This window comes from Anabrus simplex, chromosome 1, assembly GCF_040414725.1.
Source record: "Anabrus simplex isolate iqAnaSimp1 chromosome 1, ASM4041472v1, whole genome shotgun sequence".
Lineage (NCBI taxonomy): Eukaryota > Metazoa > Arthropoda > Insecta > Orthoptera > Tettigoniidae > Anabrus > Anabrus simplex.
The window spans coordinates 1,293,218,387-1,294,128,256 of NC_090265.1; the positions used below are offsets into that span (position 1 = coordinate 1,293,218,387).

A 909,870-nucleotide genomic window follows, 5' to 3' on the forward strand; every position below is an offset into this window, starting at 1 on the left:
GTATCACCAGAGATCTTTTACATGCCGACATCGTGCGAAATGGAATGTCGAATGCACTTTTGTCCGCCTTTCAAAAATCCGACTGCCTCTTTTGGGTTTAAACCTGCGACCATGGAATCCGGAGGCCTACTCTCTACCACTGATCCACAGAGGGAGTTTCTTCTTATTTTTCCTCTTCAACAATAATTTAAAGGTTTTAGGAGACGATGACGTGCCGGAATTGTGTCATACGAGAGTACATATCCGTGTCGGTAAGTCTATAGATACGAGTCTGGCGTATTTGAACACCATCTGAGTCTGAATCGAACTCACGAGCTTGGACTTCACCGTTTGAGACACGTAGTCCGGCAACGTTATTTTATTTTTAATATTTTTAATGTACGGCTGTAAGTAAATAGATAAATAGTAAATAAAAATGCATCTTATGCGTCATGAGATACATTAATCACAGGATGACATCCGTAATACAGTTATTATACAAAGCGTTTGTATGTCGCCTTGTCAGCATGGGGCGAAGTTCATTGATATGAAGCGCTCTTCCCACAGGTATTCCCGGCGGAAGCAGGCTGTTTGCCAGCACTATTTTTATCGCTTGTTGGCCCTACTGTCGCCCTCACTTACCCGATCTCATAATTCTTTGTGTTACATCCAGCTGTGTGAAATGATTAGCAGCTACACAGTACTGACCCGGGAGAACTCATAATACGGCGTACCTCGGTACGATCCTCGATTTTGCCCATCAGACATTTATTTGGGCAGGCTTTCTACAGAACCATTCCACTAACAGATTTATCTTTAAAATACGGAAGTGCCTTCGGTTGAGAAGGGGCTGGAATAGGAGCGTTGCTGGGGGAGGAGGTGGGGGCTTTAATGGGGGTTAGAACGCTCCCCCCAATTGAATTTTTACATATTAAATAAACAGAAACTGACAATAAACAAGGGAAAGTCGACACAACGAGTGGCTCTTTTGAACAGTCAGGTACATAATTATAAATCAAATAGCGAATATTTAAGATTAACTTAAATGTTATATTTAAGTGGTCCGCCTATTGAATACATATATAATTTTTTACATTTAGTACATGCTTCGTCCTCTAACGGACATCATCAGCTATAACAAACTACTGTAGTATATCAGAATACAAACATTACATTATTAAATTGTAAAGACACATTAAAAATATTACTGTATGATAGGACATTTAAAATAAAATATTGGCAAACTTTGTTAAAGTTGCAAGTCATATAATCAATAGAACTGGTTGAATTGTTCATTTAACTCTTGATGATAAAGTTAATTCCCTATCATACAATCATATAAAAGTGTAATAAATTATATACTGTATGTATTGAACAGATGGGCCACTTAAATATAATACTTAGTTAATCTTAAATATTCGCTATTTGATTATAGTCAGTACGGGATTATTATCTAAAATGAAGCTGTTAAAGCTTGTTACATGTAACGTAATTATAAAACGAACCGATCTCTTGAACCTATTTTCTAGGAAGCCTCGAAAGTTGGATTTTACATTGTAATCTGAACATACCATTCGCTGTAAAGCTGTTGACCTTGATAATACTGTTCTTGTTCTGTATTTTGATGTTCGATTTTGTAGTGTACCGGTACTGCTATCTGAATATCAACATAATTCACTTGTCTCAGTGTGCTTATAATGACACTCACGCATGCGCGCACTACACACGCACAAGCACCTTCATTAAGCTCTATCACCATTTTGAAACTATCACCTCCCCCACTCGAACGATCCTGGCTATGCTACCGTAAAAGCCCCCTCAGGGGTGTCAAACTGGACATATGGGTTAACTGAGCTGGAAGACGTAATGTCACTAGAGGACTGAAAATTGGAACAAACGGACCATTTCGAACAACTGGGTTCTCTAATATAGTAGCGAAATGCCAATGTTTTAAAGGTCACGTCTCAAAACACACGAACTAAAATTTGTAGAAAGTAGTTTCAGAACTCGTTACTGAAAACTACTGCAAAACACGTGATTTCGCATGAAGGCGGTGAGCATGGAAAGGTCCAGACATTTTTCAGTTTACATTTTACTCTTCGTTCAATACCGGCCTTCTAAGGATCACGTTAAACAGTTATGTTAGCTTTCTTCTTTCTCCACCACTTCTTCACATTTTCACTTGCTAGTCTTTTCCTCTCGTCAGTCCTGCGAGCTTGCATTCGGGAGATAGTGGGTACGAACCCCATTGGTGGCAGCCCTAAAGATGGTTTTCCGTGGTTTCCCATTTTCAATCCGGAAAAATGCCGGAGCTTTGCCTTAATTAAAGTCACGACCGCTTTTTTCTCACTCCTAACCCTTTCCTATTCCATCGTCGCCATAAGACCTATCTGTGTCGGTGCAACGTATTGAAAAACATATTTTTAAAAAGTTACCAAGAAAATGCATATTAACATTTTTCTGGTAAATCAATGTTAAGTACACCTGCTGTGCTACAGTGTTTAATAGGACTAACTGTTCAGGCAGCTTATTCAATTTTAGGGTCTCAGGCGTACGTTTTCCTCTGACTTCCTTCATATTTTCTTTCGCTACATGTCTCCCTTCAGAGAGAGAGAGATAGTAAATCACAGAAAAGCGTCTTTTTTCAAGAATACTGTTAGAACTATGAAGGAAATGCTTAGGAACGTTTTCCTAGTAAATAGAATTTTAAATGCACTTGCTGACTCCGTTATTTAATTGGACTAACCATTCAGGAAGGGTATTCATTTTCAAGAGTCCCGGGCGAACATTTTCCTATGAATTGCTTCACACTTTATTTTCCTGCAAGGTCCCCTTGCGGTACACTGTAATAGTAAGTAGGCTGTTTAACCAAAGGTTCTAAGTGTATGCTTGCCAAATTTGAGCACGCTTCATCAGGTAGTTTTTATGTGAAAACAAAACAAGACAAAGAGACCAAGGATAAAGGATACGTCACCGAGCTCGATAGCTGCAGTCGCTTAAGTGTGGCCAGTATCCAGTAACGGAAGATAGTAGGTTCGAACTTCACTGTCGGCAGCCCTGAAGATGGTTTTCCGCGGTTTCCCATTTTCACACCATGCAATTGCTGGGGCTGTACCTTAATTAAGGCCACGGCCACTTCGTTCCAACTCCTAGTCCTTTCCTATCCCGTCGTTGCCATAAGATCTCTCTGTGTCGGTGCGACGTAAAGAATGAAAACGTTCGACCACAGTGAAATCGAATGTTTATAAAATTCAGTTATTTCGATATTCACTCTTCAAGCAGTAGGCACCCATCCAAGAATTTCGTTCACTGCCTGTTGAACTTCCGTGGTTTCCAGTTTCCACAGGGGACCAGGGATCACAAAGAGAGTATAAAAAGGAAGTTTGCAGTTTTAATGTGTCTCTACATCGTGCACATAGCCACGATAACTCCAAATGTGCGTAGAATCCAAACCACCTTCTTCACAGCTAAGGGCATTCGACACACGGCGAGTAAACAATTTTCATTTTTAAAATCTCATGTGCATTTGCTGGGATTCGAACCGTGTCCACCGTAGAGAGGAAGCCAGTGATAATGCCATTCGGCTAACACGTCTCATTTTAGATAGTATGGTATTTGCTTGAATGTTTTAATTCTATGTTCAGTGTATAGTAAACAATTTATACCTGTGTATCTCCTGCATCGAAGCCTGCGTGTCTCAGGCGGCAGCGCGTCGGCCTCTCACCGCTGGGTTCCGTGGTTCAAATCCCGGCCACTCCATGTGAGATTTTCGCTAGACAAAGCGGAGCCGGGACAGGTTTTTCTCCGGGTACTCCGGCTTTCCCTGTCATCTTTCATTCGTGCAACATTCTCCAATATCTTTCATTTCATCCGTCAGTCAGTAATCATCGCCCCAGACGAGTGTGACAGGCCTCGGCAGCCGGCACAATTCCTATCATCGCCGCAAGATGTATTGTATTCATTCCATCCCTGACTCGGTCAGGGTTTTCATTCATATCTCCTGCATCTAGTGGGAATAATATTTTAATTCCTTCTGCTGTAACTTTTAACACTCATATCTTATTGTATTTATACAGTGGTATTATTTACTTCTACTTCAGTTGTATTTATGCTGAAGTTACTGACATCTTTCGATGTTGCACCTACCAAAGCTATTTGCATGATTAATAGATATGACAGAAGTAATAGACAGGCTGGTTAAAAACAACTGTATTGAATAAAGATGTTTGAGCCATTTTCTACATGGTGTGAATGTAGTGTGTGTCAATTTATTTAAATGCCTACAAAGATTAACACATGAAGAAAGTAATCTGAAATGTTGATAAAATGCCACATAGTCATGGAAATTGCAGAGTCTGGCTCCCTAGTTGAATTTTCAGCATAGTAGCAATAGTTCAGAGTGTCTTATATTCTGTATGTATGATTAATTCTCCTGGCTCGGGTACTAGGTGTTTGTGTTCATCACTTCATCTGTACACAATACACCAAACTACCAACAACCACAGAAATGCAAAATAGTGATTACATCACTTAGAAAGGGCTTCTAGCTGTAAAACTAGGCCAAACCCATACAAAGTACCGACCCCAAAATTTGGAGAAAAGGTCGAGAAGTCAAAAACAGTTGCAGACCACCTTTCTACAGGAAGAGGAAAATTATGTTTCTCAATTAATTACAAAATAATAATAATAATAATAATAATAATAATAATAATAATAATAATAATAATAATAGATCTATTTAAATACCATAGTTAGAATTTTAACGACGTCAGGAAGGGCATCCGATCGAGGACTTACTACGAAGATACATCTCACTTCATACATGAACCCGTAGAGGAACGGGACAAAGGTTGAACCAACCACCTACTGTAGATTTATTAACACATGAACAACATAATATGGTAGAAATGTATTTTGTTATAGTGAAAAATGTTCGCAAATGTCGAAACCGAACTATATGACTATGTGGTAAGACCGTGTAGTTGTTAGTTTGGATTCGGAAGATAGTGGGTTCAAGCCTTATCGTTGGAAGCTGTTAAGGTAGCTTTCCAGGGGTTCCAATTTGCACACCAGACCAATGCTGGGAATGGCCCTTAAATAATGCTTTTGGCACTACTTTTTAATCCCAGCTCTTTCGTATCGCATTGTCACCGCAAACCTTTATGAGTTGGTGCGACGTTAAAACATGCAATAGGAAAAATAAAAGCTACCTGAAATCATAAAATTACATTTAGGTAGGCCTACATCACAGAATATTATCCCAATAAGCACCGCTAACCGTATTTTCATTGTTTTAGAGAAAATGTTTTGCTCTTATCGAAATTATCACGATTTCGTTAATATTTTATTTCTTTTGGTCTTATTAGAACTTACATTCCAGAACAATTGGTCTCCGCTGATTCCCCATTTCTTATATGACGTCATTTCATACCTATGATGTGTAATCAATCAAAACATTATAAATGATGGCTAAACTCTATGGAATGCTGTTTTCCTACATTTAAATAGCTATAATCGTAATGATAACATTTCCTACAAAAACTACCTTCGCAGCTGAATGGTTAAGTTGCCTTCACTGTAGAGGTAGGAAGCTGCACTGCTCGGGCTTCCGAGGTTCGAATCCCACTGTAGTCGTAATCCTGAGAGTGATCGTTCAAGCTAAATTTTGAGATAGCACGTTATTTCAATGTTAAAATAAAAATTAACATTATGTGTACATATTTCACCCTGTTTGCATACTGATTATTGATATAAAGATTGATTTCTTCCACCGTGTACAAACTCTAGGGATTGATCGCGGAGAGGATACAGAACAAAATGGTCTAATGAACGTATGTCCGGAAATGTATAGTATCCATGCTAGCGACCATGTATTCAATCTTATTTTATTACAGAGACTGCAGGCCAATACGCGCTGTACCATGCCGGCACAGTTACAGTAAGCGTGATTTCCTCCTAGAGGGCGGTACTATTCCTCATACGTCATGCCCTAGCGCTCTCTCTTCCCATAGGCATTGGTACTGTTGTGTCCGAGTAACTTCTCGTGCAGATTCACCGGGTAGTGGTTGTGTTACAGCGTTGTACACAATGGTTCCGTATTCGACTCGAGCGAGAGCTTCCCGACATGGTGTTTACTTACGGCAAGGCAAATGCAACGGGCGGCGGGAAGCACGGTTGTATCGGGAGACCTATCCCCGCCGACAACAATCACAGCATTCAATGTTTGCAACAGTGTTTCGCCGTTTGTCTGAGACAGGGTCGTTTAAAGAATCAGGAAATCATGAAGGACATACCCGCCCTGTTCGGACACCAGATGTGGAGGAAAATGTGGTTAACGCTGTGGAAGGCGACTGCCGTGTCAGTATCAGGCAGTTGGACCGCCAGTACAGGGTAAGCCAGACGATCGTGTGGAACATTCTCCATGACAGTTGTTACTACCCTTATCACTTACAGCGTGTGCAGGACTTACTAGCGACAGACTTTCAAAATCGGGAGCGGTTTTTATCACGGGTTTATTCACCAGGCAACTACGATTCCGGGATTTGTGGCATCCATCCTATTCACAGATGAGGCCACCTTTACGCGGAGTGGTATCTTCAACATTCATAACGGTCATCTGTGGGATTGTTTGCAGAACCCCCATGCGTGCCATGGTTTGGTGCCAGCGAATCATCAGCAATGTTTCAGCCGGAACTTTCGGCCTTTCTTGCGGATGACTTTGCCTCCCATGCTGGAAGACGTTCCATTGATGATTCGCAGGGTTATGTGGTTGCTACATGATGTTGCTCCAGCCCACTTCGCCGTGAACGTCCAGACGCATCTCAATCGAGTCTTCCCTGTTCTATGGATCGGACGAGGAGGTCCGGTTGCATGGTCTCCTCATTCACCAGATCTCAAACCGTGCGATTTCTAGTTATGGGGCCATCTCAAAAGTATCGTGTATGCAGAGCCCATTCTAGATGAGAAGACTTTGGAGCAGCATATTCATGTTGCCTTTGTCCCTGTTCGGATGCAGCCTGGCTGATGTGACCGTGTGAGACAGAACATGCTACGGCGCGTACACGCATGCGTAGAGGCACATGGAAACCATTTTCAACACATACTGTAACTGTGGCTGCATGGTACAGCGCGTATTAGTCCGCCGTCTCTGTAACCAAGGATGATTGAATAAATGGTCCCTAACAAACAAACCATGCACATCCGGGCATAGGTCCATTAGACTTTTCTGTTCCGTATCCTCTCCTGGATCAATCCCTAAAGTTTGTACACGGTGGAAAAAATCACCCTGTACAGTATTGAAGCTTTTAAAACAGCGTAAATCATTTGTGCATAAGTAATACGTAATGAATAGTATTGAATGGCTGATCGAATGTTAATTCAAATGAATCATGACTTTTTTTAAAAAAGTTACTTCAAGTTTCGAAACGTCTATCTCAATTTTTAGACTTAAATAGTTATTGTCAGGCTGAATGACACTGATAACATTGTCTTCCTGAGTCCAAGTTGGTGGATTCGATCACGGGTCAGTGCAGTGGTATTTTAAGAGACTTAAATACGACAGCCTCTAGTCTGTAGATTTAAGGACTCGTGAAAGAATTCATTCCGGACAAAAACCCGGCACATGGCGTCTCCCAAAACCGTAAAAGTTGTCAGTGAAACTCAAAACCAAAAACATACACCACCACAGATCCCATTAATACCATGGATTATCTGACACGAATACCTGAGATTTTCCTTCCCGATAACTTTGTATGAATAATCTATTACAATTTCTGTCCTAAACGTTTCGAAGACCATTTTGAATATCTGATTTTTCATTTTACATTTTACTCTTCTTTTTCAAAACTTGAATTCTGAAATTTAAGACCGTTTGTTAGCTCTGTTCATTACATTCAATCTACTTTATCAACACAGCTGTTCAGTAATAAGTTCGTAATGCATTCCCGCTGTTCGAAAATTCGTAAAATTTCAAATCATTGGTTTTCCCATTCCAAAATTACTTGGTATTTTTAAACGTGGAATACCCGTTTCGGAGGACCTACTTGGTAAGAAAAGACACACGGACAGCGTTTATCAACAACCATACAGCGCAGGCGTGTATTCTGCTGCGGTCATTGTTACCATAAACAGTTGTTCAGCATAACGTCATTGTGCAAAAAATAAATCTATTTATACACTACAACTTTAGTTTATGTATTTATGCATTTTAAACACTGTTAGAACAAATAATAATTATCGCCCAGAGTGAAATAATAATATACTCTATAATAATTATGAATACATTGCAGACAGTTATGTGATAGAATAACGTCCGACCTCTGTCCCTTGTTAGTTGATACCTACATGGAATAATAGAAACTTCCTCTAGAAACGAGTGAGTACATGCAGATGATCGAGCGAGTTGGTCGTGCATTTGGGGGTCACGTAGTTGTGAGCTTGGGTTCGAATCCCACCGACGGCAGCCCTTAAGATGGTTTTCTGTGGATCATTTTCACACCAGGCAAATGCTGGGACTGTACATTAATTAAGGCCAAGGTGGCTACTTTCTCGGTCTTCCTTTCTCATCCTTGCGTCGCTGAAAACTTTCGATGTGTTAGTGCGACATTAAACAGCTAGCGAATAAATTTGGTGATAAAATATTATAAATGACATTAAAAATATTAGGGTAAATAACATTTCCCATTTACGTGTTTCATTTTTCCAATTGTTCTATGCCTGCAATTTTCATTTGTTTATTTTTGTGTGTTGGGGGCAAGTTTATGAGAGTTCCAGGGCGCAAACTACGCTTTATTACTTATCTGTTTCCGAGAAATACCTGATGAGTCGAAAAATGTCTGTTTACTGCACTGGCGGGTGAAAATCCATATGACTGAGAGAGGGTATTTTACCCACTTTTCACTTAATTTTTGTTTCAAAATGTAATATCAGAGTATTTGAAGTATTCTTAAGAAACACATTTCTAGTTTTTATTGATAGTTTAAATTAGGAAAAGGCCGAACGATTTGTTGTTTTCCTATTTAAAACAGATCGTTAGTGTGCCACGGGCCTCGATGTTTGAATCGTGTGTTCGGTTTTTTCCTCCTAACGACCCGCGAAAACTCTTATATAATATGTGAAGAATCCCTTACTTGTAAGTTTTCTGCTAGCCTATAGGCGGACACAAATGTTTCGGTATTCAGCTCGGATGATGACAATGTGTCGTGCGTGTATTCGTGTGATCATTGTAATTACACGTGCTATTAATTAAACCTGCTCGTGTCACATAACGACCCAACACTGTTAACGTTATTGGGCTAATTACAACCCTCTACTACGTGACCGCGGAGAATGACTTTAATAATTTTACTCCCATGTCGATATTGTACTCTGAGTGTGAGGCTGAGTTTCCATCTGCATAAAAACAAAATGCACTATGCATGATGATTTGATGGCCACTGTGATGCTAGAGGGAAGAAAAACTATCGTTACTTGATTTAAAATATGCATTGTTTTTAAATAACTTTCTTCTAAGATACCCCGGAATTTCAGGAATGTTGTTGTGTGTGTTGTTGAGTCATCAGTCCATAGACTGGTTTGCTGCAGCTCTCCATGCCACCCTATCCTGTGCTAACCTTTTCATTTCTACGTAACTATCGCATCTTACATCTGCTCTAATCTGTTTGTCATATTCATACCTTGGTCTACCCCTACCGTTCTTGCCACCTACACTTCCTTCAAAAACCAACTGAACAAGTCCTGGGTGTCTTAAGATGTGTCCTATCATTCTATCTCTTCTTCTCGTCAAATGTAGCCAAATCGATCTCCTCTCACCAATTCGATTCAGTATCTCTTCATTCGTGATTCGATCTATCCATCTCACCTTCAGTATTCTTCTGTAACACCACATTTCAAAAGCTTCTATTCTCTTTCTTTCTGAGCTAGTTATCGTCCATGTTTCACTTCCATACAATGCCACGCTCCACACAAAAGTCTTCAAAAACATCTTTCTAATTCCGATATCAATGTTTGAAGTGAACAAATTTCTTTTCTTAAGAAAGCTCTTCCTTGCTTGTGCTAGTCTGCATTTTATGTCCTCCTTACTTCTGCCATCGTTGGTTATTTTACTACCCAAGTAACAATATTCATCTACTTCCTTTAAGACTTCGTTTCCTAATCTAATATTTCCTACATCACCTGCCTTCGTTCGACTGCACTCCATTACTTTTGTTTTGGACTTATTTATTTTCATCTTGTACTCCTTACCTTTCAGGAATATAAACGTCATATTTAAGGTATCTGAAATATTTCAAAATAAATTGGGCACTAAGTGTTTAAAATAGTATTCTAGATTGTTTTAAAATCCATGGTGTGTATACAGTATTTGCAATTCATTCCGGGGCTTGGCCAACTAGGAATGAATACCTTGAAAAACTACTGGACTGAGTTGGGTTCGAACCCCACTAGCTTGTGCTCAGAAAGCTAGGCTGAGTGGCTCAGACGGTTGAAACGCTGGCCTTCCGACCCCAACTTGGCAGGTTCGATCCTGACTCAGTCGGGTGGTATTTGAAGGTGCTCAGATACGTCATCCACGTGTCAGTAGATTTACTGGCATGTAAAAGAACTCCTGCGGGACTAAATTCCGGCACCGCGGCGTCTCCGTAAACCGAAAAAGTCGTCAGCGGGACGTGAAAGAAAAAAAACATTAAAATTATTGTGCTCAGAAATACAGCACTCTACTGTGTGAACCACTCAACTCAGTGATCAACCAAGACGACTCCTGCCCAGCCAGATCCTGCAACTATTTGAGTGCTTAATCCTTTGCTTATTCATTTCCTGAAGAGTCTCATTTCTTGCCCTACCAGCCCTACATCCATTGAAAGAATATATCCACCTGTGACTTGTTTGGTTAGAGTTAAGAAATAATTAGAGAGAGAAAGAAGAGAGGTTAATGAAGGTCTACAAATTTCTGCACGTGAAAGAGGACAAAATTGTGATGGAGTTAATATTAATACCTTTCTACTATAAAACACCGTGTTCATGAAAGTAATTTCTTGTATTATAAACAACACTATTTGAATCAAATAACTTCAGTTGGCTGTGAATTGTTTTACTAAATATGATGCATTTTTGGATAAATAGTGATACATAAATTTGTGAATTTCATTCGATCTTCTAGCGAAGTTTAATAAATGGGTAGTTCAAAATACTCTTGTTTCTTTTGAATTGGGTTTTTCTGTCCGAAGGCAGGCCCGAACCTCCGCAGAGGTGTTCCTGAGCCGGAGTTTACGTGCGTTAGGGTGGCCAGTTCCTTTCCGCTCCTCCATTCCCTTACCCCCCACCAACAGCGCGTAGCAACCCATCCAACTCCTGACCACGCCCAATGTTGCTTAAATTCGGAGATCTCACGGGATCCGGTGTTTCAACACAATTGTGCCCAGGTGTCTCTTAAATTGCATAACAATTGAAGGGACCTGGAACAAATACTATTATTGTTATTATTGACGTTTGCTTTTAAATCCCAGGTCTGCTTATGAGGATTAGCAGGTAGCTAATGTTGTTATAAACTATTCTGGTTTTACCAAATTTTTCATTGTCCCTAATGTATTTCTATGGCAATACGTGTGTTATAGCACTCTCGGGTACCAAGAGTGGGTCGAAATAGAGGCATAAGAATTTTCTTACATAACAGTATTAGAAATAATTCAGTTTGCAGCTCATAAACCGTGCATCACATGGAAAATAACACAAAAAGCGTGTTATCGCGGCATATTTAATCCCAGGGAAGGAAAAGTAAATGCTCCAAGGATTATGAAACGAATGGAAGCTAAAATTACGAAGATAGATCAAATTATAAGAAATATATTATCAAAAATTTATACTTGTATGCTAAACTAAGAAGATATCAATACTGCTGTAAATGTTTAAACCTAAAAATGAGGATACCGAGAAAGATTATCCTCGACAGAACAGCAGAGAAGAGAACACTAAAACATGTATTTTTATTTTCGTGCATATGTTCCCCTAATTTCCTAAGTAGATCCGTGATAACTTTGGTTGCATACGCGGTAATGTAAATCATGTCATTTCGAATGACCTGCACCAGATCACTCCGGAGGCCATGCGCCGTTATTAGTGTGTTGTTTGACTCATTTCATTCACTTGCGTACATTGCTGGAATTTCAAAGAGGTCGGGTCTATTTCTGCTGCTTTCTGGTCCCTTTCTTGTAACTCGCCGACAGGAGATGGCGTTTTTCTGAGGTTATGAATGGTCATAGTTTTCACGCTCTCTCACACAGAAAGAAAGAAAGAAAGAAAGAAAGAAAGAAAGAAAGAAAGAAAAAGTCAATAAAATGGACTACCATATCCAAAACAAAGCTAATTTATTCGGAGTTTAAAGAATAGATCCTATCATAAGTAAATTGATACAATGTCGGACTTTGCTACGTCCGCAATTGATAACGTCGCACTGAACTAGGGAGGTTTTCGGTCTCTCGAAGAAGATAGAGTCTATAGACAACCACGATGTTTACCTGGTGTGAAAATTAAAAATGGTGAAAAACAATAATCAGAAGAGCAGACGGTTCAAACCCACCGTCTGCCGAATGTAAGCTTACAGCTATACGACCTGTATGACGTACCCAAATCACTCGATCCAGCATCGTTGTTGGTACTAGGGACGTAGAAGTACTGATGTAGCCTATTGTATGTATGGTTATTTGTATTATTTCTTTTTCTATTTGTTTTTCCGTCACACTAACTCAGGTCTTTTGGTGACAATCGTCTCCATGGCTAAATGGTTAGCGTGCTGACCTTTGGTCACAGGGGTCCCGGATTCGATTCCCGGGAGGGGCGGGGAATTTAATCTTAATTGGTTAATTTCGCTGGTACGGAAGCTGAGTGTATGTGTCGTCTTCGTCATAATTACATTCTCATGACGCGCAGGTCGCCTGCGGGAGTCAAATTAAAAGACCTGCATCTGGCGAGCCGAACTTGTCCTCGGACATTCCCGGCACAAAAAGCCATACGCCATTTAATTTCATTTTTGGTGACGATGGGATAGGAGGAAGGAAAAGACTATGGGCATAATTAAGGTCTAATGTAAAAAATGGTAAACCATGGAAAACCGTATTCAGGGCTGCCGACAGTGGGCTCGAACCTACCCTTCCCGAATGCAAGATTTCAGCTAACTGCACGGTTTTTACCGCGCAGTCAGCTCGCTCGGCCTATGTCCCAATTTAAGGCTGCGCATGTATATGCACAAAGCTACGTCAATTCCCTGGCCTACCCTTTGTTTGAAAGGTCTAAGGTCATAGGTCAGTATTCATATAGCCTGCACGATGAGTAGCGTTTGAAAGTGTATCATAACGTTATTGGTGGAAAATGGTTGACCTGGCCTTGACATTTTGACCTAAAGGTCGTATTTGAAACCTGACGCACGCCCCACACCGGAAGGCCATGTCTGTAAGCGACGGTTCCGGGGCTGTACACAAACACACACACGTTCATTCACGCCTACACAACGGGATGACAACTCAACTGGCTGACACCTTGCCACGTTCTGTGTTGGTCAAGAATCGCCACTGTAATGGCAGTGGCGTAAAATACATAATCTTGATGTTTAGAAACGCGTAACATTTGAGGAAACTCAAAGTTCTTGATAACAGGTGGTAATAACAATATCCACCCCTGTGGTGTAGTGGTTAATTTGATTAGCTGCCGCCCCCAGAGGCCCGCGCTCGATTCCCGACTTTGCCACGAGGGCTGAAACGGGGACTACTCAGACTCCGGAGGTCAACTGAGTAAAAGGGTTTCGATTCCCACTTCAGCTATCCTCGAAGTGGTTTTCCGTGGTTTCCCACTTCTCCTCCAGGCAAATGCCGGGATGATATTTAAATTAAGTCCGCGGCCGCTTTTTTCACTCTTCCTTGTCTATCCCTTCCAATCGTCCCATTCCGCCGCACAAGTTCCTGTTCATCATAGCAGGTGAGGCCTCCTGGGCGAGGTACTGTCATTCTCCCCAGTTGTATTCCCCCAAACGAAAGTCTCGCACTCCAGGACACTGTCCTTGAGGCGGTAGCGCTGGGATCCCTCTCTGAGTCCGAGGGAAAACTGAACCCTGGACGGTAAATGGATTAGGAAATTAAGAAATGATAATACCATCGTCTGGCTCCTTTGTTGAATGGTTAGCTTAGTGAGCTGCTTGTTAGAGGGTCCGGGTTCAATTCCCGGCTGGAGCAATGGTTTTAACTGCATGTAATTAATTTACCTGGCTGAAGACTGAGAGTTTGTGTTTTTCTAATACGCACCTCCTCATTTACACTCAAGATACGGCAGTCACCACAGAAACGCGTAATAGTTGAATACAACCCCCTTCATAGCATTGGCGTCAGGAAGGTCACCCCTAGCGCAAAACTGGATCAGGTACAATGTGCGACATTAATCGCACTGACAACCTTACAAAAATGTGGGCAAAGTGCAAGAAGAAATTTATTATTATTATTGATTGATTGATTGATTGATTGATTGATTGATTGATTGATTGATTGATTGATTGATTGAACTTACTTATCTGGGGTGTTTGCTTTTTGATTCTCCCAAAATCTGTCCAGCCTCTGGCTACATTTTTCCTTGCGTTCTTGTGTCCGGATATAGTTGGATCTAATTTTACGGGTGTCTGCAGATTGGTGATTGTTGACTTTGTAATTGAAATGTAGGGCTGTCCTGCACAGTTACGTCTGTGATGCCAATTTTCTGGAGGTCTCCTTTAGTTCCAGATAGTTGTTCCTGACTTCCAGTCAAAGGGCATGGTTGATAATTTTTAGGCCAGTCTATCATTGCTCATTCTGTGAATACGAACGTAAAATTTGAATAACCTTTTTGAAAGTGTTTTGAGATTTTTTTTCAGAACGCAGATATGACTCGTCATGAGATTCCCTTTTCATCCAGATTCCTTCTTTGAAGAGAGGGTCGAAGACTTTCCTCAGGATTTTCGGTCTTCCTTTTCTATGTGCCTAATTTATGATGTGTCTGGAATGATCAAAGTTTCCGATGCGTATCTTAGTTTTTCGTTTTGGATTTTTGTTATTATTATTATCATCATCATCAGCAGCATCATCGTCATCATCATAATATGTTTCTTTGATGGACGTCTATGTCCTAGTACTTATTCTGTAAACTGATTTGATCGAACTAATTGGTTCTCCCAGCACTCCTCACTCCTTATACTAGCTGTTTCCATTGCTCAGAGGTCGACTCTTGATCTTAAATTCATGAGGTCGGTATCGACCGTGATAGTCGATCTTAAAAGGCTGGACACTCCGTATTATAATTGCTGACATGTTAAAGATACCTGGTGACGCACGAAGTAATATCCTTCATACTTGGCATTCGAGTTGAAACATTATTTGGATTTACCACATGTTTTTTTCTCTTCTGGTTAACGAATGGAATTGGTTGTCACCGAGCGAGCTGGCCGTGCGGTTAGGGTCGCGCAGCTGTGATCTTACATTCGGGAGATAGTGGGTTCGAATCCCACTGTCGGCAGCTCTGAAGATTGTTTTTGTGGTTTCCCAGTTTCACATTAGGCAAATGCCGAGGCTATACCGTAATTAAGGCTACGGCTGCTTCCTTCTCACTCCTAGTCCATTCCTATACCATCGTCGCCTATCCGTGTCAGTACGACGTAAAGCTCAGTGTAAATTGTAAGAAAAAGAAATAATTGGTTGCCTTTTTTAAGACTTGCGCATATCGGATCAGTGATGCTTTGTCTTATTAGTAGCCGAGAGGCTTTGATTAGGTCCTTAGAACTTCTTCATATTTCTCCTTATTTACTGTAAAAATGTCCGGGATACTATACAGAGCACAGGTCACATTCTAGCAGTACTTTGATAAAGATTCCACTGATATCATGGTCAGAGTACCAGGCTAATGGCAAATTAGATTAATCAGATATGGATGAATCGACGACGTGGAGGAGTGGTTATGCCCCGCAACACATGTCACCCGTGAACTGCATGCTGTAATACTGTATGTTAGAGACACACTACAAATAGCACTCTCAAGACCGGGATTCCCGACCAGTATCTTGCAACATTTTATAATGAGTAGAAAGTAGACATCATGTGTGAATCAGCTTAATGGACTGTGACGTTAGTTTGTTTTGTGTCTAATACGTAAGATACCTAGCATTGGTATGCTAATTTGTAAACTGTGTCACAAGAAATTGAGATCAATTCGTGAAGAATGGATCGAGAAATAGCAAATAATGAATCGGAGGCTCACTCAGGACTGATGAAATGAACAGTAAATATTAAAATTGGGCATTTCCATTTGGCCAGCACGTGATAAATACATCTTTATAAGTAAAATGTATTTTTTGTCTGTACTAAGACGTTTAGACTCAAACTAATTTAATAAGAGATAGGTTTCGCTCAATATTTCGAAGTCTAGACTCGTTCAAAGCTTCCTACTCGAGCACTGTGGTCAATGAGTTCGTGAACGAACTGAACTCGAAAAGGCGCTCGACTTTACTGAACAAATGAGTCAATCGAACTGTATGCCGTCTGATCACAATGAACAGAACGAGTCTGGGCAGAATGGAGCTGCTCGGAATCTCGGGATGGTTCAGGCGCCTCACTCGTAAGAACACTGTTGCCACGTGCATTAGTACAGTATATCTTTAACTGTGCAGCCTTTTTCTGTCCGGCTCTATGGCTAAATGGATAGCGTGCTAGCCGTTCGACAAAGTGGTCCGAGGTTCCATTCCCGTCTTGGTCGGGTATTTTAGCCGTAACTGATTACTTCACCTGGTTCGGAGATTGGCTGTTTGTGCCATCTTGAACATTCATGATAGGCAGGGAGTAATCCTCACAGATACGCAGGGTCGCCTATATGTGTCAGTTTTTGATGTATTTGGCTTTCCATCTTATCAGTCATATCAACATTTTGCATTTTCTTAATTATGCTTTGACTTGATGAATTGAGCTTATACATTTGAGACGAACACAAACACTCAGAAATTAAGTAGACTAAGTTAAAATCCGCGATCCAGCTGGGAAGGCCCCTATGCTGAGCCGGAAAAACTGCGAGTTTGTCTCTCTGGAGGCCAGACGCCATTATTATTATTATTATTATTATTATTATTATTATTATTATTATTATTATTATTATTATTATTATTATTATTATTATTATTATTATTAGCGTATAACACTCGTAACGCACACACAACAAGTAGAAAAGAGGCAACAGCATTCCAGCCTTGAATCCAGGACATTACACACACACATACACACACAAACTCACTCAGTCAACCACTCACTCATTCGCTCACTCGCTATGAAAATAACATTGTCCGCAAAGGACATTCCGAATGCTCACTCTAATAGCACACACAAGAGGTACGCTAATGAGTTTCAAATTCAGGGTACGCCACGGAACCCGGATCGAAATAATTGCACATACGCACATAGTGCAATACATCACACAGTTGGGCAGCTAATTATCGTGCGGTTTGGTGCTCGAAATATCCCCCTAAGTTCCCAGAACGAAATAATATCAAAAATAAAATATGTGAGAAGAAAGAATGTTAGATCATTCAAGATTCCAAAGACGAGTCAGTGCCACTACGTTCCTGCCAGAAAGAATTCCGACCATGAATCCGTTATACCTATTCTGTCCCTTTAGCAAGCATACGGTCGTAAATACCTCAGCGTTCATTGCTGCCACCCACGTTGACCCATGTCCTTCCAGTGTCATCGTAATACGGTACTAGATTCATGATTATTGTATATCATTACATAGACGGAGAATTACGGGTTACTGATGAAAAATTTCCCTGTATTCTTTTCTTATTTAAGGTACTTCATTATATCATTGCATGGGCAGAGAATTATGGATAATGGATTAATTATGGATTACTGATGGGAAATATCCCTTTATTCTCTGCTTATTCTCGACACTCCATGTATGGACAGTACTAGTTCGTAATGACGCAAAGAAACCCATATTTACGATTACTAGATTTTTGTTTAAATGCTTAGAACGTTTTGTAATATTCTTGTTTTAGGTATAAATACGACTGAAGAAAGGGATCTCTAAATTACATGAATTGTGCGAAGGAATTTCAAAATAGTAGCTTTTACACAAATTTACGTATATTTCCTATTAATCTTCGTGCATTTACCAGTGTTTAATCCATTAGTGCCCAAGAATTCCATGGAGTGGGTGATATGCTCATTGTTTTTATTAGATAACTAGCAAATATACTCGTGCTTCGCTACGGTATTCTACATTCCTAATACCAGTCACAAGCGAGCTGGAGAGATTTGATTATAATCGAGAAATGCAATGCTATCTAACGTATCAACAATCGAGACACGACATTAAGCCAGAGGACCAATGTTGTAGAACTCCCCAAAGTGAACTGCGATTGTGCTATCTGTTTTGTAATACGACTTACCACTTAGCCACCAAGTACAACGAAACGAAGGTCTGCACAGTCATCAAAATGCATCCATATTTTGGTATTTTCTGGGACCAAAAGTTATAGACTACATTTGAAAAGCTTGGAATTGTTCCTCAAATGAAACGGTGTCCAGGTATCGGGATTAGCATTCCCATACATACGGAGTAATTAAGGAAGAAAGTAATACTGTTAAGGAAGTTGAAATTAATAGAAAATAGGATTATAACTGAGGACAATCGGATAGTACAAATATGTAAATACCAAGTGGATGTATTTGAAAATAAAATGCCCCTCAATAAATTGCGATGGTATGAGTAACGGATATAAGAAGGTGGTAACAGAGGAGAAATTTTTATGCAGGGATTCTTAAGGTAAACTGATAAGAAGATAACTTATGGTGTTATTACTTAAGCCTGGAGAGGCAACGCAAAGGCAAGAAATTAAAGAGAAAAACAGAAGTAGAATAGAAATGCACTAAAATGTGAAATTATGAGCTACACCCCGGGTATTGTTCAAATATTAACAACGCCCCTTAGTGCTATTCGAGAACGATTGTAACCTCCAATATCCTGCAGAATGGCCGATTGACGTCTCTTTTACTTTCTACCCAAGGAACAACCACGAGTTTACAAGAATGATGACGAAAATGGCAATACGTTATTTGCCCGCTGGCAAGCAGTCAGAGATGTTACTATGGTAACGCGTAGGTTCATTGTCGGTCTGTAGGTCACTCAATGCAGAGCATGGGATCCGCAGAAAATAGAAATTTTCTCCGTCATTTGAAGAGTAAGCGAAATTATGTACATAACAAAAGCTGTTCATAATGAAGTGACGTTTCACATATAGTGCACGGATTTTACAGAAAATCAATACAATAATAGGAAATGGAAGAAAACTGTTCTTGTTTTCCTATAAACCCCCGTTTATTCAGAGATTTTTAAAAGCATATTCATATCAAATCCTTCCCCCGGATGAGCATACTCCAAATATGAAGTTTGGTCGAGATCTATCCAGCCGTTTCGCCGTGTTGGTGGAATAAACAGACAAACTGACACGAAAATAAAAACCACTGATACGATCTTCAGTTGACGTAAAACGGATAAATATCTGAAAAATTGGCAAAACAAACGAAATTACAGACAGCGGATTTCGATATCGTAAAATAATTTGTAGTTCTATATTTGAATATCTTAATACATATTCATAAGATATTCAAATGTTGGGCGTTCAGCACGAAGGCTGGTCTGATCCTCCACAGCTCCGCCACATCTGTCATAGATAGCCTACACGTCAGTGAATCGGCATACTAGGGAAATGAGGAGTGAGGTACTTTCCCGTCGCTTTCCTCACCAAGCCAGGAGTTACAATTACATATCAGCCTGCCAATTCCACCAAAAAGCATACACCAACCGACTCTTTGAGCGATATTTTCATACTGTTCATAACAGGGACTGGCTGCATAAGAAATAGTATCACTAGCATCGCTCATACCTGGGTCACTTTCATATTATCAAAGCCAAGGTCGAGACTGAGACGGTGTCAATGAAAGTAACAAATTTATTCTAGCCCATACTAGAAGACATACTGTACTGTAAACAATGCACCTCACCAGCAAAGGCGACATTTATATTTGTGGGTGTTTTGCGTTCAAAGAGATGCTGGTATATCTATGGAGATTTGTTTCCTTTCTGTTTCCGTACGTCCCTTATCTTTCAGATTTCGGTAAACGATTACAGTTTGTAAACGAATACGCGTAACTATGCTGTGTTAGAATGTATTTCAAAGTACAGTAATTTTAAAAGTATCTTCCTCTTATTTTATTTTTCCTATTTCCATTTATGGAGTTGAATGCCGGTTGTATTTCACAGCTTCTCTTCCAGACACGACGTCCATTTCCATAACATAGATCACAATCATATTATTATAAAGAAAGCACTTTCAATTTTGCAAATGTATGCTTTCTTTTAATCTTAAACACGGAGATTATGTCTGGTGAGTCATTTCGGTCGACTGTTGAAATTAATCATTCATTATGAACTCAAATGTATATACTGGGTTTTTGTGCTTGAGTTCTGTTTTGTTGTGGGGTTTTTTTTTTTTTTTTTTTTTTCGTTGCAATAATTACATTTCCAAGAGAGACTCGTAAAACTCATTATGGATTGAGGACAATTTGGACTTGCACTCTGAAGTTGAAAGCAAATACTCGTCCGTTCCTGAGCAAAAGGAATCTCACAGGCTGCTATCGTCTAAACCAAGTTCTTTGAATTGGAAACTACTTTGCGTCCTGACGCATTCTGTCGTAAGTTAGTTCTCTCTCCTTGATCAGCATTGTAACCACTTTAGACTCTGCTCAGTTGCAGTTTCCTCATACAACTTGTAACTATCGTTATGTCGGACTCTTAGATGGACATTTTGTGCAACACATAAACTATGACCCGTAAGTCATTGTTTTCCTAACTGAAGCTTAGTGTACCATAGCTGTATACCTACTTTTTGTGTAGGCTCATTTCCATTTCTATAATCTATATACTGAACATCAAGTAACGTACAATCCGTTAGACAGTCCTGCACACTATGCCCTTTCCAGAGTTGAAAGGTACCGTAATGAAATACATCTGCACAAGACGTGTACGATATAGCAGGTTATGGACTTGGCACACCTTTCGCCTTATCTTAGTATAAAGTAAATAATATTGCCAGTCATCTGGCCACCTTTCTTGGTGAAATCATCGTCTGTATTGTGTTGACACTATCAGGCAAAGACAGATGTATAATATTTCCTTACTCCTATTTCTTAAATTTGTGTTCAAACTGGACAAGTAAAGCACAATTTTAATTGACGTACACAGGGATGCCAACTTAGACGATAATGGTTATAATTAATGATTTTGATTTTTTTCCTGTGGCTATTTCTAGCCGCATGCCGCCCTTGTAAGGCAGACCTTCCGACGAGGGTGGGTGGCATCTGCCTTGTGTAGGTAACTGCGTGTTATTGTGGTGGAGGATAGTGTTATGGGTGGTGTGTGAGTTGCAGGGATCCTGGGGACTGCACAAACACCCAGCTCCTGAGACATTGGAATTAATCAATGAAGGTTAAAATCCCCGACCAAGCCTGGAATCGAACCCGGGGCACTCAGAACCGAATTCCAGTAAGCTGACCATTCAGCCAACGAATCGGACTTTGAAATTGGGATGGTGTACGATTTTACGTCAGTTGATACCAACCATTCAATAATGTTGGGATTGGGGCGAGATACGTTATTAACCTAGTCGTACGGTACAAAACTGGCGATAAATTCGAAAACTGTTTATAAAATTGCCCATGCGTACTCGTTGTGCGATTTATTCATACGTTATGTTGCTACTACTACTACTAACAACGTCCGGCTCCGTCGCTAAGTACTGTAGTTAGCATGCTAGCCTTTGATGTAAGAGGTCTTGGGTTCTATTCCCGGCCGGGGCGAGTATTTTAACAATAGGTTATTTCATCGGCACGGGGACTTTGTGTTTGTGTCATCAGCATTATATTTCATCCTAGGTAGGGACACGTCCTCACAGACACGCAAGTCATCCTTTGGTGCCAGCTTTAAAGACCTGCACCAGGTCTTTTCGGAGGAAACATGCCATTTTAATTGTAATGATCGTTTAAGTGTCTTCTATAGTTTGAAACCGTGGTTATCCGGTTCGTGACCCGTTGGTGGAAAACACATTTGTTATCAGAATGTTGGCTTGCAGGGTAGAAGAAGTGGTGATATGCATTTTTTTAAATCACTGGATTGCGTACCAAAAGCATTGATTCAATTCCAAACCTCTCCGCAGCGTTCATATGGAGTGAAGGCGTATGACGTCCGTCGGATGGAGGCGTTAAACCTTGAGCAGACCTAGGCTATGTGCTGATAGCGAATGTCAGCTTCTCCCTAGCTCATAATCATAATTTCTCACATACACACGCATTTCGCCTACGGGTGTCAACAAGAAAGACCTGCACAAAGCGAGCCGAAAATGTCCTCGGACACTCTCGGCACTTAAAGCAAAGCGCTGAATAAGCTAAGAAATAAATACATAAATATATGCCTGCTGCAGCCATTTCAAGAACATCCTCCGACGAGATTTGGCTCTGTCTGCCATGTATAGAAAACTTTAACATTTGTGTGAGTTTGGTGGAGTATAAGTGCTGTGTGTAGTATTTCAGATGCAGGAATGTCGGAAACTTCACAAATACCTATTCCCTGAGCCAAGGGAATTAACCTCTTATGATCGACATCTCTCACCTCAGTCAAGAATCAAACCTGAGGACCGAAGATAAGGACGATGACCACTCAGCCATGGGACCGGACTGTTCGTACGTTAATAATTACCGTGATGTGGACGCTACCATGTTGAGGTAACTCTTTCCCAGGGCGTCTACTTGAAGTTGGCGGTATACTCGGAGACAAAGATGTTCTTACTTCTGTAATGGGTACTTCCAAGATTCTCTGGACACGTGAGTGTTTCTTTATAACATGCGAAGATGACCTCCACCTACAAAATTATCTTATTTGGATGAGAAATCTGTAGTGCATTCGACATTTGTTGTAGATGGAACTTATTTCCTACCCTTGAAACAGGTATTTTCGCGTTGAAGGGATGGTGAACTCGGTAATTTGGAAATGAAAAGACTAACAGCAGAAGTGCGCACACGTTGTCTTGATTTTCTTATTAAAAAGAAATGACACTTTCAGTTAAAGCAGAAATATGGTTTCAATGGAAACTTATATGTTAGTCGTTTAGAAGCAATCAAATTACAATATATCCGATCGCTTGCTGTTAGTCCTTCCACTGCTTCTATGCCAAGAATAGTTAATCCAGTCAAATAACTCATAAAACTGACGATCAGTGGAGAAATTTTATGGTAAACGTAGTTGGTAATGAATTATTCTAGGTGACCTCCAGATCTTGTACCTCACTTAGCACTTTGCATCCTTATGAAGTTCCTTTCTCTTGAACCGTTTTTACATTATCCAGGTTGCTGTTCTGAGTTCTTTCACCTTCTGGGCTTCTTCCGCTATTATCTGTCCAGAAGTTGAAATTTATGAACGTTTCAAAAAAAAAAAAAGGCTGTGTTGAGAGAATGTGAAGGTCTCTGAACTAAGAACATTATAGCAGTCTTTGAGGTGTCGAAATTTAAGTCCATAAACGTCTACTCGTACGTCAGCACATTAGTGTGAATGTGTATTTTTTCCGTGTTGTTACCGAGACATACGGACATTTATAGAAAACAAAAAGTTCGGCTCGCTTCACCCAGAATTATATTAACATTCTGAACGAATAAACAGAGACATTTTCCGGCATGCATTAAGAGTATTGTGAAAATTGTGAATTTGATACAGTGACGTCTGGTTTCCCTTCATCAGAATGTATTCTGGGAGACAACAATGTGACTGATGTATACAGATAACACCCATGACTGGAGTTCTATTACCGGGCGAGTTGGCCGTGCGGTTAGGGGCGCGGCTGTGAGATCGCATCCGGGAGATAGTGGGTTCGAACCCCACTGTCGGCAGCCCTGAGGATAGTTTTCCGTGTTTTCCCATTTTCACACCAGGCAAATGTTGGGGCTGTACCTTAATTAAGGCCATGGCCGCTCCCCTCCCATTCCTACGCTTTTCCTGCCCCATCGTCGCCATAAGACCTATCTGTGTCGGTGCGACGTAAAGCAAATAACAAAAAAATGGAGTTCTAATGGGCCTTGGCCTGTCAAGCCTCCAGTGCTCAGCCCGAAAGCCTACAGATTACGAGGTGACGCGTAGTCAGCGCGATGAATGCTCTCAGCCGTTGTTTTTTTATTATCTATTCACCGCCAGATAGCGCCTTAATCAGATAGCAACCTCGAACCAGCTCTCGTATCCAGATAAAAATCCCCAACCTCGCCTGGAATCGAACCCCATGCCTTTAGATAAGATACAGGCTTGACATCCCTAGACAGCGGGGCCACTGATCGTACATATCAGTATATAATATAAATCTTTCTGAAATACATATGCTGGCTGATGATTGTGTATCTGCCCGCTAGTCCCCTTTCCTGATACGGGGTCGGCGATGAGGTGAGATGAAATTATATGGCAAGATTTTACGGCCTGTCGCCAGCCTCATTTGAGAAGATAGGGAAGACGAAATGACTTATGATGAATGAAAGTGGGTAATGAGGGGGAAGGATCGGCTGTGACCCATGAACTGTCCCGGCATTTGCCTAAGTGAAACTGGGAAATCATAGGAAAGCATTATCAAGACAGCCGACGGTGTGTTTCGAACCCACTCGTCTCCGATTGCAGAGCTTAGCTGCCTAGCCATAGCGCAGCCACTCCGCTCGGTGTATGCCGGCTGATAATGAAAATGGTATATCAGCAAATGAATTTTAATTCAATTCCTAGCTTATGTTAAGATGGATTTCGGCTGAACGGTGTATGTTGATGTACAGTATATTTTATTTATTTTGAGGTTTTTCTTTTCTTTTTAAATCATAGCCTTATCCTTCATCAAGCTCTAAATATCTGTAGTTTCCAGAACGTCAGTTTTTGAAAGGATATTACACTTCGTGTAAAAGTCTTATACTTGTCCTATTTCACCCAGGGATGAGGCTACACAGAATGGGTCGAGTAACAATCGCTAAAGAGGGGTTCCCGTGATTTCTGGTTTTCTCACGAAAGACCACAGTCTACATTATCAGTCCTAGTCATTTTCCCGTCCTGCCGTCGCCAGAAACCTGTGTGGGTGAGTGCGACGTTAATTTACTAGCAAAAGAAAGAAAAAGAAAACGTTCTTTTGAGTCCTTATAATTCCATATTTTCCACAGTACAGAGTGCTTCCTGCAAGACAGTGCTTATCAAAATTTGCTAAAACTTGACGAGAATGTTTTGAAACATTTAAAGATTTCAGTTTGATCTGGATTTTGAAGTGCATTAAATTTCAGTTTGAATTTTGATGAATAGGCATTGCAGGCTACACTTTTCTTAATTTGGGGATCATTTTGCATCTCTTCGATATGCTGTATTTCACATACAGATAAAAAGCAGTATTCAGAAAACACGTAACTGAGAGTTTTAATTCATGCTCAACGGCGTAACTGAGACGTTTTCATCAGTTTGTAAAAAAAGATCATTTTCATTTTTGTGAATTATAAAAATACCCTATTTATTTAAAAATTTCCTCTTTGTAGGATTTGACACACCAGAAAATCTGTTCCGGTCCCCAGGACATCTACATTGATTTTTACTAGGATCGATTCACGCTGTTAAACTATAGCCTACTACGACATGGCATCAAAACTGTCATTTCATGGACCACTGCTATTTTCCACCCTCCCTTTTCAAATGCAGAAATAAAATAATTTCCTATGCCCTATAAAATCAATTAGAATGGCATTTATAGAGGAGGCTATGTAGCTCATGGCTCCAATGACCAATTCGGTTTAAGAATATCAGGAACTTCAACTATCTGTCGCCACAATTCTGTCACTTTCTTGTTTTCACTTTGCTCTTATCGCAACTACGTTTACTTGTTTTTATAGAAATTCATCAGAATAACGCGCTGAAATACTTTCAGTAACTTGTTGGTATCAAAAATCTGTCGCCTTTACACAAACAGGAATATCATGTTCTGTATCTTAACATTCCTGCTTTAAGACAAATAAATTTTACCAAGCAGTATAGTCATTTAACTGTAAGTTTTCATTTAGCAAATGATGGACTCGAACCGCACTGTCAAAAGACTGCACAGTCAAGAGAACTAACTGTGATGAAGCCGACAGCCGACGTATTTGGAACGTGCGTCCCGCAGAGTTTAAATGTTTAAAAAAAACCTATATTTCTACGTTCTCTGTATAGGTTATGAGTACCTATGTACTGTTTTTGATTTGTTTTATATTTAAGATTTTTATTATCATTTCTCGTTTAATTTTCCAGTTATTTCTTAAAAATCAAAACAAATACAGCTCGAGCTCCCGCTTCTCTGTAGATAAATCTGGAGCTCTCGTGGTGAAATGAACAGTGGAGTAGACATGGGCTGTTTCTGAAAGTGCAGGGCTGCCTCGTTGAGATGGATCTCTTGAAGCTCGAGAATGTTGATCAAGTTTGATAAAATTTATCGAGGGATATACACAAATCACATATCCGTTCTCACGGAACGAAGTATATCTTACATTTCATTGCAGGCACTCAGTCAGAAAAGGAAAGAAGCAACATGATCAATCTGTGGTGAGATTTCTACATGAAAACTTCCATAAGAGGAGATCAGTCTTAATTTGATGGAAACTTAGAAGGAATGGGCGTGGAGTAGATGTGATTACTTGCATTTTTCACTTCGATCGATCCACGGGTTGCACTTTTGTGGTCTGAAAAGACGGAGATGTTGTTAAATTCAATCATTTCAGTCAATATTTTGCCTCATTTTAATGTAGGTATGTAGTTGTATAGTCGAGAACAACTGTGTAAATAGTGCTTTAAACTGGTTAGATATAAGAAAAGGTAACCTGGCCTTAATCTTGCCAGGATAAATAAGTGATTAATCAAAATCAATCAAAAATCTGACTTATGGTAAGTTGAAATTACAGTTAATTCTCAATCTCTTTTTTTCCCCTAATGATTCTTGTACCGCTAGAGTTTGGAGTACCGACCTCGATAGCTGCAGTCGCTTAAGTGCGGCCAGTATCCAGTATTCAGGAGATAGTGGGTTTGAACCCCACTGTCGGCAGCCCTGAAGATGGTTTTTGGTTTTCCTGTTTTCACACCAGGCAAATGCTGGGGCTGTTCCTTATTAAGGCCGCGGCCGATTCCTTCCCACTCCTAACCCTTTCCTGTTCTATCGTCGCCATAAGACCTCTCTGTGTCGGTGCGACGTAAAACAACTTGTAAAGAAAAATAGTTTGGAGTTAGCGTATCCCATTCTTGTAACTAATTGATACCAAGTATCGTAAGAAATTCAGCTAAACTTCTTGATGGATCACGAAAATTTCGCTGTATATCTTCCTAAGAGGCTGCCAAGCCGAGGTGGAAAAAGTGTGCTCAGTTCACCTTGAATATCCTGGGTTCATTTCCCCGTCAGGAAGTCGAGTAGTTTAGAAACGAGAATGGTATTTCTGGACTGGCACATAACAACACATTGGAACTTGTTATGTCAAAAATCTGTCGGCTTTACACAGACGCTTGGTAAAGAGGAATACCATGTTCTGTTTCGTAGCATTTCTGGTTTAGACAAATTAATATGCCATGCAGTATAGACATTTAGCTGCAAACTTGCATTCAGGAAATGGTGGGTTCGAACCTCACTGTCGACAGTCCTGAAGATGGTTTTCAGTGATTTCCTATTTTCACACGAGATGCATATTTGTCATCTGAAAATTACTGATGTAATACTGAATTCAAAGGAACCAAAAACAGCATCAATAACTCAACCACCGGGTGAGTTGTTCGTGCGGTTAGGAGCGCGCAGCTGTGAGCTTGCATCCGGGAGATAGTGGGTTCGAACCTCACTGTCGGCAACCCTGACGATGGTTTTCCGTGGTTTCCCATTTTCACACCAGGCAAATGCTGGGGCCGTACCGTATTTAAGGTCACGGCCGCTTCCTTCCCATGCCTAGGCCTTTGCTCTCCCATCGTCGACATAAGCCCTATTAAAAATATATATCTGTGTCGGTGCGACGTAAAGCAAATTAAAAAAAGGAACCCAACTTCCGCCTTTTTTTCCTGGCCCTTTCCCAATATATCGATGTCGTAACTTCAGGGGATATGTCCCACTTTCACGGCTGGATGCTCTTCCTACGTGTAGAGATGTATTCACTGTTGTGTGTTACTGTGGTGGTTGGTAGCGTAGTGTTTTGTGTGTAGATAAAGATATGTGTTTTACGACGAGCACAAACACTCATCCCCTGGCCAGAGGGATATACAGGTAAAATTCTATCGCCGGGAATCGAACCTGGAGTCCTCAGCACCGAAGGCCAGGACGTTGACCATTCAATCAAGGAGTCGAAAAATCATTCGACGTCGGTAATAATATTAACAAATTTTGATCGAAGTTCTCGATTATCACATTGCCAGCGATAATATTTATGAGTTGGAGCGATGTTAAACAAATGGCAAGAAAACATGTTTCCAGTACTAATAAAAGAAGAAGAAGAAGACGACGATGAAAGTAATTTCTTAACGTCGTTTCGATTTTTTTCTGTCTTGCGAGATGATATATTCTCAGAAATTTGCTCATTGAAGTTCCTCTCTTTGAAAACATTGGTAAATATACTGTGTCTCACGCAGTTATATCAGTCCACTGCACTGGGGTTTGATGCCACAGCCCTGAGCCCAGAACGGAGTAAGAGCACCTTGACCAACTACGTTACTCATTTTGGTTACTTGTTGAGGAAGTAGTCTGACATATAAGCTAGTTTCAGGTCAAGCTATAGAGAAATTATTTTATCAGCGGACTGCGCTATCACACCCAGATATTGAAATTACCTCAGATTACAGCGTACTGTTCAACATGTGTTCAAATAATATTCAAAAGCCATAGTCGCTCTGACACTCATGTAAACATCGTTATGGTTTTCCTTTCTTACTGTGATTCTAACGGCAAAGCGCATTCACCTTGAAACACTTCCTGTAGGCCAGGCTGCACCAAGCATTCCCGAAATATCTCGGTAAACAGTGTGAAGGAATTCCCTAGCCTAGAGGAATACGAGACACCTGATCGCCATATGACGTCAGGGGAAGTGTGCTGTTATACACACACCCGACAGTTTAAACAAATAATCAACGGCTTTGTAAGGCAATAGTGATTTCAAACCGCTTAAAATCATGGTATTATTTAACGGCCTGATCAAGTTTTAGAAGGATCAAAGATACCGGATGTTATTGAGTCGAAAATGCATACTTGCTTCGTAATTCACATGATTCGAATTTTGGATTGGTTGTGAATCAATTCGAAGATCAGTCATCTTTTCTGATTGGTTCAGGTTCGAATCACAACACTGCAACGAATTGAATACGGAACTGAGGTGTTATAACGGGGCTCATTCGTCCTTGGGTAATATAAATTATTAAGGAAAGTTTTGTGTTATGTGTACCCAAGGACTACGACACATTGTTTCACATATTTCTTACATTTATTTTGCAAATATATTGCACTGAAAATAAATTATATTAATTAATATTTTACTTTCAATCATCCTAGAAGTTATTTTCAGTAGTTCTCCAGTTCAGCTGCAGGCTAATGCTGAGATGGTACCTGACATACTGGCGTAGTCTCAATTAATTACAGCCGGATTGACTGTGGGTCTTGGTCTCCTGAATGTAAGTTGGTGGGTACGATCTCAGTTGAGTTTGTTGGTATTTAAATGATCTGAAATACGCTTATCTCGTGCCAGCAAACTTACCACTTCATGAAAAAACTCCTTTTGGACAAAATTCTGGCGTCTCCGAAAATCGTAAAAATGGGACTTGAAACCAATAATATGTTTTTTAATTATTATTACTATTATTATTATCGAGTCACTTAGGATACCGATACTACATCGACATGGGTCATGAAACAAAAGTTCTCACACACCCAAGTAACGGAACTAATGACCAGTAGGTATATAACTCCAGCCGCTGGAATACGCTGACACACAGACAAAATAAGTAGACCTACATGAGGCTGGTAAATTAAATGACCGAAGTCCCTCCACCAAACAAGGTAAACCATATTAAGTGAATTTGGAATCACATACTTTCGTACATCTTTCCTTCTTTAATTCGAAAATGTCGGATGATTTTCTCTGTAAAAAATCGATCGTAACTTTGCCAAGTTGTCATATGACTGTCCGGGATTTATAACTGTCGAACCAAGTAAAGATCAGCAAAACTGAATTTAGACTGCGGCAGTGGTCGAACTGGTTTTCTCTCGTGTGAAGTAATGTTTTGAAGACATCAATAGTAATTGTTTCTTTTTCGTGTATAATACTGTTAACATACGTTTTCCTTTTATAAATTTATCACCCAAAATTAGTTTCGGCAGACTGAAGAACCTAATAGTTAAAAATTTAAAGAAGTTAGAAGAAACATTCAGACGCAAGAAAACACGAGTGTCAACAACGGGATGATATCCAATAATTTTCTTAATTTCCAATAATCGTATTGCTCTCGTGATGGAGAATAGTGGCTAATTGAACCGGTGAGAAATAGAAACCGTGGCACAAAGTTAATCACAGCCATGGTAATAAACCAGTCTTGAGGGATGTTGCCCATGCAGTGAGCAGAATTACAGGGAAAGTGTCGATTTTGTTTCCTGGCGTGGTTAAATTCATTTAAAAAAGAAATGTATTCCTAAATCAACATTTATTCTGCTAACGGCTTCAACAACCATCAGGATATTGGTTTTTCATGCTGGAAACCAAGGACACAACTGACACATTTGGACACCGTTAAATACCACCGACTTCAGACGGGATCATACCATAAAAAAACTGACCAAATTTGCTTTGAATATCTGTAAGATTGAGATAGGAGTTTCATATTACACCATCAGAAGTCTGTAAATGTTTTTTCTTTCATATTGTCACGCTGCCCAAATAACCTACCAGACCTATATCTCAATTAAAACCACGGCCGTTGCCCTCTCAGTTGTAACCTTTCCCTATCTTACCGTTGGCAAACACCTTACTTCGGTTCCTGATTCTATTGATTGTGAGTTGTTGCCAACCTCACACGAACTGCACTATGGTTTGGTTTACGATAATTTTTTGGCACAGGCCTCTTTGATATCAGTTCTCCGTCGTGCAGCCGATTTCGTGCTGTCTGATTGGACACATTCACTCCAGTGGGTCTCCGAAGGTCCTGACGGAACAAGCAATAGCGGGCCTTCGTCGTGCTGAAAGCAACAAATAGACTAACCGATTCTGCCTGCGAGTTGCTTAGCCTGGACGTCTCGTCCGTTGTTGATCACTGATCAGCAACCGAGACATCGCTCTGACTCACTTCAACTCGAGCGGCGACATGCACTTTTCGCCGTCCATCTATGTGCAGTTCGAATGCGGACTGTAGTACAGTAGCCCTGCGCGCGCTGTCAATATATGACCAGTCTTTTCTTAAATGCTATTTATTTGGCGTGTATTTGGAAATTGCGGAAGTGTAAAGTGTTGAATGTGAGGAAAGGAACGTTAAGGACGACACAAACACCCAGTCCCCAGCCCAGGGATATTAATAATTTACAATTAAAACCCCTGACCCGCCCAGGAATCGAACCCGAGGCCGGACATGACCGGCCTTACAAACGATGCTGTTAAACTGGCCGACTCGACTAATGCCTCCAATCGGACAAATATCTGCATTTATCGTCGCCATAAGACCTATCTGTGTCGGTGCGACGTAAAGACACTAGAAAAAACCTGGATTTAGCGTCACTGTGTGCCTTATGCATTGGCGTACAGTGCATACTGTAAACACGTTTGTGCTACTGTGGAAAATTGTAATATGTAACACTTTTCTTGAGCAGTACTGTAATTATTTTTTTTTTTTTTTTGCTATTGGCTTAACGTCGCACCGACACAATAGGTCTTATGGCGACGATGGGACAGGAAAGGGCTAGGATTGGGAAGGAAGCGGCCGTGGCCTTAATTAAAGTACAGCCCCAGCATTTGCCTGGTGTGAAAATGGGAAACCACGGAAAACCATCTTCAGGGCTGCCGATAGTGGGGTTCGAACCCACTACCTCCCGAATACTGGATACTGGCCGCACTTAAGCGACTGCAGCTATCGAGCTCGGTGTAATTAAATAAACAATCTCCTTCCCTTGCCGACAAATTTAGTCTATGTCAGTGGTGTGGTTAACAATATTTGTGTAATTCATTATTACAGAATGTTAAATTATAAGTACAACCCATGGGCATTTAAACATGACTAGGCTACATTTAATTTATATTGGCAGGTGTTTTGCAGATTGGAGTTTTGATAATTTGTTGTTGAAAAGCAAGCATTTGCTTCTGCCTAACTTTTCCTCATTATGGCCTAATTATATCTCCTCACCGTTCACCTAAAATTCTTAATGATAATTTACTTTATTGGAAGCCTTGTAGTGTTTTAATCAGATCAGTTTATGTCCAGCATATGTAGCATTGGCAATAATCTATTGTTAGACTCGTGTGACCATGTGAAGGATGAGTTCAGTATAATTAATATTTAGTTAGCGTGTTAAGGAAAACTTTGTTCTTCCCTTATGTGACGCAACTTACATGCCTCTCTCCCTCAAAATCGTAAACAGCCGACGAATACCCAACATGAGAGGCAGCTTACTCGCTCCCAACTGCACTGTGGATTGGCACAGCTTACCTACCTCTAACGTCAATTCCCGACCAGTTTGTTTTAATTCTGGAGCTAGCTTCACTCATTATCACGAGACCAATTGAGGAGCTGGCTGATATGAGAGGGAGCTTACATATTAAGGAAAAGCAGACTGAGGATGTTGTTGCTCTGACCGAGTGGTACACCAATATCTGCAGACGACAGGAGTCGTTATGGCAGGCCAGTGAGCTTAATGGGCTGTATGTGTTACAAGTTAGTGTTTTTTTTTGTTTTTGTTTTTTTGGCTTTACGTCGCACCGACACAGATAGGTATTATGGCGACGATGGGACGAGGAAGGGCTAGGAGTGGGAAGGAAGCCGCCGTGGCCTTAATTAAGGTACAGCCCCAGCATTTGCCTGGTGTGAAAATGGGAAACCACGGAAAACCATTTTCAGGGCTGCCGACAGTGGGGTTCGAACCTACTATCTCCCGAATACTGGATACTGGCCGCACTTAAGCGACTGCAGCTATCGAGCTCGGTACAAGTTAGTTTATCGTTGTTAATACATCCTTCGTCTTCGTAAATCTTTATACAGTAGCATGGGTGGTGCAGCCATGATTTGGTGAAATTCTAGTCGTTTGTATTTCCTGGTATTATTGCACAATCTATTTTTTTTTTTTTTTTCTGAGTGCCACATACTCGACGGAATTAGCACAGTTGACTGTACTTTCAGCATCACTATCTTTGTTAACCGAGATAACTGATAAGTGTGACATCGATTACAATCTTAGTATTGATCGAGTGTTTCTCTTGATACAACACTCACCCCCACGCACCTTATGTGGCACTTGCAGACCACTAAGGCCCCTGTTATATTATGACATTGGTGCCGTCACCAGAAACTGGTGTCCGGCTGGTGGACGAACCCGGCAAACGCTCGGGACACCAACGAATTGTGGCTGGGCATTGCTTCAAATGTAGCCTATCATACTAGGACATTGGTGGCGACAACTGGTTGCGACTCATTCCCCGCTCCCTGCCCGCTTATTCCTCAATCAGTTCCACTTGTGCTGTTCTCAAAATAGGTTTTCTGTTTCAATTGTGTTCTTGGGACGACCAATTTCTCCTCTACTGTAACACTTTTCTTCACTCTTGTATCAGTACCTGTTATATCCTCTTTTATATAGCATAAAAGCTAAAAAAAAAAAAGAAAAAGAAAATACGATTTTGACAATGACTTTCGTGTCTACCTTCAGAAACGAGTCGCGCCTAAATGGCTGTCGGAATTTCAGGATATTTTGCAGTAACATTTTCAGAGGGAACTGACACATAGACCAGTTTTATTTCAAAATCTTGACCTTAAAATGTATCATTTGCGAAATTATTTGTAAAAATGAATATGGTTTAATGGCTTTATTTGTAGATATTTTTTCAACTTGCGCATGTGAATGTTTTATCTGCTAAAAACACAAAATAATGGGCAAATGGGAATCTACATAAAAGGACTTAAGTGTTTTCTTTGAAACATTAATGATTCTCCAGAAAATTACGCTAAATTACCTTAAGAATAGCCATCAACAATGTTACACTGACCATTGTTTCTGTCTCTACTGCAGCCACTTTTCCGTTCTAAATAGCAGTACTGCTGCACTCGTGCAAAACTAACACGTCGACGGTGGGCGCAATAGGATAAGTTTGTCTTGATTAGTTGCGTCCGCTCTTGTATCATACAGTAGCATAGCTTTCTTGGCTATTAACTGGAGAGAAGACATTCCAATGAAATTAAAATCTCTTCCGTTATGGACGTACTTCATCAGGAGTTCAGTTGAGTACCTAGGCTCCGTATGTTTCACATCTTACAAATGATGGTGATAAGTTCTAGGCAGTTTTTAAACAGCCTTCAGAGAAGTGAAAATAAATACTCTTGCAGAGTTCCTTGACGAGGTTTGCTGGTGTCAGTTTTCACACGTTGTCTGTTATCTTCATTTCTCTGTTATCACCCTATAGTTCAGTGAACTTCACAATCGCTTTACTGAAAGGTTTGTCGAAAGCGGAAGTAAGTTGCTGACCTATATTGATAGGTTCCATAGTTGAGTTGTAGGCCTAGGTGAAACGATTGACAGCCATTCTCATTTTGATCGAAACTTGGGTGAAATTAGGTACTGTGAGTCCGACTATTTTCCCTCCATTACAGAATCCAGCAGTTTTTCCTTCTTTAAAATATACCTGTCACAATAACGTCGCTGTGCTTAGTTAAGGAACCGTATTATTATTTATTATTATTATTTAAATATAGCATATGCTTAAATATAAAATATACTTTTTTTTTTCCCTTTTTCTCGTTATCCTATGATTGCATTTGTTGAATAGAAGAGCAAGTTTAATATTCAGACGTAGCCATTTGGTCGCAGTCATCATGTGTACCTGCTGCTCCGATGTGCTTTGTTTCAACGGACTGAACCTGCCGTATTTGCTTCATCTGCCCCGAACTTTCACACCTGCAGTGTATATGCGTTTTGAGGCATAGCTTGCCATGACTACTCTACGACATTGGTTGCCAAACTTGAAGAGAGGTGATCTCTCTCAAAGAGCCTAAGTCGATAGTGAACTCATTTGGTGAGCTAAAGAAAAGAAAATACAAGAAGGGGAAAGAAAAGAAAAGCAGAAATATTGTGTTTGACTTCAGCTTGGCTATGAAATGTCTCGCCCTTGTGGGTTATTGAAGCGTCTGTGGTGTGTTAATACAGCCGTTAAACTGTGAAGCAGTAGGGTAACTGTTATTAATGTCACTGGCTAATTCTAAGTAGGCATTAAAATGCTGTCAGACTAATGGTGCTAACTTATATGGTAGGTTCTATACGCAGTATTATGAGGTATTAACGCGCGCTTGTATTGTCGTGTTTAGTAATGACCGCGGGTGTTTAGTACCACCAATATATAATAGGTCGGACTTTCACAAAAGGCTTTGTCAACGTCTCGGTTATTACCCACTGAGAAAATAAGGTTCTTCACCTGATAACCTTAACTTATTGTACAGAAAGGACATGCGAAGCTGATGTGGAACTGCGCTATTGGATTGTCAAGTAACTACAAACTGGGGTCCAATTTGTGGGCTCATAATTGAAAATACAAATAGAGTAGGAAATACTTTAAAGACTGCCCATTCGAGAGGATTCAGGATGGCCGTCTTCATGCTAAAAAGAATCCGCTAGTTAAGAAAAACTACTACTACATTAACTGAAAATTCATAAATTGACAGTTGTAGACATTATGCATTAAACGGACGAATATAAAGGAGTTTATTATTTTTCAGGTGCAACATTACTCGAAACACACTGTTCAGATATTACGTGATACCGTATTCAATATCCTCAATATAGCGTACTAGCTGATGTACCCGTGCTTCGCTACGGGATTCTAAGAAAGACTGTCTTTGTAGTTTTCATAACTACTTTTAGTTAACTTAGGCCATTACAAAAATTTCAGTAGGAATGTAGGGATTAAAAGCAATGTTGCCGTATAAAATACTCGTTCAAATGAAAAACCGCACATTTTCTCACTTTTAACGAACAGTACTACGATGCCAATCTAACAGACCAAAGTTCCAGTGCTGGTATGACCAGGCCGCAGACAGCCGTGAACACTCCTCTGCCATTGTTCCGTTAAATATACACACTGCTCATTTCAATCAGTGCCTCAGAGTAGGGATTGAACAGCTCGAATACTATGCTGAGCCAGTTTGTTACGTACCAGTAGTATCAGAAAATGCAATGACCACAGGAATGGCATGCTTAAGAAGAAAGTTATCTAACTCCCCAGCTACTTCCCGCCAATATTCAGGCAGGCTGTTACACTCGATACGACCGGGCAAGTTGGCTGTGCGGTTAGGGGCACGCAGTTGTGAGTTTGCATTCGGGAGGTTGTGGATTCGAAAAGCACTGTCGACAGCCCTGAAGATGGTATGCCGTGGTCTCCCATTTTCACACCAGGCAAATGCTGGGGCTGTACCGTAATTAACGTCAGGTCCGCTTCCTTTCCACTCCTAGCCCTTTTCTATCCCATCGTCGCCATAATACCTGTCTGTGTCAGTGCGACGTAAAGCAAATAAAAAACACTCGGTATACAGCAGTAATCCCATCTATCGGACATGACTGGCAACACAAGATACAAAGCACATCACAACTAACAATGGTCAATGTAATGTTATTGTTGTTCAATGTTATGAGCTTTCTGTATTGTAGGCCTTCACATTTAGTTTTCTTTCGACTCTGTGATATTAGGGCGTCTTACGAAATTTTTTTATAGCGACTTTACATAACGATTTTCATTAAATTCTGTCTAACCATTTTCTCGTGACTTGGCGCTGATACGGGCTTAGCAACAAAAATCCAAATGCATGGATTTCTCTGTTATCATAGCGGGTTTGGTAAAAATGTATAAGACATAAATGGTCGGAAATTTAATACTATATAACTTTAGAAATGTAGTATTTGTCGATAGGACCACTAATAACACAAACATTTGAGAATTAAATTTTAGACCATCCCCTAAACTAACATTCCGTTCAGCGTGAATTCAATTATTTATGGCCTATATTGTAACAACTTATTTCCAAACATTGCATACCTATTTTCATTAAGATAGGACCACTAATAACATAAAAATTTGAGAATTTAAGTTTAGGCCTTCCCCTGAACTACTATTTTTTTCAGCATGAGTAAGATTATTTGTGGCCTAGATCGTAGCGACTTGTGTCCCGACTTTGCATACCGATTTTTATGAAGATAGGACAAATAATGACATAAATATTTGAGAATAAAATGTTTGGCCTTCCCCTAAACTACCATTTCTCTGAGCGTGAATAAGATTATTTATGGCCTAGATTGTAGCGGGCCGGGCTGAGTGGCTCAGACGGTTAAGGCGCTTGCCTTCTAATCCCAACTTGGCAGGTTCGATCCTGGCTCTGTCCGGTGGTATTTGAAGGTGCTCAAATACGACAGCCCCGTGTCGGTAGATTTACTGGCACGTAAAAGAACTCCTGCGGGACCAAATTCCGGCACCTCGGCGTCTCCGAAGACCTTAAAAAGTAGTTAGTGAGACGTAAGGCAAATAACATTATTATTATTATTATTATTATTATTATTATTATTATTATTATTATTATTATTATTATTATTATTATTATTATTATTGTAGCGGCTTATTTTCCGACTTTACATACCGTGCCGATTTTTATTAAATTCTCTTCAGCCGTTTTCTCGTGATGCGTGTAGGCTACATACATACATACATACAGACAGACAGACAGACAGACAGACAGAAATTACGGAAAATTAAAAAGTGCATTTCCTTGCTACTATGGACACGGTCGATACAGAAATACCATCCTTTTTAAATTTTGAGCAATGTACAGACAAAACTCTTATTTTATATATATATAGATTAATTATGGTGGCACCTATATGTTTTACTTTCCTTCTACTACAAACCATTTTAAGATGGTTCTATAAAAGAGTTCGTTAAAGTGCTTGTAAATTTGTAGACATGGGTCTCTGCATGTAAACGCTATTACATTCCAGCCGACCGTGCTGAGGTTCGATCCTGCTACGATTGGCATATGAGGCGAGCACATAATTGCTACTCAGTCATCGTGTTTGTTATGGTACTTTCTAGGCTTGATATGGATAATGCATGGACGATTTTCTCGGTACGAATCCCACGTAATCTCTCGTAACTATGGTCACGATATCAATATTCACGTAACGTTAAGTGACGTTAAGTTTGATATTGACATGTATAAGTATCAGATGCTACTAAATTTTAACGTTTCTTCGCAGGTATTTGGAATTATTTTATTACATACTCATTGCCACAAGGGTATTACATTTAAATACCTTTACATGACATTGAACTGAACTGGAATCGAACCCACAACGCTGAGTGTCGTCGTCAACATACAGTTACTGTACAATGACCACTTAGTCGGACATATCAGTCAATTCGAGAAACCTTCCAGCTTGACCAACTGGTTTAACAAGCTGTACGTTAGCTTGTGTTTCTTTTACGTTTACTGAAGTAAAGTTGTGCGCATTGTTTATCTCAATCAGAATAATACTGGGGTTTATAATTGTAAGAGTAATTTTTCAGGAGAAAACATGTCCATATCTAATTCAAGAAGTGACTGATATTCTAGGATTCTGGTTCAGTCATCATTTTTAATTTTCTTATAACTTCTTTAAGTATTTCAGTCTTATCATGTCATTAATTTTTGAGGTATACGAACTCATTATAGGGGTGTTGAAGATGTCAACCACTGAAAATTGGGACACCAGTAATTTAATAACGAAACTCGTGCAGACAAACCTGAATTACGTACCAAATACACCACTGTAGACAGCCGGACTTGTTATGACAATACTACCAACGTAAAGAAATTATATTACCGAGCTCGATAGCTGCAGTCGCTTAATTGCGGCCAGTATCCAGTATTCGGGAGATAGTGGGTTCGAGCCCCACTGTCGGCAGCCCTGAAGATGGTTTTCTGTGGTTTCCCATTTTCACACCAGTCAAATGCTGGGGCTGTACCTAATTACGGCCATGGCCGCTTTCTTCTCACTCCTAGCTCCTCCCTGTCCCATCGTCGCAATAAGACCTGTCTGTGTCGGTGCGACGTAAAGCAACTTGCAAATATATATATTTAACGCACTAATCAGCCTTCTGTGTCAGGTGGATTTGAACATATGAAGGTATAATTATAAGAATTCATATAAAAATGGCGTCATTTTGTCTTCTTAAAGGTAAAAGTAAATCGCGTTTCATGAACGGGTTTCATAATAAGTCATGTGCCGATTTAATAAGGAAAACCTTCAGTTATGTAGTCGAATGGAAATCCGAAAAAGTCTTTTCTTTCTCGATCTAACTCCCCTTAATTTCGTGTTCAAACATACCTGAGAGACACAATACGTTCTCCGTTACGGGGTCGAATGGATTTTCTGTACAGCATGCCACAGTATTTTATCTCTGTGACGAACGTTACACCAAACAAGACTCTCTTGCCAGAGAATTGACGACCCCTGTAGCGGTGACTGTGACAAACTGTAGGCGTAAGAAATATTACTATTCCTAAAATGGAGTGACTTAGTCTAACTTAAATATTGAAGTACACCAGAGGCGATATAGTAACAAAGTCGTATCATTATTATTTGATACCTAGTGATTGGACAAACTGTCTATTAGGTCACCGGTCGATATTTGAATTGATATTGTCAAATCTGTTATAATTTATGCTGAATTGGCAGAGAATAGAAGGACTGATTTGCTTTAATAAGCTGATTCTCCGTCGGTTCCTCATATAAGAACAAGCACAGTCAGCCATCACGTTTGCATCATGTTCTTTGCTCAATAGAAGCAATCTTTCATTGGTCTGCAAACAACTGTTATAAATCACTAGGTGTATAGAGTCACGAGTTCGGATCCCATTGTTCACCTTCTTTTATATTCTCCTCACTACTGGAGAAGTTATATTGATTTCCAGCCAATGTATGACGTTTCGTAATCTTATAAAGCGACATTGCATTTGTCTTGTTGATGTGGAGTACGTGGTAACTGGTAGTACAGCTGAAGTTCACAGATCGAGAGGTCACTAAAGAATATTTTTGATCAAGGCGGGTATAAATAGTGCCCTTTAGTTATTTATGTCGATATCTATAATTGTGTGTGGTGAAGGTGCCATATGTTAAGGTACGGTATGGTCTGAGGTGTCTCCAGCCGATGTCTGGAGCTAAAGTTCAGGGAGCTTCCTAAGATCCTCTACATTATAAGCCAATTGAAAATGAAAACCTACAACCTGTTTTCCAGTCATTGACCGGGTCAGGGATGTAATGAATGAAGCAGATACAGGCTATTAGTACGATGGGGTCGCCACTTCCAAAGTGATTTATTAATGACTGATAGATGCTATGAAATGAGAATGCAGAGTGTTGCTGGAATGAAAAATGACAGGGAAAACCGGAGTACCTGGAGAAAAACCTGTCCCGTCTCCGCTTTGTCCAGCACAAATCTCACATGGAGTGACCGGGATTTGAACCACGGTATCCAGCTGTGAGAGGCCGACGCGCTGCCGTCTGAGCCACGGAGGATCTTATAAGCCAATTATCCTCTCAAATTATTCTCCCAACTGTCTTGAACAATGCCGACAAGAGTCACGAGCTTTATATACCGCTAAATAAAGGTATATCGAGATCAAGGTAAGTAATCTCTTAAAAATTAGTGTGAAGGGGTTAACCACCATCTTGGCCTACGAGAACTTGGCTATGGACGTGGACATCTAAATAATTTTCGATTTGGACCGTTAGACTGTCACGGAGTCTAAGATAGCACATGCCTAGAATTGGACATGTGGTGAATGTAGCCTATTTCGTGTCCAACTTGAACATTTACCGTCTTTGTAAACAGGAAACCGTTTCCATGATCGGAGGGATGAGAACTCGAATCTGTTGACCGCATACCCAGAACTGTGCTGTAGCGTGAACCGAGCATATGGCCGTTGGATGGCTGATCCTACTGACGAATAATTTGTAAGAAATAATTCGATATCTCGTACCGTTATAATTTTATGAGCTGCTGAAATTACGTATAATTTTACAATGTTTATTCCACCTACTCAATACTGTACAATAATTGCAATGTCTATAATAAATACGTTACAATATGTTAACAAGGGACTAGTTTCGACCCTATGTGGGTCATCATCAGCCTAAATAAGACATACTTTTGATTTGCCGATGTCCTAAAACAAAATTACATTGTGGAAATAAAAATTGAGAGAGTGAACTATGTATGTGGTGCGGAAATATACATATCAAATAGTGGAGTGGATGAAATGTTGATAGATAAAATTATGTTGTACTGATCAATGACAAATACAATTTCAGGTTTATATATGTTGCAGTTAGACTGTAAGAACGATTTTCTACAATGATGATTAATATATTGCCCTATTTTTAGTGAATACTCTAAAATTGCAAATTAAAAGTATAAGATGCCGGTCTGAATACAAAGTCCAGATGCTTCTATTGAGTTCTATATTTCAAGTGCATCTTCAGGTAGAAAATTGAACGTTGAACATTGGCGCAGAGGGTGATACAGAAATTAAATGTAGGCAAAATGCTGAAATTAGCCAATTAGATTACTTCGCGGGTGAATTCAAATGTGCTTTGCAAGTCGGTGTTGCTAAATCTGTACGTGGCTTAAAACTGACTGAGGGCACTAATCGAAGGCGGCTTGCGTTGTGACGTGAGTCCAAGGCCACTGCACGCACGGCTGCTTAGCGAATATTTCTGTAAATGACCGATTACCTAGCAGCCACCGATGGCGATAAATTAGCATGAAACGCAAACATACCGTGGGTTTCAGCCGGTGTCACCTTTACGTACTTGCTATGGCGTGGTTCAGTCAGCTTAGAGGCCTATGTTCAAATCTCCCCCACCGAGAACTTTTTTTTTTTTTCGATTGGTGCTCTCAAGCCGTTCCTAAGGCGCGTGCAGATTTACCTCCCTCTCCAAACACCCACCATGCCAAGCAGACAGCTTATCATGCACTAACCCTCCCCTATAAACAACAACCCGCCAAGGAAAGCAAGTCCTCACCCATACAAGCCCTCATCAGCACGCTTTCTGCCAACTCTTGCTCCCTTCACATCCCAACCTACCTCGTCCGAAGCACTGTAACAATTACAAAAGCGTCATGAAAGTTAAGCAACATCGGGCGCGGTCACCAACTGGATGGGTGACCCTCCACCTGACACTGCTCCACTCACCGCCTCAAACATCCTTAGACTCACAGAGAAGATTCAAGGTCATCTCCGCTTAGTCGCCCTGAAAATGGCGCAGGTCATATTCTGACCAGATATGATCAACTACAACAACCGGCCACAAAACAATGAAGCTCAGGAATGAAGAACCTCCGGAAATAGCGCTCAAAGCCTAATAGAGGCTGATAGGCTAAAATACTCACGGTGAAGGCCCCGCCTGAACCAACGAGACGGCCCTGACCCCACCTAGCAAAGCCCATTTGAATTTACCCGCGAAGCGATCTGATTGGCTAACTTTAGCAGCTGAAAATATGACTACGGCGCAAAATATAGAATTTTATTTTAAATTATATATCAGTATGACCAACCCTATAACGCTCATATACCCGGTTCACGTTGTTTCCGAGCACACTGTGTACTGTACAGTCTACGAACCTTGAATTAACCTATCGGGTGCATGTGTGCGATAAAATATCCAGGAGAAGGACAGCCAGCGTCTAGCAGTTCTATGCAGAGAAGTTTCCCGGAAGACGCCTGCTGTGTTTCCTGCTTCCACAGCAATCTGATTGTTTTTCCGGTCATTTTGCCAATTGAATTGTGATCAACATGCTGTCTTTTGCCATTTCCTAATAGTTATGAAGGAGTTTGAAACCCCTCTGTATTGTTAGGAGGAACAGAAACCAGCCTCTAGAGCAGAGCTTTTCAAAGTGCTTGTCACGGAGCCCAGGGTGACGTGTTGCAATAACAAGGGATCCGCTAAGTTGTCGTAAAATATGCGTCGAAATTAACAGTACACTCCCTTCACTATTGTAGTATTAATAATAAACTGATCTAACTGCATGCACTAATTTTCTACAAATATACAGGCCTACAAAACACCGTAATTTTAATTAACAACACTAAAGGATTCTCTGTGCATCCTAAATGACACGTCATTTTATATTTCCTTTTATCCCTTAAAGCTGCAATTTTGTCTGTAGCCGTCCGAAGATTCACTGTGACCTTGTAGAACAGCATTTACCTTGTTCAGGATTTCAAACATGTCCACGTTCTTCGCCTTTATTCGATCTGCAAATTCCGCTAATTCCGTTTCATCCTCTTACTCAGATAATTACAACATAGCATCTTGAGTTCACGCACACGTCTAAGCAGTCGCCCTGTGGATAGGTACCGTACTTCGGTACCTACTCGTCTCCGGAAACCGTAAACGTAGTTAGCGGGACGTAAAAACAATAACGTTACTATTAGAATATATTTTCCGGTTAATCCGAAAATGTCTTAATCCAAACAGACTCCGGTCCCAATTAGTTCGGATTAATGAGACTCTACTGTACAGCAGTCTGCAAGAGACATTGTATGGAACAAAGATGTGCCAATGAAGTGCAAGGTTTTACACTCGTCCTATTATAAACCTATACTGACCTATGCTTCAGCAGCCTGGACGTCGACTAAGCGAAACCAACGTAAGATACAAGCATCTGAAATGAGGTTCTTGAGGAGCATTCAGGGAAAAACAAGACGAGATGGAATACGAAATGAGGAAATAAAGAGAAGCGTGGGAGTGTGTAAACTTCAAGAACAGATTGATATAGCAAAGCTAAAATGATTTGAACACACGATGAAAATGCCAGGAGAGGGAATACCAAAGAGAACTTTCATGGATACAGGAGACTGGAAAGAGGCCTAGAGGACGTCCTAGAATGAGATGGAGGAGCTCCGTTATGGACTGTATTGCAAACAGAGGAGTCGGTAGCATTGACGTACTAGAAGAGGAATGGTTGAAAGATCAAGTAAGGTGGAGAGCTTTGGTACACTACCCTACCCAGAGAGAATCTGGAAAAGAGAATGAAGAAGAAGAAGAAGAAGAAGAAGAAGAAGAAGAAGAAGAAGAAGAAGAAGAAGAAGAAGAAGGTCCATTCTCCTCTACAACCACTGCCCTGCTGCCTAAGTTATAGGAGATTTTCGAATCGACGTGAAGAAGCGTCTGGTATGCTTTCCAGCTCATCCGTTGCGGCTTCTCGATACAGTAACTACAACGACCTTATGGCGCTTTCTTTTCAGCGTTTCGTTTCAGGTGGAAAATAACGGATAAACCACTTGATGACTTATCATGAGAATGTGGAATGTGTGTGACTTTTTTTTTCTTATCTACAGTGCAATGTGTAGTCGTGCATCATCATGCAAGAAGAGCCGTATTCAGTTACGCAGAGGTCAGAGCTGTCAGCCATGTCCAGTGCCATGTATTTATAGATTATGGAAATCATAGCCCCTAGCTGAATACACTCCAATGAGAGAATTGTGACGTTAATTGTTATGAAATATAAACACAATCCTAGTTTATATGAGAAAGTTGTAATTCGCTCCTTGACCAGTTAGTCATCCCGCAAACTATGAATCAACGCCAAGGAATTCAACTGTAATATTTCAGTGTGTATGTGTGTGTGTAATAAATATCATGACATCATTGATTCATACATCCATCTAGAGAGTACTGACTCTTATTTTTAATCCCGGAGGTGGTCACATATAACCCTTTCATCTTTGCCATGAAGAAAACACTGTTGTGTGTTTAAAAAGCAAAATGTGTGTCAACATTAGCGTATGAAAGTGAATTATGTCCATTAGCATTTTATTTTTCAATTAACTCTTAGCAATTATCTGTTTGAGGCAGCGGTTAGGGAAAACTAAAATAAGTGGTTAGGAAGTTACAATGAAATAAACATTTCCAGCATATCATCAGCAAACATAACCTTCGTAGTTGAGATACATAGAGTAGCTCGGGCAGAGAGTAGGAAAGAGCAAATTGGCAAGATACTGTAAAAAAGAATACCTGCAGGGAAAGCACTTAACTTAAACCATACTAACATTCTGATGAGTGGCTGTGTAAAATGCGAAACGTTTTGTAAAATCGTTATTTCTGACAGTGGAGAAGTACTGACCATATCAGTAAGTGATGAGAGAAATTATTCCTGTGGAATGTCGTTGTTCAATACGAAGTGTTGTGGGGTTTGAACACATCCGAAATATGTAAAAATGCAAGGATTCTCGTATTTCATGGTTCGAATGAAGGCTACGCTAACGCCTGACTGCCATATTGCATGTGACATTCTTATTTCTTTTGACACTCTCATAGATGATAATAGCATTTCAAATTTCAGGTCTCAAATTCATACCCACCTGTGTGAAGGGACAATAAAACCACACAATATCTATAATTAATCATAGAATCTAAGGACACAGGATTCCTGGGCGTGCCAGTTGAAAGTTGAAAATATAACCACAACATCAACCGTTGAATCTACCCTTCCTACCTCCGTTTACATAACCACTGTAGAACTCGTTGGTGGCAAATAAACCTCAAGGGGACACTTTCTGATTGTTCGGTGAACGCATTTTATGTTGGCAGCCTTGGTCACGGTATAATATCGCACTTCCTGCTTGCAACGTGCAGGTTAGATAAGAAATACGTAAATATTGCGCCACTGTCGCAGGTCATAACACACACGCCCAAGATAAGCACACGCGTTGAAGTGACTGACTTCTCACGTATGTGGTAGACAAACAGCGCCCATATCCACTGTGCCATAATATGGGACTAAAGGATCAAATATTTACCACCATCCTCGCTCTGTTTTAATATCGCCTTTGTGTACTTGAATCTTTCTTTGGATCCTGTGTTATTATTTATTCATAACGCATCGTAGTGATGACCTCTATTATTGAACATTGAACTGCAAGAAAATATTTTGTTAACAATGCAGTAATACCCTAAATACTCCAGAATCTTATTCACAACATTTGCAACATATATACATAAATTAGGAATCATTTCCTAAGTTCACAGGTTTGTTGCCGGGTGAGGCAATCAGTTACTGAGGGGTGGTCAGAAATCTAGGCACAATATCGAGGGCTTAGTATGGAACTAAACGTAAATACACATTTTTAAATGTTTACACTAGTCTAATTAAAATTCGTTTTTCTACTTGGTGACAAAAGATTATGAGTCAAGTCAGCCGGGCAGCTTCGATCTTGCCTCATTCCGGTAGTAGCGTATTTGAATGTGCTCAAATATGTGAGCCGCGTGTCGGTAGATTTACTGGCACGTAACATAACACCTGCGGGACAAAATTCCGCCACCTGAGTATCTCCGAAAACCGTAAAAGTATTTAGTGGGACATAAAAAAATCAATAGACTAACATTAAATTATAACTGAGTCATGTGAGATAACAATAATGATAATAATTAATCGCCGGTTAAGAATTTTCTTATGAAAAAAACTTTGACGTGAAATTGCATCGAAATTCCAGCTCCTCTTGTTGCATTTCTTATCATACCAAGATATAATCAAAGTTTACATCTTCGTAAGCGAATTCATTGGCTATCAGTATTTCTCTTGGGAAGGCGCTAATTAATATCTCATGTTACCAACACAACCAAAAAAAAAAAAAGCAGCAGCCAAACCTACCATTAAGAACACCAGAAGTGGCAACAATCGAAAACAATAACACAGCTAAAGCACAAGCACCGTGGTCCTCAGGCGGCCCAAACGAACTCAATAATAATAATAATAATAATAATAATAATAATAATAATAATAATAATAATAATAACTTCATGTCCTTTCGAGATTATAAGAGAAGTCGGAAAGTCAGAATTCGTCCCACTGGAATTCTTTAACTTGCCGAAACTGTCGCTTTCAAACGCTTTCAAATGGCTCTGACTTTATTCGGTATGATGAGGACAACGTCTAACAGATTGAACCACTGAGGTTCGTAACATACGCTTCTTTTCTGCTTAGAAATTGAGCTGTCTTGCGTAGTAACACGTGTTATTTTATATCTGCAGTGACCCGAATGCATAACTATCGTGGTAAGGCGAACCTCGTCTGCTTTGCGGTTCATACTTCGATGGATTACCGTGTCTTGTTTGGTGGCGAACAGCAATATTATTGACCACCATATTAAACTTTCGATTCTAAAATCAGTCTTCGACAAGACAGTGAGAATTAGTTCTTTCATATGTAGGTGCAAAACAAAGCCATGCTATTTCAGGCCTTGTAGGTCCCTGAAATAGTGGAAGATAAAGGCATCAACCGTCCCTAACCTCGGTACTCTATGCTCGTCTGCTTTTCCACGTACAAATTGATCTACTACTCATAACTGGTGCAGGTTGAGTGAACACCTGAGTGAAAATCTCGTTTCTGTACTGTGTGATTTTCTGCCGCTGTGGTTTAAAAGAAGAGTTTCGACCTCTGAATATCAAAATCGCGGGTAAATGTAAACTCGTGTCCTCATCCCGAGGTGGTGCAGCTCTTTTCAGGCACACCCCCAATGGAGGTGAGCTGCATGTACCATTTTAACCACATACCAGCCCTCCTGCCATTCTTAAATTTCTGGCAGTACCGGGAATCGAACTCGGGTCCCCGAGGGCGGCAGCGAATAATACTAACCGTTACGCTGCGGAGGCGGACAAAATCGCGGGTTTAAAACCTGTCATAGATAGTTGGATTTTTCAAGGGTGGTAAAAAGTTAATTCCACCTCTCCATTTCGTACGATGTCGACTTGCAAAAATTTTCTAATGACACATTTGGTGGTTACCCAGCAAAGATTAACATTAAAACTCAGTCATAGATCGCCAAGAGAGATCTGGTTTACTCTACCACCCCGCAGAGTAAAAAAATTACTTTCAGACAGCCTAAATTGCATTGGATCAAAATGCCTTAATACAGTGAGGCCATACAATTATTATTATTATTATTATTATTATTATTATTATTATTATTATTATTATTATTATTATTATTATTGAAGGGGAATAGAAGTTTTGTCCTTACAGGTGACCCAAGTACGCTCCTACCACCTAAGAGCAAAAATAGCTTACATTTTAAAAACAATCTGCATTAAGGACATCGCACGACGTTGCGGGTAGTCCAACCAATTGTCCTCCCTTCTAATTACCGCTTATCACAGAGATGGACATGCAGGGCAAGATGCTCATTTGTATGTGCATTTTGCAACTGCCGTTAAGTTAACCTTGTGCTAAGATCTGTTATGACGACAAAATGTGGTCGGGGCACGATCCCGCTTCGTCATGCTAACGTCGAGGTCAACATACCTGTGTGAGGCGTCATATCTACTTAGCAAAATGCTCCCACATTAAAGTAGAAGCAGATCTGTGAACATGTGCAATTATTTATCTTTGCATAATAATTGCCTAATAATGTTCCAGGGACCTGTACAAACTCGACCACCTCTCTCTCTCTCTCTTTGTATAGCATCACGTATCTCCGACGCCTTTTACATCCACTAGTTCAAAACTACATCAGTGTGTACTCACCTAACATCCTTCTTCCTGGAGGAGCACACTTGCTGTCTGTCTACACAGAGTTTATAACGGATCCTAAATTGAAGTTTTTCAACCATGGACTGGAAAAATCATCTTTAAAATATCACATTAATTAATTATGTGTCCGCCTCTGTGGTGTAGTGGTTAGCGTGATTAGCTGCCACCCCCGGAGGTCCGGGTTCGATTCCCGGCTCTGCCACGAAAATTTGAAAAGTGGTACGAGGGCTGTAACGGGGTCCACTCAGCCTCGGGAGGTCAACTGAGTAGAGGTGGGTTCGATTCCCACCTCAGCCATCCTCGAAGTGGTTTTCCGTGGTTTCCCACTTCTCCTCCAGGCGAATGCCGGGATGGTACCTAACTTAAGGCCACGGCCGCTTCCTTCCCTCTTCCTTGTCTATCCCTTCCAATCTTCCCATCCCTCCACAAGGCCCCTGTTCAGCATAGCAGGTGAGGCAGCCTGGGCGAGGTACTGGTCATACTCCCCAGTTGTATCCCCCGACCAAGAGTCTGAAGCTCCAGGACACTGCCCTTGAGGCGGTAGAGGTGGGATCCCTCGCCGAGTCCGAGGGAAAAGCCGAACCTGGAGGGTAAACAGATGATGATGATGATGAATTAATTATGTGCAAGTCTCTTAACATGAGAAGAATTTGTTATAATTATGTTGTAAAAAGTAAGGCAAAGCAAAGCAAAGTCATCTCCGTACAGGCCATGAAGGCCCTTAGATTGGTGGAAGGTAACCTCTGCACTTGATGGGGTAGGGAGGTTAGCTCTACGCCCAGCCGCCTTTCCCCCAGGAATTAACCTGGTACTCATTTTTGCTGTAGACTGAGTGAACCTCAGGGCCATGTGCACCTCCGAAAGTGGAAAACTCGTTTCTTAAATTTTACGACTTCCTGACGGGGATTCGAACCCACGTCCTTGCGGTTGTGTGTTACGTTATTTCAAACCTACAGAATAAGTAATTCTGTAATTGTACCATTACAAGTGTATGACAATAGAAATAAATTTTCAGTTTAATTTATTATATGATATTAATTTTGTGTAAGTTTAGTTAGCCAAATTTGTATACCTGTAGACTCTGTGCTATTTTCTTCAGTCTCTGCGTATATTATCAATACATTCAAGTGAAATCGGTTAAATTGAATTTAGTTCTCTCTCGGTCTGTCAGTCAACACTGATCTTCATTTAGAGCTGCCGCCCAGGAGCCAGATTACCCTATCTGTTGTTTACCTAGTGTTCCCTTGTATGATTTAAAAGAACTTGAAAATTTATCAAACATCTCTCTTTGTAAACTACTCCAATCCCTAATTCCTCTTCCTATAAAGATTTGTCCCAGTTTGGCCATTCTAATTCGAACTTAATCGTAATATAATGATCTTAATGAACAATGTTTTGTCTGTCCTCACAAACTCTCTCAACGGAAGTATTCTGTCACTTGTGCCTTGTATTGTACTTATAACTAACCACAACCCGTTGTGATTTATTTTCTGATTATTTAATTGACATTGGTGCTAGTAGAAGAGAGGAATGGCCAATAAGTCAACAAATGAGAATGCCAGCGTGCACAAGCAGAAGGAGTTTAGAGCACAAAAATTATAATAATGGAAATGTAGAGAAAAAGATAGAAATAAGACAAACTTGCTGTTTACGTGACTATGGATGTCGTGATCACAACCATGGGGCTTTCAGTCATACAAGATTACAGTGCATACAACATTTTATTTATTAAATCAACTTAAATTGGTTGGGATTAGAAACGCGGCCACGTTGGTGAGAAATCCTTTACGTCACTCGGCTGTCAAGTCCCTCGATAATAAGGCATCCTGGGTCTTGAAATATACTTATATCCCAGCATTTTTTCGCAGTGGATGTGTAAAATACTGGGGTACTGTTACATATATAACCTGTTAAAAGTTTCAGAAACCCAGATCAAAGCACTTAATATGGGTGGGTAATGCCGGACATGCGATTCAACGCTCACTCTTGGAGTATGAGTAATATCTCCGGTATTTATGCTTTCGTGATAAATTTTGTCGAGTATATTTGCCCATACTGTCTTTCTTTTGTGTTATCTAATTGGGTTCACTTTGCTGCACCGTAAAGAACACCCATTACCGTAACAGGCTGGTCTTTATTGTGTGCTTTAACGACTTCGGACGTTCTTAATATTAGACACAGACTCTCTCTGTCACATGGAGTGATAATATATTATCCCTCCTTATAGCCTATGCTGAACGTGTAAACAGGTCTATAGAATTTGTGACAATGGTAAATCATTTACAAGTGCTGAATATGATTGCTAATGATGAAGTGTGTACGCTAATCACTGTCAGCTATGACCTATCATTAAATTAACGAGTCCATCTTTCTTACAACCGCAAATTAATTTGTAGAGCCCTGTTAAAAATGTTGTATAGTTGCAGGTCTACACACCACGGATGCGAGGATTACGTGGGAAAGTGGTATGTTTCTCCAAAATGTAGAATTCGGATGGGCATTCGCTGTCCTGTATTAGTCTAGAGTGAGCGATTCTACACCACCATTCAAATAGTACCTTACGTTCGCATCTCTGACCAACAGTTGATAACAACCGAACAGGAGTAATAATAATAATAATAATAATAATAATAATAATAATAATAATAATAATAATAATAATAATAATAATAATAATAATAATAATAATAATAATAATAATGATAATAATAGTTTTGAGTCCTGTTGATTATTGGTTATTCAACTGTTGTTCGAGAGAATGAATAAGCAGTGAGAAATTATATGTAGGCGTACATCTATATTATTATGTATTTTGTAAATATTGTAAGTTTAAAGCAATGTTGGGCTTGCCCTTTTCCACTAGACCAATACTGTACTGACTATAAATATTACTATATGTATAGTATCTGTGGAATTCTGTAGGATTATTTTAAGCCGTAGGCGTAACACATCACGTCGTTGTTGATACAGTACGGATCTGCGTAAGTAGTAAAAGAGTGCTCAGTTCACCCAGGTGAACGTGGTTCGATTATCTGTCAGGAAGTTGAGACATTTAGAATCGAGACTTACACTTTTGGAGAGAGCACTCTGGTCCACTCACCATACAACATAAGTGAGTAGCCCTTATTTCCTTATTCCAGGGATCCAAGTGGTCGAATATAGAGCGAACCCCTCTATCTGAGTGGTAGGATTATGGATAGTCCTTATAAACCATTCCTCAAAGGGCCTTCAGTGGCCTGTACAGAAATGGCTTTGTTTGTACAATATGTATATCACTTCCCATTACACATTACAAGGTCAAAAAGCAGCTTTGTCGCATAAGAAACTGTAATTTAGTAATCATATATGTCATTCTATAGTCCTACCTTTCCCGTGCTGAAACTTGTCTATCGCGCAATAATGGCACACAGTTATGCGGAATTTCAATCAACAGATTTATTACAAATTTCAGGGAAATGTTTGTTCTGCTGTAAATGGCGTGATACGCATGACTTACCAGGTCACTACAGTTGCATTTCTCGCAGCTGGATACTTGGAATGTCAACATACGATTTTATCTACTTCACTTGTAATTCCTTTTCACAGGCTGTGGGAGATAAATCTTGAATCTCATACTTCTAAGCTGACTGCTTGTTTCACATTTAACGCGTTTTACCTCAATATTATGCGAGTGACAGGTGAGAACAGATGGTATTCGATTTCGCCGATCATGTATCTATTTATTTTCCGTAGAGTTCGAAAATTACGACGCGTTGCAGAAATTCTTGAATTCGAAAAATATTTATTTAGACAATCGTTTGTATATGCGCACCTTTATGAATAATACAGCAGAGGCAAGTACACAGTAATGATTTGTAATAATTTATACGAGCTCGTGAGGGTATTCATTACTTTCATACTTTAAGCACAGGAATACTTTCATGCTGTTCTCTTCTTATCTCGATCCTCCTAGAGATTTTTTGACTAATAAAAGTTTATTTGTTCATTTCTTTTCTATTTGATAGACTCAGACTGTTTCAAAATTGAATGAGTTTATAGGATCGAAGATAAGTCCAAGAAAGAAACTTCTAAGTCATTATCCAACTAGGAATGGACATTTCCTCAATCGTAAGTCCAAGAAACAGAGTTACCGGTGGGTTTTTCTATGGACTGTAATGAAAATGATCAATGTGGTAGGAAGGGTTGCCCTTTGTGGTCTTATTAGCCCTCGTCATTGTAGAAACTTCATGAGGGTGAGCAAAAAGTCTGCATATTTGTGTCCGGCAGGCGCTTAACAGTAGCTGAAGCCTTCAAGAACTACGTATGATAACTATACTCCTTATCGTTTACTGATTCATTCGTGGACATGGAGGTCTATTGAGCTAGTGCTGTTGGTGGAAAATCACGCTAGAGCATGTACTTATATGATCTACCATAGTTTCAGTTTAGTCATAAGTGCTCAATGCATTGTAAACCATTCATTCTATCCTGGTTCGATATATGCCTACTTCATAAGTAGCATTACTAGCATCGCTCCTGCCTCAGTCACTTTCACGTTGTCAAAGTCAAGGACGAGACGGTGACAGGCCAATGAAATTATGACAGCCTATACCAGAAGACAAGAGTGCGCTGTAAACACTAGATCTCGTCAGCAGATTTCCACGTCACAAATCGGTAATCAAAAATTAACGTGTGCCCAACATATTCAAGCATGATGGTGAAAGCGGTATTGATTAGCGAAACTCAACTAGAGGAAAGGAGAGAATAATGGGATCATAACATTCTGTAACACTAAGGACATGTTCATTTGTTTTTTGAGGGAAGTTTGTGACGGTCAAGACGTGAATATGGCAAATAATAATAATAATAATAATAATAATAATAATAATAATAATAATAATAATAATAATAATAATAATAATAATAATAATAATAATAATACGCTTCTATCACATTTCTTCATAATTTGGTCATATATACAGTATGTACTTGAAAGGGCATATTTTTTCTCAATTTTTAAGATAATAAACATCTGAGTTCTAGCAATGACATTTTGTCTAACCTCCTCCAATTAGGTAACTAATATCTTGTTGCTTCTTGTATTACTCTCGCTGTAATTAGTAGACTGCGCATTAAACGAATCGCATAATAGGGACTAATAACTTGAGTGTCATTACATTAGTCATCTTTGTAATCGTGAAATAAAAACTTCGGAAACCGTAAAATACGTTGATGCTGATGTTCACTTTCTTTGTAATTGCCAATCCGGACGGTAACACTTAATGTGTAAGTTTTTATAAAAACCACAGCACTTAAATGTAATAAAATTAAACCCCGTAACACATTATGAGAGTTCGACCAAAAATAAAGTAACAAGAATTCTGTTTTGGGGTCTATTAGAAAACAAGTTCTATTAATTACTAACACGGGATATATCTTTTCAAGCCATGCATACATATGACTACAAATATGATATTAAGGGCACTCTTCCCTGCAATTATTTGTAATATTCCAATTTAGAGTGGTATAATTAGCTTGTACGATGGTCGTGCCCGTACTGTTCGTGACTTTGGGTTCAAGGCTTCATTCAAGACGCGATTTTAAAAAGCTAGTGGCTCGACTCAACAGCGTTGTGTCATACTGTACTTTATGTCTGTCTGTCTGTCTGTCTGTCTGTCTGTCTGTCTGTCTGTCTGTCTGTCTGTCTGTCTGTCTGTCTGTCTGTCTGTCTGTCTGTCTGTCTGTCTGTCTGTCTGTCTGTCTGTCTGTCTGTCTGTCTGGTTCAGTCTGACGTCGGTTACATTTGAGGATGTTTATATGTGACAAATCTGTGTCATCGTCTTCTGGCATGTAATGTGAGCTACAGAACTGCGACATTCCGGCGCATCTTTAATTTACAGCAAGTGAAGAAACGTTAAAACAATATTGTTTTTATTACCATTTTAATCTCACAAGTTTTCAGGTTTTCCGCCAAGGCGATGGTCGGAAGGGAAAGGGCTGGACTACGTAGGTAGTAGCAGTATCCCGAACAGCCTGGAGTGAAAATGCAAAACCACACAAGGCCCTCTTCAAAACTGTCAGTGATGGGGTTCAAAGTACTCATCTTCCGAATGCAAACTCACACAGCTGCACGACCTGTACCGTTCATCCGACTCCTAAACAATCATCATCATCATTTTATTATTATTATTATTATTATTATTATTATTATTATTATACCGGGCGAGATGGCCGTGCAGTTAGGACCGCGCAGGTGTGAGTTCGCAGCCGGGAGATAGTGGGTTCGAGCCCCACTGTCGGCAGCCCTGAAGATGGTTTTCCGTGGTTTCCTATTTTCACACCAGGCAAATGCTGGGTCTGTAACTTAATAAAGGCCACGGCCGCTTCCTTCCCACTCCTAGGCCTTTCCTGTTCCATCGTCGCCATAAGACCTACCTGTGTCGGTGCGACGTAATGCAACTAGCAAAAAAAAAAAAAAAATATATATATATATTATTCAATTTTCGGACCTGATAAGCTTATTGGTTCACTTGTTGGGTTTCACCCGGAAGGTTGAGGATCCGCAACTTCGGTCGATCCTGGGTTGAAATTTTCATCTCGAAAACCATGTGGCGTCAGGCCTTAAATCCCGGGCAAGACCAAAACGCGCCTCAATGGTTCCAGCGACTCTTTAAATACCTGGGACAAGCCGATGAAAATTATGCATCTTCATTATCAATTACTGCAATATAAAGACGTTATTAGAATATCATTTTAATGCAATTATTTCAGCTCTTTTACATCACGAAATCAAGAAGCGCGACTTTGAATTGTGAGTAAAATATCTACCCTTGTATATTAGATGTCACGAGCGGAAAATTAAGTACTTAAGAAGTTACAGGTTCGAACCCTGACCACACCTGGAAATTGAGAATCGTGACTTTAACAGATGGAAAACCACATGCATCCAGTAACAGAAATGAATATCGCGTTCCTTTCTGGGTGCAGAGATGACTGGGGATATATCTAATGATCCAGCAAGATATAGCAGAGATCTTGGATGCAGGAGGTCAAAAGGAATGTATAGCGATCGACCTGTCTAAGGCATTTGATAGGGTGGATCATGGGAGACTATTGACAAAAATTAGTGCAATTGGACTAGACAAATGAATGACTGAATGGGTTACTATATTTATAGAAAATAGATCTCAGAGAATTAGAGAATGCGAAGATTTATCTGACCCTGTAGTAATTAAGAGGGGAATTCCTCAAGGTAGTTTAGTTGGACATTTATGTTTTCTTATATATATATATATATATATATATATATATATGTGTCTGTGTGTGTGTGTGTGTGTGTGTGTGATATGAGTAAAGAAGTGGAATCAGAGATAAGGCTTTTTGCGGATGACGTTACTCTGTGTAGAGTAACAAATAAGTTACAAGATTGTGAGCAACTGCAAAATGACCTCGATAATGTGAGATCGACGTCAGGCAATGGTATAATACACGGGGTTAAAAGTCAGGTTGTGAGTTTAACAATAAAAAAAGTCTTCTCAGTTTTATTTACTGCGTTGATTGGGTGAAAGTTCCTCATGGGGATCACTGTAAGGACCTAGGTGATAATATCAGGAAAGATTTTCATTGGGTTAATCACATAAATGGGATTGTAAATAAACGATACAGATCTCTGCACATGGTTATGAGGGTGTTTAGGGGTTGTAGTAAGGATGTAAAGAAGAGGGCACACAAGTCTCTGGTAGGACCCCAAATAGAGTATGGTCCCAGTGCATGGGACCCTCACCAGGATTACATGATTCAAGCACTGGAAAAAATCCAAAGAAAAGCAGCTCGATTTGTTCTGGGGCGATTTCCAATAAAAAAAAGTAGCGTTACAAAATTGGTGCAAAGTTTGGGTATGGTGTGTTATGGTATGGTGGTATGTTCCGAGCTGTCAGTGGAGAGATGTTGTGGAATGACATTAGTAGATGAATACGTTTGAGTGGTGTCTTTAAAAGTAGGAAAGATCATAATATTTGAAGACAAAGTTGAAATTCAAGATTACAAATTCGGGCAGATATTCGTTTATAGGAGGGGGAGTTAGGGATTGGAATAATTTACCAAGGGAGGTGTTCAATAAATTCCCAATTTCCTTGAGGTCATTTAAGAAAAGGCTAAGAAAACAACAGATAGAGAATCTGCCGCCTGAGGGACTACCCTAAATGCAGATCAGTAACTCAGTGATTGATTGATAACGATTCCAGTTAGTGTCGAGCTTGCTGATGGTAGAAGTCTTGCCGTTCCACACTTCCAGGTGCTATCATGGCTTTGCTTGCTTTCTCGCTTGCTTGCTTCCTTGCTTGCTTGATTTCTGAAGATCCTGACGTTTCCTCTTATATATAGAGCACACTTTACGAAAACCCATGAAACATTTTGGAGTATATTTAGTGAATATGGATGTTTAAGCTCGAATTCGGATGCATACATCCGTATACATTTTTTCGTTAAAATAGTATTCCTAAGTTTCTACAAATAAAGAATTACTATTACCATTGCACTATGTTTATTCTAAAATAAGGAAGATATTTTTAAACCGCTGCTCTTAATTTTATCACGGAAAATATTTCTCTGTTTAAAATGTTCTACGAGACTGGTGATTGCATTGGCTCTGCCTTTGTTTGGGAATAAACTCGTTGGTATTCACGATGAACATTTACGTACACAGCGCTGAAGTTATGTTCCTCACTATCGTACTCTAACATAAACAAATTCGTTTGTTATACGAAAGGAAATATTGAATTCACTGCAGCGATAGTCCTAAATTGTATGCAACTTGTTAAGCATCTTTGTTTACAGCGTTGCATATACTTCCCCTGTTACGGAAACGGGAGGAAATGCATTACAAAGGTGCCGCCCAGCATTAACTTCTCTCTCATTACTTTACAGTCGAGTGCACGGGCAGACTTTACGACAGAATTACAAAAGGATATCTAACGTAGCAACACTCTTCGCTGACGTTTGCTACCTAAGAAATAGATCCTTGTTTACACTGTATTTTCTTCATTCGCAGTTGCTCAGTAATGGAAGCACTATGTTATTTTGATTGAATAGGTTAATGCCATCTATTTTTCGTGATTAGAGCTTGTTTCTTCATCCTTAGTGTTTTCATTTGGAACACGTACATCCACATAGGTGTTCTCCCTTTCATACCCTTCGTTTAAAAAAATAGTTTTCTTCATATTCCATGTAGTTATGGATTAACTCATATTGGTTTCGGTTTGAAAGTTACGCTTAAGCAATCACCCCAGTTGGTTCCCATTTCACACAATCTTACTTCCATTTTTGTTTTTCAAGGGTTGCCCATGCACATTTCAAATGTTACCAGTTTGGCCACCAAAACAACTTGATAAATTATGCTAACTGAAGGACAATAAGTTTGTACGCTCCGAAAGCTAAACAGTTCTATCTGGTCACTTCACCCTTTACTTTGTGCATGAATATGCTACTCTCACATCAGCTTATTTGAAAAGTTAAATATCGCATGATTGTATGCCTGTGTGGTTTGATTTTATGTCTTATGATATACCAATGTTTTAGTTCTTGAGTTGTTTTAGGCATTTTACTATATTACATGATTTTGTATCCTATCTCTCTATTTAATATGTCATAGTCTGACAATATTTTAGTTCATCACTATATCTAGACGAAATATCACATTATGTTATGCCCAAATATTCTTAGTTTATGGACTGTGTTATAATCTGACAGTAATTAATTGAAGTTAATACGTTTTTTGTGCCTATACAATGTTCTAACAGATTTATTTGAATACAATGTTCTAACAGATTTATTTGAAGTGTAGATAAGTTCACATATGTTACGATGAGAGGTGGTGGGGGTGATTATTTTAAGAAGAAATGCAATTGGGGAACCATCGTCAATTACGATGAAAGGTAAGTGATTTCATGACATAAATAATAATAAATAATTTCAATCCTAGTAATAAAACGCTAATTTACGCAGTCTACTTAATTTCGTCTGTTTTGGTGACACCATCATTTGAACGTTTAAAGATCATCATATAGGATCCAACTCGTGATGGTTTGTTGACTGCGGGAGCCAAATGTGCTCCATCGGTAATTATGACGAGTATGACTCATGTAATTGAGGTCTGACATAATAGTTTATTTTTATTCTAACAAATGAGTAGTATGAAGCAACGTTATATGGTATAAAATATCGAAATGAACTTACTTTAAAATGTTTATATTACTGTTGTGGAAAATTAGGAGCTACCTACTCGACGTGGTAAAGGCGTGCTCTTAGCCCTGGAAGAAAATGGGTGCGATTCCATGTCAGAATTTTGGAAAATTTATAAACGAAATTTCCACTACTAGTGGTGGACAAGGCCTGAAATTGAATACGGCTGGGTATAGAGATGAACTGTAGAAGCCTTAACCTTATACTCCTTACATTACGTTTTACTCTCTGGGAAGTTATACCGTAGCTTATGCAAAATATGACTGTTTACTACTGAAGAGTAGTCAGCTCAAATTCTCTCCCACCGAACAAGACTGCTGTTAGAATCGCGCACCTCTGAGCTTGCATTCGGGAGATAGTCGTCAGCCCTAGAGATAGTTTTCGGTGGTTTACCATTTTCACATTAGCAAGAAGTTGGGTCTGTATCTTAACTAAGGCCATGGCCGCTACCTTCTCGAGCCTAACGCTTTCCCATCTTTCCGTCACCGGAAACCTTTGATGTGTTAGTATGGCGTCAAACAAATAACAATGTAGCAAAAAAAAAATCTCTTCCATTAAGCTCAGTGATAGCTAACACATGTTTCGGTAGGTCTACAGTTTTTGGAACAATACTCTGAATATATTTCAATCAGTTACCCACAATTTTTGTTTTCATAGTTTTGTTTGACCATCCAGCCAGACTCAGTTTGTATTTATGAATTTTGTTGTTGAAATATATTATTCATTTTAAATTTAGTTCATGAGTATTTAGCCATCTGTTACAGTACCAGTTTTGTTTATTTTGATCAAATATTTGTACATAAAATACGTTATTACAGTTCAGAAACGATAATAAGAAAATTAAACTATCATTTTAAACATTGAAAAATTAACTGACGACAATTTTACATCAACATTTATATTTGCTCTTGAGCGATATTACTCAGGAATGAAATTGTGATTTTTTTCCCTTCCTTATTTGTATCTCTTAACATATGTAACAAAATTTTCCAATTCACAATTACATTTCTTACTCCTTGTTGTTACTCAGAAAATCATCTACAGTTTTCTACCTTTATAGCCGCTTCGAAGTCAACATACGACAATTCTAAACATGATTGTTTTCTGGAAAAGTTATTTTAAAGCCGACGATGTCTGAAAGGGTGAGCAGTGGCTGGTAGCCCCATATAGCTTTTTTGCTAATCACTCTCACCAGCAGAATTCTTGGATTTATGTATTCTTTTCAAATATATCAACCTCCAGGTGCAGTAATTAATGTGTTTCCTGCCGAGATATTACCGCAGTCTTAAAGTTTATTGGCGATTACTTGTTCTTGTACGAAACGCATAAATTTAGGCTACGCCTCTGGTATAATTTCTTGAAGTTAGGAAAATAATTTTCTAAGTCGAGATGCTATTGAATTATAGGCTTATACGTAAATCCTGTTGTTTTTAATACCACATATCTAGCGATGCTGAATTAATATTTTGTTGTTCCTCTATGTAGCATATTCCTCAAGTACGTAATTTTTGTAATGATTAAGGGAATATTTAGAATTTTAACCCGTTCCTCAACAATGACGGCTAGAACCATTCTCGTGTATTCAAACAATAAATGCATTTCTGTGACTTGATTTCTTTTTTCTTTTTCTTTTTTTACAGTTGTGACTTTCTAGATTAACATTACGGTTACGGGTTCCCTTCGCCCTGATATTCTCCACAGACCATTCTCCGATGCATCTGGCATTGATAATCATATTCTTGTAGTAAATGGCTAGTATGTGATGTGGCTTAACATCAGGAACTATTTGCCAATCTCTTCTTGAGAGTGGAAATCACGAGAATTTAGAAATGAGTGATGATACATTGAGCAGTCTTGATTCTAATTTTATTTAAGACAGGTGGTTGAAAATGAGTCCTCTGGAAATTCGAACAGTGATTTCTCTCTCCTACAGTCACCAACAATATGTCATAACAATAGAACATTCGGTGAAATTTTGAATTTGACACCTAACTCAAATGTCTTTGGCTGAAAAACGCCATTTAAATATTTGTAGCATCCAAAACAGTAAATAGAAGGAATTATTCACACATTTTAGACACTTATTTCAAAAGAAAATGTCGTATGCCGATGGGTAAATAGGCTACCTATTGATCTCGATACCATGCATGTTAAAATTATTCCTATATAAATTAACATTACTGCGCGTTTGTCACTATTTTTACATAGGATTTATTTATTTGCCCGGCTCCTTGGCTGAATGATCAGTGTTGAGGCCTTCTGTTAAGAAGATCCTGGGTCCGATACCCGGCAGGGTCCGAGATTTTGACTGCGTCTTGTTAATTCCTCTGACTATTGGGGTGGGTGTTTGTGCTTGATCCAGCAAACACTTCTTAATATGCACATAACACACCGCACTGTCAACTACCACAGAAACAAGCAGCAGTGAATATATCATTTCCCATAGGTTGGCATCAGGAAATGCACCCAGCCATAAAATAGAGCCAAGAAGTGGTGAAGGAAAAAGCAAAAAATAATGTTTATTTATTTATTTATTTATTCTACAATTTATAAAATAAGTATATATAATTTAGTGTTCTTATTGTGTTGCCAGGCCTTCTGTTTCATTATAAATGATGCGTTGAAATAAATTGATGCTGGTCTCATCACACTGGGGCTGAACACTCGCTGTTTCCCAGTTAACGACATTCTCGCGTGCGTGCAATCGTGAGCGTAGTGGCACCTCTTATTTCAAACGAATGGTTTGATAATGGATTGAATGAAGAACAGGTTGTCGCACAATCCTTATTGCTTAGCTAGAGAGCTCAGTTTCTTTATCACTTAGCAAGTTGACTGTAAACGTTATTTCATTACTTGTAAGTTAAATCTGAACTGGCATAATAGCGATATGTTGTTCAATGTTACTCATGTCCTCCAACATAAACTTATTACCCCTGTGCTCGATGATTTGTAATTAAATTTCTTTCTACCCTGAAAGTCTTCTTCTTGTTGTTATTATTATCATGATCATCATCATTATCATCATCGAGTAGACTCGGCTGGCGATTTAAATTCTACACATCACATGGATAACTTACATGATAACAAAAAATGTAAATACCACAAAAAACTACGATATTACGTGATTATATAACAAACGTTATTTTGAAAATCACCTGATGTGTAAATATTATGGTTAATAAATAGGCCTACACAAGAGCCATATGATGCCATACGAGAAGTCTTCATTTCTACAGCACACCTTGCTAGATCGTAATCACTCGATTTCGAACCCCGAATACTTCCATAATCCCCCGATCATTCACATTTAGAAGCCCTTAGTTATTAAGCATATAATCTCCACAGTCATTTCCAACAAGATGATAATGTCATTAAAATCCAGATCCTGCTGCGTGTACGGTCACCAGTGGCTTCACTTTGCTGTGACATGTAATTCTGTCTCTGCTGCATTCACTAATTGATTTGTTTGTTCGCAGGTGAGTACGGGTTGAATGACAAGACGTCTAGACCAGTAAGTACTTGGCTTTCACAACAAACCTTGAGAACTAAGTAAGTGACCGTGGTGAGTTCTTCCTTCATTTGGACTGAAAGTAGATATGCTGAGATTTATGCTCAGGCTTATACTCAGCAGAGCCTACCCATGGTTTCACTACACGTACAGATCTCAGTGAGGTTTAAGGAAAATGATTACTCTCAGTGGAATGGATCGTGTTGCATAATAATATAAAAGAACGGATGAATTAGGTCCATCGCATTCTTTTAAATAAAAGGCCAAAGCACGTTCAGTAAGATAGGTATACAAATTATTCATATCCTATAGATTTAACACGCTTGTTTTGAACCTGAGTAAATGTGCCCATTATAACTACGGAAAGAAAGCTCTCCATGGGGTGAAACATTATTGCGCTTGCGTATTGATGTTTTGCTCCCGAACCCCAGTTTTGAACCTGCAGCTTGGCTCCCTCGGGAAATGTTGGATCTTTCTAAGGATCTTTGGGTTACGATACCAAGTTCTCTGGTACCAAGTTTTAAGTTTCAGTGTGCCTGAATGTCCCTCATTAATACATGTCTTGGCCTATTTTTAAACCGAACAAACCCCATCGTGCTACAACCCCGAAGGTCCATGGGCTACCAAGCGACCACTGTTCAGCTCGAAGGCCTGCATCCTCTCGGCCGTTATTCTTGGCTTTCTAGACCGGGTCCGCTATCTCACCGTCAGATAGTTCCCCAATTGTAAGGCTGAATAGACCTCGAACCAGCCCCCAGATCCAGGTAAAAATCCGTGACCTGGCCAGGCACGCTATCCCTACACCACGGAACCGGCTTATTTTTAAGCTACATTTCGACTTCTGTTTATTACGTAGTATAGATAACCCGCGTACGTCAGGAAGTTGAAATTGAAATCCGTGGAGGTGTCAGTATTTTTCGTGGAAAGCCATTTATACGTCGATACTATTAAAAGTAACGTATACTAAGAAATGAACAGTAGGAAATCAGGGGAACTCTACCGCAATAATACTTGCTTCCCGGTGCTCCGCAACATTCTCGGTCGTACGTGCTACCACCGGACATTACATTTGAGATATTATCCGACCAAGACTTTCCATCATTTTCCAGCTTGATACCTGTTCATAATAGAACAAGAAGCACCACCTACCAGTCTGAGTAAAATCGATTTTTAATAATATGATATGTGATGAAACGAGTTGGCCATCTATACCATGGGAAAAAGCATTTAGGTGGTGGTGTTTAATGTTCTAAGAAGAAGTACACGTGGGCAAGCATTCTCTCTTATCACCATTCAGTGGAAAAAATGGGGAGGAGTAGTGCTACAGCACTACCACAGGGCTTGTGCGACGAAACTTCGATATGGCATTTAAAGAAATACGCCGATGAAATCTGTGTCCATAATGGGCGGGTCGCTTGAAGTACTCGCCTCCATATCACCTCCGACACGCGTCGTCTTACTATCAACTTTGCGGCGCTCACTAAACCAGCGTGCTTACTCGGTGCATGACGTTTTGGTGTTGTTGGATTTCTTGGTCGCTCCTCTTTGTAGTTAAATACGTTCTTGGTGTTCATTTGCCCACTTACGTTGCATGTACGTATTCTTTTTTCCAGCTATGTTGCTTTCACATTTCTTGTCTTTTTTTTAACCTATTGTTCTATCTTCATGATGCTCAACCATATTTGTACATTGGTTCATGAGCTACAAAACCACAGCTTCTGAACGATCCTGGGCTGGTCTTGTTTCGATGCGGCAATGACATCATGTCCTGAAACAAAAGAAATCACCCGTAGTGTTGATAGTGATTAAGTCATAAGCACGAATTTACGATTTTATTTGGTTGTTTTCTTCCATGGCCTCACAAACCTAATACTATCCGTGCCGTAAAAAAAAAAAAAAAAAAAAACCAAGAGTTGATCAGAGCAGGTCAGGTAGAAAAGTGATAATAATGTTATTTGTGTTATTTGCTTTACGTCGCACTAACTACTTTTACAGTTTTAGAAGACGCCGAGGTGCCGGAATTTAGTCCCGTAGGAGTTCTCTTAAATCTACCGACACGAGGCTGACTTATTTGGGCATCTTCAAATGCCACTCGACTGAGCCAGGATCGAACCTGCCAAGTTGGGGTCAGAAGGCCAGCGCCTCAACCGTCTGAGCCACTCAGCCCGGCAAAAATGTGAAGAGACTGACACAAGTTAGTAGAAGGAATATAAGACTCGGCTAGAGGCCTTGCGGCAGCTAACCCACACTTCAGAGTTTAGAGGTCCTGGGGGTTCCCTTTTAGTCACTTCTTTCAACAGGCGCGAGATGCCGTGGATGTATTCTGACTGACAGACCATGACCACGTGGGAAATGAAGATTTTTGGCTGATATTTGGCATACCCCTGTTGTTGAGAACGTGAAAGAGGTGATACCCCGGTGGTATCGTCGCAAGCAACGGCAATTCTGTGTCAAAAACTGCCCTTGAATTCGATCCAGAAGGACGCCAGCCACGTGGAAGGCTTCTGAAGTGTTTGACAGACTATACGGTATATTCAAGAAGGATATACACATGTACTAAATATTTGAATGCCCGCAACTGGGAGAATTAGAGACAGTATAGCACATCAGCGGACCACGTACAACATTAAGAAGAGAGGAAGTATGTTTTAAACGTTTTTAGTTCTATTTTCCCAGCATTTCCACGGTGTATTTTATTAGCGTTAAGAAACGTATTTGCCCGCCTCTGTGGTGTAGTGGTTAGTGTGATTGGCTGCCACCCCGGAGGTCCGGGTTCGATTCCCGGCTCTGCCACGAAATTTGAAAAGTAGTACGAGGGCTGGAACGGGGTCCATTCAGCACCGGGAGCTCAACTGAGTATAGTGGTTTCCCGTGGTTTTCCACTTCTCCTCCAGGCAAATGCCGGGATGGTACCTAACTTAAGGCCACGGTCTCTTCCTTCCCTCGTCCTTGTCTATCCCTTCCAATCTTTCCATCCCCCACCAAGGCCCCTGTTCAACATAGCAGTTGAGGCCGCCTGGGCGAGGTACTGGTCATCCTCCTCAGTTGTATCCCCCGACCCAATGTCTCACGCTCCAGGACACTGCCCTTGAGGCGGTAGAGGTGGGATCCCGCGCTGAGTCCGAGGGAAAACCAACCCTGGAGGGCAAACAGATTAAGTAAGAGACGTATTTTCTGTTCGAAAGCTGAGAGTAGATTAAACAACAGCACACGATATTTGAAACTGCGTAAGAGATTTATGAAGTTGGAAACTGAAGTAATTTATTACGAAAGCTATTACGTACTGAAAAATAAATATAACTGCAACACTAAAATTGACTCAATAATGTTATAGCGGTATAGAGATGGCGCTTACCCGGAGGCCCCAGGTTCGATTCCCGTCCAGATCAGGGACTTTTTCCAGGATATGAGGGCTCGTTCGAGTCCACTCAACCTACGTGATTACAATTGAGGAGCTATCTGACGGTGAGATGGCAATAAAGCAAAGAAGAACGGCCGAAATGACTCGTCGTGCTGACCACATGCCACCTCGTAATCTGCTAGCCTTTGGGCTCGGCAGCAGTTGCTTGGTACGCCATGGCCGTTTAGACCTGTTGCGCTATGAAGTTCGGTTTTTATGTTCTAGTGTTATAAATTTCGTACTTAGTGTTTCTGCAGACTGAAAATCTAACGTGTTTTATTAACCGAATCGACTCTGTAAGGAGTGACTTCCTTCTTGACAAACAAAATAACCAATATATGTATGATTAACAGTAACTGTAGAAAGATAGTCCTACTTGAATACTTTTACGGTTTTCGGAGACGCTGAAGTGCCAGAATTTTGTCCCACGGGATTACTGATTCGACTCTGAACAGAATGGTTTCTTTCTTGACAAAAATACCACTACATTATATATATGATTAGCAGAAACTAGAAATATTCGTCGTCCTACTTAATACCTTTACGGTTTTCGAAGACGCCGAAGTGCCAGGATGTTTCCCAAGGAGATCTTAGCAAGTGGAATAGTATGGCATATTAGTTAGAGGAACAAATCCTTCAATGCTAGAAGTAACATCTGTTAGAGTTTCTGCGTATCTTTATTCGCTTATCTTCTTTTGACCCATCTTTAATATTAAAAATTCACTTAATTTCACTATTCGTTAGCATTCTAAAGTATACTTCAACATGATTTGATGTACTCAAAATGTGGCATGCTGCCATTGTTGTTAACGAAGTGCTTTGAGCACCTTTTTCATGTAGAACAACATGTATAGCATGGAATTACTAACCTGCCAAGAAATCTCGCATACACCAAACCAAAGAGTGATCACTTCCAATGTTGCTGAACTTCGGGTATTTCACAGGACCTAGTATTTGAACGTATCTGCACTGTTAAAAGTTACGATCTCTACAGATCTGCATTTATATGCTTTCGGTGTCTGAAAATGTATAACAGCCACTCAAAATCTTGCCGGTAATTTCCCACACAGTGCGGTAAGCTGAGGTCACTTGTTGGTCAACCCTGGTAGCCAAGGCTCATTAGGAATGTCACTACACAAGCTGCGTCCTTCCATAATTCTTGTTTTTCTGTCGCTTTAAATGACATGTTGACGCGCTTGATCGATATCTTGAGTCGATTCCAATCAATGCGTCACGTGATTTACTGAGTAGCTCATGTTAGTATGTTAGCAGCAATTATAGTGGCTGTGGAACGACCTGAGCGCTGGCCTTACTTAACTACACGTCACACGGCCGAGCAATATCCAAAACGACGTGCACAGGATGAAGGTTTTCTTTTTACTTCCAAAACAAGTGAACTAGGCATGACCTGGCATTAAATAACTTGCTTTATAGCATCTAAAATCATGACGAATTTATAGCGGTCTTTCTTCTGCAGTTTTACTCACATCGGAATGCATTATTGTTCTGTCAGGACGGCGAATGAATGTAAATGGCCAGAAATATATAGGAGTGAGCAGTTCAGTACTTGAGAAGTAGAAGTGTGACCGATGAATGTGGGGACAAGAGTAAGGTTAAACTCACAAACGGAGGAAAGTTATTAGCCAAATATTTCGACAGGAGTAGGCTGTGTGCTAACACCGGGTTTCGCCCTCTCGTTTCCTCACTATCACCATCATCAATCTTCTTAATCGTACACACACACGCATGTGTGGGCGTCAGATAGAAAGACCTGCACCAGGTGAGCCGAACATGTCCTTGGACACCCTTAGCACTAAAATCCACACATACACTAAATAAATAAATAAATAAATAAATAAATAAATAAATAAATAAATAAATAGCAAATTACAATGGGAACATCTTTAAATACGTACACAGATAACCCAGAATTACTCACAAGGCCGATATAAATTTTTTCGGTTATTTTGTACAAAGGAAGTGACATAATTTTTATTCCAACATAGACCACGTATATCGTTTCCTTCCAGTGCTGGGTTCTCGGTAAAAATCCCAGGTGCAGCAGTGAGCTGGTGCTTTTGAGGTGAAGTCGGAGCTCGGAGGGTCGGTAAATTTAGTAGAATTTAATTTTTATATGGATACTTACGTCATGAAAACTGCAGACTACAAACGTGAAAATTGGTGTTTCGAATCTCCTTCAAAAATCAAGAAACTGGCATTTTTTGGTATTTGGCAGCTCCTTTCTAAATAAAGAAACACACACTTTTGGGGAATCAACTTAACGGCGGTGGGGGGGGGGGGGCTGCTAAATAAGTTGATTTATTTTTACGAGGATATTTATATGTCAAAAACTGGTATTTGTGATCTCCTTTAAAAGTAAAGAAACACATATTTTCTTTCCGGAAAATCCACTTATGATGATGAAACGAATTGAAAAAGCGGGTGAATTTTTTTAAAATGATTACCGGCATATCTACTTTATATGTAAAAAAACATAACATGTTACAGACGTGAAACTTGATATTTGGAAAGACCTTTAAAAATATAGGAACATGTATTTTCTTTTTGTTTTCGGAAAAGGCACTTAGCGTGGGTGAAGAGGAGTGAAAAAAAAGTTGAATTATTTCTTACGGGGATACCTATATCTCAAAAACTGAAGATATTATAGACGTGAAAATTGGTATTTGAATCTCCTTTCAATATATTTCTTTTGGAAAATCACTTAGGAGGAGGTGAGGTTGGGAAAGGCTGATAAAGGGGTTGAATTACTTTTATGGGGATACTTATATCTCAAAATCTGAAGATGTTACAGGCGTGGAAATATGTATCTTCTTTAAAAATAAAGATTTTTTTTTTACTTGAGAGAAGACCGTTTCTCACATGTACAGTTGTATGTCGCATGGTCATCTTAGCCGCAAAAGGAAATACCACAAACGTGGTTTACGAAGAGTTTCCTGGGGGTAAATTAAACTCAGTTTTTCGATGAGTTTTTTAGTTTAGATATTTTCAGATAATGTCTTAGTACAGTAGCAAGAAACGATTACTTTGATCAAGTTACAAAATCCACGCGAGCAGAGCCGCGGGTAACTGCTAGTTTAGGTATATAAGAACAAGTAAAAGTCTAATAATACTGCCTTGAGGGACCCTCTCTTAATCATTATAGGATCATTACAGAATCAGATACGGCCGAATGCACTCTAGAAAATGTAATCGATGAAAATAAGAAAATATTCAGATTTCACAACATTCGCACAAAGAGAGTCCAGTAAAAATCTTAGGGTAAATTCCCTGCATAGGCCTACACTAATTTCTGACTCACACGCGACGTATTCTACGCCCAAGTTATTTCCGGGCGTGACTCCAACACAGCCTTTGCCCATTTTTATAAGTCTTTTTCCGTTATTGTTCTTCATATTCAGCAATTAAGTTTTCATATTTTTAAGTCATGTTTCTTCGTTGTGTATTATTATGTAATTATTTTCATGAATTTGAGTTTAGTAAATTTACTGGTATCTGATATTTCGCCTTCGAGAACCGTCATCGGCTGCAGTGTGGAATGAATTTATTTTGGCACCTATACAAATGCACATTATCTTTATGTTCTCGCCCGATGGCATATTTGTTTAGCTAATAACAAAGGTTTTCCACCAAATGTTTACAGCATACAGAAGCTCAGTTATTTTCATTTTAAAAAGAACGGGGTATAACGCACGTAAAAGTGGACTGAAATATAATTATCTCAAATGTTTATTATTATTATTATTATTATTATTATTATTATTATTATTATTATTATTATTGGTAGGGGTTATTTATAAATTGTACTTATTCCATTACAAATTTTTGAGCCATTCTTTGCAAATCGTCATTTTTTATGAAGTTTTATAATTTTTGGGCCATTCTCTTAGCATTTATTACGTCATTAATAACCGACAATAGTTACACTAGGCATAAATACTACAACTACTACTACTACTACTACTACTAATAATAATAATAATAATAATAATAATAATACCGAGCAAGTGATTGCGCGGTTTAGGTCCTGTAGCTATCTGATTGCATTCGGGAGTGAGTTCAAATTCCACTGTCGGAAACCCTGCATTGCTATTTTCACACTAGACCAAGGCTGTACCTTAATTAAGGCCACGGTCGCTTCCTTCTCATACCTAGCCCTTTCCTATCCAATCATCACCATAAGACCTGTCTGCGTCGGTGTGACGTAAATTAAATTGTAAATAATAATAATAATAATAATAATATACAAGAATGGCGCAAACAGAAATGGTCGTCAAAATTCACCAACCATTCACTTTAGGCAGAGGAAAACTATCGATAGATTGCACAGCATTTGCGGACGACCTAGCAGTATTAACCCAAGACATGTCAACAGCCCCAAATCAGATTGAACTCCTGAAAGAAACTGCGAAAAAAAGTCGGTCTTCAGATACCTTTTGCAAAGACAGAATACATTACCTGCAACAAACATGCACCAAAATTCATGGAGAAAATATGTCAAAATTAAACGAATAAAACAATTTAGGAAGAAAATGGACTCGAAACAAAAGCCAATGAAATTAGATGCCAAAAGATGGAAACTGCATAAAATATCTATAATGAATACAGTATGTACCTCCAAGCACACAAAACTGAGACATAACAATACAGTTATTAAACCAGAATGTCTTTATTGACCTGAGACGCTAATTTTGAACAGGAAAGCAGACACTGAAAACATTGAGAAAAAGGAATGCAAAATCATTAGAAAAATTCTAGTCCCGAAACTCACTAACGGACAATACCAACTTAGAGGCAGAAAGGAAATCAAACAATACACAAATATTTACAGTGACATTAGAACAAGCAGGCTAAGATTCTATGGACATATTAGAAGAATGCATCCAGACAGACTTATCAAACAAATAGTCGAATTCTATGAAAATAGGAATAAATCTAATACAGGCACAATGAAATGCATTGGCGAAATCAAAGCCTATTTGAAACAGGCAGGAATTGCACCATTAGGGTAATCTCAAGATGGAAAATTCACAAATGGCACGTTGACCAGAGGAAAGACCAAAGAAGAAAACCTGAACAACCATGAAAGAAATATGGGCACAGGGAAGGTAAATGCACGCCTCAAAATACTTTGCGTAGTCTTACTGGTCTTATTCGTATAATTCGTATAATAATAATAATAATAATAATAATAATAATAATAATAATAATAATAATAATAATAATAATAAATTTCGGTACCGTAGTTTTACGTCGCATTAATTCGTCGAAGTTTTCGGCGTCGGAGGAATTGGATAGGGCCAGGATTGTTAATGTAGCAACCGTGGCCTTAACTAAGCTACACTCTTTGCCTGTTTTGAAAATGAGAAAATACGGAAAACCATATTCAAGGATGCCGACGGTGGGATTCGAATGCATGTATCGAGTGCAAGCTCGCAGCTACGCGATCTAGACCGCGTAACCACCCTGCTCGGTAATAATTAGCCTAGAATAGCCCAAATCGTCGTTTTCATATTTGTTGCCAGCGAGTGGTTCTTAGAAATATCGCCGTCTAGAGACCAACGTTTAGATTCCGCTTTCATTTAGCTGTGAATACGAGAACATTTCATAAAAAAATACCCGAAATACGTTTTCCTTGGCGTTTGAAGTGGTTTTATTTTACAACCCGACGTTCAGAGTGCGGGGAAACATTTGAAATGTCGAACTCACGATCTTGGGACAATGGGACTGACTCGCTCTTTGCAGCTGGTTTGACGTTAGTATTTTTTATCTTTTCATTGGACGCAGTGGACGATGACAAGAGAAACATGTTAACAGTCTGTGCAAACAGCCAATCGTACGCCGATTAAGGAACTTCCTGTTGGCAATTGTAAGGTACCTCGGATAATAGTAATCTGCTAATGTATTCTGCCGGGTAGTTTTTACGCATAAAGCTATGTTTTAACACTTACCTGCGCGAACAATCAAGTGAGAGCTGTAGTTTGTTTGAATTCTGGGCCGCACGGGCTCAAGCTCATGTTAAATGCAACCATCTTGCTTGACACGTATAAATAATTCATTGATTTAACCACCAGCCATGGAAATTATTAGTGTTAATGTAGAATTGTGCTTTGCACCTGTGCGCTTTCGCTTTGTGCGGACACACTTGGCGGAGCTCCTTCTGCGGTAATTACGCTCAGGTATATAAGCAGATTCTTTTGAACAATGGCTCAAATAATAATGAACCTTTACATTGAATAACATGGCTTTGTTCTTTCCTGCATTCTATCCAACCGTTGTGCTGGCAGTGAAAGTGTTCGATTGATGGTGAATAATGTTATGCTACTTTTAAACCCCGTACCGTGACGAGAGATTAGATAAACGAGTAACGACAAGTTCGCCTTTATGTAATTGGAAATGTGAGTAGCGTTGCACTCCATGAAATTATACTCAGTTTCTTCTTTGTCCTTGAGTAATACAGACGTGCATAATATCTAAGATGTTATGGAATTTTCTTGCTTATTGGCAATCACCTGAAACCTTTTATATGAAATTGTAGATTCCTTTAAAATGTATCTCTAAAGCCCATCATTATAATTTTGCTTTTAACGAACTGTTAGCTTGTGTTTCAAGAATAGAGAATTAATTTTTATACTTCCGTACTGTCAATTGACGTTATGACAACGTACAGTATCTCTGAACCTACGTAAGGGTAAGTGATAATGAAGGCGTATGTTTGGTCTGTTGCTTGTACTATGCTAAAATCTGGACTCTCAATGAAATGAAATGAAATGAAATGTCGTATGGCTCTTAGTGCCGGGATATCCCAAGACGGGTTCGGCTCGCCAGGTGCAGTCTTTCCATTTGACTCCCGTAGGCGACCTGCGCGTCGTGATGAGGATGAAATGATGAAGACAACACATACAACCAGCCCCCGTGCCATTGGAATTAACCAATTAAGGTTAAAATCCCCGACCCGGCCGGAAATCGAACCCGGGACCCTCTGAACCGAAGGCCAGTACGCTGACCGTTCAACCAACTAGTCTGGACTCTCAATGAGAGGCTGGTAGACCGAGCGAGTTCGCTACGCACTTATCGGGGGATAGTGAGTTCGAGTCCCATATCGGCAGCCCTGAAGATGGTTTTCTGTGGTTTTCTGTTTTTCACACCATTGAAATAATACTGGGAACATACCTTAATAACATTCACGGTTGCTTCCTTCCCAGTTCTATCCCCATCCTTTCCCATCGTCCCCATAAGACCTGTCTGATTCGGTGTGAAATAAATAAATACCAAGAGGCTGTGGTGTTGGCGTCGAATGGAGAAAGTGAGTTTCAGGAAGAGGATGATCGGCCTTGAGGTGCTAGAATTCTAGATGGGAGAAAATGTACTTTCTGCTTAACTTCAAAGACTAAAGGATTCGAAATATGAGTAATGGGTGGAAAATGGATAATCCCGAGTTGAACACAACAGTAATCCGTGCTGCTTATTTACGCTCAAACATGAGCTGAACATTTGATGGTGATACTTTTTGAACGTGTTTTTGATTAAACAATCGTATACGCATTTGAAGATAGAATGTATTTTATTGCGAGAAATTTACAAATGTTGTCATCTCATTTTTATCCAAACGAAAGGCAATTACAGGACAGTAAGGAATATATCAGGAATTTATGGTATTTGGCAGTTCTGAATTGAATCTGCTTGAACGAGAATTGTTTTCCAGTGAGATGTTATAAAACTCTATCGTCAGATCATGATTATAGGCCTGTATATACATGTTGAGACGGCCCTGAGGTGCAGGGGTGGCGTGCCTGACTCTTACCCGGAGCTCCTGAGTTCGATTCCCGGCCAGGTCAGGGATTCTTACCTGGATCTAAGGGCTGGTTCGAGGTCCACTCAATATACGTGATTGCAGTTCAGGAGCTACCTAACGGTGAGATGGCGACCCCGGTCTAGAAAGCCAAAACAGCCGAGAGGATTCGTCGTACAGACCACACGACACCTCATAATACGCAGGCCTTCGGGATGGGCAGCGGCCGCTTGGTAGGACATGGCCCTTCGGGACTGTTGCGCCATGAGGTCTGGGTTTCTGTTTATATAATGTTGAGTCCTCAACCTGAAGGCTGAATCTCGAACAGCTTCACTATCAGCTGTCATAGAAAGTAGTGCGTCATACTAAAGAGGCATACCAGAGAAATAAAGACAGAGGCAACTTTTTGCTACTTATCTCACCGAGCCAGAAGTTGCTATTACATGTCAGACTAACAAGTCAACTGAAGTACATAGACTAAACCAACTGACTATGTCACACTCATCACTGGGACTGCCTCTAGCGCCCTCATACTCCTGCTACTTTCTTATTTTCGAAGTCAAGGTTGAGACAGATTAGATAACGAAAGTAACCAATTTTATACAGCCCGTACGTGGTGGCGTAGCATACTGTATTATATCGATGGCCTAATTAGAAAACCTGGTATCCCCCAATGCTCTTCCTATCCATTATTTCCCTTGAGATTGGTAACGCCTCCTAGCCACAAACGGTTATGTAGTCTGTCAGAACAGTTTTCGTATGGTTCATTTTCCTGTGCCGATGTGTAAAGGAAAATTTACCTTGCTGTACCGTACTGTAGGGGCTGCCTGGCCGAGGCGGTAAAGGCGTGCTCGGTTCGCCCGGAAGGACGTGGGTTCGAATTCCTTTCAGGAAGTCGTAAAATTTAAGAAACTTTCGGAGGTGCATATGGCCCTGAGGTTCACTCAGCCTACACCAAAAACGAAATACGGCCGGGCGTAGAGCTGACCACTCTACCCCATCACGTGCCGAGGTTAACAATGGTGGAAGCCTTTACCCTCCAGTCCTCCAAGGGCCTTCATGGCCTGTACGGAGGTGACTTTTCTTTGCGTTTGCTTGTACCGTACTGTAGGAATGTATGATTGCGTGACGTATTTACGCACTGCTACAATGTAATATATTTAAGGTTCATTTTCCATTACACATTAGCGTAGGAATATGAACACAACGAAAATTGTTCTGATGGACTACATATCCTTGTGTGGCTGGGAGGCGTGACCAATCTTAAGAGAAATACTGGATAGGAAGAGTATTGGAAGATACGAGGTTTTTCTAATTAGGCCATCGGTATGTCTTCGCCGAAAACCTTCAGTATGTTAGTGCGACGTTAATTACAACTTTTATAAGTGTTTTTGCCCAAGGTGGATATACAGATTAAGATAAAACTACACAAACGTATTTTAAATAAAAAAGGGCGTTCCCAAGATGGATGTCAAGTTTAATATAAACTTACATTGACTCGTTGTCAACGAAAAAATGGTAGAGTTTTGCCGATTGTACCTTATTGTTTAAAACAACTATTTAGCCAGTTTGCACAGCAAATTTGGTAACCCTGGAATCGCTGGACAGTAATTTTGATTCCGATCTCATTCTTAAGATGACATAACGAACGAGTGAAGTAGCAACGACGAAGGCATATCACAGGCGAACAGCTAGAAGAAAGAGTAAGTAAATTTCCATTAGCTTTGTAGAAATAGCATTACCGTGCAGCTTGACTATTCGCCGTAGACTCATTATGAATGCAGTGTGATCGTGCTGTTTGAAATAAACTTGCTCGGACCGTGTATCAAGTTAAGTCGCTGCCAGATCTCACAAGTGTCAAGTTACTCTACAGCCACTCAGGCAAGATGGTTAGGTAAATACGGCAGCTCGCCTAATCGTCAGCTGAACAAGTTACTGGCTACTCATTGATTTGTATACTCATTTATCTCTCTCTTTCTGTCTTAATGTTGTATCTACTTATGATGATCACCTTGACTCCATTACTGTGCATGTGTGTGACTATACATATTTGAGCTGAATTGTGGTTAAGGGTGCAAGTATCCCGAAATATTGCCACATGACGACCTGTTCTCTCGGTTTATTATTTCTAAATTGTTATATAGAATATACATGGAATTGTTTTTTTCTGTTCTCGAAGATCCCGAGTTTTCGAAATTTTGTCCTACAGGAAATATTTTACGCGCTGGTAAATCTACTGGCACGAGGCTGGCGTCATTGGACACCTTCAGATACCAAATGGGTCGGGCACGAAACCACCAATTTGAGCTCGGATTTCCAGGGTTCCACCATCTGAGCTACTCGGCCCGGCCCTCTTAAAAGCTCGCTCCACATCGGAGCTAGGAGTCTTCAGGATTTCACAATGGAGAGGGGGACACTTCATTCTCCATCTGTCGTCCATAAATTACAGCTACAATTTTTGGATAATAATAATTACCCTGCATTTAACTCTAAGAAAATCTGTGGAGATACCTTATTTCATGTGCTAAGACACCCTTTCAGTCCTATAGCAGGATCGAACTGTGCCCGTATCTTTTTCCTGGCAGTTTAACTTCGCACTCACACAATAAACGTTTTCGGTGATGGAAGAATGCGAGAGGGCTAGGACTGGGAAGGTAGCGGCCATTTGACTGTTGTGAAAATGGAAAGCTACGAGAATGAATCTTAATGATGATGATGATGATGATGATGATGATTCTTGTTTAAAGGGGCCTAACATCTAAGGTCATGGGACCCTTGAAAGCATCTTCAGGGCGCCGAAGGTGGGATTCGAAGCCACCATCTCCCGAATGTAATGTGACCGTTCTAGCTATTTAAAAAATAGTATACACTCTAGAAAACTGAGGGATTCATATTCAGGATCGTAGGACGTCCGAGTTTTCTTTATCTTGAAACTAGTGGTCTGTTATAGACAGTGGCGGTTGAAGCTACAGCGAGGCCACTTTTATTTTAAAATCGTGTCATTCCTCCCCACCCGAATGGAGAATGTTGGAAAGTTTGCGAGGCCGGTAGGTATTTTATTCTGAAGATTTGAGATAATTGGTTCGTTGTTTTTCGAAGTCGTCTTTGTCGCAGTCGTCTCAAACTTTCCAATTAATCTTACCCTGAATACAAAGAGCTCTCCTGTTTTTCATTCGTGTGATAAATAAGCCATTTATAAAAGTTCCGTGCCGGTGAATCATTTTTCACCCGCAGGCATCCTCTTGTGTGTCACTCCCTCTTCTTTCCAGGTTACATTCACGGATTATTTTTTCGGTGTCACTCGCCTCATTCATGTGGTGATGTCAGAGTGAACACCTGTAAACGTGTGTGGGCACGCAGTCTTATTCTTGGATCTCTGTTTGCGAGCATCTCGCCTCGAAACCAGCGGCTCTTTCCTGTTACGTTAATGGGTTCCGTCTGGATCTTACAAGAAATACTAGCAAGCTTTGAACACGAAGGGAAATAATTTTCACAGATAATTTTACTCCCACTAAGAACTACAAACTTATGCTTTAGGTAGGTTCAATCTGCCACCAAGCTGAGTCCACTTGTATCAGACTCTCTTTCCTATTTCCTCTTTAAGGGACCTTGATCATGATTTGTTCCTTTCCAGCCATGTTTCGGGTATCCAGTAATCTATTTAGTTCAAATTAATTTCGATACTTTTAGTTAAGCAGCAGGTATAACAATTCCACTAATAAACAACCGTAACAAAATAATGCATTTCAAAGTCTAATTATTCTTTATATTCTCGGCTATTCCCTTCCATTTTCTTTGGGTAGGCTATTCATTTTGCACAGTTTTACGGACGGATGCCCTTCCTGATCTCAGCTCTCTGTGTGGAGTGTTGTAGCGTTTGTAGATGTAGATACATGTGTTAAGACGAACGTAAAAAGCCTGGCCCCGATGAAGTAACACCATAGTAATTAAAATCCTCTGACCCAGCAGGGAATCTATTCCGGGATCCCCTGAACCAAATGCCACAACCCTTACGATTAAGTCCCGAGCAGGACCTTTTCAACTTTCAATCATTTTATATTGTTCAAGCAATTACTATCATTCATACAATTGCTTAAGCAGAGGTGCCAACTATTACGGATTTCACTTCACAGTTAGCAGCGCGCAGTTGTGAGCTTGCATCCGGGAGATAGTGGGTTCGAATCCCACTGTCGGCAGCCCTGAAGATAGTTATCCGTGGTTTCCCATTTTCACACCAGGAAAATGCTGGGGCTGTACCTTAAGGCCACGGCTGGCCGCTTCCGTCCAACTCCTAGCCCTTTCCTATCCCACCGTCGCCATAAGACCTATCTGTGTCGGTGCGACGTAAAGCCACTAGCAAGAAAAACGATTACGGTATTACGTTCAAATGGGAATTATTACGGAAAAGCTGACATTATCACGAAAAAAATAATCTTGTACGGAAAAAGAAAAGAAAGAAAATGTTCAATCCTTTCGAGCCTTTCTCGTAAATCGTCCTCGTTTCAATGCTTGTGAGTTGGCAACGATACTTATTCGTTCGTGACTTCCTTTTGCTACCCATAAGCGTTGTAAAATTCATTGTGAATGAAGGAGCTCAGGCGCTGCTCTTCTCCACCATAAATCCTTCATTAGTGTTGTATTTGCTATGTTATGTGTACCTGACAGTTGACAGAAAGATTGATAAAGAAGTGAGGCCTACATTAGGCACATTTGCACTGGAATTGCTTATGGTTGACGAAAATGTCATCACCGTGGGAAGGGTGCTTCAAGATAAACTAAAGTGAAAAGCAGCTGCTGCGTGAGAAACAATATAGAAGGAATGTTTTATCACAGAACTAACAGGTTGTCTGCAAATGCTATTGTGCAGTATGACATACTTCCGAATAGATTGCTAGAGGGAAGGGCAAAAAGGGGTGCCCTTATCGAGAAGGAAGCAGCATGCTTTGGACTTGACTCGATATTTTTCTCGGGGGCAAAGGGCGATTACTGATATTCACTTCAAATGTTGGCACCTCCGATTAAGGTATATCTAGTGTCATTCTGATAATTTTTACTTCTCACATCTAACAATAAATTCCGAAGAATTCAATTCCACCCAGTTTATCAGAATATATCTCTTATCTGTATCTACTCTATATATTACAGTTGTTAGAGATAGAACCAGCCTCTACGTACTCTACATACATACATACATACATACATACATACATACATACATACATACATACATACATACATACAGGATGTAACAGTAAATTACGGCCAAACTTTCAGGGCACATTCATCACTCGTAGAAGAAGAAAATATGGATATGGGTCTGGAAACTCTTCCGTGGCCTCCACGCTCTCTGGACTTAAACCCACTCGACTGTAATTTGTGGGGGCATTTGAAAGTTCGTGTGTATCGAACCTCGGTCAGAGAGTCTTTGTGCCTCATTGTGGAAGGCTGCGAATCCATTAGCAATACTCCATGGATACAGCAGAGAATCCGGGATTCAATGCTACGGCGGGTTGATGCGTGTATCAGGGCATTTTGAACATTTCATGTAAAAAAGAATTTCATGTGTTATGCTGGTAACGTTATGTTCCTTTGTGTTTCCCATAATTAGTGTACTATATATAGCCTAGTTGTAGAAAATAAGTTCCAGCATGGACATAAAGCGTTTCCAGATCATACAACATATGTTCTTCTACGTGTGGGGAATGTGTCCTACGAAAAGTTCAATCGTACTTGATTGTTACACTCTGTATATTGTATCAGGTCATTTTCTCGCTTTTCATGTCCCTCTTTTTGTCAGTCACTCAGCATTGCCGTAATGAAGACTGTTTTTCGTATTTTAAACACATATTTGCATGTTGGCTTTAGCTCAAAGACTGTTGAATCAACAAACTTTCAAACGTACACATCCCATACAGCGCGGCTTGTAAACCTAGTAAACAAGTAGTCATAAGTAACTTTGAAAACATTTGCTTACGAGAGTTTAACATTAATTTGAGTACCATGAAGATAGGCCAGAATACCGTAGAAAGTGGTACAGTGAGTGGCGATTGGTAAGGGAACGTGTAGAGATGTAAGTTGGGCAATAAAACATTCTGGTCTTTCAAGTATTTGGAGCTCTTGTAAAACACGTACGGTTCATATTCAATGTGCCCTTTCTTTGTCTTATCAGTGAATCGTGAATGCCGTAACTTAGACTGGATATAAATGAGCGAGCAACGCGTCGTGTGCAACGATGCACATTATAATCGTGGATCCAGAAGCAAAAATCAGTTCTTTTTACGTTCTCAACCTGCCCCACGTTATTTTCTGAGCTCTATTCTGAGTTTAATGAGTTTCCTAATTTCCATCTTCTTATTGTCAGGAGAGGAATTTCATTCAAGTAGAATACATTAATACAATTTCAGTTACATAGCGCTGTTATAGACACTTTAAGAAACCCATTGCACAGTATTCAGATAAATAATTTAATATATTTAATATTCTGACGGCACGTACTGGCAGTGGAAGACTGGAAACCCTCAAAAACCCATTCTCTGCACAGTAATATTTTTGGCTTAATGTGTTATCTTTGTAAACCCACGAATTTTGTATTCTTGCTCTTTTACGAACTGTAGACCGCCTCGGGTTGTATGGAGTATGTATGCCTATTTCTGGACAGTATAAAATAGTTGTTGATGTATTTCAAGTTTCACCCTGGAAGACTGTGCACGACAGTTTCACTTATCTTCCAGCAATGGTAGTCATTATTCCTCACGTATATACAAACTTCAGTGAGGGGTTGCTATCCATGCTTACACATAGGAAGATGACGTATTTAGGTCGTGAAGGTGACGAACGCCATAGCCTTGAGGTGCGACATGTCTTCGGCCTCCAAGGTGACGATGCCTTTCTTGGAGACTCTTCCTTTGCCTGTAAATGGCTTTCTTGGACTTACCAGCTACCATAACGAGAAAATAGGCTATCTACAATAACCTACATATCGTAAACAATTTCCAGCATGCAAGGAATCTTAAACTTTCCCCTCTTAACCTTTGTGATTAGTATTTATTCTCAGCCTATTAATGACATAGAGGTCATGGTTAACGTGTTTACCGCGTACTCTCCTTGCGGTCAACAGTAGCTTGATTCTGAACTTCCATCAAGCTTCTCGTGGAATGCCTTGGGCTTGAAGGCACATTCTCCACTGTTATGTAGCTGCAGTCCTAGAGAGGAAATTCTTTTTCGTCGGTCAACAATTTTAATCGGTAATTGAGAAACAATTTTACGATGTAATTTATTTAACATCCCAATGATTATGTTACATGAATTTACTAATCAAATATATAGATTAACAGTCTAGATCAAATCACAGATGATACAGTAGACACGAGAGTCCAGTATTAGCCATTATGTTCTCTCTTCACTTGAAGAAATACTCTGATAGGATACATCTTGAGACACCCAAGATTTATTCAGTCGGGTTTTGATGGAATTGTAAGGATGAGAGGACTGGGTAAATAATCATTTAGAAATTAGTCACAGTGAAGTTGGTTGCCGCCATCTTGACCTCCGATGACTTACTTATGGATACGGATAACTTGACGGTTTTCGATCTTGGGCCGTTTGATTTAAATACTAGCTGTTGTACTCGTCGTAGACAAGACACTCGCGTAATTACATTTTCGTTACTTTGATATATCTATTTTTTTTTTTTTTTTTTTTGCCAGTTGCTTTACGTCGCACCGACACAGATAGGTCTTATGGCGGCGATGGGACAGGAAAGGCCTAGGAATGGGAAGGAAGCGGCCGTGGCATTAATTAAGGTACAGCCCCAGCATTTGTCTGGTGTGAAAATGGGAAACCGGGGGAAACCATCTTCAGGGCTGCCGACAGTGGGGTTCGAACCCACTATCTCCCGGATGCGAGCTCACAGCTGCGCGCTCCTAACCGCACGGCCAACTCGCCCATCTTTGATATATAGGGATATTTCTTTAATATCTTCATATTTCGACTTAGATTGTGTGAATACGCTTCTTAAAGTATTGTGGATGCATCATATTTATATGGGTAGCATCTAGCTGTTAACAAAATTCTCATTTAGGTGGTGCTTATAATGTCAATTATCTGATATCGGAGTTTCTATGACGTTCTCGAAAGTTGAACGAAAGCGCGTTGCGGCGTGTTTCCTTTTCAAAGAGTATAGTGATTGTTGAAGTGTAAAGATATCATTGTCGCGAAGTAAGGAGGTTTAAATATGATGCGAGATTAGGGATGGTCTTCGTTGTATCACCCTATCAGATGTCTGTCTATCTATCTATCTATCTATCTATCTATCTATCTATCTATCTATCTATCTATCTACCACAAAAAAGTTTTATACAACAATCGTTGCTTAGAGCAATCGTGATGTCACCTGCGAAGGGATTAACAGATATCATTATTCGCTGTAAATTCACTCTCAATTGAATTCACGCGCAATTAAATCACGTTTCAGCAAATGTTGTCTATACAACATATCTCTATTACGGTACTTATCTAGTATTTATTATGGCTGCAGACGTTAGTCGTGATGTGTTCGAAGTGCCAGTAATATTCACCCCCTCACGATCATCTCGATAACCCCACTGTGTTTACCGTCATTCAGATATGCGTAATTGTCCAGTTCATCGGAAATCTGGCATCATGTATAGTGTGGTGATATTTCAAAAGACATATTCGCGTATAAGGTTTCTGTTTGTGTAATATTAAAAAATTACAGAGAGAAAGGTGGTTGTAAATAGATAGATACCAATTTCGTTGCTCGTTTTTTATGCTTGCTATATTTTACCAGTGGCGGCTCGTGAAAAAATCAGCCTACGTGCTACAGGAAAACCACTGAATAAGCTTTCTTTAAGTCTGCATATTGCCATGATGACCAACATACTTCAATCCTGTTAATAATAATAATAATAATAATAATAATAATAATAATAATAATAAAGCTTTTCTCACAATTTATAACTCAGAACAAACAATAACAAAATTACATTGTAATGCAGGAAAACATTTCGGGCCAGTCAAAGATTCTTTGACTCACCAACGAATTCCTTATTTTTGATTCCAAAAAGAAGATGGATATTTTAATAAGCATTGGTTGGTTTCCTTAATAACAACATTATCATTGCGATAGATTGCCTCCACTTACGCTTTACTTTCGAGACTGGCATTGCTTTCAATCCCAGGCGATACTAATCTCTAGTGGCAGAATCGCTAACCACTTACCACGTTCAACATCAGGGTAGCAGGAAACATCGTGCAGTTCTACCTCCCTTGCGGGAGAAAAAGTAACTATTGACGGGATCAGTGAAAGTTGAGCCCGGTTTATGGTATAGTCCACCGGCTACGGGGTGTGTTGCAAGCTTGGCTGCGCCTGCGTATTGCTTCCTTCAGGCTACAGGCCAGAGCTCATTTCAGATGAGCACGGACTAAGTTTCCCGGGAGAAGAGAGCTAGGTGTTCAACAGATCTTGTCCTGATTTTCACCAAATTCATACCGTACTCAAAACAAAGAAAAGGCACCAGGATAATTGTACTGTACATAAATAATTCCGTACAGTTCCAAGCTACGTGCTGGAGCCCGGTAGCACGTATTGACCGGCCGCCACTGTATTTTACTATCAATCTCTTGGCGGTGCAAGTGGGAAATTCTCAGTGTAGTGTACATTATGCTTTGTGAATATATATTACATAGAGATGGGTGCTAATATGTGAATAAATTGAATAGGGAAGATGTAGAAGCCCAAGGCTCCAGTGGCCAATCCCGTATAAGAATATCAACAACTTCAACCAATTAGCAGCTGTCTATCATCACAATTTTGTAGTTTTCATGGCACTTTCATTTTATCACCCTCGTACACTTGTTTTCATATAAATTCATCAGAATAGCGCACTGAAACATCCTCTGTAACACATTCAACCACAAAACGCAGAGTCAACAGAACGTAGTTGTATTATTCTGACGAAAGTGAGAAGCCAATATTTTACGAGATTGAATCCCAGATAATTTAAATGATAAAATAAAACAGTACATTTCCGTGCTGAAAGTTTTGTTCTCTGCATAGGTAATGAATCCCTATGTATTTGGTTTGTTTTATATTTATGTACTTTTATCATTACTTTGCTGGCGGGACCTAGTGTTTACAGTGCACTATGTCTTCTGGCATGGGCTAGAGCAATCTTGTTACTTTCATTGATCTGTCTCAGCTTTATCCATGGCTTTGACAAATTGAAAGTGACTGAGGTATGAGTGATGCTAGTAATGCCATTCCTTCTGCAGCCAGTCCCTGCTATGAATGGTGTGAAAATATTGCTCATAGGGTAGGTTGTTGCATGCATTTCAGTGGGCTTGGCAGACTGATATGTAATAGCAACTTCTGGCTCGGTGAGGAAAGCAACGGGAAACTACCTCACTCCTCATTTCCCTAGTACGCCTCTTCAGTGATGCTTAGGCCATCTATGACAGCTGATGGCAGAGCTGTTGAGGATCCAACCAGCCTTCGGGCTGAGGACTAAACATACATACAAGTAAATTTTATATTTATTCCCTAAATAGTCAAAATAAGTACAACTCGAGCTCTAGATTGTCTTTAGATAAACTCTGAAATGCTCGCTATATTACTGTGGATAAGAAGCATTTATATTACGTTCCTCTGAATATTTTCATGATTTTCGGAGACGGCAAATTGCAGGAATTTTTTCCCACAAGAGAACTTTAATGTGCCTGTAAATCTACCAACACGAGGCTGGTGAGTTTATGATACCTTCAAAAACCTCCGACCTGAACCAGGATCGAACCCATCAACTTGGGCTCAGAAGGTCAGCGCTCATCTCTCTGAGCCACACGGCCTGGAAGATTATATCAATATGAAGAGGTTAGCAGAGGATAGGGTGGCCTGTAGCGCTGCATCAACACGCAAACAACAACACTACCCCTGATTTGTAGAAAGATGTCTACTTGCGGCTATTACGGCGACGATGTTCTCATACAAGCGGTAGCAACATCACTTCGTTGTAATTGTTGTAATCCAGTCTCTAGTGGTGTGGTGTAGCTTAGCTGTAAACTATCCGTGCCGTACAACTACCTCTTAATTGCCAGGGCGTCCTATTACCTGCCTTGTCTCAAATCATTTTACGATGTGATAATTGTGAAGGAGTGTGTTACTACTTCTTGTAATGCGTTCGTACATTGACTAACCGTGACTCACTTTTAGTTCGTGGACAACATAGGATACTGCGTTTAGAATATTTTCAGACTACGGTGCGCTGGCCTTCTGAACCCAACTTGGCAGGGTCAATATTGGCTCCGTCCGGTGGTATCTGAAGGTGCTCAAATACGTCAGACTCGTGTCGGTAAATTTACTGGCACGTAAAAGAACACCTGATGTACAAATCTGCGCCACCTCGGCGTCTCCGAAAACAAAAAACAAAAAAGTGAGACATAAAAACAATAACATTATTATTACTATTTTCAAACTCAATACCGCCGTACATTAATTGTTCAGTTAGTACAATTAACATTTTTTATTTTGGTACCAGTTTCTCAGATTCATTTAATAGGAGATCCGTGGGCATCACCACGAACTTTCCTTGCACGACGAGTTGACGTATTCGTTACTTTTCTTCATTCCTCATTGTAGGCTATGTCCGAAGTATTCTAGATTCATGTGTTGATGGTATTAAAAAGCTCTTTCTTTTTGTTAGTTCGCCTCAGTAATCTTTGGTTACTAACATGGTCTCATGGTCATATGAAATTCTAAGCAGGCGTCCTCAAATCCACATTTCAGTCTTCTCGGACACTTTGAATAATGTGCAGGACTAAATTTCGTGTTGGGAACACGTAGCACTTAACTGTTCTCTTTCTCATATCAAGCGCATTTCTTTGTTTTTTATTATTATTATTATCTGTAATTAGGTTATTATTGATTCTGTTAAAGACAAATAAACAAATTAGAGCAATTCTCGCGGTTATCGCTATTTCGCATATACGTTAACTTGTGATTTTTCTTTATAGGTTGCGTCAACCATTTTGTACACCATTTTCCAATTCTAAATTTTGAATAGGCCTAGTACTGAATCCCTAACCGCCTCAACATCATGGAGACAGTCATAATCACCATACCGCAATAACAAACATATGATAGCGCCCAGTTGTTAAACTATAACCTGCAAGCATGATTTCTCAGCAATAACACATTGACGGTGTTCATACCATTTTTTTAGCGTGTGGGTTATGTCTTTTTTAAGATAAAACTCAATTCGTTGCATTTTTGTTAGTTGAATATAAATGCGAATGTAAAATACTAAACATTCGAGTTAATAACGATATAGCAACGACACAGTATTTTTTTTACAACCCACATGACGCCTTGGTTAGCTAGATAACCTTACAATTTGTAGGTGAGTCGCAAATAGGTCGGCATTTATAACCCATGGCAACGTGGGTGGATCAAAGACTCACTGTCGTGACGCAGGACGTCGACAGGGAAAATAATACCGTGTAAAAAGGAGAAAAAAAGGAAAACGGTGTCAGTAGACGTAAAGAAATGAAAATTGTATCATTTGTAACAGGTAATAGAAAGTATACGCCGCTCTGCTGTGGTATGTTTTAGGTATCATTAATGGTCCATTTGTTGGAATCAGTCTGTATGACGCAAAGAAATTATAGTATGGTGTTCCGGCCAGACAGACGGACACTCTGGACTTATATGGCTCTCCATAATGTGTGTGGGTGAACTCCAACCCGTTCATTATGGAAACTACAACCGCTAACCTGAGGGCCCAGCTTTTACTGAATACCATATCCCTGCTAGCGATAACAATTGAATGCTTCTGCGCGCATTAAGCTGCAAACTTCTTCTGTGTTTAAATAAAATGCCTGGCATTGAAGAGGTAATAACGGAGCGATTTAGGTCCAAGATCATTCACAGATGTATAAACCTAACCGTCTTCTACATCTTTTCTATCCGTTGCATGCTATCTCATTTTTATAATCTGCGTTATTTTTCTTTCACGAAATACGATTTGGTAAATTGGATTCAAAGTATTTTTCATCCAATATGCTTCAACGCCTCATTTCACCGCCTTTTAAACTGATCATTTCATTTCTATCACTGCATATTTCATTGTTTTAAAAAAGCGCAAAATTACTACCTTTTATGAATCTACAAATTGTATTACGAACGTGATGTCTTATTTTCTTATGGGATTTGGTGTTAGAAGCATAGCAGTGAGAGCTATGGCTGTTTAACACTTTTAGAAACCACCTCCCACAGCCAACTATTAAGTTTTTGAAAGGGTAAGGTCAGCTAGAGAAGTGCTTCTCAACCACGGCATTGGGCTCTGGCATCAATTAAACTACAGTATGTGTGTCTGTTATTCGTAAAGTCTTCAATTTTTTATCAAGTCTCGTATATTCATAGTAACGATTGAAAAACTGAAATAAAACGTAAATTACGGGTAAAAACATGATTTGTCAATGATAATTCGTTAGTCAAAACCATACTTATCTACATACAGGCAGGAAGATTTTATATGAATATGCCGGCATCGACAAACGGGTGTACCAGTTGTATTCGTACACATGGACAGGATGATGCGCACCGTTTACTTGCGATGCACGGAAAAGTCTCAGTGACGGCATACGACTAGTCAAGTGTGTTAGTCTCCTTCCTAATGTATCTGTGGTGTACATGGGTAGGAGTGCAGAGTTAAGTACGGAGCTTAAGAACACTATACATTAACTGCCACTTCAAGGATTTTCATTACGAAAAATTGGACAGCTGGTCAATAGAACACATTCTTCGGCGCAATATGTGGTTGATAAATGTAAATAGACACTACAGTATTAAGAACACTCCAAGGAAACCCAAGAAAAAGTGTTTAACTGAAAGGAAATAAATTTTTTTGTTCGACTGCTAAAGACAGATTCCAAATTAAGTACACCAGTACTGATGCAACTCACGGAGTAACGACCTGGAAAGAAGATCAGCAACTCCACCATCCGTCGAATACTATCGGCATGGGTACTATGGAATAATTCCATGGAAAAAGGCCAAACGTAAGTTGGAAAAACAGACGGCTTAGACTGACATTCGCTAAGGAGCATGTGTATAAAGATAAACCGTCTTACTAATAAACGGTGTATAACTTTTATACAAGGTTTATGCACCGTTTACGCGAAATTCGTTACTAATAAACCGTGTATAAGCCTCCTATGTATACATCTGTTATAGTTATTCACTGAATTGCTTATACAGTCCAGGACCCTTGTATAAGCGTTGTATAGCAGCGTGTAGCGGAAAAAAAGAAACGAGTGAGCAGTTTATTTTCGTGGTATTTATTGTCGACAGTAATATAATCGTTGTATAATATTCGACTTATCCATTTAACATTGAACACACGTTGAAAGAATGACGATAACGTTGATGATCTTCACGATATTTTAAACATAGAAGACATACGGTACCGTACACCATTCAGAGGTTATGGAAGCTAGACATCTTCGTCAAGTAAAACACTTTAAAGAGACGGAATGACAATGAATAACTATAAAAGAAATGATGGTTGGGCGTATTTTTGTGTAAAAATGTGTTACAGCTTAATAGACCTTTGATATTGCGAGTTTATTATACACTATCTGCCCCTACAAAGATCTTTCTTAATTGAGTAGGTACCTACCGTATACAATGGGACATATTCCTCGAGATAAAAAGTGGCATAACTTGAAAACCATACGTAATATGATTTCCATACTTTGTAGTTGAATACGTAGAAATGTGATGTATAAATGCCTAATAGAAACTTTTTTGATCTAACCTTTCGTTTAGCTACAAAACAGGTTTTCCTTTCTCGTGAAAAGTAAGGATTTTGGAATGTGTACCCTTTTCAACTCGCCGATTCAATTACAATTGCTCACGTTTTCCGAACTACCCCAGTTAGGAGCTTTTGATATTTTCTTAAGCTTTTCCATTTCTTTTTTAGCGTCCATTACACAAGCAAGCTGAAGAAATGTTGATATCAATATAAGTCAATTTCCAGCTGTCTCACGGAATGACGATGAATAACTATAAAAGAAATTGTGGTTGGGCGTATGTTTGTGTATTAAGGTGTTACTGCTTAATAGACTTTAAATTGCGAGTTTATTATACATTATCTGCCTCTACAAAGATCTTAGATCTTTCTCAAATTTGAGTATAAAAAGGGACATATTCCTTGACATAAAAAATTGTATAACTTGAAAACCGTACGTAATATGATTTCCATACTTTGTAGTTGAATACGTAGAAATGTGATGTATAAATGCCTAATAGAAACGTTTTTGATCTAACCTTTCGTTTAGCTACAAAACAGGTTTTCCTTTCTCCTGAAAAGTAAGGATTTTGGAATGTGTACCCTTTTCAACCCGCCGATTCAATTACAATTGCTTACGTTTTCCGTACTACCCCAGTTAGGAGCTATTGATCTTTTCTTAAGCCATTCCATTTCCTTTTTTGGCGTTCATTACACAAGCAAGCTGAAGAAATGTTGATATCAGTAAAAGCTAATTTCCAGCTGTCTCACTTGGTGTTGCCACTGCCTTTTCGATATGCCGTGCTACTGTGCGACTTTTCCGGAAAGTTTTGCTCGGAGATAACCAGCAGAAGCGATCATAAAGGTGGTGAACGGGCGAAATACGTCAGTGAACTGCAGGAAGAGATTCCTACGCCTTGGAACGAGTGTATACGTGCTGTGTAGTAATACAATGCGTATACCTCGTTTATTAGTAAGAAAAATGTAAAACGCTTATACAGGGTTTATTCACTGTATAACTGAACAAGAGTTAAACAACGGTATAAGGACTTTTTATTAGTAAGACCCAAAGAATTCTTGACTGACGTTATTTGGTATGGTGAGACAAAAATGAACCTTTTCGGGTCAGATGGCATCCACAGAATATGGAGAAAAATTGGTACGGACAATGAATTGGCAAATACACTTCCAACTGTAAAATACGGTGGTGGGTCTGTAATGTTTTGGGGCTGTATGTTAGCCAGAGGTGTGGGTAACATATATTTCTTTGACGGAATAATGAACAAGGAGGGCTGTAATGCAATCCTATGGCAAACTTTAAGCAGAGTGCCGAATAAAATGCGGTTTCCACCTGTTCATATGTTCGAGCATGATAATGACCCAAAACACTCTGCTGATATTAATAAGACATGGTTGATCTGGAATATTCCTAAGCAGCTAAGAACACCTCCCAAGTCTCCGGATTAAAATCCCATCGAAGATCTTTGGGCTGCATTAAAGAGGAATATCCGTAGGCAACGTGTGCGTACGAAGGAGGAACTTAAAAGCGTGATTCCTCAGGAATGGCAGAAAATCAGCTCCGACAGGTGCAAGAAATTAGTGTATCTATGCGGCGACGATGTCAGGAAGTTACAAATGCTAGGGGACATTCCTCTAGATACTAATATGTTCCAGGAACCCTTTATTTTTCTTTATTTCAAGTGTTCATTTTCCTTGTACGAATAGGAAAGATACAAGATTATGGGCGCGCTTTTCTTTATTAGAAGCTGTATGTTTTGTTAACATGGTTGCAAACACATATAGTAGGTATATGTTTTCTGAAGGCTTTTTTGAATATATGTTCAGTGAATAAGATCATTTTCAGTTTATTTTCTGGCAGTGCGTTGAGGCACTAAAGCAAACAGCCCGTACGAATAGAATAGGTACATACTGTATACCGGGTTGCGAGACACTCTTCCTATAATTTGTCTTTTATCTTTCTAAGCATTTTGTCACTTAAATATTTTATAGTGGAAATATTATTTGTAGTATAATTTTCGGATTGTGTTGAAAAATGCAGAGCAAGACAGGACGTCTCTAAATTCTAAAATCTATCCACATAGCATCTGTGTACCAAATGCCAATAACTAAGCCATTTATTTTTGAATCTTTAGGAATTTTCAGATACACAAATCTTTCAACAATATTTCTGCAACACACATGCTACTTCGTTCAATTTTGAGAACAGAATATTCTCCGCCCGTTGTTGTAATCAGCTTGCAAAATTATTTTACGACTGGCCATAGACAGCAGTATACCCATTCCTCAAATGAACGAGCATACTTACGAATAAATCTGCTATCGCTGGGCCCTCGACGTAAAGAAATAAAAAAGGGGAAGGGGGATTAACTCGGCCGTGGTTCCCTAAAAGGTTGAGAACCACTGATCTATAGTGCTTTTTCCCCCCCAGAATTCTTGAAGAAGTACACCACTATATGCATTTTTTATAAGTTATTCAAATTTCGAAGGACACAGGAAAACAGTGGTATCTACTACTATTTCTTCATAAAATTAAGATTCGATATATTATTTATACTCTTCCATGGCCTTTCTTTTTTAGTTATCTGGGGTCGGGACTAACGTTGAACTCGCCCAGTTTTACGGTCGGATGCTTTTACTGAAGTCGACTCTGTGTGGAGGAATGTATTCGCTTTTGCGTGTTTCTTTTTTTGCTAGTTGTTTTACGTCGCACCGACACAGATAGGTCTTACGGCGACGATGGGGCGGAAAGGGCTTGGAGTGGGAAGGAAGCGGCCGTGGCCTTAATTAAGGTACAGTCCCAGCATTTGCCTGGCGTGAAAATGGGAAACCACGGAAAACCATGTTCAGGGCTGCCGATAGTGGGGTTCGAACCTACTATCTCCCGAATACTGGATACTGGCCGCACTTAAGCGACTGCAACTATCGAGCTCGGTGCGTGTTTCTGTGGTGGTTGGTAATTTGATGAGTTGTATGCATTTGGGTTTGCATTTTCGTTTTAATGTATAACGCACCATAATATATCCTTCATTGCGTAGTGTGGTTTATTTAAACGCAGTATTATTTATTTTTTCATGAAATGTCAGAGAAAGTCATGTTATTTAGCCAGTTGGAGGTCTAGCTTCAAATAAATGTTTTAGTATTTCTCTCTCAATATTTTACACTTGTCAGTTGGCTGGATTTGACCCGTGACTAGTGACTAACAGCATGGCTCGAAGCGGGGTCTTGCTGCCATTTGTACTTGTCCTTTACGGCTCATTATGAATATTAAAGAGAAACAGTTTTAACTCGTCGGTAACTTCAATGGCAGTGGCGTGCCAAAAGAAATATGCAGGTCCTCGGATGAGATTGCAGCTAGAGAGAGTTATATCGTCAATATTAATTGTAAGCCATACACATATTACAGTGTTCTCTGCCAATTCATTATTATATTACTGTAGGAAAATTCATTTTTACACTCATCATGTATGGCGTTCATTTGTATGTGAGGGTTTTCAGCATCTGTCCTTCATTTAACTTGCTGTACAGTAGTAACCCCTCGCATGCTTTCTCTCTCTCTCTCTGGCAGTTTGTCAGCATGTCGGGCGACATGTGGTGCAATCATACTTAAAAATCAAAAAAGTATATTGCCAATAACTGTGTATGGAGGTAAACTTCGAGATATTTGATCCTCAGTAGCCTGATTTATTATAGTCAGTGCAGTAAGACAAGATAATTTAAAAATTATAGTTATTATGTTCTAGAAAAAGCAGAAGTTCATCTTCATAGTCATCATGTAATAATAATAATAATAATAATAATATAATGTGTACTAGCGTTCTTCCTATTTCTTTTCGAGATCCGCCAGAGTGATCGAATATTCTTTTTAAGAGTGCATCTGTAACGTACCTATGAATCTACTGAAAGCTAACCTACCGGGCTAGTTGGCCGTGCGGCGCTCAGCTGTGAGTTTGCATCCGGGAGATAGTGGGTTCGAACCCCACGCCCTGAAGATGGTTTTCCGTGGTTTCCCTTTTCCATACCAGGCAAATGCTGGGGCTGTACCTTAATTAAGGCCGTGGCCTCTTTCTTCTCACTCCTGCGCCTTTCCTATCCCATCGTCGCCGTAAGACCTATCTGTGTCAGTGCGACGTTAAGCCAGTTATAAAAAAGAAAATAAACCTGGAATATTACAAGAAATTCAAATCACAGAACAGTTGCTTTTTCGTTTAAAAATCATCTCTTGTGATGGCTATTAATCGAACCCTGAAACACCGTAGATTACCACACCCTTCGAGGGTTATGTAACATAAATAATTCTGGCAATAATGTTTCACGTCGCAGACAACCATCTCGGTTTTTTGGAGTTTCTTGAACGCATTCACACATTTTCCCGAGTTTGGAATACAAAAGCATTTTACGGAGTTGCTTAATCTGTGTACTGATGTTCTCACTTGAATCTTGATATAAATGACAATGATTATGAAGACGTAAAGTTAAAATTTCAGTGGCCACCTTATTTATTCCGGGAAAAAAATTCTTACCAGTTATCAGTCGAAACGTTGTAGTTAGTAATGCCAACAACGGGAATGTAATACAAAAAAAGGATATGCCAGATATTGTGGCGAAAAATGAATCTGAATATTAAGACACTAAATATTTGTTTTAAAACTTATTTCGTTCCATTTCACTTTTTACTGTTTTGGTTCAACGCTTAACGCTCTTCATAGATTTGTGCTCGACAATAGCTGATAAATTGTTCTACAGGGTTATCACTAGTTTTTTGTGCGATTTAGTTTTGTATGTTAACGATTACATTAGTTCAAATAAGGGGTTCATCTATTTCATCATGTATAATACAGTACAGGGATACACCCCGTAGTATAGGGGTGTCTTTCTCTTTTTTTCATATAAAAAATGCTATTGTTCGGGGCGTCGACCTACAAAGATATTTTGCGCCTACTTGCACCATATGTTATGAACCTGCGTGTATTTGGATATTGCGGAAGTGTAAAGTGTTGAATGTGAGGAACGGAATGTTAAGGAGGACACAAACACCCAGTCCCCAGACCAGGGATATTAATCATTTACAGTTATAAACCCCTGACCTGGCCGGTAAACCAAAACGGGGCCGCCAGGTGACAGGCGGACGCGTTGCCCCCTACACCGCGGGGCCGGATTGTCTTCCTCTTACAGGAGGGATCGATTCCGGGCTCGTCTAAGGAACGTAATCGTGAATTCAGGGCTGGTATGGATTTAATTCAGTCACGTAAGAACAGCAAAGCAACTGTATGATTTGAAATGCGGGATCTGGCCATAAGAGCTAAAGATGTGGTCATGCTGACCACGTAGCGTACAGTATCTACAGGTCATGCGGCTGGGCAGTAGTCGTGTTCCTAGGCAAAAGCTCTGAAGAGGACTTTATGTGTCACAGGCTGGAAGTGTTGAGTACTTACCAGACAGAGCTACAAAGGCAGGGCATGGCCTGAAGCATTCCTCTCTACAGGTCCATGTTGATTCCAGAGCTTTAGTTTTAATATTGTTATCCATTTTATCTAACTTGACTATCTTCCATCTGTTTATTTCCAATAATGTCGACCACCACAAGTGCTAATGCGCACAAAATCTCGTTATGGTAAAAGGAGTTTCTTGTTGAGTATCCCCTCCTTTTCATCACCAGCCGTGTTCTGTCCGTGGAGGTGAATAGGAGTGAAGAAATAAAGCCTAGGGATGTATTGCTACTGCATCTTATAATGATTAATGATAATGAGACTTTCTCCTGATCTGTGTCGTCTCGCGGTCGATCCTGCCCACCCCGGTCCGGCCCGTTGCTCGTCTACCTGCTACGTTCTATCGTGTGGTAGAATCAGCTGCACAATCTTTCATCACTACCTGTCAGATTCCTTGAAGAATGTCACATTGCGAGCTTTAATTAGAAGAATCTAAGCCACAACGGCTGTGCCGTTTTAAAATATAATAATAATAACAACAACTATGAAGTGCTTTGTCGACATCTGGACGATAGTGATTTAGAAGCAAACAAGACAATTCTATATATTTTTAAGTTCTATTTGAAAATGTTTTGCATGACTCCGGAAACAATCTGTACTATACCTTGCAAGATGTTTACGATAAATATTAGTGAGTTGGCTGCCCAGTGAGCATTGTGTACAAAGTGAGCTGATATTCAAGAGATGATGGGTTCGAATCCCACCTTCGACAGCCACTGAAGATGGTCCCTATTTTCACTCCATGCAAATCGTAGGGCTGTACTACAGTTAAGATCAGAGGCACAACTTTCCTCATCCTAGACCTTCCCAATCTCAGCGTCGCTGGGAACATATTTGAGTTCGCGCGGCGTTAAACAAGAGGGGGAAAAATTAATTTACGGGAATTACTAATGGAGGCTTGACTAGCGGTACTTAACGACTCCCTAACTCTATAATTCCTGTAATGAAGTTTATCTTGATGGCCTGGGGCATTCTTCGTCTTTAACCCCTAAGTAAAAGTCAGATGCATTCGAATACATAATAAAAAATCATATGTATATAGCTATGTTTCCATCATCTCCCCCTCTCAGTATATGTACATACTTATTTTACTCCGGCTATAAGTTTTAATTTTATGTTAGGCCAATCCATGATTAAGGTTGTAATTTTATAAAGAGCCATTTCGTTGTGACACTGGATGCAAAGAATTGCTACACAGTACATTGTTAATAGCGTACAAGTTACGTTGTATATATTAAAACGTTGCAAAAATGTATTTAACTTTGTGGTGCATGTAAATATGACAGTAATAGAACTATATTTACGATATAATTTCTCATCGGAAATAGTGCGATTATGAAATCACACATTATTTCTGTTATTGCTTTCGCTCACTCACGGTAGAATCTTTTCTTATGGCACGCCACATCAAATCTACCCAGGGTCATGATGAGGTGTCCTAAGGCATTTTGTATTGAAGTCAGTTTAAACACACACAAACTTTATTCAGCTTATCCCAGTTATTTCTGGGGGTTGGCTTAGTTTGGGTTGTTAAGCCTGGGTGCTCTTCCGGATGGCGAATGATAAATGAAAGTATTTGGATTCGTAGTGCATTTTTTCTTAAAACTATTCATTGAAGGATGTTGGATTAAAAATGCAGCAGAAGAAATGAAGACAGGATATGTAGAACAGTGCTTGCATACTCGTCATCTTGGAAATAATATAGTGAGTGCTTCGTATGTTTCCCTTCCACCTGAACCATGCAAGCGAAACTCAGACCGTAGTAGAGATTCATGTGGTGCAGTCACCTAGTTAGTGAAAAAAGCCACTTGTATGTGTTCAGATATTTGAGTTGCTTATTTTGTTAACAGTACATGCAAATGTTCACATATAGACTACATGATATGTATGTGTGTTGAATGATGAACAGTATATTCTCACATCATTTTTTTCCTTTGAAATATGTATTCATGTCAATTTCTTTCTGTTCTTAAGTAGAACCTATATTAAGTAGGAGGTGAATTACCTACACCCTTCTGTTTGATTAAAAATCAAATACCGGGCGAGTTGGCCGTGCGCGTAGAGGCGTGCGGCTGTGAGCTTGCATCCGGGAGATAGTAGGTTCGAATCCCACTATCGGCAGCCCTGAAGATGGTTTTCCGTGGTTTCCCATTTTCACACCAGGTAAATGCTGGGGCTGTACCTTAATTAAGGCCACGGCCGCTTCCTTCCAACTTCTAGGCCTTTCCTATCCCATCGTCGCCGTAAGACCTATCTTTGTCGGTGCGACGTAAAGCCCTTAGCAAAAAAAAAAAAAAAAAAAATCAAATGTAAGCTAATTTACGGTAGGCAGACTGCGACAAGATAATGCCCATCTCCGATGATTTCGAAAACTACAGATTAGGGAGAGGGTATTGTGTATGGTAATCGTTTCTTATGTTTTGGCACATTCAGTTTACACATATTTAATGCCATATGTCATAGTTGAAAAGCATGCAGTGGAAAAACAAGTAAAGAATAAAGTGTCAGGAAAGTATGTCATGAAACAAAATTAAACATTTGTGAGAGATTTAGAAGTTAAACAGAGAAAGAGTGGCCTGAAAGGAGTGTTAAAGCCATTTTTGTAAGAAATGAAACTTCTCGGACATGCTATGGATGTCCGTCGATACCCGGGAAACGTGACCCCCAAAGTGAAGGTCACCACAGTAATCATCCTCAGTCCCTCCATATCACGTCTGACACATAAAATGGATATTAGTATTAACTGTCTGAAAGCGTGTTTTGTAAAACTAGAGAAAACGGAACACTTTTTAGTGATTTTTTCATTGTCGTGTAAGTGTCTGCTTCGTTACTATATCATTGTTATGCATAAACAGAAGTTCTCCCTATTATTTTTTGTGCTTTTTAACTTTCCCTTTCCTGACGTTGGTACCGAAGTAAGATATTCAGCGCATCGCCAGTGGCTTTCAAATCGGGCCGTTCCGGTGGTTCCACAAGCCTGGCCTTTGTTCCACAATTAAAACTCTAATTAGTTACTGTTTGGTGGTGCCTTAATTAGGTTCACTCAGTGCGAAGCAGATAACGTACCTTGCACATAATGATAGTGATTAGCACAAAAAGTGTGTTCGTTCTTTGCTATTTGTAAAAATATATCTTTCTTAAGTAGCATATTCTGAGTTTCATGTAATGAATACTTTATCTTACTTGTTCACTGTGTTTTTCCATTTGTGTGTTGTTTTACTCATTCTATTCGGGATCTGTAGCCAGACTTCATTTCAAAATAGTTATATTTTTGATACTTGGACAGTGCTTTTACAAATTGTCGGAGTTTGGTCATTTCTCTTATATCTCTGGCTTCCCATTGTTATTCAATCCGCCATAATAATAATAATAATAATAATAATAATAATAATAATAATAATAATAATAATAATAATAAATTATGAAGTTTTGGACCATACAATATTGTAGTGTAGGCCTTTATGCGATGCTCTTTTTTTTTGCTATTTGCTTTACGTCGCACCGACACAGATGTCTTATGGCGACGATGGGATAGGAAAGGCCTAGGAATCGGAAGGAAGCAGCCGTGGCCTTAATTAAGGTACAGCCCCGCCATTTGCCTGGTGTGAAAATGGGAAACTACGGAAAACCATCTTCAGGGCTGCCGACAGTGGGGCTCGAACCCACTAGCTCCCGATTACTGGATACTGGCCGCACTTAAGCGACTGCAGCTATCGAGCTCGGTCGATGCTTCTTTGAAATTACATTTCCTGGCCAAAGACTTGCTGTAATTTAATATTTAATTTGTTTTCGATTTAAGGTTTATGGGTCATTGTTATGCTTAATCGCTTGTTAAGTCTTTTTTTTAGGACGGAATACGCCGTCGTGCAGCTTCAATTTTCCTACACTATTTCCATCATCGGACAAACCCACTAAATATTTTACAGTGTAAATTAAAATTGGTTCCTTCTTAGTTTTAAAATGTTATAATTTTGAATCTTGTGTGACTCCATAATATTGAAAATGTTTCCAAAATTTCATAACTGCAAACAAGATGTCAGTTTGTTAGAGCATCATGGGAAATCGGCTCGGTGGAATTTTATGAAACTTGGTATTTAAATTAAGGATAAGGGCAATTAAAATCTTGGCTGCTCATTTTGGGATTCGTGCTTTAAGGGAATGGGGGGGGGGGGGGGGCTGAGAGGAAGACCTGAACACGAAGAGAACAATATTTTCCGTAATATTGGTCTAATCGAAATAATATTAAAAGTCATTTGTCAACGTTCATCTCCTGGACATTATTTTATGCCATAAATAACGAAACGACGTGCCTTAGAGCTGGGCGAGACATCCTGAAAAGGAGTCGGAGGAATGGGGTGACAGATACTCCTTCCTGTTGGCGCGACTTCCTACCTTAATCATCCCGATCTTCCAATTGACCCCAACAGAAGGTTATATTTTTGCGTTACTAAGTGCTATTACTTATTGAACTGAACCGAAATATTTACTGGTTAATACATTTCCTAACAGCACTCTGGCTGTTTTGCTAAGTGGATGTCTGCCGCCGTCTGTTCACAGAGTGGCTGTACTTCTTGCTAAAAATACCAAGAATGAAGTTCAATCGAGCTACTCCTTCCAAGGGTCGCTGTTGTTGGTATTACGTGATTTTCTCGTCAACGACTGGTACAACAGGTAGTGTTAAATATTCTACCAGGATAAACCACGGGAAAGACACATGCTGACATTCTTCGCAGATCGCCTTAGGGTCAGTTATCGAGTGAATGACAAACATGAATGATCTGCAATAAACCGTAGTGAGTGATGGGACAAGGGCAAAGCTTAACTGCATAGTACAGTAAGCTGTGACATCAGATGTAAAGATCGGATGTGGCTTACGGAAAGACAGCAAAGGGCATTTAACTACGTTGAAACGTATAGGTACGGCAGATTCGAATTCAATTTCCTTTCAAAGTAGATCAGCGTTGCCAGATGATGGTTCTGAATCGACTCCATTGTCGGCAACTAAACTTTGGTCCTTATCCGTTGAAAAAACACATTGAAGGATTTGCAAGAAAAGAATGCATAAATTAGAATGATTGACATTGAAATTTCCACCTATATTACTATTAAAAATAACGTTCCATTCGAATTTTAGAATGAAATATTCGTATATGGTTACCTCAAAGATGTCTGAAGATTCTTGGAAATGTTTATTATTATTACTGACCATGCATAACCACATGATCTCAGCGACCGGATACAGGCGTTTTTATTTAGGACTGTTTAGGAACCCTCCGTAATGATTTCGACGTTCTATTTTATTCTATCACATGGCATAGAAACCAGAATTACTTTCGGCGGACTATGGCTTGGTTTTAGATTTGCGGGTGAACACCGAATGTACCACCAGAGATATTTTACACGCCGACATAATACGACTTGGGCTGCAAATGGACCTTTTTTCCGCAGACCTCGTTGCAGTGACGGCAACGGGCTTCTTGGTTTCTACCAGGGATACTGAGGACCGATAAGACGTTACGATTTTGATTGCGATAGTCCACTGAGATGAAGGAAGGCTTTTTCTTCGTGGAAATTTTGGTGTTTGAACATTCCGAGAACTGCGATACTCCTTTACCACGGAGAGGTATTTCTTTCCAGATCTCATGTTGTTTATCTCCTAACTTGCTTACGCTCGTTTGGTTCCTCATCGGTATTAAATTCCAGATGTTTTAAACCGCCCATGATTTCACCCTCGAAATGTTGGACTGCATGATTAGTGGATCAACAATTAATTTTAACCAATTACAGATATGTACAGTATGTGTTGGAGGAAAGCATCCTGTTATACTTGAATAGCTCCTAAGCCGCGAACGATTATACAAGTGATATTAAATGGAATATTTTTTAGAAGAATGCTGCAAAATGCATGGGTAGTCATGGTAAACGATAGAGTTTTATTTTGTAGGCAAGGTTGTGCTGTCTATTCAGGTAGGTGATGACACTGTTGTTACGTGGTGGTTGTTACTATGCTGCTTCGGTCTTGTCGTTTATTCGATAAAACAGCCATATTGCTGAAATTATATCACAACTGACACTGGCTACTGTCGCTTGAGCACACGGGACTGTGCGGTGGTTCCGCCACAAGTACAACTTAAAAAGCGTGGACACCTTACAGTTAATTCAGATTAGTGTGAATGTCAGACCAACGTATAACGGTATTTATTATTCGATTTACATAATGTTTTTACATCGTGGTTAACAAAATAAGGTACTTGTTTGGAAACGTTGATGCTATAACAATTCGAACGTAGTATCCAGAGATGTCAGTCGAATGATTAGAGAAGGGCCTCTCAGGGTGCATGCACCAGCGCATTGCGCGGTGCACGGTGCAAAAGACGACTTCGCTTGGTTGACCAGAGTGCAGAGACCCACTCCTCGATGTGGAGCAATAGCACTGTCTCTCTCTTTTCCCTCGCCTGTCTCGCTCGCTCCGCCTGTCTCCCTCTTCCTCACTGACTCTGTAGCGCTCCAAATCCGAGCCGAGTTGACCCGAGCTTAGCCGAGTCACCCCGAGATGACGCGCTGGTCCGATCCGAGCCAAGTGGGACCGATGCACTGTGCACAGGACCTCTGCGCCTCATTTTGCACGCGTGATATTTTGGGCGTTTGAGAGGTGTTTGGATTAGACTGAATGGTGAGACTTGTTTTCGGAAAGGTTGATGGCAGTATTCTTTCTCAGAAGTGTTGAAATTCTCTATTTATGTCGTTAATATTGCACCGAGGGTTTAATATTCCTCTTAGGATCAAATTCTCTGATTCATTATAGGTGTAGAAATGCTTTTCAAATCTATCCGCACTTGCTGTCACATCCAGAAGAATAAAAGAAGCAAAGCCATCTCGCATAGACCATGAAGTCTCATGGAGCGTGTGGAAGATAAAGACTTACGCTATTGTAGTTTCAGAATTTTTACTCGCTTCGGCGGTATATTTGCTTTAACAAAAATAATTGGAGAATATTGGCGGTCCCTGAGCAAGGACGATTCTCAGAATTGTGAAACGTTTCGCATTTGTCCGGCTTCTTGGCTAACTGGTCAGCTTCTTCATCTCTGACCTCGGAGCTACTGCGCTCAGAATAGTGAAGAAGAAGAAGAAGAAGAAGAAGAAGAAGAATGATGTCTTAATCCAGGTAGGCCTATCTTTTCAGTTGTCCTCACAAGGATTGACTACAAAACGTCCCGTTCCTCATAGCAGCCCCACGGCGGTTGTCTATCAGATATCTGTCCATGGTTTATTATTTCTGTTGTAGGAAAACACTATGATGGTACATTTGCCAACATCACAGCCGATCAATTTCCAAACCAAAGAATAATTAAATACTAGTGGACACAGGAAAATAGTCATATAATTAATACAGGCTATCGTACACAGTTTTCATTTGAAGGTAGTGCATGGAATTGATGCCCATAATGACCCAAAACCAAAATAATTATCTAAGACGAAGGTGTGTATGTTGTGAACGTCCTTCTGAACAGGAGTTTTTTTACCTTTCTATTAAAATGATCGATGCACAAGAGAATCACATTCAACTTTGATGTTGAAATAGTTCTGTATGGCAGTTACATGAAGCCGCTTCTGATTTCAAATAAACAGTATTTTCCTTGAGTTTGGGATTAAAAATGTGGCTTAAAATTTGAAAAAAAAAATGTTTTCCATATGTATGGTAAATATGAGAAATCGTGGAATAATCACACTCACAGTAGTTATCAAGAATAACCGTAACCTAGCATCAAACAGATCGCCTTTTGCCTTCACGTCCTCTCATTGCCACACACGGCTATGGAGGGACGAGGCTTTCATTTTCCGATGAAGGGGCTATTCATTTCCCGATCGAACTATGGTTCCCTTTATACGTGAAGAAAGTATGCGGAACTTAAAACTTAACAGCCTGATATTAATTCACAGTTTATGAAGTCAACAGGGCTGTTAAGATTGAACAAAGAAACACTTCCAAACAATAATATCGGCAAGAAAAGCTCACGATGCAACAGGAGCTAATACATAAATCAACAGCTAGAGGCTAGATCCCGCTTCCATGTGTTGACCTTTCTTTATTAATAGCTTCATTATATATACCTAGAGTCTTTGTGTACAGTAATCAGTCACTGAGGAGAAATCAAAAGGCTTTTCTTTATTTCAAGACAGAAGCCGTGAAGTATTAGACTGATGGCAATTTATCTTATTTCTTTTGTAACAAGTCTGTTCGGCACGAGCCTTGACAACTTGTCTGGGAGGACGTAGTACGAACTCCTGCTAAATGAATATGCAGTATTCAGCGCTAGTTTCCAACGCTGCATTTTGTGAAGTGATAGCCTTTCTTCATTGGTGTCAGAAGTACCATATCGTACAGACGTATCTGTGGAGTGGTTTTCATAGTTAAATATGAATACATTTTTATACGGTACTACTCTGAACAAAGATACGTGTTAATTAGAGGAAAATACAAAACGTAAGAGTATAAACTTATTATTAACCACCGAAAGATATAATGTAATCAAAATAATGCTTAATGGATTTGTCAGATTGGTGATACAAAGCTAGAACCGGTGGATAATTTCAAGTATTCAGGTTGTGTGTTCTCCCAGGATGGTAATATAGTAAGTGAGATTGAATCAAGGTGTAGTGAAGCTAATGCAGTGAGCTCGCAGTTGCGATCAGCAGTATTCTGTAAGAAGGAAGTCGGCTCCCAGACGAAACTATTTTTACATCGGTCTGTTTTCAGACCAACTTTACTTTACGGGAGCGAAAGCTGGGTGGACTCAGGATATCTTATTCATAAGTTAGAAGTAACAGACATGAAAGTAGCAAGAATGATTTAGGAATGAACTCGATGGATGAAGCTGTACGCATAAACCGGCTTCGGTGGTGGGGTCATGTGAGGCGAATGGAAGAGGATAGGTTACCTAGGAGAATAATGGACTCTGTTATGGAGGGTAAGAGAAGTAGAGGGAGACCAAGACGACGATGGTTAGACTCGGTTTCTAACGATTTAAAGATAAGAGGTATAGAACTAAATGAGGCCACAACACTAGTTGCAAATCGAGGATTGTGGTATGTTTAGTACATTCTCAGAGTCTTGCAGACTGGACGCTGAAAGGCATAACAGTCTATAATGATAATGTATGTAAAGTATGTATGTATGTACTACTGTGAGACAAATATGATTCATGCTGTAGTATACTTTAGTGTTCTTTGTCCAGCAGCGGGTGACGACGATAGCATTAGGCTCAGCTGAGATTAGGTCTTCCATTATGCGTGTTGACAGGCAGAAGATACGCTGACAAAGGTGTGCAACTGTTCATTGCTCCTTAAAATCACAGCGATATGTACCGAATGAAAAACATCATATTCAGTTTAGTTCTGTCAACTCCTGCTCTAAGTCAGTTATTGAGTGCCTTCCTTTCGACCTTGGTACCATCCTGTTTGAGAGGTGATCAGTTCTCTCCTTCAGTATTTTGTTGCTGGTAGTATAGTTCCCTTCAAGATTGACGGTTGTTCAAAGGAAGTTTTCCTTTAATCTGTGCCTTGGTCGGGATGGGAGTCACTCAAAGAGTGGGTGTGCATCTGGTGTAAATGTCTTAAATGCTTTTCTGTTCGCCGTTGTTTTTCTTGTAATCTCGCTAGGAACAAAAACTGCTAAAAATTGGATAAGTGATAGTACTGAAGATAACTACAACTTGTTTTCAAAGTTCACGGTGTATATTTTGTTGTTTAATTAATGTATTTTTTGTTAGTTGCTTTACGTCGTACCGACACAGATAAGTCTTATGGCGATGAGGAGACACGAAAGGCCTAGGAATGGGAAGGAAGCGGCCGTGGCCTTAATTAAGGTACAGCCCCAGCATTTGCCTAGTGTGAAAAATGGGAAACCACGGAAAACCATCTTCAGGGCTACCGACAGTGGGGTTCGAACCCACTATCTCCCGGATGCGGTTTAAAATTTTAATTGGAACTTTATATTAAAACTCCAGTTATCTAAGTTTGAATTGTTCTCTTTAGATCAGAAACTTTTCGTTGTTTTGAAGCACCTTACCACTCCAATTGCTTCAAACCCCGCAACACTCGTCATCCAGAAATTATAATGGATATCCCTGTCTGACTGCACGAGGTTTTAATTTGAAAAGCCAGACTCGGTCAGTAGACTGTTGGTCGTCTGAGCCCAAGTTGGCGGGTTCGATCCCAGCTCAGACCGATAGTATTTGAAGGTGTTCTGGTGCATCATCCTCGCTTCGAAAGATTTGTTGACATGTTTTATTAATAATAATAATAATAATAATAGTAATAATAATAATAATTGAAACACAAAATATCCACACTCTTGTATTTTTTTAGAATTCTTATAAATAAATTGGTTACAAATTGAATATCCTAAAAAATAGTCTGTAAGCGAAGAATATCAACATCTCCCTTAGTTCACGTATTCCTTTTATCACCGTAAAAAGATAATGAGCAATAATCTCATAATCACTCATTCTTGGACGGTCAATTATGTCCCCTTTCTCCTAGCTGCCGTTACCTCCATGATGCGACCTAGTGGCATCTTTCTATTTAAAGCATCACCATTATATTAATTCCCCACCAAGTGCCTAGCCAGAACAGCAAAGCATTACACGGACCCGGAGCTTGACTGCGAATAATTATATGTTTTGTCATTAAATAACTCTACTCTTACGTAGGAGAATATTATAATGCTATCCAATCAATAACTGTAGTAAATGGCAATAATGATGCCCGTATTTGGCTCTAGATGGAGAGTGGAACGCGACCTGTAGACCTCCCAAATACAAGGGGCTATTAAGACCTATACACTACAGTATATCAGTGGGAGTTGCATGAATTGCATAGATGTGTGAAGATGATTTTCTTGAGATCTTCACAAGTGTTCTGAAATGCCAGTCTAATATCCGTTGCCATATAAGATTGAAAGTTTGGCCTTATCCTCCTTTATTGACCTCTGCTGAGTATTATTATTAATGTACAATGAATATCGACTAATTGCTTCTTCATACAATGAGCGTCCTTGTAACCTAAATTAATACACAAAGTTGAGCTTAACATCCACGTCAATAATATATGACTTCAAGTGCCTTACAGGAATTCTTGATACATTCTGTACTTACATTGGTATTTATCACTTTGTATATGTTCGCTGAACCAGAATTAAGCGACATATTTGGTTTGAATTTGAATTAGATTATAGTTTCCTTTTACATAAAAAATTAAAACTCATATAGGGTATTTTTGTTTAGCAGTGTTGCGCCTGTTGCTATTTCTTGACGGAAGCAGTATTGTTTCATCTCTCGTGACACAGACCAGATTGAATTGTAGCTTCTATTGCAATCTCAGTCTCCTTTAATGGCTGTGGTTGCAGAGTTATTGGTGGTGCTGAGTAGTGACGTTGGGAATATGACTAACGCGTCCAGATGTTATGGAATGAGCCAGTCGTGCTGCAGTACCACGTTTGGGTCCAGTGAGGAAAGCAGTGGTAAACTAACTCAAACCTCATCTTGTCTAGTACACATTTTTTGGCGCCAATATCAGATTACGAGTTTAGCTGCGACCGAGCGAATTGGCCATGCGGTTAGGGTCACTTAAATGTTAGCTTGCCTTTAGGAGACAGTGTGTTCGAACCCCAACGTCGGCAGCGCTGAAGATGGTTTTCCGTAGTTTCTAATTTCCACGCTAGGCAAATGATGGGGCTGTACTTTAAGGCCATGGCCCGCTCGTAGCCCTTTCCTATCTAAACGTCGCCATAAATATTAAAACTCGTTGTTAGTGCTGTTTGAATATCCAATCAGCCTCTGGAAATAGTTGATGAAAATTGTAATTCATTCGTTCAGTAGTCCTCCTGTAATATGAAGAAAAGTTAAGTAGGGTGTATTTTACCGAACAGGAAGTACTGTGCCCACGTGTCTAACGTAACTTAACGGTGCATGCTAAAAGAATGCACAAGGAATACTGCAGTCATAAATGGCGGTTATTGAGAGTCGGAACTAATTCAGAACCTTCATCCGGAATCCGGTAGAATGTTATGATATGGGTGAAGGTCGTTTCATTTCCGTCTATTGTGTGCTGGCTGCTAACTACTTCTGAAGACGACATTTATGTTTGCAAGTGAAACATCTGTAAACAGTTATATTTAAACATGTGGTGAGAATCCGTACGCTGAATGGCGACTATCAATATTTCGGGGACTGCATGTTTGTTCTCGTCTTATCTACAGTACATCTTCATTTTACGTACAACACATCACACTACAAACCACCACAGAAATACTCAATACTGAAAACTTCCCTACACACAGGGCTGGTGTCATCGGTCCGTAAAACTAAGCTTAATCCACATATATAGCAACGAACCCAGATCATTGGAAAAAAGGACGAGGAATAAAGGTTGTTATTATTATTATTTTCATTATTATGTTAAAAATGTTTTTCTGGATATATTATTAAAGAACAAAATCACTAGGCATACAGATGAGTCGAGGAATTAACCAAACATTGCTACCATCGAACCCGCGCTTCTATGAACCGAAGGACACTATGATGACTATCCACCCAAGGAGTCGGGCAATAATAATAATAATAATAATAATAATAATAATAATAATAATAATAATAATAATAATAATAATAATAATAATAATAATAATAATAAAGAAGAATCTTATAGTTTCATTTAACTAGTGCAAACATTTCAGTCTGACGACATTTAGGTTGCCTACGTCTGTTTCAACGTTCCGTTATACTCTACCTTATGACAGAGTAAACTGTACCTCTATTGGGCAATCTAGAGCTTAGATTTAATTTTGTCGGGTAAACACCAAATGTGTCACCAGGTAACTTTTACATGCCGATATCGAACCACGAGGAGTGTTGAATGGATTTTCTTCCGCTTTTCAAAATATCTGACTACCTCTGACGGGTTTGAATCCACAATCTTGTATCCGGAGGTTGACTCTACCACTGAACCACAGGGGAAACTTCAATAATTTAATTTCTCCGTTAGTAATAATAATAATAATAATAATAATAATAATAATAATAATAATAATAATAATAATAATAATGATAATATGAAAGGTGTACTGTATTGTTTTACACTTTACTTGTTTCTACCCAAATGAAGTACATTACACATCAATTATCACGTCCACATTCTCAACATAATCTCCTTGTAACTGTATGCACTTTTGCCATCAATGTGTCAGTCTCCTCAGACCTTCCTGAAACCATTCTTTCGGAGTGCTGCGTACCCATGCCTTGACAGCTGTGTCTAGTTATGCAGAATCCGCAAAAACGGCGACTACGCAGAGGTTTTTTCATCTTCCAGGTGATAATCACTTGGTGCCAAGTCAGGAAAGTATGGTGGATGTGGCAGCACCGTGAATCCCATTTGATCAATGGCAGCGGTGGTCTCTCGGCTAGTGTGGGGCCTGGAATTGTCGTGTTGCAGAAGCACACCTTTAGCGCATTTTCCTGGCCGCTTAGTTCGGATGGCACGACGTAAGCGCTTAAGGTTTGCCACATATGCTGCACGGTTAATCGTGGCCCCAAATTCCAGCCAGTCAATGAGGATGATGCCCTTTGTGTCTCAGAACACTGTCGCCATTCGCTTGTCAACTGATGGCACTGTTCGACATTTCTTAGGCGGTGGACTGCCCCTATGCTTCCGTTGCATCGATTGTTGTTTCGTTTGTGGCTCATGGTAATGGAGCCATGTCTCATCACTAGGGCCCGGATGTTTATGCAGTAATAGGGTAGAATGCAAACTTACTGAAGTTAGTAACGAGGGGTTCTGCCCATTGGAACCCTAATGTTTATGCAAACCTCATAACATTACCGTCGTGCAGGTAGACTCTACTTGTTACTCGCTTCAGTAAGTTTACATTCTACCCTATTACTGCATAAACATCCGGGCCCTAGGCAGTCACAAGCCTAGCCATGAAGTCGGCTGGATCTTGATCATGTCGTTGCAAAAGTTCTCTGCACACGTCCACACGCCTCTGCATTTCGTCTGCAGACAAGAGGCTAGGCACCCACGTGGATGACACCTTCCCCAACTGTAAGTGGCCGTGCAGGGTGTTTCGGCTAATTCTTGTGGCTGCTTCCATTTCCGTAAATGTGATGCATTTGTTTCCTTGGATGGCCTGTTCGACCCGGGCAATGTTGGCTGGTGTTGACACTGTCACATTCCTTCCAGAACTGGTTCCCAGTCCACCAATGTGCACCCTGTTTTCCAACCATCCACCCAGCTGTAAACTGTTTACCTTGACGGCGCATGTTCTCCACAGACTGCTACCAAATGCCGATGAATTTCTGCAGTGGTCGCGCCATCTTTCCATAGGAACCAAGTCGTATAGCGCTGTCCCTGATGGTTGCTTTCCATGTTGTCTGCTCCTACGCTGACAGTTTTGTTATGAAATGGCTATGACGAGTGGATTCGTTGGCCCCTGTGCGTATGCTACCACCAAACGGTGGAACAAGACACTAGTTACACGTCACCAGCTTCAAAATTGAAATGTGAACCATACCGGGACGTACAAAAAATAAATTGTAAAACAATGTAGTACGTCCTTCGTAATAATAATAATAATAATAATAATAATAATAATAATAATAATAATAATAATAATAATAATAGCCAAACTCCATAGCGCAACAGCCCCGAAGGGCCATGGCCTACCAAGCCACCGCTGCTCAACCCAAAGGCCTGCAAATTACTAGGTGTCGTGTGGTTGGCAAGATGAGTCCTCTCGGCCATTATTCTTGGCTTTCTAGACCAGGGCCTCCATCTCAGCGTCACATAGCTCCTCAATTGTAATCACGTAGGCTGAGTGGATCTCGAACCAGCCCTCAGACTCAGGTAAATTCCCTGACCTGGCCGGGAATCGAACTCAAGGCCTCCGGGTAAGAGTCAAGCACGCTACCTCTACACACACCATTGGGACTGGTATATTAATAATAATAATAATAATAATAATAATAATAATAATAATAATAATAATAATAATAATAATAATAATAATAAATTCATGTCCTCGTCCCGAGATGGTCCAGCTCATTTCAGGTACACCTCCAATGGAGGTGAGCTGCACGTACCATTGTACCCACATACCAACCCTCCTGCCAATCCTAAATCTCTGGCAGTACTGTGACGGGAATTGAACCTGATTCTCCGAGGAGGGCAACAAATAACACTGACCATTGCGGTACCGAGGCGGACGATAATAATTGTAATATTAATAATGATAATAATAACAATAAAATAATCGTATTAGAATATCTAGTGGCAGAATTTTTATTTGACGTCATTAAGGCTGCCTGTATTTTCAATTTCGGCGTTCAAGTGTACTCTACGGATTGCAGAGAAACTACTCCCTATTGGGCGAAATATGACTGGGTTTGTGATTGATTTTATTAGGCAAACACCGAACGTGTCACCGGAGATCTTTTATATATGGACATCGTACGACATGGAGTGTTTAACTACTTCTCGCCCTTCTAAAATCCGACTAAGTCTGCCAGGTTTGAACCCAAGATCTTGGGATCCGGAAGTCGATACTCTTTCACAGATACACAATGGGAACCATAATTCATTAATTTGAATGTAATCTAGAATCGAAGCGTTGTTTGCAGATACTGACCTACACAGCTTTTCTCAAGTTTACGAGATTATCCAAAACTATGAATCACTTTGTACTACTAGGTATCCTTCATGCAGAATGATATAGTATTGCAAAACATTCCCTGTCATCATCTCATGAGAAATGTAGGGCTATTACTAGAGTCGCTTTTTACATCGCCCCAAGTGTACTGGTAATTACGAAATCTACTCTAGATGCTGTATGTGCACAACAGTATTTCATCGCTTCTGACAGCCAGTCGAACCAGTTGGAAGTTCAAGAGCAATGGACCAAATTAGTATTCATTTGCTGTATTATAAGCAGATATTGAATTACATTGTTTAGGAGCTTCCAAATGAACGTAAGATCCAACTTCTTTTATTTTGTGCCAGAGAAATGCTTGAACAGACAGTCGAACTAACTGGACATCATGTCTGCAAATTTTCTTGGTGGCCAAATGGTCAGTAAGGTTAAAGAGTTATGAAACATGGTCTAAAATTAAATCTGATAGAGGTACTTACTTGTTTCAGTTATTATTTTTTCATTACCAGCAAAATCGACATCTGTAATTACAGATCCCACAATAGCTGGGTATAAGCCTATGTGTTTAGGAAGTAGGCGTGTCTGCTATCATGCCACAGCCCAGGCATTTGTGTGAAAAATGGGGAAACCACCAGTCAAGTTAGCAAGTTAAACCACATAACTGTGAGCTTGCATTCGAGAGACGGTGGTTTCGAATCCCACCGTCGGTAGCCGAACAGATAGTTTCCGTGGTTTCCCATTTTCACACCAGGCAGACACTGGAGCTGTGGGTCTACCTTAATGAAGGCCGCAGCCGCTTCCTTCCGAAACCTAGCCCTTTCCCATCTTTGCGTCGTCTGAAATCTTGAATGCGCTAGTGCGACGCTAAGTCACTAGGCATAAAAGAAAACCACGGAATGCTATATTCAAGGCTGCCGACAGTGGGATTCGAGCCCACCATCTGCTGAATAACCGAGCTCGACAGCTGCAGTCGCTTAAGTGCGGCCAGTATCCAGTATTCGGGAGATAGTAGGTTCGAACCCCACTGTCGGCAGCCCTGAAAATGGTTTTCCGTGGTTTCACATTTTCACACCAGACAAATGCTGGGGCTGTACCTTAATTAAGGCCACGGCCACTTCCTTCCCACCCCTAGCCCTTCCCAATCCCATCGTCGCCCTAAGACCTATCTGTGTCGGTGCGACGTAAAGCAACTAGCAAAAAAAAAAAAAAAAAAAAAAAATCTGCTGAATGGAGGTTCACAAACATACGATCCGTACGTGTAGCCAGTTGGCTCAGTAAAACTTAGTTTCTTATTTTTAGGTACCCTGGGTACTTTACTTACGTCATCCAGTACAATTCCATATACCTGCGAATATTGTTTCGAATCTGAACTGTAAAGACGGTCAGTGTATTCATCTCTGCTCCTTCCAAACTCGGACTTTGGGAACATTTTTTCTGCTTCCATCACTACGTTTTTGTAAATTGATATCGCACCCCAACAATCCGACAGCACATAACAGCCCGTTGAGGGCTTTGGTCCAGCAAGATGGCCAGTGGATATCGGAGTATCGCGTGGTCAGTGTGATGACTTATTCACCCTTATTTCTTGGGCTTTTTGACCTGGTCCGTTGTCTTCCATATTGGATCGCCTTTCAGTTCACTCGTGAGACCGAATCTGTTTCAGCCTTCAGTCCTGTTTAAAAACCCTTGAACAAGCTGGCGATCGAACCAGGTACCGTCAGCTGAGGGATGTTACAGTTTGATACGAACTCTGCCCTAAAGTAAACTCGTGTCCTCATACCGAGGTGGTGCAGCTCTTTTTAGGCACACCCCCATTGGAGGTGAGCTGCATGTACCATTTCAACCATATACCAGCCCTCCTGCCATTCTTAAATTTCTGGCAGTACCGGGAATCGAACCCGGGCCTCCCAGGACGGCAGCTAATAACACTAACCGTTACGCTACAGAGGCGGACAACTCTGCCCTAATTTTACAATACATGCATTTAATTTATTCATCTAAACTATTAGTCCCCATGAACTGAATCTGTTCTCCTGTTTCGTACGGTTATCAAGGCTCTCCTTGCACTCAGTAGCTAACGTTTAATATAGGTTTAATGTTAGATGTTCGACAACTTAGTCTCATTTGGAACAATTCCTTGTTGCCAGGAAGCGAGCTGTGATTACTAAGTAGGCCTACGAGATAAAAGGTTCTGGCTGTAACTAACCAATAACCTTCTGCAATCAGGGACTTGACTCGTAAGACACGGATCCTCGGAGTTCAGAAGAACTTTCGTATCACTGTTGTCACACAAAAAAAGTCTCTTATTTTTGCTCACAGACACCTCCGTTTTCAAAACATTCGATCCATTTTGAACTTACGTTTCTGAAGTAAGTGCGTGTGTAAACAGACTCCTAACATTGTCCACGGTTGCCACTTCAGTAGCGATGTATTGGCGCCAGACAAGCTCTAATCTTGGTTTGCCATCTCGTTTACAGTGTATGAGGGTTTCCAGCTTACTTAGAAAGTACCACTAAGCTGGACTAGCGTGGGACAAAGCTATCTCTCATCTACACGCAGTAGAATTTGGTGTTGAAAGGACAAATTTTGAAGGGGAGCTTTTTAAACCTGTCCTGACCTTCACCGTCATTAGTGGGGTCTTACTTCTTACCTGCCCCATTCAGTTTACTGTTGTTGACCTCCAGCTCCATCCTAACATTCTTTGGTGACATTAAGAGGTTATAAATCTTCACGGTAAAGGTGACATTTTCATTGTCTTGGGCAAACCTCGCGCATGCCTTTGTTGAAGCTTCTTCCTGGAAAACTGTTTACCGCTATTATTAACGTCCTTTCGATTAAATATAGCTGATGCTCTTTTATATGAGCAGAGACTTATTATGAAAGAGGACATAATTATGCAGTTAGAGAATTTAATCTCTCAGTGAATTTAGCGACATTTTGCCAGTGAATCACGTTGCCGCTTTTGGAACACTGTCGAACCGTTTATAGACGAAGGCCTGGATGTCTGCGTGACACACATAACATATAACCTGTAAATTAAGTGATGGAATACAGACAGAGTGTGTTTGTTACCTAACCTTTAACTGGAGCACCCGCATTCTCATTACTTATGCTGTAGGGAGGACGCTAACATAAAAGGCAGTTTTGAGAGTGAGGTTGCTTTTCTGAGTTTTATTATTATAGAATCGAACAATAGAAACGTTTGAGACAATGATTGATTGCCATTGATTGATTGATTGATTTCTTTATTTATCTTGGCAAGATTAAGGCCAGTTGGCCTTCATTTACACCTAACCAGTTTAAGGCACTACTTACTGCAACTTGTTCAAGACTGTATAATTATTATGCACACACTCAACCGCACAAAAATTAGCCGTTGCATTTATTTGAAACAACACAAGAATGTTGTAAAATTTAAAGTGAAAGTTTACATGAACATCTTGATGTGGGATTCCTTGTTCACTCGAAGCAATGCTAACAGAGTTTTATTGCACACTCATTGCATATAGGCTTAAGGCACTTTTGCTGTGAATTGGACGTTTTTCTGTCTCTACTGTAGTGGTACGTGTAGCATCTCTTCTTTTAAAGTTAATGGAGACATAGGGTCCTAAGGAACCTTAATTGTGGATTTATCGTGGATTAGCGGTATACGGTGTGCAATAATAGGGTAGGGCCAAACTTTCAGGCACATTCCTCACACATAGAAGAAGGAAACATGTCATATGGACATGGGACTGGAACTCATCTTCTACAACTCTGTATAGTACCCTAAACATAGGAAAACACACAGGAACAGAAAGTACCAGTCTAGCATGAAATGTTCAAAATGCCCTCCATCGGCATTGATACATGAATCAACCCGCCATTAGCGCATGCGGGATTCAATGTGACGGAATATCTCACTGGCATTGTAAATGACAATAAAGTTCCAGAATAAAAGGACATACGTCTTCATACAAAACTTGGAATTGCTAAGATATTTAAAATTAATCTTTTCTTCATCGGATGTCCTCTCCTCACAGAAGGTTGGCAACCATCGTGGAGTAATTATTCCTGTTCTGTGCTTCCCGTTTCGGGGATGCCCAAATAATGTCGGAGATTCCGCACCCAGCGTAATCACATCCTTCGACATCCGCGATTCTCTTTTGTCTTGTCATCTCTGATCAGTAAAATATTAATGATTCTGCGATGCATTTATTGAGTCATTGGAAAGGGTACTGCACTTGCCCTAATTTTATCTTTTTTCTGTGATCTCTGGGTGGATAGGGGAATAAATCCTTTGTCCTTCTTCGTCGACTATCGGATACTTTTAGGTCATTCGTTTGTAAATGACTGAATCTGCCTTATACATGTAACAAAGTGAAGAGCAGATTTTACGCGTAACTAAGAATTAGTTACAAATAAGGTTTAACCTCTTAACATGAAAGCCCGAGTATACTCGGGGTTTTATATATTTATATAAAATAAAATCCCGAGTATACTCGGGAATGTCGCTCATTGGTCGGTACCTAATTTAAAAGCCCGAATATACTCGTTTCTTGTTGTTTCTCAATATTTCCGCCAGATGTTTATGAAATTATTACTTTAGGGTCCTATTTTTGCCAACAGATGTCTCAGACTCAACCGTAGTGGATGTCGGTGACTCAGGCAGTTCGTTTTCGCGGTTTTCCAGCGATGTAGCATTGTGTGTTGATCCTTGTTTTAGGGCATTTCACACAGCCACAAACATATGAACAGTATTGAGTGTCATGTTGTATTACTTGCCATCTGTTTAGTGCCGTGTTATTTATTTTAGAACCCGTAAAAAATATCACGAGTATACTCGGGATTTTAAAGCAGGAACTTTTCGGTGGCTTATATTTCGTTGTTAAGTTCGAAAAATGAATTTTTATTGTTACCACTGTCATTAGTTTTCAATAAAGAGCCCATTTTAACAATAAAAAATTAGGTAAAAAAAGATCACAATTTTGTAAATAATTGGTATGTTAAGAGGTTAAGTAAGTTATTATATCATACAATTATTATTGTCCGACTCATTGACTGAATGGTCAGCGTTGAGGCCTTCGGCTCAGAGGGTCCCTGGTTCGATTCCCGGGGATTTTAATCGCGTGTGATTAATTCCTTTGGCCCGGCGACTGGGTGTTTGTGTTTGTCCCAACACTTTCCTCTTCGTATTCAGACAACACACTACACTACCCAAGGTAGACAGAGTAAGAGGTAGGGATCACGCGCAGGTCTCCCCACCACGCTTGGCCGTCGATGACGTCATCTTGAACCCTCAGCGCCTTGTCTTCTGTATGAGGTAGGCTAATACACAGCTGTGAGCTATTTTGTTTTAGCCACAAGTTAGAGATAAGATAACTTCATTGATATTTTAACTTCACCTCAGAAAAGGCATTCCACTTCACTATTACAGTCGAGTAATAATAGGAGATCAAATACAGTGTGGATCAAGCAGCGTTTCTGAATTTTTTCGATCTCTATACAAGGTTGTAACAATGCTAAGACTGTGATCGCATTGGAATGGCCATTCCATATGTTCATGTTACCTATGATAACAATAACAAGGGGGCTCTAATTGTTACAGACTCGAACATTAAAGCTTGATGATTACAAGAAAAATGCCCGTTGTTACAGCAATATTGGGAAACTATATACACTGTCAACAACACCAACAGTATAGTAAATATTCTCCTCCAAGTGCCAGAAGCTGACAAATTCCACGTTAACATTAGATAGGCTGTATAAATTAATGAGCCTGTATATTAACATTCTTAGCACTGGTTTCATATACAACATAATAAATAGCCTTTCATTAAAAATAGGCATGTTATACACAAAGAATAATGCTGATATTTTATAAAAAAGAATTTCAAACACACTCTATAGCATCAGTGGATTTTCTTCGCTTTTCTTCTTTTTTATCGGTATTGTATTAACTGAAACCCGGTCTCTTGAATGTCTTTCTTACTTTTGTTTAAAACGTCCATTCCAATAAAAGAACGGCTTCTTACAAAGCAACGTGTAAGCCCATAAATTTCGGGAAATTTCTTCTTCAGGATATCCGTAAGGTTTGTGATGATGTTAAAACCCTCTTTCAGTTCTTACCCGTGGTAAAATTTGAACTATCTTTCCATCTGCACCACAGTGGAGTACCATCTCTCTGTAGGCTGCATCAAACTGTCTCTAGACGTTTTTGAAATCTAATTGCCACTTTTTGTATGTTGACCTGTTTTCTATTTCTGTATCGAGGTTCTTCTTCTTTACCCTAAAAGCTATACAGCCAGTGAAGTCTTTAAGCAGCTCATCACGATCCTTGGTTTCGCGACTGTCCAGGACCTGTTTTACTAGCTCTTCAAGGGCTTTAACGAACCCTTGCTCATCCTCCAGTAAAGAATAGGATGTTGTGGGCTCAACATTGGCCTTTTTTTTTTAAAAAAAAAGATATTTGTTCTTGGCGTCGACCTCTGTAGATCTTTTACCACTATATTCACCATATGATAGGAACCTGCGGGTACGGTAAGTGCAATTGTGGAAGTGTAGAGTGTTGAATGTGAGGAAAGGAAGGTTAAGGACGACACAAATACCCAGTCCCCAGGAGAGGTATATTAATCATTTACAATTAATTACCCTTGACCCGACCGGGAATCGAACCTGGGGCCGCTGGGTGACAGACGGACGCGTTGCCCCCCGATCTCCATGGAGTTCATCAGTATCATGTAACATATTTGGACGTAATGTTTCATAATCTTCCGGAGAACAGTTGGAATTTCTTATCGCCTCGGAAGCATTGAAGCTGACAGCAATGATTTCACCTTTTGCGTCACAGCTGTCGGAAGAGGATGGTCATGAAGTCTCCCGAACCCTCGAAGCTGAGAAAGATAGCTTTCGATAATGTCTTGATTACTTCTGTCACCATTTATTTAGGCCAGTGGCTTTAAGGAATACATGAAAGTGTGTTTCGTTCCTTCGCGTGCCTGCTATGTTTTGTGCAGCCTGCACTCGCATGACAAACCATACTGAAAAGTGTACACTATTACTGATTTTTACGTTTCATCGCATAAAATAAACACACACGGTTTCTTATATACCACAGATATGTTACTATCGTGTACTATTAACACCTAGCTTCTGCTTGCACAGCGATTCTTATTCGAACTACCTCTACCACATTCAGGGCAGATTCAACGCGAGGGTCCTGCGTGACGTCACACCTCTGCTTTGCTACTGCGCACCTCTCTCGTGATCCCTACCTTGTATTCTACGTACCTTGACACTACCAACCACCACAGAAACACGCAATAGTAATTGCATCCCTCCATATAGGCTTGGCGTCAGGAAGGGCATCCGGCCGTAAACAGGGCCAAATCCATATGTGCGACACAGTTCTCACCCGCAACCCCACAGATGTGGGGAAAGCGGTGGAATAAGTAGAAGAATTATGTCTTAATTTTTATTGAAATGACGTTCTCTTTTTCCGGGAATATTAAAAGACGGGTTATTTCAGGGATATATAGAGCTAATAACGTAATTTGTACTGATTATTGTTTTAATATATCGGGTTTGCAACATTAGTTTGCACCCTACTTTCAGAACTTCGTCTGAAATAGCGTTTCTTTTACTAATGACTGTGTCCGACTCGTTGGCTGAATGGTAATGGTCAGCGTACTGGCCTTCGGTTCAGAGGGTCCCGGGTTCGATTCCCGGCCGGGTCGGGGATTTTAACCTTCATTGGTTAATTCCAATGGCCCGGGGGCTGGGTGTTTTGTGCTGTCCCCAACATACCTGCAACTCACACACCACACATAACCCTATCCTCCACCAAAATAACACGCAGTTACCTATACATGCCAGATGTCGCCCACCCTCATGGGAGGGTCTGCCTTATACGGGCTGCACTCGGCTAGAAATAGCCACACGAAATTAATTAACTAATGACTGTGCAAAGTGTGATGTAAGCGATTCCTAAATCTCCAGCTATTTGAATTGTAGTTTTATGTGGTTTATTTTATACTTCTCGTATAAATTTTACTGTCTCGTCCAGCGTGTAACTTTTCCTCTTTCTGTTCTCCATGGACGACTGATACCAGCATGCATTTTCTACTGATAGAAACACAGGTGGGTTTTTTTTTTTTTTTTGCTCAATACGGTAAATGTCTACTGTTGGCATCATTTTAATGCGTCTCGTTTAAATAACCTGCTTGCAGTTAAAATGGAAGCGTGTCCGTCCGGAATACGTGTCTAGTAATATTTATAATTTAGCTTTATGCCGCACTTTTGAAGTCCTTTGAAGTCTGCAGCGTAAGTCTCGCCGCCAGCAATGCCGACTTTAATGGTCGCATTTCCAACTCACCTTATTTCGGTAACATCAGAAAATCCATGCCGCTGAGGCATTGCTTGAATTCTGTTACGTGCAGATCTACCGTCTCGTAATCCTTCTCTTGTTGTTAAAAGCCGCGCGGTCGCTATCCACGACCTTCCTTTACACTGCCGCACCGTACCCCTCCGATATCTGCAGCTGAAGTCGCACCGCCAACAAGCCGATTCAAATGTACTGTATCAATATTTATAACTCGCCTGTGTTTTGATTAGAGAAAATTCAACTTTCTTACGTACAAATAAACTGCATTTAACGAAAATGAATGTGCATGACACCGAATTACGAATAAATGGGTTACGTACAAGTGAGGTTTAATTGTATGTATGTTCAGTCTTCAGCCCTAAGGCTGGTTGGATCCTCAACAGCTCCGCCATCAGCTATCATAGATGGCCTAGGCATCACTGAAGAGGCGTACTAGGGAAATGAAGAGTGCGGTAGTTTCCCGTTGCTTTCCTCACCGAGCCAGAGGTTGCTATTACATATCAGTCTGCCAAGCCCACTGAAATGCATGCATCAACCGACCCTATGAGCAACATTTTCACACCATTCATAGCAGGGACTGACTGCAGAACGAATGGCATTGCTCATACTTCAGTCACTTTCATATTGTCAAAGCCAAGGATGAGACAGAGACAGGTCAGTGAAAGTAACATAATTGGTCTAGCCCATACCAGAAGGCAAGGGGTTTAATTAACATTGTTAAGCTGTTTTTTTTGCTTTTTTTTTGCCGGGAACTAGAGAAATTTATGTATAAAACAGAATAACCGCAAAACAGAGTTACGTATCAACTAGTCTCAACCATAATTTATTGTTGGCTGGTAGTGAAAAAATTGTCGCAATTCCTGATCAGTCGTTTACTTATAAATCCAAAGTGTATAAGTATATACTGTTAAAGCCATTAGTTGTAGCTTTTGACTCTGCTATACCAAATATCCATGTCTAAGGAATCAATCAGTTTAACAAACTGTAAACATTCTGTAACTCTTTGGCTAGGGCTAACGTCGGGTTTGATTCCCGGTCAGTCCAAGGACTGTAAATTGGTTCAGTGAGCCTCGTGAGTCTTAGGGGTTGTTTGATACGAGAGGCAGCGGGTCTCGTCATGAAAATCAAGCAGTTTGACTTAAAATCTCGTCACGGTGACCACGTGCCACTCTAATACCTGCAGGTCATCTGGCTGGGTAAGCAAGGTTCCTAATGGGCTCCATGTACCACGGATTTTTTATTATGAGCTGGGGTGAGTCTCTGGAAACGGTCCCTTAGTCATATAAAAATCATACTTATGTTTGATATGCAATTACGAGTACAGCAGTTCAGGAATTTTATGTAACGAAATGTGAAGTTGGTGCCCTGAAGTCAATCAGATTACCTTGAGACGGCCTCTTTTGAAGTCCTTGTTTGGCTCGACCTGTCTTGACCTCTCTTCCTCGTGCTCTCATTTGGTTTCTAATCTCTCTCGTACCCCCTCTCACCTCCTACAGGCTAAGGGTCAGCCTGCTCCTGAGACCGGTCCCAATCTACTTGCTCCTTGTCCATCGAGATCACGGCACGCACCTAACTTATTTGGTCAGCAGCATTCCACGCCTCTCTCCCGACACTGCTTCACTACCTGTTGCTGATCGAAGGGCGTCGCGACCGGACACTCGGGGAACCTCGAATATAGACCAACACACACTCCCGAACACACCAACAGGTCAGCGGAGGTTACAAAGGGTTGGCACAAAGGCTCCGTGATACAGTCTCTAACTTCATTCTAGCCAGACGATATCGACTATTCCATAGCTGGAATACGTAGTGGGCACGAGGTTCAAATTATATGACAGGAACTTCTGGAGATTTAAACTTAATAATATGGGCATTGACTCCTAGGCTGTGTGCTTAGCACCGCGGTCGTCAGTTCAGAAGGTCCTAGATTCGATGCTCGGCAGGCTCGGACATTTTAGTTTCAACTGGTTAATGCATCTAGATCGGAGACTCGGTGTTCTTGTATGCCTCAATAAATAGCAACCATCATAAATACACGGAATAGTCAATAATCACACTGGGTTAGCATCAGGAAGGTCATGCGTTGTAAAGAGGGCCAAGTCACCACGTGCTATACAGTTCGCACCCGCGACCCCACCACTGTGTGATAAAAGCAACAGGAGGAGAAGAAGAAGTATATATTCACAGTAGAAAGCAAAATATCGTCCTTTCTCCTGCGAAAACCAAACCAAACCAAACCCCACGCCACTTAACGCCCTTGAAAGGGCTTTGGCCTACCCAGCGACCGCTGTTCAGCCCGAAGGCCTGTAGATTACGAGAGGCCGTGTGTTCAGCACGACGCATCCTCCCGGCCGTTATTCTGGGCTTTCGAGACCGTCAGATAGCTCCTCAATTCTAATAACGTAGGCTGAGTGGACCTCGAACCAGCCCTCACGTCGAGAGAAAAATCCCTGACCTGGCCGGGAATCGAACCCGGGGCCTCCGGACGAAAGGCAGACACACTATCCCTACACCATGAAGCTGGCATTCTGCGAAAACCGCGATGTGATAATACTGTATTGTCGGAGAAATCCTGAATTGGAGCACATATGTTTCCAAGAGCGAGAATTGTCTTCCACAATATTGCACCTTAAATGATAGAACCTTATCTGTCAGTGTTCTACAGTAAGCTGAGATACTCTACATAGAGGTTTTCGCAGGCACAACAACGATATAATAAAGAGGTTATAATTGGGCAAAATAAACAATGACTAGGATGAAATGGAATATTTGGCGTGTTCAGTGTTCTATCTTTTAAGTAAGCAGATCATAATATGATATTTCAAAAATTCTACTGGCATTGATCAAAATTCGAACCATGGCTGGCTTAGTAAGAAACCAACGATGAATCTCTCAGCTGTCACACTCGCAACTTCCCGGAATAATAAAGCATAGCAAGGTACACTATGATGTTGAAGGTGCTGTGTATTAATTACATTAAAATATGTTATTGTTTTCCAAAAAATATAAAACTTTAAACGTATGCTCTTATTATTTCCGATCTAATTTTAATGAAGGTTGAATCTTTACCTTATAGACAACGCCCTTGTGGTTTTTTTAATTTGCGCCTTCCTACCACGACATGCCTTATTTTTAATTTCATATTACCCACTCGATGAACTTAGATACCATAGGGCTGATGGACCGAACATTATTTGTACCATACGACTGTGGCCAGTGTGCTTAATGCTTAACAAACCCGTGGCGCAACAGCCCAGGGCCTTGGCCAAGACGACTGGTACCCAGCCAGATGACCTGCAGTTAGTGGAGTGCCATGCGGTCAGGGTATCATATTGACTTTCTTGACCTGGACATTCTATCGTACCGGGCAGCTTCTCATTTGGTCTCACAAGTCTGAATGGACCCCATTCCGGCCTGCGGCCCAGAATTAAAATTAATGAACTGTCCGGGAATCGAACCTGGGGAGCCCAGGTGGCAGGCAGGAGTGCTAACCCTACATCAAGAGCTGGCTACCTAATTCTTAATCCGCCTAGAAACAAACCACCACTTAAGATATTAATTTAATAAAAAATAAGTCGCCACGTAATTCAAAAAGCTGAATGTCATGCTTTCGTCATTGAATTTGTAAGGATTCTCCTGATTTTTACCTGCCGGTGATTTTTAACTACCAGAAAATACAGCATCAGCATGCCAATTTTTATAGACGGTGTTAACGGGATGTTTCTGCGCATAAGAATGAAGAGAAAATCGCGTATATCGGTATTACTGTGTGAAGACCCTGTCACATTATGTGAATAAAATTAGATAAATGTAGGTCTTATGAGCAATGCTATTAATACTGTAATTGTGCCATTACAGCCATTTATATTAAGAGTGATTTGCAGACTGACAAGCTACGTAGCGGAGTTGATGTTCATGTAACCAGCATTGGTTGATGCGAACAGAGCTACTGAACCACGTCGCACGTCAACGTGGAGACAAGCCTCTTTTCGTAGTGAAGTGGTCAGCGGTCTCGGTTCACTGGGTAAGGCAAAGCCAAGGAAGTGGAAATTTGTTCCGTACAAAATTTCCTAGAGCTCGATCTTGTCCGGTATGGTCACTGTTTACTATGAGACGTAGCGTGTCGAAGGACTCTAGATTCCAACATAACTTCCACCTATGAATAAGAAAACATTTTAGAATGAATTACTTTAGAACCCCAGTAATCTGAACCCCAAAAATCTCAAATTTCGTATAATCCAAACAGAATCCGTGATAGAGGTATATAAAAGATAAAATCTCACCTGCTACGTAAATAAAGGATTTAATTACAGTACTGTATTTGAAAACGGTTATTTACTAGCATTTAGCGGAATGGAATCCAAATATAGCACTGCAAATAGTTAATTAAATTTTAGTGTACTGTAGCTCTGATAGAAGTCCGGTTATAAAATAAAAATGACAAGCGCTGTAAGCAATTTTGTAGCGTCCTTAGGGGCGCTGTTTCATATCTGAGCAAGTATGTAAATAGGCCTACTGTTAATATATTCTGAATAAAGTGTGTTCTCTGAATACTTTAGATTTGTAAATTACTTTATTATTACCACAAAGTTGTCCACCTCCGCAGCGTAACATTTAGCATTATTGGCTGTCCTCCTCGGTGGCCTGGGTTCGATTCCCGGTACTGCCAGAGATTTAACAGTATCTAGAGCGCTGGTATGTGGTTAAAAAGGTACTCACAGCTCATCTTCATTGGCGCTATGCCCTGAAGAGAGCTGCACCACTTCGGGACGAGAACACGTATTTACATACCGCAAAGTTGATCCTTGGTGCAATTCAGTAAATTTTGGCCTTTCAGAATTTCCCCTAACATCACTGCCACTCAATATCAGCTCTTAAAAGCGCCACACAACGTCAAGTTTTCTCTGGCAATATTACCTGCTAATGAGAAACTTTGTCTACAGAGCAGCGGTGGAACGTTTACTTTTGTTGGTGCGGAAAACATTTACAACTGTATGTATGTATGTATGTATGTATGTATGTATGTATGTATGTATGTATGTATGTATGTATGTAATGTATGTATGTATGTATGTATGTATGTATGTATGTATGTATGTATGTATGTATGTATGTATGTATGTATGTATGTAATTTCGTTAAGCGGGACCTATTTCTGACCCCGCCTTCATTTCGCACCACGGAAGTTTCATTGGCTTATTTCTTGTTTCTCTGCACATTCTTCAAGCCAGTCAATTTCTTGCCGTCAGGGACCGGTGGCCTGAAACAACAATCACCATCGATTACGATTCATGCAGGGAGCTGGTGACATATTCATTCGCCACGTGTGTGTGCGTTTAGTCGAGGAGTGGTTGGTAATGAACACGGTCCTGATTATAATGGTTATAATCGTTTATCGAGTGCCAAGGACGCTGTTCTCCGTAATCATACGTGTTTTATAAAGAGGAAAGTGACGACAGACCTCCTCAGCCATCAGGTTCGCTTGCGGTCCAAATAAACACCACACGTACACAATCACTTCTGAATTAGCTGTTTCTCCTTCACTAAATTGCACATTACTTTGTCATCTACCGAATCTTAATGTAGTAGTTTATTTGTTTTACTAATGTATGTGTTCATGCCTCTGTATAATCACATTGTACCTTGGAACCATGTAAGTACATTCACTGTCAAGGTTAAGTGATTGGGATTAGAACTACTACTGTGCAAGGTGATATGTGTTGTCCAGAGAACGTGGCGTTCAACACAGGATTATGAAACAAGATCACACTAACATTTATTGTATTATTATTATTATTATTGTTATTATTATTATTCGCCTAACTTTTAAATCATTTAGAATAGAGTCCAACTATATTCTTCTATGCTCCCTTTTCTTATCTTTTCATCTCATGCCATTAGCCTCTAAACCCTTCTGTATTCGTTTCAGTCTCTCTACCAGCTTAGGACACACCTGCTACAACTAGTGGCAGAGAACTGGATAGGCTGCGATCATGATCTATAAGAAATATTCTCCTCTGAAATTATAAGCTGTAATTCAAAACAACGGTAGAGAACCATTTCGAGGTTCGAACTCACCTGATTTCCAAATCGACCGTGACTACTGAACTGTGCTTATCGACAGTCTGCTATAAATGATTTGTTAATTTTCTTCAACGACTTCCTTTCTTTTTCTTTATTTCCTCGGATGGTTTTTCATAAAAGATACCATTAGCCTAATGAAGGTCTTTAGTAGGTCATTTTTCCGTGATCGTGAGATCAACTTGATGAATCGCATCGCTGGGAAGTATTGAGTAAGTAAATAGTTGGGGAACTTGATGGTTTGTGATGTATTTACGAATACTTATGTCCACTTTCTGAAGTTAAGCTAGTCAATTGGATAATGAAAAGTCGCCGAGTGTTCACGTGGTGTGTGACTTACTAAGCGCGATTTCAGGTATCAGAATATAATAATGTTCGCTTTGTTGTTGAATGTGCGAATCCTGGAATGTTTCCTTTGTATCCATTACTTCTTATGTTACTGTTGCTTCGTTTTGAGAAGTTTGTTCAGCGTAGTGGATGGCTAAATAGCATCCTGATCTAGGAGTCCTAGATTCGATTTCCGGCCGGTTCGGGTATTTTAACCTTCATTGGTTAATTTCGGTGGTTCGGGGACTGTGTGTGTATGCGCTCGTCGTCTTCAGCATTGGAATTCACCATAGGGGTAGGGCCCCATTCTCACAGACGCGCAGGTCATCCATCAGGCGTCAACTCGATAGATGTGCACCGGGCCTCACCGGAGGACACATACCATTGACGCCATTATTATTATTATTATTATTATTATTATTATTATTATTATTATTATTATAGAGCAGGTTCTCTCAGGGTGCATGCACCAGCGTATTGCGCTGTGCACGGTGCAAAAGACGACTTCGCTTGGTTAACCAGAGTGCAGACCCCCACTCCTCGATGTGGAGCAATAGCGCTGTCTCTGTCTTTCCCCACACCTGTCTCGCTCGCTCCGCCTGTCTCTCTCTTCCTCACTTGCTCCGTAGCGCTCCAAATCCGAGCTTAGCCGAGTCGCCCCGAGACGACGCGCTGGTCCGAGCTGAGTGGGACCGATGCACTGTGCACAGAATTTCTACGCCTCAGTTTGCACGCGTGAGATTTTGGGCGTTTGAGAGGCCCTGTTATAGAGTGTAGAAATTTGTTTGGTGTTCTGTGTTGCTGTAACTCTGTGAATAGTCTTCAGTTATAATTCTCTGTGTGTGATAGTTACTCAACTACATGTCTTTTGAATGACCTGATGTGAATAAATGAAATAAAATGAATAATAATACAACGGGAGCATGATAGTCGAATGGCCTCTGTACTGGTTTCTCACCAGGGTGGCTGTAGTTGTAGCATTTTTAAAGTCAAATCCTAATTTACATAAAATTAGAGGTCCCGAGGCTACTATCACAATATTTATAGTCACGTAAAATTACAAGCTAGCCTTCAGTAATGATACTGCTTTTGAATAAATAGTACTGAGCAACTGTGTTGTATGCTGTATTTTTTATACTGTCGCATTGTGTAGAAAAGTGGAATCTTAATTTTGACCGAACGAGATGCTACGGAATCACGTAGCTGACAACTTGCATTCAGGAGATTATGGATTCGAACCCCACTGTTGGCAGCCGTGAAGACGGTTTCCCGCTGTTTCGAATTTTTGCGCCACACAAATGCTGGGATTGTACCTCTATTAAGGTCATGGACTCATGATCGCTACTTTCCCAGTCCTAGCCCTTTCTTATCCCGTAAAATAAATTGTAATTGAGTAAGTAAGTAAGTAAGTAAGTAAGTAAGTAAGTAAGTAAGTAATTTATTGAACTTTACAGGCTGTTCGCCCAGATACATGTTAACAATGCCAGATTATATAAAACAGAAAGAACCATTAAAACCAACGAAACTGAACAATTATAAACAAAACTAAAAACACACCAACTAAATCTACTAAGCGGCCCCTTGCATGGGCGGATGACCAGCCCACATTAGGGCCAACCCTACAACCCTATAATCCTACAACTAACTTAGTGGCCCCGCACACGGGTGGAATACCAGCCTCCGTGCAGGGCACCACCCCTAAACTAAATCTACTAAGCTACCACTAACATGGGCGGATGACCAGTCCAGATGTTAGGGCACCCCTTACATCTAAATTGACCCTATAATCTTAAAATTACCTTGTTGGCCCCCTACACGGGCGAGAAACCAGTCCCCGTGCAAGGCGCCCTTCCTACAACTACTGTCCGGCCGTGTCATCCCCCCTGGTGAGAAAAGGGTAAAACGGATAGTGGGAGCTTAATTTTGAGAAAAGAGATAATTTTGCTGTCGCAGTATTGTATTTAGAAGGTAGATTAATCAGAGGTATCACTATCGTATAAATGTGTCAATGGTGTTGTTTTTTAATTTTGATGTTTTTGTTTGTCCATATATGGATTGTAAAATATGACCCAGAAGATAGTAGGATGCCATAAGAGCAATTTTATAGTCACCCTGGAATAACGTTGTAACAAATTTATGTTCATGATAAACATCAAAATTCATGATGTTACAAAATGTTAAGGCCCGAAATCCCTTTTGATAAGTATTTCTTTATGCACAATTATCGACGTTGGTGTATCTAGTTTGACCTAAAATGAATGTCTTGATATCATATTTATGATTTTCATTTCTGTTATGTCCGACTCGTTGGCTGAATGGTCAGCGTACTGGCCTTCGGTTCAGAGGGTCCCGGGTTCGATTCCCGGCCGGGTCGGGGATTTTAACCTTAATTGGTTAATTCCAATGGCCGGGGGCTGGGCGTTTGTGCTGTCTCCAACATCCCTGCAACTCATACACCACACATAACACTATCCTCCACCACAATAACACGCAGTTACCTACATATGGCAGATGCCGCCCATCCTCATCGGAGGGTCTGCCTTACAAGGGCTGCACTCGGCTAGAAATAGCCACACGAAATTTATTATTAATTTCTGTTATTAAAATGATGGTTATTAACTGAGCTCATGTTTCAATTTTCAAATGTATTTCCGTTTTGGTAGCAAGAAATATTCCCATGCGAATTCTGCGAAGATGGTACTCAGTATTCGGGATATAGTGGGTTCGAACCCCACTGTCGGCATCCCTGAAGATGGTTTTCCCATTTGCACACCAAGCAAATGCTGGGATTGTACCTTAATTAAAGCCACCGCCGATTCCTTCCCACTCCTAGCCATTTCCTTTTCCCATCGTAACTTGTAAAACATAAACAAATAGTCACTTTCCTAGAATTTATTGGTAGTGGACACCCCTGCATTCGGCCTTATTCAAATAAGAGTATTTAAATAAGCAATTTACCTGCTTGTCCTTGCAGTACGTTCTGACTTATTTGCTTTGAACTCTCAGAGGAACATTACTCACTTCTTTGTCAATTCTCCTTTGTTGCAAATTTACTTTAACAGAACGTATGTTCTTAAAATTGCCATTTATACAGTAGCCGGAGAGCGAGCACTCGGACATAAAAGACATTTGAGGCATGCGGTTTAACCAGATGCATTGGAATGTCACCTATACGTCACATACTTCAGATGCGTTCGAGACAAGAAAGCGAATAGATAGTTGTTTTGGTCTTTTAAAGAGTTTTATTTGAGAAGGTCGTAGCCAACACGAGGACTGTTCCCACGGGTTCATCAGTGGCTGGGTGATGTGGTGGGGACACGAGACTCCCAAAAAGTGGACTGGAGCTACGGGATTATTTCAACGTCGCCATACTCTGGGGTGTTACATTTTTAAATTACTTAACAGAGCATAATTATTTATTGCGCAATATTGTTCGATAAAGAACATTATATTTTATTTATTAATTAATTCAATCTTCAATCATCCATCTATTCATGATAATGTTTTCATGATAATTTAGGGATGATTTTCTGCTGAGATAAAATAATAGGATGGACTTAGGTTATGAGGAGTCATGTTTGACTACCAGATGCATCTGCATCTCTTTCCTTCATTGTCTTAATCGTGTGGAAATATCAACCTAAAGCGGCTTTGAGCGTGGTCAGCAGTCGCATACTATCGGCTGATGAAGAAACGAAAAATCGGCACCGGTCTAGGTAGGTCTTCTTAGAGATTTAGATTTTGATGACCTCTCGGTTTATTAACCGAGGGGTCGCTGGTAATTTTACGATTGAAGAAGCCTAAAGAACTTGAATACTTTCTAATTTTGTTGGTGATTTTTTTTTACAATTTACTTTACGTCGCTGAGGCACAGATACGTCTTATGGCTACGATGGGAAGGAAGCGACCATGGGCTTAATTAAGGTACATCCTCAGCATTTGCCTGGTATTAAAACGGAAACCACGGAAAACTATCTTCAGGGCTGCCGACCATGGATTCGAACACACTATCTCCCGCATATAAGTTGGATAATAATAATAATAAACATCATCATAATCGTACTACTAATAATACCCGGGCTGAGGAGTTGAGACGTAGAACGCTACTCAAATTGGCGGGTTCGATCCTGGCTCAGTCCGACGTTTGAAGGTGTTCAGATACGCCAACTTCATATCGGTAGATTCTGTGGCACGTAAAAGAACTGCTACAGGACAAAATCCCGACATCTCAGCATCTCTGAAAACAGTAAAAATAGTTAGAAGGACGTAAAACTAATTACATTATATGATACCAAAGAGATTCACTTCATGGGCCCTCGAAAATGACAAATAAATCATGACAAAACCAAACACATGACTTTCAGAAGAGGTGGTAGGCTGTCTCCAAAAGATACATTGACCCTTCAAAATAAACCTCTAGAAGTTGTACCAGCATTCAAATCTCTCGGAGTTACTCTTCAAACAACATTGGCATCTTTTCTTTCAACAAAAATAGCAATGGTACTATTTAAAACAGCTATAGCATAAATAGCAACTTATGGGATCCATATAATCTGGGATAAACTTTAAATTAACGACTTGATAACGCTAGAGAACGTTAAAGCTCGTTATATGAAAGGAATCCTGCGTATCGGGAAGACAGCACTATCAAGACTGACCTATGTCTTACTAAAACTTTCTTTATAGAAGACATCAGAATGCAGATAAACCTGCCAAACACTGAGGCCTGCGAGAACACATTCCAAATTCTGATAGAAAAACACAGCTATATCTGGAACGACTTTTATTCAACAGACGCCATAATGACGGATGATTGGAAACAAGCAAATTACGAGCTTCGACACGTAATAACGCGATATGCAACACAGGGTTTTTATCACAAGTTCTGCCAAAATGGAAGATTTCATCACCCAAATGAAAATTGTTCGTGTGAATGGTGCAATGAACACTGTGAAATATATCATGCAAATATCTGCAGCAAAAGATACATATCTATAACAAAACTAGGACTAGAGTAATGTAATATAGTATTTGTATTTTGCACACTGTGCGCATTTTCCTTATTATTATTATTATTATTATTATTATTATTATTATTATTATTATTATTATTACCAGCACAATACTTGCTGAAAAGTCAACGGCTTTATTTATGGTGGCTGAATGTCTCTCAGTGGATTTGGTTGGAGGATGGCAGGAACGTGGAGTATTTTTATGGTTCTCGTTTTCAAGAAGGTAATTTCCATTTGGTTATTTGTACTGCCCTCAACATTAGATTTTTCCTATGCAGATCACCCGTGGGCGTCAGTCAGACCTGCATCAGGCCTCTCCACAGGCAATACGCCATTGTATATACATGCGCAAGGGAGTCTAAAGTACCAAAAGTGGTCACAACTGTGATAGCAGAATATTTTTGCCAATGTTTGCAGATCTGCCGAGCACTCCCAACGTTGCCTACACGCAACATTTATTGATAACGTGTTATTCATCGTCGGCAACGCAATACTTAACACTGAAGGATATTTGTGTGAAATATAAGGTCATATTATTATTATTATTATTATTATTATTATTATTATTATTATTATTATTATTGTGCTTTTATGGCCGCATTGGACCACTGTAGTCTATTTCTGTCCGGTCTTCTATGATGTTATATGTTTTTTTTTCTTTTCTGTTCTTCCAGTATTTCTTCATTCTATCTAATCGTTGTCCTTCTTCTGAAAATATATCAATTTATTTGCTTTATTTGATTTATTCTTTAAAACCTCCAGTGTTATCTCTAATTCTTTCATGTCTTCTTTTATTTATTTTATCCAGACAGGTTGTTGTTTTGGTTTCCAAAGCTTTTCTAAAATTCTGCGTATTAACCTCAGCAGATGACCAGGGAATGATATTCTCTTCTTTCTTATGTAATCCTTTATAGGTTCTATTTCCTGATATACTGCTGCATTTGGGATGATGCGCCATTCTCCTTCGTTTTAGTACTTCTTATTAATGCATGTTATTACTATTCTTCTTTCTATTTTAAAAATTCTGTCTATGTTATTCTTTAGCTTTAGTTTAAATAATGTTTCACTTCCATAAGTTATTTCAGGTTGGACTACCGTCTTATAATGTTTCAATTTTGTATTTATTGACAAACATTTCTTGTTATATGTATTTCTGGTTACTTTTTTGACTCTGGATAATTTATTCGTTCTCTCTGTCCAAGAATTGTTTCATTTAAATTGTATGTCATATGTTGTATTGTATTGTAAATTTTATGTCATATATTGCATAAAATTCCTGTAATAACATTATAACTACAACATTAAAAAATAATGTGAATTTTTGAAAAACAACCCATAGAATTTGTTATGATTTGTTATGATTAATGGACTAGGGAAAGGTGCACAGTGAAGCGTAAAAATATAAACATAGAGATGATGGATGTCTTTTAAGATGTGCGCTACAAGGCTTAAAATATATTGCATGTTCGCAATGTTGGCAAGAAATGTGTTTGATTTTCCTTTGGATTTCGCTCGTCTGTTGAGTGTTGCTTACTAACTGAACAATCGGTCTCGTTACATCAGTGCTGGAGTAAAGTGCCTCCACGTACTGCATTTTATACTTTTCTCTACTTATTGTTCCTAAGCTCACACCACACCCACGTTATCGCCATCTATCTAAAGTTTCAATGTCTGCTGTGCTCCTTGACCTCTCAGAGGTGAGGTGCTCCGCCGTAACGCGGTATTGCGGTGTAAGGTCACTTAAATGTAACATTAATCCTCACCGTTGCCTTGTCTTGATGACGTCTGATCTGCATGGCCTGTTGCTGCAATGACAAAGCAATACTGGCATCTATAAATCATTTAGTCGAGATGCAATTCGCATTTCTTTTTTCTCAAGTGTAACACATATGTTCCTGTTGGCAGATCATGAATGTTTCATTTTAACTACTACTGTTATTCCCGCTGTCTCACATTGCTACAAACACAGCCGAAGTCGTAATAACGCAATGTATCTAGCGTCCTTTCAACGGCTATTAGTTTTAGGAGACGCTAGCACGCTGGAGTTTCGACGGGTCAGTAAATCTTCGAGTGCACTTGGAATAAAACAAACATTATTGTATGTACGAGGTGAAGACTTGAGCAACCACGCTCTATCGAATCATTGTATTTGTATAAAGTCAAATGAACTTTCCCGTTCAGTCTAAAGGAGAAACAGGTCAAAGTTTCTGGATATTCCAATACACAACCACTGTGACTTGGTTTACAGAGACGCAAAATGAGAAGTCCGTAACGAACTACAAACCACACAGGATGTTGGTCTAAGAGTTATTTATTTAAAAAATATTATGACTATGTTACTCGGCCTTACGATGATCTCGGATGGCTACACCTCTAAGGCAGGTTCATGATACATTCCTTGACTATACTGCACCGAATCTACCAGAGCGCTGAATACGGACCTCTTCCTAATTATACCGGGTGTATGCGTAAGTTTTTGTCGGTTTTTGTGGTAAAGTAAACACGTAATTTTCAAGATAAATTCATTTCTTGTTTATTCAAAATATTCGCCCATCTTTCAGGTAAGTTATGAATACCATGCCAGAAAAACTGCTTGTCTTTTGCGGCAAACCATTCGTCGAGCCATTTTTCATTTTCCTCGAAATTGCTGAAGTGCTGCTTTGCGAGCGCGTGCCCCATTAATGCGAAGAGGTGATAGATGGCGCCAGGTTGGGGCAGTACGGCGAGTGCGGAAGGATGTCCCATCCAAGCGATTTCAAGGTGTCTTTCACTGGTTTTGCTGTGTGAGATGGTGCATTGTTATGTAACAAAATCACTTTTCCATGTCTTCTGGCCCATTCCGGTTGTCTTTCGATCAATGCGGGATTTAAATTAATCATTCGTTGGTGATAGCGTTGTGCATTAACCGTTTCGCCGGGCTTCAAGCGATTTGGCCTTGGTGTTGAAGGACCGGCTTCGCCAGGTGACAGCCATGATTTTCTCCGCTTCGGGTTTTCAAAATAAATACATTTTCTGTCACCAGATACAATTCGGTACAAAAATGATTTTCTTTAGTGGCGTTGAAGCAGCATTTCCCAGGTGACTTCGCGATTTTCCATTTGCCTTTCATTCAAATCGTGCGGGACCCATTTACCGAGTTTACTGATTTTCTCCATTGCTCGAAGACGTCTGCTGATTGTGTCTTGTGACACATTTAATGCTTGTGCCAATTGCTGTTGAGTTTGAGTTGGGTCATCATCCAGTAACTCCTGCAATTGCTCGTCTTCGCACTTTTTTGTGGTCTACAAGAACGCGCACTGTATTTTACATTGAAATCACCACTAACTTCCTCCTCTGATGGGGGAGGCAGGCCTCCTAGACGGTGCCGCCGTCTCTCAGGCCGGAAGGTGAAGGAGATGTGCGGAGAAGGTTAGGAGGTAGACGGCCATGGCCTATACTACAAACTGTCCCGGCATTCGCCTTAGTGCAGGAGAATGTAAAACCACGGGAAATCATTCTCAGGACAGCCGATGGGTGGGACCAAGCGTGAAGTCCGGCACTGTGTCCCAGGCCCGTCTCCCGAATGCAGAGGCGTAGAGCCACGGTAGAGCCGCGGCCAAATTTCCTCTGCTCGGTTGGCCGGTCAGAGTACAGAGCATATGGGACAACAACCCACGATGCATCTAGATCACCACGTTTAAATTGTCGAAATCTTGTCTCACATATTCTAATCGGTGGAGCGTGTTCGCCATGTGTTTCTACCACCAAACGATGACTTCTCACAGCCTTTTTCTTTTGATTACATAGGAAAAGCAATGCGTACCGCAAATCTTCTTCTTCAGGCACAAACGTTGACATGATCACTGAACGATACAACATAGACGGTAGTTTTGGCGGGCTCAACTTGTGTGTGTTGGTAGATGAATGTCAGGCGAACAAACTGGCGTATGTGTCAAGTTCATACGCTGGCGCCATCTCTTACTGAAACTGGAAAAGACGTATGCATACGCATTGGTTCTCGATCTGAAAATGAAAACCAACAACCTGTTTTCCAGTCATTGACCGAGTCAGGGATGTAATGAATGAAACATATATAGGCTATTATTACAATGGGGTCGCCACTCCCAAAGTGATTTGTTAATGAGTGATAAATGCTATGAAATGATAATGGAGAGTGTTGCTGGAATGAAAGATGACAGGGAAAACCGGAATACTCGGAGAAAAACCTGTTCCGCCTCCGCTTTGTCCAGCACAAATCTCACATGGAGTGACCGGGATTTGAACCACGGTATCCAGCGGTGAGTGGCCGACGCGCTGCCGTCTGAGCCACGGAGGCTCTTGGTTCCCGACCTATAACACCTTAATTGCTTAGGCTAGCTACTGTGTAATAGTTCAAAATATTCCACATGATGAGCTCGTAGAACAGCAGGCCTTTTCTTCCTCCTTTCCTTATTTGCTTCTTATTTCTATTAATTTCCATAAACAAATTCTTCATTATTGAATTTAATAAAGTAAAATGTATATATATTTGGTATATATTCTGTAATACCGGTACATTGCATTTCTTATGTAGACTTACAGTATATTAAAAAGTACAGTAATGTAGAGAGGAGATAGATCTACTTTATATAACTCAGATATTTACTGGTTTTAAGTGTAAGACAGTCACAAATGTCCCTAACTATGCCAGGTAAAATTCGTCATCTACCTGTCTCTTTAACAGAAAATTTAATTTATTATTATAGTTTTTTTGCATTATTTACGTTTCATTTAGGGACAGAGAAAACATTAGTTACTGACCCAGTGTACTTCTCAATGTAATGGCTAGATAACGATCAGTCGCGCAGTGTAGTTCATTCCAGCTTAGGATCGACTAACACCTTGAGTAGTGGTGTGACGCCGGTTCTGATCCACTTTGGGGTGGGGGGTGGAGTGGGGGGTGGGCGGGGGGCGTGGTCTGTGCTCTGATTGGTTGGGGGTGGGGGTGTGGGCGTGGCCTGTGCTCTGATTGGTGGGTGGGTGGGGGCGGGGCTTTGCTCTGATTGGTGGGTGGGGGCGGGGCTTTGCTCTGATTGGTGGAGGTGGGGGAGGGTGGGTGTGTTGGTCTGTCTCTGTGGGGGTTGGTGAGCGTGCGTGCGCGCGCGCGTACAGGGTGGTGGGGGCGGGGTGTGGCCTCCACCCCCTTGGCGGAGGGGGGTTACGTTTCCCCCCTTTGTGCAGCTGTGTGTGGCAGGTGCGCGCTCCCCTCCCGCTGAGTCAGCCTCGTTCCCCTCCCCTCGCTCCCCCGCTGAGTCAGTCTCGTTCATCCCCCTCGCTCCCCCAGCTGAGTCAGCCTCGTTTCCCCCGCTTCCTTTGTTCTTTTGTGTGTGTGTGTGTGTGTGGCAGGTGCGCTCTCCCACTGAGTTGGTTTGCACGTGCGCTCTCCCGCTGAGCCAGCATCCTTTATCTTCTATTTTTAAACATGCATGCACGTGCACCCTCCCGCTGAGTTGGCTTGCACGTGCGCTCTCCTGCTGCGATGAGTTTAGTATATATATAGCCAGCATTCGTTTGTGGAAACGTATTCGCTGGTTCTGCGACCTTGCTTGTGTACATCAGTGATCTATTACATATATCCTTGATTGCTGCTCGCGCTGTTCGGGATTGACCAGAGATTTGATTCACACCTAATCTTTTGGTAAGTTTTTTTCTCTCTGTTTCTTTGTAACGCAATGTAATAAGTTATAACTTGATTGAATAGAGAGGATAATATTAGTATTTCTTTTTTTGGTTTCAGAGTGTGATTTAACTGTTTGCCATCAAGTTATGGACTTGTTGAAGAAACTTTCTACTTTATCTAAATCAAGAGGAAGCGAGTATAGACCGCTAGATCAATTAGCGGTCAATGAAGTTTACAATGTGCTCTCGTACCGAGCTGTTAAAACTCGGTACGGGAGGCGAATTGTTGCAGATATTTTAGAAAAATCTGGTGACGAAGAGGTGGCAACATCAGTATTTTTACCAGCTCAGTACCAAGAACTAACCGATAACGACGTGGAGGAATTAAATCAAAGAGGATTGAAGCTCATATATAAAGGCAAAATAAATTCACGTAACGAGGTAGATTTTGTTAAATAGAAAGTTTAAAGTGTTTGCTTTAACATTGTTCATGCATGTATAGGGGGAAGGGTAGTCTGCTGAGGAGGAGAAGGCGCTAGAATCTTCCCTACCTATGTTTTATCTACCATAGTTTTTAGCTGTGTTTATATGTGTGCCTAAGCTGTTTTTTGTTTATATGTGTGCCTAAAATATGAAATATAAGCATATAAGTGTAAGACAGAGAGAAGGAATCGAACAGTTAGTTATAGTTTCTTCATGTCTTGAGGGTTGTAAGGCAGAAGAAGTAGAAGAAGACTGTTGGTTAAACAATATTACACCCTTAACGTTTACTGTATACACATCAGATTCTTCGAAAGAATACTATCAAGAGCACAGGAAAAATGTTGATGAGTGTGTGTTACGTGTGATATTACAGACTCCAGGGTTGGATAAAAATGCTCATTTTTTAATAATTTCTGGTTATAACTACAAAACTCTAAGGTTTGAATCGAATGTGATAGTGTTTACTGATATGTACAGTAAGATATATCAACAGCATTTGTTATGCAGTCTTCAAGATGAGTGTGATTCCGAACTAATTCACTGTTCTTGTGACGTTATACATTCCCCGTATTCGTGGATTCAAAAACAGTTATTGAACTACAATACGGATGTACATACTGTGTACAGCAACTGTCATTACTGTCTATTTAAAGTAAAGAAATTATGTCAAATGTATTAATGTTTATTGATATGTACAGTAAGGTATATCATTAGCATTTGTTATGAAGTCTTGAGAACAAGTGTGATTTGAAACTAATTCCTTGTTCTAGTAGCATTATACATTCCTTTCGCAATGGTGGATTCATGCGGATGTACATAACTGTTATTGTTGTTTTTTATTAAAACATAGAGAAATTAGGTAAACAATGATGGAACCAAAACGTTTGAGGTTATCAGAAGAACTTTCCTTTTCTTTGGATAATGTAACAAACAATCATAAATTTGAAGAATTTTTAAGTGACACATACACCTCCGTAGAGAGTATGTTAGAACAATGTGGTTTGGACAGAGGGTTGAATGTGTCTGTAGACGTTATTCCATCAACTCATCTTTCAATCTATGAACCCACGTTAATTGAAAATACAAATGAATTGAATACATATTGGGTAAATCTAGTTGACAGTCTAAAGAATTGTATACAAAACAATTGTTTAAGCAAAGTAACTGTAAGAGTAGAAAAATGTTGTATGGCTTGGACATTACTAGAAACTAGTTACAGGACGCGTATGTTTACTGGGTCAATTAGAAATAGTTGTGAGTTGAAGGATCCTAAATTGTTTTTGGAAAGGTGTTACATATGGTTTAAAAAGTATGTGCAAAAAGCGTTAGAAAGCAGTGCGCTTAAAGTAAACACATCATTGATATCTGAACACATATTGCCTAGTTCGGATCAGACAACTAAACTTCACACCAACACCAAAAATCATATTATTACTATTGCAACAGATTTACGAGAGTGGTATGAAGAAAATGTTGTGCAAGAGACCTTAACCAAATTGAGTCGCTATCCAGAGAGAGATTCTGGGTGGGCTCTTAAGTCGCTGTTGGAACTGCGAATAAACATAAATTCATATGTAGGATTTCATGCGGGTCACCATTTGAAATTACCTAAAGCCATACGGGATAAGAAAGCTGTTGTTAATGTACAATGCAACGATGACGACTGTTTTGCATGGTCAATTGTAGCTGCTCTTAACCCAGCAAGAACGCATACCGAGCGTCGATCATCATATCCAGACTATAGAAGTGTTTTAAACTTAGAAGGAATTTCATTTCCTATGGAAATACAAAAGTTGTCTAAATTTGAAAACCAAAACGATATATCAGTAAATGTGTATGGAGTAATGTATGAAAATGGAAAGTGGATGTATGCAGGGCAAGATAGCAATCAACCGTTTACAATTGTACCTATTTACATTACAAAGAAATTAGAGGGTTCTGCAAGGAAGCATGTAAACCTATTGCTGCTCCAAACGGAACAAGATAACGTTGTATACCATTTTTCGTGGATCAAATCTCTATCTCGGTTAGTGTCTTCAACAGTTAACAAACATAATCATAAGATCTATGTGTGTGAACGCTGTTTATCATACTTTGGTACACAACTCAGACTAGATAACCACATGGTTACGTGTAGTCAATTTAATCCTGTAAAGTTAGAAATGCCGAAAGAGAATGAAAAAATAATCAAGTTCATTCATTATAAACATAAAGAAATAGTTCCTTTTACTATTTATGCTGACATCGAATGCGTTTTGAACCCGATTGACACGGCTATGCCAAACAATGAAACTTCCTATACAGCACCCTTGAATTATCACAGAGCGCACAGTATCGCTTACTATTTGCATTGTTCTTACAATGAAACATACAGTAGATTTAATTTATATCGCGGAGACGATTGTTGCGAATGGTTTGTTAGAGAATTATCTAGTATTGTTCAAGATATAGCACATTATTATGCTCAAGTAGTTCCGAAAGAGGAACTTAATAGAGATCAGGAAGAAGAATATTTAGGAGCAATTACTTGTCATATTTGCGAAAAAGAGTTTGTCGCAACAGATGTTAAAGTTAAAGATCATGACCACTTAACTGGAAAATTTCGTGGTGCTAGTCACCAGTGTTGTAATCTACAGTACACCTTACCGAATTACATACCAGTCTTTTTTCATAATTTGAGTGGATACGATAGTCATTTTATTATCAAACAATTGTGTGAGAAGATTGTAGAGGTAGAGGAGAATGATGATAATGCGAGTGAGGTATTTAATCCAGGAAGGGTGACATTAATACCTACTAATACAGAACGCTATAAGTCGTTTACTAAAGTTGTTCCTGTTGTTGATAGTAAAGCTTTCAGGTCGTTGCAATTACGATTTCTTGATTCATTCAACTTCTTAGGCAGTTCATTAGAGAAATGTGCTTTGTACATGAACAATGATGCTAAACATATCACGCGGAAATATTTTCCAGATGCTGTTCATTTCGAATTGATGTGTCAAAAAGGTGTTTTTCCTTACGAATATGTAAAGGAAATAAGCGTATTAGATGAAAGAAGTTTACCACCAAAAGATATGTTTGGTAGTTTGCTTACTGGTAGTTCTATTTCTGAGATAGAATATGAACGAGCACAACGTGTATGGAAAACTTTTAATTGTGTTACTTTGGGTGACTATTCAGATTTGTATTTGAAAACTGATGTGCTACTTTTAGCAGATATTTTTGAAAATTTTAGAAAGGTGTGCAGAGAGACTTATGGGTTGGATCCTGCTCATTATTTTACTGCTCCTGGTTTAGCTTGGAGTTCGCTTCTAAAGACAACAAAAGTTCACATAGAACTCATCACCGATGTGGATATGATGCAATTTGTAGAAAGAGGTATTCGAGGAGGAGTAGTATATTGTGCTCATAGGTATGTTGAAGCTAACAATAAATACATGAGCGATTACAACCCAGAAATACTCGACTCTTACTTACTGTACTTGGATGTAAATAACCTATATGGGTGGGCTATGATGCAGTATCTCCCAGTAGGCAATTTTTCTTGGGTAGAAAATGTAGATGAATTTGATGTGCTAAATGTAGATGATGAATCTGAAATAGGTTATATTTTAGAAGTGGATTTATCATATCCTAAAGAAATACATGATTGGCATAACGATTTTCCACTTTGTCCTGAAATGAGGAAATCTCCTGCACAAAAGGCTCTTCCTAAACTTATGACAACACTACATAATAAACATCGGTATGTGTTGCATTATCGAAACTTGAAACAATGTTTAAAGTATGGTTTGCAATGTTTAAAAATTTACAGAATACTACAATTTAATCAAGCTCCTTGGATGAAACCTTACATTGAATTGAATACAGAAAAACGTAAGCAAAGCACAAACGATCTTGATAAAAACTTTTTCAAGTTAATGAATAATTCCGTTTTTGGTCGCACACTAATGAATGTGAGAAAGTTTAGGGATGTTAAATTGACGACACGTTGGGATGGACCTTTTGGTGCTGGGCGTTTAATAGCGCAACCTACCTTTAAGAAACGAGTCATTTTTGATGAATCGTGTGCAGCTATTGAAATGGAAAGGGTGATAGTCAAGAGCGATAAACCAATGTTTGTAGGAATGGCGATATTAGACTTATCTAAAACAAAGGTAGTTGATTTTCATTATGCGTACATGAAGCAAAAGTATCCAAAGGAGGGGGACCTTACATTAGTGTATACTGATACAGATAGCCTTATTTATCATATAAAAACTAAGGATGTTTACGCAGATATAAAGGAAGATATTGCTGAATGGTTTGATACAGGAGACTATTCAGAGGATAATCCTTACAGAATTCCTAGAATGAATAGACGTGAAATAGGCTACATGAAGGATGAATTGTCAGGTGTGTTGTTTTGTAAATTTATTGGACTTAGAGCAAAAATGTATGCTATAAAAACAGAAAAGAAAACTGTAACAAAAGCCAAAGGTGTAAAATCTACAGCGAATTTGACAATAGATGATTATGAGGAGTGTTTCAGAGAAAATAAGCATATGATGAAAAATCAGTATTCTATACAATCAAATCTTCATCATGTGTTTACTGTGTGTCAAAACAAAGTAGTTTTAACACCAGATGATGATAAACGATACATCCAATCAGATGGTATTTCAACTTTAGCGTGGGGTCATTACCGCATTGATGGTGATAGTAAAGAAGTATAAGAAGTATGATGTTTCATGTACTAATTAAAATGTATGTACAGGAACTAATAAATTATTTGTGTACCTATTTGATTGTTATTAAAGTATAAATGAAGTGATTATATATGTAATTAAATGTAAAAGAGCTAGTTTGTAAAAATAAAAAATAATAAATTTATATATATTGCTTGTTTTTATTTTAACAATAAGGAAGGTGGTGAAATAAATAATACACAAAAGAGGTTATATGATATTTATTTAATCAAGACACATATACAAAAAATGTGTATATATAAACATAATTACACCATCTTTTTTATTATTTATTCCTTTGGACAGCAAGAACTATTATAATACATCTCCTTCACCTTTTTTTGTTTACACATACGACAGTCCTTCTTCATACTGGGAGTACCATCTATTTGAGTAGTAGCGTTTGGATCGTTGTTGAAGTAATGTTCATAACAATATTCATATTCAGGATGTTTTTCCTTGAATTCATCTGGCAGTATGTTCCAAAGAAAAGGAAGTTGATGATCAGCAAGCGAAATCAGAATCTCATCGGGCATATAACACCAGTCCAGTGTGTTGAATGATTTAAGTCCACTATGACGATATTTGTTTATAGAAGCACTCACCATACGCATAACATTACTCTCTTTAGAGAGCCAATCATGCATGTGTTTATTATGCCATAACGCACATTTCTGTTTTTCTTCTTGATGTAGTTCACACGGAAAGTATTCATCATCACTGGTTTCTTCTGCTGTCAAGGCTGCTTTCGAACATCCGTACATTGACAAATCAGCAACAGGTTTAGAAAAAACAGTTTTAAACTCTTCACCCAATCCGTTCACCACAACGAAACATTTGTTTTGTAAGTCTTTTAAAATTTTTTTTAACTTATCTTGTTTGTCGAATTTAATTAAAGCTGCACAACTAAAGTCAGCATCCTTGGTGTATTCACAGAAAGCACATTCAACTCGCCCATTTTCCAAAGGTTTCAGATCGATGAGAACTAGTGGAGACTGTTCCATGATGAAAGAGAAGTACACGCACATGGAGTGAAGGTTTCCTCTTAGCCCACATCTCTTTTATAGTAACTCCATCAATAAACACTTTATAGATGGCGACACGAGCGCGGTGAAGGAAGCGTTGATTTATGACGACACCACCCTATTCTTCAGTCATACCTATTTTTAAGTTCTAGTATAGTATGTTCCATAATAACAGAGAAGTATGCAAGCATGGCGAGTGTTTCTTCTCAAGTCTACATCTGTTTTATGGTAACTTCTCCGCTAAGTGGTTTATAAGCCACAATTCGGTCATGAAGAAGAAGTGCGTAAAGAGATGTATTCGCAGGAATGTCGGTGTCGGTTTCAAATTCTACACGAATGTCGACTGGAGATGAGCGAATAGAGTCATTTTGGTGAGAACAATCGATAATAATCAAAGGTGCCAATGTTTTAAACTCTAGTCTACCAAGCATAGGTCCAACGATTTCATTTTCCTCTAATGAGTAATAAACAGCTTGAAATTTTGTATACATATCATACAGTTCGGAAAAGTCTCCAGCACTTATTTTAACACGTATGTCTTCATTTGGATAATATTCCTCATTGAGAAAGACTTTTAGTTTAGAAATATTACAATGATCAAACACACAAGCATTAGTGCTTTTTTTCTTTCTGTCAGTTTGAAATCCGAAGATAATAAAACGTGGTTTTTCTAGTTGTGAAGATGCTTTTATTGTCCAATTCATTCGTTTGGTTGCAGGCAGAGAAGGAAGTTCATACAATTCCCACGATCGAAATGCGATTTGCAAGTTCTCATTTCTTTCTACAATGTTAAGCATGCGTGCTTGTTCTTGGTGGGAGAGAGAGAGTGAAGGCACCTTCCAATAAATATCCTCAATAATTATATTAGAGTTATCATTATCTTCTGTAGATTTGAGGGTGCAATTATCGTTGCTACTTCTAATTAATACTAGTTCGTGGGAGCAACCTGTGATACACTTTTGATAATCTTCAGCAAAACCTAAAATATTAGAAAGAGGCATAACGATGTGAAAGTAACCTGTTGTAGGGTCAGCTAGGGCATAACCTGGACTGACAGGGAACCAACCGGTATTTTGGAGATTGGTTGTAGATTTCGTTGATGCAAAAGTCTTCATAGTACTTGCTATTCCCAAATTCCTTGTTCGATCGATTTCTGTACCATTAAGTTCATATCGACATTCGCTGAAGAGAAAAGCACCGAAATTGCTATCTAGGGTAGCAGAAGTGGATATAGCTCCTGCTCCGTTTGTAACTTTACCTATAACGTGAAGAGAACTTTTTGAAGGCAACAGATGGTATTCTTGCTTGCGTGCTGGGATTCGTATTTCATCATTGTATCCGAATGTTGTACCTGCGTAAGGGCGATAGGTTCGCTCCTTAACAGCAGTAATAGAACGATTGAAAACAGGTTTTTCTTCTATGTTTAGCGTACGAAACATGGTGGAGGTGTTGTTTACCATACAAAAGTTTAGCTCACTATGAGCAAAACACGGAGTGTGTTTTACCTTTATAAGGACTGATAGCACTAAAACTTAAAACTTTCGTTTGTAACTGTTGTACATATTGGGTGTACGTGTGTCCGTTTGTAATAACTTTATGATCCCGCCTGTAACTGAACTTATAACGTGAGGATTACAAGAGATAGTATCCTTGCTCGCGTAATAGGGGATTCGTATTTCATCATTGTATCCTGCAGTACCCGAAGTAGAATGATTGAAAAACGGTTTTTCTTCTTTTGGCGCTTGAGACATGATGAATATGTTGTTTACTCTATAAAGGCTTAGCTGACTGTAGGTGAGAACGAGGTGTGTCTGTTTAGTTTTATATCTTTATAAGGGTAAAGAACTTTGTATCCTAAAGATTCCAGATATCGTTTGTTGCTTAATGTCAATGGTTTTAGATAGATGTGGTTCGAAGCTTTACGTTCTCCACTACCACTTCTATCGCTTGTATTTCTGTAGACGATTCCCATGTGTTCATTCGATAGGTCGTATGTGAAGCGTAACCGAAAGGTTTTCGTCAAGTAAATCAACCTTATTTTCAGTTTGATCTTTGAGAGTCACAGTGATGTTGTTTACACTTTGTAAGGCAATAGGATAATAAATGATAGGTAAGGGTTGCTCAACTATTTTATACCCTGGAGCAACGTTAGGATAAAAATCGTAAATGGAATGTGTACGTTTTCCGTTTAAAAATGCACCGCTTGCAATATTGCACTCTACACGGATAACGTTAATGTTCGAAATGCAGATAGGGGAAGGTGAGATATTAGTTGTGTTTGGTTTCAAAATAGTTCGCCCGAAACCAAGAATAGGTGCCAAAGAATCGTCAACGGTGAAATCGATTGTATACTTGCTGTAAAGTTTTGATTTTAACGTATGTTTGTCAAAGGTTAAAGTAAAATTACTGTTGGGTCTGTTTGTACCATTCTTTTCGTATTCATGTGTTTGATCAGGAGTATCTCCTATTCGTGCAAACTTTCTATTTAAAACATCTATAAGATCCTGAATTTCATACATTCCTGGTGGTATCTTTATATCATGATTGATATCTTTATGTTTACCTACATACCTAATTCTCAGAAGATTATTATTTTTAGTTATGTTAGGAATCGTGTATGAGGTATACAAACTCTTCATGCCTACTTCGTACGAATAGTCATCTAAAACAAGCGCTGGAGATAGTTCCATGCTCAATTCCGACCCATTTCCAGTCAACGTGTACACCGACTCCTTTCTACTCTTCATGATGAATGATGTGTTGTCAACACTTATCAGCAGTATTTATAGTTAGTAGAAACTGTAGACATAAATGTCCACAAATAACGCTATCAAAAGATTGGTATCGTTCGTAGTTATATAGAATACGGTTACAACCACGCAAATAGCGTGATACTTCACAAGGTGGTCTCAAATCACCAAAACTGTCAAAATAGTGTGCATGCTTCCCTCTTTTATATATTGCTACCCAGTGTGAACCTGAAAGGGAAGAGGGTTCTAGATTTACAATACAACTCTCGTTTTTGTGTGCGTACTTAGGCAACGTGTCTCTCATGTAAACACCACGAAAATAAGGAATTCCTAACTGTAAGGCATACTGATGTAATTCAATGTTAGAGAGCGGTTTGTATGGTAGTTTCAGAGGTATAGACCCAATCCTTTTTTGTAAGGAGCTAAATAGAGACCTTTTCCGCCCCGTAAAGCTACTGCTTCCATGACATGGTTGTGACGTTGCATCTCGGACAGTTGCTCTCTTGCTTTTTTGGCTTTGTTTATAGCGTTCACTACACCTGCCGCTCCTCCCGCTAGGCTTCCTAAGGCTGATAGGCCTGCGAATAGTGGAATAAGTGGAATAATCCCCCCCAACTTTTTTGTGGTAATGGGATAACTCTTCTTCTTTTTCCTACACTGTTGTTGTTCTTGTTGTTGTTTCCTACAGCTTTGCGTGCAGCTCTGAGTGCTGCGGAAGCTGCCTGCTTGATGCCGACACCTGGTCCTAGACGTGCGAGCGCAGAGCGAGCTTTCTGAATAGCTAACAATAAATGGTTTTTTCTTTTTTGTCTTCTTTGTTTTCCAGCTCCTAGCTTTGCCTTGCCTTTCATAATTCCAGCCACGGCTAACGCCGCAAGCCTTTCTCGTACGCTTGCGTCCCGTGACTTGACTCGAGCCCAAGCCTTAGAAGCTAATACTCGATCGGCTTCACGTCGATGATTTGCATCAGTTTCTTGGTACGCAATATCGTGCTCTTTGCACGCTTTATCTAGAGGATTGATGCCTGGATCACCACGTTTCAACCGTTTTTCGAGTCGGGTGCCTGGTCCACAATACTGGTAACCTGGAATGTGTGCTTCAAATGGGAGGTGGTCAATACCTTTGTTTATAATTTTATTCAATAACCCACGTCCACAACAAGTCTTCTTCTTCTTCTTATTTTTCTTCGTCTTCTTTGTTGTACTAGTAACGTTGTTGTTACTCGTTCGAGTGACAAACATCGTGTGAAAGCTTTCACCTCAAGGTAAGCATATATATATAAGCATGCAGGTGATGCATATCATTCAGTCCGCTATGGTTAAAACGGTAAAACAAACCATCTCTCTACCTGTTCGTGTAATAGAAGACGGTGATGGAGGAGGAGAACAAAATGCTGTGCGACGCCACAGTGTTCTCCTTCCAAACTCTTTGCGTTGTATCATATGTGGTCCATCGAATTGTGGAAAAACTAATCTTATGATTAATCTGTTGGAACACCCAAATGGTTTGCGTTTCGCCAACGTCTACGTCTATTCGAAATCGTTACAGCAAAGTAAATATGCTCGCTTAGAAAAGGTGCTGGCTTCCATTCCAAGTATCTCCTATTACAGCTATTCTGAAAACGAAGATGTTATACGTCCTGAAGAAACAAAACCTCACTCTGTGATTATTTTCGATGATGTAGCGTGCGATAAACAAAGTATTATGAAAACATATTTTAGTATGGCTAGACATTTTGGTGTTGATGTGTTTTATCTATGTCAAACTTACACCTGTCTACCCAAACATTTACTTCGAGATAACGCAAATTTTATTATATTATTTAGACAAGATGTTGGAAACCTAAAGCATGTGTACGATGATCATGTTAATACGGATATGAGCTTCGATGAGTTTAAGGAACTCTGCGCTCAGTGTTGGAATGAAAATCGATATAGTTTCCTTGTTATCGATAAAGATAGTGAATTACATAACGGACGGTATCGTAATGGATTCGATAAGTATTTCGATACACGGAAGGTATAAATACTGCGAATATAATATGGATCATGTTCATTTGATCTACTGAGTAGTGAGTGTAAACATCATGGAGGTATGTGGAAATGTTAAGGTTGCTGTATCTTACCCAGTACTGGAAGATGATATACCAACTAAGGCTTATGTGGATGGTATTTTGTTTGAAGCTGTAGCCAATAACTTATACCGCACTGAAGATGGAGATTATTCATTAAATAATAAGCGACTACGTTGTGTAGCCGACCCTATACTTGAAAATGATGCATGTAATAAAAAATTTGTTGTAGATTCTCTTAACGAATTCAAGAAAACAATTGTTAACAATTCTGGAGTGGGAAGTTTGGAATTAGGATCCACTACAGTTACCGGAATAGTAAATCAAAACACAGCTCCTAATGCAGTGACCTTGGAACATCTTCATAATTATACACATTCTAAAGAGTATTTAGACGAATCAGTTGTAAAAGAACTTAATGAATTGAAACGTAAGGTTGACACTTACGCTGATATTTTTGATATTCAAACAGAGAGTGATATAGATGTTAAGAAAAGAAGACTAACCGGTTTAGAAGATCCGAGAAAACCTCTTGATGCGGTAAATAAACAATATTTGGAACTGTATGCATCTAGTCAGGAAGATGTTAATGCTGTTGTAGAAAGCATAAACCAAGCTGTAAACGAACTCAAATCAAACTTAAATAAGCAAAATGACATTATAGAAGTAAACACTGATAACCTCAATATACACAATAAACGCATATCTAAAGCTTCTAATCCAACTGATTCTCAAGATGTTGTTACGTTGCATCATCTTGAGAATTATGCATATAACAAACAATACACAGACTGTGTGATAGCCAACCATCAAAATGATATTAATGAACTTAAACAGAACGTTGCTCACTTTGATATAAAAGAAGAAACCATTAACATAAAAGGTAAACGTCTATCTGATGTTTCAGACCCTGAAAATGATCAAGATGCTATTACTCTACACCACTTAAAAAATTATGCATACAACAAACAGCATACCGATAGCATAGAGGCTAACTATAAGCAAGACATCACTGATCTCACTCATATAACTGATGTAGTAACCAATGATATCAATAAACTTAACAATAACGTTACCAATCATGTTGCTCACTTTGATATAAAAGAAGATACTATCAATATAAAAGGCAAACGTCTATCCGGGGTTTCAAACCCCAAAGAAGCTCAAGATGTGGTGACTTTGCAGCATCTAGAAAGTTATGCATGCAGCAAACAACATACTGATAACATAGAGATTGTCTATAAGCAAGATATTGCTGACCTTAAAACCCGTATATCAGATGTGGTGGTCAAAGATATCAATGAACTCAAAAATAACGTTTGCAATCATGTTGCTCAGTTTGATATAAACGAAGAAACCATTAACATAAAAGACAAACGACTATCTGGGGTTTCAAACCCTAAAGAAGCTCAAGATGTTGTCACTTTGCAGCACCTAGAAGATTATGTGTACAACAAACAGCACACCGATAATATAGAGACTAATTATAAGCAAGACATCGCTAATCTTCAAACTCACATAACTGATGTAGTAGTCAATAATCTTGATGAACTTAAAAATAACGTTACCAATCACGTTGAGCACTTTGATATAAACGAAGATACTATCAACATAAAAGGCAAACGTTTATCTGATGTTTCAAACCCCAAAGAAGCTCAAGATGTCGTCACTTTACAGCATCTAGAAAATTATGCATGCGGCAAACAAGATATTGATAAAATAAAGGTCTACCATAAGCAAGACATAGCTAATCTTAAAAATTTCATAACTGATGTAGTAATCTATGATATCAACGAACTTAAAAATAACGTTAGCAATCACTTTGCTCATTTTCATATTAACGAAGAGACTATTGATATAAATGACAAACGACTATCTGGTGTTTCAAACCCCAAAGAAGCTCAAGATGTTGTCACTCTGCACCACCTGGAAGATTATGCGTACAACAAACAGCACACCGATAACATAGAGGTTACCTATAAGCAAGACATCGCTACACTCAAAGCTAGCATGACTAAAACGCTTAATTTGTTAAACGAAAAGAACATAGAATGGATCCAAAAATCCATCGTTGAAACAAAAGATAATATATTAAGCATTGTAAATGAACGCGTTCTATCTATAGTACAGGCTTTAAAAAATAAGCTGCTTGTTCATTTCCTTCTACAAATAACAAGCATACCATCAATGTACGATAGTCCCTTTTATCGTCTCAATAATGGGCATCTTACATACACGTTACCACACTCGGGAACACTTGAAGTATTGTCTATTGTTCCTGCAGCTAACAAGATTCAGTGTAAACATAATGAAAATGTTATAACAATCGGAGAAGGAACTATAATTACTGTTCACGCAAAAGACAAACTGCAATTTAAATTGGTTGGAGACGATGGTAAGCATTCAACGACTACTTTACCTTTACATATTGTGTTTGACTACACAACAAACCTGGATTTCTCTATGATAGAATAAAAAGCGTTGAAAAACGTATTACAATACCATTATGGGTTTGTCTGCTCATAGATACAGAACAAAAGCTAAAGATCTACAGAACTTCTTTGAAAAAACATGAATTGTTCAACGAATACTTGTCCGAAAAACACTCGTTTGAAAAACAGGAGCCCTTCCAAGAACTCCCGTTTGAAAAACAGCACCCGTTCGACAAACACCCGTTTGAAAAACAGCACCCGTTCGACGAACACCCGTTCGAAAAACAGCACCCGTTCAGCGAACACCCGTTTGAAAAGCAGCATCCGTTCGAGAAACCAAGTACAATCTGACATAAAGAAAGACATATATGACAATCAATATCTTGCGCAAGCTATTAAAAATGTAAAATATAAATATGATGCGCTTAAATCAGGAGAGCTTTTACAAGAAAATCAACTTGAAAAAACATTTAGTCCTATATCCAAACCCTTAAAATCTCTACTGGCTACCGTCTCAGAAAAATCTAATTCATTCAACTCTCCTACAGCACCTCCTATCAAACAAGAAGAAACAGAAGAAACAGAAGAAGCAGAAGAAACAAAAGAAAACGAAGAAAGAACTCTTCTAGAGCAACCCAATGCAGAAGTTCCATTCATTTTTAAAGCACAGAAGCCAATAATAGGGAATATTGCTTCTTCTTACTTGGATTTATTTACACAACCACACAGTGTACGCAAAGTATTAGATCGAGTTTATGGGGTACGAAAAGAAGAAGCTAGATGGTTTCTTGGTGATTCAGAAATACGTTTCCACGGTAACGACATAGTCATAAATAACAAAAGCTATAAAGGCACGCGAGGTCTTTATGAATTAATTTTTAAATCCTTCCCCAATAATAGTATATACACAAAGAGAGATCTTTCAAATTATGTAAAAATATTAGAATCTACAAACGCGCACAGAGTTCAGCATCGATCGGATAAACAGTTAATGTCTAATCGAGGGTATAAATATACAAACATTATTAAACCACTCTTCTCTACAGAAAGTTCACCATGTAGAAAAAGAAAGCGAACAGGCATGGGTTTGAAGTGGAAATATAATCATCAACAACCTATTGTTGACTATGTACACTGGGATGATCCTAATGAGCTTGTACAACGTCTACAGCTGTTAATGGCTTCTAAATCTGCAGGTCATACTGCACACGAAAACGAAATTTTATCTATTATTGAAGAACTTCGAGAAGCTCGAATTATTGCATAAATAACCAGTCTTCGTTTTACACCACATCAGAATGAGTGTTGACATCAGAGCTAATATTGCTAGAGAGTTACACCGCCCCGCTCGCAGATGTTACATGCGGCGGAGGGTTATTACTAAAGGATTAGATGATCTACACCAAATGGATTTAGTAGAAATGATACCCTATTCTCGAGAAAATAATGGTTTTAAGTATATGCTAACCATTATAGATGTTTATTCTAAATATGCTTGGGCACAACCTTTAAAAAGTAAGAGTGGAAAAGAAGTTGCTGCAGTGCTGCGTAAGATATACAATAAGAGCAAACGATTTCCTAAACATATTCAAACAGACAGAGGAAAAGAGTTCTACAATGCTGAGTTCAAACGATGGACCACATCACACAACATTAATCATTACTCAACGTACAGCAATATGAAAGCTTGTGTTGTAGAACGTTTCAACCGAACACTTCGTGAACGTATGTGGAGAATGTTTACTAAAGAAGGAACTCATTCATGGATACATAGGTTACAAAAGCTTATCCATGATTATAATCACACCTATCACCGTACTATTAAAATGAAACCTTGTGATGTAAAAGACAATCGACTACTTGCAACAGTGTATAACACAATTAAAACAGTAGATACTAGAAAGAGAAAATTTCAAGTAGGTGATATTGTTCGCATCAGCAAGCAAAAACATCAATTTGAAAAAGGGTATACACCTAACTGGACTACTGAGCTCTTCACTATTTATAAGGTGCAACCTACTAACCCTGTGACATACCTCTTAAAAGACTGTCAACAACATCTAATAGCTGGTGCCTTCTACACAGAAGAATTGCAAAAGACTAAACATCCAGACATCTACCTAGTAGAACGCATACTTCGAAGGAAAGGAAATAAAGTGCTTGTAAAATGGTTAGGGTATGATGATTCTCATAATTCTTGGATTAAAGAAACTAATGTATTGTAAGGAATAGATTGTAATAAAAAAATATAATATGTTGTGCTTTTTTTTGTTTCCCTTTTTCCTTCCTTCTGCTCTTAGTAATAATGAAAGGATACATATAAAGGTTTAAGAAATAAAAAAGATATAAAAATAATTATATATTTAAAAAACTAGTGCACAAAATACAATACAAAATACAATACAAAACAAAACAATACAATACAATATTTAAAAAATATTTATGCATTTACAATTTTTACAATTATAAAATTCTCCGTTGTTACTTCTTTCCAAATTGGGTGCTTCGCAACACCCTTGCTCCTCAAGCCCCCTTTGAGCAACTGAATCAAAACTGAAAATTTTTTTCATCTCTTTGATGAATGTCTTTTCATCATTATCATCATCACTATCTTCTTCATCATATAGGTCTTCTTCTTCTTCTTCCTCTTCCTCCTCCTTAAAGAGGAAAAGATTTTTTTTCTGTCGTTCCTCTTCTTCCTCTTCTTTTCTTATTAGTACCACCACTTCCTCAATCCATTTTACAATGGAACTATTGTGCAGCTCCTCCTCCTCCTCCTCCTCCTGCTGTAAACTGCAGTCCATCTCCTCCTCTTCCTTCTCCTGATGCTGCTGCTGCTGCTGCTGCTGCTGCTGCTGAAGTTGAACTCTACTACGAAGTGGTGGTGTGGTCTGCAACTCCTGCTGTCGCAGTCTGTCGTTACAGCTCAAGTCCAACAGCATCTCCGCCTCCTGGTAATGTTGCTGCCGCTGCTGAAGGCAACCACAGCTCAAGCCCAGTAGTATTTGGACTTGAGGAAAGCACTGCATCTGTGGTGGTGTAGGCAGCATCTCCTTCTTGTCCTCCCACTGCTGTTGTTGATGCTGCTGCTGCTGAGGTTGAACTCTACTACGAATTGGTGGTGTGGTCTGCAACTCCTGCTGTCGCAGGCTACCGTTACAGCTCAAGTCCAACGACATCTCCTCCTCCTGGTAATGTTGCTGTCGCTGCTGAAGGCTACCACAGCTCAAGTCCACTAGTGTTTGGACTTGAGGAAAGCTCTGCATCGGTGGTGTAGGCAACATCTCCTTCTTCTCCTCCTGCTGGTGATGCTGTTGCTGCTGCTGCTGAAGGCTAAACCTCAAGTCCATAGGTTTATAGCATCGTGGCAACGTCTGCTTCACTCGTACCATTTTTCTGTTGAAAAGTATTCCCTTCAATAACTGAGACGAATCTCTGATACAGTCTACAAAACCCTCCAGCATATATACTCAATCTCTTACCCCTACTCTTAGGCACTACACGCTTGTTTACTAGCAGGGGAGCGCACGTGATGAAACTGTAGGTGGTTAGGCTAGGGAGGGAGAGCGCTCCCCCTGAAAGCGTACGTGCAAGCCAACAACGCTCCTAATTTTATAACACCCACTTTTTTCTTAAGCACTCCTGCTGCACCCGCATGCATTTAAAAATAAGAGATAACGATGTTGACTCAGCAGGACAGCACACGTGCACACATTTTCTTTAAAAATAACAAAGAGAAAAATGCTGACTCGGCAAGAGGGTGCACCTGCGAAGGGAACAATGCTGACTCAGCGGGAGAGCGCACCTGCATGCATGTTTAAAAAATAAGAGATAAGGGAAGCTGACTTAACGGGAGAGCGCACCTGCCACACACACAAAAGAACAGAGGAAGGGGGGAAACGAGCCTGACACAGCGGGGGAGCGAGGGGGGAACGATGCTGGCTCAGCGGGAGGGGAGCACATCTGCGCGTCATGCTGACTCAGCGGGAAGAGAGCGCACCTGCCACACACAGCTGCACAAAGGGAAACGCGGTTAAGGCTGACTCAGCGGGGGAGCGAGGGGAGGGGAACGAGGCTGACTCAGCGGGAGGGGAGCGCGCACCTGCCACACACAGCTGCACAAAGGGGGGAAACGTAACCCCCCTCCGCCGAGGGGGTGGAGGCCACACCCCGCCCCCACCACCCTGCACGCGCGCGCGCACGCACGCTCACCAACCCCCACAGAGACAGACCAACACACCCACCCTCCCCCACCTCCACCAATCAGAGCAAAGCCCCGCCCCCACCCACCAATCAGAGCAAAGCCCCGCCCCCACCCACCCACCAATCAGAGCACAGGCCACGCCCACACCCCCACCCCCAACCAATCAGAGCACAGACCACGCCCCCCGCCCACCCCCCACTCCACCCCCCACCCCAAAGTGGATCAGAACCGGCGTCACACCACTACTACCTTGTATTGAAGGTGCCTCCGTATCCCAAGATACCGGGTTATAGGTGTACACGACAGAGGCAGTCGGATTTTTGAAGGGCGGAAAACAGTCCATTAAACACTCCAAGTCGTACGATGTCGGCTTGTAAAATATCTCTGGTGACACATTTGGTGTTAACCCGACAAAATTAATAAACTCTCAGCCATAGACGCCCAACAGAGTTTCGGTTTACTCGGTCTGCCATCTAGCGGGCCTAGAGTAACACTGAACGTCGAAATTGACGAGCAGACAGCCAGATGGCGTCAGATTGAAAGGCCTGCACACGGTAACTGAGGCCATACTATTATTATTACCTTGTATTGAATGTTTAAATTCATGTTGCGCTCTTGTGGATAAAGAGTATAATAACAGATTAGTACTATGTCGGGCTTATATAATTCGCTTCTCCGACCAAAAATCGATCGTGTCCAGTCTGAAAATTGAAGGTGTAGAACTGGAGCCAAGTTGTTCGGAAACAATTTTCACATTATTTGTGAACTATTTTCTGATATTAATGCTACTTTTTCCCTTTCTTTGTTTCAGGTGAGTGACGGTGTTGCGCGACCAATGGTTTACTGACGGTTACCTGTTTTCTGTGAGTTACATACAATTATTTAGTTGAGAGTCTAGCCAAGTTGGGGAATTCCCTGACCAGTACCTGCATGTAATTCGTGATGGCTGTTCGGTTTCTTTTTCTAGTGGTTTAAGGTCGCACTGACTCGTTAAAGGTTTTCGGCGACTCAAGGATGGGAAAGGGCTAGGATTTGGAAGGAAGCGGCCGTGGCCTTTAATTATTATTATTATTATTTTTTTTTTTTTTTGCTAGGGGCTTTACGTTGCACCGACACAGATAGGTCTTATGGCGACGATTGGATAGGAAATGTCTAGGAGTTGGAAGGAAGCGGCCGTGGCCTTAATTAAGATACAGCCCCAGCATTTACCTGGTGTGAAAATGGGAAACCACGGAAGCCCATCTTTAGGGCTGCCGACGGTGGGATTCGACCCCACCATCTTCCGAATGGCTGTTTGATTACGACGATTTGTGACGTTTTATTCTTATAGACCGTAAAATTAAATTAAATGTATATAATGCACTGAAAATGAAAATCCACAGCCTGTTTCCAGTCATTCTACCGGGTCAGGAATGGAATTAATGAAGCCCCATCTAGCGGCGAGGATAGGAATTGTGCCGGCTGCCGAAGCCTGTTGCACTCCTCTGGGGCAATTATTAATGACTGACAGATGAAATGAAATGATATTGGAGAATGTTGCTGGAATGAAAGATGACAGGGAAAACTGGAGTACCCGGAGAAAAACCTGTCCCGCCTCCGCTTTGTCCAGCATAAATCTCACATGGAGTGACCGGGATTTGAACCACGGAACCCAGCGGTGAGAGGGCGGCGCGCTACCGCCTGAGCCACGGAGGCTCTATATAATGCACTGTAGAACATTATATATCGATATATAGATGTACGAGTAGGATTTGGAACATAAAAATCTATGACATTACAACATGTGGGATCCGGTGTTAACAGAAATCCACTGGATTAGTAACCAGGGTGCCATGTTCTTGATGTCTAATCATTTGCCCTTCCCCTATTGTTCCCATTAAACTGATTCTACTAACTTTGTCCTCAAGTCATTGTTAAATTCGTGTCACGGTCGTGAACTGAAACACGCTGCCCGATCGGCAGGTTTTGCCCAAGCAGGTGATCTCTTCAAATAGCACATTCTAAACAGGTGAAACAATTGATGCATCTAAACAAGGGCCAAGGAAAGAATTTTACCAAGACATTGACTGGATACGTTCAGCATGTAGATGGAGGCCTTAGTACAGATGCACCAGATTGACACTGTTCATAACAAAACTTTCACTCACCCAGTTTACACGGACTGATGATAACTATATCTCAACTTCTGTACAGGAAACAAAATATTATTATTATTATTATTATTATTATTATTATTATTATTATTATTATTATTATTATTATTATTATTATTATTATTATTATTATTATTGGACTTTGTTATGGAGGGTAAGAGAAGTAGGGGGAGGCCAAGACGACGATGGTTAGACCAGTTTCTAACGATAAGAAGTATAGATAAAAGTAAATGAGGCCACCGCACTAGTTGCAAATAAAGAATTGTGGTGACGTTTAGTAAATCCACACAGGCTTACAGACTGAACGCTGGAAGGCATAACGGTCTATTATGATGAGGGATGTATTATTATTGTCCGGCTCCATGGCTAAATGGTTAGCGTGCTGGCCTTTGGTCACAGGGGTCCCGGGTTCGATTCCCGGCAGGGTCGGGAATTTTAACTTTCATTAGTTAATGTCGCCGGCACGGGGACTGGATATATGTGCCTGCCGTCTGCATCATCATTTCATCCTCATCACGACGCGCAGGTCGCCTTCGGGTGTCAAATCGAAAGACCTGCACCAGGTGATCCGAACATGTCGTTGGACACTCCCGATACTAAAAGCCGTACGCCATTTCATTATTATTATTATTATTATTATTATTATTATTATTATTATTATTATTGCGGTCTGCCTAGTCGAGGCAGTACAGGTGTGCTCTATTCCCTCAAAAACATGAGTTCGATTTCCATCAGGTCGAACAGTTTAGAAATGGGGTATCTACATCTGGTGGGGCACATTGCCCTGAGATTCATTCATTCTACACCAGAAGTGCGTAACAGATTAATTCTTGGGGGCGAAGATGGCCGTGCTTTGAGACAACCACTGTAGTGGCGAGGTTACGGATAGTTGACGGCTCTAATTTCCATTCTTCTAGGGGCATACGGAAATGCATTTTGGCTTCTCCTCCTCCTCTCTAGGAGCACAATCAAGGTCTTATGGGATTAATTTTTCCATATGATTAAGAAACAAGCCCCCACATGCTGGTGTATATTCTTAACATCGGGGCGTGGAGCGATGCCCATTGGACCCCTAGCGAAGTCTTGTATTGTACCCACGTACTTGGGCCAGGCCTATCCGACCTGCCTTGTTCTCTACCTATCTCGAAACCCTTCATTCTCACACTTTCTGTTGTTTATGTTTCTGTGCCCTCGTTCTTAGGAGGGTAAGACTATTCCATTTACTCCCTTGATTATTACTGTTGAGAGGATACGCTTATCTCGTTGGGTTTCCTCTTAAGTTAATAGTTACCATCACCATTTGGATTCGTAACGCTGTCTAACTTGGCCGGGATCGAACCGACAGTCGACAGTTATCCATCGTGATAACTGTCTCGATTAGCTAGTCAGACCCTCTTTTTAAAATTTTAAATATCAACTTCACATTGATTCATATACGTGCTCATGAAGTAGACACTCTTGTAGTATAACTTAATACCCAAGCAAGGTGAGACTTAACCAACAATTGGCCTACTGTTTTGTTTGGAATGCAGGGAGTATAAGGTGACAACGGAGGGCAATACAAGGCGGAGTCCAAGGAGAAAGAGGCAAGCAGTAGTATAAGTATTTGGCATGCAGCCGGTAGCCCCACGCATCTTGTATTTCCTTCCTGCTTGCCAACAGCCTCCGTCGACGCCCTCCTGTCTTGCATCTTAATTAACTGGCGTGCGGTGTCGCCAACATGACATTACCAAAAACTCTTGATCCGACCTTTCGTCGTGACTTGTTAATCCAGGGGTATCCAAACAAATGTTACGAACCTGCAAAGGATGTGTTCTAGGGTGACTTCAGTCTTCAGCATTCCCAGTGCAAATAGCCAGACGTCGTCTTGGATACGATGCAAATTTCCTTTTCAAATTTTGAGGAAGGCAGAAGACTTTTCTTGCGACTTTTCTAACTGATATTTTGTGCACTTTCTTCTCCATGAATGTTTCAACCTTGTATTTAATAAACCTTAACCACAGTGTCTACATTTTAAGCTAGTGTTTCCTTTTCCGAATATTTATTCCCAATTTCACCTGCCCAGGTCAATCACCTTGTGGGTATTATCAAAGGCTAAGATAAGTTTCGCCATATATATATCCTGGATATAAATTGTTACTGAAATATGTCATTCTAATGATGAAAATATTCTTCTTTTCATAACTAACTGCGTGTCGTAACTGCTTAGACCTTGCCTTCTTTGCTTAGGATTGCGGGATCGAAACCTGACATTATAGGGAGGCACTTGTATCAGTATATTTAATGAAAAGTTACAAAAACTCCTGAGGACAAAATTTTGGCTTCCTGGTTCGAACAACCCTATCTTAGAAGTAGAGCAGGACTCGTATTACTTCTCATTGACAGTATTTACGATATATGTAACTTCTATAGTGTGTACAGGCTGCTTGGTCGTATTATTTAGCTTCAAAAGACATAAAACAGTGGTTACAACTTATTGATACATACATTATTTGAAAATGTATTTCGGTATCAGTTAAGCCATGAATAATTGTTACATGATTATTTATCAGTTCTGGCAGTGGTTTCACAATGACATTTCATCATTGCAATCTCTATCTTCCTTTCGGTACCAAGAGTATTTTATTGAAGGTATATTTCTTTAAGTAAATTTTTGTTAGCTGTTAAATATTTATCAAATTGCTTGGCAATATCAGAGTCTTTAAACGCTATTTTCCGTAATTTTCATTTACTGTCCAGTGATCCAAAACTGTAATGATGGTGATCTGTATAGAAAGTTTCAACAGAATGTCAGGTATCGGTGATATTTTAGTCTTTCTTGGAAAAAATAAAAAGAACAGTTGATATTTAAAAAAAAGGAAGACTCATTTAAAAAAAAAGGAAGACTCAACTTTCCGAAAATTAGAGGTATATTTAGCTGATTTCACGTAAGCGTCTACATCGGATACACCTGAGAAGAAAGTTTAAAGTCAGCTTTCAGAAGCTGTCTAATAAATTTTTAATAGTTCTTTTGACTTTCGGACTGTAAGAGGCAACGTTCGCGATTTGAATTAAAATATTGTTGTCCGTACAGAAATGTCCAAGAAACCGTTGGGGAGAGTACATTGTGTCTCATAAAATCTATATAGCCACATTAATCACATGACACTATTATTATTATTATTAAAATTGAATTACGTTCTGCATTACAGTAATTACATTTTAATGCGCTGTAATTTTTTGAATAAATACCATTGGATTTCGAAAAAAATTCAGACTGCATTTTAGAAGGCACTGCAAATATTACTGCTTCGTGCTCTTTGTTTACTTATGCATTCGTCTGACATTTGATTTGTTAACGCGTTAAGATCATTTATAATGTCCTAAGATTGACAAAGATGATGTATATTATCCTGTAACATAAATTAACTAGCCTATTAACAATACATAATTTGATTTCCTTAAGGTTTTATCGATGAACGCTTGATTATCAGTATGGAAGACACATTGACTATGGATGTTAATCAAACATGTGTATCTTCGAATGAACGGGAACTTGGATAAGAGTCCACTGGCCATGGCATGACGATGGGGGTCTGCGATCTTTATTTATTTGTGCACACCTCTTTGGTCAAGGAGTTACTCCTTGTCTCACAGTGAAGATCATTACGTGAGTGTATGTTCTCCTGTATCCAGTGTGATGTGAGCAAGTGATGTGTCGTGTGGATAATGATTAATGAGGTAGGGAGATGTGTCAATACATACCGGTGGAATATCACCAAGGAGTCTTCGGGTGGCTTAATATCCCATTCGACGGACGAATCAACATCAACAGCAGTAATGTAAGTACTGCGGAGAAGTTTGAAATTCAACCCTAGCCATTGACACGCATTCTTCTGATTAAACAGTATATACCACTTCCTCTACTACCCTGTCAACCAACATTCAGATGGTGAATTCTTTTTCCATCGTACTGCCAAACCTCGTAGGCGGTACCTCCGATAGTGGTTTAACATCCAAAAAAGCAAAGCAAATTCATCTCCGTACAGGCCATGAAGGCCCTTGAAGGGGTGGAAGGTAAAGGCTTCCACTATCCATAACCTCGGCACTTATTGGGGTAGAGTGGTTACCTCTGCGCACGGCCACCTTTGACCCCGGGAATTAACCTGGTACTCATTTTTGGTGTAGGCTGAGTGTACCTCAGGGCCATGTGCACCTCCGGAAGTGGAAATCTCGTTTCTAAAATTTTACGACTTCTGACGGGGATTCGTTCGAACCCACGTCCTTCCGGGCGAACCGAGCACGCCTTTACCGCCTCGGCCAGGCAGCCCCTTGGTTTAACATCCAGTGTTCGGTAATTCTAATATGGGGAACAGAGAATAGGAATACTTGCTCCATGATGGTCGCCGACCTTCTGTGAAGAAACGGTACAAGAATAATAGCTTGCTTACTTCACTGGATAAGCGTTTATAAGAACATTCACTGGAAAATCTTTCACAAGAATGTTTTTAATTTGCTGAGAAAGATATCTATATATATGTTTTGCATCTCTTCGTTTCCTTTCTGTTCAGTGTAACCTCCGCAAGGATTTCTTTACAGGTATCTAATGAGGAGTGGTTTATGTACTAAGAAGGACCAATTTCCTGATGCCTTTTACCCGAAGGCCTTAGGTTCTGTTCGAGGATTTTCTAAGGGAAACGACAAGACGTTAGAAATTTTGTCCCTCAGGAATTCCTTTAGTCCGCCTCCGTGGTGTAGTGGTTAGTGTGATTAGCTGCCACCCCCGGAGGTCCGGGTTCGATTCCCGGCTCTGCCACGAAATTTGAAAAGTGGTACGAGGGCTGGAATGGGGTCCACTCAGCCTCGGGAGGTCAACTGAGTATAGGTGGGTTCGATTCCCACCTTAGCCATCCTGGAAGTGGTTTTCTGTGGTTTCCCACTTCTCCTCCAGGCAAATGCCGAGATGGTACCTCACTTAAGGCTACGGCCGCTTCCTTCCCTCTTCCTTGTCTATCCCTTCCGATCTTCCCATCCCCCCGCAAGGCCCCTGTTCAGCAGAGCAGGCGAGGCCGCCTGGGCGAGGTACTGGTCATCCTCCCCAGTTGTATTCCGCGACCCAATGTCTCACACTCCAGGACACTGCCCTTAAGGCGGTAGAGGTGGGATCCCTCGCTGAGTCAGAGGGAAAAACCAACCCTGGAGGGTAAACCGATTAAGAATAATAATAAGAAGAAGAAATAATTCCGTTATGTGTTTGTGCTGTTCTTAGTCATAATTGGTTGGAGTCAACACCCTGTGCGGGCTGCGTCTGGCCGGGGAACGTGCATTGGACACCCTGGAGATAATCGTGGGTGAGACCAACTCTTCGTGATGATAACGCGGCATTAATGATCTCTGGAACTGCTGACGAGAAGTGGTTTTGGCGCACATTTTAATAGTCATCCTGTCAGATAACGCTCTATAAGGCATTTGAGGTCTGTGCTCAACTCCATAAACTCAGAGAACGTGTTTATTTTGACCAGCCGAGATCGTCTTACAGTGTCACATAAAACGGTATAACACACAGACATGCTGTCATTTTTCGAAGACAGGTTTCTCTAACTTGGTCGGAACAACTTATACACCATCCAGCTGATAGATTCTGGTCAGTAATAAATTTTCCTGAACAGTTCCTGTGGACGACTGTTAAGCTGCACTGGGAAGTAAACTTACAGATCTATTATGTTGATTTACATAGATAATGTATTTTTCAGTCTGCTGAAGTGGAGTTCCTTGACGTCTCAAGGCGTGTTGGAACAGAGTTACTTGTCATGATTAAGGGTGTATCTCTTTTTCTTTCTCTTTTCTTTTCTTTCCTTTTATTTTCTTTTCTTTTCATCAACAGTAAATACGCCGTGCCTACCACTCGCCCGAAGTCTCCAGGTTCTATTTCCTGCCGGTGAGAAAGACTCTTACCTCGATCTTAGGGCTGGTTCGAAGACCACTCAGCCTTCGTGAATACAGTTGAGGAGCTACCTGTCTTGAGATAGCGGCCTTGGTCTAGAGAGTCAAGAATAACGGCTTAGGAGTTCATCCAGCTGACCACGTGTCACCTCGTGATCTCCAGGCCTTCGGGCTGAGCAGTGGTCACTGGGTAGGCCAAGGTCATTCAGGACTTCAGCGCCATGTAAAGGGTGGGGGAGGGGCAATAAATACGGCATGAGCCGGGCTGAGTGACTCAGACGGTTATGAGCCGGCCGTAAAACTAGGTCAGATCAACCATGAAATGCTGACCCCATGAAACTGGGGGAAACGGCCAGCAAGAAGAAGAAGAAGTGGTATGACTGCTTAGACGTATTTAAATTTGTGTTCGAGTGCCTGGATATCTAAAATGTTCACTACAGTGTCATTATTTATTTATTTATTTTATTTATTTATTTAATTTAATTATTTATTTATTAATTTTATTTTTATTGCCTTTACAGTTTATTCCCACACACGGATACCACGCCATCTTACGTCATCTGATCTCTCAACATACCCATGGGCATAATTATAAGAGACGTGTATGTTACTCTCGCCATTTATGGTGTCATCTCCGGTTTTTGCTGGTACTTATGAATTATACGCTGTTAAAACGGTCATGTTATTAATTTAGATACGGTTATTCTAATCAGACACGTAAGTCAGGCGAGTTTAGCTGTGAAATCGAACTTCTAAAATAGATTGTCTGAGATTGCAGCATTGTACATTCAGCGTTAATAGCCTCGAATTAGAACTTCATAATTACGGTGTCTAATTAGCTCTTGAAACACTGAGTAGTGACAGTGTTAGTTCAGGTACCTAACTGAAAAACTCTTGCTTTCTTTCTTTCATTCATCCCACTTCTATTGAAGCTTATCAAAATTCATAGGCCGTATCCCTCACCAGTCACTGAAGGAACCTTGGTCTATTTTCTTCCTTAAAGGTCCTGCTCTTTAAGGCCATTATTCGGCTTCCGATGGAGGAGTTGTAGTTGGACATATTCAGTGAAATTTTAAAGATGAGAAAACCTATCGTTCCTCACACGACACTTATTGTAAAAACCGAGGTCCATATTCTTTTAACACTTTCGAGGTCGGCCATGAAAAAGACAAAATTGTACCTTGAAGTTCTTTCATCAGTCCATAACATAGGTTGTAACTAAGATATCGATATGATTTTCTTCCAAAATATTGAGAAAACTATACTTTATTTGCGCTTACATGAAATTAAAAATAAAGATATTATGAATAAGTTTAGTGTTTCAAAGTACGTTTTAGGTTAATGCCATCGATAAAATTCTAGTTAGTGCAGCGATTGGCGATATAATCGTATCATCAGCCGATCTCTTTCACAAGGGCGGCAATGATGGCATATCGTCAATATAGGTTTAAGTAACCACCTGCATACCCACCCCAGCAAAAATTAGATCCGTCTGAACAGAAATACCCACTTTGTTAATACGACTGCTGACATGAAATGAAATGATGTATGGCTTTTAGCGCCGAGATATCCGAGAACGGGTTCGGCTCGCCAGGTGCAGGTCTTTTTATTTAATGCCCGTAGGTGACCTGCGCGTCGTGATGAGGATGAAATGATGATGAAGACGACACATACACCCAGCCCTCGCGCCAGAGAAATTAACCATTGATGGTTAAAATTCCCGACCCGTCCGGGAATCGAGGTTAAAATTCCCGACCCGCCCGGGAATCGAACGCGGGACCCCTGTGACCAAAGGCCAGCACGCTAACCATTTAGCCATGGAGCCGGACACGGCTGATATTGTCACCAGCAGTGAGGTATTCGTCTGGTGATAAAATGGCGTGTAATTGTCTACAAAGTATCAACTGAAATTTCATTCGTCTACCTTGCTTGTATGGTCGTTGCTCGTAGAATGATTGCTACCGTACATGAAATATTTCAGCTTAGAACTCTGGCCGATGCGTATCTAATACAGTACTATAAGATTCAGTATTTTGTGAAAAAATTCAAAGAATTCTCGTCCTTAATTATATATGTGCAGTGGGTCACTGTTTCTTTAATAACACCATCACATAAGGGTATTTTCAGGCGCAGCGACGATAATTATGTTACTCGTAAGGAGGGAGTAACAACCATGAAAGTAGTGGGAAAGATTGCTGACACAAACAACTGGGAATAATGGCAGGAGGATATTAACAGTGAACGGACAAGGACTAGTTTCAAAATTAATTCAGTTGGTGTAAGCAAGTTCTTCAGGTCCAGGTATTTTACTCATATTAAATCTTGTAACTGTATACGCGTCCGCCTCTGTGGTGTAGTGGTTAGCGTGATTAGCTGCCACCCCCGGAGGCCCGGGTTCGATTCCCGGCTCTACCACGAAATTTGAAAAGTGGTACGAGGGCTGGAACGGGGTTCACTCAGCCTCGGGAGGTCAACTGAGTAGAGGTGGGTTCGATTCCCACCTCAGCCATCCTGGAAGTGGTTTTCCGTGGTTTCCCACTTCTCCTCCAGGCGAATGCCGGGATGGTACCTAACTTAAGGCCACGGCCGCTTCCTTCCCTCTTCCTTGCCTACCCCTTCCAATCTTCCCATCCCTCCACAAGGCCCCTGTTCAGCATAGCAGGAGAGGCCGCCTGGGCGAGGTACTGGTCATACTCCCCAGTTGTATCCCCCGACCTAGAGTCTGAAGCTCCAGGACACTGCCCTTGGGGCGGTAGAGGTGGGATCCCTCGCTAAGTCCGAGGGAAAAACCGAACCTGGAGGGTAAACAGATGATGATGATGATGATGATGATGAACTGTATACGCACATTGCTTCGTCAGTTTTTATTATTATTATTATTATTATTAATATTATTATTATTATTATTATTATTACTATTAAGAGCCTCTGTGACTCAGGCGGCACTGGATACCGTGGTTCAAATCCCGCTCACTCCATGTGAGATTTGTGCTGGACATAGCGGAGGGAGGACAGGTTTCTCTCCGGGTACTCCGGTTGTCCCTGTCATCTTTCATTCCAGCAACACTCTCCAATATCATTTCATTTCGTCTGTCAGTCATTAATCGTTGTTCCAGAGGAGTGCGACAGGCTTCGGCAGCCGGCACAATTTCTATCCTCGCCGCAAGTTGGGGGCTTCATTCATCCCACCCCTGACCCGGTCATTGACTGGAAAACAGGTTTTAGGTTTTCATTTTCCTTATTATTATTATTATTATTATTATTATTATTATTATTATTATTATTATTATTATCGTCTTGTAGATGAATGTTAAAAAACAAAGTAGAATGTCATGTGGATAACGGGACCCCAGGTCAAAACACCACAGTTCTCCGGAATATTAATTCTTGTCTGGAAACGGGCTAAATTGGACCAATGCATATTGAATGAAAGATAAACAACAAGGAGACGAGGCCTGTGCACGTCCGTGTCCTGAAATTAGTACATCTCTACATATACTCCGGGAAAATTCGTTCTAATATCTTTCTTTATATTTCTTTGTATTCCTGCCCATTAGCCTAATTCCAGAACGTAATAACTGCTGTTACACACAAAAGTAGCCACGGGTGGTCCGTGGTCCAAGAGCTCTGCACTCTACAGTGGATCTACGCCTCTGCATTTGGGACCTCATGGCGGGTACCAACGGTCAGCTGTTCTAAGAATGGTTTTCCGTTGTTTTCCATTCTCCTGCACTAAGGCGAATGCCGGGCCAACCCCCTCACCTCCGAGCATCTCATTCACCGTAACAAATCTCCCAGCCTGTGAGACGGCGTTACCGTCTAAGAGGCCCGCCTCCCCCTTCAGGGGAGGAATGACAACATTATATTAGTAGTATTTTCACCAAAACGTCCTCTAGATGAGAAATTGTCTCTTTTAGCTTGGGACAAAGTCTGATGTATTTGACTGCTAGCTGACGTGTATGAAATTTCTGTGATTTTCTCGGCCATTTTGACCAATATCATTTAAGAATGTTTTAAATTACCTTGAACTCGTAAAAGTTGGGCGAATTGGCTATTATTATTATTATTATTATTATTATTATTATTATTATTATTATTATTATTATTATTATTATTATCGGTGTAGGTCCCTCTGCAGATTAAGTCATGGAGTGTCGGTCTCCGGATCCCAATATCGCGGGTTCAAATACAGCAGAGGAAGTCGGATTTTATGATGTCGGCATGTAAAAGATCTCTGGTGACACATTTAGTGTTCCAATTCCTCTGACATCTAGTAGAGCAATAATCTTGAACGTCGAGTCCGGCTCCATGGGTAAATGGTTAGCGTGCTGGCCTTTGGTCGCAGGGGTCCCGGGTTCGATTCCCGGGAGGGTCGGGAATTTTAACCTTAATTGGTTAATTTCGCTGGCACGGGGGCAGGGTGTATGTGTTGTCCTCATCATCATTTCATCCTCATCAAGACGCACAGGTCACCTACGGGTGTCAAATGAAAAGACCTGCATCTGGCGAATCGAACTTGTCCTCGGACACTCCCGGCACTAAAAACCATACGCCATTTCATTTCATTGAACGTCGAAATTACCTCACAGGTAACCTAAATGGCGTTAAGATGGCATCCGGTAGCTGAAGCCTTATTATTATTATTATTATTATTATTATTATTATTATTATTATTATTATTATTATTATTTTTTTTTTTTTTTTTTTTTTTGATGAAGTCGGTTATCATTTGTAACTTTATGGCTGTGCAGTTATCAAACGCACTGTGTCCTCCTTTTAATAAAGGTTATATTAGAAACTCACGTATTATAACTTTACGAGTAGGCCTTTTCAAAAATAAGGACTTCTTGGAACATTTTTAGTCGATGTTCTTGCCAGCCTTTCTGTCGGGGTCCATTACATTGATTCAAAAGGGAGGGATCATGAAGGGAATCGTCATTTTTATAATCAAAGTCTTGTCAACGTTTCTTTCCATCTCCATATTTTGGTACCTGCAGAATTGCATTACAGTTCAGATACCTATTATTTTAATCCTCGCCATACGGAGTATTTAGTGATTTTGAGCACGATAAACAGAAGAACCCTGGAGTAGGTAAACCCACAGTGCAGTAGATTTATGGGAATAGTAGCAATTACGTCCAGGGAGCCACGGCATGATGAGTGGGTGATGGAACGAACGAGTCGTGCTCCAGCAACAGGTTTCACTGCACAGAACAGCGGAACCCGAACAGGGAGTGGCGAGATCCAAATTCTCTCCTCTCCCTCCTGGCTACTTTATTACCACCAACTGGCTATGCAGATGAAACAATTACCAGTTGGATAATAATTTACTGAGCAAGTTAGTGATGCGGATGGTTTGACATGGGGAAGAAAGGGCATGGCCCGCTGACTTTGTGTGTGAGAAACACTGCCATTTGAATTGTTTCAAGTTGGAGTTCATACGTTAATGAAATACTTTCAACTTTCAAACTCAGAATTATGTGAAAGAACTGTATATTTTGCTTTGGTATTTTGTTAGTAATTTCAGTGGGTTTTGTTAAAGTAGCAGATGGGTAATCTCAGTGGAAGAAGACGTTTTCCTGTTCCCCTGCGCAGGAAGATTAAATCCTACGCCGCTGTATCGGAGAAGAAACCAGAGATTACTGATCTGTTGGATGAATCAAATGTCTACCATCGGCAAACACACCCTAGATTTATTTTAAAGAGCAAAGTAATCTCCACAGAACATGAAGGACCCGGGAGCCCTGTGACCAATGGCCAGCACACTAACCACTTAACCAGGGAGCCGGACATCACCGAACAGTGCAAGAACAGAAAAGAAGTTCTAAATAATAGCCTGTTGTGTTGTGATGCGTATATCTTCGTAAATAACAAGGCTTTGGATTGGAGCCGGAGCGGCCGCGGCCTGTTCTCGGTTTACGAATATTGCAATCCAATAATAATACGCCGTGATAAAGGGAATCGAGGCAGCTGACATGAGAATAAGAACCAACTCTCTAACTCGCAATTTTTATCCAGATTCGAATGGAGCAAGTAAGGTAATGCCGTGCTAGACGAGGTCTGCGACCCAAATGCTACAAAAGGAGTCCTCACGTCGTCTTAAATCACAGTTATGTTCAGAAATCCATTTTGTCAGTGTCCAGAGGTCATGAAACGTCGAGATCAAGTGGGAACTGGATGATGAAATTTTGCACTAATGCAATACGCCCTTCACTCACACCATCGTTTAAAGAAAAAAGAAAACAACGTACTGAGGCCAAGCGTAAGAAAAAACTCGTATCTGATCAGTTATAGCTGTCGCGGAAAACCGTAAAGGTAGGTAGTGGGACGTTAAACCAATGACATATTGCTGCAAAATTACATTATGTTACTCCTTTTCAGCTAGCTGTCTCTGTGGATTTGTGGCAGAGTGTCGGCCTCCGGATCCCAAGATAGCGGGTTCAAACCCGGCAGAGGTAGTCGGATTTTTGAAGGGCGGAAAAAAGTCCACTCGACACTCCATGTCGTACGATGTCAGCATGTAAAAGATATCTGGTGATACATTTGGTATTTACCCGACAAAATTAATTAAATCTCAGCCATAGACGCCCAAGAGAGATCCGGTTTATTCTGTCTGCCATCTAGTGGGCCTAGAGTAAAACGGAACGTCGAAATTGACGAGCAGACAGTCAGGTGGCGTCAAATCGAAATGTCTGCACACGGTAGCTGAGGCCATACGATTATTATTATTATTAGCTGACTCCGGATAAAAATTGTGAGGGTTGGTTTCTATCATCATTTTCAATGTTTTGATCTCCTTTATCACACTGGCGGTGACGAGATCTTTTCTGCACCCTTTGTGTTAGCTACCACCCCTCCTTCCCCAGGATTTCAGAATGATATAGCAGATATTTTAGATTGAAGAGGTTAAATGGACTGTATTGTTGTTGACCTATCCAAGGCTTTTGATCGGGTAGATCATAGATCACGGGGGACTACTAATGAATGTGTGCGGTATTGGAGTAGAGAAAAGAGTGATTGAATGGGTGGCTAAATTTCTAGAAAACAGACCTCATAGAGAGTAGGTGAAGCATTATCTGATCCTGAAATTATTGAAGAGGGGTTTTTCTCCAGGCATTATTATTGGACTTTCATGTTATGTACATAAATTCTACGTGTAAAGAATCGGAATCACAGATAAGGCTTTTGCGGATAAATGAGTTAGAGGATTGTCAACGGTTGAAAAAATAAGACCTCGTTCGAGTGAGTTACCCGCGCTGTTAGGTTCACGTACCTGTGAGCTTTCATCCAGGAGATAGTGGGTTCCAACCCCACCGTCGGCAACCCGGAAGATGGTTTTCACTAATTTACCATTTTCACACTAGGCAAATGCTGGAGTTGTACCTTAATTAAGGCACAGCCTCTACGTTCCCAATACTAACCAATACTTACGTCACCGTAAACTTTCAATATGTTAGTGCGACATTAAACCACTAGGACGAAAAACCTCGAGAAATTTTTGAGTTGGACAGCAGTCAATGGTAAGATGGTAAATGGGATGGAAAACAGGTTGTTTCATTAAGAGATAAGGTCGTCTCATTTTTAATTACCGTGTTACCGGGCGAGCTGGCCGTGCGATTAGGAGCGCGTAGCTGTGAGCTTGCACGCGGGAGATAGTGGGTTCGAACCCCACTGTCGTCAGCTCTGAAGATGGTTTTCCGGCTACGACCCGCTTCGTTCTCATTCCTAGGCCTTTCCTCTCCCATCGTCCCCATGAGACCTATCTGTGTCGGTGCGACGTAAAACAAGTACACAAAAAAATATACCGTGTTGATGGAGTGAAAATATCACATAGGTAAGCCTACCACTGTAAGATCATAAATTCAACCGCAAATCATATTATGATATCTTGTTAATGTTGACCTAATAAGAGAATAGCTACTTTTGCAACATCTGTCTTTCGTTGTATTTTGAATACAGCCACCTGCGAGGTGGAGCTTCTGTGTTCATTATTAAGATCTCTTTGTTTACGACTGCATACGCAGATCACTCCTATTGAGATTTCCATCGGAGGACTGAGATGTAAGACTTGGAGGGAACAACTGATGAGCGTCGTTGTTAATAAATTCATGGGTCACTTTCTTCGTTTTCAGCTGTAATCAGGCTGATCATGAGATGGCATTTGGAGGCAGCAATCCATCGTGAAGTCTGCCCGCTAATGAAGAGTGCTGTTCATTCCATCTGACAGTCCGCACAGCATCTCCGCTTCTTTTTACTGCGGCTTCAGGAGCCATAAAGCTACTGTGCTACCTGTCTGGTATAGACAACTGTTCATTCTTCTTTAAGTCACTTCAGTAGCGGTGCGGTTCCTTCCCTATCTGGAGTCAGATAGATCTATTCCCATGGGCCTTATCGTCTATTGATGTTCATACAACAAATGAGACTCGGTGATGATTATGATGAGCTTCAATTCAGGACGAAATCCACTTAAGAGGATGAAAGAATTGAAAAATTAGTTGAATTATTTGTATGAGAACACCCATATTCAAAAAAACTAAAGATGTTACAGACATGAAAAATGGTATTTTAAATCATCTTTAAAAATAAATTAAATTATCTTTATGAAGATACACATATCCCCAAAACTGAAGATATTACAGTCATGATAATTGGTATTTGGAAGCTCCTTTATAAATAAAGGAACACGTATTTTTTGTTTTTGGAAAATCCACTTAAGGGGACAGGGTGAAAGGAAGTGAAAAAATTGATTTCGTTTTATGGGGATACTTACACCTCAAAAACTGAATGTTACAGTCGTAAAAATTGGATTTTAGAATCTCCTTTAAAAATAACTTAACGGGGAGTGTGGGGGTGAAAAACGAGTTGAATTCTTTGTATGAGGGTACTTATGTCTCAAAAAATAAAGATTGTATAGACTTGAAAGTTGATATTTGGAACTTGCTTTAACAGTAAAGAAACAGGTATTGTCGGATAATTACTTGTGGGGGGTGGGGGGTGGGGAGGAGGTTGAAAAATTGAAAAATTAGTTGAATTATTTGTACAAGGATACTTATATCTAAAAACACTAAAGATGTTACAGACGTGAAAATTGGTACTTGGAATCTACTTTTAAAATAAAGAAACATGTCTTTTCTGTTTTTTGGAAAATCCGCTTCTTAGGGGTGGGGCTGGGGAAAGTACTGATAAAGATGTTGAATTCTTTTTATGGGGATACTTATATCTCAAAAACTGAAGATGTTACAGGCGTGGAAATAGGTATTTCGAATCTCTTTTAAAAATAAAGGAACATTTCTATTTTATTTTTTATTTTTAATTTCGACTTGACAGTACAGTCCTATGTCACATGGTCTTCTTAGCCCCAAAGGCAATACCAGAGACGTGGTTTACAAAGAGTTTCTGGGGTGAATGAAACTCAATTTTTCGGTTTCTTATACTGTAAGAATTTTCAGCTAATGTTTTAGTACTGAACCGAAGAACGATTACTTTTAACAAATTACGAAATACACGCGAGCGGAGCCGCGGGTAACGGCTAGTACAGTATACTTAATCAAAGTGTGCAGTTATTTTCAACATTTTAACTTCTGTTTCCCTTCCTTGTTAAAGGAAGTTGATCATGTTCTCTGGTGATCCATATTTGGAAGCAATTTAACGTGCTTCCGGATTGTGGCTGTCGTAGAAAAGAAGGTAGCTCATTGAACCGTGTTGCACTCACCGAGCAGGTGTTTACAGTCAACTATTCAAGTATATTGGTACTATTAGCATTTCATTTTAGATTCTTACGCGTCACTGGTTGACGTTCCGCTCTACAGTAGTATATGTAGGAGTGTATTTATTTATTTATTTATTTATTTATTTATTGACTTTAGCAGTGGCGAAGTTAGGGCTCATGGCCCTCTCTTACACTTAACCACACAATTAATTTACAGATAACATATAAACTACATACATATATCTGTACATATATATACATATACATATATAAAATCAAAGATAAGCTAAAAATTACAGATTAAGAGTTAAGTCAGAGAAATATTCTCCTAGAGGCTGCTAGAAATGAATTTCCCTTGTATTACCTAACACGGAAGTATTAACTGTACCCCAGTAAATCCGTTTTGGAAATGTCGTACTGTTTACTTATCGGAGGAAACTAGAACATAATTTTAAATTAGGAGCCAGTACACCTCATGTTGAGTGGTGCTGAGCACCTGCAGGGGCCTGACCTTGTAGCGGTGTACAGTATATGCAGCAGGGGATGAGGGATTGAATCAGGTGATAACAGTGGCATCCAGCCGGGCAGCCAAGCACTGAAGGGGTAACGTAATTTAATTTGATGCAGTTAAAGTAAATTATTTTAAAGGCCAGTATATAAGCAATTCTCTTTCATTTGGGTCGAGGATCATAATACTTTATTCTACGTAAAACAGTTTGGAAAGAAATAAATGTTTTTATATAAAACTGTGAACATGTAAACAGTGATATTTTCTCTGGCATAATATTTTAAAAATCGAACCTAATGGAATGTTTGGATCTTATTATTCTTTAGTGCATGACTTTATTAATGATACAATTTGTACCTGAAATTATACAAAATAAAATTCATTCTACGCTTTGATGCCGTTATACGGAGACAAGTAATTTTTCCTTCAATTACAGTAAACTAAATTACTGTATTAAAATGCAGAAAAGAATTAAAAAATCACGCGACAACAATCTTTCTAGTCAAATGAAGAGCAATTGAATTATGAACTTGCGAATGCTATTTACTTTGAGAGCTGTCATCGCAATGAACGACAAGCAGCTGTGTTCTACGTACAGAAATATCAAGACAGACGGCATTCAGGTCCCAGGGCCGACCTTCTGCGTTCAGCAATAACAAGTATTTCAGCGGTAATGTTTAAGTCATTTTACATGATGGCCTTTCTTTGACCTTTGTTTGAAAAACATTTACTCATCATCCATGTACAGCAGGTACAAAATGTCATATTAGATATACAGTGAACTTAAAACTCCTACGATCAACAAGCATATAAGAATAATTGGACTACAATTTTGGAGGAGTATGTATGTATGTATGTATGTATGAATGTATGTATGTATGTATGTATGTATGTATGTATGTATGTATGTATGTTGGGTATTCAGCCCGAAGGCTGGTTGGATCCTCAACAGGTTCACCTTTAGCTGTCGTAGATGGCCTAGGTGTCACTGAAGAGGCGTACTAGGGAAATGAGAAGTGAGGTAGTTTCCCGTTGCTTTCCTCACCGAGCCAGAAGTTGCTATTACACATCAGTCTGCCAAGCCCACTGAAATGCGTGCACGAACTGACCCTATGAGTGAATTTCCACACCATTCATAGCAGGGACTGGCTGCATAAGGAATGGCATTACTAGCTTCACTCTTACCTCAGCCACTTTCATATTGTCAATGCCAAGTATAAGACTAAGACGGGTCAAAGAAAATAACAATTTTATTCTAGCCCATACCAAATCAGCAGCCTTCAAAAAATTCATTACAGCGTTAAATACTGAATTGTTTTGTCCTTGTAACACTAATATAACAACGGTGGAGAACGGCACTAGTAGATATAGTAGTTCAGATAAAAAAATGTATCGAGAAGCATCGTTGAGACTACATTTAAATAGGAAATGATTGAGATCGCCTTCCTCCGCATACTGACATTGACAGCACAGTGAACCCAAAACTCATATACGGTGAAGATGTGAAGTGTATTAGCTATGATATAACCGCATTCGAATTAATGAAACCACTAGACCATATGATCGATTGAGCTTGGAAAACCATGGTTTGGAAAGAATGTTGGGTTGTACCATAGCATAAGCTCTGTCTTTGTGAACCTGAGATGTTTTCCATTCCGTAGACCACTTGCAACCAATTTGTTGTCGAATGATGGGGATAAAGTCACCAGCAATGTTGTCGAAAGTGCGAGACAGCATTATGAGATGAGTAGCACTGTGTGCGGATCAAAGAGGGGCTGTTTGGAATGTGCACAGTATTGTGATGGGAATGTCCCACAATATTAATCCATACTGTGATTTTCTTTTCGATACGTATGCACCTGCCGGGTGCGGGAACCCAACATACTCCGGAGTATGCATCTGAAGCACCCGATACATAAGGTACATAAAACAACAGAGAACAGCTCAGAAAGAGAATTTAGTAGTAGTAACCGATCCACCTTCATTCGCCTCATATGACCCACTGGTGCAGCCAGTTCGTCCCCATAGCTTTATCCATCAGGTTCTTCCCGAACTTATCATTGTTCACCTGTTCGTACCTGCAGTATTTATTGCTGTTTACATGTGTATTATTTTATGCTTATAGGTATCCGGAGTCTACGCGGCTCTTAGTCCTGTGCAGTACAGCAAGCTTGAAAACAGCACTAAAAGATAATTTCACTTGGGAGCACGTCTTCCTCTCGCAGAATACCGTTCATCACTTTAAGAGCTCATTACATTAGCTTTGATATGCCTTGATTTGATTCCTCTCCTGCTCTTTGGCTAAGTAGCCTTCAGTCCTCGGGGGCCTAGGGTTCGATTCTCACCTGGGGGGTGGATTAACACTACACATAAAATAAATACAAAATGTTTAAATCCACCTTCTCAATACTTGAAAATCATGCGATGTTTACAAAAACATTACAATGTGCTATTACAAGGTACTAGTTTTGGTCCTACAAGGACCATCATCAGCCTAGCCAAGATACATAAGTGTATACCATAGTCCTAAAACAGAGTTATGCGGTGAGATGAGAGAAGAATGGACTGAGGATGTGGAGGAATGATATACATGTAACATGGTGAAAATATGAACTGTTGTAGATGTAGCAAAGTTATGTTGAACAGTGACAAATAGAATCTTTTGGTATATGTCTCGTAAAATTACAATATTAAACAACAATCTTAGAAGTGAAGCTTCCACGGTGTGAAGAATTATTTAATTTATTTTCCGGGTTGAACCGTGTTGTACTTGTACGCATATCACGTACAGTTTGCCGACGTTTCGAATACATTGCAGTATTCTTTGTCAAGGCGACTGAAATACCCCTACTCGATCCGAGGTAATCAGTCTCCCAGGCAGAAATTACACTACTAGAGTGGCCTTGATCTTGGCCTTTTATACGTCGGCAAACTGTACGTGATATGCGTACAAGTACAACACGGTTCAACCCGGAAAATAAATTAAATAATTAAACAACAATTTTCTCAAAATTGAATAAAATAATCTTTAGTTGACGAATAGTCCAAGGTTGCACATTTAAAAATTGGTTTATGTCGGATTTTAAACAATGTCCAATGTTTCTATTAAATTCTAGAAGATATGAATTTCAACATTGGCGCAGAAGGAATTATTTTGTCCAATCCACAACAGAGGTTAAATGTTGACAAAACTGTTGGACATATCTTGTGGTAGATTGAAACCCTGCTGTGTTACAAAGGAGCAATCCCAATTCAGTGGGAATCAAATGAACCTGGAGAAGAGAAAGTTTGAGTTAACGGAAGAAAGAATTGAAATGAGGGGTCGAGACTTGTGAAAAAGAACAAACATCGAGGGCTCAACTTGCGCAATGTGAAACAGCTTGCCCAGTCCATTTTTCTCTCATATCACCGCATAACTCTGTTTTAGGACTATGGTATACACTTACGTATCTTGGCTAGGCTTATGATGGTCCTTATAGGACAGAAACTAGTACCTTGTAATAGCACATTGTAATGTTTTTGTAAACATCGCATGATTGTCAAGTATTGAGAAGGTGGATTTAAAAAAAAACTGTATTTATTTTATGTGTAATCTTAACTTAATACAGAACCAACTATGAAGTTCATAACCTTGAAGGATTAACACTATCCACCACTCTTAAGACGCCTTTCTTGTGTAAATCAGATGCCGTCCAACCTCATCGGAGCGTATGACTGAAAAAAGGCTGCACCAAACTAGCAATAGTGACGCGAAATAATAATAATAATAATAATAATAATAATAATAATAATAATAATAATAATAATAATAATAATAATAATAATAATAATAAGTATTAGACTCTATTTTAATGGACGTGGATCATGATATTTTCGAAGATATTGACTGTAAGGGATTCTAGTCCATTTTACTGACACTGAGAATTCCTCGTGGAAATAAACACGATTATAAGCTCTACTTTGCACGAAGGAATGGAGAATACCAGTAGAAATAAGTTGCTAGTTGGGTTTCAATACAAAAAACTGTTTTCTTTGCTGACGCGCTGTACATTTAACCTGTCTCCATGATGTACAGTTACCTGACAGGCGGTGAGGTCCGGGTCTTGGGTAAATACACGGTGAAGCAAGGAACTCAATGATGCAGGAAGAAGAGAACAGAGAAAGTCAGTTCTATGTAGCGAAGTGTTTTAAAATGTGAATAGCCAACACATGAGTGTGATTCAAAATAAGAGGAAATAAATGGATTCGTGTATATGTTGGAAAATATTTTTCCTTGGCCAGAGGAGAAGAATGGCCCAAATATGAATTGGTAATCGAAACAACATAACATGCCAGAATAAATGTGTAGAACATGACCACTTCAATTTATTTCCAGTTTATTAAATGAATTAAACCGTGGTCAAAGGTTTAATAATAATGATATTAGTTACGTACTATTAACTACGATGTTAAAGGTTTCCGGAGACTCCGAGGTGCCGGAATTTTGTTCAGAGTTCTTTTACGTGCCAGAAAATCTTCGGACACGACGCTAGCCTTCACATATCACCGGACGAGTTAGCAGTGAACCCACCATATTGGGATCAGAAAGCCAGTGCTCTGAGGCCTGCTTTGAAAGGTTTGTCTCCTTGTTTGAAAGCAGGATGACGTCCAGCCTACAGTTATTAGTTTTTCATTAAGACGGACGAGTTTCTACTCTCGTAAGGTCAAGTGAAATATCTGTATGAAAAGCCTAGTTCTTATACAATACTAAATCTAAAACTGATTATAATGTGAATTAAGAACAGTTTATTTAACGTTTCAATATGATAATAGTTTGGTTGATACTTTCTTCGGTACTACTTTATTCTTTTCACGGACTCAACTTTTGAAACGTGGTGTGATGACGACTGAGCCCCATTTGCCTGGTGCGAAAATGTGAAACGACACAAAAACATTTTCTGAGCCACTGACGTTGGAATTCGAATCCATCATCTTCCGAATGAAAGTTTACAGCTACACGACACGGTTCCGCGTAGCGAAGTAGCTAATTTCGTCTTATTATTCTTATTCTTGTGTTTTGAAATATAATGTTGCCGGGCTGAGTGGCCCAGACGGTTAAGGCGCTGGCCTTCTAACCCTAACTTGGCAGGTTCGATCCTGGCTCAGTCCGGTGGTATTTGAAGGTGCTCAAATACGACAGCCTCGTGTCGGTAGATTTACTGGCACGTAGAAGACCTCCTGTGGGACTACATTCCGGCACCTCGGCGTCTCCGAAGACCGTAAGAGTAGCTACTGGGACGTAAAGCAAATAACATCAACATGAAATATAATGTTGATTACTTCACTTGCCTCTTTTCTATATGTTCAGTAATTATTTTCAATCTGAAGTTCATATTCACTTTTGCAAGTAGATTCTTTTTTTACGGGTCAGGAATTAACCTTCCTGGCGTGCCTAAAGCAAATGGAGTGGCCATTAGGCAAGTCTGTTTGCACTCAATTTAGTCTGGAGGACTGCACAAGTGCCGTTCTGTTTGTTCACTTCTGGTGCTGATGGCTGCCGTCATAGGAGAGAGATTGATCCACCCACTCAGGGACACGAAATTTGCTCTGTTTACATTTTGCTTCGGATGACATGTCACAGTTTTCTGGCTGTTCCCACACCGAAATGCATATAGTTACATAATGTATAACCCATGTCAGAAAGGTACACAGTTCAACTGATCTCTACTACTTCTTTCCTGACATGTTCCACAATTACCTGGGGGTAATAATTTGGATGAAATATACTTTTACAGCGAGATGTCCTTCCTTATGAAAACCTTATGCGGAGGGCTGTATTCACTATTTCGTGTTTCTGTCGTTGTTAGGGGTGTGATGTATGGTGTGTATATGACATGTATTTAGACGATCTCGAACACCCAGCCCCCAAACTAGAGGAATTAACGAAACGTGGCTGAAATCCCCAGCCCGGCTAGGAATCAAACCGGGACGTTAAGCTCGTGTTATTATTATAAGCTTCCGTTTCGAGCATTTTTTTTAGCCGGCCCCATGGTGTAGGGGTAGCGTGCCTGCCTCTTACCCGGAGGCCCCGGGTTCGGTTCCCGGCCAGATCAGGGATTTTTACCTGGACCTGAGGGCTGGTTCGAGGTCCACTCAGCCTACATGATTAGAATTTAGGAGCTATCTGACGGTGAGATAGTGGCCCCGGTCTAGAAAGCCAAGAATAACGGCCGTGAGGATTCGTCGTGCTGACCACACGACACCTCGTAATCTGCAGGCTTTTGGGCTGAGCAGCGGTCGCTTGATTGGCTAAGGCCCTTCAAGGGCTGTAGTGCCATGAGCTTCGGTTCGGTTCGAGCATTTTTAAATTTATACTTTCGAGGCCCTTAATCTATAAAGTGTCCAAAGAGAGAAACATTCATCAATTCTTCAAATTATTTTTATTTTCAAAATCTTCCTCCACTCGGAGGCTGTCTGAGACAAAGAATATAAAAAAAACATTCAAAAATAAAACAAAGTAAATTATATCTCAGTCTGGCGAATATACGTGGTGTCTTGAGTATCAGAAGAGAACCCCTGAGCGCTTTCAGCCCCCAGTTGATGAACTCATTGGAACTGATGTTGAAGGTCTTTATCAGCACTGTCGTCCAGCTCTTTGGCTAAGTAGCCTTCGGTCCTCGGGGGCCTAGAGTTCGAATCTCACCCGGGTGAGTGGATTTCAATCTTAAACGGTAAATTTCATTGGTTCAGGGACTGGGTGTTTGTAATGAAATTCAGATTCTTGTAATTTATTTCTGAGTTTCTTAGTGTCATACTCACCGTGCCTGTTCTTCATATCCTCTTATAATATGGCACTGTAGGTAGGTAGACACACTTTTTCTGTGTCTACTTCGTCTGGTTGGTCGGAGTGCGTTTCAAATTTTGGTGTAGAGTCTAACATATACCTTTTCTTCTTTCTAATGGCGATCATGTCTATCCTTCTCGTGCTGCCATTTACTCCGATGCCATGGACTTCCTCGTGGTCTTGAAATCCTTTCTCACGGAGCATCTGTGCTATGGAAGACCTGATGTTGTGATGTGTATTGTTTCGAAGAGCTTCACCGAAGTCACAGTAACTCAAGATGTTAGGTAATTAAATAACCGGGCGAATTGGCCGTGCGTTTAGGAGCGCGCGACTGTGAGCTTGCATTCGGGAGATAGTGGGTTCGAACCCCACTGTCGGCAGCCCTGAAGATGGTTTTCCGTGGTTTCCCATTTTCACACGAGAAAAACTGGGGCTTTACCTTAATTAAGGCCACGGCCGTTTTCTTTCCACTCCTAGGCCTTTCCTATCCCATCGTCGCCATAAGACGTATCTGTGCCGGTGCGACGTAAAACAAATAGCAAAATAGCACTTAAATAACTGGAGTTATTAATGTACTTTAAATTGCTACTTCCGTAAGATATGAAATGTTTTCTTCATATAAAATTAATGTCCGTGATAAAAAGCAGTACAGGTAGCAGTGCGCCGGCCTCTCTCACGGCTGAGTTCCGTGATTCAAATCCCGGTCACTCCTGGTGAGATTTGTGCTGGACGACGCGGAGGTGGGACAGGTTTTTCTGTGGGTACTCCGGTTTTCCCTGTCATCTTTCATTCCAGCAACTCTCTCCAGTAACATTTTATTTTATGTGTCAGTCATTAATCATTGTCCCAGAGGAGTGCGACAGGCTTCGGCAGCCGGCACAATTCCTATCCTCACCGCTAGAAGGGGGCTCCATTCATTCCATTCCTGACACGATCGAATGACTGGAAACAGGCTGTGGATTTTCAGTAAGCAGTACTGTTTCAAGTGAAGTCCTGACAGTAACTTTCTTCCAGTCTCCGAGAAGTCATAAGTGTCAGCTCGGAAATGGTTTTACTTTGATACGTTGGCGCAGACTTTCATCGTTAGCTTTTTCAGGAATCTAACTGTATTCGTTTGAGAAACGCCCGTAAACACTAAAAGTTCGACAAGGCCTTTCAACCCCAAGAGCTCTCTCTCTGGAGGCTTTGTTTGCTGCGTACCTTCCAAGAAATCTGCCGACTAATTGGGGGGTTGTGAAATACACAGTTTAATGGGAAATACCTGCCCGTATTCTTCCTTCGGTTATAGGCTGTATATGCCCTTTCCTTTCGCAAGATCTTTCACCGCTAACTACTGGACCTGACAAGTAGACACTAGACAGCAAAGATTTCCGAGAGTTTTAGCCGAGGTACGAGGAGGAGGGATTCGGTACCCAATAACTAAGTGACAGACGCCAAACCTTCTCTCTCCTTTTGTCAGGATAAAGAGAAATTCCTTTATTTGTAGAGTTCAGAACTAGGAAGTGCACGATGTCACCCACTTCTCTCTGCACTAGGCACACTGGTTTACTTCGCTTATTCATTTGCCATTAGTGTAAGTTCGTATACGGGTGATGATTTGCACTTAACTGTCTTGTCATTGCAATATATCAGCATTCTTCAGCCTTGCTGAGTCTGTGGACTAGTCCAAAGTCCTGATGGTACTGCGTAGAACACAAAATAAATCCATGCCCTCTGGGCAGAAAACACACGTGTATTGTACAGTTTTGTGTATGATGTTCGTAATGAAAGTATTGTAAATAACGATTTCAGCGTTATGTATTGCAGATAATAATATTACACTTTTTTGCTAGTGGCTTTACGTCGCACCGACACAGATAGGTCTTATGGCGACGATGGGATAGGAAAAGGCTAGGAGTTGGAAGGAAGCGGACGTGGCCTTAATTAAGGTACAGCCCCAGCATTTGCCTGGTGTAAAAATGGGAAACCGCGGAAAACCATCTTCAGGGCTGCCGACAGTGGGATTCGAACCCACTATCTCCCGAATGCAACCCCTGTGCTCGTAATTGCGATGTTCAGGAGGTTGATCATTATGGCACGAATAAGTTGAATTGTGATCGTTATTAATACAGTTTTTAATCGGTATTAATGTGATAGAGCCAGAGTTAGTGTAATTTACCGTACTAGTTATCATTGCAATAAGGCATGTTTGTTTATTCAAGGTTTGATGTTTTATTATGGCGAACAAATATAATTCTAATTTTAAGAAAGTTTTCGGAGCGGTTTCCATGTATTGCACAATCGAGGAAAGGATCTTATTTTCTGTAGTGCTTGTCGGGGTGAATTTATGGCATCGCGTGGTGGGGAAAGACGTTTCCACAATTTCTCGATATTTCGATTTTCTAAAGCAGGTATGCTAAAACGAAGGAAGGGCCTTTCTTTTATTTGTATATTTTTTTTGCTATTTGTCTTACGCCGCACCGACACAGATAGTCTTACGGCGACGATGGGATATGAAAGGTCTAGGACTGGAAAGGAAGCGGCCGTGGCCTTAATTAAGGTACAGCCCCAGCATATGCCTGGTGTGAAAACGGGAAACCACGGAAAGCCATCTTCAGGGCTGCCGACAGTGGGGTTCGAACCCACTATCTTCCGGATGCAAGCTCAGCTACGCGCCCCTAACCACACGGCCAACTCGCCCGGTGGGCCTTTCTTGTAGAAACATTCCCAAGTCTTCTATTATCTCTATCATACTGTATATGCTATTTGTAGCTCTGTTTAAATATCTGAAAATTGAAGATGTTTGTTTAGACCAGTCGACTCCAAGAAATCCTTGCGCCAAAAATTATCTATGATGGTCAGGAATCATGGTGACCAGTATCCAATGTCTCCTCGAGGTTGTATCTTATGCCTTGTTTGGAAGTTGGCGTTTTCCATTAAAAGATACACGGCAGTTCAGAAGCCGAAACGCGGTGAAACAAGCTTGTATATTACTTCACTTACTTTATAGAACTAGGCAGTCCCCATGAAATATTACATTGACAACTGATGTGGACATCATATCTGTTTAGATTTACAGTCGCGATCGTGCATACGAGGACTCAGGGAGTAGTGGCAGAACGCGTGTGTGTTGTAATACTTGCTAATTGGATGAGTAACCTGTGCGATGTGATGTTGCAGGCCCGGGGACAAGTACTCTGCATGGCTGGAAATAACAAGAAGTCCAGGTAGCAGGACGAGAATTAATTATCTTCAGTTTCGTCTATCGCTTGCGTCATTTGTCAATCTGCCTCTCTTGTATCGTGCTCACTGAGAAGTAAATTACAGTAGCTATACAGCCGAAGAAGTAAGGTGTTTCTGTCTGAAATTAATGTTCCTGGCGTTGAGTTTCGCGTGTAATGTTTCAAAGCAGGTATAAATTATGCATTGTATCTGACTAGCCTCGCTTAATCACATAATCAGCTTTAGGAAACTAATTGTTATTTAAGTGTTTAATAGTATATTCTCGTTTTTTCTTTGCGCCGCAGGTGTGTGTTATGTCCACACAGAAGCGCTCTCACTCCTCAATACACACAACGCAAGTGTTGAGGGAGTTGAACGTCCTGAGCAGTATTTATACTTTGCTAACATAACTAAATACCATGACAGAGCAAGAATGCTGCAGCATTGGCTCCTGGAAGGGCAATGCAGCCCAGTGTTGGCCCGGGTAGGATTAACAGCCCCACAACCACTGAAGGACCGACAGACAAAGCCGGACTCGGAGATCCAAGAAGGGTAAGAACTACTAATTATTGGACTTCTCTGCCTGACAAGGACATTATCTTTGACACTAATCCCTTTCGAGAAATCGTGACAGTTATCGACCACACAACTTTTAACTACTGATGTGAAGTGTTTTTCGGAGAACTGTCAAAATTTTGTTTGACATCATATCACAAGACAAAAGCAATATCTTTGTGTTCCCAGTACATTCTGAGCTCTCGGAAGTGCTTGAAGAGGACAATTGGGACATAAATGGTGACTTTTCAACATCATCAGCAGGATATCAAAGTGAGGGCCACCGTATTCGGAGGCCTACTGTCCTTGGCAACCCTGTTCGTCAGAGTTCTTCCATAGTTAGTAGGCTACAGATAAATGATCGGTAGGTTACATAATTCTTGTTCTGAGCCTTCTTTATAAAATACTGCCCCTAATTGTTTACAGTTATGCACACATTCACAGATATTCCCCGACATAAGTACGTGGGTCTGATGATAAGCTATGTCCCTGAATGGTCAGCGTTCTGGCCTTCGGTTCAGAGGGTTCCGGGTTCGATTCCCGGCTAGGTCGGTGATTTTAACCTTAATTGATTAATTCCAATGGCCCGGGGGCTGGGTGTTTGAGCTATCCCCAACATCCCTGCAACTCACACACCACACTTAACACAATCCTCCACCACAATAACACGCAGTTACCTACAAATGGCTGATGCCGCCCACCCTCATCGGAGGGTCTGCCTTACAAGGGCTGCATTCGTCTAGAAATAGCCACACGAAATTATATCCCCTGATGATACTTATTATTTATTCCTATGAAATGAAATGAAATGGCGTATGGCTTTTAGTGCCGGGATATCCCAGGACGGGTTCGGCTCGCAGCGCAGCCAACTCACTACGTTATTTATTCCTATAACGTAGTGAGTTGGCTGCGCTGTTCGGGTCACGTAGCTGTGAGCTTGCATTCAGGAGGCGATGAGTTCAAATCCTACCGTCGGCAGTCCTGAAGAGGGTTTCACACCAGGCAAATGATTGAGGTTGTACCTTGTCTAAGATACTTCCCACCCTTGCTTCACCGAAGACCTTCGGTGTGTTAGCGAGACGTTACACAACCGTCAAAAAAATTTAATTGCTATAGATTGATTAGAGATGACCATATCTAGAAATTTTGTCTTGCAGGAATTATTTAGCCTCCTGGAAGCCAATTATATGCATTTGTCTGGTTTCAACACGTCCAAATGCCACTGACATCAGTCCAAAAAATCTGTTATTCTATGAACTGGACAAATAATAAATAATATTATTTGACTAACTTATCTTCCTTTGATATACGTTTTAAGAGACGTTGGAGGTCAGAAGTTTGTCTCACGGGAGTTCTTTAACATTGCCGGAGTCATTGCCATCGATATGAGCCGGGGTAATCCATCATCCTACGAACAGAAGGATTAAAAGTGACTGTGATCCGCTCTTCGGAGCACTGTTACGCTGCAACATTAAGCAGTCATCAGGAAAAGAAGAAAGACATGTTTTCATTATTAATTCATTATAAGTTGGAATATTATAACTTTTTAAGTTTTATTCATTTCTTTACGAGGACGGAAGAAGTAATGGATTGGACGCAGAATGAAGAAGAAGGAAGTTACCAACGCTTGATCTGGGAATTTACTTCAATTAGAAAGCAGAAAGTTACCATAGGTCATTTCGAAAATATCAGGTGGTGAAGTTCGACATATTTTCTCAGAGAACAGAGACTGAAAAATGTTTTAACACGGTAAGCTTTAGCAGTTGATTAGTATGATCAGAATAGTGTTCTAACGAAGCAAAGCTAAGGAAGAAATCTCCGTACCGGTAGTGAAGGCCCTTAAGGGTCGTATTCATGAACGAGACTTTGACTTCGACTTACGTAAGTTCACTTAGTTGAGTTTTGTGGAAGTCTGTTTCATAGACGCAACTTTTACAAAGTAGACTCTGGCGCAAGTAGACTTTGCTAAGTTACGATGTGAAGAATTAGATATGAAGTTGGCAATGAAAACAATGGAAGAGCACTGTAGCATCTCCCATCACTCAATGTTTTTTCTTAATAAAGGGGTAGAAGAAGAAGAAATTCAGCTGTTTCCTGCGTTATAAACTCTAAACTCAATCCAATCCAGTTAATACAGTTAATTTTTATTTCTCGACGATGGATAGAAAGAAAAAATTGCCAGCCTTCAACAACTGTGAAAGGGAGGTGTTACTAGAACTAGTGAAAGAGAAGAAAGATAGCCTATAGTTGAAATCGAAATCAATAAACTTCATCTCGTGGTTGATTATGCCCTGACAATTGAAACTAAAAATCCCTTCCCTATAACGGAAAATTTCAGCATGGTTTCCACCTGGACTTATTATTAGTACATGGGTGCAATCAATAGCTCCAACCACTTCAGGGAAACGGGATCTTTCATACACACGTCGCACATTATTTCGACATTCAGCTTCATTTGGGAACGAAACAAACTGTGGTCTCTTTCGGGCAGTCAGGATCGATATTCTTCTGATTATTCTACATACTGAGGGCTGGCTTACTCCTCGTAAATCAGCGGGATCAATTTGGAATTTACCTGAAAACCATGGAAGTGTGAAAGGCTATTGTATTTACCATAAGAATGCATTAATATGTACTGATCATCCCTTAACCTAACTAGATAACACGATGAGTAGAAAGTGCAAAAACTGTGCGCTATAGTAACAATAATTTTACTCTTACCTGTAGCATAATATCTTAACGACCGGGCGATTTGTCCGTGCGGTTAGGGGCGCGCGGCTGTGAGCTTGCATCCGGGACATAGTAGGTTCGAACCCCACTGTCGGAAGCCCTGAAGATTGTTTCCCGTGGTTTCCCATTTTCAAACCAGGCAAATGCTGGAGGGCTGTACCTTTATTAAGGCCACGGCCGCTTCCTACCCATTCCTTGGTCTTTCCTATCCCATCGTCGCCATAAGACTTATCTGTATCGATGTGACGTAAAGCAAATAGCAAAAAAAAAAAAAAAAAAAAAAAAATCTTAACGAAATTAGCAACTGTATCATTGGAGGTATGGGTGATCCTCGATTATTATATTTCTGTAATTCGTTTTCAGACATCGTTAGTACATCTAATACTGTACGTTTGTCGAATCTATATAGTTTTCTGAACTCATTTTCTGTATAAAATTGAACTGGGTTCCGTGCATCTCTTATAATAGGCCGAGGATTAGGCACAACGTACTAAATAATTTCATGGATCTCTTCAATTTCATCTACAAAATTAACTACATCGGCAATATCTGCCATTTTATTATTTTTCTGATCTCAGAGTCTGCTTAAGTACGGAACATCGGCGACTTGGAAGTAAAGTCGCCATCTAAGTTTACTTACCTCCAAATAGCGATTATGAAATGGAAATGGCGACTTACCGCCTTCTAAGTCTAAGTCTAAGTCAAAGTCTCGTTCATGAATACGACCCTAAGAGAGCGGAAGGTGAAGATTTCAAGTACCGGTATTTGTAACGCTGGCTCTAAGTGAGATACTCGTACAATGGTAAGCTCTGTTTCTGTTTTCTGTTTCCGAACTCATTCTACCATCAATTCTCACTGAAGCCCAATTAAATTGAGGAACTATCTGACTGTGAGATGGCGGCCCTTGTCTAGAAAGCCAAGAATGACAGCAGAGTGGATTCGTCGTGCTGACCACACGACACATAATCTGCAACCCCGCTCAGCGAGCAGCGGGCGCTTGGTAAGCCATAGCCCTTCGCCATAGGGTTTGGTTTCGTTTGGTTTCATTTCGTTTCGTTCGGTTTATAAGCACAATATAAAGGTCTGTATCGCAAGACTGGAGTTGGGTTCCGGTTGTCAAGAAGAGCGGAGGCGCCATCAGCTAATCAGCTCCTTGGGCTAGACATCTGTCTCGTCATGTCTCACCTGACTCATTGCTAGTACGTAAATTGGCTTGGTAATTAGCAGTAACATCGCAGCTAGTTACACCATTCCTCGTGAAAGTGACCGTGAATACAAATGGAAAGGCTGTGCATGTGCGCCTTCTAAAGTATCACTGATATTTCTTTTTCTGTGGACGAAGTTATTTCTACAGTGCTGGAAATTACTCCCAGTACTCATCAGTATTTGTTTCTCTTCCTTCTCTTACGTCTCTTCTCTTACGTCCTTGACAGAGAGAATTTGAGTGTATTCGAACAGTAACTTACTTAACATATGGAATTCTACTGACCTGGGGTGTCAAGGAAGATCTGGTAAATTGACTTCCGTAGCTATCAACAACCATCTAAAGTTTCCTTGCTTGTTTGTGGAAATTTAAATTCTAATAAAGAACTTCAAAGAAAACTTGAAAAATATCGTGTTCAAAAATCAGGAAAATATAACTATTTGATAATGAAAAATGTCAAAGAACGTGTGAAAAAATTAATAGAAACCCGTGGTGGATGAAATTTGTTCTATTCCTTATGCCCATTATAATGCACTTAGGTTACTTCTCGGGTCACTGTAAAAGTAATAATATATTTGATTGCCTAGCGTCATTCTGTAAACACATTTTATATTTTTGCTGTGTCGTTAACTACCCTGTTCCGTATGTATTTTCAGATGTATGTTTCCTCGTAATATGATGTCGGTAATTAAAACCTGTTTTATAGGTAGTACACAAACATTTGACCACTCTGATGCTAGTTCTAAATTTGTTTAATTTTCGGGTCTGGGGATAATACTGTTATCATCCTCGTCAGACAAGTATGAAAACTATTGGATTATTATTAACTAACTTCAGTTTCAAAATCATCTAGTAGACAGTACTTTCTATACACCTGTGCTATAGTTATTAGTTATAGCTCGAGTGCAGTTTCATGTTCTCACGGCAACTTTAGGGAACATCCTTAATTTACAGTAATTATGAGCACCTTTCTCCGCGAAGACCAGTGCTGTCCCAAAATTAATACAAAATAATGACGCATTTCCTATCAATGCCGGCCCCGTGGTGTAGGGGTAGCGTGCCTACCTCTTACCCGGAGGCCCCGGATTCGATTCCCGGCCAGGTCAGGGATTTTTACCTGGACCTGAGGGCTGGTTCGAGGTCCACTCAGCCTACGTGATTAGAATTGAGGAGCTATCTGACGGTGAGATAGCGGCCCCGGTCTAGAAAGCCAAGAATAACGGCCGAGAGGATTCGTCGTGCTGACCACACGACACCTCGTAATCTGCAGGCGTTCGGGCTGAGCAGCGGTCGCTTGGTAGGCCTAGGCCCTTCAAGGGCTGTAGTGCCATGGTTTTTTTTAATTTCCTATCAATATGAGAATTGAGAGAGAAAAGTGTGTTCTACTTTGAATAATTCTATACCAGTCAAAATTAATGTAGTTTTAAATATGCAATACGTTTATGAGATATGTTCTGTTACGCGGCTCATAGTGAACGCGTGTCAATTCTGATGATCTCACAACTGTTCTTAAATAAAACGATTATATTCCGTTTTTTTAATATCCTATAATTGAAATGAAATATCGTATGGCTTTTAGTGCCCGGATATCCCAGGACGGGGTCGGCTCGCCAGGTACAGGTTTTTTATTTGACTCCCGTAGGCGACCTGCGCGTCGTGATAGGGATGAAATGATGATGAAAACTACACATACACCAACCAATGATGGTTAAAATTCCCGACCCTGCGGGGAATCGAACCCGGGACCCCTGTGACCAAAGGCCAGCACGTTAACCATTTATCCATGGAGCCGGACATCCTATAATTTATAATAATTGAAGCAAAGTAACATTTAAGAACATTACGTGGTTTTGAAATTTCCAGTGCAGGTGGTTTTCTTGCTCGCATTTCTTATGCTATTATTGTTTGCAGATGAAGAATTTTGTATCAAGATAAGGAATTCCTATTAGTTTTCGCCAGCTATCTTGTGCGAATGCTCCTTTCTTCATCCCTATTCGTGACACTTGAGAACATTTCTCCTCGCAGGCTTCTGTCAGATTTTAAGTGCAAAGTAATCACGAGCATCTCCCCATTTGAGTTATTCGTAACAGCTGGTCATATTAAGCCATTGACCGTGACGTAAAAAGCGCATTCCTCTTGTTTACTTTTGATAAACACAATATATTCCTTAATTCTGCTCTGTCACTTTCGGCAGGAATGACTGTCCATTACTCTGGCCATATGTTGGCGATTGTGATCAATTTACTTTTTGTAACAATCTGAGTTAATGTCACACTCTGGCAACTACTGTCGTTAGTTTTGTGGTTTAAGAGTAAACGTAAGTCGTGACTCAGTCATTAAAGGCTGGTGCAGACGTTCCTTTCTTGTGGTATCTACTTTTTATGTCTTTTTATTGATTACTCATTGTAGCACCCTTTTAATGACTGTGCGCGCTGACATGAGTGTCATGAGAGGACCAGATATCCTAAGTTAAATGGCTTGGTCCCAAGCCATGGGTATCCGGACGTCGAAAGTGTACTCATCATCATCAGTATCTAAAGGGTGCGCCTTGTCTATTCAACCATTCTTTCCTCTCCTCAGTTCCTCGTTTCATTGCGTGTATACTTGCATGTATATAATGTATCTGTCCTCGAAAAGTCTCATTCATGCCACTTGTAGATGACAGTATCTGGACAGAACTTATCAGCATAATCGCATGTTTCGACTGTTGACCGAACTGATTAAATCATTGAGGACTATATAAACAAGTGTTCACATAAAAAACAATCACGATGCATATCGCATTTTTTTAAAAATAATAACATACACTAATGAAACGGCGTTCTTCGATGTGAACTTCTGCACGCAAGGCAGGAATCTTAAAATCTGACTTCTTCCTCTACTATTTTCCCCTACACTCTGGTGCACTCGTAGATGCGATCCGCTGAGAACTCGAGGACTTTTACAGCTGGATGCCCTTTCTAACGCAAAGCCAACCTTGTTTGGAGGAATGTATTTAAGACTGCGTCAGCTACCGAGTTCCGATAAATGCGTTGTTGCCACTTTCCGTTGTACGCTTGTGTGATCATGGAATAGTTAACTTGAAATCTTACCTGACGCGATGGACTATGATCAGCAGTTGCGAACATCGCTATGGGACCCTTACCAAGATTGCCTGATTCTAGAACAGGAATAGATCCAAAGGATCATCATCATCATCATCATCATCATCATCATCATCATCATCGTCAAAATTAGAGGTCCCATGGCTGTGATCACGATTCTAATAGTCACTTAAAACTACAAGCTTTCTCCTGTTGTTTAGAAACGCAGGCGTAAGTTCGTACAATACCTGCACTCTGTCACCAATTGTTCTTTTTTTTTTGTCAACCACATGGGAAAACATATAAATTATGATGCACTATTTTAGATTAAATATAATATAAAAATGAGGATCTTAACATAAGTTGTGAATGATGACTGAGCAGCTTGTGATGGAAGTCCCCGGCCAGTTCGAGGTAGCTTCCAGGGCAGCTATTACTTTCTGATTAAGGGGTGCGGTGCTATTATTATCGTGAGGTCATGTAGCAGTGGAGTTGACCTTCTGTGCACTTAACCAGGTTTAAGAAACCATTAAACGTGCCATGGGGTGCCTTGGTTCACCCTAGCGTGCGTCCCGTCCGCTATAATTAAGAGACATCCTGCTGAGAGGCCAGTGGGCAGCACTGCACGCCATCCAGTTCATGCCTTCTTCAACAGTAGGAAGAAACACAATTCAGTTGGTTAGGAGCTCTTCTACTGTACTCAAGGTCATTGCATTCAAATCTGATAAAATAATTGCTGTTCCAGAGAGTTGACATTTTGCGCACAAGTGTTCTGTAAGTTTAATTTATGAACGCTCTGGAAATAACTGCTTATTCCTGGCCTTATCCCAGTTATTTCGGATTGGCAATAATGTAGATTAAGTCCAGTTTTACGACTGGACATCTTTCCTGACACCAACCGTACTTTATGTGGAGGGATACATTCAGTATTTTGTGTTTCTGTGATGATTGGAAGTGTGATATGTTGTGTGAAAATGAAGATGTGTTTGAAGACGAACACAGAAAGGAAGTACCCGGCTAGAGGAATTAACCAGATGGTGATACAATCCTCGACCGGGCCGGGAATCGAACCGAAGGTCCTCTGAACCGTTCACCAGTCAGTCAAGAATAAGGGCGCTCTTAAAGTAGTAAAAGTTAAAAAAAACCGGTAATGACATGCAAATATGGACATTGGCAACATATTCAGAGTCGTCAGGTAAGCCAAGTGGTCGATAATGAGGCACTCTCAGCTGGTGATTAGTACTGTACAGTAGAGCCCGGACTTTATTTTTTAACCTTTTTCGCTCGCTATTTAATTAACATATTGCAAGATACAGCCTATATTCGTTTCACAATTCTTTAAGCAGAATATGTGAATTTCATTCTACACAAGAACCTCGTTTATCCGGCCCTCATTAATCCGAATCTCCGGTTTATCCAGATCGAAAATAATAAAAATTTAATTTTACTTGTACAGTATTTCTTTTACGGCGTCGACCCTTCTTGAATCTCGTTTCCGCCAAGGACAGGGATTGGAAGTAATTCGGCCACGGTCTATCAAACGTACCGTCCTGGCGTTCGCCTGGAATTGAGAATGGGAAACCGTGGAAAACCATTCCCAGGACGGCCGAGGTGGGATTCGAACCAGCGCTCTTCTGAATGCAACGAACTATTAATTCACTGATGGTGAATTCGAAAATGAAACCGGCGCTCCATCAGAAGAAACAATGATTCATGGAGAGGCAACAATGCAGCTGGACAAACTGATGGCCTATATAGAATCCTTGACTGAAACCACACCGGCAGAACTGTTGTTAGTAAAACGTCTTCGTGATCGTGCTGCGCGCAAACGCTATACAAATGTAAACCAGAAAAAATTCACACATTATTTTAGTACATAAAACAGAGTTGTAAATGTAAGAAATGTGTTCTTATATATATTTTTTTGTACAATTGGAAAAAGTTACAACTTATGTTAATAGATTATATAACATGTACTGTATTTGTTTCTTAGTTTTTCGGATTATCCGGATTTTCGATAATCCGGATCAGTGTCGGTCCCACTTAATCCTGATAAACGAGGTTCTTGTGTACCTAGAAATAACTAAATGAGGGGACACATAAAATAACCTAAATAGCTCTTTTGCTTTCTTCAAATGAATAATATTATTTTCTTATTGAAATTTACCGTAAAATTATTTCCGCTACAGCTATAAGTAGTTGGACGGATGTCCTATGCCTCCCACGGCACATGTGACATAATATGGCGACACCTTGGTGTAGCTCATAAGACGGTCGGAAGGAGCGTAACAGAGTGGCCTCCAGTCGTCCACAGAGAGTACAGTAGGCAGAAAGCGTGATGAATAATTGCTGCAATGCTTTACTAACGTTTATTGTTACATAGCGAAGCAATGTCTAAATTGAAAAATGGATTGCTATAGATAGAAACTTTACTACGGATGGTCAAGTAGTCTTCTCTCAGGCATGATCCAAGTATGTAACTAACCTAAAAACTGCCCTGCAATATCGTAACACGCTTAGTGAAGTATACTTAAGATTTGTACTTTTTATTTCAGGTTAAATGCGAGCAGCATAAATCTACAGCTGCGCACATTGTTAATGTAGGTAGGAGAAACAAATCCAGCAGCAACAGTTATTTCATCAATAGTTGGCAATTCTGAAGACAACTCTAACTTTCGCCTATGCCAGGTGTTGGTGTCTGCAAACGTCCCATGGAACGTGCTAGCCAACCTGATCTTAGAAACATTCTTAGAAGACATCAGTCGCCGCATCCATAAAGCAAAGCCTTAAAAGAAAACTATTTTAAGCACCGAAGGAACCTAAAATGAAGGTTTATACCACGAATCCGGGCCGTGGTGATTAGTTCCCTTCCCCCTCTTCTCTTACCAACAGCACACAGATTCCATCTAAAACGTTACCACATCCAATATTGCTTAACTTCAGACGCATCGCAGGATTCAGTGTTTCAACATTAATGCACGATTTTCCTAACAATAACAAGAAACTCATATTGCTAAGTAATATTCACCCACTGCCATCTTTAATGAAAGAAGAATGGAGAATAAGGCTTATGAATTCTGTATATTTTAATTAGATAATTACATGTTTAAAATTACAAGATACAAGTTAACTCCTTTCTTCTTGCCTTCTCCTAAGCAAACTGATCAACGATTTTGGAGAAGTCAATTTTGTCCGAAATGTATTCCTCTATTGAGATAATAGGTACTGAGTTTAGAAGACTATCAGTCATGTTCATGGGCAGATAATGTTTTATTCTTCTCAGCAATGTTTTTTTTTTTTTGCTAGTTGTTTTACGTCGCACCGACACAGATAGGTCTTATGGCGACGATGGGACAGGAAAGGGCTAGGAGTGGGCAGGAACCGGCCGTGGCCTTAATTAAGGTACAGCCCCAGCATTTGCCTGGTGTGAAAATGGGAAACCACGGAAAACCATTTTCAGGACTGCCGACAGTGGGGTTCGAACCTACTATCTCCCGAATACTGGATACTGGCCGCACTTAAGCGACTGCAGCTATCGAGCTCGGTCTCAGCAATGTTAACGTTTAGGTAAATCTGCTGTAGTTCCTAGACGAAGGTATCCTGGAGATTTCTCGGAAAATGTGAGCGAAAAAAGTCCTCTGACTCCCTTAACTGATCCAAGGATAAATGTTATTTAAAAAAAACATGCGACCGCTGAATATCTGTCCTCGTGAATTCGTCCTGGTTTATATATATTTGCGTAGACGTTGTACGTTTATGAAAATGTTATAATCGCGATTACCTCCGTTGTTATACTTCGTACGGTATAAACGCTTAAGATAGTAATAGCTCGTAAATTGTACTTGCACCACTTTTATTTCAGTCTGTCAAACACGTATGGCGTATGGCGTCCGGAGAGTCCTGGTGCAGGTATTTTTCGAGTAGACGGCCTAAAGGCGACCTGCGCATCTGTCAGAATGAAGCTCTACCTAAGAGGATTTTTAATGTTTAAGGACATCATAAACACACAGCCCCCGGCCAGACGAATTAACCAATTAAGGTTTCCGATTGGAAATCGAACCCGGGATCGCTTGGACCAAAGCTCAGCGTGCTAACCATTTTGCCATGGAACTGGACAATTATATTAAATGAGATGGCCCTGAAAAGAAGAAAAAGAATTGCTTCATTCATAACAGACAACTTTTATTATGCACAGTTTTTTCGATGTAGCTAATATTATCGAAGGCATTGGACATATCCTCTTTCGGCCCCATTTATGGTGCTTAGCCACTGTATATAATAAATATATAGCCTACCCTATTGCACAACCCGGCTGTTTCTGGACTTTGTCGTCGAGCTATGGGATGTTTTGTTCAGCCATTTTCCTGTGATGTCATAACAAACAAACAAATGAAAATATGAATTGCACCTACTTTCAACTTTTGAATGGCTATTTCGAGACAACGTATTAGGCAAAAAATGTAAATGTTCCGACAAAATCATAATGTTATATTTATATATAAAATTCGTAAATTTAAGAACATTTTTGGACTTTTTTTTTTGCTATTTGTTTTTTTTACGTCGCACCGACACAGATATGTCTTATGGCGACGATGGGATGGGAAAGGCCTAGGAAGTGGAAGGAAGCGGCCGTGGCCTTAATTAAGGTACAGCCCCGGCATTTGCCTGGTGTGAAAATGGGAAACCACGGAAAACCATCTTCAGGGCTGCCGACAGTGGGGCTCGAACCCACTATCTCCCGATTACTGGATACTGGCCGCACTTAAGCGACTGCAGCTATCGAGCTCGGTTTTGGACTTTTTAATACGAATTTGGAAGTTAGATGAAATTAAGTTTTTGTATTTTTATTTTGATAATTTATATCGGCCTTCGGACTACGGATTAGAAGTGCGCTTTGTTGGTGACCCTCTCCGCAGTGCTGAACTCAATCGCTCAAGAACAATGGGTACTCTAAATAACCTAACCGTTATCTAGATGCTGCCTGCGATCGCTTCAACATGTGTCATGGTTCCAGTAGAGATTATGATGGAATTTCAACTGACTATTTCGTTGCCCTCGCCTGTGCTGTAAATTGAGCACCAGTCTCTCTACCGTGCACATAAACACTCGCATTATGAGAGGCATTCAGAAGCCATATGCCGACTTTTTGCGGCCATTATAATTAATCCTTTCTCATACTTCGACAAATGCTGAAAAAAAGCCTTTCTGTAGTCCAAGACAATTTTTAGGACCATGAATTTTTCTTTACTATTGGGTTAACGTTCTACAACCAGAAAGTGTTCCAATGAAAATGGAGCACGAAAAGTGACGCCCCATGGCTATGGATCGTAGCTCTGCATTCGGGAGACGAGTATGTTTGAAACCCACCGTCGGCGTCCTTAGGATGGTTTTCTGTGGTTTCCCATTTTCACTTCCGGGAAAATACTGAGACAGTTCCTATTTCGAGGCCACTACCGATTCCTTTCACCTCCATACCCAGCTTCATTCACCATCATTCATTTCATCTTCATTAGCTCCTCAACTGAGGTTGGCGTCAGGAAGGGTATCCAGCCGTAAAAACATGCCCTATGGTTTCAACTCAACACCTCGACACCGTATCATGAAACGGGACTAGCGGGCAGGCATGCATACATGGATCAGGAGAGGAATCATGCCGCTGTGGTATAGTCTCACAATGGTTGCCTGGTTGATAATAGAGATCCGTAGATAACTATTCGAGAACCGGTGTTCGAACACACTCTCTCCTGAATGAAAGCTTTCAGATACACCGGCCGTACCTCGCAGCCAACTCACTCGTTTTTCAATAAATTAACTTCTACACATTTATTAGATATCACACAGGCCATAGTCGATAATCATCTCTTTATCCACTCAGGTTGATAAGAGAACTTTCAATTCGACACCAGGTTTAAAGCAAATTAATCCTGAGAATAATGTTTGTTTGTTTGTTTGTTTGTTTGTTTGTTTGTTTGTTTGTTTGTTTGTTTGTTTGTTTGTTTGTTTGTCCGTCACTTGTCCCGTTTCTCTACGGGGTCGGGTATGAGGTGAGCTGAATCTGTCGTGGCGGGTTTTTATGACTGGATGCCCTTCCTGACGACAATCTCATCAGAGGAGTTAATGACATGAATGACGTGATATATGATAGGAGGGAGAAGGTGAAACCCGGTACCAGCACATAGCCTACTCCTGTCGAATGGCACCAAGGGGTCTGCTCAAGGCGTAACGTCCTCATCGACGGACGAACCACCATATGCTCATATGGAGTGAGGGCATATGGTGATTCGTCCATATGAGCACTGCGGAGAGGTTTGGAATTTAATCCAGGCTTTTGGCACGCTATTGATTAGAAATGGTATACCACCACCTCCCCTACCTTGCCGGCCAACATTCTGATGGTGAAATTTTTTCGACCAACAGGACTCGAACCGGCTAACCACGGTGTCAGACCGTTTAGGCTTCAGCGCCTTGATCACAGCCACCAGGCGGGCTAATCCTGAGAATAATATATTTTGTTTATATTCCCACTAGTCTAGCTTCCCGCTCGATTGGCTAAGCTTTGACTCATGGTCTGTCACAAATTTAAGACTTGTTTCAGGAAACAGAACAGGCTCAGCTCAGGCTCGGCAAGTTCCATGACTTGGTGGCATGGACGCCCGCAAGGGGGGGGGGGGGGGGGGGGGGACAAGGGGGGCACTTGCCCCCCCCCCTGGAATTCTAAAAATGTTCGTGTTCAATTGGTTTAATATCATACTAGATTATTTCATAAACTGAACTTACTGACAGTCATCTAGCATCTGTTATAACCGAAAATTTATGTAAACAATTTAATGTTGCTGACGTCATGTCGGTTTTTATATTCAAGAAAATTGTTAATGTGCCCCCCCCCCCCCTGGAAAGGATCCTGCGGGCGCCCATGCTTGGCGGGATTACAGAAGTGAACTGTTGAGCACATACTTAGTTGACCCTGTTTTACGGCCGATGCTCTTCCTGACGCCAAGTTCTGTGTGGAGGGAAGTATTCACTATTACATATTTCTGTGGTCGTTGGTAATGCCGTATGTTACATGTAGATGAAGATAAGTATATATTAAAACGAACACAAAATCCCAGTCCCCGAGCCGGAGGAATTAATCATACGCAGTTAAAAATCCCCGACACAGCCAGGAATTGAAGCAGAAGCCCTCTGAAGAGAAGACCAGTACGATGGCCATTCATCCAAGGAGCTGAACTGTACGCCGAATAATTTACCTATCCGTATCACGGCGTAGCAGCTTGGCAAGGTGACTGCTGCGTACCTACGGTAGATGACCAGCAAATACTAGAGTCCCACATTATCGTGACGACCATCGTCAGCCCTATTGCTTAGGTTTTTCGATCGAGTCCGCTGTCTCTCATATCATACAGCTCCTCAGTTGGTCTCACGAGGCTGAGTGAACTCCATTCTAGTCCTCAGTCCAGAGTTGCAATTCCTGGACTGACTGAGAATCGAACCTAAGGTCTCCGAGTAAGAGACAGGTATGCTATCCCTGCAGCATATCTGTATATAACCCTTCATGTCTACTCCATAGCCACTTTCCTTTTTTACCTCTGCCAGTATTATATTCTGGGAAAATTCTGTCATGTGTTTCGCTAACAGGTCTCATAGCGCGGATAGGCAGATCGATCATGTGGTTACTTATTCTCCTACATCTTTCTGGAATTAAGGCTATAATATCTGTACATAATGTTATTTCAATTTCTGGTCTCATCATTCTAGCTGAGAGATTACTCTCACTTTATGTGAGTTAGATCCACCGTGAAATGAAGTTCCGCTATGTGCTGCAAACAGATGATTAGCAAGTTCAGCTTTATTTCTTATAGGTCACTTGAGGTTACGTCTTATTATTTTGTGTGGGCTTCTAGCAGTTCCGTGACAACGTCTGTACGATTACAGACCGCCATACCCGTATATTCACTGCTGGAATATGAAACCGAACTTCGACTAATGTTCTCTTGCTATTCTGAATGTGGCTTTCTTTCACATTTTCCCCGACTCACATAATGTATGTAAATAAAATCAAAATTTGGTCTGTACATTGCAAACTCGTATCGCATACCCCGATTAGGTCGAAACCATTGTTAGTTCAGTTTTTGTCTCTGTTAGATCACGTAAAATAGGTTGAACAGAAATTTTGAAAACTCGGATTTTCCACTAGGCTGTATATTATTTCATTACAATACATTAACGTAGCAAAATCATTGGGGGTGGGGAGTTGAAGTAGAAACAGGAAATGGCAAATTTCTGCGAAAGTATTGAATGTATTGAAAAAAAGTAAATAGTAAAAGTTGTGCAAAATGCAATTTTCGATCTCCTACATTTTATCTTTTATTATTATTTGAGGAATAATAATAGAAATTTAAATATTCGCGATTATAATGTTTTACACAAACGCCAAAATATCTCCGAAAATATAGTTTTATTTTGTTATTATTATTGAATTTCCCATTACAAACCCTATTTTACAAGTAGTATATTAGGGCTATACATAATGAGACTAAGTTAATACATGAAAATTCCATTAAAATAGAGATGACTTATAAATTAGATGGAGAAATTTAACAAACACTTTATAACAACATCTTCTCTGAAATACTATAGTGAGAGGTGCTTGGTATTCTATATTACACATGTTTAAATGCATTAATAATTCATATCTACTCCTGTTAAAAATCGTACACTCAAATAAGAGATGAGGAACAGTTTGTTGCATTTCACAGGTACAGCTGTAGGGCTTCTGAACACTGATTCCAAACCTCTCGAAGTATGATCCAGACTTTCCATGTCCTGTCAAAAACTGAGTTATAATATGTTCATGTTGCAAAAATCTACTTTGTAATCTGTCTTGAATATTTGGAAAGAACAACTCTCTTGTCAGCCGGCCATTATTGCTGGTGATCCATTGGTTGTTCCACATATCTTGTGTATACTCCCTCAGTTCTTTTTTTACATGAGACATAGGGGACTTTTCATATATCAACAAGGCGTCAGAAGAAGTAGTAGCTGCTTTGGCAAGTTCATCAGCTCTCTCATTTCCTTCTACTCCGTCATGAGCTCGGATCCATTTCATGCAGATATGGTTACTGTAGCCTAATATGTGTGATCTTATATTAACAGCTACCGGATGAAAGTTATATTTTTCTTGGATTGCTCTCAAAGCTGCCTGCGAATAATCTTCTTGTGTCCGATAAAACTTTTAACACTCGGTCTATGATAATGGACTTATTCACGAATTTGAATTGCCGAGTTCATCAACAGGGAGTACTACTTTCGAGGAAATGTTGTTCAAGCGTGATGGTAATGACCAAATTGGTGATGATGATGATGATGATTGTTGTTGTGATCGATTTATAAGTTGCCAAAAACGATGTGGTCATTGCCCTCTATTGTTCAGAAAGCTAATGAAGACGTACATCGAATTTCGAAATTAGGTCAACACTGAAGGGACGATCATTCAAAGAATCATAACGGGCTGTGTAAGTTAGTGTGTTGTGCTTTTAAGAGCCTGGCCTCGAATGCCCTAACATGGCCTGCGATGTACCAAGAACATGAAACTTATCAACAATAACATTGCACTGACTAGCTGTTGTTATTAGTTGAGAGGTGCTCTCTTTCTTTTGTCAGTCATCTTCGATAAATGGCATTACTCCTGAAATTTCAAAATATAACCTGTCAACGTCAACAACGGATACAGAACAGCTAGCTGAACGTATTTCGAGACGAGGGAGATAGCTTATTCCTGTAGCTGGCCTTCTCGTATAGATTTTCAGTCCTATCCTGGAGCGCAAGGATGGTGACTTCAAAACAGTGCCTTTATTTGATGCCATAATTTCTTGTTTATTATAACCAGAGGCATGTTTTTTTTCGCATTAATTTTTGTTCGGTTTCGCGAGAAGGAAACATTTTTCGCGTTATTTCGCGAAATAGGACTGACCCCATCGCTTTAATTTCGCTTTAATCCTTTCCTGAAGTATTCATAAAGAGTTTTAATTCGTGAGATTTGTGAATTATTTATGTGAAAGGTACATAAATATAGACAAGCAATATTGATAATAATCATTCATTATTCCTTATGTAATCTTAATTAGAAATATAATATAGCCCTAATCATGATGACATAACAAATTACCCCTTCACTTTATATGATCATACCATTAAGGGATTTTATAGAATATTAATATGAAGAAATGGTTCTGTCGAAACGAGAAATCCTTATTCTGTCTTCTGTTTCCCTTCACACATGTGATATTGGAATACAATTTCAAGATCGTTATTTTCCATGAATTTCGCTGCATTTTCGCACTTATCGCAAAATAAGTCAATTTCGCTTTAAACTGACCTCATCGCTTTAATTCGCTGTAATTCGCGAAACCAAAATCACTAATTTCTTAACCAGAACCATATGATTCGCTAAGATATTTCAAAATCGCTTCAAAATATTTTTTGTCGCGTTTATCGTTAATGCGAAAAAGTCATGCCTCTAATTATAACCTGTCTAATACTGGAAAAACCTTCATTTATAATAATTCTTCATCAACTGCTTACGTATGGAACGTTATTGGAAAAACTTTACATTAATCAATACAGAATAGACTTACAATAAATAATAGATATTAATATAGAGGAAAATTTTGAAATGAACATTATTATTTGAGCCCACAAACTTGTAATCTGAGGCAAGTAGGCGTACATAATTATGTACGTATTTAGCTCTTCGAATTCATCCTCTTCATGGTACATGACTTCAAAAATAGTAAATAGGCGTGAATAAGACTTCTGGTTTCTTGACTGAATTATCAGAGTAGTGGCCTTCGGTCTCAGAGCGTCTCGGTTTCGGTTGTTAGTCGGCTCGGGGATTTTAGTATATGTGGTTAGTACGATCGTCGTTATTCGAAAATAGAGAACATTGCGCATGCGTCGATGGATGTCTACGTATGTCAAGAAGAAATCAGGTTCCATGTGTTATTGTGGTCTTTGAATATGTGGAAGCAAAGTGAGTAGGTACGGTTTTGCAACGAATTTCCCCAGAATGACCCAGCGTCGGTTATTCCGTTTATGGTGGCAGATGGTGTTAATGGAGCCGATTTTTAATATCCTATGAGGGATGTATATGAAACTCAGTGTGTATCAGGGTATACAGTGTTCAGATGGTATTGTAATTTCATCATGGACGAGCAAGGACTTCCAGGTTAGGCACAGTCGGCAGCTTCGTGAGAAAACGAGGAAAAAATTCAATAAATTGGTACCGGTTCTCAAGTAATGATAAGTCCGATACGCCATTGAAGAATAATAGTTCTGCCGCCACTCAGTGACGATGCTCGCTCAGGAATCCGTTATCATGTGGACCGCTGGGACACCGACCGCTTGAACCAACAAGACGACTAATTAGGCGGATATGTTACCCATACTTCCTGTATGGTCACGTATTCCAAACAATCAACCATTATATAAACCAACAAACGTCCCAGTTTCATTTGGGTAACCCTTTAAACATGCATCCCTCCAAATAGGACTGAAATACGTCTGTAAAATCGGGCTAAATCTGTACGTAGTGCCGATCTCAAGCTTTAGAATAGCGATTATAATTATTATAAGTGCATCAAGAAATGTTGGATTTAAATTAGCCATCATTTTAATTTTTTTTTTTTTTTTGCTAGTTGGTTTACGTCGCACCGACACAAATAGGTCTTATAGCGACGATGGGACAGGAAAGGGCTAGGAGTGGGAAGGAAGCGGCCGTGGCCTAAATTAATTTGCCTGATGTGAAAATGGGAAACCACGGTAAACCATTTTGAGGGCTGCCGACAGTGGGGTTCGAACCTACTATCTCCCGAATACTGGATACTGACCGCACTTAAGCGACTGCAGCTATCGAGCTCGGTTTTAATAATGTTATAAGTTCTTTTATTTCAGTATGAATTTATAATAATGTTAAGGGATACATTGGAGTGAATTATTAAACTTAAGTTGATAATGATAAAATTAGTATATGCAAAGTGTGGAACATTTATTGAATAATAAGTGGAAAAATGTCAGGAAGAAGGGGTTTTCAATGAGGATTAAAAAAAAGTAAAGATCTGTATTGTGCTGGCAGATTTAAACAGTAAATGCGTGTCCTCATCCCGAGGTGGTGTAGCTCTTTCCAGGTACACACTCATTGGAGGCGAGCTGCATGTACATTCCTACTTAACCACATACCAGCCCTCCTGCCAATCTTAAATTTATGGCAGTACCGAGAATCGAGCCCGGTTTTCCGAAGACGGCAGTTAATTGTGATAACCATTACGCTACGGATGGGGACTGCTGGCGGATAATTGTGACGGCATCAGATATTTTATGACGATATGAATTTTTTTGAAACGTTCCGTTAATAATAATGGAAAGTTGTTACTCCTGAAATCAATTCTGCATGGATCTTGACACTGCCAGAGATTATGTGTAGTCGTGCAGACGAATGTTCATGATAGATGAACGGACTGTGAAGATTAACGCCTACGGAGCTTGAATCAATATTCCCCATTCTGTTGACAGGTGCGTAATCGATTCCGCTAAGGCGATCGACTCGCGATATAATGGCATTTAGCACTTTGACAGAGTTATCTAGCTTCAGGAAAATAATATAGGTCTAATTAACAAGTATTTCTCCTCTCCGCAGATTGATAAATCAGAATTCTAGTTCAGAGGATAATCACATTTTCAGCTCCATCTCATTATACCTAAAACTCGCTTCAAAGGATGCGATCTCCTAAAGCCATTTGTAAGTAACAGTTTAAGGCGAATCTGCATTAAAGAACATAAAGTAAAACTTGTTAGTGTTACATTCATTAATGTACAGTCTTGAATATAATAACGCATTTATCATTAAATCTATGTAAGAATATAGTGTTCGGAGATACTTGATGACTATTCTTCGGCGTATACTTTTCACATCGGTGGCCGTCCTACGCAAAATATTTTTCTCTATCTTTGTGCCAGACTGTCGTTAACGTGTAAAGTAACGGCCACGTGAAGATAACTGTAACAAGGGAATTGTTTCTACGAAGGTTAGTTAAGTATTAACTTAAATGAGATTCAATTATGAAAAGTAAGCGGTGGACTGCTCGGAAAAGGAAACTATTTTTCTCAGTTTGCTTTATACGGTATACACTTTCGTCCATAACATACCCCCGCCCACCAGGGCTCTACAGCCCTACCAAGCGACCGCTGCTTAGTCCGAAGGTCTGCAGATTACGATGTGATGCATGGTCAGCGCGACGAATCCTCCCGGTTATCCATAACTCATCAGTGTCCAGTAATTATTTGAAGTGCATGTATTTGCATTGCTGTTATTACATCATTTTGATATTTTAAAAGAATTTAGTGTAGTTTTTGGGACTCCTCATGAATATGTTCTGAAAGGTTATCTAGTGTACGTATACATTTATTTTAGACTAGCAAGATACCCGTGCTTCGCTACGGTATTATACTGAAATTTATAATTGAATGCTTATTGTTTTAGATATATAATCCGTCGAAATTCGCGAACTGACTCGTTTTCTGCGAGAATCCACCAAAATTCCCGATCTGACTGGTTTTCTATTATTTCACGGCACGTTTCCTCCCATTTTTCAATCTTCCTTTCCAGCAATCGATTTCGTACTTCCCGGGCTAGGCTCAGGTATTCCTCCCGGTCAGTTGGGTCCGTAAATCTTTGCCATCTTTTCCTATAATCATTTTTAATATGGATAAAATCCTTCAGGAGATCCGGCGTGGTGTCATATTGGGTGCCTTGGCGGCACTGAACCCGCGGCCGGACTGCATTCTTAGTAATTACCCGTCCAGGAGCCGTTTCCAGCGCGGTCCGCACATTTGACGACGGTCCGGAACATCATCATTATTATTATTATTATTATTATTATTATTATTATTATTATTATTATTATTATTATTATTATGTGTTGCTGGAATGAACGATGACAGGGAAAACCGGAGTATCCGGAGAAAAACCTGTCCCGCCTCCGTTTTGTCCAGTACGAATGTCACATTGAGTGACCGGGATTTGAACCACGAAACCCAGCTGTGAGCGGCCAGCGCGCTGCCGCCTGAGCAACGGAGGATCCTTATAAGTCCATTAATAACAGTAAAATCAATTGGTCTCACCTCGTTTTACACCCCACCGCCGTTAAGTTTATTTACCGCCACCTCCCCCCACCCCCAAGAAAAATTAAAAGAAGGCTTGTTTCTTTATGTTTAAGGGAGATTCCAAACACCAATGTTCACGTCTATTACCTTCAGTTTTGAGATGTAAGTATCCCCCATAAACATAATTTACTTTTTTCACTTCATTTCATAATACTCCCCCCTCCCCCTAAGTGAATTTTCCCGCAAAAAATACTCGTTTCTTTAATAGTAAACGATCTTCTATATACCAATTATCACAACTCTAACTTCTTCAGTTTTTGATTTATGTGTCCTCATGAAAGGAATTCAACTCCTTTACACTCGCGCCCTCTAAGATGGTTTCCCCACAAAACGCGTTTTTCTTTGTTTTTAAAAGAGATCCAAATACGAATTTTCACGTCTCTAACAGATATAGTTTTTATTAGATGTATGTATTCTCATACAATTAAGTCAATTAATTTTTCAATTCATTCAACCCCCTCCCCCCTTCATTGGATTTTCCGAGAATACGTGTTTCTTTACTTTTAAAGAAGATTGCAAATATCAAATTTCACGTCTGTAACATCTTCATTTTTGATATATCAGTAGCCTAATTAAAATAATTCAACACCATTTTCAGTCACATTTACCCCCCCCCCCCCCTCCACCCAAGTGGAATTTCCGAAAACTAAAAATACACGTTTCTTTATGTTTAATAGAGATAAAAAATATCATTTTTCACTTCTGTAACATGTTAAGTTTTTTTAGATATACTGTAAAAATTCTCATTTTAAAATTTCACCCCTTTTGAGTTCCCCTTAAGTGGAGTTTCCAAAGGCAAATCACCTATGTTTCTTTACATTTACAGAAGATTCCAAACACCCACTTTTTACGTCTGTAACATTTTACGTTTCCAAGATATTCTGTAGATATAGTCTTTAAAAAAATTCACCCCAATTTGTCACTCCTGTTTAACCGCCATTAATTGGATTTTCCAAAAACTAAAAAAATCGTGTTTCTTTATTTTTAAAGGAGATCCCATATACAAATTTTCAGTTCTGTAATATCTTTCATTTCTGAGATATACGTATCCTCATTAATGGCATTCAACCCATTTTTCACCCTTTTACACCCCTCCTATTAGGATTTACAGGAAACAAAAAAATACGTGTTCCTTTATTTTTAGAGGAGATTCTAACTACTAACTTTTACATCTGTAAATTTTAAAGTTTTAAGATGTAGACACACTCATTTTTAAAAAATACGCGTTTCTTTACTTTTAAAGTGGATCCAAAATACCAGTTTTCAGGTCTGTAATATCTTCAGGTTTTGAAATATAAGTAGCCTCATTAAAGGCATTCAACCCATTATTCACCCTTTTACACCCTTCCTATTGGGATTTTCCGAAAACAAAAGAATACATGTTTCTTTATTTTTAAAGGAGATTATAAATACCAATTTTTACATCTATAAACTTTAAAAGTTTTGAGATATAGATACATTCATTTTTTGAAAAAATCACCCCCTTTTCACCCCACCCCCCATTAATTGGATTTTCCACAAACAAAGAAATACGTGTTTCTTTATTTTTAAAGGAGATCCCAAAACACCAATTTTCAGGTCTGTAATATCTTCAGGTTCTGAAATATAAGTAGACTCATGAAATTCATTCGACCCATTTTTCAACCTTTTCCACCCTTCCTATTAGGATTTTCCGAAAACAAAATATACGTGTTTCTTTATTTTTAAAGGAGATTCTAAATACCAATGTTTACATCTATAACCTTTAAAAGTTTTGAGATATAGAAACACTCATTTTAAAATATTACCCCCTTTTCACCCCCCTTATTTGGGTTTTCCAGAAACAAAAAAGTACGTGTTTCCTTATTTTTAAAGGAAATCCCAAAAACCAATTTTCAGGTCTGTAATATCTTCAGTTTCTGAGATTTAAGTAGCCTCATTAAAGGCATTCAACCCCTTTTTCACCCTTTTTCACTCCACCTATTGCGATTTTCCGAAAACCAAAAAATACGCGTTTCTTTATTTTTAATGAAGATTCTAAATACCAATTTTTACATCTGCAAACTTTAAAAGTTTGGAGATATAGATTCATTCATTTTAAAAATTCACCCCCTTTTCACCCTCCCATTAATTGGATTTTCCAAAAACAAAAAAATACGTGTTTCTTTATTTTTAAAAGAGATCAAAAGTACCAATTTTCAGGTCTGTAATATCTTCAGTTTCGGAGATATAAGTACCAGTATCCTGATTAAAGGCATTCAACCCATTTTCCCCCATTTTCACCCTCTTTCACCCCTCCTATTGGGATTTTCTGAAAACAAAAAAATACGTGTTTCCTTATTTTTAAATAAGATTCTAAATACCAATTTTTACATTTGTAAACTTTTAAAAGTTTTGAGATATAGATACACTCATTTTAAAATTTCACCCCCCTTTTCACCCCCTCAGCAACGGAATATCCAAATATCCTCTCTTAGCGAGCACCTACATCTTAATATGAATGTATCCCCAAAATTTCATTTCATTATGTCCAGTAGTTTTGGCTCGGCGGTGATGAATCAGTCAGTCAGTCAGGACAAGCTATTTTATGTATATAGATATTTGTTCCCCTGTCAGAAATCTTTCCGATTTTTATAGCATATTAAAATATGCAAGACACAAACCGAGCGTTCTAACACTACGCATTATTTTCAAAAATAGCTCAAAGGAAAATATAAAACAATATGAAAAATATTTATAATTATAATTCAGTAAAATTTTATAATACCGGGCGAGTTAGCCGTAGGGTTAGGGGCGCGCAGCTGTGAGCTTGTACGCGGGAGGTAGTGGGTTCGAACCCCACTGTCGGCAGCCCTGAATATAGTTTTCCGTGGTTTCCCATTTCCACGCTAGGCAAATGTTGGGGCTGTACCTTAATTAAGGCCCAGTCACTTCCTTCTCGCCTTTCCGATCCCATCGTCCCCATGAGACCTATCTGTGTTTGTACGATGTAAAGCAACTTGTAAAAACAAAACAGAACGAAAAATGTATCAGTTAATAGATGTTGATATGTACCTAAACTGGTAGTGACGTTGCATAAAATATATCAGTATCATGCTTTATTATCATAACGTTTTGGGCTTCAGGTCTTAGGGTCCTTGGTTCAATTCGCAGCCAGGTCACTGGATTTTAATCGCGAACAGTTAATTCCCGTGACTCGGGGACGAAGTGTGTGAGACGTCTTCAACATGCCTGTAATTCGCACACGTCATGCAACACTGCCGTCCACCATTATTAACACGCAGTTTCCTGTACATGCCAGATGCCGCCCAACTTCATCGAAGAGTCCTCTTTGCAAGAGTTGTATCAGACTAGCAATAGCCATTAAGAATTATTATCCTATTCGAAAAGAACTTTTTTATGAACATATTCTCATTTGTTATTCTAACGTACAAATACAACAGAGGCTGGTGAGTTATATCGATCAAGTATTAAATTTAAACTTTGTTATTCATAGATATGTATCCACAGCCAGTAATGGCTTTGGAAGGCAGTCAAAGAATTTCTAACTAGTGTATTTACTTGACTATTTAGTTTATGGCTCTAGTGACCATCTGGAACTTTAATCAACAACTGTCTCTCACCACAGTTTAATAGTTTTTTCGTTATCACTTTCAGTTCATCGCACGCACGTTCATCAGAATAGTGTACTGAAATATCTCCAATACTACCTTTGACCACAGACCGCACAATCAACAGGACGAAACTGTCGTTCTGATGAAGTCGACAGCCGACATATTGAGAGTTTTTAATGCAAAAATAAAATAGTATATTTGTGTGGAGGAAACTTTCGTCTCTGTTTAAGTTATATACAGCTGTGTATTTGATTTTTTTTTTTAATATTTAGCCTATGCACCTTTATCATTTATTTATTGCAGTTATTCGCTAAATAATCAAAATAAATACAACTCTAGCTCTGGATTTTATCTTGATAGATTCTGGAGCTCTCGTTATTCATGGTGTTCCCGAACATGTGGGAAGTAATTAGTGGGTCTGGATACTACAGCCCAAAAAAACAAACAAAATCCCTATGAACATATCCCTTACGGTAGATCGTTTACGAGCTATGCCTGTTTTAGTTATTAGCTGGGATGTGGAAGATAGTTTGTATTTAAGTTTGGAGTCAGACATAGCTGCAGTCGCTTAATTGTGGCCAGTATCCAGTATTCGGGAGATAGTAGGTTCGAACCCCACTATCGGCAGCCCTGAAAATGGGTTTCCATGGTTTCCCATTTTCACACCAGGCAAATGCTGGGGCTGTACATTAATTAAGGCCACGGCCGATTCCTTCCCACTCCTAGCCCTATCCTGTCCCATCGTCGCCATAAGACCTATCTGAGTCGGTGCGACGTAAAGGAACTAGCAAAAAAAAATAATGGAGTCAGACATGCCGTTACGGACATAGCAGTACTTCGTCAGCGTGTGGAACAAGGTTGCCATCGAGTACTTGCAATGCCTGGAGTGTTCGAACGTGTCCGACAATCAGGTAGGCGATGTGTTTAGGCGTGCATTCAGGCGCATGGTGAACATTTTGAGGACTTCTTGTATCCCTCCTGGTACACCAACATGGCAACAGCTACTCGATATGGGGTGAGCGAGGTATGGTCATTGTCAGTACTTCCCGTACAAAGTTGGAAAGTAAACGCAAAACGATCGACCGTACGGCATATATTCATAGGGACTTGTGTTGTTTTGGGATCCACTTCCCGCCCTCATTACTTTTCACGAGTTTCGTAACTTACCTTATTACTACAGATGATACGTACTAACTCTCAGATCTCTTTATATGTTTATGCGGGTATTTAGGAGGTATAATAAAGGTGTAAAGGAGAGGGAGTTTAAGTCATTGGTAAGACCCAATTACAGTATGGTTCCAGAGTATGGGACCATCATGAGCAAAATTTGAGGACTGGAAAAGATCCAAAGGAAAGCAGGACGATTTGTTATGGGTAATTTCCAATAAAAGAGTAGTGTTACGAAAAAGTGGCAAGCTGTGGGCTGGGAGGCCTTGGGGGTAAGAACACGAGCTACTCGACTAAGTGGTATGTTCCGAGCTGTCAGCGGAGAGAAAGAAAAGGAAAGAAAAGGTCACATACTGTAATATGGAGATGAGGTTGGAATTCAGGAGGACAGTAGTTTATCAAGACATTTCAGTGGTGGTTGATTGATTGATTGATTGATTGATTGATTGATTGATTGATTGATTGATTGATTGATTGATTGATTGATTGAACTCATTCCGTGGTATGTAAGTTATTGTAGTTCTATTACCAATATTTCCATGACCTTTTCAACTTGTTGGAGCCCTTTCCTCTTTTTCTATTCTCATTACGAGGGATAGTACAGTGCGATACAGACTTGTTTTCCATTATCACCACTGAGCAGTGAATGGCTGCACCTGGCGACGAACCCTCTCTCAGAAGCGACAAAGCCATTACACATTAGCTCACTCAGTCACGGTAGGTAGGCTAGCGCGAATTACCTCAGCTGTCTGTCTGAAATACCTACGGAGTTCGACAACAGTTTCTAAATTTTGTCCTAAATCATTTAGAAAACCAATCGTAGTATTTCAGCTTTTACCCAGATATTCAGATACCTACTTCTGACACCTGTTGGGTTTCATTCACTTCATCCGAATGAACTATTCTTATATCTAGTATTTGTTAGTCCAAAACACATGGTCCAAGGTAACAATTCTGCCTTTTACGGAGAAGACCCAGGTTTGATTTCCTGCCAGTACAGGGATTTCTGGCTTGATATGTTGGGGGCTCGAGGTTCACTCAGCCTACGCGAGAACATATTCGGCGAACTTTCTGACGGTAATCTGTAGTGCCATAAATGTTGCTGTATTTGTTGGTCCATAGTAATCTTCAAGCCTGACAGTGAAAATGATATGAGTATCTGCTTCTGACATAGTGTTAGGAAACAGATGTTCTGATTTATGGAGGAACAGTTATTTCTGGGGTCACGTATTCATTCGTTAGATAATTAGAAGCAAATTAATTTTATATTACCATTTCTTCTATTCCATGCAGAATGTTCTCCTTAATTTGTACATTAGATACTTCCAAACAACTTTTAGTGCTTCAGCTTTTACGCAGATATTCAGATACCTACATTCAAAGATTCGTGAGGACATAACATAATAAACACTTACTTCTATATTTTTTCTGCAGTACTATTCCTTCAATTAATTTATCTTGGAGTAGGCAGTAGTTCTCAGAGGCGATAGAATAACTATAATCTATGAAGTGATACGATACAACTTCTAGAAACGGTTATGACTTTTCTGGCTGCGTGTTTTATTCCGTACCCACTTTAGGATGCTGTAGTTTGAAAGACCAGGTTTTCTAGCTCTTTTCAGAGGAACTTGTCAGGATGGCTAATGGCCAGTCAAAAAACCTGTAGATATCCGAATACAGCGTTATCACCGTGATGTCGTCATCAGCCGTGTTCCTGAACAGATCCGCTGTTTCTTGTATCAGGTAGTTTGTCAGTTCATGAGGCTGAGTGGACTCACTTCCAACCCTCCGTCCAAAATTAAAATCCCTGGACTGCGTGGGAATTGACGCCGGGGTCGCCGGGTATAAAAGGCAGTTAAGTTGCTCCTACGCAACGGGGAAGTTTGCAGTACCCCGTTAAGCCATTGTTACTGGAGAGGTCGGTAGACGGAAAATGTATTATTATTATTATTATTATTGTTATTATTATTATTATTATTATTATTATTATTATTATTATTATTATTATTATTATTATTACCATCCTCTCCGTGGATTAATGGTAGAGTATTAGTCTCTAGATTCTAAGATCGTTAGTTTATACCTGGCGTAGCCCCTAGATATTGCGATTTTTTAGTACTGAAGGAAGTCCATTCGGCACTCCATGGAACGTCAAAGTTCGTAAACGAATTGTATGGGTGGAAGGCACTGTAATTATTCATCTGAAAGGAATATTTTACAGTATGAATAATGCTTTTTGGGAAAAATGGTAAATAAGGGAAGTTAACAATATTCATAATTTAAATCATACTGTATGTCACTCTGTATGTAGACAGTGTTGGATCACTGTGTAAAGTTGGCATGCTACCGTATAATCCCGTCTAAAGTACATTTGAACTGTCTGGACACTAGACGACAACTTATGGTGGAAGGAAAGTTCTTACGGTGCACTGCCAGGCCACTTAGGACAGTATCACATGCCATATTCGGGATAGAATTTAGCCCGCAAGTAACGTTCGGCTCTAGTTAGCTTGTAGATCTTTGCATGCTCCGATAACGGTGGTTGGACCAGCCGGTGGAAGGACCTCATCAAACACACTTCAGGAACGTTTGTGGTTAACCTTGTTCAGCTCAGTGCTCTCAATTGTTTCCTCTACATCACTGACTCTGCTTCTTTCGCTAATTGTTGTGGTACATATTGAGTTATGTGGCCCATGGAATAAGAACTTAAAATAATTGATAACAGTTGTATATCTCAGCAATCTTTGTGTGAATTGATGCAGGCTAATCTGAAAATAAAACTAACAGTGGTCTGGATTGATTATCGTGTCCCTAACGGTCCATTAACTGTCTTCTATTTACAACTACAGAAACCTTGTATTTTGGCATGATTATTGATATCATGATGGTAGCTACTGGACCTCCAGTTTTCCGTGAAATCCGGGTGAGGTGATTTATAATTTCAAAACTCTCATGTTCCATTGGCCGGGATTCGAACCACGGCCGCGTTGGTAAAATGCCAAGGACGATATCATTTGGTTATCGAGTGCTCATTCTATTTTTCAAGTTCATTAATCATATGTATGTTAACTTCTTAAAAGAATATGAGCCACGTGAACAATATTTTCTTATGTAGGCCTATATAAACATTCTGTAGAATTGAATAATAATAATAATAATAATAATAATAATAATAATAATAATAATAATAATAATAATAATAACTAGAGAGTACGTACAGTAACAGGGACAAGTGAATAATTTAAAGTATTAAGGACATGTATTTACCCAGGGATAAGGTGTAGCAAAATCGAATCAAGATGTATTGTAAGAAGGAAGAACTGAGTTTGCAGATGAAAATATATCGCTCTGTTTGCAGGCCGACTTTGGTATATGTGAATGGAAACTGGGTGGACTTGGTGTAAATTGCTTATAATATGAACGCTTGGTATAAATTGCTTATATTGTGGACGTAACAAATACTAATGTAGCGAGAATAATTGCTAGAAAAACAGTTTGGGTTAATGGAAGGAGGTTATTCACAATGGAGAGGTACAAGCTGTTAGAAGTAAACTCGATGAAGTTTCGGTAATGACGTGTTGCAAGCCGTAGGGAGGGAGGTAGATTATATAGATAGCATAGCAGAACAGCATAATCGGTCATGGAAGGGAAGAGAAGCATAGGGAGACAAACCATACAGTGTAAAAACTAGGTTTATTATGTTATTTGAAGGTAAAAGTCTTAAAGGTAGGACAGTAATTGTAAGTAGACGAGTTTGTAAGCGCTTAATTTATTCACTAATGCTTGCGGACTGAATGTTGAATGGGATACGCTGTAATTATTATTATTATTATTATTATTATTATTATTATTATTATTATTATTATTATTATTATTATTATTATTATTATTTGGTGCACTCTTTATAACTAGGTTCGTTCCTTTCTGTAAGTTAGTTTCCTGAAGAATTATGCGTGCAATGATTGTTATTAATCTGGTAAATATTATGTCATCCGTGAGAGCCTTTGCCACTGTTTCGAAGAATTAACTATAGATCTTATTGTTTTTGTTTAATATTTTTTTAAAAGAGCTTCTCTTCAGTTCTTCGAAATTATTAATATTTAAAATTCCTCTCTATTCATTTAATATCGTTTTGGGGAAAACATTGTACGTCTGACCTTATGGTAAGACCCTCAAGGGTCTTTTTCACTTCAGAATTGCTCAGTTTCTTTGCTCTTCATTTAGCTTTTATTACAAGAACAAAGTTTGCTTAGGTCATAAAAACTGTTTCGAAGAGTTAATTAACTATATATTTTATTGTTTTTTTTACTAATTTTTTAAAGATCTTCTCTTAAGTTCTAGTTCCTCTCTATTCATTTAATATCGTCTCTAGCTATTCAGGTCAATCAAGTTGTAATTTCCTCTGCATTTCATGCTGCAAATAATTGCAGAGTTCATAATCTGTAGCTGAACTAGAGCGTTGAAAGTGAAAGTCACGTCTTGTAGGTTTTAATCCGTCTCATCGGTGGTCATCAAAAGCAGCTGGAATACTAGAATGGTCCATCTAATGAGTATGTAAAGACAAGCCACGGTGCGGAATTTATGCTCAGATTACTAATATTACCAATCTCTTCACATGCAGCGACAGGCAGTCAGGGGATTCACTCTAGTGTGCTTGAGCATGTGTGTTAACAGCGATAATCGGTATTACACCACCTGATCCTCGTTGTAAAATCTAGGAAATCAATTTAATTACTTAAAGACATCGATACAAACACAGTTTTAATCTTGTCTTTTATCTCAGATTAAACATACAAAAATCTGAAATAGACGCAGTTCATTTTTTGTCAGTTTGTTTGTTTGTTTGTTTGTTTGTTTGTTTCTAACGAATTTACGGGAAATAACTCAACGAAAGTTTCCGAAACTCAGTATTAATATTTAAGGATCGTTGAGGTTTGTACTAGAGACTATAATATGCTGTATATTAGGCCTGCTTGATTAGTATACCGTGGGGTAGCAATAGCAAGGGGACCCAAACAAGATATGTCAAAATTTCTCAATTACAGAGAAAATGCACTATGGATAGCTGCCTAATGCTAGGGAAATCTCAAATTTTCCGCCTACTAATTAAACTCTGAAGTCAATAGAAATTAAAATATATTAATTTTCATTGACATTTAAACAAAGTTGCAATATTCACTATTTTTGGCCGCGCGGTGTAATGGGCAACGCGTCCGCTTGTCACCCAGCGGCCCCGGGTTCGATTCCCAGCAGGGTCAGGGCTTTTAAATTGTAATGATTAATATCTCTGGCCTGGGGAATGGGTGTTTGTAACGTCCTTTATCTTCCTTTCCTCACACACAACATTCTACATTACCGCCATTCCAATTACACGCAGGTTCATACAATATGGTGCCAGTGGGTGCAAAATATCCACATGGGTCGACGCCCCGAACAGATAGCATTAAGAAAATCATTTTGTACAATTTGGAGGTAATGTTCAAATCGTAGTTGACATATCTTGCAGAACATATCTTGTCGAAGACCGACATAAAATTGAAGTTGTGCAAAATTTTGGATCCTTTATGTCTCATACGATTTTACCCTGCGATGAATAATGACTTAGATATTCACGGTTATTGCATTTTCCACTCACTTAAAAGTATCTCCGGGAAAAAATGTTTTATCAAAAGAGAGTACATAATAAAAATTATAGAAATAATTTTTTAAGTCTTTTATATCTGATGCGTTATTACCGTATGAGCTATAATGAAAATATTCACGGCGAGCTTCCCTGATGTGGAAATATTGTTCATTCATCAGGGTAACTAACTAGGTCACAGTTCGGCCCCGCGGTGTAGGGGGCAACGGGTCCACCTGTCACCCGGCGGCCCTGGGTTCGATTCCCGGCCAGTTAAGGGGTTTTTAATTGTAAATGATTACTATCCCAGGCCTGAGGTCTGGGTGTTTGTGTCGTGCTTAACGTTCCTTTCCTCACATTCAACACTTTACACTTTCGCAATTTCCAAATACACGCAGGTTCATAACATATGGTCCAAGTAGGGGCAAAATATCTTTCTAGGTCAACGCCCCGAACAAATAGCATTTAAGAAAAAGCTAGGTGGGAATGGTAGTGGTCGTCGTGATTGTTTTTATTAGCTGCAAAACCAAGTAGTCATTAGTCCCTAATGATGAGGAAGATAATGAATATGACTGTCGAAATGAGAAACAACATGAATAACGATAACTCTAAGTATATAGACTGAGAGAGTTCAAAGACTAGGCCTGCAATGCCCTAGTATCGCCGATCCGGAAGGAAACAAAATGTGGTGGCCTGCAATGTCAAGAGTCTCTAAAACTTATCAACAGTAACAGTGACAACGACTGACTGACTGTTGTTCTTAGGTCAGGCGTGCTTTGTCTCTTATGCTACCACTTATCTCCGTTAATTGGCATTACTGCTGCAGTCACAAAACCCAGCTCATCAATGACGGCTACACAACAGCTAAATGTAGTTATTAATGCAGCAATAAAAGGCAGAACTTACATTCTACTGCATATGCAGACCCGCACTACAGACCAGTGTGAGAATGAAGACTTCACGGCAACTCTTCTCGAACGTTGGGTAACGTATCATTAAGGTTAGGCTGAAATCGATAGTATGTGGAAGACGTAATTTGCATGCTCTAATAAGGACATTCTTGAAGTTGATGGAAGGAGGTATTCAGGAACAAGTCAGTTGATGTCTGATGGCTTCACCTGCCAACAGCGGTTAAAACTGTGCACTTTGTCAAGCACATGTATGCGGTGAGTTAGATTTCTTTATTATTGCGCTGTGTATTCATAGGTGTTCTTCCTTATATCGTGTGAATTGTAAGAAATAATTATGACGTATTTTCACGTTGTTTCTTAGACTAGCTATTTCATAATTTATTCTCTCTCCGTCTGTTTGTCTGTCTGTGTTTGTGTGTGTCACAGATGCTGTTAGCATATACAATGCTTCTACTGTAGGTAGATAAACAAACAGAAGTACAGTACAGTACATTGAAATGTACGACAGCGAGTTGTCTGCGCGGGTTGGGTTTGGTAGCTGTGAGCTTGAATTAGGGACATAGTTCACTGTCAGGACTAGTTTTCTAAGAATATTTTCCCCTCAAAAGTCAAAGTCATCTACGTACAGGCCATGAAGGCCCTTGGAGAAGTGGAAGGTAAAGGCTTCCACCATTGTTAACTTCGGTACCTGATGGGGTAGAGTGGTTAGCTCTACGCCCCGGCCGCCTTTGCCCCCAGGAATTAACCTGGTACTCATTTTTGGTGTAGCCTGAGTGAACCTCAGGGCCATATGCACCTCCGGAAGTGGAAATCTCGTTTCTTAAATTTTACGACTTCCTGACGGGGATTCGAACCCACGTTCTTCCGGGCGAACCGTGCACGCCCTTACCGCCTCGGTCAGACAGCCCCTACATTTTCCCCTCCCTCACTTTTTCCTCGTACTCCCTGCGGGTGGAGGTGCTAGAATACATCCGCCTGTCGTAAGTGACTACTGAAAGGGAAACCTCACGGGCTCTCAACTTGGGAGCGTGGGTTGGCGGCCACGAGCCCCTTGACTGAGTCTGGCATCGCTTCCACCTAGTACTGTCAGACTCCTGGTTTTCACCTTCACTATCTGATCTCTCTTAACCAACCCTTGTTCTGCGGGCCCCGATGGTATTGTATTTGTGAGGAGTAAAGTCTTTCCGTTTCACACCCTTAGTGGCCCTTCTCTTCCTTTGGCTGATATCTTCATTCACCGAATTGTCGGACCTCTGATTTTCCCTCTGATTGCTGTTAATACAGGATAGTTGTCCAGTTGTACTTCCTCTTAAAACAATAGTAAGCACCACGCCATCATTGTCTTATCCTACTATTCTTTCGCTGTGCATTTCTCTTTCGGCGTCGTCACTCTCTATGTCTCTCTTATCGTGTATTTCTCCTTTTTATCTTGTCTTTCTTTCTTTCTTTCTTTTTCTTTCTTTCTTTCTTCCTCTACCGTTCTATTTCTCTGTCCATTCTCTCTCGCTCTCTCTCCGGATGCGTGCTTTATCCATGTCTCGCAGTCTGCCAATCTCTCTATATCTCACTTTATCATACAGTTGCTTCATTCTCTTTCTCTTTCTTTACGTTTATGCGTCTTTCTCTGCTTCACTCTTTATCTCTCTGTTCCGCTGATCTGTCTTCATCTCTCGATTTCTAACTTTCCCACTCTGATTTTTTTCTCTACCCCTCTCTCTCTCTTTCCCACTCTGCTCTTCCTTTCTCTACCCCTCCCTCTCTTTCCCATCCGCGTATTTCCTTATCCTTTTCTGTAACCCTTTTTTCCTCTGAACCTTTCTTAATTGAAAGAGGGAGAGGTGTAATACCTGTATGTAATGAACTCTGGCTTCTCCTCAAAAGGGTCACGATTCAGTCTGGAGCGGTGCGTGTGGAATAAAAATAAAGTACAGTTCCTGTATTTCGGATCTCACGTAGCACTGGTGGTCGAGTGGCTATGACCACTATAATAACAGTCACATAAAATTGTAAGCTGCTTTGCTTTGCTCTCAGTTATACAGCCCGGCAGTAAGGTATGTGACATGGCTTGCAGAATAGAGGAACTTCCGTCATCGCGTCTTGTCATACTCATAGTATTGGAGTGGCTCCCTGCAGGCGAATGCAAGGTTGTGATCAGTCATGGTCGTGTGTTTCTTTCCTTTTGCTCCGAACATTTCTCAGTACTGAGTGCAGACTTACGACCTTGAGTTACGCATCGGGTCAGCACAGGTGACCGTACAGACAGGTGCTGGCTCGTACCAACTGTGGCGACTTGAGACACTGACTAAAACAAGACATAGTTCACACCCGGATTCCTTTTTTTTTGCTAAGGGCTTTACGTCGCACCGACACAGATAGGTCTTATGGCGACGATGGGATAGGAAAGGCCTAGGAGTTGGAAGGAAGCGGCCGTGGCCTTAATTAAGGTACAGCCCCATTTGCCTGGTGTGAAAATGGGAAACCACGGAAAACCATCTTCAGGGCTGCCGATAGTGGGATTCAAACCTACTATCTCCCGGATGCAAGCTCACAGCCGCGCGCCTCTACGCCCCGGATTCCTTATGTCGTTTCTATTTTATTTCTCTATACCGTCATATGCCATCGTTAACCAGAACTGGCTTCACATAGGGACGTCATTGTTACTAGTTACTCTCTAAAGTGGACGCGGTTCTAATCCCAGTCAATGCACGTCAGTAAAATGTCATGTCCCTTTGTTTCATACAGATTGGAATATTCCCTGATTTATGATTCATACATGTAAGATTGTAAAAATGCTATTTTTCTCCTTACCTCTATAATAATAACTTCGTGTGGTTACTACAGCTAGTCGCTAGACTATTCTAGTTGAATTAAAAGATGCAGAAGGATCATACGTAAGAGAAATTAAAATGTTCCGGAGAGACCATAAAATCCCAAAAGTTGTTTCCCTTTCAGTATATTCCTGTTTGACTCATAAGTGTTCAAGTCTATGCATCTCTTCTTAGACCCTCCATGGATGGCGTGTGGCGTCAACCTCGTGATGTACAGTTTGTAATTGTAATGTAGGCACGTGTTAGTGATGAGTGTGAGATGTAGAGACAGGGCAAACCCGTTTCCAAGCCATTGGAATTAAGCATCCACAGTGAAAATCCGGCAGCCCGGGTAGAAATCGAACCCGAATCCCCTCAGACCAATGACTGGTACGCTACCACTCAGCTAAAGAGACAATCCCAATCACTTACTTCTTACTTAACTAGGATTTTATGCTAATCTGGACATTTTACTGACAGGCAAATGGTATTTATTGGTGGTGGTGGTGGTGGTGATTATTGTTTTAAGAGGAAGTACAACTAGGCAACCATCCTCTGTTAAACACTAATCAGACGGAAAAATGGAAGGGATCCGACACTTCGAAAAATGAAGATGTCGGCCAAAGGAAAACAAGGGCCACGAAGGGCGTGAAAATGAAAGACTCCCTAGCCCTCGCAAACCTAATAGCGTCGGGGTCGGAAAAGAACAAGAGTTGACCAAGGGAGGTCGGATAGGATAGATGAAAGTGAGGAGCCTGGCACAAGTAAGTGGAAGCAATGTCAGGACTCAGCTGAGGGCCCCGTGGTCGCCAACCCACACTCCAAAGTTCAGAGCTCCTGGGGCCCCTTTTAGTCGCCTCTTACGACAGGCAGGGGATACCGTGGGTGTTATTCTACCGCCCCCACCCACAGGGGGTTGGTATTTATTGCAAATAGATTTGCTTTTGGTGTCGGACATTTAGTTGCAGATATTGTTGTGCATTTATAATGTAGCGAACTGTGTCAGAATTTTGTTCCGTAGTAATTCTTTACTGTTTCCGCCTCTGTGGTGTAGTGGTTAGTGTGATTAGCTGCCACACCCCGAGGCCCGGATTCGATTCCCGGCTCTGCCACGAAATTTGAAAAGTGGCACGAGGGCTGGAACGGGGTCCACTCAGCCTCGGAAGGTCAGCTGAGTAGAAGTTGGTTCGATTCCCACCTCAGCCATCCTGGAAGTGGTTTTCCGTGGTTTCCCACTTCTCCTCCAGGCAAATGTCGGGATGGTAGCTAACTTAAGGCCATGGCCGCTTCCTTTCCTCTTCCTTGTCCATCGCTTCCAATATTCCAATCACCCACAAGGCCTTTTTCAGCATAGCAGGTGAGGCTACCTGGGTGAGGTACTGGTCATCCTCTCCAGTTGTATCCCTCGACCCAATGTCTCACACTTCAGGATACTGCCCTTGAGGCGGTTGAGGTGGGATCCCTCGCTGAGTCCGAGAGAAAAACCAACCCTGGAGGATAAACAGATTAATGTGCCGGAAGCCGATAACTCGGAGTTGTCACTCTTATACTAACCCGCTTCCTTCGGAACAGAACGATCACTACTGACTTAAATGACTCTCTTAGACTGGCTGACCTTCAAATACTGTGGAAATATGTTGAAAATCTGTAGCGCAGCAAACGATTAGGATCTTGGTCTGCCATGACCACTGCGTTCAAGCCATATGGCCTACAGATACTGAAGTGTCACGTGGTCAGCGTTACATCTTCAGGCATTTTGCTTGGCGTTCTTCACGGGGGAACTCTGCCCCTCGTGTCGAGAAGATCCTCAGTGAACACCGTTCCAGTCATCTGTCCATAATTAAAATCCATGGACTCAATTTCACTCAAAGGATTCCGTTTTGCTCCTGTCTCTCCGAGGACTTCAGTGTTGTTCTTCAATTCAGTCCATCTTATCCTCTGCGTTCTCCTCCAGATCCATATTCCAACTACCTCATAACTTTTTCTGTTCTCCTAATGTCTAGCTTTCATAACCGCACTGAAGCACGCTCCATACAAAGGATTTCGCAAAGGATTTTCGAGCTTGAATGTCTATATGTTTGTTGGACAGCGTATCTTAACCTTAGAAAGTTCTAGACTTCGGTTGTCACTCGTTCTAGTGTAGTAAATCTGTTTCACTTATTCAGCATTCCCTGCAAACATCATCGGCGAATCGTACGGTATGTCCTTGAATCGGTCAAGGCAGAAAGGATATGAATCACATTTTGTTCGTAAAGGTGTCTTCATTGGAAACTATAATTAAAATGTAGCCTACCAGTCAACCAACAGTGGGCTTCAGTCGTGAACTGATACACGGAGTTTCGTGGCTTATAGCTTTTCAATTCTTGCAGAAAAGTCATGAGTGAATGATTTAAGACCTTTCTGCATTGAATGGTTGATAAGATAATTTTCAATGATGCAAGCGATGTTCCCGCCAGAATTTGTTTTTTTTAATTTTTAATGTTAACAAACGTATTTTTTCAATGTCGGTTATTGGAACAAACATGTTGGACACAGATTCATGTCATTCAAATATGAGTCTGTTAATCCTGGTGTTGTGTCAACAGAAAAATTAGTTGGTGGTCTTACGAAGGGAAAGCTAAATCTCTACCATGCTCGAATAAAACTGCCAACTTTGAGCATATAATTTTCCTATCCTGCAGATGTACACTATCTAAAGTTACACAGTAAATAGTCCCAGCATATGTTGAGCTTGATGAACAGCTTCCAGAATGGACCACTACAATAGGCTGTGATGTGTACAGTGGTAAGATTGATTAATAAAAGATCTACAAACATATGCAGATTATTATTATTGAAAAATTTGTCGTAATATCATGTTGTTGGAAGCATTAATTCAGTGTTGAAGTTATTCATATGTATAATATGCATTTAATAATAATACGTTTTATTTACAGAAAAGTCGGTGTCTCGATAGCTTTCCTTTTTTTAACACAAGAATGTCTCATTCATTGCAGAAAAGTCATGAGACAAACGTTTTTATTTTTATTTTTCTCAGTAACTAAGGCATGAAAAATTGAAATTGTATACAAACTATATCTGCGTAGCATTTATACCATTATTGTAATTTTTTATCAAAGGTGAAAATCGCAATTAATATTGGGGACACTTTTTTGTTCTTCCTGAAAATTTTAATTTTTATGATTCATGCTCTTTCTGAAATGACAGACTTGTGACCCGAGATGTATTCATTTTAATTTTAATTTAATTTTAATGACTGTGATGGTTTCTTCGATGAAATTGAAAAGATAAGGAGAGAGTGGACAGCCGCATGAGGGGTCTATCATTCCAATCAAGTCACACCTTTGTATTGGCTGGAAATATTGAAGAATCGAATTTCCTTCATAATATTGGCTACTGTCATTTTAAATCCGTTGTGTAATAGTTTTCTCTTAGTAGATCAGTGTGGAGTTTCGCTACTGCCTCGGATAGAAGACCGGTTTAGGTTAAAAGCGGCGAAATTAACCATGATGTAAAATGTATGACCCTTTGACTCGTATTAATTGAAATGAATTATTACAGCTTCATCACGTATGTAGTTGCTTACTCTCTCAGAGGTTGCCTCATGTGACCTGGATCATCTGCTCCCTGGTGCTGCAATGCTGCTTTTCAATTCTGTTACACTTCTCTACTCCTTCCTGGCGCCATCTGTACACTCATAGTTTCAAGATCACGCGGAAATTTAGGAATGGAAACTTAGCACGAAACATGTTGTTTTGTAGGTATATGCACCCCGGATCAACTGAAGTTTAAAAATCCTGTCCGTGACTCAAAAACCAACAAAAACATTTTTGATATCGCTTTAATGTCGCACCGACTCAATTATTTTCGCGGCGATCGGATAGGAACGGGCTAGAACAGGAAAAGTAGAGGCCGTTACCTTAATTAAGGTACAGCCTTAGCATGTGTGAACATGAGAACAACTACATCTTCAGGGCTGCTCACAGTGGGGTTCGAGCCCATCATCTCCCGAATGGAAGCTCACAACTACGAGAACAGAATCACGTAGCCAACTCGCTCGGTCTACCTAGTACTCTAAATCGCGAAACTTGATCCTAGGTGGAATAGTCAGCATACTAGCCTTTGCCTAGTGGGCCCCCGGTTCTATACCCGGTCGAGTCGGGGATTTTAACTACGTATTGTTAATTGTTATGGCTTGCGGATTTGTGTTCGTATGCATCTTAATACACTTCTCTTCGTCTACATAAAAAACACACCCACAGAAACACACAATAACGTTGGAAGCAGGATCGGCATCCGACCGTAAAACTGGGCCAAATCGAAATCACGTAGGTCTACCGATCCCAAGAATTTGGGAAACATGGCAGGAAGGAGAAGAAGAAGTAGTATATAAACCGAGAAACTGCTTATGGTTTAAAATTCACGTAAAATGTTCTTCTTGCTTGTATTTTTCCAACCACATTCAACATCAATGTTTACCGATGCGTATTAGGAGGAAGGAATTTTACGATCACCAATCTCTTGAGATTGTTCTGCATGAACATTTCGCTTTCCGGTAATTCGTGTTACTGTAGTCTCTAAACTAGTGAATTGGATATTATTTAGCACAGTTTGCCTCATGTTCTCAAAGGGAAGAGTATGTAAATGGAAAACTAACACAATCCTGTATCGATTATGCATTGGTTAGGAATGGGAAAATTTAAGAGATTCTGCTGTAAATCAGATAAAAGTTTCTGATCATTATACAATTACTGTACAGATATCACACGATACTAGGTGTAGCCTAATAAAGATGTTCCGAGTGGAAACGTTACAGATAACATACAAGAAAGGGTTAAGAACAGAAATATAAATTATAGGAAAATAATAAAATAGAGACAGGTATTTTCCCAAGGGATCTGAAAGCTGCCATAGTGAGATCTATTTGCAAGCAGGGTTCACATCTGCTGTATGAAAACTCTAGGCAGATATCCATTTTTCAAACTACAGGAGAAGTAATTGAAAGATATATTGCTGATCGTGTAATTTCGTATCTAGGAACATTTAAAATTATTGATGAACAGCAATTTTCTTATTAAAAACACAAAGGTACAAGTAATCTTATCGAGGAATTATCAAATCTGATCAATGGGAAGTAAATCAAGGTATGCTCGTTTTACTGTAGGTATGTTTATTGATTTCTCAAAGGCATTTGATTTGATTTGATTTCCCATGATAAAATAATAGCAGCCTTAAGCAAAATTGGGATAAGAGGAACACCACTAGAAGTTTTTGAAAGTTACTTGACTGACCGAACGTATAGGGTAAAAAAATGTAATTTATATGGAGAAATAATATTAAAAGAGCTGTTCCAAAAGGAAGTATCCTACGACACATTTTGTATATTATTTTTGTCAGTAAAATGAAATTGCGTATGGCTTTTAGTGCCGGGAGTGTCGGAGGACAATTTCGGCTCGCCAGGTGCAGGTCTTTTGATTTGACTCCAGTAGGCGACCTGCGCGTCGTGATGAAGATGAAATGATGATGAAGACGACACATACACCCAGCCCCCGTGCCAGCGAAATTAACCAATGATGGTTAAAATTCCCGACCCCGCCGGGAATCGAACCCGGGACCCCTGTGACCAAAGGCCAGCACGCTAACCATTTAGCCATGGAGCCGGGCATTTTTGTCAGTGATATGAGCTCACGTTTTAAAAACTTAATATTTCATATATGCAGATGATGTACTAACTGTATCAGTACATAAAACCCCGAAATTGGCAGAGAAGCATTTACAAGTGGAGTACAACTATTTTCAAGAAGGTGCCATGATAAGGGTTTAATAATTAACACTTCAAAAAAAGTCTTATATCTTACTACCCCGAAAAAACAGAGAGAAAATAGTAGAACAACAGGCCATTCAGTTCAGAATACGCATGATGGTGAACAAAAAACCATGCAATTGTGACTGTGTACTAGAGGAAGTTGATGACGTGAAATATCTAGCTATAAAAATAGATAGACATTTTTCATGGAAGCAACATATTAGTAAGTTATGTGAAAGACTGAGGCTAAGCTTGTTCAAAATGCAAATGGTTAAATAAAAAACACCTCATGATAGCTTAAAAATGGTTTATAATTCACTTGTTGAGTCACTTATATCATATGGTGTAAGTGTTTGGGGATCGGCTTCTGTTACAGACATAAACATGATACAAATGTTAAAAAACCGTATTGTCAAGACTTTCTTCTGGTACGAAAACAGACGAATACTTAGCTTAAGTGAGGATATATTAACAGGAACGTACAAAAGGAAAGGTTCTTGAAAACAACTTTATGTACAACATAATTAAAGAAAGTTACTGAAAGCCACAACATAGAATTGTAAATGAACATACACAACAAATATGGATCCAGAACACTTCAGGTGTAAATAATTGCAAAGATAATGTATAATATCCTACTTCACATTTGGAAGTGTGTGTTAGATAAGTTATACATAAATAAATAATAATAGTCCGTAATGCTGTAATCTACAAGGACGACGATACCACCAGTCGTCAAATTTGATTTTCTAGTCACATCCCCATCTCAGATCATTTGTCAATTAAAAATCTTACTAACCCGACAAGATACGCGACCGTCGGAATATTTGTCCAAACCCGATACCTACCTCCATGTAATTACTCGTTTCATGATAATCATATGGTTCATAGTTTTCCGATTATTATTATTATTATTATTATTATTATTATTATTATTATTATTATTATTATTATTATTATTATTATTACTTTTAGCTGTTTAATGTCTCATTTAACATATATAGTTTCGACGGATGGGCAGACTGACTCAAAGGGTAGTAACCTGCCATTCTGAGCCTAAGTTGGTGGGTTTGATCGGTAAATTTACCAACGTGTATATGAGCAGCTGCGGGACAATATTTCGGCACGTCAGCGATTTTCAAAGTCGTAAAATTTGTCTGAACGACTTAAATTTATTATTATTATTATTATTATTATTATTATTATTATTATTATTATTATTATTATTATTATTGACATTTTATTGTTATCGTACTCCAGGTAAAATAGACTCGTAGCTGTAACTGGACACTTGTGTAAATATATGTTTCATGGTATAGTTTGTAAATACCATAGGCTGCACGGTAACATTTAATATAATTCTTAATTACTCGGTAGTAATGATCACGTATGCTGTTCGAAATTTACCGTTTCATACTCCCAACAGAACTTAACCAGTAAGACATAAGCGGATAGCCTGGAGTGAAACCATAAAGTCTTGACGCCTTAACAGTCACAGCTGTTATCGCTTCTTACTGTTTCAAAGAAGTCGTCAAGCACGGCTCACTGAATTGATTTGGTTTACAACGTCATCCTAGCAGTTTAATTGCTCTAGTCTCGATGACGGTAATAAAGTCCAGGATATCATTTTCTCCTGGCGAGGAAGATCTGTACCGAGAAGTGCAGTGCGCACAGTGCGTGATACACAGCCTGTAAAGGTAATGGCGTCCCGCTCCGATTCCTGGCCTCGTCGGCGATCGGCGATAATAGCTGCGTAACTATACCACACCTGCACATAATGAGTATGGTTAGCGGAAGGCTGCGTGTTCTATTCTTTTGGCGATTAAGCACATTCCTCGCCAAGTGTGAATTTCAGAAGCCAGAGTTACGGACGTCAAAAAGTGAAGAAGTGCCAAGGGAAGATGGCGCTTTCCACACCTCCAGCCCAAGGAATTTCTCCGACTTTGCCATGAATTTGAAGATCTTCTGTGTGCCTGCAATGGTGTGCACAAGAACTAATTCTTTGTGGTTTCCCATTCCAGATAGAAGTGAACATCAGAATTATACCTAACATGTCTGTTCTCTTTTTTTTATATTTGTTTTATGTCGTTCCGACACATATAGTTCTTATGGTGACGATGGGATAGGGAAGGCCTAGGAATGAGAAGGAAGCGGACGTGGATTTAATTTAGGTACAGCCCCAGCATTTGCTTGGTGTGAAAATGGGGAAACCACTTGTCTGTTCTCAGTATTAGCCACAATAAGTTATAAATATACCAGTACAGACCACAGCCGGCCCCACGATGTAGTGATATTGTGCCTGCATCTTCCCGGTCAGGACAGGGTTTTTCACCGGAATCTGAGGGCTGGTTCGTTGTCTACTCAGCCTGCTGATTACAATTGAAGAGCTCCCTGACGGTGAGCTAGCAGTCCTGGTCTAGAAAGCTAAGTATAACGGCCGAGAGGATTCGTCGCGCTCACCATACGACACCTCGTAACCTGCAGGCCTTCGGGCTAAGCAAGGGTCGCTCGGTAGGCCAAGGCCCTTCGGAGCTTTGCACCGTGGGGTTTTATTTAGTACAGACGATATCTGCATTATCAAACTAATTTCACACTCACCATCCTAGAAGTGAAGCTTCCACGGTGTGTAGAATTATTTAGTTCTTTCTTCGGGTTGAACCGTGTTGTTGTTTACTGTACATTTCCTGCATTTTGCCGACGTTTCGAATAGTTTGATTGCTGCCTGGGAGACTGATTACCTCAGATCGAATAGGGGTATTTCAGTCGCCTTGACAAAGAATACAGTAATGTACATGTGGCTGTTCACTATTCCTGAACAATCCGTATGAAAAATCACAACATATTCTTTGGGCGTTGGAATTGTTTTGCCTTTCTCAGACATGAGGCTAAATGACATCAGCTTATAAGAACTGAATAGTGAAATTGTTGCCTTAAGTGAACACTAAGACTAAGATAAACTAAAAATATATTTGACTTTTGTAAGAATGTTGCGTTGAGAATGATAAAAGTGAAGGATTGCGTAGTCCTTACAAACCTAACGCCGTTTACTGAGCGAATTGTAAGTTTGCTTTCCGGAGATGGTCAGCACCATTCGGATGCTTTTCGACGGTTTCCCAGGTTTACACCAGGTAAATATCGGGTCTGTACCAGAGGCGGCCTTACCTTATGTTCTGAAGCGATGCAGCTCATTGTCTACTTGAAAAATAAATTCCTTTAAAAATGAAAAATAAATTCCTTTAAAATATTATCTACAGTCAAATACATTGAATTGAAAAAGACATCAGCCAAGGAATAGGAAATCATTCAGTTCCTCTCACAACCAGGTAACTAGTCGTGCACTCCATGCCGGGTGCTGTGCAGATCACAGCCCAGCGAGAATTTCTAAGATTTTTGCCAGAAAGCAGAACTCTGCCTTTTGCGCACGCGTGCCCAACTTCCCGATGTGCTGTGAAAACAATAGCCAAGACTCACCTTACAGCGAGTCTCCGTTTGACCTCGGAGTGGCAGCACTGGTCACACTTGGATTTCGACCGAAATGAGAACGTTGCATGCGTCACTCTTTTGACTCAGCGGTAGTATTTAAGAGGGGATTGCTCTAATCAAACGGAAAACAAAATACTGTAGAGGAAGCCATCAGCTGTTCCCGCCAGGTCTTTTAATACTCCCAACTTACCTATTTCATAGCCACAATTGTAAATCGATTAACAATAAAAATTGCACTTTTTATGTTGTCAAAATAAGGACATGATATTTTGTTTTTCTTTAATTACAAAATGTCTAGTTTGTAAATTTCACTATAACAACACAACATGTAATTTTTCATTAGGATATTGCTGGTTTCATTTCAGTGATTTTGGTAACATTGCGAAGTTATGTTTTTGCGCGCTCACACCAAGTGTTTCTGAGTTCGTGAACGTTTTGTCATTGCAGGTCTTATTGTGTGTTTAATTAGTTTTGTTTGAGGAATGTGTATATGTGTTGGGGTTGTTTGCGTGTTTGTTCAGTATGGAAAACCCAATGGAAAGCCTCTTGAAAACCACATATGTTTCTAATTTTTTTGGGGGGGGGGGGATGGGTTACAGCACACAACTGATTTTCTGCACCAGCCGCCACTGAACTGTACTCATCATTCAAGTCCCAGTCCATTCCTATCCGAGCGTCGTCGAAAATCTACCATATTTATCAAGTAGCCTCTAATATCATCGGAGTCAGAAGAGAATGAGGGTTGAATACGGTAGGTTAGATAGAAGATATGAAATAGAAGAGTGTGGTACAACTAAATGGAAGATGAAAAGTAAACACTGGCGAAAAATTGAATTTCAGAGCACGAAGTCCCTCCTAAGCAACATAAACCTAATTTATGATAAAGAATGAAGTTGTAAAATCTAAAGTTCGGGACGTATTAATGGAAATTAAAGCATGAGAGTAGAGAAAAAGAATACGCTGGAAGCAACCGAAATATGGTTCCCGGGACAGTAACAAACACAAGTTGGGTTGGAAAATGAAAGAAGGAAGAATTGTTAAAGAAAACTGATGAGGAAATGGATAGGAATAATGACTCAATTATTACATCACATTCAGAGTAGAAGGGAAGGTTCTGGAAAGACTGTCACATGTAAAAGAACCTGTGAGGATAATAGGTTGCAGCCCCGTTCATGAGGTGGATTTCGTATAGAAATTGACGATGCTGGATTTAAGTTGCATCTTACATCGTCTGAACGCTTGAAGGAGGACACCTAATTTCCGATTAATCCCACGTTAAGTGCACCTGATTGATTCGGTCTCCAAACTCTTCATTGTTATTACCTACAACCCAGAAGCTCTCTAATAATGCCCCTGTAGGTGGGGGCGGTAGAATAACACCCACGGTATCCATTGCCTGTCGTTAGAGGTGACCAAAGGGTCCCCAGTGGCTCTTAACTTGGAAGCGTGGGTTGGCGACCACGGGGTCCTTACCTCAGTTCTGGCATTGCTTCCACTTACTTGCGCCTGACTCCTCACTTTAATCTATCCTATCCGACCTCACTTGGTCACCTGTACTTCATTTCCGACTCCGACACTGTTAGGTTGCGAGGGCTATGGAGTCTTTCATTTTCACGCCCTTCTTTGGCCGATAGCTTTACTTTTATCTATGGTTAGTGTTAAATAAAGGATGGTTATCTAGTTGTACTTCCTCTTTAAAAATATTATCACCACCACAACTTCTCTAATAATGTACAGTGAAACCAGTTCTTTGTTACCACAGAATGCCCTGCAGATCTTCACACTAACGGATGGGATGGCACGAAGTTGTCGCTCATAGCCGTCCGTGGTATTCCAAGAGCACGGAGTACGTACGTGAGTGAGAGACTTGTGGCCAACGGCACTTTCCCATCATCTGCAAAGAAAGGAAATTATGCACTATTTGAAGATTAATATGATTATATTTAAAACGACTGCAAATACTGTTCTTTTCTCTTCGCAGCTTCACGGATATTACTGAATCAATTCTGTATGTTCATTTCTGGAAGCATCTTGTAGAATTTATTCTCTGCCATTTATAATATTGTAGCCCGCCTCCGTGGCTGACTGGTAAGTCTGTTGGGCTTAAGATTTCGGATTCCTGGGTTCCATACCCGGTCGGTTCATGCGATTTTAATCGTGAAAGGTCCCTTTCCTTGGTTTGCGAGATGATTTTGCTGTCCTCAATACCTCTTCAACTCGCACACAAACGCTACCTGCACTACACTAACACGTATGCCATTGAAGGTCTTCGTCGAATCTGATGGTTGTTACGAGGTTCTCCCAGGGAATTTTCATTTTAACCCTGTTCATTGCAGTAACTTTACGTACTGATGCATAAGACGTCTTCCGCCCGTGTTTGCTTTGTCTTCGTGAAGTCCGCTCTGTATTTACTTGACTTTAGCCTAGGTCTTTTGTGAATTTATCACTTGGCTCAATTGCTTTCCTTTACAAATTTTATAGGGCACTTCCGTCACACTACTCCTTCTTACCGTGACTGGATATGAGGCGCATTGTTTCCTCTGGGCTGATTGTCTTTTCGTCCTACAACCCTTGCTGTTGTGTTCTCTCCCAGTCCTCGAGGAAATTTATGGTGTTTTTTTATACTACCGTTCACTCTCGTTGAAAACACTTGTGCGTCACCCTGGCTTCCTGCCTTCTTTGTACAATATTTATTCCCTTGTCCATTTTTTACGGAATTACATATAATTGATGTCGAAACACTCTTACAATGTGCTCGTATTGAAAACGGACACAGTGTTCAATTTTATTAAATGTAAAATTTACGTACTTTGCTTTAAACATCGAATTTTTACTTATTACCTTTCTGAGAATCATGATTTTCTATCTACGGCATTAACAATATAACAGATTTCACCGCAAATTTTCATCATTTCATGAATTTGGAAAGTTGAGAGGAGTTTTAGGAAAGAGGTTATGGTTGTTTTGTTCCGAATTTTCTGTTTAACCCATTTGCCTCTGGTCGTATTCTCACTCTCGTGACATTTAGTGATCATACTTAGTCCATAGAATGATGACATATCCAGAGTTGTAGCTTTCAATGTCTAATAATAACTTGGGCCTTTTAGTCGATCAACACGTAACAACTATTCTTATTAAATGGGCAGATAATCAGTATAAGCAATTGTAAATTTACTCTTTAGGCAGAAATGAAATTAATAATCACACGGGTTGTTTAGTAAATTAAGGCCAAGGTTTGGGGTCTTCTTCTACCACTTTTCCCGCATCTGGGGCGTTTGCGGGTGAGAACTGTGTCGCACATATTGACTTTTCCGTATCTTACGGCCGGATGCCCTTCCTGACGCCAACCCTTCGTCGAGGATGTAACCACTATTGCGTGTTTCTGTGGTGGTTGGTTGTGTGACGTGTTGTAAATATGAAGAGGAGAGTGTTGGGACAGACACAAACACCCAATACCCGAGCAGAAGAATGAATCAGACTGGATTGAAATATCCGATCCGGCCGGTAATTGAACCCCGAACCCTCTGAACTAAAGGCCTCAATGCCAATGCCTCAATTCAGCGAAGATCCAACACTGGGAAGAGAATATGGAGGAGAAGGACTGTATATTAAGGTTGGACAATATTGTTCATTTTGATAATGACTAATTCACCGTCAACATCTCAGATGCAGTGAAAATAATAATCACAATGGAGGAATTCACAACTTACCTGTGTGATTGATACTGCATATACATTGCATCTGGTGCGAACTTTAAATTACAGACGGTAATCAATAAAATATAATGCAAAGTTAATTTATACATCACTAAGAGCTTACTATCTCCACGTGCAGTAACTCAGCAGTCTAGCAGAAACTAAAGAGTAAAAGAAGCCAGCAGGCAGGCCGCTTAGCCCACATGCTCGAAGAGAGACTTTTGCTGAAGACATTCGAGGGAAGTCGAAAACCAAACGCCCCCTGTGACTATAGATGCACTGGATGGACAACCTGGCAAAGAACCAGACGGTACTCGGCCTCGACGACATCCGGAGGAACTAAGCATTGAGCAGAGGTTTTCGAGGATATAATGGGCAGTTCATTTTATTAATTATTCCAAAATGCTCTAAAACAGTGCAGAACTGACAGCTAATGAAGTGATAGTTGCTCGTACACAGAGTGAAGTTGCAGACTGAATGTTTTTTTTTTTCTTCAGAAGCTATTCAAACTCACTTTTCCAGGCTTGCCCTGAGACAAGGTTTCATCCAGGACTATACGTTCCTATTTGAAAGTTGTTGTACATCGACCTGTAACGGGCTACTTCAGTTTCTGCGCAATCTTTTGAATAATCCTTTATAGAGTACGTACTTTTATTCCAGGCGCTTGTCAATAATGTGCTCATTTTTTCAACCTCTCACATCCTTAATAGACTACCTGTTTCACGTTAGTTATGCAAACAAAGCAAAATCGAAGTTTTACCTGACTGCTCAAATCGCAAGTACAGTCAAACCACAGCGATGTAATTTTTCATTTCATGAATCCTACATGCACTGTTCGGGATTCGAACCACGGCTGTCTTGGTGAATAGTCAGTGGCGGTGTAACTTGGCTGTCCGGATACGTACATACATACATACACACATACATATTTATTCAGTGTTCGTTGTTTCCACAAAGTACCTGCAGTCCTTTTTCTATTAGGCTACAGTTGATGATAAGGGAAAAATAGCAATATTAATAAATATTAAAAAAATAAATAAATTAAAACTGTGCAACTTCCTATCTCTCTTTTATAACACAAGTACAAAACTAATTTCAAGATATTGAATAGTAGAATTGTTGGCTTTACTTCCTGCAAACTACTTTTACGGCTTTCGAGGATGCCGTGGTGCAGTAAATTTGCCCCACATGAGTTGTTTTACGTGCCAGTAAATCTGCCGACACGAGGTTAACGTATGCGAGCACCTTCAAATACAATTCGAATTAGCTGGGATATAACCGGCCAACTTTAGCTCAAAGGCCACTGCTCCACCATCTGAGCTACTCACCCTGGCAATTTCAAATTTTCATGCTGTGTTATTTGTTTGTAATTATAGTACATTTGAGTTACGCTGGTTTATTTCTGCATAGTCCATTTATCCGTGATGTAATCAAGAACAAAGAAACGAGATAGAAATGTGTATACTCCTTATAAATGCAGCATTAATTCTCGGCAGACTCAAGTATCATTTAGAATTCTTTGCATGAGAGCAGCGAAAAATTGATTGCTGGTACGCCGGCAGACTATAAGGTGGTGGTCGTTGAGCGGGAAAATTCTTCCCCGTGTTTGGTATTGCATCACAAGGATTTGCGGGACTGGGATTTGATGCCGCTTCACTTAAGTTACATTCTATTGAATATTGCTTATTTATCTCCTTTATTTAGACGTATAACTGAGCGATCGTATGTAAATAACAATCTTAAATGGTTAATTTCCTTGGCACAGGGAATAGGTGTTTGTGCTGTATCCAGTATACTTGCAGCCCACACTCCTCCAACAATACTACCCTCCAACACACTACCATGAAGTTTCCTACACATAGCGAATGCCGCCCACCCTTGTCGGAGGTCTGCATTACAAGGGCTGCAACCAGGCTAGCGATAGTCACACGAAGTTATTATTATTATTATTATTATTATTATTATTATTATTATTATTATTATTATTATTATTATTATTATTATTATTATTAATAATAATAATAATAGTTTTATGCCACACTAAGTACTTTTATAGTTTTTGGTGATGCTCTTTCTTCTTTCTTTATTCGTGTCAGAAGTATCAACTTATAGATATTTAACAAAAAGCAACATCTACATTTCTACTATACAAATATACAAGTCTATTATACAATCACAGATAGAGCAACAATATTCAAGAGCTAGATGATGCTTGCCCAGTATTGGGCGACGTCAATAGCGTTGGGGGAGGCTGCAATCAAGTCTTTCATAGTGCACATTGAAGGACATAAAACACACTGACATAGATGTTGGATCGTCTGCTGCTCTCCGCAATCACAAAGTGATGAATCACTTGAGAAGCCCCACTTCCGCAAGTTTACTTTGGTTCTGCCGACTTCTGTACGGAGTCTGTTAAGGGCTTTCCATACTGTCCACTTCTCCTGGTGTCCACATGGAAGACTTTCCTTTGGCTCTATCCAGTTGGAAAGGTGGTGGATTCTTTCTTTCCACATTGTGACTCTAGCATTCTCTGCTTTCCCCTCAAGGTTGACTGATGTGCGGAGAAAACTTTTCCTAGATTTTAGCCTCTGTGTGGCTGGTTGGTATCCATAGAGAGGATGTGCTTCTGAAGAAGATGCCTGGAGCCTTTCTTTGTTAGCTGCTACCTCCCTACGAATCTCACCGGGAGCAATACCAGCTAAAAGTTGGACCTTCTCAATGGGTGTAGGTTTCAAACATCCAGTGATGATCCTGCAGCTTTCGTTTAAAGCTATGTCGACCTGCTTCGTATGAGCTGACCTGTACCAAACTGGGGAGGCAAATTCTCCTGCAGAATAGCATAGAGCTAGAGCTGATGTTCTAATTGTTTGTGGTTGTGTTCCCCAACTTGTTCCTGATAACTTTCGTAGAATGTTGTTTCTGGCAGCTATCTTTTGTTTCAGGTTTTGGCAATGTTTCTTATATGTTAATGTGCGATCCAGCATAACTCCCAGGTACTTTGGCGTAAAGCAGTGTTCCAGTAAGGATTGTCTACAGACACGAGGCTGATCAATCTGGAATACCGCAAAGGGAGAATTTCAGACGTTAACTGTTTTTAACAGCTCTGTTCGTGTTAAACTACGTTTGGAAACCCTTGGAGGAATGGAGGACAAAGGCTTCCGGTACGAATAATAAGCTTGGCACTTATTAGGGTATGACCGTCTTTGCCCTCAGGGATTAACCCTGTGTAGGTTGAGTTAACCCCGTACCAGGTGAGCCGACCAATCCCCTTTTCCACGTGTTACAAGATTTTCAAACGTAGGACAGAGCTTTTTTTTTAAAAAAAATGCTGTTTATTCGGGGTGTCGACCTAAGAAGATCTTTTGCCCCTACTTTGCACCTTATGTTATGAACCTGCGTGTATTTGGAAATTGCTGAAGTGTGAAAAGTTAAATGTGAGGAAAGGAACATTAAGGACGACACAAAGACCCAGTCCCCGGGTCAGGGATATTAATTATTTACAATTAAAAAAACCCCTGACCCGGCCGGGAATCGAACCCGGGGCTGCCGGGTGACAGGCGGACGTGTTGGGCCGGACAGGATAGAGCTTAATGCCTCCATGACTGTCCGGTGTTTCCAAAGTAGTTTAAAACACAATCATATTTGTACTTTACATCGTGATGCGTCAACTAAAAGGAGCGAAAATCTGAAATAGGTTAAACTTAAGTTAGAGTAGTCTATTAATGTATTCTGTGCAGCTAGTATCTACCTAGCTGGCCATGGTCGTTAAGGCGGTTCGAGTCCCGTTGGTCGAAAACATTTCCACCATCAGAATGTTGGCCGACATGGTAGTATACAACTTCTATTCAGTACATCGCATGCCAAAAGTCTGGGTTCAATTCCGAGCTTCTCTGTGCTATGTTCATAGGGAGTGAGAGCATATGAGGCTGTGATTCGTCCGTCGAATGGAGACTTTATAAGCCTTGATCATACCTCTTGGTGTTATGTGCCAGCAGTGGGTTTCACCCTCTTCCTTCCTAATATCATATTTCATGTAATTCATTTCATCTCATTATGTCCTCTGATGAGGTTGACGCCAGGAAAGGCATCCGGTCTTAAAAACTCGCTGCGAAGATTCATCTCATTTCATAAACGACCACGTAGAGAAACGGGACAAGGATTGGACGACAACGACAACTACAACAGATTCAGATCCTTGTCTTCTCCATGAACTACTGTAGCTAAGCAGCATGATACACGCATGTACTCCTATTTCACTTCGTCTAGCGGAACAGTTACGTTGGCGATGTGCATCCTACAATACTTCATCATCTTCTAATTTGACAACATGTGAAGTTTAACTACTGTTCAACAACTGGAACTACCCGAGCGATGTGACAGCCACACCACTTCCTTTCAATTCGATCACTTTAACATGTATACCTCTGTTAGTTCCGAGAATGATGATTATAATAATGTTATTTGCTTTACGTCCCACTAACTACTTTTACGGTCTTCGGACACGCCGAGGTGCCGGAATTTCGTCCCGCAGGAGTTCTTTTACGTGCCAGTAAATCTACTGACACGAGGCTGTCGTATTTGAGCACCTTCAAATACCACCGGACTGAGCCAGGATCGAACCTGCCAAGTTGGGGTTAGAAGGCCAGCGCCTTAACCGTCTGAGCCACTCAGCCCGGCAGTTCCGAGAATGTGATGTATTTTTTAATGATAAAGCACGTTTGTATACAAAGGTAATTATGAAGTCCGGAAGTCATATTTTGCTGTGTGCAGGAGGATCAGAAACCCTACCGCATCTGTCAATGACCCTAGAAAAACATTTTCAAGCTACTACTGAATGATAGTCGTCAATCCTTTGTTTGGTACGGCGTCAGCAGCAGACGAAGAGGAGGAAGAATATTGTGGAACTGGTGTATGGAAAACATAATGCGTGTGTTCAGTGAAACTAATTATATAGATGATTAGTAGGCCTACGTTCAGCACAGTTATAATTTTCAATCCATTTTTACCCTAGCTTTGAACATTTCTGGTCCATAATGGTACTTCATATTAGTTTACCGATAGGTTTTTCTAGATAAGAATTACTTCGGTGATGGGATTATCGAATACTTTTAATAATCGAATAACCTCCATCCGATTATTCAACAATCGAATAAATAATCGAATCAAATGCAATAGCGTATGGCTTTTAGTTCCGGGAGTGTCCGAGGCTCGCTAAGTGCAGGTATTTTGTTTTGACGCCCGTAGGCGACCTCCGCGTCGTGATGAGAATGAAATGATGATGAAGATAACACATACACCCAGCCTCCGTACCAGCGAAATTAACCAATGATGGTTAAAATTCCCGACCTTGCCGGGAATCGTACCCGGGACCACTGTGACCAAAGGTCAGCATGCTAGCCATTTAGCCATGGAGCCGGACATCGAATAAAATAATCCAATGATTTTCAAATATCATTCAGTTGTAGTGATAACATAATCGAATAATTTCAATATTCGAATAACCTCCATCCGATTATTTAAGTAATCGAATGCATTTCAAACACCATTCAGTTGTACCCCATAGAATAATCGGATGCGTCATGATAAATGTTTCGGTTTAAGTGTGTCGGATGGATTATCGTTTGAAATAAGCGAATAGATGAACTCTTACGAAAAGTAGAAATGCGCATTTTTTTCAAACGTATCTCCAATGTTGAAAGTAAGTGAGTCTTAACAACATCTGTAAAATAAAGTTCCTGTTTTTTAGTAATTGCCGTCTTCTGACCACACAGTGCAACTATGTTTAAGCCCCAGTATTATACCAATTGACAATGCGGCAATATAACTACTTTAATTTTATGTTGTCCTGGTCCATGGATAAATGGTTAGTATGCTGGCCTTTGGTCCGGGAAGGGGGTCCCGGGTTCGATTCCCGGTCGAGTCGGGGATTTTAACTTTCATTACTTAATTCCTATGGCTTCGTGACTGGGTGTTTGTGCCGTATTCAGCCTTATACTTCATGTTAGGTAGGGCCACATTTTCAGATGTTTTGAACAAGTTTAAGATGTAGTGCCTTTCAATAGTTTTCGCAACTTTCTATTACATGAGTGTGCTATATTTTTTGTTACTTTTATAGTAAATATTTGCCGTATTCATTGATTTTTATAAATGTACGCGTTAATATTTCGATCGTATATATACTGTTAGTTTCATTTCGCTGGAGGTTTTATGAAGTTTCCAGTGCGTGTATAGTTTCAAAGTTCGCCCATGAATGTAATTGTGGAGTTACGGTGTATGTGAAGCTAACGTTCTGATACTGAAGGTATTTGTGTAGTGGTATTTATATTTAGTATTTTTTTCCTGTTATACAACAAATGTACGTTAAATTTATATTTTTCGGGTGCAATAATTGGTTCCCTAGCTTTGATATGGTTGAATTAAACTAAAGTGTATTTTTGTTTACATTTACAATTTTGTAAAGTTTATTTTTTATGTTTTATGATTCTTTTTACAAAATTGTGTGTCTTGTTTTATTGTTTTGGATACGCCAATATTTGCAGCTCTTCGGTCGTTTTTATTTTCTCATTAATACCATCCACCCTTTTTCATACAGAAGTGTTTGGACCCAGATACAGGTAGTTATACAATTTGTGTTGCGCTTCATTAAGTTTCAAGTGCATGTATAACTTTATAGAGTTTATTTTAGGCAGGTTTTTGATAAATCATGTGAAATTGTATGTGATATTTTTTACTATTTGTGTGAATTTGTTTTACAGCATCTTTGATTCCTATTTGCTTAAAATGTCATGTATATTTTATAAAGCGGTCTATGTTTGGAAAACGGAAGGCAGGTATTCACAAAACTGAAAACATATTTTAAATTTTTTTACATGTTAATGTTTTCTAATGTGTTGCTATAACGACAAGATAATGTAATTTTGGAATGATATTCTGCAGTATGAGCTGTTTCAAATTGGGAGATAGTGGGTTTGAACCTCACTGTCGGCAGCCCTGAAGATGGTTTCCAATGGTTTCCCGTGGTTTCCCATTTTCACACCAGGCATATGCTGGGGCTCTTACTTAATTAAGGCCACGTCCGCTTCCTTCCCACTCCTAGGCCTTTCCTATCCCTTTGTCGCCATCATACCTATCTGTGTCGGTGCGACGTAAAGCAAATAGCATAATAATAATAATAATAATAATAATAATAATAATAATAAGTTCAAATTCAACTTTAGCTATTCCAAAACTGGGACGAGAGTAATTAGACTTCCTTTCAGTAAGTCAAAAAGCCCAGTTTTCAGTACTACGGTACGTGATCAATCTTGCGATTTAAAGCCACGAGCCGTCGAATAACACAACTTCGAATAACATCAATATACAATGACCGGCAATCGAACCCATTTCGTCTTTGTGAGGAGGCAGCAGTTAAGTTACTGAGCTAACAGGCTCCCTCAGACAGTCAATTTCAGTCAATTAATTTATCAATCATTTTCTTCAGAATGGGACAAATCGTTGTTAATTCGATTATTCCTAAGAAACTGTTCATTCGAATGTCTCATTCAGTTGTATCAGCAGAATCACTCATTCGGTTGGAACGAATGAATAATAATCACTTTTAATTCGATTATTTTGAAAGCATTCACTATTAAATTGCCTCGTTCATTCGAATGCAGTTTCGAATGAATAATAAAAAAATAATAGAATGGAAACGTTCACTTTTCAATTGCCTAATTGATTCAAATGTAGTTTCGGATGAATAATCGAATGGAAAATGTATTCGCTATTCGATTGCTTCCTTCATTCATTCGAGTGGAGTTTCGAATGACAAATCGAAAAATAATCGAACGAAAAAATACTCGCTAATCGATTGTCTCATTCAATCGAATGAATAATCGAACAATAATTGAATCGAAAAAATAATCGAATAAGTGATTGTTTTGTATTTGATTATTCCATCACTAAATTACTGATCAATTGTACTACGCACTTATTTAGAGAGGAAAGCTTTTAGACAGGCTAAACCGAATACTGTATTTCAAAGACTTGAGATTACTTCACATCTTGAGTTCTCTTCAATCTAAGCTGTTTTAAACAGGTAAAAAATATACAGAAAATAACTATAATGACGAATAAACACACATACAGAGAGAGGGAGAGAGAGAGAGAGAACATTTAATATTTTGCTGAATAAGTAAAGATATGCAAAAATATATGTCAATTTATATCCTAATCTATTAGTCGCACAAGCCTGGGAAAGAAGAACATAATTTAGGTGCAGGGAGGAGGCAAGTTATTAGATATCCGTATAAGGATGTCTCCTGCGATGCGATCGTAGATGGTGGCACCTCCCTGGTGACTTTCTACTAAATCTCGTGGCTTCAGCGCCTGACACCCCTGAGAGCAGAGTGCCGCCACAAGTACTTAACCAGGAGTTAACGAACCATAACACTACAGTACAAACGGTTTTTATAAATTATGACTCAAGACAACAACTGCAGGAATGTTCCGTTGTTATTTTGCGCTTCAGGCATGGTATTTATACGCACTTAGTTATCCATACCTGTCTGTTTTGTGAAGCTTGGGTTCATCTCTAGGTTACGCCGTTCGTTCGTGGCGGAGCAAGTCATGTGCTTGCATACTGATGCGAGCGAGTTCTGGACTCTTCCTTGAATCGCCCGCGCGCCATATCAGGTCCTGCGTATTGCTCCTCTCTCCGCGTTGGTTTTGCTGTATGGCTAATAAAGAATTTCGAACATTTCCCTTGACAAATGCTTAAACCCCGAATTCCTCTCTCATGAACCTCAGTTTTTTTTTTTTTTTGCTAGTGGTTTTACGTCGCACCGACACAGATAGGTCTTATGGCGACGATGGGGAAGGAAAGGACTAGGAGTGGGAAGGAAACGGTTGTGGCCTTAATTAAAGTACACCCCCAACATATTTGCCTGGTGTGAAAATGGGAAACCACGGAATACCATCTTCAGGGCTGACGACAGTGGGGTTCGAGCCCACTGGATTACTGGCCGCACTTAAGCGACTGCAGCTATCGAGCTCGGTGAGCCTCAGTTTGGTCAGCAGTCTCCAGTGATCTACCCTATCAAAATTCTGTGGATAGATCATTAGCGACACAGTCTATTTGGACCTCCTAAATCTAAAATTATCAGCTATTTGTTGCTGTAATCCTACAAGTTCATATTCACTGGAATAACTTTTCCGAAACACAAACTCCCTCCTATCAAACCATTTAGTAATTTCGCAAATGAGTCTAATATAATCAGAAAGAATGCTTTTCCAGAGCTTACATGCAACACATATCAAGCTGATTGGCTACTAATTATTCGCTTTACTTTTATCACTCTTTCCTTTGTACATTGGGGCTACTATAGCAACTCTCCATTCATTTGGAATAGCTCTATTATACCAACAGTATCAGATTAATATTCCAGATACGACACTATATCTCAACCCATTGCCTTTAGTAAATCCCCAGAAATCTTAGAAATTCCAGCTGATTTTCTAGCTCTCAACTTTTGTGTTGTTTTATAACTCTTTATTATCAGAAGCAAATTTCGGTACTTGCCTGTAGTCGTCTCATCTACCTGTAATTATCTTTATATCGAACTGTCTTTATATTCATGTCATGAACGGTTATGAGTATATATCGTTGTTTTATATGCATTATATACAGGTTGCAGGAGTTTCGAATATATTCAAATATTCTTTTTCGAGGCATTTGACGTACCACAACTTGGATGGAAGTGATAACATGATCGTAATCTGAGGAAGCTTCAGACCATCGTATATCATTTATATTAATGTCATTTTTGGATTTCAAATCATTTCACTGATTATCATCATCATCATCATCATCATCATCAGGGCTCGAAAAATCCCTTGTTTCAGGTCTCCATGACGAATACAAATACGAATCTGACGTATTCCTAATATTTACCTCTCAATGGATCTGATATTTATGTGGATGAATTAAACAAATAATAATAAATTCGTTACCGGATGGAATTCAGTGTTTCAGATTAACCTTCAATATATCTCATTCCATTGAGTTACGAGGGTTTTTTTTTTTGCTATTTGTTTTACGTCGCGACGATGGGATAGGAAAGGATAGGAATGGAAAGGAAGCGGCCGTGGCCTTATTAAAGGTACAGCCCCAGCATTTGCCTGGTGTGAAGATGGGAAACCACGGAAAACCATCTTCAGGGCTGCCGACAGTGGGGCTCGAACCCACTATCTCCCGATTACTGGATACTGGCCGCACTTAAGCGACTGCAGCTATCGAGCTTGGTAGTTACGAGTGTAAAAATACAACGATAAAACCAGTTCTTCCCTTCGAGCTGACGGATTTTCGGTACAAGATGCAGGAAAACGCCTAGAGGGAAGGTTTTTCAAGAGTGAACATGGCATTGAAATATGCTCCAGAGTATATCAAATTCTCAACCCTAGAAGGGAAGGAACTGGAGATGTTTAGAGAAAGGGAGATCAAAGCATTGACTACCATTTTTATAATGTTAATAATGCTGTACTTTTACGTCCCACTACCTACTTTTGACGGTTTTTGGAGTCGTCAAGGTGCCGGAATTTTGTCCCACGAGAGAGTTTTTACGTAGCATTAAATATACCGACACGAGGCTGACATATTTGTGTATCTTCAGATACCACCGGACTGAGCCAGGACCGAACCTTCCAAGTTGGAGTCAGAAGACTACTCAGCCCGGCGGGTATCATTTTAAGAGCCAACTTGTGCATTCTACCATGGACTTCGAAAAAAGGATAAAGCAAAGTACTCTGCACGAATGATATGAATTCAAAGTGTTTGGCAAGAAGCTGATGTTTAATTATAATTACTATTATAATTATTAAATGTATATAATTTAGTCGATATAGCCCTTTATTTTGGTTTTGAGATTTGATGAGTTTTACACTACAGTGGACTTGACAGCTGAGCCCATCAGAGACTTTTTTTCTGTAATCATTGTACAAACGACATATGGCAAATTGTAGTTTCATTCTCTCCTAGTTAGTTGGATGACAGTGCTTCCTTTGCTCTTTACTGTTATACTGAGCATTACACTGTTATACTCTTATCATCATCGCCGTTTTGAATCAGGTCAAACAGAAGTTCTCAGTTACTGAGTGCGGAAGCATTGATGGTTGATCTATTGTTAATGAAATGTTCTCCTTTGACTTTTTTTCACAATAGCTCAACAGCTATTCTATTTATACGCGGATGGTCGTGGTTCGAATTCCAGAGGATACTGAGTTGACAATTTTACTTAGTTTCAGGAAGAGCATTACGTCTTAAGCTTCCTGCCAAAACCCATAATGATCCAGGGTGGCTACGGCGACCCGAAAAGCAATTAGAATATGCTGATGATCCTATCCCGTTGCATGCAATTATCACGTTGCCAATGAGTATCAAAATAAATAAAAATCCACGTTATACATATATCGCATTCTTGATATACAAAACTAAATACATTTTAATAAACAAATGCATACATAAACCTGTGGCACATGCAGCCCATTAAGGTCCTTGACATTCTAATACGGCTGGTGGCCATCCAGATGGTCTAACAGATATTGAAGTGCCGTGTGATCAGCGTGGTGCCATTTCCAGCCGCATTACCTGACTTTCATGACCAAGTTCGTTGCCTTTCCTATCATACAGCTCTTCAGTTCGCCTCACGCGCGTTAGTAAACCCCGTTACACAACCTTCAGTCCAAAATTATAATCCTGGACATGCCGGGAACTGAACTCAGGGCCCTCGGATAAGAGGTAGACCTGCTATTCCTATACCAGAGGTTGACTCATAAATATGAAAGTGTTCATTTAAAATGGACTTGAATAAGAACTATCAGTTAACCAGGTGGAGACAAGTATTGTATTAGTCGCCTAATACCGAGTGAGTTTGCTGCGTGATTCGAGTAACGTAGCTGTGAGCTTATATCGGGAGATGGTGGATTCCAATACCACCGCCAGAATCTCTAAGGATGATTCTTTTGTGGTTTCCCATTTTCACAGCGTACCGTAATTAAGGCCACGACCACTACCTTCCAAATTCCAGCCTTTTTACATCTTTGCACCGCCAGAATCCTTCCATATGTGAGTGCGGCTTTAAACCATTAGAGCAATTTAGGAAATAAGAACGAATGAATTTTATACGTTCATACATATTCTCTGCAGTTTGTGGGTAAAGTGTTTGTTTTATACAGTTCTGATACGTACCCATGCTGCTTGTTTTAGCTTCTAGTTTTAAGCCACAACCCTTACTTCTTGGCTAGAATGTTATCTGACTTCCGTGATCGCCTGTAATGTAAGTAAGGTTGTAGGAGTTCGGCGTACACGATGGTAGTTTGAGAGGTCATAGGTGCTTGGTCTGAGTTGAGCACAGCTAATGATAGCCTTGTTCCAGTAGACTAATTAACGTGTATTGTGCTCTCTTGCAGGTGAGGGTCAAGGCGACGCCGAGTCTGCCGGTGCCAATACGGAGCTGCCGTCTACAGCCAGTGTAGCGACGCCCAAGCCGCGGGCCAAACGACGGGGAGCCCCCGCTTCTTCTGCGGCGCGCGACCCAACAGCATCGGCGGCCACAATGAACGGCAGCAGTGATCACCACAACCACAATAATAACAACAGCAATAACAATAATAACAATAATAATAGCAATAATAATAACAATAATAATTCTACGACAAATAATAATAATCCCGTGAAGACAGAAAGGTTAAGTCCTACAACGACGACGGCAAATCCAAGTGCCAACACGCCGGACAATAACAGCTCGTCGTCACGAAGCGCCACCCCTTCCTCCTCGTACCCAGGGACGCCTCCGGGAGCTGCGCCTGAGCGGGTCACCAGCCCCGCATCAACGCCTACAGGCCACATCAAACACATGGAGCAGATGATGACGCGGAACTACAGTGACTTCATGCGCAGTCTGGCGGCCAAGTACAACAACACCAACCCTAACGAGTAAGTTGTTACTGTCTTGTGTTTGGAAAATAATACTTTAAATTAAACTTAATTTAGATTTTATTTATCATTAGTCTGGTAAATAGGCCTTATAGTGTTTTCATTTTTGTAATAACAGCGAGATAATCACTCTAATTTTGGTGACTAACACCACAAGTAACAAAGCTTAAATATTTCTGCCTTTCATTCCAAGGTGAAGAAACGGCTATCTTTATAGGATACAGTGTATTTTGAAGAATTAACAAAAACAATGATCAACACAAGTTCATACAATTACGGAATGATCATCACTAAATGAATGTTGCACGCAGTGTTGATTAAGACTAGGACTATCATTACCCTTTCTTTTTTTTCTTTCAAAAATGCCCTATTTTATTAAGGAATAACGTACATTTACCAAAAAAATATCAACTAAATGACTTTATCTAAAAGCATTGCACGTAAGCTTACGTCTAAGTTCAAGAAGTCATCTCTATGCCCAACCGGCTTTGTCCCAAAGAATTATCTGGTAATCACTTTTGGTGTAGGCTGAGTAAACTTCCATGCCCGTTTTTCTCTCCAGAAAGGTAAGGCTCACTTTTAATTTTTTAACAGCCTAACTGGGAATCGAGAACTCACTGTCGTTTCTTTCTGATACGTTAAGGAATTCCGGCGGGGAAAATTCCGACACTGCCTTTTTTGTTTGATGTATACCTTTCAACCGTCTGTGGGCTGTGATTACACAGCGCTGTTGAATTTACTTTTCTTTTCTTTTCTTTTCTTTTCTTTTCTTTTCTTTTCTTTTCTTTTCTTTTCTTTTCTTTTCTTTTCTTTTCTTTTCTTTTCTTTTCTTTTCTTTTCACTTTCGCCAATACTCATTCATTTTGTGGCTAGCTCTTGTTGCGTTGGTTTCTCTTCCGACAGGTCCTTCTCCACCGCAATTTTCAGTCTGAATTTCTCTCTCTTCTACGTCTTCTGCCTTGAACCCACGTTTTTCTAGATCTTATCTTACCCATGCAACTTGTATTTTTATATTCTCCTACGAATATGTTGTTTCTAACTTTATCATTGTTTCTGTTACAGTTACTTCAGTAATCCTGCTCGAAATGGCTACCCTGTTGGTTTGGATCCACGCTTTACCCCCTTCAAAACTGGTGCCACTCCATTCGTCGGTTTGATGGCGCCTCTTACAACCCCAACTCTACCTTCGCCGATCCATAAGAACAACAACGCCAACAACGCTACCACGTCAACAGTAGCTTCCACCCCCGCGACAAGTGCCCCAGCCAAATACTCGTGTTCGGAATCCAACCACATCAAGAAGCCCACGACGTCGACTGTTGAGGCTCAGCAGGCTCTCTACGCCGCCGCTGCCGCGTCCAACTTCGTTCCCAATCCGTTCAGCCCCAGTGCCGCAGCCAACGCCACTATGTTCCCTCCAATGATCGACATGAGTTCCACTCAGACACTGCTCAATATGGTAAGGACTGCCAATGCTCACAATGCTTCTCAGCTGGAAACTTACCTGAAAGGCGCTATCAAGCGACCACCTCCATCTGAAAGTACGCCGTTAGATCTTTCATCCGCTTCTCTTCCATCCTACTCGAAGAAATCGAGGACTAGTAAAAGCTTAAGTGTTAGTGATAACTTGTTTATGAAGAGTGAGTCTTTGCTCAACATCCCCATGATGGATGCGTTGAGGACTACGAAGGAGAGGTTGGGTAAGAGACTGGGCAGCGTGTCGCCCAAACCACCATCCAGGTTAATGGGAAACAGTGGGGGTAGTTCTGCGGGCAGCAGCCCCAAGTTAGGACCTTCAGCCACAGTGACTTCACAGCATGTGTACGGCAGGAACTTACCGTGTATGTCCGTGTGTACGACGGCGACAGATCGGCCATGTTCCGGTTCGGCAGACTCTCAGACCGTCGCGCACTGGACTGTAGATGATGTGTGTAGTTATGTGTCATCGATCGATATCTGCTCCGAATATGCACAGGTAAGATTCCCAAGATATATCCTGTACTTAATTTTGTAACCAATGTCAAGCTGACATTCTCTGTTTAGGTACTTAGAGATTTTCCGACGTTGGTAGACTGCATGAAAGGGTTTCCTACATTCTCTTCTGAGGATGGTATTCTCGCTGATATTCGAACATATTGTCTTCCGAATACGTACTTACAAAACTCGTACCGATTAGCCAACTCGTTCAGAGAGAGAAAGAGTTCTGAGAGATTATAAAGTGTGCAAAAATTGTATTTAAGAAAACGAAATTAAAATTAACCCGACTCATTTTTTGCCAATGGTATTTTACATTTATTTTCTCTTGGCATAAAGCTGTAGTGATTTCATGTCAATGCCCCGTATGGAAGAATAAATCGTACTTTGCAATCTTGCTTGGCCTCCCATGTGGATGTAGTCCATCCTGTAACCTATCAGTATTAAACATCTGACTGTCAGATGGAAATGAATTCTGACGTACAGTAATAGAAAGTGTGATTGAAGACTGAGTTTTGTTCGCACCCCTGACCTCGCCGTGGGTGCCGTGGCTAAGACAATGGACAGTTAATGAGGTGCTAATGGTCACCCTCGTTCCGTGACGTATTGGTGGCACACAAGCAAACTAATTGCTACTTCTGACCATTATTTATAGGCTTCACGGATTTTCCCATGACGTACTTACTAGCAATTTCGTGTCCGCTGCATTGTGATATATTTATTAATCGTAGTCAAGTTATAAACTTTTCTCATTTTCACTTCCAGGCAAATGCCGGCACTGTTCTTATCCATAGGCTACAGCCGCTTCCTTCCACCTCCTTAACCGAATTCCACCATCATTAATTTCATCTCTATTATCTCCTCAGCTGAGGAAGGGCATTCGACCGTAAAACATGCCATATAGTTTCATCTCGTCTCGTATCCTACCCCATATCAGGTTTTTTTTTGCTTTACGTCGCACCGACTCATATATGTCTTATGGCGACGATGGGATAGGAATCTTGGCATTCTAGTGATATTATATGGCGTCGGGAGTTCTAGGGTTAAAACTGGAAGGTGACTATTACGTACGTTTGCTGATGTTACGGAAAGTAGAAACATGTAGCTTCCACTCCTCCAAGGGTCTTAAAGACGTGTGCGGAGATGACTTGTGATCGTTCATTTTGCACCTATTAAGTATAATGGAATCAGGACCTGTGGTGCATGACCTTTTCGATTTCAAGAATCGCGCGTGCATTTCTCCCATGAGAAATCGGTGACGAAGTTAAATACATTATTCGATGATGATGCAAATGCATTGACTGTAAGGACGGCAAATTGTAGAGTGCGGTGATCAACCGAGAGATGTAGAGCGGACAAATTGTGTTGGTGTGATTAGATCAGCCCACGAACACTTGCGTCAAACCTGTTGCAGGGATTAATTATGTGCCTTTAACAGTTGTAACCTGTTTACACATATCATATACACTACATGACTCTCGATGTGCTAGCTAGTTTCTGATGTTTTCGCAACAGTGGTTCTTGAAACGATGGTAAAGCTGTGACCGAGCAAGTTGGCTGCGCGGTACGGAACGGATAGGGATAAGCTTGCATTTTGGAGACTGTGGGTTCGAACTCTACCATCGGAAACCATGAACATTTTCTTTCGTGGTTTACCATTTTAACACCAGGCAAATCCCGGTACTGTACTCCCATGAAGGCAACGGTCGCTACCTTAATCATCCAAAATCTTTCACATCTCAAGATCACCTAAAATATGTAGGCCTGTGTGTTAGTGTGTCGTTAAACTACTAGCAGCCGCAGCAGCTACTACTACTACTACTACTACTACTACTACTACTACTACTACTACTACTACAAGGATTCTAAGAGAAATCTCTGGCAAAAGCTATGCGAAATCTAGACAGTGATATCTGGGGGGCGGGATATAAGATAGTGACCGGTCGAATAATCAACAGGGTACCAGTTCAGCTCCCAGCTGATAGAAGGAAAGCCATAGCAATGGAGTTGTTCCCTTGTACTAATGACAGACTTGAAACGGAATCATAATTTTGTGTTGCAGAACCGTTTACTGTGGTGGAGTTACAAGAGGTAGCACGTAATATGAAGACTGGTAAGGCACTAGGTGTAGATGGAATCCCACCAGAAGCCATCAAGTATGCAGTTGAGGTGGCACCTGGTTGGATCTTATCAGTCTTCAATGATTTATTAAAAAAGCGTGAATTCCCCGATGAGTGGAAAGTAGCCAAGCTAGTGCTGTTATTGAAGGCAGGGAAACTACCATTAGATCCATCAGCGTACAGGCCACTTTGCTTATTAAACACCTTGAGCAAACTTTACGAAGGATTGATTAAAACTAGACTGGAGAAAGAACTTGAACAACAGGGAGGACTTTCTTCGAACCAGTTTGGATTTAGAAAGGGTAGAACCACAACCCAAGCTATTGAGAGGGTGATTCAAATACAGGCAGAAAGCAGTGAGAAATGGGCTGCATTGATAACACTAGATGTCAAAAATGCTTTTAACACTGCTTCTTGGAGCATTATTTTGAGAGAACTTCGTAGGATGAACATTTCTCGGTATCTACAACAAATAATCGTTAAGTATTTCAAAGGACGAAGAATACGATTTCATGATTTAGAAGACCTTGAAATGACTGCTGGCGTTCCACAGGGATCTGTCCTAGGACCCACCTTGTGGAACATTCTATATGATGGTGTCTTACGCCTGCAGCTGACAAAAGGGACAACATCTATTGGTTATGCAGATGACCTTGCAATAGTGGTAATAGCAGAGAATGTAGAAGAACTGACCTTCCGAGTAAATGAATCACTGAGACGAGTTAACCTTTGGATGGTAAATAATAAGTTGAGATTGGCTCCACATAAGACTGAGGCTGTAATTTTGAAAGGTTCCAAGAATTGGAAAAATGTCCGTTTCTTATTAAGTGATACAGTGATTATCCCAGGATAATCTGTACGATACCTTGGGGGTTCTTATTGACAGGAATTGCGATGTCATGCCGACAAGCAGTTCCAGAATGGTCTGAGTGAAGAGGGCAGGGGTTTTTAGTTGGTGGAAATCCAACTCCCACACAGAGTGGTGTCTTTAAAAGATTTTCCCCTGCCATAACAAAAAAAACTACTGCTACTATAACAGTTACAATGGAAACGATAATGAAAACAAGGAATTTCATTGCAGTGAGCCATTTCAAAAGTACACAACATTCCTCTATATCTGAAGGCATCAGTACCTATGTTAGAAGGTTTCTGCCTTACGCTCTGCAGTAAGTTTCATTTTAAGAGAGATATTTATTAAAGCAGTTCCGCCAATCAGTCAATCTACATGGAAATAAGAAGGCAAGCAATCTGAAAATTAGGCTGAATTGTAATCTTCTTCTTCTTCCTGCTGTTTAGTGGACAGCATGTCTGTAGAGAAGTGATCTCGTCCTTGCGAGGTTCAAAGCGAGTAATAAGAAGAAGAAGAAGAAGAAGAAGAAGAAGAAGAATTCATAGATTCCCTGTACATATCGACAATGTAACGACCTGGCGTGCCATTATTTTTCTTGTTGTTTTTGTTTGTTTTGTTCTTGTTTTCCAAGATTCGGCAGGGATCGAACTAAAGTGCTTATCACTGGGTCACATTTTCCTGTGAATTCCTATATTTTATTTAAACGTGTGTGATCGCCTCATTCGTGAGAGGAAATGTAGCAGTGGTTGCCTCGGGCACATCTTCCCTCTCACTGAGAACACGGGACGCTGACCGTTCCCAACATATTCTGTTCTCTATCGTGCAGTATTTGTGCAGAGTGGTAATTTTGCAGCGCTCGCTATATAACAGGTAAACATTCAGTATTACAATGCTCGATTCATTCGGGTGTGGGATCTATGAAGTCGAGAAATTTGGAAAGGTGACTTCCACTTACGATGAGCCACGTAGCTCCGGGGTTCCGTTAGCACGTACCATATAGAATGGGTGTAGTATTATTCATCTTTCTTTTGGCACAGACCGGAGCAAAATGTAGTTTCCACCTGAAGTCTCGGTATCCTTCATGGATGTGACAGTATGGAAATTGCTGAGATTTGGGTGGTACTAAGTAATGACATTCGGAGTATGGTTAGTGCATCTAGATGTTCTGAAAAGTGCTGGTCACAGAGCCGATCGTGCTGCAATAACATTTACTGGTCCAGTGAATAAAGCAGTACCAATCTACCTCACTTATTAAACATCGAGGCCAGGAAACGGTCTCTTCTTCTTCTTCTTCTTCTTCTTCTTCTTCTTCTTCTTCTCGCAGGAGATTGACTTTAATTTTGGAGTATTTTTTTCCCCTCTTTTGTGTTTCCAGCGTCAGATTTGCTGTATCATGGATGTCGAAGGTTCCGCGCCATGATAATCTTCTATCCACTTCCATGTGTCCCTTCTATCTTGCCTTACCGGGCGAGTTGGCCGTGCGGTCAAGGGCACGCGGCTGTGAGCTTGCATCCGGAAGATAGTGGGTTCGAATCCCACTGTCGGCAGCCCTGAAGATGGTTTTCCGTAATTTCCCAATTTCACACCAGGCAAATTAATTAATTAAGGCCACGGCCGCTTCCTTGCTACTCCTAGGCCTTTCCTATCCCATCGTCGCCATAAGACCTATCTGTGTCGGTGCGACGTAAAGCAACTAGCAATACTACCTTGCCTGCTGTGGTATGATCAGTTATATCAGACTGCATTTGTCATTTCGGAAGATGCGACTGAAATAGACTGCTTTCCTGCGTTTTGCGAGCGATTTTACACGATTTCCTGGCACGACGGAGTGATTCTTGAACGTTCCATGTCACATCCATATTTCGATGGCCTGCAGTCTGTTCATTGACTAAGCCTTTAGTGTCCATCTTTCGACTGCAAAAAGCAGCTTCAGTAACACTACATTTTACGACACGCCAACGAATTTCGAACCGGGAGGGGGTCATTTTTGTGCTCAATATATTTGCCTATAATTATAACACTTATATGAATGATGACAGGAACTGAAAAGTTAAATAAAATAACTTACGTTGCCTAGGTCAGTAACCTAATCGCTTGTGGGTGAGCCCTGAGATTTCTTGCGCGGTATTTCCTTTTCTTTCTCACTTCCGTAGTAGATATTCTTTTTTGATCGTGATATAACTCATTGCTGTAATCGAAATATGGAAGAAGTTCAGAAGAGAAATAGGGGCACGATTTTTTCTGCTTTAGGAAAAACATTACTTATTGCATTAGCCACCAAGTACCAATGCAAGAAGACTGACGGTGTAAAATTAAAAGAAAAGGAGGACACATGGAGAAAAATAACAGGGGAATTTAATAGCGTTACCCAGGTTACAGACTATCTTGATACTATATAACTAATTTTGAGGTTAGAATCACTGATTACTTTACAATTGAGAGAAAAATAACTCTTGTTGTCTCTGACCATTATATGAAACTACCCTGTGGTAAAATGAAATGGCTTATGGCTTTTAGTGCCGGGATATCCCAGGACGGGTTCGGCTCGCCAGGTGCAGGTCTTTCTATTTGACTCCCGTGGGCGACCTGTGTGTCGTGATGAGGTTGAAATGATGATGAAGACAACACACACACCCAGCCACCGTGCCCTAGGAATTAACCAATTAAGGTTAAAATCCCCGACCCGGTCGGGAATCGAACCCGGGACCCTTTGAACCGAAGGCCAGTACGCTGACCATTGAGCCAACGAGTCGGACGACCCTGTGGTATAAAACCTTAATGCAATCAATACCTTTGCTATAGGAGAGAGAGGCCAGTTTCGGTCAGTTATGTATTCTAACCTCTCGCGAATTTCATCGACGACCTTACTGACGACGGTTTTTGACAGTCTATACCTCTTCATAATTTGTTCCTCAGATAGACTTCGAAAGTAGTTCCTTCTTATTATAGGCCTATTTCTGTTAGCAACACCCTTTAACAAATTTAAATAAAGCAACTCTGCATCAAATGCTTGATTTACGGCGGCCATTTTGCTTTTAACCTCGAGTTAACAGTTAAACCCAGGTGAAAGGAGAGGTTAACTTAACTCCGGCCTTAACCTAGACCCTCCTTGATGAAACAGAATGGATAGACAAATTCAGAGTTAAAACCGTATAACTCGGGGTTATGGATTTTTTTGCTATTTGCTTTACGTCGCGCGGACACAGATAGGTCTTATGTCGACTATGGGACAGGAAAGGCCTAGGAATTGGAAGGAAGCGACCGTGGCCTTACTTACAACCCCAGCATATGCCTGGTGTAAAAATGGGTTATTACGGAAAACCATCTTCAGGGCTGCCGACAGTGGGGCTCGAACCCACTATCTGCCGATTACTGGATACTGGCCGCACTTAAACGACTGCAGCTATCGAGCTCGGTGGGTTATGATTTAACCCACGTTGATGAAATCGGCCCCTAGTGATAATGAGCGAGCCCCACTTACATGTAAAATTGTTTTCCACGGGCGGATGTTAAAATGATACCTCTGTTATGGGCCATGGTCGCTTGCTTCCTCCTCACAATTCCCGGTCCAACTCGTTCTGCTTCCCGTTCCAAATTGACCTTCAGGCGATGGATCGGCCATCTTCCTCAGTCATGTTTCGGCATCAGCCACCCAATTATCTTCAAAACTTTTAACCTGAAAATGTTAGGAATGAAACTGAATGGATAACTTGTATCAATGAAAATCAGGATAATCCACGACTGTGCTTCTGTGTCTTCGAATATCAGAAAAATTGGGAGGGAACTTGTCTAAATATAGTTGATGGTGGACACTTGTGGACTCCCTTCAGGACACGGTATCGAATCTCAACTCAGTCAGCTGCCAATTCAGAATATATCCTGGAGTAAATTTTACTTGGCAATTTAATTAAAACTTTTACAGCCGAATGAACATAATTAATGGCATGGGGAACACAGTATCTTCAATTATTATTATTATTATTATTATTATTATTATTATTATTATTATTATTATTATTATTATTATTATTATTATTATTATGCTTGCAGTTTAATGTTGCCTGACTCAGATTGGATTATGGTCACGATAAGGTAGGAAAGGGCTAGGAGTGGGAAGGAAGCCGCCTTGGCCTTAAGTGAGGAATTACCCCAGCATTTTTACATTTTGTTGGTGTGAAAACGAGGAAAACCATCTTCAGGGCTGCCAGAGTTGCGGTTCGAACCCACCATTTCTCAGCTACAAGATTCATTCCGCAAGCCAACTCGCTCAGTTCAGAATAACACATTTTGGTTTCAGTTCATTAAATATGGTTTCAAATATAGTATAACTAAATTGTAGTACCATATAGGTGACGGCTAAGGTTAGCAACATAGTGCTTTGTTAACAATTGTGTCTTGTGGGCTCTTTTCCAATTTGTATATTTTCCTCCAGTTAAGAAAATCGAACTTTACCCCTAGACCCAAAGACGTCTTCAGGGTTGTCGATGGTGGGTTTCGAACCCATTATTTTCCGAATGCGTGTTGACAGCTACGTGACGCAAACTGCGCAACCTCTCGCCCGATGTCGATTCTATTGGGGAAAATAATATATACAGACTGATTCAAAAGGTTAGGCACAAACTGAAGTAGCCCATAGACCGATCGCAGTACAAATAAGAACGTATACTTTCACGATATCGATCGCCTCGATGGAGAATTATTTCTCCTCTTGCAGGTTAGCAATCATTATTTTCTAACCAGAGGATACTGTGTAGAAGGTGTACCATTGCTAGACAGTGTCAGTCCAACTGACGAGCCCAGTGGCACGTTATAGGCGAAACACTGCATATTCACACAGGTCTAATAACCCTAAACGTTATATTGCTGTGATTTTCCGACGCATAGTGTTAGAAATGAAGCCAAATGAGTAGCTTATATGTATAAAAACCAAAGTATTCTTAAAAATCTGAAAATTTAATAGGCGCCTTGTATGCGACCATGACCTCTGATTGGCGTGTTGTGCAGTGTTGTGTGTTACCGGTGCTGCTGTGTGGACATAAAAGAACCAACTACAGGCCTTTGAAATGTAGATGCATGGCAGAATGTTCAAGATCCCATGGGTAAAACGATGTCACCAAGGAGTAGGTATTCCATCATGTCGGGAAATCGTGCGAAGACTTGATTCGTACAAAACTTTGGAAAACACCCTTTTTAGTCACATTTTCTTAAGTAAAGCCTGGCAAAACTGATCATAGAAGTCAAGACAAGAAAAGTCGTGGACATGCGTGGAGAAGATTATCGTGGGCGTGGAATCTCTGATAGTGGTTAGACATTTACGATACGATAACTATGATACGGACAGCACACTGTAGGGGAGAAATCTATGATGGGCGCCAACTGCCTGTGACGAGGCGGCACTTGAAGAAAAAGAAGTAGAAGAAGAAGTTGGATATTTACTGCATGATACAAATGGTTACTAGTTGTTGTTTCCCTCTAGAATACGGGGTCGAATCTAAGTGCAGTCAGCTGACATTTCAAAGTGCTGAAGTACGAGGAACTCGTGGACTCTATCAGTAGATTTACTGATCCCTTAATGCACCAGTTTTCAGCCTAATGAAAATATAAGAAGTAAATGATGAAGTTTCACATTACGCTGCCTTAGAAATTGGTGGCCTTCTAGAAGCAGAATGAGGGTAATCTGACGCATATTGTTTGGTGTGAAGCTGTTTGGATAAGCTTGCTTCAGTGAAAATTAGGGTAGTCCATGGCAATCCTTCTTGTGTCCTTAAATATCCTAAAAAATTTGGAGGCAACTGACTTTTCAGGGTAGATGGTTAGAAACCTGTTTCCCCTCAGGAATATGGTATCGAATACCCTGCGCAGTCAGTTGGCATTAAGGAGTATATACATAAGAGGTACGCTTGCCAATAGATTTGCTGCCATGTTAATGGACCTATTTCCAGTCAAATGGAGCTAAGTGGTAAATTATAGTACTAAGAATTATATCGTTTCCCTCTCGTTGTAATATTTGTCGGAGCATATCTGTAATCTAATCACAGCAAACATTTTGAAGAGAGCATCTTTCGAAAATCGCGAATGTGACAAGAGAGGATGAGACGCTTCGTGTTCGAGAAATAATTGTCCTGCATCCTGTTTCTCAACTTAGTATCTGTTTAGAAAGTGACATGAGTTTGTTAGTGATGCCATCTTCAGACGTTATCTGGTCATTCCGAGAAGGAATAGTAAAGAAGGTCGTGACTAACGACAGTGTAACACAAACGTTAACTGCGGTTCAACAGTCATGGCTCGAAGGAGTGAACGCGATCGCACGCAAGACCCTGGAGTAATTACATGCGCAGTATACAGATGATTGTTGTGATGGCGCCCTGTTTCCTCAGAGCACATAATCTCCATCGATGTCATTCTGGTTTCAGACTACAGACTCCCCTCAAAATGAGATGCATTCTGTTACAAAGTCTCGGTCGCCGTTTTCTTTCATTTTTGTTATGGGAAGGACGCGGCCGTGACCTTAAGGTACAGCCCCAGTATTTTCTTGGTGTGAAAAAGTGAAACCACGGAAAACTGTCTTCAGGATTGCCGATGGTGGGGTTCGAACCCATTATCTTCCGAATGCGAGTTGACAGCTACGTGACCCAAACTGCGCACCCTCTCGCCCGATGTCGATTCTGTTGGGGAAAATAATATATACAGGTTGATTCAAAAGTTTGGCCACAAACTGAAGTAGCCCATAGACCGATCGCCGTGAAAATAAGAACGTATAGTCTAGGACAGGGCCTCTCAAACGCCCAAAATCTCACGTGTGCAAACAGCGGCGCAGAGTTCCTGTGCACAGTGCATCGGTCCAGACTCGGCTTGGACCAACGCTTCGTCTCTGGGCTACTCGGCTAAGCTCGGCTCAACTCGGCTCAACTGAGCTCGGATTTGGAGCGCTACGGAACAGGTGAGGGAGAGACAGGGGGAGCGAGCGAGACAGGCGTGGGGAAAGAGAGAGACAGCGCTATTGCTCCAAATCGAGGAGTGGAGGTCTGCACTCTGGTCAACCAAGCGAATTCGTCTTTTGCACCGTGCACAGTGCATGCACCCTTAGGGGTCCTGGTCCAGGACGAAGCCTTGCGTCACAGCAACCCGGAACATCACCCAGCACCTCAGCTAGAAGAATTAACCAGACGTGACTACAATTCTCATCTCGGGAACCTAATCTAGAACACTCTGAACCGAAGGCCGTGATTGTGACATTCAGACAGGGTCACCATCTACTCTCAAGAATGTGGTACCGAATGCAGATAGTATTTCTAACTAACCCCGTGGCCCATGCAGCTCATTATAGGCTTTCGGCTTGCCACGGCTATTGCTGACCAGCCTGATGGCCTGCTGATATCGGAGTGTCGCATGGGCAGTATGACGTCGTTCTCAGTTGTTTTATTTGGTTCTCTTGACCACGTTAGTTATCTCTCGTATCACTCGTATCACTTGAACTCGTGAGTCAAATATCGAACTCACGATCTGTCATTAAGAGGCACTACACTACAGGACTTAACCAGCTGGCATTTCTGAGTACTCAGATACAATGTACCCACCACGTCAGTAGATTTACTGACGTAAAATTGAAATTCTCTTCAGGACAAATTTCTTATACTCCAGCATTCTTTAACTTGATAGTATCTGAAGCGACCTGACATACATTCTTCTTCTTCTTCTTCTTCTTCTTTTTCTACCGATTTTCCCACACCTGTGGCGTCGCGGGTGCGAACTGTGTCACACACACACACATATATATATGTATATGTGTGTATGTATGTATGTATGTATGTATGTATGTATGTATGTATGTATGTATGTATGTATGTATGTATGTATGTATGTATGTATGTATGTATGTATGTATGTATGTATGTATGTGTATTTAGCCCTGTTTTACGGCCAGATGCCCTTCCTGACGCCAACTCTATATGGCGGAATGTAATCACTATTGCGTGTTTCTGAGACGGTTGGTAGTGTAGTGTATTTTGTGAATATGAAGAGGGAAGTGTTGGGACAAACAAAAACACCCACTCCCCGCGCCAGAAGAATTAGTCAGAGGCGATTAAAGTCCCCGACCCGACCGGGAATGGAACCGGGGACCCTCTGAACCGAAGGCCAGTACGCTGGCCATTCAGCCAATGAGTCGGACCGACCTGACATACATTGTATTGCATTATTTTGATGAATGTCAAAAGAGGCCAAATCAGTTTTGAGCTTCATATTTGATAGTTCACGAGTGTTTTTAGTTGTTTGAAATTAACACTTCTATCACCAAAGCAATATCCTGTTCACTGAGAAATTATTCTAAAATCCAACGACGACTTTCTGTAAAAGTAAAAACTACATAAATAGCACTATATAGGACGGGACTAGTAGTGAAAACTTAACATTTAGATGGAATCAAATTAAAGGACACTGAAGAGAAAACACTTTCCATTGTTTTCATTCCATTGTCAGCTAGGTTCTCGATCACTGGATATTACTTAATGAGAGAAGTTGTGCTGTCTTCTTCTTCTGCTGCTTCTTCCTGCCTCATTCGCAAGTTCTGGGGATCGGCACTAGTAGATTTAGCCCACTATTACGGCTGGATACCGTTCTTGACGCCAGCGGCATGTGGAATAATGTATTCTTCATTGCGTGTTTCTGTGGTGGTTGATAGTGTGGTATGTTGTGTTGTAAGCAGATGAAGAGAAATTTGTTAACAAACACAAATTCCAGTTCCCGAACCAGAAGAATTGCCATACGGAGTTAAAATCCTACCCCGGCCGGTTATCGAACACGGGCCCTCTGAAACGAAGGCCTGTACGCTGACCACTCAGTTCAACTAGATTGTGCAATACTATCATCGTTTGAAAATGGAACAGTAGCGAAGCACGATGACCGCACAGACTCCCACCTAATAAATAATGGAGGCAAGACTACATTACCTTATTTTCCCCAGTTGAACTTGAATGAAACTTCGCTGGTTGGAAGGTCGGTCCATATCCTCATCTTAATAATAATAATAATAATAATAATAATAATAATAATAATAATAATAATAATAATAATAATAATTCCCCTCATCACGGCCTGCTATTATTGGAGGACATTTTAAGTTACGAAAGGAAGGTGGCGGCTTCAGTCAGCAATATATGCTGTATCTCACGATACTAGAAATGACACGATGGTGTGACGTGTCACAGACGCTACGTGGGGAAAGGCTGCTCGAAGGGCAAGAAGAACATGCAGGCGCTGCTCGTCAAGTGGTGCTCAGAGATCACTTGCTTCATACTAATTTCGAGCGACGACGTGGGCACACGATTCTTGGAGTGAATTACTGCGCATGTCGGGATAGGTCACAGGGATCGCATTAACCACTCCACCTTGGACACTATCTCCATCTTCAGCTCGTGGAAACTGGAGCCACACATATACCTTCTGGAACATATGGAGGTACATACCAGAGACTAAATAATTCGTCTCTAATCTGCAATACAGGTGTCATTGCCCTGACATTTCAATAAACAATACCCCTGCCATTCTAACCTTTGCTGCATGCCGTGCTGAGTGGCTCAGACTGTAGTTGACCTGGCCTCCTGAAACCTAGGTGACGATTCCGGTTACGTCTGAAAGGTGCTCAAATATATCAACCTCGTGTCAGCATATGAACCGGTTTGTAAAAGAACTCCTCCTTTTTCTTCTTTTTCTTCTTCTTCTTCTTCTACTTATTCTTATTCTTTATCCGTTTACCCTCCAGGGCCGGTTTTCCCCCGGACTCAGCGAGGGATCCCACATCTACTGTCCCAAGGGCTGTGTCCTGGGGCTTTAGACTCTGGATCGAGGGATACAACTGGGGAGGATGACCAGTACCTCGCCCAGGCGGCCTCACCTGCTATGATGAACAGGAGCCTAGGCGGAGATGGGAAGATTAGAAGAGATAGACAAGGAAGAGGGAATGAAGCGCCCGTGTCCTTAAGGTAGGTACCATCCCGGCATTTGCCTGGAAGAGAAGCGGGAAACCACGGAAAACCACTTCCAGGATGGCTGAGGTAGGCATCGAACCCACCTTTACTCAGTTGACCTCCCGAGGCTGAGTGGACTCCGTTCCAGCATTCGTACCACTTTTCAAATTTCGTGGCTGAGCAGGGAATCGAACGCGGGCCTCCGGGGGTGGCAGCTAATCACACTAACCACTACACGACAGAGGCGGAAAGGAACTCTACCAACAAAATTCTAGCACATCGGCAACTCTTAAAGCCACAAATTTAGTTAGTGGGACGTAAAACCAATATCATTTAACTAAATAAATACAATTAATAAATAAGTGAATAATAGTACTAATACTATCGTGTGGTCTCAGCTACCGTGTACGAGTAATTTGATTTGACGCCATTTAGGCTGCCTGCTTGTCAGTTTCAACGTTTCTTTTACTCTGCGAGGTGGTAGAGAAAGCGATCTCTCTTGTGCGTCTAGGGTTGAGTTCTAATTATTTTTTTTCGGGTAAGCACCAAATGTGTCATCAGAGCTCTTTTGCCTACCGATATCGTACGACATGGACTGATGGATGGGCGAGCGTCTTTCCGTCCTTCAAAAATCCGAAACTTTTCTATTGTGCTGAATGTGCAACCTTGAGGTCCGGAGGCCGACATACTACCACTGATCTACAGGGGGAACTAATTATAATTTACTATAAAATATCTCCAGCTCGTCGCACTTTATTTAGTATACTGCATTATGAAAGTCTAACTTAAAAGTGGATAATAATCATCTTCCGCCTACATCTCGACGATGTTCTCATTTGAACTACTGTAGCGTGGCACGATATTATATAATCCCTTGATCTCTACAGTGCGGTGTTTCCACAATGCTTTAGTAGTAATCTCAAGTTAGCTTGTAGTTTAACGTTACCGGTACTGTAGATATTGTAAACAAAAATAATAATGACAGAGCCTCCAGTTTCACTTTGAATTCCAACCACTCAGCATGGCATATAATTTTTAAAATCTCGCCTTCATTTGTAGGGATTCGAACCGCGACTACCTTGGTGAGAAGCTATCGACGATGTGACTCGTCTGTCACTGCCTTATAAAATTCCGTTGAGCAAAATTTTGTCTTGGTGAAAATGGTAGTTGTATTTTTATGTGTATGTTGGGTATTCAGCCCAAAGGCTGGTTTGATCCTCTACAGCTCCACCAACAGCTGTCATAGATACCCTAGGTGTCACTGAAGAGGCATACTAGGGAAATGAGGAGTGAGGTAGTTTCCCGTTGCTTTCCTCACCGAGTCAGAAGTTGCTGTTACATATCAGTCTGCCATGCCCACTGAAATGCATGCACCAACTGGCCCTATGAGCGATATTTTCACACCATTCATAACAGGGACTGGCTGCATAAGGAATGGTGTTACTAGTATCACTCATACCTCGGTCACTTTCATATTGTCATAGCCAAGGATGAGACTGAGACAGGTCAATGAAATTAACAAATTTATTCTAGCCCATACCAGAAGACATAGTGCACTGTAAACACTAAATACTGCCAGCAAAGGCATTAGGTGTATTTAAGGAATCGAAACTTCAGGGTTGTGCTGCTTTTAGTAACACTCGAGTAGATGCGAAGTTGGTGGAAACAAGGCGTTTTGTTCTTCTTAACGAAACAAGAACGTGAGCGCTCTATTTAAGGTTTTCAAAATCTACTTGCCGCATTTTACGTAACTTCTCCTCAGTCTTGAATGATAGAATGAAGCTTTCATCAGTGTTCTGAAAGGAACTGTAACAGAACTATTTTCTGATACCGTAAACCCTCCTTCATGGTGGTCGCCTGCGAGTTGATACCTTACAATTCTTTCAAATCCTGAACATTGCGTTTCATTACAAACAGGCGAGAAATTCGAAGAATAATCTGATTGCATCTGGTATAAATGAGTTACCACAGTCAGTTTTAGAACCGAGATTCAGAGGTAGTGGGTGGTCTACATCTTTTTGTCTTGGGGAAGAGAAAGATGGCGGTACTTAGTGACGCATTTGCAACGCTAGTCAGTGAACTCAGTCGGCCGTCTCCATGCGATCTTTGCTACTGATCACGCCACAAGGAATGGCAACGTTTAACGCAGTAGAAGCGAAATAGAAATGAATGGGTAGCGCGCCGTGTATTACCAGTTCAACAAGATACACGTTTTACTACAATACATTCGTTGAGCGCGACTTTAATTTACGTAACATTTCTTGCTAAAACTAATTAACTTCACGAAGGTTTTTAATGTGCATTTTACGCTTCAAGCAGTGAAAAAGTGTAAGCACGTTGTGAGGTGTCCCCTTGAAGTGATCGATTGTAATTAGCGCGGATGAAACGTGGGTGAGAGCGTGAAAGTGCGTGACGTGGGAGGGTGTGCGGTTAGTTCTGAGGATGACGAAATGCAGAGTCTCATCTCTGCCAGTATACATTGGCGGGGCACTGTTTAGTGAGAGTCCGTCGGCGGTTGCAGAGTACTCTTCGTCCTAGACGTGACCACGACTCCTGATAGCTCTGCACTCCGACCGACGAACCGAGCAGAGGACGGGTGGTCACGGTTCTCCCGTGGTGCTACGGCCCTGTATTTATTCGGAAGACGGGGAGGGGCTGGTCCCTATCGTCGGATAACCTGATAATTTTTTTCCATGGTTTTTCCATTCTCTTGTCCGGCTCCATGGCTAAATGGTTAGCGTGCTGGCCTTTGGTCACATGGATCCCGGATTCGATTCGCGGCAGGGTCGGGAATTTTAATCATAATTGGTTAATTTCGCTGGCACGGGGGCTGTGTGTGTGTGTGTGTGTGTGTGTGTGTGTGTGTGTGTGTGTGTGTGTGTGTGTGTGTGTGTGTCGTCTTCATCATCATTTCATCTTCATCACGACGCGCAGGTCACCTACCGGAGTAAAATCAAAAGACCTGCATCTGGCGAACCGAACTTATCCTCAGACACACCCAGTACTAAAAGCCATACGCCACTTCATTTCATTTTCCATGATCCTGCACTAAGGCGAATGCCGAAACAGTTCGTAGTATAGGACTCGGCCGCCAAACCCCTCGCGTTCTCCGAGTATCTCCTTCACCGTAACACATCTCCTGGTCTGAGGGACGGCGTCACCATTCAAGCGGCCCATTACCCCCCTTTAGGGGAGGATGGAAACAGGTTAGTAATGGTGCTAGTAGTAGTAGTAGTAGTAGTAGTAGTAGTAAGAGCCAGTCTTGCGTTGTCGGTCCCCGGGGAACAAGAGTTCAGATGAGGCAATGAGAGGATAAAAGGACAAAACTGTTCTTATTTCATTGTCTTGAATTACGAAACATGGTTAACAATAATGTGAGTCAACTTTATAGAATCGCTGAACCAAGCTCTTCAATATTGGGCTAGTCGTACGTTGAATGGTAAGGTCAACTTTAGGGTAACCAACAGGAAAGGGCTATCAGCTTTTATATAGATCATTGCCCTAAAAATGTCCAACGACATCATAGCAGTGAGCGCAGTGCCAGGTAGATACTCTACCACGACCAGCGAGATGTTAATGACGTGTGGCCTCCGGAGGGGCCTAGTGCAGGTCTTTTAATTTGAGACCCGTAGGCAACCTGCGCGTCGTGATGAGGATGAAATGATGATGAAGACGACACATGCACCCAGTGCGCGTGGCAAGGGAATTAACCAATTATGGTTAAAATTCCCGACCCTGCCGGGAATCAAACCCGGGGCCCCTGTGACCAAAGGCCAGCATGCTAACCACTTAACCGGACACCAGCGAGATTGAAACTTCAGAACATTTGTTAGGATCGAGCCAGAAAGGTGAGCTGCTTATCAACACAATACACCGCAGAGTGGAGACTGCATTAGCCAGAGGCCTGACATTTTTCAAATGGGAAGCATACGATGAGGTGCATTGTTTTTCATCTGATGGCTACATGAGAAAGGGTGATATTGTAAACAACAGTCGTCAGTGAGGCAGAACAATAGTTTTGGAACCAATCATAGGATTTGAGAGAGATATAAACCAGGCTGATGTGGTGGACAATGTAAAACAGTCAGTTTACACACCCTGACCGCTATGCCTATCTGAGTCCAACATACGGCGCGACAAATGGACAGTGGTAGATTTACTGTGCGGAAGCAGAGGTGACATCCCTACATTCATTTAGAATAGCCTATAGGATATTGGGATTTAAAGGGTGTGCTCATAGGAATGGATATTCATTCAGAATTCCACATCGTCATCATCGTCTCTATTTTAAATCGGATAAACATCCAAATTATGATATTATTTTCAATTTTAATATGTGTGGTTAGTAGGAATTTCGGGTATTTCCAATATCCATGAGTAATATTTCGCTATGATATCGTAAATATGTTGTGTTGGGTATTTTTAGCTAGGGTAAGAAGTTACTACGTTTCTTTCAGGACCCCTGTGGTCACTCATTTTGAGCTCGCGCCATTTCTTGCCTTTTGAAAAAACTGAGCAAAGATTTCGAGCGATGTGGCTGCAAATGTGAATGGTGAACTGGCCAGCTTTCCTTGTTAACGTAAGCATAATGAAATTACATGTGTGTGTTCTCTCTTGTTTTGAAGTAATCGCATACGATTTTTCCTCAGAACATGCATTTATCAATTCAAAATTTTAATTTTCATAACCCCATTGTATTCGGAATAGACTTCAACATATTAGATCGTCTTTAGTACATATAGTACGTACCGAAGAGATGTGAAGCACAGAACAAAAATGGCTAATCGGACACCAGTGGGATCGGAATCTTAGCTCATCTAGTAAGAGCATCCGACGCAAAATAGGAAATGCGATAGACATACTTACCTGTTTTCTTTGGCTGAGTGGACTGCCATTGAATGACGTTATTCGTACCACTGTTCAAGAAGAGGAAGGAGATGTGTTCGTGCAGTGGCCTGCAGTAACATACCTCCATGTTCTTGTAATCTGGACTCAGATCGACATCTTGAACTTTCCTCCACCGGACAGTGTTTGGAATCAAAACCGCAAAAAGGTTGGAGTGTAGTGAGAAAAACATATCGCGACCTTGGTATTCTAAAGTTCCTATCCACGTTTCTTTTGAAACTGAGATTCGTCTTTGGTGGTTATGTTTGAGACTACTGCCACCTTTTGCAAAATGGGTTTTCTAACAGCTCCTCTAAAGTCGTCTATCTAAAAAAGAGTTTAAAACATTTTAGTCTCAAAACCTTGTTAAGTGCAATGTTTTGTATGGTGATTTATAGAAATATTAGTATTCAAAGATGGATTGATTAGGTAATTTAAAAAAAATTAAATCAGGGAGAATATTATTTCCAACAATACAAAACGGTTTTTTTTTCTCTTTTGAAGTTCACTGCAATATAAAGTGGAGTTTTTGATGTAAGCGTAACGGTATACAGTCCGAATGTCCTGAATTCGAACCCCGGCGACTTCGGATGGGTTTTCACTAGAACCAGTACGTGGTGGCGTAAGGGCATTCGGCTCCAAAATTGAGCGTGGGTTCTCCATGGACCCCACATAAGCGTGGGAAGAGGACGTAGGAAAAACAAACTATTCAAGGGAAGGAAATTTAAACTTTTTTCGAGTGATATTGTTACTTTTCTGCACAGGATGTGGGAAGATTGGTAAATGCGAAGGACACGGTCTTGGAGAAAGTTAGCAACATGCAAATATACAAATCTAAAACAAAAATAATTCAATAGAATGAATAAGTCGGAAATACCAGACTGGGAAGTGAAGTCTTAAAGGTACAGTAGATGGATATTGCTACATCTTTATTAAGAAGAGGAAGTAGGATTGAGTGTTTCAGATGGTAGAACAGTGGCCTTCCGAGCTCAGGTTGGCGGATTCGATCCCGGCTGAGTACAGTGATGATATATGAAGCTGCCGAGATAAGCCAGCCTCGTGTCGATAGGTCTACTGCACGTAAAATAACTCCTTCGGGACAAAATTCCTGTACCTCAGTTTCTCCCAAAACCAGTTGGATATTAACATTTTAAATATTATGAACAACAGAAAACATAAATAAAGAAATGCATACATTCAATTTGTAAATTACTAATTTAGAGACGGAGCAGCATATTTTCAGATACATTATCAGTATCCCTGTGTCTCTACCGTTCATCACACTTGTGTAGTCGCCTACGGGAACTGAATCTTTACCTGAATAGAAGTCTTAAAGGTACAGTAGATGGATATTGCTACATCTTTATTAAGTTCGCCGAACTTGTCTTCCTACTGCATGACTTTAAGATTGTTTACCGGAAGAATAATCATCATCACCAGCTTCTCTAAGCAGTGTTTGACTAATTACATAACTGCGTCGTGTTCATTGGCTGAGAAGTTCCTTCACGCGCGAAGCTTGTGTTCAACCAATGGTAGCCTTTGAGCAATTAGCGAAAGACGGGGAATCGTGCACCACACATTTAGAAACATATGGTGCAGTAAAAAGTCTGCTTGGCTAATAAGATATATTAATTACTCTTGACAAAGCAACAGGCTCTAGAAATGCGTAGCTTACCTATCAATGGAGGCGTTTTATTATATAAAAACGGACTAGGTAATTAAAATATATCCCTTAACCTACTACGAGGACTATTCACATTTCGGTTGATCAGGATGCCACGTGATTGTACTCTGCTATTGGAGGCTCTTTGTATACGATTTTTAATAGAAACCACCCGCTAATATATATTTACAAATTGCTTTACGTCGCACCGACACAGTTAGGTCTTATGGCGACGATGGGTTAGGAAAGGGATAGGGAATCCACCGTGGCCTTAAGTAAGGTACAACCCCAGCATTTGCTTGGTTTGAACATGGGAAGCCACGAAAAACCATCTTCAGGGCTGCCGGCAGTGGGGTTCGAGCCCACTATCTCCCGAATGCAAGCTGTTAACTACGTGACTCAAAGCGCGCAGTCACTTGCTCGGGAATAATAATAATAATAATAATAATAATAATAATAATAATAATAATAATAATAATACCAGAGTCAGAAGCTAGGATGGTAGAGCTTTGGCTTTTTTTTCAGAGCTTAATTTAACTGTTAATGGGGTCCACTCAGCCTCAGGAGGTCAACTGGGTTGAGGGGGTTCGATCCCCACCTCAGCCATCCTCGAAGTGGTTTTCTGTGGTTTTCCACTTCACCTCCAGGCAGATGCCGGAACGATACCTAACTTAAGGCCACGGCCGCTTCCTCCGCCCCCCCCCCCCAAAGGCATCTGTTCATCATATTAGGTAAGGCCACCTGGGTGACGTACTGGCCCCCTTCCCTAGTTGTATCCCCCGACCCAAAGTCTCACGCTCCAGGACACTGCCCTTGAGGCGGCAGAGGTGGGATCCCTCGCTGAATCCGAGGGAAAATCCAATCCTAGAGGGTAAACGGATTAAGAAAGAAGGTTTGCGATTTCAATCCCGGCTCAGTCCAGTGGGATTTAAAAGTGTTTAAGTACTACAGCATCGTGTCGGTGGATTTTCAGTACATAAAAGAAGGCTCCTATGTGACAAAATTCCGGCACTGTAGAGTCTCTGAAAAATGTAATAGTGGACGTAAAAATAATAACAGTATTGCTAGTTTGTAGCGTTACACTGTATGGTGCTTAGCCCGAAGGCTGGTTGGATACCCTAGAGCTTCACTGTCAGAAGTCATAGATGGCCTAGGTGTCACTGAAGAGGCGTACTAGGAAAATGAGGAGTGAGGTAGTTTCCCGTTGCTCTCGTCCAACGAGCTAGACAGTGCTATTGCATATCAGTGTACCAAGCCCACTGAAGAGCACACACCAACCGACCCTATGAGTTACACCTTGGTATCCTTCATCACAAGGATTGTCTGCATGAGGAACGGTGTTACTGTGAGAGCATTGCTCATACCTCAGTCGTTTTCATTGTCAAAACCTAAGATGAGACTGAGATCTATGAAAGCAATGAATTCTCGCACATCAGTAACTTTTTTATTAAACTCAGGAGCGCTCCAGGCTCGGTTTCAGTCTAGGCGGGGTTTTTTAAAGTCCTCTTATCGTCGTGCGCTAGTTCTGTTGAAAATTTAGCTTCCTCGATGGATCAGTAGTAGTGACCAACTCAGGATTCCAAGTTCATGGGTTTCCCCTCCATGTCATTGTTGTTGTCATGCTTAAGTTCTTTGATGACACACTCAAAATCACCCGAAAAAATAACTCAGCCATAGCATCCATTCCAGTATAATTCTCCTTTCGTTGCTAGATAATAGTACAGTCGAAATGTCGAAATGTCAGACTACAACACTTCTGAAGTTCTTATTGAAAGTCTCACCCGAACACGCCGGGATTGGAACCCAGGACAATTGGACTGGGAGTAAGTAGACCAGTGTACCAGCACGCCCGCGCGCGATATTAAAATCCAGTACATAGGTACTCTTCAGGGTTCATTACTACGACTTTCTAATGAACCAAATATTTACTGCGAAGAGAAATTTAGTGATAACAAGAAGTGACAGGGACGATGTGAATACTAAAAGTAAAAGAAGTCATTGGATGCGGAGTTTCCGGGTTCGAGTCACGGCGCGCACGCGGCAGGATGACATTTTTCAGGCGGCACGTAAGGTGTCTAAGGTGACAGGTAGGCGAGGCCGGTCGAGTCTGAAAGGTGATGGATGTGAGCAGAAAGGAGTGGGTTAGGCCAGGCTGCCCTACACTCCCGCGCAGCATGCCCTACATAGACGACGCGGTGTGGTCATTAGTTCTCACCTGGGACAGCCAACTTGGCACCCGCTCCAGAATGTCCTATTGCGAAGGTGTTCTCAGAAAAATGCATTGCTTTCCTTTGACATTGAAAATAATTAAATTTCCTCTCTCTCTTTTACTCCACAAATGTGTAAGATTATTTTATGTTCGGTTAGAGCCTCTCACTGCCGGGTTCCGTGGTTCAAATCTCGGTCACTCCATGTGAGATTTGTGCTGGACAAAGCAGAGGCGGGACAGATTTTTCTCCGGGTACTCCGGTTTTCCCTGTAATATTTCATTCAAGCAACACTCTCCAATACCATTTCATTTCATCTGTCATTCATTAATCATTGCCCCAAACGAGTGCGACAGGCTTCGGCAGGCGGCTCAATTCCTATCCTCGTCGCTAGATGGGGGCTTCATTCATTCCATTCCTGACCCGGTCGAATGACTGGAAACAGGCTTTGAATTTTCATTTTCGTTTTATGTTCGATTGTATGGCGCAGTTAGATAGACTCACCGCTTGTCCTTAAGGTTGCGAAATCACAACCTGATATATTCAGTCGAATTCTGGGATGTGTATACGAGAGACCCCATATCTATAGATTTTCAGGTACAGCGGAAATTCATTCTCAGGACGAAATCCCGGTATTTCTACCATTGTACTGGTCACCTATAATGAAAATGACGTTAAACACACACATGTACTGTATATTTTTTACAACTGGCTTTACGTCGCACCGACACAGATAGGTCTCATGACGACGATGGGACAGGAGAGGTGTAGGAGTGGGAAGGAGTGCGGGTGGCCCTAATTAAGGTACAGCCTCAGCATTTGCTTGGTGTGAAAATCGGTAACCAAGGAAAACCATCTTCAGGCTTGCCGACAGTGAGGTTCCAAATCACTATCACCCGAATGCAAGCTCACAGCTGCACGCCCCTAACCGCTCGGGCAACTCCCTCGGTATATTATTAATAATACAAGTATTATTAATAATAGTAAATGTCCGATTATTCATCTGACATAAAATAAATAAGTAAACAAATATATGTGATGCGGAAAAAGAAAATAGAGTATTTGTCGGAAAACAAAATTTAGTATCAAATTGTTAGGAAGTTAGTACTTTTATACTCAAACAGTTATATAATGAATTACAAATGTTCTCTTTTCATTTTCCACGCTACTAATAGAATGAAATGTACCGTGGTGTACATTATAATCTCTGTTTTTGGAGTACGCCTTCTCCTACTTGAGTAGCTAGCCTTTATGATAGCAATAAATCCGGCACCGCGGAACAACTGAGCACCGGTGTAGCGTTTCTGTGTTGAAGAATTCTGCTGTTAATTAATCGGTATGATCTTCAATTTGATCTCGTCGTGGTGTGTATGTTTAGTCCTCATCCCTAAGACTCTGCTATCGGCTGTTATAGATGGCCTAGGCATCACACAAGAGGCGTACGAGAGAAATGAGTGAGCAAGTTTCCCGTTGCTTTCCTCACCGAGCCAGAAGTTGCTGTCCCATATCAGTCTGCCAAACCCACTGAAATGCATGCACCAACCGACCCTATGAGCAACAGTTTTACACCATTCATAACAGGGATTGGCTGCATGAGGAATGGCATTACTAGCATTGCTCATACCTCGGTCACTTTCATTTTCTCAAAGCCAAGGATACGAAACACAGCAACCCATTCAGTCACTCTTTTGTGTAGTCCAATTGCACTCATTTTTGCCAGTAGTCTACCATGACCCACCCTCTCAAATGCTTTAGACAGGTCAATCGCGATACAGTCCATTTGACCTCCAGGATCCAAGATATCTGCTATATCTTGTTGGAATCCTTCACGTTGAGCTTCAGTGGAATAACCTTTCCTAGACCCGAACTGCCTTCTATCGAACCAGTTATTAATTTCGCAAACATGTCTAATATAATCAGGAAGAATGCCTTCCCAAAGCTTACATGAATACGGTTTGAAAATTCAATAATTTCAAAAAATTAACACATTCAGTAACCACGTACATATATCAATAAAGTAGGCCAATATAAACATTAGTTTCCACGTTTATTGTTGGTACACCTTGAGGTTCAAAAATTGGGTCAGTTTTTATCGTTTGGCGAAAAATAATCAGTAATATTGTTTTGTTTTTGAGATTTGTTTACGTTCTTTCGAATAAAAGTACTAATTTTCCGAAGTGCAACAACGTCACTATAATTAAAATCTCCCTGTTCAGCATAACATAAGAGGTTTTCAACCCTTTCCAGTGTTGAAGGATGTGACACACGTACATCAATCCCGCATCAATCCCATAATCCATTCACTATTATATGTATTGATTCTCCTTTCTCGAGCGTTTTAATTAAATTCAAGCTTTTCTTTTAAATTTAAAAGCACTTTCTTTCGCTTCGTAGCCATGACTGCTATCGCAGATCACCAACAAAGGAACTGCTCTACAGTACATGGTTTAGTGTTTAGTTCCTGAACAAAGCATGCCGCCAGCACCAGCACCCTGTTCACACGTATTCAAAATGCCGTGATAAAAATAAAGGAAGTAAATGAAATGAAATGGCGTATGGCTTTTAGTGCCGGGAGTGTCCGAGGACATGTTCGGCTCGCCATGTGCAGGTCTTTTGAATTGACACCCGTAGGCGACCTGGGCGTCGTGATGAGGATGAAATGATGATGAAGACGACACATACATCCAGCCCCCGTGCCAGAGAAATTAACCAATGATGATTAAAATTCCCCGACCCTGCCAGGAATCGAACCCGGGACCCCTGTGACCAAAGGCCAGCACGCTAACCATTTAGCCACGGAGCCGAACAAGGAAGTAATAATACGGTAAACCATACGGGTGCACGGATAACCCGCAAACCGGATGATCGGGTGTTTACTGTATACTATTTTCCATACCTGGTATTAGGTATATGGACATTGAAAATTCAGGAGTGTAATTATTATTTATCCGACAAGTAATTCACGAGAAAACGGAATGTCTTTAAAGGTAAGCCGCGCTATTCGAATGAATGTTGTTTTCTACCTGCTACCTATGGCGACATTAGGAGCATACAGTATAATCATAGTGCTTGTATGGGTACGGTAGACCGAATACACAGCAGCGAGAAGGTGAAGGGACTTTACGTAGCGTGGGCCTTAACCACCTTGTTGTTCATTCGAAAAGGCCCCGTAGGTGGTGAACGAAACACGTTTGAAGACATTACACTTTTTTCAAAACAATTTGTTGGATTTCGAAAATAGTTATATCCCTCAATTGGAAATGTTGTGTAGAACATAATGCAGTTCCATTTAAAGAAAATAAAGTTATCTCAGCACTGTGGAAGCGTACTACTACTACTACTACTACTACTGCTACTAAATTGTTTTCATTCCTTCCCTGAAGGGGAGGTGGGCTTCTTAGACGATGACGCCGTCTCTCAGGCCAGAAGATTTGTTACGATGCAGGAGACGCTCTGAGAAGGTGAGGAGGTTGGCGGCCGTGGCCTATACGAGGAACTGTCCTAGCATTCACCTTAGTGCAGGAGAATGGAAGACCACGGAAAACCATTCTTAGGACAGCCGGTGGCGAGGACCAGCCCCTCCCGGTCTCCCGAATACAGAGGCGTAGAACCACGGTAGAGCCGTGGCCATCCGTCCTCTGCTCGGTTAATCGGTCGGAGTGAAGAGCTGTCTGACTACGGACCAGCCGTGGCCACTTGTAGGCCGAGGCTTACTCTGCAACCGCCGGGTGAAAACGTGCTGCATATTCGATTCTGAGCCTTTTGGTAACATTAAGAAAAGTGAGAACAGATTTCTTATCTTTAAAAGTTTACGAGTTATGTTGATGTGAACATTATAGCTGATACATTGTATATTATACATATTATAATGTAGACGAATGTGACTGTTATTGTACTCTGAAAATAGAGTATAATTACTTCGTACTGTAATTGCATCGATATAGGGTTGAGAAGTTAGTGACTCTAGACTTCAGTCGAACATCACGCTGACTTTGTAATGGGAAGTTATGGATTTCAAGTAAGCTGTCGATGGGATTCCGATCCAGGTGCTTAAATACACCTGGATGTAGAAAATCTCAGACATACACAGATCGGTTTCGCTATTCTTCGAAGAGAGTGAGCTTTTCTGAAACTAAATTTGCAGTATGATACCTTAGATATATGTGTTCCTGCAACAAAAGTGTCCGAGACAAAGGAATTAACCAGAAGCGATTAAAATCCATGACTTGGCCGGGAAACGAATCGATGCCGACCATTCAGCCACGGAGCTGGCCCATAATAATAAAAATAATAATACTACTAAAGAGACGTTTCTAAATTTTCTGCATTTTGATTTGGCAAAGGCATGTAGATCATCAGTATTTAGTATTACGGTTAGTACTCAACAATTAGCCACGGACTGCATTGTTGCAGTATTTCACCCATGGAAGCTTTTCGAAATTTAAAGTTTCTGATCATTTGTTCGAAATAGAAATTTAGAAGTATATTTTCCAACGTTCGATTTCCGTTTATATCGGCTGTGGCGTACAAGACGTTTGCACGTATGCTTTATCAATAATGCTTTGATTTAAATTCGTGACTGTTGGTGTAGGACGCATCAAATCGCATTCATGATAATTCTTTGAATGTGAGTAACTCACAGCTTAGCATCGGCATCGAAGTTTAATAGCAGTATTAGCATTGGTTTTTGAAAACTAAGATCGAAGAAATTAAATTTCTTCAACTTCCTTAAAATCAAAAGTGCCCGTATGCAGGCATGTACAGCGATATGTACTGTACTTTCATAGTTAAAAATGTAATTATGTATAGAGATATTAAGGAATTCAGAATACGAGCCAATTAAATAACGCATTGCTTGCGAGGAGTTGATTTCAAATTTTTGTAACTCTGTAAGTGTTGAGAAAAGGGCACAGGTTCATATGCCATTTTTTGTTCAAAATGTCTTGAACAATCGGCCCTATAAATGGCGGTAACTCCTCATGAATCACCCTATGTTGATACTCGTACTATCTAAAGATCTCGTATCTCGTACTGTGCCAGGGGTCTTGTATCAAGAATCTCGTTGTGTAAACGAAGTCAAATTACCAATGAGGAGAACCATCGCTGTGTACGACTGCGTGATGCCCAGGAAGTGGCTAGCCATGTCCTCATTATCATGCTACGAGCATAAGGGACACCTTGTGCCCGGTCTGGAGGACAGGGCTGCCGGATTGTTTAACATAACCTGCTCCGACTAGGATGGTACACAATTACTAAGAGACCATTTAACACTTCCTGGAACTACTAAACTATTCTGTTAAACCGGCGTAGACCTGCAGTTTACAAACTGTTCATATCTTGCACCGTAATTAAATTTACCTCCCTGATCTGCGGAAAGGGATGTCATACAGATCATTTACTTTAATAGTTCCGCCGTCGGATGGAATATGCCAGACCGCATTCCATGCACTGATTATCTCTCCTTGGAGGTGAAGGCCATCTGAATGACCTCTCTTAAATTAACGTTTAACCGTTTCAACTACACGTTATGTTTCATACACCGTGCTTTCAAACCACTGTGGCAGTACTTGTTCACAGCAAAAGTAATGGAAAATATAGAAATTTAATTGTTTATAAAATCTGATGAGCATCTCAGCTTTTAAAAAGGGGGTTTTAGGCACTTATTTTGATCTTCTTTTTCTCAGTCTTGATTTACTTTCGTATGTCGTATTAAAAACCTCGACGGAGACCAACACATTGAAGACAGTGGAGGAGGGTAGGTGCTCTATCATGGCCAACTTAGGATGCCCCATGCTGGATTGACCTTGGAGTAGAGGAAAAGAATAAGGTATCCCTTGAGTTACCTAAGAGACTTCAGGGCCCTTTTTATTCATTCCTACCTTTTCCTATCCCAATTTCATTTACATTTCTTGTACTTTACAAACAGCCTCCCTGACGTGGGTGCCACTATCGATGTATTTGAGCACCTTCAAATGCCACCGGACTGAGCCGGGATCGAATCCATTCAGTGTCGATGTTTAATACTGTAGGAATGAGTGTTGCTAAAATTATGAAATATTTTCCATTTCAAGTACTTCAGAGCAGGCATCGTCAATCGAGAGCGAAATGCCTTCGGAGCCAGTTTACTCCCCGCTCTCGAGGAACAAGAGCAGCTTAGCGAACAAGTAGAGGAAGAATTAGGTGAAGTGCATGACGTAGTACGTATTGAAGGCCAGTGGCGCAAGTACAGTACGGCCACGGTATGCAACCCGCCTGACTGCTGCTCTCTTGTCACGTGACAAACACTCGTCCCGAGCGGAGCAACTAACACCAGCTCCCTAGAGCAACTGCGTGATGACGTCTTCTTCAGAGTATTATAAATATCAAATAAAATATATCAGAATTATCTACATGTTTGTTTATTCTGAAACGGATACGCTCCGATCTCTTAAGAACAAGTAGTTTTTCTACGAGAAGCTAGGATAGTGAGACAGACATTTCGTGATGGAGATGTCATTTTTCGGGTGGCACCAGCTCTGGTTGGAGAGTGCCTCCTCGGAAGAGACTGCGAACTGTCGACGATTGGCGGCTTCTAGGTGTGAGGTTACTCTGGTACAACCTGCGCTTAACATCTTGGTAACCGTATACTGTGCACCAGACATGCAAATGTAATTTGAAGCATTGTTCTTGCAAGTCACGTGTAAACGGAGGTCAGCTTTGGCACGCTTGTGCTGCCTTCCCTTTACGCCCTTCGGACCCTATCCCTCGACCCCTGTAGACTCTTTCGTGGAAACGGAACACACTGTATATAATTGAAAGTCACTCATGATGAATAATTCTTTAGGCTAGAATTATAGCTACTTAATCGCAATATGGTCGAAAACCAGGAATTACTGCTTACTTGTGTGTCATAAACAGTGTATTAATTTATGATAATGATTTATACTAATTTATAGTGACATAGTTTCCATAAAGCGAAATTACTATGAACCCTAATAGTATTAGTACTCAAGAAATTTTGATCACCGAAATTTAGAAAGGTTTAAAAATGGCACCTATACATAGACAGAAAGGATTGCCTGCCGAATCTCTTCGGGCAAAAAGCTCCTGTTGTACACTTTGAATATTGACCTCCTGTTTCATTGTCATGTCGAAATAAAGGATCAATTTATATTATGTTATATTATGAAATTTTTTGAAAAAGTCAAGTATATATAGCCACGCCTTAGTTCCCATGTTACGGCGGCAAGTACACAATGACCGCGGTCACAGTGACTTTTAGTTTATATATGTTATAGATTCAGCCCGAACCGAGCGAGTTGGCCGTGCGGTTAGGGGCGTGCAGCTGTGAGCTTGCATTCGAGAGATATTGGGTTCGAACCCCTGAATATATTTTTCCCTGGTTTCCCATTTTCACACCAGGCAAATGCTGGGACTGTACGTTTATTACGGCCATGACCGCTTTTCAATCTCTAGCCCTTTCCTACCCCATTGCCATCATAAGACCTATCTGTGTCGGTGCGAGGTAAAGAAATTGTAAATAAAAATTCTTCTGCTCGGAGGCTGGTTGGATCCTCAAGTAGCGCCACGAAAGGTTATGCAGCGATAAGGGAGCAGAGGTAGTTTGTCATGGCTTTCCTCAAGGGTCAAAAAGTGCTATTGCAGCACTGAAATGAAATATCGTATGGCTTTTAGTGCCGGAATATCCCAGGACGGGTTCGGCTCGCCAGGTGCAGGTCTTTCTATTTGACTCCTGTAGGCGACCTGCGCATCGTAATGAGGATGGAATTATTATGAAGACAACACAAACACCCAGCCCCCGGGCCATTGGAATTAACCAATTAAGGTTAAAATCCCCGACCCGATCGGCAATCGAACCCGGAACCCAGTACGCTGACCGTTCAGCCAACGAGTCGGACACCTTGCAGCACTCTGGGTCTTATGAGTAGCTCATTCCAGAACATCCAGACGTACTAGTCGTGATCCGAATGTCATTATTCCGCACCAACCATATCTTAGAAGCTTCCTTACTGACACAGCCATATATGAACTTGAGACTTCGGTGGAAGCTACAGATTGCTCCGGGCACCCGCCTGGTGGCAATGATCGTTAAGGCGTTGAATTCTAAACGTTCTGACACCGTGATTAGCCGGTTCGAGTCTCGTTGGCGAAAAAAGTTTCACCATCAGAATGTTGGCCGGCGGTGTATGGAAGGTCGTGGTGTACAATTTCTAATCCCGAGATTGCGTGCCAAAAGCCTGGATTGAATTCCAAACTTCACCGCAATGCTCAAATGGAGCGAGGGCATATGACGCTGTTGATGGTGACTCGTCCGTTGGAAGGAGACGTTAAGCCTTGAGCAGACCCCCTTGCTGTCATTCGACAGGAGTAGGCTATGTGCCGGCACTAGGTTTCGCCCTCTCCCTTCTTACCATCATATATCACGTCATTTATTTCATCTCATTAACTCCTCTGATGAAGTTGACGTTAGGAAGGGCATCCGGTCATAAAAACCCGCCACGACAGATTCATCTCACCTCATACCCGACCCCATAGGGTTGGACAAACAAACAAACTGGCAACAAAGCCGGTCCCGCGGTCTAGCTGTAGCATGCTTTATCTTCACCTGGAAGCCCCGGGTTCGATTTCCGGTGATGTGGGGGATTTTTACCTAGATCTAAGGGCTCGATCGAGGTCCACTCAGCCTACGTGCTAGCTGACAGTGAGATGGGGACCCCGGTCTATAAAGCCAAGAATAACATTTGTTATTAATCGAGTACCTCAGCCGGGGCCGAACCCGCAAAATGGACATCATGAGTCGGACACTCTGCTAGTGATCTACCGAAGCAGCTATCGTGTGAACAGGTGGAGAAGTATTGCTGTCGACTACGCACCTGAGTAGTTGGAGGGATCATGCATGAATTCGATCCCAACGATCTCATGAATTCACTTCCGGGTTTTCTATAGAAATCGTTTATCCTTTCCATTTCAAACAGACTTGTACTGTCAGCACTGATATTGGCGCTTTGGTCAAAATTGTTGATGCCATGACGTACTGGTGCCCTGGTAATTGTCAAGAGGATTAAAACGGAATCGGTAAAAGGCACTTCGTTCCGTGTTTAAAATAGTGTTATAAAAGGATATATAGAGTGGTCGGAAACAACGCGAACCTGGTATATAAACGTAAGAGGTTTGGTCATACTGATAAATAATTTGATAATATTTCGGTATCTAGCGGCGTAGTCATTTTATGAGCTGCTACAATTAGCCAATCAAATAGTTTCGCGGGCGAATTAAAATGGGCTTTGTGAGGCGATCTTGCTAAATCTGCGCGTGGCTTAAGACCGGATTGAGAGCATCAGTCGACGAAAAACTTTCGCCTGGGAAGGGATTTGAACACGGACCTCGAAGATAGGATCGCGCCATAGCAAGTGCGCTACGTTGACACCGGCTAAAACCCACTCTATGGTTGAGTTTGATACTGATTTGTTTAAGCCACGCGCAGAGTTTGCAACAGCGCTTCGCAAAGTGCATGTGAAGCCGCCCGTGAAGCGATCTGATTGGCTTACTTCAGCAGCTGATAAAATGACAACGGCGTAAGGTATCGAATTATTTTTTTCCAAATTATTTATCAGTATGACCAACCTTCTAACGCTCTTATGCCTGGTTCACGTTGTTTCCGACCATCCTATATATGAGGGAATAAATAAATTATGACTAAATTTCAATGAAAATGCCTAAGAATATTTATTATTTATTAATGCCTTTTTTACAGTGGCGAAGTTAATGCTCGAGGCCCTCCTTTCCACTTAACCACATACTAACCAAAATCTTAAATAAACTACTGAAATACTTAAAACCACAAAAATTAATATAATTGAGAATAAATTGATTCCGCCTCAGTGGTGTAGTGGTTTGTGTGATTAGCTGTCACCCCCGGAGGCCCGCGTTCGATTCCCGGCTCTGCCACGATATTTGAAAAGTGGTACGAGGGCTGGAACGGGGTCCACTTAGCCTCGGGAGGTCAACTGAGTAGAGGTGGGTTCGATTCCCACCTCAGCCTTCCTGCAAGTGGATTCCCACTTTTCCTCCAGGCAAAGTGCCGGGATGGTACCTAACTTAGGGCCACGGCCGCTTCCTTCCCCCTTCCTTGTCTATCCCTTCTAATCTCCCCCCCCCCCTCGCAATGCCCCTGTTCAGCTTAGCAGGTGAGGGCGTCTGGGTGAGGTACTGGTCATCCTCCCCAGTTGTATCCCAGGCCCAGAGTATGAAGCTCCAGGACACTGCCCTTGAGGTGGTAGATGTGGGATCCCTCGCTGAGTCTGAGGGTAAAACCAACCCTGAAGAGTACCGGTAAGCAGATTAAGAAATAAGAAGAGAATAAATTGAAATAAATTACTAAGTTCGTACTGAAAATGAAAATGAAAACCTACAACCTGTTTTCCAGTCTTTGACCGGGTCAGGGATGTAATGAACGAGGCAGATATAGGGTATTAGTACGATGGGGTCGCCACTCCCAAAGTGATTAATTAATGACTGATAGATGCTATGAAATGAGAATGGAGAATGTTGCTGGAATGAAAGATGACAGGGAAAACCGGAGTACCCGGAGAAAAACCTGTCCCGCCTCCGCTTTGTCCAGCACAAATCTCACGTGGAGTGACCAGCATTTGAACCACGGTATCCAGCGGTGAGAGGCCGACGCGCTGCCGTCTGAGCCACGGAGGCTCCTAAGTTCGTACTAAAACTAATTAATATCAAAAACTAATCCTCAGGCACGCATACATTCATACTTCAGCCATAGTAGCAGCAATTCATCATCATTTCGGGAAAAGTTTCAAAGCTATGCTTCTAACGAAATCTTGTTATCATAAGCCCCTTATATTCCATAATTTCATTTCAAAATGATTGTTTCCTTTTCATGGATTTTCTTGTTTTCATTCTTACTCTTGGAACTGATAAGAATGTATCGCTCTGGATGTCCCTTTAAACTTCGATCAATTCAGTTGTGTGTGGGTGGAATATAACAATCCGTCTCGCAGTTATTTGTAGTCCAGACAGAGCTTTCTGTATAGGCTATAGTCTTCTTCTGTTTACACTATACGCTCGCTCACTCGGCATAACTGCTGTATACTCTACTGAGTGAGGCTTTACAGAAAGCCTACAGATTTCGAGCCGCAGCGAGTTCATGTATCCTCAGACAGATAAGACGTTTCTCACAAGGGCGCATACAACTTTCGTCCCTTGCTACCCCTCAGCAGAACCTAATTCTGTAGATGTCCTGAGGTCGGCGAAGAACGCTTTAACTACATATGGACAATGACTCCAGCCTAGATATCCTGCACAAGTGAATTGCGGTAAGAAAGGTGTAATACGACGAAACGCGCCTTCATCACCTCGCTCCAAATATTATTAATTCACCATCGCATCGGTTGATTACAGGTCGTGCTGGTCTTGAGGAAGCCCTCACGAGTGCAAGAGATGAGCACATCTCCCACACATGAGTGTACTCTATACTTTCACCTGTCTACATTTATATGCCTGCATCGTGTCTGCCGTGAGCCCGAGCATTTAACGTGACTGATTGACTTGAAACTGAAAGTCATGTTTCAAAATAACAAAGGCTGCTTCAATATTTACGATCACTCATTATTTTTAACTGGAGCGAGACTCTTTGTTTCTTCGCAGATAATACATACACAACTTCACGTCTAATTTTGCATTACCTAGCAAGTCCATACAACTTTACTCTTATCGATTTCTTCCTCACCAATGCCGAGACCAACAATGCTCGTTTTGACCGTTTCGGCACGCTACGCCCGGGAGCGGTGACTGGGGTTTTCCTATCTCTTTGTGGACTTTGACTCCCCTTCTCTTGAGGACTAAGGTTTTGTAGCATTCTACGGTACAAATACAGAATTGATACATAACATGCGTTTTAAATTACCATTGGATGTGTCATATTTGGAAAAGGCGTTATTGAACTAATAATAATAATGTTATTGGCTTAACGTCCCAATAACTACTTTTTCCGGTTTTCGGTGTTGCCGAGGTGCCGGAATTTAGTCCCGCAGAAGTTCTTTTACGTGCCAGTAAATCTACCGACAGGAGGCTGACGTATTTGAGCACCTTCAAATACCACTGCACTGAACCAGGATCGAACCTGCCAAGTTGGGGCCAGAAGGCCAGCGCCTCAACCGTCGAGGCCACTCATCCCGGCCGTTATGGAACTTGCTTTATTAAAAAGATATATATCACGTTGTATCATTGGTCGAATGTACGGCTCATGATCCTCAGATCATTTTCAATATCGAATTATTAATGGCGTTAATGTGTAAAATCTCCACCCTGAGAAACCCATCTTGTAACGTGAGCGATACCTTCAAACGTAAGAGCTCATACTACAAGGTCGTTAAGCACAGACTATCATATTCCGTCCAATAAAAGAGATATCTTCAGATTCATCAAATAAGTCCTAATAAAAAATAAAAAGCATCGAGGTAGTGGTGGGTTCAAACTCTACCGTCGATAGCCTTGAGAATAGTTTGCTTTGATTTCGCTTTTTCACACCAAGCAAATACTACAGCTGTACCCTGAATAAGGCCGCGGCCGCTTCCTCACCATCGCCGAAAACTTTTCTGTGTTATTGAAATGTTCATCCGCTAATGGAAAAGAAAACCTGTCTCTTCGTGGGTTTGGCCGATCCTGTCGGACTTTCTGGGGATCCCACTTGAAGATCACCATCAGGTTAAGTGTCCTGGAGCTTGATACATATTTTATTTGGCTACAATTCAGAAGAGGGATTTACTGTTCGTCATCGCAGCTGCGATTGGGAAACAGTTAACGGAAATTTGTAAGTAAGCGGCTGTAGTCTGTAGTTCGATGCTTCTAGGCTCTAAATGTTTCCCTAGAATTTGACTGCTCTTTAGCAGCATCCAGAAAACACATGTGGCTTAAGGAATGCCACGGATGTGAACAATCGTTGATACCCCGACATATTGGTGTTCCATTGTCTTCTATAACTTCTCTCAATATCCTTCAAATCCTTAAGGGTTCTTTCGCCACCTAACCTAGATTACAGTTCTTCACTAGAGGAACAAATATTCCCGCTGTACTCGTTATGGTTTGCGGAATTAATCGAATTTCTTTTGATTCAGCTTAACCCAATTATGTCTGGGGTCGCTGTAGTCACCCAGGCTAATTTTGGTTTTGGCTGGGGGTTTAAAACCGGATGCCCTTCCTGACGCCGCGTGATTCTTGAGATTGAACTTCTAGGCCCAAGATCGACCGGGATTCGAACCTCAGCCTTCCGGGCGGGAAGCCAACAGCTAAGCCACTGAATTAATCACACCCCCGCCGGAATGAAACGGATATGTTCTGGAAAATTACGAAAGAATTCCGAATGCACAATACTTCCCATCGTTGAAATCCATGGAAAAGGCAGTATCACTCATTATATTGTTAGTTCATTGTCACTAATACACCACTAACCAACTGTGTAGTGTATCGGTCAGCGCTGCGTTGTTGGAAACCCAACATCGATTCCTAGTACTGCCAGAAAGCTAAGATTTCTAAGGGTGTGGTTCAGCTCACCTCTGAAAGGAGCTGCACCGCCTCGAGGAATACGAGGACACGTGTTTACTTTGCTAATTACGTATCAATTAAACAAATAATCGGTACGAGCTCGGAATCGCCTGTCCTTTAAGATTACGTGAGTGTAATGGGCTAGAACAATTTTGTTACTTTCATAGATCTCTGTCTTATCCTTGGCTTTGACAATATGAAAGTGACTGAAGTATGAGCGATGCTAGTAATGCCAGTCCTTATGCAGCCAGTCCCTGCTATGAATGGTGTGAAAATGTTGCTCATAGGGTCGGTTGGTGTACGCATTTCAGTGGGCTTGGCAGACTGATGTGCAATAGCAACTTCTGGCTCGGTGAGGAAAGCAACGGGAAACTACCTCACTCCTCATTTCCCTAGTACGCCTCTTCAGTGATGCCTAGGCCAGCTCAGTATGATAGTATTCGAAGGTGTTCAGGTATACAAGCTAGCCCCGTGGAGTAGGAGTAACGTGCAAACCTCTTACCCGGAAGCCCCGTACTCGATTCTCTGTTGGTACAACGATTTACGTTCTGGACGGAGGATGTGAACGTGAGGCCAACTGACGAACCCTCAGATACGAGAGGTAGCGGATCCAGTTCAAAAGTCAAGCAATACGGCTGAGGTTGTCAATCTGACCACGTGGTATTCTAGTATGCCTATATGTAGGCCATCTGGCTACACAGCGGCAAGCTAAGATCCTCCGGGAGCCGATGACCTCAATGTTAGGCCCCTTTAAACAACAAGCATCATCATCATCAAGATCCTCCGTTAACTGTTGCGCCATTGATAGGTCTTATGACAGCTGATGGCTGAGCTGTTGAGGATCCCACCAGCGGAATCGCTGACGGACCGAACATACATACAATTAAAGTATACAGAGTACGTAAATAGCCCCTGTTGTCATCTCCTGTGAACATCTTTAGCACACAAGTAATTGTCGTTTAAATTTATTGAAAGTGGGCTGTCTAGCCGAGGCAATAAAGGAGTGCTTGGTTCACCTAGGAATATGTCCGTTCGATTCCTTTTCAGGAGGCCGAAAAATTTCTGCTGAGGCTACTATTCTTGGAGTTCACTCAGCCTACACCAAAAATACATACTAGGTTAATCCTTGGGAACGGAGATAGCCGAGCACAGAGGTTTTTTCAGTGGCAGGGTCACGGACTACGAAACACTTTACCTTCCATTCCTCCATGGGTCGTGGGGGTGTGATAGCTGAATTACTTTGTCATTAGCTTCTGGCCAAAGCGGTCACGGTTCATATTCTAGCCAGTGCATGGGGGAATTTTGATCGCGATGTCAGTAATCATATACAACTACGAACTTCCTTTGTTTTTTCCATAGCCCTTCATGCTTCAACGAAGATCACTTTGCTTGCTTTTGCTCTTGTTGGACGCACTGCATCCACTTGAAACACCTTTTATCGTTTCCTCTCTCATTCTGTTAATCACTTCTCCAACTCCTCATTGTAAATCTAAAAGCTGCCTCTCCTGGGTACATCCTCTGAATGTTAATGAGAGGAGGATAATGAAACTCCCGAACTCTTATTTATCAATTAATTAAGAAGGAAAGAGCCAACGTTATTTGAAGGTCCCCTCTCTCTTACCCCCCGAGGTTACGGTGCGGCCTGGAGTCACGACTATTATCACTTATCAAGCAAGTAGCCAGCCAATCTACTTTGCAATCATCATACTGTTATTTTTTTTTGTAATGTTTTGCTGCTAATGGCGCATCACGGATGCTACGGCATGCATAACCTAAATATGTCACTCATCTTTATCGCGTGTTGAAATTTCTCCACTGGAAGTTTTTACAACGTTATAACTAAGGTCTGAACCACTTGTACACCTTGAGCAATCCTCTTCATTTAGGGCACTGCCTATAACAAGACATGCAGACTGCAGTATATGTTAGGTATATCGACTTATAACACGAGGTCCCATTTGTTGGGGATGACCAAACTTTCACATGAAAAATTGAGAGAAATTCCTCTCGGTTGAATTCTGCTTATTGATGAAACCAACACGAAATATCGTGGAACATGATATTTTACAATTCGCCTGAAATAAAGACCCTGTTGTGGTAGTACGTGATAATATTATTATTGTTCATCCTGCCGAACCTTTCGTAAAAATATGTTCGTTTTTTCTTTCAATTGAAAATCCACAGCCTGTTTCCAGTCATTCGACCGGGTCATGAATGGAATGAATGAAACCCCTAGTGGCGAGGGTAGGAATTCTACGGGCTGCCGAAGCCTGACGCACTGATTAATGACTGACAGATGAAATGAAATGATATTGGAGAGTGTCGCTGGAATGAAAGATGACAGGAAAACCCGGAGTACGCGGAGTACCTGTCACGCTTCCGCTTTGTCCAGCACAAACCTTACATGGAGTGACCGGGATTTGAACCATGGAACCCAGCGGTGAGAGGCCCGTGCGCTGCCACCTGAGCCACGGAGGGTATGTTCGTTATTTCAATTAGCAAATAAAATATATGTGATTGGCTGGGTTGGTCAGGTGGCAGAGTGCTGCGCCCAGGTTCGTTCCCAGCTCAGTATGATAGTATTTGAAGGTGTTCAGGTACACAAGCTAGGCCCGTGGAGTAGGAGTAACGTGCAAACCTCTTACCCGGAAGCCTCGCGCTAGTTCTCTGTTGGTACAACGATTTACGTTCTGGACGGAGGATGTGAACGTGAGACCAACTGACGAACTGTCATATACGAGAGGTAGCGGATCCAGTTGCAAAAGACAAGCAATACGGCTGAGGTTGTCAATCTGAATACGTGGTATTCTAGTAGGCCTATATGTAGGCCATCTGGCTGCACAGCGGCAAGCTAAGATCCTCCGGGAGCTGTTGCGCCATTGATAGGTCTTATTGTTTTGTTTGTTCCAAATACGCGGCCTCGTGCCGGTAGACTTACTGGCAGAATAATTAAACTTCCAGTACTTTGGCGTCTCAGGAAGTCTTAAAAGTAGTTATCGGGAGGTAATATGCGTATTATTATTATTATTATTATTATTATTATTATTATTATTATTATTATTATTATTATTATTATAACTAGAATATAATTTATTTGAAATATTCTAGTTATTTCTGAAGTCACTTGAGGCACTTTCGGCCATTTTGCATTTTACCCAGTGTGAATTTTCCGCCCTGCAGACACGAGGATTCAAACCTTACTTATTTGGGTGAAAAGCCAGTCGCGAAGCGTCGGTGTTAATGTCTATATTGATGACACTTCTCTCCCTTCGCGTTCAACTTTCATCTTTTCAGTGTAAGTATGTATCCATGTTTTATCCGCCATTTTAAGGCCGGATGCCGCTATTACGTCGTTATTTTTTAAAATAAAAATTCTACCCTAGGATCCACGGGGATTCGACCATCGATCATCAGGGTGTAAGGCCAGCAACCAAGTCACTGTGTTAACTACGCTGGTAGTTGAGAATTACTTTCTGCATCATTAAGACGTTCAGCGTGTCCAGCCTGAATCCTTCGTTGTTAAGATGACCTGCATTTTAATGTTCGTAGTGCTTAAAAACTCCGGTCTATTAAATATTAAACAGATGCTTACAGCCTAAGCTTAGTAGTCTGTATTGTTATTGTTATTGCTTTATTAAAACACACATCGTTAGCCGGTATAGCGTTGTAAAGCAAATATATTGCGAATTACGACGGTGGTAAAAGTTATCTTTAAACATTTCTCGAAAACGTTCTTATCATTTCAAAACAGTGGTGTGATTATTTCAGAATTAAAATTCTAGCTACATATAATAGCCTGTAACATGAAATATTATTTCTAGACATTGTATCATTTGTGGGTTATATGAAGCTGGCAAAGGAGCCCATTTCAAGTGAAATATTATTCGTATTATTTCATAGTTTTCCTACAAATCGCACCTTATTGTCTGAAAAACATAGTATAGTGATCTTGTTCGATTCAAGATAATTCTTCTTATCATGTCCTGTTGTCGGCAATTATGATTGCGATCCATTTCTTATTGACAACTCCTCTGTAAGTTCGGTAGATGGTAGTCTGAACCATTGTCGTGGGCCTGTACTTTCCAGTTGTTTTAACTTTTAACTATGCACCACGAAACTGGATAGCTTCAAAACATTTCAGATCACATTGTTTTTAATTTGATTTTGTATAATGAGTTGTTGCACTTTGTTAAGAACGAACCTTGATTCCATTTTGTGTGTTCCTAGTGGCTATTTCTGTGGTGTAGAGTTAGCGTGATTGCCTCTTGCCCGGAGTCCCCGGGTTCGATTCCCGGCCAGGTCAGGGATTTTTACCTGAACCTGAGGGCTGGTACGAGATCCACTCAGCCTACGTGCTTAGAATTGAGGCGCTATCTGACGGTGAGATAGCGGCTCCGGTCTAGAAAGCCAAGAATAACGGCCGAGATGATTCGTCGTGCTGACCACACGACACCTCGTGATCTGCAGACCTTCGGGCTGAGCAGCGGTCGCTTGGTAGGCCAAGGCCCTTCAAGAGCTGTAGTGCTAATGGGAGGGGGGGATATTTCTATTCGAATATTCGATACGTTACGACGTCATGCAGATTTCTGAAAGTAGACAAATACTAGAGCCATAGCGATGTCTCTGTTGAAACGCTCACTCTTCCCAGGAATATGGGGGAGTAGAAGATCATGATCTTTCAGGGAGATGGCCCGTCATCATTTATCATCTCACGTCATCTCTCAAACTTCTGTCATCAATTAACAGTTCTGTTTGGTGTTACAGCTCATATTTCTCCTTCCCAAGAGAAATGAGGCACACACTGCAGATGAATGTGCCTTCAGCTTAATTCAGTTAACATTTCAAGATTTTAATATCTTGTTGAGCAAAGCGCAAATTCTGTTTTTAGATATTAAATGCAGGATATTTTGGCGTCTCATGGGATTGCTTTCATTTTTTGCTCTCCTTTAGGTGTTATTTCTTTTCTGTCATACCGGGGGTTAAATCGTAAATAGAACTACATTCTCCTAATTTATATATTTATTCTGTAACATTACCACCGTGGAATGAGTAACGCATCCAAGACAAAGATGGTGTGATAAAATATTACAATAGGTGACTTCGTTGCTGACATGTAGGCTAGGGTGGGGAGTTAGAAACTCTGTAGATTTTGGAAAGATCTCAGCGGGTAGAAATTTTAAATTTCAAGAGCGAGTTTTTCCAGAATATTTCAATTCCCGTTTCTTCTTCGGTGGTTTCGGAAGAACGGTAAATTGTTTAAAAATGGCAGTTGTAAATGAAGTTCTCAGTTCTTCTTCTTCTTCTTCTTCTTCTTATTATTATTATTATTTCCGTACGGATCATGAAGGACGTTGGATGAGTGCGTAAAGGTTTCCAGTAGTAGTACACTCAGCACTTAATGGGAGGGAATGATTTGGCCTATGCCCAACTGCCTTTACCCCAGTTTGGCGTTGGTACTCATGCAGTATTTCGTTATCTCAAGTATAATACTTCAGAAGATAATGCTTGAAAATAAGTCAAATTTTCGGACGATTTTTGGAAATAGACTTCGTCAATTTTTATTAATTTACTTAAAATTAAATGATCATGTAATTAACATTGAAATGAATAAATTTCATTCATTTATCTGAATATGATGGTCATTTTTAAAGGGATCTAACATGTGGGAAATCACCCTGCTCCCCTTCGTCTTTTTCATTCCCCTCCTAGATGTGGCTCTTCGTCAGACGTAGAAGTATCGTAGTAGCTTCTTAATCTTAGCAGGATTTTATTTTTTGATTGCTCCCAAGAATTGTCTGGTGGGTCATGTATTGATATTCCACCTGAGACGGTGGTCATTTAAGAGTGCTTACATGTGAAAGACCCACGTTAAAAAACGCATTATCAAATATCGGCATAGCACCCTGAATTCTCTTAAAACTGATAGCAACTGATACACATTTTTTTATTGATGTGCAGCTATGTAAAAATATTTCTAGTTTGTAGCTTGTATGTAGAAAGTGAAGAAGTAAGCAGTTGGAAGATTTCCACTCAATTTCGTATTTTCAGGGAATTTGTTTAAAACAGGAGGATCTTTCGAAATTTCTCGCAGCACTGTACGCAAGTGCGACACACATTCGCCCAGCACGCTGCGCATGCTGGTACGCTTTTCTAATGCAGGCCCGGTGAATCCCTGGGTCATGTGCCGCTCCAGAAGCAGAAGTCTCGTTTCGAAACGTTTGACTTCCTGTCGTGAAATCGAAGTCACATCCTTTAGATCAACCAAGCACGGCTGCAGAGCCTCGGCGGTACTTACAGGCACGGACAAAAATAGTCATACCCGTACTCATCCAATACAAAATGCTTTATTGCTGGACCAATGTGGAGTACAGGTCAAAATTACAAAACCAAACATATACCTTGTACAGCAGTGTACATCAAAAAGCACAAAATAAACTGGAAGTAAATAACAGTACATAACAAAGCAACAAAATCGTACTCCATGACACTACTTGTCTGGACATAAGTATTCATACCGAATCCCAGAAGAGTTCACAACCCAGTGAAGAAACAGATATTACCAACTCGATCAGTAGCGCGTTTGTTCGCCTTTCCTCTATATTATTTCTTGTAACCTGCTGGGCATTGAGAACACCAGTTTCCGTGTTAGTTCAGATGAACTGTTCCCCCATTCTTGTTGCAGTAACTGTTTCAAGTGTGCTTTACTGGTTATGTGGTGTTTTCTTACTCTGGACGCCAATTCATTCCATAAATGTTCGATGGGGTTGGTATCCGACGATTGGGGTGGTGTTTTTAATGTGTGCGGCGTGTTATAGAATACCCACAAACGAACAATTTTGTCCATATGTTTGGGGTCATTGTCGCGTTGGAAATAAAACTCGTTAGCAATCCGAAGCTTTTTGGCGCTTTTTCGAACGTTTCCTTTCAGGATGTTCAAATATTGGAAACTGTCCGTAGTCCTCTCGATAAATACCAACTCCCCGATACCTGAAGCAGCCATTGAAGCCCACACCATAACCGCACCCCCGCCGTGCTTCACAGTGGTAACGAGGTTCTGCTCATCGAGCTCTGTGTTGCGGTGTCTCCACACTAAAATGCGTCCATCACTTCGGAAAATATTAAATATACTCTCATCTGTAAACATCACTGTTGACCAAAGCGCATTATCTTTCACCACACGTTCTTTTGCAAATTGTAGTTCTTCCGTCGATTCACTTTAGTTATCTGCGGTTTCTTTCTTGGGACCCTAGATCGATACCCAGGGAGTGAATGACCCTCCTTACTGTTTTGTGTGACACTGCATGATGGAAATATTCTGCAAGCTGCGATACTATTGCCGAAGATGTAGTGTGTGGTTGTTTTTTAATTGTGGTTACTATGAACTTTTCTTCTCGTGTGGTCTGTTTCTTCGGACGTCCATTTCTTTTCTTGCTTGTAAGAACATCCTGTCCTTTTAACCTTTGTATGATGCTTGCCCACTTGGTTTACTTCTTCGAATGATGAATCCGATCTCAGAATACGATTTTCCTTGGTGATGAAGGCGTAGAATAAGTCGTCTCTCTTCAACATACGTTTCCCTAGTTTTCCTCGCTATTGGACTAGTACCGTCTCTGACCAGCTGATCAGTCCATCTCTGCATCTACAACACAACTAATGCCACGGAACAACACAGGTGTCTGTTTACTCGTTCAAACACCATTTTTACACGAAGGTATGAATACTCATGTCCAGACGCATTTGTTACTGTGTTATGTATTGTTATTTATTTCCAGTTTATTTTGTGCTTTTTAATAACCACTGTTGTACACGGTATACTTTTGGGTTTGCAATTTTGACCTGAACTCCGTATTGGTCCAGCAATAAAGCATTTTGTATTGAACGGGTAGGGGTATTAATACTTTTGTCCATGTCTGTAGCTCTTTGCGCTCGAATGTACGATGAGTTCCGACATCACGATCTCTTGTTATGCTTGTACATCGGGAACTTTGTAATAGATTTCTCCAGTCCGACGCTTAGCCACCACATGGAAAGACATACTTCATTTGGTCTCACACACTAGAATATTACAGTTATACTAGGCTTTCTTTATTTTGAGAGTAAAAAGTTATTAAAAGAAGTAAATCTTCAATTTCCGCATTTTGTGCCTGTAAAGTATTTTATTCCAGTTCGATGGTGTTAGTCAAACACAGTACAGCCTTACCTTTGCAAAAATATAATACGAGATAAGAGATAAAACCAACCAAACTGTTAAGGGTTACTTTTAATCTCTGCGGCAAAACAGTGCTGAAATTACAAACATGCTCTGAACATTATTAAGATGTTTCCTGTAGCTTGCTGTTGAACACATTGACGCATGGACACAAAACAGAAATGACAGTTTCATCTCGTAATTCGGGGCATGCTGAAAGAATATGTTTTCCAGTGAGATGAAATGAAATGTCGTATGGATTTTAGTGCCGGGAAATCCCAGGACGGGTTCGGCTCGCCAGGTGCAGTTCTTTCTGTTTGACTCCCGTAGGCGACCTGCGCGTCGTGATGAGGATGAAATGATGATGAAGACAACACATACACCCAGCCTCCATGCCTTAGGAATTAACCAATTAAGATTAAAATCCCCGACCCGGCCGGGAACCGAACCCGGGACCCTCTGAACCGAAGGCCAGTACGCTGACCGTTCAGCCAACGAGTCGGATTCCAGTCAGATGACCCACCTAGGAATGTCCTCAAATTGCAAGAGAAGATACAGTAAATGCTTTTAGTGCCGGAAGTGTCCGAGGACATGTTCGGCTCGCCAGGTGCAAGTCTTTTGATTTGACGACCGTAAGCGACGTGCGCGTCGTGATGAAGATGAAATGATGATGAAGACGACGCATGCTCCCAGCCCCCGTGCCAGCGAAATTAAGCGATGATGGTTAAAATTCCCGACCCTACCGGGAATCGAACCCGGGACCCCTGTGACCAAAGGCCAGCACGCTAACCATTTAGCCATGGAGCCGGACAGAAGATACAGTCATGTTCAACAACATGCTCAGCAATCTGTAGCACCGATATGAACAACGCGTGAGACCTGTGCACATTTGTATCAATGCACATAGATACCTGTTGCTGTCGTCATCTTGCATGCTATAGTGGCGTATCATGATGTTCAGAGCATAATTTTCATTTCAGGACTGTTTGTTTAGCCATATAATATATACATATTTCTTGGAAACTGCCTAATATAAAAGTGATATAAATAATGTGAGTGAGTATATACAGTAAGCGTGATACAGAGAGTTCATAAAATGGGTATTTTTTAAAATTTCCTTCTCCTTATGCTACCGCTTCTTCCCACACCCTGGTGAGTTCACAAGTGTAGGATGTGCCGCACATGAATACTTGGCACCGTTTTGCCATAGGAGCCTTTAATGACTCCTTCACTGTGTTCACTGCTGCGTGTTTTTTGTGGTGGTTGATAGTGTGGTGTATTGTATTGAATAAACAGGGGCGTGTTGAAACGAACTCGAACATCCAGTCCCCGACTCACAAGAATAAACAAAACTAAAATCATCTGCTGGAATCGAACCCGCAATCCTATGAACGGAAGGTCTCAATACCTATCATTCAGCTAAGGAGCTGTACTGAGGAAGATAAGGGTAGAACTACTAAAAACAAGAACGTCTTTTCCCTCCATTTGTAACTGAATAATCTATTATCATATCCTGTCTAAATCGACGTTAACTTTGGGAACCATAGCCGGGACCGTCTGAGCCATTGGCTTCAATGCTGACCCTTCAGCCAGAATGATTTTCTTCCCTCACTTTGAACTGAATTATCTATTGCCTCTGCCTCTTTGATTCGGCATCACAATCTGTATTGTTTAAATGAACGGTAGAAGGGATTTTGCCTTCTTAAAAGGAACAGGTGCTGTTGTCGAAAAAGTCGTCTCATCTTCACCATTGTGGTCAACCCTGCATATATTCACATATCCACGCGCACGCGTGAACGGGCCCACCTCTCAGTAGTATAGCCGTTTCCGCCACAAGTGAATCCCTCTCCCCCTTCCCTTTACTTTCACGTTCCACCATTAGTGGAGCACATCGTTAACACCGGTGACCCTAGAAATATGGGACAGGAAGATGAGCAGGAAACTGAACCAAGCTCACCCACGCAAAATAGATTTAAGTTTTATGATGCAATACCAGTGAAACTGTAATTAAGTCCTCCTTGTATATAATCAGTATGAAGAAGAAAGCTGCTGCTTTGATGTGTGTTATACAGGATTGTACCGCCAAACCACAACGTGTCTTCAATATTTCATATTTCTTCTGGCGTGGACCTTAACCTCATCATCTATCATCGTGCATATTTCATCTGAAAGAAGTAGACTCTGTGTCGCATCCCCACCCTTAAGTAGGCCTACATTGTAATGTTGATAATGATGACCAAACCTATAACGAGACACCACCTCACTAGTTAGTACTTCAAAATATTACCGAGCGAGCTGTATTGATCGTGAGGTTGTAAGCTCGCATTCGGTAGATGAGGGGTGCGAATCTCACCGTTGTTCACCCTGAAGACGGTTTTTCATTCCCATTTTCACGCGAAGTTAATGTGTGTAGAAGCTATCGGTTTACATTCAATCTGTATGTGTATGATTGTTCTAGGATCACGTGAAAACGGTAGGGAATATTTTATGAAACTCGGTATGTATTTTACAATAGTGTTGCCTTAGATGCTAGGCCAGTTGGCATTGCAAATTTCTAAAGAGGAAAGGTGTTGAAATGGTTTCTTGCTTATATTTTGTGAATGGTCATCTTTATTTAGAGATCTTTCAAACAATCCAATTTTGAATATTTTATATTATGACAGCATTTCTGACGGAGTCAGCCCTAACGGAGATATCCGCTAATTGTCAAGTCCGTCAACGCCAAGCTTCACTGACCTGGAAATATCGTCATTCATCGCGGGGATAGAGTTGGTTACGGTCGTGATTGTCTTTGTACGGTGCATAATCGCGTGATAGTCTGCCTCTTTGAATCAGGAAGCTAACGAAGATGACTATCAAAATGAGAAGAAAGATATTTGAGGAATGAGGAAAAGGGAATCCTTAAGAGGAGGGAAGGGGGACTCTTTAGACGTTGGATGCTCTAATATCACCGAGCCGAAGGAAAGCAAGAAGGTATTGCCTACAATGTTCAAAACTCGTGAAACTGGTCAGCAGTAGCATAGCTAAATTATGGTGTGCTAAGTCTCTTCTGCTGTCACTCTTCTCCACTGGATGACGTAACTGCTGCAAACGAACAAAACCAGCCCATCAACAACGGGTAAAACACCTAATGTGTTCTATATTGCTAACAACAATTGCCCTGGATCAACTGAGGTCCAATTAGTGAGTACGTTTCTCTTAGGGAATCAGGAAGTGATCCTCATTTTTCACCTTTCTCTGTCACGGTTCAGGTATCCATCTGTCCTTGTTACAGCCTTCACCGTGGTTTACAATCGATCAATCGTTGCTAATGGATTTTTTCGATGTTACGAAAGAGGAAGAGGTGTGGATTAGTCCTGTTGCGCTTTCTTCTGACTGCTAGACTAGTTACCTCTTCTAAATGTAAAATCCATCTCGTGATGGTTCTCCACACTTGAGTTATAGTAATTGGGATGAAGATAGTTTTTGTCGAATAAAACAAAGTTAGCCCAACGTTCTTGACTTTTTTTGGGGCATCTTCATTCTTCCTCCTCCTCTTTTCTTTCCTTCCTACTTAGACCATCCTTATTCCTGCGATCTTCACTTCTTCTCTTTCCTTCCTTACTATTTCCCATGACTTTTCTCTTTCCTTACAAGCCCATTTTTCCCTTCCGATGTTTTTAATGAGTAGTAATTTCAGCCCTTCTTATTCTTAAAATTTAATATATTTCTCTCACTTGTCATCCCACCATCTCACTTCTATCCTCTTCCCTTCTTGTTTGTTTTTTTCCTCGTCTATAACTTTCTTTTCTTCACCATAACACGCTATCACTTCCCTAACCTTTCGTTTTCTCACTACTCGTCTTCCGTAATATTCAATTCAGTCCATTATTATTATTATTATTATTATTATTCTGTCGTTTGAAGATTTTATTTTAGGGCAAGATAAATTTACAACAGACTTCTCCATTGAAAATTGATTAACCTTGTGAACAAAACAGACTGTGTGCACGTTTTATGGCTATGAGATACACGAAGAATAGAAGATCTAAATTCAAATCAATTTTTCTCATAAAATCTTTACGAATAGAGAAAATACTGAACTTCTAAAAAGTGCTTGTAAATTTTGGTCTTTCCAGCAATTGTGTATATAATGAAATTATATTTTTGACAATACCATTGTTTGAGATATTTGACATATGTAAACGAATTCTGTATTCTCTACCCTTTGACAAAAGAATGCCTTAAAACCACCTAACCTAGTGTTAAAATTAAAGGAGATACAATCTAGAACAACCCAGTCGGAGTGTGTGATGAATATGGTTTTTCGGTACTCCACTGCAAAAGTGTAGGAATATTAGTCGTGTTATATTGAAATTCTTTATCAAGGACAGATCACGACGCTCTTATGCCTTGTTTAGCACTCAACAAACTGGTAAAGACTTCTTCAACGTTTCTTTACTACTGAAGTGAATGATAAACATGTCATGTAAATTATTTCCCGGCACACAATCTAATTTACTTCGTGAGGACGACTGAGAAAGGAAGTGGATTCATGTTCCACTCGTGACCATCCTAGAGGTGGCTGTGACTGGTTTTCCCAGTTAACTCTATGAGAATGCTGGGATTGTAACTTAAAAGTCACACACAAACACGCAAACACAAAAGTCACGTCACGTGAGAAAGCAACGTAGAGCTGACCCTGTGTATAGTTAGTCATACTATAAGCTAATCTCATTGGAGATTGTAATCGTTTGAAACAAAATTACAAATCATTTCAGATCAACGGAATTGTTGTAAAGAAAACCGATTTTCCTATTTCTCTGCCGGTTAGGATTACTGCCTCAATGATAGTGTTAAGGTTCTTTTTCAATAAGTGTCTGCTTTATATTCAAGAATTACAGCAAATACTCACAGATGTACTCAAGTAGAAAAGTGTTGTGGTTCTGAGATTGCCATACTCCTGCGAGATGAATCAGAGATGATATATAAAACCAAGTAGTACACATTACAGCCTTCTAGAGTACATTCTCACTCCGATCCTTCCAGTACTTTCTCTACTCATTTTAATACATTCAGTGACGAAGTCAGCCACTTTCAAGCCCCACATCTCCCACACCACCACAGCTAGAGACACGCAGCCCCTATAGCGCACGATGGGAGACTGCAGGCTACTACCACACACAAACACCAGTGGTCTGCGAAGCGTATTTGTTTCTGCAAGGTGAAATATACGGATACCGACGGCTATTTTGTACATAGTCGGCCGCTTTCAACCTCCCTCAAATCCCACACCACCACAGTTACCGACACGCAACCACCATAGTGCACGACGGGAGAGTCGAATTTACTACCACACAGTAGCATCAGTGATCTGCAGTGGGAAGTTGTGGCTGCAAGGCGAAATATACGAACACACACTAGACTATTCGACCAGCTTCTGAAAAATTAATGTGGAAAAACCGGCCCTCGAAATTTGTTGCTATATCTCGCTCACCAGAACAGTGTGTGTGGGGGCGGGGAGGGGGGAGACGTAAAAATATTTTGTTAACGTTAAGCATAGACCAAAATGTATTGTATTGCTTGATTATTATTTATTAGACCAATTTGTGTTATTTTAGTTTCACTATAAAGTTATAGATTGAATAATGCTGATTTAAAAAATTAAAAATTACTTTGTGGTCTTATACCTTGCGCATTGTGGATTTGGAGTATTTGGTGTTGTGGCCACTGACATGATGCTGCCTTGACGAGAAATACTACTTGTCTATGGCTACACCAGGGTTGAAGTCTTAAAAAGGTGGTCAATTTACTATCAGCTATATGATATCTCCTAGTGTAGTGATGTCCTTTTCATCCTGTTAACAAAGCTGTATCCTAATTCACAAACTACTGTCGTCACTGCTATATAAGTCCAGCTCCATGGCTAAATGGTTAGCGTGCTGGCCTTTGGTCACAGGGGTCCCGGGTTCGATTCCCGGCAGGGTCGTGAATTTTAACCGTAATTGGTTAATTTCGCTGGCACGGGGGTTGGATGTATATGACGTCTTTATCATCATTTCATCCTCATCACGACGCGCAGGTCGCCTACGGGTATCAAATCAAAAGACCTGTATCTGACGAGCCGAACTTGTCCTTGGACACTCCCGGCACTAAACGCCATACGACATTTAATTACTGCTATATACACGACTCCGCTAAACACTTTCTTCGACTCACCTGAACGCTCAGGAAACTTGTGTAGAGGTTTGAATAGCTTTCCTAATCCCTTAGAGAACATTTGTCCTTCTTAAACCATATTCTTTAGTTGAAGCTATTCTGATACCAAAAACAATCCGCATTAATATCATCATCAATAGAAAATGTGCTTCATTGCCATAAAATGCTGTTAGTCACGAGATATCCAGAACGTGGCACTCGGTGCATATTTCATTCTCGACTGTATCAAGGCGGCACTTCAAGTAGTGAAATGTCGATGGCCTACTTAGAAAACCTCTTATCTCCCAATGCTCTTCCTATCCATTATTACCCTTAAGACTGGTCACGCCACTCAGCCACATATGGATATGTAGTCCATCAGAACAATTTTCGTTGTGTTCATTTTCCTATGGTATTGTGTAAAGGAAAATGAATCTTAAATACATTACACTGTAGAAGTGCGCAAATACGTCACGCAATCATACATTCCTTTGGTACGATACGGCAAGGTTCATTTTCCTTTACATATCTGCATAGGAAAATTGATCCACCGAAAATTGTTCTTATTGACTACGTATCCATATGTGGGTAGGAGGCGTGACCAGTCTTAAGGGAAGTAATGGACAGGAAGAGCATTGGGAGATACGCGGTTTTCTAATTACGCCATCGATGTACTTCTGTTCAACTTGTTACGAATTGATTGGTGATTCTTTTTCCTTTATTTGGCAAAAACTAACTCGCCAGTGGCGAGTGGGTGACTGCAGTTTTCAAGGGCTGGAAAAACATTAAATATACGAAAGAGTTGAGTCCGGTGACGTGTGCGTTTGAACTGCTAAAAGAGTCTCCTAATATGTAAGGACGGCACGCTGAAGGAAGTGACGGGAGAACTAATTGCTTACGTTACTGTCTTCCTGGTGAATCTGAAGCTCATTACGTCCGCCAACACTCTTTCTTCTAATTAGTGGGTGCGCTACTTGGTTGGGCATTCGTATCTTGTAGCACGCTATTCATAATGTTGTGTAATTGGATGAAATGGAACAATCGGTTTTCTTTTAATTACAATCTCCTGCAGTGTGTGCTCTGTTGAAATGTTATCTCCCGTGACATGGAAAGAACATATTCGTACTTCGATACTTTTATTCTGTTTTCAGTGGTATGTTCAAGAGCACGTGCCTGAAGAACTTCTTAAATTTAAGAGCTACTGAGGATTACATTTAAGAAGATAGTAGTGCAGTTACGAAAAATTTCTGTATTCTGTTGACGAATCTCTTCATTACAAACATGTTATTAAAGTAAAGTCCTTTACCTCTTGTAATAATAATAATAATAATAATAATAATAATAATAATAATAATAATATTGGCTTTACATCAAGGTAACAACCTTTATGGTTTTCGGAGACGGCGAGGTGCCAGAATTTAGTCCCGAAGGAGTTCTTTTACGTTCCATACCCCCAGCTAGGGCAGAGACCACTGATCAGGCATCCTGAGGTGGAGTTAACTTGCTTACTATCTGCTTCTCTTATAACCAGTACCGCATGGACTTCGTAACGAAGTGGTGACAACGCCTAATGTTTCCTCAGCTTCGGAGATCTTTCAAGATCCGGTGTTAAACATGTCTACGCCGTTGATTTTAATTACTCTGATATGCAGTTTTGATTTGTGGCGTTTTTTTTTTTTTTTTTTTTTTTTTTTTAGTGCCAGACATGATAAAAATGAACTTATTACCGAGCGAGTAGGCCGTGCGGTTTGGGTAGCGTATCTTTGAGCTTGCATTCAGGAGATTGTGGTTTCGAATCCCATTGCCTGTAGTTCTAAATATGGTTTTCCATGTTTCCAATTTTCATAAGAGACAAATGCTGGGACTGTATCTTAATGGCTACGGCCGCTACCACCCCAATTCCATCACTTTCCCATCCTTGTGTCGCCGAAAACCGTCGATGTGTAGGCCCTAAGTGTTAGCAAAAAAAAAAAGAGTACATATTGAAGACGAACTCAAACACCCACCCCCGAGTCAGAGAAATCAACAGGGCATGGTCCAAATACTCTACCCGGCTGGGCGCGGAACACGGACCCTGATCCAGCCCGCAATGATGACCATTCAGCCAAAGAGCTGGATGCTATTACATTCTGTGAATAACTAACTTCGTTGTGAAGGATGAGGTCGAAGATTGAGTACAATACTGGTTGAGTACAGAGATCGATGGTTGGACATTAGGAGCGAAATACGGTAATTCATGACAAATGAGAGAGTCTTATCAAGATAGCAGACAGTTGCACAGCTAATAGAACTGACCTCGCTTCAACCCAACATCAGCCTTGGAATTCCTCTCGTGTCAGGTAATCTTAGCTTCAGTCAGAGAGATACCTGACTAAAAATATCTAAACTACTCCCTGGCCTTCGAATGTTTATTCTAGAAATGAAAGAGAAAAAGAATTTTTTACAGGAGGCATATATTCTGCATAGGTTTCGAACCCAGACCTTTATGAGTAATTACCTAAATAGCACTGTAAGTAGGGGCAAGTTAGGCTGATGGACTTCACTCTTAAGTAATCAATGCATCAGTTCAAAATCTTCTTACTTCTGAAACTTAAATTTAGAAGAAAAGTATATTAGTTGATTTAATCCAATTATTTCAGCTAGACACGTTTAGTCTGTATTACTAAAATAAGCAGCACTACGACTCAAAATTTGGAAGCTTTATGAACTCAATTTCACCTAATTCCACTACAAATGGCGATATCATCAAAGTTATATTTTAGTTCTTAATCTCTTGATTAGAGCAAACCCGTGCCACATACAGCCCTTTCTGGATCTTACCTTATACACGATTGCTGCTCAGTGACACTTGGAGTAACACGTGGTCAGCGTGTAGAATCCTGAGCCGGATTGCTTAACGTTCGTGATCGGGTTCCTTTCCTCTCATACGAGTCATATCTTCAGTGGGTATCACAAGCTTGAGTGAACCCAGTTCTAGCTCTCGGTTCAGTATCCTTGGATTGGTTAGTAATCGAACCCAGGGTCTCGTGATACGAGAAAGACACGCTGCCCCTACACCACTATGGCTTATCTAACTTTCCTCGTATCTTTTTTTAATAGTTCACTGGGAAGTAGGAAGTTTGCTTCAAAGGATGGTACTATATAGAGTGGATCCATGATGATGTTACAAATTTACAGGGGGGGGGGGTGTTCGAGCCCCACTGTCGGCAGCGCTGAAGATGGTTTTCCGTGGTTTCCGATTTTCACACCAGGCAAATGCCGGGGCTGTAGCTTAATTAAGGCCACGGCCGCTTCCTTCCCACTTCTATCCTTTTCCTATCGCATCGTCGCCATAAGACCTATTTGTGGCGGTGCAACGTAAAGCAACTTGCAAAAAAACTACAGGGATGATGAAGGACGGAAAATGGGCCAATTTGAGATAAGGGACCATATTGCGGAAACGATCATGTCGAAAGCTAAGCGAACTTCTACTCATGTAATTCCGTTTACCTGCACAAGTTTGACAAGCTGTTCAATTTACAAGAAATATTCGAAATGGCGTCCCCCTGCGTCAATGCTGGCATGGCATAGTCACACTGAGTTCTGTCCTACGGATACGGCTTTGGTCTACAATCACAAATTAACGGCTTCAAACCCGACTGAGGTCGGTGGCTTTCTAAGGGTGTTTAAAGGTGAGAACCTCATGTCGTTGGCTTCTGGCACGTTAAAGAACTACTGCGAGACGAAATTCCGACACCCCGGCGTCTGTTAAGAAAGAACGTACATAAAATTCATTCTCTTGCTTACTGTTCTTGAAAAGAGGGCTTCCTTGTAAGCATATTCAAGGTAGCAGTTCAGACCAACAACAACGAGGAAGATTGTCCAGTTCCGTGGTTGAATGGTCAGTTTCACAGCCTTAGAGTTAAATGGTCCTGGGTTCGATTTTAGCAGCGTTTTGTTCGATCCTTCGGCTTGGGGACTGGATGCCTTTTGCTTTTACCAACACTCTCTGCATATGAAACCAACACACCACACCACCAATAACCTCAGAAACACACAGTATTGAAACTACCCCTCCATATGGGGTTGGCGTCAGAAAGGGCGTCTGACCGAAAAACAGAGCCAAATCCACGTATGACATTGTTAGTGACTCCAACAGGACATGGAATAAACGGTGGAAGAAGATGAAGGCAAGGAAGATTGTTGTGCTGTAGAATTAAAGTCAACCTAATTACGAATGCGTTTCCAATCCAAAACAAATATGATCCATAGGAAACAATCCAAGCTGATTATTGAGAATGTAAACCTCGTCTAATTTCTAACACACATACATAAGTGAAAATTAAAACGTCAAATACTCAGGCATACTGGGCCACGTTTGTTCATTCACATACCATTTAGGTGGAAAAAAACTCTGACGTAGAACATTTCTTTCCAGTTTTAATCCTGTATAAGTACGGTATCCAGTTATAATCGCAACCGCACTTTGTACTCTGAGGAGTAGATTGGTTTTAACGTGAATACGAACTGCGCAAACAATCATGACCACGAAGTTATTTGATGTTTCTTCTCGGAATGATCCTTGAGTACTCTACGTTGACAAGTACAGCTGTTAGAAAAATTATTATATGTTACGAGCCCTAATTCACTTACTTACTGCCAGCTCTTCATAACTATCGGTTATACTCGGACAAGTCAATGAAAAATGGCAACAGAATGTTTGTTCACGTTCTAAACTTTTAGTTTTTGAGACATTTAGAGTTACCGGAGCAGTTTCACCTCTGTGACCGGCAAACGATTTGCGTGTTGATATTACCTCTCAATTAGAAATGGATCACACCTTGCTCAAGGTTCAAGCTGTACCAATGACCAGCAAACTGTGAGGTGAACCAAACCGGTCGCTCTCTTGATATCTTCTGATTAATCTCACTTTTAATTATAACCGACCGTGGCGATCCATAGCATTGGAAACAATCCTCGTTGATTGCTGAGAACATGTTATCAAAGTAACAAGACCAGCGTTTTAGATTTTTGCCTTCTTAGTAACACCGCCACTTCAGACCATCCAAACATTTTGAAAGTTTAGAAAACTACTGTGATAGTTGATTAGTCAATACAGCAACTTACAAAAGTGAAAACATCCACGAACTGTCGCAACAGTTTGCTTTACGGAGTCACTTCCAAAGTAGGCCTAACACTGAACGAATATTTTCTAAGCCCTATTTACGAAGTGAGACATATGGACCAGTTTTCGCACTGTTCTTTTCTAACTTCTCTTTGAATTTTTGGTTTAATTCCAGGTTGTTTCTTAATATTTCAACATCGAATTAATTTCTCCTGTTTTTTCTCTTCAATTATGGATATGTACAGTTTTCGTTTCGACTGGAGTTCCATTAACGTGCTGGAAACCAACGACACAGAGATTGTCTACTAAAATGTTTTATATTTGCCGTCATACAAAGATGCTCGAATTGTCTACGTGCTACTTCAGTTCTTATCTTTAACACTACTCGTTGATCGACATATATTATCCCAACGAGGAATCATAACTGGATATCGAAACTTGGCAAGTACTCTTTAAAAAATCTCCCGACAGCATGAATGAATTCTCTTCGGACATATGAATGAACAACCATGAAGAAATTCAATAATTAAGGCTATTATTTTTTATTTAAACTTTCCAGAAGGCTATGTATAATTTACGGAAACACAGCTCCGTCTGTAGATTAGCGATAATAGACTGTTGGGCTCCGGATCCCAAGATTTCCGGTTCAAGCCCGGTAAAGGTAGATGGATTTCTCAAAGGCGGAGAAAAAAATATGTGACATTCAATGTCTCACGATGTCGGCACATAACATAATTACAACTCAGCAATAGGTCACCGAAGTAGAATACTGGTTTCTTAGCCATCTGGAAGTAGAAAACGGAACATCGAAATTGACAGAAAGACACACAGACAGATGGCGTCAAATCAAAGTGCATGCATACCGTAGCTGGGGCCATACGATTATTATTACCGAAAAGCGCAAGTTCATTTAGTGTTCTACATCGTAAGAGATTGCATAAAGAATGTGATGTGGCCTGATATGGTATAGTGTCAAAATCGCGACTGAATCCTTCGTGAATTTTTTTTTATTTATCGAGAAGGCAAAAAGAAATACTCCTAATAGTGTTTCTCTAAACGAATGAATAAGTCCAAATTGTTCGCAGATCCAGCTGTATCTGGTCGTTGTCAGCAAATCAGTTGCACATGAAGATGAAAAATGCCCAGGAGGCCATGCGTGGAAAATTTTTCCTGCTACTTTCAACAACCTCTGAGTGACAGGACAGTTAATAGACAGTAGTTTCTTATTTGATGTACAATTCCCCGTGTCCTTTGGTTTGTAACTATATGTATTTCTAAAAGGCGCTAATTTCGAAATTTCATTACGTACGGTACATGATAAACGAGATGTTTGTTACCATCGAATGCTACCGAGTTCTGAACGTTCGAAGTCTGCAAGGTTAACATTCATAACTCGCATTGCACAAAGAGGATGGATTTTTCGCCTCTCGCTGAGTTCACTGTGGAAGCTAGTCGTGATGCGACCACCACGACTTGTACATACATCACTGTAGAGATTCAAGGTAAGTGTATATTAGCTGTGGCTAATAGAAACAAATGTGGATGTTTTACTTTTCTTCATGCTCCTAATGGTGCTTTTAATACGCCCACAAGAGTTCATATTGTCATCCAGCGATTGTGAACTCATTTGTCTTCTCAGCTGATCTATTGTTGTCGTGAGAACTAATGGATATGTAATGTAGATTTTCATCGTTTCGCCCGTAATTTGTACTTACAATGTTAAAGTAAATGAAACATTATCTGGCCACACTCGATAGTGTCAGAGAGAACACTGTCACGTTTTATAGAAGGCTGGAATCGTAAACCAAACAGGCCACTAATCACTTCCCAAGTGAGATTACCACCAAGTGTGACTATTTTATTTCCAGTATTTGTTTAGGAATTAACTGCATCTTAGTATGAGTATTCATAACAAATTATTTTGACTATAGCTCCTTGCAATCTACGTTTTCAATATAATATGTAACTCTATCTGATATACTACTTCTTCTTCTGCCGTTTTTCACACACACTGGTGAAGTCGCAGGCGCGAAGTATATTGCGCTTTGGGATTGGTACCGTTGCTGGCAAGATGTAGTGTTTACAGTGCACTATGTCTTCTGGTATGGGCTAGAATAAACTTGTTACTTTCATTGACCTGTCTCAGTCTTATACTTGGCTTTGACAATATGAAAGTGGCTGAGGTATGAGTGACGCTAGTAATGCCATTCCTTATGCAGCCAGTCGCTGCTATGAATGGTGTGAAGATGTCGCTCATAGGGTCGGTTGGTGCTCGCATTTCAGTAGGCTTGGCAGACTGATGTGCAATAACAACTTCTGGCCCAGTGAGGAAAGCAACGGGAAACTACATCACTCATCATTTCCCTAGTCCGCCTCTTCAGTGACACCTAGGCCGTCTATGACAGCTAATGGTGAACCTGTTGAGGATTCAACCAGCCTTCGGGCTGAATACCCAACACACCGTTTTATGGCCGGCTGGCTTTCCTGACGCAAACCCTGTATATATGCATTATTACATGTTTTTTTTTTTATTGGTTTTTAATGCACTGTGAAGTTCAACCAGTCGGAGACGATTTGTATTGAAATAGTGCAGAAATTAATTAGTGGATTCGAACCCCACTGTCGGCAGCCCTGAAGAGGGTTATCAGTGGTCTCCCATTTTCACACCAGGCAATTGCTGGGGTTGTACCTTAATTAAGACAACGGACGCTTCCTTCCCACTCCTAGCCCTTTCCTGTCTCATCGTCGCCGCAAGACCTATCTGACGTAAAACAACTTGTAAAGGAACATATCTATCTTCAACTAACGCACTGTTCTAATGCTAGGTCAAAATACCCCTGACGAAGCTATTAACACATCCAGTAGGCCAAGCGAAACTTACTTCGCTGTACTCAATCGACAGGCCGTGACTAGTCTTTGATTTCCACTTCCCTTTCCTTATAATTCTCCTCCTCTTACTTTTCCACTAAGCACCACACGATGTTGCGTAGTTCACGCAAAATGTACCGAGGGTGAAAGTCTGTTCGCATCTCTACTCATCTCCCGTCAGTCATCCATTAGAAAACGTTTAACCTTACCACATGATGCACGATTTATTCTTTCGCACGCTCGAGTTAATTTTTCTGTGGTGTATTACACAAGAAAGCAATAATTCATATGAGAACCGGAGATGTCTACGTCGAGTGGCTGTCGATGGTACCAGATTGTTTTATTTGAAGTAGTATGCTGAAATTAGTCATTGGAGTAAAGATGGGGAAAATAGTCATGTGACTTGTAACTGCTAGATGAAATTTAGGTCTATTCACGTGAATTTGAAGACGATATAAGGGGACCAAGCTTCATGACAAGGATAACATTTTCAACGTGATACCCTTCTCAAGTGTAATGCAAATTTTAGAACGCCCTCTACTTCATTATAATCTGTGGATTTAGTGATTGTACTTTGCCATTTTCATGTGTTTATAATTTATATATTCCATGACCGTAAGATGGTTTATGGATTCATTTCACTGTTACTTTCCTTCTTTTTTGCTATTTGCTTACGTCGCACCGACACTTGACAGATCTTATGGCGACGACGGGACAGGAAAGGCCTAGGGATGGGCAGGAAGCGGCTGTGGCCATAATTAAGGTACAGCCCCAGCATTTTCCTGGTGTGAAAATAGGAAACCACGGAGAACCATCTTCAGGGCTGCCGACAGTGGGATTCGAACCCACTATCTCCCGGATGCGGGCTCACAGCTGCGTGCCCCGCTTGCTTCATAATATACATTATGGAAACACGTATTATGCTAAATTACATCATATCGGTGTATTAGACAACGTTCTGCCCATTTTACCGAAAAACAGTAGTTAGAAATACTTTGTGAATTTCAACGAATGCCAGCCAATCACACAATTGAATGACTTGATTCGCACTCCGAGAAGTAGGCGAAGTAACTATGGAAATGCTGTTCGTGTTTGCTGTTACTGTATTATCACTTTGTACTCTTCGTCCTTTACACTTCTCCTTAGAATGGAAATTCCTACAAGAGCCTTTAACTTAAGTCTGGGTTATTTCCACTTAGCCATTGTAGGCCGTCTCTAAGCATGATCTATCAGTTCGTTGAAACACATATAGTAACATAAAGCTCCCACCTCAATAGCCATTTAAATGTTTCTTTCAGCCTTGTACAGAATCACTAAGTATTCAATGTTTTCACCTTATATGTGATGAGATATGAAGAAAAACCTTGGTGGACTTTTTAACACTTGTGTTGCTTAGAACCTCCCTTTTTACATACAAAGAATGATGGACGAGCTATGTAGTAAGGCGATTGGCTATTTATAACCTTGTTATTCCACCAAAGACTTGGAACATGTTTTCAATAAGTTACAGTCTATCTCTGGAACATACCCAACACTCAATATACTGTTATATGTTGCAGAAAGTTGCCAAATTGCTATACAGAAATATGAAAAATAAGTCATAAAGCGTGCCACGATATGAAACACACACCTTAAAAGATCATAAAGAAATGAATACAGTAGTGTGAAATTCTCTAACAGCTGCAAGAAGGCGTTATATTCTGAGTAACAAGTTTAATCGTGAAATAAGCTGTGTTGTTCTTATGACAATAGATAACTTCTTGTTTGTTATTTTTATTATATTTGCATGATTTTGTAACTTCAGTTACATTCACTGAGCAGAGCTCAGTAATTCAACTCATCTTTTCTACGCTTCATTATTCTCTGACTTTCTCCGCACTGCAAATCCTGCGTAGCGTCAAAGAAAATGCTAGCCTGTAGTGGCTACTACTATCGTGAACATAAACACGAGATCCACCATGACATGAAATGTCACTCAGCTATCACCAACCCTCCTCAATCTTTCAGTAACTTTAACCTCAGATTTTATGATTCTGGATTCTGGTTAGCCTGATTTTGTATTTCATGTCTTCTTGAAATAGCATTTCATATGTTCCATAAACCAGGGTGAGTGGTTGAGACGTTCGATCATGGCTCAATCCGGGGGTATTTGAACGTACTCAAGTACGCCCGCCTCATATTGTTTGATAACTGGACCGTAAAATAACTCCTGCAGGAAAACCGTAAAAGAGGTTTGTGGGATGTAAGAATTCTTCTTCTTCTTCTTCTACCGCTTTGCCCACACCTGTAGGGTCGCGGGTGAGAACTGTGGCGAACATATGGATTTGGTCCTGTTTTACGGCCGGATACCCTTTCTGAAGCCAACCCTGTATGGAGGGATGTAATCACTATTGCGTGTTTTTGTGGAGGTTGGGAGTATAGAGCGTTGTCTGAATATGAAGATGAGAGTGTTGGGACAAACAAAAATACCCAGTCCACGAACCATAAGAATTGATCACACGGGATTAAAATCCCCGACCCGGCCCGGAATCGAACCCGGCGCCCTCTGAACCGAAGGCCTCAATGCTGACCATTCATCCAGCGAGTCGGACGGATGCAAGATGATGATGATGATGATTATTATTATTATTATTATTATTATTATTATTATTATTATTATTATTATTATTATTATTATTACATAATATGCACGTATTGTACACATAGCACATACAGTTTTGCAAAGGTGAAATGGCTCTACTTCAGAGTTGCAGTGATCATTAAACCTTCCTCTACCGGGCGAGTTGGCCGTGCGCGTAGAGGCGCGCGGCTGTGAGCTTGCATCCGGGAGATAGTAGGTTCAAATCCCACTATCAGCAGCCCTGAAAATGGTTTTCCGTGGTTTCCCATTTTCACACCAGGCAAATGCTGGGGCTGTACCTTAATTAAGGCCACGGCCGCTTCCTTCCAACTCCTAGGCCTTTCCTATCCCATCGTCGCCATAAGACCTATCTGTGTCGGTGCGACGTAAAGCCCCTAACAAAAAAAACCTTCCTCTCCAAAAAAGGATGAAACTGATACTCGTAGTGTTGAGTTATATGTGATTTTTTGTTGTTGTTGAGTTTTTATTTCCGAAACTTCCTTGAACTTACCATAATTCATTTCTCGAAAACTTGAAAGCAATTGTGGGGAGACCTGGGAAGAAAGCAGTCGTAATTTCAGTTTGGTTAGTGGTAGTATTCGTCCCATTTGTCTACAGTGTCCAGTGACCCGTTAACACGCTGTACCGCCTTGGTCTGTTGTGGCTTCCTTTTACTGTATTTATATGTACAATATTTATCTCCAAATACTAAACAACAAAAAGAGAGATTTCGGTAATGATCCTTCGTGTAATAAGTTGTGAAGTCTTTGTTAGCACCTTGTTCAGACTGTATACAGATTGAGTTATAAATAATATTCAGTCATTAACTCTATAAACTTATTCCTTCCACAATTTCATCCTCCTAAAAACAACTCAGGCCAAGGTCAGGACACTGTATGATTGTAGTGGTTGTTTCTGCTATTTTAAGGAGTAAAAACAACGAGATTACCAGCCTCTCTTCAAAAATGAATCCTCGAAGAATTAAAGTATGGGCTAAAGAAAGGGAGCGGATGCACTATGATGCATTTCACCTTGCAATCCTAACACTACCAAAGTCTTAAAATAACCTGTAATCACCAAGTCACATTTCTGAAATTGTGAGCCCCTTGAAAGCGCTCACTGTTTGTTACTTTTAGATTTTTCTTATTTTGACGTTCAAGCTTAGTTTAAAGACATTTTTCAGTAAATGCTTGTACATCCATAATAACTGCATTCTTTTCTCTTTTAGGTAAGGTGGCAAGTTTCGTGTGTAATGAAGGAATCGCTGCAAGGAGTAAGTTCAATAATCTATCTTATACTTTCTTCTTCTTGGTTCGAATGGATCTACTTTGGATCACGCTTATTAAACTGTTGGGCTTTGATCTTTGCCCAATATTGGCGCATTTTATGCCGGTGTAACTCCCTTTCTTTCATCTGTCCAGGGGGTACCTTTATTTTGGGGTTCTTCCTGAAATCCATGGACTTGCTTCAGGGTACGTCATACAGACCGTCTATCTTGAAGATTTCATATTCCCAGTTCTTATACTTTATTGAATAGGAGTTAATTTCTTAATTGCATCATAACTGGCTACTAGACATCGGAAGTTTATGTAGTCTTAATATCCAGTATATGTGCAGGGATACGGCAATGGTACGAGAAATCTTAAGACATATCTTGCAATGGCACATACTTCGGTAGGCTTTGTCATCAGCTTAAGAAAACTGCTTTCTATGAAATCATTTTGTATATCACCTTATTATTCTCAGTTAATGAGCTGTGTTTGACATGAACACTAGTGGTGACATATAATTATGCTGTTTATGAAACGAATATGTAAAGAAATGCCCTGTTCGGTTATATTTGCTAGTAAAATAGTTTATTGATTCAACTTTCAACTTCTAAAAGATAAACATTTGCGCCTCAAAGTACAGTACTGTACAATGTAAATGTAGACCAAATAATAAAAGGCGTCAGAACAAAACAGCTACGCAACAATGCAACTACAACATAGCTTCTGTTGTTTCAATAACTTACTGTGGAGTATCCGTAATGGATGAAACATGCAATTAAACATTTAAAACATATCGCTTGTGTTTGTCTGGTGCTGTCTGGTGGGCGGCGGCGCGCCGGGAAGGTGATGCGGCGGCGGCTCCGGCGGGGGACGAGGGCGGAGCCAGGGTCCACTCCAATCTGGCTCGTCGTTGTAGTCCGAGTCCTCGTCCGTCTGGCGCGGTGTGCCGCGTCCTGATCCTGGGGTGCCAGGCCGGGAGTCGTCACCTTCGTCCCCGATGATGTCCCAGGGCGCCGATCTCTGGCGCAGCTGGTCCGGGTACAGTGGAGCTGGATCAGGTAAGGTGTCCGGATCCGTGTCAGGGCAGAAGGATGCCCAGTACTGCTGAAGTAGGCCGTTCAAGTCGGCGGTGGGTGCGTAGGTGACGTACTCCCTTTGCTGTGGCGAGGCTGACCGCTCTAACAGCAACGCTCCGGGGTCTTCCTCCGACTGAAGACCCCTACGCACCCGGTGATGAGGTCGTGTCATGGTGAAACCAGAAGGTGATGCCCCATCACATCCGCAGGGCCGACTGACGACCCTCTCGGGGCGAGCGCTTCTTTTATAGGCTCAGAGCAGTGGTAAATAGTTCTGTTCTAATTTGTAACTTGTTAAAACAATTTGTTTTACGTCGCACCGACGCAGATAGGTCTTATGGCGACGATGGTATAGGGAAGGCCTTGGAGTGGAAAGAAAGTGGCGGTGGCCATAATTAAGGTACAGCTCCAGCATTTACCTGGTGTGAAAATGGGAAACCACGGAAAACCATCTTCAGTGCTGCCGACAATGGGGCTCAAACCCACTATCTCTCGGATGCAAGCCCACAGCTGCGCGTCCCTAACCGCACGGCCAACTCGTCCGGTGATTTGTAACTTTCAGTCTCATGATAATGAATATACAGTATCATCAATAGGATGACATAGAGTAAAATATTATTCTTAAATATTTCAAACTGCATAAAAGCCATACAAGATTACATTGAACTCGGTCATTTTATTTTTATTTTGAAATATCTCATGGCGTGAGTAATGTAAAGTACTAATAGTTTGAGTTAATTTTATTGTCTATAGAGAGTCTAGTTTTCCCAATTCATAGATCATTGCCAGATACGAAAGGTACCTCTTAATATAAATATATTTCCTGATTCTAATAACCTTCACCCACATTTCATAATACTAATTCAGGGTATAAAGGAGGATTAAGGCAATCTAGTTCCAAAGCGCGCTAACCTCTCTCCAACAATTCGTCTAATATCCTTACGATTGTATGAATAATATGCAGTGTGTCTGATATAATGAACCAAAAGGCCATTTTTGACGAAATCTCTCTAAGGGGCCGATGACCTTACATGTTAGGCCCCTTTAAACAACAAGCATCATCAAAACCTTTCAACTGACACATCTGACCCAAAGTCAGCTATACGATGTACTTTGTAGGAGTCAAAAGGTATGAAGAATTTAGACACTTGGATGTTAGTTTGAAATTCATCGAGATTTTAAGTTGTGTATAAACAGAAGACACTTACTGAAATGTGGTGTTCAATTCGAGACAATTATTATTTATTCTTTAGGACTAATCTTGATTAATTCACAAAAGTGTTACATGTTAATCTACTACTGATGCATGTGAGATTTTCAACTGAAAAATCACGTCCCTGTGGTTCGTATTCCTTGTAAACTGGAGATTCCATAGTTATGCTCACAAAATCAACAATTATATAAAATTAAGGTTTTGCTTGGCTATGCTAACTTTCCTGTTATCGAATGCTTTGGATTCATAATATCGTCGTGAATATAGTTAACTGTAGAGAGGAAACAGAGCACAATCCAGTGAACGATGAGCAGAGTGGAGTGATAATTGCCCGATACAGTCTCTATGCAGGAAATCAGCTGTGAATATTTGTGGTCCAATTAGTGACTGACGTATCAGTATTGCTAATGCCCTTCTGTTATCGTAGCTTCTATTACTAAATGAGTTATGAAAAGCATTGTTTTCTATGACTATTGCCGGTGAAAATTTGTCTTCATGACATACACGAAACCAGTGGCAGTCTTACTCGTATTATATAAGATTCCGATTATTTCTTATTGAGTTATCACTTGTACTTTTAGTTATCAATATGATTTGCACGTTAGTAATTAGCCTGAAGTCTGGCTCCTTGATTGAACGGTCAGCGTAGTGAGGGCCCTGGGTTCGAATCGCAGCCGGGTCGGGGATTTCAGCCGCCTCTGATTAATTCTTGTAGCTCGAGGCTGAGTGTTTTTGTCGTCTTGATACATATCTTAATTTACATATAACATATCACTTTACCAACCTCCACAGAAACAAGCAATGGTGAATTCATCCGTCTACATAGAGTTGAAAACCTACAACCTGTTTTCCAGTCATTGACTGGGTCAGGGATGGAATGAATGAATGAAGCAGATATAGGCTATTAGTACGATGGGGTCGCCACTCCCAAAGTGATTTATTAATGAATGATAGATGCTATGAAATGAGAATGGAGAGTGTTGCTGGAATGAAAGATGACAGGGAAAACCGGAGTACCCGGAGAAAAACCTGTCCCGCCTCCGCTTTGTCCAGCACAAATCTCACATGGAGTGACCGGGATTTGAACCACGGTATGCAGCGGTGAGAGGCCGACGCGCTGCCGTCTGAGCCACGGAGGCTCTCTACATAGAGTTAATGTCAGAAAAGGCATTAGACGGTAAATCTGCGCTTCATCCATATTACAGCCTGCTTTACGTCGCACCGATACAGATAGGTCTTATGGCGGCGATGGGATAGGAAAATGCTAGGAGTGGGAAGGAAACGACTGCGGCCTTAATTAAGGTACAGCCCCAGCTTTTTCCCGGTGTGAAAATAGGAAACCACGAAAAACCACCTTCAGGGCTGTCGACACTGGGGTTCGAACCCACTATCTCCCGAATGCAAGCTGATAGCTACGCGACCCAAACTGCACAACCACTTGCTTGCTTAATTTACATTAATTCCGACCCCATGCTATTGGGTAAAAGGTCGAGACAAGATAAAAAGTTATCAACCTGATATATTCAGACCTCTAGTTATCAACCTGAACTATTTTTTTGTTATTAACATGAAGTTGCAGCCAGTCCCTGCTATGAATGGTGTGAAAATATTGCTCATAGGGTCAGTTGGTGCATGCATTTCAGTGGGCTTGGCAGATGATGTGTAATAGCAACTTCTGACTCGGTGAGGAAAGCAACGGGAAACTACCTCACTCCTCATTTCCCTAGTACGCCTCTTCAGTGATGTCTAGGCCATCTATGACAGCTGATGGCGGAACTGTAGAGGATCCAACCAGCCTTCGGGCTGAGGACTAAACATACATACACAACATGAAGTATTCACAGAGTTAATCATTCTAAAGTGTTTACCCATTTATTCAACCATCTGAACTGTCCACACTTTTAGTTATCTGCCTGGAATATTCACTCTTATTCTTACAACCTGAAGTATTCCTTTAAGGGCCAAAATAGTCGCTGGTAAGGAAAAATCCGAATTATCCTCTCTCCACTTCCAGTACATTAATAGTACAAGACCTATCACACGCATATTGAAATTTATCACAAAATTAAAATAGTTACACCACTGGATCCATTCTCGGCTTCCTCACATCAATCATTCTGCCCCAGTATCAGTCGAAAGACGATGAGGCTGGCGGAAGGAAGGTAAAATATTGACGTATATAATGTCAGCTGATTTTTTGCATCCAAAGGGCTTATATACTCTCGAAGAAGTCTTAGAAGGCAACTAGAATAGGTGTCATACTGCACGATAACTCTAGGTCACACTATGATAGCCGACAGAGCCTCCGTGGCTCAGACGGCAGCGCGTCGGCCTCTCGCCGCTGGATACCGTTGTTCAAATCCCGGTCACTCCGTGTGAGATTTCTGCTGGACAAAGGAGAGGCGGGACATGTTTTTGTCCGGCCCTGCGGTGTAGGAGTGAACGCGTCCGCCTGTCACTCGACGGCCCCGGGTTCGATTCCCGGCCGGGTGAGGGTTTTTAAATTGTAATGATTAATATTCCTGGCCTGGGGACTGGGTGTTTGTAACGTCCTTAATCTTCCTTTCCTCACACACAACATTCCGCACTACCACCATTCCAATTACATGCTGGTTCGTAATACAATATGGTTCCAGTAGGGGCAAAAGATCCACATGGGTCGAGGCCCCGAGCAAATAGCATTAAAAGCCGACAACAGGAGTTACTGGGGAACTGCCGTTAGGATTATTTTAAAATAAATTATAGATACTTTGAAGGTGTATGTAAAAGCTGAGATGTTTTCATGTACCACTGGAGGTGCTCAACCTCCTTGCTAAACTCCACTAGACTCCACCAGTGGTGGGGACAGTTCTGCTAGCACTGAGTATATATCTAGTTTGCAACTCGCAGAGCGAAATGGTTTGCAGAGTGAAGAGGGTTTAGCACACATTGACTCTGTTGCAATGTATAGTATACAGATTTACTTCCATCACATTTCCAAAAGGTTAGTAAAGCGAGATTATAGTTGAAGTGTGTACATCAAGATCAGTGCGTAAGAATTTAACCGCCGTTCAGCGTTTAGTTATCTCTAGAATATCGCATGATAGGTATGGCAATGCATAGCATGTGTACGGTTGGTATGAATAAGCATTTAATATTTGGACTCAGTAAGACGGGGTTCTACTGGGTGGATTGTTTACCTCCAAAATGGCTGTCGAACAATTCGTTGCTTGGAGGACCGTGATCAGTCAATAGTGATCTCGACTTTTAACCTTCGCGCATGGCGTTCTCAGAGGCCGTCACGTCCTACTAGTGGCATACGCTTTCATATTGATGCGTACCATTATGCCTTCTCTTAAAATTCAGTAGGAAATTCAATTTTTGATACACGAGGAGACGCACCTGGCAGCAAAAATATGGGACGTACAGTGACGAGAATTTACTACGTTACAAACACCCAGTCCCCAGGCCAGGAATATTAATCATTACAATTTAAAAACCCTCACCCGGCCGGGAATCAAACCCGGGGCCGTCGAGTGACAGGCGGACGCGTTCACTCCTACACCGCAGGGCCGGACAAAAACATGTCCCGCCTCTCCTTTGTCCAGCAGAAATCTCACACGGAGTGACCGGGATTTGAACAACGGTATCCAGCGGCGAGAGGCCGACGCGCTGCCGTCGGAGCCACGGAGGTAAAAATCCCTGACCTGGCCGAGAATCGAATCCGGTTCCTCGGGTAAGAGGAATGCACGCTACCCCTACACCACGGGGCTGGCTGAATTTACTAGCAAAGCCATCAATAATGGCGGAAAAACTTGGAGAGTATAGAAATCTGTGCAATTTTATCAACAATGTTAATGATTATTAGGTGAATTAATGCCCCTGAAGAGAACTGTACTTTCATTTGAGGTAGCCTTGACAAAAAAAAGAAGGGTGCATAGCATGGTTACCTCCGGGGTACGTACAAGACATTCTTGTAAGCCATCATGTTTCGCGACAAGGTTGTCAGAGAAGCATCGAAAATACACTGATCTTGCGGCACCAAGTTTCAAACACCTCACTTACGTTAAAAATCTATAGCAATTGAAAGAACATTTAGCAAATAATATTATATGATCCCAAATATTGACCGTGGTTTGGCCTCGAACACAGGGTCACCTGGGCAGAAGAGGATTAAAATTAACTACTCCATCACGGTATTCAAATATTAATTCACATTTGTTCCTTTTCAGTTCGAGGAAGTTTTAACAAGATTTACTTTACCGATTGAGAAACAGGAATTAAACACGTAGAGTATATAAATCCTTTATAATCAATTTCTTTAAAACAACTACCGTGTACTCAACAGAATTCACATTAGCACATTGTAGGCTTGATCATAAATCTGTGGAGAAAACGGATGAACTGCCGCATGGGCGTGTTTGTTGCGCCTTTTAAAGTTCGTTAACTGGTCACAATCAGGGTTGGGAGGGCCCACTGTGCAGGTGCGTTATATATGTGCTTGCTAGGGAGGTGGGAAAAGTTGTTCTCCACGTCTGCCAACCAAGTAATTGGGAGACATCTACTGATACAGCAGACCAATGTACTCTGAAAGATTTCTATCACTCTATCAAATCAGATAAGTTCAATGCAGCAGCTTCTTTTTATACTTCAACATTTCTTAGTCTGTTTATTTTAATGTGCTAATTTAATATAAAACTAGTCATCTCGAAGCAGCCACGAACCAATTCTTTCCTTAATGTTTATTCTTACATGTTCACTCACGCTCCCTTCATATTCGTAACTTAAATGTGACATCTGTTTCGATGAAGTAATTTTAAAAAGAGGTTGAACTCCAAGAATACCTTAAGTATCACTTCGCAATTTTTTGTTTGTGTGTTATTTGAATACTAGGAGTACTCACGGGATTTTCTGCCCATGCGAATCCCGGTCGATTTTCAGAAATAAAGGTCCAACTATCAATATATACTAGTAGTGCCTGGATCTTTGTGGACTAAGAATGCTTCAGAAATCCTTGGAGTTGTGGGCTAAAGTGTAAAAAATATGCACAAAAATACATGTGCATTTAATCATGATATTATATTTGTCGTACGTCGCACGGTCGCAAATAAGTTTTATAGCGACGATGGGATAGGAAAGGGCTAGGACTGGGTTAGAAGCGACCGTGGCCCCAACATTTGCCTGATGCCTAAATGGGAAATTACGGAAAATCCTCTTCAGGACTGCTGACAGTGGTGCTCAAACTATCCATCTCCCGAATGCAAGCTGAAATCTACGTGGCCCAAACCACGTCCCCTATACCCTAGGTCAATCACCTATTTACAGCATATGTACCTTTCACTGCAGAAAATAGCATCACAATAGGCAACTAGGAGTCTTTCAGTGTTTTCTGGAAACAGACTACGTTTATTGTCAGTCAAGAGAATCTTACAGGCTAAAACATTAATTTAACATATTTTAGAATTCATACTCTGTAGTCAGAGTCGCAGAACATTACGTTAGCTCCATTTTCAAGCCCTGCAGTTCGGCCCTCTCGAGGAGTTTTGAGAACTTCCGATTTTTTTAGGGAACATGGGGTTGTCACATGCTCCGGCACCAGGTTTGAAGTTTCCGGGGTGCCTAGACGTGCCTCAATAACTCATGCCTATTATTTTACATCTACCCATATATACTTCGACTCCCATTTATCAGTAGAGATTATTCCAAATGCTATGAAAGGAATGATAAAACAAAGTAGATACGTACGTTTTTATCCGAAAACTAGCATAAGATCAAATGTTTTTTTCGAAATAATATCATAGTAACGAAGAACTATGGGAAGCAACACAACAACAGGTAATTGAAAGTCCGAATAAAGGATACTCAATGACGATGGATAGGTCACACATTTTAAGAAAGCCCACGCGAGCTGTCAAAAGATATTCACTCGATTGCTCGAAGGAATAGATGTCCAGAGGGGACCTGAAAGAGGACGATGTATAAAGAGTGCATGGATGTGAAAAATGTCTGGAATGAGGAGAGGTTTCTGACCAGCAATATAATTCGATGGATGTGTTAAACGGTTGTTCTATGTTCCAATAAGAGTAACAAGAAATGTGTCAAAGACAGGCACTTCAGGTACGAAGGTTATCCAATGAGCTCATACTTTCTGCATTCGGAAGTTGGTAGGTTCGAATCCCACCTTCGGCAGCCCATAAGATGGATGTCCATGCTTTCCCATTTTCACATCAGAAAAATGCCGGGGGTTTGCCTTAATTAAGGACACAGCCGCTACCTTCCCAATTTTAATATTTCCTCATCCTTGACACCGAAAACCATTTACGCGTTAATGAGACATTTAATCCTTTGCCCAAAACAGGTCACTCTGTACACTCACAAAGTACTGTTGACCATGATCTCTCAGACTGGTACGTCATCATCAGTTGCAGTGTTACTGTACCTAAGACTGTCCAGCCACACACCTATTCACGTCTCTTGGCTCCCCTGAATCTCCGCAGCATTGCATAGCACGGATCAGAGAGATATGCCGTCTGTGTATTTATCGTCTTCCCACATACTATAGGTTCCAGTTTCCCTTGCGTCTCCTGGTAAACGCACATCTGTTAACCTACAGAGGTCACAAGTGTCAATCTCATTAGGTGTGTTGCAATTTGGCCAGGCAATAAAAGTAGCCATTACTTAGAGCTGGTTGTGTTGTATAGACACAATCGTAGCCGCCCTATAATGAGAATAGATACTAAGAATGCATCTTCTTGACCAAAATGTCTCCTGGACGGGATGATGAGATGCAGCTGCCTCTTCACTTTTACTGATCTTATATATTTTTATATTGACACACAGGTCAGTTAGAGATTCCATACTAAGATGTATTTCACGAGGATTCATTGGCTGATTGGTCATCGTTGAGGCCTTCGCTTCAAAGGGTCCCGGGTTCAATTACTGGCCGCGTCGGGAATTTTAATAGTGTTTTATTCTTCTGGCTCCGGGACTGGGTGTTTGTTCCAACACTTTCCTCTTCATATTCATACAGCACACTACACTACCAACCACCACAGAAGCACGCAATAGTGATTATATCCTGCTATAAAAGGTTGGCGTCAGGAAGGACATCCGTTCGTAAAACAGGGTCAGATCCACATGTGCGACACAGTTCGCACCCGCGACCCCACAGGTGTAGGAAAAGTGGTAGTAGTAGAAGAAGAAGAAGAAGTATTGTACGAGGAGTGAAGAGTGAGTACTGTGTAGAGATGAGAAGAATGCAAGAATGAGGAATGTGGCCTGCAAGCACGAACTTCCTGTTCAGCCCAGATAGATCGGCTCTTATCTGCTCGTGTCTGCTACACGAAAACATTGACTCACACATTTCAGTTCCCTGGATTACAACTGTCAAGAGCGAAGAGATGCGAGTAGAAGATAATATAAAGTCGCCTGGATAGTAGCGGGGTTGCTATGGTAACCATTGCGTCACTGGCCCTGCTGGTGAAAACCCCTTCGCCCCGTGCTTCACCGGGCAAGTACATTCTTCTAATCTGCCATCAGTAAATGCCTTTCACGTTTTCTCAACGATAGCTGTACATATTCATAGTAATTTACCCAACAGCCACGAAAAGTGATGTTTTACGTTACGAGTGAGATGTTTGTGGTGAGAACGGAATTTAGAAATGAGTAAGGTGAACTTACCACTTAAGTGGCTATTGCTGTTCTTGATTATACGGATGAACTGTGTTATTTAGTATTTTAATATCATCCCACCGATAGATAGTGTTCAAATATATCTCGAAGACGTTTGATGTTCGGTAATCGCTTTCCCCTCATTAGTACCTTGGTGAATTTACTTATTTTACATTAAATCATCCATGTTTGATTCATGCAGTGACGTTTTCCCTTTGTTGTTTGTGTACTGCTATTAAATATAAAAGAGAGGTGTGTAGGCGAAGTTAACTTCCATTACCAGTTATGTTGCAAGCTACCTAGACGTCGTGTGTGTTTACGAAGATCACAAGTACACTGTCATACGTGCCAGCTTTTCTTGATTTTACGTTACCTTACGAATTATTGGTTTATTTCACCGATGTACGGATGAATTGTATTATATAATATTTTAATATTCATCCCGCTGATAGGTGGTGTTCAAATATATCTCGAAGACTTTTGGTGCTCGATGAAAGCTTGTTTCCCCCTTCATTCGATTATTAATAGAAATTTTCATTGATTTCTAAAGTCGAATCGTTCTATAGTCATTTTCGTAAATTTCCGTTTTTAATGTCCATTATCTTGGCGCCTCGTGGTATTGTTTTTGTTATCTTCCGTTACAGTGAGTTGGTGATTATTAGTCTATATTTAGTGTGTGTTTTCGTAATTACCTCGTTTGTAATTATAAATGGTATGTGTATTCATAAATAAAATTGCTAAGAAACTTCTTCAAGGAAACCTTATCCGTGGAAATCCGGTGCATTCTTCGCTCGACGAAAGGAGTTTGCGTTTTGTTACACATCTGGCTGTTTATTGTAGGGAGTAGAATGTTTTTATAACGAGACATTATTGATTTTGTATTTAGGTAGTGCTATTTTGTAGCGTGAGAATCTTCTCGATTTCTGTTTTTAGAAGTAGGCAGGCATGCAGTGGGTTTTCGCGACTTCTATTTTGAAAGAGTTACTTGTTAACTGAAGGCCCCATGTAAGGTACCCAACTCATTCAAGATTGTTTTAAAATGGACTGAGGAGCTCATTTAACATCCTGAGCTAATCTAACAAGGGGGCATTCCCTACTCGTCACCACCGATTGCGCTCAAATTTATAGAACATGCAGGGCTTGGCTAGAAATAAAAGTACCTAAAGTGGGAACTCCAGATAGCCAAGCGTATAGAAAAGAAAATGAAAATGTTGACGCGGCTCTCGCACCGTGTAAGCCACTTACGTTAGTGCGTACGCCGAGCAGTAGGTGGCGTAGCCGTAAGAGGTTGAACTAACAATTCGATTGTTGTGGGTTCGACTACCCGTGTGGAGAATATTTTTCTCAATTTTTATATTATTCATTTATTTTAATTTATTTTATTTATTTGTATGGAAAAGGCATATACGACGTCATTTGTTTAGGTGTAATTTGGAGTTGCAAACTTTCCCGACGTGTTCAAACAGAAATTCTTTTTTTCTCCATTATTGGCTATCTCCCCTCCTTGGGGAATGTGCCATAAACGTGAATAGTCGTTTCGCTGTAGGATTCGTTTCCACCTGACAAGTGAAGGTTGCTCCTGGCGGCTGTACACAAACAATAGATTCTTGGCGCATTGTCTGACAATGACATCCCAATGTTTTACCTTTTCTATGCCTTTTGTGTATAAAATATAAATAAAATGAATTATTCACCTCATTGCTTAATTGAAAAATTAATAATATAAAAGTTGACAGCAACATTCAGTCTCCACACGGAGAGTCGAACCGCCGACCATCGAATTACCAGGCCGAGCTCTTACCGCTACGCCGACTACTGTTCAGCGTGCGCACTAACGTAAGTGGCTTATACGGGGCGAGAGCCGCGTCAACATTTTCATTTTTATTTTTATTTTCTATACGCTTGGCCATCTGGAGTTCCTAATTTGGGTACTTTCATTTCTAGCCATCCCTGCATGTTCTATAAATTTGAGCGAAATCGGTGGTGACGAGTAGGGAATGCCCCCTTGTAAGAAGCCTTCTGGTGTGAAAGGCAACGGATAGAGTCAAGGAAACCTAGCAATATACCCGATATCGTTACATGGTGGTCACGCACAGTGTAATATCTTCAGGGCATCTGAATGGGCAGTAGTCGCCTCGGCGAGCCAGGATAATGAGCTACCGTAGGATTTGAATTTGTTTTAATATGAACTATCATTCCTTTTCCAGCAAAAAGACAGATGTTACATAATTCACGTTAGTTAAAAAAATGGCAACTTTTTACTTGGAGGGGTAACTATGAAGAAAGGTCTTTGATGCTGTAGTTTGCTCGTCTTAGGGTTTTGAGACTCCCATCACAGGCTTACCACACCGGAGACACCTGAAAAGCTATAAAAGCTATCATATTTGAAGCTAGAGGTTGCTTCTCTCACGTTACCTCTGTTAAAAATCCTTGATCATATATCTAGACGTATATTCCTTGACCAAACAAGTATTTCATGGTCAATTTGGATTACACAAGTACTTATTACTTGTATTCCTAGTTATCCATCTATATTACTTTCTTCACCTCTCCGCCCTCCAAAGGGTATCGTACAGTAGCAATCAAGGCTGTAATTTTCTCCACGTTATCCTAGACTTAAGCAACGTTTGTTTGTTAATCCATAAGCTGAACTTATGTATTTGTATCCCTACACCACTTGCGTATTTTCAGTTTTCAGTAGACGTATTTCGTAAAGCTCGTTGCATGTTCCTTTGCAGTGGACTTGACTGCTTGTATGATTTAAATTTGACCATTAAAGTGAAAAAAGGCCGAAATTCACATTTATATTGCCCTATTACCTTATATTCAAAGGGTACAATATGCTGTATAAAATCTGCCCCGCTCCTTGGCTGAACAGTCAGCGTACTGGCTTCGGTTCAGAGGACCCCGGGTTGGATCGTCATCGGAGCCGGAGATTTAAACATTTTATGGTTAATTTTGTTTCACCACATTCATCTTCATAATCGCATAGCACATCACACTACCAACCCCCCCACAGAAACACGTAATAGTGAATATATTCCTCCACATAGCATTGACATCAGAAAGGGCGTCCGCGCGTAAAATCGGGCCAGATCTACATGTGAAACACAGTTCTGTGAACCCACCAGTATTGGACAAGTGGTAGGAGAAGATTATTCTATGTCGAATCTGTCGAAATGTTGTCATAAGCGTTCAATTGCATCTTTGTAATTGTTTAATAGTAATTTGAAATCCAGTCTAAACTAAGGTAAGGGGGAAGAATGTGTCTCCTTAACATCTAGATCTTCGTTGTTATGCTGTCTGGAAGTTTCTCTCCCTTCCGTCTCAAAGGGTAGAGAAAATGAAAACATTGAGCCATTGACCTCAAAAAATGGCACGGCTGTAATCTGGGAACTGAAACAAGGAGAACATTTCTGCTTTGCGTCTGAACTACCACGCCCCCAGTGTGACCTTCACCAAGCTCACACTGTAATTGATAGTAATAGCTCGGTAATGTTTTTATGGACACTTAAAGTCTGTAACTTTGTTGGATAATGAGTGGCCAGTTTTCTCCGACCAAGTGCATTCCTACTCCTCGGAAGGCACATTTCCCGCTTGTCGACATGCCGACGGCCAGAGAATGACTGAGAAGTTGCGTCAACATTTATTATTATTTTTTAGTCGTTTTCAGTTGATGAGGCCAAGGTTGAAGAGTCATCAATTGCTGAACTTGCTGGTTAGGCCTTCCCCCTTCACCTTGATGAAAGCATCTTTTTATATAGCGATCGCAGGTCGCTTTCAATTGCAATAACTTTTACATTTATTATTATGCAATGCCAGTTCTCTTTATTCTGCTCATGTCACCTGCAACTTCCTATAATAGCTACAGATATTTCTGCGTATACACGTATATGTTCTTGCTCGATGCTCTAAGTAGGGTACTTAAACGCCATCTGTAACCTTGGAGGAATATGAAGGTTGAGAACACCCTTAGGCTGGTAACATACTGTAGTCCTACGACTCCTAGTATGGCTCGAGGCTTTCTGGTCAACGTTTGAGCCTTCGGGCCTCGTGGTACCGGGTTCGATTCTCGACCGGGTCATGCGATTATAATCACTCAATTCCTTTGCCTCAGACACCCACTCGTATCGGTATTTGGCCTTTTTGTCTGAAGTGGTTCGTCTCAGGTCACTTACACCCTAGGGATTAGTTTGTCACAAATAGTTTTCATAACAAATTAAAGTTCGTCCTACGTGACTGGGACCAAAATGAGACACTTTCATCCAAAATCTTTTGGCCCACATTGCTTTTCGTTCCAGTCGTTCAATACGAATATAATGACAGGCCTCCTCTGATGAGACCGATGTCAGGAATGGCAAATGTCCGTAAAACTCGCTACGAAGATTCATCCCTCTTCGTACCCGACCCCGTAGAGAAATGGGATGGTGAGTTGGTAAAAATTGCGGAGTTCGTGTGAGCCGGCTAAATAAGAGTATTCGTATCGCACCCTAGATACCAAAAAAAAAAAAAAAGAAAGGCCCAAGAATTATACCTTGCTAGTGCGATTTGGTAAGACAGATAAAAATAACTGTAGCTTGTATAGAAAACATTGTGCCTGAGGAGCTTGTACTCAGAATTTTGGAATTGAACTGAACACATTGAATTTTCACTTTTACCATTTAACACAGCGATCAGAAACCCAGATTCGCACAAGTAAGAAGTCGCAATGGAATTAAAATTCGCTTATATTTACTACTTCCTATTATGACTATTTCTTACTATTTACAACTTTACATCGGTCTGTTTTCAGACCAACTTTACTTTACGGGGGTGAAGTATGGGTGGAATCAGGACATTTTATTCATAAGTGAGAAGTAACACACTTGAAAATACGAGAATGATTGCTGGTACAAACAGGTGGGAAAAATGGCAGGTCACTCGGAATGAGGAGATAAAGACTAAATTAGGAATCAACTCGATGGATAAAGCTGTACGCATAAACCGGCCTTGGTGTCTGGACCATGTGAGGCGAATGGAGGAGGATAGGTTACGTAGGAGAATAATGGACTGTGTTATCGAGGGGACGAGAAGTATAGGGAGACCAAGACGACGATGATTAGACTCAGTTTCTAACGATTTAAAGATAAGAGGTGTGTAAATAAACGAGGACGCAGAACTAGTTACAAACGGACTTTTGTGTTGTCGGTTAGTAAATACACAGAGGCTTGCAGACTGAACGCTAAAAGGTATGACAGCCTATAATGATGTATGTACACTGACTGACAGAGCAAATGCAACACCAAGAAGGAGTGGTTCGAAAGGGATGAAAGTTGGGGAAAAAACAGAGACGGCACGGACGAATAATTGATGTTTATTTCAAACCGATATGCAGGTTACACAATGCGCACGGCATCGACTCAGTAGGATGTAGGACCACCGCGAGCGGCGATGCACGCAGAAACACGTCGAGGTACAGAGTCAATAAGAGTGCGGATGGTGTCCTGAGGGATGGTTCTCCATTCTCTGTCAACCATTTGCCACAGTTGGTCGTCCGTACGAGGCTGGGGCAGAGTTTGCAAACGGCGTCCAATGAGATCCCACACGTGTTCGATTGGTGAGAGATCCGGAGAGTACGCTGGCCACGGAAGCATCTGTACACCTCGTAGAGCCTGTTGGGAGATGCGAGCAAAGTGTCTGGGCGGGCATTATCCTGCTGAAACAGAGCATTGGGCAGCCCCTGAAGGTACGGGAGTGCCACCGGCCGCAGCACATGCTGCACGTAGCGGTGGGCATTTAACGTGCCTTGAATACGCACTAGAGGTGACGTGGAATCATACGCAATAGCGCCCCAAACCATGATGCCGCGTTGTCTAGCGGTAGGGCGCTCCACAGTTACTGCCGGATTTGACCTTTCTCCACGCCGACGCCACACTCGTCTGCGGTGACTGTCACTGACAGAACAGAAGCGTGACTCATCGGAGAACACGACGTTCCGCCATTCCCTCATCCAAGTGGCTCTAGCCCGGCACCATGCCAGGCGTGCACGTCTATGCTGTGGAGTCAATGGTAGTCTTCTGAGCGGACGCCGGGAGTGCAGGCCTCCTTCAACCAATCGACGGGAAATTGTTCTGGTCGATATCGGAACAGCCAGGGTGTCTTGCACATGCTGAAGAATGGCGGTTGACGTGGCGTGCGGGGCTGCCACCGCTTGGCGGCGGATGCGCCGATCCTCGCGTGCTGACGTCACTCGGGCTGCGCCTGGACCCCTCGCACGTGCCACATGTCCCTGCGCCAACCATCTTCGCCACAGGCACTGCACCGTGGACACATCCCTATGTGTATCGGCTGCGATTTGACGAAGCGACCAACCTGCCCTTCTCAGCCCGATCACCATACCCCTCGTAAAGTCGTCTGTCTGCTGGAAATGCCTCCGTTGACGGCGGCCTGGCATTCTTAGCTATACACGTGTCCTGTGGCACACGACAACACGTTCTACAATGACTGTCGGCTGAGAAATCACGGTACGAAGTGGGCCATTCGCCAACGCCGTGTCCCATTTATCGTTCGCTACGTGCGCAGCACAGCGGCGCATTTCACATCATGAGCATACCTCAGTGACGTCAGTCTACCCTGCAATTGGCATAAAGTTCTGACCACTCCTTCTTGGTGTTGCATTTGCTCTGTCAGTCAGTGTATTTAAGCAAAGCAAAGCAAAGCAAAGTCATCCCCGTACAGGCCATGAAGGCCCTTGGAGTAACGGAAGGTAAAGGCTTCCTCCATTTGTAACCTCGACACGTGATGTGGTAGAGTGGTTAGCTCTACGCCCGGCCGCCTTTGCCCCCAGGAATTAACGTGGTACTCATTTTTGGTGTAGGCTGAGTGAACCTCAAGGCCATATGCACCTCCGGAAGTGGAAATCTCGTTTCTTAAATTCTACGACTTTCTGACGGGGATTCGAACCCATGTCCTTCCGGGCGAACCGAGCACGCCTTTACCCCCTCGGCCAGGCAGCCCCTAGTGCCTTGGAAAGTGGGGGGGGGGATGTTGATTTTGTACAATTCCGGGGCGCTTTAGGGTGTCAGACGATTTCAGATCCATTTGAGATACCACAATAATTATTTTTTGGATGTTTCTCTGGTACTGTATTTAACGTGTTATTAAATAAATCTCGGAAAAAATGTGCGAAAATCAGACCCAAGTTGCCACGTTGTATCGCATGAGCTTCTATGCAAATCTCATTTACTATTCGTATGTTTGAATGTTGATATATCATCTTCCTTTGTTCGAGATGGCCAGTTAACAGGTTGGTGGAGAGGAATTTCATTGTGTGTAATGACTGAAAGGGAGCTTAAAGTTAAGGCGCTAGCCGGAGGCGAGGAATCTGTCCGTAACGCACGAGGTAAGTGGATGCACGTAATTAAGTGGCAGGCTGCACCAACCAAATGCGCCGAGTCAGACTTCTTCTCGCTTTTATTTTGCAGGTAGTTTTTCATATCATTAATTGTTTCAAGATAACCTCCACTGGATTAGCAATAAACTTCATATTGAATATTTAAAAAGTACTAACACTGTGTGTAGAGTTCGGCTCCTTGGCTGAATGATCAGACTAGTGTCCTTCCGTTCTTAGGGCCCTGAATTCGATTCTTCGCTTGGTCGGGAATTTTAGTCGCGTCTGGTTAAATTCCTGTGGCTCGGGGTGTAGGCTTTTGTGGTCGTCGTAATACATATCTCTTATTTTATACACAGAAGTGCCACACTTCCTATCGCCACAGAAATACGCGATACTGAACACCTGACTCTAAGCAACTGGTAAAATTACAGGAAGAAGTCCTTCTACACACTCTGTGTACAGAGTTTCGGCACAGTGTCCGGGTGAGGGAGTAGCATTGGCGTAAGCATTTTTGTTATCACTGTTGCATATCTTTCACGGCAAATATGCTAAGTGTAAATCTCTCCTGATGTTCGGGATTCCAATAATAGAAGTGTTTGTAACTGAGTTTAAAAAGGTCATCAGTTCATGCCGTTTTGACACGCTTCGTTAGTCGTAAGCTGAACCGTAATTCGTGTTTCGAGGGTCAGCCCACGGCCAACTAATGGCCCTCTCGTCAGTTTCGTCATATTTGTTTGTGGATTTACCTCTCGCGATGCTCATCAATCATGGGTCCATCAGCGTCGAGCTCGACCTTAATTGACACAAGACACGGTGTGTTGAACCGGGGAATTGAAAGGTCCATCAAGTAACACAGAGGTCAAGGTAAGCATCACATTTGAGGTTCATGTTACATCAAATTATATAATTGTTTATAAGGACTAATAAGTATTACTTTCCAAATAAGTGGTTTCAATGTTGTTTTTAAATGTGGACAAAGGTTATCTTAATGTGGTTTGACTGAGGTACGAGCAAGGGTAGTTACTACATATTTGACAGCCGTCCCCAATTTGGGAGGGTAAGTTGATGGACTTGGCAAACTTGTATGTAGTAGTATCATCTAGTTCCACTCTGGTTCCACGAGGAAAGCAACAGGGAGTTAACTATTCATCGCCTTCCCTGGTGTGCCTTTTTTTCTGACGTATGGGATTTTTGTGACAGTTGATGGTCAAACTGTTCGCGATCCAACTAGCCTTTCGTATGAGCCCTTAATATACATGCAAGTTAATTCCCCTCTTTATTGTATGCCTACCTCTTGGTGCCATATCTTGATACGGGGTCGGGGATGAGATGAGATTAATGTATATGGCACGTTTTTACGACCGGATGCCCTTCCAGTGGTCAACCTCAGTTGAGGAGCTAATGAAGATGAAATGATAGTGAATGCATTTCAGTAAGGAGGTGGAAGGAATCGGCTATGAATATAAACTGTCCTGATATTTGCCTGGAAGTGAAAATGGGAAACCACAGAAACTGCCTTCTTTATAAGTTATAAATATTCGCCAATTTGACATTATTGTTGTTGTTTGCCGACAGATTCATTTGTGGAGGTAGAAACTTGCCTAGCCAGAATTTACAATTGCCGTGAGAGGATTTGCTTTCTACGAGAAAAAAACGCCACTCAGCAGTCGAAAATATGGAACGTGTGTAGAATTCTGCTTGGAGCAAGGAAAGACACATGTTGTAACATATCGTTTTATTTCCCTGACCATACCGCGGTAGTCAATTTTTGACCCTTTCATCAGTATAAGTGTGACTTCAGTCGGAAGTGGGAAGGGATGACTCTCCTTGAATGTTTATCGAGGTCTAATGCTACTGAAGGATGGACACCTTGCTATTTTGATGAGTCATTATAAATAGTCTCTTTTTTCGATGAGTCATAGTAATATGGTGGTTAATTTACCTGCTACCCAGGAACATTGTTTCTGCTCATTAGTAGCAGTATCTGTAGTAGTCGTGCTGCAATTAGGGATTGCCTTGAGCTCCTCAGAGCACTGAAAGAATCTTCTCCTATTAATGGGGACTTTTTGTTCACTTACCTATGTTAATTTCCAGGAGAGCAGCTATAGGCTACGGGTTACTGCACTTCAACATAAGGTCTACATTCCCATCTACCACTGAGGAAGTTCAACCAGCTACTGAATACTGACAAATGAAATCTTGAAAGAAGGAAGTCGTTAAATCTCATACTTTACTGCCTTTTATATTTGCTTACTCGTTGAGGCCCTAAAATATTTATAACAATATTCTTTTTCATAGAAAAATTATAGTTTTACTTACCTAGATACCACAAACTTTGAAAATAATTCACTAAACTAAGTTTCCCCTTTGATCAAAATTTTGTCTAGCCTCATGATTTAGTTTCGAACTTCATCTCTTTTGTGTTTCTTTTCAAACTTTTCTTTGGCCTCTTTGATTTCTCTTCACAATTATATTTTTAATAATTTTTTCCTTTTCGTCGGAGAATGCTTAATAGAGGTGTTTTTTCATCTATTCACGTGATACTGAAGGTGATTTGATGGATAATATGTGATTCTGACTTGACATAAATATGGTCAGTACATTTGCAGGATAGGAATATGGACTACATCATGAGGAAGATGCCTCTTTGTGGCGTTGCCTGTAGCTTTCTTACTACGAGGACTCTTTAAAACTACACAAACACACATACAGAATACGGATATATATCCATCCCACAAGATCGTGGTTAATATTATGAGTATGTCTTGCCAGTATAGCCCTTTAAGCCCTTTAATTGCTAAGATATCTGAATTTTCTCTTGCAAGAATTCTTAAAAGTATCGAAGCCAGCGATACGGTATTATTTAAATATCGTCATTATCCATCGACCTCAACCAAGATCAAACTCACTATCTTGAATATGCTGGACAACAACAAACTGATTTCGCCACTTCTGCCAGCCGTCCAATGTTGTCGGGTGACTGACTTCAAATCAATACGACGGGAAGCACTTTATTCTGAATTCTTCACTGCACGTTCCATTTTACGAGACGTTCCCCAATTACATTGCTCTGAATGTGGTGCGACACAATTTGGGCCCCTAGAGATATATCTGCCGAACTGCGAAGTATTCAACGCTCCTGTTTGGCTGAAGACGAGTGAGCCTGAGGTAGCAAGTTCGGAGCGCCTCAGGCGTCGAGCCCAGGACCGCTCACTTCCTGCCAGAGGTCAGCAGCTCGGTGCAGCCGTAGGTGCTTCATTTGAATGGCGAGGGAAGCCGGACGCCATCTCTCATCGCTATGACCTGTTCGTTCCACGACCGCGAGCAAGTTGCATGCGAGACCAGACCACACGGCTCGCCGAGACTCGACTGTGCACTCGGGTGTGCGATTGGCTGCGATGTTATAAAAAAAATAAACCTCATACGGGCAAGTTCAGTGTAGTGAAAAACTAACCTTTGCCGTGAAATTAGCGAATAAAATTGCTTATAGATTTAGGGGAAAAGCAATGGATTCCACAACAATTACAATTTGCTTTACGGCGTACCGACACAGACAGGTCGTATGGCGATGATGGGACGAGAAAGCCCTAGGAGTGGGAAGGAAGAGGCCGTGGCCTTAATTAAGGTACAGACCCAGCATTTGCCTGGTGTGAAAATGGGAAACCACGGAAAACCATATTCAGGGCTGCCAACAGTGGGGTTCGAACCCACTATCTCCCGGATGCAAGCTCACAGCTGCGCGCCCCTATGCGCACGGCCATCTCGCCCGGTAATGGATTTCACAACTGCACTCAATGTACAATGATTTTAATTTGTTCTACAGTGTGTTCTGTCCACCATGTAGTCATTACACAGTAGGAACATCGATTAGTATCCCTGATCTAAACCAGGAGTTCAGGGAAACCTACTTGATGCAGAAGACTCGGGTTCTTTTACATCGTCCTTGTAGCGCGGTCTTGCCTCGGGAAGCCTAATTCCATCATAGGTAGGGCCCCACTCACAGACGTGCAGGTTGCCTATCGGGCGTCAACTCGAAAGACATGCACCAGGCCTCCCCAGATGCCACACACTATTATTATTACTATTATTATTAATATTATTATTATTGAGTTAATCACCTCCCACTCTAAACATGGGTTGAAGGTAACACACGCACACTTCCCTCTGCAACGTCGAATCTCTGGTGATATTACATTGGATTACCCCTTATTTGCTTATTTACTCCACTCATAGCCATTTTCTTAAGCATCCGAATCGTCTGCTGAATGGTCTGCGTTGAGGCTTTCGATTCATATGCTCCCGGATGCAATTCCCGACTGGATTTGATATTTTAAGCGCGACTGGATAATTCCTCTGAATCAGGGACTGGTTGTTTGTGTTTGTCCCGATACGCTGATCTTCACTCGCACAACTCACTATCAATTACTACAGAATCATGCAATAGTGAATATATTCCTTCGTGAGGGGTAGGCGTTAGGATGGACATCTGGTCGTAAAACATGGGCCAAGCCCACGTGCGCGACTCAGTTCGCACACGTGACTTCACCAAGGTGGGAAAAGCAGCAGCAGAAGAACAGCAAATTTCATTAAGGGAGGCAATTCCTGTCCCACTCTGCGTTTTACATCGAATGTAACAACGTTCATTGGCTCATATTTGTTTTGCCGGGCTGAGTGGCTCAGACGGTTAAGGCGCTGGCCTTCTAACCCCAACTTGGCAGGTTCGATCTTCGCTCAGTCCGGTGGTATTTGAAGGTGCTCAAATACGACAGCCTCGTGTCGTTAGATTTACTGGCACGTAAAAGAACTCCTGCGGGACTAAATTCCGGCACCTCGGCGTCTCCGAAGACCGTAAAAGTAGTTAGTGAGACGTAAAGCAAATAACATTATTATTATTACATATTTGTTTCTCTGGATTGTTCTTGAAGCTAGTCGTGGAGAGAAGCAGTAAGTGCTGGGCGGTGTCATGTGGAAACTTTACAGAAAAAGATATACTATTGCGATCTGAGCGTATGGACTAGATTTTCTACACGCAAGTGTACACTAGTTGCTTAACCATGCAGTTGGCTATCGTATCTACAGCCACTATGCTTGTATTCATTTGAATGTCGAAAGATACAAGGGTAGCCTCAACGTTGCTCCTTTTTCGAACTGACTATAATTAGGCGTGACCCCTCAAGCTTAAGATTGGTATCTTTGCTTAATTAATACCTCGATGTGAGTGGCCGTACAGAGCTAATTACATTCGACGAGTGCTTGATAAAATCACACAAGGATTCGTTTTATATCAAAAGAATACCTCTAATAAAGGTCACATTTGATAATGTCCATGATGCATTCAGATGTAGCAAATATATAATTTTGTTTCTTTGTTACGAGTCTGCTGTAATCGTGAAGCCCATCATATAACATATTTCAATATTTTCTCCCTATTGAAGACAGTGCTTTACAATGATTACAATTTATTGTAGTGTCCCGTAGCTCTTCGCCAGTACATACAGTACTAATATTTCTTGAACAACAGGTAGAAATGTTCATGTTCTTATTATTAAAGCAACGTGAGACGCCGCAGTTATCACCAGCGCTTGTAATAACATCTCTGTGAATATTATGAGGCAACCACTGTTATTGGCCATTTATGTGTCGAATCAATAGTGTAAATAATTATTTTATTTAAGTTAGTTTTACCGAGCGAGTTGGCCGTGCAGTTAGAGTCGTGCAGCTGTGAGCTTGCATAAGAGAGATAGTGGGTTCGAACCCTACTTTCGGCAGCCGTGAAGATGGGTTTTCCGTAGTTTCCCATTTGCACACCAGGCAAATGCTAGAGCTGTACCTTAATTAAGGCCACGGCCGCTTCCTTCCCACTCCTAGACCTTTCCTGTCCCATCGTCGCCATAAGAGCTATTTGTGTCGGTGCGACGTAAAGCCAATTGTAAAAACAAATCAGTTAGTATTGTCGTTAAATCATCATCTTCTTCCTTTTCCTCCTGGCTTTTCCCCAGTTATTTGTATTCGGCACTAAACTTGTTGATTAGACCCATTTTTACGATCGAATGCTCTTCCTGACGCCAACCCTATGTGGTGTGATGTATTCACAGTTGCGTGTTGCTGTGGTAGTTGGTAGTGTAATGTGGGATCAACACACACATCCAGTCCCCGACCCAAACCAGGAGAATTAACTATACGCAGTTAAAATCTTCGGCCCGTTCGGGAATCGAATCGGTGCCCTCTGAACCGAAGTTCAGTACGCTGACAATTCAACCAGGTAGCCGGACTTCTTCTTCTTCTTCTTCTTCTTCTTATTATTATTATTATTATTATTATTATTATTATTATTATTATTATTATTATTATTATTATTATTATTATTATTATTATTATAGTAACAATCGACACGAGTTATAAATTGTCTCAGTAGTTGGACATAGCCATTCTCCGATTGAATATACGTGTTATACGTTTTTCTTATTTCCATTCCGATGAGCCCATCCCATTAAAGTGGATAAGAGAGGTCATGTTGTACTTGCTTATTCCTTGAAGGAGCCCTGAATGCTTAATCATTTTCACCTTAATTTTATTGTCGGTAGAGAGGTGATATTTCATCATGTGCCCACCGCCTGCGCCTAATATTACGGAAATGTCGAACATATTCTGGAATGTCCGTTCCTCTGCCCTGCTGCGACCTTAGTACCATTGCTTTACATTAGTGGTTACCGGAGCAACGTTTACACGAGCTGTTTAAATTATACTTTCCAGTTGAAAGGCCAGAAGGCATTTACCTGCTGCTCACCTTCTCGGTTTCCCCATCCACGTACCTTTTTGTTCAACCCTTCACCAGTCACATCATTATTTCTGTCTTATGGTTCTTTAAAGTTTCTGGGACAGTACATAAATAAATAAAACTGTCAAATGTTAATGAAATTCGAAGGGTCAAATTGTAAGGTCATTGACCTTTCCACATAGGTTTCAGGACATAAATTGTTTTTTTACTTGTTGACGTTACAACTATATTGAAAGGCTGAGGATATTTTCGTTCATCAGTTCCATATATCTGAATGATTGATTTGGCCTATCGTATATATTGTACTGTCTTGATGACGACGTGGTGTGGTGGGATATGATGTGTGGCCTCTGGTGTAGGTCTGTCTAGTCGACGTTCATGGGCGATCCGCGCGTCTAGGTGTGCAGTGATGGTGGTAATGAGGCAAGGGAAGTGTGAAACCCTGTATCATATGGCCTACTCCTGTCGTATAACACCAAGGGTCTGGCTCCACGGCTAAATGGTTAGCGTGCTGGCCTTTGGTCGCAGGGGTCCCGGGTTCGATTCCCGCTAGGTTCGGGAATTTTAACCATCATTGGTTAATTTCTCTGGCACGGGGGCTGGTTGTATGTGCCGTCTTCATCATCATTTCATCCTCATCACGACGCGCAGGTCGCCCATGGGAGTCAAATTGAAAGACCTGCACCTGGCGAACCGAACATGTCCTCGGACACTCCCGGCACTAAAAGCCATACTCTGTTTCATTTCATAACACCAAGGGGTCCTCTCAAGGCTTTTGACGTCCCCATCCGACGGACGAATCACCAAAATCAGCGTTATATGCCCTCTCCATATAAACACTGTTGGGAAGTTTGAAAGTGTACCCACGATTTTAGCATGAATTCTACTGTAGTGATGAGAAAATTGTGTACCATCATCTCTCTTATCCTGCCATCAGGTGGGTTAGTACTGTGTTTATTTGATTGCTATAAGAAACTCCGGGACTTAAAGTTCTCGTAATGAGTTCGGAAAAACAGTTATCAAATGACCATGAGTTTCCCACATTAGACTTTCGAACAGATCACACTTCCAGTCTTTTGCTGTTTTGAAATGAGCTAGGGAATTTTAGTTTTATAATATAGGAGACTAGGTTTTGAAATGTGTAAACCCCTACTTCGTGACCTTGGTCTTTCGATTAGGCTACTACCAACAATACATCGTCATTATTCCTATAATGCTCGGATCTGATGAAGCACTACAGTATAGCAGCAGGAAGTATGTGGTAAAATGGTGATCATTTATAATCTCAAAAACGGCAAAGCTGTCAATTTAATTGACGATTGATGATGCCTGTGGATTATGCTTGTGATTCTACATGGTTCTGCTTGTTTTAGGGGAAGTGTGAAAACGAGTACCATAATATAATTTAATAGTATTTTTTCCTGAAGAAATGTTCTGAGATATGAAAACACTTATATGAAAATGAAAACTTACAACCTGTTTTCCAGTCATTGACCGGGTCAGGGATGGAATGAATGAATCAATCATATATAGGCTATTAGTACGAAGGGGTCGCCACTCCCAAAGTGATTTATTAATGATTGATAGATGCTATGAAATGAGAATGGAGAGTGTTGCAGGAATTAAAGATGACAGGGAAAACGGAGTACCCGGAGAAAAACCTGTCCCGCCTGAGCTTTGTCCAGCACAAATTTCACATGGAGTGACCGGGATTTGAAACATGGTATCCAGCGGTGAGGGGCCGACGCACTGCCGTCTGAGCCACGGAGGCTCTCTAAAACACTTATTCAATTATTTTAAATATTTTAGTAGTTTTATTTGAGGAATGCTGTATAAACATGACTTTTTTTAATCTTAAACTTCCGCTTATCGCTGGAACCTTAATTGAGCCACCGAAGAAGAATTTTGATAGGGAAATATTTATTCACATGTTTCATTCTTTCTTTGTTTCTGCCGTTTTAAATAGTATTTTTGTAATATTCGGCAATTTGCATTAATAAAGATGTGTCTATTTCCAGTCATACTGCAAAACTATATTTATAGTAACATATCAAGCATCACATCCCTTGAACTGTTAAAAGTTTAAAGGAATTCTCAAAATATTTCCTTAAAAAGTGGTGTTTTTAAAAAAATTGCGGAAGAATAATGAAAATATAACATTGAATTGCTTCTCTTGGTACGTATTTCATTATGCATTATTATAACATTTACTTTTATATACATTCTCGTCGTTTTCTTCATTTGAAATATTTGTTTTTGGAAATTATATTTTATTCTACAATTGATTGTTGTACCTGAACACAGAAAGAGTGGGTATCTTCAGTATTTGAGATGCACAGTTGAATAACCTATAATAATCAGGATCATTTTTAAATCTACTCTTGACAGTGTTCCGTTTGTATTTTAGTATGCATTCCGTAAGCTACGCAAGTAACATTTGGTATCAGTTTGGAGAATTTCATAGCAGTGGAGTAACGACCCTGAGCTGTAGTTGCTGTCTTGAGTCGTAAAGACTGTGCGCGTTTAAGTTCAGTGTACTTTAAATTAAGTCATAAAAGATAATAGTATCACTGTTGACATTCCATTCCTTTTCTGCACGAGTCGTGGAAAAAACTATTAAAGATATTGCTGCCGAGAACAAACGACTCTTAAGATAACTACTATCCGATACTTCTTGAAGCATGGATATTATTAGCCTATAGCAAGCGTTTCAGCGCTTGACACGGATGAACCTGCGCAAATGATCGGCTTCATAGTGTCAATTTCTGGTCTGGAGTGTAGCGACGATGTCTTCTTATCGCCAAGCTCGCAGCGGTCGTGCCAGACACGTACCAGTAATAACATTGTAGATAGTGGCCAAGATGTGGTAATGGGTGTTCTTGTTCTCTTGCTCCAGGTAACAGATACAACGACGCTACTTTGGACTGTACTCGCTATTACTGTCCCCAGGATAGTTTATCCAAGAGTTAATGGAATATTGGTCCAAAAGGTACAATAGGCAACTTGAAAGTTGGTAACATGCCTGGAGCTTGAGAAGTTGGACATAAAGGAAGTAAGACAGCTCTAGAGCTGATTAATTTATACTATAAGAAATTCGAGATCCAAATTCGACGTCGACGATGGTTTCTATGTTGTGGTCTGTTTCCTACCAACGGTTCTTAACTGGATCTCTTTCTTCAAACGGTCGCAGCTTTTTAAAGCTCAATAATTTTTATAAATTGACCTCATCAGCCATCACTGAATGTTTTATGTGAGTATGCTAATTGGCAATTCACAGTTTTGTGATTCGATACTAAAACACGACAAATATGACCGATAATTCTGAATGTGATTTTATCCCAAGTTCTTCAATACTCAGACCGTGTGGAAACGCATATTATTTGAAGTCTGCGGTAATTTTCCTAAACCTAGATCAAAATTAATGTAGATAATGGTAATGTACTGTACATTATTTCAAGTCCACGGTAATTTCCCTAATCCTAATACTAGTACTATTTAAAATTCGAAATTGAAATCGGGTTATCAATCTCCCAATCGTTTGCTCAATAGTAAACAGAGTTATGCACTTTGCGAAAGACACCAGTGTAATGCAGTTTTGTGTAAAGACACACACGAACTGGAAGACCAAGAAGTTCCATAATCCGTAAAAGAAGTTAAAAAGAAAAGAAAAAAATATACAAGCCAAGGGAAATCTTTGACCATGGTCCTAAACATACATTTTATAAGCACTAAATTTATCCTTGGGTTGTAAGCTGGTATTCTGTGGTTTTTCCTTTCTGCTGTTAGCTTAAGTGTTTTTCCCTTTTTTTTTACAACTTGCTTTACGTCGCACCGACACAGATAGGTCTTATAGTGACGATGGGATAGGAAAGGCCTAGGAATGGGAAGGAAGCGGCCGTGGCCTTAATTAAGGTACAGCCCCAGCATTTGCCTGGTGTGAAAATGGGAAACTTCGGAAAACCATCTTCAGGTCTGCTAACAGTGGGGCTCGAACCCACTATCTCCCGAATGGAAGCTCACAGCTGCGCGCACCTAACCGCACGGCCAACTCGCTTGGTTTAGCTTAAGGACCGTGTAGCGTTGGGGTAGCATGCCTGCATCTTACCCGAGGAATCTGGGTTCTATTCCCGTCTCACCCAAGGGTTTTAATCCTGAATTGAGTGTTGAAACGGGCATCAACCAAGGAGCTATCTGATATAAGGGACAGTGAATCCTGTCATGAAAGCCAAGAAATACGGCTGAGGATACCGTCACATTGATCGCCTGGATGGGCAGCAGTCGTCTTTGTAGTCCAAGACCTATAATATAATTTACACCTTAAACCAGTCGGCTGTTAAGGTTAATAAATAAAATTGTTCCGTGTGTGCTATCCACCAATGGACACTCGATATATACTGATACGGGATCGGAGATGAGGTGAGATGAAATGTAACGGCATGTTTTTATGGACGCATGTCCTTCCTGATATTCTCGATAGTATCCAGCCCTGAAAATGGTTTTCCGTGGTTTCCCATTTTCACACCAGGCAAATGCTGGGGCTGTACCTTAATTAAGGCCACGGCCGCTTCCTTCCCACTCCTAGCCCTTTCCTGTCCCACCGTCGCCATAAGACCTGTCTGTGTCGGTGCGACGTAAAACAACTGGCAAAAAAATATTCTCGATATTCTCTGTAATAGATATCATTGTCGGTGCCCCTTCCGATCTAGTTTCGAAAACGGGCAGTAGAAGCCAAGGCTCCACGTTTTATCTCCGACACAGAAGATAACAGCTTGATCAACACTTTGTCTCGGGTGGCTCCGAAGAACCCGTGTTGGCCAGGAATAGTGCGAAATGAATTCTGAAAACTATGCTACTTCCGGTGATCTGTTCTTAAACTTCAGAATACACCTCTTCCAACCATTGCATCTTAATTTTGAGTTCACTGATGAAAATCGGGTGGTCTCGGCTTCAAGCTCAGGGTAAAAAACGTTCTAATTTTCAGTCTCACTTGTTAAAGGAGGCTTTTTTTTTAGTACAGCACATACATCATTATTCATATTTAATGATCATAGTTATAAATTTTCCGACTTTTTTGCCTGCTGTGGCATAAGATCACGCAATTCCTTCTATTGAAATAATTGCTTTAATTAGAACGTGTGAGCTATAACTGATGAAGGGGTTCGAACCGGAATCTTTTTTAATTTCACGCCCCAGTGCTTGATATAAGTTACTATGGTATCACTCTTCCCTCAACTGTGCAATAATGGTAGTGATCGCATTCTAGTGAACTTGTCGAAACCACTAACTACTTCCAACGTTAATTACTCCATTATTGAAATACAGTGTACTAGCAACCTGAACCAGTAATTATGTCTACTTTTGATATCTTGTTGTGGTTTTTGCTATCTATTGTTCCAAGTAGCATCCACTGAATCTCAATATACTTTGTACAATACGTCTTGTGTTACCTATATAGCCGTATCTAATTGTGATTTATGAGAAAAATCTCAAGTGAAAAAAATACATTTTTATTGCTTTCCTTTTTGCTAATGGCTTAATATCGCATTAACCTTGATATATTTTCGGCTACAGTGGAATGGGACTGGACCTATGGAACTGGGAAGGAAGTGACTATGGCCTTAATTAGCGTACACCCCCGGCAGTTTCTTGATGTGAAAAAGGGGAAACCAGGAAAACATTAGAGGAGTAATGTACTCGGCCATGTAGGGTAAGATAAGTCGAAGTCGACAATTATTAGACTCAGTTTTAAATTATTGATAGGTAATATATAGATAGATAGATAGATAGATAGATAGATAGATAGATAGATGACGTCTTTATTCATAGTGAAGTTAGTGTTGTAGGGCGTCTCATACTGTACACTTAACAACCGCAGTTACAAAGTATAAGTTTAGACCATGAGAAAGTATACTTCTAAAAGTAGAGATCGTTATACTAGAAATAATCACAAACCACTGCTTAAAGAGTTTACAACATGATAACATAATGAAGATAACAATAGGTCTAATTATAAAATGACAATACTAATAATAATAATAATAATAATAATAATAATAATAATAATAATAATAATAATATGATCTTGTCCTTTCCGATTAACATGTTCGACTAACGTTCAGCAAAGAATCTGTATTTGCCACTAGAATTCACTTATTGGCCTGTTATAAAATATTGCTGATTTGAAATATTCCTACACACAAGACTCATCGGTTGCGCGTTATGTAGTCTGAAGGGTTTTTAAGTTCGTATAGACTGAATGCGTGTAACCCGTTGAGGTTCATTATAGAAAGCATGTTATGCATAGTTATTGAAATTGAGACCTGGAGGCTACCTGGTATCGAGTTTGACCTCTGCAATCATGGTGGAAGATCCAGCTGTTATGGCACGCATGTGAAGGGAGGTTATATTTGGCCTACCTTTTCGTTGTTCATTACCATTGAAGGTCTCAGGAGCAGAGTAAACATTGTTCTGGAAATCCAAAGACAGTACATATTACACGATCTACTTGATCAGAAGAATAAGAGACGTATGTATGCCTACTCCTTAGTCCCGTTTCCTGATACGAGGTCGGAGATGAGGTGAGATGAATTTATATGCCATGTTTTCACGGCCGGGTAACCTTCCTGACGCCAGCCTCAGTTGAGGAGAAAATGAAGATCAAAATGATAGGGAATGGCGTTTGGTAAGAAGCTGGAAGGAATCAGCTGTGGCCTATGAATATGACCATTCCCGGCATTTGCCTGGAAGTGAAGATGGGAAACCACAGGAAAACCATTCTCAGGACAGCCGAATGTGGGGATCGAACCTATTCGTCTCCCGAATACAGAGCTTGCCCCAGCAATTAACGCACGCGGCCACTCTGTTCGTTATCATACGAATAGAGGTCAAATTATTATTAATTAGTTCCGTTGTTAAGGAGTTGCAGATAAAATGATAGGATGAAAACGTGTACATACATGTATTCTCGTAAGCAACTATTATGTTTATAATATAATTTTAAAACCCCTGTATATTAACTAAGTGTCTTCAAATTACTCCATCCGCAGCTAGCAATGAAACCTTTCCATATCTTAATGTCCTCTGCTTCGAAACCGTTAAACTCTGTATATACCCACTTCTCCTTAGTTTATCATATTGGATTAATAATAATAATAATAATAATAATAATAATAATAATAATAATAATAATAATAATAATAATGCAGTGGTTAGTTTCCACCCCCGGAGGCCCGGGTTCGATTCCCAGCTCTGTCACGAAATTTGCAAATTGGTACGAGGATTGGAGCGGGCTCCACTCAGCCTCGGGAGGTCAGTTGAGTAGAGGGTTTTGATTCCCACCTCAGTCATACTTGAAGTGGTTTTCCATGGTTTCCCCACTTCTTTTTCAAGCGAATACCGGTATGGTACCTATGACAGATGCTTCCTTCCCTCTTGTATGCCTATCCGTTTCAATCTCCCCATCACGCACAAAGCCGATGGGGCAGCCTGGGTGAGGTACTGGTTCTTCTCCCCAGATGTATCCCAGACCAAATGTCTCTCGCTCCAGGATACTGCCCTTGAAGTGTAGAGGTGGGATCCCTCTCTGAGTCCTGGGAGGGAAATCCAACCCTGGAGGGTAAACGGATTAAATTAATAAATAAAATAATAAATACATAAATAAATAAAAAATGAATGAATAAATAAATAAATAAACAATAGAAACAATAATGTTGTTGTTCTTTGGATCACCTGTCCATAGTCTGGTTCGAAGGAGCACTCATTGTAACCCTGTCCTGTAATAACCTTCTTATTCTACGTAACTATAGCATTCTGCATCTACTGTAATCTGTCTGTCATACTGTCTCGTTCTTAACCCTTGCACTTCCCTTAAAAATTGACTGAACAAGTCTTGGGTTTCTCAGAATGTGTCGTATGAACTATCTGTTCTTCTAGTCAGTGTTTACCAAATCGTTCTCCACTTACCAATACAGTTCAGTAGCTCTTCAGCAATTCTTCTGTATTAAATTTACTGAATATTGAACGTACATGGACATGTCGCACTGTTATCCACGTATTGCCCTGCTCCTTGGATGAATGGTCAGCGTAATCGGTTCAGAGCGCCCCGAGTTCGATTCCCATCAGGGCCTGAGATTTTAACCTTAAATGGTACATTCCCTTGGCTCGGAGGCACGGTATTTGTGCTGTCCCCAACATCCCAGCAACACTCACACCGTAGACAACACTATCCTCCACTACAACAATACGCATTTGTCCACACACGGGATATGCCGCCCAAACTCTGCGGAGGATCTGCTTTACAAGGGCTGCACCAGGCTAGCAATAATCTCGCGAAATAATAATAATAATAATAATAATAATAATAATAATAATAATAATAATAATAATAATAATAATATAATAATAATGCGTACATAGAGGTCTCCGGAATTCGTTCTTGGGTGGCAATAAGTTGCTGAGATAACGCGCAATCTGAGAATTTCTGGTAAATTACGAATAGGTCTATTAATCATGAGATGATTACTATCTTAAGTCCTGGGAAATTAATTTGTGTCGTGTTATCGACATATAAACGAACTCTATTGGGTAGTCCTTCAAAGACCGGGCGAGTTGGCCGTGCGCGTAGAGGCGCGCGGCTGTGAGCTTGCATCCGGGAGATAGTAGGTTCGAATCCCACTATCGGCAGCCCTGAAGATGGTTTTCTGTGGTTTCCCATTTTCACACCAGGCAAATGCTGGGGCTGTACCTTAATTAAGGCCACGGCCGCTTCCTTCCAGCTCCTAGGCCTTTCCCATCCCATCGTCGCCATAAGACGTATCTGTGTCGGTACGACGTAAAGCCCCTAGCAGAGAGAGTCCTTCAAAGCTGAGTGGTTCTATTCAGTTTCAGAGTTGAGATTTCAGAAATGAAAAACCAAAGTTTCGATCCAACTTTCAACGCGTGTATCCTTGCAACAAAACGAACTCAAGTAAAAAGAGGTGCACAGATAACTACTGGGCATTGTTGAGATATTTCATTTAATATTTTATCAGATTTAATTTTAATCATTATCAAAATATAATTCACCTTCCATATAGATACAAACCCCGTGGATACCCACAGCAAACATTTTTTTTTTCTTCTATAGGTTCATTTGCTTCCGATAAAAATGCACATGTGAGAAGTTTGTACCATACCATGCGCTCATTCTGTTGGGTTTTCATTTCAGCGACTGTACATCCCTTAAAATGTCTTCGTTATTGCAATATTTTTGTATTATTAGCGTGCCTATTGTCCGACTCGTTGGCTGAACGGTCAGCGTACTGGCCTGTTCAGAGGGTCCCGGGTTCGATTCCCGGCCGGGTCGTGGATTTTAACCTTAATTGGTTAATCCCTATGGCACGGGGGCTGGGTGTATGTGTTGTCTTCATCATCATTTCATCCTCATCACGACGCGCAGGTCGCCTACGGGAGTCAAATAGAAAGACCTGCACCTGGCGAGCCGAACCCGTCCTGGGATATCCCGGTACTAAAAGCCATACGACATTTCATTTCAGCGTGCCTAATCAATATTATAAAATCCCTATTTCTGTCTGTCTTTCACAGCGATATTGAGAAAACGAGAAAGTTTCAAAAGTTGAAATTGCTGTCTGATATAGCTTATTACATTCCTTTTACAAGAACAATGCAATGAACCTGCCACGACAACTATTTTTGATTTGCTGTTTTAAGAAAAAAATACATTTATTTAAGCGAAGTGATTGTATCATCTTCGCCATGTTGACGTGCACTGCTCCATCTATCGACATGAGATCGAACTGCGAATCTTTAGGCGCAGCCAACCAGATCTATGCTGAGCTAGCTGGAGTGACGCATTGTCCATCCTAGTCTGGGTTGTGCCGCCTTCCACAGCGATGCTAAGAAACGTTCAGACGGCTGAAATAAGAACCAGATACAGGTTACAAGAACAATACAATGATGACCATCATATTTGAACAGTGTAGTGAACAATGTCTTCTATCCGTGAAGTAAATGAATCTTCATCATTCCAGTGCATGCAGCGACATTACCTCCACCGGGCGATTTGGCCATGCGGTTAGGGACGCGCAGCTGTGAGCTTGCATCCGGGAGATAGTGGGTACGAACCTCACTGTCGGCAGCCCTGAATATGGTTTTCCGTGGCTTCCCATTTTCACACCAGGTAAATGTTGGGGCTGTACCTTAATTAAGGCCACGGCCGCTTCTTTCTCACTCCTAGGCCTTTTCTACGCCATCGCCGCCATAAGACCAGTCTGCGCCGATGAGACATAAAGCAAATTGTAAAAAAGGAAAAGGACATTTTCGCTATCCATAGTCGTAAGATGGAACTCTTACCACTGAATTTGTGGAGAGACATATTTTGATCGTGGATGTTTCGTTGTAGGTATTTCGACCAAGGAAGATCGGATAGGATAGGTGAAAGTGAGACGCCTGTCACAATTAAGTGAAAGCAATGCCAGGACTCAGCTAAATAACCCTGTGGTTGTCAACCCATGCTCCTAAGTTGAGAGCCCCTTTTAGTCGCCTCTAACGACAGGCCTCTCCCTGCTGTCATTTCTTGATGGATGGAGTACTTTTGCATCTATCTCTCGGCACAAGCCAGAGCAAAGTGTAGCTTCCACCGAAGTCCCAGTCTCATCCATGGCTGTGACAATATGGAAGCTGCTGGGGAGTGAGTTGTGCTGAGTACAGTAATAACATCGGGAGCATATCCAGTGCGTCTGAAGGTTGTGAAAAAGTGTTGCTCATAGGGTTAGACGTGCAATAATAGCACTGTCTGGCCTAGCGAGGAAAGCAATGGCAAACTACCTCACACCTCGCCTTGCGTACTACGCCTCATTTTGGTCCTGTCATTGGTTTCTTGTGCTTTTCCTATAGCTGCATAACCTTTGGTGGTGCTATTTGAGGATCCAACCAGTCTTTGGGCTGATAACGTAACAGACAGACAACGACAGGCGGGTGATACCATGGGCGTTATTCTACCACTCCCACCCACAGGGGGAATGCATGGTAGAGATATGATTCGGGCAATGTGGAATTCCGCGTGCGTGGTTGTTCCTCAATAAAACCCTACATATTAGTAGGATAATATTTTCTTTTGTGGTTCTGCTAGACCAATCACTTGTCTCTCTATTGTTTCCATCTGCGTCATTTTTCAATCAGATGAGATTGTTATTATGGCGGGAATCGCAACATTACCATCATCGATTACGGAGCGAGTTGATAGTGCGGTTAGGGGCGCACAGCTGTGAGCTTGCATCCGGGAGAAAGTGGGTTCGATTCCCACTGTCGTTAGCCCTGAAGATGGTTTTCCGTGGTTTCCCATTTTCACACCAGGCAAATGTTGGGGCTGTACCTTAATTAAGGCCACGGCTGTTTCCTTCCCACTCCTAGCCCTTTCCTGTCACATTGTCGCCATAAAGACGTACCTGTGTCGGTGCGGTAAAGAGAATTGTAAGAAAAAAGGTCATCGACTGAAGTAAACATGAACGTCGACTCCGTGATAGTTTTAAAAAATTAACAAGTTCGTTTCAAATTTTCATTTACTTTTCACATAGTAATTTGGCAGTCGATGATAGGATTATATACTAGTTGGATAAATAATTGCCCTGTGTGGATATTGTAGGTCAATCACTGGTCTCTCTATTTTTTCCATTTGCGTCAACTTTTTATTATTTTCTCGTGGAATTGTTGACATGCCTAAGATCTTGATCTTCTACTGTTCTGGTTTCTCTTGACACATGCAAAACCTGTCTCGACTCTCCTATCGATACGTATCGATTAATTAACGGAACAATTAAGTAGCAAGTTGGCGGGGCGAAGTTGATGTGGCATCGTGCTATCTTACCTCACATTCCATGTTGTGTCCCCCCTCCCCCTCACTAGCTGGCCGCTCCGCGCACTATAATCTTGTTAATTGTAGCTGCCCCCGGCGCGGTGGTGGCATCTCGGGCACAGCATGTTATTACAGCTTGCCTCTACCTATGACCGCCAAGACCTCAGGACATAGATGACCTCGGCAGGCCTTCAACATCAGCCGCTCCAGTTGCCTTTGTCTGGACCTGGACTGCATTAGATTGTATGCTCGCGCCGCCACGAAGTAGACCACCTCATTTTGGTAAAAAAAAAAAAAAAAAAAAAAAGCTGCCTGGATGGACCCGTGTTCGATTCATGATCTCAAGTCCATGGGTTCGATGCCGGCTGAGGTAGTCGGTTTTTGATGAGCAGTCAAGCCTGTGGGCAATTTTTGTCATTGTTGTTGCCATGTTAAAGAATTCCGGTGGCACATTCAGTGTCACCGGACAAAATTAAATTAACTCAGTCGTAGCATCCGTCCAATAGAATTCCACATTAGTTCCTAGATAGAAAAATCACAGTGTCAAAATAATCGAGGCACCCTCATGGTTCCTCTTCAGAAAGTCTTCTACTCGGCAGCCGAAGCTATATTATATTTTCTGGGCCTTCTGCTAAGTTTTACAACTGGATGGCTATCCTGACCAACCCTATGTGGAGGATTTTTATTTGTTATTTTTAACGGCGTATGGCCTCCGGAGAGGCCTGGTGCAGATCTTTCGCGTTTACGCATGTAGGCGACCTGCTCGTCAGCGAAAATAGCGGCTGTATCCGCGATGATTTGTACACCCAGTTTCCAGGCCATCAGAATCAACCATTGAAGGTTAAAATCTCTTGATTCGGTCGAGAATTGAACGCGGGGCCCCTTGGACCATAGGCCAGCACACCAACCATTCAGTCATAGAGCCGGACTGTGGTGGTCGGTAGTGTGCTGTGATGTATTGTGTGTAAATCTGGAGATGTTCATTAAGACGAACTTACAACACCCAATCCTCATGTCAGATGAAGTCTCCATCCTGCGATGGAATCGAACCCAAGGCTGTCTGAACTGATCACTCAGCCAGTTATAACTCTACAGTTGGGCAGTTACTAAATACCGGAAATCAACACATTCAGTGTGATGCCATCACTGTGTTTATTCCTCAGAAATACAGTTCATTTGACCATCATTTAGAGCAAAGCTTCAGGTGGATGTCTATATTTTCTGATCCTGTTTATACTGACCCGATGATTATCTTTCAGGAATCTAAAGAACACTCATTTAAGCTGGCACAGGAGTGATCAACGTTACGTTCTTCGAGTCATTCGTTGTGAGCTTGTTTAGTGCACTGACGTTCGAAAATGTGTAACACACGAGAGCATAAAAGGATGCAGTGAAGAGTTGTGGTTGTAAAGGGTATCGGATGACCCTCGTGCAGTAATTACTACACTGGTGTGCTGTCTCAGAAGTATGAAAGTTACCAATTTCACCTCTCATACCAGTATTCGATTCTCTGTAGAAAAGTCGAGAATCGAACTTTGGCTATTCGATCAAAAATCCGTGTTCTGCCAAACTATGTACCATGGCGAAAATCATAAATGGTTAGCTTCCTACAGCAAGTGAATTCCATCAAGTCAGTAGCCGTGATGTGCCATCTAATTGCCTTTCTGATTATGGATCACTCAGATTTGTTCGCGACAACGGATAGAAAGATATTACAGTACATGGGCAGGTTTCATCTGATAATAATAATAATAATAATAATAATAATAATAATAATAATAATAATAATAATAATAATGGACTAGGGCCAAAACTAAAAGACATAGAAATAGACTGCTTAGCATTTGCAGATGACATGGCGTGAATTGCCCAAGACATCCCCGATGGACAAAAGCAACTTGGAACTTCTACAAGTACAAGAGACGAAAATCGTATTAAAACTTTCATTTGAATAAACAAAAATTATGACAGATATCCGAACTGTACCAGATAAACTCCATATTGGCAGCAGCAAGACTTCTCGATTGAAAGAATATAAATATTAGGCGAATGGCTTACAACAAATTGTAACGAAAAGAAATCTATTGAATCGAGACTTCAGAAAATGGAGACTGATTTTCAGTTAACAAAAAATATTTACAACCAAAAAAAAAGTCTCTCCTGGAACTGCAAAATCGACTACTGTACAACATAATTAAACCTTAAGCTTTCTACGCTTCTGAGATAACCATCCTCCATCATAATACACTAAAAAGATCACATCGAAGCGAAGGAACGTAAAATAGTGAGAAAAATCCTAGGACCGAGAACCAGAGACGGAGCACATTATCCAAAGCCTAATGCAGAAATGTATAAGAAGATTTCCAAAGTTACATAAAATGAACCCGAATTATTATAGTGTGTTGCTTTGTCCTTGTCCTTGTTGCTTTCTCTTAAAGACTTTTGCGGCTGATGATGTCTACAAGTTAGACGAAACATGTCCCGTCATATTTTTAAAAATGATATGTAATTATTTAGATAATAAAGAATCCTGGTATTGTAAAGGTGGAACATTTGACTCAACCTTCAAAGTATAAATTTCCAAAGTCACAGACAGATTGTGCATGCAAAGAATGCAATTCATGGGGCACTTGAAAGAAGGGGCCCAAACAGACTAATTCACAAAATCCACACATGTTTTAAGAGCAGTGCTACCCGGCTGAATTGGTACAAACGGACAGAAAAATATCTGAAAGAACTAAGATAACCCAATGTACACGACCGAAATGAAATCAAGAGCATCACTCACACGCGGGGTTTCGAGGAAGAAGAGAAGACGACTCACCAATATACGTGGTCAGTGCATCGAAAACATACTCACTTGTCGTTTATCGAGGAATACTGGGCTAAAAGAAAGACTAGAAGAATGCCATATGTGACCCATTCGCGAATAATAATAATAATAATAAGAAGAAGAAGAAGAAGAAAGTTTCCAGCTCCTTGGCTGAATACTGACCTACGGTTCAGAGAGCTTGTCTTCGAATTATGCTCGGAACGGGCATTCTTTCCATGGCCGGTTAACTATCCTGGCTCGGAGGCCGGGTGTTTGTGTTCAACTTACTATACTTCTTCATTTTCATACATCGCACTACTGACCACCACAAAAACACGCAATAGAGAATACTTCGCTCCACATAGGGTTGGCGTTGGGAAAGTCATCCGCTAAGGTAGGTGGTATAGGAGTAATGTTCCTGCCTCTTACCTGAAGGCCCTGAGTCCAATTCATGGAGACTCCAGGGATTTTAAAATTGGACTGAGGGCTGGAACGGGGTTTTCTCACCTCGTGAGTCCAACCGAGGATCTGTCTGATATGAGAGGCAGCGGACCTGACAGCACAACCCAAGCAACCCTGCTGAGGATGTCGTCACGCTGAGCATGTCACACTCCAGTATGTGTTGTCCACCTGGTTGGGCAACAGTCGTCGTGGCAGGCTTAGGTACTCAATGGGCTGTTGCGCCAAAAATTTGCGTTTTGTTTGTTGCATTTGATGTTTAGCTTTACCGCATTACCAATATAAATAGTACGTCCTTACTTTCCCGCCCTTCCTACCTTCCTTCTTTATTTCCTAACTTTCATTCTCTTTCTTTTCCCTTCTCTCTCCTTCCTTCCTTTCTTTCTTCCTTTCTTTCTTTCTTTCTTTCTTTCTGCATTTCTTTCTTTCTTTCTTTCTTTCTTTCTTCCTTCCTTCTTTCCTACATGTATATTGCATAAGAACGGGAAGGCTTCCAGCACAGTGACTGCTTCAATGTTCTACAAGTCAGAAAATGAGAATATCCTCAACAGGCCATGGTGGCAGATTAGCACAGACTGAAGACCAGAGTTCCTCAAATGCGGGATGGAGAATTACGGGTGGAAGGAAACAGGAACAATTAGTTCTCCTCCGGTTGCTTCTTCAGCCCTAATGTCACCCGGGACACGGGGTCAACTTCCTTGCTTTTAAATTTCCTTTGTCTAAAGTTCAGCCGCAGGTACTTGAGATGGTCCGATGGTTGTGGTTAGTTGAAGACCCGTGGACGCAGTCTGACCTCCACAGGTGATTTAGGTGACATCGCCTTAGGTTTAAAAACAAGCAGCAGGATGGTGTTTTCCATTTTACATCCTTCCAATCATTCTGATAGCCTCGAATTATTATATAATGTAAGTATTATGCTCAGGGAGGGGCTGCCTGGCAGAGGCGGTAAAGGCGTGCTCGGTTCGTCCGGAAGGACGTGGGTTCGAATCCCCGTCAGGAAGTCATAAAAATTTAAGAAACGAGATTTCTACTTCTGGAGGTGCACATGGCCCTGAGGTTCACTCAGCCTACACCAAAAATGAATACTAGGTTAATTCCTGGGGGCAGAGGCGGCCGGGCGTAGAGCTAACCACTCTACCCCATCAAGTGCCGAGGTTACGGATAGTGGAAGCCTTTACCTTCCACCCCTCCACGGCCCTTCATGGCCTGTACGGAGATTTCTTTGCTTTCCTTTTTATTATATTCAAGGACTTTTGTGTAATGCTTAATGGTATCGATTACAATAGTTCTTACCGAAATATGTTCTGATGTCCACCACCATGGTCCAGGGGTTATTACATAGCTTCCCACCGGTTTTTTTTTCAAACGTAGCCTTAATTAATTACAAATATAATAATATTCTTGGTTTTACGTCGCGCTGTTTTTTAAAGGTTGTCGGAAACTTGAGGTACCAGAAATTTTATCCCGCAGGAGTACTTATAAATCTACTGACACAAGGCTGGCATATTTAAGTATTTTCTATTTTTTGCAAGTTGCTTTACGTCGCACCGACACAGATAGATCTACAGTGACGATAGGATAGGAAGGGGTTAGGAGTAAGTAGGAAGCGTTAATTAAGTTACAGCCCCAGCATTTGCCTGATGTGAAAATGGAAAACCCCGGAAAACCCATTTCCAGGGCTGCCAACAGTGGGGGTCGAACCCACTGTCTCCCAAATGCAAGTTCACAGAAGTACTTTCCCATTAAATTGAGCCCGGATCAGCCAGCGCTCTATCATCTGAGAAATTCTGGCCAGAAATTACAAATGAATATGAAAATACACCAGGTTATTAAAGATTGTGTTGGAATTACTGTGATGTAATACACACTTCTAAAGTCTTGCCTTATTTTTAGGTATCAAGTGTACATATGTGAACAATAAAGGATATTTCGAATGTACGGGGCTGAAGTGCAATATGTTTCTACCCCTAAATTTGGGGAGCACAATGTCTCAGTCACCAGTTCAGGTCCAGTTGTTCAGGTCCAGTTTGGAAATGATTCTGTTTTCATTTATACTAATTCACAGGGTCGATAATTTAGTTTATGTCATGTAATTTTGATAAGAAGTTTTACGAACACCTTGTTAATTATCTTAGGAGCTTGGAAATCGATTTCTTATGAATTCTGTATGTATAAAAAATTAGATAATATATGAGCGCATTTCTGTTGGAACTGTAGAAAATGTCATGAAAAATCTGCATTTAGATTATTTTCTGCAATTCTGAGGTTTGCAGTAGTTAGTTACGGAATACTATACTGCCTATGGTCTATCAAGAGATCTTTTGTAATGAAGCACTTGGCTACGATGGTAAATAAACTATTCTGCTTCATTTTCCATAGTGCAAAGTGCGCTACTGACACCATTTTCCATAAGAAAAATGAAGATAACCTCGTGCAGTATTCTGAGGGAATTTAAAATTATACGATTATGGAGATGCAGGTGGAGTGAGTTCTTATTGTACGAGTGAACATGACCGAGTGAGTTGCTAGATAGTCTGCTTGTGGTTGCTGCATGCCTGACCATAAGCCTACCGTGAAAGAGGTGCATATTTCTGCAATGAATGACACAGCACTGAACTAACCCAACAGTTTAATTTTTTAGGGCTTATTCAGTCTTCACTTTTGTATTATAGTGGCTAGAATATCGTCTTCTTTACTGAGAAGCTTTAATTACATCTCAAAGTAAAACTGACTTACGATCGCTTCCAGTCTTTACAACTCATGTCTGTCTGTCTGTCTGTCTGTCTGTCTGTCTGTCTGTCTGTCTGTCTGTCTGTCAGGTCATCAGCCCAGAGGCTGGTTGGATCCTCAAATAGCATCACCAAAGGCTATGCAGCTATAGGGAAACCACAAAAACCAATGGCAGTACCAAAATGAGGCGTACTAGACAAGATGAGGAGTGAGGTAGTTTGCCATTGCTTTCCTCACTGGGCCAGACAGTGCTATTGTAGCACAACTAACCCTATGAGCAACACCTTGCATGACACTCAGACACACTGGTTGTGCTCTGAATGTCATTAATCAGCACCACCCATACCCCAGCAGCTTCCATATTGTCACAGCCATGGATGAGACTGGGACTTCGGTGGAAGCTACACTTTGCTCTGGCCTGTGCCAAGAGATGGATGCAAAAGTACTGTATCCATCAAGAAATGACAGCAGGCAGATTTTTCTCATAACCGCAATAAACTTTGAATATATATGTTAACACTACTTTATTTATGACTCTCGTATTTGATATAGCCTTGTTTATTAATTTCGTATTTGATGGACATAAATGGAATTTTACTACTTTTAAAGGCTATTTTAGATAATGCAGTGGAACCTCGATATCTTGAATCCCCTCGGGAGCTAAATTTTATTTCGAGTTATCGAAATTTCGAGATATAGGGAATAACGTTTTTGAGCATGTATAGCACATAATTGAATCATATGTATAGGAATGAGATTGACCGTCAAATTGTTCACCTCTATAATAAGGTCAGTAAAGCACGGAAGTATGTCATTCGTATCGCCAGAAATCCCGCACACTTGCCTTCGCGCGACAATGGTACTGGTCACATTGTCAACAATGACAATGGTAGCAGATGTAATTTACCGCCAAGTAGCGGTCTTGCATCTTGCTGTGGGGTCCAGAACATATATTAATAATAATAATAATAATAATAATAATAATAATAATAATAATAATAATAATAATAATCTGGACCGTCGTCAAATTGTGCGGACCGCGCTGGAAACGGGTCCTGGCCTGGTAACGACTACGAATACAGTCCGGCCGCGGGTTCATTACCGCCAAGGCACCCAAGAAGACACCACGCCGGATCTCCTTCAGGATTTGATCCATACTAAAAATGTTTATGGGAAAAGATGGCAAAGATTTAGGGACCCAACTGACGGCGTGGAATACCTGAACCTAGCCCGGGAAGTACGAAATCGATTGCAGGGAAGATTGAAAAATGTGGGGAACTTTGCCGTAATCTCTCAGAAAACGAGTCAGATCGCGAATTTCGGAGTATTATATATAAAACGTTAAGCATTCAATTATAAACTTCAGTATAATACCGTAGCGAACCACGGGTATCTTGCTAGTTGAATCATATGTATCTACTGGCTTACCCGAATACTTCATTTCAACAGTATTTAAAATACACAAACTATTTTACGGCATCACTTTAATTATAACCCTTATTATAGTAACTTTTTAGAAGACAGGATACAGTATTAAATTTACTGAATATTGAACGTACATGGACATGTCGCACTGTTTTCCACGTATACCCCGCTCCTTGGATGAATGGTCAGCGTAATCGGTTCAGAGCGCCCCGAGTTCGATTCCCATCAGGGCCTGAGATTTTAACCTTAAATGGTACATTCCCTTGGCTCGGAGGCACGGTATTTGTGGTGTCCCCAACATCCCAGCAACACTCACACCGTAAACAATACTATCCTCCACTACAATAACACGCATTTGTCCACACACAGGATATGCCGCCCAAACTCTGCGGAGGATCTGCTTTACAAGGGCAGCACCAGGCTAGCAATAATCACGCGAAATAATAATAATAATAATAATAATAATAATAATAATAATAATAATAATAATAATAATAATAATAATAATAATAATAATAATGCGTACATAGAGGTCTCCGGAATTCGTTCTTGGGTGGCAATAAGTTGCTGAGATAACGCGCAATCTGAGAATTTCTGGTAAATTACGAATAGGTCTATTAATCATGAGATGATTACTATCTTAAGTCCTGGGAAATTAATTTGTGTCGTGTTATCGACATATAAACGAACTCTATTGGGTAGTCCTTCAAAGACCGGGCGAGTTGGCCGTGCGCGTAGAGGCGCGCGGCTGTGAGCTTGCATCCGGGAGATAGTAGGTTCGAATCCCACTATCGGCAGCCCTGAAGATGGTTTTCTGTGGTTTCCCATTTTCACACCAGGCAAATGCTGGGGCTGTACCTTAATTAAGGCCACGGCCGCTTCCTTCCAGCTCCTAGGCCTTTCCCATCCCATCGTCGTCATAAGACCTATCTGTGTCGGTGCGACGTAAAGCCCCTAGCAGAGAGAGTCCTTCAAAGTTGAGTGGTTCTATTCAATTTCAGAGTTGAGATTTCAGAAATGAAAAACCAAAGTTTCGATCCAACTTTCAACGCGTGTATCCTTGCAACAAAACGAACTCAAGTAAAAAGAGGTGCACAAATAACTACTGGGCATTGTTGAGATATTTCATTTAATATTTTATCAGATTTAATTTTAATCATTATCAAAATATAATTCACCTTCCATATAGATACAAACCCCGTGGATACCCACAGCAAACATTTTTTTTTCTTCTATAGGTTCATTTGCTTCCGATAAAAATGCACATGTGAGAAGTTTGTACCATACCATGCGCTCATTCTGTTGGGTTTTCATTTCAGCGACTGTACATCCCTTAAAATGTCTTCGTTATTGCAATATTTTTGTATTATTAGCGTGCCTATTGTCCGACTCGTTGGCTGAACGGTCAGCGTACTGGCCTTCTGTTCAGAGGGTCCCGGGTTCGATTCCCGGCCGGGTCGTGGATTTTAACCTTAATTGGTTAATCCCTATGGCACGGGGGCTGGGTGTATGTGTTGTCTTCATCATCATTTCATCCTCATCACGACGCGCAGGTCGCCTACGGGAGTCAAATAGAAAGACCTGCACCTGGCGAGCCGAACCCGTCCTGGGATATCCCGGCACTAAAAGCCATACGACATTTCATTTACAGGATACAGTACATACAGTAGTGAAACAAGAAACATACCTCCGTTAATACATTTAGAAAATATCCGTTACTCTGTTCTGTTTGTTACTATTACACTTTCCTCCCTTCACGTTGAAACTTCTCGTCAACACCACGCAGCCGAAATTAGTAAATGGAGCTTGTCATCCGCAACTTTGGGGGTTGCTTTCGTACGTGACAGGTAATTAATTCACACCCAAGAAACAGCGATCCTTCGATTTTCCGATCACTAGAAGTTTTAGTACCGAGCTCGATAGCTGCAGTCGCTTAAGTGCGGCCAGTATCCAGTATTCCGGAGATCGTGGGTTCGAACCCCACTGTCGGCAGCCCTGAAAATGGTTTTCCGTGGTTTCCCATTTTCACACCAGGCAAATGCTGGGGCTGTACCTTAATTAAGGCCACGGCCGCTTCCTTCCCAGTCCTAGCCCTTTCCTGTCCCATCGTCGCCATAAGACCTATCTGTGTCGGTGCGACGTAAAGCCAATAGCAAAAAAAAAAAAGTTTTAGTTTTTCTATTCCCGTCATATTAGCTCCCAGCATCATTATAACTCTTTCCCTAACTATTCCTCACAAGTCACAAACGTCGAATTGCACAGTTAATGTTGCACAAAATTCGAGTTACAGAGTATTTTTTGCTTCTAGAAATCGAGAAATTCGTGTAACCGAGTAATTGAGAAATTAATACGCGTTAAGAATAGGACAAACGACCGGGATATTTAACTTACTTCAAGATACTAAAAATTCGAGTAATGGAGGATCGAGATATCGAAGCTGGACTGTGTGTGAATTGCACAATAAAAATGCAACTAGTATAACAGTTTTGCTGCCTTTTTTTTTTCCTCTCATCATGAGAAAGACCTTAATATACCACACTAAGATAAACGCAGTCTTAGCTTCTTTAGTTTAGTGTAAAATCCGAGAGAAAAGATTTATGCCCACCTTGTAATTGTCAGTCCAGCCCTAACACCACGTTCGGTATTCTTACATATTTTGTGTGTCACTGAGTGTACTCTCTTCACCAGTAATTTAGTTTTGTCTTTCAGAATACTCAAGTTGCTACATTAAATTGATATTTAGAACGACCAGCTGCTAAACGACATAATGGGAGGTACAAAAGAAACGAAGACACGCAACACGAAAGAAGACCAAGACCGCTTTCTTCAGTGTGAACAGTCGATCCCTTCCCAACAACTCTTCTCCTTTATTTGTGCTCGCTCTATTTCAGGTAATACGAAGTTAGTTCCTGGAAATCGTATAAATATTTGTAAGAAAAATTAAACTTCGAAGAACATATCAACCTGCATATTAGTCTTGAAATTTTCAACGAAAACTACCGCCTTCAAATGAATAATATCTGAAATTACATATCATTTTCGTGCAATAATAATAATAATAATAATAATAATAATAGTGGCGTATGGGCTCCGAGGAGGCTTGGTGCAGGTCTTTCGATTTGACGCCGTATCGGCGACCTCAGAGTCTGTAAGGAGGGGTGCCTATGGTGAATTGTAATGATGAAGACGGCACACACACACACATATATACACACACACGCGCCGCGCCCATCGCCCGGGCCATCGGAATGAATCAATGAAGGTTATAATCTTCAACCCGGCTGGGAATCGAACCCGGGACCCCGTGGACCAAAGGCCAGCACAGTAAGCTTCTGGTCATTATTATTATTATTATTATTATTATTATTATTATTATTATTATTATTATTATTATTATTATTATTATTATTATTATTATTATACATTTATTTTACGGGGGCATGTCAGGCTCCATGGCTAAATGGTTAGCGTGCTGGCCTTTGGCCACAGGGGTCCCGGGTTCGATTCCCGGCAGGGTCGAGAATTTTAACCATCATTGTTTAATTTCGCTGGCTCGGGGGCTGGGTGTATGTGTCTTCATCATCATCATCATCATTTCACGGGCGTCAAGTCAAAGGACCTGCACCTGGAGAGCCGAACATATCTTCGGACACTCCCGGCACTAAAAGCCATACGCCATTTCATTTTCACGGGGGGCATGATAGCCGAATGACATCGTCACTTGCTTCCCACCAAGATGACCGTGGTTCCAATCATTACCAGCGCATATGGGACTTTTTAAATGGAAAGTAACATGTCTGTGTTTTGGATTCCCAGTAAACCTGGAGGTCGCATTATCTATAGTTATAAACTTCTTTGCTTCCATTTATAGAAATATAATGTAATGGTAACTGGCCAAATATTTCCAATAATCTTTTATAGTTAAGCCAATTATATTTGAAGGATTAAGAAGTGGCTTATTCTATCAACATTTGTAGCTCCCGATGGACCTTTTTTTTGGGGGGGTATAAATAGAATAGGACTCCGAGAACTACCTCACAATTTTCTCTAATGCTTTAACTATTTTTTTTTGTCCTCCCCACTTCTATTCTATATTTTACTAAATAATGGTAATAATAGTTATAGTTTTACATTCCACTACCGGTCTTACGGTTTTCGGAATCTCCAAGGAGCCATAATTTCTTCCCTCAGGATTTTCTTTACTTACCGCTAAATCTACCGTCGCGAGGCTGGCATATTGTATCCCTTTCAGAAACTAAGAGACTGAGCCGGAAGGAACCTGCCAACTTGGGCTCAGAAAGCTAGCGCTCTTCCGCTTGAGCCACTCGACCCTGCTCTACGTAAACTTTTAACACATAAAAGTTAAATTGCAGAAATAATTTTAGCGTAAGGTATTGAAGTATAACAATCACATCCTCAGCCTATTTGCAGGAAGGCACTCAGGATAGCCCTATCAGAGCCGGCATTTGAATATCAAATTTCTGAACGATGTGGCCTCCCAGTGCTGCAGAAAAGCATGAAATGATAAACTTGGTAACTATGGTAAAAATGAAATGGGGTATGGCTTTCAGTGCCAAGAGTGTTCGAGGATATGTTTGGTGCGCCAGGTGTAGGTTTTGATTTGACTCCCGTAGGCGACCTGTGCGTCATGATGAGGATGAAATGATGATGAAGACGGCACATACACCCAGTCCCACTGATCTCTATACATGGATGACTGGTAGCTTGGGTAGCAGTAAGCCGAATAGAAGATGACTGGCGTAGTAAGATGGCAGCGAGCGCACGGTGCAGTAGACCACGAGGAGCGCGCTTGCTTTGTTTATGCTTAAGTCAGTGACGCCAGGTCTCCTGACTGTAGTTCTACGGGTGTTCTGTGCTGTTTTATTGCAATACCCCACGCATTTACAAAGGAATTAAGATGAAATACACCAATGAAAAATCACTAGTTTAGATATATCATTCGCTGAATTGAAACCACATGTTACTTCTGCATGTTAGTAAAATATAAACAAACAAGGGAGCCATGCTTGTACCACTACGATTAACACAAATACGAATTCCTAAATGTAAATAATACAAATACATAATTTATTTAAACTATCAAAGTATTCATGTGTGGCAGATATAAATTGAATACTATTTTGGAAGAGGTACGACATTCTCTCCGTCAGTTCAAATTACAATATTTCCTAACATAACGTAATTTTATTGATTACGTAGTGAACAAGTGACTGTCAGCAAATACGCCGCGAAATACTTGAATATCCAGCCAAAACATAGCAAACTATCATTATACCGTTACAGGAGAAGTAGGTGTGGTTCTGGGCTTTTAAATGTCTTGCGGGCTCATATTAAATGGTTTCTACAAGCTTTAAACAAGCCAGAATTACTAAAATTAAAACATTTTCTGAAAGAGGAAGAATATGGCTATTTTTGTGTGAATAAAAAGAAAAACAGAATTTTTGGCTCAAAATACGAAAAATTCAGTCATACCTCCCCTTAAGAATGCATACTTTCGTGGCATATATATATAAAATTTACAGCAATGTTTCCAGAAACTGTTTTTTCACTCGTATTGTATTACTGGTCGCTAACTGCATATATTTAACACTTAATGTTTGTCGGCCGTTATTATACACTCATTTTTATTGTTATCCCGGAGATTTACTGACCTCGGAATGACGTGTCGGTGTTCCCAATGTCCTTATGCTTTCAGTGAACATGCCCCTATATTTTTAATTATTCCAATGCGCCATTAATTGCGATTTAAAATTGATTATATTATCATTGCTTCCCCATAAGGAGAGCTTTAGGGTGGGTACGCCTACATGGCGAACCGCGCGCTCAACTTGGCGTACTTTCTCCTGCAGTGGAGAGCTGCCATCAGCGATCAATGTATAGAGATCAGTGCCCAGTCCCCATGCCAGCGAAATTAACCAATAATGGTTAGAATTCCCGATCCTGCCGGGAATCGAACCCGGGACCCCTGTGACCAAAGGCCACTACGGTAACCATTTAGCTATGGAACTGGACAGTAAAACTATGGTGACCGACGTTCAAACACCTGATTATAATAAATACGGGCAGGAGAAAAAATTGCGGATAGTTGTTTTCATATGAATGAGATAATTGAGTTAGGAATATTACGTGTTGACACCTGTGGAATGGCCTTTGGGCTGGTAGTGTGGCAGAGCAATTTAGGCGACACTTCCTAGGAGGAATCTCTGAATCTCTCAATAAACATGAGCTATACTTGCCTTATTCCTATCCAGGAGTGCACCTTTCTACTTTAGTAATTACTGTTCTTCATACAACTTCTCTCGGGTATCTTGTTATTACTGACCTAATAGACTGTCGGTTCAGATTATCCTTTAAATTTGTACGAGTAGCTACGAAATTTACTTTTTCTTCATCTTAGTGCGGAATTAAGATATCGAAATCCCATCCCTACCTTCATAGCCGAGTAATATACGAGATAATTGGTTGTACGAAGGTAGACGAGGTGATGGTTTTTGGTGGCGTACAACAAGTGGGGCCCGCCTCTTTGGTGTAGTGGTTAGTGTGATTAGCTGCCACCCCCGGAGGCCCGGGTTCTATTCCCGGCTCTGTCACGAAATTTGAAAAGTGGTACGAGGACAGGAACGTGGTCCACTCAACCTCGGGAGGTCAACTGAGTAGAGGTGGTTTCGATTCCCACCTCAGCCATCCTAGAAGTGGTTATCCGTGGTTTCCCACTTCTCCTCCAGGCAAATGCAATTCTGGTTGACTCTCTATTGGTAAAAAGGTTGCTATGGCAATGACAGCATGGAGGAATGGGTGAATGCATGAGGAAGATCCGTGCATAATAATTGTACTGTTTTTTACGTCCCACTAACTACTTTTTTTTTTTGCTAGGGGCTTTACGTCGCACCGACACAGATAGGTCTTATGGCGACGACTATCTACTTTTACGATTTTCGGATACGCTGAGGTGCCGAAAGTTTGTCCCCGAAAGAGTTATTTTTACGTGTCAGTAAATCTACCAACACAAGGCTGGACTCCAATTACCACCAGACTGAGCCGGGATTAAACCCGCCAGTATGATACTGAGCTACTCAGCCCTGTAGATTCTTCTGCTTACCAACAAGTGCAAAAGGGGGACCTGCGTATTTTACTGTTTTCAAAATTCCCTGACCTCATCTTAGATCTAATACATAATGTTGAAGTACACGAAGTTAACTTGCTAAGCAGTTGACCGCCAGCGCCAGACTGTTAATGAGTATTTTGTGAAGATAGTCATGTGCCTCCACATGATTAAAGGGATTCAAACCCACTCATCCTGCTAAACCCAGACATCTAATGTTGGCCGCTCTAGTTTTTGTGGCAACCATTGTGTCGGGCTCCTGGTCGATCTAACCGGTCTAACCCTGGGGCATTTTAATTAAGTAAGGGACCACATACTTTTCTGACATGTCGCTTGGACTGCAAGGAGAAAAGTTTTGCAACACGAGAAAATAGTTGTTTTAAAATGCGGAGCGATAAAACACGACCCGGAACCTAACCTAATGGTTAACCATGTAAGGCATCTGCCGACTCGAATTTTTAATCTTTGACATTCCTCTGACTGAACTTGGCATGATATAACTGCGCTTAAACAAAGTACAAGCATAAATCGTAAAGAATTCTTTAATGGATTCCCTTAAAAACATAGTACAGTATAACTTCGCTCTGGTTTATTCAATCTTTATTTTCTTTATCAGAGCTACATGATAGAACAGTTCACTCCCGATGGCATACTGCGGTAATCGTTAGCAGATACTGAAACGTGATGCACGAGTCATGCTATGTAAAGGCACATAAGAGTTCTGAGTCCACGGTAGTACCTTCCACGAATCGACTCATTGAACAACTCTTGTACCTCATATAACGTCGAACATAATACCACCCAAAAATCTAGGCGGGTTGTCTACCTTACAAGGTCGAGTGCGGTCTATAATACGAAACGCCCACTTGAAGAAAATCGTGAAATGCAATGTTAAGACAAATAAGAATTCGAAACTTTGTGTTAATTTCTTGCAACATCTCTACAATATTTTACAGTCATTAATTTTTGGTAGAAGGATACATATACCATATGCTTTTTACATCTTATATTTACTGAACAAAGCAATATTTAAAAAAATGCAACAGTTACTAAGCAAAAAGTAAGTAAACAAGTCAGATTTCACATTTGTAATGTATATATTTTGTAAAATGGCATCGTTTTGCTACTATTCTAAAGGCAAACATTGGAAGCTACGGGGATGTGAATCAGGAGATTAACCTGAACATGCTGGGCACAAAGGAGAAGTGATCTTTAAGTCCACGAAGTTAACTCGCTATTTCATGGAAATAGCCATGTGGGTCCACATGATTACAGAGATTCAAGCATATTCAACCATATTCTCAAGGAATTTGGGAAGAAAAGAAATCTGATCCATGAGATCGAAACATGTAAGACAACGACAAAGGAAGCGTCTTCAGAACACTGACGCAGAATGACGTGAAGTTATTAAACAGACGTAAAATAGAACTGCACAAAATAGAATTATGCAACTGTACCGGCAAGGCATAATATTTAGGGCATGAATGAATAAAATATTTCATTGCTCACCAAACACTGAGCAACTTGCCCCACTTCACAACACAAATAAATAAATGAAAATGAAAACCTACAACCTGTTTTCCAGTCATTGACCGGGTCAGGAATGTAATGAATGAAACATATATAGGCTGTTATTACAATGGGATCGCCACTCCCAAGGTGATTTATTAATGAGTGATAAATGCTATGAAATGATAATGGAGAGAACACAAATAAATAATCACTCCGCAATTTCATTGACAGTGTGCTAGATTGTTGCCGTACCACACTTGATACTAGCCCGCAAAACATTCTCTTCGCGCTGTCCGTTCTTTGGTCAGAAATTTGTCGAGAAGCTTGTGTTGCGGGTCAGTATTTGTACGAATTTCAGATAGTTAACGGCCATCCACAAGGTTCGAACAGGATATTGTATTGTGAACTTTACTTCTATTCCCAATTGGTAAAATAATAATAACAACAATAATATTAACACTAAAATAATCCATTATCTGACATGTTTAAACTTGAGGAAGAGAATTTTTACTTGTTAATGTAAGGTCTGTGAAATCTTTTGTTCTCGAAGATGTGTTGACATGAGATCGGTATTTATCTCTTTGCTAGTAAACTTCGCACTAACACAGCTTTCGACGACGGTGAGATGGGAAAGGGATTTAATTAAGATACAGTCCCTAAATATATCTGTTGTAAAAATAGCAACCAGATAAAATCATCTTGAGACCTGCCAACGGTGGGGTGCGATTCCAACATCTTCCGAATGCGAAATTATAGTTTCACGACCAGTACCACATATCCTACTCGCACAGTGTGGCTATACTGATCCTCTGCCTGATCATAGATCACTTGCTCAACCAGTATTATTGCCATAATGACAAATATTGGAAGCAAGTATTGTATAATCTGTAGCCTATAATCTGTATATGAATCAAACTGCAGCCCTTTCATTTGAGTGGTGTAATGTAGAACCGATTTTCCATAGAGTAATTCATCCATTTTCCTTTTTAATGGGAATATAGGCCGGTAGTATAAACCTTTGACTTCCTTGCCTTTATTTGTAAAACCGTGAATGATTTTCATGTAAACATGTCGAGAAGATCTAGACTAACTTTCACACGGGTGGGTATTTGGTAATTTTGAGTGTAATTTAGGCTTATTGTACAGTCTGTTGATATATTTTTTATATTTGAGATTTTTCAGCTAAAAAAGGAATGCATCATCTTAGCAACTATATCTTATTTCACTTTTATGATCCCAAGAAGTACATTAATTATATAATAATACTTGTTCAATTAAACCAACAATTGAAGTTTATAACCATCGTTCTTCAGTACCATTGGAATATAATAAGTCCCATTCACTAAACTATCCGTTGAAGCTCTGTACTAATTGGACAAACACATAGAAGCTATGAAATACATTCATGTCTTAGTAAACGGAAAGCAAAATTATCTCCGTAAAGGCTATAAGGGCCCTTGGATGGGTGAAGGTAAAGGCTTCCACTATCCCTAACCTTGGCACTTGATGGGGTAGGGTGGTTAGCTCTACGTCCGGCCGCCTTTGCGAGTTAATCGAGAAATCTGGAAGCATTCGTAGGGTAGAAAATTCAAAGGACGAAGATTTTCTCATTGATAACTCCATCTAACCGAGCCGATGTGGGGTTAAAAGAGTTGTTGAAGTGGAATTGGTAAAAATGTAGGGACACGTATTTGCTCATAATTTTGGAGGTGAAGAAGGCAGCTGGAACTAGTGTAAGGAGGTCCATATATGGTCATTTATTACGTATATGAAACAGATCAGAATATATGAAGACTGCAGTTGTTTTTAGAGATGAATGTAAGGTCGAGCTACATCGAATTATTCTATGAACAGAACGTCTGGGCTGGCAAAGAATGTGTAGTTTTGAAACATAGACAGTCGACTTGTTAATCATAGAGTTATATTACTTTAATGCCTGATTTGGAGAATCCCAGTCTATTTCAGTTTATTCATAGGATTTATTTTTGACTAGCTGTACAAAATTTCTGTTAACGGAAGACCACCCACGATTCCTTCTGCACATTTTTAACCTGCGGATAAGTTCGATCTTTAACACATGATGCCTGTTTTTGGCAAAACCTGCTAAAATTAATGTGACCTGTAAACCGTGTTTGGAAGAGGTTTTGTTTCTGTCAGATATAACGGGATCCCAGCAGAAGTTCATAATTGGGTTTCAAAGAAGGAGCGGTGCCCGGGGAAGGGTTACCTTAGTGGGCGAGCATTAATTGGGCGGCTGTAGCTTGACAGCAGCCACCTGTCAATAGCGTGCCATCCTATTGCGTGACAACCATTCAGGCACATCCTCGAATTATTTACTTAAATCATGGATAATCTTTCGAATGTTGTATAAAGAGTGCCTTTGGGTACCCACGTGAATATGTAAGACATCCCATAAAATCAAGACGTTACTGTTGGCGACCTCGATAAGTACAGGATAGAAAAATGTGTAGGGAGTTCACCTGAATTGAATCGAAGTGAAGTGAATTGAAATTTTAACTTCTCACATATCGGCAGAGCAACTTCGTCATAGCTTATGATGACTATTATTATTATTATTATTATTATTATTATTATTATTATTATTATTATTATTATTACTTCTTAGCTAGAACTTTATTTCTTTATGTATTGCAATATTGTACCTAACGTGTCCGTTATTATTCGATAAACTGTATACTCATGTTCAGGTAACAACCGACGACAGAATAAGGGTAAATTTCAGTCTCTTCAATTCTATAAATATTCTCAGGGTATGAAAACACGTCCGCTTCCATCAAAATCGTTGCTAAATTAACCACAATGACAGATACAAGTTTGTAAGCCATATACTGTAGGCTTCCTGTCATCGATCTTCGAACATTCTAAGGGGTGATATAGGCAGATTTCATCATTACTTTTTGCCTCTCCAAATCAGTCTTTCAGCAAACAGCAAACATGTGGAATTCTTCAGATCCTCTGGTTCGGACCCCTCAGAAAAGTGAAGGTCGTGTGCCAGACATATCAACAGTCAAGTAAAACACCAAACTAGAAGGAAACTAGCCGCCCTATCTTCAGCTGAGAGTGCTTGATCATCGAGGCCAGCTGTCTTATTTAGGGGTATTGACTTAGCTGCCAACCTACATATTTTGAATAAGACACTAACTGCTTTTATAGATGGTGATTACCATTACATAATACATACTTAGGCATACATACTTACATAATAACTTAATTATAGATTTGTATGACTCTCAGCGTCAGGCTGCAAGCCCTGCGAATTAACAAAGTGGCCGAACAATTCTCTACTTGCCACTAACTCTTTGGTCTCGTTTAGTTCCACATCACATCACCTCAAAGCCGCCATAAAGTTAGTTTAACCATCTTCATCCTGGTCTGCCACTCCTTTTCTTACCATCCATGTCCGGTTGGGTCCATAATTCCTGTAGATAACTTATCTTCCTCCCGTCACCTCACATGATCCCACCACCGAAACCGGTTAATACGCAAGTTTCATCCGTCGAGTTTATTCCTAACTCACCCTTTCTTGTGTTTATCTTTCTTTCTCACTGCTTTCATTTCAGTGACTTCCATCTTACAAATGGATTATCCTGAGTCTTTTCATTATGATTATATGTTACTGTTAGATTCCTTGGCTGAATGGTCAGCGTCGAGATGGATCATTAGAATTGGTCTCTGGAAGGGCATTTGGTCGTTAAACAGTGCCATATATACATGTTCCGTGAATTTCGTACCTGCGACTCCGAGTTTGTTGGAAAATAGGTGGAGGAAGAAGGATGAGAAGACAATTATTACTCTTGTTATGTTGATCTTGCATTGGATTATACATACTTCCCCCGAATATTTATGGATTTTTCTGAAAATTATGGAAGGTAGCTTGCTATATAATTCCCTGCAATATGGTGGTGTAATGGTTTGAAGCTCTACAAGACCGTGCACCTTGTGTGTAGACATTGGTCCAGGCCCACGCGTATGTTCGCGTTACCCGGATCTCGGATAACATGTTTTCAGAAGACATAACTTACTTGTACGTAGATGTGTCACTTTATCCAATTAACGTATAATACACGTGTTTATTTGGCCTTCCAGAACAACAATTGACATTTAATTGGCATAACGATATTATTACAAATAGAAATAGTTGATTACCAGGTGCAACCTACTCTTCCACGTGGTGTAATTCTAACGGACATTCTTGTTCTCTGCACTTCATATTTACAGTAACCTGGCTATTGACATTCCTCCCTCTGTAGCCGAACACGTTGACAGTAGGAGTTTTGAAGGATGGTCAATATTCTTGAAACTCTTTGTCATCGTTGTTGGCAATTAACTCAGCCATAGGGGCCGTTCTATTAGAATTCTGCTTTCGTTGCTGGAGAGCAGCACAATCGTAATGTCGAAGTTAGTAAACAGGCCGCCTAGATGACACCGTTTCAGAATATCTTCACCATGGTTACTGAGGCCATATTATTATTATTATTATATTAAAATATTTTACTAAAAATAGCTTTGGCAAATCCGTCCGTCCGTTCTGCTGGATCGATTTGGTTCATTTTTGTTGTATTCTCTCTGGAATTACCTGCCGGTGAATCATGAGACATTGACACGTATCTGAGTTCGGCCAACTTTGAGTAATCATAAAATCAAATCATTAAATGATCACTCCAATAATTGCAGGCGAAGGCTTACCCTACCCGCAATACATTCTGTACTTAGCAGGTTGCTAAGCGACTTACAGTTCCATTACCATTCTGATATAAACTTATGTGATTTTCAATCTTAGTACAGTAATGCCATTTCAAGCAGCCATGTTTCATTACTACCTGTCAAGCCAGAGAGTATACACTGCCTCTGATCACGGAAGAATAATATTCCCTGCTAGATACTCTAAACTTCCCCAGTTTCCAAACTTACATATCGCTGAGACAAAAAAAAGTCTACGTACAAACAGACCCCATCATGACATATTCCTTAGACATTATCTGGGAACACCTATCGAAGGATAACCTAGCTACACTAGAAACAGTGAAGGTCATGTATCTTAAAATTGTTCTATGCCTGTCAAAATGATGCCTCTTCGAGACTAACCTATGAGCTCAGCAGACAGCCGTTCTGTATAGAAGAACTGCGTATAACAATGCCATTGCCTTGTACGACAAAATAACAAGCTTTATTTCAAGAACTGCAGGATTAAGGTAAAGCTAATATGGATAGACTTTTTACCAAACAGACATCATAATGACGTCAGAACGGATTAATTCTGACTATGAACCGCGGCGTATCATAACGCGCTTCTCGTGAAATGTTCATAAAACCATTAAAAAGGGCAGGCAATATAATATGACTACGACAGGCATATCTAGACAGATTATCTGACCTATTTATAACAAATGCTGTGGAGTAACGCGTGTCTTCTACTTATTATTATTATTATTATTATTATTATTATTATTATTATTATTATTATTATTATTATTATTATTATTATTAATATTATTATTATTGCTGCTGAACTACTTCAGAGGAATGAAGTTCCCGACGACGATCGTAAGTTCCCTCTACTACTACGTAGGTCATACTACCGGTTTTCTAACAATTTGCGAGTTCATGAGATGATGCCATTTCTCTTTTCTTGCCCTTCAGTGTCATTGGCTCCAGCAGGTGACTACCCCAAGGCCGTGACCAAAGAGGAGCAGGAAACGCCATGTTGTCTTCCGCTGCCGTCTGACAGGTGGTAGTCCACGAAGACTACTCTTGCAAACAGAATTAGCTCAACCATTTCCATATAAAATAAGCAGCAAACAGCTAGTGAAGATCGTGATTTAAATGTTTACCTCCCGGCGAGTGCGGCTGTCAGCCCCTAGAGGCTTCATTGTTCTCCTCTTGCCGCTGGTCCTGGTACACTCCGGTCCAGGCACAGTTTCAGTTAGTACTTTATCACTAAGGAGGAATTTCTGGAAATAAAAACTTACAGTACGTAAACTTGGAAACTACAGCATTGAAACTGGTCTAATTGAGTGGGATTGTGCTCAGCTATACAGTGACCTATGGGTCAGTCAGGGTTTCGTATCATCAGATCACATCTTAATTGGAGTTCATCGTAAGTTTAAGTGATGTTGGCTGGGGACGTTACGTACTTTTGTGGAAATTCGTAATTGACGGTCAAGAGAAAGAGAAGTAGAGAGAGAGAGAGAGAGAGAGAGAGAGAGAGAGACCACGCGGCTATTATTCCACTCAGCTTTTGATTACTTAAGGTGTGAGGAACGAAATGAAATGACGGAGATAGTTTCAAATTGAGGATTTTGGGGGTGGGGGGATGGGGCTTAATTCATTCACAGAACTTTACAGACTGAACGTTGAGAGATGAAGATGTAATATGGAAAAGCAACATTAGTGTGAATATTGATTATTTTGTTGGTTTGGTTTGGTGCGAATACTATATGTAATTGAAGTATCTCCGTATTGTAACGGTTAGCTCTCGAAGGCTCGGATTCAGTTACCGATTCTGTCAGTGATTTAAGATTGGCTAGTACACTGACTGACAGAGCAAATGCAACACCAAGAAGGAGTGGTTCGAAAGGGATGAAAGTTGGGGAAAAAACAGCGACGGCACGGACGAATAATTGATGTTTATTTCAAACCGATATCCAGGTTACACAATGCGCACGGCATCGACTCAGTAGGATGTAGGACCACCGCGAGCGGCGATGCACGCAGAAAGACGTCGAAGTACAGAGTCAATAAGAGTGCGGATGGTGTCCTGAGGGATGGTTCTCCATTCTCTGTCAACCATTTGCCACAGTTGGTCGTCCGTACGAGGCTAGGGCAGAGTTTGCAAACGGCGTCAAATGAGATCCCACACGTGTTCGATTGGTGAGAGATCTGGAGAGTACGCTGGCCACGGAAGCATCTGTACACCTCGTAGAGCCTGTTGGGAGATGCGAGCAGTGTGTGGGCGGGCATTATCCTGCTGAAACAGAGCATTGGGCAGCCCCTGAAGGTACGGGAGTGCCACCGGCCGCAGCACATGCTGCACGTAGCGGTGGGCATTTAACGTGCCTTGAATACGCACTAGAGGTGACGTGGAATCATACGCAATAGCGCCCCAAACCATGATGCCGCGTTGTCTAGCGGTAGGGCGCTCCACAGTTACTGCCGGATTTGACCCTTCTCCACGCCGACGCCACACTCGTCTGCGGTGACTATCACTGACAGAACAGAAGCGTGACTCATCGGAGAACACGACGTTCCGCCATTCCCTCATCCAAGTCGCTCTAGCCCGGCACCATGCCAGGCGTGCACGTCTATGCTGTGGAGTCAATGGTAGTCTTCTGAGCGGACGCCGCGAGTGCAGGCCTCCTTCAACCAATCGACGGGAAATTGTTCTGGTCGATATTGGAACAGCCAGGGTGTCTTGCACATGCTGAAGAATGGCGGTTGACGTGGCGTGCGGGGCTGCCACCGCTTGGCGGCGGATGCGCCGATCCTCGCGTGCTGACGTCACTCGGGCTGCGCCTGGACCCCTCGCACGTGCCACATGTCCCTGCGCCAACCATCTTCGCCACAGGCGCTGCACCGTGGACACATCCCTATGGGTATCGGCTGCGATTTGACGAAGCGACCAACCTGCCCTTCTCAGCCCGATCACCATACCCCTCGTAAAGTCGTCTCTCTGCTGGAAATGCCTCCGTTGACGGCGGCCTGGCATTCTTAGCTTTACACGTGTCCTGTGGCACACGACAACACGTTCTACAATGACTGTCGGCTGAGAAATCACGGTACGAAGTGGGCCATTCGCCAACGCCGTGTCCCATTTATCGTTCGCTACGTGCGCAGCACAGCGGCGCATTTCACATCATGAGCATACCACAGTGACGTCAGTCTACCCTGCAATTGGCATAAAGTTCTGACCACTCCTTCTTGGTGTTGCATTTGCTCTGTCAGTCAGTGTATTTAATGCTCATCTCCTTATAGGGAAGTGCCTGGAAAGAACTTCCATCACCTTGAGATATGCGAGGACAGATATTTACTTTTTAATTAAGGGATATTGTACATCTACAAACAGTACAAACTCGGTATTTCGTGTCTCGATAGCTCGATATTCCCATAAATGTGGATTGAAAATAAATTAATGATCAAAAATAAAAAATCCTCAGTTTTCACTGCGCGATTATCTTATACGGGACAAAAGATGAACACAACCCACGAGAGACTGAAATGCGTTTTTTTTTTTCACCACTACAGAAACAAATCCTACAGATCATACAATGTTTAACTCGGGTAGTTCTTTTTATTTTTAAACTACTACGCTGCAATGTTTAACGTAAGTGATTTTTGTCATGTACACAGGTGACGCATGGTCAGCGCGACGAATCCTCTCAGGCGCTATTCTTGGCTTTCTAGACCGGGATGCTATATCACGGTCGGATAGATCCTCAGTTGTAATCACGTAGCCTGAGTAGGCCTCGAACGAGCCCTCAAATCCAGGTAAAACTCCATGACCTTGCCGGGAATCGAAACCGAGGCCTCCGGGTAAGAGGCAAGCACGCTACACCTACACCGCGGGCCTGACGAAACCGCGGAAAATCATGTTCAAAGCTGCCGACGGTGGGTTTGAACCCACGAATTCCCAAATGTAAGGCTTCTCGACTTCAAGCGCTTCCTTTATCCGACGATATGTGAAAGAAATAATGTTATGTTTAACATCGCGTAAAATCTAAACAATATAATGTCTCAATACTAAGTACCTGGAATATTGTTTACGCTTACACATTTTCCTAGACAGGTTACTACCGTAGATTTGACCAACTGTATATGAGACTGACCAACTGAACGTTGTATGGCAAAAGAATGCGTGTTTTGTGGAAGTTCTACACCTAATAGGCTACCTATTGACATTGAATCCAAGGGTGTTTTGTTGTTGCACTTCATTTGACTAAATTATTCTAATTCTCTACTCTTGAAGGTGTGAAGAATCTCCAAACCCAAACCAAACCCCATGGCACTACAGCCCTTGAAGGTCCTTGGGCTACCAAGCGACCGCTGCTCAGCCCGAAGGCCTGCAGATTATGAGGTGTCGTGTGGTCAGCACGACGAATCCTCTCGGCCGTTATTCTTGGCTTTCTAGACCGGGGCCGCTATATCACCGTCAGATAGCTCCTCAATTCTAATCGCGTAGGCTGAGTGGACCTTGAACCAGCCCTCAGGTCCAAAGAAAAATCCTAGACCTGGCCTGGAATCGAACCCGGGGCCTCGGGTAAGAGGAAGGCACGCTACCCTACACCGCGGGGCCGGCATGAAAAATCTCTCTTAGATTTTTTCATACGAATCGAAATTTCGTCACTGAGAACTTACGCTGTTCGAGGTATCTTCAGTTACGATTAATGTTGTTAAAAGCATTTCTAAATTAGTTATAAGTAAATATAATGCATTACGTTATGTGAATCAATCTGGCAGTAATTGCAATTCTAAATCCAGAAGCCTGCGTTCCTTGCCTTGAATTCCTTGCAAGCTGTGTAGTGGTAATGGGAACGAGTGAGATCTCTGCGACAGATGCGCCTGTTTCTTTTTGTGAGGTGAAGGAATTATAGAATCTAGGAGGGTAATAACAGTAATAGCATTGTCACTGGGGCCACCGTGTTACGTGAACTGCACAGTCACGCAAGACGGTCGTTGGCTCGAGATTACTCCATAATCATCAGAAGTGGAGTGGATGATTGCCACTGGGCTTTGACTGATTAGTTAACCACCTCACATACATCTTCTGCTAACCGTATATCATTCATCACATTGCCCCTCGGACTTTCAGTTTGTTGTCCAGTTATGTTCTTAACATAATTTAATAAGATTAGTAAATCCATTTATTTGTCAGTAATTAATGACATACATTTCGTATTTCATTATGGATTACGAAAATGCATAAGGATGCGAAATAAATATAACAGATACAGAGAATAACATAGATGAATATAATTTAAAATATCCTAACCAGAAGCTACGTGGTCGGGTCTATAGTTTTTTGTGGCATTTTTAAGATCTCAACAGTAGTAATTGGTACTCGTACTACGGCCGTGGTACCGTGAAGTTTCAAAGAGTTGTCATAATCACTCTATAGGTAACATAGAACACCGATTAAATGCAAGGCTGTACTTTAAACATATTGTTCCTGAAACTGTGAAAGTAGGCAGTGGTACTAAAATCCATTATTATTATTATTATTATTATTATTATTATTATTATTATTATTATTATTATTATTATTATTATTATTATTATTATTAAATAGGTTGGCGAAGGAGCTGGAACTATACTTTAGTAAAACAAGTGTCACTCGTGTATATCACAAGTCGTTAAAAATGAGAGCAATTTTTGGTATTACACATTGCAAAGAGAACATAGGCACGTAATGTGGATCATTTACTGGGAAGTAACCTGAAAGTAATCAACATTACTAAATCCTGTGATTGTACACTGTAAAACCCACAATATTGCCTGGAATTAGAACTGCAGAGATTTAACTATCTACAAGTTGTTTTCTCCAAATATTTTCATAAATTGCTCATTTTTTAACAAAGATTTTTCAAAATGGAGGCCCTGTTTCGTGATAACTCAATTCACATTGTTGAGGTGCCAATTTATGGGTGGTAGAATATAACTGAGCCTCCGTGGCTCAGACGGCAGCGCGCCGGCCTCTCACCGCTGGATGCCGTGGTTCAAATCCCGGTCACTCCATGTGAGATTTGTGCTGGACAAAGCGGAGGCGGGACAGGTTTTCTCCGGATACTCCGGTTTTCCCTGTCATCTTTCATTCCAGCAACTCTCTCCATCATCATTCCATATCATTTATCACTCATTAATAAATCACCTTGGGAATGGCGACCCCATTGTAATAACAGCCTATATATGTTTCATTCATTACATCCCTGACCCGGTCAATGACTGGAAAACAGGTTGTAGGTTTTCATTTTCAGAACATAACTGACGACTTTCATCGACTTTTGTCAAACTACAAGTATGAAACTTGGGAACTAATTTTTGGGAAGAGTGACTTTCATCCCAGCCTGTATTTCAAATATTATACTGTATATCCATTATTCGGAGTTCGAACAGTGATCGCCTTAGTGAAAATCACAATTGATGAACCCCTACAGCAAGTAATCCAAAATGTTAAATTTAATTATAAGATATGGCGTATTTGCAGTTATAGAAGCTATATTTTATCCTCGTGGAAACAACATTTCTATTCAGACGCCGAGTACTTCGATATATCACAAATAGCCCATGAAAGACTGTTCCTTGATCCGTAGGTTATCTTTGGAGCTTCGATTTACCCTGTCGGAAATCCGAAGAAATGCTATTAGGGTAGCCAAAAGAAGTTAAGGAGAAATTAATATCTTAACATGGACAAAACAAGTTTCCAAATGAGCTACGAACTAAACGCCTCATACATTCCTAGACGTTGCAAACCTGAAACATCTCCAGGTAAACCAAGAAGTGGGGCAGACATTATCATTCTGTTGATTACTATTTGCTCATCGTAACACAATATTAATGAACACAGTCGTATTTGAATTTGGAGACCTCAAGTAATCACGTTGGGTATGAATATTTTACAACCGATAAAACAAAGTAGACCGAGGAAGAATCACATAATTTTACTTAGGATTGTCCGTTAAAACACTTGTCTTCTTTGTTATTTTTGTATGGTTTTACGACCCAGAAATATATTTTGTATTCAAGATTAGGGGCAAGTCTTCATGTAACATGAGTGTAAATGTAATTGTATTGAAGATTGAGTTATATGGTCTCGAAACTTCAAATAAGGTGATCAAATTAAGCTTTATACAGAAGTGAATGCAATCTCTGGAATAAAACCATATTCATCTTACCCGAAGTAAGACCCCAGATTTAAACCTCGGATATACGAATTATGCAACTTTCCAGCCCCATTCTAAGATAAGATGTTTTATCTATCCTGGTAAGGTTATGGATAAAGTTATTACTTTTCTGACACTTCACCAATCCTAGCCTAGTACATTTTTACTATTTTTTTCTAGTTGCTTTACGTCGCACCGACACAGATAGGTCTTATGGCGACGATGGGACAGGAAAGGTCTAGGAATGGGAAGGAAGCGGCCGTAGCCTTAATTAAGGTACAGCCCCAGCATTTGCCTGGTGTGAAAATCGGAAACCACGGAAAACCATATTCAGGGCTGCCGACAGTGGGGTTCGAACCCACTATCTGCCGGATGCGAGCTAACAGCCGCGCGCTCGTAACCGCACGACCAGCTCGCCCGGTGTATATTTTTACTAGTAAGAACTGCACTTAAATAAAGCAAATAAAATAAGGAGAAGAAGATAACAAGAAAACTAATAATATTACGCTAGTAAAATAATCTAACCTAGTGATACTAAAAATACAATCGTATCATACGTATAGTTTGCGGCAACGTTCTCAGCACTTACAGCGAGTTTGATCAACAGTGCCGGACAGAATTTGATGTAATTCATAGTAAACTAAGGAATCTAGAATACAGTTCTCTCTCTTACTCTCAACACTGATCATGTCTGTTGTTCTTATGCTGCCATTTGTCTGTTTCAAAGTGTTGTTAGACTAGGGTGAACCAGACACTGAAACATGATAACTTAATAAAAGTATTTCTCTGTTACAGTTGAAAAGTGGAGACGTGACTGATAGGCTCATTGAAATCGTGGTGAGGAACGCACGATTGTTCTGGTGACGGTCTTGACTGTTTGACTGATTGGTTTATTAACTTGGTGAAAATGTATAATTAATTGACTCACCTACTTAATAGTCCATACCAAATGAATAACTCCGTGTAGAATGTTCAGAACTACTGTCTGTTAAACGATTTAAATGTTGATCTTAACTGTACAACCCTAATTCTTGCCTTATCTGTTGCAAAACTACAAACAACTGATTCAAGTTTGCGGTTAAAGAGAAATCACCTTTTTGTAGGCATTCAACATTTGTTGAACAACATCTCCTTAACTTTTGTAGGAGTGTGATAAGCTATGATATAAAGTACCATGTTTATCCAGTGTCACTGTATATTTGAAGACAAAACGAAGTTTATTTAATCGGTAACATAAAAACATGAATAACCAACGAAACAAAAAGCTAAAGGTATATAACAATTGGGACAGTGGTTAAAAAAATCAGGATAATATTAATAATAATATCCATTTAAAGTGGTCACTTATCAGTTTCTCCTTTATCAGTTAACTTGCACGCTGAAGGTTTTAAATCGTACAATGTTATCATAGTGTATTTACATGCATTGGACCGAATATCTAGCCATCAGAAGAGAGTGGCAGATCTCTGTATATCAGAATGTACGTACCTTGTGCCTTAACCGTCTGATGAGTGAATCTACGGCTGGCAAACGATACCCGTCTGAAGATTCTCGAAAAATCTTGTCGGATTTTGAAAATAATTATACCCCCTGAATTTGCAATTTCCACTGCTCTACTGCAGTGTTTTACAACCGGGTGTACTTCGGGAGAAATGAAGGGGTACATTTTATTTGCCTATGACATTGCTAACACCTGCAGAGTGGAGGTCTAAAAGATGTCTTTACTCTCTAACAAAATGTTAAAAATGAATAGGCCTACAGGTAGCTCCACGGTATCGCTTTGACATGTTATTTATAGGAGACCATTTTTCAAACCTAACAGGAATGAAGGAAAAGGTTCAAAACCGTTTAAAGCCAGAAAATAACCTAGTACGGCTAAGCCAAGAATGGTTAAATTTATATCACTAAAACAGGCTCAGATTTCTCATTAAGTGAACTTTTCTTAACAGTCCCTTTATTTTCTTAGTACCTTTATTTTTAACAAGAAAAGCCTTGACATTGATTTTATGTAATTTTAAATTATGTTAATGATTAATTTTCTGTATTTTTGAGTCGATAAAATTACTTTGTAAATTTCTTATTTCATATGTTGTTATTCATAGCGTTGATCCCTGCATGACTAAATAAAATAACACAATTATGTTAGTGATTGTGTAATAGTAACTTTAATCATGATTGTAACACCTTAAAATAGCTTGTTATGATAATAATGCTATCTGTTATCGGGGTATTTCGTAAATATTTGTAACCTCAGGGCGTACATTTCCAGAAAAAGTTAAGAAACATTAGGGCACATTAAGGCTTGATGTAGAAAATAGTGCATTTCCTTAAAAAAAAACGTTAATACTGCTATCTTGGCGGATAATGACCCCCCGGGAAAAGATTACGAATTCAGTTATGAACCCCATTACGACAATGTCGAAGGTCCGTGGCTTCCCATTTTCACACCAGGCAAATGCTTGGACTGTATCTTTATTAAGGCCAAACTGGTGGAAACCACTTCCGGAATATGAGCTTCGCATCACCTAGATCGGGCAGTTACGATAATGGGCAAGACTATATTCGATACAGCGTTGATATGTTGTGACCTTTCACGTAATTAAAACGTAATTATTTCCCTGGTTGGTGTTCAGACTACACTTTGATTTCGGTAGCAGTTGGTCACTCAATTGTTGCTCGTCTCTATAATAATTACGGTTATTAAAAGAAGAAAGAAACTCACCTGTAAGCTATTAGGCAGCATATGTCTAACACGCGAGAGAGCTAAGCAATTGAAAGACAAATCAACGAAATTAAAGGGAGAAAATTAAGAAGAAAAGGAACGTTTGAAAACAAAGTGGGGGACGAGTGTCCTCGTGTGTGGCCTTCAATAACTCTTAACTGTGAGAAAAAATAATTCGTTGAGATGTTAATATCATACAGATGGTAGACATGCGATGCTTCTGTCATTACGAAGATTTTCAAAATCGTCACATGTGTCATCTCAAGGCTCTTGAATCCTCTCGGTCGTTGATCACTTTGAAATACACACCAGCGTGTCAGTGATGAGTTTAAACATTTGTGTACTTCTGTTCACATAGATGAACTATATTGCTTCGTGATATTGAACATCAAAATCTCCTCTTTAAGTTCGTCGCACGCACATTACTCACATGCCCAGTGGAATTGTTTTAGAGTACTCAACGAATGTAAGTTTCTCAGCATAAGGGTTTAATGGGAGGTGCTTGAATCCAAATATTTTTGTAATGGTCATCGAAATTCCTGAGCCTTTCATTGTAGTGAAGCCGCCTCCATGTATGAGCGCGAGCATGAACATCTAGCAGGGTATCCCTTGAGGAGTTCTTAAGTGGACATTGACTCTTCAAGTACAGATCTACCATCTGCAGCACCTGACCTCCACTACATTTGAAACAGATGCTCAGATCTGCAGCGTATATTAGTGCAAAATCACCATCATTGACCACGGCAGTAGCTGGGAACTCAACTGGCAGATGGTGATAATGGCTTCACATTGCATGACTACCAACTAATCTCTTCACAGCCTGCACAAATACAATACATGCAAATATCTACTCCGTGGTTTGTAGCTGGGTCTTCGTTACAAGGGAGTTACGCTTAAAAATATAAACTATGGTAAAGCATCACGGAATCCTATTGGTTGTTCTCGTATCCTGCGGCCTAACAGCAGAATTAAAGAGATATTGTTTTACTTGAGTGTTATTTTATAACTCTTCAGTACCGTGCGTTTACCATACTGCTTATATATAATGAGTATGCAAATGAAACATATTTTAAATCGTTCTGTATTATTTGTGACAGCCTAGAGTTAGCGTTTAATGTGGTAGTTTTAGGAGCATTTATAGTACGTAAGTGTTTAAGTACTTCTCTATTGTATAAACTTTATGGGGTTATGCACGCGCTGAGAATAGCGGCTGTTAAGTATATTCACCCCGCAAACTCTATAAAGTATGAATTCACAGACAAGTGGTGCTGACAAAGGTCTAAATGTGTCCACATTCAAAGTTCCTTCACATTATTCCAATGCGTTTATGCAGCAGCATCTTGAGATTAATTTACTCACTGGAGTGTCATTCACGACCGCACATGGTATGAACAGTTCTTTCCCGTTTGAGGGAGAATTTGCTAGGGAAACGTAAAACCAATAACAAGAATAACAAACATAATGAAGTTTTCATTTCGATTCATTCCACTTAAGCCCAGCTGTGGTAGGTGGGCAGAAACTAATATGACTGACTCTCTCACACACAAAACATCAAGTATTAAAGTAAATCTATCTCATACCTTTCAGTTCAGCTTACATTTGAAAAAAAAAATACAAGAACCATCAGTCCACATTACTGAAAATTCTGTAATGTAAAAAATAATGAGAAATTAACTTCCGTTCTAATATAAGCTGTTATTGAACGAAACTGTGCCTTACTTTCAGATTCAGCCTGTAATTAATGTATTGGAATAAGGTTGCGTCCTTGGCAGGGCCTGGTCTATTTGCAGATGCTCCAGTTCGCTGCCTACCATGGCATTGAAGTTTCCGCTACTCCACAGAGCATGTCGTCATCGTAATAGAAGTCACGCACACTAAAGGTGATACATCATAAAACCACGACGCGATTGCTGTAGTAATGGTTCTTCCATGTGGCATATGGCCATCACGGTTGATGTTCTTACGAATGCCTTCCGTAGTTTTTATATAAAATTACATTCGAAAGTATAGTTTCCTGAGAAATCGACAAAATAAAATATATAGGTTTTGTTTTGAGATTGAGCTCATTAAATTGAATACATACTATATCGTTGCTCTAATGTTCACTTGTGACTTGACGTGCGCTCACAATTCTGAATAAACAATATAATAATGAATTCGTTGACCACAAGTAAATCGTTCCATGGAAAAAGCTGCGTTTATTTATACAATTTGGTTAATTCGTGAGTATCTCTACTGCTATTCCCTCTAGAAGTTTTAATCCATCTTTGTTTAAGTTAGCAGACACGTACCCTGTACTGTTCTGTCGACGATTTGTTCCCTGAAGTAACAGAACTAGTGAATTATCACCCTCTACCATTACCTGATAGCCAAAAATATTCTCGAGGATTGATCGGCCATCTGTGTATATTGTAGGTTAGTCCTAAGAATGGCAATTATTATTATTATTATTATTATTATTATTATTATTATTATTATTATTATTATTATTATTATTATTATTATTATTATTATTATTATTATTATTGTTGTTGTGACGGATGTACACCCGCTCCGTACGTTTAAAACTAGCGTCTTGTATAACGTCCTCTGTAACATAAACTTGGAAACCACTAGTACTAGAAGTTTGGACATTTTTCGACAGATGTCTCTATTATCAAATTAGGTGTGCCCTCTGGAGTGAAGATTAACTGTTAAACTTCAAGAGTAATTTTGTATGTTAAGGTTTCCGAAACTGGAATGTTCACTGTTTTTTTTATGTTCAAAAGTTATCAGCACTTCTATCTCTTCCCGCCAACTTAAGGCGTTGGTCAATCAAAAATTTTGTACAATTATTTATTCACCAATGGTAAAATTTTGATATTTATTTCATTATCCAATAAAATTGGGGGTGTGTCAGGGCCTTGACCCAGAGTTTTCTGGAACGTTCCTCTCTGCTATAAAAGCTGGCACATTTTCGGACCAGGTGTCTTAGTGATCGCTCCAGTCTATAGTGTGTTCGTGACGGAGGCGAGGGCCGCCTCATCTATCTTCGGAAGGTCCACCAGCTCAAGGTAATGGCAGATCTGCGATAGTCTTTCAAAGCTATCTTGAGGGGAAGGTTTCAAATCTGCTGTAATGTAACTTCGTTTTCTAAAATGTAAATTTCAAACTCTAAATGTGAATTTCAAACTAGCTGAAAGAACTTAACCGAAATCAGGGAATAGAGAGTGAGGTACCCTCTCGTATTCTCTGTCAACTTGATTTTGAGATGACTATGATTTTTTAACATCTTGTAATTTCTGTAACTTAAATATTTTTCTCCGTCTAGTCACCTCCGTAGTATAGGCTTAGCCTCTGTAACGTCGGGCCATAAGCCCAAATAGGGTTTTATGCATTTAATGTAAATGTTAAGGAGCGCAAGTGTTCGTGCCAGTAAATTTAACGTTTTTATTTTTACCAAAGGCCTTCTAGAATGGGTACTTGTCACCCCTGTTAAACTCTATTTCATTCTTTTCATGTTAAACATACCACACTGTTGGGTATAAGACAGTGTATACTGTTTAATTTTGTTAAATGTAGATGGTGCCTTCGATAGGCCTCGAAAGTGTAAATTTGTAGAGCAAACACGCTCATCCAATTAATGTAAAGGTTGAATGGTGCCTTTGGAAGGCTGGAGTGGTGTAATGTTTGGAGAGTAGTCTCCTAGAAAATTTTGTGGATCAAAGGTGCTCTTGTAAGATGGCTTATTTTGAATACTCTGTCTCCTAGAGCAATGGTTGCTCTTGTCACATTGGCAAGGTAGGAGCTTCAAGCTCGTATTGTTAATTAATGTTGTTTAATTCTTCTGGGAATTCATAATATTACTTCTCGAGCTCATTGTTCTACCTAAAAATGTTATTCGTTTAGCGAATTGTTTTGCTAAAATTTAACATGTGAAAAAAAAAACAGGAAAAAAGTTTAAGAAAGGAAATAAAATTGCCGTTTTTTTTTGCTAGTTGCTTTACGTCGCACCGACACAGATAGGTCTCATGGCGACGATGGGACAGGAAAGGGCTAGGAGTGGGAAGGAAGCGGCCGTGGCCTTAATTAAGGTACAGCCCCGGCATTTGCCTGGTGTGAAAATGGGAAACCACGGAAAACCATTTTCAGGGCTGCCGACAGTGGGATTCGAACCTACTATCTCCCGAATACCGGATACTGGCCGCACATAAGCGACTGCAGCTATCGAGCTTGGTACTGCCAATTTTAAAGTTTTAAATTAATCTTTCGACTTCAGTATATCCACCCATTCATGCCCGCGCCTTCCTCCACCTCTGTCTACCACAATATCTCCGTAAAAATTATTATTATCTTATTATTATGATAATTATTATTAACATTATTTACACTTATTTCACATATGAATATACAGTACACCGACATTCATTATTTAATTCATGCACTTTCCTTCCTATACTAATTCTTTTATTGCTAATCTCACATAACGGCAATTTCGCTTGGCAATAAATGCAGCAGTCTTCGCGGTGAATGGCTGTCTTGACGGGCTTGTTAGGTTAACATCAATAGCTCCTGTTTTATATTTCGGAGATTTTTTCTTCACTACAGCCAATTAAGTGCCATTCACCCAGACCGCTGAGAGACCAGTTCGAATCCTATTGGTCATCGTTGTTCATTCAAAATATTTCCGTAGCCAGTAAAAACGTACAAGAACTTGAAAGTGAAAACTAGATGCTCAACGTCTGGTATTTGCTACATGGCTAAATGTTTAGCGTGCTGGTCTTTGGTCACAGGGGTCCCGGGTTCGATTCCCGGCAGGATCAGGATTTTAACGACCATTGGTTAGATTCCCTGGCACGGGGACTGGGTGTATGTGTTGTCTTCATCATCATTTCATCCTCATCACGACGCGCAGGTCACCTACGCCTGTCAAATGAAAATAAATAAAGAAGACCTGCATCTGGAGAGCCGAACACGTCCTGGGATATCCCGGCACTACAAGCCATATGACATTTCATTTCTGGTATTTGGCAATGCAAAATTTTTCTAAATTATCTAGTGGAGTGAAATCTTTGAAAAGAAATGAATGTTAGTTTATTAATATATATCTACAATAAATTACGTAATACCAAACCTTGATCCGTGCACTTGGGCTGATCCATGAAATTCTCTAGGTGTTCATGCTGCAGTGTTTCGTAAATGGGAAAAGTTAACTAAATGTGAATTCCTCAGTAAGTTTTACAATTTATGACTTTTGGACTGACAACATCCGTTACATGTTTACTTTCAACGAATCATCAAAAACTCGTTATGGAATAGTTTCTACGCCACTCAGTTCATTGGTTAATAAGCTTGGACGAAGACTCATCTGGGGGAATTATAATCACTGAGAGGACGATTAGAAGTCACATTGTTAGCATTTCACTTACTGGGATTGTGTCATTTTCATTTCGGAGATAAGTTTTTTTTAGTATTACTATGCTGCGGAGAAAGTTCCTTCAGAACTCCCTTGTGTTACCTGAACAAGTGATGCAATTTTAGCTAACCCCAAAAGTTCATGGTCGCTACCTATTCACTACCCACATTCATCTCTGACTGCATCAAATCTTACATCATAAACAAACAGTTTTGTAGACAACGTTTGTTAACCAGATATCGTGACTTCCCGCTCATATGAATATTTTAATATTTCTTCACATAGTTCGTTATTGTTTTAGCTTTGATATATCTCTGTCGTTCGTCCAATCTTAAGTATACAATTTCGGTATGCATTATAAATGGACCAAGCTCGATAGCTGCAGTCGCCTAAGTGGGGCCAGTATCCAGTATTCGGGAGATAGTGGGTTCGAACCCCACTGTCGGCAGCCCTGAAGAGGGTTTTCTGTGTTTCCCATTTTCACACCAGGCAAATGCTGGGGATGTACCTTAATTATGGCCACGACCGCTTCCTAACCACTCCTAGCTCTTTCTTGTCCCATCGTCGCCATAAGACCTATCTGTGTCGGTGCGACGTAAAGCAACTTCGAAAAAAACTGATAAATGATATGCTCAGGAAATGCATTTCTCTTCGTTGATTTGCATTAATGATCTTCTAATAATTCACAAATTCATTTCTATAACCAAAAGAGATAATTTATTGATTCATGATCGCTAACAGAGTGCATACTTTCAACAAACACGTTAACTCATAATAGCGATCACGTAGCTGTAAACTTGCATACAGAAGATGATTGGTTCGAACTCCACTGCCGGCAGCCCTGAAGATATTTTTGCATGGTTTCCTATTTTCACACCAGGCAAATGCAGGGACTGTACCTTACTTAAAGCCACGGCCGCTTGTTGTCTAGACCAAGCCATTTACTGTCACAAGTTTTCAGAAACATATCAATGTGTATAAAACGTGATAGGGATCCGGAAGTTCGAAGTAAGAATCTCTTCAAAGAAAGCAAAAAAAAAATGAAAACGAAAAAATTCTTCTTCAGTCCCCTGAATAAATAAATAAATAAAAAACCGTGTTACGAGTTTTTCTTTCGTATTTCTGGTCGTGGAGTATAAGAAGAAACCAATTTTTTCATAGAATTCTACTGAGTATCAGTGTCCAGAGGCTATACGACATCGGATTACTATAATCGTTGTACATACGGACAAAATGGAACAGAAACAACAGTTTTAACCCTCAAGCTTCAATTATTTTGACGTGACGTCATATCCATTTGTTGCTAACAGCGAACTTAAGGTTCTCATTTACTCTCTGGCCACCATAGTGACTGAACGCATAGTCACTTTGAAAAGGTAACATCTTCAGTTGATGAGATATATCCACATAGAAGGTATTCAACCCCCTTTTTCACCCCAATTAACAGGATTTTCCGAAAACAAAAAAAATACGTGTTTCTTTATTTTTAAGGAATATTCCAAATACCAATATTTATGTCTTTAAATTGTTCATATTTCGAGATATAGATACACTCATTTTATAAATTCACCCACTTTTCACCCCCTTAGCGACGGAATATCAAAAAATCCTCCTTAGTGTGCCCCTACATTGTATTATGAATGTATCCCTAAAATGTCATTTCTTTATGTCCAGTAGTGTTGGCTCGGCGATGATGAATCAGTCAGCGAGGACAATTTATTTTGTACATATATAGATTGACGTAATTTACCGATAAAATGTATTCGTTGGCTTAAAGTTTAGTGAAATGTTACATGATTTTGTACGTAATCCAGGAGATATTTTATCGTATAAAATATTCGTACGCCTATCCCATAGTAAGGTGCAGTGCTAGTGATGTGTGTAATACAAGGGAAGAATGTAATGCGGAAGGGAGAGAAGAGTGGCTGAGGCGAAATTAGCGCTGTTGTGTCAAAGTGACTCCGCTAACTTGGAGTCATTTATCAATGACCAGAACAGAGAGCAAGGACATTGATGTGACATATGTAGTGTGTTGTAGTGTAGTGTACACTTGCTGTTGTTGAAGACATTCTCAGTGAGGATAGATCAATTCACTCCAAATTATATTATACTGTAGAATACGATTTACCACTCACAGTTTGCAGGAAACCTCATTTCCGCTTGGTGGTCAGTTTGTTGCCTTAATAAGAGAGCCAGTAACGTAATATACAGATTTATTAATGTATATAATATAATTTTTATTAAAATGGGTGTTTGCTTGCAAATAAAAATGATTCATTCATGCAATTTGGTTAGTAATTTTCATAGTAGTAAATGATCATGCACTTTAGACGCGATATATCATACATACATGTTTAGGCGTACGTCTTCATTAAGAAATTTTATTCCTTTCAGTTTTCTGTCTGCAGATCTGTGTGAATTATCCTTAGGAAATTTGTATCCAGAGGAACTGAAGTAAATTTATAATCAAATATGTATACAGAGAGAGACATCTTATCCTCGACTTGATTTCAACACTGAAAGTAAAAAATGACTAAATTCTACTTCTACTTGAACCTGCGTAGCGTTCATCTACAACTGAATTACGTACATTAAATAACTGTTAACAGCGCCTTTCATTTTATATATGAGAACTTGGTACTTTGTCACAACAACAACAGCAACAAAACACTATATATTTGGCACGGGCTTGGTAAACATGAATATACTTATCGTGTCTAGTTTTTACGTCTTAGATGTGTTCATTTATGACCTACAGTCAGTGGACGTAGCATTGTCGAGAATGTTTCATTCGTCGAGCAGGCTAGAGCTGCCATTATTTCTGCCATTCCATATCTCTCCGTTAATGAACTGTACCTCAGCTACAATCAAAATTGCCCTAAAATGGGTAATCGCCAGCCTAACATTTTACAAAAATAAAATCATCCCTTTACATAGATTATGCCATGTTGATGTCATGAGGTCGTACAATTTCTCAAGTGAAAGGTATTCTCATGAGTTTCATATAGTCGGGGTTTGCTGGAACTGATGTACTGTCTCTTTTCCATACTCTGTACCTTCAAACTATTGGAATGGGAAGTAATTTGTCTTGCATCACCTCTGTTGCAGTAGCTGATTGATTGCTCACGTACAAACCTCTTACTTATCCTCAAGTGCCGATCATGTGCCTGCATGGCCTCGTAAAGTTTTACTTTCATCATAATCTTCCTTCTTATTTCCCGTACATCACAAAATCAATAGCAGTGTTCCTTCATTTGATATATATTTCTAAAACTTTTAACTGTTCTGATATAAAGTGAATCTTCTGATAACATATGCATCCTTTTATTCCACGTGCTATTTCATTTCTTTACAATTCACTATTCACATTTTGAGTAATTCTAACGTTAGTGTCTGCTGGACACAGTGAATGATTTGTTCAGTTTTCCTAGACTGGTTAGTATTCCCTTCTATGCTAGAGTAGAGAGAAAAGAGGGCATAGTTTCATATTTCAAGTCCCTAAGTATTTAAACAGAAACAAACTTTAATGTTTATACATTTATAAGTATTTGAGTGTGATTTGGTAAAATCTGATGTTCTTTCACGAACGAAACATATTAGTATCTGTATATTCTATCTGGTCGATTTCTTTCATTCTTTTTTTTAACTGAAAGGTATTCGTGCACAGATTTGTCAATCAGGTACTAAAAATCACTTAACTTTGCATTCCTCAAATTACCTGATTTTTTCAATTTTTTGTCTTTCTGAAGCTATCATATGTTTGGTTCTAATTGAGGTACGGAGTTCATTTTGACCTAAGAACACTTGGTGGATCAAGCTCTTTCATTTAAGCTCTTAACTATTCAAATTGGTTGATTGTTAGGAAAGTCGTGAGTGCACATTCAATTTGACGTCTCATTTCTTCACATTTTTTCTCATTAAAAGCAATCATATCTTTCGTTCTAATTGAGGTATGCAGTTTGTTTTGGTCTAACAACACTCAGTGGATCAAGCGCTTTATTTTGAGGTAATAAGTGCTTAAATTGGTAGATTATGAGAAAAATTATGAGTACATTTGTTCTCCATTACGAAGATCTTTGAAGGACTTTTTAACAGCTCGGCGCGTAGTGTGGTTCCAAGGAACGTTTAATTCAGTTTCTTTGTGTGATGTATTTTCAAGTGTTTTGTTGACATAATATGACATACTGTTACCACAGCAGATCATGTGATTTATTTCATTAACTCGAAACTTTGTAAATACATCCGTGAGGATGGTAACGAACAACATCATACTTTGAACATTGCGGGCGGAGCCAGCGGGAAACTGCTAGTATTTTAATTAAGTTGTTTATTTTTCATGCACAATGCAATTATCATATATTTTTCCAGGTAGTTTATAAACCTATTACTCAAACTTAGTTTAGGCGGACAGAAGAAACTTACAGTTATAAATTATACCGATACTGACAAGCACAGTCGCAGGTATTCCAGATCACCCACCTTCTTCTGAATAACGGAAACTCTAATAAAATAAATCAATTCTGTCCATTTGAGAATGTTATCGTAGGAAATGTATCTCATCATGCCTATTATAATTTAACTTCCATAGCTCGAGTTTGGGTGACTAATATTTGGATAGTTCATTCATTCATTCATTCATTCATTCATTCATTCATTCATTCAACTTCGCTAATCGGCCAGCTAGGGACCACGATAAGCCTCACTTTTCATTCTGGCATTTGTTCATTTTTCGCTTGATCCACATCGTCTTCATTAGCTCACTGTGTTTAGCACGACGTTCTTCTGTCCATTTAGCACTAGTTGCCCGTTTTTCGTCCCGGAAAGTCCCAAAAGTCTTGATGGCTGCTCTGAAAAGATTTCTGTCGTGTGCATCTTCTGCGTGTAGGCCCAGTTCTTTAAGATCTTTCTTGACATTAACGTACCATGGCATTGCCGTTTTTGGTTTTGAGTCAAATATACTGAAGATACGTTTCGTCCATCGAGAGTCGATCATCCGTCGTATATGACCGTAGAAGCGAACTCTGCCTTTATGCATTGTGTCCGTGATCTTCTCTATCTTAGAGTATATTTCTTGCCTGGATTTTCTAATGTAGATGCCATTTTTGTAGTTTGGACCAAGTATGGTGTGCAGGATCTTTCTTTCTTTCCTCTCTAAATCCGCAAGCAAACATTTCTCAGACAGGATAAAGCATTCAGATGCATACAGAGATACTGGTTTGATGACAGTGTTGTAGTGACGATTTTTTGTGTTCAGGGAAAAGCACTTTTTGTTGTATATGTTGCTACTATATCTTCTAATTTTTGAAATATTATTCACTTACGCATGTATTCAAGGTGTTAGTAAATATCCAAGGTTTTGCTTCTATAACCCTTTGGTTGGAGTAATTAGTATTTAGATATTACCTCCTCGTTCTACTTTGAAAAAGAAAACAGTAAACTCGTAGAATATTTACCTGTTAGATTATAAGTTTCCTTTGTACTACCAGTCAAAGAAGGATAGTTAACTCAGAAGAAACTCATTTTCAAAGAAATTCACCCCACTCATTCTGTCTCCTATCTACCTGTCTAAGCTAGTTAGCTTCCGAATCTCCTTCTTATAACCATGCTCTGTTACTGACAGAAAGAATAGACATCGTATTGGTAGTTAACGTTGACACCAGGGTTACATGGATGAATCCATAAAACAGTGGTAACAGCAACATAACTTAAAAGACAATCGAGGTATTGAATAATTCATAATTGGGAATGCGCTGTTCGCCAAGGGCAATTTGGACCCGTTATTTCATTAATCATAGGACATTCACACATAAATTATTGTCTACCTGTGCGTAGTAACGTATTCAATTAAATGAAATAAAATCACCTGTTTGACCTGTTGAATCCCTAGTTTTCTTGGGCTATAAATACATTAAAACATATCGACGCACATTTTCAATCAGTTCCTAACAATTATAACAATTGCGATACCATGTATGTCTCAATAGCCAGTGACACCTTCTGTCCACGGATAGGCCTAGTAGTTTTCTGAACTTGCTTGCGAACATTACGTTTCGTGGGTTCATGTGTTTAAATTAGAATTACAGTCCTTAGCTTCTTCACTTTGTAGGAGTTTCAGATTTATTTTTCTGGAAATAGTTGCTGTTACAGCGTTAGACAGATCCCAGTAAAGTCGTCTTAAAGAAATCGATAAAAGTATTTTTGTGACTGCTTCAAGAGTAGCACCAATCGTAATGATCCACTGGACTCGCGCTCTGTTCGCAAAAAATCCTTTAAGATAACCTCCAGTTATTTTGTTTTTCTTTCAAGGTATTTTAGTAGAATATCTGATGACCTCCTAGACACTAGACATCCTCTGGATATATGAAGAATATCTACATCGTTTATACTGCATCTGAATCTTCAGTACTCTCTGAATTCTATTTTCTTTTAACTCTTCAGTTACAAACTCATAGCTTATGTTCATAGATCACTAGATTAGTAACCGGGGCTCCGCGATAAAATATTGATGACTGGGACCCTGGTAGAGATAACTTTATGTGAATGGATGGCTTTAAAGAGCCAGAAGGGACTTCTTAGGAAATGAACGCTGGAGATTTAATATCTGTGATGGAGATGAGTACTCGTTTTGGAAGTTATTCTCTCTTGTCTTTCTTTCTTTCTTTCTTTCTTTCTTTCTGTCTCGTTCGTGAAATTGATTGACTACTCTCAAGGGTCGACTACAATACATCCGGTTTTAATTCGCGTTCAAGGCCGTCTAATAACGCAGAATGGTGTTGTAGTTTTATAATGAGCAAGTCAGCCTTACAGTTCGCCTCTGTGGTGTAGTGGTTAGCGTGATTAGCTGCCACCCCTGGAGGTCCGGGTTCGATTCCCGGCTCTGCCACGAAATTTGAAAAGTGGTACGAGGGCTGGAACGGGGTCCACTCAGCCTCGGGAGGTCAAATGAGTAGAGGAGGGTTCGATTCCCACCTCAGCCATCCTCGAAGTGGTTTTCCGTGGTTCCTCACTTCTCCTCCAGGCAATAATGCCGGGATGGTACCTAACTTAAGGCCACGGCCGCTTCCTTCCCTCTTCCTTGCCTGTCCCATCCTATCTTCCCATCCCTCCACAAGGCCCCTGTTCAGCATAGCAGGTGAGGCCGCCTGGGCGAGGTACTGGTCATTCTCCCCAGTTTCATCCCCGACCCAAAGTCTGAATCTCCAGGACACTGCCCTTGAGGCGGTAGAGGTGGGATCCCTCGCTGAGTCCGAGGGAAAAACCAATCCTAGGGGGGTAAACAGATTAAGAAGAAGAAGAAGAAGATATATACAGGCTGAAGCGAAATTCGCGCACTCGAGCTTCGCAACGCGACAACTCACATGCCAGCAATAAAAAAATGTCTCCCACAAAAGTTCGTCCTGCGAGAAAAATAACATTAAAGAGTGGCAATCTGGCAACACTGTAACCACATGTAGGGTAACTACCTCTGTCAGCACGTACTAGTCGTGATGTACAGTTGGTGCAGTGGATAGAGTTTTGGGTTAGCATGCAGGAGGTCGAGGGTTCGATCCCATGTTCAGGCGCACTTTTTTATTTGCTAATTTCCATCGGAAATTACATACTGTGTCCGCCTCTGTGGTGTAGTGGTTAGTGTGATTAGCTGCCACCCCCGGAGGCCCGGGTTCGATTCCCGGCTCTGCCACGAAATTTGAAAAGTGGTACGAGGGCTGGAACGGGGTCCACTCAGCCTCGGGAGGTCAACTGAGTAGAGATGGGTTCGATTCCCACCTCAGCCATCCTGGAAGTGGTTTTCCGTGGTTTCCCACTTCTCCTCCAGGCAAATGCCGGGATGGTACCGAACTTACGGCCACGGCCGCTTCCTTCCCTCTTCCTTGGCTATCCCTTCCAATCTTCCCATCCCCCACCAAGGCCCCTGTTCAGTATAGCAGGTGAGGCCGCGTGGGCGAGGTACTGATCATTCTCCCCAGTTGTATCCCCCGATCCGATGTCTGAAGCTCCAGTACACTGCCCTTGAGGCGATAGAGGTGGGATCCCTCGCTAAGTCCGAGGGAAACGCCAACCCTGGACAATAAACAGATTAAGAAAGAAAGAAATTACATACTGTAATACAGTAAGACACATTTCTAACACGAGACGCCCTTGGATTGCAAGGGTTGTTGAATTACAAAAATGTGGCGTTAGTAATATGTACACATTTTTCGCACGACTAACTTGTGGTGAGAGAGGTAGTTACCCTACATGTGGTTATAGTGTTGCCAGATTGCCACTCTTAAACGTCCTTTTTCTCCCGGATATACTCGCAGGACGAACTTTTGTGAGAGACATTTTTTTATTGCTGGCACGTGAGGAGTCGCGCTGCGACGCCCGAGTGCGCGAATTTCGCTTCACGCTGTATATTACGTTTCCTTAGCATTACCCAAGTTTCTCTTTCAGAACTTAAATATATGATTGTTGATATTCTGATGTCTCATGAGATAGAATGTACCGTTCTGCAAGGGAATGACTCAGACCACTGTTATTCCGATGAACCATCTAAATTCTAAGCTTGTTTTCCTACATTTACGGTCAAGGGTGTCCCCTTGTAAGAAGATAACTGTTGATGAAATGTGAAACAGATGTCTTAAGTTCTAGTGCAACAGCAATGCAGTGCAGGTAATACATACCTAGCCTCGCCATAAATACTGTTATATACTAAAGTATGTTTTAGCAGAATAGGTCCTTCCCTTCTGTAAAGATTTTTCCTTAGAGAAGCTGCTTTCGCCAGAACTATGGTGTCCTGTCTACCCCACCTATACTAGACTTAACTAAAGTTGGCGTCTGACAGGTAAGGTTGGAGGGAGGAGCACTGCACGTGCCATTTCACGATGTTGCCACAATCCAGCATTCCTTTCTACATGCTTTTACCCACGCTTCCGGCTCACTTGTTCCCTCCTTCATTCTGGCCCCTGTGATCTGTTGTAGACTACCTGGCCAGGCGGTGTCGTCCCATGTGCGATCACTCTTATACAAACAATCAGGTTCTTATCAGTGACAGTGACAGGTTTGGCAACTCCCAGCAAGACGAGCTGCCCTGAAGTTTTATCTCCATGGCAACCGCAGTCGCCCCACCCTCGTTTCCATGGCAACCACACAGCCACTCCCTTTATCCCGCCTCGGCAGGCAGTAAACGGACCTCCCTCTAAGAAATGTCACACACCAACTCTTATTATTAGCAGTATAGAGGAAGTTGATAGCCTGTCCTAAGAAGGAGTACAAACATTACCCGATGGATTTCGTTATCATTTCCTACATTGTCCATCATCCACCTAAAGGAGCTCATTCGTTCGAAGCTGTTGGCTCTAGGTCAGTCGCTGGGGCTGTGCATTCCACTTCATTTCCGTAGCAAGATAGCAGGAAATATTAGCACGACGATCGCTGAACTGAAAGAAGCTGCCAGCAACAGACCTGACCTGTAGGATGACCGAGAGCCGTAGTTGACTGAAGCCACTTTACGACCTCTGGCTGCATCTGAGGCACAGGCACATCATTTTGACGGTTAAACTGCTCTTTTAACACTGTGAAAGCGAATTTTTCGATGGCCATACCGCTCGTACCGCTAAATAGGGCTCAGTATTTGATCACCATGACCACTCTCTGCTTCTCCATTTGTGTTAGGCAGTGCCCATTACCGCGGCAAACTGCTTTCAGACCATCGCAACATCTTAGCACCTTAATCATGTTCACCCAGAATCGTTCGTGCCTCGTGCCATTATCCTTTGTTTTCACTCAGGATTAAGGAAAATTCACGGCAGCTTTGGTATCCTACCATAACTTGGACGATCCGAAATGGGGCAGAAATCCCAGTCTCACTGAAGAGTTCAATTGTTCGATTGATGTACGTACCGCTGACACCGAACTGCTTAAGAAAACCCATTTTCAAGGCTGCCGCCGGTGAGTTCGAACTCATTACCTCTCCAGTATTTTACAGCTTCGCGACCCGTACCGTACAGCTAACCACTCCGTTCTACCAAGTGCGGAAGAGGAAGATAACTAAGTATTCAGGCGTTAACATATAAGATCTACATTTATTGTTTTATTTGCCATCCTTTGCCATTACTTATCTCGTTTGTGAATGAAGATGGCTAGCTATCAGCCGACATCGTGGCGAAGGACTCAATAAGTTAGGAGATGACTAAATGTCTGTTTGTACGTGCTACGGTGTAATCACGAATAAAATACCTCGACTCCTGTAATATGCTGCGCTACGTAATGATGCGTCATGTAAATATAAATTGCTTGTGACACGGACGAGCAGAACCTGTTTCGCGCCGAATTGAAATTTTAAATGTTGAAGTTAAAACTTGAGATGAAAACATTCTTGGAAGGAAATGTCCGTTGAATTAAGTAATTACCTGCCATGCAATTTCCTGCCGCACAGATCGGTAGTTAAATTTCTAACAATGAAATATAAATAGTGTGACAGGTAGTAATAAAACTCTTAAGGTTTGTTTTGCTGTGTAAATTTCGTGATTTTCTTTCCTAGTGGTTTAACGACGCACTACCACATGGAAGGTAGAGGCCTTGACCATAATTAAGGTACAGCCCCAGCATTTACCTGGTGTGAACATAGGAAATCACAGGTAACGATCTTCAGGGCTGCCGACAGTTTGATTCGAACCCATCATCTCCCGAATCCAACCTCACAGTTTCGTGACCCTAACCGCACGGCCAACACTTTCGGTGACTAAATTATTTCTGAAAGACTAGGGCATTAAGTATTCTTATACTTCGTAATCAAGAAGTGCCTATAGACCTCTAACAACCTAGCTGGCAGCTATCCAGAAAATTATAAAAGCTGACAAGACGAGCAAGAAGAAGAAGAAGAAGATGAAGACAACTTCCCTGCCATCCCACGAGTAGTTTTTGTGGCGTTCTATCGCAACTCCAACAAAATATCGTGGTGGTTGCTGACATAATAGGCTACATCCAATTACTACCTTATTATGAAAAGAAAACCTTGAGGCCCATCAAGAACCTTGTTTCCAGAATGACTGCTGCCCAGGCAAATGGCCTGCATACACGTTCGGCCCCTCGGCTGAATGGTCCACGTAGTCCGCTTCGATTCAGAAGGCCCTGAATTTGATTCGTGGCAGGGTCAGAATTCAGAAAACGTGGTTCAGTCAGCCTCTTGAGTAACGTATTTCTTCTTGATACTTTCGTGATGTAAGAAAAAAGTATAAAACTCACCGGGCTCGTCCAACAAAACTAAATAACACGGCTGAGACCCGTGTTTGTGTATATACATGTACTACTTCTAGGCTTTTCCCCAATTTTCTTATGGTCAGCACTTTGTGTGAATTTGGCCCAGCTTTTATGGCCACTGCATGCACTCGAATGACTCATTTGCAAGCATCAGGTGGCTTTATCAGTATGCACAAAGGGTATGTATTACCTACGGAAAATGACTTGCACCTGGATTTTCGTCATTTCGATCAATGAGTAAATTAGAATACGGGAACGAGAGTCGTCCTTCTGCTCGGCCTTCGTCACTCGGTCGTGTTTCACGGCCATTCAGCCGGCCGGCAACTAAAAGACGAGATGAGCTGTAGCTTTCCAGTTCAATGGATCGCCTACCTCTTGTATGCCAGTCGTGACCAATCATAACTTTTTTGTGTCCGCAGCTGAAGGGAGCGTAATGCTGTTTGATGATTGTAGTAGGGCCTCTTGGAAGCGAGCTACACATATGCCGGTAATTGGGCAGCGCTTATTTCGAAATATACGGGACTGCTGCCACTACTTACTTCCAATTAGGTCTGTCAATACTTTTGCAATGAGCGTTTGGCAAGTTTCAGGAGAGGGGAGTGTATTACAGGAGAATGATGTCTGTTCGATCAGCAACATAATAGAACGAAGTCCCTCTAAGTACATGTTAATCGAAAACACACTGGCGTGCTGCGATACGAGTGGAAAGTACGTAATTGAAAAAAGAATAATATGAATGTAATGTTCCTTCTATTGCACTAACATTAATATTAAAGTGCCAGAAATGTGTCCTTAAATGGGCTTTAGTAAAGGAACTGATACGCGATACGGATCTCTCGCATTTAAGCACTGTTACATACAAACCGACTCTGCCGGGATTCGCCTCTATAACCTTGAGAATAGAAAGTGGAATACTAAACAACCACACTAAGCAGTCAGTCGTTTTCTGTTAATAATCAGGCGAAGAAAATACTGGGTGCTTATAGGAGTAGCGTACTATTAGAAATAAAGTGTACGGAAGATATGAAATTGACTAAGAAGGTGGTCCAAAGAATAACAGAGAAAAACAAATAAGGGCTGAATGTAATAAAAAAAACAACAGTAGGAGAATCCTGCTAATTTAAAAGACATAATGAACAAAATATGAACAAATGGTAATGAAAGGGATAAATTGGTTATTGGAGGAGGCATAACATACAAGAGTAAGGGTGTTATTAAAAAATCAAAAAATTTTGTGCAATAAAGGCATGAAACTAGCTCACCTGCTAATAGACTGTGAAGAGACAACAAAAATCGGACGCAAGTAAGTGAAAGAGGAATATTTATAATATAATATATACAGTATAATCATAGGCCTAAGTGCTCTTCAGTTTTACAATGTTAATAATTATATATTAACAGATAAGGAACAAAGAGGCTCAGTGGCTCAGTCGGCAGCGCGCCGGCCTCTCACCGCTGGGTTCCGTGGTTCAAATCCCAGTCACTCCCTGTGAGATTTGTGCAGACAAAGTGGAGGTGGGGGCAGGTTTTTCTCCGGGGACTCCGGTTTTCCCTGTCATCTTTCATTCCAGCAACACACTCCAATATCATTCATTTCATCTGTCAGTCATTAATCATTGCCCCAGAAGAGTACGACAGGCTTCGGCAGCCGGCACAATAACCTATCCTGGCCGCTAGATGGGGCTTCATTCACTCCATTCATGACCCGGTCGAATGACTGGAAACAGGCTGTGGATTTTCATTTTATTTTTTCAGATAAGGAACAAATAAGATGGGAAAAGTAATCAAAAGGAAGCGAATGGAGAGAGCAAGTTGTGACAATATACAAGATTTCATGACTTAGTAAAAGTCTAGAAAATACTTTACAAAGTTTATATGTGATTAAATATTAAAGTATACTTACAGAATCTGTATATTATGGATCCGAATGGTTACCGTCATTGAACGCCGAAGATTTATTATTTCTTTATTATTATTATTATTATTATTATTATTATTATTATTATTATACCGGGAGAGTTGGCCGTGCGGTTAGAGGCGCGTGGCTGTGAGCTTGCAACTGAGAGATGGTGGGTTCGAATCCCACTGTCGGCAGCCCTGAAGATGGTTTTCCGTGGTTTCCCATTTTCAGGCAAATGCTGGGGCTGTACCTTAATTAAGGCCACGGCTGCTTCCTTCCAACTCCTAGGCCTTTCCTCTCCCATCGTCGCCATAAGACCTACCTGTTTCGGTCCGACGTAAAGCAACTAGAAAAAATTATTATTATTATTATTATTATTATTATTATTATTATTATTATTATTATTATTATTATTATTATTTCTTCCTGGCCGTTTTCCACATTGCATGGGTTAGGCACTGTTTGTCTGCTTTTAAAGCCTAGTTTCACAGCCAGATGCCCTTTCTGATGTCATCTCTGTTAATTAGGTTTATTGACTATTGCTTATTTATGTGGTGGTTTGAAGTGTAATGCTTTTTATGTAAACTAAACTTTGTATTAAGACGATCTTAACATCCAGTCACGGCTAAAAATGCCCGGCCTAGTTTTACGGCCGGATGTTCTCTCCGACACCAACCCTATTACGAAGGATGTATTCAGTATTGCGGGTTTATGTTGTGTAAAGTGTTTTGTATATATGGAGATGTGCGTTTAGACGAACAAACCACCCAGGCAGGGCTTAACTCCCTGGCTGGACTAAGAATCGAACTCAAGGCCCTCTGAATCAAAAATGACAGCATTTTGTTGTGTGAGATGTGTTTTGTACTTTGAATTATAAATAAATAACTGCATGCAGTAAATGGACACTGTTTCCCTGGCTGATGTTCAGCTTTGATTGGGATGGAAGTGTATCCCTTAATAAAGTAAATAATTAGATAAGGTTTCAGTTAATCGAATCGCTTGCTAATCCGAACCAGATGCGCTCTGCACTCAACTCGGATTGGTGATGTTTTGCTACATTTCCTTTCTGAGAATCTGGCTGCTGCATTGTGGTGTGCGAGTAATCACAGCTGTAAAATGCTAGGACGCTATTGCATATTCAGCGTCACGGACATAAATTTCAATTTTTTCTTTCCCCTGACAAGTTGTACAAATGTACTTTATGCACCATGAAATATCCGCAGGTGTACGAGACGTGCTTGGCTTTACGTTTTATGATTGGTTGGTGAAGTGATCTGGCTGTACGCTCAGATATTTGGGGTTTAAGGAGCTCACTAACTCAACTGTTCCCTGACCCAGTTGGGGTTGAACGTGGATAATACATTAAATGTTCGGGAAAATGTCTTGGATGATGAGTCATAGGTGGAAGTTCAAACGTGTCATGTATAGCTATAGATTGTGCAGGTGTTATTCCCGGCATGATATTAGACATTCATCATTCGGAGACGGCTAGGTCAACGGGTCATGTGCAGGTGTACAAGAATGGCGACTAGGAAGGAAAGTACATCTTGCTCCAGACTCTTGCTGGTTCTGCGTCACGCCTTATCAGTTAAAACGTTATCCCGACCCGAAAGAGAATGTAACCCCCATCCCCTTCGTACTCAAACGGCAAACAGGCTAGGTGACTTTTTTCCTTTTCCTCATAGGAAGGTCTGACAAATCAGGTCGTCATGGTGCATGGCACCTCAACATTTTCTAGCGGTTTAACGTCCAATTCAGGTAATTTTTCGGTGATGTGTGGATAGGAATGGTAAGAAAGTGGCCGTGGCCGTGATGAATACGCAGCCCCAATATTTCGCCTGATATGAAAAACAGAAAACCATCCTCAGGGCTGCCCACGATCCATCGAATGCAAACCTCGAATTTCCCTGAGAGGTTACAGTTCTATAGCACACGTGAAAGTCTCTGCCCTAGGTACCAGTGGACGTGATTAGACGTATTGATATGATAATCTTTCAACCTGGTAGCGTCCGACTCGTTGGCTGAATGGCCTTCGGTTCAGAGGGTCCCGGGTTCGATTCCCGGCCGGGTCGGGGATTTTAACCTTCATTGGTTAATTCCAATGGCCCGGGGGCTGGGTGTTCGTCTTGTTCCCAACATCCCTGCAACTCACACACCACACATAACACTATCCTCCACCACAGTAACACGCAGTTACCTACACATGGCAGATGCCGCCCACCCTCATCGGAGGGTCTGCCTTACAAGGGCTGCACTCGGCTAGAAATAGCCACACGAAATTATAAATTATTATAACCTGGTAGCCAGACAGGAATAATCTTAGACATCACAGGGCAGAAGCTTAGAAGAGACTGGCTTTCCAGTCAACTATATTTCAATAAATTAAATTTACTTTTTTGTGTGTATAGTATAGAATTTATCAAGGTATTTTATGTATGGTTCGATAACAGTTCAGTGTATGTATTTACATATGCAGCCGGCTTCGTGGTGTAGGAGTAGCATATATGACTGCCCGTTACCGGGAGGCCCCGGGTTCGATTGCCGGTCAGGTCAGATATTTTTACCTGGATCTGGTTGGAGGTCCACTAAGCCCACGAGATTACAGTTGATGAGCGATTCTACGGTGAGCTAGCGGCCCCGGTCTAGAAAGCCAGAAATAAATGAAGATGTGCGTTAAGACGAACAAAACACCCAGGCAGGGCTAAAGTTGGGGTAGGATTCGTCGTGCTGGCCACACGGTATTTCACAATCTGCAGGCTAAGCAGCGGTCGCTTCATGGGCCTTTCGAGGCTGTTGTGCCATGGGGTTTAGCTTGGTTTGGTTCTATGCATGTGTTCGTATATCATGTGAACCCCCCCCCCCCACACACACACAATGGCACTACAGCCTTTGAAGGGCCATGGCCTACCAAGCGACCGCTGCTCAGCCTAAAGGCCTGCAGATTACGAGATGTCGTGAGATCAGCACGACGAATCCTCTCGGCCGTTATTCTTGGCTTTTAAGACCGGGGCCGCTGTCTCACCGTCAGTAGCTCCTCAATTCAATTCACGTAGGCTGAGTGGATCTCGAACCATCCCTCAGGTCTAGGTAAAAATCTCTGGCCTGGCCTCCGGGTAAGAGGCAGGCACGCTACCCCTACACCACGGGGCCGGCTATATCATGTGAAAACGGCATATATTTTACCATTGTAAACTATAGTACTGGGATAGGTGGCATTACGATATTCAAATTAGGAAGGGAGGCATAGAGGGAGGATTGAAATAGTTTCATGCTGATATTTTCAAAACGATCAGCTCTACTTACAAATGTTCCAAACAAAACTGATCTTAAATTTAATTTTGAACATTTTATGACCTGACATTTTTTGATCGAGCCTATTCTAACCAAGATTTTCAACATTCAAATTTTCTTGCGAAATCCAGTAACAGTGATTTCCGCAGATATGGAAATATTGTTCAGTCGACAGGGGGATAGAGGTTGTTGTTGTTGTTGTTCTTGTTCTTGTTTTGTAAGATGCTTAACAGCGTGATCATCTGCCCCTTTTAATCAGAACAATAAGGAAGATGACTATCAAAATGATAAAAAAAACACGTGAAGAAACGGGAACTCTATGAATGAGGGCATAAATTGTGCGTCAGGAGTTTGATCGAAGATAAATACTGTACCCTTGATGAGTAGAACCACCGCCTGCTTTCGTCAGTATTACGCTGTTCTCCTTTAACTTGAATATTCCTTGCTGCATTTCCTTATTCGTTTTCAATTTAAGAACAATCATATATTGCAAGGATCTTCTACCGCTGGTCACGAGGAATAGTGAAGTTGTATAACCAGTTCATCATCCAATGCCTGTCACTATAACCACGATACAATTCCAATGAATTGAATCCACCAGATGCTGTTACATATTGAGAGCGAAAATAGGGAGACTCATGAATACAAATGAGCTCGTGGATTTGCTCAGTGCATCAATGCTTCGTGATTTAGAACCACTTTTCATTCATATCGTCGTTTGTTCGTGTTTTTATCAGTCGTGCCTGCAGTAGAAAAAATAATCGAAAAGGTATTTTATATTTAGTGTTTAAGCTGAAACGTTGTGGTATACTTTGAAATAAACCGTGTAAATAACACTGCCTTAGGATACTTTGCATGAAACTTTGATTCATATCTTTGGAAGATAAAGCAAATATGTGTTTAGAAGGGGCTGAAAAATTATGAACGCTAATGCAATGATAACTACCGACACAGGAAATCATAAATAGGCGTTTTAGCTTCTTAAATACAAAATATTCAATATCAGACTAGTGATACGATCACATATTGTGAAGACAAATGTGATGATGAGACTGTCAAAGACTCCGCATGCTTCCGAAGTTTAATGTGTAAAATACATCCAGATTTTCAACTAGTCTTATGTCTTTCACGGTATTAAGTCCAAGCTAAATCAAGCGGATTACAGTCTCAAGTGAATGTTGGTATCGTTGGTCGATCTCCAGCTTAGAATAAATTCGAAATCACGGGATAGTGACAATTCTAAAAGAATTCCTCATACATTGTATGGGATTCAAACCGCGTGCTCTGTGGAGTGAGAAAGTGAGAACCAATGACTTCGTCACTCGCGGCAGATCCTTACTATCGACTTGACTTTTTTCTGATTTCTCGTGGGTCTGACATCATGTATCCGGTCTCCTTTTCGTTGAGTCGCAACCCATATTGCGCCAATCGATTATTCAATTCTTCGGTTTGGAGTTAGAGATGAAGATTATTTTCAAGATTAATATTACAAAGTGGAATTAGATTGCTGAAAAACTAGATGTGCTACACATCTGCCTATAGTAACAGCGGTGGCTTCCGAATTTATTCCTTAACGTCCAAATTGATTACTAGCTTTTAACAAAGGTTATGCTCGAATTGATTCCTGGGTTTTAAGCATTGATTGACTCCATCGCGCGGTGTTTCTACATTTCCTTCCCATTTTCCACATATTTGGAACTGTCTACATGTTGTAGATTTTTAATTTTTTAATTTTTTAATTTGTTTCACGTCGCACCCACACAGATAGGTAAGTCTTATGGTGATGGTGGGATATGAAAGGCCTAGGAGTGGGGGGAAGTTTTCATTGCATTAATTAAAGTACAGCCCCAGCATTTCCCTGGTGTGAAAATAGGAAACCACGGAAAACCATCTTCAGGGCTGTCGACAGTAGGGTTCGAACCCACTATCTTCCAGATGCAAGCTCACAGCTGCGCGCCCCTAACCGCACAGCCATCTCGCCCGGTACACATGTTGTAGGTGTGGTTAAAAATGTTTGGCTTTCTAGTGATTATCACTATTAAGATGCAAACATGCAATTGTGGGATAAAATAAAAGTAAACATTCCGCTGTTCATATGGCAGACTTGCAGCATTTAAAAAAATACTCATAGTGTGTAGCAGTCTAATTTGTCAGATTTTCCATTTCTTGTTTTATGAAATTCTCTTTGTCACATTTATTTTACCTGTCACTTCACAGCTTTACATAGGTTTCACTCCGTACCTCCTTCAAAGTTTCTATCTAGTGGAATATATTCGAACGGGAACAGTAAATCTGGGTTTCGCAAAGTAAGTGAACTCTTGTCAACATTGTCGTATTTCTCAAGTAAAAATTACGACACTCACCCAGTTATCGATGTGAATGTTTACAAGCTTTGATGTGAATGTTTACAAGCTATGAGGTCTTAAAAAAAAAAAAAAAAAGCAGTCTTCTGTTTGATCGGCAAGCCGAAAATCAATTCGAATACCACTGAATCCGCAAAGCTTAATCCGCAATGGAAGAAACCTAGCTCGTTGGAAGCAACTCAGACACATTAATAACAGCAAAGAAACTTCGTAGCTGGAAGAGTGGAAGGAAAAGGCTTCCAATATTCGTAGCCTCAGCACAAAGTGGGAAAAATTTGTGAGGCATTGACTGGCCATCTCGCCCCCCCCCCCGCAGTAATTAACTTGGCACTCATTTCTGTTGTAGGCTGAGTGATCCCAGGGCAGTGTGTCACTTCACATGGTAAGTTTCTAATTCTCAACTTCCTGACGGTGAACTGAGCTCACATCAGCGTCGTCATCTTGTCTAGGTAGCTAACAGTCTGAGAATATCACTTGTATTATAAAGAGTACCCGAGATACTTCCATTTTCTCAGTTTTATTTTGCATCTGAAGTAAGAGATCACTCACAATTTGACTGTAACAACCATCTGATTCAACATTCATGCCAATTTATTAATATTTTCTCATTCTTTTTGTATAATATCTAGGGGAAACGTTTGGCTTACGCAGAGCTTTTCTAGCTTGTCTTGAACTTTTTGATGATAGTGAAGACATATTTTAATATTAATAATAATAATAATAATAATAATAATAATAATAATAATAATACCGGGCGAGTTGGGCGTGCGCGTAGAGGCGCGTGGCTGTGAGCTTGCGTCCGGGAGATAGTAGGTTCGAATCCCACTATCGGCAGCCCTGAAGATGGTTTGCCGTGGTTTCCCATTTTCACACCAGGCAAATGCTGGGGCTGTACCTTAATTAAGGCCACGGCCGCTTCCTACAACTCCTAGCCCTTTCCTATCCCATCGTCGCCATAAGACCTATCTGTGTCGGTGCGACGTAAAGCCCCTAGCAGCAATAATAATAATAATAATAATAACTAATTTTACGGTTTTCGGCTACGCTGAGATGCCGGGAATTTATCCAGAAGGAGTTCTTTTACGTACCAATAAATTTACCGACGCGAGGCTGACGTATTTGAACACCTTCAAATACCACCGGACTGAGCCAGGATCAAATCTGCCAAGTATATCGTCGCCATAAGACCTATCTGTGTCGGTGCGACGTAAAGCCCCTAGCAAAAAAAAAAAAAAAAACTGCCAAGTTGGGGTCAGAAGGCCAGCGTCTCAACCATCTGAGCGACTCAGCCCGGCAGACAGATTTTTATTCAGCATGCCATTCCGTAGTCACACCACACAAATATATATGATCATAGTTTGACGGTAGCAGTGGAACGAAGTCTATTGCATTTTCTTTGAATCTCAAAGGATATGTTACTTTTTAACATAATATCTCAAGTACCTGTGTTTAATGACCACCAGGATGAATTTACAGAAAATCGAGAAACAACTTCCAATTTATATTATTAATATTATCAGTAGATAATGCTGATCATGATTATCACGATTTATAGCTAAGATATAGCAACAGTGGAAAAAGAAGGAAAGAGAAATAAGCAGAGCCATGAATACCATTTGTGGTTTGTTTAATATTCCTGTCATCATTCCGAACACATTCCTTAATGCACTCGTCTTAGCTCAGACTAATAGAGAGGTAATTCGGCTACAAAACGTAACTACCGACAAGAGTTGCACAATTCGTGTTAAACTAGTTAGATAACAAAGTTAACGGTGCTAGGCGAAAGAAAGAGGTTTATAAAGTCAAATAGAATGGGTGTAGAATATCTCGTGAGCCATCACGGTTTTAGAATAAATTTCTCCGTAGAATTTCTTCCTTGTCTTAATAAATATATTATTGCATGCCCTGTGCTTGCATGTCGACGCTAAAGTATTTCTCACGAGCTGGGTTCCCTCCTTCAGTCCTACTGTTCTCAGGATTGAGCAGAACCTGCCATATCGGAGCATTATAAAATAATTTTACCCCAAGATTCTTTCGAATTACGACTACTAAAAACGAAGAAGCATTACGAATAAGAAAACAAAACGTGAAGATGAACAGGTGGCCGATGAACGAAACAGTGTGTTTGACAAGTCTTACATTCAAGAGTAAAATGAAGTATGGAAGTTTCCAGAACAATACACTGATTCATCTGTGAAATTAGTATTTCCTTGTCTTGTGTGACATTTTCCAGTAATTTTATTATTTGTGCTGTGTCTTCTAGGTCCTGAGGATATTACGAACTTCGGTTTTCTTAATAAGAATGCTATTTGCTTTACTTCTAACTAGTTTTTACGGTTTTCGGAGACGCCGAGGTGCCGGAATTTAGTCGAACAGGAATTCTTTTACGTGTCAGTAAATCTACCATTTTCTGTCTGTTGTGTTTTTATACATATATTTTCGTTTCGTTATGTCATTGTTCATGTAAATGTGTAAAATACAGGAGTTTAGTTACATCAAGCTTGTACAGCTAATTATTTCCATATTTTTTATCCTTTTTAAATCCCCAGATTAATTGCTGTAAATATTATACTTCAGAGATTTGTTGCAGATTTTTGTAATTCGGCGCTATTCTGTTTCTGAATCTAAATAAGGAACTAGATAAATAAACACTGAATGTCATGGGTTCTGACAAAATTCCCCTTGAGGGTGGGGGCAGTAGAATGCATCCACTGTATCCGGTGCCGTAAGAGGCGACCCCTCGGGTCTCCCACATTGAGAGCGTATGTTGTAACCACGGGGGCCCCTAGCTGAGTCTAGCATTACGTCCAGTTACTTGTGCCTGGCTCTTCCCTTTCACCTTTCCTATTCGACCACTCTTGATCAACTCTTATTCTCTTCCGACCCCGAAGATATTATGTTTGCGAGGCCCTTCGTGGAGCTTGCCGATACCTTCATTCCTTTTGCATTTTACCTCTTTGGCTACAGAGGATGCTTGCCCAGTTGTACTGCCTCTTGAAAAAGTAATCATCGCCACCAGCTCCATCTAACCAATCGCGCCCTCTTCCTCGCCTCTTGTTCATTGTCAACAAGGTGTGCTCCGAGCGTCGCCCACGGGTTGTACGTATCTAAGAACCCATAACTGGCTCCTGTTGCCAGCACTACTTCAGATAATGTGACCGTCGTATCAACATACAAGTATGTACAGCCCTTGCGGCGGATAATTTATTAGAAGAAGTGTGCTCTCGCTTGCGGGTAGCCCTATGGCGAGACTGACCCATATGCGAGGTGAAGGTATCAGAGCGTGCACACACTGCTGCCGTAAATATCTCCAATTCATCTTTCATCTTATTAATATGCAGAGGAGGTATTGCAAATATTCGTCGCTCGAGGCCCGCTCTCTCTCCAGGGCTAATGAGCCCGGAGCAAGGGCACACATCCGGAAGAGAAGAAACCTCGTTTGTGCTGTGTCGTGTCTTGAGAGTGACGCCATTCCCATTTAAACAGGTGCGGAGGAGCTTCAGTAACCTTTCCCCTTCACTATGACTCTCCGCGAGATGAAACCTACAGCACTTCTTATCCATCATACTCACAAATTAAGATTCTCTTCACTTAGCAGTAGAACAGAAGATAATTAGGATTAACGACCTTACCTCAATTATGATTTATTAAAGCGAATTCGCTTCAAAGTATTTGTCCTTTCCTACTTCCATTTCTTATGATTGTACGATATATTTCAATGTTTTCTGAATAGATGATGAAGTTGGAAATCGGCAAAAAAGCAAAGCCATCACTATACATTTGGAGTGGGAGGTAAACTCGGTAATAAGTGGGATAGTGTTGTTAACTCTGTTCCCGGGCGCCTTTGCTGCCAAAATTTAATCTGCTACTTATATTTTGTTTAGGATGAATTAACCTCACATTTTTCGACTTCTTGACGGGGAATCAAACCCAGATCCATCCGGATAAACAGAGCACGCCTTCACCACATCGGCAAGGCAGCCCCTCTCAAAATCAGCAAAATTTCAAATTACAGCTCAATACACTAAAATGCAATGAAAATTTAAATATCTCAAGAAATTCTTCAGTTCTTCATTTTAATGAATACATGAATATTATGTTGCTTTTCAATCATTTAATTTTTTATCTGATTTGAGTTCACTGAACTAAGCAAATCGCTTTTGTAGGGGAGAACTTTTATTGTCCGGCTAATCGGCTAAAATGGTCAGTGCACTGACTTTCGATGAAGGGGATTTCAGATTCCAGATACCAGCCGTGCTGCGGATTGTAGTCGTATCTGGTTATTTCGTCTAGCTCGGAGACTGGGCGTTTATGTTTGTCTTAATATGCACCTTTATAGTTAGGCACAACGTACACCCTATTCACCACATCAGAAACATTATAGTAGAATATATCGCTCCACATAGGGTTGACGTCACGACGGCCAGCCAGTCGCAAAACTGGGCTAAGCCCATATGACCTCGACAAGGAACAGGAACAGTGACGAAAGATGATGTTGATGATGATTATGATGAAGAAGAAGAAGAAGAAGAAGAAGAATGAGGGGAAGAAGAATTTGTTATAGCTTATATTTTGTTTCTACGTTCAACAGAAAAGATACACAACCTCATAGGCAAATGTCTTGTTTTTCAGTATGCTACAACATTTTAGAACAGAGGAGTATAAATGTCTGAAATGCTAAAAATCATGTGAACGTGACTGCTGAATGGTATTGTCACTGACTTTCCCATACGACGACGGCGGTTTGAATCCCGACCGGTGCTTGTAGGATTCTTGAAATGAAGTCACATCCTTGCGGCATGGACCCTGTGAAACACAGGAGACGGTGATCCCATTATCAACAGCCAAGTAAAACTGTAATCTTGCTTTCTTTTCTTTTGTTAAAAATCAACCTTTGGTCATCATGCATTTTATTGGTAGTAGTCCAAATAATGTCCTCTCTTTTGTTATCTCTCGTCTGTAAATAGTTGAACGAAAAGCGATTAACTGACCACTCCATTGACTCGAATTATGATTTGCCGTGCGTGTAGAGGCGCGCGGCTGTGAGCTTGCATCCGGGAGATAGTAGGTTCGAATCCCACTATCGGCAGCCCTGAAAATGGTTTTCCGTGGTTTCCCATTTTCACACCAGGCAAATGGTGGGGCTGTACCTTAATTAAGGCCACGGCCGCTTCCTTCCAACTCCTAGGCCTTTCCTATCCCATCGTCACCATAAGACCTATCTGTGTCGGTGCGACGTAAAGCCCCTAGCAAAAAAAAAAAGAATTATGATTTTATCGGCTGCATTAGCAGATGCTATCCCACCAGTTGTGTTTGAACCTGTCTACGTGATTTTTGATCGAAAACTACTAAGTAAAATTCTAAAATCCAAAATGTATTGTCCGGGATTTGAACTACGGATGCCTTGGTGAGAAACCAGTGACTGTGCCTCTCGGCTAACACTTACCACAATCTGGACTAGGAATAGTTGATTTGATGCATAAATGTATAGGAACTGGCCTCACTTTTTAGAATCGCTGCTGTGAAACTTCCAAACAGTAGACACATACTGCTGTCTCCTTACATGCAATTCCAGTTACTTCTAATTCGCAATACTGTTAGCTCAGTTTTGGTGTTTGAAAAGGCCGACGTTGTTTTCTCTTACAATAGCAGTGATCTCACAATTTTACTCCCGCTGTGGACCGCACAGAGTGCACTGCCATGACCGCTACACAGACCTACAGTACCTCACTTTTTCTTGCTTACCGCCCTCCTGTAGAAAGCGCTTCAGACAATTGTCACCCTCGTAGTTTGTGTGCCGTTTTAACTCGCAAAGTGCTTGAAATTCATTCGCCCTTGAAAAATAAGAAAATGACATCAAAGAACAAAAATATGGATGGACAGTCTGTCTATTATCAAGCAAGTAGAGAGGAATACAGGAATATGATGATGATGATAACAAGAACAGTAATATAGTAGTTATTTGTTTAAAATCGATTTCTACTACGAATATTCTCAACAGTGCCGAGGTGACAGGAGTTACCAGATGCATCGATATGGAGTTCCCTTGAATGCACAATTTTAAGAACAGAGCACCAGCAGTAATAATTTTTAAAAATATATATTTAATGACTATAGATTGGGAGTTTTCATTTCGTGGAACTGATTGTTGGCAGTAACTAAGAAAGTAAAACAAACAATTACTCGTCATGAAGATGAGTATGCTGTGGTGGTCAGTGGGCATCTCCCACTTTGACTGACCACATTCCGAATGTTGTAATCAAACGGAAAACTGGCATCGTTCCAAGTAATGATAAAATACACGCAAAGGTCTCTTAGTGGTATGGTTTACCATCTAGGAGTTTGACGGACATAGTCCGGGAGACAGAACCAAACAGCGCTGGTAGGACAGCATTGATGTAAACAAGAAGCTTCTGCTTTTAAATTCAGATAATAGTTTTGATGGAGTAATATGGCGTTCCAAGATCCACCAGCAGTACAAACGCTCATATGAAAACGAAGAAACGGGCGACTATCGTGAATAAAGAAAAATTTTATTACACAAAGAGTCTATTAAGTTGAAAAAATGTATAAATTCAGACTTAGAGACGGTGGACTGACCTAATGTAGTTATCTCCAACTTAAGTCGTTCATCCAAGAATTATGAGCTACGTTTGCAATGTGTGCAAAATGACTGGGTTGTTGCCTGTGGTAATGAATGAGGCTTAGAATGAAGATACCTTCCAGTACCGTTACCGTCCAATAGTGTAAATGAGTTCAGTGATGAATCACTTAGGTGAACAACCATAGTTGCTGTGCATGAGATTCAAACCAATACTTTTTTTCTTCGAGGTAATATTTTCATTTGCTATTTGTTTTACGTCGCACCGACGCAGACAGGTCTTATGATGACGATGAAAATGGAAGGGGCTAGGACTGGAAAGGAATCGACAGAGGCGTTAATAAATGTACAACCGCCAGCATTTACCTGTCATGAAATTGGGAAACCACGGAAAAGTATATTCAGGGCTGTCGAGAGTGGGGTTTGAGCCCATTATCTCCCGAATGCAAGTTGACAGCCATGTGACCCAAACCGCGTAACTGACTCACTCGATGAGGCAAACAGTTACTCTACCAACTGAGTAATAAGTTGAAAACTGTTACTGATAAATCCCCATATTTTCTAGTGTACAACAGCAATTGTTTGAAGATTATTATTAATTTCATGTAACCGAATCAGCGCAGCCACATACCACTTAAGAGTGCTTAATTGTATTATTTCATGGTGTCTTCAGTTAGGTGGAGGTAGATCCATTGTATTTAAACACAACCGTTTGGTGGTGGTTTAGTATCCAAGAGAGCTGGAAATATTTGTTTCTACCGATGGAATTGGCTGCACGATTCGCATAGTATAGTTATGAGTTTGTATTTGAGAGATGGTGGGTTAGAGACCCACTGTCAGCAGTCCTGATGGTTTCCCGTATTTTCCCATTATTCTAGCAAGTTCGTTCTTTCTTTCTTTCTTTCTTTCTTTCTTCCTTCCTTTCTTTCTTTCTTTCTTTCTCTCTTTCTTTCTTTCTTCCTTCCTTCCTTTCTTTCTTTTTTCTCTCTTCCTTTCTTCCTTTCTTTACCCTCCAGAGTTGGTTTTTCCCTCGGACTCAGCGGGGATCCCACCTCTACCGCCTCAAGGGCAGTTTCCTGGAGCGTGAGTGCCCTGGATACAACTGGGCAGGATGACAAGTGCCCTGCCCAGGTGGCCTCACCTGCTTTGCTGAACAGGGGCTTTGAGGTGGGGGGGATGGAAATATTGGAAGAGATGGGCAAGGAAGAGGAAGCAGCTGTGGCCTTCAGTTAGGTACCATCCCGGGGGTGGCAGCTAATCACGCCAACCACTACACCGCAGAAGCGGACTGGAAAGTTAATACCAGGCCTATTTCTAAACAGGGCCAAGGCTGCTACCTTCTCAGCCTAAATCAACCCTAGTCATCTTAAAACACGTCAACATTTTGGTTCTGTTAAGTTTCGCACTCGGCCACTATGTCACTGTGTGGATCCGCGATCGCATCCGTTACATTGCTATATACTGTATAGGCGGAGTCTAGCGATCAAGTGGCCATGAGAACATTTTAATCAACTTTAGTTCACTTGGTGCAGAAAATAACTCCACGCGATTTTGTTATTGTACACTATTCAAATGACGATTTAGCCTTTGTAAAATGAGGTTTCTGAAATAAAACTGCTGGTTATCTCCTTCCTTGGGCAGATCACGACAGCGTGTCGAAGAGTTCGTGGGGAAACACTGTATAATGACCTAATCATCACAATATTCCGCAATGCGAACGTAGTCACGCGCCATTTCTATTGGTACCGGTAACCAAAGATTTGGACATATCTTCTGCTGCACGGAAAGATGAGATCGAACCCCACCCGGGGCTAAATATTGGCACGTATGTGCGTAAAAACACACGATTCTGACCTTATTATTATTTTTTGACTGTATTCTCCTTTCCTTATCGCGGTCTTGTGTAATACACTGTTTTTTTTTTTTTCGTTAACTTACGAAGGGGAGTCTATTTTGAGGTACTCCTCTGTTTCGTGAATCTTATAATGTAATAATAATACCTTTCTAAGTTTCCAATGCCTGTGGCAAATCTTCATGCAGCACCAGTCCGGCTATATGGCTAAATGGTTAGTTTGCTGGACTTTGGCCACATAGGTCCCGGGTTCGATACCTGGCAAGGTCCGTAATTTTAACCATAATTGATTAATTCCGGTGGCACGGGGGCTGGGTGTATGTGACGACTCCATCATCGAATCCTCATCATGACGCGCAGGTCGACTACGGGGGTCAAATCAAACGACCTGCACCTGGCAAGCCGAACTTGTCGTCGGACACTCCCAGCACTAAAAGCCATACTCCATTTCATGCAGCGCCAGAATGCAGTTTAAATGGCACGTTTTTCCTTGTAGACTTTTTACTATTTTTAACCATATTCTTGATAACAGAAGGTCCGGCTTTTTAGATGAATGGTCATTGTAGTGACTTTCGGTTCAGAGGGCCTCAGGTTCGATTTCCGGGGATATCGAAATTTTAACTGCATCTGGTTAATTCCTCTGACTCGGGGACTGGGGGACTAGGTATATTTGTGTTTTTGTCTCAATGCACTCCTCTTCATACACTCCTTTTGGAAAAAGGATGAACATAAATAAATCCAAAACAAAGTAATGGAGTGCAGTCGAAAGAAGTCGAGTGATGGAGGAAATTTTAGATTATGAAATGATGTCTTGGAGAAAGTAGGTGAATATTGTTACTTGGGTAGTAGAATAACCAACAAAAGTAAGGAGGACATAAAGTGCAGTCTAGCACAAGCAAGGGAGGCCTTTCTAGAAAAGAAATTTGCTCACTTCGAACTTGTTTTCATTTATTTTGCAGGTTGCTTTACGTCACACCGACACAGATAAGTATTATGGCGACGATGGGATAGGAAAGGGCTAGGAGAGGGAAGGAAGCGGGCGTAGCCTTAATTAAGGTATGGCCCCAGCATTTGCCTAGTGGGAAACTACGGAAAGCCATCTTGAGGGTTGCCGACAATGGAGTTCAAACCCACTCTAGCCCGAATACTGGATACCGGCCACAGTTAAGCGACTGCAGCTATCAAGCTCGGTATCATCATCATCATCATCATCATCATCATAGGCATTCACTGGCTGTCAAGTATAATGATGTTTTCCGAGTGCATCAAGGTCACCGGTTCTGAGTCCTTAGATGGCTGAAGAAGCCAGTTCTAGAACCACAAGCTCTGCCGCGATGCTGGTACGTAAACGCTACCAAAGATCCTTGTTGTTGAACCAGGAGATATTTCTTTCTCTGATTATTTCGGTCTTTTCTGCGATCTCGTTTATCGGACTCAGGTCTTTGTCGCTGTCGTTCAAATATTCTTCTTCTCGGTACTTCTAACATGGATATAGGAATTAGAAAGAGGGTTTTGAAAAATTTCGTCCGAAGCGTGGCATTGTACGGAAGTGAATCATGGACAGGCTGAGAAAGAAAGAGAATAGATTTTGCAATGTGGTGTTACAGAATAATGCTGAAGGTGAGATATACATATCGAATCACGAATGAAGAGATACTGAAGGCAAGTGGTGAGAGGACATCGGTTAGGTGAAAATTGTCCAGAGGAAGAGATAGAATTGTAGGACACGTCTTAAGACCACCAGGACTTATTTAGTTAATTTTTTAGGGAAGTGTAGGCAGTAAAAACAGCAGGTGTTGACCAAGGTGTGAATATGGCAGACAGATTAGAGTAGTTGTAGCCAACGGCCGTACCATTTTGAATAGATCGGTTCTCGTCCGATCACCGCAGTTAAGCAACATAGGGCGTGGTCAGTACTTGAATGGGTGGCCGCTTGGGAACACCGCATGCCGTTGGCTCAATTCAGTTTTGTCCGGCTCCGCGGTGTAGGGGGCAACGCGTCCACCTGTCACCCGGCGGCACCGAGTTCGATTCCCGGGTGGGTCAGGGGTGTTTAATTGTAAATAATTAATATCCCTGGCCTGGGGACTGGGTTTTTGTGTCGTCCCTAACGTTCCTTTCCTCACATTCAACACTCTACACTTCCTCCATTCGAATTACACGCAGGTTCATATCACATGATGCAAATAGGGGCAAAATATCTCTATAGGTCGACGCCCCGAACAAATAGCATTTTAAAAAAGATGGCCGGGCTGAGTGGCTCAGACGGTTGAGGAGCTGCCCTTCTGACCCCAACTTGGCAGGTTCAATCCTGGCTCAGTCCAGTGGTACTTGAAGGTGCTCAAATACGTCAGCCTCGTGTCGGTAGATTTATTGGCACGCAAAAGAACTCCTGCGGGACTAAATTCCGGCACGTCGGCGTCTCCGAAAACCGTAAGAGAAGTTAGTGGGACGTAAAGCAAATATTATTATTATTATTATTATTATTATTATTATTATTAAAAAAGATTAGATGTAGGATGTAGTAGCTACGTAGAAATGCAAAGGCTCTCACAGAATAGCATTGCATCAAATAGGCTATGGACTGATGACCCAAACAACAATAACAACAATATGTTGTGCCTCTCGGGGTTCATTCTTTCTGTAAAAAAAAAAAAAAAAAAAGCAAAGTCTTCTCCATACAGGCCGTGAAGGCCCTTGGAGTGGTGGAAGGTAAAGGCTTCCACTATCCGTAACCTCGGCACTTGAAGGGGTAGAGTGGTTAGCTCTGCGCCCGGCCGCCTTTGCCCCCAGGAATTAACCTGGTACTCATTTTTGGTGTAGGCTGAGTGAACCTCAGGGCCATGTGCACCTCCGGAAGTGGAAATATCGTTTCTTAATTTTTTCGACTTCCTGACGGGGATTCGAACCCACGTCCTTCCGGGCGAACCGAGCACGCCTTTACCGCCTCGGCCAGGCAGCCCCTCATTCTTTCCGTAGAAGTGCGTTTCCTAACGTCACGGTTAATGCCTGATTTTCTGTTTGTTCAAGTCTGTATTGTTCTCCTATGAGTTTTGGGCCTAGTAGAGTGGCCGTTCTTGTTAATGCGCTACGACTATGGGGCCAAGCTCTGCATTCCGGAGAAGCGTGAGTTCGAACACCACGTCGGCTGTTCTGAGAATGGTATTATGTGGTTTCCCATTTTCACTTCAGGCAAATGCCGGGACAATTTCTATTCATAGGCCACAGCCGATTCCTTCCATATCCTTACCCAATTTCTTTTACCGTCATTCATTTCATCTTCATTAGCTCCTCAGCTGAGGTTGGCGCCTGGAAAGGCAGGCATCCGGCCGTAAAAACATGGCATATAAATTCGTCTCACCTCATCCGCGACTCCTTATCAAGAAATGAGACGAAGGGGTAGGCATTTATTATTATTATTATTACTATTATTATTATTATTATTATTATTATTATTATTATTATTATTATTGTTATTATTATTAATTATAATAATAATTATTATTATATCTTTCTTTCTTTCTTTCTTTCTCTCTTAATCCGTTTACCGTCCGGGGTTGGCTTTTCCCTCCGACTCAGCGAGGGATTCCACCTATACCGCCTCAATGGTAGTGTCCTGGAGCGTGAGACTTTGGGTCCGAGGATACAACTGGGAAGGAGGACCAGTAGCTCGCCCAGACGACCTCACCTGCTATGCTGAACAAAGGCTGTGTGGGACGATGGGAAGATTGGAAGGGATAGACAAGAAAGATGGAGGGGGGGAGGAAGCGGCCGTGCCCTTAAGTTAGGTACCATCCCGGCATTTGCCTGGAGGAGAAGTGAGAAACCACGGAAAGCCACTTCGAGGATGGCTGAGGAGGGAATCGAACCCCCCTCTACTCAGTTGACCACCTGAGGCTGAGTGGACCCCGTTCCAGCCCTCGTACCACACTTCAAATTTCGTGGCAGAGCCGGGAATTGAGCCCGGCCCTCCGGGGATGATAGCTAATCACGATCGCCACTACACCACAGAGGCGGCCTATTATTATTATTATTATTATTATTATTATTATTATTATTATTATTATTATTATTTCTCCTTCCAGTACTAGTCCCATAATAGCTTGATATGATCTCTTAGAATATTTCCTTTCATACATCCTATTAAAAGTGTCTTGTATAGTGTCCTAAGTTAATAATAATAATACGTTTTAATTGCACTGTGTGTTATTGCCTAGAAACTCACATCAAGCCATTCCGTCTTCGAGAAAAGTTATAAGAACACTTACTGACTTGCTGCAGAATATGGCTGTCAGGTTGGGCGTATATGTTGGTACTGTTTTATTCAACCAAATTACTGTTATGATTATCTTAAATCGCCATAAATTATCTAATCAATCACGTTGTTGAATATTTTGTGCCAAATAGCCACATGTATATAATATAAATATAATCGATGTGAACATACCTTACCAAGTTCTTCTTCATGCAAATTTAGCGGCGAGTAGACGTGTTTGATAAATGGCACTGCCTAACATTAATCAAGCTGTCATCACACGATATTTTATTTAATAAGGGAACGTATTGCTCGAAGGATTCATGGGGAATGAGATAGATGTCCTGTGCAATATATGTTTATTGTTGATGTTGCTTTATAGCGTAACCCATGCTGTGTTCGGAGATATATCAACACATTGCCTTGTTAAATTAGATGTGTTGGTTGTATCTCTATTACCCCACTGCGACTGGGTCTGATATTTACTTCTTATTAGCATAGGATTAACAAAGAACATTCGCCGCCGTTCTTCGATTTGGTATAGACAGAGCCAGGATGGTACGCACTAACACGTTAGGTTGGAATGTCGATGCCAAGTTGCAGCGGCAGTAGGAAAATTGCTTCTAAATAAACCATCATGGAAGAGGGTACCTTTCATCTGTCAATCTCGAAGAGTCTAAGCTTAATAAAAATATTGATCGTCGGTGGCTTGGTCATTTCTGCCGAGATTCACGATGACGCTAGGCCTTATTTAATGTTAGGAGAATTAGCTGTAGAAAGAACAATCCTGATGCGCCTCGTTATCCTTTGGTTTTGGTGTGTTTTAGTCACCTTATTACGAATAATAATAATAATAATAATAATAATAATAATAATAATAATAATAATAATAATCATTTTCCTTACCTTCTTATTTCAAAGCTGTCCAGCATCCTCAGCCTGGCTTTCTTCCCCAACGTGTTGATCTTTGCACTAGAATGCTAGGCATTTATTTATTTATTTATTTATTTATTTATTTATTTATTTATTTATTTATTTATTTATTTATTTATGTATTTATTTTTGCTTAGTGGTTTAACGCCGCACTAACTTATCGAATATTTTCGGTGTAGGAAGGATGGGAAAAGGCTAGGATTGGCATGCTAGTGGCCTTAATTCAGACACGGCTCCAGTATTTACCTAGTGTGAAAATAGGAAACCACGGAAAACCATGTTCAGGGTTGCCGACTCTCCATCACCCGAATTCAAGCTCACAGTTACGCGACTCTAACCCTACGGCCAACTCGCCCAATAGGCTCCCTAACGTCTCACCAAGATGGTAGCCGTTCGCATCCTGGTCATGCACGTGATTTTTAAATGAAAATTAAATATACGGATTCACGTGAAGCAGGTGCCATGGCAAAGATCACAACATTTACTAATTACAGTTTTGCCTTTCTTTGAAAATGTAGTTATTATCTGGATTCTGTACTTACGTTATTTGAGTTTTATTGCAGCCAATACGGTGCATTGTGAACCATAACTGCACCAGGTAAATTTGTGCTCATAACCAGATGGTCATATAAATCGTACGCTACTCTCAATTTGACAACATGTTCAATACAAAAATACATGTAAGGCGTCTTTCTTTCGGCTAAGAACAATATTAATGCAAATGTGGAGTGATCAAGAACATAAAGAGAGGAAGTCCTGCTTGTTGGATTTCTTTTTGCAATTTGCTTTACGTCGCACCGACACAAAAAGATGTTAGGCGTCGGTAGAATAGGAAAGGCGTAGGAGTGGGAAGGATGCGGTCTTGGCGTTAAGTAAAGTAAAGCTCCAGCATTTGTCTTGTGTAAAAAATGGGAAACCACGGAAAACCATCTTCAGGGCTTGGATATCTAAGAGTATTTTAACTACACAACATGTCCAGAACACCCAATTTTTTTAAAAAAATAGTCCTTATTTGAAAACAGCTTTATATTTTACACTATCATAATCTTTCTTGTATGAATGAGTCTTTAAGTTTGCATTCATTACCTCGCAAGTCCATGCGTTCAGGTGTGCAGTCATCATCAGCGATCTATCTAGTGCTGTCAACAGCACCGTTGTTGACAACCATTTCTGCTTCAATTTTCTGGACAGTACCTTGTACCAGTGCAAGTGTTCATCTGTAAGCAGTAAATCTCCCACGTTTATAAGTCATCTCTTAGACGATGTTCTAATGCCACTAGTTTCCAATATGTCACTCTTTGAAGTTACAATTAGCGGAATAGTTCCGAATAGCCTTCGTCTCTAGCTTATGCCAACTCTTAGCTAAAGACTATTCCTGGTCAAACAAATACCTTTGAACTAACCTCCATTGCTGTTGGCGATGATGTGAGATTCTCTGATAAACTGCGCAGTGTGTAGTCTACCAGATTCCGTTCTGTACTCCCCATCACCCCACACCCATTTCGCATTGCTGAGAGGGAACTGCGATAAACTACTCATATAGTCTACTCGACTGTCTACATACAGTATTTTCACTCCGTTATTGGTTGTTTCTTTTTTCTTTTAGTATACATTTTTCAGGCTATTTGAAGACAAATGCATCAATCCGTCGTCGCACTGAATCCTGGATGCGCATCAATGCTAATGGAGGGCATTTTCAACATTTCATGCAAGAAAGTGTTTGATCGATGTGGTATCCTGACACGTCCTGTCCCTGTATGCTTCCCATTATTAATGTACTAAGTAGATTAGTAGAAAATGAGTCCTGACATAGAAATAAAGCGTTTCCGGACCCATTTCCATATAACATGTTCTCTTCTTCTAAGTGTGAGGAATGCGTCCTGAAAATTTGGCCGTTCCTTATTGTTACTTACTGTATTCCAACCAAACTTAGAATGTAGCAACTCAAGAGTATTTTTAGATTCATATAATCCCTGAGTGTACTGGGGATTTGCACGAATTAAATATGATACTTGATTTTCGAAGAACTGTTATAGAACAGAAGTGGTTTAATTATAACTTAAAAAGTGTTTGTTCAGTGCAGGATTTTGGAAGGATAACATCTTTTGAGTTTTAGCATTACTCCGGGACGACCAAGACGTATAAGTGCCAATCTGTCACGGTAACTTATGTTCGGCTCCATGGCTAAATGGTTAGTGTGCTGGCCTTTGGTCACAGGGGTCCCGGGTTAGATTCCCGGCAGGGTCGAGAATTTTAACTATCATTGGTTAATTTCGCTGGCCGGGGGCTGGGTGTATGTGCTGTCTTCATTTCATCTTCATCACGACGCGCAGGTCGCCTACGGGAGTCAAATCGAAATACCTGCACCTGGCGAGCCGAACATGTCCGCGGACACTCCCGGCACTAAAAGCCATACGGCATTTCATTTCATACGGTAACTTATGCCTACACGCCATAAATGCTAAAACCTGAAATAATCCAGCATTGGCAGAATTTTTAATTACCGATTGGGGTTTTCAAGCGAATTGACTCTTCCTGCTACAGAAAATTCGTTACCGCACAAGTTACCTCCCCCACCCTCAATCTAATCACTCTCCACATTGTCCATCGTTGTCTCAAAACTAAGTACGGTAACTGTTGAGAAGTAAGTCAGTGAAATCGTAAACAACCTGTACTCACCGTAAGGGTAGCGGTTAGCAAATATTAGCTGCCGTCCTCGGAAGGCCAGGTTCAATTCCTGGTTCTGCCAAAGGTTAAGGAATAGCAGGAGAGAATCCATGGGGGTGTGCCTGAAAAAAAAAAAACTGCTCCACCTTAGGACGAGGACACGAATTTACTTTACTTTTGTCGTAAACAACCAGCCCGTCATAGTCGAGTGCGTTCTGTTAGTGATATGTTCAAACCAGTGATTCCGTAATGCTAAATGTGTGACCAGTTGAGCGACGCTATAGCCTTATGAAGTGTAACATCTATATCTGGGCTTTATAACACTTGGACATACTGAACTTCTGGTCCCTGTAACCAGTAGTCCAATTATCTGGAATGCATTGTATTCATATAACTTTACTTTAAGAGCTGTGCAATTTTCCACTTGTCTCGTACTTCTGTCTAATGAGTTCTCTCTTATTTCAGGTAAGTGGAGAGTCTGGATGAAGAATATCAGCCTGGGGTTAATCAGTAAGTTTTTTTCATTAATACTCCTTCATGCTCGTAATTCATTCATCATTGAGTTATTTGACTCGTGATTCGTCACTTAGTTACAGCTGTATTAAGGTTGAGTAGGTAACACTGCCTTCTAATTCAGCTTCTAAAATATTTCTGCCGGAAGTATAATTAATATTTAAACACAGTGTTCATCTTTTAGTGAACTATCTTTAAAGAGTGAAAGTACGAGGCAAATAATGAAGACGAGAGTTACGTCGAAGAATTCAAAGATTCAAAATGATGTAACAGAGTATGTAGGCCTGTGGGATGTCATTTAAGTTAAATTCGTTGTGCTTCCTAAGTTGAGCTTATGTGTGTAATTCAATCAGAAACATTTGGTGTATGTAATTGGTTTCGTGGCTCGGAGCCTTCACATTATCATGATCTGGTTTCATGCCGTTTACATAAAGCAATGAAAAGACTAAATACGTATAGAATATACAACGTTTTGTACTTAACCATGCATCATTCTGTATTATTTTACCTTTTTCCTACTTTTTTCGAGAATACACGCCATTATTCTGATATTGTTATTGTTTTATTAGAGGTATACTTTAACAATAAGGTCGCGTCGTCGTTTAAGGGGAACGTGCCTGCCTCTTTGGTTCGATGTCCGGCTCCTGCAAGGATTTTAGTCCTTAACTAAGGGCTTGAAAAGGGTCCACTTAGACTCTCCAGATCAACTGAGCGGCTGTCTAATATGATAATCATAAGACCCGTTTATATCTACAAATATTTTATCAGTGTATGAAATATAATTAGTTAGTAAGTCTAACGGCCATTCTACGCGAATAGTTCAAACGCCGCTGTATAGCCCCTAGTAACTATTCATAAAATTTGCAAACTACACGCGGCCGTCAGAACGCACTTAATTAAAAAGCAACCAAAACTTTCGGCTCATTATACACAAGCACTCAAATCGTTGATATTGTGTAGGTGACTTTGAAAGCATACCCTGTACAGGTCGAGTATTATGGGACTTACTTTGGTTGAAGAAACTCGCAAATCATAATAACAAGGAATAACAACACAACAGATTCGTCCTCAAATGAAGATCTAATGAACGTACACCACACACTGATAAAAGGTACAGTATGGACGCCGCACAACTGTTCAACTAGCGGGTGAGACACCTCCGGAGGTGAAGCTGTTTAAACGCCAACGGATGTAGCCATGGAAACGCTCGTGTAGACGAAATTGAACGTTTTCATCCTTATAACTAGGGGATATTTGAAAGCGAGGTTTCAAGCGACTGCACAGTGGCATTTGACCTGCTCGTATAGAATGATCCTTAAGGTAAGAGAAATACTAAAAACGAAATGTTTCATAAAGATTCAAAGGAGAAAATATTCAACAATAGTGAAATAAAAATGTGTATTTTTTGAGTGAAAGTTTGCATAGAACATTAATAATAATGCATCATTTAACTCCAGGTGAAAGTAAAAATGTAAATTATTATAAACATGCAAGTCTATTCGTAATAATATAATAATACAAATAGTTTAATTAAAACCTTCAGATTTCTGTTTGCAGATTAGATTCTCGTCAATTGTACTATATTGAATTAAATATGGGATAATGTCAGACATTTCCATCTTCAAACTTATTACCAGATATGACAAGATAAAAATTGTACTTGATGTGAATTCTGAGGTAGTATAAGGCAAACTAATATATCATCCTCGGCTTTTGCAAACTGAAAGAATAGAAAACTTCAGGCATAAATCTTACTATAGTAACTTGCTTCTTTAAGGAAAAGGACAGATGCAGCGTATCTCTAATTATTTCTCCATTACTAGTGGAAATATTCCCATTTGTATGGTTGACCATCTCATCACTACATCCAAGTTGTGAGTGGAATAAGGTATTACAGTACCTATTAGCGCACAAATTTCTCGAGAAAACATAGAAGCACATCTCAAAATAAGTTATTTTATTTACAAGTTCCCCATTTTTATTTAATTCAACAACCAGCAGTCCCGAAATATGATCATGATGATGATTATGATAATGATGATGATGATGATGATGATGATGATGATGATGATGATGATGATGATGATTGGTGTTTTAAGGACTCTAACACCAAAGCCATCGGCTTATTATTGTGGTTTCAGATTTTCTTCTATTAATTCGGTCGTAAATCAAAGATTTCATTGTTCATAGATTAACATAATAATCCAGTACATCAATGAAATGAACCAAGAGAGCGTGATAGTTAAGTGGCACATACATTGGCTTCTCACCAAGGTGACCGCTGGTCGACTCCCGGCCAATGAATGCAGAATTCTTGAAATGAAAAAGCATGTCCCTATAGTTCTGGTTACTCGTAAAACTGGAGGCCCCATGGCTATGAACGCGAAATTAACAGTAACGTAACACTACAGGCTTGCTTTGCGTTTAACATACTTTTGTCTGTAAAATTATAAATTGACATAGTTTAACACAATACATATCATAGGGATAATGTGTCCATTTCTTACTCGGAGGCCCTGGATTCAATTCCTGCCTCGTCCAAGGGTTTCAGTTCTGGACTGAGGACTGGAGTGGAGTGTATGTAGCCCCATGAGATCAACTCAGGAGCTATCTGATATGATGGGACAGTGGACTCGGTTCAAAAAGCCAAGGCAATGTATGTCGTGACACTTACCAAGTGGCACTGCTGGACAGCAGTCGTTTTGTAAAAACAAGATTATAATGAGTTCTGTTGTCCCGTAGAGTCTTTTAGTTTAATTTCGACCTATCTTAAAACATTATTGTTACATTGAGCTTCCTTAGGCCCACTTCTGCGATCTGTATATTAAATCGTCTTTCTCCCGCTAGAAGGTAAAGATCCTAATGTTGATAGAGAAATGAGAACGCATCGTGGGTTGGTAAAAAGGAGAATGTGAGAGGTTTGTAAAGGAGGGAGCATTGTCGTGACGGGGCTGTCCCCGCTGCATGCTGCCAGATATTAATAATAACCCCTCACTGCCCCGCGTGCCACAGTCCAAGAGAGGAAGTTCTTTAATTTGTAACAGAAGTTACAATTTAATTGAGTTCGTGTGCTGGAGAATTACGTGGTAAGATGTAACTGTGCTTGACCACGCCGTAGCGCGCCTTGCTCATTCGTTGGTCTTTCGATGTTCTTTATCTTATGACACTCAGCAGTTATATTTAGAATGGGGAAATTTTTCATTTCATTCGCTGTCTTGATGCAGCTTAGCATGCCACCCTACATAGGACTAACCTTTTCATTACTACAAACTGAGTCGCTCGGACAGTAGAAACGCTCGCCTTCTGAATTCATGTTGTCGCTTTCGATCCATGTTCATCTTTGTGTCGTTGAATTATGGGCATGCGAAAGAACTCCTGCGGGACAACATTTCGGCCCCCTATGAAAACCGTAGAAATAGTTAGTGGAACGTAAAATAAATATAGCAATATAGCAAGCAAATGTAGCAATCCAACTGATGCGCCTACTGTTGCACTGGGGTGAAATTCTGGTAATTTCACGATTGAAAGAAAAAAGCCTAAAGAGCTTAGGCCTAAATGATTTTAAATATGATTTTATTACAGATTGTTTCATATGTTCTAACCTGTTCATCATAGTCATGACTTGACCTTCCCCCATCCCGTCACTGCTACACTTCACTCCAAAATTGATCAAATAAACGTGTGGTTATTAGGACGTAAGACAAATTACATAATTTATTACATTTTATTAAAATAGTTCTCTCGTCAAATTCAGTACCTCTTCATTTATGATCCAGTCCATCCTTCTCACTCTGTGCAGTTTCCCGTAGCACCGCTATTTTCTGTATTTCTCTGCTAATTTCAATTCCATGAATACTTGTTCCACACAAACATCTCAAGAAATGTTCTAACATACATACTGTGTCTACATTTGAGATGAACAAAGGTATTCTCTTTGGTTGCAGTAGTCTTCATTTTATTCTTCATTGCGCCTTTCATCAGATGAATATTTCTAGTTAGATAGTAACATAACCAGAGATAGCAGAACAGAGACAACGTTGACATGTATTTTAGGTCATTCATAAATGCGAGGGCCTCCGTGGCTCAGACGGCAGCGCGTCAGCCTCTCACCGCTGGATACCGTGGTTCAAATCCCGGTCACTCCATGTGAGATTTGTGCTGGACAAAGCGGAGGCGGGACAGGTTTTTCTCCAGGTACTCCGGTTTTCCCTGTCATCTTTCATTCCAGCAACACTCTCCATTCTCATTTCATAGCATCTATCAGTCATTAATAAAATCACTTTGGGAGTGGCGACCCCATCGTACTACTAGCCTTATATGATTCATTCATTTCATTCCTGACCCGGTCAATGACTGGAAAACAGGTTGTAGGTTTTCATTTTCATAAATGTGAGGAACGCGAATCGACCGAAGTTCAACGTGGACAATAACTGGTACATAGATACAGAAAATACAAGCCATCTATTGAAGGTGAGACTGGATCGTTTAATGAAAAGATCGAATTCTTTGAATTTGAATCATAAAATTGAGGGATAAACACAGATACTAATAATACAGTACACTAGCATCCCTCATAGTGGTGGATGCACTTCAGCGCCGAGTCCGTAATAAATAGCAATAGTAGTTAGTGCGTGAAATGACTTTTCATCCTTTCTCTTCTATAGCTTTCATAAATTGCTCTGTCCGGTCAGAGATCAGGCATGAGGATGAGCAATCAAGAGAGATGAAAGCTAATCACAGCCTCTTTGCAAGTATCGGCTTCCCTCTCTGCAGTTCCATCTCCGTGCACACGCTCAGTTAAAGAAGGATTGCAATTGAAAACAAAATTAATAATACTTATATCCAGCTAATAACCCTACACGTACACCTGCTTGGATTCCTTTTTAATCTATGGACAAAATGGAACCGCATCTTTAGGTACTAAGTGCCCGCCGTATAAGAAAAAGAATAACACACTGCAGTAGAAGGAAGGAAGAGAAATAGTGGAATTCCCTCTGGGTGTACGTGGCTATGTTTTACAGGGATGTCGGTAATGAAGTACAGCAAACCCACCTCCGTGCAGCCTGTGAAGGCCCTTGGAGAAGTGGGAAGTAAAGACGTTCCACTATCCGTGACCTCGGCGTTGAGTCGTATGAAATGGCCACCTTTGTTTCCCACGAATTAACTTGGTATTCATTTTTTGTGTAGGCTGAGTAAACATCGGGGCCCTTGCAGAAGTAAAAGTCTCGTTTCTGACGGGGAATCGAACGCACGTTGTTGCGGGTGAACCGACCATGTCTTTGCTCTCTCTCTGCTAGGCAATCAGTCTCTTGGTAACGGAGAGAAGTTTAAGAATGAGGAAGAATATACCAAATTGGAGCAGTTAATTTGTGTTTCAAAGCAAATCTTGCGATGGTACCTATTGACCACAGATACTTCCTTTAAGTAAATTCTACATTAAACACCACATGTACAAGGATTATCAGACAAACGACTGACATGAAGCTACGTCTGGACTGGAGTTGGTTAACAACCATTTTCGAGCAGACACTCCAGTTGGTTCCTAACCATTATCGAGGAGACACTTCTGCTGGTTCCCAACCATTTTCGAGGACACACTCCATTTGAATCCTAACCACATTCGAGGTGACACACATGTCGGCTCCGAGCAATTTTCTAGGAGACACTCCAGTTAGTTCCCAACCATTTCCGAGGAAACATTCCAGTTTGTTCCCAACCATTAAGGGGAAACATTACAGTTGGTTCCCAACTACTTTCGAGGAGACACTCCAGGTGAGTACAGTTAAAAATGTTGTCATACTGTGTGAAAATTAATTCCCCAGTTTCGATAAAATAAATTGTACAGGTTTACCCAAAAGTACCGCATCATAGAAATAACTTGTGTTGCAATACTTGGTCAGTCTTACTGCATCCGATGTCAAAACACAACTGTAGGCGTTTCTTCTTGTTCCGTAGAATGTTTATCATGACTGATGTTATAGCACGCCACTCAGTAGCTATTCGGTCATGCAAATGGTTTCCACCTCTGATCTTCAGACCGCTTTAAGGTAACCCCGTACAGTATAATCCATTTGATGGGGATCGGGGAGCCCATTGCACAGTTCCATCATTCTTTACCTGCAACAAATAATATACTGTATATATATATATTTTAGAAGTTGTTTTATGTCGCTCCGTCACAGATGGGTCTTATGGTGACGTTGGGACAGGAAAGGCCTAGGAGTATCCTTAGCATTTGCCTGGTGTGAAAATGGGAAACCACGGAAAAAGATCTTCAGGGCTGCCGACAGTAGGGTTCGAACCCACTATCCCCGGATGCAAGCCCACAGCTGCGCTCCCCTAACCGCACGGCCAACTCGCCCGGTATCAAATAGTATTAAGTATTATGCACGGTACAGTTGTTTGGACCTTGTGTATTAAAATGGAATAAAGTTTAACAGTATGTTTAATTCATGGATGGTAAAATTCTAAGCAGACGTGTTGCAAGAATGAATATCTAGTTCTACTGCCCTATTTTAATCTAATAATAATATTATTGGTTTTACGTCCCCTAACTACTGTTTCGAAGACTCCGAGGTGCCGGAATGTTTTCCTGCAGGAGTTCTTAACATGCCAATAAATCTATTGACACGACGCTGACGTATTTGCGTACCTTCAAATACTAAACGGACTGAACCGGGATCGAACTCACCAACTTGAGCTTAGAAGTCAGCGCTGTACACTCGTACACTGCACCCTGTTGTCAATCTGCCACCTAGGCTGAATGGTCAGCTTACCTGCCTACGGATCATAGGGCCCGGGAATCGGTTCCCAGTAGGGCCGACGAAGTTAAATATATATATTGAGTTATTCTGGCTTGAGGACTAGCTGTTTATGCATCTCTTCTCTTCTATATACAAAACACGACACTAATGAACTTACCCAGAAACACTCAACAGTGAATAGATCCCTTCACATTTGGTTGGCGTCAGAAAGGACATCCGACCATAAAAATGGGCTAAATCCACATCAGATGCCGAGCCCAATAAATTGGGAATAAAACCATGAAGAAAAATGCATCTTGTTGTCGTGTTTCTATCTAGTTAACCTCGCAAAATATAGATTATGGAATGAATTCTAACTCACTTTGCTCAGGAATCTACAAAAAAAGCGTTACTATTAGTTATTTATGTAGCCTCCGTGGCTCAGGCGGCAGCAAGCCGGCCTCTCACCGCTGGGTTTCTTGGTTCAAATCCCGATCACTCCATGTGAGATTTGTGCTGGACAAAGGGGAGGCGGGACAGGTTTTTCTCCGGGTACACCTGTTTTCCCTGTCATCTTTCATTCCAACAACACTCTCCAATATCATTTCATTTCATCTGTCATTCATTAATCATTGCCCCAGAGGAGTGCGACAGGCTTCGGCAGCCGGCCCAATGCCTATCCTCGCCGATAGATGGGAGCTTCATTCATTCCATTTCCGACCCGGTCGAAAGACAGGAAACAGGCTGTGGATTTTCATATAACTATACTTCCAGACGCAAAACTTACGGGTAAAAAATCTAGTAATGTTATATTCAACAACTAAGATTAACGGGAACCAACTCTTAACACCGGAAGTTCGGCTTCAGAACCAAGTCGAGAACTCTGGAAGCTACAACGTAAGTCTTGGTGAAATGGAATACAACAAAATAACCATCCCCTGTTTGTTTAAGTGAAAGAACGGAATTGTAGCTGAGTGACTTTGTCGCTGTCTTCACACTCACAACTATAATGTTTCCCGTTACAGTTCATTAAAATTAACATGAATAAAATTTATATTTTAAGCTGTTATCAGCTTCACATGCGTCGCTTGTATACTGATTCGAAGAACCGTATTATATAAACATATTGTAATATTATGCGCCCTTTACTACGGGTTGCTTCTGTTTGCGTTACACATTCATCCATGAGGAACTGCTTTCGTAAATTACATTCATTTCTCTTGCTTCATTTTCTACCTGAAAGAAACGCAAGACTGAACAAGATCTTCAATTAAAAATGTATGTGCCAAACGTTTGTAATGCTCTACGGGTATCTATAAAGTAAATTTCCTTTTCTTCATGTGGAGTCTTTCAACCACAAGTTGATGGGTTCTATTATCTCGTCGTTGAGAAGTCGTCTAAGAGCGTTAATGTTTTTATGCGTGTGTGGTAGCCTAATAGCAGGTCTGTCCCGACAGGTAATGGGTCTCTTCCGCCGGGCCTTGTACTGTGCACTATTAGCCAGGTCGTGGGGTCGACCTGAACGCTCGAGCAGGAAGACATTCATTTAGCCGCCGTGAATTTGACGCATACCATAAGCAGCTGTCCCGTTCCGTGCCATAGTTGGGCATTAAATATGGTTTCAGAGAAGGATTGGTGAAGTGGTCCTCCATGTCTATATCGAGCCGCTCATTCATATCAACTGTCGGATGTTCCGCACATTTCTCGTCCTGTAATATCCATCTTCAACATGAAGACCATCGAGTTCATCTCTGTGACCCCAAAACCTGCATCATCAACTTTTGGGCTATATTTTTCTTTTTCCGACGCTTTTCCTTCAAAATGTGTAGCACACGTGGATTTGGCTGTTTTACTGCCAGATGCCCTTCCTTACCTCAATATCATGTGGAGGGATGTATTCACTATTGAATGTTTCTGTGGACGTTGTTAGTGTAATGTGTTACGTGTAGATGAAGAGGAGTGTATTAAGATAAACACAAGCACCCAGTCTCATTGTTGGATGATGTATGGCTTTTAGTGCCGGGATATCCCCGGGCGGGTTCGGCTCGCCAGGTGCAGGTCTTTCTATTTGACACCCGTAGGCGACCTGCGCGTCGTAATGAGGATGAAATGATGATGAAGACAACACATACACCCAGCCCCCGTGCCATTGGAATCAACCAGTTAAGATTAAAATCCCCGACCCGGCCGGGAATCGAACCCAGGACCCTCTGAACCGAAGGCCAGTACGCTGACCGTTCAGTCAACGAGTCGGACATTGTTGGATGAATAAGCCAGACGCGGTTAAAAACCGAAGCCATGATGCTAATCATTTGGCCAACAAGTGGGAGGAATTACTAGATATCTGTAGATGGAAATTAATAACTAAACATGCAAACTAGTAGTTTACCTTTTTCCTGACTGTTGATATCATGAAGCTACACCTATGGTGAAAAGATAGCGTGACTACATATTTCCTGGAGGCCCCGGGTTCGATTTTAATCCTGGTTTGCAGGGTGAAATTGGTTTCGCTCAACCACAAGACCTCCAGAATTAGAACCACAGGGACATGGATATTTCCAGGGTGAACTTAACCACTTAGCTAGAAGGCGAGGCATGAAACTCTTGACAATAACCTGGTACGAGACTACTTAGCCTCGTGGGGCCAACTGAGAAGCTGCCTGATTATATGTTAAGAATAACGAAAAGGAACTGACCATCCAACTGCGTATAAACTCTAATTACAGATACTCACAATAGGGTAAATAATCAGGGAAGGTAAAAAAATCAATTGCTAAGTAGGCCTATATAATACATTAATAATAAATTGTAATTTTATTTTGGCTCTATATTCATTCACAGCTGCACGCTGAGAAAATTGTTAAGATAAAACGATGGTAAGAGAGTAAACCCTGAGAATGGGCCTGTATGATCAGCACACCCTTCTTTCCACTCTCACCTCAAGGGTTCTCAGTTTGGCAGTGTTCAGTAGCAGTAGCAGCAGCGATGAACCTGTTTGAATCCAATATTACTGCTTACTTGTACCAGGTTCCTGGCTTTCAGATTTCTTATCCAACCTCCCTTGATAAACATTTGTTATCTTCCGGACCCTCCGATATTAAGGATGGGAGACCTAATTTTCATACATTTCCCGACTCCTCCCTTCCTTCTGCTGTTATCTTCATTTATCGAAATGTCAGGCGTCTTCCTGTTTCCTCTATGGTCAGAACCGATAGGTTGTGATTCTACTTATAACGAACACCACGGAGAGAGTTCTACGCGTAAAGGTTCATTCGACTGTAAGCTTGCATTTAAGAGATAGTGGGTTCGAACACCACCCTTGTTAGCCCTTAAGATGGTTGTACATAGTTCCCCACTTTTACAGTAAGCTAGTGGTGGGATGGCAACACTTTAAGGACTCCTATCAGACCGTCACCGTAAATCCGCACGGGACGATAAAACTGCGTTTTTAAAAAAAACATCACCACTACCACTTCATTTCATCCGCACCCCCATGACGAATACTACTTCTACTACTACTACTACTACTACTAATAATAATAATAATAATAATAATAATAATAATAATAATAATAATAATAATAATAGTAATGATACAGAAAACAGTCCTCGCCTCCCTGTCCATTGTGACATAGCATCTCTCCCGGCTAAACGACTGAAATCCAGATACCAACACCCTCCTTGCCCTACTGCAGTTAACCTACAGGACAAACCTTTCACTGCATCAGACGACTGGAAAGAACAATGGCAACAGCAGTCCTCGTTGTCCCATTATCACATCATCAAGAATCCCTGCGAGCGCCCAGATGGATTTCTCCTTCCCACATGACAGTGGAGGACACTAAACAGAGTTAGGACTAGCCAAGGTAGATGTGGAGCTACCCTGTTCATATGAGGATAGAGGACTTCATCACATTGTGATATCTGAGAAGAAGAACAGACAATGGACCACATCGCATTTCAATGCCCTTTACGTTGTTTCAGAGGCTGTATAGAGAACTTGCGCTGTGTCTTAAGTGAAGCTCTTCTCTGGCTCTCCAGCACTGATATGGAACTTCAGTTTTGAACTTGAGAGATGGTTGTACAGTATATAGACTTACATATTTTATTGTATTCCTCATACGCTAAGTAAATAAATTAACAAATAACTAAATAATATTATCATAACACAGTAGAGTCTCACTAATGTGAAGCCTGAAAATCCGAAAACCCGGTTAAGCCGAACTTTAAACAATGTACCTACCAAGGATGTAATGAAAAAAGGATACATTTATAAAATCAATAAAAAATAAAATAGTTGCTCTTTGTATTGCGATAGAATTTTGAGGCAAAAAACGAGGTAAAATAATGTAACAATGTTAATAGAGTTCCATCGTGCGACTCATTGGCTGAATGGTCAGCGTTGAGGCCTTCGGTTCAGAGGGTCCCCAGTTCGATTCCCGGCGGGGTTGGGGATTTTAAGCGCCTCTGATTAATTCTTTTGGCTTGGGGACTGGGTGTTGTGCTTGTAGCAACACTCTCCTATTCATATTCACACACATCTCACTACCAAACACCACAGAAACACGCAGAAGTGATTAAATTCTTGCACATAGGATTCGCATCAGGACGGGCAACCGGCCGTAAAACAGGACCAAATCCACATGTGCTACACAGTTCGCACCTGCGACCCCACTGTTGTAGAAAAAAGCGGTAGAAGAAGAAGTTGGATAGTGTTTGCTTGTACAGAAATGAATTAAACACAGCGATCCATATACAGTATACTGTATGTCACTAGTATTTTCTCTTTACTAATTCAGTTATTCCTATTTGATTATTACACGCCAGTTTTCATAATTGGGGCTCAATGCAGGATTTTGGAATAAAATTCTGATAATCCAAAGATCAGCCAATCCGAACAGACCCCGTTCCCAATCCGTTCGGATTAGTGGGACTCTGCTGTAATAATAATTAACTCTCGTCCATAACTAGATTCTCAGTGACGACAACGTCAGGGGTATGATTTGTATTTGAACCCCTTACCTTTAACATTAGATTCTTTTTACAATCTGCTTTACGTCGCAGCGACACAGATATGTCTTATGGTGACGATGGGATAGGAAAGGGCTAGAAATGGAAAGGGGGGCTGTGGCCTTAACTAAGGTACAGCCCTAGCATTTGCCTGGTGTGAAAATGGGAAACCACTGATAAACATATTCAGGGCTGCCGGCAGTGGGGGTCGAACCCACTATCTTCTGAATGCAAGCTCACAGCTGCGCGTCCCTAACCACACGGGCAACTCGCTCGGTTTTGACATTTGAGCCCTCTCTGTTTCTACCTACAACTGAAGTTATTACAGCTTTCATTTAATTGTTTGCATCGTCCCAGGAAAAGTCAGATTCTCGTTTTATTCATATGTAGTCATATATTTTAATAAGCTCCATGTTATCGAACCAGTTGACATTTGATTCTAGTGTACAGTTCATAAATTGACAGCTACTGAGATCCTTTGTTTGATACAATAATTATTAAATATTTATTCACATATTGTTCCTACATGTTACATCTTGCTTGTTGCGTCCTGCAAGACAAAAACCTTAGGGTCCGTATGAACGGGATAGGAAGAAGAGCAAGTGTTTGTTTACCGTCCCTTCAAGTCAAGGATAACCACTAACTTAGCTCTGCCCCTGAGGATGGCATATTAATTCTTATTTAATATCTTTAGGAAAAATGAAATGGCGTATGGCTTTTAGTGCCGGGAGTGTCCGAGGAGAAGTTCGGCTCGCCAGATGCAGGTCTTTTTGATTTGACTCCCGTAGGCGACCTGCGCGTCGTGATGAGGATGAAATGATGATCAAGACGACACATACACCCAGCCCCAGTGTCAACGGAATTAACCAATTATGGTTACAATTCCTGACCCTGTCGGTAATCGAACCCAGGACCCCTGGTACCAAAGGCCAGCACGCTAACCATTTAGCCATGGAGCCGGACAATATCTTTAGGAATTTTTATCTAATCATTGTTTGCTTTTACTAATACCACATGTTCTTGAACAGCATACTCAGAAATAATTTAGTTACATATTGTAGACTTAAAGAAGTAAAATATGTATATCTGACATCAAGTCTTGCTGGTCCTCATCCAAAACCATCCTAATATCTAGACAGTCAAAATTAAGAAACAAAATAATGGATATTCGGACAGTATTCATACACGGTCGATGACCGTTTCCTTCCTGTCTCCTAAAATAAAGTAACAACTCTTACGTTAACAAACGAAAAAGGATGTAATTAAAATGTTGCCCAGGAAATTATCGATATCCTATAATTACGCTGCCTAATCGGTGGAAGTTTAGCAAGGTGCGGTACCCTGGAGGTATGGATCAAGTTAACTTTGCTCTCTCATTGACAAGTCGAACGATGGCACGCTTTACAAAATGTCGTTCGAGGAGTGCTAACGAGTTCCTTCCTTCAGTTAGTCTGTTTTCCCGTGATTAAGAAGCGCAAAGTATGTTGCATCCGGTCGTAGAGACGGCCGATCCGGTGTCCACTTAAACCTGAGCGCTTCCTTTCGCTGATTAGGCGTAACCTTTCGCGAGTACGCGAATTTAGATACAGTAGCTACTGGATTACTCCGACAGTGTTTATAGATTTCGTCAAGTGAATAATTATTTCGTATTCTTACATTATAGTTAATCATTACTGCATTTGACCAGCCACTACTTAATTTGAATTCTTAGTAATGTTTCGATATTTAATTTATATATTGAGATATATATCATCCTTACAGTAGATGTACAATATAGCATGTTTACGACGTACATTTAAAAAAAATAGACTTCTGAGTCAAGGAGACATTTTTTGAACCGATGCTTGTTTTATACGTGCATCTTAATGACTGGAGTATACCTTTGACATTGGTTACCCAGAACTGGGGTGTATAGAATTATTTATTCATAAGTGAGCCTGGGACTTATCGTTATGCATTAAGTTGAAGTTTATTTTTGATTTCTTAAATAAATATGCTTTAAGTAAGTTAACGTAGAGGCAAACTTACTGAGATTGGATATCTCATGTTTGGCCTGTCTGAATAAAGTTTACATTCAATGTACGAAAATGAATTTTGTAAACCTTTCTGCTGAAATTCACTTTTTCGCTTTTGAAAATTTTTCACAAAATCCAAAAATTACATATAATTTTTATGAAAATAGAAACCTTTATTTAAAGTTATGATTTGTCAAAACAATCAAGAAAACATGTCCATACATCTGGTCTCCGTTACAATGTCCCATTTGCGCAATAATAACCTTAATATTAGAAACCAAAATAAATTATCACGGTGTGCACTTTAAAGTCCCATAAAATAAATCAGTATTATACAAATAAATGTCAGTAAATCTACTGCTTCAAGCTGCTCTGATTTAAGCACTGTTCGAATCTCCCTCCTCCCGCAGTCCAAATTAAAAATCCCACCTGAAGTTGCTGGAGCAGGAAACTGGGACACACGGGCTGTAATAAAATAATATTGTTAATTTATAACTGATTTTGCTCTGAAATCAGTTGTGAAGTCGGTCAGTCGTTGTCTACCCGATCCTACGATAGCGGGTTCCACCTGTCTCAGGTCGGTAGCATTTGAATGTGTTTAAATCACTACGTTTTGTTGGCTGCCAGCATTTAAATGAAATCCTGGGGACTCAATTCTGACACCCCAGCGTCTGGAATTAAACCATTAAAATGAAAAGTTAGCAGCTTTAATTTGATCAACACATTTCTTTAATTGGAAATAAATTTCAATAATATTATTAACAGTACGGTTAGTTTCCGCCAAACATGATGAAAATCATGCTAACATAATCCATAGCAATCGAAGAGACGTTGAATGACTAACTGACTAAATAAATAAACAAATTAATAAATTATATTAATTAATTAAATACAGTTTGGTTTACGTCGCACCGATACACATAGGTCCTAATGCGACTGCGGGATAGAAAGGGGATGGGAGTGGGAAGGAACCAACCGTGGCCTTGATCAAGGTGCAGACCCAACATTTGCCTGGTGTGAAAATGAGGAAACACGGAAAACCATCTTCACGGTTGCTGACATTAGGGTTCGAACCCACTACCTCCCGAATCCGAGCTGATAGCTACGTGACTAGAAACTCGCAGCCACTCACTCGGTATATTATTATTATTATTATTATTATTATTATTATTATTATTATTATTATTATTATTATTATTATTATTTGTCCAACTCCGTGACTGAATGGTTAGCATGCTGGCCTTTGGTTCAAGGTATCCTGGGTTCGATTCCCGGCCGGGTGGAGATTTTAACTTTCATTAGTTAACTCCTCCGGCTCGGGGGCTGGGTTTTGGTACCGTCTTCAGCATTAGAATTCATTTCATCCTCACAGAGGCGCAGGTCGTCTGCACGGCTTCAACTCGAAAGACCTGCACCAGACATCTCCGGAGGCCATTTATTATTATTATTATTATTATTATTATTATTATTATTATTATTATTATTATTATTATTATTGTTGTTGTTGTTGTTGTAAGAACAGTATTGAATATTCATGTATGAGTATTTTATATCCACTCACTGTGTGTTTTCCTGCTATAACAAGCTACAGATGTATGAAGCACTCCACGATTGATTCATCGGAATGCGTAGCCAATGCCTTTATTGGAAACGAATTTAATCAACAGTGGTGGTGGGGGGGGGGGTGATATGAACTGCTAACATTGATTGGAATGAGTGAGAAGGAATAACTGTATTAAAACCGTTATAGGTTACCTTTTATAAAATAAGTGTATTCTCCAGTTATGAAACCCATATCAGCTAAACGAAAATTCTTTGCACCGAGCCCTTCATTATTTCACAGGCAAAGATAAATATACTTCATGATCACGTCGAGGAAGATATTAGCAATGCTGTTAAATAAAGTAAGGGAGTGATGACAATATTTAGATTAATAATTCAGGACACGTGTTGTTTATTATTTCCACGAATATCTTGACGGATAAGTGAAGTTTATACCGCGAAATAAAATATTCAAATGTAGACCAAGGAAGTTTACCACACGGTACGCGTTTGCATACGGGACTAACAAACCCCTCGGGGAAGGGGCACAGCGAGGGAAACACAGACCAATGGATTATGATGGGCTCAAATTCGACCCTGATGATAGTTTTCTCGCTTTCACGACAGTCAAATACCGGTTCTGTACCTTAATTAAAGCCATGACTACTACATTTCTATTTCTTGTCCTTTCCCATTCAGCGTCATCGAAAACCTGTATATGATGGAGCAACGTTTAATAAAAGTTTTTGTTTTATTTTATATATTTTGCTTTACGTCGCTCAGACACTGATAGGTCTGTGGCGACGATGGGACAGGAAAGGCCCAGGAATGGGAAGGAAGCGACCGTGGCCTTAATTAAGGTACAGCCCCAGCATTTTTCTGGTGTGAAAATGGGAAACCACGGAAAACCATCTTCAGGGCTGCCGACAGTGGGATTCGAACCCACTATCTCCCGGATGCGAGCTCACAGCTGCGCGCCCCTAACCGCACGCTCAACTCGCCCGGTTTTAATAAACTTACCGATTGAATTGACTTGGCTATGTGGTAAGAACCATGTAACCGTAAGTTTACATTCGAGAAGAGTCTTGCGTTCGATCCCACTGTCGATGAAAATAGTTTTCTACAGTTTTCCATTTTCACGCCAAACGAATGCGGGGTCTGTACATTAATTAAGGCCTTGACCACTTCCTTCCTTATCCTTGTCCTTTCCCATCCTGCTGTCGCCGAAAAACTATCTGAGTTAGTGAGACATTAAACAAATTGATTTTAAAAAAACAGCAAGAAAAGAAACAACTAGCTGATCCGATGCATACCTCCTTATGCCTTATTTAAAGTACAGCCCCAGCATTTACCTGGTATGAAAATGGGAAATCACAGAAAAACATCTCAGGGCTACCGATAGTGGGGTTCGAATCCACTGTCTCCCGAATGGAAGTTGACAGCTGCCCAACCCGAATGGAGCAGCCACTCACTCGGTGTTTGAGGAACGTGCTGCAAATTTAAGGACCTTATGTGACGAGACGTTATGTGCGATGATGGTTACATATCGACACCGCCAAGGATGATTGTTTGTACCAAAAACTGCCATGCTATCAGATGCTGTCTGATCATAGAACTCTGTATTAACGCTCCCCCTATTTTCAGTGTTTAGAGAAAAGTCTGTATAGACAAAAATACGATAGAATTATCTATTTTATAAGATAATGAGCCAAACCTAAATGGTAACGATATGCAGTTTACTAATATAGAAATCTACACCACTAACACAGTTACTGTTGCGAGGACACACATTGAGGTGTTCCTGAGCCGGAGTTTACGTGCGGTAGGGTGGCCAGTTCCTTTCCGCTCCTCCACTCCCTTACTCCCCAACAACAGCGTGTGGCAACCCAACCAACTCCTGACCACGCCCAATGTTGCTTAACTTCGGAGATCTCATGGGATCCGGTGTTTCAACACGGCTACGACCGTTGGCGATTCACGGTAGAGAACACAATCATTTCGTTTTATGAAATTATTTCTTTCATTCTTTCTTTGTTAATTCGTTTACCGTCAAGGGTTGGTCTTTTCCTTGGACTCAGCGAGGTATCCCACGTTTACCGCCTCAGGGGCAATGTCCTGGAGCGTGAGGTTTTGGGTTGGGGGTAGAACTGGGGAGGAGGACTAGTACCTCGCTCAGGCAGGCTCACCCGCTGAACAGGGGCCTTGTGGAAGGGGGGCGAGGATCGGGAGGGATAAACAAAGAAGATGGAAGGAAGCGGCCATGGTCTTAATTTCGGTACCATCGCGGCATTTGCCAGGAGGAGAAATGGGAAACCACGGAAAAGCACTTAGAGGATGGCTGAGATTGGAATCGAAGCCCCCTCTACTCAGTTGACCTTCCGAGGCTGAGTGGACCCCCTTCCAGCCGTCGTACCACTTTTCAAATTTCGTGGCAGAGCCATGAATCGAACCTGGGACCCCCGGGGGGTGGTAGCTAACCACACTAACCACTACCACCGTGCGGCTAATGCTAGCCTGATACAGCTCTTATAAGGCAGACCCTGCATCGAGGGTGGGCGACATCTGCCATGTGCATGAGAAACTGCGTGTCATTGCGGTAGAGGAGAATGCTGTGTGTGGTGTATGAGTTGCAGAGAAGTTGAGAACAGCATAAACACTCAGTCTTAGAGCCAAGAGAATTAATCATTTAATATTAAATTTCCCGATTCGGCCCGGAATCGAACCCGGAGCCCTCGGAACCGAACGCTGCTACGCTGACCATTCAGCTAAGGAGCCGTACATTATTTATGGAATGACTGTACAGTATACCTGAACATAACGAATGAATTTGTTTTGCTGGATGTATGGAAGATGTAGCGAAATATTTTAAAACCAGCAACCTGTTGGTAGTTCACGATGAATGAATAACAGAAATCGCACTTATGTCCGATTTCTTGCCACAGCTAGCACCAGAACTTTTCATTTTAGTCGATTCAGTAATAAATTCACTAATTAAGACCTTGCAATTATTTTTATAATGGGATTACATTGTATCCAAAGTAGGACAATGGGCTTTAATGAGTTCAGTATTAATGTTAAAATAAATCCTTAAATCATTTTTACCGAGCGAGTTGGTCGTGGAGTTAGGGTCATGCAGCTATGAGCTTGCATCCAGGAGATAGTGGGTTCGAACCCCACTCTCGGCAGTCCTAAAGATGGTTGTCCGTGGTTTCCTATTTTCACACATTAATTAAGGCCACGGCCGCTTCCTTGCCATTCTTAGGCCTTTCTTACCCTATCGTCGCCATAAGACTTATCTGTGTCGGCCCGATGTAAAACAAATTTTATTTTTTTAAAAAGGTCATTTTTACTTACGTTTATGTACAGAGCGAGTATTTTGCCAACACTCCAAGGCCAATGAACTGAGATGTTCCTTCGGACGAACCGCTGAAAGAATAGGTGACATTTTAAAATGCAGCCCGGTGGTGCTTCAACCCGGCCTGCCAAGCGACCGTTGCTCAGCCCGAAGATCTGCAGATTACGAAGTGAAGCGTGGTCAACGCGACGAATAATTCTTGACTTTCTAGACCAGCGTCGCTATCTCACCGTCACATAGCTCCTCAACTATTTTCAAGTAGGCTGAGTGGACAGCCTTCAGATCCAGGTAAAAATGCTTGCCATGGCCGGGTATCGAATACGGGGCCTCCAAATGAGAGACGGGCATGCTATCCGTACACCGCGGGACTGGCACGATCTATTTTAATAACATAAATGTATTTAAATAAGACATTGACCATGAAGATCTCTGAAGGAGTGGAAGGTAAAAGCTTCAACTATCCTGAACATCAACACTAAGTGGGATAGAGTGGTCAACTCTGTGCCGGATCATCTTTGCCTCGAGGAATTAATCTGGTCTCATTTTTGATGTAGGGTGAGTTAAACTCCGGGTCACGTACCTCTCCGAAAATGGAAACCTCGATTCAAACTTTTTCGACTTCCTTTAAGCTTCCCTAGCCGGCCCCGTGGTGTAGGGGTAGCGTGCCTGCCTCTTACCCGGAGGCCCCGGGTTCGATTCCCGGCCAGGTCAGGGATTTTTACCTGGACCTGAGGGCTGGTTCGAGGTCCACTCAGCCTACGTGATTAGAATTGAGGAGCTATCTGACGGTGAGATGGCGGCCCCGGTCTAGAAAGCCAAGAATAACGGCCGAGAGGATTCGTCGTGCTGACCACACGACACCTCGTAATCTGCAGGCCTTCGGGCTGAGCAGCGGTCGCTTGGTAGGCCAAGGCCCTTCAAGGGCTGTAGTGCCATGGGGTTTGGTTTGGTTTTTTAAGCTTCCCTAAATGAATATATAAATTATATTTCCCTTTTACATCCACTACTTCGTTGAACCTATTTGCTAAACAAACACCAGACCAAGTGAATCAAAACTCGAAAGGAGGAAAAGTTACTTCTGTAAAGTTATTCCCAGCTGGCCGTAAATATGCAGCAGTTCCGTCAGCCACTACTCTTCCCCGTTGTGTATTGAAATGAAGCCAATATTATGGTTTGCCATTATTATTCCTCCCTGTGCATAAAACAGTAAACAATGACAAGCGCAGAAGTGTTAAAACTGAATGTGCGGAATGATTGATGGGTAGCAGTCTATCATTACCGCTGTATGGACGGGGGAAATATTCCCATTATGAAGCTGTAATATTTCACAGAGCTAAGAAGGATACAAAAACCTATTAGGGTCCGAGTCGAATTAAAAAGCATTTATAGTTGCAAATAGCGTCTCACTGTGATGGATTAATGGCGGCCCGGCTTATTTGAAGCTGCTAAGGGCACCCACATCACGCAATAATATTATACATAGCCTCTTCCTAGGAAAGTTCCTCCACATTTCATTAAATTATACTTGCTGTCATTACTTTTTGACATGTAGGTTTTGGAGGTGGAAATCGAATTGATAAATGCAAAATTGGGCCCATGCGTGGCTCACACGCCGACCTTTCATCGCCTCATTCCGAGCGCAAATATCGTCTAGTCTATCGCATACTTATTAAACCTAGAAAGTTGGCCACGCAGTTTGAGTCACGCAGCCATGAGCTTACATTCGGGAGATGGTGGGGTCGAACTCCACTCTCGTAAGCCCTGAATGTGGCTTTTTGATTTTCACACGAGATAGATGCTGGGGTTATATTAAGGCCTCGGTCACTTCCTTCCCTTTCATATCCCATCGTCGCCTAAGACCTGTCTGTGTCGGCGCGATGTACAAAAAAAGAAGAGAGCGAACTAATTAATTGAACAGTCCGGCTCCGCGGTGTAGTGGGCAACGCGTCCGCCTGTCACCCGGTGGCTCCGGGTTCGATTCCCGGCCGGGTAAGGGGTTTTTAATTGTAAATGATTAATATCCCTGGCCTGGAGACTGGGTGTTTGTGTCGTCCTTAAAGTTCCATTCCTCACATTCGACACTTTACACTTCCGCAATTGCCAAATACACGCAGGTCCCTAACATCTGGTGCAAGTAGGGGCAAAAGATCTTTCTAGGTAGACGCCTCGAACAACATTTTAAAAAAGAAATGAAATGAATTAATTGAACAAAAATGGAAGGGGTAAATATTTTCGATATTTTCAGTTACATCCATCCCTTTTCGGGTTTATAATCGTGCAGATTAAATTTAAGGAGAATTTAGTCTAGGGTCTACTTCTTATGAGAGTACCGAAGGGACGAATAAAAACCGTGGCTGAAATTTTAAGTCTTATTAAATAATTCAACGGTTTTTGAAGACGCGAAGGAATTATTTCACGTGCCATTAAATCCACCGACACCGGGCGAGTTGGCCGTGCGTGTAGAGGCGCGCGGCTGTGAGCTTGCATCCGGGAGATAGTAGGTTCGAATCCCACTATCGGCAGCCCTGAAGATGGTTTTCCGTGGTTTCCCATTTTCACACCAGGCAAATGCTGGGGCTGTACCTTAATTAAGGCCACGGCCGCTCCCTTCCAACTCCTAGGCCTTTCCTATCCCATCGTCGCCATAAGACCTATCTGTGTCGGTGCGACGTAAAGCCGCTAGCAAAAAAAAAAAAAATCCACCGACACGAGGTTGGCGTGTTTGAGGATCTTAAAAATAACACCGGCTTGAGCCCGGATCGAAACACCCCCCCGCTCCCCAGCTTGGAGTCAAGAAGGCCGGCGCTCTTCCGTCAAGAGCCACTCAGCTCGGCGTAGGAAGGAGGTGTGAGACATCTTGAAGGATATAGGTATCAGGTAAAGAAATGGAAAGGATCTTTACAGACAATATCATTAGGCCTCACACACCTAAACTAGTCGGCGGTGGGACCAGATAGGCGAATGGCATTGTCACTGGCTTCTCAGAAAGGCGACTAAGTTTCAGGTTCGAATCTCGGCCATGTGAAAATTCAAAGTTGCATTTTTGTGGTTCGGATTCTCCGTAAATGCGCATGTGTTCCGTTACTATGTTCATCATATCAGTAGCCGTGTAAGACAAGCTTGCTTGCTTTCCGAAAAAGAACGAGAGGTTGTGAAGATTGACTCGAGTGGACGCATATCCAGGCGTAAATAGAACCCCCTGTCTTAGAAGCTGTAGCATCCTTGCCGGATATAGAGGAACTATGGAAAAATCATCGGTCTTATGCAAGAATGTCTGCAGTAAGAAGAGGGTTGTTTACAAATCATCGAAAAGACCGTAACTTACCGGCAGTAAGTAAAGAGCAAAGAAGTAATGGGCAGTAAGATTTTTAAGATAATGATGTTATTGTTTGTGGCTCTCCTGAGCCAAGTGCTTCCTGTTTATACAAATTAACATCGCTCTCAAATTAAAGGAACCCCACTTTTTTTTTTTCAAATAATGTCCTCCACCTTTGTCGTAATTTCAAGCCTTATTAAGTCTTATTACTAAGGAATGTGTCGCGGATGGCTTGCGTACCGTGGAACATTGCAGTTTCTTTCTTCCGTGATAGGATGACACCTGTGTAAATGTAACATGGTACCTGAAGAAGACACCCTCCGCACGAGCTAGGCCCCAGGCTACTGCGAACACCTGCTATACAACTGGAAGCATTCTTCTCTCCCTTAATTTGGATCGCTCAATTTAAGGCGTTCATTACAATGTTTTCGTGTAGTCCCACCCAGGAACGAAGGGGTAATGTAAGAGTCCGCGGGCTGCAGAGGAAATCCATTGCCGCGCACGACGTGACATGACATCTTGCAGTGTCGTACACTTCACTGCGAATTACTAGCGCTGGCCGACTATTAGATAGGCTGTTCACTAACGTAAGTCTTCATAGTCGCCACATTATTAAAATATAATAATAACAATAATAATAATAATAATAATAATAATAAGACTAATAATGGGCGACTTCACATCTGGCACTGAATATACACTCTGTTCCAGAACCTCAGATCGTAAGAGTCTTACATTCATACATTTACAGATGAAATTCAGTACTGTTTCATTTCAATCAGATTAATTAATATTATAACATGAGATATGTTTGCGTGATGGAAAGATATGATGCAGGATTATCCACCATTACAGTGTTATGCAGAGAGTCCGGCTTCCTGGCGGAATGGTCACTGTGTTGGCCTTTGGTTCAGAGGGCCCCAGCTTCGATTCCCGGCCAAGCGGAAGATTTTAACTGTGTATGGTTAATTCCACTGGTTCGAGGACTTGCATGTTTGTGTTCATCTTATTACATTTCTCTTCGTCCACAAAAAGAACACTCTTCTCTAATAACCACCACAGGAAAACAGAAGAGTGAATATATCCTTCCACATAAGGTAGATGCAAGGAAGGGCATCGGGCCGTAAATCTGGGTCAACTACAGTTCACGTGACGACCCCAATAAATTGGGGGGAAAGCTAAGAATAAGGAGAAGAAGAAGACGATGTTACGCGGAGACCTAATTGCTGACTTTCCAACATAATGTACGAGATTGAAATCCCGGTGACTACTGGCTAAAACAGACCGGGCGAGTTGGCCGTGTGATTAGGACTGCGAAGCGATGAGCTTGAATCCGGGAGATATTGGGCACGAACCCCACTGTCGGCAGCCCTGGTTTCCCATTTTCACACCAGGCAAATACGGGGGCTGTACCTTAATTAAGGCCAAGGCCGCTTCCTTCCCACTCCTTCACCTTTTCTATCCCATCGTCGCCATAAGACCTATCTGTGTCGGTGCGACGTAAATCAACATGTAAAACAAAAAAAACAAAAAAAAAGCCGCATAAATATGGACGAGTGGCGTAGACGAAAATCATGACGTCGCGTTTTGCTAGTAAAAATCCATTCCACTGAGGGAGTTGGCCGTGTGGGTAGGGGTGGGCAGCTGTGAGCTTGCATTCGTGAGATAGTGGGTTCAAACCCCACTGTCGGCAGTTCTGAAAATGCTTTTCTATGTTTCCCCATTTTCACACCATACAAATGCTGGGGCTGTACCCTAATTAACCATTCCCAATCATAGCCCTTTCCTATCCCATCGTCGCCATAAGACATGTCTGTGTTGGTGCGATTTAAACCCAACTGTAAAAAAAAGTAAAAATCCATTGAAGATCTTTTTAAAAATTGTACTTCAGTTCAGTATTTATTTAGACAATATTCGTGTGGGGATTTCTCTCTTCCTCTCTCGCCGGGCTGAGTGGCTCAGACGGTTGAGGCGCTGGCCTTCTGACCCTAACTTGGTAGGTTCGATCCTGGCTGTCCGGTGGTATTTGAAGGTGCTCAAATACGTCAGTCTTGTGTCGGTAGATTTACTGGCACGTAAAAGAACTCCTGGCGGACTAAATTTCGGCACTTGGGCGTCTCCGAAAACCGTAAAAGAGTAGTTAAGGGGACGTAAAGCAAATAACATCATCATTATTATTATTATTATTATTATTATTCTCTCTCTCTCTCTCTCTCTCTCTCTCTCTTGGAGTTGGTTTGTTTAAATCGTTGTTGTTTGGCTTCAGTAGTTTTAGAACTTGAACATGTAAATAGCTCACTTCTCTGTACGCAGTTCCACTGTATGTTAGTGATACATAGTGGCTGGTACAGGTAAGCACCGTGCCGCATTTCACTGGTTTGTGTCAGGACGCGCAACTCGGTGTAGCTGGGCTGCGTGACCGATCTGCGCACAGAACCCTATGCGGCCAGCGTTCAATTAGAGCAAGACACAGCAAGGAATTCACTTTGATGTTCCGCGTAGCCTTGTCAGAGACCACAAGGAAACTGTGACATACGCGCACCTGCTGAAAAATCTTTTCGCAAATAAGACAGGGAAATAAGAGATCATAAATAACCCGGAATTCAGCTATTTATGTGTGAAATTTATCCTAATACTTTGTTTGATTTTTTATTTGTGCCCAATAGGGAACATGCATGATCCGGGGTTTTAATTAAAAATATGCTAATCTGATTCAAAATTGCATGCAGAATTCAAAAATGTGATCAGAATGTACAAATAATAACTCCAAACATGATAAAAATCTACGAAAATGTCACGTCACGCAAGTACGCGATCTCATTGGCCTGACGTCATCGTACAGGTTGACTGAATTAGCAGACGAAGTAACACACAGTGTGCTGTGAGAAGCAGGATACACTTCGCGTATTTCTACTTTACGTTAGTGTCTAGTATGGTTAAATTCGAGGTCTATACATTGGATAATAATCTGAGTGGTATATTTTAGACTTAAAATGAATCCTGCGCAGACAGTGAGGCAGAAAACTTATAAATGGTGTAGAGTTCCGATGTGCAATAGCATACCAAACAAATTGTTTATAAACGTTCCAAAGACGCTAAAACTAGGGAGAAATGGATTTTGGCGAGCTGGAGAAATGCTGGTGATATATCGGAAAAGTCTACAGTTTATTTTTTTGAAGATTTTAACGTAAGATGAATTTGTTTGAATTTTCAAATCACTTTTCCATATCAGCTGTTCTAGTGGTAATACTTTAAATTTTAATGTATGATGCTTTATTTAAATGCTTCAATTACATCTTGGAATATGAAAGTAATAAACAGTGCATTAAATAATGCTGATTATTAAAGTATTCTCCAAACCTAACCTATGTTTTGGGTGATTCATGTCAAGATAATAAATCAAAGGGGTTATGAACCATTTTGACAGCTCTGATTCTACCAATATATCTTGGCATGGGACAGTTATGTATGTCTTTATTGAAGAGCTTAATTGGTAAAGAAATTTAGGCTATATCTAAATACTCTATAATGTAACAAAGAATAGCGTGTACATCATGAAAGGAAACAACGTGAATTTAACAAATGTATAACTCTACACAAAACCAATGCTTGTCTGTTGGGGTCTTATAAGTTAATAATGCTCAATTATAATAATTATCATAATATTAATGAAATAAATAACATAATTGCACACAGATGAAAATAGTGATGTAGGTGTTTAAAATATTATCCAACTTATCCTAAGTTTTAGGTTATACAAGCCAAGTCAATAAACCGAAGGGTAAAAATACCGCGCGAGTTGCCCGTGCGGTTAGGAGCGCGCAGCTGTGAGCTCGATGCTGAGGCTGTACCTAAGGCCACGGCCGCTTTGTTCCCATTCCTAGTCCTTTCCTGTCCCATCGTCGCCATAAGACCTATATGTGACGGTGTGACGTAAAGCAAAAAAATAAAAGTCACAGCACCCAAAGACATTCCTGTATTGAGCGACTAAAATGTCACCAGGACACTTTTCTTTCCTGATATGCTCAGCTTGTTAAAAGCCAAATGTAATTAATGTTATTGGCTTCACGCCCCGCTAACTACTTCTACGATTTTCGGAGACGCCGATGTGCAGTAATTTAGTCCTGCAGGAGTTATTTTACGTGCCAGTAAATCTACCGACACGAGGCTGACGTATTTGAGCACCTTCAACTACCACCGGACTGAACCAGGATCGAACCTTCCAAGTTGGGGTCAGAAGGGCAGCACCTCAACAGTCTGAACCACTCGGCTCGACTTGTGAAAACTAGATGAAGTCATATTTATCTTTATCATGTTTAACTTTTTCCCTCCACAAAGATATTTAATTCTCTTTCATGGGCCCCGGAAGTGGGTAGGCCAGTTGTCCCAACCATAAATATATATATATTTTTTTGGGAATGATAGATTATAGCCCTATAGTACTATGATCTTTCTTTCTTTCTTTCCTTCTTTCTTTCTTTCTTTCTTAATCAGTTTATCCTTCAGAGTTGGTTTTCTCTCGGACTCAGCGAGGGATTTCACCTCTACCACTTCAAGGGCAGTGTCCTGGAACGTGAGACTTTGAGTATGGTGATGAAACTGGTGAGGAGGGCCATTACCTCACCCAGGCGGCCTCACCTGTTATGCTCAACAGGGGCCTTGTTGGAGGATGGGAGGATCGGAAGGGATAGACAAGGAAGAGGGAAGGAAACGGCCGTGGCCTTAGGTGCCTGGAGGAGAAGTAGGAAAATACGAAAAACCACTTCGAGGATGGCTGAGGTGGGATTCGAAACCCTTCTACTGGGTTGACCTCCCGAGGCTGAGTAGACCCCGTTCCAGCCCTCGTACTATTTATTTTCAACTTTCATGGCAGAACCGGGAATCGAAACCGGGCCTCCGGGAGTGGCACACATTAACCACTACACCACAGAAGCGGACTAGTACTATAATTCTACCTATATGTTTGTTAGTGCTGAAATCCGATTTCTTGCTTTACTAATGCTGAAAGCCCGAAAATGTAATGTTATTCTTTAATAGGGGAGTCAGTCTAGAAGGAAATGTTGAAAGTGATGTGATATCTATCCAGGTTCGTTGTTATCCTAATACTATGGGTTACAGTACATTGCACGTATATAAAAGACACCACTTACAAACTTGCTTGTTATCCGTGAATTTCTGCGGCCACAAAAGTCACTATTTTTCAAGAATGATGACATTTACACATGATAGATTGTCTGACTGTGCTGTTTTGAACCTTTCTTCCGTCATTTCTAAGTTATTCGCGATCATCAATAATAAACAATCGGCTTTTAGCAACGGCTGATGCACAACGGCTGGTAGAGCTCCATGCGGTACTGGATCGTGACGTCACAGCGCGCCACTTACGTCAGAGGCCGTTTCACTCGCCTTGCGGAAAGGCACTATTAAATATTTTTTTAGTGGTAGAAAACAAGGCAACATACCACAATGTAATACGTTTACGTACTATTTCATTGGAGTACTTTTCAAAAAAAAATATTTTTGAAAATGATGCATGTTCCCAATTGAGTCTCTTTCGAACCCTGTCAGAGGCACCCTAGACCTCAGTCTCATAGGCAGGAGATTGGCTTGCCCTTCATCCTTCTTATGAGGTTACTAGAGTGTCCTATTCTTATAGCCACCGCCTATGCTCTTGCCTACAAAGGTAGAGAATAAACACATGAGAATAACCGTCGAAAGTCATTGTAGTTTGCAATCGAATAATTCAGCATCTTAAACCTGGTAGAGTGATTTCGCATCCTTGGGAGTTATTGTTTTCGTCCTTGTAACTTATTTGTCTCTTAACCGAATACGATTTTCTTTTAAGTTGCCACGAATCGGGATGTCGTAAGATTTAAAATAAGAGCAAGTGACCAAATCAGCACGTCAGTACGATCCTCCATTTATGAAAGATGATTAATGATTAGTGAATATTTCAACTCTACTTTGTGACCAAATCTTGGAATATTTAAAAATATTTTGTTACTTTATGTCATTAGGGCAGCCTTAATTAATTTTTAGGACTTTCTGGTACACTGCTTCGGATGTGATAACGAGTAGCATAGTCCCTGACTACGGCTCGAATCCCGGTCACTGCAAGTGGAATTTCCAAAATAAGAAATCAAACGCCTGTGGTTCGTATTCCACGCATAACTGGAGGCCTCGTGACTACGATCACATTATCAATAGTCACGTAAACCTACAAGCTTGCTTGCTTGCTTTGCTTTGATTTGATTTGCTAAATTGCTTTACCGTTTGATATTTGGTGAGAGCTGTTTTCATCGAAGACTCTAATCATGCAAAAGAGATGCTATGAATATGTTTGTTTTATCGTTATGAAAATCACTCGCCAAATAATACATGTTTTAGAAGGTTTAACTAAGTGTCAGTTCTTTTCCCTACAAGTGCAAGTGAGTTCTAGAAAATATAATGCACCCTAACCCTAGGGAGGATAATAACGAGGAATTCGCAAAATATTACTGATTGGCCCAAGGAACTTTCCGATGCTCCTTTCAGTTGGCATTTTAGGAGGTATAATAGCTCACCATCCAGCATGCCACTCCTAAATTCATCAGTCACTGCGCTGAATGGCTGGTGTTAGAATACTAAACTAACATAACCTCTGTGAGGAGAGGTCAGAGGTCAGCTCTCCATTGCGTCATCACCACACATTTGCATGTAAACTTGGTGAAATGTAGCTCCAACTAAGAAGAAGATTATATGAGTATATACACGCAAAGTGGCTGCCTTGCTACTAACTTCGCGTGCCACATCTACCGCGAACATACAGATGGGCCTGTATTCTGAATCACCATGCTAACGGTGTATCTTTTAGGAAATTCTGACCACCGGAGTAGATGAAGACATTTTAATTAAATTTCATAATTATTGCTGGCTTTAGGGCTATAATTGTGTGGTTGTCGGTCTCTGGTGACATGGGGATAAAACCAAGAAAATATTAGTAGAGGAGAAAGATACGGAGTAATGCCAAATTAAGATACTGATTTACACCCGAGTTAGTTTTTATAGACTAATTACTCTTTAATTCAACTCTCCGTTAAATGTTATGTTGGCATAATTTTTCAAAGGATAGTACATCTAAAACACAATGAAATATTATGTAATTTATTATGATCAAAGAGTAGGGAAACTGAAATATTATAAATTACTAGCTGATGTACCCGTACTTCGCTACGGAATTCTCAGAAAGACTGTCTTTGTGGTTTTCCCAGCTGAAGTCAGCATAGGTCATTACAATGACTCAGTAGGGATGTAGCGATTAAAATCAATGTTGTCATATACAATACTCGATCAAATGAAAAACCGCATATTTTCTCACTGTTAACGAACATACTACGGTGCCAATCTAATAGTCCAAAGTTCCAGTGCTGGAATGACCAGGCTGCAGACAGCCGCGAACACTTATCTGCCATTATTCCGTTAAATGTGCACACTGCTCATTCGATCAATGATTCAGAGTAGGGATTGAAGAGCTGGAATGCTATTATGAACCAGTGTGTTACGTATCAGTAGTATCAGAAAATTTATGAACCAGACGAATGACATGCTAAAGAAGAGAGAGATCTCCTTAGCTACTTTCCGCCAATACTCAGGCAGGCTGTAATACTCGGTACACAGCAGTAATCCCATCTATTGGAGATGAGTGGCAGCTGAAGACACAAAGCACATCACAACAAACAATGGTCAATGTAATGTTATTGTTGATCCATTTTAGAGCTTTCTGTATTGTAGGCTATCACATTTAGTTTTCTTCCGACTCTGTGATATTACGGCATCTTGTAAAATTATTTATATACCGATTCTCATTAAATACTGTCTAACCATTCTCTCGTGACTCGGCGCTGATATGGACTTAACAACAAAAATCCAAATTCATGAATATCTCTTATCAGAGCCGGGACGATAAGAATGTATATGACTTAAATGATCGGAAATTTAAAAGTGATATAGTATTTATCGATAGGGCCACTAATAACATGAATATTTGATAACTAAATTTTAGGTCTTCCCCAAAACTACCATTTTACTCAGTGTGAATCAAATTATTTAAGGTCTAGAATCTAGATTGTAGCAACTTACTCCTCTTCATGTTCAGACAACACACTACATTACCAACCACCACAGAAACACGCAATAGTGATTACACCAGGGTTGGCGTTAAGAAGGGCATCCGGCCGTAAAACATGTCAAAATGCACATGTGCGACACAGTTCGCACCCGCGACCCTACAAGTGTGAGAAAAGCGGTAGAAAAAAGAAGAAGAATTGTAGCGACTTATTCCCCGACTTTACATACTGATTTTCATTCTCTTCAGCCGTTTTCTCGTGATGCGCGTACATACATACAGACAGACAGAAATTACGGAAAAGTTTACAAAAATGCATTTCCTTGTTACTCTGGATACGACCGATACAGAAATACCATTCTTTTTTAAAGTTCTGAGCAATGTACAAACACAACTCTTATTTATATATATGGATATACATTATAACTTACTATAATTTTGTATGTGCTGACCCCGCGGTGTACGGGTAGCGTGCCAGCCTCTTACGCGGAGGTCCCGGGCTCGATTCCTGGCCAGGTCAGGGATTTTTACGTGTATCTGAGAGCTGGTTTGAGGTCAACTCAACCTTCATGATTACAGTTGAAGAGCTATCTGACGGTGAGATAGCGGCTCCGGGCTAGAAAGCCAGGAATAACGGCCGAGAGGATTCGTCGTGCCGACCAAACGACACCTAGTAAGTTACTTTATTTCAAAATCATTGGAATTATTGCTAGATGAACTGAACATTCATTTAGATGTTAGCTTATTAGAAAAAGTACTTCCTCCCCTCCAGCAAATTCAACGCTGAAGAACCTTGGTCAGCTATGTGTTACGTCCAAGAAAGATGCTTATCTACGATTATTCCTTAATCTTTGTCCGATTCAACGTATTCCATTGCTGACTCACGCAGGTAAAATTTTGGAAGAGAGATATTATTATTATTATTATTATTATTATTATTATTATTATTATTATTATTATTATTATTATTATTTGGTGTGGTTCTCAATCAATCGTAATTTTACACCCGAAAATTCACTCCAAAATTAATAATAATATCTCTCTAAAAACTCAAAAAATCCTTTTCCGAGGGTACGCTACTGCAGCGCTGTGGGAGAGCGTTTTGTACGTGGGTGTATGTGTAATTGTACGGGCTGGAAGAAGGAAATGACTATGCCCTTGAGAGAGGTACCATTCCGGCATTTCCATGGTGTGGAAATGGGAAACAACGGAAACCCATTTCGAGGATAGCTGACGAGGGATTCGAACCCACCTGTCTCCGTAGTACAGAGCAAGCAGCCAAAACTGGCAGTGCCTGAACTCTCTGAATTAACCTATTCGGTATACGTTTTGGGTGGTTCTCAAGCAATCGTAATTTGACACCCGAAAATTCACTCCAAAATTAATAATAATATCTCTCTAAAAACTCAAAAGAGTCCGTGACATCTACAACAAGAAATGCATGTCCATACACACAAAATTCAAACATTACAATACGCTGATTAAACCTTAAGTGTTGTATGCAAGTGAAATCTTGGTACTTAATAATAAAGGTGATCTGGAAAACATCTTGGAAGAGGAAAGGAAAATCTTGAGGAAAATTCTGTGCCCAGAGTAAAAAGAAGGGTATAGACTCAAATCACGCAAAGCTACGGAAATACTGTCCAACCTTGCCGCAGACGTCAGGAAACGAAGACTGAAATTCTATGGACACATTCACAGACTATCGTCTTCAAAGCAAACCCAAGATTTTGACATATACTGAAAAACTGAAGAGCGTACCATGAATACAAGATGTTAAAAATGATCTGGAAAAGGCCCAGATAGAACCATCAGAAATACTGGACAGAAACATTTACCGTCACAAGGTAAATAGTTGGATTGTAAAGCCAGAGAATGAGGTCCCTAAAACATCGGAGACTAAGTGGTCAGAAGAAAGGAAACAGGCACACAGTGAAGGAATGAAAGCAATATGGTCTGTTAGAAAGGCGAATCATAAATGTAATGCGTGATCCAACAGGGTCCATACGCAAATAGTAATAATAATAATAATAATAATAATAATAATAATAATAATAATCTGCACTGTTCAGAAAGCTTTCAGTCTGAGTGTATAATCGTGGGAATTAATTTTGGATCCTTGTCCTGTAGTTTATACATGGCATATAAACAAATTTACGGTGGAGAGAAACGGGAAATGATCCATTATGGAATATATAATTTCGTAATGTATCCTCCATTATTACAGTTTCCAATTTTTCAGTCTTAAAATTATCAAAATTACAGCTCTAAAAGTTTCCTTCGTCATGTCATGTCCACTTAGTAGTGTTGCATATCTTTGACGAAGATGCAACTTGAAGTGCTACGGCCTCTTTCTTCTGAAGAGCTTGGTACATACATGATCAACCTCTTGGGTGTGAGGCTTCAGTTTCACGGGCGTTAAGCATCTATAGACCTCAAGAGCATTTGCGTTCCCTGCGTTGAGAATTAACTCGGCCTCTTTTGACACGTTTATTGTAAGCGGGGAATCACATTTCTCCTTTACGTGAGTAGATATGCTCATAGTCCCCCCTCCCTAAGCGTTTTATCCGACAACAAAATAATTCATGTTTTTATTTTTAGTTTTAAAATATATTATAAATATCACTTCATGTCTGTAACATGTTAAGTTTTTAAGATATACTGTAGATATGCTCAGGGATTATGTGTACCAATTTTGCTTGGCAGCTGTGCCCAAACGTACATGCATAATCTCGCTTCTGTAGAATCCTGGAGCTGACGTTGCCATGGTTACGGCAGTTCATTCCTCTATCCGATTCCTAGAGTAGGGGTAGTGTTGTGCCAATATCTCCGTTGGTTTTAGGGCCCGTAGGGCTCACCGAGTTTTGTTCTTTGCGTCAAGCGGCTCAAATTGAGCTTTGTCTCGTCCTTGTACGATAAATCCGATATTTCGCCAATATTAGCCCATTATTTTTATATCTCCCACGTCGGTCCCCCGCTCAAATTGTTTTGAAAATAAAATACAACCCATGTCCCCCAGGGATCATGTATATTTACATTATTAAAATAATTTTTAGAATCGGTCCAGTAGTTTCTGATATTACCCTCCAGATATACACAAACTCACAAAATTCGCAGTCTCTCTTTATTATATTAGTGTAGATTAGTAGGATTGAGTGAACAATTTCATGGCTAGGGCAGATAGACGATCAATCTTACACTACTGTCTAAATTTTACAAGCTCTACCTCTCAACGAACAGTCTCCTATAGATGAAATCATATATTCTGGAACGTCAGAAGCGTGTACAATGCAATTTTAATGAATATTCTTCCTGGCGAACCGTAGAGGCTGGGGTCCAACGGGGGGCGGGCTTCAGGACCTCTTTTCTTTTTTATTTATATCAACGATATCAATTCATTAGTTCACAGTTTCAGAAACCACTTGTACGTGGAGATGTACGATCATAGTTGAATTGTGAACCCGAAAGACTCCCTGAAGGAATAGAAACTTCCAACGGAGATTTAAAAGAAATCTGTAACTGGATAGATAGACCTGCATGGACTTGGACTAAATGACGTAAAATCTCAAATAATTGAAATTTGACACCCGAAAATTCACTCCAGAATTAATAACAATGTCCCTCTTCGAAAATTATAATTGTGTGCGTCACCAAGTGAATACCTTGAATCGGTCTAACAATCTAGGGATAATCCTAGATGGCATCTTTCTTGGACGCAACACATTTAGAGTATTTCCAGAAACAGCTCAAAATTCGATACGCAGATTCCGGAAGATTTTTTTCTCGTGTGTTGAAAAAGCGGCTTTTCTGTTCATTAGAATTACCTCATTTTAACTATTGTAATATAGTTTACAATGACCTGATTGCTACTCTTGCTGATAAATTACAACGTACTCAAAACGCTTATGTGGGTACGAAGGCGACCCTCGGTACTATGACGACCATGCCACCTAGGTCTACGATGAAATTGGTTGGCTAATAGTAAAACAAGGCCTAACCATGCCCTATACATTCTTCACCAAATTCTCCCTATATCTTCTCGACCTCACATTCATTCTCAGTTTAACTGGTTGTCATCCGTACACAATGTTAGAGCGCGGTCGAAAACAGTAACACTCTTGTCTACGCCATTCCATCGTGCAACACGATACAAACTTCTACCATTTCCACAACACGACTGTGGAATAAGCTGTCTAGCTCCACCAGAGAAGTAAACGCTGCTAGATTCAGGAAACAGTGACAGTTGAATTTCCTGAATTGTAAGTTCTTAGCAGTATCGATTCTGAATAATTATCCGATTATGTATTTGTAGCTACTAAGCAGTAAGGATTCAGTTGTATATGTTAATATTTTTGGTGGATATTTTACTACTACGTGATTATCATCATCCTCAGCATCATCGTCCTTCGCTTCATTACTATCGTAATCTTTATTGGTATTCAGTTAAGTTGATAGGTGCAAGTAATATATATATATATATATTTTTTTTTTTTTTTTTTTTTTTTTTACAATTTGCTTTACGTCGCAACGACACAGATAGGTCTTATGGCGACAATGGGATAGGAAAGGCCTAGGAGTGGGAAGGAAGTGGCCGTGGCCTTAATTAAGGCACAGCCCCAGGATTTACCTAGTGTGAAAATGGGAAACCACGGGAAAACATCTTCAGGGCTGGCGACAGTGGGTTCGAACCCAGTATCTCCCGAATGAGAGCTCACAGCTGAGCGCCCCTAACCGCACGACCAACTCGCTCGGTATATTTATTTCTGATTATTATTGCACCTTTCTGTATAGGCCTATACATTGTATCTACTAATCTGGTTAGATGGAAGAGAGGGTCAAATGGCCCTAATCTTGCCGGAAGAAATAAATCTTATCTTAAAATCTGAGTTCAAATCTTAGTCGACCCATATAAACGTTTTACTTTACGAGCTAGTTTGCTTCAACATTGATAGTTGTCTTTTTTCAAATCGAATTCGTTTTAAAGGAATATCCAGCCGAGTCGATAAGGACGGACTATTTACATGAAAGATGTGAATTCTATGCCGGATCTGTAGCTCAAGAAATTAAGAACTGCACGTATTGCTTCAGGAGAGGCACTTAGCCATAGAAATGAGTTGAATTTTGTGGGTAAGTAAAGGGTTAACAGCTATGATCAACTTGGATAGCTGGTACTGGACGATTTTCTCTTCTTCTGCTTCTCATTCTTATCCTCATCCTCCACAGACCTTCATGTCCTGTTCGGAAATGGATGTGTAATGTATTTGTGATGACACTGATGACATAACGTTACGTCGATTGATAACTGTGGCACCATCGCTTGAAAGCCTCCTCTTACTCCATTAATAAGCTCCCGAGACCTGGAATGTGCAGCCATAACAAAGGAGCAGATTGCAGATAAGACCTTAGTAACTCATTTGTATTATTCCTATAACAAGATGTTTCTGTTACTTACAAATAAGAAGTTATTAATGCGCGACTCTATCTTATTGCATGTTGTAGTCTGACTAAGAATGTTATTCTTTTCCTTTTTTTTCAGATGAAACAAGTCAACGTAGGATGTAAAGCCATGTCTGGTTACATAAAACACAAGAGATTTCAATAGATGCTGGCTAGCTGAGATTTAGTTTACAGTTGTTTGTCTTTACCGGAGAACAGTTTTACTATGCATTAATTGGATTGATAGATCATTTCCATGGCTCGGACAGTTAGATGATCAATCTAATACTGTTAAATTCTGGATTCAAATCTTGGTCGACTCATACAAACGTATTTTATAGACCCGAGACCGGATAGATTTGCTCCGGCACCGATAGTTTTAATCTGAAATTTTATTTCAGTGCAGTTCCATGACCACTTCTATTGACCGAATGAACTGGCTACACGGTAGAGGTCGTATTTTTGACAGCTTACATTCGAGAGATAGTGGGTTCGAGTCCCATTGTTGGGAGTCCTGAAGAATGTTTTGCGTAGTTTCTCATTTTCACATCAGACAAAAAATGTTGGGACTAAAAATACGATATTATCTTTCTTTTAATTGCGCAAAATGTGTTAATTATTCATACAACAATTATTAGGAATTTTGTTTCAAAATTACACTCCTGAATATTTCTCAGACGTATAAAACGTTTTGCATAGTTTAAAAATAATATTCTTATGTAGTTTCCATAGCAAAAGCATTTAGGTAGTCAGTAAAATTTTCTCCTCTCCGGTGAGGTTATTTTTGTATATACATGAAGTTTAATAATAATAATAATAATAATAATAATAATAATAATAATCCGGGCTGAGTGGCTCAGACGGTTGAGGCCTTCTGACCCCACCTCGGCAGGTTCGATCCTGGCTCAGTGCTGTGGTATTTGGAGGTGCTCAAATACGCCAGCCTCGTGTCGGTAGATTTTCTGGCACGTAAAAGAACTCCTGCGGGACAAAATGCCGGCATCTCGACGTCTCAGAAAACTGTAAAAGCAGTTAGTGGGACGTAAAGCAAATATTATTATTATTATTATTATTATTATTATTATTATTATTATTATTATTATTATTATTATTATTTGCTGTACATCCCACTAACTACTTTTACGGTTTTCGGAGATGCCGAGGTACCGAAATTTGGTCCCGCAGGAATTCTTTTACGTGCCAGTAAATATACTGGGACGAGGCTGACTTATTTGAACACCTTCAATACCGCTGGACTGACCGAAGATCACATGAAGTTTCTCTCCTGTTCCTTAACCCATACGAATCTTTCGTAAGTACGTAAACTACGATATTTGATTTGCACAATTACGGTCCCCAGTGCGATATATACCGAAATACAGGAGGAGGAGTCCGGCCCCATGGCTAAATGGTTACCTGCTGATCGTTGGCCACGGGGATCCCAGGTTCGATTCCCGGCAGGGTCGGGAATTTCAACCATACGTGGTTAATTCCGCTGGCACGGGGGCTGGGTGTATGTGTCGTCTTCATCATCATTTCATCCTCATCACGACGCGCAGATTGCCTACGGGTGTCAACTCAAACGACCTGCATCTGGCGAGCCGAACTTGTCCTCGAACCCTCCCGACTCTAAAAGCCATATGCCATTTCATTTACAGGAAGAGGTGCTTTTTCCTGTATTTTGATAGCACTAATTTCTTTCTAGATCAGAGATAGAATTTGTCAAAAATACCATCCATATGATTATACGTTTCTTTTCTCGTGGCCTGGACCTGCTGTCCAGTTAGATTGCCTTTAGATACTGGACTGTTACGTGGTCAGCTTGACAAGATCATCAACCGCATTACCTCATCATTGGCGGATGCACTGCCTTTCATAGATTCATGACTGAGTAAAATTCATTCTATCCCTGAGACCATGATTAAAATCCTTGGACGAGCCGCAAATCGAACCTGGGTCTCTGAATATGAGGCAGACAGGCTATCCCTACACCACGGGGCCTGTAACCCATTTGTCTTTTAGTACTGAAAACTAAAACCTATGGTGAATTCTGATGGACTTGAATACGATAGTTATGAGATTTCTTAGCCCACTGATTTAGAAAATATGCCGTGCCAAAATTAAGAAACGAAAATAGGCACTAATTGAAAATATAACGAATAGTGACGGATAGGAATCTCCGGAATTCCTCAGTGTCCCACTCTTCATTAGTAGGACGTGTCATATGATTATAGACTTCGGCACTCTAATTGTTTTGTCATCTTATGTAGCATACAATGTATTCTGAGGGGGTATTCGAAATACCGGCCTACAGGTGAGAATTCCTGATTGCTCAGGAATAATGGTAGATTATGGACAGGAGACACAAAAAACCATCTCCGTACGGTCATGAAGGCCTTTCGAGGAGTGGAAGGTAAAGGCTTCCACTTTCTGTAACCTCGGCACTAGGTAGGATAGACTGGTTAGCCCTATGCTCGGCCGTCTTCTCCCAGGAATTAACCTGGTACACACTTTTAGAGCAGACCGAGTTAATATCAGGGCCACGTATCGCTACAGAAGTGGAAATCTTGTTTCTTAAAATTTCCGACTTCCTGGCGGGGAATCGATCCCACGTCCTTCAGGGTGAACCAAGCACACCTTTACCGCCTCGGCTGGGCACCCCTATCACAACACAAGCGAACATGAATGACTAGTCTCCTGATGACTTTAAGCCGTCCAGGCTGGAAAATGACAAGAATTGACCATCGGTGGATGTATGGAAAGTATGAGAGAGTGAAAATAACTTATTGTCATGCTTCACCGAGAGAGTCATCCTCAGTATTTGTGAGACCCTGCGTATATGAAGTTGTTTCCTGTTCACCCCGAGTACCGTGCGTCGCCCGAGAAGTAGCCTCGTGCACATTTTCTATGGCCTTAAGTGTACCAGAGATATCGGGTCGGAGAATGTCACTGGCCGGCATCAAGAAAAACGAGAACACGTACAATAAGACTAAGGCAACCAAGTTAAGCATCGCATCGAGGTATCCATTCTCTTGCAGCTATGCTTCACTGCGTTATAACAAGAGGGGCTGTTTTTACTGCATACAAGATTCTAATTTAAAAAATAAAAAGATCGACCTCTCGAAGCCCGTGTGAACCAAATCGAGAACATTTATATCTGTAACAATACTAGAAACTTTTCAAACTGAGCATCATTCGTTCCAAAGACTACACGGGATACCATATTTTGGCTGTGGGTATTGTTTTACGCTTTCAGTTGAAGTGAAGCCTCTTCAGAATTGGATGAAATATACCTTCCTTTATACTCAACCTTGTTTTAGATTATTGCTGACCATTTTTTACCTGTCCTGTGGTACTGAAAAATGATTCAAGTTTGTTAATGAAGTCGTGAGTATGCAGTGCCACTACTTTCACCAGAGGTAGCAAGAACACAGAACAACTGATTAATTTATCTTTGTGTAGTTTGACGTTTAACAGACACATTACGCGGGGAGAGAACTGAACGACTTGTCTAACTGATGTGACATATAAAATAATGATATGCCTTTTATTTCTTCCTCGGTGTCCATCCTAGTTAGCCTTCGGTGTGAACCAGATCGGTTTGTAATATTTTGTTGAACAAGATCGTGCTAGATGTAAGTCTTCAGTGTGTAGATACTTATAGAGCCTGAACATTTATATTACAACGTTTATTATTTTTTATTTTATTTTAAAATGCTATTTGTTCGTGGAGTCGACCTCGAAATACCTTTTGCCACCATATGTTATGAACCTGCGTGTGATTGTAACTGCAGAAGTGTACAGTGTTGAATGTGAGGTAAGGAACGTTGTGGACGACACAAACACCCAGTCTCCAGACCAGGGATAGTAATCATTTACAATTAAAAACCTCTGACCCGGCCAGGAATCGAACCCGAGGCTGCCGGGTGACAGGCGGACGCGTTACCCCCCTACACAGCGGAACCGGACATATTACAATGTTAATCAAGCGTTTCCCAGCCGCTGGTACGCATACCCCTGGGCCATCCAAGAGTACGCGGAAAATAAATAGCAAGTTTGGAAAAGAGGCTGCAGGTGAAATACACAACATTTCGCGTATTTTCTTTTTTGCTACGTCACATCAATGAACAGTAACAGTGACGATGGAATAGGACAGCGCTACGACTGGGAAGGAAGGAAAGGGACACCACGGAAAACCATCTTCAGGGCTGCCGACAGTTAAGTTCAAATCTACCGTACCCCGAAATCAAGCCCACAGCTACGTGACGCTAACCGCGTAGCTAACTCTCTCCGTACATTTCTCATCTTTTGAGCTTGATTTCAAAACTTGAAGTGCATCAGAGCAAACTCAACGATTTACTTAAGGCTTCACTGGCTAGTGATCAGTGTAAACTATTATAGACTTAAATTAAGAATTTATCACCCTGGGCTGAGTGGCTCAGACGGTAGAGTTGGCAGGTTCGATCCCAGCTCTGTCTGGTGTTATAAGTCCACTGGGACAAAATTCCGGCAACTTGGCGACTCTGAAAACCGTAAAAGTAGTCAATGATTCATAAAACAAATAACATTATTAAGAGTAAAATACTTGATCATCAATAATTAATACGAAGCTGTACTTTTTTCTGTGTTACGGATATTGGAAAATTTAGTCTGTATTTTGTGCTTTTAATGTTGTAATTTTCTTTTCCCATCAAGGGATACAGAAGTGTGAAAACGTTGGGAAAAACAGTGCTGAAATGTTTCGTGAAAAGCGCTTCATTGACTTATCTCTTGAGACCCCAACCTCAATTTGAAAGTCTTTTCACGTAAAAACAATGCGTGGTGCAAATAAGAGTGTACAGACAAAATTATAATTTTATTTACACAGATTATATAAAGCAAAATACGTGCACGTGGAAATAAAATGTGTTACTGGGTGATTCCGCCAGTGTTGTAAGAGAAGGACCTGTGTTTCCTATCACACCTTACTGTTGATCGAATATAACAAAGCCTAGTCTGGTTACGTACGGAATACCTTGAAACTCCTTCAAGTAATGGAGATGGTCACAGTTCTGTTTTCTCCACATTCAATGGCCACTGCACAATACGCATGTAACGACTCTTGTGCACGTCCGTGTTCACGATCGTGCAGATCGGCAGCGCCCGTGAGAATCGCCTTTTCGATGCCTGTTATGTTTCTAGGACTGGTTGCATTGTTCAAGCGTATCCGACAGCAACATGAGACTATAATGGGACTTTTGTGCCACATTATTTCAGAATTGATCAAGCATTAGGTAGCAAGTTTTGGGCTGAATGAAGTATAAAACGGGGCATCGTCCATTGAGAACTTAATTTTCCCATGAGTTAAAAGGAAAGTATAGACAATAACAAACGAAGTCAGCATTTTCAACATCGCTGAAGCGTTTCATATCTTATAATTAAACACTAATATTAATAACTGGATTCGTTTGATGTGCTGGGCTGGATAGCTCAGACGGTAGAACCTCGACGTTCTTAGCTAAAGTTGGTGGTTTCGATCTCAGCTAAGTCCGGTGGTATTCGAAGGCATTCGAATGCGTCAGCCTCGTGTCAATATATTTACTGGCATGGCAAGTAAAATAACTCCTGCTGGACAAAATTCCGGTACTTTAGCGCCTTCGAAAGCCATAAAAGTAGTTAGTGGGACGTGAAACCATTAACATTTTAAAATTATTGTTTAATGTCCCTCCGATCACTACAGATTGAATGGAATTAAAAATCTCTCGTTACCAGTAATATAAAATATATCTTTATCAACTACTAGCTCAGTTAACGTTGTGATGTTGCTTTACTGAGAAATGTTTTCGACCCGTCTATGACAGATTCTATCTTCAGTTTAGTTTCTTACTGGGGTGGTACATCTCTCTCCAGTCTCAGCGGTACCTATCCAATGAAATGTACTAATAAACTAATCTAATACTATTTCTGTCTGCAGGATTCAATATTTTGTAAAAATGTGAATATTTGAGTTTGCGGTTTTTTTACAATATATTCCTATTACTGTTATACAATGTAATGATTAATGAAGGAAAGGAAGGCTAAATTCTTGGAGTGATTCATTAGGTAGAGTTATTTCAGAATACCAGCTTGTATTAACGGTGAAACATAATATGATACGCCAATAATACCACAATATATTATCTAAACAGTCGTAGAACAGGAGACAGAGGCCGACCCAATAACAAAAAACGGGAGACAACGCATCCTAAAGGTGAATCTCAGCACACAAAGCAGAGATATGAAATTTATGTTACATAAAATTAAATGTACCACAATGGTATGTGATCCGAGAATAGGAAAATGGTGCAGAGGACGATCGAAACAAATTTGGTCCCAAGAATTCAAGGAAGTAATTGGTATACGGTGGACTGGGATAGTAAGAAATGCTCTTGGGACTCGAAATAAACTTTCAACGTATATTCACTAAGCACATATGGGTTTAAGTTCATTGGAACAAGGACAAAGGGATATGTAAATATTTGTATCTGTAAATAAATACGAGCTAAACTTCGCGGGAAAAGAAAAACACACTGCGACTAGCTCACAATGTAAGTTCCTCCGAGCTACCCCTACCGGATGGTAGGATTCTCTTAGCCTTTTGAGAATATTTGACCTTCTCTATTGTCTGTTGTTGAAAGGCGTATCCAACAATCTCACAGATAAAAATTTTAATAAAAGACTGAATGTTTTGCAATAAGTGCATCCAGTGGTAGATAGACTAAACGCAAAGTTCGTAAATTACAAACATAATTATCCCTCCTATGTTTCATTCTTTAGAGGAATGGCAATACAGTAGCTAGATTTACGAGTGCGTTTGGTTTTGTGTCTTTAAAGGGAAAACAGACGCGCATTATAAATTTGTATGCAAATAATGCACTTTGAAACAGATTCTTTTAAGTGCTGGAGGCAAGTGTTAGAATTATATAAGTAAGATAATGATGTAGAAATGCAAGGGTTCACTTTCCCATTAATTACAGGAAATGTTTAGAACATGGCGACGTCTCTTACCACTGGTCCATCGGAGAGAGAGACTATCGACGGCGCGTTTACACACCTATGGTTAGAAATCATTGGAGTACGAAAACAGCACGAAAACTTCTTATTAGGCAGCACTCTCAGAATATCTTGAGGCAGAGGAGAAGGGCAGCAAGAACACGTGTGGCTTTCTCCAGTAGTTACTGGTACGAGAAACGAACCCTTACCGGCTTTACGCACCGGTGAGTCTGCCAATGGGGACAAGATGAGAAGGCAAATCTCAGGCATCCGACAAGCGTGTAGTCGTGATCTCTTCTGGTTCAGAGGCATCCGTGGCGCAAATAGAAAATATTTACCAAAAGGAAATCAACTGTTGCTGATAGAGACTGCAATTGGAAAAAAAGTATCAGTGCCCAGCCTTGATTGGAACATTCTTCTAGAAAAATAAAAGAAAAAGAAAGCAATATTATCTGATCGTCATGGTGAAAATAACATTTACATTCATTTTTCAACCTAGTGCCTCTTGTATACGCCGGCAAAGTGTGCTATCTACGCGAGTAATTACTAATTCCACATATCGTGTAATCCATATCTTAACTAGTCGTATATTATTTTAACTTCTACTATTGCTACTATTACTATGTCATAGATATTATAGTTCTGTACCTAGTAGCTATAAAGTGTACACTTGCCAATGAAGATGATCGCTCGACAAATTAAATATGTAACTACACGTAACTCCTTTCCTCATTTCTTCAACTTCTGGAGCGGCACATAGCCCTGAGGTTCATTCATCCTGCACCAAAAATGAGTACCAGGTTGATTCCGGGCATACGTTTAACCATTCTGTCCTACTTAATACCGAGATTACGATTTTTGGATGCTTTAACCTTTCACTCCTCCAAGGCCTTTATGCCTGTATGGAGATGGCATTGCCCTGTTTTCCTTCGCTTTCCTATTTGTGGTTGAGAATTCTTCAGTAACGACGGATGAGCACAACTTTTACCCTAATGAAAAGAATTTTAGATTGAATATGCATTGTCACCATTCTAAATATGTTATTAGTAATTACATTGTATTAGAAAGGGAATTGGAAAGGGAGTCGCAGTGCAAGGAGAGGAAATCAAAACCCCGAGATTTGCCGATGATATTTTTATTTTATCTGAGACTTCAGAAGATCTGAAGAAGTTTCTGAATGGTATGGACGGAGTCTTGGGTGAGGAGTACAAGAAGAAAATAATAAGTGCAAAACAAAAGTAATGGAGTGCAGTCGTACGAAGTCAGGTGATGTAGGAAATATTATTATTAGTCTTAAAGGAAGGGGAAGGATATTGTTACTTGGGTAGTACAGTAACTGACGATGGCAGAAGTAAGGAGGACATAAAATGCAGGCTAGCACAAGCAAGGAAGGCGTTTTTTTTAAACAAAAGATATTTGCTCACTTCGAATACTGATATAGGAATTATAAAAATGTGTTTGACCGGGCGAGTTGGCCGTGCGTGTAGAGGCGCGCGGCTGTGAGCTTGCACCCGGAGATAGTAGGTTCGAATCCCACTATCGGCAGCCCTGAAAATGGTTTTCCGTGGTTTCCCATTTTCACACCAGGCAAATGCTGGGGCTGTACCTTAATTAAGGCCACGGCCGCTTCCTTCCAACTCCTAGGCCTTTCCTATCCCATCGTCGCCATAAGACCTATCTGTGTCGGTGCGACGTAAAGCCCCTAGCAAATAAAAATGTGTTTGAAGACTTTAATTTGGAGCGTGGCATTGTACGGAAGTGAAACATGGACGATAACTAGCTCAGAAAGAAAGAGAATAGAAGCTTTTGAAATGTGGTGTTACAGAAGAATGCTGAAGGTGAGATGGATAGATCGAATCACGAATGAAGAGACACTAAATCGAATTGGTGAGAGGAGATCGTTGTGGCTAAATTTGACGAGAAGAAGAGATAGAATGACAGGACACATCTTAAGATACCCAGGAGTTGTGCAGTTGGTTTTTAAGGCAAGTGTATGGGGTAAAAACCGTAGGGGTAGACCAAGGTGTGAATATGACAAGCAGATTAAAGCAGGTGTAGAATGTAGCAGTTATGTAGAAATGAACAGGTTAGCATAGGATTGGATGCATGGACAGCTGCATCAAACCAGTCTATGGACTGATGACTCAAACAACAACAACAACAACAACAACAACAACATATTGTATTAGACATTAGCTAGTGACCAAAATTCCATTGCTTCTGAAAGACTGTCCAAATTTTCGTTCAAACTTTTGGGAATAGAATACAGCTGTAGTACCTGTAGAAGACAGGACTACCGGAACACAGAAAAATAACACGGATACCTCGTTTGCGTATGGTAACAGCGTTAAGACTTTCTCGCGATTCTTATCACGAACTTGAAGTTTCAGAGGGTACACTTCTACATTGATATTCTATTCTATAATTTTGATATGTTTAAATTTATTATTTTATTACGTATTGTTTTCTGAGAATAAGTCAGGTACGATAACATCAATTAGCACACCTTAATAATAGTTATTTACCGAATGCATGATTATCAATCACCACCTGTCTCCTTATATGGCAGAATCTCATAGCTCGTTGAACATTCTTGTTTCATTAAGATTTCGTGAAAATTCATTTCCGGTGACATATATTGGGACTTGTGCTTGACAAGACTTTCCTAGAATCATGTATTATACAAAATTGCTGATGTGAGAGTCAAGTACCGGTTTGCAGAGTAGCCATCTGGTTTCTGCGGTCAGCCGCTAGTACTGTACTGTAAGTCATTTCATTACGTGTGCTTGGTACGAGCACGATCTCGTGGAATTCATCTGTGCAGCTCTGATTTTTATAATCTGTGCTTACAGTATGTACAGAAGAAGGGTCGTTCTTAAAGCAAGATTGAATTACTTTGATTTTCACAGACAGTCGTCTTCTTCCTCCACCACTTTTCCCCACACTCTGGTCGGAGGAATTAACTGGAATTGACTAAAATACCCGGCGCGGCCAGGAATCTAACCCAGGTTCCTCTGAACCGAAGGCCTCAGCCGAGGAACCGGACTTGATTTATTCAGCACATGCTAATAATATAGTGAAAAAACATTATGCGTGATTAATAAATTACTTTTTCTTTTAAATTTAATTCAATGAAGCCTGTCAATGATCTTTCGAGCAGTAATCTATCTTTGATAGCAGTAGTCACGAGTTCGAATATCACTCGTGTGTCGGTACTTACCGTGGTGATTTTATTCGCCTCATTAAACAAATATTGAAAGATGTTTCAATCAAATATGGCTTAGCCTAAACTTTTGGTGCTCTTTGAATTGCACATTGATTTTAATGAAAATGGCTATGATTATTTTCCTCACTGTGTGTGAACTTTTAGATAAATACTCACGAGTAGTATATCAACAATATAAATAATCATCGTGTTTGCATAATTCGAAAGCCCATAGCAAGAAACGAAGTTAAACTAAGTTTGACGTTGATTATTACTTACAAGAGTCCTGTTTATGTTTCAGTATATGTACAATTTTTTGGTGTTGAAAAATTAACAGTTTTGGAAATACATGAACGTCCGCCTCTGTGGTGTAGTGGTTAGTGTGGTTAGCTGCCATCCCCGGAGGCCCGGGTTCGATTCCCGGCTCTGCCACGAAATTTGAAAAGTGGTACGAGGGCTGGAACGTGTTCCACTCAGCCTCGGGAGGTCAAATGAGTAGAGGTGGGTTCAATTCCCACCTCAGCCATCGTGGAAGTGGTTTTCCGTGGTTTCCCACTTCTCCTCCAGGCAAATGCCGGGATGGTACCTAACTTAAGGCCACGGCCACTTCCTTCCCTCTTCCTTGTCTATCCCTTCCAATCTTCCCAAGGCCCTTGTTCAGCATAGCAGGTGAGGCCGCCTGAGCGAGGTACTGGTCATCCTCCCCAGTTGTATCCCCGACCCAGGGTCTGAAGCTCCATGACACTGCCCTTGAAGCGGTAGAGGTGGGATCCCTCGCTGAGTACGAGGGAAAAACCGACCCTGGAGGGTAAACAGATAAAGAAGATGAAGAAAATACATGAACAATTTCTTACGAGCCCCATCTAAAGTATCCATCTCATCATGAACTAAAGGCTACGTCGCTACAACCCTTTCTTTCCAATTCGCTACCCCTTTCTACAGTTCTTCATAAATTCTTGAAACCCATCCTGCTTTTTGCGTCATCTATGTCGTTCTTTCTGTCTCTTCCTTTCTTCTCCAGGATATTTCCTTCAATTATCTATTCCTCCGTCTAGGACTAGACTATTGTGATAATTTGAAGCTCCGTTTTCGGTCCAGTATGACTTCTAGCCTATTTATATACCAACTTTCATATGAATTACTCCTGTAGATACTTTCATGGACAAATACGAAACCGAAGTTGAAATTTGTAACCATACATCATCCGAGATAAAAGAAAACGGTGAATTATCCCAAAATTCGAAGTACACAAATAGAAGAAAAATCATACATGGACGTTAATTGTTGCAGTATAGTATGCTCTGTTTCCACGGAACGTTTGTCATATTTCTTTTTTTCACTCACTTGTCTTGATGCTCGGTATGTGGAGTTCGATGAACATTCAATCTGTGACAGTTCTCCTACAACAGAAAAAAATCTATTGAACATTTAAAAAGTTTAATTGAAGTCCTGCCACTTTACCGAAAGTTAAACCGCCAAATTCTAATTAGTTGTAGGTTTTTGCCTAATTCAATCCAAGATGTGTCAACTGCGGCACATCGTTTCTCCGACATTTCAAAGTCTTGCTTTCCAGGAAGCCAAGTCACTATTGTAGACTCTTTAATTACACGTGTTTCAAGAATCACTCATTACTTGAGCATTGTAAAGCGCTGCAAGAAGTACCATGACGAGGAAGTGAAAGCAGAAAAAAAGCAATTGTTTAAGAAACACAAAGATTGTTGTCTTGTCTCCGCACAGAATGGCTCTAATTTACTTTCCACCTTGTATTTAATTACTTTGAATTAATTAACCAAACTATCCGAGACCAATATATGGTTTTATGCTTTTCGAGGCGTAAAATTTAAATGATAGAGGATGATATAATTATAACATGTGAAGGAGGTGCTAATAAAATGATATTAGCATTGCTCGTTTCTTCAGGAATTACTTCTGAAGTAGATAAGATAGTCATAGAAAACGAATACTTCGTCCGTAGTGCACTTTTTATGAGTACAACGGGCTCCATAGTGTAACAAATAGGTTCGAACGGAAATGAATCCATCGAATAAGTTGGCCACGTGGTTCGAGACCCGTGACTATAGGCTTGCACTCGGAGAAGGTGGGTTCGAACCCCACTGTCGACAGCCCTGAAGATGGTTTTCCGTGGTTTCCCATTTTCATACCAGGGACATAGTGGGGGTATACATTAATTAATGCCATGATCGCTTCTTTACCAGTCCTAGTCCTTTCCTATCCCATCGACACCATAAGGCCTGTTTGTGCGACGTAAAACAAATTGCAAAATAATAATAATAACGCCCATTTTCATAGTTCGCGATACCGTCAGAATCGACTTTCGTTAATGCAGATGCCATACAGAAAAGTGGATCATTGTATCGGTGAATGTAACATTCAGTGCTATGCTCGTAATAGATATTTGCCAAGTAATAACACTAGTCTAATATTTAGAAATATGCTTAAAATTCAGTAACATTCAGTCTAAGATTTTGAATATGCAGTAAATAAAAGCAGTTCAACGACATGAACCTGTAAATAAAAACAATCTGTGTTTCAAAAATTGAATGAAGTACAGCCTCGGTAATTGGAGCTAATTAGGGCTCATACTACTTTTGATTATTTGTTTAAACTCGGTTTGGACGGAAATACGAACAAATCAAAGAATAATGCGTGAATAAATTCTTGACGAGTGCAGAAAAATTAAACGATAGTACATATCTGTGTTAGATTAAAAGGAACAGAAATAAATTTTAAAGAAATTGTATTTTGTTCTAGAGTGAGAGAGCATTGAGAAAAACAAAACAAGCACCACAGTTTTAAGTGCATTTCTGTATTGTGATCATAGCTAAAGGATCCACTATTGCATGGAATCCGAACCACATGAACGTGATTTTTTCATTTAAAAAATCCAGAGTTAAAAATGCAACTTATAAATGCGAAAAACGTAGGCTATGTGTGGGAAGCGTATAAACAGGGGTTTGCTGTATTTTGTTAAGTTTAATTACATGGAACCTCGAATTACCAGGCTTCTGCTATAGTTACTAAGGAGGAACCCATTCGACTTCGAAGTCGAGGATGCACAGTATCATCGATATCGTTGAAAGCGCCGCATAACGTCCACCTCGAATTCAGAATAATTATTATTTGCTTATGGAAAACCGTTTTCACAGAAAAACGATGGCAACTCTCTTTCGATGGGGCGAAAATCATCTGGCTGTGATGGGAAGATGGTGTATAGGAGATAGGCACTACCTGTTTACAAAAGTGTCAGCGTAAGGGTTCGCAAAATTATGAACGTAGGTTTTTTAAGCCTTAACTGGAGCACTACAATTTTCATGTTATACGTAACGTGAGGGTTCTCTGTCCCCTCACAAAAAATAAAGTTTTAAGGGGAGAGGCGATGATTTTATTTATAGGTAATGCTCAGTACAAAAATGTAATTAAATTGAAGTGAAAATTCGTGTGAAAATATTGTGCCATATGCCAGTTTTGTTAGATTTTTTTGTTCAGTCTAAGCAATGCTTACACTATTTTATTGTATTGATTATAGACTTAAGGCACTTTTCGCAAGAAATGTACATTTTCCTCTCTTTACTGTATGGACAAGTATAGCATCTGCTCCTCGTGCACTAATGGAGTCACAGGGTCTCTGACGGTGGATTTGGCATGGAATAGATGAACAGGTACATCACTTCACAGTAAAACGCAATCAGTCACAGGGTCTCTTACGGTGGATTTGCCATGGAATAGAGGGACAGGTATATCACCTCAAAGTAAAACGCAATCACTCACAGGGTCCCTTACGGTGGATTTGCCATGGAATAGATGAATAGGTACATCACTTCACTGTAAAACGCAATCAGTCACAGGATCTCTTACGGTGGATTTACCATGGAATAAAGGGACAGGTATATCACTTCACAGTAAAACGCAATCAGTCACAGGGTCTCTTACGGTGGATTTGTCATGGAATAGAGGGACAGGTATATCACTTCACAGTAAAACGCAATCAGTCACAGGGTCTCTTACGGTGGATTTATCATGGAATAGAGGGACAGGTATATCACTTCACAGTAAAACGCAATCAGTCACAGGGTCTCGTACGGTGGATTTACCATGGAGTAGAGGGACAGGTATATCACTTCACAGTAAAACGCAATCAGTCACAGGGTCCCTTACGGTGGATTTGCCGACAGGTATATCACTTCACAGTAAAACGCAGTCAGTCACAGGGTCCCTTACGGTGGATTTACCATGGAGTAGAGGGACAGGTATATCACTTCACAGTAAAACGCAATCAGTCACAGGGTCCCTTACGGTGGATTTGCCGACAGGTATATCACTTCACAGTAAAACGCAGTCAGTCACAGGGTCCCTTACGGTGGATTTGCCATGGACTAGAGCGACAGGTATATCACTTCACAGTAAAACGCAGTCAGTCACAGGGTCCCTTACGGTGGATTTGTCATGGAATAGAGGGACAGGTATATCACTTCACAGTAAAACGCAGTCAGTCACAGGGTCCCTTACGGTGGATTTGCCATGGACTAGAGCGACAGGTATATCACTTCACAGTAAAACGGAATCAGTCACAGGGTCTCTTACGGTGGATTTGTCATGGAATAGAGGGACAGGTATATCACTTCACAGTAAAACGCAGTCAGTCACAGGGTCCCTTACGGTGGATTTGCCATGGACTAGAGCGACAGGTATATCACTTCACAGTAAAACGCAATCAGTCACGGGGTCCCTTACGGTGGATTTGCCATGGACTAGAGCGACAGGTATGTCTCTTCACAGTAAAACGCAATCAGTCACGTTCAACGTGTCCATCCTGATACCTTCGTTGTTAAGATGACCTGCATTTTAATGTTCGTAGTGCTTAAAAACTCCGGTCTATTAAATATTAAACAGATGCTTACAGCCCTTGTAAGGCAGACCCTCCGTGAGGGTGGGCGGCATCTGCCATGTGTAGGTAACTGCGTGTTATTGTGGTGGAGGATAGTGTTATGTGTGGTTTGTGAGTTGCAGGGATGTTCGAGACAGCACAAATACCCAGTCCCCGAGCCATTGGAATTAACCAATGAAGGTTAAAATCCCCGAATCGGCCGTGAATCGAACCCGGCACCCTCTGAACCGAAGGGCTTATACAACAGCTACGGGAAGTGATTCTTTACGTTACAAGTAAGAATTTCGAAAAAAGTAACGTAAACTTATCACTTTAGTGGATTTTGTGTAGAATATTTGATTTCATACTATGACGTAATTGCCCTCTTTGCGTACTCGAAAGAGTACGGACAATGATATTTTACCGTAGGCCTACTGTAATTACTTTCCAAACTCGCGTATTAGAAATCGTCTCTGGTTGAGCTCCGCTTCACACTCATGTAAAAACGGATAGTCGGAGTAGTATTTCATCATAAATATTAAATATGTCACGGACAAAGAAAAATGCAGTTCGTAACTGGTAATTTAAAAAAAATATTTATCGTAAGATGATATTGGAGAGCTGTACTACGTCCTGCTTACTAGATTTATGAACTCTGAAGGTCGTGAACGTATGTGTCCCTCTGGTATACTGAGTGATAACTAGGGTCCGGATTTGAAAAAAACGGCATATGCGCATATGCAAATGCATATTTTGAACGTTAGTGAATATTTTGAGCGTTACTGCATATGCAGACACATTTTTCTCTCATGTGCGATCGATTATCTAACATTTGTGAACGAAATGAAAAATCTAATGAACTCTGTGTGCTGTACACCTCTTGGCAACATGAGAAGCCTTCCCTGATCAAGGAAAAAGCTTTTAGTGTCGCAATACAAGCAGGTAGCCAGATGAAATGTCGTATGGCTTTTAGTGCCGGGATATCCCAGGACGGGTTCGGCTCGCCAGGTGCAGGTCTTCCTATTTGACTCCCGTAGGCGACCTGCCCGTCGTGATGAAGATGAAATGAGGATGAAGACAACACATACACCCAATCCCCGTGCCGTAGGAATCAACCAATTAAGGTTAAAATCTCCGACCCGGCCGGGAATCAAACCCGGGACCTCCTGAACCGAAGGCCAGTACGCTGACCGTTCAGCCAACGAGTCGGACAGGTAGACCGATAATGACGCTTTTCACAATAGCTCTTTCCTTCTTTCTGACATTCCTCTTTCCTTCTCTTTACAGTAACCTCCCGAGGTTTGATTAAAAAAGTTTGTTCATCTGTTAACTTGCTGTTCGTCTACTGCAGTGTTTCACCTGATTAAACTGTAAAAATGCCTAAAGATTTTGCCAGAAGAATGTTCCAAGCAGTCAGTGCCAGTGTTCAAGTATTACCCACTTACGTCCGTGGACGTAGAACGATCATTTTCAGAGCATAAATTAACTCTGGCCGACAATAGAAAGTGATTGACTCCTGAGAACATTGAAAAACTGTTGAAACCTACTGACATGCATTTTTGCAAGGATTTATACATGTTTATCGATTAAACATTGAGTTAAAATTAAGTAATGCGTCTGGTAAGTGTATTTTGTTTTATTTTTAGTGCATATTTTCGTGCATATTTACAACATTTTTAGTGCATATGAATCCGTGCCCTAGTGATAACTGAGAAAGCTGGTCCGGCAGTGAGCTATGTTGTTGATTTTTTGGTAGATTACCAAAATAGCATGGGAGTTGCTACCTCTTCCTCAGCAGCCGATTGACGAATAGGGAAATGAAAGGCTGTGGCCATATTGAAAAGTGCAATTATTTGGGAGGCTATTGTGCTGGAAAACGATTGAAACTTGATAAGCGGTGTTTAGCGCCTTCTAACCAATTAGTGGCGCGGAGCGTACCCAGTAATTTGGTGGAGTATTGTTACACTGCGGGAGCATTAGCTTGGCTGGAGATGCGATCTGGAGCGCTGAGTTGCGATAACACGGCATGTGCTCGTGTTCTTGCTGATGTTGTTGGCTTTAGAACTTGATGAGAGCAATGAAGGGTTGTTACGTGATAGCATTTTGCCCTGAAAATTATAAGCTTTCTTATTTTCTAAGCTTGTACTGTTGGTAGTAGATGAAGACTTTTATGAGGTGGACTGAAGAGTTGCAGGAACTTCCGATCTGTATCAGATGACATCGCTCGGTAATCCCAGGTTTTATAGCTAACAGTACCCAGAATATACGGCCATGTTAGCCTCAGATCTTCACGGTATAACCTCGTTAAATGACTAGAGTGCAGACTTTTAGTTAATATACTGTACACGATGAATATTACAATCATCGGTCTATTTTTTAAAGCATATTATATTATTTCTTCTTCTTTCCCAGTTACCTGTGGTCGGCAATTTGTACGGATTCGGCCAGGTTTTACGGCCGGATGCCTTTATTGATGCCAACCTTATATGCTGGAATGTAATCCCTATTTCGTGTTTAAGTGGTGGTTTGTAGTATGATGTGATATGTGATGAAGATATGAAGTTCAGTCCCTTGAATCTAGAAATAATTTAGGATTATTTTTAAATGCAAACGTTAAATGCATGTCAGGTGTATTTTGAGGAGCATCCTGCCTCTCTTTCTTTAATTTTTAATGACAGGTCGCCACCTATATTCTCGCTCACTCACTCAGGTAAAAATTCTGTGGAGTTGGGACCCTTCTGGCATTTGCTTACAGTTGGTATGGAAAATTATATGAAAAACACTTCCGAAAGGCTAAAAATGACATATTAATCATTTTATCTTCTTAAACCTGTTTCCGATGAATAAGTACTCCACTTTACACCTTTCGACCATTCTGAAATTTTAAGGGAGAGCTAGAAAATAAAATCTACACTAAATGGAAGGGAAGTCATCAAGACATTGGTTCAACGATCTTTCCCGAGAGGACCAGAATTTAAATGTGGAGACATAGGATAGTAAACAAATGAATTTATTTCGTGTTATTTTTAATTGGAAAAGATACAAAACATTTAGAACCAAATCTCCCTCCAATTAAGAATGTAAATTAGACTAAATAGTGTTAAGACCGTTGACACATAGTCCGGTTCCTTAGCTGAATAGTCAGCATAGTCGCCTTCGGTGCAGAGGGCCTCGGGTTCGATTCCCGGCTGGGTCGGAGATTTTAACTTTAAGTGGTTATTTCCCTCTGGCTCGAGGACTGGGAGTTTGTACTGTCCCTAACATCCCCTCAACTCAAGACACTATCCTCAACACAACAATACGCAGTTAGCCACACGCGGTATTTGCCGCCCACCCACGTCGGAGGGTCTGCTTTATAAGGGCCACACCAGGCTGGCAATAGGCACAAGAAATATTATTATTATTATTATTATTATTATTATTATTATTATTATTATTATTATTATTCTTTCTTCATAACGCCCGTTTACAGAGCGCGTCGGAACTTGTTAGCTTGATGATGGTTTTCCTTTCTTCTTCTTCTCCTCCCAAAATATCTTCATTAACTCGCTATGCTGTTTCGTGCGTTCTTCCGTCCATTGTTTCCCTGTGGTTCTTTTAGTCTTTTCCGCGAACGTCTGCTTTGCAACCAGAGTTCCAAAAGCCTTACGATCCCTGATTTTATCTTCTGTGATGTTTATTTCTTTTAAGTCCTGTTTTATTTCCTCTAACCAGCTGATTTTGACCTTCTTTAAATTAATTACACCAAGCAGGTTTTTTGCATATCTAGTGTCGTCCATCTACAGATGTGGCCATAGAATTTCAATCATCTCCTGTGTACGGTATCGGTGAACTTGTCGATTTCTTTGTATAAAAATCTACAGTTTTTCTTCTGATCCATATACCGTTTACATGAACGGGGCCATATATTTTCCTACGAATTTTTCGTTCTTGTTTTTCAATGTCATCAATTTTAGAGTGATCTCCTAGAGATGTGGTTTCTGAGGCATACAAAGCTTCCTAAAGAACAACAGTCTTGTAATGCCGAAGTTTTGCATTTCGTGACATCACTCTTTTATTGTAGTGATTCCATGTTATTCGGTATGCTTTCGGGAATTTGGCGGCTCTTTCTAAATTAGCTTTCCTGTCCAATCTGGATAATACGGTGATATTTGAAGGAAGGGACCTGTGTGATTATTCCATAATTTGTATGTAGTGGGGATCTTTGGATATTCTGGTGTCCATTAGCCATGATATGAGTCTCCTCATACCATATTTGGAGGCCTCTCCTTGATGCTATCTCATGTGTTTATACCTTCAATTTCTTTCCCCCATTCCCTGATGACTTTGTCTAACACTACAGTAAGTTACAAAGGATCGTAGAGAGGCCATCTCCTTGTCGAATTCCCGTATTCACTTCAAAAGGCACTGATTGTTCACCTAGGAACTTCACTTGAGCTGTTGTGTCTATGAGAGTCTGGCGGATTAATTCTGTGGTCTTCTTGTCCACACTTAGCTCTCCTAGGATGTCCACAACAGTGGATGTGTCGATGGAGTCGTACGCCTTCTTAAAGTCCACGAAGGTAACAAATGTGGTGGTACTGCGACGTGTCCTTAATATCGTCTTCAGACTCCAAATTTACTCACAACATGATCTCCCTTTTCTGAAGCCTGCTTGGTATTCACCAATCAAATGATCTGTTTGTTGTTCAACTCTATTTAATAGCTCTTTAGATAGAATCTTGGATATAACTGGTAAAAGGGGTATGCCTCTGTAGTTGTTGGGGTATGCTCGATCGCCTTTCTTATGTAACGGATGGATAATGGCATTTTTCCAGTCCTTCGGAATCATCATGTTCTCCCATATTTCTGTTAAGAATGTATGAATTCTTGTGATGAGATCATCTCCTCCTATTTTCAAAATCTATGCAGTTATGCCATCGTTCCCAGGAGATTTATTATTCTTGAGCGATTGAATTATATCTTTTATTTCTTCAGTTGTTGGGGTCTGTGAGTCTGGGATGGTGGAGACTTTTCAAAGTGTAGTCTTTCAATTGGGGGGTCGCAGTTCAGTAGATTGTGGAAATACTCAGCCAGTATCCTGCAGTTCTCTTTACTGTTTGTCTCTAGTGATTCGTTAGGTCAATGAAAACTTAATTTTGGTGGTTTTTACCCTGGTAAGTCCTCACAGAATGTCTTGTAGAAATTCCGAGTGTTGTGTTTCTGGAAATCATGTTCTATCTCTGCGAGTCTGCTTTTCTCGTATGTACGTTTTTCGCGGTGGATTGTTTATGAGGTCAGTTTTTGAGTCTCCGGGAAATTCTCCCATCTGTTGACAGTTCGGTGTCCATTCCATTGATTCCATGCTTTGATTCTGTCATTGATAGCTTCATCACAGGTTGTGCTCCACCATCTGTGTTTACGTTTCTGGGTGGCTGTCCCAATTTCATTGCTGATGACTGTAATGGGTTGCGAATGTCTGGCCACACCTTAGGATCTTGATCGTGTATGTCACGTACGAAAACGTCAGCGTTCTTCCTCAGGAAGTCCGGATCGACTCTTGGAAATCGGTTGCCTTTAGGTCTGGGTCTGTTTGGTTGGAACCTAACCTTGATATGCGTAAGGTAGTGATTCGAATCGACAACTTCCTTCGTACTTTAACGTTGTGAATCTCAAGCACTTTCTTTACGGAAATAGTAACATGGTCAATTTGGAATTCCCCTAGTAATGGGTTAGGTGATCTCCAAGTTTTTGTTTTATGTAAAGGTCTCATAAAGTGCGTGGACTTGAGTCTCAGCATGAATGATGTACAAAAGCTTAGTCCGCCGTTGTGCAGAATGAAGTCCTACGATTGATCTGTATTTCTTCTCTCTGCCAACCTGTGCATTGAAATTCCCTAATAAGATTTTAAGGTGATATTTAGGGATCTTGCTAGTAGTTTCTTCAAGCAATTCCCAAAAGGCATATGCTTTGTTGCTTGATTTCACTGTAAGCACTGAGATTCTTTCACATGGTGATGTAAAGTCGATAACTGAATCTAAGATGGTTTTCCTTACTGCAAAGGCCGTCCCGAGTATTGATAAATTCCCTTTGATATTTATTGCTGGTTTACCCTTAAATATCCTGTGAAGTTTTCAGAGTCAACGTGGTTCTCATCTTGGAATGTGGTTTCTTGGATGGCTGGGATTTGAATATCAAATTTCTTCAGGGCGTCAGTCAGTTGTTTAACCTTTCCAGTTTTCAACAGGGTGTTGATGTTAATAGTACCAAGGAAGTTCCTTTTTTGGGGGCGAAGAGATTTTGAGAAGCTCCGATCCTTCTCTTAAGCATGATGTTCCCGGTCCCCCAGAATCCGACGATCGGGAAAAAGCGGACGTGCGTCCGGGGCCTGGGGTAGTTGCATTGGTAGCGTGTGTTCCCTCATGCCAGGGCTTCAAGTTGAACATACATCTAGCGGTGATCTTTTGGGAAAGATTACGAAATACAACTCGATTGTTGAGATCGAGAGTTGCCTCGAGATGTTCGTGGCTGTGGGTATGCATTTCCTCCGAACCCAAAATGTTATGGTTTTCCCGCCAACACTCAGGTGGCTGATTGCAGTGGTTTCCCACTGGGCGATGGGGTCGACATATCCCTACGCCTTTATTATTATTATTATTATTATTATTATTATTATTATTATTATTATTATATTGACGCATATATATGAATGATAATTCTTATAGAAACATTTCATATCGCAGGCCGTTCCTCTACCCCTGATCGACACTAGATTCACACTATACCGGGCGGGTTGGCCGTGTGGTCAGGGGCGTGCGGCTGTGAGCTTGCATCCAGGAGATAGTGGGTTCGAATCCCACTGTCGGCAGCCCTGAAGATGGTTTTCCGTGGTGTCCCATTTTCACACCAGTCTGGAGCTGTACCTTAATTAAGGCCACGGCCGCTTCTTTCCAACTCCTAAGCTTTTCCTGTCCCATCGTCGCCAGAAGACCTATGTGTGTCGGTGCGACGTAAAGCCACTAAACTAGCAAAAAAGAAAAAGATTCACACTAGATTATAACTAGCATATTGAATATAATATAAATTGTGAACTGGTGTATGATACAGAAAAACATTCTTTTTCTGTCGGTTTTCCAATACGTGTGTGGTCGCGGGTGCGAACTGTGTCGCACATGTGAATTTGGCTCTGTTTTTCGGCCGGATGCCCTTTCTGACGCCAATTGCACATGGAGGGTTGTAATCACTATTGCGTGTTATGTGGTGGTTGGTAGTGTAGTATGCTGTCTGAATATGATGAGGAACGTTTTGGGACAAACACAAATCCCAGTCCCCGAGCCAGAAGAATTAATCAGGCGTGATCAAAATTCCCGACCTGGTCGGAAATCGAACCCGTGACCTCTGAACCAAAGGCCTCAGCACTCACCATTCAGCCAAGAAATCGGCCTAAGATATAAAAAAAAAATAGTCATATATTATACGGGTATGCATAACATTTTGCTTAAGGTACACTGTATTTAGAACGTTGATTTTTTTGCTTAGACTATAGGGCCTAGGTTATAGGATGAAACATTCGCCGTATGCTTTGTGCGCATTGTAGAAAACTGGATATCCCTCTGGAACACTGGAACCTACAGATTGTTCTAGACGATTTTGTAATAAGTGCCAAAAAATACTAAGAGGATCTGATAACCTAATGAGTATCATTCTTACCTCTCGGATGCAATTAAATACTTTATTGTTCCTAAGGTTGATGAAATCCTTTTTATCCTAAGTTTAACTATAATAAATGTTTGTCATCATAAAGTAGGCAGCATACGTTTTCCATAATTTGAGTTCCAATTGAATCATAAGTGGGTGTTTTTTCTGTTCTCCTATTGTCCATCTTTCACAATCGTGCAGAAACATGTTCCACACGAAGGTTTTTCACAAAGATATTCCGAGTTTGAATATCCATATGTTTGTTGGCCAGCAGGTACTTTTTTTATCTCGGAAGTCTTTCTTTGCCATTGATGGCCTTTTCCTGACTTCTGGTAGACTCAGGTTGTCGCTCGTGATTAAGGTTTCCCAAGTAGAAATGTTGTTTTATTGTTCAATTTTTCAGGGATGATTTTATTGTCAGTTATAAATGGTTTGCTTGATTTATATACTGTTGTGGTTTTAGTTTTCTTTGCATTAATTTTGAGGTTCCATTTGCCTAATGTTTCTGGCTGTATTGCAATATCATAATCGAATCTTATAGATTGGTCCTAGCTGTTTTCTCTTTCATGTCATAAACTCAGAGACAACAATAAAGTTTGTGTGCAGTTTTAAAGATCATCTGCATTCACGGTCAAATTCTGAGTAAATATCCTTGTGGTGTGTACGGAGATCGAGAGCCGAGGAAAAATTTATTTAAACAGGTTCATAGCTGCCGTGGCTACCTGCAGCCACACCCTGGCCCGAGCGAATACCAGAGCAGAGTACAGAGGTTAGAGGAGCGGTGAACAGGCACGGAGACGTATAATTAGCGTTACGTCGTCATCATCATCAACAACATAATCCTCTTACTCGCCTTGATCACAGACTTGCGATCTTAGTCTCGTACCTACCCTCTTGCCCTTCCATAGTCAGCCACGTATATTTATTATTGTGTAAGAAATATCGAACAGACAATTATAGCAGTCTTCCATGTGGTCGATACAAAGCATCTGAGGGAAAGGCGGTAGTGCACAGTGGTCCGTTTCAAAATACGAAACAATGGGCTTTTAACTCATGACTACCTTGATAAAGAACAAAATATACATATTCTCTTGTTGGCCACTACAGCAGAAACCACAGTATGATACACTGGGTTTGAACCCAGGGGTAGTTGGATATTTGAAGGGCGGAAGGAAGTCCATTTGGCGCTCTTGTCTTACGATGTCAGCACGTAAAAACCTCTGGTGACGCGTTCGCTGTTTATCCGACAAAGTGAATTAAGAACATAGGAATATGTCACACAGTAGTGACTCGGTTTCTCTGTCATCTAGTAGAGTAATCCGCAGTGTCAAAATTGACGCGCATTGTTGCTGAGGCTATATTATTATTATTATTATTATTATTATTATTATTATTATTATTATTATTAAACCCTCCCCCTTGGAACATTTTAGCTCTCCCTTTTATTGACATATAAAGCAATGCAATACACGTTATTAATTGAATTTATTTATTACTTGTTACAATCAAAGTTACATCTGCGACCAGAAAAAAATAGTAGTTGTAATAGGAGGAGCGGGAGGGAGAAGAAGGAAACATAATTAAAATACCGATTATTTCCATCTGAATAATCAGAAAAATTAAACACCCCTCCCTTTACGTAATTCTGAGTACGTCACTGATTATTATAAACATTTACCGAAATAGAAGGCTTTCTGCTCCTAGTTAACCTGGCACCGAGCTCGATAGCTGCAGTCGCGTAAGTGCGGCCAGTATCCACTAATAGGGAGATAGTGGGTTCGAGCCCCACTGTCGGCAGCCCTAAAGATGGTTTTCCGTGGTTTCCCATTTTCACACCAGGCAAATGCCGGGGATGTACCTTAATTAAGACCACGACCGTTTCCTTCCACTTCCTAGCCCTTTCCTATCCCATCGTCGCCAAAGACCTATCTGTGTCGGTGCGACGTAAAGCAAATAGCAGTTAACCTGGCACCATCCAGATTGGACAAGAAGAAATATGAATATAGGAGGCATGCACAAGAAAACAGAAACTATGCCAGGCTCAGCCGGGATCCCATGATCACGATACATATTTAATACACAAAAGGTATATTTGTGCTAAGCGTTGGCAAATATGCACTACAGTAATTTCTTAGCCTGTTGCAGCCCTTGTGAGGCAGACCGTACGACGAGGATGAGCGGCGTGTGCCGTGTATGTGAACTGCGTGTTGTTATAGTGGAGGATAGTGTTGTATATGGTGTGTGAGTTGCAGGGATGTTGGGGACAGCACAAAAACTTAATCCTCGCGCAAGGGAATTAACTAGTAAGGAGTAAGTCCATCGACCAAGCCGGGAATCGAACACGGGGTCCGGAGGAACGAAGGCCAAGACGCTGACCACTCAACCAAGGAGCCGGGCAATCTGTCACTGCCTATCCGAAAAGACCTTTAAGCATGAGAAGTAGTGGAGTTTGGTACAACCTGCATTCAACTTAAACTTTTACACAACGAAAATGAAAGGTAGATTCGGCTGTAAACATGTTTCACTGTACAACGTGATAAGTAATAAAATACATAAAGTTAATTATAGTGGTATAGTTCGTGACATTGCCCCTGTACCCGGCCGCGTAAGATGATAAATGAGCAATAGAAGAGAAACAAGACTGGCACGACACGACACGTATGACCAGACCGGATTCCACCCAGGGGCCTGGGAACTGCCATCCGAACCACCCATGTGGTTTGTTTTGTGAGGGTTCAGGTGACATGAAGGTGGCCTCTGGATCAAGGTCAATGACTGTCGTGCACACAACAAGTATAATGACAGCATAAAAAGCCCGCTGTTTGGACTGATGTTTTTATTGGCAGCTAGACACCTCGATGGTTATCGCAGCATCATATTTCATTGTACGGTCTTGATTGCATTCAAGTCGAGCTACGGAACAACTTGTTCTCAACCATCATCGTCCCGTCTTCTGCAAATTATTCACCGTTCATACATTGTAATCTGAAGTTGGGAGTCCGCTGCTCTTAGATATTGTCACTTATTGATCAGTATAATGTGATAAGAAATTAGCTCACTTTACCGAGGAGTTGGAGCAGAACACTGAAATGTTACTCGTTAGCAAGGTGAAACCTATACAGTAAAATATTTAGAAAAAAATTAGAAGCGTAAGATTTTATGAATTCCTTCTGTTTTCTCAAGGAATTATTTTGTTTTCACGGAAAATAAAAGTTAATTGATGTTGGATAATGAAGTTGTTGATTTTCATCGTTTCGATTGTACAGAATGGCTTGTCAGCTGTAGAGTATGTCATGTATTCTTTGAGGGACAGTTGACATTCGATAGAGAAGTCGAATATTCGTATTTAACTTGGGTACTTTGAGGAAATTAATTGTGTAACTCTTGGCTTCCTAGTATCACATTGCTCTACAAATTAATGTCGTGAACTTGTCACGTAGGAATGTAGCTTCTTCTTTGAAAGCTAGGTATTTACTAATTTACCAATCATTTTACCTCAAGAAATATTTTTTGATGGTTTATTAACATTTGAGGATTAGAAGAAGAGGGATACACCATTATTTCTCCTAATATTACCACGTCTAAGTCCATCAACAGTTGCTTAATATTGCTGTATTATGTTCAGAAACTGACTTTGTCCTTAAAGTGTGTAAGTGTGGTTTGAGTAACACAGGTCTAATTTTAATAGGCGTTGTGATTTTATCCCCAGTCCTTCTCCGTACAACTGTGTTTCTGTGTTTCAATTATCTCACAATTGTATTAGAGTAAAGGTTCTGAAGATTGAAGAAAGGCATTAATACGTACTGGAAATGTTGAAATAATGAACCTCACTGCGTGGAAGATATATATATCAGCAAATTGAGGAAGCAATTCGAAGAGAAATGAAGTACTTCTATATATCAACCCCGAATACAAACATATTCGTCTTTTGTTTTTCAGGAACTAAAACTAATTTAAAATATACCGTTAATGATTTGATATACAAGCATTTTTGGAATGTTATCTGAAATAAGCAGAATTCTGTTACTTTTTTACCATTACAAAATATTGAAACGATCCTATTGTGGCGTTTATCTTACCATATTTAGAACAATCTGTTACAAAATATCTTCTGAATAGTGCAGACATGTTCAGAATAAAATTTAAATAAAATTGTGATTATGATAGAGGACTACTACTTCTACTATTACTACTACTACTACTATAATATTATTTTACATAATCTGCTAGTTTTCATGCCTCAGTCGGGTAATCGACATAAGCAAGACTACTTAAATTATTTCAGGTTAACTGGGTCCTACACTTCCAGTTTAAGACTTTCAAGAAAACACCTATGAACAGACAACAGTGAATAATGAGGGTGGCGGATCCCAACCTCGCTTCATTCTCGTAATTAAATTCAACGAAAAAAAGACCTGCAATTTGCAAGGTGATGCAAGGTCAATGCGATCAGTCCGCTCGGTCGTTTCTAGAGTGGGTCCACCATAGCACCGTCAGACAGCTTTGTAATCGCACCGATCGAGATGGCCGTGCGGTAAAGGTCGCGTAGCTGTGAGCTTACATTCGTGAGATGGTGGGTTTGAATCTCGCCGTCGGCAGCACTGAAGATGGTTTTCCGTGGTTTCCCATTTTCACACCAGGCAAATGCTGGGGCTGTTCCTTAATTAAGACCATGGACGTTTGCATACCAATCTGTGCATCTCCGAAAATACAGTATGTTAGCGTGACGTTAAACCAGTAGCAAAATAAATTGTAATCAGGTAAAAATCCCTGACCTGGTCGGGAATCGGATCCGGGGCTTCCGGGTGAGAGGCAGGCACGCTACCCCTAGATCGCAATTACCTTCAAACAAGAACCCATTTTGTCATTGAATCTTATCGCAGGCTAATCATTAATATAAACATATTTTAATATCTGTTATGCCTTTATCTTGATATTGTAATTCATAAAACGATCAAATGTCTTCATTGACACTCGATCAAATCTGAGTTTACGAAGCATGTGCATAACTATATTCCTCTTCACATCGCCAATTTACTGGACAGATAACACCATAATTAGGGGCTTGATAAAGGTTTGCACTATCCATCCGGAAAGACTTGGGTTCGATTCCCTGTCAAGAAGTCAAAAATTGTAGGAGCGAGGTTTCCACTTCTAGAGATGCACACGACTCTCAGATTCGCTCAGCCTTTGTCAGAAGTGTGTACTAGATCTAATCACTCAGTCCGCTTTTGCGCGAGATTACGAATAATGGAAGCCTTTACCTTCTACTCCTCCAAGGGGCTTTATTGCGTGTACAGGATGACTTTATGTAAATCTATAATTAAGTTCACTGTGTTAAAACGTCTATGCTTCCTACTTTCCGAATAAGAATAATCCTTTGTTTACCAAAGAGGGATCCATGTTGATCTTCATAAACTCCCCGCCGACGTGTTTGCTTCTTGTCAAGAGGTCACGTAACCTTGCAGAGCAGACAGACTCCGTATAAAGAAAAATGTGCCTCAAGCATGGGTGGTGTTGACAACCGGGAATATGCTGGAGCAATTGGCTCGATATTGGAGGTACATCTTCCTGATTTATTGACGTGCTGCGCGAATTCCTCATCCTCAGTGGGGTGGTGAGCGACCCTAAGGTCAGCGCATGCATACGTCATGTTGCTTCCACCTGACCAGCCGATCGCTCGATCGGTCATGCCTCGCCCATTACAATGTACTACACTGTTTGGCCCCACCCGGTCCGGTCTTCTCTTTCTTGTTTGAGTTGGGGTTGTGCTGTTCAATTGTGCCGAACCACTTGTTCATGCCCTCTGGATCCAATCTGGTTCCAATATTGATAGTTTAAAGCTCTCCAACCTAGAATTTATGCATATCCCTCATCATTGATCGCTACTAAGATAAAAACAGATGGCTTGAAGACTTGAAATATTCTGCCAGCAAGCTTTTCAGATCCTTTTGCTACCTGATAGAAATGGTCTCGATAACCTTCACTCTAATGCATGCTGCGTTGTCTGCCAAAATATTATTCTGCATGTGAATTTATCTCGCAGTTGATCAGCTCAGGAATTCATATTCTCTTTTTATCTCTCTCTCTTTCTTAAACTGAGAAAAGTAGAGCACATTCTGCCGTAAGTTGGTATTTCTTTCTAGTTGTTGGCGTAAAATCCTTATATTCTTATTGGAGAAAATTGTTTGCAGGAAATTCTGTAACAGAGACTGTAATTTCGGTGTAGGCCTACATCAGTTTTGTTGAATGTATGCTAATTGTGGTTTAATATATCTTTATCAATTCTGTTTTCGGCAGTAATATGCTAAGAATGCAGTGGTGCCAACTATTACGGATTTCACCTCACGATTACGGAATTACGGTCAAAGGGGAAATTATTACGGAAAAGCTGACATAATCAGGAAAAATAATTTTCAACGAAAAAAGAAGGAAAAAGGCTCGAAACTATTGAGCCTTTCTCCTAAATCGTCCTCATTTCAATGCTTGTGAGTTGACAATGATACTTATTCGATCGTGACTTCCTTTTGCTACCCATAAGCGTTGTAAAATTCATTGTGAATGAAGGAGCTCAAGCGCTGCTCTTCTCCACTGTAAATCCTTCAATAATGTTGTATTTGCTATGGTAAGTGCACTGACAGTTGACAGAAAGATTGAGAAAGAAGTGAGGCCTACATTAAGAGCATCTGCACTGGAATCTCTTATGGTTCAGAAGTCGAAAATTTCATCGGAGTGGAAAGGATGCTTCCAGAAAACATACACTGAAAACCTGCTTCTGCGTGAGAAACAAGCTACAAGGAATATTTTATTACAGAACTAACAGGTTGTGTGCAAATGTTATTGTGTAATATGATATACTTTCGAATATATTGCTAGAGGGAAGGGCATAACGGGTGTCATTATCAAGAAGGGAGGAGCATGCTTTTGATTTGACTCGAAATTTTTCTCGGGGTGGCGGAGGGCGATTATTGATATTCCACTTCAAAGGTTGGCACCTCTGAGAATGCCTATTTGTTTCTTACTGTCCAATATGCAAAGAAATAGAGAGTGCTAGGGGTAATAATGTTGTATTAAATTTAAAATGTAATTCCCTATTCTGTACATATTAAAAAAAAATTGCTTTATATTCCCCTAACTACTTTTTACGGTTTTTGGGGTGTACGTGTTTTCGTTGTGGGACATGTTATGAGGCAAGGAACAGCAAAGATTATGAGAGACATAATGATCAGTCAAGGAAATTTGATGCATGTTGCGTCATTTTATTTCCGTAACATCAATCTCTACCTTGAGCGACAATCCATATACATAAATTAAGCCTTTTTCATTTAAATTCATTTTAACTTTATTTTATTTTATTATATTATTTATTATATTAAATGTTGTATATGGCTTCTAAATATTGGTTATTAGACTATAATATCCAGCCATTTCCGGTGACATATTCAGAAATAACCTCTTAAATCTTTTCTTGAGGTAGTTTCCAACTTTAGGCTCATTAACAATCATTTAAACAATCAGTCTTGATCTGCTACGTGGACGACAGCCCTAAATGCATATTAGGGATTGATTGATTAATTAATTAATTAATTAATTAATTGGCTGTTAATGAACCTAATATGTTAGAAATGGCTTCAAGACGAGATGTAAGACGTTGTGTCTGAATTTGTCACTCTGTATTCCTTGATATTATAACAGCTAATATTTCGAAGCCGCGAACTACATTTATCGTTAGTAAAATATTTTACACATGTTTCTATTTCGTGTTCGTGACCTCTTTATCAAGTTAAATGGAATATGAGTGGGGTGCGCACAACCTTTAGCGAAGAAGATCACTACTATTTATACCCATACGTACCTTACATGAAATTATATATTTTATCCTTTTATTCGAAGTAGTAAAAGTAGCGGAACGGTTATGTTGCCTACCGAATATGGGAACCAGTATTAGTGCTCTTAATACAACGACAAAAATATTGAACGTACAGAATAGATGTTGTTATTATTATTATTATTGTAACGTTTGTGATGATTTGAATAAATGTTATGGACTGTGTGAGTAAAACGGTACTATATTGCAAGGCTTCGGGTTTTCACGTAGATGTGAGAAGTAACCGTCTTAATCTGGTGTCAAGAAAGAGCATTTCCCTTGAAACTGCTTTGCACCGCACATCATAACAGAGTATCTTTAATCCAACTTAAAATATTTTGGTGTTGATCAAGTATATAATCATTGGACTCCAGTGACATCCTGAATTGCCATAGTTCGATTACATTATATTAGTGAATGTTTGAGTTTTACAATTATAAGAATCATAAGTACTACGAAAGTATCGCAGTATATTTGAGACATCTCGGTGGCTAGTGAAGTTCATCAATAGCTGGAACAGGCTGCAGAATAATTAACATCAAAATAAATTTCTCAAAACAAATGTAATGATTTTTAAAAAGAAGTCTACAAGAAGCACTGTTTTGGATGAGAAAAGCAAGACACAATCCAAGCACAAGAGAAATTTTCGGAAATTCCTTGAGTATAGCATTTAAGGTAGGGTATGGAACATATGTCTTCTGAGAGCTGGTCATAGTAATCGATAGTCGTATTAAAAGATTGATTGAATGAAGGAAAAGGAGAAGTAGGACTGCCGGAAACGGAAGTACGTGAAGTCAATAATTCATCACTTCTGTATACGACCCTTTGTCCATAACATTGGCGTTTGAACACAATGAGCTGCATCCCGTCAGTGTACACCTAACCATCATGCATTACGATCGGACATTGTCTACAACTCTCATATTTTCATCATCTCTCAGAGGTAAATATTACCTGCTGGTTGTCCTTATCTCTTTTTACAGATGCCTACGACAGTGCCAAGTGAACATCATTTACGAAGTGAAATACCACGCATGGAAAGAATATACAGCGTAGCGCCGTCAAACTGACGCTTTGATGAACTAAGAAACGAAATCCTGTGAACAAAATGGTCACGTGATATTTACGTTTTTACCAAGTTTCGCAACTGGAGTGCTGTATAGTCTAAAATTCTATACGGTATAAAAGAAAATACTGCTGAATTCCGTGAAATAAATTCGTGTTGTAGTATGCCCTCGATTTAAAACTGTTGTCTTGTTTTGATTGTTACTACTGAATCTTTAATCCGAAAGAATAATCACAGTTCAGTTAAATACAGAAGACAAGATGATTTACAAAATGCAATATTAAATATTTCGTTGGTAATTTTTAAACTTTTACATATTACACACGATAGTTTTGATGGTGGACGCTGACAAAATGTATTTAAATTGCTTAACTGAATGAGTCATACAGAACTCCTTTCATTCTCTGCTAATAATTCTGTGAGTGCATCATTGGCTCAGGATTCAGATACATGTAAAGACACTCAAATAAAGAATAAGTATATGTTCCTCGTGAGGAAAGTAACGGGAAACTACCTCACTCCTCATTTCCTTAGTACGCCTCTTCAGTGATGTCTAGGCCATCTATGACAGGTGATGGCAGAGCTGTTGAGGATCCCACCAGCGGCATCGCTGGCGGACTGAACATACATACATACATACATACATACATACATACATACATACATACATACATACATACATATGTTCCTCGCATTTAGTATTTTATCAGACTTAATTATTATCAAAATATAATTCACCTCCAATGTTGATTCCAATCCCGTGGATGCCAAACATTATATCTACAGGTTCAGTTGTTTGATAAAACTGTACCTGCGAGGGACTTATACAGTAGCATGCGCTCTTCTTTTTAGCGACTGTACGTGTAGGACTATACTTTTATCATAGCATACTTTTGGGAAAAAATAAGATATTAACAAACGTAATCTTGCGTTTTCTGTTAAAAGTTAGCAAGAACTCTTACTTGAGAAGCCAATACTGCTGAAATATTTTATTGAAGGATTCATCAGTAATATTAAGCATTGATCAGGCTCGTGGTCTATAATGACGGTTTACGAAACTATTGATTCCGTAATCATAGCTATGATACCTCCTCTTTTACGTGGAATGTGACTTTCCAATTAGAAAATACCGCATGCATTGGCCAAAATTCGAATCGTGGGCGCTTTTTGTGAGAAGTCTGAGAAGTCAGTGATATTATTACGCCACTCCATTATTACTCCCTTTATGTATGTATGTGTGTATGTATGTAATTTTTTGTAAAACTGCAGTGGGATATTTTAAATTATTTTCTATAACGTTTGTTGGATTTCCTATAAGATTACCTCTAATTATTGTTACACTTATTGTAAGGCAGTTTTAACGCTCGTGTAGGCTACTTTTGTTCTTTTTTTCAATAAATTCCCATTTGTATCCTTCTTGTGTTTCGTTATCATAGAATTTCTTGCTTTAGTATAGTTTGTTTTAATTTAATTAGTTGTTACAATTATTGTTACTATTATTCTGTACTTATTTATTCAACGTCAGGAATTTACGAAATAATTGTATTTTTGAAATGTAACTAAAGCAAAAGACTTGCCTGCACACATGAGGATATCGATAAGAATTTATGAAAACGTGTGTTTCGGATAACTGTAGTAGAATTAAAACTGTCATATTTTATGATTAAATCCCAGAATGTGTTAGAAACATAAGGAAGCTGATATTATCTTCCTGGTGTAAGTCAGTAAGGTTTTAGGGACTGATTTCAGGTGCGCCGGTGTAAGGATAACAAAAATGAAATGTTGTTTATTAACTTAATAACAGCACATCTCCGAAGAACTTTCAAAGATGAAGATGCGATGTGTTTTCAGAAACACTCAATAGGTTGGATTAAAAATAATCGCCTCTTAATTAGGGAGAGGTAGCGAAGGTAGTCAGGGAATGGTACGATTAGCATGAACAGCTATAATAAGGTGGGTGGAACAATGAAGCCCGTTACTGTTCCACTTCACCTACTTTCACGGCTCTTGTAAATCAGTGCCCTGGCATTGTCCACCAGAAGTTTAATAATACTATACACTTATTTGGTCATTGATTAAGCAAGAGAGATCGGTGGAAGGAATGGAATTGTAACAAGGGAAGGGCTGATCTTCATTTTTAAACCTGATTCATCTCACTACTTTTGACAATGCTCTCGAGACTGTCCATACTGGAGAGGGTAATATTAAATATGACGGTAAAAATAATCTTTCGTTAAGACTTATTGAGCCCAACTATTCGCCTTAATATGAGTGAGTAGCATATCGTTAATACCCAGGATAATAGAATGGCAGAATTCTGGGCGAGTTAGCTAGAAGAAAAAAAGGGAACAAGGGTATTTTATCATAAGTCATTCATCTACTATTTGTTCTGCAGTAAAGGAAACACGACGCATTAATTTGTGAGCGTGTGGCCATAACTTTAAATCGTAGGCATCATTTTCTGGTCAGTAACACCGAAATATTTTTAAATAATAATAATAATAATAATAATAATAATAGTATTCCGTCCTACTACTTACTTTAACAATTTTCGGAGACGCTGAGATGCGAGAAATGTTATCCCGGAGGAGCACTTTTACCTGCCGGTATATCTACCGACATGAAATTGGCTTATTTTAGCACCTTCAAATACCACTGGACTGAGCCAGGATCATGGCGAATCCTGTTTCTTTACATCAGACGACAAGTATGAAAATTTTCGGTTTTATCACTAACTGCATGTTGATACGTATCACGTGATGAAAATTAGAATGTCAGGGTTACGATCGAGTATGATATAGCAATAGAAATAACATTGTAAATGGTGTGGGATAGAGTGAGCATCGAATTTTAATACAGTAAGGGGTAGGAGGCGTCCATGAGAGGAGATACGAACTACCACCAATACCGTAAGTTCAGACTTGCGGAAAATGAGTCACAGGCACTTCTGATCGTTTAAAACAGTATTCCCGAGACTTGTAATAATGATATATAACGTATCCGTTCGGCTGCGTGCCTGACTGGTTAGCGAGTTGGCCTTTGGTCCAAGAAGTCATGGGTTCGATTCCCGGCCGGGTTGGGGATTTTAATCTCCACTAGTTAATTCCTCTGCTCGGGTTCTGGGTGTTCGTGGCCTTCAACATTAGATGTCATCTTAGGTAAGGCTCCATTCTCACAGACGACGCGGAGAACGCCCTGTGCGTGAACTCTCAAAGACCTCCACCAGACCTCTCCGGAGGTCATACGCCATAATCATATCTAAGGTAACTGGCCTAATAATTCATCGGAAGAGAATTGTTAATATTACTGGTTTTACGTCCCAGTAGCTACTGTTCGGTTTTCAGAGACTCCAATACAACAGCAATTTTGTTCCATAGTTCACTGGTGTGGTGTACCTGAGCATTATTAACCATTGTCGTTGTAACGTCTGGCACACTTTGTTTCACTGCATACTCCGTTTGGTCATTGTAACCTCTGGCACACTTAATTTCACTAGATACTCCGTTTGTATTTTCAGATATCCTAGGGAGAAAATATTACATTACCTTCATGGAATATTTTTATTTGTTACATTCGATACATGCGTTCCATTTCACTAGACTCAGCACGTAGACGTTCTTACGCCTAGAACTTGCGGTCGCATCGGATCCACAGTCTACGAGATTTTTTTAAGAAGTAAATTTCACATTAATTCCTATAGGATTGCTTGTATTGATGTTGTTATGTCGCTTGTAAGTAACTTTTAATTTTTATATATTTCGTTATTATGTTATTCCTTGATTTGATATCATTCCTTATAATATAATGCTTCTATGTAATTGCTAGTTGTAAACTTTTTGCTTGTATACAGTTTACCGCAATGTGCTTTTCTTTCAATTTCTCTGCCATATTACTTTAAGCAAACAGTGTCTCCGCAATATTTCCTAATTGTAATGTATTTGTTAATAATAGACTAATAAGAATAATGATAATGGTAAGGTTTTGTTTTACATATCTTGACGATTGGTCTTAGGTAATTTTCTGATGTCATATTTTAACAATATTATTATATTACGACAATTGCTATTCATTGAAATAAAACTACATAACACGCAATGAAATGCACAAATTCGTAGCTCCCGTCTGTTTTATGGAAATTATATTATCCTAGTATTATACATTGAGAAGTCTTCGATCAAAAAATGTCTTGGAAGGAAATCACGTCCTTACGTTGTCTCAATGTAGATTAAATGCATATCATACATAGCACTGGAATGTTTACAAAGCCAATGAAACTTAATTTAAAATATCACATTGAACTAATATCACTATATATAATATATAGTAACAACGAAGACATACTATCCAAGGAAAATTGCCCCTAAGTTCTTATAGCATATTGTCTTTGTTACAATATTTCGACGGTGCGCAAACAATTCCTCGTATCCCACAATGCTCTTCCAATCTACTGTATTATCCTCTTTAAGACTGGTCACACCTCCCAGCCACACATAGATATGCAGTACATCAGAACAATGTTCGTTGAGTTCATTTTCCTGTGCGAAGGTGTAAAGGAAAATGAACCTTAAATGCATTATACTTTAGAAATGCGTAAATACTTCGTGAAGATATACATTTCGGCAGTACGGTACATAAGGTTCATTTTCCTTTACACAGTGGCGTAGTAAAATGAACACAAGGAACATTGTTATGATGGACTGCATATCGATGTGTGGCTGGGTGGTGTGGCAGTTTTGAGGAATATAATGGATAGGAAGAGCATTGTGGAATACGAGGTATTTCATTACTCGCGCACCGTCGATTTGCCTCTGTTTCTTTAATGTATTCTGAATTTGAAGTAACAAATTTTCGGTTTGATTCAAATGTTGATGAGCCATCTGTGATTCAACAGTACTTTAGCAGTTCGGGATGGTTCTTCTAAAGAACGGTCGTTCAAAGAAAGAATGAGCGTGTGGTAGGCCTACTGGATAACTTCTTCGTATGTAGAAACAGTTAAATCTATATAAGTTATATAATATTTGTTGTTGGTATCTTCTTGGGAAGTGAATTATATTTTGATAATAATGAAAATTCGGATAAAATGTTAAATGCGTAGGAACATACAATACCACGCGCTCATTTCCTTTTTTAGCGAATATTCAATTACCATTAAGCATTTTAATTCCAGTTTCTGTCTTGCATAAGGTATTAAATGAGACTCCAGGAAAGTATATTAAATGGGAGCGCAGAGCATTAGGTTTTACCCAGGTTCTTATACGAGGGTACAACATACCGAAGAGAATGAGCGTATTACGCGGCATAGCGCAAGTAAGGAAGAGCGTCCTAACGAAGATTAATTGTTTTAGTTGTTTTCTTGCGCAGCGAGTTGCATTCTGATCGTACCAGTATGCATTACACTATTGTGCATTTTGAATACTTGTCGCATCATTACTCTAAGCTATTCTTGAAGGAAAATAATGGAAGTGTTTCATCAGCCTATTCTATTTACTGTGTTTTATCTGTTGTGTTATTTAATATTATATTACTTGGTGCTAATGAGCTCTATCTTTTTTCTTTACAGGTGGGTTGCAACTTGATGGAATCAGTATGTCGGATAATAACAGTACAGTATGTGTAAGTACTGGTTACATGTGGATAATATCATAAGATTAACTATTACCTACTGTAAGTTGTAATTTTATCGTGTGTAAGAGGTACTTTAATTTCCTCATTTGTGAGCGTAGCTGAAGCACTGCGTTGGGGATGAATATGAGTTTATTCGTAAATTTGTTATGTATAATTTCTCATTGCTTAAAATTTTATGTTCGTAATAATTCACACTTACGGGGCTATTTTTCAAGATATACCTTCCTGTCATATTATTGCACAGTTTCAGAGGTGAATACTTCTTCAAAATACAGACATATGAAATGTACCACATTATTTCACTAAAATCATGTGTGCAGCGAATGAATTTGGAGACCTTCCGATTATTGACAACGCAACGGCAGAAGTCTTTGTTACATTAATTTTAAAGTCGGTTAGTATAATGTGTAGGCCTAAATCGGTTAGTTTTATTATAATCACTTTTCTTACTTACTTGAAAACACTCGATTATTTACATCATGTTTTTTTTTCTTCTTCTAGTGTCGTCTCTATACGGGAGTATTTTTTGTTTTGCGTTTTCCGTATCGTAGATGTCGAATCACTGCCGGAGGTGACTTGCCTAAGATAATCTCCTCCACTCAAGTCCACTTTCCCCTTCTGTCTTACCCTCTGTGATCAGTTTTATCAGGTTGCATTTGACATTTCGGAATATGTGAACGAAATAGGCGGCTTTCTTACGTTTTGTGAGAATTAAGAATTCGCATGACTTATCAGCACCACGAAGTACCTTTATGTTGGTGGCATGGTCTTCCCATGGGATGTTGAACATTCTACGATGCATCCAGTCCTCCAATCGGTTCATTGACGAAATCTTTACTGCCCGTCTTTCGACACCATGAAGCAGCAACGGTAACATTTCACGACACACCATTGAGTTTCGAATCAGAGGTCACGGTTACAAGTACAAGATATTTTAATCTCAGTTCTGGTTTTCATTTCTATATTCAGTCTCCATTCTTGTGTTAGCTAGACCGCTAGTTACTTGAAATGTGACACCCTTTCAGGGTTGACAACAACAGTATATTACATTTTAACGCTGTCATGATTCTATTTTGTACTGGTGCTTTCCAGGCGAACTTTCATCGTACGATAAAAAATTCATTATGATCCGTATTGGCAGTAATTACAATTGGTAGGTGGACCCATTTTACCTGCCAATTGAGACGAAGTTCAGCTACGAATTTGTTGGTTAATGTAATTTGAAAATACAGAATTAAGTTCCATATTCTGTCGCTTCAGAAATATATACCGTATACAGAATATCTGTGTTAATTGAAGTTTTTCTTGCGTTAGAAGGACATTTATTGGTAAGCTCATCAAACGACTTCACGCTACCAATTTTTCTTTCTTGGGGTTACCTTAAAGATCTTTCGTAATCGGCCAAGAATAATTGAACTGGGTGGCATAATGGCTTAACGTACGCTAGGCAGTTCTTCCCTTATTTACAAATAATATCCGGCTTGCTCTGTTTGTCGAGTCAGAAAGTATTAATTCAATACTCCTCCATGAAAGTCGTGGTCTATCTTTTAACATCGCAGCCCGCTAACCAGTTGTTCCATACAGCACAATGGCACACTGTAGCAGCTTAAGGCAGTCCCGCCAATCAGCCAGTCAGGAATAATGTGGCTGACTGTTTCAAGAAAACCATTACGTAGGAGCTTTTGTTATTTTGTGTATTTAATTTTAAAATTTTGGTTCGATGTTTATTTCACTAGGGCACATATATTCACTACAGTGATAGTTTTAAGGGTCTGAGTAATAATAATTCCTATGACAAATGGTTTGTTAAAACCAAGAAGGATCTGTAAGAAGTGAACATCATGGATCAAGACATCCACAACAGAACCACTTTCAGAAATAAGATACACCCACTTGAGCCATAAACGGCGAACAAGAAGAAACAACATTGGACGGCTGAAAAGAAAGAAGCTGTAATCAAGAGAATGAAGGAACACTGGCGCCAAAGAAAACTGAAATCATGAAGAGTTATTTACTTGGTCCATAGTTGGCCAACATCGATTATGAATTAATAATAATAATAAAAATAAAAATAAATCAATATTCTAAAGGCTAATGCCTTGTCGATGCAACCACTCTTTTCTTTCATTGGCTGTTCGTTTCTGTTCCATGTATATGACACAACCTAACCTCTTCTTGATGTCGTCCAAATAATTCATCCTAGGTCTTCCTCTGCCTTTCATTCCCAGCACATTCCCTTCAAGTATGTTAGTGATGAAAGTATTGTGTCTGATGACATGTCCAATAAATTTTAATTTCCTGTTTTCCATTTCGTTTAAAAATCTTCTCTCTTCTTTAACTTCCCTTAAGACTTTCAGGTTGGTTTTTCTTTCCGTCCAGCTCGTTCTGGTAATTTTCCGCCAATAATAATAATAATAATAATAATAATAATAATAATAATAATAATAGCGTGCGGCCTCCGGTGAGGCCTGGTGCAGGTCTTGTTCTAGTAGACGGCCTATAGCGACCTGTATGTTTGAGAGGGTGGGACTCTAAGGTGATTTCTAATGAAGAATACGGCCCACACACCCAGCGCCTGAGCCAGACGAATTAACCAATTAAGGTTAAAATCCCCGACCCGGCCGGGAATCGAACCCGGGACCGTCTGGGCCAAAGACCAGAACGCTGACAATTTAACCATGGAGCCGGACTCAGTAATAATGATTCGTTGTTAAAAAATAAGTAGACGGGATATTATTTAAGTGTAACCACAACGGCAGGGTAATATATCATTGATAACGAGTCTGTTGTCACAAAGTACAAGAAGAGGATGAAAGTAATAATAACTCGATAATGTTTATTTAAGAGAGCCTCCGTGGCTCAGACGGCAGCGCGTCGGCCTCTCACCGCTGGATATCGTGGTTCAAATCCAGCGCCTCGGCCTCTCACCGCTGGATACCGTGGTTCAAATCCCGGTCACTCCCTGTGAGATTTGTGCTGGACAAAGCGGAGGCGGGACAGGTTTTTCTCCTGGTACTCCGGTTTTCCCTGTCAAGTTTCATTCCAGCAACACTCTCCGTTATCATTTCATAGCATTAATCAGTCATTAAGAATCACCTTGAGAGCGGCGACCCCCTTGTACTAATAGCCTATATCTGTTTCATTCATTACATCCCTGAGCCGGTCAAAAACTGGAAAACAGGTTGTAGGTGTTTCAATGTTTATGTAAGTCTACTTCACTTTCCAAACGTGTTACTATATTCATTATATTCATTTGATGGTAGCTGTATGGAATAACGACTTACGGAAAAGATTGCACGGTCTTGATAAGAAAGGGATTTTGTATAATCTAGATTAACCAAATAATACGTAAAAAAATTATAATTATTCAAGGTGCTGGCTTGTTGTTTAAAGGGGCCTAACAACTGAGGTCATCAGCCCTTCTTTAGGGTGCTGTCCAATAGTTCTTGTGCAAGGTTATTTATAATTCAGATACCTATTTCATATCCTTTGATACCGATAACTGATGGCCACGCTGAATGAATGTCAAGATGCAGCAAGTGGGCCTAACCTTAGAGGATGGTGACATTCTACTGACCATTGCAAATTATTCGTGGAACATATGCAATCATCCTTATTTTCTATATTTTGTTTTGTAATCCTGAAGACGTTAGATGGAATCGGAGGTAAACTGCTTCGGAGCAAGAATGCGGTTCATTCGATTCCGAGAATTTCATGACAGATTCTGACATTTCTTCTTCCCAGCTTGTGTATATTTGAATTGTTCCGAGTCACGAATGTAGACGGAACATCTCCCTATGACCTTAACTGTACTTCACTTTCATCAGCGGATGTGTAGTGTTGCGTGTTGCGGAAAATTAATTGAGACTGATAAAACCAAAACGTGTTGTATACTGTATAATAACAACCGTGAGGAAAACGAGAGCTACCTGTATTTTTTTTTCCACTTATCCGCTTTCCATATGGAAGTAAATAATTGGTAGGTAACGTAAACAAGCTCTTTTTACTGGCTAACAAGTCTGTCATGGACACTCATCTTCTCGATAAAATTTGACTCTATCTTAAATTGATTTTAGTTTATTCCCCGGTGCGCATGAACTTCTTGTTACTCGTAATTGCATGCCAGAAATATACTTCAATTCCAATTAACTAATGAAATTAGGCAGGTGGTTAACCAAGTGTTTACATAGAAATGTGCGTCCTCAAAATAATACCATTTGCAGAGAGAACGAAATTTTGGGTTTCATAAATTCCTGTTTATGTCAATATACAGAAATGGTACCTTAGATATTATTATAGCGATGAATTACAGATAAGTTTATGTTCCTTACGGAAATCAGATCTCTCCTCTGCGACTCATATTTGATGTTCACTTGACTGAACTGAAGATATTCACTTTCAATGTTTATAATCACTCATTCGGTGTTTCTAAGAATATGGCTAGTTGTCTTCATCATTTTATTTTCTGGTTCCCAGTGTATGGGACCCTCACCAGGATTACCTGATTCAAGAATTGGAAAAAATCCAAAGAAAAGCAGCTCGATTTGTTCTGGGCGATTTCCGACAAAAGAGTAGCGTTACAAAAATGTTGCAAAGTTTGGGTTGGGAAGAATTGAGAGAAAGAAGAAGAGCTCCTCGACTAAGTGGTATGTTCCGAGCTGTCAGCGGAGAGATGGCGTGGAATGATATTAGTAGACGAATAAGTTTGAGTGGCGTTTATAAAAGTAGGAAAGATCACAATATGAAGATAAAGTTGGAATTCAAGAGGACAAACTGGGGCAAATATTCATTTATAGGAAGGGGAGTTAGGGATTGGAATAACTTACCAAGGGAGACGTTCAATAAATTTCCAATTTCTTTGAAATCATTTAGGAAAACAACAGATAGGGAATCTGCCACCTGGGCGACTGCCCTAAATGCAGATCAGTATTGATTGATTGATTGATTGATTGATTGATTGATTGATTGATTGATTGATTGATTGATTGATTGATTGATTGATTGATTGGGAGTTTCCGTTGTACGTGGATTTGGCCCAGCTGTATTGCCGGATGCCCTTTTTTTCTTACTTTGCTTTACGTCGCCCCGACACAGATAGGTCTTACGGCAACGCTGGGAAAGGGAAGACCTAGGAGTGGGAAGGAAGCGACCGTGGATTTAATTAAGGTGTAGCCCCAGCATTTGCCTGATGTGAAAATGGGAAACCACGGAAAACCATTTTCAGCGCTGCCGACAATGTGGTTCGAACCCACTATCTTCCGGACACAAACTCACAGCTGCGCGGCCCTAAGCGCACAGCCAACTTGCGATGTCCTTTCTGACGCCAATCCAAAGTATTCACTGCAGTATTCACTGTTGTATGTTCCTCTGGTGATATTTTTCTGTGCAGATGAAGATGTGTGTAAGTCGAACTCAGGCACCCAGTTCTCACGGTAGAGGTATTAGCCATACGCGGCTAAAATCCACGACGCAATCGGAAATCGAACTCGAGTCCTTCTGAACTGAGAGCTGCTGTGCAGACTATTCATGCAAGGAGCAGAACAATCGCTATAATAACTATGATAGAAAAATTGCTGTAATATCAAAAATGAATTCGATTTTCTAAAGTAATGCAAAGCTATTCATTGCTGTATACTCGCGTCTTATTCATGTCTTTCAATATTATTGTTATTGTCATCATCAGATCAACAACATAAAAGTTGTTGGACATGTTTAGCGCAGTCTGCTGGCTTTGAATCGAGAGGTCCGAATCCCGATGGGCCGTGGCTTGGAATTTTCACCTGAAAAGTCAAAGGGGTTCTGGCTTTAAAACTCCGGGCAAGAATCAAAATATGCCAGGATGGCTCCAGTGGCCCCAAAAAGAATTGTAATGAAGTGGAAGAATTTTATCAAGAACATAAAAGACCAGACCAAACCGTATGGCACAACAGCCCCGAAGGCGATGGCCTACCAAGCGACCGCTGCTCAGCCCGAAGGCCTGCAGATTACGTGGTGTCGTGTGGTCAGCACGACGGATCCTCTCGGCCGTTATTCTTGGCTTTCTAGACCGGGATCACGAACATAAAACTTACTTTATTACATCACTAGCATTTGTACCCGTTCAACGCACGGGCATTTACAGTGGATTACATGTTTCCTTCAGGAATTTATGTGAAGTAACATGGCTCTATTCACACCTTTAATGCGACATGTTAAATTGATATTTTCCTGCGACAGCCCGGACCAGTAACAACCTGAACAAATTCGAGAGAGAATGAGAACGATTTCCGAATTTATTGTACGGTACAGTTCCTGGTCCGAAGTTGTGAGAAATTCTCCGTGATTCTCAGGTTGCATATTGTATCTCTGACCACTTGCGTGGCGCTCTGACGTTGATCATACCTCTCCTAATATCTGCTCTACCGAAAAGAGTAAAATGGCTCTTGAGTTTTTCCCGTTACCCACCTTGAAGTGACATGAACGACATGCTCCACGGGCCTTGGAGTAAAAATCTAATTTTTCTTAACCATCTGCGTTATTATCCGTCGTACAATAAATACGTACATGGCATAAAGGAACGGGAATACCATATTATTAAACGTCTGTTATATACAGTCTTTTGAAAGACGTAATGTCAATGAAAATATTTGAGAATGATCTTGCTATAAATAACAACTCTGTGTGGTTACCATGACATCATATGCACCTGATAACACAATCCGCAGTGAGTAGATTCCAAATAAATAACTTGGTGAAATAAGGCTACCAGTTTTCCACTTTTAGAAACAGACAGACAGACACCAAAGGAAAGGTTTTACCTCATGTTTATTCTGTGTTCAGGTACATTAGGAGGGGTTTATTTTCAAGCCGAGTAAAATATTAAGTTATGCATCCACTGATTTCCTCTTGTTATGGATCCTTCAAATAACTGTAGGTGTGCGAGGGTGTCCGCCACTGGCTGCAGAGCATGACGTTCGTAGAAAATAGTATTTTTCTCCGTCATTTGAAGAGATATAATGTACATAACAAAAATTACTTAAAATGAAGGGGCGTTTCACATATAGTCAACAGATATAACAAATAATGAATAGCGTAAGTGGAAATTGAAAAGAAACCTCTTCTTGTCTTCCGATGAACCCCCAGTCTATGTAGTGATTTTTAAATGATATGCATATCGAAACGTGCTCCTGGAAGATTGGACTCTAAATATGAAGTCTGGTCGAGATATAATCAATAGTATAAAATAAATTTGAAAAAAGTCGTCCTTGGTCTTCCTGTAAACCCCCAGTCTATTCAGTGATTGTTAAAAGATATGCATATAGGAACATGCTCCTGAACGAGTAGACTCTAAATATGAAGTTCGGTCGACATATAATCAATAGTGTAAGATTAAATTGAAAAAAACTATTCTAATCTTCCTAGAAAAAAGTCCTATTGAGTGATTTTTAAATGAGATGCATGTCGAAACCTAATCCTGGATTAGTAGACTCTAAATATGAAGGTTGGTTGAGATCTATTCAGCCGTTTACCCGTGATGATGAAATAAACAGACACGAAAGCTAAAAACTAATGATTTGATCTTGCGTTCATCTAAAACGGATAAATACATGAAAATTTGGCGAAATAATTAACATTACAGACAGCGGATCCCCTAGAATTATTTTTATAAGATTACGCACTTTCTTTATACTCGTATTCCTAGGACTTGCGTATCTCCAGTGCACTAGGTGCAGTGTTCCCTCTGTGCTGGGTATTGGCCGCCGAAATAACTGAAGCGTACTCCTTGTTGCCTGATTGTAGGCAAGTTCATACTCTTTTGAATCTCTCAATCTCTGTTTCATCAAGATATCGGTACATCTCCTTTCAGCTGATCTCAGCCTACCCGGTAACTTACTACTTTTATTGTGCTAGTGGTAAACTACCTCCTACTGTCATCAGTTCCCTGATCGAGTGAGGGAGAGATGTTCTTTTGACTGCCACAATTATATAATTGTCTTCCTAGTTGAAATTGACTGTTTATTTTGGTTTCAAAAGAGGACCTTTCTTTTCGACAGTTTTGAATGTGACAACCAAATTCAAAGTAATTCATTGATACTTTTAGGACTTCACTTTCAAAGTATATTGATGTTATAAAGCGAATGTGGAAGCTGAGTGACATTATCTTTAGATTCTCATCAAGCCGATCGTGGTTTAAATCCCGGTTATCAAATGATTTTCGAAATGAAAGGTCGTTTCCATATCTTTCGAATTCCACGTAAAATGGAACTGACCTGAGTTCTTCTACGTATAACTTTTGTGGCTACTTTCCTTTCCGATAACCCACTTTCACTATCGCGGATCATTTGTACGCGATCTTGGAGAGATAACACGCTTCTCGCATTCTTAGACATCTCTACCGTCACAGCACGTCACAAGAAGTGAATTGTTGCGACACACAGCCTCTTCTCCCTGCTTTTAAAACTATTCCGGACAGTTTATTTAAACTTCCAACAAAAATCTTTCTTAATTTTATTGGAAGTTGAATTACTGAGTTTATTATGTAGGCCCAGCTCGGTCGATTACTCAGGCAGATATGGATTGCAGAGGTTAACTTTCGTAACAAATAAGAGTTAGAGAATGTCTTTTAGCTCTTCAAGAACTTTAAGTACTTGCCAGTCTCATGAATATTACACTCCTCCAAATTTTATTCAGGAGTGGTTCTACGGAAGAGGTTAGACAAAGAAAATGTCCGGTCGGTGGCCGGGGAGAGGAGTGGTATTTAAATAGAGGTACAAAATGCATTATCCGTACGCGATTTTAACTCAGTTCTTTTAAGAAACGGTCTTTAAGTGGGGGTGCTCTGTCAGACAGGTTTAACTGTAATTTTGTGTATCACAGTATCAAAGTCACTAAGCATCTCATAGCGTTGAAAAGATCATTGAATGGATATCCTTGAGCATATTTCACCTGCAGTAGGCTAATCGGCCCCTTTCCACAACATGTTGCAGGTTCCCAATCGTCCCATACAGTGGCGTTTTAAATCATTAGAACCGAGGTTTTTGGAGACACCGAGTAACGGGAATTTTATCCCGCAGGAGTTGTTTTACTTTCTAGTAAATCTACTGCCGTATTTGAGCACCTTCAAGTACCACTGGACTGAGCCAGAATCGAACCCACCTATTACTCTGTAACCACTAGGTAGCATAGGTAGTACTTGAGTTATATCGTTCGGATTGCGGAATGCCTTTGAGCACTGCTGGCCTTTGAACTGGGAGAGCACACCTGTCTTGAGCAGGTCACTTTATTGCAAGCCTTTTATAGTGCCAATATAAGAAGAAGGCGCTACCAGTAGAACCTGTCGTTCTTCTTCACAGCATTCACGTCGACCTGCCGCTGTAGCAACATGATTAAGAGCTTCGTCCGCACGATTTTCTAAGCTTGGTAAATTATGACATCTAGTGCGTATGTGATAAATAATAATAATAATAATAATAATAATAATAATAATAATAATAATAATAATAATAATAATAATAATAATAATCGTATGGCCTCAGCTACCGTGTGCAGACATTTCAATTTGACGCCACCTGGCTGTCTGCTCGTCAATTTCGACGTTCCGTTTTACTCTAAGCCCACTAGATGGCAGACCGAGTAAACCGAAACTCTCTTGGGCGTCTATGGCTGAGATTTAATGAATTTTGTCGGGTAAACACCAAATGTGTCACCAGAGTTCTTTTACATGCCGACATCGTACGACATGGAGTGTCGAATGGACTTTTTTCCGCCCTTCAAAAATCCGACTACCTCTGCCGGGCTTGAACCCGCTATCTTGAGATCCGGAGGCCGACACTCTACCACTGATCCACAGGGGCAGCTATGTGATACATGACTCGAGTTAACAGAATACTTTCTCGAAAGAAACCCGAACGATTAAATTGCGCGGTTCGGGCCGTGTAACTGTTTGCTTACATTTAGGAGATGGTGATTTCGAACTCCGCTGTCGACACCTCTGCAGATTGTTTTCCATGGTTTCCCATTTTCACACTAGGCAAACACTGGGAATACACCTTAATCAAAAACGCGGTTGCTTTCCTCTCAGTCTTAGCCCTGCCCGATCGCCGTAAAACATGTCTCAGTCGATGCGACGTAAAACCATTAGAAAAATAAGAAAACATACACTTAACCGAAACTAGGAAACCATGGCCTTAATTCAGGTACCAAAATGATCGATATAAAACAATTGATTTTAAGAATAGCATCTTCCTCTTTTCTTCTTTTGCTACAGTTTTTCCCCACACCTGTGGGGTCGCGGGTGCGAACTGTGTCGCACATGTGGATTTGGCCCTGTCTTCCGGCCAGATGCCCTTCCTGACGCCAACCCTATATGGAGTGATGTAATCACTATTGCGTGTTTCTGTAGTGGTTGGTAGTGTGGTATGTTGTCTGAATATGATGAGGAGAGTGTTGGGACGGACACAAACGCCCAGTCCCCGAGCCAGAAGAATTAATCAGAAGCGATTAAAATCCCCGACCTGGTCGGGAATCGAATCCGGGACCCCCTGAACCAAAGGCCAGTACGCTGACCATTCAGCCAAAGAGTCGGACGATTTACAGATTTACTGGCACGTAAAGAAGCTTCTGCGGGACCAAATTCCGGCACCTCAGCGTCTCCGAAAACCTTAAAAGCCGTTAGAGTGGGACGTAAAGCCAATAACTAAAAAAAAGGATCATTAAGCTCGTTGAAATCGATTGGACGTTGGGTCTGACCTCTCCTTGTAAAAACTATAAGGAGCTGCTGCACTGGAGACTCGGATAAGTTTCAGTCTGTTGGAAACTGTAACCTATTTTCAATATCTTCAAGCACCCAATTCATTATAGCTTTGGTGATTAGATATCTTTATAGAAATATTTCTTCTGACAACTCTAAAAAGTCGTTTTTCCTTAGTATGGGTCGTACTTTGCCTTATTCAGTTTATAGTCTTCATATAGCAGTGAAGCTTCAAACTTAGGTCTTCTACATGCCTCCATTTTGAAATTTTAGCAGCTGTTAAGAGGTTTAACACAGGACTGCTGTCATGTTAATTTAACATAAGTATTAACAATTTGTTAGAATTAACAATTCTTGATGAGACGGCCATTTTGTTAAATTATGTTTTAAGTCTCCTTAACAGCAGTGTTAACACTTAACATTCGTCGAAGAAACTGGACCTCGGAATCGGAAGAGGAAAAGAAGAAAGCGAGAAGCCTGACAAAAGAGGAAGCAACGTCGGACCCACTTAGAGGTATCGAGGGTACTAATTTCACGGTCTCAAGTTGATCGTCCCTTGGGAACATACCTTCTTATTAAGTTCTTACAATTAGCAAGACATGTATTCCGTTCTTCTTGATAGTAATAATGTTATCGGTTTTAGATTCCAGTAAATATTTCTACGGTTTTTGGAGACACTAAGGTGTTGAAATTTTGTTCCGCATGAGTTCTTTTACGTGCCAGTAAATCTGAGGCTGACGTATTTCAGCACCTTCAAATTGCACACTATGAATTTCATTCCGTATTGACGGTTTGTCGTTTACATCAAATTAAATGTTAAAAAATCCTCCTATTCAATACATCGTAATATATTACATACTGTATATAAAGATGGTAACTTATACCTTCAAATAACACCGGATTGAGCTGGTTTCGAACCCGCCAACTACAACTCTCTCTGCTGTCTGCTCTACTCAGCCTGGATATATTTTTCTTCATCTTCTTTCTTTTTTCTATCTTTCTTTCCTAGCACTATGAAGTTTGAAATATAAGACACATCCTGATTCTATTTCTCGATAACTATTAATTTTTTGAACGAAATCACCTCATGAAAGGATGAACTTTTTTCAAATTCACGGCAAAATTACTATCAATCAAGGATGTGATTGTGACCTCGGTCTTGCCGCACATGAAGTAATCGTAACTGTTCAGACAAGAAGCTCGTCAGAATGAAGCAATATAGGAAGATTCCCGCCCTCGTCTGCCCGTTCTGCACGATGGTCGCTTAGCATGCGATCAGAGCAAGTTAACCTTTCAATACACAGTAAACCACTTGCGAAAAAGGTCGTTTATGAAATTCTTGATGAAACTCAATAACGACGTAATATACTGCCTACCTTGAACCACTTATCGTCGTCGTCATCATCATCATCGTCATTCAGAAATTTTCAGATTTCACTGGCGTTCAGTGACAGGCGGAATTGATAATGATTAATGTCAGATAATTTTATTGATGTTGCTTCCTGCTAATTACTTTTACAGTTTTCGAAGAAGCCAAGGTGCAGGAATTTTGTCCTGCAGGAGTTCTTTAACGTGCTGCTAAATCTACCGACACGAGCAACTTCAAATACCGCCCAGCTGAATCGGGATTGAATACGTCAACTTGGGCTCAGAAATCCGGTGCTTGTATTCGTCTGAACCACTCAGCCTGAAGATCGGTGGAATTACTACCCAAATCGAATCAAACACTTCTGATCTTCCATTTTCCTCGTATAGTATAATTGACCTTTAAATCCTTGGCTGTCAGTTCATTTACTGTATTTATTCATTTTTTTTTATACATCGAGTTGAGCCTCTATGGACTGCGTGGTAACAACCAACTTCATTTCAGTGTCTAGGTCTTGTTCTTGTTCCGGCTTTGACTTCCTGCCAGTATCTTCTGAGCCCAGCGACGAGTGCCTGTTTATGCTCATCAGACAAAGGTCCTTTCCGTCTTCTGGAAGTTGATGCCATTTGGAAACCTTGATAGTTGTTCACCAATCTTCTGAATGTGCTCCTGTCATGAATTTATTATTATTATTATTATTATTATTATTATTATTATTATTATTATTATTATTATTATTAGGTGTTTTCTTGTCTTTAAATATTGTCATAGTTTTCCTTGTTTTCCTTGTATTAATTTTGAGGTTCCATTTGCCTCTGCTGGTCAACAAACATATAAATATTCAAACTCGGAAGGCCTTTCCAAAAGCCTTTGTATGGAGTGTGCTTCTGTATTGTTGCGAAAGCTGGACATTAGGTATGCAAGAAAAGAAAAAGAACGAGAGGCAGTTGAAATGTGGATCTGGAAAAGAATGCAGAGGATAAGTTGGACTGAAATGAAGAGCAATACCGAAGTCCTTAGAGAGATAAGAGAAGAACGGAATCTGATAACTGAAATTGAAAAACGGAAAATAAAATGTATTGGTCACATTCTGCAGCATGAGGAGTTCCTTTGTAATATCATTGAAGGAAGAATTGCTGGAAAAAGAGGAAGAGGACGACCCAGAGTATCTTACTTCAAGAACCTGCTTCTGAGGATGAAGTGCAAGACCTACGTTGAGTTGAAAAGACTGTCTCAAGATAGACAACTGTGGCTGCAGCGACAAAGCTTAGCCTTTAGAATATGATGATGATGATGATTATTATTATTATTATTATTATTATTATTATTATTATTATTATTCGTTTTAGCCTTAACTTTCTGACTACTTTCGCCTACTTTTCTTCTTTACTGGCTCCCATCTTCTCTCCTTCAAACTTTTGAACTCCTAGATTTGATAAATATTCTTCTTCTCCTTCTTAATCTGCTTACCCTCCAGGGTTGTTTTTTCCCTCGTAATCAGCGAGGGATCCCACCTCTACCTCCTCAACGTCAGTGTTCTCGAGCGTGAGACTTTGGGCCGGGGGATACAACTGGGGGAGGACCAGTACCTCGCCCAGGCGGCCTCACCTGCTATGTTGAACAGGGGCCTGGGGGGATGGGAATATTGGAACGGATAGACAGAGAAGAGGGAAGGAAGCGGCCGTGGCCTTAAGGTATCATTCCGGCATTTTCCTGGGGAAGAAGTGGGGAAACCACGGGAAACCACTTGGAGGATGACTGAGGGGGGAATCAAACCCACGAGTACTCAGTTGAACTTCCGAGGCTGAGTGGACCCCGTTCGAGCCGTCGAACCATTTTTCAAATCTCGTGGCAGAGCCGGGAATCGAAACCGGACCTCCGGGGGTGGCAGCTAATCACGCTAACCACTACGCCACAGAGGTGGACTTTGATAAATCTATCCGCTAAATCGTCTCCTTTCACTCCAGTCTTGGGAAAATTAATTCACAGTTCCCCTTATGTTCTGTCTCCCGTTGTCTGAAGAACTTGAAGGATTCGTTTCGTCAGCCGGTTCCTCTCCATCCTCATTAAGTGTCCATAGTACTGACTTCCTATTTTCTTCATCAGTTCAACCACTCTTTCTATCTTCCGGTTCAATTATAAGTAGGAAAGCCCCGCGGTGTAGAAGGCAACGCCTGTCACTCGGCGGCCCCGGGTTCGATTTCCGGTCGGGTCAGGGGTTTTAAATTGTAATGTGACGTCCTTAATCTTCCTTTCCTCACACACAACATTCCACACTATCGCCATTCCAATTACACGCAGGTTCATACAATAAGATGCCAGTAGGGGCAAAAGATCCACATGGGTCGACGCCCCGAACAAATAGCATTTAAAATAAAAAATGAAAATAAAAAAAGGAAAGTTCGCAATATGAAGATAAAGTTTTAATTCATGAGGACAATTTGGGTCAAATATTCGTTTATAGGAAGAGGAGCTAGGGGTTATAAATTTACCAAGAAAGATGTTCGATACATTTCCAACTTGATTGATTGATTGATTGATTGATTGATTGATTGATTGATTGATTGATTGATTGATTGATTGGTTGGTTGGTTGGTTGGTTGGTTGGTTGGTTGGTTGGTTGGTTGGTTGGTTGGTTGGTTGATCTTTTCCAGGCATAGGCCTATCTAATGTTTTTTCTGCATAGGAGTATTATTCACTTAATTCTTTTGTTGAGGAAGTTTGTGGAAGGGTGCGTAGTGAAAGAGCCTCTTATCCTTGGCTGACAAATTGCCGTGGTAAATCCGCATCGTGCTCTCCAGGTGAGGGAGGACTTACCGAAGTGCAACATTCTAAGAACGTAGAAGCTACTCTGGTGCACCTTTCCCTCTGTCCCTTTACTCGGAAGGGTACAATTTTCTGCAATACTTCTCAATTTTCAGTTGCCTTTGGGATTTATTATACCATATTCCGAACATGGTATTGTTATCGTGTTCTTTCAAAGAAAGTGCGCCCCATCGTTTATGACATAATAACTTGTTGTGACAACAACGTAGGCTCTTCTAGTACTTTATGATACTGGGTTCTTCTTCAGATTTCGCAGCTTTTATGATACTGGATTCTTCCTCAGCTTTCGCAGCTTTGAAATGAAACGCCGTTACGAGTGCAGCAAATTTCACCACACTAAAGAGTGCCCTGCCGCCAAAGCAAAATGAAGAGCAGGTAGAGAACACACTCAGAAAGGTTCCAGGTGAGGTCAACGACACTGCCCAACAATACTGAACCATTTATACCTCTAAGTGCGTTATATAACCCTGAGTGTATATTTTTAACCTGCCGTGAACAGCCATTTTAATTTGATGTCATTTAGTCTGCTGGTGCGGCATTTTTATGATTTAATATATTATTATTATTATTATTAAAAACACTATCCATACGTCAGTTGACGAATGTGGTCGACATATTCTTAAGGACTTACGAGAACCAGTTGAGAAGGAAGTGCAAGACTATCTACGATGCGTATTTTAAATGTTCTTGGGAGATAGCTGGAAGTACAGAGCTATCGGACTTCGATACGGCATGGTTGTGGATTGCCGCCCCAGTGGGCTGCCTAACAGGGTAATTGCAGTGAAGTTAAAAACAGGCCCATATCAACAGTAGCATTCGTTCTGCGTAAGTGGAAGGTGGATGGACATTGTGCAGCAAGAAGAGTATATCTTCCCATTGGAATACTGTGCATAGAGGCCCGCTAACTAGGATATTTCGGAAGAGCAGTGGTACATAATCCGTACATTATATCATGGAAGGCAGTATAGCTCGGTGATTCAAGTAGTGTTTGGACCGTCATAACTGGACACTGCAGCAGTGGAAATCTATTCTGTGAAGTAATAAACCGAGATTCACATTATTTTGGTCCGATGGGCTTGGATGGGAGTGGCGTCTGCACGGGGAGCGGGCACTCACCCTTTCTTAACACTAATCAGAAGGGAAAAAAGAAAGAGAACGGCCACGAAGGCCGTATAAATTAAAGACTCCCTAGGCTTCGCAAACCTAATACCGTCGGGATCAGAAAAGAACGAGAGTGGGTTGACTAAGCGAAGTTGGACAGGAAAGGAAACCTGTCGCATATCTGCTTTATTTTTACCTGTAACCTGCGGTGATATTAAAGGTGTACATTTTATCATGTATTTATGGACACAGTAGAGCGAATGGCTACTGTAGGTGTTAGAAGAAGGTGAAGGTATTCTGCATGTCAACAGCTAGCTCATGTTTCGTACGTAGCGCGAATCGAACAAGGCTGTCTCCGGCTAGCAAATGAAGCACGTTTGAATATGCATTCTCTCAATAAGTACTTGCCTGATTTTCAAATAATCACAGCGCTGAATTGATGATATATGTAAGTCTAGGTACGGAAAACAGCGTAGTTTTATTTGAAAAATAAACTTAGTGTCGTTATCTGAGCAGATACTGACACCCTGGAAAAATATTTCAAGTTCAATTATGATCCCCTTGGTAACATTACTGAAAGTGAAAAGAGAACTTCGATATCTTGAACGGTTTTCGAGTTATTTGAGGTGGACATGTTAGCTGAATAACCGTGTATATAAGAAAACGTAAAGTCCAGTAATACTGCCTTGTGGAAGACCCACCCTCCACCTCTTAATCATTACAGGATCAGATAATGCTTCGCCTACTGCAATTATCTGAGTTCGATTTTCCAGTATTTAGTCACATTCATTCACTCTTACGTCTAGTCCAATAGCCTTCATTTTCATTAGTTATCCCCCATGATGATCCCAATCAAAGCCTTGGGTAGGTCAGTAGGGATAGAGTCCATTTGACCTCCTCAATTATGAATATTTTCTATATTTTGCTGGAATCCTCTGAGTTGAACCTCACTGGAATAACCTTTCCTAAACAAGAATTGCCTCTTTGAAACGAGAAATAATGTTTTCCCATAGGTTACATATAATACATGTATACTAAAAACACATTAACTGCAGAAAAATCTTAATGAAAATGTCTTGTTAATATCACTAATGTTCATTGTTATGAGATGCATAAGTGAATTATCCTGTGATCTGCCTTAGGTCAGAAGGCTCTCGTAAGTGTCTTATGTAATTCCTAAATGGATCCATGATGTTCTGTTAGCATGCGTCTCTTATGAAGTATGAAGTGAGCAACAGAGCTTGGTCGTTGAAGGATGTTCCCCTTATATGATCATCCTTTCAATTACCTCTTAGAAGTGATCGGTGAGGCTGGGTGTGGTTTATGCCAGAGTAGCTTCCGGTACACTGTAGCTTCCAGCAGCCCAGTGAATGAATTAAAACTGCTAACTGATTGAAAGAACTTTTGCACTGGGCAGCATCCTGCATGGAAATTGTTTTTGTTCATAACCGGTGTGGAGAGATGAACCCATGGGGACCTCGAAGATCAGCTTATAAGAATTACCTGTTTCCGGGCCGCAGGGGAAGTAGAGTCGTTTTATACGCTTTGTAGCCATTTGCTCCTTCACGATCAGCTTCTAGACCGATGTAGTTAACTGGTTGCAGGAAACTTAGTCCAACTGTCTGTATATTTAAACTCGTACCACGATGTACCACCTTTGATAAGCAATAGCATTACTCATAGTAATAAGGAAACTTGTTTCCATTTGTTATTGTTCAGAGTCCTCTTAATAATATTATTGTTTCTATGCCCCCACTAACTAGTTGTAAGGTTTTCATACACGCCGAGGTGAAAGAATTCTGTCCCACAGGAATTCTTTTACGTATTGACACGAGTAGTTATGAGTTAAGTGCCTTTACACACGAAAGTGTTAAAATTCGGAATCCAGTATTGCCGTTTGCGCAGCGGACAGTCCTCAGTCAGTGATTTTCTACTTCACTGATTTCCGAATTGTTCGAACTAAGAAAACAGGCCAACGAAAGCCGTCAGTACGTACGTTTGGGTAGTTTCATGCTTCTGCTGTGGCCATTCACCCCTTCTACTCAAATATGTTCCAGCAGTTTTGATTGATATAAGAGTGCTTATCTGTGGTACATTCAAGGACCCTCTTGCATAGCTAGACTAACAGCACTTCGGCTGTCCTTCGGGGAGTCGGAGGCTTGGGGAGGGGGAGATATATCTGCATTATTGTTAATAATAATAATAATAATAATAATAATAATAACAATAACAGCGTATGGCCTCCGGAGAGGCGCGGTGCAGGTCTTTCGAGAAGACGCCTTGTGTGTTTGTCTAGGTGAAATTCTAATGTTTCATACGCTACAAATACCCAGCCTCCGAACCAGAGAAGTTAACCAATTAAAGTTAAAATCCCCGACTCGACCAGGAATCGAATTCGGAACCCCTTAGACCAAAGACCAGCATGCTAAACATTTAGCTATGGATCTGGACTATCCACGTATTGAAGACAGAAAACTGAACGTTTTACAGGTTGTTCCGCATAATTTGGAGTAAATTGTTATTTTCATATTTTGTGCTTAGTTTATAATTTTTCACTGAATAGAATTTGTTACACAGATCGTGAACAAATAAAGGTGTTGTAAAACTGGCATTTTAAACAGCGCATAGTAAACTATTCAATAACTTCGGTAAGTTCATTTGAATACTTTCAGTAGGTTTTAAGAAGATGTTCCTTTAACAGGAAAATGTTTAAATTACGGAAAACGAATTCGAAAGTTGCATAAAGTCACGCCCACGCCTGAAAAATTCGTTTGAGATACTTGGAACGATATTTTTCTGTAAAATGGTTTAAATTTAAACTGAAAGTCTGAATTATATTTCTCATCTAAAAACCAAAAACAATTGGTCTATAAATTTAGTAAATAGGCCTAACACTCTCCGGCTACCCTTAAAATCCATAGGAGTTCCAAGAACGTTAGAGACACAGCCGTATCATATTCGTCACCAGGCAATATCATCTGCTATCTTGCAGCGTGGAAGATGAATTGACTCTTTTACTGCATGCGATTCTTATTCTGTATGGACAGCTCACTTCTCATCTTTTTGCTCGGGTTAAGTATGTACACCACTTCTTTCCTGTCGTAATTTGTTACTTTTGTTTGTGCCAAAGGCGAAATTTTATACTTCTGAATAGAGATGCTGCATTTTGGAACGCGTACCCTTTTCAACCCCTACAGTCAGGTCTGACAGAAAGGCACAGTTAATAAGCAGGTTAGGGTTACGGTTGAGGATGTTTGAAATGAGCTCCAGTTTTGATTTGATTGATAGGCCACGCGTGTAGGACAACACGCACGCGCTTCGTGTAGCTAAATACAAGAAACCGCAAGGAGAAGGAAGAGGGAATATTTTTGATGGCGTGTAATTTTTTATGTGATGTTGGTGTGTGTGATGTCCTGGAGGTGAACACTGCCCTGTACTTAGCCTGCTCTATAAGGAATCATCGTGCCATTCGCAAGTGTTTCGCTTGTTAACAACAGCTTCACACCCCAAAGGCCTGCTGCATACTTGACATACTACACAACTATAAATTACGGTCTCCCCCTGGTGTAGGAAACGACACCCACGCTTAGTGATGTTAACATGTGTTCTCACCTCTGACCATAATTTCTTCTTTTACTCCTACTATCATTAGGAACTAGGTATGATAGCTTAGTGGTATTAACCTCCAGATCCAGAAGTTGCAATCCATGTACTTCGGAAATCCATCAAGTTCACATCTTAGCGTCAGTCATCTAAAAATGTTTATCTTTGGAGACGAAGACGACGTTGTTATCCATAGCCACAACCACATCCTTCCTACAAGTAATTGTTTGCATTGCCCGGTTACCGTAAACATCTGATTTTGTTATCGCTGACTGTTCATCTCCCCCAGTTGTATCTTGAAACTACAGTACTTAGAAAGTATAAGTCAATTTGGTACAATATCCCATAAGGAGTGTTTTTTCTTTATTTTCTTCCCAGCTTTTTTCTCAGCTTACTGGTGTCAGAACCTGATGTAAATTTTGGCCCTTACTGACTCAACCCTATGTGGAGGGATGAATTCACTATTATGTGCTTTTGTGGTGGTTGGTAGTGTGAACACTATGTAGATGGGAGAAGTGTGTAGCCTACTACCCAATCCCAGAGCTAGATAAATTAAACGTACGCAGTTAAAATACCAGGTCCGATTGGGAATCGAATCGGGGGATCTCTGAACCGAAACCAGACCAGTACGGTGACCATTTAGCCAAGGACAGGAAAGTTATGTGCGACACATATGTTAAATAATAATAATAATAATAATAATAATAATAATAATATCCAGCCCCTTGCCTAAATGGTCAGCGGAGAGGTCTTCGGTTCAGAGGGCTGCAGGCTCTATTCCCGGCCGGGTCGGTGATTTTAAGCTTCAATGGATAATTACTTTGGCTCGGGGTCTAAGTGTTTTACTGACCCCACCAATCTTGCAGCTTACACACCACACAAACTATCCTCCACTACAATAACACGCTATTTCCTACATACGGCAAATGCCGTCCACCCTCGTCGGAGTGTCTGGCTTACAAGGACTGCACCAGACTATAAATATCCGCGCGAAATGTGTAGTAGTAGTAGTAATAATAATAATAATAATAATAATAATAATAATAATAATAATATACCGGGCGAGTTGGCCGTGCGGTTAGGGCCGCGCAGCTCTGAACTTGCATCCGGGAGATAGTGGGTTCGAACCCCAGTGTCGGCAGCCCTGAAGATGGTTCTCCGTGGTTTCCCATTTCCATACCAAGCAAATGCTAGGACTGTACCTTAATTAAGACCACGGCCGCTTCCTTCCTACTCCTAGCCCATTCCTGTCCCATCGTCGCCGTAAGACTTATCTGTGTCGGTGCGACGTAAAGCAACTAGCAAAAAGCAAAAAAAGTTTTGAAGTCATATTTATTGTCATATTTTAATACTTTTTAGGTCATTAATCCTGACATCCGCCTGTTGCCATTTCTTGATGGATACAGTATTTTTGTATCCGTCTCTTGGCACAGGCCAGAGCAAAGTGTAGCTTCCACCGAAGTCCCAGTCTCATTCATGGCTGTGACAATATGGAAGCTGCTGGGGTATGAGTGGTGCTGAGTAATGACATTTGGGACACAAATAGTGTCCGAGTGTTATGAAAGGTGTTGCTCATAGGATCAGTCGTGCTGCAGTGGCACCTTCTGGTCCAGTGAGGAAAGCAATGGCAAACTACCTCACTCCTCATCTTGCCTAGTACGCCTCATTTGGGCTCTGCTATTGGTTTTTGCAGTTTCCCTATAACTGCATAGCCTTTGGTGGTGCTATTTGAGGATCCAACCAGCCTCTGGGCTGATGATCTAACAGACAGACAGAATGCGTACATATTTCTAACATTTTTAGGTCATAAACATCCGGGCCTTACTCATGATTAATGCACCATATAAAGTTGTAGAAAATAAGTTCAAACATGAAAATACAGCGTATCCGGACCCATGTCCACATAACATGTTTCTCCTTCTACGTGTGAGGAGTATGTCCTGAAAATTTGGTCGTACCCTGTAGAGTTAGTAATGGTGAATGATTTTCAAGTCATTGTGTTTTATTTGTTTGAAATAAATACCACAACTATAATTCTGGTCTGAAGTGGCCTTCACCTTCAAGAGGTGATAGTCCATTTGCTCGCCAACAAACGAGTTGGTTAAAAGAAATTGGTCTGGATGTCTGAGTCATTAATAAACATATCTTATAAACAAATACAGACTGGTAGGTCGATGATTAGAATGGATATAAATCACATGGGCAGATGAATATTAATGGAACGTGAAGAAAGATGTCTTCAGCCTCTAGGCGGCGCAAGTGGACAAGCTGGTCCAAATGCAAGCTGCGAAGCTCCAGAAGCAGTCAGCGAGTTAACCGAACTGACGTTCAAGGAGACACAGGAAGGTAGACTCGAACAGGGTGAACATTTCTGGACAGGCTTAGAAAACAGCACAACCACTGAAAAATTGGCAAAACTCTGAAATTAAACTTGTTCTTTCTGGAAACACAGAAAATATTGGCATTTTAACAGTGTTCTGATTTCAAAATATTATGCTATTATACAAATCTGTTAGAATGTTTTATATTCAATACATTTACCATCCAAGGAGCGTAATAAGCTCAGTGACTTAGCTGTTGGCATCCCATCCGAAAGGCTGAAGTTCGATTCCTGGTCGATCCTGAGTTGAGATTTTCACCTGAAAATCACGTGCTGTCAGGAAGGCTATCCGACCTTGAACCAACAGCCAACATCAAAATGATCCTGAGTGGTTCCAGCGAGCTCAGATATACCTGAGATAAGCTGAAGAAAATATTTAGTTACCCCTCATGTCGTTACTGGGAAGAGCCAGTCGTTTCAGCGCAATGGAATGAATCAAGACGCCGCAGGTGTGGTATTTCACAAATGAAACATACTGTGAACTTACTCCAGTGAAGCAGTTTCTAGAGAGGTAACATACATGACCATGCGGTTAGGGTCGCGCAGCTGTGAGCTTGCACTCGGGAAATAGTGGGTTCGAACACCACTGTCAGCAGCCCTGAAAATCGTATTCCGTGGTTTCTCATTTTCACACCAGGCAAATGCTGGAGTTGTACCTTAATTAAGGCCATGGTGGCTTCCTTCCCACTCCAATCCCTTTCCTATCCCATCGTCGCTATCTCACCCAGCGAAATTATAAAAAAAGAAAAAAAGGACGGAGCTTGAAATAGGCTATTTATAGAATATATATGAAGGGGTATGAAGATTGCTTTCTGAATAACCCACGGTCTTGGACACAATAATTTAGGACACGAATCACACGACCCCTGGCACTCGTTCTTTCACTTGTGTACAATACACAAATATAGTAATGCAACCATTCGAGCGCCGGTGCATGCTCAGTTGGTGGGCACAAGAGTCCACCATAGTAAACACCCGACTGCATTCGGAGTGACTTTCCAAACCGAAGAATTTGTCTGATAAAAAATGAACAATTTTATTCAAATTATAGTACTTCTTCAGGCTTACCTTATCTTTCATGGGTTATGTGCCATAAAAAACAATTGATGAATAAAAAATAAATAATTAAGTATATAAAATAAACCTTATTAAACACTGAAGAAATTTCCAAATGCAAATAAAGATAATGACCAACATTGCGATAGACTCAGTGCTGGACTATTTTACATCGCACTGACAGCGATCGGTTTCCGATGACGGGATAGGAGAGAATTAGGATAAAGGACGAAGCGACCGTGGCATTAATTAAGGCGCAGCCCCGTCACCTTCCTCAATCATCACGCCCTACGTCACTGTTTACACCGCTGTCTTCCACCTCAGTTTCCTCCACCTTCACATATTCGAGAACACTAATTTCACTTTCAAAAATCAGTCAACAAATCAGCGTCAATATCGCCACTGACACACAACCGTCCGTAAATATCATCAGGTTCCATGCCGCGTCTGGTGGACGCCATGTAGATAACAAATATAAACATATAACAGCGACGAACTACAGTGTCACCGAAGGAAAAGCAACTCGGTTAAAAAAATTAACAGTAGATGGCAGCACGCTACAGAGAAATGTCCAGATTAAATAATACGTAAACGTCGACGCCATTTTCGCTCCAACATACGAAATATAAGTTATAAGTTCTGTCGGATAGGTCTGACATAGGACCGGAACGGAAAATTAACGATGTCAGATTGAGTCCAAAATTGGACCCCAAAGCGTTAGTGGTTGCTTCGTGGAATTGGAAACCTCTGCATCTCTGTCTGTTAGGTCATCAGCCCAGAGGCCGGTTGGCTCCTTCAAATAGCACCACCAAAGGCTATGCATTTATAGGGAAAACCGCAAAAACCAATGGCAGAGCCCAAATGGGGCGTACTAGGCCATTGGTTTCCTCACTGGACCAGAAGGTGCTACTGCAGCACGACTGATCCTATGAGCAACATCTTTCATAACACTCAGACACTAGTTTTGTCCCAAATGTCATTACTCAGCACCATCCATACCCCACCAGCTTCCATATTGTCACAGCCATGGATGAGCCGGGGACTTCGGTGGAAGCTACACTTTTCTCAGGTGTGTGCTAAGAGACGGATACAAAAATACTGCATCCATCAAGAAATGGCAACAGGCGGAACCTCTGCATAATATTTGCAAATTTCAGAATTCAAATATAACTTACAACAAGTAAACTACACACATTGTGACTTCCCCACTCGGAGAATAATCATCAAATGAGAAATGCAACCATTCAAGCTAAGGGCGCCAATCTTTAAGTTGAAGACTTAAAAATAAAATTTATAATCAAGCTTGGACGGACTCTTATCACAGGGGTGGGGTGATAGTGCACTAATCATTAAGCAGGAGAATTAAAAATCAAAAGGCTAATTAAGGCAGATTGATTAAGGTAAACTAGAAAAATACTATTTATTAGATTTAATATAAATGACGACGGTTTAACGAGAACTGAATTAAAATGGAAAATGAATTTAATAAAAAATTGAATGACTCTACTTCGCGAAAACTTGCAATATCTTTAACTCGCTTGCTCACCATTTAGTCTTGTTCTGCTGGTCCTTGGAAGGCTTCCCTCCTTGTAGCTGGAACATCATCGGTCGTCTTTGATATCTCTTCATCTGCAGCGAAGTACCATTCCTGCCTTGCAAATTGCACCCACCACTAATTGGAAGATGACTTCAAAACTAACACTCCCTATTATGCTTTATCCCGTATATTGGAGATAAGCCCTAAGTCATAGTTAGCAGAACCACCTTGGGTTATTTGGAGAGGATACTCAATTAAGAATCCTTCCAACTTTACTGAAAATGTTCTCTGAAGTTTCATTTCTATCTAGATTAAAACTATCTATTGACTTAGACTGGTTCAAACCGGTCTTATAGCCGTGCTGTACGTATTTCCTAATAAGAGTGGCTATACACCCCTCATTCAGAATTTCTAAGTATCGAGACGAAGAATCAAGTAGAAAATCAAGTAGAAGCTGTAGAATAACTCGTAGAATAATGTAGAGAGCGAATAAGAATGAATAAGTGATGCCACGAGCTCCAACACGTCCTTTTATAACCTTCTCTGGCGCTAATTACAGGTCGCTACACGTGGTCCAATCAGATGACATGTCTCTCCCCACTCCAGATATTAGAGTTGACGGGTCTTAACTCTGATATTAACTGTTCTTCTATTGGTCCATTCACTCATTATCCATGGCAACATGACGCTCCTTTGAAAATATAGGCGTTGTCCAGTTTGAATAATTCTGGTCGAAATACGGTAGCTTACGTTGGGACGCGTGAACACGTGCTCGCTTTCCCAGAACTTGATGTCTAAATTTGTCCTTCCTCCTTCCTCGGTGATGTTGCAAGATAGAGGAAATCTACTGCAAGTTAATTTTAAACCAATGTCGCAAGAATCCAAGTGAATATTAGAATATTCAGCCCTCGTTTACAAGTCGTAGTTACAAAGTAATGAAATGATAGTGAGCAAATGATTAAACATGAATTATAATACAATTACATACCAAAATAAATATCATGACGTTAAATTCCTGAATTAATTACACATAATAAAATTAATATAATTACACTGTAACGTCTGGAACGTTACAACATTTGGACAAATTTACTTTTGTATCATGAAATCGCCCAACACAGTTTGGCATTAATACTCATATCCGTATAATTGAATACGAATTTCTTAATTTTTCTGAGACATTCTGTATCTGTCAACTGATTGCGATGTGTTGGCTACACGGCACAGTTGTCATGTTGAGATTTAAACTATGACTATTCTTTTGTCTCGCAGATTAGAATTTTATAGCATATTTTGCATGTTTAAACTCTCAAAGTAAATATACGAGTAGACTGCACTTGGCATACATTATAATACTGTATTTTATATTTATCTTTGACCAGCAACGAGAGGTTAAATAATATCAAAAGACTCCTTGTTAGAGCGTTATTTGACAGCAAACTTGCAAATTCATGGACAATTGTTAGAGAAGTACCTAAATATTTACTCTCCGAGAGTGCATGTGCTCTGTGCATGAGAAGGCGGCGAAGTTAAAAGAAGTAATTCAGCCTATATCATGCTATTCTGGGGTGCAACGGAGCAGAAGGACAGGCGATGTTGACAAAGAGCATGGGTTCCTTCTTCTTCAGCTTCAGCTACAACGATTTGTCATTCCAGAGAAGGAAGATGCACTTACATTCTACTTCTGGAGTGGTTTGGGTGGGGTTATTATGAAAGCTCATATTAGTGAATATGAGAATGTGAACTTGCAGTTGTATTTACTGACTGAAACACGTTTTGTAGGCCTACTACCCAGCTTATCAAATGATTCCGAAACTGCTTGTGGTTCCCTTCGAGTACATTCATTTCCAGACGTAGATTTTAGTGACAGTGCTGTTGGTGTGTGGCCATTCTAGCTGCTTATAAGAGGCTTGCAAGTTGATTTACATCGCACCGACACAGATAGGTATTACGCCGACGATGGGACAGGAAAGCGCTGGGAGTGGGAAGGAAGCGACCGTGACCTTAATTAAGGTACAGCCCCAACATTTGCCTGCTGTGTAAATGGGAAACCACGGAAAACCATATTCAGGGTTGCCGACAGTGGGGGTTTAAACCCACTGTCTCCCGAATACTGGGTACTGGCCGCATTTAAGCGACTGCAACTATCGAGCTCGGTTAAAAGAGGCTTGGAACGTGTAGAACATGTATACCTCTGATGTCTGTGCTAACAACCAGGGGTAGGATGTTGATGAGATGTCATATTTTTTTTTTTTTTTTTTTTTTGCTAGTTGTTTTACGTTGCATCGACACAGATAGGTCTTACGGCGGCGATGGAACAGGAAAGGGCTAGGAGTGGGAAGGAAGCGCCCGTGGCCTTAATTAAGGTACAGCTCCAGCATTTGCCTGGTGTGAAAATGGGAAACCACGGAAAACCATTTTCAGGCCTGCCGACAGTGGGATTCGAACCTACTATCTCCCGAATACTGGATACTGGCCGCACTTAAGCGACTGCAGCTATCGAGCTCGGTCATATTTTAATTAGTTTACAACAGGCATTGCTAACTTGTGCAGAAATCCTGATCATAGTTCCCACTTTGTAGAAATGCTAATTTATTAGGTCATTTTTTGTCATTTTTTCCATTTTTGTATTTTTAGGTTATTATCTAAAATTATAGATTATTATCTGGTCATTTTATGGAATTTATTAGACTAATATTTATACTTTTTGAGTCGTTTTCTTACATGTTTGAAGATTTTGAAGCATATGCGCGTGTGGTATTGGATCTTATCGCAACTTTAAATATTTGATTACTTTCTTCTTCAGATGTTCGCGACTTGCCGGAACATATAACAGAAAATATATTATTGAAAAAAACTGAATTTGCAGTATTAAACAATGGGCTGAAATGTTAACCAGTATTTATGTGCATCTTCATCAAAGCATGAAATTAGATTAGGCATCCATTAAATTTATGTTAGTATAGAAAGTCGCAGTCTGTTTGTATGTTAAAATTATGCCAACAACAGAAATATAGGCTATATCAACTCGGTTAGTAAATTGATTGTAACCATTTCATTTAAAATGTACATGCCATTTTTAAGAGTTTTTAGATCATTTTACTGGAATTTATCCATAATATTATAAATCATTTTTGAAACATTTTTAGGTCATCAAAATCCTGGTCTTGCTAATAATTGAATCTGTAATTGTTCAATGCGTTAATTGTTGATGATGATGATGATGATGCTTGTTGTTTTAAGGGGCCTAACATCTAGGTCATCGGCCCCTGATGGTACGAAATGAGACGAAATGCAATGACAAAATAAAAATCCAAAATCTTCCACTGACCAGACTTCAAAGCGTGAGGACGAAAAATGAACGGATGGATATGAAGTTAAAACAATCAGTGGAGCAGACCCGCAATGCCTCAGTCTCAGAAACTGATGGAAAACAATAGTAATACTGACCAAGAGACTGCTTCTAGAGCTCAATACTGAACTGATGATGCTTGCAAGCTAATGGGGTCCAAAGTATAGGTCATCGGCCTCTCATAATGGTAATTATCGCTTGGAAAGTAGAACCATGGTATTTTACATGGTGCGGTACTAATCAAAAGTATCGTAGACTCCCGGTATTCCACACATTATGGTACTATTCACAGGCAGTGAAATTCGCACATATAATACAGACCTATGGTGTTTCACACATAGCGGCACCGTTTACAGGCAACGCGAACCTATGGTTTTCTTCACATAAGTGTACTAACCACAGGGACTCGTACTATCCCGTGGTGTTCCTTATATAGTGGGTACTAATCATAGGCAAGCCTGAACACTGGTGTCGCTCTTATAGTGCTATAATCACAGGTACCGTAAAAGCCTGACCGCACGGTGCTCGTGATTGCTACTAATCAAAAACCTATTTGCTACCTAACATTGTGGTACTACGCGCAAGTAACAGCGACCCATGGTGTTCCCCGCGTGCTGGTACTAATCACATGTAGTTTCATGGTTTTAACCCAATCATCAATTGGTCGCCCCTTTTAGTCGCCTCTTACGACAGCCAGGGGATACCGTGGGTGTATTTTTCGCCTACGTCCCCCACCAACAGGGGGTTGTGTGTTTGGTCCGCGAGAGGTATTTTATTTCCCTTAAGTCCGCCGGCAAGCCAGTTAGGACCCCCCTATCCGCCACCTGGGACGCGCCACGTGGGAGTATCACCTCTCCCCCTGCTTCGCCAGCGTAGTAGGTTCGTGGCATTATTTGTTATTAATTGGAGTGTACCCAATTCCAGCAAACAAGCTGATGTAAATGATCGTTGATTTCGCGATCACAACCACGGGACCGTGGTGAGAAACCAGCGAAAGCGTCATTCGGCTATCATTCTCCCACATCCTGTTCCAAAACCTTGTATCTAACTGATATGGGGGATCTCTAAACCTCAGAAAATCACCTTCTCTGAAGAGTTGAAACAGTAATATATACTTGCGCATGAACAATATTTCACTATCAATCCTTGGAACGGTTTTACTTTGCGTTGTCTCGTTCGCGAGTGTGAACAATCAAGACATATACAAATTAAGTACAAACCAACCAAAATCTAATCTCTGGCACAATCCTTTTAAGGGTCTTGGGTGCCAAAACTTTTACTACCCAGTCAGATGTCCTACAGACATTGCAATGTTACATGGTAACCGCAGCCACTTCTTAGGCATATTGCGCGGATTTCTCGACCCGACCCGCTGTTTGTCATATCAGACAGCTCCTCAATCGACCTCTCGAGGTCTAAGATAACCAGTGGCGGATGAGAAGCAGACACACTACGGCACTGGCATATTAGTACCACTGGTTTATACATTTTCTTGGGCAATTAAAATGTATTCAAGTGTGAATGTCCATTTTCAGGCCTATGTGTTTACTTTAGACAGTGTTATTGTTGTAATGTTGACAAAGTATATTAAAATCTAGCCTACCGGGCGAGTTGGCCGTGCGGTTAGGGGCGCGCTGCTGTGAGCTTGCATCCGGGAGATAGAGGGTTCAAACCCCACTGTCGGCAGCCCGGAAGATGGTTTTCCGTGGTTTCCCATTTTCACACCAGGCAAATGCTGGGTCTGTACCTTAATTTAGGCCGCGGCCGCTTCCTTCTCACTCCTAGGCCTTTCCTATCCCGTCGTCGCCATAGGACCTATCTGTGTCGGTACGACGTAAAACAAATAGAAAAAATCTAGCCTACTATTCTACTCCTTAATAATCTAATTATTAAGATGTCTTAATACGGCATAACACCTTGGAAGAAGAAACGACTTTGGGGAGTTCAATGAGACTGTCATCGAACTTACCAGCTCGACAGTTTATTGCGGACCAGACGAGTGGCTGCGTGGTTTAGGTCACATAGGCGTTAGTTTGGGTTCGTGAAATAATGGGTTCGAACCCCATTGTCGGTAGCCCTGAAGATGTTCTTGGTTTCCCATTTTTACACCAGGCAAATGCTGGGGCAATACCTTAATTAAGGCCACGATCGCTTCCTTCCCACGCCTAGCTCTTTCCTATCCCATCGTCGCTGTAAGACCTATCTGTACCAGTGCGACGTAAAACAAATTATGAAAGTTTGTTGCATACTAAACTGACAACCATTACAGAACTGCAATGGACGATTCCATTCCACAGATCAAAAGCAAAGTCCTTGGCACAAGTGCCACGACTTCTCGGCTCTGCTATACACTGTACCTTATTTCTTGCCAGACTGTACCTCCCGTTTATCAAACATCAGGGAAAACCACTGGAGGGAAGTCTCTCTCTCTCTCTCTCTCTCTCTCTCTCTCTCTCTCTCCCTAAATTCGCGCCTACATAGCGGATTGCATGTTCTCTGACGGAACGTTTCTGCATTAAGTGAAGGCTTCCCGTATAATATATTGAACCGGCTATGTTTTTATGTTTTCTGATCCTGCGGCCTACTAATTAAAGAACTAGCTCGTAGTGATGGTTTGACCTGTCGCTGCCCCGGGCCAGGACATCGTCAGACGACAAGAATTCTGCATCCTCCCTACCTCCCTCTCTCTATCTCTTCCCTCGCCGCCAATTAAGTACAAGCGTAACAGAAAAAAGTAATACCACCGATTTATACTCATTTAGCGATGTATCGATAAATTTGATTAACTCTTTCCAACAAAATGAACATGTTTTATCTACAGATGTTCAAATATTGGCTAAGTGGTCAATGTCCTAGTCTTCGGTCCTGAGGACTCCAGACTCAATTCTCGTCCGGGTAGCGGGATTTTAATTTTAAACGATTAACTTCCTGGCTCGGGGACCGGGTATTTGTGCCGTCTCCAACATTTCTGCAACTCGCACACTACGGTATCCTCCACCGAACGGACACGCAGTTTTCCATGCGCGGCAGATGACGCCTACCCTCGTCGGTGGGCATACCTTAAAAGAGTTGCACCAGGCTAGCAATAGCCAAACTTTTATTATTATTATTATTATTATTATTATTATTATTATTATTATTATTATTATTATTTATTATTATTATTATTATTATTATTATTATTATTATTATTATTATTATTATTATTATTATTATCTACAGATTGATGAACCGTTCTCCCTACCAGGCCGCTTTTTGCACAATAATTTTTCGTCAGTTAATGCTGTTGATGATAATGGCTAATGATGGCAAGAGTACAAGAAAAAATATAACTGGGCTCGATTACAGTTATTTGAGAAATATTTTACACAATTACAATTACTTTACAGAACGCCATCTTTAAGTAAATCACTTTTTTTTTTCGCTTGCGGCTGGAGGAATACAAACGTTTGCAAGGAAAATATATTACTCCATTCGTATGTGTTTTCTTTTTAAACATAGATACATTAAGTAGTAGCTGTTATCATGAGGTGAGACTAAACATGACACCTTGGAACTATCGAAATGATCCTTTGTCATTATTGTAAATTTAGTTAGTGACATGTAGCGTTTCAAAGGTTTTACAATTTCTTTTGCAAATGAATTAATTGGTTCTTAAAATTCTCATCACTAATCCTTGACCTCTTGGGAAGGTACATCTTTGCATTTATTGAAAATACGCCCTGCAGGGGCACTTGAAGTAATAACTGTGTTTAATTTTAAATATGTAATTAAAGTAGGTTCGGTGTCTTTGAAAGTACTGGAGAGGTAAGAAATTACCTCATCCAGAACTGGTGAACCTCCTGGTTCTGCTGTAGTAGAACTGAAAAAAGTTATCTTCTTCGTCATTTATTTTTATCCCGTTTCGTGCGATGTACATCAGTTACTAGAATGTAACAATTATAATTATATTTCAAGAAGTAAATTACAAGTAATAATTACATGTTGTAATAAGTAACGATTGCAAACAAAAATGACTAAGAATATAATCTATACGAATAATTCAATTACTTTTACTCAATTACTTCACAACTCTGGTAATGGATATTGTTGATTTGTAGGGAACAAGAGTGCATTTATCATCCCCTATTAATACGAATCGTAGGTGAAAAAGGAGAAATTTCACTCTTTTGAATAGATATTTTGCTATTATTTTTACGTAACACTAACAGATACGGTATTCGACGACTATGAGATAACAAAAGGAGCTAGGTCTTGTAACAGAGCGACTATAGCCGTAATTAAGCTACAGCCTGATGTTAAAATTGGAAACCACATAAAGTCATCTTCAGGCCTGGAGGTGAACCCAGGCATCGAACCATACATCAAAGCTAAGCCTTGAAAGAATTCAATTTCTGCTAAAGAGACGAAAGAAACAAAAGAAGTAGAAATTAAGACTGTTTGTCTGTATTCAAACTCCAACGTTAATCATACAAAACGAGCAGTCCATAAAATTATATAAGAACTGTCTTTTATTCCTGATCGACTCTCAAGGCTCATACGCACAGGAATACACATACTATTGCAATTCTTTTTTTAACACTCTACTAAATCTTTCTGCATAATTCTCAGCAGTAAAGTGGGAATTTTGGAGTTATTTAAGTAATGACATTGCAAATCATGAATTTATTTCTAGTTGACTCATTTAAACGCCCTCAAACACCACCGACTTCAGCCAAGGTTGTACGTGTTATCTTCAAAACAGTAGGACAACTAATCGACTGCGCAATTGAGATCATCAGCAAGTGAAACTGATGGCGACTTTGTTCAAAATAAAAATTATAGAAACATAAGTAGTCTTCTCACTGTCCCAGGTAGTAAATGTAGGTCTCTCGAAGCTATGAGTTCAAAACTATGATTTAAATGAATATGCATTTGTATTCTCAAGGTTTCTGTTCCTGCTCGTGGTTTAACATCGCACGAGTTTAGACAGGTTTCTTTGGCGACGATGAAAAGAAACGAGCTAGGACTGGGAGAGAAGTGAACATAGCCTTAATTAAGACACACGCCGGGCTGAGTGGCTCAGACGGTTGAGGCGCTGGCCTTCTGACCCCAACTTGGCAGGTTCGATCCTGGTTCAGTCCGGTGATATTTGAAGGTGCTCAAATACGTCAGCCTCGTGTCGGTAAGTAAAAGAACTCCAGCGGGACTAAATTCCGGCACCTCGGCGTCTCCGAAGACCGAAAAAGTAGTTTGTGGGACGTAAAGCAAATAGCATTATTATTTATTATTAATTAAGACACAGTCCCAATATTTGTCTGGTATGAAGATGGTAAACCACGGGAAACCATATCCAGGGTTTGCCGGTATTGAATTTCGAACCCAGCACCTCCCGAATGCAAGTTAATAACTATACGGCCCGAACCAAACAGCCAACTCGCTCGATAGTCACGAAATTGTCCACCCTTTCATCAGAGAATTTGTTTTTACTCCAATCCACATTTTCTACTCAATTTGAAATATCGTACATCCATATGATCCCTTATTTTATATTCCTGAACAGTCCTTTAAAGACATATTATTCTTCACGTTAATACTCTGACACCACTGGTCTAGATCGATTTTCTGTTATCTGGTTGCAGTCGGCTGTAGCCGTGAGGTGGTTTGTAACCTCGCCCTTCATGTGTGCCAGCAAACAAGTGGTCGGGCGGGCTGGCGCTTGTCAACAGGTGGCTTAAGAACAATATAGCTTATGGGCGGGCGTTCAGCGCTCGGGGCACGAACTCAGGTCTTTGGCCTGTCTGCTGATATGTTACTTGACCACATGAAGTAGCAATGCCCTTTCTATCGCATCAGATCTCTTGATAAGGTTCTATCCTTCTGCACTCCGACATTTACATACAGCTTCGAAAACCTGCAGAACTTATGAATTAGCAGACCACCGTAGCAGTGCGTGTTGGATCAAATACTGCAGAGGAGCAGGAAGCCAAAGTTGAATGATTTGTACCCATTAGCATACAAAACTGAATGGTATGTGCATATTATTATTATCCGACTCCTTGGCTGAATGTTCAACGTTGAGGCCTTAGGTTTGGAGGCCGAATGGGCGATTTTAATCCCCTGTGATTAATACTTGTGGCTCGGGGACTAGATGTTTGATTTGTCCCAACACTCTCCTCTGCATATTCAAACAACACACCACACTAACAACCACCACAGAAACATGCATAGTGAGTACATAGGGTTGACGTCAGGAAGGGCATCCGGCCGTAAAATAAAGTCAAATCCACATGTGCGACACAGTTCGCACCTGCGACCCCACAGGCATGATAAAAGCGGTAGAATTATTTATTTCGAGTCTGCTTTACGTCGCACCAACATAGACTGGTTTTATGGCGACGATGGGATAGGAAATGGCTAGGAGCGGGAAGGAAGCGACCGTGGCCTTAATTAAGGTACAGCCTCAGCATTTATCTGGTGCGAAAATGAGAAACCACGGAAAACCATCTTCATGGGCTGCCGGCAGTGGGGTTCGAACCCACTATCATCCGAATGCAAACTAATAGCTACGTGATCCAAACCGCACAGCCACTTGCTTTATTATTATTATTATTATTATTATTATTATTATTATTATTATTATTATTATTATTATCTAATATTTATGTATTTTATTTTTTACAAAAATGTATGCAATTTAAGGGTGGAAGAAGCAGAAAAAGCGAGCTCCACTCACATTTTAATGTCTCGATCTGATTCTCCACGCCAGCGACGGACAACTGGCGGCCCGCGACTCCAGTTTGTTTGACCAGCCAGCAATATTGTCTCAGATTGCAGTAGCAGTTAGCTATGACGGCTGTGGCAGACGAAAATACTCGGAACTGAGTGACTTTTCACGAAGAATTGCTTCTGTATTTGGGAACAGATATGTGACTGCTCATTCTGATCAGTGAAAGCAATAACACCTATACAACGAACAAACTTACTCATGACCACTTTCAGTGTCTCCTGCAGATATCGTCATCATTACTAGAAGTTGATATTAATAAACTTGTGAATTCACGTGAGCGACCACAGTGTTCCTACTAGCTTCATGTGTGGAACGACTATTGTGTTAAGAATAACAGTTTTTACTTTTGTACTGAATGCTATGTGTGTATAACAATTTGAAACGCCATTTTAAATTAATCAATCACTACTCATTTTATGAATTATTCATTTCGTACTCGTGTGCTTTAAAATTATAATAATGGCGTATGGCCCCCGGAGAGGCATGGTGCAGGTCTTTTTCTCGTAGACGGCCTATTAGGCGACTTGCATGTCTGTGAAGATGAGGGCCCTACCTTGGATGATTTCTAATGCTGAATACGCCACACGCACCCAGCCCCCGCGCCGTTGGAATTAACCAATCAAGGTTAAAATCTCCACCGGGCCAGGAATCGAACCCCGTACCCTCTCGACCGAAGGCTAGCACGCTAACCATTTACCAATGGAGCCAGACGTGTGCTGTAATAATAACTAACGTATGTAAACTGTAACTTTTTACCGATTCATATGCAATATTAATATACTCGTATGTGCCATCGATGGTTAAGAAGCTAGCCCCATTTACACTTTTAATGTCTCCATCTAATTATCTACACAGTGAGTAGGAATTTAAGAGTGATTGAATGCGACTGACCCGTACTAGCACGATAATAAACTTTGTTAATGCGAACTTTCCAGCATTCTGACATCTCAGGAACAGACAGCAGTGAAAGAAAATTAAATACACATCACAGATCACTGAATGTTCCTATAATCAGTTCTTTCATTTAATAACAACTTTTATTCCTAGTACGGCTGAATACTTGTTCGCATTGGAGGCAGTGAACTGGTCATCAGTTAGAATTTAAAAGCCTTATTATTTACGAGTTTCAACTACTTTAGTCAGCATATCGCGCCATGGTGTCCTAGCTGCCAGGGGCTGCTTGGTAGCCTCGTAAACAAACCGCGGGACCACTCATCTGGGTGCGTATAAAACTTTATAGCCACGAGTCGGCCAACATCCGTACAACTCACACTACTCTGATGATGTCCTCTGATTGCATCTTGTAGATGAACAGGTCGCGGCAGTTATTAGCACACTCCTTTGCGATATTCGATTATTTATGAAGTGATTAATGTGCCAATCAGAGAAGCCTGAACCGGTAGTATGAATAAAATTGCATAAGTAATATTAATATGGATAATATTACTTATAAGGGAGCCTCCGTGGCTCAGACGGCAGCGCGTCAGCCTCTCACCGCTGGATACCGTGGTTCAAATCCCGGACACTCCATATGAGATTTGTGCTGGACAAAGCGGAGGCGGGACAGGCTTTTCTCCGAGTACTCCGGTTTTCCCTGCCATCTTTCATTCCAGCAACACTCTCCATTCTCATTTCATAGCATCTATCAGTCATTAACAAATCACTTTGGGAGTGGCGACCCCATCGTACTAATAGCCTATATCTGCTTCATTAATTCCATCCCTGACCCGGTCAATGACTGGAAAACAGGTTTTCATTTTCAATATTACTTATAAGTGGTAGTTAGCTCGTTGATCTCACAACTGACGAAATCTCCTGCCTATTTTTTTTAAAGGTCTAGTCATTTGTTCACTGAAGCTCATAAATTACATCAGTAGGCCCTAATATAGAATATGGATAATATTGGTTATATGAAATGGTCCACGAAATAAAGCACGTGCACGCCTGCAAAATTCTAGAAGCATATTACAGTGCTAAAGAGGCATATCCAATCAACTCGGAATTGAACAACAATCTTAAAGCTCAAACTGACACAGCAAAATCCCAACAGTTATTTAATGAAATTTGTAATAGATACTCATCATATAGTGCAGTTTATACTGATGGATCAAAATTCAATGAGAGATATGGTTGTGCAGTGAAATATAAAGACTATAGTAAGCTATACAGATTGCCAGGTCTTTTCATAATTTTTACAAGTGAACTGTATGCTCTTAAACAGGCCATGATTCATATTTCTAAAGCAAGCTACAATAACTCATTCATAATATTCTCTGATTCCAAAAGTGCATTAACTTCAATACAAAATCCATCAACAACACACCTCCTTGTTAAAGAAATTCAAATGCTGTACCACAAGATCAAGATTGCAGGAAAAAAATGTTATTTTTATGTGGATACCATCTCACAGAGGAATACCAGGCAACGAATCAGCTGATCAAGCAGCAAAAGAGGCTACTAGCCTTCCAAACAACGACTGTCAAATTGCCACGCCACATTCTGATATCATCGTTTATATCAAAATCAAAGTACACGAACAATGGAAAATGAACTGGCTTAAAACTTCCACTAGCAACCTCCAAAAAATTAAAATGATATCTACGAGAACATATCATCTCCAAAACCTCACCAAACATGAACAAGTCTTAATCTCCCGACTAAGGATAGGACACACGAAGATCACCCCCAACTATCTCCTAGAAAAGAAACAACCTCCCACCTGCAGTAAATGTAACTGCTCTCTCACTGTCAAGCATATCATCTCAGAATGTCAACTGTATGACCTGTATGACCATTGGCGCCAACACCACAACATACCTAAGGAAATGGAACTGACACTGGCTTCTCCAGCACTGAGTCATCAAGTCATCAACTTCCTCAAGGACACTGGCTTGCACTCCAAAATCTAATTATATTATACTTATTTATTTTCTCCTTTACATTTTTATAATTACAATATTATTATTATTATTATTATTATTATTATTATTATTATTATTATTATTATTATTATTATTATTATTATTATTACTATTATTCTGTAATCATATGTAAGACTCGCGATAAGACCTAGGAGTTAAAGCGACTATAAACAACCCTAATTTTTAAAAAAATAAACAGGCATACTAAACCATATGGAAAATAATGCAGGGTAACTTGTATCTCGTCTTCTGTGTATACACTACTGTATACAGTACACTCAATACGCTGGCCGCGCACGCTTACAGAATTCTAGAAGCATATGAGAGTACTAAAGAGGCTTATTAAACCATATGGTAAATAATGTAGTGTAACCTGTAATTTCTCGTCTTCTGTGTATACACTACTATATACACTGCACTCAGTACGCTGGTCAGTTTGGAAGTAATGCAATTTCTATCCCTCGACATTTGAACTCAATTGAGATGATTTTTATTCTGTAAATAATAATAATAATAATAATAATAATAATAATAATAATAATAATAATAATAATGTTGATCCCATAAACTACTTTTAAGTTTTCGAATACTTTGAGAAGTTCGAATTTTGTCCCTCAGGAGTTCATTTACTTACCGGAAAATCCACCGACACGATGCTGATGTGTCTGAGCTCATTTAAAACCACCAGACTGTGCCGGGTTAGAACACACCCATCTTGGGAGTCTTAACATATACTGTTTGCTATTACTAGTAAAAATATGTGTCTGCATATTTCTCATGAATTGAAGAGGTTGTTAAATTTGCAAATAGAGAACAGGAATGTTATTGGAGAATAAACTTGGAAACTTGATAAGAATGCTGACGAAATCTCCTTCCTATATTGAAAAAATGTATAGTCATATGTTTACTGGAGCTAGTAAATTACATCAGTATTATTAAATATGGATAATATTATTTGAAGTGGTAGTTAGCCCCTTGTTCTCTCAATTTAAAGATTTTCCTAGAAGAAAGACTGGAGTAGTAGCCTCCGTGACTCAGGTGGCAGCGCGCCGGCCTCTCACCGCTGGGTTCCGTGATTCAAATTCCGGTCACTCCATGTGAGCTTTTTGCTGGGCAAAGCGGAGGCGGGACAGGTTTTCTCCGTGTACTCCCGGATTTCCCTGTCGTATTTCATTCCAGACACACTGTCCAATATCATTCCATTTCATCTGTCATTCATTAATCATTGTCCCAGAGGAGTGCGACAGGCTTCGCTAGGTGGGGGCTTCATTCACTCCATTCCTCGCCCGGTCGAAAAACTGGAAACAGGCTGTGGATTTTCATTCATTTTCAAGGCCTGGAGTGATACATCGAGCGGCAATTTTTCTGTGTTCTTGCCAACGCAGTTTTAGTTTAATAGAGGTCTTACGAACTTGGTTAGGATAATATCACCAACAGTTTGCTGTCTTGAAAGTTGTAGAGTTACAGAAGTAGGTTTGTTGTTATACGTATAGCACGTTGTTGCGTGTGAGGATGTTTTTCCAGGTTCAGATGGCTTGATATGTTGAAGAACCGATAATATTATGAGTGTAGATGTACGTTCCTATTTCCTTTATTAAAAGAAAGAGTAGAAGCGCGAAAGCTAGGGAAATGAATATCTATTTGTCATCCCGTACAATGCAAGAAAAGAAATGAATGCAAATAAGATGTCCAGGAGAAATAAGTAGAATTAATCACTGGCTCAACCCATGGTCTCGAGGTCGACAATGACGTCCAACGAATTCTGAGCGATTTAAAATATATTCTCATTTTATTCTCTTTTAGAGTTATCACTAACAGCGTTCTTTTATTTCTTTATGTAATTTAGGAAAATAAATAGAGGTAGAGTATACTACCTACCCTAAGCTTTAATCCATTATGATCTAATTTGGTTTTCTAGGGAATATCCTGCGTGGTACATTAAACGCGCAGCCAACCCACTCCTTGAATACTTCATGTTTATCTGTTTACTTTCGTACACTGGTGGGCGGCCGTGTAGCCGAGTGTACCCGTGTCCGCCCCTTCCCCTCCCCCGCCAGTTGGCGCATGATGAAGGGGTTCTCCAGGATAGCCGTAAGGGCAGAAGCCGCGGCGACCGCCTGGACTGGTTTGAGGCACGCGAGGCCCGGCTGGCGTGACTGGGTGTGGCACGCACGCATGGTCCTTGTAATGAGATGCCGAGCGGCCAACGGGGTGTTTTGGTACGTCTTCCCGAGAGGGCAAGGGTGTTTTTTTTTTTCTAGGGGCTTTACGTCGCACCGACACAGATAAGTCTTATGGCGACGATGGGATAGGAAAGGCGTAGGAGTTGGAAGGAAGCGGCCGTGGCCTTAATTAAGGTACAGCCCCAGCATTTGCCTGTGTGAAAATGGGAAACCAGGCAAATGCTGGGGATGTACCTTAATTAAGGCCACGGCCGCTTCATTCCCACTCCTAGCCATTTTTTTTTATCGGAGCGACGTAAAGCAAATTGTAGAAACTAGTAGAAATTGTAGTAAATAATAATAATGAAAATCAAAATCCACAGCCTGTTCCCAGTCATTCGATCGGGTCAGCAAAAGCCCCCATCTAGTGGCGAGGATAGGAATTGTGCCGGCTGCCGAAGCCTGTCGCACTCCTCTGGAGCAATGATTAATGAATGACAGATGAAATTAAATTATATTGGAGAGTGTTGCTGGAATGAAATATGACAGGGAAAACCGGAGTACCCAGAGAAAAACTTCTCCCTCCTCCGCTTTGTCCAGCACAAATCTCACATGGAGTGACCGGGATTTGAACCACGGAATCCAGCAGTGAGAGGCCGGCACGCTGCCGCCTGAGCCATGGAGACTTAAATACCTTATCTTTATTGACCGGATCCGTCGACGTTTGTAATAGACCGCTTCTCTGTTTCGCGCACAGGGCTGAGGACACCCCATTCCAGGCTTCGGTCCAAAATTAAAGTCCTCTGAAGCGCAGAATTCGACACTGGCAGGTGGTCAGTTCACCTCAGGGTTGGTTCAGTCAAGGAATAAGAAAGAAAGCGGTTGCTATGACCGTCCTACCAGATGAAATTAAACCCTGTAGTGATTAACCTGTGTGACAGAGACTTTTGTAATGATAGTCTATGTGTACTTACAGTTTCATTGAGACTAGAAGTGGGAAGGTTACGGACGTAGCCTATATGTTGTAATATCCGATACGGGACTATTGACCACAATGTCTAAATCGCCGATAAGAAACAACAGCAACACTTTCTCAGTGTTCTAAGACTGTCATATGTTAACGTACAACGATAAATGTCATTATGTTGCAGTTTATTTACATTTAAGTGGAGTATAAATTCTTGTTGGAAGACAGTGTACGTTCAGAAGTAGATGAGGTAAGCAATCAAACTACTACAGTAGTTGATTGAAGGACGTGCCGGCGTGCAGCGCGGCGCGTGAGTCAGGTGTTCTGGTCGGGTGTGCCCTCCTCGCCCTCCTCCCCGTGCTCGAGGCCAAGGTCTCAGAAGATACTCCATTCTCTCCGGCTGTTCAAAGGTAGAGCATTTTCCAGCATTTTTCAGCCTCAATGCCTCACTAAAACGCAATATTAACGTGTCTTTGCTGGTGAGACTTGGTGTTTACAGTGTACTATGTCTTCTGGTGTGGACTAGATTTCATTGACCTGTCTCAGTCTCATCCTTGGCTTTGACAATATGAAAGTGACTGAGGTATGAGCGATGCTAGTATTGCCATTCATTATGCAGCCAGTCCCTGTTACAAATGGTGTGTAAATGTCGTTCATAGAGTCGGTTGATGCGTGCGTTTTAGTGTGCTTGGCATATGTAACATCAACTTCCGGCTCGGTGAGGAAAGCAACGGGAAACTACCTCACTCCTTATTTCCCTATTACTCATCCTTCGGTGACGCCTAGGCCGTGGAGCTGTTGAGGATCAAACCAGCCTTCGAGCAGATTACTCAGACCTATCTGTGTCGGCACGACGTAAAGCAAATGAAAAAATGAGCTTATGTTGTTATTTGCTTTACGTCCCACTAACTACTTTTACGGTTTTCGGAGACGCCGAGATGCCGGAATTTAGTCCCGCAGGAGTTCTTTCACGTGCCAGTAAATCTATCGACACGAGGCTGTCGTATTTGAGCGCCTTCAAATACCATCGCACTAAGCCAGGATCGAACCTGCCAAGTTGTCATATCTTGTCCCGAATATTACGAATTTTATACATTCACAAATAAGTAACCGATACGATGTCTCAAATATTAGTTAACGTATTGTCTGTACAGATGCCTGAGATACCTTGTGATAAATTACTATTCCCAAAAATTTGTTACGACTATCCTGCAAAAGTATCAGATTCTTTCTTTGAAAGGTCTTACATTTATAAATGTGTCACAAATCCTATAACTCACAACGCCAACTAAGCCTTACTACGTTGTATATTTATTTTCATATATCCTTGGCTTTGACTATATGAAAGTGACTGAGGTATGAGCGATGCTAGTAATGCCATTCCTTCTGCAGCCAGTCCCTGATATGAATGGTGTGAAAATGTTGCTCATAGGGTCGGTTGGTGCATGCATTTCAGTGGGCTTGGCAGACTGATATGTAATAGCAACTTCTGGCTCCGTGAGGAAAGCAACGGGAAACTACCTCACTCCTCATTTCCCTAGTACGCCTCTTCAGTGATGCCTAGGCCATCTATGACAGCTGATGGCAGAGCTGTTGAGGATCCAACCAGCCTTAGGGCTGAAGACTAAACATACACATACAGTACATTGTGGTGTTTTTTTTTGTGTGTGTGTGAAAGTGGTAAATTTAGTGTATACATCATATTTTAATGTTACCGAGTGGGGTGGCCGTGCGTGCTAACGCGCTGCGTCTATGGAGCCAGGCTCTTCATTTAGGAGACACGTGAGTTCGAACCCCACCGTCGGCTGTACTGTATGTGTAGCCTATGTGTCCATTTTCACTTCCAGACAAATGGCGGGACAGTTCCTCTTCATATACCATAGCCGACTGCTTCCACCTCCTTATCCATTCACCATCATCCATCTCCATTACCTCCAACTTAGTTTGGCGTCAGGTAGGCCATCCGGCCGTAAAAACATGCAATAAAATTCACCTAATCTCATCCCCGACCGCGTATAAAAAGTAATAGGTCTAAGAGGTAGACAAACAAACAACACAGTTATATGAATATGAAACATTTAGGAAACTTCCAATGATAAAGAAAATTTTAAAAACATCACTTTTCGCAACGATATTTGTTCATCCATTTCTTCCTACTTCTCGATTGATTGTTGACAACAGTGAATATGATTTCCACTCTTTCCTTAAATGCAAACCCATTGCACCGAAATCGACTCCATAACCTTCGGCGTACGAGGCGAGTGTTATACCAGCTTTACAACGCAACCGCTCGAGAACAGAATTCAAGATGGCTGCGCGCCCCCAACCGCACGGCCAACTCGCCCGGTACAACTGTAACAACGAAGCTATAACATCAACGCCTCTATCGTTCCACCATGCCGTAAGGCTTTGGTGCGCGAATATATAGCCATGATAAAGGAATAATGAACGTTGATAGTAAACGTCAAATCGAAGCGAGTGCTTATCAGTTAAGGTATGAGTCACCTGGTGGGAGCCGTTCCGAATCAGGTCCTCTCCGTCCCAATGTGTAATGACCTGCCATTACCTGTACATTCAGGTAATTGGATTAGAGTGCTCAGCTGGAACGGGACGGGATTGTAAATTACGGCTTGAGCCACACCACAAAAATTATAGGACTGTAAAAATATCAGATTAAGTCAGTGTCCGAGCTTTAATTATTCAACTCTGCTATCTGCATAACATGCAGCTGATACATGTCTTCGGGAACGATACGGGGATTTATTAATCTCACCAGGAATATATTTTACTTAAGAGCGAATAGGTGTTCTCAGAACACACGGAAGGAATTCGGTTCCAAACTAAGTACCGTACCCTAAGGAACATATAACTCTTAGCGGCATACTGTTCGTCTTCATTTATTATTATTATTATTAATCATGATATATTTCTATGCACAGGAATAAAGGTCAAACAGCAAAGAAAATCGAGACGAGAATCGTTGTTTTGTGAAACAATAGAAAATGTCTGTAGGGGGAAAGAAGCACTTAGAATCAAATATTTTTAAAGTTAATGTAAGATTAAAATAAAAAATAGAGTAAGAATTCATCACAATTGTCAAAGCATTAAACAAAAATAGATTTAGACGGGAAAGATAAATTTATTCTGCATTATAAAAAATATATGACAAAGGAAAATGAGAGAACATAAAACAACCACTAACGTAAATAGTGAAGGGGAATATACATGTTTGTTCTAGAATATACAGGGAGTCCCTCAAGTCCAATGACACTTTTAATAATTTATTATACAAAAACTACAAATGATACGGCTTTCATATAATATATATCATATTAAAGAGGAACTCAAATGGTTTTCTTTTCAGGGTTTTATTTTACAATAACTCTATATGGGTACCACATATAACTCGGCATATGTCTGCACGGTAATCGAACTCTTGCCATACTCTTTGGAGCATGTACGCAGACAGAGTGGTGGCAATTTTTTCAATCCTACGCTTGATTTCTTGAACATTTTGTGGTACAGGTCGTATATACACATATTTTTTTATGTTTCCTCATAGGAAGAAGTCGCGGCGAATTAGATCTGTAGATCAGGGAGGCTATTGGTCGTAAACTTATCATTCCCTGTTCGTCCGATCCAGCGTTGAGGTAGCTCTTTATTCAGAAAATTACGAACGTCGCTATGGTAATGGTAATAGGAAATTGCCGGAATCTTGTTGCATTTGTGGGAACAACCATTGCTGTATCATATTCAGGTACGTATGTCCAGCTACCGAATTCCAGCGCAGAGAAAGCGCGCTCTTCGCCAGAAGTCGCCATCTTTACAAAAACAACTGTGAATGCTGCAACTACAAGCATTGACTGTAAAATTCAAACAAAAACTATTTGAGTTCCTCTTTGATATGTCGTATATGCAAAAGCTGCGTCATTTATAGTTTTGTGTAATAAATTAACACAAGTGTTACCGGAACTGTATATAACACTGTTTAAAGTCTAGGACTTTGTTTAATGCTGTTTGTTCGGGGCGTTGACCCTATACAGATCTTTTTCCCCTACTTGCACCAAGTGATATGAACCTGCGTGTAATTGGAATGGAGGAAGTGTAGAGTGTTGAATGTGAGGAAAGGAACGTTAAGGACGACACAAGCACGCAGTCCCCAGATCAGAGATATTAATCATTTACAATCAGAAACCTCTGATGGGTCAGGGTTTAGAGCCCCGTTAGCCCCCACCGTTAATCTGGCCCTGCTTCTATAAGTATTTTTGGGTTTCATAAAGGCATTTCTTACTGTGAGTTTATTCCGTATAACCAGATGATCAGTCCTGCGGAGTTTGAGAAATTACAACATATTCAACAGGTTTTTTTTTTGCATTGCTTGAATTACATTATTTTTTAAACTGGAATGATTCACGGGGAAGAATATCCGACAGACTGTTAGCCAACTCGCAGGTTTTCAACAGGAACAACTGCGACAGGCTGTGAGTCCACTCGGTTTTGGTGAAGGTAAAAACGCGGTTTCCGGTTGGCCACTGTTACAATCAAAGCTGTAATCACGCCGCGAATACTAAGATTATGGAGATGACAGCGGCTTCAGTGACATTTCCGGTCTTTTCTTTCCCCTTGAGCAGTCAAATCACGAATCATGAGGAGTCAGCGAGATAAAAAGAAAAGGGAGATACTGGATGCTGTACGGTACACAGTCGCATAGTTTGACGGGGAGAGAACCAGAATACCAAATTAAACACACTGTCTCTGCTAGACGCCTGCTGCAGTTCAACTAATGTACAAAGAGTTTGTAGTAACGGGTTTCTTTGACTTATTGCAGTAATCCACTTACATTGCCGTGTGCGATAAAACGTGCAGAATAAAAGAACCACGAAGTCAAAGGTTAATGGTTCGATTCCAGTCACGACTTTGAATACTACCCAAATGTGATATTTCCGCTATATTTTTCTATCTCCATTGAACAATTCTGAGAATTAATGCCCCTCAAATCCTTGAATATTATTATATTAGTCTCTATTAATAATGTAGATACCACAATGATAGTCATAAGCAGGGCCCGGATTTTTATGACCTAAAAATGTTTTAAAACCTATAAAATGACTGCAAATGTCCCATAAATTGAACCGAAAGCTTAAAAAAGACCTAAAAATTTGAATGACATAATTTCATTACACAAAAAATGCAACGTCATTGTATCTTGAAATTATTTTAATAGGTACCTAATATAATTTAATTATCATTTGACAAATACGAATTATTTGCACACAAATACTGGTTATTATTTCAGTCTACTGTTTGGCACTACAAGTTTCTGTGTTATTTTCTTCAAAGAAATGAAGAACAAAAAAGAGATGATTTCGCTGTTACGTACTCGAATGTTTTACCGGATTAGAAATAATAAGAAAAATGTGCACTTAAAATACATGACAGGCTATACAGGCTTACCTCACTCCGCGTTACAGTAGATGACTTGTGACCATTCGTAGATTCTCACAGGAAAAAGAACGGCGATTGTCGACCAGCACGTTTTTGTACTCTGAAAAGCTCCTTTCAACGTCTACGGATGTTATTGGAGCATACTTGAAGTGCACTAAATCACTGGATGTGATCTTCTTCAATGCCAATAATGCTGGAATCTTCATCCGCCAAAATCCGAGAGATGGAGCACAAAACATTAAAACCCGAGTTCTTGTCAAGAACACGTTTCAGTTTGTCTGACACTGCCACACCAGAATCACCACGAATGCATTTTAATTCGTCTGTAGCTGTTCTGACTAAATTGATCATTTTCTCTAGAGCCACGCCTCTCTCCTGAAGACATGTAATAATTGACGACAAGGAACTGAAATTTGCTTTGATGCACGCTAGTTTTCCCTCCATTTGCGTATCCGAAAACAATTCTTGAGCCATTTGAATTGCCTTGGCATCTTGTACGTCGAAAGAATCTATTACATGCTTCACTGTCTGAAAATGGTCACAATAGTAAATACAAGCGTCGATCCACGTACCCCACCGTGTGATGCAAGGCTGCGGTGGTAATGGAATATCGGGTGCTTGGGATCTGAAAAGTTCCCTGCGTGATGGAGCCTTAATAAATACCTTCTTAGTTAGGCACACAAGCTTGTCAAATTGAGGAAACTTTGATCTGACTTCTTCGGCCATTCTGTGAAGAGCATGTGCTAGGCAGGTTACATGTACCATTTTTAGTAAAATGCTTTGATTGCATTGGCAGCTTTAACCATGTAAGGCGCTGCATCAGTCACAAAGAGCAGAACATCATGATATCTTACACCCAGGCCATAGTAGTCCCATCGATCTATCGAAGAGGTGACATATTGCAGAATGGTTCACAGATTGCAAAACTTCGGTCGTGAGCAAAAACATTTTTCCAGGCCTGTCTACTTCTAACGTACCTACGGTAACATTGGCAATGTACCCTGGTTTCATCGATTGAAACGAATATTTTGTTCCCGCAGACTACTTCTCTGATGTTCCTTATTGTGCCGTCATAACATTGGGGTACATAGTTCTTTCCCAGAGTAGATTTATCCGAATTACAAGACCCGTATACCTGTCAAAGAAATCTCTCAGTTTAATATTGTTCAATTACCAGAGTGGAATGTTCAAATAAACCTAAGCTTCAAAGTCTTTACAAAACACAGAGGATGTACCGCCATCGGATGATGACTGTGAGAGTAACAGTTGAGAAACTTTCGTTTGCTACTATTTTGAACTCCGCGTATGTGCTTCTCTCGACCAGTATGTTGCTGAACGTTATCTCCTGCCACTTTCACTGCACATATTTTGTAGAAAAGAATTTCATCATCGGTGGTAAAAAATATCTTATCCGAATTTTGAAATTATTTGAAATGAACAGCCCTAGATGGCTTTAACTTCGGCATTTTAAATACATTCGAAAAACAGTCGCGACCGATAACCAGACAGGCATTACTGGGCCTTCTGTTGTCTGTCTTCCTACCCCCTCGATTTCAACATCGCTTCCGCATTAGCTGCAAGCGCAGGTGTGTCTCCTGGAATGTGGATATACCAAGAAAGAAGGGTAGAGCAAAGTTGTGAAGATTCTAATGTCTTCGTATTCATCCTCACTTTCATTTCCGTTAATATCCAGTACCTACGCAAAGAATGCATAATAAACCATTAAGAATGTGAGAAAATCAAAACGTATAAAATATTCTAATAAATTTCATAAAATGACATAATAATGACGCGAAAAGCGAGAAAATTACCTAAAAATAAAATACTTAGAGAAATGACGAAACAGTTACTTAATAAGTATGCATTTCTGTTATATAGGGGCATGAACAGGATTTGTATGTAAGTTAGCAGTGCCTGTGGTGAGCCATTTAAAAGATGACATGTCATCAGAATCCGGGCCCTGGCTCATAAGGCATTAGAAGGCACAGATACACACTGAACTGTCCCTAGAATCTCCCGAAGGAAGCAACGCGACAATTTGATGCTTCAAATGAGATATACAGTATATGTGTTCATTTTATTATTGTTATTTGAGATTGTTTCACTGTTGTGGTTTTACTTCAACCGAGAACGTTCACCGCTCAGCACATAGCCTGATATATTATGGAAGCTAAGTGACGATGGTACCCATTGACCTGTTTTGTCGATCAGGGGCATTATTTCCTTTCCCGAAGCAGTATACCTTTCTGCCTCTTGGTTAAATCTGGCATTCGAAACCAAGACTCTGTTGGTGCAGATTCAAAAGTACTCATTCAGGATTTTTGAATTGATGTTTAAAATTAATGACATACTTTGCTTCGTGGAGTGAGTCGTTATGCTGTCCACATTAGAATTAACATCTTCAAGCTGGTGATTGTATCTTCATTTTATTTTCATTACCACGTTGCTGCCATTTCAATCCTTCTGCAAAGAGTAGTCTGGCTAACAGGTACATTTTTATATCGCAGATAGCAAGTAGTCGGAGACTGAGAGGTTCCCCCCATGCACCAGAGATCTGATCTAAATTGCGGCGCAGCGTGTGCAAGACGCGCTACAAATGGCTGCCCGCTCTTGACCAGCCCACACACTACTACCTCCATTGTGGGTCCACACTACACGAGTCTCAACAAGTTTATGTCACATTCTTCAGAGGGAACACATTTCCTTTTTGTTCGATTGTTTCAACCCACTACTATCCACCGTATGATTTTTATACAAATAAAAATTATTCTTGTCGAATTCCTACTATCAGGTAGTAATATGAGCAGCCTCTTTGTGATCTCATCATATTCTTGTTATATTCATAGTAATTAATTAATAATATAAGAGTCTAATTTATAATATCACCATATTATTGTCCTATTATTAAAAATCGGTTAGTAATATGAGCACACCATTTTTGTTCTTACCATATTCTTACTAATCAGTTAATTATATGAGCAGACTCTTTGTGGTCTTATCATATTCTTGCATTTTAATCGGTTAATCATATGAGTAGTCTGTTTGCGGTCTCACCATTTTGTCGTCACCTACTCCTACCAATCAGTTAGTAGTGTGAGTAGTCTGTTTGTAGTCTAAACCATATTGTCGTATTCTTATTAAAGCCTATATGTGATCTCACCATATTCTTACCGAAGTAATGAGAAATTCGTCTATTATCTCACCATATTCTTGCCTTATTCATACAAATCTGTTAGTAATATGAACACACTCTTTTCGTTCTTACCATATTCTTACTATTTGTGGTCTCACCATCATCTTGCTGTATGCTAGTAATCAGTAAGTAATATGAGCAGCCCATATGTGATCTCACAATATTTTTCCTTATTTTCGCCTCAAAATAGGTGATTCGTTTGTTTGTAAAATTGGTGAAAATTTCATAGTGCCTTTTACCATTCATACTCAGTTACAGCCATCTGACACATACCTTCGGGGTCATATTTTATCACGGCGTACATGGCTATTTTTATTTTAATTCAGCAGTTGTTTGGCAAGAAGTTCTTGGTCTATGACCTGTTATTTCATTTTGGGTTCGAGCCCATTACATGAAATGCAATAAATACATTTGCAATTGTTACTTAAGTTGTAGGCAGTAAAATGAGTTTCACGAAACGTGAAAAATATCTTAGGAGAGGGGCCATTTCCATATGTTCGAAAACTAGCCCTTAAAGGGTTACAGATTACGGCTGGCCTTGTCCCAATTATACTAGTTAATAACAAAATAGGGGAAAATGTAAATGTTCCTACAATCATGTGCCTGAAAATCACAGAGAAATAAAAGGGGAATGTATTGTATTGCATAATACCAATTAAAATTGGTATGTCTGATCAATCCCGAGTCTCGATGCTTCCCCTTTGAACCTAATTGGCCGATGTAGCCTCTCAAATGTAACAGGGTTGCAAATTACAGTTAGTGATATAACAGTTAACTGTTGAGTGTGCACATCAAGAACCCAGTAAGCTGGCAAAATATGCCCCACAGGACATACTTATAGAATTTGAAGTCCGGTGACGACGTAGGCCATGTAACAAGAGTCCTTCTAATGGCGGAGAGAGAGTTGTTCAGATACAGGAGATAGGTAGCATAACACACATAACAAGGACCTTTTGTGCAGTGGAGACACGTTTGCTGAAGGAATTTCTTTTGAGGAGATCTGACGACTTGAACAATGCTATCATCTATTCATGATGTAAGTTATATGTTTGGTTTATGCCGTGTCATGAACTATATAAACACTCAATGCGTTTCAAAAGGAACCTTGCCTTTCTTCATCAGGAGAAAACGGAAAAATGAAACATGTCGCATCAAACGTTGCTAAGAGAAAGCAGCAAAGAACTTAAAATGGTGCCCCATTGTCGTTCCATGCTAGGGACAACAAATGGCAACAGTAATGGTTCTGATGATAATGCTAAATGATAATGCTGTCATCTATCTCGGAACACGTATCTTCTGGGTGTTTTCATAGTAGGGACATCTTTCCTTCCTCTCCTAGCAAGAGGTGTTGATGGTGCTGATTGTTGTTTTAAGATACAGTACAGCTGGGCAGCCATATTCTCTTAACCCTATTCAGAAAGAAAATGGAAGAGGTTGACACTTTGAAGAATTAATGTATCGCTAAAAAGAAGGCCATCAACGGCGTGAAAATGAAAAACACCTTAGGCCTTACAAACATTATACCGTCGGGTAGGAAGAGAACAGGAGTAGACCAAGTAAGGTCGGATAGAAAATATGAAATTGAGATTGGTGAAGGAAGTGAAAATACTGCCAGGCTCAGCTACCGGTCATAGTACAGAGCCCTTGGATCCTCATTTAGTCACACTCCTCACTCCACCAACGGTGTCTCTTCTTTTTCTGCAGGGGAATTAGTGTTTGTGTTGTTGTGATCAGTTTGCTTTTGAGTTGTTGCCAAATTTTTGCCTCCTTCCTTTGTAATTCTTCTGCGAGAGGTGGTTACATCCTAGCGAGGTAAAATTTTGGAATTAATGGTTTCTTCTTTGTGAATCTTTGAGGTTTCAAATGTGGTTTGATTCTGTTTGTACTGTTCTTGACAGCAGTGGATTGGTTACTACCTGGGGTAAGTTAGATTTCTAACACGCCTATTATTATTATTATTATTATTATTATTATTATTATTGTTATTATTATTACCGAGCTCGATAGCCGCAGTCGTTTAAGTGCGGCCAGTATCCAGTATTCGGGAGATAGTAGGTTCAAACCCCACTGTCGGCAGCCCTGAAAATGGTTTTCCGTGGTTTCCCATTTTCACACCAGGCAAATGCTGGAGCTGTACCTTAATTAAGGACATGGCCGCTTCCTTCCCACTCCTAGCCCTTCCCTGTCCCATCGTCGCCATAAGACCTATCTGTGTCGGTGCGACGTAAAGCAACTAGCAAAAAGATATTATTATTATTATTATTATTATTATTATTATTATTATTATTATTATTATTATTATTATTAAACAGAAATATACAACTCCTGTTCTCAGATATTTCGCTGAGGCCGGGATCGGGAACTTATGGCTGGATGTCCTTCCTGAGACCGCGAGATGTTTCAAATGAAAATCCCAACTACGTGTCGTAGGTACTCGAGCCGGTTGGCAGAAACTAGGCCCGGATCTCATTGAGATGGTTTTTGTATCAAGTACGAGTAGCGTGAAGCAAGGAAAGAATAAATGGGGCGCAAGAAACGATATGTTCCAGAAGGGGGCGCGACGTCAAAGTTTGCGGAAAGAGTATGATGGCTGCATCTTTTGATTGTCCTTAAGGTCCCAGTGTTGCGTACCAGACCACACTTTTCAGGATGAGTGTAAGCCCTACATTTTATACAATGCCTCCACATGTAACTTGAGTCTGAATAGAGTTTGTCTTCGCTATCTGGAGGTCACATCTCGGACAATATCCTCGTCACTGTAGGACACGAAATAAAACAAAACGCACTTCTTCTTGTATAGGCTAAGCGTGTTCCAAGATTGCAACACAGTTAGCTCTTAATTGCTACGGAGAAAACAACCAGCAGGGTTTCGGTTGTGGTCAGAATATCAACATTTCGTTATAGAGCTGTAACATTTTTCTTCTTAGCCACTCTCTCTGTGTAAATATTGTTAAATGACTTCGTTCTATGAATCATCAGTAGTTCCGTATTCATTGTAATAATAATAATAATCATAATAGTAATAATAATAATTTTCACACCAGGCAAATGCTAAGGTTGTACCTCAATTAAGGCCACGGCCGCTTCCTTCCACTTCCTAAGCCTTTCCTATCCCATCGTCGCCATAAGACCCATCTGTGACGGTGCGACGTAGCCTAAAGCAAATAGAAAAAAAAAAGCTTCCTTCCAACTCCCATCCCATCGTCGCCATAAGAGCTACCGGTGCGACATAAAAGCCACTAGCAAAATAATAATAATAATAATAATAATAATAATAATAATAATAATAATAATAATGGTGTAGTCTGGTGCAGGTATTTCAAGTTAATGCCCATCGACGACCTACCCGTCTATTACGATTAAGCCCACACACGCACACACACACGCACACACACACACACACACACACACACACACAGTGTCTCCGAGCCAAAGGAATAACCTCGACGCTGTTGGGAATCGAAACCGGAACCCCTTGAACCAAAGGCCAGGATAGGCACGGAGCCGGAATAAATTCGTGTCCTCGTCCCGAGGTGGTGCGGCTCTTTCCTGGCACACCCTCAACTGCATACCAGTCCCCCTGTCAAACTTAAATTTCTGACAGTACTGCGAATCGAACCCGGATCTCCCAGGATAGTAACTAATGGTGCTGACCGTTACACTACGAAGGTGGAAATGATGGTGATGATAATAGTAATAATAATTATACATTTTTGGGCGGGGGGGGGGGGGGGAATTAAAAAACAAGGTGTCGCAAAATTGTCCACGCTTATTCCAGATAGACAGCCAGCCCAAAATCATATCAATATTTAAAAACATATCTAAGTTAAAGCAATACTGCAGGACCACTGTAGGTAGATTGTCTCGAAGACAGAATATTATCTTCGACATTAATAAAACAGCGCGCTAGCTAATAGAGTGCAGTTTTCATTTCAAACTATTTTGATTTTACACTTTTTAGCGTTCAATATTATAACGAAATAAACAACACGTTACCAAGAGCTTGCGTTCTATTATAGCAACGTGCAGATAGTGCTACTGACCTAGTATACATAGATGACGTACAGTGGTTGCTATTGGTTACCATGGTGTCGGAAAACTATCGACACAAAACTGTCCACGCTGTCCGGCTCCATAGCTAAATGGGTCCGCGTGCTCGCCTTTGGCTACAGAGGCCCCATTCCCGGCAGGGTTGGGAATTTTAACCATAATTGGTTAATTCCGCTGGCACGGGGGCAGGGTGTATGTATCGTCTTCACCATCATTTCATCCTCATCGCGACACGCAGGTCGCCTACGGGAGTCAAATCAGAAGACCTGCATCTGGCGAGCCGAACTTTTCCTCGGACACTCCCGGCACTAAAAGCCGTATGGCATTTCATTTCATTAATTTCTAGGTAGACTCCCCCAGCCCAAAAACGTATCCATATTAATATGATTGTGATTTTTTATTCAGAAGCCTAACATCTAGGTCATAGGCCTACCTTACAAATTAACATTTTTAAAGCAACCAAAATAGCTGTTGTCCCAAAATCAAACAATTTAACTATCAGTTTCGAGTCTTTGAAGTGCTGGTGGTGATGATTTTTTTTACCTAAGTGTAAATAAAAGCACACGTAAAATATATGTTCAGTGAATGAATTTTTAAAATAAAGAGAAATAATAAAACATACCGGTAATAGATTTTTAAGAACCGAAGTGGACTCGGTCACATTAAAGGGTAATGCAAATTTACTGAGTAATAGAACTCTTTGAAATATAGACGTAACTTGATTGGTACACTCAACTAAGAGATCGGTAGTATTCACGTCATCGGCTAGTATGATTTCGAAGGTTCTGAAAGCAGCACCACTATCAGCTACCCCTCCGACCGTAAATCGTCCATGAGTACCACCCGCACTGCACTTCGTGGTCCCAGACGCACCAGTGCCGTGCTTTTGTTTTGATGACGTTTTCTATTTCCTATGACGCCAACTTGACACTGAGAAGTGGCTGGCAGGTGAATGAGAACAATGCTGAGGGACTTTTGGGGGATGAGCCCTTGTCTGAAGAGATCTACTGCCTCATTCAGAGAGCCATAACAAACACGTCTAACTACGACACTCGTCCTGAAATTACCCCACGACTAGGGAGTGGGACAGATCGTCTCGCCCACAAGTAGCACAGCTATAATTTCATTCACCACTTTACATCTTCTCAACATGGCCACTCAAACACCTCCTGGTTATCTCGTGTTCTCTCTTGTGTTTAGAAGAGATTTTTAAAATACATTTTGCCGAAAGCTTAACTCATGAATCTAAGAATATTATTCCTCCATCAGAAAATTAGTGAGGCTCCCAGCGATCTCTTGTCATATATAATAGGCCAAGGAAGATTAACTTGAAGAATGCATGTATTCATCAAAGTGAAGTTAAACGTTTTCGAGACAGGTTGTAGTGAAACCTACAAGCATTATTTCATTGTCATAGCCGGAACTGACTATTCTATGTCATAGATTCCTTAGTTCGTACCTTGGCCTTGTCCCCTATTTTTCCTAGGAGTGATTTTGACGAACTCTGGGGAAATGTACACTCAAAATAGTAATTGAATTAATTTTTAGTCTGGTATCAAAACAGTGAACGTCTAGATTCTACCATTTCGATCGTCACTCGGTCGATGCAAGCGTTGTAGCAGGTATGGTTATGTACGATTGGATTTTCACACAGTACGTTCACGAAGTGATGACCAAGTCGTTCCTAGCTCGTAATAAAAACAGCTAATTTTATGTTTACGTCTTAATTAAAGTCAGTCCGTGGTGAAGGGGTTGCGTCGCTACCTCTGGTTCGATTTACGACCAGACCGGACAGAAGGCTGGAACGGGGTTCACTCAGCTTCGTGGGACCAGCTGAGGAGCTGTTGGTACGGGAGGTAGTGGGTCCGGTCAAGAGAATCACCCTGACCATTTGACAGGACAGCAGTCTTCTTGCAGCCAAGGACCTGATGGGCAGTTACGCCACGGGTTTGGTTTGTTATTTTTTCCAGTTATATCTGTCATTTACCGCTCTAGGCCTCCGTGGTTCAAACGACAGCGCGTCGGCCTCTCACCGCTGGATACCGTGGTTCGAATCCCGGTGACTCCATGTGAGATTTGCGCTGGACAAAGCGGAGGCGGGACAGGTTTTTCTCCGGGTACTCCGGTTTTTCCTGTCATCTTTCATTCCAGCAAACGCTGAGACTGCACCTTAATTAAGGCCACAGTCGCCTTCTTCCAAGTCCTATCCCAGCGTCGCCATAAAACCTGTCTGCTTCGGTGCGACGTAAAACAAACGGTGAAGAGATAATCAACATTAAAATTCTCACTCATAATTATCCCTCTATTATCTTTGCACAATCAATTAGATTCTTGTCACATTTCACTTTAACTGCTTCTTGATTTAATAGACATAAACTCAACTCAGATAAAACTTATTCTTATAAACGTACTGAATATTTTGTTATCTTTTAGATGCTCTGGTGCACGAAATTCGGTTATGGTAGCTACAGCGATATTCCATTGTTACATTGTATCACCAGTAACATTTTTGTACAAGTTGTTTTACGTCGCACCGACACAGATAGGTCTTATGGCGACGATGGGGCAGGAAAAGTCTAGGAGTGGGAAGGAAGCGACCGTAGCCTTAAGTAAGGTACAGAATTTGCCTGGTGTGAAAATGGGAAACTACGAAAAACCATCTTCAGGGCTGCCTTCAGTGGGGTACGCCCGCTGTCTCCCGAATACTGGATACTGGCCGCAGTTACACGACAGCAGCTATCAAGCTCGCCCCCCCCCCCACGCCCCCAATAATTACTCACTGGCTTATACGTTTTGTGTCGGTACCTTGTGAGTCCTTTATTGATCTGTTCTTTAATTTCAAGGCATACGTTTGTGTACGAACGGTGTATCATACCTATGCGGAATAATGTATCCATTCTTGGCACCATTTCAGTTAATTAACAAACTTTGTCTTTGCATATCGAAGCACTGTTCTGTTTCTTCATTACTCTTGTTCTCCTATGTATATGTATGAACAGGGAGTGCCAAGCTCAGTAACGTCGATTGTTCAGTTATAGATCATACAGCAGTTAACATAGCATAATTTGTTGTTTAATATTGGATGATGTCCAGATATCTTCTATTAATTCTACCGTATATTCAATGCCTAAAAACTGTCAGTGAGAAAATAGCCCAGACTAGTAAATAATCATAATTACTGTGTAGGAAATTGAACTTGTTTTGAACGTTTAATTTAAAGAAACCTGCATTCGTAGTTGGAGATTTAATGGTTAGTAATTTAATCTTTTATCCCGCCAGCTCTAACTGTCTTAAAAAGTTTCTTTCTCCTGCTATTAATACAGGTACTAATTTCTTGAAAATAGTGAATTAGTACCTCCAGGACAAATAGGCCTAGTAGTTATAACAACCGGGCGAGTTGGCCATGTGGTTAGGGGTGCGCGGCTGTGAGCTTGAATCCGGGAGATAGTGGATTCGAGCCCCAGTGTCGGCGGCCCTGAGGATGATATTCCGTGGTTGCCCATTTTCACACCAGGCAAATGCTGGGACTATTATCTTAATTAAGGCCACGGCCACTTCCTACTCCTAGGCCTTTCGTATCCTGTTGTCGGTGCGACGCAAAACAAATTGTAAAATATATATTTATATTCATAACAGTCCTAGTTACAAATAATTATACATTCACTACGAACTTTCTGATAGTTTTCTCATATTCATGTTACAGAGCGGCCCTGAAAATATCCCTCGCCTATTTAAAACTCACACAAAAAAGTGTTCAACGACACCTTTTATGTGGGTTAATCATATTTCCTAATCAACTAATCACTGTATCTAGAATGTTCCGTGACGTAGCTGACAGATTTTGCTAGTGTTTACGGTGGTTGTTGTGAAAAATTCGATTGTATAAAATGAGGGTCGATATGACGGATGTCTTTGGCAGAGCTTCTGTAATTCTTGTACCTAAGAAATGTACAGCTAGTGGTACAACAACACAGTGGGTACAGAACGACGACCCTACCCTATGCAGCCAAATTGCTGAATTATATGCTTTTACAGTCAGTACAGCCAGTACCTGATCACTTGATCAGTGGTTATCACCTGACTCATCTCCGTTTCTGGGGCTGTATGGAAATGAGAGTACACTTCCACTGTTCGGTAGCAACGCGTGGCAGTTACTGTATGCAACAACTTGAACATCCAACAGAGCACGCCATGGCAGTTTCCATGGTCATTATTAGCCTATATTAGTTCACGGGTGCAAGGAGTTACAAAACATGTATACAGAGGAATATTAACCGAGAATGTGCCATTACTAATGCTCTTTTGAAATCAGTTTAATAAGTATGGTATGTGGCACTCTGGTTGTTTGAATTATGGGACATCGTATAACAGAATGTCCGTATCTCAGTTACGAAGCCATTTCGACCCAGGGTGTCCGTAACTCTTTTGTTTACGATAACCAGTGTAACATAGTGGTTTAGTTCGTCGATTACGTCATAGAACAACCTCAGTAAGTGTTGGTATTTCAATCCCAATAGTACCTCTTGTTTCATAGACGGGCATGATATATCTGGCTATGCACCTGAGCGACCTTAATACCTCTAGTATTTAACATATATTCTCGATTAAATGTAAAGTGTGTACTGTAAATGTTTGACGTGGAGTTTATATATCGCTATTGTTTGCACGTTTACTGAGATTACAATATATATTAACAGCAGGTACAGTGATTCATTTTGCAATTCTAATGTAATTATTTTAATTAAAAGCAAAACACTACACCAACATGTATTATGGATGCATGCTTCTTTTCTTAGATACGTCAGCAGTCCATATTGTAGCGTGACTGCTACACGAGAGTGGATTCGAGCCTCGATATTTGTCGTCACCACTTGGAAGTGGTCTGCCAGACACTTTCGAGAGAAAAATCCATACATAGAGAGAGTAACTAGCTAGCAAGCAAGTACTGTAGGTTCCAGTATTGAGTGATTGTAGGTAAAAATTTGAACTCTTTATGTAGGTAATTTTTTTTTTTTTGCTAGTTGTTTTACGTCGCATCGACACAGATAGGTCTTACGGCGACGATGGGACAGGAAAGGGCTAGGAGTGGGAAGGAAGCGGCCGTGGCCTTAATTAAGGTACAGCCCCAGCATTTGCCTGGTGTGAAAATGGGAAACCACGGAAAACCATTTTCAGGGCTGCCGACAGTGGGATTCGAACCTACTATCTCCCGAATACTGGATACTGGCCGCACTTAAGCGACTGCAGCTATCGAGCTCGGTAGGTAAAAATTTAAGCCCCAGGCTCTAGTATTAGTTTGAATATTACACCTGCATTGACTGGTATTCACACAACGTCCGTCTTAATGCGAGTTCTGTGAAATTCATCCCAGTACGGGTGTGTTAACCAGACCCGTTCGGATGATCAACACACTAGACCGAAGTTATTTCATTTTATGCCTCTTAACTACTTTTAAGGTGTTATGAGACACTGAAGTGCTGGAAATTTGTCCCTTGGAGGTTTTTTTTTTACGTACCGGCAAATTAGCGACTGCCGATTTGAGCGGCTCAGCAGAACCCAAGTTGTCAGGTTCGATCGCTGCTCAGTCCGATGGTATTTCAATGTGTTCAGATACGTCACTCCTGTGGTACCACATGAAGAGTGAGATTTACGAGACTTCGGTGGAATAAGGGGAAGATCTTCTTGCGCGAATTTTGGTAGCGCCGGATATTCGACTACCAGATATTTGTAAGCGAGTGTATCGGAACATGGTACACAAGTACATTGTTTGTATCAAAGTGGCTAGTTGCCACATCGTGCCGTTCTAGTAAGTGGACGCAGAAACACTGCAACAACAACAACCAGGGTGCGAAATCGCGGTGGGGGGAAGGGAGGGTTCCCCCCCACCGATGATTTTATCTCAAAGGTCCCCCCCACTAAAATTGCCCAGGGGGGATTCTTTCATTATAAAATGAGGAAAATGTAACACATATATTACTGAAATCAATGTATTTTACTGTGTATATTTTCATAAAAACATCAACAATAATACAGATAAGATAGAAATAATAGGATGACTGCCAGATCTTGAGCAATAAAACAACGCAGCGGTGGAAAGTCCATCTGAAACCCGGGAATAATTTTCCATTGAACGACATTCCTGTTATAACAATAGAATTCAAACAAAAACATTTTTAAGGGGAGGGGGTAATTTACTTAGAAGGGAAGTATATACCCCTATATACTGTTTGAAATAAACACTAGCAGTTAAGCACTACGATCCTTCTCCCCCACCACCACCACCACCACCACAATTTTTCCGATTTCGCACCCTGACAACAACGTACTACTCCGCTACGCTCATTGGCCCAGGAGACGCGGGACGTCTTTTTTTTTGGCTTTAGATACCAGGGCAATTAGAATACAAAATATATACATTACATATACGCTGTGAATATATAGACACATATGAATATTCCATAATGCTGTACTGGGATGACGTGCTGAGTCCTTACAGAAGCGCACACACATACACAGAGAAAAGAAAGAAAAAATTAAGACACTGCAAATGTAGTATGTTTACGTATTTTTTCTGAAATAGTATCACGTCAAACTTTATAATCTTAAATCGGTGTCGTTTAAGAATATGGCGATTGCATTATACACCTCTGGTTGTTGGGATGATAAAATGCACTGGATGATGAGTGGCAGTTGGAAGTTCAATGAAAGTAAGGTTGTTTCGCTGTGCATTATAAATATGGCACGAGAAGAAGATGTGGTTGAGGTCAGCGACTGCCTGGCGGTCACAGGAACAGTAAGGAGAGTTTAGGACTTCTATCCGGTAGAGATGATTTGCAAAACTGCCGTGATTGAACCTCATGCGAATAAGAGAAGTGATGTATCAGCGACAAGCATTCCATTTGGAGAACCAAGGTAAGTGAGGACTGCAGCGTATTGTTTTCCCCGTTGCCCTTTTAGAATATACCATTCTTCTTCAGTTTGCGTCCGGGAACGCTGCTTGATACGTGGTACTTAGCCTCAAATAGACACTGGTGAATCTAGTCGTTCGCCCAAATGCGTTGCTTCTCTAGCGAGCCGGTCAACATATTCTGTGTGTTGGATACCTTTATGGCTAAGTATAAAGAAACTGCACAGCAATACTGATATGTGTAAGTTGTCGAAATCTCCGAATGATCTGAATTTGATGAAACGTTAGTTTGTATGTAGCAGGTGACTGTAAAGCTTTCAAGGCACTGAGAGAGTCAGTAACTGCAGGTTTAACTCTTAAACTGTATGCTAGAGCTTCGGAAATAGCGACAGCTTCTGATGTAAAAATAGTCCAGTCATTTGGTAAAGTAAATAAACGAGATTCTTTACTTGCGGGACAGTAAAAAGCGCATCCCACTGCAGGCGGTGAGGGTAGTTTTGAGCCATCAGTGAAGATTTGAAGAGCATTGGGCCACTGTCTTTGAGTATATTCTACAAAGTAAGACTGAACTCTGGTTAGAGGAAGTAAGTCTGTTGTAAGAAGATGTATTGGAACAGAAAACAATAAGTAGGAGTACGGAATCTCAAAAGCAGGGCAAGGCTAGTGGGGTATTGACGATGGAAGTATGGGGCGTAGAAACTGAAGACTGTTCAGAAGGCATATATTTTTCATCCATTTTCGGTGTCCGTGCTCTCTCATGATTGTTTCTAAATCAGCCAGACTGCTCCAGATTGGGGGTTCATTGTTGTACATCCTGGCTAATACAAATTTATCTGCTAAATAGTGTCGATGTACAGCAAGAAGAGGTTCGGCGCACTCTAGTAACAACGCATTTGTTGCGGTCGAAGGCATTGCTCCAATGCAGGTTCTAACATAGCTATATTGTATTCTGTCCAGCTTGCGCACAGCGATTTTGCTTCCGTTATGATAAAACATACTCCCGTAATCCATTTTGGATCGGATCAAACTGCGATACAGGAGAAGGAGAACCCAGGGATCAGCCCCCGACCATGTTCGGGTGAGAGCGCGAAGAATATTCAGAGTTCGTTCCAGTTTTGTTGTAAGCTCAGGTATATGTGGCGACCATGTCAGTCGAGTGTCATATGAGACCTAAAAACCTTGCCTGGGGTTTGACTCTAGTAAGTGGAAGTTGTATGGTCCCAAGTTCAAAGTTAAGGGCGTTGCTCTTAGGAATTTTCGGACGCGGGACATTTAAACGCATGATGGTGTTTTGCTTGTAGTGAGGAAACGGTATGTTGTCAGATATGTGTTCCTATTAAGAATGTTATATACACGATTCCCGCCTACAAGCCCTCGTAACGTGTAATAGGAATTTGCATACACTGTGTATAACTACGCCAAGTTTCATGGCAAAGTGAGTATTGGATTAATAATGTATTTTGACCATAAATATTATAGTACAAAAGACCACAGCACGGAAACGAGATATACAAAGTTGACACTAATTCTTCCTTACAAGGGTCTACTCAGTTTCTATGGCAAGGAGTGTGCAGTATGATAATAATTATAATTAGGTAAGGTAAGGTAAGGGTTATTCTGCCCGAAGGCAGGTCCGAACCTCCACAGAGGTGTTCCTGAGCCGGAGTTTACGTGCGGTAGGGTGGACAGTTCCTTTCCGCTCTTCCATTCCCTTACCCCCACCAAAAGCGCGTGGCAACCCATCCAACTCCTGACCACGCCCAATGTTGCTTAACTTCGGAGATCTCACGGGATCCGGTGTTTCAACACGGCTACGGCCGTTGGCTAATTATAATTAATAATAATAATAATAAATACATGTACGCAACCCACTGAGGAGGAAACTAAAATTACCAACGGAGGTTTATAAGAAAGGCCAAAGTTGAAGACGGGAAAGACGTGGACGGAGGAAAGAAAAGAGTAACACCGGCAACGACTGAAGGAGCACTGGGCAAAGATTAGAGCCCAGAAGAGACAGCTGAAATAATGTGGTCCTTAGTAGGCTGATACGAACAAATAATAATAATAATAATAATAATAATAATAATAATATAATAATAATAATGTGGTCTCAGCTACTAGATTGAAGACATTTTGATTCGATACCATTTAAGGTGCATGTGTGTCAATTTCGACGTTTCGTTTTATCCTGCCAGATGGCAGAGGAACTAGAACACTGTCGGGCGACCCACGGTTGAAACATAAACACCAAATGTGTCACCAGAGATCTTTCACTTGCCGACATCGTACGACACTGAGTGCCGAACGGATGTTTTTTCCCCTTCAAAAATCCGTGTTTGAAACCGCAATATTGCGATCTGGAGGCCGACACTCTCCCCCTGGTCCACAGAGGGGGCTCTACAAGACGATATAGCCATGACAATATGCTGCAACAATTTGCGATCACATTTTATTAATAGTCGGTCTGTTAGCACTTCGTCTTGTATCCCGGGTTCTTCTTCTTATTGTCTAGACTTTAATGATAACAGACGTGATTGGTCGGAATTGCTCGATCGTGCATTAAGTTCATCGATAAACCTTGTGCTAATCTTCTCGAGTTAATTAAATTCGTGGGCCATATTTCTTAACATGGTCACTTGTATCGCCTGGCGTTTCATGGGACGATTACCACTTGGCTGTAATTAATCGACACGACCTTGACGAGATCATCGATTCCTTCAGAAAATTATCCCATAATTTTGTAAATTTGTTTCATTAACTTAAAACTACTATTTGTCACAGGACGCAGATTGTTATTGTCTGTTAACTCAACTAAACGTTTGGCATGAGTAGTCTGAATCTGTTTTCGAATTCACCCTCACTATATGCACATGACAAGAGGAGCCTCCGTGGCTCAGACGGCAGTGCGTCGGCCTCTCACCGCTGGATACCGTGGTTCAAATCCCGGTCACTCCATGTGAGATTTGTGCTGGAGAAAGCGGAGGCAGGACAGGTTTTTCTCCGGGTACTCCAGTTTTCCCTGTCATCTTTCATTCCAGCAACATGCTCCGTTATCATTTCATAGCATTTATCAGTCATTAATAAATGACCTTGGGAGTAGCGACCCCAGTGTAACAACAGCCTATATACTGTATGTTTCATTCATTACATCCCTGACCCGGTCAATGACTGGAAAACAGGTTGTAGGTTTTCATTTTCATATACATGATAAGAACATTCGTCTGACGATGTTCAGAATCGTGGTCATTCTAGAATGTCAACCATATCTAGAACTTCTTCGTCAAAATATGATGATAATGCACAAAAGCAATATACTGGCTGCCGATATTGAATACAGTAACTTACTGCGCATGCACCCGCCAAGTTTAACGAATACAGACCCCTTTAATAATCTGGTTGCAGGCAGTACCAAAGTTCCTTTGTCTATCCACTTCTGAAGGTTTCTTTGCTGCGGTATACAGTGTTGTATGACATTATGCTAAGTACTGGGTGCAATGTAGCGCAATGACATGGTTGTAAAGTATATCGTTCCTTGGGGGCAAGATGTGGAAATCCGGGAGTACTTTTTTTATGTAACCCCGAGAACTCATTCAGAAATGTATCGTACCTTGACATTTAGTTAGCAGTCATGACATGGCAGGCTGAAGCGAGTTGGTTTTGGGCAATGTTTTTGCACCCTCCTAACGCAGCTTCCCATTTCCATTAGTGCCGGTCTGAGGCTTATGGTGATGAAACTGATGTCTCTTTCTCTTCCAGTCGGGGTCAAAGGTCAACAGTACTTTGTACCTTAAAGGTCGTGGAGGTGATTAGAGGAAAAAAGAGGAGAAAAAGTATAAATTATGCTGCCATTAAGCATTGTGTGTGAAAATGACGAATGAGGCGGGTGCCGTACATGTCGTGTGATGGACATATAGCATGGAGTAACGTAATTACGGGCTATGTTTAGGACAGGCAGGCTATAATCGGTCGCCCATTACTGTGGCTTCCTACCTCAGTGACATCCGGGAAGAGCTTGACGAAGACTAAACTCAGCGTCTCGTAGAGAGTGGTGGTGGTGGTGATTATGATTTTAACCCTTTCCGACATAAATTATTTCAAGTGATGGGAAACGCACTCTTTGTTGAACCATTACTAACATTTGCATCTTGAACATAATGCTACAAATATTTTCACTTTTCCTTTCGTTTAAATTTTAATGATAATCACCGTATAACATAATAAGGCAGATTTAATAAAAGTCCTTATGAAAGTTCTTCAATTCAGTGAAACAGAAATGTAATTTTAAATCCTTTAATAGAAGTGTACCATTGAAATGAAATGTCGTATGGCTTTTAGTGCCGGGATATCCCAGGACGGGTTCGGCTCGCCAGGTGCAGGTCTTTCTATTTGACGCCCGTAGGCGATCTGCGTGTCGTGATGAGGATGAAATGATGATGAAGACAACACATACACCCAGCCCCCGTGCCGTAGGAATTAACCAATTAAGGTTAAAATCCCCGACCCGGCCGGGAATCGAACCCGGGACTCTTTGAACCGAAGGCCAGTACGCTGACCGTTCAGCCAACGAGTCGGACTAGTGTACCATTGATAGGTTATATTCTTGGTTATTGAACACGTGTGGAGCATAGGAAGTTGCTGTATTGAAGAAATGAAGAACAAAATAGACGATATAAAACACACTGCCAAATATTAGATCTAACATTAAAAACTTGCCAACGTGTCCCCACCGATTTGATCCATTTTCAATATCCATGCGGCCATGGCGAAAACTTTCACCGTTAAAATTGTTAGGTGCAACTCCCAGCCTCGTCAAGGCGCAATTCCCACCCGATTCTAAGTAAATGGGATCTTAATATTTAGAGAGTGCTTCACAATACCAGCATGCGACACGTTCCAGCAACGAACGCCCAGTGTAACGAGCAAGCTCTCTACTTCGCAAGCTCGTGATTCACGGATCGAATTGTTTCGTTTGGTGCTGTTCTTCGTTGGCCTACTGTTTGCTTTGGACGCAATACTTTACCCAAACACTAAAACGAAAATGGCTCAATTGCTGCGTGATACCAACTTGTAATCTATGTATATAAAATTGGATGTAGGTATGTTTGAACCTAATAGACTCAAAAACTACTGGAGCGATTTCGCTGAAATTTTGACAGTTTGTTCTTGTTACATCTGAGAGGGATTATGAAGTGGTTTGAACGAAATCTGATTGGTAGTCCGGCACTAAGGGGTAAAAAATAAAATAGGAGAAGATAAGCGTATGTGAAGATTATGATGTGTTCCTTAAAACTTATTTCCGGGTTTAACTGGAAAAATTACTGTAGGGGCAAGAAACCCCTAGCACGCCTAAAGGAAGGGAGTGAAACTTAAAAATCCGAAAATGACGATATTACTGACGAATTCATATTCTTTGGGGTAGCTGAGATGAACTGTGACACTCTGAATGCCCTTTAAGTCAAAGTTCGTTCCCAATCGGTGTGGTAAACATATTATGACTTACTGTTTGGGAAAGAAAAGTGTAGGGTAAGACACACATACAACTGAAGATGTTACAGACGTTAAAATTGGTATTGGTATTTGGAATCTTCTTTAAAAATAAACACATTTTTTAATTTTTGGAAAAATCCATAAACTGCATTATCAGTATTAAATGTTCATAAAATTATTGAAATGGGCAGCAAAAACAATATGACTACGACAGGCGTATCAAGATGAGTTATCTGACCTATTTATAAGGAATGCAGCGCACGGGTCCACTAGTATAGTATCAAGATGAGTTATCTGACCTATTTATAAGGAATGCAGCGAACGGGTCCACTAATTGTGTTATAATTGTACCTACATAGGTCTGGAAGTAATCAGCGTTTAACAGTAAGGTACTCATTTTCAATCCATAACATCCGATTCCCCACATAGTCATAGGTGACAATATGCACATTTGTAAACCAATATTTAAAAATGCATATTACTGCGCATATCTTGTAATTCAAATAACATACAAACTGAATGTTGAAACAAATTCACAAAAACACCACGGAGATTACATTCGATCCGTGAATCACAAGCTTGTGAGCAGGAGTATTCATTGTGGGAATGCTTCGCATGCTCGTCTTTTGAAGCACTGCTAAAGTATTGAAATCGTATTTTCTCGGAATTTACTGAGAGTTGCGCCTTGCTATTCGAACCATTGAAAGTTCTCGTCATGACATGCACGTATATATATTTTTTTAAATGGATGAAATCGGTGGCGACACGTTGGTAAGGTCTCCTTGTACGTAAATCAGAACAAAATATAATGGGTTCGAACCCCACTGTCGGCGGCCCTGAAGATAGTATTCATTGGTTCCCAATTTTCGCGCAAGGCAAAAGCTGGGGCTGTACCTTAATTAAGGCCACGGCTGCTGTTTTCCCATTCCTAGCCTTTTCCTTTCTTTTCCTTTCCTTTCCTTTCCTTTCCTTTCCTTTCCTTTCCTTTCCTTTCCTTTCCTTTCCTTTCCTTTCCACCGGGCGAGTTGGCCGTGCGCGTAGAGGCGTGCGGCTGTGACCTTGCATCCGGGAGATAGTAGGTTCGAATCCCAATATCGGCAGCCCTGAAGATGGTTTTCCGTGGTTTCCCATTTTTACACCAGGCTGTACCTTAGTTAAGGCCACGGCCGATTCCTTCCAACTCCTAGGCCTTTCCTATCCCATCGTCGCCATAAGACCTGTCTGTGTCGGTGCGACGTAAAGCCCCTAGCAAAAAAAAACCCCTCTCCTTTTCCTATCCTTCGTAAAGAACAAAATGCAGGGCCCAAGAGGATAAGCGTCGGAAGCCTGCACATAAAGTCCATAAAACAACAGCACGATCCAACCCGAAAAAAGAAAGAACTTAATAGTAAGATCAGCAGAAATTGTCCTCTAGTTAGTTCAAATGCTTGTCACAAAACGTTGTGTTTAGCTAAAACTAATTAAACATAAAAGGACTATATTTATACAGAATTATTTTTCTGTTCTGACTGAAGTGGAATGCAGTTTAACTTGTCAATGTGGAATGTAAACCACGAGATTTTAAGACTAGTGGCACTTGTATACTTCACCAGCTCCACAAATGGTTACATTTTTGGATTGGCCACTTGCTAAGATTTCCAGTGTTACCAACTACCCCCTAACACTACATGGTACATTATCACAATGTCATATGGCTATGTAAAGAACTGTAAATAGACTAAAACATACATCAACAGGCTTAGGAAGTACAACTCAGCAGCGATCCTCTTTTAACACTAATCAGAAGAAAGTGTAAGAATTCGTACATTAGGAAGAACGAGGGTATCGGAAAGGGATGAAAGGACTACGAAAAGCACGACAGTAACTGATCGCTCTTCAGTTGACCTTATGCACGCTGTTCTCTCTTTGAGTCCAACCCTTCGTAAGGGTGTAGTGGTATCACGCGAGAAGCCTTTTGGTGATCTGCCTCCAGGAGTCTCTGAGTTGGGCATGGTGACTTGTTTGCTGTAAGCTCATCCTGGTCCATCCATCGTAACGGTGTACGTCCTCTAGAGATCAGGATTTAATTATTTTGACGAACACGTAGCCTCCGGTAACCAATATATCTATGGGACTGTCCGCCGTTCAAGAACACCATCTAGAAATTCTTCCATCAGCACCCCAACTTCGCTAAAGAATTTAAATATGTTTTAGCATTCAAGTAATAAACACCAGGGTGAATCCCTTAAAATTTGAATGTTTTTTACTGAGCAAATGTGATACATCAACGATGTCATCACCTGTACTATTTCCTATACCGCTTTGGTTTAAATTCCGGTGATTACGGTGGAAGGTTTTCAAAGACATGCTCCGAGTATAACATGCTTTCAAGATAGAATTGGAGAGATAGGGGTCAACGTAACTAATCCCTCCCCACTCCTCGGCAGACTATTCGTTCCTTAAGAATTTAATAGCCTGAAAACAATAAACATGTATATTTCTTCCGATTATTGTGCACAAACAATGTCATTCACCGATTTATAGGTACCTTCTCTTGTCAGTATTGTCTTAGTAATGTGTATCCACATCCGCCCTTTGTTGAATGCCTCAAATAAGGTCCATGAATAACTGGTAGATGCTATAGTTTAAAATCACGAGATAGAAAGTCACGTTCAAAAACAAGCTTGTGTAATTTGTTTATAAGTAAGAGAAGTGCCTTGAAACATAAGACGTGTAAGGATGATTAGCCCTCAGAAAAATAATAAAGTTGGAGCTGGAAAGGAATAAATGATGGCCAAGAAAAGTTGTAGAGGATCCTTGCTGAAATAGGTAGTTGTAGTCCCAGGTGCAGCTCAATCCTTGATATCATCCATCGATTTTAATGCGCGCTTGGGCTCGCATACGACAGACAGAGCTCTGCGTGTTTTACCTCCAGTCGGTTATAAATGTTCAAGATCCCATGGATACACGACGTCACCATCGAAGATGTACTCGGTCGTGCTCGGAAATCACTGTGAAATCGTCACCCTCACGAAATGCAGGAAAATATCATGCAGTATTTCAGTCACATTTTCCGAAAGGCCAAATTCAGCCTGATACAAAGTATGATAGAAGGCAAGATATAAGGAAAACGTGGACGTAGACGGAGAAGATTATCCTGGACGAGGAACCTCCGCTAGTGGTTCGACATCAACTCTGATACTGAAAGCATAAAATAGGAGCAATACTTCATATTGATTGCCAACTTTCTTGAGGAGACGGCACCAATAGAAGAACAGTTTTAAGTTACCAGATGGAACGCTGTTGATTATTTCTTACTTCGTCCGGCTCCATGGCTAAATAGCGTGCTGGCCTTTGGTCACAGGGGTCCCGGGTTCGATTCCCGGCAGCATCGGGAATTTTAACCTTAATTGGTTAATTTCGCTGGCATGGGGGCTGGGTGTGTGTGTCATCTTCATCATCATTTCATCCTCATTACGACGCGCAGGTCGCCTACGGAGTCAAATCAAAAGACCTGCATCTGGAGAGCCGAACATCTCCTCGGACACTCCCGGCACTAAAAGCCATACGCCATTTCATTTCTTCTTAAAATTTCTTTCATATACTTGCCTTTACTAGTAGCGGAGTTAGGAATCGTGGTCCTCTCGTACACTTAACCACATTTCCAACCTGAGCGTAATACTACTGATACTTCGCTGAAACATGCCTCTTATAATCTTGTTCTCCTCCGTTATAATCACACCTGGAATGGTATAAGTGGCGCATATGTTTCAAGGAAGACCCCGTGGCCGTACGCTTGGGATCGTCGTAGAGGTAGGTACTGGTTAGCAGATTTACCACATTAGTTGTGACAGTAACAGCGACATTCTGCCCTGGGCGTGGAATTTCCGTCCGTCATTTACTTGTGGCACCTCTCCTCTGTCATTAGTGAGCAGTTGGCGAGCAATGACCCACTGCAAACACAATTACACAGGGTTTACATTACAGCTGCTGGCGCATACTGTCCTTATCGTGTATATGATCCGTAAGTCAAATATAATAAATTTATAATGTTCCCGCCTGTTAGGAAGAAGGCCCGAGGGCAGTTATAAGAGAGAGAACGATTTAATAGAAAGTGCAGAACGGTATTCGGAGGCCGGTTCCATTGATCAATAGTAAGCTGAAACCTGGCGCGGGCCGCCATGTTCAAACCGAGTAAACGCGAGGCAGGACGCCCATTTCAGGCAATCTAGCTTAAAAACGTGGTACCAGAGAACGTGAGATTATCTGGCACAGTTCAAAATGTAGGAATTAAAAATCAAATAATGTGTAAAAGGGGGTACAAAACAATTCTTAAATCTAATTACAACAATATAATTATAGGCAAACAGCAATAAAAATGATTTAATATTCACTTATCAAAACAATTTGCGTTACAATAAATTAATACTCTCTCTTTAGTTTCTGGTGACCCAGAATCAGGAGAAGGGAGTATTCTCTTCTGTATATTATTTTAAAGTAGAAGGCTGAATGCGCAAGACGTAATCACGGCAGTGACGTAATGCGCATGACATCATCATAAGATGGCCGTCTTTTTGAGGCATGGTTTTGGCGGTGGAAAGTCGTTTTTTAAATTTATTTACTTATTTGGCTTTAGGTCAGTGTGAGACGAAACGGACGTCTAGATGTTACAAAATGCTGGTTTCATTACAATTCATTACAGTTCCTTACAGTTCATTGACATAGATTGGAATATATACAAAATACATATATATTGTACAATTTTCAAATATTAATTACATAAATATCCATATAAAATCATTCAAATTTGTAGGCGAATTTCTGCTAAATACTTCATACTATTAGTATACATTTTTTTGTCTTTAGTCGCCTGTAGTGTACTGATGCAGGATGGTAACTGTTGTTTAGCGTGGATCAGAGATGTAACAACACATTTTGCTGTTTGTGATAATGAGCACATTAAACAAAACAGATGTACAAATATGGTGTGTCCACTACATTGATACGATAAAGGTGGCTTCTAAAACATACGTGATTGAATCGCTTTCGATTCATTGTCGAGATAAATCGTCGTTGAGTATTCCATTGTGTGAACCAAGGACTTCGCGGGGGATTCTGTTCGATCATTGAGTAATATTTACTTTTATGGCTCTTTGTTTCTTCTCACTTCTTTGTCCACTGGCTGCAGACTCTGGCGTGAGACTAGTGGGTTGTTATTAGATTCGTACCGGTAGGATCTAACAGAAAAATCAAGAAAGATTGAAATGTGACAGAAAATTGACAAATTTAGGCATACTTCGTAGAAATGATCCATGACTCAATAAGGGTTTAAATAGAACCAAAAGGAAATCTTCAGAACGAATGAGACGACTACGTAAGCGTCGCAAACTTGAGCGTATAGTGTGAAAAAAAAAAAAAAAAAAAAAAAAAAAACGAAAAATCGATCGATATTGCAAATACATTTCTTACTTCTCACGTTATTCACCATTGTTAAATACAATTTTGACAATTACTAATCACTGGGCAAACAAACAATTTATATAAACAATAAAAAGTCATATGTGTACAGGCCATGAAGGCCCTTGGAGGGGTGGAAGGTAAAGGCTTCCACTATTCGTAACCTCGGCACTTAACGGGGTAAAGTGGTTAACTCTACGCCCGGCCACCTTTGCCCCCGGGAATTAACCTGGTACTCACATCTGGTGTAGGCTGAGCGAACTTCAGGGCCATGTGCACCTCCGGAAGTGGAAATCTCGTTTCTTAAATTTCACGACTTCCTGACGGGGATTCGAACCCACGTCCTTTCGGGCGAACCGACCACGCCTTTACCGCCTCGGCCGGGCAGCCCCTAACTGAAAACTGTAGTCGGTGGAATGTTGACCGACAGTGTGAATTTACTTTTTTCGTACTGCAGGTTTGTTTTGTCAACATCATTCCTACATACTTCGTATCTGACGTCCTAAGCATTTCGCAATCCCGCGTTTTCAAAACACTTCTGAACTTCGATGTGCCTTGCCGCCAAATTTATCCAGCTAACAGTATCCGGTAAGTGCTAGAACGTAGATATAGTTGGCTTTATTACCATTTGTAACCAAGGACTGCATAAATAAACACCTGTAGTATGACTTTAAAGTGTAAATCACTCCGTGGTCTACATGCTGAATGACACTTGTTGAGTTATATGCAGACCTGGCCAGCTTGACATTTGAGAGCAGCAAGAGGCGTTGTCCAGAACAGGGTCACTATAGTTTTTCTTTTCCATCTTCGAGTTGAATGTCTTTTATTACACAGTTGATTGGTCAGACTTTGTTTCTTCACAAAGTAATTGAGAACTTACAGAAATGTAGGTTTGTAAAGTGTCTAGGCCTCCTAATTAATATTTTTCTCATTTCTTCTGCTGTCCTTCCTTGCGACAAAAAAGCCGTTTACGAACATATTTACTTCCTTTACACTTTCCCCGCGAAATATGATTGATTTAGAAGGTAAAGTATAAATTAATTATTCCGATTCGTCGGAACTGAATATGTCGACGTGAAGTTTTGTTTCTTTGAGTTTCACTCAGTACTTGTGCTTTCGTCCACAACTTTCGAGTGGCACATTCTCCTTTCAACACAATGTATTTTTTCTTATTATAAAATATCCAGCAAGTATGATGTGTAGACAGCTGTTGTCATGGAGAGAGATTTGGTTTGTAAAATTGGAACCAGAAATCGATAGGTTTTACATACGTGCAATCCACATACCACTCCATCGCTGATTTCTTCCTAGCGTATTTCCCCACTTATCTTTTCATTTATCCAGATCACTCCATTCACTGTTTCAGTATACTGGGAGAGTTGGCCGTGCGGTTTGGGGCGCGCAGCTGTGAGTGGGTTCGAACCCCACTGTTGGCAGCCCTGAAGATGGTTTTCCATGGTTTCCCATTTTCACACCAGGCGAATGCTGGGGCTGTACCTTAATTAAGGCCACGGCCGCTTCCTTCCCTCTCCTACGCCTTTCCTATTCTGTCATCGCCGTAAGACCTATCTGTGTTGGAGCGACGTAAAGCAAATAATAATAATAATAATAATAATAATAATAAAAACTGTTTCAGTATTGTCACTTTTTTGCTTTTATGTCTCATAAACCTGAGTTCTCTCTCTTCTTAAATGTAACAAGATTTTGTAACAAATAAGTTTTCATTTCGCTACTTCATCCCATAACATTTCCGTTCACAAAGACAAGGATGCATACCTTCTATCCATCGTCCTTCCTCTAGAAATGGCTCATATGTACTGACAAGATAATGATTATCTCGAAAGCGTATATCTTAGGCAGAAATGTATTCTGAGCAACAGGCATTGTAAGAGAAGGCTGCAGAAAAGGATCAAAAGGGAAGAAGAAACCGTATAATTAATCTGGCTGTCCGCCTCCGTAGCGTAACGGTTAGCATTATTAGCTGCCGTCCTCGGGGGCCCGGGTTCGGTTCCCGGTACTACCAGAAATTTAAGACTGGCAAGAGGGCTGGTATGTGGTTGAAATGGTACATGCAGGTCAGCTCCATTGGGGGTATGCTTGAAAAGAGCTGCACCACATCGGGATGAGGACACGAGTTTACTTTATTCCGGCCATTCAACAATGGCATTAGCAGATGTGAATTTCCTTCAGTTCTTCCTTGAAAACGTAGGTTAATCAAGTGATTTATTTGAAGTAGCTTATTATATGTAGGGCCTGCCTAGTCAAGGTGATAAAGGCGCTGTTGGTTCACCAGGAAGGACACGAGCTAGGTTCCCCTTCAAGTGAGGGAAATTTGGAAACTAGATTTTCTTTTCTGGAGAGGTATAGGTATAGGTACAATGCCCTGAGGTTCACTAAGCCTACACTACAAATGTGTACCAGGTTAATTCATCAAGGCAGAGACAACCGGGCATAGGTTATGGATACTGAAAACCTTCACCTTTACCTTCCACTCCTCAAAGGGCTTCAATGGCTTGTGCGGAGATGATTTTACTTTGCTGGTACTGTATGTACCGAAAAAAAAATTCTCATTGATAAATATCCATTACAGTGTGTTTCGTTTCCGCCCGTTTCCACGTTGGACAGATTACACTTTATATAGGTTCTTCTGTGTGAACGATTATTATTATTATTATTAGTAATGTGCAGTTGCATGATTTTAATGTAATAATAATAATAATAATAATAATAATAATAATAATAATAATAATAATTTTACGTCCCAATAACTACTTGTACGGTGCTTTTCAGGCACACAGACTAGCCGCAGTTTTGACCCGTGATAGTTATAATTTTGTGTGTCGGTAAATTTACCGCCATGAGGCTGGCGTATTTGAAAATCTCCATATACTACTGGACAGTTGTGGGATCGAGTCAACTGACTTCGGACCAGAAAGCCAGCGATTTATCGTCTGAGCCTAGTTGTTATAATAATAATAATAATAATAATAATAATAATAATAATAATAATAATAATAATAATAATAATTTTATTTTTATTTTATTTTATTTTGTTTTTACTTAATTTATTATTATTATCATTAATTCGATATATGTAGCTGAATGAGATTCGAATTTATAATGTAGCATAGCCGAGCTCAATAGAAGCTCCACGGTAAAGTTTTAACTGGACCGTAGCATCATTATCTTCATTTTATAGTTTTCAGACCGAGCTCGATAGCTGCAGTCGCTTAAGTGCGGCCAGTATCCAGTATTCTGGAGATAGTAGGTTCGAACCCCACTGTCGGCAGTCCTGAAGATGGTTTTCCGTGGTTTCCCATTTTCACACCAGGCAAATGCTGGGAGTGTACCTTAATTAAGGCCACGGCCGCTTCCTTCCCAATCCTAGCCATCTCCTATCCCATCGTCGCCGTAAGACCTATCTGTGTCGGTGCGACGTAAAGCAAATTGTAAAACAAAAAAAAAAAAGTTCGTTTTTACAAGGATTCATAGCACAACTATGTAACATTTTTAAACCATCATATTCAGAGTAATGCATGGCTATAACATAAGCGATCGTAAATGTAGGAAACACAGTGAGCACAGAAGACGAGCGTTCCTTCAATCTGGACTAGATGCATAAGTTGAAAGTAAGGCCAGTGGCTTCATAAGACCTCGACCACGGGACAAGCAGTCACGGCCGACTGGATCTCTCAGCTAGAGCGACGCATCAAGTCGGCCGTGCAAGCAGTGCATATGTTTCGCTGTTTCACCGTATGATAGCAGCACATGCTGCGACGATACTGCTCTTGTGGAGGCTCTCTGCAACTACAACTGGAATATAACTGTTGTATCGCGGGCTTGCTTCTTACCCCCTAGTCCATAGCAGAAGAATTATAATAATAATGATATTAATAATAATAATAATAATAATAATAATAATAATAATAATAATAATGCTTATATGCAAGTAAATGCCTCCTACTAAACTGTCTGTCTGTTAGGTCATCAGCCCAGAGGCTGGTTGGATCCTCAAATAGCACCACCAAAGACTATGCAGTTATAGGGAAACAACAAAAACCAATGACAGAGCCCAAATGAAGCGTACTAGGCAAGATGAGGAGTGAGGTAGTTTACCATTGCTTTCCTCACTGGGCCAGAAGGTGCCACTGCAGCACGACTGACCCAATGAGCAACACCTTTCATAACACTCGGAAACTAGTCGTGCTCCAAATGTCATTACTTAGCACCACCCATACCCCAGCAGCTTCCAAATTGTCACAGCTATGGATGAGGCTGGGACTTCGGTGGAAGCTACACTTTGCTCTCGCTTGTGCCAAGAGACGGATACAAAAACACTGCATCCATCAAGAAATGGCAACAGGCAGTGGTACTAAACTATAGATTAGATAAACTTGAGGTACTAGAAAGGAGAATCATGAGAAAAATCTGAGGCCCTGTGAAAACAACAGAAGTATGGAAATTAAGATCTAATGATAAAATATATAGGAACATAGAAAACATAACAGAAACCATAAGAAAAAGGAGATTGCAATTTTTCGGATATATTTACAGAATGGATGATTCCAGATTAACAAAAAGGATTTTTAAGTACTTTTGGGACTAAAAGGCAACAACTAGCTGGATTCAAGAAGTAAAGAAAGATTTAGAAAGAAATAATATAAGAGAAGAACCTATGGACAGATAATTTTTTAAAAAGGGTAGTAAATATGGAAGGATTCCAAGGAAGATTGAACAAGAAGCCTGGTGCGAAGTGGTCCGAGGACAGAAGGAAATAGCATAGTGAAAGGATGAAAGAATATTGGAAGGAGCGGAAGAGAAAACAACAAAGAAGAACTGAATTGAAATTGGCACGTGGTCCTTAGCAGGCCTCATCGGAAAGAATAATAATAACAACTTCATCCGTAGTCGAAATAGATCCTTCAGTAGACTCATGCAATGTACAAAAGTAAATTATTGTTGTTGCTTCATGTAAGGAGCTTCGGACAATTTGATAATCGGCCCATTGTATATAATGCGTGTGACTTTTGTGTGAAAACCTGTGTCAGCGTGGAATCTCCACTTAAGTGTATAATTGTGTTATTAATTAGGATAAGGCTGTACCCGCGGTCTGTTCTTTACCTGGATGAGGTTCGATTCCCGACCAGTTCAGGGATTTTAACTGGGTCTGAAGGGTGATTCGAGGTTCATTCAGTCTACGTAAGAACATCTGATGGTGAGATAGCGGCCCCGGTCTATAAAGCCAAACATAATGGCTGAGAGGATTCGTCGTGCTGACCACGTGTCACCTCGTAATCTGCAGACCTCCGGACTGCGCAGTGGCAGCTTGGTATACCAAAGCCCATTAGGGTTGTAGCGCTGTGGGGTTTGTTTCTTTAGGATCTCTAAGAAAGCGTCTATGGCCATCTGTTATACAGGGTTATTCGCCAAAGATGTTGTACGGAAATAACGTCTAAACCATTATTTTTTGCTAGTTGCTTTACGTCGCTCGGACACAGATAGGTCTTATGGCGACGATGGGATAGGAAAGCCCTAGGTGGTGGAAAATGGGAAACCACGGAAAACCATCTTCAGGGCTGCCGACAGTGGGATTCGAACCCACTATCTCCCGGATGCAAACTCACAGCCGCGCGCTCCTAACCGCACGGCCAACTCACCCGGTCTAAACCATTAATGATATAGGTGTTCTGTTTTCATATTCGTAAATGATACCCAGGGTAATGTAAAATAATGTGCTACTTATTCTCATGGGGTGATTAATAACCGAGATATTGATACTAACTCTATATTTTTTAATGGAACGTAACTAATACATACAATTGGCCTAAAAGTTCACCTGCGTACAAGTTCAAATATGTAACTATTTTCAAAATCGGGCAGTTACTTTTTGAGATATCAATAAAAACTGCATTTGGATTTTTGCATGCCGCATCAGACAGCGTGCGATCGGTCAAGGACGTTATGGCACGCAAGCTGTTTCCTGGCATTTTAAAAATATTATTTACAAGAATGGCCTTTGGTTAGACACTATTTGGCCAGCAGGTAGTGATAAGGATAAGGATGGTGCTATATCTTCTCGCCATGAGGCCGGTCATGGCATTACTACAGGGTAGGAAGGCCATGGCAGAAAGGTAGTAGTTAATGGGGTGTAACAGTTAGGAGATTATCTTTATTAATTATTTCAGTTGGTGGCTTCTGCATCAGGGTTTTTAGAGTTAGATTGGTGTCTTGTAGAAACTGAATCAGTGCTCTGTAGATGTTGCTATCGTGGTCTTGAAGAAGAATGTTAACAATTGTGGGGAATGGGATACGTAACGACCGAAGCTGTGCGAATAACTTTGTTCGTTGTTGCTCATACCTGGAACAAGAAAAGACTATGTGATTCAGATCCGCATCATCGTAATCATCATGTGGGCAAACTGTCGTGGTAGTCACTCCGATGTGATAGAGGTGGTGAGGGTAGTATCAGTGTCCAAGCCTCATCCGGATGATGGTTGTTAAGATGTCTCCTTGTAATATTGTATCTCCATAACCAGGGTTTTTGAGGTATTGTTGTTTGCAGTGTTGCGTAATATGTTCCTCGGTAGTGGCTAGTTCTTGCCCATTCATCTTTCCACTGGGTATAGGCTCTTCTTTTGACTAGCGGAATAAAGTCAGTATATGGAAGCACTATCCCTTGAAACATGCCACTGAGTATACTTCCTTTCGCGAGATGATCGACAACATTGTATCTTATTTCACTGTGTCCTTTTATCCACAGAAAGTGGATTTGACTACCTTTCCTGGCATTGATTCCAGCCAAATACCACTGGACTGATCCAGGATCGAATCTGCCATGCTGGGGTTAGAAGGCCGTCTGAGCCACTCAGCTCGGCGAGTGAACATTTTTTTCTTTTGTGGGCAACTTGTAATACCCCTTAGAATTTAGTACTTTCACTATTGGTTTTATCAGTGTATGATATTGATGAACAACGACTTTCAAGTTGTTTTATTCTTACAGCAGGAATTGTTGTTTTATTTTGCCAACTGTCTAATGCAGACCTACTTATTTCTATGTATGTATTTTATGTTTATCTTACGTTTAACATTAAAAAATTGCATGTTTCAACAAGGTCTACCATAAATAGTGTTTTCTTCCCTGTACCAGATCATCCAGGATTTGGAAAATGGCATATTCTATTCCATTTCATTTCATGAATATGTGTGTATTAAAAACTGGGTCTGATTGAAGGTTCATCTGTGTGTTTCAGAATTTCCGAGAACAACGTATTGACGGTACCTCGTTGCCGCTGCTGACGGAAGAGCACCTCACCAACACGCTGGGGATGAAGCTCGGTCCGGCTCTCAAACTCAGGGCAACACTTGCGCGTAGGCTGGGTCACTGTGCAATCTGCCTTCACTGTGTACACTGCCACAGTCCGGCCACAGTGCCTCCTCCTGTCTCGCCTGCCCAGACACCACCAACCTCCACTGCGGGTCGACCAAGCAGCACTGGTGCTTGAAGAAGTTCTATCTAGTGCTTGTAACTTACAAATTGAACATATCTACTGAGGATCTTAGTCATACAAATGGAAGGCCTCCCATTACAATTTTATTTTCATAGTGCAATATCTGGAATGAACTCCAGATCTATATAGTAGAGAAAGTCATGACCCGTCTGCGAGTATTGAACGCAATAACTTTCTACGGATATCAGAACATTTTGTTGGCGATAATCTAAGGCCTGTAAATTTTCCATTTTTACCAAGAATTAATTTAGTGCGAAGCTTCGCTAAAATGTCCACAGAGAACAAAACACTACTATTTAAGTCTGACAATGAAATGCATATAATTATAGACTTCAAGATAATTGTGATATGATGTGCATTTTTTTCTAGAGTTTATCGTAGGCCTTGCAATGCAAGAAATTTTGTACTTATTTTCTTCATGAAGGATAACATTCATTGAAATAATCAAATGTGAAGAACATTGTTATTCAGTCTAGAATTCTGCAGCCACATTTCCTGACTCACTATAGTCCTAAATACTTTTCATCTGAATTGGTAGTGAGATCAGCATACTTTACCAAACAGTACTTAATGTATATATAATAATATATTCTCCAGGGCAACCAAGATTCTTAGATTCGGTGTTTATTGGTTTACTGATATAAGTTACACGTATTATGTTAGTTTTCCCTCCATGTTCGTCGAAATGCTAGATTTGAAAGAACCACCTTAACAGAAAATTTCTAAACATGTACATTAAGTATTACAATTTCTTCTTGGAGAAAATTCTACTGTAATTATATAGTAAGTAATTCACCCTAAGGATAGCTCATGGAAATAATACAACCTTTTTAAATAATGACATCATTTTTGTTACCTTGAAGACCTTATCTATAGCAATATAACAATAAGTCCAGAATTTACAAGATAGAACAAAGAACTCAGTGTCATTTAGACTATTTAACAAATAACTGCAATTAAATGTAGTGATAATAAAAGTTCACAGGTACTCTTAATCTATATAGAGAACAAATATTTCAGCACGGAAATACACTGTTTCATATCTGTACTTAAACTCTTTGGGTCACATTCTCCCATTGTGTTAGCTGTCAGATTCATCAGAATAACACTGTTACCTCCTGTTGATTGTGTAGTCTGAGGTCAAATATATTATTGAAGATGTTTCAGTGCGGTATTCTGATGAATTTATATAAAAACAAGTACACGTACGCACGATGAAATGAGAAGAAAACAACAAAACGATAACATTGTGGGCGATAGACAGCTGTTGATTGGTTGATAGTTCCTGATATTCTTATACCGGCTCGTGTCTCACAGGCACAATGTTATGTCCTAAATGGCACAATATTTCCTTCTTATTCTTGAACAAACTCATGTTATCGGGGTGCCCCTTAGAAATCCCAGAAAATTATTAACAAACTTACTTAGCAAGTAACAGATTTCTTCATTTCTTAGTGTATCACTTTAATTTTAATTTCGACCTGTCATTTCTTTTTCCTGCAGCTATCCTAGTTGTCCATTACACATCCGCATCGAGTAACATTTAGGTTTATTTCGGTTGAAGACCTCCTCTTACCGTTCATTTTATTGAATGTAGGTGTTCTTATTCTTCAACAGTAGATAAAAATAAACTAAATTTCAAAACGTGGCGTTATTTTATTTTGGGTGATTTGTATTCAATATATTTTGAGAATATATATTGAATTAAGTATTTTGACAAATTGTTTCACATTTCTAAATTAGCAATAAAGTTGAGGAGAATATTTCCCTTAACTTATCGTATACTTATATCAAACATCAATTCCTTTCATAGAAAGAACAACATACTGATAAAATAAAAGCAGTCATTCAAATTTATTTTAATTTGTAATACTATACTGTATAAACTCACTGGATAAACTCATTACGCGCTTAATGAGTTATTTTTGCAAGGTTTAACAACCCTAATAGAAAATTGGTGATGTCTTAGTTTGACCGATAGCAATGTTCTTCTATGTGCTAAACATTGGGTACTGTATTTATGCAAGGCCGTATCATGAATGCTAACAGATTTAATTCTTACTTGAATATGACATGTACTTATAAATGCAGAATTTGTAATTATATCATAGTACTCATATGCAAACATTTTAAATAGCGATATATCTATATTTATTTCACTTTACTGATGTACTTATATAATATATAATTTTTATAATTTTAGAACTGAATGATTTCAAAGCTGCTCAAAAATACGTAGGCACCTTTAGCAGGTGATGATAAAATGTACAGATCTTTTTCCGCATTCAGAACTGAAATTTTATCTATATAAGAGAGGATAGTTTCTCTGCTAACTTACAGATCTCGTTGTCGCCTCATGTTGCTACTGCAAGCAGCAAATGTAGACTTTCATTAACTAGCAGAGGCTTGCTCAGTTCCTTATTTTATGTTGTAGTTAGTAAGCATCTTTGTAATATTTGTATATTTTTAGATGTATAGCTTTTTTTGATTATTTGTTGCCATAACGATACTTAGCTTGTATATATATAGTTACTGCAATATCTTGTTAAAAGTAAGAGCCGGGTTGTACAATATGGTTCAGTAGTTGTAGAATGGAAAGTTCGTTTAGTTTCAGCTAAACTGAATGGTACTGATGTTGAAAAAAATACATTTACAGGGTTATGAACTTAAGCATTGATTAAATGCCTTCTTAGCAGTACATCGTGAAGTAATATTTAACCACTCATCTGTCACCAAGATGATGCTACGCAAGAAACATACTATGTTTAGAAAATCGTGAGTACAAAATAACACTTCCTCCCGACATTCATTCATAAAGCCAGGATTTTTTGTCATAAAATATAATGATGAATAGCTTTTCACAGAGTATATGAGAGAAGTATAGCTTGCTAGAATGTTTAAAGTGAATGTTAACTTCATGTAGGTGATTGTTTTGCCAAAGAGCGCCTCGATTGAAAATAGTGTATAATGGTTCTACTTAATATCATCTTCTCTGTGAAGAACTGAATTTCATCCTCTGTGAAGAACAATGCTTTGTTTCATCACTATGTTTCTCATTTTATGTGTTCTCCGCAATATATAGAGTTAAATCAGACCCTCCAATGGTATCTATATCGTTATTAGGAAGAATAACTCGCCCAGAAGCCTATTTTGACTTCTCATCATACATGTATTCTGAATTACTCGAAAATTGGGTTAGGTTCAGAGTATCAATTTCTTCATTGGACTAACCTGCAGTTCTTACTTCGTATCTTGTCGTCTACTCTTTACATCCTATAACATTGACTGACAATATGTCAGATAAAATTAGCCTATAAGGTAACAAAACCACACATTTATTATGCACATCTACTTCCGTACACACCAAGGTGGATATTAAGACATTTTAGAAAGATATTAGGAATCCAGTTAGCTAACTTATACAATTCGCTGAAAAAAATAGTAGAATTTTCTTATTAATAAGCCATTGTATATGTATTTTCCAACATACATCAAACATACACAAGTACTGTACATAGAGACAGGAGTAACAATGCGATATGTTACTTGTGTAAACCAGACTATCGTTCCAATTGCTCATAATGTTTCGTAGATTTCCCTGTCATATCATCAGATCATATTTTCGTGGAACTTGTTTAATGACAATCATAGCAAACTCTTAAGTTCAATCAATTTTACGCATAGAATCAATAGTTTTACTTGCAGAAATTGTATGTGCATATTTACGGTAATAATGGCTTTGAGACATCATTTTTTCATTTATAGGCCTAATGTTTTCAATACCCTACAAAATTTACTTCATATCCAAATAATATGTATGTATACGAGTGCATAGTGATGCAATTATCGACATTCTTATTTTTAGTTCACTGTCCTTCGTCAGCTTCTTCAGATGAGAACTCAAAATAATTATACCTATATTTAAGTTTCTGATGAAAATATGAATTTTCTATTATTTCTATTTTAATGCTACTTTAATGATCAAAAACTCTGAATAATTATCCTCAGAATGTTGTCACTAATATTCATGTAAAGGAAATGTAAATTCTACTGTTTCTGAACACTTGATCACTAAATATTAATATGACCTACTTAATACATTTATAAGTACCGTGATATATCGAACTGTATGCATATCTTCGTGTGCCTTAACAGAAAATTGAATAAATATTCGTTGAAAATCATTATGGTATGAGTGATATCACTATACTGGCTAAGTATTATTTACTGTAAATTTACTAGGCTATCATAGCTAATAATTGCCAACTGTTTGTAAAATATATGCTACTTTGTTTTCTGGTCACTGTGTCTGATGATAGAAGAATCTTAATACATTATCTTGTATTAGTTATTATTTGTAAACATTTAATCATAACGTTCGGAGATGTGTAAAGAAAAAACATATATGTTTGCTATATTTTATTCGTTTTACTTAAAATTACTCAACTCCTTCTGTGGTCTTCCTCAGATAATTGCTCTCAGAACTGTGCCCACTGCCATCGAATTTTACACCTTGAACGGGATAAATTAATAAAAAATATAAGTTACCTTCCGCTGGCACAGAACAATTGCTTCGTGATGAGGCCAATGTTGTATAAATACTATGAAAACACTTTAGTCTGTTGATATAAATTTGATTACTTCCAGTTAGCGCGTAAATATTTTAAATTGTGCAGCATATTACATAAGCTGTCTGTAAGAGTAAAGCTGTCCCCTTGCAGGTTTCGAGGTTTCTAGAAAAGTAGAGAGTAAAAGGCTTCCAGTAGCCATAACCTCGGCACAGAGAGAAATTGAGTCATTAGGTATATGACTGGTCGTCTTTGCTCCCAATAATTAACCTAGTACTCATTTCTGGTACACCTAGGGTCGTGTGACTCTCCAGAAGTCTCACTTCTAAATTTTACGACTTTTTTAATGAGGAATTGAACCCCCATCTTTCTGGTTGAACCAAATACGCCTTTTTATTGAGTCGGTTAGACATTCCCTTGATTACTAACAATTGGAATATCATACCTGTCAGTATTGACATTAAAAAAAAGGAAATATCAATAGGCAGCTTACGGTCTTAATATTCTGAATTATATATCTCTTATTACTTCGATCTCTTTTTTCGTAGTAATAGTTAATATCTGACATAAACAAGAAAAACTTCTTGAAAACTGGCTTTTGTTAAATTACTTTCCAGTGAATCAAGAGATATGAAAAAATCAGTATTTTAAAATAAAGTAACCTTTCAGTTCTTATTATTTACTTTTGTTGTGCAAATATACAAGTATAATATTTTACGTTGATTTAATTAAAATATTATATGTGTATTCCTTTGTTGTTCCTTGAAAGTCTTTCTTAACTAGAATAAGATTAGATGTATAGTGAATTCCTCTCTCTCTTGTATTATAATAGAACTTTTCTCGTAACTTTAGCAGATTTACTCGTCTATGTAAAGCTTACAATTTAATACTTGTTCTCAACTTTAAAAATTATCTGTTCCAATGTCACGTTTCATAATGAAATATATATACACACGTCAACGCAGTCCATACCATCAGTGTTTCCATTTAGTTAACTATGTCAATACAAGTTAGTTCAGTTATGTTGTAAAGATGATCATGGGTTATCTGGTTGCATAGGTCAGATTCACGTTGGGTCTGTTTATATAGAATTGTTTGACAAAATTCTGAAGCATGTTCATTTCAGGAAAGGAAGATAATTCAATAGCTTCATTCAAGCAGATTTTTTTTTTTTTTACTCTTACAATGTCAATTACCATTATATTTTGTGATGTGGTTAAATGTGTTTACTTAATGTCAGTTTTCCTGTAATTGAACTACTTCAGAGTTTTCACTGATAGACACGTGACGATCTCAAATGGAGGTTGATAGTCATAAAAAAGTACATATTTGTTAACATCTATAAAAAGTATTTAATAGGAGAGTAACATCTTTTCTATCACTACGTATGAGAGCTTTTTGCTGACTACAAACACAGTAATTTATCAGATAAACCGGATAAACTATTTTGATGATGATGATGATGCTTGTTGTTTAAAGGGGCCTAACATCTAAGGTCATCGGCCCGATAAACTATTTTATTTTACGTAAATGACAGTCACGTCGGTAAATAAACAGTTCCAAACGTAGTTTATGGTTTAGCAAAGGATACGATTATGCAACTGAATTCAGATGCAGATAGTTTACCAAATCTCTAAATTCGTTGAATGCATTTTCTAAATGTTTACCGTTGGGTTACTTAATATGTTTAATCTCACTCGTATACTCATTGTTGATGTGGAGAGTTTTCTCAGAAAGCACGAAGATCCCAGTACGATCAATCAGCAATACAATGGAATGTCTGTATTTCCAATTACAACACCTTTCATCCTAGTGAAGTTAGAAGGCTATTTGAAATGTTAAAAAATAATCATTAATTGCTCACTTTGCTTAATCAAATTTATAGTAATTATAGTATTTAAAATAACTGTCGCGTTTCCTTACAATATTATGTTATAGTCCTTTGGTAATCCGGCCGGCCCGCGGTGTAGGAATAGCGTACCTGCCTCTTACCTGGATATTCCGGATTCGATTCCCGGCCAGGCCAGGGATTTTTACCTGGGTCTGAGGGCTGGTTCGAGGTCCACTCAGCCTACGCAAACATTGAGAAGCTATCAGATGGGGGATGACGGCCCCGGTCTATAAAACCAAGAATAACGGCCGAAAGGATTTGTTGTTCTGACCACATGACACCTGATATTCTGAAGGCCTTCGGGCTGAGTAGCGGTCGTTTGGTAGGCCATGGCCTTTCGGGAACTGTTGCGCCATGGGGACTGGTAATCCATAACCTGTGTCTGGACATGTTCACTTAAGGATTTGGAGACACTTCACTAACAAGAAACTATATCTTTTTACATTCTCTGCTCCTATCCAGAGATATCACGACCGCCCGAAGCTATAGAAAATAGATGAATTGCTGAGGTTGAACAATTTTAATCCCCAGTATGATGTACGCCTAGTAACCAATACCATAAGCTTTCTGAATATTTTTCCCAATTTATGTTTATTCTTTTTGAAATCTATGAAATAAATGTACTAAAATACATACCATATTTGGATAAAGAATATTTCGCTATACATTTCTAATATTTCCCTTACCATGAAGTACAGTATTCTTATGTTCTGTGTATTTAATTTCGAAACAAATGGAAACGAATGAGAATTGTCACAACGACTTCTATCGGTTATGTACTTCTCTCTTCTTCTCATAATACTGAATACAATTAATTCCAGTACACCTTGGAAAAGAAACTTTCGAGGTTTGATTGAGCTTAAGTCAGACTCGTGATCCTCCAAACAAAGTCGACGGTCATTTTGCTATCGTTTGGCATGTAAGATCAGTATTCTCATGAGCGGGTCTATCAGATGGAAATCATGAAAATGTTAACGTTAAGCGCATCCAGCTGAAATGCTCTAAATTGCATTAATATTCTCATTTTGAGTTTATATGGTAGCATATTTGCCTTTGATTTGTACGCCCATGTCACTTCTACAAAATAAGTTGTGCTGATAAGACTTACTATGTCATTAAAACTTTTCAGAACACTTGCGTATCATCACAGAATGTATTGTGCCTGTATGATATTTTCAATAGGACAGTGTTTTGAATGACTTAGTTCAGCTTATTGTACAAATGGAAATGTTTATAAATTATTTAACTAATTCTATCATTGCAGAACGAACGACTAGTTCTTATTTGATAGCCCATGTGAAGTGTGTTATATACAATTTATGCCCCACTTTGTACTTACTCGAAATAAGCGAAACGAAGCGTATTTCGTATGATCCTGTCTATTGTTTTAGGTTGTAATGAAGTGTTTTGTTACGTTTTAGTGTCTTGTGGGTCATAATTGCATTGCAAGTCTTCCTTTTCATGAAATGTTTATATATGTATTGTTGAAATGAAAGATACTGTGGTAAAAAGGATTTTTTAAATAAATCATTATGGTGAAATGTATTTTTTGTTAGTGTTGTTTAAAAATAAATGACAAATTATGTTCATAACAATTGACTTGACTACTTTAATTTCAATACTACCTTTGTTTTACCAATCCTTATGTACGGATAAGCTGTAAGGACTCAAAAGTAGCAAAGTAAACTTGATGTATTATCTTGAAACTTGAAAATAAATTCAGTCAGTGTGATATGAAAATAAAAATATCCAAGATTTAAGTGATACCAGTTTAAGTATGAATATTTTGAATGTCAAGTAGGATAATCGACATAATGCAGATTGGCCATTTTAGTGGCTCACTGAGAAAAAAACAGAACAGTTAGAAGGTGCAACAGAATGCTTGCGCAGTCTTGGATTTTATCTGTAATCTACGTCCATGTGGGATAACTCATTGCCATGTAATTGGCCTTGACCGAGTGAGTTAGTTGTCCAGTACGGGCCGCGTAGTTGTACGGTTGCATTAGGCAGAAGGTGAATTCAAACCCCAGCGAACAGCCCTGAAGGTAGTTCTCCACAGTTTCCCTTTTCACACCAGACAAATGCTGGGGATGAACCATAATTAATACCATGGACACTTCCTTCCTAGTGATAACCTTCCTAGTCGTAGCATTTTAGAACAGCAGGATGGGTATTATGAAATGGACGAACGTCATCAAGGAGCTCTTCAAAAAGACTTCCAGTTGTCATCCACTTCTGGATTTTCACTCGCATGGACAATCAAATGTAGGATGCTGCATAGTCAGCTCTGAATGTGTTATGCTATATTTATTATTGAATATATCATCATCATCATCTGTTTACCCTCCAGGTTCGGCTTTTCCCTCGGACTCAGCGAGGGATCCCACCTCCACCGCCTCAGGGGCAGTGTCCTGGAGCTCAGACTCTTGGTCGGGGGATACAACTGGGGAGTATGACCAGTACCTCGCCCAGGCGGCCTCACCTGCTATGGTGAACAGGGGCCTTGTAGGGGGATGGGAAGATTGGAAGGGATAGGCAAGGATGAGGGAAGGAAGCGGCCGTGGCCTTAAGTTAGGTACCATCCCGGCATTCGCCTGGAGGTGAAGTGGGAAACCACGGAAAACCACTTCGAGGATGGCTGAGGTGGGAATCGAACCCACCTCTACTCAGTTGACCTCCCGAGGCTGAGTGGACCCCGTTCCAGCCCTCGTACCACTTTTCAAATTTCGTGGCAGAGCCGGGAATCGAACCCGGACCTCCGGGGGTGGCAGCTAATCACGCTAACCACTACACCACAGAGGCGGACTATTGAATATATACATAATAAATGTATTTAGTGGCTATGTAAATCAAATGGAGCTATCTAGAGTCTCTTTTCAGATAATAAAAAGTTATTAATTAAGAAGAAATTTGTGATGTGTTTTGTATGGAATGTGTTATTGTATGGATGTGAATATTACTGGACAGTCAGAGATCAGGATTGGAAACGACTGGAAGCATTTGAGATGTGGGTCTGGAGACGAATGCTACGGATTATCATTATCGCCAGAATCCTATCTTAGCTACTACGACATTATGCTGCTTGCCAAAAAAAAAAAAATCACACTCGTTGCAGCATGCCGTCAGCCTAGTTCTAATACCAGGTAGGCTGACAATGCTTTTCATACCCTTTATTTTCCTTAAGACTGGCAATAGGCCTACCTCCTATCCACATATAGATATGTAGACCATCAGAATAATTTTCGTTGTGTTAATTTTCCTATGCTAATGTGTAAAGGAAAATGAACCTTACAGGACTGTATGGTAGGAATGTATGTTTGCATAGCGTATTTATGCACTCCTTCAGTATAATGTATTAAGATTAAACTAACAACGACAAAAGTAATGAGAATGAAACCTTATATGAGTACGTAAAACAACGGCAGGAGGATAGTCGTACGTTGGAAATAAACATATTGGATAAAGTTGCGAATATAAATCGTCTTCGGAAGTCGGTCATGTGAGACGAATGAAAGACAGTATGTGGCCTGGGTGAATAATGGGATAGGGTATATGTCTTTTCACGAGAGTTTAATCCTGATGTTAACAAATAGGCGGAGAACGTTGCCTTTGCCTTTGTAGTTGATTGGAGAAACAACCGTCGCACTCACTCGACTGTATGCGAGCTCGAAGGAAAGTAGTACGGCAGGGTGAGTTGGCCGTGCGCGTAGAGGCGCGCGGCTGTGAGCTTGCATCCGGGAGATAATAGGTTCGAATCCCACTATCGGCAGCCCTGAAGATGGTTTTCCGTAGTTTCCCATTTTCACACCTTAATTAAGGCCACGGCTGCTTCCTTCCAACTCCTAGGCCTTTCCTATCCCATCGTCGCCATAAGACCTATCTGTGTCGGTGCGACGTAAAACCTCTAGCAAAAAAAAGAAAGTAGTACGTGGCATTTATTTTATTTTAGTTTATTACATTGAGAGAGTTTGGAAGAGTACGTAAACAAATGGTTGTCATATACCGCTATATTATATATGTATATATATGTTTTTATATAAAATAGTAATTAAATAACGAGAAATGAAGGCACAAGATGTGGTGTAATACAGGAAGTCTTATCGTAGTGAGGGAAAGTCCCAAGCTTTACAGCGTAGAGATCAAGGCCCCACACCGCTGGCTGCGCAGTAGCGTGTGACTGGGGAAGACATGTCCATGCGCGTACCGCCATGTTGCGGGCGCTCCTCAGCTTGACGCGGAGAGCGTATGGAATACGTGCTTTAACTTAAATTTCGCACTCATGAAAACATCCACCCTACAAAATTAATGACAGCCTACACCGACTACCGTGTACACACGCAATAAATATACATAGTATGCAGACTGTGGTAATATTAAAATATATTTATCTATAAAAACGGAACAATCTACACAAATCCTTTGGATAGCCCATAGGTGGCGCACCTAAAAAAAAAAAAAAAAAAAAAAAAAAAGACAATAAGAAGACTGAAAAATACACTACTACGAAAATACACTAGCAGTACCTCGAAAATTATCACGTCGCTCACTTTAACACTGTATAAGGGTCACGTTTGTAACTATTTGTTCGAACATTGTACGTATCGCAAAAAGGCCAGACTCAAAGGACGAGGATCACGTGACAATCTGTCTCTTGAGAAACCTAGACTCTAGAATTTAGCTTTATTGAAAATAAGAAGACATGTTCCAAGAGCAGTCTACAACTTAAGCATGATTACATACCGTGAGATAAAAATTGCCTGTCTCTCAGCAGACTGCAGAACACAAATATTTATAAACTCTTGTACCGATAATAATAATCTTCAATATCAACAAAAAAGGAAACCTGTGAAATAAAATCTTTCTATGAAAGGTAACATAGCTTACGATTCCTCTCTGATAAGTCATTAGGCCTACAGCAAATTTTACTCAATTCTCTGAATACATTGTTTAAAAAGTACATGACTGCAGAAATCATTCTAAAACAATCAGATACATGTTTTATCATTTTCTGAATATGAAATGCCGGCTGTTTTCTGAATATGAAATGCCGGGTCTGCGGTGTAGGGGTAGCGTGTCTACTTCTCACCCGCAGACCCCGGGTTCAATCCCCGGCCAGGTCAGAGATTTGTTCCTGGATCTGAGTGCTGGTTCAAGGTCCGCTCAGCCTACGTGATTACAATTACGGAGATATCTGACGGTGTGATAACGGCCGAAAGGATTCGCCGTGGTGACCACATGACACCTCGTAATCTGTAGGCCTTCAGGCTGAGCAGCGGTGCCTTGGTAGGCCATGGCCTTTCGGGCCTTTTGTGCCATGGGATTTGGTTTGGTTTGGTTTGGATATGAAATAACGTAACTGGATGAGCAGAAGTTAAGTTACTGTATCATTATTGTGTGATTTGGATTTAGGTAAATGCTGCCTGGCATTTGTGACGCTAGTGCTAGTCTTCTGTCGTGTATTTCTTAAAATGAAATGAATGTCTATGGTTAGTTTGAGTTTCTCTGCGTGGTTTAGGGTTAAGTTTTATTTTTACCAATTTGCTTTACGTCGCACCGATACAGATAGGTCTTATCGCGACGATGGGATAGGAAAGGCTTAGGAATGAGAAGGAAGAGCCCGTGGCCTTAATTAAAGTCAGCCCCAGCATTTGCCTGGTGTGAAAACGGAAAACCATCTTCAGGGCTGCCGACAGTGGGGTTCGAACCCACTACATCCCGGATGCAAGCTCACAGCTGCGCGGTCCTAACCGCACGGCCAACTTGCCCGGTTAGGCTTAAGTAAGAATGGTATCATTTAAGATGTAAAACCCTCCTCATAATATTATCTTCTTGAATATTACTGCTTTTACAAACTCATTCTGAATTAACATTATCCGAGCACATAAAAATGTAAAGTGCGTTCTAATTTTTCTCTAATATGAGCACCATGATTTACACCAGAATGAAAATAGGTGAAACTGAAAGTAAAGCACTTGCAAACAAAAAGATTAATATCATAGTGAGCAGTTATTTTGATTAGCGTTTTCTACTGCAGACTAGGATTGACAAGACTGTAATGAGCTTTATTTAAACTTTATATTGTCAGATCATACTGGAATAGAGTATTAACAATTGTATTCTTTCATTATAAAGCAAATGGGAAAAATTGGAGAAATCCCGAGGCAAACTCGTGTCCTCATCCCGAGGTGGTGCAGCTCTTTTCAGGTACACCCCCATTGGAGGTGAGCTGCATGTACCATTTCAACCACATACCAGCCCTCCTGCCATTCTTAAATTTTTGGCAGTACCGGGAATCGAACCCGGGCCCCAAGGACGGCAGCTAATAACACTAACCGTTACGCTGCGGAGGCGGACAATTGAAGAAATGAAGACATACGATACTAATAAATCATTTTTCAGATAACTGATAATTTGAAGCAATACCTTACCCTAATATTAAAAGGTTTTATCAAGTTGTATCAATCATATCTTACGGATTCCAGGCCCAGGTTTATCAAATTTGTAATACCGCAACACAGTTTATGTGAAAAATATATAGCCTTTTTCAGAACAGCTGTTTAGTTCTAAACAATCTCCGATGAATTGGAAAAAGGCAAACAAAAAAGAAGAAGAAGAAGCCTAAATATTCTAAATGTCATGTCCATGCGTTCTCTGAATCAATCACCCTATAACCTGTTTAGTTCTCGATTATAGTAAATTAAAGTTATTTTATAACAGTTCTATTTCTACTCACATGTGAAAAGAAATACCATATCCCTTCCGATAGCAACCTTTACAAATGAAGGCTGCACACGAATTCACCCTCGTGAATATCTTTCCATTCTACAGGTAAGGCCTAACTTTAGGCCTAATATTGCCGAAACTACTGTAATATATCAGCTCCCACATTTCTTGAAAATATTTGACAATATATTAACACTCCGTCACATATAATACTAAAACAGATCCACTAACAGGCATGATTTAAATGAAATCGAAAACATGCAAGGGTCTGTAAACATTACAACGTGCTAGTCATCCATTCGAAGCTGAAGCGCCCGCAACATGGCGATGCGCGAAAGTGTTCAATATTCCGCATAGCATCAGCGCGCTCTGTGAGTCTAGATAAGTAATATTAAAGTCTTTGGTAGAGATAAGGTGTTGCATCTTGCAGCAGCAGTCAGTGTCAGTATTCTTGGTGAGAGAAATGGAGCAGGAGGTAGGACGATCGCGTGTAGTGAAGCACAAAAGAGGAAAACCGCTCAGAAGTGACCATAGGGAGTGCATTGTGGTGTTCAATTACTTAAGTGAGCAGAATCTAGGTTTAGTCTTTTATTCAGAAGTTAAGATTTTCGCACTGTTATCGTATGCGATGCGCAGCCCTGTACGTCCGAACGCGAGACGTTGACGGGGTGAAGGTCGGTACTACACACTCAGCGAATCAAAACTCTTTCTTTGGCGGAGGCATGGACATACCATGTTTACATCAGGATTAAACTCTCGTGAAAAGACATATAGAACGGGTAAGGAAAACAAAAGATACCCAGGAGACGATAGTTGGAACCTAAGGGAAATAGGAAAAAGAAAGGAAAACGCTCAATGTCACTTTGCAAATAGAGAATTATGAACGTTGTAAGTGCATTCATAGTAGTTTGCAAAATGAATATCGAAAGTCATTAATGAACATATACGAAAGTGTAAAAATAAAACAATACCCTTCCCATACAAAAAGGTGGAATATAACAAGTGTATAAGTATTTCAAAACAGCATGAAGATGATATGAAATGGACAAACATCATCAAAGAGCTCTTTACAAACACTTCCACTTGCCATCCACTTCTGGATTTTCACTCGAATGGTCAATCAAATCCAAGATGCTGCATAATCAGTTTTGAATGTGTTATGCTATATTTATTATTGAATATACACAAGAAATGCACTTAGTGGCTATGTAAGTCGAGCGAAGTTATCTAGAGCCTCTTTACAGATAATAATAATTTTATTAACAAGAAATATCTGATTATTGGACAATCAGAGATCGGGATTGAAAACGACTGGAAGCGTTAAAGATGTAGGTATGGAGGTAAATAATACGGATTAAATGTACTGAAAAGAGAACAAACGAACGCATTCTGCAAGAAATTCAAGGGGAGACAGAACGGATGCTAGCGATACAGAGAAGAAGAGCTAAATTCACTGGCCACATTTTGTGACATGAACCTTTCTTACCGATCTGCTGGAAGGGAAAATCACGGGGAAGAAAGAATGAGGATGACCAATTAAAAAATTCCTTTAAGCTTTCGAACAGATGCTTCATTGTGGTTCCCACTGTGAAATGAAACGAAGAGCTGAGGACAGAAAACAATGATTGCATAGACAAGGCATTGCCTTCAGACAAAAGTGATGATGATTGGTCTTACGTTTCGCTAATTGCCTTTTTACGATATTTGAAGACGCCAAAGTGCCAGAATATTGTCCGGTGGAAGTTCTTTTATGTGCCAGTAAATCTATTAACACGAGGCTTCAAATTCCACCAGACTGAACCACGATTGAACCCGCCAATTTGGGCTCAGAGAAGGAAACAAGATGGCAAGAAGGAATTGGATATTTAGAGACCTTCAAATATTATTTACAAGAAGGGAAAATATTTTACTGGATAGCATCGCTACAGGACAAAATGCACTAAATGATCTTGAGGAATTATCGTCAGTAAGAGTAGGTTAGTAGGTCTGTTGATCAAATCCTTTGAATGATGTACTACAAGACCCGGATGTGTCATCAGGTATGGCCGAGCTGAATTAGAGTGTATTTATTTATCTAAGGAATAATAATAATAAGAAAACGAAGGAGGATACCAGCATCCTGATATCTACACTTTTGTATTGATGCCGGACGGGAACTGGACTACCTTAATACTGGGACACCTAGAAATGTCAGCCCCCAAACGATGAGAGTCTGGAGATAAAATGCAGTGTTAAATGATTTGGCATAGAGCCACCTAGAGGAAGCTGAAAAAAAACAATGATAATGATAATTTAACTTCCATGTCTCCATTAGACTCTAAATTAGACCATGTATGACACATACAATTTTAAGCAGTATGCTTTTATCTTTATACCTAGGATGGCTGGTGCTGACATGTGTGAAATCTACCGCGACGTTAGTTTATTGTCTCACACTCGTAAAATAACACGGACATTTACAGAAGAATAGAGAGACAAGTTGAAGCCCATCAGGTTGACTCTTAAAGAAATGTAGAAACACACGAGTATGAAGCTATAACTCTGATCTCAAAATATACAATATAGAATAGCAAACCCACGTTTATAGTATTTACAAACCTGGAAAAGAAATTTGATAACATTGTTTGATCCAAAATTCCAAAGCTAATAGGAAACAATACAGAGAAAGAATAGTTAACTACGATCTGCACAAAATTCAAACTACAGAGGTGAGAATAGAAAGATTAGAGGCTTACACAAAATGTTTAGATTCGGTTCAACTTCGACAAGTCAACGATCATAATGCGACCGGGCGAGTTGGCTGTGCAGTTAGGGGCGCCCAGCTGTGAGCTTGCATCTGGGAGATAGTGGTTTCGAACCTCACTTTCGGCAGCCCTGTAAATTGTTCTCCGGGGTTTCCCATCTTCACACCAGGCAAATGCTGGGGCTGTACGTTAATTAAGGCCACGGCCGCTTTCTCCCTTTCTCGCTTTCCTATCCCACCGTAGCCATACGACCTACGACTTACTTAAAAATTAGTTGAGCTATTTCATTATCAGAGACCAATTATTTAGACTTGGGGGCCGTTATTACAGCTTCATACGTTTCTTTCTTTCTAGTGTAAAATTAGATTTCTTTCTATAGGAGGTACAGGATCAAAAGTTACGAAATAAATTGTGTCCATAGGAATTTGCCATTCCTTTCTTATTGCTCTAAAAACTGGGGAGGGGGGATCTATACTTGTTATAAATGTTTAAATAATACACTTTTTGTACTACACTAGCCTGCAAAAAAAACATTTTTTGTGCGGTAAAAACGAAAATAGGTGGGTTTTATGAATTTCTTAACGCAGAATTCGAGAAAAAAATAGTTTTGGCGTATCACGTCTGGTTTAGTAGCAATTTTACAAAATATTATTTTGTTCTTACGTAAAATTTTTGATACTAAGTATTGATTAAATTTGATGTATTAATATAAATTTCAGCTTGCAAAACGTAACCATATTTTGCATGCTTTGAATACACATAAATGCTGCTTTGTAAGCCAGTAGATGGTTTGTATTATATTTTTAACGTATACTGAAATTCGTGAAACTGGAGCATAAAACGCCTATTTAGTTTCGGCTGTACAGTTGCTTTTAAATTAATATAACCGTACCTTGAATAAAAATTACATGGTTAATCATACATAGTTTTGTTACTTACATTATATGCAGGTTAGATTCACACCTCCATCTTTTCTCGTTTTCCGTGTAATTTCCGGGTTTTTGAAGTTCTTGAATGATCTCTAGAAAGGTCGTCTCGTGCAATCGACCAGCAGTAATCGGCCATCATATTCACATCCCAACATCCCTGATAGCGTCGTTCTGAATCTTTGAGATCCTGGTGAAACCTTTCACCTTGTTCTTCACTGACAGTTCCTAAATTTGGAGGGAAATAATCCAGATGCGAAGCTAAGAAATAAAGCTTAAGGTTCATATTACAACCGAGTTCCTTAAACTTTACCAACATTTTCCTTACAATTACTTTGTATTGAGGGTCCTTAATGTTGCCAAGGAATTTAGTCACTACATTTTTGAATGCGTTCCATGCCTCTTTCTCAGTTTTGGTCATCGTGTCTGTGAAATTTTTATTCTTCATCAGTTTACGAATCTGTGGTCCATCAAATACGCCTTCTTTGATTTTTCATCTGTTAATGGGGGAAATTTAGTGGATAAATATTGGAAGCATAGGCTACTTTTATCTAATGCCTTGACATACAGTTTCATCAATCCTAATTTGATGTACAAGTGTTGAAGTTGAATTTTTTCGCGGTCAATAAGTCTTACATTCAAGAATTTTTTGGATCCTGGTTGTAGTTGTTTCCTTTCTGGCCAATTCACTGTATCCCAATGTTTATCCCGTGCCCTGCTCTCCCATTCGCATAGGAAACAGGGAAATTTTGTATAGCCTTTTTGTTATCCCACCAACAATCCAATGATCTTCAAATCACCGCAAATTTGCCACCCATGCTCATGGTATGTAAATTTTTCAAGCACCGACTTTAAGGTCTCGTATGTTTCAGACATTTTTTCGGAGTGTGCAAGTGGACGGATGCCAGAACATTTGTATTATGAAGCAAAACAGCCTCTAAACTTATTTTGGAAGAGTCAGTAAAAACACGCCACTTACTAGGATCATACTCTTTTTCTCCCATATTGACGTAGAAGATTTGAAACATCCGTACAAAATACAAGTTCATCTTCTTGAGTATAATACTTTTGGGCTGTTATCTTTGAAAGGAAACTGCTTTATCAGTCTATCAAAAACAATGCATAAGGGCTGGGGCTTTTAACACGTCTGTTTATTCAAGTGGTGTAAGATGAAAGACAAACTCTTAACTGTCTTTTCAAACCTACATACCTCGCGGTCTATTGCGTATCTTGGGGAGTTTGTTATGAATTTACCAGGAAACCCCCAACTGCAAAACGAAAATTTAGACAGCAATAAACCCATAATAAAATGCAAACAATAACAAATCAAATCACATAATTGTTTTCTAAAAATAGTTGCGCGAGAACATCTCTCAACATTACATCTTACGAATTCATGTAGATACTAAAAAACCGAATTGCGTCAAAAATAGACGTGATAGGAAAAAAATAGTATCATTTTCGGAATCAGGGCAGCGATTTCCATAAGAATTATATATTTGCTATTTTACCGCAAAATCATGTTGGCTAGTGCTATCGCTGTGTTAACATAAATCTTCTTTTACCACTTCTCCCACACTGTGTCTCAAATGTGTATTTGGCCATATTTTAAGACCGGCTCTTCTTCCTGACCCCAAACCTATGAGGAGAGATGCACTGTTAAGTGTTAGTAGTTGGTAGTTTCGTGCTCTGTGTGTATATGAAGAGTCAGAGGAATTAACAAGACGGATTATAATCCGTGATGCGGCTGTGAATCGAACCAGGGACCCTCTCAACCGAAGGCCTCAACGCTTACCATTCAAACAGGGAGCTGGACAAAGTTAACATAAAAAATCACATTAATTAATTAATATTTGTCGCTCATAATGATTTAAAACATAAAAGAACACCATATTGTATTACTATGTTGTTGTTGTTGATTGTGTTGGTGGTACGTTTCTACGGTAAACAAAGGAATTACCCGATGAGACAGATTTTACACAGACAGAAAGGATGCCGGACTCGTCTGGGTCTTTCTTACCAGGGTTTAGTATGCATACTGCTTCACAAAAGCGTTTGGTGGTTTTCCGATATAGCCGGGCGTCAAAACTATTCGTACTCGGTTATGCAGTGTTCTAAGAGGGATATGAATGAGAAGCAACTTTCTAGAAAGAAGTGAGGCACACGGATTTACAACAGCCAGTAAAGGTAATGATATAAAAGAGGGATTTGGAGAAGGAATCGGAGTTCAAGTCATTTTTTAAAATCTGCCGAGAATCTATTGAAGTAGCTGAATTGTATTACTACAGTTATGGTAGCGGCCTCCGTTACAGCCCCCCTATTTTTGAAAAAACTCACAAAAGTTATGGACCTTACAGCAATAGATGCGACAACTAAAACTTTAAATATTCAGGCAACACTTCACCTAATTAAACTATATACTCAATAAAAAAAATATATTAATTTACTACTTGTAAAATATCCATTTTTTACCCTAATCGTTCTTGTAAAACTCACAAACATTTCTTCAAGGACCTTTACGGCGAAAATTCTATGGCCAAACCATTACATGTACCCCACCCCTTAAAACAGTGTAATCAACGCCCTTGTTGACCTGCCTGCCTCTTCTAACATTTCATATTGATGAAACATTGGATCACTCCTCGGATTATGTTTAATAATTCAAATTGTAACGGGTTTATTCTTAGCTAAGCATTATGCCACTAATGCAGATCTAGCATTTTCCAGAGTAGCTCATATCTGCTGAGATTTGAACTATAGTTGCCTTCTTTGAACTTTACATGCAAACGGAGCCTCCTTTTACTTCATTTATAGGACGAGTAATGCACCATGGCACTTATAACTTCACTCATATGTTATCTACTGGAGTGGTAATTCTGTTCTTAGTGAAAATTAATCTAAAACAAACTAACGGAATGTTCTCAAATGAATTCATACGATATGCGGAATACTATATAATAAATTCAGTCATAGCGCAGATTAGATTAATATTGCTGTACGGATAGTATACTGATGGGAGAAGCAATAGTCTCGTGTGTGGATTGTGCCATTGTAAGATTCAGAAGTGAATGACAGTTACTGATCTGGAAAGAATGAAAAATAAAACCCTTTGAAATCTCGTGGGAGAGAAAAGTATTGAAATAGAGATGGTAGAATAAATCACAAATGAATAAAAATACTGAATCAAGTTGATGAAAGAAGAGCGATTTAAAGGTAGGTTGTAGCCGGGTAAACATGCATAAATCAGTTTGATTGAATTTGTCTCAGAGATAGCTTCTTGTGTAACAGTCCACACTGACAAATATGTGTGTCGAAATGAGGATATTGACTGGGAATTAAATTTTTTTGAAATTTGAAAAACTTTTTCTCACGAATCGCTGCTGCAAGTTGCATGGGATTGAAATATACAAGGACAACAAGTGATCGATATATAGTACGTAATTGTTCCATGATATTAAGTTCCCAAGACATAATGATAAGTAGTGATGACGAGAGGTCAAGAAATTATGTAAATATCGTATACGCTGGTTTCAATAAGCATTTTATTGTTAAATCTTCCTCATATGTACCTGTATAACAAGTAATAATATCAAAACATAAGGTAAATCCGGGACAGATGCCGCCCCGGTAGAGATGCCGCATACACTGTAGCTAAAGGTTCCCATCGTTACAGCTAGATGGCAATATGTGTGGTTTTTCAGTTTCTAAGGAAGAACTACTGTCTGCGAGTGTGACGAAATTTGCTCGTATATAACGCCAATTATAGCCGATATCATGAGGCGAGTACATGTTTCCTCCTGACAACGTTTTTGCGTGTGTTAATTTATTGTATATTAAGTTGGCTTCAAATGCTTAAATCAGACGTTTTTAGTACAGTAGACGTCAGAAACATAACTGTAGTTGAAAGTAAGCTAATTTTGGGCCATGATAGCCTTGAGGTTTGAAAACAGGAGGGTGCGGCGTCTCTCCCTGATAGTTGGCCTTCGGGCTGAGCAGCGGTCGCTGTGCAGGCCAGAGCCATTTCAAGGGTGTTAAGTGCCGTGGGGTTTTATATAACACAGTGAAGAATCCATTGCACATGCACATTTATAGTAAATCGAAATTAAAATATGATTTTAATGTTGTAAATTATGAGATAGATTTTTTCCATTGAATGATTATGTTATGTGGATATAATTGTCTTGTAGTACGTTCTAGTGTTCGGTTATATTAAAGTTGAAGAAATTGGCTTAAATTTGATTTTGTCATTAATTATTTTACTCGTGGCATCTCTCCCGAGCAAAGTCGGCATCTATACCGGGATCCAGGGAGAGACGCCGCAGATGCAACAATTCCTTTGTTCACTCCTTTCTCCCATTTACTTTCAATTGCCAATATTTTGTTCATTCCTGATCAAATGTACATGTTTTCAAATTATGCTCGATGAATTTGCAACAATTTTGAAAGTAAATATACCGAGATATAACAAAAGACATAAAAAGTGCGGCAACTCTCCCGGAATTACCCTATTAATACAGTATTTAGAAACGCTGTCACGACGAGTATTTAGTCAGTTGCATAGCACAACAGTATCTAATCATTGGCATTATCCCCGTCTGACGTATACGTGATCATTCTTAAGCAGTTAATCGAGAATTTTAGCATTTATTTTAGGGAAATGCAGAGATTAGGAATGATAGAGGAAGACCACGGAATGAATATGATAAACAGCTTTGAATAGAATACAGAATAGTTACGCAGAGACGAGGATTTTAGCACAATATGAGAGCATAGAGACCTAGTCTATGAATCAATAACTCAAAAACAACAATAACAACGCAGCCATAGGTCTGAAACTGAACAAGTAGACTATTTTCTACGGAGCTATCGCCAACGGCCTTAGCCATGTTGAAACACAGGATCCCGTGATATCCCCAAAGTTAAGCAACATTGGGCGTGGTGAAGATTTGGATGGGTTACCACGCGCTGTTGGTGGGGGGTAAGGGAATGGAGGAGTGGAAAGGAACTGGCCACCCTACCGTACGTAAACTCCGGTTCAGGTACACCTCTGCAGAGGTTCGAACCTGCCTTCGGGCAGGATACACTCTTACCTCACCTTATATATCTACCCTCTTGTTTTCACCTGTGGATCCTGATCTCATAGTATAAATTGTTGCTGTGTCCAGTATCGTCCAAGAGATAGATCACATTTTCCAGTGAACACGGGACTCGTGTCACGCAGCTCCTGTATTTCTTACAACTTTAATAGCATAAAATAATCCTATTTTGAATACTGATACTCGCATTGAATGGATTAGTAATTCTTTATTTGATCTAGAAACTCCCTCAATCACTACTTAAGGACAGGTTTAATTGTCGCTCGGTACATTTCAGACGTATGGGAACAATTTTCTAGCCTCTTATTTGATCTAGAAACTCCCTCAATCACTACTTAAGGACAGGTTTAATTGTCGCTCGGTATATTTCAGACGTATGGGAACAATTTTCTAGCCTCTTATGTATTCTCTGGAAATATTATCTCCGTACTATAAAGAAATATAACTATTAAATACGATATGTTTGTACTTTCAACTGCGAATGTATTACATTCACAAAATATCGTATGATTCGGGAATGAGTCATACTAAATTAAGATACAAACGTACCAAAAATTATTTATTCTTCTTGCACAAACATTTTGTTTGTGTTTGAGTCATCAGTCCATAGACTGGTTTGATGCAGCTCTCCATGCCACCCTATACTGTGCTAACCTTTTCATTTCTACGTAACTATTGCATCCTACATCTGCTCTAATCTGGTTGCCATATTCATACCTTAGTCTACCGCTACTGTTCTTACCACCTACACTTCCTTCAAGAACCAACTGAACAAGTCTTGGGTGTCTTAAGATGTGTCCTATCATTTTATCTCTTCTTCTCGTCAAATTTAGCCAAATCGATCTCCTCTCACCAATTCTATTCAGTATCTCTTCATTCGTGATTCTTCTGTAACACCACATTTCAAAAGCTTCTATTCTCTTTCTTTCTGAGCTAGTTATTGTCCATATTTCACTTCCGTACAATGCCACGCTCCAGATGAAAGTCTTTAGAAACATCTTTCTAATTCCTATATCAATGTTTGAAGTGAGCAAATTTCTTTTCTTAAGAAAGCTCTTCCTTCCTTGTGCTAGTCTGCATTTTATGTCCACCTTACTTCTGCCATCGTTAGTTATTTTACTACCCAAGTAACAATATTCATCTACTTCCTTTAAGACTTCATTTCTTAATCTAATATTTCCTGCATCACCTGCCTTCGTTCGACTGCACTCAATTAGTTTTGTTTTGGACTTATTTATTTTCATCTTGTACTCTCTTTTTTCTTTTGCCAATTGCTTTACGTCGCACCGACACAGATAGGTCTTATGGCGACGATGGGATAGGAAAGGCCTAGGAGTTGGAAGGAAGCGGCCGTGGCCTTAATTAAGGTACAGCTCCAGCATTTGCCTGGTGTGAAAATGGGAAACCACGGAAAACCATCTTCAGGGCTGCCGACAGTGGGGCTCGAACCCACGATCTCCCGGATGCAAGCTCACAGCCATCTTGTACTCTTTACCCAAGACTTCGTCCATACCATTCAGCAGCTCCTAGAGATCTTCTGCAGTCTCAGATAAAATAACAATATCATCGGCAAATCTCAAGGTCTTGATTTCCTCTCCTTGGATTGTGATTCCCCTTCCAAATTCCTTGTTTATTTCCATTACTGCGTGTTCTATGTAAACACTGAAAAGGAGGGGGACAAACTGCAGCCTTGCCTCAGTTCTTTCTGGATTACTGCTTCTTTTTCAAAGCTCTCAATTCTTATTGTACCGGGCGGTACACCTCCACGTCACTAATTCAAATATTGCGCCAGTTGAAACCTCTCTACAGGAGAAACTCTGAACTTTAAAATCTGTATTAAATCAAAGGTTTCACGGAAGATGTCTCTACTGTAAATTTTGAAGTGTTTTGAACTATGTCTATTTCGATTTGTGCTTGTTTGCTCTGTAGCAAGAAGTGTGGACATTCTCTTCTAGATGGCACTACTTAAGAACGATAATTGTGCACCCTAGTGTGAAGTGAAGGAACTGGTTTTTTGAAGACATTAGGGATTCATAAGTTTGTTCTTTGTTAAATTTCTTTCATTCATTTTTTGGGTTGGCAGTATAACCCTTTTCTTTCCGCCAGTTTTGAATTTGACCAATGAGTAATTTCTGTAATTAATTTTCCACCAATCCTAGATGTCTTCTTCAGTTTTGACTTGTAATATTTAGCCGACCAATAAAAATTTATGGGCGGGTTGTTATCATTCATGAAAGGTCTCGAATGTTCCACGAGGGTATATATAAACTGCTGATTTTCTTGTCTCGGGGCCACTTCAGTAACGTCCTTCGCAGTGTGTGAACATATATATATAGCAGGGGGCGGGAAGCGCCTCTTTCTTCGGGCAGCAGTTCATCCACAAGGTAATGGCCGTTTAATAACTTTATTTCTTGCTAGCTCAGCAGTTTAACCCTCGGGGCAGGTTCGAAACTTTTCTCATGTAACCTATCTTTAAAATGTAATAGACATTTGGTAAAATTTCGTCTCTTTAACTACAAATTGGGATAGAGAGTGCCTAACCCTCTCGAGCTCCCACTCATATTGTTTTGAGGTGACTACGTTCTCATAACTGTTTCTCTTCTCCTCGTAATGTAATTAAATTTTCTTATCGTGTCACCTCCATAGTATGGGATTAGCCCCTGTATAACTGGCCGAGTGCCACTTAGGTTTTAAGAAGTTTCATGTAGGAGTGCAAGCTACGCCTCCAGTCAATTTGGTTTTTTGGGCCATTTAATTAACCAAGAGTTTGTTTTCTTCATGTGAAGGCCCAGTAGGGTGGGTACAAGATACCCCTGTTTCACGGTATGTGTGCCTTAAGGGCAGTTAGGAATAAAGGTTGTTGTAGCCTTTGACAGGCTGGTAAAATTGAGAGCGGGTCTGCTCTTTTCATCTTAATCTTGTAATTAGGAGCAAGTGCTCCTTGTACTTAGGGGTATTCTGCCCTGTAACTATTGTGGTGGTGAGCTGAGAGCTCATAAATTAATCTTGGGGCTCTGTAAATTCTTAAATTGTTAACTTGCTACTTGGTACCTGTTACATCCTTGTTATTTGTTGTCATTTGTTGATTTTGAAAAGAAAATATAACCTTTGTTAATGTTTTAAATTAACTTTAATTTCGAAAGTTGAGACCTATTCCCGCCCGCACCTTCTTTCACCTCTAACTACCACGGATAACTCCGTATCACTTATCACTGCAGACTAATTTTTATACAGATTGTAGATAATTCGTTCTTGGTATCTGATCCCAATCACCTTCAGAATCTTAAACAGCTTGGTCCACTAAACATTATCGAATGTCTTTTCTAGGTCTACGAACGCCATGTACGTGGGTTTGTCCTTCTTAACTCGATCCTCTAAGATCAGACGTAAAGTCAGGATTGCTTCACATCAGTGACGGACAGTTATGCACGATCTTATCCAGGATCTGGGTGAGAGGAACAACAAACCAAACCCCATGGCGAATCAGCCCCGAAGGGCCATGGCCTACCAAGCGACCGCAGATTACGAGGTGGCATTTGGTTAGCACGACGAATCCCCTCGAAGAATCATTTGCTTTCTAGACCGAAGAGAAACAACATCGCGTGGCAGAAATTCATGAAATTTTTGAACAAACATTCTCAATTATTATTAGTGATATAAAATTACGGTCATTTATATGCAGGTGTGTACAGAACTTAAGCATATTTCATATGCTAAAAAATAAAATAATGGGTACACGGTTGGCCATTGTCTCAAAATGAAGACCACCACATGTACTTAGAATTTTCTTCAAAACTCCAATAGTTTCCCTGGAAAGTATTCTACTTTACATGTAATTAATCTCATAATAGATACGTATTGAGGACAATATATTAAAATTATAAAATCCTTTTAATCACAACCACCTACTCAATACATTATATTACTCATTGAATTATAAAATAATCATGAGGTGTCTTAAATAAAGGAACATGTTTCGTTCGACATAGCGAACATCATCAGCCTTAATTTACAAGGATTAGGTCAGGGCCCTGAGCTGAATGATAAAAATTGTTAAAAGAGTGACAATACCATAATAAAAAGTAAAATGATAACATTAAACATGAAATTATAACAATATGTACAGATTAACAGCAAGTATGCAGAGGAATACTTTGAATGATGGTAGTCTATAAAGTTAAAACAAACATTAGGTTGTAAAAGTAAAAAGATATAGATATAGTAGATCTTAAATTATATGTCAATGCGTGAAGCGTGGATTAATTGTTGACTATGGAGTTCTTAATTGAGCAAAACAAAAGTTAAAATAGAGTTAATTGATTAGTGCGAATCAAGCTGAGTCAGTTAAAAGGCGCAAAGCGACGAAGCTAAGGTTGAAATGACGTAAACTTCAGTAGTTAGGAATTCTGTAGGAGAGCCAACACAATGCCAGAAGGAAATACAGGTTGAACTAGTCCGTATTTACACGCTAGCAGTAGAATAAAACTTATACAACGTAGGACACCAATGTGGACTCGTTAAGTGACTATAACTTGAAAGTAGGGAGAGTTCCAGCAACCAGAATGGATGGAGCAGATTATGGCACAATTGGAGTTAGAAATCTGAAAAGAAAGAAAAGGGAGGAAGAATAAGATTATGTTATAATCAACAATTAATCCACGCTTCACGCATTGACATATAATTTAAGATCTACTATATCTATATCTTTTTACTTTTACAACCTAATGTTTGTTTTAACTTTATAGACTACCATCATTCAAAGTATTCCTCTGCATACTTGCTGTTAATCTGTACATATTGTTATAATTTCATGTTTAATGTTATCATTTTACTTTTTATTATGGTATTGTCACTCTTTTAACAATTTTTATCATTCAGCTCAGGGCCCTGACCTAATCCTTGTAAATTAAGGCTGATGATGTTCGCTATGTCGAACGAAACATGTTCCTTTATTTAAGACACCTCATGATTATTTTATAATTCAATGAGTAATATAATGTATTGAGTAGGAGGTTGTGATTAAAAGGATTTTATAATTTTAATATAAAGTATTCTACTGTTAAGGTACGCATTCTAGGGCCCTAGTCTGTACATCGCCAACATTCGGTCCGTACATTGTAAATCTTTCCAGAGGTTAGAGCAGCAAACAATGAACATTGAACATAGTAATTCCGGAGGCTGGTTATAATTCTAGAATAGGGGAAGGCGGGGGGGGGGGAGACGGGGTGGGGGTTTCCTTGTATCCATGGTGCTGCCACTGGCCTGAAAACGGAAATAGCTTGAAGGGAAGATGAAGGTTACACAATCCGTACGACTTCTAGTCAGCGTGAGCTGTCTGTATGCGTGGAGTGGCCATTTTACTGTTTCTCACCGCTGTGATCTTATACATCTGTATCCTTTGGACTTTGATGAGGTAAACTGGAATTGCAATACATTTGTTCTTGAACACTATCCATTAGACTGTACCCTAATGTATATATCAATCAAATCAAATCAATCAAATCAATCAATACTGATCTGCATTTAGGGCAGTCGCCCAGGTGGCAGATTCCCTATCTGTTGCTTTCCTAGCCTTTTCCTAAATGATTTCAAAGAAATTGGAAATTTATTGAACGTCTCCCTTGGTAAGTTATTCCAATCCCTAACTCCCTTTCCTATAAATTAATATTTGCCCCAGTTTGTCCTCTTGAATTCCAACTTTATCTTCATATTGTGATCTTGCCTACTTTTATAAACGCCATTCAAACTTATTCGTCTACTAATGTCATTCCACGCCAACTCTCCGCTGACAGCTCGGAACATACCACTTAGTCGAGCAGCTCTTCTTCTTTCTCTCAATTCTTCCCAACCCAAACATTGCAACATTTTTGTAACGCTACTCTTTTGTCGGAAATCACCCAGAACAAATCGAGCTGCTTTTCTTTGGATTTTTTCCAGTTCTTGAATCAGGTAATCCTGGTGAGGGTCCCATACACTAGAACCATACTCTAGTTGGGGTCTTACCAGAGACTTATATGCCCTCTCCTTTACATCCTTACTACAACCCCTAAACACCCTCATAACCATGTGCAGAGATCTGTACCCTTTATTTACAATCCCATTTATGTGATTACCCCAATGAAGATCTTTCCTTATATTAACCCCTAGATACTTACAATGATCCCCAAAAGGAACTTTCACCCCCATCAACGCAGTAATTAAAACTGAGAGGACTTTTCCTATTTGTGAAACTCACAATCTGACTTTTAACCCCGTTTATCATCATACCATTGCCTGCTGTCCATCTCACAACATTTTCGAGGTCACGCTGCAGTTGCTCACAATCTTGTAACTTATTTATCACTCTATAGAGAATAACATCATCCGCAAAAAGCCTTACCTCCGATTCCACTCCTTTACTCATATCATTTATATATATAAGAAAACATAAAGGTCCGATAATACTGCATTGAGGAATTCCCCTCTTAAGTATTACAGGGTCAGATAAAGCTTCACCTACCCTAATTCTCTGAGATCTATTTTCTAGAAATATAGCAACCCATTCAGTCACTCTTTTGTCTAGTCCAATTGCACTCATTTTTGCCAGTAGTCTCCCATGATCCACCCTATCAAATGCTATTGAGCTTGTGGAGGTAATTCATAAATAAATGAAGATATATATATATTGCTAGGGGCTTTACGTCGCACCGACACAGATAGGTCTTATGGCGACGATGGGATAGGAAAGGCCTAGGAGTTGGAAGGAAGCGGCCGTGGCCTTAATTAAGGTACAGCCCCAGCATTTGCCTGGTGTGAAAATGGGAAACCACGGAAAACCATCTTCAGGGCTGCCGATAGTGGGATTTTATTCCGTTAGTCTCAATATAACATTTGGGGTAAGAGTCCCCATCTTGGCCTAGTCCCCATCTTGCCCGAGTCCTACTCTTGCCGTTTGGGATAAATAGTATTTCCCCTGTAGGTACTTATATAATTTCTAGCCATATTTCATTTTTAATTATGTCCCCTAGTATAGGCGTAGGGATCAAATACAGCTTTCGTATGGAGCGATGTCGACCTGCTTCGTATGAACTGGCTTGTACAAAACCGGGGAGGCATATTCTCCTAATTGTTTGTGGTTGTGTTCCCAACTTGTTCCTGAATTTTGTTTCTAGCAGCTGTCTTTTGTTTTAAGTTTTGGCAATGTTTCTTGTCTGATTACCGACAGCAGTGGCGACGCTGGCTAAAGCGCAGCGATAGGTAATGGGGCCAAGCTCTCTGCTGACTCGGTAGACGCGTGGGTTCGAGCCCCACCGTCGGCCGTCCTTGAAGTGGTTTTCCGTGTTTTCCCATTTTCAACATCAGTCAAATGCTGGGACGTTACCTTCCTCCAACATCCTTGACCACTTTCATTCATCTTCATCCATTCCATCTCTCATCCCGACGCGCAGGCCGCCCACAGGTGTCGACTTTAAAGACCTGCACACGGCCTCTCAGGAGGTCACACGAAAAAAAAAATCGGTCATTTAAAAATCCATACATTTTTACCATAAAAATGAATTTAAGTTGTATTCTTGCTCATTATGCCATCTACGAGCCTTATGATGGTTTATTATGGTGTAATACTTTACGTTGATATTAGTAATTCAAGGTTATGGGGATAGATTCAAATTTTAGTATATTTACTTAAAAATGCAAGTTTCCAGGCCAGTTGCAGCACCATGAAGAAAAAGAAACCCCCATATGTGGGGCAAGACGGGGTATGGTAGTATACACGATTTTGTGTGTGTGGAGTTCATGTGTTTGACTTTTCAAAAAATATTTTAGTGCACTATGAGAAACAGATAGTGACGCAACAAAATGGAACTATTTATGAATATATTATCAACATTTATAACGCACCTGAACTACATTTTTCTTAGCGTCCCCATCTTGCCCTCCCCCCCTCCCCCCTCCCGCCCTTCCTGCAGATAAATTTCCCACAATTTGGTTCATTATATTGTTTAATATATGTTTAAAGTTTTAGTTATCGCAGCTATTGCTGTAAGATCCATGACTTCTGTGAGTTTATTTCAAAAATAGGAGGCTGTAACGGAGGTCATTACACTAACGGTGGTAATACAAGTCAGGAACTTCAATAAATTCTCGGCAGATTCAAATAAAATGACTTGAACTCCGATTCCTTCTCCAAATCCCTCTTTTATTTTATTCCTTTACTGGCTGTGTTGTATCCGTATGCCTCACTTCTTTCTAGGTAGTTGCTTCTCATTCATATCCCTCTTAAACCCTGCCTAACCGAGTGTGAATAGTTTGAGGCCCGGCTACCACCAAACGCTTTTGTGAAACAGTATAGCATACTAAACCCTGGTATGAAAGACCCAGCCGAGTCCGTTTATACTCACTCCTTTCTGTCTGTGTCAAATCTGTCTCAATCGGGTAATTTCTTTGTTTGCCGTAGAAACATACCACCACCACCACCAACAACAACGACTACACAGTCATACAATATGGTGTTCTTTTCTGTTTTAATTCATTATGAGCGAGAAATGTTTATTAATTAATACAATTATTTATGTGAACATCGTCCAGCTCCAGGGTTGAATGATCAGCGTTGAGGCCTTCGGTTGAGAGGGCCCCTGGTTCGATTGCCGGCCATATCACGGATTATAATCGAGTCTTGTTAATTTCTCTGACTCGGAGACTGGTGTTTGTGTTTGTCCCAACACATTCCTCTTCATATACACACAGAACACGAAACTACCAACACTTAAGAGTGAATCTCTCCTCATAGGGTTGGTGTCAGGAAGAACATCCGGTCTTAAAACATGGCCAAATACACATTTGAGACACAGTTTGCACCCACGACCCAACCACGGTACGGTATGGGAAAAGTGGTAGAAGAAGATTTATGGTAACACAGTAAGAATACAAAAAGTGCATTTTTTAAAATTTGACACAAGGTCGAGGATTACCCCCTACTACGGGCGGTCATTAGCCTCGCCTTTCATGGGCATAACAAACCATCTCTTTAAAGACACATCGTTCCGTGGTGCACACTCGATAATACTGAGGTCAATTTTAGGTTTCAAATCACTAAACAAAGAATTGCTAAGAGCTCGGCTAAACACAGCTTCAAAGTTCCGAATGAGACGCAGTGCTTTTTACCAGTATGAGGTTCCCCCACTTAAAATATGCAGATGGCCTATCTGCGGCCCACTAGAGGTCAAATAGTTCGACCATTAGGTGACCAGTATCCACCTGATGTGAATGAGACACATCCGTGCGATTATTTTTCGTAGGATCTCTTGTAATTAATTAAAGTTATTCTCATTCCCCCTCCACTCTGGGGTAAATTCACGCATCAGTGAGGTATCTTGACACTAACCAGATGGCCCCTGGTATTTTTCCACGCAGATATAACGAAGTATTCTTAATCTATCCGTAAGTTATCAGCCAAGAGGACATTACACACTCTAAATAAATGCCCCAATTATAACTCTCTTCTAAATCGAAAAGCGACGCCAGAATTTAGATTTTATTAATTTTCACATCGTAGCTGATTTAAAGATGGTTCCCATATTTCGCTTCGAAAATGTTTGCCTCTCCTCACTTTCTTGAACGAGAGGTGGGGATGATTTCTCCCAAGTTGCGTCACGGTGAACCACCGATGCAGCCACACCCATGACTTCACAGGCTTCTCTCTTCTGCGGGCTCACCGCTGGACAATGGAAGATGTTGCGCAATAGATCGCAAATAATGAAATTTTATAGAATAAATTTTAAAACTTATTTAATCTGTCTCAATGATGTTGATATTCATTAATTTCAAAATTTCTTTCCTCAAAATAGCATTGCGTCTGCAATTTAGTTCACCAGTCTTAAACAGAGATCCTTGGATCATGCCCCTGTCGGGTGCACCATACTGTCCACTTCTCCTGGTGTCCACATGGAAGACTTTCTTTTGGCTCTATCCAGTTGGAAAGGTGGTTGGTTCTTTCTTTGCAAATGTTTACCCTAGCATTCTCTGCTTTCCCCTCAAGATTAACTGATGTGCGGAGAATTTTTTTTCTAGATTTTAACCTCTGTGTGGGTGGGTGGTATCCATAGAGAGGATGTGTTTCGGAAGAAGATGATTGGACCCTTTCTTTGTTAGCTGCTACCTCCCTACGAATCTCACCGGGAGTAATACCAGCTAAAAGTTGGATCTTCTCAATGGGTGTAGGTTTCAAGCATCCAGTAATGATCCTACAGCTTTCGTATGGAGCGATGTCGACCTGCTTCGTATGAGCTGGCTTGTACAAAACCGGGGAGGCATATTCTCCTGCAGAGTAGCATAGAGCTAGGGCTGATGTTCTAATTGTTTGTGGTTGTGTTCCCAACTTGTTCCTGAATTTTGTTTCTAGCAGCTGTCTTTTGTTTTAAGTTTTGGCAATGTTTCTTATGTGTTAATGTGCAATTCAGCGTAACTCCCAGGTACTTTGGTGTAAAGCAGTGTTTCAGTAAGTTCCCTTTCCATAGTACTTTGAGTTTCTGAGAGGCCTGTGCATGCTGCAGATGGAACGCACAAATCTGATTCTTAGCTCGATTTGGTTTGAGTTTTTTTTTCTCATAATAGGTACCTAGCTTTTCGAATGCTTCATCAATGGTATCAGTTTGAGTAGTAAGTGCAAGGTCATCGGCAGAGAAAAAGCTCTTAGTATTTTCTGGTACTGGCTGGTCATTAATGTAGATGTTGAAAAGAATAGGAGCCAGTACAATGCCTTGAGGTAGTCCATTCCTTCCATTACTTCAACTGCTTCGGCATCCTTGGAATCCAACAAAAAAGCGACAAAAAAGTGCCTATCATCTTGGTTACCTTGATGTCTTTAATGATTCTATAAAGCTTGTGTAACAATATCCTGTGATTTACTGCATCGTAGGCGGCTGAGAGATCCACAAAAGCTACATCAGTGATCTTCTTCATTTCAAACCCGTCCTCAATGTGCTGGGTTAGATGTAAAATCTGTGCTGTGCATCTCTTTCCTGGGCGGAAGCCACATTGCCAAGGGATTAGGACTTGGTCTACTACTCCCATTAAGCGATAGAGCAACATTCTTTGCATTATTTTGTATAGGTGGCAGAGTAAGGAGATTGGTCTGACATTTTTGGGTTTCGAAGGTTCCTTTCCATTTTTCAGAAATGCAATCACCCTGGATTTTCTCCATATTTATGGAATGTTTAGGTAAGTATAACAGTTGTTGAAGTTTACAAGCCATGCCTATGTGGCTGAACTGAAGTGTTTTATTTGTTCTATTGTGATATCATCTAATCCTACCGATTTCCCGTTTTTGCTACATTGAATCGCTTCCTATGATTACGTTATTTCAAATGACCAGGATAGGTTACTGGACTTCATTACCTCGTTTTTATAGGATACTATGTTCCATTCTCCTTATTGGGTGATTCGTTTTCCCATTGATGACAAGTTGATTTGCGATTTGGTTTGCAATAATATTTGCATGGACTGGTCCCTTAGTTGGATCGTTGCTAAGTCGTTTGAGAAGACTCCAAGCCTTTCGTCTATCCCTTGACATGTCTGTTTGCTCCATAAGTTTGATCCAAGCATCTTTCTTTGCCTCTGCAATTGAGGAAAGCAGTTTCCTTCCAGCTGAGATAGTGTCTTCACTTAATGGATCTTCCCTAAACAGTGAAATATATGTGTCCATTTCGGCAGCTGTGTCTGAAGTTAGACCTTGTACGTAGTTAACTCTGCATCCTCGTGGTATGGAAATGCGGGAAGCTTTCTTCACAGCTGCAACAAACTGATCATAAAACTCTAGTGTTGGATGGATATTTGATATTATTTTATCAAGAGTTGAGCTGAACTTCTGCCAGTCTGCTTTTTTGAAATTATACCTCCTTCGAAATGGAACCTTTATTGGTTGAATTACTGCGAAAAGTTGACATATTACGGGCTGATTACACATTGATTTCACACATTGCTGTGCCATGTGTTCACCCACAAATATCAGGTCTGGATTGAAGCCTCGTTGCCATCTACTGCCGTTAAAGGATGGAGGTAGTTTGGGGTCATGAATAAGTTGTAATTGGAAGTCATCAGCCCATTCTAACACAGACTATCAGTTATTATCGTCATCTGTATACCCCATGCACTGTTATGTCTGTTGAATTCTCTAACCACTAAGTTTGTCTTTTGTTTGTTGTAGTTATATGGAATTTTAAAGGAGAAATCTACATTTCGTGGTTTGTAGACACCCGAAACGGTGCAGTTACTGAATTCTACAGTTATTGTCTCTATTTGATTCTCGGTGGTGGCTGCAACAGACAAAATTTGCAAATCTGTTTTGGCAAAAACAGCGCTGCCATACTGTCTGTGTGTAATCTCGGCCATAAGTCTCATTCCCGCTATTTTTGGTCGCCGTAGTTGCTCATCCCTGAGAGTTTCCTGAAGGCATAATGTATCACATTCGTACGTTTGACAAAGCTGATATAACATTCCTTCTTTAGATGGAGATATCAGTATTTACAGATGTAATCGTTAGTGTTGGTCTTGATAAAGACCGTTCTGAATCTAGCGATTAGGTCATGTTGACTGGTAGATACTTCTGGAATGGTGACGTTCAGTTCAGTTCTGGAGTTTTAATCCAGGTAGCTATGCAGGGGCACCACGGCAGGATAATACCGTACAATCTGTTGTTCGTCATTGCTTCTCTTGATGTTGTACAGTATACGCGAGTAAGTATAAGTGATGTATGGTGTATTGAAGGGCACCAGCAGGATGCTATCTCAGTAGTTGTAAGACAATTTGAAAATGAGAGAAATTAGACGGACGAAAATGAGAGAAAAAATTAAAATAGCCAGTTCTAAAAATTAAATTTGTAAGGAAAAACAATTGTCTGATGCATCTCTATATCTATACAATACGCCAGCTAATAGTCGTGTCGCCTAGCCTTCCGTCAGTCACTTTATACAAGAATGAATGATAGCCTGTTTACGTTTCCAGTGAGTGGACAGCAGGAAAGATGATCATCTCCCATAGTGTTTTTTACCCATATTTTGTCTCTCTGAAGGGTGATAAAATGTATAAATAAAATGAATGCGATACCGGAGTTTCAGATAAATACTTTAACAATAACGAAATGATCACCCTCATAAATAACTATTACACATAACTTACCTGAATGATCGTTCGTTGCGTTGTGCACGTAGTACAGGGTAAAGTTACGACCAGTGTAAAAGCTTGTGTAATGTATGGAAGATGAATAGCAACCAGGTCCATATTAAAAATCACCGGGCGAGTTGGCCGTGCGCGTAGAGGCACGCGGCTGTGAGCTTGCATCCGGGAGATAGTAGGTTCGAATCCCACTATCGGCAGCCCTGAAGATGGTTTTCCGTGGTTTCCCATTTTCACACCAGGCAAATGCTGGGGCTGTACCTTAATTAAGGCCACGGCCGCTTCCTTCCAACTCCTAGGCCTTTCCCATCCCATCGTCGCCATAAGACCTATCTGTGTCGGTGCGACGTAAAGCCCCTAGCATATTAAAAATCTCTTCATTTGACATACATTTTCACATATATCATACCAAGTGGGATTCCTCATCAGTATTGTCCAGAATGTTATTATACATATTTTATGCTCACAATCAGTTCCCTGAAGTCTTCTAGGATCATGTGCTTCACTCCTTCAGGGTGTATTTAAGTCATGCTCTATGTCCCATCATTATCATCGGCTTTCAGAGATTGACAGAGGTAATAATAAATAACCCTTCTGTAGTAGTCACTAGCAGATTCATGTGTGTGTGTGGTCTTCTCTGTTCACTTGGAGTATTGGTGTTCTAGGTACAGTGATTCTATACCAATGGAATCTGCAGTTGTGAAACGCACCCCCTTGTACCTAGATAGATCAACACCAAGAATAACGCATATCAATCAAACTAAATGTAAAAGCAGAGGCAGAGTTCGTAGACACAGTGGAAGAAAATGGTGTATTAATCGAAGCCGTGGATTTTGACCAGGGCAGACTAAGAAAGAATCGGAATTTGAATCCAGTTATCCTTGCCCAGATGTTTGTCCCCAGACTCATTTATAAATTTCAAAAGCCTGTTAAATAGAGAGTTTTCTTCTGTAAGTCCTCTCGGTGGAAGATCGTTTTCTGCATAGAAAAATAAAGCACCCAAGATTGAAGACAATTAACTTTGAGTATTTTCCGCAAGTATTCATTTGCCAAAACATCAACCTGCTTACTTATATCACACAATGGCATCAAAATATCGTCTGACTTCTCTACAGCTTTCTTATTCGGTTCTGATACCATCTGCCAATTGCTTTATAAAAGTAAGCATACTTTGAATATGAGTGGAGGTGTTTTACATAATCACGTTGCTTACCCCCTATATTTTCTTTGGGGTTTGAAAAAGACGCATAATTTACAAAGTGCACCACATGCATTCTTTCAACCGCACAACCAGGGATAATATTCTAAGAAATAATATCTGAACTTCGTCTTTGAAATCGTAACTTGAGCAAACATTTCAGAATTGTTTCATCATTAGTTTACCCGTGCTGGACTTTTAAGAAATTTCCAGTATCGAGGGAATTACATTAATGTTGCATTCATTCATTGCCAGCTGCATGACTGTCATCCGCTACTTCACGTTATTCACACAATCAGTTCACAGAAACACAACCACCATTATCTCTATCACTTTCATATTCATGCTCAACTTAAGATTCTATGTCTTCGTTTGAGCATCCATCATTGCATTTCTCATTTTTGCATCTGTCTCTCGAAATGTTCATATAGTCTTTTTCTTTTTTGTCTTTTCACCCCACAAAAATAAACACTCGTATCATGTGATAAAGGACGATTAAACGTAAGTAAAAATTAGGGAACCATGACTTTAATTTCACCAATTGACAATATTATGAATAGTGTTGCGAATTAAACGCTAAATGTTTTATTGATCTAATTTAATTTAAGTTGATCCAATCAGTACACATACATATGCACACACAGGCTATTTACAATGTCTCTGTTCCTCACAGTGAATTTTCGGCAGGGTAGTCTTTACCTGGAAAGAACGGCCACTCCATATTCTTCACTGACAGGCCTTGCCTTTTACTTTCACTTAGCACGCGCCATATACTAACACAGCAGTTACGATGCAGACAGGTTCGAACACACGGGCGTTGGTTATCACGCACAACGGTACACTTGGCTCGACTCCAGACAAGGCCCATAACTCACACAATCAATTCACATGACCACTCCACACACTGAAATACTCACTTGGCAAAGCAATAACATAGCAGTGACTCAAAATCAAGCACTAAACAAAGACAACACTCCACTCCAACCCTACTACACTCGACCACCACTGACTCCAACTCTCCTTAACGGCAACACTCTCCAACGCACCACCCCAACACACATAACGACAAAAATAATCTGTTTACGATGAGCCTGCTTTTATATGCCTGGTGATGAAGTTTAGGTATCTTCGGGATGCGACTGGATTAGGCACATTCTAGATTCGCCTTCTAGAAAATCTCCGAAGACACCAGAAGAAAAGCACAATAAAAGGAGAGGTCGCCCCATTCCCTCAGGCCAACTGGATGTTAGCCAGCCCAACTCACTTAACCCTTTCAGGAAATAAGGAAGGAGTCTACATAAAAGGGCTAGCAGTCACATGAGCACACAGTAATATTGATTATGATAAGAAAGCAGGCATTTATAGCCCGTAGTACATATCTCGCGTCGTGCACTGTCACTGCATTGTAGAGGTTTGCAGTGGAGTCTCAACAGCGTACTACGCAAAATGTTGGAGAGGTGTGACATTCCAATTGACGAGCTCGCTGTCACTGGAAAGAAATGGGGTCATTTCACGATTGAAAATCCAAAAATCGATCGATCAATCAATCAATCAATCAATCAATCAATCAATCCGATGCTGATCTGTAATTAAGGCAGCCGCCCAGGTAGCAGATTCTCTATCAGATATTTACCTAATCTTTTCTTAAATAATTCCAAAGGATTTAGAAATGTATCGAACACTTCCTTTTGAAAATTATTCTAATCCCTAACTCCTCTTCGTACAAATGAATATTTGCCCCAGTTTGTCCTCTTGAATCCCAAGATTATCTTCATATTGATCACTTTTCAAATTTTAAAAACACCACTCAAACTTACTCGTCTACAAATGTCATTCCACGCTATCTCTCCACTGACAGATAAGAGCATACCTCTTAGTCTAACAGCTCGTCTCCTTTCTCCCAAGTCTTACCCGCCCAAATTGCAACATTCTTGTAACGCTTCTCTTTTGTCGGAAATCACCCAGAAAAAAATCGACTGCTGTTCTTTGGATTTTTTCCAGTTTTCGAATCAAGTAATCCTGGTGGGGGTACCAAACGCTGGAACCTTACTCTAACTGTAGTCTTACCGTAGACTTATACGCCCTCTCCTTTACATCATTACTGTATATTGTGTATTCAGCCCGAAGGCTGGTTTGATCTTGTACAGCTCCGCCAAATGCGTTCATAAATATCCTAGGCGCCACTGAAGAGGCATACTAGGGAAATGAGGAGTGAGGTAGTTTCCCGTTGCTGCCCTCACCGAGCCAGAAGTTTCTATTACATATCAGTCTGCCAAGCCCACCGAAATGCATGCACCAACCGACCCTCAGAGCGACATTTTCATACCATTCAGAACAGGGACTGGCTGTATAAGGAATAGTATTACTAGCATCGCTCATACGTCGATCACTTTCATGTTGGCAAAGCCAAGGATGAGACTGAGGCAGATGAATGAAAATAACAAATTGATTCTAGCCCATAGCAGAAGACATAGTGCACTGTAAACACTACATCTTTCCAGCAAATGCATACATCCTTACTACAACCCCTAAATATCCTCGTACCAATTCCGTTTATGTGATTACACCAGTGAAGATCTTTCTTTATATTAACACCCAGCTATAGCTGAGACGGGCTACGCGTACCCAGCAGCATTCAAAGAGTTCGGCAAACGTTTGATCTCCCTGGCCACTTACTTGCCTAGTAGGGGGTGATTTATGACGGCAGTGGGCTTTAAAACGGAAGTTCGCATTCCCCTTCAGAAATCCTCACAGCTCTGTTGCCAATGCACCTCTTGTTAAATACACGCCAGTCTCTCCTTTCAGCTCAGACAATTCATACTTGCTTTGTTCGCTGTTTGAAAGTTTTGGATTATTTCTTTGCTTCGTTAATTAATATTTGTGAAGTATGTTGTTTTTCACTTCGCTTCACGCAGTAATGTGGAGGCCGTGGGAATCACACCTGGAAATTATCGCATCAGAAAATCCTGAATTCAATCTGCCAGTGCAGGCAAACGATCCTCAACCGAGCACCGGTAACAGTGATATTCGACCGAGTAGTACTGGTTCCGTGTCCGCGAGTGATATTCAGCCGAGCAGCAGTGGTTCCGCGCCCGCGAGTGATATTCAGCCGAGCAGCAGTGGTTCCGTGTCCGCGAGTGATACTCAGCCGGGTAGTAGTCGTTCCGCGGAGAAAAGAAAGGCGACTAAAACTTTAAGTAAGCAAAGTCAACGGCTGGTATGTAACGCATACGAATACGTTATGAAGAACTACGTTCGCAAGGGTTATATTTCTGAGACAGCTAAAATGTTGAAACTTAACAGGAAAACTGTAAGTAAAATAGTAAAGAGGGGACCTACAACTCCGAAAAAGTGTGGTAATAATAGGGTTATCTTTAATAAAATTGATGATTTTTGCTGTGACTTGGTGAGACGCGAGGTATATGCATTCTTTACTAAAGGTAAGTCACCAACCGTACAGGAATTGTTAAAACATTTGAAAAATGTGTGTGGCTTTCCTTATGAAAAAACTACTCTACGACAGCTGTTGAAAAAACTTGGGTTTTGTTTCCGTATTCTGAAGAAAAAACAGATTGTAATGGAATCTGCTAGAATAGTAGCTTGGCGATATAAATTCACAGACCGTCTCCGGAAGTTGCATTCCGAGGGATGCAGAGTTGTCTATCTAGATGAAACTTGGTACGATACTCATGACATTGTGAAGAAAGGGTGGGATGATGGAACTTGTAATTGCATACTGAAAGCACCAACACCGCGAGGCAAGCGTATTATGGTATTGAATGCTGGAGGCAGTGAGGGCTGGGTTGAGAATTGCCTTTATTTATCGGCTAAAAACATTGGAGACTGCAAAGCTGATAGCCATGACGAAATGACAGCTCAAGTTTTCGAAAACTGGTTTAGGTCTCATCTTCTAGAGAACCTACCACGTGACCGAAAATGTGTAATCGTGATGGACAACGCAAGCTATCATTCGCGGCAGCTGATTAGGTTTCCTTCCATGAACACTAATATTAAGGACATTATTAAGTTTATGGAGTACGATAACATTCCCGTGCCAAAACCTGTACCCATCAACGCAGTTATGTCGCAGGAAATCAAATCAGCCAATATCAGTAAAAGGTACGCTGTAGAGGAGATCGCAGCCTCACGTGGACACGAAGTTTTGCGACTCCCTCTATATCACTGTATTTTCAACCCCATAGAAATGATCCGGTTTCAGCTGAAGACGTATGTTACGAAAAATAATGTTACGCCAACTTTGAGTAATAGTGTGTGTCAACTTCTTCGTGAAGGAGCTGGAACGATCGGTCCTGAGAGGTGGTCTGCTTGTGTTCGAAGCACCATTAAGACAGAAGATAAGTACATGAAACACGACACGGATAGCAACCAAGATAGATTTGTAATTCACCTAGCAGACAATGACGAGGACGACGAGTAGAGGTAAGGTAAATACTGCATTTGTTTTAAAAGTAGCTAAGTTTGCTTGCTATTTTTTGTCCGAACTACATACTCCGATATTTATTATTATTATTATTATTATTATTATTATTATTATTATTATTATTATTATTATTAATCTGCTTACCCTCCAAGGTTGGTTTTTCCCTCTGACTCAGAGGGATCCTACCTCTACCGCCTCAAGGGCAGTGTCCTGGAGCGTGAGACATTTGGTCGGGGGATACTACCGGGGAGAATGACCAGTACCTCACCCAGGCGGTCTCACCTGCTATGCTGAACAGGGGCCTTGGTGGGGGATGGGAAGATTGGAAAGGATAGGCAAGGAAGAGGGAAGGAAGTGGCCGTGGCCTTAAGTTAGGTACCATCCCGGCATTTGCCTGGAGGAGAAGAGGGAAAACACGGAAAACCACTTCCAGGATGGCTGAAGTGGGAATCGAACCCACCTCTACTCAGTTGACCTCCCGAGGCTGAGTGAGCCCCGTTTCAGCCCTCGTACCACTTTTCAAATTTCGTGGCAGAGCCGCGAATCGAACCCGGGCCTCCGGGGGTGGCAGCTAATCACACTAACCACTACACCACAGAGGCGGACTATTATTATTATTATTATTATTATTATTATTATTATTATTATTATTATTATCCCAGTCCCTAGTTCGTGATTTTACTTTTCCTTTGCCAGGCGAGTTGGCCGTGCGGTTAGGGGCGCGTAGCTGTGAGCTTGCATCGGGGAGATAATGGATTCAAGCTTCACTGTCGGTAGCTCTGAAGATGGTTCATCGTGGTTTCCCATTTTCACACCAGGCAAATGCTGGGGAAGTACCTTAATTAAGGCCACGGGCTCTTCCTTCCCACTCCTAGACCTTTCCTAGCCCATTGTCGCCACAACACCTATCTGTGTCGGTGCGACATAAAACAAATTGTAAAAAATTGTTGCACTTTTCATTTCTTTACTGAAGGCGAGATACTGATATTAGCAGCATAAAATTAATATTTTAATGGGCCTACTTTGGTATCAATTTAAGTTTAGTCTTTGTCGAGTTTATTTGCCAATGTCTTCTTCCTATTTTTTCTTTCTTTCTTTCTTTCTTTCTTTCTTTCTTTCTTTCTTTCTTTCTTTCTTTCTTTCTTTCAACATCTGCGACCACCGCACGGGTTAAGCACGAAACAAATTATTCTGCAATATTGGTTTGTGCTGTGGTTCATTATCAAGTTTTTATATTTATATTTTGACTTTAGAATAAATTAAATGTTAACATGTTTAAATAATCCACGCAAAATATGACAACCTTGCTTTTGACAGAGCTCACTTGCCTTTTAAACGACACGCGCCTCTTGTGCCCAGAGGAAAGGAGCCGACTGTCAACCCTCATTATCACTAGGGCGGGCAGACTGACAACCCTCATTATTACCAGGGTGGGCCAAGTTTTGAGATCAGAAGATACCGCTTGGGTATGCGTTGATCGTCAGGACTATACTTACAATGATCTCCATGAGGAACATCCACCTCATCAACGCAGTTATTAAAACTGAGAGGACTTTTCCTCTTTACGAAACTCACAACCTAACTTTCATCCCGTTTACCGTCACACCATTGTCCGCTAAACATCTTACAACGTTTTCGAAGTTTTTTTTTTTTTTTTTGCAGTCGCTCACTATCTTATTTATTACTTTATGTATAATCATTTTCATAAAAACAGAACACCTTGAAAGACTAGAGAAAGGAAGTTCATATTCACAGGACATGTTCATTAGCATGTTCTGCAGAAACGATTAGCATTTCAGTCACCTAGGTTCAACATGTGTCCTGTTGCCTAGTAGGCATTGGGTCCTCCATGGGCACTGATAACTTGTTCCATGCTTGATGGCATCGACGCGTATAAGGCGCGAATTGGGTATAGCCATCCATCCTGCATTCATCTGGATTCACAGTTCATCTTTGGTGATTGACATTGGGTCACAGCGCCGCACCCGTCTTTTCACCATATCCCATACATTTTCGATTGGCGACAAGTCCGGTGATTAAGCGGGCCAGGGCAACAGTCTGACCTCCTGTGATAAGAAGAAGGCACGTGTTCGAGCAGCAACGTGTTGTCGCGCATTCTCCTGCTGAAATTTGGCGTCTGGGGTGTCGTGCAGAAGTATATGGCTCCGAGTCGCAGGATGTCATTCACATAGGTCAAACTGGTCACAGTGCCCTGGACACGCACCAACTGTGACACGCCTTGAGTTGGCGCTGTATGTCTTGTGTGAATGCAGTCAATATGATGCCTCTCCTCCTGTCTGCGGCGAACCAAAATGCAGCCATCATTTTCAAACAAATAGAACATGGATTCGTCCGAAAACACAATCTGCTGCCATTCCTGTTTCCAGTGACGTCGTTCCATACACCATTGCAATCCAGCATGTTTATGCACATTTGCCAAAGGTAGGCAGAGAAGTGGACGAAATGCCGGTAACCCAGACCGTAATAAACGGTGACGGACTTTTGTTCCTGATAGTACACGATGTGTTACACTGTTCCACGGTTGCGCCAGAGCCGAGCAGGGCGCAGATCTGTCCTGCAATGCCATTCGGATGAGGTGTTGATCATCGCGGGAGGTTTGTTTGGGTGGTGCGACCAGACCCATCTCGTCGTGTTCTACGGCCTTCTGTGAACCATTCTGTACACACCCGGTGCACTGCAGACATACTTCGTCCCACAAAAGCATCAATTTCCCGGATGGATGCATCACGTCCTTTTATGTCAATAATGTGCCCTCTTTCAAACTCACTCACTTGATGGTACGATTCTCGCATACGTCTGCGAGGCATCCTGAACGTCTGCTCAAGTCACACTGATCCATTACCTTCGGTTTATAGCGACAACGAGACCCGCAGGCACTTTTTATCAGTTGGTAGTGGTGCGTCGAGATATCGATGTGGACGTTGAACTTGAGGGCCGACATGGTTCAAATACTAATAATTTCTTCAGAACATACTAATGCACATGTTCTGTAAATATGAACTTCCTATCTCTGGTCTTTCAAGGTGTTCTGGTTTTTATGAACATGAGTGTAGTATAACACAGGGCTGTCCAACGTTGGTTTGTATTCGGGCACATTCACACGATAACTAAGGGAACGTGGGCGCCAGATTACGATTCCATTAATTCGACACTACTGCTACAGGTACTACAACGAATAATATTAATATTAATAATAATAATTATTATACATATAGAATTAACAAATGTATTAAATGATACAATATTTACTTACATAATGAATGTAAAATTTAAAATTGCATGCTCATGACAAGTTGAAGAAAATCTGGTGTGTAACTGGAACATGTGCGAGTCTGTCAGGCGGGATCGGTATTTGTTTTTATTATGTTATTATGTTATTATGTTCTTCACAAAGATATGTTGAACCGAAACAAGAATACATTTTCAGAGCAACACTGCGGACAATGGGATGCTATTCTACCGTCCACCAGAGCCCAGAAATCGCCACATCTTGCGTAGGAAGATTTCAAAGAAAGGTCTGACTGAAGACTTAAAATTTCCATGTCTAATTCTTCAGGATAATTTTCGGAGATTTCACACACCTTACCACCAAGCTCACAAATGTCAACAGAAGCGATGTGATTATTAACAAACATGATCACAGGTCAAGCATTGAAAACTGGCTGAATCTACTACCAAATTCTGACCCAACAGTTTCAAGATCTTTAGCAAGAGATGAAAAATCGAGCTGTTTCAGACATTTAAAATTTGGAAAAGGTGAAAGGGAATTTCTATTTAAATGGAAAAACCATAACTTTAGTTTCTTTTCAGATGCATTAACAAAGGTATTGTTACTGTTTATAGGTATAATAATAATAATAATAATAATAATAATAATAATAATAATAATAATAATAATAATAATAATAATAATAATAATAATAATAATAATCTACCGCTTTTCCCACACCTGTGGGGTCGCGACTGCGAACTGTCTCGCACATTTGGATTTGGCCCTGTTTTACGGCCGGATGCCTTTTCTGAAGCCAACCCTGTGTTGAGGGATGTAATCATTATTGCGTGTTTCTGTGGTGGTTGGTAGTGTAGTGTGTTGTCTGAATATGAAGAGAAAAGTGTTGAAATAAACACAAACCCCCAGTTTCCGAGCCAGAAGAATTAACCAGACACGATTAAAATCCACGACCCGGCCGGGAATCGAACCCTGAACCCTCTGAACCGAAGGTCTCAACGCTGACAATTCAGCCAAGGAGTCGGATAATAATAATAATAATAATAATAATAATAATAATAATAATAATAATATAATAAATCTAGAATAAGACAGTATTTACTTACATAATTAATATGAAATTTGGCACTGCATGCTCGTGGCAATATTATGATCACCGGGCGAGTTGGCCGTGCGGTTAGGGGCTCGCAGCTGTGACCTTGCATCCGGGAGATAGTGGGCTCGAATCCCATTGTCGGCAGCCCTGAAGATGGTTTTCCGTGATTCCCCATTTTCACACCAGGCAAATGCTGGGGCTGTACCTTAATTAAGGCCACGGCCGCTTCCTTCCCACTCCTAGCCTTTTCCTATTCTATCGTCGCCATAAGACCCGTCTGTGTCGGTGCGACGTAAAAGCCACTAACAAAAAAAAAAAAGATCTTTTCCTAGCAATTCGAGATTTAACTAATTTAATTTAGGGGTGATGTCTGCCAAGAAAGCTAAATCTATTAACTATGATATATCATCAAGTTCTTGCTAATATTGCCAGGAGATGGTTACATAAAGTTTCGTACCTCATCCAAGAGACAGCATAACCGTTCGCGTGTTTACCCCCTACTAAGCCAACTTAACGTCTGCATGAAGAATAGCGTCACCATACTCAGAATCTGATATACTTAAAATATTTCTGAAAAATCGATGACGAGTAGAAGACGATCTTACATAATTGACAACTTGAGTTACGATTTTCATGACATGATCGAACTTTAAAATCTTTGCGCATAAAGCTTCTTGGTGGATAATGCAATGATAAAAAGGACATTTATCCTTAGCACAAAGAGAGAGAAATCCATTATTTCTACGTTATAGATTGCGCCCCATCTGTTGTTATAGCAACAAGCTTTGAAAGTGGCAAGTTACTATCTTTGGCAAATTAAAGGAACGCATTAAATATGTCTTCTCCCCTAGTACGTCCATGAAGTGGCAATAGTTTAACAAACTCTTCCTTTTCTGTAAAATCACTAAAAACCGTTCTAGCAAATACACACAACTCAGAAATATCGGACATATCAGCATATTAATCAAACTGGAGTGAAAAATATTCAGATGATTGCAAATCCTGATGCAATTGATATGCCATATTATCAGAAACCTGTTCAACCGACCTAGCAACAGTTTGGTGAGATAACTGAAGTCCTTTGATTGAAGATGTAAGTGCAGATTTATCTTTGTGAAAATCGAACATGATTGAGCGGCATTTAACATCGCACCTTTTACTACTTCCCCATCACTGAAAGCTTTTCTTCCTTTTAGCTAGGACGTAACAAACTTTGTAAGAAGCTATTGTCACGTTACGCGCTTGTTGAAATGGTCTCTTAAACGCACTTTATTGCAATGCTAATTTAGATTTTAGGTCTTTCACTTTGTGTTTTCTTAGTTCAGAATTCACAGGAAAGTAACTGTTGAAGTTTTTGTGATTAGTCAAAAAATGTCGTCCTACATTACTTCTTTTAAAAAGCAGACACGCTAGCATTACACAGTAAACACACAGTTTTTCCTTTGTTTTTAATAAAGCAATAATGGTCCTCCCATTTACTGTTTTTATCCATACTAAAAACAGTAATGGTTAATAAAATATAGCTGATTAATAACTGAATAATAAAAAGTAATGAAAACGCACATAAAACTTGTTGATTGTACAACTTATCCATCGCCGTCAATGACAACACAAGGCGCTCAAAACGTATTCCATAAACTCACAAGTAATACTGAATGTGACAGGGCGAGTTGGCCGTGCGGTTAGGAGCGCGCGGCTGTCAGCTTGGATCCGGGAGATAGTGGGTTCGAATCCCACTGTCGGCAGCCCTGAAGATGGTTTTCCGTGATTCCCCATTTTCACACCAGGAAAATGCTGGGGGGCTGTACCTTAATTAAGACAACGGCCGGTTCCTTCCAACTCCTAGGTCTTTCCTATCCCATCGTGGCCATAAAACCTATCTGTGTCGAAGCGACGTAAAGCCACTAGCAAGAAAATACTGAATGTTTGCCTGAAAGTTAGAAACTTGGAACAATCCAATTGATTGTTATAAATCCTTTGTTCATTTGTTGCGGTACAGCTTTGTTGGGATTAAAGTTACTTTGTAGGCAGATTGGGTGTCCCATTTTCGTCCTGGTGAAACTCTGTCATGGTAGTCTGTTTATGGCACTGCAATAAAGTGAATCGTAAGGAAGCCGTCCTGTTGTGCAGAATAAAAATGCCGCTAAAATTGGCTCCGTGAGTAGAGAGAGACTTATACCCGTCGCTAGCCCCCCCCACATTGAGAGGTTTGTGAGCGATTTGCCTTTGTCGCAACTACAAACATGTCGAGTGGTTGGTTCTCTTTCTGAACCTCTATTGCATCTTTTCACTAATTGCAGGCACGAGTTAGCTAGGCCTAGATCCCATTTATGGCTTTCTCAAAGATCTTTATATTTGGACGCAAGGATATAATAAATTTCTTGAGCTTGAGGACGGTGCTTTTAAGAGAAAAGTAAGAATATTTATTTACATGCAAAAAAATTGCTTTTAAATATTTTTTAATTCAGAAATCAATTGCGAAGGGCGCAATAGAAGGGCACCGCGGGCGTCACGTTGGACAGGGCTAGTCTAACATCATCCGCAAAATGCCTTATCTCTGATTCCAGTTGTATGCTCCATTTATATATAAATATGTAATAAAAAAGGTCGAATAATACTGCCTTGAGGAATTCCCCTCTTAATGATTACAGGATCAGATAATGCTTCACCTACTCTAATTTTCTGAGTTTTATTTTCTAGAAATATAGGTACCTATTCAGTCACTCTTCTGTCCAGTCCATTTGCACTCATTTTTGTCAGTAGTCTCCCATGATGTAAATCGTGATACATCCATTTGATCTCCTGAATCTACAATATCTGCTATATCTTGGTGGAATCGTACAAGTTGAGCTTCAGTGGAATAACGTATCTCAAACCCGAATTGCCTTCTATCAAACCAGTTAGTAATTTCGCAAAAATGTCTGATATAATCAGAAGGAATGCACTCCCAAAGATTACATGCAACACATGTCAAGCTGATTGGCCTGTAATTACAGGCTTTATGTTTATCACCCTTTCCATTATACACAGCGCCAACTATAGCAACTCTCCATTCAATTGGTATAGCTCATTCATGCAAACAGTAGTCAAATTTGTACCAGATATGGTAATATATCCTAACCTGTGGCTTTTAGTAAGTTATATCCCCATAAATTTTATTAATTACAGGAGCATTTCTAGTTTACAACTTTTGTATCGTATTGTAAACGTCTTTGCTACCGTAGGTAAATTTCAATACTTCGTTAGTATTAGTCACCTCCCCTATCTGGGCATTATCCTTGTAACCAACAGTCTTCACATACTGCTGACTGAATACTTCTGCCTCTTGTGAATCCTTGCACATACACTCCACTTGTTCATTAATGATACCTGGAAAGTCCTTTTTGGAATTTGTTTCTCCCTTAAATCACCTACACGTATCCTTCCATTTTTCACTAACATTGTTTATGAGTGCTAATTACGATTGCTATCATGTTATCCTGAGCTGACTTCTTTGCAAGATTCGAATTCCTTATTATAAGTTCCTACAATTTCTCCTTACTTCCACAACCATTTCTAAGTCTATATCTTTCCAACCTGCACGCCTTCTTAGTCTCTTTACTTCTCTGTTATAATATAGTGGGTCTTTGCCATTTGTTACTACCTTTAAAGGTACATATCTGTTTTCATATTCCCCAAAACTTACTTTAATCCTATCCCTCAGACTGTTTACATTTGTATTTACTTTTTTTTTCCACAGATCATAATTGCATTTTTACAAACTCTCTCATGCCTGTCTTGTCAACTACAAGGTAACGCCTAATAGCCCTCCCTTTACAATCTTTTCTCTATCGCATTTGTTTTCCAAACTACGACGAAAACAGCTGCGTGATCACTTTTATCGTCTATTACTTCAGTTTCTCTAGTTTACCTCTAGTTGGTTCCATCACATTCTGATTCAGCAAACCTTCCAAGATTAATTTATTTACAATTTGTTGTTCATGTGTTCTGTTCTTCGTATTACCTTCCCAACTGACCTTCAGTAAATTGAGTCACCCACTACAATCACGTTCATTTCTGTTCCATGTCATTTCCCACATAGCTAATTATATTATCAAATAATTCCGCATCAGCTTCAGCGCCACCCTTTTCCAGGTCTGTACACATCAAGTTGCCTATTATCTTTAGAGATGAGTGTTACACCTAGAATTTCATGTTTCTCATCCTTAACATTTTCGTAGCGTATACAACGTTTTCTTTATCAGTATGAATACTTCCCCTCCTACCGTTCCTATCCTGTCTCTACAATAAACACTCCAGTTCCGTAAGAAAATTTCCGCATCCATAATATCACTTCTAAGCCACGGTTAAACACGTATTACAATATCTGCTAAATATATAATTATTTACTTAATTGTATTCCTTTCTTTACACTACATCTACTGTTTAATTTGGCCCTGTTTTGCGGCCAAATGCCTTTCCTGAAACCAACCCTCTGTGGAGGGATGTATTCGCTATTGCATGTTTCAGTGCTAGTTGGTAGTGTAATGTGTTGTGGGAATATGAAGAGTGGTGTGTTGGAAGAAACACACCCAGTCTCCAAGTCAGAGGAATTAACCAGACGCGATTAAAATCCCTAACTTGGCCACCGAGACACTCTGAATAGAAGGCCTCAATGCTGACCATTCAGCGAATGAGTCGGACATCATATTATTATTATTATTATTATTATTATTATTATTATTATTATTATTATTATTATTATTATTATTATTATTATTATTATTATTATTATTATTATTATGTTGGTGATAAATAATAAAATAAAATATAATAAAATAAAATAAAATAAAATAAAATAAAATAAAGAAGTAAAACTTGCTGATTGCACTTACAGGTGTCAAGTCAGATAAACGATTTCTTAGATTCTGCTTATCACAACTGCTCGTTATCAATGTGTCCTTCTCAGGTCATATTATCAGTCATTCACCCTTCTTCCTTATCTAGGCATGGGTCAGTAACTAGGAGGAAGCGCAAGTACCAACTAGGGGCAGAGATAGGTGTATTATAAGTTCATAGGGTCAAAGATGAAATAATGTTTAAAACACTCCAAATAGATCAACAACAATAGGATCAGTGTCATCTACACGAGGAGGTTCAGTCCATCGACATGTTCCATTGCCGAGTGTGAAACGTTCTGCCATTTCAAGGCAATATAGGAATGATATCTTGTACTCTGAGGACCATCATAGATCTCGAGGGTACATCGCATAAATAAAATATTGCTTAAATATATTTTTACTTTCAGTGTCAGTTAGTATCAGCCAAAAAATAAAAGTGGGACCTCTGCTCCTTAACTCTCGAAATGGTGGCCATTTATTCTTTATTGGCAGGGACATTGTACAGGCATTGCAGACTCTAAATACCAATTTTCTGAAAAAAATCATTAACAAGTTATATATCCACATACATAGATACATCTTCACTATAGACTGTTGTGCCTTTCAGCGTTCAGTCTACAAGCTTCCGTTGAATTTACTAATCGCCGCCACAATCCTCTATTTCTAACTAGTTCTGTCCCACGTTTAGTTTTATATCTCTTATCTGTAAATCGATAGATAGAGCCCAGCACGGACGCGGATATCCGCGAAGTTAGTGTCTTGGCGGATACAAACTGTATGGCAGTACGGATAATTTTGCTGATTATTTCCAAATAATGACGTTTATTGATTTTCGCTCAGGTATATTCTCGCTTTTGCTTGTGATTAGGCGACCCTTCATATTGGTATGGGAGAATGGTGATATACAGAGCCTTGAGACCATAAAGCCATAAATCTGACCTGAACCTACCTGACTCTTGTCCGCAATTAATGGAATGAAGGAACAAAAGTCAATACTCGGTAGTTGTCGCAAGAGAAAATCCCTCATAAACCTGCGACTATAGGGGTCCTGGTGCCAGGTGTCAGGTCTATTGTATTATGTTAACAGATCTATTAGTTTCACTACCTTGGGTGTAATATACTGTAGTTAAATATTTACAATATCCGCGGATAATAATTCGTGGATGCGGAAAACCATTCGCGGATGTGGATGCGGGTGCGGATGCGGATATTATTTTGTATATCCGCTCAGGGCTCTTTCGATAGAAACTGAATCTAACCATCGTCATTTTGGTCTCCCTCCACACCTTCTACTCTCAATAACAGAGTCCATTTCGAGTTAGCCGTGCGGTTAGGAGCGCGCAGCTGTGAGCTTGCATCCGGGAGATAATAGGTTCAAATCCCACTGTCGGCAGCCCTGAAGATGTTTTTCCGTGGTTTCCCATTTTCACACCAGACAAATGCTGGGGCTGTACCTTAATTAAGGCCACGGCCGCTTCCTTCCAACTCCTAGCCTTTTACTATCCCATTGTCGCCATAAGATCTATCTGTGTCGGTGCGACGTAAAGCCACTAGCAGAGAACAGAGTCCATTCTTCTTCTAGGTAACCTATTCTCCTTCATTCGCCTCACATGACCCAACCACTGAGACCGATGTATGCGTACAGCTTCATCAACCGAGTTCATTTCTTACTTAGCCTTTATTGCCTCATTTCGAATACCTTCCTGCCATTGTTCCCATCTGTTTGTATCAGCAATCGTTCTCGCTACTTTCATGTCTCTGCTTGCTTATGAATAAGATATCCTCAGTCCAGCCAGCTTTCACTCCCGTAAAGCATAGTTAGTCTGAAAACAGACCTATGTAGAGATAGTTTATTTCAGGGGCTGACTTCCTTCTTACATAATACTATCGATCACAACTGCGAGCTCACTGCATTAGCTTTACTGCACTTTGATTCAGTATTACTTACTATACTACATACTATCCTCGGAGAACAAACATTCTAAATACTTGAATTTACATACCTATTCCAGCTTTGTATTCCCAATCTGGCATTCAATTGTCTTGGATTTCTTACCTAATGTCATCAATTTAGAAAGGCTTATTATCATACCATACTTATTGAACCTATTTTTCTAGTTTTATGCAGGATTTCGGCATAATCTGCCATTAAGACCAAATCTTCCGCATAGGCCAGACTGCTTCTATATTTTCACCTAACTGAATCTCTCCCTGCCCGTTAATACCTTTTTTTATCAGATGACCCATGTAAAGTACGAACAACAAAGGTGAAAGGTTACAGCCTTGTCTAACCCTTGTAAGTACCTTGAACCAAGAACTCATTCTACTGTCAATTCTCACTGCAGCCCAATTGTCGACATACATGCCTTTGATTGATTTTAATAATCTACCCTTAATCCCATAATCCCCCAATACGGCAAACATATTTTCCCTTGGTATTCTGCCATATATCATCTCTAGACCTACGAAATATAAACATCATTGTCTGTTCCTCGCGTAGCAGTTTTCAATTACCTGTCGCATACTGAAAATATGATCCTGGCAGCCCCTTTGTGGTCTGAAATCACACCGGTTTTCATCCAAATTACCCTCAACCACTGATCGCATCCTCCCTTCCAAGTTGCTAGTGAACACCTTGCCTTGTATACTGATGAATGAGATACCTAAATCGTTGCTGCAATTCTTCCCGAATCCTGACTTATAGTTAGGTGCAATTGCTGATTTTGTCCAACTGGAAGGTACTTTACTAAATACTTCATGCTATTCTTACTACTCTATGAAGCCATTTCACCATTCCCTTCCTATTATACTTCACCATTTTAGGTCTAATTTCATTTATTCCTGTTGCTTTGTAAGTGTGAAGTTTATTTACCATCCTTTCCACTTTCTCAAGCGTAATTTCACAAAAATCATTGTCCTCCTCCCCTTGAGCTCGGTTGTTCGTGACGTCACCAAGAAGATTTTCTTTTCGTTGATAAAATTTTCGTAATACTCTCTAGCTATTCCCTTCGAACTATTATGAGTTCACCTGATTTACCAAAATACTATTCATTTCCTTTTTCCCTCCTTTTCTAAGATGTTTGATTACTATCCAGAAAGGATTTCCTGCTGCTTGACCTAGCCTTTCCAGGTTATTACCAAAATCTTCCCAGGAGTTCTTGGATTCAACAACATTCAATAAAGACATTTTAATCAATCAGTTACAAGGAATAAGGGAAGTCCTGAACACTACTGAATTTGTTTAACATATTTATTTTTAAAGAATATTGCCATACATTTATATAAAAATAAAAGGAGATGTACAAAGGAGCACAATATTGTAGCAAATTTATCTACACAAATATAGTTTATAGTGATATTCTGAACTGAACGGCGTATTAGTTTATATAACTGTGCACCACAAATATATTTCATTGGGAATCCATTAGGTGAGTCTTCCTTTTCCATCCACGATCGTCAGATTTCCAGAGGTGTTCTAGTTAGTGTTGCCTTGATGAATACCACTATTACACCTTGGAAAGTATATATTTTTTTCCCCTTTCTGATGAAAAATCTTCCAATTGAACATTGTCCTCATCAACTTCAAAATCTGACCATACGTTATCAGAGGTATCGGTCTCGAGAATTTCTCAAATATAACTGGTATAATGACAAAAGTTGAGGCGTTGAATTGGGAAGGTAGTAAGTAAAAAATAATCGAAATTTCGTTTTCTCACGGGGAAAGTAGTAAACGCTGATGCGAGTAGCATGGAAAAGGTAGAAGGTCAACTGGTAGAGAAGATTTACTTGTACGACTGATGCAAGATGTAACCTGTGTTAAGTCCACGAGATTTGGCATGGAGAAGGTAGTAAGTCAGCCCGTGCCTCTGGTGGAATTAAGTATAACCGTTGCCAATTGTTGACAGTCAACTGCGTGTTTATAGCTATTATAGTTCGTCATAGTTTTATTTCAGTTGCTAGAATGCCTCCGAAACCTATTTCATACAAAATGGTAAGTCGTTATTGCCAGCATCTTGACATGACGGTCATACTAGTTCTTGGTTTTTATAAATAGGAATTACGTGTGTCCAACAATGGTTCCAGAAGAAATTGCGGAAATGATCAGAGAGGCTAAACATTATCAACGATTTAAAGCAGGGCCTCTCAAACGCCCAAAATCTCACGCGTGCAGAGCGAGGCGCAAGAGCTCCGTGCACTGTGCATCGGTGCCGCTCGGTGCCGCTCGGTATGGCTCGGATCAACGCTTCGTCTCTGGGCTACTCGGCTATGCTCGGCTCTACTCGGCTGTACTCGGCTCAACTCAGCCCGGATTTGGAGCGCTACGGCGCAAGTGGGGGAGAGGGAGACAGGGGGAGCGAGCGAGACAGGCGTGAGGAAAGAGAGAGTTAGCGCTATTGCTCCAAATCGAGGAGTGGGGGTCTGCACTCTGATCAACCAAGCCAAGTCGTCTTTTGCACCGTGCACAGTGCATGCACCACGCGCATGCACCCTCAGAGGCCCTGATTTAAAGTAATCGTGATGACTCCTGGGGATTGTGTGACTTCGCCACGGAACGCAAGAGATATTCATATATTAACATCTTAAGATTAACACCGCGAGCTATATGAGGATTTTCAGAGATGAACTTCCATCAATCAAGATAAGGCATTCATTCAAAGAGTTATAACCCTGGAAGAAGCACAGCATCCTCAAAAGAGGGCGGTCCTATCACGCGATACTTACAACCACTTGGAAGGAGGCCAACCATCAGCGAACCGAAAGAAAAGGACGTATTGGTCATGCTGGGTTTCTTCGATGAAAAATACCGTGCGTTTTACCGTGAAATTTGTGCTTGAATCATACACGTCAACTGTCAAACGGATTAGACTGATTTTTCACAATCTGTTTTATCGCATGTTTTGAGCCTGAAGCATAATTAGCATAACTTTGTATGTTAAACTAATAAATGGATGATACTTGATTTCACATTATATTTGTTCAATATCATCTGCTTCACAATGCCGGCAAGACTATTTTTTCTCCCGTGAAATTCACTATTTATGACTTACTACCTTTCCCACGTCAATGCCTCAATTATCAGCCATAATAACAGCATTTATACACTCAAGAGCTGGAAACTGTGCATAATTCGGTTACAACTAAGGTTTAGGTTGAAGTAAGAATCCCACCTTCCAATACTTATGATCAGTCTACGTATTCACAAACATATTCCAGCATAAATTCTAGTTAAATTATTATAAAAGTACATGTTTCGTGCCTGATTTGGAACATATGTGAAATAAAAACACTTATGATGATGATTATTATTATAATCATGAAATAAGACTCAACAAGTCATTGTTCAAATTTGTGATATAATCTGTGCGTAAGGGATCCTAGAAAGTGATCTTTCTTCAAAATGCTTGAGAAGTTGTTCTAGTATTCTAGTATGTACTTTGAATATCTTGTAGATGAGGTTAGACTTAAACTTAAAATACGATGACCGGATGAGAACTCATTAGAATAACGGAAGTTGAAGTTAAATCTTGATATAAAATTTTGAGGTGTTGAAGAAAATCTGCCGACCAGTCCCTCTGTGTTACGTCGGCTGACACAAGCAAACAATCTTCACACCAGGAATTAAACAGAGTTTCTTTGTGTATGATGATTGAGTTATTAATGGTACCAGTCGCTTTGATTATGTTCTTGAATCGTCACAGAGCTGCTTCATTTTCTTAACTTTGGTATTAATTTGAGAAGGCTTATCTTCTTTCAGATTCCCTCCAAGTTAATTTAGCAACCGGCATGGTCTCCTTATTTCATAACGTTGGTCTGAATATCCATTTTTGTAAGGGATCATTGAAGAAGTCACTGGACCTTCCTGTACCCGTACTGGGTGCTATGAAGACCTCAACATAGTGTAAGCAGATGCATACAGCAACTCTAAACCTACAATAGTCAATATTAATTTTCTCAAGATACTAACCGAGTCACAGCCATTTCTGAATACATTTTGAGGATTTAAACCGTTAAGGAGATTAAAAACAAGGATGCTCAAATTTAAGGCTGCCCAAACGATGTCCACTAAAGTCTGAAAGTTGGAAGTACTGCTGTAGGACAATCTGTGTTCCTTTCCTCTTTCGCTCTTGTTCGCATATTTAGCACAACACGCTGCCATTCTCTGTATCTTAAATCAATTGCTTAGCATTATGAACTTCTAAGAAATGCAATCCATAATGTAAACTTTTGAGATACAAACATGGCGGGACACTGCGAAACTCTCTTTTGCAACTCTAACTACATTACATTAACTACTTTACGTTCAAATTTATCTCAAGCAAAATAGTGTTAGAAAGCAAATGTCACTCTGATGTACACCCACTCTACATAAAACGTACTTAAATCAGTATTAAATTACCAACTCATAGTCCGGCTCCATGGCTAAATGGTTGGCGTGCTGGCCTTTGGTCACAGGGGTCCCGGGTTAGATTCCCGGCCTGGTCGGAGATTTTAACCTTAAATGGTTCGGGGAGTGGGTGTTTGTGTTGTCCCCAACATGCCTGCAACTCACACACCACACATAACACTATCCTCCACAACAACAACAACAACACGAAGTTCCCTACACATGGCAGGTGCCGCCCACCCTCATCGGATGGTCTGCCTTACAAGGGCTGCACTCGGATAGAAATAGCCACGCGAAATTAATTAATTACCAACTCATAGAATACCGGGGGTCCAAATATCCGGAAGTAGAAATAATATACCTGCTTGTACCACCCAGACAAGCCTAGATATTAACAATACAGCATAACACTTCTTTCTGTGTATCTTGTGAGTCTGTGCGAGTTTCTACCATTCAAATGTGTTCACTTGATTAAGAAATAAAAGACGTCGAAAAACACACATTTTCAACTAGATCGTTAAAATGTTGCATAGTACAGCTCCTTGTTTATTCATTCAGATAACCAAAAGCTTATTTATTCTGGAGTGAAAAACGTGGTTAGCCAGCTCTGTGGCGTAGAATTAGCCTGGCAGCCTCTTATCTGGAGGCCTCGGGTTCAATTAAGGGTCAAAGTTGCCAACTCTTTTTAAGTCGTGTCCCTAAAACCATACCAGAATGCCACTGCATTTTAATTAAAGTCCGTAAAATATTAATATTACATCAGAAATTAAAATACAGTTTCTGCTATTTTTGATTACTTTTTATTATAACCATAATAAATAGAAAGTCGTAAAAGAACGATCGCTTGAAAAATAAGACAAGAGGGAGTGATGAAAGAAGGAAAGACTGCCTTTACATTAGATGCTCTAATTAGCCAGAGTCGGAAGAAAACTTTTTTACAAGTCTATTGTAAATGCCTTCAGAGCTGACGTCTAATTTATTATCTTTGTAGGCACATTTATCTAGGGATTCATCTATCCTGTAGCGACCGATGAATAGAAGACAGTATTTAGCATAGATACGCAATTCCGGATGGGGAATCGCAGGCTTGCGTATCAACACTTTATCTCCCACTTGCAGGGGTTGTCGTAAGTTGCGGTTTCGAATCCTTCTTCGCCTAAGGTCGGCAGCATGTTTCAGTTCAAGGCTTTCGCGGCTCTGAGCTTGCATCCGGGAGATACTGGGTACGAAACCCCACTAAAGAAGGTTTTCCATGGTTTCCCATTTCCACACCAGGCCACTTTCGCCACTCTGTCTTCTTGGATGATTGCAGCATCCAGTGAAGAAGGTAGAACTGTATCCCATGGACGGTCTGGTGTATGTCCATGATGTAATAGTACAGGGAAATCTCCAGTGGACACGTGACATTAGAGTTGACGATCTGCTGCATTACTGGAAGCACGTCGATCCATTTCCAGTGTTGCTCACTGCAATACACGCGGCAAATTTTGGCAGTTTCAAGTATCATTCGTTCGGCAGGGTTCGCTTCTGGATGGCGTATGGAATTCATAATGTGGTGGACTTCCATCTCCTCCAAACCCGCCTGGAACTCTACGGAGGTGAACTGACTCCCATGATTAGTCAGAAGAAACGTTGGTTTTCCAATCTCAGGAAAGACATTCTTACGTAATCTTCTAACAATGTTGCCCTCGTTCGCTTTCTGGATTGGCAACAGCATGGTGAATTTGGAAAACGCATCAATTACGACTAGGACGTGCCTATTTCCCCTGGTCGCTTTTTGGAGTGGGCCATACAGGTCGAGCGCCATCACTTTCCCTAGCTTCTCTGGAATGATAGGCCTCGGATATTCCCTCATAAGGCAATTGTTGGGTTTAATCCTTTGACATAGGTCACAAGTCTTGATGGTGACCCTAACATCTCTTCGTAGGTACTCCCAAATACACCTCTCTGTAACAGTGTGGCAATGCCAGATGGTTGTTTCCCGTAACTTTTTTTTTGCTAGTTGCTTTACGTCGCACCGACACAGATAGGTCTTATGACGACGATGGGACAGGGAAGGGCTAGGAGTGGGAAGGAAGCGGCCGTGGCCTTAATATAAGGTGCAGCCCCAGCATTTGCCTGGTGTGAAAATGGAAACTACGGAAAACCATTTTCAGGGCTGCCGACAGTGGGGTTCGAACCCACTATCTCCCGAATACTGGATACTGGCCGCACTTAAGCGACTGCAGCTATCGAGCTCGGTCCGTAACTTTGTAGTGGCATAAATCCGCCGCTTGGTCCTAGTGGAATCGAGATACTTGTAGAGCAAGTTATTCTCAAAGGAGAAAGCTTGAGCTACTCGCCTAATCAGCGCATAGTCTGGATCGTTAGGCGGAATCAATCCAATGAAGAATCGAATAATCTCCCGGAGCCTACTATCTCTTCGCTGGGTTTGAGATACATATTGAAGTCTTCTCAGGGATTCCTTATCATCATCGTTAGTAATAGAGACTGGATATGCTAAAGCCAAATCTGCTGGATTCCGACTAATCGTAAGGGCATCACCAAGCATGTTCTTCTTCCCAAGCCAATGTACAATTGTCACATTAAGTTATTGTATGAATAAGGCCCACCGAGTGACACTTTCGCTGGTATATATATATATAATTTCGTTTGGCTATTACTAGCCGAGTGCAGCCCTTGTAAGGCAGACCCTCCGATGAGGGTGGGCGGCATCTGCCATGTGTAGGTAACTGCGTGTTATTGTGGTGGAGGATAGTGTTATGTGTGGTGTGTGAGTTGCAGGGATGTTGGGGACAGAACAAATACCCAGCCCCCGGGCCATTGGAATTAACCAATGAAGGTGAAAATGCCCGACCCGGCCGGGAATCGAACCCGGGACCCCCTGAACCGAAGGCCAGTACGCTGACCATTCAGCCAACGAGTCGGACACTTTCGCTGGTGAGATCGGAAGACAATATAAAAGTTAAGGCTTTGTGATCCGTATAAATAGTGATCGGGTATCCAAAAACTACTTTCTTCCAGTAGAGAAGCGAATATACTATGGCTAGGGCTTCCATCTCAGTGACTGTATAAACCGTTTCATGCCCCCTCAGCTTCCGGCTCAAAAATGAAAAACAGTTTCACGTTGGGCTCACTAGGATCGACCTGGTAGAGAGCTGCGCCTATTCCTATCCTACTGACATCACATTCAATATAAAATTGCCATTCATAATTAGGATAAGGTAGCTTGAAGTTATCCCTGAGCATCCTTTTACTGGCAATAAAGGATTGCTGGCATTCGTCAGTCCACTTCCAACTATTGTTCTTCTTTAGCAGCTCTTGAAGAGACGACACAGTCTTTGTGTAGCTGGGGCAGTGTTGTGCAAAAAAATGGCTGAGTCCGAGGGAAAAACCGACCCTGGAGTGTAACCAGAGAAGATCTACAATATCGGAAGTTCATAAAACTCATCAACAATAATATTACATTGACCATTGTTGTGTTATGATTTGTCTCTTCTGCGGATACTCATCTCCGTTAAATGGGATTACTGCTGCGTTCCGACGAAAACAGCATGCATGAATATTGGCGGAAAGTAGCTGGGGAGTTGGATAACTTTGCACATGCTATGTGGTTGTTCCGTCAACGACGCGCGACGGGGTCCTGATACAGACATATGATACCCAGGAGTTTTCATCACTCAGCAGTCCGACTCGTTGGCTGAATGGTCAGCGTATTGGCTTTCGGTTCAGAGGGTTCTGGGTTCGATTCCCGGCCGGGTTGGGGATTTTAAGCTTCATTGGTTATTTCCAATGGCTCGGGGGCTGGGTGTTTGTGCTGTCCTCAACATCCCAGCAACTCACACACCGCACATAACACTATCCTCCACCACAATAACACGCAGTTACCTACACGTGGCAGATACCCCACACCCTCATCGGAGGGTCTGCCTTACAAGGGCTGCACCCGGATAGAAATAGCCACACGAAATTATTATTATCACTTAGCAACAACATCACTTCATTTTTTCAGAGTAGTTATTGTCATACATTTTCAGAACTCATTATAAATGATTACCATTATAAAAGGAACCAAAATACACAAAAGGGACCCACTATTTACCAGAAATCCTTGGTTGGCCAGCTGAAGAGCATGCTGTTGCCGATTTGAACTTGACTCTGGCATTTTAATGATTTATTTCTTACAATTTTTAGCGACAAAACGATTAAAAATTTAAACATAACCATATTTTTATGTAGGCCTTATCCGTGACTGTGAATAATTATGAATTATAAGCAAGAATTAATTCCCATAATTTCACCACCTGACGATGGAGCCTAAACTGTGAAAAACGTTGTGGAATAGAAACACATAAAATAAATCGTGACTGGTAACTGTTTTAATTATTCATAAATGATACAAACTTTCTTCAGCTTATCCCAGCTATTTGTGGGTTCGCTGGAGCCACCGAGGCTCATTCTGCTTGTTTGGCCAGGAGTTTAAGGCCGGATGCCCTTCCTGACGATACTTGATTTTTTAGATGAATAAATAAAAATCAATCAATCAATCAATCAATCAATCAATCAATCAATCAATCAATCAATCAATCAATCAATCAATCAATCAATCAATCAATCAATCAATCAATCAATCAATCAATCAATCAACCACCACTGATCTGCAGTGATCTGATCTGATCTCCCAGGTGGGAGATTCCCCTATCTGTTGTTAACCTAGTCTTTTCTTAAATAATTGCACAGACTTTGGACATTAATTGAACATCTCCCTTGGTAAATTATTCTAATTACTAACTCCTCTTCCTATAAACGAATATTTGCTCCAATTTGTCCTCTTGAATTCCAACTTTATCTTTATATTGTGATCTTTCCTACTTTTAAAGACACCACTCAAACTTCTTAGTCTACTAATGTAATTTATATAATCTCTCCGCTGACAGCTCAGAACATACCACTTAGTCGAGCAGCTCGTCTCCTTTCTTCCAAGTCTTCGCAGCCCCATCTTTACAACATTTTGGTAAGACTACCCTTTTGTAGGAAATCATCCAGAACAAATCGAACTGCTGTTCTTTGGATTTTTTCAAGTTTTCGAATCAAGTAATCCTGGTGAGGTCCCAATCGCTCGAACTATATTGTAATAAATTGTTGTCTTACCAGAGATTTATATGCCCTCTCCTTTACATCTTTATTACAACACCTGAACACTCTCATAAATATATGGAGAGATCCCCCTTTGCAATCCCGTTTATGTGGTTACCCCCAGGTACTTACTGTGAACCCCATAAGGAATGTTCACCCCACCAACATAATTAAAACTGAGAGACTTTCCCTATTAGTGAAACTGACAGCTCCGTTTATCATCATACCACTGCCTGCTACCTATCTCACAACATTGTCGAGGTCTTTCTGCAGTTAGCTTATTTCTTACTCTTTACAGCAGGGCCTCTAAGGGTGCATGCGTCTGGTGCATGCACTGCGCACGGTGCAAAGGACGACTTCGCTTGTTTGACCAGAGTGCAGACCCCCACTCCTCGATTTGGAGCAATAGCGCTCTCTCTTTCTCTCTCTCTCTCTCTCCCTCTCCCCCCACGCCTGTCTCGCTCGCTCCCCCTGTCTCCCTCTTCCTCACTTGCTCCGTAGCGCTCCAAATCCGAGCTGAGTTGAGCCGAGTTGAGCCGAGCTTAGCCGAGTAGCCCAGAGACGAAGCGTTGGTCTGAGCCGAGCCGAGCGGGACCGATGCACTGTGCACAGGAACTCTGCACCGCTATTTGCGCGCGTGCGATATTGGGAGTTTGAGAGGCCCTGCGTATACAGTATAACATCATTCGCAAAATGTTTTATCTCTGATTCCAGTTCTTTACTCATATCATTTATATATATATGAAACTATAAAGGTTCAATAATACTGCCTTGAGGAATTCCCCTCTTAATGACTACAGGATCAGACAATGCTTCACCTACTCTTTTTTTTAGTTCTATTTTCTAGAATTAATATAGCCACCCGTTCGGTCAGACTTTTGTCTAGTTCGGTTGCACCCAGTTTTGCCAGTAGTGTCCGATGTACTACCCTAACAAATGCCTTAGATAGATCAATCGCAGTACAGTCCATTTGACCTCCTGAATTAAAGATATCTGCTATATCTTGCTGGAATTTCGTAAGCAGATCTTCAGTGGAATAACCTTTCCTAAACTCGAACCGTCCTCTATCGAACCAGTTATTAATTTCGCAAACATGTCTAATATAATCAGAAATAATGCTTTCCCAAAGTATATATATGCAGACATGTCAAACTGATTGGCCTGTAGTTTTCGGCTTTATGTTTAGCAGCCTTTCCTTTTTACACAGGGGCTACTATTGCAAACTTCCATCCATTTGGTATAGCTCCTTCTTGCAAACAGTAATCAAATAAGTACCTAGGATATGATACTATATCCCAACCCATTTTCATTCGTATATCCCCCAAAATCGTATATTTTCAACTTACTACTAAATGTTTTCATTCCTCCCGTGCAGAGTAGGGCGGGGTGGTGGTGGTGGTGGTGGTGGGGGGGGGGGGGGGGGCAGGCCTCCTAGACGGTGACGTCGTCTCACAGACCAGGGGATTTGTATCGGAGGAGATGTACGGAGAAGATGAGAGGGTTGGCGGCCGTGGCCTATACTAGAAACTGTCCCGGCATTCGCCTTAGTGCAGAAGAATGGAAAACCACGGAAACCATTCTCAGGACAGCTGACGGCGGGGACCAGTCCCTCTCCGTCTCCCGAATACAGAGCTGTAGAGCCACGGTAGATCCGCGGCCACTTGAGGGCCGAAACCGCCTCTGCGTCAGCCGACCGTTCTAGTTTTCAACTTTTGTATCTTAATGTTTTTGTTATCGTAGGTAGGATGAAGACCGGTTCAAAATTCAGCCTTCTGGGTGGGAATTCAGCACCTGAGCCACTGAGCAAATCACACCTAAAGTGTCAGAATGATGTTATTACTAAGGCAATGTTCGAACATGGTGACGTTCAGAGACCTCGCTTTAGATAGACCATGTCAAGGATCAACTCCTAGCGCTATCTCTCGCGGTTAACACAAAGCTCCAACCAGGTTTCCAGCTAAGAGATGGCGCTTGAGTCTCGATACCTGGTAGCTCTCTCCTTCCAGGGTTCAGCTAATTTACCCAAATGAGAACCAGAAGCGGTAATAGTCGACCGACAAAACACTGATTTATGTTTATATTTATTGGTAAAAACTTAGATAAAATAACTGAGACTGATAATGTTCAAAATTTCCGTAAAGATGAATTGTTGTATACCAGATAAACCACATTTCTAAGTCAAGAATCACGAAATGATGTTGCTGTACTGTATGTCTAAAAATACACAAAACACAAGAAAATCTGAAAATCACTCAAGTTTACCATTGGAGTTTATCAGTAAACTACAACAGTAAAGAAGATCGGTCGAGGGGTGGGGGGGTTGTAGTTACAAAATTATGGTAGAACACAATGAAGGTGCTTGAATGACTTGTCATTATAAAGACACTGATACAAGTGAATTACAGACCTGTTGGTTCTTATGCCTCTGAATGTTTATCTAGTTTATTATTTATTGTCAATTTCTGTTTATTTTCTTTTTGTAAAAATTAAAGGGGGGGGGTATAACCCCCAATAATCCCGCCAGGGTAGCCCCTGAGTGAAGAAGAGATTAAAGGAAAAAGTTTTCACTTCAGTCCAAATTTTAATGACCGCTTTTAACGTGATACAGACACTCATCATCAAGTTTATGTTAATATTTTTCTCACTTACTGAATTTCTAAACCTACCAGTGCATTTCTTTTATTTTGCAACTGAAGGAATTTATATTTATAACTGTCACTAATCAACACCTGCAAATGTCTGTAAACATTGCAACAAAGTGACAAGAATTTAGATCATTGACACTTCGAAATATTTTTGATCAACTGAATGAAATACAGACCTAAATAATTTTCACGTCACAATCCAAAGGGAAACCTTAGTCTCTTTCAACGTACTAGCTGTGAAATATTGAATGCACACCGAAGTAATAACAGTCACTCCTGATTGATAACGACAGTAGGTTACCTCAATTCATTCGCCTTTGGAAATCCAAAAGTGAGTTTTCATAATTAGATCGACAGCCTGGCATAGGACATTTATTTATCTAGAAAATGTTTATATTTAAGACATATCCCCTATATCACTTCAGAGAAAGCAACCGAAGCATCAGAAAACACTCAAGAAACGGTACAAGTAAATTCTAAATAGGCTACCATGTAATTAGGCACATCATTAACGTAGTAGAGACAATGGAATCGCTCACAGAAGGAATCGTAACACTATTGAACACACACAAAATAGCCAACAGATACCGGTAGTGAGATCGCGAATTCAAGCTACAAGGAGAGGGAATTCCATAAATTATTAAATAAAGTGTGGATTGCACTTCCTTTTGTATTTAAAATAATAAGTGACAAAAGAATATACATACCTACATTATCATTATAGACTGTTATGCCTTTCAGCGTTCAGTCTGCAAGCCTCTGAGAATTTACTAAACGTCGCCACAATCCTCGATTTGCAACTAGTGTTGTGGCCTCATTTAGTTCTATACCTCTTATCTTTAAATCGTTAGAAACAGAGTCTAACCATCGTCGTCTTGGTCTCTCTCTACTTCTCGTACCCACCATAACTGAGTCCATTATTCTCCTAGGTAACCTATCCTCCTCCATTCGCCTCACATGACCCCACCACCGAAGCCGGTCTATGCGTACAGCTTCATCCATCGAGTTCATTCCTAAATTAGTCTTTATCTCCTCATTCCGAGTACCCTCCTGCCATTGTTCCCACCTGTTTGTACCAGCAATCATTCTTGCTACTTTCATATCTGTTACTTCTAACTTATGAATAAGATATCCTGAGTCCACCCAGCTTTCGCTCCCGTAAAGCAAAGTTGGTCTGAAAACAGACCGATGTAAAGATAGTTTCGTCTGGGAACTGACTTCCTTCTTACAGAATACTGCTGATCGCAACTGCGAGCTCTCTGCATTAGCTTTACTACACCTTGATTCAATCTCACTTAATATATTACCATCCTGGGAGAACACACAACCTAAATACTTGAAATTATCGACCTGTTCTAGCTTTGTATCACCAATCTGACATTCGATTCTGTTGAATTTCTTACCTACTGACATCAATATAGTCTTCGAGAGGCTAATTTTCATACCATACTCATTGCACCTATTTTCAAGTTCCAAGATATTAGACTGCAGGCTTTCGGCACAGTCTGCCATTAAGACCAAGTCATCAGCATAGGCCAAACTGCTTACTACATTTCCACCTAACTGAATCCCTCCCTGCCATTTTATACCTTTCAGCAGATGATCCATGTAAACTACGAACAGCAAAGGTGAAAGATTACAGCCTTGTCTAACTCCTGTAAGTACCCTGAACCAAGAACTCATTCTACCATCAATTCTCACTGAAGCCCAATTGTCAACATAAATGCCTTTGATTGATTTTAATAATCTGCCTTTAATTCCATAGTCCCCCAGTATGGCGAACATCTTTTCCCTCGGTACCCTGTCATATGCTTTCTTTAGATCTACGAAACATAAACACAACTGCCGATTCCTCTCGTAGCATTTTTCAATTACCTGGCGCATACTGAAAATCTGATCCTGACAGCCTCTCTGTGGTCTGAAACCACACTGGTTTTCATTCAACTTCCTCTCAACGACTGATCGCACCCTCCCTTCCAGGATGCCAGTGAATACTTTGCCTGGTATACTAATCAATGAGATATCTCGATAGTTGTTGCAATCCTTCCTGTTCCCTTGCTTATAGATAGGTGCAATTACTGCTTTTGTCAAATCTGAAGGTACCTTACCAACACTCCACGCTAATTTTACTACTCTATGAAGCCATTTCATCCCTGCCTTCCCACTGTACTTCACCATTTCAGATCTAATTTCATCTATTCCTGCTGCCTTCTGACAATGGAGTTTATTTACTATCCTTTCCACTTCCTCAAGCATAATTTCACCAACATCATTTTCCTCCTCCCCATGAGCTTGGCTGTTTGCAACACCACCATGATGATTTCCTTTTACATTGAGAAGATGTTCAAAATATTCCCTCCACCTCTCCAGTGATTCCCTGGGATCTCTTATGAGTTCATCTGAATTACTCAAAACACTGTTAATTTCCTTTTTCCCTCCCTTCCTAAGACTCTTTATTACTGTCCAGAAAGGTTTCCCTGCTGCTTGACCTAGCCTTTCCAGGTTATTACCAAAATCTTCCCATGACTTCTTTTTGGATTCAACAACTATTTGTTTCGCTCTGTTTCTTTCATCTACGTACCAATCCCTGTCTGCCTTGGCCCTTGTTTGGAGCCATTTCTGATAAGCCTTCTTTTTACGTTTACAGGCTGCTCTCACTTCATCATTCCACCAAGATGTTCGCCTTTTCCCATCTTTACACACAGTTGTTCCTAGACATTCTCTTGCTGTTTCTATTACAGCATCTCTGTATGCCACCCATTCACTTTGTATATCCTGAACCTGCTTACTGTCTACTGTTCGAAACTTCTCACTAATCATATCCACGTACTTCTGTCTAATTTCCTCGTCCTGGAGACTTTCTACCCTTATTCGTTTGCAGACAGATTTCACTTTCTCTACCCTAGGCCTAGATATACTTAGTTCACTACAGACCAGATAGTGGTCTGTATCATCGAAAAATCCGCGAAAAACTCGTACATTCCTAACAGATTTCCTGAATTCAAAGTCTGTTAAGATATAGTCTATTATGGATCTGGTACCCCTAGCCTCCCATGTGTAGCGGTGAATAGCCTTATGCTTGAAGAATGTATTCGTAACAGCCAAACCCATACTAGCACAGAAGTCCAGAAAACGCTTCCCATTCCCATTAGCTTCCATATCTTCCCCACATTTACCAATCACCCTTTCGTATCCTTCAGTTCTATTCCCAACTCTCGCATTGAAATCGCCCATTAGCACTATTCTATCCTTGCTGTTGACCCTGACCACGATGTCACTCAATGCTTCATAAAACTTGTCAACTTCATCCTCATCTGCACCCTCACATGGTGCATACACGGACACAATTCTTGTCCTAATTCCTCCCACTGACAAATCTACCCACACCATTCGCTCATTTACGTGCCTAACAGAAACTATGTTCCGTGCAATGGTATTCCTGATAAAGAGCCCTACCCCAGACTCTGCCCTTCCCTTTCTAACACCCGTCAAGTACACTTTATAATCTCCTATCTCTTCCTCATTATCTCCCCTTACCCGAATATCACCTACTCCTAGCACATCCAGATGCATCCTCTTTGCTGACTCAGCCAGTTCTACCTTCTTTCTTCCATAAGCCCCATTAATATTGATAGCTCCCCATCGAATTCCATTTCGTTCGCCAAGTTGTTTCCAAGGAGTCCCTCGCCTGTCAAATGGGAGTGGGACTCCATTACTCCCATAGGTCCGAGGCTTGCTTAAAGTGTTCTGAGCTCGGTAAATTCATGAAGCAGGATGCTGCCCTACTTGCACATAGTCCAAGTGAGGATCTCTCCTCTAACGGGTTATGGACCACCGGTGAATTGTATAGTCCTAGCCGCCTGAGCACAAGGAGGGCCACGACTCAGAATATGTCCGAGATGCCCACTCCCATTCCATAGCAACTGGTATCCCGACTCTCAGGACCACTTACTAGGCCACTCAGCCGTTGCCCATGGTTCACGAACTAGGACGTGACTACAGTAACCCACAAACATGAACCAAGAAATTAAAATCAGCACAACCGAAAGTAATGAAAGCTAGGATAGATGTTTGTCCCAGAATATGTAAAACTGCATACCATCCAATTAGCAAAAGAAAAAAAGTGATGTCTGTACATATACCAGTAATGCCTTGTGTGTATATATATATATATATATATATGACAAAACAGCCCTATAACCAAAGGTACTCCTTCCACCCCGTCAACATCCACGCGTACCAACCACCGTTTATTTTACGTGGGCCTTCCCTGTCACATTACCACAGGCTTCAGGAGTGCCTCTGGCTCAGCCCCAAAGACATTACCGACTTACGGTCGTGCAAGTATACTTGCGCCTTGCAATACGTACCCATGGCCAGTAGGCAGTAGCGTAAATTCGTGAAGGCGAAGACGAAAACAAGTTATTTCATTCCCTCTCCTCATGCGAGGAGGGGCGGGCCATCAGCTCAACTAAGGAGCTCTTGGGCCATTGAAAGGAAAGAATCAATGGAGAGTAGAGAATGTAGGGGGTATGTGTCGTACATACCATATAAAGGAGAGTGTTAGTGAACTGGCGTATGGAGACCGTGACAGCAAGTCGGGACCCAGGGGAGACCCGCAAGGCACCCCGCACAAGCAAACCCCCGCGAACACCAGAGGGAAATGAGATGAGTACTTTATTTGCAGCAACGTATCTCGGGCGCGTATTCCGAAAAAGACAGCGTTACATAGAGTTGCATAGCGTTACAGAGTTACATTACATATACTGAGTTGGAGAAATGAGCGGGTGCGGTAGGAAGTTGGAGGAAGGAGGAAGGTAGTGTTGTGATAGAAGGTAGTACAGGGTTGTGGTCATGGTGGTGACGGAAGTAGCGAGTAAACGAAGAAGGTCCAGTATCGGGAGGGGTGGTAGAAAAAGAATGGGTTGTGGAGCGGGTACGTTAAGGGGGGGCGGCGGTGGGGTGGGTGGTGGGACCGGTCGGGTGCGAGAAGAAGGGGGGGAGAAGAAGAACGGACAGGGCGGGGTGGGGAGCGGGAAGGTTCCACTCTATAAGTTCTTCCTCGGAGACGGACTCCAGTGGTGACGAAAGTTGAATACGGTCCATGATCGTTGAAGATCCGGAACCCTCGACGGGTCGGGACACCAGCCTGTTGAAGGTCGGTCAGTATATCCTGTTCTGGGATGTCGGGGTTGATGCCACGGATGACGCAGCTCAGCGATGATTGGAGGTGTCGTGGCGCTTCTTCGGGAGTGTGTCCTTGGCGAGCGGGCTGAGTCGCACAGGTGGCAGTCGAGGGGTTGGTAGGGGGTTCCAATGGACTCGGGAGAGAGACAGGTAGGGAGAGGGTGAAAGTTGACATGATAGGAGAAGAGTGGCTAGTCGTAGTAAGGACGGGCGAAGTGGTTAAGGGAGTGGAGGCAGAAGTGGTGAAGGTGGTAGTGGTGCTGGTAAACGTAATGGAGGTGGGGGTGGTGGGGACGTCGTGTGGCGAGATGAACGGGGTTGAACAGTGAGAGGGGGGCAGGAAGGTAGCGCAGGTCATGTAGGATACTCTCGAGAGTAGGAACCACCTCGTGCCGTCGACCAGAGATTATGGCGCCAAGGGCTATGAAGTTCTCCACCTAAGCTTGTTCCCGAAAGAAGGCCAGGACGTCCGGTGAAGTTTGACCAGAAGATCTGTCCTGAAGCCGGGCAACTTCCCAAATCGAGTGGCCGTGTCCATCAATTTCATTGCAAATGAACCAGTCCGAGAAGGATGATTATACAGGTGTACATGGTGGGGGAAGGCGTTGGACCACTTCGCCCGTCCTTACTACGACTAGCCACTCTTCTCCTATCATGTCAACTTTCACCCTCTCCCTACCTGTCTCTCTCCCGAGTCCATTGCAACCCCCTGCCAACTAGGCGTCTGCAATTTGATTGTCCTTGGGCCGGCTGAGTCAGCGATGAGCAGAGGCCCACCCAGCCGCAAAAATGTAGAGGCGTGACGTAGTAGTCGAGAGTGAAATTCGTGAAAAATCTGTATATATATATATATTGCACCCATAAGCGAATTTGGCCTAATTTAATTCACAATTAAATTGAATATTTCACATATGAGATACCACAGTGAGGCTGTGAAACTAGCAGTCACAAAGGAACTTTCTGGCGCCAGTCAGACGGCGAGAGAATCCATGAAACTCTTCTCTTGGCACGACCAAATTGTAAACCATCCTTCCAATAAATTTTATGACACCGCCTGGGAGTGGCGACTTGCTGTCCGTTCTCACCAGAAAAGCACGCGTTGAAGCCTGACCTACTTTGCTAGGACAATAGGGGGCCAACGACTATAACCGCCAATCCTTGGGAGGAAGCGGATGCACCCACGTTTGGAAGGGCGCGAAAGTCTCAGCCAATCAGAATATTCTAAATTTGAATGAGCCGTCAGACCGGGAAAACTACAATCAGTATCTCGCGATCTGAAGCCCGATGTGGTAGTGAAAAACAGTGTCCTGACTTCTTTATAATATTTGGTGAATTATCAGTACCAATCTGTGGTTAATCAGTGCCTAATTATTAAAATTCAACTTCACACGGAGGAGTAATAGGATCTAGAGGAAGGAGCTGTCATGGCAGGATGAGGCCATCCACCGGAAGAAAATAACACCAGTGACGCGCGCAGTCGTGTGGATTATCCTATGATCATTTCCCGCGGCGCAATATCACATGTGAGTCGGACAAAATTTAGGAAGTTTTGCAGATAAATTTTGAGAACCATAACCTACGGATGTACGAGAAAGCGCTCCGGAGGACTAGATTATTACGCCACATCCCTTCCACGGAACTATTTTCCAGGTGGTGGGAGGAATTTCTACAAAAACCCAGCGACCACAGGGTCGAGCTCTCAGTGTTTTGCAGTCGTTCTGAATTCTCAGTCTTTCTCAGTCAGTCTCAGTGTTTTTGCAGTGCTCAGTGTCTTGAGTCATTCTCAGTGAATTTACGTTTGACAGAGTGACAGAGTGTATCAGCAAATGCATTTAGTCAGCTTTATTTTGGCTGGTAAGAAAGCGATTAGACACTTGTAGGCATTTTTAGAAAGCCTTGTATTATTTACTTGGGAGAATCGCATTTCAGAAAATGAACATTTTCACAGACTTTTACTGTAAATTCAGGGAGAGTAGGCAAGATTTACACTTTCAACTCAAATAAACTCACATTACTAGTCGAGGGAAACAAGTCCATGTTTTTCGGCATAGTTACATAAAAACATTTCTAACCAGCGGGGAGTGTTACATGTGAGATCAGTATAAAATTTTCTCCACAACATAAACTGTATTTTAGCTTGTTTCTACCATTCTACAAACTGTTTGGCAAGCGAGATGTTTACGGGGAGAAACCAGTAAAGACAGACAGGAAGGTGATTGACTTTCTTCAATGGAGGCCGCAATAGTCAACCTTGAGGAGACAGTTATATCCCAGTAGGGTTAACGTACTGTAAGCTGTAGTGTAAACAGAGCTGAGGGATCGGCGAGCAGGCCACCAGGTGATTTTGCAGGTAGAGAGCGAGGTGACCATCCTTCTACACCAGGCAGGAGTCTGCAGTGGCATTTTCTAACTTTCACTGGAGTGAGAGAAATACGAGTGTTTTATGCTAATATAAACGTGTGTCACGGCATGGCAAGAATGTGTCAAATTTGCGTGTGTAATAATCTGGAATACCACATCAGCTTGAAGATGGAATTCTAATTTCCACGATGACCGGGGCCGGTGGGTGAACTGACCTGCCTCCACCATCAAAGGTAATGAGCATCATTTAATAATGTAAATAAATATGCAGGACCGTGGCAAGAATCGATGATCAATGTAGCTTAGAGTACTAGGTAGGGTTGTAAATAATTCACAGTTTTATAATACTGCATAATAATAATAATAATAATAAATAATAAAAATAATAATAATAATAATAATAATGTTTATGTTGCACTTTCAGATAGGCTTATTTTGTGCACTTTGTTTTAGGAGATGTTTGTTTGCGTGTATTTATGGCTGATTTTGTAGTATGTCACTTTGACAGTTAGCTTTGATATTTGATCCACGAGTGTAATGTCAGTTTATTATTATTATTCATCATGATTTTAGATCGTTGGTTTTGAGTCGATTTTGTTGGAGTTTTGATCTGGAAGACGCCGTCGCGATGTTTTCAATGTTTATTTCGCTAGTTTGCGCTTTCAGCTTGTTTTATGTTGCGGAATCATCCTTCTGATGTCCGGTTTTGATTGTACTTATCCCGCGTATTTTTGCGACGATTTTTGGTAGACGCGAATATTTATTTCTGTGTAGTTGCGGTGGCGCATGTTTCAACATTTGTGTTTTGAGAGGCAATCTCGTCATTCTTTGTTTTGATAGAAACGGTGAGCGCCATTGATGAGTCAGCTCTGTGATTTTTGTGATGTGTTAACAGTGAATGATCGAGAGATCGAGCTAGATGATTAATATCCCTGATGATCTACGTTGATGATGGAAATATGATATTGGGACCATGTCTTGAATTGTTGTAAGAAGCCGTAATGTGCACGACGGATATTTGCCCGCCGGATACGAGCGAGGCTGTGTTGTGAGAATAATGTATAATAATGACGTCGAGAATTAATGACTAAATAGAATTGCGAAATGAAGAATTTAACCACGTGTGTTAAATGTGTTACGACATGGGTTATGATACTACAGGCAGGAGCCTGTATTTGTTTAAATAATTCCAGGGAAAGTAGATGCTCGATAATGATGCTAGCCAGTGTACAATGTGAACAGAGCGACGAATCAATGGTTTTGAATATTTATGTAGAGTCACGGATGACGTGAAGTAACAGGAATTTGTCCATCAAGGTTAAATAATATCATGTCCAGACATTTATCGTCTGAAGTTTGAGATTGCCGTCAAATTCGCAATATTTCATTTTTATACTCGCAGCGGGGTATATATATATATTTTTTTAGGAGACTCCGAGTTTGTTTTGCGCATTTCTATCCTTTTTATTTCCAGTAGGCCGCGATGGTGGGATCCAGTTCGCTTATTTGTTTTCTTTTCTGTTTGTACCTTTTACTGTTTATTTGTAGGACGCAAGCGTATGTGAATTATTTATATTTGATGTGATGTAAATAGATAAGTGTAGCTAGGCTAGTTTTTTTTATCTCTGTATTTATTTTTTGTCGGAGCAGTGTTTCTCCGGTAATCAACGTAATGATGTAAATACCATTTCAGATGTTAGGTTTATTGGATCACCGATTATGTCACAGTCGAAATAGTAGTGGTATGCTCATACCAGGCATCTAAGTAATTACCAAACTTCTTTTAAAATCCACTACATTTTTATTTTGAAATGAAGCGATCTTTAAATAAACCAATTGTATAACACTGCCGCAATGAATGGTAAATCAGAGGATATCTGCCTCCATCTAGTGGTGATACCACAAATATGAATTAATAATGAAACGCAGTTAGCGGCAAAGTCAATAGAAATTTTAGTGTACAAGGATCGCTATCATTTGATAATGTTAACATCAGGCATTTGGCCTAAATTTCTGTTTATTTTAAGAAGTCCAGTCTATCACAGACATGCAAATGAAGTTTAAAATGTAGAGGAGTGGTTGGATACACTCAGAGTGATGTTTCGATAATTATTTTGGTTTATTCATGAGGTGTTGAATAAGACAACAGTTACGTAGGAAATGAAGTGTGATGTTCATGGTTGTTTTGTTCTGTTTTCTTCGAATTTATTCCTTAAGTAATACACTTGCTTAGTGCAGTCCATGATTATTTAATTTTGGGTATTTTACCAAATGAGCAACAGGTGTTAAACATTTAATAACTCCTATAAGTCAGTGGTTTGGTGGCATAACAGAATTTAATTTTACTTTATTGTGAGTCAACTATTTTAAATTTAATTTTGGGAGATTGTTTCTCCGTAATATAATTTATATTTCAAGAAGGTGGTCTTTCTGACCAGAGAGTTGAATTGAGTCATGTTATTAACTTGAATATTTGGGAGATATTTTCCTCCGTAATGTAATTTTTGTAGTTCAAGAAGGTGGTCTTTCTGACCAGAGTTTGTTTTAAACTGAGTCATTTTATTTAACTTGAAGACAGTGTCAACAGAGTCTGGTATATTTTAATTAAGGTGTTTTGACCTTCAGTCAGTTTACTTAGGCAGTTTATGATTGTTTGCAAGGCAGATCCTTACTCTTTAATATTTTATTAGTCACTGTTATTTCATTTGTTTACATTTTTTTTTACTAGTTCAATTTACGTTCAATTTTCACACTTTGCTTTTATTTAATAAATCAGTCTTTTATTTTACATTTTAATTCAGTCTTGGGTACCGTCATTTTAGTTAGTTTACCCCTTCTTTTCATTCCCTCACTCCTTAATCAGCGGGTGGCCTCTCCGGGGATAACGGACGGGCACGACTGAGAAAGAAGAGTCTACATGCAGCGGTGAGTATATTTACATGTCATTTATTACAGGAGCAGCCGGCGCACAGAAGAAAGAAGAGATCACCGCAGTTGTTGCCTTTAAAAGGGCACAGGGGCCGGAGTGAGGAGTGAAAAGCGTGGCGCCCAACTTTAGGGGCCAGATTTGCTTATCCCCGGGACTGTGCATTTTACATTTAATTTATTTTGTACCCAGACTAACAGCCATGAACATAGATTTACTAAATGTTGATAAATATGAATGCTGTGATAGTACTGTTTGACAAGTAGTGGTATTAATTATAAATGATATGTTTTGTATAATTTTATCCAAGTTTAGGATAAAATTGTTTGTATTGGTGATTACTGTGTCTTGCATGTGTTGGAGGTAGTGTTGGGGAGCCTGATGGTCTCAGTCGTATTCTCTCAGCATATAAGAATGTCGATTAGCCAGGAGCAGTGGGACATGTTGATTAAAACCATTAACGATTTAAGTGTAACAACCAGTGAGTTGAAATCGAGTCAGGCCGAAATCTCGAATAAAATAGAAAGCAGCCAGGCAGAATTAGCTATTGAAATTGTAAACAAGGTAGAAAGTAGCCAGGCCGAATTAGCTAACGAGTTAAAAAACACACAAGGCGAATTAAAATCCAGCCAGGTAGAGTTAGCCAATGAGTTGAATGCCACACAAAGTGAATTGAAATCTAGTCAAGCTGAACTTGCAAATAAGATTGAGAGTAGCCAAGCCGAACTCGCGAATAAAGTAGAGGCAGTACACGGACAGGTCTTAGAAGAATTCAAGCAGTGTGAGATAAAGCTCGAGGAGAAATTCATAAAGAGCCAGGTTGAACTGAAGAAAGAGTTACGGGAAAACCAGGATAAACTCATGCAGGCGTGTAATGCAAACAGGCAGGAGACGATGGAAGAAATTAAGAAGTTAGCCGATGCACAAACACAAATACAAGAGCAGTTAGGCAGCCATAGCGCGACTGTTGAGGAAACTATGAGGGAAACCAGGGTAATGGTGCAAGATCAAGGCAAGGATTTAGCTCGAGGTATCATACTCTTGGAAGAGCGTATAGATAAAATTGAGGATGAGACTAGGAAAGAGATGAATAAAGTATGCGAACAGATTGGAGAGACCCAGGAGAAAACGAGCCACGAAATCATGACCTTAAAGTCGGAGACCCAGGATATTGCAAAGAGGTTAACCGAACTGTCCGAAAAGATAGCGGAAACTGAGGGTGCGATTACACTCAGTGAGCAGTCAGTAAGACAGGAAGTTAGCGAGGTCATAGAGGGAAAAATCCAGGCAATTAAGACCCAGGGCGAAAACCTCTCGACCTTGGTCAAGATGCTAGTAGACAAACAAGCTGAGTCCCAGGTAGCCAGAGAAATTAGGATACAGCCGCAGCATGAGCCGACACAGACCGAGCCGATAACACAAATATTTAACATGGAAAAGACAATGCCGGAAAGTACGCAAAGAACTGAAGCTTCCACGCAGATCATAAACATCGTGCGTACGAGTGACGATCAGCCGAAGAAATTTAGTGGAACGTCACAAATAACCCCAAAAGTATATCTTAGGGAATTGAAACAATATTTCCAAGATATTAAAGCCCCAGAAGACAAGAAACTACGCATAGTAGAAAAATATCTGGAAGGACAGGCGAAGACCTGGTACTACGGTTTCGTAGATACTTTTAAGACGTTCGCAGATTTCGAGAAGGCTTTCCTCGAAAGGTACTGGTCCTTATCCACACAACAAGCACTCAGGATGGACTTGTACACTCGCAAGTACATGTCGACACAGCCCACGCGATACTTAGACTTCTTCTTGACACAGCTCGTCAAACTTAGACAGTTAGATTCTCCGGTGTCTGACGAAGAGATCGTGCAGACAATAATCAAACAATTTCCGTCGGACGTGCAGAGAATGCTCATTACAGCGAGGGTAGATCATCCAGCTCAAGTTGAGGCTATTTTAAGGGAGCTAGACGCTACATCCACTAATAATGTACCGCAGAGAGTGACCAGGCAAACGCAGGAACATAGGGCTTACCTAGCTAATGCCGCCAGTGAAAATGCACGAGGCAATGCGCAGGTAAACGGCCCGAATTCAGGCGCTGTATCGCGGCGAGATACGAACACGAGACGCCAGGAGGAAGAAATCCAACGTCCGTGGTTTAGAAAACCTAACTATCCAGACAGGCGACCGCGATACCAGGATAGGCAGCCATACCAAAGGAGGTACCTCTCACGTGACAGAAGGCGATGGGAAGATCGAGGAAAAGACAGGCCTTACTATCGCGACCCTGAACGGAGATGGAACGAGAAAAGGAATTACCAGCGAGATAGGAACTCAGACCCGAGGTATCAAGAGGGGCGCCGATACATCAATGACCTGAGTAACAATAAACAGCAGCGCGATCCGTGGAAACATTCAATCGAATCCCAAGACATGAATCCGGATATCACGGGAGACGGAAACCTCGAATTCCAGCAGGCAGCCAGAAGAGAAACCCAGAATAGCAGACCACTAAACCCAGAAGCACCCACACACAAGGAAACAGGTGCTAGGAAGAAAGAATATATTCCGAATTGGAATTAAGGACTCCATCGAACAGCAGCCACATTGGAAAAATCCCGAAATCACGGAGAGGCAATCAGTTCATAAGAGTCACCATGGATGTATTTTCCAAATTTACAAACCTTTGTCCAATGCAAAAGGCCAATACTAGGTCAGTTTTAAGATGCATTAATAGGGAAATAATTCCGGCCATGGGAAAACCGGAGAAATTATTAACAGATCACGGAACCCAGTTCACCTCCGCAGAGTTCAAAACAGGTTTAAGGCAATTAGGAATACAGCATGTTCTGAGTTCAACACGTCACCCAGAGTCGAACCCGGCAGAAAGAGTAATGAAAGTCATAGCAAAATTCTGCAGAATTTATATCCCAGAACAACTTTGGCGATGGGTCGATATTCTCCCGTTGATCACTGACTGCATAAATAATACTGTCCATGAAGCAACAGCGAAAATCCCAGCCACAGTGCATAATGGCTTACAACCGGCCAGGCCGTGGGGTCCAGTCGTCAATTGTCCGCCTGAACCCCTATTATCTCCGGAACTATGTACACAACAGGTACGGGAGCACTTAAGAGAGCAAGCTGACCGCAGGCTGAGAAGAGTTCGTAGAAAGAAATATCACAAGCCATTAAGGGTAGGTGACATGGTATTGATCCGTAGACCAGCCATCTCCGATCCTGAAAGGAAGTATTACGCAAAATTCGCACCATTGTACATCGGTCCTTACAGCATTGTCCAGGATATGCAAAACAATGCATATAAAATTAGGAGTTTAGATGGAGAAAATGAAATGATTATGAATGCAGCCAATCTTAGAACCTACCGAGTAGCACCAGGCGCAGCTCAAGTGAATCTCGTGGAAAAACCAAGGAGCTCAAACGCAGGAGAAGACGCAAGTTCCGGCACGGAAGAAGAAGATGATGATGATGACCCGTGTACCGAAGCAGAAGAAGAAGATGACCAGGAAACCCTATCAACGAACCCAGGAGACGACAGTCATTTCGAGATTGAGACAGGTCAACAGGCAGAAGAGAATTGTCCGGAATGCGAACAGAACTCAGCCGAGATACTAGCAGTCATGAAACAGATTGCAGATGACCTCGAGAAAGAGAACAAACTTTTAGAGAGAGAAATCAGAGAAAAACTCAGACATAAGCAGAGGTATACTTCATAGTCAGGAGTATACATTCGCTTATGGCTGCAAGTATGTCTAGAATATCATTGGTTGAATTGAGAAATCTTCCACTGTCGCGTAAGATTTCTAACGGCGTAAGGGGGCATTGCACCCATAAGCGAATTTGGCCTAATTTAATTCACAATTAAATTGAATATTTCACATATGAGATACCACAGTGAGGCTGTGAAACTAGCAGTCACAAAGGAACTTTCTGGCGCCAGTCAGACGGCGAGAGAATCCATGAAACTCTTCTCTTGGCACGACCAAATTGTAAACCATCCTTCCAATAAATTTTATGACACCGCCTGGGAGTGGCGACTTGCTGTCCGTTCTCACCAGAAAAGCACGCGTTGAAGCCTGACCTACTTTGCTAGGACAATAGGGGGCCAACGACTATAACCGCCAATCCTTGGGAGGAAGCGGATGCACCCACGTTTGGAAGGGCGCGAAAGTCTCAGCCAATCAGAATATTCTAAATTTGAATGAGCCGTCAGACCGGGAAAACTACAATCAGTATCTCGCGATCTGAAGCCCGATGTGGTAGTGAAAAACAGTGTCCTGACTTCTTTATAATATTTGGTGAATTATCAGTACCAATCTGTGGTTAATCAGTGCCTAATTATTAAAATTCAACTTCACACGGAGGAGTAATAGGATCTAGAGGAAGGAGCTGTCATGGCAGGATGAGGCCATCCACCGGAAGAAAATAACACCAGTGACGCGCGCAGTCGTGTGGATTATCCTATGATCATTTCCCGCGGCGCAATATCACATGTGAGTCGGACAAAATTTAGGAAGTTTTGCAGATAAATTTTGAGAACCATAACCTACGGATGTACGAGAAAGCGCTCCGGAGGACTAGATTATTACGCCACATCCCTTCCACGGAACTATTTTCCAGGTGGTGGGAGGAATTTCTACAAAAACCCAGCGACCACAGGGTCGAGCTCTCAGTGTTTTGCAGTCGTTCTGAATTCTCAGTCTTTCTCAGTCAGTCTCAGTGTTTTTGCAGTGCTCAGTGTCTTGAGTCATTCTCAGTGAATTTACGTTTGACAGAGTGACAGAGTGTATCAGCAAATGCATTTAGTCAGCTTTATTTTGGCTGGTAAGAAAGCGATTAGACACTTGTAGGCATTTTTAGAAAGCCTTGTATTATTTACTTGGGAGAATCGCATTTCAGAAAATGAACATTTTCACAGACTTTTACTGTAAATTCAGGGAGAGTAGGCAAGATTTACACTTTCAACTCAAATAAACTCACATTACTAGTCGAGGGAAACAAGTCCATGTTTTTCGGCATAGTTACATAAAAACATTTCTAACCAGCGGGGAGTGTTACATGTGAGATCAGTATAAAATTTTCTCCACAACATAAACTGTATTTTAGCTTGTTTCTACCATTCTACAAACTGTTTGGCAAGCGAGATGTTTACGGGGAGAAACCAGTAAAGACAGACAGGAAGGTGATTGACTTTCTTCAATGGAGGCCGCAATAGTCAACCTTGAGGAGACAGTTATATCCCAGTAGGGTTAACGTACTGTAAGCTGTAGTGTAAACAGAGCTGAGGGATCGGCGAGCAGGCCACCAGGTGATTTTGCAGGTAGAGAGCGAGGTGACCATCCTTCTACACCAGGCAGGAGTCTGCAGTGGCATTTTCTAACTTTCACTGGAGTGAGAGAAATACGAGTGTTTTATGCTAATATAAACGTGTGTCACGGCATGGCAAGAATGTGTCAAATTTGCGTGTGTAATAATCTGGAATACCACATCAGCTTGAAGATGGAATTCTAATTTCCACGATGACCGGGGCCGGTGGGTGAACTGACCTGCCTCCACCATCAAAGGTAATGAGCATCATTTAATAATGTAAATAAATATGCAGGACCGTGGCAAGAATCGATGATCAATGTAGCTTAGAGTACTAGGTAGGGTTGTAAATAATTCACAGTTTTATAATACTGCATAATAATAATAATAATAATAAATAATAAAAATAATAATAATAATAATAATAATGTTTATGTTGCACTTTCAGATAGGCTTATTTTGTGCACTTTGTTTTAGGAGATGTTTGTTTGCGTGTATTTATGGCTGATTTTGTAGTATGTCACTTTGACAGTTAGCTTTGATATTTGATCCACGAGTGTAATGTCAGTTTATTATTATTATTCATCATGATTTTAGATCGTTGGTTTTGAGTCGATTTTGTTGGAGTTTTGATCTGGAAGACGCCGTCGCGATGTTTTCAATGTTTATTTCGCTAGTTTGCGCTTTCAGCTTGTTTTATGTTGCGGAATCATCCTTCTGATGTCCGGTTTTGATTGTACTTATCCCGCGTATTTTTGCGACGATTTTTGGTAGACGCGAATATTTATTTCTGTGTAGTTGCGGTGGCGCATGTTTCAACATTTGTGTTTTGAGAGGCAATCTCGTCATTCTTTGTTTTGATAGAAACGGTGAGCGCCATTGATGAGTCAGCTCTGTGATTTTTGTGATGTGTTAACAGTGAATGATCGAGAGATCGAGCTAGATGATTAATATCCCTGATGATCTACGTTGATGATGGAAATATGATATTGGGACCATGTCTTGAATTGTTGTAAGAAGCCGTAATGTGCACGACGGATATTTGCCCGCCGGATACGAGCGAGGCTGTGTTGTGAGAATAATGTATAATAATGACGTCGAGAATTAATGACTAAATAGAATTGCGAAATGAAGAATTTAACCACGTGTGTTAAATGTGTTACGACATGGGTTATGATACTACAGGCAGGAGCCTGTATTTGTTTAAATAATTCCAGGGAAAGTAGATGCTCGATAATGATGCTAGCCAGTGTACAATGTGAACAGAGCGACGAATCAATGGTTTTGAATATTTATGTAGAGTCACGGATGACGTGAAGTAACAGGAATTTGTCCATCAAGGTTAAATAATATCATGTCCAGACATTTATCGTCTGAAGTTTGAGATTGCCGTCAAATTCGCAATATTTCATTTTTATACTCGCAGCGGGGTATATATATATATTTTTTTAGGAGACTCCGAGTTTGTTTTGCGCATTTCTATCCTTTTTATTTCCAGTAGGCCGCGATGGTGGGATCCAGTTCGCTTATTTGTTTTCTTTTCTGTTTGTACCTTTTACTGTTTATTTGTAGGACGCAAGCGTATGTGAATTATTTATATTTGATGTGATGTAAATAGATAAGTGTAGCTAGGCTAGTTTTTTTTATCTCTGTATTTATTTTTTGTCGGAGCAGTGTTTCTCCGGTAATCAACGTAATGATGTAAATACCATTTCAGATGTTAGGTTTATTGGATCACCGATTATGTCACAGTCGAAATAGTAGTGGTATGCTCATACCAGGCATCTAAGTAATTACCAAACTTCTTTTAAAATCCACTACATTTTTATTTTGAAATGAAGCGATCTTTAAATAAACCAATTGTATAACACTGCCGCAATGAATGGTAAATCAGAGGATATCTGCCTCCATCTAGTGGTGATACCACAAATATGAATTAATAATGAAACGCAGTTAGCGGCAAAGTCAATAGAAATTTTAGTGTACAAGGATCGCTATCATTTGATAATGTTAACATCAGGCATTTGGCCTAAATTTCTGTTTATTTTAAGAAGTCCAGTCTATCACAGACATGCAAATGAAGTTTAAAATGTAGAGGAGTGGTTGGATACACTCAGAGTGATGTTTCGATAATTATTTTGGTTTATTCATGAGGTGTTGAATAAGACAACAGTTACGTAGGAAATGAAGTGTGATGTTCATGGTTGTTTTGTTCTGTTTTCTTCGAATTTATTCCTTAAGTAATACACTTGCTTAGTGCAGTCCATGATTATTTAATTTTGGGTATTTTACCAAATGAGCAACAGGTGTTAAACATTTAATAACTCCTATAAGTCAGTGGTTTGGTGGCATAACAGAATTTAATTTTACTTTATTGTGAGTCAACTATTTTAAATTTAATTTTGGGAGATTGTTTCTCCGTAATATAATTTATATTTCAAGAAGGTGGTCTTTCTGACCAGAGAGTTGAATTGAGTCATGTTATTAACTTGAATATTTGGGAGATATTTTCCTCCGTAATGTAATTTTTGTAGTTCAAGAAGGTGGTCTTTCTGACCAGAGTTTGTTTTAAACTGAGTCATTTTATTTAACTTGAAGACAGTGTCAACAGAGTCTGGTATATTTTAATTAAGGTGTTTTGACCTTCAGTCAGTTTACTTAGGCAGTTTATGATTGTTTGCAAGGCAGATCCTTACTCTTTAATATTTTATTAGTCACTGTTATTTCATTTGTTTACATTTTTTTTTACTAGTTCAATTTACGTTCAATTTTCACACTTTGCTTTTATTTAATAAATCAGTCTTTTATTTTACATTTTAATTCAGTCTTGGGTACCGTCATTTTAGTTAGTTTACCCCTTCTTTTCATTCCCTCACTCCTTAATCAGCGGGTGGCCTCTCCGGGGATAACGGACGGGCACGACTGAGAAAGAAGAGTCTACATGCAGCGGTGAGTATATTTACATGTCATTTATTACAGGAGCAGCCGGCGCACAGAAGAAAGAAGAGATCACCGCAGTTGTTGCCTTTAAAAGGGCACAATATATATATATATTGAACCCATGACCTTTGTGCCCTAAGAACATTATGCATAATGTAACAATTAAACTAAAAGTTGGATTCTTGATAGCATGGATTTGACACGTGACGAGGGGGTGATTACCTTCGGTCCCACGCTCTGGGGTACGTGACGTCAACCACACGTGTCGACGGCGGAAGAATCTCAAGTCATTTTTATGAACTATTTCAAAGCGCGTGTACATGGCGTGACCACGCCAAGTCAAAAAAATATAGTACCTATCAACGGAGGTCAATCATCTCACAAATCGAACCCGTAAAAATTTTAAATGTCCGTGAACACTACCGCCAGAAATGTAGCAAGCATGTAGTCACTTTCAAAACTCTTGAAATTACAGTTTAGGTAAGTCAGAAAATTTATAGAAATTTTCTTGGCGGCAAAGGGAGAGATCCGAAGAGAGGGGGTAACTGCTATAAATATGAAGGGACGCCATGACGAAGTCTCCTTCTCCGGCATTTGTGATACAAAGCGGACGAAAAATTGTTGAGCTGCTCTGCGAAATCAAACCAACGAAAGTAGACTGAGTTCAACTGCAGATTTTAGCCATTGCGGCTAAGTCTTGACTCCATGAGGAGATAGTTTTCTTGAGTGAAATAATTGTGCCAGATAGGACGGTCAAAGTACTGAATAAATTCTAATGTGATTAAGTAATTCGTGTGCTTAAATAACTATAGTCCATCGTGTGCACTCAACAAACAAGTGAAGGGTATTTTCTTTTTTTTATGCTTTATTCCAGGAAACCTGAAGAAAATTAATAATGAACTGTGAAGCCATGAATGTAAAAATGGCTAAATAAAATGCCAGGGTCACAGGTGGGCCCTATGACGAATACTGGCGTGACGACATGAGGTAGGTGACTTTCCATCTTACTACCGCTTATATCTTGTCTCGTGATTTCTTGTATCTGAATGGGGATATACGACGCAGTGGTCACCCCTACTAAGTTTTGTAAATGTGAGAGTACGACTAAAAGAGTCATTTGTTTTATTTTCCACTTGGATAAAAGTTTGAAGTCTTGCGAGTGCCGTATAATGTTGTAAAAAGTTATTGAATAGGGTTCCGAAGTGATATCACGTCCAATGTAGATCGTCATCCGTGTGAGTGTACTGCCTATATTTTTTGATGTCAAATTAAGATGTTCATTCGACGTAAAATTCTTCTGTCTGCAATTTGACGTTAATAATATTAATCCATGGTCACTCATTTTCAATTGAGTGGAAGCGCGCTGTCGGATGAGAACCTAGGGTGATGAATTTGGTCACGGAGAGAAACGTTTTTTTTAATGCCCATTTTAAACTGTGTCTGACTGACAATAGAAGATCTAATAGAATGTTTCAGTCATTTCTCGTAAAAATCAAGTTATTAAATACGATATCATTTATGCGAAGTTATTCATGATTAATGCATTGTGCGATATTAGACGTCGGGATTTCTAGTGAGGATTTTATTTCAGTTCTTTGTCGATGATAATTGTGGAGCTGGGAAACAGAGGTTAGTTTGTGAATCAGGTTGGACCTGTCATTGAAGCCGGGACACGGAAGCCCGAGGAATGTTTTATATGAGTTGAGATGAGATGTGCGAATCAGGTTAGAGTCCTGTCATATATAGCCGGGACATGATAGCCCGAGGAATATTTTATAATGTTGGGAATGGAAAGAAATTCATAGAAATCCATAGCGGTATCAATTGGCGACGCGTGTAATTAGTGTGGGCATCTTGAAGCATAATCTGTGCATTTTGTTGGTTAGAATATCGTATTTGTTTAATTATGTCGGCAGAGTTTAAAGGGAGCATTTTGAGAAGTCAGTCAACTGTGAATAAACCAGGTGTTTCCTGTAACTGCCAAGCGAGCTTGGGGGGATGAGAGGTCTCAGCTATGTTAGCGGGAAAGGAGTGGAGTTGAGATTGTACTGTAATTCTCGGCCAGGGGAAACGTTAAAATGCTGGATTTAGTTGAAATTCATAGCCGGTAATGATCTAAGTATTGTGAAATACTGTAATTGGGGACGTAATGAACATTTGAAATCACGAACTTTGAGTATAAGGAACAGAGTAACCCAATTTCAGGGTTGTCCAAAATATAGAGCGATGATCGTGATGACCGGTTTGTCTGTGAGGGGTGTGCAAAATTCATAATGGTAATGACGAGATATGACATCGTAATTATATGGCGAGTTGTTTGGTCTGTACGTAGATTATTAGGATATCCAAGTGTTAATAACGGTTAGGACTAGATTAGATTTTTAAGCATGATATCACGAGACAGGATATATGTAGCTGGACATGAATTATGTAAAATTCTTTTCCAGCCAGATAAACATCGCAATATTGAACTCACATCACAGCTGCGTAGAAATTTGTGAAGAAACCAGAGTCCGCGGAGATAAAATTTGTTGTTCGTTAATATTTCGTTAAATCATTTAAATTTATTTAATTATTAAATTCAGTGAAACCGCATTTGAAATAACTTTAATCAAGCGAATAACTTGGAGATGCATTCTGGAAATTTTAGTTTGTTTTCTGGGGAATATTAACATGTAAAGTAACGATTAAGGGGACATATCCGAAGGAAATGGATTTTTACTGCCACAAAGTTTGTGAGCATTGCTATTGTTGTAATTATTGAACTTTGATTGATTGAGCAGTGAATGTGCTGGGGATAGTAAAGTGGAACTTTGGTCATCAACCGATGTAACTTAATTGTGTTTAGCCTTCAGCCTAGAAACTTGGATGGTCAGGGGGTCATCAACCTCAGTGACTTAGATTAGGGCCATATGCCATCGTAGCATCATTTCCTTGCGGTCATCATCCACAATGACTTTAAAGTAACTTAGAAGATTAGATGTCGGTCCATGACATAGACGCAGGTCACATCGATTCAATTAAGGGTCCATGCCGTAGAACCACTGTGTGGCACACACCGCTTGGACGGCCTTAATTATACTCAGAGTCCAGAGTTCGTGTTACGAGGGCTAGACCATAACGAATCACTATGATGGTACATATGGTCTCATATGGAAGCCGAATTTAAGGATTTCCAGACTTTCCTTTCTTAAATGATTAATAATTGAGACAATGGTTTCTAGTAAGAAGGCCCATCAGGCAGTTACGTTAAAGTCTCACACCAGTATTCTGACATTTATGTAAAAATGATTGTGGTGTCCAGTGGACACAATTGACTTCTATGATACCATTGACATGCTTCAGAATTTTCCTGAATAAATAGGAATCTTTTAAACAGACCTTTCATTCCAGTAGATAGATTAGAATTAATGAACCCTACCTTTACCTCAGCAAATGACGAAGAACCCGAAACGACCCAAGAGACAGATCTCATGAACTTTGCTGATAGGGAAGGAAGGTAGGTATCCCTCAATATGGACCTAAAGGGTTCAATATATATATACCCCATTAAGGTAATCCACAACACATACAAGTGTTAAGCTATTGGCCCCAGTTAAGAATTGCTGGTAGATCTAAAACACTGAACGTAACTTGGACATTAAAGCTTGAAATTTTCTTCACCAAACGGAAAGGAAAAACAATTCATCTAGTAAAGGGTTAGGAAATATGAGGAAACCAGCGACATCAGGTCCTGCTTAAAAGCAATTTCTTACATAGAAAAACTAGCGTCATCTACTTGCTGCTTCAGGTATTCCTAATGCAAATAGGTGATGTAGTGGTTAGTGTGATTAGCTGCCACCCTCGGAGGCCCGGGTTCGATTCCCGGCTCTGCCACGAAATTTGAAAAGTGGTACGAGCGCTGGAACGGGGTCCACTCAGCCTTGGGAGGTCAGCTGATTACAGGGGGTTCGAGCCCTCCTCAGCCATCCTGAAAGTGGTTTTCCGTGGTTTCCCACTTCTCCTCCAGGCAAATGCCGGGATGGTATCAAAATTAAGGCCACGGCCGCTTCCTTCCCTATTCCTTGTCTATCCATTCCAATCTTCCCATCCTCGCAAGGCCCCTGTTCAGCATAGAAGGCGAGGCAGCCTGGGCGAGGTACTGGTCATCCTCCCCAGTTGTATCCCTCGACCCAATGTCTCACGCTCCAGGACAATGCCCTTGAGGCGGTAGAGGTGGGATCCCTCGCTGAGTCCGAGGGAAAAGCCAACCCTGGAGGGTAAGCAGATTAAGAAAGGAACAAAATTATAACGACGCTTACCTAAAGCCGACAAAAATAATTGACGGAGCTTAGTTACAGCTGATTTTAAACACGCCAAAATCATGTAATACAAACATTATGCCAGTCCAAAGCCTGGATAAAGTGTGATGGGAATCAGCATTTTAAAACATATAATTTACTGTCAGTCACCCTCTGTGGTGTAGTGGTTAGTGTGATTAGCTACCACCCCCGGAGCCTCGGGTTCGATTCCCGGTTCTGCCACGAAATTTGAAAAGTGGTACGAGGGCTGGAACGGGGTCCACTCAGCCTCGGGAGGTCAACTGAGTAGAGGGGGGTTCGATCCCTCCTCAGCCATCCTGGAAGTGGTTTTCCGTGGTTTCCCTCTTCTCCTCCAGGCAAATGCCGGGGTGGTACCTAACTTAAGGACACGGCCGATTCCTTCCCTCTTCCTTGTCTATCCCTTCCAATCTTCCCATCCCCCGACAAGCCCCTGTTCAGCATAGCAGGTGAGGCCGCCTGGATGAAGTACTGTCAACCTCCCCAGTTGTATCCCCCGACCCAAAGTCACCCGCTCTAGGACACTGCCCTTGAAGCGGTAGAGGTGGGATCTCCCGCTGAGTCCGAGGGAAAAGCCAACCCTGGAAGGTGAACAGATTAAGTAAGTACGTAATTTACTGTCGACCAAATTATTGTATGTAGAGTTTGGAGGTTATGACCCCTGTGGGTGGGGGACGCAGATGAAGAATAGGTCCACAGTATCCCCTGCCTGTCATAAGAGGAGACTAAATGGGTTCTCGGGGGCTCACAACTTGGGAGCGTGGGTTGGCAGGATCAAACCTTACAAGTTGGAGCCAGAAGACCAGCGCCTCAACCGTGTGAGCCACTTAGTCCGGCATTTTTAATTCTTTCCCATCCCATTTGCTCCAAAATTATATTAGCATGACGTTAGACTACCACAAATAAATACATCAATAAATTAATTAAATAATTTAGTCCACCTCTGTGGTGTAGTGGTTAGTGTAATTAGCTGCCACTCCCGGTGGCCCGGGTTCGATTCCCGCCTCTGCCACGAAATTTGAAAAGTGGTACGGGGGCTGGAACGGGGTCCACTCAGCCTCGGGAGGTCAACTGAGTAGAGGTGGGTTCGATTCCCACCTCAGCCATCCTGGAAGTGGTTTTTCGTGGTTTCCCACTTCTCCTCCAGGCAAATGCCAGGATGGTACCTATCTTAAGGCCACGGCTGCTTCCTTCCCTCTTCCTTCTCTATCCCTTCCAATCTTCCCATCCCCCACCAAGGCCCCTGTTCAGCATAGCAGGTGAGGCCGTCTGGGCGAGGTACTGGTCATCCTTCCCAGTTGTATCTCCTGGCCCAAAGTCTCACGTCCAGGACACTTCCCTTGAGGCGGTAGAGGTGGGATCCCTCGCTAGTCCAAGGGAAAAACCAACCATGGAGTGTAAGCAGATTAAGAAAAAGGAAAGAATTAAATAATTTAATTAAATAACGATGGATTAACTTTTGTTTTCTAAAAATGTAGGACTGGTGCGGAATAAAACAGTGTCCTTTACCTTGGCTTGCATTTGATTATTCTACGATAAATCAATAGGGAAATTATTTTTTGAATTAGCCTCTGATGCTTGTATATAAAAATTCACTTTATGGTGTACTAGAGTTTAAATCTATATACAGTATATAAAATAACTTGTCCTGACTGACTGACTGACTGACTGACTGACTGACTGACTGATTCATCATCGCCGAGCCGAAACTACTGGTCATAGAGAAATGAAATTTTGAGGATACATTCATATTAACACGTAGGTGCTCGCTAAGGGAGTATTTTTGGATATTCCGTCGCTAAGGGGGTGCAAAGGAAGGTTAATTTTTGAAATGAGGATTTCTATATCTCAAAAATTTAAAGGTTTAGAGTAATAAGAATTGGCATTTGGAATCTCCTTTAAAAATAAAACACACGTATATTTTTGTTTTTGGAAAATCCAAATAATGGGGGTGAATTTTTAAAATGAGTCTATCTATATCTCGAAACTGTAAAAGTTTTCAGACGTAGAAATTGGTATTTAGAATCTCCTTTCAAAATAAAGAAACACATTTTTTTGTTTTCGGAAAATCCCAATAGGAGGGGTGAAAAGGAGTGAAAAATGGGTTGAATACCTTCAATGAGGATACTTATATCTCAGAAACTGAAGATATTACAGACCTGAAAAAGGTAGTTGGGATCTCCTTTAAAAACAAAGAATCATGTACTTGGGTTTGTTTTTGGAAAATCCAAATAGTGGAGGGTTGAAACGGGGGTGAATTTTTAAAACAAGTGTATCTATATCTCAAAACTTTCAAACTTTACAGATGTAAAAATTGGTACTTAGAATCTACTTTCAAAATAAAGAAACACGTATTTTTTTGTTTTCGGAAAATCCAAATAGGAGGGGTAAAAAGGGGTGAAAAATGGTTGAATGCCTTTAATAAGGATCCTTATATCTCGGAAACTGAAGATGTTACAGACCTGAAAATCCGTATTTGGGATCTCCTTTATAAATAAAGAAACATGTACTTTCTGTTTTTGGAAAATAACAATAGTGGAGGGTTGGAAGGGGGTGAATTTTTAAAATGAGTGTATCTATATCTCAAAACTTTAAAAGTTTGCAGATGTAAAAATTGGTACTTAGAATCTCCTTTCAAAATAAACACGTATTTTTTTGTTTTCGGATAATCCCATGAAAGTGGGTGAAAAAGGGGGGGGGGAAGGGGTTGAACACCTTTTATGAGGAGACTTATATCTCAAAAACTGAAGATGTTACAGTCATGAATATTTAAATTTGGAACCTCCTTTAAAAATGAACAGGTATATTATTGTTTTTGGAAATCCAAATAATGAGGCGTGAAAAGTGGGGTGAATTTTTAAAATGAGTGTACTATATCTCGAAACTATAAAAGTTTAGGGGGGTGAAAAGGGGGGTGTATTTTAAAAATTAGTGTATCTATACCGGGGTACATCAAAATTTCAAAAGTTTGCGGATGTAAAAATTAATATTTAGAATCTATTATAAAACAGACGTAGAAATTGGTATTTAGAATCTCCTTTCAACATAAAGAAACACGCATTTTTTGTTTTCGGAAAATCCCAATAGGAGAGGTGAAAAGGAGTGAAAAATGGGTTGAATACCTTTAATGAGGATACTTATATCTCAGAAACTGAAGATATTACAGATCTGAAAAAAAGGTATCTGGGATCTCCTTTAAAAATAAAGAAACATGTACTTTTTGTTTTTGGAAAATCCAAACTGTGGAGGGTTGAAATGGGGGTGAATTTTTAAAATGAGTGTATCTGTATCTCAAAACTTTCAAACTTTACAGATGTAAAAATTGGTACTTAGAATCTCCTTTCAAAATAAAGAAACACCTATTTTTAGTTTTCGGAAAATCCCAATAGGAGGGGTTAAAAAGGGGTAAAAAATTGTTGAATGTCTTTATTAAGGATCTTTATATCTCAGAAACTAAAGATGTTACAGACCTGAAAATCGGTATTTGGGATTTCCTTTAAAATAAAGAAACAGGTATTTTTGTTTTTAGAAAATCCAAACAGTGGGAGGTTGAAAGGGGGGAGGGTGAATTTTTAAAATGAGTGTATCTATATCTCAAAACTTTAAAAGTTTACAGACGTAGAAATTGGTGTTTAGAATCTCTTTTCAAAATAAAGAAACACAATTTTTTTTGTTTTCGGAAAATCCCAATAGGAGGGGTGAAAAGGTGTGAAAAACGGGTTGATTGCCTTTAATGTGGATACTTATATATCAGAAACTGAAGATATTACAGACCTGAAAAAAGGTATTTAGGATCTCCTTTAAAAACATAGAAACAAGTACTTTTTGTTTTTGGAAAATTCAAGTAGAGGAGGGTTGAAAGGGGGGTGATTTTTTAAAATGAATGTATCTATACCTCAAAACTTTCAAAGTTTACAGATGTAAAAATTGGTACTTATGATCTACTTTCAAAATAGAAACACGTATTTTTTTCGAAAAATCCCAATAGGAGGGGTGAAAAAGGGTGAAAAATTGTTGAATGCCTTTAATAAGGATCCTTATATCTCAGAAACTGAAGATGTTACAGACCTGAAAATCGGTATTTGGGATCTCCTTTACAAATAAACACGTATTTTTTGTTTTTAGAAAATCCAAATAGTGGGGGGGGGGTGAAAAGGGGGGTGTATTTTAAAAATTAGTGTATCTATACCGGGGTACATCAAAATTTCAAAAGTTTGCGGATATAAAAACTGATATTTAGAATCTATTTTAAAAGTAAAAGAACACGCATTTTTTTGTTTTCTGTAAATCCCAGTAGGAGGGGTGAAAAGTGTGAATAAGTAGTTGAATGTCTTTAATGAGGATACTTACATCTCAGAAACTGAAGATATTACAGACCAGACAGTATATGGAATTTCCTTTAAAAATAAAGAAACATTTTTTTTTGTTGGGAAAATCTAATTACAGGAGTGACAAATTGGGGTGAATTTTTAGAAAGACTATATCTACAGTATATCTCAGAAACACAAAATATTACAGACGTAAAAACTGGTATTTGGAATCTGCTGTTAAAGTAAAGGAACAGGTATTCTCGGAAAATATAATGAAGGGAGGGCGGGCGGGGTGAAATATTGAAAAATTAATTGAATCAATTGTATGAGGATACTTACATATAAAAAAAACTAAAGTTGTTACAGACGTGAAAATTGGTATTGTACCCGACATAGTCAGTCTGCGAACACGAGACACCCCAGGGGTGCTCAGTTCGGTGGCTGTAGGCTTATAAAATAAATGAATGTGGCAGGATTATCATAGGGTTCATCGAATAAGCACGCTCCAGGTATAGAACAAATGTGACACTTTTATTTAATTAAAGGAAATATTGGCCATCCTGAAGTCTGTGATTATGACTATGATCACTACGTTATGGAATTCAATATGGCTCTTGATGTAACAAACCTAGGTGCAAACAAATGGGATGGTACACGGTAGTTGTTTCCCTAACATTCTAACAAATTGTTTACATAGTTAAACATTTTTTATCGTCTTTAAAGTTATCAAATTATTTATTTAAAGTTGAATTAAAAATCGTCATTCAAAAAAATGAGGTCTGGGCCAAGCCTTCATCGACAATCTGGAAAAAATGCAGTAATTGTAAGAATGAATATAATAAAGAAAATATCCAAGATTCAAAAAGTTAACAATTATAACAAAAAAATAAAATTTACAGTCGTTATCTTAACAATTTTGTAATTATAAAATGAAAAGTTGAATTTGCCTTTGTTTTCTCTAAGTTAATCCGAGACGTCGGATATACCTGTTCACGTCATCTCACATCTCTTTTCGTGAGAATTAATACTGTACTTTAAGCATCTGACCAATCATTAAACAAAATAAAACGCCTTCTGGGCTTGCGAACGTAAGTAAATGGGGAGAATATCATCCATGTGGAAATCCCGTCCACTATCAATCGATAATATCAAAGTGTCACATATTTTCAGAACAGAACACATAGAAAATAATTCTCTAACTACTAACAAATTACTACTTCTACAGCTAACTACGGAAATTATCAAGAAGACTGTGATTACTAAGAAGAAAATATCTACACTATGTACATGTCGACGAGTGTCGATCAACCGTATTACTCTCCTGTTAACAGATTTATTGAAGTCCAGCAAGATTGAGTTACCTCATGAGAGCGAAAAATTGTATCGACGAATGAGATGGCATAGTCACGAATCAAATATTATTTAGATATTTCGTCGAAGACCTGTTCTTCAGACCTAAGGCCTTCTCGAACATTCACCTGTACCTTCTACTTGAAATTATTGAATCACTTGAGAAAAGTTGGGATATTCCCACGAATTAAGAAGTACATAGATTAACATGGACTTTCATTTTCTTCATCTGAAGACACTAATATTAGACTACACTGCATTCATCTCGGATAATCTATTAACATGTGAAAAGCTCAGTTTCACGAAGATTCATATCATGCGCAATTATTCCATATACTCTACACGTACAGTGTACTACCATGACGACTCTAACTTGTCGCATCCTAATCTCAAATATGTGTAGCCGCGAAATATCAGGACCCACCATCGTCCTACAAATACATAATATCCACTTAAATGTGTCTCGATGATTAATTACTCCAACCAATTATCACATGCCCCCAATGCACATATTCACATTAAATTCGTACATAGAATTCAGACTCAATATCCCGATGACACGTTATCTCAAACACGAGGTACAAGTAGAAGTTCCGTTACAAGGAAAATATTGAAAATATGGACAAAATATCCTACCATTAAATCCATCGGACATAAATTAATTCATATTCGTGACGAAATTCACTCAATAAGCAAAGATGGTGCCGATAACACATGGATAACTCTATCAGAACCCTCACTGTCAAATTCATGTCCACATGGTCATTAAGCAATTGCATGTGTCAGTTTTACGACATATTCGAGCAAATATACAACCATAAAATGTGTCAAAATAGCTTACTAAGAAGAAAGAAAGAATAGAACAAAACTACATAGAACAGATATAGATGTGACGTAATCGACTTAAGGAGAAATCTTCACGTCTGGAAATCTGGATTCTCAATCAGCCATGCTAGGATGAAAGAATCTGCATCCCGACGCCGCCGACGGTGGTCGAAGGTTTAGAACTTCATGGTGAAGCACTGGTAATCCATAATGCGAAGTTCCGTCCTCTTCTGGAAATGATCACGTCCACGTCTTCCGCGTCCACTCGTGAGAAAGCTGAAACTTACACAAAGTGCTTTAGAATAAACTCCAAACACACACGTAACTGTATTTTGGAAATGACACGTACTTAAGGGATTAATATCTGCACATTCGACGTCTGATCACAGCACTGTTCTAAGTTGAATACAATTATCAGAAGTGTAGAGCACAGGAGTGAAGCCACTGTTCTCGACGACAGTATCCACGATGTTCCACGTTGAAGATCTTGCTGTCAAGGGCTCTGAGCGACTGACGATGATAGTCCAGGAACACGTCAGAGTGTGTGAGAGTGAGTACTCGTATCACATAACTTAAATATCGTGTCTGGTGCACATGCACGGAAGTAAAGTCAATTTAGGTACTAAATTCTTCTACCATATGAACACACAACTTCATCACCATTTTAGGCACAAGGTCGTGTAAATTATTTCAAAATTTCAGTTTTTAATTTATATCCTCTAAATGTGCTATTATTTATCCAGTTTATTTTAATTTAATCCTTGAGCCTTCCGTAATTATGCACGTCATGCCACCAAAGATATTATAAGTATTTCATTCATATCGTTCCTCGCAATTACAAGTGACACACGCTGGCCTCCTTCTTTCTCTCGCCAACCTTCATTTTTTATTTTTATTCTGTTAGCCAACCGGCCGCCCTCTTCACGTAAAAAAACTTGTTCTCGTCCTCGCTCAAGGTCGCGCACACCCCATCTCGCCGACAAGCGAACACAAGCCAGACCAACACCTGTTCAGCCAGCTGTGGTCTCACGGTCACATCCACCTCTTACTGGGACAAAAATTTTTAAACAAGGTTAAAAATTTTTAAATCGTGTTCATTCCTTAAAATGTGGTCCGTATGTTGTCTACCTCACTGTTTAGCTTTTCATGGTATTAATAATTTCCAAGCATCTGTCAGTTGTCTGAACGGTAATCATTCTGCACGGCACAAACTGGTATTTCTTTGACGGCCGCCCTGGGTCTCTTCTTTTTTTTCTTTCTTCACTCTTCTGCTTTACGGTAGAGTCTTAGGTTCGAGGCATTGAATATAAATTCCTGTCGTCCATCGAGACTTTGGACTCGGTAGGCGTTGTTGTTATACGACCTTATAATCTTAAATGGTCCAGTATACAAGTCAGCAAACTTGCCGTAAAACCGTTCTGTAGGGCTGGAGACCATCGGTTTTCTCACTAAGACCAGTTCATTCACTTGTAAAGGTCTGTGGAATCTTTTCTTCGCAACTCTGCGTAACCTACGGTCAGCCTGTTTACGCAGGTGCTCTGCTGTTATTTCAATGCGCCTTGCTGGACTCAGTTGTACGTCAGGCGGACATTGTACAATGTTTTCCCAAGGTCGAGAGGGAAACTGCCCGTGTTGAATAAGAACGGGTATCTGGCCTGTAGATTCATGAATGGTATTGTTATGACAATCCATAAGAATAGGCAGTACTTTTATCCAGTTCCAGTGACATTGTCCAGAGTATATTCTGCAAAACTTAGCGATTTCGGGCATGACCCGCTCGGCTGGGTTACCGGCTGGATATCTGATTGAATTTAAGACGTGTTTGATATCAAGCTGTCTCATGGCTTGTTGGAATTCCTGAGATGTAAACTGAGAACCATGGTCCGATAATAAGAACTCTGGTTTGCCCATCGTAGGTATCACGTTACGTGTAATGCGTCTCAAAATTGACTTAGTATTACTCTTCTGTATGGCGAAAAGTGACAAGAATTTAGAAAAGACATCTATGGTCACTACTACATGTTTGTTTCCATGGGTAGACCTGGGAAGTGGGCCGAATAGGTCGATTGCGAATACCTTCCTGGGCTGTTCGGGCAATAACGGAATGGGATATTGTTTTAGCAGGCGATTGTTCGGTTTTACACGTTGGCACGTGTCGCAGGTTCCGATTGTTACTCGTACCATCTCTCTCATCTTTGCCCATGTGAATGTTTCTTGTACAGCAGCCACCACCTTATCTGTCCTAGCATGACCTGTAGTTCGGTGTGTTAACCAAATAATTCCCTTCTGCAATTTTGCAGGAACCACAATCCTTAATTTTGTGTGGTCCGCGTCCACATATTTATGTAGCAGTTTATTGAGCATCAGGTAGTGAGATGCTAACTTGTGGATAGCTTCATAGTCTAGATCACCAGCTACCAGCTTCCTTTCAAAGTAATCAATTAGTTTACGAGTAAAGGTGTCTCGTCTCTGCGCCTGTCGAAGATATCCGAGTCTTCTTAGTATTTCTTGATCTTCGTTTATTAGGTCTACATATTGTACAGAAGCGTTATTTTCTTCCGGATTCCGGCTCAGGGCGTCAGCTATGGCATTATTTCGTCCATGACAGTGTTCGAATTCAATGTCGAATTGTTGGACAAAGAGAGACCACCGTGAAACACGTTCGTTCGCTATTGTGGTTTTTAACATGAACGTTAAAGCCTTGTGGTCGGTTCTTAATATCACAGGGTATCCGAAAACAATTTTCTGCCAGTGTCGCAGAGCACAAACTATGGAAAGCATCTCTAGTTCTGTAGTGTTATAATGCAGTTCATGGCTCCGTAGCTTTCTACTATAAAAAGCCAAGTACACTTTATTCGTAGGATTGGTAACATCTTCCTGAAAAAGAACAGCTCCTATTCCTATTGTGGATGCATCCGTCTGGATTATGAATTTAGAATCAAAATCTGGATAACCCAACTTTATGCTTTCATTGAGTAAAGATTTTATTTTTCTAAAGGCCTCTTCACATTCGTGGTTCCAGCACCACCTGTTGTTTTTATGTAGCAGTTTTTGTAGTGGCGCTACTGTATCAGTATAGTTAGGACAATGTTCCGAAAAAAATCCACATAAGCCCAGGAATTGCCTTACATGTTTGACCCGTCGCGGCCGCGGAAAATTACTAATGGCCCGAATCTTCGCAGGATTAGGTCTTATCCCTGTACCGTCCACAACGTGACCTAAAAATAAGATCTAAGGTTGACAAAAGTTAGACTTTTCCAAGTTGATTTTAAAACCAGCGTCTTGCAAGTTGACCAATAGTTTCTCCAACTGTTCCAGATGTTCTTCAATACTTTTACTTGGAAGAATGATATCATCCATGTATCTCACGGTCTGTTCTTTCACCTCATCTGTGAGATTTCTATCTAAGGCCCTCAGCAAAACACATCCAGATGTCTTGATTCCGAATGGAAGTCTGACGAAGACGTAGGTTTGCTGGTCAAAGAGGAAACCTGTTAATAGTTGTGACTTATCATCCAACACTATGTGATGGTATGAAGAAACTATATCAACTCCGGTCAGGTACGAACTACCCTTAAATCGTCGGATCAGGTCTTTCAGGGGCGTAACTTGATTGTATTCCGGTATGATGCGGCCATTTAATAGACGCGCGTCTAGGCACAATCTCAAAGACCCGTTCGGTTTACGAACCACGGCCAGTGGATTAACGAATGGAGTGGTAGCCTTTCGAATAATTCCATTAGCTTCCATTTCTTGAATAATTTTCTTCACTTCCGTGAAGTACTTCTCAGCGATAGGATAAGGTTTACGTTTGTACGGTGTCCAGTCATTGACTAGGAGTGAGTACTTGAAATTCGGGATCTTTCCCGGCTTGTCACCGAAAACACTCTCATATTTTGTCAATAATTCGAGTAATTTTCCCTGATTTTCCTTGCAACATTTGGCTTCGCTGACCTTTCTCCTTACTAGGCTAACGAAATCCTCCTTCGTTTCGTCCTCTGCCATTTTCTCCGGTGAGGTAAAAATCCCTTGTTCTATTTCAGTGTTTTCCTCCTGAATTACCTCAGCAACTGAGCTAGCTGGGCTATCTTCGTCTTGATCCGCCTCTATCTCCCTGGCTTCCAGTACATCATGATGATCAGACAGAAGTGACGTTCGTTCCACTGTATTTGCGTTATATAGATAAATTTCATTTTTTGCATGTTGATAACGGCATTGTACTCTTTCATAAAGTCAGCTCCCAATATAAGATTAAAATTGATCTTGTTCATGACAACAAATATGTGTGGAAATACAGTGTTACCTAACTGGAGATCAATGTACACCTGTTCTTTGCATGTAGTGGTTTTGTCCGGAATTATTCCCTTCACTTTAACATTTGAGACCGGTATAGTGGGTATGGCATATTTGTTTTTCAGTTCCTCACACAAAGCTTTAGAAATGATACTAATGGACGCACCTGTGTCTACGAGAGAGTACACCCTAAGACCGTATAATCGGGTGACTATAATTGGCAGCCCCTTAGACTTATCAAGTTGACATGGTTGTTTTTCCTCGATTAGGTCTTCCGGTTTCACGAACCATGAATCTATTTGAGCAACTGTCCATTCCTTCATATAAGATAAATCGTTAAAGGAGAGTGAAAAAGTCGGTCTTAAATTGGCGTTTTTTTTCCTTGACACTCCGGCGCATATTGTGGCGAGGAAGGATTTAGCTCCCTAGCCCCCAGCTGTTGATTCCTGTGTCGTTGGAACTCTAGGCTCTCGGCTCCCGTCACATCTGGATCGGTGTCTTGATTATGAATGGCGTCCTTCCATTTTGAGCCTTTTTCAGTTTCCTTCCTTAATTCTTCAATGTACCGCATACTTTCTCGATGACGGTTCTCCATTTCATCTCTGAAATTCTGATAGTTACGATCTGAATAATATCTAGGTCTGTCATAGGGCCTATTTCGTCTGTAGTCCCGTGGTCGGTCCCGTGTCCTGTAATTTCCCCTTCTTCGGACGTTCTTCGGATCTTCCATCCTGTCCTCTCTGGGTCTCGTTCTTCTCTCTTCCCATCGACGATCGTACGCTCTGGGATGGTTTTTGTACTCTTTAGGTCCGCTCTGACTTCCGTTTTCAGGCATTGGAGTCGAATTCCGGTTTTTCGGAGTGTCTATTACGTTGACCTGGTAAGTATTGCTTCTTTGAGTTTTCGGTACTGTTGAGACATTCATGGTATGGTCGAGTTGTCTGAGGATAGCCTCAGCCTGCACTGCGGTCTGAACATTGGCAGCAATGAGTAAACGCTGTACTTCCACAGGAAACTGCTTTGTTATCGCTTGGACCAACTCATTTTCAGATGGTGGAGTGTCGAGGTCTTTCATTCGTCGTACTTGATTACAGAAGTAATTAGCGTACTGCGTCTGCCCATCTATGGAATATTTTCGTGAATACAAATCCAACCGTCGTGCTTGTTGCAAATCCGCTCCCCAGTATCTCTGTAGAAACAAGCGCTTGAAACCTTCATAGTCTTCAAACGTATAGCGGAAAGCGTGGTACCAGTTGAGGACGTCTCCCTCTAAAAATTTCTCCGCCGTTCGAAGATGTTTTTCGGTAGGGATCTTCTGTTCGCGAATGTATTCATCAAGGTCCCTAATGAAATTTTTAGGTGTGACCCCATTTGAGTTGTTGAATTTTCTAGGCCTGTCCTCGCTCATTCGGATAAAACTAATGATTTGAGGTACACTTTGTGCCGGTGTAGTACTTAGATTTACTGTGGGTTGTTCCGTAGGGGTAATATTCTGAGACGATTCCGCTACTGGCGATATTCCTTCTGTTACAGTAGATTTAGCCTGTACGACCTCTTCGACATTACTCTGTCGGTCGATTAATGATGTCACTAAGACCCTAGTGCTCCTATCCTGCAACTTCAAGAATCCTATTTCTTTTTCTAATTTTTGGAGGGCGTCCATATTTTCCTCCATTTTCTGTTTCCCGGACTTGACATCTCCGGCAAGATTAATAATCTGTTCAAGTATTTCCGACTTATCTTTGTCAATCACGCTCTTGATATCATCGAACTGGAGTGAAATATCTTGTATCTCCATTTGGTTGACTGAGATACTGTCCTTTACGGAACGGAGATCATCGTCGACCTTCTCTTTTATTTTCTTTAAGTCTTCTGTGACCTCTCCCCTAAGATTTTTCACTTGTTCTGACATCTCTTCTTGCGCCGTAGAAATCTCTACTTTTATAACATCTATCTCCTTCCTCACGGATTCAATGTTATTTCTTACTAGGACTACGTCACTCTGAAGAGCGGTGACCTTCCCGGTGATAACCTTATTATCCTCTTTAATCTGGCTTGTCAAAGTAACAACTTGTTCCAGGGTTTTTTTCTGATTTTCCCTGCACTCTAACACGATATTGTCAATCCGACAACTAGTTTCCTCCAGTTTTGCATATAGTTCGTCACGACCCTTTTTCGCCTCTTCCTGTATCGCAGCGCCCATAATGTTCATTTTTTGACTTATTCGCTCATTACTATCTTCCTGTATTTCCTGTATTTATCTGAGTTCCTCTTTATTCTCGTCCTGTGCTCTCCTACACTCTTCCTGTGCTCTCCTACTCTCTTCCTGTGCTCTCCTGTTCTCTTCCGTCATAGTTTCTAATAACTTCCTAATCTCCTCGAGATCCATTCTATTATTCATAAAGTGACCTGTGTCAGCAAACGCCGAAATGCAGAGACTTTCCCCCCAGACATGTTGATTGTGATAAGGCAAATTCAAGTTTCATGAAGAAAATTCCTAACCCTCATTTTTCCATGTGAAACACATCATCATAAGTAAAATATTCAGAAAATTCCGCGTTCTCTGTTAGAATTCTACCTAACTGGGATGGCATTAAATCTACAATGAACCTGCCGAACCTTGAATAATTAATAATTTGATCAAGTCAATTTAAACCACGTGGAGAAGCAATTAATCAAGTTCCACGATGGATTAAGCCACTTTTTAAGCCACAAATCGAGCCCCACGGAAGGGACTAGCCACTAAGATGTACCCGACATAGTCAGTCTGCGAACACGAGACACCCTAGGGGTGCTCAGTTCGGTGGCTGTAGGCTTATAAAATAAATGAATGTGGCAGGATTATCATAGGGTTCATCGAATAAGCACGCTCCAGGTATAGAACAAATGTGACACTTTTATTTAATTAAAGGAAATATTGGCCATCCTGAAGTCTGTGATTATGACTATGATCACTACGTTATGGAATTCAATATGGCTCTTGATGTAACAAACCTAGGTGCAAACAAATGGGATGGTACACGGTAGTTGTTTCCCTAACATTCTAACAGAGTGTTTACATAGTTAAAAATTTTTTATCGTCTTTAAAGTTATCAAATTATTTATTTATTTAAAGTTGAATTAAAAATCGTCATTCAGAAAAATGAGGTCTGGGCCAAGCCTTCATCGACAATCTGGAAAAAATGCAGTAATTGTAAGAATGAATATAATAAAGAAAATATCCAAGATTCAAAAAGTTAACAATTATAACAAAAAAAATAAAATTTACAGTCGTTATCTTAACAATTTTGTAATTATAAAATGAAAAGTTGAATTTGCCTTTGTTTTCTCTAAGTTAATCCGAGACGTCGGATATACCTGTTCACGTCATCTCACATCTCTTTTCGTGAGAATTAATACTGTACTTTAAGCATCTGATCAATCATTAAACAAAATAAAACGCCTTCTGGGCTTGCGAACGTAAGTAAATGGGGAGAATATCATCCATGTGGAAATCCCGTCCACTATCAATCGATAATATCAAAGTGTCACATATTTTCAGAACAGAACACATAGAAAATAATTCTCTAACTACTAACAAATTACTACTTCTACAGCTAACTACGGAAATTATCAAGAAGACTGTGATTACTAAGAAGAAAATATCTACACTATGTACATGTCGACGAGTGTCGATCAACCGTATTACTCTCCTGTTAACAGATTTATTGAAGTCCAGCAAGATTGAGTTACCTCATGAGAGCGAAAAATTGTATCGACGAATGAGATGGCATAGTCATGAATCAAATATTATTTAGATATTTCGTCGAAGACCTGTTCTTCAGACCTAAGGCCTTCTCGAACATTCACCTGTACCTTCTACTTGAAATTATTGAATCACTTGAGAAAAGTTGGGATATTCCCGCGAATTAAGAAGTACATCGATTAACATGGACTTTCATTTTCTTCATCTGAAGACACTAATATTAGACTACACTGCATTCATCTCGGATAATCCATTAACATGTGAAAAGCTCAGTTTCACGAAGATTCATATCATGCGCAATTATTCCATATACTCTACACGTACAGTGTACTACCATGACGACTCTAACTTGTCGCATCCTAATCTCAAATATGTGTAGCCGCGAAATATCAGGACCCACCATCGTCCTACAAATACATAATATCCACTTAAATGTGTCTCGATGATTAATTACTCCAACCAATTATCACATGCCCCCAATGCACATATTCACATTAAATTCGTACATAGAATTCAGACTCAATATCCCGATGACACGTTATCTCAAACACGAGGTACAAGTAGAAGTTCCGTTACAAGGAAAATATTGAAAATATGGACAAAATATCCTACCATTAAATCCATCGGACATAAATTAATTCATATTCGTGACGAAATTCACTCAATAAGCAAAGATGGTGCCGATAACACATGGATAACTCTATCAGAACCCTCACTGTCAAATTCATGTCCACATGGTCATTAAGCAATTGCATGTGTCAGTTTTACGACATATTCGAGCAAATATACAACCATAAAATGTGTCAAAATAGCTTACTAAGAAGAAAGAAAGAATAGAACAAAACTACATAGAACAGATATAGATGTGACGTAATCGACTTAAGGAGAAATCTTCACGTCTGGAAGTCTGGATTCTCAATCAGCCATGCTAGGATGAAAGAATCTGCATCCCGACGCCGCCGACGGTGGTCGAAGGTTTAGAACTTCATGGTGAAGCACTGGTAATCCATAATGCGAAGTTCCGTCCTCTTCTGGAAATGATCACGTCCACGTCTTCCGCGTCCACTCGTGAGAAAGCTGAAACTTACACAAAGTGCTTTAGAATAAACTCCAAACACACACGTAACTGTATTTTGGAAATGACACGTACTTAAGGGATTAATATCTGCACATTCGACGTCTGATCACAGCACTGTTCTAAGTTGAATACAATTATCAGAAGTGTAGAGCACAGGAGTGAAGCCACTGTTCTCGACGACAGTATCCACGACGTTCCACGTTGAAGATCTTGCTGTCAAGGGCTCTGAGCGACTGACGATGATAGTCCAGGAACACGTCAGTGTGTGTGAGAGTGAGTACTCGTATCACATAACTTAAATATCGTGTCTGGTGCACATGCACGGAAGTAAAGTCAATTTAGGTACTAAATTCTTCTACCATATGAACACACAACTTCATCACCATTTTAGGCACAAGGTCGTGTAAATTATTTCAAAATTTCAGTTTTTAATTTATATCCTCTAAATGTGCTATTATTTATCCAGTTTATTTTAATTTAATCCTTGAGCCTTCCGTAATTATGCACGTCACGCCACCAAAGATATTATAAGTATTTCATTCATATCGTTCCTCGCAATTACAAGTGACACACGCTGGCCTCCTTCTTTCTCTCGCCAACCTTCATTTTTTTTATTCTGTTAGCCAAGCGGCCGCCCTCTTCACGTAAAAAAACTTGTTCTCGTCCTCGCTCAAGGTCGCGCACACCCCATCTCGCCGACAAGCGAACACAAGCCATACCAACACCTGTTCAGCCAGCTGTGGCCTGACGGTCACAGTATTTAGATCTTCTTTAAAAATAAAACGACGCTTTTTATTTTTATTTTTTTTAATTTTTTTTCTTCGGGGGGGGGCCCCGAAGCCCGCTCCCCCCGCGTGACCAACGACTCAATCCACATGGCCTCCGACATGCTATTATTTCTAAGAAGAAGAAAGAGATAGCAGGGAGGAGTGGGAAGTGATACAAGGAGTATCTGCCGGTTTCCGAGTCAGACTCGCTACCACGGCAAGAGTTTGTGTTAGGTATATGGTGTTGAAGTATGGTATTGAAGGGTCAGGGAAAAACCACATAGGCAGAAAGAAGAAAGAGCCTGCATGTAAAACCTGACATCTTTTGATAGCACATGCAAGGATGTGGGCTGGAAAAAAGACCAGAGGTTGTGTTAGTTAGGAACAGGTAACATGCACAAAACATAAACCAATTCCTCGCCATTCCATCGCCTGGGGATCAGTCCGTCTGGGCACTGCTGGGACTAGCGCGGTCCTTGCCGGCTGCGGAGCCATGTGTCGAGTACCACTAGGGCCTGTCGCACGGCTCCATCTCCTTGGGGTACCTCGTACCCAGTCTCCGATCCCGGAGAATGAGGCCAAGCCCGCCGAGGCGGGGGCCTCCTGGAATGGGGTGGATCATGGCGCCGGGCCTCCCTCCTCTCTGCCCGCGCCATGGCCCTGTAGACTGGGCAACTGCGGTGGGAGGCCGGGTTGCCCTCCGAGCAGTTGGCGCACACCGGCGCCTCCCTAAGTGCTGCGCAGGCCATGTAGTGGTGATCACCACCACAGCGGTTGCACTTCACTTGGAGTCCACAGCTAACTTGACGGTGGCCCCACCTCAGACAGCGGAAACACTGCAAGAGCTGCTGAGGGGGACGTTTTAGTCTCACCTGACTGCCGCTACCCGCTGAGGTCCTCTCCTGATTTGCTCCTCGGTTGACTGCTGTCCTGGGAGCAGTCTTGGGTTGCGGCTGGGCGGCCCTCTCCTGGTGGGCCGGCGTCGCCTTCTGCTTCTTGGTCCGGCGTCGTCTTCTTCTTCTTCTTCTTCTTCCCGGGCGTGTCTTCGCGGCAGGGGAAGAGGCCTCGTCCTGGTGACGCTCCTCCCGACCTGGTGACCCCATGGTAGCTGATAGCTCCGCTGCGTCGCCGTCTTCTTCCTTCTCCTGGCTGGCGGCGGCGGCGTCGGTCGGTGCTAACGCTTGACTGCGTTCCCTGTCCTGTGGGGCGCACATCGAGTTCTGCAGCTCGATAGACGTAACGACGCGTTTTGGTGGGGGTGGGTGGGCATGGAATCATCTTTGGGGGCGGGTGTGAAATGGAGTTGAATTCGTTTCATGAGGACACATATCTCAAAAACTGAAGATAATTGGTATTTAGAAGATCCTTTACTATTAAAGTAACAAATATTTTTTGCCGGAAAATTCACTTAACGGGGGGGGGGGGGGGTGAGGTTGAGTGTGAAAGTAAGTGAAAAAGAGTGAATTACTTTTATGGGAATACTTATATCTCAAAACTGAAGGTAACACACGTGAACATTGGTATTTGGAATCTCCTTTAAGGTCGATTCACACATCTTCGGGACGTGACGGCGCTTTCCGTGACGTAACGGCATCTTCCGTGAAAATAAAATATTGTCGCATTGTAAACGAAGGGATAAGTTTCAACACTTCCGTTAACGTTATTCGCCGTGACCTTCAGTGCTTCTCCGTCATCCGTGCCGGCAATACGTATTCGCTCGCCAACGATATTTTCTTGTTTTCACGGACGTGATTTCTCTCTTCCCGCCTTCCTGCTTCTCTGCTTTCTTCGAGTACTAAAGTTATCTGTGTACGTTTGAACTGTTCTTTACCTCCCAAAATGAAGGACGAACTGCTGATTGAATTAGTGAAGGCACAGTCTTTTCTGTATATTTTAGCTGATTAGAAATATATGGATAGTGGTTTGAAGAAGCGTGTATGGGACGAAATTGGCGAGAAAATGGAAGCTGAGGGTAGATAACTAACAATTTTTGCTTTTAAGATTAAGGAAATCAGTCTGTCTGTACATAGGCACCGACTTTGGCGCGGGAAGGCACTTTCTGTCCCCAACCTACAAAATGAGGGGTATTGAAAATGAATCAACAATTTCATTTATTTAATTTTTCAAGTAATTATTATTTAATTTTTCAAGTAATTAAAAGCAAACGAAGTGTATCCGTGAAATTTTACTTCATCGTCCTTCAAGCACTTATATAGAGCAGAAAACTCTCCTTCCTTACCCCTGCGTTTCCATATAGGATGAACTCACTGTTTCTTCCTCTCTTTCTCCTCTTCGTCCAAGATTATAGCTATAATTAACAGTTCATCATCACTTAAAATCTCATCATGGAACACTTGATTGCCGACTTATAACTGCGCGGAACTGAAGTGTGAGAACAGACGTGAAATATTCATGTCGGAAAGGACGGATACGGACACGGAGAGCGCCGTCACGTCACGGAGATGTGTGAATTGACCTTTAATCATAAAGAAACACGCCTACTTTGTTTTCGGTGGGGGGGGGAGGGTAAATCAACTTAACCGCGGTGGGGTGAAAACGGAGGTGAGACCAATTGATTTTACTGTTCCTAATGCACTTATAAGGAGCCTCCGTGACTCAGGCGGCAGCGCGCTGGCCTCTCACCGCTGGGTTTCGTGGTTCAAATCCCGGTTACTCCATGTGAGATTTGTGCTGGACAAAGCGGAGACGGGATAGGTTTTTCTCCGGGTACTCCGGTTTCCCCCGTCATCATTCATTCCAGCAACACTTTTCAATATCATTTCATTTCATTTGTCATTCATTAATTATTGCCCCAGAGGAGTGCGACAGGCTTCGGCAGCCGGCACAATTCCTATCCTCACCGCTAGCTGGGGGCTTATTCATTCCATTCCTGACCCGGTAGAATGACTGGAAACAGCCTGTGGATTTTCAATGTACTTGTTCTGATCATAAACCAATCATTTTTAATTTTTCCTGGGTTCGTTTTCAAGAGCCATCTTTTCCTTTGGAAAACCTTCTTAGATTGCAGTAGATTCTTCCGGCATATAAATAAATATTTAAACACATTTGAAATAAACGATAGTTATAAGATTGACCGTGCAATTGTTCACCTCTATAATAAGGTCGATAATGCACGGAAGTATGTCATTCGTATCGCAAGAAGTCCTGCACACTTGCCTACGGGGGACAATGGTGCTGGTCATACAGTCATCAACGACAATGGCAGCAGATGTAATTTACCGCCAAGTAGAGGTCTTGCACCTTGCTGTGGGGTCCAGAACATCAATAATAATAATAATAATAATAATAATAATAATAATAATAATAATAATAATAATAATAATAATAATAATAATAATAATAATAATAATAATAATAATGTTCTGGACCGTCGTCAAAATGTGCGGACCGTGCTGGAATGGAAACGGGTCCTGGACGGGTAATGACTACGATTGCAGTCCGGCCACCGGTTCAGTACCGCCAAGGCACCCAAGTCGACACCACGCCGGATCTCCTCAAGGATTTGATCCAGATTAAAAATGCTTATAGGAAAACATGGCAAAGATTTAGGGACCCAACTGACCGGGTGGAATACCTGGACCTAGCCCGGGAAGTACGAAATCGATTGCTGGAAAAAAGATTGAAAAATGGGAGGAACGTTGCCGTAATCTCTCAGAAAACGAGTCAGATCGGCGGGTTATATATAAAACGATAAGCATTCAATTATAAATTTCAGTATAATGTCGTAGCGAAGCACGGGTATCTTGCTAGTATCAAAAATACGAGCTTGTATATTTGCGTGACTGTTTATATCGTGGTAGTCACGGGACTTTTCGTGATGGTGGTGATTACTGGTTTTGTGAAAGTGCCACCATTCTCCCTTAAAACTAACCAGAAAGGAAGTCGAATAGGTCCGACTCTCTTTTAGGGAAAAAGAAGGGAAAGGCCACGAAGGACGTGGAAATGTAAGACTACCTGGGCTTGGCAAACATCCTACCATTGGGGTCGGAAGATAACAAGAGTTGACCAAGAGAGACCGGATAGGAAATAGAAAACACAGGGTGTTTAAAAAAGAATATACGTATTACCAAGTATTGTTTTGTCCAAACTATCGATCGCTGCGCCTCGGCTCGGCTATTGGAGAAACGATTACATAGTCTAGTTTATATTAACAGCCGCTAGATGTCAGTTGTCTTATGTTTTGCTTGGTAACCGTCATATGTTTAAAATGGCTACTCCGCAGCAGAAATCATTTTGTGTTCTCGAGTTTGCAAAGTGCAATTCCGTGATTATAGTGCAAAGATGTTTCAGGTTGAGGTACCAAATTGATCCTCCGAATGGGTGAAACATTCGCAGATGGTATCGACAGTTTGTAGATATAGGATGTGTATGTAAAGGAAAGAGTCATGGCCACCCTCGTGTTCCTGAAGAAAATGTTGCATGAATTGAAACTGCTTTCCAACGTAGTCCTTCAAAATCAACTCGTCGTGCCAGTCGGGAGTTACAACTGCCTACAACAACAATTTGGCGTGTTTTGAGACGTCGGTTGGTTATGAAGCTGTACAAGTTACGGCTGTTACAAGCTCTGCGTCCTGATGACAAACGCAATTGTGTGGCATTTTGTAACGAGATTCTTGATGCTGTTGATAATGATAACACTTTCGCACAATGCATCGTGTTCAGTGATGAAGCGACTTTCCATGTTAGTGGCCAGGTGAACAAACACAATGTTCGAATTTGGGGCCTACAGAACCCACATGCAGTCACTGAACATGTACGAGATTCGCCCAAAGTCAATGTGTTTTGTGCGATATCCCGATCATCTGTTTACGGCCCATTCTTCTTTGATGGAAACACGGTTAACTGTTAGCAGTATCTCGCTATGTTACAAAACTCGTTGTTTCCGAGGCTGCACGAAGACAACTTCATTTTTCAACAAGACCCCCTCACTTGAGTCACCGTGCGTAAATATCTGAATGAAACTCTACCGAACCGTTGGATTGGTCGTCTAGGAGCTGGCGACTTAGCATGTCTCAGCTGGGCTCCACGGTCACCGGATTTGACACCCTCTGACTTCTTCCTGTGGGGTTTTGTTAAAGACAACGTTTATGAACCACCACTCCCACAGAAACTGGAAGAGTTGAAGAATCGGATCCGTACTGCCATAACATCAGTGACGAAGGACATGTTTGCCCGAGTATGGGAGGAATTTGAGTATCGATGTGATATTGTTCGTGTCGCCGATGGAGGACATATTGAACATCTGTAATCTGAACTTGAGAGGTTCGTACAGATGTGTGTAAAGTTTCATATTCGTATGTCTTACAGTTTAATATGTATTATAACCTTCCAATGTATGTCAGGATGAGATTGGTGGACACATTGGAAGCTTATGTCGAGAAATGATGTCAATGAAATCTTATATCCGGTTATCACACCTCCAGATGAATTAGAAAGCAGTTGATTTGTCTAATTACGTGAACGGCATCGCCGAATTGAAGATATCAGCAGATTGATAATCAGCTCTAAACCCCGTGGTATCTCGGAAATATTAGCAGAAAGTTAAACATCGTGAAACATAGGGCAGGATTATATGAATAATACGCATTCTTCAAGTAAAGTTTCCGGAATGCATGAACGGCAGTATATCTGTGGCAGAATGTTACTGAGGGCCATGAAATACGTAAATAATAAATTTATATGAGAGGGCCATACCTTGTACATCTAGTCTCGCACGATCCGACGATCGAGATGAAGAAAGGAAACTGTCGATTACTAACCTAAATACGAGGCGGCAATTATTAAATAAGTTCCTTTACTAGTACAGCTGATTTGTACGAGATCGTCTTACATTATGTGTCAAATGTTTCCAATTGTCAGAAACATATGGGAGCTAGAAGCTGAGAAGAATTTTGAAAAGCAAACCGTCTGCAATTATTATGTTGTAGTAGAATCTGTTTTGTCTCTGAAGAAGTTGACACTCTAAATCTGCACCTCAGAAAGATCGGAAGCAAGAATTCATAGGGAAAAGATTGTATTGAAAGGAGTTACTAAAGAGATATTGGCATATTATAAACATACAATATTGTAAAACAAGATATCTTGTTATTGAATGAAAAGGCAAGTGTATCGCTTGAACTGTTAAAATTGTATTAAGGTGTATGACCTTGTTCTAATTGATATCTCTGAGTTTCAGGTAACATGGAACCGTCAGCAGTTATTTATTCAGATACAATGTGTGCACGTATCAACATGAACAACTAAAATAGAGGGACCTCAAAGGATCTGATCTGAAATGTGATGGACAATACTTGATAATGTTATTGAGTGAGAGCTGAACTCGGAAGGTGACACCATCGTGGAGCAACAACCCAGGATGAGTACTTGAATATCTTATACATATTCCGCCACGTAATTGCTTATTGTAGTTGTAGAGTAGTATTTATTTGGTTGTCAATTTTGACATGAACAATTTCAACTTGAAAGCGACCGTTATTTGTTGGACATTGCGTTGTAATATTTATGATCGTTACGTCTAGTGTGGTGAGCCAGACTACGTTGTGATAATATGCGATAGTTGTGTAAGATTTCTTTAATGTTTGCTAGCAAGGTTTTGCGAAAGTTTCTTCGACATGGATGTTATTGGTACCGTAATGGTGTTATGGTAATGAACGTTATTTTTAACCTGTAGCTCAGTATACCTCGGAGGAGCTCGGTATTTTGCGATGTGCGATTCTGTAGTCTTCAAAACGTTATGTGCTTGTGTGGAAATACAGTGTTTGATAATAGAAGTGTGATACTATTGTGGTGATATGGAATTAATGCGGCAACGTATTTAGTAATTTGCGTAATTGCCTGAATAGATTGTTCTTTAGTATTGTGAATTCGCTGTGCATGACGAGTTGTGCGATGCAATAAGGCGTTAGTTGCGGTAGGATCTTTGAAAATATTTACGTGGATAGAGTGATGTGATGATTATAGACGTGTCATTAGGATTGCGAATTTTATGATGATGTTATGTGAAGGTCCTGATGATGGTATTGACGGTAGGAACTATGTTGGTCATGCGTGAATTTTGATGTTGTCGTGATGAATAATTTATTTAGGTACGAGGCCGTATTTTAGAATAATGTTATAGGATGTTGCACTCACGAACACTAGTAGTTGGTCGTCACATTTATCCTATTTAAATACAAGATTGACCAGAGCGCACGATTTTAAAGGGATGTTTAGGATCTTCGCAAGATAATCGGTAACGTAAAGATATTGAGGTCATGTCGTAAAGGAAATATGATCTTCTATGGTAAGTAAACCATTTCTTTGCTAGTTGGATTTTGTAGATCATTTGAGTTGACGCCTAGTGCTAATGTAGTATTCCAGGTCAACATCGCAGTGGTATCCGGAGGCGCAGAATCAACGTAGTTAGTCAAGGTTATTGTAGACGTTGCAATGTCTCTTGATGTTTTTTTTTATCTAGGTGCAGTCACCGATGAATGTACGGGAGGATCGAGTCTGTCTTGTAAAGCATGATTTTGATGGATGTCATATTATGTTACGATCCTGTGTATTTCAAACATTTCTATTGCATTTATGGTGATTTTATGAAGTTAGAATAACGGTAATTTTCAAGTTGCTAGATAGATAGATGCTGACATATAGTGCGATGATTTTTAAAGGAGAAATGACGGAATATTATGAGATATTTGGGTAGGAAATAACATTCTGAAGTGGACGATTCTATAATTCCCAGTGATTTATTTTTGAAAAATGCGAGATTGATAACTGATCTTTCCATGTAAGCCTTCAGCAGAGGGGCACTTTGTCTCTTTTGTTTCGATTGATGATGTTGTATTTATTTGTAACAAGAGCTTGAAGTTAGGTATTTATTTTCAATTTAACATAACATTTTCCTTTTATATCCGTTTTGTGTTGCCAATAATTTGTTTTTAATGTAATTGATGCATTTAAAGTTATTTTAAAGTCATTAAACGGGAGATCCTTCCATAAAATAAAACATTTTACGGAGTTCTCATTTTAAAGTAGCGTAGGAACATTAGGATAGTTATTTAATTTAGTATAAGATTAAATGTTGGTCAATGTGTCTCATCGAATATGCCAATATCTTCGATCTCTTAATACCCTATTGCGGAATACTCACGTAATTTAGGCAGAAAATGATGATTACATTCTACGTTAAAAGCCACGATGATAACAGTCCACTTATTTAACCTGTGTCCCAACTCGTCGGACTTGCACGTCCCTTGAGTGGAGCCTTCATGGATCTCCGACTGCATTGCTTCGCCGCGGCTTAACCCAACACTGAGATACCGAATTAAAATTTACAGCATGGTCACAGGGACTGCTGTCAGGGCACATATAGGTTATATAATTTTACTTGACACCCAACTGTGGGGCCAGAGTTGATTTATTTTATTACCGAACGACTAGACTCGAATTACTTATCGCGTGGCAGTGGACTTAAAGAAAGGAAAACTCGAAAAGACATTGGTGGTCAGAGAACATTGAATCTACAACGTTGTTGGTGAAGAATGTTTGAAATATTTATTTAATCATATATTTTATGAATAATACTGGAAGGATTTGACCGTTAATCAGTACTACGATTTTACTTAGTTTCATTTTATGACATTGTGGAAGGATTTTCCGTAAAGTTTCAGCTCTTGTTAATCGGGATAATGAGTCATTTAACTCGGATAGAGCGATAGGTTGTTCCGTGTCACTTATTATTGGATGTCCGTCATATTTCGGGTCAGATCCGGAGAGACCCATACGTTCATTTATTGAATCTAATTCGTGAGGTGCTAGACAGGTATAGGTGTTGTGGAAACACTAGATAAAGACTGTAGAGTGAGATTGAGAGTGATTTATTATCAATAAGGAACGATATAGGAAATTACGATGGCGTCTCTTGCTCAAGTAAAACTGTTATTGGAGGAGCTTGCTGGAAAAATGAATAAAATGCAGGAATCGCAAGAGAGTACGGAAAAGAGAATTCAAGAAGCGCAAGAAAATACAGAAAAAAGAATTCAGGAAGCACAAGAAAATACAGAAAGGAAAATTCAGGAGTCACAAGAAAGTACTGAGAAAAGGATTCAAGAAGTACGAGAGTCGCAAGAAAATACCGAGAAGAAAATACAGGAATCACAGAGGACTACTAGAGCAGAAATTCACGAATCCCACGAGAAAATGCAAGGAACTTTTGACAGAATCACCGATATGGTGCAAGAAAATATGAAGGTGATGCAAGAAGAGATTGTATCATTAGGATCGAAAGTCGCTGAGGTACAAGGAGAAGTATTAAATTTAAAAGAAGAAGTGAATGCAGCGATGAATGAGAATAAGAGGAATTTTCAAGAAAAATTCGAAGAATTGAAGGATGATTTTAAGTCAAGCATCCAAGAGTTGCGAGTTCAAGTCGACTACGACCTTAAAGAGCTCAAAGAAGAGGTAGATGTGATGCAGGAGAAGATAAAAGAGACTGATAATGGTTGGGATGAAAAACTCAAGAAGGTATCGGATGAAGTCATTATCACCAACGAGAGTATTCGGAAAGAGATAACCCAAGCAAGAGAGCAGATCAATGACAGGTTCAATTTGATAACAGAAGAAACTGAAGAAAATAAAACTTTGATGAACCAACAAATAAAAGGATTAAAAGACGACTTAAATGCTATTCAAAAGGACGTACAGAACCTGAGGATTGAAAACGAAACAAATAGGAATTTGGTATCATCGTTGAACGACCGACAGACGATAATTGAGGATGGGAGGAAGACTGAAGTAAACAGTCAATTTGAGATACCTCAGCTTTGCGTTGATATTAATGACAACGGGACAGTTCATACAGGAAGTGGAACCCAGATTGTTAACATTATACGCACTTATGAAGATAGGCCTAAGAAATTTAACGGAAATATAGGATCCAGTATGACTCCTCGTGGTTTCCTAAGAGAGATTGAGGAATACTTTAGGGAAACAAAGGTATCTACAGAGCGCCAGTTAAAGACAGTGGAGAAACACTTAGAAGGTGCACCACTCATTTGGTTTAAAGCTTTTCGCTACGTTTTTGAGGATTATGCAGGCTTTAAACAAGCTTTCTTGGATAAATTCTGGGGGATCGACGTACAGCAAGGAATCAGACTCGATCTATACTCAAAGAAATATTCTTTAACGGGACCGAGTAGGTTTGCCGAATACTTCACGATGCAATTTCATCGACTGAAGGAGCTTGATTCTCCACCTACAGAAACAGAAATGGTACGAGCAATAATCAAACAGTTCCCTGCGGATATACAGAGATTATTGACGGCGGCAAACATTCAATCAGCCGTGCAAGCAGAGTCGATACTCCGGCAAATTGACAGCACGTCAACACATACTAGTAGCCGCATAGTAAGACACGTCGATCCGACGGTAAATGTGGTAACACCAGCAGGAGACGAAGGTGAAGAAAGAAACCAAGGATACAATAGTCACGGTCAAGGAGATAGACCTAGGACGAATGAAGGCTACAGAAGAGTGGAACATAGGGATGAGAGGAGTGACAAGACACGCCAGAAGTGGGCACCGTCTCGAAACGAAGAGCGGAGATATCCTAGGTATTACAGAAATACAAGGTGGAGTCGAAACAGAGATAAATGGCCGTACCGCAGAGATAGGTATCGAGAAAATTCAAGACAATCAGATATTCGACAGGACGAGGAGATAAACAAGGAAAGAGAAAGGTACCTTGGTGAATTAAGAAAGCAGCAGGAGTGCAAGCAATGGGAACGAGCGATATTGAATCAAGATATGAACGCTGATTGCGTGGGCGCGACTAGTCTGTTGTATCAGCAAGAACAAAGAAAAGAAAGCGCTGATAAAACGTTAAATCCCGCAGCCACACCATTTGACAAGAATAATCAAGGCAATGACGGGGTGAAAAAAAAAACTTCGTTTTGGAATCAGTAACAAATAATAGAAATAGTAAGATAAATCCAAATTATAGGCAGCACGAATGGGTCATAGCAGGAATCGAATCGTGGGAATTTGAACCCGAGGAATTGTTGCACGAAGACGGTCTACCTAAAGGAATAAAATTAAAGAGAGGACTGCCCGTTATTTACGTCACAATATTGGGTATTCGAGTATTGTCATTATTGGATACTGGAGCAAGTATAAGTATCATCTCCAAACTACTATTCTCAGAATTACAAGACAAAGCACACTTGCCTGTAATTCCGATAGCCAACATGAAAATCAAGGGCATAATTCCAGACAAGGTCACGAAATGCAAGATACAAACTTTTTTGCCAATAGAAATCGGAGGAAATTTAATGGAACATCCATTTGTAGTCATGGACAAAATCCAATATAACTTGATTATTGGATCAGATTTTATCAGGGAAAACAACATAGTAATTGATTTAAAGAAAGAAGAAATAAGGATCAGATGTGACGGTGAAAGAGGACAGGACATTACAGCTAGAATAGAAAACAAGGAAACGAGCGAGCTACAGAAAACCATGAACATTTCAATAAACGAAGCTGCACATGTTGCCGAGAAGATAATGGAAAGATACGACACAGAAGATGCTGTGTGTGGACAGGCAATCGACAGTGGAATAGGAGGAAATTCTGAACAGCAAGGGATAATTGAGAATCTGCTGAAAAGGTATAGCAATGCTTTTAAGAGCCAGCCTGGAGCAATAAAGAACTTTGAGTACAAGTTATTAGTGAAAGATTGGAGGCCGTTTAAGATTAAACCGTACCCTATACCAGATAAATTTATGCCCGAGGCTAGGAAGGTAATACAGGAGATGTTGGATAATGGTATAATATCTAAAGCACATACACCATTCGTTAGCCCTCTGGTAGTGGTAAGAAAAAGCAATGGATCGATTCGCGTGTGCATTGATGCGAGACAGGTCAACTCCAAATTAATTCCTGAGTATGATAAAGCCCCAGTAATAAAAGAGATAATAAGAGGATTTCGGAACAAGAGATTCTTCACGATTTTAGATCTGACTTCCTCATACTTCCACATAGTTTTGGAAAGTAAATCCAAGCTATTTACTGGTTTCATGTTTGATAATCAAACGTATATCTTTGAAAGACTCCCATTCGGCATTTCTAACTCTGCGGCTGCATTGGTACGAGCTTTAGACAGGAACTTGAAACCGGAAGTAAAAGAATTTATAACCATTTATGTTGATGACATCGTACTGGCGACAACAACTTTCGAGGAGCATGTAGTCAAGTTGGAACAGCTGCTAAGAAATTTAGATGAGGCTGGATTCAAAATCAATCGATCCAAGTCAAAGTTCTGCCAATCTGAAATCTTGTTTGTTGGACATGTAATTGATGGAACTGGAATAAGACCAAACCCAGTTAAGATACAGGCCATATATAACTTTCCGAAGCCCAGAAGGATTAAGCATATCCGACAATTCTTGGGAATGACGAGATTTTTCGCTAGCCACTGTCCAAGGTATACAGAGATATTAGCTCCCCTACAAGATTTATTGAAGACCAATAATCGTTGGCGATGGAATGAGAGTCATGATCGAGCTTTTGTTAACGCGAAGGAATTACTAGCTAACAGTATAAAACTTGGATATCCGGACTTCGATCGTGAGTTTATCATTCAATCTGATGCCTCAGCAGTTGGAGTTGGAGCCGTATTGTATCAGGAGAGTAATGGGGAGAATAATATAAACTATTTAGCCTTCGTTAGTAGAAAATTAAGAAACCATGAGCTTAAGTATACGACCACTGAGCTTGAGATGTTGGCCATTGTTTACGCATTACAACAGTGGAGGAAAATAGTGTATGGGTATCCGGTAGTTGTTAGGACGGACCATAAAGCACTAACGTTTGTGTTAAAAACCACATTATCCAGCGAGAGAGTATCACGATGGGCACTTTATGCGCAGCAATTTAATTTAAGAATTGAGTTCTGCCCAGGTAAAAGTAATGTGTTGGCAGACAGTCTAAGCCGAAATCCAACAGAAGAGCCTCTGGAGGTCAATGTTATCGAAATAACTCAAGAGGATGAAGAATGTTTGGAAAGCCTAAAACGATTGTCAGAGCTGCAACTTGAAGATTCATCTCTGAAAGAGATTATTGAGTGTTGCCTAAGAAGGTCAGCTAATGATGGACCCGAAGATCAAATAGATGATTACGTGCTGACGAATAACATCTTGTATAAGTACATAGACAAAGATCGAAAGAAATTAAGAGTGGTGGTGCCACGCAAATTAAGATGTAAACTCATATGGTACATCCATAGAATGATTGGTCATGGTGGTCTAGATAAATTAGCGGCTACAATAGGAGAGACTTTCACATGGACTGGATTCCGGAGAACCATAGGGAGAATAGTAAAAACCTGTGATATATGCCAGAGGGTGAAATACAACTCCATATTATTGTATCAACCACCGATAGCTGTAATACCAGACCGACCTAGGGAAGTATATGCCATGGATTTGTATGGGAGTTTACCCGTAGGTAAACGGGGAAACCGTTTTGTATTGGTAGTCCTCGATGTGATGTCAAATTTGTATCACTTCAGCCCATTAGGAAGGCCAACTCTAAGTCCATAATTAGGAGTTTAGAAAGAGTAACTATACCAAAGATGGGTAAACCAAAATGCATAATAACGGACCATGGAACACAGTTTACGTCAAACGAATTTGCGGAAGCTTTAAGGAAAATGAACATTCAACACCGGTTCAGTTCCATAAGGCACCCTGAATCCAATGCAGCTGAAAGGGTCGTGAAGGAAATTGCGAAATATTGTAGGATTTTCTGCCATGAACGTCATTGGACATGGACTTCTTGTTTACCGACAATAGCCGATTGTATAAATTTTACATGGCACGAGTCTATTGGCAATATTCCAAGCGTTCTTCACATGAACGAGCAACCAAGACGTCCCTGGAACGAGATCATTGCTAGGCCAGCCGAAGAAAGTCCTAGCGTCGAAGAGAACATAAAGCAAGCTCAGGCGTGTATGAAAAGGCAGGCCGAAAAACGTCTCAAGAAGTTAAGGCATAAGAAATTTAGAGAACCTTTGGAGGTTGGAACCTATGTTCTTGTAAGAAAACCAGCCGTATCTTGTCCTACAGAAAAATTCTATTCCAAGTTTGCACATTTGTATATCGGGCCGTTCAAAGTTATTGAAGCACTGGGCAATAACGCTTATAAAATACAGAGTTTAGAGTCCAACAACATTGCTATTTTCAATGCTTCAAGTCTTAAACAGTACAGTTTCCCGATCGTTGAAGAGGAGGAAGTCAATATCATCGTGGAAGACGAAAGAAACGGAGATGCTTGGGATGTTTATTCGCTGACCGACGGATCAGATGACGAATGATAAAGTCCAGACAGGATTCGAAGACAGGATATGGAATAACAGTATCTCAAGACCAGAGTTAGTTTCGTTCATTTCAGACATGATAAAAGAAGATTTCATTGAAGAAGATAATTATGATAAGATCTGGCATGAATATGAAATTTCTCCTTTCATACGAAATTTCATTTTTGAGTAGAGGAGGAATATAACCTTCCAATGTATGTCAGGATGAGATTGGTGGACACATTGGAAGCTTATGTCGAGAAATGATGTCAATGAAATCTTATATCCGGTTATCACACCTCCAGATGAATTAGAAAGCAGTTGATTTGTCTAATTACGTGAACGGCATCGCCGAATTGAAGATATCAGCAGATTGATAATCAGCTCTAAACCCCGTGGTATCTCGGAAATATTAGCAGAAAGTTAAACATCGTGAAACATAGGGCAGGATTATATGAATAATACGCATTCTTCAAGTAAAGTTTCCGGAATGCATGAACGGCAGTATATCTGTGGCAGAATGTTACTGAGGGCCATGAAATACGTAAATAATAAATTTATATGAGAGGGCCATACCTTGTACATCTAGTCTCGCACGATCCGACGATCGAGATGAAGAAAGGAAACTGTCGATTACTAACCTAAATACGAGGCGGCAATTATTAAATAAGTTCCTTTACTAGTACAGCTGATTTGTACGAGATCGTCTTACATTATGTGTCAAATGTTTCCAATTGTCAGAAACATATGGGAGCTAGAAGCTGAGAAGAATTTTGAAAAGCAAACCGTCTGCAATTATTATGTTGTAGTAGAATCTGTTTTGTCTCTGAAGAAGTTGACACTCTAAATCTGCACCTCAGAAAGATCGGAAGCAAGAATTCATAGGGAAAAGATTGTATTGAAAGGAGTTACTAAAGAGATATTGGCATATTATAAACATACAATATTGTAAAACAAGATATCTTGTTATTGAATGAAAAGGCAAGTGTATCGCTTGAACTGTTAAAATTGTATTAAGGTGTATGACCTTGTTCTAATTGATATCTCTGAGTTTCAGGTAACATGGAACCGTCAGCAGTTATTTATTCAGATACAATGTGTGCACGTATCAACATGAACAACTAAAATAGAGGGACCTCAAAGGATCTGATCTGAAATGTGATGGACAATACTTGATAATGTTATTGAGTGAGAGCTGAACTCGGAAGGTGACACCATCGTGGAGCAACAACCCAGGATGAGTACTTGAATATCTTATACATATTCCGCCACGTAATTGCTTATTGTAGTTGTAGAGTAGTATTTATTTGGTTGTCAATTTTGACATGAACAATTTCAACTTGAAAGCGACCGTTATTTGTTGGACATTGCGTTGTAATATTTATGATCGTTACGTCTAGTGTGGTGAGCCAGACTACGTTGTGATAATATGCGATAGTTGTGTAAGATTTCTTTAATGTTTGCTAGCAAGGTTTTGCGAAAGTTTCTTCGACATGGATGTTATTGGTACCGTAATGGTGTTATGGTAATGAACGTTATTTTTAACCTGTAGCTCAGTATACCTCGGAGGAGCTCGGTATTTTGCGATGTGCGATTCTGTAGTCTTCAAAACGTTATGTGCTTGTGTGGAAATACAGTGTTTGATAATAGAAGTGTGATACTATTGTGGTGATATGGAATTAATGCGGCAACGTATTTAGTAATTTGCGTAATTGCCTGAATAGATTGTTCTTTAGTATTGTGAATTCGCTGTGCATGACGAGTTGTGCGATGCAATAAGGCGTTAGTTGCGGTAGGATCTTTGAAAATATTTACGTGGATAGAGTGATGTGATGATTATAGACGTGTCATTAGGATTGCGAATTTTATGATGATGTTATGTGAAGGTCCTGATGATGGTATTGACGGTAGGAACTATGTTGGTCATGCGTGAATTTTGATGTTGTCGTGATGAATAATTTATTTAGGTACGAGGCCGTATTTTAGAATAATGTTATAGGATGTTGCACTCACGAACACTAGTAGTTGGTCGTCACATTTATCCTATTTAAATACAAGATTGACCAGAGCGCACGATTTTAAAGGGATGTTTAGGATCTTCGCAAGATAATCGGTAACGTAAAGATATTGAGGTCATGTCGTAAAGGAAATATGATCTTCTATGGTAAGTAAACCATTTCTTTGCTAGTTGGATTTTGTAGATCATTTGAGTTGACGCCTAGTGCTAATGTAGTATTCCAGGTCAACATCGCAGTGGTATCCGGAGGCGCAGAATCAACGTAGTTAGTCAAGGTTATTGTAGACGTTGCAATGTCTCTTGATGTTTTTTTTTATCTAGGTGCAGTCACCGATGAATGTACGGGAGGATCGAGTCTGTCTTGTAAAGCATGATTTTGATGGATGTCATATTATGTTACGATCCTGTGTATTTCAAACATTTCTATTGCATTTATGGTGATTTTATGAAGTTAGAATAACGGTAATTTTCAAGTTGCTAGATAGATAGATGCTGACATATAGTGCGATGATTTTTAAAGGAGAAATGACGGAATATTATGAGATATTTGGGTAGGAAATAACATTCTGAAGTGGACGATTCTATAATTCCCAGTGATTTATTTTTGAAAAATGCGAGATTGATAACTGATCTTTCCATGTAAGCCTTCAGCAGAGGGGCACTTTGTCTCTTTTGTTTCGATTGATGATGTTGTATTTATTTGTAACAAGAGCTTGAAGTTAGGTATTTATTTTCAATTTAACATAACATTTTCCTTTTATATCCGTTTTGTGTTGCCAATAATTTGTTTTTAATGTAATTGATGCATTTAAAGTTATTTTAAAGTCATTAAACGGGAGATCCTTCCATAAAATAAAACATTTTACGGAGTTCTCATTTTAAAGTAGCGTAGGAACATTAGGATAGTTATTTAATTTAGTATAAGATTAAATGTTGGTCAATGTGTCTCATCGAATATGCCAATATCTTCGATCTCTTAATACCCTATTGCGGAATACTCACGTAATTTAGGCAGAAAATGATGATTACATTCTACGTTAAAAGCCACGATGATAACAGTCCACTTATTTAACCTGTGTCCCAACTCGTCGGACTTGCACGTCCCTTGAGTGGAGCCTTCATGGATCTCCGACTGCATTGCTTCGCCGCGGCTTAACCCAACACTGAGATACCGAATTAAAATTTACAGCATGGTCACAGGGACTGCTGTCAGGGCACAGTATATGCATTCGAAATACGTATATTCTTTTTGAAACACCCTGTAATATATTTATTTATCATCTACAGAATTGTATGCTATCAAAAACATGACATGACTTGTTCTTCTCCTTCACACACCCAGGTGACTATTTCATGTTGACTTTCCCTATACTTTCTGTATATATAACCATTTGGCTTATTAGTAACAGTCAAATCCATTACAGCACACAACAGTAAATACTTACACCAGGAAGTTTCGATATAGAATTGTGTTTATGTCTGAAGGTATCAGCCTCTAAACAACGCCCGCGAGAGAAAAATGTTGATCCGCAAGGAGGGAGCCACTGATCTCTATACATGGATCGCTGATGGCAGCTCTCCGCTGCAGGAGAAAGTACGCCAAGTTGAGCGCGCGGTCCGCCATGTTGATGTACCCATCCTAGAGCTCTCCTTATGGGGAGGCAACGATAATGTAATCAATTTTAAATCGCAATTAATGGCGCATTGGAATAATTAAAAATATAGGGACATGTTCACTCAAAGCATAAGGACATTGGGAACACCGACACGTCATTCCGAGGTCAGTAAATCTCCGGGATGGCAATAAAAATGAGTGTATAATAACGGCCGACAAATATTAACTTAGGTGCTGAATACATGCAGTTAACGATCGGTAATGCAATACGAGTGAAAAACAGTTTCTGGAAACATTGCTGTAAATTTTATACTTGTATGCCACGAAATTATGCATTCTTAAGGGGAGGTATTTTAAGCTAAAAACTCGGTTTTTCTTTTTATTCATACAAAAATAGCCCTATTCTTCCTCTTTCGGAAAATGTTTTTATTTTAGTAATTCCGGCTTGTTTAAAGCTTGTAGAAGCCATTTAATATGAGCCTACAGGACATTTAAAAGCCCAGAACCACACCCACTTCTCCTGTAACGGCATAATGACAGTGTACTGTGTATTTTTCCCTGGATAGTCAAGTATTTTGCGGCGTATTTGCCGTAGAAGTACACTTCGGCATGCTGACAGTCACTTGTTTACTACGTAATCAATACAATTACGTTATGTTAGGAAATACTGTGATTTGAACTGACGGAGAGCTCAATATATATATGCCACACATGTATACTTTGATAGTTTAAATATATTGTGTATTTGTATTATTTACGTTTAGGAATTCGTATTTGTGTTAATCGTAGTAGTGCAAGTATGGCTCCCTTGTTTGTTTATATTTTATTAACATGCAGAAGTAACATATGGTTTCAATTCAGCAAGTGAAATATCTAAACTAGTGATTTTTCATTGATGTACTTCATCTGAATTCCTTTGCAAATGTGTAGGGTATTGCAATAACACAGCACAGAACACCCGTAGAACTACAATCAGGAGACCTGGCGTCACTGAACTAAACATAAACAAAACAAGCGCGCTCCTCGTGGTCTACTGCACCGTGCGCTCGCTGCCATCTTACTACGCCAGTCATCTTCTATCCGGCTTATTGCTACCCAAGCTACCAGCCATCCATGTATAGAGATCAGTGGAGGGAGCAGAAGCTCAGACAGGTTAGTGGGGATGCCCCGAGATTAAGCTAATAAGGCCCATCCCCTGCTGCAGTGACCGCAAATGTCCGGACACCAGCGACCCCACCTCAACCTCCTCAAGGGCAGTGTCCCGGAGCGTGAGACTTCGGGTCGGGGGATGGAACTAGGGAGGAGGACCAGTATATCGCTCACCTGCTATGCTGAACAGGGGCCTTGCGGGGGGATGGAAAGATCGGAAGGGATAGACAAGGAAGAAAGGAAGGAAGGAAGGAAACGGCCGTGGCCTTATGTTAGGTACCATCCCAGCATTTGCCTGGAGGAGAAGTGGGTAAACTACGGAAAACTACTTCGAGGATGTTTGAGTGGAAATCGAACACCCCTATACTCAGTTGACCTCCCGTGACTGAGTGGACCCCGTTCCAGCTCTCGTACCACTTTTCAAATTTCGTGGCAGAGCCGGAATCGAACCCGGGCCTCCGGGGCTGGCAGATAAGCACACTAACCTCTACACCCGAAAGACGGACTGATTGATATTTAACGAATATTTCGTATTTTAAGAGTTATTCTTATGTGTTTAATTATAAGTTTTAGACTAGCAAATGTAGCCGTGCGTCGCTACAGAATTCTACCTTGCATACGGATTTCTACGTAAATTACTATACACGCAGAGAGTAATATTAGTAGAAGGGCAAAGTATGTTCTAAAACAATGGGCGCTTAGTCAGCATTGTCCCACGCCTTTTTTGGTAATAAACCTATGTAGGTTATAGGTCATTGACCTAGCAGTAAAGCTATGTAGGTTCTAACCCGGGTTCAATGACCATTCGGTGAGGTTAAGACGCGGAATAACACCGTAACGTTCCGTACGAGAGCAAGCCTAACCTCGCAGATTCCATTGGAGGGGCCTAATTGGTCAGGGAATGATCTGGGGGTGCTTTTGACCCCCTAGGGGAGGTTAAGACGTAACCTTTACATACGAGGGCAATGCTAACCTCACGGGCCACTTTGGAGGAGCCGAATCGGACAGGCCCCTTTGGAATAGCCGAGTCGGAAAGGTCATGGACACCTTTGGAGGAGCCGAATCAATTGGGCGCCCTTGGAGGAGACACAAATCGGTTAGGTGACCTGCAGATTAGGTTAAGACTTCATTATCACGTGTTAACCTAACCTTTCTCACGAATGCTAACCTAACTTCCCACAGGCTCTTTATCGACTCCCCTTGGAGGAGTCCAATCGGTTAGGTGACTGGTAGTTGACGTTATGACGCTATGATGACGTTTTAACCTAATCTCGCTACGAGGACCGCTAGTCTAACCTCAGACAGGCTATTTACGGACTCCCCTTGGAGGAGACGAACTGGTGAGGTGACTTGTAGGTGTGGATAACACGTGTCTTAACCTAACATTGGGCACGAACGGTAACCTGAACTCACACAGGCTCTTTGCCGTTTTCCCTTAGAGGAGAGACGGAGCTGTGACGTAATAAGCGCGGGTGATTTAAAATGCATGCTTATCCTTATATAACCGAACGCGCAGGCCGTGACAGATCTGTGACATCACAGCGTGGGTGATAACCTTGGCCACGAACAGTAACCTAAACTCACTCAGGCACTTTGCTGTCTCCCCTTGGAGGAGTGAAGGGGCTGTGACGTAATAAGAGTGGGATATTTAAAATGCATGCTTATCTTTACGTAACCGAACGCGCAGGCCGTCTCCTGACAGAGCTGTGACGTCACAGCTTGGGTGATTTGAAATGCGGATTGCTGGCTAATGATTCATGATGTTATAACCCATTCCTTGTCCCATTTACCTACGGTGTCCGGTTTGTGGTAAGATGAATCTGTCAAGATTTTTTCTTATAATCGGATGACCTTCCTGACGTCAATATCATCAGGGAAAATAATAAGATGAAATGAATGACATGGTATATGATAGTAGGAGGGAAGAGGGTAAAACTTGGTGGTGGCATATAGCCTTCTCCTGTCGAATAGCATCGAGAGGTCTGCTCAAGGCTTCACGTCTCCATCCGACGGACAAATCACCATCAACAACGTTAAATCCCCTCACTCCATATGGTCACTGCGGAGAGAACTGGAATTTAATCGAGGCTTTTTGACACACAATCTAGTAATTAGAAATTGTATACCACCACCTCCCTTACCCTGCCAGGCTGAGTGGTTCAGACGATTGAGACGCTGGCCCTCCGTCGCAAACTTTGCAGGTTCGATCCTGGCTCACATGTGTGGGGGTGGGGAGATATATCGGGGCACTGACGGCGTCTTCGTGAGTTACTGTAAACTAATATCCCGCTAGAGACATAACTATGCGCTCTTAAGACGACTTTCGTGAGTTACTGTAAACAAATGGCTATCAGATCCCGCTAGAGATATATCAGTGAGGTCTTGTAGCGACTTTGTGAGTTACTGTAATCGAAAAACTGTCAGATCCCGTTAGAGACATAACAGTGCACTCTCGCCGCGAATTCGTGCGTTACTATTATTTATTTAGCGTATGATGAATACAATATTATTTACAATATATACAACTACCATCTCAAGTTCATAACTAGAGTTCCATATCAAAATTTAATAGCCAGAGAAGAGCTTCGTTTGAGACACAGTTTAAGTCCTCAATAGAGCCTCTGTAACTACGCAAAGGACACTCAAATGCAAGGTGTTCCACTGTCTGTTCCCCTTGTCCGCAGTCACATTGCGGTGATGTCTTCCAACCCCATTTGAAGAGAGTGGCTCCACATCTACCTTGGCCGGTCCTAATTCGATTTAGCATCCTCCACTGCCGTTTGGGAAGAGAAAAACCATCTGGGCACTTGCATGGGTTCTCAATGATGTTACTGTAAACAAATGACTATTAGATCCCGCTAGAGACATAACAGAGGGGTAATAGCTAGTGCGCATGTGCGCATGTACGTCAGCTAGAGGTACACTCTGACAGCGAGTTTGCAAGTTACTGTAAAGTGGATTACTCACGCACCCTGTTAGCCGTGGGAGAAAGTAGGATTGTGGGGGGGCGCTATCTATCTAAAGAAATGACAAGCAGTTCTCAATCCTTCGGATAGGTGTCGCTTGCATGTATGCATGGCAGATGACATAGGCGCTAATTTTAAACTTTTTGTAGGTATGTGTTTAGAAGCAAGGGGATACTGTGCGGTCGACATCGAAAAGAACAAGACATCACTAAGTCCGGTTAGATAGGAGTGTGGTAAGGGACGAGCAACGGTTGTGATACAAAACTAGAAGTTCTTCATCCTACACTTCTATAAAAATAAAATGGTGAAGACTAGAAATCATTTGATAGGTGTGAGGAGGCAAAGGGAGTGCAATAAGTAGAACATTTTAAATGTAATGAAATATTTATTGTGTAATTATTTACAAAATTAAACAAACTACTACCGGTTATACTACAGTCTTTGTTATGCTACCGAAAAGTTTGCTGTACTCCTTAACGTCTTACTGTGAAGAGGTAGCATGCTTCCAAAATTGTAATGCCCCCTGCTACATTCAAAGTAAACAAAATATTTATTGTTTATGAAATTCAGTTTTCAAAATATATTATACTATGCATGTTGTGCTTCGCAAAGAAGTTGATGCAGTTCTTACTTTGATGTGTCCATGTGTTCAGTTTCTTTCAAAATCATTATCAGGTACTGTAAAGAAGGTAAAAGTTCATGCATACACTGTCTACAGTTTACAATCTTCGAATTAGGCCCATCCCAATCGATGCGATTTTCTCCTCGATGTTTGTATTGTGGTCGATAGCTTCTGCATGAAGCTACATCATTACAGTAAGATGTGCCAAGCGGACGTCACATCGAGTTCCAGGGTAACAGTACGGGTAACTAGAAAGATGCAGCTCAAAAGGGAGAAGATCAATCACCTTATTGATAAATCCATGCCAAGCATGCTTCCTCACCTTTCTCCCAGTACGTTTCTTCCTTTTTCAGCGACATCTTGCTTACTCTTTCCGCAGCCATGATAAGTGTTTATAAGCGAAGTTAACTCGTTAGTTTTATGTTCGCGATTCAGTTTAATGAGTTCATGCATACACTGTCTACAGTTTACAATCTTCGAATTAGGCCCATCCCAATCGATGCGATTTTCTCCTCGATGTTTGTATTGTGGTCGATAGCTTCTGCATGTACGGCACTGTCTCGCTGAAGGTCGCTTAGCTGAACTCCCATGTTCGTGTTGTAAACTACACGTTTGAAGCTCTGACAACGCGGAATCTTGAGTCCAGTCACGAGGCACCTTTTCCCAGATCTTCTTTAAAGCATTCGCAGTTACATTGGCAACGAATGACTTTGGTAACGCATTCAACTCTTCTTCAGTAAAAGTGTTTAGTTTCTTTTTGCATGCATAAAACTTTACGATTGGCTTCTCAACTGCGTTACACTTTCTACCAGATAGAAATGACATTATGTCTTTACAAGTATTTTTCACACTGTCGTCATTTTGACACTGCAATTTACATATGTTGTTCACCTCCCGGCATACACTGCGGCACAACCAATCAAAGAGCGTTCACATATGGCGTGAAGACTGTTTAATTGCTTCTCCACTGTGGTCGTTGAGAAGAGTTTTAAATGATGGACTTCCTCATTTATGCATGTCGATAATTTCACATGATGATGGTAGATATTCGCGCAACCATTCCTTCTTTCCACAATCTTTAAAGAAACAAGATCTGCTCTTGGCAAATGAGGGTTCATGATCACAGCTAGAAAGTGATAAGGTATTCCTCTTTCCCAATGCACATCTACATTTTTTCTAACCGTTATGTCTGCTTTTTGTCTTAATCTGTTTGTAAACTGTAAGCAAAAGGTGGGCTAAATACTAAACTGATGATTTTTGGCGCCAACAACACAGTGTAATCCGACACAGCCACCTCTTTGAACCCAAAATTGTTACCGTCCACTTTCAAGCCTTGTACACCAACTACTAATGTTCTTGCCATGATGTAATAAAGCGCTCTACTCTCGTCACACTGTATCTTATAGACTAAAGAAAATATTCTCACTTGTAGCATATATATTTTTTACAAGTTGCTGTACGTCGCACCGACACAGGTAGGTCTTATGTCGACGGTGGGATAGGAAGGAGCTAGGAGTGGGAAGGAAACCGCCGTGGCCTTAATTAAGGTACAGCCCCGGCATTTGCCTGGTGTGAAAATGGGAAACCATGGAAAACCATCTTCAGGGGTGCCGAAGTGGGGTTCAAACTCAATATCTCCCAAATACTGGATACTGACCGCAATTAAGCGACTGCAGCTATCGAGATCGGTATAGCATATATAATGGCTTGAGTTTATTAGAGAGTAACCTTGATAACGAACAAGTCTAAACATGAATAACCATGTTGACGTGATCGCTGCATGTTAAAACAGCGTAACGTAGTATGGCACATGCTCAGTCCCGCTGTTATTATTATAATAGAACTATACATAAAGTATGTACAATGTGTTTGATTCGGCGCTCAGTTACACAATTTGAAAAGTGGTACAAGGTCTGATACGGAATCAACACTGGCAAAGGTGTTCAACTAAGGAGAGAAGCGTTTTAAGAGGAAGACGAGGAAGAGGAGGTAGTTATAAGCTAAGAGTTCTATAAGGAGGATAGAACTCTCTCTGTTAGGAAGAGGATACACAGATATATAAGATTGGGAAGTAAAAGGAAATACGTATTATAAAGGGCGTTAAGTACAAAGGTTACTGATACTGTAACATGTTACATCTTGCATAAGAAAGATAGATTTTAAAGGAAATGCGTTAACACACGTATTCACGAGACAATCAGTTCCACTTTTAACACAGGGTTAGTTGTTGTTATTCTATGACCTCAGCAGAATAATGCTTGACACAGCCGTTGTTCGTCTCCTACCACGATCCTATCCAAACTCCTTTAAGTCATCTCTTGTTCTTTTCGATGTCGACCGCACAATATCCCCTTGCTTCTAAACACATACATACACAAGTTTAAAATTAGCGTCTATGTCATCCGTCATGCATACATGCATGCGACACCTTTCCAACGGATGCAGAACTCTTTGTAATTGCTTTACATAGATAGCGCCCCCCCCCCCGCAATTCTACTTTGTCCCACGGCTAACAGAGTGCGCAAGTAATCCATTTTACAGTAACTTGGAAACTCGCCGATCGAGTGTAGCTCAAGTTGATGTACATGCGCACATGGGCACTAGACTATTCCCCACCTCTTACGTCTCTAGCGAGATCTAATAGTATTTTTTTTACAGTAACTCACCAATTCGCGGTGAGAGTGGACTGTTATGTCTCCAGCGGGATTTGATAGTCATTTGATTACAGTAACTCCCGAAGTCACCGCGAGAGCACACTGATATGTCCCTAGCCGGATCTGATAGTCATTTGTTTACAGTAACTCACGAAAGTCGTCGTAAGAGCGCACTGTTATGCCTCTAGCGGAATATTTATTTACAGTAACTCACGAATATGCCACCAGAGTGCCCTGATATGTCTCCCCTCCCCTCCCCACAGCTGAGCTAGGATCGAACCTGCAAAGTTTGCAACAGAAGGCCAGCGTCTTAATTGTCTGAGCCACTCAACCTGGCAGGGTAAGGGAGGTGGTGGCATACAATTTCTAATTACTAGATTGTGTGTCAAAGAGTCTCGATAAAATTCGAATCTTCTCCGCAGTGCTCATATAGAGAGAGGGCATATGACGCTGTCGAAGGTGATTTGTCCGTCCGATGGAGACGTAAAGCCTTGAGCAGACCTCTCGATGCTATTCGACGGGAGAAGGCTATGTGTCACTACCGGGTTTTACCCTCTCCCTTCCTACTATCATATATCCTGTCATTCATATCATCTTATTATATTCCCTGATGAGGTTGACGTCAGGAAGGGCATACGGATATAAACATCCATCTTGACAGATTCATCTCACCAGATGACCCGACACCGTAGAGAAATGAGACAAGGAATGGACACACGTTAGGTTATAACATATTGCACCCTTTGCCAGCAGTCCGCATTTCAAATCACCCAAGCTATGACGTGACAATTCCGTCAGGGAAAGGGCTGGGTGTTCATTTATATAAAATAAGCGTGCATTTTTAAATCGCCCGTGCTTTTTACGTCACAGCTCCGTCACTCCTCCACGGGAGACGGCAAAGGGCCTGTGTGAGGTTACAGTTCGTGGCCAAGGTTTTCACCCACGCTGTGACGTCACAGCTCTGTCAGGAGATGGCCTGGGCTTTAGATTATGTAAATATAAGCACGCATTTTAAATCACCCGCGCTTATTACGTTACATCTCTGTCACTTCTCCAAGGGAAGGCGTCAAAGAACCTGTGCGAGGTTAGTTTACCGTTCGTGCCCCAGGTTAGGTTAACACACGTGTTAACCTCTCCTACAAGTCACCTCACCAGTTCGGCTCCTTCAAGGTGAGCCCGTACATAGCCTGCCTGAGGTTAAGTTAGCGTTAATCGTAGAGAGGTTACGTGAACACGTCATCATGGCTTCATAACGTCAATTACCAGTCACCTTACCGATTGGATTCCCCCAAGGGGAGCTGGGAAAGAGCCTGTGAGAGGTTAGGTTAGCGTACGTGCGCAAGGTTAGGTTACCACAGTCATAAAGTCATCTGAACCTAATCTGCATGCCAACGAAACAATTTGTGGCTCCTCCAAGGGCGCCCGATCGATTCACCTCCTGAATGGGTCGGTGACTTTTCCGACTCGTCTCCTCCAAGGGGGGCATCCGATTCGGCTCCTCAAAAGTGGCCAGTGAGGTTAGTATTGCCCTCGTGCGTATGGGTATGACGTCATAACCTGACCTAGGGGTCACACGCACCCCAGACCATTCCCAAACCAGTTAGGTACCTGCAGTGAAGTCTGTGAGGTTAGGATTACTCTCGTACGCAAGGTTATCACTTTATTGTCTTAATCTCATCGAGAGGACCTGGAACACGGATAAGAACCTACATAACTTTACTACTAGGTCAATGACCTTGAACACACATAGCTTTGCTACTCAAAAAAGCGTGGGCAAATGCTGACTCAGCCCCATTGTTTCAGAACATCCTTTGCCAGGACAGTCTACATCTACACAGTAAGGTGTCAATTGATGTAGCTTCATGCAGACACTGTCCACGACATTACATCGAGGTGAAAATCGCATTGACTGGGATGAACCTATTCCGAAGATTGTAAACTGTAGACAGGATACAAAGGGCACTAGCAAAACACAAAAACGGTTGGATGGACACCCCTGTTATGGTGAGGGATGAAAGGAGGGGTGAAAACCGGTCTAGAAGACAGCAAAGCGCGACCTTCACACCAGTTGTTACAAAGCAGTGGGATTGAAAGCAAGTTAAGATGACATTGTAGTCTAAAGGTGAATATCGCACAACTACCCGCTACAATTTTGCTCGTGGATTAACTGTTGACCAGTGCCTGGAGGAAATGACTCCTGTGCTGGGGAAAGACTGTCCACATCGGACAACAATTTTCCGCTGGTAAAAAGAGTTCCAGAAGGGAAATTTTGGGCTTGAAGATGATCCTAGTTCAGGGCGACCGTCTGAATCAGTGACTGAGGAAAACATTGAAGCTGTGAGGAAAATGTTGCAGCAAGAGAGGTGGTTGACATATCGACAGGTAGAAGAGACCCTCCACATCTCTGCACCAGCTGTTCATTCAATTCCACATGACCATCTCCATGTTAGAAAGGTTTTTTCCCTTTGGGTGCCCCATTCAATTTCAGAGGAACAAAGGACGCATCGAGTGAAGCGGAGCCGAAAAATACTAAAACGGTTTGAAAATGGAACATCGAGTAACGTCAATAGCATCGTTACAAGTGACGAAACTTGGCTTTATTATTACGATGTCCCAACAAAATCCCAGAACAAGGTGTGGCTGTTTGAACTTGAGGGTTCTCCTGTGACTGTGCAAAAGATAAGGTCATTGAAGAAAAGGATGATTGCAGTATATTTCACTAAACGGGGCATCCTGACTCGGGTTGTGCTAGAAACACAAAGGACAGTTACTGCGAAGTGGTACAGTGAGACTTGTTTGCCTCAGGTCATCCAGGCTCTCATGAAGCTCCGTCCAAGGTTACGGCTCAACACTTGGATCTTGCATCACGACAAAGCTCCAGCACATTGTGCTAATGTAACAATGGATTTTCTTGCCAGGTCTGGGTTGACTGTGCTTGATCACCCTCCAAACAGTCCTGATCTTGCCCCATTTGACTCTGCACTCTTCCCAGAAGTGAAGATGAAGCTGAAAGGGCACCGTTTAGCAGTCGACGAGGAGCTTCTGCCAGCATAGCATCGAGAGTGTGAAAATGTAACCGAAAAAAGTGGCAGAGTTGGTTCAGTGACTGGTTTCGACGTATTGAGAAGTGTATTGAGTGTGGTGGAAATTATTTTGAAAAAGTCTAAAGCGTTCACTCACATTGCAAAACTTTCCTAGTGCCCTTTGTATGCATGAATCTTTCTCTTCTTTGCGGTGTCTGATGATGATTCTGAAAGGAACTATACACATGGATGATATCAAGGTAAGAACTGCATCAACTGCGTAACATGCATAGTATAATATATTTTCAAAACGTAATTTCACAAACAATACATCATTTTTATATAATTTGAATGTTGCAAGGAGCATTACAACTTTGTAAGCATGCTACCTCTTCACAGTAGGATGTTAAGGAGTACAGCGACCGTGTCGGCGGCATAAGAAAGACTGTATTATAACCGGTAGAAATTTGTTTCATTTTGTAAATAATCACATAACAAATATTTCATTAAATTTAAAATGGTATACTCATTGCATTCCCTTTGCCTCCTCACACATACCAAATTATTTCTAGTCGTCGCCATTTTATTTTTATGGAAGTGTAGGATGAAGAATTTCTAGTTTTTTTAAAATCACAAGCGTTGTTCGTCTCTTACCACGCTCCTACCCAACCTGACTTAGTGATGTCTTGTTTTTTTCGATGTCGACCGCACAGTATCCCCTTGCTTAATCGATCACTACTGATCTGCAGTTTTCCTAGACTCACGAAGTCGCCGCGAGAGCGCACTGATATATCTCTAGCCGGATCTCATAGCGATTTGTTTATAGTAACTCACTGGGTCGTAAGAGCGAACTGGTATGTCTCTAGCGGGATATTAGCTTACAGTAACGATCATGTCACTAGTGTGTTCTGAAATGTCTTCCCTCCCCCACACAGCTGAGCCAGGTTCGAACCTGCAGAGTTTGCGACGGAAGGCCAGCGTCTCAACAGTCTGAGTCACTCAACATAGCTGGGTAAGGAATTGGTGGTTCACAATTTTTAATTACTAGATTGTGTTCCAAAAAGCCTCGATTAAATTTCAATCCAATATCATGCCATTCATTTCATCTTATTATCTTTCGTGATGATGTTGACGTTAGGAAGGGGATAAGGTATAAAGATCCATCTTGACAGATTCATCTTACCTAAAAATCCGACACCGTAGAGAAACGGGACAAGGAATGGACGCACGTTAGGTTATAAAGTCATGCAACCTTAGCCAGCAGTCGCATTTCAAATCACCGATGCTCTGTCAGGAGAAGGCCTGCGAGTTCGGTTATATAAAGACAGCATGCATTTTAAATCGCCCGCGCTTACTATGTCCTGCGCGTTGGGGTATGTGAAGATGCATTTTAAATCACCCGCGCTTATTACGTCACAGTTCCGTCTCTCCTCCAACGGAAAACAGCAAAGAGCCTGTGTGACTTTAGGTTACCGTTCGTGCCCAATGTTAGGTTAAGACACGTGTTATCCACACATACAAGTCGCCTCACCAGTTCGGCTCCTCTACGGGAGCCAGGAAATAGCTTATGTGAGGTTAGGTTAGCGTTCCTCCTGGCGAGGTGGGGTTAACACGTCATCATGGCGTCATAACGTCAACTATCAGTCACCTAACTGATTGGGCTCCTCCAAGGGGAGCCGATAAAGAGCCTGTGTGAGGTTAGGATAGCGTACGTGCGCAAGGTTAGGTTAATACGTCATATTGACGTCTTAACCTCATATGCAGGTCACCTAACTGATTTGTGGCTTCTCCATGGGCACTCGATCGATTCGGCCCCTCCAAAGTGGCCCGTGACCTATCCGACTCGATTACTCCAAGGGGGCCTGTCTGATTCGGCTCCTCGAAAGTGGCACGTAAGGTTAGCATTGCCCTTGTACGTAAGGTTATCACGTCATAACCTCCACTACGGTTCAGAAACACTCCGCGTTGGCTAGTGAGGTTAGCTTTGCCATGTTACGTGTGGGTACGAGATCACAACCGACCTAGGGGTCAAAAGCATTCCAGATCATTCCCTGACCAATTAGGCCACTCCAATGGAGTCTGTGAGGTTAGGCTTCCTCTCGTACGCTAGGTTATGACGTTATTCCGCGTCTTAGCCTCACCGAGGGGTCATTGAACCCGTGTAAGAACCTACGTTGCTTTACTAATAGGTCAATGACCTGGAACCTACATAGCTTTAATATAAATTCAAAAATGCGTGGGAAAATGCTGACTCAGGACCCGTGTTTTTAGAACAAACTTTGCCCTTCAGCTAATATTATATTAAATTGCATGTCTCTTAGCGCTATCCGAGAATCAAAACTGGGAGCACCCCATACGTTTTTTCCGATGTAAGGTGGGCGCTGGAGTAGTTTCGATATAACGGCAGGCTACATTTCCTACTACCATTCTCAGTCTAGTTCGGGAGTTTTTGCTATAACGGCAGGCTCACTTGCCAACTGCCATTCGCAGTAGAGTTTGTGTCCGGAAAACTGCGAACACGGAAATTTGCGAACACATCATTAAAGCGGAAATTTGGGTACACTAGGGATTATTACTACGTGACCAGGATTTCCCAAGTCCTGGTAAATATTTCGTTGCCGGAAATGTGCGAACACTATCTTCAACAAAGGAAACAAGACATGTAATGTAAGCGATCCCTGTAAATAAAACAATAATTACCGGGCGAGTTGGCCATGCGGTTAGGGGCGCGCAGCTGTGAGCTCGCATCCGGTAAATAGTGGGTTCGAACCCCACTGTCGGCAGCCCTGAAGATGGTTTTCCGTGGTTTCCCCTTTTCACACCAGGCAAATGCTGGGGTTGTACCTTAAGACCACGGCCGCTTCCTTCCCATTCACAGGCCGTTCCTGTCCCATCATCGCCATAAGACCTATCTGTGTCGGTGCGATTTAAAGCAAATTGCAAAAAAAAAAAAAAAAAAAAAAATCTTTAATCCATACAACTTATTGAAACTGATTTCCATCACACTTTACACAGGCTTTGGACTGTCAAAATGATAATTATCATCTTACCATTTTGGCGTGTTTAAAATCAGCCTTCATAGGCTTCGTCATTTTTACATACGTATATATTTACACTATATATTTACATGTGGGTTACCGTAATTTATTCCACTTTCTGAATATTGAGAAATGGCTTTTAAGCAGGACCTAATGTCTCTTGTCTCTTCGTATACTTTTATGGTTTTCTAAATCCTGTCGTCCAGTTTCAAGTATTTCCTCTTTCTCTTCTTCCCTTCAAGATGTATTTCTAACCTCATGTACATGCAATGTGTGTGTTCCGCTTCCTTCTTCAAACATTCCACCAGCATTTTGACTCTGGGGTGGGGGGGGTGGGGTTTCCAACGATAGTATTTAATTTGTTGTGCCATCCTTCTACAGCATTCGTGGTTCTGTGTCTCTTACCGTAGCAACTCCACATTTCGATGGGAATTTCTTCATTTTATGGCCATGTATCCACAAAGTAGTCGAAAAACTCGAAGAGTTTCTGGTTGTCGGGAGCTTCCGCATGAATCTGGAGCCATCCGTCATCTACGTCCTCCGGTTTCAAAAATGCCAGTGCCGCACACAGGTGACGTGAAGCCTTAAGTCTCCATTCTGACGGTATTCCTCTTGTAGATCCAGACTTTGAATTTTTCTCCATAAGCATTTCTTCATATGGAAGTGACACCCACTCACTTGAGTTGAGGGAAAAACTTGATGTAGAGCCGATATTGCAGCTGCCTCAAAATCGACATTGATTTTACTGGACACCACTGTGGAACTACTTCTTTAATAAGAAGGAACAGGCGAATGTAGGTTTCTTTCTTCTTATTAGGGAGCGGGGCAAATACCACAGGGAACATATTTGTTTCGTCCGGCCGGCCTCCTAGGTCTGCGTGAACAGTGTAGACTTGTGCAAACTGTTTGCTGCAGCACCTAAATGTATCATCCATAAAAAAATGTGTAGATGTTTTTAAATTTTCCTTTCCTTTGTCTCCACTGAAAACTAGGATTCTTCCTTCTAGTCCTTCATCTACCAGAAGAAAACTGCTACCATCGGTCATTTTCAAGATTTCTCCATTAAGAATAATGTCACCACGTTCTTTTGGCTCTTGTTGATTTCCACGCTCGTTACTTCGCTGATTTCGCAAGGTCCTCTTCAACGATTCTGCGTGGGGTATTTTTGTCACAAAGTCATAACCTGAAACGACCATATTGATTAATTATAAAATCTTAATTATATTATTAGAGTATATATTAAAACATCTAAATATATTGTCTCATTCTTATTTTTCTTATTTCTAACCATACGATGCATTTTTCAAAAAATCATAATAATCAATTTTGTAGAATATTACGCTCTATAATTTTGATTCGGTCAAAACGTGCTTTTAAGTACCATATAAAGCTAAAAATCACACAAAAAAAAAACACTTGGTCAAGAGAGTAGAAGAGCTCCAACAATTGTTTCCGGATGTACAGGCTATGCCAAATAATAGTACACTATATTAGTAGTACTGTAAATATATGAATTTTCGTAAATATACATTACACATTGTTATTTATTGACCTATAATATGATTTGTAATACAAAATTCATTCTTGCTTTATTTTATCATATGGCACATGTACTTTATATTAATATAACACGAAAATTATTATAATATAAATAAGGATGTTTCTTTACTAACCTTTATTATGTAGATTTCCTGTTTCATCGGTATATATCTCACATAACTGTGTAGTTTCTTCTCGAGCCCTCTTCTTGGCGTTACACACATGCTTCTTCACTTCTAGAGTGGCGTCATCAGGTGGTCCACACAAATGTTCGGATACAAAAAGTACTTGTTCATTCTTCGACCGCATCAATCCCTTACAGTGACTTGACTTTTGGCGTAAACATAGCCACGTAACAACACCTGCTTTTGTTTCTTTATACTTACGGTACGCGTAACCATTATAATGAGCGGAGGGCCTACCCCTGATCGTGGTAACAATATCCATACTCAATATTGCTAACGCTATGGAGGTAAAAAGTAAAGTGAACAAAAGTATGGGTATGCGCCCCGAACCGACGGTGGAACCGGCCGCAGCGGAAATCCCCAATATTGTTCGCATAGTTACAAAACTACCTTGTAGATGTTTGTGACATGGTGTGGGAGGTTGCAAACACAACGTTAAAATAGGAAAGCTGATCAAGGGTAGATGGGATTCTCAGGATAGTGTTCGCAGATTTCCGGCAACGAAATATTTACCAAGACCTGGGAAACCCTAGTCAGGTAGTAATAATCCCTAGTGTGCGCAAATTTCCGCTTTAATGTGTTCGCAAATTTCCGTGTTCGCACTTTTCCGGCATCCGTAGAGATGGAGAGTTTTCATTGTAATGACAGGCCCCGTTTCTTAATGCTAGATCCAATCGAATTGGAGAGATGTAATTATAATCAAGCACTGCAGCTCAATCTAACGTATAAAAATCGAAATACGACAATAAGTCATAGGACCTAAGTTGAAGATCTCTCCAAATTGAGCTGCGATTGTGTAATCTTCTTTGTGAAATTATTTACCGTTTAGAAAGCACTTACCTCGTTACGAAAGTCTGCACCATCATTGAAACTGCCTTCGTATTTCCATATTTTCCGGGGCCAAAAGTTATTCATTGGAACAGCTTGGAATTTTTCCTCAAAGGAAAGAGTGTCCAGTGACCAAGCGAAATTATGTACTTGCTTAGTCCGTTTACCCTCCAGGGTTGTTTTTTTCCTCGGACTCAGCGTGGGATTCCACCTCTACCGCCTCAAGTGCAGTATCCTGGAGCTTGAGACTTTGGGTCGGGGATACAACTGGGGAGGAGGACCAGTACCTCGCCCAGGCGGCCTCACCTGCTGTGCTGAACAGGGGCCTTGTGAGGGGTATGGAATATTGGAAGGGATATACAAGGAAGAGGGAAGGAAGCGGCCGTGGCCTTAAGTTAGGTACCATCCCGGCATTTGTCTGGAGGAGAAGTGGGAAACCACGGAAAACCACTTCCAGGATGGCTGAGGAGGGAATCGAAACCCCCTCTATTCAGTTGACCTCCCGAGGCCGAGTGGACCCCGTTCCAGCCCTCGCACCACTTTTCCAATTTCGGGAATCGAACCCGGGCCTCCGGGGGTGGCAGCTAATCGCACTAACCACTACATCACAGAGGCGGACAGCGAAATTATGTACGTAACAAAAGTTGTTCAGTATGAAGGGACGTTTTACATATTGTCCAAGGATTTTACAATCAATAGTATAAGAGAAAAAAAAAAAAACTGTTGTGGTTTACCTATAAACCACCAGTCTATTCAGTGACTTTTAAATCATATGCATATCTAAATCTTTCCCTGGATGTAAGGGGGGAGGGGGGAGTGTATTCTGCCCGAAGGCAGGTCCGAACCTCCGCAGAGGTGTGCCTGAGCCGGAGTTTACGTACGGCAGGGTGGCCAGTTCCTTCCCGCTCCTCCATTCCCTTACCCCCCACCAACAGCGCGTGGCAACCCATCCATATCTTGACCACGCCCGATGTTGCTTAACTTCGAAGACCTCATTTCTCCTGGATGAGTATATTCTAAATATGAAGTTTGGTCAGAATCTATCTAGCCGTTTCGCCGTGATGGTGGAACAGACGGATAAACAGACGCAAAAGGTGAAAACCTCTAAATCCCAATAAAACAAATCTTGGAATTTTCGACTTCCAGTGAAGCATTTTTAAACCTATGACTGAAATATTTATTTTTATTGATACTACAATCCGTCCAAAATGAAGAAGAATAAGCCTACTAAGTAGAATACGTCAAGAAAATATCTTAATATTTTTCTTTTACGCGTGGTAATTTTGTTGTCCGGTTCCTTGGTTGAATAGTCAGCGTAATGGACTTTATTTCAGAGCGCTTTGGGTTGGATTCTCGGCCGGGATTTTAACTTCATAAAGTTGATTCCTTTGTTTCGGGATCTGGATATTTGAGTTTTTCTAAATACACATCTGTATCTGCACACTACACACAACCACTAACCAACACAGAAATACGTAATAGTTAGTACATCCCACCACATAGGTTTGGCATCAGGAAGGCCATCCGGCCGTGAAACTGAGTTAAATGCATACAAATGGTCGACCCCAGGTAACTGGTAAAGGCCAGGAAGAAGAAGAAGAAGAAGAAAAAGAAGAAGAAGAAGAAGAAGAAGAAGAAGAAGAAGAAGAAGAAGAAGAAGAAGAAGAAGACTTGTAGTAAATTTTTATAAACGAAAGTCGAAGGTAGAAAATCACTTCCTGGTATATTTTCGTTATCTTCATATACATTGGGACAAGGAGAGAGACGCTAGTTCGATTCTTTTGAGGAGTGGAGCGGTATTCTGTCTTAGTCATACTATTAGTCATATTATTCGTCCATTAAGGGAGTTCATCAAACACTAAGCATAGTTGTCAAGCAAAAAGTGCATCGTGTCTTTATGACGAGGCTGGTGTAGCAGAAAAGTAAATATTATTAGAGATCTGTTCTAGAGTAAAAACAGGGAATGTAAGCCATTTCTTTATTCAGCTTGTGTTTTGCTGGTACGCATCTGTTCACATATCATCCTGTGCAAGTGTACCTAACTTTACTGAGCAAGTCCCGTATGTGTTTGTCTCTCGGGGCGTGTACAAGTGAATTTTCAAGGTCACACACACCCCAACCCAATCTCTTACATGTGAAAATGAAAACCTACAACCTGTTTTCCATTCTTTGACCGGGTCAGGAATGTAATGAATGAACTATATATATGTTATTAGTACGATAGGGTTGCCACTCCTAAAGTGATTTATGAATGACTGATAAATGCTAGTCCTCCTCTGTGGTGTAGTGGTTAGCGTGATTAGCTGCCAACCCCGGAGGTCCGGGTTCGATTCCCGGCTCTGCCACGAAATTTGAAAAGTGGTACGAGGGCTGGAACGGGGTCCACTCAGCCTCGGCAGGTCAACTGAGTAGAGGTGGGTTCGATTCCAACCTCAGCCATCCTCGAAGTGGTTTTCCGTGGTTTCCCACTTCTCCTCCAGGCGAATGCCGGGATAGTACCTAACTTAAGGCCACGGCCGCTTCCTTCCCTCTTCCTTGCCTATCCTTGCCATCCCCTCCACAAGGCCCCTGTTCAGCATAGCAGGTGAGGCTGCCTGGGCGAGGTACTGGTCATTCTCCCCAGTTGTATCCCACGACCAAGAGTCTGAAGCTCCAGGACACTGCCCTTGAGTCCGAGGGAAAAACCGAACCTAGAGGGTAAACAGATGATGATGATGATGATGATGATGATAAATGCTATGAAATGATAATGGAGAGTGTTGCTGGAATGAAAGATGACAGGGAAAACCGGAGTACCCGGAGAAAACCTGTCCCGCCTCCGCTTTGTCCAGCACCGGGGATTTGAACCACGATATCCAACGGTGAGAGGCCAACGCGCCCTCTTAGATGTATTTCTTTTAAATGTATATGTACAAATTTTAACTTGAAATCCATTTTTTATTTATCTGTTTCAAATACATGATTTTATTAAAATAAATGATTATCCATTGGGTCGGCCCCGCGGTGTAGGGATAGCGTGCTTGCTTCTTACCCGGAGGCTCCGGGTTCGATTCCCGGCTAGGTCAGGGATTTTCCCTGGATGTGAGGGCTGGTTCAAGGTCCACTCAACCTAAATGATTGCAATTGAGGAGCTGTCTGACGGTGAGATGGCGACCCCGGTCTAGGAAGCCACGATTAACGGCCGAAAGGATTCGTCGTGATGTCCACACGACACCTCATAATCTGCAGGCCTTCCGGCTGAACAGCGGTCACTTGGCAGGCCATGGCCCTTGCTGTTGCGCGATAGGGTTTGGTTTTGGTTTGGATTATCTACTGACTCATTCTAGAAAAGAAACACCATCGTATTCCTTTCTCATTCGAACGCACTGTCGTCGCCAATTCTCTCTCTTTTGTTCTATTTACAGTATCGCCACAATCTTCCACATCTCCACCGTCGATTGTGTCATAAATACTCTCTGTTTCACAGTTTTAGTAGTGCAGTATAGTTGTATAGTATTGAACAGTAGCTAGTAAAACTTCAACCACAAAGACCATGATGTAATAATAATGGCTTCCGCGGAGGCGTGGTGCAGGCCTCACAGGCGATCTACGCGACTGTGAGGATGGTGACCTACCTATGATGAATTCTAATACTGAAGACGGCACACACACCCAGGCCCCGGCCCATCGGAATCAACCAACGTAGGTTAAAATCCACTACCCGTCCGGGAATCGAAGCCGAGACCCCTTGGACCAAAGGCCAGCATGCTAACCATTTAGCCATGGAGTCGCCCAAGACAATGATGAAAACAATTGAAACAATGTATCTTTGTCTTAGAACAGAAAGGAGCCTGTGGCACATTCAGTCCATTAAGGGACATGACGTGCCAATCAACTGCTGCCCATCCATATGACGTACAAATAAGGGAGATTCAACTCGTCAGCGTGACGGCATTCTTAACTGTATTCCCTTTTGTGTGTGTGTGTGTGTGTGTGTGTGTGTGTGTGTGTGTGTGTGTGTATTCTCTCTTAAAGCGGTCCTAGATAAGAATCGCACGAGGGAGTGAAAAAGTTTCGGTACTTCTAAATTATAAATCCTTGCATTTAAGTCTTCTCCAGATAAACCTGAACTTCATCTTGTTTGCACTTCAATTAAAAATGATACATATTTTAAAATTGTGCGTCACCGCTGTGATTTCCAGCTTGAATGTCCTTTTTATTTCTGTACAATTGGCTTTACGTCGCACTGACACAGACAGATCTTATGGCGACGAAGGGATATGAAAGGCCTAAGAGTGGGAATGAATCGGGCATGGCCTTAATTAAGGTACACACCGGGCGAGTTGGCCGTACGCGTAGAGGCGCGCGGCTGTGAGCTTGCATCCGGGATTTAGTAGGTTCGAATCCCACTATCGGCAGCCCTGAAGATGGTTTTCCGTGGTTTTTGATTTTGACACCAGGCAAATGCTGGGGCTGTACCTTAATTAAGGCCATGGCCGCTTCCTTCCAACTCCTAGGCCTTTCCTATCCCATCGTCGCCATAAGACCTATCTGTGTCGGTGCGGCGTAAAGCCCCTAGCAAAAAAAATTAAGGTACAGTCGCAGCATTTACCTGGAGTGAAAATGGGAAACCACGGAAAACCAAAACCATCTTCAGGGCTGCTGACAGTGGGGTTCGAACCCACTATCCCCCGGATGCAAACTCACAGCCACACAGCCCTAAGAGCACGTTCAACTCGCCCGGTTTAACTGTATTCATAACGGGGTCTGCTGCCTCTCACATCATTTTTGTCGATTTACACTATTTTTATTTAAATTACTTGCACCGGAGATAAGCTAGCATAATTTGGAAGAAAAATGACCGAGCAGAATGTCTTCGGCTAACAGTGGCCATATCTTTACCGTGACTTTACAGCTCTGCGTTCGGGAGACGGTGGGCTAATCCCACCGTCCGCTGTCCAGAGAATGGTTTTAGTGGTTTTTCGTTCTTCTCACTAAGGCGAATGCTGGAACAGCTCCTCTCACAGTCCGTGGCAGACCCCTCTCACCTTTTAAAAAACATATTTTTATATCTATTTTAGACTTTTTTACTGACATATTTTTCTTATTTTTCTAATTCCCTCTTTGTTTTTCTTGTATTTTCTGATTAAGGACGGGACACACACCCAGTCCATGGGCCAATGGAAATAACCAATTAAGGTTAAAATCCTCGACCCGGTAGGGAATCGAACCCGGGGCCCCTTTAACCGAAGGTCAGCAGGCTAACCATTTAGCCATGGAGCCGGACATAAATTAAATGTTGTATGGCATTTCTGGTGCCGGGAGTGTCCGAAGACAAGTTCGTCTCACCGGATGCAGGTATTTTGATTTGACTCCTGTAGGCGACTTGCGCATCGTGATGAGGATGAAATGATGATGAAGACGACACATACACCCAGCCCCCGTGCCAGCGAAATTAACCAATTGTGGTTAGAATTCCCGACCCTGGCAGGAATCGAACCCGGGACCCCTGTGACCAAAGGCCAGCACGCTAAGCATTTAGACATGGCGCCAACTTTCGCACCTCATATCACCGCAGCATTTCTCCTGGCCGGAACGAGGGCGTTACCCTGTAGGTTCTAGGAGGTACGATGGGTACGGTATGAAAACTGTAGTAGTAGTAGTAGTAGTAGTAGTAGTAGTAATTGGAAGAAATAAGAATAAGTGATATCAGTTCCTCTCTTTATAACATCAGTACAGATAAATTGAGAGTAAATTTTGATATCCTATTTTTAAAATTTGATTTTGATAGTCCATATGTTACTCAATATGTTGATTCTTCTCTTCTTCTTCTTCTTAATCTGCTTACCCTCCCGTGTTGGTTTTCCCTCGGACTCATCGAGCGATCCTCCCCTCCACCACCTCAAGGGCAGTGTCCTGGAGCGTGAGACACTGGGTCGGGTGATACAACTGGGGAGGTTACCAGTACCTCGCCCAGGCGGCCTCACCTGCTATGCTCAACAGGGGCCTTGCGGGCGATGGGAAGATTGGAAGGGATAGACAAGGAAGAGGGAAGGAAGTGGCCGTGGCCTTAAGTTACGTACCATCCCGGCATTTGCCCGGAGGAGAAGTGGGAAACCAAGGAAAACTACTTCCAGGATGGCTGAGGTGGGAATCGAACCCATTTCTACTCATTTGATCTCCCAAGGCTGAGTGGACCCCGTTCCAGCCCTCGTACCACTTTTAAAATTTCGTGGCAGAGCCGGAAATCGAAGCCGGGCCTCCGGGGGTGGCAGCTAATCACACTAACCACTACACCACAGAGGCGGACGATTCTTATTCTTAAGAAGATATTTAGCCCGACACAGTAAAGCAGCAAGCAACAACAATAAATAGGTGACACCTGATCAGCATTACGGATACCGCAACTATTAATTTTATTTTCCGATACAGTAATCGATAACTTTAAAATTAGACAGCACCTTAATTCTCTTCACCCTTATATCTAAGAAAAGTCCTAGGAAATTGCAAGAACTGACACGGAGCTAATACTACAAGAGGTTGATTGTCAGAACTGTCCGAATACTAAGCTTAAAATAATTTAAATCGTCCATACTAGAACACACACCACAATAACGAGAATTAAAGACTTTATACATACATACCGCACATTCACGGACCTGATAATCATGTTGTCGCGGAATCATAAAAACCAGGTAAAACTCAGGACACATAGACGGCTTTAGATTCATTCTCAACGGAATATCTGATCATCAATTACTTTGTTAGAATAAAAAAACCATACGCAAAGCAAGATTAAAGAGAGCAAGTACGTGCAGACTCTGGAGCATGCCAAGAACACGCCATTTTCTGATATCTTAAATTAAATCATTTTGGGTAAACGACGCGAGTTTAATTGAAGAGCATAAAAAGTTAATGGAAAATACTCTTATAAAGAGAACCATTAGAACTAGCTTGAAGATAATTACCTGAACAAAGTTGTAACTTATAACACTTTTTTATTACATTTTTTTACTTGTCTTCCTCAGATGTTTCGGAACAACTTACTGAGTTACTCGGCTTCATTGAAGTGATTCAAACAAGACCTGGCCAGCATTTATATGTGGCTATTAGACCTAGGGTATTTTTCAGAATAACAAATAACCTAGAAATTATTACTATTACTATTAGACAAAGGACTAGTGTTTCTATTACTTTCAATCTCCTCACTGACGGTATTCGAATTTCTTGGCAATTCCATTCAGAATTGGAGGTGAACAACTCTGCCCAGGCATTTCTGACATCTTCATGTTATCAAAACTTATTCATGGACGAGATAATTCCAAGGACCGAAATAAATCATAGTTCGAATATGTAGTAACAGGACTATTTGCTGAATGCGGTAAAAAGTCTATCTATGTGTTAGATTTCTTGTAGTGTTAATCGCCTCGATGTGCTGGAGCATAGTACGCCCAAGTATAGTGTACTTTCTATTGATTAAACATGGGTTATGTTGTCTTAAAGATTTGTCAACTCGACCAAGTTACTTGTAGTAGAACTACTCATCGATGTATGGCCGTTTGGGATCATATATATATATATACATACATATTGTTTTTGTTTCTGTTGTACTAGTGGTTTAACGTCGCACTAACACATCGAAGGTTTTCGGCAACGTAAGGATGGGAAAGTGCTAGGATTGGTAAGATACCGGCCGTGGCTGGCTTTAACTAAGATACAGACCAACATTTTCAAAGCAAAAAAACAAAGCAAAGTCATCTCCGTACAGCCGCGAAGGCTCTTGGAGGAGTGGACGGTAAAGGATTCCACTATCCGTAAACTCAACACTTGGTGGGATAGAGTTGTTAGCTCTATGCCCGGCAGCATCTGGCCCAAGAATTAATCTGGTACTCATTTTCTTTTTTTTTGCTAGGGGCTTTACGTCGCACCGACACAGATAGGTCTTATGGCGACAATGGGATGGGAAAGGCCTAGGAGTTGGAAGGAAACGGCCGTGGCCTTAATTAAGGTACAGCCCCAGCATTTGCCTGGTGTGAAAATGGGAAACCACGGAAAACCATTTTCAGGGCTGCCGATAGTGGGATTCGAACCTACTATTTCCCGAATGCAAGCTCACAGCCGCGCGCCTCTACGCGCACGGCCAACTCGCCCGGTGGTACTCATTTTTGATCTCCGGACCATTTGCACCTTCGGAAACTTCTTGTTTCTTAAATGCTTCGATTACCTGACATGGAATCGAACTCATGTCCTTCCGGGTGAACCGAGCACGCCTTTACCATCTCGGAGAGAAAGCCCCTAGCCCAGCATTTGCTTGGTGTGAAAATGGGAAACCTCGGAAAATAATCTTCAGAGCTGCTCGCGGTGGGATTCGAAACCACCATCTCGCGAATGCAAGCTCACAGTTAAGTAACAATAACCACGTGGCTAGTTCGCTCGGTTAATTGGGATAAATTCAAAGCGAAATCTATTTGAAATTCCAACTAATTCAGAAAACACATTTTCCTCAATACAACCTCTTAACGAACAATTGATTATCCTTTCCTTAGTACTCAGTGTTCTCTTGTTTTCTTCTCAGGATTACGCAGGAGTCGTATTTCATCGCATATCACAATATGTTTCCGTAACTGGTGACCTGAAGAGAACCTCAAGAGAACCTTTGCAGATATCAATTTCTCGCCCGGTGCGAGCTGTGGTTGGTTCATATTTATTTACACGTGAACTTTCGTACTCTTATTTCGAGTTGGTACAGATGTGTAGTTCATATGGCATGGGAACACTTATGTGGTAAGTTCGCTGTTTTTTGGGTTAGAGTTGGAGGGGAACGATTTGTTATGGTCCCACCCCGTGTGACGTCGACGTGCTGGAGCCTCCCCTCCCGCTGCATAGCCAACCTGATGGGGGAGGGCCGGCGTCCACCGGTCAGACACCGCTGCATTTGCCTTCATTGGCCGCTATGTCGGTGAAGCCTCGAGGGGTGCAGACACGACTAGGCCCGCGGGCCGAGAGCCTTCTGTATGGGGAGGTATCCACAAGCTTCGGAAGGCCGATGTATCTCGAAGTGACGTTCCTCGAATATAAGGCGACGGACAAGTGCGAGGAGTTCAAAGGACGAGCTGATTGCCGTAGTGAAAGGACATACGTGCCTCTCGCTGCGCTCTCTCTCTCCTTGCCAGGCGCTCTGTACTTCAGCCAGGCACTTGTACTTATTAGTACATTTTCGAAGGAGCATTGTCTGAGCTGTAGCACTTTTCAGTGCTCGCTCTTTCTTCTGTTTCAGGATATCTTACAGGAGGACCAGGATGGAAAAGCCGACCCTACCAGTGAGACTAGTCGACTACGACTACAAGGGAGCCGTCGAGAAGCTGCTGGACGCGCTCGACGCGACGGATGTCCCCAGCTATGAACGCCCGGGACTGGTGGTGTTCAACCGGCTGGGGGAAGGCGACTACCAGGGGACGGTCCACGTATTCGACAACCTGCATGCGACTGCGGAGTACATCGGAGAGCCACTCCTGCCGATCATCGGCATTATGGTTGCTACCTGGGCGATCATCATTCGCCCTAACGACGCAGCCAGCTTCAGGGTCTACGAGGAGCGCGCGTCCCAGCAGTTCCAGGTTGCCCGGCTACCAGGACTCAGGGAGCACCTGGACGTCTCGGGCTACCAGGAGGCAGCCGCGCAGACGGAGCCATGGACCGAGGACGACGGCGGCGCTCCCGAGCGCCGCGACGGCGCGACCCCAGTTGGAAAGCTGTTCTTCCCGAAGTACACGCAAACAAGGCCGCCAACCAAGACCGTCGACCACCTACCAAGGCGAAGTGGTCGCAGACGCAGGCCTACCAGGAGGGGCCTGTAACCCGGGCGCAAACCAGGAGAGCGCCCGTGATGGTGGATGGCAGCACGGCAGTGGACAAGGACGCCCCTTGCCGTGCTGAGGCCGCCGGCCAGGCCCTGCCAGCCAACATGTCGTTCGAGATGCAGACCTCGATGTGCGCCCCACAGGACAGGGAATGCAGTCGAGTGTTAGCACCGACCGACGCCGCCGCCTCCAGCCTGGAAAAGGAAGAAGATGGCGAAGCAGCGGAGCCACCAGCAACCCCGGGAGCCGGGAGGAGGGCCGCCAGGACGGGGCCTCTTCCCCTGCCGAGAAGAAAACCCCGGGAAGAAGAAGACGACGCCGGACCAGGAAGCAGAAGGCGACGCCGGCCCACCAGGAGAGGGCCGCTCAGCTGCAACCCAAGACTTCTCTCAGGACAGCAGTCGACCGAGGAGCCAATCAGGAGAAGACCTCAGCGGGTAGCGGCAGTCAGGTGAGAGTAAAACGTCCCCCTCAGCAGCTCTTGCAGTGTTTCCGCTGTCTGAGGTGGGGCCACCGTCAGGTCAGCTGTGGGCTCGAGGTGAGGTGCAACCGCTGTGGTGGTGATCACCACTACACAGCCTGCGCAGCACTTAGGGAGGCGCCGGTGTGCGCCAACTGCTCGGGGGGCCACCCGGCCTCCCATCGCAGTTGCCCTGTCTACCGGGCCATGGCGCGAGCAGAGAGGAAGGAGGCCCGGCGTCATGACCCACCCCCTTCCAGGAGGCCCCCGCCTCGGCGGGCTTGGCCTCATTCTCCGGGATCGGAGACTGGGTACGAGGTACCCCAAGGAGGTGGTGCGGTGCGGCGGGCCCTAGTGGTACTCGACGCATGGCTCCGCAGCCGGCAAGGACCGTGCTAGTCACAGCAGTGCCCAGACGGACTGATCTCCAGACGATGGAATGGCAAGGAATTGGTTTATGTTTTGTGCATGTTACCTGTTCCTAACTAACACAACCTCTGGTCTTTTTCCAGCCCACAACCTTGCATGTGCTATCAAAAGATGTCAGGTTTTACATGTAGGCTCTTTCTTCTTTCTGCCTATGTGGTTTTTCCCTGACCCTTCAATACCATACTTCAACACCACATACCTAACACAATCTCGCCTGGTAGCGTGTCTGACATGGAAACAGGCAGATACTCCTTGTATCACTTCCCACTCTTCCCTGCTATCTCTTTCTTCTTCAAAAAAAAAGCGAGGAGTTCAGTCGAGTTCAGTGGGAGCTATGCCAGTGAGTGAAGGAGAACGAAGGGTGCTACAGTCACGGGTTCAGTACGGATGAGCTCAATGTGAGCACTATCAGTCAGTGCCGAGTGTGAGTGACAGCCTAAGTCACAGTGGGGCAGTCTGTTCAGTGTCCGTCTGTAGAAGTGAGGATTCGTTCTATCATAGTGAGTTGTGTCTTTTGGGGCCAGCTACTGGAAGAGACCTTCACGCGTGCTCTGGTGCAGCGTGGAAGAGAACATCGGATTTCGGCATGGGGCTGTGAGAGGAGTTCTATCGGAGTGTGTGGACAGTGGATACCATTCTGAACTGCGAGACTGACGTGTGCAAGCTGTGAACTGTGGACCACGACAGCGGCAACGAAGTAACTGTGTGACTGAGTGAGACAGTGACCGGAGTCCGTACGTATTAGTGTAAATGTACAACTGAGAAATAAGAGAGAGAACGCGAACTGAGTAATTGTGTGACCTGTACAATGAGTGCAAGTGGTGATCTAGGTGTGCCTGTGTGTGTTAATGTGTAGTTTAAGGAATCAGTTAATAAATTTTGGAAGTATAACGATACTCATTTATTTACCCTGCTTGTGGGCAATGCATGAATACCGACAAGTAGCTATTCTTCGAGCACGGTGCACACAACTGCATTTTCCTTAAATGGAGGTTGTTCTGAACAAGGTCTGTCTTTAAGACTGGTATCTCCATGACTTAATTGTCTGACAAAGCAGAATACGGTTTGATTCTCTTGCTTTCTGGATCAAACTGTCATCAGACTGAGCCCGTGAAATACTGTGTTTGTATTTTCGGTTTAGAAGTTTGGACCTTCTTGATGGACAGTTCTCATCGTGAAGTCATTCGACCGGGTCAGGGACGGAATGTATGAAGCCCCCATCTAGCAGCGAGGATAGGAATTGTAATAATAATAATAATAATAATAATAATAATAATAATAATAATAATAATAATAATAATAATGTTATTTGATTTACGTCCCACTAACTACTCTTTTACGGTTTTCGGAGACGCCGAGGTGCTGGAATTTAGTCCCGCAAGAGTTCTTTTACGTGCCACTAAATCTACCGACACAAGGCTGACGTATTTGAGCACCTTCAAATACCACCGGACTGAGCCAGGATCGAACCTGCCAAGTTGGGGTCAGAAGGCCAGTGCCTTAACCGTCTGAGCCACTCAGCCCGGCGATAGAAATTGTACCGGCTGCCGAAGCCTATCGCACTCCTCTGGGGTAATGATTAATGAATGACAGATGAAATGAAATTATATTGGAGAGTGTTGCTGGAATGAATTGTGACAGGGAAAACCGGAGTACCCGGAGAAAAACCTGTCTGCCTTCGCTTTGTCCAGCACAAATCTCACATGGAGTGACTGGGATTTGAACCACGGAACCCAGAGGTGAGAGGCCGGCACGCTGCCGCCTGAGCCACGGAGGCTCTTATAGCAGAGAATAATGTTCTCAATACATACATGAAAACCGTTTTTATTTTTCGGACGTACTGTAGGTACTGTGAGTGCAGTTGTAAAAAATTAGTTTTATGTAAGGTAATACAAGAGATGTGAACCCGTGCCGCAGTACAGTTGCTTGCTTCTGTATGCTGTGAGTCACTCCAGTCGCAAGGGCAAGCGACCTGTTGTAGCAAACACAACATATCTGGACGAAGGTCGGAGAAATAGAATGAACCACAAGAAGTACACGAAATAGTTATTCTACTTGATGTTTACAAACATTCACTGGGTGTCATAGATAAGAACATCAGTGTAATGGCTGTTTGTCGGTCACTCGTGTTCACATGTTTACAAACACTCGCTACGCGTGTATCGTAATGAAAAACGGAGAACCTTTACTTTTGTCCTTTTCGACAATAACAGGACGATGAGAGTTGAAATGAAATGGCGTATGGCTTTTAGTGCCGGGAGTGTCCGAGGACAAGTTCGGCTCGCCAGGTGCAGATCATTTGATTTGATGCCCGTAGGCAACCTGCTGAGGATGAAATTATGATGAAGACGACACATACATCCAGCCCCCGTGCCAGCGAAATCAACCAATGATGGTTAAAATTCCTGACCCAGCCGGGAATCGAACCCGGGACCCCTGTGACCAAAGGCCAACCATTTAGCCATGGAGCCGGACGATGACAGTTGTACCATATTGTAGTTAATGCACTTCCTGTACATCCCTCACGTTTACAATTTGACTTTCCCTTACAGCGTGTATAAGTCATCTGATCCTACTAAAATACACAAGAATTGCAATTTATAATACATTGTTTAAAACGAGTTATTTTGTCGTGCCTTTAATGATATACTGATCTTCAAAATCTAAATCTCTCAAATTAAATTCTCCGCTACTGCGGTTGATGAAAACACACATCTCACCACAGCTACAGAACATTCACACGCACGCATTTGGAAGGCCCAACTGAAATCTTTTGTTTACATCAACCTACCATCGCTGATGATGCCTTAATACTTGTCTCCGAGGTCCAAGATGAATGCATACCAGGACTTTCTTTTGTTTCTGTATGATTTTGTCTATTACCTCCAACTGAATGTGAGGGCGTGGACAACTCGCTGGCTTAGTTTACGACTTTTTTAAAATCGACAGTCGATGTTTGAATACAGGAGATAGAGAAGTGGAATATCACCTGGAAAGCCAACGAAATAAAGCTCAGCAAGAGCCAGAGTGGCTGCAACGACTCCATGCATATTCTAAGGCAGTGGCGGCGCGTGACTTTCGTCACTGGGGGTTCAACAGAAGGAAAAATACCCCCCTCAATATCTCCCCTCCCCCCTGTCACCTGTGCCATGACTAAGTTCAGGGAATGGGCATAACGGTGCATATAATGTGCATGCCTAAAATCTTCCTTGATGAGAACTTGCACCCTGAATGGTGACCACTCATTACATTTGCTCCATCGTAATATTGTGAAATCAACTTATCTCTATTATCCAAAACTTCGCTCAAAGAAAATTTTAAACACTCTGCTATTGTCTTAGCATCATGACTAGAGGGTAGAGGAAACTGGCTTACCGTTGGGTAGAATTGTGCTGTAGTTGATATATCGGTGGTCTCATCTGCGATTACCGAAATGAAGTGCGCTGTGGCGATTTCTTTCTTTTTTTCTCACGACAGATTTCATACATGCACGAAAGCAAATCATTCTGAATGTCTTTCGAGGTGCCTTTGAAAACAGTAGCTTTGGACAGATGGTCCCGTAATGCAACGTCAATTTCAGAACTAAAATTGACGAGGCCTCGAAATATGCCAGGTTTCGATGATTCACTTGTTTCGTCATGCCCACGCAATGCCATCTCAAACGCCCCACAGAACTTTACATAGCACATAACGAATTTTCCGTACTTGGTCATTGTCTCTTTCCACAGACTGCCTGTAAGCACAGTCAAATTACTGACGGTTATCGTGTCTTCCCAGGAGTTCGAATTGTAACTTGGCAAGCATATGAGATTTAGAACTTCTGTGTTTCTTTATTATTATTTTTTGGACAAATAACCTATATCTACCACTCCGACTTTTGTCTAAGTCCCACCAGGCAAATGCTGGAGCTGTACCTTAATTAAGGCCACGGCCGCTTCCTTCCAACTCCTAGGCCTTCCCCATCCCATCGTCGCCATAGAACCTATCTGTGTAGATGCGACGTAAAGCCCCTAGCAAAAAAAATGGTCTAAGTCCCTTCGCTTTCATCACTCATGAATCATAAAAAAGGAAAACAAATCAACATGTTAGTAATTTCGCACCCACAGATCCACTCGATTTTTTATACGGTATAAATCCATTCTGAATTTACGCACGATTTAATTACTTTTACTTTTAGGATGCCTCGTTATATCAAGATCAGGCATTGGGCGTTCGGCATCCTTAATCTTAATCTTAAGTTTACGCTCATGAGAGAGAGAGAGATGGAGAGAAGAAAAGTTTGTCTTCTTAAATATCATATCACCGTTCAAACTCATTATGTAGTCCTTACCTTTCCCGGGAACAAAAATTATGGACGCAACTACAGTGCACAAAAATACACACACGGAGAAAATATTGTAACTTCTTTATGTCCTAACAATTAAGTTTCTGAACGGCACAATAGTGCAGAAAAACACTCACACGCTTGCATAGCGTACAATAATATTACGAATTATGATAACTATTGCAAACTGTTGTAAACACTAGCATCACACTTGAAAAACAGAGTAAACTTTAGGGATGTATGTTCGCAATGTTGGTAACTTAATTTTAAGAACTCCTGTGGCTAGGCAATTAGCGTTTTCTTTGCTATTACATTCCCGCTACTCTTTGCCTCGGTGATTTTTAAGTTAATTTTCTCTCAAAAAAGTAATTATTCCCAAGAAGACAAATGAACAGATGTTTAGTAAATATTGATGTATTTGGGAAAAGACATTATTTGGAATTTGGCAGTTTAATGCGACTGCTAGCAGTAATGATGCTCTTCAACACTAGCGCTAATTATGTACACTATTTTCTGCTACGTAGTCGACAGATGGCAGGCACATACTTACCTCAACACAAGGTCAGTCTGGACAGACCTTGCCCCAACACCCCCCGACAACACGACTAGAGAGAGTGGCATATTGCGCATGCGTAAACCAAGGATATCTGTTTCTGCGATATCCTGGTCTTGTCTACGTGCCGGCCGATGTCCCCCCGCACCTCGCCACTCCCTTCGCCCAGGTACGGACGGAGAGATTTCCTTCCAAGGGGGTTCATTCCAGACAAGTATCCAGCCACGGAACGTGCGCAGTTCACAAGAATTGAAAGCCAGTACGAGTATATTACGGATAGATGGGCTAAGCAAGAGCTTCGAGATTGACAAGGGAGTTATGAATATTAAGTAGTTGAATAAAATTTGATATGAACTAGAGGTTCATTGCTCCATTGCGCTATACCATATTATACCATACTATTAAATACAGACCTTGGCCTAAGCTCTTAAAACTAAAAATAGTGTTATTCTCATTATTAAATACATCTTGGTTGACATACAATGCTGAGGGGACGCTGACGTGTAGTGGTGATCACTCCCACAATGGTTGCACCTCACTTGTAGCCCACAACTCTCTTGCCGGTGGCCCCACCTCAAACAGCGGAAACACTGCAAGAGCTGTTGAGGGGGACTAATATTCTGTCACTAAGCGTTCATCACACACATTGTCCATTGTATTCACATTTTTTCCTGGACGCTACCTTTTCCTGTCTCTTCACCACGACCATCACAAATTTCAACATTCTTCTTTGTCACTAAAGAACCAATACTGTCATCGGAGAGCCTGAAACAGCAGTGAATTGTGGTGGCTTAGAATACTTGGGTGTATTTCAATTCAAAGCTTAAATGATTGTTCTCAACATTTCGCTTGTACTTTTTTCTTTTGACTATTGTTTAACGTCGCACTAACACATCGAAGATATTCAGCCACAGAAGGATGGGAACGGGCTAGGCTTAGGAAGGTAGAGGCTGTGGCCTTAGCTAAAGTACAGCCCCAACATTTGCCTGGTGTGAAAATGGGAAACCACTGGAAACCATCTTCGTTCTGCCGACAGCGGAATCTCCCGAATGGAAGCTCACAGCTGTATGACCCTAACCACACGGCCAATTCGCTCAGTCGCTTGTATTTTGATGATTGCAAAAATACACAGCATCCACAAATTATTATTGGTTTCAATATTTATAAACACCTAATACATACTCCTAATTGTTATGATGGTAGTAAAACTGTATACATATTTTCATTACATACAATACAAAATATTTACATCTAGATTTTTCTTGGTTGTTTGTTACATTACTTTAAAATCAGTCTAGCCAACAATTTATTATTTTTTTTCACACTTTTCCTTGGTTCATTAGAAGTTCGTTCACATCTCTTGTAAGAATTCATGTGCCTAAGTTTGTTTCTATCCTTATGAACGTTCTGGTTCTAACAAAACATAAAACAACAAAATCTTCAAGATCAGGATTTTTTCTTTTTTCCTTTAACAACCTAAAAACTCGTGGACATTTCTTAATGTAGTTTCCTTGGAAGGCACTAAATTTATTTTCCATTTTAATAACAGAATTAATGCACTCATCCGTTGGTTTCATTAAGTACCCTCTTGAAATGGTTTCTAGCCAATTCCTAGGTGAAGGAGGAATGTTTACGGTTTGGATTCCGTGCACACTGACTTTCTGGAGGTACCTTTTCTTCACCCTACAAGCTACATAGCCAGCAATCATTTCTAGTAGCTCTGTCTTCACTCTAACTACTTCGACAGACACGTTTGCATTATTTTTATCTTGAAAATGTTCCAGAAGCCCATTGACAGCTGAAGTGAAATCATCGTCATCATCATCATCATCATCATCAACATTACAATTTTTGTCACAAGCTTCTCCATTTTAGTTGGACACTGCTTGCCAATGGTCGTCATTAACTAGTATGAAGTTTTGAGGCACCTCATCTTACGCAGACAAAACGTCTGCGCTCAGAGATCAGACATTTTTCTTCTGGACAGTTTTTGCTGTTGCATTCCGACTTAAAATTAATGATTTAATTCGCTGCGATACAATGGTAGGGAGAGGATGATCATAAAAGCGACCAAGTCCTCGGATGTGGGAAAAGTAGCTCTCAGTTATGTCCTGGTTACACTTGGCCGCCATTAGTAAGTATAGCCTTCTGATATTAATAATCCTTAAATAGACCACCAAGGATATTTATAGACATTAGAATACCTTCTTGAAAAGGAAGGAGTTTGTTTTAGTCAGTTATTATCGTGGTGAATATTAATTCGAATAATTTGTCAAGAGCATGATTTTGTTGCTCTATACAATTCCCATAGACACTTTTTAAGCTGTTTGTACCAAACATGGGGACACGGGCGTCAAGTCCATTATTAATTGTGATTACAGTCTCTCCTACATAGCTGAGCTCTGGAAAGTTATGGCATATTGCTTTACCCACAGTCAGTGATAACAGTTCAGCGGCTTTCCGTACGTTTTGCCTCTCCGTTCGAGTCACAGGCATATGCTTCATTGATAGCTTATGCGCATATTGTAGGTCTTCGCCCTCACTTTGCATTTCAATTAATTTTGTATATGCTTCTTTTGTTACACATTGGCCACTTTCGAATTGATATACTTTCTGAGTACATCTCTTTTAAAATTTGTAAAATGACTTGATTGTGTTTTTAAGATATTCATTTTCAACTCAATGACTCCAGGAGAAATAGAAAACTGTCTTAGCCGTCGTTTGTAACTTCGCTGGGAAGAGGGTAATTAATCACGACTATAACAAAAGCCTTATTTTGCTGTTTTTCGTCACAATTTTCTAGTCTAATTAACTCCAATTCTGCAGTCACTTCAGCAATTTTCTCATCACAGAAACATTGATGTTTACTTTTGTTATCTAATTCCTTCTTCAGGATTACATTATTAACATTTTCTGCTTCAATTGGTGCCTGGGATTGTAAAATTTGTCTTATCTCTTTACGATGATTTCGCTTTGGTTTCCTTATTTCACGACCTTTACAGGACTGACTTGCTAAATCATTACTACTCAGTGAAAAATTTAAATGTGGTACTGTGTCAAGCCTTAAACCACGTCTTATTGGAAGGTTTAATAACTCACTCTTCAAGTCGTCGAAGTGTACAGAGCACACACGATTATTCTCAACAGTAAACAAGTCAGTCCGTTTACAGGTATTAATCTACTTTAATTTAATGTCACTGTTCTTTGGAAAGCGATGCAATTTAATGTCTAATTCCTTCTGGTGTCTATCGTGGTTAGAGCAACCGGCGACAGCACAATACAACATGACAGAGCACAACACAGGAAAATTAAATTCTTACACTGTTGCTCACTAGACTAATGGCGCTCTGCTTGGTTTAGCGAACTTGGGAACCGCGTGACGTCAGGAGGTGTGGCTTTCTTCTGCGCATCCTTCTGATGACCCCTACTGTCTGGTCTAGTAACAGTGAATTACCCCGCTTAACTGAACCGGCACACCGTCCTTTCCTCCTGCCAGCCCACCATTCACATTTCACCGTGTCACATAAAATCAGGTTAAATCAAAAGCTACAGGTGTATATGGTATTCCTATTAATTTTATACATGGGAACTGTCCTGTATGTACTAATGCACATACTAAATTACTGTTTCACTAAACGGAATTTTTCCCTACTGTCTAGGAAACAGACAATTTAATATCGGTAACTAAAATTTCAGACCCACAGTCACCCTCCGACTACCATCCTGGGTCCATACTCCCTGCGCTTTCTAAAGCCCTTGAGCGTTTAGTATATGAGCAAGATCTGGAATACCTAAATAAAAATGCACTTTTGGACTCTATGCAATCCGGATTTAAGAAGAGCCACAGTACCGTGACTGCAATTTTGGAGGTTACTGAAGACCTTAGAAGTGCTATGAACAAATGACTGTTCACTATAGGCCCTACTTATCCTTCCTACAGTTCTTTAGTTCTTATTTGAATGACCGTCAACAGCGGATAACAGTAAAATACAAGGCCTCTAAACGGAAAATAAGACTTAGTGGTGTCCCACAGGGTAGTATTCTTGGGCCCTTGCTTTTGTGTATTTATAGTAATAACTAGCTGATTAACCCGTGCTTCACTACGGAATTCTACACTGTGTACAGAATTCTGAGTTAGGTAGTGTACACGTTGTGAGCAAGATTGTATTAAATTGCATAGCTCTTAACGCTACCCTAGAAACGCGACAGGGAAGTCACTAAACGTCTCTTCTCATATGCTAGGGGCTTTACGTCGCACCGACACAGATAGGTCTTATGGCGACGATGGGATAGGAAAGGCTTAGGAGTTGGAAGGAAGCGGCCGTGGCCTTAATTAAGGTACAGACCCAGCATTTGCCTGGTGTGAAAATGGGAAACCACGGAAAACCATTTTCAGGGCTGCCGATAGTGGGATTCGAACCTACTATCTCCCGGATGCAAGTTCACAGCCGCGCGCCTCTACGCGCACGGCCAACTCGCCCGGTTCTTCTCATATGAAGACTGGGTTAGGGAATATTCATTGTAATGGCAGGCCCACTTGCCTACCATCAGTCATAATCAGGTTGGGGAGTTATCATTATAATGGTAGACACTCACTCTCCACCTGCCTTTTTACATCTTCAAAAAGACTGTGTTCGTGGTTTTCCCAACTAAAATGAAAATAGATTATTACAATGACCTCAGTAGGCATGGCGCGATTAAAAGCAATGCTTTCATGTGAAATACTCGATCAAATGAAAAACCACATATTTTCTCACTTTTAACGAAAAGTACCACTCTGGTGATCTAACAGTCCAAAGTTCAAGACCTGGAATCACCAAGCCGCAGACAGCCGTGATCCGCGAACACTCTTCGTCTTTCTTCGGTGGCGGGAGGGGGGGGGGGGGGGTCGAATAGTGGAGAGTCGCACGGCAAAAACGATGTCTTTTACTAATCTGTTTCCTAGGAGTGCCTGATGAGTCGGGAAATCTCAGTACAATACACTGGCAGCGGAAAAATCCATCTGACTTGGAGGCAAAGTTTTCCTCCAAGCCAGAGGAAAAATCCCCTCGTCACTGCTAATTTGGAATAAAATGAATGTAGAACTTAATAAAAGTTAAGAAGAAGAAGCTTTTCTTAAGAAACGGCTCTTTTTAGGTTTGAATTTTGGGTTATTTAGTGAAATGTGGTGCTATAATTTGGAATAGGCCTAAACTGTAATTCTAGACCAGGTCATACTACTACTACTACTACTACTACTACTACTACTACTACTATTACGACTACTACTAAGTGAATTTCTGCCTCAAGTGCTCACACTGCTCAATCAAAACAGCTCGTCAGTGTAGGAATCGAACAGCTGGAAATGCTAGGATGAACCAGTGTGTTATGCACCAGCAGTATCAGAAAATGTATGAACCAGAGGAATGGCATGCTAAAGAAGAAAGTTTTCGAACTCCCCAGCTATTTCCTGCCAACATTCAGGTCAGGTACGCTGCAGTAACCTCATATACCGGAGTTGAATGGCAGCATAAGAGAAAAGAACTTAACAACAAACAATGGTCAATGTTATGTTATTGTTGATCAATGTTAAGCGCTTTCGATATTGTAGGCCTTCACATTTAGTTTTCTTCCGACTCTGAAATACCAGTCATATCATTGTCGGTACGGTAAAACTGAATAAAACATAAATGATTGGAAATTGTATTCCCTATAACTTTTATTATGTAGTACTTTTCGATAGGACCAATAACATACGTATTTAAAATTTAAATTTTAGGCGCCTTCCCCTAAACTACAATTTCAACCAGGGTGAATAACATTGTTTTTAGCTTAGACTGTTGTTTCTTATTCGCCGACTCTATATACCGATTTTCATTAAATTCCGTTAACCCATTTTCTCGTGGCTCAGCGTTGATATGGACTTAGCAACAAAAATACAAATTCTCTGTATATCTGTGTTATCGTAGCCGGTACGGTAAAAATGTATAAGACATACTGCTATATAACTTAAGTTATGTATTATTTATCGATAGGTCCACAAATAATATAAATATTAGATAATTAAATTTTAGGCCTTCCCCTAAACTACCATTTCACTCAGCGTGAATGAAATTATTTAGAGCCTAGATTGTAGAGGTTCATCCCCCGACTCTATATTCCGATTTTCGTTAAATTCTCCTCAGCCGTTTTCTCGTGATGCGTGTACAGACAGACAGACAGACAGACAGACAGACAGACAGACAGACAGACAGACAGACAGACAGACAGACAGACAGACAGACAGACAGACAGACAGACAGACAGACAGACAGACAGATAGACAGACAGACAGACAGACAGACAGACAGACAGACAGACATTACGGAAAAGTAAAAAGTGCATTTCCTTGTTACTGTGGGCATGACTGATACAGAAATATCATCCTTTTTAAATTTATATATATATAGAGGTACCATCTGTGATAGGAAACAATATACACCACCTCTATGTTGACGATTTTCAAATACATCGGCACTGCAAGACTTCAGACTTAGGTGAAACAATAGAAGATGTTGACAATGACTTCTGACGACTCAGTGTATATACAAAACGAAATTCTCTTATACTGAACGCCGAAAAAACTCAGGCAATCATAATGAGATCACGAAAATGACTGAGCTGTTTAAACAATACAGCATTTCCATCTATCCTGCTGAACGGTAACATTATTTCCTACAGTAAAACGGCTATAAATCTTAGAATAATTATGAATGTAACGCTCGATAGGTCTGATACCACAAAAGAAACCCGTAAAAATATATTTGGAGCGCTTCACCCTCTTAAACGCCTTTAAAATGTATTTCCGTTTGAGATAAATGCCAGAATAATACAGACACCGGTTCTCTCTGTTCTTTATTATTGTGACGTTGTTTTAGATGACATGACAAGGAAACAAACACTTAAACTTCAACGAACTCTGATCGTGTGCCTGCGATTTAATGATGATGTTGATGATGAACAAACTATAGGTATGATGTTCCTAGCACCCTTACTAGACCTATAAGGCACTCTCATGACTGAAGCCTGATAAACGTCGGCAGCTACACATTTTAACGATGGTGTTTAGATTGCTAGCTGATAATAAGCCTCTGTTGTAATAGTTTGGTGACTACCAACAAATAATAATAATTAATTAATTTAATTTCATGTGGCTATTTCTAGCCGAGTGCAGCCCTTGTAAGGCAGACCCTCCGATGAGGGTGGGCGGCATCTGCCATTTGTAGGTAAATGCGTGTTATTGTGGTGTAGGATAGTGTTATGTGTGGTGTGTGAGTTGCAGGGATGTTGGGGACAGCACAAACACCCAGTCCCCGGGCCACTGGATTTAACCAATTAAGGATAAAATCCCCGACCCGGCCGGGAATCGAACCCGGGACCTTCTGAACCGAAGGCCAGAACGTTGACCATTCAGCCAACGAGTTGGACATAATAATAATAATAATAATAATAATAATAATAATAATAATAATAATAATAATAGTTACCGGGTTTTTGTGGTAGTTATGCGTGAAAGAAGGTGCGGGGTGGTGAACGGGTCTCAAGCTACTAAAGTAAAATTAATTTAAAATTTAACCAGGTTATAATTTCTTTTCAAAAAACAAAGAAATAACAAGCATGGCAGGTACAAAGTAGCAAGTCAAAGGGAAGTTACAATATTTACAGGATTTGGGCTTCGAGCCCTGAAAACACAATGCCTGGGCAATCAGCTCAGTTTTACCTCCAAACACAAGTTTCAACAGAGGGGCAGAAAACCCCATTCATGCCTGGGAGCCCTAGCTCCAAATTACACTGAAAAGCCTCCACGAGGCATACAACACTCAATTTTCAAAAGAGCCACTCGCTCTCAAATTTAAGCCTCTCCCAGGCCACACCAAACTCCACCTTCAAGTTGTCCTCAACGGACATAAACACAGGGGTAAAATACCCAATCTACTGAGGTCTATAAAATGAAAAGAAGGTTAACTAAATGACCTCTAAGGGAACAATTTGTGAGGAGGCGAACTTGCACTCCTAATACACTTTGATTAAGACCTACTTGGCACTAGGCCGTAAATACAAGGGCTAATCCCATACTAAAGAGGTGACTTAAAAAGAGAATAATTTGTTTTACGTTAACGAAGAATAGGTTGAGAAAAATAAGTTCACCTCAAAACAATATGAGTGGGAGCTCGAGAGGGTTAGCACTCTCTATCCCAGTATGTAGCTTTAAAAGAGAATATATGAAAAGAGTAGTTACATTTAGGAAAAGGTTACATGGTGGAACGCTTAGAACCCGCCCCGAGAGTTAAACTGCTGAGCAAGCACGGAAAGAAGTTATTAATCGGCCATTACCTTGTTGTTGACCGCTGCCGAGGAAAGAGGCGCTTCCCGCCTCCTGCTATGTACTTAATACACTGAAAGATGGAACAGAAGTGGCCCGGAGACCCTAAAATCAGCAGTTTATATCCTCTCGCGGAAGGTTCTAGGTGTCAGGGGAATGAAAACACCCTCCCACAAACTTTTTATTGGGTAGGATACAGCAAGATATTCAAGTTGGGGGAAGATACCTACGATTGGTCAGAAATTAATAACAGAAATTCGGGATTGGTTAAATGCAAAACAAGGGGAAAGAGAGGGGTATACAGCCAACTTAAACAATAAATGAAAAAAAAATTAGCAAAGATAAACATTTGAAATAAAAATTTCTCCAAAAAAAATAGTTCTTTGACTTCGCACTAGGGTGCACTATTGTTGATCTTCAGTAGTATCCTCTAGAAGAGAAAGTTCACACTTCTTACTTCAAGCAAAACAAAAACACATCAAAAATGACACAGTTCAAAAACTCAAAATTTTCCACGTGGTGACATCTTCTGAGAAGGTAAAGAATTAATAGCATAGATAAAGTTCAGACTTCCTCCAGCAGAGGAGTTTCAACAGGCGCACATTTTAAATTAGCGGTGTGAAGGTGTACCGCCCGGTACAGACCTCCCCCCCCAAGTTCCTCCAGGGGTGACACATGAAATTGTTTGAAAACAAGGTCCGAGTTTTGATGTAGATAAGGAGATTAATTGCCAAAAAAATTCTTAATTTCGTTTGATTCAGTTTCAAAATATTGTTGTTGCAGGTGAAGTACAGTCTTTATTTTTGTAGATGTTGAATTCAGAAGATAAACCTTTAATGCTTGAAAGTGAAGAAAATATTGCAATGTCCACCAAATATTGCTGTTGAATTCCCAAGTGTAGTCAATGCTTATAGTAACTGTTCATGTAGTTGATGTTGATGAAGTGGGATGGCCAGACCGGCCGTTGCAGCTTGCGTCCAAAGGAGGCCGCTCGGACCCCTCAAGTACCCTGAGATACCGCTCGCCCGCACTATGAGGGGAGCAGTGGTGTTGAAACACGCCGCGCCCGCGGTGAACATATACAGGCTGCGGGCAAGTAGCAGGTCGTGCACCGCGCATCAGCCTTGGCCGGGAGGAGAGCTCCGGCTCGCCGTGCACCTGACGTCCTCGCTGGAGAAGAGGGGGCCCGTCCTCTGCCCCAGTTGCTGCACGGCGCCGCGCGGCTGCGGGGGCACTGAAACATTAAAGCTAGGCGGCAGAATTGTGTTGGACCATCATCTTTTTGAGGGCACAGGCTTGGTGAAGAGGTTGAGGGGTCAGCGACGTGCAGATGTCCATGGCATTTAATATAATTCAGCCACAGTGTGTATTGGAGCAGGAGACGGGAGCGTGGTAATGGCCGAGGCAAGGACAGAATGGCAGTTTAACGGATCGGGGAAGGTTTTACAAGAGGCTTACATATAAGACAAAATATTATAGAAGGGGCAGAAAGCCTTAAAAGTTGAACTAAAAAAAAATATAACCTTCATATTCCTTTCAAATTATATGAAGCAAGTTGACACAAAATTTACACTGGTTTCACCTGTGACAGGTGAACCCTAAATATCCTCTCGGTGGCTGGATTGCTTACTAACAACGTAACCGGCGTAAGGAAATCAAGAATAATGCATGGCCCATGAAATCTGGGGGCAAGCTTGCCCGCGGGAACAAAGTTCTTGACCATCACCTGGTCACCTACATTCAAAGTGGTGGGTCTCCGTCCACGATCATACCTTTCCCTAACCTTTTCATGAGATACCTTAAGATTGGCTTTAGCCTTCTTCCAAAGATCTTTAATATTATCCGGATCTATTGTCTCGGGTAGAATGTCACTCAGAGACCAGAGGTTAGAGAGCGGCGAGTTGGGAACAAACTTGAACATCAAAGAAGCTGGAGTGAATTTATGGGATTCATGAACCGCCGAATTCAAAGCAAAAGCTAACCAATGCAGGGACGTGTCCCACCTGGAATGATCTTCATGATGATAGGCAATAAGTGCGGACCTGAGATTACGATTAACCCGTTCAGCCAGAGATGGTTGAGGGTAATAAGCAGAAGTAGTTACATGAGAGATGGATAAGTCAAAACAGAATTTACGAAAAAGATTTGATGTAAACGCCTTAGCGTTATCAGACACAATATATTGGCACGGACCAAAAGAAGCAAAAATAGAATTTAAGCAAGTAATGGTAGACTGAGCGGTAGCCAGCTTAGTCGGAAATAACCAGGAAAATCTAGTAAATCCATCTACGCATACGAGGATGAACTTGTTAGCATTTCCCTTTGACTGGGGGAAGGGTCCTACATAATCAATGTACAGGCGTTCCATGGGGCGCGACGCTTGATGGGAAGACAAAAAGCCTACCTTGGTGGACATGGTTGGTTTACTAATCAAACAGGATTTACACGCCTTTACTAGTTCACGGATTTCACCGTCCATACCTTTCCAGATGAACATTTCACGAATCTTTTCACGGGTTTTAAAGATTCCAAGATGCCCCCCCAATGGGGTCTCATGATAGTACTTGAAGATCATAGGCACAAGAACAGCTGGAACGACAACCTTCATCATCTTGTCATGCCTCGAAGGGCAACATAAAACACCATTCCTCAGAACATAAGGGACAACATGTTCCCCAGAAGAAAGGGTTTCCATTATCGGAGCCAGCGTCGGATCTTCACGTTGGTATTTCTCGATATCCCTAAAGAGCATGGGGGCATCCATTAAGATGGCATTAATATCAGATGGTGTTGACTCGGGAGGTGATGAACTGTCGACCGGTTCATGGTTCTCAACGTCGTTTGAAAACATACGACTGAGTCCATCAGCAACAACATTTTCGGTACCTCTGATATGTCTAACATCAAATTGGAAAGCAGAAATACGGATGGCCCAGCGGGCTATACGACCAGTACGACGCGGCCTACCTAAGACCCAGCTTAAGGCTTGATTATCTGTCTCCAGGTCGAATTTAACATGTTCCAGATAGAGACGGAACTTCTCTAAGGCGAATAAGACTGCCAAACCTTCGAGCTCATAGATGGAGTACTTGGCTTCTTGAGCCGACAAGGTCCTAGATGCATAGGCGATAGGTCGCCTCCCTAGTTCAGTCTCTTGAAGAAGGACTGCCGCCACAGCTGACGACGACGCGTCGGTTTGGACGATGAATTTCTTCGAGAAATCAGGCATAGCAATTACAGGGGCATTACAAAGAGCTAATTGAAGGTCTTCGAAAGCGGCTTGTTGAGACGGTCCCCACTCAAATTTGATGCCTTTCCTACGAAGAAGGTTTAAGGGCGCCGCTCTATTAGCAAAGTTAGGAATAAACTTCCTGAAGAAATTCACCATACCAATGAACCTGGCGATGCCTTTGATGTCCTTGGGAGGTTTAAAATCACGGATGGCCTGTGTTCTAGAATGATCGACGGCTACACCATCAGGTGACACAATATGCCCTAGGAAAGACATAGAGGGCTTAGCAAAGGCAACCTTGGACAACTTAACAGTTAACCCAGCCTTACGAAGGCGATCGAGAACTTCTCGCAGATGATCTAGATGCTCCTCAAAAGTCTCTGAAAATACGACGACATCATCCAAGTAGTGATATAAGTACTCAAATTTGATGTCGGAGAAGACCCTATCTAGTAGCCTAGTGAGTACAGCTGCTCCCGTGGGGAGCCCGAAAGGCACGCGGTTGTATTCATATAAATTCCAGTCCGTGGCAAACGCTGTAAGGTGTTTAGACTCTTCGGCAAGGGGAATTTGATTATAGGCCTGATTCAAGTCCAAGATAGTAAAGAACTTGGCCTTACGAAACCATGAAAAACAAGAATGAAGGTCGGGAAGGGGCACAGATTGTAACACCACCTTCCGATTGAGAGCCCTATAATCAATGACAGGCCTGAAGCCTCCTTGGGGTTTCGGAACTAGAAAAATAGGCGAAGAATACGCCGACTTAGAGGACCTAATAATACCATCCTTCAACATCTGATCAATAATTTCTTTCATTGCCTTCATTTTGGGTGGAGATTGTCTATACGGTGGAAAACGGACAGGAATCGAATCCGTGACCTCAATTTTGTATTCGATCAGGTCAGTAACACCAAGAGTATCAGAAAACACCTCTGGAAACGACTGACACAGCTTACGAATACTATCAGCCTGCTCCTCAAGTAGATGTCTAAGGTCTAACAACATCTCATCCTGGGTAGGCGAAATAGAAGAACATGATGCAGATTTACACTTTAATAGAGGGATGCTACAATTAGAGGCAAATTTGAAAGTGCAAGACCAACTCTGAAGATCGAGCACAAGACCAGTGTGAAAAATAAAGTCCGCTCCCAATATAATGGGGCAAGACAAGAGCTTGGCCACAAACAATTTAACTTTCCATGTGAATTTAAAAATACGAATTTTGACCAATAAGGAACCTAGAATTTCTACTGGGGATGAATTAGCCGAAACATATTGAACAGGAGATGAGACATAGTCAGGTAGTTTACAAATAGATTTCAATTTAGAATACCATTCAGCCGAAATAATCGAACAGACACTGCCTGAATCTAATAAAGCGGTTATAGGCTCATTATTTAACTCAATCTTAAGAAAAGGAATAGGTGCGGGGGAATCCGCCGCAATCCTAAGACACGCTTTGGGACATTCAAAAGATGCATTTGAAAATTGCTCGTTCCCTGAATTTACAACCTGTTTTCCTAGGGGCTGAGTCTCGGGAAGATGGATTAGTCGACTCAGCCGAAGCCACTAGTCACTTTTTATTATTGGCATAGGTGGAATTTGCACCAGAAGTTGAGCAGGAGGGGGTGCTATTCGAATTTGGGCAATTCTTGGCAATATGTGAGAAAGCCCCACATTTAAAACAGCCTTGTGCTTAACCAGCTCCGTTATTTGCCCTACTAGGCTTGATCAGTGGACACTTATTGCGCAGATGGTCAGGCGACCCACAAGCATAACATTTACGGGGTGTGACTGGTCGGCGAGGTGGAGGCCGAGTATTACTAAACGAAGGAGGGGGTTCTTTTGCCACACGCAAAGAATCGGCGTACCTAACTCCTTCCGCTGAGACGGCCAACGCTTCAAGTTCAGAGAAAGTTTGCGGGCACGCCGCGAAACACAAATATGACCTATAAGATGGTGAAATGCCTTCTACAATAGCCTGTACAATCTGATCTTCAGGAAAATGAAGGGCAAACACCCTAGTATAAAACTTAATGTCTTGTATGAAATCAGCCAAGTTCTCATCCAATCGCTGTACACGATAATAGTACTTCTGAATCAGAGAAGACCTCGCGCGGGCGGGAATAAAATTTGCAAGCAAGTGTGCATGAAAATCTTCAATAGATGACTGTTCGGCTATGGCTCTTACTATTTTGTCAGAAAGAATACCAATTGCATAAGGATAGATGATTTGCAAAATTTGACATGGAGAAAGAGAAAACACAAGGGCATGATCCTGAAATTCAACTAGAAATCTTAAAAATGAAATTACGTCACTGGTGGTATTAACGGAAAACTTAGAGATACCTCTGAGCAACATTGCCAATGGATGAGTCAAGCTGCTAAACCCTGGTGACATAGTAGGTAAAGGTTTCAATGGCAAGGTAGTTAATTCAGAACGGATGTTACTCAACGAGGCACGGCGTTCAGACTCGTTGTCCAATGGAGCAGAGATAGTTTGGGCAGCGATGGTTTTCCTATTGACTTCTCCCTTATGAGGCTCTTCCTCGCTACCTACATTCACCGTGACGGGTTGATCAGTTTTGGGAGGAACCTCCCCAGTTAACAATTGAGTGACCTTGCTAGATAATTCAGACATATTTTCAAGCAGCGTACTAGCTTCCTTCTTCTGAACGTCATTCAACTTTAGAGACAACAGATCGTTAACTCTATTGGAAAAATGAAACAGCCTAGCTTGCACACGCTTAATTTGATTAGGAGAAGGATCATTTTCATCAAAAAAACTAACTACAGAAGCTAGCCCAGTAATATTCTCCGTGATCGTGGAAAGAGAGTCGTCAATTTCTTTCTCTCCCAAATTGGGGATGGAAATGGGCAAATCTAGGGACTCTCTAAGCTTGTTTGTGTCTACTGCAACCGTGCCTCCAGATTGTACATTTCTAATAGTCAATTCATAGATCAACTCCTCCTTGCGCAAATAGTTAAGATGGAGAACATCGCGAGGGCCGGGCATGGTGACAGAACAATTTTGAAAAACTCAAAAGATTCTAGCAACTGGGAAAATAGTTAGAGTTCGGAACAAAACAATGTTTAGCCGTCAAAAGGGGCTAAATTGAGACCCATTCAACCACGCTCTGCTACCACTTGTTACCGGGTTTTTGTGGTAGTTATGCGTGAAAGAAGGTGCGGGGTGGTGAACGGGTCTCAAGCTACTAAAGTAAAATTAATTTAAAATTTAACCAGGTTATATTTTCTTTTCAAGAAACAAAGAAATAACAAGCATGGCAGGTACAAAGTAGCAAGTCAAAGGGAAGTTACAATATTTACAGGATTTGGGCTTCGAGACCTGAAAACACAATGCCTGGGCAATCAGCTCAGTTTTACCTCCAAACACAAGTTTCAACAGAGGGGCAGAAAACCCCATTCATGCCCGGGAGCCCTAGCTCCAAATTACACTGAAAAGCCTCCACGAGGCATACAACACTCAATTTTCAAAAGAGCCACTCGCTCTCAAATTTAAGCCTCTCCCAGGCCACACCAAACTCCACCTTCAAGTTGTCCTCAACGGACATAAACACAGGGGTAAAATACCCAATCTACTGAGGTCTATAAAATGAAAAGAAGGTTAACTAAATGACCTCTAAGGGAACAATTTGTGACGAGGCGAACTTGCACTCCTAATACACTTTGATTAAGACCTACTTGGCACTAGGCCGTAAATACTAGGGCTAATCCCATACTAAAGAGGTGACTTAAAAAGAGAATAATTTGTTTTACGTTAACGAAGAATAGGTTGAGAAAAATAAGTTCACCTCAAAACAATATGAGTGGGAGCTCGAGAGGGTTAGCACTCTCTATCCCAGTATGTAGCTTTAAAAGAGAATATATGAAAAGAGTAGTTACATTTAGGAAAAGGTTACATGGTGGAACGCTTAGAACCCGCCCCGAGAGTTAAACTGCTGAGCAAGCACGGAAAGAAGTTATTAATCGACCATTACCTTGTTGTTGACCGCTGCCGAGGAAAGAGGCGCTTCCCGCCTCCTGCTATGTACTTAATACACTGAAAGATGGAACAGAAGTGGCCCGGAGACCCTAAAATCAGCAGTTTATATCCTCTCGCGGAAGGTTCTAGGTGTCAGGGGAATGAAAACACCCTCCCACAAACTTTTTATTGGGTAGGATACAGCAAGATATTCAAGTTGGGGGAAGATATCTACGATTGGTCAGAAATTAATAACAGAAATTCGGGATTGGTTAAATGCAAAACAAGGGGAAAGAGAGGGGTATACAGCCAACTTAAACAATAACTGAAAAAAAATTAGCAAAGATAAACATTTGAAATAAAAATTTCTCCAAAAAAAATAGTTCTTTGACTTCGCACTAAGGTGCACTATTGTTGATCTTCAGTAGTGTCCTCTAAAAGAGAAAGTTCACACTTCTTACTTCAAGCAAAACAAAAACACATCAAAAATGACACAGTTCAAAAACTCAAAATTTTCCACGTGGTGACATCTTCTGAGAAGGTAAAGAATTAATAGCATAGATAAAGTTCAGACTTCCTCCAGCAGAGGAGTTTCAACAGGCGCACATTTTAAATTAGCGGTGTGAAGGTGTACCGCCCGGTACAATAATAATAATAATAATAATAATAATAATAATAATAATAATAATAATAATAATAATAATAATTTTTTTGCTAGGGGCTTTACGTCGCACCGACACAGATAGGTCTTATGGCGACGATGGGATAGGAAAGGCCTAGGAGTTGGAAGGAAGCGGCCGTGGCGTTAATTAAGGTACAGCCCCAGCATTTGCCTGGTGTGGAAATGGGAAACCACGGAAAACCATTTTCAGGGCTGCCGATAGTGGGCTTCGAACCTACTATCTCCCGGATGCAATCTCACAGCCGCGCGTCTCTACGCGAACGGCCAACTCGCCCGGTGATAATAATAATAATAATAATAATAATAATAATAATAATAATAATAATAATTAACTGTAATCTTTTCCCCACGCTTGGGTGCAATTTGTAACTTTCCTGTTAATAATCATAATAAAATAAATGACAATAAATATAAATAAATAATCGAAATGTCCGTAGTATGGGCGCCAGAGTTCACCAGAATGGATCCCTCGAATTTAGATAGAGGATGATAATTATTTCTCTCCCAGGGCGTGCACATAATGCTGCGTACTGGTACATCTGCTACAGGCCTTACCTAACCTTCTGTAAACGACTAAATAGGTAGGAACTGCACCTAGGTTCATCAGTAACTCCACTGATTCTAAAATAACTAACGGGGCCGATGACCTTCGATGTTAGGCCCCTTTAACCAACAAGCATCATCATCATCATCATCATCATCAAAATAACTAACTATATTCTCAATAAAATCCGTGCATGAGTACCTCATCAACACACCAACATACACTTATAATACACAAACAAAATATTACTGGAAGACTCTATATGTATACAACAACAACAACAACAAAGAAATCAGTGGGAAAACGAAAGCGAGAACTAAGCCACCATTTGTGATTAGTCCGTTGAACAATGTACTGTACCCATATTGGGTAATTTAAGGCAACTATTACATAATTTCGTTTCACAAACAGATGTATAGATGGAATTGTTAGATGAGAATCTCCAGAAGTCACTTACCAGGCTTGAAGTCTCGTCCTCCCTACTTTCATTGCGTCACCGGCTGAACTCATAAAGCATACGGGCAATGGAATGTTCGAAAAAGAAAAATAGGCACTACATAAAATATAACGAAAGTAGGATTCTCTATAATGTGAGAGGAATACACTAATATTATTAAATGAGAAGAATCTTCGTTGAAATATTATTTGCTAAACATTTTATTATACAGATAAAATCACACGAGATGGTGCCATACTACAACACATGAACAAGAAACAGTCAAGAATAATGCAAAAATTATATATATAGTATGCTTTCGTGTCCTTGTAGTTTATTCATAGTTGTAGTTGGTCCTCGGCATACCTCAAATCATTTGATTACTTAATTGTCATGGTTGTAGAAAGTATACATTCCCATAAGTACGTTTCCTTTAAAACACGAGATTGCATCGCCGTATATCAAACACATGGTCCATTTGACCACAATAATTATATATTTACACTGAACACATACGTGTATCCTGGGTTTACCTAACAAATTATATTCAAAGAAAAATCAGCCAACGCTGGAATCGAACCCATCACCATAGAACACTTTGGGAAATAATAAAACACATAAACACATTACATAAAAAAATATCAAACATATATCACACAATACATCTCGAAGATTATGGCTTAACCAAGCCATAGTATCTGGTTAAATTCTTCGCTCCAACATGGGTCGAACTCAAGTACTCCAGCTTCCAAGGTAAAAAATTTAAAACTCCAATCCCGAGCTAATTTAATGCATAAACATGGGAAGGGATCTATCCTTCGCAAAATCAGAAAATTATCCGCATTACTCATAACGTATCATTAGAATGGAATTGAGACAGCTCTGGCGAATGAAAGGGATCTCGCTGGTATACCATAAGCTTTGCTGGAAACTACGGAATGTTCCTCGACCCTAAGTCCGCACATACTAAACCTGTCAATCATGACAACAGCTGTATATCCAGCTCCGTGGCTACAAAAACACATTGAACTCTTAGTTTCTTTCTTTCTTTCTTCCTTTTATATACCATCTCGGCTTGTTCTCAAGTACGCATTCATTTGAGAGCCATTACTACTTATTATTCATTATTTGGCTATATATTCAGCCCAATTCAATATATCACAACAGTCATAATTATCATTATCTTTTATCATTCCAACAACATAACATTTTACAGCTTCACCCTTCCATATCATACCACCGCATCTCAAATCCGTTCTATTAATTTACAGAGAAGACTCCATTCTTACAGGTTATTTAATTCTTCTCGCATATCTATATAATTCTTATAATACCTCGGTTTGGGACATCTTCAATGATCATCTATTATCATACGGGATTTATAAATACCTGAATCACCTTGAAGCAAACATATAGTTTATCTTCAAACTACAATGAAAATCCTTACCAGATAGTAACATTACGAAGAAATTATAAGTTTAGCTAAATCGCTATTCTTCCCAAATATGTGCTTCATATACAATAAGAATGGGATCTATATAATAATTCACGCAAATAAGCCTGCTAAATATTCTTAAATCACTTGAAAACCCTAATTAAATTAATAAATAATCTTTTCCCAGTCACACGCGTATAGTGTTCCCTGCATTTAATATTGTTGTTAATTATAACATTTTAATATTTACAAAAATAAAAATTGCTACTGGCATGCAAATCTCGTGGTTTAATATATGCAAAATCAGTTGAACTTATCAAATACTGGGTATGGTTTGCCGTCATCTCGAGGTACATCTTAGATTTTTACTCCGTCATGATGAGCGGTCTTCTCTTTTATAGTCCTTGGTTCCTCTTCGTACTACCACGATCCATGTCTCGAACTGTGGTCTCCTTAGTTGAGTCTCTGGATGTTTCCTGTAGAAATGACTGCAGGCACTTAGGCGCGATTCTTGTAGGCTCCAGATCTCGGGGTTCGACGACCACTCACGAACATACAGGCAAAAATGGGAAATCAGTTGTTAAATACTGTTTATGTACTTTCAAAGGAATCTACTGAACATAAGATCCACTACTAACTTTAAATAGATTAATGCAAATAGTGGCAAGTTTGTAGAAATCACTGTTAATTTTCCCCTTAATCACACAATCTATCACCACGAGTGTCCATGGAGTATGCAAACGCTAATTTTACCAGGAACAGTTCTTTAATTTTGCTGAACGTCACTCACTCTTAAATGCTTTGGATCGGTTATTATTCATTACTGAACGTAATTAGCTGTCTCACTACCCCCAAACAACCTGACGCGTTTGCCCTTTCACTGATGATTGCACCATGAGTCGAAACTGACTGTTGTTGTTATTTTAAGTGTACAATGTTGAGATAAGACTTTTATTCATCAATACTGTACATTAACTTGTACCACACGGCTTATTCCGCGATATTATACATCGCACTGATGTGTTTTTCTTCTATGACACAACACTTCATACATTGATATCCAAGTTCACTCCTAACGTGTGGGTACTGCAGCTACACAAATGACAATGAGATACTGTATCTAGGTCCTGGCTCTACTTATAGCCTCCGGACAAAATGATCAGGGGGGAGGTAATTATGCCCCTTCTGAAATTGAAGGTCCGGTAATCGGAATCTTTCAGCGACGTGAAAACACTCAAATTATAGCTTGTGACCTCTACTTTCTACTGATCGCATATACGTAAAACTAAAGCGATCAGTGGGTCATTCACAATCTCAAAAGCGTCCTTTTAGAAAATCACGCGTCATGGTTCATCGCGCAAGATCTCCCACTTTTTCCCACACGTTGTCAGATTTCAGCAGTCATCTTTACTCTGCGTACCACTGTATGGCAGGTGTCATTACCGATCCACTATTCAAGTATTGCATTTATATGCATCAACAATTAGCAATAAATACATCGGTTCGAATGAGACCTGACTCATAAATTATTTCAGGTGAAGGTGTTCTTCTTCTTCCTCTTTTTAGTAAATTATGGTGAAGTTGCACCAGTGAATGCGGTGTTGAATTAGTAAAGGACGTTTATTTCTCAGGAGTTAAAACACTTTAATTCAGCCCACTCTCCGAAAAACTGCATTTCCACGCGTAGCGTCATCTTTCCTTCTCGCTCACACGAAAAGAGAGCGTGATTACCAGGTACAGCGGTAATGCGCTATCCTTTTCTCGTTACAGCGCAGAAAACTGCTCTCTTCGCGCTTGGGTATCGCAAATCACATCCCGGTTTGGCATGTAGACTGCTAATTACTACATTATATGTCGCATAATGTTGCGGGAAACGGCATATATAATTGATTAGACCTCCTAACATGCCTATGGCATGGTAATGTACGGTCACAGTACATATATGTAGATGAGTACCCTTCACTGCCTCTGTATCAACACGACTTGCCGATTCTCATAATCGGCACTTATAATATCACACAGATACTGTACCTCATAATACTGAGTTCACTGAGTCTAACACTTGTTATAAAGATATATACATTTGAGCAACACACGCTTGTCGTTCCTGAACATCAATTATGGAAAGACTGAGATAGCTTTCACCAACATATAATACCAGGCCGCCACAAGTGCTACAATACGCAATGCGTAAGCACTCCACAATTTGTCGGTCAGCCACTTTCCATGAACATAAACAAGACTACGTTCCACGAACGTTTGAAGTCCAAGCGATTATAGTGCAGCAGTGTCACTGCAGTACCGTATATCCAGTTTCACTCCCGTACAGTGTGTCAGCACTACTTCATTCCCGTACAGGGTGCCCAGTTGACTTCCGCTATGATGTCGAAGTATATAAAGACCTCAGCTCTCACATGATACGTCGAGATACATCCTGGCCATCCAATCATGAGTATATCATCTAGTCAAGACCATGCCGTGAACTTCTTCTTGGTCCCAAGACAATAACAAACTCTGGGGTGTTTCACATGACTCATCGGAGATTTGCGACTACATCAACAAGCTCATGTGATTCTGGGCTATTCACATGATTCATAGAACCTCCTGACGACAACAAGTACATCTCATCACACACTAGGGTAGACACATGACTCATACAAATTTTCCAAGTTCAATATAGCAAAGTTTTCCCGGCCGTTATACAAAACAAATTACTCATACCACATATGGAGACCTTCCAGCTTAAAAATATTAATGACTAGCTGATGTACCCGTGCTTCGCTACGGAATTCTACATGGTATACAGAATTCTAGGTTAGGTAGTGTACACGTTGTGAGCAAGATTGTATGAAATTGCATAGCTCTTAGCATAAAAATGAAGAGGAAGAAGCTTTTCTTAAGAAAAGGCTCTTTTAGGGGGTTGAATTTCGAGTTATTTAGTGAATCGTGCTGCTATAATTTGGAATAGCCCTAACTGTTATTCTAGACCATACCATACTACTACTACTACTACTCTACTAAGTGAGCCTCTGCCTTAAGTGTGAACACTGCTCATTCAAAACAGCGCGTCAGATTAGGTATCGAATAGCTGGAATACTATGATGAACCAGTGTACTACGTACCAGCTGTATCAGAAAATGTATAACCAGAGGAATGGCATGTTAAAGAATAAAGTTTTCTAACTCCCTGGCTATTTCCCGCCAATATTCAGCCAGGCTACTATACTCGGTATGCAGCAGTAATCCCATCTATCGGAGTTGAGAGGCAGCATAAGAGACAAAGAACATCACAAGAAACAATGGTCAATGTAATGTTATTGTTGATCAATGTTGTGCGCTTTCGATATTGTAGGCCTGCACATTTAGTTTTCTTCCGACTCTGAAATACCACTCTTATCATAGTCGGTACGTTAAAACTGAATAAAACATAAATGACCGAAAATTGTATTCTCTATAACTTTTGTTATGTAGTACTTTTCGATAGGACCAATGACATAGGTATTTCAAAATTACATTTTAGGCGCCTTCCCCTAAAGTACAGTTTCATCCAGGGTGAATATAATTGTTTATAGTGTAGACTGTAGTTTCTTATTCCCCTACTGTATACAGTATAAGATTTTCATTAAATTCTCTTTACCTATTTTCTCGTGGCTCGGCGTTCATATGGACTTAGCAACAAAAATACAAATTCATGAATATCTGTGTTATCATAGCCGGTACGGTAAAATGTATAAGACATAAATGGTCGAAATTTAATTTTATATAACTTTGGTTATGTAGTATTTATCGATACGACCGCTAATAATACACATATTTGAGAATTACATTTTAGGCCTTCCACTAAACTACCATTTTACTCAGCGTTAATTAAATGATTTATAGCCTATATTGTAGCGACTCATTCTCCGACATCGCATATCAATTTTCAATGGGATAGGACCACTAATAATGCAAATATTTAATAATTAAGTTTTAGGCCCTCCCCTAAACTACCATTTCACTCAGCGTGAATAAAATTGTTTATAGCCTAGATTGTAGCGACTTATTCTCCGACTTTGTATACCAGTTTTTATCAAGATAGGACCACTAATAACATAAATATTTGAAAATAAAATTTTAGGCCTTCCCCTAAACTACCATTTCAATAAGCGTGAATAAAAATTTTTATGACCTAGATTGTAGCGACTTATTCCCCGACTTTGCATACTGATTTTCAGAATTATCTTTAGCCGTTTTCTATTGATGCATCGACAGACAGACAGACAGACAGACAGACAGACAGACAGACAGACAGACAGACAGACAGACAGACAGACAGACAGACAGACAGACAGACAGACAGACAGACAGACAGACAGACAGAAATTACGGAAAAGTAAAAAGTGCACTTTCTTGTTACTGTGGACATGACCGATACAGAAATACCATTCTTTTCAAATTCTGAGCAATGTACAGACAAAACTCTTATCTATATATATAAAGTAGCTTGTCCTGACTGACTGACTGACTGACTGACTGATTCATCATCGCCGAGCCAAAACTACTGGACATAAAGAAATGAAATTTTGGAGATATATTCATATTAAGATGTAGGTGCTCGCTAAGAGAGGACTTTTGGATATTCCGTCGCTAAGGGGGTGAAAAGGGGGGTGAAATTTTAAAATGAGTGTGTCTATATCTCAAAACTTTAAAAGTTTACAGATGTGAAAATTGGTATTTAGAATCTTCTTTAAAAATAACGAAACACGTATTTTTTTGTTTTGAGACAATCCCAATAGGAGGGGCACAAAAGGGTGAAAAAGGGGTTGAATGCCTTTAATCGGGATACCGGTACTTATATCTCAGAAACTGAAGATATTACAGACATAAAAATTGGTACTTTTGATCTCTTTTAAAAACAAAGAAACACGTATTTTTTTGTTTGGGGGAAATCCAATTAATGGGAGGGTGAAAAGGGGGTGAATTTTTAAAATGGGTGCATCTATATCTCAAAACTCTTAAAGTTTACAGATGTAAAAAATGGTACTTAGAATCCTCATTAAAAACAAAGAAACACGTATTTTTTTGTTTTCGGAAAATCCCAATAGGAGGGGTGAAAAGGGGTGAAAACGTGGTTGAATGACTTTAATGAGGATACTTATATCTCAGAAACTGAAGATATTACAGACCTGAAAATTGGTGTTTAGGATCTCCTTTAAAAATAAAGAAATACATATTTTTTGTTTTTGGAAAATCCAATTAATGGGGGGTGTGAAAAGGGGGTGAATTTTTAAAATGAGTCTATCTATATCTCAAAACTTTTAAAGTTTGAAGATGTAAAAATTGGCATTTAGAATCTCCTTTAAAAATAAAGAAACACGTATTTTTTTGTTTTCGGAAAATCCCAATTGGAAGGGTGGAAAAGGGTGAAAAAGCGGTTGAATGCCTTTAATGAGGCTACTTATATTTCAGAACCTGAAGATATTACAGACCTGAAAATTGGTATTTGGGATTTACTTTAAAAATAAAGAAACAGGTATTTTTTTATTTTGGAAAATCCAAATAATGGAGGGTGAAAAGGGGGGTGAATTTTTAAAATGAGTGTGTCTACATCTTAAAACTTTAAAAGTTTACAGATGTAAAAAAATGGTATTTAGAATCTTCTTTAAAAATACAAGAACACGTATTTTTTGCTTTCTTTAAATCCCAATAGGAGGGGTGTAAATGGGTGAATAATGGGATGAATGTCTTTAATGAGGATACGTATATCTCAGAAACTGAAAATATTACGGAACTGAAAATTTGTATATGGGAGCTCCTTTAAAAATAAGGAAACACGTATTTTTTTGTTTTTGGAAAATCTAATTAATGGGGGTTAAACAGGAGTGACAAACTGGGGTGAATTTTTTGAAAGACTATATCTACAGAATATCTGAGAAACGTAAAATGTTATAGACGTAAAAAGTGGGTATTTGGAATCTCCTGTAAATGTAAAGAAAGATAGGTGATTTGTTTTCGGAAACTCCACGTAAGGGGAAATAAAAAGGTGTGAAATTTTAGAAAGCGAATTTCTACAGTATATCTCAAAAACTTAACATGTTACAGAAGTGAAAAATGGTATTTTTATCTCTATTAAAAATAAAGAAACGTGTATTTTCAGCTTTCGGAAATACCACTTGGGTGGAAGGGGGGGGGGGTAAAAGTGACTGAAAATGGTGTTGAATTCTTTTAATTAGGCTACTGATATCTCAAAAATGAAGATATTACAGACCTGAAATCTGCTTTGGAATCTGCTTTAAAAGTAAAGAAACACGTATTCTCGGAAAATCCAATGAAGGGGGTGGGGGGTGGGGGGGGTGAAAGAATTGAAAAATTAATTGAATTAATTGTATGAGAATACATACATCTAATAGAAACTAAAGTTGTTACGGACGTGAAAATTGGTATTTGAATCTCCTTAAACAAAGAAAAACGCGTTTGGGGGGCGGGAGTGAAAAGGAGTTGAATTCCTTTCATGAAGACACATAAATCAAAAACTGAAGAAGTTAGAGTCGTGATAATTACTATTTAGAAGATCCTTTACTATTAAGGAAACAAGTATATTTTGCCGGAAAATTCACTTACGGGGTGTGTGGTGGGGGGGGGGGGGAGGGGAGTGTGAAAGGAAGTGAAAATAAAGTGAATTATTTTTATGGGGATACTTATATCTCAAAACTGAATGTAACAGATGTGAACATTGGTGTTTGGAAATCTTTTAAACATAAAGAAACACGTCTTCTATTTTTTTGGGGAGGGGGAGGTGTAAATAAACTTAACGGCGGTGGGGTGTAAAAGGAGGTGAGATCAATTGATTTTACTGTTCATAATGTACTTAAGGAGCCTCCGTTGCTCAGGCGGCAGCGCGCCGGCCTCTCGCAGCTGGGTTCCGTGGTTCAAATCCCGGTCACTCCATGTGACATTCGTGCTGGACAAAACGGAGGCGGGACAGGTTTTTCTCCGGATACTTCGATTTTCTCTCTCATCATTCATTCCAGCAACACTGTCCAATATTTCATTTCATTTGTCATTCAACGATCATTGCCCCAGAGGTGTGCTTCGGCAGCCGGCACAATTCCTATTGTCGCTGCTAGATGAGGCTTTATTCATTCCATTCCTGACCCTGTCGAATGACTGGAAACAGGCTATATAGTTTCGATGTACTTATTCTGATCATAAACCGATCATTTTTAATCTTTCCTGGGCTGGTTTTCAACAGCCATCTTTTCCTTCGAAGAACGTTCTTAGATTACAGTAGATCCTCCTGGCATGTAAATAAAAATTGAAACACATTTGAAATAAACGATAGGAATGAGATCGACCGTCAAATTGTTCACCTCCATAATAAGGTCAACAATGCACGGAAGTATGTCATTGGTATCGCCAGAAATCCCGCACACTTGCCTACGCGCGACGATGGTGCTGGTCACATTGTAACAATGACACTGGCAGCAGATGTAATTTACCGCCAAGTAGCGATCTTGCAGCTTGCTGTGGGGTTCAGAACATCTTTTAATAATAATAATAATAATAATAATAATAATAATAATAATAATAATAATAATAATAATAATAATAATAATAATAATAATAATAATAATAATAATGTTCTGGACCGTTGTCAAATGTGCGGACCCCCCTGGAAAATGGTCCTGGACGGGTAATGACTAAGAATGCAGTCCGGCCGCGGGTTCAGTACCGCCAAGGCACCTAAGACGACACCACGCCGGATCTCCTGAAGGATTTGATCCATATTAAAAACGCTTATAGGAAAAGATGGCAAAGATTTAGGGACCCAACTGACGGGGTGGAATATCTGGACCTAGCCCGGGAAGTACGAAATCGATTGCTGGAAAGAAAGATTGAAAAATGTGAGGAAACATACCGTAATCTATTAGAAAACGAGTCAGATCGCGAATTTTGGCGGATTCTCGCAGAAAACGAGTCAGATCGCAAATTTCGGCGGATTATATATCTAAAACAATTAGCATTCAATTACAAATTTCAGTATAATACCGTAGCGAAGCACGGGTATCTTGCTAGTTTTATATATATAGACAAAATATACAACTGAAATACTGATGATAATAATATTAATCGAATACTGAAAATAATACCTCTCACTTCTACATATAGTGCGAGGGTGTGATGTATGTACTATCACACTGTATATTTCTTTCAAATTCACCTTTTTATTATCTATTCACGTTCTAAGTACCCGTTCGAGCTCCTTTCTTTGCACCTCACAAATATAATTAATAGATCATTCGTGTTGACCGGCGCCAGATTATGGAACTTCCTGCCAGCTCAGGCCAGAGAAACTAGCTCTTTATCAATACTTAATGTCACCTGCCGAGACTACCTGCTGAAGACATCTGACCGAATGGCTGAAATATGAATGTGTGTGTGCCTGAGGTTTAGTTGGATAGATTGTCTGTCTGTTAGGCCATCAGCTCAGAGGCTGGTTGGATCATAAAGTAGCACCCTCCAAGGGTTATGTGGTTATAAGGAAACAAGCAAAAACCTATAGCAGTCCCAAAATCAGGCGTACTAGGCAATGTATATATATATTTACAAGTTGCTTTACGTCGCACCGACACAGGTAGGTCTTACGGCGACGATGGACAGGAAAGGGATAGGAGTGGGAAGGAGCGGTCGTGGCCTTAATTAAGGTACAGCCCCAGCATTTGTCTGGTGTGAAAATGGGAAACCACGGAAAACCATCTTCAGGGCTGCCGACAGTGGGATTCGAACCCACTATCTCCCGAATACTGGATACTGGCCGCAATTAAGCGACTGCAGCTATCGAGCTCGGTCTAGGCAAGATGTGAAGTGAGGTACTTTGCAATTGCTTTCCTCACTTGGCCAGAAAGTACGAGTGCAGCATGACTGATTCAACTAGAGGGAAGAATATTTTGGATGCGGTGCTGATAAAACCAGATGACCTCTATAGAGAAACCGAAGTGATAGATGGTATTAGTGATCACGAGGCTGTTTTTGTCGTAGTTAAAAATAAATGTGAAAGAAAGGAAGGTATTAAAATTAGGATATTAGGCAGTACCATATGGCTGATAAAACAGGCATGAGGGAGTTTTTAAAAAGTAACTATGACGCTGGAAAATGGTAAATAAAAATGTAAACAGACTCTGGGATGGGTTTAAACCAATTGTTGAGGATTGTGAAAATAGGTTTGTTCCTTTAAAGGTGGTAAGGAATGGTAAGGATCCACTATATTATAACAGGGACGTAAAGTGACTAAGAAGGAGGTGCAGGTTGGAAAGAAATAGAGTTAGAAATGGTTATGGAAGTAAGGAGAAATTGAAGGAACTTACTAGGAAATTGAATTTAGCAAAGAAGTGAGCTAAGGATAACATGATGGCAAGCATAATTGGTGGTCATACAAATTTTAACGAAAAATGGAAGAGTTTGTATAGGTACTTTAAGGCAGAAACAGGTTCAAAGAATGACATTCCAGGAATCGTTAATGAACAAGGGGAGTGTGTATGCAAGGGTCTTCAAAAGGAAGAAGTATTCAGTCAGCAGTATGTAAAGATTGTTGGTTACAAGGATAATGTCCAGATAGGGGCGGGGGGGGGGGGGGGAGGGTGAGTAATACTAAAGAAGTATTAAAACTTACCTATGATAACAATGACATTTACAGTAAGATACAATGGTTGAAAACTAGAAAAGCAGCTGGAATTGATAAGTTTTCTGGGTATATACTAAAGGTAATGGGTTGGGATATAGTACCATATCCGAAATACTTATTTGATTATTGTTTGGTAGAAGAAGCTATACCAAATGAATGGAGAGTTGCTATAGTAACCCCTGTGTATATAGGAAAGGGTGATAGACATAAAGCTGAAAATTACAGGCCAGTCAGTTTGACATGCATTGTATGTAAGCTTTGGGAAAGCATTCTTTCTGATTATATTAGACATGTTTGCAAAATTAATATCTGGTTTGACAGAAGGCAGATTGGGTTTAGGAAAGGTTATTCCACTGAGGCTCAGCTTGTAGGATTTTAGCAAGATATAGCAGATATCCTGGATTCAGGAGGCCAAATGGACTGTATTGCGATTGACCTATCTAAGGTATTTGATAGGGTAGATCATGGAAGACTACTGGCAAAAATGAGTGCAATTGGACTAGACAAAAAAGTGACTGAATGGGTGGCTATAGGCTATATTTCTAGAAAATAGAACTCAGAGAATAAGAGTAGGCGAAGCTTTATCCGACCCTGTAATAATTAAGAGGGGAATTCCTCAAGGCAGTATTATTGGACCTTTATGTTTTCTTATATATATCAATGATATGTGTAAAGAAGTGGAATCAGAGATAGGGCTGTTTGCAGATGATGTTATTCTGCACAGAGTAATAAATTACAAGTTTGTGAGCGGCTGCAGGGTGACCTCGATAGTGTTGTTAGATGGACGGTGGAAAATGGTTTGATGATAAACGGGGTTAAAAGTCAGGTTGTGAGTTTCACAAATAGGAAAAGTCCTCTCAGTTTTTATTGCTGTGTTGATGGGGTGAAAGTTCCTTTTGGGGATCATTGTATGTACCCAGGTGTTAATATAAGAAAAGACCTTCATTGGGGTAATCACATAAATATGATTGTTAATAAAGGGTACAGATCACTGCACATGGTTATGAGGGTATTTAGGGGTTGTAGTAAGGGTGTAAAGGAGAGGGCATATAAGTCTCTGGTAAGACTCCAACTAGAGTATAGTTCCAGTGGATGGGACCCTCACCAGGATTACTTGATTCAAGAACTGGAAAAAATCCAAAGAAAAACAGCTCGATTTGTTCTGGGTGATTTCCGACAAAAGAGTAGCGTTACAAAAATATTGCAAAGTTTGGGCTGGGAAGATTTTGGAGAAAGGAGACGAGCTACTCGATTAAAAGGTATGTTCCGAGCTGTCAGAGGAGAGATGGCGTGGGACGACATCAGTAAACGAATAAGTTTGAGTGGTGTCTTTAAAAGTAGGCAAGATCACAATATGAAGATAAAGTTGGAATTCAAGGGGACAAATTGAGGCAAATATTCGTTTATAGGAAGGAGAGTTAGGGATTGGAATAACTTACCAAGGGAAATGTTCAATAATTTTCCAGTTTCTTTGCGATCATTTAAGAAAAGGCTAGGAAAACAACAGACAGGGAATCTGCCACCTGGGTGACTGCCCTAAATGCAGATCAGTAGTGATTGATTGGTTGATCCCATGAGCAACACCTTTCATGACACTCAGAGACACTTCTATATTGTCACAGCCATGGATCAGACTGGGAATTCGGTGGAAGAGCTACATTTTCCTCTTGCCTGCGCTAAGTTAGATTATGTGGTGTTTATTTTGAGTCTTAAATTCAGATTTTAATATTCATTTAATTAGTAATTTTTAAATGCATTTTAATTCTATCAATTTATTTAGTATGAACGATTTTAGATAGTAATCCAAACGTGGTTAAGTGTAAGAGAGGGTCTAGAGCCCTAATTTCACCGCTGAACAAGACACTAGTAATTAAATCTTCCATCAAGTTGTCGACAAGTGACGTCATCGTTTCTACGAACGTAATGGTGGTCAATCTAGACCCAAAATTAGGATGCATTTGTTGGTGACCGTAACCTTCTACCCAGCCAATTTTAAATTTCACTGAAAACTCACTACTGCACCATTACGCTGTCCCTAAAATGGAAAGGTTAAGGAGATCGGAATAAATACAATGGCCGGCGGTGACATCAAACAGAGTAAATAAGCATACAATGTCATAGAAATCCAGATTAGCAGAACAACACAGTACATAGAATAATGCTGGCCGTGTAAAAGACAAAGAAATGAGAATTGGATTATTAAGAACGAGACCACAGTAGAAAAAATGAACGACTATTTTATCGGCAATCCAAGTATTCGGACGTAATTCAGCCAAGAAGATAGAATTATGTTACAAAACTGCAGAAAAGGAAAAAAATACTGACCTACAAGCGTATTACGGAGTATAGCCTGAAAAATTAGCGATATCCATTCGCAAACCAAAAAAGAACACGCTTTTTTCACGGAAAGTACAACTTAGAAAACTGGGAGAGGAGTAGAGCATTATACGCCTACACAGTCGATCCGCACGGAGTCAAAATTACAGATTAGCTATAAAGTAACCCATATTAAATATAAAGAGAGTAAATCTACACCGATTTCATTCAATTACAGAAATAGTTGAGAAAATCATCACTTAAAGGAAATTAGAGACCAGAGTAAACTATACAGGGGCTACCATTTAATCAATTGAAAGATTTCTAGAGTAAACTTCATTAACATGTATTATCTGACCCAATTCATCTGTTGTTATTACATGAACGAGCTGGACGTCATGGAGAAGTTTTAGCCAGATGTGGGAAATGGACTACCCAGAGCTGCCCGATCCAACATACGCTGATCAGCCGAGAGCCCAGATGACAACAGCCGTGCCGCAGCTAGCCGCAAGATTCGCTGGTAGTGTTCAAGCAGACCAGTCCATCCCAAAATCGCGTAGGAATTGAGATAAGTTTCTTGTTATTTTAAGATATTTATGTAGTTTGATATAATAGAATATGTTGTTTGAAAGTGTAAAATAATCGTTGTGTCTGATGTGATCGACGAAATCAAATTCTTTGACATGCCTATCTCTCACGATTAACATATGTGCCAATCCATGTATATTGTAGTAAGATGTGACCGCAGTATAAATGAATCCAAGTCTTGCCAACAGTTTTCATACTATAGCAGAGCATTACGAGAATGTGTGTAGACCCCAAATCATAACCAAGGTTAATAAAGAGGTCAGGGAAAGAATATCATAGAGGTTATACGCTGTATGTAGTAAGACTGTTTATGGAAGAGTAACGTTGTCAGACAGGGTAAAGGTTATAAGAATATAAGAAGAAATGGATCCTATATTATTATGAAGGGAAATAGAAGCAAGTAATAAGTCGAGGGAAAATATTCCTGCAATGTACAGTTGACATTAAGAAGAGATGTGATATGAAATACAGTAATTTTAGGGTAGAATAATGGATTGAAGAGGAATATGAGATATGAAGCACATGAAGGTGTATATATCGTCGAAAGAAAGAAGAAATGGAATAGTAGTAGTAAGTAAGTAAGTAGTAATACGTAAAATAGGATCATACTTGCCCATGAGTGTACCATAAGAAAGGTTATTAGAGAATAGGTATTCTACCACAGTTTCAAAGTAGTCTACTCACGCCGAAATACGAATTAAGATATTAGAGTATAGTCACCTGATAACCTCAATATTATAAACAGATGATGTAATACTAGGTTATGATGTTGGTTAGTCACCCTATATTGAGCTACAGTCTTCAGAATGAACCAAGTCAGGGTTGAAAGCTATGGGATAATTTAGGTTAGTGGCACACAAGAGAAAGTATGTGATTTTGTGAAGTAATATATCTTCGGATATTGAGAGTTTTAATACATTTTAATGGCACACAGGTAGTAAATGAGCTAGATGTGACACATTTGATCTTGGTAACGTTGTACATGGGGTATGATGCGCATATGTATCACCCAAATATCACTATAAAATTTGTCACTAATGGAACATAACAATTGCTTTTACACTTATCAAGTGAAAAATCTCTGGCAAATTAAGAAATACCGTCGTTATTTGAGAAATATGAAAACATACTTAAGGCTTGTAGACAGGACTGGTTTATGTCGTATTCCGCTGCTGGTGCCGTCTTTTGTTAATTTCTTCAGGTCCAGGGCTAGCACCGTGGAATGGGAGTGCTATGTCTGTAGATTCTCATTATCTTTGTCCATTCGCTGCTGGCGCCATCTTTTGTTACTTTCTTCAGGTTCAGGGCTAGCACCGTGGAATGGGAGTGCTATGTCTGTAGATTCTCATTATCTTTGTCCAGATGACTAGAGCGGCCAGTTCAAACAGCAAAATGGAGGTCAACAGAAAAATAGCATGATCCCTGGCCAATAAATATTTTTATTTCCGTTCGAACGAAAGTAGCTCGATCCCTGGACCAATAAATCACTAGTCCACTGAATTTTTCTTATGTACATTGGCCATACCATTTTGTCGCCTATTAATTATTGCATATCGCGATACAATTCATGAAATTATGTCATTGACAAGTGAAGCAATGAAACGAAAGCAAAGAACTTCAGTGACCACAGATATCACACACGAAATTGTTGAAAGTGTAAGACAAAAGACATACGTGTGTCACTGTGAGCGTAACACCAAATGTACTTGTAAAGTGGTAAAGTATCCATACATAATATACTCCAAAAATGAAATATTTCTTAATTTGCCAGAGATTTTTCTCTTGATATGTGTAAAAGCAATTATTATGTTCCATTTGTGACAAATTTTATTGTGATATCTGGGTGATACCATTGCGCATCGTACCCTTGTACATGTGTTGAATATGTCAATCTTAGATATGATATTGAAATTAGGTATAGCAGATTAATAGCAGCGAAATATTCCGGTGCTTAAATAGTACACAAGCCCATGATGAAATTCCGATTCAAATTCCGATTCCAGATTAAAGAAAGGATGATAAGTGAAGTCCAGCTTAAGAAGATTAGATACTTAAAATTTAGGTCATTTATAATGAACTTATCTTGGAAGATGAATGATTCGAATTCAGTGTAATTATTATAGGAAATATTTATATTTTCATCTGGAAGATGTATTTTAAAGGGTAGGCTGTACTGAGAGGTATTTATTTGTGAGATGTAAGAAGAGTAAAGAGCCTAATTTATTTAGCCATGAATGAAAGATGTCAGCAAGCAGGATTATGTTGTTGTATTATAAAAGATCAGCTGTTCAGCAGCACATACTCAGTGTAATAAGCATGCTGGAAAACTTTATCATTATTTTTCTCTTCCGATTTACTTTTTATTCATTTCTTCATATATTTACTTATCAATAAACAATGCTAGTTTAAGAAAACCTCACTTAAGAATTTATTTATGAATATCATGTTTGAATAAGATGTAGCAGTTAAGTTTTTCATTGATTGAATGTCGTTACTGATGAGTCGGATGGAGACGTCCATCGGGGAGGTAAAAAGGATTAATAATGCATCAGGTTGAAAATAAGTAACTTCGTATTGACGCATCAAAGTCTTCTTCGGATCCCACGCTAAAACAAAGTACATCGCAGCTGCAAGAATCCTGAAAAGCAGGTTGGGAAATTCTGGTACGTTGACCTACCTGGACGCAGCAAGTGCGTACTACTTTAGGGTTCATTTGAAAAAAATAAGAAGAGAAACGGTTAATGTTCTTTCACACCTAGTGATTACTTCATATAGAAAGAAACTAGCTACTAGCTCCATATTAAAAATCTAGACACAGTCCGTCTCAGTATTTTAAAATCCATGTTCATTTAGTATAAGTACGTCAGGAATACTACTTCTTCATAAACACATCGACTGTGTCTGATTTATTAATTATATTCTCATCATTTGATTAATCTGATTAATAATTTAAACGTTTTTATTGTGAAGGAAGGTGCCGGGGTGAATGGGTCTAACTACAAAGTCAAGAATGGAATTTAAAACTTTAACATTTGTCGGAAATCACTGAGAGCAAATTGTGCTACATTCCCTTGGATCTTCTCCAGTTCTCTTATCAGTTAATCCTAGTGTGGGTCCCGTACTCGGGAACCATATTCTAATAATTGGGGTCTTACCAGAGTCTCTCTCCTCTACATCCTTCCTAAAACCCCTAAATAATGAAACGCCGTAGATTACAGGTAAAGGAAAAGCAGATATGTGATGGGTTTCCTTTCTGTCCAACTTCAGTCAACCCTTTTTCTTTTCTCATCACCACGGTATTAGGTTTGCGAAGCCTGGGGAGTCTAATTTTCATGGCCTGCGTGGACGTTCTCTTTTTTGTTCATTCTTTGAAGAATCGAACCAGTTCTTTTTTCCCTTCTGATTAGTGTTAAGAAGGTGTGATTGCCCGATTGTACTAGTTGTAGACCTAATTCTTCAAATAATACTTCCAATACCACCATTACTTTCAAACGTACAGTCCAAACTACTCTATTCTCATTCCTACTAGGACTATCTTTCTTTTTGTTTATTAATGTCCGGGCAAGTTGGCCGTGCGGTTAGGGGGTGCACAGCTGTGAGCTTGCATCCTGGAGATAGTGGGTTCAAACCCCACTGTCGGCAGTCCTGAAGATGGTTTCCGTGGTTTCCCATTTCAAATGCTGGGGATGTACCTTTATTAAGGCCACGGCAGCTTCCTTCCCACTCCTAAGCCTCTCCCATGCTATCGTCGCCATAAGATCTACTGTATATGTGTCGGTGCGACGTAAAGCAAATTGTAAAAAATAATATATATATTAATGTTTTTCCTTGTTTCTCTGCCACTTATACACCCTGTGGGTGGGGGCGGTATTCCCTGCCTGTCGTAAGAGGTTACTAAAAGTAGCTCCAGAGACTCTTAAGAAAGCAAATTGGCAACCATTGGGCCCTTAGCTAAGTCCTGGCATTGCTTCCACTTACTTGTGGCAGGCTTTTCACTTTCCTCTATCCTACCCGACCTCCCATGGTCAACTCTTGTTTTCTTCAGACTACGCCAGTATTGGGGCATTCGAGGTGTCTTTCATTTTCACGTCTTCATGAAACTTGTCTTTCTTTGGCCGATACCTTCATTTTTCGAAGTGTCGAATCCCTTCCATTTTTCCCGCTCTGATTAATGTTCATAGAAGACGGTTGCTCAGTTGTACTTCCTCTTGAACAATTGCAATTACAATGGCAACAATTACAATTTTTTTACACACATCGTACCAATACAGATAGGTCTTATGGCGACGATGGGATAGGGAAGGGCTAGGAGTGGGAAGGAAGCGGCCGTAGCCTTAACCCTTTACTGCATACTGTTGCCCTCAGGCAACATATAACTTTTCACCTCTATAAATGGATACATATTGTGGAAAGAGGTGGTTTTACGTCACACCTCCAACTGTACAGTCAATTAAACACATATTCCCGTGATGCCTTGTTTTTTCATATAACAAACCAAACCCCATGGCCCCGCAGGGCCGTGTCCTACCAAACGACCGCTGTTCAGCCCGAAGGCCTGCAGATTATGAGGTGTCGTGTGGTCAGTACGACGGATCCTCTCGGCCATTATTCTTGGCTTTCTAGACCGGGGCCGCCATCTCACCGTCATACAGCTCCTCAATTGTGATCACGCAGGCTGAGTGGACCTCGAACCAGCCCTCAAATGTAGGTAAGAATCCCTGACCTGGCCGGGAATCGAACCCGGGGCCTCCAGGTAATAGGCAGGCACGCTACCCCTACACCACGGGGCTGGCGTTTTTTACATAAGAAAAATTAAAATAAGCACGAACGAAAAAATACCAGTGATGCCTTTTTTTTTTTTTTTTTTTTTTTTTTACATAGCATATGACAAAACAGTCCTACAACCAAAGGTACTCCTTCCACCCCGTCAATATCCACGCGTACCAACCAGAGTTTATTTTACGTGGACCCTCCCTATCACATTACCACAGGCTTCAGGAGTACCTCTGGTTCAACCTCAAAGACATGATCGACCTACGGTGGTGCAAGTTGTACTTGCGCCTGCAATACGTACCCATGGCCAGTAGGCAGTAATGTTTGGTCTTTGAATGTTAAAAGCTTAGCGTAGGGGTATGTACGTGTATGAAGCTATTAGCCCCAGTAAAGAATTGCTGGTACATCTAAAACATTGAACGTAAAGTGAACATAGGTCAGTTACGATACAGTCCATTTGACCTCCTGAATCCGAAATATCTGCTATATCTTGCTGGAAAATACAAATTGAGCTTCACTGGAATAACCTTTCCGAAGCCTGAACTATCAAACCAGTTTAGTAATTTAGCAAACGTGCTTAATAAAATAGGAAGGCGTATTTTTCCAGACCTTACATGAAACACATAGCCTGTAATTATCCACTTTATGTTTATCACCCTTTAACTTGTACACTGGGGCTACTATAGCTACTCCATATTAATCTAGTATACTGTAGCTCCTTCAAACACTATATCCCAACCAACTGTCTTTCATATACCCCGAGAATTCTTATCAATACCGACCGCTATTTTATCTGTTTGTAAATAATTTTATTGAAAAATGAAAACCTACAACCTGTTTTCCAGTCATTGACTGGGTCAGGGATGCAATGAATGAAACATATATGTAGGCTATTAGTACGATGCGGTTGCCACTCCCAAAGTGATTTATTAATGACTGATAGATGCTATGAAATGAGAATGGAGAATGTTGCTGGAATGAAAGATGACAGGGAAAACCGGAGTACTCGGAGAAAAACATGTCCCGCCTGCGCTTTGTCCAGCATAAATCTTACATGGAATGACCAGGATTTGAACCACGGTTGTCCGGCTCCATGGCTCCTGGTTAGCGTGCTGGCGTTTGGTCACAGGGGCCCTGGGTTCGATTCCCGGCAGGGTCGGGAATTTTAACCATCATTGGTTAATTTCACTGGCACGGGGGCTGGGTGTATGTGTCGTCTTCATCATCATGTCATCCCCATAACGACGCGCAGGTCGCCTACAGGTGTCAAATCTAAAGACCTGCACCTGGCGAGCCGAACTTGTCCTAGGACACTCCCGGCACTAAAAGACGTACGCCATTTCATTTTTTTTTGAACCACGGTATCCAGCGGTGAGAGGCCGACACGCTGCCGTCTGAGCCACGGAGGCTCAATAATAACTGTATTACCGAGCTCGATAGCTGCAGTCGCTTAAGTGTGGCCAGTATCCAGTATTCGGAAGATAGTAGGTTCGAACCCCACTATCGGCAGCCCTGAAGATGGTTTTCCGTGGTTTCCATTTTCACACCAGGCAAATGCTGTGGCTCTACCTTAATTAAGGCCACGGCCGCTTCCTTCCTACTCCTAGCCCTTTCCTGTCCCATCGTCGCAGTAAGACCTATCTGTGTCGGTGCGACGTGAAACAACTAGCAAGAAAACAAACTGTATTATCGTAGGTAAATTAGAGTGTGGATTGAAGAGCTTGAAAAGTTTAACGTTAAACATTCGAGTAGGAAAACCTAGAGTCTTCTCAGGAAGTTGGATGCCATCTGTGCTGTATTAAACAGGAAACCAACATCCACCCTCATGTAATTGGTGAAAGAATAGTGTAGGTGTCCAAAAAATGCTCCATTTGATTGAGAGCCTAAAAATTAACTGGGAACTCTGTGTGCTCTAAAGAACTGCATAAAATTCAACAAACCTTTCAAACCCTTTCATAGAAGACGAGGTAGAAGATGGTCTCCAGAAGCTCTAGGTAGGGAAATCAGCCGTCGAGGATGGAATTTAGCCAGAATGTCTGAAAGACTCGGTAAGGACACCAGGCAGTGACTTTCATTGCTTTTCAGTAACATCATAACTATCGGGATCCTACCGAAGGAATTCAGAAACATGAAAACAAAACAAGCCAAGTGAAAGACCTGAGACTTACGACTTGATTGCACTCCTGAGCTGCTGTTTTAAACTGTGTGAGAGATGACTGCACAGTCGTATTGCCCCTACAATAACTGATGTAATACCACAGGAATAAGCAGATTTTTGACCCGGTCGAGGCTGCGAAGTTCAGGTACTAGCACTGACCACCCACAGTGAGCTTGGTTTTCAAAAGAAGATAAAAACATCAACAGCATTTACTGACCTAACAGAAACGTATGACACTATCACGAGGAGGTGACTCATGTATCAACTATTTAAAACAATGCCCTCAAAGAAGATAGTAAATATAATTAACAATCTTCTGAGTAACAGAAGGATCAAAGTTCATCTAAACGCGAAAACCAGCAGGAATTTCAAGCTGAACAGTGAACTGGCACAAAGATCAGTTCTTGCTCCACTCCTCTTTAACTTATACCTGTATGACATGCCTCCAACGTCTACCAGGAAATTTGGTTTAGCTGACGACTAGGCCATAGCGACAGAACACCAGTCTATTGCAGTGATCGAGGACACCGTGACGGATGACTTGTCTACGTTAGGAGATTACTTCAGGAAATGGAGACTTGTCCTAGCATAGCGACATCGGAAGTATGTTGCTTCCATCTTAATATTATACTTGCCAACAGGGAGCTATCAGCCCATTTTAACGGTGTGCTCCTTCATCACAGCAGACATCCTAAATACTTGGGTGTAACGTCGGACAGACTGTAGACATTCTGTCAACACCTTTCTAGGACAGCAGAAAAAATTGAGCACGCAATAACATCTTGTGCAATTTATGGGGTGCACAAGAAAGTGTTCTCCAGACAACTGCACTTGGCATAGTGTGTACTCAGTTGCTGAATATTGCACATGAGCTTGGCTCACCATCTGCCATACCAGGAAAATCGACGTTCAGATGATCCAGACGATGAGCCAATATCAGGGCCATTGAATCCTTTCTACTTGTTATTATCACTGTGTGATATTGCTCCCCCACATCTCAAGACGAACAAATGTCCTGGTCTTCGAGTATTTAAAGATAATCAATTAGCAGTTCATGCTGCTCTGCTGGACCAGAACATATTACATCCTAGATTAACATCAAGAAACACTCCCATATCTGCAAATTTTATTCAGACCGCAAATGATTTTAATATGAAGCAAAAGTAGAATGAAGAATGGTCCTCTAAGGTTCCTCCACTAGACACGCCAACAAAAAGCAGAATTCTAGGCCCACGGGATTTGACTTACCCAGTCATCTTTGGGCTCGTCTGGATAGGGTGCGAACCAATCACGAACGCTGTGCTGCGTCGACAGTGAAGTGAGGGGTTAAAGCAATCAGCTGCCTGTGGCTGTGGACATGAGAACCAGACCATCAGCCATATGGCATTTGAATATCTTGTCAGGTCTTGTGCAGGCAAAACAGAAATAAGACTTCATTAATGCCACCACGGAGGTAATTCACTGGCTGAAGAATATTGATTATCAGCTGTGAGGTGGTGGTGGTGATTATTGTTTTAAAAGGAAGTAAAACAACATATAACTATATATAACACCAGAAAGATACCCGTCCTTCGTTACGGTTTTAAAATGAAAATTATTATTCAAAGTTCTACATCTTGGAGAGTCCACTGTCAGCTGAGCCTGTAAAATATGCCCTCAGTTCGTACGTGAAACGGTTTTGGGGGAGTGATTATTTATTCCTGATCTAACACTCATTTGAACCCCCTACGGAAGAATTTGAATGTTTCAAACCCTATCATATTTAACACCTATGATTTTAAAGGGACCAACCTGTGAAATTTTGATTTTGTACGTCGAACAGTAATGGAGGAATTAATACTTTTTAAGGGGTGAATGTTTTAAAATATTTATTAATATCTAAGGTATAGAAGACCACACTTTATACAAACTTAAGTTCGTGTCTGAAATGGTTTCGGAAGAATGGATATTGTGCTTTTGAGAGTCAATCACCACCTAAACCACTTAGGGAAGAAATATTTTGAAGTATACGATATTTTACACCTAGGACAAAAAAGAAGACACTTCTCGTAAAATTACAACTTTGTACGTCAAACGGTTTTGGAGGGATGAATAATTTCGTTTACAGAGCTAACCTCATTTAACTTTATAGGGGTAGAACGTTAAAATATTCCCATTTCACACCTTGGATTCAAAATTAATACCGCTATTTGGTATTTTGTCTTCGTACGTTAAACCGTTTTGGAGGAAGGAATGGATATATTTATTTTCGGATCTTAACTCCATTTAACTCTCTGAGTGGTTAAACTTGTTTCAAACCTTCTGTTATTTAACACCTAGGATATCATTTGAAATTTTAATTTAAACGGTTTTGTATAAATGCATATTTTTGTCATCATTCCTCATTCCCCCAGTCAACATCCCATTAGGGGTGTATTGTTTTAAGTCTATTTCTTATTTGTATCCTCATAAAAATAATTAAAATCCTTTTACACCCCTCTTAAGTCGATTTCTCCCCACTCATACGCCATAAAATGTGTCTCTTTATTTTTAAAGGAGATTCCAAATACCAGTTTTCTTGTTCGTAACATCCTTCGTTTTCGAGATATCTTCAAAAAAAGAAATCAACTCATTTTTCAATTAATTTATACCCCACTTAATTGGATTTTCTGAAAACAAAAGAATGCGTGTATCTTTATTTTTAAAGGGGATTTCAAATACCAATTTTCATGTCTGTAACATCTTCAGTGTTTTAGATATAAGTAGCCTCATAAAAAGAATTAAACCCTTTTATCAGTCATTTTTACAATCCCCATCCCTTAAGTGTTTTTTCCGAAACAAAAATACACATTATTTTATTTTTAAAAGATTAAAAATACCCATTTTCACATCTGTAATATGTTAAGTTTCTGAGATACACTGTAGATATGCTCATATTAAAAATTCACACCATTTAACACTTCCCCTTAAGTACATTTTCAGAAAACAAATTATGCGTGTTCCTTTACTTTTACAGGCGATTACAAATACCAATTTTCACGTCTGTAACATCTTCAGTATTCGATATATGAGTATCCTCATAAAAAAGATTTCAACACTTTCTTCATTTCTTTTCGCCCACCCCACACACTTAAGTGGATTTTCCGAAAACAAAAAGATATGTTTCTTTATTAAAGAAGATTCTAAATACAAATTTTCATGTCTGTAACATCCTCAGTTTTGGAGATACCAGTATCTTAATAAAACTAATTCAACCCCATTTCTCAGTCATTTTACTCCCCTTTAAGTGCTTTTTCCGAAAAAATATGTATTTCATTTTTAACAGAGATTAAAAGTACCAAATTTCAAGCCCGTAATATGTTAAATTCTTAAAATATACTTTAGATATACTCATTTTAAAAATTCATCCCCTTTAACACTTCCCTTAAGTAGATTTTCAGAAAACAAATTATGCGTGTTCCTTTCCTTTTACAGGATATTCCAAATACTAATTTTTGTGTCTGTTACATGTTATGTTTTTAATATATATTGTAGATATACTCATTTTAAAAATTCACCCTCTTTGTCACTCCTGTTTACCCTCCCCTTAAGTAGATTTTCCCAAAACAAAGAATACGTGTTCCTTTATTTTTAAAGGAGATTCCAAATGACAATTTTCATGACTGTAACATCTCCATGTTTTGAGATATAAGCAGTCTTATAAAATATATTCAACCACTTTGCCCCCTCCCCCTTTTTCACCCCCCTCCCCTTATAAGCATTTTCCAAAAACAGAAAAGTACATGTTTCCTTATTCTTAAAGGAGATTCCAAATACCAATTTTTACATCTTCAAACTGTTAAGTTTTTTGATATACAGATAAATCCATTTTAAAATTCACCCCCTTTCCATCCCCTTAGCGACGGAATATCCAAAAATCCTCTCTTAGTGAGCACATACATTGTATGTATCCTCAAAATTTCATTTCTCTATGTCCAGTAGTTTTGGCTCGGCGATGATGAATCAGTCAGTCAGTCAGCCAGTTAGTCAGTCAGACAGTCAGTCAGGATATGTTATTTTATATATAGGGATTAATCAGAAAAATGGAAGGGGTTTGACAGGTCGAAAAATGAAGGTATTGGCCAAAGAAAGACAATGGCCACGATGGGCGTGCAAATGAAAGACACCCCAGGTCTTGAATAATCTAATAGGCCCTAGCGTCGGGGTCGTAAAACAATAAGAGTTGAACAAGGGAGGTCGGTACGGATAGATGGAAGTGAGGAGCCTAGCACAAGTACGTGGAAGCAATGCCAGGACTGAGGTAAGTTCCCCGTGGTCGCCAACCTGCGTTCCAAATTTACGACCCCCTGGGCGCTTTTAGGCACCTCTTAGCACCCTCAGGGGATACGACCACTGAACTGACCAGCTTGCTAGAGTTGTCGCAAAGAACAGAAAGCGTTACGATACCTTGGATGTATTCTCTCGCCCCCACTCATAGAGGTTTCAGCTGTGAGGGCTGCTGCTCCACGGTCCACTGAATTCTTACCTTTCCATTTGTAAAATATGCATCTTAAAATATCTTAAAAGATGTAGCCTATGTCATACTCTAAATAAATAAACAACATTTTATTGTTAACAAACCTTTCACTACCTGCGTTTGAAAGAGGTGACCACAGTGACTGCATACATTTATCAACTTCTTTGAACGCATCACCTCTTGCTTTTGTTGCTTCCAGATATCAGTTACACTGACCTCACATTTATCATTGAATACACACTTCGCTAATTCGCATAATTCTACATAACCTAACAACAAATCACATTGTTCATCGACATTTACAAATTCTTGCAATTTACTGAACATTGCTGTAAGTCTATCAATATCATTCATCCGTACCTTGGAAAGCAATTTTGTTGATCCAAAAATATAATCTAATGCTTGAAATATTTTAGTATTACATTCATCATTTAACAGCATAACTTCTAGTTTTCTAACTATCAATTCCGCACATATTTGTAATGAGTTCTGGACTGTAGGTCGATTCTTAGAATTAGCTTAATAAAATAATTAATTTTCACCCTGTATTAGTTCACATTTGCTTTTTAAAGGTTCAGTTCGTGATATTAATATGTGCTACAGGTTCCTTATGTGCCTAAAATTCGAATACAGGTTTTGTAATCAAGTTGCACTTCAAAGCAACTAAGGAAGCCTGGATTTTTAGAGGTTTACTTTTGTACGGATTGGAAAATTTATACAAGTGAAGGCACATACTTCCCCAAGTGGACCGTTGTCCTACATAGGAGGCTTGCAGTGGTATCTCAATGGCGCACTAGCCGCCAGCGTCTTGGAAAGGTGTAGCAATCCAACTGATGAGCCTACTGCTACACTGGCGCAAAACGCTGGTAATTTCAGATTGCAAAGGCCTAAAGAGATTAAATGTTTTTAACATTGGCAATAGATGTAATTAAATCATGGTTTCCTTCTGGTAACTTAATTTTTGATAGAAAAATAATCCACAACAAAGTCTTGGCTGTGTGACTGAAGTGATAGGGAATTATACTGAACGAAAAATTCTACAATTGTTTCGAAATACTCAGAGATATCCCACGAAATTAAACCAAACGTGACCTTTTCATAACAGGAATAGTAAACGAATTTGGTGTGAGGTGAGGAGAGTTTTCTGAAACAAATCTTTTATAATGTGCTTTATTTTCATTGCGTTTAGAGCTGAAATAACTCAATGAAGATCTTACAGATGTTTCTGCCGTATTTATCCTGGTGGCCATGGCCATTAAGGTGTCAAGTCTATATGGTCTGACGTCGTGGTTAGCCGGTTCGAGCCCCGTCGGTCGAAACAATTTCACCATCAAAATGATGGCCGGCAGGGTAGAAGTTGATATGGTATACAATATTTAATCACTAGATTGCGTGCCCAAAGCCTGGATTCAATTCCAAACCTCTCGGCAGCGTTCATATTGCCGCGTTTTCATTACGAGCTCATTGAAAGCGTATCTTGGCATCAATTAGATTTAGTTTGTGAAGAAGGGACAAGGAAATAAATCTTATACAGCGAACGGAGAGAGAGCCCGGGGTTGACGTGCAAGTGTTTTCGACGAGGAGTTAAAATGCCAACCCCGCCATAAATTGTCTCCAGGACTGACCGGAAAGAACAACAAGCAAGTTAGGGGCGAGGAAAGACAATTGACGAGGAGAAAACAATGCACTCCATATCCAGCTTCATGGTTAAAAGTAGTGTGACGGAAGTGTCATAAAAACAATAATTGAAAAGGAACGCAATTGAGCCAAGTGATACATTCACAACAGATCAGAACTAACGTCAAAAATACAGAGTGGAGGCCCAGAAATTATGGCCAAGCTCGAACAATAGTAGAAAGTCTAACCCTAGCCCGCAGGAACAAGGGAAGACTCGAGTTCAGTGCAAGGAATCACAACTGACCAGCCAATAGGAAAAACGCCATGTAAATTATCCCTGTAGGATTGGTTGGGGTCAAGAGAAACCAAAATGAAGAATATACTGGAGAGAGAAAACCGAGTTGATAAATTTAGCCGCGCAGGACATGGAAAGGCACTCTTTAATCCTTAGTGGTATCGTAATCGCATTCGTAGTCTTATCGACATCAGAATTTTTAGTACTATCAGTCTTAGCATCATTCGTCGAACAGTTTTATTCTCGTTCTCAGATTGTCAGACTCTTGTACTTGTGAGTCGGCAAGCTAGTTCGTGTTGCTTTGGACGTCTCACTTGTACACTCTACTTACTGACTGGTGACGTTCGTATTTACGGAAAGATGCATTGAGACGCTGTTACATTGTGTTAATATTTAGATATCACTTTACCTCGTGTCAGAGAGTTGTTTACGCACTCTGAATCTCAAGTCCGGGAAACGCAGTCATCTGAACTTATAATAAAAATATAATCAGGGAAACAGTTATTCTTAATCAGAGTTATCATTTCACAGTCGAGTCCATCGGAACATGTGCGACGGTGGGAGGCTATTATTCACCGCATAAAGTGACAAACGTGTGCTTGACCGACGTCGAGGTCCAAATCGTGTTCTGGAAATACAGAACAGTGTTCATCAGCAGTGCGGGAAATGTTCTGTCGGGCGACCGCGGCGCGATCGAACGGGTAGACCCATGAACTGTGAGCAGAGGGGGAGGTAGACAATGTTAGCACCTTAATTTAATACCAGTAAAAAAATTCTAGGATGCTATAGTAGCCACACAAACTCAGGAGCTCAGTTACACATAGCTCATAAGGTGACCATAATTTTATAGGGTCACTAGGCTACCGACGAGACATCATTACACGAGATATCCCGGAGACGCAGTCTCCGGAGCAACCTATCCAGGACGAGGGTGCGACAATGGAGAACAGCAGCTGTACCAAAGGGAAGACGGAACTGATATCTGGACATCCTACGCCCACTACAATGACGGCTTAAACAGGATGGGGCCGTCCGATCCAAAGCAAAGAGTGACCTGAAGGCTGAAACATACCATTTTAATCACGTAGCACTTTACGTAGATATTTAGAGGGATTTGTAAATAGTAGTTTTAATTTGTGGAATTTGGTATTTATAAGAGGCAATCGCCAGCAACGTAAGAGTACAGTAAAAGCTAGAATTGGTAAATGAATCGACCCATTTCATGTCATTTCATCTTTTTTGTGTGGGAATTTAACGTAAGAATGCATATCATTTGGAAATAAATGGAAATAAGGGTCAAGTCAATGTGGATAATTACATTTCATTCAGTGATAGTTTTTCCTTTCTTAATAAACACGCAGACAAGCCTCAAATATAATGTCAGGCCCAGTGTAATCTAGTAGTATGCATGCTTTGAAACGAATGAGGACATACACGGATACGTGTGATTTTCTACGTATGCTAGACGATGAAAGTGATTGTTACATGCATGTTATCAGTTCTTCGATCCTAATCAAGAGTAGAATCATCGAGAGAATTCAAAGTGTTAAATTAAATCATTGAGATGTTCGGCCATCAAATGTGTGTTGAGAAGTGTTAACATTCAGCATCTAGGAATGAATCAAGTAGTCAGATGTAAATTCAAGGAATAATTCCTGTTGTCGTAGGAAGAGTTCATGTTTACAGGTCCTCGTATTCACAGAATGGTCTAACTAAGCGTGGATAGAGTCTTCATTGTAATGACACGATAGTAATGTGGAATCAGATTGTAGCGTACAGACAGGCCGTGGGAAGGTAATAGTAAGATTGAGAAGTGTAATTCCTCAAGTCATAGAGATTAGGGAGCGTGTGTGATCTCCCAGTGTGTAAATGCCGCCAGGGCTAGTGTGGTCGGACGAAGTGAACAGTTAATTACCCCAAGGATTGTCATAAACGAAGGCCTATGCGCATTCATCACCCACAGATTTACTTAAAGAGTTAGACAGTGCTTTCGGTAAGTGACCTGGGAAGGGCGTATGCTAGGTTCATCTCAGAGATAGATAGTCATCGTTGGTATGAATGAGAGGCGAACAGTGTTCGTGGATGAATGTTAATATTATGTATTTTGGTTTGTGTGTGAGACTGACATTATGTTTATAGGTGTTGTGAGTGCGTCTTGTGTTTAATTTATGTTGTAAATAATGTGTGTTCGTGGTAAATTGAAATCCACGTGAGGGATGATATAAGTGATTTGATAATGTTGTTCGTGTATAAGTAATTGATTATTGCCATTAATTTTACCAAGCTTTGAGCACGTGATTTTGTTAATTATTTAAGAATAACTGTTAAAAAAGGTATTTCGCAAAATATGACTGATCTTGGTCACAACACTCATTAACTCAGCAGCACATACCCACACTTGTCACAATGATTTTCAACTGTCATTATCAAACCATTGAAAGAAACATCCCTACGATTTCTCATCATCATCATCATCTGTATCTGTTTACCCTCCAGGTTCGGTTTTTCTCTCGGACTTAGCGAGGGATCCCACCTCTACCGCCTCAAGGGCAGTGTCCTGGAGCTTCAGACTCTTGGTCTGGGGATACAACTGGGGAGTATGACCAGTACCTCGCCCAGGCGGCCTCACCTGCTATGCTGAACAGGGGCCTTGTGGAGGGATGGGAAGATTGGAAGGGATAGGCAAGGAAGAGGGAAGGAAGCGGCCGTGGCCTTAAGTTAGGTACCATCCCGGCATTCGCCTGGAGGAGAAGTGGGAAACCACGGAAAACCATTTCCAGGATGGCTGAGGTGGGAATCGAACCCACCTCTACTCAGTTGACCTCCCGAGGCTGAGTGGACCCCGTTCCAGCCCTCGTACCACTTTTCAAATTTCGTGGCAGAGCCGGGAATCGAACCCGGGCCTCCGGGGGTGGCAGCTAATCACGCTAAACACTACACCACAGAGGCGGACCGTACGATTTCTACTGTTTAAAAATGCATCTTTGATTCAGGTATCCAGGTCTCAATTAATGCGTAGCTCTCCACAACAATTTGAAATATAATATAATGGTCACCAGGCAAGCAGTTGCTGTCTCTAAAATGTCGTTATATTACAATTATTTGAGCACATAGTCTTCGTCATTCTGCAAAACATCCCCTCTCCTTTGTTCTGACAATTTTTGTTTGGCAGGTGTTGGTTGAGACATATATGACGGCTGCCGAGGAAATATAATTGTCACAGCATTGTCAGTTGATTTTGTCTTCACCCTAGGCACAGTTGAAACGGAACCATCTCGTCTTTTTTGCAGTGTCAACTCGAATTATGCCATTTTCGGAAAAATGTTTGATACAGGCGCAGGCATATTTCTTGGGATCAAACTTAGTTCGGTGTATAGCATGAATTCATTCAGACAGAGCTCGATAGCTGTAGTCGTTTAAATGCGGCCATTATCCAGTATTCGGGAGATAGTAGGTCCGAATCCGACTGTCGGCAGTCCTGCAAACGTTTTACCGTGGTTTCCCATTTTTACACCAGGCAAATGCTGGGGCTTTACCTTAATTAAGGCCACGGCCGCTTCCTTCCAACTCCTAGCCCTTCCCTGTCCCATCGTCGCCATAAGAATCCATTCAGCTCGCTTCTCCTTATCGCTAGGAAACGCAAATGTTGAGATAGCCACCTCCTTATTTGAACGGTATTTGGATGTACATCCAGGCACACTAACCGTTCGTCCCATTTTGCAAAAAGGAACATACGCTACACTAACACATTTTTATAATAATAAAATAATAAACTTTAGAGTACTTTAGACAATTCATAATAGCTCTGTGAGTTAACCTAACCTATCGCATAACCTACCAATACTTCCTAATACCTACCAGGCTGCTGAAATTACAATGCTATAGTATTTAACATATACTATTGCTGAAAACACATATTTTATTGATGCGTTTTCATACAGTTATCACTTGGAAACACTAACGAACACCTCTAATAACGTTGAAATAACAACAACGTGCTACCAAACCACCATAAAAACAAGACACGTACCTCCATACCAGTTAGCACTATGGAACTGTCATGTGTAGCAGGCTGGAACTTCGAGTTGGCCGTGATTAAAGGGAACTAAAAATGTGTTGCAAAACAAGAGTAGATTTATTTCAGCCACCCAAGTGTATTTTTAAGGTTGCATATTTTCTCTTCTAACTTTGTTTACATTCATTACGTAGTATTAACGTCGCGCTGTAGAAGCATGTTCCTGTTTGAATTTGTATACATTTTACACGATAAATTATTTATCCAGTGAAAAGTAGTACCCTAAGTTCATTATACTGTGTATATATAGTGTATATAACGAGATAGTGCTTTGTTTCGAGTATATTGGTAGTTACAATGTTAGGTTAGGCAAAGCAAAGCAAAGTCGTCTCCGTACAGACCATGAAGGCCCTTGGAGGGGTGGAAGGTAAAGGCTTCCACTATCCGTAACCTCGGCACTTGATAGGGTAGAGTGGTTATCAATCATTCAATCAATACTGATCTGCATTTAGGACAGTCGCCCAGAAGGCAGATTTCCTACCTGTTGTTTTCCTAGCCTTTTCCTAAATGATTTCAAAGAAATTGGAAATTTATTGAACATCTCCCTTGGTAAGTTATTCCAATCCCTAACTCCCCTTCCTATAAATGAATATTTCCCCCAGTTTGTCCTCTTGAATTCCAACTTTTATCTTCATATTGTGATATTTCTTACTTTTATAAACGCCACTCAAACTTATTCGTCTACTAATGTCATTCCACGCCATCTCTCCGCTGACAGCTCGGAACATACCACTTAGTCGAGCAGCTCTCCTTCTTTCTCTCAATTCTTCCCAGCCCAAACTTTGCAACATTTTTGTAACGCTACTCTTTTGTCGGAAATCACCCAGAACAAATCGAGCTGCTTTTATTTGGATTATTTCCAGTTCTTGAATCAGGTAATCCTGCTGGGGGTCCCATACACTGGAACCTTACTCTAGTTGGGTTCTTACCAGAGACTTATATGCCCTCTCCTTTACATCCTTACTACAACCCCTGAACACCCTTATAACCATGTGTAGAGATCTGTACCCTTTATTTACAATCATATTTATGTGATTATCCCAATGAAGATCTTTCCTTATATTAACACCTAGATACTTACAATGATCCCCAAAAGGAACTTTCACCCCATCAACGTAGTAATTAAAACTGAGAGGACTTTTCCTATTTGTGAAACTCACAACCCGACTTTTAACCCCGTTTATCAATGGACCATTGCCTGCTGTCCATCTCACAACATTTTCGAGGTCACGTTGCAGTTGCTCACAATCTTGTAACTTCTTTATTACTCTATAGAGAATAACATCATCCGCAAAAAGCCTTACCACTGATTCCACACCTTTACTCATATCATTTAAATATATAAGAAAACATAAAAGGTCCGATAATACTGCCTTGAAGAATTCCCCTCTTAATTATTACAGGGTCAGATAAAGCTTCACCTACTCTAATTCTCTGAGATCTATTTTCTAGAAATATAGCAACCCATTCAGTCACTCTTTTGTCTAGTCCACTTGCAATCATTTTTGCCAGTAGTCTCCCATGATCCACCCTATGAAATGCTTTAGACAGGACAATCGCGATACAGTCCATTTGACCTCCTGAATCCAAGATATCTGCTATATCTTGCTGTAATCCTACAAGTTGAGCTTCAGTGGAATAACCTTTCCTAAAACTGAACTGCCTTCTATCGAACCAGTTATTAATTTCACGAACATGTCTAATATAATCAGAAAGAATGCCTTCCCAAAGCTTACATACAATGCATGTCAAACTTACTGGCCTGTAATTTTCAGCTTTATGTCTATCACCCTTTCCTTTATACACAGGGGCTACTATAGCAACTCTCCATTCATCTGGTATAGCTCCTCCGACCAAACAATAATCAAATAAGTACTTCAGATATGGTACTATATCCCAACGAATTGTCTTTAGCATATCCCCCAAAACCTTATCAATTACAGCCGCTTTTCTAGTTTTCAAATTTTGTATCTTATTGTAAATGTCATTGTTATCATATGTAAATTTTAATACTTCTTTAGCCTTAGTCTTCTCCTCTATCTGGACATTATACTTGTAACCAACAATACATACTTCTGACTGAATACTTCTGCCTTTTGAAGATCCTCGCATACACACTCCCCTTGTTCATTAATTATTCCTGGAATGCCCTTCTTGGAACCTGTTTCTGCCTTAAAATACCTATACATACCCTTCCATTTTTCAGTAAAATTTGTATGACTGCCAATTATGCTTGCCATCATGTTATCCTTAGCTGCCTTCTTTGCTAGATTCAATATTCTAGAAAAGTCCTTCAATTTCTCCCATTGGCGTATACTGAGGGCTACCTAGGCTATCAGTGAAGCCCAAACCTCAAATGCGAGCGATGGAAATCTAAAGCACGTTATATTGTAAGCATCTGACACATTGTTCCATTTGCGAAACTTGAAAGCAATGAGAAAACACGTCGCACGTATTTCTGAAAACAAGGCTTCGGAGACTGATATTGCAGCCCAGACTCTCATCCCTTCCCATCGACTCGCCTCACGCGGCTTGTTGCTGTCTGCCTACAGGCGCGGGGACCGGCGGAGGATAGCTGTGCTAGGCTTCGGTCCGTCAGATCGCCACTGCTAACTGTCACCATGCGTTACTCATCGTATATACTTCCTCGCCGCATCCTTCTGCCTTAAATAAGATAGATAACGGAGGGCTGGTATTTCACTCCCGTTTACTTCTACATCCTTGTAGGAAGACACTGCAGGGCTGCTGTTATAGGAGTAATATAGTTTTCTTTTTATTGATAGATCTGCTAAAATGTAACGCAATCTTTCAGGTTTAGTGTTCTCTTTTGTTGTCTGGTGGCCAGGTTCGAAGAGTAAAACTGTGACCACCAAGTCAAACAGTGCCCAAAGACTTGCGTGTCTAGGAATAACAGGGGCACTGGATACTACACCACTATGTGCAATGGAGGCCATCCTAGGTCTTCCCCCCTTACATTTATATGTTAAGGAAATAGCGGGAATGAGTGCCTACCGCCTCTGGTCACTCGGAGGATAGTCCTTCAAGAATCCGAATAGAGGTCATGCCTCTATTCTCACAAGGCTTCACCAGACCTGCCCTATGACAATGATGATCGGGGACCTGATGAAGCCTAGTTTTAATTTGAACTATAAATTCACAGTGGTGATACCCACAAGGGAGGAGTGGGCTGCGGATGCTGGGGCCCGTCTTAGGTCTGGGGGCTGTACATGGTACACAGATGGCTCGCGGAGAGAGACGGGCACAGGCGCCGGGGTCTGGGGGCCTAAGACAAGGCTCTCCCTACCTATGGGTAAATACGCTACTGTTTTCCAGGCCGAAGTATACGCAATACTGGCCTGTGCTGTGTATATATGGAACATGTCTGGACACAGAAGATGCATCACTATTTGCAGCGATAGCCAGGCAGCGTTAAAAGCACTATGTGCAGTTAAAACAACATAAAAAATGGTATGGGAATGCCAAAGGATGTTAGATCAGCTGTGTGAACTTAGCTCAGTTACCCTATTATGGGTCCCTGGGCACAATATTGGGCCTGTAAATTCAGTGAAATTTCTAGATCCTAATGGGTGGGTAGGAGATAGGGATCTGAATAGTTCTCCAAGAGTGAGAAATGAGGCCTGCTTTCCATGTGAACAATGCTATAGGTAAAGGTCAACGAGGGTTGGAAAAATTCTCAGTTCGTATGGGCATGAACACTTTAGGACCTAGACGTTTTTCAGCCCATGTGAAACTTTTGATTGATGAGGGAAAATTAATGAGGGAAGAAGTACTTGATATGGCTGCACAAGTTGTACCCAGTGCTCATGAAGCTAATTACAATTAAACATTAGATATTTGTGTATCATATGATGCCAGCTGGCATGAACGTGGTCACACATCTAACTATAGAGTAGGGTTTGCTATTGACATTCAGGCTGGTATTGTGCTAGATTACCATATACTGTCAAAGTACTGTCAGAAGTGTGTGGTAGCTAAAAGGGACTTGGGGAAACATAGTTCAGAATTTGATATATGGTATGAAGGTCATAACAATTTTAGTGAGTTTGAAAGATTATTGTGGTTCCTCCAATGCTATGGTAAAAGATAGTGGAGAGATTCTATGGAGGAGATCACTTGGCAAGGGATTCCGCTGCACTACCACGTTGTCAGATGGGGATGCTAAGACTCATGCTCATTTAAATCAGATTGAGGTATATGGACCAGGTACCACTATAGTAAAGGACGAGTGCATTAATCATGTGTCGAAATGCCTTGGCACTGCTCTTCGCAATACTGTTAGAGATTGGAAGGCAAAGCTTGAAACGCTAGGTGGGCGGAAAAAGGGCAGCTTGACGGAAACCACTATGACCAAGCTTGGCCATTATTTCAGACATTCCATAGTCAACAACAGCGCAGATGCGGCTAAAATGACGAGGGCAATTTATTCCACCCTTAGACATTGCATGTCAACAGATCTCAACCCTCAGCATATAACTTGCCCCAAAGGTGTCGATTCTTGATGCTTTTTTAATAGACAGCAGGCAGAGAGGAAACCAGTTGACGGTGATAATCGAATGACTTGCAAGCTTAGGCCATCTGTTGTAACCAACCAGTATATCAGCGACTGACTTCGGATGAAATGCTGCGACGTTGTGTTGGCAAGACCCAGAATGCCAACAAGTCACTTCACAGTATGGTTTGGTCTAAGTGTCCGAAGGAAGTATTCATTTCCAAGTTAAAACTTGAACTAGGTGTACTCAGGACAGTCTCATAGTTCAACATGGGGCACTGCAAGACAGCTGAGACCATTCATTCCATCAGGAATTCACTTCTTTCTTCAACCACCCAGTCATTGTGTAAATCACAAGACAACCGTCGTGTGGCTAGGGGCAAGAAGAGGAGCAGTGAACAACACAAAAAGGAGAGAAAACATCACAAACTGGTAAAAAAAATCAACCGAAGGAAGATTAAGGAGGCCTGAAGGTGCAACGTATGGTGCAGGGTAGTTATGAAGTGAGTTGATTTTCTTATGCATTTTCTCACGTTTGTTTTTCTCATGTATTTGTGTCTTAAAAATGCTCCTTGCAACACAATTGTGACCTGAAATTAATGGAACGTGGTGCGTTTACTCTTATAGGTTCCAGCATAGGAAGTTATCATAGGTTTTGACATGCACTGGTTTTTTCTATTGATTTCATGATGTAGAATTTGGGTCATGCTGTGAATTAAAAATATTAAAATGAAGATTTCAGAATTTCTGGAAGGAAAACTGTAACTCTGAAAACAAAACTATGGACAACTTTTGTTTCTATGCAAGAGCTACATTTCAGCAAATTTTTAGCTTCATCTGATAAAAACTTCCTCGCAAAGGACTTTTCCGCATGAGTGTATTTTAAATGACAAAAAAATATAACTTCAGAACCAAGGTACATACACAGCTAAACTTTAGTACAGAGTCTAACTGTATTAGAATACATGTGTATATAACATTTGGTTCCGATAGCATGTATATTGTAGAAGTTTTAAAATTCAGTCATAACTCCCATTGTTGTCATTAAGTATCAGTAGCTTGGGGCGTCTTTAATGTAGGTATTGAAATGGGTCTTTTCAATTGATATATGCAGGCCGGTTGTATTTATTCAAAATTAGTTTTGGCACACTGAAGAGCCTAACATTTATAAAAACACTTTTACCGTGCTTCACTAATGTTATTCTCGTTCGTATTCGAGTCCTTTATTGCAGAACTGACAAATTAGAATCGTTCCACTCACGTAGAACCCCTCACTGCAGAATGGTTCAGCTCTGCTGGTAACCGATACGTTTGATGTCACCATTGTTTGAAAACGTAACTATTTTTAAGAGCAACGCGCAACAAAACTTCGTAACGGCACGCAACAGTTATTTCAGATATTTCGAATTGTGCTCGTGGATGTGCATTCAAATGTTTACGACGATAGAGTGAAGGTGGTTGTATGAGAAAAGCGGGAAAATTTCATTTAACGCAAACAAAAACATACAGAAACTGCAGGAATCTTGAAATTATATAACAAGAATCTTCTTGTAACGCTTTTTCTTCCACATCTGTGGGGTTACGGTTGCGAACTCTGTCGCACCTGTGGATTTGGCCCTGATTTACGGCCTGATGCCCTTGCTGACACCAACCCTATGTGCAGGGATGTAATCACTATTGCGTGTTTCTATGATGGTTGGTAGTGTGGTAAGTTGCGTGAATACGAAGACGATAGTGTTGGGACAAACACTAACAGCCAGTCCCCGAGACAGAAGAATTAATCAGACGAGACTAAAATCCCAGACCCAGCCGGGAATCGAACCCGGGACCCTCTGAGCCAAAGGCGTCATCGCTGACCATTCAGCGAAGGAGTTGGACACACTAAGAATAAAATAGTAAAATGCCGTTATTCGTTTCAAAACTCGAAAGCAGTTAGTTTTTCGCATTATTTCAAAACAGCACGTTAAATAACGATTTATAAAATAATATGTTTATGGTGGCCACAGAGAAAAATATGAACGTATAGGTTTAAAATAAACACAACCTACTCCGTGCCATTCTTCCGAGGAGCATTGCTTCAGAGCTTCTTTATTACGCTGCCTGCTCAGTTTGCATTTTAATTCCACTCATAAATGCTCTGTGGGGTTTAAGTTTGGGGACTAGGATGGTGTCTGCAGCACATGAGGTGTATTGTGGAATAGCCATTCCCTAACAACCGGAGCAGTGTGCTTAGGGTCATTATCTGGCTGGAAGAAGTACCCACTTCTTCTTCTTTTTCTACCGCTTATCCCACACCTGTGGGGTCGCGGGTGCGAACTGTGTCGCACATGTGGATTTGGCCCGGTTTTACGGCCAGATGCCCTTCCTGACGCCAACCATATATGATGGGATGTAATCACTATTGCGTGTTTCTGTGGTGGTTGGTAGTGTAGTGTGTGAATATGAAGAGGAAAGTGTTGGGACAAACACAAACACCAAGTCCCCGAGCTAGAAGAATTAATCAGAGACGATTAAAATCCCCGACCCGGCCAAGAATCGAACCCGGGACCCTCTGAACCGAAGGCCAGTACGCTGACCGTTCAGCCAACGACTCGGACGGAAGAAGTACCCACTACCAGACCTAATTTTGCTATGCTGGGTGTTAAGAGTTGCTTTAATATATTCAAAGGGGCTGCCTGGCCGAGGCGGTAAAGGCGTGCTCGGTTCGCCCGGAAGGACGTGGGTTGGAATCCCCGTCAGGAAGTCGTAAAATTTAAGAAACGAGATTTCCACTTCCGGAGGTGCATATGGCCCTGAGGTTCACTCAGGCTACACCAAAAATCAGTACCAGGTTAATTCCTGGGGGCAAAGGCGACCGGGCTTAGAGCTAACCACTCTACCCCATCACGTGCCGAGGTTAACCTTTGCCTTCCACTCCTCCAAGGGCCTTCATGGGCTGTATGGAGGTGACTTTGCTTTGCATTGCTTTAATATATTCAAATACAGCATCTTATCAATGTTCAGGTAGTATGTAGCAGTTACCTGCCCTAGCCGCCGATATACACCCCCATACTATTTATGGAACCTCCTTCATATTTTACGGTTGGTTGCAGATTTTGACTTTGAAGCACGGCGTTCTTCTTTCTCCATACACGTCGCTTTCCAGAGCAAAAAAGAAGAGACTTTTCTCTCGTCAGTAAGCAACATTCTTCTTCTTCTTAATCTGCTTTCCCTCAGACTCAGCGATGGATACCACCTCTACCACCTCAGGGGCAGTGTCATGGAGCTTCAGACTCTGGGTTGGGGGATACAACTGGGGAGGATGACCAGTACCTCGCCCAGGCTGCCTCACCTGCTATGCTGAACAGGGACCTTGCGGGGGGATGGGAAGATTGGAAGGGATAGGCAAGGAAGAGGGAAGGAAGCGGCCGTGGCCTTAAGTTAGGTACCAACCCGGCATTTCCCTGGAGGAGAAGTGGGAAACCACGGAAAACCACTTCCAGGATGGCTGAAGTGGGAATCGAATCCACCTCTACTCAGTTGATCCCCCGAGGCTGAGTGGACCCCGTTCCAGCCCTCGTACCACTTTTCAAATTTCGTGGCAGAGCCGGGAATCGAACCCGGACCTCCGGGAGTGGCAGCTAATCACAGTAACCACTACACCACAGAGGCGGACCAGTAAACTACATGCGTTTCCAAAACGCCGGTAGTTTCCTAATGCACTCTTTGGCGAACGCCAGCCACACATATCCAGGGCTTCTTCCGGCTTGTATGCCCCCGAACCAGCTCTGGGTAACACACGTCGTACGGTGTCAGTGCTTATGTTCTTCCCAGTGAAGGTGTGTACATCTGTTCGAAGCACAGGTCCAGACACATAGGGATTTTGCTGGATGATGCGAATAATGCTTCGCTCTTCTCGTGTTGTCTGCTTTCTTGGCAGCCCAGTACTTGTTCTGTATAGTACAGTTGCTGAATGATACTTGCGACTGCAGTTCGCGCTATTTCTGTTTCCTCAGCCATTACTCTTTGAGAATCACCAGTTTGGTGGAGTTGGTTAATGCATTCGCGTTTATTCCTTTATTTTACTCATTGTACTCGGGGGTTTGCACTAGATGTTGACTCACTGACAAAGTCCGTATCACTGATTGATTGAGCTTGGTGATGTGTCTGACTATACCAATACTGTGATCGTTATAAAATACAGTGCACAAGGCGGACGGATACTTTTGGGTTTCCGTTTTCTGGCCCAACCATACTCATTAGGTTTTATTAAAGAGTACTGGCGTACAATCCGTGGCTCAGGCGGCAGCGCGCCGGCCACTGACCGCTGGGTACCGTGGTTCAAATCCCTGTCACTCCATGTGAGATTTGTGCTGGACAAAGCGGAGGCGGGACAGGTTTTTCTGCGGGTACTCCAGTTTATCCTATTTCATTCCAGCAACACTCTCCAATATCATATCATCTTTCATTCATTAATCATTGCCCCAGAAGAGTGCGACAGGCTTCGGCAGCCGGCACAATTCTTATCCTCGCCGCTAGATGGGGGCCTCATTCATTCCATTCCTGACCCGGTCAAATGACTGGAAAGAGGCTGTGGATATTCATTTTCATTACTGGCGTGCAAGAGGGTATATTCTACCGTTATTATCGTTGGCGTATGTTGCATATCCACTGCGCACTTCTTTCTGAACGTACCTTAAGCTTTGTAATGCATTTTTATTTTAGTGTTCAATAATGAAAAGGACAGATCCGACTCAATAGCTGAATGGTCAGCGTTGAGGCCTTCGGTTCAAAGGGACCCGGGTTCGATTCCCGGCTGGGTAGGGGATTTTAATCGCCTCTGATTAATTCTTCTGGCCGGGGACTGGGTGTTTGTGTTTATCCCAACACTTTCCTCTTCATATTCAGACAAAACACTACACTACCGACCACCACAAAAACACGCAATAGTGATTACATCCCTCCATATAGCGTTGGCATCAGGAAGGGGATCCGGCCGTAAAACGGGCCAAATCCACATGTGCGACACAGTTCGCACCCGCGGCCCCACAGGTGTGGGAAAAGCGGTAGAAAAGAAGAAGAAAAAGAATGAAAAGGACAGATGGATGAATACTTATGCGACCGTCTGTATTGTCTTAGTTCAGTACCGAGGAAAGATTACTTTTATCAAATTACGAAATCTACGAGAGCGAAACCGCGGGTAACAGCAAGTATTGGATATAAAGCGAGCTACATTCCATTTGATTTTTAGAGAGAAACCACAGAAAATCACTCCTATCATAGTCTACACTTCGCCCGTCAGCTATTGTATATTACCTGAGACTGATTACTTCCAATTGTAATCCCCAAAAGCATTTCTAAATTCATTGCACGCCGGAAAATCGAACCAGCTAACTAGGAGTTTACTATGCGATGATCATGTGAAGTCTATCCCGTGATACAGTTGACGTAAAAACTCACGCATCCACAATATGATTATAATTTATCTGACCTGGTAACACATTATCAAATATCAGAGATCGCTAACGAGGTACAGAAAGTAAATAATGTTTTAAAAATAAGTTAAACTGAAGTGTTTTGGCGCTATCTTGACCTACGATAACTTGGTAACGGACATGGACATTATCATATTTATTTAAGTGGGTACTTGTAATTTTCTCTGTTTTTGTCACTCGTTTGTTAAATTTGTTTATTATCAAAGGTTGCGTTCGTAATTCGTCTGTTAGCATTGCAAATGAGATGTACTCAATATGGGTAATCCTTCTGCTTTGTACATAAATAAATAGTCCGGCTATGTGGTGTACTGGTTAGCGTGATTAGCTGCCAGCCCTAGAGCCCCGGGTTCGATTCCCGGCTCTGCCACGAAGTTTGAACAATGCTACGAGGGCTGGAACGGGTCGACTTAGCCTCGGGAGGTCAACTGAGTAGAGGTGGGTGTGATTCCCACCTCAGCCATCCACGAAGTGGTTTTCCGTGATTTCTTTTTTCGCTAGTGGCTTTACGTCGCACCGACACAGATGGGTCTTATGGCGACGATGGGATAGGAAAGACCTAGGAGTGGGAAGGAAGCAGCCTTAGCCTTAACTAAGGTACGCCCCAGCATTTGCCTGGTGTGAAAATGGAAAACCACGGAAAACCATCTTCAGAGCTACTGACAGTGCGATTCGAACCCACTATCTCCCGGATGCAAGCTCACATCCGCGTGCCCCTAACCGCACGGCCAACTCGCCCGGTCTGTGGTTTCTGGGCAAATGCCGGGATGGTACCTAACTTAAGGCCACGGCCGCTTCCTTCCCTCTTCCTTGTCTATCCCTTCCATACTTCCCATCCCCCCAACAGGCCCCTGTTCAGCATAGTAGGTGAGGCCACCTTGGTAAGGTACTGGTCCTCCTCGCCAGTTTTATCCCACGACCTAAAGTCTCACGCTCCAGGACACTGCCCTTGAGACGGTAAAGGTGAGATCCCTCGCTGAGTCCGAGGGAATAATCAACCCTGAAGGGTAAACGGATTAAGAAAGAAAGAAAGAAAGAAAGAAAGAAAGAAAGAAAGTAAGAAAGAAAGAAAATAAATAAATACAAATTGTATAAAGTTTTCAATTATCTTAAACAAAGATAAATTGGATAGATTGGTTCAAGATTTTAACTTACCTGTTTTCTAGACAAATGCGACTATCTGCATGAATAATCATTGCTGAGTGTCCCACCTTCCCAACTGGCCAGTTTAAAATCATTCAGAACTACATTTTTGAGAAAAATGGAGGTAAATTTAAGTCTTCAACATTTTGTAAACAAAATTGTTTCATAATTATATGTTTTCCAATATATCAGAAATGACCTGTATGTAGAATGAAATTCAGAAACCAAAGGTGCATAATATTCAGTTTCTTAAGTCGTTGCATGCACTTGGTTTATTTTTGCTGACTGATCTCGATGACTTGGTGTTGTGTTCATGATGACGTATGGCTGAATCATTCTTGTGATGAATTCTTATGATTTTTGTAGGAAGTTCATTATGATAGGCCTACAATGTAGTACCATGTCTTATTAAACTAGCTTTAGTAGATCAGTATATATGTGTAAATTATCTGAAGAAACTGGGTGATAGTACATATGTTACACTCTCGCACTGTATTTAGCAATGAGAGATATTATTGTCAGTATTCGATTTATTATTATTATTATTATTATTATTATTATTATTATTATTATTATTTCAGTTGTATATTTTGTAATTGCCGGCCCCGTGGTGTAGGGGTAGCGTGCCTCCCTCTTACCCGGAGGCCCTGGGTCAGGGATTTTTACCTGGATCTGAGGGCGGGTTCGAGGTCCGCTCAGCCTACGTGATTACAATTGAGGAGCTATCTGACGGTGAGATAGCGGCCCCGGTCTAGAAAGCCAAGAATAACGGCCGAGAGGACTCGTCGTGCAGACCACACGACACCTCGTAATCTGCAGGCCTTCGGGCTGAGTAGCGGTCGCTTGGCAGGCCAAAGCCCTTCAAGGGCTGCAGTGCCATGGTGGGGGGGGGGTATATTTTGTAATTAATATGTGTAAGCTGGGAGGTCTCCATATGTGGTATGAGTAATTTGTTTTGTACGACAGCTGGGAAAATCGTTGCTATCATAACTCAGGAAATTCATATGACTCATGCGGGCATTCCAGCCTGATGAGATGGACTTGTTGATGTAGTCGGAAAGTTCCGATGACTCATGTGAAACACCCTAGAGTCCGTTGATCGTGTGATCACCTTGTGACACTGGAAGAGATTCAGGGCGTGATCTTGACATGTGGATCTACTCATGATTGACTGGCCAGGATGAATCTCGACGTATCTTTTTGAGAGGAAAGGGGAAGCTGAGCTCTATATATGCATGTGATCTAACGAGGAGAAACAACACAAGGACGAGTTCGACAGCCGTAGTGGAAGGACGTGTTCCTCCCGCTCGCTCTCTCTCTCCTTGCCAGGCGCTCTGTACTTTCCCAGTACTAGTCAGGCAGCTGTACTTGTTAGTACATCTTCGAAAGAGCATTGTCTGAGCTGAGCACTTCTCAGTGCTCGCTCTTTCTCTTTCAGAGTTTGTTACAGGAGGACCAGGATGGACAACCAGGCGGATACGATGACGACCCAGGAACGGGCGGTGGCGATCGGGCACTTGCTCCGAGATCTCTTCACCGGCATGACACCGACACCGGAGACCAACACGGAGCCGCAGACGCTGGAACCTGTGCCGGAGACCCCGGCACCCGAGCCGGAGCTGCCACAGGAGGACCCGGAGATCGAGGTGGAGACGGAGCCTTACAGGGACGGGTGTGACCCCCCTAACGGCTTCTTCTTCTCCGAAGGCTACACCGACCCGGCGCACGAAGCGCTGCTCGTGTACTACAGGCCGGGGCGCCCTGTAACTTCTGAACGGGGCCTCGTCCTGGACAGAATGCGGCGCCCTCGCCGAGGAGGCAGGATCATCTCGACAACCATGGCCGTCGAGAGCTTCCTACCAGGAGGCCACATCATCCGGCATCACGACCAGGAGCGGATGCGCGACGCAGAGAGGGAGCTTTCTTCTCTGTTCCAGGTCATCCGTCTACCAGGGAGGGACGGAGTGCCAGGGATGAACACCGGCGCAGTCAGGGCCGCGACGGAGACCAGGGAGACGCCGAGGAGGCTAAGGAATAGGGCGGTTAATACCGACCTAGTCCTGGCCACCCAGCCGGCGACCAGCGACGCCACCACGGAGGTGGGGCATGACGCCCCCTGGCGTCGCGACTGTGCGACTTCTGTGGAGGAGGACGCCCCCTGGCGTTCTGAGGTTGCTGTCCAGGCCCAGCCTGACAGCACGTCTGTCGAGCTGCAGACCTCGATGTGCGCCCCACAGGACAGGGAACGCAGTCAAGCGTTAGCAGCGACCGACGCCGCCGCCGCCAGCCAGGAGAAGGAAGAAGACGGCGACGCAGCGGAACCATCAGCTACCCTGGGGTCACCAGGCCGGGAGGAGGGCCACCAGGACGAGGCCTCTTCCCCCGCCGAGAAGCAACCCCCGGGAAGAAGAAGAAGAAGACGACGCCGCACCAGGAAGCAGAAGGCGTCGCTGGCTCACCAGGAGAGGACCGCCAAGCCGCAACCCAGGACTGCTCCCAGGACAGCAGTCAACCGAGGAGCCAATCAGGAGAGGACCTCAGCGGGTAGCGGCAGTCAGGTGAGAGTCAAACGTCCCCCTCAGCAGCTCTTGCAGTGTTTCCGCTGTCTGAGGTGGGGCCACCGTCAAGTTAGCTGTGGACTCCAAGTGAAGTGCAACCGCTGTGGTGGTGATCACCACTACACGGCCTGCGCAACACTTAAGGAGGCGCCGGTGTGCGCCAATTGCGCGGGGGGCCACCCGGCCTCCCACCGCAGTTGCCCAGTCTACAGGGCCATGGCGCGGGCAGAGAGGAGGGAGGCCCGGCGCCATAACCCACCCCATTCCAGGAGGCCCCCGCCTCGGCGGGCTTGGCCTCATTCTCCGGGATCGGAGACTGGGTACGAGGTACCCCAAGGAGGTGGAGTCGTGCGACAGGCCCTAGTGGTACTTGACGCATGGCTCCGCAGCCGGCAAGGACCACGCTAGTCCCAGCAGTGCCCAGACGGACTGATCCCCAGGCGATGGAATGGCGAGGAATTGGTTTATGTTTTGTGCATGTTACCTGTTCCTAACTAACACAACCTCTGGTCTTTTTCCAGCCCACATCCTTGCATGTGCTATCACAAGATGTCAGGTTTTACATGTAGGCTCTTTCTTCTTTCTGCCTATGTGGTTTTTCCCTGACCCTTCAATACCATACTTCAACACCACATACCTAACACAAACTCTTGCCGTGGTAGCGAGTCTGACTCGGAAACCGGCAGATACTCCTTGTATCACTTCCCACTCTTCCCTGCTATCTCTTTCTTCTTCTTAGAAATAATAGCATGTCGGAGGCCATGTAGATTGAGTCGTTGGTCACGCGGGGGGAGCGGGCTTCGGGGGCCCCCCCGATTTTAAAAAAAAGAGGAGAAACACCCGAGGACGAGCTTGACTGCGCTAGGGAGAACACGTACGTACCTCTCCTCGCCAGACGCTCTGTACTTTCTAAGTGCTAGCCAGGCAACTGTACTTGTTGGTACATTTCCGAAAGAGCTTTTGTCAGAGCTGAGCACTTTGCAGTGCTCGCCTTCTTTTTCAGGAGGACCAGGATGACCACGGCGAACAACAGGGACGTTCCCTATGACATGGCGATGGCGCCAGGAGTTATCTACAGAGGAGGCCGCTTCTATCGAACGCCACAATGGATGGAGGACCACCCAGAACCGAAGACATCGTCACCACCGACGGAGCCGGAGCTGGAGGCGTCGCAGACCGAGATGGAGACGGAGCCACACAGGGACGGGTGCGACCCCCCTGACAGCTTTTTCTTCTCCGAGGGCTAAACAGATCCGGAGTACGAGGTGCTGCTCGTCTACTACAGGCCGGGTCGCCCTGTTCATTCCGAACGGGGCCTAGTCCTGGACAGAGTGCGGCGCCCCATCCAGGGAGGCAAGAGGCTCCCGACGACCATGTCCGTGGAGAGCTTTCTACCAGGAGGCCTCATCATCAGGCATCACGACCAGGAGCGGATGCGCGACGTGGAGATGGAGCTCTCTACTCTGTTTCAGGTCGTCCGACTACCAGGGAGGGACGGCGTGCCAGGGACGAACGCCGGCGCCCTCAGGAGGAAGGCCGAGACGGAGACCAGGCAGGCTATCACCCAGACGCCGAGGAGGCTAAGGCATAGGGCGGTTAACACCGAACTAGTCCAAGCCACCCATCTGGAGACCAGCGACGCCACTACGGAGGTGGAGCACGCCGCCCCCTGGCGCGGCGACTGTGCGACCCAGGCCGAGCGGCTAGGCACTGCGAAGTGGACGCATACCGCTCCTCCATGGACCACTTTCTCGAAGTGGACGCAGACCAAGGCCTACCAGGAAAGGTCTATCACCCGGGCGCAATCCAGGAAAGCGCTCCAGACGGCGGACGGCACCACGGCAGTAGAGGAGGACGCCCCCTGGCGTTCAGAGGCTGCCGTCCAGGCGCTGCCTGCCAGCGAGTCACTCGAGGTGCAGACATCAATAAGCGCCCCAGAGGACAGGGAACGCAGTCAGGTGTCAGCACCGACCGACGCCACCACCTCGAGCCAGGAGGAGGGAGAGGACGGCGACACAGCGGGACCGCCAGCTACCTCGGGGTCACCAGCCCGGCAGGAGGGCCTCCAGGACGAGGCCTCTTCTCCTGCCGAGAAGAAACCCCCGGAGAGAAGACGCCGCTCCCGGACCAGGCGGAAGAAGAAGACGACGCCGGCCCACCAGGAGAGGGCCACTCAGCCGCAATCTAGGACTGTTCCCAGGACAGCAGTCGACCGAGAAGCCTACCAGAAGAGGACCACAGCGGGAAGCGGCAAACAGGTGAGACCGAAACGTCCCCCTCAGCAGCTTTTGCAGTGTTTCCGCTGCTTGAGGTGGGGCCAACGGCAGGAGAGGTGTGGGCTCTTAGTGATGTGCAACCGTTGTGGGGGTGATCACTACTGCACGGCCTGCACAGCACATAAAGAGGCGCCGGTGTGCGCCAACTGTTCGGGGGTCCACCCGGCCTCTCATCGCAGTTGCGCTGTGTACCGGGCCATGGCGCGGGCAGAGAGGAAGGAGGCCCGGCGTCATGCCCACCCCCATCAAGGAGGCCCCCGCCTAGGCGGGCTTGGCCTCATTCTCCAGGATCGGAGACTGGGTACGAGGGACCCCAAGGAGGCGGCGTTGTGCGGCGGGCCATAGTGATACTTGACGCATAGCTCCGCAACCGGCAACGCCCGCGCTAGTCACAGCAGTGCCCAGAAGGACTGATCGCCTGAACAACTGGACTGGCGAGGAATAGGCTTATGACTTGTGCATGATACTTGTTCCTAACTAACGCTATCACCTGGACCTCTCCAGAACCACATCCTTGCATCTGCTATTTACAAAATGTCAGGTTTTACATGTGGACACCTTTCTATTTCCGCCTATGTATTTTTTTCCTGACCCTTACTACCCGATTACACCACTATTGATACCCACCACCACATCTGGCCTAGTAACATGCTGAACATGGGGACAGGCAGATACTCCTGTAGTATCACTTCCCACTCTTCCCTGCTATCTCTTTTCTTCTTAGAAATTAATAGCATGTCGAAGGCCATGTAGATCGAGTCGATGGTCACACGGGGGCGAGGGGCCTCGGGGCCAGACGAAAAAAGAAAGAGGAGAAACACACTGTACGGCGAGTGAGAGACACACGCGATACGGGAGTGAAACTGGACATGCGGCACTGGAGTGACAGTGCTGCAATATACTGGACTGGACCTCAAACGTTTGTGGAACGTAGTCTTATTATGTTTGTGGAACGTGACTGACCTTCAAATGTGGGGAGTACTTACGCACTTGGTATTGTATCACTTGTGGTGGTTTGGTATTATACGTTGGTGAAAGCTATCTCACGACAACCGTGTGTTGTTCAAGTGAACAGATATTTCAACCAAGTGTCAGATTCAGTGAACACAGTATTATGGAGACAGTATCTATGTGATTATGTAAGTGCAGATTATGAGAATCGGCAAGTTGTGTTGATACAGAGACAGTGAAGGGTACTTATCTACATATATGTACATTGTTCAACGGACTAACTGCAAATGGTGGTTTAGTTCTCGTTTTCGTTTTCCCACTGTATTCATTGTTGTTGTAAATATGGAGTCTTCCAGCAATTTGGTGTGTGTATTTGGTGTGTTGATGAGGTGCTCATGCACGGATTTTATTGAGAATATAGTTAGTTATTTTAGAATCGGTGGAGTTATTGACGAACCTAGGTGCAGTTCCTACCTATTTAGTCGTTTTCAGAAGGTTAGGTAAGGCCTGAAGCAGATGTACCAGAACGCAGCATTATGTACACGCCCCGGGAGATAAAGAATTATTGTGCTCTATCAAAATTGGAGGGATCCATTCTGGTGAATTCTGGCGCCCATACTACAGACATTTCGATTAATTATTGTTATTAATTTTATTAAGTCATTTTATTTCAATTATTTTATTAAGTTTTTGAGTAATTTTCTTTATGGTAATTTATTAACATTTAACAGGAAAGTTACAACTGAAAGAGCGTTACTATATCCTGACAATTTCTAAGCGAATACGTTGTTCTCAATTAACCTAACCTAAGCCCATGGCACTATAGCCCTGAAGGGCCTTGGCCTACCAAGCGACCGCTGCTCATCCCGAAAGCCTGGAGATTACGAGGTGTCGTGTAGTCAGCACGATGAATCCTCTCGGCCGTTATTCTTGGCATTCTAGACCAGACGTTGTTCTCAACATCAATATCAAAATCAATACCATTTATTGTATTTTGCCTTTTCAAAGCGAGCCAACAGCAACTTGTAAAATTCGTGCTGAAGTGGATGAATATCAGTACTTACTCTCAGAAGTTAAAGGCAGGTATTCATCTGTCCATGAAAATGACAAACCTGAACTGCTGCTATCATCTCAGACTACTTTATGCGTCATATTCTTTCCTACCTTAGCTCCTTCTGCTTTTTCAACATTATGGCTAACTTATGCTCAACTAAAGTGAAATTTACGTATCAAACTTGCATTTGTCAGCCTCTTACAAGAAAATTGATTGGGTTGGAACAGACATATTTCAATCAGAAGTCTATAGTTGAAAAATCAAAAACTGACGCATGAAAAATGTTAACGTTCTGTGTTGGGTATCATCGTCCTGGGGTGAGTGGTACAGATACAACAAAAATTGATTAAACTTGCTTATAGTTAAACGACGTGTTCCTAACGAAATGCGACTATCAGTACACAATGCAACTGTCCGCATATCAGAATAACATAGAAGAATACAATGAAAAGAATGAGAAACTGCCATGATGGTTAAATAAGGGAGGCTCGAAAAGAACCAATTCCCGGCATGTTAGTGAAAAGTCCTTGGTTACCAACTAGGAGATACGGGATTTGAGTGCTGGTATCGACATTTCTTCTTCTTCTTCTTATTATTATTATTATTATTACCGGGCGAGTTGGCCGTGCTCTTAGGATCGCGCAGCTGTGAGCTTGCATCCGGAAGATAGTGGGTTCGAACGCCACTCACGGCAGCCCTGAAGATAGTTTTCCGTGGTTTCCCATTTTCATACCAGGCAAATGCTGGAGTTGTACCGTAATTGAAGTTGTGACACTTGCACGGAGAGACACTTGCACGGGGATGGAATATGTTGACATTTGCACGGAACGCCAAACATTCCAGGAAATTACTAAGCATGAGTACGTCAAACAGTGACACTTGCACGGAGAACAAAGGATTGGAATTCAGGAGCAGAGGAGGGGAAGGTCCACCGGATAAGACGATAGATAGATAGATAGATAGATAGATAGATAGATAGATAGATAGATAGATAGATAGATAGATGCCTTCAGAGTTCACTGCTACAGTTGATACATAGCAATAACTAGTGTTCCGTGTTGAACTGGTGATAATTGTTCTGCAGCTACGGAGTTCACTAAAACTACCAAGAGGACCCTTTGTTGATTTACAACGGACATCAGTACATTGTGAACTATACCAATAAAGATCAACTGAGTTATTGGCGGCGGTGCATAGATAGTGAAAGAAGAATAACCAGAAAAAGTAATATAGTTTTAGACAAGGCAAGTTGTGTTTGCATTCCGGATGAAGCGGCGAATGAAGTGGGAAAAAGTGTAGTAGGCCTAAGTACAAAAAAAATTCTGCGAGGGAAACTGAGAGTAGGATTTCAACAATTTATACCGAAGAGGTAGGCCAATCTCTTCAATCGAGGCTATGAGAAGTACTGTACGTGTCTGTTAATACCGGACTATATGAAAATCGAGGGTCCGTGCAAATGTCACCATCCTACTTCTGACTCACCAAGTACTGTTACGCACGGTTACTAGACTAGTAGCCGTGCTGTTAAGTAGAGTGAAGGGCTCCGTGCAAGTGTCACTCCGTGCAAATGTCACTCCGTGCAAGTGTTCCAACCCCGCTTAATTTAGGCCACGGCCGCTTCCTTCCCACTCCTAGGCCTTTCCTATCCCATCGTCGCCGTAAGACCTATCTGTATCGGTGCGACGTAAAGCAAATAGCAAAAAGAAAAAAAAAGAAATATTATTACTGGACTTCGTTGCTCTATTATGTGACAGCACCATACTACAAGTCTTTGCGTTTCTACTCCGAATGCTTGCAATGAGCGCATAATTTATCACTGGCCCCTCGAAGAACTGTTATAGAGCTGTAAATATCATTCTACGTGTCAGACACAGAGGGGAATAGCCTTACAATACCATATTAAGCTGACTGATGCGAGTGCCAGTTAACTCGGCGGAAGCCTGCCCGCATGTCAAGGTGAAAATCAGGCTTCGAATCTACTCTACGTATTTCTTTTCTATTTTTAATTTTTAGTGCGTTCGTTAACCAAATACATGTGTATTTATACTCATTGCAGAAAATGGCATTGTGCTTTTAATTATGTTACTCTTGAAAGGGATTTGTTTTAGACATGACTGAATACCTCGGCTTGAACAACTAGTCGGAGCCGACGTGGCATTGACTCAATTTTGTCGTCGAGGGCGAACTCCTCCCATGCGTCCTACATAACGTTTCACAAAGCGCTATGCGAATGCTGGGCTGGTGAGGCCAGTGTTTCTTTATATGACGCTTCCACCTTGCCCACACATGTTCACTGGGGGGTTCAAGTCTGGAGCTCGAGGGAACCAATTGAGCTGTTCAGTGGAGTCCTGCTCAGACAATCAGCCCTGAATACAACCGCTCGTGTAGATTGGGGAGTTGTCTTGCACGAATTATTACCTATTATAATAAAGTGTAAAAGTCCGACTCGTTGGCTGAATGGTCAGAGTACTGGCCTTAGTTTCAGGGAGTCCCGCGTTCAATTCCCGGCAGGGTGGGGATTTTAACTTTCATTGGTTAATTCCAATTGCCCGGGGGCTGGGTATTTATGCTGTCCCCATCAACCCTGCAACTCACATACCACACATAACACTATCCTCCACCGCAATAACACGCAGTTACCTACACATGGCAGATGCCGCCCACCCACATCGGAGGGTCTCCCTTAGAAGGGCTACACTCGGCTAGAAATAGCCACACGAAATTATTTATTATTAAGTGTAAGAAAGGAAATGCATATTTAACATTGCCAGGATAAATAAAACATCATGGCTTGCCTAAATTTGTCACCTGGGTGGCAGCCCTAAATGCAGATCAGTGGCAATTGATTGATTGATTGATTGATTGATTGATTGATTGATTGATTGATTGATTACCGAGCTCGATAGCTGCAGTCGCTTAATTGCGGCCAGTATCCAGTATTCGGGAGATAGTAGGTTCGAACCCCACTATCGGCGGCCCTGACAATGGTTTTCCGTGGTTTCCCATTTTCACACCAGGCAAATGCTGGGGCTGTACCTTAATTAAGGCCACGGCCGCTTCCTTCCCACTCCTAGCCCTTTCCTGTCCCATCGTCGCCATAAGACCTATCTGTGTCGGTGCGACGTAAAGCAACTAGCAAAAGATTGACTGATTGATTGATTGATTGAGTGATTGATTGATTGATTGATTGATTGATTGATTGATTGATTGATTGATTGATTGATTGATTGATTGATTGATTGATTACCGATACAAAAGTGAACGACTGAAAACTAAACAAAAAAAATCCCGATTACAAACACGACCGAAAGGAACGAGCACATCATGGACGCCCACAAGTTGTGGCAAGGAGTTGGGTGGGGGAAGGGTGGAGCGTTTCTCTCGACTCATTATTGTTATACAAGATTATTTCAGAAATTGAAGGTATTGAACAACTGTTATAATCGGTAACGATATGTTTCTGAAAGATGAAAGTAATAGAAAAGACAATGGCGGGTTCTTCTTCTTCTTCTTAATCTGATTACCCTCCAGGGTTGGCTTTTCCCTCGGACTCAGCGAGAGATCCCACCTCTAGCGCCTCAAGGGCAGTGTCCTGGAAGCGTGAGATATTGGGTCGGGGGATACAACTGGGGAGGATGACCAGTGCCTCGCCCAGGCGGCCTCACCGGCTATGCTGAACAGGGCGCTTGGTGGGGGATGGGAAGATTGGAAGGGATAGTCAAGGAAGAGGGAAGGAAGCTGCCGTGGCCTTAAGTTAGGTACCACGAAAAACCACTTGCAGGATGGCTGAGGTGGGAATCAAACCCACCTCTACTCAGTTGACCTCCTGACGCTGAGTGGACCCCGTTCCAGCCCTCGTACCACTTTTCAAATTTCGTGGCAGAGCCGAGTCTCCGGGGGTGGCAGCCAATCACACTAATCACTACACCACAGAGGCGGACGGCGGGTTGTTAACGAAGGAAAATGTATGTGACAGTCTTAAGAACGAATTATTGCTGAAACTACGGGTTCCACAAATAACGTCAGATTTAATAGGGGATTTGCGAGTTGGAGACAGCCGCGCTTTCAGACACCAGTGGCTGAATAATCTTTCTACATGGCTATGCTATTCTTGCGAACAATATAATAATAATAATAATAATAATAATAATAATAATAATAATAATAATAATAATAATAATAATAATAATAATAATAATAATAATAATAATAATAATAATAATAATAGTATGGTCTCAGCTACCGAGTGCAGATATTTAACTTGACACCATCTGGCTGTCTGCTCTTCAGTTTCGACGATCCGTTTTACTCTAGCTGCCGGTATGCTTAGACAACACAATCGGATATCTTGGTATTTACCGCCTCACCATGATAGGACGCCGTAATGTTATACTCGTATTAAACACTGGAAGACATATGTGTGCCTTCTAGATTATATGAACCTGACACCTAAATTGATATTGTAACCGCAGTAAAACTTCACACACAATTTGCATGAAAGCTGGTATTGAACTTACATTGTGTGCGGTACGTATTAAACAAATATTTAAAAAATGTACAATCATCATCCCTGACTGGAACCTCCCACCTGACATGCAAGCCCGTTCCGCCACGCATTTAAACTACGACAGCGTACGAGATGGTGTGTCGAATGGACTTTTTTCCACGCTTTAAAAATCTCAATACGTCTTCCGTGTTTGAACTCGCTATCTTGAGATTCGGAGGCCGACATTCTACCACTTATCCACAGAGGCAGCGCTCGAAAACTGAAGGACGTATTATGTCGAAAATGTGTTCTGTTTAAGTCACGCGTTAAAAGAGGTTTACAAAAGTCATTCTTTATGAAACCTTTTGACAAAATACGACGACTTCAATACCAGCGCCAAAGAAAATCAAACTGACACAGAAAATCTTCAGGAAAGGTAAGACACTTTCTGGATATCAATCAAGGAAGACAACTCATGGTAGCTGAACAAATCAGTAGTAGTCTTCACCATCAGATTGAACAAACGAGAAAGAAGCTGGAACCAGTGTTGTCAACTATTAACTTTCTATGGCACTCGTGATATCTCTTCTTTTCCTCTACCTGTTTACCCTCCAGTTGTATCCCTAGACCCAGAGTCTGAAGCTCTAGGACACTGCCCTTGGGTCGGTAGAGGTGGGATCCCTCACTGAGTCCGAGGGAAAAACCGACCGTGGAGGGTAAACAGATTACGAACGAACTATATTAAATATGGTTTATTTTGTCCTAGACGTTAACTATGTTATATGGTCTAGGACAATATGTATCTTCCCCTTCCTTAGCTTATTTAATACAACGATTTCTATATTACTATATTTAATATTAATTAAACCTACTAGTGGTGCTAACTCATTAATTATAATATAAAGTAGCTACCTACTACTACTGTCCGGCCGCGCCATCACCCCTGATGAGAGAAAGGCCACCTTCCCTGTGATGGCACGACCGGCCCTACCCATGGGGCCCTAAAGAGGACTCCCCGCTACCTCTACCAGATGACAGTGCAGCTTTCTCACCATTCCATTTGCGGCCGGCCACTTGGGGCTGGAACCGCTCTCGTCCTGTTCCCCGCCTCTCTTATTCCTCATCCCACATGTATCTCTATCCTTCTTTAGGGTAGGCCCGTCCCACCCCACCCTGTTACGAGCATGCCTTCCTCTCCTTTATCCATTTCCTGTACATAAATAGTGAGAAAGCAGCACATGCCCTCATATACACCACTAAGTGCCCTCATAATATTTATTTCTCCGTACGTCAGTTCCCCTACATACTAACAATTGCAGTACTGTTACTTAACGCTAATCTCTTTTCATTTCTTTCTGCCATATGCTTCTTAAAATGCAAAAAACTTAGCTATTCTTCCTGGGGTGATCCATTCTTTATTTAACAATTTAGCTATTGTATAAAATTCCTTCTCTCTTTCTAGTTTTAATTTATATTCATCACCAAAATATTTAGTTCTCAGTGTATTTGTTCCCTTACATGCTCTCAATAAATGAGCCTCTTCCTTTATTTCTCCACAGAATAAACAATGATTTTCATTATGGTGCTCTCTCAGTCCCTTATTTTTATATAACCCCATTAGCCACCACACCACACCTCTTAGTTCTCTAATTGGGATTCTTTCTTTTCTTATTGTCATGTTTTGAATAATTACGCAAAATTCTGCTAGTGTTCTTTTGGTTTCACATTCTGCCCTAATCATCTGTTTCTCTATGTTCCTCACTCTGATCGTTAATTTTTTAATGAATCTCTTCTCTTTACTGTTCATCTCTTTGTCCCAAAATTCTCCCATTCCTATTTTATCTAGCATACTTTTCACTTTCGATAGCCAATAATCATCATCTAAGTGTTTCATCTGGTGTTGGTATGTTAGGTTCAATATTTCCCTCCCCTCTCCCCTTCTTAATCTTAACCAATATTTTACTACTTTCCTGCTTATATCTGCTTGGATGCTGATATCTTCTCATATACTTCTAACTCCACTATTTGCTGTGCATTCTGGTAGACCCATTATTATTTTACAGAATTTATTACTTATTACATCTAGTTCTTTTTATCTACTTCGATTCCCCATATTTCTACACCATACTGTGATCTTGATGCCACAGGAGCATTAAAAACATTTTTTTGTAGCTTATATTCCATATTTGGCATCTTCCTTTCTAAAGACCTTATACTTGATAGGGCGGCCAGTCCTTTCAATTTGGCACGTCTTATCTGTTCCTTCCACATCACGTTCGATGTGATTATGATTCCTAGATATCCTAATTTATTTACAAACCTAATTCAACACCTTCTAACCACCAGCGCCTTTCGTTTCTCTTTAATTTATTACCTCTTTTACAAACCATTACTTTTGTTTTCCTGATATTTATTTTCAAATTCCATGTACTACATTATTCGGCCGTTTTCTTAAGACTATTTAGCATACCGACTGTCGTTAGTGAGAGCAGCAGGATGTCGTCTGCGAAGACTAGGCCAGGAATTTCTTTGTTCTTTAAGCGAGGGCTTGTCCTATCCTCCTTCCCCTGGCATTCCATCATTAATAAAAAGCAAAAACAGAATTGGTGATAGTTTACATCCCTGCTGAAGTCCAATATTCGAGTGTATCCTGCCTACCATTAGATCTTCCTTAACTTTAATAGAGCATATCACTTCTGCGTATAATTCTATGGCTTTAATCATTTTATTTGACATCCCTATTCCAGCCAGCTTCGCAACGACCGCCCGTCTGCTAACCGAATCAAAAGCTTTTTGTAGGTCTATTGCTGCAATATATAATCTACCACCTTTCCTCCTTATGTATTTATCTATTAATGTTCTAATTATAAATATATTGTCTGTAGTTCTCATTCTTTTCCTGAATCCTGATTCTCTTCTTCTTGAGTTTCTTGCCTCCTAGGGACCACTTCTTCTTGAGTTAATCTGCTGAGTTGGTGATGCCTGGTTTCGACGCCGCGTCATCCAGTTCACTGTCCCTGCTTTGTTGGTTACCACACACACCTGCTGACTCGGATCTACTGCCGTCACTCACTAGACCGCTGGCCTTCCGCATAGTTGACGCATCAGGGCATTGTCTCAGCTCGCGGAGTTGACTAACAGTCCATATCCTGCTCCAAGAATCGGCCGTTATTATAAGTCTGCTTCCACGGATAAATGCTTTTAGGCCCGAGTGCCACGCCTTCCCTTTATGAAAACGTACTGCTCACATATTTTCCATTTCTTCTTGGTCCAATTCTTTCTTAACCCATATTTTTGTGCCCTTACAGTTTTTCGTGTTTTCCAAAATTTTTCGAGCCTTCAAACTAGATACCATACATACTTTCACTGGTTTTTCCCCATATTCCTTCCTAATCTAAAGGCACTATCGATATCACTCTCGTTGCACTCAACCTTCAAACTCTCCCTGATTAGGGAAAGTATTCTGTCTAACATATCGTCGAAGTTCTCTCTTTCTGTTTCTACCAGCCCGTAGATTGTTACGTTTCTCTTCCTATCTTCCTTCGCTCGTGTCTTTTCCTTTTCTTCGAGGTTCCTTAACCTTTCTTCTAGTTCCAGTACTTTCGTCCTCGTTCCATCTATTTCGTTTTTATTCTGCAGTACGCTCTCTTTCATATCCTTGAGTTCTGATTGTATGAATGTCTTCAAATCCTTGAATTCATCTTTTGTTCCGTTAACATTTCCTTGGTCTTGCCCGCTTGGCATTCTTGCATGGCCTCTTTGAGCATCTCAATATCTTCCCATGACAGCCCAGAACCAGGATTTAGCTCCACTCCACCGATCACTAGTAGCATCATCACCACCACTAATGAAAAATACTATTTGTGTAATGTTGAAATTGTTTTTCACCATTTGAGATGATTTCACCTTCCATCTGCCCTGCCATATGCCTATAGTACACCTGTATTGATCAAGTGAAACTCCCATGTTAGCACACTCCTATACTTTTCACACGTCCAGCACTACGTCCGTTCACCTCGCAAGCTGAATTGCAGCTGGAGAGAAGAGTACATACGCCATGCGATTCGGTGTTTAAGACATTAATTACAACACTGTTACCTAATTTTATGCACTGATTTCCCTCTTCGTTACACCTGGTCACGAGACACGACACTTTAACATAGTTACAAGGTAAAAGGACGTAGCCACATTATTTCAAGGCGTTATATTTTGCGAACGGATGATATAACATTTCGCTAGGGTTCAAAATCGTGTGCAAAATGTGCTCACTGAACATTAGTGCCATACAGTACGGCTGTAGGGGAACAGCACCCCCATAACTATGTGCACGTTAGTGGAAGGGGCTGCTGAATCACACTGTATATCTGGAGGTGCATTCGGTGCTTACCCGACAATATTAATTTAAACTCAACAATAGGTCACCCAAAACGAGTTCTGGTTTCCATGCCATCTGGTAGTGAAAAACGGATCGTCAAAATTGACACACAGGCAGCCAAATGGCATCAAATCCAAATGCCAGCACATGGTAGCGAATTTTGTTCGATTGATGATGACGTTGATAATGATGATATTCTTCTTCTTTATCTGTTTAGCCTTCAGGGTCGGGTTTCCCTCGGACTCAGGGATTCCACCTCTACCGCCTCACGGGCAGTGTCCTGGAGCTTCAGACTCTGGATCGGGGGATACAACTGGGGAGGATGACCAGTACCTCTCCCACTCGGCCTCACCTGCTATGCTGAGCAGGGGCCTTGTGGGGGGATGGGAAGATTAGAAGGGATAGACAAGGAAGAGGGAAGGAAGTGGCCGTAGCCTTAAGTTAGGTACCATCCCGGCATTTTCCTGGAGGAGAAGTGGGAAACCACGGAAAACCACTTCCGGGCTGGCTCAGGTGGGAATCGAACCCACCTCTACTAAGTTGACCTCCTGAGGCTGAGTAGACCCCGTTCCAGCCCTCGTACCACTTTTCAAATTTCTTGGCAGAGCCGGGAATCGAACGCGGGCCTCCGCGGGTGGCAGCTAATCACACTAACCACTACACCATCGAGGCGGACGATTATTATTATTATTATTATTATTAATAATATATTAAAATAGTTTACTAAAAACAACTTTGACAAATCCGTCTGTCCGTTCTATTGGACCGATTTGTTTCATTTTTGTTTCATTCTCTCCGGAATTACCTGCCGGTGAATCATGAAACATTGATAGGTCTCTAAGTTCAGCCAACTTTGAGTAATCATAAAATCAAATCATTAAATAATCACTCCAATAATTGCAGGCGAAGGCTTACCCTAACCCGCAATACATTCTGGACTTAGCAGATTGCTAAGCGGCTAACACTTTCATTAATATTCTGATATATGCGTTTTTCATCCTTAATAATGTCATTGCATGCAGCCATGTTTGATTAATACCTGTCAAGCCAGAGAGTATATACTTCCTCTGATCGTGGAAGAATATTATTCTGTTATATACTCTTTGATTCTGTGGGCTTCTCCACCTTCTAAATATATTCAACAGATGGCAGAACTTTCGTAATAACTTACATGCTGCTAATAGAAAATATCGACGTACGCACAGACGGAAAGGTATCAAGTTGACTAGCCTTCTGTATGAACATGAATAAGGTGCAGGGACAAACTCTTGAAAAAGTGAGTCTCTACTTACCCGAACCAGTAATCAGTCACGGCCAATTGTATATCATTACTCGGCCAAGATCGTTTGAAATAGTTCAGTTCCCGGGGTCGGGAATTTTAACCTTCTTTGGTTAATTCCTCTGGTTTGGGCACTGCATTTGTGGACTGTCTTCGACATTACTGTACAATTCATCATAGCAAGGCTCCATCCTCATAAATGCGCAGATCGCCTACGGGCGTCAGTTCGAAAGACATGTACAAACAACATAATTTGATTTACGTCGCTCCGACACACATAGGTCTTACGGCGACGATGGGACAGGGAAGGGCTAGGAGTGGGAAGGAAGCGACCGTGGCCTTAATTAAGGTACAGCCCCAGCATTTGCCTGGTGTGAAAATGGGAATGCTGACTGTAGGGTTCGAACCCACTATCTCCCGAATGCAAGATGACAGCTACGTGACCCAAACCGCGCAGCCACTTGTTCCGTTTTCTCTTCATTTGTGATCTGATCCAACCATCTAACCTTCAACATTCTTCTGATACACCATATTTCAAAAGTTTATATGCCGGGCTGAGTGGCTCAGATGGTTAAGGCGCTGGCCTTCTGATCCCAATCTTGGCAGGTTCGATCCTGGCTCAGTCTGGTGATATATGAAGGTGCTGAAATACGTCAGCCTCGTGTAGGTAGATTTATTGGCATGTAAAAGAACTCCTGCGGGACTAAATTCCGGCACCTCAGTGTCTCCCAAAACCGTAAAAGTAGTTATTGGGACGTAAAATCAATATTATTATTATTATTATTATTATTATTATTATTATTATTATTATTATTATTATTCAAATTTTCCTCCTTATTGTCCATATTTTACTTCTGTACAATATGACAAAAAAGCCATGATACGACAGGCTTGATGGGCTTTTGCCTACCAAGTGACCGCTGCTCATCCCAAATTCCTGCAGAATACGAGGTTTCGCGTGGTCAGCGTAACGAATCCTCCCGGCCGTTATTTTTGGCTTTCTAGACTGGGATTCAGTATCACGCTCCACATAAAAGTCTTAAAAAACGTCTTTCTAATATGCATATCTATGTTTGATGAGAAATACCTTTTTTCTCTTAAGACAGTCCTTCTTTGCTTGAGCTACTCTGAATTTTATGTCCTACTTAGGCCTACTTTCTTTCTTTTTACAATTTGCTTTACTTTTTTTTTTGCTAGGGGCTTTACGTCGCACCAACACAGATAGGTCTTATGGCGACGATGGGATAGGAAAGGCCTAGGAGTTGGAAGGAAGCGGCCGTGGCCTTAATTAAGGTACAGCCCCAGCATTTGCCTGGTGTGAAAATGGGAAACCACGGAAAACCATCTTCAGGGCTGCCGATAGTGGGATTCGAACCTACTATCTCCCGGATGCAAGCTCACAGCCGCGCGCCTCTACGCGCACGGCCAACTCGCCCGGTAATTTGCTTTACTGTACGTCGCACCGACGCACACAAGTCTTATGGCGACAATGGGAGAGGAAAAGGTTAGGAGTGGGAGGGAAGCTACCGTAGCCTTGATTAAGCTACAGCCATAGCAATTTGCCTGGTGGTAAAATAGGAAACCATGGAAAACCATCTTCAGGGCTGCCAACACTGGGGTTTGAACCCACTATCTCCCGAATGCAGGCCGAGAGCTACGTGATCCAAACGTCGCAGCTACTCGCTCGGTTGTCCTACTTACTTCTGACTCTACTATCCGAGTAAACATATTCATCAACATCAAGGGTTCATGTCTTAATATTTGTTTTCCTTTTTGCTATTGATTTTACCTCGGACCGACTCAGATAGGTCTTGTGGCGATGATGGGATAGGAGACAAATAGATTGGGCAAATATTTATTTTTAGGAAGAGGATTAAGGAAATGGAACAGTGTATCAAGGGAAATATCCAATAGATTTCGAAGTTCTCAAACTAGGTAAACAAGTGATACAGAGGCTGCCACCTGGGAGGAAGTCCTAAAAGAAGATCACAGAGCAATTCGTTGCGCGGTTTGATCACATAGCTGTCAGCTTGCATTCGGGAGACAGTGGATTCGAACTCCACTCTCAACAGCACTGAAGATGGTTTTCCCTAGTTTCCCATTTTCACATGAGGCAAATGCTGGAGTCCGCCTCTGTGGTGTTGTGGTTAGCGTGATTAGCTGCCAACCCTGGAGGCCCGGGTTCGATTCCCGGCTCTGCCACGAAAATTGAAAAGTGATAGGAGGGCTGGAACAGGCTCTACTCAGCCTCGGGAGGTCAACTGAGTAGAGGTGGGTTCGATTCCCACCTCAGCCATCCTAAAAGTGGTTTTCCGTGATTTCCCACTTCTCCTCCAGGCAAATACCGGGATGCTAACTTAGGGCCACGGCCGCTTTCTTCCCTCTTCCTTGTCTATCCCTTCCAATCTTCCCATCCCCCGCAAGGCCCCTGTTCAGCATAGCAGGTGAGGCAGCCTGGGCGAGGTACTGGCCATCCTCCCCAGTTGTATCCCCCTACCCAGGGTCTGAAGCTCCGCGACACTGCCCTTGATGCGGTAGGGGTGGGATCCCTCACTGAGTCCGAGGGAAAATCCGATCCTGAAATGCTGGAACTGTACTTTAATTAAGGCCACGGTCGCTTCCTACCCACTCCTGGCACCTTCCTATCCCACCGTCGCCATAAGACCTATCTGTGTTGGTGTGACTCAAAGTATAGGCCTAACTTTTTTCGACCACCGGGACTCGAACCGGCTAACTATGGTGTCAGACTGCATAGACTTCAACCCCTTAATGATCATGGCCACCAGGTGGACCATTCCCAAGATCAACCACTCTTTCTTTTGAGAAAATCAAAGATTATAATATGTTTCTCGGTCATGGCCATCCTTCAACGACTGCTAATTTCAAATGGCAACCAGAATGGTTGTTAAGTAACATTGTCTGCTCATCCAACCATACCTTACATCACCCACTGCCTGAGCGGTTGCTATGGTCGCACTTCCATCACACATTTTGTCACATTGCGTTACACTAATTTTCGGATGACCTCCAGCCATAAGACATATTTATGTAAAAGAAAACTGCAGTGATGATGACAAGGCTACGACTGGGAACGACGTGACCGTGGTTTTAATTAAGGTACAGGCCCAGCGGTTGCTTGGTGTGAAAATAGGAAACAATGGAAAGCCATCTTCAGGGCTGCCAACAGTCGGATTCGAACCCTCCATCTTCCGGATGCAAACTAATAACTACACGGCGCGAGCCGCTTTATTTGACACAGGTTAATAATCGTGTCCATATCCGAATATTTAACACCTCCAGTCGTACTGTTTGTCAGTCCACTGAAATGAAATGGCGTATGGCTTTTAGTGCCGGGAGATCCCAGAACGGGTTCGGCTCGCCAGGTGCAGATCTTTTGATTTGACTCCCGTAGGGGACCTGCGCGTCGTGATGAGGATGAAATGATGATGAAGACGACACATACACCCAGCCCCCGTGCCAGGGAAATTAACCAATGATGGTTAAAATTCCCGACCCTACCGGAAATCGAACCCGCGACCCCTGTGACCAAAGGCCAGCACGCTAACCATTTAACCATGGAGTCGGACCACTGAAGTAGGCACATCTTTCTGTAGTAAACTCAACCGCAGGTTACTATGCGTGATAATGATGTCCCATCTAAGATAGTTTATTGTGATCTCATCACACATGGTGCCCATACGTCTACACAGCTGGCGTATGTTATCTACAGTCTGCTTCACCCAAGGCTCGGCACAAAAACAACTTGCGATTGGTTGTTTGTTCATTACAATGAGTATATATAGGAAGAATTCAATTGAGAAGTTCGCAGTGCTCTTGCGGTACTTAGTCATGTGGTCTCTACTCTCTGTTCTGAGTCTCGCTGCGGTGGTCTTCGCCCAGAAGGACCCCCATTGGCAGCAAGGAAGAAGTGCCATCGTACACTTGTTCGAGTGGAAGTTTGATGACATCGCCGCAGAATGTGAGCGCTTCTTAGCACCCATGGGATATGCTGGAGTACAGGTAATGCATGCTTCGTGATCAATAGCCAGCCTTGAGAGACTTAAGACTTTTTCCTAAAAGGTGCACTGTATTCAGAGTTTTGATGATGATGCTTGTTGTTTTAAGGGGCCTAACATCGAGGTCATCAGCCCATTCAGAGTTTTAGACGAGTCATGACTGACATTTTGAACTTCTACAATTTACCACTTATCAAAACCAAATTTAAAACACAAGCACATGTTAATAAGATGCAGCCCCATACAAAATTTGGAGTTGACTAGGGGACCCGTGCGAGAAATCTTGCATGTTTATAAAGTATGTGGTAGAGTAGCCCGCTGGTGAACTAAGGAATACACAAATCAGTACAGTCTTCCTTACCACGTAATGTAATCTTTCATTTTTTTTTTAAACATTTATGGTATCCACATGAACGGAAGCAAACGCAAGTGCATTATTTTACTGACGACTGTTCCGGAATTAATTTTTGGTTTTACTATCATTCTTTTCTAAACTGATAATTATAGCATATTATAATGACAAAAACAGGCGTCCAAGCGGCCAAAATGTGAAGTGGACAACAATGATGGCGCGTATTTTCCTACAGCAGCAGTATTTGCAAATCGCACACTTCGTATAACATTTGAAACTTATTTTTTATAGAAATTATTGATATTTATGAAATGAGAGTGCAATTCGTCACTGCTAATGTCTATTCTCTTTCTTTTGAATGCTCATTTGTCACGATCTATTACTTGTGAGTGCCGCAAAAGGATCTATACTACTGAAATAATGCATATGATTAGTTAATTCGTTGCAAATTCATTGACAAATATTTTTAATTTTTATGTGTTGTATGAAAAATGCTCCTTGCGGCAAAGTTTTCATTTTCTTTGGCTATAATTTGGCAGACATGTCAAAAATACTCATATGTTTAAGAACAACTCAAGGTTTTTCAGTCAGATGTAAACTATTGGAGACATATTTCTTCTTCTTCTTTTTCTTCATCTGTTTACCCTCAAGGGTCGGTTTTTTCCTCGGACTCAGCGAGGGATCCCACATCTACCGCTCAAGGGCAGTGTCCTGGAGCTTCAGACTCTGGGTCGGGTGATACAGCTGGGAAGGATGACCAGTGCGTTGTCCAGGCAGCCTCACCTGCTATGCTGAACAGGGTCCTTGGATTGGAAGATTGGAAGGGATAGACAAGGACGAGGGAAGGAAGCGGCCGTCCATCCCGGCATTTGCCTGGAGGAGAATTGGGAAACCACGGAAAACCACTTCCAGGATGGCTGAGGTGGGAATCGAACTCAGTTGACCTCCCGAGGCTGAATGGACCCCGTTCCAGCCCTCGTACCACGTTTCGAATTTCGTGGCAGAGCCGGGAATCGAACCCGGGCCTCCGGGGGTGGCAGCTAATCACACTAACCACTACACCACAGAGGTGTACTATAACTTTTTCAGTTTTTCATTATTCATTCAATAGGTATGAAAAACTAGCTTCGTGCTATTTGAGGTGTAAAAATATGAAGGTAATATTCAATTATTGATAATAAATGCAGAGCTAGTTTTAATTCCTGTACGTATTCAAAATCCTCAGAAAATTTCAGATGAATCCGATGTGAACTCTGTCGCAAGGTGTATTTTATGCATGGCAATGGGCTGAAAAAAAAATTAAGGTTGTTAAAAGCAATTGCAAGTTTTAAGAAACATACTTCCTTTAAAACTGCCCTGGACTGAAAATTACTCCCTCAACTATTTTTCTCTTTTTACACATAGCGTAGGCCTACTACAAGGTGAATATATTCCAGCGGTATTATTGAAATGGTAGTCCGAGGAAACTTCGGAGCTAATTTTGTCCGACAGCATGAGAGATAGGGGCATGGGCTTGTTCTACATATGGCAAACCAAATCCGGCAGTTAAAGTTTTAAAAATGCAGTTAGGGAAATACTGTAACAGGATTTCGGGGAATTTTTCAGGTTAAAATTAATTTTTTTTCTAAAATAGCAAAATTTCAGTCATGACCCCTCTTAAAATGAATTATATTTTTATTTAAAGACAAATGCTTTTATTTTGTTTTATTGTTAGGTAAAATTGAGAAAGAGTCTAGAATTGGTCGCTAATAGGGTTTCTTCGCCTTTCCGCAAGATATTAATTCGTTCACTTGTTATTAACTCCATTTAAGCGATGCTTTATTTTAAAGTTGCCGTTCTCTTCACTTTTTTTTTTTTTTTTTTTTTCACTACCTTCACTCCAGATCCTGTCTTCCCTTTAATTGACGTTGCCACTAATGCTCCGTATCCCACAATGCAAGTACCGTATTCATCTTTACAGCTCCTTTACTGCTGGCATTCCGGACTGCCCGAAAAGGGGGGCACGTGATGTGGGCCCAGAATTTGAAGGGGCCCAGAAGTTTAATAGATTGATTACAATATTAAAAGCCCAATAAAAATTGCTGGCTAAAAGTTTCAGTTAACTGTCCCTCGTAATGAACCGTTTAGGCTACACTTAGGAGAAGAGTAACTGAACTATTTGTTTATTTTGTCGACATAACAAAAAGTTTCAAGTAATCAGAAACTTATCATACATTACAGATAATTTTGTGACTGTCAGAGAGAACTTCTTTTTTTTTTTTTGCTTTACGTCGCACCGACACAGATAGGTCTTCTGGCGACGATGGGACAGGGAAGGGCTAGGAGTGGGAAGGAAGCGGCCGTGGCCTTAATTAATGTACAGCCCCAGCATTTGCCTGGTGTTAAAATGGGAAACCACGGAAAACCATTTTTAGGGCTGCCGACAGTGGGGTTCGAACCTACTATCTTCCGAATACTGGATACTGGCCGCACTTAAGCGACTGCAGCTATCGAGCTCGGTCAGAGAGAACTCAAGATGTTACCGTTGTTGAACGCATATCACCACGTCAATATGTCATTAGTGCGAATCCTCTCTTCTAAATCTCCAATGGGACAATGGAAAATATTCGGGATACGCAGACTTATAAAGTTATTATCTGGCATTAGTATTAAGTAATACATTCAATCTTTTATTTATTTTAGTAATGTACTAATTTAAGTTCTGAAAAACATATCTTTATGTCTGTAGCATTATTATTATTATTAGGACTGGAAAGGTAGTGGTCGTAGCCTTAATTACGGTACAGCCCCAGCATCTGCCTGATGTGAAAAATGGGAAGTCACGGCGGGATTCGAACCCACCATCTCCCAAATGCAAGCTCACAGCTACGTGACCCTAACGGCAAGGCCTACTCATTGGGTTGTAGCCATTATTGAACAAATTTTATTTGTTACTTTATGATGAATTTGAAGAGGAGTCATCTTAATCTTCAGGGTCCCCAGAACTTATTCACTTTCTGAACACTGTTTTAGTCTAGTTCATAAACGTAACTTAACATTATTTATATTGAACCGAAAATTGTTTACAGCTTCACTCAAGCAATGGAATTCTTTCATCTTACTTACTTTACAGTTACAACTTCATGCAACTGTTAACTTTAGTGGCTTATATCACTTTCTTGACTCGTTTGTGTTTCATACTCACATTTTACCTCTCTTTTTCTGAGAGTCAATAACTTCATTCGATCCTACTTACTCGACAACTTGGAAAAGAAGCTAGTAAGATTTGTTTAGAAGCCACAACTTTCAGTTTGGGCTAGTTGGACATGAAGTAGGGATTTTGAGCCGTATATCAACACAATGAGTGATTAATAAATTCAAACGATGAAAACCAGGCGGTAGATAGATATAAGACATCAAATTAATAAGTTGTTTGTTTAGATAACTGACAAGGACATGGGGTATGGAATAAATGGCATAAGGGTGATGAGCCCCTCGAAGAGAAATACATGTATTTGAGGACATACGCTGCAATCTTTCGTCAGATCGACACTATTAATTTTGTTTGTTTTTAAATATTAAAATTGTTTTAATTAATCATCTGTCCAAAATTATTTTGGGAAGTTGTCGGACTGACTGAAAAGTTCGTGTTGTTATGCCATTAGAAGTTAGTAATGACTGTTTTTGCTGCAGACCTCGCCTGTGAATGAATACCTCGAGCTGGCAGAGAGGGGACGTCCCTGGTGGGAGCGCTATCAACCCATCTCTTACAAAATAGCGAGCAGATCTGGAGATGAAAATTCCTTTGCCAGCATGGTGAAGCGCTGTAATGCAGTCGGTGTAAGGTAAGTTAAGAACATCACTGATGAATGACATAGAGTACTTTGGTTGTGGATATCTTTTTAAACATCTAATCACCTTGTTTTAAGGATTTACGTCGATGTTGTCTTCAACCACATGTCTGGAAACTGGGCCAATGCTCACGGTTATGGCGGCAGCACTGCTGATACCTTTAACGAGCAATACTACGCTGTTCCCTATGGCCCTGGAGATTTCCACTCCACCTGTACTGTTGACAACTACCAAGATGCTAATAATGTAAGTTTATACTCTTATTATTAAAAGAAAAACCTCTTCATCCATTTCTAGTCAAGATTTTGGAATCTGAGAGTAGCTCAAGAATAGTCTTAGTAATGTCTAAAACTTAACCAAACTGTATATTGTAATCTCTCTATATAAAAAGATCAAATAGCGTCTGTCTATCTGTCTGCCTTCCGAAATGACATCACGTATAAACTGCTGGGTCGAATTTCATAAAAATTTGGACAAACATTCTCAGATAGAACTATCACGTACGATAGCTATGTCTCCTTTCAAAATACTGGATTAAAATATATATTACAGTAGAACTTCTGTTAAACCGAAACAAAAGGGGTAAGGGGGTTTCGGATAATCGAAATTTCGGAGAGTAATTGAGTGTCATTTTTCTCGTTAAGAATCGCTTTTTGAAGGTTTAGATGAAAGTAAATGAAGACAATAGGCTATATATATAGTACATTGTTGATGAAGTATTTTAATACGGGAAACCCGAAGTACTCAACTGTATTTACAAAACAAAACGATGTTCGACAGTGCATATACTGTAAATATAAAGTAGGCCCTACTATTGTTTCCTGAAAAAATCTTCTATTTTCCTTTGTACCGTACTTTCTTTTCCCATCGTTTGTTAGCCGTTATGTCATGCCACCATTTCTTTAGCAGAACATAAGAATAACATAAATTATGTTTCTTTAATTCGTTTTTGTGATTTAACCAAACTTTTTTCCGATCGTTTCGGTTAAAAGTGTTTCCCATACCGGAGTTTCTACTGTATTTGCAAAATTATTTTCAAAAAATGATGTAATACCTTAAAACGAGACGGTATCTATTTTTTTCTCCTCCAATTATGCCAAAACTACCAGACGAATTAAGCTTAAATTTGGAATGGATATGTCTCAGGTAATCAGGTCAAACACAGACCTATTCTGACTTTTGAATAGTTAATCGTTTCAAAATGGTTGTCATTAATACGTAGGTATTTACTGAACTTGCACCTGTTTGATCCTCTAAAAACAAAAATAATAAGCAAATGACAGTTGCTATTATAAAATAAAGCCCAGCATGTTTATTTACTTAAAACGCGGATTTCTACAAAAAACAACCATAATAATTTTCTTTGTAACTCTAATGGTTGTCCAGAAAATTACACTTTTACATGTTAAAGCACGCGTCTCATAGCAACCGCCAGCCGAACGCTGTTCGACTGGGTGTTTGGCTGGTTTTGGGGCGGTCATAGAAATTCAACGACTGGGGCTTGTCAAAATCGGGTACGTTTTGCTAGTCTGTACGTAATAAAACTGTTTGCCTGTGTATTTGTCCCACCGCAGCTCGATGGATTCTTAAGTACTAGGTTATACCCAGTAGCGACGATTAGGGTTTGCGGGGGTGAGGGGCAGTTGACCCCCCCCACCCCCACCCCACTTTGTGGAGAAAACTTTACAATGTTATTACATGTTAGCCGGCCGTAAGTAGGAATTATCAAAACTAGCAATTTGTATAAGCTCTGTTGTCTTATCAGCTAAATATTCCCTTAATTTTCTTTAATTATTAACAAAATTATTAGCGGAAATACACAATAAATGTCGTTCATCGCGGCTAACTGATTTGTGTAGCGGCACAGCAAGGGGTGGACATTTTGCATCTGCTGTGAGAAAGTGTGAGAAAGGGTAGCAGGGGCAGGTATATTTACCTGCTTGCCACGTGTATTCGTCAATCTGGCAGTCTCTTTAGGGTCTGTTAGTTTCTTAGTGTTTAGTCAAATACTAAATGATTTTAATTGTATAATCACGCCATACTTCTATTTAATTGTAATGCATGTGTATTGTTCCTTTGGTGAAAATTTTATTGTATTGTGTTGTAAAAGAGTTTAGAGAGCATAGGCTAATGGAAGTTTTCAACAATTATTGATTTTACAAAACCACGAGGGCCCCATAAAACATTTAGTACACCATCGAGAAATAGGAACTGACAGAAATCAACACTCACATTGGCTGAATGGTCAACGTTCAGGCCTTCGGTTCAGAGGATCCCAGGTTCGATTCCCGGCCGGGTTGGGGAAATTAATCTTGTTTGATTAATTCTTCTGGCTCGGGAACTGAGTGTTTGTTCCAACATTTTCCTCTTCATATTCAGACAACGTACTACACTACCAACCACCACAGAAACACGCAATAGTGATTACATCCTTCCATATAGGCCTAATGTTGGCGTCAGGATGGGTATCCGGCCGTAAAACAGGGCCAAACCCACAAGTGCGATACAGTTCGCACCCCCGACCCCACAGGTGTGGGAAAAGCGGTAGAAGAAGAAGAAAGAAATCAACGGTCAACAAAGATTTGTCATCTACTTACCCCAGCAGTTTCAGGGCTCGCTGGAGCCACATAGAACATTTTGAGGTTTGGTGATGGTGATTATCAATTTCATGTTATTGGTCTTACGTCCCCTAACAACTTTTCCAGTTTTGGGAGACGCCGAGGGGCCATATTTTTTTGTTCTACAGAAGTTATTTTAAATGACAATAAATCTACCGAGATGAGGCTGATATATCTGAGCACCTCCAAATACCAAACGACTGAGCTGGGATTGAACTCGCCGACTTGAACTCAGAATGCTAAGACTTCTACTCTCTGAGCCATTCAGCCCGACGCTGCACTAACACATTATGTTTTCGGTGACGCTAGGGTGGGAAAGGGCCAGGACCGGAAATGTAAAGGTCGTACTGCCTCAGCATTAGTCTGGTATAAAAAATGGGAAACCGTGCAAAACCATCTTCAGGGTTGCCGACGGTAAATTCGATCATTTCATATCCCGAATTCAAGCTTACAACTACATGACCCCGTAACCAATTCCCTTGATACACTTTCTTTTTTTTTCTTCATATGGTTACATTTCACATTTATCACGATTGTGAGGTTCTACCCTCTCTAATAATGAAATTAAGTATGTATTGAAAGGAGAAGAAGAATTGTGTTTAATATCCTGAGTGTATTTCATTTCAGATCCGTAACTGCGAGCTCACTGGTCTTCATGACTTGAACCAAGGTTCTGACTATGTCAGAGGGAAGGTTATCGAGTTCTTGAACAAGCTCGTCGACCTTGGAGTTGCTGGTTTCAGGTAAATACCAAACAATAATTTGAAAGTTTAATTTGTGAATTTCAACTTGCATTGTTAATTCATACTGGAGGTTCCTGGTTTCATCCTCTTATACTTCCATATGAAAAAATTCTTGTTAACATACGTTTTTGTAGGGTCTGTTGTAGGGTGGGTTAGGACTTATCACCATCATCATGGAAGTAAAACATTGAAATTAACACGTTAGTAGCCTAAGTGGTGTCAATAAAATTGTCTGCAACATTTTACCTGAAGCCATACGATTCTTCTTTTGAATTGGCCAGCTAAGGAACACGACATTCAACTGTTTTGCATCGAACAGGCAAAGCACAGAGACTTTTACCATTCAATCTAAAAATCATTGAACTGCACAGTTTCATTGGTACCAGTACAATGAAGATAAATCTTGATTCATAGTCTCTGTGGGATGAAAATAGTCCTGAATACTTGAGAGAACTTACAAGGAAACTCCGTTCTTTTCTGTTAATCAATGTTTTTGTCCAAAAATGAACAAATATAACAAGAGGAATTAATCTATGTCAACGTCGAGCATTGCTAACGTGGAAATATTGTTCAATCATGTTAACTGGTTATGATGGTTGTTTTTGTCATGATTGTCGTACAGTGAAAAAACCATGTGGTCATCAGCCCAAACCGGCAAGGAAAATTGTGAAGATAACTAACAAAAGGAACCTCATGAAAGGAGGAAGGATTCCCTTATCACTGGATACCCTAATATTACAGAGTTGGAAGAAAACTAATTACGAAGGACTACATTATCAAAAGCTCAAAAAATTGATCAACATTAAGATTACTTTAACTACCGGTATTGTTTGTTGTGATGTGCTTTGTCTCCTCTGCTGCCACTCATCTCTGATAGATGGCATTACTGCTGCCTGCCCAGTAGAGCACCCTGCCTGAATATTTGTGTGAAGTAGCTGGGAGACAGATAACTTTCTTTTCTTTAGCATGCCATTCCTCTGGTTCAAACACGTTTTGATAACTACTGGTACATAACACACTGTTTCAACATAGCATTCCAGCTATTCAATCCCTGCTATGCAGCGCTGATAGAAATGGGCAGGTTGCAAACTTAATGGAAAATTGCAACACTGTCTGTGGCGGACTCATTCCAGCTCTGGAATTTTGCATTGTTAAAACGCAAGTGTAGTACTGTTCATGGAAAGGGAGAAACTCTGTGTTGTTTTTCATTGGATCAAGCATTTCGTGTGACAGCATTGCTTTTAAATGCAACATACCAGTCGGTTAATACAGTATTGTATTCTGATAAGAATACTGGCATCATGTCGAGTTCAGTTTAATATTTGTCTGTGTCTGTCACAGCATCATGGGAAAATGGATGGGTGGATTTAAATGACACTTGATAATTCAGTTTAGAATAAGGTTGAGTATGATCTTATCTTTAAGTTGTTCAAAAAATTTCAGCAGCAGGAGGAGGGGGCTTCAGACAGTGCCTGAAGCATAAAACTTGATGTATCTCTGTTATGATTGGTTTTACATGAAAATAGCTCATGGTGATTTTCTGTTCTATACCTTTTCCTGATACAGCCAAAAATAAGGGAAATACCAGTGGCAGACATATGAAAGTTTGAGTCTAAGAGCCGATAATTAACTCTCTAGACTATAGCCTGTAAAGAGAGTTGCTATGGAGATTGTTCCTGCAACGTTTTTTAAGGTTTTGTACATCTGTCAGTAGTTTGATAACATTAATCGAATACTTGGCTTTCATATATACGCGAAGGAGGAGAGCAAATCAAGATCAGCAAAATATAAAAAGATATGAAAGTGCAAAGGGCCAAGGGATCAGAGAAGTAAGTAGTACATCACAACAAGCTGCTGACAGGTAGAGGCTTGCTCATTAATGCATCTCAAAATCTGGAGAACAATTTGAGGGATGGATAAACATGTAATCGTACACATGCTAGCAAGTAGGTAATTATCCCATCAACTATACTGTAGTTAATTAAGTCATGGTCCTCCTTGTCAATAAAATTAAAAAATGTGTCATATATCTAAACCATCAAATACATAAATACACACAAGTACATGTTTCAAGAATTTAAAATTCTCTTCTTCAGTTTATAGATTAAAATCACATGAATGTGAAGACCTCATTTAAAACTATTTTATGACCTAACAGAATGTGGATAAAAATAACAATACAACAACAACATTAAAATTTCAAACCTGAATATCTTTCATGTTATGTGCAAATTCCTATAAAACGTTTGTATGTGGTATATTAAAATTGAGCTGGTTGACTATTTATCTAATGTATTGTGGTGTGGCATTATTTATGGCCTTCAGAGTCCCACCGCCCTTCATGGGTCTCAAGTTGTTAAGCTTAGTTATTTATGTTAAGATATTGTTTTGGATAAACAGACCCACCCCAGTTTTACGACCAGATGCTCTTCCTTACGCCAGTCTTATGTGGAAGGATGTACTTGCTATTGCATGTTTCTGTGGTGTTGTATGTTATATGAACAAGATGACACATGTATTAAGACAAACATAAATACCCAGTCCCGAAGCCACATGAATCAATCATATGCAGTTATGACCAGGAATCAAACCCAGGGTCTTTTGAACCGAAAGCCAGTATGCTAATTATTTAGCTAATGAGAATTAATCGACATATGATATTCACATATTATTCTCTCCAAGCCATTTCTGACCTATGGGAAACAAATCTTAAACAAGTGTTGTTTTTCTTTCAACATATTTTCATGTTTACAAACTAGAGTGAACATCAATTTAGAAGTTGTCTTTTTACGTTTCGTTTAGAAAGATGTATGGAGTGACGTGACTTCTTTTTGCACATTCCTCTTCAATCACTCTGGTTCCTTCGCCAAGTGTTCATTAATATAATACATTTTTGTTTCTAGGGTGGATGCGGCTAAGCACATGTGGCCTGCTGATCTTCAGTACATCTACAGCCAGGTGAAAGACCTTAGCACTAACCATGGTTTTCCCTCTGGAACGCGACCATTCTTTTACCAAGAGGTCATCGATCTGGGTAACATCAGTTTTATAAAATCTTTTTTTGTAGAAATCAGTGGTATGTAACAATGATCTTATGCAACATATTGTGCATTGTAGGAGGCGAAGCAGTCAAGAAGACGGAATACACTGGTTTTGGTACCGTCACAGAATTCAAGTATGGTGCTGAACTTGGCAATGCTTTCCGTGGAAACAACCCAATTAAATACCTCAAAAACTTTGGTGAGTTTATAGTAAATATAAGGTTTTAAAAAATTGATACAAACAAAAAATGAATAGACAAAACCACACATTGAAGTCTTTGAAAGCAAGTATGGAAACAAAATATGAACTCATGACAGCCTTGTTAAATGTGTTCTCTTGAAGCAGAAGTACATGAATATATTCAAGCAAAGCAGACTGTACTACATGAGTTCAATAGAATGTAGGCTCTCTTAAGTGTAAGAGAAGGAGTCTATTATAATCAAAGTAGGTATTGGAATTCAAAGACAATGTTCATGCTGGGTTAATAATAGTTATAAAATAGAAATAGACTTGGATATTAGGCCGTGTATGTGCAGAGTTTTGCCACAGTCATGTCAACTGGGCTTGTCAGTTGGAGTGGAGCGCCTTTCCAAGATGCTACTTAGCAGTGACAGAGAGTCTAACAATCTCACTGAGTTAGCAAATAAAGATTGTTAACCTGCTAAAGGAGAAACGATTCTTCATATTCTGCAGAATAATAAAAAGTGGTGAAACGATAACACAATGAAACATTATGCAAAAGGAAAAGATAGTACTGTGTGAGGGATTTTTTACAATAGTGCATGGATAAAACAGAAGTCTCATCACTTTCTCTTCTTTGCGCTAAGCTTTTACTGTAGGCAACATTTGAAACACTATACTTTGAGACTCTGTCTGCCACGTGGCTTTATTTTCACTCCTTAATATGAATTTCAGGCAAATATGGGGTGTCAACAGGCAGTACCATGATAAAAAATAAATCTCACAGTAGGCTGACTAACCAATATCTATATAAATAAAATTGTAGGGGGTCCGCTGTCTGTAATTTCTTTTGTTTTGCCAATTTTTCAGATATTTATCCGTTTTAGGTCAACTCAAGACCGAATCGGTGGTTTTTACGTTTCGTGTCTGTTTGTTTGTCTGTTTGTCTGTTTGTCTGTCTGTTTGTCTGTTTGTCTGTTCCAACATCACGTCGAAACGGCTGGATAGATTTCAACCAAACTTCATATTTAGAGTATACTCATCCCGGGGAAGGTTTCGATATGCATATCATTTTAAAATCTTTGAATAGACGGGGGGTTTATAGGAAAACCAGAATGGTTTTTCCACCATCACGTCGAAACGGCTGGATAGATCTCGACCAAACTTCATATTTAGAGTATACTCATCCCGGGGAAGGTTTTGATATGCATATTATTTTAAAATCTTTGAATATACGGGGGTTTATAGGAAAACCAGAATGGTTTTCCCACCATCACATCGAAACGGCTAGATAGATCTCAACCAAACTTCATATTTAGAGTATACTCATCCCGGGGAAGGCTTCGATATGCATATCATTTTTAAATCTTTGAATAGACGGGGGTTTATAGGAAAACCAGAATGGTTTTCCTCCATTTTCTCTTATACTATTGATTTTCTGTAAACTTCGTTTACCGTATGGGAAACGTCTCTTCATTATAAACAACTTTCGTTATGTTCATAATTTACCTTACTCTTCACATGACGGAGAAATTTACAATTTTCCGCTGGTATCATGCTCTGCATTGAGTGACAGACAGACCGACAACGAACCTACAGGTTACCATGGCAAAGTTTCTGACTGCATACCAGCAGGGAAGTAACGTATTGCCATTTTTCTCATCATGCTTTTAAATTCGTGGTTGTTCCTTGGGTAGAAGACAAGAGAGGCGTCAATCGGCCTACCTGCGGGATATTGGCGGAATATCGTTGGTTGTTATAACCGCCCTCGAATAGATTAAGTAATAACACCATTAGTCATCTTCTTCTTATTTGTTTACCTAAGAATCACTGGACCTAAATTTCTCCTCTGTTACCGCTTTATTATATCCATAACTCACACTAGCATAATTTATTGAGGGGCATTTGATTTTCCAATACATTCACTTGGCATTTACATATTTGTCGTTATCCGGCTGTCCTCAGTTATAATCCATTTTCTATTAGTTTCAACTTTCTTAACTGTATTATTTTCTTCCTTAATTACGCCGTATGTACGCGAGTGCTAGAAACTACTGGATGTATTTCCACCAAGACTCATATTTATAATACGCCTGTCCTTGACAGGTTTTAGGGCAAATATTGTTTCTAAATCCATGAACTGACTGGGGATTTATACGAAACAGCAACAGGATTTTGCACTTCCACAAAATATACACAACCAACGTTAATTTAAATCTACCTGCCTTAGTAGAAATTAATTTCTAAACCGAAAGCGACTTTCAACCTATTAGGTCGTGTTACGTACATTTAATACGTGATGAAGAGATGTTAAGTACAGAACAAAAATGGCCAACCAGACACCAGTGGGATCCGAACCCACAACCTCCCGATTTCGCGTCGGTTGCTCTACCAATTGAGCTATGGTGGCCTAGGCCATCTTTGTTCTGTTGGAAAGGATCCCACTGGTGTCTGGTTGGCCATTTTTGTTCTGTACTTAACATCTCTTCATCACGTATTAAATGTACGTAACATGACCTAATAGGTTGAAAGTCGCTTTCGATTACAATGTGGTCGTGAAAATTCAATATTCATTAATTTCTAAACCTTTTTTCTCGTGTGCATCATTTCGATACGAGGATTAATAAGGGAGATATCATTAACGGACCGTTTTTCTGTACAAGTCCTATCGGACTTAACTCACGAGCGGGTGCGTGTAAAGCGTATTCCTTACAACTTGAAAACTACTGAAGATATTCGAACCCAAATTTATATTTAGCATCCACCTGTCCAAAGGTAGGGTTTAAACGTAAATAACATTTCATGTTCCGGAATGGACTGGCGGTTTATAGGGAACCGAAATGGTGATTTTACTCTTCCACAATATATACAGAACAAGACCAACCTGACTGGAAATCAACCAAACGTGATGGAATTCCACCTCTAAACCTTTTTTTCATGTGCATTTTTTCGTCAGGAGGATTAATAAGGGAGATACCATGAATGGTCAGTTTTTCAGGTTAAGTCCAGCGGACATAGCCACAAAGGTGTTTTACATGGAGCAGATTCCTTATTTATATAAATGAAATCGTAACGACTGTGTGCCACTACACTGACTATTTTGGCGAAATTTTCGTACAGCTTTCCGTTTAAGGGGTAATAATGACCATCCGCACAATTTTTGGTTTCGTTTCCTGAAAGTCCTAATTTTTAACCGCCTCGCCCAAAATCCAGATTGCGGCATAATCTGCCAGAAGAAAAAAAGAAGATAATTGAAATTTGACAAAATTATACATTTTGGCCTGTAACGAACGGAAAACATCCTAGATTATTACATTTTTCACTTTTTATCACCGAAGAATATCGAAATATGCAAGCAATTTTAATGATGGTGCAGACCTTCGAAAAATCCTATCACATAACAGATTGCACAATCTCCGTTCAATTTGGAATGATCTACAACCTTGGTCTTATGACTTTTTGCCGTATCTGTATCCCTTTTACGCTTGATTTTTCTCTATTAATCGATGTTAAGTCAGTTTGGAATTTTCACAAGCATAATTCATACTTTCGATTACTTGTATGAAATACAGAATCATCAAACTCTTCACGAAAATTGGCCCACCCAGTAGGCATATGTGAGCCAAATGCTATGTATGTAGCTGTCACATAATTATCCGAAAAGTAATGTAATGTGAGATAATCTTACAAAAACGTTACCCTGTTCCACGTTTCTAACTCAATCTGACCCTAGAATAGATGACATATCATAGGACCAGCCATTTAGGGCACTAAATCCGGCGTGTCTTATAGTATAATTGTTTGTCGATATGACGTACGTTTAGTAGCAGTTAATCTGTAAATGAAGGTCTTCAATATTGTAAACACGCATATATTTTCGTATGTCGATCTATATATTCACTGATGTCGATTTGTAGCGATCGAGAAAGGGTGGGTCTGCTAATGTAATCAGTGCTCCCCACACCGACTTTGACTGGCTGTATGAAAGGGCCCTTGTCCAAATCCTGTGTAACTGTCATTAGTAAGGAAGGTCTACAATTGTAATGAATAGTTCGCTTCTCGATTTGACTTCCAGAAGGCAAGTGAGCATGCAGTTTTGTGTAAAACTTCCCTACCCGATTGTATTTGGCAGAAGGCAAGGGTGCCCGCCATTATAAACAAATGTCCTCATCTAAAATGTGACTGGCATTAGGCATAGTGGCCTGCTATTTTGATGGAAACTCACCAACTTGGTGTGACTGGCAGTAAGCTGGCTGCAAGTAGGAAAATCGGCCTGACATTATAATGATAACGGCACAACTCAATTTTGAATGGTGGTAGGGAATTTGCCTGCCATTATAATAAAATCTCCTCGACTGTAATCTGTTTGGGAGTAGGAAATGGGGCCTGCCATTGTAACGAACACTCCCAACTTGATTGTGACCGCGCAGTAGGCAATGGGGCCTCCAATTATAATGTAAACTTCCCAACTCGATTGTGAATGGCAGTAGGCAAGTGAGCCTGCCGTTATATCACAAATCCTTTACAAACACTTTACATTGGAAACAACGTATGGGGACATCCCCATGCTCTTTCTCGGATAACGCTAAGAGACATGCAATTTTAAAACAATCTTACTTACTGCATGTACACTGTTTACTTCGATATTCGAATACAATGTTGAACACCGTAGCGAAGCACGGGTATATTTGCTAGTCCACAATATTCTCCATCTAACTGTACACACGATATAATCTGCATAATATATAATGTTTGGTTTTATGTCTAACTAATAAATTACGTTACTTGCATAGTTTTTGGAGACAAGAATGTACCAGAATTTAGTCTGCTAGGAGTTTTTCACTTGCTGGTAAATCTATCAACACAAAGGCTGGTATATTTAAGTGCATGCAAATACCACCAGACTGAATCAAGATCGAACCCACAACTTAAGCTCAGAAGACCAGCACTCTACCATTTGAGCCACTCAACCCAGATGTACTGTAATATGGCGATTCAAGCTTAGTCATTACCCTTTAATATGCAACTGATGTTCTAGTATCACATGTTCGGTCATGGAAAAGAATTCAGTGACCCTCTTTGATCTTCAGCAATTTGTCACTAGATTATTTTTCTTTCTTAATCAGTTTTTCCTCCAGGGTCGGTTTTCCCCTCGGACTCAGCAAGGGATCCCATCCCTACTACCTCAAGGGCAGTGTCCTGGAGCATGAGACTTTGGGTTGGGGAATGAACTGGAGATGAGGACCAGTACCTCACCCAGGCAGCCTGACCTGCTATGGTGAATAGCAGCCTTATGGGGGGAATGGGAAGATCATAAGGGATAGACAGGAAAGAGGGAAGGAAGTTAGGTACCATCCCAGTATTTGCCTGGAGGAGAAGTGGGAAACCATGGCAAACCACTTCAAAAATGGCTGAGGTGTGGGAATCAAACCCTCCTCTACTCATTTGACCTCCCGAAGCTGAGTGGATTCTGTTCCAGCCCTCGTACCACTTTTCAAATTTTGTGATAGAGCCGGGAGTTGAATCTGGGCTGCCAGGGGTGGCAGCTACACTATATTATAACAAACAAAACTTTCTTAAATATTTTTCTTTTCTGGTTTTCTTTCCAGTCATTAGGAGTAAACACTTGTATTGATGATGCCTAGTTTTACAGTCGGATACCCTTCCTGACGCCAGGCATGTGGAGGGATGCATTCACTATTGTGTGCTTTTGTAGTGGTTATTAATGTGATATGTTGTGTGTAAATAAAGACGTGTAATAAGACAAACATAAACACCTTGCTCCTGAGCTAGAGGCATTAACTAAATGAAATTAAAATCTCTGGCCCAGCCGTGAATCAAACCCAATGCCCTATGAACCAAAGCAAGGGCCATTAGGCTGACAGTCAACCAAAGAGGTATTGTTAAAGAGAGTAAATAACATGAACATTTTATTCCAACAGGACCTGAATGGGGTCTCCTTGATTCTGCCAGTGCTTTTGTCTTTGTGGACAACCATGACAACCAAAGAGGTCATGGTGCTGGTGGAGCCAGTATTCTTACATACAAGAACGCCAAATTATACAAGGTAAGTAAATCAGTAGACTACAATATATTAAAGCCTGTGATTAAACTATTTAAACTAGAACAATATAAAAATATTGAGCATTTAACCAATGCCTATTGTACGTGACAGGTTTTGAGAGAAGGTGAGTTCATTTTTAAATCCATAAGAGATTCTTAACTGAACATTGGTCATCTTTCTCTATCTCTTCATACATAACTGATGAGCCATACTACTAACCATAGCAAAATTTAGTGAAACACACTTAATTTAAGAGTTACAGCAATTGAACTAAGCTTTTCGGTTATTAGGCCATGTGTGTGTGTGTGTGTGTGTGTGTGTGTGTGTGTGTGTGTGTGTGTGTGTGTGTACGCATCATTTTGCCCACTATTTGCCATTTGGTACATCCTCTGGACTGGTAAGAGGTACTGAAATATGTTGTAATATTACAGATTTGATCTAGAGACCACCTATTAAGAATCCTTTTTAAAGTAGTTGCAACACTAGAAGGGATATATCGGTATCAACTCCTCATCACGTGTCAGCGCCGGCCCCAGAAAACAGTATAAGAGGCCAAACAGAGAGCCACTCTTACACAGTGGAGGAGCGTTTGTCATCGACCATGTGCACAAGTGTTCTTAGTTTGCCTGGTCAAAGAATAATTTGATCATGGGAGAATTCTGTTATATCAAGGTTTTGAATAATTATGCTCGCAAGACATTGGTGTTCATGTTGTATGGTAGACAACTGCAGTGGTGTGAATCTATCGGTCAAGAAAGGATGAACCCACCAACATGAACCACCCCTAATGTCTCATCACATCTCTGAGCGAGAGGGCAGACATCATGTTCCTATGGCTCTCATGGGCTGTATAGTCATATTATATAATTATTCGTTCAAGATCAGTGAGTCTATTCCACAGTAATCAGTCTCTGCTGTATACATGGTTTTTGTCATATGCAGCACAAAGATTTATTTTCCAAGGTGCCCATTCTTGTAGTTAAAAGAGTGTGCAGCTGCAATGGTGCCAAAAACACTGCACATAGTCAGGTGAATCGGAAATAATCCTTTCTTACGATCTGCTCCTGGTGGTGTTGTCTCTGTGGTAAACTGGACAATTTTGTATTACATATTGTCATATCAGTTTGTCAGCACCTGGTATTATGATAGGAAGTGCTGGAGTGAAACTTATTCCAGCTCGTGCCTTGTCACATTTCCAGTATGTTGACCAGCTAATATTACATCTTTGTGAGGTGCTGGAACTTGTTGTAATCCTTTACCTTCAGAAATTGCTAGTGGCTTTACGTCACACCGACACAGATAGGTCTTATGGCGACGATGGGATAGGAAAGGCCTAGGAGTTGGAAGGAAGCGGCTGTGGCCTTAAATAAGGTACAGCCCCAGCATTTGCCTGGTGTGAAAATGGGAAACCACGGAAAACCATCTTCAGGGCTGCCAAGAGTGGGATTCGGACCCACTATCTCCCGGATGCAAACTCACAGCTGTGCGCCTCTAACCGCACGGCCAACTTGCCCGGTTCAGAAATTGCCTCAGGCTGTTTATGAATAGGACAGTGCATGACTGCATGTGTAATGCAACATCCAACATTTCCTAAATGGCCACTGTGTTCAATTCTTCCTTGGTCTGACCACTCACCAGGTCTGTTGCTAGGGTGATTAGATGACCAGTACTCAAATGGAGAATAATGAGCCATGAAATTTAGGACACATTTCACCAAAGTGTAGGACACATTTTCCAGCAACCAAAGCTTATCTTGCACACTACCTGTTGTTGTCATATTGCAGGTCATTAATGAGTTGTTGGTTTGTTATAGGATGGATTTTAAAAAGAAAAACATAATTCTATTAAAAACATTATTATTCATTATGTTATTAGTCATAAATACTCATACTGATCTGCTGATATGATTTTTGCCAATAGATCACTCTTGTTCAATACATAATTATAAAATTCTACACATTCAAAAGATGTAAAATTGTATTTGAAAAATAACAAACCTTTCACTGATTCAACACTTAAATGATTACAAATATCAGTATATTAGGCAGATATTAAAGACAACAGCCATAGCATTATCATGGCCTGTTATAGACACTCTGCATTCTTCAGGAATTCAGAATATTGTTTAAAATTCATCACATTAAAAAAAAAAAAAAAAGAGTTCCTTCATATGTCAAATGTGATATTTAAGTGCTTTTTTTTTATATATATATATATATAAAATTTAATTTGAAGAAAACCCCACTAAAGCAAGAAATCTTATGTAGGACATTTTGGCACTTTTTTCTTGACTGCTGGACGTAGGGTCAAAATGTAGGACCTGTCCAAAAAATGTAAGATAAGGGGTCACCTATTAAACATATCTGATTCATGGTCACATGACATGGACCATCCACAGTTGCAGCAAATAAACTTCGGCAATGTGTTAAAACCACATGGACTGAGAAACCCTAGAACATATCCAATATCTTCTCTATGAGATACTGATTTCTGTACATTCCTCATGTCTAACTGAGCTGTAATTGTATTCATTTTATCTACATTGAAAACACCTCTGTATAATAACTATGGCTTTGTTACTTCTTGTCGTTAACATTTTAATGGCAGGCAATGTGCTTCAACTCTCCAGCACCCAGATTGACCATTATCTAAAGAAATTTACTCATAAATAGATATGAGTTGAATTTCAAAAACTTTAATATCTTCATTAATGCAGAGAATATTTCTTAGTTTAAATTTACTGCTTTTACTGGTCATCGAACATTTCCACATTACAAAGGTGAGCAGATAAAAATTTCCATCAGGGTCATCCCAAGAGAACCAGGTGGGCTGTGGCTAGAATGCCAACTTGACAGAGGGTACCAAAATAATGTAAAGGAACATTCATGTTATATATTTAATGAGAAGACAATATTTTTATAGCATAATCATTGTCCAGCAGTTGCGTCCTTCTATCCGGTTATTCCCCACTAGGAAATTAAATACTGTAATTATCATCATTTATTGTTTCTTCTACATTCCATTGCACTTTCTGGATTTGTTGACTATACGTATCTTAGTGGCAAGTGGAGAGGGTAGTATTAGTAAATTTAATCTAAAAAAATCATATCTGCACTCTACAATGAGCCAAGAACCATTTGTCAGCTCTAGCAAGCCTTTTAACTAAATAAAATATTATCAAGAACTTGGATCCCTCTCAAATTATGAATAATTTTGCAAAAAGTAAAGCCAACTATAAATTATTTGTTCAAGGATATAGGGTAGTCTAATGTTTTGTAGTATGATGGAGTCTATTAAAAGAAACCACTTGAAATTTTAGTGTGAGAAGTTAATGTGAAGTTTTGAAGGTATCTAACACTATGTATGTAATGTAATAAGGTGGACTGAACTAAAATAAAACTGACATGTTGACAGATGGAGTCTTCTACTATGGTAAATCACTTAATATATTATAAAAGACCCAAAACCTTGAAAAATTTGTTTGGGGTGGCAATACGATGAACAACCGTATATTAGAAATTTGTTTGGACTGGAGCTGAATTCTTTTTTGTTCAAGGCAGAATACATCAGTGTTTACTTGACAACTATGAGTAATAAGGTGTTATTCAAGATCACTAATCCACTTTCAGATGGCTGTTGCCTTCATGTTGTCCTGGCCCTATGGTATTCCCAGAGTGATGTCCAGTTTTGCCTTTGATAACACTGATGCTGGACCTCCAGCTGATGGCAGTGGCAACATTATGAGTGTTACTGTCAACAGTGACAATACTTGTGGAAATGGCTGGGTGTGTGAACATCGTTGGAGACAGATTTACAACATGATTGCTTTCAGGAACGAAGTTGAAGGTAAGATATCAACATATATTGACATAATAGAAATGTTATATGATATAGGTTACTGAATGCATAAAGCATATATATCTATATATATAAAGTAACATGTCCTGACTGACTGACTGATTCATCATCACCGAGCCAAAACGAATGGACATAAAGAAATGAAATTTTGAGGATACATTTATATTACAATGTAGGTGATCATCACTAAGGGAGGATTTTTGGATATTCCATTGCTAAGGGGAGAAGGGGGGGGGGAGGGAGGAGTGAATTTTAAAAATGAGTTTATCTATATCTAAAGAAAAGAAACACATATTTTTTGTTTTTGGAAAATCTGCTTAAGAGGGAGTAAAGGGGTGAATTTTTAAAATGAGTATATCTACAATATATCTCAAAAATGTAACATGTTACAGACGTGAAAATTGGTATTTGGAATCTCCTGTAAAAGTAAAGGAACACACATAATTTGTTTTCTGAAAATCCACTTAAGGGGAAGCGTTAAAGGGGGTGAATTTTTAAAATGAGCATATCTACAGTGTATCAGAAACCTTAACATATTACAGATGTGAAAATTGGTAAATAAAGTAACAGATTTTTTGTTTATGGAAAATCCCACTGGAGGGGTGAAAAAGGGTGAAAAAGGGGTTGAATGCCTTTAATGAGGATACTTATATTTTAGAAACTGAAGATATTACAGGCCTGAAAATTGGTATTTGGAATCTCCTTTAAAAATAAAGAAATATGTGCTTTTTGTTTTCGGAAATCCACTTAAAGTGGGGGGAGGGGGTTAGAATTGAAAAATTATTTGAATTATTTGAAATGAAAGATGTTGCAGACGTGAAAATTGGTATTTGGAATCTGCTTTGAAAGTAAAGAAACACATATTCTTTTTGATTTCGGAAAATCCTTTGAAGGCGGTTGGTGAAGGATTTGAAAAATGAATTGAATTATATGAGGATACTGACATCTAATAAAAACTGAAGTTGTACAGACGTGAAAATTGGTATTTGGATCTCCTTTAAAAACAAAGAAAAACGCATTTTTGGGGAAAAGTCATCTTGTGGGGGTGGGGGGGTGGGGTGGAGAGTGAAAAGGTGTTGAATTCTTTTTATGAGGACACATATCCCAAAAACTGAAGATGTGATAATCATGATAATTGGTATTTAGGAGATCCTTTACTAATAATGAAACAAGTATTTTTCCGGAAAATTCACTTATTTTGGGGGGGGGGGGGTTAAGTGTAAATGGAAGTGAAAAAAGTGAATTCTTTTTATGTGGTAACTTATATCTCAAAACTGAAGGTAACAGAGGTGAACATTGGTATTTGGAATCTCCTTTAAGCATAAAGAAACACGCCTTCTTTTCTTTTTGGCAGGGGGTGGGGGGAATCAACTTAATGGCAGTGAGGTGGAAAAGGAGTTGAGACCAATTGATTTTACTATTCATAATGTACTGTACTTGATTCTGATCATAAACCGATAATTTTTAATCTTTCCTGGGTTCATTTTTCAAGAGCCATCATTTCCTTTGGAGAACTTAAAGTTAGAATACAGTAGATTCTCCTGGCACATAAATAAAAATTTAAACACATTTGAAATAAATGATAGAAATGATATTGACTGTGCAATTGTTCACTTCTATAATAAGGTCAATAATGCATGGAAGTATATCATTTGTATCGCCAGAAATCCCGCGCAATTGCCTACGCGCGACAATGGTGCTGGTCACATTGTCAGCAATGACAATGGCAGCAGATGTAATTTACCGTCAAGTAGCGGTCTTGCATCTTGTTGCGGGATACATAATAATAATAATAATAATAATAATAATAATAATAATAATAATAATAATAATAATAAAAATAATAATAATACTGTTCTGGACCGTCGTCAAAACGTGCGGACCACGCTGGAAACGGGTCCTGGCCGGGTAATGACTACGAGTGCAGTCCGGCTGCGGGTTTAGTACCGCCAAGCCACCCAAGACAACACCACGCTGGATCTCCTCAAGGATTTTATCCATATTAAAAATGCTTATAGGAAAAGATGGCCAAGATTTAGGGACCAATCTGACCAGGCGGAATTCCTGGACCTAGCCTGGGAAGTACAAAATCGATTGCTGGAAAGAAAGATTGAAAAATGGGGGAACTTTGCCTTAATCTCTCAGAAAATGAGTCAGATCGCGAATTTTAGTGGATTATATATAAAATGTTAAGCATTCAATTATAAATTTCAGAATAATACCATACCAAAATATGGGTATTTTGCTGGTATTGTATACTTCAAAATATTTCTCCCCTAAGGGGTTTAGATGGTGGTTGACTCTCAAAAATACCGGTATCCATTCTTCCAAAACCGTTTCGGGCACAAACTTATTTTTTTTAAAATGAAGAGTGTTCTTCTATATCCTAGATGTCAATAAATACTTAGTACTTAAGAGCATTCACCCATAAAAAAGTATTCATTCCTCCATTACTGTTCGACGTACAAAATCAAAATTTCACAGGTTGGTCGCTTTTGCATCCTAGATGTTAAACAAGATAAGCCTAGGGTTTAAAACATTCAAATTCTTCTGTATGGGGATCAACTGAGTGTTAGATCAGAACATAATAATCATTCCCTCTAAACTTCTTTCAGTTTAAAACCATAGCAAAACACAAGTATCTTGCTAGTTTTATATATCTAGATAAAGCTATACTTCTGTTTATCTGTAATGTAGTTGTTCTTCTGATGCAAGTTTTATTGTATAGTGTTGAATCAAAATCTCAAAAAACGAAAAACAAAAAAAACAACCACAGTTAAGTTAGTACACTGTCAATCTTTACATCTTTGTCAAAATTTGCTGAAAGGGCACCTTTATTTTTTTTTCAATGTTCTTGTCTACCCCCATTATATACCCCAGAACCCTGGTACGTTTTGTTATCTATAATTTTTTCTTCCCCCCCCTGCCCCAACCACCACCACTTCTAATTCCCAATTGCTACTACTGCTGGACTGCTGGAGAGTTTTGCTGCTGCCAAAAAATTGCAGAATATATACTGACATCTACATAGGTGATTCTTTCTCTAACATTCAGTCTGATAGACAGGTTATGAGCCTTTGGAAACACTTCAGCCTTTTATTTTTCAGAAAATTTGTCGACAGAATTAAGATCCACTCTCTGCAGTATCAAATTTATTAGAAAATTGTCTATAATGGTAATATTAATGCTTGAAGACTTATCTTCTAACATTACATTACACTTTTTTCTCTGAACAGGCACATCAATGAATGACTGGTGGGATGATGGCAACAAACAGATCTCCTACTGCAGAGGTGGAAAGGGTTTTATTGCTTTCAATAATGAATTCAACACGGATTTCAAACAAACAAGACAGGTACTGAAATAAATTTTCTCAATGATAACAGTTTGTTGAACATCTGCATTCTTGTTTCAATGTGTGTCATTGAACATCTAACATCTGAAAGACATCACTGGGTTATGTAAACATGTCCACTACTAAGTGTTTCGTTACCATATTATTTTCTAAGAATATCATGTTTCCTGCGCAAGCTGAAGTAGGTATAGTTCTTTAGGCCTTCTGAGTTGTGAAATTACCAATGTTCCTTCCCAATGTGGCAGCAGTCTAGTCACTTTGATTGTCACATCGTTCCAAGATGTTGGCAGCTAGTGCACTGTAACTGCACCATTGCAAGCCACCTCTGAAGCACATACATTGACAATGCACTAGGGGAGAGATAAGTGTTGTATAAATGCCTACCTTTCATTTTTATATAAAAAAATATCTATAATCTAATTCACAGATTGTGAATATTAAAGTTTTCAAGTTTTTTAGGACTTTTCTTCAGTTTTAAAATGACCAATGTTTCGCTCTAGGATGGCGATGGGCTCAGCAGTTGGATTGCCATACCTTTTCAAGATGCTGGTGACTAGTGTGCCATTGATGTGTCAGTGCAAGCCTCTTTTGTAGGACAAGGTACAAGGGGAGATGTATATCCACTTGTATTAATTGATATCAACATTTTGCAATTAAGAAGGTCTAAAGAGCTTCAACATTTCCAATTGGTAAAATTAAATTAGGGTTCACTTCTGGGAACTTAATTTTTAGGAAATTATTAACAGGTGCTCAGTGAAGTCATGCTCAATGTATTCAAGTAGTAGTATACCACATTGAAAATCCACAGCCTGTTTCCAGTCATTCGATTGGGTCAGGACTGGAATGAATGAAGCTCCCATCTAGCGATGAGGATAGGAATAGGGAACATGCATGATGCGGGGTTTTAATTAAAAATATGCTAATCTGATACAAAATTGCGTGCAGAATTCAAAAATGTGATCAGAATGTACAAATAATAACTCCAAACATGATAAAAATCTACGAAAATGTCACGTCACGCAAGTACGCGATCTCATTGGCCTGACGTCATCGTACAGGTTGACTGAATTAGCAGACGAAATAACACGTAGTGTGCTGTGAGAAGCAGGATACACTTCGCGTATTTCTACTTTACGTTAGTGTCTAGTATGGTTAAATTCGAGGTCTATACATTGGATAATAATCTGAGTGGTATATTTTAGACTTAAAATGAATCCTGCGCAGACAGTGAGGCAGAAAACTTATAAATGATGTAGAGTTCCGATGTGCAATAGCACATACCCTATAATGTAACAAAGAATAGGCGTGTACAGCATGAAAGGAAACGACGTGAATTTAACAAATGTATAACTCTACACAAAACCAATGCTTGTCTGTTGGAGTCTTATAAGTTAACAATGCTCAATTATAATAATTATCATAATATTAATGAAATAAATAACATAATTGGACACAGGTGAAAATAGTGATGTAGGTGTTTAAAATATAATCCAACTTAGCCTAAGTTTTAGGTTATACAAGCCAAGTCAATAAACCGAAGGGTAAAAATACCGCGCGAGTTGGCCGTGCGGTTAGGAGCGCGCAGCTGTGAGCTCGCATCCGGGAGATAGTGGGTTTTGAACCCCACTGCCGGCAGCCCTGAAGATGGTTTTCCGTGGTTTCCCATTTTCACACCAGGCAAATGCTGAGGCTGTACCTAAGGCCACGGCTGCTTTGTTCCCATTCCTAGGCCTTTCCTGTCCCATCGTCGCCATTATGTGACGGTGTGACGTAAAGCAAACGGCAAAAAAAAATAATAATAATAAAGTCACAGCACCCAAAGACATTCCTGTATTGAGCGACTAAAATGTCACCAGGACACTTTTCTTTCCTGATCTGCTCAGCTTGTTAAAAGCCAAATGTAATTAATGTTACTGGCTTCACGCCCCGCTAACTACTTCTACGATTTTCGGAGACGCCGATGTGCAGGAATTTAGTCCTGCAGGAGTTATTTTACGTGCCAGTAAATCTACCGACACGAGGCTGACGTATTTGAGCACCTTCAACTACCACCGGACTGAACCAGGATCGAACCTGCCAAGTTGGGGTCAGAAGGCCAGCACCTCAACAGTCTGAACCACTCAGCCCGACTTGTGAAAACTAGATGAAGTCATATTTACCTTTATCATGTTTAACTTTTTCCCTCCACAAAGATATTTAATTCTCTTTCATGGGCCCCGAAAGTGGGTAGGCCAGTTGTCCCAACCATAAATATATATATTTTTGGGAATGATAGATTATAGCCCTATAGTACTATGATCTTTCTTTCTTTCCTTCTTTCTTTCTTTATCAGTTTATCCTTCAGGGTTGGTTTTCTCTCGGACTCAGCGAGGGATTTCACCTCTACCTCTTCAAGGGCACTGTCCTGGAACGTGAGACTTTGAGTATGGTGATGAAACTGGTGAGGAGGTCCATTACCTCGCCCAGGGGGCCTCACCTGTTATGCTCAACAGGGGCCTTGTTGGAGGATGGGAGGATCGGAAGGGATAGACAAGGAAGAGGGAAGGAAACGGCCGTGGCCTTAGGTGCCTGGAGGAGAAGTAGGAAAATACGAAAAACCACTTCGAGGATGGCTGAGGTGGGATTCGAAACCCTTCTACTCAGTTGACCTCCCGAGGCTGAGTAGACCCCGTTCCAGCCCTCGTACTATTTGTTTTCAACTTTCATGGCAGAGCCGGGAATCGAAACCGGGCCTCCGGGAGTGGCACACATTAACCACTACACCACAGAAGCGGACTAGTACTATAATGCTACCTATATGTTTATGTTAGTGCTGAAATCCGATTTCTTACTTTACATTTTCGGGCTTTCAGCATTAGTAATGTTATTCTTTAATAGGGGAATCAGTCTAGAAGGAAATGTTGAAAGTGATGTGATATCTATCCAGGTTCGTTGTTATCCTAATACTATGGTTTACAGTACATTGCACGTATATAAAAGACGCCACTTACAAACTTGCTTGTTATCCGCGAATTTCTGCGGCCACAAAAGTCGCATTTTTCAAGAATGATGACATCTATACATGGTAGATTGTCTGACTGTGCTGTTTTGAACCTTTCTTCTGTCATATCGAAGTTATTCGCGATCATGAATAATAAACAATCGGCTTTTAGCAACGGCTGATGCACAACGGCTGGTAGAGCTCCATGCGGTACTGGATCGTGACGTCACAGCGCGCCGCTTACGTCAGAGGCCGTTTCACTCGCCTTGCGGAAAGGCACTATTAAATATTTTTTTAATGGTAGAAAACAAGGCAACATACCACAATGTAATACGTTTACGTACTATTTCATTAGTGTACTTTTCAAAAAAAATATTTTTGAAAATGATGCATGTTCCCAATTGTGCCGGCTGCCGAAGCCTGTCGCACTCCTCTGGGGCAATGATTAATGAATGACAGATGAAATGAAATGATATGGGGGAGTGTTGCTGGAATTAAATATGACAAGGAAAACTGGAGTACCCGGAGAAAAACCTGTCCCGCCTCCACTTTATCCAGCACAAATCTCACATGGAGTGACCGGGATTTGAACCATGGAATCCAGCGGTGAGAGGCCAGCGTGCTGCCGCCTGAGCCATGGAGGCTCTAGTAGTATACCACATTAATCCTCTTAATTAGACGTTTCACATATCCAAAATTAACATAAGGCTAATGCACAAAGATATCTATAAGCACAAAATTCTAAGTAACTAGTGCTCTAGCAGAGGAAGTGAAGATCTAGATGCCCTCTTTTATCATTTAAAACATTGTAATTCTTTTATCAAATCACATGTTTATGAGTTTCTCAGTAGAGATAAATTGATAAATCGTTGTTTATTTTCAATGAATTTTTGTTTTCAGACCTGTCTATCTGCTGGTACATACTGTGATATCATCTCTGGAAGCAAGGAGAATGGCAGGTGTACTGGTAAATCTATCAATGTTGGAAATGATGGCACAGCTTACATTGAGATCCTCAGCAGTGAGGATGATGGTGTCTTAGCAATTCATGCTGGGGTAAGTCAAACAACTGGTATAATGTCAAAAAACATTGAACCATTATCATAGACTTAAAGCACAATTATTGTCCTTCACCTTAAAAAGTCCTGAGGGCACAAGTGAAATTGCTATATAGTCTGGAAGATGGGGCTAAAAGAGAAGTGAGTATAGAACGTTACATAATTTATCAGAGAATCTCCTTGTGTTGATTAACAAATTGTATTTATGGGAATAATATTTCTATCAAAAAATAAGTATCACAAAATTTGCTTTAGTAGTTCTAACACTGACCAATTTAGTGGTGCCAATCTGAGTAGCTCATGTTTTAAAGCACAGACCTATTTGTTCAAGTAATATGAACTTGGGAGTAGAAAAGATTCAAAACCCTATGTCGGTCATCTAAAATGATATTCCCTGATTTAGTCTACTATTTCAACAATATAAAAATGTTATTATAATTTACTTTTGTTGATGCCATTCTGCTTTCTTCTCAACTGGAACTTCATTTCATTACAAATACATAACCAGAAAAGCCTCCAGGTGATTTTCAAATATAATTCACATCAAGTTTCTGATATACAAGATGAATTTACTTCAAGTTTCAAAAGGGAACAAACTTATGGATATTTTGAAGAACAATATTATGGCTTCAGGAAATAGGTGTACGAATTGGAATGTCAAGATGTACAGGCAGTAGCAGCAATTTGGGGGGGGGGGGGTTGTGAGGGGTGCAATTCCCCCCCCACTTTGTGGAGAAAATATTACACTTTTATTATATTTTAACTGGCTGAAACTAGGAATTATTGAAAAAAGCAATTTGTACAAACCCTTTTGTCTTATCAGCTAATTGTTCTCATTATTTTCTTTAATTATTAACAAAATTGTTAGGGGAAATACACACAAAATGACGTTCGTTCTGGCTAACCGATTTGTATAGCGCCACAGCAAGTAGTGGAGACTTTGCATGTGCTGTGAGGAAGGGTAGCAGGTATATATATATTTATATTTTGCCAAGGTGAGGCACTGAGGTATGATTCACCAGCTTGCTGCGCACAGTTCTTTAGTGTCAGTTAGTTTCTTAGCATGTGGGCAACTACTAAATTATTGTAACTGTAATTATATAATCACACCGTACTTCTATTTAATGGTAATAAATATGTAATATTGTTCCATTGCTGAAAATTTGATTATATAGTATTGAATCAAAATCTCAAAAATGCTATTATTACCACACTTAAGTTGGTAAAGTGTCAATCTTTACCTCACTCTCAAAATTCACTCAGATAGTATAAAATGAGAGAAGAATGGAAAAGGTTCTGAATCTCATAAGCAAATTATTACAAGACAGGAGCGGTATGAGAATAAACAAAAAGAAAACCAAGGTAATGGTATGCACTAAGGAGGGTGACCAAACTGTCAATGTGCTAATGGATGGAGAGAAATTAGTCCAACTAAAGGAATTTAAACATCTGGGGAGCCTGATCACATCTAATGGAAAATGTAAGAGGGAAGTAAATGCTCAAATTGAACAGGCAAAAGAAGCCTTTTCAAAAAAGAAGTCTCTACTAACATCCAAGAATGTTAACTTAGAGTGGCGGAAGCACTTTGTGAAAAGTTTTATGTGGAGTATTGTAAGCTATGGCTCTGAAACATGGACTCTGTGAAAAGCAGATGTTTTGAAACTCAGGACATTTGAGATGTGGTGTTGGAGACAAATACTAAAGATACCTTGGACTGATAAAGTCACAAACGAGAATGTTCTCAAAAGAGTAAGTGATAAACGCATCTTGGATGAATCCTTGAACAAAAGAAAGAACAGCTTTGTTGGCCATTTGATTTGTCATTCTGACTGGTGCACCATCCTTATTGAAGGAAAGCTGGAAAGAAGGAGGAGTAAAGGAAGACCAAGAACTCAATTTGTACATGGCATTAAAGGCAAATACACCGATTGCGACTTGAAGCTATTGGCTAAAGAAAGAAGATGCTTGGAAGACATGCATGTCACCCACCAACCTAACGGTTGAGGGGAAGAAGAAGAAGAAGAAGAAGAAGAAGAAGAAGAAGAAGCAGCTTACCAATTTGTAGCCCTTTATTTTTTTTCAGTTTTGATGTATATACCCTCTTCTCCTCCCACATCGTCCGTTATATCCCACAAACCCGGGTACAGTTTGCCGTCCGTACATTTTTTTGCCCCTGTTCTTTTAAATCCTAATTGCCACTACTGTGTACAGGAATTGAATAGAAAACTTTAGAAATTAACAATGGAAGGAGAGTGGGGCTCCTAAGTTAAAACAAAATAATTTTTTTCTTCAGTGAACTTTTCATATATAAATTACTCAATATTTTAGTAGAGAGGGAGACCCTGATAGTATAATGTTAACAAATAGAGGCATGCATTTGCCTTCCTCTGTGTCTGTATTTCTTTCATTCTTTCACTGTGGGCTGCCTTTCTGTCTTCAGACCAGGTTGTTTAAGTTTTCTTCTTTGGTCTTTCCTCTTGGTCAACTTGCCATTTGTGAATTTTGGATCTGAAGATTACCCTGTTTTGGACATGTGCTGGTGTAATTCCTGCCTGTTTCAAATCGGTTTTAATTTTGCCAATCTATTTCATTGTGTCTATTTTAGCTTTGCTCCTATTTTCATAGAATTTGACTATTTGTTTGGTAAGTCTGTCTGGATGCATTCTTTTAATGTGCATTTTCTAATATCACTGTGAATATTTGTGTATTATTTGATTTCCTGTCTGCCTCTAAGTTGGTATTGTCCGTTGGTGAGTTTTGGGCCTAGAATTTTTCTTATGATTTTGCATTCCTTTTTCTCAATGTTTTCATTGTCTGCTTGCATGTTCAAAATTATTATTATTATTATTATTATTATTATTATTATTATTATTATTATTATTATTATTATTATTATTATTATTATTATTATTATTATTATTAATTTTACATATTTTTTTTGCAGTCCAAGCTGTGAGACAACACTAACCACTCTGCTCTCCACTCCATACTTGAAAAGACTGGTTTACTTCTTTCTACTTCTGATGATTAAACATCATATTCATATTGTAAAAACATAAAATATCTATTTAAAATGAGTAAATAAAAAATTGTACAGCATAAATTTTCTGCACATCTTAATTTCAACATTGAAATCATAATCTCCTTCTAATATTGTTCCTCTATCCTCAGTTTAATTAAACATACTACTGTATCTACATCCACAGCCAAAAATCTCATTATCATGAAAAGACTTGAAAGCAAAAGTGAATGGGCTGGTTTATGACTTGTGAATTTCTACTACCACACTGTGTATGATTTTTTGTTATGGATAGAGAAGAGATGGAGGGAGCTCATCTTTGTAAAGATGGCAGTGTATTAAGATGCAGAGACTGTCCTTATCCTTTGTGTAGTTCCTCTTAAAATAAAAATCACCATCACAACTTTATTGTTTTATGCTTTCATGTTTATCATTGTTTTCTTCTTCTGTTTCTCCCTTTTCAAATATCAATCAGTAACCTATCATGTATTCCTATTCATGTTTCTGTCTTTCCATATATGAGTTGATTAGCCACTTGTTGATGTGGTACCTTTCCATTACTCATATTGACCTGCTGGGTTCCTTTCCTCCTTTTGTGTTGATCCTGTATTCCTACTCTTCTACCACTTACATTTATCTCTATTATTTTGTCACTTCTGTTTTCCTGTGATTAATAGCTTCCTTCTTATCCCACACTTCCTAGCATCTGCTAAGATGGTCTCTCAATTAGAGATGAGGAGATTCTGAATGAGTGATTCAAAATGAACGAATCATTGCACTGAACGACTGAATCATGATTCAGTGAAAGAAAAGAATCGACTCGTTTGTGAATCGAAATCTGAATCAAAAGATGGCAGCCGCAACGCCGCAACTCTTTCCTTGGTTCCTCGTTCGTTCTGATTCATATCGCCAAATCGGGTATCCACCACTTTTGAATCAATGACTACTTCTGAAGAACGACTCTGTTATTTTTTATTTAACCTGAACTAAAAGTCCAGTCCACAAGTCAGATACTCCTAACCTAACCTTACATGAAAAAATATTTTTTTAAATAAGAAATTATCACGTAGTTTCAAGTCACACACTTCTCGGAACTTTAATATACACTCAACTTCCAGCTCATTGCGAAATGTTACGTTAAGTTTACTTCAAGGTTCCCGTTCACGTTCTTGTTCTCGTGAACTAACGCGTGAAACATGACCACAAAAATGTTCATATCTACTATAATTTTCAAATTCGGTTCTCGTACAGTTTCGAATGGTAGCTACTTAAGTTTGGAAAGGATTAGTCAGACAGTTGTATAGCATTTTTCAACTGTAATCTCTAAAAAGGATATTACTCTCGTTAAAATGCTATCAATTATTATTATTATTATTATTATTATTATTATTATTATTATTATTATTATTATCATACCTTGAACATTTCACTTCTTGTAACCTGTAAACAGTAGCAGTTATAAAGAACATAACGGAATGGTTCATCTCAGTCCATGGTTTCGCTTTCGGCTCTCCGGCACGTGGTATTGGAATGAACGAATCAAATGAACGAATCATTTTAGTGAATCGGTTCAAATGAATCGTTTCTTCTAAAAGAATCAGATTTCTCAACTCTACTCTCAATGAGTTTAGCAGAAAAGAGTTCAAGATGGTCTCTGAGTACACTGTCAAACAAAAGTACACTGTAAAATTTACACACATCTTATTCTGGAATGTGTTCTTACAGAATATTATCTTAACACACAATCACAACACAGTGACCCTTACTATTTCAGTACCAGGTGAGTTAGCTAGGCCGTTTGGGTCATGTAGCTGTGAGCTTGCTTTTGGGAGATAATGGGTTTGAACCCCAGTATTGACAGCCGTGAAGATGGCTTACTGTTCTTTGCCTTTACCACACCATGCAAATTGCTTGGATTGTTGTATCTTCCATGTATGCGAGAATATGCATTAGAATCGGGTGTTTATGATCCTGATGTGCTCTTGAGAGTCCACTGTTGTTGCAAGTAGTTCTACTTACACAATGCAGATTTATTATTCTCTTTCTGTATAGCATATTCATGAAAATGTAAATGAAAACCTACAACCTGTTGTCCAGTCTTTGACCAGGTCAGGCATGTAATGAATGAACAATATACTGTATAGGCTATTATTACATTGAGGTCGCCACTCCCAAGGTGATTTATTAATGACTGATAAATGCTATGAAATGATAATGGAGTGTGTTGCTGGAATGAAAGATGACGGGAAAACTGGAGTGCCCGGAGAAAAATCTGTCCCGCACAAATCCAGCACCTGTCCAGCAGAAATCTCACATGGAGTGACCGGGATCTGAACCACAGTATCAAGCAGTGAGAGGCTGATGCACTGCCGTCTGTGCCATGGAGGCAGCACATTCATATGTCCCTTAAATAAACTCTAAGGAAATAACAAAATTCTGTAACACATTCTCCACCAGTTCCTACAGTGGACATCTAAATGCTCAGCCCAGTGATTTTTAGTTCAGTCTGTAAGAATTACAACACTCCATTTTGCTCGTACCATACTCTGATCTCAAGTTTCGTGTTACTTGGATGTCTCTTACTTCCTCTATTGTGTTGCATAGAATGTTGTCAATATTTTTTTTTGGGTGGGGGGCTGGGGGTTGTTGCTCTGTGCGATGTGGGTTCGAATGCCGGGCCTAACATTTGTTTATTTTGTGTTGTCTATTGTGCCTCGTCCATGTGTATTTGCATTATATGGCAATATTAAAGATTTTTAACATTTTGTTAGGTGACCTCTCAAATTTGGTTCCAGAATTCAGGAGTATAGTATGATTTCTTCCAATGTAGAAGAAACAGGTTAATGATAAATCATCGCATTTACAAATAAATACATGTATTAGGGAATATTTCAAATTAGTATTCAAGGAGTTGGTGTGCTTATCGTATGGTCCAGAAATAAAAGAAAGATCATTCATTGAACATGGGATTGAAAATTGAGCGGAGTCCTACCTCCAATTTTATTTATTTGGGCTGATATGTATAGTATTATATTCAGGCTTACTCTTTTATGTGTGTTTTAACAAGATTAAATTTGTTCAAAAAGATATTTTTTTCTGCTATTCTTATTTGTCATAGTCTTGATAGCATTCTTGTTTTCCCCTCTTCTGATATGCCTATAAGTTAGTATTAGAATTTTATTTTTGCCGCCAAAAGACCATGGCTCTGAGAGACTGGATTTTGTAACTACAGGAACGGAGGTATGTGCAGTCAACCCTTGCATGGTCTGAAGGACATTTGTTCACCCACCAGTTTGGAATTATACTTTTTTGTTGGTTTTCCCAGATGAGGTGACATTTGACTCGTGACCATAAAGGTACTGTACATTATAGCAATATGGTATAAGGTTCCAATATGGACTTGGCAACAAAAATAAAAATTTATGAGTATCTCAGTTATTATAGGAAGTACGGTAGAAATGTATAAGATATAAATGTACGGAAATTTAGTTCTATATAACTTAAGTTATGTAATATTTATCGATAGGACCACGCATAACAATGATTTTTGAAGAATGAATTTTAGGCCTTCCGCTAAACTACCATTTTAGTCTGTGCGAATAAAATTATTTATAGCCTTGATTGTAGTGCCTTATTCCCAGACTCTACATACCGATTTTCATTAAATTCTCTTGAGCCATTTTCTCGTGATGCCTGTATAGACAGACAGACAGACAGACAGACAGACAGACAGACATAGAAAATTAAAAGTTTTAGTTTAACAGTTCCACCTTTCCAATACAAAATTTTTGCAATGCGGTTTACATTACAAATGAAACATTTATTTGGTACTAGTTTCGACCTAAGGTCAAGGTCATCATCAGCCAATAACACAAATCGCACAACATATCAAAAAGTCCATAAACAATGTACATATGCCATTAAAATATTGTGGTTTGATGCTAAAAGTTAAAAGTTGAAGATGGAAAATAGTCACAATGGTGATAAAAGTTTTAAATTATCCATAAAATGCATTAAAATAAGGTACTTAACTGCTGTTGAAGGATGATCAAGTTTTAAGAATCTTCAGCATCCAGGTAATCAACTTGAATCATCCTTCAATGGCAGTTAAGTGCCTTATTTTAATGCAGTTTATGCATAATTTAAAACTTTTATCACCACTGTGACTATTTCTCATCTTCAACTTTTAACTTTTAGCGTCACACCACAGTATTTTTACAGAATATGTACATTGTTTATGGACCTTTTATTTATTGTGCAATTTGTGTTATTGGGTGATGATGACCTTGACCTTAGGTCAAAACTAGTACCAAATAAATGTTTCATTTGTAATGTAAACTGCATTGCAAAAATTTTGTATTGAAAAGGTGGAACTGTTAAACTAAAACTTTTAATTTTCTATGTAATCACAGTTCAATACGGACCAATCAACATGAAATTTATATCTCTTAATGAGACAGACAGACAGACAGACAGACAGACAGACAGACAGACAGACAGACAGACAGACAGACAGACAGACAGACAGACAGACAGACAGACAGACAGACAGACAGACAGACAGACAGACAGACAGAGATGATGGAAAATTAAAAATTATATTTCCTTGTTACTGTGGACATGGCCGATACAGAAATACAACATTTTTAATTTGGAGCCGTGTACAGACAAAACTCTTATTTTATACACCTGACCTATATAAATACAAATAACTTAGAAGAGTACATTTTCATGCAGTAAACCATGTGTGACCAGAGTATGGCTTATGGAAAGTTATACTTGCCAAAACTAGCTTCTATGAATTTCATAGTACAGAACTTCAAATTGTCAGATAATAGGCCTATTTATCAGACCAAGACATTAAATTAAATTAAATTAAATTAAATATAACTAGTCCTGTTGCAATGAAAATACTATAATAAAAACACGTGTGGGATAATATGCTAAAAAGGCAAAAGAAATACTGTACATCTTTGGGAGTCACCTGGAGTATTTATACTGTGTGATTTCAACTTAATATATTGTAAAAAGGTACAAGTATGTTAACTATGTTAAAAATCCAGTCAATGTGGAAGACAATTGATGCATGCAAAAATGACTCATGGCCCACTTACTCCAATTGCCCGTACTGTCTTTAAATTACATGCTATGAGTTATTGTATCCATCTATGAGTAGCCAGTGACTACCTACTGGCCATGGGTACGTATTGCAGGCGGCAAGTATACTTGCACGACCGTAGGTCAGTAATGTCTTTGAGGTTGAGCCAGAGGTACTCCTGAAGCCTCTGGTAATGTGATGGGGAGGGCCCACGTAAAACAAATGGTGGTTGGTACGCATGGATGTTGACGGGGTGGAAGGAGTACCTTTGGTTGTAGGGCTGTTTTGTCATGTGTTATTTAAAAAACAAAAAACAAAACAAAAAACAAGGTATCACTGGTACACGTGTTTAATTGACTGTACAGTTGAAGGTGCGCCATAAAACTACTTCTGTCCAAAATCTGTATCCATTTATACAGGTAAAAAGTTATATGTTGCCCGAGGGCAAAAGTATGCAGTAAAGGGTTAAATTACATGCTATGAGTTATTGTATCCATGTACGAGTAGCCAGTGACTAGATAGTGGTAGGGTTTCAGAATTTTAGTATTTATGAAATATTTATTATGTAACATGCAACAATTCCAAAACTCATTTATAATTATAAATACTTTCTCTCCTGTAAATAATGTCTTTACTTTATAGTGAAATACTGTAATTAATACTATCATAAAACTAGTAATATCCTAGACTGAAATGATGTGGAATAGTTACAATCATGCATGGAGCCACTGGTATAATTTTGTTCTATTTTTCCTCTATTACAGGCATATATTACACTGGAAAGCAATGAACCAACAGCCAGAAATCGAAAAGCAAATCATACTTTTACAGATAAATGTGGTATAGTCAATGAACATGCAGATAAAAATGAAACTATGTTGCATCAAGATTGGTAAGCATTGAGTATGAGGAATATTTGGTTAAAGCACTTCATTTTTATTCCATGTTGTGCACTTTCTTATTTAATTATATACAGAATATGCAGTAGTTTTTCTCAATACTACACACATTTCTATGCATGTTGGTGGGCTGAGTGGCTCAGATGGTTGAGGCTCTGGCCTTCTGACCCCAACTTGGTAGGTTCGATCCTCACTCAGTCCAGTGATATTTGAAGGTGCTCAAATACTTCAACCTCATTTTGGTAGATTTACTGGCAGTAAAAGAACTCCTATGGGACAAAATTTTGGCATCTGAAAACCATCAAAAGTAGTTAGTGGGATGTAAAACCAATAATATTGATTATTCTATGCATGCTGCATTATAATATCAAGACTCACTAACACCTGCTGTGATTTCAGGATCTCCAGCAACTTGATAAATAATATTTCCATGGCTGCCCTCAAAAATTCAATGGCCATTTTAAAAGAAACATTAAAAAATAAAAACCTCATCTGTGTACTCAGCACCATGTGATTACATTTTATTCTGATATCATTTACGCTGCCTGTGTGTCAATTTTGACATTCTGTTTTACTTTGCTAGATGCCGTAGTAAACCAGATCTCTGTTGGACATGTTTTAATTTTGTTGAGTAAACATCAAATGTTTCACAAGAGCTCTTTACATGTGAACATCGTACAACATGGAGTGTCAAATGGACTTTCTTCTGTCCTTCAAAACTATAACTGCCTCTGCCATGTTTGAACCAGCAATCTTAGAGTGCGAAGGCCAACTAATCCATAGACAGAACCATCTTGCTGAACCATCCTAACAATGTGGTATTCATTGTAAAATATTCTTTTTTCAATCAATCAATCAATCAATGATCTGCATTTAGGGCTGTCACTCACATGGCAGATTCCCTATCAATGGTTCACATAGACTTTTCTTTAATTTTTTCAAAGAATTTGGAAATTTATCGAACATTTCCCTTGATAAATTATTCCAATCACTTACCCCTCATCCTATAAATGAATATTTGCCCCAATTTGTCCACTTGAATTCCAGCTTCATCTTCATATTATGATCCTTCCTATTTTTAAAAGGACCACTCAAGCTTATCCATCTACTAATGTCATTCTACGCCATCTCTCCACTGAGAGCTTGGAATATACCACTTAGTGGAGCATCTCATCTCATCATCTGCTGAATCTATCTATATACTATCACATTCATATTTTTGGTGAGAAGCATTTGCCCAAACACCTGGTCTGTGATGGGTCTTCTATTTGGAAGCAGAGGCAGTATACCCAAGCAAATGTGGGAAATCCTGATAAAGCTTGGAATCCAGCACATGACAATGGAGAAAATTATAGTGGATATTTTAAAAGATTCAGCGACTATTTTAAATCATCACTTTACTGTAAAAATTCAGGTCCTTGTGGTCATTCACTGTTTTCGAACTGATGATGTTTTTTGAAAAATATATATACTCACACAGCAACCTTGGAATCAAAGAAGCTTTGAAATTAAATTATTATCTAAGGTTAATTCAGCGATGAAATAGGTGTAAATTTGGCACAAGATTTAATTGCACATAGTGAAAATATCATTGCTAAACTAAAGTGGACAAAACAAATGAACATTAAGATTTTTTTCCTACAGATTGCTTCATATATACCGGTATACTGATTCAAAGTTTCAAACACTTGTATGTTGCTCTTAATTTTAACATGGTGAATGGTAATAGTGAACAGAGTGCTCAATAGAGGGTTCCACAGAAGTGTTTTTGTCTCTTTGATACATCGCAACTGCAGCAGCGCATCTATAACTTTCTCAAGTGAGTACAGTACAGTTACATTACTATATACGATTATCTGTGAGAGTTTTTTAATGCATACAATACATGGGTTATTGTGTTCCAATTTATATTTAATGGTACTGGTTTCATACCCTCTCTCAGGTGGACACCTGTTCATAATGGACAGTTTTTTCGGTCCTGAAGGTGTCCGTTATAGAGAGGTTTTACTGTATATCTTCACTGATTTTGAATTCAGGAAATCTGTTAGGAATGTGCAGTCTTTCCATGGATTGTTTGACGATACAGACCATTATCTGATCTGTGGTGAATTAATATCATTAGGCCTAGGATAGAGGAAGTGAAATCTCTCTGCAGACGAATAAGGGTAGAAAATCTCCAGGACGAGGAAATTAGACAAAAGTACATGGATATGATTAGTGAAAAGTTCCAAACAATGGACAGTAAGCAGATTCAGGATATAGAAAGAAAATGGGTGACATACAGGATACTGTAGTAGAAACAGCAAAGGAATACCTAGGATCAACTATGTGTAAAGATGGTGAAGAGCGAATGTGTTATGGAATGATGAAGTGGGAACAGCTTGTAAACCTAAAAGGAAGGCGTATCAGAAATGGCTCTAAACAAGGACTGATGAATACAATGAATTGTATGTAGGTGATAGAAACAGAGTAAAACAAATAGTTGTTGAATCCAAGAAGAAGTCTTGGAAAGATTTTGGTAATAACCTGGAAGGGCTAGGTTAAGCAACAGGGAAACCTTCCTGGACAGTAAATAAAGAATCTTAGAAATGGAGGGGAAAAGGAAATAAATAGTTTTGGGTAAATCAGGTGTACTCATGATAGATGCCAGAGCATCACTGGACAGGTGGAAGGAATATTTTGAAAATCTTCTCAATATAGAAGGAAATCTTCCTGGGGACATTGCAAACAACCAAGCTCGTGGGGAGGAGGACAATGATGTTGGTGAAATTACACTTGAGGATGTGGAAAGGATGGTAGATACATTCCATTGTCATAAAGCAGCAGAAATACTGTAGATGAATTTAGAATGAAATGATGAAATATCATGGGAAGGCAGGGATGAAATGGCTTCATAGTGTAATAAGATTAGCACCTTATAATTAGATGAAAGCAGGGAACAGTAAGGATTGCAACAACAATCGAAGTATCTCATTGATCAGTATACCAGCAAGATGTTCACTAGAATTTTGCAAAGGAGGGTAAATTCAGTGGTTGAGAGTAAATTGGATGAAAACCAATGTGGCTTCAGATGACAGAAGGGCTGTCAGGATCAGATTTTCAGTATGTGCCTGGTAATTGAAAAATACTACAAGAGGAATAGACAGTTATGTTTATGGTTTGTGGATTCAGAGAGGGCATATGACAGAGTACTGAAAGAAAAGATGTTCACCATACAGGGGGACTCAGGGATTAAGAGTAGATTTTTTAAAATTAATCAAAGGAATTTATGTGTTGACAATTGGGCTGCAGTGAGAATTGATGGTAGGATGAGTTCTTGGTTCATGGTAATTATGGGGGTCAGACAACACTATAATCAAATACAGTAGAGACAATACGCGTCACTTCCGGACTTAGCCTTGTTAAAATGGGAGACAAGTTGCAAGTGGCGCTCCTAGTGACTTGACCTGAAAATTCGCGCTAAATTCAAATATCAATGGAAATATATATACGGAAATAGATAAATTAATTACGTCTAGAAAGAAAGTGTTACTAAGATATTAACTTCAAAGTTGCTAAAGCAATTCTGCATAAATGAATGAAGAATTATTTAACAGGTTATTATTCAAAGACTGAAATTAGACATATAATCAAGATGTGAAATGGACTGCTGTGAAAGGGCTTGATCTTTTATTTATGCATGACATTTTTAGCTTTAGAATTTCTGCCTGAACGTTCACGGCTAGATTTTTCTTTTTTCTCATTTAAAAGCATTGTATCATCATATTAAAACACTTTTCAACAAAAACATCAGCACATTCTTTACACACATGATTCAATGAATTTACATTTAAGAGCTGGACAATTTTCCTTTTAACTTGAAACCTACTAACAGAAAGAAATCTATAAATTTAGCCTCAAAAACATTCAAACTTTCCCTATAACCAATACTTGCCATAATGACATTACATTAGGGCAAAGCAAATTTGCATTATATTATTTCAACCAAATATGCACATTTCTTAAATCACCCATATTTTCTTCAGTTCTTGACAACACATTATGGCATTCCAAATGGGGTAACTTGGAACACAACCAGCCACACTCATATGCATATGTATTTTCCTGAATTAAATCAAACCCACAGATCACACCTACAACAACACATCGGTATTGAAGGTTAACTGCTGCACTATACAATAAAATATGCGTATTATATTTTAAGCCAGTTAAAATATGGGTCGAGCAGGTCAGAAGGTTATGAAGTACTATAAAAATCTCTTTGTTACTGGCAAAATATATATGCAAACACAATATTACTTACATTTTCTTGTCACAAGGTAAATGGAAGAAAGACCGCGCATTCTTCTCTACTTCATAGTTACTGCAGCCAAATACAGCATATACCTTTCCTCTCATGTTGAGAGAAGATATCTAGGAATGACACACGCTACTATTTAATTATGTCAACTCACTGAAAACGCATAAATAACACCAAAAAACTTCACACACAAACACACGTGCTCTTATGACAGAATCAGTAGTTCTCAGGTCAATCCGCTAGAGAGAGCTCTAATAGCTGTCCCTCAATATCTCGCTGAGTGTCGCGTATTGTCTCTACTGTATTTGCTATACTCTTTCACCTTTGTTATTCACAGTTTACATGGATCATCTGAGTGGTAGGGAGGGATTCAGTTAGGTGAAAATGTAGTCAGCAATTTAGCCTATGCTGATGACTTGGTCTTAATGGCAGATTATGCCAAAAGGCTGCTTGGAACTTGAAAATAGGTGTAATAAGCATGGTATGAAAATTAGCCTTTCCAAGACTAAATTAATGTCAGTAGGTAAGGAATCCAAGGGAACTGAATGTCATATTGGGGATACAAAGCTGGAACAGATAGATCATTTCAAGTATTTAGGATGTGTGTTTGCCTATATAGTAAGTGAGATTGAATTGAGCTACATCAAAGCTAAGGCAGTTGCTATCAACAGTATCAACAGTTGCTATCAACAGTATTCTGTAAGAAGGAAGTCAGCTCCCGGAAGAATCTATTTTACATCGGTCTGTTTTCAGACCAACTTTGCTTTATGGGAGTGAAAGCCAGATGGACTCAGGATATCTTATTCATAAGTTATAAGTAACACACATGAAAATAGCAAGAATGCTTGCAGGTAAAAGGTATGAGGTTACTAGAAATGAGGAGATACCGTAAAGGATAAGTTACGAATGAACTGATGGATGAAACTGTACACATAAATTGGCTTCAGTGGTGGGGTCATGTGAGGCGAATAGAAGAGGATAGGTTATCTAGGAGAATAATGGACTCAGTTATGGAGGTTAAGAGAAGTAAAGGGAGACCAAGACGACGATGGTTAGACTCAGTGTGTAATGTTTTAAAGATAAGTGATTTGGAAATAAATGAGGCTACAGAACTAGGTAGTTACAAATAGATGATTGTGGCAGCAGTTAGTTAATTCACAAACTGAATGCTGAAAGTCATAACTGTCTACAAAGAAGATGTATTCAAAGACTGGTTGCAATTAAGAAATACTGAATTTCACCCGACTGAAACAAAATCAGAATTACTTCTGTGCATCGCACCTTTTAAAACAGTGGGCAAAATTTACGAACTTGATCAGATAGCAGAAGAGATGGACCATCATATCATTCAATTACCTCCCTACCACTTTCAGTACAATTGTATTGAATTGAAAGGGCTAAGGTGAAAGGTGAAGTTGTCAAACATAATTCTACCTTTTGACAGGTGGACATTGAAAAATTAATGCATGATGCAATTGATAGAGTGATTGAAGAAGAGTGGATTTCATGTGTTCAACATGCACAATTGCTAGAGGAGGATTTCTAAAAGGAACTCCTCTGAGATGAGACTTTGCAGACATTTATTGTTAATCTGAGGAATGATGAGTCAGGTTTAAGTGGTATCAGGAAGGGGAAGGAGAAGACGAGGCACTACTTGTCATAATATAATAAATTAGCCAGTCACTATATGGTACTTACAACCACCATCTCACCTCCTGGAATTATTTTCTGGATATTGCCCTGTATCTAATGTAATACCTAAGTGATTTTATTCTTTCATTATGTCCTATATCATCCATTCTTGTATACCTAACTAATTTAATGTTTTAAGAAAATTTGTTTTACGTTTCACCAACACAGACAGTTCTTATGGTGACGATAGAATAGGAAAGGGTCAGGACTGGGAAGGAAGCGACCGTGACCTTAACTAAGGTACAGTCCCAGCATTTTTCTGACATGAAAATGCGATACTATGGAAAATAATCTTCAGAGCTGCTGGCACTGTGGTTCAAGCCCACTATCCTCCTAAATCAATGATCCAAATCACATAGCCAACTCACTCGGTAATGGACTAATGAAGTATAGAATTAATATATACCTAGAAGCATTCAAACTGCTATAAATTCAAGATATGGTGTTACTGAATGAGGATGAAATAATAATTAAAAAAATAATTTTCCAGCTTCCTATATAGTCTAGCTAGAAAACTATCTTTTATAAGTTAAATGGGTATATCTGAAATAATCATCATCATTTCCCATTAGACATTGTAGCCGGGTAGGGGCGAATATGGTTCCTCTCCACTTTCTTGGGTCTTTCCACCACTCCTCCTCCAACACTGTGTCCCAGTCCAGGTTTCTTTCTCTAACACTGCGTTGGATTGTGTCCTTCCATCTCAATCGTTGTCGTCCGCAGCCTCTTCTTCCTTGAATTTGCATTTCCATCACCATTTTTTGCATTCTTTCATCACTCATTTGCTTTATGTGCCCAAATCATCTTAATCTGAAGTAAAAGGTCAAAATAGTCTGAAAATTTCATATTTTACCTATGTTACTGGATCCATTAATGGTTAGCCAGTAACTACAAATATGTTCATAATTTTCATATTTACTCTAATAAACATCTAATTCATATACACTACAGATAAAAGCCTATATTTCACAATGGAAAATTAAGAATTTCATAAAACTAATAATATCCCAGACAAGATAGCTGTGGATTACTGATTTCATACAAGGAGCCACAGACATAATACTGCCATTTGGGGTAACTTCGGCCACAATTCATGGTTTATTTGAAATTCTGATATGAAAATAACAGTGAAACTGAATTTAGATAGAGTGGATGGTATCTGATACAGGAGTTCCTCATGTGAACAAACAAGGCGAAATTGCATACCATTAGCTCATTTAAAGATAAATTGCGGCCAAAATTTCCCCAGATTCAGGGTGATTTTGGTTAGCATAAATTTAATATGAAAGATGAAGTTATTCTTGTACATAGGTTACTTAACTGTACAAAACGATTGGGATAAACCACAAGTGAACACTTGACCAGCTGTAAGAGTGAGTAGAAGGGAGTTGAATGTTTGGTTATAACAGGTTTACTCACTATTTGTGGTCATAAAGGTTATAAACGGCAGTGCCACATTCATGATTCAAGAAGAATGAAATAAGTGTTTTCACAGAATTTTAAAATTTATTTTGTGTTTTCATATGCAATTTAAAGCACTATGTTTAACTTTAATAAAATTCATCATGAAATTGCTGAATTATTAAGTTAAAAATGTTTTATTGAAATAAATTTATTTTAAATTGAATATGATACTCAAACACATTAACACCTTGATAGATCTGTATAGACCAGCGAAACACAAATGTTCTGAGAATCATGCACATTTCAAATGCCTTCTGAATGGACAGTCTCCCCTTTCAGATTTCATTTAAAACTCTCTGAATGTAGATAGAGTTGTAATTTTGGTAGGAATAACCTCCATACCTTTCTTTGTAACTGCACAGCATGGCCAAATGTACCCATGAAATTAATACAATTTTATCAAAAGTGGTTTTTGAGAGCCCTATTTAATACTTCCACAAAAGATTTGGAGAATGTAATGCCAGGCACTTGCCTTATAAGCCAAGGTTTTATACAGGATGCAAAATAGTCATTGCCACTGTAGAATAACTGTTGTAACCAAGGTTGAAGTTTACAAAACACAACTTTTATTGCTTCACTTTATGATATTTACACAAATAACTGAAATTTATTTTGAAGCAAAAAGGAATATTGAATCTTGAGAAAAGTCTGTCTTTATACAATATGTACAGGTTTGCAGTCTTTATATACACTTCTATCTTGAAAAGATAGTCTTTGTGAATTGACACTTTGATAGTCGAGAACTATCTGGCACACTAACATAAATGTTCATGAGAGTCCTTGTTTGTTGAAGTGCCTGAATTCCTAAAAAGCAAGTTCAATTGATTGAAGAAATTCCACTTAGCGAAACTAAGGGAGCTTGCATATATTAGGGAATGAAAATGACTTGTAAAAGAATTACGGAACATAGGCAGCGGAAACAGGTAAGGGAGCGGTGACCAGAGGTGAAACCTCGTACTGCCAGAAATTCAGTCCACCTGGTCGAAGCACATTTTCAAGAGGAGTAGCCTCCGTGCTCGACGTAGGGTGTATTCTGGAGCTGGACACCGGGGCAAGTGGGCAAGTGAGCAGGCCGGGAGCTCCTATTTATAGTACACTCGATGGTCAGGCACGCGCACTGAGGGCTGCGCGTCGAAGCTAGCAGAATGATACACAGGCGCGCGTGCAGCTGGCTGGCTGAGCGAAAAGGGAGCGCCGGACATACAACACCCTCCCCTCCTAAATGCGCCGGTACGGCGTGAAACGGCGGCGGCGCTGGCGGCGACTGCGATGCTGGGGCGGAGCTGCTGATGTTTCTGTTGTATTGTCCGGAGCTGGAACTGGGCGGAGTGGCGCTGTCTCGTCCTGAAAGGAACCCATTGTTATTAAATGATCTAAAGCGCGCTCAGCAATAGATTTATCTGGTTTAGCAATAGCATCAATAGCTGGACAGGGGCGGTAGCGTAGACGTATCTGATCTTGATGGCGGCAGATACGTTTCTCCGTAGTCTGTATCTCGTAGAGACGATGACCCAAAGATCTGCAGATGACTCCAGGTATCCAGAGTGGGTTGGATTTGAATGTCCTGGTGTAGACCTTGTCGTTGAGGGAGAACTTCGTTGGTGATGTCTTATGCTGGGCCGGAAGAGGCTGTAACAGAGAAAGTAAAGTTCTGTGAGGTCGTCCATGGAGCTTCTGTGCAGGAGTGATATTATCAGCGCCGGGTAGAGTTCTGTAGGTGTTTAAGAGTTGGAGCAAGGCTTGGTCTTTAGTTAAGCCTGAAGAGACAGCTTTCTTCATACTTCTTTTAAATGTTTGTACGAAGCGTTCAGCTTCACCATTAGATTGAGGGTGAAAAGGTGGTGCTAGGATATGACGAATGCCATTATGTGTACAAAAGTTCTGAAAAGCAGTAGCTGTAAATTGAGGTCCGTTGTCCGAAATGAGTACTTGCGGTAAACCTTCTGTAGTAAAGATTTTCTGGAGAGCACGAATGGTAGCTTCGGTTGTAGTAGTCGAATGCATATCCACTACATATGGAAAGTTTGACAGTGAATCGATGACTATTAACCACATGGAATTGAGGAAAGGACCTGCGAAATCGATGTGAACTCGTTCCCATGGAGTAGTAGCAGGAGGCCATGAAGCAAGATCAGAAGACGGGGCGTTCTGATTCGTTTGACATTGCTCACAATGACGTATTAACTTTTCGATGGCGGCATCAATACCGGGCCAGTAGCAGTGTTGACGAGCGAGTTGCTTTGTTCTGGAGATACCCCAATGGCTTTGGTGTAATAATTCGAGAACTTGTTTCTGTAGGCTAAGTGGGATAACCACTCGGAAGATGGTGCCTGCTTCTAGTAGTACAACTCCGGCACGAGTCATGAGACGATGCTGCATACGATGATAAGGTGCCAGGTGGGCAGGAAGTGTGCTCTGAAGAGGCCAACCGTTGCGGATGTAAGTACGTACAGTAGCAAGTGTACTGTCCTTATCCGTAGCTTTAGCTATGCAGGTAGCATTAATAGGAAAACTGGATACAGTATCTTCAAGTTCTATGTCCAACTGAAGACATTCAGATTCTTGAGAATCGAAGGCAGTATCAGGACCAACGGGTAAGCGTGAGAGGGCATCAGCATTACAATGCTGGGATGTGGCTCGATATACAATCTGATAGGAATAATCAGAAAGGAACATGGACCATCTTTGAAGCTTTCTGAGGGAATTCTCTGGGATCTTATTACCAGGATGGAATAAGTGTACGAGAGGCTTATGATCGGTAATGATCAGGAAATGGTTGCCATAAAGATATTCATTGAAACGGCGAATACCAAAGATGATGGCTAGAGCTTCTTTCTCTATCTGTGAGTATCGACGTTGATGGTCATTAAGTGTTTTCGAAGCGAAGGCGATGGGGCGTTCTTGTCCATGACGATCCTTCTGGGAGAGAACGGCACCGACACCATAGTCTGAAGCGTCAGTAGCTAGCGTGATGATCTTGTCGGGCTGAAAATGAGTGAGTTGTATAGCTTGAATTAAGGCGTTGTTGATTGTTTTCCATGCCTGTTGGCATTGCGGAGTCCACTGAAACTTAACACCTTGTTTACGTAGAGCGTTTAATGGAGCTGCCACTGTAGCGAAGCGTGGAATGAACTTATTATAATAGTTCGCTTTGCCTATGAAGGACTGAAGCTGCTTGAGGTTCTGAGGTGCTGGCATGTTTACTATCGCTGAGACATTCTGCATACTAGGACGAATTCCATTCTTATCAAGTATATGTCCGAGGTAGTGAACTTGAGGCTGAAAGAAGGTACATTTAGCAAGATTCGCTCGTAGTCCATTGTCTTTCAATTTCTGGAGAAGAAGGCGGAGATTGGTTAGATGTTCCTGATGATCTTTTCCAGTAACAATAATATCATCCAGGTAGTTAGCACAACCGGGAATTGAGGCGGTGAGTTGAGCCAAATAGCGCTGAAAAATAGCCGCTGAGGATGAAATACCGAATGGGAGCCGCTGGAGCTGGAGCAGTCCGAGAGGAGTGTTGAGTGTGAGAAATTTCTTAGATTCTTCGTCTAAAAGTAGCTGGAGATATGCTTCTTTAAGATCAACTCGAGAGAAGAATTGTCCACCAGAGAGACGACGGAACAAGTCTTCTGGACGTGGAATAGGAAAGATATCGGTTTCGAGTTGTGCGTTGACTGTAGATCGAAAATCGCCACAAAGTCGAACATTACCATCCGGTTTCTTGATTACCACGAGTGGAGTAGCCCATTGACTAGAAGTAACTGGTACTGCAATTCCAGTTTGTATCCATCTTTCTAATTCTTTCGTGACCTGGTCTTGAAGTGCTAGGGGTACTGTACGTGCTTTGAGGAAGCGAGGCTTAGCTCCGGATTTCAGCTGTATGTGAGCTGTATAGTCTTTTGCTGTTCCGAGCTGAGAATCGAAGACTTCAGGAAACTGCGCTAGGAGAGCGGTAACGTCAGAAGTAGGATGCAATGTAGATACGACGTTAATGTTGTCATGTATCTGGAAACCAAATAAGTTAAATAGATCCATGCCCATAATGTTTGATGCAGTGTAGTTGTTAACTACGAGAAGAGGAATGGCCTTCTGAATTCCTTTATAACTAGCCTGAAGTTTAATTTGACCTTTGATGTCAATTTTCTTCTTGTTAAATGTCACGAGCTGGATGTCAGCTGGAGAGCATGAAGGTGAACCTAAGTCGTGGTAGGTAGTCAGGTTAATAATAGAGACAGGTGATCCAGTGTCTAATTGAAAATCGACAGATCGATCAGAAAATGAGAGAGGAATGATGATTTTGTGAGAATCCTTTGTGGGAAGAATAAGATTGATCTGATCAACTTCCATGTCTTGGCGGGGCTGTATATGCTTCCGGCGCGCTGCAGTAGTCTTAGCAGGGCGGAGCGAACTTTGACAGACAGTCTGAATGTGTCCAAGTTTATTACATCGTTCACAAGTAGCTTTGAAAAAACGACAGTCACGACGTTCATGATGCTTGAAACAACCTCGGCAGGAAGGCAGGAGTTTCGAGGTGCTTTTAGAATTGGGCTTCCGTGTAGCATTACGAGAGGGAACCTGGCGAGAATGCTTGGTGGAGAGCGCCTTATCCGTACTGCTCACTGTAGCAGAGGACTTGCGGGCCTGAGGCGAGACTTGTGCAACTTCGTGTGGAGAAGCTATGGCTGCGGCAGTCTTGGTAGTAAACTCATAAACCGTAGCAATACGCTGGACGTCTTCTAAAGAAGGGTTACTCTGCTTGACAGCGTCAAAACGTATTTTGTCGTCAGGAGTATGTAAAATTATCATGTCCCGAATGAGAGAATCAGTGTAGGATGAACCACAACCGTCCTTGGAGCAGATGAACTGGCAGGGTTTAGCTAGACCACGCAATTCAGTTATCCATTCAGTATGTGTCTGATGGGGTTGCTTTCTGCTCTGAAAAAATTTATAGCGAGCAGCCACTATGTGAGGAGCTTTGGCATAGTGTTCCGTGAGACGGGCTAAGAGCTGCGTGAAGGGTACCTCAGATAAGTGTTCTTCTGGACTTAATTTACGTAGTAAGTCACACGTAGCATTGCCAACCGAACTAAGAAATAGTGCGCGGCGGCGTTGATCATCTGTGACAGAATGGCAGATGAAATGCTGTTGCAAGCGGGCTAAATAAACTGACCATTCTTCCTTAGCCGGATCAAAAGCAGAGAACGGAGGAATAGCTGATGGCTGTGTAGAGACAGAAATAGCTTGAATAGCCTGAATTAATGCTGCCTGTTGTTGTTGCATAAACTGTTGTTGTTGCTGCTGTAAGGCTTGGAAGACCGTAGCGAGTTGTTCCGCAGTAGCCATTGCGAGATGCGTGCAAGAAAGAGTAAGGTAAGCTGTGTGTCAGAACTGGTTGGAGTGTCGTTGTTGTTTAGCACGTCGCCGTAGAGTTGACAACTGGAGCTGAAGAATTGTAGTTTGTTGCTTTTTTACCTCGTCGCCATAGAGTTGGCGACTGGGGCCGATGAATTGGAGTGTCGCTTTTTTACCTCGTCGCCATAGAGTTGTGTTGTAACCAAGGTTGAAGTTTACAAAACACAACTTTTATTGCTTCACTTTATGATATTTACACAAATAACTGAAATTTATTTTGAAGCAAAAAGGAATATTGAATCTTGAGAAAAGTCTGTCTTTATACAATATGTACAGGTTTGCAGTCTTTATATACACTTCTATCTTGAAAAGATAGTCTTTGTGAATTGACACTTTGATAGTCGAGAACTATCTGGCACACTAACATAAATGTTCATGAGAGTCCTTGTTTGTTGAAGTGCCTGAATTCCTAAAAAGCAAGTTCAATTGATTGAAGAAATTCCACTTAGCGAAACTAAGGGAGCTTGCATATATTAGGGAATGAAAATGACTTGTAAAAGAATTACGGAACATAGGCAGCGGAAACAGGTAAGGGAGCGGTGACCAGAGGTGAAACCTCGTACTGCCAGAAATTCAGTCCACCTGGTCGAAGCACATTTTCAAGAGGAGTAGCCTCCGTGCTCGACGTAGGGTGTATTCTGGAGCTGGACACCGGGGCAAGTGGGCAAGTGAGCAGGCCGGGAGCTCCTATTTATAGTACACTCGATGGTCAGGCACGCGCACTGAGGGCTGCGCGTCGAAGCTAGCAGAATGATACACAGGCGCGCGTGCAGCTGGCTGGCTGAGCGAAAAGGGAGCGCCGGACATACAACAATAACTGTTTGATTTCAATAATATGGATGAAATTATTTAATTAAATTTAATTCTCACTGCTAACTGTCCTAGGATTCTCTGCCTGTTCAATACAACTTACCTAGGATTCTCCACCTGTTCAATACAACTTAAGTTTTAAGTTGTATTGAACAGGCAGAGAATCCTACCCTTTATTTTTGAATGTAAATCTTTTTTCAATACGGACCAGTTATGAAGTTTTTGACGTTAAATAGGAATAGAATAGTCAAAGTTTCCCCAAGTGAACAAAGTAACCCTAATTTATGGTACCTTTTTCTCTGTATCCCAAGAAATCATTTGTTAAATCTTCACCGTCATTGGTTATACTAATAGCAAATAATAAAGGTACAACTGACAACATAGTTTATAATGTTGATTCCAAACTCACTTATGTACCCATATGCCATTTTGTTTAATATTCAGATTATTTAATATTTAATATTTAATTATTTCTTTCAGGGACACAGTATTCAAGAGAATGCAGTACAACATAGCATGCTCACACAAAACACTTCATATGACCAAAGAACTTCATGAAAAGGAAATTGAGGTGCTACAGCTGAAAGAAATGAAAGTAAAACTGCAAATATATCTTTTAGAACAAGAGATTCAGTCTAAAGGGTTTCTCCTACCAGAATGGCATAAGAGTGGTGGATCAAACAGTACTTATCAGGAGCACGCTGGTGAATTCTGAGATCAAGAAGGTAATCACTACACTTGCCACTTCTTTCATTCTCGATAGAAAAATAATATTGAATTAAACCTTTATGATAAATATGACCATGTGTAAGGTGACCAGATGACCACTACTCAAATGGAGGACATTGAGCCCTGAAATGTAGGACCCATTTCAGCACAATGTAGGACACTTCATCCAGCAACAAAATTTTACCTTGAACACTGCCTGTAATCATTTTGCAGGTAATTAAATGAGTTGCTAGTTTGTTCTAGAATATAATTTAAAAGAAATACATCATGCTATGAAACATCAATTTTCTTACAATTATGTGACAGTTTAGTAACAATGAAACAGGAGGAATTTATATACATATATGCCAAAATGGTAATAAATATTGTAATGTAAAAAACCAAAACATAAACAGTTCTATTGTACGCTTCTGACTCAAGTAAATAAATAAATAAACAGGCCATAATGATAATGAAGAGAGGTTGTTTCTTTTGTTTAATGTCTGTGCAATGGTGATACTCGTAAACATTTAAACATCAAATCAGTGAAAAATTTTTTGCTTGTGAAGTACAATTTGAGACATTTTGAATGTACAGAATTTTATAATTATGTATTCAACAAAAATAACTTATTAGTACGAATCACATCAGCAAACAAGTAAAAGTATAACTGCCAAGCGAGCAACTGCGACTGCATTTCCTTGTGCCTTGAGCAAATCCTCCTCACTGCAAGAATCAGGGCAACACAGGCACTGACACAGATGTTTGGTAGTCTGCACCTCTCCTCATTCATATAGTGGTGATACATCCAAATATCCCCATTTCACTAGGTTGTCCTTAGACTTTGCAACACCTGTTCTTAACCTGTTCAGTGATCTCCAAGTGATCCAGTTCAAGTTGTGTCCGGTTGGTAAGCATTCAGCTGGTTTTGTCCATGTTTGAAGATGACTTGTTCTGGCTGCCCACAATTTTTCTCTGGCTTTCTTCAGAGATGTATTTGGTAGAGATGTTGACTGTAGGAAGCTCCTCCTAGATTTCAATCTAGGCTTTTTTTTTCCCTCCGGCATTGGCGGCTACTTCTTGACGTATATCAGGAGGAGTAATTCCTGCCATACAGTTTGTCAACTACCGGGCGAGTTGGCTGTGCGCGTAGAGGCGCGCGGCTGTGAGCTTGCATCCAGGAGATAGTAGGTTCGAATCCCACTAACGGCACCCCTGAAAATGGTTTTCCGTGGTTTCCCATTTTCACACCAGGCAAATGCTGGGGCTGTGCCTTAATTAAGGCCATGGCCGCTTCCTTCCAAATCCTAGGCCTTTCCTATCCCATCATCGCCATAAGACATATCTGTGTCGGTGCGACGTAAAGCCCCTAGCAAAAAAAAAAAGTTTGTCAACTGTTTTGGCTTCAAACTTCCAGTAATTAGTCTTGCAGTTTCATTAAGGGCCACATCCACTTCCTTTACACGGACGGATTTATACCACCGGGCAGGTATATTCACCGGCGGAAAAGCAAAGTGCCATGGCAGAAGTACAGACCACCTGAGGTTCAGCACCCCAATTACCATTTTGCTTTACGTCGCACCGACACAGATAGGTCTTATGGCCCCCAATTACTACCGACAACTTTCTGAATGATGTTGTTACAGGCTGACACCTTGTGTTTGGTGTTTAGGCAATGCCATCGGTAGGTGAGTGACCTGTCTAAGGTAATTCCGAGGTATATTATGGCCTGTTACTGAAAATGCATGTTCACAATACTGCTCAAAATTTGTCATTTTTTTGAAAAATACCCATTTTTCTTCACATATAAAATTTGCAGTTTCAGTTTTTTATATCTAAATATATACATTTTCATTTGAAAAAGTAAACACTAAAGCATATATATATTTTATAGGGTGACATCAGTTCACAAATTGTAAGCGACCACAAGAATCCTGAATTCTAAATGAAAGGCAAATTATCAGAAAGGCACATACTACTCCATACAATAAAATGACCTGCAACAATATTGTGAATAGCACAAAATGATAGAGATGTAATTTACGATGCTGACTGAGTCTTTCATGATATGTACTATGATGTTCTTTATCGTAGAGTGATGAATACCGAACCATAACATGAGACTGTACGTGTACTTGGTTATACTGTCTCAGCATCTGAATGTAGGATATTTTGGTGGTTTTTAGGACTTCTGAGGTCAAAATATAGGGCATGTCCAGAAAATTTAGGATGTCTGGTCATCCTTGTCATGAGTTGTGTGGAATAATTTTAATACACGCTTTCAACTGCATGTTTTAAATATTCTTTGTTCTTCATACAATAACAGAATGTAATTATGAATGCCACAGGTAATAAAACATGAAAATAACATGGAATAGATATTGAGAAATATGATTGTTAAAAAGCTCGTCTAGAAACTGTACTGTTATGATATTATCTTTCATTGACACTTTATTTTTCTTTAGGGCTCAAATCTTAGACTAACTTCTAGTTAAGTGTACTGTCACCTGGTAAAGTAAATGGTTCTGTATGGTATTATGTAATATCTTTCATTTACTGTAAAGTTTAGAGATATCAGAGTGTCAGAATTTTACCCAGAAGTGGGGTTCTTTAAACATTCTAGGAAGTACATATGGTAGTCATGGGTTTTTCACAAAGCACTCCTTAATATCCAACTATTCAACTATTGTGTTCACATTTTATTTTGGAACTTATTTGTAGGTCCAAGTTTTCATAGAGTGAGCTAAAATTTTCTGTAATAAATTTAATGCAGTCCATCAGTTCAGTAAGAATTGAATGTTATCTTTTAACTCATTGAATAGTTTAACTTTTAATTTTATAATGTATACAGTATACTGCCTACCAGGCATCTCATACCTTACCAATATTGCAATGTTAATACCATTACATACATGTTTCTTCTAGATTTATGTTTTATTTTCTTGCTCAGGTGCTTAAATATAATGAAAATATAAAGAATATGATGAATACTGATGAATACTAACTCAATTGTTCCATTAATCATCATAATTGTAGACAGCTCTATTCCAGAAAAACACCCAAAGTTAGGCAATAATGAACAGTTTTTGAGGATCAAGGTGCTGGGGTATTTGATGAGTGAACAGACTTAGCAAAGGTACAGAGTTCAAAAGTTGGCTGGTGTTGAAGAAGTGTGAAAGTGCTGAAATTCATCCAAATAAAGGCGTTCCTCATTGTGCCTGGGAAGCTACTGGTACAGGTTGCTTGCATTTAAGCACTCATAAACGACAATTGACTTTATCAAAATTCACATTTACAACCTTGTGCATGAGAAATAAGTGCCAAACCAAATGAAGTATTCAGCCCACTTATCTAGATTAGGAAAAGAATTGACAGAGAAGTAAGTTCTTTCTTCACCTTTGGAAAGAGAAAAGATCCTTTCTTGGTTTTTGATACATATTTGCCCTTAAGTGCAATCAGGGCTGTGCCCAGAATTTTTCAATGGAGGGTTATATTACTTTTAACAACCTTGTATGTCTACTAAGTCCCTACCACTAAATCTATCTATATATATAAAATAAGAGTTTTGTCTGTACATTGCTCAGAATTTGAAAATAATGGTATTTCTGTATCGGTCATGTCCATAGTAACATGAAAATGCACTTCTTACTTTTCCGTAATTTCTGTCTGTCTGTCTGTCTGTCTGTCTGTCTGTCTGTCTGTCTGTATGTATGTACACGCATCACGAGAAAACGGTTGAAGAGAATTTAATGAAAATCGGTATGTGAAGTCGGGGGATGAGCCTCTACAATCTAGGCTATAAATCATTTTGCTCACGCTGAGTGAAATGGTAGTTTAGGGGAAGGCCTAAAATTGAATTCTCAACTATTTATGTTATTAGTGGTCTAATGAAAATCGGTATGTGAAGTCTGGGGCTGAGCCTCTACAATCTGGGCTATAAATCATTTTACTCACGCTGAGTGAAATGGTAGTTTAGGGGAAGGCCTAAAATTGAATTCTCAACTATTTATGTTATTAGTGGTCGTATTTTAAAGAAAATGGGTATGCAAAGTTGGGGAATAAGTTGCTACAATCTAGGCTATCAATAATTGTATTCACGCTGAGAAAAATGGTAGTTTAGGGGAAGGCGTAAAATTCAATTCTCAAATATTGTTGTTATTAGTAGTCCCATCTTGATGAAAATCTGTATGCAAAGTTAGGAAATAAGTCGCTATAGTCTAGGCTGTAAATTATTTTATTCACGCTGAGTGAAATGGTAGTTTAGGGGAAGGCCTAAAATGTAATTCTCAAATATTTCTTATTAGAGGTGTAATCGATGAATGCTACATAACTAAGGTTATATAGTATTAAATTTCCTATTATTCATGTCTTATACATTCTTACCGTACTGGCTATGATCACAAAGATATTCATGAATTTGGATTTTTGTTACTAAGTCCATATCAGCGCCGAGTAACGAGAAAATGGGTAAACAATATTTAATGAAAATCGGTATGTAAAGTTGGAGAATAAGAAACTACAGTGTATGGTATAAAATATTTTACAAATCACAGAGTCGAAAGAAAACTAAATGTGAAGGCCTACAATATAGAAAGCTCATAACATTGATCAACAATAACATTACATTGACCATTGTTTGTCGTGATGTGCTTTGTGTCTTCTGTTGCCCCTCATCTCCGGTAGATAGGATTACTGCTGCGTACAGAGTATTTTTTATTTGATTTACGTTGCACCGACAAAGATAGGTTTTATGGCGACGATGGATAGGAAAGGGCTAGGAGTGCCTTAGGTCTTAATTAAGGTACAGGCCCAGCATTTGGCTGGTGTGAAAGTGGGAAACCACGGAATACCATCTTCAGCGCTGCCAACAATGGGGTTTGAATCCACTATCTCTCGGATGCAAGCTCACAGCTGCGCACCGCTAACCACATGGTCAACTCGCCCAGTCGTACAGTGTGTAACAGCCTGTCTGAATATTGGTGGGAAGTAGCTGGGGAGTTAGATAACTTTCTTCTTTAGCATGCCATTCCCCTGGTTTATAAATTTTCTGATACTACTGGTACGTAACACACTGGATCATCATAACATTTGGGCTATTCAATCCCTACTCTGAGGCACTGATTGGAATGAACAGTATGCATATTTAGCGGAATAATGGCAGATGAGTGTTCATGGCAATCTGCCGCCTGGTCATCCCAGCTCTGCAACTTTGGACTATTAGATTGGCACCGCAATCTAACTGCAGCACTTTTCGTTAAAAGTGATAAAACGTGCGGCTTTCCATTTGATCGAGTATTTTATATGATAGCATTGCTTTTAATTGCTACATTCATACTTACGTTTTTGTAATGACCTATGTTGATTTCAGGTTAGGAAAACCACAAAGTCAGTCTTTCTGAGAATCCCGTAGCGAAGCACGGGTGCATCAACTAGTATAAAATATAATCTACCACTTTTGTATGAAACATTTTTCTCTAAATATGATTACTTTTCAATAAAAAATATTTTCAAAAATCTGGTGTGTTTATTAGCTATTTTAAATGAATTTTCCAGTATTAAAATTGATATATTTTGTTACTATTGTGGTAAGCAAGAAGTTTCTGCATTTTGCCAGGCAGTGACATTTTCCATGTATTCTGCATGCAAATATAAGCCATAAAGTCTAAAACTTTTGTAGGATCAATATTTTTTGAGTTATTGTGAGTATAAGTTTGATTTTTAAGGTGGCTGGGGAGGGGTGCAACACCCTACTGACCTATTTATGTGGTTCAGAATGATGTCAAACAGCCTTTGGACCCTCTCCCAAGGTAAGTTCATCCACAGTTGTTGCAGCTGTCCCTCCAGATCCTGCAGGTTTGTCCTGGAACAGAGTCCCCTTCCAATGTCATCCCACACATGGAGAGGTCCGGGGATCTTGCTAGCCACAGGAGGACTTTAACATGCTCTAGGCAGTCCATAGACACACATGCTGTGTGTGGACATGCATTATCTTGTTGGAGTATTGCCCCAGGATGCTGTGCCATAAGGGGTAGGATGTGTAGATGCAGAATGTCTGTGACATCGCTGTACTGGACTCTTAAACCATTTTCTAGTAATTAAGACCTCTTCACCATCAAAGTCTGCCAAAGCACTATTAGAGGCGACCTGAATGCATATCCTATGGCTCCCCACATCATTATGCCAGGGATTACACCTGTGTGTCTTTCCACAATATGGACGGGATCTGCCCTCTGCCCTCGACGCCGCCAAACCTGCACACGAAAGTCATCGGATGTTATGGAGAAGTGGGACTTATCACTGAACATGATGCGATGCCAGTTGTCCTCTCTCCATGCATCCCAGGCAAGGCACCACTCCAAATGCAGGCATTGGTGTTATGGTGTCAATGGCAACTGACACATGGGATGGTAGGACCCCAATCTGGTGGATGCGAGTCGTCGAGACACTATTCGGAAACTCACAGGATATTGTAGAATCTCCAGAACATGTTCGCAAATGGGATCCCGCAATGCTTGGCGCACCATGTGATGGTCCTCCCTCGGGGCGGTGTTTCTTGGTCAACCCAGACTTGCACGATGTAATTGGGTATCCTCATGTACCCATTGATTCCAACATTGGGCCACTGTGAAATCTAAATGGCCCATATGCTTGGCAATTGCACGATATGACCAATCAGTCTCATGCAATCCAACAATGCGGCCTCTGTCAAATGCTGTCAATTGGTGGATAAGCTGTCTAATGCATCTGCGAGGCATCGCGGTTGCTTCGTACTGTACGTAGTCCTCTCTGCATGTCTTGCTTAACTGTGTGACCCACAGCAGTTGACTGGTAATAACTTATCAACAACAGGATCCTTGTAAATCTAATAATTTACTCACACATCAATGGTATGCATGTATACCAAAATGAGATAATATTGGACCACTCCTTCTGGGTGCTTAACTTCTTTTCTCAGACAGTGTATTTCTTATGAGTAATTTGGGATACGCTATATGTATATATTAATGAAATAATTTATACCTGTTCCATAGTATCATTTGCTACTTTTTGTAAATTATTGCTCATAATATGATCAACACAACATTTTTTTGAAAATATATGTTCAATATCTGCACTTCGTTTCAGTACTTCTCATTAATTAATTGAAGTGTTTGTTGTTTAATTTGTAGGGCAAAACTGATTCCAGAACCACCATGTATCCTAATATAGTAAAACAACTATGCATCTACACCAACAATCTATGTTTTTGAAACAATAGGGACTTTGGAATGTCCTGGCATTAAACTTATTTTTTAAACACTTACTTCCTCCTATTTCATTAAGAGGATTGTTTAAAAAACATTTATTATTTGTTAACTTTTAATACCTATGTACATTCTTGCACAATTCTTTGCAATTAAAAAAAATCTCCAAGAGAGGCATTAGCTTACGAAATAGTAAGTGACCACAGGGGTCCTGAAACAAGAACAAAATTTCTTGCATTGTTGAATATAATTATTCATGGTTTAGTAGAGAATCAGCTCGTTATCCTGTGAAGTACAAATGGTGATGGAGAATTTTTAGTGAATCCTTAATAATGTGTAAGGTGATGTAATTTAGACAAGTTAAGGATAATCCGAGGCTTTTTGTATGTTTCCAGGTCAACAGTAGCACACCACTACTTCCAAACAGTAGTCCTATAACACACCAGTAGTGATCAGAGGTATGGTAATAGGGTTCATAGATAGACTTCTCCTCGTTGACTTCAGATGCTTGATGTTGATCCTTTTCAAAGTGAATTGTTGGATCTAATACAACAGTTTTTCTGGTGCACTGTTTACTGTGATAACATCAGCACCTCTAAAAGATCCGTTTGACTTCTTCATGGGTTTCACATTCTAATGATCTCAGGGATGAGGCTAAAGCACTTCTTAGATTGTGATGTCTTGCATTCACCAGCAATTCACCTTTGGGGCATGAGCCCAGCACATATCCAAGTGTTTCAATCTTGTCGCAATCTGGAAAACAGCAGCGGGTTGTGCTCGAACGTTGATCTGTTATTTCACGAACTGCTGTAATATTGCATAATATCTTCAGAGCATTGGTCTGTTTGGAGCACCAAATTCTCCTTTCTATTGCTCACCTGTCAATTAGTTTGAGGGACATCTGGGAATAGAATGACTCGCTTGCATTTCAAGGTATGCTTTGTCCAGGTCTTACAGGCATCATCTTGAAGTTCCTTCTGAATTTGTCTACCAGTCCAATCAATGGCTTCAGTTTGTTAATGGCGTACATTGAAGAGGATGTATTATGAAGATGAACCAGATATATTGGTTCATGATGGAAATCTTCTGATATGGTTTTAGTAGAGGAGAGGAGCATAGTTTTGAAACATATAATTAGATTTTAACAAAATTAACTACTTTAACCCCTATATGGACACAGCTCTGGGTATAATGCTCTAATTTATTCTCATGAATTCCAACTTCATCTTCATATTATGATATTTCCTACTTTAAAAAACTCTATTGAAGCTTATTTGTCCACAGATGTCATTCCACACCATCTCTCCACCGACAGCTCATAACGTACCGTTTAGTCAAGCAGGTTGCCTCCATACTCACAAGCTCCTTATGTTGTGAGGTAAAATATATACTCGGACTGTTTTCATTGTAGAAAAATGAAAACCTACAACCTGTTTTCCAGTCATTGACTGGGTCAGGAATGGAATGAATGAAGCAGATATAGGCTATTAGTATGATGGGGTCACCACTCCCAAAGTGATTTATTAATGGCTGATAGATGCTATGAAATGAGAATGGAGAGTGTTGCTGGAATGAAAGATGACAGCGAAAACCGGAGTACCCGGAGAAAAACCTGTCCCGCCTCCGCTTTGTCCAGCACAAATCTCACATGGAGTGACCGGGATTTGAACCACGGTATCCAGCGGTGAGAGGCCGACGCGCTTTCATTGTAGACACAATGTGAATTAAAACAGGATACTTGTCATGTGTACACTAGGATACTCTGAAGTGTAGAGGTACTTCAAAGCTCCATCATTATAATTTTGTACATAATAATTAACTAACTTGGAGCCTCTGTGGCTCAGGTGACAGCATGCTGGCCTCTCACTGCTGGGTTTTGTGGTTCAAATCCCAGTCAATTCATGTGAGATTTGTGGTGGACAAAGTGGAGGCAGAACAGGTTTTTCTCCAGGTACTCTGGTTTTCCCTGTCATCTTTCATTCCAGCGACACTCTCCAATATCATTTCATCTCATCTGTCAGTCATTAATCATTGCCCCAGAGAAGTGCAACAGGTTTCAGCAGCAGCACAATTCTTATCCTTGCCACTAGGTGAGGGCTTCATTCATTCCATTTCTGACCCGGTCGAATGACTGGAAACAGGCTGTGGATTTTCATTTTCAATTAACTAAATTACTTCCTGTGTTTATTTACTTTAATATGTATTTAATTGACTTCATACATGTACAATACTCAATATGTATACACTATATTAGTTCCGAGTATTTCAATCAATCAGTTACCACTGATCTGCATCTAGGGCTGTCGCCCAGGTGGCGGGTTCCCTATCAGTTGTTTAACATTTCTTTTTATGAGATTTCAAGTAAATTGGAAATTTTTTAAACATTTCCCTTGGTAAATTATCTCAGTCCCTAATTCCTCCACTTATCAACAAATATTTGCCCTAAATATCCTCATGAATTCCAAATTTGTCTTCATATTATGATATTTCTTACTTTAAAAAAACTCTATTGAAGCTTATTTGTCTGTAGAGTCATTCCACACCATCTCCCCACCAACAGCTCATGACGTATACCAATATAGTTGGTACGTTATTGGACATTACAAATCATCCAGCCAACTCATTCCTGGTTGCCAGCGTTTCGCCCCATTGTGCCAAGTTGGGCTCATCAGTTGGCAAACAGCGCACCCACCAAGATGCATGGCTAGTGCACACTGTGGAGGCCACTGTGCAGGCTACTTGGAGCCACCGGCAGTGCCAATACACTATGAAAGACCCTATCTCATTACCAAAAACTGATGCCTGCCTGGCTTTCAGGTTCCCTATGGGAATCAACATCCGCATCAGCTCATAACGTACTGCTTAGTTGAACAGCTTGTCTCATTAATCCCAAGCTCAGCTGGAAGTTTGCAACAATATACTACTCTCTTGTCCAAAATCACCCAGAACAAATTGTGCTGCTTTCCTTTGGATCTCTTCCAGTTCTCAGATCAAGTAACCTTAGTGAGAATCCCATACACTGGAACCATACTCTAATTGCAGTCTTACCAGTGACTTTTAAACCCTCTTCATTACATCTTTACTATAACCCCTTAGTACCTTCATAACCATATGACAAGCTCTGTAACCTTCATTTACAATCCTGTTAACGTAATTACCCCAATTTTAAAACTTAAATTCTTATAATGACCCTCTATGTGGTACTTTCACACCATACATTCTTCTATAACAAAAGCAATCTGACTTTCTACCCTGTTTACCATCATACCATTGATTGCTGTCTATCTTACAACATTCTCGATGTCTTTTTGTAGTCACTCACAGTCCTCTGTCTTGTGTATTACTCTATACAGTATAAAATTACCTGCAAAAACCCTATCTTTACACATATTATTTATTTATTTCCTTATATACTGTATAAGAAAATAGAAATGTCTAATACTACTGCCTTGCAGAACCCTCCTCTTTATCATTGCAAGGATCATGCTTCACCTACTCTAATTCAATGAGATCTGTTTTCTCGAAATATGGCCACCCATTCAGTCACTCTTTCATTTAGTTCAAAATCCCTCATTTTCATCAGTTGTCTCACATGATCTATTCTATCAAAAGCTTCGGATAGGTCAATAGTGATAGCTATCAACTGGGGAGCAGATCTTCATGTATTAATATGCATTTACAAATCTATAATTTGCAATAAACTACCTACCGTCGTAAAATTTACGAAGGGTTAGTGTTCTAGGGTTAAAAGGTTAATTTCACGGTGCAACTCTATTCAGCGACTTGTGTGGAATGAATTTCTTAATCTTTAACCATGCAAGCTCTAAAAGACTGAATGAAAATAAGACATTAAAATTTTACAATGATGGTAACAAGAGTATTTTGGTGTGGCTGCATGTTTACAAACTCAATACACATACCTACCTGTGTTGGCAGGGAAGGGAATGAAGGGAGGGAATAGGCAACCTGATTCAAGAACTATTGCTTGGGATGGCAAAGCAAAGGGGAAGACAGGAGAGGGATAAAATGTGGAGTGGGGACTTAATACCTTAAACTGGGCATGGAAATGGAAGGGTTATTAGTTCCTTATTGTTAATCTTTCTTTCTCTTCTTCCTAAATTTAAATACTTCAATTTAAATACTTCAATTTGGAGCATATGATGGTCCCAAAATTCCATCGAAAACTATGTTCGGCATCTTCAAGGGTTCTGAATAACTTTTATGGTTACAAATCTCTCAGTGGAATGGCGGGGGGGAGTGGCAGATCACAGCCTGCGTTATACATTGAGGTGGAATCGCGATATCACCCCAGTGGTGCTTGTGCATCGGGGTGCAATAGTAACATGGCTTGAGTTAGGATGGCTTTCCAACCAGTATAGATTTTTTCCATCTTTTCCAAGATATTTATATATTTGCTTTCCTGAGCTGCATTCTAAACTTCCATATCTTTTTCTATAACTGTAAATTTATGACTATTATCATTCATATGTTAGCACATTGCCAATGATCATCTATGTTTACCACATTCATGTGTTCCTTGTGATGATTGTCATGAATTCCTAAACTCCTTCTTGATCTCTCAATATACATTTTTTTGCATTCTTGCCATGTCAAGCTGTAAACCCCTGACTTATGATATTGATTAGCTCTATTAACTTTTTATGAATCTTATAAATAAAGTTGTAGGGGGTCCGCTGTCTGTAATTTCGTTTCTTTTGCCAATTTTTCAGATATTTATCCATTTTAGGTCAACTCAAGACCGAATCGGTGGTTTTTACTTTTCGTGTCTGTTTGTCTGTTTGTTTGTTCCACCATCACGGCAAAACAGCTGGATAGATTTCAACCAAACTTCATATTTGGAGTATATTCACCCCAAGGAAGGTTTATATATGCACTTCATTTTAAAATCTTTGATTAGACGGTAGTTTATAGGAAAACCAGAACGGTTTTCCTCCATTTTCTCTTATACTATTGATTTCTTGTAAACTCCGAAGACCGTATGTGAAACGTCTCTTCATTATAAACAACTTTGGTTATGTTCATAATTTACCTTACTATTTAAATGACGGAGAAATTTACTATTTTCTGCGGGTATCATGGTCTGCGTGTGTGACCGACAGACTGACAACGAACCTAAAGGTTACCATAGCAACGTCTCTGACTGCTTGCCAGCAGGGAAGTAACGTATTGCCATTTTCCTCATCATACCTTTAAATTCATGGTTGTTCCTTGGGTAGAAGGTAAGAGAGGGTGTCAATCGGCCATTCTGCGGGATATTGGCGGAATATCGTTGGAGTTTATAACCGTCCTCGAATAGCTTAAGTAATAACACCATTGGCCATCTTATCTGTTGACCTAAGAATGCCTGCGCCTAAATTTCTCCTCTGTTACCTCTTTCTTATATCCATAACTCATACCAGCATAATTTATTGAGGGGCATTTGATTTTCCAATACATTCACTTGGTACATTTTTGTCGTCATCCGGCTGTCCTCAGTTTTTAATCCATTTTCTATTAATTTCAACTTTCTTTACTGAATTATTTTCTTCCTTAATTACACCGTATGTATGCGAGTGCTAATCCCGAAAGCTTGACACTCTTTCCTTTGAGGAAATATTCTAAGCTATGCAAATGTATAACTTTCGACCCCGGAAAATATCGAAATATGGATGTAATTTTAACGACGGTGCACACCTTCGTTTCGGGATAATTGGTGGCTAATCGGTAAGTCTTATCACAAATCAGAAAGCACAATCGTGTTTCATTTTGGAGAGATCTACAACTTTGGTCCTATGACTTTTTGTCGTATTTCTATTCCTTATACGTTAAATAGAGCTGTATTTCTCGATTTCAAGTTAATTTTGTACTTTCACACGTATATGTTGTGCCCGTTCGCATCTCGTAGACCAGTTACAAAATGGCGGCGTAGGAAGGTATGGCCCATGCGATCTACTAAGGCAATGAACTTCTTATCAATACAGCGTATAGGAGGCTATGCACGTCATTGAACGGACGGATTAGGAAGACACTGCAGAACAGTAGAGGCTCATTTTGAATTGTTTTAAAAAAATATAGCAGCGGAAGGATTGTTTAAGAATATACTCAAAAAATTACATTCGGAGAAGCAAGACGCAGATACGAGCGAAGCTACACATTTGAAGAATATTCTTAACTTCTGAGGAGAATATTAACTATTTACAATCGGCGATAGAATACGATTAAATTATTCACCGGTGTATGCTAAGAAAAGAGGCGACAAATTATATAAATAAATAATTTGTGGTGAGATACGTCGGACTTGGATTCGTGAGCAGCCACTCTACGATTGAAGGAAAAGGAACTCACCATTTTACAATAGTGATTATTTCATACGAGAAGATAGTTACTACTGTGGCAGTAAAGTTAATAACTATTTACGGAGAAATTTTTCCAATCAAAGAAAACTTCGACGATTACTATAAATAATAGAAATATGGAATATATCATGACTAATTGCTCCGCAAAAGGAATTTTCTTCGTTGTCTACAGATTCGAAATGATGACTATCTGCTAAATCAACATGATGGACTGAACTGGGGATATGCACCGTCGAGCCCGAGGACCAGCTGAGGATGATTGGACCGGCCAACCAGTGGACATGATGACGTGGATGAGCACCGGCCAGCCAAAAGACCGGACGATAAGGAGTGGACCGGCGAGCCATGTGACCAGCTGATGACCATGAACATGCAATCCAACCAGAGATCCAGATCCGATCGGAGGGTCTAACTACAACCGAGGGATGGAGCAACAACCAGACCAAACGTAGCAACTGACGAGCTAAGTCCATACATTTCTTTAGTAGAGTAGTTTCTTGTAATCTGCACCCTCAATCTAACTCGGCATGTGCTGAATATTTGGTGATATTTATGAATTATTTAAGAACGCGTGTGAAATATGAAGTGATGTGTGAGATATTTAAGGCTATAAGATAAGATGGAAGTGTAGAATTAGAATGCTATTATGACATATACCGGTACAGGCTACCGCACTTGCATACATACAGTGGAAACTAGTTTGGATAAAAGAAAGATGTGTTACTTGTGAAGACCTAGTAGCAATGTGTCTATTTAACTAGTGAAATTTCGATTAATCTCGCTTACCTGTACATAGATTACGTCACGAATTACCTGCGCGATACGATGAATATTGTCAAGTTAAGTATTCCTTTCTTCATAGAAAGAGGGCATTCAACTCGTACTACTGTTTTAAGATAAAGGTTATTAACTGCGTATTTTACAAGGCAATTCTAGAATGTTTAGCATATAGTTTTGGGAGTAATGGATATATGCATACGGCTATATGTAAACCGGTGTTATGTTAATATCTGTTGGAATCGCGTTGAAATGTGATTATTTATTGGAGTATATTGATGAATAGTTAAAGTATAGAGGTTTGTTTATGTTCTACGGAAAGTGTAAGAATTGCTATTCGACGAGATAACGTTGTATTAGAATTACAAGGTGAGTTTCTGTGCCATATTGGAAAGAATATGTCAAAGTGTGAACATCGCGCAGATGACCATTTTAAGGTAAGATAGACATGTATTATGGTAGAATTGTGTATCGTGACAGTTATATTTATGTCTGACTTTGGTGAATAACGGGTACTGAGTATATGAGAGTACTTTAATATACAGTTCACTAGATTCATGACTTAGTATACATCGGATATTCTTTAGTGCGGTGACGTTACAGTATAATACGTAATAATTTCATTCTATACTATCCATACGAGTTGAGTAGCTCGTATACATATGAAATATTGAGAAAGAGCAGATTGCTAGAGCACATTGAGCCGTTGATAGAGGAGTGTGTGGATTGGAAACTACTTGAATAGTTAGTTAGATGTTTATTTCTTTTCATGCAGTAATGATTTCAATTGGAGTATTTTAAATATGAAGAATATTATAATGGTTAGTTAGGAGCCATAGGTCGTAGGCTTTAGGGAGGTATTGTCTTAGCCCGTAAGTTGTTACTTGTGCGTACTCGAAACATGTGACCAAATAATCAGAGTTCAGATTTATGAATGATTATAATTTATGAATGGAAAGTTGGAGAACACTTTTACAATTTAATACTCACGCAAGAGTTTGTTTGGGAAATAATTACGTGAAAATATGAGCAGATTCACATTTACAATCTGACTTTTTCCCATTTAATTTTACTATGTTTCAAGTTAGCAAACCGTTCATTTTATCTCAGCGAGATGACTTAAATGTTGTGAGAATAATTTAAATAATTAATGTGACAGTATTCATAATGTGTATTTTTTATTGATTCCGTGATTGCTCAGTGATCTCTTGAATATAATTGGAGAAAATGAAATACTTTTCGGAACATGGCTACGAATATTGAGATATATATTAATATGAATTTGAACATTAATTAAGAAAGAATGTAAATATTTTAAGCCTTAATTATTTTATTTTATTTTATTTGAGCCAACGCTGACTCTAATCCTTCATGTTTAAATATTACTCAAATAATACTACCCAGATTTCACTTTATCTTACATCGAACATTATTTATTCAATAAATAATCTTATATTTTTCTTTTAGTAAGTGACTGTGTCTTTATTTCTGTTTGGGTAACGGCTAGTTTGTAAGTTAGTTAATAAGTTTTGTAGATATAAGCGATTGATTTGTTCTACAAGCGGAAAGAGATTCCTTTGAAGTTATCGGCCACAGGTTCGTACTTGTGCGTGTAGGTACTCCCGTGATGCGTATCCCAGCGGACTGATTTTCATCCGAAACCACGTAAAATAATTATATATAAAATCACAGATTTTATGAGCGGAAAATGGAATACCCTGAGAAGAAATCAAGAGCTACCGGGATAACTTGGCACTGACCGCTGCATGGGCGGGTGCAAGTTAAAAATGGCTGCCCAATCGTGGGGCAATTAATGAGAATGACACCGCGGAAGTTAAAAATGTCGCACCAACGTTAGACGATTAAAGAGAAAGTCACCGCGGGAACGTCAAGTAAAGTGAGAAAGGTATTGGAAATGGTCTCCAAAGTGAAGCAAGTTAAATGTCGCATTAATGGGAGGCGACTGAAGAGAAAGACATCGCGGGAGAGTAAGAAATTGTCCGATAACTCACACTACTTAATCGGCCGTCCAGTGTTGAAGCTCGAAATATAGGTATCGGGCATAGAAAAAGAGTCACCAATGTATTGAGTAATTTATTTAATTATTACCACATTGTAGGACCTGTGAAGAATATTGATAAGGAATTATTGTTATTTATTAGATGTTTGCTTTCTTTTAACAACAGTAATGAAGAATAAGATGATTTTAAGTTTATATGAATTGAAACTTAATTGATTTTAACTATGGTAAAGGCTGATGGCCATACATATAAATATTGGATGCCGCATAGCGGAATTTTAATTTCTTTATTTCGTAACATGTTCCGAAATGAGATCGAAATCATAAATCTGAACTCATGGTCTGGTTGTTGATGGTCTATCTGGTGGGATGGTGCCGATCTCCAGGAAGGTCCATCTATATTATCATTCAGTGAATTGAAAACTTGACACTAGTGCATAAAGTGCAAACTTTGAACTGTTTTAAAACTAGTAGACTAAGTTGTTGTGGTTTGTGTGATATTATATGTGATATTCTGTGAACTTAGAGAACTGTTAGGCAAATTAGAGAAATTATTAACAAAATAGAGAACGTATTAGAAATTTAGAGAGATCGTAACGAAAATATTGAACTTGACAGAAGATGGCAACACAAAGTAGGGTACAGACAAGAAGGGAACAGGAAGACGAAATGAAAAGAGCACAGGAGAAACAAGAAGGAGCTCCATTATGGTTCCTCGAATATTTGAAACAACAAGAAGAGAAAGAGAAGAAGCTTGAAAAAGAAAGACAGAAAGAAAGACAGGAACGTGAAGAAAAAGAGAGGAAGCTGGAAGAAGGAAGACAGAAGGAGAAACAGGAGCGTGAAGAGAAAGAGAGGAAGCTGGAAGAAGAGAAGGAAAGAAGACGGACGGAAAAGGAGCGAAAACAGCAAGAATGGTTCAGGGAATTTCAAAAGGAACAAGAGAAGAAACTAGAAGAATGGCAACAGAAACAAGAAGAGAAAGAACAGGAACGGGAATCAAGATTCTAGAGATGCATCATTGAAATGAGAGAGGAAAGAAGAGAGGATCAGCTAAAACAGAAAGAAACTTTAGAAGAATTCGTTAGAAAAATAGAAGATGAACACAAAGGGATGATCGATGAGTTACGCAAGAAACAAGAAGAAGCGACTGAAGAAACAGCGAAAACACGTTCGGAAGTATATGAAGTTAAGAACGAAATTCAAAACATGCAGATGAGGTTAACCGAAACCTTAGAAAATAGAAACAGAGAGATGCACGAGGAAATAAATAAAATAAATGAAATGGTAACAGAGAGCCAGGAAACGATCCGAAAATTGGAAGAAGAGAAAATAAATGATATAACAACTGGTATGCAAGGATTAAATCTAAGACAACAAGACCTAGATGAGAAATATGATCAAGCTGCAAGCAAAGTAGCACAGAAAATAGACGAATTGAAACAGAAGATAGAAGACAACAAGGTTGAATCGGAACGAAAAATCGAGAAGACAGAAGAGGAGATGAAACAGATTAGAAGGGAAATACAGGAGATGAAGGTGGAGTCACACACGGCGAAGTCAATGGCCTCAAGCTCTAGCGATAGGCAAAGAGCAATAGAAGTACAAATTAATGAGAGAGAGAACACACCTTCAGGGATAAGCGACCCAACTAGAAGAGATATAGAAATGTTAAATGGTAGTAACCAGAGTGAAGGAAGCACAATAATTAATATCATTAAAAACTACGATGACCGCCCGAAACATTTCGACAGTTCGGCTAAGACCTCACCGAAGCAATTCCTTAGGGACATCGAGGAATATTTTAAAGAAGGAAAGATTCAGGAGGAAAAGAAATAGCGAATTATTGAAAAACATCTGGACGGGAACCCAAACATTTGGTTCCAGGCTTTCCAGTATACCTTCCATAACTATGATGAGTTTAAGGTAGCATTCCTAAGAAAGTTCTGGGATCCTGAGATCCAGCAACAGCTAAGATTAGAGCTGTACTCAAGAAAATTCTCGACTGCAGGCCAAACTCGATACAGCGATTTCTTCTCATTCCAGTTTCATCGTTTTCAGGACTTAGATTCTCCACCTAGCGAACTGGAGGCGATTAAAACTATTCAGAGGCAATTACCACTTGAAATACAGAGATTACTAGCGGCCTCTGACATACAAACTGCTATTGACATGAAGAGACGATTAAGACAGATTGACCTAACGTCATCGTGCTTAATAGAGAGGAACCCCAGAAATCTTAGACAAATAGAGGCAATTAATACAATTAGCCCCGAAATCACCAACCACGGACTAGATAAGGGTGATGAGATTAGGGCAGAAAATTGTAGCAGAGCCCAAGACAAAGAACCGCGGAGATGCTATTGCCAGTACAGTGGACATCAGCACGGAAGATGTGGGCAAATTGGAAATAGAAATAGTTTCCAGTATAGAAATAATACTCGGTATGGGAACAATAGAAGTCGACCATATCAGAGGAACAGGAGGCGATACGATGAGAGGAGAAGACCTACCCAATATAGTCAAAATGAAGAGAACAGGCGATATCTCCAAGAGCTAAGGGAACAGAGACAAAATAGGAGCCGATGGGAGGAAGCCATCAAAAATAAGGATATAAACGGCGACCTCGAAGGCGCAGAAAGTCTCGAACTTCAGAATTATAAACGAAGGAGAAAGGAAGAAGGCTGGAAAGAGCATGAGAGCCATGGGAACACAGACAATTCCCAGCCATCTGAGCGAAAAAAAACGCCGATGGCGAACTAATAAGCCACGAAACTGTAAATAATAAACCGTTTGAGAATGTTGTCAAAATTCGCAGTTGGGTAGTAGCACAAATAGATCACTGGGACATTTAACCCGAGGACTTAATTAGAGAAGATACCTGTCACGAAACCCAACCAAAATTCAAGTTACCAGTAATAGTTGTGAGAGTGTTCGACACCCGATTGTACTGTTTAGTGGACTCTGGTGCCAGCATAAGTGTAATGTCACATATCTTATTCCAAGAGCTAAGCCAGAAAATAGAGATACCGATCATACCTGTATCTGGTGTAAAAATCCGAGGTATCATTCCAGACAAGTCAGTAGAGTGCAAGATACAAGCCTATTTAAGTATAAAGATCGGAAAATAAGAATTCGAGCACCCATTCATGGTTATGAAGAAAATAAAATACAACGTCATATTTGGAATAGACTTCATGATAAGTTCTAGGATGACAATTGACATGGAAAAGGGTGAAATTCGATTCCCGGTAGTAGAAAATGATGGAAATAGAACTGTAGAAAGAGTCCAAATTAGTAACACACTTGAAGAGATCGAGTGGTTGAAGATCGAGGGAAAAGAAGTGGATCTATTAGATGGAATGAACCAAGGACTAGAAGAAAAAGATCTTAGCACAGAAATAGAGCCGGAATTAATCATGAGAATTGAGGAAATCGTTGCAATTGAAGAGGAGAGCTGCGAAAAATCTGAGATTTGGGAGGCTATTACTCAAGCTGCAATCCCAGCAGAAGAAAAACGAATATTGTACAACATCATAAATAAATATATTGAAGTTTTTAGTGATAAGCCTGGGCAGATTCCTAACTACAAGTACAAACTGATAGTTACTGACTGGACGTCATACAAGGGAAAAATATATGATGTGCCAGAGAAGTATTTCACTGAAGTTAAACAAATCATCGAAGAAATGTTAGTTGATGGATTGATCGTGAAGACCACCACTCCATTCTTAAATCCCATAGTAATTGTAAAGAAAAACAACGGAAAACTGCGTTTGTGCCTTGATGCTCGTGTCCTAAACTCCAGACTAATTCCGGAGTATAGTCAGGCTCCCAAGATAAAAGACATTGTGAAGAGATTTCGAGGTCAGAAATACTTTACGAGTATGGACTGCGCGGCTTCATTTCACCATATCGTCCTTGAAGAGAAGTCACGGTTGTTAACGGGTTTCATGTTTAATAACCAAACATATGCCTATTGTCGCCTACCTTTCGGGTTAAAGGTCAGTTCGGCAGTATTGATAAGGGCACTAGACAGGAGTCTAACGAGTGAAGTAAAGGACTTCGTAAATTGCTATGTCGATGATCTGGTATTTGCGAGCTCTACTTTCGAAGAACACTGTGTCAAATTGGAAAAGCTATTAAGTAACTTACAAAGAACTGGCTTCAAAATAAATCTATCAAAATCTAAATTTTGCCAAAGCCAAGTACTTTTTGTAGGCCACGTGATCGACGGAGAAGGGATAAGACCAAATCCCGTAAAAATAAAGGCTATATGCGACTTCCCGAGGCCAACAAAGGTAAAGCATATAAGGCAATTTCTTGGGATGACTGGATTCTTCTCAGACCATTGCGAAGGTTACACAGAGACGGCTGCACCATTACAGAACCTGCTAAAGGTCAACAATAAATGGAAGTGGAATGATGAGGCCGAACAAGCTTTCATCAACATGAAAGAGCTGATGAAGAAAAGTATCAAACTAGGATATCCTGATTATCAACAGAGATTCATAATTCAAGCTGATGCATCGCACGTTGGTGTAGGAGCCTGCCTATATCAAGAAGATAACCAGACCAAAAAACGAACTTATCTGGCATTTACCAGTAGGAAACTCAGAAAACACGAGCAACACTATACCACTACTGAGCTTGAACTACTAGCGATAGTGCACGCATTACAACAATGGAGACGTATAATTTATGGGTACCCAGTAACGATACGGACAGACCACAAGGCGTTGACTTTCGGGTTGAAAGCCGTTATGATCAGCGAAAGAATAACGCGATGGATGTTATTCACGCAACAGTTTGACCTAAAGATCGAACATTGTAGTGGAAAGCAAAACATCCTAGCTGATGCGTTAAGTAGAAACCCACATGAACGTGAAGAAGATGTGCTAGCAATCGAATTGGATACTCGAGACGAGCAACTGCTAAGAAAGTTGGAAAATTTGAGAGAATTTCAGGAATCTGACTAGAAATTGAAGATCATCATCGATAACTTGGCGAACAGGGAATCAGCGCCAGAATTCACGAGGAACTATGAAATCGTAGATGGAATACTACTGAAAGTAGTGGACAAGATAAGCAACAGTAAAATAATTGTAATACCAGAAGAGCTACAAAGAGAATTAATCTGGCATACTCACAAGATGACCGGACATGCTGGCATAGACAAGCTCATTGGAACGATAATGGAGAAATTCACGTGGAATGGATTACGAAGATCAGTAAGAAACATAGCAAAGACATGCGATGTGTGTCAGAGAGTAAAGCATAACAATTACGTATGCGGTCATAAACCTATCCCAATTATACCATCTAGAGCTCAGGAAATTTATGCAATAGATAATTTTGGAAAGTTGCCCACTGCTAGGAAGGGAAAGAAATATATACTAGTGGTTATCGACATATTCTCTAAATATATTTCATTGCAAGCCATTCAGAGAGCCAATACTAAACAGGTTATACACGGCCTCATTAATAAGACATTTCCTGAAATGGGAAAACCTGAGAGGATCCTTACTGATAGGGGAACACAATTCACCTCAGTTATGTTCCGCGAACGAATGAGAAATGAGGGCATCAAGCATACGTTATGCTCAGTTCGTCATCCAGCAGCTAATCCCGTAGAGAGGTATATGAAGGAGATCGCTAAATTCGGGAGAATATATTGTAGTCAACAACATTGGAAATGGATAGATATGCTAGACATCATAGCTGAAAGTTTAAACAACGCCGTTAATCAATCAATTGCCCAGATTCCTATCGTAGCCCATAAAAATGTTCACCCACAGAGAACTTGGGACAGCATTTTTACTATGCAGCTAGAGAAAAATCCAGATCCCCAAGAAATAAATCTAAAGATCCAACAGAGGCTTAAGGATCAATCCCAAAAACGATTAAGAAGAGTACGAAATAAGAAGTTCCATTCACCTTTCAAGCAAGGAGATCTAGTTCTAGTCAAAACTGCACCAATATCAAATGCACCAGCAAAAATATGTGCTAAATTTCTGCCGTTATACAATGGTCCTTATAGAATCGAGCGCGTGCTTGGGAATAATGCTTACGAAATAGCAAGTTTAAATGGCAAATATCGTAACATACATAACGCATGCAACATCAAGTTGTACTTTCAAGAGAATCAGCATATGTAATAAGAACTTAAGAAGCAATAAAGCCTAAAACCAATAAACGACCTACCATCGTGAAATACGCCAGGAGGAAGGATTAAATATCTTTATTAGGACTGATGAAATGAAGAAAATCAGCTGTTGAATACATGGTCACGGGACATGTAAACAAACTAGTACAATAAAGACAAAATCGATATCAATCTACAGATATTCGATAATCGAATAGTTAATATCGGATTGGCAAAGAATATAAGAGATGCAAAGTCACATTTGCGATTCAAGTTAACAGTGAGAAAATATATCGTGACCAATATATTTTCTTCGTGTCGGGGGATTAAATGTGCCCGTTCGCATCTCGTAGACCAGTTACAAAATGGCGGCGTAGGAAGGTATGGCCCATGCGATCTACTAAGGCAATGAACTTCTTATCAATACAGCGTATAGGAGGCTATGCACGTCACGGAACGGACGGATTAGGAAGACACTGCAGAACAGTAGAGGCTCATTTTGAATTGTTTTAAAAAAATATAGCAGCGGAAGGATTGTTTAAGAATATACTCAAAAAATTACATTCGGAGAAGCAAGACGCAGATACGAGCGAAGCTACACATTTGAAGAATATTCTTAACTTCTGAGGAGAATATTAACTATTTACAATCGGCGATAGCATACGATTAAATTATTCACCGGTGTATGCTAAGAAAAGAGGCGAAAAATTATATAAATAAATAATTTGTGGTGAGATACGTCGGACTTGGATTCGTGAGCAGCCACTCTACGATTGAAGGAAAAGGAACTCACCATTTTACAATAGTGATTATTTCATACGAGAAGATAGTTACTACTGTGGCAGTAAAGTTAATAACTATTTACGGAGGAATTTTTCCAATCAAAGAAAACTTCGACGATTACTATAAATAATAGAAATATGGAATATATCATGACTAATTGCTCCGCAAAAGGAATTTTCTTCGTTGTCTACAGATTCGAAATGATGACTATCTGCTAAATCAACATGATGGACTGAACTGGGGATATGCACCGTCGAGCCCGAGGACCAGCTGAGGATGATTGGACCGGCCAACCAGTGGACATGATGACGTGGATGAGCACCGGCCAGCCAAAAGACCGGACGATAAGGAGTGGACCGGCGAGCCATGTGACCAGCTGATGACCATGAACATGCAATCCAACCAGAGATCCAGATCCGATCGGAGGGTCTAACTACAACCGAGGGATGGAGCAACAACCAGACCAAACGTAGCAACTGACGAGTTAAGTCCATACATTTCTTTAGTAGAGTAGTTTCTTGTAATCTGCACCCTCAATCTAACTCGGCATGTGCTGAATATTTGGTGATATTTATGAATTATTTAAGAACGCGTGTGAAATATGAAGTGATGTGTGAGATATTTAAGGCTATAAGATAAGATGGAAGTGTAGAATTAGAATGCTATTATGACATATACCGGTACAGGCTACCGCACTTGCATACATACAGTGGAAACTAGTTTGGATAAAAGAAAGATGTGTTACTTGTGAAGACCTAGTAGCAATGTGTCTATTTAACTAGTGAAATTTCGATTAATCTCGCTTACCTGTACATAGATTACGTCACGAATTACCTGCGCGATACGATGAATATTGTCAAGTTAAGTATTCCTTTCTTCATAGAAAGAGGGCATTCAACTCGTACTACTGTTTTAAGATAAAGGTTATTAACTGCGTATTTTACAAGGCAATTCTAGAATGTTTAGCATATAGTTTTGGGAGTAATGGATATATGCATACGGCTATATGTAAACCGGTGTTATGTTAATGTCTGTTGGAATCGCGTTGAAATGTGATTATTTATTGGAGTATATTGATGAATAGTTAAAGTATAGAGGTTTGTTTATGTTCTACGGAAAGTGTAAGAATTGCTATTCGACGAGATAACGTTGTATTAGAATTACAAGGTGAGTTTCTGTGCCATATTGGAAAGAATATGTCAAAGTGTGAACATCGCGCAGATGACCATTTTAAGGTAAGATAGACATGTATTATGGTAGAATTGTGTATCGTGACAGTTATATTTATGTCTGACTTTGGTGAATAACGGGTACTGAGTATATGAGAGTACTTTAATATACAGTTCACTAGATTCATGACTTAGTATACATCGGATATTCTTTAGTGCGGTGACGTTACAGTATAATACGTAATAATTTCATTCTATACTATCCATACGAGTTGAGTAGCTCGTATACATATGAAATATTGAGAAAGAGCAGATTGCTAGAGCACATTGAGCCGTTGATAGAGGAGTGTGTGGATTGGAAACTACTTGAATAGTTAGTTAGATGTTTATTTCTTTTCATGCAGTAATGATTTCAATTGGAGTATTTTAAATATGAAGAATATTATAATGGTTAGTTAGGAGCCATAGGTCGTAGGCTTTAGGGAGGTATTGTCTTAGCCCGTAAGTTGTTACTTGTGCGTACTCGAAACATGTGACCAAATAATCAGAGTTCAGATTTATGAATGATTATAATTTATGAATGGAAAGTTGGAGAACACTTTTACAATTTAATACTCACGCAAGAGTTTGTTTGGGAAATAATTACGTGAAAATATGAGCAGATTCACATTTACAATCTGACTTTTTCCCATTTAATTTTACTATGTTTCAAGTTAGCAAACCGTTCATTTTATCTCAGCGAGATGACTTAAATGTTGTGAGAATAATTTAAATAATTAATGTGACAGTATTCATAATGTGTATTTTTTATTGATTCCGTGATTGCTCAGTGATCTCTTGAATATAATTGGAGAAAATGAAATACTTTTCGGAACATGGCTACGAATATTGAGATATATATTAATATGAATTTGAACATTAATTAAGAAAGAATGTAAATATTTTAAGCCTTAATTATTTTATTTTATTTTATTTGAGCCAGCGCTGACTCTAATCCTTCATGTTTAAATATTACTCAAATAATACTACCCAGATTTCACTTTATCTTACATCGAACATTATTTATTCAATAAATAATCTTATATTTTTCTTTTAGTAAGTGACTGTGTCTTTATTTCTGTTTGGGTAACGGCTAGTTTGTAAGTTAGTTAATAAGTTTTGTAGATATAAGCGATTGATTTGTTCTACAAGCGGAAAGAGATTCCTTTGAAGTTATCGGCCACAGGTTCGTACTTGTGCGTGTAGGTACTCCCGTGATGCGTATCCCAGCGGACTGATTTGCATCCGAAACCACGTAAAATAATTATATATAAAATCACAGATTTTATGAGCGGAAAATGGAATACCCTGAGAAGAAATCAAGAGCTACCGGGATAACTTGGCACTGACCGCTGCATGGGCGGGTGCAATGTTAACATTAATTTGGCACACTTATAGGAAAGATAGAATCATGACATTCGGCACGCACATTGGCATGACCAGTGGCAATGTGATAGCCAAATTTTATGATTCTATCTGTCACATGAGTATCACAAATATAAAGTAGTATGCAAAAACTGTACAAAATTTCACACCCAATGATTCTAACTCAATCTAAACCATAAATATAGGAGATACAAGAAGATGTCATGGGACCAACCATGTAGAACACTGAAAGAGGCGTCTGATGGTGAGGTCCGTTTGCAGATACGTCGCAGAGTTTCAAAGCAGTAACTCTCGAAATAAAGGTCTGCACTTCTAGAGTGTGTCTGTACATTGCCTATTTTGGTGACATTTCTGTACAGTTATCCATTTTCAGGTGTAATAATGACCATCTGCATATTTTTAGCTTTGGTGTCCGTTTTTCTGTTTGTCTGTCTGTTTGTCTACAGCTTGGAAACTACTGGATATATTTCCACCAAACTTGATATTTAGAATCCACCTGTACTTGGGTAAGTTTCAGGGCAAATATTGTTTCTAAATCCATGAAATGACTGGGGGGTTTATACGAAACCGAAACCGTGATTTTGCACTCCCACAAAATATACACAACCAAACTTAATAGAAATCTACCTGCCTTAATGGAAATTAATTTTTAAACCTTTTTTCTCATGTGCATCATTTTGGTAAGAGGATTTATAAGGGAGATATCATTAACCGGACTTAACTTAAGAATGGGCGCGTGTTGAGCGTATTTCTTACAACTTGAAAACGATTGAAGATATTTGAATCAAACTTTATATTTAGCATCCACCTTTCCAAAGGTAGATTTTAAAGATCAATAACCATTTCCTGTTCCTGGAATGGACTAACAGTTTATAGGGAACCGAAATGGTGAATTTACTCTTCCACAATATATAGAATACATGACCAACCTGACTGGAAATCGACCAAATTTGTTGGAAATCCAATTCTAAAACTTTTTTCATGTGTATTTTTTTGACAGAAACATTAATAAGGGAGATATCATGAATGGTCAGTTTTGCAGGGTAAGTCCAGCAGACATAGACCAAAAGGTGTTATACGTGGAGCAGATTCCTTATCTATATATATAAAATAACTTGTCCTGACTGACTGACTGACTGACTGATTCATCATCGCCGAGCCGAAACTACTGGACATAAAGAAATGAAATTTTGGGGATATATTCATATTTAGATGTAGGTGCTCGCTAAGAGAGGATTTTTGGATATTCCATCGCTAAGGGGGTGAAAAAGGGGGTGAAATTTTAAAATTAGTGTATCTATATCTCAAAACTTTAAAAGTTTACAGATGTAAAAATTGGTATTTAGAATCCTTTAAAAATAAGGAAACACGTATTTTTTTGTTTTCAGAAAATCACAACAGGAGGGGTGAAAAAGGGTGAAAATGGGGAAAGATGGGTTGAATTCCTTTAATCAGGATACCGGTACTTATATCTCAGAAACTGAAGATATTACAGACCTGAAAATTGGTACTTTTGATCTCCTTTAAAAATAAATTGGAAAATCCAATTAATGGGATGGTGAAAAAGGGTGAATTTTTAAAATGAGTGAATCTATATCTCCAAACTTTTAAAGTTTGCAGATGTAAAAATTGGTGTTTAGAATCTTCATTAAAAATAAAGAAACATGTATTTTTTGTTTTCGGAAAATCGCAATAGGAGGAGTGAAAAGGGGTGAAAAAGGGGTTGAATGCCTTTAATGAGGCTACTTATATCTCAGAAACTGAAGATATTACAGACCTGAAAATTGGTGTTTGGGATCTCCTTTAAAAATAAAGAAACACGAATTTTTTTGTTTGTGGAAAATCCAATTAAGGGGGGTGAAAAGGGGGGTAATATTTTAAAATGAGTGTATCTATATCTCAAAACTTTTAAAGGTTATAGATGTGAAAATTGGTATTTAGAATCTCCTTTAAAAATAAAGAAACACGTATATTTTGTTTTCGGAAAATCCTAATAGGAAGGGTGGCAAAGGTTGAAAAATGGGTCGAATGCCTTTCATGAGTCTACAGTACTTATATTTCAGAACCTGAAGATATTACAGACCTGAAAATTGGTGTTTGGGATCTTTAAAAGTAAAGAAACACGTATATTTTTGTTTGTGGAAAATCCAATTAATGGGGGGGGGGTGAAAAGGGGATGATTTTTTAAAATGAGTGTATCTATATCTCAAAACTTTTAAAGTTTATAGATGAAAAAATTGGTATTTAGAATCTCCTTTAATAATAAAGAAACACATATTATTTTGTTTTCGGAAAATCCCAATAGGAAGGGTGGAAAAGGGTGAATAATGGGTTGAATGCCTTTATTGGGGCTACTTATATTTCAGAACCTGAAGATATTACAGACCTGAACATTTGTATTTTGGATCTACTTTAAAAGTAAAGAAACACGTATTTTTCGTTTTTTGAAAATCCAAATAATGGGGGGTGAAAAGGGGGGTGAATTTTTTAAAATGAGTGTGTCTACAACTTAAAACTTTAAAATTTACAGATGTAAAAATTGGTAGTTAGAATCTCCTCTAAAAATAAAGGAACACGTATTTTTTTGTTTCCTGTAAATCCTAATAGGAGGGGTGTAAAAGGATGAAAAATGGGTTGAATGCCTTTAATGAGGATACATATATCTCAGAAACGAAGGATATTACAGAACTGAAAATTTGTATATGGGATCTCCTTTAAAAATAAAGAAACGCGTATTTTAGTTTTTGGAAAATCCAATTAATGGCGGTTAAACAGGAGTGACAAATTGGGGTGAATTTTTTGAAAGACTATATCTACAGATTATCTTGGAAACGTAAAATGTTACAGACGTAAAAAGTGGGTGTTTGGAGTCTTCTGTAAATGTAAAGAAACAGAGGTGATTTGTTTTTGGAAACTCTACTTAAGGGGAACTCAAAAGGGGTGAAATTTTAAAATGAGAATTTTTACAGTATATCTAAAGAAACTTAACATGTTACAGAAGTGAAAAATGGTATTTTTTATCTCTATTAAACATAAAGAAACGTGTATTTTTAGTTTTCGGGAATACCACTTGTGAGGAGGGTAAAGTGACTGAAAATGGTGTTGTATTCTTTTAATTAGGCTACTGATATCTCAAAAATGAAGATGTTACAGACGTGAAATTTGATATTTGCAATCTGCTTTAAAAGTAAAGAAACACGTATTCTCGAAAAATCCAATGAAGGGTTGGGGGGGGGGGGGATGAAAGAATTGAAAAATTAATTGACTTAATTGTATGAGAATACATACATCTAATAAAAACTAAAGTTGTTACAGACGTGAAAATTCGTATTTGGATCTCCTTTAAAAACAAAGAAAAATGCGTTTTGGAGGGAAACCATCTTGGAGGGCGGAAGTGTAAAGGAGTTGAATTCCTTTCATGAGGACACATAAATCAAAAACTGAAGAAGTTAGAGTCGTGATAATTGGTATTTAGAAGATCCTTTACTATTAAAGAAACAAGTATTTTTTGCGGGAAAATTCACTTAGGGGGGCGGGGGGGAGGGGAGTAGTGTGAAATGAAGTGAAGAATGTAAATTATTTTTATGGGGATACTTATATCTCAAAACTGAAGGTAATAGACGTGAACATAGGTGTTTGGAATCTCCCTTAAACATATAGAAACAAGCCTTCTTTTAATTTTTTTTTGGAGGGGGTGGTGGTAAATAAACTTAACGGCGGTAGGATATAGAAGGAGGTGAGACCAATTGATTTTACTGTTATTAATGTACTTATAAGGATCCTCCGTTGCTCAGGCAGCAGCGCGCCGGCCTCTCACAGCTGGGTTCCGTGGTTCAAATCCCGGTCACTCCATGTGATATTCGTGCTGGACAAAACGGAGGCGGGACAGGTTTTCCTCCGGATACTTCGGTTTTCCCTGTCATCAGCCATTCCAGCAACAAATAATAATAATAATAATAATAATAATAATAATAATAATAATAATAATAATAATAATAATAATAATGTTCCGGACCGTCATCAAATGTGCAGACCGCGCTGGAAACGGCTATTGGACGGGTAATGACTAAGAATGCAGTCCGGTCGCCGGTCCAGTGCCGCCAAGGCACCCAATATAACAGCACGCCGGATCTCCTGAAGGATTTTATCCATATTAAAAATGATTATAGGAAAAGATGGCAAAGATTTACGTACCCAACTGACTGGGAGGAATACCTGAGCCTAGCCCGGGAAGTACGAACTCGATTGCTGGAAAGGAAGATTGAAAAATGGGAGGAAACGTGCCGTAAAATAAGAAAAAACGAGTCAGATCGGGAATTTTGGTGGATTCTCGCAGAAAACGAGTCAGATCGCGAATTTCGGCGGATTATATATTTAAAACAATAAGCATTCAATTATAAATTTCAGTATAATACCGTAGCGAAACACGGGTATCTTGCTAGTCTATCTATATAAGTAAAATCCTAACGACTGTGTGCCTGCACATTGACTATTGTGGTGAAATGTTCGCACAGCTACGCGTTTAAGGGGTAATAATAACAACCATCTGCATAATTTTTTGGTTTAGTTTCCTGAAAGTCCTAATTTTAACCCTCCTCGCCCAAAATCCACATTGCGGCATAATCTGCCAGACGAACAAGAAAACAGAAATTTGGCAAAATTATACGTTTTAGCCTGTAACGGACAGAACATTTCCAAGAGCTTTAAATTTTTCACTTTTTCCCCGAAGAATATCGAAATATGGAGGCAATTTTAATGATGGTGCAGATCTTCCCGAAGTCCTATCACATAAGGGAATTCACAATCTCCATTCAATTTGGAGTGATCTACAACCTTGGTCTTATGACTTTTTGTTGTATCTATATCCCTTTTATGTTTGATTTTTGTCTATTTCTCGACGTTAAGTAAATTTGGACTTTTCACATGCATAATTCATACTTTCAATCACTTATAAGAAAGATAGAATCATCAAATCCTACACGAAAATTGACCCACCCAGTAGCCATATGTGAGCCAAATGCTATGTAGCTGTCACATAATTATCTGAAAAGTACAAAAATTTTACCCTATTCAACATTTCTAACTCAATCGGACCCATAAATAGATCAGATATCATATGACCAGCCATTTAGGCTGCTAAATTTGACGTCTTATGGTACAATCCTTTGTAGATACGACGTCCGTTTTGCAGCAGTCAATCTGTAAATGAAGGTCTGCAATATTTTAAGCATGCATATACTTTCGTATGTCGATCTATAAATATTCACTGATGTCGTCTTGTAGCGATCGAGAAGGGGTGCGTCTGCTATTGTAATCAGTACTCCCCACACCGACTTTGACTGGCAGTAGGAATGGGGTCCTTCTCTAATTCCTGTGTAACTGGCATTAATAAGGCAGGCCTACCATTGTAAGGAATAATTCACTTCTTGATTTGACTTGCAGAAGGCAAGGGAGCATGTAGTTTTGTTCAAAACTCCCCTTACCCGATTGTGTTTCGCTGTAGGCAAGCATTCCCGCAGTTATAAGCAGATGTACCCATCTAAAATGTGACTGGCATTAGGCATACTGGCCTGCTATTTTGATGGAAACTCACCAACTTGGTGTGACTGGCAGTTGGAAAAGGGGCCTCTCATTATAATGATAACTGCACAACTCAATTTTGACTGGTTGTAGGGAAGTTTACTGCCATTATAAGAAAAACTCCTCAATTTGTAATATGTCTGGAAGTAGGAAAGGGGGACTGCCATTGTAACGGAAACTCCCCAAATCGATTGTGACCGCGCAGTAGGCAATGGGGCCTGCAATTATAATGTAAACTTCCCAACCCAATTGTGAATGGCAATAGGCAAGTGAGCCTGTCGTTATCATCACAAATCCATAACAAGCACTTTACATTGGAAACAACGTATGGGGAACTCTCCATGCTGTTTCTTGGATAATGCTAAGAGATATGCTATTTTAAAACAATCTTATTTACTGCATGTACAGTATTTACTTCAATATTCGTATACAATGCAGAATACCGTAGCGAAGCACGGGTACATTTGCTAGTATATAATAGTTTTATAGCAGTTGAGGCTTTTGCTGTCAGATTTATGAACAATGTCTGTATTTTCCAAGCTTGCAGGCTGTGGTCTAGAAACATATGATGGTCCTGAAATTCCATCGAAAACTATGTTTGGCATCTTCAAGGGTTCTGAATGACTTTTATGGTTAAGAATCTCTCAGTGGAAAGGGGACTGACGGGGCAGACCACAGCCTGCATTATACATTGAGGTGGAATTGCGATACCACCCCAGTGGTGCTTGTGCTTCGGGATGCACTAGTAACATGGCTTGGAACGGCTTTGAAAGCAGTAAAGATTTTTTCCAGTTTGATTGTCTGGGTACTGACTGAGAACTTTGTAGACTAGAAATGGCAGCGTGGAGCAGGACTTGGTGGAAGGAAGGAATCTGTGCTGCATGTAGACTATTCCCAAGAAATGTCTGACATCATGTGCCATCTTTGTAAGTTGAAAATTCCGCAGGGCAGTGATGTGGTCTCATAGTGGTCACATACCTTCAGCAGAAACTTCATATCCAAGGAAGCCGGCATGCGGGGAACCAAGGACACTTTTTCCGTAGTTGATGAAAATGCAATATTCAGAGAGTGGTTGAAACAATGACTTCAGATAGTGCTCATGTTCTTAAGCATTCTTAGGAAAACAGGGGGATATCATCAGTGTAAGCAAATGTGAAGTCCAAGTCCATTAATACTTTTTCTGTGAATCTTTGGAATGTGTCTCAATCGTTTCAAAACCCAGTCATAAATTGGAACTCAAGGAGTCTAAAAGGATGTCATTTATCAGGAATTTGGGTGTATGCATCAAGCACTGAATGGGTGGGTCAAATGAGGAAATTCCTGTGGCGCATTGTAGTATTTCGATGTATCATTCAAGGTTTTAACACTGGGCTTTGCTGAGTGAGCAGTTTGAAATGAGATGGACAAGCCTGTGATACCATCAATGATGCACCTTTTGTGGCAATCAAATCAAATCAAAATCAAAATCTCTTTATTTGCAAATGAGGTGCCTACCTCGGTGGCAAATGGTACACTAAAATACATTATTGTCAAGCACTAAATATTAAATTAACAAGAGAACAAAATTTTCCTATAATACAATATTATACAATTTACGCTAACAATTTTTTCTATTAAACACACAGCTCATCCTTATTAAATTTATATTGTTTACAAAATTCTACTAATAATATCTCCTGTACTACTTACAAATATAGTCAACTGATATACTTTATGTGGAATTACTTCAAATGATACTGTACAGCTGGTATAAGATTAAAATTTACATTGCATTTATTTACTTTTTTCTGTTTTCCTTTACCCATTCTGGAACCTAAGTAGCATAACGACCTGCTGCGTCTTAACCAGAGCCCCTTTTGCCACCACTTTTCAGAGTTCCTGAAGGGCCTTCACAGCTACCGTAGCGGTCCCAGGGCCCTCGAAGTCCCCACTGTACTTCACCCCTACAGGCAGTCCCCTACTTTGGCTGTCCAAACTCCTTAGACTAGGGGATGGAATTAATTTATTCACACACATTTTTTTATTTACATTAACCTGCACTGGTCGAATGCCCTCTAACATTTCATTTATTTTCTCTGTTTCTGTTTATTCTCTTCTTGAATATCTGTACAGATTTTGGAAAAGGATCAAACACTACCCCTGGTAAACTGTTCCACTCCTTTACACCCTTCCCAATGAATGAAAATTTACCCCCAATTGCTTCTACTAAAATTTCTTCTAATTTTATATTTGTGGTCAGTCCTGCCGATATAATTATTTTCCAACTGAAGCCTCTCACGGATATCTCCCCATGCTGCTTCTCCTGTATAGGCTCTATATAACCCTATAAGTCTAGTTTTCTCCCTTCTCTTACTTAAAGTTTCCCACCCTAGTTCCTTTAACATTTCTGATACACTACTCTTTCTCCTGAAATCCCCTGTTACAAACCTTGCTGCTTTCCTCTGCACACTGTCTATTTCTTTTATGAGGTATTCTTGGTGAGGATCCCAAACACTGTTTGCATATTCCAATAATGGACGAACCATACTTAGGTAACTTTTCTCTTTTAATTCTTTGTTGCATCCTTTAAGTCGCCTCATTATGACATGTAATGATCTGTATGCTTTCCCAACAATGTCATCAACATGACCCTTCCAGTGCAAATTACTTTCAAATTTTACACCTAAGTATTTGCACTTGCCATCTTTTGGGATAACTACCCCATCCAAAGTATATTCAAATTCAGTTTTAAAACTCCTGTTTGTAAATGTTGTAACAGTTGATTTGCCTCCATTAACCTTCATATTATTCTCTTCAACCCATTGTTGGATACTCTCAAGGTCCCTTTGTAATTCTGAACAATCCTCAATGGTATTTATTTTCCTATAAACAATTATGTCATCTGCATACAATCTTATTTTTGATGTTATATTGTTCCCTAAATCATTTGCGTATATTAAGAAAAGTAACGGACCGATTATACTACCCTGTGCAATTCCCTTCCAAACTTTCTCTTCCTGAGATACATTATTTCCTACTTTGACTTTCTGAACCCTTGAATTTAGAAATGTTTTCACCCAACGTGTAACCCTTACATCCAGTCCTATTCCCTCCAATTTCTTTAATAATATTCCATGTTCCACTCTATCAAAGGCTTTGGAAAGATCTATGGCTATGCAATCTAACTGGCCTCCTGAATCCAATTGATCTGATATGTCCTGCTGAAATCCCACCAGTTGTGCCTCACAAGAAAATTTCTTTCTAAATCCATACTGGCTCCTCATGAACCAATTTTTATCATCACATACCCCTCTGATGTACTTTTAAACTCTCCAGTATTTTACAAACTATACTGGTCAGGCTGATTGGTCTGTAGTTTTCTGGTTTCCTTTTATCACCCTTTCCTTTATAAATTGGTATTATTATAGATTCCTTCCATTCCTTTGGTATTACACTATTATTTATGACATAGTCAAAGAGAAATTTTAAATAAGGCACTATGTACCACCCCTTTGTCTTTAACACCTCCCCAGTAATTTGATCACTTCCTGCTGCTTTTCCTTGCTGAAGAAGTTGGATTTCTCTGAAAATATCTTCATTTGTGAATGAGAAGCTTCTTGTTTCCCTCTGTCTCTCTCCTTCTGTATCTTTTGTTTCGGTTTCCAACTCCTGACAATCATCTACTGAATATCTGAATTCCTTACTAAATAGGTTTGCTTTCTCAGTATCTGTTAAATAGTGTTCACCCGCTTCTCCCACCATTGTAGGAATTTGGATTCCTTTTCCTTTTTGATTCCTGATATATGAATACAGCTTTTTCCATTTCCCTTTGTGGTCATTACGCTCTTGAAGAATGCCATTCATATAATTCTCTTTTGCTTCCTTTTTCACTCTATTCAGTTCCCTCATTAGCTGTTTTCTAGTTTCTCTACTCTCCCTACCTTCTTTGATTTTCCTGTTTACTATTCTACATTTTCTTTTTAATTTTCTTATTTCCTTTGTATAATAAACAGGGTCTGAGGTCATTTTACCCTTCTTAACAGGTACAAATCTCTTCTCTCCTTCCCAAATGATTCCTTTGAATTTAGCCCAAAGTGTATCCACATTACTCCCTTCACTTATCCAACAACTGAATTGTGATTTAAGGTAAGTCCCAAATTCATCAACTTTAGTTTTTCTGTACAATTTCTTGTCTTGTGTGACCCTCTTATTAAGCCTTTTTGGTATCAGTCCTACATCCATTATTACAGCCCTATGGTCACCTATTCCTTCAATTACCTCAGTTTTATCAACAATTTCCCATGGTTTAATCAAGAATACATCTAGTAAGTTATTGAGACGAGTTGGTTCTTGTACTACTTGTGTAAATCCTCCCTCCCAGATTAACTTATTTGCCAGTTTCTGTTCATGGGCTTCACTTGTAGCTCCATTCCATTCAACTTCAGGCAAGTTTAGATCTCCCCCAATTATTACCACATCATTATTATTGTTTTTATGAGTATAATCTATTATTTTCTCAAATATTTCCACGTCCCTTTCCTCTCTTCCTGGCCTGTATGTTCCTATAATTCCCACTTCCATCATATTATCATAAATTAATTTTATCCCTAATATTTCATCCCTTTCATCGGTAAACCATTCATGTGAACAATAAGTTTCCTTCACCAGAATAAACACCCCCCCTCCCTTTTTATCTCCTCGGTCTCTACGATAGACTGTGTACCCTTCTGGAAATACTTCTCTGTTACCCACCCCTTCTCTCAACCACGATTCCACTCCTATCACCACATCAGTCTCATAAGATTCCATCAATGTACCGAATTTTAATTGTTTATTTACTACACTCTGACAGTTTACCAAGAGCAATCTCAGACCCCCTTCCTCCCTAAAACTTGACTGTTGCAATTGGTTAACTTGAAATTCGTTACTTTCCTGAGTTTCATTTTCTAGTTGGCTGAGCCAGCTTGAAGTACGGCTGGCTCTTTCTACTAGTTTTCCTGGTCAGTATTATAACTCAAGGGAGTTGCCTCTTTTACAGTACTGTACATATCTTAAGATTAATAAAATCTAGAACAATATTTGCTATCTTTTGTTTACCTGAATTGTTTAGATGAAGGCCATGCTTTGTGTAACAGTGTCTCTCGAAACTGCTGCTATCAATTACCTGTGTATTACGAAAATGTTTACAAATTTTAACCATATCTGTATTAACTTTGTCCACTTCAATGTTCACACACGAGTCTCTAATCAAATCATGCCTGTGGGGCACGTTCACTACAAAGATGTTAGTGTGAGTCAGCTTACCTAGTGTACATTTAAGTTCAGAAATGACATTCTTAGCGTCGTTGTGAGCTACGTCGTTCGTCCCGCCGATGATCACTACTGCATCACGACTTCCGAGATTTCTTGCCGCCTGCTCCGTGTTTTCCAATACGGTACCTTCGTCATTGGGGCCCCAAGATAGATGACAGCCGATGCTGCAATATCTTTATTGTTCATTTTCTCCGCAATTCCCCTCGCCTGGCTATCACCAAATATGAGAATGTTCGACACTTTCGCCGGTGCACTGTGTGAGATTTTAGGCCTAACTTCGCCGCTTCTCGTAACGGGTCTTGCGCTATACGTCTGACTGCTTCCCGTGCGGATACCTTGCGTATCGCTTACTTCCCTCAGGGCTGAAAATCTATTTTTAGTGTCAATTACAAAGTTGTCCTTATTTAACTGTACTCTTTTCCTCCTAGAATCTGAAGCAACTTGACACCACGCGCTAGAATTCACGGAGCCACCCGTGTTCTGAGTGTTTACTGGTACTGGTACTTTCGATTCCAGTAAACGTACCTTCTCCTTTAAAATCTCATTTTCCGCTTTTAATGCTTGTAAATCCTGTTGCAATAAAGAGAGAATTACAAGTACATTATCATTACCTCCATCCTCCAAGGAATGAGACGCCAGCGATTCGTTGACCGTTGTAGACCTAGGTTTGTTACCGCTATTCAAATTGCTCTCGCCACAGCTAACACACGTCCAAGTATCTTCATTTTTAGCAAAACCAGCACTACATATACACTCAAAACGGTACCAAATTAAACACTTTTCACACTGGATACCATTCTTCACTCGCTTCTTGTTTACACCACACTTATTCCCGATTATTTCGCAAGAGAACCGGGAGCTATCTTCACTTACATCCTTCGCTGCCGCCATCTTGGAAAAAAAATCAGGCAGAATATGGTAATACGTAGGGAAGTCAGAACCTATGATTGACAGAGCAACATCAGCAAGAATGCATCTCCATGTAAATTCTCATCTAAGACCAAAGTTCAGCTTTAAAGTGAAAGTAACATAGGTCCAAATGGTGGAATTGTTGGCAGTAATGAGATCATAGTTGGTGTAGTGATGGCCCTTTCAGGAAGTTGTCAGAAAAGAACATAAATCTGAGCCAGTGTCGATCAGGGACATATGCTTACAGTTTCTGTCTGTCTTCTACCTGTTTGGCAATTATTACCACCTTACTGATTGTCACTGAAGTCTGACTGGTGATTACATGGCAGTTCACATTCTTTTGTTTGCTCATGGAAAGATGATGGTACCATACAAATGCACTACTGTGGTGTTGCTGGTTGTCAAATAAGAACTACCACTGCTGTGAGGATGGTTCTGTTGACTTCAGAAATATGAACATGCATTGATGTCAGCAGTGCAGTCGTTTCCTGAGGAAGCTCACCTATCCATTTCTCTAACCAGCTTAGATCACTTAGATCACCAGGTGGTGGCATGTAAATGGCCTTGACAGCAGTGGAGACAGGGATTGGCAAAACTTGCATGATTTTATCTGCTAAAGCAGCCACTTTGTCCAATGGACAGTTCACTTATGTCTGCAGTATAGCCTGTACTTGCGATTGCGAATGTTATGTCCACAACTGCCATAATAAGTTATGTTGGGCCAACAGGGCACTTGCCACAGACTACAGGTGTCTTAAATCTTCAGACATGATTTCCAAACACCTCTTTAATTGCCTGACATGCTGTTCTTCAGATAATGAATGATGCCTGATTAATTCATTATGTAAGAAAGGAAGGCATTTTGCACCTGAGGGGTAGTAATGATATCACCAACTTTTGTGGCATACTGACTGTTCAGGTGGGCAACTATATAAGCATATTTTGTTGTAACTGCCTGAGTGAACCATGAGGCTGGTAGTTTCACTGCTATGCAGTTAACTTCCATACTAAACCGTGTAGGTGCTAACAGAGGTGTCTGTTGTTGTAGTCTGTTGCTGTAGAAGGTGATTTTGCTCCTCAAGTTGTCATAGTTGTTCTATAGTAATTCCATGGTGATTGTGTTTGGAATATTTCATGTTCAGCAACAGATCACACTGGGGTCACCAGTATGTGGGGTTCAGAAATTAAACAAGTCAAGCTTATTATACGAGTTTTATTGCATTGCTCATTCACCAACAATTCTGAAACCAAAGTAAAAGCCAAAGAAGAAATAAGTACAATAAGTGTATACATAAAGATTCATGAAGATTATGAATTCCACATAATATCCATAGTTTAGTAACCTGCCATCATGCAGGCTGTCTGGTGTATGTTGCGCTCTAACAGAAAGAGTTAGTGGTTCTGCCACAGTACTATATTACTTGGTCTCTACTTAATACTTCCTGGTACTAAAAAGACATACCAAATCAAATATACTTACCGTATCAATTTCTGCAACATTTGTTTTGTAATTTTTTTCTGTAGTGTCAGCTCAAATGGGAGTATTTATCACCTTTATTCCACTTTCCTTATTTACAGTTCTTAATCTGGAACAGAATGTAACCTACACTGTAAAGTGTAAAAATGGTTGACTAAAATACGAAATTTTATTTGTCTAAGTCCAGTCGTTGAACTTTGGAGCTTAAAAAAATATACACAGTTTAATTGTTAGTTATGTTATGAACATCAGCTAATATCCACAGTAACTGCTGTGTGCAGCGCAATGAGTAGCTGAACAGGTAAGAGTGACTTTCAAAAAAAAAAAAGCTGAGATGAAAGATGTCGAGGAGGGAATTATTTGTGTATTTAGTAACTTGTGTGTTAACTACATGTTCAGTCACTCTTCTTAAGGGTGGTAGGATGGATACTGGATGATAATCTGAAAGAGAATAATACTTGGTGATTTTTAGGATGGGTTTAATGAAATGCATCTTTTCTAACTATTAAATCTAAAGCCTACCCTGTGTTCTCAGGTTTATTTTCATATACTGTACTTTACAACTATTTCCTTTAAAGACTTGTATATATTTTCATGTCTGAGATTGCAAAGAATATTACTCTTCCAAAGTGAGTACACGAAACAATGAAGCATTGGCTAAATAGGAGAGTTGACACATCAAGGAATCTGTATACATACATGGCAGAGCCCTCTTCAGTAATCCTACATACTCTCACCTTTGAGTCGTGACTAGTTTCCAACAACTCAAACTAAAACAATAAATCAGAATAAAACACATAAGTAAGAAATAAACAAAATAAAACAGTCACTCAAAGTCAATCACAATCATGTCAGAATCTATGAGGGTAATCCCAAAAATAAGGTCTCCTACTTTTTTATAACACAGAACTCTGTTCGTGTGGCTGTTGGTCACAATATTGTGAAGAGTGTTTCCCACGCTCGCATAAAGAAATGGTACTCAGTCTTGGCTTGGCAGCTGTTTAGAATGGAGCTCCCATTGGATGTTACTGCCAAGTGCGAAGTGCATGCAGTTATTTGGTTTGTTAATGCAAAAGGTACTGAACTGATTGAAATCCATTGCCGATTGACGGTGTATGTTGAGTCGTGCATGGATGTCAAAAATGTTCGTAAGTGGTGTAGAGAGTTTGCAGCCGGTTGGACTGAAATTCACGACGAACAAAGGAGCAGGAGACAGTCGATTTCCGTTGAGACAGTCGTGAAGGTTGAGCAAATCATGCGTGAAGATTGGAGGATCACCCTGGAAGATCTCTGCACTTTGGTTCCTGAGGTTTCCTGAAACGCTGCTCACAGAATTTTAATGGAAAAATTGAAATACTGGAAGGTGTGTGCAAGATGGGTGTCACGCATGCTGACTGAAGACCACGAGTTGATTCTTCCCGCGCATTTCTTCAATGTTTTGCAGCCGAACAGGACAACTTTTTGGACTCAATTGTCATGGGTGAAGAAGAGGGATCTTCAAAGGCTAAGGGAGTAAACCCTGAAATAAAATCCTCAGATGTGTTAGGCTTAGCAGGTCAGCAGATGAGTAAAGTTGTACTTGCTTGCAACTGTAATACAAGACTCGGATGGAAGTTTAAAAAAGGAAATGGAATTGACAAGTCTCTGGTTACGGTTGCGCAGTATGATGGTAATGCTGTTGTTTGTGCAAGTGTTAGATCAGAGAACAATAAATATTTTAACAATGAATTGGGAAGGAAAATGAATTGATTGAGCTAATGAAGAGACGAAAACCCGATATCCTGGGATTAAGTGAAGTAAAATGGAAATGGAAAAGAACAAAGAAACTAAGAAAGAGGTTCACCCTGTACTGGATGGGTAACAGTAAATAGAAAAGAAATGGAGTGGGATTTATAATGAATCACAATGTTGAACCAATAGCTGAAGTTGAGTATGTAAATGACAGAATTATAATAATGCACATACATGTAAACAAGGAACAACTGAATATAGTACAGGTGTATGCTCCACAGATGGGATGTAGCGTGGAAGGAAAATAATATTTCCTCAATAAACTGGAAACACATATTGTTGGAGATGGGATCATGGTAATGGGAGATCTGAATGCTCATGTGGGAACTGATAGAATGGGATATGATAATGTTTTGGGCCCACATGGGTATGGCGATAGGAATGAAGATGGAGAGAAACTGTTGGACTTTTGTATCAGAAATAACCTGATAATAAAGAACACATGGTTTGTGAAGAGGAATAGCCATAAGATCAGCTGATATAGTTGGGATGGACAGTATGGAACACTCATCGATTTTGTAATAACAGACCGAGAATGGGGAAGATACGTCATGAATACGAAGATAATCCCCAGTGAAAGTATGGAGGGTGATCATAGATTATTAATTGTGGAATTAAAACAAGTAAAAATCCCTTGAATTGTACTGAAGAAGAAACAAAAAATCAGGATTTGGAAATTGGAGAAGGAGGATAAAAAAATGGCATTCCAAGATTGGATAAAAGGAAGTTGCCTAACATGAAAATACGAAGTGGAGAAGAAGAGTGGGACAATTTAAGACAGACAATTGTGGAAGCAGAAATTGAGGTATGTGGGAGAACAAAAGCAAAGGTTAAGGGAAAGGAGACGCAGTGCTGGACAGACAAAATAAAAAAAGAAATAAAAGAAAGGAACAAGGTGAAGAAAGAAATGGATAAGGGAAAGCAAAAAACGTATCAGAGGGATGACAATAAGATAGAAAGGTTACATGTAGAATTCAAAGGATTGAAACTACGAGTAACGAGGAGTATCAAGGAAGAAAAGGAGAAATGCTGGGGAGAGTTCACCAACAAAACTGAGCAAGATAGTCAAGGAAATCAGAAACAATTATACAGAGTAATAAAATCAAAAAGGAAAAATCAAGGCATTAGAAAGAGAAGATGGATCCATAGTACATGACGTAAAGGGTCTTCAGAAGGTGATGGCGAAGTATTTTGAGAAACTTTATAACCCTTTCAGACCTGATAGAAAACTGGCAGTGTGAATTTTTGTTTGTATGTCAAAAACTGACTAAAATGCTCTTAAATACATATATTTTTAGTTTATTCTACAAAATAAAAATTAACATCTGAAAAAAGCACCCGCATAATTGTGCGTGTCAGGACTTCATTCACTACTTGCAAAAAATAAAAAATTAAAAAAATTCATCTCAGTACATGTGAATATGCACATGTACATGATCAAATGTTCTATTTTACAGTGTGGAACGATTCTAAACAGTTAAAATCTTATACATTACATTTCTCATGTAGAGTAAGAGCTTTTTTTTTCTCGGTCCTTTTTGCGACAGCACCCAGCACTCCTGCATGCATTGGCTGTAAGGAAACCTAGCCCGCACATATGTGCGTATCAACATTCAAAACCTCATGGTATTATGTACGATGTTGAAAGTTCACAATTTATGTTTGCTACACAATCTACACATTTCATAGATTATATTCTGATATTCAGTAAAGCTTCTAGATTAATATGAATGCAATAAATAAATACTTACTTTAGGCATTACTGCTTCCCGCCATATTGCTAATGAACTGTATTTTTAAACTCTTCTTCCTTCCCCGTGGTGGTCAAATACTAAATAAAAACAGCTGAAGTACATGCTACGTGTTCCGCACAAGCACTGCAGTCTGGTCTAGCGCCAAGAAAACGTCAAATAAGCTCAGACATAAATAAAATACGAACCCGCACAATTGTGCGTACACGGTCTGAAAGGGATAATGAGGATGACTACTTGTAGGAAGAAGGAGATAAGAAAATGGAAATAATAGATGGAGAAAAAGAAGAGAACCGGATAGCATGGTTGGAACTTGAAAGGGCAGTGAAAGCAATGACTAAAGGTAAAGCAAGTGGAAAAGACGAATTCAATGCTGATATGATTAAGGCAGTAGGAAGCATTGGATTACAGTGGCTATACAGAGCCCTCAATGCTGTATGAAAGGATAACAGGATACCTGAAGATTGGCAATAAGGAAGCTTTGTACCACTGTTCAAAAAAAGGAAATAGGAAAAAATGTGAAAATTATAGAGGTATAACCCTATTATCACATGGGCTAAAAATAATGGAGAAAGTCATAAACAAATGACTGAGGGATAAAATAGAAACACAGTTAGAGGAAGAACAATATGCCTTTAGATTGAATAGATCAACAATAAACTTGATATTAACAGTGCGAACGATAATGGAAAAACATCTGGAAAGGAACAAGGAAATCATCTTTGTATTTTTGGATTTGGAAAAAGCTTACAATACAGTTAAGGGAAAACATGTATGGGAATGCCTACTGAAAGGGAATGTACCAAAATCATTAATTAACAAGATAAAAATGTTGTATCATGAGAGTAAAAGCAGTGTAAAAGTGGGAGTGGTGACTCTGAAACATTTTATATTAAAAAAATGTCTCAAACAAGGAAGTGCATTATCACCATTATTGTTTATTATATTGATGGATGAAATCATAAAACGTGTAAAACAGAGTATCAGTAGTGATGAAGTAAATGCTTTGTATTTGCAGATGATGTGGTGATTTGGAGATGGTTCAAACATGTAAAAGGAATGGGAAAGGAACGGGTAGCAAGAAGGGAATTGAAAAGTTAAGAGAAAGGAACCAGTGGGAAGACCGAGAAGAAGATGGATGGATCAGATTTGGAAGGACATTAAAGAAGCTGGATTGGATGTGGCGGAAGTAATGGAGCGGAAAAAGTGGAAGGACAGAAAAGAGTGGAGGAGGCTTGTTAACCACACCCTGGTGACTGGAATGGAACATTGTTGTTGATGATGATTCTCACCTAAATAGCTGATTTAAGCTATCTCTTATCCTTTGACGATTTCTGTTCCGTTGGTTAAGATTATCAGAATCCACCACATCTCAGTCAAGTACATCATCCATTTCCTTCATATCTAACAAAAACATATTAGACGAGATAGGGGCTAGGTCAGCACTGTCTTCTGACACATATGTGAGTGGTCGAGAGTTCATCATGGCTTTGTAATCACATAAGACTGTTTCCAACTCTTCATAGGATAGCGAAGCTTTGCCAAGAGTTTTCCTTAGCAGCTGTTTCAGGAGCCGTATTAGGTGCTCCCACCATCCTCCCCACCATGCTGCTGTGGGAGGATTGAATCGCCAGTCACTCTGATGAGCATTGCTGTACTTGGAAATCTTGTTCCAGTCTAATTGTCTGAAGGTATAGTATGTCCCAACAAAATTTCCACCATTATCTGTATACATAATTGAAGGTCTAAGCCTCCGTGGCTCACCACTGGATCTCACCACTGGATACTGTGGTTCAAATCTCAGTCAATCCGTGTGAGATTTGTGCTGGACAAAGCGGAGGCAGGACAAGTTTTTCTCTGGGTACTCCGGTTTTCCCTGTCATCTGTCATTCCAACAACACTCTCCATTAACATTTCATTTCATCTGTCAGTCATTTATCATTGCTCCAGAGGAGTGCGACAGGCTTCCGCAGTTGGCAAATTTCCTATCCATGCCGCTAGATGGGGGCTTCATTCGTTCCACACCTGACCCGGTCGAATGACTGGAAACAGGCTGTGGATTTTCATCTTTCATTTCACAATTGAAGGTCCACCTTGGCGAACTACAAATCTTCTGGAAGTTTGTAGGAATGCATCCATGGAGAGTGACGAGGTCAGCTCAAGGTGGACTGCATGGTACACCACATAAGTGTATAGTGTATATAGTGTATAGTGTGTGATTATTTCTCAAAAACAATGGACCAGCTAAGTCAATACCAGTAGTCTCGAAAGCAATTGCATCCCGCACTCATGGCTCATGTAAAGCAGGTGCACAAACGGAAACACTTCTCGCCTTTTGTCTCCGACAGACAACACAACCAGCTAGAATGGCTTGAATAGTTTTTCTTCCTTTGAGGATCCAAAATTTATGCCTTAAGTTGCTTACTTGTACTGCTACATGACAAGACTTGATATGTGCCCAGAGCACAATCTTCTCTACCATAGAATGTTTAGAAGACAGCACTGCAGGCATCCTGAAGTACTCTAAATTTCTTCTTTCGGAGATCTTCGTTTTCAGTTGAATTATACTGTCAACATCCATAAAGGGACACAAAGTAGATTATTTATCATCTTTTACTCCACTGAAAGTCTCTTGTTGCACCAAACGTAGAAGGTAAATTGAATTCCTTCAGTTGAAGTTTACTTTGTTTCACCACATCTTTCCTTGTACAAGAATTAATAAACCGTAATATCCAAGCAATGACCCTTACAATTTTATCATAGTCATTGGAGAAGTTGCAGAGCTGATCAAAATCACCATTGTAGCATAGAAGTATTGAAGTAATAACCTTCCTTCTCTCCAGTCCTGTAATTTCTTCATCAAGTTCTGGTGCTTCTGAAGGCCATTCCCCAAGTGGTAGCTTCAGCCATGGTGGGCCCTCCCACCATCTAGACTCAGACAACTGTACAGCAGAGCATCCATGACTAGGATTATCAGCAGGATGCATATTGCCTGGTATGTATCTCCAAGCTTCCATCACCGTTAGACTTCTGATCTCTTGAACCCAGTTCCACACAAAGACTCCCCAGTGATCTTCTCTCCATATCCATGTGATGACAGTAGTAGAGTCACTCCAGAAGAAAATTTCTGTGTCTAGTTGTTCAAACTCCTTCTTCAAAGATGCAGTTAACTGTGCTCCGATGTTTGCAGCTAATAACTCCAGCCTCGGAATTGTCATCCCTTTGAGTGGTGACACTCTAGAATTTGCTTGCATCAGCTCTACATGTACACAGGGATTGTATTCTAAATGCAAGAACACTGTTGTGGCGTATGCAAAATTACTGGCATCACAAAAGGGTGCACCGAATAGCTCATTCCCATGAGCCAGCAAGGTATCTTCATTTCTTCAAGTAAAGGAAGCTCTTGTAACCATGCCAAGAATGCGTTTTTCACATCATCCGGAACTTCTTCATCCCATCCCCCTTTCTGGCCCAGCATCGCTGCAACAAAAGCTTTCGGTGAATATATATATAGATCGACAAACGAAAACATATGCGTGTTTACAATATTGCAGACCTTCATTTACAGATTAACTGCTGCTAAACGTACGTCATATCAACAAAGGATTGTACCATAAGACGCCGGATTTAGTGGCCTAAATGGCTGGTCCTATGATGTGTTTGAGTCATCAGCCCATAGACTGCTTTGATGCAGCCCTCCATGCCACCCTATCCTGTGCTAACGTTTTCATTTCTACGTAACTATTGCATCCTACATCTGCTCTAATCTGCTTGTCATATTCATACCTTGGTCTACCCCTACCATTCTTACCACCTACACTTCCTTCAAAAACCAACTGAATAAGTCCTGGGTGTCTCAAGATGTGTCCTATCATTCTATCTCTTCTTCTTGTCAAATTTAGCCAAATCGATCTCCTCTCACCAATTTGATTCAGTATCTCTTCATTTGTGATTCAATCTATCCATCTCACTTTCAGCATTCTTCTGTAACACCACATTTCAAAAGCTCCTATTCTCTTTCATTCTGAGCTAGTTATCGTCCATGTTTCACTTCCATACAATGCCACGCTCCACACGAAAGTCTTCAAAAACATCTTTCTAATTCCGATATCAATGTTTGAAGTGAGCAAATTTCTTTTCTTAAGAAAGCTCTTCCTTGCTTGTGCTAGTCTGCATTTTTGTCCTCCTTACTTCTGCCATTGTTAGTTATTTTACTACCCAAGTAATAATATTCCTCTACTTACTTAAAGACTTAATTTCCTAATCTAATATTTCCTACATCACCTGCCTTCATTCGACTGCACTCCATTACTTTTGTTTTGGACTTATTTATTTTCATCTTGTACTCCTTACCCAAGACTTCGTCCATACCATTCAGCAACTTCTCGAGATCTTCTGCAGTCTCAGATAAAATAACAATATCATCGGCAAATCTCAAGGTTTTGATTTCCTCTCCTTGGACTGTGATTCCCTTTCCAAATTTCTCTTTGATTTCCTTTACTGCCTGTTCTATGTAAACATTGAAAAGGAGAGGGGACAAACTGCAGCCTTGCCTCACTCCTTTCTGGATTGCTGCTTCTTTTTCAAAGCCCTCGATTCTTATCACTGCAGACTGATTTTTATACAGATTGTAGATGATTCTTCGTTCTCGGTATCTGATCCCTATCATCTCAGAATCATAAATAGCTTGGTCCAATCAACATTATTGAAAGCGTTTTCTAGATCTATGAATGCCATGTATGTGGGCTTGTCCTTCTTGATTCAATCCTCTAAGATCAGACGTAAAGTCAGGATTGCTTCACGTGTTCCTACATTTCTTTTGAAGCCAAATTGATCTTGTCCCAACTCAGCTTCAACTTGTTTTTCCATTCTTCTATTCTTGGGTCGGATTGAGTTAGAAACGTTGAACAGGTTAAAGTTTTTGTAAGATTATCTCGCATTGAATTACTTTTTGGATATTTATATGACAGCTACATACCTAGCATTTGGCTCACATATGGCTGTTGGGTGGGCCAATTTTCGTGAAGAGTTTGATGATTCTATATTTCCTATAAGTGATTAAAAGTTTGAATTATTCATGTGAAAAGTCCTAATTTACTTAACATCGATTAATAGAGAAAAATCAAACCTAAAAGAGATACAGATACAACAAAAAGTCATAAGACCAAGGTTGTAGATCACTCCAAATTGAACGGAGATTGTGCAATCCGTTATGTGATAGGTCTTCCCGAAGGTCTGCACCATCATTAAAATTGCCTTCATATTTTGATATTCTTCGGGGATAAAAAGTGAAAAATTTAAAGATCTTGGAAGTTTTCCATCCATTACAGGCTAAAACATATCATTTTGTCAAATTTCAATTTTCTTTTTTCGTCTGGCAGATTATGCCGCAATATGGACTTTGGGCGAAGAGGGTAAAAATTAGGACTTTCAGGAAACTAAACCAAAAAATTATGCAGATGGTCATTATTACCTCTTAAACGGGTAGCTGTGCGAAAAATTCACCAACATAGTCAATGTAGAGGCACACAGTCGTTACGATTTTATTTATTTAGATAGATAAGGAATCTGCTCCACGTACAACACCTTTTGGGCTATGTCCGCTGGACTTAACCTGCAAAACTGACCATTCATGATATCTCCCTTATTAATCCTCCTGACGAAAATATGCACACGAAAAAAAGTTTTAGAGATGGAATTCCATCACGTTTGGTCGATTTCCAGTCAGGTTGGTCTTGTACTGTATATATTGCGGAAGAGTAAAATCACCATTTCGGTTCCCTATAAACCACCAGCCCATTCCGGGAACATGAAATGTTATTGACCTTTAAAACCTACCTTTGGATAGATGGATGCTAAATATAAAGTTTGGTTCGAATATCTTCAGTAGTTTTCAAGTTGTAAGAAATACGCTTTACACGCACCCGCTCTTGAGTTAAGTCCGATGGGACTTGTACCGAAAAACGGTCCGTTAATGATATCTCCCGTATTAATCCTCGTATCGAGATGATGCACATGAGAAAAAAGGTTTAGAGATTAATTTCCATTAAGGCAGGTAGGTTTCCATTAAGTTTGGTTGTGTATATTTTATAGGAGTGCAAAATCACGGGTTTGGTTTCGTATAACCCCCAGTCAGTTCAGGGAATTAGAAACAATATTTGCCCTAAAACCTACCCAAGGACAAGTGGATTCTAAATATGAAGTATGGTGGAATAATAATAATAATAATAATAATAATAATAATAATAATAATAATAATAATAATAATAATAATAATAATAATAATAATAATAATAATAATAATAATAATAATAATAATATATTGGGCCGATGACCTTCGATGTTAGGCCCCTTAAAACAACAAGCATCAGCATCAGCAAACAAGCATCAGCAATAATATATATATATTATTATTATTATTATTATTATTATTATTATTATTATTATTATTATTATTATTATCATTATTATTATTATTATTATTATGGTGTGAGTTATGGATGTAAGAAAGGGGTAACAGAGAAGAAATTTAGGTGCAGTGATTCTTAGGTAAACAGATAAGAAGATGACTAATGGTGTTATTACTTAATCTATTCAACGGCGGTTATAACCTCCAACGTTATTATTATTATTATTATTATTATTATTATTATTATTATTATTATTATTATTATTATTATTATTATTATTATTATTATTATTATTATTATTATTATTATTATTATTATTATTATTACAACTTCCCCCAGGCGGAGGCTGCCACAAGGACAAAGTATGTCAACTACGAAAACGGATTATAACTGAGGACAGCCGGATAATGACAAATATGTAAGTGCGAATTGAAAGTATTGGAAAATCAAATGCCCCTCAATTAATTATGCTGGTGTGAGTTATGGGTATAAGAAAGCGGCAACAGAGAAGAAATTTAGGTGCAGTGATTCTTAGGTAAACAGATAAGAAGATGACTAATGGTGTTATTACTTAATCTATTCAACGGCTGTTATAACCTCCAACGATATTCCGCCAATATCCCGCAGATAGGCCGATTGATGCATCTATTGCCTTCTACCCAAGGAACAACCATGAATTTAAAATCATGATGAGGAAAAAGGCAATACGTTACTTCCCTGCTGGCAAGCAGTCAGAGACATTGCCATGGTAACCTGTAGGTTCGTTGCTGATCTGTCGGTCATTCAAGGCAGAGCATGATACCCGCAGAAAATAGTGAATTTCTCCGTCATGTGAAGAGTAAGGTAAATTATGAACATAATGAAAGTTTTTTTATAATGAAGAGACGTTTCAGATATGGTCCACGGAGTTTACAGAATATCAATAGTATAAGAGAAAATGGAGGAAAACTGTTCTGGTTTTCCTATTCAAAGATTTTAAAATGATATGCATATCAAAATCTTCCCTGGGATGAGTATACTCTAAATATGAAGTTTGGTTGAGATCTATCCAGCCGTTTCGACGTGATGGTGGAACAAACAGACAAACAGACACAAAAAGTAAAAACCACTGATTCGGTATTGAGTTGACCTAAAACAGATAAATATCTGAAAAATTGGCAAAACAAAAGAAATTAAAGACAGCGGACCCCCTACAACTTTATTTATATAGATTAGATGTAAGTATCCTCATACAATTAATTCAATTAATTTTTCACCTACCCCCCTCCACCCTCCTTCATTGGATTTTCAGAGGATACGTGTTTGTTTAATTTTAAAGCAGATTCCAAATAACAATTTTCACGTCTGCAAAATCTTTCGTTTTTGAGATAATGATATCCTCATAACAAATAATTCAATTCATTTTTCAGTTTCCCTCCTCCCTTTAGGTGGATTTCCGAAAAAAAAAAAAAAAAATAATACTATTCCTTTATTTTTAAAGGAAATTCGAAATACCAAACTTCACGTCTGTAACATCTTCAGCTTTTGAGATATCAGTATCCTAATTAAAATAATTCAACCCCATTTTCATTCACTTTTACCCCTCCACCCAAGTGTTTTTTCTGAAAACAAAAAACACATGTTTCTTTATTTTCTATAGAGATAAAAAGTACTATTTTTCACTTCGGTAACATGTTAAGTTTTTGAGATATATTGTAGAAATATTACTTTTGTATCCATCTCTTGGCACAGGCCAGAGTAGTTTAGTTTAGTTTAGTAATGTTTTATTTTACCTGGCAAGTAAAGTGTAGCTTTCACCAAAGTCCCAGTCTCATCCATGGCTGTGACAATATGGAAGCTGCTGGGGTATGGGTGGTACTGAATAATGGCATTCAGAGCACGACTAGTGCATCTGAGTGTTATGAAAGGTGTTGCTCATAGGGTCAGTCGTGCTGCAATAGCACTTTCTGAACCAGTGAGGAAAGCAATGGCAAACTACCTCACTCCTCGTCTTGCCTAGTATGCCTCATTTTGGTGCTGCCATTGGTTTTTGCGGTTTCCTTATAACCGCATAACCTTTGGTGGTGCTATTTGAGGATCCAACCAGCCTCTGGGCTGATGACCTAACAGACAGACAGACTGTAGAAATGCTCATTTTAAAATTTCACCCACTTTTTAGTTCCCCTTAAGTGGAGTTTCCAAGAACAAATCACCTATATTTCTTTATTTTTACAGGAGATTCCAAATACCAATGTTTACATCTGTAACATTTTACGTTTCTGAGATATACTGTAGATATAGTCTTTCTAAAAATTCACCCCAATTTGTCACTCCTGTTTAACTCCATTAATTAGATTTTCCAAAAAAAAAAAAGGTGTTTCTTTATTTTCAAAGGAGATCCCAAATACCAATCTTCAGGTCTGTAATATCTTCTGTTTCTGAGATTTGAGTATCCTCATTTAAGGCATTGAACCCCTTTTTCACCCCTACTATTGGGATTTTCCAAAAACAAAAAATATGTGTTTCTTTATTTTTAAAGGGGATTCTAAATACCAATTTTTACATCTGCACACTTTAAAAGTTTTGAGATATATATACACTCATTTTAAAAATTCACTCCCTTTTTCAACCACCCATTAATTGGATTTTCCAGAAACAAAAAAAATTTGTGTTTCTTTATTTGTAAAGGAGATCCCAAATACCAATTTTCAGGTCTGTAATATCTTCAATTTCTGAGATATAAGTATCCTCATTAGAGGCATTCAACACATTTTTCACCCTTTCCCACCCTTCATATTGGGATTTTCCGAAAACAAAAAAATACGTGTTTCTTTATTTTTAAAGGAGATTCTAAATACCAATTTTACATCTATAAACTTTAAAAGTTTTGAGATACAGATACACTCATTTTAAAAATCCACCCCCTTTTCACCCCCCCCCCATTAATTGGTATTTTCCGAAAACAAAAAAATACATGTTTCTTTATCTTTAAAGGAGATCCGAAACACCAATCTTCAGGTCTGTAATATCTTCAGTTTCTGAGATACAAGTATCCTCATTAAAGGCATTCAACCCCATTTTTCACCCCTTTTCACCCCTCCTATTGGGATTTTCTGAAAACAAAAAAGTATGTGTTCCTTTATTTTGAATGAAGATTCTAAATACAAAATTTTACATCTGTAAACTTTCAAAGTTTGAGATATAGATACACCCATTTTAAAAATTCACGCCCCTTTTCACCCTCCCATTAATTGGATTTTCCGAATACATGTTTATTCTTAAAAGAGATCAAAAGTACCAATTTTCAGGTCTGTAATATCTTCAGTTTCTGAGATATAAGTACCGGTATCCTGATTAAAGGCTTTCAACCCCTTTTTCACCCCTCCTATTGGGATTTTCTGAAAACAAAAATATGTGTTTCTTTATTTTTAAAGAGTATTCTAAATACCAATTTTTACATCTGTAAAGTTTTAAAGTTTTGACTTATACAGTAGATACACTCATAGTAAAATTTCACCCCCCTTTTCACCCCCTTAGCGATGGAATATCCAAAAATCCTCTCTTAGTGAGCACCTACATCTTAATATAAATGTATTCTGAAAATTTCATTTCTTTATGTCCAGTAGTTTTGGCTCGGCGATGATGAATCAGTCAGTCAGTCAGTCAGTCAGTCAGTCAGTCAGTCAGTCAGTCAGGACAAGTTATTTTATATATATAGATTTGTGGCCACTCACGGCTAGAGTATCACATCTTCTGTCCCAAATAAAGCCTAGAACAGGAGTAGCATTCTTATGTTAAAGGTTAGAGTCTGAATACTCCCAACCTCTCAAGTCATTGGCCTGTGCAAATATTCTCGTTGCTTCTTCCTGAAAACAGTGTAGGTCATCAGCTGATTGTAAACTGGTTACGCAGTTGTCAACGTAAAAACGTTTTCTAAGCTTCTTGATGCTAGCTTCCATACTTTCATTATGTTTAAAATGAAAATCAATCACAGCACTCAATAAGAACGGGCTGCTTGTCACCCCAAACACAACACGGGTATGACTGAATATTTTCATTTTTTCCTCCATAACACCAATATAAATAGTCCATTATTGGACATTGGGGGCTTCCTCCATGTCGACCCAAAGAAATCTAAGGAATTCCCAATCCTCTTCACATAGACTAATTTCCAAGAATGCTTTTCTTATCTGCTCATCATCATCATTATTTCCCCTTATCCAGCTCCTGCCGGTTTGGGATATTTATGACACTTCTCCATCTTCCTCTTTCCTTCCACCATTCCTCTTCCATGGTCTTGTCCCAATCTAAATTTTGTCTTCTTATGCCGCTCTTCACTGATTCAATCCACCTTGTTCTAGGTCTTCCTCTTGCTCTCTTGCCCTCACACTTTGCCTGCAGCATCTGTCTTGGAATTCTATTCTCCTCCATCCTTTTTACGTGTAAAGCTTAGATCATTCTTTTCAACTCTCTCATTTAGCTTTCCTATCCCAACTTTCTTCCTAACATCTTCATTTCTCACTCTGTCTTTCCTTGTCTTTCCTATCATACTTCTTAGGAATTTCATCTCACTGGCTTGAATTGTACTCTCTTGCCTGCTAGTCGAAGTCCAAGTCTCAGCTGCATAAGTCAGTATGGGTACATAGTACATTTTGTACATTATCTCTTTACTTTCCCTTGGTATGCTCCAAACAAGTTTGCTTACACTTTGTTAGAACGCATTACCCTGCTGTACCCTCCTGCTAATCTCCATGTCGACTCTAGCATTTTGCATTAACTCACTTCCTAGGTGAGTTCACAATTTCCTGATTCTGACTTCCAATTTTCACAGTGCCCTTTCCTTGCTTTCCCCTCTCGACATCACCATACTCTTGCTTTTCTCTGTACTAATTTTCATGCCGTACTTCTCAATTTTTTCATTCAGTACATCTAGTTGTTACATTTTTTGCTGTTCTTTTCCCAGATCACAACATCATCTGTAATCTTCATTCTTTATCTACGAAGACTTCCTTTGTTTCCTTTAGAATTTCTTCCATGACTATAATAAACAAAAGAGATGACAGCACACTCCCCTGTCTTAGTCTAATCTTATTCCTAAACCATTCTGGCTTTCCAACTGAGGTCAGTACTCTGCTAACACAGTTCTTATATCTGCTATCACCCCAATTTGGTAGGACCTAAAACAAAGAAGTATAGGTTTAATTTCAATTGCAGTGGAGCCTAAGCGACCGACAAGTGCGGACGTGTTGAGCGGAGGATCTCGGTAGAGCGAGAGGGGAGCACAGGAGTGGAGTGCAGGAAAGAAGTGAAGAGTCTATAGATAATGACTGGTGTGAAGCAATACAGGGTGATCATAGGAAGTTGGCAGGGAAGAAAGAAAAAAAAAAGAATTGAAACTAGGAGGGTGTAGAATGGAAATGGGGATGAAGGGAGAGATGATGCTGACAGCGGCGGTGATTATAGTATTGCTATGGATTGGGGGAATTGAACTGAACCCCGGTACAACTTCCAGTAGAAGCACGAGTTGGGAAGACGTGGAAGTAACAAGAAGGGTAGTAAAAGAGGTGGTTGAAGAAGTTTGCCCTTTCAAGCAACTCAAAAATATGATACAAGAGTAAACGAGAGAGTTCGGCAAAATGAAGAAATGGTTCTGAGAAAGGGCAGATGACACAACATCCCAAGTAAGGAACAATCCCAAAGAAGTTGCTGCATTAAGGGAGAAAATAGGACAATTAGAAGAGGAGGCGCTGAAACTTAAAGCAGAAGTGGAAGCCAGTATTCAAAATCGCAGAAAGAAAATAATGTCTATTTATATAGGGTGTGCCTGAGGAGAAGAGGGTGGACAAAGTGCTTACAATTTACAAAGTGGTGACTTAATTCAGGGAAAATGAAAATCAATTTTAGCAAAGTTGACATAGACGATGTGCAGGGAATAGGGTAAGTTAAAGGTAACAGGCCTATTAAAGTTCAACTGTTATCCATGTTGATGGCTGATATTGTGATTGGAAATGCGGGTAACATCCAGAGGGAGAAAATATGGATTAAGAGGGATGTGGGAAGTGAAGGGATCAGGAATGCAGACATTCTCAAGAAACATACGGTACAAGCTAGACACCAAGGTTTGAGAGCATTTATCAGGGGAAAGGAACTAGTAGTGACAAATGGCAGCTGGAGTAGAACTTGGCCTGTGACTAAGTTGATGGACCTAGAAGAAAAGATGAAACAAGAGGAAGTAACAGAGAGGAGTATAGTGATTAGTGGGGAAGATAGACAAGTTATAGATAGATAGATAGATAGTAATGTTGAAGAAGACAGGGAAGGTGGTAAGGAAAATACCAAGAGAAACAGTAAACCGAGTGAAGAAAGGCAGGGAGAGTTGCTAAGTGAAAGTGTGATCATATAAACAGTGATAAGGAAGGAGTAGTGGATAATGGGGTGCGAATAGGAAGGTGTAGGGATACAGCTATGGACACAGCCAGAGACAGAGACAAAGGAAGTCGTAGAAGTGGGTGCAGTGAAGAAACAGAGGCACAGAGAAAAAAGGAATGGACAGAGGCAACCAAGAAGAGAATAGAGCTGTATATGAATGGAGGGAGGAACAGAAGTTTAAGGGGCATGTGGGGTAGAAGAAGAAATGATGAGGGTATTGTAATGTGAAGCAAAAACGCTAATAAAGTTAGAAGGAAGTAAGAGAATAGTTGCCGAAGGCAGGGTGGCAACATAAGGAGTGAGAGTGGTGTCTTTATGTTAGTTGTGTAAGTTGTGATTGGTTTTAGTGTGTAAGTTGAAATTAGTAAGCTGTATTTGGTTGGTAGTGTGTGTGTTTAATTATTATAGTAGTTGCTGACAAGCCCCTGGAAGTAGTGGAAACGTTTAAATACCTGGGGAGTGAATTAATGGAGAATGCTCGACTGGATGCTGAGATTAGTAAAAGGATTCAAGCTGGAAGTTGTTTCTGTCATAGTGTAAGAAACATGTTATGGGACAAAGATGTGCCAACGGAAGCAAAGGATACTATGTACAAGATGTATTACGTACCCATAACAACTTACGGAGCAGAAACTTGGACAATGACAAAGAAGGATGAGAGTCGAATACAGGCAGCCGAAATGAAGTTCTTGAGGAGTATGATACAGAAGAGTAGAACAGACAAAATAAGGAATGAGAAAATCCGGGAAGAAATTGGGGTGGAAAAATTGAATGATAGAATAGAGAAGAGCCGACTAAGATGGTTTGGGCTCATAAAGCGAATGAGCGACGAAAGAATGCCAAAAAAGGTGATGGAAATGCAAATCCAAGGAAGGAGAGGTCGTGGACGACCACGATTGAGATGGAAGGTTACCATCCAACGCAGCATTATAGAAAGAAACCTGGACTGGGACACAGTGTTGGAGGAGGAGTGGTGGAAAGACCGAAGAAAGTGGAGAGGAACCATATTTGCCCCTACCCGGCTACAGCTGGATAAAGGGAAATGATGATGATGATGATGATGATGATGATGAGTAGTTGTAATAGAAATAAGAGTACCGGTATGGTATTTGAGTGAATATGGTTTTGAATCCGGAGATATAGTGTGGTTTGTGTTTGTATGGTGAAATTATTGGTGAATGTTTGGTATAGCAGGTATAACGAATTGATGGAGTAAGTTGTAATAGGTAAGTGGTGTGTTTAATTAGTACAGTAGTTGTAACGGAAATGTATAAGGACGCAGTATTGGGGTGCTGAGTTGAAGTTTTAAAGTAATGGTATAATTTATTTTGGAGGTGTGTTTACAGCCATAAGAAGGGTATGGTTTTGAGTCCGGAGTTAAATGTATTTTGGAGGTGTGTTTATGGTTATAGCTTAAAGAGTATATGGTGGCATGTGGAGAAGCTATAAGGGAGGAGAGGATGTGATAGGTCAAAAGAAGGGTATGGTACTCCAGGAATATGGTTTTGAGTCCACAGATACATTGTGGTTTGTGCTTGTGTAGTGAAATGTATTTTGGAGGTATGTTTGTGGTCAGAGAGAGGATAAGTATGAGGTAAAGCCGATGGTTGTAATGGAAAAGTTAGAATGGAGGGGAGGATGTGATGCGGTCTAAAAAAGGGTATGGACTTGAGTGAATATGGGTTTGAAATTCCAGAGTAAATGGAACTCACAAACAAGCAGCTTACAACAGCTATATTAATAGATTATTAAAACTTCCCCTGAGTAATGAAGACAGACTGAAAGAAATTAGAATAATAAAACAAATTGCTAAAGCAAATGGCTACAACCCAGAAATGATAGACAATATGATACGTAAGTAGGAAAACAGAGAAAAAAAAGAAAAACCACAAGAAAAGAAAGAAAATCTATGAACGTAATCAATTTGTAACATTTACGTACTTTGGAAGTCAAGTTTTTAAAATTGCAAATATATTTAAGAAATTTCAACTTAAAACAGCATTTAGAACCAGAAATAAAATATCAGAACATATATGTAATGCACATAGTGTCAATAAAAAAGACCTTTTTACCAATTCGGGTGTATACAGGCTCACTTGTGACGACTGTAAAATGTTTTATATAGGCGAACTGGGCGAACCTTAAATCAAAGATATCAAGAACATTTCAAGGCAATAAAGTACAACAGATATTCAGCTTTTGCACAACACATTTACAACAATAACCACAGCTTTTTAGGGATCAAAAAGGACATGAAATTAATTTTTAAGGGTAATTATGGATTTAAATTAAATACATATGAAAACATTGAGATATATTTGGCGCAGACAAGGGATTCAGATAAAATTTTAAATGGAACAGTCGCAAGCAACATTTTGTTTACAATCTTGAATTGACGTAACATCAGGTGCTTCCGACGGAACCTTGAGGTGATGTAACATCATGTAACATCATGTGCTTGCAGCGCGGTTCTGTACTTAAAGCTGAACGTTTGCCAGTACTCGACCAACAGCCTGAGCCCTTCCTATGGTATGTCCATACCTTTTACAACAACGTTGTAAGTTTATATGTATTATTTTCATACTTTTACACTTGTTTTTTTCTTTTTCTTATTTTACAGTTGATGTCAACAGGGCTACATTTTAAACTCATTTTAACCAATTTTGACAACACACTCATGTAGAATTAAATTTAAATTTTGACACTGATGATGGACCTTAGTGTCCAAAAACTGGTTATGATTTAAAAATGTGTGTGCTGATACGACTGTATATAATTAATAACAATAATAAAAAAGAGATAGAAAGGTTTTTTCAAGTAAAATTGTACTTGCCTGAGTATTCATCCGCGGCCTGCACCTCCGTATTCACTTCCTGTGTTTTAGTAGCTAGATTTTGTAGCAGCAATTCCAAACTTTCTGCATCCAAGTGCACCAGCTCTTCAGACTTCTCATGTAGCATCATTTCCATCATCTCCACATCATCTTGAGTTTCACCATTCACTCTAGAATTTTGTCTTTCTTCCAAGATATTTTATACACAAGTAAATCCCACCCGCACTACCGCTCATTTCCTCTTCATTGTATCAATCTGTCTGCACAGTTACAGAACAA

At 40.4% G+C, this 909,870-nt stretch overlaps 2 protein-coding genes and 1 pseudogene across 2 annotated transcripts; all 3 read left to right on the forward strand.

Moving 5' to 3' along the window:
• The first annotated feature begins 44,364 nt into the window (after positions 1-44,364).
• On the forward strand, positions 44,365-565,809 carry Samuel (SAM-motif ubiquitously expressed punctatedly localized protein). The gene is made up of 4 exons (XM_068225738.1): positions 44,365-44,506; positions 242,556-243,081; positions 244,144-245,056; positions 565,558-565,809. The coding sequence occupies exons 1-4, from the start codon at positions 44,365-44,367 to the stop codon at positions 565,807-565,809; spliced, it is 1,833 nt and encodes a 610-aa protein (XP_068081839.1).
• Positions 407,635-407,753, forward strand: LOC136859453 (5S ribosomal RNA; annotated as a pseudogene).
• Positions 565,810-799,528: 233,719 nt separating the features above from the next.
• LOC136858272 (alpha-amylase) lies at positions 799,529-830,919 on the forward strand. Its single transcript, XM_067137680.2, has 11 exons — positions 799,529-799,739; positions 803,760-803,911; positions 803,996-804,164; positions 807,164-807,279; positions 810,183-810,313; positions 810,397-810,519; positions 816,444-816,568; positions 820,195-820,411; positions 823,660-823,778; positions 827,659-827,814; positions 830,761-830,919. Exons 1-11 carry the CDS (start codon positions 799,569-799,571, stop codon positions 830,770-830,772), a joined length of 1,491 nt encoding a protein of 496 aa, XP_066993781.2. The 5' UTR covers positions 799,529-799,568; the 3' UTR covers positions 830,773-830,919.
• The last annotated feature ends 78,951 nt before the right edge of the window (positions 830,920-909,870 follow it).

Bases quoted from the DNA above. Each gene is read 5' to 3' on its own strand.
- Samuel (XM_068225738.1), top strand. From the start codon at position 44,365: ATGAAGAAGAAGAAGAAGAAGAAGAAGAAGAAGAAGAAGAAGAAGAAG. The intron at 44,507-242,555 runs GTATGCTTTCCA...GCTCTCTTGCAG, and splicing joins TCGACGTGAAGAAGCGTCTG to GTGAGGGTCAAGGCGACGCC. The intron at 243,082-244,143 runs GTAAGTTGTTAC...TTTCTGTTACAG, and splicing joins AACAACACCAACCCTAACGA to TTACTTCAGTAATCCTGCTC.
- LOC136858272 (XM_067137680.2), top strand. From the start codon at position 799,569: ATGTGGTCTCTACTCTCTGTTCTGAGTCTCGCTGCGGTGGTCTTCGCC. The intron at 810,520-816,443 runs GTGAGTTTATAG...TTATTCCAACAG, and splicing joins TAAATACCTCAAAAACTTTG to GACCTGAATGGGGTCTCCTT. The intron at 823,779-827,658 runs GTACTGAAATAA...TTTTGTTTTCAG, and splicing joins ATTTCAAACAAACAAGACAG to ACCTGTCTATCTGCTGGTAC.